The sequence below is a fragment of the Canis lupus genome, chromosome 7, assembly GCF_003254725.2.
Source record: "Canis lupus dingo isolate Sandy chromosome 7, ASM325472v2, whole genome shotgun sequence".
NCBI lineage: Eukaryota > Metazoa > Chordata > Mammalia > Carnivora > Canidae > Canis > Canis lupus.
In genome coordinates, this window is record NC_064249.1 from 21,881,116 (window position 1) to 23,012,579 (window position 1,131,464).

The 1,131,464-nt window shown below is 41.7% G+C and overlaps 4 protein-coding genes, 5 long non-coding RNA genes, 1 other non-coding gene and 5 pseudogenes across 22 annotated transcripts; 9 read left to right on the forward strand and 6 right to left on the reverse strand.

Annotated features, from left to right (window-relative positions):
• Nucleotides 1-33,386: 33,386 nt before the first annotated feature.
• On the forward strand, nt 33,387-87,201 carry LOC112648251 (uncharacterized). 2 transcript variants are annotated; one of them, XR_004817310.2, is made up of 6 exons: nt 33,387-33,773; nt 38,491-38,623; nt 39,111-39,241; nt 54,699-55,140; nt 55,238-55,333; nt 86,876-87,201. It is a non-coding gene; the product is annotated as an uncharacterized LOC112648251 (long non-coding RNA). The 2 variants fall into 2 exon arrangements; XR_003128859.3 differs by lacking the exon at nt 86,876-87,201 and adding an exon at nt 69,166-69,253.
• A 16,937-nt stretch (nt 87,202-104,138) lies between these two features.
• On the forward strand, nt 104,139-152,685 carry LOC112648555 (uncharacterized). The gene is made up of 3 exons (XR_004817524.2): nt 104,139-104,276; nt 151,111-151,232; nt 152,085-152,685. It is a non-coding gene; the product is annotated as an uncharacterized LOC112648555 (long non-coding RNA).
• A 10,699-nt stretch (nt 152,686-163,384) lies between these two features.
• BRINP2 (BMP/retinoic acid inducible neural specific 2) lies at nt 163,385-286,713 on the reverse strand. Of its 2 annotated transcripts, none has more exons than XM_049112213.1 (8): nt 286,139-286,713; nt 221,609-221,949; nt 192,568-192,758; nt 191,092-191,300; nt 180,559-180,664; nt 177,675-177,911; nt 174,625-174,847; nt 163,385-172,974 (listed from the first exon to the last, which is right to left on the reverse strand). In XM_049112213.1, exons 2-8 carry the CDS (start codon nt 221,875-221,877, stop codon nt 171,858-171,860), a joined length of 2,352 nt encoding a protein of 783 aa, XP_048968170.1. In that variant the 5' UTR covers nt 221,878-221,949; nt 286,139-286,713; the 3' UTR covers nt 163,385-171,857. The 2 variants fall into 2 exon arrangements, with proteins under 2 accessions (XP_048968170.1, XP_025285995.1); XM_025430210.3 differs by lacking the exon at nt 286,139-286,713 and adding an exon at nt 278,880-279,681.
• Nucleotides 285,648-584,797, forward strand: ASTN1 (astrotactin 1). 5 transcript variants are annotated; one of them, XM_035719430.2, is made up of 23 exons: nt 285,648-285,993; nt 396,427-396,614; nt 425,033-425,426; nt 427,170-427,316; nt 428,343-428,450; nt 432,749-432,898; nt 433,881-434,072; nt 441,893-441,977; nt 483,997-484,071; nt 490,651-490,788; nt 491,230-491,380; nt 500,236-500,402; nt 503,078-503,272; nt 504,774-504,901; nt 510,780-510,884; nt 513,114-513,302; nt 549,913-550,181; nt 555,195-555,328; nt 558,991-559,142; nt 560,194-560,329; nt 566,952-567,052; nt 569,354-569,404; nt 576,949-577,088. In XM_035719430.2, exons 1-22 carry the CDS (start codon nt 285,711-285,713, stop codon nt 569,389-569,391), a joined length of 3,525 nt encoding a protein of 1,174 aa, XP_035575323.2. In that variant the 5' UTR covers nt 285,648-285,710; the 3' UTR covers nt 569,392-569,404; nt 576,949-577,088. The 5 variants fall into 5 exon arrangements, with proteins under 5 accessions (XP_035575323.2, XP_035575322.2, XP_025285996.3 ...); XM_035719429.2 differs by lacking the exon at nt 569,354-569,404 and adding an exon at nt 579,627-580,991 and having other exon boundaries at nt 285,652-285,993; nt 576,949-577,132; XM_025430211.3 differs by lacking the exon at nt 569,354-569,404 and adding an exon at nt 581,023-584,797 and having other exon boundaries at nt 285,659-285,993; nt 576,949-577,132.
• LOC112648559 (uncharacterized) lies at nt 451,571-454,630 on the reverse strand. Of its 2 annotated transcripts, XR_003129130.3 has the most exons (3): nt 454,232-454,626; nt 453,753-453,825; nt 451,571-451,908 (listed from the first exon to the last, which is right to left on the reverse strand). It is a non-coding gene; the product is annotated as an uncharacterized LOC112648559 (long non-coding RNA). The 2 variants fall into 2 exon arrangements; XR_007411901.1 differs by lacking the exon at nt 453,753-453,825 and having other exon boundaries at nt 454,232-454,630.
• LOC112648558 (uncharacterized) lies at nt 561,145-563,087 on the reverse strand. Of its 2 annotated transcripts, XR_007411900.1 has the most exons (3): nt 562,774-563,087; nt 561,960-562,295; nt 561,145-561,291 (listed from the first exon to the last, which is right to left on the reverse strand). It is a non-coding gene; the product is annotated as an uncharacterized LOC112648558 (long non-coding RNA). The 2 variants fall into 2 exon arrangements; XR_003129129.3 differs by lacking the exon at nt 562,774-563,087 and having other exon boundaries at nt 561,960-562,767.
• A 15,647-nt stretch (nt 584,798-600,444) lies between the features above and the next one.
• Nucleotides 600,445-869,284, reverse strand: PAPPA2 (pappalysin 2). Of its 3 annotated transcripts, XM_025430216.3 has the most exons (23): nt 869,063-869,284; nt 865,574-867,368; nt 833,375-834,446; nt 769,093-769,238; nt 748,103-748,396; nt 745,674-745,866; nt 742,187-742,308; nt 738,614-739,103; nt 735,539-735,667; nt 731,995-732,086; nt 728,158-728,348; nt 726,112-726,258; nt 701,569-701,704; nt 701,163-701,370; nt 681,791-681,962; nt 678,233-678,410; nt 676,855-677,068; nt 655,057-655,225; nt 653,522-653,657; nt 651,286-651,395; nt 638,971-639,042; nt 606,324-606,422; nt 600,445-603,744 (listed from the first exon to the last, which is right to left on the reverse strand). In XM_025430216.3, the coding sequence occupies exons 2-23, from the start codon at nt 866,463-866,465 to the stop codon at nt 603,670-603,672; spliced, it is 5,337 nt and encodes a 1,778-aa protein (XP_025286001.1). In that variant the 5' UTR covers nt 866,466-867,368; nt 869,063-869,284; the 3' UTR covers nt 600,445-603,669. The 3 variants fall into 3 exon arrangements, 2 of the variants coding, with proteins under 2 accessions (XP_025286001.1, XP_035575326.1); XM_035719433.2 differs by lacking the exons at nt 600,445-603,744; nt 606,324-606,422; nt 869,063-869,284 and adding an exon at nt 634,870-636,299 and having other exon boundaries at nt 865,574-867,496; XR_004817712.2 differs by lacking the exons at nt 600,445-603,744; nt 606,324-606,422; nt 638,971-639,042; ... (2 more) ...; nt 678,233-678,410; nt 869,063-869,284 and having other exon boundaries at nt 865,574-867,524.
• On the reverse strand, nt 763,919-764,017 carry LOC112649026 (U6 spliceosomal RNA; annotated as a pseudogene).
• On the forward strand, nt 784,214-797,246 carry LOC112648562 (uncharacterized). Of its 3 annotated transcripts, none has more exons than XR_003129134.3 (7): nt 784,214-784,374; nt 785,288-785,446; nt 789,258-789,332; nt 789,422-789,493; nt 792,618-792,690; nt 793,185-793,244; nt 795,971-797,246. It is a non-coding gene; the product is annotated as an uncharacterized LOC112648562 (long non-coding RNA). The 3 variants fall into 3 exon arrangements; XR_003129133.3 differs by having other exon boundaries at nt 789,258-789,305; XR_003129135.3 differs by lacking the exon at nt 789,258-789,332.
• A 45,013-nt stretch (nt 869,285-914,297) lies between the features above and the next one.
• On the forward strand, nt 914,298-916,118 carry LOC112648564 (T-complex protein 1 subunit zeta-like; annotated as a pseudogene).
• Nucleotides 916,119-921,226: 5,108 nt separating this feature from the next.
• Nucleotides 921,227-921,560, forward strand: LOC112648700 (small nuclear ribonucleoprotein Sm D2-like; annotated as a pseudogene).
• A 133,286-nt stretch (nt 921,561-1,054,846) lies between these two features.
• Nucleotides 1,054,847-1,055,811, forward strand: LOC112648494 (40S ribosomal protein S4-like; annotated as a pseudogene).
• A 40,496-nt stretch (nt 1,055,812-1,096,307) lies between these two features.
• Nucleotides 1,096,308-1,099,297, forward strand: LOC112648272 (60S ribosomal protein L10a-like; annotated as a pseudogene).
• Nucleotides 1,099,298-1,107,922: 8,625 nt separating this feature from the next.
• On the forward strand, nt 1,107,923-1,108,322 carry LOC112648213 (prothymosin alpha-like). Its single transcript, XM_025429684.3, has one exon. It carries the CDS (start codon nt 1,107,931-1,107,933, stop codon nt 1,108,282-1,108,284), a length of 354 nt encoding a protein of 117 aa, XP_025285469.3. The 5' UTR covers nt 1,107,923-1,107,930; the 3' UTR covers nt 1,108,285-1,108,322.
• Nucleotides 1,108,323-1,121,023: 12,701 nt separating this feature from the next.
• LOC112648980 (U1 spliceosomal RNA) lies at nt 1,121,024-1,121,187 on the reverse strand. Its single transcript, XR_003129415.1, has one exon. It is a non-coding gene; the product is annotated as a U1 spliceosomal RNA (small nuclear RNA).
• Nucleotides 1,121,188-1,131,464: the final 10,277 nt, after the last annotated feature.

Here is a 1,131,464-nt window from a genome sequence, read left to right on the forward strand (position 1 = left end):
TTTGTTCTCAGAATGTCACAGTGACCAGCTTGCAGGTGGCATCCTGCTATAGATGCTGGCACAGATTTTCAACCATTATGCTGCCTGTACTGATTTTTTCCTAGTATTTGTTGCCAATGAGAGTCATTTTGATCTACCTCTCCCTCCTCCTTTTCCCTTTCCCCAAGCATTGGGCTCCTTTGGAGTCACTCAGGCTCAGTAACTAGAGAAAGAAACACTTCCTTTAATGCTAATCCTAAAATTTTTAGATTTCTCTGGACTCAAATTCTACAATGAGCAGCCTGGGCCCCACTGCATCTTGCTGACCCCTTCCTCCCTCTATCCCCAAGCCCATGCCCTGTTCCCCATCCCCAGTCTTCCTTGCATCATGCTCAGTACAGACATGATTTTTAGTGCTTCTCTGCTGCTGAATCTTCTAGATGTGAAAATCACATGGATCCCACTGATATCAGATCTTGAGCTGTAATACTCCAGAGCCACAAACCCCTGAACAGTCCCATGGTCCTTACTTCTCTTGCTGCATTTCATCAGGAACAAGTTGATTTCATGTTGAATAAATGGGTTTTGCAGGTATTGCAAATAACACTTGTCTGTCAGTGGGAATATGAGTGTGGAATGGAGTTGAAAAGGACTTGTTTAGATTTGGGGGCACATTCAAGGCTCTATAAGGAATGAATATGTTTTCCTATGAGAAATAGTGCAACAAAATGAGTCCTTCAGAAGTCCCAAGAAAATCCTCTGGAGCCATGTGGGAAGGATGTAACTTAGGTTCTAAGAGTGAACATCAATGAAGTAGTGAGGAAGTGATGGACAAGCAGGATAAGAGATATATTCATCCAATAGTTGAGAGTTACTTTGTGCAATACTCATTCTAGCAACAATAGAACATGAATACAGCCAACATTTACTGGGTACTTACTGTAAGGCAGTGTTCTAAATATTAATGCATGCTTTGTTTCATTTAATCCTATAGCCATGCTACAGTGGAATACTGTAATATCTCTATTTAAAGAAAAAGAGCCCCTTATCTAAAATGACATAGCTAGTGAGTGTTGAAACCAAACTTTGAACCCAGATGGTCCATTTCCAGACTTTCATTTTTAACCTATGTTAATTCCATTTAATGACAACACTTCTATCTCAGTGCCTTTTCTAATGCTAGCATATAGTATGTTCAATGCATATTTGCTGGAAGAAAATATTTTCTTGAGAAAGAAAATAAAGCCAGTTCAATCTTATCAGAGGAGGGAGTGAAGGATACAGAATGCTGTCAGCAGTGACTTTGTCTCCCTGGGATTATAGTGTCAGCTGGGCAGGGTGCTAGGGGTCAGGATTACACAGCACTGTGGAAGGGATCAAGATGTCCCCTCCATGTTTCAAAGGGTCACAATCTCAAAGTTAGGACACAGCTTCTCCACTCTAAACACCTCAAACCTAATACTATTATTTCTTGGCCACACCACGCATAGTCACCCCTCTACATACTGGCCTTTGTCTCCATTCCTTGCATTGCACTCTCCTTTTTTCTCCACAGGACAAACTCTTTATCATTGTCTAAAGATCACCACTTCTCTGTCATTTTCTCTGACTCCTGCTTCACCCTCTTGATTCAGTAGTAGCTAACTTTTGACATTTCAGGTTCTATAATTGTTTGTATCCGGCCTCACCATCTTCCCATATAACTGTTTGTTTACAATCTGTTTTTCCCGCTCAGATGAGTTCTTTACAGGCAGAGTCATATTGCATTCACCAATGTAGTCACAGTACCAAGAATATCTGTGATACCAAGCATAGTGCTGGATACATACTGTGTACTTATTAATACATTTGACACTGAATTGGGTTTCTTCTTTGCTGTGCTTTTCTCTAGTACTCCAAAAGCTTAGCATGCATGCATGGGTACTCAGTACCAGAACAATTACAGGAACCTCTTGTCTTAACTGGTCATCAGCTACTTGCTCCATGGGAAGGTCAACTTGATTTAAAGGTATAGGATTGAGTGGACAACAGGTACATGAAAAGATACTCAACATTGCTGATCATCAAGAAGATGCAAATAAAAATGACAATGATCTATCACCTCACACCTGTTAGAATGGCTATCATCAAGAAGACAGGATTCAATAGGTACTGGCAAAGATGTGAAAAGAAAACCCTTATATACTGTTGATAGTAATGTCAATTAGTCCAACCACTATGGAAAACACTATGGAGATTCCTCAAAAAAAGGAAGAGTCCAAATGTCCATCAAATGGTGAATGGATAAAGAAGAGGTAGGGTGTGTGTGTATGTGTGCTTATGTATATATATGTATACCCATGTATGTATACATACACACAATAGAATGTTAGCCATCAAAAAGAATGAAATCTTGTCATTTGCAATGACATGGATGGAGCCAAAGTGTATTATACTAAGTGAAGTGAGCTAGTCAGGGAAAGACAAATATGATTTCACTCATATATGGAATTTAAGAAACAAACCAGATGAACACAAGGAAAGGGGAAAAGAAAGAGAGGGAAGCAAACCATAATAGTCTTTTAACTATAGAGACCAAATTGAGGGTTGCTAGAGGGAGGTGGATAGGGTATGGGCTAAATGGGTGATGGGGATTAAGGAGGGCACTTGTTGAGATGAACACTAGTGTTATATGTAAGTGATGAATCACTAAATTCTGCTGGAACCAGTATTACCCTATATGTTAACTAACTAGAATTTAAATAAAAACTTGAAACAAACAAACAAACAAAAAACATAGATCTGCCATATACTCCAGCAATTCCACTTCTGGGTATACACCCAAAGGAAATAAAAACAGGATTTCACCAAGATATATCCATAGCCACATTTATTGCAACATTATTTATGATATCCAAGTTTTGGAAACAACCCAAATACCCATCAATGATGAATGGATAAAAGAGATGTGATACATATACATAATGGAATATTATTCAACCATGAGAAAGGAGGGTATCCTGCCATCTATGACTACATGGATGGACCTGAGCACGTGATGCTAAACAAGCTAAGAGAAAGACAAGTACTCTATGTTGTCACTTACAAGTGGACTCTAACCAAGTCAAACCTGTAAAAAAACAAAAAAAAGCCAGAGTAAAATGATGGTTACCAGGGGATGTAGGATTAGGGGGGTGGGTAAGACTGATGGTGCTTACAGGTACAAACTTGTAACAAGTGTAAGTAAGCCATAGAGATCTAATACATAGTTGTAATGAATATAGACAATAATGTAGCATAATGATGTGATAAGTATCGCTTCAATGGCAGTCATATTACAATATCTAAATTGTCAAAGTAATACACTAAACCTTAAATTTACAAAATGTAGCATATCAAATTTATTAAATACAAAAAAATAAAGGTGCAGGATCGAGGGAGAATATGTCATGAATTGGACTGAATGATTTTCTTAACCAGTGTCGGCCCATTGAACTGTCCCTTAAATTTTAACTGTTCCATCAAGCAAACAGCTTACTCAGCTTTTCAGGGGCCTATTACTTGATCTGAAAACACTGGCAACATTTTGACCTCCAGTTTGACTTTAAGCCTGTTATAGATAATGCATTTTCTCAGGATTAGGTGACGTGTGTTGGTTGTATTGGAGAAACATCAGTTATGTCTATGTCTTGGCTAGTATCAGCCAGAATTGGGAGTGTGCCAGCTTCCACTTCATTGCTAACAGACTCCCTAATTAACCTGCTAAATCTAGTGCACGATTCACTGTTGTTTTAGAAGTGACATGCATAATATATACACTTTTTCTTCCTCTACACTTTTTTTTTTTATTTGTTCAGGTTATTAGATAGTCAAAATTCTCTTGGGTTGTGTATTAAATCTTCTCAAAAGAAGTGAAGATTTGAGAAACACCCAACGGGGTTTGGTTTCTTTTGACATATCTTGCTGTTGCTACAACCACCCCTTGATAATAGAGTTCTTCTTTGCCCTAATATTTAAATACATCAACTAACTTAATCTCAGGTATCTCCTTTCCTTGTAATGTCTCCATTCTTATAAACTACTATTTGTAAAATAAAAGGCTGGAGAAGCCCTTTGGGACAGTTTTCCTTTAAAAGACATTTGTATAGTGAGAGTAGAGGCCATGGCTTTTCATGGTTCTTGGGCTTTGCATATGCATGCTTCCCCTTTGTCATGCCTGAAATAAATTTGCTTCCTGTGTTTTTACTTCATGCTTTGCACATAGTGTCCCAAATTGCTACTCCTTGGGAGGCTAAGCCAAGGACGCTGTGTTCCATTTTCATGATGAAATGCAGATTTCCCATTGAACCTAATCAACCTTCATTTCAGAAGGTTGACAAGGCAGATACTTAAAGAATTCAGTTGGTTAAATTTATGGTACTGAAAAAGAGTCCATTCCAAGAATATTCTCTGATTCCTAAGCTATGGAATTTTTATTTGATTGTGAATTAAATTACATTTTTATTCACTTCAAGTCCTTGCTTCACAATTTTGTGTCCCTCAAAGAGAGACAAACTTGTTGACAGTCAACGATGGTCTCTGTAACATTCTGTTCCAGACTGAAAAGATCTATAGTTGGGCAGTCATGCTTCTCACTGGTTGATTTTTATACCAGCTAATGGAACTGAGATTTTCGCATAAGAGAGCATCATATCTTTATAGTCAGGAAGGAGAACGACATACCTTGTGTTATTAACCATGTGCCAGGGACTGTGCTAGATTCTAATATGTGCTAAATCATTTTCTAGCAACTCTGTGTGGAGGTGCTATTATTCCAGTTTCACAAATAAAGGTATCTGGACTCAGAGAGCCTTTTAAGTTCTTTGCCTGAAGCAGATACTTAGTGGAAGAGTCAGCATTCAAACCTAGACTTTTCTTTTTACAAAGCAGTTGCTTTTTCTTCATTCTACCAAACTCTTCCTTGAAAATCCTTGTTAGGTTGGGCAGCCCAGCAGCACAGAATAACAAAGGAGACAAAGCTTTTACCTGATTACCCTTGATGTGACTTCAGAACCTCTTTTAACACGGAATCTAAGTAGCCACTACCAACCAATTAGTGTTAGTATTGCACATTGAGTTATTTGTCATTCATATCTCGAAAGTTATCTCCAAAGTGTGCAGGTATGGACTTTATTTCTAGATTATAGGATCATAACCCTAACCCACTCTACCAGAGAAGCAGCTCTAATGAAAAGGGGATGCTAATGTGGAGACACAAAATATGAAGCCACATTGACCTAGGGAAGCAGAGTGGATGTCAGCAAGAGGCAACAATGACATAAACAAGTGACACACAAGAAAATCATGTTGTCATTCAGCCAATTTTGAGCTCCTTCTAGTAAGAGGTTGATTAACTTTGGAACTCTCAGAAAGGCATATCAATCAGACTTTTCTCCCAGTCTAATTTATTCTTTCAGGTTAAATATGATATATAATCATTTACCCATATCAATCATACATGATTGCATGTTTTTCATATTGTTTGCCCATGCTTCTTGATACCACTGTATATTTGGTTACCCATCCCAGATCCATTTTCTCTTTTTTAGATCATGTCAGCGTCCCTTGCTCACCTCTCCCTCTAGTGACATCAGCATCCTAGTCACAAAACTTGTGCATTGGGTCTTTCACTAGCATGAAAGGCTTATCCAGGAGTTTAGCAACCAGGATATTTTAGACTGTGGGTGGCTTATATGGCTTGATTCCCAAGGCCAAACAACATGGTTTATGGATAACATGAAGAATAAAAATATACATGCCTTTCTCCTTCACACACACACTTCTAGAACTCTTGACAAACTGTATATGCATAACAAGAAGGTTTATTTCTCGCATAACTCAGCCTGCTTCCAAGTAGGGTTAATACTGTCAACAGCAAGGCCTTGGTTTTTCTGAAGTGTAGAATAGGCATGGTTATGTGAAGCTGAGGGTACAGTCCTGGAGCCAAGCAGAATTGCTTTGCATAATGAAAGAGAAAGAAAGTTGAAGTTTCTGGGGCAAAGAAAAATGCAGGAGTACATGACAGGCAAAAGGGCAGTTGTGGAATCATAGGCAGAGAAACCTTCAGGATTAACATGGCTAAGAAGGAAATTTGAGCTACAGACATGTTCCAGTGGGGACATTTAAGAAGTTTACAATAAGATATTACATGTAAAACTCCTTTTTTCATCATTTGTTAATGCCAGCTCCTATTTCAGGGGGATTGGGATTTTTGGTGGAATTTAGAAAGCTGCTGAGTTCTAAATCGAGGATAAGGCAAAAAAACAGAAGGAGTAGGTTTGTGTGAAGGAGCTGTAGGAATTGAGGAAGGGAGGGCTCAAACGATCAAAGAGACGCATTTTAGAGTTTGTATGGGATTGTCTGAATCAGGATATTTATTATCAGGTACAGCCTTTTCCAATCTAACTTTCCCTTGCCTAAAGCATAGAAGGCAGAAACTGATTTTAGGAAGTTTTTTTCTAAGGTTTGTATGAGTAGTATTATTTTAAAACCCTTGCGGATGCTTTGGGCAAGATTTGTCAAAGTAGTACTTTGACAAGGTACCACATTTAGCCTACTTCCTGTTCTTGCAACAGAATCCCTTCCATTTGTTTATATGTTGTCTATGACAGCATTCATGCTACAATAGTTAAGAGTTGCGTGTTTGAACAGAGAATCTATGGCTCATTGTTTTGTGTTCCTTCATGAGATGGTCAGGTACTGCCACAAGAGGAGCCACATGAGAAAGACAGCAGGGTGGGTAGTAAAGAGGTTGGAGACAAGGGAGGGTGGAATGCATAGGTCACTGCCTTATTATGGTTTCTGCTGGAAAGGCAGAACAGAGTGAACAGTTTAGGATTAGCTAGTTTGAATAATTTCAGTGGGCTTCGTGCTATTGGGTTAGTCTCTAATTGTCTGCTTCCTGGACATGAGATGATTAAAGCAGAAACAAATTGCCTCTTGGGGAGTGCTGGCCAGATAGAGGAAATATGGCTCTGGACTGCTTGGTTTACATGGCAAAAGCATGTTCCCAGTTGGGCCCTTTGCTTTCTCGAAGAATTGGCTCTCTCCCTATCAAGAAAGGCTTTTAAAGAAGTGAAAACACTATAATATTGGAGAAAATTAAAAATATATACAATACACCAACAAAATCTAAATTATGTTCTATCTTTCTCTGATGAGAAACTTTGTCATCATGTGCTTTAGGGCAGTAAGTCTTCATTACGTCTTAATTTTTTCCTGAACCCCAATTGAGGAAGGCTGACCTTGTATAACCAGTAGCATCTTAGATGAAATAACCAGCTTAGAATTGAGATGGGAATGTGTCCTCCCCAAGAACGCCAAGATACATACTACCAGGGAGTAATTATTATCTATGCAGAGAATGCTGACCATCTCCAAATGTGATTATTGACACTTAGTCATATCTGAAAGAATCTAGACCAAAAAGAGGGAAAGATCATGGTTGTACCTTTGCCAGGATTTTGCTCAATTTTGCCCTGACTTGTGAATTTAAACTCGGCTGAGAAAAGAACTCCCTTGAAGGAGTCCATCATGGTGGTAGGTTTATCAGAGCTGAGGGAAGCTCAAATATACATGTAACCCCCTTTCTCAGAAAGATAGGGTTCATTTTCCAAGTGTACACAGATGTGATGGTAGCAGTCCCAAGCATCAGTTTTATTTGAGATTCCTTTTTATCCATCTGGCATAAACAAAACCCTTTATTTTGCCTTTTCCCATTGGAGCCTTTGTATCTGGTGCCTATGGACAAAGTTGGGTATGGGCTCTGTTTAGAGATCTAACCTCACTGGGGCTTCATGTGCAGATACTTATCACTCCTGGGCCTCAGCGGCTCCACTGATGCCTTTCTCTGGGGTACTGTTTAATCCTAAGAAATTGTTTTTTTAAGGAAGGTTTTCCCCCTTGCCCTGGTATCCCTTTTAGCTAGAGCATTACCCCTGGAAAACTAAACTGAAAGTTGCAGTTGTCATTTCTGAAGTCCGTGCCCCTAAGCGCATCTGCCATGTGATTCTTATTCTTCCTCTGCATTTGGATGTTACAGGCCTTAAGTAATGTTTCTTTCTCTCATAATTTTTTTCCTGCAATAATGGGATATGCCTGTAGTGCTTCCTTTTCCTTGCTAGTTCCCCTGTGCCTTAGAAAGTCCTCACTAAGGCTTTGACAGTCTAGCCTTCTTCTTTAGTGAGTTTCTTTCCTTCTCTACCACATGCGAGGCTGGTGAGATTTACTGGATGGAGCATGCTCTTTCCTCTCCTTTTTGATTTCTGGCCTACACAGGAACAATACTCAAATATTCAACCTTCAGTATAGCACAGACACCAACCAATCAAAAGAGATGCTGGCTAAGTGAGGCATAAGGGTGTGTTGTTATATACCAGTGCATTGTTGCTAAACAATCAGCCCAGCCCTAGACATAGGCTTTTAAAAAATTTATGCTTATATGTTTTTTTCTTTTGGGAGCCCTTACAGTAAAACATGAAAAGTCTGTGTGTTCTACACAATTAGATCGTCTATTTTCAAGCGAATTATCATTCAGCTTCTTAACCCTGAGTTGATTAAACTCACTTAGGAAGTATTATCACAGCAGACCAATATCTGAAGCAGTCCAGGACTCAGTCTTGTCTTTTCTAGGTCCCTGTTCGTATGTTTTATTTGTTCTTCTCATTTCCTTAGAGGCCAAATGTCACACAGTTTTGAGTTGACTCCAAAAACTGCCGGCCCTCAGTGGTGTGCTGGAGCTGGCTCACACAGGCTCACCAGAAGTTTGATTGTGCACATCTCTTCCCAAATCCATGTTCAGTGATATTGTATTGAGTGCTTGAAATCAGCCATGGAGGGAGCATTCAGAAATTGGCAAACACTACAAATGAGGCCTTGTTACTTTTTTTCTGCAGGGTGTGTTGTTAAACATTAACCATCACAGTACTGCATCCCCATCTGCATTAACTGAGTGACATTAAACTGACTCCCAGTTAATGTTGTACTTATGCTGGTATTAATTAAATTTGTCTTTTTTTTTTTTTCCTGAAATCCTTTGTATAACTGTCTCAAGAGTCTCCAGTTGCTCTTACAAGTAGAGACTGTCTTCGACTGAGCAGTGAAAGTGAGCATTTTCTGTATCTAGATTTCCTTTAGGGAAACCCTACAGGAAGGGCTATGCACTTGTTCTCTTGCTCTATGGAATTTCTTTGGACTAGAACAACCTTTGTGTGATGAGAACATTATTTTGCCTTTTATAATCATCTCTTTTTGAGCCACTTGATCCAGGAACATCTCTTTTTCCCTTTTATATCTGTTTATTGGCCCCCAAGATTTTATTTTCATATTTGGATTGGTGTAGGTAGTCCTCTAAGATCTCCTAAGGAATCTTTTCTTTCTTTCTCCTAGAGCTTCTGATATCATAATAAGATGATGCATATTTTTAAAGCAAACTAAATTTCTTTCCTGAGCAAACTTGATTTCTTGGAACTATTCAGACACAGGCCTTTTTTTGAGATTTTTCCCCCAATTCCTAAATGTAAGAAGATATCCTTTATGAAATAAAAATGTCCATTGATAAAATCTACCAACTGGGGAATCTGATGTATAGCCTGGTGATTATAGTTAATAATACTGTATCACATATTCAAAAGTTGCTAAGAAAATAGATGTTAAATGTTCCTATTACAATTAGGAAATGGTAATTATGTGACCTGACAGAGATGTTAGTTAGCACTATGGTGGTAAACATTTTGCAATATATCTAGTGTACCAAATCAATGCACCATATAACTTAAACTTACACAATGTTATATATCAATTATATTTCAATAGAGCTGGAAAAAATCCATTGTCCCTCTGGGTGAAGGCAAAGTTTGGGTCTTTAAAATCTGAAGCCATGGTCAAAAATTATATATTTAATAAATCTGGAGCCAAACCAATATCATGACACAGAAGTTAACCATTGAAAATATATAAGCCTGCTGTATAATCTAGAAGGTGATCCCTCCTCACTTATCATACTTGGCTCTGAATACCATTCAAAATGATATAAAAGAGCCAGTTTCGAGGGGTAGTGGAAGGGAGATGGGCAGGGGGTTGGGGTGGCTGGGTGATGGGCACTGAGGAAGGCACTTGATGGGATGGGCACTGGGTGTTATGCTATATGTTGGCAAATCGAACTCCAATAAAAAATATACAGAAAAGAAGAGCTAGTTTCTAGAATGCACATTCACCTCTTTTTTTTCTAATCACCTTTCAAGTTTAAGCTCAAATATCACCTCTATAAAGACTTCTCTGACTCCCCTGGCAGAGTCTTCCCTGTGTACTTTGTCCATTCTATCTTATTACACTTGTATCATTTAATAACTCTTTCTTTCATTCTTCTACAATACTAAGAAGTCATCTTAGATCAGATACATTTTATTCTTCTTTATATTCCCAGGACTTAGGACAAGTCCCAGGCTGGAACTTCATAAAGTTTGATTAATGACAGAATGCAACATTTTTTTCTAGTATTTATAAAGTTTACATGAAAAATTAAGTGTCATGGAAAACTAAAGTCATTGGATTTAGTGTTCCATTTGAGAGCTGCTGGTCCTTTTGTCTGATCCAGAGTAGAACAAACTAAAGATAGTTGTGCTAATATTGAGATGAATCTTTTGGTTTTCTTATCCCTCTGTAGTGGGTCAAACACGTATTTTGAGTTTTACAACCCTGGTTGTGGTGGTGGATAGGTACAGAGTAGCATCTTGCTTTGGTGATCCAATGCTTTAGCCTAAGTGCTTAGAATACCCATGCTTTTCTTTTTCTTTTTCTTCTTTTTTTTTCTATGTATTTTATTGGAGTTTGATTTGCCAACATATAGCATAACACCCAGTGCTCATCCCGTCAAGTGCCCCTCTCAGTGCCCGTCACCCAGTCACCCCAACCCCTCACCCACCTCCCCTTTCACTACCCCTTGTTCATTTCCCAGAGTTAGGAGTCTCTCATGTTCTGTCACCCTGATATTTCCCACTCATTTTCTCTCCTTTCCACTTTAATCCCTTTCCCTATTTTTTATGTTCCCAAATGAATGAAAGCATATAATATTTATCCTTCTCCTATTGACGTACTTCACTCAGCATAAAACCCTCCAGTTCTATCCATTCTATCCATGTTGAAGCAAATGGTGGGTATTCATCGTTTCTAATGGCTGAGTAATATTCCATTGTATACATAGACCACATCTTCTTTATCCATTCTTCTTTCTATGGACACCGAGGCTCCTTCCACAGTTTGGCTATTGTGGACATTGCTGCTATAAACATTGGGGTGCAGGTGTACTGCCATTTCACTGCATCAATATCTTTGGGGTAAATCCCCAGCAGTGCAATTGCTGGGTCGTAGGGCAATTCTATTTTTAACTCTTTGAGGAACCTCCACACAGTTTTCCAGAGTGGCTGCACCATTTCACATTCCCACCAACAGTGCAGAGGATTCCCCTTTCTGCACATCCTCTCCAACATTTGTGGTTTCCTGTCTTGTTAATTTTCCCCATTCTCACTGGTGTGAGGTGGTATCTCATTGTGGCTTTGACTTGTATTTCCCTGATGGCAAGTGATGCAGAGCATTTTCTCATGTGCTTGTTGGCCATGTCTGTGTCTTCCTTGGTGAAATCTCTGTTCATGTCTTTTGCCCATTTCATGATTGGATTGTTTGTTTCTTTGCTGTTGAGTTTAATAACTTCTTTATAGATCTTTATAGATAACTAGCCCTTTATCTGATATGTCATTTGCAAATATCTTCTCCCATTCTGTAAGTTATCTTTTAGTTTTGTTGACTGTTTATTTTGCTGTGCAGAAGCTTTTTATCTTGATGAAGTCCCAATAGTTCATTTTTGCTTTTGTTTCCCTTGCCTTCATGGATGTATCTTGCAAGAAGTTGCTGTGGCCAAGTTCAAAAAGGGTATTACCTGTGTTCTCCTCTAGGATTTTGATGGATTTTTGTCTCACATTTAGATCTTTCATCCATTTTGAGTTTATCTTTGTGTATGGTATAAGACAATGGCCTAGTTGACAATTGGCTGTCCAATTTTCCCACCACCATTTATTGAAGAGACTCCTTTTTCCAGTGGATAGTCTTTCCTGCTTTGTCGAATATTAGTTGACCATAGAGTTGAGGGTCCTGTTCTGGCTTCTCTATTCTGTTCCATTGATCTATGTGTCTGTTTCTGTGCCACTACCACACTGTCTTGATGACCACAGCTTTGTAGTACAACCTGAAATCTGGCATTGTGATGCCCCCGGCTCTGCTTTTCTTTTTTAATATTCCCCTGGCTATTCGGGGTCTTTTCTGATTCCACACATATCTTAAGATGATTTTTTCCAACTCTCTGAAGAAAGTCCATGGTATTTTGATAGGGATTGCATTGAATGTGTAAATTGCCCTGGGTAGCATTGACATTTTCACAATATTAATTCATCCAACCCATGAGCATGGAACATTTTTCCATCTCTTTGTGTCTTCCTCAACTTATTTCAGAAGTGTTATGTAGTTTTTAGGGTATAGATCCTTTACCTCTTTGGTTAGGTTTATTCCTAGGTATCTTATGGTTTGCGGTACAATTGTAAATGGAATTGATTCCTTAATTTCTCTTTCTTCACTCTCATTGTTAGTGTATAGAAGTGCCACTGATTTCTGGGCATTGATTTTGTATCCTGCCGCATTGTTGAATTCCTGTATGAGTTCTGGCAATCTTGGGGTGGAGTCTTTGGGTTTTCTATGTAGAGTATCATGTCATCTGTGAAGAGGGAGAGTTTGACTTCTTCTTTGCCAATTTGAATGCCTTTAATGTCTTTTTGTGGTCTGATTGCTGAGGCTAGGGCTTCTAGTACTATGGTGAATAGCAGTGGTGAGAGTGGACATCCCTGAGGTGTTCCTGATCTTAGGGGAAAGGCTCTCAGTGTTTCCCCATTGAGAATGATATTAGCTGTGGGCTTTTCGTAGATGGCTTTTAAGATGCTGAGGGATGTTCCCTCTATCCCTACACTCTGAAGAGTTTTGATCAGGAATGGATGCTGTATTTTGTCAAATGCTTTCTCTACATCTATTGAGAGGATCATATGGTTCTTGTTTTTTCTTTTGTTGATATCATCTATCACCTTGATTGTTTTATGAGTGTTGAACCAACCTTGCATCCCAGGGATAAATCCCACTTGGTCATGGTGAATAAGCTTCTTAATGTACTGTTGGATCCTATTGGCTAGTATCTTGTTGAGAATTTTTGCATCTGTGTTCATCAGGGATATTGGTCTATAATTCTCCTTTTTGATGGGATCTTTGTCTGGTTTTGGAATTAAGGTGATGCTGGCCTCATAGAACGAGTTGGGAAGTATTCCATCCCTTTCCATCTTTCAGAAGAGCTTCAATAGAATAGATATTGTTTCTTCTTTAAAAGTTTGATAGAATTCCCCTGGGAAGCCATCTGGCCCTGGACTTTTATGTCTTGGGAGGTTTTGCTTCAATTTCATCCCTGGTTATTGGCCTGTTCAGGTTGTCTATTTCTTCCTATTCCAATTTTAGTAGTTTGTGGTTTTCCAGAAATACGTCCATTTCTTCTAGATTGCCTAATTTATTGGCATATAGCTGCTCATAGTATGTTTTTAAAATCATTTGTATTTCTTTGGTATTGGTTGTGATCTCTCCTTTTTCATTCATGATTTTATTAATTTGAGCATTTTTTTCTTTTTAATAAGGCTGGCTAATGGTTTATCTATCTTATTAATTCCTATCTTATTAATTCCTTCAAAATCTTATTAATTTGAGCATTTTTTCTTTTTAATAAGGCTGGCTAATGGTTTATCTGGCTAATTAATTAGCTGGCTAATTAATTCCTTCAAAATCCTCAAAGAAGCAACTCCTGGTTTTGTTGATCTGTTCTACAATTCTTCTGGTCTCTATTTCATTGAGTTCTGCTCAAATCTTTATTAACCCCCTTCTTCTGCTTGGTGTAGGTTTTATTTGTTGTTCTTTCTACAGTTCCTTTAGGTGCGAGGTTAGCTTGTGTATTTGAGTTTTTTCCCATTTTTTTTGAGGGATGCTTGTATTATTATGTTATTTCCCTCTCAGGACTGCTTTTGCTGTATCCCAAGGATTTTGAACAGCTATACTTCATTTTCATTAGTTTCCATGAATCTTTTTAATTCTTCTTTAATTTCATGGTTGACCCATTTATCTTTTAGCAGGATGCTCTTTTTAACCTCCACGTTTTGAGTTTATTCCAAATTTCTTCTTGTGATTGAGTTCACGTTTCAAAGCCTTTTGGTCTGAAAATATGCAGGGGACAATCCCAATCTTTTGGTATCGGTTAAGACCTGATTTGTGACCCAGTATGTGGTCTATTCTGGAGAAAGTGCACTTGAGAAGAATGTGTATTCAGTTGCATTCAGATACAAAGTTCTGTATATATCTGTGAAATCCATCTGGTCCAGTGTATCATTCAAAGCTCTTCTTTCTTTGGTGATGTTGTGCTTAGAATATCTGTCATTTGCAGATAGTGCCGTGTTGAAGTCTCCTACTATTAGTGTATTATTATTTAAGTATGTCTTTACTTTGGTTATTAATTGATTGATATACTTGGCAGCTCCCACATTAGGGGCATAAATATTCATGATTGCTAGGCCTTCTTGTTGGATAGACCCTTTAAGTATGATATAGTGTCCCACCTCATCTCTTACTGCAGTCTTTGGGATAAACTTTAATTTATCTGGTATGAGGATTGCTACCCCAGCTTTCTTTTGAGGACCATTTGAATGGTAAATGGTTCTCCAACCTTTCATTTTCAGGCTGGAGGTGTCCTTAGGTCTAAAATGAGTCTCTTGTAGACAGCAAATAGATGCGTTTTGCTTTTTTATCAAGTCTGAAACCCTGTGTCTTTTGATGGGATCATTTAGCCCATTCACATTCAGAGCAACTATTGAAAGATAGGAATTTAGTGTCATTGTAATATCTATTCAGTCCCTGTTTTTGTGGATTATTTCTTTGGGCTTCCTCTTTCTTTTACAGAGTCCCCCTTACTATTTATTGCAGAACTGGTTTGGTGGTCACATATTCTTTCAGTTTCTTCTTATCTTGGAAGCTCTTTATCTCTCCTTCTATTCTGAATGAGACCCTTGCTGGATATAGTATTCTTGTTTGCATGTTCTTCTCATTTGGTATCCTGAATATATCCTGCCATCCCTTTCTGGCCTGCCAGGTCTCTGTGGAGAGGTCTTCTGTTAATCTAATATTTCTCCCCATATAAGTTAGGGATCTCTTGTCTCTTGTTGCTTTAAAGATTTTCTCTTTATCTTTGGAATTTGCAGAGGTGAGGTGTTGAGTGGTTTTTATTGATATTTTTTGGGGGGCGGGGGGAGGATCCTCTCAATCTCCTGGATCTGAATGCCTATTTCCCTCCCCAAATTAGGGAAGTTCTCAGCTATGATTTGTTCATATATGCTTTCTGGCCCTCCAGCCCTCTCGATGCTCTCTGGAACCCCAATTATTCATAGATTTTTCCTTCTGAGGCTTTCATTTAGTTTCCTTAACCTTTCCTCATGGTCTTTTGTTCTTCTCTTTTTTCCTCAGCTTCCTTCCTTGCCATCAACTTGTCTTCTATGTCTCTCATTATTTCTTCTACCTCATTAACCCTCGTTGTTAGGACCTCCAGTTTGGATTGCATCTCATTTAATTGATTTTTAATTTCAGCCTGATTAGATATATATTCTGAAGTCATCAAGTTTCTTGATTCCTTTATGCTTTTTTCTGGAGCCACCAGCAGCTTTATAATTGTGGTTCTGAATTGGCTTTATGACATCAAATTGTAATCCAAATTCTGTAACTCTGTGGCAGAGAGTACTGTTTCTGATTCTTTTGTGGTGAGTTCTTCTTTCTAGTCATTTTGCTCAGTGCAGAGTGGCTGTATGAGCAGGCTGAGTCAAGAATATCAACTACGACCTAAGTAAATTTCACTCTAGATGATTCTGCCAAGGGTCAGAAGCTAGAAACTGAAAACAAATATCAGAATGAAATAAAACAAAAGGACCACTAAAGTGAAAAACAAATTTTAAAACAAAGTAAAAAATAAAAGGCCAAGAATCCCAAAGAAGAAGAGAATAAAAAGAGAAAAGAAAAAAAGAAGAAGAAAAAAAGGGGGGTACTGGGAGGTGGTGGTGGTGATGAAGTTGTAGTGGAGGGAGAATATAGTCTACCTGAGGGGTTCTAGAGGGTGATCCTCTTGGTTCTGAGTATATTAAGTTCTGTATGTTAGAAGATGCTCAGTCCCGAATTTATATAAACCAGAAATACTTATAGAAGGCCCCAACACTGACCACCAAAACATAAATTAGATAAAAGAGGGGGGCAGAATGGGAATGAGGAATCTCACAGAATGAACCAGCACGGTATACCAGTTGGTTCTGGGTGCATGCCGGTCATGTTTTAGAAGGTATTAACCTCTGCTATTGTAGAACAAAATGAGGCAGAGAAAAACAAAACAAAACACAAAACAACAACAACAAAAAAAAACATATCTTGTATATCTCCCAAAATAGTTGAGTATGTTGAAGGGAATCTAGAAGTGGAAAATATATCTAGGACCTATAATTGTAGAAATATGAAAGTCAAAAAGGTAGAATCTTAAAAATGAAGAGGTGGTAAAATATTGTAGTTAAGGTGGAAAAAGAGAAAAAAAATTGGAAATTTCCAGTCTGATATAAAAACGAGTTGTACCGGAAAAAGGAAGAAAAAAAATAGGAGGGGTACCCTCTGGTTCTATATACTGTAAATCCCTCAACTTCCCCTGGAGCTTTCCAGCACTGCTCAGGTCAAGAACTTGCTCTTCCCCTGTCCTTCCAGCGGGTCTTCTGGGGGGAGGGGCCTGCTGTGCTGATTCTCAGGTGTGTGCACCTGCGGAAGCTCCCCCACCCCCTGCTAGGTGCCGGGCTCAGTGGGAGCTGTTTACCCCGTGAGGCCTCTGTTCCCTGGCGGCCCCACCCCTCCCAGGAACAGGGTGACACAAGGAGGAGCAAACACACTGGTGGGCCAGCTCTCCAGCCCTGACGTCAGCTCCCGTAGTAACTACCACAGCTCCCAGTCCACACTGGCCTAGGTGTTCCCAGGCGGCAGGGGCGCTGCTCTGCACAGCTCCGGGGCGCCCGGCGGCAGGAGCTTCTCGCTGTCTTGTGTCCTCTCCCGCCTCCACCTGTCCCGGGGGGAGAGCAGGATCCTGGGCTGTGCCCCCCGGTGCCCTGGGATCCGGGGCCTGCACGGCTGGAATCGTGCTCCCGGGGCAGCGACTCCCAAAGGCAGCAGGGCGCAGCCCCCTCTGCCCGGAGCCCCCGGCTGACCCCCCGGCTTCTCCCGAGGCCCCACCGGGGGCTCTAGCCCTTTACTGAGCTGGGCCCGCAGTGTGGGGTGCTCTCTCCCCCGGGTGCACTTCCTCTCCTAGTGACCCCGGGAGACTGGAGGCTCCACTGCCCTCCTGCGGTTCTGACCAATTTCCCTGCTGAGTGCCTTTCCCTCTGGGAAGAATCCAGTGCGGATTTTTAAAGTTCCTGCTTCTCCAGAGCTGGGCTTTCCTGTCCCAGGGGCTCTCGCCTGGGCTTTAGCCGGGTTCCTCGCAGGGCCCCTCCCCCACTTGATTCTTTTTAATTTTTTTCCATCTTCCTACCTTGTTAGAAGCGAAAATCCTTCTCTCTGTAGTGGTCCGGCTGTTCTCTTTTTAAATCTCAGGTTGAATTCGTAGGTTTTCAGGATGGTTTGAAAGTTATCTAGGTAAGTTGGGGGGACCAGGTGACTTGGGGACCCTACCCCTCCACCATCTTGTCGCGCCCCCTTCCATACCTATGCTTTTCTGGCCTATTGAAAAGAGTGTGCAATTTCAGTAAGTCTGGGTTTTCTCTCTTGGCTGTGCCAATTAACATTTATGTGTTCTTAATGCAAGTTGTCAAATTTTGGTGAGTCTCTGGATCCTTATTCATAAAATAGGCTTAATAATATCCATATCCATGAGTTAATTTGAGGATCATACAGGAGACCTTGTAAACATTTATTCTCTAAAAATCAGTGTTTTTATATGACTGAGTCCTGTTAGGGTCAGCTAGAGTTAACTGTAGATGTGGATTCTGAGCAATACAGAAACTCTATGTAATTATGAGCCGTGTGCCATTTCTCCTCTGACATTTCAGGATATTCATCTTTCTCATCACACAAAAAGAGTTAACCTGGAAATGGCCATGCTTCATGGCTCATCCTGAAGTGAGTTATTTTTTTTTTTTCTTTTTCAAAAGTTTGAACTGATACAATTTCACCAGCTTTTCTGCCTCTAAGACCACACAGGCTTTTTGTTTTTTTCTCCCTCCAAGTCCCCCTTCAAATAAAACACTTCAATCTCTTTCTTGTGATTGTGTAACTCAGAAATGTCTAAAGCTATAAGCTTCAATCTTGGCAGGGTTGTCATCTTCACTATGAAAGAAAAAACAAGGAAAATTTGAAGGAGAAGATTTTCACTGTATTTTTTTTTCTTTTAAGTTAGTTAAATGTAAAAAATAACGTGGAATTGTTATTTACATGTTTTCATTCTCCTTGGTAATAACATCATTGTATTGCCTGAGGAGATTTCAACATCACCATCCTATTGACAAATAGAATAGAGACATAGTCCTATTCTAATCAGGGATAGTATATAAAGCTTATTCTAGTCTTGTAAGCAGTAAGTGTTTCTCATCTTCTGTTAGACTAATTTTTACTCAGGTCTAATATCAAAGTCAATTATGGTAAGTAAAAGAGGTGATTGTCTTCAGGGTACCACCCCACCCCAGAATCCTCCCCTACTTTTAGCAAAAATGAAATTCTAACTTCAGAATTTCCCTTATCTAGACAGCTATATTTTTTGCAAAAAGGCAAATGGCAGTTATTATCTGTGGACTGCTCTGAACTAATAAAGAATCTGAAAATAATTTTGAAGGGAGTTGGATGAAGTTGTGTATATAGACTATGTGTGTGAGGATTAGCAAGAGGGGGCTCAGAAGGTAGAACAAAGAGGATGAAGCTGTTACCATTGAATTGACCTACTTTATAGATGAAGGAAGGGACATACTCAACTGTAATTCACTTATATGGAAGGAGAACTCCAGAGGGCACTCTAAAAAGCATAGGAAAGAATGTAAGAGAGTCTTACATTCTAAGTCTTACACTCTAAGATGGTGACTTAGAGTCTGGCATAGATAAAGCAACATGGAATGTGAGATAAAGAGCAAAGAGATGTCCAGTAGATTTACGTCTTTGTCTTTGTCCAGGAGTGACACACATGTGAGGCATGGCAAGTTTGGCTGGCTGAGGTTTCCTACAGAATTATGCTCAGTGTCTTTAGGAGATTGAATCAGTAGCCAGACCTCCATGTGCTGAAGACAGAGGAGATGGAGGTCCAGGTGACTAGCTAACCTCCAGGTTAGTCTTTTCTTAGATTTCCTCATCAGGAGCAATTCACAATTTGTATTTGCTAGAAAGAAACAAAACAAGAGAGAAATTTAAAAACAGATAAAGTGCAATTGCTGGGTCATAGGGCAGATCTATTTTTAACTCTTTGAGGAACCTCCACACAGTTTTCCAGAGTGGCTGTACCAGTTCATTCATTTGGGGAATATAAAAAATAGTGAAAAGGGAATAAAGGGGAAAGGAGAAAAATGAGTGGGAAATATCAGGGAGGGAGACAGAACATGAGAGACTCCTAACTCTGGGAAACGAACTAGGGGTGGTGAAAGGGGAGGTGGGCGGGGGGGGGGTGACTGGGTGACGGGCGCTGAGGGGGGCACTTGATGGGATGAGCACTGGGTGTTATTCTATATGTTGGCAAATTGAACACCAATAAAAAATAAATTTATTTTTAAAAAAGAAAAAAACAGATAAAGTGTTGTTGCAAAAGACATGACTTACAAATTCTGGAATTCTAGAATTTTATATATGGGGGACTTATAGTTGAAAAAGAGCATTGGGTACCTGGGCTACAGGAAACTTGCTCAAGTTGTCTTAGTAGTGGAAATTTCTTGCAAGAGCACACATGGCAGTAGAGAAGACAGTATGCTCGCAGGAACCTAGGTACATCAATTACCCATGTTCCTAGATAGTGCTGAGCACTAGAGTCATCTCTGTTCCCCTAGGAGCAAGAATCTATAGATCTGTACTCTGATACCATTAACAAGTCTCTGTTACTCTCTGTTTATGCCTCCTCTTGTGTCTTTTTCTCATTGCTCGTCAACTCTTTGGAGATCCACAGTGACAAGACAGACTCTGGAGTTAAAATACCTCATTTCAAACACTGACTCTATTCCTAACTGTGCATGTTACCTAATCTCAGTCTTCTCATCGGTAAAGTGGGGATAATGGTGGTGCTTACCTCACTGATTGTTTTGATAATGAATGAGTTCACATATGTAAAGCCCTATTGCTAATATATTTTTTCAGGTTCCCCTTGTTTCAACTCTCGAGAAAGATACTGGATGTCCTAGAAAATTATATTACCTCTATCATTTAGAGTTTTTCTTGCAAGAGTATTAGATGGATGGTGACCAGTGACTGACCACATTTGGGTCAGATTTCTGTGAGGCTCAATTCATGGCCAACCCTTGTTTGTAAAAGACCATGAGGCTATTTGCCTTAGGAAAAGGCTGTGGGGAGACAGTTTTCCTTAAAAGAGGTGGTGAATGTGGCAAACTCTGACTGGCAAGCCCATTCTGGGAGGGATTAGTGTAAAGAGGATGCTTTATCTAATTAACTAAATTCATCCATCATGCTGCTATTACAATCTCTGACCCTTCTTTCTTTCTCATTTAACTCATGTAATTACTTCAATTATGCACTCCTTCAATTATTATAATTATGTATTTTTTATTGAAGATGTTCTTAGATGATATGATGTTGGCAAGATGATCTCTAAGCTTTCTTTCTGTCTTGATATTCAATTAGGATGCCTTTACAATGATTCCTGTTAGTTTGGAGGACAAGGTCTCTGTCTTCTTGTTTACAGCTATATTCCTAGCATTAGAATAGTGCCTGACATGTGATAAGTGCTCAATAAATATTAGTTGAATGAATGAATAAAAAGATTTGGAAGAGGAAAATGGTCAAGCAGAGTGATTCTGGGCATACATTTTATGGTCTTTCTCTAATGTTTAATGTCTGATGTTTTTCTATTATAAGATAGAAAATTATCCATCACTCATATTTTACTGGTGTAGTTTTCTTACTGGACCAAAATAAACCCTCTGGAGGTCAGTGCAATGAGCCAAGGCAGGCACTGAACAGGCAGGAATAGGGATGGAGATGTTTACACCCAGACGTTGAACTGGCATATTGCTGATAACTAGAAAAAGCATCACCAAAGTCACTCTGCAGTTGCCATGGATACTATCTTGGGTGCTCTGAGGTGTCATTACACAGTGGAAAGAGTCATGCAGAGTTGGGCTCAAATCCCAAGTCGGCTCTTCTTTGGCTTTGTGTCCTTGCAAGGTTATTTAAACTCTAGAGCCTCAGTTTTCTTATTTAGAAAATGCATTGTTGGATTAAAGATGATAATGGCACTTACCTAAACATTTCCATGGTAAAAATAGTAACATTTTCCATTACCCAGCACTAAGCCTTCTCAATTATTCTGTGCAGTAGGTGTTATTATTCCTATTGACAGATGAGACAACCAAGGTGCAGAGAGGCAAACTGATTTGTCAAAGTCATACTACTGATAAGAGGTGGAGCTAAGTTTTAAACCCAGATTTGGCTTGAATCTCATATCTTGAATACAGATAATTTATGTAAAGTGCCTGGCACATGCAGACATTTAATAAGTGGAAATGTTAAGATTATTTCTCAATGTATACTGCCATGAGGACTTTCTCATCCTCATCATTTCTTCCCAAGTCAGAGAGCTTTAAATACCCTCCTTTCCACCCCAACCTATTTCCGTACACAAACTCATGAACTTCCAAAGATCTTGTAAAATGAAGTAAGACAACACTGAACACAACTGGCTACTTTCTAGACAGTGTTAGGAAAGGACAGTCCATTTCCTAGGTTTGAGGATCATTTAGGGATTAATATATACCTTATAGTGACATGCTTAGATCCCTGACAGCTGGGTAAAAATGGGTCAGGTGGGCTTTTCTACCTAAGTAAACACAGAAAAGTGGGTGTTCAAACCTTTCTCCCACTCACCGTCATGCATCAGTATTGCTTTTTTTTTTTTAATGTTCTGAGCTATAGCCATGAGAGATTCTTTATAAAACCAAATTTGATTCTGTTCTCTAGATCAAAGAAATGATTACACCCTGGAGGGCTAAAACTATTATACAAGAAGAAAGAGAAGAAGAGGGTAAACGCTGAGATGGGGAATAATTACTGCCAAAGGTGAAGGAGATTGACTGGGAGCATGATACCTGTATAATTGAGGCAAAGTGAATATAAAAATCTGTGCTTGCTTCCAGCATGCACATTCAGAGGTCCTTCGCGACTGGTGTGTACAGCAGGTGGGGTGCTTAAATGTTTGCTTCTCTTGGATCTTTGCTTTTATAATCTGCTTTTACAAGGCCTATTTAAGGAGTCCACTTTACTGCTAGCAGGGGAGTGGAGCACAATAAAGCTATATTTAAAAACAATCCCAGTTATCTTAAATTTCTTATGACATTCTTTGAGTGTTAAATCTGCAGATGAAGGTAATGGCAACTCTCCTGTCCTTAAAAAAAATTTCTGGTAATTGTTGAGTTTCCCAACATAAGCTCAGATAGTGGGATGAGTGGAGTGGGAAACCAGAGAACCTGATCTGGACCTACATACATAATTTCCTGCCTCTTTGGGTTCTGTTCTTCATTAGAAGCTGGAGGTTTGTTTTTTCTGATTTTCCTAGGAACCTTTTTCAGGGTCTCTTTCTGAACTCTAAGTGAGTTACATCCCAGCCAACAAGCTGTATTAGACAAATAAGAGGCAGGCCAGGGTTGTAGTTAAGGAAATTCTACCTCAGATCTTGGCTTCCTCACCTGTCTCCACTCTCTAGATTGCCAATTTCATTTCCATGGTGAGACTAAGCTCAGTCTGGATGTAATATGGTTTATTAAAGGGAATATGCTGCGCTTCTTGAAGTTCTGAGATCAGCCTGGTTTTCCCTGACCAAATTTCCTCCTCTCTTCCTCTATCTGGCAGCCCTCCTCCTCCTTCTCTTCACTTCCCCCTCTTTCTCTTTTTCCCCTTCTTTCTTTGGCGTCCCTGTCTACACTTTCATTTTTCATCTATTCTACTTTCTCTGCTTTGTATTTTACTTTGTTTCTCTTCCTCCACATTTCAAACCTAACTCGTTTATAGCTTTGTCCTGCATGTATCTTCCTTCCCCCTCTATGATATTTTCCACTTTTTTTCAAAGTAATATTGTTTATCACCTTTTCAAAAGAACGTGCATCGTTAATGGTCATGAAACCCCTGGGGGACAGAAGTGAAAATGAAAAGCTCTGTTCCTCAATACCCAGATGGACTGACAAGAGGGAGGATATACCGCATGAAAGACTAGCTCCAGGGGCCCAGACAAATTAGTCTGGGCTGAATTCTGCCTACTTTTCTCTGGATGGCTCTGCTCTGTTGGTTCCACTCAACAGGAGACCATTTTATCAACTGTCTGACCCTTTATACCAAAACTTTCAATTTATTTATCTGTTGGTTTTTGCTCCCACCCCCAATAAGTCTGCAATTATTTGCTTTTGAAGACAAACATTAATATTGTTAAAAGCCTCCCATATGTGCCTACCCATTCACCATGCTCAGAAACATAACTGGAGTGGCAGCAGAGATAACATTGCAGATCATTGTTAAGGAAAGCTTTGATTCTGAGAAAAGCAGAAAATCAGTAGTGAGAGCTAAACAAAATATCTGAGCACTAGTCAGCAAAGGAAGAAAACAGCATTGGGTGCAGACCTTGTGAAAAGTACCATGGAATGTTCTCCAGCCAGAATGAGTAAAAAGACAGGAGCGAAGTCCGTGCGGCTGTTGAGGGACTGACACAGATGGGCAAAGCAGGAAGGGAAAGACTGGTGGGCAAGAGGGCTGAGTTTATGATATACTTAGGGAGAGCTATGATATACTTAGAAATGTACTCTCCAGACTTTCTTCAAAGAAGAAATTGTTGCCTCAGTGTCAGGGAATGCTCTTTCTGCAGTCTTCAGCTCTAGATTCATTTAGAGATTGAATCAGCTGCAGACAGCTTCTTGTCAAAGGCCGCACCTTTCTGAAATGCCCTATATCTAATGATTGGTAGATTTGCAAGTTAAAGGCTCAGCCACTTCATGCCAATTCAAGACAACTCTGTTGGGACATTTTAGCACTAGCTCCCCATGGGATTGGCCAAGGCTATCTTTGGGTTTATGTTGTAGCTAACCTTCTCCCACTACCCAGTCTTTCTTTTTTCTCCCACAGATGCTTCCCCAATGAGTATCCTCCATGCTAACCTCCATCTTAGTCTGTTTTCCCAGAAAACTCAGCTAGTGACAGTTGATGTCCAGTGGTCCAAGAAAGCAAGGATTAAGATGGAATTTTTGAGCCAGCTGACTTATTTCCCACTTGGTGAGGAGCATTCCATCAATAAAGAGCACAGATAGCTTCTGGCACAAGGAGGAAGTTCAGTTATTAAAGCTTTGAGCAGGATTGGATGGTGTACCAGTGGAAAGAAATGCCAGGTACTAAGGATTGGAAAAATTGTAACTAGAAAAACAAGGGAATTGACTGGCTATTGCTGAGCTCAGTGGATGCACTAAACTATGGGGTAGCAAACCATGACTCATGGGTGAAATTCTGCCCATTGCCTGTTTTTATAAATAAAGTTTGATTGGGATACAGTCACACTCATCATTTATATATTGTTTATAACTGCGCTTTTACTATAAAGGTAAGTTAAGTAGTTTTGATAGCAATTTTATGGCCTCAGAGCCTAAAATGTTTAGTGCTATGTACTGTATAGCCCTATGAAGATAGTTTCCTGACCACTGCATTAAAAAAGAGAGAGATAGAGAGAGATAAAGAGTTGGAGTGATTAATAAGCAATTGCAAAACCAAACATAAAACCCAGAAAGCCTTTTTGACAGACTACAAAGAAGGTTTCATCTCTGGTAGTGGGAGAGCAGAGAATGCTATGGAGCTAAACCAGAACTTAATGTAGTAGCTGAGCTCCAGAGAAGGTTAAACTCCTAGCCAAGGGAGGTATTTTATACTAAGGTCAGGGCTCTGGTTAAGAAAGAAGGAAACACTAACACATTGGATAGGGACATCTGGATATCAATATAATAATAATAATATTGAATTTCCAGATTCTTCTGAACCCTTTGAGCCTATTGAAGTAGGCCAACAATCCTTCATTAAAAACAAACACACTCCTTTTCTTGCTTGAAGAAAATGCAAAGACCTCTCCCTTGAGAAACAACATGTGCTCCCTTCAGGATCTGCCCCATCTCCCCTTTTAGCCACTAAACCTATAACTAGCAGCCAGAAGTATGCAAGGCCTGCAAGGGAAGGAGAGACTATGCTTTAAAGGAGTGCAGAATCAGCCAGCACGTACTGGCAGAAGTAGGGAGAATGTTTGTGGGCCTGGATTCCTGGGGTACTTGAACAAAATATATGGTTAGATATGGTTAGATAATTTATTGAATTAGGAGTATTATTCTGAGACACAGGATTTAATACTGTATCAAAGACTCCAGCGATACGGCAGACTTGTCACAAAGTCTGGAAGCTGAAAAATGAGTAGCCCACACTGAGTGAGGCTGAAATGCAGAATCTGCATGGAAGAAGATGGAGGAAATTATTTAAAGACCCAGGGAAATAGCATGCTAAAGCAGCTGAACTATGTAAAGCCAAAGACATATGCTTTCCATATGCATATCCACCAGATGCTTATGTTCCCTGGAGGACCCAGGGAATATACCACTTACCAAGCCCCCAAGGAAAGGTTGATGAGATGGTCAACAGCATCAAAAAGTCCTCTGAGGCCTCTCCTTTATAGGCCATAGATAATGATAGGAGAAACCATTACAGAACAAAGTTCACTGACAACAATGGTCTGATTGGACTCCTAACCCAATTGAGGCCAGGTAGCGGCACATAACAGTCAGAAGCCAGGTGTATGTAATTTTCATGAAGAACGGCAAGGTTGAAACGGCAGCCAAAAGATGTGATCTACATAGAGTTGTGAATTGTTAAGAGACTGTAATATCCCTAGGAGCAGAATAGATGTATATGGATTATTCAACTTGTTGAATGATGATCCAAGGTTGGATTTTTAAGAGGATGTGAATAGTCACCCCAATAAAAAATCATGGTTCTTGCCCATTTTCTGGGCCTGAACCAGTTTTTAGATCCCAAACTTGTTTAAAGAAGAAACAGAGTCTCTGGGATAAAAGACTACAACACCATGACAACATATGCAGTAATGATTCTTCCTGTTCTTCCCAAAAAAAGATATATAACAATATACTCAGGGCATTGTGAAAAGATGATACCCAAATATTTCAAGGACTGTTAGACACATTGTAAGTTAACACTGACACCTGAAGACTTGAAATATTTGCATAGTTCTTTTATTAAAATAGAGACTTATGAGGCCCAGATAATGTGGACTTTGACAGAAGTCTAGCTGATTGTATGTCTTGGGTTTGTGAATCACCCTGTACTAATTTCCCCAGTCTCCAAAAGTGTAATTGGACTAGAAATACCTGGTAATTGGTGCAGTCTCCTCAATTATGGTTTTGGCCAGTGAGGAAAGAGCTATCTGTAATAATGAGGAAGGTCAAGTACAAGTGCCTAAACTTCCCTACCTCTGACAAGATAGTAAGAATGCAAAAAATTTACATTCCAGGAGTGAGGGGAACAGAAGTTAGTGCTACTCTTAATAATATAAAGGAATCAGGAGTGGTGGTCCCTATCATATCTTCATTTACATTCCTAGTCTGATACCTGTAGGAAAAATAGACTGATCCTACCAAAATTCAACCAAGTTGTAACCTTGTGGTATGCATGCAACATGCCAAATGAGGTATCGCTTGTTAAAAGAGGTTACCATGGCCTCAGGTGCATGGAATATGTCCATCAATCTGATGAATGTTTGCATTCCTATCCTTGTTTAGAAAAGAGAATCAGACATTGTTTGCATTTCAGTGGATTAGATAGCAATATGTATTTGCATTTTAATTCTAGGACCATTTCTATTTTATGTCATAATACAAACCAAAGAGATTTAGGTTATCTGGTTACCTCAAAGAACATCATATTGCTATACTATATCAAAGACAGTAAGCTAATTGGATTGAATAAGCAAGAAGTGGCTAGCACGTTGGAGATCTTGATAAGACACATGCTTTCAAGAAGGTGAAAGATAAACTCTTTGAAGAATCAGGAACCTGCAATATTAGTGAAATTTGTAGGAGTCCAATGATCAGGGGCATTTTAGGGCACTCCTTCCAAAATTAATGCAAATTATTGCATCTTGCTCCTCCTATCTCAAAGAAGGAAATAAAGGGCTTTAAGCCTTTAATGATTCTGGAATAAGCATATTTCACACCTGAGAATACTTTTTCATTCATAGAGCAGGTGATACAAAGGCTGCCTGACAACTTTGAATAGGGCCCAGCATAGAAAGGGGCTCTTCAGCAGGTCCAGGCTATGAGCCGAGCAACATGCCACCTAGGTCATATAATACAGCTGACTTTATGATATTAGAGATATCAGTGGTAAGAAAAGATGCCATGTGGAATTTATGGCGAAATGCAATAGGAGAATCACAATATAATTTGGAGTTCTGGATTTAGGACCATGCTATCTGCAGTAAAGAATTATACTACTTCTAAAAAACAACATCTAATGTGCTTTCACCTTAAAAAGCTAGAAAAATAAGAGCAAACTAAACAGAAAGAAAGAAAGAAAGAAAGAAAGAAAGAAAGAAAGAAAGAAAGAAAGAAAGAAGAAAGAAAGAAAGAAAGAAAGAAAGAAAGAAAGAAAGAAAGAAGGCTAGAGTAGAAATAAAATAGAGAACAGAAAAACAATAGAGAATCAATACAATAGAAATTTGGTTATTTGGAAAGATCAAGAAAACCAATGAAACTGACTTAAGAACAAACAGAAGATATGAATAGACATAAAATAGAATAAATTAGTAAGACAACAACAACAACAACAACAACGAAAACCCACAATTAAAGCCCAGGCCCACATGGTTTCACTGGTGAATTCTAAAAAGTCTTGAAAGAAGAATTAACACTAAACCTTCACAAAATCTTCCAAAAAAATTAGAGGAAGCAGGGGTACTTCTCAACTCATTCTATGAAGCCAGAATAACTTAATATAAAAATTATCTCAAACTGGAGGAAATACCCACATGTAAGGACTAAAACTATAAAACTCTTAGAGGGAAACAGATGTCACTCAGCATGACTTTGGATTAGGCAATGGTATCTAAAACATGACACCAAACAAAAGCTACAAAAAAAAAAAAAAAAGATAAAGCGACTTCATTAAAATTAAACAAAACAAAATGTTGCTTTAAAGGACATCATTGAGAAAGTGAAAAGACAACCCATATAATTGGAGAAAATATCCGCATATCATATATCTGGTAAGGTTCTAGTCTAGAATATATGAAGAACTTTTACAATTCAACAATAAAAAAATACGTTTTAAAAATGGGCAAGAATTTGAGTAGAAATTTCACCAGTGAGGATCTACAGATGATCTATAGGTACATGGAATGCTGCTCAACATCATTACTCATAAGGAAATGCAAAATGATACCACAGTTGGATACCACTACACATAGACTGGGATGGTTATAATAAAAGATGGACCATAACAAGTGTTGGTGAGAATGTGGAAAAATTGAAACCCTTATATTGCTCTTGAAAATGTAAAATGGTGCAACGTCTTTGGAATATAATCTGATAGCTCCTCATAAAGCTAAATTTGGAGTTACAAAATGACCCAAAAATTCCACTCATAGTTTCAATAAAAATTAAAACATGCATCTTCACAAATACTAAAAACACAAAAACTAAACACCACTGAGATGTTCACTTTGAAAGGTTGAATTTTGTGGTGTGTGGATTATAAATTAGTAAAGCTGTCCATAAACAAAAGAATGAGGTACCTAGGGTACAAAATTTAAGGAGGCACTTACTCATGTGCAAGTACCCCCTTAAATTTTGTGCCCTAGTTGTCTTGCTTGCCTCACCTGAATCTGCCATTAAGCTTCAGTTTAAGTTTCCCACAGGAGAGAATTCCCATTGAAATGCTAGAGAAGCTATTCCACAAAGGTATATGCAAAAGCTGACCCAAGTGATAGAAGGGGTGGACTATACTGGAGTTGGATATATGCCTTCCAGTTTTCTCAGAGGAGTGTCCTGTTGTTGCACTAGTAGTGAGTACTATAGAAGCTTCAAGTGTCTGCCTCTTCAGAGATTGCCTGAACTTCAGAAAGCCACTTTTCTCAAGGCAGTGCACTTCCTGAGGTGTTCCACACTCAGTAATTGTAGAAGAAACCATCTAAAGGCTCAGCCATTCCGATTCAAATGTGGGATATGCTAAAGGGTCATTCTAGCTGTACAACACCCCTGCAGAGTAGGCTGAGGTGGTTGTTCAGGCCACTGTCAGAGCTCAATTTCTCCCTCTCCTGATCCAACTTGCTTCCCTCTTTCCACTGTGATTATCCCAAGGGTACTTCCTAATGAACATGCTGCACACTAAATTCTATCTCAAAGTTTTCTTTCCTGAGAACCTAAGCTATAACAGGGTTTAGGGAAATTATAAGCAAACAATTAATGCATGGCGAACACACAGAATTCACTAGAGTTAACCACTGTCTTTTTCTTCAGGGTTGTGATACCATTTATAATGGTACCAGACCCAAAAATTAGAGGATCATAACTCCTCAGTTTTTAACAACTATTCATAGAAATGGCCTAAATTCCTTTTCAGAATTAAATGAGGGAAGAAGGCAATAATAAGTGATAATAAATGAATACAGATACTCAAGTGTAGCCACAGGTATTGGCAGGGTTGGTGGAGCATGTGGTGTAAGTGACCAAGAAAGGGTACACCATCATTCCTATCCTGAAGGAACTCCCAATCTAACTTATATAATCATAAATGTCAGTACGGGGTTAATGATTATAGTCATTATAATCATTTTCTTTTTCTTAGAGTTTTTCAGCTTCCTCTTCCTTTTTCTTCTCTCCTTCCTTCCTCCTCTACTCACTCTCTTACTCTGGAGCCCCTGGTTCCTGCTGCACCTATGTTTGCCCTGGGGGTCAGGGAAGCCTCCCAGCAGATCTGCCAAGCAGACCACTGTGGCATGGACTTGGATGCAGGCTCTGGGAGAAATCTATCTGTGATGAGAAGCTGAGAGTTTTTGATGAGCAGGCCATGGACCTTCGGGCATCAGCCAAGACCCCTAATCAACATATTAATGTGGTTTTATAAAGAGTTTCCAACATCTCTTATTCAATGAACATTGCTTATAGAATAACTCTTAACTACAAATGCAGTCAGAGTCTAGAATCTATTGCCATTCTGCCTCTAACTAGCCCTGGCCAGCCATAGGTATAGAGGGAGAGACAGTAGTCTCAATGGTGCTGTTGGGGGATTTAGAGAGGTCCTCTTGTCTATATTCTAGCTCCATGGTTAGTAATGCTTTTCTTTTAGGTTTAAGGTTTTGCATGCCTAGCCAAACATAATCTTTTGAAAAATAACATGGAAAAAATTTAAATCTAAATTAAAATTCTACTGCTTATTATTTATATGATACTACCACCAGTTACAAAACTTCTGTGACCTGAAGTTCTCAGATAAAAGATTAAATGAGAGGGGCCCCTAGGTGGCTCAACCAGTTAAGCATCTGACTCTTGATTTCAGCTCAGGTCATGATTTCAGGGTCTTTGGGCTCCATTCTGGGCATGGAGTCTTCTTGAGATTTTCTCTCCTTTGCCCTCTGCCCACCACCCCTGCTCACACACACACGTGCTCTCTATTTTTTTTTTTCTAAAGATAAAATGATAGTAACTGTGGTCCACCTCACAGGGATTATTAGAAAGATAAAGGTAACAATGGTGAGAGTTTCATATATTTCAAGTACTATATATAAGGGGTTATTGTTTTTAGCTGTTCCCATTTCATCGCAAATACTATAAATGATATTACTTAGTTTTCTCTCTTTATCTGGAGACATTGAAAATGGGAGTTTTATGGTTTTTTTAAAAGATTTTATTTAATTAATGAAAGGGAATAAAGGGGAAAGGAGAAAAAAAATAAGTGGGAAATATCAGAAAGGGAGACAGAACATGAAAGACTCCTAACTCTGGGAAACGAACTAGGGGGGGTGGAAGGGGAGGTGGGCAGGGGGTGGCGGTGACTGGGTGGCGGGCGCTGAGGTGGGCCCTTGACGGGATGAGCACTGGGTGTTATTCTGTATGTTGACAAATTGAACACCAATAAAAATAAATTTATTAAAAAAATAAATAAATAAAGATTTTATTTATTCATGAGAGACACACAGAGAGAGGCAGTGACACAGGCAGAGGAAGAAGCAGGCTCCCTGTGAGGAGCCCTATGCGAGACTCGATCCCAGGACCCCAGGATCACACCCTGAACTGAAGGCAGACACTCAACCACTGAGCCACCCAGGCATCCTGAAAAATGGAGTTTTAAAGACAAAGGAGGAAGGAGTGATTTGGGAGAAGTTACATGATGTACTTGTCAATGGTAAGTCTGGGCATGTGTCTCATTGAAATGCAAAATGTACTGAATAAACTGAAGAGAGTGAATTGGTGGTGGGGAATTGCTGGCAAAAGTTAATCACCTTGCAGTTTTCCAAGAGTGAGCCCTCGACCACATAATATCTAAAGAAAGCCAAGTACAGATAACTTTATTCATTCATTCATTCATTCACCTATTGAAAAAACAATTAGCCAACTTTCACTTTGTGCTTGACACCAAGCAAGTCAAACAAAATAGCGGCACAGAGTGGTGGCAGAGACAGGCTAATAGATCATCCCTTTCAGCATAATGTGGCAAAGCCATGACAGCAGTAGCAAGGCTAAGAGAGAATCACAGAAGAGGAGCATCTATATCAGATTAGGAAGCTCAAGAAAGGTTTCTTGGAAGAGGTGATGCTCGGTCTGAATTTAGAAGGATGAGTAAGTCTTAGATGACGTGGGGGTGGAGAGAGTGTTTTCCTAGAAGAGGGAACAATATGTGCAAAGATTTGGAAACGGAAAGCAGGCTGTCATATTTTAAGGAACCACAAGTAGTCTCAAATGACTGTTTTGAAGGTGTGTGGGGTGGGTGGGTGGGAGGAAGCGAGGCGCATGTGGAGGTGGGAGAACAGAGAAATAGGGCAGGGCAGAGCCAAAATATCTGAACATGATCCTGAGAGTTATGTGGGACCCAAGCTTGGGGGGACAGTGACACAGTCAGAATTGCATTTTAGAAAGAGTAAAACTGCTAGGAGGGATTAAGCACAGAGGCAGGATGCTCAGGATTCTGCACAGCAGCCATGGGGCCATGTAGTGGGCAGTAACCTGGCCTTGAGGGTGGAGAGAAGGGAGTAGAGCCAACAGAGTCTGCTGAAGTTGATGAAAGCACAGAGTGACAAGTTTGAATGGCTCTTAGAAGCTGAAACGTACAGAGAATTTGGGTTTGGTCACTTGACACTTTCTAAAAACCTTCCCAGCCCATTGGGAGTATAGGTATCTGCTGATGATCCCAGAAGAAAGATTCTGGGAGGAGGAGCAAGCATCCAGCTCTTTTCACTTAAATAGAGGACTGATCTCACCCCCAGTCATGCCCAGTCCATTATTTACTCTAAGAAATCGAGCTCATTTAAAGCAGACTTGCACAGAATGGAGTCTCCAATTTCCCACATGCCCTGCAAGACCCCAGATTCCCTGCCCCGCTTTCCCCACAGAGCAGTGCGTGGTGACCCAGAGCAGTCCCTCCCTAAGGCCCTCTTCTCCAGCTTATGCTCCCTCACCCAACATAGACACCATATTCTGTCGGGAGTGACAGAGGACTATTTTGGTTGTGGGATTTCCTCTTCGGAGTGTGTCTGTCACTTCTCTAGTCTGTGATAAATGCATTCTAAAGAACTTAAAGGCTGTTTGACTGGGGCTGAGGCATCTATTTTAGGTTAAAATTGCTGACATTCCAGAAGCATTTTTTTTTTAAATAGAAAAAAAGAGTATTAGAAAGCAGTGCTCTGCTCTCTTTTACATAGCAAAACTTCTGTGCTACCTAGTGATCTGGAATGGTGTGGTGCGTTTGAGAATCCATACATTGTGACCTGGGGTGGATTATCAAAATGACCAGTGTCCTCCCAGTATCCATGCCATTTCAGGTGACTTGATATTTTCTCCCATTAAGGGGAGAAAAGTCTCTCTCTTTCTCAGGACATTGAAAGAATTGGAGTTTTTTTGGTTGTATGTATATATCTATTTATTTATTATTATTTATTTATTTATTTATTTATTTATTTAACATAGAGCACAAGCTGGGGGAGCAGCAGGCAGAGGGAGAGGGAGAAGCAGGCTCCTTGCTGAGCAGGGAGCCCAATGTGGGGCTTGATCCCATGACCCTGAGATCATGATCTGAGCAGAAGACAGACGCTTAACTGACTGAGCCACTCACATGTCCTGAGAATGGGAGTTTTAAAGGGAAAGAAGAAAGGGAAAATTAGGGAGAAGTTGTGTGATTAACTTGGACTGCACTCAGCAAAGGTATGTCTGGGTGTATGTCTAACTGGGAGGCAGAATGTACTGGCTCACAGTACACTGAGAGACAGGGAGCATTGGGGGGTTGCTGGGGAAGATAAATGAATTGCTTTGCAGTTCTCTAAGAGAGAGCCCTGTGCAAAACAGTGTTCAAAAAGAGCCAAGTGCAGTTTACTTCATTTATTTATCCGTTAATTCATTAACTCAATCCATTCATTTAAAAACTACCTATCAGCTTTCAGTTTGTGTCTCTCAGATACTGTGAGAAGTGAGGCTGAGTGTAATAGGGCAACTCTAGCTGCAATGTAGTGAGCCCATGCCAGTCTTGGCCAAAAGAACTACCTGGGAGTATCATGAGGTAAATAACCTCTAGATGTTGGTGTGGTTGAGTGCAGCAAAAGCTAAAGCATGATCTAGAACTAAAGGGTACATACTTTGGTCTTCATCTCCCTAGAAACTTCCTTAGACCTCACTTAAAAATGGATGATGCCAGATTTTAAAGTCAAAAGGTCCCATGCCATAGAGTAGAACAAGAAAATTTCATGAAAGCAGAAGAAAATGGTTGGACCATCACTGGAATGTAGACTACAACCAGGATTAATTTTTAAGGGTATGCAAAGAAGGCTAGACCTCAATAACCTTTAGAATTTAGAAGCTTATAAATGCAATTAAAGATATTGCTTTAATTTTTTTTATTGCCCCAGGTAATAATTGATTTGGTGATTTTTTTCTATTGCCTTTTTATTAAACATTTTTAGCTCATAAAATCCTTACACTAAGCTTATTTATCACAGAAAAATTACCTCTCCATTTCTTCTGGGTCATCTGCAAATTTTATTCACTTTACCAATATGAAGCATGTGATACCCTAGGACAGTATGAATCTTTCAAAGATTCTCTTTGAGAATAGTAATATGAGAATAAAATATCATCTAATTATTATAAATGTACTATGGACCAGGTACTCTGCTTATGTTTCTGCATTCATTATCTCATTCAATCATTTCATCAGCATATGAGGTAGAAACTACCCTCATTAGTGATTCCACTTATGAGGTTAACTGAGGCTCAGAGCCCTCACTGGGAGCAAGTCAGCAGGAAGCAGCTGTGGCATCTAAGGGTGTTGTGTTGTAGATGCCCTACTCCTAGTCATCACTTTGTACTGCTAGTGTTGGGACTGAACCCACACTCTGCCGTTGTTCTCCATTATTATTCTTGGGCCAGCCCTCCAAATTCTGTGTACTTCAAGTTTCTTCATCTACAACATTCAGGTAACAATATACAGATGCAGAAACTGAGGGCTGAAATATACCATTTTATATTAGGGTAGTAGTAGATAGGGAAGCCCTCTGAGGATGTACAGTAACATCTTGCACACAGTAGGAAACTTATTTTTGTCACTACAGAGAAGGTCATGCAACTAGAGTCTTGATCTTAACAGGTCTCCCCATTTTTCTCTCTTCCTTCTTTCTCCACACATTATTTGAATGAAGGATATTTCATAAAAATGAGTGTTTTTGAGAGGTTCCCGGTTCTGGTCCACTAGAGTGAGCCATTTTTGACATTTAGACAGACCCCTTGTGTAGAAGCTCAGGGACATTGAATGATTTGTCATTGTCCTTTGAGAAGTATAGAAACTGATAGCAACAAGGCTGTCCAATGAGTGACAGCAGAGGCAAAGTGTCTGTGAAGATAAACGATGCTTACTGAGTGGGAAGATTTAGGAAACTCACAAATGTGGCCAGTGTATCCAGCAGGAGTTAGCTATTCCCTTTGTGCCTCCTGAACAATGTTAACCTGTCTACAGGTGCATAGTGGATGAATGCGATGGGAGCTTAAAGGAAATAGAATGTTTTTAATCTGGGACTGGGATTTGCCCCTGTGTGGCTTTAAGTAGTCCCAACCACTTAGACACACAAACATACAAATGCATGCACGTCCACGTGTGCATGCACACACATACACACTCTCTCACATAGATGCATAGCACACAGATCCATGCACGAACACATCACAAAAGATGCACTTAAGCAGAATTCCTCTATTTTTTTTATATTTAGTGTATATGGCCAAAGGAAAAGAAAATCAATAGATAATACAAGATAAAATGAATGCTCAATTCCTTAACAAGGAGGAAGAGAAAATGTATAAAATGTTGACATCAGCCTCAAGGCCAGTGATGAGGGTTGCCCCTCTGGTCTCTTAAATCCTGCCTAACAAGACAGAGATTACCAGTCATAAAGCATCTCATTCTCACATGGTGTCATTTCCATAAATGCAGTATATAAAGAACACAATGATGAGTGCTAACTCAGATCACTGGGGAAAAGACAAATGTTCGTAAAGGAGCTTTTGTTGTCAAAGTGAGGTTTTAGAACTTGTCTCAAAAGGATGTCCCAAAACTGCTATGAAGAAATAAACACACATTCATGTGTATGTGTGTATGAATTATTATTTTTTCTTTAGTATTTCCCCATCGGCAGAAACCTGGACTGCTGAGTAAGGAGGCCAAAGGGACATGACCCTTGCATTCACAGCAGCATTAACTGTCCTTTTGCCCATATGTATGTCCTAAATAATGTCACCAATATGCTCTTTACCAGTCCATACCCCAGGACTGCTGGAATGCAGTTCAGGCTTCTTTGAGGATTCCTGTCCAGGTCACTGAAGCCACCTTCTGGCTAACAGTGGTTTTTCTAATTAAGAGAACTTCCATCAACACTCTGTGCCCCATGAACAAGAGGGAGACTCTCTAAGCGGCAGTGAAGCCACACTTATCTGTTATCTCTTAGTGTTTGACTCCTTGCCACCTGAGACAGCTCCTAATATCCTAGATTTATTTCTGATCCTGTGGGGTATTTCATAACTTTGAGCAGCTCCTGGTTCTCTCAAAACCAGAAATCCTAGGAGTGTGGAAACAGCTCCATTAAACTGCTTCTGCCTCACCTCCAGAAGGCTGACAGCTGACCCCCTCCCCCGCCATAGGCAGCTACAGAATCATGCAGATCATACAAAGAACAAGTGTTTTTTAAGGAGGTTTTTCCTATAGGAAGAAACACCTCTCTTTCACCCCACCTTCCAAAACAAAACAAAAAAATTACTGCCTACTTAACTTTTCTACCTGTCCACCTAATCTGTCTTTTTTCTTATGTCTTATGGCAAGAGCAGACACTTAACTAGGGCACAGGTTAAGTTTCATATTACCTAAGCATTCCTTAAGATAGTTGTGATGGGGTTATAACTAAACTTGGGTACCCAGGGCATTTGGCAGCAGAACTGAATCCTTCTTCACTTAAAACTGTGTCCCCTCCCTTCCCCACAACAACTCTCCCTGCCCACCCCCAGCCCCCATCTGCCATCACACACAAACAATACACACAGAGCACAAGGACAACTAGGTGACCTGAGTTTCAATAAGGGTGTCAGAGAACTGGGACTATACACATTCATTTGTTCATTTACTCATCCAGTGCAAAGTATTCCAGGCACTTTGCTGGATGCTGTGACGTTTCAAACATAAAGATGAAATGTCTCTGCCGTCAATGAGCTTTAAACTCTGATAGTGACTTGGGATTACATTATACCTGAACTTTCCATGATAATGTTTTCAGGGGCTCATTAAAAGGGGAAAAACTCATTAAAAGGGACCACTGATTTAAAGGAGGACAGATAAAATTGAAGGATCAGGAAATAGGGACTATTAGGGAAAGCTAGAGGAAGCACTATTATTTAGCACAGAAGGAAAATCCTGAAGTGATGACTTAATAAGAGTATTTAAGTGTATGGAGGATGGACTCCATTATGGGTCTATCATCCATGAATTTATCTAAAACCCTTTTTGAACCAGATTATCTTTTTTTAAGTCTGTGCTGTCTCTAAGGGTAATGAGTTCCTTATGTGGACTGCCTGCTATGTGAAATAACATATCCTTTTGCTTCTCAAATTTCTTCCTTGAAGCTTATAGGACCTCCCCTAATTCTGGGTTCCCAGGATTTGGTTAGCAGTCCTTATGTGGTGTGCCCTCCCTGAACCTGGCATGATTTTGCAGGCTTCTTATATATCTACCCTGTTTTCCTGAAGAGGCCTTGTTTTCCTTCATAGAGAAGACCCTCAAGATTTGTTATCAAATTAGCTACACAATTTCCTGTGATTTCTCTAACTCTTGTGTGTCTTTTTAGGGGCATGCTAAAAACAACAAACGTATTATTTATCTAAAACACAGTTTCTCCCTACATCTTAACATCTCTAAAATCAAGACATGTTCTACAATCAATGTTAAGAAAGAAAAGTGTCAAAGTTTAATTGGCATCATTTTCTTCCTTTTTTTTAAAAAAAATATTTATTCATGAGAGACACAGAGAGAGGCAGAGACACAGACAGAGGGAGAAGCAGGCTCCATGCAGGGAGCCTGATGCAGAACTCAATCCTGAGACTCCGGGATCACACCCTGAGCCAAAGGCAGACATTCAACCACTGAGCCACCCAGGCATCCCAGCATTATTTTTCCCTAATGGTAAGGGAAAATAATAGTGTACCTTGACACCCCACCTTCAATCATGAAATATGGCATACTGTTAATTTTTGTGGGACCATAAATGATAGGGCACAATGGTAATATTTATAAGATGCCTCTTAGATTGTGCAGGATTCAGTTAATTTGTGTATTTGTTCAGTGTTTATTCGGGTGCTTTTTTTTCCCACCAACATCTTTTTTGTCTCAAAGGCCAAGCCAACTCTCTGTTATTTAAAACATTGGTATAACACCACATACCCATCAGGACCTAAATGATGCTAACCAATAAGACGGGTGAGGAAGCACCAGGAACCTGGCTTCAATTCCTAACATGGCTCTCCAGGTAATCCCTACAGGATATTTCCCCCCCATTGGTTCTGTCTAGAAGTATATAGGGAGAGTCTTTTACCCCTCATCCTCCCAGCTGGGTTTAAATATAAAAGACAAGAGAATGTCAGGATGGAGCTCTGAGTTCCTTGGGAAAAGGAATTGTAGGAAACAGCATGATATCATTATTATTATCGTGTTGACCATGTCCCTTGAAATCTCAGCCATTCTGGAGAATGGATTTTCAACTAAAGTGCAGCTTTATAATCGGAGCTTAATTGGAGGCAGAGTCTGTTCAGCAAGCTTCTCGGCATGATTCTCCTTTCTAAGGCAGATTGTATTTCACTTTGCATAATGAGGCAATCTTTCTATTTACTGATTATTTCCTTATATAACTTGATCACTGAAAAGAAGTCACTGCCAAGACGTCAAACAACTGACTAATAAACATATTCCCAATTCCTGATGTGCAGAGCACTGAAAAATCCCTCTTTTGCTTGCAGATTAAAGTTTGTGCACACTGTATGTCAGAGGACACATTTTGCTAGAAGGCAAAGTTTATATTCCTGGCACTTTATATATAAACCCAGGAGGAAAAGAACAGGGTAATGTCTCCATGGCTGGCATCTTGAAGGTATGAGATAGGATGTGAAATTCTTAAAGTTGACCTAATGATCATACAACTAACATTTGCAAAGCATTTTATAATTTCATATTAATTTATTCCCTACACCACCATGATAGAAATAAGCAAAACATGTATTATCCCACTTTGATTATGAGAAAAGCAATAATTGAAGCAGTTAACTTGTCCAAAAATACAGTTAACAATTGGCAGAACCAAGAATTGAGTCCAGGTGTTTTGATTCAGAACCCTGGGTATCATGCTGTCACCCCATGAAAGCTGACTGTATTCAGGCCTTACCCCAGCCTTCCTGACAGCCACAGTGGCATCTACCAGTACTGTGTCCTTAATGTTGCAGATAAGGGAGCCAGCAGGCTTGTACCAGTTTCCTTAGATAATTTCCTCAATCATCCAATTTGTTTTATAGCATAGGGCAGAAATGCTACCTTTCTCCATTGCTCCTATAGCATCTCTTGTTTGTTTGAATAGAGCTTATCCTAATCTATAAATTTTCTGTGTATTAATATGTCTACTTATTGTCTGTCTCCCCTATAGGATGTTAGGTTCATGTGGGCATATGTTGTTACCTACAGGGCTCAGCACAGTGCCTGACATCCTAAGCATCCAACAGATATTTGTGAATGAATGAATGAATGAATGAATGAAAGAATGAATGAATAAAAGATGCTTGAAATGTCTAAATTTCCCAATCAACAATCAACACTAAGGTTAACAGCTTGGACTTTTGTAAGTGAGCCATTTTACTATAGATTTTATTTCCTTGAACGACAAATCTGTGTTCAAGGTGTCCACTGTATTTTGTAGTGTCCACACAGCATCTTGAATTGTTCTGCCAGGAACACCATATCATCTGCATTTAATTATACATTTACTGTATTATAAACCTTGGTTATCTCATTACAACTGGAGGGAAATTAAAAGGAATGCCAAATAGCACACTAGGGATCACTATAGTGATATAGTCTAGACTTCAGAATAGCAGTGGCTATATTTATGGTCTGCTTTCTGGGTTCAAGTACTTTCATAATTCTTGATATTAACTCAATGAACCCTCCAATTTCCCCAAACTTATGTAAGCAACATTGGTAACGTGGTAAGAAAAGGAAAAAAACCTATATTCAATGTAGCATGTATCTTGTACATTCAGCAAACCTAGCTCTCTCCTATGCCCATAAACCATCTCTTGTAAAGCTCAGCAAAGCTTCAGGAAAAATCTGTATCCTCTCCCAATAGCATCAGGTCCCTCTGTGCAGACATTGTGCTGTGTTGGTCGATGTGCTTGTTAAATTGACCCAGTGCTTATGTTTTAGTTAGAACTGATGACAGTTACATAAGTCAATATTACTTATCACTGTCCTTGATCTGCTGCTTCTCAGGATAGGAACTGCATGTATTTGCTTCCAACAGGTTGGGTGAACATCGGTAGTAAATAATGCATTATAAATATAGGTCACCTGCTGATTGGTGGCAGCCATTGACAACTATAAGCTTGCTTCCTGGACATCTGAACCAATAATATTTCCTTCCTCCATCCTTCCAAACCAACCCCCTTTACAAATTTGTTTTTAAAGAATCTTACTTATCACTGTAAATACATAAAATCTAAATTTAACCCCATCTGCCCTCCAAAATATGATCCCTAATGTGAGACATATTGGAGTATATAGACATATTTTTGCTAAAAAATAAAATGGCTTAGTGTCCTCAAGTTACATGAATAAACAAGAATTTACGAATCAACAAAAATGAAATAATGTGCTTGTCTTTAAAATCATAGTGTATTTGAGGAATAGCAGTCCATGATCATCCATCTGATCTAATAATCCAGTGGCCTCTCATTATGGATGAGGAAAAGGAGACCCAGAGAAGTGAAGTAGCTTGTCCAAGGTCATGTGGTTACTTAAAGACAGTAACAGGGTTTTTTAATGTCCAATTCAAAGTGATTTGTGGATGCTAGAGAATGGGATTTGTAGACTTGTCAGTCTTTGGCTTGTTCTACTAACTAGGATTAGTATTTCTAACATTTGTTTCTGAGTAGCCATTCTCCATTCTTCGTTTTTGTGAGACTGTGGCTCACTTGATAATTCTTGATGTAGCATGTTATCTTGTAGAGACTGCTTGTTCTTCCTCCAGCTGTGTTACTAGAACAGACACGAAGAAGAATCTGTTCAATATAGCTTCTGCATGGCCTGACTCAGGAATATGAATGGCTTAATAGGAAACACCTGCCTGTTATGTGCTCCTTCAATTTCAGGTTAATTGCTGAGGCTTCACCTGCTGGTCAGTGCCCTGATTTCAAAAAGCAGCTGCTCTCTGTGAGGAAAAAAAACTTTTACACACACCCCCTGCATAATTTGGGCAAATTCTGAGATCATTTTCGAGAATTGAATGAAAGACACCATTCCCCATATTTATTACACATTTATAATGAAAAAAAGTTTATAAAGACATTATTTATTATAGTCACATGGTAGGTCACCAGAAAAATTAAATTTCAGTTTCCTGTTAGAGATTACTCTCATTTTTAGCTTTGAGGGCAAGGCAGCAGTAGAGTTTATGAAGGTAGATAGATGAGGAAATTGAAGGGAGATACTTGTGCACTTTGATTGGTTCATCTCCACCTGACTCTGGTCTTACTTCCTCAGAGGAATATGCCTGCAGTACTTGATGCTTCTGGAATTTAAGCTCTTCTATCTGATTCACATCCTGAGCCACTTTACAGTATAATGTGCCAGTGGGCTGAGCTGCATCATTAATTCTCTGAAGTTTTTTTAAAGCTGAGCATCTAGTGACTTTGGAGATAATTATCAGCATGCATTGATAAAACTTGGTGCAATCAATGACTGTGTGAATCTTACTTAAAACAAAAAGAGAGAGAGAAGAAAGAAGAAGAAAGAAAGAAAGAAAGAAAGAAAGAAAGAAAGAAAGAAAGAAAGAAAGAAAGAAAAAAGAAATGACGATCTAAATGTAGTAAAATTCCAAACTGAGGTTATGCTGAGAAGTCACCAATTAGTATGTATATATGAAAGGTCAAGAACTTACCCAATCTAAATAAATCCAGAATTTGACAGGGTTACTTTGTTGGTGACTGAACGTCTAGGATGTGATGAACTGCTTTAGGGATACTTTTCACTGTGTCAGTGGAGACCAACTAGGCTTTGGTAGCCCTGGGATGATCCCAGTAGACATCCAGTATAGGCGGATTTTGGAAAGAAAGTGTAGCAAAATGGCCAAGAGTTTGGGCAGAGACAAGACTGCCTGGATATGAAAAGGGAGCCACTGCTTATTAGATATATAACCTTAGACAAGTTAGTTATGCCTCAAATTTCTCACTTACAAATTTCTCACTTTCGGGATGCTGAAATAATCAAGAGTACTAATACATGTAAAGCACTAGAATAATTCTTGGTACATAGTAGGTGCCCAAAATGTTAGTATTTTTTAAATAAATTTATTTTTATTGGTGTTCAATTTGCCAGCGTACAGAATAACACCCAGTGCTCATCCCGTCAAGTGCCCACCTCAGTGCCCGCCACCCAATCACCCCCACCCCCCACCCTCCTCCCCTTCCACCACCCCTAGTTTGTTTTCCAGGGTTCGGAGTCTTCCATGTTCTGTCTCCCTTTCTGATATTTCCCACTTATTTTTTCTCCTTTCCCCTTTATTCCATTTCACTATCAAAATGTTAGTATTAATGATAATTAGATCAACCTGTTTATCTAATAGCAATGTTAAGGAGGAAGCAAACCATGAACATTCATCAATGTCTTGCCCTTCATGAAAACTCCACAAGTACAGTGGAAACATTGATTTAGAAATTATTCCCGTGCTATCTTGGGTTCATTACCTCTCTGAGATCCAGTTTCTTATCTATAAAATGGAGTAATAATATCTACTTCATAAGATTGTTATGAGGGCTAAATAATATCATGTAGAGGAAACATTGTGCCTGATACAAAGTAATGGTCAATGCCTATCACTTCCCTTCCTTTACCATGACCAACACCACTACCAATCCTCTACAACCAAATTGAGTCCCCAGGAAAAGATTGTGGTTTTTGAGTTACAGTCTTCAAAATGAGAAGAAAATTCATTTAGTTATTAATCTAGTGGATATTTATTGATAACCTGCCATGTAAAAAAAAAAAAGAAAGAAAGAAAGAAGAAAAAAGATAACCTGCCATGTGCCAGGTCCTGTGCTGGGCACTTGAGATACAATGAACAATGAGCCCAGCTTTCCTGGAGTTTGCATTGTTACTGGAAATGGCCAGCCTTAGTGGATGAGAGACCACCACTTTGATATTCAAGGTACAGAAGGAAACATTACTGATCATTATCTCTTATAAAATATCCAAGGAGGGCTGCCTGGGGTGCTCAATTGGTTAAACATCTGCCTTCGGCTCAGGTCATGATCTTGGAGGCCCAGGATCTAGCTCTGTGTCGAGCTCCCTGCTCTGTGGGAAGTCTGCTTCTCCCTCTCCCTCTGCTCCTCCCCTGGCTTATGCTATCTCTCTGCTCCTCACTCTCTCAAATAAATAAATAAATTAATAAATAAAATCTTTTAAAAAACTATCCAAGGAAATTTTTGTTTGAAGAGGAAGTCATCTTTGGATTCTTCTCTTTCTTTGATTTGTACTGCCAAGCTCCATCACACCACAGCCCCTGAGCTGGTGCTTCACTCTCCACGAAGAAAATAGAAGTCGAAGGGAACTGCATGTCATTGATTAGGCTAACTTCAGTGTCCCATCTGTCTTTATGGCTCAAGATCTTCAGTTGCAGTTCCAAAATCCTTCAGAACCCAAGACCAAATATTGGTTCTCACTAAGAGCTTACTGGCTGATATAGCAGAAATTTGAAAAAGTGGCTGCATGCCATAGTGTTTTATAGAGCTCAAAATCACGAAGTTCTTCCCCTAGGAATTTAAAGTTTAACTTTGTCAAAGCTATCTCAAACCAAATGAGGAATTTATACGTAGAAAAACTGATCTGTGGGAAGGAGGAGTGTGGTAATGTGAAAGAAGTGTGACCTTTGAATTGGATGAACCGGGAATCAGGAGAAGAGAGCGTTTAGAGGTTGGAAATATCTTGGTTCCATTATCTTACTAGCTGTGTGACTCTGAGGATGTTACTGAACCATTCTGTGCCTTTGTTTCTTGGTCTACAACATGGAAATAATAACATTAATGACTTCATCAGCTACTGGAAAGACATAGTCTAATGAAGTTCCGCTTGAAAATGTTTAAGGGAAGAGCAGGGAGGTGCTGTTCCAGGATCCTGCTAGGCAGTACAAGTGGGGAAGGTGCTGCAGGCAGGGGGAAGCCATGTGTTTATTGAGTATCTGATATGTGTTATGTTCTTTGCTATGTGCTGGGAAAAGAGGAGGTACAGGGAAAAAAGAAACATGAGCTGATTATCTGAGTACCCAATAACCTCCTACACATTATTTAATTAAATCTTCATAACATCCTTAATAGATGGTAACTTATATAATCTGTAGTTTGCCGATGAGGAAACAGAGATTCCAAAAGTTTATACAGTCAATAAGTGACAGAGCTAAAACTCAAACACAGAGGAACATAGTCCCCAAAATCTATACTTTGCCCACTCTTCAGAACAAGATATGTTTTTTTATAGTTCTCATGGTTTTATTTTTTTAATAATAAATTTATTTTTTCTTGGTGTTCAATTTGCCAACATACTCATCCCGTCAAGTGCCCCCCTCAGTGCCCATCACCAAGTCACCCCCACCACCCGTCCTCCTCCCCTTCCACCACCCCTAGTTCATTTCCCAGAGTTAGGAGTCTTTATGTTCTGTCTCCCTTTCTGATATTTCCTACCCATTTCTTCTCCCTTCCCTTCTATTCCCTTTCACTATTATTTATATCCCCCAAATGAATGAGAACATATAATGTTTGTCATTCTCCAATTGACTTATTTCACTCAGCATAATACCCTCCAGTTCCATCCACGTTGAAGTAAATGGTGGGTATTTGTCATTTCTAATGGCTGAGTAATATTCCATTGTATACATAGACCACAGCTTCTTTATCCATTCATCTTTCGATGGACACCAAGGCTCCTTCCACAGTTTGGCTATTGTGGACATTGCTGCTAGAAACATCAGGTGCAGGTGTCCCGGCGTTTCATTGCATCTGTATCTTTGGGGTAAATCCCCAACAGTGCAATTGCTGGGTTGTAGGCAGGTCTATTTTTAACTCTTTGAGGAACCTTTACACAGTTTTCCAGAGTGGCTGCACCAGTTCACATTCCCACCAACAGTGCAAGAGGGTTCCCTTTTCTCCGCATCCTCTCCAACATTTGTTGTTTCCTGCCTTGTTAATTTTCCCCATTCTCACTGGTGTGAGGTGGTATCTCATTGTGGTTTTGATTTGTATTTCTCTGATGGCAAGTGATGCAGAGCATTTTCTCATGTGCGTGTTGGCCATGTCTATGTCTTCCTCTGTGAGATTTCTGTTCATGTCTTTTGCCCATTTCATGATTGGGTTGTTTGTTTCTTTGGTGTTGAGTTTAGTAAGTTCTTTATAGATCTTGGAAACTAGCCCTTTATCTGATATGTCATTTGCAAATATCTTCTCCCATTCTGTAGGTTGTCTTTGAGTTTTGTTGACTGTATCCTTTGCTGTGCAAAAGCTTCTTATCTTTTTTTTAAATTTTTTTTTTTATGATAGTCACAGAGAGAGAGAGAGAGAGAGAGGCAGAGACAAAGGCAGAGGGAGAAGCAGGCTCCATGCCCTGGGAGCCCGACGTGGGATTCGATCCCGGGTCTCCAGGATCGCGCCCTGGGCCAAAGGCAGGCGCCAAACCGCTGCGCCACCCAGGGATCCCCAAAAGCTTCTTATCTTGATGGAGTCCCAATAGTTCATTTTTGCTTTTGTTTCTTTTGCCTTCGTGGATGTATCTTGCAAGAAGTTACTGTGGCTGAGTTCAAAAAGGGTGTTGCCTGTGTTCTCCTCTAGGATTTTCATGGAATCTTGTCTCACATTTAGATCTTTCATCCATTTTGAGTTTATGTGTTAAACAAGACCAAATCTTTTTTCCAAGGTGCTCATTGTCCAATATATTAAAAAACAATGATAATGTAGATGGCATGGATTTCGTAATCGCCAACTCTAGTGTGAAAATGAAACTTTATTTCCTTGTATCTGAATTTACCTGAAATCTTAAATCTGAAATTCCACCAATGGGAGGAATTTTAATCTTATCTGTTTAAGGTAAAGTCTCTTGTACCATTTTCCCCAAGTTTGTGTTTTTTAAAAAATAAATATTCAATCAATTTAGGATTTTTTTCTTCTTTCCTTTAACCCAACGGTGGTCTAAATTCCAAACAAATAATGTTTTGGTATTTTTGTCTGTGGTCATTCTCTGACATTGTTCACCTTTGCTGAGGAGAATTTTCATTCATCTCTGTAACCACTGCCCCTCTGCTGATGCTCACAGTCCCATCATGGTCTATGCTCCATCCTCCCATCTTGACAACCAGTCTCCCTGACATTTACACAAATGCCCTTTTCTCATTAGACTTTTCAACGTACTGCAGCTCTTTGGGAAAATATGGAATTCCTCACATAGGATAGCTGATGATTGGGTGTATAAATTATCAGTCTCTAAGTTGTGACTTTGGATTTCACTTGAAAAACTGAGAGCTCTTCTTACGTTTATATCAAAGAGTCATTTTACTGTCTTGTCACACTTAGTGAATAGCATGAGATTTATCTCTTATATCTTGGTCTCCCCTACAAAGAGAAAGAGTCTTCAGGTCAAGAATTTTGAGAATGTGGCACCCAGCTCAATGCCTGGTACATAGTGAGTGTTCAATAAATGCCAATTTTAAAACAATATATCAATGAATTCATAAATACTGAAAAATACTTAAAAATTATAGATAGATCTTTCTGGACAGATATTAGTGATATCCAAGAATTCTTTAATGATGTTATTTTTTACTTTGCTCACCTCGAATAAGAGAACACAAGGACCAAATTAAGGAAGAAAGAAATCATAATTGGGCAGATTAATTGGGGAATTAATTAAATTAATTGGGGAATTAAAGAGACCAATATTGAGCACTAACTATGTGTGAGACCTGGTGTTAATGCATCTGCATTAACTGCAAAGAAGGCTTTGCCTGTGCTGATCAAGTTTTGATTAAAAAAAAAATAGCTGAATTTTTTCCTCTTAGCTCAAACAAGATTATTTTGGACTTTTAAAAAACACCTTTAACTAAAACTCAAGGGAAAACTTCATGACAAACAATCTCACCTAAGTAAGAATACAAATTTTCCAGAATGTAGGTATTAAATCTGAATCTGGATGAAATCTAGCTACAAACTAGCTTTGATGTGAATATTTCCAAGCTACTGAACTTTTAATCAAATTCACTAAATTCTGAAGCCCAAAGAATTACTTCTGGTTGGTGTTTCTCTGGTGAATTGTGACTCTGGTAGGAAATCATGTATCATGTTTGAACACTAAGTAAAGAGCAGATAGTATATCCAGGAAAAAGGAGAAAAGAATAATGTGTATCTGGTTCCTATTAAGAACCGGGCATCTTAAATCATTTCATTCTTACCATAACTTTATAAGATGGGCATTATTAAACCCATTTTACAAATGAGGAAAATAAAGTTCAGAGAGTTTAGGAAACTTGCTCATTTAGTAAGTAGCAAAGCCAAGTTTTGCACCTATGGTCTTGTGTCAAGGGTTAGGATATAGTGGGGGTGGGGGCATTGAAAAGGCTGGGAATTTGAGTTGGAAGGGCAGGCTTGATGTTCAAAAGGCCCAGTTGGACAGAAAGCACAGACAGAAATGTGACCAAAGAAGACCTCAATATCCAGGATCAGAATGTGTGTACAGGTGAAACCTGATAAGGCTTCAGGCTAAGCACAAGGTAAAAGCCAAAATCCAAACTACCAGCTTGGAATAGAGTGCTTCAGGGCTTATCACACTCCATAGCAGTATCTTTTTTTTTTTTTTCATAGCTGTATCTATTACACCGAGTATTGATCCTGGGGCATGGACTGTCTGCCTTACACCTAGGTTTGAAGCTGCCTTCTTGGCATGAACAAAGAAGGCAAGTAGGTGGATAAGGCATGGATCTATAGATGCCCTTCCTCTGAGGAGACATCAGACTCTTTTGGATGATAGAAAAATGAGTTTGATGATCTATAATAGCTTAAGCATTAGAAATTAAAAAAAAAAAAGAAATGAAAACAACAACAACAAAAAAGAAATTGAAATTTGGGTAAAAGTTTTTCTCCAAGATAGAAAACAGAAATGTGGAGGTCAGGAGCAGGGCTGGGTCCATGAATCTGCCTAATATTGGGTGATGAGAAAGCGTTAGGCAGTGACAGAACTCTTGACCTGAATTTGGAATTTTTGAAAAGTTCAGTGAGAGTAGAGTATACGATCTAATGCACCTGTCAGGTAACTGATAAAAGGGGACGTCTATGTCCTGGATTTTAAGGTATCCTTCATAGCACCTATAAAAGCCAATAACTTCTATGATTTCTCAAGGGTTGGTGGCTAAATAAAATGAGCTACCAGCTTTAGTTGTGATCTAGCTATAATTTGGTGGAGAGTGTTATGATATGGATCACTCACTATAGAGATAGGGTATGGAAAAGACTAGGTTATGGGTCCAGATGCAGAAAGGAATTTTCTCTTCACTCTGTGACATTGAGAAGCCTTTAATTTGAGAATGACCTAGTTTTTATAGAAGTCTGAATTCCCCAACTTCACCTAGGGCAGTTCCTACGGTTTCTCATTCGAGAAATGAGATGGTGCTACCTTTTTCTATATCCAACAGATGAAAAAGAAGCCCATCCACTAGATCATTTATTAAAGCCACAACACATCAGGCCACACAGGCTTACCTGTTACCTCCTACACTTGTCAATGTTAGCTTGAGTCTTCCATTAATGGCAGCAAAGCCATCCTCTGAAGAACATACCTTGGCCTGGGATTGGAATTTTCAATTTTCTGTGAAATACCCAACTCACAGTCCAGTTTCTTCCTGATATTTGGGCTGTTGATATTGGTTTGACTAGAGAGGTGGCATACTCAGGTGGCGTTTAGAACCACTGTACTGCCTTATTGAATGTCAGCCAGAGCTGCAAGTCCCTGCTCTGATTTTTTTACACATCTACCACCGACATCAGGTTTTATTAACAGGGGAGACAGCTTTCTAATGAAATATGGCCCTTAACTTCCTTTTATATTTGGTAATATCCTGAACTCTTTATCCAAATGAAGCATAAAGCACTTACAACTGTGTTTTGCCATTGCACTGACCGAGGAATATATTCATTTGCAGTAACATGGGATTCAATGGAGTGGAAAATAAGCTCTGAAAATTGCTCTTGCCACGAAATTGTATCAATAAATAGGAAAAGCCCATTTAGATTTCACTGACCAATCTCCCCCCTGTGACAAAAATTAATATGGCCAAGTGGTGTGTATTGAAGGTAAGAGGCAGTAGGCTCCAGAGGCTGAGCAAGCCATGTGTCAAGGTCTGCCTGGTAAAGCTAACATATTTTTCTGTTCACAGAACTAACTGAGGGTGCCTTGTAGATGTGGGGGGAGCAATGAGTGGGAGATAGATATAAGCCTCCAGGGGATGAAGCAGGAAGAAAGATACTGGAAGCAGCCACCTGTAGGTCATTGACCACATTCTTACTATTGTATCTCTGACTGTGCACAGACTGAAACCTTTCCCCAAAGTCATCTTAGCCCAAGTTAAGAAAATGCAAAGCAGGCTCATATTGTACTTTTTTGAGTCAGTGTGGCTTCTGGCTGTTAATTTCAATACACCATATTCTCATAATAAAATTCTAACAGACACATCCGAAAATAAGCACATGCTTGATCTGTGGTTTATCCATGTGGAGATGAATAAAACATCAAGTTCAGGTGTAAAGTAGTCAATTATGGTGTTAAAATTTTGTGGAAAAAATAAAGACTCATGATTGATGATATGGAAGTAAAGTTAAAGTAAGAGTCAGAACTGACAGCTTCTGCAAAATTTGGGACAAACCAAAAAATCTCTTGAACTCAGTTGCTGTATTTGTAAAATGGACTTCATAATGGCTTTGCTGCTTGCTTCTCAGAGTCACAATCAAATGAGGTTGTGTGTGAGTATCTGTAAACATTTAAGATACTCTTTATTCTCTACCATCAGCACTAATGTTGAAGAACAGTAATCATGAAGGTAAACCATACTTTCAGAACTACTCCTTTGTGCCACTAGGGGCTAAATTTTATGGTTAAAGATGATGGACCTGGGAATCTGAGGAGCTAGATTGCAATACTACCTCTTCCACTATAACATAGTGAGCCCTTGGGCAGCTACCTTAACATCTCCCATTTTCCTATCTGTAAATTGAGATGGCTGTATTGGATTACCTCTGAAATTCCTTTCCAACACTAAATTTTGTATGCCTTTGGTTAACGAGGTAGCATACTAGAACCCTAGATCATAAGCTAAGAATTAAAGAGCATATGTTGTAATTTCTAAAACAAAAAGATCACAGTTCACTTTTAATTTGATGTTAAAGGACAAGGTCATGGAAGAAATTCTGGACAGGTTTTAGAGAGCTGTACTCTCTAGAGTAAACTTGTCTTGAACCAAAATCACATTACTTGCACTGTTATCTGAAACCTTCAGATTTCTGTTTTTAATCCCCCGTTTGAATCATCTGTCCAATTTCAGTGAAGCTTGCTAGAGGTAGGAGACTCCTCCCCTTTCCAGATACCCACTGAGATTCTTATGTCTTGGAAAAGATGTAAAAACTATGCTTTCATATGCCCATTGCCACGCTGATGGAAGTGGACTATATTGCTTCTTCACCTTGCTGGTAGAGGTGCTTTGAGGACCTTTTATTATTCTGGATTTGCACAATAACATGCAGGAGAGTATTCCAAGCCTCTTGCATATTGACTAAGCCTCCTCTCAGCCCTCTAAATGTTTGTCAGGAAGCCCTGACAAGTGGTAGCTCCATGTGGCACTCAGCATGGCCGACCAAGGCTCTCTTCTCCCTCTGTATGCTCTTGCCAGACTGCCCATTCCACCAGGGTTGGTTCCTGCAGGGTTTCTGGTGCTCTCATTAGAGTCTAGCAGATGATCACACAGACTTGTAGCAGGTGGAACATGGAGGGGAACAATGACTTCTAGTCTGTGTCCTATTAGCAGCAACGTGGGTGAAGAGTCTGTGCTGTGTTCTGTGGCTCTACTTGCCAGTTATTCTCCTGGAGAAAGTGCAATTCCTCGGTCAAACTTTGACAAGCTTTATCAGTGTAGGATCACTGATCCCCAGCTCAGTGTGATGGTCAGTGTTGAGGTTCCAACTTTGGCTGCCCTGGTTAAACCATCCCTGATATCTCTAGAATCAATATTCTTTTGAATTAATGAATGAAATATATGAAAACATTCTCTCTACAAAAACCCAAACAATATATACAAAACTAAATCCCATTTACCACTGCCCATCATCCCTTGTCCCTACCCAGAGGAGAACACTCTCAATCAGTTAGTTTTTATGAACATATAGCTGTATGTAACAGATTGATGTAACAGGTATGTAACAGGTTGATGAATGGCAGCTGAGAAGTCTTTGGGAATCTCCCTGCAGTATTCTCTAAGAAACAGTAGAACTGACTGTGCTACCATCACCCTATAGGTCTCTCCACCAGATGTGTAAGAAAGGAAGTGAGGATGTGATTTGTTGATTTAGAGAGATAGTACTGTAGGTTTCCCTATCATCTCTGTGGGGCATCAGAAGAGGTGCTTTAGCCTAACCCTCAAGCCAAAGAAGGAAGTCTCCAAGACAATCACTTTTTTATTTGAAGAATGTCAGCAAGAAGAAGAAACTGGCCTCTAATGTCCTAGTTGGACAACTGCTTAAGGAGTGGATTTGCTGTTCTTCACTCAACACCTCTTTGAGCAGGCTGAAAGGAGAAATGGATAGAGAGGGAAAAATGAAGCAGCTACATGTTGCGTTGGTTTGGCAAGGTTAAAGGAGTTTTCTGTGCCTCAAGTGGACATGGAAGAAGGTAACTTGAACATTCTTGTTGTTACCCTGACTTTCATGGCTGACTTCCACGAGAGGAGATGCTGTCAGCTAGGAAATGGGGTTTGAACCTCAAAAGTGGGCCAAGGGGGGTCACATCGGAGCTTTTCATCTGTTTCAGGAAGAATCCTCAAAAAAGATGCCTGCTAACTTAATGGCATCAAAGGCCAGACAGTGTCAACCAAGTGAGGACCTCAAAGACAGAGAGACTCCAGTTCCACCTCTCTACTCCTGATTACTGCAGCGGAGAGACAGACCTAGAAGATGAAGGAGGAAGACAGGCAGCAAAAGAACAAGCAGTCATCCTCCCCATTGCAGGTCCCTCCAGCTCGAGTCAGGCTGAACTAGGTGGGAGGAAGAGTGTGAGATAGATTATGTAAACCAGGATGAATGGAGAAGATTGAACTGGACTGTTTAATATGTGAAAGTAATTGGAAAGCTATGGGATCTGTCCTATACATCATTAAGGGTTAGAAAGGGGGAGATTCAGCACAGTTAAAGGTAGTGACTGAAGAAATAACAAAGCAATTCCATATCTGTATTGCAATTAATCAGATTTTTCAATAAACCAGTTATGTGAAAGATATAGTGTCATTTGTGTTTTTTAACATTAATAATGTATATATCATTCTGTAACATGCTTTTTCTAATGCAGCAATATGTCTCAAAGATCTTTATGTGTCAATACACTTGGATTTTGTTGTTATTTATAACTGCTGCATAGACTTCCACAGTAAAACATTCCTAGAGTTTATTTAGCCATTCTGTGGCTGTGGGTTTTTAGCTGCTATGGAACATACTGTAAGAGAGGCCAGGGTTTGGCATAGATCTCTAAAGTAGAGCCATAGCCATACCTTCTGAACTGATTAAGAACTTGTCTAGGATTTCTGAATCCTTAAGGTGGGGTTCTAAGTTCTCAGAGATTGGTGAAAGTGGCAGAACAGATTACCTAGGGATAGAATGATCTCTTCATCCTCCCACTTACTGTTCTTCAAAGCCCCCATCTTACTGAGGGAAAATCAAAGCCAGAAATTTCAGGTCAACACTTATTTCCTCGCCTAAAAATTGAATTCATTCCTTTGCCTTCCAATTTTGGTTTTTTGGGCAATTAACTGATAATGTCAGAAAAGTACTTTGAAAATCCTGAAATAGAGATTCATTACAAACTCAAGGACTTATTAAAACAAATTCCCTTATCAGTTGGAAATAATATTTCATATACAATTGTCAGATATATATTTTTAATCTCTAATTTATGTTTTTAAAGTAATACATACTCATAACAGTAGAATATTTTTCAGGTAATACTTCGCCTCATTGCCAGTAATTACTGAACAGATGTAAGGGTGTCCAAATAACTATATGCAGTATTAAACCTACAATGCTGAGGACAGAATATGTTAATGATTTCATATTTTGTAGAACACTAATAATCATGGTCAAACATCCATAAATACATCTGAAAATTTGGTGAGCTCCTCCTCCTAATGCTAAGAATTGTTTTTTATTGGCCTTTTACAGCCTCCCTCATGAAGCTTTAAAATGTAAACAGAGCATAATTTATAAACTTGTCAAATCATTATGTTGTACACCTGAAATAATGTGGCATGGTGTGCCAACTATACTCAAATTTAAAATTTAAAAATAAAATAACAAAAATATGCTAAACGAAATAAGCCAGAGAAAGACAAATACCATATGATTTCACTCATATGTGAAACTTAAGAAACAAAACAGATGAATATAGGAGAAGGGAAGGAAAAATAAAATAAGACAAAAACAGAGAGGGAGACAAACCATAAGGGACTCTTAAGTCTAGGAAACAAACTGAGGGTTGCTGGAGGGGAGGTAGGTGGGAGGATGGGGTAATTGGGTGATGGGCATCAAGGAAGGCACTTGCAGTAATGAGCACTGGGTATTGTATGCAACTGATGAATCACTGAACTCTACCTCTGAAACTAGTAATATAGTTTATGTTGCTTAAATTTAATTTAAATTAAAAATTAATTAATTAGTTAATTAATTAATTAAAATGAAATTGTCACACTTCTACCCAATGGAACTCTGTCTCTAAAATATATCTTCTTCTCTGTTTTCTCCTAAGAATAGAAGAATCTAGCGTTGTCCTCCTCCCTCTATGAGTATGGGCTATTTTGATTTTTCCCATTGTCTTTTGCATTTGGTTCTGTTCACCTTACAAAATTTTAGTGTTAAATTTTCAGCAACAAATACTTTATTATTATCATGTACCAACTTAGGGTACCTGATGGCATGAGTGTGTTTCTAGTCAATGTTAGGAGAAACAGCCACTGCAGATATGTTCTTTTGACTTATAATTCTATTCTTGGTTCTCATTTGCAGGTGTACATCAAGTCCACAGAATGGCCACTGGGAATTTATAAAGTGAGGAGAGGCCTTCTTTCTTCTGAAAGCTTGGACCTCAGATGAGCCACCTGTCCGTGACTTTAGCTTTTTTTCTCCTCAGAGGAAAAATAAATACAAATCACTTGGTATAGTTGACAGCCTTCAATTAGAAGGATTTATAGAATCATGCAGTCAAAAGGGAAACTGAGAGCCCATAGAGTTCATTGCCCTGTCAATAATTGACATTCCAAGTAGACTAGCTCTCTTTTTAGAGCTTTTCAGAGAAAAAGATTACATTCTCACTCTGGATGAATAATACTGATATTTAATAATCCTTATTGTAGGATGCTCCTCTTTTAACCTAAATAGTAGAGTTGGAAACTATTGGCTCCTTGTCCATATAGATCTATAGCCTCTGGCTGAGACTTGACATTGATAGGTAAGATAATTTGCCACATTTGAAGATAGTGTCTTTTTTGATGCAAATATGTGGTTCTTTTAAATCATTTTGTGGTTTTCTTTGATACTTTCTCCAGGTGCCCAGGATCAGATCCAGAAAGGCTACCCCTGCCGTGTTCCCATGGGCAGAGCCAGCCAAATGCTAAGATGACTCTCAAGATTCCCTATAATAGGTATGTGTGGAAAATATAGATAGCTTCCTTTGTTTTCAAAAGATTCCCACTGACTGAACATCTGTGAGAGGAGTGGAAGGTATTTACTTTAAGATCCTGTTTGTATCAGTAGGAGATCAAATGTTAACGTTTGAACAGTTTTGAAGGCAGATAGTAAGTCTCTTACTTCATTCGGCTTTCCAGCCACCATTTCCCTCACAGCTTGATATTAAGCAGAGCTTTTTCTCTTGTTACATCCTTTGTGATGAGACCAGCCACCTAAAGCTAGTTAGCCAGAGGACACAGGTCAGGCCAAGAAAACATCCTGGCAGGATTACATGGCCTGTGTCCTGGGGGTGTATGCCACAGTAGAAGGTGTGACCTTTTTGATATTTTAGCCCCTCACTTCCATCTGTTCATCTTGGGGGAAGCAATCCTAGAATTGATATATAATGAGTGATTAAGCATAGAGTTTCATTCTTTTTTTTTTTACTATGAATAATATGTATTATTAGTATTAGGGTTGCTTATGTCCTCCCATTTGGATTTTTTTTAAATTTTATTTATTTATGATAGTCACAGAGAGAGAGAGAGAGAGGCAGAGACACAGGCAGAGGGAGAAGCAGGCTCCATGCACCGGGACCCCGACGTGGGATTCGATCCCGGGTCTCCAGGATTGCGCCCTGGGCCAAAGGCAGGCGCTAAACCGCTGTGCCACCCAGGGATCCCCCTCCCATTTGGATTTATTCCTAATAACAAGGTAACTGGGCACAGGAATATGAAGTTGCTCAGAAAGCTTAGTAAAAAAGGACTTGAAAAGTTTTACAGGATATGTCACATACTCTACAAAAGACCAGATTTTTTTTTAATTGAGCATATTTCTATTGAGCCATTATTATGGGCCACCCATGACATGGTACCTACCTTCTAGTCATAGGGATCCTTTATAATATGTGATACATAATGTTAAATAATGCTATGGGAAGATGTTCCAGATCAAGTATTTCTGACCTGAGTCTGGAAAAATGAGCAGGATCCAGTTTGGTAAAAGAGAAAATATGGGCCAGGACAGATGGTGAAGAGTGAGTGGAAACTGCAAATTGTCCATGATGGTAGAAGGTACAGTGGAAGGAGGAGAATGATAAGATGAGGTTGAGAGGATACATTGTGCAGGACACTAGACAGTTTATAAAGCATTTGGGAGTTAGCCTGAAGGCAGTAGTGAGTCCTTGCAGGACAGGGACATCATCGTATTTGTGGTTTTAAAAGTCATTTAGATGGCAGGGGAAGAGATTTGAAGAAGACTGCCTTAATGGAGGCAAAGTTGGAAGCAAGCAAACCATTTAGAAGACCGTTGAAGTAATTCATGAGATAGACCTGAATCAAGTAGTGACATTTGTGATGGAAAGATCCATATTGGAGATGGAGTTTAAATCCTATTACAGAAGAAGAATTAATAGAATTTGATTGATTGGTTATGGCAGGTAAGGAAGAAGGAACTCCAAGTTTTGGTCATGAAGGAGAAGGCACTGAATTGAGGTTAGATTTATAAATTGTGAGATGTCTATGGAATATCTGGACCTCCCAGCAGGTGTGGTTCTCAATTTGAGAGTCACCAGCATGTTTCTGTAACTGAAGTCATAAGATTGGGTGAAATTGCCCAGGAAATGTGCAGGGAATACATTATGCTTGCTTTTTCCTAGAACACAGCTCTTAAGGTACTGAATATGGGGTTCAACATTGACAGTGTCATTTCATTTTGGACAGTGGTGCACACTCTATTCTGCTTTCCAGACTCTACCAACTGTCGCCTTCTATTATTACAATTTCATCAATATTCCATGATCCTTTCTAGTTTCCAGGCCAATATGGACAATTGTCATCTTCTTGACGGCATAAATAGATGTCTTGATTTGGATATTAGCCATGCTCATACACCACAGTAATATGAGATTAAAGAAAAGCCCTTCCACTGTATATTGATGCCTCTGAGGCAGCTTCTCCAGTGACAATTCTTTGCCTTGTTACTAGAAGTGGAGGTGGTTGTTTTACTTTTAATTCTGTTCCTTGACTACCAGAACAAGATTCTGAAACCTTTGTCACTGTCTTGGTTTCTACCGAATTGTCTATATAGCTATTCATCCCTGACCACTTGTGAATTGTTATGAATGTTTACAGAAATGGGGATGGGGAGCGGAGGGGCTCTCAAATCTTGATTTTCTAAGGCCCAACAAAAGAGTAAATATTTTTAGATTAAAAAACCGTCAACATTTCAGAGTGACAAATAAATGTATCTCAGTGTTCTGATGATTTGAATGTTCTAAATGAGGAAGCACTGGAGCAGCATCTGTGCCTGTCTCTTCGCCACAGCTCTCATTCCCTTTGAGGCACTAGGAAGTAAGATGACTCTGAGCACCAATTGCTTGCAAATTTCTTCTTCTCTTCTGAAATAAATTTGTGCTAGCAGGTCTCCCAATATGCAGATGCTGCCTTGTTGAGTCAAAAGAACATTTTAAGTAGAAGCATTTGCATTCTGGGGACTAGCTTCTGCACTTCTAAAATGAGACCCTATTGAGAAGCCAGATATTTTTCCCAAATCTATTAGGATGGATACCATCTGATTCCATTCCCATTTTTATGCTGTTTTACTTGTGTTTGATTGGAGATCCTGTTGGAGATACATGCCTGGCTATGAGAGAAGAGCTTTGCCCTGATGATCTAAATGATTATACCAGTTCTCTGCCTTTTTTGGCCAGCAAAGAATAGGCACAGTTCTGTCTGCACATGTGGGGGATGTGAAAGCAGAATGGAGTTGTGGATTTGAGCTGGACTCTTGTGACTCACCCCTGGCTAGTTTGACTTTGAGGGCATGGCTTCAGTACTAATAAAAACTGCTGCCAATCACAGTGTTATATTGAAGCGTTCAGTACATTGTGTCCAGAATAGTCTTTATTTAGATGGCAAAAGTGTCAGAAGAAAAAACACAACCTGAGTCTAATGGGCTGATTGAGCTCAAGGGAGAGGTAGCAGGTGGGGAGGTGGAGGGCAAAAGAGCAGTTTCTAAGCAGAAATATAGCAGCAAAGACAAGTTCTGGGGATGGACCAGCCATTTATCATAGCAAAAGAAGGTCATATGAGCTCATTTTGGAGTTCAGAGTGGTCCTGGAAACAGAAATTAAAGAACTGTAAAAATGGCTCAAAGTTTGGTAGCATGTATCTGGTTTGGTACTTATACCCAAAGAGTTTACTGCCTAGGTTAAGAAATGGCTAACTCTCTACAACCAAAGAGGAAGATGATTTATCTAGAAGCTTGGCATTAATGATGGCATCAGTACCAGTGAAGATGTCAGGTGGCTTTCTGGGCATTGGCATTGCCAAAGGCATGATTGGTACATGTCTGCATAGATTTTTGTGTAAGTTATAGTTGCAACAGGTTAAGTGCAGTGACCTGAAAGCTAAGATAGTCCCAATGAATAACTGTCTTTCCTGACATCACTCCCAGGCTCAGCCTGGCATATTATTTTTGACTTTATGTTAACTATACTATGGTTATATGCACTACTATGGCAGAGAATGTTTCACATTCTTTCTCGCTAGCTCTCACTCTCGCTCTCACTCTCTCATACATACACATCACTGCAGGTCACATGGCTTTGTTTGGAGGCTCTCCAACTTCTCTGAATGACCCAGAATTTTGCTGCTGTAGGTTGCCACAAAGTATGATGTAGCCTGTCGTAGACTATGACCATCTAAATGGAAGTTAGGGGTCTGGAACACCTTTGACCCTGGTGAACCAAGAAAGGTGAGCTTAAGTGGGAAGATCACTTCATAAACCAGGACAGGGTGCAAAGTAATTCTGAGAGCCAGAGTCAGAAATGGTAGGAAAACTGCTACAACTCTTTTACTTCTGAACTGTATCTTTTATCACAGCCCTCTGGGCCAGGTATTATTCTCTGTCTTGGATTAGGTTTCCTAAAAGCAGAGCCCAAGTCAGGGATTTGAGTAAATCATTTCCTCATGATTTATAGAGGGAATGCTCTCAGGAGAAAGGGAATGAGGGAAGTAAGATAGGGCAGGGGAAAGAGCTACGCAAGCATTTGACCTCAGCTGGATTTCACAGGAGCTCTGGAATATGTATTGCACAGTGGAGTTATTCTACTTTGAAGGAAAGGTGCTGGGGGGTTTTTTGTTTGTTTGTTTGCTGCTCTCACTTCCATCGCTGTCTGCACCTCCAGAGTAGGGGTGGGTGTGACTTGCCATCTTGGTGGCTTTTGAGGGCTGTTCTCCAGAGAGGCTCGCCAGGTAACACCTAAAGCTGCCAGGAAAGAGTACTATAGCCCAGGGCAGAGGATCTACCCTTTATTTTATAGGTGGGGTAACTGAGACTCAGATATAAGCCTTTGCTTTCAGCAATCCAGCCCATTTATAGCAAAGCATGGACTCAAACAGAGTTAGTAAAGGTAGACTGCAGGATAGTGGTTCACTGATATTGGCCCCACTCTGTTGTGTCTGTGCATGTGATCCTGGGTCTGCAGCTAGTATACACACCAAAAACAGAAATTCAGTCCCTACATGAATCCTGGCTCTGGCCAAGGCCTTAAAACAGAGGGGCCAAAATTATATTTTATGTTATCAGGATACAGTTCTCCATAAATCTCTTGCATTTTCATACATGTTGTGAACTAACTGCCTTTGTTTCTAACTATCTCTTTTTCCTTTTCTTCTTTCTTTCTTTTTTCTTTTCTTTTCTTTCTTCTTTCTTTCTTTCTTTCTTTCTTCTTTCATTCATTCTTTTTTTTTTTTTTAAGAGAAAGGGTGGGGAGGGGAAGAGAGAGAGAGACAGAATCTTAAGCAGGCTGCAGCACACCCAGTGCAAAGCATGGCACGGGACTTGATCTCACAATCCTGAGATCATGACCTGGGAGGAAATCAAGAGTCAGATGCCTAACTGACAGAGCCACCCAGGCGCCCTTATTTCTAATTATTTTTTTCAGTAATGTTGTAGCCAAAGCCTACAAGATGGACATAGTGTCTCTTTCCATAGCCAAGGAAGGCATGCTTCCTAGCTATTATATAATATTTGGATTTTTTAAAATTCAATTTTCCTTTCTAGTAATGCAACACACTGAATACACAGGTGTCACTTTACCTCTAAGCATTGCTTTATGGCAATTGGCCTCAGGGAACTGATGCAAAAATGATGATGCTCTAGTTGCTGCTCTTGCTGTGAGTAATAAAATGTCTTTTGTTTTTGACCTGGCAGTTCCATGTCTTCTGCCAGTATCCATGAAACTATGGCAGGCTAATATGTTAGCATGCAAATAGAGCAAAATCTTAGACCTATCAAGTTATTGACCAATGTATTAGCACCTCTGGCTTTATATAGAGAGATTTAACTTTGTGATCGGTGATTTGACTTTCTAGGAAAGCTTTGGAATTTTTTTGCCCAGAAGTATTTATGTCGGTGCCAAACAATGGTATGTCTGTGATGTGCTTTTAAAATAATTATTTGCTCTCACAGAGATGAAGAGCCTTTTCATTAGATTAGTCAATTGGATTAATGCAATTAGGTAGATTACATTAATGGCCCCAGTTCTTCATCCTTTTGGTCAATGAGATAGCAGATGTAACTCAAGCAGAGCCTCAAAAATGCTTGCATAATTGGGCTTGCGCTTCTACGTTTGCCATCTCCGTGAGGTGAACAGGGCTGGATTATCCTTCTAGTTCTAGGATGATGGTTAAAGACATGTGGAGTAGACATTCTCAGCCTTACCTAGCCTATGTCAGCTGACCTCTACCTGGCCACAAGCATATAAGGGAGCCAAGCTAAGACTAGCTAAACATCTCTACTAAGCCCAATCTAGATCCGTCAACTTATAAACTGGATAGCTAGATAAATGGTTGCTTGGATATTTTAAGCTGTTAATATTGGGAGTAGCAAAAAATTTTACACAGCAAAAGCTAATTGTCAGAGCTGCCCAAGAGAATAGATTGCTTTCATTTCTTCATTTTAACGGACTTGTGAGAAGGGTGCTCAGAGTAAGCCACCACAGCCCAAACTCTACATCTCAACTCTCAGAGTGACAGGAGTTCTGCTGTCTCTTTATATGTATTATATAGGCAGACTAGTAGGTTGTCTGCCTATCCACCTTTGTTCTCTACCTTCTTTCATTTGTTGGTTAATTTATTAATAACCTCTTAATTAATAAGCTCTTCTAGTGGACAGGTGCTATGTATACAAAGATAAAAGTTCATAAACTAATGCAGACATACATGAAGGAAAATATTGCAGTAGATATAAGTGCTAATGGAGATGTGTGCAGTATGTTGAGAACACAAGAGACAAATCAACTGCCTCTGAGGAATGGGCATGGGTAGCTTCACTGAAGAGGCATGGTTTTAAGAGTATTGTGTAGGCACTGCCATAGTTATTCCACAGCTCATGCTGGTGCATTCAACAAGGATTTTCCCACTCAGGAAACCAACTCTATGCTATGTACCTTACTAAGCACAAGGGATAGAAAAACTAATTAAATTTAGTTCCTTCAAGGAGTTTGTATTTTTAGCTTAGCTCCAGTAGCTTGATACTCCCCTCCACCTTATTTATAAGATACAGCTATCTCTAAGAGGAATTGTATTTAATCTAATAGCGATATTTTAACCTTATTGTAAGTATCTGCCTGCCAGCCTGCCTTCCACCTTTTCTTCCTTCCTTCAACCTTTCCTTCCTTCATTCTTTCCTTCCTTCTTTCTTTTCCTTCTCTCCTTCCTTCCTTCCTTCCTTCCTTCCTTCCTTCCTTCCTTCCTTCCAACTGTTGACAGAAAGGGTCAGACTGTATTGTTGCACAATGGTTACCACCCCCCCCCCCAACTATACTGGGGAAAGGCAGGAGCCCAGAGACTAGACTGATTCCCTGGGCCTAAGTAGTAACCAGAAAAGGCCTCCATTGTGAACTGGAAGATCTGTTTCTAACTCCTTTCTCTTCTGAATGTTCAAGATGATATAAATACACTCTATCTTATTAAGTTGGTCCCTATAACCAAGAAAATGACCTTCATTCCCAACCCTAAGGTACTGTGAGATGGTATCTCAGGAACTCATTGTCCTGATAGCCAGTTCTTTGGCAGATATGTGTAACTTCAGCTCACAGACTACTACTTAACATGTTCTGTGCCCATTAGTAAGGCTACCTAAGGCTGTATCCACAGCAGCTATTCTCAGACTTCCTGTTCTGCCTCAGCCAATCACTGACTCCAGTACTCTCTGTACCTTATTTACTAGCTTTTGAAGGAATGATTATATCATGTGTACAGAATTACCAATTTCATTTAGTTATGAGCGATAGAATTATTTAAAACAAACAACAAACAAACAAAAGGCTTATTTTCTCATACAACTAAATCATGACGTGATAGCTCACGCCTTAGGAGAAACTAGAACCAGAGCTGCCAGGTATGTGCACACATGTTGTGCACAATACAGGTCCCAGGGTGCAAGTATGAGCTGGAATCCTGTCCTTTCTCCATTCCCAAAGCTGTGTTCTCTGATATGAGGTTATGTCCAATCAAAGGTACCTTCTGTTCACCTTCAAGGCTGGGTCCTCCCTGAGGCAGTACGTTTATTTAATTGGTCTGCTCAGAGGAGATACCTATATTCTCCCTTTTCTTTCCTCATCCTTTGCTCTTCTATCTAAATAAAAATCTCCCTATGGATTTTTGGATCCACCCTATGGATGGAGGAAAGGAGAAAGAAGATTATGAATATAGAAGATAGATAGCAGCAGCTTTACCAGATAATTAAAAATGCTTCTTTTAGAACCAAACCATTGGAACAAGATCAAATTAGGAAAGATATTATTGGAAATGTTTCTTGAATTTAGAAGAGATCTCACATTGGAATGACTAAAATTGCTCACTTTTTAGGTAAAATTAATAAAATGATTCCAACATCTAGATACAGTCAGGCACAATTTTTGAATTATAAAGAGGAAAGAGAGTCTTATGAGTACCTCTGACAAAAGGAATGAAACAAATGAGGAGCTTAACTACAGAAGCATTATTATTAGACTGGTGACAACTTATTTTCTTCAGTAATAAATGCTAGCAGACAATGGAGCAATACCTGGAATTTTGGTAGGCATGAGAAGAAAGATTATTAGCCCAGATTTTATATCTAACCAAACAGTTATTCAAAACATTTTCATATTCACTAGTAAATATACTACCCACTAATTCTTTTTTAAGAAGTTAGTTGAAAACATTCTCCAAATGACTAGTGAATTTTTTAATACTTACATGAGAAGTCATCATTTAAAAAATCGGAGAGGGAGATAAACCATGAGAGACTCTTAACTATAAGGAAATAAACTGAAGTCCCTGGAGGGGAGGTTGGTGGGGGGATGGGATAACTGGGTGAAGGGCATTAAGGAGGACGCATGATGCGATGAGCACTGGGTGTTATATGCAACTGATGAATTATTGAAAACATCTGAAACTAATGATGTAATATGTTGGCTAATTGAGTTTAAATAAAAATTTTTAAAAAAGAAATCATCATGAAAATACAAATCTAGCTTACATTTTTTAAGGTTCACTTTGTCTGCTATAAGAATGGTGTAGTAGAGGCCAAAAATGGAATTTGTGTTCCAGGTGAAAGATGATGATATCCATGTCACAGGTAGAAGAATGGCATATAAAAGGGTAGTATCAATAGAAAAAGAGATCAAGTGTTCTAGCTTGAGACATGTCAAATCTGAGATGTTTGTGAGGTATTCAGATGGAGATATCCATCTGAGGGTTTGGCGATGCAATTGCTGAGGTTAGAGAAGTTTAAGGTTTGTCAAGTACAGCATATAGTTGAGGAACATCAGCCTATAGATGAAGTTTGAAACCATGAAAATGGATGATGTCATTGGGAGGCAGGAAGAGAGTGTGGAGAGAGAAAAAGACCAGAATTAAATACTGAGTACCACTAAAAAATAGGGCAAGCAGTTAGCCAGCAACCACACTAGGCTTGTCAGAGCGTCAGACCTTGGGGGAGAAGATACTCTTGGATGCAGGCACTGTAGCAGATATTCAAGTTCGTTGTGTGTTACATTCTAGGGCAAGACCAGAAATTTAGCAGGGTAAATACTGGACTCCAGCACTTGGGCTTTGGGACTTTTAAATTATCTGGCTGAGAAAGAATTGACCTGTCGCCTGACACAATCAGTGGCCTTTATTCAGTAATGTGTGAATGGTGGAACTTTGCTCTAGTCTGATTCTGCTAGTTCAGTTTATGGTTGATAAAGCACTAGCCTCATCTGATATGGACACGTTAACTGAGATCTCAACCTTGACTGATTGAAACCTGGTTTACAGCCATTTTCCATGGATCTTTGCTGGAGTCCTACAGAAAATGCTCTCAATCTGCTTTCTAACTCCAAACATGGTGTTTATGTACTACAGCCCACTGTCAGAAACCTGTACCATTTCAGTCCTGAAAGCTGTGAGACTAGTCACCAACATCACTTTAGGAGACACTGGAAGATGATTAGTAATGGTCAGTTGAATAGGTGAGGGACTTCTTCTTCTGGAAGTATCCTTATTGTTTGTCCCATACTTGGGGCCAGTCATCTTGGCAGGGGCCTTGGAATCATCTCCTCACCTCCATGCTTCTCCAACACCATTATGCTGTGATTGTTGAAAGCATACATTTTCAATGGAATATTATGCAGCCATTAGAAATGACATACACCCACCATTTGCTTTAACGTGGATGGAACTAGAGGGTATTTTGCTGAGTGAAGTAAGTCAGTCGGAGAAGACAAACATTATATGGTCTGATTCATTTGGGGAATATAAAAAATAGTGAAAGGGAATAAAGGGGAAAGGAGAGAAAATGAGTGGGAAAAATCAGAGGGTGATAGAACATGAGAGACTCCTAACTCTGGGAAATGAACAAAGAGTGGTGGAAAGGGAGGTGGGCGGGGGGTTGGGGTGACTGTGTGACAGGCACTTGACGGGATGAGCACTGGGTATTATGCTATATGTTGGCAAATCGAACCCCAATAAAAAATATACAAAAAAAGAAAGCATACTTTGCACTCAAGATGAATAAAGCTGCACAGTGTACATGGGAAGCGCATGGTGAGGTCTCTGGGTCCAGATGTACCTTAACACATGGGGGAAGATAAAAGTAATGTGGGTTCTCTTGAGTCACTTGATCAGCTGGACTACGAATAACCAGTCAAGAGAAAGACTCTATTGTGTCTGCCCACTCCTTAGTACAGCAAGTAGTCTGGAGGGAATCTGGGTAGTCAGAGCAGTGCCCCTAATTAGCAGAATCTAATTAGAAACTTTTAAGTAAGTCTGAAAAATGTTATGTTAGGCTTTATATCCTTAAATAGAGCAAAGAACTGAGAATGGCTGCAGAGGTACAAAGTTTAATAAATAACACTTCGTACAGTCCATCCTTTTGGAATCTTAGGGTCCAAATACATCTTTCTTTCCATATTTAGCTTCTAAACAACAATATCAGTCACGCACCCACCTACCAGCATGCATTTATGTATTGCACAAATAAAAAGTTACTCTTCCTCTCCTCCCAAAAAGGGACATATGAAATCTCATGTGTCCATGTATGGAGGATAGTCATTCCTTTCCCAACATAGCCAAAATTCCCTTTGATATTCTGTAATCTAAAGACTAAACAATAATTGCTACCAATATACTGTGTATCAGATAGCAAGGAAAGGAGAGAGTCATGAAGGCAGCATAAGTCATTTGTGCTCACATTCTGTTGGCCAGAACTTAGATGCAAGTAGCTGGGTGGGCTGTACCCAGGAGAAAGATGAAAATTGTTCAGTGAACTATCACATTGCCTCTGCCGTACCAAAAAAGCAAAGTGTTTAGGAAAGAGGGACTTCTTTTTAAAATTTTTTTATTTCAAAGATTTTATTTATTTATTCATGAGAGACACACAAAGAGAGAGAGAGAGAGAGAGGCAGAGGGGACTCGATCCTGGGTCTCCAGGATCAGGCCCTGGGCTGAAGGCTACACTAAACCGCTGAGCCACCCAGGCTGCCCAGAAAGAGGGACTTCTGATTAAGCATACATATTTATCTCTTATTTCCCCTAACCCTGGAATGATCCTCTAAAATGACAATAAAGGAGTAAAACAGGTTAAGAAAGACAAAGAAAATGAGAGAGTGAAAGACACTGAAAGAGAGATGTTAAAATTTTGAACATGAACATTGCATGAATCGATGGAGAAGTGGTAACTTTGGAAAGAAGATGACAGAGAAAATAGGTGATATCCCACCCTCCCCCAGCCTCTGGAAAACCTTATGTGTCAGAGGGACAGGGGCATTGACTAGCTATAGTCATAATAGTAAAGTGTGGCAATCATAAAATCCCAGGGGCATACAGTAACCTTTTGTTTTTCCCACCTTTGAAGATTAACAGGCGCCCTCCTGTGTTTGTGGGTCAGCTGGGGCTTTTCTCAGGCTGAGTTTGGTGAGGGCACCCCAGCAGGGGCAGCTCTGCTCCAGAAGTCCCTCATCCCCTCCCCAAGGCCAGTATACTAGGATGACTGTGCCTTTCTCATAGGACAGAGACATGGGAGCACCAGTGAAAATTTCTAGACCTCTTTAGGACCAGACTCAGAGTTGGCACACTGTGTTGTTCACACGTCATTGTATTGGCCAAAGCAAGTCACATAATCAAGGCTAAATTCCAGGGGTGGGAATAGGCTCTGGGTCTTAAGAGAAAGGAGCTGCAGTCACATGCCAAAGGGCATGGATGAAGGGAGGGATGAAGAATTAGGTCTATTTATACAGGACCATAGCAGGGCAGGGAGGATGGGCTGGAAATGAAACTGCTGCATTCAGGTCCTGTGAAAGGCAACTAGAATCCTGGATTTCTCTCCTATCCATGAACAGCAGAGGTGGGGAGATGATTGCTAAAACCAGCGGAATAAGTACAAGCCTGCATTTTGAAAAGTAGAGCACCAGCCTCCTTTCCTCATTTATCCCCCAGAACTCCAGCAGGTCTGGAGAAGAAACTGGTAGTCCTTTCTGGGGAAGCTGGAGAATGATCCCGGAGAGAAGAGCTACCGATAATGTTCCCTGGGGGCTGAAGCTGTGAGGGATTTGGAAAATGAAGCAAGGTTTCAAAACAAGCAATTATTAATTATATATGTAATTTACCAACACATGTAATTAAGTAATAAATAAGATAGGAATTAATAACAAATAGAAAATTATATATACAAACATCTTAAAATAGTAATGGATTAGAGATGGGAGTGGCATCAGCCAGGAAAGACAATTCTTTCAGGAGGTAAAGATGAGAAATGAGGTGATAGAGCAATGTGTGGCTTTAACTACTATTTTAAAATCCATTTTATGATGCAGAAGAGACAGGGCATAATTGAAGGTTCACAATCTTCAAGAAGCTAGGGATCTGGTATCTACTAGAACACAGGTAGCTCTGGAGACTTCAGAAGGTTCAGGAGCGTGTGTCTCTGTTGAGGAACTTGGAGATTCTTAAGTTTCTTTTTGTTACGCTGCAACATCGTGGACTTATCTCAAGACACAGATAGACAAAGCCTGAAATCAACATATGAAATGCTAATAATTATTATATTTGAGGTGGGATAGGTGATTTTGCTCACTATGCTTTTCTGCACTTTCCAGATTTTACATAATAAACGTGTTAATTTCAAATCTAGGGGAAATGTTATGTATCTATCCATCGTTCTCCTTATTTATTTCTTTCAGTTGTTCCTGGAAGGGCAGGTAGACCACTAAGGAAGTGGTACTTTAACTAAGTTGACACAATTTAAAACACCCTGTCTTTTTAGGAATAATTTTGCCTGAGGGGATGAATGGATGGTGGAGCAGCATCCTGAAAAGAACCATCCCTGTCTCTTCCCTTCTTCAGCTCCTCTCTCACTCCCTGCATCCTGCCCTTTCTTCCGCACATCACAGTTGTCTCAGCCTCCCTCTAGCTGTTTCACATGTTTTGTCTCTCACTCCCTCAGGCTATTTTCAGATCACCCCCTCCCACTGCTGATCTATTTTCATGTAAGGAACATGATTTCTGAGAGTCCTACTTCATTTTTTTCTCGTCCCCCTGTGGACTGGCCTGAATGCACACTGTCAGAGAATTATGTTGCAAGGACTGCAGGGAAGGAATTAAATTACTAATAGACCATTCTCTCTCAGGACAAAGGGGAAAAAATGCAAATAAACACTGTGTCGCCTCAACTCCCTGCTATTGTACTTGGTACGCTCGGACCCCAGAATCTCTGATTCTCAGGCTCCCTGGCCTCCTTCTTAGTCTCAAACCCAATGGACATGGGTTAGAAACCCCGCCCCTGACTAACCAGGTGACTTTGGGGACGTTCTTAATGGCCCTAAGCCTAGGAGCTCTTCTCCTTAAGATGGCAGTGATAACACCCCCACCACTGAATGTAAGGCAGGAAAACAGCTGCCCCAGCCAGAGGAGGGGCCCAGCACACAGCCCTTTCCAGCCTGCACTTCTGACTTGAGCTTCTTCCTACTTCTTCTGTTCCAATTTAACTAGCAAACTACAGGGCTCCTGTCACAACATAAGGGATGTCCCGCCCTCATTTCCACAGTCCTATCTAGGCTAAGCTCAGATGCAAGTGGAGACAGACACTGAGAATCTTAGCTATAAGAGAATGAGAGTTGCAGGATTCTCTGTTGAGGAAACCTTTCTCAATTAAAACAAACAAACAAACAAACATATAATAACCTTCCCAACTCCCACACTTCCCTGGATGATTGTGGGTATTTATTCTAGCCCAGATACTGTGATGGGTTCTTTTTATTTTAATCTTATTTAAGCCTCAAGAAACCCTGTGAGAAATTATCATACTGGTATTATAGAGAAGAAACTGAAGCTCGGAGAGGTTGCTCAAGGTCAATTGCTGGTAAGTACGGAAGACAGGATTTGAACCTACAAGAAATCTGTACTCTTTGTAAGCTCTTAAGTAGATTCCCTGCCATAATTTTACTAATTTCCTGTCCCTTTTGCAAGTAGGGACACAATAGGAAACTGAATGTAAAAGCACTAATCAATCCCAAACACTGACAACTCTAGTTATTACACTATTCTCTTTGAAAAGGCTCTTTCCCCTCCTTGTTTCTTGTTACCTTCTTCTTAACTTGTGACTCAGTGGATTGGCTTTTGGAATTGCCGAGGGATTCATTCATTCATTTGTTCATAGCTTATACATCTAGCAACCTATGATATGCTGGGACCTGTTTAAGACACTAAAGAGATACAGATATCAATGAAGTTACAGTCCGTGGAGAGAGAAATGTGAATGTGCTGTGACAAAGTCCTATGGGAGGGGAGCATCAAGGAATGCAAAATCTCTAGGCAAGTCAGAGTAGATGCATGAAGTAGGAAGTGTAGGCTGCAAGTACCAGCAAACTCAATACAGAATTTATTATATCACAAAACACAATGTCCAAGTCATGGTGGTAAAAGTTACAGTGTGGCCAGGGCACCAGCTCCATTGTTCTGCTCCTCTCAGCTCTGCCTCTTCTGTGGGCTGAATTTGATCTCAGGTTCCCTAATGACTGCAAGATGATGGCCAGCAGCTTCCTAGTTTGTGGCTGAGAGAAGACACAGAAACCTCTGTTCAGACTGTGGAAGAAAATTTCTTCCCTTCAGTCACTTCAGGTCGTGTGCCCACTCCTAGGACAATAACAACCACCTGAGACATTGTAAAGGAAGGAGATTCTTATGATGGGCTTCACCAAAAAAAAAGACCTTTTCCTTGAAATAAACTTCTCTTGAGTAATATGTGTGGTATGGGAAGTGATATAAAGGAAGAAGAGACTGGATGCTGGATGGGTAGCTAACAAGGTCCACAGCTGTAGGATTCAGAGAGGAAATGACATTTAAGCTGGTATTGATGGATGAATAAGAGCTCACCAGAAAAAGGTCAAAATGCATTTCCAGCAAAGGAGTCAGCTTGTATCTTTGTTCTTGCACCAAGGACCTGGAGTGGTAATTTCACAGCAGAAAACTGGAAGAGGCAAAGAGGGTTTTAAAAAAGTCAGGGCAAACTAGGAAGGGTCTTGCATCCCTTGTAGAGCATTTGTTTTTCATCTGCAGACAGATTTTTATTATACAGTAGGGAATGTGGATAAAATTTCTCTTGGGATGATTAGCTCCATAAACTAGAGTGTAGGGAGTGGAGAGGCTAGTAGGATGAAGACAGCTACAAAGTTTTAGGTGAGAGGTGCCGAGTTTCTGGCTAAATCAAACTGGACATGGATGCAGAGCTAGGGAGGTAGAGGGGGTCTTTGGGAAGTCACATTAGCTTCTGAAGCCCCTCGTCAGGGTCACTGCTACATGGGAATAAATCCCTATGGGAGAGTGAGGCTAGTAGAGTGCACTTCCAACCCTCCGCCAGAGGGCCAGGGGCCAGAAATCCAAGTTGCATTCAGCTTCCTTACTCCAGGGTTTATCTGGGTCTGCAGTGTTTTTATCCTTTGCATAGAGGCTTCTAAGTTAATAATCTGAGACTTATGATTTCAGGAAGAGAGCCTCAGCACCCACCCAGTGGAGCATGGCATTCCTCTTTGGTTCATGCTTGGATGTTTCTTCTCTTCACTTTCACTTGACACCTGCAGATTGCTGATGTTACCAGGGGCTGTCTCTGCAGTTGCTGAGGCTCCTCTAAGAGGTAGTCAGGAGGTGTCTGGGGCTTGGAGATGGGGCCAATTAGAATATTTCTCAGGCACAACCACTAACAACAGTTAACAAAGGTGGTCTCTAATCTACTCCTGGCCCATGGTCTAGAAGTATAAACATTGGAGTATGTCTTCCTGGGTGGTCTATTATTTTAGAATTCTAAATCTTCTGGAGCAAAATTTTTCCACCTCAATAAATCACTAATCACTTCCCACAACTCTTCTCTCAGATGGAAATTTAGCTTAGTCACAGAGAATTTATTAATGGGGGTAGAAGTGCTGGGTGGGAACAGCGTCCCATCCATGGCATAGCATCAGGCGGGGGAGTGCTCCTTCATGAATTTCTCTTCCATAATGGCTCCTTCCTGCCAGGATACACTGCCATGCGCAGGGTCTCGTGTAGTAAAAAACAACCACCTCAACTAAGACCCCGTAGACCTCTTGCACTCTGCAAGTGCTGCTCCATTTCTCCTTCTCCTTCTTTAGGAAAACAACTCCAAAAAGCTGTTCAAACTCTCTTTTTCCTTCCTCGCCTCACATTCTCTCTTTAATCTGCCTACCCAGATTTCCATCTTCACCAGAGTGTGGGAACTACTCTTACCAAGACGGCAACCATCAGTGGTCAGTTTTCAATCTTCATTACTTAGCCCCTCAAAACCTTTGACACATTTGGTCATTCCTCCTTTTTGAAACCCTTGTCACTTGCTGGTCAGTATACATTTCTGGTCATCTGCCTATATCACTGGCATTTCTTGATATCCTCGGTGAAATCCTGTTCCTTTAAGTGGTCCCTAGAAGTTGGAGTATTCCAAATCTCAGCCCTTGAAACTCTTTCCTTCTCATATCTACTCACTCCGTGAACAAGCTAATCTAGTTCATGGCTTTAAATGCCAATCATATGCCGAGGACTCAAAAATGCGATCCTTTGGTTCTGGGCATTGTGTTTGTTTATTCAACTACCTGCAAGATACCTCCATGTGGATATCTACTGGGCAACTGGTGATATTGTTTATCATCTGCTTTGTAATATTGTAATAAAGACAGTGTGCTCCAAAAGTGTGTATTAGTTACTTCAAGCTACAGATAGTTGTTCTAATCAGGAATTTGCACCACAGCTGGCTTCATTGCAGAAAGGCCATTCTCCAGAGGCAGCTACTACAAGCACTTCAGCTATCTTTAACTCTGATCAACACCAGACATTTTGCTAATTAGCATGCTGAAGTCAAAAATGAGTTTTCATTTGTGAAATTAGTGGCTTGTTAATCAGCATAGTGGATGTTAGAAATGGGCTTTCATAGGTCAAATTAGAGGTAATCAAGATATGGGAATTGGCTAAAATATTTTAGGGACATTCCCTATCTGCATAAAAACAGGGTATAAGAATCTAGCAAGGCTAATGGGCTATACATTTAAGGATAGTACCTGAAACTTGATTCTTAAACAGTTCTGTTTCTAGCCATTAGAACAATGGATTTCTGGATGTCTGACCCTGCCTTGGAATATGATCTTCTGCTGAATAGACTTCTTATGCAGTGCAGTGTTTGGAGCACTGGAAGGCCAGTGTGTTGGGACTACATCAGGCTTATAGAGCAGGTGTATAAATTGCTTTGTGCCTACTTGTTAATGACATTATGTCTGCATATGTGGTAAAATCTGATCTGAGACTTGTTTTCATTATAACTTGGTAATGAGGTTGTAGGGGCAGTAACTGATTCACCCATTTTCGACTTTTTCTGTGGCTGTAGTTGTATACCACAATGAACCTAAGAGTTGTGCATTATCAAACTGGCTATGTCAGTTTTCATTACAGTTCAAACATAACATGGCTAAAATAGAGGTCTCTTTTCACCATCCTCCAAACTGCTCTGCCCAGGCTTTGCCTTCATAGAAAACAGCACCTACATTCACCCCCAGTCTCAGGCCTGAACTTAGCTCCTTGCCTGAACTTTTCTTCACACCCGCAGCCTATCCACCAACAAATTGTCTTGATTCTATCTCAAAGGCTATCAATTTGTACATTTTTCTCTATGTCCACAGTTCATCTCTCATCTCTGCTACTACAGTGGCCTCCTAATAGGCCTTCCTATATCCACTGTTACCTCTGGTCAGTTCCCATAGAGCTGTCAGAGAGTATGTCTACAATGTCAATGAGATCATATCGCTCTCCTGCTTTAAACCCTACAAAGTTTCCTCTTACACTTAGAATAAAATTTCAATCTGTTACCATGTCCTCTATGATCTCCTGTGATCAAGCCCCTGACCACCTCTCCAATCCCATCTTCTCCTTCTTGTATCACCCCACTCTTACAGTCTTCAGTCCTCTGTTCAAGCTCTCAAACTCCTTCCTGTTTTAGGGTCTTTACACTTACTGCTCCCTCATCAGAAATACTCTCTTTGCACCTTGGGTCACATGTCACATCTTCAAAAAGTTCTTCATTACCAGCTACCTGCTCTAATAGAGACCCCTTCTCCCATTCTCTATCCTGTTGCCTGATCTACTTTTCATCTTAACATAGATCTTGTCATAATATATCTTTATTTGTTAAATATATTGTAATTTATTTCCATCATGAAGACAAAAGCTCCATGAGGATAGAGACTTGAATCTTGTTAGCTACTGTATCCCCAGTGAGGACAACAGTGCTAGGTACGTAGTAAATTAACACTCATTAAATATTTGTGGAATGAATGAATCATTCCAATATTCTTACATATTTCTGTTTCTCCCGTGTTGTGATGTCAAACGCATTGCAATTGGAAAGCCAACTAGAGTGAGCTATCTCTTTGTGAGATGTGCTTATACCTATCCATTCATTCATGTAACTCATCTTTCTTGCTATGCTTTCTGTCCATCAAACCCTGTAGTACGTGAAGATGCAACTGTGAGCAAGCCAGATAGGTTTTCTTTTCTCATGGAATTTACCATCCAGTTGGAGTCATAAACATTAAATAGTAAGCAAATGATTACAAATTATTGTGAGATATATAAGGAAAAAATCCATTAGAGTACTGAGATAGAGGGAACATTATAGAAGCTTCTTAGAGGCAGCATCTCTAAAGAGATGACCTTATGTTGAGGCACGAAGGATGAGAAAGAACAGGACTTGTAAAGAAGATGGCAAGTGCAAAGATCCTGAGGCAGGAAAGAAATCAGCCAGTTCATAGGCCTGAAAGATGTACATGGCTCAGAGCTGGGGCTAAAGGGGGGGGGGACCACATTGGACATTGAAAAGAAAAACAGAAACTGAGCCACCAGGGAAAATGGATTGGATATGTATTTGGAGTCAACATGAAAGCAAGAACACCAGTTAGAAGACAGTCGTGATGGTTGAGCAGACTTGATGGAAGCTTGAGCTAATGTGATGATAGGGAAAAGGGAAAGACATAGCCACATTAGAAATATATTTTGGAGGTAGAATCAGTAGCAACTGGAGAAGGATAGAATGTGGGTAGCCAGGGCTATATACATGACAGATCTCCAATAAATAAGTGATTATGTTGTATCATGGCAGGGAAGGATGAGAAATAAGAATATTTCCTAGATTTTTTGGTATTTGCAATGGAGGGAAGTGCATCATTGTTTTCTAAGAACATGGGGGAAGACTGAGTGAAACAGCTTTGAGAAGGAAATTTACTTCCGATTTGAGCCTATTAAGTGTGAGATGGCTGCAGCACATCAGCTGAATGTGCAAGACCAGAGGAGATGCGACTAGACTGGAGATAGATAGCAATTTTGTATCTGTGGAGATACATATGGTATGTAGAGCAATGGGAATGGAGAATGTCACCCAGGAGAGACTGATAAAGAGGATGTATCCCAGAAGGTCCCAGAAAGTGTGACAATCTCAGTCAATTAGAAGGTGAGGGACTTAGGAGGAAATTTGACAGATGCAAATAAAAGGAAATCCAGGATAGTGTGGTATCCTGGGGACAAAAGAGGAAAGTGTTTCTAGTAGGAACTTTGTCAGGTTGCAGGCTGGTGAAACACTCAGAAAGATGAGGAGAGAACAGAACAGTGTCTATTGCATTTAGCAACATGGAGGTTGTTAACTTTGACAAGAGCACTTTACAGTTGAGTAATGGAGGTGGAAGTCAGACGTTGGGTGAAGAGTAAATTGGAGGCACAGAGAATGGAGACAGCTTGTGTAGAAAACCCTTTTAGGAGGTTTGACTGTGAAGAGGAGCAGAAAAATATTGCAATAACTAGAGAAGTTGGTGGGGTTGAAGGCAACTTACTGGTATTTATTAAAGATGAGAGATTATATGATGTGTTTGTTACTGATAGGACTATTTCAGTCAAGGGAGAGGGAGATTGTGCAGAAAAGAAAGGCAGGCTGCCATTAAGTCAAAAGGGAGTAGAATCCAGAGAAGCAGAGATTGATTGTCTTTTGCTAGGAAGGGAGTTTTTATTTTATGGAGCTCAGGATATAAATAATACTTTTCCTATTTCTTTGTTCAGATGCAAATGTTGAGAATAATAGATGGTGAGTATTCCTGCACTTTCAAATGAGGCACAGCATCATTTATGCAGGACTTAGAAAGAGGTGAATCAAAACCTGTTTTTGCCCCCGTGTTCCATCATCCAACTCCAGGCAACATAGGAGAAGCTGGTAGTAACTCACTCATGGTGTGTTCCCCAAGACATGTGAGGACACGGAGGTGCTTTCCACTCCACTGCAAACCACTATGGGAAAGGCTTCATGTAACCGTTGGGAAGCTTGATTTGTATCCCCCAGAGCTTGGGGCACTCAGGCATCCACACTTGAAAAAGTCTACAGATGAAGGGCTGTGTGAAATGATGGGAGTAACAGAGCAGAGAGAGGTTCAGTGATAATGGCCTACATTTCCAAAGTTACCAGGTTTGCATCAGGGAACTGCAAGTGGGGAGATGTGGGAAGGGCCCAGAAAAGCAACTTATTATGTTGAGGCTTTAGACACACAAAAGGCTCCAGTGCTGTCATGCAATTGCACCAGTGTTGTCTCTGATTGCTCATCTCCTGAGCCCAGCTCAAGAGGATCATAAACAGGACTTAGTGGGAAAGAGGCCAAGAAGGAAAACAAAGGTAGGAGTGGAGAAAGAGGGAAGAAACCATTTCATCCTCCTGTATTCCAGACACTTGGGCATATATGAGTCTCTAGCTGACATGAGTGAGGGGGCAGTGCCTTGATATAGGACTGGACTACATATTACAAGCCATATATTTCATTAATGCCTGAGAGTGATGGGGAAAATGAGGATATGCCCCCCACAATGTCCAACAGTGAAGAAGAACAATTCCACAGAGGGAGAATAAAGAGTCAGTGGTGAGAAAGAATAAAGTTGCTTCCTGCCTGCCTTTTTCTCATTCCAGCTGTTCAATAAACTGCTTATAGTTTACATTTGTTTCTATCTTAAAACATTGTGATGTTTGTACTATTGCAGTCCAAATAAAACCTGTGTATGACAGTTTATAAGTACTGCCATATTTCCTGTTCTATCATATTTGAGACCAGGTTTGTGCATTGAAAAGCATCTAAAAACCTAGCAGGTAACAAAAATGAATGACACAAGTCAGGAGTAATAAAGTAGAGAGGAATAGGGACTAGTGAATGCATGACTTCTTAATATTTTAGAAATCCTCTACTGGTCAAACAGCATAGAAATGGAGACCACTAGTGACAGCTTTTGTGTTAGGCATTAGATACCATTCTTCCCCAACCCTGGACATCACAGGCCTATACTGCAGAGTGTGGCCATAGGATGGGGGCAGGGGACAAGGCCATGTGACATGCCCCTATCTCACATTCATACATCCTAAGCCATTTACTAGACAAATACAGAAATATTCTGAGATTTCCCAAGTCTATAATTTATAATTTCTTGTCAAAATTCTTGGTACAAATAGGAAAGCATCAACCTGTCATCTTAACATTAACAGGAGGATAGATGAAGGAAGAAACAGAAAATGTGCTTCACAAAAATCCTTTCTCCATCCTGTGCCAGATCCTGGTAATGAGCACCAATACAAGCCATTTGCTTTAGCTAGGAAACCACATCTTAAAAGGCTTCCGTTCCATTCATTAAATATTTACTGAGTGCCTACTATGTGCAAGAAAATAATCACAGGTCAGCTTTGACCTGAAGGATCTGAACTCTCTGGTGTATAATCTTGTCATTTGGAATTATGCCTGAGTAGCAATATGCTAGCCTTAAGCAAAATATCCTGTCAGCAAAATAAGAGCTTCCTCAACCCAAAACAAAACATATGAGAGAAATATAAAAACAGAATTTCAGAATGAGAATAGTCATATGCTAGAGAAAAATAAATGTAATTGTACCTCATTAAATGTTTGCTTCAAAGTAATTCCCTAAAAAGGAACCCAGGATTTGTTACTTTACATTATGTTTGAAAATACCACAGAAGCTTAGGTGTTAGGAGGGTCCTCAAAGGCCATTCATACCATGGTTCTATGTGAGGCAGGTATCCTCCTTAGAATAGAGTTGCTTCTATATGGTTCATTCCACCTAAGTGTGGCCACTCATGACAATCATAATCAGGTTCTGGCACTGTGAGTTTTCTTAGACTAGATGCAAGCAAGTACTAGAACTGAGAAACATCTGTGGTTCTGGACAAAGGTAAAGGTTTTGGTTGTACAAGACACATGAATGTGGGTCTGAGTTGGTCCCTAACCAGGAAGTACCACGGTTATAATGACGGGTAAAAAGCACATCAGAGGTGAGGTCAACAGCAGAGGACCAACACATTGCTGGTCATAAAGACTGACAGCAAGAGTTAGAATCTAGGGCAGCCCAGGTGGCTTGGTGGTTTAGCGCCGCCTTCAGCCCAGGGTGTGATCCTGGAGACCCGGGATCAAGTCCCACATCAGGCTCCCTGCATGGAGCCTGCTTCTCCCTCTGCCTGTGTCTCTGCATCTCTCTCTCTCTCTCTTTCTCTCTCTCTGTGTCTCTCATGAATAAACAAATAAAATCTTAAACAAAACAAGTGTCAGAATCTAACTAGAAGAGAGAGTCCTACAGTAAGCAAGAAAAAATTCCTGAGGACATGAGAATAGGACACCCAGTATTAGGGAAAGAGGTCTTCTAAAGCACAGTAATATCTTTAACAAGATTTCCAGAAGTCAAACCTTGAGCAACCAGTAAACATCTCCCTGTCCCTTCTTCAGCATCCTCTTTGCCTGGGTCATCTTTGCCTGCTGGTGGGGTTCAGTTGTCATCCTTAAATTTTTTTAAAATGCAATGACTTATTCTTTAAATATTTTATTCTTTTGATTTTCATTATTCCATCTTTTCCTAGTTTTTACCCTATCTTTTAGCCCTCATTTTTAATGACTCTGCCTCTTTTAATTGATCTCTGAGTATCGATCTCATAAGGCTCAATGTTGAGGTCTCCCTTATTTCTTTCTATCCCTAGTCCTATGGCTCATGTCCCACCTATATGTTGACAACTGTGGATCTTTGTTTCTCCAGCCATGACCTCTTTCCTGAGCTCTAAGCTCATGTAGCTATTCCTATATGATTTATTTACTTATAAGTCAAATAGGGGTTTCAATAATTATATCCAAAACAAAACTCGTAATCCCCTCTATTGTCCACAACCTGCTCCTCCCAGTCTTTCCCCATCTTGATAAATGGCAATATAGGCCAACTGAAGCATTTAGTCAAAAACCCAAGAGTCATCCTTAATTTTCCCCTTTCCTCTCTGCTTCCCCACTCAACATCCACTTCATCAGCAACCCTTGCCATTTCTGTTTACAAAATGTTTCTGGAATCCATCCATTTCTAACTACAGCATTACCACCCAGCTCCAAGCTCCCATTTCTTGGCCCCTGAACTTCTGCTATAGCAATAACTCCCCTATACTCCATTCTATGCCCAATAGCCAGAGGGATCTTTTAAAGAATAATTAACATAACTTTGTTGCCTGAAAAAATCCTATCCAAAACTTACACAAAAGTCACCCATTCCACTAGGAATAAAACCCAAAGAGGCTTTGTGTGAGCTTCCACTGTCAACCCATCTGACTTCATCTGATACCCCATTCACTTTCCTTTAGCCACATTGGCCTGCCTTCTTATCTTTAATAGCCCAGTCTCAGTCCTGAGTTATGGCTTCTTCATTGGATTTTCACCCCCCAGAAGGCTCTTCCTAAGACTGGCTGCTTGTTGTCATTCCGATCTCAAAACATCACCTCCTCCAAAGGGAAGGTCTTCCCCAGGTACCCAATGTAGTGAGCTCTTCCTCCACCCTTGTGCCCTTCCTCTTGACCATGCACTATCTTTTTGTACTGTACTCTTTTCCTTAGCATACTTATCAGTATGTGAAGTCACTTATCTTGTGGATTGTCTATCTCCCCATTACTAGAATATAAACTTCAGGAGAACAGGAACCATATTTTGTCCCTCATTAGATCCCTATATCTGTACCTAGAATGCTGCCTACTAAACATAAGTTCTCAATAATTAGTTACTGAGTAAATGTGAACTCTATCTGCATATAGCTTCTACTCATTGATCTGCTGGAGAAACGTTTAATAAGTGCTGTTATTCTATTATTCTATTTGATGGCCCTTTAAATATTTGGAGGAAGTCTTTATTATCATGCAACTATATCTGTGTGTGTGTGTGTGTGTCTGCATGTGTATGTGTATGTGTCTGGTGTATGTGTTTCTCCTGGATATTTAAATCAATCTTTATATGAAAGGATTTCCACATACTTCACTATCCAGATCACCTTCTCCTGGATGTACTCCAAGAGAAGATTCTTCAAAGTTAATTCCACTGGTGACTAAAAATAAACTGAATGACACCAAAAATAGCAAAAAGAAAAAATGCATTCAGGCTGAGATTAACAGCCAACTCCTATCTTGGTCTAAAGTATTTTTCCGTAATGTAGAATTTAAGGCATAGACAATCTTAAAATATTTTCTTTATTCTTCTTTCCTATAGCAAATAGCTCTCCCCCAGGGCCTCCAAGCACTCAGCCTTAAACATGTATTATTTACTTTCTTGCTTACTGCTTCCCAAGCTCTGATCTAAGAGAAGAGAACCAGAAGACAAAGTCTTTGATTGTATTTCTAGCCCTAGCTTCTCCTCTGACTTGAGACTTGTGCATTCAGTATCCCATATAGTTACTCCCCCAGTTGTCCCATAGGCACCTCAACTTCAACACATATTGGGGACTTCTCTTCCTACTGCTAACCTTTTCTCTATTATTTCCAGTGCCTTTAAGTGAGACCACCATGCCTATTGGTATCCAAGTCTCAAACATCAGAATCATTTTAGATTCTTTCTTTTTAAATATTCACTTCCAATCAATTTCCAGCTCTGCAACTGTACCCTTCCCATCCCCTTTATTTTCACAGCCCTAACCCGGGCCTTCACAACCTCTTGGTTGTGGCCTCCTGAACTTGGCTTCTCATTTTCCCACCTCTGTCTTACTCCATGTAACCCCATCCATCTCCTGCACTGCTAGAAGTCATGGTGACTTTCAGTGCGTCTCTTTTACGATGGCACCTAAACCTCCTAACATTGGGCCCAAGGCGTCCTTAGTCCTGACCTGTCTGCCTGGCCAGCGACATCCACCATTTTCTGAATTGTGCTTAATTCTAAAAATCTAAACTAAGAATTCCCCCTACACACCACACACTTCTATTCCCCATGCCTTTTCTTTTCCCTCTACCTGAACTTCCTTTTACATCTTTCTTTATGTAATACGAACCTTCAAGGCCTAGAGAAGCAGCTGCTTCTTCAGGGAGCCTTTCAAACCCTCTGCTGGGCTATCTATATCCTGGACCATTCTTCTAGCATAGTATACCATGTGATTCCCTGCCTAAGCACTCAACATTAGTTATAGAAATCATCTGTGTTTATACCCTGCATGAGCTGATAGCTCCTTAAAGGCAGGAAATGTCTTAATTATTTTGGTACCTATTCCCTAGGACCCAGGAGAGTCATCATCACACAGTAGGCATTCCACAAATGTTTACTGATCTGAAAGCCCCTTTGAGGTTGAAATATTATAAGAGGTCTCAATGTAGCACTCGTAGACCTAAAATACCATTGGAATACTCTTACATTACAAAATGAAAGTGTTTGTAGTTCTCTATCATTCCTAGCTCCTGATATTTCAAACCTTGTATTCAAAAATACTTCTAATATGATATCCTATGGCACGGCAGCAGGATTCAGGGGGCTTAGAGTGGCTAGTGCTGCACTGATATGTGATCTTTTTTACCTTGTTATCTGTGGCTAAACCATATTAAATAAGATAGATGATAAGATACGTGTCTAAGGCCAATACAATGAAATTTCATGTGATCTAACAGTAGACAGTTATTAAACAATAGAGTCCAAGATGCTATTGTTATTTATGTACATATCTTAGTCCTCACTACAACATTTCCACCTGGAAGACAAGGCTGAGGACTCATTTATCCTTGAAACTCTGAGAGTCTCTATCACAGTGTCCCACACAAAAAATGACCTCCATAAATGTGCGTGGAATGAATTGAGGCTGCTAAATGGAACGAAGCTGCTTTGAGGCACCACTTTTGTTTGCGATAGTCCTAGGAATATATGTAGTGACCACCTCTTCCTCCTTACAATGAATTTCCTTGTCAAATGCCTCTTTAAAAGGCAGGTGAAGATAATTGCAAGTCAGCTGGAAGTGCTGCCAAGATACGACCTCCGGGAAGGCCTGGAGACAAGTGGTATTGTGCAGTGCTGCTAACATGCAATGTCTATCTGATTCAAATAAAGAATCAATTTGAAATTAAGATGAGTAACGACATCAAGCACTTATAGTCATAGCAGAGGGCTTTGTTACCAGGCCCTGGGAGAGGTGGGGATGCCTCTCCTCCCTGCTCAGCCTTCCCTTATCCTGTCAGACTCCAGCTAGTTGGATTCATAAATGCTCAGCTCTTAAAGGCTGTGATCCTCCATAAGTATTTGCTAAGCAAAGCACAGCACCTCTGCTCCCTTTTGAATTCAACAATATCAGTTTTCCCCGACATTCATTCATTCACCTGGTCAAAAATCATCCATCAAACACAAGTCACAAGTGACAATTTAAGGAATTTACAGCTAATATTCTCCATGGTATTTCACATGGATTTTCTGCAGGCACATAAAACACAGAAGTGAAGATGCTAGTCCAAGGGACATGGCATGCAGTTACATGAGGGGAAAAGGGACTCTTAGTTCAGAAAGTTCTCATTTTTCCAAAGTCTGCAGAATCTCCTATAGAGCTCTTGAAAAATAAATTTGTAGAAACTGAATATTAATTTGTTCGTGCCTTCATATAAGGAATTTGTGCCACGAATAAAAGAGAAAGAGTGATGATTCTGGATAACAGAGCAAAACAGGAATTCTCAAACTAGTAAAATCCTTTCTCTATGGAAGCTGACTTATAGGCACTGCTTCTAGAAAACATGAGAATCATATCTTTCTTCTCCTCCTGTCTCTAGTGGTAATAAACACTGTTGTGTTGCTGTAATATAATTGAAACAGAGACAGATATGGAACCCAAAGCCCTGATTTTCATACTTCTTTCGTTACTTAAAAGCTGACATTAAAAATATTATTTAACTTCTCCTAACCTCAGCTTCTTGTCTATAAAGCAGGATTATAGAATGTACCTTACCAGATAGCTATGAGGATCAAATTAATGAAAAAATACTTGCTTGATATTGAATCCTTGTTTGATCTAATTATCAGTAAGACTTGTTAAGATATAATGTTTGGGGGCACCTGGGTGGCTCAGTTAAGAGTCTGCCTTCAGGTAGGGTCATGATCCCAGGGTCCTGGGATGGAGGCCTACATCAGACTCCCTGCTCAGCAGAGAGTCTGCTTCTCCCTCTCCCTCTTCCCTTCCCTCCCTGCTCATGCTTGCTCACTCTCTCTCTCTCAAATAAATAAAATCTTTTTTTAACAGAAAAAAATATGTAATGTTGGAAATTCACAACATCTTTTCTTTTTCTTTTTCCTTTTTTGCCAATTCATGGTATTTGAACCAAAAAAAAAAAAATGGACTGAAAGTATCTGGAATTTCTATAAAACTGTTAGTCCACAAAAAGCTACTTTAAAAAATCTTCACTTCCACACAGATGAATCAGAGTTCAAGCAATCAAGTGAAGGGAAGCCCTGTGCTGCCACAGGTTCTGTGGTTTCTCAAAGCAAACAACATAGTTGCACCGAACATCTAATCAGGACGTGCTCTGTGCTGGGCACTAGGCTGTGCACTTGATATGCATCTTCCCTTCTAATCCTCAGTATAACCTAAGAATATTGAGCTCCTCAGCACAGCACCACGGCCCCCAGTGGAGTCTGCACATATGGCTAAGGCAGACCACAGACAGCCTGCTCTAAGAAGGAAGGCTTGTTATCCCAAGTCTGAACCCTGAAGGATGCTAATTAAGCAAGCAACCTATGTCCCTAGCAACCTTGTTTCCTTTTTCCTTTGTTCTCTCTCTTGCTCTATTGTGACTTCATATGGGGCCTTGTGGTCACCTGCTTCTCTCTCTTGGTTGCCTCTTCCACAGATGCCACAGTGATCTTCAGAACCTGAGCTTTTGGCCTTTCCACCCTCTGAGAATCCAGAGTACTTGGCAAATAACACTGCTTGCTTTCATGAGTTCTCTCTCAGGAGAATGAGAGAGCCTGGAAGATGGGAGCTACTCCTCATCTATACCCCTCATCATATCTGCTGGGTTGCATGGAACAGGGGGTTCCTTTCTCCTCACTTTCTATTGGGTGATTCTTGGCCCCTGCATGCACATTTACAATTATGTGGAGAGTGTTTAAAAATACCCATGCCTGTGCCCAGTCTGAATCCAATGCAATCAGAATTTCTGGGTTCGGGAACTGAGTCTCAGTTTTGCTAAATCTTCCAAATGGCCCTAAAGGCAGGGCTGAGAGCCAGAGTATTTGTGTTTATGTCCTAGTGTTTCTCTGTTGTCCCTTCACTCATCTCACTGAGTATAAGAAGACTGGCCTCCTCTTCTCTGGGTCTTCTGAACTGCAGAGCTTGCCTGCTCTGCTTCTGGCCAGGCCTTGAAATAAATAGTCAGTGCTCTGCCCTTGAGATCAAGGCCTGTAGTCCTCTAGTGCTGCCTGTGTCTCCGCAGGTAGACTTATTTAATTCTGGAGCCCATTGTTTGGAAACCTACTCTTACCCCAACCTAATACTGGATACAAATTCATTTTCAAGTGTAGTGAATTTGACATTTATATCTCCATTTGCCTGACAATATCCCATCAATTGATTTAGAATTTAGGAAGAAAAGATATTTATTATCTCCTTCAAGTCAACAGCATCCTCTTTTTCTTGCCTGGTGCCCAGGCCATATAGATGCTTAATAAATATTTGTTGAATGAGTCAATTCCCTATGCACTTCCAGTAATATCCATTCTCTAAATTTCAGTCTTACTTCTCTCTCTCTCATCCTCCACAAGCTACAGATGGTATAAATGCTGCAGTCCTTGTGAAGACTGAAAAAGCAGTCAGACAGATGTGTTGTTCATAGCTCCCTAGTCAGGCATAACTAAACATTTACATTTATTACCAATTAGAGGGGAAACAGACTGTAGTTTTATGCACTGTATGTGGCTGGATATATTTCTTTCTGGGATCTCACTAAAAACTTCAAATGTATCATTGGATCTCACTCTCTTTCCAGCTCGAACCTCATTGAAAATGCCATTTAAATAGAGGTCTATCAATGACAGCACAAATCTACACATCATTCTTTCACCCACCCATGGAATGCCATAGAAGGGGGAAAAGCAATGTCACAGAAGGGCAGCTGACCCAGTGTAATTGAATTGAACCCACTCTACTGAGAGTCTGTAGCATGTGCAGAATTGATGGAGTTATGGTAGTCTTTGTTGAAGGCGATGCATGTAAAATTGTTGATAGTACACAGTATACAACAATATGTGTGAGCCCATAGAATTCTGCTGTGTTTACAGCCCTTTTTCCATTGAAGATAAAATAGAATGAGTGAAAATAGTACTAGCAGTGACTTTGGAGTCATTTCCACAAAGCATCAGACTCAATGCCGAAGAATTCACTGAGTTCCAGCTAATTTACAGTACATCTCCCATATAAAGTACTGACCCAACCTCATCAGAAAAATCAAAGGAAAGCACTGGTTGAAGTATAGGCAATGCAAATTCTGGTCTCAGCTCCTGTTAACTCAGCGTTTTGACCTGCAAAGTCAGATGAGTGCCCCAGGAACTTTCACTAAGAAAATAATGAGATTTAAATTAAAGATTTAAATAAGGATTTCATCACAAGTTATTTATAATAGAGACAGTTTCAAAACCAAATGCCAACAGGGCAGGGACTGGTAAATATATAATAGAAAACCAAATGTCATTTAAAAATTATGGTTTTACCATAATGAGGTATCACTTCATACTCACTGTAATGCATGACTATCACAGAAAAAAAGTGCTGGTGAAAATGTGGAAGAATTGGAACTCTCATGCATTGATACTTGTAGAGATGTAAAATGATCCCAAAGCTATAGAAAACAATTTAGTACTTCCTTAAAAAGTAAAACATAAAATTAACCATATGACTCTGTAATTCCTCTTTGGTATATTTCCAAAAGAACTGAAAACAGGGGGTCCCGGGAGACTCAGTCAGCTGAGCATCCAACTCTGGATTACAGCTCAAGTCATGGTCTCAGGGTCCTGGGATTGAGCCCTACATCAGGCTCTGTGCTTGGTAGGGAGTCTGCTTGAGATTCTCTCTCTCCCTATGATCCTCCTCCTGCTCTGGCTCTCTCTCTCTCTCTCTCTCTCTCTCTCTCTTTCTCAAATAAATCTTAAAAAGAAAAACTGAAAACAGGTAGTCAAAGAAGTACATGTACACATATGTTCACAGTGGCACTATTCATAATAGCCTGAAGGTGGAAACAGTCCCAATGCCCATTAGTGGATGAATGGTCAAACAAATTGTGGCAAATACATACAGTGGAGCCTTTCTAATCCATAAAGAATGAAGTACTGGCACATACTGCAACATGGATGAACCCTGAAAACATTACGCTAAGTGAAGGAAGCCGGACACAAAAGATCACATATTGTATGATTCCATACATATGAAATATCCAGAAGAGAGAAATTCATAAAGACAGAATGTAGATCATAGTTTCCAAGCATTGGGTTGGGGGGCGAGGGGCACGAGGGAAGAAAGGGTAAATACTATTTAATGAGTTGGAGGCTTTTTCTAGGAGTGACAGAAAGATTTTGGACCTAGATGGAATTGGTGGACACAAAATATGAATGTCCTAAATGCCATTGAATTGTTCATTTTTAGATGAACAAATTTTTTTAAAGATTTTATTTATTTATTCATAGAGATGCAGAGAGAGAGGCAGAGACACAGGCAGAGGGAGAAGCAGGATCCATGCAGAGAGCCTGACGTGGGACTCGATCCAGGGTCTCCAGGATCACGCCCTGGGCTGCGGGCGGCGCTAAACCGCTGCACCACCGGGGCTGCCCTAGATGAACAATTTTATGTTATGTGAATTTTACCTCAATAAGTTATTTTTCTGAATTGTGATTTTTGTTTGTTTGTTTTGTTTTAAAGATTTTATTTATTATTCTTGAGAGACATAGAGAAGAAGAGACATAGGCAGAGGGAGAAGCAGGCTCCATGCAGGGAGCCTGATGTGGGACTCAATCCCCGGATCCCAGGATCACGCCCTGGGCTGAAGGCTATACTAAACCCCTGAGCTACCTGGGCTGCCCCTAATTGTGATTTTTGAAAGATATTTACTGACATGGGAAAATTCACATTATGTACATATTTTTTGTTTTGTTTTTCTTCTTTTTAAAGATGTATTTATCCATGAGAGACAGAGATGGAGGGAGGCAGAGGGAGAAGCAGGCTCCGCAAGGAGCAGTCAGCCTCGTGCAGGATTCTACCCCAGGAACCTGGATCATGACCTGAGCCAAAGGCAGGCAGACGCTTTACCAACTGAGCCACCAGGTACCCTACGTACATATTGTTCAAAACTGGACTTATAATCCCAATTTTGTAAGCTTAAAAATGTATGTGTCTATGTATGCATATGTATATATGTATATATATAAACTCACATATATATTCACCCATATATATATTTATTCATATATATCATCTTCGCCCCACCAAAAAACTGAAAAGAAATTCAGAACTCTGATAATTGAATTATAGACTATTATTTCATTTTCAGAATATTTTGCATACTCCTTAAAATGAGCACATGCCAATTTTATAATGTGAGGGAAAAGAATATTATTGAATAAGAACTGGGTTACAAGTCTATCACTAAGGTTCCTCCAGCTCCACAGTTCTAGCGGTCTAAATGTGTTACATTTACTTGATTGCCTGTTAGATGTTGGGCAGGACCAGATGAGCCTTTTGGGTAGGCATCTAGGAAATGGTGATTTAAGGCAGGCAGGCAAGAGCGGAGCATAGAGACATTCAATATACAAACAGTTGCATAGGCAATCTGCATGCACAATTTCAGTCCTCATCACGTTGTTCATAAGTGGTGCTGCTAGAAGGACATACTTATCTGTTATCCAGCTCCAGAGCCCATTGTCTCTGAAGGCTCCTTTAAGAGTTATGGTAACATTCATGGCTCTCATGTGGACTCTTTCCATAATATGTGCATCTGAAAATAAAATAAATGTTCCCATCCTGCACAGCTACCCTAGCTGAATTCCTACATAACAGAAACTGAGTTGCTTGACTTTTTCTTTTTATTATTATTATTATTATAAATTTATTTTTTATTGGTGTCCCATTTGCCAACATATAGAAAAACACCCAGTGCTCATCCCGTCAAGTGCCCACCTCAGTGCCCGTCACCCAGTCACCCCCACCCCCCCACAGACTGGATAAAAAAGCAGGACCCATCTATTTGCTGTGTACAAGAGACTCATTTTAGACATATGGACACCTACAGCCTGAAAATAAAAGGTTGGAGAACCATTTACCATTCAAGTCGTCCTCAAAAGAAAGCAGGGGTAGCCATCCTTATATCAGATAAACTAAAATTTATCCCGAAGTCTTTTTATTATTTTTTAAAGATAGCCTACATTATTGATGAATCCCAATGGGTGGTATCCTAAAATGATCATCTCTTGTTTGACTTGTCACTCATTGTGGGATCCTGAACTTCTTGCTATTCTCAATTCAACCTAACTCTTTTTCTTCCTATATCTCAGTGTCAGCGTAACTTCGCAAGAACGCTGAGTTAAAAAGGAGAGTTGGAGGTAATGCTCACATAGTCTGAACATTTTACTTCACATTCACAGATTTGTTTGTTTTTTATTTTTACCACTGTGTCATCTTTAGTGATTTTCCCCCAAATCCTAATTATCTTTGTGGATTAAGAATTCTTACTCTTCGTCTGACTAATGTGGGTCAGTAGGTATAAAAAGGGAGCTGGACCATTAAAATATTTGTGCTAAGATGATACTAGAAGATTTATTTCTGCTGGTGGAAAATTCCTTCTATGGGAGGAGCATGTACTTGGGCCTGTGAGAAGTATAAAATCTCCTTTAGTGTTTCCAACAGAGAAAAGATTCATAAAGAAAATGAAGTCAGGTGATCCTTCAGAAAGATTGAGTCAAAATGCATGAAGTAATTCATAACAGAAGATACAGAAGGTTGATAGTATGTTCACCAAATCCTGAAAGCATAGATGCTGAAGAATCATTGACTATTCTCATATCCACAAAAGAAGAGTTTCAGGAGAGTTTTGTCAACATAACTTAGGGATGTAACTAAGCTGAGTTTTGAGAGAATGGAAGGTGAATCATTTCGAGCTCCACTAAGAACTGGTTCTATAAAACTGTGGCAGAATGGAGTTGGATTCTTCTGCTACTAAGAAGGCTGAGACATTGCTCTAGATTCCACCTACAGAAAAACCTGGAAGAAGTGGAGGGGTGATTCAATACCTGCCATGTGTCACCTTCATGTGTGCCAACCCTCAATGGAGACTAAGACTCATTATTTACCATTATAGACCTTTATAGAGTTGTACCTCAAATAAGGTCCACAAAGGACAATGGTGTATGCCTTCTGAATGTCTGTGTGCATGCTGTCTTGAAAGTTGGGAGGGAGTGTTTGTGGATAAAGGAAAAGTCTGGGGAAGTCTACTATCCCTATCTAAGTCCTGCTTTTTGTTGTTGTTGCTGAATTGTAAACTGTGAGCCCTCAGTTGATAACCTGACACACTGATTACTGGTTTTCTAGCTCTTTCTTTGAAAGGACACTAATCCAGCCCCAGGCAAAATGAATAGCACTGGGATTAACCAACAAAAGATCTCCTTTCCTCTACCTTGACCTAGATCTTAAGAGGAGGTCAGTATTTATCAAGAGGCTGCTATGGCATCCTAGCCAGCCAAGCAGAGCATTCACCAGGCTTGCCTGACCCCTCGTGGAGCTGTTGGTTCCATTTAACACACACACACTGGGCTCACTCCATGGATTCCTTGCCCCAAGACAACATTTCACAATTGTCTACATTAAATCATACTGTGTTCTCCACCCTCAAGTCACTCTGAAGAAAACGTTTTAAGGTCCCTCAGGATCCAACACATGGGACCTAATTAGTTGCTCTGTCCGCCAAGTTTAGTTGATCAAGAGGAAGATCTGATACTCCAGAGTTGATATGTTCCTCTAGCATCATCACCGTGTAGAGGTTTTGTGAGCTGCTGTGCTACAAAAATGGCATATCTTGTGCTTTAAGCAATATGAAAATCGGTCCCTGTTGTCACTTGTAGTGCCGCATATGTATGCTTCTCCCATTGCACTACTCAGGGAGCCTTCACTTGATACCTGGAAACTCATTATTAAGGTGAAGAGACAGGAAGCAATGTCAGGTGTGACAGCTTTGAATGGACATCATCTCAATGTTAACAAAAACCTCTCGCTTCCCAGGATTTCTCTGTGTTAGTAACACCAGGATATATTCCTCCCGTGGTGCTATCTTTACATTTCAAAGAATTAGTTGAGGGCAAAGAATAAAGAAATATGAGATTTGCTTTCCCCAAAAGTGTCTTGATTTTAGAAAATGCATTGGGCTGCCCCTCACATAAAAACAGGATGCCACTGACTCTGCATACAGCGTGTGTTTTGCTCTGTTTTTCTAACAGTCAGGTTGGATTTATGTAGAGCCAAATACACACACTCTCCTGATCTCCCTGTGGCCAGTGCTCTAAGATAGCTGGTTGGAATTAGAATCTGAGTTTGCTATCATCAGAAGAAACAGAAGCTGCTGTGTCCAGCATTATGCAGAACTAAGATCCACACTGGGATATCCAGATTCGCCCAGGAGAACCAGAAAGACTTGAATTCATTTAATGATCCTACAAGCAAGGTCAAATGGCGAGAGGGCACTGGGAATGCTGAGACAAACCAACTTGATCTGTGGAGGTAAGATGAGCAAGAACAGGGGAACAAAAAGGGGGCAAAGAGCTGGGACTCTGGGAGACAGGACCTAAGAAGATCCCAATGGTTCTACCCTGCAGCATCTCCTTGGCCTGGCTTAGTTTTTAATGGGCTGAGTACAATTTAGCTACTGATGACTTTTCTACCTCAGACATGTTCCTGAAAGCCAGAGTGGCTGGCGAGTTGATTGCAGCAGTCAGCGTGGGGTCCTGACTTTCAGATTTGTGCTCTCAGCCTGGGCTCTGATACAGGGTTGAGGGGAGAAGGGACCAGAGTCGAGCTGCTTCTCTGGGAGAAGGTAGCATACCAAAGCTCTTGGGATCTGGGGGGATCAGTTCTCTCTATTCCCCAGCTCTGGAGGACCTGCACCTCTGTCCTCTTCCCCATAAGGAGAATGCTCAGGAAGGCTGGTGTTGGGGGCAGCAGTGTCCTTCAGAAGCACCCTGAGGGGCCAAGGGAGACATGGCTAGATGCATTTATCTCCACTGTGCATCAGAAACCAAGCATTCAAGACCCTCTCTCAGACCCTCTCTGAGCCACTTCCCACCAGTACCTGCCTTTCTTCTCTCCCTGGCTGCCCTCTCCATTCCTCCACACCCCCCACCCCACCCCACACACCCTCTTCTTTCTTTCTGTTGATTCCTAGACCCACTTCAGCTCTACACTTATCTTTGGATTTTAGTATTACCATAACCTTGCATCTTTTAACCTCTACATTTTAATCTCTCACCCTGATAGCTCTGAGCTTCTTTTTGTTTTCTCACCATTTTGCTCTGCCTTATGTTTTAACCCTTAATCATGTGAAATGTTTAGCCTAAATTTTAACTCTTTCCTTTGTCTATTGCTTTGCATTGTCTATAACTCAATTTAAAGTTTCTGGTCTTTTATTTTCTAGTCTGTATTTTATCTGTTTTCTAGATACCCTTTGCTCCCTCCCACTGTTTTTTGTTTTAATTTTCATCTTATGTTTTACCATGTACTATAATGACTCAACAATATACTAGTCCAGTGGTATGCACAATATTGAGAGCCCACATTCCTGAAGAGGAAACAAGAAGGCTTTGTTACTCCCATCTCTTGCCAGCTGCCTATATATACATATATATATGTCTTTTCCATTTCTCTCAGTAGATTTCCTAGCTTAGCTGAAGATGACTTAGCAAAGAATCTTGCCTTCGGAGACTTATGGATAGAATCTCCTAAGAGCCAAAATCTTACTGTTCAGATAGCATGTTTTACTTGCTGAGTATTAGTTATTTACAGCTCACACTATCCAGGCATTTTCAGAAAAGTCATGCGTTTTAAAATCTATGTTCTCCAAAGTTTGTATCATTGGCGTGTGAGTAAATCATCCAAATGGTTTGCCCTGGGTGGTTGGGAATGGAGCTGAGTGTTGCCTTTCAGACTATGCTTCTGGTCTGACTTGGTAAAGAGCCAGGTAACGCTGAGTGGGGAGAATAAGGGCAGGACTCTGGTACCTCACTGACTCCTCACTGGGCTATTTCCCTCTGTCCCATCTGGGGTTAGTCACAGAAGAGGTGCTTTATTTGAATGTGCTACCCCCCACCACCTTGTTTCCTGTATCAGGAGAATAAGAAGTCTATAGCAGGGGTGATTCTGAACAGGATTTCTAAGTGGGGGCAGATACACCCCTGCTAGGTGCTTCTTTGAAACCAGCTGGCCCTGTAACCAGAACAGAGACCCACCAGAAAGGCTTCATCCATGGCTCCTCTCACTTTCTGATGTGGCTAGGTTTCCCAGCCCTCACCACTTCGAATCTCAGGAGGTCTACAGCATACAAAAGAATACCGGGGTGTGGGCCAGTCAGAATGGCTAAAATTAACTCAGGAAACAAAAGATACTAGTGAGGACATGGTGAAAGGGAGAATTCTCTTACACTGTTGGTAGGAAGGCAAACTGATGTGGCCACTCTGGAAAACAGTATGGAGTTTCCTCAAAAAGTTAAGAATAGAACTACCCTTTGACCCAGCAATTGTGCTACTATGCATCTACCCAAAGGATACAAACATAGTGTTTGGAAGGTACACATGCACCCCAATGATTATAGCAGTATTATCAACAATAGCCAAAATACAGAAAGAACCCAGATGTCCATCCACAGATGAATGGATAAAGAAGATGTGAGCTATATCTATATATAACTCAGCTATCAAAAAGAATGAAATCTTGCCATTTGGAACAACATGGATAGAACTAGAGGGTATTATGCTAAGCAAAATAAGCCAGTCAGAAAAAGACAAGTACCATATGATTTCATTCTTATGTGGAATTTAAGAAACAAAACAGATGAACATAGAAGAAGGGAAAGAAAAATAAGGTAAGACAAAAACAGAAGGAGACAAACCATAAGAAACTCTTAACTATAAAGAAACAAACTGAGGGTTGCTGAAGGGGAGGTGGGTGAGGGGATGGGGTTACTGGGTGATGGGTAATTAAGGAGGGCTCATGATGTAATGAGCACTGGGTGTTATATGCAACTGATGAATCACTAACTGTATTGAATTTAAATTTAAAAAAAAATCCTGGGCACAGGGGAATCTCCTTTTTTTTTTTTTTTAAAGATTTATTTATTTATTCAGTCAGAGCGAGAGAGAGGCAGAGACACAGGCAGAGGGAGAAGCAGGCTCCACGCAGGAAGCCCAATGCAGGACTCGATCCCAGGTCTCCAGGATCACACCCTGGGCTGCAGGCAGCGCTAAACCGCTGCACCACCAGAGCTACCCGGGAATCTCCTTTTTTTACTAGGCTATCTGAGGGAGAAAGGATGATAGAACTTCCCCTTTTGTCAACTAAACCAAGTGGGCCAGGAGATATCCCACCTGAGGGCTAGTGCTTTTTCTCAGAATTGGATGGCTGCAGTACTTCAAAATAGGATTCTCTAAAAGAGCAACCAGTAGATACTGAGTAACTGCTATAAACAGGTCTTAGTATCAGGTACCAAGGAAGCAACGTGGTGTGTAAGGTTTAGTCCATCTTCAGGGACCTCTTGATGTAGTTGGTGATACAAGAAATAGGCATGAAATCACTACATGGCAAACAAAACACATCTGTAGGTGCTTCTCTCCTTCCACCTGCATCTTAACCAAGACCTATTGGTCCATAGGCCAAACTTCAAGGTTACTTTCTTGAGGAAATCTTCCTTTTCTGAGTTAGGTAATTCTCTTAATGGCTTTCACTAAAGCCTTTTCTGACCTTTACTTTTGCACTTTGCGGTTTCCTTCATTTCCACCTGTTTTTGTCATTAGACAATAAGCTTTTTAAGAGCAGAGGCTAAGTGTCACACTGTTTAATTAGCAGCATGGAGAGATGCTTTTTATTTATTTATTTATTTATTTTTTTATAAAATTTTCTTCAATGGTTTATTTATTTATTAGAGAAACACACACACATACACACACACACACACAAACAGAGAGAGAGAGAGAGAGAGAGAGGCAGAGACACAGGCTCCATGCAGGGAGCCCGACGCGGAACTCGATCCCGGGTCTCCAGGATCACGCTCTGGGCCGAAGGTGGAGCTAAACCTCTGAGCCATCGGGGCTCCCCTCAACAAGTATTTTTAAATGAATGAATGAACAGTAAGAGGCAGCGTGTGTTACATGTGGAAAGCATAGAGGAGACAGCATAATCTGAATTGAAAAGGAAATGGGGAAAGGGATTCCCTGAGTACTGTAGTACGATCATGTTGCCAGTGCAGTATGAGTGATCTCGCAATTTTTGTGACCCTAGGTACCTGGTTGCCGGCACAGTCACTTCTCATCTGGTGTCATCTTAAGTTTTAGAGTTCCTTGATCACAAGAAAGTTGATGTGGGTTGATTAATACCCTGTGGAAGAGGAGGCATTATGATTCTAACTGAGCTCTACTTCCACATCTGTGTGTGACAGTAACAACTGGGCCGGATGACCTCTTTTAGCCAGCCTCTGTCATAACGCTTCCTGAAAGCCACTGCATGTAGCAGTCTGTGGTGTGAGAGAAAGGACCTAATTACCACAACCTTCCAGCTTATGTTCTGGTGGGAGAGCTTGGGCATACATAAAAAATATATATATGTACAGAAATACCTCTGACCATAAGTGACACCCTCACAGAAACATTCACAAACAAGCACAGTGCAAAAAGGACACAGACATGAAAACAACCAGTCGTCAGCTGGCTCAGGCCAAATAAATAAATCACATGGAAGTAGGGGAAAGAAATGCCTGCAGACGTAAGGACCTTGTAAGCCACATAACTATTTTGTGCATATTTCTTGTATCACTAGCTGTATCATAAGGTCCCCAAGGGCAGGGACCAAAACACACACCATGTCTCTTTCTTGGCACTTAATACTACAAGCTGTCTATAACAGACATTCAGTACCCATCCGCTGCTGCTGAAGAGAATCCTATTTTGAAATGGACTACATGGAAGAAGATATGGTGAGAGTGTCTGGTGGGACCCCTCCTCCTGGGTGGCCCTACGGGAGAAAAGGGCCTGGTTTGCTGAAGGAGAGCACAGATGGTGGTTGTGTGGGGGCAATGACAGGTATATTGGGCAAAGCACAAAGGCTAGTGGGAGAATGTGTGGGATTGTTAGATAAGGAAAGTGGGTGATAGTGGGAAGCAAGAGACAGCTGCTGGTAGACAAGAAGGGAGAAGAAGGTTAGTATGACGAATGTGTGAGCACCCTGCTGGAGGTGCTGCATATATCAAATGTCAGGGAATAGATTCCATGGAATCTGTACACATAAGGTTTGGCTGGGGATTTGTAAACTTGTGTGTCAAAGAGAAGGGAAGTTGGAAGAGTGGTTGTTTCATAGGGTTCAATATGATTCTTCTAGTTTAACAAATTCGTATTGAAGATCTAGTGGGGGCTTGGTAGATAATGGTGATGGACATAGTCCCACCCCGGCCAAGGGGCTCAGTAAGGGTAAAAAGGGCTGCATTAAGAGATTCAGACTTCAGACTTCAGGTGGCTCAGTTGGTTAAACATCTGTCTGTAGTTCAGGTCATGATCTTGGGGTCTTGGGATTGAGCTCTACCTCAGGCTCCCTGCTCAGGGGGGAGTCGGCTTCTCCCTCTTCCTCTACCTCTCTCTCTCTCTCTCTCCCTCTCGCTCTCTCTCTGTCTCTTGCTCTCTGGCTCTCTGTCAAGTAATTAAGTAAAATCTTAAAAAAAAAAAAGAGGTTCAAACTTTATGAAGGGAGCTTTTAGGAAAAGAAGCAATCAGAGGCTTTTTAAAGTATCTGAGACAGGCAGTCACCTGCTTACATGATGCTTGAGAAAGATGATTTAGCATGAGAGTCCAGATTGGAGGTGGGGGGTGGACTTGAACAAGGAGACTGGCCAAATGCTGCCAGAGCTTCAGAAAAGAGAAGTAGCATCTGGCTACTAGAGGGTAGAGATGAGAAGTGACTGCAGAAATGTTTCCAGTTCTGCTCTGATGTGGTGACACTGAATGATGAAAATAGAGAAGGGAGAAAGACAACCACATATTTTCCATCTTTACAACACTGATCTGTTCAGGAGGCCTTTTAGGAGCTGCTTCATGGAAGGAGCACAGGCCAGGAGTCTGAAACATGCCTCTAGTCCTGTCTGTTGGACCTTGGGAGAAATTATTTTATGTCAAATTTGGCTTATTTATCTAAGATTAGGCCATTTCAGCCTTAAAAGGCCTATGATTTACAACAGTACTTTGGTGGTAAAAGTGTGTAATGGATGACATAAATTAATAATATGCTAAATTACACTGTGGGTGGCAATAATGACTGAGATTTGTACAAGGATTTATACTTTATGAAGTATTTTTTGCATTTTCAACCTTCCCATGACCACTCAGGTAAATGTAATTATTTCATTCAGATTTTACAAGTGAGGAAACAGAGATCTGGAGCTTTGTCCTAAGGTCATAAGGGTGGTATGTGGTAAAGCCAAGACTTAAACCCCCCAAATCATAGCCGACTGTACTATATGGGAGCCTGGAATTATTGCTTATTCATTCAACATCGGCTATGAATTCTTACTGCATGGAAGCCAACATTAGATATTATTATTGTTGTCATCTTGGAACATTTTTTATTCACTGAACCACCCATCTAGTCATTATCATATGTTTACTGATCACCTACTATGTGACAGGCACAGAACTAGGCACTAACGGTACAACAAAGAATAGAGCACAGTACCTACTCAGGAGGACTGAGTCTAGAGAAGGAGTTGGGCAGCTATGGTAAGTAAATAAATATTTACAATAGAGTGCTCTCAGTCCTTATTGCTGGAGCATGTGTGGAGGGCATGTGATAGTGTATACGCAGGTCTGTTTCATGTGGACCTGGCACCATCTCATTCTTCTCACAGACCAAATCTCTTAACAAATGGCTCAAGAGGCCTTCCCTTGGTCAAGGTTCCTCTGGCTTCAGGTCACCATAGTCTGCTCTTCTCAGAACACTGCCACACCTGCTACCACCATTTAGTCTGTGGTGCCTCAGAGTTCATTTTCCGTTCATTTATGTCTTGTTCACTACATGTTTTCCTTTGTCCTTCTGGAGAAGGCTCTGTGGTATACACAGTGGTTTTTGCAGGTGAGTGCCATAGGTAACATTTGTTACTCAGTCACAGCACTAGGTCTGAACATGGTAGCCAATCAATAAACATTTGTTTGATTGATTAAGATTCCCAGTTTGAGAATCCATATGGCAGAAAGGTGCCAAAATGAATCCCCTAAAAGGGCAGTATGCCATTGAACCAAGAGAATGAAGTTCAGAGCAGCTGCACTGCTGTCCAGGAGCATTTTTATGTGATGACTGTAGTCGGCAAGCCCACCCTTGACCTCCACCAGTCTGTGCATCAGGGGCTTAAACAACTGCATTCAGAGTGTGTAACCTCACTGTGACAGGAAGAGAGACTTTGGCCCTTTAAAGTCAATTTTGTGAAATAGATCTCGATCCAGCAGAGATGATGTTAAGAAGCAATTAAAAAAATTATTGTTGTTATTTTTACCTGCATTCTGTTTCTGGCTGTGCCACTGTCATGTGAAGGGGTCTTGGCACATATGCTGTTTTTGAGTGCCAGTTTTCCCATCTGTAAGATAATCCCTGTCCTTGATCCTCAGCTCACAGGGGTGTTTAGAAGCACAGGGAGGTGATGTTTATGCTGTGCTTGCAGTATCCCAGACAAAAGGAATTGTATAAATAAAGGCGATCACTCCTATTATAGTATATACAGCAGTTCAGGAATATGTTTAATGCCCTGTCCCCTTTCTTCCTCTCTCTTGCCCTGAAGTCTCCCCTCTGTTTGTACCCGGGAGCACAACCGTTCTGATCTAGCTGTAGTCAGATTAATTGAACAGGAGCCTTTGAAAACCCATCTAGTTTACCCAGCTTGCTTATCTTTCAGGCCCTTAACAAGCTCTTCTCTATTTTGCGAAAGGAGAAAGAAAAAGACATCACTTGGAATGTCAACTGCTTGGTTCCTTTATCAGCTCAGCTTTTTTTCCTGAAGGTCCCCCTGCCCCTCAAGTGATCTCATCCAAAATTCCCCCCACACTGTGATGGCTGGATGCAGGACTCTCTGGTTCAGTTGCCTTGGCAACAACTTCTGGTTGTTGCAGGTTCTGTTTAGTGTTGGGTCCTAATCATTGTTTTCCGCTCTGCATCATGGTCCAAGAGGGGCAATAAACTGAATTAGGTGAAACAGAGGAAACAGTCCAATGAGAGACAGGAGGGAAAGGGAAGAACAGGCAGAGAAAACCTCTAGAGGGGCCACTGTTGGGTCTTTGGAACTACCAGGTAGTTACAGATTGAACAAAAACTTAAAGTCAGGAAGCTGATAAAGGCAGGTACATAGAGACTTTGACATGATGAGACTTCTCACATAATTCCAGTGAGAATCATAAGAACGGAGAACTTCATAAGTAGAGCAGAATATCTCTTCCAGGTAGACTAAAGGACCATGCCTGATATATTTTCTCACCCTCAGTGAACTTCGACTTTAGGAATCCACTGACATTAACTGAGGGCCTGCTCAGAACCAGGCTCTGTATTTAACAGTATGATCCAGAAAAAAACCCTCCGTAGTGTCCACCTGGGACACATGTCCTTAAAGCACAAACACAGTAGTCAAGTGGTTTTACTTACTCTTAGCTTGTTATTTATTTCTGTTTTTATGATATCTCTTCATTTGGAAGACTTGGCATAGTTGTTTGAGAAAAAACAAGTCTAAGACTTGTGAGTTTGAGAGAGAGGAACATTCTGACACATCTTAACTGCTGAGCTTCAGACTCTATATATGTAAGGGACTATTTATTTATGTTGGCACCAAGTACAACTCTTATATTTACCTTTAAAAGCAAGGTGTATTGAATAGGGATGGATTAATTTGAATGACAACTATACATTTAAAAAAATTCACAGACTTCATCTTTGTATTCATTCACCAAATATTTATTGGATTCTGATTATTTGCCAGGCACTGTAATAGGCACTAGAAGTATAGTGGTAAAGAAAACAATAGAACATCTCTGTCTTCAGAGATGCCATCCATGTTCTATCTCAGTCCCATAATCAATATTGGTGTTCACATAAGTGCTTCTGCATTAGCAGAGAGATTAAATGGAGGATCTAGTGTTGCCACACCCAAAGTTTACCACAAAATTAATAATCTCAAGGTTGAAGGCCCCTCCAGGGAACTTTATCTCCCTCCAACTCCCCATTTACAGGAATCCCTGTTTCAAGCATCCCTTGGAAGTAGGCCCTACTTTCCAGCCACTCCCTCATATGTCCCTTCTTCTAGCAGCACCTCCACTACCAGAACTTTCCTAGATCTGTCTGCCACATCTCACCTGTCTCAATCAGTAGTGTTCTAGAAGGTAACCATGTTTCCATTCTCCTCCCTAATTCATTCTCCACACAGCTGACAAAGCGGTCTTTCAAAAACGGAATTCAAATCATGTCTTCTCAACTTAAAATCCTCCAGAGGCCCTCTTTGCACTTAGTTTAAAATATCTACTCTCCACTCTGTTCCAGCTAGTGTCTCTGACCTCACTCTCCTGGTTTCTAGACAATAGCAGGTACCTCTACCTGAAACACAGTGGTTTGACTGCTTACATCCTAGTACTGTCCCCAAGTCCCTACACACCACAACACACACTAAAAACTAAGCTCCTTGGCAGCCTTCACTTGGATTTGTTCACCTCTATTTACAAATGTGTCTCACATAGTAGGCATTTATAATTATTTATTGAATTTTTAAAAATCTAGCTTCCTTACACCTTTCTAAGGGTATCTGGGTGGCTCAGTCAGGTAAGTGTCTGCCTTTGGCTCAGGTCATGATCCCAGGGTTTTGGGATCAGACCCTGCATTGGGCTCCCTACTCAGTGGGAAGTCTACTTTTCCCTCTTCTTTTGCCTCTACCCTCTGCTCGTTCTCTGTCTCTGTCTCTGTCTCTCTCTCTCTGCATCTCTCAAATAAATAAAATATTTTTAAAAAATTTTAAAAGGTGCGACACCTTTCTAAGAGTGACAAGGGAATATCTGTAGAAGTGTCTCAAGTGTATATATGATTTTAAAAGTTTATTTTTTCTTATATTGTACAAAATTTCTTAGGATCAAGAAACTTGATCCAATATTATAAAATGTTTATTGATCACTTTCATGAAACTGGTTTAATGTCTGACCAATTAAACTTAATTGAAGCCTCTCCTCTGCCAAGCCAACTACACCTTCCACTGAATTTTGAGCAATGACTTGATGTACATATCAGTGGGAAGAGTTGAAACTAATTCTCTGTTCTTAATCGCTCCTAATACATGCTGGTCTGTAATAAATATGATATCAAAATAATTATAATAAGATTATATGGAATCTAAGACATGGTAATTAATGAAGAAATATTTGAACTGTCAGTGGTGTCTTGAGCCCTAAAGGGAAAAATAATAACCTGACAATATAAGTGAAATATGAGATCAACCAATTAATTAGGGGAATAATTTAATATGGTGCTCTGAAAGTAGGCCAATTAAAATGTACTGATATTATTTAACATTAAGGTGCTAGATCCTGAACACAGTTTGAAAGTAGACCTTATATTCTTACCCTCAGGGAACTTAAAGCTGATTTAATAGTTGTATATAAAAGGACAAAGAAGCAGGAGGGGCGGTGTTGATTTGATTTACTTACTGGAGCTCCTTCCTCTGGCATTAGGCTGGAGCAAGGGAGAGCTGTTACCACCGCTACACTATTCAGAACTTGTCCCTTCTCCTCACTCCTTCTAGCCTTCATTGGAGGGTGAGAGGGATCAGTTTGAGGTCAATAGAGGACAGAAGAAATGGGTTTTAAAAAAAAGGTTTTCCAGAAAATAGTAAGTTTTCTATAATAGAGCTAGTTAGTGGAAAACAAGAACCCAGATATCATTAGTGCCTTTGATAATCCATTAGGAATAATTAATTGGCTACTAATGAAACAATAACAATAATAAATACAAAACTGGAACCATTCTGCCTTCTAACATACTTAAGGGAATCCATGTTATCTACCCTCAAATTTAATGATAATGCAAAAGATAAACTACAAGGTAGCCCACTAACTACTCATTTAACTTTAATGAATGAGGATTTCTGAAATAAATAATAATAAGTGTATTTATAATTTGCTAAAATTTCTTTAAACTTTCTAAAGTCTTCTTGTGAAATACTGAAGTTTCATGGTCTCGCCTTCAATATCTTGTTTATAGCATAGGATGATTAATATTTTGATGTCCTAACACTGTCCCTGAAAAGGGAATCCTCCATTTCTTCTCACTAGAAGGAAACACAGAAGGCCCTCCTCTCTCTCTCTCTCCTGGAATATCTGATTCTCATTGAGGTGCCCTTTGAACTGCTTTTGTAGCAATTCAGGTAGATTGTGTTGAAATATTCATCCTTCTCTCTTCTCCTTGGGCACCATTGACATTCATGTAGAAGATATTGGGGAGAACTGCTTGTGGCTGGATACCATCCATGGCTCTCTGTTTCAAATGAGACTTACCTTAAAGTTTAGGGCTGGCAAACATCATGCTTTCGTTAACGCATTTGGCAACATAATACACCAAAATGGATGACAGTTTGCCAAAATGTGTTGCAGGTTGTCCAAGCACATTAAATTATTGTGCTTAAGCACAGATGAGCTCTGAACTCATTGGCTAAGACTATTACCAATTCGCAAAGCAACATTCACCAACATCCAACATCTATCTATATTCCACCTATGTATCATGACTCTAGGTTAAGAAGTACAGGGATTAAAAAAAAAAAAAGTACAGGGATTTGCTTAAACTAATAGCACTGTCCGCAGCTTGACTTGATTTCTTGGTGCATATTTACATGAGAACAGAATGCTGATACTAATAAAAACTATGAGTAATTGTGCTCTTACTAAAGTTTACTAAAGCTAAGTGCTTTCCATGCATTATTTCATTATATCCTCACCACCTATGAAGTAGACATCATAATTAATTCCCATTTTATAGAAATAAAGAAATTAAAGCCTAAAAATTAAATAACATGGTGATTGGCAGAAGAAAAAACTCAAATCCAAGTCTTTCCAGTATGCATTTATCTTCTTTAAGACTCTGTGCCCTAACACCCCTTTGTAAATAACATGCCAGGGTATGAAGGCTATAATCATTGCTTGGGCATACATGATTATGATAACTTACACATCATTGCTCTCCCTAATGTACGCATCAATATACTTAGTCCTTTTGTCTACTGAGTTAATCTTTCCTTATAATCCTAACATGCACTGTAGGCATACTGATTATAACAATTTTACAATGAATTACTGAAACCCAAAGGTGTCGAGCATCTCCATTGTGTCCATGGTCACATTTGTACTACATTCCCGGTCATCTAATTAACTGAGATTAGTTATTTAATATTTTACATTATTTTCCCCATCAGCTCACTCTGAGGCAGCAATTTGTACCTATACCTCTGCTCAGAAGGAAGAAATAGAAAAGAAAATGGAGTAGTTTTTTTTTTTTCTTTTTTGGCAGTTGCAATGTATCACTTTCTTTGTCCTGAGGGCTAAAATAATGTTTGAAATTGCAGCAAATTGGGATCTCAGGGCCAAATCTATCTTCCTCTGTAGAGTTTTCTACTCTTCCTTGGAATTCCTTGGTTTTCCATTTATTTAGTATTGCAAATTTAAAGTCTGAACCCTCCAAGTAAACTGTTCAAAAGCTCCTTTCTACCTCAGTTCCCCAATCCAGTAACCAAAGACCAGACACCCCCAGGGAAGTTTCGCTTGGTTTTCATCTGATGCTCTTGAATTTAATATTTCTTACCACTCAAACAGGAAAGTGGAAAGTCTAGGGCACAAATGACATAGAACATGGAGGACATTACCTGTTTGTTCCTTGGACTAGTGAGGTAACAATATATTCAGATAATGGATGAATTATCCATTTCCTACTTCTGTTTTCTGACACCATTGGTAGAGACAAATTATAGATAAATTATGAAAGAATAATCAGAAAGCTTTGATGACTTAGGAAATGTGGAGGACAAAGGAGAAAGAGGAATCCAAGGTGATAGAAACAAATTGCACCTTGATAACTTGGAGAATGATGATGCCATTAAGTGAAGTGGAAAGTCAGAAGGAGGAGCCACAAGGGGTGAAGGGAGGAGGGAAAAGAAATGATGAATTCAGCTATAAAGTTGTTGAGGGAAGCGATGTTGGAAAATTAAGTACCGTGTATCTGGCGGGCAGTTTGAACAGTAGAAGCAGAGTTTTGGGAAAAGGTTCAGGTAGGAGATAAAAATGTGAAGGTTGTGTGTATAAAAACGAGTGATGTCTCTGGGGTAGAGAAGAAGAATGAGGTTTCAACCTGAGAAATACCCTTAAACAAGCAGCCAACACAGAAAATCCAGTTAAGGAAGTTCGAAAAAGAATGGACCATGCATGGGAGAATAAATAGGATGGTGCCATGTGTCGGAAACTAAGGAATGATAATGGGTTGTTTGCTGATAAGGCTGTGAGGACTCAATCAGATTAAATATTTTGAAACAGTTCATATGTATCAAATGTTATGCCTGTTTTTACCTGTAAAATGTTCTTTAAAACCAACATTTGAGGAGGAAATAGAATGTTTTAAAAGGAATCAGCATTGGAACCTCTACAACCTCTCTAAGCCCCTATACCCACTGGACCCTTTTACGAGAAAGACACCTACTCCAGCAAAACAGACACCTTATAACTGAATTGAACCATATAAAATGACCATTTATTTTGTCAAAGAAAAATTATCTTTTCATATTTTCCATCCAATTTAAGCATGGTTTCCCAAACCCACCCTGATAAGCTTGGCCACCTTTGAGCTTTAGGGAGTGGTTTTACCATCTGACCCAGATTTCTTTCCCTTGGCCCTCAGCCTAGTTCCTCTGGTCATTCTACCTGGGGTCTTTTGAGGGCTGGAGTGGGACATGGTTGATTAGTGTTCTACACCTAGGTAGCCACAAGGCCTAGATCAAAAACCTATTCTAACCCTATCTTGTTCACTGTTTTGATATCTCTTCTGTACCCTTTTCTCTGAGCTAAGTGAGCATATTCCAGGATTGAAGACTATGGAAAGTGATGACTGACTCTGTCTTTCCCTGATCTGAACACAGGGGAAGAATTCTCAATTGATCTAACATTGGACACACCCTTCCCACCACAGAGCAGGGAACCAGATTACCTGAAAGTGCAACTGGAGCAGAGGAAGGCTTAAAATGTGTTGTCATACTGATTGACATGCGACCCTCCTCCGTGGTCTGGTGAGTTTTATGTTTAGAGTAAAACAAAACACAGAGAATTACTTCAGTTATATAAATCAAAGACTCAATCAAGAATTTCCTTTTATACATAAAGTCCCAGCATTTGCATGCTTGGTCAGTTGTTCAAATGACCAAATTTTACTTGGTCTCATTAACATGTAATCCTTAAAATGCATATTCACTCAGCTAATGTAAAGCTTGGTCTCTGCATAGGGAATTCTTCCCAAATATGCAAGACTCTGAGTACTTTAAAAAGTTCTAAAAGTGGGCAGTCCAGGGGTTTAGCGCCACCTTCAGCCCAGGGAGTTATCCTGGAGACCCGGGATCAGCAGAGTCCCTTGTAGGGCTCCCTGCATGGAGCCTGCTTCTCCCTCTGCCTGTGTCTCTGCCTCTCTCTCTCACTCTCTGAGAGTGCGCGCGCGCGTGTGTGTGTGTGTGTGTGTGTGTGTGTGTGTGTGTGTCTCATGAATAAACAAAATCTTAAAAAAAAATAAGTTCTAAAAGCACAGTTAATATCTTATACAAAAAGCCTGTTGATCATGAATAGAAGTTCTACAAAATGGAAGTCAGCAGAAAGAACCATTAAAGCGCAAATAGAGCAATTAGGGACTGCCAGCCTGACTCTCCCTGTCACTCCACAGGACTCCTGCCCCTTTGCCAACTCTATGGCAGTTAGAGGAAGCTGACGTACGTTCTTGATTCTCTGGTGTAGTTTCAGGGAAGGGAGATATTCCAAACCACATTTCTATATCCAGAACAACACATAAGACATTAAGATAATGCTTGATTATTTAAAAAGTTAAGTCTACCCTGATATTTGCCCTTGAAATGATCATTGGGTTCTGACTTTATTATTGCCTCCTCACTTTGGTTTCTTGTAATATTCCCCCCCTCCCCTCACTTCTCCCCCTTGGTTACTTTACATAAATGCAATTTCATGATGAAAATTTGAAAATAATGTGGCAGTGGTTGATTGCCAGGGAAGGCAGTTGCCTCTGCCTTTCTTTTCTCAGACACATTAATAGAACACCTGTGAGCGGTTTCATTTTAAATAACCAGAGAGAAAGATGCATATGTAGAGAGATTGTTATAATGTCAGACATATAGTATAAAATTATCATACCATAGTTATATTAAAAACTGTATATAGTTTACATTTATATACATTTAATAGAGATGGTGCCTATTTTATTTAAAGATACAGTACTAGGAAAACACAGCAATATATTTTAGAAAATTGAATGTTAATTTTTAAAAAGCCCATAACTTCTGCACCAATGGGATACTTCAGAAAGTTAATTTTCTCCACAGACTGTGGTAATTTTAACAAGAATATCCTAATATGTCTCAGATGCTCAGGAACAACTTCCATGTATTGAAAATTGGGTTTGAAATAGGATTTTAGGCTGTCATTTTCATCAATGAGATTATATTTTGTGCATGTAGTCCCATTTTTAATAATTTCTAAATCTGAAATTAATAAAAAAAACTCCACTGAAAAAAATTTTTTTCAGCAAAAAGGCACTGTTTACCTTCCTCTAATTGCTTCACTCCAGAAAACCCCCTTAGGGTTTCATCTAGGCATTGCATTTTTTCAGTCTTATTGCTATTATTTTGTTAATATATTTTATAAAGGCAACAAAACTAAGTATATAGATTTGCCAAGGGCTAGAAGTTGCTTAGCAAGTTTTTCTGGAAAGTCATAGCTTGTTTCTAAAACCATCGTAATTATTCTTTGTGGGATATTGAGAGTTTGCTTTGCCTGCATCTGTTTATTAACAATTTGAACTTTTTACAATTAGATACCTATTTGGGGGGGTTGGATTGCGATCACTAGATTGCTAGGACAGTAGATGGATGTTCTCTGTTCCTGAATGTCAAGGTAGACATGCCTCCATGTCAGTCACAGCTACAAGTGAAACAAGGAATCATCGAAGGTAACGACCAGGCTCAAGGAAGAGAACATTTTTATAGGATTAGTTTCTCTGTCTTTACCATAACCTCTCACCTTTATTTCAGTGATGTATGTGAAATAAAGTGGCCAGCATAGAAGACCTATAAAATAGGTCTTCCTTCCTCTCTACTTCAAAATTGCTCTGATGATCTTCTCTCAGGACCGTTTAAGGTCTTCCCAGGTTCTGGGCATGCATACTATTAGATGCATCACCTAAAATCAAGTTAAAGTTGCTTATATACTATGTATGTATTTCATGCACCCATATCCCACATTAAGCCACATTTATTCACAATTATAGAAGACTTGATTTGAATTATGGCTGCTATTTGATAGAACAACTTTTGTAGATATTTAAGCATATATTATTTCTGCCTTTCACCTTTGTTTTCAAATTTTGGAGGTGTTCTTTGTTTTGTTTTTATTTTTGGGTCTCCAAAATTTTTGAAGTCATTGAGAAGCCTCTAGATCCTAGATATTGAGCCTAGAGGTCTTCCCTTCTGTCCTGTCTTAGAAGAAAAGTATCATTCCTACTAAGCAAAACTAGCCCCTTCTCTTACGCCTTCAATACTAGTTGTGGCACCCACCACCAGGCATTTAAAGAATGTCTACCATGTGGCCAAATGACTAGAAACACTGAGACTGAGACTGATAATGTAAACTGAGACTTCCTATAAGAAGTGCGAGAACAGGACTATCTTTTTTTTTTTTTAAGATTTTATTTATTCATGAGAGAGACACAGAGAGAGAGAGACAGAGAGACAGAGAGACAGAGAGAGAGGCAGAGACACAGGCAGAGGGAGAAGCAGGCTCCATGCAGGGAGCCTGACGTGGGACTCGATCCTGAGTCTCCAGGATCACACCCCGGGCTGCAGGTAGCGCTAAACAGCTGTGCCACTAGGGTTGCTCCAGGACTATCTTTTCTTAGGAAATGGCTTAGGGTGACTTCACAGAGGAGGCAACATTTACACTGAGCCTCATGGATGAATTGGAATTGGCTAGATGGAGGTGGGTGGGCATTCCAGACAACCCATATTGGCAAAAAACACAGCTTTCTCTAAGATCTTAGTCTATAAAATATCTGCACCGTCTTGATTTTCAAGCACACTAGAGATATGGGGACAATTTTATTTTCTTTCTACCTTTCAGACTATTCTTCTCTGGATACCATTTTACTGCAAACCCCATGAAATTAGATGCTGCCCTCAAGGGACTATTCTTGTCTCTTTTCTTTCTCTTTATGCTCTCCTTTAGTAATCTGAAACTTTCTCCAGACTATGAACCTCAGGTAGGACTCTCTGCTTCCCAATCTCCAGAACCAAAATTTGTTCCAAATAAAGAGATTTTGTTTTTTTGTTTTGTTTTGTTTTGTTTTTCATTTGCATTGTGGCTATCTCCATGCATCCCAAATTAGGTATATCATTTCTTCCAGAAAAGTCTGCCCTTTGTTCTGTGTTCCTTATTCAGATTACTATGAGATTTTCTTAGGCATTTAGATCTAAAATTCTGAGTCATCTTTGACCCCCTTCCTCCTTGGCCCACCACAATCCAACCAGTTAATTGTTCTTTGGCTAACTCCCCTTGGTCTTTTATTCCCTTCCCATCCTACTCCCTCCCCACTAGTTGATTATTGATTCTCCTCTCACCTAGATTATCACCTAGCCTCCTAAATGGTGTCTCTGAATCTATTCCCACTAGCACAGGCTACATACCTAAGTTACAAAGTGCACATTTCTGATCACATCTCTCTTCTACTAAGGATGTTAAGGACATCCACTATATAACAAGATTTGAAATGCTCAGGTCATATTTAAGGTCTCTATTATATACCTTTCCAATGTTAAATAAAATATTCATTTTTATATATTCTTTGCTCCATCAAAACAGACCGTTTGCTGCTTCCCACAGGCACAAAGAAATTTTTGATCTCCATCTTTTGGTCTAGAAACCTTGCATCCCCCAATTCGAACTCTGATTTTTCCTTTAAGACTCCACCAGACAGCTACCTCTTTCATAGAGCTTCTCCTTATACTATGCTGTCCTTCCCGTTATTTATTTCCCCTCTCCTCCAAGCCTACATTATATTAGTAGGGAGTTCTCAGTGTTTTGAATTTATGCTTAATTTTTTAATTAACAAACTTCACTGTATTTTTCTGTTTATAATCCTACAACATTTTACTCATAACTATTAGGGCAATTATTGCACTCTGCATTGATTCTGGAGACAGTCTTCTATAAATATCTGGTGGATGAATGAGTATAGCCTTTATAGATTTTTTTCCTCTCTAACAAGTCTGCCTTCACATCTCTAAGTCAATTGAAAGAATATTATACAGGTAGCGAATTTATGTATACTTGCAACAAGTTATTTTAAAGGATAATTTGAAAGGGTGCTTATTTCTGGTATGGAATTTCAGTTTTTTATATATGATGATAAAAGAGAAATTAAACTGGTGATTGGATATTTTGTGATATCCTCTTACAGAATATTTGAGTTAAAATTTTCTATAATAGGGGCACCTGGGTGGCTCAGTCAATTAAGCGTCTGCCTTCGGCTCAGGTCATGATCTCAGGGTCCTGGGACTGAACCCCACATCAGGCTCTCTGCTCAGTAGGGAGTCTGCTTCTCCCTCTCCCTCTGCCTGCCTCTGCTGTCTTGCTCTCTCTCTCTCTCAAATAAATAAATAAAATTTTTAAAAAATAAAATAAAATTTTGTGTAATGTAAAAGGGAACAAGTCAAGGGAAATTGGCGACAATCATAATGATAATAAATAACTTATTTACCAAAAACCAAATATGGGCTACATACTGGTCCATATATATATATATATATATTATTATATACTTCCATATATATATATATACATGTATATACATAATTTCTATCCCTTACATTTTACATATTTTTAAATTGAAGCTCAGAGAAATAAACTTTAATTGTCTAAGAACTCAAGATTACTATTTAAAATCCACAGTTAGGTCTTATTCTTTGGATCATAATCTACTCCTCATAATATTTCTAGTTACTTAAACATCATACACTTCCAGATACCTCGCCTTTTCTCTAGTAAACCCTATTCCATTTTTGGTCAACCTACAGTTTGCCTCTCCTGTATTAGGGTGAAGTCAGTTTCTCCTGACTTGCATTTGTGTTGTGGTTGTTCCCAAAGGCCTGAAAATATGAAGTTATCAGTGTATGAACAGTCAGAGCTGTTCCTCATGGTGGTTCACCGTATGATACAATTTAGCATTACCTGTGTCTGAAAGTAATGTGTATTTTCCCACAGATCTAGGCACCAGACACAACTGTTTCTTCAATATTGTCATAATATTGTCTAAAATATTAAATCTAAGAAAGTTGGCCATTGTAAAAAAAAAAAAAAAAAAGTTGTACTGATCTGTTGCAACAGTGGAAACTCCCACCATTGGGTCCACTTGGAGTTATGGAAGTTCACTATTATGTTACAAGAGCTTATTGAAACAAGTCCCGCAGTGGTAGTGAGAGTAATGAGCATTGGCTTCAAATCTGGGCTCTACTGCTTTAGAGCTCTGTGTCTGCCTCAGTTTCCCTATTTCTGTTATGAGTGGGAAAGGGGACAGGAGGGGAGATAATGCCATGTTAAAGAGCGGTATGAGGATTGGGAAAATCTGTAAATCTGGTGGAGCTGAAGCATTCAACAGATGGTAGTCATTACTGTTATTGGTCTCGCAGGACATTCCAACTCCCTAGCAGAAGGAAGGGTCCTGTATCAGTTTCCTGTGGCAGCTATAACAAATTACCATAGACTAGGTGGTTTAAAACAACACAACTTATTCTCTCACAGCTCTGGAGGCCAGAGTCCAAAAACAAGGTGTTGACAGGGCCATGCTACCTCCGGATGCCTTAGGGGAAATTCATTCTTCGCTCATCCAGCTTCTGGTAGCTACTGGCATTTTTTTACTTATGGCCACATCACTCCAATCCCTGCCCCTTTGGTCACATTTTCTCCTCCTCTTCTGTCTGTGTAATCTTCTTCTGCCTTCCCCTTGGTAGGATACTTGTCATTAGGTTTAGGGCCTACCTGGATAACCCAGAATGATCTCATCTCAGCTTCTTTAACTTAATTACATCTATAAAGATCCTTTTTCTGAGTAAGATGGCATTTGTAGCATTCACTAGTTCTAGGGATTAGGACACGAACATATCTGTAGGGCCACCATTCCATGCACTACAGGTCCTGAAGGAGTGGATAAGGTACTTGGCTTATTTTCTTTTGGCAGGTGAAATATGCATGGGGCACAGAATGCTTCCTGAGAAGGGTGCTACTGCTGACAGCCAGGCAGCAGCAGAAGAGGCTGAAACAGCTTCTCATAGGGGAGGAGAAGGCACCCATGGAAGCAGCGTAGAACAATGGGAGCTGGAGGAGGCCCAGACATGGGGAAAGCTAGCTCCAGGTGGAGTCTTGTCCCCAACTTACAGTATAGCAGAGGGCAGGACACTTCTCTGTGTGCCTCCCATTGCCTCATATTTAAAATGAAAGAATATCAGACCAGATCAGAGATTTTAAATAGAATACATATAGGTTGAATACAGTCGTGTCTTTTAAAACTCTGAATAGTTAAAAATAATTGACAGACAGCATGTAAAAATTAGTATAGCTTCTTTTAAAAATCAGCCATGGCAGCGATAAGGCATTCAGTCTTCTTTAGCCCCAGTGAGTTGTAGGAAGTGTGGCCCTACCATTAGAATGAGCCATCTGGCTTGCCACCTCTCCCACCACACTCTAGTGGCTTCTGACACTGACACTGAGTGCAAGTGGCCCTTTATCATCTTCTCACACTGCAAATTTCCTGATGGTACAAAAATATTTGTCTTTATTCATGTTTCCATCAATGGTGAGATCCAGATGGTTTCTTCTATACCTGGCTGGATGCACTTACTTATATGGCCTGCCTGGGCCCCCTACAATTTGCTTTTGTGATGGCTGAGTCAGAAGACTGAGATCACTGCTCATTTCTATGACACTAATGATCCAGAGGCCAGAAGGAAAGGCTAGGGGTGCCAGACAATGACCTGACCTCTGACTGCAAGCAAGCCCTCCAGGCTCTTCCAGGCACCAATCCACCTTCTTCTGGGACCTGTTCACAGGGATACTTCACAACTCATAGGATGAGGTTCTTGCCTCCCCCCGCCTCAGTGCTCCTTGTAACCAGATCCCTGCACCTGTGTTCTCAGTCCTCAGATTTCTCTTCCTCGTCTTTCTACACACTTCCATGACTCCTGCTGCAAGACTTTTAGCCTTCAGGTCCTGCCAATGAGCACCCTTGCTGTAGCTTTTTGGGAAACTACTACAGTGGCTTCTCCTTCATCTGGACTTTACTGTGCTCTCCTGCACAATTCATTGTTTAGTTCTGCAAAGCATTTTTAGAGTCTTGTTTGCAATGAGAGAGAACTAGAGAAACAAAGCAGCATATTGTCTTCAATCTGGTCCCTCTCATAAGGGGGCTAGTTAATTTTTAAAATTGTAATCCTCCAGTAATGGACCATCTGAAAAGACAGTCACACTCTCAGTTGGAGCCTCCTGTGACTTCAGAAGGACTCCTGTGCCCTGCTGTCACAGCTGAGCCTGCTTGGCCACCTTTCAGAGAAGCTGCCTCCTCCTCCACTCTCCCCCCACCCCCCATTCCTCCCACCCCCGTCTCAAAGTTTCCCTGTTACCCTCCCTTTCTGGGGGTCCCTGACTGAAGTGGGAGAGTGATGCCATCTCACCTGCCCCCATCCCTAACAAAGTTTTTTAAACTACCAGGAGCTACCAGCTTGCCTGGAAGGCTGGTTCCAATGACAGTGTCAGGTGAATAAACTAAGCATGGAGAGGGGCATAGTCTCCCATAAGCAGAAGAAACCATTGCTTTGATTTTTATTTCTATTTATCTTTGGTATTTCCAAACTTCTTTAACAGGTATCAAGCTAAGAAAGTTTTAGACACTACAAAAACTACAGGTGAGCTTTCTCTCTTTTGGATCTTTAAGTTACATCTTGTTCAAGTCAGCAAACAGCTGGGGTGTCTCCTTCGCGCCTTGGCTGTGCTTGTGTTTAGTTTGGAGGCAACAAAATGTGGCACTAGGGTTGACTTTATAGAAAGGGTACACAAGATGGGCAGGGAGAAAAACGAAGCTTGGAAAGCAGGACACAAGGAAAAATTTGGCAACACAGAGAGAAGGCAGATTGATGTTGAGGCAGGAAATGAAGATTGAGGCATGAAATAATGTTCCTGGTAGTTCGATCTGCAGGCGATAGCAGACCTAAAGCATTTGCAGACTCTGCAGACAGGAACTGTTTCTTGAAGACTCATGTGGTTCCCTCAACAGTGTGTACTCATTTCAAATCATGTCCTCTCAACCTCACTCCAATTTTCTCTCTTCTCTGGGTTAATGGTGCCACTCTTCGCCCAACTGTTCAAGCTGGAAACTCAGCTTCCTTCTGACTCCCACTCTCTTGTCACTCCCTTACCTTCTCCAGTCCCCAACTAAATCATTTCTAAGTGTTGAATCCACCCACTTCTCTCTTCCACTGTCCTGCCAGAACTATCCAGGACCTTCCTAACTCACCTCTGCCTCTAGTCTTTTCCCTTCTCAGCTCCCCTTCATTTTGCCATAACTGCCAGTTTGAGCCCATCTGCCTGAAATCTTAAGAAAAAAAACAAAATGAAAACAATAAGACCTCCAGAATCCTCCAGGACAAAAATCCCCAATCCTGAGCTGGCACACAGTTCTGATATTCTGGCCTTATCTCTTCTATCCTTTGATCTATAGTCACAGTTTGGGGCATGCTAGATTTTGAACCGTCCTGAGCATGCCACACTGTTTATTCATCAGCACCTTTATACTGTGCATGCCCTGTCCTGGAGCGCCCCTTCCTTTGTGCATGCACATTCTAGTAGCATTTATGCCTGGCAAACTCAACTCATTCCTAAAGACCCACTCAAACACCCCTCTCTCTGTGATGCCTCCCATAAGTTGCTTGCTACTTAGCTCAATACAGGGCACCCCTGCACCAGCTTTCTTCTCACATCACTATACAGCAAGCTCCCACATCAGATGCATGAATTTCTGGTCCTTAATTAACTGTGCTCTAAACAGTTTCATACAACTCTGATTCTAACACCCACCTAAAGAAACTAAAGGAACCTAAAGGAACTAAAGAAAGAGTAGAAGTGTCATTTATTTTCTTCTCTCTAGCCTTTAACAGTGGGTCCAGAGCATTATTAGACATTCATCAAATTTACTTGTACACTGAACAGATACTTCCAAATCATCTACTATGCATTAGGCATTATTAACAGTAGTGGAGATGTAGCAGCCAAAGACTGTGGACAAAACTCTGCCCTCATGGAGCGTACATTGTGGCTGGGGAGCCAGAAGGAGAATAAGATAAATGGTAAAAACGTTTCACTAGGAGATTCCAAGGAGAAAACTGAATCCCACCCAAAGGAAGAGTCTAAAAGAAATGTCTGTTGAATGATTGAGCCGTTCTTTCTCCTTAGTTGGGGATTTTATAAAATTCCAGAGTGAGGGAAAGGAGGGATACACTTGAGATGAATAAATATGAGAGAAAGCAAGAAATCTAGATACCACATGTTAACTTTTAAAAAATAGGTTTTGACCATCCACTGGGTTAATCCCCTCTAAGGATTAAGAAGAACCTATGGTCTATGAGCGATAGGGTCTGAACAGATGTTTATCTGTATAAAAGAAATGATTTTACAAACTGACTTCAATGTCACATTCTTGTAGCTTCTATCTGAATATTAACACCCAAGGTCTGTGCATTGCTTTCCATCTCTGGGACGACAGGCATTTTTTTGGCTCTGCTCCTTTCACACAAACCCATGGAACCCTCTTATCACAAGGCTGCTTATCGCCCTCCTTCCCTTCTCACCAATAATTGGTGGTAAAGATATAATGTCACTCCAGCAACCTGTCTGATGTCATGGTCCTTCCCAGCCCCATACTCTCTCACACACACATAACCTCACTCCCCCCCCCACACACACACACATATTCATACACACTGTCACAACCATATACTCTAACACACACATTCACACACTCACACAAAATCTCTTACACTGACCCTCAAATGTGCCCTCACATACTCAAATCCACACACACTTTCACTTACACTCACACATAATCTCTTACCTCCTCACACACTTGCATACTCACACACCCTCACACATACTCTCACAAACCCATACATACACTTACATTCACTTTTACACCCTTACATCCTCACACACTCTAACACATTTCCACACACTCACAATGATCACACACTGTCACACACTCACATCCACCCTCACATTCTTGCACACCTTCATGTACACTCTCACACACTGAAATTCCTGTAATAGAGCTTCAGATGCTTTGCAACTTGAAATTAGCCCTTGAAGAAGGTCCTCTGAAGGAGTCACTTTACATAATCAGCCATTGATAACCTTTTCCTACTCTCAAGTATTCACCTTGTAGTAAGGACTGAACTCAGATCACAAGTCAATTTTCATGAAGCCATCTTCAGGCTCTTTCTGCTAGCTCTGCCCGGTGAGAACTCTAGCCTTCCTCATCCAGATGTCCATGGGAAACATTACCCCTTTCTCATCTATGGCTGTCTGACCTAATCCACTGATCTCTTCTCTCATGGTGGCTCCCCTGTTAGTGCCCTTCTTCTAAGGAGAATAAATTCATATCATATGGAATTTCCACAACCTGTGATTGGAGGGCAGCTCTCCATCATGGCCTCATGAAGACTTCCAAGTGTGCCTTTGGTCTCTGACACAGGAATGGTTCTCTTCTCTTTGAGTGGTATACTTATTTCCAGGATCTCTCTTCATGCCCCTCCAAGAGGGTAAGAACTTAGTTGGTCTGGTAAGAGGGGCCCCACCTCGTATTTTCCAGTGAAGCTTCACTTCATTGGAAACATTATTGTCCAGTCAAGGAAGAAATGAAATTACTCTGAAGCCAGAAATTGAATTAATTAAAAACAATTACTGCTATCATCCCCAAGAATGAGATAGGGTTGTTAGGTAAGACTGTAATTTTTTCTCTGCTGGATGAAAGAAAGAATGTCCTTTTTTTATTCCCATTTTTGAGCTTCAATAAATAGAAAAGTAGCAGCACATTTCAGGAGAGGATTGGAAAATGAAAAAGAATGATAATTCATTATTCAGTAATCAATTCCTCCTGCAAAAGCAGCAGAGTTTGCAGAGAACATAGGGCTGTGAGGAAAGGCAAACCCAGCCCCCACCTAACTTGTACCTCTGGGGCGAATGTTCTCCACAGAGATCTTATTAAGAATAGAAAGACAGGGAACCAGCATGGGGTACCACTGTTCACAGCCTCTGTACCTTTGTACAGCACATTAACATGCAGAGTCATTGTTTTATGGGCCAGCACTCCCTTCTCTTCAAACTCTACTCTCAGATTAAGAAACTACCATATAATTATCTGCCTTAAGATTCCAGAATGGATCCCACTCCTCTGGGGCTTCTGAGTACAGAGAAAGATAAAACCTTTGCAAGAGGATGTACCCGTGAGGTAGCCTCTGTTTTTCAGTTTGCTCCTGCTCTGTGCACTTATGCTAGACAGAATGAAAGATGCTCCCTAAGATCCCCATTCTCAGGTGTGCACACATCTCCTCCTCCGTGTTCAAGCAAACACTAATGTAGGTGCTGCTGTAAAGGGATCTTGCAGATCTAATTAAGATCCCAAATCTGTCGACTCTAAGAGAAGGAGAGTGTCTTGGATAAGTCCGACCTAATCAGTGGAACCCTTAAAAGGGACTGTGCTCCTCCTAAAGAGCTTGGAGTGTGAGAGAGACTTAACACCAGGGAGACTGTTCATTGCTGGCTTTGGAGGTGGAGGGCCCAGAGTGGTGAGGAATGTGGGTGATGCCTAGGAGCTGAGGTCAGCCACTGGGTGATAACCAACAAGAAAACAGAGGCCTTAGTCCTACAACCACAACAAACTGAATTGTACTACAACTGTTACTTGAGCTTGAAAGAAGACCCTGAACTCCAGGTGAGAAAGTAGCCTGGTTGACACCTTGGCTTTAGCTTTGGGTGACTCTGAGCAGAGAAGCCAGCCACAGTGCACCGTGAGCTAATAAAACGGGTTTCTTTTAGGACACTGTGTTTGTGCTATGCAGTATGAGTAAACTAATACAGCTATCAGGGACCCCTACAGCACTCTGCTGGCATAGCTGAACCACTTACATGGTTTACTCTGCACGGCATTTGCAGGCATGCAGCTGTGCTCTGGCTCCCCTAGGCTGGAAGCCCCTCAAAGGCAGGGACTACACATGCCTCTCCTATAACAGGAAGTATTGTGCAGTAGATATGAGCACACTGAAATCAAATAGACCCTATGGGAATAGCTGTCCTACCAGCTATCTGGGGCAAATTCACCTCCCCTGAACCTCAGTTTTGCCATTTCTAAGATGAGGCTAATGACATCTGTCTCTTAGGATTGTGAGAATTAAATGAAACAATCCCTATAAAATACTTAATGCCATGCTCCCATGATATAAATGATCAATAAATTTATGGCACTGTTATTATTTGCTTTTAATCCATAAACATATTTGCAATAGCTACTTAGTTCCCTGCTAGGTGTTATACTAGGTTTGAGGGATACAATGACAACACCACTCTCTGGCCTTCAAGTATCTTACAATCAACTAGTCCCCATAGTGTCTTGGGTAGAATTCTGTCCATACAAGGAACTCATATCTTGGAGGTGACTAGCATTAGGGAGTGGTCTGTGAGTGGATCTAGGGCATGCCTAGAGTCACTCAAGTGGCACCACAGAAGAATCCAGGTACTTTTTTTTATAATTCCAGGTGCATCCTGGAAAATCATGCTATCAGAACAGAGCCAGTATGTCAATTCTCAAAGTTTTTTGGTAATATAAATCTCCTGAAGGGCCTTATGACAATATAGATCCAGGGCCTCACTCAAGACAGAGGAGGTGCCTGGTCTCTATTCCATAGGCACCCCACACACCGATCCTATTTCAGTAATCGATTGCCATGTAACAAACTACTCTGAAACTTACAGGCTCAAAATAACAATCATTTTATTATTTGTTTGTATTTTGTGAATCAGGAATTTAAGCAGGGCTTGACTGAAAAATTCTTTTCTCTGCAGTGCTGAGGTCACTTAGTGATATTCAGTTAGGAGATGAGCCAGTCTGAAGATCCCACAATGGCTTTGCTTCACATGTCTGTCACCTTTCTAGAGATGCAACTCGAGGTTCCCAGAGAGATTGTCCAAAAAAGACCAATTTCTCAAGATCTGGAACCCAACGCTGGCTTAGTATACCACCCCCAGTATTCTACTGGACAAAGCAGTCACAAAGCCTACCCAGAATCGAGGGGTCAGGCCACAGACGCACTTGTCAATGGGGAGAATGTAAAAAAAAAGTGTGGCCACATTTAATCCACCCCATAGCCTAAGCAGAGTTGGGAAACACTGTTTTACAGAATATTAAATGGCAAAGGCCTCCAATACAGACAGTTCTGGGTATTTTAGAACAGAAGTCAGCAAACTATTTCTGTAAAGGGCCAGATAGTAAATATTATGGTTGTGAGCCATGTATGATCTTTCACATATTCTTGTTTTGTTTATAATTACTTGAAAATGTGAAAATCAGTTTTAGCTTATAGGATATACAAAAACAGGCTGTAGGCCCTATATGGCCCATGGGCTACAATTGGCACACTTCTATTCTAGAATAACTTTCCATCGCACTGAGTCTGGCTGAACTTGAGTATAGTGACACCTTCTACCCATTGTGTCCCCTGAGTAGCAGTAATTTAGAAAATCTTAGATTGGGAATCACCTGCTCCAATCCACCCATTCTGAAGATGTGGAAACTTAGGTCCGGAATGGTTCAGAGACAAGGCACAGCCATGGTTTATTAATAGTAGACCCCCAGAGTCTCCTTGGCCTCCTTTCTACTAATCCAGTGCTCTTCGCATTGCATCAGACTGTGTCTCAATTGCTGTTTTTCTAGTCAGCAGAAATAACAGAGATTTAGCGTAAGGATTGGACATAGCAGCAATGAAATATGCTTGCACCCTAGGACCTTGGAGCATGTAGGCCCCTGGCTGTAGTCCAGGTTACAAGTGGAGGCCAATCTTGGCGGCAATGCTGCTTGGCCTGTCTCTGGCTCCTGACTGGAAAACCAGAGTGCAATCTGTCACTCCTGTCAGGATGGATCATTGGTGTGGTAAGGATGCAGAACACATAAGAAAGAGAATATGGAGAGGTTACACATGGATCTGCAAGAGGTTGGCTGGAGTACCCATGCTTCCCACTGGAGAAAAGCAATCAGGGCTTTATGAATAACTTCTCACCTCCTTAGTGCGAGATGCTATTTACGGGAGATTCTCACTTTGCCAAGTTCCTCAAGAACTCTCCGATTTACTAGTAGTTGCCTGCATGCACACCATACTTCCTCCTGTCTCTGTGTTTGCTGTCTCTTCTGTCTGAGAGGCTTGCAGCCCTATATGCTTTTTGGGAAAACTTCAATATTATCTCCTTTGAAAAGGCTCCCCTGTCTCCTAGGAAGATTAAGACACTTGTTCTGGGCTCTCACTCCTTTCTTGTTTCATGTAAATGGTATAAATAATCTGACTCTAAGTCATCCAGTAAGCTTGACACAAATCATTTCTGGTATGCATCTGTTTTTTATAGGTATTATCTAACTGTGTTGTATTTTTTTCATGTCTGTTTCCTTATTCAGTTGGAAGTTCATTGATGGCAGGGATCATGCCTTTTGGCGGGGAGGAGGAGTCTCTCCAGCCCCTACTCTAAAGCCTAGCACAAAGTAGATCTTTAAATGAATGTTTGCTGAATAAAAGAATATGTGAATTTATGAAAGTGAGTCTATCCACAGTTAGTAGTAATATGTTCCTTCTGGGTTAGGGTGCTGGCCAACTCTGCCTGCATGGTAGTTCATGCCAATATTTTCTTCATTACCGGCTCTGAAGAGTTAGAATCAATTGAAATAGTTACCATGAAGAGCTTCTGAAGTGTTCTCCTTTGGGTCTTAAATGTCAGAATCACTTCTATGAAGAGTTGCTTAGGCATAATTTTGTTCAGGTGGCCTTGCAAGACCTCTCTTTCATGTTGTGGTGTGAGTATGTTCATCTTTCCCCCGCAACAGTCTAGACACTGGGCATCCAGGCTGATCATATGTTCTAGCTCTTTCTAAAGGAAAGCACACAAGGTCAACAGTTGACTTTTGCTAGCTTGGTTCATGAAACATTTGAGAACCTTTGCTTAACATATAACTCATACTTTAAAGGAACGTACTTAGAAACAGCTACTGAGGTCCTCTCAGATGTGTCTTATCAGTGCCTGATGCTCTTCTGTGATCATGGTTTTTGATTCAGAGTAACTAGACACTGGCTGATCATTATCCCTTTACACATATCAATTTTATTTTTTATATTGATTCTTGCCTTTTGCCCACATAATACAAGCTTTTATTAAGTCCGTCCTGACCTCTTTGCAATTGCAATGCAGAGTGGCAAGGCATTATTGTTTGCCCAACAGTTCTGGGAAACTCGACCAATTGTTTAATACTGATATGGATTCTAGGCCCCTGGAGGAATGAGTTCTCTGTGCAAAGGAAGAATGCTTTGCTTGTCTGCTTGCAGGGAAAAGGGATGTTGGGTGATTGGTACAGCCCTTCGCAGCTGCCCATCCCTGCAGTGATGCTGCTGTTGTTTTGCTGTGGTTAAAAATAACTAGTTGGAGGGACAATGATGGCTTGCAGTGATAGCAGACTATGTAGAGAGATTTAAAATGCTGTGGACATATTCAGACATTCACTAACTCTCAGGAACCACCCCTCGCTGATTTTTTTTTTTTTTTGTAGGTGTGGCTCACACAGCAGGGAGCATAGGTCACGGGGGAAGAACAATGCCAGAGCAGGGGCTAAGACTTTACATTTTCACTTACAACATGTACTTCTCTGTAGTGCTGTGGTTTTGCTTATTTTAGATCTATCTCTAATTCCCCCCACCCCACCACCGACAACCCTCAGAACCTGGAGGTGGAAGTGGAGATGCTTAGAATATGACATTAATGTAGCAGTGCAGTCGCATTTTGGCAAACCTCAGGGCCATAGAAACCCTTTCGGATGTTCAGCTACAGCTGGATCTCACATTCCAGTTGTGGACATATTACTTCCTGACTTTGAACCTCAGTGTCCCTCTCTGTAAATTGGGGGTAATATGACACTTTGGCCCCTTATATATCATCTAGCTCTGGTGAGTGCTTACAGCCTGCACAAGTCAGGGTTGGCCTGAGGCAAAATCGTACCCCAGATAATGTTCATATGTGGCACCCTTGGAGTCCCACTTCTAGTTCCAATGCTGTGCTCATTGGGTGGAAGACTTACAGAGATGCAGCCAACTTCCCAATGTCTCCCTTTTGCCTACAGCACGAAAATGCAGAGTGAATATCAAAGTGCACTCTGGGTCCCCCAGCAGGAAATCAGTACTGGGGGTGGGGTGGGTAGTAGTATCTATCCTTTGTGACACTCTGGCCAGGGGCTGAAGTGACTGACAATGGCCCCTTCCCCTCCACACATATTCTGGTTGTATTGTAGGGACATGTGGAAATATCACCCATGCTAAGGCACCAGTTACATTCCCTCCCAGCTCCTGAATGGGAACAAGGAGTTCTCGTCATCTGTAGATGAGCAGAAGCAGCTTCTTTGATGAGGGTGTCCACAAAGGCAAGTCCTCAGTGGCATTTTCCGGAGGAAATAAGAGAAATCTTCCCTCTGAAAACCACCACCACCATAAACAAAATACAGATTCCCTGTTACAGGGAGTATCTGGCCTCTGTATGGGAGGTGGGGCAGGCGGGTGGTGGGAGGTGCAGAGAGGAGAGAGAGAGGGGTGGGCCGGGGCAGAGGAGAAGGCAGGGCAGGGAGGGACTCACAGAGTCAGGGAATATCTGCCGTAAAACACTCTAAAGCATGAGCTGTGAACTACTGTCTGGGAGCCAGATCCAGTCTGTTGCCTGTTTTTGTACAGTCCACAAGCTACGAATGGTTTCTGCATATTTAAATGGCTGGGAAAAAAACCCAAAAGCAGAATAATATTTTGTGCCATGTGAAAATTATATGAATTTCAAATGTCAGTGTCCATAAATAAAGTTTTATTGGAACACAGCTATGCCGGTTGGTTATTGCCTGCCACTGCTTTCGCGCTTCAACGGCAGGGTTGAGCAGGTGCGACAGAGACCATATGGCCCCCAAAGCCAAAAAAAAAATTTACTATCTGCTCTTTTACCGGCAGATTTACTATCTGCTGACCCCTGCACTAGAGAGTGTCTTAAGCACTGGCCTGTCAATTCGATTTAGTAGTCTAAATTTCCCCAACAAGAAGCGCTTAGCAATTATTTGTTATTGTGTCTTTTCTGGTCAATCGAGGGCCACCACCGCAGAGGTAGGTGGAGAACAGCATTCCCTGTTCTCTCTCCAGAACGGCTCTGCCCTTCAGCCGCCTGCACAGCACTTTGCACGGCTCATGCTGCTCTTTTTGGAAGCCAGCCTGCCAGTGAAACTCAATGTACACGAGATTTTCATTTGAGCAATCACATGGGGACTACATCCAACTTTTTGAAATATCACAGAAAAAAAAGTTATATATGGAAATATGTGTGGAACGTGTTACAATGATTTCCATTTCTTACAAAGAATCTATAAGCACAGCACGGCCGTGTTTGAATAGTCAACTGTGTATTAATCACAGCGTGACATGTGATGTTATTAAGCTTCATCCCAATAGCGAATGCTCCTTATCATATGGTATAGATTGTCTTTGGCTAATAAATCACACTTGCAGCATATATTTTGCATCGCTGCAGTGAACACTGCTGTATTTGACACAGTTGTTGTACCTCGTGGAGCACATATTAGGTATTCACGGATTCATGTTTTCCCCAATGGCATTTTTTAATCCAGTTAATGTTTGCAGAATGGCTGTTGGACAAGAAACTAACATTACCCAGCCTAGAGTTGCCTTTATTCTCCCTACTTGCCACCAACTAGATCTTTCTTTAATTAGGTTCCTGTGTAAACTGGCCATTTTTGTAAATAGTTTTTTTTTTTTTCCAGTTTGCTTTACTTCTAAGTGACAAGCTGAATCTTCATGTATTCCCTAAGGAACTTGTTACATAATCCAGAGTTAGGTTTTTTAACTCAGGGGAATCTAGTTCAGTTAGAAGGACAAGAATATATTGAAAGAGAGACAGAGCAATAACATATTATAAAACTGCCTCGTGTGGGAGCCCCTGTGAGTGCAGGGCTGGGGCGGGTGGGGGGCGATGTTGATGTGGCCTCTGGGAGGTGGACAGAGATGAGCAGTTGGGAGGGCTGGGTTGGGAGAAGGGGGGGAACAGCAGAAATGTTTTTTTCTGGAACACTGTGAGACAGGAAGATGGGAGCAGGTTTAAGTTCAGAGGGACAAAATGGCAAGTGAATGTGTTTGGAAAGAATGTGGATGGAAAGCAGAAAGAGGCTGTGGCTACAGCTGTGATCTGAGAGTGAGCATGTGGTCCAGCGTGTGAATATACATCTCTCCTGCACGTTGTACTCCAAGGGAGCCATTGCACAAGGGAATGTGTGCAAGACAGTGGGTAGGGGTCAGAGAAAGAGCCTTTGAGAGAGAGCATTTCAGTGAAGGCAAGAGATGGAGTTGGGCTTGTGCGCATGTATTGTGTGGGTGTTGGGAAGGAGAGAAAATAGGACAGGGCAATGGACAAAGCATTAATTGCTTCCCGCCTATTTCTGTAACCTGACCATAAACACAGTTTCCCCATCAGGCTTTTTAATGGACCGCTGAGGTGAACGTGTGGCTCTGTGCCCTGTCAGGAGTGATGGTATTGAGGCGGACAGCCCTGGGGCTCTGCTTCCCCCCTGCAGTTCATCATGTCTGAATTAAAAAAAGAATTGTTTGGACAAGCCTGTTAAGTGAATGTTTTTCTAGCATTAGTGGGAGAGCTTAAGGAGCTCCCATTGGATGGAAACAGCATCTAACCACCTCGGGCAGTGCTGGGAGAGAAATTTATATAACAACGTGCACATAGCATCTTTCCTATGGTTCCTTGGCTTCCTTTATGCAGGTTGGTCTAAGGCATCTGTCCAGATTCCTGCCCTGGTTGAACATACCCAGTATCCGCCTCTTAAATTGTCCAAAAACCATACCAACCAGCAGCTGAGCTGTTTGCATGCTCAGCTTTGGTCTGTTTTAACAGGATTCTGAGCGAGCATGTGTTTACCTGTGTGTGTGTGTGTGTGTGTGTGTGTGTGCATGCACAAGGGTGTAGCACTGAAGAAAAAGGATTCCTGGTTATGGAAAACTTCCAAGCAGCCATTGCTATGGGAAAGAGTTTAAGCAAAATTCTCTGCAGGAGTTTTGTGCTTCTCTCTGTAGGAGCTACACCAAGCCACAGGAATCCCAGCTCCTGGGGTATTCTTAGTTATTCCATACCCCGGCTGTTTCCAGCAGAATGCACCAGGGGAAGCCAAAAAAAGTAAGAATTATCCAAGCTCATGTAATTTAGAAAGAAAAAGGTCTTAAATAGTTTGGGGTCTGTGTATTGGGAAGAGGAAGAAGAAGCTAATAGGGAAGGAGGTGAGCCAGCTGCTTCACTAAGGGGAAAGCGTGCTGGGGTTCTTTGGGCCTTGGAGCAGGTGCCCCTGATGCTGCCTGGCCTGGGACCTCTGCATACTTGAGCAGCAGAGAGGTCTGGAAAGAGAAGCTGCCACAGAGCCGGAGAGAAACCTACTCTGACAGTAGAGAAGGTGGGGCCGAAGAGGAGAGAAATCGTTGCTGTGGCTGAAAGCATTCCTGGGTTCTGCTTGCTCCATTAACTCTGCGGAGGGAGAGTCTCGGTCCCAGCCAGTGCAGGTGTGAACACTCAAGTCATCACTTGGAAAATTGGGCCCCGGAGGCAGGGGCTGCCAGCTGCTCAGTGATGGGCTTCGGTGCCTTCCAAGTCTGGGCTGTGCCCAGCATCCCTACCCCTGCTCCCCTTTCCCGGCAGTGTACTTGGCCCCCCGCCGCTGGCCCCCTCCCTCCAATCCTTTGCAGCTTCCCATGTAATTTGCTTGTAACAAGCCTCATAAAGTTTGATCGTGCTTGCTAGGACTGCAGACGGACGAGTGGAATGAGCTCATGTTTCTGGCAGTGGAGCACGAGGGTTAATGCGAGTCCCAGAGGAACTGCCTGCCCGGGCTTTTTCAGGAATGGGAGGCAATTTAACAACCTTCAGACTTTCAAAGTGTCAGGAAAGTAAAACCTGACATGCTCTTGGTAGGTTATATATCCCTGCTCTCTGAATTCTTATGGTTAGTCAGCAACCTTTTATAAGTCCAACCCCCTCTGTCCTCTGCCGCCATCTCCTGGGACCCTCACATCGTCATAAAACAAAACCTTTCATGTCACCTACTGCCCTTGAACCATTATGCCCATCCAGTGTCTATTTGGTCACTCTCCACCTCTCAACCTCCTCTACATGCCTCCCCACAGTGTTGCCACACTCCTCTGCTATCTTTCCCAGGACTCCTTTCCTCCTTCTCCCTCCTCCTCCTCCTCCTCCTTCTCCTCCTCCTCCTCCTCCTTCCCCCTTCCTCTCTATTCCTTTCTCTCTCTCATCCTCTGTACTTTTCTGAACCTCTGCCATATGGCTTATTGACTTGACATCTCACTGCTACTTGGACAAATGGACAGGTACCAGAGAGATTTCCCAAGGTAAACTAAAAGACTTTGCTCTTGATTTTTCCAATCTACCCAAGGCACCCAGGAACGGAACAGACCCGTTTAGAGCACCAGTATGCACAGCCACCATGTTAAACACCAGGGCTCTCTCCACTGTATACCTTGGAACCTGATACCGCAGCCATTGTTTTACTGATATTATCACCCAACGATCCTTCGCAAATAGGAATATTATTTAAAAAATGCATTTGCAAGCTTCTTAAATAACTCCCCATATAATATTCATTCAAATAAACACATGTCTTTTGAGTACCTTCTGTGTGTCAGTCATTATGTCAGTCATTGGGGATATCTGGTGTCTTTCATGGGACTTACAAAAATGGACAGCTCAGAATTTTTTTGTTTTGTTTTTGTTTTGGTTAGAGCTAATACCTTTTAGCAGAGCTTTTTGAACTTGGTTGTAAGTTGGAATCACTTGGGAAACTAAAATATACTGATGTCTGAGTCCCATTCCCAGAGGTTCTGATTTCATTTAAATAGGGTAGGGCCTGGGCTCAAGATTTTTAAAAGTTCCCCAAGTGATTCTAATACACAGTAAAGAACCACTGTCTAGAGCACTTTGTAAACTGTACTGTGTTCTGTTGTCTTCATGCTTGTTTGTGCACAAATGAACCTTGTTTCCTCCATGAAGCTGTAAACAGTTTGAATGTGCAACTGAGTCTCCTATATTGTCTGTATGGCCATAGGCTTAGCACTATGCTGAATGCACCATAAAGACACCTCAGCTGCTGGTTGGATTACTACAACTATTATAATACATTAGAGGGTAGCGTTTTGGTGGCAGAAAAGACCAGCAAAGAAGTTCCTAATCCTTCACCTACTGGCAGTGGGCTTGAGGCATTTTCTCCTAAAAACACCACATAACGAAATACCTCCCCTTTAAACTTCAAACAAGCTCCTTTACGTGTCCTCTCTCTCAATTCTCCCCACCTTTACCTCTTACAGGATTCTTTTCCCCAGCAGATTTCTCTCTGCATTTAAAATTTTCTATTTTCCAAACTGCAAACGGATGCCAAGTTGGCTTTCCAGAAACCCTCTCCTCTTTCCAGGGCTGAACCCTAGAAGCCAGGCTTTACTACCAGCACCGGGAGGCTCCAGGCCTTCTGCCCTTCTACTTTTGCCCATGCTGCAGACAAAGGGCCTCCATGTCATGGAAGCACAGTTGTGAGCAGACCTCAAAGCCTTCAAAGGCAGGTGGCCAAGCCAGTTGCTCCCACACTGTGTGAGCACTCTCCAGAATGACCTTTCACAGTTCTTTCCTGGCAATATCGGCTCTTTCTAGCAAGCACCTCAAAACTCTTCCAGCCTGTACTCATTACCCAGTTCCAAAGCCACTTCCATATTTTTAAGTATTTGTTATGGCACCCCATAATCAGTACTAATTTCTATTTTAGTCTGCTTGGGCAGCTATAACAGGATACCACAGCCTGAGTGGCTTAAACAATGGACATTTATTTCTTATAATTCTGAGGCTGGAAAGTCTGAGATCAAAGTGCTAGCTGATTCTGTTTGCTGAGGACTCTCTGATGGATGGGCTGCCTTCTCTCTGTATCCTCACATGGTAAAGAAAGATCTTGTGTCTCCTCTTCTTTTGTAAGGGTACAAATCCCATCATGAGGGCTCCATTGCTATGTCCTAATCTAACCCTAATATATCTTACCATCAATACTATCACACTGGGGGCCAGAGTTTCAACATAGAATGTTGGGGGGGCACAAATATTCTGTATGGGGGGGTGGGGGATTAGAGTATTTAGCTCAGATAAACTGAGAAGATCATCTGTTAGCAGTGTTCCTCACCCCAAATATCTCTTAGATCTAGGAAAATGTAAAGTACGAGAGCTCCATCTCCCAAAAATGTGGAATATTGAGAGAGAGAGAGAGAGAGAGAGGACGGTGGGATTTTCACTTATAAGAAGCTGCTGGAAGGATTCATTCATTCATTCATTCAATTAATCAGTCAGTCGGTTAACATTTACTGAGTTCTTTTGAACAAATGCTAGTTCTGGGAACAGAGATGAATATGCATATACTACTTTTTAAAGGAACTCCCACTTTATTTTTAAGATTTTATTTATTTATGAGATTACACAGAGAGGAGAGAGAGAGAGGCAGAGACACAGGCAAAGGGAGAAGCAGGCTCCACTCAGGGAACCTGACATGGGACTCCATTGCGGGTCTCCAGGATCTCGCGCTGGGCCGAAGGCAGGCACTAAACCACTGAGCCACCCGGGCTGCCCGGAACTCCCAGTTTAATGGGGAAAAAACATGCATATGAGCAAACACAGCTGTGAGTGAAGCGTGATGGCAGAGCACCCAGGAGAGGTTCTCATGCACTTCGAGGACTGGGAAGTGGGGTGATCAGGGAGGACTTCCAGGAGAAAGTGAGGTGGAAGTTTAGATGTAAAAGAAAAGGAAGATTGGCCAAGTGGGTGGGTGCAGGGGAGGCCGAAGGTGTCTTACGTGAGCACCCAGAACCACATTGGATGAACCCGTGGCAGAGGGGTGGGGTGGGCAAGACGGAGGGGCCTCAGGTGTTACTCTGGGGAGTGTGAGCCCAGACTCTGAGAAGTGACTGGCCAGCCTGTGCCTCGAGGTGTCTTCTATCACTCACTCAACATTCAGGATACGGTGGTGGTTTCAGAACACCTGCCCAGGTACTCAGTTGATTCTCAAAGCTCCTACCTTCTACAAACACACTGTCAGGTTGAATTTGCAAGGACATCCACCCCCCCTCCCCTTTGTGTAGAGCTTGTTTGCAATGAAAGAAAATAGTAGGCAATTTCTAGTTGTGGGTTATATTCTCTTTGAGAACTGCAACCAACATTTTTTTAAACAAGGTCTTCCCTCCAAAAAAAAGAAAACCTGAAGGCACTTGCTCTCTATTGATATTAGAGATTTTTATGGACAAAATGTTCCATAGCTTTATTTCTTAAAGTCCCACCCAAATCATGGGTCAGTTGTCCTCCCACATGACACTGCAGCTTCCGCAAGCCATGCCTTCCCCAAGTCCCTTCTGAGGAGGATGAGTGCCAAAAATATTCCAGACCCGAGGCCAGAAAAGACCCCATGAATATACCTTTGTTAGCTTTTTTAGCATCATTACAGGAGCCTCTGGAAATTCCATGTGTTCTGTTTGCTGAAGGGTCTTGAGTGCTCAATAAAGCTGAGTTTGCAGAAACCCCAGGGAATTTTGTGTCCCTTGCCACAGACCCAGGTATAGGCACTGCTGTCTCATTTCTGGATATATAGTTTAATGAGAACTCTGATTAGCTTTCAGAGAAAGTAAAAAACTTATTTCTGTTCATCCTGGGTAATCTTTCTACTAACCTGGTTTTTGCCAAATACAATGGACCTGTCAGCGTCTGTCACAAGTCATTTCCCATTGTAGGAGAAGGAGGAAGAGAGGTAGGAAGAACCAGGCTCCTTTAAGGAAGCAGGGACTTACAAGTTTTTTCTTCATGACGGCCAAGGAGGCAGGTTAGAGGATCCTTATTTCACATATGAGGCTATAGAAACTCAGGTTATTTGAATAATTTGCCCAGGATCACAGAGGTGGGAAGAAGCAGAAGTGGCTTCAATAGGTCTGCACACAGGGCAGCCTCCTCATTAATATCTGTGGATTTGAGAGCCCATGTGCAAAATTAGCTGGGAGAAGAGGCGGCCTTCTCTGATTAATTTGGGAGAGTGATTAATGAGGAATGTAAAATTTGATAAAAAGAATATGCCATCAGATTTGTAAAGTGCTTTTCTACCTTACAAAACCTTCTGCAGTATCTCTTCAGGATAGAAGGACCGAGTGAAATATGGAGTTTCAGGCAAGGAAGCTACTGCTCAACAGGGTCACTTGATGACTTAGCAGTGGATTCCAGGGTAGGGGTGGGGGAGTGCGGGCTCGTGGCACCTAAGTCAGAGGCCTTAACACTACATCTGTGCACCTCATTCATATGCTTCCAAATCAAAACAGATTTTCAGATGCCACCCCAAATCCACCGTATGACCATTTCTGGAAAGGGGTCACGGGATCCATATTTTAAACTCTCAGATGATTTTTCCTGACACTAGAAAGTTTGTGAACACTTGTACTAAAATTTTCAGTTACTAGACTTTGTGAGTCAGAAGACCTGGTCCCTCCCTTGCACTGAGGTAAAACTTCTAGTCTATTGATCTCTTTTAATCTAAAAAACTGTTCTAGAAGGGAGACAAGAAAATACCCTACGTTCTCTCTCATTTTTAATAAGCCTCACTGTTAGCTAGTTCTTCCTTGGATCTAACTATAGCTTTTCTTTATTCAGTTTTTCCCCCTTTCTCATCATTAGGAATAGAGAACATTGGACGGCCATCCCTCGTGCAATGATGATCCCTATAATTGAAAGCAACTCATATGTCTTTCTTCAGAATCCTCTACCTCAGACTGAATGCTCTGTCCTTTTAGCATCAGAATTATGAAATATTTTTAGACTGAGGCAGTTCTGAGTTATGGACCCTAAGGAGAGCATCACAGAGAAGCTGCAAAGATAGGCTTTTTCTAATGTGACATATTTTGAATAAATATTATTTAAGAATCCAACTGATATCACTTAAGAATGAAAACATACATTTTCAATTTCCTCTTGTTGCCCTACATTCTATCTATATTAAAAAAACCTAACCTAAAGTTATAAAGCATATAAAAATTGGAACAAAAATTTATTAAATCACTAATCGTAATGACAGACTATTTATGCAAATCAATAAAAGTGATCGAATTTCTCTTATCCGTTGCTAGTTAAGATTTATAACTTTCCATTATTTTGGGAAAGGTTGGTCAGATAAGCTCACATTTTTCCCACCTTTCTGTAGCTTTTTTTTTTTTCCTTATAAGAGGAAGTATCAGTAAAAGGCGCAGGCGGTTGGGTGAGGGGGAACACTGTCTTCCCCTGATGCTTGCCCCTCCCTCCCAACACCAAAAAAATCTGAAATTAGGTTTTTCCAAATCACTGGGGGGTAATTCCAGTTTGGACTTAAAAATATAATTCCTGTGTATATTTTCTCATAACACAAAAGATCATAGAAATGCCCTAGGGGAAGAAAAAACTGTTTGGGAGATATGACAAGGTCAACAGGAAAGAGCAGAGGTCTCCATACACAGTCAAGTCACTTTGACAAGATGCTCCTCTTCTAGCACGTGGCTAATGTTTGTGTCCACTTATTCTGTGACACTTCTGGTATCCTAGGGGGCTTGGGACTTTCTTGGCTAGATTGTATTCTAAAAAGTTTGTAGTAGGGCTAGATTCAATACCCAGTCAAATTCTGAATACTGAATCCAGTTAAAAAAAAAGAATAGGTAGCTACTGCTTATTTTCTTTTTGTTCTACCTTTTTGTTTTGCTTCTTAGAAAAATTTAAACATTTAGAAATAGCCAACTAAAAGATAAAATCGTCTGGAAAGGGGGCTCCTGGGTGACTCAGTGGTTGAGTGTCTGTCTTTGGCTCAGGTTGTGATCCCAGGGTCCTAGGATGGAGTCATGCATCAGACTCCTTGCAGGGAGCCTGCTTCTCCCTCTGCCTGTGTCTCTGCCTCTCTCTGTGGGTGTCTCTCATGAATAAATAAATAAAATCTTTAAAGAAAAATCGTTTGGAAAGGTGTTGTGGTCAGGGCACTCTTCCTGCATACCTCTACCAAACGACCTTCCCCTGGTAGAATTATTCAGCAAAAAGGCCTGGACAGCCCATGGAGGAGGAAGTACTGACATTAACACATGGGATTGGCATGCAGAGGAAGTGCCTGCCGGCAGGAAATATGTACAAACATGGTGCTTTATGACCCGTAGATGCCACTCTTCCCAACGCCAGCCAACTTTATCTGGAAAGACCACTCTGCCTGATGTCCTAAATGTCAGATACAAAAGAGCTTTTTTGTTCCTAAAGGATCATTTCCTTACTCAAGGCTTTTGGCTGCCAATGCATAAAATCTACAAAGAAAAACAACAAACCATGCCTGGGAAAGACATCACTGGCAACACCTTCCTGTGGCTCAGGGGATAGGGGCAGTAAAGGAAGACAAGACAGAGATAGCTAGCCCCTTTCTATCACAGCCAAAAAACAAATGTGGTTTGCAGATGCCTTGGACAGCAATGGCCATTTGGCTCAGAACTGCCTACATCCATTTCCCAGTCAACCCCACGTATACTCTGATGGAAATACTCAAATGCTCTCTTGCCCTATCCTGACCTGAGCACATATGTACTTAGAAAACTCTACACACACACATTCAGCTGAACAGGTTGGACATTCCACCCCCTACCATAGGAAACTTCTTGAAGGGAAGATGTTCAAATGTCCCTTCGACCCAGTAAGCCCTCTTGGAGAACCATGGTTATAATTTGTCTACAGGAAGAGATGGATAATTACAAAATGGTTTCTTCAAAATAAGACGTCACTATTCCACTGGGGTCTAGAATGCCAAATCAGATCAGGACAACACAGAGAGAGTCTTTGACTCCTTTACATTGTGAACTGATGTGGTGTTGGTATTATTTTGTGGTATCTCCTGCCTGCAGAAATGCAACATCTTGAATCTACACATGCACATTTCCTCACAGAAATGTACAGAAGAGGCTTTCCTGGAGGTTGTCCTGATAACAGTGTTTTCCATGGCTTCCTTGCTTCCCTTTTTTTGGTGCCCCTACTTTCCTGTCTTCCCCACCTTCTTTGTTGTTGCTCTCCAGGAGCTGACTCTCCCTCCTCATCCCTGACCTTTGTATGTTCCTAAGGAGATGCCTGTGGGGATCTGACTTTCCTCTTGTTTTTTCACCAGCCTAATTGGAATGGAGTTAGCGATGGCATTTATTCTTTAAAAGCTTTTGTTGATGTTCACAATCTGAAGAAATGTCATTGGTGGTCACACCAAATATGGGGTTAGGCTGATGGGAGCCCCCATGCATATGGTGGTCAGTGGTTCTCATCTCTACAATGACTTCTGGAGACTAAGGATTTTTTTCCAGAAGATGGTCCCTGTGTGCAATTCCTCCTCTCAGTCCAATTCAGCAAATGTTTTGCAAGTGGTGAGACAACCTTGTGCTTGTATATCACTGACCTGGGTACGGAGAAACTAAAGAAATATGCCTCATTTTTCCAGAGGTACCTACCTATTGCTGCAAATGAGACACACCTACACACAAAGTAGTCACAAACAGCAGACTAGTGCTCATTATAGGGCACTGCATTCTGCTGCAGAGCTAACAAATAACACTTGAGTTCAAAGAAGGCTGAACCACGGTGGATGGCTGTTCTGGAGGGCTGCGCAGGCAGAAAGGGAAGGCCACTCAAGGGACGGAAAATGTGCTCCGCGGTGTTAGCAATCAGAGCTAACCTACAGCTGGTGCTCCTAGCCATCTCTACGGACTAGGTGAAAGGCCACCTCTTTTGAATTTTGTTTTGCCCCTTGGGAAGGCTCCCAAGGTGAAGGTGTGGTAGGGTGCCATCTGCCCGTGTGCAGGCAATTCAAGCAGACAGTGCTGGTGATCTTAAAGCCTGCTTCTCTAGGTGTAGCATGAGTAAATATCTGTCAAAAATTGGGGAAGTGAAACATTTGCAAATGATCAAGTGTCAAGGGTCCAGTCCTGGGTAGGCCAGTTAGCTTTGCCTATTTCACTACATGGGTTTATGTTATTAACCCTGGGCCAACTGTTCCATGTTAGTCATAAGAAGCCTGGACAAGAACATAAATGGATTATGATAAATCTGCCACCACCATTAAAAAAAAAATCCCATTTATTACTGGCTGTGCCTACTGATGTTATGTTGGCAATTTCAAAGGTTTTTTTTCTTTGTTTGTTTTTGTTTTTATAGAACATATCATTAAAATATACTCATGGTAGCAGTATAGCACAGTGGCTGAGGGTAGGCACTAGAGTCATATTGTCTGGGTTAAAATCGTAGCTCTACTCTTTTCATTGCATGACTTTGGACAATCTACTTAATATCACTGTGCCTCAGATTTTTTTTTTAATGTGAAAAATGGGGATGATGATAATACTACTATTTCAATAGGATTTTTTTTTTTTGATGACCAAATGAGATAGCACATGTCAAAGGAATAGAAGAATGCCCTGGGCATGCAATAAATATCAAGTCATCATTATGACAATGGGCATTATTGGTCCAGAATGGATCTTCAAGAGCATCTAGTTAAATACTACAGCTTTGCAAATAAGGACACTGAATTCTCAAGAGGTAAATGGACTTGCCGAAGGTCATTAGTAGAATGGATACTAGTACCCTTGGCTCCCAACTCATAATAGAAAAATTTACATTTATGTATTACCTTAACGATTAACAAAGCACATTCACACACATTATCCCTCGAATTCTTTCCTGTTATCCTGTGTTGCCTCTCCAAACCGAATTGCAGAAACATTTTTCAGGCACCCAAGTATAAGAGTTCCACAGGGAACGATTCTCAGTGAGTTCCAGAAAGAGGCGCTTGTGTAATGAGATGAGGGAAGGGCATAGGGAGGGCACGTCCCAAAAGTGCAGCAGACGAATGCGAGGCATTCAGTGCTGTGGCAAAGTTACATTCCATTATTAATTTGATGCTGTGTTAAATTAGCCATTTTTATGAACAGCAGAGAGAATTCCTTCAGGGGGAGCTGCACTATATTCCATGAGCCCAACTGTCCCAACAGGCTGTCAAGACCGTGCCTGTTTCTCCCCAAAGATTAGGAGCAGATGACTATAATGATACTAGGCTTGCTGCATTTCTTCTTTCTTGAAGAATTTAATCTGGCTTTTGGGAAATAATATCTGCTCATCTTTGGTCACGTGACGCCTATCCCTGTGTACATTTGTCCATGCCTGCATCGGCCTAAACTCCATCAATAACTAACAAACAGGTGTGTCACAGTGCTTCACTGGGGGTGCCTTTGGCCTGGGTGTCCCTGTGTTATACAAGCATCAGATTCCTTTAATGATGCTTTCCTTTCCTGAAGCAAGATCGAGAGAAGTATGTTTTACTAGAATTTCTCTGACAGAGACCACTGTATGTTGCTTGATAGATTACATGGTTTGGTAGGTAGAGTCCTCAAATTTCATTTAAGATTATATGAAATAGCGATAGGCTAATTAGGACAGATTAGAAGCAGAATGACTTGAGACAATAGAGGAATAATCAAGACTGACTTTGAGTATAGGAATTCCGTGTGAGAACCATAATAGGAGTACAGCAGAGTTCTATCTGATAAGAAGGCTTGAAGTATTTTGCTCTGGAGTGTACAGTATAAACTCTCCTTTCTGTTTTTCTCAGGATTCTTCAGTAAAATCCATAAACAAACCATGAACTGGATTTAAAAAAATAAAACAGGGGCACCTGAGTGGCTCAGTAGTTGAGCACCTGACTTTGGCTTAGGTCGTGATCCTGGAGTCCAGGATGGAGTCCCACATCAGGCTCCCTGAAAGGAGCCTGTTTCTCCCTCTACCTATGTCTTTGCCTCTTTCTCTGTGTCTTTCATGAATAAATAAGGTCTTAAAAAAACAAAAACAGTGAAGGAGTCAGTAATGAGATATAATCTGGCAGAGGGCAAAAGGTAAGTTGGATTTTTAAAAAATGTGCTGAGGTCCCCAGTGATGACCTGAACAAGAGAGCAAGCCCTCTTTCTACCAATACCTAACTAATACCTAGCTATGAATGGCCAATCTTCAATATCCTTAGTTTTGGAAACACTTTTCTGCTTTTTATTTACTAGATGTGTGCTATGGACTGAATAGTCTCCTTCCAAAATGCATTGGTTGTAGTCCTAGCCCCCAGCGCTCCTGTCTGGGCAAATAGGGACTTGGAGAGGTAAAAAATTAAGCTATAAGCATGGGGCCCTAATTCAATAAGATTGGTGTCTTTATAAGAAAACTTAGAGACACCAAAGAGTTCTCTGTCTCTTGGAGGCCCACAGAAGAAGGACCATGTGAGGCACAGTGAGAAGACAGCTGCATACAAGCCAGAAAGAGAGGCCTCTTCCTGAAAGCAACCCTACTGGAGGCTTCATCTTGCACTTCAGCCTCCAAAACTATGAGAAAATAAGTTTTTCTTATTTAAGCCACGCAGTCTGTGCATTTTGTTTTATGACAGCCCAAGCAGACTAATACGGTATGTTGTTCCACTAAAAGAACCCCGCTTCCTGCCTGTTGGACATGGCTTTTTATTATTTTTTCCTGCTTTTTCCTTTGCCTAGAATGCTGTACCAATCAGTGTTCCCTCCTGTCCTGGAAAGGCAACTCCTTACATAAGCATATTTAGCTGGTGGACAGGGCTGGTGTTCAGATGTGCAATGGTTCTACTGCTCCTGTGTTTGTATCAAAGAGTAACCAGAGAAGCAAAAGCAGTAGGAAAAGGGTGTGTGTGTGTGTGTGTGTGTGTGTGTGTGTGTGTATGGTGTGATTTATTACAAGGAACAGGCTTATGCAGTTGTAGGAGCTGGCTCCATAATCCTACAGTCCACAGGGCAGACAGACAGTCAGGAAGGAAAGAGAGAGCCAGTGCAGCCCCAGCTGCTGCTTCATGCCAGTGAGGTGAGTCAGCAGATCTACAACAATGAGGTGAGTATACAGAGCTCATACGTAGAAATAGTTTACAGTTCACCTTCTCCTCTATTGCTTAGAATCTTTTATATTCCAGGAGGGCTTAGTCTCCCTTTAAAGAGTTTCTACCCGATTTAAGTCAGGCCCATCCAGAATAACCTCTTTTGATTAACTCAAAATCAACTGATTTGGAATTTTAATTGCATCAAAAATACTTCACTGTAGCATCTAGACGAATGTTTAATTAAAAAAACTGCAAGAATGTGTGTGTGTGTATTACAAAATGGCTCCCTTCTCACTTTGAAGCTCTAATTCTCCTGAAAGAACCACCTGGGTAGCCCCCCATAATCAAAACATACTAGAAAGGGAGTTTGGAGGAACATAGGTTAGCTTAGCCAGGCTGACATCCCAGACTCATCACAATGTTCAGGGCTCACGCATGTGCTTCTGTGTCACTCTCATATTCTTATCCTATAACACATCTAGGGCTGGTCTATCCAAAGAATCTTCCCTGAATCCCATGGAAAAGACTACCAGGCTTTAGAAAGACACTCTCAGGCAGGCCAGGTGGCTCAACTGTTTAGCGCTGCCTTCAGCCCAGGGTGTGATCTTGGAGACCCAGTATCGAGTCCCACGTCGGGCTCCCTACATGGAACCTGCTTCTCCCTCTGCCTCTCTCAGTCTCTGTGTCTCTCATGAATAAATAAATAAAATCTTAAAAAAAAAAAAAAAAAGAAAGAAAGATACACTCTTCTCTTCTGTTCTTCCTTTGCTTGTCTTCTTTGGTTTTAAATCCTGTCCAGTCTCACCACGGCAGTCTTTGGCTCTGTTTGCTGGAATGTCCTAGGAAGGAAGGATTTATACTCTCATCCTAGTGGTTTGCGTTTTTGTAGTCCTTCCAATTATAAACTGGGGTTGAATAATGTCTTTACTACTTACAAGCTGTGTGAAGTTGGGCCAATCCCTTACTTCTCCAGGGCTTAAAAAATTATCATCTCTTAGAGTAGTTCTGTAACTTGACCAAATAAAAGTAAAACACTGTATGTTGCCTACACATGGTAGAAGTTTGATAAATGATAACACATCATAAGCATTATCCTCTCAATATTATTTTTTATTTTCTCAAAATCTTTGAAGACAATCATAGATAAGTTCTTTACCCAAACCCAGAGCTGAGAATTTATATCAGCTAGTTTGCTGTTCACACAGCAGCAAATAGGCATCTCAAGTTTCTAGTTACTTTAAGACATTTACTCACAGGGGCTTCTAATTGACATCAGCCCTTCATCATTTTCTCAGAAAAATTGCCAACAGCATTAGCAGCAGCAATGATAAATATAATAATGATAATTCCACAAAACCTCAATGTGTGCTGAAGGATCCAATGACAATCTGAACAGCAGGAGACAAAGTTTCTTCCTTCCAATTAATGGGAAGCCAAGTCTAATTTGCCACCTGCACCACACTTTTGAACCTGTCAGGGAAAAAGGAAACCAGTGAACCTTCATCTTGTCACTAGTCTTCTTAGGGACTGCTCTCTAAAGCAAATGAAAATAGTATTCATTTGAGTAAAAAATAGAAAGTCTATGTCAGCCCCCTATGTTCTCTTCTTGGCTAGAAGTAAAGTCCATCACTGTCAGTGAGGAGGTGGCTCTGAAAAGCCCACTGGACTTATGTGCTCATCTGATGTTGGAGGATGAATATTCCCTTAAATGCTTTAGAAAAGTTGAAAGTGTTAAGTCATTAGTTCTCCTGTGACTTATGAGTCAAGGGACATTAGAATCATAGAAAGAGAGTTTCACTGTTTCAGAGTCCTAAATCTGAGAAAATGTCCCAAAGGTCAAGATAAATTCTAAGTAAAGAAGATAGAACTTCTGAAATGAGTTTTCTTTGGCTCTCCTGAATCACCAAGAGTAACAATACAAACATTTATAAACTCTATGGTTACTGTATTCCCTATTAAAACAAACAAACAAACAAGCACAAAACAAACCCACAAACCCTTTCCCAGTAGTACTTACTAACACCTCAAAACTGTTAAATTTCTTTTCATTTGGCACTTGGCTTACAAATAGGGATGCAGCCTCTAGATGAAAATGTGTAATATAAGACCATGTGGTTAAAAACATGGATTATACCTTATTCATTCAGTATTTCATTAATTTGGCATATGTTTAGTAGACATACTATGTGCCAGGAACGTTGCAAGGCAAAACTATTTACATCCTGGCAATTTTTCCTTAGAAGAAAATAAACATATTTATTGCAACTTTTATATGGAAACTTTATACTATCAACTTGTAATTTATTGATGATGCACCTAATCAGAAAGAACAAGCTCTTATAGAATATTTCTCACAAATTATGGTAATCTAATTCTCGTCTTATCCTCATACCTTGATTAAAATTACCTTCTTCCTTTGTTATGAACTCCAAATCCCCTCGTGGTACTGCTCTTCTAAACTACCACATTACTCCGGATCCTTTTTGCTACACCAGCCCCTCTGAAGGGCTCTCCTCAGCTGCCAGAGACCCAGGAACTTTTTTTTTTCCTTTGCCTGCATTATTATGGATCTATTTGTGCTGTTTGGGGTTTAGAGCTAGGTGCTAGGCTCAGGAGCAATGTGGTGCTCTCTTTACTTCTTCTACCCTGACTCACTGCTGTCTCATAGTGAAGATGGGATGATAAAAAATAAAATAAAATAAAATAAAATAAAATAAAATAAATAAATAAATAATAAAAAAAAGAAGATGGGATGATATAAATGGACCACAGTCAAAGAGATTAACTGAGGCAATATCAGAGACATTCCCTTAACTCTGGAGATGATATTTCTTCTGAGGTCCTCTTTTTCATAGCATGCACTTAGAATCTCGTGAGGCTCTGAGAAGGCCTAGAGCATGGGGTTATACCAGTTCCAGGTTAGACACTAGGGGTACTTAGAATCTCACTCTTTGGAAGTTTCACAGAGCAGAGTGGGTGAGAAAGGGCAGACCGCTGAGTCCTGGTTGCGTCTCTTGCTGTTTATTACCAGCTACACAATTTCTTTTGAATTAAAGGGACAGGTTTTACCTGTCCTTGGCTCTATTGTTTCTGATGCCCCTGTGTCTTCTCTCTTATAGGCTAGGCTGACACAGAACGAGTGAGAAGACCCATGTAACAGAGCCTTAGACTGCTTCCCCCACGATTACAATTCTCTCTCACACACGCACACACATTTTTTTTTCTTGAGAAGTCCTTCAAGTTTCTGTCTTTCTGATCAATACTTTATTCACAATCAGGGACTTAGGTTGCCTCTAGCAACAGCTTTGGCTTAAGCATATCATCAGACATACTTTCTCCTTTCAAGATTTGTTTTCCATAAGCATGTATTTCTCACCACTGAACATTTTCTAACAGCATGTATTTCTCACCACTGAACATTTATAACCAGGAGACAATGAGTCCTAATAAATGGGAACAAAGCATTTTTTTTTCAGGTCAAGCTGTCATGACAGGGATATTTTATTGGACCTAGGCAATTATTATATGAGTCTCTCTTTCTCTGTATCTACCTACATATGTGCACATACCACATACATATATATGTACATATTATATGAATATGTACACATATAACACATAAGACAATATAAATATTGCTTTTACCTGTCTATAATAATTTGACATAATAAAAATATGCTCTGCTCATATGATATTAGGATGGAGAAATTAAAAAATTAAGGTTAAAAAGGGGGAAAAAGATCAATGAATGTATTTATCTTGCTACATATTTTTCCAAGTGTAGAGCATGAATGCAGCCAGAAATTCAGGACTTTCTTGTGCTACCTGGGCATCACTAGATGTACTATGTGGGCCCATTTGTATATTAAATGGAATACTCTTTCTATACAAGCACCTGTTTAAGCCTCTGTGTTTCCCAGGTCCAGGGAAGCCCAGGGTAAGAGGATAAGAATTTCCTGAAATCTGGAAAAGTCTACTGTGAAAGCAGTCTGTCCCCAGACCACTTTTCTTAGGAAGGAAAGATCAAAGAAAACACTCAAATTAAGTATATTCTAATTTGGAACATTGCTTGCAATTGGATATATAATTTTCTATTTTCAAAGACCATTTACAGCTCTGCCTTAAATAGGTTTCATATATATATTCATGAGTATATTCATGTATATGTATATATATATATAGCTCTGATTCATAGGCAGAAGGCTTTTAAGACAATGAGTCATAATGGGTAAAACCTTTATAAACCTTCTATCTCACACTAGGTCTGGAAAAGTCTAAGAATGACTTTGAACTACCTAAGGACCTTACAGGTCAATTATAGTTGGGCCAAACTCAAAGCTCATGAGAACTAAACCTCCCATGATTTGCTGTGTCCCTTGTCCTTGTCCTGGCAAGACAATCTAAGACAGATGGTCACAGAGATTTCAGGCTCCAGAGGGAGCCCTTTGACCTTATTAGTACCTTCCAACTCCAGAGTTTCATTCAGTCCTTCAGGACATAACATAAAATGTTCCCAGAGCTATGGTTAAAAATTCCTGGGAAGCCATCTAGACTGTGGATGAAGACTATTTCTGTTAAAATAGAAGTGTAATATCTTCATGATTTTTTAAAATCTTTGAAGATATACAGATATTAATTTTTAAATGCAAGTGCTATGAATCCATGAAGGAGAAAGCCCAGGGGGGAGAGTATCCTCAGATTGAAGAAAGAGTTGAGAAACAGCAGTATTGATTTCCTTTGGTCAAAGAGACAGAGTAGACACAAGAACAGAGGAGTGAAATGGGGAAAAATAAAAAGACATAGATTTGAATGGAATGGCATGCATGGCAAATAATAAATTGTGGCTGGATTGTGTAGAGGCAAAGTACAGTCTCCATGAGGACTCATGTGGCAGGTAGCTAAGTCAGAGAATGTCCCTGGCAAGAACCAAGGACACATGCTAGGCTGGAAAGCCCCAGTGCTAGCAACATATCATCGACCAGAGGCTGGCTGGTGTACCGATGAAACAGAGGAAATGGGATCCCCGAAGGAGTATTAGTTGTTGAACTATTTACCAATATTAGTGACAGAGCTATTCCATGGTTTAACACATCAACATGTAGAAAACATGAACTTCTTTTGTAGAAACCACTAACTTCACTAATTGATCCAACAAATAGTTAAGGACTGGTTATATGCAAGCCATTATGGTGGGTACTGGAGACACAATTTAGAACAAAATAAAACTCTTGTCCCATCAAGGTTTTCATCAGATAGAGAAAATATAATACAATAAATCCATAAATATGTAATAATATATGTTGTAATTAGTGCCATAAGTGCAAGAAGTAAGGAGCCATGACTGAGAGAAGCCAGCTGAGATAACTCCCACTGTAGTTAAAGGAATCTGGGAAGACCTCATTGAGAGAATTGAAAGGTAAGCAATCATTCAGGAAAAGAATTGTAAAAAGGGAGTTCCAGCCAGTAAAAGCAGAGGAGACAGCAGGCCCAGAGGCTGAAACAGTTTGGTATGTTCTAGGAACCAACAGCGGAAAGTCTGGTGGGAGATGGGCAATACTGCTGCAGTATGAGGAGGTAGTGGGCAGTCAGAGATCAAAATGGCAGCTTTATTGCTGAAAAGAGCTAGATCAGAGGGTGGGTCTTAGATCTATGGTTAGGGATCCCATGAATGCACCTCACAATTAAACCTCCCTGCCCAGGCCTAGCCAGAAGATACCAGCCTAGTTTGCCCCATGGAGAAACTGAGAATAGGAGTCTTCCCAGTGAGCAGGCTACCACCCTGGAAAGAGAGAAAGGAGGGACTCAATTCTTTCTCCCAAACTCGTCAATAAGAAGCTGTTCATTTCTGCAGGAAAGCACAGGCCAGGAGGCTTAATCAAAGGACAGTCCCTCCTTTTGAAAGGTTGAAGCCAGAGAAGGAGGTTCCTCTGCAACAGCCATTTTAGGTTTGCACCTACCTGTGTGTTTCGACTGGGGAAGGCAGAAGGCAAGGAAGATGATATCCACAGTGGACTGGAAAGGACTGTGTCTTTTGATGGGAGAAATGCCCCCACATATATGTATACAATGGAATATCACTCAGCCATTAGAAATGACAAATACCCACCATTTGCTTCCATGTGGATGGAACTGGAGGGTATGATGCTGAGTGAAGTAAGTCAATCGGAGAAGGACAAACATTATATGGTCTCATTCATTTGGGGAATACAAAAAATAGTGAAAAGGAATAAAGGGGAAAGGAGAAAAAATGAGTGGGAAAAATCAGAAAGGGAGACAGAACATGAGAGACTCCTAACTCTGGGAAACGAACTAGGGGTGGTAGAAAGGGAGGTGGGCGGGGGAGTGGGGGTGACTGGGTGATGGGCACTGAGGGGGGCACTTGATGGGATGAGCACTGGGTGTTATTCTATATGTTGGCAAATTGAACAACAATAAAAAATAAATATAAAAAAGAAAAAGAAATGCCCCCACAATCTTTACTATTTTTTTTCCCTTTGGATGGTGCCAACCAACAGCACCCTTCAGAGACTGTGGCAGAGACAGGTAAAGGAGAGTTCTGTTTTGGTTTTGATCACAGTTATGGCTAAGCCAGATCTAACAAGGAAATGCTTAAATTCTACAGGATTTAAGCTAAGTTCAGGTCTTAGCTGATCCTTAGATCTTTTAACTCAGGCTCTCGTGGTCGTACGAATGCAGGTATGTGCCGGGACCATGTGCATCCCCCGTCCCTTCCATTAGTATGTACACCTCATTGGCTGCTTTCATATCTGTCCACAATGCCTGGCTGCCATTACAGAAGCTCAATTTTTGCTGTTTGACTTGCTGATTAGTAAGGAACAGAGCCATTCAACGTTGCTTCAGGCCAATAAGGAAAGTTACCTCTTTCCTATTTCATCCAAAATTTCTATCTCCTTTCCCTAAACATCACTGTCGCTGGAAAACAACCTGCACAGAAGAGGAAAAATCCTAGTTAGAGTGAAAAGAGCCCTTCATCCTTTGGGAAAGCAGACTGGGCCCCGCCTGATTCACACACAGTGAAATCCTGCTTATCCCAGTGTTTCCTGTTGTGTCCCCTAGGATCCATTAGCAGTGGATTTCTTGGCATTTGTGCCTGGTAGAAACGAGATCACCCAGGCCCGACCAGCTCCAGCTCAGGGAGCGTTGAATTTCAGCACTAGCAGGCTGAGTGCCCTTCTCAGTAACTGGTTAGGAACAGCTCTCACATGAAGGAGCTGTAGGAGTGCACGCAGAAATGACCCTCTGGTGTCCGCTGCATATTGCCTTCAGTAAGGCAGTTATATCTCTTTTTTAAATAATTATTTTTGACAAGATGTACATAGTTCAAAAAGCTCAAATGGTTCTAAGTAGTTTACAACAGAACCCTCTGTCCCCACCCCAGATGCTGACTCCAAAGAGGTGGGTACTTTCAATCATTTCATCCTTCTTCGGAAGTTACCTCAATAAGTTTAAATAACAAGCTTATACTGCTAGATTTTCAATTTTAGTCATAATCTATCGATTTCCCTACTATAAAAAATTAAAATTTGGCTCTCTGATGCATGCATATTCATGCGCACATGTACACACACACACACACACACACACACCTTCCCATTCCCTCCTTCTCCTGCTATAGTTATAGCACGATTTTTCACTGGATCAATAGGCATTGTTTACATTTCTGTGAAGTTATCACTAAGATGTTTGCATTGCTGAGTCATATGGAGCACTGTGATTTTTTTTATCTTGTACAATTTTGCCCCTGAAATGAATAACTTGCCTAAATTTTCTTTACACTCAGTTATACATACAACTATCTTTAATTTGCTCCCAAATCAGATCTCCTCTAAAGGGCTTCAGACACATGGAGTCAGACACCTAATCTATAGGTGTCACTCCTTTTCTTGGAAACATCCCTCCTGGAGCCTTCATCCCCTCCTGCCATTTGACAGTTGGGGTCTACTTCCAGCTGCCCTCCTGTCTTCTTTAGCATCCAGGACACTCAAGGGTTATACCCTTCTATGTTGAGGCCCCTGATTCCCTAGATTCCATTCTGCCCTCTTTCTTGATTTACTCTCCACTCTACCAGTAGCTTTCCAAAAGGGTGCATACATTGGAGATATATTTTAGTTAACTTTTGTATCTTAAAAAAATCTTTATTCTCCCTAATAGATTGAGCATAGAAAGGCTTTCCCTCCAAATATTGAAGTTACCTACCCATTGTCTTCTCATTTTCCATATGACTATTGAAGAAGTCTGATTGTTTTTTTTAATTTTTTAAATTTATTTATGATAGGCACACAGTGAGAGAGAGAGAGAGAGGCAGAGACACAGGCATAGGGAGAAGCAGGCCCCATGCACCGGGAGCCCGACGTGGGACTCGATCCCGGGTCCCCAGGATCGCGCCCTGGGCCAAAGGCAGGCGCCAAACCGCTGCGCCACCCAGGGATCCCCAGTCTGATTGTTTTTATCCCAACTTTTTAACGGTTTATCTTTTTTTTTTTTTCCTCTATAAAAACACTTAGGATTTTATAATTCTCCCAGCATCCTAAAATGTCGTAATGTTGTGTCTGTATATCCTTTTTCATTTTAGCAGGTGCTTTCATTCTAGAAACTTGAGGCTTTCAGTTTGGGGAAATTTTCTTGAATTACTTCTCTAGTCATTTCCTCCTCCTCACATTCTCTTTTCTTTTTCTCAATCTTTTATTAAATTATTTTATTATTATTATTATTATTATTTTTTTTTTTGGTGGACCTGCTGGACTGATCCTATAGATTTTTGTGCAGGGAAGTATGGGGGATGGGGTTGTTTGTTTTACATATTCTTTCCTATTCTCTCTCTTTCTCTCTGTGTGTTTTGCTTTCTGGAAAATTTCCTCAACTTTATTTTTCAGTAGTGGACGTTTCATTTCTGCAATTGTAGTTTTAGTTCCAGGCAACTCAGAATGTTCCTTTTAGTGGCCTCTTGCTCGATTTAGAATAGCATAGCTTGCGTGGCAGTTGAGCGTATAAACAGAGGAGATGGATGGTGTACAGATTGCAACTCAGCAGTTCAACCAGCTTTGTGATGTTGGACCATAGACTTCAAACTCTGCAGCTCAGTTTCCTCAACTGGAAACTGAGGATAATAACAACACAGGCTTCTTGTAGAGTTATTTTGTGAGGACTCAGTAAGTTACTAACAAAGCAATTGGAGCAGTGCTTAGCACATAGCAAGTCAACTGTGATATGTCTGTGATATGTTTTCTTATCTTTCTGAAGCTATTAATTCCAGAGGGTTTTCTTGAAAATCTTTTTTTTTTTTTTTTTTGCTTCCTGCTTTGTCTCTGCATTTTTTTTTGTTTGCTTCTGTTTGCTTTGGTCTCTTTCTTTCAGGAGGCTTTCCTCAAACATTTCATGATATCTTAATACTGAGGAATTTAAATGCTAATTAGATACTCTGTGTGTTTGCATCTGGCTTATACACTGGTGGGCTTCACTGTAGGGAATCTGCTGGACATTTCATTGTACAGCCTCCAAGGAGTGTAGGTCTTGGACTGCTGTAGTCCCTTGCCTGGGGGTCTAAATCTGACAGCCCGAGTTCTTGGAACTGAGCCAGATAAGGGGCCCAGTCCTCCAGCACACTATACCAAACTTTCCTTCAGCCCACTGCTTTCTGCACATGCAGCTGCCTCTACTGGGTCTCATGTCCCTGAGCCTGAAACCCTTCTTCAGAATCTCCACATCTGGCCTTCCACTGGGGTTAGGGCCAACAGCCACCTAGTTTTGCAGAATAATACAGGGGATCTGGGAATCTATCTGCTTCTCACGTAGACATTTAACAAATAATTTGTCAGCCATGCCTGCACTCCCACTTCCAGAGGTTATCATTGCTCACAATTCCTGGGCTTGGCTGGGTTTCCAGGATACAGACCTGCTTGCTTTTCTCAATGCAGGCCTTAGGGGCCACCTTCTCTAGCATGCTAAGTTTACTACCACTTGTTCAGCTCATCTCTAGCACTAAAATTTTGTGGCCATGTTCCCCATTGGCTTTTTTCTTAACCCCGATGACTATATGCAGTCTTAAAAATAGCTTTTCATTGTCCCAATTGTGGAATTTCAGGAGGATGCAGATTATATTTATCCGCCACTGTTTACAATTATACCTCTTAATGCATTTCTTGTGATTCTGGGTTATGCTCGATGAACCACAAATAATAAGGGCCACAATCCAGATAATTAATAAATAGCTTTTCTTAGTCTGTGAAGATGCTGCCATAGGTCATCAGTAAGGAATTTGAGCTTTGGATCTTGAGAGGGAGTTTCCCTGATTTGCCAACAGGCTCTCTTCATGATCAACAAATCATATTGGTGGACCAGGCAGCAAGGCTCAGGTGAGCAGTGTGTTTTTCCCATGTCTACCATTCGTCGGCCATACAACTTTGGCCAATTAAATCTCTGATTTCAGTCCCTTCCCTTGTGAAGAAAATGTATCTCTATTTCTAAGTTTTCTGTCAGGCTTAGATATTATACACTGAAAAGTTCTGTACAAATAATGAGAAACATTAAATTTTAGCTGCTCCCACTTCTCAGCTCCCAAACATTTCAGTCTGTGCCCATTTATTTTGCAGGATAAACTACCCTAGGGTTAAACTGATATTTTCTGAGTTTTCTCCCATTTTAGACTGAGTGGCTTGTAGGCAGGTATATTGGCCATGATTTGCTCGGCTTGGTGCCATCAAGTCATTACACCAGGCATGGAACAAAATAGGTGTTCACTAAAATGGTGGCTGGATAAAGAGGAAGAAGAGCTATCTGGCCCTGGAAATGAGCCCATGATCTTGACCTCTTTAGTTGTTACTTCTAATCAACTACATATACCATTAAGAAAACTCACTTCCATAACTGAGAAGGCCCATTCTTCTTAGGCTCTGAGCAGCTATAGGCTGGTTGATACTACTGGCCTTTAATACCTGGGGGCAGACCTGAAAAATGATACCCTTGCTATGCCTGACTCCATGTCCTATTATCCATCCCTTGAGCCATATGTTTAGCAACTTATATTTAATAAATACAGCCGCAGAATCTGATTATAGTGAGCCCAGTGATAGTTAAACTCGATTGCCAGGGAAATAGAGTTAGAATCCTGAATTGTTTTATGTATTGCAATGGGCAATTGGAATGCCTGTTCCATATGGCGCTGACTCTGTCTGTAGATTGCACAGCCCATTCCCTGTCAGATGGTCCCATTTTGGGTCAGTGATGATGGCAGGGAACAATGTGTAGAGACAGGTGATCCCCAAGGGGGTCCATTAGATTTCAATTGTTTCCCGTTGATCGCTATCCCATGGCAGACCAATGGATTTTGGCACAGTTGGGCTTGCATCCTTACATTTTTAATGGGCACATTGGTATTTATGATGCTAGCTCTGTCCAGGGCTTCAGCAAGACAGAGACAATGGTGGGAAGAGAGCAAATGGCTCATATAAAGGTTAGCAGAGATTGTTTTCCTGCTTCCAGAGGTAGGGATGGGTTCTTTTATCTGTACCAATTCACCTGTTCCTAGCTGTCACAGTTCTGAGGAGTATGCACAAAGCTGCTGAGTGCTCAGCCAGAGGGAAGGGTGTTGCCTGCTGCTCAGCCTTCAGAATGACATTTCCCTTCTCTGACCACCCTGCCAACCCCCAGAATGCATTCTCCTTCCTTCTGGAGGCTGCCTGGGGAGGGTTTGCTATTCTTTGCCCTGGCAGGAAGAAGTGGCTCCCTCTTCCACCTATGAAGGGGAATTATACATACCTCCGTAAAGATGTTCCCCTCTGGCCTACCTGTTTAGCTTATTAATAAAGCAATTCTGCAGCTTCCAGAACAGCAGGGGTTGGGGAGCAGGGGGGTAACCTGGTATGAACCTGAGGTCACTTTTTGAAACAAGAATTCCATTCAGATCCCAAGAAGAGACACCCACACCTCTTTCTACACCTCTCGATAGGGCTTTTGTGAACGCTTTTAGTCTATTACAGAAGGCTGGCTTTGGCACATTATGAATATCAATAGAGTTCCCATCACCATTCTCCTTACATAAAGGAGTGTTCATATAGTATTCACCGGCATGGTAGAGACAATAAGTCCGCTTCCCTCCTCGGCACCTTTCCTTTCCTTGTCAAGAGGAAATCAGCTCAGTGAGAAGCATGCAGCCTAAATTTAAGTAATTGCTTTGAAGCCTGGCCTCTTGAGCCAGCAGCCACTTTTTTCTGTCACATGTCCTTTGTGGGTTCTGTCTTCTCTAAACATTCTTTCCATCTTGCAGCTATCTTTCTTGCTTATTCTCTGTGTTTTTTTTTTCCTATGAATTTATAGCAAGGCTAACTCATACAGGGGTTCTTGAAATGTCATGGTGACCCCCTTGCTCAGATACCAGGACACCAAGTCTTTTGCCTTCTACAGAAAGGTTGAATACCTTCCAGCTGGAGTTTATAAATGTCTTGAAGTCATAGAACCTTCTTATTTAAAAATAAAATTAAGCCTCCTTGCTTGAGCGGTAAAGTCTTAATGGCCTACATAAGGCAAATGGCAATAAAGCAAAACAAGTGCTGCTTTATAGCCAACCATTCATGTGAAAGAGGTGTGTAAAATAATGATAATAGTCATAACAACAAGTAGATATTAGGGAAAGAAGGCTGGAAATGGGGGCTGTAATAAAATTTATCTTCCCCATTATTGTGATTCTTTATGTCACTTCTACAAAACAAGAGTCTCAGGCATTTCCTTCCTGGGTCGAGGATACCTGCACTGACCTTGTGCCTCCTTTTCTGACTTGGTCCTTGAATATACAGAGCCACATGGTGAGGATGAGACTGTCATCAGAAGAAGTGAGAGGAAGAAGTGAGTCTCCTTGCCCTCTCTAGTGTGTATGCAATGCCAGGACACCCCACTGTAGTCAGATGCCATGACTCTGCTGAGGCCTGTAGGCCATTGTCCAAGTCTTAGTCATTGCAGAAAGGCCATCTCAGACAGAAACCTTGCTCAGAGGAGCCTTGCTTTCTAGAGAGAAGTCTAGAGGCATTTCAGTATGCTTTAGTGTGTTGGGGTTTATAGATGATTTTGGCCATATGGCAGTGGTTAGGAGGTAGGCAAGACCATATCCCTGTAATGGACCCCAATGGACCCACCCCAAAAAGTCCTTTGACAGCAAGATCATCCAGTTTTACATTCACATCCCATTGGCTTTCCTCTTTTGTTATCCCTAGCCTTAGGAAAGTCTTATTTAAGTATTCCCCTGGTCTTAGCTATACTACAGAGTTGGCAGGACAGGATCCTGGCTCATCTTCGGCCAGAACATTAACTAGGAGCAGCTCTGTCCCCAGATGAGCAGTGGTAGCCCTAGTAATTAACAAAAGATTTCCCTCAGGCAGCATTTTCCAAAGTGGGTTGCATCTAATATGAGTTCTGTTTGGATATTAATAAAACTTATGGGCAAAAAGATGCCATGATCAACCAAGTTTGGGGAATGTTGGGTTAAACATCTTAAAGGAGTTGATTCTTAGCAAAACTCCTCAAGGCCTTCTTACTGATTTCCTGTGGCTGCTAGAACAAATTACTGTAAACTCGGTGGCTTGCCTCCTCGCACAGTTTGGGAGCCCAGAAATCTAAGTCAGTATCACTGGGCTGAACAAGCTCTAGGAGAGAACCGGTTCCTTGCCTCTTTCAGCTTCTGGTGGCTGTCCACATTTCTTCACTTGTGTCCATCACTCCAAACCTCAAAGACAGCATCTTCAAATCTCTCCCTGCTCCAACTTCATATCATCTCCTCCGGTGTGTGTGTGTATGTGTGTGTGTGTGTGTGTGTGTGTGTGTGTGTGAAACCTCCCCCTGCTTCCCTCTTATAAGGACACATGTGATTGCATTTAGAGGCCACCTAGTTAATCCAGGATAAACTCCTCTTGAGATCTTCAAGTTAATCACATCTTTTACCATAATAGGTAATATTCACAGGCTGCAAGGATAAGAGAGTGAATATATAAAAAAAAAAAAGAGAGTGAATATATCTTTTTGTGGGATCACCATTTAACCCACTGTAGCCTTTAATACATTATGATCATTGTGCCTCCCTAGGATAAGTAAGAGTTGTGGAGTGTTTCTCAAACCTCAGTGACAAAGCAACCCTAATTTCAGGAAACTTTTGTAGGATTAGTGTTCTGAGGAACATGCTTTGGGAAATTTCATCAAGGGAAAATGAATCGTAGGAGAAAAAAACAAAGTCAAACAGTGCAGCTGCCCTTCTCCCTGTAGTTTTGGGTTTTATTTTACTAAGGAAGATGGCACTTTCCTCGCCTCAGGAGATAATATTATTACACAGATAAAGAATGAAAAAATATCAGCAATTTCATGGGGACATTTAAGCCACACTCCACAGATGATGTATCTCAAGGGAATAGTTAAAATAGCATTGTATTCAGAATTTCAAAACCTAGTTGTATTCCTGGCTCTCTTACATACAAGCTAAACGATGCTGAGGAAGTAATTAAACTTTTCTAAGCCTTCATTTTCTCATTTATAAAATAAGGATAATAACCACACTTACGTTGTTGTATCATGTGAATGCCATGTGTAAAAGCACTTTAGTAGATAAAAAAACTTAACACAATCTAAGGAATTACTTTTATTCTGTGAAAGTCAAATTTAGAAAAAGAGAAAATGGTGGGAGTAGATTTCTACTGGTCTTCTCCAGAGCTCAAGTTGTTTTTGCTCAGTGAGAGAGCATAGCCACAGGACTGTTCTATTTCCAATAGTTGGCATTCAGTTCATACTCAGTAAATGTGTGATGAATGAATTCTCCTTGTCTAGATCACCTCTCCCTAGCATCTGTTCCCCAGAATCATGAGATTCCAGGGCTGGAAGGGCCCTTAAGATATCGTCTACAATAGTAGTTCCCAAATGCGGATCTAAGGACTAGCAAAGGCTGGCTACATGAGAATCAGATAGGAGCTCATTAAATGCAGTTGCCACACACCACCCTGGAGACTGATTCAGTAGATCTGAAGTGGCACCTGGGAATCTGTATTTTTAGCAAGTTCCAAGGATATGTGATGCAGCTGATATAATTGGGGTCCATTGATCTAGCCTTTCCCACTGTCTTTGTACAAAACCAGCCCTAAAGCATTACATGAAATGAACTATTTCTTTTTAAAGACTTCCATGGAAGTTTTTCAACTTCCTTCACTAGAGATGCTCTTTGTACTAAGTAGTCATGTGACACAACTCAGTACATCTTGGTACATTAATTCTCTCATTCATTCATCGATCTATTCAAACAAATATTTATTGTGCCCCTACTATGTGCTGTGTTAATTCATAATTTATTCCACTGCACTGCACTTCTTCTCAAGAGATCCCTTGTCACTGCAAATCCCATGATGTAAAGCCTCTCATTTCACCTTTTTGGCCTTGAATAAGTAGAGATATAGAAAGATTCACCTTTCTGCTTTACTATTTGCTTTTCTCTTTCCCAGGGATTATCTCTATAGTATGAAGGAAGCTTTTCTGCCCTTAACTGATGAGTCCTTGGATGCCCCAGAATCATGGATCATATAGTTGGGAGGAGCCTTTAGAGACCTAACTAGTCCTCAAAAATGTAAGTTGCATTATCCTTATTTCCCCCATTTACAAATAAACTGCATAAAAAGCAGGAACATTAAGTGTCTAACCCAGCATCAGAATCAGGAAACGTAGGGCTTAGATCTACTATCTCTCCCCTTTTATTTCTTAAAATAATGTTTATTCAGACTCTTTTATTCTAAAATAATGTATGTGAGAGCAATATTCTCCCATTTAAAAAATACTACCTTTCAAATATTCATCTGGCTGGTTTGAGAAATGGGCCTTTTCTTCTTCTGCTGGGCTCATAATTACTTATTGACATCTTCTGATATTCACTAGTGTACGCTTATAAATAAATATCACATGCCCCCAAACTGAGCCAGCCAACATCTATTAAATGGCGAATGAGTGAAATGTTGTTAGCTGCACTTTATTTTCCTAGGCTGCAGTGGGGCCTTGAGGTTTCTTTCCCAGTTTCTCTAGCCCTGGAGAGCAAAAGTGTCCCACCCCATCAAGCCCTGCTTCTCCTGTCTCTACTGTGTCTCTGTTCCAGGGATGCTCTATTCATTCGTCACCAGCAGTCTCTAATGTCAATGTGGGGCAGGTCTTCAGGCAGTCCCCAAAGCTGTCCTAAGATCTACTGGAGTAAGAGTGCAACAGCTGGGAGCCCCTCAATCCCCTTTCTTCCTATACTTGCCTCAAACTTCACAGGGTCCAGGATGCTGCTGCCCTCCTGTGGCAAGTCACATCCTGTGGGGGGTGGGGAAGATATAAGGCCAGGGGGACCCATTTTTCTGACCTGTGTGGCAAAAGATCAGGCTAATCACAGAATTTATATTTCTCATCTTAAAGTCCTACCACATCTTATTGAGTTCTTCTTTTTAAGGTTTTGAGGTAGAGGAGCTGCCTTCCTTTGTTCACATCTATCCAGAAGTCAATGGAAGGGATGTGGAGGCACCAGAGAAGACCTTAGGGACAACAGCTGGGCACTGAAGTCCTGGGATGGATCATGGAAAGAGGATTGTGATGGTCTTCACAGGGTTATGGGAAGCCTGAGATTGGCTGGATTTTCTGAGCCAAACAAAATTAGATGCCTGGTGATCTCAAGAAAAGAGCAAGATGCTCCATCTTTTTTGTTTGATGGTTTGTCTATGTGCCTAGCATGCAGAGGAGACTCTTGATTTGCTGAAGCTGGTGGTCTCTTTTTTCCCTTTTCCTTTCTTTCTTTTAAATACTTTTATATACAATTAAGATTATAAATTTTCACCCCATTTACTGGGAATGTGATCATTCGGAATAGCCCCTTATGCTGTTAGCAGTAAAATATGAAGTTCAGAGGATCTAAAGAAATTAACTGTTTGAAAGTCAACAAACAGTACTAATTCTGAAATTTATGAAATTCCTGCCTTTTTCTCTCCTCCCACTCTCTCACTTTATGTAGTTGGTCCAGATCACTTGAAAAGTAATAAAATTCTTTTGTGTACAAATATGCAATGTCTTCCTTTTCTCCCTCACCCCAACCTACTGCCATGCCCTACCACCTCCTTTATCCCAGGAGAGCCTCAATTGGCTCTATTTGCAGAATTGTGAATTTGGGAACAGCCTGGTAGCAGACTTGACTGTTGGCACTTGTCCCCTGAGTGTTCAAAGGGATATTTGCATGTTTCCTGAGGAGGTGAGTAGGAAGCCCCAGTGTCAGCTGCCATGGCCACCCTTCTGGAATAACTGGAGTGGAAGGACATGCCTCATTGTGTCTCAGCTTCGGATTTATTTTGATGCTGGGAAATGGGGGGAGGGGGAGTGGAAAGGCAAAGTGTAGGGCAAAAGGAAGACAGATGAATGGTTAATGGAGGCTGAAGTGGCAGATTGAGAGAGAACGCAAACACAATGGGCAGACCGATGGATTGATAGATTGGACCCAGAGATGTAAATAGGATAGTTTATCTAAGCTGCTTAGAGTCTCTCCTTCCTATCTATCCATCTATTTATCTATCTGCCATAAGCAGCAACTGATAAGGAGACAGACAGATTCCTGAGTAGGATGGATTAGCAGCAGGCACAGAAGCCTCCTGGCATTCCAGACTTCAGAAGGAAGGGCTTTGGGACCTGGGGACAGATTACAGGTGCTTCCCTGGAGGGCTTCCTGCCCCTTCTGTGCCCTGGATGAAAACATGATCAGCACCCAGGCAGAGAAGGTTGCTCAGGCCTCAGAGTAGCCACTCACCTGCCTTCCCGTTTCAGACCCCTCCTCTGACAATTTGCAGGTGTTTTGTTCTCAGACCCCAGAAAGTGGACAGCTGCCAATCAGAGAAGGAAGCTGAGGGAGCAGGGCTTGGTGCTAGCATACATTTTTATCCCAAAGCCTTGCTTTAAATTCCAGTCAGGCTTCCAGTCTTGCAACAACAGGGGAAAGGAAGAGGAGAAAAAAATGTGAAGGAAAGCTAACCGTGCTCCTGCTGTTCTGGAAAGCTGTCAGCTGTCAGGTCTGCTTAACTGACAGTCTGGTCTCCAGAGCTCTGGGAGCCCAGCCCCAGGAGAGGTGAGGGCTGGCCTGGGGTGGGGTGGTGGGGTTGTTGCAGGCTGCCACACTACCTAACCCCAGCCTGCCTAGGCCTGGCAGGGGCACAGCCCTGGGCTAATCAGCAAGCCTGGGGGAGGGGCACAGGGAGTGGGAATATTATGTTCTCTGTTTTACCAACCTTCCTGGGGAAGAAGGGGGATGGGATAAAAGGGCAGCTGTGTTGTAGAGAAGTCAGGCTATCTCAGGACCCTTGATAAGCGAGATTCCTTGGGGCCTGGGGTGGGGGCCAAGGTGGGGAAATTTAAGAGAATCCCAGAACTCACTTCAGGCCCATGGGTACAGGGGAAGCTACCTTTGCCCCTGTCACATAGGGATCAAGTAGCAGCTGAGGACTAGCTGGCTCTTCTCTCTTCTCTACATGAGCTGGCTTCCAGGGCCCTCTTCCTTTTTCCTCCTTCCTTTCTTTCTGCTGAGCCTATATCCCTAGGTATGAAATTCCTGTGAATCTCAAGATCACCCTTGCAGGGCAAACTCTTGTGCAAGTCGAAAGGGATTGCTGGGCTCCATTCTAATCCCCACTACTTACTCTGCGAACTTGATTCCTATCCCCACTACCTACCTAGCTACATGACCTTGATTCCACTCCCTACTGCTTTCTCACTGTGACCTTGATCCTAGTTTCCACTCCCTACTTAGATGTGATTTGGAGCAAATAAGCCTTATCTCTAAAAAGGAGATCATCTTTAATCCACTGATCAAACAAAAAATGCGCATATGGAGACATTTCACAAACTATAGGAATATTTCTATAAGACATTATTCTTTCCTGATTTATCTTTGTTTCCTTGACAGGCCCTAACACAAAGACTTACAGAGAGTAGGCACTCAATAATTGTCAAACGAAGACTAAACAAATGGGTGAAGGGATGGAGTAGAGGACTGTTTGTCTAAATTTGATCACAGAACATCTGGGCCCCATTACAAATCTACAGAATCAGAAACTCTGGGATGGGCCCCAGGAATCTTTGACTTCCACTGGCTGGCAGGTAGTCAGCATTTCAAAACTGGGATGTTTCTGTTTGAAGTAGGGAAGCAGAGGGCATAAAACAAGTTTTTGCGATGATTTTTAAGGTCATAGACTATGTTGTTGTTGAATTACCCAACACATAGCACAGTGCCTGATAAACAGCAATACTTCAGGACAAAGTTTTATTTCTTGAGTGTCACAAACAACATTTTAGTAGAAAACAGGCTGCTGGAGTTTCGCCAATGAATAAAGCATAATCCTTATCCTCAAAAAAAATCACATGCAAGATAATTTTAAGACATTGCTGAAGTGCAGCCACAGACTATCACAGGGACATGAGATGAAGAGGCACCTGGTACACCAAATTTAAGGAGGTGCTACTCTCAGGTTTGTCGAAGCATCTGCTTAAATTTTGTATTATAGGGACTCTGCTTATCTTACCCTAGTCCTGGCTTTTGGGCGAGGGGGATGGGTAGAGAAGGTTTCTGGAAGTAGTTAACAAATCTGAAAAGATCAACTTTCAAGGAACTTTCCAGGAGACTCTTAGGGAGAAAGGCATTCCAGGTAGAGGGAAGAGCAAAAGCAGAAGTGAGCAAAGCAGAGGTCCTAGAAACATTGTGGTATAAGTGAGGAAATTAAATGTGGAGACTCAGGAGACCTGGGCAGATGAGGGACATAAGATAGAAGAACTTGCCAGCCGTATTAAGGACCTTGAGATTTGTCCTATTGGCTATGGGAAGCAGAAGGTGTCATGGTCAGTTTGTGCTTCTAAACATTCTGGTCAGTCTCTAGACACTGCACTGAGTCATAGATATTGTAAGCTACAAAGGCAAGCCACATGTGTAGCTTTAAATTTCCTAGTAGCCACATTAAGAAAAGAAAAGGAAAAGAAAAACTTATTTGGATAATATGTTTTATTTGACTTATAGCCAAATATAAGCATTATGATCATTTCAACATGTAATCAATATTAAACAATATTAATAAGATATTTTATATTCTTTATTATTGTACTAAGTCTTCAAAATCTGGTGTATAATTTGTACTTCTAGAACACCCCGATTTGGTCTGGCCACATTTTAAGTGCTCAGTAGCCACGTATGGCTGATGGCTATAATATTGAACAACACATGTCTAGAGAAAGGAATCTAGATGCTAAAAAACAGAGGCTGGTTTTCACAAGGTCAGGGGAAGATGATACATTTCTTTTCTTTTTTTAAGATGATACATTTCTAATGCAGGGTGTTGGCAATTAGAACAGAGAAAAAGAAGGTAATAGACTGTGAGGTGACTGAGCTCCTCCTAACATCTTTGTTTGTGAAATGGAGATACAGTATTTACCTTCCTAGATGATGTAAAGATTCTCTGAGATCACGTATGTAAAGCACCAGTTCAGGCTAAGCAGAGAATGTATGTTCAGCAGGCATCCTCCCCACTACCCAAGCTGTCCACCATCTCCAGGAACAAGAATTGACATCCCACTTGCATAAGGTGGTATTCAAAGCCCTGGAATGGTATAGTACCAGGTATACACTGCAGACACCAAAAGAAATCACTGCTCAATCTCCCCAGTGCACCTTCCCAGGTGTCTCTCCATCCCCCAACTGAAGGGAAATTAGTAGCTGACTGTCACAGAAAGGCTGGAAGAAAGGGTATAGTAAAGCCAGTCCAGGAGAGGCAAAAAAGCAGAACTGCTGACATTCTGGGCAGCAGCCACTCTGACTATCAGCAGCCAGCAGTTGGCAGCAGCTCCAGATGATTGAGAACTGAACAGCTTAATTGGAGGAGTGCGAACATTGTGGAGTGCCAGGCTGGCATAGTTAAGTGCAAAAATGCTTCCCCAGAGCCCACATTTCTTGCCTTAGGTCGATGTGCCCATGCTGTCTTGGGGAATGCCCATAGCCAAACCCCTGGCACAGATCAACAGCTTCTTCCTTGGGAGAAAAAGAAAATTCATTTCTGAATAGATGCAGGATACAGCCCTCCAGACAGAGTAGCTCATGCTGTGGAGAGAAGCTGGGGATAAGGTGGAGAAAAAATAGGTCATTCTCTACCTAATGAGAACTCCATGCAGAGTGTCCAAAGAGTAACAGATGCCACATAGCTTAGCTGCAATAAGACCCTTCTGATCATAGGGAATTTCTGACTCTTATTTCCATCAAGGTGACATTCAAATATTTATTTATTTTCAAAATGATTGTTTTGGTTAGCTGAAGTCACTGGGTGGGTGCTGAGAATCTAAGAAAAAAAAAACAAAAAAACAACAACAACAACAACAAAAAACAAGCAATTAGTGCCTGGAGCTGATGAAAAGCACAACTCAGGTTCCCTTGGGTTCCCTCTGACTCACATGAATTTGCTATCCCTGTATTAGAGTAAGCAACTACTGTAACAAACAACCCCAAAATTCCACTGGAATAACAACAAATGGTTATTTGTGTAACAGTCTGATTTGGAGGAACAGCTCCCCTGGACAGCTTTCTTCCAAGCAGACATCCAAAGACCCTCATACTTTACACGTTAAACCAATCTTCACTCCTCAAAGCCTCCTCTGTCCTCTCACAGGAGAGGAAAGAAGGAGGAGAATTGCATGTGGGAGCATCCATAGGTCAGGTCTGGGAGTGGGTACATGATCTCTGTCCACTTCTTCTGTCCAGAGATCAGTCACATGGCTGCACTTAACTTCAAGAGGCCAGCAAATACAGATTATGGGTCAAGGAGAAATAGGGAAAAGGCTTGTTGAACATCTAGTCAGTCCCTGCCACAATCTCTCTCTCTCTCTCTCTCTCAACTAAGATAGACTGGGGCTCTGACTTGACCCTGGAGGCTTGGGAGTCAGGAGACTCATTAATTAGAGGGTGATGCCCTGGAGTTTCAAGGTGATTATTAATCAGGACAATGTCATGGTCAAGAAGTTATAATGCCAAACAAAATTTTTCTCTCTTGTTTTCCAAACTTATTTTGTCAGTTTGCAAACCAAAGGAAGGAAAGATTCTGCAGCCAGAATACCAATAGACCAGAGGGCTAGGCGAGGCTTCCCATTGCTAACTGGCACCAGGTTATCATCCATGGCCCCCACTTGCCAGCCAAACTTAGCGGATCATGTGCCATGGTACTATAGCGTACAGTGTTTTCTTTTTGCTTTAAAAAGCAACTCTGAATCCAGAATAAGCAACATTGTCTGCAAAGGTGTGGAAATTCCAGTCTGGTAAGACACTGTGAAAGACAGGCAGTGGTCCTAGAGGGTGATAATAGAGATGGTTATTGTGAAGGATGTTGTGGTTTGCAACAGCACCCCCTCTTTGGGACTGATACACAAATGCTCTGGCTTCTTGGAATATCGACTGCTGACTGCTCACAGTTCACAATGGCGCCTGTCAGTAGGAACAGCTGTGCCCAAGGTTAGGCCTTCCCCTTTGCACAACTCCCAGGTAGCCCATGGGCAGTGACCACCTGCTTGGAGATTTAAAAGCCTAACCCTCTTGCGTCAATCTGGGACAACTCTGTGAAGGTCTGTTCAGGCTCCAGAACTCCCCATAGAATTTGCTTAGCTCTCAGTTACAATCTCATTACAAGTCAGCTTCTCCTTCTGCCCAAATTTGCCTTCTTCACTGCCTTACAAATGCCAACCTCAAGAACTATCTCCAGGGGATCCCTGGGTGGCGCAGTGGTTTGGCGCCTGCCTTTGGCCCACGGTGTGATCCTGGAGACCCGGGATCGAATCCCACATCAGGCTCCCGGTGCATGGAGCCTGCTTCTCCCTCTGCCTGTGTCTCTGCCTCTCTCTCTCTCTCTGTGACAATCATAAATAAATAAAAATAAAAAAAAAAAACTATCTCCAGTAAACTTTCTGCATGCTGATTCTCACCTACCAATTAGTTAATACAAAAAGGGTTTTAGGAAGCTGACTTTCAAAATGAGGCTTTGGAGAAGTGTCAGTTATTGGCTCTCTGGAAGTGCAGACCTCAACACTGGTCATAGGTGGAATAGAACTAGCCCCTGAGATATTGTAGCAGTGCAGTTGTTGAAAGAAGGGAAACTTCCTTGCAACTGTTAAAACTTTCATCAGCAGTAGACTGATATGGGATATCTATAAAAAGGGATACATGGCCTAGTGCAGTGTTTCTTATGATTGAGAGGGATAAGGGAGATGATAATTATAAGGACCACAGAATTGGGTGACTGTTGCTGAGCACCATTGATTTTTGAAAGATAAATAATGACAGGCTCAGATGATTAATCACCATTTCAATGCAAAATATGAAAGCTAGAGGGCCTTCCTAGCAGCACTTGGGAAATCCTAATCTCCTGCAGCCAGAGTACCAGGAGAATAAAAAACAAGGCTCAGGACTTAAACATTAAAGTAGTAGAGCTTCAGATAAGATTGAATTCTCAGACTCAGTCTCTTATAACAAGTTCAGGTCCCTAATGAGGAAGGCATAGGGTGCTGAGACTTGGGATAGGGCAATTGAAGTAGATGCAGCTAAGTACCTTGACCTGCTGGGCCCTCAGAAGTCCCTTTCGCCCCTCTGCCTTGTTAGATCATCACCCTCCCCTTCCTTGAAGATGATGTAGAGAGCTCAAATAAAAAATTCACTTTACCAAACAATGCTTGCCTGCTTCAGGATGTATCCCCTACCTCTGCCCCAGGTAAGCAATCCAGTAAGGAAGATCAAATTCCAATACAACCAGACTAGAGATGCACTGAACCTTTTATGGAAGGAGAGAGAGTATACACCAAAGTTTCTGCAAAGCATGGCTAACATATCTCTGTAGTAGCTGGTAGCATATGCATGAGGCTGAATCCTGGAAGACTTGATCAAGAGGAGGACAACATAAGATTGGATAATCAAGAGTTTATCAATATGGGAATAGTCTCCTTTTTATACGATTTAGTGCCTTTCCAAGGGTCCTGGAGATAATTGTTCCTAGAAGGGCTGTTAGGATCCAGAAAATGCAAAGGCCCACACTATGTGAAGTAGAAATGCAAGAACTGCCATTGGTGGATAGTGAAGAGATAAAACAGCTCAAAGAAGTGGGCACACTAGAGAACATATACAATATCAGCCCAGAATCCCACCAGTATGTATATGTTTCATGGGAAGACCTAAAGGACATGCCAAGTATAAGGAATACCTGGTGAACATGTGATCAGCCCAGTGATGGCTATTCTCTATAGGCTAACCAAGGCTAACGATAGGACAGGCTAATACAGAACTGGGTTTTCTAATAGCCTTATTGGATCCTCAAACAATAAAGGTCCAGGTGGTGGCACTCAACCCTCAGAAAACAGGGTAATTGCAATTATTGTAATGAAGCAAGTTGGCCATAGGTATCACAATATGTGGCAAAATTCAAGTGGTATTTGGATTTGACTAGAGGGAGAATACAACCTTCAAAGAACTATGGCAATATTAATAGAACTTGTTTCCAGAGGCATGTTAGATGAGCAAAGGGGATATTTCTTAGTTTACACAGGCAAAAGATATCAAGGATGGATGATAAGAAGCCTGAGGGAAACCTCTCAAATTAAAATTCATGTTACCTTGCTAAGTTTCCAAACTTGAGTCAGTCCTTAGACCCCGAACACTGGGAGCAGAAAGAGATGCCGGATTCCTATGAAAAAAATCCTGCAACTCCATAGCAATTGTATTCAGTTGAAAATTTTCTAGTCCTTTTCCCAATGAACTATAGCCATTCACTCAAGTGACAGTCCATTTTGGAAAAGGGAATACCCAAACTCTTCAATGATTGTTGGACACGGAGTCAGAATTGACATTGATATCTGACATGGGTCTCAATATGCTATAGTAATCCTCCTCTAAAGTTGAATATTGAAGATCAGTTTGGGCGAGTATTGCCAGTGGGGCAGTATCAAGTTTGGCAGAAACCCTTAGAGTTGGTATTGGTTCCTTAACCTGTACAGTAGGAAATTTAGTAGAGAAAGCCAAATGAAAACCTCTGCAACAATGGCTCCACCCCAAGCCAAAATAGCAAATAACAAGATAACATTGCAACTTGGTAAGAATAGTAGACATTAGTGTTGCATTCAAAGATATAATGAATACAAAGTGATGGTCTATAACAAATCCCCATTTAATTCTCCAGCATAGTCCCTATAAAAATGGAATGAATCATGACTGATTGATTCACAACTGTAAATTTAATCAAACAGTGTCCCCAGTTGTAGCTGCAGCGCCAGATGTGATTTTACTAAGGTAGATGAATATAGCCTCCAACACATATTAAATGGTCATTGATATAGTGAGCGCATTCTTTTCCATCGCTATAAGAAAAGAGGATCCAAAACAGTTCATATTCATGTGAGATGGACAAGAGTATATAATTATGGTCTTTTCTTAGGTTCTGCTAATGATTTGGCCCTCTGTCATAATATGGCTAGAAAGGAGATGGAGTGTCTGACATCCCACAGAACATCATATTGGTCCCTTATATTGACAAGGCCATCCTAATTAGACCAGATAAATAAGAGGTGGCTAGTATGTTGGAAGCCTTGGCAAAATACATGTGTTTCAAAGGATGGATATTAAAGCTTCAGGACCCTCATACATTAGTGAACTTTTTAGGGATCTCAAGTTCTAGAAAATGCTGGAATATCCCTTCCAAATAAAACAACAAAGAATTGTATTTTACACCTCCTACTACTAAGAAAGTAGCATAAATTTTAATAGCCTCTTTAAATTCCAGAGGCAGCATGTTCTGTACCTGGGAATACTGCTCTCACCCATTTGCTGGGTGACATTAAAAGCTATGAACTTTGAGTAATATCCAGAGCAGGAAAAGAGCTCAGCAGAGGGACCAGGTTAGGTTGTGAGAAAGTGGTCTGACACTTTAGCCATATGACTCAGGAGACCTTGTGGTACCAGAGGCATCTATGATGAGAGAAAATAGTGTGCAGAGTTAATAGAAAGTCTCGATAGACGAATCACAGTGTAGACTTTTAGGGTTCTAGAGAAAGTCCCTGCCATCTAAAACAGAGGACAATAACCATAAAAAAAATGAAATTACCTACGTGCTACTTGCCCCTGGTAAATACAGAGCTTCTGACCATAAGATAAAAGGGACCTCTCCACCATGAACTGGTTAAGTCATAGCTCACAAGTCACAAGGTGGGGCCAGGTCTGTGGCAATGCATTCTTAGGTTGATATGGCACATCCAAGGTTGGGAAGAAGAGCTGGAGAGCACAAGTAAGCTAATTAAGCAGGTACCCAGAGCCCCATGCTATCAATCAGTTTACACTAGGGTATCTCCCATAGCTCACAACTGTGGCTTAATGGAAGGGCCTTTATGATGAGATAGCAGAGAAGCAGAAAGTCGAAGCTTTATTTATAGGTAGCCGGTGGTGCATAGTGATGAGGGGAAATCCTCCCAGCAGAGTTTTGATGTTAAGTGCAATTAGTCATCAAATTTGTGGAGAGGGAGAACTGACCTGAGGTAAAAATATAGATGAAGTTGGGCAATGGTGAATGACACGGTTGGTTGGTTGGTCAGTTATTTGGTTGGTCAAGGGCCTGAAAGGAGAAATATTAGAAGATCAGAGATGAGTAGGTCTGTGAAAAAGGCAAGTGGGTGGATCCATGGAAGTAGACAGGAAGCATGAAGGTTTTTGAACTACAAGTTAATAACCAGCAGAGAACATCTACCATAAAAGAGGGACTAAACAACTAGACAGAATGACTTGATCACCTGCTAAAAACCAATCTCTGTCATTGGCAATCCTAGTGATGGCACAATGGATGCATGGCCTAAGGAGCTATGGGTGTGAGTATGGAGGCTGCTCATGGTTGCCATCCATAAAAGCTGATTCAATTACTGCCACTGTTGAATGGAGGCAGTTAAGAACTTTGGGAATGGGCTAAGAACTTTGAACAAACACCATGGATTATTGATTATTCTTACCTTTTCATCATGTTAGCTTTTGAATGCCTTTGTGTGCCCACAGATAGTGCTGAGAATGATATATTTTTCTGTAGGCCAATCTGTCTCTGCAATAAATTTCTCAGATGTTTCCAGTAAGAGCATAAAGAAGTTCTCCTGCTCCCACAGGAGGCAGCAAGAACAAGAATGCATTGGCTGAAGAAGAGTCATTATGAATAAAGGGTATAGTAAAACTACATTTGGAGATGATATGCTCTTGTATATAGAAAATTCTAAGGACCGCCCCCCACACACATACACAACTATTAGAACTAATAAGCAAGTACAACAAGATGGCAAGATCAATGTATGAAAATCAGTTGCAGCTCTGTACACAATGAACAATCCAAAAATAAAATTGAGAAAACAATTCCATTTACAATGGCATCAAAAGGAATAAAATACTTAGGAATAAATTTAACAAAAGAAGTGTAAGACCCGAACCCATAAAATATCATCAAAAGAAATTAAAGATTTAAATAGAAAAATGTTTCATATTTACAGATCAGAACACTTAATATTGTTAAGATGATGATACTCCCCAAATGGATCCACGTAATTAACACAATTCCTATCAAATCCCAGCTGCCTTTTTTTTAAAATATGAAATGACAAACTGAACCTCAAAACTCATATGGAAATGAAAGAGACTGAGAATAGTCGTAACATCTTGACAAAGAAAAAGTTGGAGGATACACATTTCTTAATTTCAAAATTTACTACAAAACTACAATTATAAATACATTGTGGTACTCACATAAAGTTAGATATATAGATCAATTGAACGACATTAACAGTTCAGATCATACCATACATTTATGGCCAATTTTTGACACACGTGTCAATACAATTCCAATGGGGGGAAAGAAAGTCTTTCAACAAATGATGCCAGGACAACTGGATATTCAAATGCAAAATAATGAAGTTGGATCCCTCTGTCATACCACATACACAAATTAACTCAAAATGGATCAGAGGCCTAAGTGTAAGAGCTAAAACTTGAGATTCTTAGAAGAAAACATAGACATAAATGTATGTCACCTTAGATTAGGAGTTTTAGATAGTACATCTAAAGAATAAGCAACAAAAGAAACAATAGATAAATCGGACTTCATCAAAATTTTATACCTTTGTACTTCAAAGAACACTATCAAGAAAGTGCAAAGAAAATCCACATAATGGGAGAAAATACTGGTATTTGTAAACTATATAATTCTCATGTGTCATACATATTGTATGATTTCATTTGTACAAAAATTTTCAGAAGAGGCAAATCCACAGAGATAGAAAATAGATGAGCAGTTGCCAAGAGCTGGGGGTTGGGGAGGAATGGAGAGTGACGGCTACTAGGTACAGGATTCTTCCTTGGGTGATGTGAATGATCCGGAATTAGATAATAGTGATCAGTGCACAACTTTTTAAATAAAAACTACTGAATTGTGCCCTTTGAGGGGTAAACTTATCATATATGAATTGTGTCTCAATAGAGCTTATTTTTAAAAGAAGAAAAAAATTAAGAGCATTGGACCATGAGGCTGGATGGGGAACATGAACATTAGGCTGACTCATCATTGTGTCTATGAATATGTGCCTAGACACGTGCTGCTCCTGCTTCTTAGAACATTTTCCCCACCTTTATTTCTGCTAATCCACATCTTGTATTTCTAACATAACTGGAACATAAACTCTGCCTTCCCCGTGTCAGTATCTAAAAACCTTATGGCAGTACTACACCCTGGTTCCCCATCAAAGGATTCAGCCAGGAATTAACTGCCGCCCGTACTTGCTAAAAGTGCACTTATGATGTGCTATTTGAAAAAGACAGGCTAATGGGTATGTTAACTAGCCATTCTCTTAGATACTCCCAAGCTTTATCACTGTAATGACTTATATCATTAGAAACAAGGTACCTGGGCCACGTGACCAAGCCAGGCACAGGCATACTGGTGATGAGTGATGTTATAATATTATATTTTCTGCTTTTATAGAGGGTCTATATAAGAAATACCCATTTGAATGGCTTATCTATGTCTGCCACAGAACTGTAATCGAAGACTTTCCGTTATATTACCCAATGACCCTTAGGTAAGGGCCCAGATGATAAATTTCTCTTAGTTTCCAAGAAAGAGTTTGCTTCTGCAGGTGAGTGACCTGGGTGTTTCTTTTTCCTTTCCTTTGCTTTCCTTTGTTTTTCTTTCCCTTCTTTTCCTTTTCCTTAGACACCAAAACTAATGCAATAAAAGCAACCCACACTTGGGGCACCTGGGTGGCTCAGTGTTGAGCATCTGCTTTTGGCTCAAGCCATGATCCCGGAGTCCTGGGATCAAGTCCTCCATCAGCCTCTCCACAGGGAGGCTGCTTCTCCCTCTGCCTTTCTCTCCGTGTCTCTCATGAATAAATAAATAAAATATTTAAGAAAAAAAAAACACACATGTACTACGAGCCTGCTCCTGTCCTTTATATGCTTTCTCTCTCTGGACCATCACAACATCCTGTTATTGCCCTTTACAGATGTGCAAACTGATGCTACAAGAGATTAAATGACATAGCCCGTCCCTCCCCACTGGCAAGGGGCAGAGATGGGATTTGAACGGAGGCAGCCTGACTCCAGGAAGCACGCTAAGTCCAGCTTCTAGCTGTATGGCCTCTCCGCACGGTTTATTTCCTAAGTCATCTGAAAAAAAATGCTTGAATTAAGAGGGTGTACATACTAAATACATGTTTGCTTTATTCCTCACATCTCCTAGCTGAAAATGCTCAATAAATAACATTGATTGATTTATTTTCTCCAAGTGCTGAGATCCTTGGAAGAGTGACCCCACATAAATTCTGGTAGCTGTTTTTATTAATGATGCAAGGGTAGTAATCACACAGGCTGGAGGAGAGGAGGACAGAACGAAAATGGAAATAATTCATTTTCTTTCTTAGGTGAAATGCCTAGAAGTTGCATGGCACCTTAGCAGTATAAAGTCTGGGCCTCTGGGTGCGGGCACGCTGCTGGTAGGGATTTAATCATCTTATCTGATGTATGTTTCCATGGAGTGACAGGTACTCCCTGTCCCACTTCGGAACAGATTTACTCTGATAGGCTTGGGGGAAAGACCTTTACTCAACCAGCATGATTCAGCTGGTCTGTGGCGCTGCTTATCTGTAAACACATTCATAAGCAAGCTAGCTCTCAGCTTGCAGAATTTTGATTTAGTTAAGTTTCCTTTCTTTCCTCTTGCCTCCCTTTTCTTCCCTGCCTCGTATCTGTAGGCTCCTATGTGGTGGAGAAACTACAGAGCACCAAGATGTTTGTAAGTGAGGACCTCACCTCCTAGCCAGACACTACTGACCTTTTGGTTTCTTAGCCCCTCTGATTGCTGGTAGACTCCCATTTTAGAGTCCCAAGTGCTGCAGAGAAATGACAGACATACTCTGTGGCAACTGGCTCCTCCAAGTGTGGTCTCTGGACCAGCTGTCGCAGCATCACCTGGGAACTAGTGAGATGTGCAGAATCTGGGGCCTCTCTTGGGCCTGCTGAATCCAAATCTTCAGGTGAATCATATGCACATTAATGTTGGCAAAGCACTGGTTTCAGAATACTGCCCCCTCAAGGAGTGGAGGCCGCCACTGTACCACATGGACCTCCCACAGCTGTCCCCTGAGTGTGCCTTGGAGGCAAGAATAAGGTGGCTGATGTGGTTGCTCAGGAGTCACAAGTGAAGCACCAACCAGATGTAGTGTGGACCTTCGGGGGCTCTGTTGCTGCTGTCGGTCGTTTCTGCTCTCTGAGAAGGGGCGCGCACATTGTATGTTAGGTCTTTCCCTCCACTGACTGTAAAACATCTGGAGACCTGGGACATTGCTTGCATAGTTATTAGAAGTTTCACAGCAGATTAGTGCCTCCCAGGGAGTCATTGTCTCCCTTTCTGTATACTATCAATGCTTTGCACATCTCTACTAGAGAATGCACCACCCTGACTTGTTTCTGCTTCTCCATCTCCCCACATCCTGTGGTACAATTCTTCATGGCCCAGAAATGATTATTCTGCACATACCCTAGTGCCTAGCACTTACCACTAAGAGGGAGGAAAGGGAAAGAGAAGCAAGTAAAGGAGAGGAAGGAGAGGTGGGAGTAAAGGAGAAGGGAAGAAGGAAAGTGGGAAGGAAGAAAGGAAAGAGCTTGGAAGAAATGGGATTGAGTTTTAGGGAATTGAAGGTATATATGTATTCTGGAAGTTGGGAAAGATTGGGCAAAATTGTGCAGAGAGTGAGTGTTCAGAAAGAGAAGGGAAAGAAAAATCTTAGGGAAATCTTAGGGGATGAAGCATCTAAGTGACAAGTAAGGGGATAAATCAAGAATTAAGATGAGTGTGGAGCCAACATGCAAATTCAGGGCTGCGTGATCAATGGCCCACGCCATCTCCTATGCCACACTGCCTTTAGCAGCATAAGCAGACAGCAGTAGAAGGACTCCTAATATCTGCATAAGAAATCTAATTCCTTTATCCCCAGCTGGGGGTGCAAAATAGGGCCCAGAGAAGTGGATTGACTTGCTCAGTTACAGAGCTGGCTGGTGGCAGGTGGCAGACGCAGAATAAGGAACTAATAAAAGGGAGTGTATCTATAGCTGGCTGGTCATATAACTTGAATTTTTCAACCTATCCTTCCAGGCCAGGAGCCAGTGTGTCTCCATGGCTCCTTTGGTCCGTATTCTCACTCCACTGCTGGGCGGAGCAAGCACTCTTCATGCACAGCAGAGTGCTGGCTCATTACTATTCCTCTGCCGGGGCTCTAGACCTAGGTCATGTGTGTGCCACAGGGACTGCACGGTCCTGCATCTTCTGCGTGTTGCTAGTAACCAGACATCTCTAGCCTTCACAGCAAAGATGGTCTGCAGAAGTTATCAGATTTGTAATGGCATTCAAATTCTAATTGGCGGTAGAGAAAACAGCAAGAAATTGGAGGCACGATGCTGTAATTAAAAATCATTGAGCTGACAGAGTTATCAGGAAACCAGCAAGTTGATCCCTGTATCTCCAGCCTAGATGGAAACATGTCTACTCCGTGCTTAAAGCTTCTCGGGGGAGAGACCTTAGTTTTTTCCTTTCAGTTAACAACAGCTGATTACTTTTGCTAGAACCACTCCCAAGAAAGGATGTGAGGATACTCCTGCCTCTCAGAAGCCCTCTTCTTCCCAGAGACGTGTCATCCCTTCCCTGCCCTCTCACTCCCAAGTCCTGTCATCTCCCAGGACCCAGATGTCATTTTCTGGCAGAGAGAGGTAGGGAAGGAAGACTGCTCTTCCTCCTCTACTGATAGATAGAACCTCAGGCAAGTTCTCTAACCTCTTCTCCCTCATGTCAGAAACAGGTAGACTGGCTGGCCTCTAAAAACCTTCCAACTCCAAAAATCTAATACTCTATTTTGCCAGCGGGTTAACTTCTAAGACTTATTTCTTCCTAAGGGCATTTTAATTTTCATACAAAATATAATGGCAAAAAAAAAAAAGGGATCTCTCTTCTATGCAAGAGAACAGACTTATACAATGAAATCACAGGCTTCGAAGGTGATTTTTTGGGGGCAGGACATTATGGAGACAATATATTCCATCTACTCAAAAGGCAGCTCTGCCCATCCCGATGACTATTTTCATATTTGTGAAAAGAAGCCAAGAATTGGATCTGAACTATTTGTGATACCCTGTACTTGAAGAGATGTTCATTTATTTTTTTGGCTGTGGATGCATGAATATGCTTGCAGAGCATAGCATTATATTATTAGCAGGGGGCATTAAATGTGTTATTTAGTATTAGAAGCATTAGTCTTGAGCATTAGGGCAGATTAGCATTTGATGTATTCGTTCTTCGGGGTTACAATTAAGGCTTGGATTCCTGATTGTTATATCCAATAACTGAATTGTGATTTGGCTCTTAATTCTACATTGAGTTCACCAACATTGACAGCTCAGTCCTAATTAATTAATGACAATTCTTTATTTTCAGCTTTGTATAAGAATAGGTTGTTCACATATTCTGATTATTATAGACTTCCAAGGTGACAATTTTGACTAGGGATAGCCTTTTCATATTGTGACATTTCATAACCTAGTTTTCTGAGAAACTCTATACTGAATTCATGGTTTCAAGCCTTTAGAAACCTCTTAAGGAATCTTGCCCATCCTTTACCCCCACCACATCTCTCACTTGCTTTCTAGAAGCAAAGTGCCCCCATCTCTCACTTGCTTTCTAGAAGTAAAATCTTTGGTCTGTTGCTTTGACCCAAAATCTGGTACACCGGAAACCTGTTCATCACTGTCTCAGAACAGAAGAGTCAAGCATCCATCACAGGTAACAGATTGGTAGGTCAAATATGAACATTCTTTCTGCTGTGTTAATTAATAATGTCTTTTAGGCCTTCTATCATATAGTACTTGCATCTGGGCTCACAAGGGCACTCCTAAATATTTACTAATGTGTGATAGTGTTTTTAAATGGAGTTGATACACCCAGCTTAATGGTTTAAACCTTTGAGCAGGCAAGAAGTAGAAATCCTTATAACTCAGTGCATATATTTCTAAAACCTTAATACATCACACCTTCATCTTCCCAGGGCCTTCCTAAGACATGGAGTCTGAGATAACGAGACAACCCCCTACTTAAGATAAGAAGCGCAACTCTATAGGTACACTTTGCCCCAGCATGGTGTGATTCAGAGATTGACAACTGAGGTCTCCCACCACTCCACGGTGACATCTGCCCAGGGAAGACGGGAGCCCTCGGGCACTGACTCACTCCTCGCCGGGGCAACTACCCTCACGCCACTGAAGGTGCGCTCTGCTGACCTTGCACACAACACATTCTCAGTTGCTTTCCACCTCATTCTGAATATTGCTGCGCATGCTGGGCCTTTAATTCATGGGTGACAGCCTGTGCCCACCCAATCCTACAGCATGTAGACCTGCACAGCCAGTGCTAAAATCAGCCTCTAATATCTGTCTTGCACCTCTCAAACCCCACCGTTGAAAAGTGTCAATCCCTTCCTACCACAATCCCCTTTCCCAACAAGAGCACACTCCTCTGACACATCCATACCCCACTGACCAGGACGACATCTGCTGGCTCCATCTTCCACAGATGGCTTGGTATAAATTCCCCAGAGCAAGCAGTGGCCGAGTAGAAATAGACAGCCAATACCTGTGTCCACCCCTCGATTCTCCCATCGCTCTGGATTTCTACCCTAGAAGGCTCCAGGGAAATTGTGAAGAAAGAAATGCTGGAGGCTGCTGATCTACCAAGGATTTCAGGTCCTTGTGGGTTGAAATATGGTGCTATGCTTAAATATAATGCTGAGTTCTTCTCTATGCAACAATAAACATAGAAGGCTCTTGGGCACATAGACATGACCATCCTTTCGTTCTCCCAGTTCATTTTGTACCAGCTGAGATACAGCCCAGGTAGGGGATGGAGTACTGAGTATGTATGTGGTGACTTTTGCCTGAAGAAAGTGCAGGTCATCATGCCTCCTCATCGTACTTGGACCCTGTGGAGAATAGACAGGGAAGTGACTCTCCAAGAGATATGTTCTGAAATGCTTCTCTGACCACCTGGGGGAGGCACTGTGGTGAGAATGATGCCTTATTCTGTGTGGTGTATGTCCAACCTGCTCTTTAGGCTGGGAAGGTGGTAATCACACAGGATGGAGAAAAGCCAATGCCATGTCTGCATCCTTCCCAGTTTCCTCAAATGGAGATCGTGGACCATAAGATGCAGAGAGCATGGGAGACTCTCCTGATGTCCGCGGCAGTGTTGGCAAAGAGGAGTATCCATTAGCAGACACTTGCCCAGCACGCAGCCTGGGGGCCCCCTTGTGAGCAGGGACTTTGACACTACTCTCCTGATAGTGGGAAATCCTGGCTGAAGGGCCTGCATTAGTTCTCATGCCTGGGAAAAGAGGTGCAGGGGCGGGGGAGGGGGGTGGACTGGTAGCCAGATAACCCCCACATAAACACACACGCTCACACACACAACCAACCAAGCCTGACATGCATTCACTTGTGAAAGCATACACGAATCACCCAGCCTCCCCCACAGCAATAGCCACCATCCATGAATGCCCACGTATCACACACAGAGCAATTAAAAAAAAAAAAAAATCCAGGCAGCCCAAGGAGCTATACTCTTTTTTTTTCTCTCTCTTTTCTCTCTCATTTTTCCCCTAAAAAAGGCCTTTTAAGAAAATATATTAAATCAGGTAAACTTTTACTTGTATGTTCATGTGGCTGGAGCAGATTGACAAAGAAAACAATCACAAAATAAATATTTTTGTTTTGTTTTTGTTTCGTTTTTAAAAAAGAACATTTCCCTATACATTGTCTCTTTCTAACTTGACAGAGCTGCTTTCTTGGGCAGAATGGGTGCTGTTGGAAGAGGAGCTCCGGCTGGACCACGAGGGTACACAGAGCAAAGTGGGGAGGCTGAGGAAGCGGGGGGGCCGGAGGGAGGGAGGAGTGGGGAGCAGAGCAAGCCTGCCTGCCCGCCCTTACGGTCCTCTGTTGGTATCACCTTGAGTTTCTCAGGGGAGCCGGCTTGAGAGGCAGTCAGTGTCTGGGAGGGTGCAGACGAGGCAGCGTACAAAAAGTAAGAACCAACGTGGGGAATCACGAAACAATGCCATTTTAAGAAATCTGGTTAAAAAGAATACAAAAGTGACTCCACGGAGAGGGAGGAGGAGCTGCTCCCACTCCTACCGCTGTGCCCCCTCTTGCCTTCTTGAATGATAAGAATCACTTTTAAGGATTTATTTTTTCATGGGTTGGCTGGTTCTTTTTCTAATCTCTCCCTTGGCTCCTCTCTTTCAACTGCATTCATTTGAAAGCACCGACTTTACAGATTTGAGGCTGCTCAGGGGTAGCCTCCCTGTGTGAGTGAGAGCGTGTGTGTTTGCACGCGTGTGTGTGTGTGTGTGCTCGCACATGCACATGGTGAGCGTGTGCGCATGTGCAGTAGCGCTTCCTTTCTCTCCTGCCTGCTTCAGTCCAAGCCCTGAGGTCCTGTCTGCTGGGTGCTGAAAGTCTCAAGGGAGAACCCTGTTGGCACTAAGGTGAGGGCTTGGATGATCTTTGCACCCTGGATTTCATGGATCACCCTGGATCACCTCCCCGCCCAGCACTGGAGGGGGGCCCCCATTAGCTACAGAGTTTGCCTGTCTCATACTCCACGGGGTTTGGCAGCTTGGAATTGAAAGCCCTCAGGGAGGACTGGATCCTGCCCACCTCATTGTTGGCCAGCTTGAGCCGATGCCGGAGCAGGCAGGAGAAAAGGTCAAGCCGGACCTTGCCGGGTGGAGAAAGCTGGTTTACCCGGTCCCTAAGCTCTATGAGCTGCAAGAGGGCAGAGTCCTGGGAACCTTGAGTGTATGGGTAGTCTAACTGGAGAATTAAGTCCCGGATAGCATCCGGGTCAAAAGGTAGGCTGTAGCCAAAGACCTGCAATGTGTTGATTTTCATGTATCCTAAGTTCTTGGAGGGATCGGTCATCTCCAGGGGCTCGTAGTAGATTGTCTCATTGGAGCTGTCATCCAGGGACTTGATTCGGCTCCGGAGGTAAACGTGGACAGTCTCAAAGAAGGTCTTCCACCTGTTTCCCAAGGTGATCGTCCAGTTTCGGCACTGGGCGGCTGCATCCACGTTAGTCCTCTCCCAGTCGGGGAAGCTGCCCTCATTCACAGGCATGAACCAGCTCTCAGAGTGGCTGCCCCCAAAAGGGTTGACATAGATGGCCATGACAGGCTCCAGGGTGCTGTTCTTGGTGAGGCAGATCTGCAGGGACAGGGCCAGCATCACGTGCACTAGCCCAGGCTTGTATTTGTTGCTCTTCAGGGTGAGCAGCATGCGCTTCCTCCAGGAAGGGTCGAACCAGCTGCCCAGACGCATGTCGTTGCTGATAAAGATGGAGTGCACCTCAATGCGGCTGTCCCGCTTCTGCAGCAGGTACTTCAGCTCCAGGTCCTGCAGGTCTGTCTCTAGCCCCAGAAAGTTCTCCAGGGACTCAGCCACCTCTGGCCGGCACAAGCCCTGGGCTAGCACATAGCCTGGGTTACAGCCCCCACAGCGCGTGCTGTTGTCCGGAGCACAGTGGGCACACGCTGGCCCCTCCCCCAAGGCACACGGGATGGGGCCCTGGCAGGAGGACTGGTCATAGGGGCAGGTGCAGCTGTGGCTCTGCTCCAGGAAGGTGCCAGGGAACGTGCTCTCTCCACAGTAGAGCAGGGACTGGACTCGATTCCACCAGTAGGACAAAGACCTTTGGGAAGGAGGTAAAAATGAATAAGGAGTCCTAGGAACACATCGCCATCACTCCCTACCCCAAAGGTAGGAGGGGGTTGACTAATAGGTGGGAAAGGTAAGGAGAAAGATAAAGCCCCAGGTTCTCTGAATGATGGAAACCCTACCGCACCACTTCTGGAATGACTAAGGCCCAGAGCTCAATGTCTGATGGATCAACACCAGCAATACTTGACATCACGCTTGTACTGGAAGCAGCCAGGCTCATCCCTCCCTGGTACCACCTCCCTCGCTTACTCAACAGCCTACAGAAGATCTCCCACGTGTCTGTATGGAAACCTCCTGTGTGGCTTTCAGCCTTCTAGAGAAGACTATCCAGCAACTGGCTCTCCCAGCTTGCTGGCATCCCATCCGTTTCTGTCCTACTTCACCATCCCTGTCCTTTCTATTCCCTCTGCATCTGTCTCTCTTCCACCCAGAGCAGGAATCTTCTATAGCTGGCTTCCTCTTCAGGCTTCTATTTCAGCTCCTCTGATAGCTCCTCCAAGAGGTCTTCCATGACACCCTTTTCAAAAGAACCGCTCCTCCGCTCTCTAGCACACTGCTCTGTTTTATGTCATCCACAGCAAGGATCAGGATGGGAACTGATTGTTTATTGTCTCCTTGTTCACAGATGGCCTCTCTGCAGATGCCACGAAAGCAAGGACACTGCATAATCCGCCAACATATTCTCAGATACCGGGATTGTTCCTGGTGCCTGGTAAGCACTTAAGAGTGATTAGTTGAAAACACAAAAAGGAACCTCTTCCCGAAGCCTTGGCTGGCCTGAGTTCTCCACTCGGGCTTCCCTGTTACCAGCGCCTCAGTCAGAGCCACAGCTCTGGGTTGCAGGGTAGCTTCCCTACCCCACAAGGCCCCGTCTCAGCGCACCATTCCCATCTCTCCCACACAATCTGGCCCAGACTTCCTTCTCCAAGGTGGCTTTTCTCTCCAGCTCTTGCTTTTACTAAACTGCACCTCTGATTTATGTTCTACCAACATGAATTTAAGTGGCTGCCACATAGTTAAAATTTTATAGTTTTTATGTTTCTGTATATTTATTATATCTTCTCAATGAACAAATACCGCCCCTCGACACACAGCTTAAAATTAGGATATGCTGCGTGCACTTATTAAGTAAATGGGCGCACGAGGGGGTGGATGAGGGAGTGTCTCTGACTGGACAGCCCCGCTCTGCTCCCAGGGCAGCAGGGCCTGGCTTCCTCTCCTTCTGTGGCCGAGAGCAGTCACTCGTTTGAAGAAATCTGATGTGTGTATTCTCACCATATGCAATTGGAGTGTGAGCTCCAACTCCACCCCTTTCTTTCCTAAAAAACGTCTTAAAACCGAGATGAGTGAGAATTGGAGTATGATTAGAATAACATTTGAATCCACTACAATTTATAGAGAAGTAAAATTAGCTTCTCTCTGTTTTCTCTCTCTCGCTTCAGGCACCAGTCAGAATTGAGAATGACACACGGGGAGGTGACAGCAGGGGGATCTCAAAGGCCTCACGTGGGTCACCACCACCAGATCTCCCAGTTGGACAGAGAGCCTTCTACCCCTGCCCCCCGGCCCCTGCAGCCCCTGGGATGGGGCCACCCTGGGCCCTGGCGGCTGGGGCGCTCACCTCTCCTTGGGCAGGCGGAAGCGAGGCTGCCGGTGGCAGCGCTTGCAGAGGTTGAAGAGCCGGCGGACAATGCGATGTGTCTTCTTGACCAGCAGCTTCAGGCTGGCTCCCAGCTGTTGGTAGCGGTGCTGAAGGCTGGTGTCCACGGCCCAGAACTGGGAGATGGCCGTGGAGTTCAGGAACCTGTCGTCAGGCAGCCTCTTCAGCAGGGCCTGGAATTCCTCTGCGGGCAAGAACACGGAGCTGAGCTTGGGGGGTGGGGGGCAGGGGGTGTCATGCAGACCCTGGGGGTCGGGGAGCAGGAGGGCAGCTCCCCCCCAGACCCAGCCAGCCCTTGCAAGCACCCCCCCCCATGTAACAAAGGAGGCTTCATAGCCACTCTCCCAGCCCCTTTTTATATATTTCTTTTTCAACAGCTTTATATGGAAAATAATTAACATACCATAAAATAGAGCTTTAGGATTCTTTTCTCTCTTTCTTGTCCCTAATATACTTCTGAATTTCAAAACAGATTTCCGTCACTGCCCAAGCAAGCCAGAGGGACTGCTTTTGCCAATGACCTTGGGACACACCACTTTCTCCCTTGGTAACCCCTTACACATCATTCATGACACCGTCCATCACAGGCTGTCTTCTTTGTCACACCACAAACACACGGTGGGAGATGTAGGGCAGTCCCAAAGGGGAGAGTGGACAGCTGGCAAATGTGGACACAGGGAGACTGAGTGCCCAGCTCAGAAAACTTCTTAGAAACCTTCCAGTCCCCAAGCCCAGCCTCTCCCATCCACATCCTTCTCTCTGACTCTGGAAGGCTTTCAAGCTTCAGCTCTTGGCAGATAGCCCTTCTTTCTTCTAGCTAATCCAGAAGGAAGATGCTCTCTGGTTCTGGGGGCCTACTGCAAATCTGGGTTCTCGGAGCTTCGTAGGCACAACACGTTTGCTGATCTCATGCTCAGATCTGCTTTTACTTGGGACCTGCAGCCACTGTCTCCTGGTGGGGGTCCAGATAGCCCTCATTTACTCAGTAACAGTAACTAACTCATGGAGGTGGAGCCCAACATCCTGTCCCACAATAAGCATCAGTGAACATGTGCCAGCATCACTATTCCAGCGTAGCTGGGATTGTGAGGACTGGAATATTCTCCTTAGCAGTTAACTGCCATGTCTGGGACTTGAAATCGCAATGCCTGGGGCCTCAGCTCATTCTGGTTTCTCAAGCACCTCGTTATTCATACCCTCTTCCCCAATGGTTGGAGAATCAAACCTAGTGATGACATTAACAACTAGCTTCTACGTTCTTCTTTTCTGATTTTTTTAGAGACAGAAAGAAGCAGAAAGAGAATCTTAAGCAGGCTGCATGCCCAGTGCAGAGCCCAACGCAGGGTTTGATCTCATGACCCTGAGACCATGACCTGAACCCTGAAATCAAGAGTCGGACGCTTAACCAGTGGAGCCACCCAGGCACTCCTCATAGTTCTTTTGCTAAATCGTTTAAGCTCACAAAAGAGCACAGGGAATAAGAGGATAAACCCCCCTGTGCCCACCACCAAGATTTAGCTGTTTTGCTGTATCGACTTCATTCAGTCTTTTGTTCTGTTTTGTTTTTGAGAAATAAGACAATGAAAATATGTAATCGAAGGCTCTGAACTTCCCCTCCAACAACTCCACCTCAATGTATCCACTCTCTTAGATGTTTTATCATTACCATATATTTCTTAATGTTTTCTGCAAATATATTTACCTGTAAAAAATATTAAGTATTGGCTAGTATTTTTTTTTTTTAGATTTTATTTATTTATTCATGGAGACACAGGGAGAGAGAGGCAGAGACATAGACAGAAGGAGAGGCAGGCTCCTCGCTGGAAGTCCGATGAGGGACTTGATCCCGGGACCCCAGGATCACACCCTGAGCCAAAGGCAGATGCTCAACCGCTGAGCCACCCAGGCATCCCATGTTTTTAAGCATTATATAAATAGTACTAAATACATATTATATTTAATACATATTATTATAGTATTATATAGTAGTATATATAATACATAACCTTTTTCATTTTTCCTTGTTTTACCAACATTGTGTTTCTGAAATACATCCACACAACTTAACTATCATTTAGTGTTGAAATGTATGAATGTACCAGGCAGAGTTATTTATACATTAGTTTTATCTACATTACCCATATGAGCCTTCCATCCACCTATCAATATCACTTTCCCTCTTTTACAAAAGAGAAAATGGGGATATGGTGAAGCTGTATGGTTCACATAAGCTCATAAAACTGGTTACTAACAGAGTGCCTTAGTCTTTGGAGGCTGCTTTCAGAAGATGCCACAGACTGGGTGGTTGAGAAACAACAAAAATTTATTTCTCATAGTTCAAGAAAGTGGGAGTCCAAGATCAGGATGCCAGCTCGGTCAGGTCCTGGAGAAGGCCCTCTTCTGGGTCACATATGGCTAACTCTTCACTGTGTCTTCACATGGCAGAAGGGAAGAGGGATCTTTCTGGTGCCTCCTTTGTAAGAACACTAATGTCCCATCACCTCCCAAAGGCCCCACTTCCCTGGACATCGTATTTCCAACATACGAATTTTGGGGGACACAAACATTCAAACCATCACCAAAAGCAAGGCCTCGAAACCAAGTCCTGAATCTAGATCTCAAGGTAACACAGATACTAGTTGTCCCTGTGATGAGCCATACTCAGCATGTGCTGGTGCTTCCCAGAAGCATTCTATGTACATCACGATTCAACAGACATTCCTTCTGCACCGTATATGCAGACACTGTACAGGCAAGGCCTACGCCCTCAAATCTAGTCACCTGAACTTAGGAAGTCCTCAAAATACATCTCCTTGGTAGGAGTTATGTCCATTTGCATAGACAACAAAAGATAATCCCTTGAGACTTGAGGTGGTGATATAACCTCTTAGGCTCCCAGAGACAGCAAGTGGGTGAGCCAGGATCCAAGCTGAGTTCCCCACATGCTGGGCCTGTACCTCACATCCATTTTCCACTGACAGGGAGGAAATGTGGGCCAGCCGACTGCTCACCTGATTCCTCAAACTGCCGGTTGTGGGTCACCCAAGAGTCCTGGATCTGCAGCAGGCTGTCCTCCATGGCCTGGATGTCAGCATCGGGACAGTTGCATTCCGGGAAGGTGGGGCTGCATTTGCACCAACAGTCATTGCCCTTGCAGACGAGCTCGCCTTCAGAACTGCACGTGATGTAGCTGAGGGCCGCGGCCACAAAGCGCTCACGCAGGTACTCGGGCAGCAGCACCTGCAGGCCTAGGGAAAGGACGTGTCCGGGAATTGTGGGGCAGGACCCGAAGGGACTTGGTTTCCCACACTTGAGGCTTCAGGATCCCCAGTTGGAGTTCTGCTGACTTGTGCATCATTCTGGGCCCAAGAATGGTCAGTCACCCCGGGGTCTGACCCTATGGAGCTGGTGGGGTGGAAGGGCTACCACTGCCCCTGTGACAGGTGGGAGAGGATCTGAAAATGCAGATGAGGACGATCAAAGCCCAAGGCTTAGTCGAACCCCTCACATCAGCCAAATTGAGAGCATGCATATCATATGAATGGCCTTATCGGCTATGTATCAGCATTTCTAGGATGGGAATGGGACGATGTTTCGGATAAAAGAAGAGCTTGCAGCCCTCTTGGGGAGGAATCAAGGCTTGATGGGCTTCTTGCTCTGCTTCCGATAGCCATCCTGTTTCTGGCTTCACTGAGGTGAGCAGCAGCCATCCTAAGATGTTATGCTGACCCTCCTGGGCCTCCCACCCCAGGCCTGATGACAAAGGAGGCTGCTCTGGTTAGGAAGTAGGGACAGGTTTTGCTGGTAATGTAGTGGCCAGACACCATACCCAGTACTTTCCATATATGATCACAAGTAACACCCTGGGCAGAGTGAGGCCAGATGTTCCTTCTTATAGGTGAAGAAATCTGAGCTCTGTGGCCACAGTGACCTGCCCAAGTCACAGGGCTGGTAAAGGTGGCTTGGTGTCAGACCCTACCCTTGCACCATCAGGTCATACTGCATAACTGGGACTGGCTGCCCCTGTCTCAATATGCTTTAACTCTTAAGATTTGAAAGTTAGATGATGGTAGGCATCCTAAGTTCAGTCAAGCCTGAGTAGATATGAATGGCTCTCAGCTCTCTTTTCTAATTAGCTGCCTCTGATCTTGGATAGAATCCACTAAATTGCTCCAAGCTTCAGTTTTCCTACCCATCTGTGGTGGATATTAGTTTACCAGTAACAGAATATATTCCTATTCAGCTTCAAGCCACACAGGGTGGCTGTTGGAAGCATATCAAGAGATGAATGAAGGACGGGCTCTTCTTTGGATGCTGCTGGGCCAGGCTCGAGGTCAGACCTGCAAGAGGCCACCCCAGTGGGGGCATTGTGAGAGATTTTGCCCGGAGGATGAGGAACAGGAGAAACTTCTGGATGCGGTGAGCTCCCTTCTTCTCAAATATCTGCCAGCTCTTTATTGTCACACCCTTGACCTCATCCTTGGCAGGAAATCACAGAGCCCAAAGTAGGTATCCTAGTCTCAGCAGACCTCAAAACAGAACTTAGAAATGCAGCAGCAATGGATGTCCGTTGTTCCTGTTTGAGATCCGGCTCCTATTCTGAAATGCTCCTAAATCTTTCCTCCTTGATGTTGCACCCACACTCGCACTTGAGCAGCCTACCCTGCACACCTTGTCCATGCGCTTGCTTCCAACACACACACTCCCAAGTCCTTTCTCTCCACCTCCCAACTACCTCCTTTCTCCTCACCATAACATTTCCCATTGCTATAAAATAAGTGCCCCGAGCAATGTCTGCATGAGTGATGGGCTATAAAATTAAATGGCATAAACTATTCCAAATGAACCACCAGACATTCTGAACTTCACTCATCGCTAATTTCTAGACACAAACCCAGCCCATCTAGGGACACCGGAGAAGAGGGATGCTAATTGCATTACGTGGCTCTTTTTTTTTTTTTGCATTAGGTGGCTCTAAATAAAGGAGTCTTTTACTCCTTTTTATTATATATTCCTTGATTCCGAAAGCACTGATGGGTTGCATCTGGCTCAGGTTGCCTGGAATTTGTAATCGTAGATCCTGGGTGAGGGCTATTGATTTTATAATACCAAGATAATAATATCTTAAACAGAGTCCAGTTCAGTTAGGCCTTAAGAAAAATGAACTTTTCCCATTGCCAAACAGCTCTGTCTGAATCGGTTTGCATAGCCCTGTCCCAGGATGCTCGGGGAACAGGCAGCAGGAGCTGAGCACCTCCCCCTACCTCCCAGGCTCCAGACCTAGTGTCATCCCCAGTCTTTTTGCTGGCCTGTTTGCAAGCCTGTCTTGTCCAGTTCTGTCTCCAGTGGAGGCTACCATGCCTCTCAAACTGTTCTCCTGGCTCCAATCTCCCATGGGAGAGACTATAGATTACTCACAGAAAGTAGAGACCACTCAGGGTAGCCAATGATCCCACAGTTTGGAAAGCTCTTAGTTGAGCTAGAGATGGTGGCCCCATAACCACTCTGCAAAGGCTAGCTGTTCCCTAAGGTGTCCTTAGGACAAAGCAACAGAGGAGATCATCAGACTGGGCCAAGGTATGGATGTGGTCTTGCTGTAGACAACAGTCTTGGGGAGGACTAGAATGTGGGAGGGTGTGGGCATCATGTGGTATGAACAATGGTCTCGGGTGCAGGTAAACCATATCAGAAGTTTTCTCAAAAGAATGGGGGAAAAAACAAAAAACAAAAACAAACAAACAAACAAAAAGAATGAGGGAAAGTGATGCCATACAGGTCCCAGAACTCCTAGTGGTTCTGGTCTCAGGAAGGGTTTGGCCAAATGAAGCACATGGGACTCCTTCCTGCTCCTCGGGGACCCAGACCTAACACCCACCCCATCACAGGATAGCTTACCGAGCAGCTGCACTTTGTTCTCCGGACTCTGCACCAGGACCGAGCTCACGGAGTCCAGATTGTCGTAGTTGCTGCAGCCCAAGGGGCCAGTCCTGGTCTCCGTGACCTAGAGAAGCAGGGTGTCATGTGGATTGAGACACCAAGTGGAGACCATCCCTCCACACATCCCTCCCCAGCCACCCGACCTCAGGCCCCGCAGCCTATCCTTAAGTGGCCCGAGAGTGGCAGGTGTCTTCCTGGCCCAGGAGCATAAAGCCACTCTCCTTCCTTGTTCTAACACAGTGAGTGTCAGGGGCGGAGGGCTGGCGGTGGCAGTTGTACCCAGTGGGGGGGCTTTCCGAGGGAGCCAAAGGGAATTTGCCTCTGGGAAGAGAAAATTCAACATGGGCAGAGGAAGCTGGACCTCTGAGCTCGAGTCCCCTCTTCTCCTGCCCCAGAGGGAGACAGGAGGCCAGATGTGGATGTTGTCAGCCGGCTGGTGCGCCCAGCTGCATCCACTTGACGTGGTGCTCACAGGCTTTAGGGATCCCGAAGATGAAAAGCACTAGAGAAATATGAGTTATGAGTATTATTATTAGTATTAAACATTTAAGTCCCACCTCGGCACTGAGACGTCCTCAGAGAAAATCAGCCATGGGCTTCCTGCATATTTTAATAAGTATATTAAATATACATAAACTCTTACAGCCATGTAATATTCCAAAACACCACAGAATCATTTTGAAATATTATAAAGTTGGCCTATCCGTTTTTCCCTGATGTTTTTAAAGTAGAAGATGAAGAATGGGAGTCCTTAAATGCACTGAAATAATTCCCTAATAAGAATGATGGGGACCCGCGGCCCTTTCTTCTCAGGATCTCCGAAAGCTCTGCCAACAATCAATCAACCAATCAACGAGTATTTATTGAGCAGCCACTGTTCAATTCCGTACAATTCATCAAACATTCACAGAGCGCCTCTCCTGGATTTCTTCAAGGAGTCAACCCTGATACCTCTGGTCTCTCCTGGCTCCAGGCACCTCCACTCTGCAGCAGGCACAGATGCTGCACTTGCTCATCCTTTCCCATGAGTACGTGGTTAGAGTCTGGGTCCTCCACACACTAAAGGCTCCACAGGAGTAAGCTCATCATTGTTTCATTCACCATGTTGTCAACAACAATTAACACAGTGCCTGGCACAGAGTAGATGCTCAATAACTTAGAGCGTGTTCTAAGTTATTAGAATATATTCTAATATGTTCCAGGCTTTGCAGGGTAGAGAGGTGAGCAGAGAGATGCCCAAGTTATGTGCTGTGTCCTCTGGGAAATCACACCCCGTGGGTGAGGCAGGTGTATATTCAACTGACAGACATGCATCCGAGCGGAGCAGAAGCCATGTGTCAATGAGCACAGAAGAAAACAGCTCCAGACAAAGGGAGCACAGAGGAAACAGCAGCAGAGGAGACTCAACTGAGCTGGTCCTTAAAAATAAGTAGAAGTCTGTTGAATCACTGTATTGTACACTGTATGCCAACTCTACTGGAATTAAAATAAAACAAACTGAAATAAGTAATAACAAAGGAAAGTAGAAGGGGAAAGGAAAGTACTCTGAGAACAGGGAGAAGGGGCAGCGTGAGCTACAACACACAGGCTGGGCTGCATGCAGTGAAAATGTCTAGCACCCTTCAAGTGACCAGGGTGAAGTCACCAAGTAAAGAGCCAAGTATAAATGACACTTTTAAAGGGAATCTAAAAATAAAAAATAAATAAATAAAGGGAATCTAGTATTTTTAGTCTTAAAAATTACTCATGGAACAGAGTAATTAAATGAAGGACGGTTTGATACTGACTAGAAATACAGTAGGGAGATGGGAGAGATCCTTGGGACTTAAAGTAGTCTGAGAAGGCTTCATGGAGGAGGTGAACCACGAAGGATATATAAGAATGGAGGGAAAGGAGGAGGGAACTAGGAGAGAGATAATTACAGACAAAGACAGAGGGGCAGCCACAGTGCAAGAAAAGCAGCAGAACCCAGCCCTCATCAAGAACAGGACCAAGACCATTGACAGGGGCAGTGATGACTTCTCTACAGTTGCAAGCTCATCCTCCAATATCATCCCATTTAACTTCACAAAAACTCTGAGACAGTCTCACTGCCATCACTCTCCAAAGAAGGAAACCAAGGTTCACAGAGTTACGAGGCCCAAGGCCACAGAGCTGTGAGTAGCTAAAACAGGATTTTAATGTGGGGGATCCTCAGGCCCATCAGTGTTCCTTCTGTCTCCTGTGAGGATGTGTCAAAGGACCACAGAAAATAGTGAATTAACCCCCTTTGGATGACATCACTTCTCAAAACAGGTATAAAGAGAGCAGTTCATCCCAAATAGTTTAGTGATCTGCCCTCTGTTCAGAATGTGAACACAGGGCAAAGCAAATTGTATAGACTTGAGACCACAGTCTCCTAATACTACAGATGAGGAAACCGTGGCCAGATGAGTTAAATGATTTACTCAAAGTCACACATCTAGTTAACCTGCACGGCTAGGATTCATTCAATGCATTCATACATTCTTTCACTCACTCATTTATTCAATGTAACAAATATGCAAGGAGCATCCAGAACTCAGTGTAAGGCAAGTCACTGCCATAAGGAGTTTACAGACAAGTGGAAACATGTTTCTCTAATCCCAGCATTCGGGCTGTTACACTTGGGCCTGCGTCCCTCCACAGGTGGGCGCTCGGTGCCAGGTAATGGCTCTGTATTGATGGGTGACTGGCTGTCAAACCTCAGGGGGAAGGCAAAACCAGGCTTCTTTCAAGGTGAGTTCATCTCTATGGTGTAAGAATCCCTGTGAAAGGAGCCCTGGCTGAGGACTGGCCCAGCTCTTCTGGAGTGAGATGGACTGAAGGGCAGTGGGGAATGGTGGGGTAGATGGTGGGTGGGTGTGGTATTTAGGACACTTGCGTTTCCCCGCCTCCAGGTAAGCCGGCCACCACACGGTCACTGAGCTCTGCACTGGCTTTTCCATCCACCCACCCCTAAGTTGGTTGCTCACCAGCCTCAAGTCCAGGCAGGGAGGGAGCTACATGTCTTCTGTAGGAGTAGGATGACCAGCCAAGGAGGAGAACAGCGAGCAGCCGCTCCCCTCGCCTCTCTCCCCCCACAATCCCCACCTACATAGATCCATCTGCTTCCCCACCACTGCCACCATCTCATGCAGCATGCCGGTCTGGCTCTGACGCTGATTTCTGACCTTCACTTTGCTATTCCCAAAGGTCAGCTCCACAAGAGGACAATCAGGTAAATCATTGAAAAGATCTGGGTAGCTTCCCTTTGTTCATCTTAGCTCAAGGACAGGAATGAGGAAGAGACAAAGGCTATGATTCCCACGCTCATTTCCTTCGAGGGAAGGAGCCAAGCCAGATCTCCGAGAGGGAAGAAGGCCTACTCAGATCATGCTGGATCCTAAAGTCATTGCTCTTTTCACTGCTGTTCTACCTTGAGCCACCTCTGTCCTTCTTAGAGACCTAAGGAGATGGGAAGGAGAAAGGGAGCTGGGGAGGGTCCTCTTACAGCTATTCCCTGGGCACTGACTTGATAAGCAGGACACCTAAAGACCCCTTTCCCCAAGTGTGCGGAGTTCCAGAGACTCTGGACAGTCAGTCCAGAGAACTGTGCTTTCTCTGTAGCAGAGGCAGCCAGCTGTGTCAGGTTACAAACAAGGCCCATAGAAGTAATGGAAAGTGCAGTTCACTCAGGCACATGCGTTCAAAGAGCATCTCAGATAAGCTTTCAGAAAGGGAAAATAATTGTGTGCTAATTGGTCTGTTGACAGAGACTGTCCTGCCTTCAGAAAGCCCTGATGGATCTCAGGTTCATTAGCACATCCAATTTTCCATAAATACCAGATTGTGCAAACCCTCTTTCCTGCCAGCCCCCTCTCCTCGCCTTGCCCTTTCTTCCCCACTGCTCTTGTCCTACCGAGGGAGACACCTGTAAAGCTAAGAGTGTCTAAAATGGGCTTCTAACTATGAACTATAGGGCTGGGCAGGGCGAGCACAGCTGATGGTGTTTGTGCTTAAAAGAGCTGCAAATTGAATCCCAGGCTGTGGCGCCCAGGAATTCAGACAAACCTTTTTAAGGATGCTTTGCGAGAACGCATCCTTCTTGCTATCCTGGGACCCAGCCGAAGTTCTGTGTGGGCTCTTTTCAGTAAGCTCTGGAACATATCAAACCAATCTTTCCCCAATCTTTGAGTAAGTAGAGGGTAAGCTGCAGCGGAGAAGCAGGCTCCTCTGCTTAACGGCTCTGATCCCTTCCAGGGGTTGTACACAGCACATACAGTGCACGGCATTCAGCCCTTTACAGTGTGCAAAGTGTTTGCATGAACTATGTCATTGGGTGTCACCCCAACCTTATGGCAGAGAAAGGGGTGATATTCACAATATCAGCAGGTAAGACCGGAGTGCGCAGACTAATCAGAAAAAGTACAGCGGCGGTACCAAAGTAGCATTCTGGAGGCCTCCTGGGGTCCATTCACCCATAGGGGAGATCTGGGGGCTTTAGGTGAGAGAAGAAGGTGGTTAGGATGGCACCCAGCGGCTGGGCGAAGACTGTTTACCCAGCTGTCATGGAAGTGGCTTGATATTCTAATAACTGGTACAGCCTTATCAGCTGAGTGTAAGCCCTGGGTACAGGTGAGTCAGATAATTGGTAATGCCATGTCCTGGAGTACGCTGACTTCTCAAGGTCATAGGAATGGTGAGCCCCAAGGCTGAAACTCAATCCCAATTCTCCTCACTTGGACAAGCGTTTCCCACTAAGCCAGGGAGCCTGCTTTCACCTACCAAGCATTTTATTGAGGGTTTCACCACATGCCAGCTGCTGTGAAGGGACCTGGAACTGTGTGCATGCTACAGAGTCCCTGCTGCTCTAAGCCCTCCTGCCACACTTGTGGCTTTGGGGAAGTGACAGTGGGGGTGTCAGCAGTTGCAATATAAGGTGACAAATCCTGTAACAGAGGTGTGCACTAATCAGGGTAAACCTTGCAACAGAGTGGGATGTTCTATCAAGTGAGCAGACTGGTGGGATAGGCTGCCAAGAACCTTCCTTTGCTCCTTTATTCAGCAGTGCGTGCTTAGATCACAGGGTTCTCTAGACCTCACTACGCTATATGAGGAGGAGAACCTAGAGGAATGGAAGGTGGAGAAAACACTAGATGATCCTTGTTTTCTTACTGCTTCTCTGAACTGTCTCCCATGGGGAGAGCACATTGCAGTCCTCAACAGAGAAAACACCAGGCTGATCAACCCAGCAGAGGATAAATTATGATCTCACACTCCATGTGTAATTGGAGGAATTCCAAAAAGAGCCTTCCAAGGATGGTGGCCTCACTTTTGCAGAGATAGACAGTGACTCTAGTTCTGGAAAATGCATCATCCACAGACCCTATACTAGATGTGGCTTTGGGTGCCTTCCGATCTCTCTACCACCTGCAGGCTCTGCCAAAGAGATGAGTCCAGTCAGCCACATTGGAGACTATGTATTAGACTCTTTGTGTTGGACTAATGTGGACCTTGAACCAGATTTTTCCTCAAGGGACTTTAGAACTGTGATACTGAGAGAAAAAAATGTAAGGGGTGGTGGTGGACACCCTTAAAATTCAGAATAAACAATTATCAAGCAATTATTATGTGCCAGGCCCTGAGCAAGACTACAGCAATGAACAAGCATGGTTCCTGCCAGGATGGCATTGCTTGAGAGAGAAAACAGAAGGGGAGTGTTCATTGTGGGCCAGAGGCAGCTCCAGAGCAAGGCAGAGTTAAATGTAAGCTGAAGTCATGGGTATACAGAAAGTCTAGAAAACAACAACAACAACAACAACAACAACAACAACAACAAAGAACTTGGACAAGAGAAGCCAGAAGATGAAACAGATGAAAAAAACACATGGCATACGTTTCACTAAGAAACAGAGATGTAGCCTCGGCATCTCACTGTCCTACAAGACCTGGAATGCATTTCGTGTCTTGTCCTTGGAGATCTGTGATATTCTTCACCACAGTCCTCTAAATAAATCACCTTTATGCTCAAGTGACCTTGAGTGGCTTTGTCTCTTTTCAGCTAAACATGCTTCTGTGCCCTTGTACACACACTGAGAAGAACATAACCTATGTGGAAAACATGGTCAGAGACACAGTCGCTCATTCAATCAGTCAACAAATCTTCACTCATTACCCATAATGTGGCGAGCTCTGTACACTCAGTGGGAACCAAAGATGACTAAGTCCATCCCCCAAGGACCTCGTGGTCTCAGAGGTCATCATGTTAGCTAGCGACTAGAATTCAGACTAGAATTCAAATGATGAGCCCTATAAAAGAGGTTTGTGCTTGAGACACTGCAGAGGAGCATTTTAACCCCCTCGGGAGTCAGGAAGGACTTCACAGAGAAGTAACCCTGTTGACTCACGCAAAGAAGTGTGAGGAAGAGCCACGTAGGTAAACAGGCAAAACACACAGCAGGTGCCCAGGAAGTATGTTTGAATAAAGACAACTGGTCAGACAGGACTGGGTGATGTGATAGAAATGGTGAAGAAAGGGCTGAGGCGGGAAACAGGGCATTGAGAAGAGACAAAAGAACAGTCAGGACAGACCTTTGATGGCCTTGGTTTTGTTAAGAAGAGTTACTCTTTTTCAAGCTCCAATTGTGCTGTGGCTCACGTATTCCATATATTTTCTTATTTGAGCCTCCTAGAAATCCATCGAGGTAAAAAATATTCTTTTTCAATAGTTTTGAGGATGAGAAAAGTAAGGTTCAGAGTAGTTTAGTAACTTGCTCATAGCCTGCCAGGAGCAGTGGCACAGCAAAGACTCAGGTGTGGTCCTATGTCCTTTCCATTGCGTCCCATCACCACCATGGCTGGAGTGCAGTGGTTTAAGCAGGGTGCATGATGATTTGCACATATGCAGGTGGCAGAGAGGGTGAGTCTGGGAGAAGAGCTGAGAATGGAAGCTAGTTCAAAAGACAATGTGAGAAAATCGGGCAAGAGTTGACCTGTTCCTGAATTAAGGGGATGGCATGGGCCTGAGGAGGCAGCAAAGGGCAAATTGAAAATCTATCCATGGGCCATGGAGTCTAAGGCAAACAGGCAAATGAGGCCATGATAGAATGCGAAAAGTTGGCCACATCAAAGGATAGGAAGGAACATTCATGGGACCTTTGAATTATTGATCCAAGTCTACCTTTCATTTCTAGACAAGATCAATTCTTCTCCATCTTGGACTCAGCCCACTCGCTACCCAACTAAAGGGAGAATGGGGCTCCCCAGAGTTCTATCTTCTTGTTAAAACCCACTCTGTGCCACTGACAGTTTCTTTTATCATTTTAAGCTGCCTAAGAGACCAGCCTCCCAAATGTACCCTACATCCCTGTTAACCTCAGCCCTTATCCTCTCAGATTCTCACTCTAGACACTGTACATCCCCTGATCCGACCTCTTCTCTTCAGTTAGCTTCCAAAGTGCTCTCTCAGTCCCATGATCAGTCTTCAGCAAGAACCTCTATAATCTCAATCTCTTCTCGAGAGTCCACTTCATCTTTTTGTATTAACCACAGCCCAGCAGACGCTGAAGACAGGGGATCCTGAGCAACCTTCCCTAGGGGTGATCCACTGCTTTCCCACACCTCTCACCACTGGGCAAAGGAGTGATAAAACTCACAGCTATGCTGACCAGTCCCATGTTATAATTATGACCATGGGTATCAAATGGGCCTGCAGGGCTGCCCAACAATCCACAATATCGATCTTGTAGTTGAAACACCTAACTCCCAGTCTTCTGGAACCATCTCCTACATTCTTTCCTCAACAATTCCTTCCCCTCCTTTTTAGCCAAGGACTCCAATTCTTGGCAAATAAGGAATTGGATCAATCACAAGAGGACAACCACATCCTCCCACCACATCTGCATCCTACTGCATGGTGTCCTGTGCACTTGAATGCCTCCTGCTACAAAGGATGGGATGTTTATGCCTCTATGTAAGACTCACTCCTCCATGGAATATCAGCCTCTCCTGCCTACCTAACTGCCCTTGCAATTGCCTCCTGTTGCTCCTGCATCATTCTCTCCCTCTCTTCTGAATCATTTCAATCAACTTGCCAAGATTCGAGTATCTTCTATCTTGAAAACGAAAACTCCACCACTCTTGACCTTCCACCAGCTATCAGCCATTTTTTTTTTCTGTTTGCTTTTATAGCAAAAACTTTAGAGAACTGTCTCTACTCCTCTGATTCCTCACTTTGATTTCTCTCTTGAACCTTCTATACTCGGTCTTTTGTACCTGTCATGTCACAGAAACCACTCTTATCCAGATTGCTAGTTACCTCCATGTTACCAGATTGAAGGTCCATTCTCTGACTGCTCCACAGCATACAACATAGTTGTCTGCTCCTACTTTGGTGAAACACTTGCTTCATAAGGTCTTGTGATTTGACTTTGGTTCTTTTCATACCTTTCTGCCTGGTCTCAGCCTCCTCTATTGGATCCTCCTCTTCTTCTCCACTTCTGAATATTGATATGCTGCACAGCTCAATCCTACATCTGCTTTACCACTACTCAAGTGATCTCATCTCACTCTTTCCCATGGTATTAAATACCAACTACACATGTGTATCTATTTGTATGCCAAATGATATCTCCAATCATGACCTTTCTCTTGAAATCTTAGTGTTTATATCCAACTGCCTGTTAGATATCTCCTCTTGGATGTCTAATAGGAATGTCAAATTCAATGTGTCTAAAACCAAGCTCTTGATTTGCTTCTTTCAGATTGGCACTTCCCCCAGCATTGTCCCTCTCAGTAAATGGAATCACTCACTGTTCATCTGACTCCTCATGCCAAAAATCTTGCAGTTAATCTTGATTCCTTTCTTCTAATTTATTAGCTAATCCTATAGGTTCTACCATCAAAATATATCCTGCATCTGCCAACTTCTCACTGCTTCTGTACAGCCAGGTTTGTCTGAGCAAGCCACCATTATTTCCTTCCTTGACCGCTGCAATAGTTGCTGCATCGGTCTCCATGACCCCTCTTTCTCCTCTCTTCCCTAATCAATAATGCCCTCATGATCTTAACATCCTTTATTGATCTCTGTCTCAGGCAATATACCACCAGGGGGGAGATAAAGTTTTCTCTGTAGGCTCATCTCCCACTTCACCCCTCTTTTGACTGCATTCCAGCTACATGACACAATGTTTCTGGATCCTAACACGTATTACCCCAAACACACTTCAGGGCAACTGTATCTGCTCTCACTCAATATACTCATATGGCTCCTTCCCTCCCTTCATTCAGATCTCTCCTTAAATGGTATTTCTTCAAAAAGGTCTTCCCCAAAGTTCTATGTCCCCATCATTCTCTTTCCTTTACCCTGGCTCCATTTCTTCATATCATCAATCCCACCTGACATTATATATTTAATTAATTTTGTCTCCATTACAAGAATTTAAACTTCATGAGGGCAGAGACTTTATATGTTTTGTTCATTCTGGGGTTCTCAGTACCCCGAGCAGTGCCTGACACATAACAGGTGTTCGATAAATATCTACTGAATGAGTAAATAAGTGAACAAAACTTCCTTCAAATTTTGGGTGTGATAAAAGCAGCATATAGCACAAGACTGACCACCACTCACCACCCTAACTTTATATTTAGAATAAAATAATCCAGCATTCTCAAGTATTGTCATTGGTATTCCCCTCCCCGAAAACAACTTGAACTTTCCTAGAAATCTCCTAGATGTAAGTAGAGAAGATGGGATGGAGGTTATAATCATTAATGTTATAGTAACTATTGATCATTTTCCAACATGCATGAGAACATATCACTCCTCTGATTAGAACTCTCTGGTTGTTTTTCATTGTGTTTTGACATATTAAAATTCCATATCATGGCCATGTGACCTGGTTCCAGTCTACATCTGAATCCCATCTCATATCAGTGTCTTCCTGTTCACCTTACCACAGTCACAGCAGTCTTCTCTGTGTTCTAAGGCACCAATCTGGTTCCTGCCCCAGAGCCTTAGCACTTACCTGTTCTCACGTCTGAATACTCTTCCTTCAGGTCATTCAGATGTCAGCCTCAAAGTCTAAATCCAAAGTGCCCTTCTTCCTGGACCAATCTGGCTAATATTAGCTGTTCCCTTCTCTCACCCCAGGAAATCTGTACCTTCTGACTCTGTCCTTTCTTTATATCTTTATCTAAAATGACTTTGCTTTTACTTGTTTGATATCCTCACCTCTCACCAGAATGTAACCTCTGCAGAATAAGGACTTTGTCTACCCTTCACAATAGGCTGTTGGCTAGTGACTGCCCCAGAGTAGAAGCTACACGATTATTTGTTATGCAGTGAAGACCTGGGCCCCTACCGTAGAGCTGATTGTGCTTTCCCACGTCCAGTAGTCAGGCCTGGCTGCCTCAGAGCCAGTTCCAACTCCAGCCTCCCTTTGGCTTCCCTCTGCCTGTCTCCCCCCTCTCCCAGTGCTTCTCGGCTGTTACCTTGATGGCGCCTGTGGCTATCTGGATATGGTGCAGCCGCCTCAGTGTGCTCTCTCTGTCGATGAAGTAGGAGGCTGCCAGCTGGTGCAGGGTCTCCAGGGACACAGCAGAGCTGTTTCCACTGCCCCCGACCACAGGTACACTTCCTGCTGTCTCTGTCTTGCGGCTCAGTTTTCGCTTGTCCACAAAAATGGTCAGAGACTCCTCTCCTATCACAAATAACACAGGTTCATTGGTGAGGCCTTTTGCTCCTTAGTCCCCTACCAATTAGAACACGAAACCCTTGGCTAGAATAGTCGGGAGTTCAGAAGGAGTGCGTTGGCCCTGCAGACGACCTCTTACCCATCACTGTCTTTAGAATGGTCTCCTCAGACAGTACACGGGGTAACAGGCATCACCGCTCCAGAGGCCCTCCTCCCTTTGCCTTCATTCTTTAACTATTCCATAGCTCATTCCCTCCCCTCCAGCTTATCCATTTAACATCCTTTATTGATCTCCCTCTCAGGCAATCTACCTCCATGGGGGAGATAAAATTTTCTCTCTCAAGTTGTTTATAAGAAGTCACCATGGATATTTCTGCTCCCTCAGAAAGGGCAAAAGCCTTGAAGTTCAACCTGCCTCCTCCCCATCAAACACTCAACACCTACCACATGCTGACAGCTGGCCTGAACCCTTGGAGAGATCCTTTTGGTCCATCAATGAGCTAAATGTTATAATAAATCCTGCTTTCTGGGATGCCCGGGTTGCTCAGTGCTTGAGCGTCCACCTTCGGCCCAGGGCGTGATCCTGGAGTCCCGGGAGTCCCATGTCGTCGGGCTCCCTGCATGGAGCCTGCTTCTCCCTCTGCCTGTGTCTCTGCCTCTCTCTCTCTCTGTGTCTCTCATGAATAAATAAATAAAATCTTAAAAAAAAAAAAAAAATCCTGCTTTCTTCTTCCCAGGGCAGAGAGAACTCTGCCTCTTCAGAGCTTTTGATTTGGCCACAGGTTGCACTATCCCCACTCCCAAGGCAGCCCAGGACCATTGGAATTTGTTTGGCCAGTTACCAATCTTCAGGGAGGCAAGTAGGGATCAGGGACTCAATGGACATTTACTTCTTTGCCTCTGGGTCTGATAACTAGAGCCACAGCAAACATTAGATGCGGAGAAGCGGCTGGGTTAGAAGGCTCTGTTAAAAGAAAACTGGGAGCGCCCCCTGCTGGCAAGTAGTTAGTAGGAGCCTGTCAGTCCCCCAACCTCCTTACCCCACACCCCCTCCTCAGGAGGATGCTTATAAGCAAATAGCAATGTTCTGGGGGTGAATCTGGTTATCAAGAGATCATACCGTTCTCAAAGGCACCGGAAAGAAAACGTTTCTCAGGCAATAACAGGCCAGGAAGAACCAAAACCCAGGAAGGCTCAAGCTCTACTCAATGGGTCTTAAATCTATTTTCTATTATCTGGCAGCCAGTTAGTGTAGGATCATGATGTTGCTTACCTCCAAGGGTGGCAGAAAGTAAGAAATGAGTGCCGTACTTTTTTATCAGGTTTTCGGTAACCTGTTGTAGGTTGGGTCTCCTTCCGAGGAGGCGAATGTTCCGGATAAATTCTGGGGCAAGAGGCAATGGCAAACTGAAGAAGTCCTTCCTTTCCAGAGCCAAGTTGTTTACTTTCCAACGGGCAAACTCCCTGGAGGAGAGATCAAGGGATAAAGAAAAACTCAATGTATTTAAGAAGAAGAAACATAAATTCTGAAGTAGGTAATGCTCTTTCTCCACTGGCACCACGCTCACTTCCCCTCAACACACACCTCTTCACATAGAGGCCCCCAGTGACAGAAAAAGGTCCTCTGTCCTCCCACCCAGCCTCCCCTTCCCAGGCTGTGAGAAAGACTTCCATCAGAACTTTTTCCATTCAGCTTTCTCACTGGAGAGTAGCTAATCAGCTTATTCATATAAAGTTAATCATGTGGTATAGTGTAGTATGGGGAGAAATATGCAAACAATGAAAATATGAGAACAGTGGTTTGTAGAGATATGATCTAGTTACAGTTGCTACTCAGTGGATGAGTCACATCACATATCGTGACTTCAGTTACCCATTTATAAAGTCAAGAGTTTGATCTACAGCAACATTTCTCAAACCTTTTGGTCTCAGGACCCCTTCAAACTTTAAAAAATGATTGAGTCCCCCATGATGTGGCTTATGGCTATTGAGGATTGCCACTTTAAAAATTAAAACTGAAAAAAAACGAAATTTGTTATTTTATTTAAAGATAACATCAGTAAATTACATATAACATAAATAACATATTTTTATTACAATAACCATATGTCCTAAAACAAAACCAATGTAGCAAGAAGAGTGGTATCACTTTGCATTTTTGCAAGTCTCTTCAATATTTGGCTTAGTAGAAGAGAGCTATACTGTCATACTTGTTTCTGCATTCAATCTGTTGTGATAATTGTGGATATTCTTCTTTGTGGATATTTGTTGTTCACTCAACAAATGTCATTCCTTAAAGGTTAGCTACAGCCTGGAATCTGAAACCAAATCAATGCATCTTTATAACTCTGCTACATTAAATCCAGTGTTCTATACTGTGCTTTGAATGTGTCCTCTTACCCTTCATGATTTTGAAACATCATGCACTGGTCATCTAAAAAATATGAGATCACTAAATTATTCAGATCTTCCACATTGTGACACTTTTTATTATATAATATCAAAACACGGGATCCCTGGGTGGCGCAGCGGTTTAGCGCCTGCCTTTAGCCCAGGGCGCGATCCTGGAGACTCGGGATCGAATCCCACGTCAGGCTCCCAGAGCATGGAGCCTGTTTCTCCCTCTGCCTGTGTCTCTGCCTCTCTCTCTCACTCTCTCTCTGTGACTATCATAAATAAATAAAAATACCTTTAAAAAAAAAACCACCATATTTGTTAATATCACAAATCTCATGAGTAAAGTTGTTAAATATTAGAACTGCTACCAAGCTCATAATGACAAATAAGAGTTTTCCAAAATTCTAATTTTCATTTGAAAGCTTAAATTTTATCATTGGCAACAAATACTGTTAGTCATTTTCCTTGAAGAGGTAGGTTTATTTCATTTCCTTTTTTTTTTTTAAGAAAATGTTTGCCAGATACTAAAGTATAAATAACAATAGTTTGTCTGTTGGTTGTTCTTTCAAGAAAAATTCAGTTCCAATGAAAAAGCAGCTACTTCAGTTCACAGTTCAATCACAAAAGCATTTTTCCCTGAGACAATCATTCTTCAATAGCCTCAGATGTGCTTTAGGTGTATTTTCCAATTCATCATACAAAATATTAAAAAGACATGTACTCAAGGGTCAGGATCCAATAAAATTAATAAACTTGACTACTTCAAGGACATTCTTATAAGAATCTAGCATTTGTGTGTGTGCGTGTGTGTGTTTAGGTGCATGTATGTAATGATAAGGAATACATGACTACTGGTGTCATTCGGCGAGACTGCCTTAATTCAAATTAAGATGATTTATTTTCACACCATTAGTGTAGATGTCAACATGGATATCCCAAAAAGGCCTAAGAGGGTCCACCTTTTGAGAAGCCCTATTCCACAAGATGGCAAGAATTCCTTTCTAGTCCCATCTAGACTTTTAATCTTCATGCTTTGTTCCTCACTGAAATGTCTGCATTTTAAAGGGGATACATTTCCAAGAGGAATTTGTCCTGGGATGAAATTTAAAAGACCATGTCCATTAGTAAGAAAAGATTCTTCATGGTCTTTCACATTATACTCACAAGGGCCAGCTCTGCTGCCTTAGGAAACAACAAAAGGCAAAGTCTTATCAACCTTCTCACCCATCCCAACTGTGCCCTTCACGACAGTACTAAAGCTCACTCTAACTTTCTCCCCAAATCCATGGACTACAAATTATAGGGCAGTAGAAAAAGAAAAGAATTCCAAAATAAGTGAATAAAAGTCCATGCCCAATTTAAGGCTATAGAATTCTCCCATCTAACTCCAGGGACTAAGAGAGGAGGGGCATGTGCCAAATATTACCAGGGAAACAAAAGAAAAGAGATGACTAATAATTCAAGGTTCCAACAAAGTCTTTTAAAATTTCCATTGTGTGGCTTTATTTATCTAAGCAGGCAAGTTCATAATAATACATTATCATTTATTTCCTTTGTACAGGAAATGTTAAACTTTAATTAAAGTAGAAGGTATTTGTCAAAGTGTTTTCTATCCCAAATCCCACTGCAGCATGAAGAACAATTGCTTGATCCCATGTCTAATTGGCCAAATGACCAATCAAAAGACATAATGTGACTTAATAGACTTTTTTTAAAGACTCAACTATATGCTGCCTATAAGAGATTCACTTCGGCATTAAGGACACCTATACTGAAAATGAAGGGATGGAAAAAAGAAACTTGGGGTAGTTATATTTGTATCAGTTAAGGTAGACTTTAAGCCAAACTATAACAAGAGACAAAGAAGGTCATTCTATAAGGACAAAGGGATCAATTCATCAAGAAGATACAACATTTGTAAATATTTATGCACCCAACATAGGAGCACCTAAACATATCAAGCAAATATTAACAGATCTGAAAGGAGAAATAGACCATGCTTCAACAATAGAGGGAGACTTCAATACCTCACTTTCTACAAGGAAGAGACCATCCAAATAGAAAATCAACAAGGGAATATTGGCCTTACACTTCATATTAGACCACATGGACATAACAGATATTTGCAGAACATTTCATTCAACAGCAGCTGAAAACACATTCTTCTCAAGCACACATGGAACACTCTTCAGGGTAGATCACATGTTAGGTCATAAAACAAATTTTAATAATTTAAGATGACTGAAATCATAACATGCATCTTTTTCAACCACAACTGTATGAAACTAGAAATTACAAGAAGTGGAAAATTCACAAATAAGTAGAGATTAAACAACATGCTCCTGTAAAACCAATAGGTCAAAGGAGAAATCAAAAAGAATCTTGAGACAAATGGAAATGGAAACACAAATACCAAAACTTTTGTGATGCAGCATAAGTAGTTCTAAGTGAGATGTTTACAGTGATAAATGCCTACACTAAGAAAAAGTAAAGATCTTAAATAACGACCTAATTCACACCTCAAGAAAAGGAATAACAAATTAAGCCCAAAATTAGTCGAAGGAAGAAAATAACAATGATCAAAGTGGAAATGAATGGCATAGAGACTAAAGAAAGAATAGAAGAGATCAATGAAAATAAAAGCTGGTTTTTGGAAAAGATTTTTAAAAATACACAAATCATTAGGTAGACTAACCAAGAAAAAAAAAAGGAAAGAAAATAAATAAATAAAATTGGTAATGAAAGAAGAGACATTACAACTGATACCACCCACATAGAAAGGATCACAGGAGACTACAATGAATAATTATATACCAATAAATTGGACAAAGTATGAGAAATGGATAAATTCCTAGAAACATATAACCTACCAAGACTGAATCATGAATAAATAGAAAATCTAAACAGACCAACTACTAGAAAGAAGACTGAATCAGTAATTAAAAAAAAAAAAAAAACTCCTAATAAACAGAAATCCAGCATCAGATGGTTTCACTGGTGAATTCTATCAGACATTTAAAGGAGAATTTTTACCAATGATTCCCAAATATTTCCAAAAATCAGGAGAGGAGGAAAACTTCCAAACTTATTTTATGAGGCCAGTGTTACCCGGATACCAAAACCAGACAAGGACACTATAAGAAAAGAAAATTATAGGCCAGTATCCCTGATAAACATATATGCAAAAATCCCCAACAAAATATTGGCAAACTGAATTCAACAGTACATGAAAAGAATTATATACCATAATCAAGTCAGATTTATTCCAGGAATGAAAGGATGGTTCAACATTTGCAAATCAATCAATGTGATACACCACACTAATAAAACTGAATATAAAAATGATACGATCATCTCAATAGGTAGGAAAAGCATTTGACAAAATTCAGCATTGATTTATGATTTAAAAAAAAACCCTCAGTAAAAAGTGTATAGAGGGTATACCTCAACATAATACATACCATATATGACAAGACTGGAGCTAACATTATACTCAATGGTGAAAAGCTGCAAGCTTTTTCTCTAAGGTTGGAACAAGACAAGGTTGCCCATTCCTGCCAATATTCAACATAGTACAAGCAGTCCTAGCCAGAGCAATTACTCAAGAAAAAGAATTAAAAAGCATCCAACTCAGAAAGAAAGAAGTAAAATTGTCAATTTGCAAATGACATGGTTTTATATATAGAAAACCCTAAAGACTCCACAAAAAAAAAAAAAACCAACCATGTTAGAATAAAAAAAAATCTAGCAATGTTGCAAGATACAAAATCAGTACATAAAAATCAGTTGCATTTCTATAAACTAATAACAAAAAACCAGAAAGAGAAATTAAGAAAATAATCCCATTTAAAATACATCAAAAAGAATAAAATATCTAGGAATAAATTTAACCATGAATATAAAAGGTCTCTACACTGAAAACTGATACATTGATGAAGAAATCGAAGAAGACACAAATAAATGGAAAGATAGTCTATGCTCATGGAGTGGAAGAAGCAATATTGTAATATCCATACTATTCAAAGCAATCTACAGATCCATTGTAATCCCTATAAAACTTCCCATGGCATTTTCCATAAAATAGAAAAAACAGGGGCAGCCCCGGTGGCGGTGGCGCAGCGGTTTAGCGCCGCCTGCAGCCTGGGGTGTGATCCTGGAGACCGGGGATCGAGTCCCACATCGGGCTCCCTGCATGGAGCCTGCTTCTCCCTCTGCCTGTGTCTCTGCCTCTCTCTTCTCTCTCTCTGAATGAATGAATAAATATCTCTTTAAAAAAAAAAGAAAAAGAAAAAACAATCACAAAATTTGTATGGACCCACAAAAGACTCCAAATAGCCAGAGCAATCTTGAGAAAAAAGAACGAAGGTGGAGGCATCACACTTCCTAATTTGAAACTATATTACAAAGCTATAGTAATCAAATCAGTATGGCATTGGCATTTAAAACAGACACATTGGCATCTATGCTAAGTGAAATAAATCAGTCAGAGAAAAACAAATACCATATGATTTCACTTATAGGTGGAATTTAAGAAACAAAACAGATGAACATAGGGGAAGGGAAGGAAAATTAAAATAAGATAAAAACAGAGAGGGAGAAAAAACATAAGAGCCTCTTTTTTTTTTTTAAGAGGCTCTTAATCATAGAAACAAACAGGGTTGCTGGAGGAGAAGTGGATGGGGGATGGGGTAACTGGGTGATGGGCATTAAGGAGGGCACGTGACATAATGAGCACTGGGTGTCATATGCAACTGATGAATCACTGAATTCTACCTCTGAAACTAAAACAAAACAAAAACAAAAACAAAATCAGACACATTGCTAGTGGAGCAGAACAAAGAACCCAGAAACAAACTCACACGTATATGGTCAATTAATTTGTGACAAAAGTGCCAAAAATACATAATCAAGAAACAACAGTCTCTTCAGTAAATGGTAATGAGAAAACTGAATAACCACACGCCAAAGAATTAAACTGGACCCCTATCCTCCACCATACACAAAGACCAACTCAAAATGAATTAAGACCTGAAACCATAAGCCTCTTAGAAGAAAGCTTAGACAGGAAGTTTGACTTGGGTGTTGGGGATAGTGTTTTGAATCTGACACCAAACCCAGCTTCACTGCTTTGTGGTAGGCCACACACAGATTTCATCAACTAATAAAGAATTTCTATTCTATGATTTAGATTGCTAGGAGAAATAAAAGGCAGGCATTCGTCCATTTTTCATAATTTCTTACAATGGTCAAAATCCCTCACCAAAAGGAAAGATCATCTTACTATAGAGGTGACTCCCACTTTAATTGAATTTAATAAATAAAAAGTGGTGGTCACATTGTGTGCTCAGTCTCTTTAATCAGGACTGTTAAAAAGTACCTCCCACAAGAAGCTTTCCTTGACCATCCCATCCAAAAGAGCACCCTCTCTCTCTCATTCTCTGTCCCCAAGCTCTGCTTTCTGTATCTTTTTTTTTTAAACACTTATCATTACCCAGTATAATACATTTTTTAACTCTCTTTCTCTCCCAGTAAAAGATAAACTCTATGAAGGCAAGAGTGATTCTTTGGTTTCATTCAACAGCATAGAACAATGCTGGAAGTTCTAACCTGTCATATTGTTAGAAGATACCTTTGTTGAATGTTTGGGATATTCCTTCATTTGTTTTATTTATGTAAAATAAATAATTTGCTTTATATCATAGCTCTCCTAATCCTTTAATTGTTGGAAAATTATTGATGACTAGATAAAAAAGTTACAAGATGAGCATACATAGAAGCAACTGCCTATTAGCAATTGATCTGAAATGAAAACAAAGCACCCTAAAGGGGTATGCATATCAAGGGGAGACTTAGATTTGACTATAAAATGTAACTGACAGGCATGATTTTGTGCATTTTTTTATATGTAAATCAAGGCACAGATGGCATTTTCTCATGCTTTGGTAAACTGAATCTGGGCCCTCTTCCATCGTCTTCAGTTGACACAGACAACTTCCACACCATAGGGCACATTCTGAACCCATGGTCCACACTCTAAAGTCCCACAAGTACAGAACCCCCATCCAGATCTGTGCTTTATGTGCAATGTTAATGATCAGCAGCTCCAACCTCCTACAATGGGTCTAACAACAATTTCTGCTACACTCATGATGTTTAAGGTCACCAAAAGAAGCAACTATTTTGGAGTTATGCACTTTTCCTCAGTTCTCTCTTTTTTAAGATTTTATTTATTTATCATGAGAGACAGAGAGAAAGAGAGAGAGAGACAGAGACACAGGCAGAGGGAGAAGCAGGCTCCATGCAGGGAGCCAGATGTGGGACTTGATCCCAGGACTCCAGGATCATGCCCTGAGCCAAAGGCAGGTGCTAAACCGCTGAGCCACTCAGGTGTCCCAACTCTTCCTCAGTTCTTATCTCTCTTTGTCCAACATCAGACTTGGAAAATCATATATTTTATACAAATCAAAAAGAGTTTTGAGCATATATCAGTGAAATGAATGAGGCTACAGAAGTTTAGAAAGCTAAGTAATATGCCTGATGTCACACAACTCAGGGCTGTTTGAATTAGAAGAAACACTTTAGTACTATTTGCCAATCTTTCTCACATTATCATGTACATTGAAGATTCTCTATGTGATACATTGGGATCAGAACTCAGGAGATAAGCACAGGAAGTCCAGACTTTGCCCAGTTGCCCCAAAGCTAAAGACATCTTTGCTCATTTACCCCAGGCTTTGTCCAGTTGCCCGAAGAGCTAAAAGGGTTAATATGGACATACCTGTCCATACCCATACCTATCCGTATGCATTTGCAGTGCCAGCATGCATACCAGCTGAGAAGGCCTATTCCATTCCTCTTATGTTATGAGAAAACCATGAAACGGAGAGGGAAGGGATTGGCTGAAACCATATAACCAATTGCTACCAGAACCAGAACAAAAAGCTACTGTCCTGACCCTCCCCCAGTGCTATTAACAACTATGATGGTGGTGACAATAGCAACAGTGAGTCTCTGAGAGGTTAAGAAAGTCATTTGCATGAAGTTACATAGTTAGTAAGCGGCAGAGCTGAGATTAAAACCCAAGTCAGTATCATACTGCTGTTTCTATAACACAATTTTCTCCTGTGGAGATTAAGTGTATTTTATGGTACCCTAATTATTTTTAAATGTTTGCCATCTTTTAACAAAATTATTTAGTTACCTGGAGCATTTCGTTCCATTTAGTTATCTACATAAACATGAATTTATCACATATCCAAAACGCAGTGTAGCATATACACCAAAGCAAAACCTTTCTGAACTAAGGTGGTTCCAATACACCCATTTGCAGAAGGAGAAATTGAGACCTAATTAAAAATCAAGTCCATACACAGGTACCATGGGAGAAATCAAAGATAAAGGCTTGATTCCAACTCCTATGGCTGCTCAGGAAATCATAACACAGAATAACAAATGACTTAGAAAAATGAATGATACTGTCTTAGGAAGCATTTTATGAGCAAATAATAAAAAATAATGGTTAACATTTAATGAATTCTGAGTATGTGCCAGGCATCCCAAGCATCTTACAAGTATTAACCAATACAATATCCAAAACAGCCCTATCAGGGGGAAAATACCATTATCTTCATTTTATGGATGAGGACATGAGGCACAAATAAGTTAATTTGCCTAGTGGGTAACACCCTGTAGGTGGCAGAGTCAGGATTTAAACACAGGATGTGTGGTTTCACAGTCCACAGTTTTTACCACCATGCTATTTCACCTACCCTGTGAAACTCAAAAAGAATAATCACGATTTTGTGAGTGGAAGAGAGTGTATGTGAGAGAGAGAGAGAGGAAGAGATAATTTTATTGGAGAAAGAATAGATACATAAGGATGGAAACTATATTTGAACCTCCCTCCTCCCCTCAAAAAAAAAAAACCCACAAAAGCCACTTCTGTGAACTGTACTGGGGTGTCAATCCAGAACCAGGCATAGGCCTCACCTGCCAGCAGGACAGTTCAGGCTCTGGGGGTGCCCAGTGGCTTTCTCTTCTACTTCACTAAGTTTCTTCCCCACCCTTTGGGGCTCTTCATTGAATCAAAATAATGGTGGAAACATCTGTGAAAGGAGTTTGAGCCAGAAAGTGGTAAAAATGTACTTACAGAGCTTATTAACCTGGTTCTTTCCAGCATCTGCAAACCTCAGAAGGCAATACTGGAAGGCAGCCTGAGCTATTCAGAGAATAAACGTTCATTTCCGATTTCTCGTTTAGCAGGTTTTTTTTCCAGTAATAAAATAATCAAGGTTCTTTTTTTTTTTCCCTAGGAAAAGGATGTTTTCTATATATCAATTATATTAACACACACTACTTCAATTAAGCCATCATCTTTGTTTCAATTAAGACATCAAGTAAATCTCCATTTCAATTTAGCCATTTCTCTTAAAATCTTCTCCCACTGTGTTTGTTACACAGTAAACAGTCTGAGAGAGCAAACATCTCAAACAGTAGTGAAGCCCCCGTGGAAAATGCCTTTAGATCAGCAGAGACCACTAAGGGGCTCACAGGTTAAGCCAAAGGGTGACCAGAACTCTCTAGCATGGACTCCACCTGCAAAGGTGTCCATGTGGCACTATAATCAACAGAAGTCTACTCCATTTTCCATCATGCTTTACGTTAGCCCACAGCGAACAACACACACTCCTATCAAAGGGTTAACATACCCATAAAATCATTAATAACAATCAAAACAAAATTTAGGAAACGTATGATCCAGGTTGGAAGGTCAAACCAGTGTGTGATCAATCACTGCTATACACACCAACACAGAGAATGTGGTAGGCATAATCCAAAAATCTCTCTACACATTCTGAAATGATCATAGTCATCTTTGTCCCAAACTGCTTAACATTAATGTTCCAGATTGCCAACAAATGATGCTTCTGGTTGTACATGAATTTAGGGATTTCCCCAGAACCCCAAAGGGCCTGCAATAGGAGAGCCACAGCCTTACCAAGCTCTGGAAACAGGAGCTCTGGCAGGACTCAGGGACAGGACCAGGCTCTGGGTTGGAAGCAAGAAGACCTCTGATGATGTTCCTAATTTGAAAGATGTAAATAAAGACCACCTCCAAGTTGCAGCTACTAACTCTCACGTCACCAGGCACACTGCAGCACTGGGTTCTTCCAAGTTATACGAAGTCAACAAGAGTTGTGCCAGCAAGTGTGCCCCCCTGCAGGGTCCCCCACTCCTGGCCATGAAAGACTCAGAAAGAGCACAGCTGGGGTCTTCCATCCCAGGGGCTGTTTCTAGCAGCTCAGCACTGAAGCACCACTTTTCTGGCTTGTAAACTGAGAACATTGATTCAGCTCCCATGAAGAGATATTACCTATGAAACCTCCCTCCCTGGGAAGCCTTAAGAGAGAGAGTATTTTAGAAAGAATTCCACAGTTTAAAAACAAAAACAAAACTATGCCTCCATGAGGCTGCAATCTGGTGACAATGAATACTGCGATCTGCAATACATGTGCTTGTGCTGAGACCTTGGGCTAATAGATAGATTAATTGTTACCCATTTTCCAATAGACCTATATTTCCATTTCTGTGTGGGACGCATGTTTGGGCACATTTCCAAGGCCACCAGTATGGCTGTCATTTAGAATGTCACATTTTCTATACCCTGAGTATGCAGCCCTACCCAGCCCCTCTCCCATGGCACCCCTGCAGGCTTGGCATCCCCCTATTCCAGTGGCAGTGCATCCGAGAGTGCTAGAAGCCCATGTGTTCCTCCTGAGTTAGACCCCAGGCTGGGGTTCCTGGGGAGACAATTAGTGCTGTTTCCAGCAGAGCCAACCAATCATCACCTGCTCAGTCAGGCAGCAGTTCTCAGAATAGGTTCTGGGACTCCCAGTGAGGTTGGGGGGAAGTCTTTTGGCAGCTGTGGAACCCAGGAAGCCCACCTCCAAGCACCACTTTGCAAACAATGGCAGAAAGAGTAGGCTGTCGTGATAGGAAATACCGCCCTTCTCTCTTCTTCAGCTTCCTGATCCACTTCCAGTAACCTATTTTGGGGCATACCCTCCTCCAACCTTGAGTTTTCAAAGGGTCTGCCATGCTGAAAGGGACTGAGTTATCATTCTCTAAGAGGCTGTTTGGGGTAGGAACCAAGCTTGTAAGAAAAAGAATATGTATGACTGGCTTTTCCATTTTCCTTGAAAAATGATGGAAGACACAGGACAGGTCATTAAATAAAATATTTAAGAAGTTTGGAGCCAAAAAAGATTGGCCTTAGCCAAAGACACAAATAGTTTTCTCATCATTTTTCCTGTGACTTGACTTTGTCTATGTAAACTGTCAACCAATGACCCTGGGAAATGTTCTCACATACAGAGTTCTGGATAAACCCAAAGGTCTTTGAGCTCAACTTTGTCTCGGGGAGTTGACTATCCCCAGCTACCTTGAGAGTTGCCAGTTTCACACAGGAGTCTCAATAACACCACCGATTTTCCTAAACAGTCCCAGACACAAGGAAGTCTTCTCTTTCTTCATCCTTCTGCCAAACATACCTCTTATCAGGGGCTACTGCTCCCACCACAGAACTCAATCCACCAATGAGCGATTTACCTCAGTGAGTCAGCTAATATGGCTTCACACACTTTAGCTGGACATTTTAGGGGCTGAGGGATATATCGTGCTTTGGCTCCTGTACAGAAGGCAGTATTTCTAGACACATCACATCATCAGGAGATTTCTATCTCAACAACAGATTACTGTAATGTACTTAGCTATTAGAGCCTTTACTGCTATAATGAATAAGACATGATTAATCTGAGCTATAAAAAGAAATTATAATAAAAACCATAATCTCCTACATGGGTGTAGAGCTTTCTTTTCATTAAAAAAAAATCGTACACAATTTTCACATAAGTTCAACTATTTTACCTATTCAAGAAAGAATCTTGGGAAAGAGGAAACAGAACCATCATTAGCGACTACTCACCTTTTCTAGGTTAAAGATGAAGAGACAGAGAAACTGCAAAAAGTGACCCAAGTCTCATTCGATCAGGGGTGGAGGCTGACAAGAACCTGGATTCTGCTCTGAAGGACTTTTCTATCTGGGCTCAAGCTCAGGAGCCACCATAGCCCTCTGTCCTATTTCCCAGGAAATTTTTTTTTAAGATTTTATTTATTTATTCATGAGAGACATAGAGAGAGGCAGAGACATAGGCAAAGGGAGAAGCAAGCAGGACTCAATCCCAGGACCCTGGGATCAACTGAGCCAAAGGCAGAAGCTCAACCACTGATCCATCCAGGTGTCCCTCCCAGGAAATTCTCTGGCCTTGTATTCACCAAGGAAGAATTCCAAGGCAGGAAGCCTTCAATTTGGGAACTCTTTGGTTAAATCCTATCTTGGTCCCTATAACTCCAGGAGGCGGAGCAAGAGCAGAGATGAGGCTGGCCTGCCCCCAAAGCCCCTGTGCCCCTGCATCTTCCCCTATTCTGGGAGAATTCAAGCAGCCTGGCATGTAGGTAATTTAGCAGCCTGCTGTGTTCTCAAACAACGGCCCGTAAACAATGATTGGCCAATTTCATTCTAATCTTCCCAATTTTGCTCTAATTAAAATCAAGCTGTAGCTTTCAAACAGTTTAATTAAGGCTGATTGGGAGAAATGGGGAGGGGAGACTCAAGCTTAGAGGAGGACGAGGTCACTGCTGGCCAAATTTCACCCTGTCCAGTTGGGGCTCCAGGGCTTGGAGAGAGCACTGAAGGCAGTGTGTTTGTAGGATCCCCAGGAAATACAACACACTCCTTGGAATGAAGGGCCAGTGAATCTGAGACCAGAATGAACTGAAGGGGGAGCTAAGATCTGTGTTTTCCCAGGCACAGAAAGCTCAGCCCTGCCCTGACCTCCTGACCTGCTCCCCACAGCAAATCTGTTCAGCTGTAGAGAAAAAGGCTCAGGTCACCACTCTTTGCCTCCTGCTATGCTTGTCCTTGCTCAGCAAGCTAACAGCCGGGGCCTTGCTTCTCCACAGCAAATGTCTGTGGGCTTCCCATTATCTGCTTAACTCTTAAGAGAATCCCCCACCCCCGACTGGCAGCTCCTTCCATTATTCTACAAGTTTATTCCTTTGTGATGAGAAAGCCTTTCCGGAATTTGGGTGCATTTGCTTTTTTATATGAGCCACTCTTCTTTGGACTAAATATTTTCTGTTCCTTCAATAGTTTCTAGATTCCCAGGCCTTTATGCTAAACCTTCTCCGCTTGCAATCTAGCTTGTTAATGTGTTTCTTTTTAAAGATGGCAACCAAAATTAAACACAATTCAGTAGCTGTGTTCTGAGCCATGGAGAGTACAGGATACAATTTCTGAACACATCATTATCATCAACATAACTATCCTCATTGTGTCTATCTACTGAGCCCCTGTGCTACCAGTCATGGTATTGGGTGTTTTACATATTTTTAAATCATCACCACAATCTTATAAATGTCAGTGTGGTAGACTGAATCCTCATTCCCACGTGGATTAGAAAGAATGCCTTTTGCTATGTGACTTCACACTATCAGTCACTCCTATGGATGGACCTCATTTCCCTCCCCCAGTGATACTGGGTGTAGCTACGTGACTTCACTCTGGACAAATGAATGTGGACAGAAGTGACAGGGTGCCAGTCCCTGGCCAAGATCTAAAGAGGCATTGCATTTTTTCCCTCTTCTTCCTGCCTACCTGCCCTGGCCATGAGAATTGCTTCCCCCCACCTAGCTGCAGGAGCTTCTCCTTCTGCCTGAGACCTATGATAAACGTGACCAGAGAAAACACCAAATGGCCTCCTCGCAGACCTGTAGCCTGAAGCACACTAAACCCAGCCAACCTACAGATGCATGAATGAGAAAAATTATTATTGTTTTAACTGAGTTTGGGGGTTACTTTTATGTCCATAAGTATGGCAACAGTTAACTAATACCTGATACATACCACGAGTTTAGTCTTATTTTATAGCTGAGCTAGCTGAGGCTCAGATAAGTATCTTCGTCAAGGACACAGAGCTAATCAAAAGCGAAGACAGTTTATGATCTTTCATACATATATATGATCTTTCATATATGTATGAAATCTATTTCCTTTATTAACACTCCTGAATATTGCATTCCTTTTTAATATTTATATAGTAAATTTATTTAAATTCTCCCACTTGTTTTATTAAAGTATTGTTAACACATTTACATTCCTTTTTTTTTTTTCAAGACAAAAATATTCTTGGCTAACAGTAATCTCATAGTCAACCAGAACCCCTCATTTCTTTCCAATCCCAGATTGGTTTTTTGTTTTTGTTTTTATTTTAATGGCTGAGCCAGTCCATGTCTTTCCTGTATTAGTGAAGTTGGCATTCTGAACTTAAATCTAGGGTTTTGCTCTTCACCACCTTCTTGCATTCCATCCTTCTTGGCAGAGACTGGAAAGTGTTCTCAAAACAATTTCTACCTTCCCCTTGGGATCAGAGGTACACAAATTTCCCCCAGCTTCCCCTGTGTTTAAATGCAGTCATGAAAAAAAAAATGTAGTCATGTGGGGCACCTGGGTGGCTCAGTAGTTGAGCGTCTCCCTTCAGCTCAGGTCGTGATCCCAGGGTCCTGGGATTGAGTCCCACATCGGGCTCCCCGGAGGGAGCCTACTTCTCACCCTGCCTGTGTCTCAGTCTCTCTCTGTGTTTCTCATGAATAAATAAATAAAATCTTTAAAATAAACAAATAAATATAGTCATGTGACTGGGTTCTGGCCAGTGGAATGAGAACCCAGACCAAGCCCATAAGACTTCCCATGAAACCCTTCCTGCTCCCTCTCTTTCCTTGTTTACCAGGACGCTGGGGGAGGACAGAGTGTGACTAAATGGACGGAATGTTGGTCTTGAATGATTTCATGAAACAATCTCCTTTTAACCATCTCATAAATTGCACCAGACACGAGCAATAAGTAAATAATTAAATAAACTTGTACTAAGTCACTGAGATTTGGAGACTGTCTGTTCCAGCAGTTAGCCCACTCTAATACCTCGATCGTGTCAATCTCCTGTTCCAGCCTGGCAAAATCATCTTCACTCTTGATTTTATTGCCTATCTTGATAAGGGTCTCTTTCAATTACCTGATTTTATTGTCTATGTAGTCAAGCATCCATGCTCCCATTTCTCCTCAGCTCAGTAACATTCTCATATGGGGTCTCTTTCTCTTGCTTTCCGAGTCTAGATGGAAATGGTGTTAGTTTTGAGCCGCTTGATTTTTATGCTGGAGAATCACAGTGTGTGAGTCCTGCTCTAAGGGAAAAGCACCTGTCACTGTGAAGGATTTACGGTGAACTATCTATAACTATAAAATCAATGAATAGATTAACTGAGGCTACAGTTAGGGAGAACAGAATGTGGATTTTAAGTGATAAATCTGATTAATGTATGGAGATTAAAGTAGAAAGAATTTGATATAGTAGAAAGCTCCTGCTTTCTTTCCTCTTCCTCAATTAAACTCTTTGCATTTTCTCTTCTTCCCTCTTCTCGAGATTTCCCACTCTACTTTGTTCCATGTTTATTCTCAGGAGACCCCCTCATAAAAAGAATAACGCACTTATCTTGAAATAAACCCAATTGTACTTTTAGTTATCACCAAATAGTCCTAATAAAGAAAGTCCTATTATTCTACCCATTTTACTGATGAGGAAAATGAAGCTCAGATGCAAAACAACTTGTATAAGTTCACCCAACTAGAAGTAACAGAACTGCAATTTACACCTACACAGTATGATTCTAGAGCCTGGAGCCTCAACCACTTGTTTTCTCCTTCCATCTAATTCAGTCCCAGAACATCCTACTCACACTAAGGGATTTCATTCTCTTATTATATCCTAAACATGTGGCAGACATGGTACTGGGAACTAGAGATAAAAAGATGAAATAAAACGTGTTTGTTGCCTGAAGGAGGTCAGAGCCGAGAGAAGAACAAATAAAGACAGGTAAGTAAATAAATACACAAAATAAATTCTATAGCAGAAATATGAACATATTGATGGGAAATCATAAGTAGAAATAACCAACCCTCTTGCAGGAGCCAAAGAAGATTTCACAGGATGCTGATCTTTAAGTGGGTTTGAAAGGTGAGCAGGAGTCTGGCTGGCAGAGAAAATGGAAGGATCTATTCAGGAAGTGGGAATGGGACATGGAAAGACACACGGGATCTAAAGGAGCCGTCTGTATCTGGGTGAATCTGGAGATGTTTAGTGAGACTGGAACAAAGGATAGCAGGAATAAATGGTGGGGTACAGTCAGCAGCACAGAGTCAGTGTTCATTGGATATTTATTGAAATAGTGAATGGATGGATTTGGAAGGGACTCTCATGTCAAGAGAATGCATTCAAGTTTTATCCTTTGGGCACAGAGGAACCTGCAGAGGGTATCAGGCAGGTTGGATTGGACAAAGTACCAGTGGTAAACAGTGAAGCCAAGAGAAGAGAGAAGAGACTGTCTTTGACAGACAGCTCCGAGATGGAAGCCACACAACTCAAATGGGGGAAGAGGATGGGGAAGAGGCAGGAGTCAGTAGGCGGTGGCTGTACCGTTCCAGTTCCCAGACCATGAAGCACAGCAAAGGATACAGGAGACCTAAGTGTAGTAGGAAACATAATGAGTGCCATTCTGGTTATGGTTTTACCACAAAAACTAAATCTAGGTGCCCCCAAATCAAATCAAATGGGAAGTGGATCCAATGCCTTGAAGAGCTGAAGAAAAAGTTAGGAAACCCCCTCCCCACCGCACATTTAACTTGAATGAAAAACCTGTATTCTCCTACCATAAGCCCAGCACATATTTCCAACTTTTCCTGAAGCAATGGTGCTTCAGTTCCAGAGCAAAGTCACAACATCTTCTGAGGCATACCTGTGACCTAGAATCACCACCACTAACCTTCCAGAACTGCCTGGAACACAGGAAGTCAAAGAAGTCTGTAGGCAGGAAAATGCCTGATCCGAGAAAAGTCCATAATGTTGAACTACTACTGATCCGTGACAGAAGCCTTGAGTTCTCTGAAAGATGAGCAAGCCAGCAAGCTCTCTAGGAGCCAGAATTGGAAGAAAATGTCACGACAAAGTAAATTTCTGGAATTTTCCTTATGCAGAAAGATGAAAAGGGAGAGTCGGGCAAAAGAAACAAGGACAGTTTGAGAGAGAATGGGAGGAGGGGAAGGAGAGAGAGAAGAACTTCTGGAGGGAAGCCACACAGTGCCAACAAGTCAAAGAATCAGGGAGGATAAAAGTCTCCAAGAATCTAGAGACCTGACATGGAAAAGAGGCATTTAGACTTATTGTCAGGAAATAAAACAAGAAAGCAGAGTCAGGACCAGTAAGTGGAATTATGGGAAGAAAGACTGATTCTATATCAGAAAGATCTTTCTAGTGTTTGGGGCTGTTGCATGGGAATTGGCCTCAGTGAACACCCAGGACTGGAAGCACTCAAGCTAAGGCTGGTTGACCACCTCCGTGGGGATTTGTAGAGTGGTTGTCTACACTGGCAAGGAAACAGGTGATTTTCAAGTTTCCTTCTAATTCACAGATCCAAGCATCACTGGGTACCGTCCTGCCACCCCACGCCATTGGGCCTCTTCCAGTCACTGCCTTGGCAGCTTCAGCCTTATGTCCCAGGCAGATCACCAAATCCATGGTTCCCAGATTTAGTTTACCAACCTCCAAGCACTAACATGGACACCGCCCTACATAGTGGTAACAGAAGGCAAAACATGTATTATCTGCCTCTGGGGCCATGTTTCTTCTTCCTTTTTTTTTTAAGGATTCATTTATTTATTTTAGAGATTGAGGAAGAGTGCAGTGGGGAGGGGCAGCAAGAAAGGGAGAAAGTCCCAAGCAGACTGCACACTCAGTGTGGAACCCAACATGGGGCTCATTCTCATGACCCTGAGATCACAACCTGAGCCAAAATCAAGAGTCAGATGCTCAACAGACTGTGTCACCCAGGCATCCCAACAGCCACATGTCTTCTATCAAGTTCCATTTGAGCATGAATTCCCAGATGACCAAGGCTGACATTCAGGGATGAGCACAGCCTCCCTTCCTCTCCATCTTTACAGACTCACAGCCTAGAACATAGAGAGAAACAGCCAAGCCAAGGCCAGCTTACTGTGCTATGTACAGTTTACCCTGGTCCTTGGGAACCAGCCATGTTGAGGGACCATCTCATGAGGGTGTTTACATGCTTCTGCGGATCCAGAACTCACTCCCTGAAGAGTCTCCCTTCCTGTCCCTGCTCCGTTACTAGCCTATCTCCAGGTAAGGTACAGGCTCTCCTGGCAAACAAGGAAATGAGAATTCTCTCAGGCACTGGGGCTGATAATGAAGGGTTTGGTGTGGTGCTGGTTCTGGCTATCACATTTTTCTCCCAACTGGGGCCATCTACCTGGCCAGTGAGACTTTTTGTCCACCCTGACTCATTGTGACACCAGAGTTTGTTTGGTCTTTGTAGTGGGAGGGAAAAAGAGGCACATTTCTGGGCTTAGGGACAACCAGGGAGCATTAAAAAAGTGCAAGGTGTGGGTATTGGGATAAGCATCCAACTCTTGACTTCAGCACAGGTCATGATCTCAGGGTCGTGAGGTAGAGTCCTGTGTAGGACTCTGCGCTCAGTGCAGAGTCTGCTTGTCCTTCTTCCTCTGCTCTTCCTCCCCCTACTCATGCTCTCTTTCAAATAAATAAATAAAATGCTAAAAAAAAAAAAATCAGATACAGAGGGAAAAACACAGCAGGCAGAGGTAGCTGTGCTAGACTCCTCCATCTTCCCCAAACCACATCCCAGGTCTAACAGCCCTGATCTGCCCCCACCTATACCTGCAAATCCCACAACTAGCTGCGAAGCCCCAGCCTCCATCTGATCCCATGGTGTGTTGTGGACTGCAAAGGGAAGGGAGAGTGACCCAAAGCATATGTCACTTGTGTCAACGTAAGGAACTGGCAATTTAAGAAGTATCCTAATAAGCAGAGGTTATTTGCATCACCAAAGGGGTTTTCTGGCTTTATGAAAATATCCTTTGAAACATAAGACATCTCCAAATGTGTAGCTTATAAATCAGAAGATACCTGATCCTAAAGGCAGGAGCTACAGATTTACTTAACACTGAATTTTTATAAGCCATTGCCAGGCAAAAAAATAAGATACTGCATTTTGGAATGGCATTAAGTGTCCCTCTAGTAGAGGATTCGATTTACAGAAATTCAATTTACACTGCACCCTTACAGAAATATACCAGCAGTGTAAAGCCGACACACACAGAATTTGCTGTGGGTGAATTGTTTCAGGAAGATTCATCTGTAGCTTCCTCCCACTAAGGGTTCCCCAGAGCCCAAGCACAGATGGAGAACTTTGGTGGAAACAGAGGACTACAGGATCTCTGAGTGAGATGAGCCTGCTGAGCCCCCGAGGCCCTTCTTCTGAGTCCCAAAGACCTGCTGGAATGCCATAAGGAAGAGCAGGAGGGACAGAGAGCACAGGTGGCTACAACTAGAGGCACCATCTCTCTGGGAACGTTAAGAATCCCAGGCTCAAATTATGTATCTGATTCAATAAGCACTTAACAGTCAGATCCTCTATTGTATGGATTGAGGCTGGCTCTTCCTCTTACCAGATGTATGACATTCTCTAAAACTCAGTGTCTTCATCTGTCATATGTATACAGAGAGCTCCCTTGTAAGTTTCTCATTATGATAATTGTAGTGTGTGTGTGTATGTGTGTGTGTGTGTGTGATACATATGATATAGATCACTTAGTAAATGTGGGGCATGTAATGAACACTCAATATAGAGTTATTATTATTTATTAATATTACTAATATTTAATATTGGAGGGAATACTTTGCTTTCTTTCCCGGGTTAAAGAGAAATTGTGGCCAATGTATCTGCCCTCTCAGAACAACCTATTTTCTTTGCCCCCTACTCCTTCATCCCATGGGAAAATCAGGGAGGTTGGTAAGAGGCATCTGTCTTGTGGTTCATGCTTAATACTGTGTGATCGATGCATTGAGATCCCTGCTTATGAAACGTTTTTATCTTTCAAACCGCCGTGCCCTCCAGCAGACTGTCCCTCTGAGAGTGTCCCCCTCCTCACAGCCCTTGGGGAGCTCCACCTGAGGCCACCTACCTGGCCCATCCATAGCATCGAGCAATGCCTTCTCTAGAGGCTTCACTTAGGATCGGGCAAATCAGTTAGGGGCACCAGCAGGCTCCGGTTGTCTCTGATTTGAGTCTGGGATGGATTGTGGGGAGAGGAACCCTGTCTGGGACTCGGGTCCAAGCCTTCACCTCTAGCCGAGCTTGGTGGTAATAAATGTGTTCTGCTTGCCCTCAGCACCTTGTGAGTGCACTCACCTGCTCCCATCCCGGAGGAGGAGATGGATGGTAGGCGAGGGGACCAAACTCCCCAGGTGGCACCCTGGACCACTGCACAGACCTCCCCGCCTCCAACCACCTGCTCCAGGGAATCATCCTGGAGGGCAGAGGCCCCTGAGTCCTGGCCATGTCTCCTTCACCACTGTGTCCCCAGCACTTGTGGAGTGGCCGGTGCACTCACGTGCTCCATCAGTACGTGCTGAATGAAGAAATGCCCCGCCACGTGCCACTCACTGTTCTAAGCAACACGGACTGAAATAATTTTCTTGTGGGAGATGTGGGAAGCCCTGAGGTGGGATAAATGTGGCAGAAGCGGAATAAAGAAAAAAAAATGAGAATCCCTGACCCAGAAAAAGCTCTTCTCTTGAGGAGAAAAAAAAAAGGAAAAGGAAAAGACCACATGACTAGCCAGTGTCCCTGTCTGCTGGCATCTGTGTTGTGATGGTTTCTAGACGGAGCCTACCTCACTCGTCTCTCCATGTACACAGCTCTAAGTAGCAATTCATTCATGAATAAAATTAATTATTTCTGGAAGCAAAAATTAATCCTCTTTTTCTCTGCACGACCGACTCAAGATCTTGCTACTAAATCTCATCTGAAAACAAAGCTAATCTTGCTTTCCTCCCCTCGGTCATCCTAGATTTCCCCCCCATTTCTTGCACATTTTTAGTTTTACATTTTTCTCTTCACAGACCATCTTTGTAATCCGATTTTAAGCCAGGGTGGACAACCTGGATATAGCCCCCAAAGACATAAGAAAATTTGGCAGGAGTCATTTTGTCCTGGGGGAACCTGGGACTGGCTTCCTGAGAGCTGATTCTGATGTGGCATCCGGGTCATGGACAAATCCATCCATCGCTCACTGCAAATGTACTAAGTGTCTTCTCCCCGGCCTTTGAGATGCTACATTCCCATGTGTTTTCCAGTATGTGGACTGTCACTCAAACTGGACTGCTGAGCTCCCAGAAACCTGCAGAAGCCTGTTTTCTCTCTTTTGTAGTTTGTTGTAGTGCCCAGAATCATGCTATGCACAAAGGAGACTCCACAAATACCTGTAAGAGGACCAAGTGAGCAAATACACAGTGTGCTAAGTCTACCTTGTATCTGATTTTTTAAGCATAAAAGGTGCTGGATTTTCAGATGAACCAGTGACTTTCTTGGGCCTTACAGCACTGAGTACCATTTTCTCACCAGCCAAAAGTTCACATCCCATTTTTCTCAGGTAGAAACAGAAGGAATTGCCTTTGGCTCTACCTTCACCAGATACACAATTATTTTTGCTTCATTCTACTCACCGTTAACATAGGAAAATGACGTGCCCCTCCAGGTGAGAGTGTTTTGAGACTGTACCTTGGCAGAAAGCAGTGTCTAAGGGGCCCTTTTGGGATTTTGGAGGGTCAAGGTATAGCAGAAATGACACAGTGGGACAGAGCAGCTGAAGGACGGACAGGGTCATGTGTTTCAATTTTAAAAAAATATGCATTTTTATTTATTCATGGAGACACAGAGAAAGAGAGAGAGAGAGAGGCACAGAGACACAGGCAGAGGGAGAAGCAGGCTCCATGCAGGGAGCCTGACGTGGGACTCGATCCTGGGACTCCACGAACATGCCCTGGGCTGAAGGCAGGCGCTAAACCACTGAGCCACCCAGGGATCCCCTGGGTCATGTGTTTCTTGACATTTACATTAAACACATGGGGTAGGCTGCTCAGTGTGCTCCCATCCCTGTGGCTACCACACCATTCCCCAGATCTCCAATTGGACACTTTCTACTCATCCATCAGGGTCTCATCTATTCTTCCCCTTTGATTCCAGCCTTCCTTGACCTTTCTGTACAGAGATCTCCAAATGTATTTATCTGCAAGTTCCATCAGATCAAGAACTGTGACTTCCTTGTTCCTGGCTTTTATCAGACTCATGTAGAAGCATAACCAAAGAGTTGGCCCTCAAAAATGCTGGTTGAATGGGACACCTGGGTGGCTCAGTGGTTGAGTGTCTGCCTTTGGCTCAGGTCATGATCCTGCAGTTCTGGGATTGAGTCCCTCATTGGGCTCCCCGCAGGGAGCCTGCTTCTCCCTTTGCCTATGTTTCTGCCTCTCTGTGCCTCTCAGGAATAAATAAATAAAACCTTTAAAAAAAAAAAGCTAGCTGAATGAATATTGCTCTGTTTATGCTCTTACACTGCAGTTGTTTGTTTATGTGTTATTTCTTCTTGTTCTAAGAGAGCAGAACAGTTTCTCATTCAGTTATTTTTACACAATGGGAAGCTTCATAGGGGTCTGTTGCATTGTGTGTTTCTATGTCAGAGATGGAGATAGGATTCTACATAAGGATGAGACTAGGCAAGGCACCATTCAAGGGCCTTCCAGACATTTCTAAAATGAAATTCTTTGGGTGAAGATCTTATGCTGGGCCCATAGCCTAGATTAGATATTATATGTCAGAGGTGCTGTGCATTTAACTAGCACCAAACTCTTGATTAAATTCTCAACATGTTGTTCTGTCCCTCTCCTACCTTCTCACCTGTGGACAGAGAAATACTGCCTGTGACCAGAACTGCAGCCTCATCATTGCCACCTTGCCTCTAATTTTGCTCTAATTTCTTTTTTTTTTTTACACCATTCATTTTCCCCTTCTAGCCCGACAAACTCCCTTGTTGTCGAAATACAGATCCAGTGAGAAGTTCAGAGATCAACCAATTCACTTGGGTGAGGCCATTTCTCTAGAAGAGCTCATCTTCCTCCTGCCTGTCCCACCCCCCCTGAGAACCACAGCCCCTGCTGTGGTGCCCTGCAGCTGCGTGATAACACACCCTTCCTCGACCTCAGTTGCTGTACTGCACGCCTAGGAAATCACTGGGATTTACCCAGGCAGACTCAGGTTGCCTTTGGTTGTCGTTTATTTATGTGGATTGTGATCTCTTAATTGGAGATGGTGCCTCTCCCAGGGTTCACTGTTTATCCAAATCAGTATTTGTTAGTCCGTGAGACGTGGTCCGGATGCTAAATCAGCTCTGGAGCTCCTCCTGTGTGATTGCTTCCACAGCTGCTCTTCGATTCCTCACCTCCCTATCTCCCCGGAGGCACCCACAGGCTGGTTCTAGGCCCTCCAGCCTTTTCTGCTTTTAAACTTTTCTCCCAGCTGCTGGATCTATCCTTATGAGTTCATGTGCCTTGATGCTAGTAACTCCTGAATTTCACCTCCCTTGACGACTATTCTAATTTCATTTGTAACATCTCCTGTAAATATTCCCATGATCTCAGATGCATCCTGGGGGATGCCTTCCTTCCATCTTTCTCCTCCCTGGCCAATCCTGCTCTCCTCTCTACCTCCCAACACATAGGGTAATCGAGTAGAGTACTTCTCAAGCTTTCGTGTCCCACCGTTCATCTGGGGCTCTTGTTAAAATGCTCTGTAGGTCTGGGGTGAGGCACTGGGTCCGGTAATGATTAAGAGCTCTCAAGGAACACCGATGCCACTGATGCACAACCACACTTGGAGTAGTATGGGTCAAATATTTGGTTGTTCCCATTTCTTGCTTAGCTCAAATGTGAGCTATTACCCAATCTTGATGAACTGCACAAAGACTGTTTTTTCAGAGGGTTATTGCCTGGGGCCTACTGAAAGGTCCTTTTGGCCTAACTGCCCTCATTCACCACATCACCGGACTCTATACCTGGTCGCCCTATTGGATGTTTCCAGATGCACTTGCTCAAACACATTGCTGCCTCAATCTACATACTTTTGGGTATCACTCCAGCCCCTTGTTTTTCAGTTTTGTCCTACTTTGGTTCTCAAAATTTTCCCAAAATATGATCAAAATATAATATCCTTTTTTGTCAAGGAAGATACCTATTTAATTTCTCTTTTGGTTTGTTTTCCTCCCAAAAGGCTTCTAATGTATCCCCAGACCCTTCCTTTCTAAAAAAGAAGCAGATAGAAATGGGGGTAATAATTTGAAATTATACCTAGCTTTGCTTTTCTCCTAACCACCATATTATGCTCATTGTTCTGTATGATTTCTAACTTTTCTCTCTTAATTTTAATTTATTCTTTCCGAGTTTCAAGCGTTTCATCATAGTGGCTTGGATTTTTTCCAATACCATGATTATCTCTCTATTAAAGCTTTAATACAAAAAGAAATAAAAAAAACAGACTGCTCATTACTTTGATTTGTAGCAAGGAGAGAATGGAACATTACCGCTAGAGTGTTTCGAGAAACCATATTTACATTTGCATCAGTTCAATTTAGGTGCCTGATTAGGTTGCGTGGTATGATGAAGATGCACTTACCAGTCAGAGGGAAGTGGCATGGTCTAGAGTAATGAGCAGGAGACCTGAAGTCAGGAGCCCGGAGTGCTATTTCTGGCTGTGAGTGGCTACCTCTCCGACCTTGACCAAGTCAATCTCATTGCCTTGGATCTTAAGAGCCCCCACCTGTCTCACGGCACTGCTGTGAGAGGTGAGCACTTAAGTGTCTGTCCTGGTGTGGGCTATGGAGTCAAACAAGGGAGAGGGCATTGAGGTCACAAATGGAATCAGAGACAAGATCTCTGTTCTTATAGCTCTTACAACTAGGCTGTTAAGAGACAAAGTCTGAGAAGTGGGCTGATTGTTCAGATCTTGGTCACCAGGGCTTGAGGACATGGTGAGAGATGGGTTAATGGGATTTAAAAACTCGCCCGAAGTTGAGTAAGATAGTCAAGCCCATCCTGTTATTTAGGAAGGCTTAACAAGAATGCATGTTGTCTTTCTTCTCACAACAATGCCATCCTGAGATTGTTCATTTCATCCCCAAAGACAGGAAGCAGGCAATGACTGGCTTCTGGAGTATGTCCAAAGAAGGCTTGCTCAGTTAGCAATCCTTAAATTTAGGAGAAAGATTTTTACCTATAGTGACCAGTAAGTGTGTGCCAGAGAGAATTCATTTATCCTTTGGTTAGCTTTATCTCCCAAAGAGAGACAGATTGAGGGGTAAAGGTGCTTTGAAAAGGAAAGCAAAAGAATGATTTTTTTTTTCTCCTTGCCATGTAGTCTGTCGATGTGAAGCCCTCAGCGGACATTATCACAAAGGTAGCACCCATGGTTCTCATCTCAATACCACTCTTTCATTGGCTAATATTTGTTGAGGACAATCCAATAATAGTTATTATTTATTAAACACTGTGCTTAACATCAATTCACTAATTTAATTTTCACATCAATCCATTAGGTATGCGATTATTATTTTCATGATTTTACAAACAAGGGCATTGGAGAACACAGCAATTAAGTAATTTGCCCAACAATATACAGCTAGTAAGCTGCAGCTCCAGGATTAGAATTCAGGTCATTAGGCTCCAGAAGCTTCACTCTAAAGCACACTGAAGTTTTAGCACAAACTTGACATGGACATCAACAGAGCAGCAATCTCCAGGGGCCTGCAGTTGGAGGCCAAAGCTATTCTAGAACAACCAATCATCTTCCCAAAGTAAGAGCACATTCTGATAGGTGGGATTCAGAGCTTAACCTTAGAACCTTGCTATATGCTAGTTATGACCTGTTCACACACAAGAAGAGGAGAGCCCCTCTCCTCCTCTGTGAGAGACCTTCATGTGCTTCTGCACCACATATTCTAGACCCACTGGGATATCTTAATCTTCCCTCACCACAGTTCACCTTTTTTCCTCTATGGAAGGCACATGTGGATACCATCTGATTTCTATGTTCAGAAAGCTCTCTTAAAGGAACAAGTGAAAGACAAATGCTGTCTGAAATCCAGAGTTGATGTTCTCTGTAAGCTTTTCCTCCCTGTGGCCTTCCAGAACAAATGCCCTCTGGTCATTGGGGATGACCTTCAATGTATATTTTACCAGTTGTCTGTGACCACTTTCATCTGAGCAAGCAAGGTCTTGAAGTTGCCAGAGAGAATTGCCACTAGAGACAGAAGAGGATGGGATATAAATGAATTCCCACAGGGGTAATATAGAGCCCTACATCAATATCCATGGGCCCACCATTTTGCTTAATAACTAAAGGCAAAACTCCCAGAATGCTCCTGGAGCAGCCGTGTGTGACCACTCTCTCTTTGCTCCACCAAAGGGTCACACATCAGAACGCTGCATTCCTGTCAGAATGACTGGTTACTGTTTCCCCAAGTACAGGTTCATGTGCAATAACTGACCCCAGAGAAACAGAATGGCACAGTGTAAGAGCTTGTCACATTAAATGATCAGAAAACCATTACCAACTGATAGAACAGTTGATGGTGCAGAAGTGATTACAGACACTCCCCATGGGCCAGCTCTGAGCTGCCGCCCAGGCATTCAGTGGCTGCCAGGCTTAGGGCTGGGTCTCCATAAGGAGAAAAATCTATTGAGGGAGAAGAAAAGTGATGATTTATTCCCTTTAGTTTCTATAGACCTTTGAGTGGATGGCGGCGTTGGGATCCCGGGCCTGACATTTTAGTTCCAATATACTTAAAATATATACGTATATATTTGGTGATGATCATGCTTCTCAAAGATTGGGATGAACTGAAAAGGTCTAAGGTAAATTAAATCTGGTTTTCCTGGACCAGAGGGATTTGCAGCTTAAATATATGCTAGGTTGGATTTTCTCTCTTTTTCTCTCTCTGTCTCTCTCTCTCTCACGATGGGAAAAGAAATTGTTTAATAAAGAGAAGCATCATTTTGAATTTACCTTATAAGAAATTTGTGTGTGGGGGGGGGGGTACAGGTCCAGTTTCTTATATATTTACTGAAAGTCGAGTCAATCTCTTCTGCTCACTTAGCTTCAATTGAGCTAACTCTGCCTCTCCCAGCCTGGGTTGCCTGCATGCTGCCTCAGTGGCCCAAGAGAATTTCTTCTGTAGTCTTTAGAGGATGGCAAAGACTAGAGCCCCTGAAGCAGGGTGCGAACTGCAATCTCTTCCAAGACCAGACTGGATTCAAGCACAGCAGAAGAGAAATGGTTTGAAAGGAGAGCTGGGCAGTTGCTCCTGAGAGCAGGACTTTATCCCTATATATGTCTGCACCCATGAAGTGTGCCAGACTCTCAAATATCTCATCTTGTCCTTTATCTGCATCCGTGTGTGGGAATCATGTACCAGGAGAACAGCCTGTAAATGGCTTCTCTTCCCATTAGGGGGTCTTCTAGTGATGAATACCCTAAGACCTTATTTCTGATACCCTATAATAGCCTAAATAGACTGCATGGTTATTGCAGAAGTTTAAAAAAAAAAAAGCTCTCAGAAACAACAACAAAACGTCTCCAAATATATTTTAAGAACTCAGAACTACTTGGAAGAACTACTTGGAAGCTAATCCTTCCTCCACCCTTTAATAGCTGTGTGGGCTTTGGCAATTTACTTAACTTCTCTGGATGTCATTGAACTCATCTGTAAAAAGAGAATAATAATTGTTCTTCCAACATAGGCTTGTTGTAAGTATTAAATGAGCCAATGTGTATAAGGCATGTAAAGTGCTAGATCCAGCAAGAGGGCCACAAACTAGTATGCTCATATGACTAGAAATGCATGTGCCAGAAGGTAAACAGTATCAACCTCTAGTTGCTAAAGGAACAGGTGATTTTTCTGGTTTTGTTTCTTTTTGTGCCTTTTTTTTTTTGTATTTTCTCTCTTTTTGTTGCATTAGAAACTCATTTGTAATTGGAAAATAAATGTCTTTGATAAAAGGAAAAAATTTCAGCAAAGCTCCCAGGGTTGTCTGAAGACCACGGGCAAGGTGAAGAGGACAAAAGAGCCATGACAACAGGGCGAGTGGGCAGAGGGATGAAGGGGAAGTTTTTATTCAGAGATGCACTCCTGGGAGCCCTGAGGCTCACTGGGTCACTGGAGGTGAGGATTTCGAGAAACCCTCTCCTTTTGAAGTACTGGCCCAGCAGCCTGGAATATGTTCCTGGTTCATCCCTCATCAGATGGCCCTGGCCAGTCTCATGTCTGACTTTCAGCTCTGATGCTCCCAAGGATAGGTCTAAAGGGCCAAGAAGGTATAGCCCTTTGCCATGGGCAAGGTCAGTGGAGGCGGTGGTGGGGATGAGGGACAGTGCAGGCGTGCCCCTGACCGGAAAGGTCTCCCCAGACCACCATTCAGCAGGAGCTGGAGCTGCCCTTCCTTCATTTGCATGTCTAGGTAATTACAACTCATAAAAGTATCTAAACCCATTAGTTAAAACCCGGCCCCAGCGTTTGACTCTGACCTCCTGCAGCAGCGCAGGCCACACGCTGACTCCAAGCCGCCTGATTTGTCCTCAATTTATAAGCAGCACAACCTATAAATAGAAACCCTTTTGCTAAGTTCCCCAGGAGGCATCAGCAGGTTTTCCAGCTTGTATGTATTTTCTCTCTCTCTCTCTCTCTGTCTCTCTTTTTTAAACCAACACGGTAGGCTGGTTATCCCTGCCGGGCCGCTGCCCCACCTGTTCTCTTCTGGTTGGGCCTGGGCGCCCTGGGAGCGGGCTGGGCCCTCCACCCCGGGGAAGCCCCCCGCTGCGCTCACCTGTAGATCCTGTACCTGGTGGTGAAACCCTGCCGGTAGCGCTCCATGAAGTCAGCGTACTCCTGGGCGCGGTGGAAGGGGCCGCGGTCGGTGAGCAGCCAGTCCAGGGGCGGCTGGCCGGCGGGGGGGGCATGCTGCTCGGGGGGCGCCGCGGCGGCCGTGGCCGAGACCGCCAGCACCCAGCCCGGGAGGCCGAGCGCCAGCAGGGTTGCCCATGGGGCCGCCGCCCGCCCGAGCCCTCTAAACCGAGTGCCGCACTGCCACCTCATGCTTCTCCCGGCCGGTTGGTGTCTTCATTCTCTCGCCACGCTCTCCGCCTCTGTGCCTCTCCTCCAGGGCTCCTGGAACGAGAAAAGTCCAACAGGCACGTGTCAGTGGGACGCCCTGGTCTCGACCCCGCGGCCCGTGCGCCTCCGACATGGGTGGCCAGGGCGCGCTCCCGGAGGTGCTGATGCGGACAGCGCCCCGGCGCGAGGCACCCAGCAGGGCGCTTGATGTGCATTCCCTTCCGTTCTTAAAACAATCCTAGAGGAAACACCACTGTCATCATTTTACAGATGTGAAGGTGGGGTTTAGGAAGAGGAAGAAGAGTTGCTGAAGTTCATGCAGCTTTTAGGTGAAGAAACCAGAATTTTGAACTCTGGTCATCTGACCAACCTTTAGGGTAGATTGCTTCTACCTCTCTCCTATGGGGACTCCGTGCCATCTGCTGCTTCTGTCTTCCTCGCCCAAAGTGTTCACTCTGTATCCACCAGTAATAGCCCCACGGAGGTGAGCACTGCCTCTAGAAGCCTGAGGGAAGGGGAATCTGACCCCACTTCTCAAGTGGCAGATTGTGGGGCCTAGAAGTAGTGAGGTCCCATCGCTGCCATGAAGCTGGGCAAACTCGAGCAAATCACATCCCTTCTCCGGGTTTCGTTTTCTCTTATGAAACAAAGAGGCTTGACTACGTCCTATCTAAGAATCCTTCCAGCTTCCAATATCTGATCCCTTCTTTTACAGACGGTCAGGCAGGAATGGAGTTAGAATGGGAAGTCAGGGACGCCCCGTGTGGCTCAGCGGTTGGGCGCCTGCCTTTGGCCCAGGGCGTGATCCTGGAGACATGGGATCGAGTCCCACATTGGGCTCCCTGCATGGAGCCTGCTTCTCTCTCTGCCTATGTCTCTGCCTCTCTCTGTGTGTGTGTCTACCATGAACAAATAAATAAAATCTTAAAAAAAAAAAAAAGAATGGGAAGTCAGATCACCTATGGCCATCATCAGAGAGCAGACCCGTGTATGCACGATCCTGGTAGTTCTGTCTCTGCGTGCCACCTGGAAGCTCCCTGATGGCAGGGCTGTGTGGCCTTCTATCCTAGCTCCTGAGACCCTTCTTGAAGGAGTGAATGAGTATATCCCGTATTCTCAGAGTAGAGGGGAAGGTGCCAAGAAAAAAGATTCTGGCCTGCAAAATTCTTGGCTGCCTTGTGACTCCTCACAGGCCTTTGATTCCCAGTGTGTCTGCACTGTGCCTAAGAAGAACTAGCCATCTATATATAAATCTTTAGGCAGATATAGGGGTCTCATTCAATACTCTGGGGGGAGTGAGTTGCATTCACTCCTTTGATCTTTAACTGCACGTGCTGTCAGCGTCTCACCTATCTGCCCTTACCAGCACCATTGCAGTGCTAAAATGTGCTAGAATGACTTCCAACCCCCAGTGCCTGTCACTTGTGGCTTTGAGGACTTTCTCTGGCTGCCAAAACCAAAGATAGGCTACCTGCAGAGGAATCAAGGGGTATTAATTCTCTGGCACTTCCAGGGTCCTGTACGGGCAGGCCAAGTGGGCTTCAGAGTTTGATTCACACCTCCTTCTAGAGCCCCCTGTGTGCTCTGAAATGGCTCCAGCTCAACAAAACCACCAGACTTCCCTTGGACCAGTATGAGTCCTGAAGAAGCTGCCCGGAGGTGGGGCCAAGTATTAATCCTGGATACTCCCAGCCCAAAGGCTGGCCTGAGCCTGAAGACCCCAGGCTCAGTATTTGTACTTTCAAACAGGTTATGGTCCCTGCTCATAAGGATGAAGGGACAGAAGCATGAGCATCTGCACCTTCAGAATCACTCCTCCACTCCAGCCAGGAGGCACTGACCACCTACCATGTGCTGGGTGATTCTTAGAAGCTGTCCCAGTTAATTCTCACAGTAAATTTGTTACATGGGTGCTATTATTATAGGTTTGCTGCTCACTGGGACAGTGAGCTGGAGTTGAGCTAGGAAGACACAGAGGTTGAATATGAACCTAGATCTGGCTCTATGTCCAGACCTTACCAAATAAGGCTGGGCTACCTAAATTGCTGGAGCAGCTGCAAGACAGACCTTAGATTCATGACCTGGTTGAGAAAGAGGTCCAAAGGGATAATTCAGTGACACTTGCCCTACTGGGTCTTAGAACATATTATAACATTCTAATCATTAAAATAGGTAATACTGGCACACAAATTAAATGGGCAGATCAATGATATAGAACAATTAGCTCAAAAAGAGAGCTTATTATAAACAAGAACTTAGAATGTACACACACATATAAAAACATTACAGCCTAATTGGGTGGGGGATGGAATATTTTAAACATCATGTTGGGAAATTAGTTCCAGATGGATTAAAAAGTTAAATATAAAAAAACAGAATCATAGGAGGAAGAAAAGTCCCCAAGAGTTTTTTTTTTTTTAAGATTTTATTTATTTATTCATGATAGACACACAGAGAGAGAGAGGCAGAGACAGGCAGAGGGAGAAGCAGGCTCCATGCAGGGAGCCTAATGTGGCATTTGATCCCGGGTCTCCGGGATCACGCCCTGAGCTGAAGGTGGCGCTAAACCGCTGAGCCACCGGGCTGCCTTCCCCAAGAGTTTTATAATAAGCATGTATTGCTCCTAAATCAGGGGGAAAGTGATATAAAGGAGTCAGTCCTGCACATGAGGTTTAGGAATTTTTTATAGGATGTAATCTGATGAGGATGCCCAAAATGTTTCTCATTTAATCATTCACACATTCATTTATTGGGAAACATAAATTGGGAACTTAGTCCTAAGTGCCAGATACTATGTTAAGTGTTGATAATACAAAAGCAAGGGCTGCATTATCTGAAACTCTGTTGGTGACTAATTCCTCTTATAGAATACTGTTCTGTTTTTGGTGATGGAGGGGAAGGGGTAGGTTCATTATGAAGACTGGGGCTGGGCAGCCCGGGTGGCTCAGCGGTTTAGCACCGCCTTCAGCCCAGGGCCTGACCCTGGAGACCCGGGATCAAGTCCCACGTCAGGCTCCCTGCATGGAGCCTGCTTCTCCCTCTGCCTGTGTCTCTGCCTCTCTCTCTCTCTCTCTCTCTCTGTGTCTCTCATAAATAAATAAAATCTTAAAAAAAAAAAAAAGAAGAAGAAGAAGACTGGGGCTACTTAATGCCACAGGCCAAGGCAGCAAACAGAGTAAAGTAGAAATGAACCAAGAGAGAACACTGCAGAAGGCAGGATGTTAAAACAGCCCCCAAGACTCCCATGCCCTTCTGTGCATGCGTTGCCTAATTTCCTTTTGAGTGTGGGCAAGACCTGTGAATATGGTGGGATACTAGTCCCAGGATCAGGTTACTGATCAGTTAACTCCAAGTTCTTTAAAAGGAAAAAATATCCTTGGTGGGCCTGACCTAATCAGGAGAATGAGACACCCTACCCCCACCCCCACCCCCGCCGAAAAGAAAGTCAAGTGTAGAGAGACAAGCTTAAAGAAAACAAATTCTGCAAACAGCCAATGAGCCTGGAAGATACCATTGAGCCCCAGGTAAGAACTGCCTCCCTGACTGACACCTTGATTTCAGTCTGGTGAAACCTTGAGCAGAGAACCCAGCTAACCCATACCCGGATTCCTAACCTACAGAAACCACAAGATTGGAAATTTGTATTGTTCGCTGCCACGAAGTTTGTGGTAATTCATTCCACAGCAACAGAAAAATAATACAGACAACATAAAAGATGGTGATATCCCTCTCGCATTCTGCACACAGCCTGATCTGGTGAAGGGTTTCCACACTCCCCGAGGAAGACTAGCTGTTGTTCTCAGCATGTGAAAAAGATGGCATGGCAGTTTGCCAATGAGAAGTGATGTGCTCACCTCCACACCGCCCTGTCTAGATTACAGATCCCTCCAGGTCAGAGGTGAGATGTTTGTATTCCAGCCCTCATACATAGTCAATCCTCAGATATACGGAATGAAGCAATCCCGTTCATTCTATAGAGGGATCACGGTGAGCCAGTGGCCTTGGCCCGGCCCCTGAACTTGTGCCCTATGCTAGCACACCTACCAATCAAGAGTTTTCTAAGGACAGGTGTGAAAAGCTTTGTGCTCTTTGAAAGAAATGAGATATTTTAAGTCAATGTGTGCTTCTTGTCATTCTTTGTTTATAATTATGCTTTTTCAGAGCTCACAATGTGCTGGAACCTGCCTGGTTATAGGAGTATCAGCTTTACAATCAAATGGTTTTGATTGCCGAGCCAAGTCTGCTGAGTGCAGCAAGAATGCCTGAATTCAGTGCTGACTGCTCTCTGATACACTTGGCCTTGGAATCAGATGGTTTCCGCTGCATTGCTTTTCCTCAGGATCTGAAGATGTTTTGACTTAAAAAAAAAAAAAAAAAAAAAAAAAACTCTTTTAAGGAAAAGCAGTTTTAAACTGGTTTCAAAACTTTCTTTAAAAAAACACCTCTAGAATGTGTTCCTTCACCTTAAAAAATAAAAGATACAATAATTGCTGCATTGACAGTTGGGCGAAAATCAGGCTCTAAGGGGAACAGCTTTGGGCCATTTCCTGTTTATGTAATTATTCCTGTAAATAATAGCACTAGAAATTTGGTAACAGCAAATGTCCAGCAAATTTTGTCTATACATTCTCGCGGCTTCTGGTGGTATGGCTAATAATCAGCAGGTTAAAACAATTCGTACCTTCCCTGTGGTGCGTCCAAGGACTGTCTTGCTGAAGCTGACTCTACAAGTAAACCTCTGTGTTACATGTGAGTGTATTAAAGTCATGACTGAGCTAGCTCCTTGAGGAAAAAATTATAAATTTACTTGTGAAAGCCAAATAATTCCATTTACTTACACTATAGTTAAGACAGAGTTTTACACCTACACAAATAATAAATTAGCTTTGGACAAAGGCACAAGTAAAATAGGTTCATTGAGCCGTGAATGAAATGGATTACAGTTTTGTCAATAGAGAAAAACCAAGTACAGACGAAGTCACTTGAGAAGTAGTCATTGCAGCCTTCAAGGTGGGAGAGCTTATGAGAATCATAGCTCCGCCACTCTGAGACTGTCACCTGGCTGAGAACTCATGGGGGCTGTGTTGTGTCCTCCCAGTGGACTCAATCTCCATATCTGCTGAGTGTGTCAATATCCAGAGCAGTTAGGATGTGGGGCATCTGCCACTTACATTGCTAAACCTTGGCGAGTGAGATTGAAGCAGAGTTTCCTCTTTGAAAATCATTTAGGGACACCTGGGTGGCTCAGTGGTTGAGCATCTGCCTTTGGCTCAGGTCGTGATCCCGGGTCCTGGGATCGAGTTCTGCATCAGGCTCCCTGCAGGGAGCCTGCTTCTCCCTCTGCCTATGTCACTGGCTCTCTCTCTGCATCTCTCATGAATAAATAAATTAAATCTTTTAAAAAAATCATTTAGAGGAGAGGTCACCTACTGGAGGAGTTGAGGGTACGGTCAAGCTAAGCTATCGTTAGAAGCCAGAAGAGAAGGAGAAAGAGATGGGAAATTATTATTATAATTAACAAAATCACTAATGTTGTTAACAGGTATTGCTAATAAGTGCCAGCGTGTTATCACTTAATATATGCATGATGGTTACTGCTCATGAAGCACAGATGACAAAATTTAACACTTGAACTTCATCTTCCAGATTTTATGTTCCTGTTTTAACAGATGAAAACACTGAGGCCAGGAATGGATCCGTGAACTGCAAAAGTAAATCATGTGTTTCGGTGGCAGATCCAGGTCCACCTACTCCAGATCCTGTAGTATTTACACCTCACTGCATCACGTGTGTGATTCGCAGCTATAAAACTACATAGGCTTTGCCACTTACAGGTTGGTTGCCCTTGGGAGCAAGTCACTTCCCTCTGGGAGCCTCCTTTTGGTCATCAGTGAAATGATTTTAAGAGGTAAGACGATCCCTAGGGTCCTGCCCAATGCTGAAATCCCATAATTCTCTGCAAACATAAGGGACACACATATAAGGGGAGAAGCGTTAAGACTTTAGTTCTCTTTGGGAGGAAACCTTGCTTCAGAAAGGGAGGATAGCACACATGAGAAGTGAGGTAGAAAGCTGAAATTCTTGCCCGTTGGAGCAGTGACATTTAATAAAATGATTAGGCAGTGACATTAAATAAATTTTCAAGCCATTTGAGTGGTTAATTGGCCAATTCTATTGAGGAGCTGTTTTCTTGAATAAATCTGAGGGTGTCTACGGTAAAAACCTCACAGAAAGTGTTATTTGTTCTTGTCCTCCCCAGCCTCTTGGCATGAAACCTCCCCTTTGACTGGAAAGGGAGGACAGACAAGAAGAATGACAGGACGTTCAGAGGTGGGGATGCCTCCAGGGGAAGGTGGGTGCCCCCCCACCCCCGCACTGTCACTTCCCATCATTGCCTTGCATTCTCCCCTCTTGTTGGGATGATGTGCTGGCCTCCACGGAGACTAACCCTGATCCTGTGCTCCTGGTTGTACTCCTGAGAGCAGTCCTGGCCACCACTCCCCACGTGAGCCCAGGCAGGTGGCACCCCCCAACTGGCATGTCCTCTCCAGACTCCATGCTAGAAGCTTCGGGATCCCCCCCCCAGAACTGGCCCAGCCCCGGGCCAGCTGCCTTTGCTGCATTTCCTAACTGCTGGTCCGGAAAAGACCTAAAATAGGTGAGGCATATGGAGAGCCGCCCGGCGTAAGATCAGGTGAGCAAGATTAATGGTTATTTGTGCAAAGGTAAGCGTTAATTATAATGGCTATTTCCTAAATGCTCTCACATTCATCTGAGACCTCCGAGGGCTGAGGTTAAGAGAGGGGAAGGGCCTAGCTGGAGGTCACTCCACAGGGAAGCAAAAGGGAACTCAGACATTCTGACTCCAAGACCCATAACTCAGCTGGCCTCACCCTCACCTGCTTCTGTCCATCGGTTGGCTATGAAGCAATTCCTATGCACAAGGAATGTACTAGGTACAAGGAATAGCACGAAGTCTGATGAACAGACCCAGCACTTGCTCTCTTGGAGGAGGAACCAACTCTGCAGAACTTGGGGATCCTGAATTGAGTTGAAAATGATACACATACATACACACATGTGCACACGCATACACATGCACCTACACTACTTTAATGGCATTAGACCTTGTGGGATCCATCCCCTCAGAGCTCCAAATTTACAGGTTTCTGCTGTAAAATAGCCAGCCATTCACTTATCAAGGACAGACTCATTTGTCAGTTGCAGAGGCTTCAGACTTGCCTGGCAGATGTCCTTGGCACTTTCCTTGGAGAAGCAAGCTGACCGGCAGACTTGCCCACAGTTTCATGTGATAGAGCCCGGGTCACAGTGTGTAGACCAGGGAGGCTCCTCTGCCCCAGAGCTCCCCTGGAAGTCATGGGGGTTCTCCAGAAAAGGGGAAAAAGGCACTGCTGAGCAATCAGAACCTCTATGTGAAAAGTGGCCCATTCCAAAGCCTGTAAAACCCAATCTCCATGCAGATTAGCCTTCCTCAAGGCCATTATACCCCTTCTTGATGAAAGGACAGCAACTCCTTGTGGCCCTGAGCACAAATCTGCCCTACTCTACTACTCGCTGAGACCCCCGACTGCCGCCCCATCGTGGAGGGGCTACAAGCATAGATTATGGAGTCAGAATGCCTGGCTTCTCATGCTGGCTCCCACTCTCCTACCTCAGCTTCCTCATCTGTTATATAGATAATCTATAATATATATATATAGTTCCTGTTCCTCCTCCCCAGGCCCTTGATAGTTAATGACCATGGGAGGGGGGCAGTCCTTTGGCCTGTCTCTGTGGCCTCTGTCATCTGGCTCTTTATTCTCTGGCTATGAGCCCCACCACTCTCTACATATCTGCCTTCCTTTCCTCTCCATGAGTCTATGTTTCTCCATCACATCTTTTAGAGTCATTTTCTCCACGCAACTTTTCAAATCTAGGCTCTGTGTTGTTAACTTGGTTACTTTTCCTTCCTAGTGTCTTTTATTCCCTGATCAATTTCCACCCCATCATGTCATGGAACTGGGTAGACAAGGATGAGATCCTGGAAATTACCTGGAAATTACCCAGTGGTTCTTGGCAGCCTGGAGTATGTGTGGTATATGTGTCTTGGTGGGAATGAGGGTGTAGAGAGACAAAGAGAGAGGAAAATAATTGATGTCCTAGGTTGGGGTATATTTTGAAATATTTTGCAAATCCCTCAAAGAAATTTTGATACAACTCTCCAGTGCAAGCCAGTGATGGAATCCCTTTCATAATGGACAACAAACGAGAAAATATAGGGCCACAGAGGTGTGGTGAGTTATTCAAAGTCACACTGATGATTTGAAGAAAATCAGAACATGAGTCTGGTCTCCCAACACTAAGCCTAGAGCCTATTCTGTCTATTTCACATATGTCAGTGATAAGTTAAAATTTTTGGAAGTCTATGAACCCACGAGTTCTAGAGCTATCATCATCATCATTATCATAATCATCATCCTCACAATTATCGTGTAGATATTGATCACTCTGTGCCAAACAGTGGTCTAAACACTTTTATAGGCACCTGGGTGGCTCAGTGGTTGAGTGTCTGCCTTTGGCTCAGGTGGTGATCCCGGGGTCCTGGGGTCAAGTCCCACATCGGGCTCACTGCAAAGAACCTGCTTCTCCTTCTGCCTATGTCTCTGCTTCTCTCTCTGTCTCTCATGAGACAGGGTCACAACCTGGGCTGAAGGTGGCGCTAAACTGCTGAGCCACCTGGGCTGTGCAATAAATAAAACCTTAAAAAAAAAAAAAAAAAAACCAACTACTTTCCGTTCATTGACTAATTTAGTTCTCATAAAACCTTGTGAAGCTGATGCTATCATTTTACACAGGGGAGAACTCGAGAATGGAGAAGCCAATGATACTCTTCTGAGAAAGTCCTTAGTATGGTCAAAATGACCTAACACCTAAGATCCATAGACTTCACTCTGATAAAGGAGCTGTAGTTATCCTAGATGCCTCTAGGTCATTCTCATTTAAGAAATTGTGATAGACTGACAAAAAAGTCTAAAATCTTAGAGTTTAAAAGTGAGACTCGCCAGAAATCATTTTCCTGGCTTAAAGACATTCAAGTCTTTTGCTTTGGGGGAAGCTCTGTGGCTCCCATTTAGATGACCTTTCAGCATAGCCTTATGAGAAGGCAGTTATATTTCACTTGTAAAGTCTTAAAAATCATAAGTTCAGACATGTGTCCCAACCTGGGCCCAGACAGACAACCTACAGTTGCTAGTTTCTTGCATGTCCCTGAGTTACCATGCTCTTCCCTCAGACCCCCAAACCAACTGGGCCTGTGCCCACACTCCCCATCCCCTCCTCTCTACCCAATCTTTGTGCATCACAGGTATAAGGGGCCTGTGCCCTTCCTAGCTCCTGCACCACCACCCCCTGGCTCCCCTACTTGCTGTTGTAGGAGACAGACCTCCAGGAATTGCCTAGTGTTTTGCCTAATTCTGAACTGCCCCCGACCCCACGCCCCGCCAAGCTCTTTCTGGGTTCCTCTTTATGTGTGTTGGCCAAAGGCTGGTCCTCCTGCTACCAAAATCACACCAATTGGTGATTTTGGGTACCTCTGGGTATGCCCAGCCACCTTTCCTGGGTCCAGCTACTGAGTCATTCACTACAACCTCTAGAAGAGAACTAGTTCCATCCCCCAGGGAGGAAATCTTCTCTGTCCCTGCCTCCTTCCCACCAGCCTAGCTTCTGCTGCTCAAGCCCCAGCTCACTTCCCAGCAGAGCCAGCCTCTATACACACAGGACAGTTTCAGGATTTCTTTCAGGCTTCAGAAGCCAAAATAAACCAAAGCCAATGACACAGAAATTGCTCACCACTGTGCAGTAGGCTCAACTGAGGTGGGCTGACGAGCAGCTCTCCTCCATTCTGACCCTGGGCCCTCAATGTTACTCTTGCTCTTGGCTTTCTGCCAGGCCTGTCACTGAATCTGAACTTTTGGCCCAAGCTCTGCCCTATTTGGGCCTTGGCACAGACCAGAATGTAAAATGATAATGCCCTGAGCTGTGCCAAACAGCACAGAGCTCCTGAGATGTTACAGATGCAGCTGTGCCCAGCAAACACATTGTTTCCGGGATGGTGTTTGTAAATATATGAGTTGCCCGACAGCTTGTGGAATTAAATATAGATGCTACATCACAAACTCCAGCTAAAATAAACTATATGCTGCTCAATGAATGTCAATAAGTACACTGAGAAAGAATCATTATCCCTTTTTGTAGCACAGTCCAAGAAACCCATCCCTAAGTGGGCTTTTTGGTTTACTTTTTGATGAACGCAACGTTTCCCGCCCGCCATGGGCTTTTGACTGGTACTGGTGGGCAGATGGGGGAGGATGGAATGAGGTGACAAAGTGGGTACAATCAGTAAGGTTGCTGTGTTGGTTGTGGTATGTATGGAGTGGTGGCAAGAGCCAACCCAAGGTTTCCAGATCCACTAGGCAATCACAGTCACCCTTGGGACTGCTGGGCCCTGAAAAATCATTTCTAAAAGCATGGATTAGAAAGACCTGATGGAAAGCAAGCTTATCCATCACCACGAGTCCTCTCCTCAGTTCTTGAGCCAAATGACTTCCCTTCCCTTACATTCATTTCTACTGGTTGCTTGTGTATCAGCAATATCTTAAATGACTAACGACAGATTACCAGAATTGGTGTTCATCCTGAAACAGGTTCCTGAGCACTCTCATACAGTCTCCGGCTGAGAAGCCTCATTGCCATGCAATCCTGGGCATTATGCAGAGCCCACACAACTCTGCCCAGAGTGCCAGGACCCCACTCTAGGAGGTGGTGGCAAAACCAAAGGTATTTTGAATTCAGGGCAACTTCAGTGTTGTCCGGACAAGAGAAGGTTTTGCTTGTGTGGATTATTTTGAATTTATGCAATTGCCAGGTTGTTGCCAACTCAATTTATCTGTTTATTTGTGTTCCTCTCCAATTCCTTAACACCAGGTTCTTTCTCTATTACAAAGTGGAGCTGTAGAGTTAGGTAGCTTGCAGCATTCTAGGCACTGTCTGGGTCCTGTGCAAAAAGGTTTCAAGAGCTTCCAAGGGAAGAGCTACAGTAATTCTCTAAAAATCTCCATTCAGACCTCATTCTGGCTCACACTGCCACTGACTACCCTAAACTATTTTTGACAAATTAAACCCTTTGTAAGATGTGGTAATAAGTTTTCCCACTTCCTTCCTTTTAGGAAAGCTAATAAATAGCTACTCATTCATCCAACTAATGTTTATTGGACAAAGAACATTTAGCTAGAATATAAAATGCATGAAGGGGATGTGGAAAGGCTAGAAGGTAATGCTCGGATTTCTCTGAAAGAAAGGTGAGTGTAAATCCTTCTAATAATTCTTATGGCAAGCCTTATTAGCCAAAGCCACATAGGAAGATTCTGTGCTGACTAGGATTTGCCGGTGTCCACATTTCAGTGATAACTGAGGTTTGATTTCACAGCTTCTGATTCAAAGCTAAGATTATTTTCAGCCTAATTTTGAATTATAGCATTGATTTTTCAGTCCAAAGCTTTGGAAAAATAGTACAGAGGAACTCTTAAAAATTTTTAAAACTTAAATCAAATGTTCCATTCCTCAAACATGGTAACAGAACACAGTTAAGACAGAGTCAACCCAGAACATGAGAGACTCCTAACTTTGGGAAATGAACACGGGGTAGTGGAAAGGGCAGGGGGGTGGGGTGACTGGATGACGGGCACTGAGCGGGCACTTGATGGGATGAGCACTGGGTGTTATGCTGTATGTTGGCAAATCGAACTCCAATAAAATATACAAAAAAAGAAAAAGACAGAGTCAATCATTTATTCAGGTGAGTCTCCAGTGTGTGTGTGTGTGTGTGTGTGTGTGTGTGTGTGTGTGTGATTCTGCCATGAAACCTTTCTTAATTTCTAGAGGAATATTTGGTTGTAACCACTTGGAGAGGGGTGCCTTCTTTACTGCATAAGGTCAGGTGGCTGTTAAGCATCCTATAATGCACAAGACAGCTCCCCATAACAAATAATCCCTGGACCCCAAATGTCACTAGTGCTGAGGTTGAGAAGCTCTGACTTATACCAACAAATTCTAATGTCCCCAGACTTGTAAAGTACCTCTGAATAATGGAACACCAGCTTTTTCAGGGAAGTTTTTCATGCATATCTAGTTTGCCAACATATGCTATGGTGGCGAAGACCAAAATTACTTATCCTCACAATCCCTCTGTCTGGGCCTCCTGTTCATGCTTAATTGGTCCTTGACAAGAACAATAACAACAGTTAAAAATCCTATTACTGATTGCTTATTTCCTCCTGAGCACTGTGCTAAGCACTTTTCTATCAACAAAGTAAGTATTACTAATCCAGGACCAACTAATATAAAGAAAATGAGATTCTAGGAGATTTAGAAACTTGTACAACTTCCTTCCTTCCTTCCTTCCTTCCTTCCTTCCTTCCTTCCTTCCTTCCTTCCTTCCAGTTCAATCAAAAAACTTATAGGCAGGCAGGCCTGTGCAGGTGGGTAAACTAGGAAGCATCTGAATCCACGTAAGGTAGGTGGTTGAGTGGGACAGCAGCCCATTGGAGACAGGAAATTGGTTGCATACAGAGGGATTTAGCCAATAAGTAAATATATTGAGGAGAACAGGAGCTAAATTTCTCATGGTCAAAGAGGGGAATTATAAACATGGAAAGAACAAAAGCTATAATAAACCCTCTGGTGTGGCCTTAAGATTAGAAGTATGAACTCATTTTTCCTAATATACGTAGAGAAATAGAAGGACAGAGAGACACAGAAATGGAGCAGTTGACAGATGAACAGATAGGGAGATACATGTTTGATAGATATAAAAGAATGTGTGTGTACTAAATATAATATGATATTCTAGATTGGATTCTGGAATAGAAAAAAGGATATTAGTAGAAAAACTGATGTAGGGGATCCCTGAGTGGCTCAGTGGTTTGGGACTTGCCTTTGGCCCAGGGCGTGATCCTGGGGTCCCAGGATAAAGTCCCATGTCGGGCTCCCTACCTGGAGCCTGCTTCTCCCTCTGCCTGTGTCTCTGTCTCTCTGTGTCTCTCATGAATAAATAAATAAAATCTTTTTTAAAAAAGAAAGAAAGAAAGAAAAACTGATGTAATCTGAATAAAGTTTGTGGTTTAATTAACAGTGTTGCACCTATGTTAATTTCTTAATTTTGACAAATGTACTATTGTTACAAGATATTAAAATTAGGGGAAACTGGGTGAAGGATACACAGGAAGCCTGTGCTCTAACTTTTCTATAAATCTAAAATTATTCCAAAGTAAAATGTTTTTTTTAAAATTGAAGTGTAGGGCAGCCCTGGTGGCGCAGCGGTTTAGCGCCTCCTGCAGCCCAGGGCGTGGTCTGGAGACCCTGGATGGAGTCCCACGTCAGGCTCTCTGCATGGAGCCTGCTTCTCCCTCTGCCCGTGTCTCTGCCTCTCTCTCTCTCTCTCTCTCTCTCTCTCTCTGCATCTCATGAATAAATAAATAAAATCTTAATAAAATAAAATAAAATAAAATAAAATAAAATAAAATAAAATAAAATAAAATAAAATTGAAGTGTATATATGCATATATACACACACAAACACACACATAAACACACTAATACATTCCCTTGTGTATGACACATATACATACACACAAGCCATCTCTCCCAGTTCTGTCTACTGCAAGTATGTCCAGTACGGCTCATCTCACTTTAAGATCTTGGTTTCTAAGTCCTGTTCTCCACCAAAAGGAATCAGGGATTCTTGGAGAAATGGATGATTACGGCCTATGGCTGTTAAGGTGTAACATGAAGTTGGAACCTCTTTTTATGATAGAAACATTCGTGTCCTGGCAAATTTTTAACAGTCACACTAGCATTTGCCAGTTTCCATGGTGTAAATACTCACAACATGCCTATTCCAGGCTACCAACTTGACCTTAATGACATACAATTCCTGAAAAATTTGCAATGGTTCCTACAAGCAATGTAATCCAGCTCCAGCAAACCACTGGATTAATATAAAAATGTATATATCTCTAAAGAAGGATGGATACATGTTAAAAGAACATAGAGCCAGCTTAAGAAAGGTTCCTCTCATCAATTCTGGGACAATGAACATCAGAATAAATATTTGTAATAATGGATTATATTTCTTTGAGTAAATAGTCTATGAGCCCACACTATTTACACACACACATACACCCATACTGGGGGCGGGGGTGAAGCTTTTTCCTGAATAAAATGCCAACTAATAAATGCAGGGAAAAAATGATGGAATTAGAAAATCATCATTTAGAAATTATCGAGTGATAATACGTTCAACTGAGAAACAAATCAGTGCTAAACTGTGAAATAACCCATTTTTCATCAAAGGAGAATACGTCACAGTCTCACAATATCTTCCTTGAAATAATTATTAATTACACAGGGAGGAAAATAACTTCACAGTGGACAAACCTGACAGCCACCATCTTACCCTAGTGATCCAAGTTCATGTCACCAGAGGTTAGACAAAAATCATGTGAGATCACATCACTTCTCTCATACTTCAGGCAAAAAAAATCCTAACTTGAATTCAACTTGAGGAAACATCACACAACCTAAATTGAGAGATATCTTACAAAATAAGAAGCCTGTAATCTTCAAAAGTGTTAAGGTCACAAAGGTCAGAGAATGACTGAGGACCTAATTGTTCCAGTTTGAAGGGCACTGAAGAAAGACATGGCAACTCTAAGCAATGTAAAATCCAGGGTTGGATCTTTTGTTATAAAAGACATTCTTGGGTCAGTTATGAAACTTCAATGGGGTCTCTGGATAAAGGGCATATGGGAGTTCTTTGTATTCCTGTATAACTTTTTTATGAGATTGTAATTATTTCCTTGTACGAAGGGAAAAGGAAAAAAAGAAAAAGAAATTTATACATGATCACACAGCTCATGCAGCCAACAATGAAACCACGGTTTTTCTAATTCTGACACCTGTGCTATTTACCAATCCATGATTCAAAAATGTTTGTCCATTGAATTAAAGAGAGATATGTAAGGTAGGGACAGATCCCTGTTAAGACAGACCCTGATTCTTCACATCTTAGAAGATACAATCAGAGACTTGCCAACATGTGGCTGTATCCAGCACTCTCCAATAAAAATATAATGCAAACTACACAGATACTCAAAATTTATTATCAGCTACATTAAAAAGGTAAAATGAAGTAGAAAAATTAATTTTAATAATATATTTTATTTAACCTACCAAATCCAAGATATTGTCATTTGAAATAACTTTGTATGGTGACAGATAGTAACTATACTTTTCATTGTGAGCATTTCATAATGTGTATAATTGTCAAATCACTACGTCACACACCTGAGACTAACTTATATTAGTACAGCAACTATACCTCAATTTAAAAAATAAAACAAAAACACAACATTTTGTCATTTGAACATGTAATTTAAGAAAATTATTATCAAGATAGTTTGTTTTCTCACACTGAGTCTGAAATCTAGGGCGTATTTACATTTATAGCACATGTCAAAGTCTAATTTTTCATCAGAAATACTTGACTCGGGGCAGCCCGGGTGGCTCAGTGGTTTAGCACCGCCTTCCCCGCAGGTGTGGTCCTGGAAACCCAGGATCAAGTCCCACGTCAGACTCCCTGCATGGAATGGAGCCTGCTTCTCCTTCTGCCTGTGTCTGTGCCTCTCTCTCTCTCCCTCTCTCTCTGTGTCTTTCATGAATAAATAAATAAAATCTTTAAAAAAAAAGAAAGAAAGAAATAATTGATTCTTTGTTTAGATTTGAAATAATCTACAGTTGGAAAAAGAAATCACATATCCAGCATATTCTATGTATATTTAAATTTTTTTCTGATACTCAAAATAAGTTTTGAAATTTCAATTAATTAAAACTAAATAGGGCAGCCCTGGTGGCTCAGAGGTTTAGTGCCACCTTTGGCCCAGGGCATGATCCTGGAGTCCCGGGATCAAGTCCCACATTGGGCTCCCTGCATGGGGCCTGCTTCTCCCTCTGCCTGTGTCTCTGCCTCTCTCTCTCTCTCTGTGTCTCTCATGAATAAATAAATAAAATCTTTCAAAAAAAATTAAAACTAAATAAAATTTCAAAACTTAGTTTCTCAGTTGCTCAAGCCACATATTAAGTGCCTGACAGTCACATGCAGCTCATTGCTACCATAATGGACAACACAGGGCTGGGCAGGTCCATGATTCATCTATTCCTCTTTATTCCCATGCACGCACCCTGCTCGCCCCACTCCCATGTACAGGGATGCACTGTACTTTTATGCAGAGCTGTATACTCTTTGCATTTTGTTGCCATAAGCATAAAGACTTTGAGTGAAGCAGGGTTCTACACAGGAGAAGGGATCTCCCTCCAACTCTTAAGTTAATCTCCCTTAAATCATGGCTGCCTATGGACTAGCACTTAGGTGAACAAATTGGGAAAGTACATAGCAAAATGGTACCACGAAGGAAAGTTCTTTACAACTGAGAAGCATTAGATGTTAATCGTTCAGTTAATTTGTATTAGAGGCCAAAAACAGTGGACATTGCCATCACAAAGATTTGGAACAAGTCCATATATTTGTGATTTTTGACTTCTCCATAGAAATAATAAAAAGAGGGGAGCCCTGGGTGGCTCAGCAGTTTGGTGCCTGCCTTTGGCCCAGGGTGCGATCCTAGAGTCCTGGGATTGAGTCCCACGTCAGGCTCCTGGCATGGAGCCTGCTTCTCCTTCCTCCTGTGTCTCTGCCTCTCTCTCTCTCTCTCTCTCACTCTCTCTCATAAATAAATAAATAAATAAATAAATAAATAAATAAATAAATAAATCTTAAAAAAAAAAGAAATAATAAAAAGATGCACTAGTCTCTTCACACCAACCTTCACACACCTGCCCTGAAAAATGAATTAGAAAGTATCTGCAAAGCTGTGCTCTCCTGAGAGAAAAGTGTTGCAAGTAAATTTAGATTGGTAATTGTTGCCAAGTGCTGCAATCAGGATCCATTTTCATTTCTTTGTTATGATTTTATGTATTTCTAAATTTTCTACAAAACAATGCATTATTTTGTAATCAGAAAAAAAAAACCCTTTTTCTAATTAGAAAATAATTTAAAATACAAGGAGTCCTGTTCTCTCTTTTTCCCATCATCTATATGACTGGGCAAGACTCAAGTCAGCCATTCTGGCCAGAGAGCTTCAGCCACCAGTTCCAACAGGTGGTCAGATAATCCTTCCATTTCCAACCATCTCAGCTGCTCTCACTTGGTTGCCCCACTTGTGTGAGGAGGAGCTGGGGTGTAGTGGAAACAAACAGAAACAATTCATCACACTCATTCATAAAACGTTGCTCCTTCAGGCTCCTCCAGCTCTCTGCCTGCCCCGCCATGCTTGACATTTTGCCAACGCTCGAGCCTCCTGCCTGTTCGGGCCTTGGCCAGGCTGCCCCAGGCTCGGGGGTGGGGGTGAGGGGGTGCAGGCAGATTCTGGAACTGGCACTGGTGGTTCCACAGGACGGGGTCTCTGGCCCAAGGCTAAAACTGCCGTCCTGACATCGCAACTGCCATGGAACGACCTGGGCAGCAATCACCCAGATGCTCTCTGGGCTTGTTGTCTCCTGAAGTTTCAATTAAAGATGCTCTCAGTTCCTGTGCTTTGTTTTTTCTCATCCCAACTCAGAACCCTCCCCTCCCGTCTAGGGGCGACTGCATGCCATGGTTCAGACTGTCCCTGCAAACACCAAGTCGCACCATGTAGTCCAAGGGCATGGCTTCCTGCGTGGCGGAGCAGAACACAACCTGTGCCATCATATCTGAGGCCCTGCCAGGTCCTCCATTTTCTCTTAACCTCCACGATGACAATGAGGTCACCTTGTTGGTGACGCAGCACCATCAACACACCCTGAGGTGGCCTGACAGGCTTACAACATTTGAGGCCATGATCCAAATAGGGGATTTCAGGGAAGAGGGGCTGCAGAGTAGTGCACACAGTTTATAGTCATAGGACCTGGGAGCTCTTGCTCTGGAGGGCCATTATCAAGAGTTAGCAGGTTGCATCTGCCTCCACAACAGTCATGGAGGGAATGGTAAGCATACTGCTTAAAATACTAATTTTCCTATTGTCCAGTTTTGGTTCATTCATAGACACAAAGTGATTCTTCTGTCCCCCCAGAAAACCTCTCAACATCATTCTGGAACCTACCCACACATAGCCCCACCCCCCATTCCATGAACATCCCTAAGTTTGGCTTCTGCAAAACCCACAGCAACTGTCTACTCTCCAGACAGGAGGGACGTCCCAGTACCGTAGCTAACACTCACGGAGTAGTCACGGGTCCAGCCAACGTTCTCACTGCTTCACATACAGTGTCTCATGGTGAGCATTGTGTTCTACTCTTATTTTACATTTATGGATGAAGAAATGAGGAGTTAAAGAGATTAAGTAGTTTGTCCAGGTCCCAGCATGTTATGGCCGGGGCAGGTTGTCTGGATCCAGAGCCAGGTTGTAGTCACTTGGTTCTACCCTTCTCAACCCAATTTTCCTTCATCACACTCTGGCTTCTTCACACCTTTGGTCACTGCCAGACTCTCCCAGCTCACTTCTCCCTCCCTTTGCTTCTATGTGTCTGCCTTCTCTTGCTTTTTTTTTTTTTTTTTTAAGATTTTATTTACTTATTCATGAGAGAGAAGCAGAGACACAGGCAGAGGGAGAAGCAGGCTCCATGTGGGGAGCCCAATGTGGGACTCGATCCCAGGACCCCTGGATCACAACTTGAGCCGAAGACAGATGCTCAACCAATGAGCCACCCAGGGACCCCTTTCTCTTGCTTTTGCTGTTTCCGCTCCAAAGGCAGCTTCCTGGTCCACCCCCGCCATGCTCATATGGTCCTCCACCCGTTCAGCACAGGCCTGTTCTCTCAGCCCCGTGGGTCAGGGAAAGGAACCAACCAAAAAAACCTGCAATGATGGTGATCAAAAAAACTGGAAGATGGCCAGGAAGATGGCCACCATGTCAGCAGCTGACACCTGGAATTCTAGACTTGTAGAAAGGCCCCTTGTTTCATAGAGGAAGAACTGGAGTCCAGAGTGTGGTTACAAGGTTGAGGCTTATGTGGCCAGTTAATGATGACCTGGGATTAGAATCTAGGCAGGTTTTTGCCACCCAGCCCCGAGACCCTTCACTGAACCCCACTGTCTTGACAAGACTATGGTTCTAACAAAGACCCAAGGGACCCATTATCCACACAGGATTTCTACCTGCCCACCCTGATGTATCCAGCTCCCAGGGCAACATTTATTTTCAGCACCTCCTCTTTCCCCTTGGAAGCCTCTTTGCATCCCACATTTCTACCCTCCCTTTGTCTTAGGCTCTGAGTTTTCTCTGGGCCTGCCTTCCATCTACCTGCCCACCTTTGATCTTGATTTTTCCAAGCTGTTAGCCCTCTGGCTCTCAGTAACATCCTTCTTCTCCTGTAGGGTTGTTTTCAGCAGGATACAAAGGCCATTAGTAAATCAATAACCCTTGATTTAGAAAAGGGGGGGGTGGTGGTGGAGGAAGGGACCTGGAGTTTTTAATTCAGATCTAGCAACTCCTGGGGCATTGTCAGGAGCATTCTAAAATTAGGCCTTTGAAACGCATGATGCTGCAGCTGTTGGAACTTGATAGCTTCCTGCCCATAAACATGAGCAGCTTGCTATGGGTGGGATCATTAACCGAATTCTCCCTCTCCTGCAGTCGGTATGGCTTCCTCTGACTCTGATGCCATATGTATCATCTCTTGCTTTGGAGCTCTCTGTTTTATTCTTGTCTCCTTTGCCTCCTCTCCATTCATCACTTTCGTGGGCTCCACATGTGGCCTTTTTCTTCTTTCTAGGAATCTTTCCATTTCCATGTATCAATGCGTTTCCATCCAATGCAGCAAATACTTCTGCCAGTACATAGTCTCATTTATCAACAGAGCCATGTTGAGCATCCATCCATAAGCACGTGCCTTTCTGATATGTTTACAAAGATGATCCTCCAAAAGTCAGCACACGCCCTAGGACTCATCATGCTACCTACTGACCTTTGAGGACTCCTCTCATTCTGCTGTCCTTACTCCTATTCCAACCTGTATACAGAGTGGGAAACAGACAGAGAGCTCCAGACAAGTGTGTGAAGAGGGCAAGAGAAGTGATGGCATGAACACACACTCTAAGACCAACGTCATGATGTCTAAAATAACACACTTAAGATTTAACCATATAACATTGGAATTCTGCATTTCCTTTGATCTAGCAAGTCTACATCTGGACAATTATTTTGGAGATGTACACAAAGCTTCAGCTACAAGGATGTTTACTGATTGATAACATGGGAGAGAAAAACTGAGAGCTATTTATGTTTCCAAAGTATTTTAGTTACCTATTACTGTGTAACAAATCTTAGTGGCTGAAAATAATAAAAATTACTATCTCACACAATTTCTGTGGGTCAGGAATTTGGATGGTTCTGGCTCTTAGGAGGTGGCAGTCATTATGTTGGCTAGGGCTCCAGGCATCTGAAGATGTGGGGATAGAAGAACCATGTCTAAGTTGGTTCACTCTCAAGACTGGCAGGTGGGTGCTGGCTCTCAGAAGGAGGTCTCCACTCCTCTTCACATGGACCTCTCCAAAGGACAGTGCGAGTATCCTCACAACATGGAACAGTGAGTGCTCCCAAAGACAGCAAAGCAGAAGCAGTAATGACTTTTATGACCGAGCCATGGAAGCCACATACCACGATTTCCACTGTATTTATTGCTTATGTAGACCTGATACTCTGAGGAGGGGACTACCCAAGAATCATTGAAGGCCATCCTTAAGGCTGGCTACCTACCACATACGGGGAAGACTTCACCAAGAGAAGAGGCTGGGTTCTCTCTCCTCACCAAGAACTCTTTGCACTGTGAGTTTGAGAGAAAAACAAAGCTAGTCTGGCCCCGTTAGTTTTAGAGTTCTTTGTTTTTGCCAGCTGTCTGCATGCAGCAGATATGCATTCACCTGCTTTCTGTCATCCAATAAACCCAGCACAGCAGGCTCTGCTTCTGTGGCCCAGCAGTCGGCTTGGAGGGGTAGTGATGGGAGGGCCTGTGTATCTACGCCCAATTTAGTTCCAGATCTAGGTCACATCTTCATCTCTTTCAAAAATGAAGCTCATCTTTACATGTGTCTTATTCCTCAATTGATTCACAAGTTCTGAGTGTTTTTACTGACCCATCACATTCCCAATTGGGTTTTACATGTTAAAATGTGATCCTTATAAGAGTGGAAAGTTCAAAACACCTAAATGATGTAAAATAGATTGTTTGAGCAAATTATGGTATATCCATATAATTCAGGCTAATGCAATCATTTAAAAGTATGCTATATAAGAATATTTAATGATACAGAAAACTGGTTAGGCTATATTACAAATACAGGATATAAAATAGCATACAAGCTATTGTTCTATTAAAAACAATATGTATATCCTTAAAAAGACTTCTACTATAGGGACGCCTGGGTGGCTCAGTGGTTGAGCATCTTCCTTCAGCCCCAGGGCATGATCCTGAAGTCCCGGGATCGAGTCCCACATCAGGCTCCCTGCATAGAGCCTGCCTCTTTCTGTGTGCATCTATCATAAATAAAATATTGAAAAAAAAAAAGACTTCTACTATATATAGATAGATAGATCTCTAGATCTCTATCTATATCTATCTATCTATATATATAGTTGGTACATTTATGGGGTAAAGATTCCTTTCTTTTGGCTAATCTGTTTTTCTTAAATTTCCTATATTTTACATTCATTACCTCTGTAGTGAGAAAAAAAGGAGAAGAAGTTCGTGTGCTAGTTCAGGGGTTCAATTAAAAGTAACTAGAGTTTTCTAGCATCTTTTATTGGAGAGTCGGGCATTTGAGTGACTCCCAGCCCACTTCCATAAGTTCATTTGACACCACTAACTAATGCTTCTTTCATAAACACTCTCTTCTCTTGGCTTCCTAGTGCACACACCCTTTCTGTTTTTCTGGGTTTTTTTTCTGCTTTTCTGTGGCCACTCCTTGCAGATCCATACTCCTATACCAAGTCATTAAATGTGGAATTTCTCAAAGCTCAGTTCCAGGCCTTTACCCCTTTTTGCTATATGCTGTACCCTGGGTGGCCTCACCCACATTCGCGGCTACACAAGGCAGCTGCCCATAGATAAGAAATTCATGCCTCAAGCCCAGGCTTCCCTTGTGAGCTCATATGATTTGTTTTTACAACCTGAGTATTTTAGCTGATGTCTCAAACTTTCTCAAGTTAGTAAGTCCAAAATCAGCCTCATGTTCTTAAGTGGTTGCTTACCAAAGTGAAGGGCAAAATTTTCCATCTCTTCTTGGGGTTCTCAATCTTGGCCGGATATTGGAATCACCTGGAAAGCCTTTTAAAAAATACCAACACCTGAACCCCCCATAGGTTCTGTTTTAAAAACATGGGGTCAGGCCCTGGAGTGAGTATTCTCTTAAAGTCCCTTCAAAGGATTTTAATGAGTAGACAGTATTAAGTGCAACCAATCTACTTATTCAATAGAAAACTCCTAGTAATTTTGATATCTTCTTTTTTCTTGTCCCTAAAGTATAACCTATCACTAAATTCTATCAATTTGACTTCTAAAATATGCTCAAAGTTAATCATAAGTCTTTGTCCTCCCTGCCACCACCTTAATCTAAACTATCATTTCTCATCTGGACTTTCAGTGCATTCTGCATAATGCATCAGATCTGAACATGTCATCTCTTTTCCTTCCTGTGGTGACACACCCCAAATTGGCCCCCAGTGAGTCAGAGCCTTGTGTAATTCCCTCCTCTTGAGTACAGGAAGAACCTGTAGCTTGCTTCTAACCAACAGAATGCAGCAAGTGATGGGATGTCACTGTCACTGTCACGATTATATTATATTATGGAAGACTCCGTTTTAGCCGACTGGAGAGAGTCTTCTGCTGGCCTTGAGGAAACAAATGGCCAGTCTGTGAACTACCTATGCAGAAGGGCCATGTGGCAGTGGCCTGTGGTCAGCCTCCAGGACCTGAGGCCAGCCTCCAGCCAGGACCAAGCTGGGGCCCTCAGACCATTAACTGTAAGGAAATGTATTCTTCCACAAGCTGCAGGTTCTTAAAAGTGGATTCTTTCTTAATTGAGCTTCCAGTGACAATGTAGCCTGGCCAACAGGCTACTGCAGCCATGGGGGGCCCTGAGCAAAGGATCTAGCTAAGCTGTTCATGGATTCCTGAATCATGGGAACTGTGAGATAATTGATGTGAGTTGGTTTAAGTCACTAGATTTGTGCTAATCTGTTATGCAGCTATAAAAAATGAATAGACCTCTGTATTATCAACTCCCAAACACATCAATCATTCAAGGGCTTCCCATCACTCTTTACATGAATGATCTGGTTTCTCCCACCTGCTCTGTGTACCAGCTGTGTAGATGTTGGATGAGTCTAATACCCTTCAACCACAATGCATTTGCTTCTCATGTTGCCTCTGTGGGAGCAAATGTTCTTGAGGGCATCTGTCTCTTACTCAACCTACCTCTTTAAGGAAGCTTTCCTTGAATCTCCGTGTTAGGGTCAAATTCTTGATTTCAACCCCCTGTAACACTGTCTCTGTTTTACCCATACAACTTGCCAACTATAATTTTATATATTTGTTTGGATCATTATTTGATTAAATCATGTCTCCCTTCCTAGTCTGTAAGTTCCATGAAGGTTGAATTATCACTTGTTTTGGCTTCTCATTTTCTCAATAATTCTCATTTTAATCCCAGTACTTAACATATTACCTAATGTTTAAAATGTTCCTTGAATAAATGAATGAAAGAATGAATGAATGAATGAATAAAAAGTGAAATGGATATGGCTCTTATTCCCACTTCACCCCAGTGCATTCCGATTAGAGCCAGTGCTCTAATATAATCTCACTTCACCTCAGTGGATCCAAGTTAAATGAAAGTTTATAAGCTTAGGCTTCAGGAAAAACCATTAGCCAAATATTCAACAACTTTTACTCTTCAAGCAAAGTATTTTTAACGGCAACCAACTATATGTAAGGCTATGTGTTAATTATATATGGGCTGCCAAGAGGTACAATGCAAAATCTCTGGCTTTCTATAACAAGCAAGGATGAGTGGTAGGGTTTCAAGAGAAAACTAAAGAAACCTCTTTTATTCAAGAAATAGTCCTTCATGATACAGTTGAGGAAGCTGAAATTGCCAGAAGACTCTTATTCAAGCCCATCCTAAAAAAATGAAGGACAAGTTAGGAGAATATTAATTTAGGGCATAGATATTCCATCATAAGTTTAAGCTTCTATAACTCTTGAATGCCCAACAATTCAGCACCTGTTTCATAAAGTATGAGTCACAATAAATCTTATTTTTATACCTTACATTTATTCCACAAAATATTGACTAATTTCTACATGCTAAGCACTAGGCAACTATTTCTTTAATTTACATTCTAGTGGGATAGAGCACAGACAGCAAACATATCAATAATTAAATATATAATATATCAGGTGGTAGTAGTTCCATGAAGAAGAATATAGCAAGCAGAGGGAATAGAGAGCAATAGTGTGTGTGGGGGTGCTGTTTTATATCAAGTATTCAAGTAATAGGTACATTTGAGTGAGATGGTTACATTAAGAGGGCATTTGGAGGATACAAGCACACCAGGCTGAGGGAGGAGTGTGTGTAGGCAGGAGCTTGCTTTATCAACTAGAGGAATGGCAAAGAGGCTGGCATGGCAGCGGAGTCATGAGGGAGTGAGGGGGTAGGAAAAAGTGGGGTCAGGTAGGTAGCAGGCAACCAGATTCTGTTAAGATCCTATGGGGTATGAGCTTTACTTGAGTGCAACGTTATGCTGTAGTAGGTTTGCTCAGGCTGCTCTGTTGACACAAGAATCTATCTGGAATGCCAAGGGTGGAGGAGAGACTGGGTCAGGTCAGAAGTCAGACAACAGACCAGGTAAAAGATGAGGGTGCCTTGGACTAGGGAGGTGGCTATGGAGATGGTGAACAATAGTCAAATTCTCTCTGCATATCACAAGTAGAGCATCTGCTGAGGCATTGGCTGGCGGCCAATGGACAAGTTGACCATCTCCTAGAATTCAGCGCATTTTTTTTTAAGATTTTATTTATTTGTTCATGAGAGACAGGGAGAGAGAAGCAGAGGGAGAAACAGGCTCCATGCAGGGAGCTCGACGTGGGACTCAATCCTGAGACTCAGGATCACACCCTGGACTGAAGGCAGCACTAAACCGCTGAGCCACCTGGGCTGCCCATGCTCATTTTATTTTTAAAGAAGACACCCTTCAGTCTCTTTCCTGCCCTGCTTTCATACATCATCATCAACAAAACAATTCTGGGATATGCCTGAATCCCAAATCACTCAACCTAAATACAATTTTAAGAATTAGAATGCTAAGAAGCACTTTTTTACCGTGAATATGCTGTCCTTTTTTTGTATCTTCACTGAGGAAAGATGAGAGAAAGTGCTTCAGCTGGAACATGAGGTCCACTTGGAGACAAAGGGAAATCCAGATCAGATGCTATGAGTAAGTAAAAATGAGTCCTTAAAATAACCATCAATTCCAGTCTGCCTGGGACATTTGGGGGAGGGTTGGTGGCCCTCCAGGCTCCTCTTGTCTCTGTGATTTGGGCCTCAGAAGGAGCTGATGATCAAAATTATCAGATAATCCTCCTCCTTCTCCAGAGCAAGCTGGGCTCATGCTGTGCAAAGTTGCCCTTAAAAAGTCAAACAAAAACTGCTCCAGTACATGTGGCCAATGTTGGAAATCCAAACCACCACCCTGCTGCAAATAGATCACTGATTTTCTGCAAGTTTGGCCTCCAGCTGCTGTCTGTAAGGAAATTATCATGCTGCCCAGTTTAAAAGTTTATAACTTCAACCATTTGGGAACAATAAGGTATAATGGTGGAAGATCTTTACATATGCTTACCTGACCCTCCATACCCATCTTGCCATGAGGAAAATATCTAAGGGTGATGTTTTCAGGGATGAAAATAGAATAAAACATCTATGTCTATGTGAAGCTTGTGTGTATGGTGTGTGATTGTGTTATCTACAAGAATGTGTGTTTTTAGGATTAGGATGGGCAATGTCAGATAAATGACAGAGAGAAGAAAATAAAATTCATCTTTCTCTTGACTCTTATAATCTCCTAACTGCCAAATTTAAAGGGATTCTTGAAGGGCTAACTTGACTTTTCTAGCAGCATGTGCCATGGAGGTCATTCTTCTTGCTAAAACATATCCTTTCGTTCTCCAGCTGTTGGATGGCTGAGCACCTACTACATGTCAGGAAGGACTAGGGTACAATGAGGGATGAAGAATCTGCTTCTTCAGATCAGGGGCTCTCTTCCAGTGTCCTTTGGAGGCTAGTCCCTCATGCTCTTACACTTCCCTTGCCCTCTGAACACAGGACGCTCCAGCCTGCCATTCTTGGAGGACTTTTTTTCCTCATTACCAAGGTTCTCAGACTCCCACACTTTTCCCTGTTACCCATACAGCCATGCCACCCAAATTTACAAATCTGAGCTCCAGACCTGCATATATGCATGTATGTGCATGCAATACATGCATGTATGATCATTATTGGGTTTGTTAAAAGATTAAAGTCATTGCATGCTGTCTGCAACAAGGAAAATAATACAGAGGTCTGAAGAAGACATTCACTCTGCCTTCTCCAGTTCCACTGCTCTGAATAAGAAACGTTAACATCTTAGCGCACATCTTCAACAACCTTCTCCCATCCATACTCATATAAATCTATATGCAAGTCTGTTTATATGTTTTATATATATACACATACATTTGTATATTTCTATATCCATTTTCTTATGTAAATTTTCTACAGACCTCTTAATCTCAGTGTATCTTATATTTAGACTTTAGACCCAAATTTCCATGACCTAAGTTCATGTTTCCTTTGCTTTGAACTGGAAACAAGCAATAGTTTTCTAACTCATCAATCTACCTGCCCCCCATCACCATATCCATATCCATCCTTTTCTCCCCTAATAGTGACCATTCTAACATGCAAATCTGATCTGCTCAATATCTTTCAGTGCCTTCTCACTGCTTGCACGAGGATTTCCTAACACCTTTCCCTTGTCTAAAGGGCCTTTGGGATCCAACTTCAATCCTTGTAGCTTTAGTTTTTGTCACATCTCACACTCCATTGTGTGCCCCTCATCCAACACCATATTCCCCCATCCTATTCATCTATGCTTCAGGCATATTCCATACTTTCTTCTGTCTCTGTTCCCCTGCATATGCTCTGCTCTCTTCCTAGATGAGGGTAGGCATTATTAGTTAGCTAGGTACACTTTAACAAAATGTCACAGAGTGGATGGCTTAAACAACAGAAATTTATTTTCGCCCACTTTGGGAGGCTGGAAGTCTGAGATCAGGGTACCAGCATAGTTGTGTTCTATTGAGAACTCCCTTCCTGACTTACAGATGGCCACGTTCTTGCTGTGTCACCACATGCCTGGGGTGGGGGGGGGTGGGTGGGCAGGGAGAGAGAGAGATAGCTTTATCTCTTTCCTCTTTCTCTTCTTTTAAGGACACAGCTCTACAGTATAGAGGCTCCACTCTTATGATTTCATTTAATCTTAATTAGCTCCTAAGGATCCCATCTCCACATACAGTCACATTGGACTTCACCATACAAATTGGGTGAAGATTCTGCTTTCTTCTCAGCACAAGAGTTAAGAGAGGATGCTTTGAGCTAGACTGCCTAGGTCTGAATCCTCCTCTGCCAATTGGTCTCTGAGTGACTTTGAGCAGGTTACTTAATTAACCTACCTGTGCTTTAGATATATGAGAATCAGAATCATCCAAAGGGCTTACTAAAACACAGGCTCCTTCCAAGTCAGCAGGTCTGGGGAGTGGGGAGCTGAGAACTTGCATTTGTAACAAGGTCCCTAGTGACAATGCCATTGCCTCTGGAGGCACTACATTTGGAGAGCTATCTCCTTACAATAAGATGGGGCTGGTAGTACCCTCCTAAGTTTGTCATTGGAATGATTAGAGGAGTTACAGGGTAAAGTGTTCAGAGCAGTGCCTGTTTATGCTAATTGTCCAATGGATGTCAGCTATCACTGCTGTCCTCTCCCTGGCAAAACTGTACATTTGCCATCATTCATATTACATTTTCCATTTGCCAAAAAGCCTTCTTGAAGTTTCCTGGTATAATCTGTAGTCTTATACCTATATTCTTCCTACCCTATTATAGAACTTAACACACGAAATTGTAACTACTTACACCAGACACAAACAGCTTAAGAATGGGAACTTTGTCTGATTTACCTTTGAATTCCCAGGATATGAAGGCCAGAGAACAGCTGCCCAATGACTATATTTTGATTGAAGAGATTAATGCAGCGTCTCCAGCATCTACAGGTATACATATAGGGTTGACCAGACTCAGGAAGAATAGGTGTCCAGTCATCATTTAGTTGCTCGCCTAAATGCTAACATATGAGTTTTCTCTTCTGGCAGTGGTTCTCAGTTCTGACCACATTAGAATCATCTTTTACACCAAGCCGATACCTGGGCCCCTCCCCAGCATAATCAGTGCAGTATCTCTGGGTCTAGGGCCCGGGCACTAAGTTTTCCAAATGTATCCGGTGATTCTAATGTATAACTAGGGCTGAAAACAAGAGGGCCAGCAGAAAGCAATCTATTAAAATGTGCATTTCCTTCAACATTAGCAGCCTTCTACTTCGGACCATACATTTGTTTCTCTTATCCCAATATAAATTGCCAGCTTTGAACAGTCATGAAAAGGGGTAAATAGAGAAATTAGCATTTGTAGAGCACTTTACAGTGTTCAAAGCACTTTCATACTCAGTGTGTCATCAAAATCTTAAAATAACCCAGTGAGGAAGGTATCATTATTCTTTACAAATGCTTTGAGGCAACAGCCCCGCGAGGGGGGGTACACACCAAACCCTCTTAAAAGAAACAACAAATCAGCAAAATGCCATCTGCCTGGTTTTTTGCTCTTAGCCTATCTGTTAACGACAATGCTACCTATAGGCCATCTTCGCTACTCATCCAAGATTTGGATTCCAAACATTTTTTTTTTTCCATTTGGCTTTTGGCATACCATATTCCATGGCTGGTCAATGAATTTTGCTTTGTCCCTTGGCATCCCTAGGTTGGTTTGGCTCTTGGCCAGCTGCTTTTGAAGAGCTGATTCCCTCTTTCTCACAGGCATTGGTGCTGGTTTGATTTCACTCTGCCCACTGGGAGCATCCTACATTTTTCTCAATCTTATGGTTAAGAAGACTTCAGTCCAGAGGAGTGAGTCACACAGTCAGTGAATGGCAGGACCAGGAATCAAACCCAGATAAAGTAAGAAACAACCCAGGAGGACTAAGTGCTCTGAGGTAGGAGTGGACAGGAAACAGGAAGAAAGACTCAGGGAAGAAAGAGAGGGCGCTGGGCATGTGCTTTGCCCAACACAAGCCTGTGTGTCCCAGGCTGCTTCTGAGCTTAGGGGCATAAGATTCCGACTACAAAAGAGCAACAACATTGTTTAAAAATGGGTGAATGGAGTCAAAGGGTGAAAAACAAGAGAGAAGTAAATTAGTTTGATGCCTAGCATAATAAAAGAATCACAATTAGAACTGATAGAGCTTGTAAGTCCTTAAATGAGAAAATACCATCAGCCCAGAAATAAATATAGTACAGAAACAGGTGAAAAGCAGAAAGAAAAAAGTCCTCAAGGTGCATTGACAACATTGTTTCCACTTCAAAATCAATAACAGTATTAAAACAGAGCAGCAAAAACGTAAAAATAAAAATAAATAAAAACACATGGAATAAAGCTGTTGTTAAAAGTAGTACCTGCAGAGGGGCATCTCAGTTGGTTAAGCTTCCAAATCCTGATCTCCACTCAGATCTTTTTTTTTTTTTTTTAAGATTTTATTTATTCATTTGCAAGAGAGAGAGAGAGGGCCCATGTGCACCAGTGAGGGGAGTGGTAGAAGGAGAATGAGAAGCAGGCTCCCTACTGAGCAGGGACCTGAGCAGGCCCCTACTATGCAGGGGACCTGCATCCTACTATGCAGGATCCTAGGACCCTGAGAACATGACCAGAGCCAAAGTCAAACTTAACAGACTGAGCCACCCAGGTGGTCTCCCAGCTCAGGTCTTAATCTCAGGGTTGTGAGTTCAAGCCCTGTGCTGGGCTCCACACTGGTTGTGGCGCCTAGTTAAAAAACAGCAACAAAAAAGTGGTACCTGCTGGCTAGAATGCTATAATTCTATTACATTGTGTTTAAGAGAGGGTTTAAACACATGTGATTAAAAAATAATAAAATGACAGTGTCAAATAGAGGGCCTTACCTGGACCATGAACTGAGTTATTGGGTTATGGTAGCGTTTTTTTTTAAAAAGGAAACTGTTAGAGACCAGCCCTCTTTGGAAGGTGAATGTTGTTTTGTGATCTGTTGGAGTCAGTCTTGCACACATGTAAGGACACTTAAGCCTGTGAAGTTCATTCCATAGGGTGGGAACACACACATAAAAGCATGAAAACCAATGATGTAAATGGGTATTTAAAGACATGAAATAGGGTTTAAAAAATAGCAACAATAGTTTGCTAAATATACTGGAACTTAAATCTCCTAAAAAAGTATGTTGCTCATCAAAGAAGTCCCTTGGCTACACTGTTTTATTCCAGGGATGTGACAATGACCCAAAAATATTTTCGGAAGTGCCTCCAAAACCTGAAGCACATTTTTGTAAATATAATTAATGGTGGCAAATATTTGTCCTTTGAGGGAATAATGCACGTTTAGATTAAAAGTCAGAACCAAGTATGATGAATAAGAAAGAAGTCCAATGGTGAGCATTTTTTAATTTTGCATATGCAGGCTCTGCCATTCTGCTTGACATAAGTGACCAATAGATGTTGGATGAAACAATGAGCAAATGAACCAATGAGTGGAAAGTATTTTGCTATGAGGCCTAGAAAGTGATATTTTTAAAACATCCCAAAATACTCTAATGAGTTAGGGTATCACTGGAGAGAGGTTTAAGCCTCTCAGAGAAGACTGGAGGCTAATTTTGGGTCAACTCTTATTGGATAATGCAGGTGCTGATACCCTGCATTATCCTGAAGAGATATGCTTCATACCCTCCCACATACGTGTAAGCACACGCACACACACATACTCATCAATTTATAGTCCTACCTTTTCTATCCATATGCAAATATGTACAAGGCATCCCTATATGTATGGAAAGAAAGTTAAATCTTCTTAGTCATGGGTAGCTGTTCAGGAGAGAGGGAAAAATGAAGGCTTATTAAAATCAAAAGAGGATAGAAAGAGATTTGATACACTAAACGGTTAGACACAAGGTTTTGCCTGCAAACCAAGAATGTATCTCATCTCTAGTTCCTGATACCAGGAAAATGAGTATTTCTCATCTTTGTGATCCTGTCCTTTCAAACACTGGATATCCTGGGGAGGTGAAGTCCAGGACCCAGCACAATGTCCTCCATCGAGACCTGGATTCTCAGAAGCATATTATTGGAGGGACAGAACCCCACTATCTATCCTCTTTGAGTTTTGGGTGACAAAACAATGGCAAAGTAAAATATTCTGTTTATGGAAAGAAGTAGGCCTGAGATCATACTATAGACACAGATTTTTAGATTTTTGAGAAGAATAGAAAATTTGCTTTCCTACCAGTTAGTTTAAAAATGTTTTGGGGAAAAAACAAAAAATTCTCCTATGCCTCTCCTACTGAATAATGTTGGGACATAAAGAATGCAGTGTTGCTCTTTTCTGTGTGACACAAACAATAAGGTACGCAGCTAAACATCTCATAAATGTTATTTGCATCCTCTCCACATGCCAGCCTCGGTCTAGTCCTAACACCAGCATTTCTATTGCAACAAGAGCATGTAAAAAGCCAGGTCATAGACTGGGAAGAAATGGGATCCCAACTACAGTTTCAGTCCTTGCCAAGGACGAGCTCTGTGACCTTGGACAAGTTACCTCTAAGTTTTAGTTGCCTTCCACATAAAACGAAGTGATTGGAATGACTGATGTGAGATGATTGGATCTCCTTCCATTGCTTGCAGGCTGATACTTTGAAAATATAGTTTCACCAGGTGATGGGAAAGACAAGCCTAGAACAATACAATTCAATTCTGTAAGTGTCCCCAACAATGTCTGCTGAAAAGACCTCACCTTTGTTGAGGGTACATATTGGACATGGCAGGGTTCTCACAGTTAAACCCTCACTGAGGCATGCTTTGGTGGCATGGCTCAAGTTCAAGAAGGACACACTTTTAACTCCTCCTTCCCCATGAAAAGAGAGACAGATAAATAAAGATTTTGTTAAATTGCCCAACAAGGGGAAAACTAAGAATTTCATGCAATTATATGGTTCCTGAAGGTTCTACTAATTGAATTACCATAGGCGCCTGTTGGGCATTCCTGGCCATGTCCCCTATAATTCCATTAGTATTACCTCTGTGGATCCTATAAATGCCATTAACATAAGGCAGATATTTGCTTTCAATAAGATAACACAGATGATTTTGTCTAATTGTCTCCCTAATCCCTCCCCCTCACAGCCTGGGAAATCACTTGCAATTGCTCAAATCCAGGCATTTGTTATTGCTGATCAAAACTGCTTTGGAAACATGACAGTGCTATAGAGGCGCTTTGGCTCCTTCCCTTCACCCATCACATGCTCTTGTCTTCTGACTGTACTTGGGTCTTCCAGCTGGATGAAATGAACCATGTGTCCTGAGAGCTCTACACTGGAATCTCTTGGGAGGAAGGATAAAAGTGAACAGAGCCCATCCTGGTCCTCACTATGCCACCTGTGAACACAGGACAGGTCCCTTGAGCAGTTTGTGCCTCATCGCTCAAGTGGGTTTCTTCTTCCAAGTTTCTTCTACCCTACACAGGCAGGGGTTTGCTGTTGGTTAGGTAGTTACATCCACTGGAACAGGCTCATCCAGCGGCCCCTGTCTGCTGGCTCTTACCATTCAGTCAAATTTGTTATTCTTGGGCTATTCAATCTTGGATATCCCTAAATCTGGTCTGTTTTTAAGTTATTCAGGGTCTTTGCTTTTTTACCTTATGTTTTCGACTGCCTGATTACTTATTCATTTCTGCATATTGGCTGAGCAGGGTAAAACCTGATTTCTTTTGCCCTTGCTCATTGCTCCAATGAGATATTTATAGGAAAGCTTGGGTGAAATAAGTTTTAAGTGTTCTGTGAATTGCATTTATTCATGTTCCAACCCTCCACTATAAATAATACAAAGTTGAACCTAAGGTCAGCCCGTGGTCAGTGGTAGTATAAAACTTGAAAATCAGTTGTACCAGGGAGATGACTGATGTTCTTAATAAGAATAGAGCTTGGATGGGCTCATTTCCTCTCCACAAATCAACACATATATATAGACCCAGGCAGTGTAGCCAGGGGAAAAAAATAAGTTAGCCTGAGTTTGGGACCAGACGGCTTTCACAGTGGGCCTCCGTAATCTCAGTTATATTTCTGCAAATCACTTCCCTCTCAGACTAATCCTTTGATAATTACCAGGCCCATCCACCGTACAGTCAAAGTGGGCATGCACGGGTACATAGAGAGGCATGATGACATGTACAGTTGGCTGTCAAAGATTCCAGGTCTCTTGTTTCAGCTGCAAAAGGTTTACTCTTTCCATGTTAAAGGAGATTCAAATCAAAGCAGTCTTAACTTTATGAGATTGGTGAGGAATCTCCATCAAAGATGGGGAGTAATGAGAGGAAATGAGACCCCTATTATCTCTGCTCATAGCAGAGCAATTATTAGAATAATTGTTCCACTAGTGATCACAAATCCCACACTTAAACTTGTTCCTCCATTATTTTCATTATTCCAATTGATCGATGCCACTTTTAAACCTATTTTAAAGAAATATGGTCTTTCACTATAATCTCTTATTTTTTAATGTAAGATTAAACCAAGATATGTATCAAAGAAAATATAAGAAATATACATTTTATGTAACATAGAAAATAGATCTGGTCTTTGTAAGGGCTTTCCACTATAAATTTTTAGTTACAAAATATGCAGCTAGACAACTGCAGATTTTTTTGTGTTTCCACTCTGAGTTTCCTCTGTATGCATTATAGGTGAAAGACACATGAATCAAATGAACCGGCTTTGGAAAGGGACTGCCAGGCCATTAAGTCCTATGTCCCCAAGGGCTACTGTAGTTTGTTCCCATCCTCGTACTCTCCAGAGTTTTATCCAGTTTCGTTTGAAATGTCTTAAGCAATGCATTTCCCGGAGGAAAAGGTCTAAGGAACAAAGCTTGCTGTTAGAAAGCCTTCCTGACATAAGCCCTGGCTGCTCTTTGAAATTCAGCCCCAGAAATGCACTATGTGCAAATTACTACTTGTTCAATTAGGACACAAGTTTTGATGGGACTTTTTAGTGATGAGACTCTGGATTAGTAAACTAGTGCTCTGTGGCTAAGAAGCCAATGGAGACATTGTACTTTCGTGGAGAAATAATGCTCTCTGGACACATAATGACACAGCCAGGACTCTGCAATAAGAAATCTTTGGGTCTTCTCTTGACTGTTGAGGGAAACATTGGGCTTTTGCTTGTTGGCTTGGGATGATATCATAATAAGAGCTAACATTTCTGGGCTAAGCAACTGTGCTAAACTCTGGATTACCTCACTTAATCTTCACCATAGCACTGTGAGGGAGATGCAGTGGTCATCAACATTGTCTATATGAAGAAGCTTAGATCTGGTAAGTGACTCACACATGGTCACATAACTACTAGAGCCCAGAACTGAAACCAGGCCATCTGACCCCAGAGTTCTAACTACATCCTGGGTTCAAGCAGATAGACTAGTATCCCAAAGCTCACATCCCATCCCATAAAACCACAGCTCGTTAGTGAAGAAGGAACCATCAGATGGTCCAGTCTGCCTCTAGCTGCTTCAGAGGGGATCCACATGCTTTTCCTGACTGACTCCCACCAGGGGAAGAAAGAGAAGAGAGAACGGGAGCCTGCCAACCTCGACAGATGGCGTGTAGGCTGTTCTGGAGATGGGAAGAGAGAGATTTTTGCTGGCTGACAAAGAACAAGGGAAAAAGATTGGAGAGAAGTGTGACATAAGCAGAAAGAGCTAAACTTGAAATACATGTGGTAGAGAAGATTGAGGGATAGAGACTGATCTAGGAGACAGATGGGTAAATAGACTTAAAAGGACATTATTTTAAATGCCACATAACTCCAGTCTAGTGAGGAAAAGTGAGCGAGGAGACACAATCAGAAATGAGAGAAATAAGCTCCCCTCCATGGGGTTTCTGTGATTTCTCAATGGAAATATTCAAAAGACCTGTGATCCGTCCCCTCCACCCACAAGCAGTTAAAGATCCATATTCACATCCAAAGGACCTGCCCTAGTCATTCCAGTTTGGACTCAGCCTTGCAGAAGAGCAAAAAGACAAGAACTTTCTGAGGAAGCTTAGAATTGTATCAGTTCTATTCATTGTCAACTGAGTTCCAGAGAGGGGACATGAAAATGTAACTGAATTTCTGTTCAGTTGAAACTTACGGGTGAACCACCTGTTACCAAGCTCCAAGGAGCCCTCCTGAATCTTGACTGAGGGAACACTGATGACGTGATCACTGTCCCACATACTCTTTTGTTTTCCCTAAGAAGCCTCGCTTAAGTTATTTATGCACATGACTTAATGTTAAGATGGTTTATTCATGAGATTGCCTTAGGAGACAGGAGATAGACAACCTGCTTTTGTGAGGGTCTTTCTGGAGATTGGCAGTTACACAATGTGTTACTCCATCAGGCTCTATGAGGACAAAACATCTCAATGGAGAGGCCTCTGTTTAAAATAATGATCAGTGTTGTGTAGGTCCCAATTTGAGAAGCATTTATATTGCTAGAGTTGCTTGAAGAAAAAAAAAAAAGTCCAAAGATTCTTCAGCACCAGACAGGGTAGGTCTGCCTTAAGGAGGACAGATCAGTATCTTTGTCTGTTGGATCTGCAACTATCCTGAAGGTAATTTACCATCCTTGGCTGTGGTTCTCAGGCAGACATCAGGGGCAACCAAATTAATCATTCTGCAATCTCTCTATATCATTCACTGGGACAGGTGCTTGACCAGAGGCAGAACGGTCTTGGATCCTATTCTGGAAGGTTTGGTTACTGAAGAACCTGATTACCAAATGGACCTTGGGAGATAACTCCACTGCAGAAAATCTTACAGATTGCATCATAAAGAAAATTACTTTTTCAGGTATCTTTTTTTAGCTTCCTTAGAAGTTCTGGTCATTTGTTTGGATTTGTGGAATCAAATTTAACTGGGAACTACTGCTTTCAATTAAGGTCACATACTATGTAACTGCAATTCTTAATTTGCATTAAGACTTTTAAAATGTTTTGTCACAGGACTACACTGAACATCAGTCCTGTCTATCCCTTGTCCTCCTACACCACAGCCTTTTTCACCTCCTCAGAATTTCCTCTGAGCTACAGATTTCTCCAATTAATTTGTGCTTTGTCCTGAGTTAGCATAATTGAAAACATCAAACTAATAAAACTTAGAAAAAAATGTCTTATAAAGGTACAAGTAAGGACACCTAGGTGACTCAGTCAGTTAGGAGTCTGACTCTTGGTTTTGGCTCAGGCCATGATCTCAGGATCCTGGAATCATCCTCTGTGTCAGGGTCCCTGCTCGGTGGGGAGCTTCCTTCTTCTCCCTCTGCTTCTCCCCCAGCTAGTGTGTGCATGCATGCACACCCTCTCTCTCAAATCAATCAATCAATCTTTTAAAAAAAAGGTACAGGTAAAGGGGGTGAGTTTGTTGTAAACCTAGATGCTGCAGTTTCTTCTTTTATATAAAAAGGGGGGGGACTCTCAGGAAAGACAGGTGTGGCTTTATTTTTTATAAACAATTACTGAATTCTAACCTATGCATAATACTGAGTAGGGAGCTCTGGGATTTAGCACAAATGTAACCAATAGTATGTTCTCTAAGCTCTTGAGGAGTCTACCATGGGATAAAACATGCATACTTTGGAAGTTAAGAAGTGGTAAAAAGGTCTCGGGGATCCCTGGGTAGCTGAGCGGTTTAGCGCCTGCCTTTGGCCCAGGGCGTGATCCTGGAGTCCTGGGATCAAGTCCCATGTCAGGCTCCCAGCATGGAGCCTGCTTCTCCCTCCTCCTGTGTCTCTGCCTCTCTCTCTCTATGTCTATCACAAATAAATAAATCTTTAAAAAAGAAAAAGAGTTAAAAAGGTCTCAAAGAGCAATGTAACAAAATATATTGATTTCCCACTGTGGGGAAAATTGTTCTGATAGTCACGTGACTCACTTATCCACCTTCTTGTGGTCTTTGGTCAAATGTTACCTTGTCACTGAGTCCTGCCCTGACCATCCCATCCATGTAATTGTGCAACCGTCCTCCTCTGTTCCAATCTCCCCTGCTATATTTTTTTCTCATAGCACTTACTACCTTCCAACAAAAAAATACAACTCGCTTATTCATAATGACTCTTGGTTATTTTCTTTCTCCTCCCACAAAAATATAAGCTCCATAAGGGCTGGGATATTATTTTTTGTCTATTTTCTTCACTGCTGTATCTCTGGCTCCTAGAAAATGCCTGGCACCTTGGAGAAGCTCAATAAATATTTGTTACTCTCGTTATATGAACTTGGAATTGAACTAGATAGAATGAATAGGAAGCTCAATAAGGTATAGTACCTGCTGTAAGGAACTCACAAAATGACACTAACAACGAAGATAAACAATAATATAGCAACAAAGATAGTTATTCATTGAGCAATTTTTATGGGCCTGTCACTGTACTAAGTTCATTGTTTCACTATTTCATTTATTTTCTATAATAATCCTTTTAGACAGATATTATTTCCATTATATTGGTAAGAAAACAAAGGCTCAGAAAATTTAAACCACTGGTCCCAGATAACACAGCAAGAGAGAGGTGGTGCTGGAACTTCTGCTCAAGATTCTCTCTCTCCAAATCCATGATTTATTTTATCCCTTTAATTATAGAACTTTCCCAAACATACACAAAAGTGGAAAGAATCATGTTATGAACCTCTCTGTATCCCCCCCAGGTTCAACCAACAATGATGAATCCATGGCCAACCTTCCTAGAATTCATGATCTTCACCGCTTGCTATAGGATCAAATAAGTGGAATAGTAATTTTACTCTTATGAGCAAAAGAGAGAGGCTTTCCATGAGGGAGTGCTTTGGAAAGCCTTCATGAGGTCTGTTTTGGTTGAACTCCTCTCCTTCTCCTTTTCCTCCTCCTCCTCACAGCTGATTATCCAGGCTTCATGTGAAGCACCCCCCCACAGCCCCACCCCAAAGATGGAATGCTCAGTCTCTGCTCTGGTTCTGATCCTGTGCTCAGTATGTCTGAGACCAGATCCAAAGAAAATCCCATGAGAACTCATTTTGGTGAGTGGTACACGCTCAGTTTGGGAGGGAGGACCTTTCCACTGAACTCATTACTGCCAAGGGGTTGCAGAGTCCACAGGAATGCACTTAGAAACAGAGATCTTGTAACACCTGGGTGGCTCAGCAGTTGAGCACTGCCTTTGGCTCAGGATGTGATCCTAGAGTTCCAGGATCAAGTCTCTCACATTGGGCTCCCCGCATGGAGCCTGCTTCTCCCTCTGCCTGTGTCTCTGCCTCTCTCTGTGTGTCTGTCATGAATAAATAAATAAAAATATTTAAAAAAGAAAGAAAAAAGAAAGAGAGACCTTGGAAGTAGCCAACAAGGAAGACCAGCTCTCTCTATGAGCTCCTGGAGCTGGTGCCCAATGGCAGGCTATTAGCCCAGCAACACAAAGCATTTTCTGCTAAGGGATAGATGCGAAATACTGTAGCAGGAAACGGATGATTTAGGAGAGCCACAGAATTTGGGGTGGAAGAGGGATGCTAGGAAGGTTTATTTCCAAGGATCCTGATGTGATGATGGGCAGTTCCTTCCATGTTTCTGTTACTAAGGAGCCAGTCCCCAGTTGTCCCTCCTGCCTTCTCTTCTCTCCACCTCTCCCACCTGGTTGAGAGGAAGAATCAGGGATATAGGAAAGGCAGATCTAACCTGGGTTCAGACTCTACTTCTCCCACCTGTGTGACCTCAGGCTAACAACAGACCTGCCTAAATTTCAGCTTTCCTGATCTTACACAGGGCAACTGTATAATTTACCTTTGTAGGGTGTCTAAAAGTATGCTCAGCACATGTTAGTTCTTTGGAAATCGGGCTGGGAAATGCCTTATTGTCATGTGACACTTCTCCAGCTTTCATTAACGAAGAAGACACCAAGTTCCCCAGTGGCACATGTCTCTGACTAGTATTATTCATATTTTTACAAAGATGGAAATTAAAGTAACCCAAACTCCTGGCTGGATTGTCTCAGTGACCCACATCCCACATACGTTTTGGAAGAGATCCAGGATCTGGGAGCCATAATGTATCTTTCTCAATTCCCTCTCTCTCTCCAGGACCATACCTTTGACCTCCTGTAAGCTCCTCATTACCACCTTTGAAGGAGCTGACAAGAAAGGTCTACTCCTACCATTGTGTCATCTTCAGGCCCTGATGGTACAAAAGGTTGAAGACAACCCTCTCTGTGTCTAGCACTAGGATAAAGCACTATGTATATAAATACATATGCACACATATATACCTATACATATATATGTGTATATATATACATACATACTAATTCATTCCTTACGACAATGCAGATTATCTTTAGCCTGCTTTCTCTTTTCAAATGAAGATTCGGAAACAGACGGCCAAAGAGGTGAAGTAACTGGCCAAAAGCCGAAATTGGAATTGTGTCACCCAGCCCGGCTTGCCCCATCAGGGACTCCTCCAATGCTCAGGAACATGAAGGGGTTGCGACTAGGCTAGAGTGACAAGGGCCAGGCTATGGCATTCCATATCAAGGTGTCAGCAGGATGGCCAGATCATCAGCCCCCTCCGTTCTTTGGTAGGCACAGGATTCTGCACCTAATTGCTCTCCATGAATCATCCTTGTCAGGTTGTTTTGCTAAGCATATTTTGTGTTTAAGTACAGCAAAATCTTTCAGAGGTTCAGACGGTCATTATAATAAATTCTCTGATGAATAAGGGGCAATGATCCCAGGCCCTCATGCAGGAAGAGAATCTTGAAGCATTGAGGTATAGCTGGAGCTGTCATTCCTCCCTGGCAGAAATTTCCAGAACCTTGCTACTGCAGGAGAGGCTGTCTGATAGAGCCGATAACAGGACAGGCTCTTGAGGCAGACTGCCTGGGTTCAGATCACACTCTCTGATACTTGGGCAAATATTAGCCTCTCAGTTTCATCCCCAGTGAAATGGGGATTAAGTGTCTGACTCATGGGGTTTTTTTGAGAAGTAAATGAGCTAATACATATTAACAATGTAGAACAGTACATGGTAGATACTGAATGCTTAACAAATGATGGCTATTATAATGAACACTTCACTTATCCAGACTAACACCACTTCCCACAGCCAGTGGGTCCCACAATGCCACACTCATTTTGTTCATTCTCTCCTCTGGAATGCTGGTTAATAGTAGAGCTGGATGCAGGATCACCGTCATCCAGTACATGCTGCCCACTCCCTCAATGACAAAGCTTTCCATACAGAATTCATCCAAATTGAATAGGTTTTTAGCCATAAAATTAAAGAATTAAAAGTTTTGAGGTCAAGACATATTGGAAATATTTGGCTAAAAAACATGCAAGTGTGTTTCTTTATTTCAGGGCTTTTCAGAACCTCTAACCTGCTAAGTGTATTGTGAACCTCCAACTGTGTATGAGAAGGTGGGTGGGAAGACAAATACCATGTCCCTAACTCTTCCAGGCATAGACCTTATTTTCTTCATGACACCCATTAACTACTTAAGGGACACTAATAATCTACCAAACTGAATTGGGTGACATTTGATTCAGTTTTGCCTCAAATGGTGCTTCCCAAAGTGTGATCTTTATACCATCTACTTATTAAAATGCAGTTTTCTGAATTTTAAACAAGACCTATAGAATCAGACTCTCTGAAGGAGGAGCTGAAAATTCTGCATTTTAACAAGCTCCCCGGGTGTACAGTAAATTTTGTGAGCCACTGCATTAAAGAAAACTTTCCTTGATTTTGGAATTCCATACATTTGAAATCCTGCATACTAAACTTTTTGTACTAGGAAGGATACTTGTTAACTTCCCAGAAAACCATATTTGATTTAATGAAAAGTGGATGCTGGGGGGTGGGTAGATGGTGAGGTCCATTTAACTGCATAACCATTCAAAGTTTTCCTTGTGCTAGAGGGAAGACTCAGATCCTGGCTATTAAGTATTTATAGTTTATAACTAAGAGACAACCAGGGACATGGCTCAGTTTCTTAGATGCAGTCACCTTAGTAGTCAAGTTGACATGGAATATAGGGGCTCCTTCTGGGAATCAAAGCAGGAAGTGGAAGGATTAATTTATCTTCCAAATGCCTCGGCACAAATGAACCACCAAGATATTATTTTGTTTTTGATATCCAGAAAGAAATGGAGGAGACAATAGGACAAAGAAGTCAGATAAAGCAAAGGATGAGAGTCAGAAATAGGGAGGGGAAACCTAACAGCCAGATGAATTATGGGAAGAAAAAAAAAAAAAAAAACGAACCCTGCTGACTCTGTTCAGTTTAAGGTGAGAAATAACAGGATTAGAATGTCAAATTGCTGAGTGTTGCAGACCTGAACCATAAACCTTCTCTAAGCTGTTCAGCTTTTTCCCTCCGCAGTCACTAATTAAATATTGCCTTGAAAGAAATAAAATAAAATAATTTTTTTTTTTTAAAAGCCAAAGCCTTTTTTTTGAGTCAAAGAGAAAGCATGTCATTTGCCTATCATGGGGCTGGGTACCTGGCTGGCCTACACTAGGGGAAAAGTGGGGAATCTATGGGAAGGACATAGAGAGCTTGGGACACCTGGGTTGCTCAGTGGTTGAGCATCTGCCTTTGGCTCAGGTTGTGATCCCGGGTCCCGGTCCTGCATCAGGCTCCCTGCGGGGAGCCTCCTTCTCCCTCTGTCTATGTCTCTGCCTCTCTCTGTGTGTCTCTCATGAATAAATGAATAAATAATCTTTTTTAAAAAGAAAGATAACAGAGAGCTTGCCTCCATCTTAAACTTTTCATGATCACTTTTCATGCGCAACCTCTGTAGTGTCTTATTTTCCCATGTAATCTCTTTGCCCTAACTAGTTGTAATGGAAAATATGTGACAGCTGGAGCTGAAGTGTGACTTATTCAGAGCTATAAGCCAGGGGATGCTAAGGGGTGCCGTAAGTAGTGGCTGAAGTCCAGAAAGCATCCGTGTGTGCAGCAGGAGAAATGACCAGGCAAAGCTCACCAAATCAGGGTGGCCAAGCAACTCTGTGTCCTTTGCACTGTTCTTGTCTTTTGTCCAAATAATACCTTTATAAGCTGTTTGTTTTCTCGCACATAAAGCTTGCTATGTAGGTAAATTCCTAAGTCTGTTCCTGCTCATTTCATGAAAACACAGTGTATGTGTTCTAAGCATGGTGGTTGGTATCTTTTATGATAAAATATCTGACTCTAGCACCTGAGGCCACAGGGAGTCTATTTGTCATTTCACTCTCCTGTGTGGAACAGGGCTGCTACCAAATAAGGATTTAAGCAACTAAAGCCCTAACAGAGATATCACTGGCCCTGTGTTCTGCTGTTTCCCTGAGCAAAATCTATCATTGCTCTATATGCATATGGCATGTGTCAACTGTTTTAAAATTAGCCAATTTTCCTAAGCATAAAAATGGATTTTTGTCATATCACATGAACCATATATCACAGAAACAAACCAGTTTTTGTTGTGGCTTTTTTTTTCTTTTCAAAATGCATTAAGTCTTTTTAAGTCACTGCCAAATCCATTTTGCTCACTGCATTTGTGAGATACATTTAAAGAAACCAAGCAGAGTAAAAAAAAAAAACCAAAAAACAAAAACAAAAAAAACAAAAAAACCCCACCTCAAAAACCCCATGCAGTGCTGTCACCTGGAAAGAAATCTAGTTCGTTACCAAACCAACCACACCTAGGAGGCTGGATTGCTTCACCAGCTTCTAAATAATAAATATGGTGTTTGTATGACTGCCCTGCCCCGAATGTTTGAGATAGGGCAAAAATTAAAAAAATAAAAATAAGATGATTAAGAAAAAGAGCTGTCATTTACTGAGCACTCTGAATACACCAGACATTATAGGAAGTGCTAAGCCTCCATTATTTCATTTCAGACTCAAAACAATCCCGTGACATGAGTTTTACTATATCCATTTTACAGGTGTATAAACTGAGGTTCGTGTGGGTCATTTGGCACAGTTGCACAGCTAGTACAGAGCAGAGCCCGCCAAACGTGCGAACCCAAGTGAATCATCCTCGAGTCTGTTCTCTTGAAAACTAGATCATGTCATGTGAGAGTGAAAGCCCCTTAGACATAATAGTGAGACATCGGTGGGCATGTGTGTCAACTCCTGCATGCCAGACTTCTCCTCGTATTGAAGATTATAGGGGTGTTGTTGTGGACTGGGCTATACAGCTCCCCCCCACCCCCTTGGCTGTGCGAGAGGAGGCAGGAGAGACAGGATCTCCTATGTGTGCCCGCCCACCAGCACAAAGCACTGCTTTTAAGGATTGTGGATGATAGCAGGCCTTCTTTGGGAAATTCTGCTTGAGCGCCTGCACAATGCCCCCAGCATTGCTAAGAGCAGGGGCAACAGAGCATAGGTACCGAATAGGCAGCTGTCTGTAGGATGCCTTTTGAGGGGCCTACGGTTTCCATCCTCCAAAGGGAAAAACACAAGTCTCCTACTTGGGTTAAAATATGTGAATTTGTCTCTCTAAGTGCTCAAGTGTTAATTGAGAGGGCAGGACATTCAATCATTATTAGTCATTAATACTTCAGTACAAATTAGTCGATCGGGTGACTGGGAGGTGTGAAGGGCCGCGAGGGAAAGGTACTACTATTCTGATTGATGGAGGTGGTGGGGAGTTGCGGGGAGGGCTGGCCGGTTGCTGCAGGGGCTGGAAGGAGCCGTCAGCAGGAGGCGCTGGCGTTCAAGGGGAGAAGGGGGGCAGGGGGACGGCGCGGGGGCACGGGGCAGCTGCTACCACCGCCTCCCCACCCACCCGACACACGCACGCGACCCCCCACCCGCCCGCCTTCGCCCCTTTGGAGGCTGCGGGACTGTCCTTCCCGGCGGTGGTGGGAGCGAGGGCCGGAGCCCCTGCCTGCGCCTCCGTGGCCGGGGGCCTGTAATGCAGCCTTTTGCCTCTAGGGGTCCCCAGTGCCCCGAGGCTTCGGGAGGATGCTGACCTTGCTCCGTTATCCCGCAGGGCTCAGATCCCAAAGGACAAAGATTGCGGATGGGGAAAGAGGCGCGTGCCGGGAGCCCCGGGACCCCATCCCCCACGCCCCACCGGAACAGTGCTCACCCACCTCCCCTTGCTGCTGCCTGATGGCTTATTTATAGTTCATTCTAAATGGCTGAACATCAGTGAGGGGGAGGCAGAAATTAACTGCCCCCGCTTTCCTTACTGAGCGCCTAAGCGTTCCCATACCTCAAGGGTATTCCAAGGCCTTCCTTCCACAGCCCCCACCCCACGCTCTTCCAGTAAGCCCCAGCTCCAGGCTCCCAGCCTACAGCTGAGCAGGAATCCCCACACCCCCTCAGCCCAGCAGCCTGGTGCTCCCCAAGCTGCAGGAGGCCTGCCAGGGAGGTAGGGAGCAGAGCCCTCCTAATCATCAAGGTCCCCCCTGCCACTAGGGCCCGACCCGATGGCCAGACACTCCCTGAGGCTGGGGATGAGGAAGGAAAGGGCTTGTGAGGAAGGACCACAGCTTGGGTCCCGGGAGACCTCAGTACACTATGAAAGCAGAGTTATTGAAGGCCAGAGGGTCCAGAGAGAGGTTTTCCATAAAATCTCACAACTGAGGAGTATTGGAAAAAGTAAAAAAAAAAAATTGAGATAGAGAGGCAGTATTACTCTTAATCCATGCTCGAAGAGGCTGCAGGGGTTGCTGGCAATAATCTGGCTTTCTAATCCATTCTATGACTTGGGTTTGAAGCCCAACTCAACTACGCACTACCTGTGAGATCTTGGATAATTGACTGAACCTGTCTGTAGTTAATTTTTCTCATCTTCAAAATGGAAATAATATCTACTTTGTAGGAATTTTTCAAAATTAACTATGCTCTGGTAGTCAGCAATACAGTATCTAGTACTGTGCCTGACACAGAGCAGGCATTTTATTCACACACACTGACTTTCATGCATCTGCAATGCAGAATAAGAATGGCAACAGTCATTTGTCCCAGGCTCACTGGAATTCACAGGTCTGTTGGGACTGGTGAGAGTCTCATATTTTAAAATCAATTTCAATATGTCACCTATTATTTTAAATGAATCAAAAGTCTTGCTTTTTAAAGGAATTCTGTAGTATGGTGGTTTTCAGTGCTTTGAACAGACTTTAGATTCCAAGGAGGTGCCTCAGGGACCACTTGTGGTTGAGAAAGGAAGAGTGACAGTGAGGGAGCTCCAGGTCCCCAGGCCTGCTCCAAGTAGGCAGGTCTGCTTTTATCTGTTTCATATAATGGGGTTCTAGGTAAGGGTTTATTTGATTAGAGTCTTGTTTATTTATTTGAAGAATTTATTTATTTATTTATTTATTTATTTATTTATTTACAAAGAGAGTTGGGGGGGAGGGCAAAGGGAGAGGGAGAGGGAGAAGCAGACTTCCCACTGAGTAGGGAGCCCAATGCCTCCTACTCAGTCCTGGACTCCAGGATCATGACCTGAGCTGAAAGCAGACACTTAACTAACTGAGCCACCCAGGCACCCCTTCTACTCCTTTTTTAAAGGTTAAAAACCACTGCTAATATATCCTTGTGTAAATCAGGGAAGGGGATCCCTGGGTGGCTTAGCGGTTCAGCACCTGCCTTTGGCCCAGGGTGTGATCCTGGAGTCCTGGGATCGAGTCCCACGTCAGGCTCCTGGCATGGAGCCAGCTTCTCCCTCTGCCTGTGTCTCTGCATTTCTCTCTCTCTCTCTCTCTGTTTATTGTGAATAAATAAATAAAATGTTTTTAAATAAATAAATAAATCAGAGAAAACTTCCTCTAAACCTATAGACACTCAACTCATTTTACATGCTTTAAAACCTGCTCTTTGGGGGATCCCTGGGTGGCTCAGCAGTTTTAGCGTCTGCCTTTGGCCCAGGGCGTGATCCTGGGGTCCCAGGATCAAGTCCCACATCAGGCTCCCTGCATGGAGCCTGCTTTTCACTCTGCCTGTGTCTCTGCCTCTGTGTGTGTGTGTGTGTGTTTGTCATGAATAAATAAATAAAATCTTTTTTTTAAATTTTTTTATTTATTTATGATAGTCAGAGAGAGACGAAGAGAGGCAGAGACACAGGCAAAGGGAGAAGCAGGCTCCATGCACCGGGAACCCGACGTGGGATTCGATCCCGGGTCTCCAGGATCGCGCCCTGGGCCAAAGGCAGGCGCTAAACCACTGCGCCACCCAGGGATCCCTAAATAAAATCTTTTAAAAAAAAACCTGCTCTTTTAAAAATGAAGAATACCTCTATCCAGAAACAGAGGTACTCGAAAGATTCAGCCCACACATACAAAATGCCCACTACGTGTAAGGCATTGCTACTTGAAACCTGGCAGCATTTTTGAACACACATGAACTCCCTTGGCCTGCCCCACAAATCCCCTGAAGGCTCAACAGCGCTTCCATCTGACTCCTGACTGACTGAGCCCAGGCCCTGGAGCAGTTACCCTCACCTTGAAACAAAGGTGCCCTTTTCCCGGGACATGACCTAAGACAGTGTCAACTTTGCAAAGCCCAAAGGTGAAGACCCTGAGCTCTGGAATCTGACAGACCTGGGTTCGAATCTGCGCTGGGCCATTTCCAGGATGTATAACCCTGGATTACCTGTTTCATCTCTCTGAACCTCAATTTCCTCCTCTGCAAACAGATGAGAACAAACCTTCTCAGAGGCTTGTTAGATGATTAAATGAGACAGTGCCTGGAAAGCATTTAGCACGGTGCCTGGCATATGGTACTATTGCCAGGAAGCTCCTGACTCACTGGGTATCTATCGGCACGTACTGGAGCTACTAGCCGACTCTCACTGACCGCAGCTAAATGCCATCACTGTTCTCCATGAGAGTGGATGTCTGATGAGCTTTAATAATACTTCGGGATGCAGACACCGTAGCTGTCATTTTTTGAATGCTCACTGTGTGGCAGGCACTTTGTGGACACTTGTCAATCATTATCTTGAATCGTCATGATGTTTGTGTAAGAAAAGGGGTTTATCGTCGCCATTGTACTAGATGGGGATACTGAGGCTCAGAGAGGTTATATAAGGGACCTAAGCTCACACAGCTAGTGAGTGACCAAGATTAGACTGAAGCCCAAGTCTGTCTGACCCAGGAATTGGGGGCCTTTTCTCCCCACCTTGCTGACTCTTAGAGCTCTCCTGCACGGAAGGTACAGGATAGTGTGGGGAGCAAGAACCCTGGGTCTCAATGGCAACCTCTGTGCTTCGTCTTCCTTAATTTCAGTCTGTAAACAGGAATGATACTTACTCATAAAGGCTGAAATAAAAATTAAATGCGACAATATAAGTGAAAACAAGCCTAGTAGAATGTTTATCATAAAGTAGGCTCTGGATGTATATTAAATAGGTATGAACTTGTCCCATCCATTTTTTTAGTCTTATTATGAGAAATATTTTTTTAAAGATTTTATTTATTTATTCATGAGAGACATACAGAGAGAGAGAGGCAGAGACACAAGCAGAGGGAGAAGCAGGCTCCGTGCAGGGAGCCTGACATGGGACTCGATCCCGGGGCTCCAGGACCAGGCCCTGGGCTGAAGGCAGCACCAAACCGCTGAGCCACTGGGGCTGCCCAAAGAGAAATATTCATAAAGAAGATACACATGTATGTGTATGCATATATGTGGTGTGTTGTGTGTGAATATGGAGGTGTGAATGTGTTCATGTATATAAGTGTGTTTACATGTATAGGGATATACATACATATGAAAAATCATAGCACAAACTACCCCCCAGGTGAGAAAACAGAGTACCCCCTACTCCTCAGGCCCCTCCCTGATCAAATTCCCTTTTGTCCCTCCGGTCCAAGTCACTTTTCGTCTTGTTAGAAAATAATTTTCTTTTCCCCTTTTGCTCCTGTCTCTGGGTTGTCTCCAGCCTTTTTCTGTGCCTTTGCCTGTCACTTCACTGAGGCTCTGAGTGACTCGTCATTCACAGGAGAGAAGTGAAATAAAGTGGTTCAGCAGAGCAGGGCTGCGTGTGCGCGGGCACGTGTGTGTATGTCCCTGTACCTTCTACCTTTCTGGAGAGCAGCAAACCAGATGTCTTGTGAGATAGGTCTTAAACCAAAAGAACAGAGGGGACAAGTGGACTGATGACAGAGGATTTGGGGCACATTTGGACAATCTGTTGCTCTCTGAGATCACTCAGGATTGTCTACCACCAGCAGGGGACATCACAGCAGCTGGAGCCTGGGTTACATACAGCATACAATTTCTCTTCTCTCAGATTTGTCCCTATCCTGGGATTTCTACCTTCCTCATTTGACAATCAGGTCTCAATTTAAATGTTCCCTCCTCGAAGAGACCTTACCTGACCACCACCTCACTCGCGCTCACTCTCTTAGAATACTCTTTATTTTGGGACACCTGAGTGGTTCAGCAGTTGAGCTCCTGCCTTCCGCTCAGGGTGTGATCCTATCCTGGGATTGAGTCCCACATCAGGCTCTGTGCAGGGAGCCTGCTTCTCCCTCTGCCTGTGTCTCTGCCTCTCTCTCTCTCTCTCTCTCTCTCTCTGAGACAAAAAAGAGAGAATACTCTTTTTAAAAAAGATTTTATTTATTCACAAGAGACACACACAGAGAGAGGGAGAGACAGAGAGAGAGAGGCAGAGACACAGGCAGAGGGAGAAGCAGGCTCCATGCAGGGAGCCCGACGCGGGACTTGATCCTGGGTCTCCAGGATCAGGCCCTGGGCTAAAGGCGGCGCTAAACCGCTGAGCCACCTGGGCTACCCCAGAATACTCTATTTTAATAATCTTCATTACCAGCACCTAAAACGATCTCATTAATTTGCTTCCATGTTTATTTTTTTCTGGATCCCATAGTAATCAGTAATATCAGTTCAGAACCTAACCTGAGTTAGAATACCAGCTACCCCATTTACTAACTGTGTGGATAGGCTGCATAACCTCACTGGGCCTCCAAGTCATCATCTATAAAATGGGACTGTAGGATTTATTAAAAAGGGAATTATAGGATCATTAGGTGAAGTAAATGAGTTAATGTATGTCAAGCCTTCAGCAAAGCCTGACACATAGGTGCTATTAAACTGTTAGTTATTATCAGCAATCTTAATAATAATCATTATTATGATTATCACCCTATCTTCCCTCTAGAATGTAAGCAACTTGATGGCAGAGTTTTTATCTGTTGTTCACGGCTGAATCCCCAGTGCCTAAGGAGAGTACCTGGCACATACAGCTAATAATACACTGAATATGTATTTCCTGAGAACCATGTCTTTGAAGCCCAATCCCAACCCTACCTTTGAGTGCTGGAGATAGCCATAAACAAATCATTACAGGTTGTTGGTACAGTGCAAAAACAGAGTCTGAGTGAGGTGTGTAGGAGTACAGAGGAGGAGGCAATTAATTCCTTCTTAGAGTCTCAGGGAAGTGTTCACAGAGGGGATCATCTTTACAGAGGCTTAAAGGTCTGTAACCCTGGAGAAGCAGGACAGGGAAGAGGAAACAACACTTCACACCTAACAGCCCAGAGCATGGAGGGAGCTGTCCATTGTTTCAGACAGCTGGAGTGCAAAGGGGGACATGAACAGAGGTCTGGGGAGGCTGCTACAGGGGCTGATGAAGGGTCTCCTGTTTGTCATGCTGAGGTGTCTGGGTTTTATTCTGACAGTAGTGGGGAGTCATTGGAGAATTACAATAAGTGGAGAAGCATTTTTGAGTTTACCATTTTGAAGGATTGCCCTAGCTGCAGGGAGGATCCCAGATGGGCTAGGCTTTAAGAGAGGAAACAAAGAGACAGGAGCGCTGGGACAATCCAGGTGAGAGGGCTGAGCACCTGCCTGATGAAAGAGTAGAAGTGGCAGTGGGGGGCGGGGGGAAGGGGTTGGAAGTGTGTGTTGGAGGGGGTGGGGGGAGGGGTTGGGAGTGTGTGTTGGGTGGGGAAAGGCTGGCTTTGTGAAACCCTGAAGAGGTAGACTTCACCAGGCCTTGTGGGGACTGGGTGAGAGAAAGTGGAGCCCAAGACAGCCTATATTTCTTAATTACACCACTGGGGGTTTGGGTGAGCCTTTAATCAAAGCAGAGAATTTAGGGAGGGGAATCATTTTATGTGTAAAACTGGTAAACAATGAGTTTACCTTTGGACATTTTAATCTTGGCATATCAAAGTGAAGAGCTTTGGTAGGAAAGGATGTTGACCTTTATTGAGCATCTCCCATGTGACTGGAACTGTGTTTGGAACCTTATATAGTTTATCTCGTCTAACATTCAGAACAACACTTTGAGAGATGGAGCATTATTACTTTTTATTTTCTAGATGAGGAAGCTGAGGCTCAGAGAGGTAATATGTCCTACTTTACATAGTTAACAATGGAGAACAGTAAGTAGACCAGTTTGAGTAAGCAGAAAGACAGAAAGAAATGCCTACAAGAAAAGGATTAGAAAATAAAGTCATGGAGGGACACCTGGGTGGCTCAGCGGTTTGGCACCTGCCTTTGGCCCAGGGTGTGATCCTGGAGTACTGGGATCGAATCCCACATCGGGCTCCCTGCATGGAGCCTGCTTCTCCCTCTGCCTGTGTCTCTGCCTCTCTCTCTCTCTCTCTCTGTCTCTTGTGAATAAATAAGTAAAATCATTTAAAAAGAAAAGAAAAGAAAGTCGTGTAGATAATTTGGGGGCAGATCATGGAAAACTTTGAGTGGAAATAATAACCACCCCACAGGGCTCTGATGAGAATCAGGTGAGAGAAAGCTTGTAAAACATTTTGTAAACTCTAATATGCTGAGCAATTATGAGGAGTTCAAGTTGTGGCCAAACCGCATTGCAATGAATAAGATAATAATAGTGAGTGAATGATAATGTTCAAATCTGTAATTATTAAACCAAATTCAATCATGATGCCCTCCCCCCATTCTTCTTACCGATAGGTCCACAAAAGAATCTTTAGCACAGAGCAGTGACTTTTCTTTCTCCCCACCACACTAGCAACATGTCTGGTTTGAAGGAAAACTCTCACAAGGAAAGATGATAACGTGGTAGACATGAGAAGGAAGAAAGGGATTTGAAAATCAAACATACCTAGCTGGTCTCAACTGCTCTGTCCTCACATTTTAGAGTGAAACCCTAAAGATAATCTCATCGTTTAATTCCACTGTCAACCAGAAACTCAAAAATATTAGGAAAAGGGGTGCCTGGGTGGCTCAGCGGTTAAGTGTCTGCCTTCAGCTCAGGGCGTGATCCTGGAGTCCTGGGATCAAGTCGGGCTCCCTGCATGGAGTCTGCTTCTCCCTCTGCCTATGTCTCTCCTTTTCGGTGTCCCTCATGAATAAATAAATAAAATATTTTTTAAAATATTAAGATAAAATGACCAGGGCTCTCATTTGCAGATTGTTTGCATGTGAACCAAGAGTTGGAATGCTCTGTAAATGCTTTGAGCGGGCTGAGTCACAGTGGATGAGGTGCTCCTCAAATGTAAATCAAAGTAATCTATGTGTGCCCTCCTTGACATTAGATTCCAGAAATACATACCCAGAGGCTCTCTGGGCTGCTTCCCATCACTCCCTCCATGTTCTTTCTCTTCAGGTCTCTAGCTTCTCTTATCTCATGTCTCTGCCCTTTGTCTACATTACCTGTCACAACTCTACAGCCCCTGGACCAGCACTGTCCAGAAGAAACACAACATGAGTCACAAATATAATTTCAACTGTTCTGATAGCCACACAAAAACATAAAAAGAATGGAGTGAAACTAATCTTAATATATTTTACTTAACCCAAAATATCCAGAATATTACCATTTTAGCACATAACCAATATTAAAAATTATTGATGAAATGTTTTGCAGTCTTTCTTTTCAACCAAGTTTTCAAAATACAGTGTTCATTTTATACTTAGACCTGCATTTCAAGCACTCAAGAGTCACTTGTGGTGGGTGGCTACTGTGCTGGGAGGACAGTGGAGATTAAAGTGCACTCCCGTGAGGTATCAAATTCCCCACTCCTTTGCTCAACCCTGCATTCCAGACATATTTGCATTCCAGGTGGGTTCCAAGGAAAGGAATAGTAGAACTGAATGTTGAAGATTCCATGCTGTAGTGATGTTATTCAATTTTATCTCCATCTGCATGACAGAGTAAAGATTTGAAAAGAGATCAACCTATATCCTAATTGACCAGATGATGCCCATCCATTGCAGCCCCCAGTGGGAAGCATAACTGAGTGGCCTCTCTTCACCCCCAAAGGGAAAAGGCTTTAACCCACAGCTACTCACCACATACCCGTGGGCCTGGACGTGGCAGTGGATACTTCTAAACAGGAAAAAGGAAGGCATCGGCCCCACTGTCCAGCTGCATTTTTGTTTAACACAGAAAACAAAGGCAACAAGGAGGCCTGAGGGAGTATTCTTGGCAAAAAGGAAATGTCCCTTAGGACCATCATCCCCAGAGTGAACTCTTAGGACTAAGGGATCAAACTGGATTGTGGGGATATTCCTCTTGACCCAGAGCAATTAGGGTGTGACTTTAGGCAAATCATTTTACTTTCAGTGCCAGACAGGAACAGCCGCCATGTTGGAACAGGGCCACCCAAGCAACAAGTGACATGCAGGTGAACAGAGGTCTCAAATCAAGTGAAGACCGATGAATGGTGTGGTTATTCTCTCACAGAACCTATGGTTTACCTGGGCTTTTTCTCTAGGACAGAGGGCTCCCTCCTGGAACAAATTGTGTGGCTGAGCAGTCACAGCCATCTCCTGGGGGTTTGTAGCCCATGGCCCTTCCTTGAAGCTGGCCGGGCTGGCGGCCTGCCTCTCCCATCTCCTGCTCAGCTGAGCAGCCACAGTACCCCCATGGTACAGCTGCAGGCAGTACCGTGCCCCACCCTCCTGCTTTTTGTGGCCTCCTCCTTTGTGACGGCTACAGCATATGTTTTATTAAAAGGGAAAGAGGAGGGAAGGCAAGAGGTTATATACATGGGCATGCTCAAGAATCTTAAGATTGAAAATCTTCTGCTCAATGCTAAATGCCTAAGGGCTTCCGTGTTTTGCTGGTTCCAGCTAAACCCCAATAGGGACATGTGGGCAGGGAAACTGGAAATGGAGAGAAATCAAGACTCTCTTAGGAGATTCTGATTCTAAAATATGAGAAGATTTTCTCACGTCCTCTTGAAATCTGCCTGATTTTCCCCAATAGCTTCCTCCAAAATGTTTGATACAATGTTGATAAGCTCCTTGACCTTGAGCACTATTTCTCTCATAATATATGGATTAGACCTGAGGGTGAGTGGGAGGCTAGGTAAATTTCAATGCCTAATGAGATGTCCATGGCTGAACAGTAGCTTCCTCTAGGCCAATATAGGCCTCAAATGATTAACCCAGGTGTATGGTAATTCCAGGATTCGAGGGGAGAAGTGACCCAGGGTAAACCCCAAGGAAACATGCAAGCCTTGAAATTTCCAGCATCATCAAGGATGCTGCAGTTGGCATCTCTGTCAGCCGGAATCCTTTCTCCAATTCTTCCTCTCCAAACAAATCCCACCCCATTCCCCATGGTGGAACTCAAATTCTCCCTCCTTAGAATACTGATAGCTCTTGTTATCTGAACAAATCAATCGTGGATTAATTAGGTCAGCCTTGTGAATCTCTTGTATTGAACTGCTGTTGAGACTGTATATTGTCATTTCTCTTTTTCTTAGATGTAAACCTCTTTTCCTAACTAGACTGTAAGATCACTGAGGGCAAAGGCAAGGTCTTCTAAGACTTTTATCCCCCATGCCTTCGGGTCCGGGCCAGAGGAAAAGCTCTACGTCACTACAACCTCTCAATCCTGTAAAGCACAGAACAATTCAATGACATCTTGGTTACTAAGATGAAACCATTCCTTTGGAGAAGTTGGTGGAGTCTGGGGTTGGTCCAGGAGTGCTGAGCCCCACACCCCACTCCATGAGACCCCAGCTACAGCAGCTCATCTTCCCAAGGTTCTCTGTCCTCTCTTTTCCAAGAAGGAGCCTAAAACCATTCCAGTGCCACTTCTTAGGGTAATCAAAGACAAATGAGACAATAAGCTGTGAGAGGATTAATTAGATGAGCTCCCTGAAATGTTCTCAGCCCATTGGAAAAGGATGCCATTACAAAATGTATACAAGGTCTTCTTATTTAAGAGAAAGAGTAGAATCGCCAAAAATACACTGAGCGGTGGGGAAAACAAAACACAAACCAGGAAACCTCGACACTAAGCCATCCCAGTCAGCAGAAAGTGCCCACGCAGCTGTCTCAAGTCCCTCCAGATTACCTCTTGTTTGTGAGCTGGGGAGGGATTCTGGAGCACCATCTCAGAAGGGATCTTTCTTATGTGGTGCTCCCCGGTGGCCAGCCTGTGCCTGGGGAAAGGCGGTCAGAAGGAGTTGATGACGCAGGGATGTTCTCTGCCCTCTGGCCTTGCTCAGTAAACAACCTGTTAGTAGGCCAGAAGGGAACACCCAGAGGATGATCTGCCCCCATTCTTGAGCCTGGCCCAGTGCTGGCAGAGCAGGATCTCTCCTCCCTCCCCAGTCCTTCCTTCCTCTCCTCCTTCCTGGTGCCCACACTGCAGTGCACATCACTCCATTCTGGGAGACAAAGCCAGACCCATTTTTGGAGAGGAGGGAAAAGAAAGAGTCAAGGATGCTTCTGTCTTCTCCAGGGCTGCTGCCCAGCTGTCAAACCCTTTAGATCCAGGCGCTCCCCAGCCGAGAAGACTACAGTCTGACATTTGCTTCCTTTCCCTCAAACATTTCACAGTATCTGTGCTCTGCGCCTCCTCAGATCACATCCTTTCTCAAAAAAGCAAAGCATGCATCCTTTCCCAGAGTAAGCAGCAGCTATGATATTGATAAGATTTCAGGATCACTGTGGCAGCCTTGCCTGGTCATGTCCCAAGGGCTTCAAAGCAACTTACTGTGAGTGAGAGGGAACTCCAGAGGGTCCTGCTTTAAACAACACACACACACACACACACAACTGTGAAACCAAGGGGGGGAAACACACAAACTCCAGCAGCACTTTGCCATTGCCTGATGTCATCAGACTGCCCCCCAGGGGATTCTGTAAAATATTTTAGCTGCTTGATGAATACGGGCATTATATGTATTCTAGAGAACACGGTTAGAAAGAGTGTCCCTTCTGCAGACACATGTCTAGCGAAGGACAGTGGCAGAAATACTTATAATAAACCTTTTATCCTCCTGATTGGTTGACGCTGACATATCATTATTCCTGCTGAATAAGGCCCAGATTATCCAGCCATAAGCATCGCTTGTTATAATTGCCATCCTTTTAAGAAAACATTTGTTCCTGCTCAGGGCACCCGGCTCCCAGGGCTAGGAAGAGCACACACACGGTTCTTTACAGAGGGGTCTGTTCAATCATGTTACAGTGCATTAGCTTGATTATTAGTTAATATTTGGCTTAGGTCTATATACCCTGGATAAATATGTACCATGCAGAGGGACGGCTGGGTAAGGAGAAGACTCCTCTGGGCTGGAACAACAGCTCCCAAGTTCATGTTCCTACTAGGAAGGAACACTCCAGGAGCCTAGGCAGGGAGCCGCACCTGCATGGTCCCTTGGTCGGCAGCCTGCTTCCTGCATACAGCTGTGAGCACAGGCACACACACACACACACACACACACCCCATAGGCAGCATCAGACCGTGGACCCAGATGATCACAGAACCAGGGAGAGGGATTGCTGTAGAATCTCAGCATGCCCCTCCTTCCAGCACAGCCCGGTTCTCCCCGGTGTCTCCAGCATGCTGCCAAGCTCAACTCAATCAATGGGGCCAATCACCCTGGGGAGCCTATTTGCAACCTACAGGGTCCACTCTCCAGAAATTTTTTCTTGGCTGCATGTGCCTGGGAGAAAGAGACAGGCCTCTACAGAGATGCCACGGAGCTCCTGGAGCAGGCGAACGCAGCTCTATGGACACGTAAATAGGAATGTATCCTGTATCACACCCTCAGCTCTTTGGGGCCCTTCCCAAACAGAGCAAAGCACCTCCAGTTCCGGCCAGCAGCCGCCCAAGCAGACAGAAGTCCTCGTCATCTTCTGCAATTACCCAGCCCGATTGGATTTTTCTGAAGCTAATGGGAGTTGCACTAACTTTGAGGACTTACACCAGGCAAAAGCAATATATAGGCCAGGCAGAGTGCCCAAGCCGTGTGACAACCATGCAACCCCGGCAGGCAGTAACAGGGGATCTCTCGCCAGCCAAACCCCAAAGTCCCCTGCTCAGCTCCACAAGACAGGAGCTAAGAGGTGGGCTCATTTCCCTCTGCCTGCAACTGCCAGGCACCTGAGCAGGAGGGTTGGGAGGGGCGGGAGGGGGGGGGGAACGAAATGAGCCCCTTCCCAAGGGACACCCCAAAGGACGACGAGAGCGGGAGAGGGAAATCTCACCCCAACCCTGCCCCGTTACCTTGAATCCTTGCAAGAGCCCTCCTTGCCGTATCAGCTGCTCCCCAAACCTCCACCGACTGGGAGGAGACTCCTAAAACATTCCAGGTTTTTGTGCAACATCTCTAGTGGCAGCTTTCCAAAGTTTTTACTTCATGGTTTCTTGTGGCTCTTTCTCATTTGGGGGAACGCGAATGCCTCCCCCTCAGCCGGTGAGAGGGAGCGGATGTCTCTTTTCAAATTCTCTCGCTCCGGGCTTGGCTGCCGCCGCCGCCGCCGCTAGACCACTTGCCTGCTGCCTTCCCGCGGAGCCGCGAGGGTCCCCGTCACCCAAAGCATGCTCCAAGTGGGGCCTCGGCGCCAGGCCGGGGCGCACGCGGGAGAGACGGGAGCAAAGTGCAAACCCCCGGCGGGGGAGTCCCCCGTCCCTCCGCGGAAGAGAAACCCAAGATCCTGCTTTCCTTCCAACTCCAAAGAGACTCACCCGCCCTCTCTCCCTCCCTCCCTCTGTCTCTCTCCCAAATTACTGCCTGGCACTTGGGCGAGGACAGCTCCTCCGGCTTCGCTGCTCCCGCGGCCGCCTGCAGACCTGCCCCCGAGCTCGCAGCGCCCGGCAGGTGCACGTCCCCGGGCAGGTGCCCCCGGGAACCTCGGAGCTCAGCGGAGGCGCGGCCGGAGCAGCCGCCAGCAGCTTCCGAGGCAGGCGGATCCCGTCCCAGCGCTGCAGCCCGGCGCGTCCCCGCTCCGACTCGGCGCTCCGCACCTAAGCAGTGTCACCTGCAGACTCAGACACCAGATGAGTGTCTTAAGATAACAATGCTGCCCTGCCAGCCTCTCTCTTTCTTTCTTATGCACGTAGGTTGGCGGCCAATGGGACGCAGCGCCACACTCCCCGCGGGCGCCCATTGGCTGGGCGGCTGGGCAGGGGCGGGCCCGGGTCCCCCCGGCTGTCTCCCTGGGCTCGCCGGCAGGCTGGGGTACCGGCTCGGTTAACCCTCCCGGCTTTGCAGCAGGGACTTTCTGGTGTGGCTTACGCAGCCGGGGATAAATCCACCGCCGGGGACTTGGAGGGTGTGAGAAGGCTGATGAACAGGAGGAAGCTGGGAGCTAATTACATTTTCTTCTAATCTTCCCGAGTTACAATAATCGTTTGTCCCAGACCATTTTGTTTGCTTGCTTAACTAGAACTCCCCGAGATAGGGACCCATTTGAGCCATTTTCCTTCTAATTTGAGGTTTTATTCGGTTGTTTTGTGCATTTTAGCCTCTTGGTCTCGAATTGCTTAATTAGAAATGAGCCCCCAAGTGAGGAATACTTATCTCACAGTGCGCGCGCGCGTGTACACACACACACACACACACACACACACACACACACACACACGCCACACACCCCAGAGATACAGGAGGGAGAGGAAAAAGATAGCAGGAACTCAGTAAGAAGAGAGAAAGAGAGAGAGAGAGAGAGACTCTGAACAGCTAAATCAAGAAACGTTCTGTCCCCAAAACCAGGATTGGGAAGACAAACGCACAGAGAACTTCGGGTTTCTGGGGAGAGATTAAAGGGAAAAAATGTCCTGCTTCCAAAAAAGGGAATTGTTTTGCCTTTGGTGCTGTCTTTCTGTGTGTCTCTTTTTGCTTTGGTGTGTGTCAGGAAGAGGACTGGTGCTCTCCGTTTGGTTTTTAAGGGAAGACTAGAGAAATCAGAACAGGACCAGCCTTGTTTCTGTGAAGCAGATGCTGTTGCTGAGCCTGTGAATTGGGGGGGGGGGGGGGGGGGTGGAGGGGGGAAGAGTAAGCAAAAAATTATTAACTTTGGATCAAAGAGTGTGAAATATATTCTTGATGTCCTAATGAGGTTGCACAGCTGAATTGCGTCCAGCTAACTAACATACTACACTCAATTTGGGCAAGAGCACCGGAGAGTAATAGTTGAAGAAAAATCCAATTCAACAGAAGAGCTAGGTGCTGGAGTTGGCAAAGGAATTTGGGGAGTTCACACCCAGTTGTGTGGTGGGAGAAAATATAGGGAGAAGAAATACATAGAAAAGGAGAGCAGTGTTTTGATTTAGCTTTCTTGAATGGAGAGCAAAATAAAAAATTATTATTTTGTAAAAAAAAAAAAAAAACCTGGAAAAAATAAAAGAAAGCAGAAGTTTAATGAATACCTAAGTAGTATGCATCAAGATTAGCTAAAAAAGCATGAAGGAGCCAGATGTTCTGAATGAATGAGAAAAAATTAGAACCACTTCTCACACACACACACCCTTAGCCCCACCCATCCATCACTTTCACCTCCTCTGTATCTTATTATGCAGATTTGACCTTCCTTCTCCATACTGTAGGTATGGAGTTCTCAGCCATGTTAAAAAAAAAATTAATGAGGTATAATACACATGAAAAATTCCACAAGTGTATAGTTTGATGAATTTTTGCCTGTATATGCCTCCATGTAATCACTGTCTACATCATTTCCAGCTCCCCAGAAGCTCATCTGCTTTTCTCAGTCCAAATTCCCTACTCTCCAGAGATAGCTGCTATTCTGACTTCCATCATCAAAGATTAATGTTACCTGTTCTTGAATTGCATAAATAGAAGCTGAGCATAAACACACTTTTGTGTCTGTTTTCTTTTGCTTATCATTTTGTCTGTCTGTGAGGTTCATCCATGTGGCTGCGTGTTTTTTTATTGCTATGTAGTATTCCATTGTGTGACTACAAATCATTTATAGATTTTCCTAGTGATGAATTTTTGGATTTTTTTTTTGGTCTATTCAAAGTAAACCTGCTATGGACATTCTTACATATTTCTTTTGGTGAACACATGCAGTATTTATCCTTGGTATACACCAAGGAGTTTAAATTACTTAATTTGCTTTTGGCTACTACAAGGGAGGCAATCTCACGAAGGAGATTCTGAAGCCTACTTCCTATCTGAAATAATTGAATAAAGGGATAATGTCAAAGGCTATCATTACTGAACACAAACCAATGCCTAAAATATGTCCAATCTTTTCCATACATAGTCTCACTTTCTTCTCACAACTGCTCTAAAAAGTATGTATAATCATTTCTATTCTACAAATTAAGAATCTCAAATGCAAGACATAGTGTTAAGAGGTGGCCCTTGGAGTGCAAAGTGGAGTGTGCGTGTATATAAGTGCTCTGTGAGGGGGGCTATAAGACAAGGATGTGATAGAGGGACCCACCATGTAGATGAGGTTGGAGACTGGTCTGTGGCAACCGGACAACCTGGAAAACACAGATCAATGCATCCCACGTGGACAGAAGGGCATGGGAGGACTGGAAATGGGAAATGGGCTTGAATTTGATTGGAATGTGTATCTGTATTGTCAGGAGAGAGGGGATAAATTAGAGATAACAGAACCTGCCATTCGATAGCATCTCAGTGAATATAAGTACTAGCACCTATCTGTGGCCCATGGGGTGGGCAGAGATCACAGACTCCATTTCACTGATATGGATACTGAAGATAAGAATGGCCTAATCTCAGGGTGCCTGGGTAGCTCAGTGAGCTGAGTGTCTGACTCTTGATTTTGGCCCAGGTCATGATCTGAGAGTCCTGAGATTGAGCCCCACGTGGGGCTCCACCCTGTGTGTAGAGCCTGCTTAAGATTCTCTCTCCCTCTTCTCCCATTGCCCCTCCAAGTGTAAGCTCTCTCTCGAAAAAAAAAAAAAATTAAAATAAAAAATTCCCTAATCTCATTTCCAGGGAAGCCTGGGTGGCTTGGTAGTTGAATGCATGCCTTTGGCTCAGGTCGTGATCCTGGAGTCCTGGGATCGAGTTCCGCATTGGATTCCCTGCATGGAGCCTGCTTCTCCCTCTGCCTGTGTCTCTGCCTCTCTCTGTATGTCTCTCATGAATAAATAAATAAAATATTTTTTAAAATCTCATTTCCAAATAAGCCAATTAAAGAGTTGAGACTTGAACCCAAACCTGTTGTTTCACTGCATCAGGTTGCCTATACCAAAGGTAATGGTTGGGATGCATACAAATTTATCCCGGTTCCATTTAAATGCAAAACATCACACAGTACAGATGCTCTAGCTTCTGTGAACTTCAACCTTTCCCTCTTCTTCCTTTTTTTAAAAAATATTTTATTTATTTATTCATGAGAGACACACAGAGAGAGGCAGAGACACAGGCAGAGGGAGAAGCAGGCTCCATGCAGAGAGCCCAACGTGGGACTCGATCCAGGGTCTCCAGGATCATGCCCTGGGCTAAAGGCAGCACTAAACCGCTGAGCCACCCAGGCTGCCCCTTTTTAATTCCCTGAGAGGAGGCCATGAGACATTATATCTATGTTTACAGGACTCCTGTGCCCTGGCAATATGTGACGTCTTTTTATTTGTACAGTTCTTTTGTCTGACGTTCCCATAGAGAAAGAGGTCTATAAAGACTTGAGACATCAACTTTCAACTATTTCCAATTCAATATACATTTTTCAGTGACCATTAAATCTATTCTTTTTTTCCTTGTAAATGTGTATAGGAAAGCATGCAAAGATGACTACAGATAGGTAAAGAATACTAGATATTGATTTATTGGAATATCAGCCCCAAATGGTTCGCTTGGGTTTTCTAAAACTGACTCAACACTTTAGAAGATCAAAGATTTCAAAGTAATTGCAGATTATACACTACTCAAAAGCAGGAGCATTTTTCCTGTCCATGCCTAACCTAATGCCCAGCATATGGTAGGTATCCAAATGTTTACTGGATGAATGAATGTGATCCATAAAGTCTGAGGATAATCCATGGATGCACCTAAAGGTAGTCTGTGTAGTGGAAAGGCCATTAGGACAAAGAAGTCTTATTTGCTGTCTTAGCTCTACCCCTTCTTGGCAGATTGATCTTGGGTAAATCACCTCACTATTTCACTGGACTTAATTTCATCATCTGTTAAATCCATCTGAAAGATTGGACTAATAGATGATCTGGTTAGTCACGTGCCATTTCTTGCATTCTACGATTAAGTGTGTTTTCCTGGCATCTACTCTAACCTTTCAATGGTAAACTCTGCATAACTAAGTTTAATACTGCTTTTTAAGCTAGGGAGAGTAGGAAAAAAAAAGATTTCCTGGGGTCTTTCTCTTCCTCGGTACCTCCTAAGGGAGAAATGAAAATAAGAATGAATTTTAGGAAGGTCATCAGCTAATAAATCTTTTTTGCAGGGGGTGTGTAATCTACCTCTGGATTAGTTCTCAGGCACAGCAGATTCAAAACACAACTTGTAATGAAGTATTTTTGTTCTTCTTTTCATATTTAACAGGTCTTTCAGCCCTTAAATATGGCTCATCTTCTCTATTCTCATCCATGGACTTGAGTAACCTTGTGAAATATATGACAATATATGGACTTTCCCTTTAAAGGACATATATACCAGTAAATTAACACCAGGTACCATGAGAATGAAATGGTTTCTAAAATGGAAAATCCTCCTTGGAAAGTGTGGTGCATTAAATTCCTAGAGAGTAGCAACTACCTATATGAGACTTACAGCACCTAGTATTTAAATCAGCATTGAATAAATGATGTTGGAAGGCAAACTTTTAAAATAAGTTATTGGTTATCACGGGAGAGAAAGTTCAGTAAAACATCAGATTCCAGCACACACAAACCACTTTTCTACCATGGTTTATTGCATATTGTCATCCTTTTGTTGAGGCAACACTGCCCAGCACTAGTGGAAATAAAATTTATATGGGGTTATTTTTGTTATCTATGTGTTCTACTTCTGATGGGGCTGGTACTGACTTGGCCCATATCCAAGGATACTCTTTCATTTATTTCCAATTTGTTAGCGGTGCTTAGACACTTCAGGTTGCCCCCCCCCCCCCACACACACATTTTCTTCCAGCTCTGTTATATTGACGGGATTCTCTATAACTAAAGGCTCCAGATTTCTTTTAGCTGGTTCTACTTTTTTTTTAAATTAATTGTAGCACTCCCCATATCAACTTTATATTGGTTACCATAGATAACATTTGTCACAGAAATGAAACAAAGAACTGAAAAAAGTTGCCAATAAAACTTCTGACCTCCTGCTTCACTGTGCACAGTGCATTGCCTTTGTTTTGTTGTTCACAACTACCTCTTGAGCTAACTATATCTAGAAGCCACATATTTCCTCTAAATATTTCTGCAAAGTTAGTGCTGCGTAAAAATATATATACATCCATTTTTCTCCGCACCCGTTTCTCCAACACACGAATGCAAAATTAGTGGGTAAAAAAAGGGCAAGAATGGGGTCACCCAATCCACAAAATATCCGGGGGAGAGGGGGCTCATTTGCATCTAGAGAGGACCCCCCCCCCCCCCGCACCTGCTCTCAGGAAGCGCCTTTTAAGGTGTGTGTGCCTGTGTGCCCTTCCCAAGCCATCTGGATGGTGATGCGTGGGGGAAGATCTTGCATCGCAAAGACCGATATTTCAAAAAATGCTGTGCAGGTAGTTCCCAGCTAAGAGCGTGCTCTGGCCAGGGGAGGCGAAGGAGGAGAAAGGCGGCAGCGCCGGCAGCCTGCTGGGGGCTGACCTGATTCCCTAGAATCCTCAGCTCCCTTCCTCTCTCCTCCGACGTCCTTCCTTCCCTTCTCTCCTCCTTCCCCCCCTTCCCTTCCCCAGCCGAGCAGCTGCGAGGAACAAAGACCGCGGGCGCTCCGGGAAGCAGCGCGCAAGCCCCGCGCCGTGCGCGCGGCGTCTGGCTCGGCGGAGCGGGGCTCTCCGGGCTCCACGTCCCTCCGCAGCCTCCCCCGCCTCCCGCGCTCGCTCGCTCCCGCCCGCTCGCCGCCTCCCCCACCTTCGCGGCGCCGGAGGAAGGCGGCCGGGGCTCAAGATGGCTTTAGCCGGGCTGTGCGCCCTGATCGCCTGCTGCTGGGCGCCGGCAGCGGTGCTGGCCACGGCCGCCGGCGACGTGGACGCGTCCAAGGAGCTGGAGTGCAAGCTCAAGAGCATCACGGTGTCGGCGCTGCCCTTCCTGCGCGAGAACGACCTGAGCATCATGCACAGCCCCTCGGCCTCCGAGCCCAAGCTCCTCTTCTCGGTGCGCAACGACTTCCCGGGAGAAATGGTCGTGGTGGACGACCTGGAAAACACGGAGCTGCCCTACTTCGTGCTGGGTGAGTCCCGGGGGAGGTCGAGGCGGCCCGGCGGCCCCCCAGCCCCTCCCCGGCGGGCTCCACACACCCACTCGCCGCCGGCCTCCCCTCCCCCACGCCGACCTCCGCGGACCCGCCCCGCGCCCGGCCCGCCCTGCGCACCCACCTGCCGGCCGGCGCCCGCTGCCCCGACTTCTCCCCAGATCCGCCGTGGGCGCTGGGCCTTCCACCTCGCCGCGGCCCTCCCTCACAGGGGCGGGTTGCAGAAGCCTCTCCGAAACCGTTCCGGGGCCTTGACCTCCCCGCTTTCCTTCGGGAGCACCTTGACGGAGCGCTTGTCTGCTACCGGCTCGACTCCCACGAGCTCCTCTCCCCACTCCCTGGCCACATGCCTCACACCCCCTGGACACCCACTCCCACGGCGTCTCCCGGGGGCCTAAACAGGTCTCCACCCCGCCCTCCCCGCGGCCGGGGTGTGCAGGCCACATTTCACCGGCTGGATCTGTAGCGTGCACTCTCCGAGGGGGCTCTTTTATCTGTCACCAGGTTACTGACACTCTCTCGGGCCTTCCTGCACCGCACTCAAGTTTTCTCTACCCCTGCTGTCCATCCTGGCCAGTCCCACCTTCCCGCCTGCATGCAACAATGTCCTCATCCAGACACCTCCACATGCCCAGGTCCCATCACAGTTCCTTAGATAAAGAAATCACCCAACTGTAGTGTGTCGATGTTGGTATCTTTGTCCCCTACGCCACCATAGGCAGGCATAGGCATTCCTGCACACAGTTATCTCCCTGGGGGAAGAGGCTCCCCCTTCCTTCCTTCCTTCCTTTGTTTACACTTCTCTCTCAGTACCCCTGTATTAATTTTCTTAGGCCACAAAACTCCCTCAGGTCCTGGAACCTCTACATCACTTCTAATCTGCCTCTCTGTGTCACTACCAGGCTGCAAACATACTGTGGTCCTGCTCCAGCCTCTTGCAGAGCAGCACAGCTTCCTTTGACTTGGTTCACCAGAATTTCCCTCACTTCCCCCCACCCCCAGATGTCTCTGTCTCCCTGCTGTGCATGCCCACCATGCAGTCTATTTCTTTAGTGATGCTGTAAATCATCCTTATGTTGACCACGAGAGAATTCAAAGGTGACCCAATTCAGAGGTACTCTCTAGATCCCCAAACTGAGAAACCATGAAACTGTTGAGGAGGCTATTGTACCTATTGAATGTCCTGCCAGCTGGAGTTCACTCTGTAGGAACATGGCTTCCTGATGGCTATCCATAGGTTAGAACCACATGTGGAAGGTCCTCTAACATCTCCCTTTATCCACAAGACATTTCTTCACATTGAAAACATTAAGAAGTGGGTGAGTAAACCCCTACTCTCCAATCCCTACGAACAAGCAATTTCAATTCCCTGGTCCTTTGAAAAGTTGGTATTCCGTTCCTGGAGTGCATCTTAGTTGGCCGTGTTAAGTCCAGCCTACACTCTTGATGGCATTACTTATTTTTGCATTAAAAACAGACCAATAACATAATAAAAACTGGGGGCTGGCTGGGAATGGGGACACTGTGGATATGCTGCTCATTAAAATGTGCAATTGCTGGGTTATTCAGTGGATGTAAATTTTGTGTGGAAGTCATGCTGATGTGCAAGTACAATCTGTTCATCATAATTTACAAGAATGAGTATAGGGAATTATGTGTTTCTAAAGAGCCTGTTTTGGGTTTTACATGCAGTGTTTACTGTGCACAAGGAGGGCTGTGTGTGGTGCATGAAGAAAGGGAAATTGGACTAGCAGGTCTTCAAAATCCCACCTCCTTTTTTTCAGACTCCCAAAGCCAGGGCCTAAAGCTGTGATGTGCCTGCTAGGATCCAGTGTGCACAGCAAAAGACCAGATGTTAAAGAATGGGGTTTCTGCACCTCTGTGCAAAGCTGCCCACTGCAGCACCCTGCTGGAGTTGCTATGGTAACCTCCTGCAACTTGGCATTTACATACAGGAACAGACACACTCTCACTTCAGGGCCGGATGCATTTCCTAAATGCATTGATTGTGTCCTTGCCACCACCACCCTCAGTCAATGGGGGCATGTTCAGAAGAAGAGATGTACTGTTGCCTGTCTCTTCTGACCCAGTATTTCCAGGGGGAATAGGAGTCACTATCAGCTTGGGTGAGGGAGCAGAACTAGGCAGAAAGGGATAGTCCAAGTTCATGGAGGGTCAACCCAAGTGTATATAGTTGCTCTCCAAGTTAAGTTCTGTGGTCTTGGTTTCTGTCACTCATGGCCAGTAGTAAAGGCTGTAGTGACTTTGGTTTAGAGCTTTCCTTACTCTTACCTCTGGAGCTTAGTTGGCTGAAGCCATCCCTTGGAGGAATATGAACCTACCACTCCTGGGAAATTATTGATCATTGACTTGCTCAGCACTTGTAGGTACCATTAGGATAGAGAAGTTAAAAAAAACAAAAGGCCCCTGCCCTTGGGTTTTCTCTAGTCCATGGAAACACAGACTGAAATACTTTGAAGAATTGTAAGTAGTAACCCTTGAGTGTGTGGTAGGGATGGTAAGGGGTGTAGGAATACTGAGGAAGGAACTAGTTGCATATGGTGAGAGCAGACTCCATGGATAACATGGGCTTCACATGGACCTTGACCCAAATCAGGTCCTTTGGTTTCCTTTTGTCTCCAGGATCAAGTCCTCTTACTTCAGTGAGGCAAACAGGTACCTTATTCTTCTGACTACAGCCAACTTCTCCAGCCTCATATCCCTGCAAGCCTGCCGTAGCCTTTCAGGATGTTTTTCAAGACTTTGCACATGCTGTTTCCTCCACCTAGAATGCTCCTTTCCCCTTCTCCACTTGGCAGCCTTCTAGTCTTCCTTCTATATCCTGTACACATCACCTGTCTAGTAAGCCTTCCCTATCCTCCCAAGTCATAGAAGTTAATCCCACTCCTGTGTTCTTCGAATGGATTTAAAAAATCAAAACACAAATGAATGAAATTAAAGATGGATTCAATTTGGCTTGGTAAAGGGGAAGTGAAGTCATTTGAAGGCATGCAACAAAGATAAGCAGTCGGTGGTGGTGAGAGTGAGTATGGGATGGTGTGTGTATGATGCAGTACAGAGATTGGCCTGTGGTAGGAGAGTGGTCAGGACAGTGCCTGGCTCTGTAGAGTGGAGCATGGTTCTCCACTTAGAAGCCAGGCAGTGGAGGGCTGACTTGACAAAGAAAGCCATGGAGCCTGATTTCCAGACACTACCTCAGCCATCAGTGCTGTGGATTTTGCTTGGCGGATAACCCTGCAGGGCAGTGAAGGGGGTGGGGATAGCTCCTGTTTTCAGTGAGTTTGCAAATTGTTTGGCAATGGCCACATGTAACTTTCAGTTGTGTTTTGTTTGGCTACATGTAATTTTTAAATGTTTTAAATTTAAATGTTTTTAGAGGGCTGCCATCTCTAGGTTGTCATCTTTCCCTTTTCTTTATGGTATTTATCTGACAACTCTAAGCCAGGTAATCCAAACCTGCTTTCAGAAGTGTTGTAGAACTTTACAATATCCCAAATTAATGGCAATTTCTAGTTTAAGATATTTAAATTCCTAGACCTGTGGACCAAAAAGAAGAGGCTACAAATGCAACCATAGGTGTTTTTTGGGGGGGGTCTTAGTGATTGCAATCCAGGAGACACAGAGTCGATGGAAAAAGAAAGTCTGCTCAAATTGCAAGCAGAGAGTACAGGTTGATAAAAGCAAAACCCACAAGGTAACAGAACTTGTTTGGAAAGAATTATGATTAGAGCTGGTCGAGTTAAACTGGAGACTACAGAATTGGCTATTTAGCTAACAGGTGTTACATTGGATTTCAGTCCAAAGTAGAAAGATTTGTTCTAGGAGCTGGTAAAGCTGCAGTTGACAAGTTACAATTGATGACCTCAAAAGTTCATGGTGGGAATTGAAACGGAAGTTCATGGGCTCTACTTCTTCAGTGTCTTCCCCAACCTATTCTGAACTACTCTCTTAGCAATGTTATTTCTCTTTGGAATTTTCCTTAAAAGGCCTACTACCATCTCAGGAACATAGAAAAGCTTCCTAATTCGCCAATGGAAACATCCTATCTCAACAAAAACTTTGTATCTCAGCTTTCAAAACAGTAGACATTCTTGCTTTGGAGGCATATTTGATGTTGACACAATTGGTTAACCTGAAAGGTAGCTTCTGCACTGAAGTGTGGTTTCCTGTGCTGTGAACAGATTAATCAGACTCACTACTATTTGAAAGGGCTGCTCCTCTGTTTCAAATCCAACTATTGAGCTTGTGCATGTGTAAAACTTAGCGAAGAAAGCGGTTTCTCTTGAGCCTTGGTGTTTAGTTTTAAACATCATGGCTCTTGATTGAAGAGGGTACTCCCGAAGATAAATCAATCAGCTTGCAAAGATGTAGTGAGTTCCTACCTGCAAGGTGCTGTTTTTAAACTGTCTAGAGCGGTCCAGTGTGGTGATTAAAAGAATAGGCTTTGTGGTGATTAAAAGAATAGGCTTTGAAGACAGATCTGGTGTCAATTCCTGGCTTTCCACTTATTCCAACAGTGGAGAAAAGTAAGGATCAGAGAGGTTAAATAACTTGTGCATGGTCACATAGCTAACAATTGATGGATCCATCACTCGAACTCGAGTCAATATAGCAATTAAACCTTTCTGTTAGTTACTATTTCGTGCCTTAACATTTTTAAAAATCTGCTCTTTTTCATGGTTGGCTAAAAGAAGCCCTGACAATGGTTAGAATAGGGAAAGTATAGTAACCTAGCTTGTACAGAAGAATCTTTTATGATTTCTACGTAAATGTCTTTTGAATAGCCTTGCCAATTGAGTGATTTCCCAGGCAAGGCTTAATGCAGAAGAGAGTGAACTTCTTCAAGAAACATTTGCCTGGGGCAGCCCCGGTGGCTCAGTGGTTTAGCGCCACCTTCAGCCTGGGGCATGATCCTGGAGACCCGGGATCCAGTCCCATGTCGGGCTCCTTGCATGGAGCCTGCTTCTCCCTCTGCCTGTGTCTCTGCCGCTCTCTTTCTCTGTATCTCTCATTAATAAATAAATAAAATCTTAAAAAAAAGAAAAAGAAAAAGAAACATTTGCCTGAGTAGGTGTTCTTACCTAAACAGAATTGGGGAATTCTTACAGTGTTCAGATTTCTGTAGCCATGTTCCTTGGTGTGTTATGGCACCCACCATCTTGATGAACAATGTGGGGTACCTGAGGATGAAGATACATGTCCAGTGCTCTTCTTAGAAAGACCTCACTGAAATGCAAACTGGGAATCCCAGAAGAAGGTTCCACTGCTAAGTGAAGCCATCCATAAGATCCAGAAGATGCTGTGGTTTTAGCTCCTTGTCCAAGGCCACCACCTTTTGTATTAAGTAGTCCTGTGCTTACAATCCACTGTCAGAGCCCAGTGGAGTTGCTTGAATAGCAGTTTCTCAACTTTTTAATTGGCTTCCAATGTAAAACTGGGCATAATTTTTCTACCTTTCTGCAAAAGGTGAGCTTTTGCCTAATGGGAAATAGCCCTAATGTTTTTTAACATGTCTCTCCATCTCCCCATTTGAGAAGAAACTTTAAAATTTGTTTCTTTTCCTTCCTACTCTCTGCTACGGTGAGCTGCTTAGATTAACAGTAAACAGATTTGTATGGAGCGGCAACCCATCCAAGACACGGGAGGATGAATGGTTGCAATCTTAAAGTAGGGTCTTCTACACTTATAACTCACAGTAGCAGAATTCACTAATTTATAGTATTGAGAGGTTTATTATTTACTGTTTGTCTACAGAAATGTAGATTTTTACATCAAAGGCAATTTGAATGCAAGAGTGATGAAATTTACAACACTTCAAATGCTCTTCTAGATATACTGATAGGTTTGAATTCAAGTCATTGGAATTTTTGAAGGAAAAATAAAATACAAGCTTAATTTCTTTATTTTTCTTTGTGGAGTAAAGATTGAGATCTTTTTTATAGAAAAAATATATATAACACATTTCATATATTTGTATTTGTGATGGTTTTTTTAGGGATATGATGAAACCCAAAAGGCTAATAGTTTCTCAGATTAAGGCCAGTTTATGGATACAGAACTTGGCGTCTTTTCAGCAGGAACATGCTGGGTCTTTATTTCTCCACTTTTACACCAAGTTCAAATATATGCACACAGATGGTAGAAAAAGCTCTATTTTGAGAAAGTTAATCCCTCAGGACATGTTAAAGCCTATGGTAATTTCTAATGTACCGCAATTTGGCATCTATCATCATTTTTAAATTTTTATTGTAAATATGTAGTAGTTATTATTTTGTATTTTAATCACATACAATTTAAAACTTTGAAGAAACAAATGAAGTGCCTCTATTGATTCCTGGGTTTCCAAGGAACAAAATTTGTACAAATTAAATTGTTGCTGATGGTAATCTAAATTGATATGTGACAACCTTTATAAAATAGTTTGATATTACACAGTAAAGTTGATAACATGCATGCCTCATGACCTAGCGATTCCATGTTTAGGTATTTATCACACAGGAATTTTTATATGTATATGTTGTTAACCTTAAAAATGAAGGTTATTTTATCAGCAAAAAAGTGTTTATTTGGGAGTGGCAGAGAACTGCATTTGAGGATGTGCAAGTGGTGGCGAAACCATAGGCAAGTCTAACAAACAAAAGAGAGAAATGTTATTCTATGGAGAAGGAAGAAGTTGAGGGAGGTTGTTTGAATGAAAGTGCAATGGAAAAAAGCAAGAATTCAGGGTGATAATAATTTGTCATCAGTTGAGTTGCAAGGCTAGTTGGCTTCTTGTAGAAGATTCAATGTACATCTTCCTGCTGGGACTTGATCATTCTTTCCTCTGGATGATTCTTCTGTTGGAGTTTGTAACTGACACTTCTCCCTGTGATTGACAGTGAGTGGTAGGGCTCCCCCTTCCAGCCTCCCTGTTTCACTTTAGGGAGATTTTCCTTCATTAATTTTCACAATACACGTGAATATTTGTAGTAGTGATATTAGCCATGGCAAAACCTGGAAACAACCCAATGTCCATTAACAGGAGGCTAGAAGTATAGTGTTACAGTCATCCAATGGAATGTTATCCAGCCAGAAGAATAGATGATTTAGAGTCACATGTAGGAACACGGACACATGTTAAGTGAAAATAAGTAACTAGCTGAAAAATACATACAACGTGGTTTCACTTATATAAAATTCAAAATAACACGTTTGAAGATATATAAAGATGTAAATTTTTATGAAAAGCAAAGAAACACAAAATAAAGGATGGGTGTTACCTCTGGTGGAAAGGGAAGATAATGCAAAGGAAGAGGGGAAAAAAGGGGCTTCAGACATCCTGGTGGTATTTCATTTTTGTTTTTCTTCCTTTTTTTTTAAAAAAAAAACTTTAATTTCTTATAACAGTTTTAGGTTTACAGAAAAACTAAAGAAAGTACAGAGTTCTCATACCCCACACCCATTTTCTCCTGTTAGTAACATCTTATGTTGGTATGATACATTTATTACAATTTGTTACATATATAATTTATTACAAATAACTAACATTGATCTATTACTATTAACTAAGGTCCATCCTTTATTTAGATTTTTTTAGTTTTCCTTAGTTTTTACACAATATCTTTTTCTCTTTTCCAAGATCCTACCTTACTTATTACCACATTACATTGAGACATCAAGTCTCCTTAGACTCCTCTTGGCTGTGGCAGTTTTCTCAGATTTGTTTTTGATGACCTTAACAATTTGGGGGAGTATTGATCAGGTATTTTGCAGGATATCCCTCAACTGGGTTTTTTGTATTTTCCTCCTGATGAGACTGGGGCTTTGTGTTTGGGGGAGGAAGCCATTTTCATCACTTGTCAAGGGTACATTCTGTCAATATGACTTTTAGCATTGTAACTATTGACCTTGACCACCTGGCTGAAGTAGAAATTGTCAGATTTTTCTACTGTGAGTTACTCTCTTTTTCCCTTTCCCTGCTGTTCTCTTGGAAGGAAGGCACTATGTGTAGTCTATTCTAAAGGGATGGTGAGCTCTGGTCCACCATTTAGAAAGCTGAGTACGTAAATTAGTTTGAATTATTGTACATGAGACAGTTGTCTCTTGTATCTCTCATTAATGCATGTATTTAATCATTTATTTATATCATAGGGACTCACAAATACTTGCTTTATACTTTGAATTATAATCCAATACTACTTTATTGATTTTATTGCTGAAATTGTTCCAGCTTTGGCTAATGGGGAAGCTCTTTGAGTTGGCTTCTGTGTCCCTTTGACATACTCTCATCAGTGTGGGTGTTTGTTTTGGTTTTGGTTTTGAACATTTTGTTACTTTCTGCCACTTTCTGCTCCAGCTTATTTTGTATATTGCCTACCCACCGCGCCCCCAGAGTTCTAGAATCAGCTTTTTCCAGTTAGCCCTGATTCTTTTCACTGAAGAATGATATTAGAAACCAAGATCTAGGCACTGTGTATATTTATTTATACTGGGGTGTTGTTGCTTCTAGCTTCTCTCAGCTGGCAGAGCAAGGAAATACATGTGTGTATACTAACTCACATGTACACACATCTCTATAAATATTTCTATAAGTAACCATCTGTATCTTATTAAGCTAAGCATGAGTTCATGCTAATGTATCTGGCTGTAATCCATTATCTAATTATCATGATCTAATCCAGTATCTAAGCCATGGATCATTCTAGCCTCCTCCCTTTGTTCATCCTATTCCAGCAGTGAGAAATCTGGTTCTCCCTATCTTCCATCCATTTATTTAGTTGTCCAATTCCACTATGCATCTATAACAGTATCAGAATTGTTTATCCATACACCAGTGGGGAAAAACTTGATTAATTAGAGGATAATTCTTACATACGCATCTTTTATCTTTAGTCTTAAAAGACCAACCAAAGTTATTTAGTCCTCTAATCTCCAGTGAAGTTGTTTCGTACATTTTTGATACAATTAGTATTTTGTCTCACTCTATGTTCCATCTTAGGATCACCTAGCTTCAATTGGCTCTTTGCGCTCTAAAGTTCTAGGCCCCCCCCCCATGGGTTTTTAACAAATGAAATGCATAGTGTCAAATACCTACAATTATAGCATCACACAATGGTTTTACTGCCCTAAAAATCTCCAGCCAGGCAGCCCCGGTGGCTTAGGGGTTCAGCCCAGGGTGTGATCCTGGAGCCCCGGGATCGAGTCCCATGTCGGGCTCCCTGCTTGGAGCCTGCTTCTCTCTCTGCCTGTGTCTCTGCCTCTCTCTCTTTGTGTCTTTCATGAATAAATAAATAAAATCTTAAAAAAAAAATATCCAGCCACTTCCCTCATTTCACCCTCCCCTCATTACATCCAAACTCTGGCAGCCACAGATTTTTACTGTTGCTGTAATTCTACATTTTTTAGAATGTTATATTATTAGAATCCTACAGTATGTACCCTTTTCAGACTTGCCTCTTTTCACCCAGTGTTAGGCATTTAAGATTCATCCACCCCTCTGTCTCTGTCTCTGTCTCTGTTTCTTTCCCCCAACCCCCCGGCTTGATAGTTCTTTTTTTTTTTATTGCTGAATAATATTCCATTGTATGAATATACCACAGTTTGTTTATTCATTCACCTGCTGAAGAACATTTGATTACTTTCAGTTTTTGGCAATTAGGCTATAAATATTAGCATATGGGTTTTTATGTGCTCTCTTGTTTTATTTATGTAATTTCAGTGCAGAGATTTGAGTTAATCATACTCTCAATGCACGATACATTTTGTCATAGGCCTATGAAAACCTGCCTCCTTCCAATGGTTCATGTATTTGGCTGTATCTCTGTACTACTACTCCCAGCTCCCACCCACCCTTTTCCATAGACAGACACTCTAATTTTCCTAATATTTATCTTTATTGGGACGGTATGTGTTCCTGCAAAAAATGAAAAGTTTTGTGTTCATGTATTTTTAACCTAACTAAACAGTGATGTTAATATAAAATATAATATAAATATAAAATATAATATAAGTAAATATAATATAAATATGATAAATATAAAATAGAATATAAATAGAATATAAAATGTAACATATTGATTCTTCTTTTCAGTCAGCACTATATTTTTAAGACCTACTCATGTTACTAGGTATGGATAGAGCTCAACACTTCCTGAGTTTTCTGTAATGATGACAATGCTCTGCCTCTGCCTTATGCAGTGTGATAGTCCCTAGGCACATGTGGCTCTTCAGCACTTGAAATGTAGCTAGTGTAACTGAGGAGCTGAATTTTTTACTTTTTAAAAAAATTTAACTAATTCGCATTTAAGTAACCTCATGTGGCTGGTGACTACCATATTGAATAGTACATATGTAGAACATTTCCATCATCATTGCAGAAAGGTTTATTGGATATTACAGGTATAGCCTATTGATTCTGATTGCTGCAGGGTACTCCATGATTAGCATCCACCACATTTACCAATCCTTTCAATGATGGTTACCAGGTCATCTCCAGCTCCTCATCACTATAAACAATGCTGCGATAATCATCTTTGTGTATATTTCCTTGGGGACTATTGTTAAAATTTCTCTGGTATATATAAGGAGTAGAATTGCTACTTCATAAAGGTTACGTATATTTAATTTGACTAATACTGTCAAATTGTGCTCCAAATGGCTCTACCAATGTGCATACTCATCAGTAGTATTTGAGGGTCACTATATCCTCATACCCCATCAACACTTCATCCAGTGTTCTCATATTTGTCCATTAGCTAAGTATAAGGTGGTATCTCATTGTTATTTCATATTTTCAGAAGCACTTTAAATACTAAGGAGATTATCCCTTTCACTGTAATAGGAGTTACAAATAAAAATAATTTTTCCCCCAGATTACTATATGTCTCTTGATTTTACCCAGGTTTTTGTGTAATTGATTGGTTTTCCAAAAGCGTTGGAATTTCCTGAAAGTTAGTACTTATTTTTGGCTTCCATACCTTAAGTCTCAGTTAGAAAATTCTTCCTCACATTAAGATTAAAAAAGGATTCATCATTTTTCTTCTTATAGTCTAATGGTTTCATTCTTTGCATTTAAATATTTGATATATTTTGAAGATTTTGGCATAGTCTATGAGATAAAACTTCATCCAGATGTACTGGAGGAAGTACCAACTTTAGCTCTCCAGATGGTTACTCAAATGTCTCCGTGCCATTTATTAAATAGTTTTTTTATTTCCCTTTTGATTAAAGGTGTTAAGTTTATCACATACTGAATTCCTTAATACATTTAGATCTATCTAAACTTCTGTTCTAGTACTATATATAGTCATGTGTCTATCCACATTGCTTTAATTATTGAAGCTCAACTCTATGTTGTAGTATTAAGTTTTAATATTTGATAGGACTAGTCACTGTCTGCTACTGTTCTTTTTCAAGGTTCTCCTAGCCATTTTTTTCAGATAAACTTTCAAAGAAGCTTGTCCATTTCTTAAAAAGAAAGAAAGAAAAAAGAAAACCAGAACGAAATAACAAAAGCTAGATGTTTTTGTTTAAAATCTTGTTAAAATTTTTAAATAACTTAGGGAGAATTAAATCCTTATGATGTCGAGTTTTTCCACTTAATAACTTAGTATGTTGGGATGCCTGGGTGGCTTCGCAGGTGAGCCTCTGACTTCGGCTCAGGGCGTGATCCTAAAGTCCCAAGATAGAGTCCCACATCGGGCTCCCTGCAGGGAGCCTACTTCTCCCTCTGCCTGTGTCTCTGCCTCTCTCTGTGTCTCTCATGAATAAATAAATAAAATCTTAAAAAAAAAAAAGAACTTGGTGTGTTTGTGTTTATTTAGGCTTCTAGTCTACCCTTTAGTTTTAAAGTTTCTTCTTTCTCATAAAGTTCTTGTGCATTTCTCGCTGGATTTACTTCCAGGTATTTTGTGATTCTGTACTTTTGTAAAAGGTGTATTATATATACACATATGTAGCATATAAAGTATATATTTTATATGTATGTATATATATCCTAAATGATTGCAGTTTGTGTATATCAAAGATATTGATATTGATGTGTTAATTTTCAGCTGCCACTACCTTAATAAATTCTTTAGTTATTGTTATGTTTCAGTTGGTTCTTATGGATATTTTAATTATGCAGACATATCAGGCAAATATTGATCATTTATATTGTCCCCTCAAATTTTTATTTTTATTTTTTTAAAAGATTTTATTATTTATTCACAGACAGAGAGAGAGAGAGAGGCAGAGACACAGGCAGAGGGAGAAGCAGGCTCCATGTAGGGAGCCCGATGTGGGACTCGATCCCGGGTCTCCAGGATCACACCCCAGACTGCAGGTGGCGCCAAACCGCTGCACCACCAGGGCTGCCCTCAAATTTTTATTTCTTTGATTTTATTTTCTTGTCTTATTACACTGGTAGTAACTACAGTATGACGTCAAAAATATAATGTGATTTCTTGTCTTTTCTTGACTCTAATGGAAGCAACACTATTGTCTTGCCATTATAATTGCTTTGTGTTAATATTGATAAACCGTATCATGTTAAGGAAGAATTGTTTCCTTTTTTTTTTTTTTACATTTTTTTAAATTTAAATTCAATTTGCCAACATATAGTACAATACCCAGTGCTCATCCCATCAAGTGCCCTCTTCATTGCCTGTCACCTAGTTACCCCATACCCCCACCTCCCCTTCTGCAACCCTTTATTTGTTTCCCAGAGTTAGGAGTCTCTCATGGTTTGTCACCCTCTTTAATTTTTCCCACTAAGTTCCCTTCCTTTGAGTGTTTCTTTATCAAGAATTATTTTTTTTAAGATTTTGTTTATTTATTCTAGAGAGAGAGTGAGCACATGAACAGGGGAGGAGCAAAGGGAGAGGGATAGGGATGGGGAAAGAATTTCAAGCAGACTCTGTGTGGAGCATGGAGCCCCATATCGAGCTTGATCTCCCGATCCTGAGATCATGACTCGAGCTAACACCAAGAGTCCAACACTTAAGTGACTAAGCCACTCAGGCCACATCATCAAGAATGAATTTTTTTAAAATACTGAAAAATGTTTAGTATCTATAATCATGTGATTTTTCTTCTTAGATTTTTTTAAAGATTTTATTTATTTATTCATGAGAGACAGAGAGAGGGACATAGGCAGAGGGAGAAGCAGGCTCCCCTCAGGGAGCCCAAAGTGGGACTTGGTCCCAAGACCCTGGGATCATGACCCAAGCCAAAGGCAGATGCTCAACCCCTGAACTACCCAGGTGCCCCTCTGCTTAGATTTATTAAAAGGATAAATTATATAAGTGGATTTTCTACTATTAAATTATCCTTGTTTTCCTGAAACAACCCTCACTTGGTAAAGAGTGAGAGTTATTCCTTTAATGTGTTTCTGGATTTTGTTTGCTATTATTTTATTAAGGGTATTTTGCAACACAGTGTTCCTATGTAAAGTTAGCCTCAGATTTTCCTTCTCTGTATGTATAATCTTTGTCAGAATTTGGTATCAGTTTTACATTTATTTTACAGAATAAGTTTTAAGATTTTTTTTGTTTGCTCAAGAGCAATTTATATAGCATTGAAATGATCTATAAACCAAAAGCATTGAAATGATCTATAAACCAAAATGTGTGAGAGGAAATGCAGTATAGAAATATATAAGCACCATCTTTGGGACCTATGTCAAAAGTTGACAGCCTTCATTAAAGGGGGCATGAAGCTAGGGATATAAACATAGAAATGCCCAATGAGACTCTTTCACTGTTGCCAGTTTCTAGGTGGCTTTTATAACTCTAAGTAGTGAGGGAATACTTTCAGTGAATGTGCCACACTACATAGCTCCAGAAGGCAGCATCCCCAATAACACTTGTATACATATAGCATCATCTGGAGGTATGTAGTGCAAGTTTGGGCACATCTAGTGGCCCTGATTGATGGCTTCAGATTGGCTTGTTCTCCTTGTATATCTACTTCCCCCTCAAATTTTGGAAGTTAAAATTCACTCACTTTTCCCCATTATAATCTTATCCTGTGCCTGGACCTCATTCTCTTTCCTATATCCCCTCTCCTGTGTTTCCCAGTGTCCTCTGGATGGTTTTTTTTTTTTCCAGTCTAGTACTAATCAGAATATGACCTGAATGGGTACAATGGCAAAAGGTGGACCAATTTATTGAGAAGTGTTCTCTGAATACTTTCTCAGAATGTTCTCTAAGCATATAGGAGGGGTGGTCATTCTCTCTTTTCTTCACTGATGCTTTCATACCAAGTGTTCTTAACATCAGCATCATGAATGGGCTCCCAAGTCCATTAAGTATAAAATTTGTGTGTAAGTGCAATTTCCTGGAAGGAGAGTGCATAGCTTAATCAGATTTTTAAAGGGGTACTGTAAGTAGGAAAGAGGTTTATCTTCTGGAACAATGAGACCTTTAAAAATAGCTTAAAGAAGAAAAGTTTATTCTCTTTCAGATGACAGTTCCAAGGGGAGGGGTTCAGTTTGGAAGAGCAGCTCCATGCACTTCTTTAGAAACCCAAGGTCCTTCCATCTTGCTGCTCTGCTGCCCCCACCTCCCCCAAGTCATCCTCCTCTCCTGCCTGGACAAGCAGATTGACCAGAATATATTTCTGCTTACAGGAAGGAGAAGGGCAGAAGTACAGGGTGACGATATTCTTTTCATTTAAGCAAGTGACACAAACATTGCCCTTATCTCATCTACTCTCATGCCCATGATGAGAACTTTGTCTTAAGTCCAGGGAAATGATGCTCTTCAGTCTTAGCTGAGTGGCCATGTGCTCAACTTAAATTCTAGTCAGAAAGAAAAAGGGAATATGGAGTGCCTGGGTGGCACAATCAGTTAAGCATCTGACTCTTGGTTTTGGCTCAGGTCATGATCTCAGAGTCCTGGGATAGAGCCTCACGTCAGGCTCTGCTCTCAGTGGGGAGTCTGCTTGAGGATTCTTTGTCTCCCTCTCCCTCTTCTCCTCCCCCTGCTCACATGCTCTTTCTTTCTCTCTCTCAAATAAATAAATCTTAAAAAAAAAAGAGAGAGAAAGAAAGAGAAGTTAGGTTTTTTGGGAAAAGAGTAGTCTCTGTCACAGGGACTTCAAAAAAATTAAGAACCATCCTTCTAGACCCATACAGTTCTACTCTCCTTCCAGAAGACACTTCCTTTTTGGAAGTACACATCATAAGCTCTATCACCTTCTGCACCTCCTTGTCTTTACTCTTGGTACTGCTCTTCTGTTTTTTTCTGTCTCATCTCCTGCCTTTCCCAAGCACATTTCTTTAACTATGCAGACCTTGGTCAAAACACCTATTCTTAAAGGGCAAGATACTGGATACATTAGGCTTTCCGGGATGTATGGTCTCTGTTGTAGCGACCTAACTATATCATTTTCGTGGAAAAGCAGCCATAGACAATATGAAAATAAATGGGTGTGGCTGTTCCATTAACACTTCATTTTCACAAATAGGCAGGTGGCCCACATGTCACCATTTGCCAACCCTTGATGTAGACAATATATCCCATTCCCTACTTTATAAATTCCTTGCTTCCCAGCACTTGATTGACTTTCAAAACCCCGGTTCATTCACCAGTAACTGTGATCACGCCTCATCTCTGAAAGTCTTCTACCTCTGAAACTGGTCTGGTCATACCACAGATTGTTCTTTCCAGCTCTTTCCTGCTCTCCCTTATATTCTGACTGATATTTGACCCTTGCAATTTACTATTTCATTGATCCTTTTATTTATCCCTATGTCTTTTAGAATGCTTCTGGCAACTCTTCCTTTGTACCTTTTTATTAGAATCCTCAATTTCATTGCTTCTTGTTGCCATACAGCATCTACTAGTAAATGTCCAAATTTGGATCAGTTCCCCCATATCACATGCTTTACCTTGTTTGAACTGGTGGTACCATAAATATACCTCAGTTTGGCCCTAAACATAACTTACTATTTTTTTTATTGTTCTTGATCAACCTGTCTTCTCATTGCCCTAAGTGACTATTTCAAAGCTTTAGTAGATAGCTATGCTCCCAGTCTAATTTCTGTTATCTTTTCATGTAGTGTAAGACCTTGCCTCATAACTTATCTAAAAATTGAGGCTGATTATCAGGCACAGTTTCTGTACGCCCCTATCTCTCAAAACTTGTAGACATACTTCCACATTCATCCTCAACTTCTCATTTCCAACTGCCAATATCTTTTTAGCAGCTGCTAGGTATTGGTTAGATTTCTAGGCTCTCGGGATGCAATGAAAAATAAAAAAGATTCCGTATTCACAGAACAAAGAATTCTGTCTTTTTGGGGGCCTCACTGTATCTATGATTCCTCTCTTCTAGATCTTCCCTTTATCTTGCCCGTTCCTTTTCTTAAATCTCTCCCTTCAGCCTATAGTCATGTGTCTCCTGTCTTAAAAATAAAATTGCCCATTTACTAGTATATCCTCTTAGCAAGCTCCTGATCAGTCTCTCCCTGTGCAGAATGGCTTTTAGCTTCCTGACTGTTTCATGGTGCCAAGGTGCCATGGGAAAACCCAGGGAACACTCTTCTGCCCTCATCTTAATGGTCCCAGTGTTGCATTGCCACCGCTGATCTTCCTTGAAATTGCCTCCTCCTTTTCTTGGGTAACACAAAGGTTTGAAGATATTTTGTAAAACTAGAAGAAAGCCAGAATGGCCAGAGCAGGAAAACAAGAGAGTCCTTTCCATATCAGCTGGTGGCACCTTCAAAAGCTTTACGATTTTCCAGCTTATGATACCATATTGACTCCCCCAGGACCTGCTGGAAAATGCTTGGGATTCTTAGCAAGGCGTTAAAGGACTCCAGGATTTGGCTTCTGCCTGTCTCATACTGTATTGGATTGACCTCATATTAGTTTGGAATTTTTCCATGTTGGGTAAGAGAAAACTCAACCTGAACTGAAGTAAATGATAAGCGTGATATGTTGCCTCAGGTCAGTGAAAGTGGTAATCAGGCTCACTGTTGTTATCAGGGCTCCAACTTGCATCTCCTCAGTTCTCACGACATTGGCCTCCTCTGTGAGTGGTCTGCATCCTCAGGTCCTCAAACAGCTCTAGCAGTTGTAGGCAGGATGGAGTGTGTCCAGAGGAAGCGTCAGGATTGCTTCTGAGAGCTTACATGAAAGGAAGAAGGCTGCTCTCTCCCAGCAGCCCTGTAAACCACTCCTTGCAATTCATCAGTGTGAGTTGACTTAGGGCTGCCCATCCCTGGACCAAGCTCTGTGTCAAGAGGAAGCAATAACTGCTCTGCTTCAACCAGTTGGCCCATTTTGGAGCAGAGGTCATACTCCCAGACTGCATGGGGAGAGGGAGGGAGAGTGAGGAGGAAACTTTGGAGTCACTTCAGCCCCTTCTGCTTCATACATCATGAATACTGACCTATTATTCTCTCTCCCCACCCCCCAATTCCTTTTGTCCTTCCATATACATCTTAGGTACAACCTCCTCTTCTGAGGGTTCTTTGTCTTCTCCGTTATCATAGCACTCTATGCATACTTCCCTAGTAATACTCTGTAAATCTAAAATTATCTTCTTTCCCATTTGCCTATCCCTTGAAAGCATAAGTTCCTCCAAGGCAGACAATTTCTTTTCTTTTCTTTCCTTTTTTTTTTTTTAAAGATTTGTTTATTTGAGAGAGAGAGAGAGAGAGATTGTGCATGCACGTGAGCTGGGGGGGGGGGTGCAGAGGGAGAGGGAGAGAGAATGCCAAGCAGACTCCCTGCAGAATGAGGAGCCCAGTGTGGGGCTTGATCTCACAACCCTGAGATCATTACCTGAGCCAAAACCAAGAGTCAGACACTTAACTGACCAAGCTACCCAGGGGCTCCAAAGGCAGATAGTTTCTTAATCATCTCATTATCCTCAGTTTCTAGTACCAGGCTTGCTTGTTTGACATGGAGTATGTATTTCATGAAGACACATTGAGCTTGGTCTCCCTGACCTTCACTAGGCTGATTCCTGAGGAACTTTGGCATTTAGCTCAGTGGTTCCTTTTTTTTTTTTTTTTTTAAGATTTTATTTATTGGGCAGTCCTGGTGGCTTAGCGGTTTAGTGCCACCTTTGGCCCTGGGGTGTGATTCTGGGGACCCGGGATCGAGTCTCGCATCGGGCTCCCTGCATGGAGCTTGCTTCTCCCTCTGCCTGTGTCTCTGCCTCAGTCTCTCTCTCTCTCTCTCTGTGTGTCTCTCATGAATAAATTAAAAAATCTTTTTTAAAAAATAAGATTTTATTTGTTTATTCATGAGAGGAACATAGAGAAAGGCAGAGACATAGACAAAGAGAGAAGCAAGCTCCCTGTGGAAGCCCAATGTGGGACTCAATACCAGGGTCCTGGGATCACGATCTGAGCCAAAGGCAGATGCTCAACCATTGAGCCATCCAGTTGCCCCAGCTCAGTAGTTCTTAAAGTGTCCCACAAACCCCTCCCATAGGCTCTTTGAAGTGAAAACAATTTTCATAATATTAAGATTTTATTTGCCTTTTTCACTGAGTTAATATCTGCACTGATGCAAAAGCAGTGGTGAGAAAAGCTGCAGGTTACTTAGCAGGAGTTCATGCAGTGACACAAACCATATTGGTAGCCATTCGGCTTTTCACCACATCCACAGTTGTTTCACAAACCCAGTTTTACTTGAGGGATATCCTAGCTGCAGCAATACAATTACTACTTATTTAAATGTTGGCCCTTGAACGCACATGTCTTCTTAATATTCTAACTGACAGAATGGAAAGCACACGTATAACTTCTATACAAGCCAAAGTGTGAGTGTTTGAGTTGCAAGCTCAACTATCTGCTTTTGTCGTATACCACAGTTTTTGCTTGATGGAACAAATGAACTGTATTTATTCAGGCTTGGGAATTTGGCCGACATTTTCTTGAAAATGAACAAAGTGAGCTTGGAAAATAACTGACAACATTTGTAGCCAACGATAAAACACAAGCTTTCAAGAGAAAAAAAAAAGGAATATTATAACAACTTGTGAATGCCACAGTGAGCTTGACAGCTTTTCAATACTTATAGACTTGACTCATAAGACCAGTAATGCTATTCATGAATGAGAGTTTTTGCAGTTGTATAATGAACTGTGCCAACATTTGGAAGATCTGTGGAAATCCATGAGCCACTATTTTCGACGACCAGTACATGACGTTTTAAAACTGTGCATGAGGGATCCCTGGGTGGCTCAGCAGTTTAACGCCTGCCTTCGGCCCAGGGCATGATCCTGGAGTCCCGGGATCAAGTCCCACATCAGGCTCCCTTCATGGAGCCTGCTTCTCCCTCTGCCTGTGTCTTTGCTTCTTTCTCTCTCTGTCTCTCTCGTGAATGAATAAATAAAATCTTTAAAAAAATAAAAAATAAAAAAATAAAACTGTGCATGAGTGGGATGTCTGGGTGGCTCAGTGGTTGAGCGTCTGCCTTTGCCCAGGGAGTGATCCTGGAGTCTCTAGATCAAGTCCCACATCAGGCTTCCTGCATGGAACCTGCTTCTCCCTCTGCCTGTGTCTCTGCCTCTCTCTCTGTGTCTCTCATGAATAAATAAATAAAAATCTTAAAAAAAATAAAACTGCATGAGTAAAAATGTACATTGAGATTTCAACATGGATGATAGATTTCAACATGGATACAGAATATTCCATGTATGGTTTCTATTTCCACGTTGCCATTCACCTTTAGGTAGCGAATACTTACTGAGCTTTGGTGTAGTAGCAAGAACAATATCCACAATTTTCTGAACTAGCTATTAAAAGACCGCTCCCTTTTCTATTTCTTTTTTAAGATTTTATTTATTTATTCATGAGAAACACACAGAGAAAGGCAGAGACACAGGCAGAGGGAGAAGCAGGCTCCCTATAGGGAGCCTGATGTGGGACTCGATCCCAGGACCCCGGGATCATGACCCGAGCCAAAGGCAGACGCTCAACCACTGAGCCACCCAGGCACCCTCTTCCTTTCTAAATGCATCACTCTGTGAGGCAAGATGTTCTTCATCTACTTCAGCCAAAGTATTCTGCAGTATATTTAATGCAGAAGCAGGGAGGAGAATCCAACTGTCTTTTATTAGCTGGATATTTATTTTTAAAAAGATGTATATTTAAATTAAGAGTTTTGAAAAATGTTAGATGATATCACTCCTCTCAGTGTTTTTTTTTTAATAATAATAATACTGTTTTTTCCCCATAAAATGCATGGTTTTGTTTTTTTTTTTTTTTTTAAAGATTTTATTTATTTATTCATGATAGTCACACAGAGAGAGACAGAGAGGCAGAGACACAGGCAGAGGGAGAAGCAGGCTCCATGCAGGGAGCCTGACGTGGGATTCGATCCCGGGTCTCCAGGATCACGCCCCGGGCCAAAGGCAGGCGCCAAACCGCTGCGCCACCCAGGGATCCCCAAATGCATGGTTTTGTTAACATGTAATGGGTTCTTTATTACTGTTTTTAGATGAATTAATAATTATTTCTCAGTCTGGGCTTCATATGCGGTAAAATTGATAAAGACATAGCCCATGTAGAACCACAAAAGCTTGTGGTTCCCATAATTTTTAAGAAGGAAAATGGTGCCGATACCAAGAAGTTTGGGAATGGCTGACCTAGCCCACATGACACCTCAGCCAGGAGCTGACCCTGATACCCCAGGGAGAGTTAATTATCCTGGGTGTGAATTGTGTAGGTCTTGGTTTCTATCTCTGTCACAACACTTCCCACAGAGCAACATATTGGTTTGTATGCCTGTTGTTTCTAGCCTGTGGTCCTAGTGCTGCTGCTGCATATCTGATACACAGCACTCAGTGAATGAACAGAAGAATGAATGAGCAAGTGAATAAATGGAGGTTCCAAGGGCTCCTCATTCCACTCTAGCTCTGTTTTTACTTTATCGAATTGTAATGAGTATTCTATGGTTCCTCTGGAGGACAGAGCCTTATATACACACATGATAAAAAGCTCTACCAAGTAGATGGATGGCTGTGTTGAGCCCCCATGCCCTTCAGCCATGTGGGGAATTTCTAACAGTCAGAAAGAAAAAGTGGTTGATTAAGAATCTCATAGTCATGGTGCTTGAAGGTACTGGTGTACAGAGGTGCTTTTCTTTAGTTCATTTTCTTCAGAACTTTGGATATACTATACAGTGAGCCTGGAAGGCACACTGTTATCATTACTTAAAGGTCATGGGAGAGGCCCATTGAGAAACTATGACATTTAAAGCAATTTTGGCTTATTTCCTAGGGGTTTTGAGAGTATAGGCAAGGGGTATGGCTATTGTTCTAGACTCACTTGGAAGAGCTTGAGCTACTTTAAGACAGAAACTCTAAATCCAAGGCATATTCTCCTTCATTGACCACCAGAGGAATAGAGCTGAAAGCTGGCTTCTCCAAAGTTACAGGTTAAAGGAGTCTAAGTGAATAATCAGAGTTTCTCAAATCTTGGTCATGGTCTACGCGATTCTGGGGATTAGACACTGGGGGATTTGAGGATGTAAGACACTTGGAAGCTTCAAGGCCAGTACTTCACAAACATTTTCCTGGCAGGAGATGTCTAAAAGTGATGATCTTTCTGGGTCTCCCTGGAGTACATGACATGTCTTCTCATTGGAGGTGATGGGTTTAGTGACTGTGGCTTGCACCAGTCCCATCCGTTACCCCAGGGGTTTGAGAGTAACATTGTGGCATATCTGCAATTCATTTGCAGCATGCCTATAAGCTATGGTATACCAACTGGGAACGTCTTTTCTAATTTAAGGTGTCATTGTGGGAGGGAGCTGTGGAGTCCTGTGTGCAGTGAGAGATCAGAAATAACCTTCCTAAGCATCTGAAAACTGTGGCACCTTCAATTATACCAGATTGCCTCTACACCATTGGGGTTGTTTTCCAGTGGGTTAAACCAGCTCGGAGATAACACCAAACCATTAGGCTCCTCTCCCTGCCCCTGACCTGCTTTGATCTTAGCTTTAGGTACTATTCACATTTAGTCCAATTATCTCACATTGAAAACACATTCCAGAATTCCTGATGGCATCATCAACAAGTTAAGTCTGTGGAAACAAGTAATAACCATAATTTCCACAGAGACTTGATAAAGTCCTAGCTAAACCTAACGGTGGAGAAACTTGACATTTTGTTTACCTGTGGGACCTGATTCAATGATATTATTGCCCAATAAATGGTAATGTAATTTTTGAAATAACACTAACCTTACAGAAACGTTGCAACAATAGTGCAGACCATCCCTCTGTACCCTTCACCCAACTTTTCCTCATTTTTTTCCCAAATGTGATGAATGACCTAAACTAAGAAATGAGCATTGGTAAAAGAATATTTCTAGGTAGCACATAGACTGTCATTTGAAAAAATATCAGATTTAAACATGTATTAGAAAATAATAGGGATACCAAATTAATTTCATTGATTTTTGTCATTAATATTCAGATTAGGGGGATCCTTGGGTGGCTCAGTGGTTTAGCGCCTGCCTTGGGTCCAGGGCGTGATCCTGGAGTCCCAGGATCGGGTCCCACATCAGGCTCCCTGCATGGAGCCTGCTTCTCCCTCTGCCTGTGTCTCTGTCTCTGTCTCTCTTTCTCTCTCATGAATAAATAAAAACAAAATCTTTAAAAAAATATAAGATTCAGATTAGGTGGGGCACCTGGGTGGCTTAGTATTGAACGTCAGCCTTTGGCTCAGGTCATGATCCCAGGGTCCTAGGATCGAGTCCCCACATCAGGCTCCCTACAGGGAGCCTGCTTCTCCTTCTGCCTTGTGTCTCTGCCTCTCTCTGTGTGTCTCTCATGAATAAATAAATAAAATCTTAAAAAAATAAGATTCAGATTAGGCAAAAATTGATTTAAAGTGAAGTAAAATTTCAGATGGCATGTGGACACGGCAGAATTAAATAATGAAGGTAGGACTTGGATGAGTGACATTTGGGAATCTCTGTCAGAGTAAATGCATAATTTGGAAATGTTAAGAATTTACTTTCTTCTCCTTTCTACTTTGGTCGATGCTCCTCGGATGCTGGTTTCCCAGGACAGGCCTTACTGCTCCAGAGTGCCACCCTTGAATGATTTGCATTCTCCATTCAGTACCTTGATGATGGTCCAGCCTAGAATAACGTCCCTGCTCCTGTCCATGGTAAAGTTGACTTCCCTGTAATCCTCACATTACCACATAGATTGATGATTATGGTGGCAATGATGGAAGTTAATGTTCTCCCTCAGACTGGACATTGACAAAAACTTGGAAATGTGCGTACTAAAGGGAGGTTTGAGAGGGAAATGTAAATTATCCAGTTAATGGGTTTTCCCCAATATAAATGCAAAAAACCACTTTCATCTTCAGGTCACCACGTAAATCACACTGCTGCTTGGCAGTTTTACTTTCTGCCAGGTTCTGTGCGGAGGTGATTACTGAGAACTCTGGAGCTGGGTAGCTATTTGAGGAGTTTAGATAGCCATGAGGGGGGTGCAGAAGGCCAGGAAGACCTGCGTTTCATCCGGAAGGGAATTTGCTGACCACATCTGTCTTGTGAAGTTCAGCTTTTCTTCCTCCCTCAGGAGTCAAATTCACTTTAAATAATTTGTGACTCTTCAAACTCAGCCTTCCTTTTTGTATTTCTTACCTCTTTTCTCCTGGCTCAGAGAATCCCGATTTCCTGTTCCCTCCACACGTTTTCATTGTTAGTGAGTGAAAACTTGGTGATATGTAGGCCTTAAGTTAAAGTCCCCCAGTTTCATTGTCCTCATAGATGTTAGGAATTTGCTAAATTAAGATAATGACCAAGGTCTCCTTGCTTGTGCATGCACATTCACTCTCAAATAAATAAATAAAATATTTAAAAGAAAAAAAAGTCAGGAATTTGCTAGATTAAAATAATGACCATCACATAGAGCAAAAATGCTTTTTGTTACAAGGTATGTTTAAAAAAACTTTTTTTAACCTGACTTAGATTAAAATTATAATTATAAAATTATAATTTCTCAGTCCCACTGACTTTCAGATGCTCTTATTATCCTTGTTTTATTCTTTACATAAAATCGTGGACATGAAGAACGACAATGATGTATCAAGGGCTATTGGATTGGTAGGTGCAACTTGACAGTCTTCTTCTGTATTTTTCCTAATATTTGCCTGGCTTTCCAGACTATTCCATGTTGTCTGGTATTGCAAAGTAATACCAAATCCTGAGGTGCTCTGGAGTAACAGGAGAAGGATTCCGATTTCTAAATGTCAAGCGCATGAACTGTAGTTAACTAAATCCTTTATTTTTTCATCAGCTTTTGTTTTCAATTTGCTTTTTTGTTCTTTTATTTAATTTCCTGTATTTATCATGTAACAACTGTTGGCACTACAAGCATTATTTTATTTTATATTATTTTTCATTTTTAAAAAAGATTTTATTCATGAGAGACACACACAGGGAGAGAGAAAGAGAAAGGAGAGAGAGAGAGAGAGAGAGAGAGAGAGAGAGAGACATAGGCATAGGAAGAAGCAGGCTCCATGCAGGAAGCCTGATGTGGGACTAGATCTTGGGACTCCGGGACCACGCCCTGAGCCTAAGGCAGATGCTCAACTGCTGAGCCACGCAGGTGTCCCTATCTTTCATTTTTTAAAAGAGATTTTATTTGAGAGAGAGAGAGCATGAATGGGAGGGAGGGGCAGAAGAGAGGGAGAAGCAGACACCCCGCTGAGCAGAGATTCCCAACCCTGGGGGTGGGGCTCAATTCTAGGACTCCAGGATTATAACCTGAGCAAAAGGCAGATGCTTAACCAGCTGAGCCACCCGGATGCCCCACAAGCATAATTAAAAAAAATACAACACTAATGTGGCCATGAGCCACATGCCCACCATCTTGTGTGCAATAGGTAAATTTGCTGGCAGTGTGTAATTATCATTTTTATTACTTTAAACAATAATAACTGTAGAATAAATATGACCAAAGAGAGCTGTCACTAGAATATGTGTACATAACCACTAGAGCTGTGGTTCATGGTATCATGTTGCACACAGTCAGTCCTGTGGCCCTTGTTATACTGGTAGACACTAATACTGCCCCCTGGTTACATGAAGAGCATCCAGCAAATTGGCTCCTATGTTCATGCTAACTTGGCAGGCAGGAGCCGCTACACTCATGTGCACTGTAATGTCCTGTGAACCACTGATACTGATACAAACTAACCTGACTTCATATAGTCAAGTGAGACAAGTAGAGCACACAGCGATGCTTTGGTCTTACCCCATACCCTATTTATGAAATACTTACTGTTGAGGTTGAGTGACCCTAATGGATGTCACCCAAGTTCAGGACCAATTGAGAGGCAGAGACAAGAGATAGTTTGAAATGAGACTATCACCTTTGTTACTGATAAAACTATGCTGGGAGACATGGCTTAGCTGTGGTCAAAAGGCTTGCCTACCATTCTTTTTAACTAAATGTCATGCCTCCTAGGAAAGAGATATGGCCCTGTTAAGCCCCCACTGAGTATAGAGAGCAGAGTAGAAGGTACACTTCCTCCAGGCATGCAGACATCAAAAACACAGGGAGAGGAGGGGAGAGTCTGAGCTGGCCAGCTCAGATCTTTCCCTCCACTCACCACTCAGCTCTGTTTCCCCTTTTCCCACAAGGAGTACAAGGGCCGAGAGACCAACACTGCTATCCTAGTAGAGACTTCTTACCTATGGAAGCCTGAACAGGGGAAAGGAGGTTCCTAACCATACCCAACACACCGTGTACCAGGTCCTGTGCTAAGTACTCTACCTCCACGATCTCAAGCACCACAGCTGTTCTGTGAAGTAAGCTCTTTGTATTACTGTAGAAACTAAGGTTTCATAAGGCAGGTGGTTTCCTCAGGATCATACGACTAGAAAGAGAGTGAACAAAATTCATTCTTCAGTCTACCTGACCCCAAAGCCTGTGCTCTTAATCAGAGTTCTGTGAAGTCTCACATATTTTGCATTCATAGTTTTTACCTTGGCCTGCACCTGGACCTGGTGCCACATCTCGATTTCTTGGTTTTGTTACCTTCTCAATGGCGAGAGCTGTCCCGACTCAGAGGAGAGAGCTCTTATAAGGAATGGATCTTAAAGAATTGTTGTAAATTATAGTTAAAGGACACACGCGTAGATTCCTATTGAATTCACGTACAGGTGAGGGCTGCACATTTTCAGTGGGGGATAATAGGGTGTGACCAGGCTCTTTTCAAAATCTTTATTTGTGAGTTGATCGTTCTTGCTGGGTGAAGGAGGTTAGCCTTGTTTCCCAGAAAGTGGTCAGTTGGGTCACATTGTGCTTGAGATATACTTTCATGTCAATAAAACACATGTAAGGTGAGGGACACCAGGGTGGCTCAGTGGTTGAGCATCTGTCTTCGGCTCTGGGAGTAATCCCAGGGTTCTGGGATCGAGTTCCCCATCGGGCTCCCTGCACGGAGCCTGCCTCTCCCTCCGCCTATGTCTTTGCCTCTCTCTCTGGGTCTCTCATGAATAAATAAATAAAATCTTCAAAACAAAATCCACATAAGGTATCCATAGCAGGAGGCTTGGGGCTGAATTAGGAGAATGCTTGGAGGGGCCTAATAATGCTTATGTGATCCAGGAGTAGGAGGTCCTGTACCTGCTCATCAAGGGGAAGGTATATGTCTGCTCAGCCTGGGTAGATTCTTGACAGATGTTTTCTGCTAGTGTCACTTTCATTCTTCTCAAACATAATTCCATTGACTTGACTGCTAAAAGCAAAACACTGTTTATTTTCCTCTGTTCACAATACTGTGGACACTGGATGTGTATAGGGGGAGGAGTTCTTACACCAACCAATCCTCTAACTCTCTGTGCACTAACTGGATGTTTTCCAATTTAACTCCCTGGAGTTAGTGCAGACTCTAGAGGTTAAGGACTTGGTCCTATAAGAGTGACCTTCCCCCTCCCCCACTTCAGATGCCAGTTACAGGTCCCGGGTTGTCACTCATACTTCTGACCTACCAGCTATCAATTGGGCTACCCACAAGCTCCTCCTCAGATTTGAGAATTTGTTATAACAGCTCACAGAACTCACAGAAACACATTCATCTGTTTATTGTAGAGGATATAATAAAGGAAAGACATGAGCAGCCAGATGAAGAGTACACATAGGGTGAGGTGTGGAAGGGTCCCAAGCATAGGAGTCTATTCCTGTGTAGTTGGGGAATACCACCCTCCTAGCACATGTGGATGTGTTCACTAGCCCAGAGGCTCTCCAAATCTTTAGGGATGTTTTATGGAGGCTTCATCGCATAGGCATGATTGATTCCTGACTCAATGTCCAGACTTCCTCCCTGTCCTGAGGATGGGGTTGAGGCTAAAAGTTAATCATGGCGTGGTCTTTCTGGTGACCAGTTCCCATACAGGAGCCTCATTAGAGCAAAAGATGCCCCATCCAGGAAAATCCAAGGGATTTAAGACCTGTGTGTAAGGCACTCCTATTATCCTTATCACTCAGAAATTACAGGACTTTTAGGAGCTCTTTGTTAAAAACCAGGAGCAGAGACCAAATGTATATTTCTTACTATGTCACAACTGCCTATAGCATCACCACAATGATAGAATTTATTCATTCATTCAGTTGTGTGCTTGAAGGGGACTGTGAAGCCATGGGCTTATTTCTCAAGACTCTCCCTGATTGGAGCCAATTGGAAAAAAAAAATTGAGCTCAAAATGGCAGTTTTAAGGATGCTCTCATTTGATGGTTAGGGAGATCTGACTTACTTATGAGGGTAGTGTCTTCTTTCTATGCCAATGCACACATCTCTCAACCATATATGGAAAATTTTCCTCAAGTGATTTATTTTGTAGATGATAAAAATACCTTGATAAAGAAAGAAGTGATAGTGCATGGGCTAGTTAGATGGAACAAAGGTCTGTGACTCATCCTGTTGGGAACATTTTCTCAGAGGGGCCCCTGGAAGGAAACAAGAGGATGAGTGGAAGTTTTCCTGACTGTGTCATACCCTATCTCTGCTCTCTGTGTAGGCAGTCACTGGATTTCTGTTTACTTTGAGTTTTCTTGTAAAATCAGAATAATAATTACTGTCAGATAAATCCTAGAAACTCCCTAGGCTCTTCCCTCATTTATTTTCTTTCTTTTTTTTTAAACATTTTATTTATTCATGAGAGACAGAGAGAGAGAGAGGCAGAGACATAGGCAGAGAGAGAAGCAGGCTCCCCTTTGAGCAGGATGTGGAACTCCATCCCAGGACCCCAGGATCATGACCTGAGCCAAAGGCAGATGCTTAATCACTGAGCCACCCAGGCACACCTCTTCTCTCATTTCTAATAGATTTCCTGACCTTCAAGATTCGTGATCATTTCCATAATATCTCTGTTCCAGCAAGTCTGTCTTCATCATCGCATCCAGAGTGCCCTCTTGATTCAAGCTATAAGCTTCTGTTTAGGGCAGATGCATCGGTCTTGATTTGGTTCATATCATGTCTTTCTTTTCCCCTTTTCTACCTCCTGAAGTACCAGTCATTCTGTAGAGAGCAGCATGAGTCCCTCTCTTTGATAAAGTCCTCCCATAATAGCACTGCCTCATGTAGATATTCCCTATCTCCAAATCCCACAGTTCCTGGTATCTAACTACAATTTTTCTATTACTTAATTGTCCAATCATGTATGGAAAGCACTATTTCTTATGTGTCTTTCGTTGAAGTCCTTGTCCTTGTTAGAGCCCAGAACAATGCCGGAGCTCATCACAGATGCTCAATAAATACATAGTTACAGAATAAATGCACAATCCTCATCTGCTGAGATTTACTACATCCTGAGCTCCCTTGTTCACTCACACCAGGAAGGCCTTTTCAATGGATTGTTGTTTTCTTCCTAGCTCTTCTGTGTGGCAGAGTGGAAAGCTTGAACTTTTGGTGTCAGAGAATCCACCACTTACGCATTAAATGACCACAGCCAAGTTTTGTTCAAAGCCCTGAAACATCGGCTGTCTCATCTGCATGGGAGAGATAATACTTCTCTCCTAAGAGGGCAGGAAATCACTTTCGTGGAGAAGCTGGCACAGTGTTTGGCACTGTGGAGATGCCTCTTCTTGCTACCCTCTTGGACTCCACCCAGGCTGCACCTTCTTCACCGCCTTCAATCAGGTAGCTCCCAAGTGCCTGTTCTGTTCAGAGGCATCCTGATTAATGAAAGCTTCCTAAGGAAGCTCAGCTTGGTGCAAACAAATTCACAAAAACATCCCCTAAATCTTGTGAAGCAGAGCTGTCTGGTTTCATTAGCATGACAAAACCACCTCAGGACATAGCTATTTGTCCCAGTCCAGTTGAAGAGGGAGCTATGTTGGCTCAGCAAAATGTCCAAGTGCTTTAAATATATCTGGATTCACACCTTCTTCTCTCTGTACTCTCCTTCTTCTTCCCCCTCCTCAGCAACCAGATTCTTCAATAGCTTTGCCTCTTCTCTGACACAAAAACTATGAAGGATCTGACATAATTAATACTCTTTGATTAACTGGTTGTAGTTGAATGTGAATGAGCTCCAGTCAGTGTGTTACCCTAACACTCTGGTGGTATAAGAAACTTTGTCCTGTGAGGAGACATCTCCAGCACCAGCAAGCAGAGAGCTTTCCTGGAGCAGAATTCTGCAATCCCAATCTGTTGGCTTTGAGGTATACCAAATTTTGCATCTTTAAGGTGATAGGGTATGTTGACACAGAAGCAGCATCTTTCTTCTTCCCTGATGGCTTGGTCTCCACCTTTTCTGGGGACAGTTGACTGGACTGGGTTCTGGACCTAGTTCTGGAGGCTGGCAGGGACTGAATGGAGAAATGAGTACTGAAGGCCACTTCCGGTCTCTGGAGGAATTCTATTCCTTATTGTTGGGACCCTGGAAGTTAGCTCCCATCTTCCTTGAGTGATGGCATCTTAAGCTCATGCTAAACTCTATCCCCCTTGTTTTCTATTCTGAGACCCAGAGATGCACATTTTAACCTCCACGAATTTATGGTCTTCCCCAATTTTTCTTGTGGTTGACTTCAAGTTTCATAGCATTGGGGTCTGAAAGTATGCCTGGTATGATCTCAGTATTTGTGTACTGATTGAGACCTGATTTGTGCCCTAGTATGTGATCTATTCTGGAGAATGTTCCATGTGCACTCATAAAGAATGTGTTTTCTGCTGCTTTAGGATGAAATGATTTGAATATATCTGTCAAGTCCACCTGATCCAATGTGTCATTCAGAGCCATTGTTTCCTTGTTGATTTTCCACTTAGGTGATCTGTCCATTGTTGTGAGTAGGTATTAAAATCCCCTATTGTATTATTATCAATGAGTTTCTCTAAATTTGTTCTTAATTTATTTATATGTTTGGCTGCTCCCAAGTTGGAGGCATAAATATTTACAATTGTTGTATCTTCTTGTTGGATAGACCCCCTTTATTATGATATAGTGCTCTTCTTCACTCTTATTATAGTCTGGTTTAAAATGTAGTTTGTCTGATATAAGTAGGGCTATTTCAGCTTTCTTTTGATGTCCACTTGCATGATAGATGGTTTTCCACTCCCTCACTTTCTATCTAGAGATGTTTTTGGGTCTAAAATGAATCTCTCATAAGCAGCTATTGATAGGTCTTATTTTTTCATCCATTCTGATATCCAGGGACGCACATTTTATTTTTTAAATTTTGTTTATTTATTTTTTAAGATTTTTATTTATTTATTCATGAGAGACACAGAGAGAGAGGCAGAGATATAGGTGAAAGGAGAAGCAAGCAGACTCCATGCAGGGAGCCCAACGTGGGACTCAATCCCAGGACTCCAAGATCATACCCTGAGCCGAAGGCAGGCACTTAACCACTGAGCCACCCAGGTGTCCCTAATTTTATGTTTCTTAAGGTTTTATTTATTTATTTATTTGAGAGAGAGAGAGCATGAATATGAGGAGGAGAGGAAGAGAGAGAATCTCAAGCAGACTTCACACTGAGCATGGAGCCTGACGTAGGGCTCAATCCCAGAACCCTGAGATCACGACCTGAGCTGAAACCAAGAGTCGAATGCTTAACCGACTGCATCACCCAGACACTTCCATATTTTATATTTTTCATGTACTAGATGCCATTTTCATTGGCTTTTCATTACCAGATTTTCCACACTCTAAATATCTTCATAAGTCACAACAGGCAGAGTGGCATAGTAGAATAAATATTAGGTCAAGAGAAAGGAGACCCAGGTTCAGTTTTATCTTTGGTCCTTAATATCCTCCAGGCCCAGCTCTGGGTGCTGAGAGCCAAAGACCGTGAACACAGAGCCTGAGCCTTTACAACCATTGAAGGTTTGCGTTCCAGCTCTGACTCTAGGTAGCTATAACCTTTGATGAGTGCATTTACTTCTCTGCCTTGTGTATAGAATGATGGCACTGAAGTGTGTGAATCTAACCCTCATCCCAACTGTAGATCTTATGAATCCATATATAGCACACCTGCCTCTGAGAGTTGATGCTTCAAAGTGATATTTCCATCCTGTAAACCCCTCTAGTCTAGCTTTTCTTTGTTTCTCATATGATTTCCATCTCAGTTAGTAATGTCTACAGCTGAGAAGCAGCCTGTGGTCAGGACCTCTGCTCTTCAGTAAGAGATGTTTGCTGGAACTGGAGGTAGCCTGGCCCCATTGGCTTCCCCTCTCTGAACCATGGACCTCTTCCGAGTCTTCCATCTTTACCAGCCCTTCGACTTACATGTGTTATTAATACCTCTTTGTTTATTTCACCCAGTAATATAACTGCTGAGCATTTATGCTGTGGCTCTTTTGAATTGCATTTCTATAGACTTCTTCCTTAGGCTTTCCTGGTTGTCCACACAAAGGTTTTCCAAACCAGTGGTTTTCAACCAGCAGTGATTTGAGCCCCGCTTCCTAAGGAAGGTTTGGCAATGCCTGAAGTCATTCTGCTCACCACCACCGAGTGCTGATTGCTGCAGGCATCTGATGAGTCCTGCCCAACATCTCCCAGTGCCTAGGGAAGCCCCCACAACAACCAGCTGCTAAGTCCAAAACGTTTGTAGGGCTGATGTGAAAAACCCTTGTGTAATCATTTTTAATTCCTTAGGTGAAGAAACCAAATGTGGCTATCTCTATGTGGATAGCATGCAGTACAGTGCTATATAACAAGAAAGAGAGGAGCTATTTATTTTTGTTTGACTAACAAACCCCCCTGGGTTGGTGAACAGAGCCACAATGACTGTATATTTCCTCATGTTACCATCTTACAAGCACATCCAGGAAGGGAGGTCTGCTTAAAAACCACAGTTTGATACTTCATATAATACTTTGAAACATCTACAGACTATTCTATTGGGATGCTTAACCAAGTGCAGGAAGAGTAAAGGCCCTCAGGCAATCCAGTTGAGCGGTGTTCAAAAGCAGACACTTGGCATGAGAACAGCCACAAGGACCGCAGCGATGGCTTCTGAGGCCCGGGGTGCCTGCCGTGAGCTGAAACTGTGAACAAAAACCTCGGTAGAATGAGATTTAATTTGATGACAAATTTGAGCCCTCTCAATGGGCAGCAGCGATGCATTCTTCGAGAGGAGAGGTCATCTAGTCTGGCTTTTGTTTTGCTTTATTTTGTAATTCTCAGGTTAGAATTGATGATTCTCTCTAAGCCTGTGATAAAATATTCTAAAACAATGCTTGTAAAACTTTTATGTGCATCTAGATCACCTGAGGATAGCATTGAAATCTGGACTTTCTGTAAGTACTTCTGGGGTAGAGACCAAGAGGCCACATTTCTAACAAGCTGTAGGTGAGACTGTATACAGATACAGGTGCTGCTGGGCCACGGGCATACTTGGAATGACAAAGTTGGAGAATGTTAAAGCTGGGAGTGTTTTAAAGGTCATTCAGTCCAGGCCTGTACTTCACCAATGATGGAAGCAAGATCTGGGGACCCTAGGGAAGTATGGTGACCAGACGTCTATGCCCAGCTGAGCCCTCACTCCCTTTCTCACTCTGGCCTCACCACACAACCTTTGACAAATTACATACTGTCACTGGGTCTTGGATTTCTCTTTTTAGAAACAAGTGGGCTGTGGTCCCTGTGAATCTTGCTGGAGCTGCCTTTTCTTCCATGCCTCTGTCCTTTGGATGCTGATGGTCACTACTGCTCATATCCTTCTGTTCCTGTTGCCTGCCGCCTCTGGGGAAGGAATCTAGACAAGAGTTGGATAGATAGAAGATTGCTGGGGAATTGGTGGGGAATGGGCAGGGTACACAGGTGGTACCTCCATTTGATGAGTGACCCTCCTTGAGATGGGCTCTGACCTTGGCCACACATGAATCCCAGCACCCATCAAGCTGGCGCAGAGCCACTGCTGATGTGATGAGATGCACAGAGCTTAATGTGAACTGGCAGTCCTTGCTTCTGAGACATGAGCAACAAAGTGAAATCAGCATCCTGTGGCAGTAAGCACATCTACCTGCCCCTCTGCATGTAGCAGACGTTTTCATAGAATCCCAGGAGTGGTACTTCTATTAATAATTGCACTGGAGGGCAACAAAGACCGGGGAAGAGAGAGGACAGAGACCTTCCCCTTGGTTCACTTGAACCCCTTCATTATCCATCTGCTGTAATGTCTTCCCTGGCATCTTGTTGCTTTTCAGGTCGTCGTTATAACTAACCACTGTGGTTAGCTCTGGACATCCCTCTGGGAATTCCTAAGGCATTTCTCACAGTTCATTCAAAAATAATGATCCTTCTTCTCATGGATGGTGATTGTTGCTAAAGTTTCCTCTCCCTCTTGTAGTCATTCTTAACACTTCCTCTTTGCATTCCATAGTAGCAGCAAGGGAAGACATTTTTAAAACTTAAGGGAAAAAAAATCAATATTTTAAGCAATAAAAATCCATTGTTTCTTGCAGGATTTTTATTTGAGGATTTTTGCAGACATCAGACAATAAATCTCCTTTGGATCCTTTTTAAATTATTAAGGAAGGTAGCTCTTTTCATTCGGTTTTGAATAATAGCAAGACTGAAACGTAGCAATTTGGTGTTGGCCTAAATTCACTCCTGCGGGGCTGGTGGGAAGTGGACCCACTTCCAGAATAGAATCAGGTTGTCTGGTTGAAATCCAGACACCTTGTGATTCTCCACTCCAGTGGGGCTGTTCCCAGTAGTATATTAGGCAGGATTCCAGGGGTGGGAGACCAGTGTTCTCTAACAAGATCAGAACTGTAAGAGCTGATTAGACCCGTGAGATGGAGCAGGAGTGGATAATGAGTAGTAGAGAGGTCAGTTAGGTGCTACTGCTTTCCCGGGCCTGTGTTTCGGAAGCAAGAAGGCACTCAGTGAAATGAAAATGTAACCCATTTAGTGTTGATGAAATGACATTCTTATGTTTGCAATCCATTACTAATCTATGGATCTCTGTGCTCCTTGGAAGCACAGAGGCCAGCTACGTACATGGAATGATGAATTTTGTAGATGTTAGTGCAGTAGATTGGGCTTTGTGGATCCAAAGATCAGCGCCCTCCTTTCTGCCACCATTACCTGCAGTCAGTATGTGCTTCCAGCACATGCTATAGGCACAGTGTGGTCTGAGGTACAGATGATTTTGTCTCCCTAGCACCTGATACGTAAAAAGTACTCAGAATAACTGTGTCAAATGGGCCAATGTATGAATGAATGAATATATATGCGAAGGCAAATGAGACGTGTTTCTTGTCCTCATCAGCTACTAGAAGCCTGTAGTCCGTAGCAAATCAATCATGTACCTGTGCCTCATTTTCTCCACTTCAAAAATGAAAATAAACTAGACATTTATAGGGCCAACCTGGGAACTCCTCCATCCTCATCCTTTTGGAGAAGTAGAAATGCTTGCCTACAAATTGCTGGGAAATATTTTAGTCTTTTCATTAGCTGGACTTGGTAGAAACAGGGCCTCTTTTTGTTCTGATAGTATTCAATGGGCAAGTAATGTTAACTACAAAATATAGCCCCATTCCTCTGCCATCGTTATGCTTTGATTGTCTCTATTCTTGCTGTACTCATCACCAATTAGAGGGAAGAGAAAGGCAATGATGAGGAATTTGGGATTATAGGGCATTTATGCTTACATAGCACATGGGATTTTGTGCCATGTGTTTTGTGAGGTACAGGAGAATTGATTCAGTCTCAAAAAAATCCTAATACATTTTTGAGGGAACAGAATGTGGTGGAAAGAAAAGAGATTGGGCTTTGTATCCAGATAGACCCACTTAAAAAAAAAGATTTTATTTATTTATTTGACACAGAGAGAGAGCATAAGCAGGGGGAGCAGCAGAGGGAGAGGGAGAAGCAGAAGCACACTCTCTGCTGGGCAGGGAGCCCAATGCGAGGCTCGGTCCCAGGACCCTGGGATCGTGACCTGAGCTGAAAGCAGATGCTTGATGGACTGAGCACCCCCAGTTCCCCAGACAGACCCTCTTTTGAATTCTATCTCTGGGTGATTGCAATCCAGTTACTTAACTTCTCTGAGCATAGGTTTTCTTTTGACCACAGGGAAATCTAGCCACAGCAGAGTGCCTAGCACATAATCATGGATTAATAATGACTTATCCTATTCTATTATTTAGGTCAGTGCTTAGAGGTATCTTTGCACAAACCTCAGTTGACAACTAAGGTAGTATGTGTGATAAAACAATATCCAACATATGTTCATAACTCTAGGTCATTAGGGCCACTTTAGAAGCTATCTTTAAAGATATATTGTGTGATCATTTGTGCTAACCTAAAGGGATTCTTTTCCTGGAGAATCTGACCCAAGTCAGGTGACACAGAGCAGTAGACCAGCGACACTGAGCATCTCCTTTGTCTTCTTACCCCTTTCTCATTCTGGGTCTGAATATCTACTAACACCATAATCCTACTTGGGATCCGCATCAACAAATGTATGTGATTCCAGGTCTTCAATGAACAGCTTTGCCAGTGTCATAGCACATTATACCTGTTAAAACACCGGCAGTTTGTGAAGCAAGTACTAGAACATGTACCGATGCAGAGGAGTAGGCAGAGAGGAATTACGTTAGCTTTGTTTTTCCATCGGGGTCTTTAGAGTCTAAGGACCCAGCTGTGTCCCGTCTTGAATTCATGCGCTGGCAGGAATCTGGATTCTTGCTTCCAGACTACTGTTTGGGATGTTCTGTTGAAAGTACGATTTTAATGAGGAACTGAGCCCCTGCTGCTGAGGTATCTGTGCTTTCCTCCTGGTGAGTGGCCTTAGGGAGGTGATGGGGTCAGGAGGACATGCTGGGCTTTTGGCCCAGAGTCACAAAGCCATCTGGTTGAAGCTGTAGGATGGGGAAGGCAGACCATCACCTTTCCTCTTCGGAGACTCTTTGCTCTCTCCTCTTCTCCGCTTGGTGATTATTAAGTCCTGATGGAAGGTAGTGACTGGTAGCCTGAAAGGCAGAAGTGCTCTTTGTAGCCAAGGTAAGAATCACTTTTCCTACTCAGGGAGAAAGGAGTGGGATGGACTGTGTTTATCTTCATTCGTTCACATGTTTTCAGAAGTATGATTCCTTCCCCACCTCTTTCAATTATAAGAGTAATACATGTTTACAGTGTTTGTGTCAGAAAAAAATAGGAAAGCATCAAGAAGAAAAAAAATCACTCAACTTCCAACAACGAGAGGTAACCCTGTTGACATGTAGGTATATTTCTTTCTTTTTGAGCATAGTTTTTACCTACTTGAAATACTATTGTGTATATAATTTCAGACCTTGGGCTTTCACTTGAAATTTTAATATAAACAAACACCCATATTCTCAGAATCTAAAAGCAATTTTATAAACTCTGAGAAGGCAGTGGATGGGTGTCGACGATTTACTATTAAATTCTCAGTGCCTAGCAAATAAATATTTGTTGACGAAAACAAACAGTGGTATTCTAACGTATGGATGTTCAATATTCTACTGAATAATATTGACATTTCCAATTTATTTATGTTCATACATAATATGTCAGCAATCATCTATGGTCTAACAAAATTCTTTTATCCTTCGGATTATTTTCTTCTGGTGGATTCCCAGAAGTATAATTACGTACTCAGTCAAAGAAGTACGAGCATTTTTAAAGTTCTTGGAACATAGAGCCAAATTACTTTCCAGAAAGGTTGTGTTAATTTATACTTCCACAAGAGGTGTGTGAGAGGCACATTTCACTGTTCCCCAGGCAGATTAGTGAGGTCACAAAGACATCGAGGGCCACTTGGGCAGCTCCATCCATCTGGAGGATGGACAAGGATAACTTCTGGTGAATTGAGGGGAATGTGTTTTTTAATAGGATCTGAAGAGTGAAAAGTGCCATGTACTTTAATTTAAAATTCCAATAAGTGCAAACTGGGGCTCAGAGTAGAGAAAAGAACCCTTTTAGGGAAACTAAAATATAAAGCTTTCTTCTGCTCAAGGGACCTAATGGCCAGCCCCCAAAAGCCTCAAAGAGGAGCCTCCATGCTAGGAGCCAGCAGTAACCTTGTCTGCCTTCACCACTCAGTGTCAAACACTTTAACGTGGGCCAGACTCATGCCAAACTCTCTGGCTGACACTAATCCCTGATTTAATTACCCTTGACAGTGTGTGATGGGCCTTAATGAGCGAGGGTCCCTAATGAGCTACATCTTGGGGTTGTAGAGCATCACCTGGAGGGCGTGGCCCCTCTCTCGGCTAGCTCTGGTGGAGGCAGAAAACCAGTTTCCAGCCCAGGGACCTCAGTGCTAGTGACAGGGCATTTGGTGACCTGCACATTATGCTTCTCAGTGGCAAAATGACATATGATATTTCCCTGGCCCTAAAGCATTAGAAAGTAAGAACTGCAAGGATGATTTTAAGAGTGTCAGCATGATGGGGGTGCCCTGCAACTTTCTCTGCCACTCAGTCATCTTCCTGGGAACAAGGACTATTTTTGCTTTTATGCTATTCATTTAAAGGCTCTTTCTTCCCACACCATGGGGCTGGGGTAGGAGTGTGTGCTTGTCAAGTACTCTGGAGGGATGTCCTAGCCTTATAACCAGGGTTTCACAGACCACCCTGTCCAACCTTGGGCAAGATGTATCCTTCATCTGCTCTGTTAAATGAGGTGAGATTACTGTTTGGAATAAGGGACTTCAATAAGACTAGACAGTAGAAAAAAAACAGGAGATCCAATGAATCTGAAAAAGTAGGTGAATTTATAAAGTCAGCTTTAGTCGTGAATAAGATCATCTATTCACAAGCTCTGTAACCTTGGAACAAGTTGGTTAACCTCTATGATTCTCTTTCCTCATTTGTGGAATGCAGATAATAGTGCTCACACTGTAGGACTCTTGCTAATATTAAGAGACAGAATGCTCAGAGACTAGAACACAGCCTTCAGCGTCTCCTTAGGGCTCCAGAAATGGCAGGTGCTGTGTTGGTATTGTTAGGTTCTTATTATTTTCCTGTTCTTTTCTATATTCCACTTTTTCCTTGGATGTACACTTTACAGAGACGTTCTGATTCCCAGGCTATAGAATATACGGGTTGACAGTGCTTCCAAATCTGGTAGTAGCATAGATTCTTACCACCTGCTTCCTCCTAGGTGGGTTCCCCAGGTCCTACAACAGCTTTTCTTGAGTCTTATTTCTGCACGTTCTACCTCCCTAAACTAGTCTTCTGTCCTTAAACTGATTTTAGTTTGACCTTGACGCTATAATTATCTTCAGCCATTCATGTCTGGTCCTTAACACCTGGGATAAGGATTTCTTACTTGGAATTCAGATCAGCTTGTTCTGGGCACTTAATGATTCGACAGCCCTGGAATTTATACCTTTATCCCTTGTACATGTTTACTGAGAGTTTTTTACACTGAAGCTTATTCATCACTCTGTTTCCCCCATAAGATTAATCCCACCATTTGATGAAACCTGGCATCTACTGGTCTAGTTGAGCACATTGACCTGGGCTTAAAGCCCAAGTGATCCTCATGATGGCACCATCTTTCCTTGGAGCTCATGTGCACCTTTGACAATCAGAGGTTGATTTTCTAATCTTAAAAGCATACTTCTTTTTTTTTTTTGACTATTTATCATACTCCTATTTCATGCTGATAAGAAATTCCAGCATATACCATTCAGAGCAGAGATAAGTGGTTGCTATGTCCCAAGGCCAGCAGCTGATCCAGACTTTGCTGGGTTGAGTCACTAGTTCTGACCTACTTCTCCAGTTTCTCTTCAATCTGTTGGATAAAATTAAACAACTCCGTCCCTCAGGTGCCCCCACAGGGGATTAGTCTTTTAGATTCTCGTCTAATACCCAAAGAGTGTAAGCACATGATTGAAATCACAGAAGAGAAGTCATTTTATTACAGATGTTTCTTCCATATTTCAGTTTGGGAGTTGCTTATAGAGCTCACATTTGGTGCATGTGCACCCAGATGGCATTTAAAACTTCAGAAATAGTCGTACTGTGAGTTCCCCAAACTGAGGGCAAAGATATTTTTAAAAATTGTGTACTTTTTCAAAAGGAACTTGTTTGGGTTTTGAAGACAAATGTATGGAGAATATGAGGGTAAACATTTGAACTTTCCAATAATCTTAGGCTTTTAGGATTTTGATTAAATCAAGCAAACCTTGATCCTTTGAATCACCATAGAAAGGCTGGTTCTAGGTGTAGAATCCTTCTTACATGTAGTGAGAAGTCTTGGGGTGACTATAGCCTACATGGTAAGAAAGAATCTCCACAGAGGTTGTGAAAAGAGTGAAATGGGTGCCTTCCTATTTTCTTTTTTCATAGAATTCCAAGTTATGACTGCTCTTTAGAAAGGTATTTTTTGCTCAGATTCATCTAATGATAGGAACTATTGTGAATAATCTTAAAGTCCATGTAGGATTATAACTAAGAAATGATAAAGGCCCCTAAACTGTCTCTGCTGTTCAGTGGAAACTTATGTTTACATTATTGTTATTATTGTTATTATTATTACTATTATTTTATCAGAACCTGCTGATGGCTTCACTGGGGCATTACGGGTTACTCTTTGTAAGGAAATTGCATCTTTCTGGAAAAAAAGTCATTTTCTGTTGGTGCATAAGTTGACATGAAAAATTACATCTACAGCAAACATTTATGTTTTGAATCATATGCGTACAGGATGTGGTTGACCTGACAAACTGTTTAAATAAATCATCAAAATGGAATGCCATCCATCCAGCAGTTTTGAAAGAACTTGAGAGTGAAATTGTAAAAATGAGGGCCAGATGTGTCAGATGGCTCCTGAAGGAGGAATAGGATTCAGCAGAAAGGCCTATTAACTGTCAGAGATGCCCAGGGAAATGCAGAAGGGACCTCTAGACCCTCATATCACTCTTCCATTGCCAGAAAGAGCTAGAGAGTTACATGTTAAGAGAGAGTCCTGAAAAGTCTACAAAGCCACAGGCAAAGTTGAAGGATGGTATAGTGGTTAGGAACTTGGGCTTCGAACCCAGACACAGTGGGTCAGACATGCTAAAACTGGATGTGGAGAAGGTACTGGGTGTGGGCAGAATGGCAGAAAATGCAGTGACATGGGTGAAGACCGGGCTTAGATGTCAAGGAAAGCGATAAATGGGTTCTTCTCGGAATAAAAAGCATTAACCTAAGAGTCTTCTAGAAACCACTACTTCAAAAATTTTAATTTAACATTTTAATATTTTTATAGAAGAGAGAGACCATAATGAAATTTCTTTAGTGTGCAATCGACATTAAAGTCTTCCACGTACAGGAATGTCAGGCCAATAGAAATAAATTTCAGAAATATTGCAGAAGATTAGATGAGGGAGTTGAAAGATAACTTTTGTAAAAAAATTAAAGCTTCATTCTTTGCCACCCAGGTGATCACGGCCTACCTGGACAAAGCTTGTCTGATAGTCCAGTGGTTGTTTGCCCCTTTTAATGCCTTTGTTGCTTGTTGTTTGTGTTATTTATTTGGCTGGAACATATTTTAGCTTTAAAATGTTATTTACCTTTTCCATTTATATATCGAATCTTCAGTCATGTTGTCTTTTTTATTCTGGTACCACTAGATCCTTAATAAACCTCTAATGCTATTCTTGATAATTACCTTAGCCCAGGTTCCCTGGAAATCGAGACCTAAGGAATAAGTTTTGATGATTTCTTTGTAAGACATGGATCATAAAAGTAAGGAGAAAGGGCAGTGAGCGTGAAGGATGAGAAGAGTTACGTGATGATGGATTATGATAATGGCCTTGCTTCATGACACCCGCAAGAAGATCCAGCAGGTCACTTGATACCCACATTTGGCTCTGCCATTTGGGAAATCTGTGGACAGAGCTGTACCACACCTTGGAGTAGTCCATGGAAGTGGGGAAGGACAGATCATTTATCTGCCTGGCTCCTTTCGTTCTCCTGTTTCCCCTTGGTCAAAGTCTGCACCAGAGAAGTTTATCCCTCTGTGCTTCTGGATTGTGTTAACTGGCCCCTACAGTGGCCACTCGGTGAGTCAGATTTAAAACCCTAAAGTGCGATGCTACATCAGATCCTAAGGTTGCAGGTGAAGCCAAGACTCCAGGGGTACAGCTAATTGTCCTGGTTGCATGCCCCCAGCCAAGAGGGAGGGTCTATCACTCCCAGGCAGTAATTGGTTAGCCCCATGAAGGCTTAGGGTCATTTCATCAGTCACAGAGACAGCCAAAGTAGAGCCAAGAGTCTTGGAGGCAGAGACCAAGGGAATCAGACAAAGCTCAGAAGATATATCTGATAGGGGGCCGGGGACGGGGAAGGTATTTAAGAAGCACTGCCAGCAAGAAACGGAGCCAGCAAAGCATCTGCAGGAGGTCATCAAGAATCAACAACGAAGAGAGGAAATTTTCATGTAAGGATAGATTTGACACTCTTTAAAGAGGTGAAGGCCAAGAGATTTGTTCACAACATCTTGGAGTTTTAGAAATAAGGAGCATCCTTTGAAGCTTGAAGGAGAGACTTAATTTGGGAGAAAGGAAAGGAGGTATTATTATTACTTTATATAGTGGGTAGTAAACACACAGAATGCATTACCCTCAAAGGTGATACTGTCAGAAAATACAAATTGGTTGAAGAATAATTGAGGTAAGTTTATATTTTATGGAGCCATAACCGGCTACTAGGAGGAAATTAGGGTGTTTGGGGTACCAACCCCAACCCTTTGAGATTGAGATCACAAAAGACCGTAATGCCCTTCCTTTAATATACTCAGCGTCATTTTCAATGACCGAAGCCTGCTCCGTATGGATCATTGGTCTAAGCCGATATAGAGTGTTTTGCATGCCTATTTTTATCATTAATATCTCTGGTAATTTTAGGCACTTTGTTTCTTGAGGGAAGTGGGAAGGTGGGGAGGTTCATCAGAATGGTTTTCTCCAAATTTGTGTGAGCGCCCTGCTTTCCTGTAAAGAGACTGTGTTCACTGTTAGGATTTCTCTGACTTTGGCAGTATGCAGTCTGTTAGCATTAAATTCTGCTCTCCACACCAGCAGGGAATTAAATGGGCAATCAATCCACTTGATCTTTGCATAGTCATTTGAAACACAAATATAATGAGATACATTAGTTTCTTCATCCTCGTTCAGAACTCTCATTCTTTGCCTTAGTTAATCTCTATACTTGGGTTTCCTTCTGTCTCTATTTATCCAGATCCATGCACTGGAAGGCTTAGGCCACTTCCTGTTTCTCTATAAAACCTTCTCTGACCACTTCATTCCTCGTGGCCTTTTTCACTGCTCTAAATCATTTGACATTTATTGTCTCTGCCATAAATACTCAGCTCTATGCCACCTCGAATCGGTTGCTAATCACTTTGTTTGTACATAGATCATGTCGCTCTAACTAGATTTTAAACCCCTTGAAGCCCCAGAGTGCGATCCCCTAGTACTGTCCGGTTCCCCAGCATGTAGCATAATGCCAGGCGCCTGGGTGATGCTGGACCAACGGTGCTGGGTGACAGGTCGGCCAGAGGGAGGAACGCGCACGTATGCTCTGCCATCTACCATCCAGACTCAGGACAACAGGTGGCTCTTCACAGCCCCCAGTGAAAATGCTTCTTCGTTGCTGTTGGATAATGAAAGCAGGCCTTAATTTTCACTGAGAGTAATAAAAGTTACTGCCCCTTTTTAGCGGTGCTGTCTCCCACTCCTCCTCCTCCTCTATCAAAACATGCTGGTGAATCCTAAAGACCTCCTAATTGATAATAAAGAGAACTTAATCTCCTACCTGATTTGTCCTCCCTATCTTTGTCCCCTCGTTCCTCTGGGCAGTGGCTTCTGTGGTAGCTGTTAGTAAAATGCTGCAGGCGATATACATCAGATATGGAAATCTATCATTACTACACCCCAAGCTCAAGTGTGAGATGATGCAGCAGAGTTCAGCTAAAGCAACATCTACCTCCCACTCACACCCTCACCAAACCTGTGGTAGGGTCTCCAGGGTCTTTGTTTTCTCTCTCCTGGAGAGAATTTTCAGAGAAAGGATTCGTTGGCAGTAGGAGGCAGAAAAAAAAAAGACTTGGAACAAGAATGACTTGAACAATTTGGCCTGGAACATGCTCCCAAACTTCTATCAGCCTCCCAGCTGCTTCTTGTGAGGGTGAAGGGAGCTGAAAGCACAGAAACGCATGGGCGAGGGAGGGGGGTTGGGGTCCCATTGCTCCCTGCTCTAAGCGAGTACCTTCATCAGAGCAGGAAAAGGATGCTGAACGCATGCTCTGTGCTTCTTAGAAAGAGGACTGTGGTGTGCGTGGAAGGGAGAGGCCAGCCCCTGGTGGGAAGCGGCTCCCGAAGCCCTGCCATAATCAGATGTGCAGCTGAAAGGCTTCCTCGAAAACATCTCCATCGGAGAGAACAGAATTAAATGCCCTTAAATCAAACCTTTTACACAATGGACCTGTCCTTTCCTAGGCAGGATAGAAATAGACTTGCAACTCTGGGGCTTAATTCTTTTACTTCTCTTCGCTGATCAGCCACTGAACTCGGCTCCCTGCCTGGGGTGAGCTCAACAGTGGATCTCAAGGCCTCCCAAAGGCTCGGCTGTGCCAATTGCTTGCTGCACCACCGGCCAAGATGTAATCAGCTCACAGAGCCGGGGTGGGGAAGATGCAGCTGGAAACGAATAACTCTTGTCTGTCGAGAAAATCTGCTTTGGAGAACCCTGAACCCCTCTCAGAAAGAAAGGAGCCCGTGGGCCACCTGGAGCCCATGGGAATAGGATAAAGGTGGGAAGTAGAGCGAAAAATGAGGGGCTATGTTTTGTGATGGCCATTTTGGGGAGGTTAGCTTATGGTTATATATTTTGGAGTCTCGGTTGTCCACTTCATCTGTCAAAAGGGGAAAAGAGTACCCCCTACTTCTTCCATGGGGGTTCTGAAGAGAAGCAGCTGCCCTGGTGCATTTGCAGGAAACTCAGTAAACCACCAAAGATGTTGGGCAGTTGTTGGTCTTAATTGTCATTAGTAGAAATAAAGGTCCAGTAATGATTATTATCTGGTTAATTTTTCCTTTTTTAAATGAATGCTTTGGAAATGTTTGTGCTTATTTGTGTTGAGCTTCCATGTCTCCCATGATTGTAGGAATGGAGCCAGACCCTATACTGGGAGGGCCCACTACTCATGGATTCTACTCAGCATTTACTGCTTTCCCAGACTTCCTCTCTGAAACCTCGCAGAAGATTGTACTTCTTCACTCCTGACTGGTAGCCAACTCTGTGGTCAAGGCCGGCTGCATGTGGCTTATGTTCCCTGCAGTGTTGAGAGGTGCCCTGGCCTTAAGCTGGTTGCTCCAGGGAGTTGCTTTTTTTTTTAATATTTTATTTTTTATTTATTCATGAGAGACACAGAGCAAGAGAGAGGCAGAGACACAGGCAGAGGGAGAAGCGGGCTCCCTGCAGGGAGCCCGATGTGGGAATCGATCCCGGGTCTCCAGGATCACGCCCCAGGCTGCAGGTGGCGCTAAACCGCTGTGCCACCGGGGCTGCCCCAGGGAGTTGCTTTGGCCATGATCATCCCCAGAGGGAAGAAGGGTCCAGAAGTGACTGTGCAATCTAGTGTTCTGAGTCTAGCTCACTACCTCAGGGGATCTTCTCTCTCAACTTTTCCCGTAATTTACTGCAAGTGGCCCAGAAGACCTCTTAGATCTTGGGCATTTCTGCCTCCAGTTCTTTGAATTAAGGAGGGTAATTCCCGTCACCTCCCTTGCGGGAATGCAGTGAGTTTGATGAGTTAGGTAATGTCTGGACAGGACTCTGGCCACTGTGAAGTAAGCAGAGTAGGGTGGCCAAACGTAAATCCCTAAGCAGTGACATGGGTGGTCACATCAGCAGATGGAGAGTGTAGGCCTAGCTTTGCCAGCAGGAATCTGAGCTGGGTGTGGGGCTCTGGGGTGGTTAAGGAGGGTGGACAGGGAAGAGAGAAATGGGAGCATCCCTAGTTTGCTCCTTAAAAGTCTTCTCACTAGCATCCTTGGCCTTGCAGGTTGAGACCCTGTCCTGCTGCCACATGCCAGCACCAATCACATACTTGTGAGCTGTCATGGCTCAGTGTACATGTCCCCAGATATTATGACTAATCAGGTTGACAGGAAGCAAAGGCAGTTCCACTCTCTGAATTCTGTTTTGGTGGCATCGTGCTCTGCCTCTTGAAGAGCAGGGGAGACGTGGCTCCCGTGACTTCTGGTCCTGTCGCCCTGCTGCCCCAAGCCTCTGGCTGTCCAATGCTACTGCACTGGGCTTTGTCTCTGTTCCTCAGTAGCACAGGGCTTACCCTCACTACCTCCTTGTTGCAACTCATTTTAAAAACCACTTTGGCAGGAGGAGAATGGGATTTGGCAGGTAACAGTAGGGTCCCCATCGATCTCTCTTTTTAACCTGATAACCCCAACGTGTTCCAGGTAGCTGCAGTACTTCCTTCCCTCTGCGTCTATGCCTCTGCTTGAGCCAAGACCCGAAGCTGTCACTCTGTGCTAAGTGCGTCAAGAGGGCCTCTCATTTGCTTGCATCTGGTTTGACCCTTTGACAGTACCCCTGAGTGTTTTCTTCCACCATCAGGCCACCCATCTGGCTCTTTCACCAGTATGCCTCTTGCTTCAACTCTTGACACATTCAGCCTACCCCCAGGGTCAAATCCCGGTCTTCACCATGAAACCCAGGCAAGAGCATGGGGCACACAGAGACCCCCAGAAGCCTGTCTTCTTCCTCATTTTGGGATCTCTTAGATCAGTGAGTCATGTGTAGTGTGAGAGCTCCTAAAAGTCTGAAGGAATTGGTAGAAGGAAAGGAGGTAGAGGTAGAAAAGCTAACTTTTACAGGTCACTTTTTGTACGCAGAGAGTAGTAAAATGCTGTCTCCCTTCATTTTCAGCCCAAACTCCAAAAAGTATAAGAGTGGGTAGATGAAAAACTTGAGGCTGGGCGAAGTCTTGCCCACCATCATACACCGTCAACAGGCAGGGCTGCTAAGGGCACAGCCTGCTCCGTCTGCTCTCAAGGTACCTCCACAAATGCCCTCTTCCTGCCTTAAAGTCCATCTGATCCATCCTTCCCTTTCCCTGCTGAGCAAACAGAATGTGCATCATTTGTTGAGCATCAGTGGCCTGTTTTCTGGGGCTATAGATTTCCCAGTCTTTTACTTGATATCCTTCCTATAAGGCACCCAGCACCCCTTGAGAGTATGATGATGTCTGGTGGCCCAATCTCTGAGTCCCAGTCAACATTTGAAACCTTTTATCCTCCTAAAGCTCATGTGTAGTTTACATAGTGCGTGGGGTCAGCTTGGATGTTCTGGCCCTGCCAAGGGTGCTCCTTACATGAAGAAAGCAGCAGCAGCAATCAGAAATCAAAGGAGAAATGGAGTTTTAAAAATCACAAGTCTTAGGGCAGCTAGGTGGCTCAGTTGTTGAGTATCTGCCTTTGGCTCAGGTCGTGATCCTGGGATTGAGTCCTGCATCGGGCTCCCCACAGGGAGCCTGCTTCTCCCTCTGCCTATGTCTCTGCTTCTCTCTCTGTGTCTCTCATGAATAAATAAATAAAATCTTAAAAAAAAAACTAAATAAATAAAATAAAATAAAATAAAATAAAAATCACAAGTCTTTAGATTCTTCTGGGAAGAAACTGCTCCACTGCAAGCCACCTCCATTCCTGAAGCTCGGTGGACAGCCGTGTGATGCACAGGCAGTGGGATGGCCAGAGGACACCTTGACATTAGATCTCCTGATCTCGATTCAGAAGAGATAGAGGCCCTTGCTCGGAATCCCACAGACACAGGCAGGACCCTGTGCTGGGGAGGCATCCTTCGTCTGACCAACTGAAGCCCTCTTGCTACTGTCTGGACTTGCAGGGAAGCTGAGGCAGATCCCAACTCGGTCAGAAAAACTAAGACACAACACAGCCTGTGTACGTGAGATAGGAAGGGCAAAACTCATTACAGAAGAAAAGCACTGTCTTTTTGCAGTGGAGGACCCTCCTTGTGTCTGGCAGTCATGAATATTGCATCAAAAGCAGCAGCTTATTTAGAAAAAGGAAAAGGAAATTCTCCCAGAAGCTGGGAGAATTAAATAACTCCTGGGAACTAGCCTCAGGAAGGTCTTTTTCAGTTTGATTGTGGAAGTAGGTTTCTGTCGGTTTTACCTTGGATTTGGAGTCTTGTGTGAATCCAGATGAAGAAAAGCCCTTTGGGATGCCTGAGGAGAGGGGGAAGCCCTTGGTGAAAAGACTGTGGCCTGAGAGTCCTGCACCCACAGGTCTCAGGGGCCCACCAGCTCCTCCCTCCTCGCTTTCTGTACTCTTTTTGTGTAAAAGTTCCCCATGTTTAAGTCTCCCCAGTGTAGTGGAGGGTGCTGTCCGTGGAGCCTCCTTGTTGCCTCTCTGCATTTTAATACTTCAGTGAAATAGCACACCATCACACAAACCGATTTCGAGGGGGCTTTCCAGCCCGAGATGGAACAGGAGCTCCTTTGCTGTCTGTTTTCCAGCGCTGAGGCCACTTTGCTGCTCTTTGTGTGTCGAGTACAGCAAATGACCCTCCACAAAACGTTACTGCTTTCTGGTGCCACACAGAACAGCGGGGAAGAAGCTGTTTCCTGGATTATTTATTAGGAGTTTGACCACGACTCTCTGATGGGCCTTGCAAGAAGGCACCTGGCTCTTTTGGGGGGTGGACAGGGGGAGATAGGGCGGGGGATGAGGGGGAGGGACAGGCTCTTCCAGCAGCTTCCCCCGCATCTGCCCTATTTCTTTCCCTGCTATTTTAGGGCCGAGGGAAGTCTTCTGTTCCTTGACAGTCATCAAGAAAAGGCAGGTTGCTCAGGGAGATGCTTGGGGAAGTTCTCTGTGATCCTGAGAATGAGGCAAAGTGAAGGGAGAAGCAATAATAACAACAAAAGTCAAAAAGAAAAGCCAAGAGTGCCCTAAAAAGAGTTCGGAGCTAAATCCACATTGCTCAGCGCAGTGCTGGCAAGGCCATTCCAGGAATATCTGGAATTCTAGGGGAGCTGGCTCCCAGAGCTCAGTGGGTGTCAGCGTGCACGGGTGTCAGTGTTCACGTTGCTCAAAGGAGTGAAAGGTTCGGGAGAAAAGAAGGAGAGGAGGCGGAAGGCAAAACACCCATTGCATTTCTGTAGCTTCTTTTGAGTTGGGAAGGACTCTTTAGCCAGAGCCTCCATCCAGAACCTTGTTTCCATAGCAACCCCTTGGAGCCTGCAAAGCTGTGACGGCCCATTCTGGAGCTACTGTTGCTGAACCAGAAAATGGAATAGGAGAAGTTTTGTTTCCTGGATTATTAGCATTAGCTAGATGCACAGAGAGGTATGTAGGAATCTGTGTTCAGTAGCAAGTGTGGTTTTTCTCCTTTCACCTTAAACACGAATTCTGTGCATTTATTTAGCATGTACTGTGCGCTGGCACCAGTTAGGTTCTGGGGATATAAGAGGTGAATGTGACCTAGTCTTTGACATTGTGAGGCTTCTGGCTTGGGGGGGTGGGTTACTGCACCATGCGATGGATGCCACAGAGCATTTCTGTGCTGGGTGTTTCACTGGGGCAGGAGGAGGGGGTGGCTTTGATAGAAGTTAAGAAGACTTCCCAACAAAGATGACATTAAAGAATTGAAAAAAAGGAATGAGTGGGAGTTTCCCAGGTGGGGAATGTGAGGAGCAGGGAATCCCCATGGGAATAACATCTATTAAGCAGGAAATAAAGCAAATTATAATTCTGTTTCTTGACATGTTCCTGAGACGCCCCGCCCCCAAGTAGATTCTGCTATTTCTGGAGCTTCTGCCCACCAGCTGCTGAACGCTCTGGCTGCAGCATTGCCAACTCCGAGTTGATTTAAAGTCTGGGGACTGACAATACTACCCCAGCCCTCCTGGGACTTTCACCTGTACACTTGCTTTAAGATGCATATGCATTTCTAACATTATGTGGAAATCCAATACTGGCAAATCAAATGCCAGGGTTGGGGGCGTGGAGCTCAGAGGTTGGTCAGGGCTGATTTTTAAAGCTTATAATTAAATATATGAAAAATCTTTTGTTTTGGGGATTAGCATACTTTCTTCCTAAGACATCTCCACCATTAGTTTGAGTCTCTGTAATTTTTTTGAAGAGGGATATACCTGTTCTGAAATACATAAGTGGTCTTTACTTTAGCTAGCTGACTTCTTTATGCTCCTAGGGATATACTAATTTGCATATTGACACCAAGAATATAAAGATAAATTACTTCTTTCAGAGCACTAGAGAGCAAGGCCCACCTCAGTAATGTTCCACAGAGCCCCATAGGATCAGTGCCAGTCAATCCTGTGAACACTCCATGCATATTAATTGGTGATAATTGAAAAATAACACCCATCATCCTGAAAAAAGAAAATTGCCTCAACTGATTGCACTTTTATACAAAAATTATTCTTATTACCTAGATTCACTAAATAATCAGATTGTCATTATCACACTCAATATTACTACTAACATACAGTCTTTTATTCGTTCGATATGCCATGTTCAAAGCAATGTGGTAGGTATATAAATATGAAAAAAACCCAAGCCCTATTCTCAAGAATCTTACAATTTGCTGTCATGGAAGGGAAGGTGGAGAGGTATATCAATAAATACGATACAGAGCAGAATGGAAGAATTGCTGTGTTTGTGTGTGTATGTGTGTTCCTAGCACTGTGCTTCACACATAACACATTTTGTAAGTGTAAAATGATTGATAGGACAAATAAACATGCTGTAAAGATGCATAGAAGAAATGATTCATTTTGATGGGTGTCCAGGGTTTTCAGGACAGAAAAGCTTTATAGAGGAAGTAACATTTATGTAGAAATTTCAGAGTGAGTGATATTTTGTAGATAAAGAGGAGAAAGGCAGTACAGGTTGGGGACACAGTCTAAGCAAGGCTGGGAGGTGTGACCGCATGCAGTGTGCTTGGCAGATGGTGAAAGGCCCAGTGAGGAAGGGTACAGTGTGAGACCCTCAGAAATCAGACGCTTGCTTTTGGATCTCAGACATCATCATGCTTGGAAGTTTGGATTTTACTTTTATGGGGAGGAGGGTGAGAAATGAATAGCCAGTAAAGACTTGAGGGGCACATTGACGTTATTATGTTTGTTGCTCTACACGGGAAGACTTGTCTACTTTGTTCACTCATCCCAAGGGCTTGACCTGGTGTCTGGCACACAGTAGATTCTCAGTAGGTGACTGTTGAACGGGATTCTATGAGGGCTTTAGGAGTCTATTTCTGGGGATGATATGAAATTAAGGAAATAAGGATTTCAGGGAGGGGATTCGAGGTGTGGAAAGTTTTTCCAGAAGCTTGAAAGAATACCCATGACACTGCAGTTGAGAAATTCCAAGAAAGGAAAACAGGATGTGGGAGGGCTGAGGGTCAGATATGTCCCCCATACATTGAAAAACCAGTGACTGGCGGGTGTTGCCACCAACCAAGTCTCAGACCTTTGAGGGTAGAGGCTGCCTCTGGTTGGGGTCAGGGTAGGGGTCAGCTGAGCAGAAGGAGATAATGACATTGCTGTAGAGCGGTTGGGCAGTTAAGTGTCTGCCTTTGACTCACGGCGTGATCCTGGAGTCCTGGGATTAAGTCCCACATCAGGCTTCCTGTATGGAGCCTGCTTCTCCCTCCGCTTGTGTCTCTGCCTCTCTTTCTCTGTGTGTGTCTCTCATGAATAAATAAATAAAATATTTTAAAAAGGGGAGGGGGGGGGCAGCCTGCCTGGCTCAGCGGTTTAGCTCCACCTTCAGCCCAGGGTGTGATCCTGGAGACCCGGGATCGAGTCCCACGTTGGGCTCCCTGTGTGGAGCCTTCTCCCTCTGCCTGTGTCTCTGCCTCTTTCTCTGTGTGTGCCTCATGAATAAATAAATAAAATCTTAAAATAAAAAGGAAAGGTTGAATTTGAGGTGACCTTGGGGAATTCATGTGGATGCTATGGGAGTGGAGATCCTTATGGGATAGGAGGACTGGAGCAAAAGATGTGGGAGGCCTTAGGATATAGGTCCTAAGGGAAGTGCAGGGAGTAGGCACCTGTGCTTCTGAGGAGAGATCAGAGAGCAAGCTTGCATTTAATGTGAAGGAAAGTCAAAAGCTTGAGAATTTGTGGGGAAGTTAGAGCTAAAATTAGGAAAGCAAAGGGTCAAAGAAGATTAATGATGTGAGCAAAGAGCTCAGTTTGGTTGACAACCAAGCAGAGGGGAAGGCCGGGAAGAGGCCACTGTATTGGACAGCCAAGAGTACTAGTAATTAAAAAAAAAAAGAAAAGAAAAAAAGGACTAGTAATTTCAGTGGAATGGTGGAGGCAGAAAACACTACAGGAAGTTAAAAATGTTGGTTGAGAAAATGAAGCACAAATGTAGACAGCTTTTTTAAGAAGTCTGGCAGCAAAGGGAAAGAAGGAACAGGGTTTAGTTTCAGGGGAAATCAGAGTTGCTGAAAGACATTGTATTTTTTATGAAGGGAAGTATGTTTGGGAGCCAGTGGGAAGGAAGCTGTTAGGTAAAGATTTAACAATCAACTCTTGGTTGTTTCCATAATACAGGGAAAGTATTTTGATTCGGAGAAAAGAGAAGACATGTGCTTTCATCTACCCGTAAAATAATACATCTGAGCACAATTTTAATGTGATCATGTCAAACACAATACGTAAAAATGATGTTTAGTCTTTCTAATAATGATCATCTTGGCAGCCTCCGTTTTTTTTCTACAGAAAGAGGGCTGCTTTCTGTAAATGCTGTGAGGTTGAAGAGGTGGTGACATCACCATGTCTGTGCCCATGTCACTGTTGCCTGGTGATGGCTATGTAGTATAAGAGGAATGAAGAGGCCTAGGAAATGTTGGGAATCCTAGTTGTTGAGGTACTTGGAAAGGTTACTGGATCTTTTACTTTGTTCTCTAGAAGATTCCCATGAAATATATTCTAGAATTAAAATGTCCTGCCCAGGGATCCCTGGGTGGCGCAGCGGTTTAGCACCTGCCTTTGGCCCAGGGCGTGATCCTGGAGACCCAGGATCGAATCCCACGTCAGGCTCCCGGTGCATGGAGCCTGCTTCTCCCTCTGCCTATGTCTCTGCCTCTCTCTCTCTCTCTCTCTCTCTCTCTCTCTCTGTGTGACTATCATAAAAAAAAAAAAAATTAAAATGTCCTGCCCATGTTAATGTGCCTGGAACCTACTGTGGTAGTGGTATCAATCCATATGAGAAAGGATCTCCTGGAATTTGATGTGATTGTTCTTTGTTTGGGCTATCTAGGGAGTAAAGTTGGCATAGAAACAAATGGGGAAACATTTATTTTTCTTAACTGAATAATACAGCCAAACACAAGCAAGTAAATTTTTTTTAGCCCCTTCCTGAAAGTTGAAGCACTTTGTCCTGTGTTGTCAGAGTACTGAGATAAAACTACTATTCTAGAAACATGGAGTTGGCTGAAACGTGAGCAGAGGACTGTATACATTTCAGGGCCTTCCTCAGTCCAGAATCTAGAGTCCACTGCGTTACACTGAGAAATAGAATTGGATAAAATCTCTAATGGCAGGGAAGTGGATGAATAAACCATGGTATGTCTCTAAATTCATCCTATGCTGTGATTTAGTATATTCAAAAATATGGTGGAAACCCAGTAACATGTTCAAGGGAAAATCCAGGATACAAATCTCTGTGTAGTGTGATACAAAGTTTTGTAAAATTAAATGTGGCCCAGATTGATACATTTGCATAGGAAAGAAACAGAGGGAATATTATACCCCAGAAATATTACAGGTGATGAGATTATGAGTGATTATTATTTTTCTTTTTATATTTCTACATACTTAAGTCTTATGTAATGACTATACTTTATTTTTATAATTGTAAAAGTTATCTGAGCCTGGACTTAAATATCACAAAAGTGTAATTGCACATTGTTTCCTCTTATGTGTCTTTCTGTTTAAGTTTCAACCTGAATAGGGTCTAGGTTTGGGGGACCTCATTTATTTTTATTTTTATTTTTATTTTTTTAAAGATTTTTATTTATTCATGAGACACACAACACACACACAGAGGCAGAGATATAGGCAGAGGGAGAAACAGGCTCCATGCAGGGACCCCAATGTGGGACTCCATCCCAGGACCCCAGGATCACGCCCTGGGCCCAAGGCAGGCACTCAACCACTGAGCCACCCAAGCGTCCCCGGGACCTAATTTAATAACTTCTGTGGGCTCGTGTTTACAACCAAACCTCAGTATGAATCAGACCAGGTGCTGTTTAGAGTAAATCAGAACTAACCTGTTTACCAGAAATTTCCCTGTGGGTGAAATGGGTGGGCACCAAGATTGGGGAGATGATGGCGCTACTCCTGGTCTGTTGGACATACAAGGCACTTCCACAACTCCACCCCTCCCTCTCCTCTCCTTCCCCCTCCTCCTGCTCCTGTTCCTCACCCTCATCCCCCTACTTCTCTGCCTTTCCCCTTATTCCTTCCTCTCTTCTCCTGCTTCCGCCTCCTTCTCTTCACCCTCTTCCTTCTCCTCCTGCTCACTCTTCTCCTCCTCTGCTCTTCTTTCTTCTTCTTCCTTCCTCTTCTCCCCTGCTGCCTCCTTCTGCCCTCCTTCCTCCTGCTCCCTCTACTCCGCCTCCTCCTCTTTTCATCATCACTGCTTCTCTGATGGTCGGGTGCTCTATTTCTGTGCTTGAACCACATGCACTGGAGGATGAAGAGCTGGCTCAGAAAAAGTTCATGCACATTATTGGTAAGATGCACCAGGAGCCAGAAGAAAGGCAAAATGAGCATTATGACTCTGGCCACCCAAATGAGGCTGTTTAAAAAATCGATTTAAAAAACGAGTATGTTTGTGGCATGTTGTGTAGCTTGACTCTGGGGGTGGATACACGAGGCTACACATGCAATAAAACTGCCTAAGATTGGGACGCCTGGGTCGCCCAGCGGTTGAGCATCTGCCTGCAGCTCAGGGCGTGATCCCGGAGTGCTAGGATCAAGTCCCACATCAGGCTCCCTGCATGGAGCCTGCTTCTCCTCTGCCTATGTTTCTGCCTCTCTCTGTGTGTCTCTCATGAATAAATAAATAAAATCTTTAAAAACAAAACAAAACAAAACAAAAACTGCCTAAGATAAAAACATGCATGCATACACACAAATGAGTATAAGTTAAGAATTCTAAATAAGACTAGTCATTCTAGTGTCAATATCCTGTCTATGATATTGGATATTGTACTATAGTTTTGCAAAATGTTACCATTGGGGACACTGAGTAAAGAGCACATGCTATCTCTCTGTAATACTATGTTTTTTTTTACAACAGCATGTGAATCTACAATTATCTCAAAATAAAACTCTAATCAGAAAATAAAAAGTATAGATGAGCCATGCATGTCATGAAGATCCATTGCTTATGTAGTTCAGGATTCTGCTCTGGTAGTAAAAATAAAGATTTCAAGCAAATATCAATTAAAAAATGACTATGTATCAGGCACTGAGCTAACTAGGCACTTTATATGCATTATTCTCTTTCAGTCAGGTCATCAACCTCAGGATGGGTGTTACTGTCCTCATATGACATATAAGGAAACTGAGGCTCAGAAAAGTTAAAGTGACTTGTCCACACTCTCCCAGCTAGTAATTGCAAAGTAAGGAACCGATCTAGGCAGTCTGACTCCAAAGTGTGCACACCTAAATCACTAAGCTACACTCCCTCTGTGTTCCGTCAGGTAACATGTTTGCCTTGAATGATATTTAACTCAGGGTAGGGGTGTCTTCTCTCCTCCCAGGCATAATTTTTTTGCATTGATCCTTTGGGGCTCATTCCCTGATGGGTTTATCTAAATTCTTATTACACTTATTTACATGACCAATTTTACTATCTCTAGTTTACTACCTCAGTTTTATTATCAATCAAGTTTATGCACTGCTATATAGATAGGTCTTTTAAATTGAACCCTTTCTCTTAGGTTTCTGTGAGAAACGTACTCCCCTCACTTTCTACCTGCAAATTATTTACTGAGACTAGGTGGGGTTTGTATGTCATATACTAGTGCAAGGCATGTGATCAGATACATCTGAATTCGGTAGCTGGAACTGGGAGAATGTGGCAAATTTAGGAGGACTTGAAAACTGATGTTAGGGCAGAGTCCAGCTTCTAGAACCAGGGCACTGGTTGAGCCCATGTCAGTGAGAACAAAGAACTGAAATTAGGGATCCCTGGGTGGCGCAGCGGTTTGGCGCCTGCCTTTGGCCCAGGGCGCGATCCTGGAGACCCGGGATCGAATCCCACGTCGGGCTTCCGATGCATGGAGCCTGCTTCTCTCTCTGCCTGTGTCTCTGCCCCCCTCTCTCTCTCTGTGACTATCATGAATAAATAAATAAAATCTTTAAAAAAAAAAAACAAGTAGGTGCACTAAAAGGGAAAAGATAGAAAAATGAGGACCAAAATAACTCTGGAATTGGCATATCCCAAGGAAACGAGACAGTAGTAGGTGAAAGTAAGGAAGAGAACAAATCTAAAGTCAAAAGGATGAGAGTACTGAGAAGTCTTTTTCCCCAGCTGGAATTGTCACATATGCTTCCCACCAGGAACAGCCAGCTCCAGGACATGGACAGCAACAGGTGCCACCCAGCTGTCTCTGGCTCTGAATTGCTGTAAGACTTTAATAACTGGCCCTTGAATGTCCTAACATGATATGTGATGTTTTTTAGTTCAGAGGGGGAAATGGCCTCTTTTCTGCCATGTAGAAGCTGGAAACAACCTTAGGTGTTTATGGCCTGGTTTGGAGCAAGTGTAGGGGTTATGAGTTATTGTCTCCTATGGTGAATTGACGGCCCCATGCTGCTCTGAGCCTGGACTCCTTGTGATAAAGAGGCAGTTTCCAGGTGATCATGGGAACAAGTGCAGAGAAGGCTGGAGTGTGAGGAGGGCTGCTGGCCTCATGCATGCCGCTTCTGTGCTTGCTTGCCTGTTTTCACAGGATGCTTTGTACAGGATTGAGAAAGAATTGGTTGGCTAGTTAAAGTTAGCTGTACAAAGATTGCCTTACAGGGAAAATGAAAGAGAACCTTCACAACCACTAACAGGGGAGAGAGGTCATTGCAGAGGGAGGAGCAGGAGATGATGTAGGGAAAAAAATTAATGAGAAAAGCACTGGGCATGATAACAGACTGGCTCAAAAAAGGGAAAAGAGAAAAGGATTCCACCCCAGGATTAGCTAAGCTGTGTGAAATGTAGAGATAAAAGGTAACACAGCCATCTTCTTGGAATTGGGAGATGTCTGCACCTCATGCTTTTCTCCTCTATCACTCTTCCCAGGCCAAATCTCAAACCATTAGGGATGGAAAGAGCATTATGGATGAGAGATGAAGAAAATAGAGATGCTTGAGAGGGAGTGAAATCCACTCATTATGTCAATATTGATCAAGCATGTTTTGGGGCCATTTCTCCCCATTGAGCCTCATTACCCACATCTGTCTTTGAGTCAATGTCCCAATCTGGTTCTTGCTGGGGTAGCAGTCACCTCTGTTGGACATGGGCTGAATGTAGAGTGTAGTTTAGGAACTTGTTCTTGGTGAGCAGGACCTCAGCTGGCCTGCAGAAGACGTGTGGTGGATAGGAGTGAGCAGTTCTGGAAACAGCTAGTGTGAGTGCTGTAGGAGAGCAAATTTTGTCAACCCAAGATAGGCCTCTTTGGTAAATTGATTATTTTAAGCTGGCTATTTTTAAGAAACAGCAGACACAAAAGAAGCTCTTAAAACCGAGTAGAAATTTCCCTTCTGTAAGAGACTTTTACATGAATAAGGGAAGTTTCCATGTGTAAGGATGTCTCCCTCCCAATACTGGAAAGAGGGGGATAAGTAGGTAGCTAGAAATTCTTATCAGCAAGGAAGGTAATGAACTTAAATGTATATAACAGAGGTGCGTAGGTGGTTCAGTTGGTTGAACCTCTGCCTTTGGCTCATGTCATGACCCTAGGGTCTTGGAATTGAGCCCCACATTGGGCGCTCCCTGCTCAGTGGAGAGTCTGCTTCTCCATCCATTCCCTTCCCAAACTTGTGCGTGCACAAGCTTATTCTGTCTCTCTCTCAAATAAATAAATAAAATCTAAAAAAAAAAAAAAAACCCTTTAAGAAAACCTGCCCAACAGCCTTATTTGAATTTCCTGTGTTTTTCCTGGTAACTTCCTATTACTGACTCCCAACCCCAATATCCTCTTTCTTTTTAGCTAAAGATGATATTTAAGATTTCAGGATTTTCTCAGTTTTCCTGGCTCTCCCATGTATACAGGAAGCATACATGTTAGTAAACTTTTGTTTGATTTTTCTCCTGTTAATTTGTCTCATGTTAACTTGATTCTTAAAAAAAAAAAAAAAAGATTTTATTTATTTATTTGAGCAAGGAGGAGAGGCAGAGGAAGAGAGAGAAGCAGACTCCCCACTTAGCAGGGAACCCAACATAGGGCTAAATCCCAGAACCTTGAGATCGTGACCTGAGCCAAAGGCAAACACTTAACCAACTGACTCAGACTCCCCTCAATTTGATTCTTACTGCTAGAAGAATCTTGAGGGGTAGAGGAAAAATTTTCCTCCCCAATAGTGCTACAACGTATTTCTTCTTCCTTTGATGTGAAGGATTCCATACACAAAAGCCACTGTCAGCTGCAAGAACATGGTAACAAGTATCTTTTTTTCCTGCTAAAATAAAACAGTTACCACAGACTATGCAAACACCTGAGTGACCCCAGTGGCAACCAGAGCAATTTGCTGTGAAGTTGGTTTCCACTGAAATAGCAAAACATTCCATGGAAGTCAACCTTGACTCCAGGTTGCAGACATGGAGGAGGGTCACTAGCCATTCGGCTTCTATGAGGAGACTCTCTCTTCTATCAGAGAGAGAGAAAGGGAGCTGGGGAGCGGGGAGTTAAATGAAAAGCAGTACAGTGGAATGCGGCAGAGTTGTGAGGCAACTTTGCACCAAACACCTCCAAGTTGCCTGGAGATGTTTGGCTCCTCCCCTGGCTGAGTGCTGCCATCCCTATGGATGTGGAACTGCTGGATGTCATTGTGACCACTTGAGAACTGGTGCAGCCTCCAGAGTTCTCCCTCACAAATGAAGACTACTTACTGCTGCTGTAGAATCCTTCTTCTGACGAGCAGTTGTCCAAATGTTTGCAGAACTGAAGTGAGGGTTTGGGGTGATACACACACAGTGACCTAACAACCATCCCCCATCTCAGTCTCTTACATGCCATGCCCTCAATCTCTAGCCTAGCAGCTGTGGCAGAGAAAATTACCATCCCATGACTTAAAGCAATTATTGAATATTTTAGAAAGTAAGGTTTCCACTGAAGCCATCTAGCAGAAGAGTGCCATGTTTGTTTAGGTATATACTTGTGGGGTTTGCTCTGTAATACTTAGATCATTCTACTCTTAAGAGTGGTCTGCAGGCCAGCAGCTGTCAGCAGCACCTGGGAGCTTATTAGAAATGCAGAATATAAGACTCCACCCTAGACCTAGTGAATCAGACATGTGTTTTAACAAGATCCCAGGTGATTCATGTGCACATTAAAGTCTGAGAGGTACTGCCTTAGATGTCTTCGGTGCTGCTGCTCACAAAGGCATTACTGTGGAGCAACATTGTCTTAGAATTAGCTTTAGATCCAGATCTTGGCTCTGTTACATAGTGATGTTGATCAAGAAATGGAACTTTTCTGAGACTCAATTTCCCCAGTATAATATCTTAAGAGATGGTTGTGACAGTTCAATGAGCTAATGCCTATCAAGTGCCTGGCAATAAGAATGAATGAACTAGCACTCTCCTTACTCCTACATCTTCTTGTTAAAGGGTCTTTAAATAAAATACCTTACCCCTTGTCCCTAAAAGGCTAGCTTTTAAAGAAACTGGTGTTTTCAAGTGTTGTAAGAGGGCATAAAGAATTTCACTTTGCTTGATCGATCTTACCTCTCTTAAACTCAGCCAGGCTTTCATGGCAATCTTTTTCTAAATCATGTCTACTTCATAATTAAAGGCAAGATATCGGCTTATTTCCTGGTCCGTTGAGCCTATATTAGAAGCAACCTGGAATTGAGCACCTTTCACATTTCCTTTCCTCTAAAGTGGACTGTGGTACAACTGCCCAGGCTTTGGGCTTCAGCAATCTTGGGTCCAGATTCTAGCAGTGCCTCTTACCAGTGTATGACCTGGAGGAGCTGGCTAATCCCTGTCAACCTTTGCTTCCTTATGCAGAAGATGGAGCTGATGAGTCTTTATCTCATAGGATCATTGTGAAGACTAAGTGAAAAGTCATAGGCAGCTAAAGGTCAGAACCTTCTATGTCGTAGGTGTTCCCTGTACATCTATTTCCTCCTTTTTTTGTACCTAGAAATAACTCTGAGCGGTTTTTTTGCATAATGAAACTAATATTTGTTTTAAACTTCACTGGAAAAGGAAGTTTGAGTGTCAGGGATCCATGCAATAATTTCTTATTCTCTTTTACTCACTGGCCACTTCAGCATCAGAACTAATGTTGTGTTAGACACTGTAGCCCAAATGGTATAGTGATACATTGGTCTTATGACTTGTTTTAATAAATTAACTTTGGAATGTTACCTATTTTTATAGTTAGAAGCTCATTCTACCTTAGTCTTTGTTTGATCTTTTTTTTTTTTTTAAGATTTTATTTATTTATTCATGAGAGACACACACACACACACAGAGACAGAGACACAGGCAGAGAGAGAAGCAGGCTCCATGCAGGGAGCCCAACATGGGACTCGATCCCAGGTCTCTAGGATCAAGCCCTGGGCTGAAGGCGGCCCTAAACTGCTGAGCCACCCGGGCTGCCCTCTCGTTTGACTTTTTTTTTTTTTTTTTTCATTTGACCTTTATAACTTCTTTTAAAAGTCTCTTTGTAGGCTATCTTTCCTCTGTAAGTCTTGTGATGGCCTTTGGCCAAAAGCTATAAAATTCTGACCTTGTAAAATCTCTATTAATCACTTTTGCACATGTCATGTATGGCTCATATTTACCCACCAATTTTGAGTTCTCAAAATACTATATTTCAGTGACAAAGAATTGGATATTACTGTGTTTTATAGGTAGATAAATAAGGTAGGGAAAAGATAGAGAAGGGAGGGCAGATAAGTGAATGGTAATAAGTAATATAAGAGGAAAATATTCAGAAGTGTAATTAAAGATGAAAGATGCCTTCAGCTGAGCTTTTCAAGGAAGTGGAAAAGTCAGTGAGTCTCAGAAACTTGGTTAGGCAATCTATTCTAGTAGATTGGAAATTGGAAAGATGAAAGCTCTTCTACCCAAAGCAGTGAAACAGTAGAGAGAATCATATAATATTATTATGAAAGGAGGGACCCATGAGGAATCTTCCAGTCTGTTGTCTTAGTCTGGAGGCATGTTCACACTTAGACAGTTTCAGACATTTGAGAACCCATTTTTGCTTTTAAACAATGCTAGGAAGAGATTCTATGGTCTCTCAGTTACAATCAAATCTAACAATTTTGAATGTTTGTAACAATTTCCAGTCATAGAGAGCTTGTCCTGAAATCTAAATTACATCTTATGTTTCTTGCTCAACAATGATTTTTATAGGTAGTGTATTGCTAAGGGCTGGAGTTTAAAAATGCCATTCTAGAGCATTCACACATCCCATGCAGTAAAGTTGTCTGTCTCTTTGGATATTGTCTGGGTGTGTGTGTGTATGAGAGAGAGACAGAGACAGACAGACAGACAGACAGCATTTCTCTTCGCTAAACCACATTGAAAGCTTTATCAGCTGTATCTCCACATCTAAAAGTTTGTCACAAATGTAACATCAGTGATTTAAACACACCTTCCTAGTATATATTTTCCTCTACTATTTCTTGAACAAATGGCTTTCTTAGATTTACTACTCGTTTTCTGCAAGCTTCAAATAGATAGTTTTAAATGTAGCATACTATATTTGAAAAATCAATATTCATAATTTAATGAATTTCAATTTTATCTACTCTCAATCTTAGTTTTTACCAAACTGATGAGGCACGACATTCCCCATCTATTCCAGAAGTTCTTCGGAATCAAATAACCACATGCTCTGTTGAATTTCCTTCTATTTTTCTGCATGTTCTGCCTCGTTTTCTAGCTCATCCTCCTCCCCCTCACCACAAAAATCGAAGTTCTTCAAGACTCAGCTCTTTGCCTTCTGCTTTATGCTCTGCTTTTTCCCCATTGGTGATCTCATTCACTCTCTTGATTTCCATTGCAACCTCAGTGCTTATGACTGGTAAAGCTATACTTCCAGCCCACATGTTTTCCTGAGCTCAAGATCCATTTGTATATTTATGTACTGTATTTATGTATCTCCCAGTTGCTGAAAGTTAACATTCCTCAAACCGGATCCACATTTCTCCCTTTACCTTCCATATCTCTTCTTTCTGCTTTCTCAACCATAGTAAATGACATCACTTATAATTCACAATAGCCAAAAGGTGAAAACAACCCAAGTACCCATCAGTAGATGAATGGATAAACAAAATGTGATATCTTCATCCAATGGAGTATTACTCATTTTTAAAGAGGAAGGAAATTCTGACACATGACACAACAATGGATAAACCTTGAGAGCATTGTGCTAAGTGAAATAAGCCAGACACAAAAGGACAAATACTGTGTGATTCCACTTATGTGTAGTACCTGGAACAGTCAGAATATAAAGGCAGAAAGTAGAGCGGTGGATGCCAGGGGTGAAGAGGATGAGGGGAAGGGTATGGGAAATTACTGTTTAATGGGCATGGTGGGTCAGTTGGGGAAGATGAAAAAGGTTCTAGAAATGGATGGTGGTGATGACTACGCACTATCAGGAAAGTACTTAATGCCATTGAACTGCTTCCCACTTCAAAATAGTTAGGATGGTAAACTTCATGGTATATACCTTACCACAATTTTCAAAGACAAAGAAGGTAAGGGAGCATATGAAAAGACACAACAGAGACCAATCAGCCAATCCAGAATGTGGAACATACTATGGGTTCATGCTACAGACCAAGTTTCTCTAAAAAAATCAAAGGCATGAAATAAATGGAGAGGAGGGAGAGTCCACTGTGGAATAAAGGAGGCCTAAGGGACAGAAATTAACTAATTAATTTAAAAAATGAGTAAATAACACCACTTTCCACCTAGGCTCTTAAGCCAGAAACTGAAAGTCATGCTTGAATCCCCTTGCCCTGAATGTGTTTGCACATGGACTTTGCTTACAGGAAACCCCCTGCTTCTGACTTAGAAGCAAGCAAGCTCCAGAGGGGCTGGGTAAGGGAGAAATTTTTGTTTTAAAGTTGCAGGAAAGACTTTACAAAAAATGTGGGCCTGTAAGGGCTTTGAAGGCTGGGTGATACGGGGTGACAGGTGGTTGAGAAAGAAGATTCTAGATAGAGGGATGAAGTGAGGATGTGGTAGACAGAAGCTTGATGCATGAGTGGCGATGATGAATGGGGCGCTGTAAGGAAGGCTTTTTATGTCCCCAGTCTGGTTGTGCTAACTTTTGGTAGAAGTGGGCCCTCTGGAGTGGCAGGTGCCACATTCCTTGGTTGGAGTCACATTTTTGTTTTGTAGGTAGGCTGATGCATGGACATGCTTCGTGTCCTGTGACATAAGGAGGTCCGAAAGAAATCTGATTGGATGTAGTTCTGGAAGTTTCTGGAAAAGAGAGGTCAGGCTTTGCAAAGGCATAGGGAATCTGACTAGGTTGATTGTGCAAGGATAGATCTGACAGGGAAACCAGTGAGTTATCTAATCAACTTTACACTTTAAGGGAGTGGAAAAGAAGGAGAGGGGACATTTGCAGGAGATGTCTTATCTTCTCGGCTGTTTTGTGGTTGCCAGCCGGAGGAGCACCTACGGGACATTGGTGTCACAAGACACATCTGGTATACACTGGATAAGTGGAGAATCTGGATTAAAATACAGCAGAAATAACATTCTGAGTATTAGGATTTCTTAACAGATGAAGGGTAAACGTCTCCTTAGAACAAGTTCAGAGCAGTTTCCTATGTTTACCATCTAAGTGTGATGAGGCGTGAGTCCCTTGGTTAAATTGGTTGCAGCCTCTTTCTCCTGGCTTATTCTTTGTTTTAAATCTCCTCCCCTATGATAGATTATTGCTTTCCATTCTCCTTTCTTTCTTTGAACCAACAGCTTTTGTCTAGATCCATCAATCAACGTCCCAGCAGAAAACAGGTTATATACTCCAACCGAGTTTTGTAGAATTTAGCGAGGGATTACTAAAATGGTGCAGGAGGGAATCATGCAGTGTGCAGAGGCTGATGTCAGCAAGGTGTGGTCACCAGCCATAGGCCTGAGGGGGAGGAGAAGGGGCGGTTCCTGGAACCCAGAGACCTTGAGAGCTGTTCAGAAAGAGTGTGACCCCCACAGAGGGACACAGCCAGCCTGAAGCCAGCCCACGGGGAGTCTCACTCCTCTTTCTCCTTCTGCTCTCATTCAGGTCAGCCTCCCTGGGCATAGAGCAGGATGAAGGAAAGTGGAGGCGGATCAAAGCCGTGGATAGAATCTCCTTATCAGGTTTCCATGTAGATCTCTTGCTGTCTCTGCTGTGGGGTTACTGCATTTATCCTGAGTACTTTTTTTTTTTTTTTTTAAGATTTTGTTCATTTATTTGAAAGAGACAGAGAGAAAGAATGAGCAGGGGGAGGGGCAGAGGGTGAAGCAGGTTCCCCACTGAGCAGGGAGCCACACACGGGGCTCAATTCCAGGACCCCATGATCATAACCTGACCCCAAGGCAGATGTTTAACCGACTGAGCCATTCAGATGTCCCCTCAGTACGGTTTTTTAAAAAAAATATTTCCCTTTCCTTGTTTTGCTTTTTGTATTGTCATATATACTGACTTATTCATTTGAATTTTTAAAATGGAATTAATTTGGGGTGCCTGGGTGGAGCAGTGGGTTAAGCACCAGACTCTTGGTTTTGGCTCAGGTCATGATCTCAGAGTCATGAGGTAGAGCCCTGTGTTCCACTCTGAGCTCAATGTGGAGTTTGCTTGGGTATCTCTCTCCGCCACCCATCTGTGCACGTGCGTGGGCATGTGTGTGGGCATGCACGTGCACTCTCTCTCTCTCTGTAAAATAAAGAAATAAATCTAAAAAAAGTGGAGTTAGTTTTATAGCCAGATCAGGCCTGCCAATGTTCACCTGAGTGAGGAATCCTCTGCCAGAACCTCTCCATACATAGTGCACTCGGGAGAAGTCAGCTCTGGGGAATGGCCTGAGTCTTCATTTCTAACGCTCCCCAGCGATGCCCATGCAGCTGGTCCATGGGCCACATTTGAAATAGCAAGGCTCTGCACGATTTGAAAATGATCTCCAGAGAAACTGCCAGCTGCCCCAAATTAGCTAGGTGAGGCAATGGGAGGGTCCGCCTTTCTGCTGATGGCCTGCCATCTGCTACTTCATTATTTCCTGGCTTTGCCACTAGTTCCTGGGATTCAGGTGTACCCTGTACTTCCCCGAGCCTCAAAATCTCTGCCTTCTTTATGGGATTTAATGCTACTCTTCTTCCTGGACTTGTCAAGGAGCAATGACAGCAAATTGCTATGATGATCTTCTGGGAATGGTGTCTTGGAAGTCCTGTGATCTGCCTCATGTTGCTGCCATTTATCTGAACACCAGGCTGCGCGGTGCTTACCTGAGCCCAATAAGCTGATGATGTTTTGGCAATTGGATCAGTGAGTTGCCGGAAATGAGGAGCCTGTAATCCTAGAGGCTTCCCTTTAACAGGACCATGTATCAGAGACTAAAATTCGAGGGTATCTTAACATATTCCTGGCCCTATTGGTCAAAGAAATTTCAGCAAAACTTATAAACAGAACTTATAAAACAAGTACCCCATTCATCAGAGGCTGAGGATCTACAAATAGGGGCCAGGGGATGGGCTCATTCCTCTGAACTTGATTTCAGACGGGAAGCTGACGTATCATTAAGCAGAATTTGGAAAGCCAAGTCCTAGGGGAAGGTACAAGCTGGGATACAAGGGAAGTTCACTCTCTGAGATGACTGTGGATGCCACTGGGCATTGTGTCTATGGGCTGAGGCAGCAGCAGGGCCAATGGAGTAAAAATTATGGGAAGTTAAGATAGAGAAGAGAAATATAAAGGATCAATTATGTTATAACTGGGAAAATCAACAACCTTTAAGAAAACAACTCTTTTAACCTAAATCGCATAAAAATACTGTTTGCTTATAATGTGGCTATACGTAATTTTTCAGATTATCATGCCAATGCTGAAGAATAGCATAATTAAGGGCCCAGACTCTAAATTGCCTGGGTTTAAATCTGGTGTGCACCAGTTCCTGGAAATGTGGTATTATGAAGCTTTTACCTCCCTTCGCTGTGTGATCTTTTTCCAGTGAAATGGACATGAAAATAGTAACAGTATCCTAGGGTTGTCTTGAGGAATAAAGGACGCCACAAATGAAAATTACTGAGAACAATGCTGGCACAGACGGGTTTCTCGATCGATGCTAAAAATAATTATTATCATGTAATCAAGTTCGATTTCCTGCTGAACTGTGAGCTCTTCCCATGAAGCCGTGTTGCTTCTTCCAGCTTGGTGCAAATGCAGTGCATGACAGGATGACCAAGTTAGTCATGGCAGAGGGGAAGTCCTAATGGTGTCAAAATACCCCCAAGATATTTTCCCTTTATGTTTATGGCACCAAGAGCATCTATCTAGAAAGGAATATGGGGAAAATGATTTGAAGCTATAAAACGCAGTGGTCATGATTCTTTAGTGATTTGTGGGAGCTGTGATGAAGGAAATCCATGCTCACAGTGGTGTATCAAGGCTCTCAGTATTTGGCTCGTGTTTTTTTTTTTTTTTCCAGGGGGTGGGGGATTGTAAGGAATTAGACTCTTTTAAGGAAGCAGTTAGCCCTTGAATTTGTAAGGTATTTCAGGTGAGTTCTGTGAGACTCAGAAGGTAATTATTACCGAGTATCCAGTGTAACATCAAGTGTTGGCTAAGTCCCATACGAGCATACTATTTAATCCCCTCTCTCTCTTTGGTGGCAGCTGAGTACGGTCACATAATCCCCCATCAGTGAGGAAATGATGGACCTAGAATCCCTAAGTGATTCCCTGTTCAAGGGCAAACGGCAAATCAGAGAGAGAACCATGGCTTGACTCCAGAGCCTGTGGGTCCCCATTCTGCCTGTTAACTGTGAGCCAGGCTAAGCAGTCAAAGAGGAATGCCCATATGGGAAAAAAGGAAACTCATTTCAAAATGATGCTTGACGAAAGGTAGTGGTGATCAAGAAGGGATAAAGATAAGGCCCAGAGGAGTGCTATTTCACAGCTGTAAAGCTGAGGAGACGGGGGCATCATCTCATCTCAATCTTTTCATCTCACAGATGAAGAAGAAAGGGTCTAGACCTCAAGGTCACTTGCCTTCAGTGTCAGCGCAGAGACAAGAACCCCTTCCTGGACTGACATTCGTTCTCCGCTCTGACTTTCTCCACAGAGGGCAGTTGCTTTAGGTGGGAATGAAAGGCGGGGAGTAGAAGTGTCTGTGGTATTCCTTCAGTAGGAACTAGTTAGACTGGGAAAACACTTTTTAATTATTGAAATCATTTATTGATGCTGGGACACTGTTTGTTTGGTGAACATATGTGGAGAATATTAATGGATATTATATATTACCAAAGCTCCCCCTTACTGACTTCTGCGTCACAACATAAACACGCATTGCCCAATAAAACATGACTTTGTCTTAATAGCATTATGAATAAATTATTAAGGGCTTTTTTTTCCTCCTGCGGTAATTTTGCTAGTTTGAATTTTTTTTTTAAACAAACCTTCCATAGGACTGTAATTAAAAGTAAAGGAATGCGCAGAAGTTTTTAGCCATAATCCTCTGGAGATTAATAAGGAACCGTCAAAGCTCAGACCGTAGAATACGTTCTGCTTGCTGGGGGGCTCCTTGAGCATGGTGTGCAGTGGAGGGTGCGACCTCCGTTGCATACATCTCTCACTGCCTGGGGCTGGGGTCTGTGCTGCGGAGAACTGGCTCAGGATGGCTGCTGTGCCAGGCTTGTGGGATGTCCGTGAGCAGTGCCAAGGCCGGGGAGCGCACCCTGCCTGGCTTACACAGGGCTGCCGCAGGGCAGACCCTCTTCAAATGCTTGTTGGATGAGTTCTTGCACTCTGGCCATGCCCTCTAACTCCAGAGCCATAGTGTGGTTTGCATTTCTTCCTACGGTGGCTTAGGGATCTGCTCAGAGCTCGTATACACTGTGAATAACTGTGACCGGAGACAGGAGGTCCCCGTTTAATGAGCAAGGGCTCTCATGTCAGCCAGACCTATATTTTAGTGATGGCTTCACTGTCTTAAGCAAGTTACTTTGTCACTCCGACCCTCATTTCTTTAAAAATGACAATACCCACTCTTTGGGGGCTGGTGTGAGGGCTGTGTGATAAACAAGTAAAATGACCTAACTCGGGATCTGGGAGGCTGTGATTAGTCACTCTGCTTGCCACCAGATGGAAGCCTCAGAGGAGAGTCACCTGATGGTGAGCTAGCTATTAAATTCGATTTATCTATTGTTTGGCTATTTTTGCAAAATAGCAACCGTTAAGGATCTGCTGCCCCATCTCTGGAGTTCGGTGCATCCTCCTTTCTGTTCTCATGGTCATTCAGTTTTAGTTCCTAGTATCTGTGACTGCTCTCTGTTGACCAGCCCTCCAGTGCCCAGGCCTGCTGATGCTGCTAGAGAGAGTGCAGAGAACAAATGTCCAACCTGTGATTTTGCATGCAGAGGGCAGGACTTACTGGAGAACTCTAGTCTGGCAAATTTCACTCTGATTTTTTTTATTTCTAGCTTTTTGATCCATTCAGTAGTCCCTAAACATAATTCCACATCATCTATTTGCCTTAGTGTCATGTCTCATTATGAGTTAGGAAGTTGCTCTCAAACCTCTGTCGGGAGCTGTGAACATGTGCATCTGGGCAAGACCACCACCAGTGTGCATTGCTCAAGGCTCCCTGCACTGGTGGTTACTTGGTTCTTGGCACTTACATGGTGCTCCTTTCTGCAGACATCGGCTGGTTCTTTGAATGCCCTGGAGGGCATTGTTACGAATTGTTATGATTCCTCTGCAGGGTGGAGGATCTAAGGCATGAAGGGTCAGATGCTTTTTCTAGATCATTGCAGCAACCCTGATGGTCAGGAAATAGTTTTCCCAGGAGGCCAGCTTCCAGCCTGAGTTCCGATACCTGAGAACAGGCATATGGTTTCACTGAAGGCTTTTGGGTAAGCACCATTAGGTTTTTCTTCTTTGGATGTTGAGCAGTTCTGTAGCACCGGAAATGGTTCCTTCTGGGGTCTAAGAGAAGTTAGATGCACAGACTGTGGACATTCACTCTTTTGAGGCCTACGTTTTGGAAGATCTCTCACCGACCACCCCTTGGAGACCATCATGTATGAAAGAATATTAGGCTGGATTGAGAAATGGTCAGACCCAGTGATGACAGTTACTATAATCTTGGACACTCACTACCCCAGCCATTTAAGGTTTTTCTTTTTCAGGCAGAAGAGTGATTGTGTTTTTCCTTGCACTTGGAATAATCCTTGATACAAGGATACAATTGAAGCAGAGTTGAAAAGAACCCTTTGGTTCTTTTCTTTAGGGAATGCAGCCATTTTATCAAAGGGCTGTTGACCTCTATGGAAGCTATGTGATATAGAAGGAGCCTGATGAGTCAGTGGTTCCAAATCTGAATCTTTCTTCCTTCCCTTAGTAGCCATACAATTTGCATAAGGTTCGTCTTCTCTGACTTTGTTTCCTCCTCTGTAAAATGAGTCTAGTAGTAGCTGGCTTTGAAAGCTGTTGTGAGGATTACATAAACGTTCAATACCACATTGACTCACGATAGGTCCTTAACCATTTATTCCTATCCTTCCTCTCTTTATTAAGACTGGAAGACAGACCTCTGTGTTCTCTCAATAGACCTTACAGAGGGAGCACAAAGGACAAATGCCCAATTAGTCCATGTCCCCAAATGATGTATATTCCCCAAATGTATTCGACTTCTCTTTGTAATTAGTGGGACACATCTCAGATACCACACAGTGCCAGCAATCGACTTGAAATGACAGATGTGAACTCACTCATTATCCTAATAGGTCCATTTTTAGTATATGAAAACTGAGACCCAGTGTTGCCTAGGGGCAAAAAGAAGTGAGTACCTTGGTTCCTGCATAAGAATGTGACATTTATACATTTGTGTTCCTCATTTGCAGCCTGGTGACCAGTTTCATAAGCAATGATAAGGGAAGAGCTGGGCAAGGGAGGAAAGGCTGCCTGTGGGGACAGTCATTCTTTATCTTATTGACAGGACATCTCTTCTATTAATTTGTCATTCTTGCCTTTATCATGTTTTTATGAGAAAAGTTTTAGGACTTCAGATTTTTTAAATGACATGTAGGCATATAAGTCAATGCTTTTCAACAAAGATAGCAACCTGTATAACTAGGTTCCTGATCAAGAAACAAAATAGCATCATGTTTCTTCTCCTTCATCCCCAAAACAGTCCTCCTTGTGCCCCTTCCAGTCACCGCCACCCCTAGGGGAAGGACAAACTTGATTATTTCGATCACTTGCAAATTTTATATTTAAAAATCATACAGTGCAAACTTTTTATACGTGTAGTTTCTTTTCCTCTACATGCTTTTTTGGTGGAAGTTTGTTCATGTTATTAGAGTAGCTGGAGCTCACTCATTAGCCCTGCAAGATGGTATTCCATTGTGGGAATCTATCACAATGTATTTACCCATTCTACCATTGATGGCCTTTAGGTAGTTTCCATTTAGGAAACTATTTCCTATTTTAAACAGGGCTGCAAAGAAATCCTTGCATCTGTCTTTGTCTCACATATAAATGCACTTTAGGTAGGTGTCTATCTCTGAGTGGAATTTCTGGCGTATAGTAGATGGCAGAGCCTAGCTTTCAGAGCTATTGACAAATAGTCCTCCAAAGCTAGGTCTTTGACTTTTAAAAGACACGCTCATATTTTTGGAAAGATTGGGAAAAGACCCCCAAACCAGGCTTGCTAGGTAATCAACTGATCTTTTGCTCAGTAATGGAATCCACTTCCTCTAGTTGTAGGTTATATGCTACTCACAAATGGAGTTTTAATATCCAGGTTCTATCACAGTAGTTAGTATTACCTGATGGTAATAGTTTCCTCTCATCCTGAACTCCTGAAGGCGAAACATTTTCCATGGAGGTACTAACCTTTCTCTGGATGTGAAAACCTCAGCTTGTTCGTTTTTATGGTACAATAAAAGCCCACTTTTTAAAATTGGCCAGCAGGGGATTAGGGTATCAGTAGAAAAATTCTACGTGTATGCAGTTTCTAAGCTGTCCTTATCCAGCTTGTTCTGTTCTGGAAATGTATTACTAGGAGCTGTCACTTGTTTTAAATGTTTTAATGAATGATATTTAGTTGCCTATGGCTTTTTTTTTTTTTTAGTAAAGTACATAGATTTTTTTTTAAGTGCAGAGAGAGATGGGAAATAATAGATGTTCTTTCTGCCTTAACAAAAGCATTACCAAATGCCAACTAACTGACCTCATTTCCCTATTTCCAGCACAGTGAAATTTCATTATCATCATCATCTGCATTTACTAATTTTTATTATCTGTCCATAAAGTACTAAAGGGTTTATAGTAGGGTGCAGTGAAATGAGACACGTGTTGGAACTGGAATCAGGTGCCTGAGAATAAGTCTGTCTGCCATTTACTAGTTTGGTACCTTTGGAATAATCCCAGTTCTTTCACCTCAGCTTCCACTATTTGTAAAAAGGAGAGTTCAGATTCCATGATGTGTAAGACTCTTTCCAGCTTTATAAATCCTGTGGTTTGAATTTTAAGCAATTTGGATATGTTGCATATAACCAAATTTTCCTCTTAATGAAATATATGCTTTAAAAAAAATATTCAGGGATGCCTAGGTGGCTCAGTGGTTGAGCATCTGCCTTCGGCTCAGGGCATAATCCCGAAGTCCTGGGATGGAGTCTCACATCAGGCTCCCCACAGGGAGCCTGCTTCTCCCTCTGCCTATGTCTCTGCCTCTATCTGTATCTCTCATGAATAAATAAATAAAATCTTTAAAAATATATTCATAGTTGAAGAAGATAAATGACCACTTCTCTGAGATCAAGGACCTTTTTAATGGACTTTTTAAAATAAACAAGAAGAAAATGCTTCTCCTGGGTGTATTAAGGCCAGTAATGAAGACCCTGTTAGTTCCTAGTGGTACTTTCCAGACTTTAGATTGCTCTTTCTTTTTTTAGCTAAGAGAGAAGTGGAGTAGATAAGGGGAAAATCCACTAAGAAAACATATTGGCAAAATACTGAATTATCCTAACCTCAAATATCCTCTTAGTTTTTATTTTTAATATTAATATTTATTAAATGGTAAATATTAATGTTTATCTATTAAACATTAAAATTTATTTCAGAAAATATCCATTAAGGACCAAATATGTTAGGGAATTAGGATTTCAAAATTGACTTGCAGAAACCCACATAGTCAATGAAAGTCTCTTGTGTCTAAAAAACACACCCAATCAGGTACTTTTTAAAAAAGACTTTATTTCTTTATTTTGAGAAAGAGAGAGAATGTGTATGCATGTGGGGTGCGGGGAGACAGATTGATAGAGAGAGAGAGAATCTTAAGCAGACTCCATACCCAACATGGAGCCCGGCTTGGGGCTTGATCTCATGTCCCTGAGATCATGACCTGAGCTGAAATCAAGAGTCGGATGCTTAACCAACAAGCCACCCAGGCGCCCCCCAATCTGCTATTTTATGTGATTTAATGGTCTAAAATAAAAGGAAAATACTCTATGTTCATTGTAGAAAGCTTCTGACTTTTTTTTTTAATAGTCTATTCTGATCGTAAAATATAAGTTAGGACTTTAAAGAAAGATTATATGTTGATTTATTCTTTTATGCCTGCCTGTTTTCCCTGGAATATAATTATATTGAGAAGCTGGTAAGAATGATGTTTTTGGAGGAAAAAAGAGAGTACATAAAAATCAGCTTTGGAGTTTCTTCAACATAATACTTCGTGTTTAATTTTTAATTATAGCAGTACAAGAGATTATATCCAGTGTGTTGAGAATTGATGTTGCTTAATGGGAATGTATATTCTCCCCTAGTAGTATATGTATTATTCATAGAAGAAATGGTCTTTCATGAAAGGGCAGCTGGTCCTTTAAGATACAGGAACCTCCTGAGTTGGAGTAGCCGCTAACAGTGGTTTTGATTTGCTGCCCGAAGTGCACTTACAGGCTCATTTAACATTAATGGAAGGTGATCTGGGTTCCTTCATGACCTCTTGGAACCTAAATTACAGCCTGGGTCATTTAAGAGACTTGGGATGAGAAGACAGTCAGTGAGCAACAGGTCACGGAGTGAGTATTCTCACCTTTATTTCCCTCGTGGATCTATGCAGTGATCCTTACTTCCTCATCCTGGGGCTGAGAGAGAGGATGGAGATTGGTTTATCACAAGAGATTATGAAAAGTGATGTTTAAAAATCACTCTTCTACTTTGTCCTGTTTCTCCATTGCTTTCTCTCCTGTATTTCTTTTTATTTATTTATTTATTTGCAAGAGAGTGTGCATTTGTGCCCAAGTGCAGGGGGGAGGGGCAGAGGGAGAAGCAGACTCCCCCCTGAGCAGGGAGCTCCATGCAGGTTTGGGTCTCAGGACCCCAGGATCATAACCTGAGCCCAAGACAGATGCTGAGCCACCACCTGAGCCACCCAGGCCCCTTCTCTTCTGTATTTCTTGTTTCTTTTTTAAGATTTTATTTATTTATTCATGAGAAACACACAGAGAGAGAGAGAGAGAGAGGCAGAGACACAGGCAGAGGGAGAAGCAGGCTCCATGCAGGGAGCTCGATGTGGGACTCAATCCCCGGTCTCCAGGATCACACCCTGGGCTGAAGGCGGCGCTAAACTGCTGAGCCACCAGGGCTGTCCCTCTTCTGTATTTCTAATGTTTCTCCTTGTTTCCTTCTTTTTTTTTTTAATAATAAATTTATTTTTTAATGGTTTTCAATTTGCCAACATACAGAATAACACCCAGTGCTCATCCCGTCAAGTGCCCCTCTCAGTGCCCGTCACCCATTCACCCCCCCCCCGCCCTCCTCCCCTTCTCCTTGTTTCCTTCTTCTCAAATGTTTGCTTACTCGACATTGAGCAGCACACCACCTAATACCACGTAAGGAAAAGTCATATTATTACTGTACAGAGAGAGATTGAGACAACAAACTTAACTGATCTAGACAGTCCAGAGGATAATAATAAATAACAGCTACTGTGTGGGCTTTGCTAGGTGTCAGGCACTGTATTTTTTTATTTCATCTTTATGACAAACCTTTGATATAAGTATTATTGTAGCTACTTTTGGATGAGGAAATCAAGACTTAGATTGTGAAGAGACATATAGCTGGTAGATGATGGGGTTAGAATTTGAACCAGGTTCTAACCCCAAAGGTGGTGTTTGTGGGTGTTCCAGTTGTGAGGCTGAATCTATATTGAGAAATTTCTGTAGGAAATAAGATGAAGGTATTTGGCAGTTGGGGAAAGGAATAATAATGAGACTTTTCTCTGAAAATACCGCAGCATTTTCCTAGTGGTGCTGATCACTGAAAAAAATGATAGTGATGAGTAAAGTCTTTGTTAAGACTGGGGAAGATCTGAGGAAACCATTTAAAATCTCTGTATGAGCTGTTTGAAACTGGATTTACTCTTGGAAGTTAGCTATCTTGGACTTGAGGTGTTCAAACAGACTTTGGTTATCTGAGATTCATGCTTCTGAGTGACCGCTCAAAGCCTTCTGCCCCCTTTCCTGTCAAAGCTAATGTCCAAAGAGCGAGGGGGTCATAGACCTGCAGAGATTCCTGCTGTGATATAGTTAATGGGCAGATCTGCAAGAAGCAACAAGATTAAGAACCACCATTGAACTGTGTTCTCTTTCTCAGGATTGTTTTGCCAATTCAGAATCCTTATGGTTCCACATAAATTTTAGGATGTTTTTTCTATTTCTGCAGAATACCCTATTGGAATTTTCATGCACTGAACCTGTAGATCAGTTTAGGTGGTGTGAACACTTTAAAAATATTAAGTCTTTTAGTCCATGCACGGGGAATGGGTTTCCATTTTAACTTCAAAACATAGTACAAAATTGTGATAAGCAAAACAGTATGGTATTGGCATTAAAGACAGACACACAGATCAATGGAACCAAATAGAGCTCAGAAATAAACTCAGGCATACACGATCAAATGATCTTTGACAAAGTTGTCAAGACTACACATGGGGAAAGAAGAGTTTCTTCAACAAATAATGTTGGGAAAACTGTTTTTCAATGTGTAAAAGAAAGAAAGAGTTTGGACCCTTGTCTTACACCATACACAAACATCAACTCAAAATGGATTGAAGACTTAAATGTAAGACCTGAAATTATAAAACTGCTAGAAGAAAACATAGAGGAAACGCTTCATAATATTGGTCTTGGCAGTCAATGACATCAAAAACATAGGCACCAAAACAAGAAATAGGTAAGTAGAACTACTACATCAAACTAAAAAGCTTTTGCACAGTAAAGGAAGCAATCAATAGTGAAAAGGCAAGCCACAGAATGAGAAAAGAATATTTGTAAATAATTTGATAAGGGGTCAATATCCATAATATATAAGGAACTCCAATAACTCAATAGTAAAAGCTAAATATCATATCTTAAAAACGAGCTAAGGAATTGAATAGAAACTTCTCCAAATAAGACATATATGTGGTCAACAGGTATAGGAAAGATGTTCAACAGAACTCATCATCAGTAAAGTGCAAATTACAATAAGATATCACCTCATAACTGTTAGGGTGGCCATTATAAAAATAAATAAGTAATGAGTGTTGGCAAGGCTGTGGAGAAATTAGAACATTTGTACACTGTTGGTGGGGATGTAGAATGGTGCAGCTACTATGGGAAAATATGAAGTTTTCTCAGAAATTTGAAAGTAGAACTACTGAAATCCCACTTCTGGATATTTATGCCCCTCCACCCCCCAAACTACAAAACAGGATCTCAAAGAGATATTAGCATTCCCATGTTCATTTTGTGGCCTTATTAGCAATAGCTAAGATATGGGAATGATCCAAATGCCCACTGATAAATGAATGGCTAAAGAAAAATATAAACGTATTATTTAGCCTTAAAAAAAGAAGAAAATTCGGTCAGACACTACAACATGGGTGAACGTTGAGGACATTATCTTAAATGACATAAATCACCACAGAAAGACAAATGGTGCATGATTCTGCTTACATAAGGTATCCAAAGTGGTAAAACTCATAGAAGCAGAAAGTAGAACGGTGGTTGCCAAGGACTGGAGGGAGAAGGAAAGAGGGGAATTGCTGTTCAACAGGTATAGAGTTTCAGTCATACAAGATGAAAAAGTTCTAAAGTTTTGCTGCACAACAACATTTATATAGTTAACAATATTGTACTGTACCCTTAAATATTTGTGAGGAAGGTGTTCTTTTACCACACACACACACACACACACACAAGCACACAAGTACACATTGAGAATAAAAGTATAAATTGAGAATGTGAGAAAGGTAAAATGAAAATGAGGCAATGGGCTTGAGATTATGTGCATGTGAACTGGCCAAGTCCAGGGCAGCAAACTGGGGGAAGAGAAGCAGTTGGATTATACTCAGGAAGCAATCATGCACACAGGCAGTCTCTCTTCATTTAAAACCACCCTATGCATGTTCCTGGAGCATTATATTGTCTTGAGAGGCAGGATACACAATGGCTTAGGACATGCAGGTTGATATCAGACAGACCTGGGTTGGAATCTTGGCTCCTCTGAATATGAATTGAAAATTTTCTTTTTTTAAATTTTTACTTTTACTTGAATTCCAGTAGAGTTAACATACAGAGTTGTTTGATTGAAAAGATTACATTGAAAAAGACTAAATGAGATAATTTGTGTAGCAATCTCAAATGAAAATGCTGATGGCTGTTTGTTAATGTGGAGGTAGCATTGGTACATGAAGCTGGAGTGATTGGATTATAGGAGTTGTGTGAAAGTTCCTGAAATTTCAGGCAAGGATTTTTCTCCAAGGCAGGCTTTCTTGGGAACCAATGTCAGTACCAGTGTTTTTATGTAGATCTGCACCCTAAATGTAAAGCCCAAAATGTAAACGTTAAGACAAATTCAGAGACCTGAATGGCCTGTACAAAACACACAGCTGAAAAGTCAGCTGTCACATACTATTAAGAAAAAAACCCCTGAACTTTGAAAAAACAAAACTCTGGTAGCCATTCATCTATGGGAAGTGATTGAAATCTTTCCTTCTCTGTTGATTTTTCCTTCATCTGTTGATGAAATTTGTCCCTGTGTCGTTTTCCAACCACCCAGCTTCTGTTTAGAGGCAAGAGGAACCCTGTGAAAGAGCCAATCTTGAGGGAGTGTGCAGGGTCATCTTTTGCTTATTTTCTATTGTTGCTTCCTGGGCTTGCTCTTTACCAAAGGTCAAATGTGACCTCTAAGAGTGTTAGCTCACCACGTGGAGGTTCTGTTCTCCTTTTTCTCTTGAGCTGCTGAATGATACGAGTGTGGTTGCCCTAGGATTTTGCAGTTCTTCTAAATTTGTAATATTGGTTTTAGGGGGGTAGGTAATAGAGGATTTCTGTGTTAAATTACCAAGTGGCAACCTGCCTGTGCCAGGAATGGTCAAAGTCATTATTCTTTTGGTGATTCTAAGGTGATGGATATTACATCCAGTATCTTGCAGTGAGGGTTCAAATAAGCGTTCTTTAAAATGTTAGCAAGAGGGGCACCTGGGTGGTTCAGTGGTTGAGTGTCTGCTTTTGGCTCAGGTCATGATTCCGGGGTCCTGGGATGGAGTCCTGCATTGCGTTCCCCACAGGGAGCCTGCTTCTCCCTCTGCCTATGTCTCTGCCTCTCACGAATAAATAAATAAAATTTAAAAATAAAATAAAATATCCGCAAGGGGTACGCCTGTAGTTGGACCCTTCCTTCATACCATATGCAAAAATTAACTAATATGGATCTAATCTCTAAATGTAAGGGCTAAAACTGTAAAACTCTTGAAGAAAACATATATGTATATGTCTTTGTGATCTTGGTTTAGGCAGTGGGTCTTAAACGTGACAGCAAAAGCACAAGCAACAAAGGGGAAAATAGAGAACTGGACTTCTTCAAAATTTGAAACTTCTGTTTATCAAAAAATACCATCAGGGGCAGCCCCGATGGGATGGCCCAGCAGTTTGGCGCCACCTTCAGCCCGGGGTATGATCCTGGAGACCCGGAATCGAGTCTCACGTTGGGCTCCCTGAGTGGAGCCTGCTTCTCTCTCTGCCTGTGTTTCTGCCACTCTCTCTCTGTGTCTGTCATGAATAAATAAATAAAATCTCTAAACAAACAAACAAAAAAACAAAAAATACCACCAGGAAAGTGAAAATGCAATCTATATAATAGTAAATATTTCCAAACCATGTATCTTGATAAAGAGTTCATATCCAGAATATATTTTTAAAAACTCCTATAACTCAACCCATTTAAAAAGACAATCCAACTAAAACTGAGGCAAAGATTTAAGTAGACATTTCTCCTAATAGGCAAATGGCCTATAAGCCCATGAAAAGATGCTCAACATCATTAGTCATTAGGTGGCTACAAATAAAAACCGCAATGGAATACCGTTTCATAGCCACCAGGATGGCTATAATCAGAAAGACAAACAAGAATACATGTTAACAAGGATGTAAGGAAATTGGAACTCTCATACATTACTGGTAGGAATGCAAAATGGTTCAGCTGATGTGGAACACAATTTGGCATTTTTTCAAAAAGTTAAGCATAGAGTTACCATATGACCCAGACATTTCACTTTTATGCATATTTTCAAGAGAATTGAAAACATCTGTCTGCACAAAACCTTACTTATAAATGTTTATAGCAGCCTTATTCATAATATTCAAAAAAATGGAAACATCCAAGTATACATTGATTGATGAATCAAACAAAATGTGCTCTATCCTTACAATATACTATTATTTGGCCATAAAAATGAATGAAGTATTGATGTATGTTACAACATGTATGAATCCTAAAAACATTATGTATGCTAAGTGAAGGAAAGCAAACACAAAAGGCTACATATTGTATGAGTCCATTTATATGGGATGTCCACAATAGACAAATCCATAGAGACAGAAAGTGAATTAGTGATTGCCAGAGGATGGAGGGAAGAGGGGCGAGGACTGCTAATGGGAATAGTTTCTTTTTGGCATGATAAAAATTTTCTGGATTAGATAGTGATGCCTGCACAACTTTGTGAATATATTAAAAATCACTGTGCAATATTTCTAAAGACTTATTTATTTCAGATAGAGAACGAGCCAGTGGGAGGGGGACAGAGGGAGAGAGAGAATCTCAAGCAGACTCCCCGCTGAGCACAGAGCCCAATGCAGAACTCGAACCCAGGACCCTGAGATCATGACGTGAGCTGAAATCAAGAGTCGACACTTAACCAACTGAGCCACCCAGGCACCCCTAAAAATCACTGTATAATTTAGAAGAGTGAGCTTTATGGTATGCAAATCATATGTCAATAAAAAAGACATGCTTATCATAATTATAGGTTATGTGAAACTAGCAAAGGGAATATTTACATTGGACAAAAGCAGAAAAGTCATTACCCAGACAAACCTTGAAGGATTGTATGGCTGAGCTGAATCTGACAGGGTGAAATTTAGTAGGAACAAGCAGATAATCCTAAAACTGCATTCAAGAAACAACTAATAACAGCCCCATAAAAATAATTCCAGGCTTTAGTTCCCAGGGAGCCTGATATGAGTCAACAGAATGTCATATCCTTTTAAAAATGTAACATTTTCAGCATTAAAACAAGTATGGTTACTCCAATGAGGAATGAACATCATTTTTTTTGAAAGCTGGTCAAATGGCACCCAGACTTTTGAGGTCAGTTCCTGTTGCCATGTTTCAGGAAGCATTTAGTTCATGGGTGAATCTAGTCTAAATACACACTCTATTTGGCTTTCACAAAGTCTGTTTTCTCATTTGGAGGAATTTTGGTAAGACACTCCTCTGCCATCACTATCAGCCCCATCACTCCTTCATTGCCTTGAGCAGGGGCCAGGCTCACACACAGGTAGGCTACCTACTTCCTCCTTACTAAAGTTTGCGGGTAAGCTCCCCTCTCTACCCAACCTCAAAAACAAAGAATGTAAAAAGAATGGCAAAGGGGTCCCAAGACATGTTGAAAGGATAAGGAACAATGGAATGAACTAGTTATGTTTGATCAAAAAAGACCACGGGAGCAGACTTCAAATATTTGAAGATCTTTCATGCATATGTGGAGAAGACAAATGAGTACAGCTGGGGATTAATGGGTTGAAGCTTCAGAGGAGATGCTTTGATTTTGTGTAGAGAGCAGTTCAACAAAGCTCCCTGTGGATAGGTGGTTTTTATCCAAAGGTGGAGCGTAGGTTGAGCTTCATTGGCACAAGCTGATGACCATTTAGATGGAATTTATGATCAGATGGATATCCAGTGTAGATGAGTTTGGTAACCTCTTCAGGTTTTAGGACTTCATCACGATGCTATTTGTCTACCCAGCTACTCTGCCAGTCTATCTACTAGACACTGCACCAGGGACCAGAAACATAAGACTCTAATGGATCTTGTCCTTTAGGAAGCTCACAGTATAAAAAGAATAATAATACTAACGCCATGGAGTTATTTTGAGGATTAAGTGACATAATGCTTGTAAAGTAATGTCTGTGTCTCACACTTAGTGTATATTCAATTAATGTTAGTGAACTTTATTAGGGAAATTAGGGAAGACAGAAAAGTTGAATAAATATAGTAAGTGTGACATATACGTATAGCACATGGACAGAGTGCTGTGGTGTGGGTTACTAGTTGTTGGGACTGTGCATTCCCTCCATCTAGAGCATTGTCACGTGGTAATGGCTGGCTTCTATGATGAAAATGAATAGCTGAGATGGTCAATTTAACTATATAGAAGCCCTAACTCTCTATCTTGTCGGGGCCTCTGTATGGTGATTCATGGCACTGGTGACAGTGATGGTGATTGAGGGGTGTGGTATACATGTGTTTTTACAAGTGTGTACATTTCTGCTCAGGTATGCAAGGCTAAACTAATACATGGGCAACTAATGCTTTTGGTATCAGAAGTGAAGAGGGGCCCTATTTGTATTAAACAATGTAAAAGCCTCCCTCAGCCACTGCTGATAGCACCCTAGGAAAGATGACCGTCTTCAATGACTTCTAATTTTTATTTTAGCATCTGATTTCAAACCCTTTGCTAAGGGTCCATTTTGATGAGGTTTGTAGGGTTGTGGAAGAACCCCAGAGGGCCCACTATTTTGACGGTGCTGGGGGGAGGCCATAGGGTGAGTGAGAATCAAGGCAGAACAAGCCTTCCTGCATGCACTCTGTGTGAGTAGTGAGTGTGTATGGGAGATGGTGGTGCAAGTGCACGGGATGTGTCTCCTGAGGGGCATCAGATGTGCTTCCCAGTGTTTTGTGAACTGGACTCTGAGAATCGAGGAGTACTTGTCTTGGTTGGTTTTATTTGTCTCAAACATTTTCAGAGTATGGTGCATCTCTCTCTCTCTCTCTCATTCTCTCTCCTGCTCCTTCCCATCATAGCTCTGGATCAAAGATTAACACATTGACCAAAGTATAACAGATGGCTTTAACTTCGCTCCATAGGTGCATTTGTGATTGGAAGGGTCACATCTGGCTGCATTTAGAAGCAATCTAGAAACTCCCATGGGACCTTCAAGGACCATTGGTGGTACGAATTTTCCACTGAGCAGGAAGACTTTTGACATCAGATAAATCACAGAGCTGGGGAAGCTCCATGCTTCCTCATTGATGAGATGAAGCCATGGGCTGCTGGGTCACCTCTTCTGCTTTTGAGGAGAAGGACTGGCTGGTTACTTAAACCAAGAAAATCAGCAGTGTGCCCCTCTTCCTTGCTCACTGTCCATGTGTCTGCCCAGTGCCCTTCCTGCGAAAGGCAGGTGAGTGTTGAAGGGGAAAGGAAGAAGAAACACATGTAGTGTTTGAATCTAGTGAAGTGGTGCTTGACCAATGAGTGTTACCGTCTTCTAAACCTTAATGGAAGCATTTTGCTATTTTTAGTACCCTTTTCATCGAGGGACGGAGGAAGGAAGAAAAGAAGGCAGGCAAGAAAGGAGAGAGGGGAGAAGAGCTCCACAAGCGCGTGTTATCTATTCATATGAGCTTGGAGAAGGATGTGAAAAGATATATTTTGAACTTTAATATTAAGTTATTTCCGGGAGCAAGGTCTCAAGGCAGGGAGGCAGAAGTTTTGCTTCAAAAACCTCTGGGTTCTTTGATTTTTTAGAATAAGCACGTTACATTTTTAATTTTATATATTTTTAAGGATTTTATTTATTTATTCATGAGAGAGAGAGAGAGAGAGAGAGGCAGAGACACAGACAGAGACAGAAGCAGGCTCCATGCAGGGAGCTCGACGTGGGACTCGATCCCAGGTCTCCAGGATTACGCCCTGGACTGAAGGCGACGCTAAACCGCTGAGCCACCGGGGCTGCCCGCACATTACATTTTTAAAATAAAATGTTTAAAATAATTTTTAAGCTAGTGTGATACCAGTAGAGTGTAGGATTTCTCCCCTCCCCAAACTAAAGCAGCATCTCTTGGTTTGTTGATAACTCCCCCAAAACATGGATTTTCCCCTTGAGACTGTCCTGCCTGCCTTCTTCACTTTTCTGGTGGTGACACTGGCCACATTCAGCCGGGTATCTGAGCAGGTACACGGTGAGAATGTTGCTGCAGTTCTAGCCTCTCTGTGTCTTTGGCTTACTGGCCTGATTCTCAAGCTCAAGGGAACCGCCTCCATTTCCCCCCTTGAGAAATGAGGAGCACGGAGAAAGCGTGCTGGGCGCTTAGGGGTGACTGCTGTTCGTCTCTGGCAGTGGAACTTTGTCTCGTCTTCTCGTGCTGGCGGAAGTGGCAGGCTGATGTCTCCATGTGTAGCAGTAGGGAAGCCTTCCGTTTTCTCTTTAGGTACTTAAGTAGATTTCCAGTCCGGTTCTGTCACAGCTGAGGGGTACAGATATATTTTCAACCTCCAAGCCTTCGGGCTGGTACTAAACTACAACTCTGAGGCATGTGAGCTTGGTTCCTCATCACTATTACCAGACCTGGAGATAGAAAAAGATGGGGTGAAAATAACACCTTACAGGTATACAACTTCTTTAATCCAGGACTCTTTGCAAACAGCTCAGGAAACCCCAGGACCAGGAGCCTGGCTCAGCAGGTGCTGCAGTGCAGCCCTGCCCTGAACGGAGCCACCTCCAGCATCAACCAGCCACCTTCAGAGAGACCTTAACTCCGGCCCTCACTTGGTGAGGTGAAAATGAAGCCCGCATCTAACAGCAGCAGCAGGGATGCTTTTCTGAGGCAAAATGTAATTACTAGAGTAGGAGCTGGCCTGGCAAGTGGGGATTAACACTCCCCAGATCCTACAGGCACCTTGGGCTCTCTGAATGGCTTCAGCAAGATCTGGGGTTTTATGCTTCCGTCCGAAAGTTGGCTCCGTGTGGAGGACTAGCAGACTACAGGGACATTGATTCATCGCAACTAGGGGAAGGGATTTACTAGTATTTCTAGTGAATCTAGGCAGCCTGAAGGTTGGGGGGTGGGGGGGTGGGAGGAGACCCACAAAGTATGAAGATAGTAAAAGAGGCCATAATCACTTGCAAATAATAAATAACGTCCAGGCTCCTGCTGAACCGGCATCAGCCTTGTTGAGCACACTGTTGAGGATGGTTGACTCTTCCTGGTCAACATCGCAGGTCCTGTTCCTGGTCTGGCATCCCAAGAATCACTGAAAGATGCTTTCCTCTGTTAGGCAAGGCTCTAAAGAAACTGGTATAGGAGTCTGGAAATCCGGGTTTTCTGTTTGCCCTGGTCAGGAAGCATGATGACTTTATGCAAGTCACTGCCCTCTTGGAGCCACATGGAGAGGTTGGACCAAATCAGGATCTTTACAGATTCTCAGTGTCACAGAGACTTCATTAACATGCCTCAACTGCCAACAGCAGGGTGGGAAGATGGGGATGATGGGGCTCTGGGCCCATTATCCCTGCTAGGATGAGAAGCACTTTTCTTTTATCTTTGTTGACATAGTAAGCATCTCTTCAAGGTTTCTTTTGAAGAAAGAGTTTTGCTGTAAAAAAAAATTTTTTTTTGATAATAGATGCTATTTTCTGTTTCTCTCTAGCTATAATAGTCTATGCCCTGCAAATAGCTTTGGCAGTTTTACAAACAAAACACCTAGAGTATGCATATTAGTTACCCTTGAAGATACTCAACAAGCCATGGTATCAAAATAAAAACCATTATTTTCTTTTCATTAAAATCTATTTCTTAATCATATAAAATTAGAAGAAGCACACACACACAAAAAAAAAAAAAACATAAAGAAATTTAAAATCATAACCCTACTCCCCAGGGATGAACTGTAAACATGAGTCGCATCTTCTGCCAATTTTCTATTCATGTGAAGTTTCTTTTGCAGAAAACTGAGTTCACATTTTACAGTTTTTAAAAAGTTAAAAAAAATTATTTGACCTTATATTGTGGCTTGTTATGTCATCAGATGTTCTCGGAAACATGATGGTTCATGGCATTTAGTATTAACTAGTATTACTTCGTACTGTCCGTATCATTATTTATCCATCCCTTCTTCAAGTGCTGAGCATCTAGATGGATCCCAGTGTCTGGGAGTTAAATTGCAAGGGGAACATTTCTGGAATGATTTTTTTTTTCTACCACACATATACAGTACACTTGAAGTCTAATTGTTGATGTTGTTTTGTTTATTTCTTTGCTTAGTTTCAGGGTTATGGCTGTTTTTCCCCTTCTTGAAAATTTGCATTTATGCCTAGAAGTAGTTGACATAAGAAGAAAGCTGAATATGGAGAAAAGAATTGCTTGAATGGATTTGTGAGGCTCCAGAGAAGGTACCACTAGATAGGAGAAGGAGGAAGGAAAAACACTAGGGGAAGCTCTGTGCTGGGGGAACAAGAGGGGCTGATTTCTCTGCCATCATAAAAGACCAGGACATCTGACAGCCTCAATAATACAGAGAAGTCCTTGTGTCAGACCATAATTATTGACTTTGAGAAGATAGCCCCTTTTGGAAGAACACAAAATTATCTGTGTAGATTCCCTCAAGAAGCATTGTGAGGAGTTTCAGTAAGAACCACACAAACAGTACAACAACCTGGTTGCTAATGTTGACATTGCTGCTCACAAACCCCCATGAATTTGTGGCAAAACTGTCACTTCATTGAATAATGAGGAGGTTCCACTAGGACAGTCATTTCTCACGAAGGACATCAGCCTACCTGGGAGCTATTGAGTGGCTAAATGGTGTCTATGAGGTACTTACAGTATTTGTTAGGAACCTGATAGAAACTGTGCCCTTGCTATTGAAGAAGGTAGAAGAAGAAAACCAAGGAAACTCACATTTATCCCATGGCTTCCCTGTGCCAACCATTGTGTGAACCAGGCTCTTTATCTCAACCACCTGTCACAAAAATCCTGGGAGGCGGGGATTTTGTAAGTGCACTTTATTGCCTTCGCTGCATTTTACAGGTGAGGAATCTGAGGCTCAGATCAGTTGAGGAGACTGTCCAGGGTCATATGGCTAGTAAGTAGCAAAGTGGGATTTAAATTCATCCTGCCTGGCTTCAAAAACCATGATCTTGTCACTGGGCCATATGGCCCCAGTCCAACGTATCTGTGAATAAATGAACAAGTGTCCAAGTGAGATAAAAGAAAAGAAAAAGATGCTTTATAAATCTGGGACTATTTCATCTCTAATTTCTACTTCAACATACACAACCAAATGCTTTTCCTTTGTGTCTTTTTAGATGCCAAGGAGTATGAGAAATCCTTTAGTCCATTTTGTTTTATACATAAGAAACTAGGGTCCAGAAAGAGGTAACTGACTTATTTGCTATCATTTAGATAGTTTGGAGCAGAAATGAAGTAGGAACCAAAGTGACCTACAATCAAATAAAGGAGTATTAGCAACACTGAACAAAGTGCCTGGCATGGATTAGTATCGGACTGGGGCATAGCTTATGTTTACCCTCTCCAATTCCATCCCTCTCATGTATTTGTTCCTTCATTCATTCAGTATTCACTTGCTGGGCCCACACCATGTTTTCAAGTGACTCTTGGTCCAGTTAGAAGTTCATAATGTCCCATGCCAGTGCTCTTCTGCTCACACCCTGTATCATGAAGAGTGGGTTTAGGAGCAGGTGGGAAAATAAGTAGAAGAAATAAATTCACAGGCTCAATTTTTTGAAGGATTTGGCAATGAATTAGAGTAAAAAAGGTAGTAAGAAAAGGCAAAATCAAGGTCAAAAAAAATTTTTTTTGAGGAGATGGAAATGAAAATGATCTTTAGCCTTATTTTATTTGTTTATTTTTAGTTTTTTTGTTTTGCTTTTAGTCTTCTTTTAGACCAAAGAGGAAGAAATACTGGAAAGACAGATTGAAGGTAAAAAGGGATATTAGGGCTAGATCTTCAGGGCTAGCGTATGTTGGAGAGGTTGAAGAGCCTCGAAGTCCCCAAGTAGAGGGGTTGAACTTTGGGAAGAAATAGAGTAATTTTCAGGACACCTGGGTGGCTCAGTGGGTTAAGCATCTGCCTTTGGCTCAGGTCATGGTCTCAGGGTCCTGGGATCAAGCCCCGCATCAGGCTCCCTGCTCAGCAGGGAGTTTGCTTCTCCCTCTCCCTCTGCCCCTCCCCTGCCACTTGCTCTGACTCTCTCTCTCTCTCTCTGTCTCTCAAATAAATAAATGAAAAATCTTTAAGCCTCCATTACAGAGCTATATTTAATTTATAATCCTGATAACCAGACCCCAGGTGTTTGTGGCTGGAAGTGGTCCATTTAGGAGACTGTGTTGACAATTGAGGATTTGGGGAAGAGTTTCACCAAAAAAGGGGGGGGAGGGGGGAGAAAAAGAACTCTTCCATTGCTTTCCTGATATGTAATGTGTCTTTTCAAGAGGCAAGTATTTTATTCCAGGGACAGAAACCTAATGCCTAGTACAGCTTTGTACAGGAAAGCCTCATGTACTGCGTTTTTATTCATTTCTGACTTTATACTTGGAATTCCTAATTTCCAGTACCTAAAAACAATTTTTCTTGTTAAAGATGAGAGGAAGCTTTTTTTTTTTTTTTCTCCAGGACACATGACCTGATTTGGCACAGAGAAAAGAATGATGCTTTTGGACCTGCAAATTACCTTCAAAAACTATAGAAAATCTGGAGGGCTGCTGCGTCCTGAAACTGGGTGGGGCCAGAAAGAGGGTGATAGATCAGTAGTGTTGAATTTGTATGTGATGAGCAATACATTTTATACTCTGACCAGACAACCAAAAACATATGGCCCTGGACTTGCATAATCGGGAAAATATACTCATCCGTGGCCAGTTGTTGTCATCAGGTCACTAAACCTATTTCCCAGGATATAAAATGAGACTCTCTTGCCTCTCAGTACAAATGTAATAAAATCTAGTAATGCAGCCATGAAAATAAGCACTGGCCCATAACCCAAGGGCTTAAAAAGTCAAGGCTAATGAGAAACGGGCAGTATACAAAAAATAAATTGAATTTCCTCCTCTTTATCTTGGGTTTAACAGGAATTTGGGTGTATTTTCCACAGAGTGTCTACAGGTGCCTCATGTAGACGGGATGCAGAAAAATAGGAAATATTGTGCATTGGTAGGAGGAAGAGGGGGTAAAATTATAATTGGGGGGATGGCCAGTGAAAATGTTATGGTACTAATAATTCTTAAATCTACTAGTAGGTAATGAAATGCCGATACCTTAGGCACAATTTGTGGTGATGGAGCTCCCTCCAGTATAAGGAGAGAGAGTACTGGGGGAAGCCGGGAGTATTTAATGCCGGGTGCCCGTGTTGTTTTTCTGCTGTGGATCAAAAACACCTCCCCTGAACAGAGGAGTGGGAGGGAAATCCATGCTCTTGCAGTGTCTTTGAAGGCATGGGAAGGGCCATGTCCTGGCACGGAGACCTATCCTGATTCTCGCTTGCCTTTGCTTCTTCATCTGTAAAGTCTCCCTGCTGTACTCTTTGTATGCATGCCCTTACGACAGAAGGATCAAGGGGCCACTTCAGAGGAGCTTAAGCTTCAAACAGCCTTTTCCAAAAATAACAAAGGTAGAAGAAAGAAAAGAGAGCCGTTTGTGAGTGAAAGCCTGAGCCAAATAAAAAAGCCTGAAATGAGACTCTGTAGAGGAGAAAGTCACCTGAGAGAGCGCAGAAACCCATCCCTCTCACTTAACAGAAGAGGAAACTGAGTCCCAGTAAGTCTATCCCTCTCAGGAAAGGCTCAGTATTATCTTAGCATCATCCTGGGCCCCAAACCTTGACACAGCCGTAGATGAATTCATCGGTTCCCAGGGCTCCAGCTTACCATAACTCCTGCCTGACCAAGGAGAAGTTTCCTCTTGCTTTTGATGTGTGCATTTACATACCTATAGGATGCACCTGCCCAGAGGTGCAAAGTGTACTTGACTCAGCACGTGAGACACGTGGGAAGCTCTACTCTCTCACCCAGACCTCCTGCCCACCCTGTGTGTCCACTGTGGGGGAGCCTCCCACTAGCATTTTGGGGCTATCCATACACCTTCCCTGCCCATCTGAGCAGTGACTCACCCTTAATTCCTCAACTTCTATTGCTTCTGCCTTTGCTCTCTTTGGCCCCTAGTACAAGCCACTGACCCGTCTTCATTCCACTTTTCCATAGTTGGTCTCCTTGTTAGTGATCCCAGCTCTTCCGGTCTTTCTATTCCACAGCCAGCTTTTTAAAGACACAAATCAGGCCTTGCCTTTCACTCCCTTTTGCCAGAGAATAAAATTCTGACCCTTTAGCATGGCGCCTGGTGTCTTCTGCACCTTGGCCTCCAGTGAGCGCTTCTGCTTGGTACAGGCTGCCAGCCACCATCTCCATGTTCTCAGAGGGTGATCTGCTGTTACCATAGGTGACAGCGTGGCCAGGGTCTTCCCTGTGCCATGTGTGCTCTGCTCAGATAACCACCTTTATCTTTAACTTCATGCAAAGATTGCCTCTTCTTTCAAATCTCCCTGATTCTCTCCCTTGGACGCCTAATACGGAGAACAAACTGGTAGTTGCCAAAGGGGAGGGACGTGGGGGAATGGGCAAATGGGGGAAGGGGATTAAGTGGCACAAAGTTCCAGTTACAAAATAAGGAAGTCATGGGGATGGAAAGTGCAGCATAAGGAATAAAGGCAATGATGCTTTAACATACTTACCGTGGTGAGCACTTTGTAATGTATATAATTCTTGGATCACAATGTGACACACCTGAAACTAATTTATAACTAATTTAATATTTAATAATTTTAATTAATTGGGTAGTATATGTCAGCTGTATTGCAATTAAAAGTGTTGAGGAAATGTCGGATTTTAGGCAGGATGGTCAATGGTGTTGAAATAGTGTTGCATGGTGACAGACGGCTCACTGTGGCGAGCATAGCACAACCTGTGGTCTGTGAATCACTGTGTTGTACACTTGGGTCAACAAGTGTTGTAACAGCATCAACTATGCTTCAATTAAAACAGTTTAGGGAGGAGTAAACCACAATGTTAGATGTTGTTGAATGATCAAAGATGTGAAAGTGGTCAAAAAATTTTTTAAAAACGACAGGCTGCATCCTGCTCTCTCCTATGCATATCTCTCCCGCAGCCCCTTTATGGCATTCCTAGTTGTTGGTTTTTTTCTGCCTGCCCATTCTAGAATGTAAACTTAGGGACAAGCTCATTCATATTTCTAACCTATAGTATTTTGGCATGAAGATAGGACTCAGGAGAATACTTTTAAAGAAAAGAATGAATGGATGGGTGAGTGAAACTTCGTATGGTCTGCTAATGACCCAGTCAGGCAAGAGATTCTTGGTTTTCTGTCTCCCTGTTCATGTGTTCCCTACTCAATGTTGTCCAGTGAGAAGACTTAGGCTTTTCAAATGGTGCCATGAGGGGCACCTGGCTGGCTCAGTCAATAGAGAGTGTAACTCTTGATCTTGGGGTTGTGAGTTTGAGCCTTATATTTGGGGTAGAGATTAAATTAATTAATTAAAAATCAGAAGTGTTAGAGTGGCTTAGTCTGAATATTTGAATATTTGACTCTTGATTTTAGCTCAGATCATGATCTCAGGGTCCCAGTATTGAGCCTCGCATTGGGCTCCCAGCTCAGTAGGAAGTCTGCTTGAGATTCTCTCTCTCTCTCTCTCTCTCTGTCTCCCCCTCCCCTGGTCGGTCTTTCTCTCTCTCTCTCTCTCTCTCTCTCATAATATAAATAAATCTTTTAAAAATAAATTTAAAAAATATAATGATACCCTCAGTGTATTTTCTGTACACAATTTATCTTTTTTTCAAGTTGAAGTATGGAACTCACCAGCTAATTGGAAATAAGTGAGGACAGGTCTCCAGTTTCTGGTTTGTTATCTCTCTTGTGGCTCAATTATATTTTAATTGTCCAAGAAAAAAATACAGACAGGAAGGATACATACATGTATTGAGTGCCTGCTATACACTTGACACATGGTCTCGTTTAATGGCACACACACCCTGTGAAGTGTGCCTTATTACGTACATTTTCCAAATGAAGACACAGAGGCTCTGAGGTTATGTAACTTGCCTGGGATCCTATGACCAGCCAATGGCCAAGTTGGGAGTCTAACCACGTCTGTCTGATTCTAAAGTCCATTCTCTTTCCCCTTCACTACACTTCCTCCCTAGGGAAACAGAACTGAATTAGGGACATAAAAATCTCAAGAAGTTTCACTAAAAGACATTCCTCTGTGACTCCAATAACAAATTAGACTGAAGAGGCAGGCGCTGTGAACCCTAACTCTAATCCTGTTGCATGACATGATTTCAAGAAAGTCAATTAACCTCTTATTTTCCATTGCCTTGTATTCACAAGTAAGGTATCCGAAGACTTTTCCTCAATCAATTAATGAAAAAGAGTTACTTCATAAATTGGTTTGTGTTATTTGCTACAGAAATGCATTCGCTGTGATTACTCACCATAAAAGTGACCTTACTTCTATAAGAAATTAGTATTGGTCTGAAGGAAATGACAGCTGGTCTAGTGAAAAATTAAGCCATTCGATCCAAAATTGATTCCCTTTTTATTTCACTTTATGTAACATCTCTTTTGAGGTGTGTGATGTCTGTATTCTTTTACTCCTGGTGATAGGGCAAAAAAATGGAGGAATGAAGAAATGTTGAGAAGAGAGGAAGGACAGTTAGGAGTGGGGCTGTTGAACATCTTACATGTCAAATTGATTCTTTTCCCCTAGGGTCTAATAACTCCAGGGTGGAAATGGATATTTTTCCTTGATCATTAAACACATAACATTCACAGCACTCATTGGAACTCAACAGTTGCCAGCTGTTTACAGAACTTGAATGTTGACAGTGCAGGATCTAAGATTAAATATACGGGACAGAGCAATAGAGAAAATATTCAAAGTAGAAGCATTTCAGAATGTAAAAATTATAGTTTCAATTTTTTTCTTTCTGGATTCTGAGAGGCAGTATAACAGAAAGAGCCTTAGCCTGGATGTCTTAGGAGCTAATGCTCCGTGTGACCTTGGGCAAAATATTTAACTCTCTGAGCTTTTGTAATAGTTTAAATAGAGGTTATGGAGTTTCCGCTATTGAGGGGTTGGGCATCTGTGAGAGGAGGACAGTATCTTTGAGTTCCTTCATAGCACTTCTGTCCTTTGGTTTTGTGGTGGCTGTGTTACCCTTACCCTGTTTGGTCGCCAGCTACCTTTCGGGCATGCCTGATGAAGTAGCAGCAGGTCAGCAGGAGAAGGGAATGTTAGCAGGTGCAGATAATGGGAAATAATGGGAAAACAGTGACTGAGTTTTCCCTGTGACGTCATAGTAAGTCTTTCAAAATAAAGACCTAAAGAAATGGGTTTTTAAATTGGAAGGAGGAATTAACCCCAGCTTCTAAGGCTGACTAAAGGATGAAACTCCTCGACACATTTTTATAGTAACCGTGTGGTTAAGAGGCAGGAGGCCAGGGGATCCCTGGGTGGCGCAGCGGTTTGGCACCTGCCTTTGGCCCAGGGCGCGATCCTGGAGACCCGGGATCGAATCCCACGTCGGGCTCCAGGTGCATGGAGCCTGCTTCTCCCTCTGCCTGTGTCTCTGCCTCTCTCCCTCTCTCTTGGTGACTATCATAAATAAATAAAAATTAAAAAAAAAAAAGAGGCAGGAGGCCAGGGGAAACTGAGTTTGTCCCCAAAACTGGGCCTCACAGATTGTACTCTTCCCCACACCCCTCCCCTATGCCATCATACTTCTGGGACCTGGGAAAGACACCAGCTCCTTCACCAAGGGTCTGTCATTTTGCCAGTCAGAATATGCTTTCAGACATTCAATCCACTCTTTCTTTGTTTTATAAAAAGTCCAACCTTTATACACCTAATATGATTTAGTCCTGGTTTAATTTCCTGAATCTTTGTGCTGCTTTTTCTTCCTGGCTCTCGTGTTCAGTGTTGCCAGTTTCTCTGCCCCTGCAGGTGCAGACAAATTAGCATAAAGAGTAAGTTGCAGAATTGGAGAACAGCAAATTTGATTTTAAAAGCCATTTCAGATTGAGGTCCATTTGGTGGCATTAGGAGCAAAACTAATAAACAAACCAGATTTTTTTTTCTGTACTCAAATTGTTTTTTTTTTTTTCACTTGACAGTATCCCTTTAGAAGTAGAATATTTTATCAAATTCTGATTTTAGCTGTCACGTACAGTGTATTTTTTTTGGTTTCCTTTCTCATGATTGCTGACTGTTAAGTTATATGGGTTGGCAAAGGAAAATCTTTTCTTTTATAATAAAGAAAAATGCATTGCCTTTCCAGCATTATGATCTACCTGCATGTTTCACGACCTTACAGGCTGTGGTTTGATGTTGTTTGCACTAGCGCGACTCCCATTTTACAGATGGGAAAAAAAATTAGAAAGAGGCGTTCAGGGCCATACCTAGACTTGAAAAGATACAATTCTGAAGAAACTCGGCTCTAGTTTCGGCTCACTGACTCAGCAAACACTGTTTGTGACTTCTCTCATCAAGAGCGGTATGGGTTTATTGACCTGTTGTTCTGGGGATTGGGGGTGCAAGGAGAGTCTGCTGTAAGCTGGACAGATGGATCAGAGGAGGCCTGTGCTGTGCCCTGATCAAGGTCACCCAGTTGAGGGAGCAGAGTACAGAATTCGCTGAGCATTTTGGATCTTCTGAAGGGTGTCCACATCTTGGTGGGTAGGCCTCTGTGATTATACGGTATGCGGCCTCGATTCCTCAGTGAGGAGGAAGCCTCATGAGGAAGCCTCCTCATGTCAGCAGGAGGCAGTGACCTTACAGGACTTACACTCCCACTGGGCCTCATGGACCCAGATCTGGGGTGGCTCTCAGGGCTCTGCAGAGGGCTTTGGGGGTATTTCCTGTGTTATTCTGGGGTGCCTCCGCTTCTGCTCATCCGTCTGCCATCTTGCTAGCGTCTCCCTCTCTGTTCCCTGTCTTTTCTCTACCTCAGAGCTTTGCTTACTCATGTTTTTTTCTATTTCCTCATTTCTCCAGCTTGAAGTAGCCCTTATGGCACAGACTCCCCATCTGTGCATTTACTGTGTGGCTCTCTGAGCTCTGCTTCTGCTGATTTTTGCCTGGTATGTTCCATATTCCCCATTTCAGATTCCAAAGAGTAAGAATCTGATTAGCTCATCTGGTTCTGGGGCATGTCATGGGTCACTGCCCGGTCTGTCGCCAGGCTGCCTTTGGTGAGGTGCCCACCTGAGAGGGTCGTGTGGGAAGAAGTACCCAAGGAAGGGCCTGTGGGAGGAGGGGCAGCGTGTGCTCTGGCCTACTGTTCTCTTCATAAACTTTCCTCATGCTATTCCTCACCCTGAAGTAGTCTGCCAGCCTCTGAGGAATAATTTCCAGGAGCTAAAATATTTTCAAGGTCAGAAAAGGAGAAATCATTAAAGTGACCGTAGCTACAAGACACTGTATTAAGAGCTTTACATTTATTACTTCATTTCCTGCTTACAACAACTTTATAAAGTAGATGTAATCCTTTTTGGGCTTAAATAACCTGTTTAAGACAAACCAGTAGTAAGTAGGGAGGTTGACATGCAAGCACAGCCTGCCAGACTCCAGAATTATGCCTGCAAATGATACTCCTTCCGCATCTAACTAGGTATCTTTAACTACCATTTTCTCTACCTGAGTCAAATTAAGCATCTATGAAATGATTGAATGGGGATGGTAGCCGTGATGGAGGAGCATCGGAAACCAGTGCTGGGATGGAGGGGGGCAGCGTGGGGTGGTGATGGAGGTCTCTCCTCACAAAGCGGGACTCCCTCATGTCAGCGCTGTGGATACCAGTGCCTCTCGAGGTCATCTTACCCCCAGCGAACGTGAATGTGCCATGTGGCAGCCTTCTGTGACTTGTATTAACACAGATCCATCATTAATATGACAAATATGCACACCTGCAGACTTAATTGCCTCAATTTTCTTGAGTCACTGATAGGTTTATGGCCTGCCTCAATTCCAGTAAAACTGAAGCAATCTAGATTGGACAAAAAAGTGTCTTACTCCAATCAATCTCTTGAACGGGCCCAGACTCCAGCCTTGATGACAGACTTTCTTTCTAGACAGGGTAATTAAAGAGGCAGAGCCAGCTCCTTTTTAAAGTCCCTTCATCTTAGTTTTATCATCTATAATACAATCTTAGAAACTCTAGACGGGAAACATCTTTTCTTCTCCCGTCCCTCCCCAAATGATTGGTCCTCCCTCTTGGCAGACTCTTCCCCCTCCATCTATCTTACTGCAGAGGCCAGTCAGCATAGCCTTTCTGGTTTGCTCCTGAGGAGATAGTGGATGTGTTGAGGGGTATCTCTTGTAGTTTGGGGGTCCCTCACTTAAGATTGAAAGGTTTGCCCCCCAAAACAAAAGCCATCTTTATACAAGAAGCTTTTTTCCCACCAAATCCAGATTTGGCTGTGCACACAAAACTAAAGGTAACACAAGTGGGATATCACTTATATATCACTTATTCCTTACACTATTAAGGAAACCTCTAGTAAGGAGACCAAAAAAGCTACCTAGTGTATGCTGTGTACCAGTGGAATCTTTTAAATATTGAAATTTAAAAAGAAGGATTTGGAAAACTTTAATAGATTATCAAATGACTGTGTAGAAAATAATGTGCGTTAAGTAGAAATTAATTGACCAAAAATTATTATTTTTGGTAACTATCCGGGGTGTAAAGAGATCCTCCCACAAGATATAAAGAAATGGTGCCAGTCAGAAAACCCTCAAATTCTTTAATGATTGTGGGAAAGGAGAAATGAGAAAAGTAACTGATGGAATGACTTTTCTCAATTGTTATTTCAGAATTGTGAAGTTTCAACAGACATCTTACCTTCCGAAAATTTTTTTGTTGGAGTTTAATTTGCCAACATATAGCATAACACCTGGTGCTCATCCCACCAAGTGCCCCCCCTCAGTGCCCATCACTCAGTTGCCGCAACCCCCTACCCACCTCCCTTTCCACTACCCTATGTTCGTTTCCCAGAGTTAGGTGTCTCTCATGTTTTGTCACCCTCACTGATATTTTCACTCATTTTCTCTCCTTTCCTCTTTATTCCCTTTCACTAATTTTTATAAATATGTCAATCAGAGAAGGACAAACATTATATGGTCTCATTCATTTAGGGAATATAAAAATTACCTTCTGAAATTTAAGTACTAAAACAAATAATAGGTAGCACCATTGACCCTTGAAAAACATGGGGTTTGGAGCACTGACGCCCTGTACAGTTGAAAAATCTGTGTATAACTTTTGACTTACCCAAAACATAATAGCCTACTGTTGCTTGGAAGCCATACTGCTAACATAAACAGTTGATTAGTGCATATCTTATGTATTATATGTATGAGAGACTATTTTTACAACAAAATAGGCTAGAGAAAAGAAAATGTTATTAAGAAAATCATAAGGAAGAAAAATACATTTACAGTGCTGAACTGTATTTATCAAAAGAATCCATGTGTAAGTGGACCTGTGCAGTTCTAACCCATGTTGTTCAAGGATCGGCTGTACTAAGGATTCCCCAAACTATGTAATGAGAATAGTTAAGTTACTGATGCAGCAAAAGATACAGCCATGCATCCTGAAGAATTTCAGAAATGAAGTTGGGGCAAATGGTGTTGAAGTAACTGATTCAACCTAACCTGGCAGACCATCCCTGTTTGCAAGAATTCAGCCCTTAATGGGGGCAAACCACCAAAGATGAAAATGATGGTTGAAGTCTGTAAATACTTCAAAATGAACTGAACCTACTGTGAATGTAAGTAGTGGGCACAAGTGGTGAGGGTCATGGTAACACTGGGCGTCTATAGAGGGAATCAAGTCTGAGTGTCACCGGTACAGGGATGTGCCATACGTGCTCATCAAGGGAATCTACTTGGAGTTTCAAAAAGATTTTCCAGGTTCTACCTTTAAAATCTACTTTTTTTTTTAGGTAGTAAGTTACAAGCATATTTATTGGTGATGGAGCCTCCATTATGAAAGCAGTATAATTGACAGTCTTCACACATGATTTAGATGATACTAAACTTTATATACTAAAAAGCCAAGTTGATGAGACAGTCTACAAGGAGATCATTAGAATCCATGTCAGAGGACAGAAAAGAGGGAGGTGATTTTCATGCCATCAATGTCAAGGCGATGCCCTCCCAGATACAGGGTCTAGTTATAGTTATAAAATAAAAGGCTGCATGTCACGTCATTAATGATTCAGAAAAATAACCTAGAATTCATTAATATCATTTGCTGAAAACATGGACCCAATATTCTATCTTGGCTTAAATGGGAGAACAAATTGTCTTCATGAGGGTCATGGGAAACCCGACAGAGATATAATATCTTTTTCATTCTTGAAAGATATAGTTGCTAAGAAGCTGAGATTGACCTTGGCTTTTGCTTTTTAAAGATTTTATTTTTAAATAATCACTATACCCAGTGTGGGCCTCGAACTTACAATCCTGAGATCAAGGGTCGCATGCTCTACCAAGTAAGCCAACAAGGCGCCCCAAGATTGATCTTAACTTTAAAACCAATGTCCAAGAGGATGTGAGCCTCTTGACACAAAATTGCCTTCCAGCTCTGTGCCTTTCTGGCCACAGAGTGAGAACTGGATGAAGAAGCTATCAGCAGTCCTTAAGTTCTAGTTTTTGTGTCCTGACTTGTTTCATAACCAGCTCATTTCAACTGCCATCACTTGTGTTCTCAATCTAATGGCTTGATTATGAAACTATGAAATTTATAGCTGTATTTCTTTGGAATGTGCTCGTACATCTGAGAAGGTACACCCAGCACCTTTTTTTTTTTTCATTTTGCAAAACTCAACTAACATTGTTTTAGTTACAGTCCCTAATTAATGGGTCAGTGCTACTAAGTAGGGAATGGAAATATCAGTGTCACTTCGACCTGCTAATTTCCTGATCTTTGGTACTAATATGCCAGGACCAGCTAAGAAGGAAAACTAACCATGGGAGGTCATCTTGCAGTGGAAATATGGGTGGAATGTTACTGAAAACTAAAAGTGAAACTCCGGAAGAAATGTAATGCCAGTTAAAATATAAGAATAGTAACAAGGCTGTGACAGAAAGTCAGGAGGAAAGGGGCAAGGAAGATACAGTGAGTAAATAGATGAGTTATAAATTAGTCTTATAACAGCACGTATATCTATATCTATATATAGTATGTATATATATGTATACATACATATACATATGCATATGCATATATCATGTGTGTATGTGTGTGTGGTTCAGAACTTAGACTCTGGAGCTGGATATCGTGTTTGAATCCAGTCTCCTCCACTTGCTAAGTGTATGATGCTAGGCAAGCTACTTAACCTCTTTGACCCTTAGCCCTCTAACCTGTAGTATTTTCCACCTCATGCAGTGGCTGTGAAGATGAAGGGAGTCAAAACATTCAAAAGCCCTTAGATAGAGCCTGTTGTGTTGTAAATACTGCATAAGCATTAGCCATTGTTCTGAATTGGCCTCTAATACTGTAGGTGCTGGGGCTGATGACACACCCATACAGTGCCTTCCTATTGTTGACTTGATCTAGTCAAAGGAGGAGAATAGATAGCTAGATTAGCAGGTCCAGTTCACGTCTCACCTCTCCCCATTCTCATGGCCATGGCAGCTGATTCCAAGGAATCTGCCTGACTGATCTCACCACAGCCTCTTCCTTGGTCACTGGTGGCAAGAGGTGAAGTCAGCTTGTTGGCCTGGGTGCTGATGATCCCTCACTGGATCTGTCACTTAGAATGGGTGAGTGGACAATGTGAGGCTTCAGGAAGAGAGTGTTCCTTTTCTGGAGTCATGGTATCAAAGTCCTGTGACCTAGGTTACCTAGCCTCTTTGCACCTCACCTCTCAATCCTATAGTAGTAATCCTATAGCAATAATAGTACCTACCTTATGAGCTGTCGAGTAGCTTAAAGAGCACGTATGTGTTTAGCTCAATATTAGTTAGGTGTTGTGAAAAATAGTATTAATTATTGAATGTCCTACTTCATTTTTGGCAGATTCAGCATGATCATCCATATATAATCCAGCACTTTATGAATACTAGGCCCGTGTAGAGCATGGTGCCATGAAGTATATATGAAATCTCTGGGGCGTGTCAGAGATTCGGACATGCCCCACAGAGCAGTCACCAGCAACAATAACAGAGAAGAACAAAGTAGGCATGAGGATTGGTGCCACTGATGAGTGCAAAATGGTGGACAGACTTTGCCTGTTTTCTACAATAAGTCCTTCATGAACAGTGCCTGACTCCTTATTTCTCACCATCGCCCCCTTAGTGTGTGTTTTGTGTAGAGGGCCTCACGAGGAGGGGAGGGCTTCAGCATTAAGACAGAATATAGAGAGGGTTATAATAAAGAGGAGAAGAAAAGTGGAAAGATGTCAGCAACTGGTCCTGTCAATGTCTTTTATTCCTGTTTAAGCAGCAACATATTGGAGCGATCAAGGGACCTCGTATTCCTTTAAACCATGATCACTGGGATTATCACATGGATCCATAGTTCCATGGGGAGGTCTGTCTGTCAGGTCACTTAAAGGTCATCTTGACCCCTATTGTAATGAACACTGACACAAATTAGCCTGTAAAAATGGGCCCAAGGCAGGGTCGAGAGAGTCTGTAGACCCGTAACTGAAAGAGAGGAAGAAGCAGACCCGATCCTCCAAGGGAGTCTGTCACAGGGGAATCACATCAGATTGCCGTGTGATTTGTACACTAGTGAGAATTGGTTAATAACTCAATTTCATTCCCAGGTTTCCGAGCCCAAACTCTTCAAACTCCTGACAGTGTTTACTATTGATGTATATCTTCTGTATATCTAATTCATTAAGCTGAAATACAAGCACAGTGGTTCATGATTTCTCAGTATAAATAAACATCGCTCTGGTAGACAGCCCCGTTTGTAGAAGGAGCACTGAGCTCTGAGTCAGAAGGCTGGATGCGAGCCCTGTTATCTCCATCTCATTAGCTCTAACCCTTGAGATCGTCACTCACCCTCTTTGGCCTTCTGATTCTATTTCTGTAAAACCTACCACACAGGATTGATGAATGAAAAGGGAGGGGGGCTTTATAAGAAAGAGCTTTCGCATTGTAACACAGTGATTATAATAACGAATTTTTCACATGCTTGAGTCTTTATAGAATTCCCTCCCACTCTTCCTTTCTCAGGCTGAAAAACACAGCAGAGATACAGAAGATTATTACCATTTTTCATCTTCGTTCTGTAGAAACCTAAGGTTCAGCTCCCAGTATGGCAATTGTAGATCACAGGAAGATGAAAAATAAAATCAGGGAATCTTAGAGTGAGAAGAGGCTTTAGAAGCCACCTGACTCCCACCTTCTATAGGAGGAAATGGTTTAGAGGGAAGACCCTAGAGAGATGCCTATCTGCCAAGCCATATATATGCAAGAAAGCAATGTTCATGATCAGCAAGATGAGCCCATAAGTCTGTAGGAATGAGCTAGAAAGCTTTGTTCTTCAGGGTTTAGATGAGAATGGAAAGTTCCACTTAAGTTGCAATACTTCTCGGCATTTATGATAACAAGCACCAGTGTAATCACACTGGTGAGTCTACAGAAGAGGATTCAGTTTACCACTGTTAAGTTTTTTTAAAAAAATATTTTATTTATTTTATTTGTGAGAGAAAGAGAGAAGAGGGGCAGAGGTAAAGGGAGAAAATCCCAAGTAGACTCCAAGCATGACCTGAGCTGAAACCAAGGGTCAGATGCTTAACCCATTGAGCCACCGAAGGTGCCCCTACCACTGTTAGTTTAACACTACCTCCATTTGGTCCTTCTGGTTTCCTGGACCACAGTCACCACACCCACACACCTCTGGGGAGACCTGCCTGAATTCAGGAGTATCTTGCCACGTGCCTGTTGCAGCCTCATTGGAGCCAGCTCGCATGCCTGCCTTGAATGGACGTGGGTAGTACAGCCTCCCTCTGTGAGAATCTCCATGGCTGGATCCTAATGCCCAGGTATGTGAGTAGGGGTTCTGTGAGAGATATCTGAAGAGTGTTCCATTTGCCAGTAGGCGTGAGAGAAATGTACACAAATGACCTGAACCAGGTTCCTCACTGGACCTGAGCTGTTTCCCGGACTTGGGGTTCCCAGACTTATAAAAACTCTTAAGCAGCTGGAGTCATTTAAAAGTACCATTTACTTGACTCTGTCAAGCATTATTAGTCAATTCTGGAATTTATGTGAGTGATTCTAATAGTGACAACGACAAACAGTATGAAACAAGTGAAGACATTGATGTTGACTGGTTTCATCAGACGTCAGATACTGCTAAGTACTTTACTTCTATTATTCTGTGGTTAAGATTTGGAGAGTGAAAGAGTGGGAATGGAAATTGTGGAAAGGAACAGTACTCTTGAAGCCAAAGGGCCTAGGAATTTTTCTCCTAATTAGTATTTACGAACTGGGTGAACTTGGTCAAAGAGATTGACTTTTCTGTAACTTTTAATCTGTAAAATGGAAATATAAATACCCACATTAAAAGGTCATTAGGGGGCACCCGGGTGGCTCAGTGGTTGAGCATCTGCCTTTGGCTCAGGTCATGGTCCCGGGGTCCTGGGATCGAGTGCCCCATCGGGCTCCCTGTGGGGAGCCTGCTTCTCCCTCTGCCTGTGTCTCTGCCTCTCTGTGTCTTTTATGAATATATAAATAAAATCTTAAAAAAAAATTTAAAGGGTCATTGAGGATTAACGTAGCTCGTGAATGTTGAAAGGGCTTCTTAGCCAGTGCATAATAGAAACATCATTAGTTGTCGAGTTAAATCACAGATGATAAGAACAGAAATACAAGTGGATGAGTACTAATTAGAAATGGAGATGAATCAAGACAGTTGAGGACAAGCAGTGGGCTTTTCTCCTTTTTTAGCCGTGTACAGGTGATCTTTTGTCGTTCTCATTTTCTCTTCCCATCCCTTTCATAAAGTGAGAACTATACAGGGGGGACCTCATTGAAATAGTTCAGGATCAGAATTAAAGCAAATACTAAACTCTTTGTTCACAAAGGACTAAAAGTACAAGAGAGAGGATTCCGAAGGAGCAGAGCTCTCCACTGGGTCTGAGAAAGCAGTATCCTTGCAATCACTCTGCATCCATCTAGTGCCCTGGCTTTCCAAAACCCAGGCATCCATATTGCTTCCAATGCCACACTGCAGGAAAGTGGGCCCCAAGGACTTGCAAAGCTCAAATCAGAATTCCAATCATGAAACCTCAAGCTTCAAAATGACTTATTCTCATTACAATGTATGAAATGATCCGTAAATACATATTTTAACATTACAGAGTTTAAATATTATTACACATCTTACTTGATGTCAGATTTTGTTAAATGCGTGCCGTTATCTCAATTTACAAAGGTCAGTCAGGTGGCAGTGGAGAATAAAGCTGGATATATTTAAAATTTTTCTTACCAGTACATCTGTGGCTCAGATAACCCTGCCTTTTTCAAAGAGCTTTGGGCTTTTTTTTTTCCCTTTCAAATGAGACTTTAATGAGTATCATGTGGATAAACTCTTTGCAGAGGTTTGAAAAGATCCAGAGAAACACTGTAGTAGGAACAAGCAAACCATTTTGGGTGAAATCATAAGCCATTTGAATGCTTCCTCATCTCTCTGGTTGTGTCAGAACCTTTTGGCTGCATTTTTCCACCACAGGAATGTTTTCATCTCCATGGCTAGGTAAATAGAATGTTCGTGTAGTTGCTCGATTGCTATTCAAGCCAGCACAGAGTAGCAGAGAGTGACCTACTTCCAGCAGTATCCATAGAAAGCTTTGCTGCTTTCCATCACGTCTGATTTTAAAATCCACCTTCTGTTTTTTTGCATCATCTGCCCCCACTCAGCCCCAAAGACAACATACCACAGACTGTCAAGTGTCCTTATTTCTTTCTCTGATCACTCTTGGTTTCTGTGTGGGTTCACTTTAGCCCATCTTAAATCTCTTCTGGAAAAAGAGAGGTGGAGTGCATGGCTAGCCTTAAAGGAAGTGGACATTTCTGATTTTTAGAGTACAGCTCTCTAAAGTCGAGAGGATCAGGTGAAGTTTTCTTACTGAGATTACCGTTGTCCACATAAACATAAAAGGTAGATAACTCATCAGAAACCATTTGGAAGCATCTATATGTGGATGGTTCTTTCATGTTGGGAACCACTAACTGGGGTTCCCAGAAGTCATTGTCATGAATTTCCATACAGCCAATCCTTACTCTGTAAGTTGACAGAATAGACTGAGCTAGAAGCATCCCAGGCTCCAAGAGCAAAGTCTGATTTGAAACATCCACAGAGAGTTATCCAGTTGGCATGCAGAAATATACTTAGTTTGCACCTGATTTGGGGTATAACTAGAACTAAGTGTCATGTGTGGTTTTGGGTCATGGAATACCATGGTCACAGCTGGGAAGTCCTTAGAGACCCTCTGGTCCCATCATTTGAGGTTGAGAAAAGTAAGCTCCAGAGAGATCACAGTAGCTTTCTTCTCCCAGCTCCACCATCCAGTGCTCTGTTCAACCTGCCATGCTGTTTCTCATCACTGAATCATTACTGCTTTGAGGCACTCTTGTTTTTTTGAGAGTAAATGTCAGCAAACAGAGGAAATAGAAATTCAGTTTTCCTTCTAGTCACAGGTGGAACTTTCTCTTCCATATCTGTAAGTCAGGAAGGTTCTAGTTACTTGAAAAAGAGGTTCTTGAAATGTTCAGCCATTTTGCTACAAAGTGTTTGCTTGTGTAGCTCTATGGCCATGGCTCAAGCCACGAGGTGGTAAGAAACCAGCCCCATGGCAGACAGTGAGTTGAACAGAAGAAGCACAATGAGAGTCCCATTCCCCGTTGGACTCTGAATATCTGAACAAAAGAATTTTTTGGCTTCATTGTCTCCCATTTTGTCGTTTGCCAAGCTAGGCCTCCATAGGCTCCTTGGACTTCAGGCAAGCAATTGGTGTTTCTGGCATCTGTGCCGGTTGAATCAGGCCCAGCAGGGCACCTTATCTTATGTGTTTCCCACTCTGGGCTGTGGGATCATATCACTTCAGAACTCCATTCCAGATGGTCCCTGTGGCAAAGGGGTGTAGAGGCCCGGCCAACACAGCCTGAGGGACCTCGCTTCTCTGGCTAGTCTCCTTTTCTTACTTCTCTTGACTTTGTCCTTTCTGCATTCTTCTCCTTTGTCTGCTCTTCATCTGTCCCTTATCTTTCTTCACAGATGGCCAGGACACTAATGTGCTGCTGTCATTATGTTACAGAACAAGTTGGGGTCTTTAGAGGCTGTCGTTCCAGAGACATTAAAGACTTGGGTCACGTTTGATACCAAGGTAAAGATTCGCAGGATAATTAGTGATCCTCTACTGTTATTAACCCCTGACTTAAGCAGGTTATTTTCCTACCAAGGTGTTGAAAGTTAATACCACTGTTAATCGTTTCAGTTGGAAGACCATAATGAAACCATGTGGGAACTATGCCTACCATCAATATCTTTCAGACTCCAAACTTGGGCAGGTGGTGGCGGGTAGGAAGGAAGGTGAAAGAGAATGGAAGAGAGGGGTAATCATATCACTGGCTTACCTATGGTTGCCTTCATGGAAGTCACTGATGGACAAGCCCCATTTGTTATTCTTAGTTTGGGACAGTTGGTTCATCACTGCTGAAGTCCTGAGCTTCATTCAGTTCCATCACACCGGGAAACTGAGGACAGCTGCTGATGTAGCTCATGGTGGAGGGAAGGCTAGATTCCATTTTTAGAGATGATCCCTTTCCCTTGTAATTTTTTCATAAGGAATATGGGGTTATTCACAATATCACACTTAAGAGAATTGAGAAATAACCAAGCAAAACTGATAATGCATAGATTACCTCCCTGACAGTAGGGAGTTTCGTGGTAGTGCATTTTATTTGTCTTCCAGTTGATTGAGTTCTTCCCCAAGCTCTGCTCTGGAAAACCCCCTCAGAAGCTGGGTGAGATTGGGTTTTGGGGAAGAGTTTCTAAGATTAACAAAAAGTTTGAAAATCCTGATCTAAACAGGGTCTTCTGAGAGTCAGTAATGGCCATCAGGGGTGTCACCCTTGAAAGATTGCAGGGTCAGTATATCTGGTTCCCTGACACGAGGCTGAGAATTGACAAGCTAATTCTTCCTTCTGGCTTGACCTCACCACCTGAGCAAACTCATTAAGGCCCAGCTGGGTTCAGTTTGAAACCCGAACTTGCCAGGAGTGAAAAAGGGGCCTAAAAAGCCAGGATTACCCTAAGTCATTCCGAGTTATTCTGTGAATTAAGGGATTTTTGAGAATTTCTCCATTTCAGGTCCACATTTGGCTTAAAATTGCCAAATTTTTTGAAAGAGGGCATCATGGATCTGGTGTTCAATGAAGTTGTCTTTTGAGGAAATTCTGATGCTACCAACCATGCTATGTTGTCTTAACAGCTCAGTTCAGGGATGTGCCACATGGTGGGGAGAACACCTAAAGAAGAGACGGGGTACTTGGATGGGATGAGGAAGTTGTTATGTCTGGTAAAGGAATTTTGGTAGCAAGCATTGGGTATTGGGTATCCTAAGCTAACCCCACAAAAAGCACTACAAGTTCACAGCACACAAGCTAACGTTAGATCAATGACTAAGGGGGCCCCTGGGTGGCTCAGTCAGTTAGGTGTCCAATGCTTGATTTTGGCTCAGGTTGTGATCTCAGGGTCATGGGATTGAGCCCTGTGTTGTACTCAGTGGGGAGTCTGCTCAAGATTCTCTTTTGCTCTCCCTCTGTTCCCTGCACCCATGTGCACTTGTATGCATGCATGTGCTCTCTCTCTCTCTTTAAAATAAGTAAGTGAATAAATAAATCCTAAAAAGAACAATGACAAAGGCTAATTTAAAAGTGATTTTATCTCATTCTCCTCTGTGCTTTTCCCCATCCCAGATTATTCTCTAGTGTGTTTGCTCTGCTCCCACCTTCCTGGTTCCCTATTACATGCAGAAGTTCTAAGATTTCTTCCTTAGAGACCACCTATCTGCAACCAACATGAATGAGAACCTTTCTCACCAGCCTGAGGTTCAGTCTGGAAATGGGCCTGGCTCTTAAAGGCTCTGATGAAATCAGCCCAAACCCGTCCACCCTGTGCTCAGAGGGAAAGGGGAGGTGGAATGCCAGTGAGCCCCGAGAGAAGACTGGACGTTGTTTGGCACATTGAAATTATCATTTGTCTAAGTGGTCATGTGAAACACACTGTTCTGGACTTAGAATCATGGAATGTCAAGTTACAGAAGGGTCTTGAAATTCATCTATCCAGCTCCCTCTCCTACAGATGAGAAAACTCAAAGCTAGGCAGCTCATTCAAGGTTAGCCCAGAGCGAGGCCTTCTTGAATTCCAGTTCAGTATTTTGGTCACTGCAGAACATAGGATCAGAGTTACTGTGAGACTGGGATGAGTCCAGTTGGTCTGCTTCTCTCTTTCTGGGTCTTGATCTTTCTAAATTGTGGCCTCATTTGCTTCTCTGCTTAATAAAACCATGGGTGACTTTCCATTAGCTCAGAACTCCTTAAACTAGCATTCACACCTTTCACAGTTGACATCAATCTACATTTCTAGCCTCAGTGGGTCCTCTGTGATTCCTCTGCACAAACTCCACCATTCTGCCAATAGGCATCATCCTGCTGTTTCTTTGTACACATTGTTCTCCTCCTCTGGAGTCGCCTCCAGCCTCTCTTCCCATTATAGCCCTTCCTATGGGTTTATGTCCAGCTGGGTGCCACCCTCTCAACTCAGCACTGCTAATGCTGCTTAGAGTACTTAGTCATGGCCATGTCTTCAGTTGCTTGCTAAATCAAAGGCTCCTTGAGAACAGGGACCATTTGGCACAGTTTGCTGAATGTGGCAAATAGAGTGTGCTCCAAAAATCTTCGTTGTATACAAGAATAAATGGCATCCTGGTGTTTGTGTATTCCAGGCAGTCCCAGAATTTGGGAGGTGCTGAGAGATGTGAAACCTATTGTATAGGGGAAGAATGGACACGCTAAAAGTAAGGACAGCCTTACCTTTCTGGAGATCTCAGTCCCACAGTGTGATGGTGGCTGTGGCTCCCGTCCCACCCATGGTATCTTGAAATGGTTGTGAAGATTTCTGTTGGCACTTGATTTTTTAGCACATGGTAGCAAAGGCTCTGTGTGCGCCTTATCTGTAGACCTCATGAAGCCTTGTGCTCGAGTAACTGTCACCTCCCGTCTGTGCTTCTTGGAAGTCTCAGGGAAGGCTTGGTAAAGCAATTTCTGAGCATTGCTTCTTGAGATATTCTGTGAACATCTAGACCATCGTGATTATGATGATGTTTCAAGCTCTGATCTCAGCCCCTTTGGCGATGCAATTCACAAAACATTTACTGCGTCCTGTGGTTTTTCATTGGTTGACCTAGGGCAGATACGGCATAAGTAAATAAGTTCCTGGTGGAGCATTTTAGCCCTCCCGTGTCAGATCCTGCCAGGTCAGGGAAAAAAGCCAAGGAAGAAGATATCATTCTGCAATAATCTTTTTAAAATATTTTATTTATTTATTCATGAGAGACACAGAGCGTGAGAGAGAGAGAGGCAGAGACACAGCAGAGGGAAAAGCAGGCTCCATGCAGGGAGCCCGACTTGGGACTTGATCCTGGGTCTCCAGGATCAGGCCCTGGGCTGAAGGCGGTGCTAAACTGCTGAGCTACCTGGGCTGCCCGATTCTGTAATCATCTTGAATTTCAAAAATGACAGGTGCCCTCCTGGACAGGCATGGTGCCCTCCTTCCTTCACCCTTTACCCTCTACAATGAGTCTGGCCTGGGCTGAACCTGGATACTACTGTCCATGGGGATGGGCATGAATAACTCACAAAGAGATTCAGAACACTGGCCTGGAAGCCAAGGTCAGAGAGATTCTGTGCTCTCAGCACACCTCCCCGAGGGAGCATTTTGTCAATACCCCCAACACACCTGTTCTTTCCTTGGTAGAAGAACCAACACTCCTAGAACCCAAGAGTAGAATGCCTTCCTCCTCAGAAATTATCCTGGACTGCCAGTAGGCATGGGTTTCCCTCTGGGCTGATGAAGATATTCTGGAATTAGAGTGGTGACAGCTGCACAACTTTGTGAATATACAAATATATTTTGAAAGGGCGAATGCTATGGTATGTGAGCTCTATCTCAATTTAAAAAGAAGTCATGGAATGCTAAGACTTTGCACAACAAATTAAAATATTGCAGCACAGAAACTCCTAAAAGACCACACGGACTCCATACTCAAGTGCTTTTTCTCTCTGTGCCTGCTTATGGGTCATGCCATCTGGTGTGGGTTGGGGGGGAGGGGATTTGATAAGTTTTATCCCCTGTTTTGTATCATGCTGGCATAACCTTGGTCTGAGTGTTGACTCATCCTTGCTTCCACAGTTAAAACAGAGATAATGAGCCTGGCCTTTTTGATGAGGGTCTCTCGGGAAATTAAAAAAAAATCAGTTTAAGCGCTTTAGAGTTATGAGGTGCTAGATTCCTTCTAGAGAGTTACAGGAAGGGCTGAAGTGGCACCCACCCAACGTGTGTGGAATTAATTCTGGGCTGGCGAAGAGCAGGTGTGGGTAGGAGGCTGAACACGTGTTGCCCTGGGTGATTTAATTAGGGTGTTTGGTGCTCTATTAGGAGCTGTTAGTGCTCGTGATTACTGTCCGTGGTGAGGAGATTGGTTTCCACTGCAGTGGAGGAAAGGACTTGGGGGAGGGGTGTGTTTCCCAGGAGGAACCTTCTTGGTGCTCAGAAGTGAAGGTTTGACTGGGGGTTGGGAAGGGCTTGTGACGGGAACTTGCAGTGACCGTGCCTGGACTGCTGGGAGGCCCACCTGGGAGTTTCTCTTCACCTCCTTAGGGGGAAGGCCTGTGTCACCTACCGCCTCACTCAAAAGATGGGGCTGTGCCTATGGAAGAACTAAGACCCAGATGCAGGGGAGCTTCACTTCTCACACCCTCCACCCATGGCAACTTCCTGGCTGCCTGTACCGGTCACTCTCCCAGCATGTGGGCAGCCTGCCCTCCCACTGGGATGCCTGAGTGTTCCAGGTGATTGAGTGAGGGGCCGAGGATGAAAGGGAGCTCTGACCATCTTGTCCCCTTGTCATCCTACTCATGCTCATTTACTCTTCTCCCTGGGCTGGAGGTTGGAAGAGGTAGGGAATACTATCTGTGTCTTTCAGGGATAGGCTAAGGATCTGTGGCTCATATGAATTCTTGACACTGACTTTACCCTGAGAAGACCAACCAGTATTCTTCTTTTTCCTCCTCCTTCTAGTTCTCATATCAGTGTCTGAATGTCTTCTTGCCACTTCTCTACCTGTTAAAAGGAAATCCACTCACCCTTCCAGGCCCAATGCCAGTATTTTCTTCTGAAAGGCTACTTTCCCTGGGTGGCTCAGTGATTGAGCATCTTCCTTTGGCTCAGGTCATGATCCCAGGGTCCTGGAGTAGAGTCCCACATTAGGCTTCCCTCAGGGAGCCTGCTTCTCCCTCTGCCTATGTCTCTGCCTCTCTCTGTCTCTCATGAATAAATAAATAAATAATCTTGAAAGGCTACTTTCTTCCCTTTCTTCCACCCTCAACATAGGCAAGCCCACTCTTTCCTTCTGCATTTCCACATGGTGTCATTATGCACACGATGTAACACCTCCCACATTCACATTCACTCAGGGTGGGTTGCTTTGGAGAACTTGTTGAGGGACTCATTTAATTAGTATCACAGTGCCTAGAACAGTGCCTGGTGCATAATACATGCCCAATGTGTATCTGTTAAGTAAATTAATGAATAAATACATAAGTAAATAAATAAAGTGGAACATAATTTGTGCCCTCCTACAAATAGTGAAAGATATTTATAAACTCCATAAATATTTAAAATTGCTTCCCTCTTTATGGTGTGGTACTTGATGAGAATACTATTCTAAATGTGTCTTATTAAATCTTTTTTATATCTATGGAATTATTTTTTTGGTCAAAGGTGATAAATTTTGGGATAAGACGACATGCCTTTTAAAAAATGAAGTTTTATAAAGCAATGCATTGCCAAAGTGTGTTCAGCAGAATATTAGTTCCCTAGGGTGGTAACAGTTGTTAAGGAAAAAAAATGATATGGGGGACAAATGAAGTTTAGGAGAGGCTAGGTTAATCAGGTCTCTCTGTGGTGGGATGTCTCAAAGCTCCAATATGATATTGCTTAGGAATGTTAGCAAGAGAGACTCTTAATAGCATGCTTCTGTAACAGCAGCTTAGCACCTTAGCACAGTGTGAAGTATGTAGCAGGGTTTTGGTCTTTGTTATTAATTGTTGATGATAGTCTAGTGCCTGGATCTAGAGCCCTGAGAGCAGGTGAGTGCTTGTGTCTGTGATAAGGACCCACTTCTTCACCACCTCCTCCCCGTGTACCGCCTCTGCTCTGCAAAGATGAGAGAAAAATTAAAGGGAATTAAAACATTACCTGCCACAGCAAGTATCACACATCTCCAGTGGGCTCTGCAGCAAATGATTGTGGTTTTAGAAATATCCTGTCAGCCCCAGTGGCTCGGCAGTAACCTCAGGACTGCTCCGGACGTGCCCAGTTCTCTGCACGGTAATTACCAACTCTCTCCTTGGTAGATTCACTGGTGTCTAGGAGTAATTGCTAGGGAATTCACATTTTCAAATTTATAAGAGGCAAACAACCTTGTACTTACTCGAGGGGTTATCAGGGTATTCCAACTGTGCTGGGTAAAGGATGCTATTGATCCTAGAAATATGGGGAAGAATTTGAATTTTCACCTTGGTGTTTTTCTCAATGGGTGAGAGCCTAGCTCACTAGCTTATGGTGCAAAGACCCATGGGGGATAATTCTCTTTTTCTCAGGGCCTCTTCCCTTCCTTGAGATTTGAAACAGCAGTAAACCTGACCTAACTATAGCTGAAACCCTTTATTGTCTTTAACTGCAGCTGGCAAATTGGTACCATTGTCTAGGAAGAAGAGGAATAAGACTCAGAGTGGTCCAGTCAGAAGTCTGACCTGTGCCTTTGGTGTTTGTCCTCTAGAGATCTCAGGGAACACAGAAGACATCCCTCTGGTGCGCTGGAGACAGCAGTGGCTGGAGAATGGCACTTTGCTTTTTCACATTCATCACCAAGATGGTGCCCCCAGCCTTCCTGGACAAGACCCAACTGAAGAACCCCAGCATGAGTCAGCAGAAGAGGAACTGAGGATCCTGCACATCTCTGTCATGGTAAGAGCAGTGTGGCTCTAGCCTCTCAGGCCGTGTCTTATGTTATCCTGCCATTAAGAGCCTTGGGGCCATAGACACAGCTCTACAAAACCCACTGCACAATGATCATTGATCATGTTAATAAGTAAATTTCCCATTTGTGGAAAATGTCTCCGCCTATGGTGAAGTAAAAGTTGCAATTATTTCTATGCCATTACCCAGCTGTTCTCTTTGGGAACATGCCTAGACATGGAGTGACTTTTACAAACAAGAGACAATATCAGATGGGGGTAGTGGATTGTCTTAGAAAGGGGTTATTCAACTAACATATCAGAATATCTTAGAACAGTTGCTCCATAAATGTCTGCTGAATGATTAAATTGCCCAGCTGCTCTCTGCTACCAAGCCCTCTTCTCTCTTTTCCCGGCTGGGAGAAGGTCAGCATTTGGCTTTCTCACCTCTTACAACAAAGGGCATGTCAATACATACTTGCCCTTCTCTGTAGACTAGCTCGGAATGTCACCATCAGCATCTTTTCCCCTATTCGGAAATTTGAGGCCATGAGAAAATTAGAAGATTCTTCCTAAAATTCTAGGAACTTGTGTTTTAGAATCTCACTCAAAAATAAGTGCTAAAATGACCGGCAAGCATTTTGTTTGGTGGTGCTTTGTTCACTAACATATTCTTAGCACTTAATGTATTCACATAGTTAAGGCTTAATAAATATTTGTGGAAGAAATGAAAGAATTTTCTGATCGAGATAGAAAATGCCTGTTTCGCTTATGGTGTGTATTTTATATATTAGTATTATATTAGTAAAACCAATACATCATTTGCTTCTAGAGTAGGCTGGAGAGGTTGGCCTGATACTTCATGGGACATATTACCAGAAGGCGTGGGTTGCTTCATGTTTATGAAACTCTACAGAACACCAATCTAGGTCTTGGTCTAAACTTTATCTATTACTTTGGTACCAGTGCTACATGCTATTTAGTTTTGTGTGTATCAGATTGAGAGAATCTGAGCACATTTTAGATATATAAAAATTTCCATCACCCAAATATTTGGCATTGGAACTCTCTCCATAAAATCTCTGACAAAATCTCAGAATGTAAGTCTTCCACTGCTTCCTCAACTGGTGTTCCTGTGAATAACTGGCTTGATAGATTACCCACATATACACAAGCTACTTTATTTTTAAACTACATGGTCGAGAAAAGAGTCCTTGAAGAGCAAATGGTAAGCCTGTGTGTAGATGTGTTAGAAGGCCGGCAGGTAAGTGAGATTGTTATGCCTCACATTTACAAATGAATTGAGGTTTATAATAAGGCAGTTACACTACTTGTACATCCTTAATTAAAAACTAGCATTTCCTCTCTCAGGAACATTGTCTTCTTTAATGTAGCTTGTAGTTTCCAGAGAGTGGTAAGACCAGGCAAATCAGCCGAATTAATGCTGGCATTGACTGGAGTGACAGGCTTCGAGGTCACGTTGTCTTCACATTTATGATATGGTCTGATTGAAAAGACAGGCACAGCAGTGGACTTCTCACCAGCCATTCACATCTCCCCGTCATTGCGGAAAACAGTCATTGTCGTGGATGGTTTTTGTTTTGTTTTGTTTCTTTTGGTCTAAGACCATTTCAAAGAATGAGTCATCACACCAAAGAAATGTTTAGGGTTTAGAAAAGTGTATAGAGATTCCCAGGAACTAATATTGGGTGCCATTGTGTCTGAAAGAAAGACCCTGAGTACAGGTGGTTAAGACAGTCAATGTGTCAGAAGGTGTGTTGGTGGGAGCTGGGGGAGTAGTGTGAAGATCCATGGAAAGATAGTCTAAAGCTGGTCCTAGTTGCCACCTCACATCTTACTGTAGCAAGGATCCTACTTTCTGTCCTCAGAATGATGTACTCCAGTAAGTTTTCTGGAGAAGTATATGTGTGTGCATGTTTGTTATATATGTGCATATGTGCATGCATGTGCGTGTGTATTCACACATGCATGCATGTTTGTGGGGGTGGGTGGCCATGAAGATAGAAATGCACCAATCAAGGATGCTGAAGGATTTGAGGACATAGTCTGTGCCCTTAAAATATAACAACCCCTTTGAGAATCCCTATGTTACTAAAGCTTTTTTTTTTTTTTTTTTTTTTTTTTGAGGCCCTCCTGGGCAAGGATTAATGGACCATGGGCACTGAAATGGAAAGAGAACAAAAGTCAGCCTTCAACCTGTCTCTGAAATCTTTCCTTCATATGCTACTGGTCACCCATGGCAGACCAACAATGATGTTCTGTCTTCCAAGTAAAATGGAAGAGATTATTCCTTCAGTTTTACTTCAGTTTATTCTGTTATATTCACTAAGCTAGAGGGGAGAGAGGTTAAAAGTGCATGGGCAAAGGCTAGGTGTAGGCAAGTCTGGTGTTTGTGGTTTGACCTCTTCTATGTGGATAGGCCTACATCTCCATGAAAAATTCAGGAAGGCCTTTGATTTCTGTAAGAAAACAGGAATACCAAGGTAAAGTGAAGATATAAATACTCCCTCCCATCCTTGTCAAAGACAATGTGGTCAGTGGAGTCTCCTCCAGCCCGGCTTGCCACCTTCCCTTGCCCCATTCTCATTCCATGCCAGACACCCTCACACATCACCTCTCCTATCCTTAACATTCTATTGTAGATACATTTCAAAGTCTGAAATTGTGTGTCTGCCCTCAGCTTAGAAATCAAGCCTGAGGGTATCCTGTTTGAAGACGTCACTCCTAGAATCTCTCATGACTTCTTCTTAAGAGACTGAGGGACTGGTAGACTTTATCTGATACCCTTTATACTATATCCTTTGGAGGTAAAGTAGGCAGCCATTTGAGGCATCGGGAAAGAGAGCATTATAAATGTCAGAAGATTTTGCAGTCCTTTGACTAGTAACACTGTTGGGCAGCAGAATGCACTTACATGAAATTTTATTACCCAAACCCTGTTAGTTATGAAATGACAATAGCAGAGCTATTTTTCATTAACTCTAACGATCGATACTGATGCGGTTTTCTGTTTGGATCCAAATAACATAATTTGAAAAAGAGAAAAGTTAAAGTGATTATCAAAACATGAATACACCCAACCTTTTTCTCTCTTGTTGAGAAAATGTATATTTAAAAGCTTAACTGGTAATTCTAAATATTTCCAATATGTGCAGAGGGAATTAATGGTTCTATGAAAACCTTCAGGTTTACATTCCTCTCATTTTGTATTTACACTTTTCTCATCCATATTGCTCAATGCAGGGACCACTGTTTATTTTTATATTTTGCATTTACCAAGTTTAGTTTTAAACACAAAGTATAAGTAATGAGAGACTGAAAGGCAAAGGAAAACCGTTTTTGTATCCATATGACACTCCATGAATGAGAATTGGTGAGTCCTCTCTTACACTGTGCCCACTATAAATATACCATCAGCAAAATTGTGGGCTTGCAGAAAACCAATACCTCAGTTGGGAACTTGGCAATTTGAAACTTTGAAAAACCTTTTGCTTTTCTTATTTTTCAATCACATCCTAAAATTTTTGAATTATTTTTTCCAAAGAGGTACTTTTTCCCTCCTGAAATCTTATATTATTGCTTTGAGGGTCAAACAATGTGTTTTAACCTCCTGCACGATTCAAACTAGGCTGAAGAGATTTATTTTGAATTTTGCAAGATAATTGACATTTAAAACTACTGAGGTACACAGGGATACTCTTTTGCAAACTCTTGAACAAGTGAAAGCAAAGTCATCAAAAGAAAATTGATGTGTGAATTTCAATCCAGAAGTCAAAGAATTTTTCAGCTATAAGCAAACTGTTTACCGCATAGAAGATCAGGTTTTAATACAACTTTACATTAGATATTCAGACTCTGTGGATTTAAATTTCCATATTGTACTTTTGCTAATTTACCATATGATCCACATTTTTCTTCTTAAAGTATGCAAAAGAATTGAATGTGCATAATAGCATTTTAATGTATTATCTATATATTTCATCTTTGTAATTAAAGATGGCAGTGTTAATAGACTTCCTCGATGCATATAGGTTGGTTAAATACATTTTTTCACAGTGAGTAACCTTTCAAAAATGCTTCAGTTTGATGTATATATTTTGCAGTCATAACTCCCACCAGTAGATAATCTTTCATAGTTCAACCCTTCTTAGGCACAATTCACAATTGTGGAAGAAAAAGAATCTCTGAGTGTTTGTCAATCTCCCCGATGACTAGAGCCCTTCACTGAAGGCTGAGTGCTGCTCAAGACCACCCGCCCTGGCTGTGTAGAGCCTATTGGCCAGTGTCTGCAGGTTCCTGTTGCCCTTGACTACTGGCACTTTGGGTGTTTCCAGGTCCCTTGTTTTTGGGAGCCCCAGCTGAGCACTCAACGCAGTTTTCTTTTGGGAGAAACAATGCAGAAAACAGGTTCAAAGGCAGAAGAGGCCACAGGAGTGGCTACATGGGAGGATTCCCAGTGTCCAGGAAGTAGGAGAACTGCAGAGAGGTTCCGTTCTGGGGATGTAACACTTGGGCCGAGTCAGTACAAAACCTGAGGAACATACTTGTGGGAGCCTCTGGGATTGTGTTTCTGGGACCATAGACAATTTTGTGCCAGAGGCCCCATCCTTGTTCTCACCTGTGCATCCTTGCTCAGGTTCTGTTCAGCTGCCTGCACATCACCTGTGACTTTGCTTAAAATGATCTTTGCTGCACTCCTCAAGCTCTATGTCTATGGACATGGAAGGGCAGTGCTAAGCACAGTCATTGCTCTGTGCCACCAAGGCCGTCAGTTAATTGTCTATGGGCACAGGAGAGCTAGGTGCTTTTTCTGTCCATTTCTTTTGCCTTCAGCTGATCTGTTACAAAAGTTCATTAGCAAATTCATTAATGGGGGTCACTTTTACATCTTTATTGTCAATTTTTATTATTTGCTTAGTTCAACTGAGGATGCCTGATTTATCAGGGCCAATCTTTCTGATCTTCAGAAGGAAATGGAACAGTTGAAACATCTCTTGTATTACCACAAAGGCTAGAACTAGAGTAATAATCGATTCAGTCTAAAGAACTTTCCTATGCAATTCAAGCCATCCATCATGGGGCAGGACTGACTTATTGGCCACCCCCACCCCTTTCCAAAGCCATGGCTGTGTACTTGGCTTTCCATTACAAAAATGATGGGCAGTTCCTAAAATAATCAGCAAGATCCCTACAAACGAAACCTCCTTGCTCTTGGATTGTTTCTGGCAGACTGATGCGCAAAAGATGACCTGCCGGGGCCCATTTGGGGGTCTGTCCCAAGTGCTGAGGGAAGGTTGGTTTATAAACCTCCCCACCTGGCACCACGGTTTGGCACATAAGGAACATGTGAGTCCATCAACCATTCCAGTCGTTCAGCTTTTTGCAAGGTCTGGCTGCCCTCCCATATTCCTGTAGAGTGGGAGCTGAGGTGTGCAGGAAAGAAACCGTGGGCTTTGGTTTGGAAGATGAACTCTAGAACCTGGCTTTAACACTTCAGGTAATCTGCTGACCTTTCTGGAAGCTTTCTACTTAATCTGTGAAATGGATACATTCACTGCTTAGGCTTTTTAGTTTCAGAGAATGGAAATCCACTCGGGCCTTCTCTGTAATGGAGTCTGACTAAAAATTCACACAGAGGTAAGATAGACAGGAATCATCTTGATTAAAAAAAGAAAAAATCCCCAGAGCAGAATTTCACAAAGCCTGGAGCTGGAAGGTTGTGTGGGGGATCCAAATCATCTGTCAGCCCCCAGCCTTAGCAGTTTGTGGTTTGGCTCTTTGGAGTCCATTTTCATTGCTCCTGTTGCCGTGAATTAGCTCATTTGTCCAGTCTGTTCTATATATCTCATTCCCATGTTGATGCTCTTAAATGTTTGTACTGTCCATTTACTCATCAAATCACCTCACCCCCCTGATCCTTGCAGCTTTACAGTGTTTCCAGCTTTGTGTGAAGCAGCCAGATTCCCTGCTTTCCTCCACTTAATTCTGACTCCTTAGGGAGACAAGCAGAGGGACCAGCTAGTGACTGTAGTTCCTGTTTGTTCAGAGCTCTTCCTAATCAAGTTATCCCATAGGAGGATATAACCCTAACCTTCTCCTATTGGCTATAGTTATGGGGAGGTTGGCTTAGGTGGCACAGGACATGACTAGCTCTGCTCCAGGCCCAGCTCAGAACCACTTTCTTTAGCAGAGTCTGAGAAGCCATGATTCCATGATTTACTTGTTCAATACAGTAGGCATATACTTGTAGAGATGCATGGAGGAGTGAAATATGCCGTTGTCATCGTCATCATCATCATCATCATCACCATATCACCACCACCATCTTCATCATTGTAGTTTTATTTATTTTGTATGTACCAAGTGCCAGACACTACTCTTAAGTACTTTTAGTATATATCACCTTATTTTTTTGTTTTCATCATAGCACCATGAGGTTAGGCCTTGTTATGATCCCATTTTACACATGATAGGACTGAGGGCCAGACAAGCAAAGTAACTCACCTAAAGTTAAACAGTTATTTTATAGATCCAGGGTCTAAATTGAGGTAGTTGGCGGAGTCTAGACTCTATATGCCAAGAAGCACCCAGCTCATATTTTGGACAATACTGAGTGCCCAGTGTGTATTTATTACAAGTCCTCTTACCAGCTTCTGTTGTCTTGTCCATTTTTGACTGCTGAGACTCCTCTGACACTTTTCCCCATTGCTGCTTCCAGACTAATAACTCTGTGAGCACTAGGACTCACAACCAAGGTAGAATATAGATTGTTCTTCCTGTGGCTACATCAGGTAGCTAAGCCCAGAAGCTCAGAATCGGTTCAACTTGGCTACACCCACCTGCTAACCTTGGCTTCAGCCACACCACCTCACAGCTGGCAGCAGCAGGCTTATTGGCAGGGAAGGGAAGAAAGCAGTTAGGGACTTACCACTCTCAAATTGTGAAAGTCATAGAATAATAAACTTAGGCTTCCTCATATACATACTTTCCCAATTTTGCAGTAAGTTTTTAGAAACAACAACAACAACAACAAAAAAAACATTTTAAAAGCATTATTGACCTATCATTGATTTAAAAGGGTCATTAACTCATTCATTCATTTAGCTATTAATTATTTACCAGCATCTCTCAGGCTTCAGGTACACACACACACACACACACACACACACACACACACATCTCCTTAGATTTATTTATAGATATAGAGACATTCTATCTACTAAAGAGTAGAAAATTAATAAGACAACATTCTGCTTTCAAGGAATATTTAATCATATTATTAACACTTAATATTTGAGGATGGCCTTTGGCAGAACTGGGAGCTAGGTGGAGTGTTCTTTTCCATTTCTGTACATTTTTTACATCCTCTTTACAATTTTGTTCTTCTCTTTCCTGAAGCTCATAGGGGCCTTAAAGTTGCCCCCATTTCTCCAGACAGCAAGAAAAATAGCTAAGAGGCCACATTTTCACAAGGATACTATTTTTTAACAACATGATGTAATACTCTGTTCAGCAATTTAGCTCACTTGATATAGAAGCCAACAAATTACTTTTAAGTACTTACTTCCAAAAGTCCCTGAAGATCCTTTTGAAAGCAAGAGTTATAATCTCTGTGAGGTCTAAATCGATCTGAAGAACTGGTAAAACTCATAGTAATGAAGCTCATACTTCACCTACTATGTCCCAGACTATGAATGGGATCATTGTTGTGCATCATATCAATCAACTCCCATTAATAACCTTGTGAAATAGATACCCACTTTTCAGATGTGAACACTGAGACTTAGAGAAAGTAAATCACCAATCCAAGGTCATACAGATGAAACCAGGATTCAAGACAAGTGTATCTGACTCCGGGATCCCTGGGTGGCTCAGCGGTTTGGCGCCTGCCTTTGGCCCAGGGCACGTTCCTGGTAGACCCGGGATCGAATCCCACATCAGGCTCCCGATGCATGGAGCCTGCTTCTCCCTCTGCCTGTGTCTCTGCCTCTCTCTCTCTCTCTGTGACTATCATAAATAAATAAAAAAAAAAATTAAAAAAAAAAAAAAAAAGACAAGTATATCTGACTCCAGACTACATTCTGCTAGGATTATGTTGCTGGGTGGCATCAGGGTCAACCAGTTTCTCCAATTTTCCAGGCTATGGAATAATTTTGCTTCTTTTAGCTGGCACAGTAGAAACCCCTTCACTTGATGAAAATTAGGAAAGCATAGAGAACTGGGCAAAGTGTCATCATGGTGGAATCTCTGAGCCACTTCAAAAGGTGAAGATTTGTACTGATCAAAGGGATTAAGCATTGCAAAGAAGCCTGGGGTTGACTCTGAACAAAGGTCATTGAGAAGCCAAGAAGCCAGTGAAGACTGTAAATCCTGTGATATTGAACTATAGGACGGGAGTTTATAGCAAGGCTTCGATGTCAGAGAGACCAGCTTAAGTCCTAGCTCTACCACTTACCAGATTTTCTTGTGTCCTTGGGAAAATTGTTTAAATCTCACTAAACTCACTTTGCTTATTTATACAGTAAGAATGATAATAGATTCTGGAAGCTGTTTTGATGACTAAATGAGATGATTCTTACTAAGCACTTCCTATGGTGCTTGACCCATGGGAAGGGCCCAGTAAATATTCACCAGGTAAACTCTTGGGGTGTCATGCAAGCTGCCTGTAACAATTCTGTGTGCAGTGTGTTACCCGGGGGCCCACTGCCTTAGAGAGCCAGAAAAGCAGCTGGGATCATAGCAACCTTTTACAGGAGTCCTAGAGGAGTCGTGCTCGGGGACAGGACTGGGGCAATTAAAGACCTCAGGGCAACAGAGCAGGCCAGTGACGAAGCTGGGACGTGGTCCTGTACATCTAGGGCATTGTAAAGCCACTTTTGTTTCATTGTTTACAGGGTTTCCTAGCAACTCTCCTATGGTTTGGGATGCTAATCCCAGCTCCAAACTTCCCTGGAAGAACTTCACTAATTTATTTATTTTTTTAATTAAACCAAATGATGTCATTATGGGAATTATTTTTCTGCTCAGGTATCTACACATACAAAGATGGTTGTTGCATTCACGACAGAGAGAAGGAGGCTTAGACTGGTAGGTGACCTTCACAGCCACGATCGATGGAGAGACTCAGAGTTCTTATTCCGAAAGCTTAGTGAAGACAGAGTAGCGTTGGGTGTAGTAGATGTTGTCAGCCATGTGCCCACAGAGCCATGTGCCCATGGATAATGGCAGGAAGTTAGGCCGGGGGTCTGTGAAGGGCCAAATGATAAATATTTCAGCTTTGTAAGCCATATGAACTCTGTTGCAACTACCCAACTCTTGCCATTGTAGTGCCCAGGTAGCCATTTACAATAAGTAAATGGATAAATGTGTCTGTGTTCCAATAAAGCTTTATTTACAAAACAAGCAGTGGGCCCCATTTGGCCTATAGGCCATCATTTGCTGATCCTGATCTAGTACATTTCTTTTACCTACGGATCTTAAACAGAGACTTAAATCTTAACAACTTGGCAGAAGTGATAAGGCCCCATTTGCAGACTGAAAGATAATAGTCTGCTAGTTTAAGTCAGACTCCTATAGATTGATTATTATTGTCACTTAAAGCAGGCATTGACAAAGATTGTTGCTACAAATTCAAGGCACAAATTCAGGTGAAATGCAAGCATAGTTGCCTCTCCTGAGAGTATTGATGGGTTTAGCAAAGACAAAGTTGATGAAAACAAAAATATGCTTAGACTTGACAAGAGAATTATAAACAAGATACCGATTAGGAAGTGTGCAATTTTTTTTTCTTCCCTGTGAAGCTGATGGCTCCTGCTTGGTTTTGATTTTGACATACACAGCAGACTTTTGTGAAATGTTTAGCTATGTTAAAACAGCCCCTTAGACTGAAATACCTAATTTAAGTGTACACGCACGCAGAGAAGTAGATTATGCTTCCAGACATGTCACGATACATTTGGTTTGTGATATGTAAGGACTTTAAGAGTTAGTGGTGGCTGCCTGCCTTGCTTATGAGGCTGAAGGTGGACGAGGCATTTTAAGACCTCATGTCATAAAACCACCTTATTGCATACCCTGTCAAGTACATGCTCAAGTTCATTGGAAGTCTTGCCTCCACGAGAGGCGGATGTCAGAAGCTCTCCTGCAGGCTGCACAGGAGTCTCCATGGCACATCTGAGGAGGTCAGGAGGCTTCCTGCTGCTGCCTTACTATTTATGATCCTCCCGATACCTCTGTCACTGCTGCTGACATCCGTGAATAGCAAGAGATGAGTCAAGTAGCCTTCTAACTTGGGAGAATCAGATGCTCAGTTAATTGATATATTGAACTGTGGCTGACAGCAGTGGGTGCTTCATGGAGCGGTATCTGGGACTTCTGGGCATGGCTTCCAATGCTAAGGTTTGCTTAAGGTGAACTTAAGGGGTGTTCTGCTGCTCCCAAAACCACCATAAAGAAGACATAGGATCAGACACCAGGTGTTTGATAAAGGGCTCAACTCTTTGTTTCCTCCCTTCTTATATCTTGTCTGAGCAAGAAGATGAAAGGCTTGGGGCTAATACATATGAGCATTTGGGACGTATAAGAGCGAGGATGTCAGAATCTGACATTTCTGGAACTGAGACACATCCTTACGAAGGGAGGTAAGCTGCCACACAGAGCAAACGCAGGAGGGTTCTGCATCCCAACAGTGAGGTTAAAGCATTCCATTTGATTCTTTTTATTCTCTTTATTCCATTTTAAATGTCATGGAGCCAGGTCACCGTCCCTGGGCTTTGAGCTGGCCGTATCTGGGGTCTGCTGATCAGAGCCAGTGGCCTCAGCACCCGAGAGCTCCAGCCTGTCCTGGGCACGACTGCCTCCCTTGGACTTCACCTGTGGTGGGGATGGGCAGCACCAACATGTCCCAGCCAGGGCTCTGCTCACAATTTCCGGAGCACAGTGATTCAACTGGGCTGCACTCATCCAGGCTGCATTTCCTCTTCTTCCCTTAACAGTGATAAATACTGGGCCAGGGAGACAAGGAGAGCACTGGATTAGGAGTCAGGAGGCTTTTGTGATAGGCCTTTTCCCCACAAAAGTCTGTAAAACTGCAGAGAAACGTCTTCACCTTCCAGAATGTTTCCTCAACTGTAAATGAGCATTCTCAAAACATAAGGCATTCTACTTACGCCATATATTTTTTTTCCAAACTCTACTTGTATTTTCTGAATATTTTTATTTACATTGACGCTTTTCCAGTTTGAACTCATTTTATCCTTAGATGAAAATGCCAATAAAATCATGGGTTTGACATTACCATTAATTATTACAGTACAGGTTAGGAAAAATATTATTTTATACAATAATACAATTTTAAAAACCCCTACCAGCCATTGGTTGGCGTGGCATCAGCCAGGAGCAGGGATGGGCTGTGGGCACTGTGCCTTGGGAACCCCAGGCTGGATGAACTTGCGAGTTGCTTCCACCTCTGACATTCCAGAAATATGAAAGTGAAGGACGTATGGGACACTAGCAACCCCTGGTTAAAACCGACTTCAGAGAAATATGCAGAGAAACTCTATTCTGTCCCCTGCAGCAACTCTGCTTTCCTTTTTTCCCTTCATGAACATGAGACGATGGTCTGTGGGGACAATGGTGGGCTCGTGTGCCTATAGGCAGGGTTGAACGGAGGCCGTTCTGTCCTGGGAGAGAGCTGTCCCTTCCCAACATCCTGACCTGCTGAAAGGAGTTTGGTGGCTGTGAGCCTTTTCCTGTGGCCCAGGGGGGCCTCTTACCAGGTATCCTGGGATTTGCCAAGCTGCTGGCCCAGGCTTGTCCTCAGCCAGCTCTGCTCCTCACAGTCTCCATGGAGCCCCCCGGGACATGCCCCCACCTGAGCCATCGGAAGTGCCCAGGAGCCTCCTGGGGTTGGCCACAGGGTGGAGTGGCCCCTGGACCACATGAGGGAGCATATCCTGTGAAGGGCCCATAACCTTCAGCTTGGGGGATTCGGTGCCTCTGTACCATCACCTCTGGAACACTTTGAGCAGTCTAAGAGGACGTTCCTCCTTCTACCCAAAATGAATGACCGCAGTGGAGCTGGAGGTGGAGTGATTCTGGCAAGTGCAGCCGAATCTGTGGCTTTACATATCCTCCTTACCTGATTGCTTCAGTTGCCCTGTGTCCTGTGTTCTCAGGACAGCTGTTGTGTCTTAGAGAGAAAGGTCTGCTTGGGAAGGAAAATTCTCACCAGGATAGTGGGGTCTACCTTGCTCCAGATAACAGTTCCAGGCCCTTCAGGGTACCTGGCAAACTTGGCTTCCACGTGGGCCCTGCCACTTCTCAGGATGGCGTCTGGACAAGGGTGAGGACAAGTCCAGCACTATTTGTCTCCAGGGAATGAAAGGTCGTTTCTGGTCTCTGAGGTACCACAGACTCGCTGTCTTCCTCTCCTTGCTTCCTCTTCTGCATGCCCTTTGTGGGTTCCGTTGCCTCTTTGACCAGACTTGCATCTGATGTTCATTTTCACCTGATTTCATCTAATGAAAAAAGTTGGAGTGGGAAGTGGACTGTATAACTCTTCCTGTGTGATACTTTGAGTGCCTTTAAAGGGCTGTTTCTGCATCTAGAAATTTTTACTAGTGGCTGTGTCAAATGCTGCTTCACCCAGATGATAGCCTTCCAGATCACTAGGGTTGCAGAGAAAGAACAGCCAAAAGGCAAAAAATAGTTATTTTACTGGAGAATCATCTACACAAATAGTGCATTTTATTATTTGGGCGCAGAAGGATCTCAGTCTTCCTAGTCATGCTTATTGGGCCAGATCCTCTTTTCTGTGCCCACTTACTCACTGTCCCTGTACCTGCCATGACTGTGGCATTGTCCTTTTCTGTCCCCCTCCTCTCCTCCATGTGTATGCATTCAAGTCTTACCTCTCTTTCAGGTCTTATTTCAGATGTGTCCACCTGGCCCTCTCTTTGCATCTTTCCTCTAGAGACCATGCCTTCCCCTTGGTTTCCTGTGGCCTCTTCTCTGAGCCTCTCTTATGGGTAGCATCTGTTTCCATCCAAAAGCAATTCTGATGAGTCTTTTCTTCCCTACTAGACTCCAGATTCCTAAATGGCAGGATCTGGTTTGAGTCTGATTCATCTTTATATTTCTTACAGCTACCAGCACCACACTTCACACATGGAACATCCCCAGTTGGTGTTTGTGAAATGAGTAGAATTTGTTTGTATCATGTTTTTTTCACTTGGTCCTTATAACTGTCTCTGTCCTCAGCCTTGGCATCTCTCCCACCAGCTTCTGACCTACATATCTGTCTGGGTGTTCCACGTGCACTTCAAACAAGATGGTCAAGTGAAATGCATCATCTGTCTTCCCCACTGCCCTGACCACCTCTTACTACCTCCCGTGGTGCAAAGACCACCAACGCCATGTCCCAGGCTAAGTCCCCTCTCCTCCCTCTCTCCTCACAAATTTAGTCCAGCCCCAACTTATGCTAATTTTATTTTCCCAATGTCACTGGAATCCTTCTGTGCTTCCCCCCAACCCCTGACTGCTCCTGGCAGGAGAGGCCCCTATCTCCTCTCACCCATCCACATGGCCTGTTCTTCTCAGAACTTCTCTCCCACCTCCTCCAGGCTGTTCCTGATCAAGTGCAGCTTGGACAGTCTCATCTTGCTGGTGAAATGCCAGCTCTGAAGGGTCTGCTCCCAGTTAAACCTCTCATGACCTGCCCTCATCTCCCACCACAGCTGAGTTTCCACTCTGTCCTAGCCACGCTGACCAGCCAAGCCAGCTTGCCCAGATCCATCTCCCTTGCTGTGTCAGACTTCTATGATTTCATGAATGTTTTACTTCTGGCATAAAATGTCTTTCCTCCCCTCTGAGTGGGGTCACTTCCAATTACTCTGTGACATTTGCCCGTAACATCCCTGGGAGATGTCCTGACCCTCTCCCCTCTAGGCAGGGTTGACTGGTGCTGCACCATCCCGTGCTCATGCTCCCGCCGTGGTCCTCATCATCTGTGGTGAGGACGTCACTCTCTCCAACTGTGAACTTCCTGCTGGAGAGTAGGGGAACAGGCGGGATGTTCCACATCTCTGTATCCAAGCAGAGCGTCTGGCCTTTGCTGGAAGGCCAGAAGGGATTTTGGGAGTGAATGGCCAACTGTGTGAGGAAGACTAAGTGAGAGCTTTTCTGACAAAGAGAAAGCTGAGGCCCAAAGGTTGGTGCAAAGGCTAAATGACTGGTAAGCGGCACTGTTGGGGACAGGGGCCGGTGGGCGGTCAGCACACCTGCACTTGGCTTGCAAGACCTTCAGGGGAATATTTTATTCAAGTCTCTTCTCTGATTGTTATAGCTCCTTCCACCCACTAAACCATCACTTCCCTTATTTCCTTCACATAATGCTGGAGCAGGAAGCTTAGAGAAGACCCTCCTTCCACCCACCAGAGTTGCCCGGGTCAACGGCCATCTCTGTCTATCAGTCATCATCTACTGAATCTTTTAAGATTGGGTTTTAAGGGGCGCTTAGGTGGCTCAGTGGGTTAAGCATCTGCCTTTGACTAGGTTATGATGCCAAGGTCCTGGGATCGAGCCCCACATTGGGCTTCCTGCTTCTCTCTCTCCCTCTGCCTGCTGCCTTGCCTGCATGGGCTTTCTCTCTTTGTGTCAAATAAATTAAAAATCCCCCCCCAAAAAAAAAACACAGAAAAAAGATTGGTTTTTAATTGATACTGAACAGAATCACTGTGGATAATTTTGAGTGAGGACTTCAGTTTTGAGTGTTCTTAGCACTGCTTAAAGACTGGGGTGGTGCCCCCTAGTGTTAGAAATTTAGAGGGCCCCTTCCAGGACCAGACCCTGCCTCTGGGAAAAGCAAAGGGCTCCTTGTCTTTCTTGCCCTGGGTGTCTGGGTTCACACCTCTGCCGTTCTGGGCCACAGAGCCATGTCCCATCAACTGTAAAGTGTGGCAACTGAATTTGATGCTAATAATAGATAAAGTGCCGAGATTTAGAACTGGTTTCATTTTCTCCATCAGAGTGGAGTCTGCATTATAAATGCCCCATAATAAGGTCATTCTCACTCAGCTTGCTGTCTGGTCTTGTTTCTTGACAGAGAGAAAAAACACTAGAGTTACAGCTGGTGCTGGATGTGCCTGTGGGGTCTACACAGTTTGTAGCCTGCATTTTCATGGTGTGGTGGCAGAGAAAACTAACTGTTGGGATGTACTGGTCCTGATAGTGTGTATTTCCCTCTTGCTTAGTTGGATGTAGTTTCTGCACTACAGAATGGAGTTAACGAGAGTTTCTCCATCTTACCTACAGTCACTCTGCAGAAAGAGAAATATAAATGTAAATATATGTGCATACATAAATACAGATAACGCATATATTAACAAAAACAAAAATTAAAGCGTTCTTTTCCAGGAGAAGGGACTTTGCTTTATGCCATTCCCTTTGTAAAGCACGTAGCATGGGTTCTTCCAATGGTCAGGATAGATGTTTTATAACTGGACTTAATGTGGTGATCATTTTCTGGTATATACAAAAATCATTATGTTGTACACCTGAAACTAATATAATGTTGTATGTCAAGTTATCTCAATAATAAAAAAAAACACGTAGTGACAAATTTCTTCAACTTCTCTGGTGATGAGACTCTATTCATGAGGAGTTCTGTGGAGTTCAGCAAGAAAGTCAGATACAAAATACAGGCCAGTTAGTCTTACCAGAAAAAAAATCCCTGTCGATGTAAGTGAGGCCCCTGGCATCTCACAGCATCTTGCTAATGGTGCAAAGAGGTGCGAGCAGGAACGAGTTTGGATAAGTATAAGCCATCGTGCTTTCTGAAAGCACAGCTAATATCCTCTGAGTGATGGATCTGTAGCATGGACCTCCCATCTGAACATCCTTGTGGGTAAGGAAGCTGACATCCTGCTGTAGTTAGCTTCTTCCCAGGAGGCTCTGCAGACGAGAGAACATCTCAGGACTGGCTGCGGAGTCTGCGGACAGGACTGAAGATGGGTTTCCCAATGGAGACCTTAAGTCTGAGCCCACAAACAGCACGGAAGGCGTGCTATTTGGGCTTTATCAACCTGGCCACGCCAGCTGCATGTGTTTTATCAACCTGGCCAAGCCAGCCTCCCTATAATTAATCAAGCAGTGCACTGTCTATGCTGAGGCCAAGTCTGTAAAAGTTTTTAAACCCGAGTCTTTACCTGTAGGTGTAGTCAGAGCTGTGATAGAGGACACAGCAGAATTACAGATTAAAGATTAATTAAGAAATGCCCACATGTGCTTCAGGAGTGGAAGAAAACAACATATCTGAGCATTGGAAACCAGAGTTGATTTCGGGAAGGAGAGGGACTTCTGGTGGGGCTCAGGCAGAGGTAGGGTGAGGGAGGGCGTGTGAGGGGAAGGAGAGGGCAAAGGCCCAGGGAGAGGCGTAGACACCCCCTGTTACCCCAGGCCTGTCTCCCCTTTCTCCCTTCCTCTCCTCCTTCATCCTCTCCACCCTCCCCTTTCTCTCTCTCTCTCCCTCTCTCTCTTACAATAACACTGAATCTTAAGAATAGAAAAAATAAATCACCTCTATTAAAAAGTAGAAAAATGAAATCCCCTGAACGCTGTAATCTGAATTAAATCATAATGATGCTGCTGGTTGGCTGGGAATGGCCCTCATGGGGTCAGCAACACATGCCGGCCCCAGGTACAGAATAATGCATTGTCTGGAAGGATGATGTCTGTCTCATCAGTTGCCTTGGAAGCAAGAACGACTGACTGTCTTTGTATCCTGAGCGTCTCTGGCCAGATCAAGCTGACCTGCAGATTCACACTGTCTGATCCAGCCACTGATCAGTAAATCAAAATTGGAGCAGAGTTGGGCCTTTTGTTACTTTGCCCGGGGAGAAGGGAGGAGGGCGGGGGTGGCTGGAATTCAGGCCCGTCTTTGGCTGGTGAGCCCACAGGTCCTGTGGCTGTGACTAGCATCCGGCCAGGAACAAAGTCTGCCGTGGACAGCTAGTGACGAAATCGAGTTACAGGTGCCAGGTTCTCTAGTCAACCTCATCACCTCCCCCTCAAAACCCAAGTACAGGAGAGAAATTGTGGAAAACCAGAAGAACAAAGCTGACATCGTGTGGACTGGGTGGGTGGGATGCCAGGGAGGAAGGAGGCAGAACAGGGCAACTTTTTTTTTTTTTTTTTTTTAAATTAAGGATGGGAAGCATTTGAAGACTTTACAATGGCTTTGCCTGCAAAAGTGTAATTAGCCAAAGACAATATGCTGCTGATGGTGGAGCTGGTAGTTGAAGGAAGCCTGCCCTAATGAGAACGTCAGTGTCTCACTCAGAGATTGCCCTCACTGACCAGGCCTCTTCTCCAGATTTTGTGCTTGATTACTTCCAGAAAAAAATAATTGAATTATAATAATTTTTTAAGAGGGAGAAATAAGAGCCATGGCACTTAGTACAGGGCCCAAGAGGAGACTCTTGACTTCCAGTCTTCGCTTTCCCTGTCTTCCTTGATACCAGACAAAGCTTGTTGGCAAGAGTGGGGGGCTTGGAAGACATCTTGGCATTGGATACGCTAATTGTGCTTATACATCAGCGTCTCTGTTCTCCTTAATCCCTTCCCCTGTTCCCTTTGCTATAATTCTTCAGCTTTAATATGCTTCTTGCTTGGGTGCCAGGATTGAGTCACAGCTGGAGTGTCACAACAGCTGCCACAACCGTGGGCATCTGTTGTTCCCCTCCACGTGGTGGGTCAAGTAAGTTACAAGCACGAGGTCCTTCATGAGCGGAAATGTGTCTAAGGGTTTTGCTAACTCCTGCATTTGCCTAGCTTTGAATGCCTCGCATGGGAAATGACCATTATCATCCTTTGTGTTCTAACGCAAGACATGACCTGCAGGGCTTCTCACATCTTCTCCAGATCTGTTGGCCAGCCATCTTTTAGGTGACCTGACTATTCCTAGCTTCTCTGAAAGTGTTCAAGTCCAATACTTTCTTCCCAGTCTGTTTTCTCCATGTGCTGTTATGCTGTGGAAAATATCCACTGCTCCTCTTAGGTCTCTGCACCCAGAATATGGGCTTACAGTGGCAAAGATACCAAAGTCTGTGGGCATGGGTAGCAGACTGTTCTCAAGGACGCGCTCTAGCATCTGTACCTGCCAACCCTGAAGACAGTTGATTTCACTTAGGAAACCTCTACCCAAGAACAGATATCTCCATAGATTTTCCCTGCCCATCTCAAATTGCCAACCTGATAAATCGGCCATCGTTGGCACATTAAATTATTGCTCAAAATTATGCATCTGGCTAACCCAGTGATAAAGCTTAACTGAAGAAGATGAGGAGCATCCAGGGCAGACTGTGTAGACAGTACTCAGTGTAGACATTTGGGAATCCTTACTTGTGTAGCCCTGAGAGTTATGTGTAAGAGCAAGGCCATTCAGGGTTTAATTTAGAGAAGATGGAGATTAGGGGATTGGGGCCGGGGTCCAGGCCCAGTGGTGGGTCCCTTTCTACTCAACCAGCTCATAAAGCATCATTAAGATCAGTGGTTGAGTCTTGATTTGGATTCATACTAACTACCACATAACCTGAGCAAGTTACTTAATGCCTCTGATCCTCCTGGGTTTTTTTTCCTCTAAAAATGGAAACAGTCATTTCTACTACTTCTATTTACTGATAGGATTAAATAAAATAATGTAATTCACTGTGTGCTATATTTGGCACATAGTAAATATTTTACACGTGGTAGATATTATTCCTCCTTTGTTGCTTCCAAGATTTTAGGAATAAGGCAACATGTCCATAGAATTACAAAATAAGGCAGGAATTTAGGGGGGAATTAAGCATGGGTAATGGGATTGCTATAAGAAGGTGAGAAATGCTTTCATAGTGGTTTGTAGCCTTTGGGATCCTCACAAAACAAACCCTCAGCTCGGTAGTGGTGTCACCTCTCCCAGTACAGACATCGCACTGGTGGAGGTTCTACTGTAGGAGGAGGCTGAGCCCGGCTCCTGAAGATTTGACTAGACCTCGGCACACCAGACCCCATGGCAATTATGATGATAAAGTCGTGCCTTTCTGTGTAAGACAGGAATATGATCAGGGCTCACCCCCTACGCGAAGGGTCTTCTATTTGTCCCCTAACAGGCATCTCAGAATAGCACAGCCTCTAAAGATCCAGCTCATTTTTTTTTTCCTGGGGAGGAAACAAAGCTTTTGAATCTCCACTGGTTCAGAAGGTGTCATGTACCAAATATGGGGAAATTTTGACAACTTGATTCTCTCACCCTTCTGTCCCCCACTTGTTTCTCATCTGAAGTCACCGGAGTCCCGACAGGTCACCGGAATCCCCACAGGTACCTTGCATAGGGTCTGCCCTCAGGGACTAGTCTTTAATGTTTTTATTTGTTCAGGCCCAGCTGCTGTGCACAGAGCTGAGGTCTTTGAGACCTCTCACCTCCCCTTGGGCTGGGCTGCCTGTCTTTTGGGAGATGGGGGGAAGAGGGGTTGAACAGGGTCATTATCTTCAGAGAGAAGGAGGGTTAAAGTCTAATGATGATTAGCATATCCTGTGCCAGCTGCTTCTTCTGTTACTTGTTCAATAATTCCCTTAATGTTTGGTCCTAATGGAGCAGATTATTGTTATTATTTTATTTCATCAAGATCACCTACTGCATAAAAACAAAGAGGAAAGGAGGAAAGGAACGTGGCCAAGAATAAGCACTGAGCATTATCCAGCTGGAGATATTTATTTATTGGCTTCATGCTTGGCTTGTGAAGCTTTGAAGGGCTGGTGTGCATAGCCCATGGAGGGAGCCTGTCTCACGCGGCTCTGCCCAGGGATTGCTGAGACAGCGACGTGGAGTGCTTTTGCTTCTCCATGGACCCTTTTATCTCCACCTGTCTGTCGTGCACAGTGCATACATTTGTGCACGTGCACGCACACACACGCACAGGCACGAGTTACATGTGGGGCCAGCCTCTTAACCGTAACACTGATTCGGGATCCCATCTGAAATGTCTGCCTAGGCAGCATCACCTCTTAGACCGCTCCACCTACCTCTAGCATGATGGGAGGACCTCAGCTTTGCCTGGTAGACTGATTCCTCCTGGCACTCTCATTCTGCAGAGATCTAGGCAAGTCTTTGGAATTTTGGGATCCATTAGGGTAGCCTTGGACAGGGAAAACCCCGCCCACAGCAAGCTGCTTCTGTCCCCCTCCTGCTTCACCCAGATGCACCAGCCTTGGCATTTTCATTAAGGCAAACAATAGGCGCCTGAAGCCGCTGAGAATCAGAGAGCTCTGAGCTCCTTATGAACAAATGCACTCTCTCTTTTCTTTGGGACAGCAAAGTCAAGGTTCTGAGGCAAGAAAAACTCCTAAGAACCAAAAAGGCAGCTCTATAAAAAGAGCCTGAAAGAGGACAACTTGAAATAGCCCAGGCCGGCTCCAGCATGCCAGCCTCCAGCCACTCTCCCTGGAGGGCTTCAGGCTCTCATTAATGAAACTCCTGAAGGCTCATAAAGAAATTGGAGACAAAGTTCCTGGATGAAAGACGAAAGATGGTGATCAAACTTCACAGAATTAAAACTTTTAGAGCTGGGAAAAACCAAAAAATTTAAAAAGCCGTAAAGTCGAATATCCTCCTGCAGGGAACTTCATACCTAGCATCTTCAGGTGGGAAGGGCCTTCAGATGCGAACCTGCCAAATCTAGAAAGTTCTCAGTCTGAGAGTTTGTCTCTTGTCTATGGAAGGCTGTCTTTGCCCCCTAAAGTGGCATTTTAATGAGAGAAGATCTTGGGCAGCATCTTACTTCTTCCCTGAGCTTTGGGAAACATGGGGAAGGCGTCTCAAAGTATCTCATGGCGGCAGGCTGACATGGTATCATGCCCCAACGAGAGGCTGACAAGGCAGGCCAGGCAGGTCTGTCCCCTGCCAGTGGGATGTGCAATTCACGTCAGAAGCCCCAGAGGACATATTGAGGCCTCTTAATTAACGTGGTGGCCCGTGGCAACTGGAAAGCATTTCCACACGATTAAAGACTTCAGAAAACCCCCAAGGGGAGGTAATGTTCCTAATAATTTATAAATTGAACTCACTACTTAATATGCTTAACATGTTTCTCTTGTCTTCCATTTGGGAAGGAGATGGCCAGGGGATAATGGATTTCTATTTACCATACACCACAGAAAGGAAGATGCATCAGAAGAGCACACCAAGGGGCTTTCTCTTCTAGTTTCGGTGACTCCTTCTGGCAGTAAAGGGATCCTCAAGGTCAAGAACATGTAACCACAATTTTGATGACATTACCTCATTTCAAAGACCTTATTTTGCCTGTGGAACTCCCCACCAGAGACTCCACTGGCTACGTAGCATCGATACCCTGCCTCTGAAGGATCAGCTCCATTACTTCCTCAGGCTGGAGTTACTGGCTTCACTGTGCAGGAAGAGCTCAGACCATTCTCTCCACCAGTAGTTTACCAGTTTAGAGCTGTTTCCACTTTGACAGGGATCGGTGTTAACAATCAGAAAATTTTCAAGTTGGAAGAGTCAGTTCATTTCTTTCAGTCACTTCATTTGCTCGATGAAAGCCTGGGGAAGGTTTGATCAAGTTAACCAACTTGAGAGGTGCCAGGGTGGCTCAGCAGGTGAAAGTGTCAGCCTTTAGCTCAGGTCATGATCTCAGGGTCTTGGGATCGAGCCCTGAGTCAGGCTCCCTGCTCAGTGGAAAGTCTGCTTGTCCCTCTTCTTCTGCCCCTCCCTCCATTCTGCTTGGGTGTGCATGCACACATGCGCTTTCTCTCTCTCTCTCTCTCTCTCTCTGTGTGTCTCTCAAATAAATAAATAAAATTTTTTTTTTTAATGTTATGCAACTTGTACAGAGTCTTTCTGCTTGTTAGCCCTGCTGTTTTACTGGTGACCTCCATGCTATTAGTAACTTAGGTCCCATTTTCCTGGGTTCAGAAACCCAGGGTCAGACAAGATCTCGAAATGTCATCTGTTTATCTCACCTGTTTTCTGCCCCTGGAACATTTGGATCTAGATTAGAGTGTGACCTGCAATGCCATGTGGGCTTGCACAGTTTTTCTCTTCTTGGTCTGTCTCCCTTGAAAGATAGTCAGAAATAAATGTAAGTGATCAGAGATAAATGTAAGTGATCACTCCCCTATATGAAAGAGGGCCTTTGCCCCAGACCCTTGGGCATTGTTATTGGGCGAAAACAGGAGACATGGACCACCAAACGTGTCTTATTTCATTCTTACTTTCTAGCCACTATTTAATTCCTTGAGGAATATGATTTGAATTCAGTGTGTCCAGTTGCCTTGAGGGATAATTAATTATGTCTCAGACTCAGTCTTCTGGTTACTCCTAGGGTGAAATGAAGCTTTGAAATGTGAGCTGATTGATTGGCTGCAGTCCCTTGACAGATGGTAGCTGGAAACATAATCTCAGCTTTTCCATTTCTCTGCCAAGGGTTCACAAAACCCAGGTGACTCCCTAAACTTTGGTGACATTTGATAGAGTGAGATTCATGATTCTGGGATTTACTGATCATATGACACTGATATGGGATGAGAGAAGGCTTCCATGGCCTCTGAGGTATTCCCTAGAGTATCACCTCCAGTCCAAAATCTCTCTAGCTACGACAGTTTCTTCTGTTACAGGGAGGAATGACATTTCCAGCCCTTATGATCTGTTTTCATCTTCTTTTTGTGTGTGCATTTACCTTTAAAACCAAATTGTACAGATTATTTTCTCTAACTTGAATATAAAGTCCATGAGATCAGGGACTATCCCTGTGTTACTCACTGCAGTATCTCCATCACAGGGATCACTAGAAAAATGCCTTACCAAAGTGAGTATATACTTGAATGATTGAGTAATGAATGAAATGAATGAGTAACGTAAGCAACTGTCTTGAATAAGCTTTGCTTGCAAGCATATCAAAGACGTCTATATTGAAATACATCCAAAGTTGACCTCTCCTCCCTCCCTCCCTCCCTTCCTTCTATAATTATTGAACACCTTTATGCCATGCACCATGCTTAGCCCTGGAGCTCAGTGGCCCCCGCTTTTATGAAGGCTGTAACCCAGTAGATGACATGGACAAGTAAATCAAAGGTAAAATAGTTGCAGTAAGAGTTATGTGGAGGGTTCTGTGGGAAGTTCAGTGAACGGTTATGTCACTGAACTGACTTGGAAGGACAAGTAGGAGATGGCTCAGGGAAGAAGGTGTGACCTAGACCCCGGATGAATACATAGGTCAGTCTGTGGTTAGTCTGCATGATTGGGATGAGCATAAAAGGGAGATCTACCTAGAACTTTCTGTCCCTGGGCAATCACCATCAGTGTTATATAAAACATTATTATACAAAGATTTCAAAATCTGCACATGATCTGACAAACTTCATACTCTCCTCTCAGGTAAGTGCTGAAAATGTCAATTTTGTAATAAAATAAAAGCTGATTTCATTTGTTTGATCTCTGTTAGAGCCAGTAGAAATGATTTATTGATTTTTTAAAGAAAAATATATGCTTAAATGCCACTTATTTTTGCATGCAACTTGTTAATGGATGTGGAGTTCTCGTATACCCCAAACGTGCTTCTAGTTGTAAAATGTTAAGTTTTGAGGAAAATCAATAGAATAATCAGAAAACTCAGGAAAAGATGAATATAGAACAAAACAATTGCATACCTTGCAGTAATTGTTTTTTGTTTTTTTTTTGGAATATTCAGAGTTTGCAATTTGTTACTTGTCATTTGGGTCCAGATGTACCTTAATGATTTTGTTTTGTTTTGTTTTGTTTTGTTTTGTTTTGAATGCCATAAAAATTGAAGCTAACACCCATAAATGAAGAACACCCTCTGAGTACCGCTCAGGTAATACAGAATTGCAAAGCCAGGAGTGCAAGTGTGAACTTCTGCGTGCTTTCTGTAAAGCCTTGTGTGCGGACGTTGCCGTTATGCTTGTCCGTGTGCTCATGCACACGCTCCGGCTGGAAGTCTGTCTGGAGTTGTATGCATGGAGGAAGTTAGTTCCTCCCATTAAACTTTATTCTGTCAGACAAGAAGATGTGTGCGACTTGCCTTTCCCTTTATGACTTGGTTATCAGGAAGCTCCTAGCTCCTGGTTCAAGTGCTCTTTCCATTTCATCTGCCACCTCTTTGTTCCATTAGATTATTTGAAAGAAAAATCGTAGAGCCTCTCTGACTAAACTTGAAGCTGTGTAAGATTCTCTGTGGAAGTAGAGTGGTTAAAAATAATGCTTATATCACAACTGTGGTTTATCACAGGAATGCAAAAGCAAATAGAATGTGAGCAGTCGATTTCCATGTCGTCGTTGTAGAAGGAAAGTTGTCAAGGCAAGACATCCATGCCTTCTCCTCGTATAGTGGAGGGTCTCTCCCTAGTCCTTCCTGTCTGGGACCTTCTTGCTGGACAGAGCAGATAAGCAGTTCAGAAGAATTTGTGTGGAGTGATCTTACAAATTATTATTATTATATTATTATTATAATAAAATGTTATTATTAAATTATATTACATGTTAATATCATGTAATATCATTATGTGATTACTTATGTAATAGTCCACAATTAGTAAATCATCGCCAAGCGTTGTGACATCTGCCACCAGTTTGGATTATAGAAGCACATCCCAATTTGAGTACCCGAGAATCATCCTTTTTCCTATGCCTATGCTGAGCTTCACTTAGTGGCTGGCACTCATTCCTAGTAACTGATTAAGAGAAACCTAAGGTCATTGGGAGTCACTGACTCTAAGCAGGGGAAACACTTTGATAAAGTGAGGTTAGATATGCTAAATACACTGGTTTAGCCAATCGAAAACTTGTGTTCTAGCTCCCCATAAGTTGTTATTTTAATATATATATTAAATATATATGGGGACACCTGGGGGGCTTAGCAGTTGAGCTTCTGCCTTTGGCTCAGGGCGTGATCCCAGAGTCCCAGGATCAAGTCCCACATCAGGTTTCCTGCATGGAGCCTGCTTCTGCCTATGTCTCTGCCTCTCTCTCTCTCTCTCTCTCTCTCTCTCTCCCCTCTGTGTCTCTCATGAATAAATAAATAAAATCTTTAAAGAAAAATAAATAAATAAATATATGTACATATTTGTATACATGTACACATATACAATATATACAATATTGTGTGTATATGTGTACATATATACAATGGTTTAACCAATTGAAAACTTGTGTTTTAGCTCTCATAAGTTGTTATTTTAATATATATATTAAATATATATGTACATGTATGTATATAGGTACACATATGCAATATATACAATATTGTGTGTATAGGTACATATATACAATATATGTGTGTGTGTATATATATGTATATATGTATATATATGTGTATATATATATATGCATATATATATATATATATAAAATATTCCTAATGGAGTCTAGGGCCAGACAATAGTAAAGGGAATTTTAGATGAACCTAACAGAGTAGTGCCATGAAGAGGATCATGTCTAGAACCACTTTGGCACTATCTACTTTTGTAGTTTCTCTTGGTCTTAATTTCTTCATCAGGAGATGTGGGGGCCGAACCTAGAGATTTCAATGGGTCTCACAGTTGAAAGAGAAAACAAACTTCTTAGTGGAAATTTAACTAAATTGAGATCTAATGGTATCCTCCAGGCATGTAATGATGTGTGATGCACGTTGTCTTATTTTAGCACAGAGACCTTGAAACATGAGTGTTGTCTTTCCACTACCAATTAATCTTGGCTTCGGACACTTAGTGGGTGCTCAGTGAAAGGTCCTTTGTTTATGATGGTGCCTCTTTTGACTCACCATCAGCTAGATGTGCACTTTAAACAGTTTCTGTTTTTTCTTTGAGAAGTGGGGATAGACCTAAGTGGGCTCATCCACACACACACACACACACACACACACACCCCGCATGGTACCCACTGGAGATTTATGAGATACAGCGCTCTCATGGGTGAGCCAGCACCAGGTGGGGTCACTGTAGCCTGGTGGTTAGGAATGCCCCTGCCATGGGGGCATTTTGTTCCCACTGTGGAACTACTGTTGATATGCTGTGTGTCCTCCAACAAGTTACTTAACCTCTGTACCTTAGCCTTTTCAAATATAACATAAGGAAAGAGTTGACCCTACCTGGCGGAGTTAGAAGTGAGGGGCAGTGAGAACACGTGTCTGATACATAACAGCCCCATACTGGACAGCTGTTCTTGCTTTACTGCTGCTTCATACAGGGAACGAGCCTTCAGCCTGCATCCTGTCATAACCCTGTTGTGATCATCTGAAAGCAGAAATTGAGGGGAAGCCTGGAGGGGCCCCTGAATACCTCTGTGTGAGCTGAAAGTTGGTGTTTCAGCTGTTCCTCAGAGATTGATGTTTATACTGCTCTTATAGCTCTTTAGGGAATAAAATTACCTCTCGCTTTCACTAGCCTAATTCAATGTCTGACAACTTCTCTCACTCGGGAAGTTATTCTTTCTGTGTGGCTTAATTGCCTATTGTTGCAGTTTCAATTTGGGGTGAAGGAAAGGATGGCGAGTCTGACTCTGAGATAAAGGGCCTGCCGAAAAACTACTGGTTTGGACTCCTGCATGGGCTCTGAGCAAACTGGTGCACGGCTGGGCTAGGCTCAGCTGCAACACTGGAGGGTGGGGGGGTGGGGGGGGAGGCGAGGCGCATCTGCAGGGCTGTGTGGAGGGACAATGGGCTGCCTGGAGGGTTGCAGCCAGCCAGGACCTGGAATACTTGCCCCTGCACGCCCATCCATGCTGCAACCGAGGCTTCACATTTACGCTTTCTGTATATTTGCATGAGAGACTTCACCAGGAGAAAGGGTTCCACAAATAAAAGAAAAATCTGAGAAACCTGGAGGCCACTGGAGGCCCCAAAAATGCCACCTGACATGACCTGTCATTTGGCAACTGACTCTGTTGCTTCTTGTCTCAGCTGCTCTGTGCCTGTTGAAAGCAGCAACATTGTGTGTGTGCTCACCCTGCTTTGCTCACAGTGATGGTGGGGAAGGGAAGGTAAATGGGAAGGATTATTGGGAGAGTAACTTTATGTAAATTCAAGATATAATTATCACAAGACTGGAAAAAAGCCCCTGTTCATGTGCTGGAGGGAATAATCTTGACCAAGCCTTGTGTGGGTGGGTCCCCTGGGAATTAAGAGGGGGTTTTCATCTCTAGCCTATATGATGGGGTGGCAGTGACTGAAGCTCAAGTTGAGAGCAGAACCAACCACTTGACAGACCCCCCACCTAATGAAATAGGTTTGGGGGGATATTGACCAAAATAAGGAGAATGAATACAGATCGCGCCCTGGAAGATTTATGCTCGCTGGGCGGCTGTGGAGCTACGGGCGTGCCAGGCCTTCCCTCTAAACCCTGCTGCCATGGTTGTCAAGGTGAGGTGCTCAGTGTCACTGAGCATGACATCCTGCCTCTGCTAGACAACTGAGTGGAGTTCTGACATTTAGGGAATGGCCTGGGAGCATGAGAAGGTTCAGAAGGAATTCCTTTGCCAGTCTGACTCCAGGACATGGGTCTCAATCTCTCCCTCAAGCAAGAATGGGAGATCACTCAGGACTGTAAGCTGTCCCTGAAAGCCACAGTGATCCAGAAAGTCATGTTCAAATGGTTAGGGTCCTCCATACACTTGCCTGTAAATCCCTAATGGACATAAACTTCTCTCTGGATTGATTGAGGGTCTTCTCCTACCATGATGGAGACATTTAAGGTCAGGCCGAGGACATTCCTGATTCCATGTGACACACTCCATTAGCTACTGTGCATGGTTCCCTAACTTAGCCCTTACTACCACTTTCCCGGGCTAAGCGTCATGTTCTGCATTATACAGATTAGGAATCTGAGGTTTCAAATTTGGAGGACTCGCTGATCATTGATGTAGCCAGAGTTAGAAATCTATACGTGGCTGATTTTAAGATGTGAGACAGGAAGAAACTAAATGCCATTCTGCTGCTAAAACTTGGCTGGGAACCAGCTTTATGTGTAACAGATTTGCCTTAACAAACTAACCCTCTCCCCTGTTTCTACAACTGAAATCACACACACACACATACACACAGACTTGCCTTTCAAATTGTTTGCTAAGCCAAAAGCAACTGTGGATCACTTAAATGATGCACTGGTCATCCCAGTTCCATTTTTCTCCATTTTCCTTAAACGCCCATCACCGCAGACTGTCCCTTTGCTGCTGAGTGATGCTTGATCTAAGTGCTTACTGCACCTGAATGAATGAATGAGTGAGTGAGTGAGTGAGTGAGTGAGTGAGTGAGTGAGTGATGGATAGTAGGGGGGAGGGGCGATGCCTCTTTGTGGGATGACCTCACCCATCTTCCTGCATCTGTCTGTTGTCCTCTCTTCCAGGGTGGCATGATTGCTCTCCTGCTGTCCATCTTGTGCCTGGTCATGATCCTGTACACTCGCCGGCGCTGGTGCAAGCGCCGCCGGGTCCCCCAGCCCCAGAAGAGCGCCAGTGCTGAGGCAGCCAATGAGATTCACTACATTCCCTCTGTGCTAATCGGTGGGCATGGACGGGAGAGTTTGCGCAATGCCCGCGTGCAAGGCCATAACTCCAGTGGCACCCTGAGCATCCGGGAGACCCCCATCCTGGATGGCTATGAGTACGACATCACGGACCTGCGCCACCACCTGCAGAGGGAGTGCATGAATGGAGGGGAGGACTTTGCCAGCCAGGTCACTCGCACCCTGGACTCCCTGCAGGGCTGCAACGAGAAGGCGGGGATGGACCTCACTCCAGGTGGGCAAGTCAGTCCTGCTCTTGGGGAACTAGGGAGGGAGTAGAGACTGGCTAATCTTGGGGCTGCTTATCATGCATAATGGCATGAGCCTGTGCCTTTTCCCAGGTGGGCAAGAGGGTAGACTTTTCCCTGAGACAATGGGAGCTGTCTTCTAATAGGGAAAGTCAGAAGAATAAGTATATATTGAATCTCTCTCCACTTCCACTTTGCATTGGAAGCAGAGACACCTTACATCCCACAGAAGAGTGGGACCTAAATTCTACATGTTCATGTAGCTTAATAAATAAAAGCAAGGCACTGAAAATGCCTAGATGAGTCATAAGACCCCATAAACACAATGGGTTCGATAGAGCCTTTTTCATATCTGATAGAGATATGGGGACCCCCAGGGAAATAAGCTGTCAAGAGATCAACATGTATGTATCACATTTTTGCATGTAGCATGTTTGCTTAGGGGATTTAATTATCCATTGAAGTGGAAGAGACAAAGATATCTGTTCTATTCTATGACTCTGGAGACTTCAGTCTGGGGTGGGAGTAGTTAGTTGTGTTGTCTTGCCCTTGCATCTATGGTCTTTATACAGATCGTACTTCTTCAAAAAAGATTAGGAATACAATCATGCTGTCTAACCTGATGCCTTGTATTTCTACAAGATGCTGGGTGGAAAAGACTTGGACCTAATCGGGGTGAACCAATTCAGGGTGAACAAAATGCGGAGAGGAAACGACTGCACTTTCCTTTTACCGTGCCCCCCGCCCCCGTCTGTCTCTGAAACTTCCATGAATCAGCAACTCCTCATAGATAAAACCCCAAGACAGTGATTCCTCAAAAACCTGCTCACTTATCTTTAAAGAAGGCATTTTTCATACTGGATATTGCATATAGACTCCCAGTGGGGCTTGAAAAGAGGGAAATCACATCATGGAAGTCTCTATTCTGGGGCACCTGGGTGGCTTAGTCGCTTGAGCATCTGACTCTTGGTTTTGATCAGATCTTGATTACTGGATCTAGTCCTACATCTGGCCACGCTCAGCAGGGAGTCTGCTTGACAATTCTCTCCTTCTGCCCCTCCCCCTCAAGTAAATAAATACATCTTATAAAAAAGAAGAAGTGTCCATTCTGCTTGGTATCTAGAAGAGATCCTAAATGAATAGCCACTTCTTAATGAGATTTAAAGTCTGGGAACTCCCTGAGGATAGGAGACGTGTCGTGAATGCCTCATGGTCCCCATAGTGCCTGGCATGGTGCAAAGCCCACCAGGGAGCCATACTCAGGGGTTACAAACTCTGTGTGTTCAGGGGATGGTGGGTAGTGCAAATAAGTGCAGTAGCTGGGTGTCAGACAGCAGGGGATGGTGCAGCCTGGGATGGAAGAGAGAGAGGGCACATTCCACCTGGGTGCACTCAAATTCAGATGCGTTTAAAACTCTGTGCCACCCCCAGAGAAGGGAATCTGTTGTCTGTGTCTAGCCTGGGGGGCCACATGTGGTGACCCTAATCAATACAGAATCCGTTGGCTTTGAATTTTCAGTTGTCATCTCTCCTCTTCTCTCCACCCTCCATTCTGTAGACCTGCAGAAATCAAGAGAGGGAGCATTCAATCTCTGCCAGTCTCTCACTTTAAAGATTCTTTCTTTCAATTCTGTGAAACTTCCATTTCCTTGGTTCATGCAGCGTGCCTTGCTCTCACTCTTTTTGGCCTTTTCTCCGAAAGATCTTTGTCTTGACTCTTCCTTCTCCAGGAAGTGACAATGCCAAGCTGTCATTGATGAACAAGTACAAGGATAACATCATTGCCACCAGCCCTGTGGACTCGAACCACCAGCAGGCCACTCTGCTCTCACACACCTCCAGCAGTCAGAGGAAGCGGATCAACAACAAGGCAAGAGGTATCTGTGTCTGAGGCAAGGGCTTGCAGGTGGCAGATTCCTTAATACCGGGAGAGGCAGGACCATTAATATCCTGGATCCCCGGACTCTCAGGCATGGCCAGAGGGTGTGTGTTTTGGCACAGTCTTCCTGGAGGCCTGCTGGGTGTTACTTCACCAAAAAACTGGACTACACAACCCTTCTGACCAACTGATTTCATAAACAAGAATTTATCCTTAGGAAATAATTGGACAAGTGCACAAAGATGTGTATAAAAGGCTGTTCATCACAACATTGTTTAAAAGAGCGAAAAATTGGAAATAGCTTAAGTGTCCATCAATAGGGAATCGGTTAACTACCTGCACATCTGTCTACTGTCCAGCGGCCTACTGCGCAGCCATTTAGGATGATAAGACAGATCCATATTTGTTCATATGGAAAGTTGCCTGCCCATTTATTAAATGGGGAAAAAAATGAGGCTATAAAATTGAAGGTACAGCAAAATGCCATTTTTAAGGGGAGATTAAAAAGCCTTTATCTGTTTTCTGTATCAGAAAAAGACAGCATATACATCAGGTGTTAACAGAGGTTTTCTCTGATCGACAGGATTTAGAGGACCTCAGGGTTGTCCCCTTCATGCGTTTCTATGCATTTTCTTTATTATTTTTTCCCTCTTTTTCACATTGAATGTGTATGAATTCTAGGGCCAGAGGAAGGGAAAAATAAAAGATCCTAACTTCCTTTCCTTCCTTCCTTTGCCACCCACCATCCATGAAGGTCCTCTCTGGCAGTGCTGCCAGGAAGGGTCCAACCCGGGGGGAGCCAGGGCTGGGCGGAGGTGAGGCCCATGACTGCTGGCATGGAAAGGTCCACTTCTCCAATAAATCTTAGTATCAGGAAGCTCCAGTGTCCATGGCTACTCCTCCCAAATTGTCAGTCAACCCGCTCTTGTTTTTATCGATTTTTCTCTCGAACTTGCCCAATGAGTTGGTGTCATGGAGAAAAACATTGAAGATGTTGCCTTTGCTGTGGTTCTTTTCATTACAGCTGGTTCCGCCTTCCTGAACCCTGAAGGCGATTCTGGCACAGAGACAGAGAATGACCCCCAGCTGACCTTCTACACCGACCCCTCGCGGAGCCGGAGGCGCAGCCGAGGTGGGAAGGCCGGAGGGGCAAGGCGGGTAGCAGGGCTCTGGCCGAGAGGCAGGGGGCTACAGAGGTGCGGGGTCGGGCTGGGGTTTGTGTAGATCAGAGCCAGTTTCTGCAGGACCACAGCTGGCGTTTCCTCCTAAGGAAGAAAGAAGAGCCTAGAGTGAATTTCCGAGAATCATCTCTCCCAGATAATGGCACTCTCAAACAAGTTTTCAAGTTGTTTGAAAGGCTATTTCTTGGTCAGAAGACTCTCAATTCCTTCTGGAAGCCTCAGGAGTCCTATTTTGTTGTTTAGACACAGGAACTAAAGTTGATGTAGTGTGTTGTACGTGAAAATGTGGACAGTGTATGGACCCTTGCTTACCCCCAGCCACGCCGGCCTTGGGATTGGGCGAGGCAGTGATTCAGGGGGTGGGGTCGTTGAAGAATGATCTAGGGCCTGAGTTACGTGTGTAATGGTATTTGACCTTTAATCCCTGCCTGGTAGAATGACAGGACCCCAAGCCCCGAGTCCTCTCCTTTCTCCTGGTGGCGTCTCAGTTAGTTCGTCCACTCTCCTCAGCCCAGATCAGGTTGTCCAGCTATGCAGCCACAAAACTGTGCTACTTGGGTTACGGCTGTTGCAGATGTGATGCCACTGCCTGTGACCTTGCTGATAGCATTGTTGTCACTGAGGGGGTCTGCATTCCATAGGCTTCCCTGGACATGCTGTGTGATGAGAACAACAGCATCTCTGAGCCTGTGTCTTCATAAATGGAGCGTGTTAACAATACCTCACACCCAGGGCTACTGTCAGGATTAAATTATATTAAAATGTGCTTTTTTGGTGACTGGCAGAGCACGTGCAGTCCCCATTGCCATTGCCCCGAGACCTCTCCACAGTGCAGACCTCAGCCTTGTACAGCACTCCGCATTGGGCAGGAGCCCTTTGAGATTGAGCAGAGGATGTTTGAGTGGCAGCTCCTTGTGTTATATGCAATGACATTTCCCTCAATCAGTAACCAACCAATGCGGCCCCAAAAAAGACATTTATATTTTGGCTCTCTCTTACCTCCACTTGAGTCCCTTCCACACTGAGGGCTTTCTTCCCAGAGAATGGAAGCAGGGCTTTTAATTCCTCAGTTCCAGTTTCCGTAAGCTTTGCTACTGTCTGGACAAACATCCTTCCCACCATTTTTCCCAGGAGATCAGTGGGGCTCTGGGCCCCTGATGCCTAACGCCTGATGCCCCAGAATCCCTGAGGTGAGAATGTGGATCCCTTGATCCTCTTTACATATTTATATACAGCAGATAGTCGACCTTGGCCCATCCAACCCAGAGCAGGGTGTCTGCTTTAATAAAATCCTGTTTAAGAAAATCCATAGTAATGAATTAGAATGAGTTTCTTTGCAGCATAAAACTGTTCCTTTAAAGTACCAAGCTCTCCTAGTACATCAACTGTTTATTGCTATTAACTAGACTGTAAGCTTCTTAGGGATGGGCATGTCTAATTTATTTTTCCAAAGTGCCTAGTGAAGGATTTTGCCTATAATAGAAGCTTATAAGTGTTTGTTGAATTGAACTGAATACATCAATCAGGCCAGCAAGAAATTTTATAACTCACCTGCCATAGGTCAGGCTTTGTGATTGGAAGTAGAAACATGAAAACATGGCACAATGATAAGGCTTAATTTAATATTGTAAATAAAGTAAAATGAATACTAAGAAGACAGAACAAGTCATTCTACCTGGCAGCAATAGGAGGCAAAGAAGGAGAAAATAATTAGACCCAGGTTTTATACAACGTATAGAATTTCTTGTAAAAGGAGAATCTAGGGTAAGGGCATCCTAGTAAGGAGAATAGCATATATAAAGCCTTGAAGGAACATGGTATTTTTAAGCAAGTAAAAGTAGTTCAGTATGGCAGGTGTAAGAACATAAGCACTTGGGGTAGAAGGGATGCGGCTGGATAACAGGCCAGCCACCAAAAGATTACACCTGTGCCGTGAGTTTGCACTTGGCTCTGTAGGTTATGGGGAACCACTGGAAATTTTGAAACCAGGTAGAGATGTTAGGTGATGGGTTGATGATACAGAAGGACCAGGGAGTCAAGAAGATGAGTAGCAGGTTACTGCAATCACATGAGAGCAGCGGCAAGTGCCTGTAAACAGTGACAATGCTGTGTGATAAAAGCTTTAACAGCAGGGTGCACCCGGGTGAGGGGAACAGCGAGGAATGAGTGAGAATCTGCTCTTAAAGGTTTCAGGGAAGTGTTTACAAGGAGATGTTGTTGGAGCCAAGACTTCAAGAGTAGGTGTATACCAGGCTGACAAGGTGACAAAATGGCATTCTGCGGAGGAGGAAATGATATGTGCAAAGTCACAGAGACATAAAGGATAATGGTCTAGTCGGAGAGTGGTAAAGAGTTTACTAGAATGAAGCGTACAGTCCAGGTTTGAGGTGTGCTTAGGAAATAAGGCTGGATGATCGGGAGACAGCACAAACCTTGACTGGAGGACTCAGACCTAACGCTTCAGTTGGCATCACTGGAGGTTTTTCAAGAGCATCTCCCTGGTCTGCTCGGCTTCATGAAGGGGGCCTCTGGGCTCCTCATGGAGGGTAGGCAACGGTGGGGGAGGTTGAGGCAGGGAGACCGGGCCCATGACTAGTGCTGCAGTCGAGGTGTGCGATGCCAGGTAGCGGGACAGGATAGAGAGAATGGAGGCAAGAGAAACTTTAGACACAAGATGATGGAAATGGGAAGACAAGGGTGAATCCAATTTCTCATTTGAGTGCCTGTGGTAGATCTGCTGCTCAGGCCTGGTTTGAGCCAGGGGTAGAGATTTGTAAGGGTCGGGGAAATAGACCCCATGTTGAAAGGCTACTAACATGAATAGAATATCTCTAGGTAGCAAGGAACAGAGGATCCAGCGGCTGCCTGCCACCCTGTGGTCTCTCATCCCAGCTCCTGCCAGCATGCCCACTCAGGGAACCTGCTCCCATAAAGGGTGGATGCCCCCATGGACCCAGACATTCCCTGCAATCCTGAGAACAGTGGTTCCAAAGGCTCCCTGGGTCCAAAGATTGAGTGGTGGCCTGTCTGGGGCCTGCCACCTCAGCTGGACCTCTGCCTTGATCCTAGCTCCTTGGTAGCTGCTCGATCCTGGATGTGCCCTGTAGCTTCTCTGATTGTCCCTATGTGGGAGCCGCCTCATCAGACTGTGGTCATCTTTGAATGATATGAGCCAGATACTCCTGCACACTGGCTCCTGACACATAATTACACTTCATAAGTATTAACTATCACTGTGGGGTTAATCTCTTTGAGACTTATTTTCCTTACCTGTCAAGTGGGCAGTTACTGTCCAGACTCCTAGATTTATTCTAAGAAAACAAGTAACAGAAATAAAATAATGTACGCAAAGCACTTTGTCCACTGTCTGACATAACAGATGCCTCTTATTTCTATCAGTAATAAATGCCAACAGAGGCCAGACCCTCAGAAAATGACAAAGGGTATATTTTGTTGGCAACCTGCCTTCTTTCTTACTTTCCCACATCTGTTCTGCCTCCATGTGAAAGGTCCCTCTTGTTACTACCATTGTATCTGCTCCACAAAAAACAAAGCCAAACAGAGGCACACCAAGAAAATCTTCCTTCCTACTCCTGTCCGCACTGCCTGGAAGCTTCTTCTCAGCATCATTATTTGCTCACTAAGCTGCCATGTGTAATTTCACCCCAATGACCGGTGCAGGACTCAGGGGGCCCTTCAGGCATGACAACATCCTCTACACATACAGAGGAAACCTTCCTCCTTGCGGGCCCTAGAGGAGAAGAGTCAGCTGTAGTACTCCCACCCATAGAGCTTGAGAAGTTCCTCAAGAGATTCGAGAAGTAGTTTGAGCCCAGGGAGTAAAGGAACTGGCCTGTGAGAGTGCCCTCTGTGAGAAGCAGTGCAAAGTGCAGACAGTTCTACCATGTGGTGGAAGCATCCCTGGAGTTCAGCCAGGCAAGTAGAGGGGCAGAAAGCCCTCCTTCATGATTTCTTTTTGAACCTGTCCCAGGAAGAGTGTAGAGAACTTGCACACAACTGACTGTTGACCCAGAGGGCCACCAGTAGGCTAAGCGCCTCTGACTCTAGCTGCCAACATGGTGTTCCATGAGGATGAAGCTCACTGGGGTCATGAGCTGGAACATTCCTCTCCTGGGCTATGTTTGCCCACTGCCTCCCCTGTTTGCTGGGTTGGGCAGCAGAAGGCCAGACTGGCCTCCCACTGCCACGATTCTTACCGCCATGTGTCTTGCTTGTATCTTGCTTCCAGTGGGCTCTCCCCGAAGTCCTGTGAATAAGACCACTTTGACGCTGATCAGCATCACCAGCTGTGTGATTGGCCTCGTGTGCTCCTCCCACGTCAGCTGCCCCCTCGTTGTCAAAATCACCCTGCACGTCCCTGAGCACCTGATCGCTGATGGTGAGCTCACTTCCTCACTGAAGGGGAAGTTTTTGTGTTGGGCCAGGAAGATAGAGAAGCCAGGGGTCACTGTTACTTTTTACTTATTCCTGTGGGGAAAAAAAATAAACCCAGATAAGTAAGACTTAGGACAAATTTGGATTGTCCATAGATGAAACCAGAAAGGAGGTTAAAAAAAAAAACCCCACAAGATTGAACAGATTACCTCCTCTTCTCTATGCCCACTCCAATTTCTCATTTCTGTTTGCTTTAAAATAAGCCCTTGTCTTTGTAGAAAAATACAGAGCATGCTGGATGCAAGTAGATGGACACTGAGATTTCTGGCTTTTGGGAAAGGGAGAAGCTAAGTGGAGCAGTGGAGGTGATTAAGAATAAGCCATGCTTTGGTTTGGGATGCTCGGGTGAGAAATTCCTAATTGCAGTAACTTGCTAAAAGCCTAGAACTCTGAAGTAATAATTTCCTTTCATCCAGGGGGACCCCAATATAATGAGGGGATAATACAGATTCTGGAGACCCTGAATTTGTTAAGCCCAGAGCACCTAATTGACTTGTTAATGTCTCTTCTCTCTGCTGCTAGAAGGCTGAAAATAGGTGAGGACCGTCTGTGCTATTAGAAGGCCTGCTATTTCATGGCAAATGAGGACCAGGCAGCAGGTCCCTGCTCCTTGGGTGAATGCCAATGCCTGTGTCTGGGTCTGATGGAGCCATGCCGTGGCCATCACAGATCTGCTCTGTCCCAGTATTCCCTAGGTCCACCCTGATAGAGATGGGCTGGAGCAAGGACAGCAGGAGGTCCAAGTGGTGGCCGAGCCTCCATCTGCTGATCCCTTGCTCGGGGGATCATGACAAGTCAGGGCTGGTGAGAGTAATGACCTCGGATTGGGCTAATCTGTGAAGCATCCCTTACTCTGTCTTGAGTTGATGTGTGTGTGTGTGTGTGTGTGTGCACGCACAGGCATGCCTCCTCTCTCTTTCCTGCAGGGAGCCGCTTCATCCTGCTCGAGGGGAGCCAGCTGGATGCCAGTGACTGGCTGAACCCAGCTCAAGTGGTGCTCTTCTCTCAGCAGAACTCCAGTGGGCCCTGGGCCATGGACCTCTGTGCCCGACGGCTCCTGGACCCCTGTGAACACCAATGCGACCCCGAAACTGGTAGGCAGGAGCACCGGGCAGCGGGTAACTGTCAGAGTTCATGCCTCTTGCAATCACCCCCCCTGGAAACCCATACCGTCTCTCCTGATTTTTCCATTGCCTTTGGGAGCCTAGACCATGCTAGCTGTCAGTGTGTGGTTGGGCCCCTGAGCATGTTGGCTTAAAATCTGTCATCTTCGGGCAGAAGCCTTGGACTTTTCCTATCTATAGTCCCTTCTCTGTTCCCCAGGAACACTAGTTCAGGATGACCTCCACAATCCATTTGCCATCACACCAGTGGATGTCAGCTACTGACTTTTATGCATATTTATTATAGAAAATTTAGGAAAGCTTATAGAAGAAAATGATAATCATCTATAATTCTATCTCCTGGAGAAATCATTTTAAAATCATAATGTCCTCCCTTCCGATCTTTTATCTGTGCATGATTTTTAGAGACTTACACACACACCAAGTCCAGCAGTGTTTTCTTGATTTTTTTCACTTCACATCCTATCATGAAATTTTCTCAGAACCATTAAACAATCCTCAATAACATAATTTTAATGGCTATTTGGTATTCCATTGTACCTCCATATCATAGCTCATTTAAATAGTTCCCTATTATTTGACATTTAGGATGCTTTAAATTTTTAATTTTTACAAATACTACCAAAATGAATATCTTTCCACATAAAAGCAGGGCACATCTGAAGTTATTTTCTTCAGATAAATCCCAGGAGAGAGATTACTGGGGCAAAGGAGAGAGATGTTATTAGGCCATCATGTTATCAGACGTGGCTGAGACTTCCCTGAGAGGGTCCACACTGAGACACGGCAGGCATGGGGGGCACTCCAGAGTGTGGTGATCTCCCAAATACCGAAGAGTGTGGGCCCCTCCTTCCAGGTTGCTGTCCACTCCCCTTGTAGAAGGGGTTCATCTGCAATAGTCTTCATCAAGACCTGATTCCAGTAGATTCAGTATCACAGGTAGGTCCTTCCCAGAGAAGGAATGTGATGCCTTAGAATGAAGGAAGGGGTGTAATGATAGCTAAGACCCCCAAGGGAAATGTCGCGAGTTGGGGGCCAACTCTTCCAACTCTCTGTACCTCGTGTGCAGCCCCTTCTCCGTCACCACACACACACATACACACACCCTTGTGTCCCTGCACAAATGTACACACATGCACACACACAATGCACACACATGCATAGGTGCATGCATACATACATATGCACACCTGCACATGTACACACATATGCATATATACATATAGATATACACACATGCACGTGCACACATATACATACTACACAGGTATACACACTCTTACAGAGGCATTTTCGTCAGATGCTGGGGTGGAGGGATATTGGTAGAGACTGATTCCAAGAGATAGAGCCTTACTTCTGTTATAATGCTTTACTCTATGTCTTTGGGAGAGTAACAGGTGGCTGCAACATCAAAAGTTCACCTTCTTAGGTCTAAGAGTTGTTTTCACCTGGGCCCATCGTAGGGATTCCAGGGCCCCATATGGAAGAGAAAGTATAGCATTTTAAGCATCTGATGTCTAAGACTGTGCTTACTTACTGCTCTTCCCACGCTGTCAGGCAAACACCAAATCAAACAGATGGGCTGTGCACCATGCCCAAAAGCCAGTGTGCTCAGGAGAAAGGAAAAAGGGCTCATCTCCAAGGAGGGGCCTCTCCATGTAGCAAAGCTGTTCTCTGGTCCCCCCTCCAGTACCTCCTGCTGACCTGGATTGGGAGATGCTGGGACAAGCTCAGTGCTTAAACTCACTTCTGAAAGAAGCCTGATATCCAGAGGGCCTTGGATGGTTCTACTGAGGTTTTCAAGAACAGGAAGCACTTCCAAGTGCATGTGGGGAGAAGGGATTGGTGTTTTGAGCATGGAGGGGTCTTCGAGAGAAATGACCTCCTTGCTTGAGATCAATGTGTGAATTCCCCAAGAAGGTACATAATGCTCCCAAAGCCCCATGTCTTCCTAAGGCATAGTCTGAGTTCCATCCATCATGAAGTCAGAGAAGATGTGGGATTATCAAGGGTTTCTTGATTTCCTAAGCCACGTCAGGTCCAGCGGATTTGTCATTGGAAACTATGTGAGCAGCCATCAATACTGAGCAAGCTCCCCAAGCCAGGAGACGGGGCGGCTGCTTATCCACAGTGACCCGCTTATCCACATCACCTGCCTCTTCTGTCTTCCTGGACATATCATTTCTAATTCTTGCCGCAAATGACTTTGGGAAGTCCCCCTCTGCCAGTGGCTCCCAGTATCTTTGACAATGAATATCCCACTGGAAAATCAGGAGGGAGACCACAGAGAGGAATCCAAATCCCACACCAGAGAGCGAAGGTGCAACATCTTCATTTGGAGGAGCAGCTGAGACCTGCTGCTGTGGAGACTTTTATTTTCATTAATGCTGGAAATGGAAGCCCTCCCCCTTCCCGCCCTGCTTCTTCCCGCACATGGGATGATGTGGTCAACCCACACACTCATCAGTAAGAAACTTTATCGCCTCCCACACTCCATCCTAGAGCCTTTCTCCAAAGAGCTGAGTGTGGGAATTGGCTGCAAGTCAAGTCGACGTTATTTTTGCAATCCTCCAGCTAACTCACTTGGAAATGTCATAGTGTTGGGACATGTGCTTTCCCAGCCATGCTGAGGGGTCTGCCCATATGGAGATGGGGAACTGTGCAAGTGCACGTGTGTACTCTTTCACACACGCGCGCACAAACACACAAACACACATGCTCAGTCACTGCAAAGGGGCATCCTCTGGGGCCTAGAGCTCTCCTCAGGCAACCTTCCAGAGTGTTCCAAAGTTAAGCCTGTGTTTACTCATCACCTGCAGTCCTCCAGAGTAGCAGCTGTGGTGGACAGAATATTGGGCCTCTGAAGACATTCCCCTCCTCATCCTCTGAACCTGTGAATGAGTTATGTTACATGGCAAAGATGAATTAAGGTTGCTGAACAACTGGCTTTAAAATGAGAAGAGTAGGGTCTCCTGGGTGGCTCAGTTAAGCATCTGCTCTTGATTGTGGCTCAAGTCATGATCTCAGAGTGGTGAGATCAGATCGAGCCCCACATAGCTCCCTCCCTCCTCAGCAGGGAGTCTGTTTGAGATCCTCTTTCTCTCCCTCTGCCCTTCATCCTGCTCACTCTAGCACACACTCTCTCAAATAAATAAATCTTAAAAAATTAAAATAAAATAAAATAAAATAAAATAAAATAAAATAAAATAAGGAAAATATCCTAGATCAACCAGGTGGGGCCCAGTGCAATCATGAGGTCCTTATAAGAGGAAGAGGGAGGCAGAAGAGGAGGCCAGAGTCATACGACATGACATGAGAAGGACTCCACCAGCAACTGGCAGCTTTGAAGCCAGAGGAATGGGGCGTGGGGTAAGGAATTTGGGTGGCTTCCAGAAGGTGGAAAAGGCAAGGAAACCAGATTCTCCCCTTGAGGCTCCGGAAAGGAATGTAGCCCTACAGACACCTTGTGTTTAGGCTAGTGAGGCTTATGTTAGACTCTGACCTACAGAACTGTAAGATAATAAATTAGTGTTGTTTAAATCACAAGTTTGTGATCATTGTCATGGCACCTGTAGACACAGAAGGAAGAAAAGGGCAGAGAAATAACAAGCATCCTTCTGCTACTCTACACCCCTCTCCCCTTGTAGAGAGTTGACTTCATAGACCTTCCAAAGACGTGTCAGGAGGCTACAAAAGAACCAGAGCTGGAGGAAGCTTGCTGATCTGCTTTCCATTACAGCCTTCCTTCTACGTTCTAGCAACACACTATTTGGGAGGGGCGTAATGTGCCCCCAACTGTTAGCCCGGTGCTTGGAAACCCTTGGCCAACTGCACACTGACATTCTTCCCTAGATCCTCCCAACTTTGTGACCAGGGGTGTGTCTCCAGCCTAGGTGGGCTAACAGCACACCCCCAAGGGTGAATGGCTTGCCCTGACCGGATCCAGCCAGAGGTTGACTTTTCCTACACCTTCCAAAGGTTGTTGTTATGGTTGTATGTTTGCTCGCTTGCTTGTTTTTTGATGGAAACACAGGCTAACTGGTTTCAGCAATTTTTCTCACCCCTCCATTCCGGCCTTTGTTCTGCCAGTTGGGCAGCTCTGGGGGCTTCACGCACCTGCTTGATTTCATAGCCACCATCAGTTCTGGCCACAGACCCTCACTGCCCTTTGCAAGATATGTAGCAAGGAGCACAGGGGGTCTGCAAGGAGCACAGGCTTCCAAGCTAAATCAAATTTTAATTGCCACCCAAGATTGCCATCCACAGAAATTTCTTCTACCCTGGATCTTTCTAGAAGCCAGTCCTAACTACAGAGAAATATGTAAAATCTGGTGAGGGGCTTTGGGCCAGTTTTCCAGACTCAATCTAGCCCTCCTCCCCTTTCCTTGCTCTGAGCCACTGCCTCTCTCTCGAGCCCAATTTGGCAGGGTAGCACCATTCCCATTTTGTTTCTGCCACGTGGATTACCCACTCTTTCCAAATTCCCTTTTGTGGCTCAATTAAAGCACCTTCCTGCCGGATGTACTTTGGCATATTTCCCTCTGTCTGCCCTCCCAGAGTCACGCGGGGCTCTTTGACTCTGGACCTGCCTCTTGCCTGATGTCTCCATGGGGAGGAGGCCAGGCAGTTAGATATTATCCAAGTCCAGATGGCTTACAGAGATTTCCCTTTTTAGGTGGAGCATACCACCCAATTCCACTTAATAAAAGCCAACAGCTACCTGAAAGATAGGTGACTCGGGGCTTTGGGCTCTGTCAAGTTCAGCCTGGTCATGTCTGAGGAGCCTGAGCTTCAAGGTCTTTCGTTAATCCTCTGATGAGATGTGCACCTCGGCCCTTCACCTGTAGAATGGGAAATGAGAGGGAGCCTGGGCACCATACGAGCTCCTTCAAGGCATCTGACCTCAGGGTCCCAAGCACAAGTCAAGGGTAGTCATCTCCAGGCCCTCTCCAGATCGCCCCCTGGTGGGCTCTTCCTGTCAGGCAGCATGGTTGCCTTTACATGCCCCCTGCAGGGCACACACCATCCAGGTTGGGCACTTCTCTGTGGCCGTGACACATCTCTCCATTGGATTCCTGTGAACACCGCCGCAGAGTCGGCACGTCATGTGTTCCCCGCCATCTGTCACAGCAGATGCAGAGACTGTAACACTTCTAGCTTAGGAGGGCATCCAACACCCTTGTGGGGTCTTTAAAATTCACAGCTAACAGTCGGAGCTTGTGCTTGCACGAAACCCCTCTTAAAGTCAAGATTTAGCATTTGGTTGCCATAGCAACTTTCCTCCTTGAGTCTGAACTCCTCTCAGTGTAGATGGCCAAACTGGTTTTGAGGAGGCATGCAGAAGGGGGAAGTTTGGTGGGTTCCGGAAATGAGGATCATTTGAGAGGCAAATTTTGGATATCCTCAAACTCTAGCCTGATACATTTGAAAATGTCTCTGTTGCTCTGACTTTGGGCTGCATGTGACATTATTCAGAGGAAAGCTTTCTCTGTTGTCGGCAGTGTCCCCACATAGCTATGAGTGATGAAACCTCATAAGGAGATAATGACTCTGAAGGCAATTTGAGAAAGGTAAATGTGCTCTACAAATGGTACGTATTGCCATCATTAGGAAAATCAGGCTATGCTTGAACTCTGAGCTGTCAGTGCATTTATTTTTACATGTTTTGTGGTAATTAGATACCAAACGTGGAAGGACTCCCTTTTCTGGTCAATCCTTCATTCTAGGGCAAGGCCTCCAGCCAAGATCCTCGTAAGAGTCGGTGTGATGGGTTTGACAACCTCTTGAGGTTACTTCCTGTTTTTTAATGTCATACCCATGCCTGACATCTACAAGGACAGTCAGGAGATGATCTTCTGAAGGGAGAAGCATGTCTGTGCCTTGCACACATTAATTACCTTCAATCTCTGTATCTTGAGAGTGGTGTTAATGGTGTTATCTATAAATTTAGGCCAAAATCTTAAGCAAATTAATTACTTTTCCATTACACACTATGTATAAAATCCCTACTCATGCAGAAAAACTATTATGTTCCTGCCCTTATGTAGCTTATAGTCTAGAGCCCCTACATTCCTTGAAATTGGTAAAATATGAAGCCCAGCTCCCTAGTGATTTTCTTCTTTATGATCCTCTGGTACTTGCCTTCTTTATCTTTCCTTCTCCCAGAGAAACATCCTTTATCTGAAAGTTTTCTTATCATCTACTTAATTTCAAACTTTGTTTTCCTGTGTTCCACCCCTAGCTCCCTGACTATTCCCAGTTACAGCTCAGCACTGAAGCCAGTAAATTTGAGACTTCTGTGAATCTTGCTCATGTGGAAGCCTGAGCGTCATATATAGGAGCCAAAGTACTGACCTCATACTCTGTGTTGAGCCCCCTACAAACTAAGCAGTTGCTCATTTTCACTCCACTCCTCAGCACCTCGTGTTAAACAGGAGTGAGGGAAGAAAATGAGCATTCTTTGGTAGTGGGGCTCTGATGGGGAATAGTTTAAAGGTCCATCTTGAAAGGAATGGTTAAGCTTAGATCTTAACAAAAAACTTGCTTTAGAACCTCCCCAGTCCCTTCCCTCATAACTGTGGGGCCCCTTTGCTTCATTTTTATTGGCTTTTGTCTTTGAAAATAGAAAATACCTCTCAATGCTATGGTTCTATATATATCCTTTTTTAAGTGTCTCTTCCTAGAAAGATGAAAAAACTGTATGCCCCTTGTCTCTTTCGGGCATGCCACTTTTGTTATGTACAGATTATAGGAAGTCACAGCCTGTTCTTTGACTACCTACAAATTAACCAGCCAGTGAACAAGTGAACACTAGTGCTTTAGGGGGACTGGTCTCCTCAGTTTAGGGATTCATAACATTATTTAAGGAATTATTAATATAAGGGAACAAGAGCAATTTTTTTAAAGATCAGTAGTAAGTCAGGCAATGATTCTTAATCTTTGGAGGTCTTAAGGTTGCTTGTAAATCAGATGAATGTTCTGGAATCCTGCCGTGGGAAGATGTATGCACATGCATGGTTTTGTGTGCAATTCCAGAAGGGTTGAGAACCCCTTGGTATATTAGTGGAGTAACTAATGGTAATGAAGCATAGTAATATCCTAAACAAATAGAGAATAGTGGATGGTTCATCTGCTTAACAGCTCCAAAATCATCAGCCATTTCATTTAAAACCAAAAACCCAGAGCTCCTGTAAAACTGTAACAGGTGTAAGTGGCCTCCTCTGACTATATATAGTTGTTCTGTGAGCTAACAGCATGGGATGGTGGGAATAAAGGTCCAGAGTCAGGTAGTCACAGATTCAAATATTAACTCTGCTGCTTATAAGCTGTCTCCAAATCCCTTAATTTTTCTGAGACTCGGTTTCCCCCTATCAGTATAGCAGAGCTAATAATACCTACTTTTCAAGCTACTTAGAAATATATGATGAAATAAGTCACTTATGTGCTCTTTACACATTTCCCAATCACCTAATATCTGCCTTGCAGTAGACTAGGCACTGAGCAAATAAGGTTGAAAAAGTCCTTTTGCTCGAAAGATTCTCAGCCTTTGTTTTTACAGAACACATACAGTGGATTCTTTGTAAACATGAAGTTCTTCCACTAGTGAAATTTAGCACTTAGTAGAAAATGCAGAGATTGAGGGTGTGTTCGTGCACGTGGGCGGTAGAGATGGGGATGTGTGACATAATGGGGTTTATTGTTTCATCCCCACTGCTATTAGAATCAGAATTTAATCTGATCATCTCATATTCATTTTCTCAAACAGACATGTTAATCAATTGCTTCATGTTTCTTCTTCCTACCCTGCTTCTAAGGGGAATGCCTCTGCTACGAAGGGTACATGAAGGATCCAGTACACAAGCACCTTTGCATTCGGAACGAATGGGGCACAAACCAGGGGTAAGTGCCGGGATGGCAAATGAGCCAGTTCCCAGATGTCACCCTTCTTTCTGCAGACAAGATGGAGCAACTGCATGTAGAGGAACGGAGCTAAAGGGTGGTTATATTCTGAATAGCGAATGGGTAAAAATGTCACCGTGCATTTCCATATTTATACCATTCCAGTGACGTTCATGTCATCTTTTTCTCCATTTACGAGTTCAGAGATGATGCCTCTGACTCGCAGCCCTCCAGCCTCCAGCTGGGATCTGAAAATCAAGCTGTCCCTCTCTGCTTTTTCACTCCACCGCCAGCCGCCAGGATTCCACAGGCAGAACTTAGCTGATGATTTTGTTGGAGACACATGAAGCCACACAGACTCCCATAGCTCTCCCATAGCTCTCCCAGAGCCCGAGGAGTTTTGTGAGACTGACAGGAGAAACTTGTTTTCCCCACCACCGTCAGCAAGGGTGAAATGCAGGAGGGCTCTGTATGGAGTAAGGGCATTTTTGCCAGATCCCCAGTCACCCTTTCTCTTTGTGACTTTTGCTTCCCCTCAAGCACACATGACTGGGATCAAAGTTACCTTGTCTTGGCTTTTTATTTTATTTTTTTTTACATTAAAAAAATCATTGTCATAAGATCCACATCACATAAAATTTACCATTTTAATCATTTCAAAGTGTATAATTCAGTGGCATGAAGAACATTCACGTTGGTGTGTAACCATCGGCACTGTGCACAGGTATTGCTTTTTAGAAGCAACTTTCTACTCTGTTTTGGGTGCTGATAGTTTGCTTTCTGCATTGGCTCAATCGTGGGGCAGGGTGGGAAGAGAAAGGGATCAATAAACACTAACTAATAATAGCAGTTGATGGAACGGGGGAAAACTAGAAAGAAATCAGGGCACAAGCCATCTGAGAGTGATTGCTTTTGTGCAGGTTGGAAATGTGTTTGCAGCCTGACAAGGTAGAAAAAAGGCACCACCGTCATTTCACACATTGCTTTGGAGGACTCCCATCCCCGAGGCTGATGATCAGCCCCCTCTGGGGGATTCTGATGAGCCCAAGCCTAGAATAGTGGATGTAGTTCTGGACTCTGAAAGCAATAAATATGGAGACAAATGGGTGAGAGTTTGGAGAAGAGCAATAAAAATGATTGAAGAGCCCAAGGGAGTGATTTATGATGAAGGATAGAAGAACTCAACTTGGAGAACTGGCCAGCTGATGACTAAGTCAAAGCATGATAGATGCCCCTCGACGTTAGAAGAGGGCAAATGTTCTGGAACAGGTTGAGGTTGAGGAATAAGGACAAGAGAGAATGAAGTTAGGGGAAGAAAATCTGAGCCACAGGTCAGAAAACTTGAGGAAGTCAAAATGCCATGAAATTTTCCTGTTGGTGAAAATGAAGGATTACATGGTTTCCACTGAACTTGAGGTCGTATCCGAGAGGCAGTCCCCCAGATTTGGAGGAAAGTGTATGTAGAAGAGTAAATACACATGAGGTGGCGTGTTGTTGAACGATGGGCAGGGAGGGCCGAGAACTTGGTTCATAGATGTTAAGCGGGGTATGACTACAGAGTGCTATTCACTGTGTAAAGTCCCCTTAGTCCCCCCACTCTCTGACCCCTGAAACGTTTGCATCATGGATGGGAAGCTAGGATTTGAGCTTACACGATGGCTGAGCATCTCAGTTGGCTATGATTCTTACTGAGTAAAATGTTTTAAAGAGTGATGGATAACCAGCTCTCTATCTCTTAGCCTGCAAACTTGCTGCAGAAGAAAAAAACGACAAAATATCATTTTGCTTTTTGCCCTGGATGATCCAGGCTGGCCCTCTGCAGTGATTGGATTTGGTGGCTAATCGCTCAAGCCTCCACATCCCTCGCCTTGCAGACAGATCATAGGAGGACGGCCTGGCTTCACTTGGTAATTGCACAAGGGTTCGTCATCCCCTCTGGCTGCGTTGTAGAGGCAGTCTTAGGATGTAGACAAGAGCCTCCAGGGACCTGGTGGAGGCCCCACGTTGGTGTCATTTAAAATAAGACAGGCTAAAGCACCAAGTTGCAGACTGACAGGGACATTAGCCCCAGGAAACAGACAAGGAGACCTAATCTGTCATTTCCATCTCTAATTTCCATTATTCTCTGATCATCACTGTCTGCGAGGTCTCGTTTTGGACACTAATAAAATAATGGAGCAACTGTTAGGAGGGAAAAAAAGTGACTATCTTGGGGATAATGGAACCAGGAGTGATAAGCAGCATGGGTTTATATGTATATAAAAAAATGCCAGACAAAAGACTGCATTTTCCTCGTAAAATGACAAGATAAATGAAAAGTGGAGGATACCATACATCTTGATTTAAATCAGGGTCCTGATGCCACGTTTTCCTAAATGATTCTTACAAAATTAATCGAAATTGATTTGAACGTGAAGTCTGTCACTTGAATTGAAACTGGCCTGACAGATTGCCAACTAATGATACGTATTGGGGTATTATGGAAAAATCGATGGTGGGCCTGATTTCCCTGAATATTTAATGTTCCAGAAGGTGAAGGTAAGCAGCATGTGTGCTTATTTATATTTTTCACCTAGTATCTTGTATTGCATACATTAAAATAGCGGAACATTCTTTTGAAGTAGAACAAGCAAATCCCAGGCTGGTGATATTTAAAATGAATTCCCCTGTGAAAAATCTAGGTTAAGTATGAGGAGAAAAGTAGCAATAAGCATTCATGACTTTCAGACAAGGAAGAAAATTGATTAAGGACATCAATACAAAAATTTACACCTGCAACTTTACCCAGCCTCTGCCTGGTGCTCCGGTTTACCTAGACTCACATGTGTGCACACATGTGCCTTTGTACACATGTGCGTGGTGTACATGTGTACATGATATGTGCATGTATGGTATTTGCATGAGCATATGTGTGAGTGAGCTGGTTTGTTCATACAAATCCTCTCACCACTGCACACCATCATTTATGCTCTCACTCATTCATGTTTTCAACAAATATTCACTCCATTACCTGTTGTACTAGGATAAGCTAGATTGCTAATTATAAGAAGATGGTCTCTGCTCTGTAAGAACTAATACTCTAGGTAGATAATGGGCACATAACAAAAAAATTAAAATGAATTCTAAAACCTATTAAAAGAAAGGTATGAGCAGAGGTCTATGTGATTACAGTTTAATGGGTGACTTATGTGACATCTAAGAACCTAGAATGGGACATCGTGGAGAAGTTAGATTTTGAACTATTCTATTTAATGGGTGACGAAGGTAATTCTAAGCAAACGGAACAGCATATGCCAAGGCCTGGAGACATAAGAAGCATAGCTTCTCCAGGACAAGCAAGTAAATAGCCTAGTGTAGCTTAAAAGTGCCATTTACAGAGACAGGAGAAGAAGCTGATTAAGTGGGTAGAGACTAGCTTTGGGGGACCTCTTGCTTTCTAAGGCTTTGGACACTAAACTTCCATGTATGTGCCCCTAAAATTGTTAGCAGGAAGAAGAAGTTCCAAAGCGTCTGTGTATTTGATGGGATAGTCCCTCATTATCATTCAAAATAAATTAAAACAACCCTAAAAAGAAAACAAACCCACACAAAACCTCTTGAGACTAGCTAAATTTGTATTTATCTGAATTCTGTAAGTATAACATAGTCCTAAAATTATTCTGCAGATAAAAGCTTTTAAGACCAAACAGCAAAGAATGACAGAATCAGGAACCATGCATGTAAGGCATGTGAGTCAAGGGGGTTGCAGCCATTTTTTTTTTTTTTTTTTTTTTTTTGTGACTCTGATTTTGCCAGAAATGCCCAAGGAGAAGTAAGGCATGTTGAGAATTTTGTGAAAGTTTCTGGGAGGTGAAGCCAGGCACTGTGGTATACCCAGGTGAGGGGATTGGGCCACCAGTTGTAAAACCACTGAACTTACACAAGAAGCTCCTATTCACTAAAAGTAAAAATAGCTTCCAAAAGATTTAAACAAAGTCATGGGTGACAGATTTCTAATGAGTTATTAAAAGAACACGGGATATTTGAGATTATATTTTTGGTCTTCGAGGCTGGCCACAAAAATCGATCATTTCCTGCCACAGAATCCCTGGTGACACAGTTGTCCCACAGAGGGCCCAGGACATAAAAGGGGGCTTTACCAGCATGAGGCTGTACCAGGTCTTGTGTCTGACCTGACATGAATTCACTAGAAACTCCTCAGCCTCCTATCCCTGTGGCTTTATAGACACAGCCAGGGACCATTAGAATATGTGTCTAGTATTTGTTCGCCAGGACAACAAGTACAAATTGAAAATTTTTCAATTTTCAAAAGAAATGAAACCACCAAATGAGGGTGGAGGAGGCAAGAAAGATTGATTTACATGAACCTGTTAGAGGAGGAAAAACAAATTTTTTTCACTAGTTTGGAGCTTATTAAGAAAGGCTATCAGAAGTTTTTTGTTGTTGTGGTTAAATTAGAAGTGTGCCCAAGGGCTTCTAGCTACATTTTTCAGAACACTACATTACATAAAATTCATGCATTTCAAGATCCCCTCTAAATAATAGTCTGATTTCTTATTCTGGCATCTCAGGTACAGCAGGCGACACCAAGGAGATTTCCCACTAAAGACCTCTCACATATCCCTAGATGTTGGTGCGGAAGGGTGGTGATCAAGTGATAATTCATGGGATGGGAAGAGCCGGCTGTGGGAAATGAACAGGTGTTTCTCTAAGGCTTCAGAAGCTGTTGTCAGGAATCAGAACCTTCTTTCACTGCCTACTCAGGAGGCAACACATTTACCATGGTAGCCCCAGATAAGTACACATGTGTGCATGTGTGCGCATGCCCACGTTGTCGCTCTCACACACAGCCCACGCCACTTTAATCTGTCCTTTCCATTGTGCCAGGTGCCTACTGTTCTCTCCTTCTATTTCTACCACTTCTCCCTGCTGCACCCTCCCAAGAGTGACTGCCTCGGGATTCTAAATCCATATAAGGAGCAAGTGTCCCACCTCATAGAATCCGGTTTCCTTTTCAAGCCAAGAATGAGGACCGTGTCTGTCATGATTGGCCTCAGCCTCTCTATCGTGCTCAAACTACATCCTTGACGGTGGTGGTTTTATTTGGGCCTGCCTGAATGATGCCATTCGTACCATTTCCCTGGAGACAACACTCAGTACGATGATCAGAGCCCAGTGGAGACGATACATCCGCCTCTGGCTTCTAGGTATTGAGCAGAGACCAGACTTCCCTCGATTACTCAAAATGAATCCCAAGCCCATTCTCACCTCCTGGTTACCTACAACTGAGCAAAGACCTCCTTTCAGTTCCCTGACAATCAGAGGGCAAATGTCCAGCCATCGGAGGGCAGTGACTGTAATGCTTGGGTGCATCTCTAATCCCACGTCCGGGTCTTGGGCAGTGTTTGGCCTTCTTTGACCTGCCCAAAGTCTCTTCAGAAGTGACTCAGCTGGACTCAGACAGTTCTAGGTGACATATGACATTTCCTGACTTTTCCTTTGTCCATTTCTAGCTCATTGTCTGGCTTTTATTTCCCCACCCACGTGTCTCTGATTTCTGTGTCACCGATGCCCCAGTCACCTTCCCCCAACCCCTCAGACAAGATTTGTAGGCCAGCCTGGCACTGTTCTTTTTATCTCTGGGTGCCCTCCCCCCTGCCCTCCAGCCCCGACGGCATTGTCTGTGCCAGCTCCTGTCATTGCCATGCCGTGCACAAATGGGATTATCTTCCCATTAGCTCTCTTTTTGTTCTCCTTTTCTCTGTTTTCCTATCTGTGTGTGTATGTATGTGTGTGTCATTCTTTCTAATTACTCCTCACTTACTCACATATTCCTAACAAGGGTTCCCAGTGTATTTGTTTGGCTCCTTATTTCTCATTTATTTTTTTTCTCCCCTCCTTTTTTCTTTGCTTCCATTTCCTCCTCTTCCCTCAGGAGTCGATGCCAACGTGGCTGTCCTTTCTCCTATCCATTTCAATGTCAGACGGATCTTCATCTTAGCTCTTCGAATTAAGCCTGAAGTTCTAGTTTCCTGTCTCTTTAGAAGCCCCACTCTAACCTGATTCCAGCTGAAATATTGTCCAGTGGAAGGATAACTGACCCCTCTCTGGACGATCAGGCAGGAACTGGGGGGGTCGCACATGGATCTCCACCAGCCTCACACAGGTGTAATGGGATCAGTTCCCCCACTTGGCTTGGGAAACTCTGCAGCTTGTTCTTAGGGATTTTCTCAAGTGAAAACATGTTGACTTGATGCATTTTCACAAAAAAATGTGTGGTCAGCTGAGTACAGTGCTAGACCTCGTATGTTACACATCTGGCTAGGAGAGCAGCTGAGGGCTGAACCCTAGCCTGTGCTTGCCAAGGCAAGCAAACGCTGAGACAAAGGGTTTGTTTATCCAGATGGGCACCTTTTTCTAATTTGCACGGAGGTACTTAATGAGCTGTGCTGACCCTGAGTGTGGTCATTTCGCTCTTTGCTCCCCTTTGCTCCCCTCTTAGAAGCAGCTGTAACCTTCTTGGTTACTCGAGATGATACAAGAGCTAAATATACCATTAGTAATTGACTCGCTGATGCCTGTGCATGGAGCAGATACTTAAGAGTCATCTGGGGAGCTTATTTAAAATATGGATTTCTGATTTCTACTCTAGAAATTATAATTTCGTAGATCTGGGAGAAGGTCCAGAATCTGTACCTACAAAATGTTTCCCCAAATGATTCTGAAGCATAGGCAGACTTAAGAACCCTTCCTGAGCTGGACATGGAGGCTCTAGACCCCTCGGGTGGGCACCCTGTTACCACTGCACCATCCCTGTGGTGAAAATAAGAACAGGTTTATAGACTGTGGCTGAGTGCATCCTAAAGGATCCTTGCATTCTATTGATTTGGAAATAGAGGGCCGAGGGCCAGAGAGGTGAAGAAACTTGCTTAAGGTCACAGAGCTGGTGACCATGCTTGACAGTGATGAGTGGGTTTTGGAGCTAAATCAGTCAGGTAAATACAGATTTTAGAGAGGGTGCAATGTGAAGAGCATACAACACTCTGAAAGTCAGTTACCATCTGTAGATGAGAGGTGGATGTTCTGTGATCCCCACCTGCCTCCTCTCTGCATCTTCCTTCCCCCAGGACTAAGGGGCCTGCCCATCCCACCCTTCCCCACCCCCCCTACTCTACTGCCTCCCCCCTGGAGGAGGGTGAAGCTACCACAGTGTTCTCTGACTAGTCCAGTCACGGCACCAAGAGACTTATTTTAAACAGTGCCGGAGGCGGGAACACTCATATTTCCTCCAACATGACCACCAGGGTGAAAAAAAAAATCAACCTCAATTTACCCTCCCATCTGCTCAAGAATGGAAGATAAATTGTTTCAATTTTATAGAAATGAATGTTTTATGTCTTGCCCATGCTTTCCAGATAGTGTCCTGAATTTATATATTCTACTGAATGCATGGATATTTTCCACTAGGAATGCTCGCTGGACCTTCAGCTTCCTTGGGTTTCGGTCTAAGAATACTAGGTTTGAGAGTACTGTCATTTTCCCTGGCTTTGAAGATCTTGGCTATTTATCGTTTTTTTTTCTTTAAAATAAATAGGAAAAAAAAATCCACTCATTATCCCATGCTCAGAGAAAACTACCATTACCATTTTGGCACATTTCCTCCCAATTTCTTTTGCTATGCATCAAAAAATTTTGCTTCTCCCCCCCCCCCCGCCCCTCTCAATTCTGTGTACATTTTTGTTCTCTTTCATAATTTAACAATAAGCATGTATGACTTTTATAATCACAAAATTTGGAGAAAAAAGATAAGGAAGGAAGCTTTAGAAGTATCTTTGTGCTACATTATTTTTCTCAAAACTTTTTCCACGGGAAAGTTATTCTTCATGTCTCACTAAATCCTCAATTTTAACCTGATTATGGAGGAAAGAAGAAAGTGGTTCAGGGTCTAGCATTCAGGTCAAACTCTAATAAAACATCTCTGTTAAGTCTGGATAGCAAATGGCTGGAGGAATCGTAAGCAGTGACCCTCACATTCAGCACAGTGTTTAATGCTGTACAACTTCAATGTCACTGGAGACTTTGGCCAGTCCCTCATCAAATGCTGATTAATAGCTGTCATTTATTAAGTATGTAGTGCTGGACTCAGTCTTTTGGTTTTTTTTTTTTTTAAATATCACTAATCTTGATAAAAATCTTATGAATTGGTTAAGAGGTGAGTAGTTAGTAGTGTTTCTTCTACCTACAGTTTCTGTGAAAACAATTTTAATAAAAATAATCTTAAGGTTTTCATTTCTAGGTTAAGTATTTTGGGTTCTTGTGCAAACATTCATGCTGTAATTATTTTTTTGAAATTTTAACCTCATATAATTTCGGAAATTGGAGAGCAAACATTTTGTCACTACACATTTGTTTTTTTACTTTATTTTTTTTTCCTTTTTATAAAAGGAATGCATATAACTGGTAAAAATCTAGGGGAAAACACACACACACACATACACACAGAGAGCAGTAAAAAGAAGAAAACCTAAGCCACCTGAAATACCATTCCCTGGAGGGAACTCAGTCTGACCTTTTGTTTTGTTTATTTAGGTATAATCCTTTTTTTTTTTTTAACAAAAATTGCATCATTGTTTGTTGTAGCTCTTGCTCTGTTTTATACAGACACATGCATGCACACACATATGCATATACATATGTATGTATAATAAGGACAATGCTGGGGATCCCTGGGTGGCTCAGCGGTTTGGCGCCTGCCTTTGGCCCAGGGCACGATCCTGGAGTCCCGGGATCGAGAGTCCCGCATTGGGCCCCCGGCGGGGAGCCTGCTTCTCCCTCCTCTGCCTCTTTCTCTCTCTCTCTGTGTCTATCATAAGTATAAATAAATAAATCTTTAAAAAAAATAAGGACAATGCCTATTATTATTTGAGGCTCAGTAGTATGGTGGCCGTAGTCACAGAGTTGTGAATGGAACTTGTTCTTGTTGCCTGATGCCGACATCTAGGTTCTTATTAAACCATGATGTAGCTCAACAATAGGAATAGTCTTTTTCCTCCTATGGTCTCCTTTCCACCAAGCTTATTAACCTTTCTACAAGGTTTTCCACATCAAGAGTAGCCTTGTTTGCTTGAGGAGATACAGCCCAAACTAGGCTTTCTAGTCAAGATTGCCCTTTGGACCTAAGACCCAGATTTCAGTTGTGCAGGACCTTGGACAGCGCCCAAAGCCCCAGGGCCAGGCTAGCCTAATTAGCTCTAGAGGTGGAGGCTCCCATGGGGCTGCCCAGACCACAGTTCTCAGCATGAACTTCCTTCCAGGGACTCCCTTGTTTATAACCTCAGGAGAAGGGTGACTGTAAATGGAGTGAGTGCTCACTATTTTGGGATAGTCAAAAATGGGAACATAGTCTACAGTGAAAGCCTACCTGGAATAGAATTAACAGCAGTGTGATGAGCCATAGTACTTTGCATGCCTAATATTATAGCACTCCCCACACGGTGCCCTTCAAGTGCTGTGGTAATAATACTGATATTAGTGTTAGTAATAATAATAACTGACACTGACATAGCTCTTGTGATGCACCAGCCACTCCTCAATATTTTTCATGTATCAACACATGTAATTCTCATTTCAATGCTACAAAGTAGAAACTATTATTGATGGCCCCATTTTACAGGTGAATCTCTTGAATGCTGCAGCAATATTGAGAGTCTCAGAGGCAAGAAAAGAGACTCTTGAGGTCCATTAAGAGAACTTTCTTGTGTCCAATCCCTCAAGGGCTAAAGAGTCTCTAAATGAAATGGAAACTGGAGAGAAGCCGCAGTTCAGCCTTGTGGCTCTGGGGGCAGGGAATCCATGAGTTGATGCCTGGATTAAAACGATGACACGTTATGTAGTCTGTAGTTAAGCATCTCTTTCAGAATGATGGAGAGTCCTAGGAAAAGCGACAAGTCACTAGAGGGACCTTGCTGGGAACCTAAATGCAGTAAATGCCATTAGCTGCTGCACAATCCAGGTTTGAATAAAAGCACTCCCAACACATCATGGGGGCCCCAAGCTGGTATCTGTCTGACAGGGGCAGACGTCTGCTACTGGCTGCTCTGTGCTGTGGCCAGTGTGGAACCATGGCCACGTACTCAAGTCTAGATGGCCCATTACTGTACCAGGGGGCATGGCACAGACTAGATCATGGACTCTACACATGGATTGCATTTACTCATCTCCAGCACAATCGTGGGAGAATAAAACACCTAGTCAGATCCTTATTGTAGACAAAGATTTCAGAACTTTTACTCAATGTGTTGGGAGTGGCATTTTCATGTTTGAGGGATGGGTCCATCCATCTTCCCCAAGCTACTTGGCCTAGGAAAAAGGTTGTCTGGAATATGTTCAAAGGTTTTTCTTTCCAGGGATAGGCTTGGGTATCATTAATTGGACTTCACTTAATAGTCTTGGTGGAACCATTTCATCCGAGCTGGGAGGATATGGATACCTCACCTCCAGGAGGATTAATGTTCACCTGCTCACATTTTTATCTGTATAGGGCAACAGAGCATAATAGGAAGAGCATATTGTTGGACTCAGACAGAGTTGGGCTTAAATCTCATTTCTTCTATTTAAAAGCACTGTATTTGGGGCTGACTTCCTAACTTTTTTGAGCTTTAACTTCCTCATCAGTAAAAACAGGAATAACAGTACCTACTTCATAGAGTTGTTGTAAGGTTTATGAGGAAAACATAAGTATAATATGTTGTACTCAATAATGTCAAATAAAATATGTAAGCTCTCAATAAGTGGTGGCACTGAGTTTTGCATTGGTCATGGCCTCATGTATGTTCTTTGAACTACCACCAAATGATGTGATCTTAATGTCAATTTGGCAAGTTGGGTTTAGAATAACCTACTGTTAGAATGGAAATTTCACTAGGGCACAAACAGTGGCTTGTATTTCATTATATCATCATATGCTAAGACACTGTATCTGTTACCTTGTTTAAATATAATGTATAATATTCGCTGAGCGCTTTCCATGTGAAGGCATTATTTGTAAATGCTCTGAGTGTTCAGATCATTTCTTTCTCACATGATGCAGACAAGGAAACCATGGCACAAAGGGCCCGATGACATGCTTAAGAGGATATGGCAGGAATGGATGGCAGGAGATGGAATGACCCCAGCAGTCTGATCCTGTGTCCAGGCTCTCAGTGTGATGGATGAGGACAAGTATGGCCACAGTGTGGCCTCTCAGGATAGGCCTTCCCAGCACTCAAGGCCCCCACATTTGTTTCCAACCTGATTGAATTGCTTGCCTCCTGACCATACTTCTATTTTACCTCACACCCTCCCTACTTTTACTCAGGACCCATCCTCCCTTCCAGTTACTCCCACTATCACCCTCCTAGTTAATTCTATCCACTCTACAAGGCCCTGCCCAAATATCTGCTCCTCCATAAAACCTTCCCTCATTCCCCACTTGGAAGCCGTCTCTTACTCCTTTGGGCTGCCTCAAAACTTGTGGCAATTGCCACATTGTGCCCTGTTATTTCTACCCCTAGATAGGTCTTGACCTCTTTTAGACCATAAGACCTTTGAAGCAAGGGCTAAATTTTGAGCCTCAGTCTCAAGTACACAACTTTCTTGCATACTGTAGGTACTCGATAAGAATGGAATAGCTACTGGTGAGATTTCAAGCATTATGAGAAATGGACTAACAGGGAAATTTATGTTGGGGGCAGGCAGGAGAGAAGGTCTTGATACCACTCACAGCACATCACTTACACTGAGGACTTCCTCTGTACCAAACACTCTGTCCAGTCTTCACAACAGTTTATAAGGTGCAGTCCACTAGGAGCTAAAATATGAGAAGAACTGAGTCCATCGAACATTGATTAGGACTGTACAAGCAGATCCTCTAAATCCCTACCCACTTCCCTTGGGCAAATTACTTAAACTGTCTGTGCTGTAGCTTCTCCTCCTGTGAAATGGGGATGATAATAGTAATACCTACCTCATAAGGTACAGAGAAGTAAATGAGAATCCTGGAAAGCGTGAATATCTAATGCATGGGAGTCAGCATCAGGCATCATGATACCTGCCAGGGAGATGGTTTTCAGGAGGGATGTCTTGCTTCCATTATTTAAAATCTCTCCATTTTGCCCACTGACCAGCAGTTCCTGCTCAGCCTGGGTTTTTTGTTTGTTGGTTGGTTGGTTTGATTTGGTTTTAACCCACCTACCCCCCCACCCTCTCAGGCTCACCTTTATCAGCATCAAAGCAGTTATCCTGAAGACACACCTTGCTTTTCAAAAGCATTGTCTCCCTTTCACAAATCGTGTTTTTTAGTGGGCAGAGGAGGGTGCTGTTGGACATACAAGCCTACACTCAAGCCTCTTCCTAATTACACTGCAGTCAGATTTTCCACGCAAGCCCCTAGCGTGGCAGGATGCCCTCTTTGAAGTCATTAGTCTTCACAGCAGGGAGAACACATCATCAAAGACTCCGTTTCCCAGCAACCCCTGCTGTGCCCTTGTGCACCAGAGGATTGCAGAGGGAGAGAGCAGAGCCTACAAGTGCATTAAGTCTGCTCTTCTCTCCTCTGGCCCTGAACTGCGATTCCTTTGAACTGAAGCCCAGGGAGAGGGCTGGTGATGCTATCGCAGAACCTTTCCCCATTCTTTCAGTTTCAACCAGTTTAGCAATTAAACTTATGAGGGCCAGGGATACGGAATGTAGGACATGGTTAAAGTTCCAGTTGGTAATCTAAGGCACCGTGGGATGGGGGTTGGGAAGGGAGACAGTGGCTGTGAGGCTCCAGATATTGAAAATGTACTTGATAATGACTATGAGGAATCTGTGGTGAAGTTAAAATTCTGTGTGTGTATGTGTGTGTGTGCGCACTCACATGCGCAGAAAGAACAGCAAGAGAGTGAAAGAGAGGAGGAACGAGAGACCTCCATCCACTTTGATCAGACAAATCTGGATTTTTATCCTGGCTTTGCCTCTTACCTGCCTGTTTCTGACTTTCAGTTTCTTGATCCCTTCGAAGTTCAGTGCCTATTGCCACTGAAATAATATTTAACAAAAACACTGACTTAGACCTAGATTTTAAGTTTCAGCAGGAACCTGGGCCTTATTTCAGCAGTGATGTCCAAGGACTCTGCCTGGACTCACCTGTCTGTGGAAGATCAGGTGGTGGAGCCCCATCATGGATTCCTTTTTTTTTTTTTTTAAAGATTTATTTATTCATGAGAGAAACAGAGAGAGAGAGAGAGAGAGGCAGAGACACAGGCAGAGGGAGAAGCAGGCTCCATGCAGGGAGCCTTGATGTGGGACTCGATCCCGAATCTCCAGGATCATGCCCTGGGGCTGAAGGCGGCACTAAACCGCTGAGCCACCCAGGCTGCCCCCCCCATCATGGATTCTTAACTGGTGGAGGGGACTATTTGAGTCTGGATCTTCGGGGGCCATACAGAGGATGATGGAGGGATGCCTCAGTGGGCTCCAGCGGTGAGTGTCTCCCCCTCACCACCCTGATGTTTATCACACTGCCAGTGTCTCAAGCCAGCTATTTATCCTTCACCTGTGTCACCATCATAGGCTTCTCACCTGGCTCCCTACTTCCAGACTTGTCCTCAAATTGGTCCTCTTTAGCCACCAAAAGATCTACCCAGAGGAGCTATTCACTTTATACACTGTCCCAAAACTTACCAGTGAAACCTGTGGCCCTACAGAATAAATTTGAGGCTTTCTGAGTTGACCCCCAACCCTTTTTGACCTGGTTCCGGTCAACCCCATCAGTCGTATCATCCCGTATCTCTCTGCTGGCTTGTTATGTTCCAATGACATTGAATCTACTGTCCAGCCTGTGTGTGCATCACGCTTATCACATGCCTGGGCATTTGCTATGGGGTGTGCTGTGCCTGGTGTGGCTTTTCCCACTCCCTTCCCAAACCCACTCCCAAACTTTCCTGGCTATTCCCCCACTTACCCTTTAGGTCTGCATCCGGATAGCCCCCTCTAAGATATCTAACTGGTGCTACCCAGCATTTACAGAGGGTTCTTCTTCTGTGACCCTGGGACTCCCCATGCATATCTCTGCCATTGTTTTCATGCCATAAAATAATGATCTGATCATTCTAATAATCTGCTTTGCTAATCTGCCTTGGCCCCTGCTACGCTACCTTGCAAGTTCCTCAAGTTCAGGCCTATGTCTTATTCATCATTGTAACCCTATGGTGTTTCCTGTCACATTCAGATTAAACACCAAAAACTTGTTTGTTGAATGAATAAGTGAATGGTTGCCTGTAAGGTTATATATGCAAATTCTGTGTAAACCTCTACATGATTTTCTCAGTGCATTTCTTGGCACTTAAGTCTCTTTATCCACAAAAGAGAAATCAGCTTATTTATATTTAATATTTGGCATGGTGTTCTCTTCTGAGTTAATTCATTTTTCTTCCAAGCACCACTAAAAGCGGTGCATGTTCATGATTCATTCATTTGAAAAACATTTCAGTGACTTTCCATGTCTCAAGGATCATGTTAGGTGCCTGAAAATAAAGGAGATGAATAATCATAGCCAACAGTCATGTCGGGTTTATTATGTGGGAGGCACTGTTCAAAATACTTAACATCAACTCATTTAATCTTTACACCAGCTTTATGAAGGAGATACTATTGCTATCTACCCTCATTTTACAGTTAAAGACATTGAAGGACATAGCCTGTCCTAGCCTGAGTACTCCTGAAATGAAGCTTCAATATGAAGGCTTTGTAGGAAAGATCAATCCCAAGCGAGCAGAGTGAGGAGGGGAGAGATAATTGAGACAGGAAGGAGGAGAATCAGTGCCAAGTGTGACATTGGTAAGCTGGCCACAGTTTTACAAGAAGCCAATTTTGGACACACAGGATGTAGTATAGATAGATCTTGTGGAAATTTGTATCTCTAGACAGCCCATGAGGGTGGAGGATAGGCAGGATGGGAAAGAAGTATATCTGCTAGTTCTTTCCAGTTTCTTGGTTCTCACAGGGGTACTAATTTCTGTGAGCATCCACAATGTTAGAATGAATGGAACCCATGCTCTTCACTTTCTTCTCACCTCCCCTCCACCACATACACATAGGTTGCCACCCAGGTGAGTCTCTAATGGAGGTCAACCTCCAGTGAGGAAGTGAGAGATCTCCATTAGAATTATGAAAATTAAAAAAAAAAGAATTATGAAAATTCACATTTGACATAAATCAATGTACAAAGTGTAGGAGGTATAGGATATGAGAGAGTTGCGTTTAAGAAAGTTGAAAGCTGACTGTAAATACAGTCCATTGAATGAATGACTCAATGATGAGCACGTTGAGATGAATCAAAGAATAAGAAGGCAGCATCCCAAAGACTAAGAACAGAGTGGTCCTGATGTGGCTCCACTAATAACCAGGGTGCTGATGCGAGTTGCCTCAGCAAGATGACAAGCTGGAGAGTCCCCACTGACCCGGGTCAGGCCACCCAGTGCACACACATGAGACAGATGCATCCAGACTTTATAGCAGGGGTGTTCTGGAAGGAGAGTGTTTCTGGGAGAGCTCCTAGGTTCTTTTGGCGACAGGGGTGGACAGTGTTCAAGGATAAATACCTTGCTGCTATTTACCCCTAACAACTGTTCCAAAAACCTATCCCAGGACCTTCTTGGTTTTGCTCAGTTCCTAGTTTTTGCCACAGTGGATTTGAAAGACTTTTCCCTTGGGTTTCCTTGCACCTGCACAAAGGCACATGAGAGCTCAATTTGGTGCCATGCTGACATTCTTGTCTGTTTTCCTACTGGACTGGACAGTGGTGGGAAACTCCTTGAGGACACAGACTGTACCTCTTATTGGCTCTGTGTTGATCTTTTTGTGTTTGCAATGCCTCAATCTCTTACTCATACAGTAGGTGTTCAATAAACATCTAATCAGTGCCTGAATTAATGAATAAATAGTACCAGGTGGTTGATAGTTACACCCTGGTCATTTTTCAAGAAGGAAAAGTAATAAATTTTTCTTGCCTTTCTGAGCCTCCTTCTTTTCCCGAACCCGCCACCAAAGTAATAAGGGATGAGAGAGATTGCAACAAAGATCATCTTAAAAGAGATACTAAATCTTATTGGAAAGAGAGGAAGGGAGACAAAGGTTTCTTTTGCTATTTCATTCTAGACAGTTAAGAAGGATCCTTTCTGATCCTCATCTAGTCTGCCTTTTCTTGGCAGAAGCCATAGGGTCCCAAATGAATTTGGATGCAGAATTCTCATTCTCTCAGCTGGTATTTGTGACTCATTCACAATATTCAAGGCATATGTTTTTCCTAAAGACAGGGTTTAACCCAGGAGTCACTTCTCTGGTTATCTTTCAACTCCTGCAAGCCGTATTTAATTGTATAGAGGATAAAATGAATCTGTTTGGGATCTACTTCATTTCACTTGTTTAGGTCCAAGGTTAAATGCTGGGGGAGTGATCTGATTGGTACAAAGAACAGCTGTCATTTCTCTGCCTGCCAAGGACCTTACCTACCCTTTACTTTCTTGGCTCCTAGTGACATACAGGGCGATGTGGGACACCATAGCAACCTTTCAGGGGTTCCACGAGATGTTTTAAATTGTCAGAGGAAACAGGAATGCCTGTTAAATACCCTACTTTCTATTTTCAATATAGGGTTGTTGTTTTTTTTCAAATCACCATTGAGTTGTTATGTCAATAATAATACTTAAGTTGTTTGGACCTAACTACTTAATAAATGAAAATAGTAGCTATTTCTTTGGACCTGGAGGAGCTGTGAAACTACTATGCCACTTTGGGTCTGAGGAGCCCAGCAAATTTGGGAGCCTCTCCTTACTTCCTACAATGTCCTTAGTAAGGCAGGCATTATTTTCTCAAGTTTAGCTCTGAGGATAGATACTAAGGATCAGAGGAATTAAGTAAATCACTACAGGGTCAAATAGCTTGTAAGTGGTCAAGTCAAGATTTGAACCCAAGACTGCCAGATGCTGAAGTCTGCGAGCCTCCACAAAGGCACTGTGGTGCAAAGTTCATGAAGACCAGATTTTAGACTGACCGAGTTCATATGGGCTTTGGCAGTAATTCAGCTCAGCTTACGACCTGCCCAGAGCACATCACTGATTAGTAAGAGGAGTCCGTCTAAGCGGCATCTGGTGTCCTCACTCTGACTTAGTTCTGCATTATTTCCTCTCGCTATACACTTCTCCCTCTTCCCAGCCTTGGCCAGCCACGCGTTCTTGCTCTCCAGTGTTCGTGATTGAGACGATGAAGGTGCTTTATCACCTGAAGCACAGAGAAGTGAGGTGCTTTGGGGAGGAGTGCCCTGACTAATTATGGCCATGAAGGGTTTGGTTTACAGGGAGAGATGAAAAGAACAATCATGCACTGTGTAATTTGGATAAAGCAAACGCAAATGGGATGTGGCGTCATCTGTTAATATCTAAGCGGTATAAATGTCAGAGGAAAGGGCAGGGAAGTTATTTAGGGGATGTAACTAGGAAATGCCATAAGAGGGAGAAAGAAGTTAGGCTGAAAATGGGATGTTGATATTTATTTATTGGCCAGTGCGAGGAGGGGCGGTGGAGGGCTCTGCATTGCAAGCTTTATGTAAAGTTGGATTGGACAGAGCACTCTGGAAATACCTGGTGACACTGTCCCCCCTAGGGATTTCCTAGATAATTTTCTCTATTTGGAATCTTCATGGTTCTTTAACAACCATAGTTCTTCATTTGTCTTCCACTGTGTTCTTTGCCCTTTCTCTGTTTTCCCTTCCTGTTCATTTATATCCATTCCAGGCTCTTCTTCCCATTTTTTTTTTTTCCTTTTTCCCTCTTACTGCCTTCTGTCCCCTCATCCTCACAGTCACTTTTGATTTGCCTTTTCTCCCCCCTCTGGTTATTCGCACCCGCCCATCTTCCTCCGCGTCTTTCTCTGGTACCTGGAGTGTTCCAGGTTTCCGGGCCATTGCTCTTCCTCTCTCTTCTTCCAAAATAGAAGACGAAATTTGCCACTCTGACAAAGAGAACAAAAGCAGCGAGTCCCTGCCCAAGTTACAAGGACAGCATTTTCTCTTTTTAGGGGGTTTTAATTTTAAAAGGAAAAAAAATGCAGCCTCTTCTCCCTCCCCCTGCTGTGCATTCACTGCTTTCTGGGCTGGGAGCGTCAGCTGAGGGACAGCCAGATAAAAAGCCACTCCTCGGTTCTGATCATTTCTGCTCTCGTGTTTCCTTCCAGCCTCAGCTCCTTTTTAGTGCATTTTTTTTGGAAATCCAGGCAGAAACTGGTAGCATTAGCATTTTTAATAAAGGACGCTGGAGAAGAGAGAGGCAGCTCAAGGAAGCTGAAGCAGGGAAGATGAAGCCCAAATCCACTGACAGTCGAAACTGCCTTTTGGAGCTAGGGTGCTCTGGGCGGGGGCCGGGGGAGGCAGACAAGGGAAGTGGTCGTCTTAGGAGAAGCATTCAGGCTGATATAATTGGAGCTTTGAGCACAAGCGGTCACAGTTGGGAGGTGGGAAATTGCTGTGCTAGATTGAGTTTGGCTCAACTTGATACTGAGGCCCGGCATTGTGAAATGTTTTCTAATTTAGCTCATTTTCCCTGTCTTCCTGGAATGAGCCATTATTCGTCCATTACCGGTGAAAATCATGGTCCTGGCTAACCCCTTGTCTTCTTTTCTCTTCTTCTTCCTCCCCCTGTGCTCCATAGGAAGGGAGAAGAAATAAACAGGAGGGAAGGGGCTGCACCTATTCTTGCTTTAGAAAAAGCTTGGAGACCCAGAGTGGCTGACATCATCTTTACCTATTTCATTTTTCCAGGGATACGAATGCAAAAGTTTAATGGAGTTGCTAGGTTTATGTTTTGTCTGGTAGACCATTGTACCTCTGCAGGATGAAGCTTAATTGGCTCTTTTGCTACCATTGAAAAGGAGAAAAAATGTCTCCTTGCAGAGGTTACTGTTCTGTAAAGAAAGTGCCAGTGATTAGATCTAATGCCTTTGACAGCTGGATAAAAAGTTGCTAAATAAGAGTAGATTGGATGCATAAACCTGGAGTCAATCAGAAAGTGATACAAATCCCAAACACCAAAATGAACTGTCTTACCACAGTATTCTTCTCCTGCCACACTTAACAACCCTATGCGAGTATAATAGTGGCAAATCTACTTTACTTTCCCAAATCCAGTGCCATCGAGGGCCAGGACGAAGTCAAAATTGGGGCACTACCCCTTGCTATTCCTGGGTTTCAGCCAATGAAATGCTTAAGACTCTCTGTTGGTCAAGCATCAACTTTGATGATTGTAGACATTGTGTATTCCCGATTGTTCAAAGCCCCACAATTCCAACAGAAGAGTGACTGTCACAGCCAATGTCCCTTAGACATGAGATCAATCGTTTTAGCCTCGTCCGAACAGACAAAAGAACGTGTGTATTTGTATAAACAGTTAGTTGCATCTGGGCTCTGCATCATAATGCTGAATCTTGATTTCCTTCATCAGTGAGTTATTCCTCTTGCCTTTGCAGATAGCCATGGTGCGGTATTGGTGCCAGGCGTATGAATATACATATAATTATTAACTACAACTCTGAAAAATTGCCAACCTCTTTAAACCGGAGTATCTTTGGAGAGCGCAAAGAGGCAAATGGAATTGTATTTCTTAAATTCCTTCAAGGAATAAGTGCTGCCTCCAGTCCTCATATCCAAGGGTAGAATTAACATCCGTCGGAGACGCTCAAAAACATTTCAGTTTGGATGGAATGTAGGCTTATACCCAGAGCCAAGTTTTCTTGAAGGAGTCAGGAATTAATTTGGAAATTGCTTTGTGACTACACCTAGGGAAAAGAGGTTTTGTTTTTGTTTCTTTAATGTCCCTTAATTTGCAAATAACCTCAAATGAGACCTTGGTCTCCAGCTTTGCCCACATTAAAACCATCCTGGACAAAGGTCAGACATTTAAGCATCTGAAAGAGAAGGTTTTTTTCTTTTTCTTTTTTTTTTTCCCCCAGTAGCATCCTCTGCAATTCCTACCCCTTCCTGGAGCTTTTGGCAGGGTCTTTGATTCCCTTCTGTTACTAGACTGACTGTTTTCCCTGGGTGATCTCCCCCTCTCCCAGAGAATCAGACATGATCTGTATGCTTGTGTTTTCTAAATCTGTATCTAGCTCAAATCTCTTTCCTTGGTTTCGGGCTCCATTTCCAACCACCTTCTGGTTATTTGCTCATGGATTTCCTACGAGTATCTCAAATTAACTTGTCCAGCATTGAACCTGAAACCCACACCTGCCCTGCTACCTGCTTTCACTCCCACAATTCTCGTGTGAAGAATTGTATAAATGGCATCAACAATCACTCAGTCTCCCAGATGAGAAACTTGGAGGTTGTTCTCCATGACCCTCCTCCCACAATTACCTTCTGCTCTCTCTCTTTCACACACACCCTGTTAGTCCCCAAATCCTCTGTTCGTCTCAGAAATATCTCTTAAACCCAGCCGTTCCTCTCTATTCCCAAAGCTACAGCCTTCCTCCAGGACGATCCATTACCTTTGACAATTGCTAACATCTTACTAACTGCTCGCATTGCCATTAGGCACCTGTTGAGAGGGAGGGCAGATGAGAAGGAAACAACCTGCAAATTAGAGGATGTGCATGATAGGCAAGCTCCTCTGGGCAGTGGATCTGTTGGGAAGAGGCACAGAGGAAAAGAGTGAAAGGTAGGCAGGGGCCAGAATGCTTTGAATTGCAAATGAGGGGTCTTGATCTTACTTAGTAGAAAATGAGAAGCCCGTGGAATATATTTTGAGCAAGGGAGGGGATGATGCAGATGATATTTCAGGAAGGCACAGAAGGCATTAATGCAGGGAGCTGCAGACTATCATCCTCAAGCCAAAGCTGGCCTGCCACCTATTTTTGTAAATAAAGTTTTATTGGAACATGGTTGTACTCATTTGGTTGTGTATTGCCCATGGCTGCTTTCCTGCTACAAAGGCAGAGTAGAGTACAAATGCAGTAAGAGACCATACGGCTGCAAAGCCAAAAATATTTTTTATCTGGCCCTTCACAAACAAGTTTGATGACTCCTACAAAAGATCAAGGTTTCTTACACTTAGCACTATGACATTTTAGGCTGACAGTTTCTTGTGGGAGCTGAGGGTTGTCCTATGTGTTGTAGGATATTTAATAATGTCCCTGACCTCCACCAACTCCCTAGTTGGGACAATCAAAGGAGTTTCCAGACACTGCCCCATCCGGAGAGGAGGTTGACATGCCGCCCACCCCATTAGATTATGGTGTGACCAGCAGTGTAGGAAGCAGTTTAGGAGGCCAGTCAGCAGGTAAGGGTGATGACAGTGATACTAGCAAACACTTTCAGAGTGCTTAGCATATGGACTTTACGTTTATTAACTCCTTTAATCTTTCAACAATCCTATGAGGTCGGTACTGTTTTATCATTAGTATCCTGTAAGGTGAATACAATTGTTATCATTGTTTTATATCTGAGGGAAGGAGACCCAAAGGTAAAGTGATTTTTCTCGAGGACACCCAGGGAATAAGGGGTAGAGTAGGTTTTGAACTCAGGTCATCTGGCTCCTGAATCCTCATGCTTAGCCATGAGATCTTACTGAGTGATGTGAGCAAAAGACTTGATGTGCCCTGGTAGCTTAATGAATATAGGAATGGTTAAAAGATAAACATTCTGAGCTCCCTCTTCTTCTCCACTTCCAAGCCATTTACTTCCCTCTGACCTCAAACAGCTAGAGAATCTCTTGAGGTTTCTTTGCACCTTGAAGTTGCTACACCCAACTACCATCCTATTCCTCACCCCCCCGTGCACCTCCCCCCCCACACATAGATGTACATGGCAGACACAGGACACCTTCCTTTGGACTGTCCATATCATCATGGTCACGTTCTCTGCGTGTTGCTATTCATCATTCCATCTTCCCTCCTAAGTAGTGATTTTGTATTCATTCTTACGAAGAGATCACAACCCCTTTCCTGCGGTTCGTCACCATCTTCAGCTTTATTTCCCGTTTGGACCTTGGCAGCAGTTCTGTGACCCTCCCGATCATTCTGTCCACAGAGAGCACACATGTTGTGAAGGCAAATGGGCGGGAGGAGAGTCTGGGAAAATTAAATAAGCTGGAAGGTGTTCATAAAGGGAGACGATCCTTCTAGGGACAAAAGAGCAGGCTTGAGTCTCAGCTTCAGAGGCGGCACTAGGAGCCGGGTCTCAGCTGTTGTCCCTGGAAACCTGTCAACTAATCCTCCCTGCTCACAAGCCTGCTGAGTTTATCCGGGCTTGCTTCAAGGTGAAGGTTGGGGTTGGCCATCTCTGCAGTGAGAAGAGGAAATTCCCTGTCTTCCTCAGGCATGGCAGGTCCTCTTTTATTCAGAAGATAGCATGGATGGAGAGAGAAAGAGAGAGTGTGTGTGCGGGGTGTGTGTGTGTGTATTTGAGAGAGGGAAGCAATAAAAAGGCTGGACTCAAGATTAGGATTTGGAAGTAAATTAGCCCAACTAATGAAGAAGGGTCTAGTAGGTATACCCTAAAGGGAGAGGATGGAGTGGTTGGTACTCATCCAAGTAGGGAACCTGGTGACACCCAGAGCTTTGGGCAGAGAACTGAGGTGCTTGGGAGGAACGGGTGTCTGCTAGCTGCTCCCTGGCTTGGGGCAGATCCCAGGGAGCTGCCACGTGCAACGGCAGTAGCAAGGAATGGCCAAAGCAGGAGCTCAGACTTCAGGTCTTCTAGTCCACTCAGCCAAGCCCAGATTCCTTGTTCTTTTGGGACTGCCAAGTGTGTGAGGGTGCAGTGACTGTCAGGAGCAGGGGTCATACAGCAGAAGTAGGAAGCTGCAGTGGTTTTGAGACCTGGGAAGAGGGGGACCAAAGAGGGGGTGAGGGAAGAAAAGCATGACAAAGCAGGGGTAGTGGGGCAGCCCAGGGCACAACAGGGCTGGAGGACGACAGCACACAACAGTGGGGACCAGAGAGAGGACTCTGCAGGGTAATGCAGGGGCTCTGGGTCCTCCTTGCTGAGATCTCCTTGCCCAGGGAAAAGGCTTTTCATGTGATCTACACTTTATTTTCCTCCTAGGAGGGGAGAGGGAGTGAGGGCCTTGGGTGTGCACAGGACAGTTGGTTTCTCCAGGCTGGGCAGGTGTCAGCAGGGCAGAAGTCCCCAGGTGTGAGGCAGAAAGTGAGAGCTTAGGAAGGCAGGGCCACACTGTTCCTTCCTCACCATTGCATGAAAGCTGGACTTAAGGGCTGTGTGAGAGGGAGCCCCACCCCCACCCCAGGACACTGGCCAAGGCTGGATTTCTGTCCGGGGGAGTTACTGGGAAGAGTTCTCCCCAGGAACAACAACTATGAGGGAATGAAAGAAGCAGATTGGGCAGAGGGAGATGCTCACCTGCCAGGTGGTGACAACAGAGGCCTTGCCAGTCCTTCAGGAGCTGGGACAGCCCTTTAGAGATGTCCCTAATTGAGGCAAAGGGATTGGACTTTTGATCCCCACGGGGCCAGTCCCTGGATGGGAACCTACCCAGAAAAGGAGGCCTACCTGAGACCAAGAAGCTCCCTTCAGCTGAGGGTACTGCCCAGAATAGTGTCAGGCATGGTCCATCGGCAGGTACACTCCCAGTGCTTGGGGGGTGAGTACCCAGGTCCTGAAGCAGGTGTCTGGGTGGTGGCCCAGTCGTGCACAGCAGTAGGTAGAGTGGTAAGACACCGGCATTCGCGTTGGCATCTGCCCTAGGTGCCAGACTCGTGAGGAGTCTGTGCGCTGGGTCTAAGGTGGCCTGGCTCTGAACTGGTGGGATCAGCGTGTGCAGGAAAGGCTGAGGCTGTCAGGAGGCTGGGGGAATTCTGCTCCATGGTGTGTTGGTCTGCTCAGCCCCAGCTTGCAGGGTTTAGGATTGGGCTGTTCAGTGACGAACTGGACAGGGTCCAAATGAGAGTGACCAAAGATTGCTCAGTCATTTGGCAGGCCTGAGAAAAGTGCCTGGAGGCGTTCAGTGTAGAGAAGAAGTGAAGGGAGGACATGCTAATAACTGTAGCAAGAGAGTTAGCCTTGCTCGGTTTCGCCCCAGAAAGCCAGACTCAGGACTAATAGGTACGAATTAGAAAGAAGAAGATTTTAATTCACATAAGAAAAGTGTTGAATGCTTAACACCCTCTCAAAATAGAATGCTCTGCCGGAGGAGGCAGCGAGGATCCTGTCTTCTGAAATCTCTTGAAATTTGGTTGCTGAGGCCTGCAGTGATTCAGTGGGTTTGCAGTGAGGGACGTGGTCTCTCAGTACTGGATTTTGTGATCACCTAAAACCCAGTTTTTCCCCGAAGTCTGTGATCATCTCAATATTCCCCAAAGGCTCCAGCCCGTCAGCTTCCAGCACGATGGCAGTCTCAGTACCGGGCAACAATTCTCATTTCTGGATGGTTCTAATGGAGGTAAAGGCCTTCCATTTCCTTTTCCCCAGAGCAATGCTTACCATCCCCCATCACTTAAATTGGAGAGAGAGAAAATCAAAAGCCAAATGCTGCAGAATGGCACTTTCAAACACTCCATTCTCCTTGCTGTCTGTGCTGAACAATGACCGAGCCCAGCCTTTGTTCCTGGCTGCTGCACCAGCAGTGTGGAGGGAGAATAAAGACCCCATCTTGGAGAATGCTGAAAGACCCCAGAAATCGCAGAGCTTTCACGGTATCAATGAGGCACGGAGGACAGCCCCCATCCGCCGTTGTGTCTTTCTCTCTCTTGCCTCTGGCTGGGCTCTTACAATCGCTGGACTTCCTCAAGTCTCCACTGGCAGTCAGCTTGACAGAATGGATTACGCTGCGACTGGAACATTCTACAGGGGCGCAATTCAACGGGGGCAGGCCCTGCAGCTGTCATTTGTATGAGTGGATTTGAGGCTGGTAGGAAATGCAGGAGGGACAGCCACAGGGATCTGAAACCTTTTGTTAGTCCCTAGGCCTGAGGCTGCCCAACCACTGTGCCCAAGTCCAAGGTCAGAGCAAATACTTTCCAGGCTTGAGCGCGCGCGTGAGAAAGGCCTGTGTGTGCCGCACAGGGGCACTCAGATGCAAAATGTAGGAAACGTATCTTGAGTTGAAGGGTGAGTTGCCTTCAGCAAAACCTGGCCCGGGCAAGGAAATATTCCCAAAGCCCAAATCAGAAAAAGTTTTGGGAGAGAACAACAACAAAAATCTGTGAATTTTAACCATGTCTGTGGATGTTTTTCATAGGAAAGATAAAGCCTGTGAGTGCAGAATGAGTTAATGCTGCCAAACAGATTAAGAGGAATAAAAATGGTGTTTACAAATATACCAGGGAAAAGAAGCACTTGGGAAAAATAGGTCCATAAATAAGTAAAAGGGATTGAAATCTACTGCGAGTCTAACAAGACCAAGGCGCCGAATTGCTTTTTCCTATCTGTCTTTTACATGAAAAATAACAAGGAAAAACAGGGGGCTGTGATGATTTTCAGTGGGGAAACTCTAACTGTGAGACAGGGAAGGGAGCCCAGTGGGGATGCCGGGGGCACTGGAGGCAGTTCTCTAGGGGCTCTCCATGACCCCTGGCCTCGCCTGAGTGCCACTTCCTGACCTGCCACCTGCCACCTGCCACCTGCCAGCCTGGCCAGCCTTGCTCCAGGCTTGAGCTTCCACGTTCCTGGTGCATCAGCCACATTGAACTACTTGCATTATCCAGCAGAGTGCCTTCTCAGGCTCTTTCCCATTCCTGGACTGGAGCACACCCCCCACCCCCAGCCCCTGACATCACTACTTCCTCCTCCACCACTTTGCCATCTTGGAAGGGTCCAACCTTTCTTCTCTTCCAGTCTCCTTTCCAAATCCCACCTCCTCCTCCTCAACTCTGTAGCTTTTCCTGCTTGCCCTCAGTTTCACCCTGGCACTTTTCCAAACCTCTGTTGCTCACCTTCCTGTCATAAATATATGCATACGGATAATTCTCCCTCTAGATCGTGAACTCCTTATGACCTAGGCCAAATCTCTGCACTTGGTGTTCTGGGCATCTATCTCCGCGCAGGCACAAAGCAATGCTATTGTTCTCTATCCAGGCTGCAAATTAGAATCTCCTTGGATGTACTGAAACGTATCCATGGCCGCACCCCATATCAGACCTATTAAATCAGACCTCTCTTGGTGTTGAACCTGGCCGTGGTATGGTTGGTTGCAAGCTCCCAAGGTGATTCTGATGCCCAGGGAGGCTTAACACCACTAGCACAGGTTCTCCCAAGTGTGATTCCCAGACCAGCAGTATTAGCCTCTCCTGAAGACTTTTAGAAATGCACATTATCCAGCCTAAACCCAGACCTCCTGAATCAGAAGCTCTGAGGCGGGGCCCAGCAATTCGAATTTTAGCAAGCCCTCTAGGGGATTCTGGTGCACGCCGCAGTTGAGAGCAGCTGCTGTACTGGATGCATGCTGATCAGCAGTCACTGGATGGGATGGTAAAAGAAGTCACCCTGATTTATCTGCCCTCAGTTTACATGGTTGTCATTACTTCCCAGAATACATGCAGCTGATGAAGGCATCGGTTTTGGAATCTTGTTCTCTGTCTTCCACCTATTGCTTCTTCTTAAGAATCAATTAACCCATTGATTTATCTGGTCCCTTCGTTGACTGTAGGTTCTTGAGGAGAGGGGCGATGTCTTACTTGACTTTGCTTCCACAGTGATGAGTGCGGCGTTGGACACATAGTAAATCCTCAGAAGTTCTGTGCTGACTGCATGAATGAAGAAACACACACATTAATTGTCCTTCTAACTGACGTCTCACTTTGCTGGTATCTTCCATTTCTTCTCAGTTTTAGGTGATAAACTGTAAGGCCACTCCTTGATGGCAGTCTATTTTAAAAGCATCTCACCATTAAGCTTTTGAACTCTGGAGTTCTTCACAGCCTCCCTGGTGTGTGCTTCCCCCCTTCCATCCTCCCCAAGAGTCTACCCTTTGACTTCATTATTCAATATCCACCGAATCCCCCATTGTCTCTTTCCTGGCTTATATGCCCTCCCGCACCAGCCAACGTAGACCTCACATGAGGCCATTTATGAAAGTACATTCACAGTCACCCCTAATTCCTTGCCACTTTTTGCCCCTGCCACTCCTGCCTGGCCCATTCCAAGTCCCATGATGGCTTTCTGCTTGCTTCTGTGCTGCTCTGTGACTTCCTCAGGATGGAGAGAATCGAGCAACATCACAACCATCTTACTCATCTCTCCTCGTGGGCCAGAACCTTTTCCCTGTCCTCAGGCACCCAGTTCCATCCTGGCTCTGACTCTCAGGCCATAGCCTCAGATCTAATGGAGCAAAGTCAGAGGCCTTACCTTCATTTTGTCTGCTTGTACCATGTCCTTTTCTTTGCCCTTTCACTCCTGTGTTGGAGTGGGTGTGTCGTCAGTGCCACCGAGCTACACTCCTTGCCCCAATTTGTCCTTCGAACTCATTCAATTTCCATAGAATCTTGCCCCCTGGCCAACTCTCTTTTGCGTCTTCTGTTATGCCTGGCCACCTTCTATCCCTTATTCAAACGTCAGGTGATCGCTTGACCCGATTATCTCTCCCTATCATTTTTCTCATTTACTTTGCTGCCTACATTTCTTGAGAGTATCTACCTATTTTGTCTCTGCTTTCATTATCAGTTAATGATGTTGCTATCATTATTACCTTGAACCTTTAAACTCAGTCTGGCAATTGCTGTCTCTAGTCCTCCCTCATATCTCTCTCTCACATATGCACAAACACCGCTCACGGAGACATTGCTCTTTCTAATGTCACACGCATTTGCTTATTTGTAGTCATCCAATCATTCATTAATTTCCTGCACCCTCTCCCCACACACCGCGAAGGTTTGGCTGTGTCTTAGGCTCTACCACTGGCTGTAGAAACCATGGGGAAGAGGGGAGCTCCTGCCCTCGAGGGATGCATGCTCTGGTGGGGAAGGCCCTGGGAGAAGCAAGAAAACAAACACATCACAGAATACTTGCAGAGAAGTATGAAGAGGGAAATACAGAGCTAATCAATGATGGCTGAAGGGAGGGCAGGGCAGAGTCACTTGAAATCTGGAGCCTTGGAGGCTGTATTGGTGTCAAAACTGAGTTCTGGGAAGGTGCTAGCTAGAGCAGGAAGGAGGGCCAGGCTCTCCAGGGCTAGCGCACCCCGGATCGTCCTGGCCCATTGTGGGGATCTTTGACGCTCTGACAAGTGTAATTAGCAGGGAAGTGGAGGCTGCTGATGAAATTGGCAAGTCAGAGTTGGGGTGGGGGTGGGCAGCAGGCCACGCAAGGGAACCTTGAGGGCCAGGGCTTAACCTTCTCCTTCTCTGACAGGCTGTCCTTGACCACACACCTTCAAGGATCACATTCCTTCCTTCAGAGCTTTCTCCTCAGCCGTGATTTTATATTCATGAGTGTGAACTCCATGAAGCAGAACCTCACCATCTTTGCTTTTGTTCGCATCGGTATCCCCAGAACACAGAGCTTGGCCCCTGCCAGCTGCTGAATACATACTTGGTGAATAAATGGATGGACGAATGAGTGAATGATCTTACCTCCTTTATCTTCTGTATGGTTTTTGGCAATGTAACGTCTCTGGGCCTCAGTGATCTTATCTCTGAAATAGAGATGGATGGGGATAGTAAAGGACTGATCAGCGGCCATGTGGCTGTTCCTGCTCGTCTGCTCCCCTGGTCTCTTATTTCTACTCCCCTCTCTATGAAAGACCAGCCCTTCTTGTCTAGCTACCCAATACCCATCTTGCCATAGCTCGTGGTTAAAACTCAGCCTTTTCGATCCTGCCTTCTTACGTCTGCCTGGAAATATAGATGTGGATTAGCCCTTCCAACCAGGGTTGCTCAGTGCAGGGTGGAGATGATACATCGAGGTCACAGCAGAGGCTGTGGTACCTGAGGGCACCATGCTCACACCCTGGCTTTGCCATGTGTTAGCTGTGAGAGTTTGGCTAATATTATTGAACCTTCCTGAGCCTTGCTTTCCCCATCTGTGAAATGGGATGAATATGATGCCTATGCCTCGGGGTTTTTATGAGAATTACATGAAATAATAAATATAAACCGCTCGGCTCAGTGGCTGCTGGCAAATGCATGATAAATAATGGCTTTTACTTGATCTGTCATCAAAATTGACAAACCAAATGCCATAGATTGTTTACTTGTCATTCTTACCAGATCGTGATTTGGGACAGGGACCCAGCCTTTGATCTGTGTGTCCCAGTACACTCTATTGTGTCTGGCTCATCAGAGGTGCATAATAACTGCTTGAGGATTGACTCGCTACATTAATGAAGCCCTGGATGGCAGAGAATGTGTATTAATCATTTGTGTGTCCCTCGATGGTGTTTAACAAACTGTTTTTTCACATGGCACTTGGTTAATTATTATTTTTTCGAGGAAATAAATAAATGAATATGTGAATGAGGAATTGAATTACTAGCGAAACTTGCTAAATATATGTTGAACTGAGACAAATTAGTAGATAGGAAAGGACTTTGGGGAAGAGGTACAAGCTCTACACTAAATACAGGTCCTTGATGGGTATTGTGATTCTTCCCTGATTCATTTACACTATCAGTTTCCTTTGACATAAAATCATAAGAATGTAGGAAGCTGCCCCTTCTCCTGCACATCCTCTACCTCTTATCTTTTCTTTTGTGTTCAAGCTGTTGGCTCCCCTACCTCCTCACTGGAACTGAATGTGCATGTCTGTGGAGGAGGAAGAAACCCCAGGCCTGTCCCCTCCTTTATACAGGGAGGTCACACTCAACAGTGAATAGATGTTGAACTGTTTTTCTCGCAGAGATAGATTTGCACGATCCATTACCAAGCTCGGATCCAATGCATCTGTGAGCAAAGATGGGTGTCTAGGGACACGTGACCCAGGCTGTGCCCATAGACAGTATTAGTAAGTGAGACTAACAAGCTTTCTGGAGGATTGAACTCGAGACCCTGGCTGCACTAGCCCAGAGTAAAAATCAACTAACCCTTTAGATTGAGAGTCCAGAGAGAAGTGGAAGAAGGAAACTTCCATTTAGAAAGTGACAACTGTATTTCAGTCATTGTAACTGAAATTATAAATTTATTCATTCATTTAATCTGCTTATAGCCTTGTAAGTAACAGACAACTATTATCATCACCATTGAACAAAAAAGAAAGAGAGGTTTGGAAAGGTTAAATGTCTGGTCAGTTTTGCAGGGCTGGCAAGGAACTCAAATCTCTGCCTTGCACTCACGTGGAAATCTGTCTGACTCCAGAGCCCAGCCACAGATTCTGGGCCATGGGGTGATTTGTGTGAATGATAGAAGGCCTGATGGTGATTTACTTTATAAGGGACTCTGCCCTCCAGGATTCTGTTCTGCAGAACAGCTTTCAGTGTCCAGAGCAGCTGCCAGGAGGTAAAGAGAGGAGGAACAGAGCCATTTCGAGTCCTGGCAGACATCTGACTTCCTTACCCCCAAAGGAATTGTTGAAGCTGGCTGGAGCAAAGTGTGTGATTTTGTGAACATGTGTGCATGTGAAGCAGGGACACATGTATGTGGGGGAGGGCATCTGTCCCCTGTATATGCATTTATGAATGCATGAAAATCTCAATGCCGTATAATACTCTTTTAATGGAAACATTGATCCAGTGAAGTCAAAATGACTTGACAGTTAAAAAAAAAAAAAACAAAAACAAATGTACATCTTATATAATTGTAATGAGATTTGGAATATCTTAATTCATCAATAAAAGAGCTCAATATGCCTCATCTCTCATTATTATTCAGAAATTTAAGAATGAGTTCCAGTGAATTCTTAGGCTAGGTTGCAATTTCTGTTTTTATGGCAGTCATATTTTGTAGAATGCCAGACTCATTCATAAAGATTGGCTGGGAGTAGGAGTGGGCACCTATTAGGGCAGTGATTCTCAACCTATTGTGTGCTTTACCATCACCCACCTGACTTTTTTAAAATATTGATGCTTAGCTTCACCCTAAATGTTTGAAAGGAGAGCAACTAAAGTTTGAGAACCATGATGCTTATCTGTGAGGGTGAATTTGAGGTATCCCAAAGCTTGAGAGCCATTTGCTAACTGTTATTTGTAAAAGATGCAAGCATAAAGGAGCTTCAGTGGCTGGGTCAGTGAGAGAACATTTAAAGAGGAAGACAGATAAGAAAGAGGCTTTAAGACCACTTGGTGTATGCCAGAGCTTCCCTACAAAAACACAGGCAAGGGAGCAGGTCATTCCTCTTGTGCACTATAGACAGTGTCTGCCCCTCCCGTCACTGTACCTGGAAGGCAGTGATGGGCAAGCCTGCCCAATAGGCAGGTGGCATCCCTGCCTGTGGACCCAGTGCTCTCTTGGCACATTTTCTCGAGCACTCCTATACCTCCGATGGTGAGAAGGGGGAGCAAGGTGCAGGAGAAGGTATAGGCTATGCCATCCATGAGAACATGCACCTGTGCCCCTGACTGGCTGTGTGACCTTGCACAACTTACTTAACCCTGCTGAACCTGTGTGCACATTTGCAACATGGGGATAATCACTGTATGGCTAGATAGGTCTCTGGGTGGTTGTGAAATGATTGATGGGTGTGTGGCACCTGAACATAGTGCCTGCCTGGCATGTGTCAGCTGTTTAATAAATGGCAGTTACTGTTAGCAGCGTTTTCTGACCCATTCAAGATTTCTTCCTTTTACTTTATATAATCCTCAATCCCAGAATATACAAGGGAACTGCAAGTCTGCACCAATTTTCTCCATCTGAGGGCAGATGGACTGTGCATCTGCCCTCTGTGACGACCCTGAGTCACAGAAGCAGGCATTAATCTTTCTCTCCATAAGGTACCTGGTCAGGGTCAATGTACTGATGTCTCCTGCATGACTTAGAGCCCCTGCTCATGTCTCCTCACTTCCCTCACTCCCTGAAATGCTTTGTGTTGACAAAAAGATTAAGCATGGATTCTATAGTTGTGTATGTATATGTGTTTATATGTGTGCATTCAGCACTCTATGGAGAGACAGAACCAATAGTCTCTAGATGCAAATATAGAAAAAGATTTATTATAAGGAACTGGCTCATGTGATTATGGAGGCTGACAAGTCCCAAGATCTGTAGTCAGCAAGCTGGAAACCCAGGAGAGCCGGTAGTGTAATTCTGGTCTGAATCCAAAGGCCTGAGACCTAGGATAATTGATGGTGTAGCTCCAGTTTGAAGGCCAGCAGGCTTAAAACCCAAGAAAAGGGAATGTTTCAGTTTAATTCGAAAGGCAGGAAAAAAACTGATTTCTCGGTTCAAAGTCCATCAAGCAAGTGGAGCTGTTTCTAACTCAAACGAAGATTAGCTTTTTTGTTCTCTTCAGGCCCTCAACTGATTGGGCGAGGCCCACCCACACAAGGGAGGATGATCTGTTTTACTTAGTCTACTGATTGTGATGTTAATCTCCTCTGAACTACCCTCCTAGAAACACCTAAAATAATGACTGACCTGCTCTGGCTCTCTGGGCACTCTGTGGCCCAATCAAGGGTGGGTCCAATCAAGGCCCAATCAATTTTCTGTTGACACAGAAAATTAACCATCATGGTGTGCATTTGACTTTATTCCCACTTCTTCTGCAATGTCATATCCTTGAATTCCAAAACTGGAGGAAAAGTCTTAACATATTTTTTTCATTATTGTCATTTTCAGAGTCATTTTATATATTTCTAAAATTTCTTCAGGAAAAACCCTTTTCAACATTTAGAACCAGCATTCCTAGTCAAATGTGAATAGTAACAGCTAGCATCTATTCAGAACCTACCTTGTAACAAAGATTCTTGCACATATTTTAGATCATTAATCTTGTGCAGTTGGTGAGGTAGGTACTATTATGATCCCATTTTATAGATCAGGAAACTGAGCCCCACAGAGGCAGGAATTGGGCCAGCTTTCCACTGTTTTATCTTTCATTGAGATTCATTTCTGTAAAGTGGACACATGCATATACACACAACATATAGAATAAAAACTTCAAAAAAACTGATTTAAAATGAATAATCAAAGATTATCATGATCTGAGGTTTATTTATACACACTTTGTTCAACAATGTAAAATTCGTATGGAATATGCTCTACTTTATGATTCTCATTCTACATATCAAGAACTTGAGACTTTAGGGCACATTTATTTGCTTGAGGCTGTACTAGCAGAAGGGAGTTTGGATTTGTAACTTCTACCTGGGGCTCCTTCCCTTATGTTTCCACTGTCTATAAGATCTCAAAGGATTATTTGGAATAGCAGCATGCTAGATGGAACACAAACTGTTCCTGCCTAATTACTGGAAGAAGGGCCAAGTAATAGGCAAGAGGCAGGTAGGTGGTGGGTGGATGTGGTGGTGCAAGCTTTTAATCTGATTGCCTCTGTTTTCTCAATTATGTAGGAAGCAGAGCGTTAGCCAAGGGTAAGGATGGGGGAGGAGGTGTTGGAGGTTTTGAGGAGAAAGAAGAAGGTTTGAAATATGATCTAGAGAGGAGGAGAGTGAACAGACAAGGACAACATAGTGTGATGTAGGCAGTATTCAGAGCCCACTCGAGATCAGTGGTGTGGGATTCAGAACGGGACCAATCAGCATAGTTGCCAACTGCATTCATGTGTGGAAGGACAGAACTAGAGCCACAGGATCATTGAGTTTAACCAGTGATGGAGTGTTTTAGACAAGTATGATGAAACGGTGGAGGGATGAGAGAGTTGAGGTTACATGAAAGGGTGTGAATTTTATGGGCCACAGAATTTAATCTAAGTAAGGAGTGTGGAGAATACATGAGGTTGGTGAGGGTCAATAAAACAGTGGTTAAATGAATGGATTTTAATTCTCAGGAGGCCGTAGAAAATTCTGGCGTTAAGAGGAATGATCTGGGAAGGTGGGACATGAAGGTCAGATATTGGGATTCTTGAAATTAGGACCAAGGAAGGGTTGCAGACATTGGTAGTCTAGGCTTTACCATGGGAGTGGGGGTGGATGACAGGGTCATTTAAGAAGAAAAGTCAAGGTGCTGAGTGGTTTGAGAATTGAAAGGATCATTTTAGTGGCTACTGAAGTCAGCAAAAATTAAGGAGGAGTGTTGGAGAGGACAGTGAGCCAGACTCTGAAATGTGGGAAAGTTGGGGATGAGTTGGTGTTAGCATGACTGGAGCAAGTGGACAGGATGGTCTGATGGTAGGAATTAATGACCTTAGCCAAAGGCACAGGGTTAATCGGTGGTAGAGCCAAGTTTAAACCTACTCAGTCTGGCACCAGAGCCACACTCCTGGCTGCTTTGCTACTTACTGACAAATATGGTGTTCTGCTGCTTAAATACTTCTAAATAATAGACGTTAAGTAATGAATAAAGTCATGTCAATATTTCATTTGTCTTTACATGAGATTTACATGCTTAAAGATAACATGAGTCTATAAAATATACATGATCATCATGGTTTATTTATTTATATTTGAGAGAGAGGAGAAAAGGGGCAGAGGAAGAGGGAGAGAGACCACGCCCAGCACAGAGCCCATGTGGGGCTCAGTCTTACAACCCCGAGATCATGACCTGAGCCAAAATCAAGAGTCAGACGCTTAACTGACTGAGTTACCCAGACGCCCCCATCACAGTTTATTTTTAAAATATAATGTTAGAAATGTGTTTTCTATTCATCACATGGTAATGTTAGTTATAATGACAGTAATATTTGTTGGCTTGTTCCATGTGGCAGGCACAGTGCTAGTATATGCACACTCATTTATATACAATTCTAGGTACTGTTTTTTCCACATTTTATAGATGAATATACCAAGGTTGAGGGAAAATAAGTGCCTTGCCTGAGGTTGTGGACTATGGGGGACTATCTCCTCCAGGACTCAGAGCCGGGTCCAGCCTCATTTGTCACATAGTCTAGTTTTTTCTTGAGCACCCGCTCCATGACGTGCTGTGCTAGACAGTGAAGGGAGAGCAGAGATGATAGCAGAGCTCTTTATATCTGATGAAGGGAAATATCAACTGAATATATAATAAATTGATTTGATGTGTAGGTTTTATAAAGGAAAATGCTTTATATAACAAGAGATATAACCTAGTCTTGGCACACCAGGGAAGGTCTATTTTGGAAAGTAATTTTTAAGCCAGACTTAACAGAATAGTATAAGTTATCCACGTCAATGGGAGGGGAGAAATTCTAGGTAAAGAAACAACATCAGGGCACCTGGGTAGCTCAGTCGGTTAAGCATCCAACTCTTGGTTTTGGCTCAGGTCATGATCTCAGGGTTGTGAGATTGAACCCAGGGCCCAGCTCTGGGCTGGGCATGGATTCTTCTTAAGATTCTCTCTCTCTCTCTCTCCCTTGGGGCAACTGGGTGGCTCAGTCCGTTAAGCATCTGCCTTCAGGGTCTGAGATCAGATGGCTGGAGATTCTCTCCATTTCCTTCTGCCCTTCCCCTCCTTTCTAAAATAAAATAGATACATTTTTAAAGTCTTTATTTTTTAGAAATATTTTATTTATTTGAGAGAGAGACAGACAGAGCACAAGTAGGGGGGAGGGGCAGAGGGAGAGGAGAAGGGGGCTCCCCGCTGAGCAGAGAACCTGACTTGGGGCTCCATCCCAAGACCCCAAGATCATGACTGAGCCAAAGGAAGACACTTAACCCACTGAGCAACCCAGGTGCCCCTTAAAATCTTTTTTAAAAGGAGAGAAAAGAAAGAAAAGAACATCTGCAAAGGTCCCCAGACTTAAAGGATCCTATAGGAACATCGGGCCTCATTATCCTTATTATTTAACTTCTGACAAAGCCACGGGTTTAGCAGATAATCTAGGCATCAGCCGTTCCGGTATGTACTCCTCCCAGAACTGGTACTGATTGTAAAGACAGTGGCACATAATAATCTCTCCTTCTTATCATTAGGATAAATGGAGGCATGGAAAGTCTTAGCCAACAGTGTAGCTGGAAAAGTCATTTTTATCATTTTTCTCTTCATCTTTTTTCCTGAGTATCTTGCAAACTACCTTTCTCCAGAAGTATTTTTTAATGAACCTCTGTTCTTTCTTTGTTTCACTGTTCCCTGCTTGCAAATGCATTTACCTCGCTAAGGAAAGGAACATTTGCTCAAAAGCTGTCACATTACATATGGATATGATATCCTCAACCAGGACCCCATGGTGTAGCCCTAGCTCGGCTGGAACTTCGAAGACTGTGTTTCCACCAGAAACTTAGCCGAATGTGGGCCAGAGGCAAGCTTTAAAGGATTTGCTTTTCTTTAACTATGGAACAAATTATTTTCCTTTGAAAAACACTCTAGTGACAGGTAGAGATATATATAAGTTCAAAAGAGGCTCCTGGTTTCTGTAAGCTCATCATGATGTGCCTTACTCATCAATGCCTGCATCTGAGACATTCTTTTTCTCCACACTGAACTGTATACACACACCCCACATACATATATTCATGTCTTCTCTCTCTCTTTCCCCTCTGCCTATTTTTTTCCTTCCTTCTTCCCCCCCTTCCTCCCTCCCATCCATCCATCCATCCATCCATCCATCCATCCATCCATCTCTTTCCCCTCCCCCTCCCAGGCAATGAGTCTTGAGCCCATCACCAGACATGCTGACCAAAATCTTTCAAGCTCCATATTGAGGTGCCACTGTTAGGTGGAAAGTTGCACTTATTCAAAAAAGCAGCGTTTGAAATGCTCTTGTCCACAGAAGAAGTGGTCTCTTCCTGAACTGTGAGAGCTAGTGTGAAGGGATTATCCAGTCAAGGCTGACCGTGCAGAGTGTTCACTCACTCACTTATGTCTAGGTTACATAGTGGGAGAAATGCCCAAAGACCCAGTCAAGTCAAGGCCACAACCAACTTCTGGCCCAGCCAACACCCAAAACCAAAGGGAAAAACCCCGTGACTGCTGCTATGTCTTGGGAAAAAGGAGGAAGAGTTGAGGAGAGAAGCTCAAAGCTTGGGAGATGCTTGTGGTTAGGAAAGATTCTGCATAAACTGTGGATATTGTGTGGATGGGGAGAGAGGAAAAGGCAAATAAACGATTACTAATAGTTCTCAGCATCCCCAGTTTGCGTGTGTGTCCTTCTGGCTGCTCCGTGTCCATTGCTGTGGGGCTTGTCTGTAGCGGAGATTATGCTCCTGCTTGAGGCAGTGGATCCCATGTGGTTGTCATGCTGACCCTGTGAAGGCCCCTGAGTCTAGGCCATCTGTAGCTGCCCACACGGAAGGACAGTCTTCAGGGTCTTGATTTGTCAGGATGAAGAAATTAACAAACAGATAAACTCTTTCCTGACTTCTGACTCTGCCAATTTTCCTAAACCAGCAAGATGTGACTGGCTTGGCCAATACAGGGCAGAGAATATTGCAGGCCGCCTACTAAGTGGGAGTCAAGACACTGAAGTATCCTTCCGACCTCAGGGTTCAAGCTTCTGCCCCACATCCGGCCTGATGCTATCCTATCCTTGGGCAGCTCTGTGGCCTTGCGCTCCTTCTACAAAACTGACATTGGCACAGTCTGTTCGGTAATGCCACCCACTCCTGATGGAGGCAGTGCTTTTGCCCCACAAGCAGATAGAAGCTAAGGTGGAAATTATTATTCTGTTTAGCATTCACCCTCCTCCCATCTTGAGCCCTGGAATCCAAATGGGAGTTGCCTCTGTTCAGATGCCTCTCCTTCACAGGCTGCAGAGATTGGTCCCGTTTACTCATCTGATTCAGGACACGTCAAGCAGTCCCTCCATGGGTTATTTTTTCCTAGTGCAGAGGGGGAGCATCCCCTCTGCGGTGTGACCCTTGGAAGCAGAGCTGCAGCCGCTGGCAGGCAAAGTCTCTACCATGTGCTTTAGCCACTTGGAAAGCATAAAACCTGAAGACTGAAAACAAAGCAAAGAGAGGAGAGGGACAATTTGAAGGCCAGAGGCCCTGATTCCAAGCATCCCCAAGGCAATCTCCGGTTCAGGCTGGATATAGGACTCACCGATGGGCTTCTTTTGGGTGAAACCAGTTCTTCCTTAGACTCCTATGCAGACAGCCTTGCCACAGAGGCCTTTCCTTGGTCAGGTGGTCACGACTAACTCAGCTCCAAAGTGTTTTTTGGTACTTTTAGGTTCAGTTCTTCATTGCGTTACGTTGCCTTTTCCCATGTGGCCCCCTGTAGCCTCTCCGCTCAGGGGCACCCAGCTCTCCATTGCTATGACTTCACCACCATCCCCCAGACTTCCCAGCTCCCAAGACGTGCTCTACCACTGTGCCACCACTTAGCCTATCTCCTGTTGGGCTCCATTCCCCTTCCCGTCTCCCTATTCTCTTCGTCCTGACATACATATGTTTCTTCAGAAAGACTAGATTCCTTTGAGGGCAAGAATCTCTTTATCCCAACTCCTTTGCCTCGTATAACAATTCAGCTGCAATAGGCCCTCCATAAATATTTGCTAAGTAAATCAAATAGGAATCCCCATTTCTTTGATGGATCATCCTTGACTAGTGGGGAGAAAATGAATAAATTCTCTTTTATTCCTTTGCTGGAGCAGTCTACAACTCTCACCATTTCAGAGGACATTATTCCCCCCTCTCTGTGTATTTAATGTCAACACGTGTAGTCACTGTCCTGTGAAGTGTTAGCCAGGTGGAGCTTTGGTGTTCCTGTATTCATCATTACCTCCTCTCCAGGCAACACACATAGCTGGACAACCTGAGTTAAAGCCTGGTGTTGCTGCTGCATTTGCACCATGGGGCAAGACACCTCCTCCTATATAGAAATTAGGGAATCTCCTTCCTAGAGTATTTATATTTGATTCCGGTAACCAATAAATTTAACTTTTTTTAGCAAATGCTTGCAGGGCACTCATTAAATGCCAGACACAGTTCTGAACGCTTCAGCTATATTAAATCGTGCTTCCTCATAACAACATTGCCAAGTAGATATAATTGGTACCATCAACCTCATTTTACAGGTGAGGAAATGGGGACACAATGATTAAGGAACTTGCTCAAGATCACACAGTGATTGGTGGCTAAGCTGGATTAAAGTGGGCAGGCTGGCTCCAGAACCCATGTACTAATTGCCGTACCCTGCTGCCTCTCATTGTGATCTGGGCAAGGTCTACCCTGTACATCTGCGCCCTTGGAATCTGAGTTGTCTTTCTCAATCTCCGGGCCCCTCGAGAACAGGAAGGCTCTTTGGTCTGACCTACCTAGCAACATGCTGATGTGTGCTTAATCAGTGTGCTCATTGATTTATTACCTGTGGCTTGAATACAGGCTTATTTATGTTATTCTACGGAGTTAATTGTTCACATTGTAATCAATGCCAGTCCTAAAATTTGGCTCCTTGAAATATATTTTCAAACAACCTAGGAACCAAGCCAAGAATTAACTCTAATTACACATTATACCAGTTTTGAGTACTGGAGATGACTCGAAGGCAAAATGTTTGTGATTTAAAATTATTAATCTGATAGTAAATAAAATGTGATTTTGCCCAGCAGAGAGATAAAATTACATGGCACTCTTTTTGCATTGCCCTTTCTAGGTGTCAAGGATCATGTAGGACTTTTTCTCCTAATGATTTCTAGACCTTTTCTTGAATTGATATATGATTTTTAGCTGCCCAAACCCACCACTTGCTGTTCAGCAAAAAAAAGAATCCTATTCAAACCCCTCTCTGTGGGTTCACCTCCAACAAACAGAACAAACAGGAAAAACACATGGAGAGAACTGTTTATTTGATGCAGGAGTTATTCATAATACAGTGTGGGACACATTTTGGAGCCAATTCTAGTTGCTTCAGGGTATTTCTAAATTGAATTCCAGGAATAAAGTGTTTATAAATAGTAAGCATAAAAAAAAGAATGCATTCATCCCAGCCACTTCCTTATGTAGTTCCAATGGCTCCCCTTGCAACTATGAACTCCTTTGGCTAGTTAATTGCTTAACTACTTAAGTTGGTGGTGCTCAACCCCATCAGACACAGCACCCTGTTTTATAATAAATATTTTTAGCCCCTTTAATAATCCTTACATGAAATTCATAAATAATGAAATCTACACATGGAAGATTTGAACAATAAATATAATGTCTTAACAATGATTAAAAGAGGGACACCAGGGTAGCTCAGTGGTTAAGCATCTGCCTTCGGTTAAGGTCTTGATCCTAGGGTCCTGGGATCAAGTCCGGCATCAGGCTCCCTGTGGGGAGCCTGCTTCTCCCTCTGCCTATGTCTCTGCATCTCTCTATGTGTCTCTCATAAATAAATAAATAAATAAATAAATAAATAAATAATCTTTTAAAAAAAGCTTCAATGTTTAAAAGAGAAATAAAAAGAAAATAATTTATGATGATAGTATAACTAATTTAATGTGGAAATGCTGTGGTACTATTGTGATAAGAGAAATAATAAAGTCAACAGACATTTGAACCTGATGTAGATTCACCTTAATATATGAAGTAATATATGATATCTAAAATATGTAAGAGCAATGTAGACTGATCCAGATGTGCTATATAGGTGATTTAAAGATGGTGACAATGATATGATTTAGCAAACTTATGAACAAATCTTGGTAAAATTTCTAATACTGTATAATCTTCCCTCGATTTACATGGTAGTTACACAAGCAGAAAATTTACTATAAATATAAGCAAGATGCTTTATGCTTATATGTAAATGCAGTTAGCATCTTGGCTCAGGTTACAATAGGCAAGTTTTCACCTATGTTAAATGTGTGGTAAGGTATTCAGTGGTTCACAGGACATATGGAAATGCTTTGCTGTGCAGAGCCATCCTGAGAACTGTACTGCTCTAGCCTTTCTAGCCCTGCCCTCTAAATGCCAGTAGTGTCCTCCACATGCTGTGTATCGAAGAGCAACCATGAATGTCCCCAAATGCACTCTATTGGATGATATCACCCACGTTGACAAGCACCAGGTTACTAGCATTAGCCCCTAATCATAATTATGTCAGTTTATTCGGCTGACTTTTTCTAGTTCTTGTAGACATGCAAGTTTTACCACATGTCTACAGTAAAATCCTTAATAATTGGATTATTTGTGAGACTGAGTTCCATGGAAAGAGTTCATCCAGTACACATGATGTCTAGTACCCAACACAGTCCCAGGCTCTGCTAGTCTAGCTCAAATGAGTAAATAGTTTTTGAGTTAGACATTTGGGCTCATCAAAAGATATGTACTATTTAAATCAAATGGTTTTGTTACTTTCAAGTATAAGTGGCAAAACCTGGAAGCTCACAAGGGAGACTTGTAGTTAAGAATTATTTTAAAAACACCATTTCAAGTGTTTCTGCTTGAATGAATGACATTAAAATGTTTGAAAACATCTGGAACCTGTCAAAGATCCAGAATCTCCATGTCATTTTGAGTAAGGAAGGGGAACATGTCGAGGACTCTGTATGAGCTGTGGCTTTGGCCTGAGGAGATTTGCTTAATCTTCATAGTGGTCCGGAGGCAGCCTTTAACTAACCCTGTTTTTACCAGAAAGACTCAGTAAGGAAATAACCTGCCCACAGTAAGTCATTTGGATCGACAGCAAACGGGGTTTGAACCCAGACCTGTCTGATTCCAGAGGCTTTGTCTTTCCCAAGAAATCAACGCTGCTCCTCCTTTGTGAAGTGAGGCAAAGCTAAGTGTGTGTCTGTTAAATCTACCTCGGAAGGACCATGAATAACAGCTTTGTGAGATCCACCTGAATATAACTTTACTCTATATGTGGTTGTGGCTGTCATGTCTATTCCTTTCCACTCTCCTACTGGCTCAGTGATTTTTATGTTGATCCTGTTCTTGATCTGGATCCAGCATTGAGGGGCTCATGCGAGCTGCCATTGGGGGAGTCTGGAGGGCTGGGACAAGGCCCTCTCCATCTCTGGGTCTCCAGGACCCAGCATGGCACCTCACACAAAGTGGATGCTCAGGCAGTATTTGTGGGGTTGACTTTAATCGAATGATGTTTCTCCTTTTAGGCCTTGGCCTTACACGATATTTCAGCGGGGCTTTGACCTGGTTTTGGGAGAACAGCCTTCTGATAAAATATTCAGGTAAGTGGCTGTCTAGGGACTCGCTTGTGTATGTCTACAAGCCCCACGTCCCACTTCCCACTAAACTTTCTTTCCGAGAGATAACGTGTAACCTGGGAAGCACATTTAGCTGTTCCACCCTCCCCGTCACAAAAGCACCGGCCCCACACTCTCTCCTGGGGATGCCGTGGAGCACGTTGAGGGCACACAGCTCTGTGTGGATCCTGGCATCCTTCCCTGCCTGCTCTGTGAACCCCAGGCATTTACTTAGCCTCCTGTAGCCTCTAGTTTCTGTGTCTGTTAAGTGGGGCTTCATCATACGCCCGGTTCTGTTGCTGTGGGGAATGTATGAGATAATGCGGGGAAAGCCCCTGGCACTGAAACTGCACAGAGCAGGCAATTAATGTCGGTTTCTGCCTCTCCACTTTGCATCTAATTTGCACCTTTTTCATAAAATCTTGTTCGAAATGAATCTGTCCCACCCCTGCCTCCTCCTTTTCTCAGTTCTCCTTCGTTATTATTTTCTTCTCGCTACTTCCCTCCTAATCAAGTTGGGTGTCTCTGGCCCCTCTCAAATTTCTACTGCCATACCTGGAATAGCACATGCTGGAAAAGCCAATGAGCCGAGGAAGGATTTGGGTGCTACCATGAACTATTGGATTTTCATAAAGTTTAATTTACACCAGGCTTTAGCTGGAACACGTGTTTATTTCCATACTAAGATCTGATCGTCCATTTATTCTTTCAATCTATCCTTCACTCAGTGTGCGTCTGCTTACTACCAGCTAAGTGTCTGACGTTGTGTGTGGCCTAGCAGCATGGACTTGAATGCATCTCCTTCAACATGCACGCCCCCAAGTAGAGGAAGTAAATGGCCCTGCAGGAGGGTCCGATGTCAAAGGATGCATTAAGCCAGAGCGAGGTACTATGGAAGGAATGGGGAACAGTGGGGAGCAGATGGGAAGCTTGTTTCCTTTTCTCTGCACTCCTCCAATGTGTTGAGTCTCATGTATTCACTGCTCCCCTTCCAGGCCCTTCCCCAGACCCTCCGTGTTAGCCAGTCCTAGGTGTTCCATTTTGCTCCTGTATGTGCTCCCTGGATCTGGCTCCTCTGCCCCAGCTTCTCCTGGCCCTCCTCCCTGCTGGCTCTAGGAGGACTGGGTTTGCCCCTACAGTGTTCTCCTAAGGCATGCTCTTAGCAAGAGTGCAGATTTACAGAATCACTTGCTCGCAGAGCCTCCCCCTGCCTTTTTCCCTCCTGAGTGTCTCTCCCAGGGGAGGCTAGGTCACATTAATGGCATAGGCCACAGGCTGCTTTTGAGGATTTGTGCTGCCCAAGATGTCAGCGATATTCCTTAGACTATGACTTGGGCTTTTAAACTTTCCAACCGTGATTTATCATTTGGCTGACTTTGTTCTCTCTCATTCTGCTGCTGGTCTGCTAGGACCTTCAAAGGGTGATAAAGATAAGGCAGATGGAGAGCCTTGTGGAGTTTGGCTGATTAACGCAGATAAGTTTCCTCTCCCCTAAAAGTCAACAACTAACACTTTGAAAAACTGGGGCCTTAATGAAATTGCTATTAGAGCAGAACCTGCATGAAATCTGTGTTTCCATCCCCACAAGCACCATTTATTCTTTTCAAGTTTGTTAGCTGCCAACTGGAGGTGATAGCCAAGCACTAACAGAGGGATCAGTTGCATGGTTCGACTCTTGCAGTCATCTATTTCAGGAGCCAGTGGGGTGGTCAGTCATCTTGGTGCTTGTGACAATAACTAGTCTCCCTGACACACGCAGTGGGTCATGATTTACCTGTTTCAGGTATTCAGAACTTTAATCAAAACCACTCTAGGACAGGAGTAAACCAACTGCCAGTGACTATTCTGGAAAATTCTATGACCTAGTTGGTTAGTGACTGTAATCTCTTAAAGAAGCTAAAGACTGTTTACTTGCCATTCTGCACACCTATGATTTAGTGTCCTGATGAATTCCAAGCCACTGCACATTTCTGACATTTGAGTCTTTGAGTAGTTGAATTCCCGTTTGTAAGTCTGTATTATAAGCTGCTCTTCTCTATGGAACCTTCCATTCTTAGTCAAAGCTATTCCCTACCTGATCCACTGTCCCCAGCAACTTGAACACTTCCTACTCTGTGCTTTTGCTCATCCTCTTTCCTCTAGCAAGAATATATTCTCCTCCTCATATAAAAACTACCTATTTTCATGCTCTGGACCATTGCAAGAAACTGGTTTAGATGCTGTCCATTGACCAAACAAATATGACTGACACAGTCCCTGACTTCAAGGAATTTACAGTCTCATCTAAGAATTGTCCTCCAGGAGAGTCCCAGGGTGCTTCAGAAATGACCATGATCTTACCTGGCACAAACTAATTAATTGAGAAGTTCTGAGACGTGGGACCAGGCCATGAGTGTTTTTTCAAAGCACCATGGTAATTCTACTCTCTACCCAGGATTGAGAAACACTGCTCTAAAGCTTCTCCAATCCACTTTTCCTGCTCCAAATATCTGTAACACACTGACTGTAGTATTTATTTGTCAATTATTTTATCTCATGTTTATTTTTATTTGCCTATTTATTTCCCCAGTGAAATGGTTCTCTTCTTGAGGGAAAGAGTAGTACCTGACATGGTTTTAAATATTTAACATCTAACACACAATTTTGAACACAGTAGATCTGTAGCTGACCATTTCAAGTATTTCCTAAGGACTTGAAACCAGATTCATAAAAGACCTTGATACCCAACCTAACCTTGTTAATCTGCAATCCCAACAGAGCTGGAAAGGGCCTAAGCTAGACTCTAAGGGTCCCAGGAAGCTGAACCTTCAGCTGAGTCTTCTCAGCAAACCCAGAGTGTGGCCCCAGAGACTTCCTTTCCATTGTGGCTAGGATCATGCAATTCCACTAGACCCTCTGGTGCCAGGATTGGTGCAGACCAGATTCCTTTTTCAGAAACCTCCCTTCCACATGTGTACCTGTGTCACCAGAAACAACACCTCATCCTAGAATGGCCTGCTCTGGGAAAGAGTGGAGATGCCAGCCCCAGAGCTCTTCATCCATTTCCTCCCATTCTCTTTCATCTCAAGCCACGGTGAGAGTACAGGCTTCTGCCCAGTCCTCGCTGGCAAGCGTTTGCCTCTGAGCAGAAGTTTTAAGTACTAGTTCAGCAGTGTCGTGGGCAGGACTCAGCCTACAGCTGAGCCATCAACTGCAGTGGTCACCACCAGCTGTCATGAGAGAAGGCCCAACTTGGGAAAGCAATCCAGATGCTTTCCCAATTTCTCTTTGGTGGCTTTTTGAAGTCATCCCTGCCAAATCTGTATGAATGAGGGACAGATGAGATTTCAGGACACAGCTTTTTTCTCTGACAGTTTGTTCTATATTTGGTTTTTGGAGTTACTCAGTAAATTTTGCAGAGAAAAGAAAACTTTAGAATTTCATAGGCAGGAGCCAGTATGGGCTGGAAAGCTGCTGTGAGCCATACTGAGTATCACACCAACCCCCACCTTTCCCACTTATGGAGAAGGTGACCTTGGAGTGGTTGTTTAACTCCTCCCAATCTTAGTTGACAAATCAGTAAAATGGAGCCAAGAGACCAACCTCACTGGTGAGGATAAATGGAGCAGCTCTACAAAGCCCCTGCCACATTGAGAGTTCTCAAGTGAGGTTAGTCTCAGCCACACCTGGCTGCTTCCTCTGCAGGGTTTCACCTTGTTCCTACCAGGGATTGAAGATTACACTGTTTTTTTCTTGTTAATGTGGTGTACAGTGTTGTGTCTCAGAAACTACTATGCACTTTAGAAGTTCCTCACAACGTGAAACCCAGAATCATCTTGACCATTAGATCCATTCAAACCCAGAGATTAACACATATCCTGCTCTAAATGAAGGATAATTTTCACCATCTCTTCTACTTTTAAAGTTGAAAGTGGAGATTAAATACCCTGTAGCCTATGCAAACCAGAGAACATAACTAAATCTCCTTATTGATCAATCAACAAATATTTATGGAGTGACCCCCCCCCTTTGGGCCAAAATTTTGTGTTAGATTGGGAGAAACAAAGATGGCAAAGATCCTCTGCCATCCAATAGAGCACATTCTCCTGAGTGGTGACAAACACAGGAAAAGACGGGGCAAATTCAGCATCTCTGGGGCAGCCAGGGACCATGTATGTACACAGAGGAGCGTCCCCTGCTCAGCCTGAGTTTGAGTCTCAAGATCCTGGAGGACTTTCTGGAAGGGGTGGGAATTTTAACAGTCTTAAAATGACTGGAATCCAGCAAAGAAGAAAGGGAAGCAAATTTAGAAAAGATTTAAGAGCAAAGGCAAAAAGGTGAGAAAATTAAGGTGACTTTAGGAACTACAATTGGTTGCCCCATAGAAGCCGGAAGTGTGAGGCAGGGTTTGCTGAAAGGAGAAGCTCAAGAAGTGGGTGAGAATGACATCTTTGGAGATATCGACTTCGTTCTGTGGGTCTAAGGCACTGTCGAGTTTTAGTTGCAGAAAAGTGTGGCTTCCTCCTCCCCTCGAACTGTTGCTGCCTGCGGAGGAAGGGAGAACTGAAATGGAGGGACACAGAACCCTCTTCCAAAAGGAAAATTAACCGTCAGAAATATGCTGGAACTGCCAACTGTTTCCTAAAATCTGTTTCATAAATTATAAGCTACAGGTCCCAGATTTGTTGCTCTGCCTCAGTGCAAACTTATAATTTTATAACCAAAATAGAAAACAAAAATTCACCTCTATGTCCAAATAAACAAATACACTGCTTCCTCCCCGGTACCATCCAAACTTGTGTATGTGCTCTCTGAAATAACAGATTATTTATAATACTCGTGGTGCTCTCAGCCCGGCCTGCCTGTTATAACGTTGCCCTCAAGAATGTCCATGCTGACATGCAGCATCAGCATAACTGCTTGCATGCTGTTGCCTTCGACTCACTTCATCCCTCAGTTCCAAATTCCAGGCTCTTTGGGGCAATCCCTTGCCCTGAATTGGCTCCTTAATCTTGCCAGGTGAGGGTGTGTGTGTGTGTGTGTGTGTGTGTGTGTGTGTGTGAAGGGGCTGGCATGCCTTCAATTTTACAGCTGCCTCACAGAAGAATGAAGTGGCAGGTGTCCTCTTCTGTCCCCTACAAACGGGCCTCCCTCACCTGGTGTAGACCCTTCCCTGCACCCTGGCACAGACCCAGCCCCAACGATGGCTTTCTGTCCCCAGGAGTGGGAAGAGTGGAGTGCCTCATTCAGAGCAAGAAGCATCTCTGCTACCTCAGTGCTGCTTAATGCAGAGATTGCCCAGCAGGTCAGAGTGAGGTTGGGAAAGAGAGGACAATCTCCCAAATCCTGGCTGCGTCCCACTTGCTCAGCGGTTTTGCCTCTCGCCCGGGCACTGGCCTTCTCTCCTTCCAGCTGTTCTAGCTCCGAGGGCTGTCATTCTGGGAGTGGGTGAAAAATCGCATGAGCCTCGGTCAGTGGGTATTCTCTGTGGCCAGCATTTCAGAGGGCTACGTTTCTCCTAAAACATTGCGCACCAATCCGTCTGGTTTCCCAGCCTCTCAGACAACCCCAGGGAGTGGAGAAGGGAGTGCGTGGGTTAAGGGAGAGGTAGGAGCAGGATTCTAAAGTGGTGCTCTGTGACCGGCATGCAGATCAAGCCAGGGCTGGGTTCTTTTTAATCGTATGCATTCTTCAATTGTTCCTCCCTCCACATTAAGTTGGAAGGGGCCGCCAGACTGCCACAGCCTTGTGATATCCCACCCACACTGGCTTTTATCCCATAGACTATTTTTGACTGTGAACACAGAGTATTTGAATGCCTTTGAAATAAAATGAATGAATAAATAAACAAATAATCTTTCATGGTTTCCTTAAGCTCTCCCTTGAAATGCTGATTGATTCTTTTATTCCTTTTAGCCCCAGTTATAAGAATAATAATAACAACAACACACAAAAAAAAAAAAACCCACAATCTCCTCTGTCTCCAGAGGGTTACTGCCATTAGCTGAGGGTGTAGGTAGGAGTGCGGAGAATATATCCAGGCTTGTTTCTGTTCATCCTCTTCTCTTCTCCCTGGGGCTCCTGGCTTTGGTCCTTTGTGTGTGCATCGCACAACAACGGAAAAGGGGGAGCTTCTCCCTTCCTTTCCCTTGGTAGCGTTTCCCCGGGCACAGAGAGAAGCCATCGCTACCACTGTGAGCGTGCGATCCGAGGGATGGGGATGGTGGGAGGCCAGCCTGTCTCTTCAATTAAAGTGCTTCCAATTATATCTGACTTTGGATAGAGGAAGCCCAGCTTCACATCTGAAGGAAACTGGAATTCGATTTCTGAGGGCTTGATAAAAACCACTTGCAACAGCTGCTGAGTGGGTGCCATCATCAGTTGTCCCTGCCGGCTGGACGTGTGCGCAGGAGTGGGCCTCTCTGCCTCCCTCGGACTCCTCATCTTGTCCGCAGCGTGGCAGGCAGCTCCCTTTCCTGAAGAGGCGGGAGGGCTGGGGAGCAAGCCCCTGACGGGAGGCCGGGCCCTGCAGCCGGGGTGGCGGTTCCTCCAGCCGTGACCACGTGCTGTTGGGTGTCCCCGCAGATTCACCTACACCCTTGGGGAGGGCATGTGGCTGCCCCTCAGCAAGAGCTTCGTGATCCCACCAGCCGAACTGGCCATTAACCCTTCAGCCAAGTGCAAGACGGACATGACCGTGATGGAGGACGCCGTGGAGGTCAGGTGAGCCCGGGCCCAGGCCGGGAGGCCACGACGGAGGCCCGAGCAGCCGGGAGGCGAGGCTGGCAGGCGGCCGTGCCAGGATCCCGTCTACGTGGGTCAGTGTCCACACCCCAAGGCTCATGCTCTGGGAGCGGCCATAAAATCAGAGTTTGTAAGCACTTCCCACATCCCCTAAGGACTGACAGCAATAAAATGTTCATTTCCTTGCCCAAGTTAGACCTCCTTCTTTGACCAGGCATTGCAGCCTTGGCTCCCTTCCCAGATCTAGAGAGTGTCCATAATTTGTTAGTCCAAGGCTCCAAGTGCGGGCGACCTTTACTTTTGGTGAGCGGGAGCGAGAGGCGCGCCGCGGCTGGCTAGGTAGGCACTGGGGCTGTGATGCTCCCGGCGGCACCCAGAGTCCCCTTGACTCCTCGCCCGTCCCCCCGTGTCTCCCCACAGAGAGGAGTTGATGACCTCGTCCTCCTTTGACAGCCTGGAGGTTCTGCTGGACTCCTTCGGGCCGGTGCGCGACTGCAGCAGGGACAACGGGGGCTGCAGCAAGAACTTCCGCTGCATCTCAGACCGCAAGCTCGACTCCACTGGTTGCGTGGTAGGTCGGTCGGTCCCATCAGGTGGGGTGGGTGATGGTGGGGGCACTGGAGGGGGGCACGGGGTTAGACATAATGCAAATGCACAGATGGAAATACTCCGTGAATAAGAGAGAAGGCGCCTGGCTGGCTCAGTCAGTGGAGCGTGAGACTCTTAATCTCTGGGTTGTGAGTTCGAGCCTCACACACTGGGTGTTGAGATTACTTAGAAATAAAATATTAAAAAAAAAAAAAAAAAAAAACGAGAGAGAAGATCAAAAAATGACCCCTCCCTGGTTGTCACTACTGTCTAATCTAAGTTATGAATTTTCTCAAGGGCGCCTGGTTGGCTCAGTCAGTTAAGCCACCGACTTTTGTTTTCAGCTTAGGTCGTGCATGGTCTCAGTGTTGTGAGATTGAACCCAGGGCCGGGCCCTGTGCTAGGCGTGGAATCTGCTTAAGATTCTCTCTCTCTCCCTTGGGGCACCTGGGTGGCTCAGTCTGTTAAGCATCTGCCTTCAACTCAGGTCATGATCCTGGCATCCTGGGATGGAGCCCTACATGGGATCCCTGTTCAGCTGGGAATCCGCTTCTCCCTCTACCTCTACGCTTCTCACTGCTTGTGTTCTCTCACTCTCTCTCTATCTCTCTCTCAAATAAATAAATAAAATCTTAAAAAAAAACAAAACACAGATTCTCTCTCTTCTGCCCCTCCCCCCACCTCCCTCTCTTAAAAAAATTAAAAATAAAGGGCACCTGTGTGATTCAGTTGGTTAAGTGTCTGCCTTCCGTTCAAGTCATGATCCCAGGGTCCTGGGATGGAGCCCCGAGTCAGGCTTCACACTCAGCAAGGAGTCTGCTTCTCCCCCATCTCTGCCTCTACGCCCTGCTTGTGCTTGCTCACTCACTCTCTCTCCCTCAAATAAATGAATAAATCTTTTAAAATAAAATAAATAAATAATAAAAAATAAATTGTGAATTTTCTCTTGACAGAGATGTGAAGCTAATCACCAGTCAGCTAATCACAAAATATTCATGGAGCACCTACTATGTGTACTATCACTATCCAAGGGAAATGTCATGAATTACATAGCAGGATCCTTTGTTTCCAGTCTTACAATCTAATTGGTGAGGGATACCCCCAAACAGTTTGAGAATTAGCTGCTTGTTAGTATGATATCAACTCTGATAAGAATTCGACTACGTTGACTGTCATAGGAAACTCTACTCTTGTCTTGGGTCAGATGACATTAAGAGGAGATTTTAGGAGAAACCTAAATGATGAAAGAATGATGAAAGAAGCAATTCATGCCAGGAATGGTAGACAAAAGTAAAAATACATCCCCTTTGAGACCATGACAATGAACTCCTACTCCGCCACCACAGGTAGTTTTCTACTTTGTCATCATCTATGGGTACTTTGGCCATGTGTATAATATGTGATGCTAGAACCTAGAGAGGCCATTTGGTTGAGAGTGTGCTAAGATCGCTCCTGCACTGGGATGAGGAGTGGTTCAACCATGCAGGTAAAGGGAGGCAGGAGCAGATGAAGCCCTCAGCTGCCAGTGCCTCTGTATTGGCGTGTTTGTGGCCATCAACACTGTTGTGTACTGCCAGCCCTCCTTTCTTTTAAGGGCAGAATGGTGCAATCCTCACAGAGAGGAGAGGACAAAGAAGGAAGGCAGTGAAGCCAGACATCAAGTGGGCCTAAACGAGAGGGAGAGCTGGTTCATCGAGACACGTAGTTCTGCAGTGTTTCTGGGGCAAGGCCAGGAGCCCCCAGCTTAGGGAGAACACGGTGCCTCATCCTGCTTCCCAGTCTGACAGTGCTCCAGTAAGGGGACCTGGAGCAGGGCAAGCTAGGAGGAGGTCAGTCCGTCTCTCATGCATCCCCTTCCTGGTCTCTGAGCACCTGCTCGGTTCCCCGAGCTGTGCTCCATCAAAGATGGGTGTGTGTCTGGGATCCAGGGTGGGACTCTCTCAGCCCTGAGGCCTCCCCAGAGTTTCATAGATTAGACAGCAGCTGGAGGGAGCCTGATTCATCTGAGGGAAAGAAAGTGAAGAAAAGAATAGAAGAGAGAGGAGGAGCAGGTAGGTGGGGACCTGGCCAGTCCATCAAAGGAAAGGAAGCAGAACAGAGGACCATCAGGAAAGGACAAAGAAAAATGTTCTGTAGGCTCTGTCTTCCAGAAGCAGCCAGTAGGTAAGGTGAGGTCCAGGTTCTGTCTTCCAGAAGCAGCCAGTAGGTAAGGTGAGGTCCCACAGCACTCCCCTCCCTTTGGCTGGTCCACTTTCAGATGTCTTAAGCAAGGAGCTTCCCAACTGGGTCCCTCAAGAGACAATTTCACTGTCTAATGGAGCTCCCGGCTGAGATGCATTTTCCCCTTCTATTCAACCTGCATTTCTTCATTCAGATTTCAACATTTCAGTCCTCACTATACTCTTGGGACATTCTGAATACTGAAACACTATGTGTGCACATGCATGGATCCCTGTCTTCACCCCACCCCTATCCCAGCCAGTCCCGGATGAATTTGAGTGTGCTCACACCTTCATACACATGCACATGATATGGTCTCCACCTCCTCCCACCTCTCTGCCCCTTTCCTGAGCCCCGAAGGGTTGCCTGTCAAGTGCCTTCTGTTGGTGATCCTCACCCCTTTTACTTGGCATGTAGCCTTGCTGGTATATTTTTGTACTTTTAACACTGTAATCCAGTGAGACAGAGCTAGCAGGAATAGTTCCAATGAATATGCATTTGCAATAAGGCCTCTGCATTTTAGAATCAGAGCCACTGCAGAAAGTCACCCAGTTATACCAGGGCTTGGGATTAGCATAACACTTTGAAGTCACTGGTCCACAGTGGCTGCTGGGGGGAGGACAGGCCAGCTGACTGACTGGCAGGCCATTCAATAGACTGTTCTTCCTTGGCCATAGAACACATGATCCCTGAGACAGGAGGACTGTTGGAGTGAGAGCTGAAAACCGTATCATGACTCTTGGGATCATACTGAGAAGTAGATCAGGGACTTTACCCTGAGCTGAGCTGGACATCAGTACAGTCCCAGAACCAACCAGAGTCATCTAGAGGTAGACTGGGCACAGAGAACCTGGCACCAAACTGCAGTTTGGGAGAATTGAGCTATTGTCTATGTAACCCTGACGTTCAGTTCTCTGGGTGAAGCCTTCTCAGGAAAGGCATGTTTAATGAAAAGAGAAAGAGATGAGGAACTCAAAATACACTGGCCCTTAAAGGAACCTGCTAGATGTGGGACAAGAGGAGGCACCCGTGTATTTACCTGATTGGACACCAGCCAGACAGGTGGGGCTGTTGTGCAATGGCCGCTCAATCTTCATTCTTTCTAGGAAGGCAGGACATGTTTCTCAGTTATGCATGGACTCCCACAGGGTTAATTGCTACCCAGCTAATTGCTCTATTGTTTATGTTGTCTCTGAGGACAGGAAACAAATGCCCGTGAAAGACACAGACCTGTAGAAGCCATAATCACTCTGTTCCAAACCAGACCAGTCTCCCAAGGCAGGAATTGCTGAACCTTCGGGAGGGTTCCCAGAGCCGAGGTCAGCCACTCACTTCTGAGAGCTTGGGTCTTACTTCTACCCATTGTCCTTACTGTGCCAAGGTGGGAGCAGTAGTCCCTCCCTGGGAAGCACAATAAGCAGTGAGTCTGTGTCCTGTGAAGTTCCAGAGGTCCTGCAAAGTTCTGTATTCATGTCCTATTGCTGCTGTAACAAATGACCACAAGTTTAGTGGCTTAAAACAATACTCATTTATTATCTTACTGCTCTGTCGGTGAGAATCCAACATGGAGCTCACCAGGCTAAAATCAAGTATTGGCAGGGCTGTATTCCATTCTGGAGGCTCCAGGGGAGAATCCATTGCCTTGTCTTTTCTAGCTTCTAGAGTCTGCCCTTGGATTTTGGCTCACGGGCCCCTTCTTGCATCTTTAAAGCCAGCCACATTGAATTTTTCTGGCCATTCTTCTGTAGCACATGCTCTCTGATCTTCCTCCCTCATCCACTTTTAAGGATTCTTATGATTACGTTGGGTCCACCTGGATAATCCAGGATAATCTCCCCATCTCAACTTGACCTGCAAAACCCCTTCTGTCACGTAAGGTGATCTGTTCACAGGCTTGGGAGGTCATACTGCTGACATCTTGGGGGCCACGAGTGGGAGAAGGCTGTGGGATCAGGGCAGACTCGATAGGCAGAAAGTCGGTTCCTACTCCCAGCTTGAATGAGAGCATCCTCATTCTCATCAAGCCTGTTATTGAGGTTTAAGTTAAAACTTGGAAAGTCTGAAAATTATTTCCAATTCTATAAAATAATGGAAACCCCGTGCTCTACTGCTCCTTCTTCATCTTCACACTCATCCTGAAAGTGGCCAAAAGATGCCTTTGCTTTGTGTGCTATCTGCATGTGCTTAGGTGAGCAGATTGTGGCCTTGGAAGGTAAGGGGTTGGCTTTCCCGCGTTCTCGTGTAATGAACACATGACCTTCCCCACCAGAGCAGTATGCTCTAATGAGCTTTGAATTACCCAGTGACCGTGCCGCCCTTCTGTCCACACGCTGTCCACAATGGTTTCCCACAAAATGTGTCATTTCACCTCTACTGGAGCGCAGACATGTGGAGACCATTACAGATGACCATATCTCTTTCTCTCTGTAGGACAGTAAGCAGAAGCGTATGCTTCAGAGGCTTTCAGAAAAATAGGGACAGGAAGCTGGAACATAAATTTAATTCCATCAAACTTTCCCCTTGGGAGAAGTCCTGTGTGGCTTGAGCTTGCATGTCAGAGCCCATCAAAAAGTCAGGGAAATCATTATTATGAAAGGGAGATCACCATGTAGTAAAAGGGAGCTTGTTTTGAGTAAGCACTCTGGTTGAATATCTTCTGAATCATCCAGGTAAGGCAAAGGTAGGCTCAGCTGCCGGAAAGTGCTCCTTTTCTTCCTGGGACCCGAAACATGCTCAAGTGTCCATCACTCCTATTCATCTGCCAACAGAATGTCCGCCCCATAATCTGGAACTGAAGGGTGTGTGTCTCAGGCTTAGTGAGATTTGACTAGACTCCTATGTAACCAATCAACCAAAAATCATTGGAAGCAAAAGAGAGGAGAGACAGTAAAGAAGAGGAGTTGAATGGGGGGAAATCATTTTAATCTCATTAGCACACAATGCCTTAGACCAGTAATAAGTCAAGAAGCCATGAGCATCTCATGAAAGATGACTAACCTTGTATATTTTAGGGGGCACAAAAATATGAGCTCATTTATTAGACCTTCTCAATGGGGGAGGGTTGTTGCTATAATAAATCGAAGTTTCTTTTTAAGCCCATAGTTTATAAAGTCTCTGGGACTACGAAAAGTAACCTATGCAAAGGGGTTAATGTATGACCTTGGGGCTCAATCCTGAGCAAACAGTTCTCTCTTAAGGAAGAAGCACAGAAATTGTCCACAAGTCAGAAGACAAGAATGGCCAACATTTGCAAAGAGAAAAGACCAGTTCTTCCTGGAGGCAGGATTTTTCTCCTGACAACTGGGCTCTGGCTGCAAATACTTTTAAGAAGAAGGCATGGTTTGGAACCTGTATTTCTTTGTATTTAGATTCAGATTTTGAGGAGTCCAGAATGTGAATACAACCATAAAAGGACCATGTAGGCGAAAACGAAGACAAACTTATACGTGGGAAATTTGATTGATCAGACTCTTTGGAGAAGGAGTGTTCTGGTTCAGTCAGGGTTATGAAGAAAACTCTATTTTCAGTTTCAGCTTTTTTTTTTTTCCTGGAAATCTTTCAAAAATATTTTTCTCTGAACTGCAGACCAAGTAAGTTACAGTGCAGTGAAGATAATTGCCTCTTTTTTCAGTGATTGAGGATCTTGTCTTGCCTTCAGGGTCATCGCTCTGGACATTTTGAGTGTTTTTGCCTTATAAATATATGCACCTCTTGTGTGTGTGTGTGAAAGATAAGGGGGAGTGAGACACAGAAAGAAAGAAAGAGAAACGGAGAATTTTAGACTAAACCTACAGATCCATAATTGATCCCAGGACATACTCTGGGAGTTGCTCAAAACAATCAAACCAGCAAACAAAAGATCTACAGGATTGCTTTACTTGTTGGTGTATCAAATTGACTCTATTTCTGTAGGGATTCTAATGAATCCACATCTTCTCATACCTGAGATGCTGCACAGCAAAGTAAAAGAGACAGACGTGAACTTTGGGATCAAATAAATCTAGGTCCAAAATCTGATTTTGTCATTTTCCACCTCTGTGACCTTAAACCAACGTACTACTTAAGGTAAATTTACTCCTCTGTAAAATGAGGTGAAAAAAGTCTGTGTTGTGGCAATTGAAGATAATACCTATAGATTATCCTGCACATAGAATTGCTTAATTCCCGACAGCTGCTATTATTGTTCTAGCTTTGCTTGTAGGAACAACAACAAAAATGCATCTTGGGCAAGGCAACTAACTATCTTCTCTCCAAATCTCCTGAGAGAGTGTAAATATCAGGTGGTCCAATTTGGCATCGCATTGGGCATCTAGATATCAGGGCCAGGCAAGATGCGGCTATGCCAAGCTTTGGAATTCTGGAACAAAGCCTGCTTGGGTTTCATTTGGTGAAGTCTTTGTCAGAAATCATGCTTGCTGGAGCACTGTGAAAAAAAGCAGGTGGTTGGGAAGTTGGGAGTCCTGGCTGGCGAGCTAACTGATGCAAGGGTTGAAACCACAGGAAGTGGGAGGACCGCCTTGGTCTCTACTTTGATGGCTTTTCTCAAGCTTTAAGGAAGTGAAAAGAAAAAAAAAAAAACTTATGGCAACCAGTGCAGCCCATTTAATTCCAATCAAACTTCTACATCCGTGCCTAGGCAACCTCACAGTAGTGAAGCCAGCTTCCTTCTGGTGGCACATCTGGCCTAACAGCTGGACAGCCAAGGAAGGGGCTAGATGGGGGTGCTAACAAAACATGGGGTGCTTTCCTCAGCTGGCTCATTTGCTTGTTTACCATCCTCTGGAACATCTGGGTTTGCACCGCATGGGGCAGCCCTTGGAAGCGACTTTTAAAGCCCTCACCTTCCAGCACTCCAGCTGCTTCATGAGGAGGACGGGGGTGGACCAGCCTGGGAGGCTGACAGGCCCGCAGAGGGGCCGTTTGTTTGGGAAATTGCAGAATTAGTGTCAGCAAACAATGCATATCCTGCTGTGATCTTGGGATGGGGGTGGGTTTTCTGGAACACACCTGCGGTGGCTCTAGGCTACTAGGCAAAAGTGCTTGGCAGTCAAGAGAAAGAAGCAGCCAAGCAGCAGGGCCAGGAGTGTGTGGGGGGTGGGGGGATCACTGTTCCACCAACTTTTGAAAGTTGTGTTGTTTTGTTTTGGTTTGGGTTTGGGTTTTGGAGGAGTGTGTTAGCTGACAGTATGTTTATAGCACAGTCATTAGAAGCAGGTCAGATCTAGACAGACCCCCAGCTCTGCCCCATACTAGCTGCTTGACCCTGGGCAAGTTATTAGACCTCTTCCAGCCTATGTGAAAGGATCAGCTGTAGTCCAAATGCGCAGGATCTACTGAACAGACAGGAGAACCAGGAAGTCAAAAAATATTCATTGACCCTTTCGGTGGACTCCCATGCAGTGAAATCCTGCATTAATCAGCGATGTTGATGGTTTCCCCATTTATTAAATGAGGCTAATATAGGGTGCTGTGAGATGAAATACTCAGAGTGTCAGCCTAAAGCTCCTAGTAAGTAAGTGTTCAGTTAACAGTGAGTGTTGTGTGTGAGACTGATGGTGGTGTGAGCTAATGATGGGCCAGCTGAGTCATGGGCCTCATAGCCAGCCTGCCAAGTTTCAGGTATATTCCTGTTGTGATCAGCAGTGGGACTTTCAGAAAGTTAAGTTTTCTGTGCCCATGGTTTCTTTACATGCCAAATGGGGCTGATCATACTACATACCTCAAGGGGATGTCTCAAGGGCTGAATGAGTAAGACAATGAGTTAGACCCAGCCTGGTGCACAGTGGGCACTACAGGAGCACTCCCGCTGCTCACCAAGCCCCTTGGACTTCCCCAGATTCTGGCTGACATCTCTTCCTGAACTAATTTGCTGGCACTCCTGGGGAGTTTACCGAAGACATAGCAGCTCAGAGAAGCTAATTGTTTCACAATAAGAGTGTCAAGGACACTGGGATAAGCCCAAACCCAAGTACAGCACCCATGGATGCTCATGTAGCAGATGCCCTTGTCTTGCATCTTCTGCGCAGCGTCCTTGAGGCAGGGAGGTCATGATAATGGCCACTTCTACCAAGAGAACAAGCAACCCCCCCACAAGGTCACAGAGAAAGCCTACTTCCTGCTTCCAGCAGGAAGCCCTGGCTCTGTCCATTCTCTCCAACACTGTTGGCTATCTGGTACCAACATTGGCAACATGTTTGCATGTAAACAAAACAAAACAAAACAAAAAACTTTTCATACTAAACACAAACAGCAGCACCCCCTTCCTCTAGCCCAAAGAAGCCTCTGTTAATGCTGGTCAATTCTGGCCCACAGCTTCTACCCAACTGGGAGGCTGGCACACCTCCCTCTGTCATATGACATTCCCTTCCAGCCTGTTTGGAGGAATTGACTTTAATGCAAATGCCTGTGATCTGTACCCAGAGCGAAGAACCAAGATGTCAAAAAGGCCACTTGCTTTTAAAGGGAGTCCAGCATAGTGAGAAATTCGTGCACTACTTGCCAATGTTAATGGTTTCAAGGCTGAGTGCTAAAAATAGGCATCAGTGGTTACACTCCGGTTCCCTGAGAACCCGGTCTCCTGATTCACCTCCCTGTGTGGATGCTTTTTGATTGTTCCAGTGCCCGTCGGGACTGAGCCCCATGAAGGACAGCTCTGGCTGCTATGACCGCCACATTGGGGTGGACTGCTCAGATGGCTTCAATGGCGGCTGCGAGCAGCTGTGCCTCCAGCAGATGGCACCCTTCCCGGATGACCCAACCTTGTACAACATCCTCATGTTCTGCGGGTGAGTTGAGCTGCCGGAAAGGCCAGCCAGCTTGCTGGCTTGCTGGACACTCAGTGTTAAAACCAGGAAAGTAAATCTAAAAGAACCATCACCCTAGGCTAGCCCTTGGGCTCTGAGGAAAGAGCCTGCAGGACTGGAAGAGCAGCACTTTTATCATCAGAGTTGGGAGGACCTTCAGGGATCCCATCCCCGTGGGGGAGGCCCCTGAGCACAGTCACTGCCTACATACTAGAATTTTCCAGTCTGTGTTCTGTGGAACTGTGTTAATGTGTTTTGTGACAAAAGGATTCCATGGTCCAAAGGTTGGGAACGATTGTGTAAAACTAATTAATTATCCAAGAAGGGGAGGGGGCAATCTTTGGAGGAGTGGAAAACCTAACAATTCTGCCCCTGAAGTCCCACCATTTTGTGTAGCCACCCTCCCCGAGACGTGATCATTCTTCAGTGCAGTTCCTCCGCCGTGAGGTTGAGTGGCTCCCTCACGAGTGGGACTTGGTAAGTGGAAAGATTAAGATTAGAATTCAGGCCCTCTCTGGTGTTTTAAAACTTCTGTGGTTTCCTCAAAATTTAAATGTACACCACTGACTTATATTTAAAGGCCGTTTCATGTTATATTTATAAAGTACAGTTTGACCCATTCTTATACCTTCATAGTTTGCTTGTCTGTCCTTCTTCCTGTCTCTCCCTGTCTCCCCACTCCTTCCCTGGTCGCCCCCCACCACCCCCTATCTTCCTGCCTATCAGGAGGGTGCACACTTCATGCCACACACCATGTTAGTCACTAGGTAGCACAGATGAATGAATGACGTATAGTTCTTGCTCTCAAGGATCTCATGCTCTAAGAGGCTTGCAATTAAAACCAATGTTTATAATAATTATATAGAATATATAAAATAGCTATGCTATTTTAGCTCTGTCACCAGAAGTCTGTGCCTACTGAATAATCATGACAAGACTATTGGATGGAATGGGGATGTTATTTTATTATATTTCATTTCCTTTCAACTGAAAGTTTTTACCTTCAGCTTCTTGTAAATCCCATCCCATAAATGGAAGCTTGATCTAAATTTTAATGTCTCTATAATGTTATTGTTGTGGTTGACCCACTTCAAGTAGTAGAGATAAATCCATAAATTATTTAATATACACTGGAGCATCTGGTTTGTGCAGAGAATCTTGTTAGGTGTTAGATACAGGAGAGGCAGCAGGAGGGGAGACTGGCCTCTGCCCTCAGAGGAGTTCAGAGTGGGACACACGCATGGCGGAGGTAGGTCAGTCTGGAAGGGGAAGCTGTAGACTCTCCAGCCACTTAGCTTGGAGTGACTTTCCAAGCCACTGTAGGGAGCCTGCCAAAAAAGTTCCTTGACTTCACGTTTTTACATAAAGACTAAACAGCATGCACTTATCATTGAAGAGCTATAGTCACACCTGTTAACACAAACATGTAAATGGTAAACGGGGACTACAGTAACAGATGCGGTAATGTGGACCTCAGTGGTCCCTCTGCTGGTAACAGCGATAGGAGGATTTGATGCATATTTGCTGTTTGCTGGGGACGTTGTTAGTTCTTTAAGTTCGTTGTTTCACTTGATCTTCTCAACAACCCTGTAAAGCAGCTTTTCCTCCACCTTTTACAGATGTGGAAGCTGAAACTTAGAGAGTTTAATCAGCTGACCTGAATTTGCCCAGTAAAGGGCAACATCACTGCTTTTCACCACTTAACACTATGATTATTTGTTCCTCCATATGGAAGAGAGGTCTTTATCTCGTTACAACAATTACCATAGATAGTAATAAATGATGTGTTTTAATGTCATGAGCATCTATAAATTCTAAATCTAGTATATTCTAAGGAGAGACCCACATTAAATTAATATGCTTTTTAAATGACAGGTTTATCAAAGTAGTTCTTGAACTAACAAATTATATTCTTTTCAGTATAACTACAAATAAGGTCCAATTAATGACTTATGGGTCATTGAGCCATGTTTACCAACATCAGTATTGCTCTTCCATTAGAGTAACTGTACATGTTTAATGGGGAGGGACACCAAGGAGGTGTTCACACAGCGTGCCCTAGCATCTGTTTAGTTCAGGAGGGCTACTCTGAATGGAGGGGGAGTTAATATGGATGATCCTGTGTTTGGATACATTCAAACAGAACACAGTCAGAAGATGATCAATCTCTCTAATTTCTTAGTTGACTTGTCACAGGACCAGATTATAAGGTTATTAATTTCTTAAGCACAGTGTCATTTTTTTTTGCTGCCTAATTACCCTCCAAACAAATGCAGGGTCTGGCCACTTAGATGGTCCTGGAGAAAGGTTCTAGAATACCTCAGATTTAAATGTGGTAACTCACTTACAAGTTTACCTCCAGTGACTCTAACCCTGACCTATCTAGGAGAGGATCCACTTAAAGGAGGAAGTACTCTAAAGCTCTGTAAGCACTTATCTGGAAAGGAAAGGCGAGAGGTTCTGTATGATCACATAATGGAAGGAGGCTTGTAGGTTTAAGAAACTGAGTTATAAAGGGGACACAATCAAATTGGAATACTCATCATCTTTGCCACCCAACCCTCTCCCAAAGGTGTTTCTTCCCGATCTGTTAGGTTGAATTGACTGCATAGCTCATTGATGGAACAAATTTTATATTGCGTTTCCTACCATGTTAGGTGCATCGAGGATTACAAGCTTGGTGTGGATGGTCGTTCTTGCCAACTCATCACGGAGACCTGCCCAGAGGGAGGAGACTGTGGGGAAAGCAGGGAGGTTCCCATGAACCAGACCCTCTTTGGAGAGATGTTCTTTGGTTACAACAACCATTCCAAGGAAGTGGCTGCAGGACAAGTGTTGAAAGGAACATTCAGGTGAATCTCATGTCTATAGAACTGATTATTCAGGGCTATTGGTGCATCTTCTTCCCTGAAGAGCTTTAAAGTCAGCATAAAGTTTTGTGCTTTGGAGCAAGGTGAGCATGATCCTAAAAGGACAGGTTGTGTTCTCTCCCATGGTCTTCTCCTCTTTCCAGAATCCGGGAACCATGCTTCCTCTGGGTGAACAGTCAAGTATTAAATACAATTCTATGGGGCAGCCCTGGTGGCTCAGCAGGTTTAGTGCCGCCTTCAACCCAGGGCCTGATCCTGGAGACCTGGGATCAAGTCCCATGTCGGGCTCCCTGCATGGAGCCTGCTTCTCCCTCTGCCTGTGTCTCTGCCTCTGTCTCTCTGTGTCTCTCATGAATAAATAAATAAAATCTTAAAAAAACAATACAGTTCTATCTTGCCCAGGCAGGGACTGAAAGATTTTCCATGGAAGCCACCAGAGAATGCTCAGGTTCTGTTTTGCTCTGAGTGGAAGACTCAGTCTAGAATAGAAGTCCTCAAGTATGGCCCATGGATCCCAAGGGGCCCTGAGATCTTTTCAGGGGATATTCAAGGTCCTGCCTTTTCCAGTTACAGAAAGGCTGGATTTTCTTCATTCATATCAACCCAGACAATATATTGCAATAAGTTGCATGCAGATGTGAGAATCCAACTGTATCTATTAAGTCAGACATTTTAAAAATTTGCAAAAAATATTTTTAAAATGCCAACCCCTCATCATTTTTCATGCTATGTTCAGATTTAATGGACTGATTATTGTCATTTTCGATGCATTAATATGTATTTCTAAAATCTCTCTTTCAATTTCTAATATGGTAAATATTGATAGATATAATCCATACAAAGAAAAAGCTACTTGGAGTGTTCATTTATCTTTAAAACTATAAAGGGGTCCTGAGAACAAAATGTTGGAACCATTGATTTAAAATATCTCTTGGAGATTTTCCATTTGACCCCTGTTCCTATTCTCTCTTAGGCTATTAGAGTACATCTTCCTCAGAGCTCATGCTTACCAGGAGATAATGATAATGAGGGCAAGGAGAAAGCGGGGCGGGGGGGGGGGAGGAGGAGGATGTCATAATATGGACTAGCAATTTATAGCAACCTAGGACTGGACTCCTATGAGCAAACTGATAATAAGTATGTGGTGGCTGGAGTTTTCTCTGTAGTCTAGAAATGAGACTGCATCTGCCTAGATCTTGTGGAGGTTGGGATCAGGCACTAGGGTCTGGGATGGAAAGGTGGGAAGAATGTTCTAGATCTTCTGAGTAGACCTTTTCAGCTGATATTTTTCTCATCTCTCCTAGCCCTCGCCCTACCTGTCACACCTTTTCCTACTCCAGACATGTCCATCAAGTGGGGTTCAGTGAGAGGGGAACCTTTTGGTCCAGGAAGAATTTTTTATTATAGGTTGAGATACAGATTGCCCATCAAGGAATGGGGTTCACCTTTACACTCAGAAATGAAAATCTGCTAACATTTCCAGGCAAAACAACTTTGCTCGAGGTTTAGATCAGCAACTGCCAGATGGTCTTGTGGTGGCCACTGTCCCCCTGGAGAATCAGTGCCTGGAGGAAATCTCGGAGCCCACCCCCGACCCTGAGTTCCTGACTGGTGAGTGTACCTCCTGCCCTTACTCAACTGACAAAAACCAGGCAGCTCCCAACAGTTTCACAAGATCAAAACTCTTGACCTCACTTATTTTTGTTTTGAAGCCAGTGATTTTCTTGATACACAATAAAACCTCAATTCTAAAACACTATAGTAAGATTATTTGTCAGTGAAATTGCCAAGATTAGTATATAATCATCTGCAAAATGGTCTAATAATACCTTTCCCTGCTAGTCTTATTGAGATCTTTGAAAATAGATGGCATAATAGATGGGTAAAAGTTCAGAGGTCTCAGTGGATTAGAGGGAGTAGAGTCAGAGAGAAGGTGGATGTCTATCATTACCTAGATGTCTGTCACTGGGGCCACTGTGTTCTCTGGAAAGTACTTATGGACCAGTGTGAGAGAGGAGGAAATGCTTCTCATTTCTGGGCCTCTGAAGACCACTCCACCCATTAACACCTCATGGACCAAAGAAGACACTTCAAAGGGTCCGTTGGATCAAAAAGGGGGAGACAACCAGGAACTCAGCATCATGTGCTAGAAAGTTGGATGTGAGCTCAGTTCCACTGCTGGTTTGCTCATTTCCCATTATTTTTCTCCCTTCCTCATTCTATGTCTCCCTTATCCTATACCTTTCTGTCCTTTTCCTTTCCTTCTCAGAAGAATAGGTTGTGCTGAGGGCAAGCCTTTTCAAGATATCAACTTATGTTTAAACTTTATTTTAGACATGAACCGGATTAGAAATAGGTCTGCCTACGGGAGTATTGTGTAGCGATTAATCGCATAGACTCTGGGGCCTGATAGCTCAGCTCAACTCTTCACTGGCTGTGTGATCTTGGACAAGTTGTCTACCTTCTCTACCCATGAAAATGGATATAAAACTATCCTCCATGTAGGATGAATACAAGGAATAAATAAATTAATATTTGTAAAGTTTTTAGAATTGTTCCTAATGCATAGTGAGATGTACATTTGTTGAATAAATAAGTATATCAAGGAAGAAAAAGAATATGAACATTCAGAGTACCAAATAGTATTTTCCCTATAGAAACAGAAGGAGTAGGGAGAAAACAATTTAAATATAAGCTGGACCAGGAATAAATGCCATCAAAATCTAAAAGATGACACACTCACACAGACACACACACTAAACTGAAAAAATTAAAAATGCATCCTTTGGACATATGTCTAAAGCTGACATCTCTAGTGTTCGAGAATCTAGTTTTCTTGTTTCCACCACTTTTGCTGAGAGACACTTCCTGTGTGTATGCAAAATGCATGTGAAGGGAAGTGTGAGATGATACACACAAATAGAACAGGTTCCACATTAGAGATACATGTCTTCTGTTTAAAGCTCCACCAAGATCTCACATGTAATACTGCATTGTGGAAGTGAGGAGATTATACTTCAGGCGCTAGGCTGGGAAGACATAGAGTAGTCCTAGATGCTACCTGAGGCTTTTTTGGAGGAGTGTGTGGCTAAATCTGAGAAATATCAGAAGAACATACTTGAATCTACATCTTTGGAAATAAGGGACAAATCCAAACTTGGTCCTCATCCACAGCACCCTTGGACCTCTCCTAATTTGGCATATTTGAGGTAAAAGGAGTAAAAGGGTATCCATATGGATCACTTCCATTTTTCATGGCCTTGAAAGAGTAAAGTCTAACATTTGATGTACAAAGTTTCAGTCTTATTTTTTAAAGCCCAGAATGACTAGAAGAATTAAAGAGATGGTTGACCAAATTTCTCCCATATTAACTTTCTAGTTCTGGTAACATTTTAATTGTATCTTTCCTGAGAGTCACATAGAGAATATCGTATCATGCTGCACTAGGTGCTATTATAGGTCATAATCCCCATAAACCTACAAGCTGAGAAGATTTTAGAGCTAAAGTGATCTTCAGAATCTTCAATCTCAGCATTTACAATTTACAAGCATGGTGATGTTTTTTTTCTCCCCCCTCCTCCCCATGGAAAGCCAGTGCTCCACTAATAAATAGGTTCTTTATTTAAATACATTTGGAAAGACTATAGTATCTACTTCTCAGCAATTTGTAACACCTTAGCCTAGAGAGACAAGTCCCAAGAAGCCCTGGAGTGAAGAAATCCCTTCTACTTCACTTAACCCAGCAATTCCCAAACCTATTTAACTAGAGAATCCTTTTACACATAATAACTATTTCCATCTTTCAGAATTATTGGTTTGAAGAAAACATACTGGAAAATATTGATTTATGTGTGTTATCTTGCTGAGTGCTTCCCTCTTCATCAAAATAAGAGTTAAGAACTCTGAGCTTCACCAGCCTTTTTGGGGTTAGAAGTTGTGTGGAAATAAATGAAGAGCCGCCAAATTAAAACATGTGAAGACTATTTATTCAGAGCTTGCTAGAGCATGGGATTCAGCCACCACCACTTGCATTTTGGCCAAGACTGAAGGCAGGCAGAGGAATAGGAAAAGGAGTAGGAAAGCTTTAGAGGAAAGAAGCAAGTGCTTCAGGTGGTCTCTGGTTGGAGGCTATTAGCATGTAGGTGGGCCAACTGGCTAGGAGTGAGGCATTCTAGGTAGATGTTTAGATATTTGTCTGGTTGGACCTAAGTTGAAAGCAAGAACAAAAACTAGGAAAGTTGTCAGTTATCAATCAAGTCCTGGTCATGTTGGGCCAATTTTTACAGAGCATATTGTTTGGCTTCCTGGACTGATTGCTGGAGATAGTGGTCTGACTTCTCTAAGTGATTTGTAGACAGTAAACTAGCTTCTTGGGCTGGTTCCTGTAGATAATAGGTTGGTTTCCTGAGCTTTTTGTGGCAGATTATGGGTCAGAGTTCTATTTTTTATATGCAATCTGGCTGTTGTCTATTTGTATTTTAAGTCTCTCAGCTGAGAGAAAGAAGAATCTGGAGGCAGACCAAGGAGAGAGAGGAAGCTGCTGGCCACATTCATGGGCCGATGGATGCCATCATTACTAAATTTGTGTGAAGATTTAGAGCTCTGATCTCTCTGGAACTTCAGGCTCATCTGAAGAAAACAGACTTTTAAAACTTTTGGGCATAATACATTATGACATTTCAAATAAAATAACAGAAGAGAGCAATCCTCCCTCCCTCTCTCTATCTCTCTCTCCCCCTCCATCCCTCCTTCTTCCTTTCTTTATTGCACAGAACTCTATTCAGTCATTCTATTTTCCAAGCATAGTTAGGGGAAAGTATGTTCCTTCTTGAGAAAACATAGAGATATTTTGTTCAAAAATAAAAAAGAGTCATTGAGAAATGTATTCCCAAATAATAATAAAATAAAATAAAATAAATAAAATAAATAAAATAAAATAAAATAAAATAAAATAAAATACTAGAGCTGACTATATGTCAAGGGCACCCTGAGAAAGAATCCTATGACGCAGTCTATGACAACATATACTTTAAAATACCCCTTTCTAATTAATGGACATATTATCCGTATGGAGACACAGAACAAACACCTCCACTGTTTCCCTGACTATGGCAGAGCCGAGATGCACACAGTAGGATTATTGTTCAGGGGCTAAGTGTTGGAGCTCAGATGCTTGGCTCATCGTGGATGAACATGGGACACTGCTATCCCTTCCTACCCCTGACATCCTGCGTTCTTTCTTTCTTCTTCACACTGTTGTTCTGAACTAAAGCCTAGGAATTTATAATAAAAACATCTATGAAGAAATGGCCGGTTTATACAATTAGCAGTGATGAGGCAGATGATAATGAGAGAAGCCATGCATGTATATGATGCTTTATTTTTTCTCAACATACTTTTATGCTTATAACTTTATTGGGCTCTGGCAGCCTACCTGTGAAGCAGGTAAGATGAATTCCAGTATCGCCACTTTTCAGATAGGAAAATGGGAACATATGAGTTGCCTTGTCCAAAGTCACAGAGCTGGTCAGAATCTCAGGTTTGAAGAGGAAGCAAGAGGTCACCTCAGCTAAGCCTCTCACATGGCAGATGACAGCACTGGCAATAAAAAGTTCCCCCAGCCAGGTAGCCAGAGAGGAACTCAGCCAGCGACTGGCAGCAGAGACCTGACCCCTCCAGCAACACTGCTGGTGTTAGAACCCCAGCTTCTGATTTCCTGCCCGTCTCTTTTCCCACTAGGAAACAACTCTATTAAAGGGAATGTTTTCCAATACACTGAAAAGTCTTCATTGAGTGGATTTGCTACTCTTTTTGTTTTTTTTTTTATTAATAGACTTCTTGAAATCACAGCAAGCTGGTGAGCTGATGTAACTAGAGAATGCATGTTATGTAGAATAGTTCTATGAAGCACGCACATTTTATGCTCTAATGAGGAGTGTTAATCCTGTAAGGTTGGAATTTCATTTATATGCTTTTAAAATTAACTGAAAGGTTAAAAGCCAGAGCATGGGATAGTATGACTGTTGTCACAAAGCCTAATGCCCTGAAAGAACATTTGAAAGAAGAAAAGTACTGAAAACCTTCTTTTAGTTTCAAGCAACTTATCTTTGATTGCCTGAGATAAAGTGTAAGCAATTGATTCATGAAGCACCTCTTCTGACCTTTTTACTTTTTGCCTCACCAACAATTATTCCTGTATGATTCACATGGAAATGGAAATTTGGCAGTTACTCGGCTAATTTGATCAGAGCTGACAAGCAGCTAATTAATCCACCCCCTCTTCATCCAGTTTATGTATTAAATTAGTTGATTTAGCCTGAAGAAATCATGGGTCAAAATGGCAGGATAATTTAGTATGTATGTATTATCACCATTGTATTTATACATATTATACACATTATACATATAATATTTATACATATTTATACACCATTGTATTTATACATATTATACATATAATATTTATACATAAAGTTTCTATACATGGTGCCATTATATTTACATATAAATATATATGCACATACACACATGCATACATATATATTTATTTCTATAACTTACACAGCAAATGTTAGGCATAGAGATGAAGCTAAAATTGGTTTTCCAAACTTAGCAAGGTGATTTTTTTTATTTCTTGTAGTCTAATTATTTTGTTTCTATAGCATTTTATATTTATGGTAATGACTAGAATTCAAATTGGATGCCATTCTTTTTCCACGATGCTCAAGCAAGAACAGCCCATTTTAGCATGTCTAAGCGGCTACAAGGATATGCTTATTGAGAATGACTTTGGGCAAGTACCTTGGCTTCTCAGAGCCTCAGTTCTCTCATTGTTAAAACAAAGACCACAAATAAAGTGTCTGTTATAGTGTCTGGCACTCCATACAGGGCCACCCTGCTCCTTAATGACTGAGTCACGCTGACCCTGTCCCTCCTGGTGAAGAAGAAATAAGCATTATCAGCTTCAGAGTAATTAAAACTTAAATACTGAACACAAATCAGTTAAATGGGACAGAAAACTCAATATCAGGTACGTGAGCTGAGTCAATTACTACAGCTACTAAAGAGAGTAAAACTTGCGTATGTTACAGTAAGCCTAGAGTTTCATATAAATTTGCTAAGGGAATATTATAGTAGAAGGGTTGAGAACCCCGCCCTGTCTCAGATAGATCTGGAACTCCATCCTGGCCCCGCCTCATGGCTGAGGGCCCATAACACCCTCTCTGGGCCTCTGTTTCCCCATTTACGAACTGCAGATGATAACACCTATCTCGCAATGATCCAATGACTTTATATATGCAGAGTGCTTAGCAAAATGTCTGCCACAGAGTAAGGCTCAATACATGAGAGCTGTTGTCACTGTGATTCCAGAAATTCTCTCCATCAAAGAATGCTTTCTCGTTTTCTCACAATGACACCCGCTAACCCAGTAGGCTTGGGACCTGAGAATCAATCGCACACACTGAGCCTGCGTCTCCTCTGTCCCTAGGGATGGTGAACTTCAGTGAGGTGTCTGGATACCCTGTGTTGCAGCACTGGAAGGTCCGGTCTGTGATGTACCACATCAAACTCAACCAAGTGGCCGTCTCTCAGGGTGAGCACAGCAGCAAGCCGTCCCTCCTATTTGCTCCTGGGGAGTGGAGTTCCTTTCCAAGGGCACAAGCCTTTGATCCCATTGTTGCAAATACAGCCTAAAATGGAGCCACTTTGTGAGATACATAACCTATTCACTCAGATTCACCCCTTAAGGGCAAACACCCAGAATCCAATCGTTGTCTAAGGATATATTAAATTGCAAGTTTAATCTTGGACTATAGAAGAGATGGAAAGGGCAAGGCGGGGCTGCTGAGGATAAACACCTACTTTATCATTATTCCTGGGGTCACGCAGTGTACAAAGAGGATATGCAAAAGTAGACTTTTTTTATAAATTGACAGAATAAAAACCTTCCAAATGCAAAGAACATCCTTTAGAGTTTTCATACAGGAAAGAAATAGGAGAAAAAAGAGCAAAAATGAGGAAGGGGTGGGGGAGAGGGAATAGAAAACAATGTTTATGGTCCCTAAACAGCAAGTGAGGAAAGATAGATAGATGATAGATAAGAGAGATAGATACCTAATAAGTTAAGGAGCAGTGAATTCCAAAAACGAGGACAAATTGATCCATAACAGAACAGTGAGGCGCCTTGTAAAGAACAAGTATTCTTCACATTTGAGCGGTAAATGCCTTGAATCAAGTACTGAAGCAATCCTAGCACTGAAGCAATCCTAATGTGCAATCTGCAGATGGGAAAGTTGCTACAACTAAGGCCTTAATATAGGTACACATCTCCATCCCACCTCATCCCCTTGGACTAGGACAGCCTTTCTCAGCTCCTTCCTCCTTCCACCTAAAGAATGTAGCAGACGGGAGGGTTACACCGAGCATCTGGTTTCTCTGTGTTGGAGGAGAAGGTAACCAGAACCAGATGATATTGTTGGCGTGGGATGGCAAGACAAGGAGAAGGATCTTCAGGTCAGCAATCGGGAGGCAGAGCCTTAGAGCCAACAGAAGAGAGAACAAAGGTAGGGGACGAAATTATAGAGAGGAAGTGAGACCTATACTCACAAAAGGTAAAACTTTATGCATCGGGAAAGAAAATGCATTAAGGATGTAGAATATTTCCATAGGACACAGGGGGACTCAGAACTCTGTTTAATTTCACCTGAAAGGGTTCTTGGCAAGAAGGGCCTGGGGTGGGAAATCTTACTGAAGTCAACCCTGCTGGTACAGAAAAACCTTGAAAGAACTAAGCTACTCCTCATTCTAGAAAAACGCAGCAGTAGAGACTGTCCTGTTTACATGCAGCACGGGTGATGGGTACACTGGGGCTTAACAAGTGGATAGCACTGCTGCCATGTGCCTTTCAAAGCCACACGTGGCATCACAGGTGAAATGGACTTCCGCACTTGGGGTCTCGTGCCAGGGCCAAGCGTTGCCTTGTCCTGATAGGGCACAGGTGTGTACAGAGGAAGATTGCCTGAAGCTGGCCTGGTTCAGAGGTATTAGATTTGGAAAACTGGTCATGGGAATTACCAGTGTAATTTTCCTAAATGGGAAAAATGAATCCCTGGAGATTTGTCTGGGGAGGCGGGAGGGGGGCAAACAGATCCCTTCCTCCATCTGCCGTCTCCCTGCCCATATACTTGTGATTTTCTGAAATAAATATAAGCGGTATATTAATGACTTTTCTCACTCCTCTTCTTCCATTATCTTCCCATTACCAGTGTCTATGTCTGGAGGCAATTCTGTCTCCAAAAACTCTTTTGGTCACTACCCACAGTTAGAATCCACTTTTTACACTGTGACCTTGAGATATGCACACTCCCACATACACACAACAGAAATTTCGTGAAGCAGTACTTCATTTTACGATGTGAAATGTTCCTTGCTGGTATTTGTGTTTCTATTTTAGGCTATGCTATTCTTTTTTTTTTTTTTTTTTTTTGAAACGCTATTATTTGAGCTCACTAAATTGATTTAATGTCATGACTTATGATTTGAAAAAAGAAAAAACAACATCGACTTAAGCAGGGAGTTAGATGTGGCAATGTTCTGCCTGCGTGAAGTTAACAACGTAACCAACGGGCCTGAGAGATACTCACTTAGGAACTAAACTGTCTGAGTTAGCTAACTGGAAACGCTCACCTGATGGTTCCAGCCAGCATTCTGACGTCACTTTGGGCCATCCAGGCACTTCTGCTTTTGAGGCTGAATGGCCTGGGAATCCGGATACCCAAGGTGTGAGTCCTCACTCTTACTCTTGGGTGGTGTCTCTCCATAGCCCTCAGCAATGCGCTCCACTCCCTGGACGGGGCTACGTCTCGCGGGGATTTTGTGGCCTTGTTGGACCAGTTTGGCAACCATTACATCCAGGAAGCAATCTATGGCTTTGAGGAGTCCTGTTCCATCTGGTACCCAAACAAGCAGGTCCAGCGGCGACTCTGGCTGGAATATGAAGACATCAGCAAAGGTGAGTGATGTCCCTAGATCATCAGCAGATTCTACTCCCCATACAGGTACGGCGGTCTAGGTGCGAATCATAAGACCAAACCAAAGGAGTCTGTTGGCAAGGGACTAATTCAGATGATGCTCTGTGCCCATCCTTAAAGTTGCCGAGGTTGGAGTGTTTCAGGAAACTTTATGTGCAGGAAGGGGTCAAAAGTGTATGGTCACTGTGTTAGATATCATGGCCAGAGTCCTCTAACTACCTGTCCCCATGCATTCTGCTGTCATAGCAAGGGCTAGGTATTCAACTGTTTTTATGGACTGAGGGAGAAGCAAGAGAGTGCTGCAGTCTCCCCCACTACTTCCTACCACCAGCAGTACTGCCTCCACCCTCCATGGCTGGCAACCCTTTCCAATAACCACAGAGAAAACTCTTCTTACTCCATCTTGCCCTGTGTTTAGGCTCATTTTCCTACTGATGTGTGCAAAGAGGAAATCTCCATAGGCTCAAGTGTTTATACAGCTCTGGATAACAGCCTTACAAATAAATCTTTGTCCACTGTTTGATAGCTAGTTAGTATTCAGTCCAAGTAAGTATAAGAAATTGGAATTATTCAAACCTTGTGAATTCACCTTCTGGTATGGGAGGAGTACTGGCTGGCAAATACGTATTCTGATAAACCAAGACTGATGTAGAATTGCCATTCATGGAATTTCTTCTGAGCTTATCCTCATGGCATTCTGATGAGGGCACGTTATGGATGTGTGAGTTGCAAAAGGGCAAGCGATGAAATTAGTGCAATGGAAACTGAAGAAGTAGGTCATCTTAACATTTAATGATCAAGAGTCCCTCTGCAATGGGGGACCCTGTGTGTCAGCAATGCTGTGGTAGAAAATGTGCCTCCATGCTGAGATGCTCTTGACTTTCTGAGCTCCATACACATTTTTATTTTGTCTTGCTCGATAGGTAGCAGAGGCATGAGGGCCTCTCTTCTGGCTGGGCATTTTCTTACAGAAGAAGCAAAAGGCTTGTGTCTGGGCTCCAATTGTTACAGGCATTTCCCCCCAAGCCCTGATTCCTCTAAACTCAAAGACACAATCACAGGCTTCTAGCATCCTTTCAAACTTCAGTCTCTTAAAATTGTTCCGATTCCAGTTTGCCAAGAAAGGAGTGTCATGTAAGCAAATGTAGATAAGACCAGTTTCAGCTGGCACAGCTTTCTTACATTTCTGTGCCAGAGCTTAGTGATTGAACCAAAAGGCTAATTCCTCCCGTTTCTGTTTGCCAATGGTTCAGGGATGGCAAGGTTCTGGGACTGCTGGGAAATGAGTCTGACCTTCCCCAGAACTCCTGGTTCTATTCCTTGCTTCTGTCCTGAGCATTGCAGTGTCCTTGAAGTTAAACACTGAGCCCAGGGAGGAGATGTATCTATGACCTTGGCACTGTGTCCTACCTATCTTGATCCCAAGCCATTCTTACCATGTAGGAGTTCATTTTGTCACACTCCAACTGGTGACTTTAGTTCTCTTAGGTATTCCGTATACAACCCCTTGCCTGTTATTGATCTTGGAAGATATTCAAACATTTTAGTATGTCTGCTTAGATCTCTTTCAGTTGTCCATGTATATTACCCAACCCCCTGTCTAACTCTGCATCATAGACTTTATATCTCTTCTGTTGTTTGGTCTGCATATTACTCTTAAATGTTTTTCTCCTCCCTAGGCACTAATTTCTTTTTCTTCCAAAAGCATGAAGTATGCTGATGATGAAGACTCATAAATACGTAAAACAAAGGAAGATTTTCTTCCACTCGTCTGCACTCTGAAGGGATTGCTCCAGAATGGGATTTATACGCTAGTGGTGACAAGTATTCTGAGAGGGCTATACCGCCCATGACATAAAAGTGACATCTTGTTGGACTCAAGTCTTTTGATTATATGTTCTTGCCTGCTTCAGCTTTCAAAACCTCCTAGTAAAAAGGGTTCCTCTGTTGTTTACTTTTGCACCTGTGATCAGATACCTAAAATTGCTCACCAAATGAAAAGGAAAGGAGGTTGATTAGGGGTGAAATGAAATGGAAAATGCACAGGACTTACGGGTTGGGCCTCTAGCACCTGTCAGGTGACTTTTGCTTAGTTCACTGTTGGAATCTTGCTATAATGCCATCTTGTGTTTCTTTCCAGCTCTCATATTTTATGGATCCTTATAAGTCCCTCTTTATGTGAGCACTTTTCCCAGGTCAGGCATTAGGGTCAAGGTTGCCCTCTCCTCTCTATAAGTCCCTACAAAATCTCTCAAAGGTAGGGTTCATGCCTTAGTCAACTTTAAATTCCCAGAGTCTAACACAGAGCAGGGCACATGGCGAGCCCCCAATAATTGTTTATTGTGGTTATTGGTGGTGGTGGTAGAAGGGGTGGCGGCAGCTGTGGAAACGGTAGGAAGAGCCCTTCTGGTGTGGCAGATTTCCAAGTGGGTTTTATTATAGACATGCAAAGTGCTCTAGTTCTGCCTGACTGACGAAAACTCACAGATGGATATTTTTGGCCAGATCCTCAGAAGGCAGCCTTCCATTCATCATGCACTTATTTGTCATACTACCACTATATGGTTTGGCCATACCAATATTTAGGAACATCTGTCTTTTGGTAAGTTTGACTAAAACCTACAAAAAATAAACTTCTATTTCTCATTGCTTAAGATTAGCCTCTCCTTTTTTTTTTTTTTTTTACAGAGCAGATAAGATCTATTAGCATTGAAATTTCCCAGCCTCCCCTCTCCACTGCTAAACTGACTTTTACCTTCTCTCATTGTTCTTTGCCCTCCTGCCTCAGAAAGTGTAATGAATTCTTCTTCAGGCTAAACTCTCCACCTGTGCAGCAGTACCCATCCCTCTCTGCTTCCTCTTAGACCCCATTCATTCAATAGTGTCTTCATCTTTTTTTTAAAAGATTTTATTTATTTATGTATTTATGTATTTATTTATTTATTTATTTATGAGACACACACACGCACACACAGAGAGAGAGAGAGAGAGAGGCAGAGACACAGGCAGAGGGAGAAGCAGGCTCCATGCAAGTTGCCTGATATAGGACTCGATCCCAGGACTCCAGGATCACACCCTGGGCCGAAAGCAGGCACTAAACCATTGAGCCACCCAAGGATCCCTAGTGTCTTCATCTTTACAATCCTTCAGGCACTTGAATTATTCCTCCCTCAGCCTTCTGTCTCCCCACAAAAAAATAATAATTTCATAAACATACAACTCTTTTACCACTATTTCCTTTCAACATATTACCACCAAACTTACTGAGTGAGTGGTTTATACACCTTTTCTCTACTTCCTCAACTTCTTTTCACTTTTCAAATTATTATTATTCGCTCTCAACCCCTTTCACTCTACAAAAACAGCTCTGGAGAAGGGAATCAAAGGCTTCTTAATCAGAGGTTCACTTTTCCATCCGATGATTATTTTATCTATGCCTGCTGAAGAATTTGTCCCTCTTGACCAGGTCTGCCTTCTCAAAAATTCTGTCTTCCCTTGGAGTCCCTGATTCTATTCTCTTGCAGATTCTCTTTATAATTCTTGGTCTTTATTTCTCATTCTTTTTTTTTCCCCTTACACCTCTAAAGAAATCATTACATTTTGCTTTGTTTCCAGAATTTCCTCTGTAATATCCAGCTTCACTGTTGCTGAGGGATTCTCTTCAATTCCACCTCAACCTACATCTCCAATTCTTCGCTTCTCCCAGACATTCAAGACCTCATCTGCCCTTGAGTATTGAGCATTTCTACCTGGATATTCTGTGGGGATCTAAGTGGTCACCATCTCTTTTCTCTGTATCCACTAGTACATTTGTCCACTATGCTGTGGGATCGCGACACAAAGTGAGGGGTCACTTTATGACTCCTCCATCCTCCATCCACCATATTCACCCATTTACAAAGTGCTATTCTTTTTTACCACCTAAATATTTCTCCAACAGGTGTCTCTTCCTGTCCATCTCTCGAAGTTGTATGAGTTTACAGTATCAGCTCTCATGAGAACTGAGGCTGCTTCCTCACGTGGCTCCTTTTCTTCAGTTTCCTGCCTCTCTGGTCTAGTCCACATGACAACTATCTTCTTAAAACACCACTTAGCCACATGACTCCTTGGCCTGAAGTCCTTCACTAACTTCTAGCTGCCTTCCTAACATGAGCATGACCTTGCTTCCTGTATTAGTTTCCTAGGGTTGTTGTGACCAATCACCACAAACTGGGTGGCTTAAAACCACATAAATTTATTCCCTGTTCTGGGGCCAGAGGTTCAAACTCAGCTTCAGTGGCTAAACTCAAGGTATAGTAAGGTAGCTCCTTCTAGAGGCTCTAGGGCAGGGTCCCTTCCTTGCCCCTTCCAGCTTCTCAAGGGCATCTGTGTTCCTTGGTTTGTGGCCAGTCTCCATGTTTAAGGTGTGTCACTCTGATCTCTGAGTCACCTGGCTCTCTGCCAGGACTCTTCCTGCCTCTTCTTTCTTATCAGGACCCTTTGGATTGCATGGGGCCTGCCCAGATAATCCAGGATAATCTCCCCATCTCAGGAGTCCTCATTTAAGCTTCTCGGGGAAAGTTCCTTTTGCCATTCACAGGTGACCTTCACAGATTCCAGAGATCAGGCCCTAGGCATCTTTGGGAGCCTTTATTCAGCCTGCCACACCTCTGCCTTCCCCAGCTGCTGCGTCACTGGCCACTCCCTACACCAAGTGTCCTCCCCTTGGATACTAGGCTGCTTGCTCTCAATCCCAACCCTTGCATTTGCTTGCAGACAGTGGAAGACCTCAGAGGCTCCCTCCCTGCCCCAGTCTAAGGCCATAGATATGCTCATTGAGGTCTTCACCACTGAGTTTCTGTCTCAGAAATTTCTTCTTGGATCCCTGTCCCTTCTCCTCTTGGGGTTCGCTGTGTGTCTCCTTTCCCAGATGTCTCTGTTCAGTTGCATAATTTCTGGGAGGATCTTCCCCTTTCCGTAGCCCCTTAAGATTAGCAAATTAGTCTTCCTGGCTACAATTTCTGTTTCTTACTTTCATTTTTTAATTGCCCTCTTCAGCTGTATAAATTGCCATTTGCAATTAAATGATACCTGTCCCAGTGTCAGGCCCTAACTCTGGGTTCAGGATGAAGATTTGGAAGAGGGCTTTGATACTTGCCACACTTCAGAGACTATGTGTATGTGCTGCCTTGTCCTGTGTTCTGCCTCCATTCTACGGAGCCGTCCTTCCTGCTCTTCCAGATGAGGGAAGCTCATATGCCACCACTCCTAACACCTCCCTTGATGCTCTGGGCAGAGTTGTTTGCTGCCTTGTATGTATCCCTTGGTGATGCTCTTCACATTTCCCCTCTTGTCTGTCATTTCATTCCCTTGTATGACTGTCTCCCATGGTAATAGATTTGACAGCACTTACCATAGTTCTCTCCTTTTTTTTAGTTTAAAAAGATTATTTATTTAAAAATTCAAAATGTATAAAACGGAGTAAAGTGAAAAATAAATCTTCCTCCCACTCTTATTTCCCTGTGATCAAGTTCTACTCTCCAGAGGCAGCCAGGCAACCATTGCTACCAGTTTCCTGTGTATCCATCCAGACATATTCTATTCCTAGCCATTGGGAAATGAACAAACCAAATTGCAGAAGAGTTCATTGGGAAATGAACAAGAGCAAATTGCAAATTGCAGAAGAGATATATTAGGGTCTCATCTGTTTTAAAAATTATATATGTAAATATGTGCCAATACACATACATATAAATATATATATAATCTTCTAGTCTCTCACTAAAAATATGCCTATGGATGTGTGTATACAGTATGTATATGTATGTATACATATCTATATAGAGAGAAACATATGTGTATAATCTCAAAATAGCTTTATTTGTGTATATATGAGAACAAATTGTCTGTTTGCTCCAAGATGAGGGCTATGGGGTAGAGACTTTTATTTTTTGTACTAAAAATTGTATTGGTTTTCCCACAATAAACATGTGCCATGTTTACAATCAAACTCTTGTAACACATTGAAAAAATATATTCTGAAAAGTTTGCGTTACCTTGAGTGAAGGCTTACAAAGTTAACTTAAAATAACCAAAACAAAATGTATAATTGCTATCTACAGAGAGCTGAACTTTGGATAGAAACCTGGGAGGAAGTGCAAAACAATATCATGTCTTATTAGTATTTGAGTCTTTATCCCTGACACAGTGCCTGGCATATAATTAGCATCCACTGTTTTGGAAGGAATGAATCCTTTATTTTGTTCTTACTTCAGAAGAAACCAATAAAGAGCTATAGATCTGTAGATTCCAGAGAAGTGACCGAAAAAGAAAAAAAAAATTGAATCTTCTTCAAATAAGAACTTCCAAAGGCTTAATTTTAAACCACCACCTGACAAGCTAAGCATAGTACATTTTCTTTCTTTCTTTCTTTCTTTCTTTCTTTCTTTCTTTCTTTCTTTCTTTCTTTCTTTCAATATTCCATTCACGAGTGGATTTCCTCAGGGCTTTCTTCCTTTCCTTTTCCAATACCACTTTCATTGTTACTTTAGATCTGACCTTTGTCATTATCTCTCCTTGCCATTGCCTTTGGTACACATCAGTGAGGTTATGTGGGTTGACAAGTGGCAATAAGAAAACTCTTCTGCTGCACTTTCTCGTCCCATAATCCACTGGGCTTTTGTTTGTTTGTTTGTTGCTAAGTCTGTTGCCTCGTTTCTGTGGGGAAAGTTAAGAAGTACAGCTTCTTCTTCCATGATACAAAGCTGAGGGTTTTTTCCATTAGGTGACCCTCTAGCTCCAAGAAGTCTTAAGTTAGATTAGAGTCAAAGGAGGAAGTATACCACCTAGGTGGCATTGTATTTCCACCACACAGGATGCCATGTTTTCCATTTTCCATTGACTTGTTTTTTTCCACTTTCCATGGATTTGTTTTTGGGTGGATAGAGCCTCAGACAGACTCATTTGGTCCCTCTCCCCAGAATAATGAATAAATTTCTGCTATGGCTGAAGCAAAAACAATAGCTGGATCGGCAGCCAGCCTTCTGATCCTGGTCTCTGAGTGCTGGTCAGCAGAGACCCACTCTTGTGCATTTGATGCTGGTGCAGTTTGTAGGCTAACTTACATAATTGTGGTAAATGGCATAAAAATCTAATTAAGTTCAGGACACAATATAGAAATCAAAGATGAATGGATAAAGAAGATGTGGTTTATGTATACAATGGAATATTACTCAGCTATTAGAAATGACAAATACCCACCATTTGCTTCAACGTGGATGGAACTGGAGGGTATTATGCTGAGTGAAGTAAGTCAGTTGGAGAAGGACAAACATTATATGTTCTCATTCATTTGGGGAATATAAATAATAGTGAAAGGGAATATAAGGGAAGGGAGAAGAAATGTGTGGGAAATATCAGAAAGGGAGACAGAACGTAAAGACTGCTAACTCTGGGAAACGAACTAGGGGTGGTAGAAGGGGAGGAGGGCGGGGGGTGGGAGTGAATGGGTGACGGGCACTGGGGGTTATTCTGTATGTTAGTAAATTGAACACCAATAAAAAATAAATTAAAAAAAATAAAATAAAAAATAAAAAAAATAAAAAAAAAGAAAGAAATCCAACAAAGAGTGATAACGTAAGTTTCTATAATGCTTTATGTTTTACAAGCCTAGGGTTGCAAGCCAGCTCCAAAGGCTCTTTTTATGCACATTTACAACAATGACGTTAGCACTCTAGTGGCAAAGCAATTATGGCATATAGCTATTTTCTTTAAATGATTAATTAATTTATTCCTCAAACATTTGCTGCAGGCCTGCTATATGCAAAGCCCTGTAGTGAGCAGAGAGGGGATTTGGGTTTAGAGGAGACAGCTGTTCTATGGCTTTCCCAGGCAGACAGGCCTGGTGAAGGTGCTGCTGAAGCTGAGCCTGGTGGTATCATAAACAGAGGCTTTGAAAAGGAGCTAAGCTTTCCTAACATATGGGTGAGGTTTAATTTGAGTCTTCAAGTCCCTAGGCTCTGATGCAGAGTCCAGAGTTAACTGGATCTGTAGGCTGAAGGAAGACATCATCATGAATAATATAACCAAACAGCATGTTATAGACTTTTCTCATTTAATCCTGAAGTCTTACCCTCCCCCATTTTATAGATAAGGAAATCGAGTCTCAGAAAGCGTAAATAACTTGCAAGTGGTCACATAACTAGTCCGTGGGAGAGCCAGGACAAGAAGAATGTCTTGCCTTCCTGAGATAGATTGCAGGTGGCTGCATGCCGTTTTGCCTGCCAATGGCACAAGAAGAGATTACAGTAAGAAGGTTAGTGAACAAAATGGAGGTGGGACTAGGACATAATTGAAGCCAGGCCATTGGTCTAAGACGAATGCAACAACGCCAGATGTCAACCCTGGTTAGACTTCATAGTGGATCCACTGCCTTTTACCTTGAGTTCCCAGGATTTTTTATTGTTGTGGGATTTGGGGGCCATGATTAGTGATGATGGCACAGTAGCTGGAGTAGTTTTCGCTTTCTTCTATGGCAGTGTTCCTCAAAATTAATTGTGCATACATAACACCTGGGATCTTGTTAACTTGGAAATTCTGATCCAGTAAGTCTGGGTGGAGCCTGACATTCTGTATGCCTAACAAGCTCTCACTTGATGCCAATGCTGCCAGTCCAAGGACCTTTGAACAGCTAGGTGATAGACCTGTCTCAAAGATGAACAGAGAATGGGTTCCCTCATCATCTTTGTTCGTCCTGTCCAATGCAGGAACTTTAATGCTGGAGCCATGGCACAGTGGCCTCCGGGGGTATGTCCTGGTGTCATCCCCACAGAGGAGTGTCACAGATAAGAGGACTAGACTGAATGGTTTTCACTTTGGACTAGGACTTTTCTCTGATTAAGCCATTGATCGGTAGGCTTGTGTGCAGAATTGAACAGTCTTAAGCCCTTAGGCACTGAAGGGAATTGGAAACAGGCCAGCAATCAGGACTAAAGGTGATAAGGTGATTTTTCTAAACTTTGTACTGTAGGCAACATTGTCTTCATCTTCCTTTCTCAAGCATTCTCTAGGTTTTTTTTTTTTTTTAATTAGTATATCAAGAGGACACCATTTTTTTTTCTTGTAGAAACCACTAATGGTTATAGAGTTTCATATTAACATAGGGCTAGCATTTTAGTTAATGGGACAAATGTGGTAGTGATGTCAAATTGCCATCATATAATTATGGGCCTGACAATAGTGACATATCATGTATACATACAATTTAGTAGTTAATTATAGTATTCTGGATTATTTTCTACTCCAGACATGTAAGCTTTGCCCTCACAACTTGATTGATTGCTTCTTAGAAGAGAGCTTACCTATTCATTTAGTTAACACCTTCCATATCTAAACATTGGTCTAGGCACTAAGCATTTAATGATGAATGACACAAAAGGTTTCCTGCTTTTATGGAGCTTATATACTAGTGAAGAGAGACAGTGGCAGGTAACAAATAAATGAAAGCAGTAATTCCAGATAGTGAGAGATACTGTGAAGAAACTGAAACCAAGTGATGTGATAGAAGTTGGATTGAGAGCTGATTAAGATGGTGGCCACAGAGAGGCTCAGCGATGGTGATAAGGGGATAGGGTTTAGCTAAGACCTGGAAAAGACAAGAAGGAACTGGGACAGAACCATCCAGATGGAGGAAATAGCAAATGCAAAGGCGTATAATTTTTTAAAATTCTCATCGCTTCTAGCATAATGCTTCTAGTAGAGCCTATAAAGTTACTTGGTAAGTATCAGTCTGATACCCAATATAACTGTGATGAAGAGAGGAACCTGGATCTCTGATGGAAGATGAAGAGAAGAAAGCCTACTTCCAGCCAAATTTGTTGTTTCCTAGATTCAACAAGCTGAGATAGGACCTGTGTGTTTAGCCCATCTTCTTTTTTTAAAACTTTTATTTCCAGTAGAGTCAACATATAGTGTTATATTAGCCCATTGTCTCTTATCCAGCCTATAGATCAGTGCTCAGGTGGGATGGCTGTGGTGATAATAGACCCAAGAGAAATCAGCAGAAGGCACAATACATATATCTACCAGCACTTTTATCTCTGATTGTAAGTTATATGCTCCACTCCACAACTAATAGCTTATTTTTGAAAAAAAAAAAAAGTTGGATATAAATTTGCAAGATAGATGGTGATGCAATGGCATATTCCACATCAAATGTGAAAATCTGAACTTGACATCACTTGGGGTTTTCATTCTTTGGGGATGAGTGGCTTGTTTCTTTCTTTTTCTTTTAAGATTTTATTTATTTATTCATGAGAGACACAGAAAGAGGCAGAGACATAGGCAGAGGAAGAAGCAGGCTCCATGCAGGGAGCCCGATGTGGGATTCGATCCCAAGTCCCCAGGATCACGCCCCTAGCCGAAGGCAGACGCTGAACCGCTAAGCCATCCAGGCATTCCAAGTGGCTTGTTTCTTAAGTAGTAATATGTCTCTTCTGCCCGTCCTACTCTAAGGTGGCATGTGGAAGGAAAAAGCACTGGTGGGGAATCAAGAGATCTGTGTTCTTGATCTCAGTTGAGCCATTAGCCACCTGGCCTGGGGCAAGTTACTTAACCCTCTTCAAAATAATCTCACCTGTATAATAACTAACCTGAATTATATGATACTTAGAATTTCTTCTACTTCTAATGTTCTGTGACTCTATGTACTCTGCCAGTGATTTCTACTTCTAATAACAGAATGCAACATTTAAAAATGCCTGACTCATGGCTGAACAGGTTAACTCAACTGATGTTGCAGTAGAAGAAGTTTAGAGTAGTTGTTTGTAACAAGTGTTTAAAGGCAAGCAATTTTGCATAAAAATTTTTATTAGCTTTGGCTCTTGAGAAGTTTCCTTAATGGCTGTGAGCCTCAATTTCCATGCCCTGTAAAACAGGGCTATTAGTACTTATCTTACAAGTGAGGATTGGATAAGGATTGAATACAGTAATTATATGTGAAGCACAATGTCTAACATTCTGTAAGTGTTCAATGCATTGTGAGTCTTCATATTATTATTACTATATTATTAGAATTATTTGAATAAATTTTCAGTTCAGCTTATTATTTTTTGAACAAAAGAATAACTGATAAAAATTTCAAAGGGATATCAATAAAACTTACCCTAGGTAATATCGCTCTTCACAGAAACACTAGTGTATATTTTACAAGTCACAAAACACCTACTAATTAGGCTAATGGAACAGAAAGCCCAAATCTTCATTCCAAAAATCAAGGTCAACATCTCATCCTTTCACAACCATTTTCAGTTCCAGTTGTGGTCTCTTTGCTGGGAAAAGATCAGGAAATAAGCACAATTTCTCCTGCCCATATGAAAGAGAGTTGTTTGTTTTTTTTTGTTGTTGTTGTTTTTTTTTTTTTTTTGGTTGGGGTAGGGCATGTGCTCTCTTTGGAAAAGGATCCCCAGGGTAGCCTTTTTGATAAGCAGCCTGGGTGTTTCTGCCTTTTAAGTGCAAAGGAGCTGCCAGGTGCCTTCCACAAAGGGGGAAAAAATTCATGAATGTGTCCAGCTGTACCAGCCTCCTTTTTTACCTGTGATTCAAAACCTTTGCTGTCTGGCTCTACTGCCTGCATCTTTATGCAGATTCTTCTGGTGACCCAGAGGTGGAACCCTGGCCCTATTTACAGCTAAAGCTCCAACAGAAGTGGATATTGGGACCAAGAGAGAACTTGTTAGTAGTTTTCTGTTTTTGTTAGACCCCTGTCTAACAAAGTAGAGCCTACTGTAGAGAAACCTCAGCTAATCTCTGGGTTCACTCCCCACACCTACCACATCTCCAGCAATGTGTAACACCATGCACAGCATCTAGCAGTCAGTCGGTCAATGCTGATGGTATGAGTACATGAGTCAATGCCATACTCTATCTCTTCCTCTCCCCTTCCCAAGAGAAGTGACAGTATATGTCTAAGATAACATCTCCTTGAACACCTTGCCCCCAGAGCCTCTGGCACCAGCCTACCCTTTCATCACCCCTCATCCCCATCTCCAGATTTGATTGTTTGTGGGTATGGGGAGGAAAGGTGGGGGTGATACGTCGTGAAGTCTGGCATTAGAAGAATAGGCTAGACCTTAAAGCCCAGTGATTGGCACCAGGTAGGACTAGGGTTAAATACCTGGAATGGAGTAAATCCACATGTGGACCTCCCATTTGTGGTAGTCATTCCAAATTACTGGCTACCCCTTGATGTTCTAGGAGCCAATACCAGCCTTTCTTTTACCACTTTTCCTGAAATTACCTTTCTTTTATAAAGCAAGTTGGAAAGTTTTCTTGGTGGGGTGGGGTGGGATATAGGATAGTAGGATATGTATCAGGTATAACACATGACTTGTGTTTAAACTGAAACACAAAACATAAAACCATTTGACTTAAACCATCAAATCAACAAACCCTGTTCATTTAAGCTGATCTGTTTAGCCACTCACCATTTCTGGTTCATTCCTAATTCCCATTCCTCTGTTGTCAGAGACAGTCTTCCTGAATCTCATGGAACTCTTGGGAAGTTGGTTCAATTATTAGAAGATTATAAATTAAAGAGAAAATTTAAAAATACATAAGAAAAACTAATGTCAAAGAAATCAGCAAGAAATGGATCAGGTAAGTAATTAATTTCGAAAAAATGAGAGTAGTTGACACCATTTTCAAACCTGGCCCCAAGTGCCAGCTATACTATAAAGGGTAGATGATTAATGCCACAAAAGTCAGAGGCTCCAGAATATGTCATTTCTATCTCTGTTACCAATGAGGGGAAGATAGTTCCCTGATCAGATCAACTTTCCACTCTTAAAAAATTGCCAAGTGCACTTTGACTTTACTGCTAAGTTGCTGCCAGCAGATTCAGTGACATAGAGACCTCAGGCAACAGCAGCTTGAGGGAAGGCTGAGTTCCTTCGCAAGGTAATGATGCTATGCATTCATTCCGAAATGTGCGTTGAGTGTTGTACATCAGGCACAGTGCTAGGCATCAGGAGTATGGTGCTTCGTAAAAGAGGGCTCCTAACCCACTGTGGAATTCTGGATGTTGAAGTAGAGCCTGACTGTTTCATCCTCCAGCCTTACTTTACCTCTTTTCTCCTTGCAATTGGCTAGTCAGTATCTATGGGACAGCATGGTTGAGCCCTCAGGGGGACCCACAGAAGAGACAGAGGAAGCCATTGCAAGATCCTGAAGATACTTTCCACCATAAACTCTTGAGAGTTTATCCCATTCCTTGGACAGTTTCTCGGGGGCAGGCTTAGTGCACGTTCTGTCAACTACCAAAGAATCTGTGCTGGTGGCAGCTGCTCGCAGGAGTAGCCTGGGACATGCTCAAGGAGGGAAGCAAAGGGACATGTGTGGAGAGCTTTAAAGGAGAGACTCCTCTGGTAACATAAAGCATTTCTGGGGAGAGATGCTGTTGGGCTAGGCGGGGACACTCGGGATGCCCAGACCTTGCAGCTTTGGGAAGGACATCTGTAGACCGCTCTGTGGCATGCTGACTGCCAACTGAAGCCAAGAGGGGGCAGTACTTACCTAAACAGGCTTCCCCCAAAGCCCAGGGTAACTAGAAAGGAGTAGACGGCTTGGCTAAAGTCATAACCACACAAGACCCATCAACTTGATTCAGTCCAGCCAGGGACAGTATTCACTGCACTTAGAATGTGATGCCACAGGAGCCCTCTGTCTAAGGCAATTGCAAAATCAAGCAGGTTCAAAAAAGACCTTAAAACATTTTGTTTTTGCTGATAAAAAAAAAAAAAACAATAACAATAACAAAGTGAAAAAAAGAGAAGCAGAAAGAAGCATTTCTTTAGCTAAATTTCTCAGTAAATCTGCCAGTTAAAATATGTGCTTGGTAGTTGAAGTGTGAGTGCCAGTGACAGGGAAAAACAACCTAATCTGGTAAACCAACAGCCCAGACTCCCTTGACATTTTTCTGCTTCCTTGGGGTTTTTCTGTAGTCAGGTTGATTCCACAGGGGCAGCTTATAAAGTCACTCTGTGAGTGCGCTTCCACCGGCTGCGCTGACTGCCAGGACCCCTCCTGTCAATTTATTACAAATCCAGTCGATTACTGTGGTAATTGGTTCTATATATATTGATGTGTTGGGGGCATTTATGGCTTTATGTATTTTTATTTGGTTGGCTTTGCCTCCTCCCTCAGAGAGCAGGGACTCGGCCCACTTCTTTGCAACTCCCCACAGATGTTGCTGTAGCTTCTGCTCACAGTGGGTTCACATTCAATATTGATCACAGTAATGTGGATGAGGATATCAGGAGACACCAGCCTCCCAGCTCTACTGGCCCCTGCATTCTTTTACAGGGCTGAATAGAAAGGAGATGCTATTCCTTCAAACCATCCACCATCTCTCTCTTCAAGGGTAATTAACACATTGGGACCTGCATAGGTCACGTATCCTGCATTTGCCGGGTGGGCTCAGGTCATTCATGATCAACAGCTAACCACCAAAGCAGACTGAAACCACAAAAAATCTCCCCTATAATTCCATCAGCTGTTTTTTTTTTTTTTTTTTTTTACACTTTAGTGATTTTTTTTTTCATCATTATTGAATCTCTCCTTTGTGCAGGTATTGGGCAAACAACACTGTAGAAGGGGCAGGGGACCTGCTCTCATGGAGAAGACTATAAACAAGCAAATGAAGAATGAACAAAATATTAGGAACTCTGGCTGCTATGTGGGGGGGGGGGGGGGGTTGAAGAAGGTGCTCTGACAGCAGGTGCCAGAGGCAGTGCCTACTTTAGAGAGAGCCGTCAGGGCAGGTGTGAGTGGCACTTTGGCTGAGACATGGAAGAGGAGCTGATGGAAAGACATCACAAAGTGGGAATGGCCAGTGCAAAGGCCTGAGGTGGGGAAGCACAGTGGGGTCAGAGCCACCTGAGCAAGGAAGCTGTTGCCTGGCTGGAGGCCAGAAAGGCTGAGGTTAGCCAAACAGAATCACAAAAACCCCAGCTAGGCTGCTGGAAAGGAAGCCATTGAGGCAAATGCTGCGGTCATATGTAATATGCTCGAAGTCCTCCTGCATCTCATAAGGCAAATCTGTGAGTCCACAGAATTCAGCCAGTGTCTAAAGCTTTGGGATGCATGAGCTCACCTAGGGAGCATGACAGAGGAGAGGATCAGGCCCAGGACAAAGGCCTGAATGGCTCACAGGTAGAGATGGGGTCAAGGTGGCAGGTGGAGGAGAACTCAGCAGAGGGGGCTTTGAGGAGGCACCAAGAGGTGCAGGGATCAGAGGGAGACTGTGGCAAAGAAGCGTGTGTCTTGTCCTGCTGAGCAGGGAGACCAACAGGGCAAACATCATTGCCTCGTTCCCTTAGAGAATCATAACATATTATAACCACAAAGGCCCCGAGAAATCATTATGACGGTAACTTCCAATGATTAGTATTTCACATGCACCGTATTTCTCAGCACTTTATGAAGGGAAGAGGTAGGTTACATGTTATGACCCTGTTTGGTGAAGGGCCTTTTGTGAGCTGTTCTCAGGCACTCTGAATTGTAAAACCATGAAAGACACCTTGCAAACCAGAGCTGTGTCCTTCGGGGGGCATTTATGCAGGGTGAATGTATCATCCCTGACTCTCGGGGTGCTGAACAGAGGAAGCATTCCCCATTGGGGACATCTGCCTGCAGACCATGTGCCCTTAGAGTAGGACTCTCTCACCATCCTCCTTGCCCACTGGCAGTCCAGCACCGCTAATCCCAGAAGGGGGTGCTTGGGGCCCATGATGTGAAGACACTTGGCTGTGGTCACAGCTGTGGTCACCAAGTGCAGAACCCAGACTCGGCCACTGATTGTCCCACTCTCACAAAGCCATGCGTCTGTTCCTCCATGTGCTGAAACCCATGAGGGCTCTGGGCCCTTATTTCTACTCTCCTGGTGCCTCTCTTTATATTTCTGATCTGTCCATATTGCTGACCCAGGATTAGCACTCGATAAGGATGCCAGATCTGACATGATGTGAGCTCCTCTTAACAGTTCCATTATTGCTAGGCATTATTAGCATAATGGCAAACAAGATAAAATTTTCACTCTGCCCAGTTCTTAGCTGGAAAGAGAGAGTTCCAGTCTACAAGTTAGCAAGCACTTGATATCTACTGCTAAAAATGTATTGACTGCCAGGCCCTATGCTAAGTGTCCAGAATATATTGATGAATAAGAGCCAGGCCCTGACTGTTCATAGTCATTATGAAGTTATTCATAAACTATAGGGAAGAGTGTCCAGTAATCAGAAATTATAATAGTATGATAAGAGTTATGAGACCTGAGAAGAGGAAGGACCAAAGAGGGGCTCCTAGTCCAGACAGGGGCAGGATTGAGAAAACCTTCCCAGAGGAACTGGTGCCTGGCCAGAGAATTGGGTTGGGGAGCGGTATGTGGGAGTGGACGTTAGCGGGTAGCCTCTGGGGCAAGGACTGTCTCAGTAGGAGTGAAGCAGACACAAGAATCCCAGGGGTGCAGGAAATTCAGGGGAGGTAGGGGTAGAGGCGGGCCAGGAACAGGTGTAGAGGGCCTGCTGGCCATGCCCAGTTCCCTTAGTTGTACCTTAAAGTCATTTGAGAAGTGACTAACAGATTTTGACAGAGAAAAGGCATTGTCCTCATTGTGGTTTAGAACTCATCCATTCTGGCGGGCACCTGGTGGCTCAGGCAGTTGAGCATCTGCCTTTGGTTCAGGTCATGATCTGAGGGTCCTGGGACGGAACCCCTTGTTGGGCTCCCTGCTTGACAGGGAGTCTGCTTCTCCCTCTGTCCCTTACCCTGTTTGTACTTTACTTTGTCTCTCTCTCTAGTAAATAAATAAAATCTTAAACACACACACACACAGAAACAAACAAAGAAGCATATATTCAGTAAGTGTGGAGGGTAATTGGGAGACATAAAATCTAGAGACAGGTTGACCATCAGGAAAATGTTGGAGGAGAGCAATGGGAAGTGTTGAAAGTCTGGACTAAGAAGAAGAAATATCAAGCGTAGTGTGGCTTTGACAATAATTTGGGAAATGTCCCCCAAATGGTGACTCTTGGGATGTAGAAGGTGAGGATGGGGTGAGCCATGCAAGATTTGCCCACAGCAATCTCCTAGGTGGACACAAGTAGAGCCTGTGGGTCCTGGGGTGACGTCCTTCATTGTGGAACAGCAAGAATTGAAAGCTCTTCGGCTCACAGGTTGAACCAGTCTGACATGGATTTCTGAGTAGGAGAATTTTTGCTTTCTGTGGTAGTATAATCTGCTTCTTGATGCTGACAAGGCTGGGGATCCAGAGGCCGCAAACCCACCTTTCTGAAATGTCCATCCTCCCTAGCCAGATCTCACTTTTGGCCGGGGGTAAGGGAGCCTCCTGACCTGCAACCACACCTTACTGAGATATAAGGGAGAAGTGGGGAACCTACACGTTCACCTGCATTCTTACCTCGCAAACAACTTGGGCTGTGGCAGAAACCCCAAGGAGAAACATCTTGAACCCAGACCAATCGTCTGGCACTAGTGCAGGGGAAGAAAGTTGGCAGGGATCTTTATGGTCTCAGGTCTTCAGATACACACGAGTCCATCCACCGTATTAAACATCACAGCAGTTTTTCCTGGGAAGGCCATCCGGGTGGAAATGAACTACGGATGTTGGCGAAGACAGATAATTTGCGGGGTGGGTGGTAGGTGGGGAGATTCAGGTTTGTAAAACCTACTAATGCTTCCCTGCAGTTGCTAGAGGTCATAGTTCTGTAAATACTCTGATTCTTGTCATTCGGAGCATATGTCTCCTTGTTATCTTTTAATTGGTTTTTATTCTAAATTTGACACTAAACAGTTTGTGCTGGTAGTGGCTGTGAGCACTGGTGTGGTGCATGTTAATTCATGACGTCAGGACTTATCTGTGCCCTCCTTCTCCTCCCCACGTCACACCAGCCTGTAGTAAGGAGCTGGAGATTGCTCATTTATAGATGTCAGGTTTATAGATGTCAGGTTCATGAAAACAGAAGGAGGAGAGTCATCTAAAATCTGAATGACACCAGAAGCTCCGCGTAACAGCAGGTGAATGCCGATAGATCGGAAGCTGGTATCTACAGGCCCATGATGCATGAAATCTTGCATCCCAGGAAAGGTCTTCAGAGGTTGTAGAAAACAACCCAGCAAAATGCAGTCACTGGGGTGTTCTGGAGCAAGCCAGAGAAATCTGAGTTGGAAGACCTCGTCTAACTATGATGTGGAAGGAAACACAGTGCAAAGTGGGGGAGGAAACGATTGGGCTGCGTAATATTAAAACAAATGGCCTCAAAGCCTCTGAACCTTGGTGTCCTCATCTTCGAATTGGGACGATGCGATGATGAGACTATTGCAGAGTGTTGCAAGGACTGAGTCTTGAGGCCGTTAGAACCTCTGCTCCATAGTAGGTCCTCAATAGTGTTAACTACTAGGTTCTGTTCCAAAATGGGTGGTTGGCACACCAGTCCAGCAAGATACCCTGCAAGAAATGAATTCCGTGTTCAAATTACATTGTGGCAACACTGCACACAACCTATCTTTTTTGGTGATTTGTAATACATATTAGAATTCTAAATAAAGCCTTTTTGAAGATTTACAAGAAAACCCGCTTAACTTTCACTTGGGTTGTTCGCATTAAAGCTTGAGCATCTTTTTTATTTGTCTCTCTATTTGTTATTTTTAATAATGCTATTAGCAGATCCGAAAAACAAAACTTCTGTGAAACCTACTTAGGAAAATCATGAGTTTTTATTACACAGCTTCTAATAAGGTGAAAGCTTCCTCTTTAACCTCCTCTCTCCAGATGAGGCACCAGATCTCTGCATTTCTTCTGCAGATTCCCTTGGTTTGCCCCACATGATGGTCATCCCAATCTGGGCACAGACTGCCAGGCCTGCCTTGTTACTACAGCCTCCTGGCTGGTCCCTTTGGCTTCCGGGTTCCCGTTTATTCAAGCGTTGGTTTATAAGTCAATCTGGCAAAGGCTTGCCCCTGGCTGCTGCATCAAGCCTAAGACTCCAGGTCTGGTTCTTCAGGGGCCCATTCTGTGTGGCCCTATGCGACCGATGTCACTTTATTTAAAAGTCGGTGTCAGAGTGAAACTCTCTCAAGACCCTTTGGCCACCTTCACCTCAGTTTTTTAGCCTTGTTGCCATTGCCCTGAGGATCCACATTGTCCCTGACAAACCTCATCAGCTCCTGCCCGTTCTTAAAATGTGGTCTTCCAGGAAGCCTTCCAGGACTTCTCTGACCCTCCAGACTCCTGTAATGCTGACCATCTCAACCACACCATGTGGGACTGATCATGCACCTAGAGTCAGACAGGCCCAAGTACGCATTCCACCTCTTCCACTTAGAGCTCTGTGGCCTTAGGCAAAGTGATTTCCCTCTCTGTTGCTCTGTTCTGTCATTAAAGAGGTAGGGACAGTTTCAGCACAAGCTACTAAAGTCGATAAGAATCTTAGCTGGACATGAAGAAATCCAGTCATTTTTCACATTCTGGACAACAGCTTTTCACAAAGAACAACCCTTCCCCATAAGATGATGGTAAGACTCATAGTCACCCCCTTTATTTGGGAGAAGGCCAGATACAGACTCCGGAAATCCCCATTCTTTTGCTTTATAAAGGGTTATCTAAACTGCTTGTTCCCACTGGTTGATCAGAACGAAATGGTTGCTTATCAGGCTTTGGTTACACCTCTGACATTTGGCCCACAGACAGCCTGAATGAGCATATGCCTCTCCTGAGAATAGGCTAGTTTCACACCTCTTCCCACAGCTGATTCCTTCTAGCTTTGTTTGCTGCTTGCTGTAAAAGAAAAACTCCTTTTGCCTGAGTTGTGAGATGCTTGCAGACCTCACCAGAGCGTTCTCCCTACTGTAACGATCCCCTCTTCGTATACAGCAGTATCCCTCCTCCCATCTACTTTGCAATAACGCTTTTGAATAATACGCCCTTACTAAGTCTGGATTTGTTTTTTGCTGGACTGGATATAGACAAAGTGTTTAGTAGAGTGCCAAGATGTCTGATGAAGGACAGCTATTATTAATATTACTATTATTATGTTTGTTATCCCTGATAGATTGCAAATTCCTGGAGGTCAGTATTTAAACTCTCCACAGTCCATAACAGTCTGTAGCATGGTGCTGAGCACACAACAGATTTTTTTTTTTAAGACTTTATCTATTTATTCATGAGAGAGAGAGGCAGAGACACAGGCAGAGGGAGAAGCAGGCTCCATGCAGGGAGCCCGACATGGGACTCGATCCCGGGGTCTCCAGGATCAGGCCCTGGGCTGAAGGCAGCGCTAAATCGCTGAGCCACCTGGGCTGCCCCCACAACAGATCTTTAACAGGTGAGTACGTCTCATGAAGCTGTCGGCATCATATCTGGAAGCCAACAACCCAGTACAATCTGCAGATAGTGTAAAAGGCATTTGGCTCTTTTAGAAAAGGAAGGTGATGGAAGAAGGTTTGAGACCACCCCCTGATATCATCCTAACAAGCATTGGGAGAACGTGGCAACTCCTGTTTTCCTTCCATCTTCTCTAGCACATCAAATTGCTTTTAAACAGGAGATGGTAGAGAAGCCATGTGAGAGAGAATCATTGCTCAGAATGGTGAGCAGAGAAGTTAGCAACTTTGAGAGAATCATGTCTGCAAGCATACACATTACACACAGGGACTAGCAAGACCTTCCACACTTGGGCTCTGGGCAGCCATGGGGGAAGGGGGACTGAGAGGTTGGAACAAATGCTAGAAGGCTGTTCTTTTTCCTTCAAATATGGGAGACTATTATATTCTGAAGAGTAGAAGTTATCAAACACTGAATCCACCCCCCGCATGACTTGTAAGAGAGAGAACATGATGATAACAGATATCTAAAATGAGTTCACTGTGAGCAAGCCATGATAGCAAACCCTGTATTTGTTAAAAGAGTTTTTAGATTTTGGAATGCCCCTGGCTGAAGAAAACCTATTAATTCCACCATTCCCCATAAGCTCCTTACCATTACTGGGAGGTCATGTGGCCTAGTGGTTCAAAGCAGTCTTTGAAATCTGTATGACCTAAACCCCCCGAGCTCCACTTCGATATCTGGGAAATGGACTGATAACATCTACCCCTCAAAACAGGTGTAAGAATTCGATGAGATCACATATCATAAAGCATTGTATTTATAGTGAGAACTCAGGAGATGAGGGGTCAGCAAACTATGACCCACATCTAAGAATAGTTTCTGCCTCCATAAATAATTGAAAAAAATAAGGGTAAGAAGGGAAATGACTTTTTATGAGAGGTGAAAATTATATAAAATTTAAATTTCAGTATCTGTCAATAAAATTATATCGGAACAAGACAATGCCCATTTGCTTAGGTAGTGTCTGTGGCTGCTTTTGCACTGCAAAGGCATAGTTGAATTGTTGCTTCAGAGATCGCTTGAGCCACAAGGCCTAAAATATTTACTATCTGGCCCTTTACAGGGAGAGTTGCCAACTCCTACCATAAGTGGTAGCTCTTGTCATTAAGGACACTCTCATCCCTCATAGCCTAGCCCAGTAACTCCCTCCTCAATGAAGCTTTTTTGGTCTAATCATCCAGATATCATCTGGCCCTTATCTGATCCTTTAAAAAAATTCCGTATATGTCTTATCTTTTCTACAAGATAATACAGCCTTTGAATGTAGGGATTACACATAATCCATTTTTGTATATTCAAAAGACCTGCATAGTACCTTGTAAATAGACATTCAATAACTTAGTATTTGCTCTGTCAAATTGAATTGAGTTCCAGTTTGGGTCTTTTGACTTTTGCTTGATGTCAGCCAACTTTTTGATGAAAGGAAAGTCCTGAGAGGCTGAAGACAGAAGCACAAGAAGGATCTAAAAAGACTTGAACTCAAAAAAATAAGCAATGGAAACAACCTTGAGATGAGTACTTACCTCTAGACACACAAAATTTCAGCATTGGTTGCTTGTTGATAATATTCACTTCCTACTGCTTCTGAAAGCACAGTAGATGTGCCTCAGGGACTTGGAAATATTAATGATGAATTTTCTTATCAACCATTTTAAAGGAATCCCTTTTTCCCAGCTTCCTTGACATCACTTAAGTTCCTGGCACTGGGGGAAGAGTGCGTTTTGTTAGAGGTCTGTGCACGTACACACACATGCACACAGGGGCAGACATCCATTTCACTGTGTGGCTTTATTTTGTTTGACATTAGACTAGAATAAAGACAATAGTTGAATTGTCCTCCAGTAGACTTGTTACCATAGGAATGAAAATTAAATCCAAGATCCTATAGCTACAAGCCTCAGAAGAAGATAGGATTCATGACTTAATATATCTGAAGTGGCTTATTTTCTGTATTTCTCAATGGGTTTTTGATGCCAGATTGATGTAAGGGAAAGATACCCTGGGGTCTTGCTGATACCTAGGAGGGATTTGCTTTTTCTCCTTCCTGTGAAAATAAAAAAGAATCTAGAAATCCTAGCACTCAATTAGTACTAACCCTTAAATATTATAAATCATTATTCAAGACGTGGGATGAAGGTCCTTAAATGCTGACATTTATATGCCACCCACTCGTGCAAGTACCATCCAAGTAGCACTGCATTTCAGGGAGAAACATTTTGTAACTGGAAAGGTCAGATTGGGGGATCAAAAGTTAATCTTATTCCACTAGTGTTGCATTTTTATTTGAAATAGTTAAAGCTCAGTGTGGTCAACAGCATCTTTTCTACCAAATTGCCCCCTAGTAATGAAAAGGTTGCCCAACTGCTGGAGACATGGGTTGCCAGCCTTGAGGGTCACTTTGGGACCATGGGGACCATGTAATTCTGAATAAGCATGCTACCAAAAGAATGCTTGAGAGGCCACCATTAGGCAAACCAGCTACATCTTTTGATTGATCATCATGCATCAAAGTTATACATGGAAACAGATTGTCATAAACTAATTATGAATTTAGCATCGTCTTTTCCTTCCCTTTGTCTCATCCCCATGAGACTATCAAGGACTTTGTGTCTCCAGTACTAAAGCCAGTGGGTCAGCCACATTCTGGTGCTCCTTCTTCCTGCCATCTCAGCGCTGGCAGCTTAGTACTGTCAGGCCCAGACTAAGGCATGACTTCCTCAGTGGAGCCCTTCCTCATTCCTGGTTTTGTTTCTCCACAATGAGGGGGACTTCTGATCCCTTAACTGTATGGTAACTGACCTCCTGGCAGCCTTGGTGGGTTAATTCCTGCAGATCCAAAGCCTGAAAGTTTAGTCCTCATTTACTACTGAGTATTTTTGTTCCATCTCTGGCTCCTGAAGATCCTTATTTTGCTTTTGAGCATTGATGTTTGTGTATTTGTTTTTCATTCATTTTTGTATGAACATTTTGTATGTACCTCCCAGGTACCAAGACCATGCTAGATAATGGTAATATAATAGTGAACAATGGCTACCATTGAGAGCTAAGATATTGGAAGCCAACACATAGTTTTATGTGTATTGTCCCATTTAACTCCCAGAATCATCCTGTGAGATAAGTTATTAACCAATTTAATACACAAGGAAACTAGCCCAAGAACTTACGCATCTTACCAAATGTCCCTGAGCTCTGGATTTTGAACCCAGCCCTAACTGCCTTCTCTCATGAGATAAGGAATTCCAGGTGAAGACAGTCTTTGCCAGCTGAAGTGATGGCCTGGGATACAATATGCTTACAGTGTCTATCTCAACTGCTTACCCCTGAGACAGGCCTGCTGCACTCTTCTCTGGCCTTCCCTTAAATTTCAAGACCAGATATCTGCTTTTCTTTCATTGGTCCGATATCAGAGGTCCCAGAGAGAGAGGCCTCCTTATAGACCATGTCCTCACACACTATTGGGTCTGGGAGCTTCTGCTGGCTCAGGGGCAGAACAAGGCCATTTCTGGCTGGCTGGCTGGCTGGCTGTTTGCTGCTGCTCTCCATCAACCATTAGTTTCTCTACTAACAGAAGGAATTGAATGTGTGCACAAGAGAGAAGTAGACTTTAAGGGAGACCATGGTGTCAGGGGCTTTAATGGCCAAAGTGACAGGATGGGGGTGTCTGGGTGGCTCAGTCAGTTAAGCATCTAACTCTTGATTTCAGCTCAGGTCATGACCTCAGGATCATGAGATGAAGCCCTGCTTCAGTTGGGCTCTGTGCTAGGTGTGGAGGCTACTTACGATTCTCTCTCTCCCTCTTCCTCTGCACCTCCCCGCATGTTTGCTTGTCTTTCAAAACAAAAAAGACCAAAGTGACAAGATGGCCATCTTTACAGATGATGACAGTTGAGCCCTGCTACACGAAAGCCTCTTTCTTCCTTGATAAGGACTATTTAGGAACCGCACTGGTCATTTTAACACTTGTCATTGTTTTAATATCTACTTTTGCTACAAGTATGCAAGGAAATAAGGTAAAATCATAGCATCACCTTGGTTGAACAAAATGATAAATTTCTCTTTATGATATTTGAATGAGATGAGTTAATAATGGAAAGCGTTAATACATACACACCTCTATACAACTGCTTGAAGGAGAGCCTTAGATTTGGCTTCTGCATCTACTCCTCATTCTATTGTCCGCCCCCCACCCCCACCCCACCCCCACACACAGAAATGTCTACAGGGGTGTTGCCTTCTTCTCACATTTCCATGAAGTCCTTTCTTTATGAGATGAACTTGTATGATTGAATAGATCCATTCTTGGTCAAGAGGATAAGTTTTCTGGCTTTCATTATTATCACCCAAGTAGGACTGACCACACCGTGCTTTTGGTCTGGCAAAATCCAGGAAGCAGACTCCATAGATGGCGAATGATAGAATCTGCTGCTGGTGGCATTATCCTTCTCAGGTCAGCACGTGGTCCTCTTGGTGGGGGAGCACACTTGGTTACTCCTGGAACAGTTCAGGCCAATGTCATTAGATTCTGAATCAGTAGTTTTCAAATTAGGCTGCTTGTACCCTGAAGCTCTGAGTAAATGCTTGAATGACTCCGTAAACAATAGAGCTGTTTATGTTTACCAAACAGTAGTGATGCCACATGCCTAGCAGTGTATTCCCCACTTTTATTTATTTTTACATGTTTGGTTACTTGAAGAATTTTTAAGAAGTATTCTAACAATATTTGTAAAATAAATTATTCTTGTTTAGGGTGGCACATCCCAACATGGTATCTGAGGACTGGCATGTTATCCAAAGTCAGACTCATTTGTTCAAAGGCACATCCCCACACTGCCACTCCACTGATTTAGGGCAAGACTGAAACGATGAGGTCACAGAGTAATAGAAGTTTAATATTTGGCTATTGAAAGGGACTCAGAGCCCTTCTGAAGCACTCCCCCTACTGTGAAGTCCCTGACAGTGACTGTCTGGCTTCCGCTGGCTTCCACGTGACCATTTCCACTAGCCCAGAACCTACCATCTCCAAGTCTGCCCGTCTCACTTTGTATCAGTTGTAAGTTATTCTAAAACTTGTCCCTGAAGGAATCAAGAGTCTTTCTTCAGTCTTCCCCAGTCCAGCGAAGTGGATTTCAAAACTTCCTCGTAGGTATGCCCAGAGCCCATCTCCACTGCCTCTCTTCTCATTTCTCATCATATCAGTTTCTATTTTTCTAACCACTCCTCTACCTCGCACACTGAAAAATGAGCTTTGAAAAAGATGTATCTGTGTACATTAGCATTGAGTACTGTATCTGACACAGTAGGCGCTCAATGAAAATTTATGATCCAGTAAACTCATTTCCTCTCATTTCCTTCCTTGGTTCTTAATTCTACCCTCTGAAATGTACAGAATTTATGTGATCCCACCTCCGTGTGACATCCCTTCCAATATTTGGAGAGAGACAGACTTCCCAAGCCTGTGTTCAGGTCTTGTCGTATCCATTCCAAACTCCACCAGCTGCTTCAACTATTGTTGATATGACACTGTGTCATACCAACATGAGGTCCTGGAATCCTGACTGCCCTCCCTAGCGTCAGAGTGTCTCTCCACTTGAATTACCCAGAAGTGAACCAACTCGTGTGGCTTGCTATGGTGCTGTTTCTTTCCCTCACCTTGGTTACCACACTCTCTTAAATACAACCTGAGTTTCCATCCGTGTGCCACTCATTGCCAGCCTCTTCATCTTGTAACTCTTGCTTGCCTGAGTATCTGGTTGTTTCTGCCATTGGCAGCCAGGCTGAGTCACTGAGTCTCCCTCGCAGACCAGTGTGGGTCACAGCTCTGGGTGAAAGCACATCTCGTAAGGAGAGTTTGATTAAGGCTGGATGGGCAGCTGCAGAGACCATAGTGTCTGAGAATAGAGCACAGGTTACCGAGAGGTGAAAAGGGCCTGGTCCACTCAGCACATTTTAAACTCAAGAGATGAGGACCAAGAGGTAAGGGACTTAAGAAGAATCCAAATCACCACCAGGAGCCACAATCTATTTGAGTTGGTGGCTCCAACGGGCAGGAAAGCGGCATAAATTTCAGTGAGGCAAAGCTAAGTGGTAACGGACTTTAAGTTCTGTCATATACAGTTAATTTGCAGAATAAATTGGTCAGGGCAGCAAAAGGATTTAACATCCAAAATCATTTGAAAAACAGAAGCTAGATGAGCATCAAGAGGAAAATGGAGACCGTTACAACATTCCCTTGCTGGTTGTAGTAGTATTATTATTGAATAATATTTTTATTAAAAATTTCTAGACCGTTTGGTAGTTAAAGATATTTATAAGCCAGACTTCACAGTATCTCAGCAAGGCATTGAATCTCTTGCTGTGGAGCCACATAAACCCTGAGAGGCTCCCACCTATGTGTAATTCGTGTGTGCATCCTGGCCACACACACACACACACACACACACACTGTGCGCAGCCAGGTTCTTGTCATGTGGAGCCATGGCAGGTACTGATCACATGTGAGTTCTACCCATTTCAGAATTGTCACGGAGTTTCTCTCGGTTGTGCTCGTCTTGTCCAGATTTGAAGCCATAAAGAAAAGAGATGATGAGGCTTGAGCTGGTGCAGAGAGGGCAGGAGACCAAGTAAATGGAGGAAGAAGTATAAGGAGTCACATTGAGAATGTCCCAAGGGGATGGTTCTGGCAAAGCTTACAGGCACCCCATAGTTGGGAAATAATGCTGCCTCGTAAATAGAAGGAAACATCACTAATTCCATCCTGGATCACACTAGAAGCCCAGCGAGATCCCTAGAGGAGCATTTAACGTTAGCAGAGGCCCAGGCTGCTGCTGAGAGCTCTCTGTTTCTCTCTGGTCCAGCTTCCTCCTTCTACTTGTGCCTGGGCTACTCCCTGGAGCTGTCCTGGCTCCTTCTGGGGGAGGACACCAGGCAGGGGTGGGGGGAACCTTCTGCTCTTGAGTGGTCTGAGATGCACGCTTGGCTTCTCAGCTCAGCTTCCCAGACAAGAAACACAAGGCTGGGGGAAAAAAGCCTTAATCTCCAGACGAGTGCATGGGAGGCTCTTTGACAGGAGCCCGCTGAGCGTGCCCACTCACTCACGTGGTCTCTCTGCTAATGGAGATTTGCAAAGAGCCATCCCGCAGGTGTTCCTCATTTTCACCTCTCTCTAAGCCTGGCCCTCCCCGGCCCTCCCCATGCCACTCTGTCTGGTGAATCAGCAGGGATAATCCCATGCAGCTCTGCACATCCGGAAGGCTGTGACTCTGAATCTCTCTGTCAGGTTTATTTTGATGTTGACAAGAAGCTACACACAGCTGCAGCGGGGCCTTGGGATGCTGAGGGAGCAAGAAACTTTTTCCCTCGTCCTGCTGCCTGGTGCCCTGGAAGGAAATCCAGCGGGTGAGTGGCCAGCTCCCAAGGGGCCAGCAAATGAATCGTCCCTGGCCGTGGGTCAGCAGAGGGCTCACCGGGTGATGTCACAGTGTTCAAGGCCCTGGACATTGCAGAGGGTTGAGACGTGTCCCCCTAAAATTCATGCCCACCTGGAACCTCAGAATGTGACCTTATTTGGAAACAGGTTCTCTGCCCATATAGTTAAAATTAGGTTATCTTGGACTTAGGGTGGACCCTAAATCCAATGACTGGTGTTCTTAGAAGGGAGAAGGAGATTTGGACACACAGGAGAAAGCCACGAAACAATGGAGGCCAAGACTAGAACAATGCATCTGCAAGCCGAGAGTCTCCAAGAAATGCCATAAGCCACTAGAAGCTGGAAGAGGCAAGGAAGGATTCTTCCTGAGAGCCTGCAGGGGGTGTGTGGCCCTGCTGACACCTCGATATTGGGCTTTCTGCCGCCAGAGCCAGAGGAATAAATTGATGTTGTTGGAAGCCACTCCGCAGGTGGTGATCTGTCTTGGCAGCCCCAGGAAATGGAAGGGGGAGGGACATGACAAAAACGAAAATGTGGGGAACCTCTCAGAGCCCCATGAAAGGCATTTGGTGAAAAAAGAATGGGACTATAAGAGGCAAATGAACAAAATGTCATCATGTCAACATTAAAAAGGGGGGTGTTCGACAGTGTACACATACAATTATGACACTCCAGCCAAGGCCGAGGTAGCATCCACGGAATATCGGGTGCTGGGCTCTGGGGACACATGAATGAGTGAGGCCCTGTCCTGGAGGTGCGTGGGACAGACAAGACATAACACCAAACCCTGTCTGACACAGTGCTGGGTGTTCCTCTGGACACAGGCTCCGAGTACCAGGGGAATTACTTCTAGTAGGAATGATGGGGGCAGAGAGGCACTTGGTAAACATATAGGGAAAGATGGAGGGAAGGAGGGAAGAGAGAAAGACAGACGCTTTAGGTGGGAGGGGAACAGTGATACCTGCCCAGTCTCCTGTACTCATCCCACGTGTGCACCAAGGAAATGCTTCCAGAACCCCCTGAGCCCTCTCAGGTTTCCTGGCCTGGCCCTTGTGCTGAATCCCAGTGAGGCTTTGCGGTGCAGACTTGAGGAGTTGCAGGCAATAAGAGACCAGAAAGAGCTAAACTTCCTTTGCTTCTTGCCATCTCTAGGGATTTGTCGGATGCTTATCCAATGCCAGGCATTGGGTGAGAACCATGACAGTCCAACAAAAACCATAAGGCAGCTTCTTGCCCACCGGGGACTCGAAGTCTGGCTGATTAGAAGGGTTCATTTCTGAAGTAAAAGCTTTAGGGCTTCCTAGGAATTCTTGGATTTTATTTTTGATCCTCTTTAAACACATGGGCTGTGTAGAAATGGGGTCCCTGTGCATCTTCAAAGTGGTGGCTCACCAAACTATCTTCATTTTTCCCTCTTTACCAGAAGTTTAAGATTAAAAGGGGTGCAGTGGGAGTCCGGGCTAGGCAAGACTAGCTGTGTGTTTTTATCAATCCCTTGGCAGATGCTGCTATGGCATTCTTTGGACCCAACCTCTCCTCCTAAATGGACCATCACTATTACTGACCAAAAAAGAGGCTGACAGAGGCTTTGGTGAGTTCTGGTCAGAAGTTTGGTCAGTTTGTTATTGAGTTAACTGTTCCCATGCCAAAGAGGACCAACAACTTTTGCAAGGACAAGGCACCGCACCGACACGGAAACCTCAGTTTCACACGAACTTAATTATCCCGGAACCTCAACCAGGCAATTATTTGTTTGACAACACGCCCATTAAGGGGGGGGGGGCAATCTTAAGAAAATGTAACCTTGTGTTATCGATCAAGTTTTAAAAGCCTTCGGGGGTATATATACCGTTTTATTTCTGTCTCCTACAGCTTCCAAATCTGCATAGTCATAATTGATGAGCAAAATGATCACCTGGAGGTGCCTTGGGAAAAGGTTTAATTCTGTTTGGTAGGCAATGCTTCACGAGGCAGGCAGAAAATTGGAAAACTGCATTTTTAGAGAAGAAAAATGTCAACAAGAATTGGAGGAAAAGTAAGCATTTTCTGGCTAAGTATCAATTAAACAAAAAATTCAATTTTCCAGAAGACACCTTTTCTTCAACCTCCCAGTTAATGATGCTTTGCTAAGGTACCCAGTGGATATTTGATGACTGCTAATTATTTACACTGGACCTTACCACACCCAGAGCTGTTGCTCATGTTTATAACAAAGACCATTTGTGATTTCCAGAAACTTCCCAAAGAAATACCAGAGAGCTAGATCTGAAGTTTCAGAAACTTTAATTTTAGAATAAAAAGTAAAGACTAGACTCTGACAAAAAGATGTCTAAAAAAATTGTAAATTAATTTGTAAGAAAGGACAGGAATATAAACGCTATGGAGTTGGAACTGTTTCTGAATATGTTGGACAATCGTGAACCAATGGTTTTCCAGTATTGAATCCCAAAAGCACATCCCCAAAGATGTGCTTCCTCTGAGCTAATGAGTAATGATGAATGTGTGGCTGGAAGCTTTGGTGGGCTCCTATGTACAGGCTGAGATGGTGCAAAGTAGGAAAACTGCCGAAGACACGGGTTTTCGTGTTTCATACTGAGGATCATTCTTGTAGTCTGGAATGTCCGCCCACTCTGGCTGTTACAACCACTGTCTTTTTTTTTTTTTTTTTTTCTCGTGAAGTGGAATATGTGATGCTGAATCCTGGTACAAGTGCTGTCACTCAGCTTCCAGAGCTGCCTACCCCCCCACAGCAATATGCTTTCCACCTCAGCTACTATTTGGTGCCCATGGCCCAGGACACCAACCAGATCCTTTGGCCCCTTTGTGACATTAGTGGCTACAACTTTCCCACACTGACCAGTCACAGGAGAACCACTGTCTGCTCCTCAGTGCCACAGTTGGCTGCTCCTTTTCTTAAGCTTAACTCAATGTACATCAGTAACCTTTGGGATGCCTATGTGTGTTTTTATGCAATTTGCAAGATGTACTTTGGCAGTATTTCCTTAAATCTTTGTGACCAGATCATCTCAGGCCAGTTCACGTTTGTACCCAAAAGGAGTGGAACTTGCTCTGGATTGATGTCCTCTCTGTAGGAGGAAACTAGAAAAACCTCAAAAGAACCCAGGACAGCAAGAAGGGAAGTGAATTGAAACCCAGCCAGTCTAGTTAGCACCTAGTCATTTTGTCTACAAGTCCTTATAAATGACTTATTAATTCGACAAACATTTGTAGGCATTCAATAAATATTTGCTTAATGAATTGTCAAATGCATTAGCTACTTGTTAGGCACTGTGGGATATTACAGTTTTGCTGTGCAAGGAGCCCGTTTGATGGTGTGGCTGGTGGGCAGGGCAGACAAGTAGACAGGCATTGTGAGAATAATTAATTTTAGAGAGTACTCACTCCATCCCAGACACTGTGAAACTCTCTTTGTGAATTGTACCAATGATCTTTACCACAGCTTTACTAAATCAGGTCAGTTAGTATCTCCTTTTTATATGAGAAAACCCAGGCACAGAAAGGTCAAGCAACTCACCCCCAGATTGTACAGCTGGCAAGTGATAAGGTCAGAAATCAATCCCAGAGTGTTTGACTCAATCTCACACTTCCAACTGCTGTGCCCCTGAGGCAGCCGTGGGCAAGCAGAGGAGTGGACAGTTAGGAGATGTAAAGAATGTGAAGACTGGGTGGTTGGTTGAGAGGGCAAGGGAAAACAAACAACAGAGCCAGGGCTTCCATGTGGAGCAATGAGGAAGCCAGTGCCATTTGCTGAGCTAGCACCTTGCTGGAGGAGCAGGTTGCTGGGGAGAGTGTGGAGGAATGACCACAACGGTTGGGGACACGTCGAATTTGAGGTGCCCATTGGCCGTTCAGGTGGACTCCCAAGCAAGCTATTAATGAGGCTGTGTTACACTCGTGGAAGAGATCCTGGCTAGAGACAGACAGTTGGCTGTTGCTGAAATACTGCTTTGTTCTTGCCACTTGATTGTTTAAAGTTTAGTAAGGGGCTGTTTACAAATGATTTGTTTTTATTCTTTATGTTTAACTTGTTTTTAAATTTTAAATCTGTGATCATGAGTTATTGTATTCAGCCCCTTTTCTTCCCAAAAAACTTATATCCATGGATATATGTCTATCTAACTGTATTTATCAAGAGAGAAAGGGGGGGGGAGAGAGAGAGAGAGAGAGAAGATGGCTATGGATACACCTGAACTAGGTAAAGGAGTTTCCAAGATAAAGACTGGCCCCAAGCACTCATTGTCTCATACAGAGGAGTAGAGAGAAGTGGCCAGTTTACGCCCTCTCCTCTTTCCCTTGATTATTAATCCATCACATTGTACTTTATTCAGATTTTAGAGACTGTCTTATGGCAAGTCTAGGAGTTCAATTTAAGTCATCCAGGGTGACTTGAACCTCTGTCCAAAGATGTGACCAGACATCCTGAGAGACTAATCTGAGCTAGAGTGCATGGACGGAAGTATGAATTCAGGTAACTCCAGGACACCCGGTGTGAACAGGAACTGGCTGGAGAGGGATGGAATGCAGGGTGCCTGTGAGCTCCAGGGCGCAGTTGACCATGGCTGTGTTTCATTTGCCCCATGTCTTCTTTCCCATAGATCCTAAGCTGTCTCCAAGAGCTAGGATCTAATTAGTTTGCATTTGATTTTTTTGCTGCCTAATGAACTACCTCTGTAGTTCTAGCTGTGATGTCATTAACATCTCATTGCCTTGGGCACCAACTCAGGAGAGAGATTCTTAAGCAGTCCCAGAATCCTAGAGGAATTGTACCAATTTACTTCATAACAACTAATCCACCTCCATGACCTGTCAGTTCCTACCAGCAGAGCAGACCCTGCATGAGGATGGGTCAGTCACTTTTATCATCCTTGCATGGTTCCAGAGTCTAGGTGGGTCAGTATGTACACACCTAAGGCCATGGGCTCATCCACAATGAGATTCTGAACATCAAGGATGCCAATATTCTCGTTCCACAATATTCTATTGGGGAAATTCATCCACTGTGTGCTGTAGGATACAGATTTAGCCTAAAGCAAAAGGCATTTATTTATAGCAAACTGTATTTGCAAAATGCTTTGCAGTTTTGGGGTTGTTAACTACATTCCAGGTTGGCTGTTCTTCTACTTATAAGAAAGCTAAGTGTCATGGCTGGACTCCAAAGCCTCCCTGAGAGCAACGAGATGAATTCTGCAAACAGGGATAAGAGCGGGCCACACCTCGGTGTTCTTGATCACCTTTGCCAATTATAATCTTTTAAGACCTTAACTGTAGCTTCTTTCTTATGTCCAGAGACTCTGTAACTTTTGAAATTGTATATCCATTTTATCAAGAGACAGGGTCTTAAAGTTCTAGAACATTTCCACCCAGGATCTAGAGGGCAGAAGAGGCAAGAAATACTTATGGACTGTAATTAGAGTAAGCAGTGGAGGGGGGAGTCGTTGAACCCTAAGGAAAGAAGGTGGGGTCTCCTCCCTGTGACTCTCTACACAGACCTGTCTATTGCCCACTCTACCTCTGAGGGGGAGTTAAAAGCAAATGTCAAAGATCAGACTCTCCTGAAGCTTTTGGGATTTGAGCTACTCTTTCACTTGCCACAGACATGATGGTTATAGGTGCTCTCTTTGGGCAAAGGGAGATTTATCTGGGCTTTCACCACCGGACTCCATCATTTTAAGGAGTATTTCCCAATTGTGTCTTTAACTGTGCATGGAAAATGCATTTCCTCTTTGAAAAATCTCTTTCTCACACACATCTCTATTCTTTGCTGGAGCCTGAATAGATGGCTTTGGGAGTTCACTGCTCATCACTTCTGTATAAATCCAGCTCTTCTCTAGACAGCTCTGTGCTGCCTGATAATGGGACTTGGAGGGGCCTTCAGAAGGCCCGCTTTCTACGGACCTGAAGATTTTCAGGAGAAGGAAAATAGGATTCAGGCTTAATACGAGAGTTTGGTGGTCTGCCACCATCTATCTGCTTTTGCATCCTCCTCTGCACGCCTCTCTCTTCCGGAACCTTGCACCTACCAGGAGCTGGAGGATATTGAGAGGGATTCGCTGAATCCTGATTTTAATTGGGATAGTCAGAAGACAGCGGCCAAGGAACAGCCCCTCCAATGTTTACAGCAATTACAAGCGGTGCTGATGGAGTGCTGGAGGGCAGGGAGGTGGTCACTGAGCAACCCTGTGTTTGGGGGCGCAGTGCCCTCTAGTGGCCGCATCCGACTCTCAGAACGGTGCATCCTACCCAAGGACGTGTATGGGGTGTGCGGTAGGGGAGGGAGGGGGTGGACTTCCTGGGTATTTGGGGATTAAACGTAAGAGAAAAGGAATTTGATGGAGTCTTATTTCCCCTTGCAAATGTTACTCCATCGAAGGGGATTTTAATTTTCTGTCTCTCTGAGTTCTGTCTCGATTATGTTTCTCCTTAGGATGCATCTTATGGAAGTGTGTTGCTCATTCATTTTTTTACTATTTCATAGAAAAAAAAAATGGTACCACTACAAACTTTTTCAAGTAGCCAGGTGTGAGTTTTCCATACGTTTGTTTTCTGTGGTGCCAAAGTGGCCACGCAGAACTCATCACAGATTTTTCCTCTCTCAGAAGTCATTTTAGACTTGATATCACCACCTAGCGGTCATTTCGTGGGAACTCTTTCCCCGCCTCTGTTGAAGACTTTCTCACCGAGGAGGGCTGTGGGTGGGTTGATGAAATGCATCTGACCTGCAAGAGCCACAGGGCCCTCCAAGAGACCTGTAAGCTCTCTGGCATGGTTTGCACAGCAAAATTTTTTAAACTTTGTCTTGAAAAGGAGCACCATGTCTTTCCTGATCTTGTTTTTAAATTTCATTCACTTTCCCAAAAATGAAGGCCTGTTTTTTCTAGAAATCATATCAAGAATCCATTCACCTCATTTATCTCTGCCTGCCTGGTTCCTGTAACCTGTTGAAGATTGAGGCCTGGGTGAGGAGACTTCTGCTAGATTGTGCTCACTTTACAAATACTCCCAGCCGCAGGGTCGACTGAGTGGCATAAACCTGAATGTCAATCAGGATTGACAAGTGGTTCCGAGTGACTCTGGGGCTGGCTGGTGTGGGCTCCTGGGCCTCCCTGCTTGATAACATCATTCTCAGTTTTGGTGTGTGCAGTTATGTGCTCCTAGGAGCCCAGGAAAGGCTTTGGTTCAACTCTGGGTTTGCTATTAGATCAATTGCAAATGTGAAATAAATTATATCCCACGTTTATAGTCACTGAGTGAGTCCTTTGCTTTCATGTGCAGGAGTCCCATGCCACTGGAGCTTCTGGATGAAGATGCCTCAGCCTCATAATGAGGTTGTTCATCTGGGGAACAAGAGTGTTGATATGTCTCATGACATTTCCAAATGGGTTCACATTACATAGCAAACACGGGGGAGGAAAGCAGAGAGCTCCCCGGACCCCATGAGAGAGAACCCTATTAGAAAGTCAATGAGCTGTAGCTCACAGTGACCTTCTGGAATCCCTTTGCAAACCCTTCCAGCCATGCCCCCCAAATATCTGACCTATCAAGTACCACATTCCTGAGAGGTCCAAGATGCCCAGGATGAATGTTCTCTATCTGCCCCTGGCTTCTAAAAGCCTAGTGGTCTCCATGAAATTGTTTGATGTTCAAACCTGCAACTGTATCATAAAGACTTTGGAATCTCTTACAGAGCCCAGGGCTTTTGGTCAGTGTACTGTACTTCCATCTTCATCTAGCATGAATAAGTTAAATGGGAAATCACAAAGGCTTGGAAGACAAATACCAAGCAGTGCTTTCTTCTATAGGGAACAAAGTAGTATTTATTTTCAGGTAGGCATTTCTCATCTTTGAGAAAAATAAACCAAAATTAAACCAAGAATTTCTCTATCTTTCACTCATCATTCAAGGGCAATATAAATCCATCTCTCTGGATTGCACATCTTTATGAAAAAGCCCAAACTCCCTCCCACATCTTTAATATGTTGATGAATAATGAAGCAGAAAAATCCTCTTCCTCCCAAATGACCTGAGGGCTTTGGAATCTGACCAAACTGCATTCAAATCCTAGTGCTTACAGCAGACTAGCTGTGTGATCCTGAGGCTCTTGGCTTTGCTTCCTTCATCCATATAATGGGTGCAATGGTAGAACTCCTTGCAGAGAGTTCTCTTAAGGGTTAAAGGAGGTCCGGAACAGATCTCGCTTCATAGTTTAGGTAAACCTTACCTCTAGTTATACTTAAAACTGTTAGGATGATGATTGGACATCAATAGCCACTGTGTTATGTGCTTTAAAAACATGTTGCCGTTTATTCATCACACAATGCTAGAGGTAGTTACGATCAATATCTTCATTTTATGATGAAGATACTGAGTCTTAGAATAATCACTGTTGTTACTGTTTGTATTACTGACAATAGTTGTAGGTCCTGCACAGACACTGCAGATGCATCCCCCTGAGGGGATCGATCAGTGGAGCTGAGGATTCTCCAGAGGGAAACCACCTGATCTCACATTTGGAAGGCTCTCCAACTCTAATAGGTTCCTGGGAGGACGGGTTCCCTGCATTGAATAGGCCATCAGAATCACATCCTGTAACATGTCAGTGATTTTTTGTGACCTTCCTAGGATTTGATTCCAGCACTCAAGGGCCATGAGATCACGCAAGACCTTGCTCTTTTGCCTGCTTCATCATTCCTCTTCATTTTGTGTCTGGCAGGCAACTCCCCATCTGACGAGTCAGAGGAGCGGGAAAGAGACCCCAAGGTGCTGACATTCCCAGAATACATCGCCAGCCTGTCGGAGTCTGGCACCAAGCGCATGGCGGCTGGAGTCCGCATGGAATGCCAAAGCAAGGGACGATGCCCCTCATCCTGCCCCCTGTGTCATGTGACATCCAGCCCTGACACTCCTGCTGAGCCAGTTCTGCTGGAGGTGACCAGAGCAGCCCCCATCTATGAACTGGTGACCAATAACCAGACCCAGAGGGTAAGAGGCCTGGGACTCTTGACTCAGGGAAGTATCAGCAACAACAGAGGGTTTTCCAAATGGCCTGGGGACGTGACAGGGTATAGTTGAGCTCTGTGCTAGAATATGGATGGTGAGACTTTTTGTTTAGCTAATCCAGGCACATAATTTGCTTAGATTTGCATGTTTGCATATTAAATCAAATCAGCGCATCACAACACCCATGGTAATGACTCAGGAGTCACAACTCAGCATTTGTGTAGGTTCTTGAGCAACAAGGGCTGGAGAAAGAAGGTAGATCAGGAGACATGGCATTCCTAGTCACCAAAGTCATTTTTCAGGAAGCCTGGGGGACAGTCATGGGAAGAGGCTCTGCTGTCCTAACAGATCCCAGGCCTGAACTGGCTGCAATCGGGCTAGAAGGAGTGCTTCAGGCACAGGTCTCAAAGCGATGAGTCTGGTCTTAGTCTGGGGGTGGGGGGTGGGGATGGTTTCCTGCCCTTGGCTCACCATAAAAAACCACCTCCTTGCAAATCTTCTGCCTTATGTTATGCTGCTAGGTCATGACATTTCCCAGCCACTTCTCCTTTCCCTCTGTGGCTCCCTTTCCAAAGGTGCTATGAGAAAATGAATGGGCCCAAAAGGATAAGTTGGAGAAATGTGGCAGAGACAGTGGCTTAGCTCATTTCCTAGCTCTCTGATCTCCTCAAGGACAGAAAGAACAGAGTGGGTCACAGCACACACAACAGCAACGATGATGACGATGACAAGAATAAAAACACGAAAGCTCAGGGTGTGGGACTTCTAAGACTATAGGCAAAGGCGACCTTGAGGGACAAGACATAGTGAGAGCAGAGAGCTGCTTCCCTGCCCAAGAGCTGTGCCCATCCAGGCAGGGTGATAATTGCTTTCTCTTTCCTCTTTTAAGGGACACCTGGTGTGTCACAGTTGTTTCATAGGTGATGCTCAGACCAGCAAGGAGGGATTTTGCACGTGTGTGCTGCTCTCACCTTTCTGTTTCTGCCACTGATAGTTCACTGAGTGTTTTAAAACAAGGTTTCTCACGGGAACAAAAGGATAAATGGTTCCTTTGGCCTATGAATTCCTCTTCATTCTAGTAGAAGTGACTGGGGAGGAGGAGCTGTGGAAAAGAAACTAGGGGGCTGGCAAGGATGGTGAGAAGGATGGATTGGTGTCACCATGGAGACCCAAAGCTGTGGTGGCTTGAATCCAGTGCCCTTACCTCAGTGCTTGCCCCAGAAGAGCAGAGGTAGGGAGCACCTCATAGCACTGCCCTATGGGACAAGGCATGCAGATCTATGGAGTAGGGGAGAGCTGGGTGGGAGGAGAACAGAGACTCCCAGCTTCCTGCAGGAGCATCATGGGCAAAATGGGGAAGCTGAAGGAAATTTTGTGTTTAGCATCTCCCTGTCTGGAACTCCTACTTGCCAGACATTAGCCCTTCCCTGTCTCCCTGCACTGGTTTTAAGAGAGAACTTGGGAGAGATCATCCACCTGGCCATATTTGAACGTTTAATTTCTGAACATGTAGGCAAGGTGGCCCTGAGCTGCTTCAGTCACCATCCCACATTTCTTCTCTCTTATTCCTTAAACATATTCCATCTCCTCTGTTCATTCTCTCTGCTCCTCTGCTTTTCCTTCTTACTTCCTCTTTCTCACAAAGAGTGGAGATACAGAGTAAAGTAGTAAAGGAAGAGAAGTGTTAAGTCATGACACCAGTAATTCGGTATGTATTCTTACCTCTACTCCTCTGGTATGTCTGGGGCCAATTTTCTTTTTTTTTTTTTTTTAAGATTTTATTTATTTATTCATGAGAGACAGAGACAGAGAGAGAGAGAGAGAGAGAGAGAGGCAGAGACACAGGCAGAGGGAGAAGCAGGCTCCATGCAGGGAGCCCAACGCGGGACTTGATCCCGGGTCTCCAGGATCAGGCCCTGAGCTGAAGGCGGCGCTAAACCGCTGAGCCACCTGGGATGCCCTGGGACCAATTTTCTAACCTCTGTTGGCCTCCTTGGCCTCCTTCTATGGGACTAGATCATTTATGATGCCATATTTCAGTCTAGTGATTAGAAACAGTCTAGAAACCAGTAGGTCAAACCATAGAACCCACCAGGTGTCTCAAACCCAACAAACTTGAACTCACTATTTTCCACCCTAGACAGTTACCATTGTGTTTTAATCCCAGTGAATGAGATTCTTTTCTACCAAGTTGTCCAAGCCTGAGGCCAGATATGCTTCCCTAACTTTTCTTGTCACTCACTAACATCTATCTATCACCAGGAACACAGATACCTTGAATCCATCCTCCCAATACATCAGATCCTATTGCAGCAAGAAAATTCAGTAGCTCTGCAGAATCTGTTAAATGCAATCTAAAATCCTTAGTATATCATTATAAGGGCAGTTCATTGTCCAATTTGGTCCTCGCTTACCTGGTTAGGTTGCACTCTCTATATACTTTATATCCTATTCTCTAAATTTTAACCTCTGGTACCCCCTTAAACACAATATATTTTCTGTTGTACATCTGACCCTTCAGACTGTCACTCTCTCTCCCGGGAACAGCCTCTCCTACATTTCTGCCACTGGCAAACTCCTGCTGTTACAGTACTTCCAGTTTTCAACTCAAGCATCACCAGCTATGACAAACCCTTCCTTATTCTCCCAGGCCCACCCCTGTTCCTGCAGGTATCCCCCACTGTCTATGTCCCTACACCTTCTACAGCCCCTGCTATCATGAGTGCACACGTATCTGTTTACTTTTCTGTAGACTATGAGAAGCTCTCACTCTTCTATAGAATCCCAGTGCCTACCAGTAGTTGACACTCTGCTGAATAAATGAATGAAATAAATCAATGAAGGAATGAATGGGTGGATGAACTTGGCTTAAAGTTCAGCTACTTTCCTTAAAGCCAAATAATAACATAAATGGGAAAATCCTATTTCTTTTCTGGACTTGGGATTAAATCTAGTAACAAATGAGGATGCAATGCTTAACAATTGTAGATACCAAGAAAAATGTAATCTTTTTTCTCTTCCTGTCCAAAAGGGCTCCTTCTTGATTCTCCTCTTCTACCCTGTCCTACATTCTTCAGCTACCAATAGCCCAGGATTCAGGGAGTAGGAACTCATGGAATTGTGTTAATCAGAGGTGGAAAGTTAGAACTTTTGAAGAAATGTTTGTCATCGTAAGTGTTGGTCCTGGGATCCCTGGGTGGCGCAGCGGTTTGGCGCCTGCCTTTGGCCCAGGGCGCGGTCCTGGATATCTGGGATCGAGTCCCACATCAGGCTCCCGGTGCATGGAGCCTGCTCCTCCCTCTGCCTGTGTCTCTGCCTCTCTCTCTCTCACTGTGTGCCTATCATAAATAAATAAAAGTTAAGAAATGAATAAAAAAAAATAATAAGTGTTGGTCCTTACTCCTTTGGGTTGAAGATCGGATCATGTTGCTCCCCTCTTTAAAACACTTTAATGGCAGGGCACCTGGGTGGCTCAGTGGTTGAGCATCTGCCTTCTGTTCAGGGCACGATCTGGGACTAAGTCCCACATTGGGCTCCCCGCAGGGAGCCTGCTTCTCCCTCTACCTATGTCTCTGCCTCTCTCTGTGTGTCTCACATGAATAAGTAAATAAAATTTTTTTAAAAATAAATAAAACACTTTAATGGCTTTCCCCTGCCCTTAGAATGTGACACTGCCCCTTACCAGGCCCATTTGGCATCTGTAACAGGCTCCGCCCCCTCCCACCTGCGGAGCACCTTGCGCTCTTCACTTGGTCTCTTACAGCCTGAGGAGCCTTTTCTCAGTTGATTTTAGAGGTCAAGTTTCATCCAGGCTGAAGTCCTTTTAATACTAGTTTTTCTGCCTGGAACACTTCCCCATCTTCTGTGACCAGAGAACTCTTGATCTGTCCCTCCAAGTTCAGATAAAAACACACCTCCTCCAGGAGGCCTTTCCAAACCCCTCTGTGAGATTGCCCTCCTTTCTTGTCCCTCCTGTCCCATTTCACCCCTTTCCTTTGGAGCCCATACCACCAGTCCTAGTTATTTGTTCACTTATGTAACTTTGGTTTGTTCACTTATTTGTTATTTGGCTGCAAGAGTTATGTGGGCAGGGGCCGTATGTGTCTTACACATCACTGCATTCTTAATGCTTAGCCCAAGAAATAGGCCTGTATAGGTGTTTAGCTAGTGATTGATTGAAGACTACACGGGCAGCCACAGTTCCCTCTTTATTCTGTCTCTCTCAATGAAAAGTCTGTTTTCCTAGTTTAAAAAAAGTAGACTTTTTACTTGAATTTGGTTCAGTCAGGCAAAGCATGAAGTGAGGAAGTGACCTAATCCCTTTGACTCTTAAATCCAGTTTATCAAACCAAGTTTATCTAATTTGCCCCAGGTCACATGGTGGCAATTGGCAGAGCCTAAGTCCTCACCCAGGACACACTGCTCTAGAGCACAGTTCGCAGCCCAAATGAATGCCTCACTCTTTCTACCTTCTACCAGGAAAGGGAGGCCTCACACACAATCACAACCCAAGGCAGATCTGTACAGATATTGTACTTGAGGTACAAGGCATGCTGAAGTAGTGCTGGGCAGGGTGCAGAGGGCAAGAGAGGATACCAGAGAGGCATTTGAGAAAGGCCAAGTGCCACAGGGCAGAGGGAAGAGACGTCGGGGCAGTTGGTGGTAAAGAGGTTATGGTTGTAAGGGCCTCAGATGTGGGTTGACAGAGGGAGAAGGAGGGAGAAGTAAGACTTGCTTCCAAGGTGACAGCCCTCAACCACAGGGGTGAACTGTTACATTGAGAGAGAACGGTGCCCAAGAGGTCCTCCGAGGTCTAGCTTCCCAGAAATGGTCTCCTGGGGTAGGAATCTTAGATCAGAAAATGGTGAAGCAGTGCCACAGCCTATTGGCTGGGCATTATCTAGGACCAAGCAAAGCTTTGATTTTGTCTCTTGCCTGTGGTGATTCAGGCCCTGGCTTCCGGACACTCACTCTTTCCTCTGTCCTCTTTTGCAGCTCTTACAGGAGGCCACCATGAGCTCCCTCTGGTGCTCAGGGACCGGAGATGTCATCGAGGACTGGTGTCGATGTGACTCCACCGCTTTTGGAGCTGATGGACTCCCCACCTGTGCGCCCCTCCCGCAGCCGGTGTATGATTCCCCTTCTCTGCCTCTCATTCGTGTGCACACCTCCACTTGATTCTTCTGCAAAATATATTACTGAGTGTCCAGTCATTGCAAAGCAGTAGGCTCGGTGCTAGGTAATAGGAAGAAAAGCATGAGGCAGTGCCTGGCCTCAGCGAGCTTTCAATCTCAGGGGAGGTAGGCACACAGAGTGTAATAGTAGAAGACATGGTCTGCTAAGAGTTAGAAGAGACATTTCAGTCAAGTGTGAAAGGGAATGGTCAAGTCTGAATTTGGGGAATGGTGAAGGCTTCACAAAAGAAATGGCACATGAATTTCTCCTTGAAGGTGAAGAGGGTAGGACAGCATGGCCAGAAGATCAGAGGGGTAAAGTGACGTTGCAGTGGAGAAAGTGAGAGATCTGCAGTGAGACTCTGCTAGGCCAACAACACATTTCCTGGGTGGCAATACTGTGTGGAGCCATCCAGGACCGTTACCACTTCCATTTAAGAAACAAAGAAATGCGTTCAGACTGAATGACCTTCCCAAGGTCATCAAGCAGGAAGCAGAGCCACCACTGCTAAGAAGCCATGATCTCAGGCATGATAATGTGGAGAAGACACAACAGAGAGATGACTTTAGGTAGAACCAACAGGGAGTTATGGGTAACTGCTGGTGTAGTAGAACCAACAGGGGGTTATGGGTAACTGCTGGTGTGGGTAACTTCTCTACACAAGAAGTAGAGAATGGACCTATGACTTCTGCCCTAGTAGCTGGGAAGATAAATAGGCCACAGCTGAGAAAAGAAGCATCAGAGGATATACAGATTGGAGGGAGAGGCTATGTTCAGTTGGACCTATCTTGGAGACATAGCAGGGCAGTCCTACTGAGACATTCAGTGGTCAGAGGGAAAGATGGTCTGGAAGATAGATACTAGAGATAAGAAGACTTAAATCAACCCCAAAGAAATAAGAAATGGAACCACAGCTATGAGAAAGAATATTCCCAACTAAGTATCAACTCGGAAGAAGAGTGGGTCAGAGGTGCACATTAGGGGCCCTCTGCATTTGAGGGGTGAACAGAGTACAAAGACTGCTAAGATGGTTCAGGATGAACATGTCCAATTCCCTTGCCCTCAAGGGAAGGCTGAAAAGAGCTGGCCAGATTCCTGTAAATCCTGACAGTTAAGGCCTGAGCAGGAACCCCGTTAGCCTCTACTATAGCATCTGCCCTGGGAATGAAGCACAGACATATGGTGTCTAATAAAGAGTGCTGGCAGGAACAGCTGGAATGGCATGGCCCCATGGGTTGGCAAGGCAAAGAAAGCCCAAAGGGAGGATCAGGATCTGTGGGAGTAAGAGGGTTGAGTCAGCAGGAGGACACCAGCAAGTGAGAAACTGGTCCTATGGATGCTGCCCTCGAATTTGTTGCAAGGAAGTATGGGTAGGCATCAAAGAGCCAGAGGTCAGCAGGAAGAGAACGGAGAAAGATGAGAACACAACAGTAGCTATCAGCACAAACAAGCATCTTCTCTTGTCTACATGCTCTCTCTCTATTGGATAGTTTTAGATACACCAGCACTTGGCTTCTTGCTCTTTACAGCCATGACTTGGACCTCTTGAGTGAAAAGAGAATCAAGTTCATTATCAGTAAAAGTCCTTTCTTTTGGTATAAAGGGAGCCAATAAGAGCAGATGGTGCTTCTAGATGGATTCACCAACTAAGAAAACTACCTGCATTTTGTCACACTGAAGCCACTAAATAGTTATCATCGGGTGGACACAAGATCCAACCATTGGTAGCCTAGGGCTGATTTACTTTCTATATGTCATTGCTAAAGATCATTGCTATATGTCATTGCTAAAGATCAAATTGGGCTAAATTTCCATAAGCAGGAACATCTATTAAGGACTTCACTTGTCAATTTTAATCACTCCTTTTAGTAGCAGACCTTCGTTTCTTAAATGTTTATTGGTAATTGGACATAGAAGTGCTCTCTGGTTTTACACGAGGCCCTGTAAATCATGCATGTTTCTCAGTAGAGGCCGGCTTTAGTCCACATTTTCACAGAATCTGACTTCTCAGAAAGGCTTAGTTACTTACTTAAGCTTCCTAATGCTTTTTTCTTCAAAATAGCACTCTGCATATGACTCTAATTAATGAATTTGTCAATATCCGCACTGTTTTGGGTCTAATCCATCTTTAATGTCATATGCAAACTATGCACTCCTTCATAGTAAGCCACTAAAGAGCATGTGTTTTGTATTATTTTCCCACTGGTTGAATTCCTTGCTATTGCTCCCACAGCCTCCCGTGATTTCTTCTTAAAGTCCTTATCACACATTATTATAATTATGTGTATAATTGCATGTTTGTCTGTTGAGCACTCCATAAAAGAAAGGACTGGAGCTGGCTTGTGCACCACTGCGTCTTTAGCACCAAGCACGTTCTTATGAGTAATAGGTGCTTAACAAACATTTGCTGAATTGAAATCGACCATTGCTTTGGTGTGCTCCATCTGTAGTACCTGTCACAGTGAGACCAGCGACAGGCAGCTGTGAACTGAGTAGAGACCAGAGGACAGTGACTTTGAGAGGTGGTGAGATATGGGGACCAAGGATGAGGGTGAATGGCAGGGACATGTGTGATGGAGGGAGACTGGAGTCAGCAGGAAGGAGCTGGGAAAATCCCCAGAAGTCCGTGGTCTAGAAAGAAACTGGCAACTGGAAGCCAGTAAGAAACCTGAGATACACATATGAAGTCACAACAAGGCAGCAAATTGAAACCACTTGAACCATTAGGGGATCCATACCACTGAATGTCAATAATGTTTATTGAATCTCTGCAAGATACAAGGAGGTATGAGATGGCAAGGCAAAAAAGTGGTCAGAAGGGACAATTTGTGTGGAAGGAGACTATGAGTTGGAAAAATCAAAGAAAGACTGGAGTCAGGAATTAGGGTATTCAAAGAAACCCAAAAGCAAAGAAAGAAACCAAAATCAGAGCCTGAGTTTGTAGACACAGGACATCACCCTGAGGAGAACTTGACATGTGGTCAACTTTCTCTTGCCCAGTGCAGCCCCCCATGAGCATAGCCTCAAACCAAGTCTGCTGCAAGGCCCAGCCAGCAGAAAGTGTCAGGAAGGAAATATGTTAGTACCCGTAGCAAGAGGGAAAGCCAGGGTTCCCCCCACAGAGCAGATCCTGGCAATGCTATGGAAACTGAGCTGATCTTGGCCTTGTTGATATAGGGCTTTCCCAGAAACCATCTCAGTAAGCTTTGGCATGAGCTTTATAGGCACATTCTCCTATTCTCGAGAGCAAATCCAGAAGTTTACATTTCCAAGCCCTGTAAAGGGCCACCCTGAATGCTGTATCCATTGACCCTATATGATGTAGGTGTTCATTCATCTTTGATTCACCTACTTTTTTGTTTATTCGCAAACATCTGTTGAGTTCCTGATATGTAACAGGCACTTAGAGTAATAAAGTATAGATTCCAGGGGTCTTCAAGAACTGTTCCTCTCTAGTGAAGGAGACAGGCACTCAGAGAGATCATTGTAGTGACTGGTGAAGAAAGGTTAGAAGGAGGACTCGAATGGAAAGCATTTGAGAAGGCGACCGGTATCAGAAGAGCATCAAAGAACTAACATGGTCTCCATGTCTTGTTTCTCCCTTTCTTGCACTCAGGCTGAGACTCTCCACGGTCCATGAGCCCAGCAGCACTCTGGTAGTCCTGGAGTGGGAACACTCAGAGCCTCCAATTGGGGTGCAGATTGTAGATTACCTCATCCGCCAAGAAAAGGTCACTGACAGGATGGACCACTCCAAAGTGGAGACAGGTGAGCATCTCTGACTTCATGAGCTCATCTTAACCCATTGGTAAAAAGAAAAGAGAAATGCCCTGCCTCCTGGCCTTTACTCCAGGCCTCCAGCATCCCAGGGCAGTGGAGGAGGAGCCAGGGACAATCACGAACAGCCATCTTGTCCATTTAAGAGTTTTTGCATGGTGAGCGTCTGACAAAAGTCTTGTTTTGATTTTGTTTTTCTTTTTGTTTATTAAAGAGGTGTCCATTTCATTGCCTCTAGGCACACTCACAAAGAAACAACAATAGAGTACACTAGTTATCCTAGCCCACAATTAGGAAACAATTCTGTGCTAACCACTGCCATGATTACAGAAAAAAAAAAAAATTCCTTTGCTAATAGCCCCCCTCCGGGCAAAAGCATGTGCAAACAGATGTGCTTACCCCGTGTCTTGTCCTAAAGCAAACTCTGCATTGCCAGGTCCAGCTAGAAGAGGGAAGTCTTCAAGAAGTGGAAACCCCCCATGAAAAATGTTCCATGCCTTAGTATTTTGCTGCCTACATGTAGGGAAAGGTCAACATAAATCATCCCTAAAACCTACGCATGAGTGTGGTCCGCCACAGGATGGTGGCATCCACAGTCTGATGCAGGGTAAATAAGCTCTACTGAAATGATGAGCGAGGCTGGGAGATGTACGCACGGCCTTCAGGCAGGGAGAGCTGTCTCCTGCTTCCTCCGAGGCCCTTTCCCAGATGCACACAGGTACTGCAAAGGGCTGGCAGTGACCACTGCCCGCAGCAGCTGCTCCCTGCCCTTGCCAAGAACATTTCACAAAAGAACTCACAGATGTGGTGTGTACATCTTGCTGTAGTTGTTTCTGAACTCACTCTGGACAAATGGCCCTAAATTGATTAAACATGAAACAGAGAAGACAATTCTTTGTAGGTCTTTTTTCTCTACCAGGAATTTGAGATGACTGGGGATGAAGCGGCACTGATGTTAAGTTCTCATTGAACTGATGCCATCTCCTCATTGTTTGGCCAGCGCTGTTTCTCACGGCCTTTTCCATTCCTTCCCCCTGGGCAGAAACGGTGCTGAGCTTTGTGGACGACATCATCTCTGGAGCAAAGTCGCCTTGTGCCATGCCCTCTCAGGTGCCAGACAAGCAGCTCACCACCATCTCTCTGATCATCCGATGTCTGGAACCGGACACCATCTACATGTGAGTGACACACACCTGCCTGGCTATTCCATATCTTGACCCTCCAAAGGCTCTGAGCTCCTTCCTTTTTTGTTGCCTGAGTTCCCTTCAGAAACTCGGAAACATCTTTTGAGTTTCTCAAGTCCTATCCTGATCAGTGTTATAGAGAACGTTCTAGGGACTGAAAGGGAGGATTGAGAAAGACAATAGAGCCCCAGCCTTCAGAGAGTTTGCAACTCAGATAGGAAATGTACAAACAACTAACTTTAACATCAGGTAAGAAGAAATAGAAGCTAGATGGAAGACAAGGAACATGTTGCAGAAGAGAAAAGAAAGGAGTGGTTAATTCTTTTTCTTTTAAGATTTTATTTATTTATTTATGAGAGACACAGAGAGGGAGGTATAGACACAGGCAGAGGGAGAAGCAGACTCCCTGCGGGGAGCCTGATGCAGGACTCGATCCCAGGACCCCAGGATCACACCCTGAGCCGAAGGCAGATGCTCAACCACTGAGCTACCCAGGTCCCCCAGGAGTGGTTAATTCTAACTAGAGTGGACATCACCTCACTGGGATCTTGTAGAATTTCAGTAGGTAGAGTGATGTTGGAAAAGGCACCGCAGGCGGAGGAGCCAGCAAGGGCAAAAGCAAAGAGGCATGAAGGTGAGTGGCAAGTTGTCCAATGAAGCAGAAGCAGATGGTGAGTAAAAGGGACTGGAAGAAAGTAGTTCTGGGAAAAAAAAAAAAATAGAGTGAATGCTATAAGTCAGGGGGGATAATTTTTTTTTTTTTAAGCAAAAGGAGTAGAATAGCAAGAACACTGCTTTAGAAAGCAAGCTCCAGTGACTTAGAAGTAGTTTATAGAGGTAGAGATGGTCAGCATTTTTCTTCAAAGGAAATACGGTGGACTCCTATCTCCTGGCACTTGGAACAGCCCTCTTCTCTCTGGGAGCGCCTGCCCGCTTCCTCATTTCTCCTTGTGCTCCTGGAACAATAGCAAAATAGTTGTGAAGCAGCGACATAAAAGACACCAAAGGAGGACAGCGATTGATGGGCTCTAAGTCATGATGGGAAAATTGAGGGAGGCCAGAGCAGCGTCCCTGGTGACGTAGTTCCGGGACCTTTTGACCCCATCAGTATGAAAAACATTTTACAGTTTATAGATGAGGTCACAAAATGGAGGCAAAGTAGCCAGAATAAATCCTCAGCATTTCCACAGTTAAAGAATTCAAAGGTGAAAAGCACCAGAAATATGAGTGGCCTTGATTGCAAGAGGAACTTAGACTGAATACCCTCCGTCTAGGAGGAAGAGCTGTAAAGGGGGCCCTACTAGTAAGACACATAAGGACAGGGGTGCCTGGCTGGCTTAGGGGCTGGGTGTCTGCCTTCAGCTGCAGGCATGACCCCGGGGGTCCCGAGATCGAGTCCCACACCGGGCTCCCTGCAAGGAGCCTGCTTCTCCCTCTGCCTGTGTCTCTGCCTCTCTCTCTCTCTCTCTCTCTCTGTCTCTCTCTGTCTCTCATGAATAAATAAACAAAATATTAAAAAAGAAAGATACATAAGGATAAGGAATATTCCAGAGAAGCTGGAAAATGCAGAGGCAGAAAGGACGATCCTAGGACGAGGGAAAGCTGGCCTACAGATGACTCTTACCTGCTCTCTTAATCTTGGGCAGCTGTGGCCCTTTATTAGGGGAACGGGCAAAAGGCGCAAAGGTTAGGGATGGTCCAGTAAAATACCTCAGACTCCGTGAAGCCAGAATTCTCGTTTATGACAAGAGCTCAATAGTTCCCGTCACTGCGTCACAACCGGTAAGTAGGAATTTGGACATTCCTGGGGCCCGCCTTCACCCATCTTGGGACCCTCCTCAGGTTGGCCTGACTTGGCCACGTTTCCTGATCGAAGACCTGAGACTGGTGCCTTCTCGCTCTCCGCAGTCTTGGGCGATCTTCCCGGGCCCGGCGCGCTCTTAGGTCTGGTACCAAGTGCCTGTGGGGAGGGTTGAAGTCAGAGGCTGAGGCGGCCGGGGGCTGAGGGAGAAGCAGGCTCCTTGCAGGGAGCGGCCTCCACTAGGTGGCGCTGCAGGTCACGCGGAGAGGGCCGCGGGGCGCCGGGGAGGCCGGGTCCTCCGCGCAGGTCCAAGCCTGACCCCTGGGGCCTGGGGCCGCCGAGGGCCCGCGGTTCTCGGTCGGAAGCACCGGGCCTCACGCGTGCGTTTGCTTCTGAGGCACGCGCTGGGCAACTGTGAGCAGGACTGCAGGGAAGTTTCTCGTGGCTAACGTGGAGAGCTCAGCCTCCGTGTAGGGGGCTTACTCTGCGCGCCGGCCGCTCGGCGACCCTCGGGGACCCTGCGACGAGGCTGGGCTTTTGCTCCCACTTTAGCGCTGAGCCAACTGAAGGTCGGCCGCCCCCGAGTGCCTCCCACAGAACCGCAGGCTGGTCGTGCGGGTGTGGCGGTGGCTGAGACCTGGTCGGGTTTGCGCTCCGGCTTCTCCTCGCTGCAGCGCCCCGGGCGCGCCGCCTCTTCCCGGTCCGAGGCCCAAGCGCTTCAGCAAAGCGGCCTACCTCGGCAGCCTGTGCCTTTTAACGCGTTTAAAAAGCATTGTTCTGAGAATTCCGGGTCGGCGGGACGAAAACTTTAAGAATCCCCGGTTGAAAGGGATCCTAGAGTGCGTCTGGCTCCACGTCTTCAGGTTACAGAAGAGGAAGCTGAGGCCTGTGGGGAGGTGACTCCCCTTGCAGCCCACCCTCCCGCCACAGCTGCGCCCGCCCGCGGGAGAACAGCTGCCTCTGGGGTAGTTCAGGAAACGGGCGGGATCCGGAGCCGCTGCGCCAGCAGGAACCGCCACGCCCAGCCCAGGACGCCGTCAGCCCCGCACCCCAGGGTGCTCCATGCACACCGAGCTTCAGGAGCCAGAGCCAGGCTGCGTCGCTCAGTTCTCACTCACACTCTCTCACACACACTCACACTCTCTCACATACACACCCACACTCTCTCTCGCCACCCCCCCCACACTCTCTCACCCACCCCTCCACACACACACACTCTCACACACTCACACCCCACATGCTCTCTCACACCCCATGCACATACTCTCACACACACACTCTCACATACCCACACACCCCACACACTTTCACACCCACTCACTCCCTCACACAAACACACACACACACACATCCTACACACTCTCACCACCCCACCCCACCCACATACACACACCATATAGGTGTCATCCTACAGACTCTAACAACAGGCTGAACAACCCAGCCGGGTGTCAGTGGAAAGGGCCCAGAAGCGTCGAGCTAGCATTATATGTCCTTCCACATTAGCCCTCCGGCTTAGGGGTAGGCCTCCTCTCTTCCGTCCAGTCATGGCAGCTAGCCTTCTTACTGTCCTACCAGTGCTTGATGGTGGAAACTATAATCTGACAAGGAACGGAGCAGCCCTTCTGGAAGGGATGGCACGTGCCGCTTTCCCCGTGAAAGTATGTAAAGTGCTCCCTGGGTTTTTATAGTAAAAGTCAGCTGGCTGCCGTCAGCGTCCCTCCAGGACCTACAGCCCACCAAGGAATGGCCCTTAGGATAAGCATCATCTCTACTTAGAAGGTTATGGGAAGCATTTTCTTTCCTGATACCTTGCTTTGCTACTCAAGGTACCAAGGGCTCAGGACCCTACATTTTGTACTAATTGCCCCATCAGAGTACTGCCAGAATTCACTTAAGTACCGGCGTTTTCGTGCCAGCTCCTGATCCGATAGAGTTAGTGGGGAGCTTACAGTGAGGAGGGCACAGAGCGAGGCTGTCCAGAGGGGTGGGAGCAACTGGGGTGTGGGGACAGCTCATCCCGTCCCAGGCCCTGGGGCAGAGGGTCCCTCTGATAGCCAGTTTGGTGCCTGACTCTTAAAACATTTCTCGTCACAGACCAGGGACTCTGCTATGTAGTGGCTGGAACCCGGCCACAGACTGTCTAGGGCAGGGGATGTTAGACATACAGGTAGGCCGCATCACATGAGGTTCCAGTCCTGGCTGTGCTCAGGAGCCTTCTGGAAGGTGGAGAGGAAAAGTGAGGCTTAGCCATCTCACAGGGCATAGGCCACCAGGCAGGCCGACTTTCAGCCCCCGAACCCAGGGCGGGGGCTCAGGGGCGCAGGGGTGCAGGGGCACCGGAGCGGGGCTCAGACATGTGGCAGGGGAGGAGTGAAGGAAGAGAACCAGAGGTGAGATGGGGCACGGGGCTGGCCAGCTAGCAGCTGTGTGCCCAGGCTGGGGCCCAGGAGAGAACAGGGCTTGCTGTCTCCCGACTCTGATGAGAACTGCCTGCCGGAAGCGGAGTCAGGACACGGTCTGCAACAAAGGCCAAGTGGCCCGCCTCTGAGCGGGGAGACAGACTTCCTCCACATCAGGGTCTCCTGTGAGAGAAGGGGGCTCACTCAGACCCTGGGGCAGGCTCAGCAAGGCTTGCGGGACCGTGGCCATCCTTGGACGCTCCCCCAGCACTCCAGCTTCTTGGAGGGGGCACGGGTGTGGGAGGGGGAACTTGGCCCATGCGTGAGAATCCCAGACTGGATGCGCAGGTGTGCGGCCTGCCCTGGGTGCCCCTGGGCCCGTCCCTGAGAACCTAAGCTCCAGACAGCCTGGAGTAGGTGGGCAGAGGAGGGAGTTAGACCTGAGCTGAGACCTGGGTTGTAGGACAGATCTCAGAAGCAAAGCAGGGTCCAGACAGGCGGATCGGATGCCCCAGCTTCAGGTTTGGTGGCCTCCATCACAGTTCTAGAAACAGTACAGGCTGCTCAGGTGTGCGAATGTGCCAGATAATAAGACACTTCGAGGGCTGCCACTGCCAGGGGTCCAGGCAGCGCCTGGGAAGCTGTGTGGGGCTGCTATGCTACAGAGCCCACTCAGACCTAGGAGAGAGGTGGTGGGAGAGGAAAGTAGCAAGGGGCTGGAATTTGGACCAGGGTCACGGGGGGGGGGGGGGGGGGGTGGTTAGTACCAGGCAAGAAGGTCAGTCTGAACCAAGGAGCAGAGGCCAGTGGATTGGACTGAGCCACCTTGTGTAGGTAGGAGGGCAAGCTCAGCACTGGCCCTGCCTTGACTGACAGCCAAGAGGCCAGGCAGTCCTGTGGTGTCCCCAAGTGTGGTCCTAGCCCTGCCCCCAGGCAGGCCATCACATTCTCAGTTCCAGTGGGAGGCCGCCTGCCTGTAGGAGGTGCCTGTGATTGCAGCTTGAGGACTGGGGATGCCAGGGGGTGGGATGGCGGTGCACAGATCTTTGGACCCAGCCTCCTCTGGGCTTCTCCATGGGGAGGGAATTGTAGATGCACTTTTCTCTGCCAACAGAGACTCACAAGGCAATTTCCGAGTCTTTTCTATCTCACTCGAGCCGCCGGTCTGAGGCTTGGCCAACACTGACCCTGGCCACTTCATCTCTGGGCACCTCTCTTGCTGACATCTGTCTTCCTCCCTGTAGCTCTGCCACAAGGAAAAAGAATCCAGACTTGCCAATAAATGCAGCCTCCCATGGCCACACCATAAGAGAGACAGGGACAAGAGAGGCAGCAGTAGCAACTTTCTGTAGAGTCTTAGAGTCCCCGGGGCGCCGGGCTGGAGATTACTGCATGGTTATCGTCAAATTCCTCCGTGAGTAGCAGAACCTGGAATTCTCTCTTTCCCTCCATCCAGCTCCGTCACCCAAGGACACTTGCCATGTGCAAAAGCCAGGTCTTTATCCTCCTCCCGGGAGGGCTCCTCTCAGTGGCAGGGGTGGCATAGCATGCCGTCTCGGGGCTCCTGGTCCTGGAACAAGCTGCATGTGGGAAGCAAAGCCCCCAGCCACAGGCAAGTCAGGACCCCTCAAGGCAGGCTCTTTGGCCTCTGACTTTTTCTTTTTTTTACATTCGTTTTTGTTTAAGTTCGATTTGCCAACATACCCAGGTCTCTGACTTTCAAGGAGAACATGGCCCTCAGTCCTCTGTGTCAATATGTCAGCTGAGCACAAAGCAGGACAGAACAGAATCAGTATGTTTTATTGGGCTCCAGGTACTGAACTAGGTCTTTCTGTACATGAGTATCTCATTTCAGCTTCACAGTGACCTGCAAATGGTTTATGATCATCCCGTGTCACAGATAAGGGAGAAGAGAGCTCAGAGGAGTTAGCTGTAACTCCACATGGCCGGGAGTGGGACGTGAGACCCAACCCAAACTTCTGACCCAAGTTGCTACAGATCTGTACTCCTTCCCTCGGCTCAGGTGCTATCAGGGTGCAAGTGGCATCAGACTCACCTAGAAGGCTTATTAGAACACCTCTAGAGTTTCAGGTTTGGTAGGTCAGGGGTTGGGCCTGAGAATTTTCATTGCTACCAAGTACCCAGGTGATGCTGATACTGCCTGTCTGAGGACCCCACTTTGAGAACCACTGCTCTGTGCTCTGATGCTTGCCACCAGAAACATCAGGTTACAGCCCAGGACCCACCAGAAAGCCGTGAGAGGCTCCAGGCTGCACACGTTATGACCCGAGTGGTGGCAGCAAGCACTCGGAAAGTTGCAAGAGTGGCCAGGGGCAGATCAGCCCCAGCACAGCGTGGCTGCAGCCAGGGCCTCAGCTTCTCTCTGCTAATGACACCCCCCCACCCCCTCTGCAAGGTTCACACTGTGGGGAGTCGACAACACCGGACGGCGCTCCAGGCCCAGTGATGTCATCGTGAAGACCCCTTGCCCCGTGGTGGATGATGTCAAAGCTCAAGGTAAGTGACACTGAGGCCAGCAGAGTCTGCAAAGGGATGTCCCAGGGACTTCCCCTCGCCTTGATGAAAGCAGGAGCAAGGGAATCAAACAGAACAAGCTGGGGTTCAGCGGGAAGTGAGGAGAACTCAAGACCCAGCCCCGGAGTGGCACATGTCCGGGGATACTCCTCTACCTCTGCCTCTGGTGGAGATCCTCACCCTACCCCATCATTTCACACAGTCTGTGAGTCAGGGGGCTGGGAGGACTCACTGACAAAAGCCCCGGCCACACGCGGTAACACACCAGGCGCTGAGCTTCATGGTGGAGCACTTGTGACCTCTGCCCTCAGGATTCTGATCAGGTCACTTACCCTCTTCATATGTGTGTGCGTACGTCAGAAAAGTTATTTTGAATTAAAACGTAGAAAGGGCTACAGATTTGATATTCATTACTATATCCCTCCCTACCGAAGATGTGCCCAAATCCTTTTTTTTTTAAGGTTGTTTTTATTTATTCATGAGAGACACAAAGAGAGGCAGAGACATAGGCAGAGGGAGAAGCAGCACCCCCCCCCCCCCAAGAGAGCCCAATGCGGGACTCGATCCTGGGACTCCAGGATCAGGCCCCAAGCCAAAGGCAGATGGTCAACCACTGAGCCACCCAGGTGCCCCAGGTGCCCAAATGCTTAATTCTGTATTTCCAAGTTACCGAGGACCAGTTTCTTGGTGAAGAATTGTCCCTCTTCGGTCCTTGCCACTTCAGAAGTTTGTCTTCTGTCAACATCTGTTGCATAAACAGCAGCTGGAGCTCCCTTCCTCACAATGCCCCCTGGTATGTCTTAATAGTGTCCTCTGCTCTGAAGCTCGTTACATGCCCTCCACGGCCAGGATGCAGCTGCCCCAGGCACCTCCTCTGCAGGGCTCTCACACCAAGTATGGTGCTCCCACCAACCACTGCTGGGTCTCCAGGGGAATGGGGCTGATTTGCCCGTGAGCGGAAACATCTGGCTGATGCTGGGAACTCAGGCTGTGCAAATTTCAGGAAGGAAAATGGTGTGGCCATGCTGATTGCTGGCCCCTCAGGTTGCTTTTACCTGGCTCCTGACTCCAGGTGTATTGGGCTGACCATGAGGGGTGCAAGCCCATAGTACTCAAGGGGTATGCGTGGCGATGCAAAAGCACAGGGGGAAGAGTCATCAGGACCTACGTTACTTAAAATCACTGATGCTGTAGCACTTTACAGCTTCTGGAAGGATTCCCACATTTAGTGCCTCCTTTAACATGCATGGCACTGTTATTTTCAACTCTGGAATCTGATCATGTTAAGTCCCCTACTTAAAACTCTTTAATGGATTGCCGTTCTTCTTGTGACAAAAACTAAAATACTTAACCTTCACATTATGACCTAAATGAGGTGACCCTCACCCACTTTTCCAGCCTCTTCTTGTTCACTCTCCCCATCGATCTCTTCGTTTCAGCCTCACTGCCTCTCTCAGGCCCTCCACACCATTCCCAGTCCTACTGGCCCTTTGCATATGCCTGTCTCACTACCTCAAATGCCCTCTACCCCCACTCCTGATTAACTGATCAGTTCCTCTCAGCCTACAGAATTGGGGTCAAGTGTCCCTTCCTTGGTACAGTCAAGAGGTCTCGGGCCACTGCTAGATGTCCTCACAGTATCATGTTACTTTCCTTCAGAACATTCATCTGTTATTGTAACCATGTGTCCAATATCTACCTCACTGGACAGCGAGCTCCAGGAGAGCAGAGTCTGGTTCGATTTACTCACTATACTGTCCCTAGCACTTAGAAGGAAGGCAGCGTGGTGACTGACAGGTCACAGATAAACTTAGGCTCTGGAGTCAGACCATCCAGCTTCAGATTCCTGCTCTGCTGTATACTTGAGCAGCTTACATCACCTCATGCCTCAGTTTACCACTCTGTAAAATGGGAGAAGGGATAATAGTGCCCTACCTGATTCTAGTAAGAATTAAATGAGTGAATGTAATTGAAGTATTTTTTTTAAGTGCCCATCCCATAGTAACTGTTCAGTAAATGCTAGGGAATATACATTCTAAGATTGTGGCCTTCATGGTCAACCTGATAGAACTGGGGTTAGGGGCCATAAATGAGGTGATTCAAGGGTGCCAGCAATCTGTTCAGCCACAGTATTTCTCTGATTAAAACCGGCTCAGCGTAGAATTCCAGCATCAGTGTCTCTGTTAATTTGAAAACGCTGCCCTTAACCAGACAGAGTCTACTTTCTAGTAAAGACCCAATAAGGATTTACTGAGTGGATAGAATACTGCCCCCATTTTACAGATGCAGAAATTGAGATTCAGAGCCGAGTGAACAGCTGACCAGGATTATAAAGTGAGTGTTGAACGGAGTCACCATTCAGACTCATTATTTGACATCAATTTGCATTTTGCCTACAATGTTAAATTGATATTTAGAAGGTCATTGTGTAAAAGAGTGAAGCCCTTTCTTTGTCTCTGAATGAAGAAAAGACATACATTTAAAAGAGAGAAAAATAAAAGAGTGTTCAAGTCAGGTAGCAAAATAATAATAATAATAATTCTCCCTTCCAGGATTGTTAGAATCCACTGGGATGTTCCAGTGGAATGGAGACCTTTATTGTAAGACAGATGTGCTTCTCTCCAGAGTGAGTGCTGTCTGGCTTATAGGGTATGGACCAAATGACTTTTGAAGGTCTCGAAATCCCTTGATGATGAAAGCAGAGTGTGGGCTTGAAAACCCTCAGATGAGAGGCTGTCTGGAGAGGCCCGGGGGCACCCTCCTGTCATCATCTGTTGATTCCCTACTCCACGCCAGAGAGGAGCAGGTGATGAGAAGGTGCCCCAGCTATTTCTGTTTTGGACAATCTGCTTATGTCCTTGTCGGTGGCAGTGGGCATCTTGGACTTGCTTGCTACATAAGCAGCAGGCTGATGGGGCATCAGGGAGGTGATTAGCAGGTAGATTTGCGGCACCGTGCTACCTGCAGGAATGGATGGACAGGCAGCGGCTCTGGAGTAATGAGTGACCAACATAGAGTAGCCTGCCTGGGACAGACCACTATTCTATTTCTCTACAGAGAAATTACCCCCTTTGGGTTAATTCCAGCCCCCAACGTGCATCATGATGTGCTTCTGCCCACGTGAGCTCCCCAACAAAGAAGAGTGTCTGAAATCCCAGCAGAGTAGCCGGGAGCAGGAAAGTCAATTTAATGCTGAGAGAATGAGGTAGCATCCGCAGGTGCTTTCACTCCAGCCAGGAGGGAGTCCTGGACGGGCAAACATGCAGATTAATGAGGCGGACTATGTGAGGGGATCCTCACAAATTAATATAGTTCTAGCAGCTCTGCCGAAAAACCAGATGCTTTGCCTCCTTCAAACCCAGATGGTGATCATAAATAAAACTCACTGGGGTCTGAGTTTAAACCTAATAACAAACGGGAATTAGCTCTTAAGTGACCCAGAGCATGACCTCAGCTCCTAATTATCCAGCAGGAAGTCAGACTATTCCTTATATGAACACATTTCCTAAACCAGATACTTCCTGTGAAGAATTTTACTACATCGTGACACCAAAGCCACTGAGCAAGTGAGTTTCTACCAGTGTTCTACTGAAAGCACCCTTCCCCGGGGAGAACAAGCTAGCGTCAGTGCTCAGACCAGCCTCGTCTCCAGGCTGGGGCATGACGTTGTGAGAGTTCCCTGTGAAGCTTCACTAAATGAAGGCTAGCTCTCATCCATCACCCCCGCCACACATCCATCTTTCTTTCCTGATGCCAAACATAAATTCTTGTCCCTTCCTTCCTTTGTCGTTTGTTGAGCCCTGGGATAAGATTCTACAGAAAGAGCCATAATTAGACTCAGAATTTAGTTTCAACAATTGTGTAATGAGATTCCATAAGTGTGTCAAATCATACAACATATATTAAGCCCCAACTAAATACATGGTCTAGGTATTAGGGGAAAAACCCCTACCTTCCAGTTTCGGGTTTCAGTAAAGGTGACAAACTCCAGAATACAGTAAAACAAATATTTCAGGTGGTGATGTGTGTTATGGAGATTGAGCAGCAGGGAAATGGGATACATAAAGCAGAGGGCAGAATTTTAACTGGGAAGAGAGTAAAGGAGGCAGACACTCACATACCTGGGGAGAAGATCATTCCAGATAGAGAAGCAGCAAGACAGAGATGCCTGGTGTGTTTGAAGGCAAGAAAGGAAGTCCATGTGGTGGAGAGGGATGGGGAGGAGAGAAGGTGAAGAGGAGCTCCCAGGGGCCATGGGGCGGATAATGTGGGACCCCAGTACAGGGATGGGGATTCCACCTGGGATGAAGAAGGGAAGCCCTGGAGCACTTCAAGCAGAAGAGGTACAAGATGAGCTTAGCATTTCACAGGATCATTCATCAGCTGTGCTGTGAGCATGGATTCCAAGGAACAGATCTGAGATGGAAGTGGGGAGCCAAGGCTATGGCAGTGGCAGAGGAGAGAGGATGCTCATGAGAGAGGTGGTGAGAAGTGGTCTGGTTCTAAATTATTTTTCTGGTAGAACCAAAAGGATTCGTTGATGCCTTGGAGCAGGAGAGAAAAAAGTCACCCCCAAAGCAGCCCAAGCAGAACCACCCAGTTCAATGGCTTGTGACTATCCCCCGGCAGACCCCAACATCCTATATGAAGACAGAGAAGAGGCAAACGATGGAGGAAGTTGGGTGAGGGCCCAGGCCATGGGCGGTGTGGATTATGTCAGGTAGAGAAGGATGCATATAGAGAGCTGATGCCTAGAGGTGGAGCTAGAAGACCTGGGGGCTGAAGGATAGATCTAATGGCAGGAAGAAGTACAGGAGGCTTGAAAGGAGGCTGTGTTCACGGTATGTAATACGGAGATTTACCATTTCAAAGCTGGAGAAGGTCTCAGACGTGATGATTGACTCTTGGCGGCTGTTGCGGTGGGCAACGGGGTGTCCCCTAGTCTTAAAGGGGTCTTTCATGTGGACAGTGAAGTGACGCAAAATGGTGATAAGAAATAAAGTGGAGAAGATGAACCACATGCCAGAATTTTCCATGGATGAAGAACAATGGTCAGGAAGCGAGCAGAGGAAAATAGGAAGAGGCAGGTGAGTTTTTAAGGCAGCAGGACTTTTCCATTTATATAGAAAGACAGTGAACTGTTTGCAGGAGGTCCTGAGGGGCTGAGAACCTGGGGCATGGGAGGATTCCTCTGTGTGGGCGAACGCTGCAGGCAGGTTTCTGCCAACACAGGGACACAGAGAAAAGGAAGAGTGTTTGCAAAGGTCAAGGGTAAAAAGGGAGAGTTGTTTGCTATGTTGCTGGTCCCAGAGGAAGCAAGGAAGTCTTGAGAGAATGAATTAGCGTAGAGCAGTGGTTCTCAAAGTGTGATCCAGACCAACTTTGGAACATGTTAGACAAATTCTCAGGTTCCACCTGAGATCTACTGGATCAGGAACTCCGGAGCGAGCCAACAACCTGTGCTTTCACAGGCCTTCCACGTGGAGAATCACGTTTCATTCCCAAGGCTGAGAGTCCTGGGTGTAAAGGCAGCACAGAGCAGCCTGGGGAGGGACTGCCCGGGAAAGGGGTGGGCAGAGTCAGGGTGGGGTGGGGAGTGGCCTCACTGTGTGGACAGCGCCAAGAGTGACAAGGAGAGAAGCCAGGTGGGATTCATTGCCCTCAGGTTTTCATAGGGAATTCTGTGGTCAGTTATTTCGGTTTGGGGACAGACTGAGGTTTCAGCCCTGTCCCAGCACTGATGAAAATGCTGACTTAGGACTTTCGTTTGGGGGAAGCTTTTGTCATAGCATCAAAGCCTTTAGAAGGCATAGATACCTTCCAGAATTCTTAATTTCATAATAGAAAGGGCAGCTGCTGCTGGGGCATAGCAAAGCTCACATCTGCCCCAAGAGTCACTCTTCTTATTCAAATCAGACTATCTGCCCGGTCTCTTGGACTCCTGTGTTTCAAGGTCTCTCTCTTGGCATTGGGGAAAGCATGATCTCATGGAGAACCAGTAATAATTCATCATTGTCATAAATACTACTACTACTACTAATAATAATAATAAAAGAATATCTCCTGTTGTCTGGCTCGCCTCTCAACTCATCTTACTCCAAATTCTGTGGCTTATTTGCTGTTTTCAAATGTGCTGCCCATAGGCCGGGAGCTCTCTGCTGGCCTTGCTTCTCTCTGACGTGCTCTTCCCCACATAGCCCTGCAGCTCGTCTCCTCCCCTCTTCCAGCTCTTGGCCCCAGGGTCTTCTTTTCAATGATACCCAACACGGCCACCCTGTTTAAAATCCCAGTGCCCTGCACAACACTCCCATGCTCCCTTCTCCTGCCTGCCTTTCTCTCACCTCCTTACAGACCAGTATTTTACTGAGATGTATATTGCTTGCTGAAATGCCTCCTACCCCTAGACTGTAAGTGCCTCCAGGGTGAGGAATTTTGTCAGTTTCTCTCTGACGTAGCCCAAAGGCCTAGAAAAATGTCAAGCTCATGGTAAGCACTCAGGAAAAATTGTATTGAGTGAATGAATAAATGGATCTTATTGGGTCCAGACATTGTGCTGAAGAAAGGCTTTACTTTAATATCACTTTTAGTCTCACAATAATCTTGGAGGGTGTATATTATTCACCATCATTGATCAGGAAAGGAAACTAAGACCCAGAGAGGTTAAGTAACTTCCCAAAGCCATATAGCTAGTGTGGTGGAGCCCACCTTCATATGACGCCATGGTGCGGGTTCTTGACCATACCTCTGGGTCTGAGGGCTTCAGTGCCCACCCTGTTGGTTTATTCTGCTGCCTGAGAGGTACTGGTTCCTTTCTAATAACTAATAATTCAGCTTCCCTTTTCTGTAATGAAGCTATGCCTGTAGACTCCCTGCCATCCCTCCATTTACATTTTCACTATTCCTGTCATGTATTTTAAAGACAGGGAAGACAGATCCCTATTTTGGGTAGCCCAACACTTCTGTGAAGCTGAAAACTGGGTAAAATGAAAACTAAAAATACCTTGTATTCTTTTCCATTCTTTGAGTTAGTGACTTCTTGAGATGCTGTGAAAGCTAATGAAATAATATCTCTACATTTTTTTCAGTGGAAATAGGAAGAACCAGAAATACTCATGCACTAGGAACCCAGCATATATCCTTCTGAATGTAGCATCCCATTTACTGATACAGGCTTATAAGCACACCCTGGAGTTAGATTATCTTGGTTTTAGGAGATTTACAGTGGTGCCCAGGCCTTTCCCACCTGGTCACAGACACATGTGCTGCTGCCAGTGGGAAGCATCAGCCTTGGCTCTAGCTAGATATTACTAGATATTACAACAGCGTTATGAGAATAGTAAATATACCAGAAAACACCTTCTCAGCGGTCTTCACTCCTCGATGGAGATGGTTATAACCAGGGCCTGGGGTCTGGGATGCTACTTCCCACACTAGAAATAAGAACAGAGAGGTATCAACAAAAAAGACTGGGGCAGGGGGTAGGGAATCCCAGAATTTCCTATCTGGGCTCTGGTCTGATAACCCACGTCTTTACTCCCCTGGTCTTTTATCTCTCAGTACATGTTCCCCTCCTCCCACTGAAAACAACACAGCTCTTAGATTAGTCCTCCAGCTTCTGACTCCAGAAACGAGGCCCCTGCATACTTACCAGGACTCCCTCTTACTTGGCATCTATGGGCCAATTTAGGACAAGTCCTCTGCGAGAAACAGTTACTCCAGATTTGCATCTCCCAAGACTCTGCCTCTTATATCTTAAATTGGCAAAACACTACCATCCCCTGAGCATTGGTACTAAAGAGCGATGGAGGGTAGGCCAGGTGGCTCAGCAGTTTAGCACCGCCTTCAGTCCAGGGCCTGATCCTGGAGACCTGGGAACAAGTCCCACATCCTGCTTCTTCCTCTGCCTATGTCTGCCTCTCTCTCTCTCTCTCTCTGTTTCTCATGAATAAATAAATCAAATATTTAAAAAACAAGCGATGGAAGATAGACATGGTTTTCGATCTTGACTCCAACTCACACTGGCTATACAGGTAGGTGACCTGGTCTCTCTCTGAACGTCCTCATCTATAGGATAGGGACATTCTTTTCCATCTTGCAGTGTTGGTTTGAGGACTGGAGTTCATATATGTAAGGTTCTTGCCAATTGATAAGCCATTGATAAGTAACTGAGTATCTTCATGTTCTACGGCACTGTCCACTTTATCTATTGATCCTATTTTAACAACCTAAGAATTTTAAAATCCTGAAAATCTAAATGAATTTCTAGGCTGAAGTTATTTATAATGTAGTTAAGGTGCTGGCTACAAGAGTTTGGTTGCTAAAGGACTGGTATAGCTTGGGATGGAGAGTTATCCCTGGAAAGATCATCAATTAAAGATTCATTTAACTAACATTTTTTTTTTAAATCTACTATGTTGTTTGGCCCTATGCTAGCCACTGAGAACATAGAAGAAGTATGGTCTGGCTCCTGTCCTCATAGGCAATGGGCAAGATAGAAAAGCACAGAAATCATTGCAAGGTCTAGACAGAGTAGAGGTGGAAATTTTCTTCATTCCAACTCAGAAAACCCCTTCAACAATGACTTTATCATTACCAAGAGCCCTGAACTTGCTTGGAATTGTGACAAGGAATCAGGTTGCCATGCCTTTTGGCTAACAGGGGGTCGAGTGGACAAAGCTCTGGCTTAGAAACCAAGACTTCTAAGGCTTAGACTTAGTTTCTTCATCCCCAGATTTAACACTGGATTGGAAACAACGTTCTGCTCTCCAGATCTCAGTTCCCAGCTGTTGAGGAAGGAAATGTGAACAAATCTCCTTTCTGACAGGTTTAATATGAAAACATTTAATGATAAAGTGCTTCAAGCTCCATAGGAAAAAATGCCAAGGCTATACAAATTCATTGCCACTTTGCCACATCACCAAGTTCAGTCTTAGCAATGTATGCCTTGGAGGAGAAATATAAGAGTTATAAATTAAACTGAAAGATTACTCATTTGGAGTTGCAAGATGTACTGGATTCAGCTTCTGTGCTACCACAAATCTGCAAGCTTGTCTTCACATCTGGTTTGGGCAGCCCTAGTAAAGGCTCTGCACTCCTGCAGTCATGGGGCCAGGTGGCTTTTGGGACTGTGGCCACTCCCGGTTCTTCATGTTGCTCAAACATCACCTGACAGTCCTTCACTTCATCTCTGAGCCAAATTTCTGGCCCCTGCTGCCCAGGGCTTCCCTGTGTTTTTGCAGGACCCACTTGGTACCCAAGCATATATATAACCTGGAAGTGCAGAGGAGCTAATGCCCCATGACGGCAGACATGAAAAGTCCCAACCGAGCAATCAGAGATGGGAGCTGAGGATAAAGTCTGCCATTCTCCCTCTGGATGCACTGGTGGGGGAATCCAGTAGCTTCCTCTCCTGCAAAACATACCACCTGCTCCTAAGCACACTCCCTACATACACTCAGCCTCGTTTCTCACCTCATTTCCTCTGTCCTCCCTCCAGCCTCCCCGGGATTGCACTTGCAATAAAGGATGAATCTGAGATTTTTTTGCCCCAGGCACTGTATTTTCAGGAAACATGGGTAGAGACAAAGAATATTATAACTGAAGTTGACCTCAGAGATATTCTATTTGAAGGTTTTTGTTTTATAGAAAAGAAAACCACAAGCGATGGGGCTGAAATAAAGTGAATTACTCAAACCACAGTCTCCAGGCTGCCAGTTCATGATACTTTAAGGAACATCACACACACACACACACACACACACACACACACGTAAATACATATATATACACACATCAATGTACATATACACACATATACGTTGCGTGTATACATACGTGTATTTAAAATGTTGTTTATTTGCCTTTTCTGCCCCCCTCAGAAATAGCAGACAAGATCTACAATCTCTTCAATGGCTATACCAGTGGGAAGGAGCAACAGACGGCCTATAATACCCTCCTGGATCTGGGTTCCCCCACCCTACATCGAGTCCTCTACCATTATAACCAGCACTATGAGAGTTTTGGAGAGTTCACTTGGCGGTGTGAGGATGAATTAGGTCCCAGGTAACCAAGAAACTCCATTGCTTCTTATAAAGACCTCAGTTCTTTGAAATCCTGTACCTCCTCCACTATAATGCTGCACCATGAATTCACAAAGATTTCCCAGTGAGCTTAGGTGCTTCAAGAAGTAAGTCCTGTGCTTTTACACAGCTCAGCTCATATAGATTAGTTTTGGATAAGCTGTATTTAAGTAGGGAAGTCATGAATACATTTCCTGAACTCTGAAAAAATCTTTGCCCTTGACCTGTTTTACCCACCTCTTTATCATGCTGACACAGCATTCTAAACTCTAAAAAATGGTAGGAGCTGGAAGCCTAGTCTCTTGTGAGAGAAAATTAGGAATTTTATTGAAGAGATTATCCAAAAATATTTATTGCGAAAGAGCTTTGCATATACAATATGCACTATACAGACATATTTTCAGCTGAAGTGCACATCCATGTGAAAGACAACATGGTGGTGGCCAAGACCCACCTTGACATCTACCTTGGCCAAAGTTAGGACAGTATAGTGTTTGCTAGTGTCCCCTGGCCCTGAGGCTACAGCTTTTCAATACTCAGTGCCTACTGCTTTTTGGTTCTACAACACAGCATTCTTGGAAGGAGAGGCACGAAGAATATGTACAGACACCATCGTCATTTTGCTCCATGGCTATATACCTCCTGCTCTGACAAGAACAGATTTCGAGGGAAATATTGGAATTTTCAGATAGACTCAGCGAAAGAAACTTTTCACATGGAATGTTGGTGCCTATATATTCTTGAATTATTTAGAAATTCATAAAGAAAAAAAGGGGGGAATACAAGCACTATTTTTAGAAAGAAGGAAAGAAAATGAAGAGTCAACAAAATGGAATTCTCTGGCACTTAAAGAATTCTTACCCTCCTGCCAACAGGCTGCATGAAAGTATCACCCCAAAGCTGTCCCATCCATCTGAACTCTGATCAAACTGGTGGGAGACCCAGGATCAGTGTGTCTCTGATGACCTCTCCAAGAAGACCATTGTTCAGGACATTCCCTCTTATTCTCTTACTGTTGAAAAAAAGATGAAGTTTAGGATTATCTCCCAAAATACAGTGATTTCAAGTATAAGTTAAGGAAGAATCTTTCTGCATTCTATAAATTATTTCCTGCAGTTTATAAAGGTTGGTAGTCCTCGGGCAAACAGATGCCACAGCTATGGATGAAGACATAGCAGGAAATATATAAGGGACTTAGCATTTGTTTTGTCTCAGTTTCAGGGAAAAGCAAACCCCATCTTAGAAAGTAGGTACCTATTAAGATATGTCCTCTGTGCCCTATATTGTATTACTCCTGTCCTCATTATTACTTAATGCCTAATATTATCCCCTCTCTCTGCCCCCCACCCCGCCACCCCAGCTCCCTTCCCGCCTCCCTCTCCTCCCTCCCTGTTCCCTGCTCCCTGCTGCCCCTCTTCCCTTGCCTCCCTCCTTCTGACATTTATTGAGTATATATATACAGTTCTTGGTTAGGGAACATAAATGTCACAATTTGAATAGCACTAACATTGCATATATCATCTTGATTTCCAAGGGCATTAGGATCGCTTTTAAAATTTCTCTCTTGTAACTCAAGAGTCAGAAGGAAAATTGGTTAATAAAGAAAGTGAGCAGGGGAAGAAGTGTGGATCCCCCTGTAAAGTAAGGCATGCTGCTAACTTGACATTCTCTTCCCAGAGTCTCCTCCCTGGAGGCCCTTTCATGCGTGATGCTGGTTTTTCAAGGCTATATATTAGAAGACAGTGTGTAATTTCATTAGCTTGTGGAAGTCAAGTTTTACTTTCCAGTGTCATGGATCTCAGGGAGAACCACAGGAAAGGGTCAAGAAGCATCAACCCACTTTGGAGCTGGTTCTGAGAGTGAGCAGAAGAGACTCTGTGGGCTATGGATTCCCCTCAGGCAGGCAGAAACGACCCCCCTCAGTTCAGTTATATCCATCCCCCTAATTTCATGGAGGCCTCCTGATGGACTTGAGGGTTGAAATACTTTGAGAACAACATTGGTTGCGTTGCTGCTAAGAAAGAAGCAATCCACAGGCTGGGGGATGATCAAGGGTAACCCCAAATTAATTATTATTAAAACAGGCAAACAAACAAACAAAAGTGAGCTATGAAAGCAGCCACAAAATGTCCATGGGCTAATGGAATCCTTTCTTTTCCGGTGTCCTTATTTGAGGATGATGCACATGCTGCCCTCATCCGCCCTTCACTCCCTCTCCCTTCACCTTCCAAGAATTTGTCAACACTCATGACATGCAGTGGGATAAATTAGGAGGAAGGGCCACCAAAGTCCCTGTTGCTGACGACTTTTGGAAGCCTGCGTGGCCAAACCGCAGAGGCCAACAGGCAGAGGAGGGGCCATCTGCATGAGATACTGGGGGTGGGGGGCGGGAGAAGGGTGAGTGTTTGACTTCCTGTGACATACCATTGGACTGGGAGAAAATGCGACTGCCCTCCCCTGACCTCATCCTCTTTCAGCCCGTGGACGCTGCTGCTGAATTTCCACACCTTTCCTCCAGCATCATCCCTGCGCCTCTCAGCACGTCCTCCCAGGAATGCAGTGAGGTCACCCCTCCGGGTGGTCACGGCCAGACAGAAGAGGAGGAATGAAACGAATGTGCTTATTGTTCTTTAAAAGGTCATTCTCAACCGAGTGCAGCAATTTCCATTTTCTGGAAAGAAATGTTGATTGAATTAGGAAAGAGTTGGTTCTTCACATGAGAAGCTATCCTCACAGCTGATAAATGGCACAAGGATGCTGTTCACTGAGCTTCTCAGAATGGCATTTTACAACCTCCCGGGGGCTCCTTCAAAGAAGAGACACTCTGTGGGTCTCGGGGCGCTTATGGGTTTGAAGAACAACTGGAACACAGCCGAGTAGGGGTACACTGCTCCACCAACTCCTCCTAAGGGCCCAGCACCAGAGCCCACCAGGCTGACAGTAGCTGGCTGACAGTGTCCCTGCCTCTGACACCGGAAGTGGGTACGGGTGACAAGGCTGTGCACCCGGCAAGACGATTGCAGTGACAGCCCGGGGCCATCGAACTCTCGTGCGGGCCCCAGTGTGTGCAAACTTGGAGCGACCTCGCTCTCCACTGCTCCTTTTTCTCCCCCGAGGCCCGCGATGGCCCTCCTCTCCCCCTCCTCTTGATCGGGTCTCAGCAGCCTTGGCCTCCTGGCTTTCCAGAGGCGAAGGCCGAGTGGAGCCGGAGCTCACCTGGAGGCCAGTGAGGTCACGTGTGCCTCCAAGAGTCTGCACGTCCCGCCAGGAGCGGCCCTGCATCAGTGTGCAGGGAGGGCATGCTGTCCTCACCCTTTTCACCGACACTCCATCCACACAGGCAGAATTAGTTACATTTGATACCCTCCAAAGTTCAATATATCAGCTGTTTCTGCTTAGTTGTTCTAAAATAGCTTTGAGAAGGGAAATATTCACTCAAACACGTTATTTGTCATTTAATGATGGTAAATTGCTGGCTGTAAAGAAAATGGATTTGATTTGTCTTTCAAAACTGCCAACTCTTTGATTTTAAAAGGGCATCCATTCCCACTAAAATATGAGTTCTTTTCTTTATTTTTCCTTATGGCATTTTGTTTCTTTCCTTCATTTCCATGCCTGTCCCACTTTGCACAGCCAGCCTATTCTTCTATCCATCCATCTTCCCATCCATCCATCCATCCATCCGTCCATCCAACCATCCATTTGCTTGACAGATATTTATGGAAGACCCTCTGTTCTGAGTGCCCATGATAGAACAGGAAGCAGGACACACCAGACTGCACCCTCAGGGAATTTAGAGTCTCACTCTAACAGTGCCTGTTTGCCCGCCTTCTCTTCTTGCTAATGTCAATGTCCTCCATGCTCAATCCATAGGAAAGCTGGCCTCATCCTTTCCCAGTTGGGGGATCTCAGCAGTTGGTGCAATGGCCTCCTCCAGGAACCCAAGATAAGCTTGCGACGTGGCTCCCTTAAGTACCTGGGCTGCCGCTACAGCGAGATCAAGCCCTACGGACTGGACTGGTCAGAGCTCAGCCGAGACCTCAGGAAGACATGCGAGGAGCAGACCCTGAGCGTCCCTTACAACGACTATGGGGACAGCAAAGATATCTAGCGCCATGATGCCAGACGGTGGCTGCCAAAAGGAAGCAGGAAGAGAGGAGAGGAACATCTGGGTTGGTCTGTGGATTTTTAATATTTTTTAATGGAACATTAAAACCTCTAAACCAGGGAGAGACAATATCTAAACCAGGGAGAAATTGACCCTTGCTCCCTGTAGAACTTCTTTGGTATGACATTCTCCATCTGCATGATCAGTAGACCTGCCAACCAGCAGCCTCATGCAGTGCCATTTCTCTTTAGGGGATTATTTGGGGGCTTGTTTGACAGTTGATTTGTTTCATTTTTTTTCTCCCCAAGAGGTTCATCACAATGCTCAAGAGTTCTCTCATGCTTCCCATGAAAGGTCTATCAGGTTGAGGCATCCTGTGCTCAACTGAGTCCCTTACAACTGGGGACAGAAATGAGGTCAGAAAGCCACCAGACTGGCCTCAGGCCCCAGCCTCAAGCATTCCTCAGGAAGCATCTCACTCTGGGAGCCTAAGCTCTGCTCACAGAGAAAGATGACCACGGGAAGATTGGGAGGGTGACCTCTGTTAGGCCTCATGGCCCCCCCGAGGCCTTCCTGTTGCTCGATTCACACCTCACAGATGAACCGAGCCTCCGATATGGGTCCCAGCTGGCCTTTGGGATTTTTAGGTCCTCACCCATTTTAAGACAGGATTGGGATGAAATCTCCCTCTGGCAGATCTCTGCCTCTCCTCTAAACAGTATGATATCTTTAGGAGGCAACAAAACTCTACCTGTCAAATGCGCCTTCAAAACAGTCTACTGGGAAACTAGGGAGTTAGCAGTCACATTCTAGAAAAGAAGTAGAGTTGATTGTTCTAATAACTCCCGTGCCTCAAGATGATGTTCTCCAGACCACCAATGTACATGGCATTCCTGGATTCTCTTTAGTGCCCGCATCACTCACCCTGGACAGTGAAGGCTGGGCCGATGCCTCCTCTGGTCCAGGAGGAGCTGATATGAGACCTCCATGTCAGTGTTTCAGTGAACTAAAGCTATTACTGATCACAAAACACTAGTGTCCATTTCTCCCTTGCTAAATTTGCTTAATTATGTTGCTAGTTTTGCACATCCTTTCTCTGGGTGGCCATCCACAGGAGAATGCCACTGTTTTCACCTCCCGTCTAGCTGCCAGAAGTAGCAGAGGTTCTGTGTGGGCAAGCCCCCTGACCACAAGTAGGGTCTGGGCCCTTGCTTCCACCCACCATCCCAGTGTCATTGCCATGGCTGTAAGTGGCGGCCCAGCTGATAGGAAGCCCAGCCTTTCCACAAGAGCTCTGAGGGCCATGTGGCCCAGCAACGGCCTTAGCTGTCCTCACACACCTCAGAGGACTGAACACACACTCTCAGCCACCCTGCCTTTGACCAGGGCTCCTCGTTTGGCAGCACGAGAGAAAGGTCAGGAAAGAGAGGCAGGATCTATATTGAACTATATTGATTATGTTCTAAACAGTCATGACAGATCACATGTACCACACGCTACTCTGAGCACTTCACAGGTCACTCATGACAGTCCTCACGACAGCACCCCCACACCCCCAGCACCAAGGAAGTGCTATTCTTGGCTCCATTTCAGTGATGGGGAACCTGAGGCAAGGAGCGGTCACACAGCTTGCCCAAATGCCTCCTCTACCCCCATCGGGCCTCAATACGAATTCAGGCTGTCGGACTCTGGAGTTATCTGCCTCTAGCCTATGTCAGTGTGCCTGTAGCATGCTGCTGTCCCATCTCTGAGCTCCACAGGGACCTGGCTAGGCAGCTGTCCCTGCGCCAGGCCCGCCTGGGACAGAGGTGCCCACAGTATATCCCTACCCCCGCAGCTAGAGCACCCTTTGGGACTGCCAGGTCTGATGGGTGAGCAGCCCCCCCAGGGGCCAGGGAGCAGAGCCTGGGGAAGACTGCAAGTCCAGGTCGCCTGGTTCCCTTCCCTGCTCCTTTCCATAGACAGCCGGGAAGATTCATCTGGCATTCTGGAATGGACCTGCCTCCGAAATGCCTCCACTTCCAGAGCGAAAGCCCACAGAGACCTCGGCCTTCCCACCGCGGTGAGTGCAGGGCCTTGGGTAAAAGGCCTAAAGGGACATCCCTGACCGGCAGCGGAGAGGCCCCGCAACAGGCAGCAGGAGCCCAGGCAGCGGGCCAGGCCGAGGGAAGCACGGTCTATGCTGCTGCTGTCTTGGCCCCGCCGCCCCCGTTTTCAGATCTGCCCAGAACACCTGCTCCACCGTGCACAGTGGGAGGCTGCGCTGCCTTCCTGCCCCCTCCTGCAGAGCGAGAACAGAGAGTGGCGTCAGGGTCACCCTTCTTCATCCCCTCCTTCCCTTTTATTAACGTAAAGGAGGCTCATTCTCTCCCAGTCTCCTCTCTGTCCCCCAAGCCCCTCCAGCTTTTCATCCATTTTATCTTTTTCTTCTCCGGGCCCACCCTTCCTCCTTCATCCCTTCCTTCTCCATGACTCTCTTCCTCCCTCCCTGTCCCCTGTGTCCCCTCATGGCACATGTGCTTGCATGCACACCTCCACACATGCACACACAGTACACACACACAATGAATACTTTGCACACACATTATACACATACATACATATACACAACACACACATTATACACATACATACATATACACACTATACACACGTTGTACACACACAACATACACATACACATACATTGCACACACATATCCACATTCACTATACACACAGCACACCTACACTGTACACCTACATCACACACACATTATATACACACTACACGCTATACACACATGCATTATACACACACTACATACGCATACACTATAACACGGTACATACATACATTACACGTACATGCACTATCCACATATAACACACATATAACACCCAGCCTCTATGGCTGGGTCCCGTGGACTTTCAGGTTAAAAGTAAGGCCAATGTGAGTGAGGCAAGAGTCAGTGTTTTAAGTTCCTCTGAGGATTTAACTGCAGGATTTGGCCCTGGGAAGACACCATCGGTCACATCCTAATGACAGTTTCCAGAGCTTGCCTGGAGGGACCTATCCTGACTAAAAAAGGTAACAGTACTAGACCAGTATTAAACCTCAAACTTCTAAAAAAAAAATAAAAATAAAAATAAAAAAAATAAACCTCAAACTTCCAAGCTGCCAAACAGGTCTTAGGGAGTCACTTATACCCACCACACGCACCCAGCTCTGGGCTCCCCACAAGACCACGGTGTTTCCTCTTGAACATATGTGACCTCCCCGGAATAGCATTAGACCTTTAACTGAGTATGTGACTATTTTCCACAGTTTGGACCATTTGTTATTTTTAGTTAAGCACACTTCTTGATACTCAAATGTTCTATTAAAAAAAAAACTGAGCGTGAAGAAACCCCACTTTCTGACTATAGAAGGAAGAACAGATATAATGTGACCAACTTCAGGTGTAACAGTATTGTTTCAAAGAGAATTATTCTACGAGTATAAAAACAAAAACATGGAATAATCAACTAAATAATAAACAAAGCTGTTAGTAAGTGTCAGGTGTGTGGATGTTACTGTGTGTCTTCTGAGAATTTGAATGATCTGGTTGGACCCATGGGATGGGGACAGTACCAGTCTTAAATGGTCAGGTGCCAGATAGGCTTACAGCCTGTCATCCTAACTAAAAAAAAGAAAACAAAAAAAGCAAATTCTAAACATGTTGTTAGTAGTAATGGTTCTCATCCTATCACCATCCAGACAATTAGCGATGAAATGTATTGAGTGCGTATCTGCTGTATTTCCCACACAATGTGCAGTGCCAAGGGTATGCTGGTGAGTCAGACAAGCTCATTCTTCATCACAGAACCTGGCATTTTACAGGGAAAGGGAGACATCGAGCCCATCATTACCAGGGTGAAGAGAACCAAAGCAGAGAAGCACAGGACAATGGGAGTCACTAAAATTGATCTTTGGGCGTCTCAGGCAAATGTCGCAGAAGGCCCTCCCTGACACCTTCCTGTCTTGTACTCTGTAGAGGCATTTGGGTTAGGCTGGCTCTTGTGAAATGCTTCGTGCTGGGCAGCCCAAACGTTCAACCACTTTTGTCCTCTCTACCATGTGACTTGAAATAGAGGTTCTCTCTGCTGCCACCAAAACATGTGAGTCCCTTTATCCTCAAAACCCAGAGATGAAGTACCTGCACGCTCAGTGGGCCTTCTTGCAAAGTAATGATGAGAGTACTTTTCCCCACGCAAGCAGGGACTACTCAAAGGTGAGCACTGTGACGGTCTTAAAATGTGACCACAAATTCTTTGAAACCCTTCCCCTCTAGAAGTGTGTTCTACTGTCTCTCCCCTTGAATCTGGGCAGGGCAGTGACTATTTTAAACCAATAAATGGTGATGGAAGTGACACTATGTGACTTCCCAGTCTGAGTCCAGAAGGCCTTGGGGCTTCTGCCTCCTTCCCTGGAACTCTTGCTCTCAGATCTCTGAGCCATCACAGAAGAAATCAGAGGCCACCATGCTGGAGAGGTCACATGTCAGCCCTGTGGTCCACAGTTCCAGCTGAGGCAGCCTTCTAGACATTCCTGCTGAGGCACCAGACACGTGACTGAAGCTGTTGGACCCTCAAGAGTAGTCTCTCTGCCAGCTGCATACCACCCAGCAACTTCTATCAATGTCACATGGAAGAGAAGAATCACCCTGCCAAGGCTTGACTGAATTCCTGACCCCGGAATTATGCAACATAATAAAACAGTTATTGTTTTAAGCCGCTAAGGGGGTCTGCTAAATAAAGGGGATCTGATCAGGGCCAAAAAAGTCTACTCCGTCCAGCCAGTGATGGAGCATCAAGGTTGCCCTGCCCTAGGCCTGAACTCACCATGAAGAGGAGAGGAAAATGCATGCAGGGTGGGCTGCACATGCATAACATGCCTCTCGGCAGTAAAGTGAGTCTCTGCTCCAACAGAGGGGAGCAAAAAGAAGGGTGGCCTCTTCATCCCAATACATCTGAGCAGGCAAACCTCAGGAACTTCCCCGAAAACCCCAGTCAAGTTGCAGGGGAGGGACGGGGGGGGGGGGGGGCATGCAGGGAAAGGACGATTGTTCCAGGGCCAGCACGAGAAAGAGAAGGGAGAAGACAATTTGGAATAAAACAGAAACCTTGGAAGGGAAGGGTTTCTTCCAATGACTTTGTTTTTCTGTCCCTTTGCATTTGGAACTTCCTGGATGTGATGTGCACACCCCACACTTGATGTGTGCCAGGCATTTGTGCTAAACGCTTAACTGCATAATACTCTTCAGTCTTCACTGCAATCTGGTGAAATTAATACACTTAAGTAGAAGGAAGCAGAGTCCCAGAGACTTGATATGACCTGCCCAAGGCCACAGCTAAGTGGAAAGACGGGCATTTCCACTGAAGACTGTCTGACTCTAACCATGGCCCCACACTGCCACTGCTCCCCATGAGTTTGTTTCTCACTGAGTTTCCTAGAAACGGAAAAACTCCTCCCGTTGAGACTTTTGCAGATCACCGGCCTGTCACCCTATCTCGGGCAACAGGAGAGAACGTGGCTGGATGCCGGACCGGTACAAACTTTTACCACTACCATTAAGAAAACAACTCTGAGTGTTTTCTTGTTTTCACAAGCCAAGCACATTGTTCCTTTTTGTTTGTTCTTGGCTTGGTTTTATGTCTGTCACGAGTGTAATGCAGAGCTCAAAAATGGTGACTCTTGCTCCTATGTTTAGTGTAGCCCTTTATTGGGCTTTAGTGGGACCTTGGCCTCCTGTCCTCCTCGGTGCTCTGCACACATCCAATACTTGAGGGAGCACTTGGGGAAATAGCCTCCAGCCTTTCAGGGCAGTGTGGATTGACTTGATTCAGACGCAGCCTCCAACCCTGCTCCCATCATCATTTCAGCTGGAGCAGTGAATGAGCAGTTTAGTGTGAGAGGGAACCTCAGCATTCTCTAGCATAGCGGACAGTTTCTCTATAGATACATGGGGGACTCTAGAACTCGGCTCATGTTTGCACTTTTCCAAAGTGAGGGGGGAAGATCCTCCTTGTTCTGGGGCTTTGCAGCGTAAGCTATAATTGGATTGATTCCCAGAAGAAATGGACGGATCTTGACATTACATTTCTTCACCAAAACTGCCCTTTGTTGGAGTTTATGAATAGGCCTGTTCATCCAGGGCTATGAGTCAATGTAAATCCCTTACTACCTTTCCCAGTAGGAGAACCTCAGCCATGTTCTGTGCTCAATAATTAGGAGCAACTTCTTTTGTTTAGAAGGATTCAGATGCCAAGTGACCTTGAGGCTATTGCTGCCTGATGGATCTGACGGTGCTCTGAGACCTACCGACATAGAGATGAAGTCACCTCACACAATGCCCTGGTGATGTCGCAGGACCTAAGTGCCCAAGAGTAAGACGGATTGGACATACTTAATTGCATTTGTCCTGGTGACTATTGAGTATAACATGGAAATACCTACACTCCTCGAAAGCCAACTGCCTGTTTGTCCTCAGATCCATCTCTCAAACTTCTGCGGCTCTGCTCAGTGTCATATGGAGTTGACTCTTATAAACTACATTTCCCAGACTTCCTTGTCAGTAGGCTTCCAATCCAATGGGATAATGGAGGCACTTAGGGAAGAAGACAAACCAAGATGCTTCCCCTCTCTGACTTGGATAGTGTCTCTAGTGTCTCCTTCATGATCCCAGATACCTGTCTGGGCTCAGACTTCCTCCAGCAAACTCCTGCTATGCTTTCAGCTCCTGTCAGGTGGCTATGACTCCTGAACTTCAGCAACACTATCTCCTTAAAGTAGGAGCTGCTTCCTGCTGCTGCTCATCTTGGGTTGCCCCACGATTCTCTATATGCCTTTTCTGTTATTCCAAAGCCTTTCTAATTTGAATTTCCTCTACTGAGTTACCTAAAATGTGTGTTGCTTTCCTGACTGGGTCTTAACTAATACATACTTCAAACTAAAAATTGCATATCCTTTGGTACAGGAATTTTGTAACTTTTTAGAATTTGAATGATGATCTGGAAGATGAAATGTTGATGCTGAAAGTGAAGATATTTCTCTGAACTCTAAAATTGATTACAGGGTCAGAAAATAGGTTTCTACTTGACCAAAGGTTTCTACTTTGGTCAAGTGGTAGTGGCTGCCTGTGATTTGAAAAGGATTCTGACGATGGATCTGTATCTGGCCAAAAAGAGTGGTGACATGGGTATGGAAATGGAGAATAGCAAGATGCACGCCATGCATCTGTTCTCCCTGATTGGTAGGAACAGAATAGGCACAGTTCTGAAATCAGAACCATCTAGGAAAATCTATTATGTATACATCATATATGTATATATGACATAACACATATGTGTATATATGAAAATTATGATATATCTGAAAGTGAATTTGTTCATTGTGCATTGATAATGGAAATAGAGTGAGAATAGAAAACACATTTCTGAGACTTTCTGGCCCCATTACTTTCTGGCTAGGCTTTCTGGCCCCTAGCATTTCATTTACCTTTTCTGAATTGTCATTTTCATTTCTAAATCTGTATGTTAAGATAGTCTTAATGGTATTAATTTTGTATCTCAAGTGGTGTAAAACAAAGGATTCCAAAGTCTTCATCATTTCAAAGTTTCTGCCGCTTGAGCAGTGTATCAGTTAAGATCCAGTTAAGATATCAACAGAGAGAATTTAATATAGGGTTTTTTAAAATAGATATTGGAGTATCAGAAAAGCAAAAATACTTGAAACTCCAAGATAACACAAAGGTATTAATAATAACTATAGGAAGTGGCCTTTCCTCTTGGGCTAGAAGAACAAAGGAGTGAAGTTGATTTAATAGAAATTGGATGCCCTCAAGGAGGAGACGCTATTTGCCCAGTGCTGGAACTTGCATGTGGGATCATAATGAGGCTGGTTCCTTAAGCACGCAAAGATAATGGAAAGTGGAACCAGGGGCTGTTGCCACACGAAGGTGGCATAGACACAAACAGGAAGCAGACGGGAAGGAACCAGTCCCTTCTCCCTCCGCCTTCCTTCCAGTCTCCTTTACTGTCCCCTGGACAAAACCTAACATGGAGTTGAGGGACAGAAAGGAAGCCTTCCAACATCGGCATGACAAAGCTGAATACAAAGGGTGGGTTGAGCTGAGATGGGATAGCTTAATAGCTGCACAAGCAGCCTGAGGCTTGATCGAGATGATGCTTTTGAAAGCCCTTAGCACAACACCTGGAGCTCACCCAGTAAGCAACACCAGTGACGCTCCCGGGCCCTCTTCAGTGCTCTTTAGATGCTGAAATGGAGCCACATTTGCTCCCGATATTATCCTTTCCCAGTAGCTTTCTCTTGATGACATCGGCAAAATAGAGTAGCAAGAAAACATGTTTCATGTTCATATTATGCTTTCTTTTTTAGGTGACAAAGATCCTTCCATATATTTGAAATGGAACTTCCTCTAAGAGGTTTTATCATTTTAAGTGAGATTTCCTTGGTTGCCAAAGGTGCTGTTGTTTTTAACAGCAGGTAACATGTATTTGTTGCTTATTATGTGCCAGGCACCTTGATACGGCTTCTCTTATCTCACACCCCCCTCCCAACAAGCAGCCCCAAGCACAGATACTGCCACGGTCTACACATTGAACTCCGAGGTCTTGAGTGAGTTGCCCAAGACCACACAGCAGGTGAGTACGGGAGCCCCACTGTGTGTTTCCTCCCACTCTCCAGTGCTGCCAGGCGGCCCACTTGAAGTCACCTTCCCTTAGCCCTGGAATATCCTAGGTCACCATGGTGAGTGAACTGAATTAGCAGCAAAACTGGACTGTTTTTCTGTCTGTCTGTTGTTTTGTTTTGCCAATGTGGGGGGAGCGGTGCTCTTGCATCCACCGAAATTGACAGACAAGACACAGCGATATTTGCATGTCCCTCGTGCTGCTTCACTCTGATCATCGGCACAGGGTCAGTCCCTGTCACCCTGTGACAGTGGTGCCGGGTCTGTGCACTTTCAAGGCTCCTTGTGACATGAGTTTATTGGCATTCGTAGAAATGAACTCCTCCCATCTCTGAGCTCACTGGGTTTTGCTCTAACTGGTGTAAGATGTAAGCCTCACCCCCACTCTCTAGCCTGGTGGTGTTCTCAGACAATTCAGCTGTTCAGATGTCTATACAGTCACAAAACAGAAGCATTCTACTACACCCTGAGTCCCTGGCATGTTATCTGTTGTGTCTACACCATGGTCATCCCTGACTGAAAAGATGGTTCTAATGCACTTTAGGCCTCTGGACCTTCCAAGCAGTCTCACTCGTGGGTATCAGGTAAAGGAAGATGTTTTGATCCTCACCCCGTAGCCTCTATGTCCCTTGGCAACAGGGGAGGGATGTGAGGAGGCCACGGTAGAGGTGTTGGTGATGGAGCCCAGTGAAGAAGGAGGAGCATAAAGGAAGGGCATTGGGCTGCCATGGCAACGCCAGCAAACACTCACTAGAGCGGGTGCGGTCCAGGATTTAACGAAGTGCCACTGGGTTTGAGCAGCAACTGGAATGTCTGAGTGTAGCTGCATTCCTCCCCACAGAGCCTGGGGCCCGGCCACCAGCAAGGACTGCCTGTACCTCTCAGGAATGCTCAGGATGAAGACAGGCATGGAAAAGAGCAGCAGGCCTCCCAGGTGTGGGTTTTCCTACCCCAGCCACAGAATGGGGGCCTTCCAGTAGAAATTTGGAAAACTCCACAAAGAGCCAAAAGAGACTTGATCTACAATTTTTTTTTCCCCAAAAAATACTCTGAGGCTGACATTCTTCAGGGTATGAGCAGGCACTTTGAAAGTTTTTCCTCCGCAAAAATTCACTTCTGTCTTTTCTTTTGCTGCCTCTCCTTTCCTTCCAAAGTGGTGTTCCCACTGTGGACAGGGACCTGGGATCTCAAACCTTCACAGTTTGATCAAACAGAAAAGGGATTGTGGGGGCAAGGTGAGCAACGGGAATGTGGGTGATGTTGGGTTGAAGGGGCAAGTCTGGAGAGATGGAGGAGAGACAAGATTGAAAGGATGAGGCGGGTAGGACGTGAAGAGTGGATTTAGAGTTAAGCCTGAGGTCAAGGCAGGGTCTTGTGTCCAAGGCCCAGTGTTGAGATGAGGCTTTCACTAGCCTGGGGATTCTTAGAAAACCTGATAAGAATGTGACAGTGAGTTCAATAGCTGGTCAAGTTGTCTATGAAGAAGAATCCCTGGAGCTCCCATTAAAGCCTGGAAAACAGATATTGCCAGACTCTGACCTTGCTTTCACCTCCGGGTCTTGCTAGACTGAACTCTTCCCTTCTCCAGATTCAATTCTTTTCTGTCCTATTTCTTCTTTTCCTATGTCTTCACCAGCTTAGAGGAAACTCCCATCTAAAGATTGGCACAAATGGAAACTAGAGACAAGTGGTGAGATTTTAAGAGTATCTGAAATGCTAAGAGGGTGATATTGGGCACTTCATTGACAAAGAAAGAAGGAAAGTCATTCATTGTAAATATTTATTATTAGTAATTATTTATTGAACTCTGGGTAAATTGGCTCTTTGTTACATACTTTATATCCATTATAGTAAATCTACAAAAAAATTTCTTTAAGTTGATGATCAGCATTCCATTTTATTTTTTTATTTTTATTTTTTTAAGATTGATTGATTGATTGATTGATTGATTGATTTATTTATGATAGACAGAGAGAGAGAGAGAGAGAGAGAGAGAGAGGCAGAGACACAGGCAGAGGGTGAAGCAGGCTCCATGCCGGGAGCCCGGCACGGGACTCGATCCCGATCCCGGGACTCCAGGATCGTGCCCTGGGCCAAAGGCAGGCGCTAAACTGCTGAGCCACCCAGGGATCCCCCAGCATTCCATTTTACAGATGGGAAGATTAAATTTTAAGTCACAAACTTGCTTAAGATCACTCAGCTTCATCTCAGGTCAAGTTTTTATGGTATAGGAAAGGAATTCACATAGAGCACTTTACATGTCAAGCACTTTCAAGAATTAAAGATTATACCCAATCAAATGCACACAACTCCACAAATATAAAGTTATCCCCTACTTTGCAAATGGGCCTTGAAAGACTCAGTCATCTATCCAAGTTCTCCATGAGCTGGGAGCCCACACTGGGTCATGAGGCTGAAGTTCTATACTCTGAATGAACTAGCATGAATAGCTAAGTGCCTAGAATGTCTACCGGAGTTCACTTTGAGAGAGTCAAGGTTTAAAATCTATGGACGCCTTGGTACCTCCAGGAGCTTCATTTATACCAAGAGGGACACTTTCTACTCTCCTCAAGCCATGACTGTTGCCTGGGGCACTCTTTACTTCATGAAGGTAAATTGTCTAACTCTAAAATTATTATGGGTGGATACAGATTGCTCATTAATGAGCATGATGCCCAGGCAGAGCTCTGGGACATGCTTTGGCCTTAGCACTACCCTGTGAAATTGCAGATAAATTACATTGTCTTGCTGACATCGTTTTTTAAAAAATTTTTCCTTCCCTTAATACTTGGAATCAGGTCACATTCTAACTATTTAATCTGGGCCTCAAACTGGCATACAGCATAACTTTAAATGAAATTATATTTAAAACCTAGCCAAAGGTTCATAGAACACTTAATTGCATGTCAGTATATGTGTGCGTGTGTGAGAGTGGTGGGGGAAGAGAAAGAAAGAGAGAGAGGAGAAGAAAAGAGAGAGAGAGAAAGGGTGAGAGAGAAACACAGAAACACACCAACACTAATCAACCCATTAGAATAACTTACATCTGGGCCAGAAAGTGCATGGAAATTCAAAAGCCAGCCAATCATTATCCTCAGTACTCTGCTTCTTCTGGTCACTTGTGTACCAGGGACACTTCTGTTTACCTTAAGTAACGATACAACAGCCATATATAATATAAAATGCTGGTTCCATGGTATGTACTTTATGTTCATTATTGTAAATCTGCATAATTTTTTTTTTTGCAAAAAATTCTTTAAGTTGGGAACTTATTGAACTCAACAGCAAAGAAACAAACAATCCAATCATGAAGTGGGCAAAAGACATGAAGAGAAATCTCACAGAGGAAGACACAGACATGGCCAACAAGCACATGAGAAAATGCTCTGCATCACTTGCCATCAGGGAAATACAAATCAAAACCACAATGAGATACCACCTCACACCAGTGAGGATGGGGAAAATTAACAAGGCAGGAAACCACAAATGTTGGAGAGGATGCGGAGAAAAGGGAAACCTCCTGCACTGTTGGTGGGAATGTGAACTGGTGCAGCCACTCTGGAAAACTGTGTGGAGGTTCCTCAAAGAGTTAAAAATAGACCTGCCCTACGACCCAGCAATTGCACTGCTGGAGATTTGCCCCAAAGATACAGATGCAGTGAAATGCCGGGACACCTGCACCCCGATGTTTATAGCAGCTATGTCCACAATAGCCAAACTGTGGAAGGAGCCTCGGTGTCCATCGAAAGATGAATGGATAAAGAAGATGTGGTCTATGTATACAATGGAATATCACTCAGCCATTAGAAATGACAAATACCCACCATTTGCTTCGAGGTGGATGGACCTGGAGGGTATTATGCTGAGTGAAATAAGTCAGTCAGAAAAGGACAAACATTATATGGTCTCATTCATTCGGGGAATATAAAAATTCGTGAAAGGGAAAAAAGGGAAAGGAGAGAAAATGAGTGAAAATATCAGTGAGGGTGACAAAACATGAGAGACTCCTAACTCTGGGAAATGAACAAGGGGTAGTGGAGGGAGGTGGGCGGGGGGTTGGGGTGACTGGGTGATGGACACTGAGGGGGGGCACTTGGTGGGATGAGCACTGGGTGTTATGCTATATGTTGGCAAATTGAACTCCAATAAAAATTTTTTTAAAAATTCTTTAAGTTGGAAATTATTATTCCATTTTACAGATAGGAAAATTGAATCTCCAGCCATTTAGTAACTTGCTCAAGATCACTCAACTTCATCTCATGTCAGGTTGCCTCTTAGATTCTTTATCTTACTTGATCAGTAGTTACTGCTTCTTCCCAATCCTCGTGGCCTACACATCTAAAACTGAAATGTGCCTATCTGTTAGCTGAGCTAAAGCATTCCTCAACATAAAACTGATTGACAAACCCTGAATTCAACAGTCAAGTTGAAAGTGAGTCTTTTTGATGCAATGCCCTCACAATCTAGACTTCTATGCTGCCCTTGTATCAACACCATTTTTTGGACTTATTGCTCAAGAACCAATCAAGCCATAAAGTTCAAGTGTCCACAAGCCACTCCGACTCCAAACACAACATCCTCTTTTCTTTTGATCCTCATGTCCATAAAAATCAGGGTTGAGTTCAATTTAGCAAATTTTGAGGTTTTATTCAGGCAGGACACTGTGCAAAGCAGTACCTGAGACCCAAAGCTGAGTCAAGACAGTGCTTCCAGGGCCACCATGTAGAGATGTGAAGTTGTGTGTGGCTCAGAGTTTCTTGATCCCAGCAGTGAATGTGGCCAGAAATCAAGCCTGGCCCACCTTTTCCAGCCATGGTCTCTGATGCTGATTTGCTTTCACTCAGATGAAGTGATGATGTTTTCTACTCACAGAATACATCTAATGACCTAGTAGAGCTAAGTTCACTTGCCTTCAAAGAATTTATAGTTGATTTGGACAGGAACATGGCCAACAGAACACCAGTCATCCAGATTGACTGTCTTAAGAGAGGACAATAAGGGGTCATGGATTCAATACACCTCATCAAAGAGGTGAATGAAGCAGAGCATCAGGAAATTGGAGAATGGGAAAAAGGACTAAGGAAATGAAGTTTGGGGCAGGAGGAGACAGAGGAAAGGGATTCCAGGGCAGGGAACAGCATGAGCAAAAGCAGGAGGCTCTGAGGCTGGAGAGGGATTGTCTTTGACAAAGGAAATTATTCTTGGATCAGAAACAGTAGGAGGTCAGGGCAATGGGTAGGCTGAGCTGAGACCAGTTTGACCATTAAGGACATGCAGAGCCTGTGAAGTCGTTTCCATGAATCATGGGTGACATGACGAGAATTGAGGAATGATGTGGACTCTGTGCCAGTGGACTAGGGGAAGAGGCCTGAGAGAGGACCTTGCCTGGTGACATCACCATAGTCTGTTGAGGAGGTGTCAGCAGCCAGGGGGAAGACAGGGCCAGTGGGAAGGAAGATGAGAGGAGTGAGAGTTACAAAGGAGATGGGATGGATTACATGCAAGCACAGAGAAGCCTGTGTGGGAAACCCTTTGCCTCTGAGGACTAGCCAGGACCAATATTGTGGCCAAGGAGGCTCTCCATGACCCTTTCCAATGCCCCCACCTCTCTCCCTCATTTTGTCCTGGCCATGTTGGCCTCAGTGCTCTTCTGCAAACACACTGAGTTCCATCCCAGCTCACAACCACTGCTCCCTGTGTAGGCTGCGTCTTCCCCAGGTGTTCAGTGGGCTTCCTCTCTTACCTCCACATGCCTCCGAGAAGCAAACTCTGGCCTTCCCCACATGAACAAGCACCTCCTTGCCCCTGGCCACTCCTTGCCACCTGACCACACTTTGGTTTCTTTTGTGACAGTCCTCACCAGGAGGCATGTCTGTTTCTGGCTATCCTGTCTCTCTCCCACTTCTTTCCAAACTCCATAAGGACAGAGACTGTTTTGTTCTCTACTATATTCCTACCTGCCTGACACAGAATAGGTGTTCAATCAATATTTACCAAATAAAGCGATACCATCAGCTATAGGAGGATTCTTTGCTTCACTAAGGTCACAGCAGTCCAGATATAAAATGTATAGCCCTAGGAGATAGTTCTTTAATAATAGACTGATTCATGACCAGGCAAGATAACTCATGGAAGAAAATGCTAGAGTGCATTATCAGTCTTTTGGAGACCCATTCATGTCTGAGCCCCTACAAAACTAAATATTGTGCTTTATGAGTGTGGTTTCCAGAAAAGGGGTGTGCTTTTAGAGCAGAGTGGATTAATGCACACAGCTTAGCTCCAGACTCTCAAGGTCCAAATCCTGACTCTGCCATTTGTTAGTTATGCTGCCTTGGGCCTCTCTGTACCTCTCCGAATACCTCCCATGTCTTAGTTTTGTTGTTTCCCTGCTCCTTAGTCACCGTCTGATTTCCCAAAGTGGAGGTCCCAGTGGCTTTATGGGAACTATCTACCCGTAAGAGACCTTTTTGTTTTTTAAGATTTTATTTATTCTTTCATGAGAGACTCGGGGGGGGGGGGGCAGAGACACAGGCAGAGGGAGCAGCACACTCCATGCAGGGAGCCCGACATGGGACTCCATCCCGGGTCTCCAGGATCACACCCCAGACCGAAGACCATGCCAAACCACTGAACCACGAGGGCTGCCCAGAGACCTTTTTATTTGCTTTTGATTTCTGGTCCAAAGTTTCTGGATATATAAATTTGTAGATGATTTATTAAATTTAAATTTTCCTAAAGTAGAATAATATAATCCAAATACTCAGCTAAGCATGATGTACCTTGACTTCAACCATGGGACATAAGTTTTATGATAAAAAAAAATGTTCAAAGCATATTTTAAAAGTAAATGTGAGTAATCTGTCTGCGTGATATTCTAGAGCTGTGCTGTCCAGTACGGAGTCCACCACATGTAGCTATTTACATTTAAATCATTAGACTTGAGTAAAATCTAAAATTTAATTCTTCAGTCATCCTGGTCACACTTCAGGTGCTCAATAGCAACACATGACTAGTGGCTACTACATTGAACAATGCAGATAGAGAATGTTTCCATCATTCTTGAAAGTTGCATTTAATTGTGTTAACAGTACTCTTCTACAAATTCAATACATTCAGAAATTCAATGATTTTTTGAAGAAATAGCCAGTATTCCACGTAGCTAGTGAAACTTTCCAGAGATATTTCAAATATCTGGAGCTTTCCAGCATTTTTGCCAACTCCAGAAATTTCCCCTTAACCCACTTTGTTTTGCTCAATGCCATGCTCTACCACCATCACCCTACAATCCATTTTGCTTCTTTCTGAATTGGTAGGCTAGAACATCTGACAGCTGAACCACACAGGATTATCTTATCTGCCCTGTCAGAATACAGTAATCATGGCACATATCTCAGAGACCCTCTAATGTCTGAGTATCATAGTGTTTGAAGATTTGGAGGGTCTTTACAAGCCATTCAAAGGCAGTTCCTTCCTCTTCTCCATTGGCAAACTTCTTGTCAGAGGAGTCTATGTGTATACATTGCTTCTATCAATCATCCCTTAACTTCTTCCTGTCTACATTGCCAAGGCATTGTGCTGGGCATTCTGTACAAAGGTAGATATTTAGGAAATTGAGGTTCAGAGAGGTTAAGTAACTAGATGACAGATCTGGTGAGTGGTAAAGTCATAATTTGAATTCATATTTGTCAGGCTCAAAAGCTTGTACCCCTTGCAGGTCACCATGCTACTGCCCATAGATTATGAGTCATTAATGCATCGTATGTATTGCTTTTCATGGTCCAGGCTCAGTCATCCATGCTCTCAGCCTCCCTGTAGCAGATCACCAAAGTGAAGGAAGCATTAGCAGCACTGAGTTAATAAGCCATATTTCCCAGAGTGGAGGCTACTTGGACACTTTAAGAAGCTATGAGATCTCTCTTACAAATCATTCTCAAGGTTATTGATTCACCACCAACAAAACCATTCCTTGGAAGTCACTTGTGTTCTGACACAGCTTGCCTTACTATTTAGAAAGCACTCTGACCTGTGTATATGGAGTTGTGGTATAGGGAGTCAACATTCTCCCTTTATATGCTCATCATATTTTTTTTTTGCATTGAATAAATAACTTTCAAGGGGACTAAGACAAAAAAAAGGAAGCTTGTCTAAATCAATTATCCTTAGAAGGAAATTTGATGCAAAGAATGTGAGCAAATTGTAATTACCCTGTACTAACTTTCAGGGTTTAGAAATGTTTTTATTATACCGATTTGAGATGTTCACCAGACTTGTGGATTCTCTTAAGGATGCACCCTGACATTGTCACACCAGTTCTCATTAGTACGAGTACAGGCAATACGACCTGAACATCTAGTGGTAGGATCAAGAGGAAGAAATCAAAAGGATTATCGGGAAGTTGCTGAATGCAGCCGATCACATACACTTCCCAGTGAGTTGACCACTGGGAAATTACTACCTATTCTCTAAACTGGTCTTACCTTGTTCCAGACCCAAATACCCAAGGAGTAGGTAGGTTTTATGGGTGCGAACTATTAAGAGATATAAGATTCTCTCCACCACATTCTTTTTTCCAAGCTAACCATTGGGAAATCTGAAATGCTACAGATCCAGAATCAGTGGTCTTCCTGGGGGGACATGGAAAGAGACCCAAAGCCAGCTCTGGAGATGTCATGGAGCTATTTATAAATGCAGAACCTTCTCATTACCCTCCTCCCCATGCTAAGCCCCTTGTCGTCTGGTTGGCCTGAATCTAAGAGTAGTGAGTCTTCCCACTGATGGGTGACTCATCATGTCATTTAAGTTTGTCAGTCAATGGAAACCAGAGCTCCAAAGTCTCTCTCCAGGACTATCCCTGGGGAAGCTATTAGGGAGAAGGCAGCCTTGCCAGATGTCTCAGTCCAGCTGGCCTAACTGGCATGTGCAGGGCATCTGCTTATACTCAGGGCCTGGCATGAGGCGAGAGGCCTGGAAGAGTATGCTAGAAGCTTTGCTCTCAGTTTTCCTACCATCAGCTACTAACAAAGCCACAAGGAAACCAATGAGTACCTTGAAACATAAACAGGTAAAAAGACATTTAACTCTCCCATTTCAACTGAGTATGGGTTCACTCTGGGCCTAGCGGGCTGAACATCATGGAGTGGAAAGTACATTACATCTGGGGAACAGAAAACTTGTATTCCCATCCCAAGCTGAACTTAGTTATATGAACTTAAAGTTTTCAATGACCTCTCTCACACTCAGTGTCTTCATCTGTAAAATGGAAACAAAGCTGGTTTTGCTGTGCCTAGCCCACAGGTAGCAAGAAAGCATAAGAAAGCAATTTGTGAACCATAAAGAAAATGTGAGGTTTTTTTTTACCCTCAAATGTTTATTTCTCATCACAAGCCTCTCCCCTAAATTCCAAACATACATTTCCACCTATCTATCCCATAGGCCTTACCAAATGGCTAGCAGGTGTGTTGGAGAACCACCCAGCCCTTCAGGCCACCAGATGATGCCCAGCATGACCAGAGACCTTGCCAAGCTGCCCGCAGCTGTGGAAGTCTCCTCCCAGTGTGCTAAACACTACTTCATAGGAAACTTCCAACTGAAATCTATCTGGCCCTCAAACTGATTTTATCAAATAGCAAATATATGCTCTTTCTTCAAAAGGCTTTCCTTTTCTGTCAGTGATGATGATCTTCATGGGTGTATAGGCTTAATGCAGAGACCTTGTCTTTGACATTTCTCTCCACTTCTCCCCCTTCCCTTTCACATCCCATTAAACACCATTTTTCTTTTCCTTCTAGCATCTTGATGTCTCACAGAATCAGGATTAAGACCAGTCATATGAAACTCAAGGAACTTTCCTCATTGGACTGACACTTGCTATCCTTATCTATGAAATGAGAATATGGAAGTTGCAGTTTTGTTGTGAGCATTAAATAAGATTATCTTTGCCAAATGCATAGCGCATGTTAGCTAAGTTCTACCTTCTAGCTAAACTGGATGCCTCAGTGATGTCCAATATCACCCAGGCTTTCCCCAAACCTATCTCCACATCTTCATTCCTGTTCTTTACTTTGCCTGGACTATCCTCTTCCTCTTTCCCATTTCTGTCTACCAAACTGATATGACTCCTTCTCAGACCATCTTCAAATGCTATGTATCTTTGGCATCCAGGAGTGACACCTACTTCCTCTGAACTATTAATGATTCTTGGGCCTTATGTCTACAACTCACGAGACACCTGACATCACTACTGTGTGCTCTGCTTTGGTACATGTCATCTCTTCTCATAAACTTTCATGTTTATTTTCTCTGCACATGCCATTTACTTAACAAATCACTTATAAATGACTGAGAGAAATGATCAATCAACTAATTGATGATGATGATGTCTGGCACAAGCAAATGGAAAGCAATTTGGAAGTGATGGTTGATTTACACGAAGAATAAGACACCAAAAGCACTTCATATTTTCTGTGCTGATTTTTTAATGAACATCTTATAATCTTACAAAATAACTGGCTGTAGCTGTTTTACATTACAATACAGTAGATCAGCTCCTTTCACTGTGTTCCCAATCAAGCCATCCCCCTTCGGGTGCTAACTGATGCACTCAATAGTGATCTCACAGAGTAGAGGAAGTGCCAAGTCCAATGCTTTGTAATGCAGGGAAGGAAAGGAGAGAATCAAGAATAACTCTTCACTTTCACGTGCAGATTTGCCAGCTGCCCATTCTTCTTACTCTGTCCTCTCATCTCTCTGGTTGGAGACTGTCACGCTAACCATTAGTCAGCTAGTCCTAGGCAACTTGGACACCAGAGCCCTTAATTACTAGAGAAAAAAGAGCAGTGATTTTTGGAACAAAGAAGGGATTGTGGGAGAGGTCCTCCATGACCCCATGGATGGGTAAAAGCAGCCAAAAGTAGACCACCACATGGAGTGAGTTTGAGTTGATATCTCCTGGGGATCTGTGATCATGGTGTCTCGGGCCTTCCACTTTCTTAGTGACATGAGAGCTCAACACACTAGGCCCCAGGGGTAAGGGCTGGAAGAGCCTGCCATCTCTGAATGGCCAGAGCTGATGAGGGCCGGGCAACCTTCAGCCAGAAGGGCTTTCCACACACCACACAAACTGCCCTCCTGCCTTCTCAGGGCAGCCGCAGATTGCAGATGTCGCTAATGGAGAATACAAATTTGTAAACAACAGTACAACAGAGAAATGTTCTCACTGTTCCTTCTATGAAGAGACTGAGCACAGACCCACACTGGCATGAACCACAGGCTCATGACCCCATGGGGGAGCTGTAGACCTCCTGAGCAGGGCAATGCCCACAATCCCTATTCTGCTGCCTCAGTCTCAGACAAGGCAGGATTGCCTGACACAGAGCTTGATGCACTTCCAAGAATTTGGATAATCTCCCCAAGAAAACAATTTTACAACTTTGTAAAAAAAAAAAAAAAAAAAAAAAAAAAGTAGAGGATCTAAAACCTTTTTCACTGTCCTTTCCATACTGAAACCTATTACAATCCTAGAAATATTTATTCTCTTTTGGGGTACCAAATGTGAACCCAGACAATGAACAGTAGGTATCTAGGTTTCTTTATGGCTAGAAACATAGAGGACAAGAACTTTTTGGATGGGAAATCTCTGCTTTTTCCTTTCCCCAGTGATGGTGCTACCCTCATTATATATCCCTAGAGATAAATATGTGTATCCTTCCTTTTATCCCATTCCAGATTATTATTCTTTCTCCATGAAGTCTGGCTCAAGATAACGGTGGGGAATATTTATTCTTCCTATTTGCAAAGCCATTGCTTCAGTGTTGGTGGGAAGAGTAGAAAACTTGTGACCAGACCAAGGAGCAGATGATTCAGAGAGACCAAGGTTGCACTCTAATGTTGGCCTGTTCTTTGCTCCCACTGGAGAGGAAGCTTTGAGGGAAGAAAGCCTCCCAGCCCTTCTTGAGATAACAAACAGAAGTGCTGAGCAAGAAGTTAACTTTTTTCCCCAGGCCTAATCCAGAAATTTTTACCAAAAACAACTGCAATAGACCACGTGCAAAAAGACCATAAGCCTGGGATGTAAGGAAAGGCAAGTTAATGTGGTCATTTTACCCCAGTCCATCTATTGAACAAGAAAGGATAACAACGAAATGCACCCTACATAGTTGAAATTCTTCTCTCTTCCCACAGAGTGTCACCCTTGCTCCACGTGTTTCCATAGCTTGTTCAAATCAAAATCTCTAGGTCATGGATTTGATAGGTTGTACTTGAATCAATTTACTTCAGATTCTGCATTGCCTGAAGGAGTCCCCTCTGCCCTGTTTTGGATGACTTGGCCTTGTTCCAAGTCTCTTTGACTCATTTCATCCTCCTGCCCAGGGCTCTGATTTACCCCTGACCTCTCCCATCTCTATGGCCTCCCTTGGCTCCTCCATCTCCGCCTGTTCTTCCATCTCCGCCCACTTTTCCCCTATGTCATGTCCATAACATTTTTTCCTCAGAAAATCAACAACTGATCATGTGTCTGTGAATGGTAGCCAGGTCTGGGGACCTAGAACGAGAGAGATCAAAGGCCATGAGGCAATGAGGAATGTGTGAGTTCCTGTCATCCTGGCAATCAGAAAACAAGCCCTCATACAAACTTGTTCACTGACTGGCCAGTAAGAGCCACACTTGGAATAGGCACGTGTGGAAGTGTAGAGACTCCTGGGTCTCACCAACTCCAACTAAGAGTTCTGAGAAGTGAAAAGTAGTGAGTATATTCTTTTTGGATATACACAAGAACCACCGTCTGGTTCTTCTGGACCCAGCAACAATGGGTACTCCCACCCAAATTGCCATGCCTCTTCACGTTATCATTCCAACCCTCATCAAGCTGGGCCTAGCTTCCTACTCGTGAAAAGATGATTTGCTGATAGGTTAGGATCAAGAACTCCATCTAATTTTTCTCCCTCTCTCCTTCACCACTTCCCTTTCAACCTGCCAACCCCCATCCATAGAACGATGGCAGAACCACTGGTCTTTCTGTACTCCAACCCTCGGTATTCATTTTGGATGTGAACTTCACAGCAGCATGTGTGGCACAATGTATAATTTTTAGCTTAGTAGACAGCAAAAAATATAATATATATAATATATTTATATAATTATGTTTAAATACTTATAAAGAATTAATGACTAACCTCATTATTACTAAAGGAGACTACACAAAAGAAAGGGAGCCAGTTTAAAGTAGATGAACCCCAAAAGATGGCAATTCATTCAAAATGGGTGTTTTACAGAGTGTCCCTGGCAACTTCTCTTCTAGTATTTTGGTATTGGTGTACAAGTTGGGTGGGGCTGAACGGCTGACAGGGTGCAGAATGGGGAACAGGGCAAGAGTTGAGGATGGGGTTGAATAGAATATAAATGGGGGAGGAGGGTCCTTGTATATCTATCATATTTCTCCTTCCACTTTTAATTAACTGCCTCTTTGAAGAAACTTTTGCCTGTGATTCTTCCCTACATGGGCTACTTGATGCAACAGTTGGCACCTATAAACATCCTCCTGCATGTCTATAAGATCCTCATGCTCTTCTTTCTTCCTTTATTTCACAACCTTTCTTCTTCATTCATCTTTTATTTCCTTTTGTGGAGGCCTCTCTTTCTTACTGCCTCCAGGGCAGTGGAAGCAGAGGCTTGATCCCACAGTTACTGATTTTCTTCAGCCTTGGGGTCTCGGCAGGTGCATTCATCCAGGTCACAGTCAGCAGCAAATGGAATGACCTAAGGGAAATCAAAGAGAAGTTGAAATAACCATTTTCTTGCCAAGCTTCATACTTTTCAACCAGCTTTTGCTTTTCTCACTTGGTCCCAGAGGAAGTGTAGGATTACTGTTAATATCACAGAACTGAAATTAACACCCAGTTCTTTCACTTACACATCATGTCTCTTTGGGCAAGGTAAATCTTCCTTACTTCGCTTTTATATAAAGTGGAAGGACAACAGTAACTACCCCAGAAGATGTCAGTGTGATTTAAATAAAATGATGGATATAAAACACACATTTCCAGGCACCTATAACACATGTTACTACTACTTCTAATATAATCACTGATGTAAAAAACCACTATTAATGTTTTTGTTGCCATTATTCTGTTCACAAAACCTCTGTAAAGTAGGTCAGATGAATGCTAGCATTTTCTTTTTAGAGGGAAGACCAAGAGAGATTGAATGACTTAACTCAAGGTCATGACACCACTATCTGGAAAACCAAGGCTATGCAGCGTAGCTGTATGACTCCTACCTACTTCTTGGTGTTCTTGGAGCCATAAGATCATCTTTGCCATTTTTTTTTTTTAGATTTTATTTATTTATTCATGAGAGACAGAGAGAGAGGCAAAGATACAGGCAGAGGGAGAAGCAGGCTCCATGAAGGGAGCCTGATGTGGGACTTGATCCCAGGTCTCCAGAATCATGCCTTGGGCCAAAGGCAGGCACTAAATTGTTGAGCCACCCAGGGATCCCCTCATTTTGCCACCTTAAAAGCATGAAGTTTTGCCCACCTTGAACCCAGGATGTACTCTGACTTGGTGAAACAATGTATCTCTCTACCCATTGTTTGTGGCTGGATTGCCTTCCTGTTATATAATCAGCCCTACTCTGTGCCAAAAATGATCTGGCAAACGTTGATCTCTACCTGTTTGGACTACAGCACCAGCAGACAACATACTTATTGAGTGTCCATAACCAGCCCCAGAGATAATTGGGCATTTTGGGGGACATGATGTAAAAAGTGGCAAAGATGCTGCTGCCCTTTGGGCATGGACAATCAAGTGAGGTAAGAATGGATAAGCACAGCATTTAATACCTCAAGTATACTGAAGAGATGAGCTTGGTGATTGAACAAGGGGGTTGGAGAATGGGTGGTGTTATTTGGGAGAATTTTCCAGCATATTTTCACATGTGAGGTAAAATGTGATTTAGGGGGATAAAATGCCTTTTCTTTAAAAAAAAAAAAGATTTTATTTATTTATTTGAGAGAGAGAGAGAGAGAGAGAGGCAAGCAGAGGGAAGGGGCAGAGGAAGAGAGAGATATTGTCCACAAGACTCCATGCTGAGTGCGGAGCCAATGTGGGGCTTAATCCCACAACCCTGAGGTCATGACCTGAACTGAAATCAAGAATTGGATGGTCAACTGACTGAGCCACCCAGGTGCCCCATGAAGTGCTTTTTCAATCCTGATTCGAGTATATGCTGGCTATAGGCACTGAAATCTATTAAAGACAAACCCTAAATTTACTGAGTGTGAGATGGAGATGGGGCAAGAATTGCTTGCTTTCTTCTGAAGTAGTCATATCTTCCTGTGTAGAGATGGGATCATTGACCAGTTGTTTTTTGCAAGTAAGAAAAATAACTAGTTGACATAATTTCTGACCTGTTATCCAAACTCTTGATCTGTTTTTCTTGGTTTGGGATTTATTGTTTTCTAGAGCAAAAGAGGGCCAAATTGAACAGTGATCCAATGAGCCCCTGAGCATTCCGCATTAAATAAGTTAATTCATAGAAGTGGTGAGAACAGTGTCTGGCATATATCAGTAATATCGGTCATTAGGTGCCATAGTATTCAGGTCTGTGTAGAGGTGATCACATAGGTGTGACCTCTTGTGGAGACATGTACAAGGAAGGAAATACTTACTCTCACTTGCATATTTCTGATTCATCAAATTGACCAGCTAGCATCAAATATCTTTGAAGCACTTGGCTTTTTATCCATATTATAGCAAAATTTCAGCCTATTCAATTTCACAGTTTTAGCATAAGCGTATCTGCCAATTTAATAGAGCCCAGAAAATTAGAGATAAAAGGAACTGAGAAAAAGACTACTGCTTGGATGTGGTCTAAGGAATGCTCCAGGTAGCTTGTGGTGGCCACTCAGCAGAAACTTGAAGTATGCTTATAATATACCATATAGGATTATTAATTTAATTACAAAGATTAATAACTAGATACCACTTCATTGGTAAATCTGCCTCCCTAGGGATTAGAGACCATAATTCCCTGCCAAAAGAGGTATATCTTGAACATGATAAGCAGACATGAGTCTCTGAGTAGCTAAAGCCATGGCTTTTCTGAAGAGTTCCAGGACCAACCATTAGGGAACTAGTGTTTTCTAACAACCTCACCTAAAATCACTGCCCTTAATCCTGTCACCATTGAAGCTTAAACGTTTGTTCATTATAACTCCCTCCTGACTACTGAATAAAAACCAATTACGACAGGGAATGAAGGAGAACCAGCCAAAGCCCCTGCCTTTATTTCTGGCACCCATGCCCCGCCTGTTACCTGCAGGTGCCCTCACTTACCTTCTTGGAAGAGAGCGTGGAAGAACAGCAGTCTCCCCCATCATAGTGGCAGTAGGCCCGATTGTTGATGGTGTCACACCACCCATCTGCTTGGAAAGGCTGGTGAGGATATGAGAGGTCAGTGTCTAAGAACAGCTTCACTGGGCTTTGTACTACTCTCCCACCCATCCCCACCATAATCCATGGAACTCAAGAGATGTTATGGGACCACTCCCAAGGGGCAGGATACAAACTGACCTAAAATGCTCAAGAAATGGAAAAGTCTCAAGACCAAGGACCCAAGGATTTGTCACATTTCACCTGCAACATCTGCTTCTGACCAACCCTAGGATCCAGAATGGTTCACTTAAACTCCTTGATCAACTTTTTCACCTTTTTGTAATTAGTGATAGGTCTTTATATAAAATAGGTAACAAAATATTTTCATACATTTTAACTCTGTTGATCATCAGGAAAAGCTGTGCTGCAGGCAAGGTTGGCTTTAATGGAGATGCATAGAAATGACAAAAACTTCCCCGGGGTCGCATAGCTATCATCAGGCAGACTTTGGGATTAGAAGTTATGCATCCTGACTTTCTGCTGCTTCTCCCAGAGTAAGAGCCATAATTCCACCCCCCCCACACACCCTCTTCTCCTAATACTTGTATTTAGAAACCCTGGTAGTCCTGGTATGCTATGAAAACTCAAATGATGTCTGTCCAGAATGCAGGGGTCCTAGAGTTTGGGACACCAGTGCTGGAACAGAAATAAACTTACATGTACAGCTACCTACTGCATAGCAGCTAGACATAGGGTGAAAGAGAAAGCTCAACTGTTCCCATTCATTCCTGTTACTGCTACAAGTTAACAGAAACCAAAATGGGAAAAGGGCCCAGGCCAAACCAGAGTTAATGGAGTGTTTCTCCCCAAAAGGGAATATATGATAAGAACAGCAACAAGCGGTTAAAAAAATAGCCCAGGAGCCCCATGCATTGTTACCCTAGAACCACTCCTGGAGAAAAACAGTGTCCCACTGCATCCTGGGGAGCATACCAGCCAGCCCACCTACTCAATCACATTGGCTGCTTCTCATCCTGAGTGGATGCCCAATTGCGAAGCCTCAGGAAACATCTTGTGGTCAAACTCTTTGGACCACAATATAGTAGACTTTCGAGTTTTGAGGTCACCTTCCAGTTGACACATTTAAATCACTTTCTCTCCCCCCACTCTCTTTAAATGTCAAATAGAGGGACTGTTCCCTACTTCATTGTGCTTTGATGAGATAGATCACTTAACTAAAAAAAAAAAAAAAGCCATTAAATAATTTTCAGCAATTGAATTACATCAGAACGAGCTCATCCAAATCATTACTTCAATGTTTTGATTTATTCTATGGGATCCTGAGGTCATTTGAACATCATTCCAGATGTATACCAGTTTTCCAATCCCTGAAAAGTTGCTACTTGTGGGGTGGAACTCCACAGCTGTTGCACAGCTGTACAGCAAACTCATCTGAGAGCAAGAAGTAAAAATGAATTCTGTTTTCAACATGGGCCTCAATGGGATAAAAGACAGAGATTTTGAGATGAGCATTTGTCTTTCACACTGGAGTGAATGGCTCTGCAGAACAATCAGGACTTGAGGCTACAATTGCAGTCAAATAATAGGAGTCGAAATATAGCTAGCTACATCCTTAGCATTCAGAAATGCTCTTGGGTCCTCCCAGGAGGACCAGATACATCTACTGAGATTCCCCCCTAGAGTTTTCTTTTCCTCTTTTCAAGTGTTTGGTGGAGTATATTTTCCTCATCTAACACTGCATCTGTTACTTTTTCTCCAACCCTGACTGACTCATTGGCAAAACTTAATCTGTTCCTTCTTTATTTTTCATGTTATTGTCTATAAAAAATCCAAAGAGCACCCAAAATACTTTTCTTACATATAAAAGTATGGTCTTGGGTATGGAGGACTAAAGGGAGATCTTCCTTTTTGTAAGAACAACTTAAACTTTTGAATGAATTAATAAAGGATGCAGGGGGATCTTTCTTTCCAAAGTCTTCTCCAAGGATGGCTTCTCATCTTAGGAACACTAGGGAAGAGAGGCTGAAAAGTGCAAAAATAGTCTAGGTGACCTTCTTTAGCTCCCAATGGGTGTCTACTGCTATAGCCCAAGCATGATTTCTAGAAACTGCTTCTTTTCTGCTCTTAAAGGGCCATCTGGGAAAAAATAAAGGGAATTTATAAAAAGGGGCAGAAAATCAGAGAAAAGGTTGGAAAGACCCAAGTATTTAATTTACTATATACCTATTAGAATTAATTGTTCCTCCCCCAACCTGCCAAAAACAACTACTCCACCCTAAACAAACAGAGTCTCCTATGGCAACATGTGCCTGGGAAGCTTGACAGCTTGAGTCCAAAGTTACAATGGAAAAAATGGGAAGGGAAAAATGACTCATTGATCCAAAGTTTTTAAAGCATCTGAAGACTGAATGTAGATTAGATCAAAATCTCAATAATGCAAAGGTATCAGACTGGGGACATCACTCCTTGCTGTAGGAAACTTCCCCTAAGGGAGGGTGCTAGGCTTGGTTTCTCTGCACAGCATGTCCATAGATGAATTTTTACTACCTATACATATACCTCATTTATCCTATAACATCAGCAAATGAAGTGCTTCACATAAGTGAATTTTTCAAATACCTGTAGCCTATTTCCTATTTTTCAAATACCAGTAGCCTATACACTTTTTCATTTTCAATTTTAACCATTTTGTCAGAAGAAACAAACAAACAAACATTCCTATTATCCTGACTGTTAATAAGTTTAATAGAATACAAAGTCATTGACATGAACATTTTTCATTTTCATTTACAGGAAGACTCTCTGTGTTGGGCTACTTACCCTTTCACTAAGTGAGCAGCCTCTAAAACTCTCTCTCTTTATGAGTCAAGCTTCTTAGAATTATACCTCAACTAAATACCTAGACCTGAGAGAGACATGAGGTTTCTCTTCTTATGATGAGCTTGATAATATCTACGGCCAGCTAGTTGTGTTCCAGGAAGATGAGGCAGCCATATAAACGTCTATCAGTGAGTGATGAAATTGGAAGGGCTGTCAGCCTGTATGCTTCTAAGACTATGGAAACTGTATGACTTCAGAAACTTCTCAAAAGTAAATTTCTTCTTTATGTTATCTATATTCTTCATGTTATGTTATTTTCTGTTTAAGATTGTTTGGAAAGTTAGGCATGGGGATGGTAGCCCTATTCATTGTCTATGGATATAGTCATTCATTCAGTCATTCAACATCCTTTATCCCATACCTCTATGTGCCACACATTGTTATGGGGATACAAAGATAAATCAAACATGGTTCCAGTCCTTGATAGAATCCATCATAAACAAGTATAGCTTATGATGATAAATGCTCCAAAGGGGTGTGGGCAAGAGAGAAGTACCTAATCCAGATTTTGGTTGGGGATATTTGTAAGAGCTTTCAGGGGCTGACTCTGCTCTAACCAGCTCTGTGGTGGAGAGGTTGGGACTGGATGATTCAGAGGAGAAGCCTGAGAAAACTTGTAAGGGAAAAAAATAGGGTGAGACAGGTGGTCCCAGACTGCCTATCACATACCCATCCTCAGAAAGCACTCCATAAATGCTTACTGACTGGCTGATAACACTTCTATTATTTGAATTATATGAAGAACATTTTTCTCTATAGCTTGCAACAGAATTCCTGACCACACTGATATTTTAGAAAGGTTAATTTTGAACTTGAGATGTTCTGCTCTGCTAACCTATAACTTAGATCTCAGCCAAAAGTGACTACTATACCCCTACAGGTAAGACATGGAGCAAAATCCTGATTTATCATCTTGAGGAATGTTTCAGACCAGGAGAAGATGCTAATCACCATTCATGCCTAATGCTTAACACTATTTTCTTTTTCCCATGTCATTTCCCATCAAAACCCTCTTGGTATGTGGGTCTGACAAATCAGACCCACATCCATTTCTTATTGATGAGGCTACATCACAGCCAAAGAAGCCCTTTTCCAGGGAAGCTGTGGTGCCATGCCCAGTGGAGTCCTTGCAATAGACGGAAACTCTCATAAATATATACAAGAATGTGTGCCAAGTTTCTCTTTTTTTTTCTGGCTTTTCAATGAATGCTTGGCCTGAGTCTCCAGTCTCATTCTCATTCTCCTTTTATCCCATGTCTACAATGCCTAGGCTTCACTGCAAGGTTGCTCTTAGAATTTCACAAGTGAAAATTGTGAGGTCTTTGAGGCCTCTCAAGAACCCTTCGTGACCAGAACACTACTTGCTTTTTGGTTGTTGTTGGTTTTTTGGGGTTTTTTGTTTGTTTGTTTGTTTTTGTTTTTTTAAAGGATCATAGATTACATGAAGTTCTAAGGTTGGAACTTTTGTTTTACAAATGAAACGGAGCCTTAAAAAAGGAGAAATGTCTTGTTGGTAAGACTAGTGGTGGCAATCCTGGGAATAAGATAGGGTCTCTGGATTCTCGATCTGATGTCCTTTCTACTATAGCATGCTACCACTATCTGACGATTTCACTAATTTTTTAATTTATTGGGAATACAGGGTAATTTAAATTCCTTTGGCACCTCTATAAAAAAAGGCTTAGGTACAGTAAAATTAATAATTAAGTGAACCCAATGATCTAATATACAAGCAAAAAAGGGCTGTATATGTATTAATTCCCCTGAACCCCAATAACTTCACTTCTGCTCTTCTCAGTTGCAGATCAATGTTTATCCCAAATAAGCTACCTGGCACTATCACTCCTTTTGGCCTCAGGGCTTGGTCAGCACATATTTTCCTAGAGGCTGATTTCCCCAGGAGGAAGTAGCACTATGCTCCCATCCCATCAGCAGATGCCTGCAACCCAGAAACATTTATTTCTGGGTCCCAGAATGCTAAAGCCAGATATTTTTCTGCTCACTGCAGTCATCTGACGGAAAGAGGAAATGGAGCTGTTCCCCTCCTCCAGTGTTCACCCCTTGGGGTGGGAGGGTGCCAATGATCTCACATTTGTGGGTTTGCAACAATCTTCCTGGAAAATGTAAAATTAAAATAGATACCCTGAGATGGATTCTGCAGGAAGAGTTTCTTCCATACAACCTCCTCTGGAAAATCTCATCTGGCTTCCTGGACCCAGAGAGTCCTCCCTGCCTTTGCATTACCATGGTATATTTTATCCAAATATGATTCTTTGGGACTTAACACTCTGTATTATCAAGGGCTCAGAGTCTAACTAACCATCTTTATAGTACCAGCTGCTAGTTCAATGTCTGATGCCACAGAAGATTCTCAATAAATGAATAAATATGAGGGTAGCTAACTAAATTTCCTTAGCTTATTTTGTGACCAGATCCCTCCTTTTCATTATTCCTCTCCTACTATGTACAGAGCATTGGTATACATTTATCTACAAGTGGGCAGAGACAGCAGAATGTACCATCTGAAAGTTCTCCTTCTATAAACAATCTAAAAGTGTTGGATAAAATTTAATGATATCCTCTTAACTCCAGAGCTGGGATAATAAGAAAAGAAGAAAAATTACCAGAGGCCAAAGCCAAAAAGCATCTGAAAACCAGATCAGAAAGAAGGTAGTGAAAGCATGGCTGTCTTAGGAATGTTTGCAAATATCTGTAATCAAGTGGTTCGGTTTTAACAGCTGATTGGGAATAGGGGCCCAGGTCTTAGGTCTTTGCAAGGAGGGTAATTTGTAAGTGATGCTGTTAGTATTTTAACGAGAAGGCTGTGTTTGTGAGGACTGATATGGAATGACACAGTCATCCAGCAATGCGGCACAGGTAACTTGGCTCCCTTGGCACTGGTAGATCTGTTCCTGCCTACCAGTCCTGAAGACTAGATGATGCAAATCCGCTGATCACTAGGATATTAAGGATCTGCTAAGCTACCAGACAGTAGTTGAAACTGCAAATAGTACCTCTTGGAAGGCCAAGGGTCTACTCTACAAACAATAGACAAGCAAGATGTAATTCAAAGAAAGGCAGTGAAGACACATGTTCTGTTGGATGGGTAGAGAGAAGCCCCCCGTTGGTTGGCCAAGAGAGTGATCAGGAGTTGGGTTGTAGTCCTGTGGTCTACTGTATTTTACTGGTCCATGTAAAGTCATGGAGCTTCTGTGTAGGGCTTCAAATCTCTCTGCCTGTGCAATCTACCAGACCCTCAAAAAAGGAAAAGCAAATGTGGCATTTTATAGGGTCCAAAAGAAAAGCCGGATTATAAACAGTTTATCTCTGTCTGACACCAAAACTAAAGCACAGTCTTGGAATAGAAATAATCAAATAGTGCAAAAATCAATTCTTCTGAAAGAAATAGTTGGGATAAATTGAGATGGAAAAATTAAAGCAAACAAAGTAAGGCCAAATGACTTCTTTCTCCTGTAAGATTTTCATTGGCTTGAAGGTACAAAGGGCTTAATACCTCCTGCTCTGGAAAATGATCAAGGCTGTACAGTCCGGTGATTAAGAGCATGGGATATGGTGTTAGATAAACCTGTGCCCAGATCCCAGCTGTGCTCCTTACCAACTCTTAGATTGGAGCAAATTACTGGACTTTTTAAATCAGCAGTATCCTTGCTGGTGAGTGAGAATAACACCTACCTCATAGATTGCTGTAAGGAGTCAATGAGCAAATGGAGGTGAGATACTTAACACAGTCCCTGGTCCACAGTAAGTACTCAAGGGATCCTAGTTTTATGAAGGTGGCAGGAACACTACCATTGCTTTTACTGCTGTGGGTTTGGTGTCTGAGTTCCCTCCACAGAGACTCTGGTCAGAAAAACTCCAAGATTGTACCAGCAACAATTTACAGTCAAAGCCATGGATGCTCTCATCCCTGCGCCTCCTGCCCCATTCACTTTCACCACAAATGCACCATCTGAGTCACGAAGGAGTCAGGTGACAAGGGAAATGGGTCTGGAAATTATAAAAACAGAGTGGGAGAGGCGACTGGCTTCTGGAAACCAGGGCTCTCCTCAAAACCATAGTGGTGACTGGAGTATCTTAGCCTCTGAAAAACCCCAAACATCACAGACACCTCTTCCCTGACGTGCACCACAGGAAAACAGGAAAGTGAGAAGACTCTCTGTGACTTACTTTTCAGCCAAAAATAACCTCCTAGCAGCCCCTTTCATTTCACTGCAAATAAAGACCCAGCGCTGCAGACTCTTCTACCTCACTTACAAACATACACCAGCCTGCTTTCCCACTAGCCTCCCCTCTGGGCCCGACAGAGCCAGGTGCTTCTCACCCACCCCAAGGCGGGGGCAGGGTAGGAGCCCCAAGTTCTGAAGACAAGGCAGGGGTGCACTCAGGTAGAGTCTGCATTTATCTGTGCCAGAGAAACGGTGGCTCAGAATTAGGGCTCTACTACCCAAGAGATAGAGACAGAAGAGAACATCCCTCCTCAGGTCCTCGTCACACTGTCTTAGAGGCTCAAGGACTGAACGAGGCAGCCCTCCTGACATTTGTGGTCTGCCCCATCTGTTGGGAAATGCCATGGTTGTGAGCCACTGCTACTGACAGGAGTCAGGAGTCAACCTGGAGGCCGCACGCCTGCTAAGAAGCTCTGTGCCTTTGGCCCTTACCCCCATGGCCCTTCTACCAAACTGCACAAGACTGTGACAGTGCCCAGCGCTCTGCTCCAGGCCACCGTCCCTACTCCTTCTTCACATCTCCATAATCACAAGGTCACTGTCAGGCCCCTCTATGCCATAGCTTGTCTCCATGTCCCAAACAAAGAAACCTCCAAATCTTTCTTCTTCTCCTCCAATAGTCTGACTCCTGTCCCCCACGCTTGCCCTTGTCTCTGGAGCAGCTGGTCCAGATTTTGTATCAGTGACTCCTAATCCTGTGCTTGTTGCCCTCCCTCCTTCTCCAACCACACAGTAACGCTTCCCAAGATGCAGTTCTCCCAGAGTCCTGGTATCTGTGATGTAACAGAGGCTGTGCCTGGGCTCCCAGCAAGAACTAAGAAGGACACATCATCGGACCTCATCCGCCTCTCCGCAGCCAGCCCGATGGGCCCATTGATGGATTCTCATGATTTTGTCTTTCTTGTTTGGATGGGGTCTGGGGAAGGTGGTGGTGGCAGAGGTGGCCTGCAGGCCCTCCTGCCAGGGTCCTGCTGTGCTGCCTTTGACTTTCTTCTTAAACAGAGGAATGGATTAGCAACTGTTTGTGCCGGGGGAGTTTCCTGCCTCCTCTCCTGCTAATTGGAGCTGACCTACTGCGTTTCAAGGTTAGGGACAGAAACTCTGAAGAGGTCTGAACTCTGTAGGGCAGGGACACTCCTTCCTTCCCTCCCCCACTCCTGCTTCCTCCCAGGAGCAACAGGTCACACAGAGCAGCAGGTTCACAATCAACGACAGGTGAGTGAGCATCATGGAACACCCCCCTCCCCCGCCAGAATAGACTTTCTAAACTAAGAAGCCAGAGTATTTTCTTCTTGCCTTGCCTTCTTCGAGATAAGGAGCTCGCCCTCCTTCCCTCTCCTTCCCTGGCCTCCCGAGATGATCTGTTCTCCCTATCCTCCCGGCTCTTAAACATCACCTGCCAGTGGCTGCGCCTGACCTTCCAGGTACAGGTTGGTATAGCCTGATCCTTACAGAACCAAACTTGACGATTCAGAAGAACGGAACTGGGAGCGTGAGTTCAGGCCACCGCAGCCACGTGGCCGAGTGGGAGGGATGTGCCTGGCCCCGTCACCGCTGTGGCCGGCCACTCGCTGGGCTGCAGGGCGGCCACCCCTGGGAGTGGAGCATCCTCCCTTCCAGAGCCCACCCAGGGGCTCCGGGAGGCCTAGGACACCTGAAGCCAGGGGTGGAGAACCTGCAGCTGGGAGAAAGCGCTGGAGAAGCACCTGGAAGAAAGCCCAGGGCAGACTGCCGGGGTGTGGCTCTGCCTTTGAGCCTCTCCTTCCCTCTGTCCCTGTCTTCTGGTTCCTTGGCCAGCCTGCAGTTCACGGGAGGTTGAGGCTGGCCCGGGCTGGCCAGGGGATCGTTCCACCGCAGCCCGCCACGCGTGCTGGCCCCCGCGCCCCGCCACCCGCACGCCCGTGCCAGGCAGCCGGCATGTCTTGGCTCCCCACGCCTGCCTGTGGAAGATGACCGGGAATGCAGACTGTGGGAGGAAATGACAATATTCATTGTTTGGATTAAATATTTTTTTTGGCCCTCCTGCTGTTTGCTGAGCGTCTTATTATTTTTTTTCTTTCCCCATTCTCTCATTCCTTCTCTCCTCCCTCCCTCACCCCCCCCCCCCCCTCTAGCTCTCTCCTCAGCAATCAAGCACACTGGGAGAAATTTCGAGGAGAAAGCAGACACTCCTAGGATGCAAAGAGCTGTTTGAAGAAATCAGAGCAGTTGACCAACAAGCCTTTTGCCATCCAGCTCTTCACGAAGAGGATGCACTTTCGGGCAAATCTAAATCACAGGATTTTGAGCGTTCACAAGTGCTCCTGGGATATAACTCACAGCATTTGTTTTCTCTCTGATTCTCTTTCTTTCATATATGTGTATATACACTTGATTACATACATGTAATATACACATACATTCCACAATGTATATACATGCATACACATAAGTACGGTACATATGATATATACAGTATTCATGTATACATGAATGTCACAATAATATATAATATGTATATTATAGATATATAACATTAAAATATGTGTTTTATTATATACACACATGCACACAGACATATATAGTTTCTCTAAAAGCTCTTGGCAAAAAGAATGAGTCTAGGGATCCCTGGGTGGCACAGCGGTTTAGCGCCTGCCTTTGGCCCAGGGCCCGATCCTGGAGACCCGGGATCGAATCCCACGTCGGGCTCCCGGTGCATGGAGCCTGCTTCTCCCTCTGCCTGTGTCTCTCCCTCTCTCTCTCTCTTTCTCTCTGTGTGTGTGTGTGTGTGTGTGTGACTATCATAAATAAATAAAAATTAAAAAAAAAAAGAATGAGTCTAGAGCCTCCTAGAGGTGAAAATATTTTTATAAACTATAAGCCATAATATAGAAACCAGATACTATTTTTATCTTATACATGGCATTTTCTGTGATAAGTCACTGTGCTGCAAGGATTGTACACATGATCTACTGAACACTCACAACTCAGTAAGGTAGGTATTATTATTATTCCCATTTCACCAATTAAAACACCAAGGACTTAAGCCATTAAGGAACCTGTCTGAAGAAAAGATGCGGAGCCACTATATAGCAGGCCCATGCTATAATCATCTTGACACGTTCACACTGCCTCCAGTGTTGTTATCAAATAATAATGATGTACCACACTCCACTTCTCAGTACTGAACATAGTCTAATCTCTCACCACAACAATGAGCATGCAAAGCCACTCTCTGAGGAAAAGTCAATGCCATACAAATCCATGCAAAATGTATCATCTAGGATATTTAGTTCAAAACACAGACCCTGAGCCAGGCATGAGGTTAGCTGCTGAAATCCCGGAATATCTAATCAATACATACTTAGTGTGTCTTCTAGGTACAAGGTCCCACAGTAGGTTCTGTGGATGACAAAGTCTGCATTAAAGAAGCTTTGGTGTCATCAGCACTGAATAAGGGCAGAATCTGAATAGGATCTGAGACAGTAGGGAAGAAATCACAGGCCAGTGGAGGATTAATTCCTAAAGTAATTAATGGCACCAATAAGAGCTATAAGTTTCAGAATAGGACAGGGGCTGGGATATTTCAGGCTTTATGGAGCATATAGGATTAGATTTAATTTTTGAGCACAGATAGGATTTGGGCAGAGATATGGGGAGAGAAATCCCAGCAGGCGGGAAAATATAAGCCAAGATTTCAGATTAAAAAAATAAAAAGATGTATCTGTGGCTTTCTGCCTCAAGTATTAATGGCCCACATTTGGAACTAGGTCAAAATCTCCATTCAGAGGAATCTAGGTAGTCACTATCCTGAAGACAATAGGGAGCCCTGGAAAGTCGGCTTTCTTTTTTGTTTTGTTTGAACTGAAGAACACGATAAAAGTCAGGTTTCAAAGGTTGGTACAGAAGTGGAAGGATTCGGAGCAGATAGAAGTTTACCTCAAACAGATAAGAACTAAGAACAGAACTGGCTGGTTGTAATATAGAACCAAAAAACAAAACAAAACAAAACAAAACAAAAAAAAACCCTGAGGTATCACGAAGAAAATTGCCAAGATTTGGCAAATGGTTGTATTTGAGTAGAAGGCCGATGGAGATGAGAGTTTTCCTATGACATTTTGACTACTCAAATCATGCTAAACTTTTCTCAAAAAAAAAAAAAAAAAATTGCTCCTTGAAAAAGCAGCTAGAAAGAATCCTTACTAAATCTAAGGACTGTGTCTTAAGAAATAGAGCCTGATCAGTCAGCAAACCCTGTCCTAGCTCACAGTGAGAAGCTCTACATGTTTTCTTTTTCCATATAAACACAGGCCTAGAGGGGCCCAGCCCATTTTCTCTCCTGTCTGATTTCTGCCAGGCTGTCTCCACAACTTAGACATGACTATTTTATCACTCCCTGAAACACTCAGGTCCAGCTGAGTTGAGGAATGGCAGGAGGGAGGTGTCATATTTATTCTAGAATATTTTCTTGCCAATAGTCTTGTTTCTTTTAGCCCCGGTCTAATGTTTAGTTCCTGTGTCTGTGAACAGCTCAATTTGTGTGGCTGATTACCGTGATTCTCGAGCTCACCCTGTCACGCCATCCCACGTTGTCAATCTGGCTATTCTATTCTCCTGCTAATTGGTGGATGCATCCAGTCTCCCATTCCTCCATATGGAACCTATTCTCTGCGCAAGGGTCTTGTTTATATTCCCTTTATCTTGGGGATGCTTGTCTGTGTATCTTATTCACTCATCCACTGATCGGCTATTTCACATGTTCTCCACGCTCATTTCCCTGGTCTCTGATCCTCACTCTACAGGGTTCAGTGGCATGCCACCTCTTCCTCCAGCCTAAAGCTTGCAAAGCCTGGGGAGGCATCCCAACAGGTGGCCAGCACCCCGTGTTCATCTCTTAGCTGAGTCTTCTACAAGTCCTATGTTCCTAGTGTATGTGTTGTTTATTTGTTTTTAATTTTCCTACCAGTTAAGAACACAGACTCTAGAATCAGACGGCCTGGGTTCATGCATTTATCCCACATCTGCCACCTCTGGAGCTTTGGAAAGGCAACTGAATTCTCAGCCCCTCACTTTCCTGTGTACTGAACAGGAATGATAATAAGGGTAATGATTCCTTGGTACTCACCCGGTATACAGCAAACGCTAACTAATGTTATTAAATACACCATGCAACCAGGGGCTATTTCTTGTCTGTTTTCTGAGTGCAACGAGCCCAGATGCTTTTCTATGTGGGAAGGTTAAGAATAGCCCTCCCAAAGGTGGCTACTAGATAACCAGGTCATTCTCTCTTTTAACTATGGCCTGTAATCCCGGGGATCTTATATATACCTTGTCCAACTATGGGCACACACACACACATATATATATATATAAAATATGTCCTTAAGGTAAGAAAAATACCTAAGTCAGGTTAACTGATACTAATCCTCTCTCTTACATTCTACTGAAGATAGTGGAGGTACTTCAGCAATGCTGTGTCAAAGTCTTCCTTTAGTCCCTAGTCTCTTTATTCCCCTCATCATCTCCATTTCCATGCTGGACCCTGCTTGCTCTGACAACCCCCATGATCAATGTATCCATCCCTACCATAGTATCTGCATATTCTCCTACCCTTCTGGAAAGCAGCTGACATATTAAGGGGTCAATGACAAAAAAGTATCTGCAACTAGATACAATAGAAAATATCGAGGCAAAAAATGACTTCAATTTTAGAAAGTTTGAGACTTTGTGAGTCATATGTGGGAAACAAATATTTGAGGAAGAAATAGAAGCATATATATCTCCCCTAAAATCACATAATGTAGGTAGCCGCCTATTAAAGAAAATTGGGAAACTTAGTTCTACATGTCAGAACACCTTCTGCTTAGGTGAAGTGCACACATGAACAATGCTATTAGGAACAGCAATGCTGTTTCTCCAAAATGCGTATGTTTCAGCCCCAACTCCCAATATGATGGGATCTGGAAGTGGGGCTTCTGACAGGTAATTAGGTTTAGGTGATATCAAGATAGGATCAATTCTCTTAAAGAAGACAGACCAACACTTCCTTTCTCTCTCCCTCCCTTGTGAAGATGTAGCAAGAAGGCAGCCATCAGCACAAAAGAAAGAGAGCCTTCACCAGGAAAATGAATCAGCCAGTACCTTAATCTAGGACTTCCCAGCCTCCAGAACTCTGAGAAATAAATGTTTGTTGTATAGGCCAGCCATTCTTTGGATTTTGGTACAGCAGCCAAGCAGACCAACACTCATGCCTTATTTAGTGAATTTATTAATTTAGCTATGTTTACTTATTTGTCAACACTAAGAATTTTCAGAGATCTTGTCTGAAAAAGGGGTGAATGAAAAGAAAGTAAGGCAGGTCAGGCAGGAAGCAGCTCCCAGAGGGAGCCCAAAGAAATAAAAAGATCACTGGCTACTATTTAGTCACTAGGCAATTTGGACGGATCTGGCCATCGGGCTGGGCACACAGGGCATGGAAACGGGATAGGTAGTATGGCCAACAAGCCAGGCAGGCTGCAGGCACTCGTGACTCAGCTACCGTGTCATTAGGGTCATAGCCAGTTCCAAGGCCAGAGACTGTTCCCAGAAATCTAACAGCATTGCAGACATGCACCACCAAGTTTAATATTTCTCACATTAGAGAGACTTCAGTTGAATCTAATCTCATTTTTAATTAGTCCTCACATCGCCTGGTGAGACAGATTAATATGATTATCCATATTCCACTGATGGGGAAAATGAGACAAAAGGCCATGCCCCAAGGTCACTTGGGGAATGAGCAATAGAGGTGAAAATTAAACTTAAGCATTTTAAACTTTCAAGCCAGCACACAAGGGAGAGGACATTGGGGAGTAACTTTCAGCTCCATTTGTTTGGGATCTTTCACATCTGGATAATGTATATTCAATTTATACTTGGTTTCTCTAATTAAAAAATAAAATACTAATTCCAGTTCTGAACCCCAATATTCTATATTCAATGCATAAGGAATTTACCAAATAATATGTGCCAGGGAAAGCCAAAGAAGAGAATAAAATGAGTATTATTAACAACATGAGAATATTTATTGACTATTTATGGATGTTTAATAATAAACTACAGTGTGTGTAGGGGGTGGATATAAACACAGAGGAATGAAATATGCCCCTTGCCCTCTAGAAGCTGGTTTAACTGGATATTCAAAATTGATACACCAACAAAAACACAAATAGCATATATCTCCAACTGCATAGGCAGGAACCAAGTTTTTCCTAGTTCCCCGCAGTAGACATTAAGCATTATATGTTGGTAAACTGTTAGCTGAGCTTTTCTGAGAACAAACTGAGATATCAGTATAAGAGGCAAACTCACAGAATAATCATCCACCACCCCTTCCAACCCAATTAACTTCATCTTCAACTCCTCTCTATTCATGTCCAGCATCGAAATGTTTGCCATTCTACTGCAGAAATAGTTTTTGTATCCAGCCCCTTGTCTTTCTTCTCTTTCTACTTCCTCAAGTTCAGTGAGGAGGCTGTTACATTAGCTCAGGTTAGAGATGATAAGGTGCTGACTTCCATGGTCATGGTATGCCACCATGACTTTCTACCTAAGGTATAAGTCCTATCATCTCTTCTCTGTAACAGATTTTTAATGCTCACCTGATATCTATCACCTGTGTTTCTCTGACTTTTTTGAGGTGGGCTTGAGGCCATATAACCATGAACTGATAAATGAGAAGGCAAACAGAAATGATGTATCACTTCTGGTCCAAGGGACTCAAGAGTTACTGGCCGCTCAGTTTCTTTTTCACCTCTTTGGAGACAACCATGGAGACCACATTTTGAGAGAATAGAGGAATAAGATGGTAGAGATGAATAGGTGCTTTAAAGATTTAAGACTTAACCTCAAAGACCAAATCAAGGGGTGGATCTTTACAGCATTTGTTAAGACTTTTAATTGGATTAAAGTGGTACCTAGGGGATTCTTGCAACTGAACAAAATGCTTCATCGAGAACAGACTAAGGACTTTGTCCCAGGGAAGCTTCCTAAACTCAGAATACCTTTAATTCCTCTTTAATTCCTATCCCCCAAAAGTTGCTTTTTTGCAACTTTTCTCAGAGGGATTTCAGAATTGTGGTGGGCCAGTAATTGTTATGTGCCTCTCATTATTCTCCTTGTAAGGTGAGGTTTACTGTAGGTGTCTTGTCTCTCTGCTCCACTGTGTCCTTCAGGTGTGGAAGGCAGAGAATTTGTGATTTTAGTACACCAGGCTCTAGATTAAGAGAAGCATATTGTAACCTGATAATAAATCATGGCAGTCTAGATTTTCAAGCCTGATGCTATGACTGGGTAATACTTTTGCAGTATCTTGGGATCAGGTGGGATGAATGGGAACATAACAAGTGTTTGTGACTACACAACTGGCAGATGACAATATATGTCTACGGTTCTTTTCACTATTTGTTCCTTTGCTATGACTTCACTATCAACAGAGTATAATTCCTCTTCCCACTAATTTTGAATCTAGCTATGTGGGTTGTCTTGACCAACGTAATGTATGTGTAACATATGCTACATTTGACCAGAGGTTTTCAATGTACTGGCCCTTTGGTACCCATGCTATCCACCTAGAGCAGAACATACCCCGTGTAGTAGCTGCTGACCCTGAAACCCAAAGTCCTTGAGTGAGAGACACATGGAGTATATCTGAGCCCAAACCACAACCTAAAAGCAGGACTGCTTTAGTCTATCTGCAGATGCACAAGTGAGAAGTAAATTTTGTTATTAAAAAACATTGATGTTTGGGGATTATTCATTATGCAGCATTATTACAGACAAGTTTGATGACTGCAAGCTACCACTTCCTTTCACATCTTTGCCTTTCCATATACTTCTCTTTATCCTTCAAAAGGTTACCCTCTATAAGATTTCCATGTGATCTGGACAAGCTATTTGCTTTATTCTCTGTGTTTCCATGTGACTTTGTTCATATCTTTGTATTATTACTCATTAAGTAGCAACTGATCTTTTACCTCCATTGCACAGACTATGTTAGGAACTTACTTTTGTAATCTCAGCAAATAACAGGCACTCAGAAATATTATTTTAACGGAAGAAATTAATAAATGGGTGTGAAGTTGTGGTCATAGTTTAGTGACCATGATATAAGTTGAGAGAGGATGCTATGACTTTTCTGCAAATCCTAGCCATTGGGGGGAGCAGCAAGCTTTTAGATTGAGAAATGGTATGAGGCTTATACAAAAAAACTGGATGGCTTTGTTTTTTTTCATGCGTTGGAATTTGGAGCCCTAGATTTTGTAGCTAAGCTTGGAGAGGTGGGAAGATGCTTCCCATGCATGAAGTATTGTACATTCCTGGGTTAGAACATGTTTTCTTTGGGGGTTGTTGTGGTTTCTTTCTTTTTTCTCTTTTCTTTTCTTTTTCTTTTTTTTCCCCAGCTTTGGAAGCATCTAATGTTTGCAATAACAATAACAACAACAAAAATATGAGGTTGGCCCAGTATGAATCAGGAGAGAATTTGTACATGCAGCAGACGTAGGGGGTGGAGAAGGGGGTGGAAGGTGGAGGGAGGGGAGAAGAAAGGAAAAACACAATTGCCAGGAGCCTAAAAGACAAAAATGCCATGCCTGACACGTGGCTGGCACAGTGGGCAGCAACATCTGTTCTCGATGAGGATCCCCGGTGTGTGCTGCTATGTGTGCACGTGTGTGTGCATGTGCGTGTGTAAGGAAACACCCAGGCTCTGTGCTTCAGGAAGCCTGCTTGTGGCTCCAGTCTCACTGAGTCTGAAATGCTGCCCTCAGTGGTGGCCTCTTACCGTGGGTTAGATCTGCAGCCAACTTATTCTTGCAAAGTATGTTGCAGGCTAGAATGGGCTGTGGAAAACAAGCCCGAGAAAAGCCACAAGGGCCTCCTGACCCATTTGAATTTTTCTCCTGCCAAGTTCTCATTACTGATCTTAAATAGGAAGGAAAACAATGTATAAGGCTGAAGAGGCTATGGAGAATTTATGGGGGGAGATGGGCTGACTTAGGACCACTGGGCTAGGGGTGCCGAGACAAGGAAGAGGTAATAAGTCTGTTTTCAAAATAGGTATATGGTTTTGTTTTGCCCTTTTTTTTTTTCATTTTGGTTAAGCATTCAGAGACTCATTTTTCTCTCTTATTCTCATTACTCTGTTCAATGGAACAGAAGAAAAATCAGGTGGAGGTTTTGTATCCTCTATGGACTGTAGGCACACTCTAAACGGGGAGCTTCTGAAGGAAACGCCCCCAGCTGTTGGGCTGGAGGGCGCTGCAAACCTTAGATCTCAGCTGTTGTCAGCCCCTCACACAAGGTTCTGAGACCCACATTGGGTGCCTACACTTGGAAAGGTACATCCAAAGAGACGCAAAATCTAGTTTAAAATTGTAGGCCTTGTTCCTGAAAGGAATCAGACAGAATCAAAAGGAGGGAAGCAGAGGCTCTGTTTCTCCATACCAGTTCTTTGCGGCTGCGTTATGTGCACACATGCTAGCAGACATTCAACTCCCTCGGGCAGGACCTCTGGTGCAGATGATTCAGACCAGCCTTACTTCAGAAAACTTCTCACATGGGGCTGAGAATACTACTGATAACCCTGTGGTGGCATTTTAGTGTCTACCCATGCTCCCACAAACGTCATCTTATTTGAGAGCCAGAAGAACTTTGTAAGTCAACCAAGGAACATAGTATTTTCCCATAGGAGTCAAATGACTTTGGCTGAAGTCACATGACCAAAGAGAAGAAAGGTGATGTGGAACCAAGTTTCTTCTCCCCAGGGTGCACAAACAGCCTTCAGAGAGCTGAAAGGACCCTGGGAATCCAAACTTCATCCATCTCCAAGTCCCAGGACACGGCCATACTAACCGGAGACTTAACACCAAAAAGCATTCAGTAGAGAAGACTTCTAAAGGACTAAACTCAGGGTCTCTTGGCAATCTTCTCATTCTTCACAAGTTGGTAAAATACTCCTTTTCCTCGAAGTAATCAAGTTGCTTAAGGCTGTTATCCCACCACCAGTTCTCTCCCAAACCTGTAGCTGCCCTTAACTCCCTACCTCATTTCACCCACACAAAAGATATTTATTGAGCATTTGCCATGTGCCAGTCACTGTACCACTTTATTAAGGACCTGAGATATCAACAGTGAATAAAATAAATAAAAGTCCTGCCCTGTGAAGCTTGAATCCCAGTGAGGAAAATAGATATAAAATATAGGAAATAATTATTTAGTGAATTAAAAAGTAATAGTCTTATTTTAAAAAATAGGGCGATATCAGGGAAGCAGGAGTACAATGTGTTAGGCAATGGGCAGAGAATGAGGGAGTAAGGATCATTCTAATTTTCAATCAAATGATCAAAGAGAGAATATTTGGTGGGTTGTATAAGCCAGTGTAAGGACTCTGGGTTTTACTTTGAGTGAAAGGAGGATGGTTGGAGGGCTTTAGCAGAGGAGTGCTTAGCTTTAATCTACATTTTACCAATACCCTTTGGCTGCTGAGCTGGGAATAAGCCATGGGGTGGCAGTGTGACCAGCCAGGAGGCTGTTGTACCAACACAGGTATCAGATAACGATAGCTCAAGCCAGGGTAGCAGCAGCTGGGACAGTGAAAAGTGGCTGGATTGTGAATATGTTTTAAAGAGTGAGCTATTAGGATTCCATCATGAATTGGATGTGGAGGGGGAAAGAAAGAGAGGAATTAAGATGACATCAAAGATTTTTGTCATGAGCAACTAGAAGCATGAAGTTGCCATCAACTAACGGGAAAGTCTGCACAGAGAAATGAGAAGCTGTTATATATGAAATCCCTGGATTCTTAAATTCCATCTGTCACCCTACAAACTTTGTCTTTAGTCATTGCTACTTCCTTGTCACCTGACTCAGAGCCAACAGTATTTGTAATCCCTTCTAGCCTCTCTTTACCTTGGATCTCCAGAATCTCAACCAGATTATTACTCACAGGCCAATAAATATAGTCAGGTCTCATTCACATCAAAAGTCTTTCTGTGGACATTGTTTTCCACTTAAATGACTGCTCGTCCCACTTCTACTGGTCAACTTTTGGAAACAATATTTTTTATTTGCCGCATCAACCTTCTTATCTATTTCTCAACCTATCACCCTCTCCCTCACTCCACTGTTACCTCTGTGTAAGTGCTTAAATCATAAATGTAGTTATCTCTTGCCAGTACTCAACTTGTTTGTCTAGTCTATAGCAGTTAGTGCTATTCACATCTCTCTCCCCAGAAGTGTCTTCTTTTGTGGTTTTCCTGAGACCACTCTCTCCTTCATTTCCTTCTACTTTCAACTATTCTCTCTCTATCTCCTTGACTAGCTTTACTTCCTCTGTTATTCTCTTATATCACTTGCCTCCTGCCAGGTCTTTTCCTCTCTTCTCCCCATTCACATGCCTTGGATGACCTCATCTACTAGCTACCTTCAATCATCATCCTTATTTCTCATCATCTGTCCTCATTTCTCAACCTAAGTCACCAAGTGAGATTTTGTTCCTGAACTTCTATTTGCAATTTCACTAAATTCACCCAGTCTAAAGCCTAGCCCATTATCTCCTCCTATAAGCCTACTTCTTTTTCTTTACAGAGGTTAATGGCACCCACTATCCATCGGAGCACCAGTGAGTTAGATTCAGAACCCCATCATCCCCATGGGATATGATTCTAGGATCAATTTGATATCCTAAAAGAAAACTCAATGGTTACTTCTTTCCCTCTTTACTGGCAGGGGTCAAGTCTGGGCTTTCACCTCTTCTCTTAAAATATAAACATAATATCCTAACCATTAAGGCAGACAGGGTGGCTAAGTGGTTTAGCGCCACCTTCAGCCCAGGGCGTGATCCTGGGTCCCCAGGATTGAGTCCTGTGTCTGGCTCCCTGCATGGAGCCTGCTTCTCCCTCTGCCTGTATCTCTGCCTCTCTCTCTGTGTCTCTCATGAATAAATAAATAAAATCTTAAAAAATATATCCTAACCATTATACTGATCACTCTCTCTTCTCCATGGGCTTCATCTCCCACAGTGTATCAACTTGATCTTGTTATTTCCAGTAAAAAAAAAAAAAAAAAAAAAGTGAGGCTCCTCAATGCCTCTAGAATCAAGCTTATATCCCAGGTATGGCAGGATTGAAGGCTCTTTCTAATCTAGTCCAGGCCTCTCTAACCTCTCCTGTAGTCTCCACATGCTCTGTCCTCTGGTGGTTCTCCAGACATCCTATGCATTTTCAAACCCCTGCACCTTATGCTCTTACTATCCTCTCTGCCCATTGGGCTTTCCTTTATCTCTAACTAGTGGAATTATGTTCTTCAAGGCTCCACATGAGTGCCATTTTGCTATAAAACTTTTTCCAAATTTGATGTCCCACACCTACTTCTTGACTGCTCTGTAAACAAACATAATCACTTTCTTTTCACTGTTCCCACAGCACTTTGAGCACTCCTCTCTCCCAAATCAGACTGAGGGGAGAATTTGTGGGAGACAGGAGCCTTGTCATGTTTCCCTTCACATTTCTAGAGTCTCCTACTATCTTTTCCAGGAAAAAGTGCTTCTCTATCTAAAATTTACACTTTCAGGAGCTCGCTACATGAAGAGATTTTTGCTTGGCTTTAGGCTGAAATAAGAAGTTAGAAATGACAATGGAAGGGAAAAAAATACCAAAATAAGGTATGTGGTCTCTGTCCAGTGCCTCTTTTTTCTTCCACACAGGAGTATGCTCTGTTGATGGAAGTGTTAATAACAGTAGACTGCTCACTGAGCAGGTACTATGTCCCAGGCTCAATACTGGTAAAACATAGGAACTGAATTTATTTTTATACCTGTTCCCTCTACGAACCCCACTAAAATGACTATAAAGTAATAAAAAAAAGGTATGCAATCAAAAGAGAAAAGAAAATATGCGAGACAAAGACAGCCAACAAAGAATTCAACATGGATGGTAGAAAGGATGAATGAGTAACAACTGGCAGAAAATTCGAGAAAATGGAAACCTAAGTATCTGAAATGCCACAGCACCCCAGAAAACTCAGGGACTCTGCCAGGTGCTTCTATACACAGCGGTACAGGTGTATGTGTATGTATATGTGAATGAGTGAATCAGTGATGGTATCAGAGAGCTCACACCCCATCTTCTACAGGAAGTCAGTAAATAATTTCTAAATGAAAAAAAAATCAAGATTAGCAGAAGAATAATTAAATAGATCTGTGTGTATAGATGCAGATATTTATAGATGTAATTTCCAGAAGATATAAAAGTAGTGACAGTAGAAGCAAAGAAGATGTGAACATATCTCCTCAGCCCAGAGAGCCTGAGGTTAGATAGCAGAGGGGCAGCTCATCTTCCAAGTAAACCTACAGGTGCCAACTGGTTTTCTAAACTAGGTACATGTATTACTTTTATAGAATTAAAAATCAGTTTAAAAAACATTATACAAAAATATAACCAGTAAGGGTGGGGCTGAGATTTAAATCGATTAGTCTGGGGTTGAAACATGTAGCCTTTCTTCTATACTTCTTGTTTGCTGCAATTTGCAGATAATCACAATCTACTTGGGAGCGTCACCCTCTTCCTTGTCATCACTCACTGCTGGGTTGGTCGGAAGAACAGACACACAAACATACACCCATACACACAATATTTATAATCTGTACCTCAGAGACTAAAAAATAAGGTAAAAGTTTTAATAGTGTACCTTGCTACCACTCACTCATTTTAGTAAAGAAATGATCAACTTAATCATTCCACTTAAAGAAATATCAACTTTAGTAGAATGAACGAGCAATGACTCAAACTATGTGAACTTTCTGAAAGAGCTTGCCACTATGACTATTTAATAAAGGCATTGTGCCAAATATGGTGTAAATAGTATAGTAACCAATGCTCTAGAGATTTGTGAACAGTCTTGGTGAATGTACCTGAGTTGTGCTTAAATGTATTTAAAACACATTTTAGAAGTTAGATGCTGTAGGGAGTAATGTCCCTGTGAAAAGAGAAAAGGGGTTGAGTTAGAACCTGATTGTATTTGCTCGCTGCTAATTCTAACCTCAGTATAATCATAGGGAAGCACCTGGAAGGTCAGGCAGGTTGAAGAAAAGTAGGTAGCAGTTCTGTGATGCTGACTTTGTAGGTGGGTAATATTTAAATTGTCTTCAAGCCAAGGCTAGAAATTATAAAGAAAAAGAACAGAAAAATAAGGAAAGCACAGAGTAATCAGAAAAAGGGTGCGGTGGGAGGAGAAAAAGGGACAAACCATGTCATAAAGAGAATTAGCAGAGTGAGAAAGTGGCCCACCCAGGAAGCTGAGAAGACAAAGAAAGCCAAATGCAGCCAGTTAGAAGGCCCACAAGGATGCACAGCGTGGCTCCACGGGAGTTTAAGAGAGGCATAAATTCTCATGAATGTTGTTAATCTAGATGAGTTTTTACAATTTGCATGGTCGTGCTTTCAGTGTTTCACTTTTTTAAAAAGTTAGGGGGAAAAAACACAATGGTTTTAGCTTTCAAAATGAAAACCTAGTCCTAATTAACATTTGGAGTTTGATTTTCAGAGATTCCAGCTGGAGGATCTAAAGTAGAGCCCTGAACCCAATGGGACTCTGGACAAGCCGAAAGACATGCCCGGATTTTCAGCTTGGTGCAGAGATTGCACAAAACTGGCAGCGAAATTCACAAACAAATCTCGAGGGGATTGGAATTTGGCAGTCAGTGAGCCTGGAAGACAGCTCCAACTTAAACTAATTTTCCATTTTTCTCTGGATTTCTAACACGGCTAACACATATTTAGATTTAGATTTAGATTTAGATTTGTAAGAACCTACACTACCCCTACCAGAAGTAGAGTAGCTGTTCCCGTTATTGGCATCTGGGATGTTATTATTCCTACTGTAATTAGCATTTTTATGGCCCCTTTTCACCCATAGATCCTAAAGAACTTGGCAAGAATGTAAAAGAAAAGTAAGCCCATATGATCTGTCCTCTGAGAATCAGCAGGGAAGGAATGGTTATTATATCTGATCTGTAAACAGCTAAAATATGGCAAAGAGAAGTTTAATTGCTGGCTATTATTTAAATGACAAAATATAAATAGAAAGGGAACAAGAAGTTAAACCACTTCACAATTACACAGCGCACAAGTGATAAAGTTGGAATAGAACATTTGGTTTTCCGAATACAGATATCATAAAAAGGATTCATTTTTCTCTTTTTGCTAAGGAACTTACAAAGACATACTCAGGTGAGAGGTTTTTGTTTTTGTTTTTGTTTTTGTTTTTTTTTTGTGAAGAGCCAGTCGCAATCCCACCCAGTCACATTTTGAAGTTCAAGCCTTGGGCTTTAAAAGTAATCTGTGACTATCTGGGAATGGAAGGGTTTTTCAAGCATAATTGTAGAGATAAATCTTAAGGGTAGAAATAAGAAAAGACTAGAGAAAAGAATGGCTGGACAGGTTTCACTATGAAGCTGAGGGGAGAGAAAGGAGAGATCTGGAGTCAGACATGGGATCTTCATATTGATGCATTCTTCAAGTTCCTGACAACTATCACTATAGAGTTAATCATGTCACCTACAAAGGTCATTACGGAGCTTTTTCCTTCCAGCTCTGGAGACCAGGAGGTCTCAAACCCAGGAATGCATTGGAACCACCCTGGAGGACCTACACCACTAGGTGCGACCCTTGTCCCCTGCATCTGGTGCTTCTGACTCAGAAGCCCAGAGTGGGACCTGAGAATCCACATTTCTAACAGGTGGCCAGGTGCTGCTGCTGTGCGGTCAGGGCCCTCCGCTTTCTGGGGGCTTCTGGAATTCTTCAGGTGCTGGTCCAAGTACCACTACTCTCACTTGAGTCTCAGACAGCCCTGGGGGTGAAATACAACACTGTCTGACTCACTTCGGTCTTCAAATATTTCACTTGGGAGAAAATGTTCCTTACTGCTTTCCCGGAGGGGGACCAGCCAGTTTAGCTGCCGCAGGGAATGTGGGAATTTTGTACTGGAGTCTCCCAGACGCTCACACATTGCATTTCACCTTTAAGAATAAAAGTCCCTCAAATTTATGATTGTGTTGATTGGTTTTGCCGCCCTGGAGTGGAGCTTCACATGGTCAGATATGAAGAACTATAACACTTTTAGTTAAACACACACGTACACACACGCATGCACACCCTGCTAGCCTGCTCCCTTCCCTGACCTTAGATCATCTCATGCAGATCTGTATACAGTCTGTGCTCCAGAAGAAGGCACGTCCCTCAGAAAAGGACTTTTTGGTCTGGTTCTAGCACCTCTCTCTTGGCGCAAACTCTGGGCAAGAAAAAACAGTACAATAAAAATTTGATTTTTGTGCCATCATTTCCACCTCATGAATTATATACCAGCCTCTGTATGCCACAGACTTACAGCAGTAAACCAAGGCAGTGCCCATGAGTGATCAAGAGGCACAGCTAACAGGGCTACCATCTGGAATATAAATAATAAAAAGGAGGCAGAGACAGGTCCAAGACAACACAGAAGAAAGAATCCAAGGAATGGTGCAACAGATGGAACACATTAGTGATGGGAGCATTGTTGGTATCAACTACTAAAAGTGTAAAAAAATACAACTGCCCACCTACATTTAAGTAAATGCAGCCACTCTTCTGAAGCTAAATTTGTCCCCAACTCCTCCTCACCTGGTTTTTCCACCCCCCGATTCCCTCCTATACAACATTCCTATTAAGGGAGTATTCCTATGGCAAGGATTTGTAAAAATATCTCTACCAGTTGCTTTAAGAAAACACAAATATATTTACATTTAAATCCATGGCATGTTAGATCTACAGGGAAAGAGAATATCAAAACAGTTTCTGTGTTTGAGGCAGAAAATGTTTAACCATGGCAGAGAGAGGACAATACTTATCCCCTTAAAATGCTCCAAAGGCTAATATGCCTTTTAAATACACCTCTTTAAAACTTTGTAGACAGTCTAACATTGCCAGGATATTTCACAGATTTAAATAGTTGATTCATTTTTAAGCCCATTATTTTCTGTTCTGTTCTTAGTAGGGGATGGTGACTGCTAACTCTTCCATAGGTAAAATATTTACAGCATGAAATACTTACTATAATAATCTTCATCCTTCTTTGGCTTAAAAATCACAGATGCTTTTGATTTTTGACCCCAAAGGAATTATCATTAAGCTTTGATATTATTTTTATTAATTTCAACATGTTCTGTATTTTCTAATAGCTACAGAAGCTAGATCTAAAGAGAAAATAGGATCAGACAAGTGTTGAGAAGAATGAAACACAATGAAACACTCAGGTTTTCCGTTGGTCCCATATCCATTCATTACCATGTAGTTTGTTGTTTTAAGAAGAGTCATGCTGCTGTTTACCCATGATGAAATGTAATTAAAAAATTTTTTCACTATAATTTTAAAACAATCCACTGTTTTCTGGCTTCTAAAAATTTTATTATTACCACTCTCTGCCAGATATTTCTACCTCTGTCCTTGACCTTTATGAATTGTATTCAATTTCAGGTGATATCTTCATTTTTTCAAGAACTATTATTAGAAGGTGGATTCTTTTCTCCCAACATGCAAGGTGCTGCTGTGCACCACTATCTATGAGTGTATTAATTGATCCTTGCCCGGGATTTCTCAAGCTGCAATTGAGGACCATGTGCGTTGGAAGCACCCTAACACATATTCTTGGACCTCATACCAGACTTGATATGTGAGAATGGGGAAGAACCTACGAACCTGTATTTTAAAAATAAGAACCCCAAGGATGCCTGGTGGCTCAGTTGGTTTAGCGTTTGACTCTTGATTTCAGCTCAGGTCGTGGTCTAGGGGTAGTGAGATCAAGTCCCACATTGGCTCTGTGCTCACTTGGAGTCTGCTTGAGATTCTCTCTCTCCCCCCTGTTCATACTCTCTCTCTCTCAAATTAATAAAATCTTTAAAAATAAAAAGAACCCCAGGCACTTCTTAAGCACACTTTTTATAACAACGATCTGCCAACTCCTTTGCCCTGTGAAAGGAGTAAAGATTGGGATGTGGCCAGAACCAGTCTTGAGTGTTCTCCTGGATGGACCACCCCGTTTTGCACAATATACAGTAACAATCTACACCGCATGGTCAAACCCCTTAGCTGTCATCTTAAATGGGGGTTCTCTCATTTGGACTAGAATGGCACATCTGCTAAGTTTAAGAAGTGACTTCTCCTTTGTCTCTCTGACCAATCATTCTGTCACAGAACATGGCTATGGCAAGAGAGGGCATGTTCCTTATAAGTACAGGACTTGGACTTAAAGAAAACTGTCCTAGAACTGTTTCTAGTAGAAAAACCAAACTAGTAAGAATGTAGACATTATTGTTCCACCCCATGTGCCTCTAATGTGGTATATACTGCACAGCTTCCCTCTGGTCTTCTGAGGGCTCCTCATTCCTTCAAGAACATCAGAATGGATTAGATAAGGCATGAGAGTCATCCTGAGCAATCCTTTATCAAATCTCCCTCCAGATCGGGCCTGGCCTCTTAACCCCTTGGAGGATACACACAGAAATGTGTATTGCTTCTCACTGTCAGATGAGGATAAATAGTGGTGAGAAACACAACTTTTGTTTTGAAACAGAAGCCACTCAGTATTGCCGATAAATGAAATTCAATTAATGTTTATCACATGCTTAACTAATGTGTAATGAGCATTCATACAAGAGGTGCTTGCATGTTCTTTATCGTGTTCTGACTCTCATTATCTATCCTATCGTAGTCTGAGTTTTCTCTTGCCAGCTAGTACCAGGATGGAAGCTGTAAAACCAAAAGCTGGACTGGTTTTGAACAGATGCCAAGAAAGGACAGTGCCAACAGATTTCCAAAATGCAACTCATCCAGTGACTAAGAAATCAAGGCTAACCAAGAAGGCCACACATCTGAACAGTGGCCCTTTCAGGGAAGGACCCATGGGTATAATGAAGATCACAATCTAATCAAAATCTTAATCTTTTGATTAAGATAAAAAATCTCCAGATATAAGGGAGGTTTGCAGCTATTCCTGAAAAATTAGCCTGACCCACACTTTACTGGAGTGTGACTTCTCCGAAGGCTCCAAACCATATCCCCATGGGTGTGTCCATAGTTTTCTGAAACTGGTTATCTGAACGAACACCAACATGTTTAAAAGATAAATCATATCCACCCAATTAAAAGCTGACCGAACTTAACTTCAGAGAAGTTAACTGACTTGCCCAAGGAATCATGTGATAAAGGTTGGAAGTGGGGTTCAAGCCCGTGGCTATGCCCCAGACAGCTTTTCCACATGGCCCTCATTGTATCTGTTGCTAGACCTTCTGATTCTGTGCATGACGGAGGTTTTACTCTTTACTTCTCCTATTCCTTCACTGCATTTATTTCCACTGTACTGCTTCTCAGAAGACTGACCCAATCTTTTTTCAATTTAAGACTCTCAAAGTTTTACCTTCAATTCTCTGTCCCTGCCTTTAGGGGAATAGAAACAGGTGTCACTGAAGAATTAGGCTATGTTTTTCAGAGGGATACAGAAACAAATGAAACACACATCTGACACTTGGAAGCTTGCAGCCTGTTGGAAGGACAGTAGGTGAGGTGATAGGTATTTGTATGGGTATGTATACGAATTTATAGGAGAAATGGCAGCTAATCCCCATAGAAACTTACTTGAAATTCCCACAAAATCTTAAAAGGTTTTCTAGGTTTTACTGGAAACCGGAAGAACATCAATTAACCATGGCTACCTATACTATAAGCACTCATGAAGATATAAACTGGGTGTAAGTTGACTATTTTTTGATTATTAATATATATATATAACTGTTTCAGTAAGGCCCTATCCCCACATGGTGAACAAGTGAGGAGTCAGCATTTGATCCTAATTATTCTAACATCATTCTGCCTCTGTCCTCCTTCACAGCTCCCACTTTTGAAAAAGGAAGGGCACAACTCTACACAGAACAGCAAAGGGGAGAAGAGAGAATTTCAGAAACTATAATCCAAAACGGATGTTGCTGAGAAGGACACAATAAACTTGCAAGAAATATATGTTCACAGAAAAAGTAGAGCCAAACCCTAGGTCAATGGGCACTCCATTTTAATCATCCGGCGGGAAGGAAATTAATCTTTTCTATCCGAAAGGAGGCCATAAGTGTGGTCTTTATTCCCAGCTGCATTCCCCGGAGAACAAGGTGTTCTTTTTTTTTTTTAATTTTTATTTATTTATGATAGTCACACAGAGAGAGAGAGAGGCAGAGACATAGGCAGAGGGCGAAGCAGGCTCCATGCACCGGGAGCCCAACGTGGGATTCGATCCCAGGTCTCCAGGATCGCGCCCTGGGCCAAAGGCAGGCGCTAAACTGCTGCGCCACCCAGGGATCCCCAAGGTGTTCTTAATTTAGGTGAAAACTAGGGCTGTGGACTTTGGCAGAATTAATAAATATGACTTAATGAAAAGAGAAGGAAAGGAGAAAAGGAAGACACAGAGGGAAAAAAGCCAGAGAGCGTAACACATGTGATCTGACAATATCATGGTGTTCATAGATGGAGTGAACACTCACTTCAATTATCGCCCCACAAAACAAAGACGCTCCCTTGCCTCTCTTTCTCTTGCCATGCTGGGAAAAGAGTATACTTTATTGGGCAAGCATTTGGCAGAATAGGTGTTTGTCCTCTGCATTGTTATCCTAGACTAATTGTATACTCGTCTATAATTTTAATGAGCACAGGTCTGGGAGTAGGAAGTATAATTAGGAAACCAATGCAGCAGTCCAGGTGGGAAGTGTTGAGGCCTCAGGAAGGGACTTGAGAGTAGGAATGGGGAGAGCTACTCATGTAATGGTCTGGTGTCTGACTGGCCTCATGACTGACTGGACATGGCAGCTGTGTCCAAGAGATCTGTGAATTATGGATCTCAGGGGACTTCCATGGGAATAGCCTGTTTCACCTTTCTTCTCTTGTTCTCTTCCTTTTCCAATCCTTAGAGTTTGCACCTGCTCACCTTGACACTATAACAGCAGCTCTGCCTCCTGCCTTCTGCTTTCCTCACTCAGCATTTACAAAGTGGCTATGGTACACCATGAACACCACTACTTTATTCCCGTCAACTATGGGCCAGACGTGGCATGGTGCTTAAACACGTCTTGTACATTATCATATTTAATCCTTGATACACTCCTTAAAATAGCTGTGTTGTCCCCACTTCCCAGTACAGATTAAGATACTAGAAGGTTCACACCAGCAGTTGGACTAGGATTTGAATTTACATCTGCAGGACTCTAAAACCTTTCCACCAACCAAGCTATCATTCCCTGCCCATCTGCAACTTACAAAAGAAGTAGAGAATATGAGGAGGGTCAGGTCAAGAAAAACATGAGTGTCAGTTTAAGTTTTGAGAAACAACTAGAAAGATAGAATTTAATGTATGAACAAGTTTGGATTGCAGATATGTGGCATGCATATATTCTTGCAAACGATGGGAACATAGCTGAAGATGAGAAGATGGCATTATCTACACAAGATGCTGTAGAGAAAACCTTAGAGCTGTCTCTTAAAGAATGCAAGAGGCAGAGAATGATGGAGAATTGAAGGTGAAAGCTCTGTGGCAAAGGGGGTATGACACAAAGGAGTGAAAGTGACAGGAAGTGGGACATGGATGGAGGATAGTGAGGTGATGGATTCACTGTCTTGAGCTCACTGAGAGACATGAAGAATGAGGTACTTCACTTTTACAAGGCTGGATGTCTCACGGGGACATCTTAGAGTTATATTCAGTACTGGAAAGCAAAAAAAGAAAACTCCTTTTAGATACTGGGGAACAAATGTCTAAGTTGAGCTCAGATTTCTGTGCAGCACTTTTAAAACTTCCTCTCATCCATGGAGCCCTCTTTGGTTTATCTTGCCTCTAGGTCTGTTTTTCCTCCTTATGCCTTTGACGCTCTTCAGTTGCCCCTAATATATTTAGCCGACTTTTTCCAGTAAAGAATTAGGTGTCTGCCAAGTAGCCAGTTCCAGCCTCTCTTTCCTTTCTTTCTCAGGCTCACCCCTCTCAGCATTTCTTACTACTTATGTCTTCAGAGTTGCTTCTCCCTCCCCTCCCCTGTCTGATTCCTTTCCTTTCTGGTGGGTATGGCTGCTCCTTTTTCCTTGCTTCTTGCTTCCACCCCTTACATGTTCTGTTGTTGTTGTTGTGATTGTTGTTTACCTCCTCCTAGCCTCTGCTGAGAGATCAGAAGCAACATCCTGGCCTTTCAAACCTTGTCCTCCCCAGAGTCTCAGGAAATACTGCAGAATAATTGGAATGGAACTAATATTGGCTAGAATTACTCCTGGGCAAAGAAAGCTTCAAGTTGGGGTTCCACATGGTGGGAACCTTCTTGTCTGCTCCCAGGGTGGCCAGAGCAGTGACTCTCAAATTTCAAATTTCAGTGGTCTTCAGAAACACCTGAAGGCCTTGTTAAAAACACAGATTGCTGGGCCTTGCACCTAGAGTCTCTGATTTAATAGGTCTAGGATGGGGCCTGAGAATGTGTATTTCTAACAAGTTCCCAGGAGATGCCTATTGTGCTGGTCCAGGGGCCACACTTTTGGGAACCACTGGAGTGGGAGTACCAACAGCCATCAGGTGGTCCAGGCTCAGCTGTGCATGGCAGCAGTTGGGCAGGGGAGTCAGAGGAGGCAGTGGAGCTTTGTTCCTTATCACATCAACAAACCTAGGAAGCTCTGGTTAAGGGATCCAGAGGATGTGCTGGGGGTGCGCTGAGGAGGGGAGGACACGTGGTGAAAGCTCTGTGTTGTAAACTTCTGGGAAACACGGAAGCCAGCTCCAAGCCCTGTCACCCAACCCTCCCTCTTACCATCACGCATAGAAGCAGCAGAAGGGAACTCTCAGGATCCCTTTGATCCATTCCCAGTTCTGAGTCTTCTGTCTGTTTATCTCCCTCCTTCCCTGGCCTCCTCTTCCCTCTTTTTACCCCCTGCCCAGTGGATGAGTCACTGCCCCTCCTCCCCACCCCGCTGCCATCTGTTTTTCTAATGATGGCAGAAGATGAGCTGTTTTGTTGGCCCACGCTGTAACAAAGCATACTCCATGCTAGCATTTTTCCTGATGGACTCTCGGAACGCTATTTTATTGGTGTCATTTCCCACACCCAGTTTTCTCTTTGTCTCAAACCCCACCCTTTCCCCCTCTTTGGCCTCATGTAGATCCCAGTTTCCCAGAATCAGATAAAGAGAAACAGGGATACAGAAGAACTGAGGGACTGACAGGCATGTGCTTTGGGTGTGTGTTGGGGGGAGGGTGTTGGAAATCAGTGGCAGAGCAACAACTCTCACTAGCACACAAGGAACAGCCAGAATTACCCAAGTGTCACTGCTAAGTGGCTTAATGACTTGCAGCAAGAGATTTGGATGGCAAAACCTATTGTGACTGAGTGGCTATCCCCAGGGTGAGAGGGCTTAAATTGTGTGCGTGCATGCATGTATGTGCGGGGGCGAGGGGGAGTGTGAGACGCGTCCCCTTCTTCCATGGCAGGATTCCTGGGTCACTCTCCCTCAGTAAGCCTCTGCCTCATTCTTGACTATTCTTCACAGTAACTCCTGTTAATCTAGCTAAGGAATTCACAGCGTGCTAAATCCCCTAGGAGAAGGGAATCCCCTGTGTGAAGAAGTACATAAGATTCCCTGAGGAAGTCAAGGTCTGGTTTGAGTTCATCAACAGTGGATTATAGGTCTATTTCAGAGGTTGAAAACATCGATGTCTGCATGACCTAGGCATTTGATATCAATGAGGGATGCTCATTAGGGTAAGAAGCCACAGGGAGAGGAGAGCATCTTGTTGACCCAGAGAGCAGCTGCCCTTCTGGGCTTGTAGCTGTTACTCAGATCCAGCTCATTGTTGCCATGGTTGCCAGATAGTCTTGTTTTTCAAGAGGCAAATCTGCACAAAGTGTTTTATATTGATTTTTATTTGGAGTTATGTGTGTACATGTGCATGTAATGTTATATATACATAGACGAATTTTATGTGAAAGCCCAATTTTTAAATATTGGCAACCAAACCAAAATTGTTTTCAGACACAGTGCTGGCCAAATAGGCCTGTCTGTAGGCCATTGGTCCACAAAGCCCCGATCTAACTAAGCTCATGTCCAGTGACAAAAATCCCAAAACCATAAAAAATTCTGATTTGCTTTTAACTTATTTTTTATTAGCTCATTTAAAATGAGACCCTGGAGATTTTGCTAAAAAAAAAGAAGGAAGGGGAGGGGGGTGGAGGAGAAGAAAAGAAAAAGAAATCCTAGTATCTGTAATCTGGGGATTGGAAAACTAAATTTAAGAGATTAAACAAAGGGCATAGGGGCAAGATCTTGAGTTAGGAAGACTCAAGTCCCTGTGAGTTAAGCAGACCAGAGTACTCTGGTCTGGTCTGGGGAGGGGAGGCAGCTTACCTCACACGACTGAATGCAGTGGACCAGGAAAGGGTCTGGGTGCCATTGACGTCGCCCAGTGCACACGATGCTCTGAAGGGGAAGATGAAACAACAGAAAACAAAGAGCCCTGGTCAGTAAGAGAAGGGGCAAATCCTGAGCTCATCCTACCAGCCCAACCCCACTGCCTGAGGAGTGAGACCCTGGCTGTGCCCCATAAAGAGGGCCAAGGCCCGCTGGTCTTTCCTGAAGAACTGCTAATCCTGCCAGCTGGCATCAAAGTGGAACTCTCATGCCCTTCATCCTCCTCTGCCCTCCTCAAGGTATCTAAATTTCCACAGGGGTGTAGGTGTAATTTTGGAAACTGTCCTCAATGTTGTAATGAGTTAATTTGGTTCTAGGCATAATATTGTTTCCATTTGTTTTGAAATTTTCAATAACATTACAAAAAGTTGTAAGTCATCCAGGTTGACCAGGAAGCACTGTGGATTTTTAAGGAGTAAGAAATATAGCTTCACAAGAAGAAAAAAATGGATCTCAAGAATCCTAGATGATAAGATGTGAGTGCTAAGCAAGGACTGGAGGATAATTGCATAATCTGTTATCTCTTGTTAGTATATTTATCCCTTTCTCCTGAGAAATAAAAGGTCTATGCATTGGTCAAATAAGGTTAACATGACACCAATGGGGCTCAAAATGGTACCTGCATCAAGCTGGTGAGAGCCAAAACATGCTCATATTAAATATGGTGATGGTCTCTGTCCCAACAGCCATTTCAGATGTGCATTTAAACAGTCATCAGGTGCCTGGGTGGCTCAGTCAGTTAAGGGTTTTGCCTTCAGTTCAGGTCATGATCCTGGAGTCCTGGATGAGTCCCTCATAGGGCTCCCTGCTCAGCAGGGAGTCTACTATCCCTCCCCCCTACTCATGCTCTTTCTTTCTCAAGTAAATAAAATCTTAAAAAAAAAATAGTCATCTACTCTTTGTTGAACAATAATTACAACCCATTTTCACTGAGCTTTTTCCTTTTAATTTTTGTATTTTAAAATTTCAAAAGTTATACTTCAGGAAAAGAGAGTCCCATAGGAAGCTTCATAGAGAAAAGGAGATTCCCTCCGTAGCCTGTTATCAACCCAGCCATTTGTAGACGTTCACTGTCACATTTTAATTCAGTGTGAGAGGAATACAGTGCAATCAGAAGAAAAATAATACATTATGAGATAAGAGCTTTACACGAGATAGCACTTCCATTAATTGGAAATTATACATTCTAGAATGTTAAGACTGCGCAGTCATCAGACTGGATATATTTGCATATATTAATATGTAGGTGTGTGGATATATACATATATTTGCATATATTAATAGCCATCTAATAGATATTTGCATATATTAATATGTCGGTATATGGATATATACCTCATAGGTAGTTATTAGAATGGGAATCTGCAAGATTTTCCTGAAGTTGTAATAGTATAAACTAAAACTCCTCTTTCACAGCTTCCCTAAAGGGAATATAATACCATATATCCTAACAAATTCTGATATTCAAAATTCCACATTGTAATAACATAGCAAGTGACTTGCTTTTAAGTTTTCATTGCACTGGAAAAAAAAAAAAAGATTGTCAAATCTTTTTAGGATTATACAAATTTCTAAGATAAACACAATAGGGGTGTTCAGCATAAGGAAAAACTGAGGTATTCCACACTAACAGCCATTGAAGCAGACTATTTGCATATAAACAATGGCTCTGCTACCTAGAAAGATTTTTGTTTTATTTATTTTTTTTATTTTTTTATTTTTTTATTTTTTTAGATTTTTGTTTTAAAACCAGTATCTGGGATCCTTGGGTGGCTCAGCGGTTTAGTGCCTGCCTTTGGCCTGGGGCATGGTCCTGGGGTCCTGGAATCCAGTCCCATGTCGGGCTCCCTGCATGGAGCCTGCTCCTTCCTCTGCCTGTGTCTCTGCCTCTCTGTGTGTCTCTCATGAATAAATAAAATCTATAAATAAATAAATAAATAAATAAATAAATAAATAAATAAATAAAACCAGTATCACTGGGACTCTACTTAGCTAGCGTTGTTCTCATTGCTCTCACTTCTATTATTTAAAATATCAACGTTTTAGGCTTCCTTGCTGTCACCAGATAATGGTACTAGCATAAAACAGGAAGCTGTACCCTTGAGATGTAAATACATAGCAATCTTATTCCTTCTTACAGCACCACCTTCCCTAAGGATCCTCACCCCCCATCCTTGTCAGTCAGACTTTCAAATGTGTACAGGCTTCACTCACTGTGAGCCAGATTCCCCAGTCAGCAAGAGGGATCTGAAGATCCACAAATCTAGCTGCTGCCCTCAAAGAGGTCACAGTCTGGGGGGGAAGGGATTTGGAAGAATGTCAATTCTTCCGCATAAGGAGACACTTAGCCTTGGCATCCTCACATGATGTCCATGACCAGAACGGTCCAGAACATTCTGAACTGTCCCAGCTTCTTTTATGCTCTCTAAATCTTGTACCTCATTCACCTCTTTTATAAATGCAGGAGCGTGGGTTTGTTAATCCATTAGAAATTCTAAGGATATATTGCCAAGAAAAAGAGTCTGTCTTTACTTTTGACTTGGTTTCTTTGCCCTTCTGTCCTGTTATCTCCAACTGATGTTTTCCATCTTTGTCTTTTATATAACTTATTACCCTGTAATATAGATTCACAAACTATAAAAGGTATAAAGGGTGCACAATCTCCCTCCTACTCTTGACCCCCAACCACCCAAGTTCCTCAATTTAATTTTCTGTATTTTGTATCATTGCAGAGATATTCTATGCATATGCATACATCTACGTACGAAATTATTTCATCACACAAGACACCAAAATTTTACTTTGTACTTTGTTCTGTTGTTTGTTTGTCTTTATTTCACTTCACAGTGTTTCTTGTGGTCCTGTTCATTTTATGGTATCTGGAATGTTGTATTCTATTGATTGCATAGTATCTCATTGTGTGTATGAATGAACCCTCATTTACTTAATCAGACCCATACTAATGGATATTTAGGTTACAGTCTTTTGCTCTAATAAACAATGCTATGTATAAATCATTTCACACATATGCAGCTATCTCTGTAGAATACATTCATGATAGTAGAATTGAGAATACTCATCTCAATGGTTCTTTAATGTTCTGTAATTCAGACATGAGATGAATTCAAACTGGCATCCTTCCTTAATCTCTATAAAATTGCAACAGCTTCTGGTACCTGGGTCATTTGCCTTCCTAGATTGTGAAATCCTTGAGAATAGGGACTGTCTCCCACTCATATCTTATCTTAGTGACTTAGAGACGATGTTTTATAAGCATTTGTCAAACACTAAGTATGATGTTGGAGTTCCAGGATTCTCCACCATCTCCTGGCCTGTGAATGTCATTCACCCCATAAGAAAAGATACGTGTATGTCATTAATTGAGCTACTACTTATTGGTCAAAACTGGAGGAGAATTTCAAATGTACTTCAGGACACATTTGTGGTGGTGAGGTTAAAGAGGGGAGTGAAACAGGAAGAAAAGCAATGAGAAGGGCTAGCTACTGGTGAGAAGAGTTTAAATTAATTCAACAGGGAGGCCATTAGACTGAGGTAAATCTGATCCATGGTAGCCTAGGGAAGCAACCCAACATCTAAGCCTGTAAATGGTTCAAGGTTATGAAACTGAAAACTATGGACAATCAATCACAAAGAATCAAGCAGGCTTTATGCTAGAGCTAGTCAATAATGTCCTTATTTTCTTTCCATTTTTTTTCCTCTACTAGAGTCCCTCCTGACCTCCTCTTGGTGGAGCGCTCCTAACCACTTCTGGTTTGATGCTGCCTGCCTCAAATAGATTTTTGCTCAAATACACTCTTAAAAGTTTTAATCTGCCTCAATTTATCTTGTAAGAATTCACTATAATTTTCTTATTTTCTGGAATATTTTTTGACAAATTATGATAGTATATATATTACATTTGAAAAGTTATAGGAAATCATTGAAAGAACAACCTTATATCCTCTGCCCAGCTTTATCAAATCTTAACAATTTGATGTATCTGCTTCCAGAATTTAAGTCACTAGAGATTCCATTAATGTCCCCTATATGTACCCCTCCCACTTCTCTCTTCTTCCTTCCTCCCTATTGGTAACAACTATTCTGAATTTTTAAATTATTATTTCTATACATTTTTATATGATTACAGCTATTGCTATTATACTATTAGCAAGCCACTTCTCAGGTGAATTGATTGTGAATAAAGATTTGTTTTTGAACTTTCCAAAAGGAAAACATTTATGAGAAAATCAGTTTAAAGATTTCATTTTGATTGGGTCATTTAAAATTTTTTTAAATGTAAAAGGGAAGAAAGGAAGAACAAAGGGAAGGTGGAAGGGGGAGAGGGATTGGGAGAGAGAGGCAAAAGGGAGGGAGGCGATGAAGGGAAGGTCATAAGGCAATTGAAGGCTATTGCTTGGTTGAATGTCTCACTAAAGGTCACAAGACTGATGGTTAGCCAACATTAAGGTCTAACACAGAATTGCTCAATTGTTTTTTTAATCAGGAATAGTTACTTGACAGAATGGGCTGCTAATCACAACAGATCACAAAGTTCTGCTGTTGCCTGGTTTGTGACAATTCCCTTATTACTACATATGTATGCAACCCTAAGTAAAATACAGCATTGTTTTTGCATATTTATTTGGACAGTAGCACAGGACCCTATAGTTTGCTCTTCAGTTCTTCTTCCCCCATCCTCCAAGACTATCTTGGACTTGATGCCTTGAGATTTATTCAAACCAAAAGCAGACTTCCATACTTAAAACTGATTAAAAAGAAGGTTTTTTCATGACTCATGTCTGAAGGATTTGTTCTCCCACTGATGTGTATGTGGCAAGTGTCATTGGAGCTGTTACGCAACTGTGCCCATCAAGAGGACACTCTGAGGGATGAGGGCTAGGATCAGGAGATGAGAAGACAGATGGAAGGGTGAGACCAGCAAGTCGGACACTATGGCTCCTGGAGGGCACGGTCTTCTTTTTCTCTTCCTGCTTTCTCTCTTCCTCTTAAAACATTTTGTTTTTGTTTAAGGAATTATTAATCCTCTGGGGACCAATTTGGGAAAACAAAGTCAGAAATTACAAGATTTGTTTTGACTGAGCAATTCTGGTGAAGAGCTGGGGAGCTGAGGGAGGGATTCCCTGCAGTGTTGAGAATCTTTACAAATCTTACATGTGTAGCCACAGGAAAATCTCATTAGTTTGGACTTCACTAATTCCTAATTGTGATATACTAAAAAAAGAAAAGAAAAGCATTGTTCGGTCTGTGAAAAATGAAGTTATGAAGCAAACTAACAGAGGAAATGGGATGCTATGATGGATGCTTTTGTACTTCAGAACAGAACACTTTCAAGTATAATTTAGAAAACTCATTTACATGCAAACAATTGCCACATTATGTATGAAAAAAATCATCTCCCCATGAAATCACATTCTTGAAGGACCACTTCTTTCCAACATAAGTCAAAATGTTAATTTTCCTATTTTAAATGGTAAATCTCAAGATATAATCAAAAACCCTTTCAACACAGTGGTTAAGGACAGTCATAAAAATTCAAGCTTGCATGGGCTTTTGGAAAAATCAAAAGGTTTGCCTTGAGAAAGAGCTCTGTGGAGGCAAGAGCCACTCTCTTCTATGGGCTCTGGTTTCACAGGGCAACTCCGTTCTGAGCAGGGGATGAACTGAGCCATATGCTGAGGAGATTTGGGGATGAAAATAAGACATTAACCCTACCCTCAAGAATCTTCCAGTTTAAGGGGTAGAATGACAGAAAAGAAGAAAAAGAAAGAAAAATCAAATATGAGGAAAACCAGGGATGAGAAAAGCACAAAGTGCTCCCAGCAAAAATCTGAGCGGAGCTCCTCCCACAGCCTCAGCTCAGGCTAGCCAGACCATCCGGTGACTAGGCACTGCCAGAGAGGTGTGGGAGGCTGAGGAGCAAAAGCTATTGTTTCTGGGTGTGAGCAATGGTACTAATGAGCATTTGGCATCTCCTGCATCCCAAACTTCCAGATTCCACTGTTCAGTTCCCTTGACTGGTAGACCTTTTTTGACTGCCAATAAGCTTTTTCTGGGGACATCCTCTCTTTCTGCCAGATATTGCCCTGCTGATGTCATCACCATAGAAAGTTCTAGAGCCCTGTGTATAGTAGGTAAAGGAGGAAGACACCATTACAAAAACAAAAGGCCCAGAAAGTCCATCTGAGCATTTCAAATCCTTATGTCTTGTTTCCCACAATCAGCATGCCACCGAGCCATTAAAAATAATAATCATTTTCATCCTTATTCTCAGTCTTGCAATCGAAGTTGTCAGAAGTTGCTTCTTTAGTCAGTGTTCAAATAGGAAACACTGAATGGCCATCAATCCTCTTCCCAGCCCCATTTGTAAAAGGGACAGAAAAAAGAAACATATGATCTACATGTTTCTGGCTACACCCACGCGCGCGCGCGCACACACACACGCGTGTACACAAATAAGCAAAGTATAGAACTTAGAGAATGGTACATTCCCTGGTGATATCTGTTCAGAGAGGAAGGAAACTTCCCAAGGTAAGATTTGTACTAAGTGAACTGAAATTTCATTTTTACTCACTTTAGAACTATATGCCAACAACCACGTAAGACATTTCAAAAGTGTTATTTTTGATTTTTACAATAGTTCTGCGAGATAGATAATATCATCCTCCCCCTTGATTATGAATAGACAGAGGTTACCGAGGGGCAAGTATGTGAACCAAGAGGGACCTTATTCTTCTTTATGCCAGCTGCTATTAAGAGATGTTTTTCATTAAAACCCCAGGTTACCTAAGTCCTCAGAAATTCTTCCTTTAATGGAAAGTATATTATTCTAGAAGTCAGGTGTTATTTGCAGGATACAAACCAGTAGAGTCCCCAGAGGAAGGCAAATAAACTTTGTGGGCATCTCAAAAGTATAGCTGATTGTTCTTTAAAAATAATCTCTTTCAAGAAAATTAAAAATAAAATAAAATAAAAATAATCTCTTTAAGGACAAGTAGTATCACAGGGAAATCTCTAAATTATTTTTGTTAGGGAAAGAAAGAAGGAATAAAGAAGAGAAGTGTAGAAAAGAGGGGGTTCTCATGGTTGAGAGTAGTGACTTCTTTTCTATTTGATGAGCAAGATAATCCAAACACACACTTGGGAGGAAGAAATGACTATAGCAAACAGGGTAATTCAGGAGGGATCACATTGGACTTGGAATCAGACAAGTTGATTGCACTTCTTTCTCTACTTCCTGTTAGCTGTGCAAGCTTGGACAGATCATCCAAAATCAACTTTATTGGTAAAAAGAAGGATAATAAAATCCTGCTTTCCTAGTTTATTGGTTTGTGGTAAGATTAAAATGAAATTATAAATATATAAAAATATATATTTTATATATACAACTTTGAAAACAATGAAGTGTTATCCAACTGTAGGATATCATTTTTATTACAAAGAATGAAGTCATTGGAAGCAGACTAGAGGAAATGATGCAACCTAATCCATTTGCTCTGTAGTCATGCCAGATATGAAGGTATTTGAAGTATGGGAGATAGGGATTTGCACGAAAAAAAGGAGATCACCATTTACTAAACAAATGAGCCAGACTTCAAATAGGCGTGCTTGTACATAAAATATTTATGTTGCCAGTATTTTATTTTGTAATAACAGTGTCTCTCAAAGCATTACAGTGGAATTACCTGGTGTGCTTCATGGCACTGCCAGACTAACTGAAGGGTAGAACCCAGGTCTGTCCATCCCTCTTACAAATTGTCCAAGTGATTCTTAAGGACACCAAAATTTGAGATTGAGTACAATATGGAAAGACCCCCCCCCCCAAGATAAATCAATGTAAGTTATAAGGATTTGACTCGATGAGGAGTTTTATTTAACACAACTGCTTTGGTTTATAAAGCATTTCCTCTTATTTATGAGGACAAGGTTATATTTCCCACTGCTCAGGAGCTGCTGGGTACAAAATAGCAGGCATCATGAAATCATCTATGGCTAGTGTATAATCTTATCTCTGAGGACTTGGGAACATAAGAACAACCTCATCACTGTTCCCACTGCATCCACTGACTTCTTCCTTTTGTTTTCTGTTATAATAAAGTTTTGATTTCCTAAAAGCAAAGCATCCCATGTAAGCTTTTTTGGTAAGCGATACACCTTTATTTCATTATATCTATGAAATTGTTGAGAGACGCACAGAAGACAGCTTCTTTGGCCACTCTATGATAATTCATGTTAACTACTGGATTAACATTGAGTTTTCTTCTGGTAAAAAGAATATTGATTTGGGGGTTCAGGAGCAAATGTTATCAATTATGTATTCAACTTTTAAAATTCTGACCTTTGGATGTTTTCTCAGGAACAAATTACTCTTACAAGGCAAGGATGAGGCTCGTTTTGTGAGTTATCTCAATTCTTCCTCCACATTATGAGAAGAAGCTAATTACCTCACTTTGTTTTCATGCAGAAATAGGACACAAGTCTTAAAAGCTCCACTAAGGTGATAGTGCCTCTAACAATATGCAAATTGTGATCAGTATAGCTGTCCTCCCAGATTACAAAGAAGGGCAGTATGATCACAGATGGGAAGAGCTGGCAGAGATGAGGAAAAGCAACCCGTCTGCAGTAAGAATGACAAATAATGGAGAAAGACTGTTCTTCAAGCACAAAGTTAATTTCTATCCGTGTTTCAAATCTGATGCTCATGTCAACCTTACGAAATAGGTACTGTGTCTATTTTACAGATGAGGAAACGGAGGCACAGAACAGTAAAATTGCTTAAAATTATGCACCTGATGAATTACAGAAATAATGAGTGAAAACTCAGTGTTTTGGTTTTTGACACATTTTTGATTCTAAGTTCTACAACCATTCTGTGATGCTATCATCCTCAAAATCATGCCTGGATAACCTGTTTCAAAACCTGGATTTACTGACTAGACCACTGTCATGACACACGCAAGGGTACAGACCATAACATTTGATGTTTGGCTTAAGGAGAAAAAAGTACTCTGAATTTTCTCTCTGGGATGGGCAACTGAAAATGACAAGGATGTGATTACACACAGTCACACAGAGCTGCCAAAATGATCCAGTTTGATGAAAAAGTAGACATTTACTCCCAAAGTAGAAAATGGTGAGGCATCTGGGTGGCTCAGTTAGTTAAGCATCTGCCTTTGGTTCAGGTCATGATCCCAGGGTCCTGGGATCAAGCCCTGTGTCTGGGATCCTTGGTCAGCAGGGAGTCTGCTTCTCCCTCTCTCCCTCTCTGCTCATGCTCTCTCCCTCTCAAATAAATAAATAAAATCTTAAAAAAAAAAAAAGGTAGAAAATGGTGCTGCAATTTTTTGGGTCACTCAACCAATATTTATAAGACACCTGTCCCAGCACTGGAAAAGTCACTAGGTATATAAATGTAAATAAAAAACTATGGAATTAGAGTAAATAAATAATAATGACTTCCCTGGAGGACAGTTAAGAAGAAAGAAGCTTTTGGAAAATAGAGAATATTGTTTTCTAGTTTGGAGACAGTCAAGTCTCTGTAATTGGTACCCCTGCTATCTTCATGGAGACATCCAAACTGCTTTTCTTTGAATGTTCCAGTTGGAAAGCAGAAGTGGGAGACCCCCAATCATTGGAAGGCCTGCACTCTGGCCTATATCCATCGACTGTTCCCACTGGATGGCTTTACGGTGATGTGGTTAGAGAAGCATTCCTTAAGCAATTTATTTCTCAAGAGGAAGAAAGGGTCTGAGACATTCTAAGCCTTTCTCCCTTTAGCTACTAATGGAGAAAGAGAAGTCTTTCCCCAGGGAGAAGTTGAATTCAAGATCTAGACCATCTAGCGCTTCATGAAACAGGAGGCAGGAGCTCTTCCTTCAGGCGCTGTAATTCCAGTTAGACCTTCACAGCAGGCTATGGGGAGTAGAACAGGAAGTCTAGAAGGCCCAGGATGGGAGAACCAGGCAAGGTGTTTCTCTGACTTTTTCCTCCCCACCCCCATCCAGTCTTCACACTGCCCTCAGGCTCCTGGTTTGCTCCACTCTATCCAGTGTTGTCCTTAAGTTCTACATCCTAAAAAGGCATGGCCTGCCCTGAGGGATCTTGCCCATTTGTTTCTCCCCATCTCATTCTTCTAGTACCCATCTTCCCTCTCCCTAGGCACCACACAGACCCTCGTTTCAGCCACAGAGAACTTCTTACCATTCCTATCCTCTAGAATACTGCTCTCGATCATAGTTTATGACCCAGAGGAAAAGCCTTGTGGTCCTTTGATCCTTCTTGAAGCTCCTGAGCAGAATTAGTTGCTTCCTCTTGGGTGTTGCTGCCTCATTTCTACCACGACCAAGCCATTTCCTGTGTTGCATTATTATAAATGTCTGTTTTCCTGGCCAGATTATAAATTTTGTAAATAGAAGGACTATCATTTTTTTCATCTCCATATTCCCAGCAGTTAGACCAGTTCCAGGGCACATAGTAAGTCCAACAAATGTATGTTCAATGAATAACTAACTGACTGAATTAATAGGAGTATGCTACTCCTGTTCCCCTTTCCTGAATCATGCTTAGGGTATTTTTTCCTAATCCTCCTGCTTTGACACAAATTCCTGTGCTGATAATATAGCAAAACTAGCCTGTGAGGGAAAAAAAAGCAATCTGAGGATGGTTTCCAAATTAAATGTGGTACATTTCTAGACTCCATCTCTTGGTGACTCTATGACAAAGGATTTTCTTTGTTAGACAGTCTAATAAAGCAAACAAGCTCCCAAGCTCTTTGTCATCCTCTCCCTCCCCATTCTAAGAAGAAATAACTAACATACCATAAGATCCTCTCCATCCAGATCTTGTATAGCTTTCTCACCCTCTTTTTCATTTATTCACTTCTTAAACATTTATTGAGCACTTTCTACATACTAGGCACTGTTCTAAGATCTGGGGAGATAGTAGTGAATGGAACAGATAATATTCCTTCCTTGAGCTTTTTATTCCAGCAGCAGAAAGGGATACTAAATAAGATAAATAAAATGTATAATATGCCTGGTAATGGTAAGTCCTAAGGAGAAAAAGTTTTAAAAAGGGAAAGGGGGACAAAATTTTAGGGAGTTAAAATTTTAGATAGACAAAGAGGGCACCTGACTTTTGAGTAAAATTCTAAAGAAAGTCAAGGAGCAAGACCTGGGAGAAGAGCATTCTAGGCAGAGGGAACCACAGAGCAAAGGTACTATGGTGGGAGTGTGCCTAGCATGCTCAAGAATCAGTCAACAAGCCACTGTGGGAAGATCAGAATGTGCCAAGAAAGTCATAAAAGGGACGAAGTCAGAAAGGCAAAGGACAGGAGGAAAAGAGGTCGTGGAACTGAGAACCCAGGTTTTTGAAGGATCAAGTATGTGATATTGAAATCAATGGTTCTGCAGAAGTAGCAGCTAAGGCAACCATGACCCAGGAGCTAAAGTGTTAAAGACATAAGGGAAGGGGGTCCGAAGATGACAGAAGATGAGGGCATTGAATGGATTGCTCTGTTAGCATTAGATTCAAATGTGGGGGAACTCCAGGGAGGAGAAGGGGAGAATGGTTTGGAAGTGGCACCAAGGAGATAGGAGGGCAGGTGCCCCTCTCCCAGGCCCAGGGGAGAGAGAAAGCAGGGAGGGGAGTCCGCAGGGTTTCAACTGAGAATGCAAACACATGGAGAGCCCAGAGAAGAGGCCGTGGATTTAGTGGGTCCTGCCCACAACGGATTGGATTCCAGAGCACCCAGGGAGAAGATCTCAGGTTTCAGAAAGGATGGGAATGGAGACAGGAAAGGCAGCTCCCTCTCTTACTCCTTTGGGTATCATTTCTCTGCATTCAGTTTCATCTTCCTCTTTTCTAAACCATCTTTCCCTCTCTATCCTTTCAACTTTCTTCATTCTTTTGGCTCCTTCTAAGATTTTCTGTCCTATTTTTAATTAGTGGTAATCTTCTCTTTCCATTCCCTTCCTGAATTACCATTCTTTATATCTCCAAGTCCTTCTTCTAGATTATCTTTTAAACTATCCTCTGGATAGGGGCCATCTTTTTTCTCACGTTTCCTCTTTTCTCTTCCCAATGTTGAATTCTTCTCTTTAGGAAGGATCCATGTGGTTGTTTGCTTTAAGGATGCCCTGAAAGCCTCAGAAATTACTCCAGGGAATATGCTGTCAGTTGAGAATTCTCCAGTGGTCTTACATTCTTGGCACATAAAAATGCCCCTTTCCTCACCTGGACTTTGACAGGTTCCATCCAGTGCTCCAGAGTGTCAGCAGTGATGTTCTCAGGCAGAATTACAGGATCGCTAGGGGGAATTACACACGATGGGGAACACACTGCACCTGAAGGACAGAAATTTACAGTAGAGACTTAAACTTCTTATATCTCTGTCTTTTTCATCCTGGGATCAATAGCTTTGATTTTTTAAGAGCAATTACTTTCTATGTTATGGATCACCACATTTTTGTGGTTATAGGCAGGGCTGATACTCATCTACAATGCCCCTATAGGGATATGTCTACACTAATCGCTAAAGAGCCACTGCCCCAAGTTAACTCTCCTTGATGCCATGCCCATCCCTTCTTCTGGTCCAGTACAGCCTCTTCTCTGGAATCTCTGAATCTCTGCATGATCCAGCAATTATAAGTTTAACTCCTGGTCCTGTAGACCTCCAAGGCCCCACTCTAGGACTCTGGCCAGCCAAAGACTAAGCTGATTGGCTGACGCCTTTTAAGTACTTTTAGTATCATTCCTGCTTATATGATCTCTGGAAGGCTTATAATTATATCAGTCACTACCTAAGAAATTTGCTAGCTAGAGGAAAAAAAAATGGCCCAGAAAGTATGAAGGCAGATTTATAATGTCTGTTGCTCCATTGAAGATCATTATGCTGGCAGCCAAGAAACCTATGTGATTAAAAGAGGAAGCAACAGGAATTAGAAGCAGAGACTTGGGTCATGTGTTGGCCTCCTGAAGGAAAATCTTGCTCCATTCCCTTGTATGTAGGGCCCAAGTGTCTTCTAAAACTCTATTCAAAGACGGCACACTCCCAGGGTTCTGTTTCCTCATCTATAGATTTGCTCCTCTCCAAGCTTCTTTTTAGCTCTATCTCTATTTCTATGTTTTTTGCAAACTTGTGAAATAACTCAAAATGTTGCATGACTCTTAAGAGCTCTATCTATGTAACTGCATGACATTTTAATGCAGAAATTAGAGATGGGGAGATGAGACTTTGCTCATGAAACACCACTTAAGAGGCCCAGTCTGAGCACCCCACCACACCATACCTGGTCATGAGATTTCTTGGTGCAAAGAGTAACCTAAATATGGTAGAGAGCCATCTCAGAAACTAGTGAACTTTCTTATTTACTCAAATTATACTCATTAGCATTGCACAATTAGAATGACATAAAATTATCCATGCTTGGGGTGTCTCAGTTAAGTGTCTGACTCTTGGTTTTGGCTCACATCATGATCTTGGGGTCAAGAGATCAAGTCTCCCAGTGGCCTGTGTATTCAGTGTGGAGTCTGCTTGAGATTCTCTGCCTCTCCCTCTTCTCATGTGTTCTCTCTCTCTCTCAAATAAATAAATAAAATCTTAAAAAAATAAATTTACTGGGGATCCCTGGGTGGCTCAGCAGTTCAGCGCCTGCCTTTGGCCCAGGGCAGGATCCTGGAGTCCCGGGATCGAGTCCTGCATCAGGCTCCTGTCATGGAGCCTGCTTCTCCCTCTGCCTGTGTCTCTGCCTCTCTCTCTCTCTTTCTCTCTCTCTCTATGTCTATCATGAATAAATAGATAAATAAAATCTTATAAATAAATAAATAAATAAATAAATAAATAAATAAATAAAATTTACTCAGAACTCAGGTTTTCCACAAGTAGCATCTCTTTTCTATGATGCTTAGATCCAGCCAGGGTAAAGTTCAATCAACATCACTATAAATCAGCTCTGACCACAGAGACCTTTAGTTGCAATTACTTGATTAAGAAGTTGCCTATAGGTTCTGGAGCCTGGTCTCCTCTAGAGAAAGAATGGCTGAAGAGCAACACAAGCAAATGCCATCTCAATTCGTCCCTTTCAGGAACTCTCTGCTCCAGGAAAAACTGCAGAAAGAATTGGAGAAGGGGCCCAGCACATGTATGGTGTATGGCTACATATTCCCATCTTCCCTCTTGGACTACAGCTCCACTCCTGCCACAATCTAATCCACTCTCTGTCTGCAGCAAAGTGGGTAACATGACCAGACACTCTGCAAATAGTTCAGCAGCCACACCAATGTTACACGTGCACGTGGAAGGGTAAAAAGAATGAGTTTGCCATAAATTTCATTTTTACTGAACCAGCTAGAAGTCAACTTGCATTTCCATCTATTCCTCAGGGAGAACAATGGATCAGACTCAAAATCCAGCCAGGCCTAATAAAAGGATTACTTGGGAGCCAAATTTAGCATCTCTTTCCAAACTTACCAATCCCGTATCCCTGTTCGCACTTGTACTCCACAGAATTTAGCTCCGAGGGGGGTGGTGGGCACTCCCCCTGCAGGTGCTCACACAAGGTGAACTCCTCAGTCCACAGTCCCTCCTTAGTGCAGAGGATGGGGCGCTACAATATCAAAAGCAAACATTTCCATTCTTATTTTGTTAAGTTCATTTAGAGCAGGGAAAAAGTGGTCTGATGAAACAGTGTGTTCCAACTTTTGGAACCTGGACTAAAAGATACTATTGAAATAATAAACCATTCATTACTGACCAAAAAATAAAAACAAAAAATAAGAAAAGTCAAGACAATGTTTTGCCATTTTGATGTGAAGAAATCATAAACAATTTTGTCATTAATGAAATTTATTAACAATGTATTTTTCTTTGGATATAAGGATTCAGTGAGTTGTTAACTGTAGCCCACATATTTGGAGATATTTTTGGAATTTTTTTCACAGATGGTGTTGTTTTGCATGGATTCATCCATACTATCACACAAATGCTGCTTGTAGCAAATGTCATATTTTTTCAAGAGGAGTGAGATCCAGGGAAACCAATTCATTATTTTTCCAAAGGTATTTTTGCCTTTCTGCTTGAATGGACACATCATAGTTGCCTTTGATCTCATCAAAGTTTTATTCCCTTTCTCTATATGTATGCTGGTTTGTTTAACTTTTGGCTCCACACCCTCAATAATCACAAAGTATACTATATGCAGATCACAGAGAAAATAGCACTAACTCACAAAACCCAAGAAAGAAAGATTTTAGAATTGTAGATAACTCGCCCTTCATCCAGGGCCAACTCCTTGAGGCCTTAGACAATCAGTGTAAACGGATGTATTTGATTTCTCAGGAGTCTCATTTCACAGCATTTTCTTTGCACATCTGTCCAGCAGTGCTTACCTTGGAGTGTTGGACACTGAGATACACATGTGCCAGGAGAGCAGTCAAGGTCATTGATCTCTGCCTAGGAAGTCTGCTTAACTTCCTGTCTCATGTGTGTGTGTGACTTGAAAAGAGTCAAAACTAAAATTGACATAACCATGATAAGACTGTGGTTTTCATCTGAGACCTCTAAAGCCAAAATCCTAGTGAGAATGGCAGTCAAGCAGCACTTTCAGCTTTGCCTCTGCTGAGAAATTTGTGTTCCTGTTCAGGGATCTGTTCTATGGAAAAATATGATACCAGCTTTCATAGCCAGGTTAGGTTAGTGGCCATACATGGGAGGAAATCACATTGCCAAATCAAAATCCCAGAATTTTTTGGAATTTACCCAGGTACCCAACCCATCAGATTTTTCTTTTATCCAAGAGGAAGTTCTAAACTCAGGAAAAACTATTCCAAGAATGTAGTTATCTTCTGAATTTTCTATCAAATCATATTAACACTGCTGGTTAGAATCCCAACTTAGTAAGGCCCAGCCTGTTGGGATTCATTTAGATCATTTCTAGTCAACATTCTTGAATTGGTCATCAAGATTAGAACACAGTCTGATCCAAAACCAAGTTCAAGTCATCTTACCTTTCCACTTTCCTGGTTACAGTTGAGCGCACATTGGCTGTTGAGCTCAAAGCCATTGGTACATTCATACATGCCTTCAAAGACAGGAGAAGGGGGCTCGCACACCACTGGGACACAGCTGCCTTGCTCCCAGATTCCACCCTCCAGGCACTGTATCTTCAGGAAATTGCTGATGAGACATGAAACAAAATAGCCCATTAGACTCCCTCAAGGAGGTCATGGGAGAAGACTGGACTCTAAGTAATATGGGATAAGGAATAGCAAATAGGCAGTCACAATTGGGTCTTGTTAGCTAAAGGTCCTACCTCATCAGTCTAATTTCTAAGTCAGAGAATCAAAAAAGAGTCAAATGAATTTGCATATAAAACTCATGTTTATACTAATATATTGTAGCCTATTAAATGTACAATAGCATTATGTCTGAAAAAACAGTGAAAGCTTAATCATGTCTAGATTTTGATTTAAAGTGAGAGATATGTGACTCTTCCTTTTACTCACTTAGAGAATACTGTAGTGTTACTAATTGGCTTAATTCCAGTTTTGTTGTTTCTCAGGGAATGTAGAGGCCCAAGGAGAGGAAGAGAGATGGGCAAACAGCCCGTCAGTGAAGCAGTCAGAACACATACAAGGTTGCTGTCATATGGGTATGGTTCATGGTATCCTAAAATGATTATAATAGTATCCTAAAATGATTATAATAATAACATCAAAGATCACTGATCACAGATCATCATAACAAATACAATAATAATGAAAATGTCTGAGATAGTGCCAGAATTACCAAAACATGATGCAGAGACTTGAGGTGAGTAAATGCTGTTGGATAAAACAGTACCAAAAAACTTGCTCAGTGCTGGGTTGCCACAAACCTTTGATTTGTAAAAACTGCAATATCTTCAAAGTACTATAAAGTGAAACACAATAAAACAAGGTATGCCTGTAATATTTGCTATGTAACTCTCAAGAGAGCTTGATAAATATCAGCACAAGGTCTAGATTGTTTACAGTTGGGTTTTGTTTAAGCCTTTCATCTTGGAGAAGTCTCACACCTAAGTGCACTGGGAAATGCCAGGTAGGATGAAGGAAAGAAAAAGTTATCCCACACTCAGGGGACCTCCCAGAAGTGATCTTGGGATCATCAGGGTTCATATGGTAATATAATTTATGAAGTTGCCAATATTTCTTAGTTCTCCAGACAGGGAAGAAGATGCAGCATATGGATTTTCTTTCAGAACAGAGACTCTAAGCCTGAATTTCAGAAGGGCAAGAACCTCACTAGAGATATTATGGCCATTTTGTTTGTTTACAAGTCCATCTTTTCTTGGAAAGCACTCATAGCTTCTGTCAGCCTCTCCAAGGCTGACTCCAAGTAGGCATGACTCAACACTGTCTTCAAAGAACTGCTCTTCCTCCTCGTGCACAAACACGGCCTCCAACCAGAGAAATTGCTTCGAGGCAGACAGCAGTCAATAGAATTAGGTCTTGATGCTGTGAATTCCATTCCATGCCCCTTCCGGCTCACTGTCAATTTGAAGGTGCTTCCCATGCTGCTGTTTTAATGCATCCACTTCTGATCCAGAGCAATCCTGGTTACAAGCTTGTGATTCTAAAACACAAATAATTTCTTGGCCATTGACTCAACCATATGGCAGCCTTAAATTATCATTTTCTGGGTTCATGATGCTCTTTTTAAATTTAAATATGATCACAACTTTTAGTGACTGTTGCACTATTATACAATGAGCTTCTCCAGTATTCTCATATCACACTAGTAAAATATTTATCACATTGTTTTATGAATGTGCACGTCTCTTTTCCAGTAAGATGGAAACTTTCTGAAGGCAAGCATTGTATCTTATTCTTGTTTTTAATTCCTCATATTAATTTCTAAATAATATCGGGCTTACATCAGGCATTGTTAAGTATCTTCCAAGTTGAATAATTTAACCAAAATTCACAGTGTGTTAGGCATATTGCAGAGCACATTATACATGGTGACAAACTGAATTATCAGCATACTTATGATGAAATTGTATTATTATTATTATTTCATAAAGAAACACACTCAGAAGTGTGAAATAATTTGCCCTAGATCCTAGCACAGAATTATTTGATTTCAAATAATTTAAATAAATTTTAATAGTTTAACATAATTTGAACAATCTCCACTTAGAAATAAGTGAAAGAGTGTTTGTTAGTTTTTATTGAGGTAAAATTGTTATGTAACATTAGTTTCAGATATGCAACATGATAATTTGATATTTCTATATACCACAAAGTGATCATCGTAAGTCTAGTTACCATCAATCAGCATGCGACGGACCTCCTTCACTCACTTCCTCTGCTCCCAACTCCCTTCCCCTCTGATAACCATCTATCTGTTCTTTGTGTCCATGAGTTTTCTTATATTTGTTCATTCATTTTGGGTTTCTTGATTCAATGGATAAGTAGAATATATGGTAATTATCTTTCCCTATCTGACTTATTTCACTTAGCTTACTACCCTTAAGATATCCATGTTGTCACAAATGGTAAGATTTCCTTCTTTTTAATGGCTGAGTAGTATTTCATCATGTATATACACTACATTTTCTTTTTTTTTTCACTACATTTTCTTTATCCATTCATCCTTTGATAGACACTTGATTGTTTCCATATCTCAGCTATTGTAAACAATGCTGCAATGAACACAGGAGTGCAATATATCCTTTCAAATTAGTGTTTTTATTTTTATTTTTTGGATAAACCCCCAGAAATAGAATTACTGGATCATACTATAGTTCTATTCTTGATTTTTTGAGGATCCTCCATACTGTTTTCCATAGTGGCTGCTCTAATTTACATTCACAACAACAGTATACAAGGGTTTCCTTTTCTCCACATCTTCTTCAACACATGTTATTTCGTATCTTTTTAATAACAGCCATTCTAACAGGTTTGAAAAGATATCTCCCTGTGGTTGTGATCTGCATTTCCCTGATAATTGGTGATTTTGAACATCTTAGCATGTGTCTGTTGGCCATCTGTAGGTCTTCTTTGGAAAAATGTCTATTTAGACCCTTTGCCAATTTTTTAATGGGGTTGTTTGTTTTTTTGCTATTGAGTTGTTCTAAGTTCTTTATATGTTTTGGATATTAACCCCTTATTGGTTATATGATTTGCAAACATTTTCTGCCATTCAGTAGGTTGCCTTTTCATTTTGTTGATGGTTTCCTTCACTGTGAAGAAGTTTTTAGTTTGATGTAGTCCACTTGTTCATTTTTGCTTTTGTTGTCTTTGATTTTGGAATCAAATCCAAAAATTCAATGACCAATGACCAGTGCTGAAGAGTTCACCTCCTATGTTTTCTTCTAGGAGTTTTATGGTTTCAGGTCTTACATTCATGGTCTTACATTCATTACATTTGATCATGTCTACCATTTTGTGTAGAGTGTAAAGCAATGATCTAGTTTCACTGTTTTACATGAGGCCAACCAGTTTTTCCCAACACCATTTATTGAAGAGATTGTCTTTTCCCCATTGAAAATTTTTGGCTCTTTTGTTGTAACTTATTGATCATATATGTATGGGTTTACTGCTGGCTCTGTATTTCATTTCATTGATCAATGTCTCTTTTTATAACAATATCATATTGTTTTGATTATTATAGCTTTGTAGCATAGTTTGAAATCAGGGAGTATGATACCTCTAGCTTTGTTTTTCCTTTTCAAGATTCCTTTGGCTATCAAAGGTCTTTTGTGACCCTATGCAAATATTAGAACTGTTTGTTCTAGTTCTGTGAAAACACCATTGGGATTTTAATAGGGAATGCAGTCAATTTAGAGATTGCTTTGGGTAGTATGGGTAGTTTAACAATATTCATTCTTCTAATCTAGAAGTATGGAGTATCTTTCCATTTATTTTTGTCTTCTTCAATTTCTTTCATCAATGTCTTTGAGTTTTCAGTATGCAGGTATTTTATCTCCTTGGTTAAATTTATTCCCAGGAATTTTATTCCTTTTGATGCAATTGTACATGGGGTTGTTTTCTTAATTTCTGTAGTAGTTTGTTAAGAGTATATAGAAACAATTTTACTGAATTCACTTAGTAATTCTTCACTAAACTAATCCATACAACTTGACTGAATTCATTTATTAGTTCTAATGATTTTTTTGTATGTAGAATCTTTGGCATTTTCTCCATATAGTATCATATAATCTGCAGATTGTGACAGTGTTGCTTTCTTTCCAGTTTGGAGGGTTTTTATTTCTTCTTCTTGACTAATTGCTATGGCTAGGACTTCCAATACTATGTTGAATAAAAAAAGCAGCAAGAGTGAGCATCTTTGTCTTGTTCTTAATATTAGAAGAAAAGCTTTCAACTTCTATTTAGTATAATGTTAAATAGTTATTGATATTTATACCTTTATTATCAAGAATATTGTAGGGTAGAAATCTGATTTTATGACTGATTTTATGACTGGAATACATCATTTCACTGAATCCTCCAAATGGCAGTTAAGTTAAGTATATTATTATCCACATAGAGAAGGGACCTGAGCCTGAGAGAGATTTCAAGCTAGCTCAAAGATCTACAGTAAAAGGTATATTAGGACCTGGACCGAGGTGAGTTGCTGCCAAAGCCTGTGGTCCTTCCACTGTGTCAGGTTTAACTGCTCCTTTTATGCTCTACAGCCCACTTTGAATATTAATAGCATCTCTATCCTATTCAAAATATTGGAGGCCCTTTACCATGATGCCACATTTATAAGGGTGGCAAAATAAGACCATTCATTTTAAACTTCTGTATTGACTAATAAATTACATATGGAATATTACACAAATCTTAGTATACAGCTCAAGGAATTTTTACATGTGAATACACCTGGGTAATCATTCAGATCAAGATACAGAGCATTTCCAGTGCCCAGTATCCCAAATTCCCCTGGTGTTCCTTATAGTTAAACCTTCCCACACCCTGGCAATCCACACTATTCTGACTTTCATCAACATAGATTAGGTTTGCCTGTTCTTGAACTTTACATAAATGAAATCACATACTATGTAATATTGTGTATATGGCTTCTTTCCCTAAAGGAAGATTCCACCCAAAAATGTCTTCCCAAATCTATTTCAATGAAAGATTTGTAGTTCTTTTGATGATAACGAAACTCCTTTTTGTCCTTCTTATAGACTGGATATTCTACTCTTCTTTTACACTACAGAGTTTATATTCTCCCAGGGACTCTCTTCTTTCTACAACCTCCCACAGATGAAATCCTTTCCCTACCTCTGCTGAATTGACATCCTCCAGCTGGAGAGAGCAGGCAATACCACTGACACCAGGGGAGAGTCAAGGCTGTAAAACTTTGCATGTCAGCATGGTTATAAAGGAAAACCCTTTCTTGGCCAAGACGATAATATTTTGACTTCATGTGGTATTTTTCTCTGAATTGGTTGGAACTCTTCAACATGGAAATAGTCCTCCCTTTTCTTGCCCAGTGTGAAGAGCCATTCAAGAATGCAGATTTCATATCTTTCCTTGCCAGTTTAATAATCCCAGTGGTGAAGGTAGATAGATCAAACTTGCATGGGGAAGAGTGAGTAGGTCATTGCAGGTGGTAGCTGAACAACATGACAGGCCCTGTGATGCAAACCACCAGTAATATCAGTAAAATATATAGAGAGGGAATACTTGAAGGTAGAAAGAAAAGCAGCACAGTTCCCACCAGGACCCCCTGAACTCCACCAGAAGCCACTACAGGCAGGAGTGAGAGGAGTTTGGGAGAGAGATCTGATTCCCTAGGAAATGGCATTTCCTTTCTATAGGGGTCCCCATGCCCCCTCAACCTCATGGATTCTCCTTCCCAGGTTCTTCTCCCTTGTATGAGGAGTGCCTCCTCTGGCCTTCTCTCCATACACTTCTCACAAATTCTGCATGGCACTCTATGAGATGACCCAGTTCAGGTTCTGCCTTCAGATTTCTCACACTGCGTTTGATTGGTCAGTTCCTCAAAGCCCAGTAGCAAGCCCTGTCTCAATGGCTCCACGTCAATGCCTGTCAATCCCTGTTTTGGGCACTAACCTTGAGATCCCATGGTATGGAGCCTAGCACTTGAGTGCCACAAGCTGGTTCTGGCTGTAGGAGACTGTGATTGTAGCAAGAATTCAGTGTCCTGGATTCCTCCTAGATCCAGGAAACTTAGTTTCCACAAAGGACCCTTGAAGGAGACTAAAGCCTATAGCAATGGCAAGACTTTGATCTCTAGTGGTGCCATAGCTCCCTTTTCTGAGTTTAGTGTTGAGGAGTGACCTCTGAGCCTTTTAAAATCATAAATGAAAAAAACTGGTTTATTCACAGTGGTTCAACTCCTTCCCATAAAGTGCTATGAATCAAGAGTCACTTGAAATCATGAAGCAAGTAGTTTGCATTTTAAGGAATGATAGCATTGGATGTTAGATCAATGCACACAGGCAGACCCTCACCAGGACAGGGATTCTAAATTTCGATAGTCTAGTCCAAATGTCCTTCACATGAAACATTCTACCCACTGACTATTAGCTGTCTATATTTTCTTCATTCCAGTGGAATAAATGAGGCTAAACTATGACATTAGGAACCATGAAGTGATTTGCCTAATGCCACACTGCAAGCAATTCACCGGCAAAAGAAAAAACAGACTCCAGGGTTTTCAAATCATAATATAACACCCCAATCCTCAGACCAATGGTTTCCAAATGACATCTGTAGACCAATCATTTAGGAGACATTTAAAAACCTAGATTTACAGGCTTACTAAATCAAGTATCCTGGGATTGTCCTAGCATTCTATATTTTTTAACTGGCTAGCAGTTTTTATATGTAGCCAGGTTGGCAAAACACTAAAATTATGTTTATTTTCCTATTGCAAAAATTAACCTTAAGTGTAGAAATCAGAGAGCAAAATCACCTACCTAACAACCCTGGTTAAAAAGACTGGATGCTTAGCAAAGACCAAACAGTTACAGCCAGACAACTTACTCTGTAAATGGTATCATGAGCAGTTGGGGCTAGGGGTAGGTCTGTATTTATTTTCCTTCTAACTACTCCAGACAAATCACCACAATTTCCAAGTTAGAAGATGCTTTTTCCAATTTCCAGAACTTGTGGTATCCACCTAGTGCTGAAAATCCAGCTGTGCTCTTTCTGCTTTTTACACCATTGCCAGAAAGAAAGATCTTGTAATCAAAACTTGGCTGAAAGTTTGACTGATGTTGCTTGAGGCACACATGAGTCTACCCTACCCCATTCTTCTATCACCACTGCAGGGTTTTCAAGAGTAATATTTATTTTTCACTGGAGAAAATAAAAATATGATTGTTGAGTCCAAGAGAATGATCATGTCTTTACTGATCAAGGGCATCTAGCGTCTCCAATGGGTAGTCCCTCGTGAATAATAACAACAGAAAAACAATCAAATATTGAGCACTTACGTGCTAGGGATTGTGTGAAAGAATATATATCTATATCATTTTATCCTTAAACCCCCCTGTGTGATAAGGACTATTAGTTATGTGAGTTCTTGATGGCCTTATCTTTGTACATGTTCCTCCTCAACCACCCCTATACTATCATCCATCCTGTTGCCCAAGTTTGAAACTTAAAAGACATCTTTGATTCTACTTTTTCTCTCAATCTTACTTTTTTCCCAACTCCCCATCTGATCTTATTCAATCCATCAGCAAGTCCTCTCAGTTTTTCCTCCCAAATATCTCTGGAATCTGTCCCCATACCTCTTGCATCTCCACTGTCTTGAGTGCTAGCCCATGTTCTACCTCTTACCTCCTAACCCCGGACACCACACTTCTCTGGATCCCTTCCTATCCAGTTGGCAAACACCAGCCAGAGAGATGTTTTATAAATACATTACATCATGCTTTTTTTTTTTTTTTTTTTTGCTTAGGATATTTCAATTGCCTCCACTTGCATGGAAAAAAATTCCAAATTTTCTCACTTCTTAATCACAATGTCCTGCACAATCTCATCCCATTTTCTCTGACCTCATCCTATGTTCCATTCACCTTCTTTGTTTTTTTATGTTTTAAAAGATTTTATTTATTTATTCATGAGAGATGCAGAGAGAGAGGCAGAGACATAGGCAGAGGGAGAAGCAGGCCCCATGCAAGGATCCCAACGTGGGACTCAATCCCGGCACTCTGGGATCACACCCTGAGCTGAAGACAGATGCTCAACCACTAAGCCACCCAGATGTGCCTCCATTCACCTTCTTTAATATACTTTGTCCACATTTGACTTAGAATCCCAAGTACTACCAAGTTGTTTCCTGCCAAAGGACTTTGGTACTATTCTCTCTGCTTGTGTTTTTCTTTTTGCTCTTCTGATGGGCTCTTCTTCCTATCTAAAAATAATTTTTGTCACCCCAGAGCAACCTTATTTTACACCTTTATTGTTTTTGGCTTATAATCAAAGCAACTGTCTATCTTTCAAGGAATATATACTCTAATTATTTTGTTTTGGGGGCTTTAGTAATTTATTTCCTGTCTCCCCCACTGGAATATAAGCTTGGTGAGAGCAATATTTTATTTACTATATCTTCTGTCTCCAGCACAATGTCTGATACATAATAGGCACCAATAGACATTGGTTCAATGAATGCATAAATGTTTATGTTTTAGATGAGGTAAGTAAGGTTTAGAAAAGTAAGATAACTTACCTGAAATTACCTAACTAGTTAATGGAAGAGAAGGGATCAGTACCATGATCCATATAATGTCAATGCCTAAATCATAATATGGAAGCACCATTATTCCTAGAAACGGAACTGCATATAAAATATCTCCCTTTATCTAGTACATTTGTACTGAATGTCACAAAATCCTACCGCAAAGAACATCCCTAAAAAGAAAGTGTAAAAGCAGGGAGTAACTGCATCATTTCCATAACACAGATTAGGAATCTGAAGCATTAATTGGATAAGTGGTTTTTTTGTGGCACATGGTCAGCTTCTGAATTGAAATTAGAAGCGTTTTTATTCAGAATACAGTTTAGCCCCTTACCACTTACAGTGTGGTCCCAGAACAGCAGCATTAGAATTATCCGGGAGTTTGTTAGCAAGGTAGAATTTGGGGCTCCACCAGAGAATGACTCAATCAGAATCCATATTTTAATAAGATCCCCAAGTGATTCCTGTGCACAGTCAAGTTTGAGAAGTACTACTCTAGACTATGTTAAAAGACACAGTCCCCGCAGGGAGCCTGCTTCTCCCTCTGCCTATGTCTCTACCTCTCTCTCTGCATCTCTCATGAATAAATAAATAAAATATTTAAAGAGAGAGAAAGAGAGAGGGAGAGAGAGAGAGAGAGAGAGAGAGAGGAGAGAGAGAGACAGTCCTCTACCCTATACCAGAGAGCACCATCAGCACTTCCAATCTCCATCCTCTCAGACGACTGCAGACTTGGTTTCTCAAGCCAATATCCTAAATGAAGGGCAGGAAGACTCAGTCCTGGCCAGCCCAAAGGCCATCAGGGATTCCACCCTCTGTACAGCAGGCCCTCTGATACCTAGTACCAGTCCACTCTACTGAACAAGAAAGAGTTTCAGCAGGACCATCCCTCGAGACACACTGGCTTTGGCTTTTCATTCTTCCCTGACTCTAAAAAAAATGCCCCCTACAAAGCTCTTCTTCCATGTGAAATAGAGCCTCTCTGTCAGAATAAGCAGTGTGCTAAGTCCTAAGAGTACGTAGATAGTGCTACTTCTAAGTTCCACCCCTCACTTCTATCTTTGAACTTTCTGCTACTAGTCATAGGTCTCCAAACTGGCAGATGCAATAATGCCCCGCCCCAGGTCTGAACACCTAATTCAAGTCTGGGGCCCCTTCTCCACTGTTCACTGCCCCCACCTTAGTTGTCCAACCCTCAGCCTCTCTCATTTTAAGTTCATACCTCCCGCTTAATCTCTTTTGCATTAGCCTCTTGGCCCTTCACATAATCCTCCATAAAGCTAACAGGGTTATCTTCTTACGAAATCTGCTCAGGTTAAACCCAAACATATATGACACAATTAACATCACTGCAGAATTCTAATATTCATTCCTCTCAGTCTGTATTCGAGGACCTGGTGATTACACTGAAGTGAACTGGTTCCAAAACAAAAAAATATTAAATAGGAATCTCTTGCCTTCACCATCTTTCATTCTTCAGTTATCTGTTCATTCATACAAGCAGTCAACAAATATTCATGAGCTTCTAGTATGGGCACATGCATTACATTAGGTTCCACAGTTGTAGAAACAAATATTAATACCATAATACAACTGACCTCTGGGAGTCCAAAGAGGGAGCCTCGGCACTGCCTGAGGACATGAAGGATATCAGGAAAGAAACACTCTGAGATGGGTTCATTAGGTAGAGAAGGAGGAGAAGGGAATACTTGCCAGGAGATCGATGCATCCAAGAATGCAGAGGCGTAAAAGGTAGAGTCTATTTGAAATCTCAGCCAAAAGTATAAATGGGAAAAGTATGCATATCTGTGCCCATCCTAATTTTTGAAGTATGTTCAGCTTTATCTTGTTCTATCTTGTGGTGAGGAAAAGGCAGGGCAAGAGAAGAGCCTGTGGGAAGGCAGGTGGGACAAAATTCTGGCAGAAAAGGGCCACAAATTGTATGAATTCAATTTCAGAGGGCAAGTTCTCTCATTTAAGAAATCCTTTGTCTATCCTCACAACGCTTTCAGCGTGTGAATTCCTCCAGGTATTATTATATCTCTGTTCCCGGTCAGTACAACTCACAGACAGGTCTGATAGAAAGTGCTCACAGTATAAACACATATCCAAACCCTCACCTTGGAATTAACTATTCAATCACTGCATGTCATTGTCCCTCTTTCAGAAAGCAAAGCTCTTTACATGGCCCCTTGTCCAGAAGTCGGAGCAATGATAAAACCTGAACCCGCTAAGGAGTTATTAGAATTTCTAGAAGGTTGCGACGTACCTAAGGACTTTGGACTTTACAAAGGGGAATCCCATGTTTGCAGTGCTCCTGATAGCTCAGCTTTCTGATGTGGGCTAGAATGAAAAGGCTGGTTAACATTCTCCTTGAAATTTTCCTGGACTAAAGACAGAGTCAGAGGTCTCAGTAGCCTTCAGCAAGCTTTTAGTGGCTGCATCGGGTGATTCTCATCAGGATTACAGCATGACTGAGTAGTGAAGAGCAGATGATTTGGAATCAGGAGACTAACACTTGAACTCCGGATGTGGCTCTAAATAAATCTCGGGCTTTTAAAATTACTTAGCTTTCTTGCCTCAGCTTTCCTATCTGAAAATTGGGGTTTATAATAGCTTCCTTACAGGCTTATTAGAAGATTATAAAATTTAGTGTATATACAACATGTAGTACAATGAATGGCACATACAATTCCCAAAGAGCAGCAGAAATTATTAGCTCTGATACTCGAAAGAGCTACTCAGCCATACTCTCTGTCCCTCCTTCTCTTATCTTTCACCCTGTGTGTGTGATGTTCTGTGGTAACATTCTACTCAGCCTTCCAAACCTTCTCAGTTCTTCAGATATTTGTGCCATCCAGACACCTTCAGGAGGTAGTTTGTAAATCAGTTGGGCCAGACCTGACTCCATCATAGACAGCAAAAGCAAGGTCAAAATCAAAATGTTCACCCACTAGGACCAAAAAAGGGATTAGCAGGAGAGGATGGGGTAGGAGAAAAAAAAGGCAAAGAAAGGGCATCAGAGAGACAAAGTATGGATTGAAGAAAGCCCTGTTGGTGTGTGTGTGTGTGTGTGTGTGTGTGTGTGTGTGTGTGAAATCCAGTGCTTACTCATATAAGATTTTAAAAATTATTCTTCCTAATTAATAGAGAAATCAGCAGTCAATATAATATCAAAAGAGGAAGGATAGCTTTACAATCAGATGCTCCCTTGCTTGAGATTGAAGGTCACAGGGAAATTTACGAGTTCAACAAATGCTGTGTTTGAAGTAAAGGCCTGCATGCCAATCGCTGGAGCCCTGGGAAGCCTACGGCAGGGAGCTGGCCTGCACCCAGGTGTGCATATGAGTGGCCAAGGCTTGGAGAAGAGGTTTAGTCACTTTGATGCCAAAAGAGGCTGTAATCAATTAGCCTAAAGCTCACATTATCCTACAATGGCAAGAGAATTGAGGATTCCAAGAATAAACTTTGAATGTATTTACTATAAACAATAATTATAAAGCCAGACAATGTCTTAATGGAAAGAAAACAAATTTCTATTTTTCACAGATGCATGAGTGTACACAGAGATTATAGTGTGTCCCTTCATTGGCAAATCATAGATAGCACATGTGTCTCTGTCTATATATATAGGTTTAACATCTGTTCATATATGCACAATGTTAGGACAGAATTTAAAAATTATGTAGATTGTTTTACTGACTTTTTAGAAATCACAAATCCAGAATATTTAAGAAGTTTAGCATTTGTCTTAACTACACATTTCCATTTCACTAGCCAAGTCTTTCTTTCCCTTCCTATGGTATGATAAAATCAGTTGAACCTCAGAGTTTCAAGCTATAGTTCAAAAATATCAAGAGTCTAAAAAACCAGGTAACATCTCCAGGACATGCCCTTCCTTTCTGTTCCCGCACCAGTCTGACCTCATTTGTTTGTCCCAATTGTTGAAGTATGTTCAGTTCTATCTTGCTATTTCATTTCCATTTCTTTCTCCTTATATCCCTCTTTTCCCTTTTCATGGTCTACTGGAAGCCACTGTAGTATTTGGATACTGAGTTGAAGCATCTGGAGAGGGTTCTGCTTGGGGTAGGGAACTGCATATATATTTTTTTAATTTAATGAACTTTCTGTTTTGGTGTGTGTGTGTGTGTGTGTGTGTGTGTGTGTGTGTGTGTTATAGGCAAAGGAAGTGCACTCCCCTACTGGACCCGGTAATGAACACCTGTACCTCCTACCTGAAATGCCAGCTTCAGTCATCCTATTCCTATGCAGTTTTTCAGCAGATAGGCACCAACCATGGATGGGAGACAACAGCCATGGATAAAAATGTAGGTGAGTGTATTCCTTGTTAAAGAAGAAGTTTACACACCAAAAGCAACAGCCATTTTGCAAGGGGCATTAACCTGATGATGACGACGATGATGATGATGATGATAAAATACCAGCTACTGCCAACCTAGAGTTTTATATGACTAAGAACTGTGCTCACTTCTTTACATCTATTATCTAATTTACTCCTTTTAAGAAGCTATAAGTATTTCTATTTCCTAATATCCATTTTGTAAATGAAAACAGTGATGTTCAGTATAGATCAGTAACTTGCCCAAGGTCTAAGAGCTAATAAGTGACAGAGATTCAAAGTCAGATCTCACTAATCCCAGGGCCTATGTATTAAGCTAAGAGAAAAATCTTGGATGAAGGAATACTTTCCTAGCATTCTGATTAAATTTTCTTCTCTAGGGAAATTTCAGAGAAGTACTTAATCTTCAGACTCAATTCTAGAGATCTTAAAAATGGACCCATCTACTGGCTTCAAGGAATACCTAGATCTATTCCTCTTGGGTGTGGATGGAGAACAATTCACCAAAACCTATTGAAAAGAAGAGAATAAAAACCTGGACTGTTTACTCAGACCAGAAGTTCCCCAAGTATTACCATAAGTACTGCCGACTAAGATTGTGCCCTGTGCAGTATTATATCACTGTTTCTCTGGCTTTTCCTTGTGGCAATAAATTGTTATGTATCACTTCTCTCAATAGTATTATGCCAAAGTGCTAACTCTTCTCATTGATTCTACTGAGATGGAAAATAAAATATAGACTCTTAGAGCTGGAAGTTTCTCAAGATTTCCCCTTATTTTACAAATGTGGGGGCGGGGGGGGGAAGGCCCAGAGAGATGTAGTGATTTACTCAATATTGAAAGTCTTGTTAGCCAAGAGCATGGGCTTTGGAGTCAGAATGGTTTAACAGCATATATCCCCTGAGTGATTGTGGGAAGGCTACTAATGATACTCTGAGTCTCAGTTTCCTCATCTGTCTAATAATATATTGAAGTATATTATTATTACAGTATATCAAGTTATGCATTACTATATCATAGCATACCATATTATACTATCATCTTATTATATCATGCATTCAATAGAACAGATCCAAGGCCTTATGCTTTTTAACTCTCTGTCATACCAAATGATCTTTCTGCATGTAGAGATGGGTCAAGTCCACATGTATAGTCCACAGCCATCTCAAGCCTTCCTCTCAAGTCAGAAGAGACAAAATCCATTAAAGAGGTTTACCAACCAAACATTTGTTAAACGCTAAATAGTCTTAATGTGAGGTCTATTTTTTACCATCTTTACCTACATTTGTGTTTATAGAAATTAAATAGATATGTATTCTTTGGAAAAATTGATACCACAATGACTCTCAGAAAGTACGGCTGTTTATAATCTAAGAAAGATCTGACTACTACAGCACCCTTCACATGGCATCTTGGCGCATGACTTATAGAGGGAGAGGGTGTCTAAGTAAACTTAGAAGGTTGGAATAATTTATAAGTTAAATTAATTATGGGCCCTAATGAGGTTAGCCTAACCTTCGCACATAAAGATAACACCTAATGAGAAAAAGGTAATCGTGGGAGTGAAAGATAAGGGGAGAACATAATATGGTCTTTTTGATAAATATAAGCCAAACACACTTATTTTAGCTTTGTGGGACATCAAGTTAATAAAACAAGAGAGGAGTGATAAACAATGATGTGTATGTGGAAGTAAATTGTGGGGGAGGAAAAGAAAATAGCTTAAAGGAGCCTGTGTACATGTTGTAAAATATCAATAAGAAAGGACTCATGATACTACGTAAACTTTACAATTTCTTTGGAGTTACAATTGTTTGTAATTTTTTTGATTAACTCCAAATATAAATAAGCCTCAAAGAGACATGTAAAAATCTGGCGTGCAAAAGTGCTGTTATACTAATTTTGAAAAAAGAAAACATTACTCTGGATATTTTTTAGACAAGTCAAAATCCCATGACTGATACTGTTCTTACAGAAACAAAGGTTTCCCTAAACTTGTGCTTCTTGATTTTGGCTGTATATTGGAACAACTTGGGAAGCTTGGCAAAACGCTAATGCCTGGATGCCACTTGCACATTCTCATGTAATTGGTTTAGGGTATGAGCTGAACATTAAGATGTTTTAAATCTCCCCAAATGATACTAATGTGCACCAGGTATGAGAACTTGTTGTTCTGGTGAGCTTGTTGAGAGGTCTAATCCTTTTGTGGTACTATTAACTTGTACAGAGTTGTGCTAATCAAGCTTACATATGTGTTGAATAGATAAAAGTAAACAGTCTTTGGAGAAGATGATTCCTTCCATGTTACCGAGACAATTGCTAGAAGAAAAACATACACATATATTCTTGGAGTTCTTCCATTCTAAAGCCCTTAAAACAGAGATCTCCACTCCCTCATAAGAAACCGCTCCCTTTCCTTCACCATTTATTAGTATCAAATTCAAATCAAATTCCTATTAAGGCCTTTCTAATAAATGTATTTTCATTCATTCATAAAGTATTTATTGAGTACCTACCAATAAATGTAGTAGCCATTGGGCACACAAAGCTAAACAAATATTCATGGTCTGTTAGAGAATATAGACAAATAACCAGACCATTTCTACTCAGTGAGTTAAATGATGTTATCAGGGAAGTTCTGTGTGCAGTGTAATCCTGGGAAGGACAGTTCTTAAAGACTGGAGAGATTTGGTAGTCTTCCTAGATAAAACCGTATCTATGCTAAAAATAGGAGAGTAAGAATCAAGCTAAGGCAAAGGTCACTGCTGGGGAGAGCTCTGACCCAGAGGTATGTTAACCTTGGCTTAGATAAAGAAGTAGAATAAATCCAATGGTATATGAGAGCCTAGAGAAGAAGGGAGAAAATCAGGGAGTGAAAAAGAACAGTTGGAAGGAAGTGGTCTCCCAGGGAAGAAAGTAAGCAATGAACCTGTAGAAGTACGCAAATCCAGCTAGATTGTATAAGACGTTAAAACTATTTTAAGCTTTTTTTGTTTTTACTTTCCTAGTGAAATGGCTGCCACTCAATTTTATGTAGGGGAAAACTATAATTGGAATTCTGTTTTTTGAAGATCATTTTTGCTGAAAGTAGTGAATGTATTAAAGGGAGAAAGACTAGTCAGAAAGACCAGGTCAGAAGTGAAAAAGGATAGTGGCCTGCTATAGAGAAGTGGAGAAATGGACATATCTGAAACTCAGTAAGATGATACTTGACGAAAGTTGATGACTGGTTTGAATGGGGGTGAAGGAGACTGAAGTTTTGTGCAGGTTCTTGGCCTGACCAACCACATGAAACACAGAAGGATGTTAAGATTTGAAAGAGACCGGGGCACCTGGGTGGCTCAGTTGGTTAAGCATCTGCCTTTGGCTCAAGTCATGGTCTCGGGGTCCTGGGATTGAGCCCCACATTGGGCTCTCTGCTCAACAAGGAGTCTACTTCTCCCTCTCCCTCTGTATTCTCTCTCACTCTCTCTCAAATAGATAAATAAAATATTTTTAAAAATACTTGAAAGGGATTATAATAGGCTCTGTTTTATATAGTAAGAGTTTAAAATGCAGATGGGATATCCCAGTGGCTATATCCATAGGCAGTTGTTCTAATGGTCCTTATTAGAAGAGACTAGAGTAGAAGGTACTGATTTAGGAAGCATCAGCATGTGGATGATGGTTGAGGCTACAGGGTAAATAAGCTTTATCCCAGACAAGTGTGCAGAACAAGAGAAAAAAGTGAACTCCAGAGAAACATCTACATTGAAGAAATGGGCAGAGGGGGTAAAGCTAGAAAACAAAATTGAGAAGAGATAGAGAAGGAGGAAAATCAGGGAGTGAAAAAAGAACAGAATAAAGGAAGAAGTTTCAAGCAGACTGCAGCCAATTATGCTGTAATAAAGAGTCTAACTCCATTTTTAATGTTTGTTGACAGCTTTCAAGCCCCAGCATCTCTCACACCTGAGCAAGCCTATCAGAAAGCTGTATGCTTCCTCTTTTGGCCTCAGCAGAAAGTTCAAACCACACAGGTTCTGTTCACCTGCAGAAACCCGAAGCCCCACACCCAAAGCACCATAAAACTCCAGGCCCTCTCCTTTCCCTGATTTCCCTGGCCACTGAAAGATCAACCTGGGATCCTCCCCTTCTCTTTCCAGAAGGCCTCATTATGTGAGTAATACATCTTTTCAAAGTCTGTTGGTCTATGTGTAGTATCATTAGTTTCAACATCACACCAAATTATGGGCAGAAGGATCCATCCTATCTCTCATGGTGACCACAACATAAACCAAATATTCTCAAGTAACCTGAGGACCAAGAAGAGTCACTGTATTTGGCAGCAGAAAGATCCATGGCAATCACAGCTCTAGTGAAGAGACCGAAATAAAAACATGAATGTCAAACTATGAAGGAGGGAAAAGATGGCAAGATAGAGATAGGAAGTACAAACAACTCTTACAAGTTTCATTGTAAAAGGGAGAGACAAAAATAGAGTGGTAGCTGGGGACGGGGGCACGAGATCAAGAAAAGGCTCTGCTTGTTTGAATTGTACCATGGGAGAAACCCGAGCACCATGAAAGAGAAGTAACTGGGCAAGAGGGAAGGAGAAGCCTCAGATGTAGAAAAGAAGTTAAATGGGTTGAGAGAAATCCCCAAGAAGGGAGACAGCATCTACAGCAAAGGTGGTGAACTTCATTTTAGACAGCAGGTAGGGAGGAGTGCATGTTTGGGGTATAGATTAGTTTGCATACCTGTGGGCAGACTCTTCACTCTGGGGATGGAGGTGATAGCTGGAAGTTTGGGAAGAGGTGTTGAGACTGGAGGAAAAAAGGTGTGGAGTGGTCTTCAAGATTTAAGACATGGGGCACCTGGGTGGCTCAGTGGCTGAGCATCTGCCTTCAGCTCAAGTCATGATCCCAGAGTCCTGGGATTGAGTCCCACGTTGGACTCCCTGGCAGGGAGCCTGCTTCTCCCTCTGCCTATGTCTCTGCCTCTCTCTGTGTGTCTCTTATGAATGAATAAATACAATCTTTAAAAAAAAGAATAAAGACATGCTTGTCCTCAAAACATAGAAGGCTTTGGGCACAGGGTTGAAAGCTCATGTACCTTTCTTCTTGCCATCTTGGAGTGCCAGTCTCTTCTGGGTTCCCCATTTTGGAAGATCTGCCTAATTTTCCATTTTTTTTACTCTCTGCCTCCACAAATTGCTATAATCTACTCTTAATAGCTCACTTCATTTTGTTTTTAAACTGTTTATCCATTTATCTCATAAAATCTGGAAAATTTAGCAAATATAAGAAAGCAGAAAAAGAAAAGATATAATCTCTAGGTAGTAGGATTATAGAGAACATCTTTTCTTTTTCTGCTTTTTTTATCATTTTTATAGTAACTAGAAATGTTTATGATATTAGTAATTATAATCTCTAGGTAGGATTATAGAGAATAATTACTAATATCATAAACATTTCTAGTTACTATAAAAATGATAAAAATATTCTTTTAATATGAAAAATAGAAATTGTATCATTTTTAACAATTATTTTCTTGCTTTTATCCACTTGACATTGTATTGTGAATGTCTTCCCTTGTCTTTAATGTTCTTCCAAACACGTTGATAGTACCAGGCTATTTCATGATATGGCTGTACCATTGTATAGCTGTATTATATAATAGAGATTAATTTTTTAATTGATTTTTTGCTTCCCCAACATCCATTTACCCTCCTTATCAATTTCCCTCTGGAGAACCCACTGGACTTGGGTGATGCTGACTCCAGCCATGACTTTAAGGTCACAGTCCCTGACCCAGGCCTAAGCCATTGCATTTTCCATTCTCAGGAACTAGATCCGGTGTGGGCAGTGCTACTTTCTAATCCTGTGAAGAAGGGGCCAGGAATCCAGGAGCCATGTGAAAGTGCCTCTCTTGGAGCTGTCTCCTTCTCTGCTATACTTCATGGAAAAATAAAGCACATGAGAGAGGGAGTGTGGAGGCTGTGTGCTCCCTGAGGTCAGAGTGTAGGTCCTCCTCCTCATGCATGTTTCCTCAGACTGGCATAGAGCATGAAGGTGGTGAACTTGCCAATTGCGGCTATGCCCGCCCTGCAGCCTCTGAGCAGAATGGGACAAAACTTAAATGGGTTAATCCCAAGAGAAAAGCCAGATCCAGTACTTTCTTTTCTCTTGAAACAATGTTCAATAGACTTGAGAAGAGCAGGAAGGGAATGTACTTGGCTGATTTTCTTGTAGTTGTTGCCTTGTTTTAAAAAGAAATGAACAAAAAGGAATACCTGGTGCTTACATTGAACGTCATAGCTGATAAAATGCTTTCAGGACGTTACCTACTTTCAGCCTTCAAACAACACTGTTGGATAGAAATTACTCTACCCCTCACATTATGGATGCAAAAACTGAGACACATGGATATTGAGTCTGTTGTTCAGAGTCATGCAAACAACAAGCTGTGAATCTGACCATCAAGTGGATTTTTTCCACAACTCATAAAATTAGCATGTGCCCACTCTGTCTGGATTGCTCTCCCTGCCTGCTTTTCTCAATCTTTTCTTCTCCTGCTTGCACATCCAAGGAAGAAGTGTAGAGCCCCATTTGTATGGCTCTGGGCTCTTTCCACCAAGCAAGGAACAAGGCTGACATAGTCCGTTGAGTAAACAGAAGTGGTAAGTGACAGTGATTTGCGCCTGATTTACAAACTTCTGATTACCAATCCACCGCCTGCTATGTAAACAGGTGTAAACTAAGATTTAAATCAGTTTACACAGTGTGGTAAATAATTTAATCTTTTCTCAGCATGGTGTTTGTGAATGTAAGTGTTTATGCCAAAACTGATGCCGATGTTGCAAGCTTCCAGTTTCTCAACCAGAAAAGCTGTACCAATAAATGGCTGCTGTGTGCCCCTGCCCTGGTTGGGGAAACAGGCCCAGGGTAAGGGAGAAAGCCCACAGTTCTGGGGGGGATGCCTCATTCGCAACACAGAGTTCAGTCATGGGCCAAGGGAGCTAGAAATAATCCTTCCACCCTTAATTCTTCGGGTTCCTGAGACTTTTCTCTCCCCCCTCAATTATTCTCTGCACCGCTCTGCAGACACCTGAGTCAGCTGCAGGTCTGTGTAAAGGGAGGCAAGAAATGAGAGGGAAAAAGCCAGAAAACAGCCGCCTTCAGAGGAGCTATGCTATGATTCGCACTTAAGATGGCCTGGGTCCTCACTGCCTGTCAATGCATGCCTATGCAAATAGATCTAGACCCTATGAAAATCACATGCAAATGTGTTTTCAGTTGTCAAAAACTGTTGACTATACCTGCTAGAGTCCACTGAACCAGAGTGATGCCTCTTATGAATATTTCATCAGTATTATTCATATTCTCATCAGCCTGGCCCTCGTCCAACTTGCTCCCCCCTCCCACATAGAAGCCTGTGCTTCCTCTGGAGTGGAAGGCTCTGGGCAAAGTCAGACTCCATCTACTCCTAGTAAGATGGTGGGGTGAAGGGCAAATACAAGCCAGAGGGCAAGTGTGCTGATATTCTTCTGTCCCCTTAGAGAATTCTCGCTTATAAGCAAAGCTTGTATGTCTCAGCATAGCTAAGGTCTTGTTAGTTCAAAAAACAAAAACAAAAACCAGCTTTTAAAAAAAACAACCTACAATGGTCAGGCTTTTAATTAAGTCCTGGGTAAGAAATGAACTGGATTTTCTCCTACACTGACATAATTTACTATAGGGAAAGAATAGCTACTATTTACTGAGTACAAGGAATTTCTTTTCCTGAAAGCTTTTTGTTCGTTCAGAAAATTTCTTTTTCTGAAATCATTTATTGAGCAATTGGCACAAGGCAGGCACTGGGTTGGATGTGCATTATCTCATTTCATCTTCAGTTCAACACTCTGATGTGGGCATTATCCTCAACTTACAAAGGAGACTGAGACCCAAAATGTTAAGTAACTTGCCTGAGGTTACTCAGCTGATAAAAAGGGGAGATGGCTGAGATTTGGAGCCCAGCATGACTCTCTTCAAAGCCTTTTCTCTTAAATGATCCTGCAAAGCTTTTATTCTTTCTGATCAGAAGAAAGGCACTCCTGGCTTCTGGGTCCAGGAGTGTGCACACAGAAAGTCCAGGAGGGAGAAAGCAGAGAAACTACCATAATGTTAATGGCTAATATGTTTTATGTGTTAAAAATAAATTGACCAAACCTTATATTGTATTAATTCATTAATGTATTTAGTCCCCACACCAGCCCTATCAGATAGATATTATTATTATCGTTGTTCTACAGATAAGAAGACTGAGGCAGAGAAAGAAACCTTCCCAGCATCACACAGGCAATAAATGGCTGGATTGGGGACCAGCCTAGGCTGTCTCTCCCAGAGCCACAATTGTTAAGTTCCCAACTGTCCTGATGAGGATATTCCGCCCATGACAATACCCTGAGAAGCTTCCAACACAGACGTTCAAGGACAACAATAATTAGAGCAGGGATTCTTTGAAAATCCCCTAGGTTAGGCCTGGAATCTCCCATGGGCAGGAGAATCTTTCCAGAAAGCACACCTGGTCAACCTGCCCTCATGACTAGGGAATATACCCATGCAGGTGAAGAGAGATTATATAGAAAAACAAACCAAGACAACAAGTGGTGGACAACCCAGAAGGTCTTAATATTATTTCCAAAGTAACAGTCTGAGATTTAGAAATGAGAGTATAAGGGTAGAGAGAAGTGCAAAAATCCAAGAACAAGCCTGCTCACCTCCTGACTTTATTCTCTGCACTCGGCACTGCGTAGTAGCCTGGTTTGCATTCATATCTGCACACGGAGCCCACGTCGTGGTTGCCCTGGAGGCAGTGAGGCACAAGCAAGCCAGCATTCGGGATAACAGGGGGAGCGTCACACTCCAACTTGCAGTAGGCTTCCGGGAGAGACCAGAGCCCATCTTCCAGACAGGTCAGCCATGGGTTCCGTCCTGACCCCAGGAAAAAAGCACGGATGCTCAGAGCAGAGTCCAGAAATCAACTTAATAGCCAAAAAGGACAAAAACCTGTCAAGCTGCCAGCATTCTCAGGAAGTCACACGATTCTTTGTTGAGTAGCTTCTCTGACATCTCAGGTCCAGTGCTCATCCTGTCTCTTTCTACCCACTGAGTACCCACTGTGATGTCTTACATAGAACTGGGGTCAGATAAATTAGTCCCTGACCAGAATAAAAGATCGGCTACCAAAAAAGTCATTATTTCACTTCCCAACTACAAATAATAAAAATATAGTTGTGAGAGTGTCATGGAAAGCATAGTAATAATGATAGATAACCCATTTATGGTGCTTTTTATGTGCCAGGCACTGTTCAAAGCATTTTACAATACTGGTGTAAACTTCACATCTCAAGCAAGTCACTGCAAGAGATTCCATCGTTATCTCTTATTTTGCAGGTGGGGAAATTGAGTTCAAGGCACCTGCCTGAGCTATTGAGGGGCAGATGCAGGGTTTGAGCTTGGGCAGTTGTGATGTGGAGTTCTGTACTCAAACACCGCACTATATGCCTCAGTGTTATTCATGGTTCCTCCAAACACAGTCCGTGGACGTCCCCCAGTTGCATCACCAACCCACCTCAGCCCCACTAAATCAGGCTCTGTCAGCATTAGGCTCAGGAAGCTGCATTTGTATCAAGCCTCCGGAGTCACTGACAGTCCCACCAAAGTCTGAGGAGAGGCGAAAGGCAAGGTGTGGGGTCAGAGCAGGCTCTACCCTATTTTCATCTCTTACTAGCAGTATAGCCAGTGACAACTCACATAACTGTTCCCATCTATAAAACAGAACTAAAAGCACCTTTTAAAATGTGCATGATAAAATGCTTCTTGATTATTAATATGATCAGGCAACTGTTAGGTTAGGCTGCTGGATTCCAGAGGACGTACAATCAAAAACAGGGAAGTCTAAGTATCTCCTTGCATGTATGTCATTGGCACAAAGAATGGCGGCACCCTTTTGGACTTTGGTGATGTTATCAGAAGAGGGTGGCACAGCACAGCAAATGGGAAGAGTACTAGGGTAAAGAAAAGATCCCTAAAGTACCCCAAAGAGAGAGGGGCTGAGGAGAGCTTTGCATTCAGTTCCTGGTTGGCTGACAATACCTTGAAGCTTGGCTGGTGGGATACAGGAGATTGAACAGCGTTTCAGAAAGTCTGTTCCCTCTGAGCAGGAGAAGGTCGCATGGTTCACCAAAGATGGGTCAGGAACACCACAATCAAGGGGCATGCAGCTCACAGCCCGGTCCCAGTGCCCAGAGGAACACGTGAGTAGGATTTCCGTCTAGAAACAGAGAATTTTCCTCCATCAAGGTCACATGAAAAGGCTTTGATAAGCAGATTCCAGGCTTTGGAAGAGTCCTGGTGATTATTTGTACAAATCTTCAAAACAGGTTTTGATTTTGTCTTGCTGCCTCCTGATGCCCTATTGGCTTGATATACGGTCTCATAACATCCGGGCAGGCTGCTGCTGACCGCCCCTGTTGGTGTAGGAGAATCAGGAAATGGGAGACACTCCTCCAGGCCACTCTTGGCTGCCTCCCATGTGCTCCTAGATCCATTCTATGCCTTTCCCCACCATGCACTATGCCTCTGTGGGGTTGTGCTTGGATCCAGGACCCAGGGCACACTGGCTGGAGATTGCCAAGCCAGGAGGGAAAGGGCAGTCAGGGTACTTATTCTTCTTACTCCTTCCACAGGAGGCTACTGCTGGTTGGCTTCATCCTTTGGCTGTCCTTTCCACCTTCTCCTGTACTCTCTCCCTGTGGGTTCTGCTAACTGCTCCCTGCAGTCAACTCTTCAGGCCTGTGGGTGATGTCACCCCTTGACCCTGGGATTCTGTGCCATCTCCTTGTAATTTCCCTGTATCCTGCTTCCACCTTCACAAGCAGTCCCTGTATCAAATTTTCTCAAACTGCCCACTTTGGAGCATGTTATCTGTTTCCTGCTGGGACCCTGATGATAAACCAACTGATAACACTATTAAACATAATTACCTCCACTGAGAATGGTGCATGGTACCTAAGAGCAGCTGAGAATTAATGCATACAAGGCACCTTCCAAATTGCATGGTTAAATTGGTGAGATTCTAGACATTTCCCTGAGCCTGGCATTTTTGTGGAGTAGCCCTACTTTCCTCATCACTAAATAAACAAAGAGACATTTATCGAGCACCCAGGAGAGCCAGGTTCTGTCTAGGTTTGGAGAAACAACACACCCTCAAGGAGCTAGCCATCTACCAGCAGAACAAATCACAGGTGGAAATGATGGCTCAGAAAACTGAAGGGAGAAGAATGGAAAGGAGAAAGAGGGAGGAGGAAGAGGGGGAGAGGAAATAAAGAAGGAAAATGCAGAACTGTATTGTTATTTATCACAGCCTACTCCTTTCTGTAATGATTTGCAAGAATACAATACAAAGAATGGAAATGATCAAAGGAAAGAAGTAAGAAATGAGGACCAAGAAGAAAGAAAATATAAAAATGTAGCAAGAGATAGCAATGTCGTATCTCGGCGCTTGCTTTGTGAGACAGCAGGGCAGGGGCTAGCTGAGGAGCTGCCCTTCCACAAGCAGGAGGCAAGAGTCTGCAGGGTGGTTCACAGAAAAAGTGGCACCAGACCCGGCCTGTGAAGGATGAGCAGGACTTCCCAGCAGCAGATGGGAAGGGGGGAAGAAAGTGTCCAGAGGGAGGGAGAAAGAAAGGGAGAGACCTGGAAGCTCACAGGTTCTTAGGGAAAGAGCACAGCCATCAGTCCAGCCAGTGTGTTACCACAGGTCAAAAAGGGTGCAGGGAGATTCTGAGGCTCAGCAGCCATCCCACCATGAGACCACAGTGGCAGTGAAGCCAAAGGTAAAATGACTGGTGAAAGCACCTGTCACCCCTGACACCCACTCCTGGCCAGCCACTCCTCCCTCTTCCCAATGTTTCCCTGTTGTCTGCCAGAAGGACCCAAGTCAAAGCCAGACACATTTTTCTGTTTAGTTTCAGTTCTTGTGTCAACAAAAAGCAAATATCCCCACTGTCTTGTGATCATGAGCCGGGATTGTATAATTTCCTCATTGGGGCCAGCTTGGGGTGACAGAAGCAGTCCACTGGAGAGCTGTGTTTGCTAACTCCACCAGATGGTTGGCAAAGGGTGAGCTCGCACCTTCCTCTTCTCAACCCAGACTGCCCTTACACACTTATCACAGTGTAGAAGTCTGCCTCAAACCACAACGATCGCCTCCACAATCTGTCTCCAGCTCTGCATATATTGCCTGATTTTTCTCCTGGCTTCATTAAGTATTGTCCATTTTGTCTTGACTGTGCTCCTAATTTTAATGCACTGCAAACACTGTCTTTTCTTCCCTTCCTCTCTTTACCTATCACACAAATGTATTCAGTCCCTATTTTTTTTTTTTTTTCATTCTTCCTAACTCTTTTTCTAATGTGAGTTAAGCTGGGTGAAGGATAGGTGACAAGAACTCTGCCTTTCTGATCAAAGTATCACAGACCAAGGAGTTGGTGTCTCCAGGTATATCAAAACAGTTTCTCTCTATGCAGAACCTAAACCACCTGAAACCAACAATTGTGTCTTTAAGTTCAGACCATCTCTAAGCAAGTGAAATGTTTTCATGAATCTATAACTTGCTAAGTAGTCAGTTAGTACAAAACGCAAGATTCCAATCTCTTGCACCACTGATACCTGACCATAAGGCATGCATACATTCTTTCCTCATCATACCACGTCTTTCTGGATCTCTCCTCAAGGACCATTATCTCTTCCCTAATGTATTCTTTCTCTGTCTCATATTACGGTCACATTTTCTAATGGTTGATTTCAAGTTTAAAGGTCCTCTACAGAGTATTGAAAGCTCTCTAAAGGAAAGATGTAAAACAGAAGTTTTAGTTGGGAATACACTATCATGCTTATAGTAATGGCAGCTCAACGGAGTGCTATGTGCCATTTACTAGAAGCTTTTAAGTTATTTCCAATCAGTCAACATTATGATTCAGTGACATAAATACTTCTGTCCTCATTATTTCACAAATATGGGAGAACATTTAAGGAGATTAGTTTCTTTTGCTTGTTTTTACCTAAAATTATACAACTAATAGAGAGTGGAGCCAAAATTTCATTCCATGTTTGTCACCTGAACTATGCTCTTAACTCATATATTCTACTACCTCCAAATGCTGGTACTGGTGCTGCAGTAGCTTGGAGAAATGTGGAAAATTAGGCAAAAGCTAGCATCATGAAAGAAGCACCACCTAAGTAACAGAGGGAAGAAAATCTGACTCTTTCTTCAGCCTTCTTCTGGGGGTCAAACCATGAGCCACAGACAAGGCAATCACAACCCATCTTGCTTACAAATTGTGGACAAGTCTAAACCGTGGCATTCTCATCTTGAAGGCCAAAGGCGGGATCATAATCTCTGACAGGGAAAGGAGGAGGAGAAGAAGCATCCCTACCTACCGTTAATTAACCCTAGTTAATGGGAACTGCATGTGCTTTTATATACCTTGTGTTTCTGTGAAGCTATGCTCTCCTTACCTGTGGGAGTCCTCATCTTTCCTTCCAAGTGATTTAAAAATACCTGCCCTTCCCTGATTCAGCCAGGAGAGGAGCATAAGTACCTTCCCTCCCCAGGAGCTTGGTCTTGATGATCACAGGTTTCCAACTCACCTGCACCGGCCTCAGGTACTGCCCACTGCTGGCCTGAAGGGCAAACCCCCTTTGACAGGTGATAGCACACTTCATGTGACCTGGGCCTTCAGAGGTACAGTTCACCATATCCGCATGATCAAGCAGCAATGGTACACAGCTGCCCTGCTCCCCGCAGGGTTGATGGACAGAGCTGAGGATGACAGAAACAAAAGCATCTTAGACTGACTCCAGATCAGCAGGCAGCAGCAAGGACTTGGCATCTTCCTCTGGAAAGTGCCCCTAAACCAAAGAGAATTATTTTTCTCCAAAACCTACATTGAATCCATCACTTCCTTCTGTATCACCTGGAACCATGTGACATGAAATAAACAGGAAGGATACCAGCTAACAAGTAGTGAATGGTTAACTGACTTTCCACGGCTTTTTCAGAACAAAATGGTGACAGAACAAGGTGGGGAATGTCCCAAGAGCTCTGGATGGCATCAGAAATGGCTGGATCAGAGAGCAATCCTTGAAATGTTTAACAACCAATAGTTTTTGGTCCCAAATAATCAGAGCAGACCCAGGTCAAGAGTTAATCCTGGGGGGCCCTGACTGGGTCAGGCACCAACCTTTTAGTTGTTTGATCCCAGAGGGCCCGGCTGAAGGCTCTGGGTATCTGAGATGGCAGAAAAAGCAACATTTATCTACTGGTTGGTCTGGCAATATTTTTGACAACTGTCACCATAGCACTACAAACCACTGGAAATCAGCACTGGCTAATCAGAAATTGAGCCCATGACAAGAAGAGGAAACTTGCATATAATAAACCCCTGCCATGTGCCTGATGTTTTGGACAGTAAAGCTAGATGCTTTCAGGAGATCATCTGAGCAAAGGAGGGCCACTGCTGGAGCTCTAGGGTTAATTATCAAGGAATGGGAGAGAGAGTTAAACTCCCTAGGCTCAAGGTGACTCAGTGTAGACCATAACAACAACAAAGATACAACAGAGCAAAAAGAGTATTACCCTCTTCCCATGGCAAAACCATAGAAATGAATAATTAGGGCACTAGCCCCATGCTGTCTGACTTTGAATCTTGGATCCACCATTTACTACCTGTGTGATTTGGCTGAGTTACTCACTCTACAGTGTTTCAGCTCCTTCCCCCATAAGAAGAGGATAATAACAGTACATATCCTGCAGCGTTATTATTGTTCCAGGGGTAATTCCCGCTACTGCTTCTCTGCAAATGGCCCAAGTCCCACCCTCGGTGCTTGTTTTCTGTTAGCCATCCATTCTTTCTGGTTTTCCCATTTCTATATCTTTGTTCAATTTGTTGAGATTTCTAAAAGGCCTTTCTTCTCTAAGAAGCCCCTCAAGATATTTCCCTCCTTTGAGCCTCCCAAGGAAATTTTAAAAATATTTTCCTTCTAACATTTCTATTACTCTATCCTAGATGATAGTCATGTGTGCATCTGCTTTTCTTTAGTTTATTCACCCTTTGATCTATAAGGCAATTAGTGTCTGAGTATCTCCTAAGTGCTGAAACGCCCAATTAGATTATGAACTTCTTGAAGACAAATACAGACTCTTACCCACTTTTACATTCACCATTTAGCTTGTTGTAGTAAACACAATACAAGTTTGCTGAATTAAATTTGCTTATACAGCAAAGTATGTCGATGGCTATTAAAATGGGTAATTTAATTCTAAAGTGACAGATGGGAATCTGAAACACAAAAATATTATCAAACCATTGATTCAACCATCTTGCTCTACTCATTCATTCACTAATAAACATCTACTGAGCACTTACTCTTAGCAGGGCATTGGTGTGAGTACTGGGGGTACAATAAGTATCATGCCCTTAAGGAAATCATAATCTGGTGGGGGAGACCAATGAGATATTTTCTTATATTTTCTTGCTCATGATGTTGCCAGTGGTGCTAAATATTAGCCAAAATGGCGACTGTAAATCTCATCATCATTATTTGCCCTAGTTGCACTAGTATTGTGCTAGCAGTCAGTGATTTCATTAAAAAGCTGGACGACAATACAAGAAAGCAAAAAATAAAATGTCATTGAATATGCACATACCACCTTGAAATAATTGAGAATTGATTTTAAAAGCACTAATCTAGAAAGGATGAATTTGACCTGAATATGCTGAAGTTGCTGCCTGTTATCTTGTACCCATAGGATTTAAGTCATATGTCAGTGACATTCTCATTCTTTCATCTATGCTTAGCTACAGGATAGAGGTGTTGGAATTGAGTAGCATGAAAGAAACTCTTTTACTCCTTTGAATTCTGATTATTCCCTTCAATGGTATGGAATGCCTCAGGTTAATTGTATGGAGGCTGGTGGAGGGAAGAATATATGAATTGCGGGGTAGGGGCTGTTAATTGTCAACACAAACTCTCCTAATCCAATGCTAATAATTGGGTATGTAACACAGGGAATGAATCCTCTCTTGAGTCTTTATTGAACCTATCTGGATAAGGGATCTGAAACCTGACTATCCTTCATGAGATGAGATCAGTACACCTCATTAATGATGCCTAAAGAATTCTAAGTTTCATAGGCACTGCATTTCTTGATGTCCACAAAAAGTATTATTTCTTCAGCATGCTATGCAGAGCGTACTAGAAAACATAATCATTAACAGTTCTGGTTCATGTCAGCTTGTCGCCAAGAAATTAATGTGAAATAGCATGTGCTGTTTTTCAGTCACTCCATCCAATTAATTAATCCATGTCATCATTGAGGACAAATACGTGCTAAGATAAGACACAGAACAAATACTCTGAATGAGCCTCCTTCCATCAAGATGGGGTTCCATTAATTGCTGTTGCTATGGCTACCGGTGTAAAGAACTGCTTCCAGCATTGGCAGCAATGGAGGAAGAGTGAGACAGGGGAGCGTGGAAGAGGGGGAAGTGGCATGAAATAAGACCAAGGCAAAAAAAAAAAAAAAAAAAAAAGGCACCAAACCCAGACCTGTTTATGAAGTGAGAAATGGTTTTAGGACAGCTGCTGCAAATTCCTTCACTAGCTTACATTTCCATTTGCTTCCTTTTTAAGGAATTTGTTTTATGAGGACGGTGTTTGTCAGGTTATTAGCTTCTGATGGCATCTGGTACCAATTGTGGAATTCTCTCTCCTGTACCCCAACCCCCCATTTGTGTTTCTCTTCCAACACAAACCTCACTTTTCTGAGTGCCCTATGTCCTCCATTCTCTTCCCCTCCCCAAACATTCTCCTCTTATCCAGTGCTGCAGGAGCTCTCTTATCAGAATGATAATGTTAATAGTAAAAACAGTCTTAAAACTTCTCACAAGCTTTCTTCTTATAGTCTTTAAACAAATGGTAATGAAAGTGGCAGCAGTGAGGTCTTACAATGCCCCAGAGAGGTGGGAAGTTAGGTATTTATCTTGGTTTGACATACAAGGAAACTGAAGCTGCTTGGAGACTGGCTGGAGGCCACACAGTGAGAGTCAGAGGAAAATCCTTGGGCTGGGGCTCAGAGCCCTCACTCTGGGGCCAGCCTAGACCACAAGGCCACCTCCTCAGGGGGATGAGGCTGCTCTCTTGTTTTCTTCTCAGTTCAGGAGCTCCCAGTATAGGCCAGGGAGAGCCCAGAAGCTCCTGACCTCAGAAAGGCAGTCACAGGGAAATATAAAATATGTCATAGTCTGTCTTAGCTTCAAGCAATTTTCTTTTAAATGACAGCGAATCAAATTATCAGTGTTTGTCCAGGTGCCACTGTCTGCAAGATGTGCTGATTAGTATGTTTCCTCCTTTGGCAACAGCTCCTCAGCCTTCCACCCACTTTTTCCAGATCTTTCCCCACACCCCATCACAATGTATTCTCAGGTAAAGATATGATGGATCTAGTCAGATGTGATTCACATCCGAGTTACAGGGACAATGTTTTAAACCAAAGGAATAAGTTTTTCATGATGGAATTTTAAGTCTACAGGCTCTTAAAAATCACACTCTGTAGATGGCCACCTACCCATAATTCTAGCTTTGTTGTCTCTCCAATTCTCTGCCAAGCCTCTACTCTCTCTCTTCTGGTCCTCACTGCCCAAGGTCATTATGTTGGAGGATTTTAAAAAATGCTTTCAACGAGGAATCTCTATACAAAATATTACGTTCACCCCAGGCTTTCTTCCTCTTGTACATAACCTGCTCATGGGCACCCAGGCACAATCCTAATGCCATCCTACCATAATGATGTATGTGTGTCCTTTTTTGGTTGGGTCTGTAAGTGACACCTATATTTGGAAAACCTCTGTTGGCAGAGTTCCACAAAAGAATGACCCTCATGAGGCAGGCTTTCTTAATCATGGTTGTATATTAAACTCACTTAAGCAGCTTTTAAAAAATATAGATACCCAGGCTTTGCCCCCTGGAGATTTTGACTTTGAAGGCTTGTGTTAGAATTTTAGCATCTGTGATTTTATAGGTTTCAAAATGTTTGGTGTTCGCCAGGAACAAAACCCAGACCCGTGAAGGTCTGGTATGTATAATCTGAAATATATGTCAATAAATTCCATAGGCCAAGACTATAAAATAACAAGGTCGATTCCAGAAGGATAACCTGGCCCTACTGCCTCGTTGTTACATGTCAATGTATTAAGTCATATTATCACATAGAAGTCATAAGAGAGATCAAAAGTATACATTTTTCCTGTTCTGAAGGAGCTTTCACTATAGCTGCAAAGAGAATAATGAAATCATGCATTACTGATTATAAATTCATGGCTGTTTCAGAGACAGTTTTAACATTGGGTATGACTTGACCTCAGTGAATGAGCAGAAATTGTAAAGGCAAAAAAGATACTCTGGAAAGTAACCTCTGATACTCCACAGACAGAACACAGGTAAGATGACATTCTTAACACTTTGACAATATTACCATTTCCTCCCCACCACTGAGAACTGAAGAAAATTCATTATGCGTGGGTCTCTTAAATTATGACTAACAAATGTAGAGAACCTATACTGCCAGGAGCCCACAACCATATTTGAAGACAGGCTGACAGGTAAGTTCCCAAAGCCTTCCTCTGCCTTAAAGTGGTTGGTGAAGAACAGGGTAACGCTGACCCCAGAGAGCAGATATCATTCTCTGCAGAGGAAGCAGACAAACCCACTAACAAACTTGTCATGAGCTGTCTCCCAGGGCACACCACATCAGGCATCTCTTTTCCATCTTCCATTTCTTGAGGCCACTAGAAGGAAGTTGGCCTACTTCCCAGCCAAGGTCTAGATTTGGGAAGCTGGGTAGTTTCTGACAAATACGCGAAGTCCTGGGTGTTCTGTCCACAGCTTCCCCACAGCTTTGGTCCAAGGATCCTCTGAGAGTCTGAGTTATCTGAAGGAATTTCAGGAGATGACAACACTATCCCAAATGCAATCAGAATTCATAGTGAAGGGGCATCTGAGTAGCTGAGTCAGTTGAGCATCCAACTCTTGATTCTGGTGCAGGCCATAATCTCAGGGTCATGAGATCAAGCCCCACACTGAGCCCTGCATTGAGCCCGGAGCTGGGCTCCATGCTCAGCATGGAGTCTGCTTGTGATTCTTTCTCTCTCTCCTTCTGCCTCTCCTCACCCCCACTCACATGTGCTAAATAAACAAATAAATAAATAAAACCTTAAAAAGAAAAAGGGAATCCATAGTGAAACCCTGCTTCTCCCATGTGAGGACTGATGGAAGATTATATGCTAAAGATCACATTTCCTTGAACATGAATTCTGGGGAAGGGGTGGGATAGGGGTGACCATTAACAATGATCTTAGCGGAACCATAGCTTGTTAAAAGTAAAATGGACCTTAAAGATAATTCAACTCAAACTTATTTTAGAGATAAGGAAAATGAGCCCAAAAGAAATGATGGGATATACCAGAACACTAAGACTACAATATAATAACAAAGTAACATTTAATTAAGCTTTGGCTCAAACTCAAAATCAGGATGACATCAGCTCATGTACTTTTCTCAAGTCAACATCCCACCCTCCCTTAACAGCCAGAAAAAGCTGACCACAATTTGATATCTGGAATCTAGGTTAGTTTAGAAGAAACTGTCTGGCATCTGTACCACACATTTTGACAAACAGCATGGTGTAATAGAGAAAGTAGCCAATCAAGGCCAATGTGACCTGGGTTCAGGTCTTGGCTTGTCCCTGCTTACATCTATGACCTTAGGTAAGTGTCTTAACTACTCTGGCCCTCTGTCTGCAAATTTGTAAATTGATGGGTTTGAACTAGGTTCTCTTAAAGGTCCCTTCCAGCTCTAACATGATATTTAATTTCCTAGATGAGGTGATGGTGGTATTGAGGTGGGAGTACAGAAAACCCATGAATAGGCAGGATGTGGCAGAGAACCCAAGAAAGAGTTTCTCACAATCTTTCTTGCCCAGTGTAAGTTTTTGCTTAATATCCCAACTTTTCAGTTGCTTGGTTAAACAAAATATTGCAATCCATTTATTCAAGAAGTGCCACCATTGACCAAATAGCAATCCCAGTGGTTTCTGGAGAAACAGCTCTTTTAAGGTTAAATAGTAAGGGGATCAAATTTCTGGCCATTCCCCTACTGCATTTTATTGATTCTTATTGAAATAAGAGGGTGTGGGCTAAGAAGGAATGTATGCTCTGGATTTGGCAGCAGATGGAAGTAGAATGTACAGAATGTAGAGTGGACTGGAAGAAACAGAATTCTCATTAATCTTGCCACCACCAACAGCAAAACCAAATAATAATTAATAGCATCCATCTTTAGAGAGCTTTGCTGTTTCTCTAAACCAATACAAAAAGATACGGTCTCTACTCTGGCTCCTCATTCTACCTCCTCCTCACTCTGGCTCCATCTTTGCATCATAGGACAGGAACCAGACTAAATGTCAAGTATATTTCCATCAGCCTTCTTGGGCAACACAATGCTGGTACTTTGAGGGGTTTTACTGAAGTATCAGGCCAACCAGGAAGGGAAAATTCATTCAAGTTCTTCTCCTCTGAAGATCCTCATCTGAGAGAAACAGAGGAATCTCAGTAGCAATTCTGTTTCTTTCCTCATGACAGACAAATGATGAATTATTGCATGAAGCAGACTTCTTCCATTCCTGTATGCTGGGAAAGCAGAGGTTCCCTCTATCGAAGGTTTTGTCCTGAAGTCAGCCCCTTGGGATAAGGCCATCTCTTCCTAGAATGTGACCTATTTGTAAGTTCAGGACTGGACTCTGGTGGCCCCAGTACTGGGTAATTTGCTTCACTCATTTCTAATTCTGGGCACAGTTTTTACCACGCCTGGCTGTAACACTAGAAGTCCCATCCAAATGCCCCCTGTCCTTCTAAAGAGAAACAGATTTACATCACACAGCCAAAAGTGCTCCCTTTCAAAATCCCTGCCTCACTGAGTCTCAGAACCCATGATTTTAATGTAGATTATAAAATATGTGGAATATCAAAAGAAGAGTCAAAATAATTGATGGCTAATTGGCAGGGGATATGCTTCCTAGCACAGCATCAGGGAAGCAGAATCACCTATCAGAAACAACAGGGGTGCTGGCTGGCTTAGTTGGTAAAGCATGCAACTCTTGGTCTCAGGGTTGTGAGTTTGAGCTCCACATTGGGTGTAGAGATTACTTTAAAAAAAAATCTTAAAAAAAAAAGAATAGACGTGTGTGTATATACATAAATTGTAAAAACATAAATTATATACATATAAAATATTTTTTTTCCAGTTTGCAAAGGCAGTAACCATCTCCATGTGGGGCATTTCCTAATGAGGAGTGATCTCTGGAGACCTCAAATGATTGTACTGTTGACCACTGTCCTACTTACTATTCATCCCAGATACCAATTAAACTATTAATCTGGGAGTGACACTTCCCTAGCCACATTCATTGGCCCAGCCTGAAGAATTGTGAAATGCATGTAGTTAAGTGAAGGAACAGTACAGTCCTGTGAATGAAGTTTAGTGAGTATGAGTTTCTATCTGTGTCATTCCTAGAACAGTTCCTACAGGGCAGGAGGAAGTGGTAGCATGACTTCTCTGTGGCGATTCAGAAGCTGTGTAAACTCAGGTCTTGAGGATTTGCAAGCCAAGACTTCAATGAGTCTTAAACTGACACACAGAAGTTAAATAGGTGTTCTGAATCCAGTTCCAATATATGTGTGTGGGAGGATGTGGTTTCCCACACTTATAACCAAGCAATTCTTGGACACTAGCAGGGTGTCTGAGAATTTAACTCAGTCCTGACACTGTGTGTCCAGAGAATGCACCAGTTTCCACAGGTTAAGAGATCAGTTCTACCAGACTGTGCCTGTCTCCAACTCAGGCACCAGTCACAAAGCCAAGTTGTTACAGATACTTATGACTGGCTATAAATCAAGACCTCTTCCTCAGATTTGATAAATTTGCTAGAGGTGCTCAGAGAACTCAGAGAAACATTTTACTTACTGGTTATCAGTTTATTATAAAATAATAAGTAGAACTCTGGAACAGCTGGATGGAAGAGATGCCCAGGGCGAGGCATGGGGAAAGGACACAGAGCTTCCATGCCCCCTCCAGATGTACCACCGTCCCCAATCTCTATGTGTGAACACAGCCTTTTGGATTTTTATGGAAGCTTCAGTACATAGGCTTGATTGACTGATTCAACCTTCGGCCCCTCCCTGCTCCCTGAAGGTCAAGGGGTAGGACTCAAACTTCTAACCTTCTAATCACGTGTTTGGCTCTACTGACAATCAGTCTCATCCTTAAGTACTTTCCAAAAGTCACCTCATTCACATAACAAAAGATACCTTTATCACTCTCAACACTTAGGAAATTCCAAGGTTTTGGGAGCTGTGAGCCAAGAACAACGGACCAAGACCAAATATCACAATGTTGCAGAAGTAGAACATAAAACACATGCTGGGCCCCTTTGGGAATCTCCCTCTCCCCATCGGCTTCTTTTCCCCCTAAAGTTTTGGGACTCCCCAACAGAAGCTTCCCATTGTTCCCATAATCTCATAATCCGGGGATTTGTCAGTCCTTGGTTGACATCAGATTTGGAATATTCCTCCCTTCTGTTCTTTTGTTCCACCAGCTGTCCCAAGCCTTGCAACGTCCATGGCTCATTTGCTTATGGAGAAATGAAGGTCCAAAGAAGGGAGGGGGGGGACTGTCCTGAAATGTGGTGAGACTGATGATGTAGCCAACAGCAGGAGACAGGGGTCTGGACATCGGGCTTCCTGCCACTTCAATCCCCAGACTTCCTCTGCCTCCACGGTTATGGCTACATAGAACCAGACAGGGCCTGAGAGTCATTCCAACCAGAACTTATGGTCAAATCCGTCAACAGTGTCTGTCTACTAGGCAGGCTGGCAAAATGACAGAATCCTGGAAATATTGGTTTGTTTTTATTTTCTGTGCTAGCTCTACCAGCTGCTATGAATACAGACCATAAGGACAGGGCCAACCCTGAGCAAAATTGAGAAGCAGGTGACATTTTAAACTCATCTCCCTTTTCAGTACCACTTTTTCTGTTTCTGGTACTCCCCTAAACTTCCAGATGCCGCTACTAGGTTGACTTAGTGGGGCCCTGGTCTATTTTTGAATTGTCAAGGTCCATAAGACAACAGTTTTGCTATAAAGTGTTGATAACAACTTATGACATTTCTACTTCTATTAGTTATTTACTATTTTAAAGAGACCCTTTGAGATAGCCAAGACTTGAAGAAAATAATTCCTAATGGTGAATTTCAGACACCATGATAAGACATAGAGGAGTCCTTATTTCAAAGCTCTTGCTTTGAAACTAGCCTATTCCTTAGAGGGAGACTCCAACTCCCAGTCTTCATAAGTTGTTTGTGTTCTATTCCTAGCTTTTGACCAAAATGCACCACCTAAACAGTTCTCAGAATGCATCCCACTAAAAATCATCTCAGACAAGGTAATATTTTAATAAAGGCTATTTCTAGAATAGTCTAGCGATGCACCAATAAACCCCTCAATGAGACCAAGTCTGTGACCTTTTAATTTTTCTTCTATAACCCCTTGAGTTCTTAAGAAATTGTTGAACCAACTCAAACAGCTAATTATGCCTCCCAAAGCAGACCTGTTGTTCACCAGGCCATCCGTCATTGGCCAGAAGAATCAGAATCCTCTCCAGTGATTCTCCTCCTTCCCTCTTATTTTATGGACAAATCATTCTGGGAAACGGAAGTTAGGGAACAATTGAGCAGCTATAATTCTTTCTTTGCTTAAGAAACAAAAACAGATTCAATGTTAATTTGCTAGGCTGCTTTGGGGAAGAAGATAATCAAATGAGTAGAAATGCAATACATATTTCATTTCTAGAGTGCCTTTCCCAGCAAAAGAGAACACTTCCCATCAATATTAAAAGCAAACCCTCTGCTAAAAACAAAAGAAGAGGAGCCAAAACACATGCTTTAACCTGTAGCCCCTAGAGAAAGAAAGGAAGGAACACTTCACTTTGTGAGGCTATCAAAAGGGAGGTGATGTGAATGGCTGTACATAGAAATAAGCAGGGAAAGGAGAGGCCTGGCACAGTCTAGAGGCCCAATCCAGGCAGAGAAGGAAGGGAAAGGGTTGGCGTTTCAAATCTGAGCTCCAAATAATTGAAGCACAATAGGAATTGGTAAAGCAGCAGCAATGAGGGTTCCAGGGAATAATGAAGCATGAAGCAGAATGATGGATAATAGAGATGGAATGATCCTATTACCAAGAGCAGGCTCACAAACTGATTACAGTGGGGATGGAATGCCAAGGCCCTGAGCTGTGCTCTGGCTGCAGGCCCCTGGACTGATCTTTGGAGACCTTATAATCTAGCCCCAGCTCTGCCCCAAATCTACAGTATAACCAAGAAATATTTTGACACCCGAGTCTCAACATCTCCCAAATGGAAAACACAGCCATTTTCTTCCAGAAATTCTCTGGAGATTTTCAAATCATAAAAGCTTTTCAATGGAAACGCTGTTCTCCTTTCTACTACATCCCTCCACACCCAACCAAAATTTCGTGTCTACGGTGAATTCTCTAAAAACTATGGACAGTGGCCCAAAAATCTTCTGTATTTGACTCACTGATGCCAGCTCTATCTTTTTGGTCAAGAGATCCACCTTTCCAAGAAGAACTTTCTAAGGCTAAAGACATCTTTTTATCACAGCACAGGGGTGCCACTGAAAGGAGGGGGTCAAAAGAGATGAGACAGCTAGGGTAATTCAGCCTGAGATATAGCATTAGCCCAGCATGCTACCAAAGTTCATAAATTGCAAACAGGAAACCATGAGTTTTTTCGTGATAGCTATGATTTTTCTCCCTGGATTATTTAGTTCTGTAGTCCCTGCTTCAGGAAACAGAATCTGAAGAATAGAGGCTGCCTGGAGACAACAGTTGACTGAAGTAGTACACATGTCCCTAAATTTGAAGGTGTCACTGCATCCTGAAGCATTCCCAACCAAACCAGATACACAGTATTCTTTGATTACTCCATTTGAAAATGACCTGATTCTGGTCTTTACACAAGCATGATTGACAAAACATGGAAAATATGTTAATTAAGTAAATACATTTCTATGTTAAGTATATGAGAGTCAGAGGCTGAACTTCAGCTGATAACCACAATAACAGCCTAAAAGTAAATGTTTTTAATGCAAAAGGTAAATTCTAAGAGCTGTGTCTTTGAATACAGAGTCATACAGGAGCACAATGTGTGTGTTCGTTATGTTTTCTTGACTCAGACTTTATGTATGCAGGCTTAGTTTGCTTTAAGTAAACAGAAAATGCAAATTAATGCAGAAAAGAGAAGAGGATAGAAAGGAGAAAATCTAGGGATGACACTGCTTTTTACAAAACATTTATTTTCTACTTAAAAAATAAAACCCTTTTGAATGCCACAATTGTTTAAAAAGCTAAATCATTTTAGAATGTAGTTATTTAGGGCACCTGAGTGGCTCAGTAGTTGAACGTCTGCCTTTGGCTCAGGTCATGATCCCAGGGTCCTGGGATGGAGTCCCCCATAAGGCTTTCTGCAGGGAGCCTGCTTCTCCCTCTGCCTTTTTGTCTCTGCCTCTCTCTGTGTGTCTCTCATGAATAAATAAAATCTTTTAAAAAATAAAATAAAATGTAGTTACATAATTCATTACACATTAACCTTTTCCAAGACTGCCTTACATAAAGTGAACACACACACACACAACCACATTACTAGAACAAAATTGCTAAAACAATTAACTCTCAATTATCCAACATTATGAAAAGAATCAGAATAGAAATTCTTTAAATAGTCACGTTTTTATTTTTAGATTTTTATATAATTTTATGATTTTCCAAGAAACAAGCTGATATTACTGATTAAATTTCACTCTAATGAATAATAATTACAGTTGATCCATGGAGAAGGTCACTCTGAGCATGACTCAGGCTTGAAATAAGGGAGAATGGACTTGGGAATAGAACATGGATGGATATGGATCATTGCTAAAATGGATATGGTATAACTGGATAATGGAAATTGGAGGGGATATTCTCTGGTAAGAGAATTGCTTAGATAATCCACCTACCAAGACAAGGGAACTTCTACGAGAAGACCTTCTCTTAGAATCATTGTTCTTCTGTTACGCTTTTTCCCAAATAAAGTTTGAGGGAGGGCAGCAGGGTTTCTTGGATGGTAGTAGACATGAGTATATTTCTGAAACAGTTTCCATTCTTATAATGGAACTTTACTAAAAACAAATTTCTTGGATTCTAGTCTTAGTTTTGCTAATCTCAAATAATGTGAATTTGTACACTCTGAGTCCCAGTTTCCTTAACTAAAGAATGATTCCTGGCATATTGTAGGCACTTACTAAATATTTTTGAATGATGAATAGTCCATCCCTTTCTATACACAGATATACATGCATGCACACTCATGCACGCACGCACACACACACACACACACCCCATATATAATAATTGGTTTTACAAATCAATTTACATTAAACCTTTCAAAACCTTTCTTTTACTTGAAGCAAAATACAGCAAAGCATACACAAGGCGTATATACTCACACTCTCACACACATATCCATTGTATTAGACCTGTTACATGAATCTACTCAATTATCCTCAATGAAAAAAGTATCAAAGCATGACTATATATAGTTAATGAGAAAGAATGGGAGTGAGAACAAGAGAGAGAAGAAAGAACTTAGGTTTCTAATGGATATTCATTTGAAATGATTAATATCCCATTCAATTTTAGATTTGAATACTTGGCATTGATAAACTATAGTTTAAGGTAAACCTCAGAACCCACTATAATTTTATATTTATGAATATCTATTACTTGTTTTCCATCTCAATCAGAATGTGTATTTATACTGAATAAGTTAATGAGGTATTTATACTTCATGTTTGCCTTGGACTTAAAACAAGTTCAAAATATTAAAAAAAGAAAATATGCATTTCTAGTTAGGTCAAAACTATTTAGAAGTTGTACTGAAAAGCGGTCTGAGGATTAAAGCCAGGAACTTAAAGGAAATCTTAACTGGAACATAAAAGGCAAAAAAGCAAAAAGGGATTTCTTCTGGATTCTTTGACAAGATCTTTCCTGTCACTTTGTGATCCTAGAGATACACCATGTAAATATTGTTCTTTTGCCAGTTAGTGTGATGTCATGTTTTCTTAGTAGACATAACTGGAGAGACTTCCAGGAAGAGGAGGCATCTCTTCCTGATTCTCATGTGCTTTCTTTCTTCTCCTGGCTTCTACAGCACTTGACATCTGACAGAGCTTCTGTCCAGTGGTGCTTACCCCATAAGGGGTAAGTGACACCATACACATTTCAGCGAGTTCCACCAGCTGGCTCTCCAGCAAATCCCAAAGGTGCCCCAGTGATTTTCCAGAGAGTTTCACCAGCGCTCAGCAGGTGACCTCCCAAAAAGTGTCAGCAGCACCCCAATGGCAGCTTTCTAGAAGTCCAGCAGTGGCTAAGCACGCAGCTTCCTAATAAGCTTTGGTCAGTACCCCAGGAGGTAGTGCCCTGATTGCTGGCCCCAGCCTGTAAAACCTCCACAAACTTCTGTGCCATCCAGGGTGCCATCGCTGAACCTACTCTAATGAGATCCAAATTACAGCCTTCAGTAGGGAGACTTCCACGTCAGTTCCTTCCTCTGATACTCTTCCCTCACCTCTAAATGGAATGATTGCTCCCTTTATCCAGCATTCTTCTATTCACTAGGGTTCTCTTTACCTCAAAGTAGTTAATCCTTTGTAGTTCCCCTAAGTAGTTTAATAGTTATTTATATTAAACTCTCCCTATTCTAATTACAATGTCCTGACTGGACCTTGACTGGCATAGAGTGGAAATGTAAGTGGTACCAGGAGACAGATTCATAGAGGTAGGATTTGGGGGTCAGTTTGTTTGCACTCTCAAGCTTAAGTACAATGTGGAGGTCCTTGTCAGTGGGAAACTGGATGCTGGCAATCTACCACCTGCAGTGGGAAAAATAAGCGTCACCTTTGGTAGATGGTAATGCACAGCCAACTGGAAAGAGGTACCCTGGGAACCCAAGCGGCTGCCAGACTTAATGGACTCTGTTGTCTACATTGCTACTGACTATGTCACAGCAGCGGAAGAGAAAAAAGCACCCTGAAGCCAAGAAGAGAAGCCTTTATCCCTCCATAACCCTCCACTGACAAAACTGAACATTGTGTCAGCAAGCAAAGGCTGTATATTAATAAAATCCTGTTCTAGTATTACACATTCACATGCTGGGAGTGGATGCAGAGCTGAGAAGCAAGAAACTGATAAGTGACATACCTTGTGAAAGGAGAAATGGAGAAAAACAAAGATGAGGAATGGTATGAAAGCTGCCATGGGCGGGGCTCCTGCAGGGTGCTAGAGTGTGCTACGGACTCCATGTGGATGCTTTTCCGTTAATCTCACAAGAATGCTATGAGGTAATGCTTCCCTGCTTCCCACTTAAATTCCAATGATACAGAAGAAATATGAAAACTCTTATCAATATCAAAAACCAAGACAGAGAGCTGGAATCTGTGAGGATTTCCTCCTGATTTCAAAATGTATTGGAGTTGAATTGAGAAACATCATGGGAAGCCAGAGCATGCATTTTTTTTTTTTCTGGAAAAAAAAGCAAATAAGGAATAAAGCCATACTGAAAGAAGAGAGGGAGAGGGGTCATTTTTTCTTCATTCTCTGGCTTCACTCGGGACCAGCAAACTCAGCGCAGCTTTTCAAGGGTCACAGATCTGTTTTTTATCCTTTAGTCCTCATCAGTACCACCTTTTCTTTACTGCCTGCAAGACTTCAGGTCAGGAAGTATAAAGGTCTTGGTCTGGTGGGGTGAGAGTGAGGGTTGAGGGAAAACCACTGGCAAAGGCCATGGAATCCTAGAAGATAAACGTCCCAAAGGTAAAAATACTACAGTGTCCTAAAGATACCAGAGGCTTGAGGATCATGAAATAAATTTTCAGAATAAACAGTGCCATGTAGCAATATGCCCTGGGCTCATTGGCAACGAAGATAGCGAAATGTTAAAAATAAATGAAAGGCAAGTATTTACCAAATAAATACAAACAAAAGGAAAGCAGAGATGGAAATTTAAATTCCAGACAAAGTAGAATACAAAGCCAAAAGCATTTAATGGAGCAAACGGGCTGGCACAAGGTATGATCCTAATGAAGATAAAAGAGTCACAAGCAGTTACGCACCTAATTCTGTAACATCAAATTATAAAAAGCCAGAACTGTTTGAAATACAAGGAAAAGTTAAGGACGCAGTTGTTTGGGAGATTGCACTGCAACCTTTTATAGAGAAAGTAGATGGAAAAATCAATAAGACACGAAGTGCAAATGTTGTAAAGAAAGGAGTGGTCAGGAGTTTCAACCACTGTAATCAGCCCATGCCCTGGAGAAGGAGACGATGTTCATCTTCAGAAGATTCAGTGCTGGGGGATCTGATGCATCTATCATCCGGTAGAGGCAGGGAAGTCACAATCAATGTTTCCATTAGATTATGATCATGTAACTAGAAGAACAAAATTCTGTTGTAGCAGAAACCACATGCCCATCATTCTTGCCCCTTAGTAAATTCTTCTAGACCTGATTGTATGAAGTTCCAAAGTAGATAATAAGAGTTCTGATTAAATCAGTTCTGATTATCTGGAAGCTAATTCACTAATTTAGGCAAAATACTATTAGTGCTTGGATTATATCTCTGACACACTCAAAATCCCATTGTATTAATCACAAAAGTGGTTCCCACTTCCCCAAGCCATCAACACAATCCTGGTATGGTTGGGTGTCTGCCTGATTCTCCAACTCACGGGATGCTGTGACAGTGATGCAGGACCTTTCTCTAAAATGGCCAAAGCTAGAAACGGCCAGAGAGTAGGAGGGTACTGAGCTTTAATTGAGCACCAGTGGCCTAAACCAGGAACACTAACTCAGTTTTCAAGACTAATGGTTCATTTTTAGTAGACTAAACCCAAGGGGTCATAAACTGGTAACCGTCATAGCAGAACGATAAACAAGATGGAGAGAGGGATCAAAGCTAGAGGGTCCAAGGTAAGGATCATAAACATCACTGGATTGCCAGACAGGTTTATTGTCCTGAGATTCTATGGGCCGGTTGGGCTGGTTTAAAGATGCAGAGTTGTAGGCGGGACAGGGCATTGGTCATTAATGGTTAAATAGAAAAATGGATAATACATCCTCTACTTCCAGGCATCTGTCAGCTTTCCCTTGCCCATTTCAGTATTAATGGAATTCAGGTCACAAGGAGTAAGAATGAGGCAGCCAGGAATCCCTCTCACTATGCCCAGAATGTGAGGGTTTCATATTAAGATCTATCCATATCTACAACTGGGATTGATATAAAGATATTAAAAAAAACTCCTATTTTTGAGAGTACACAAGGATTCAGATTTTAAATATGTTCAGAAAGAAAATATATGAAATCTATTAGGTTCCCTGTGTATCAAAATTTACTATAATGCACTAACTTGCTGGCTGAGAAGGGAAGCCAATTTGCATGGCTCCTGTCAGTCACATGTGGTTTGGAAATGCTTGTGCATTCCAGATACACTCTGTGTAAACTGGAGAATCATATCCTATTTCTACTGGTTTGCATGCATGCATATAAAACTTGTTTTTCCCATAGTGCCAAGTGAAAATAAGTGAACGAGCAGCAGTGATCACAATTAATCAACGTTTTTGTCAGAACTTCACAGCTGTGACGGGGAGGGGAGTTCTTATCCCTCAGGTCCAGAGAAGCTATAACTTTCTCCATTTTCTGACTTTCTTGTTCAGTTCTGTTCCATACAGCATTTAGAGAGAAGGTCTGTTACAATCATTCAACAGGGTTTCTGACACCTACTATGTGTCAGGCCCTCTGCTAGATACTGAAAGATGCTGCATGGAATTTCCACTAGACAGAGCTCAGAGTTTAGTGGAAAAGAGCAACAGGTAAACAAATAGTTACCACCCAGTGTGATAGCTGTTTCTGCAGAGTGTGGGTTATGTACAATGCCCTATGGAAATAGGCAAGGAGTTTGCCAAGATTTCACAGAAGAAGGTGAATCCTGATGGTGCAGTGTGAGTTGAAGTGAAGAAGGGCTGGAAGGCATTCAAGAAAGTAGGAACATAATGTGCAAAGACATGAAGCTCATCAAGAACACATGTCTCAGGGACCTGAAAGATTCTGTATGTCTTGAAGCCAGAGGTAGAGCCAGTAGAGAAAATAATTTGAAAAACCATAGGAGAGAGAGGGGCAATAATTCTAGTAAACAATGTTATTTTAATAATCTGCATTCCTGTGTTAATATTTGAAGATGTTGGCTCAATAAGAATACTTAAGAGTTGCAGATGAACTAATGTTACAATGTCCAACATCCAGATTCCATCCATTATTGCTTTTCTCATTCTAGCAATACCTGGCACACAATGAGTATTCAATTAACATAAACCATTATTACTATATGGTAGATGGCCTCTAACATGGCTCCTGGTGATTCACGCCCTGATGCAAACCCTTCCCCTTGAGTATAGGCTGGACTTATTGACTCATATCTAATGAAAAGAATATGCCAGAAGTAATGGATTATCACTTCCAATATTATGTTATAAAAAGACTGCAGCTTTTGGGTGGTCTCCTATGTATTCACCCTCTCTGTCTCATTTTCTCTCTTGGATCATTAGCTGCTGTATGCTATGATGCTCAGGCAGCCTATGGAGAAGCCCATGTGGTAAGGAACTGAGCCATGCCTATGTGAGCATGCCTATTGCTAGTACCTATGTGAGTGAGCCCGGATGCAGATCTTTTGAGGCCTGCCAATCACCACAGGGGTGAGCTTGGAAGTGAAATTTCCAGCTCCACTTGAGCCTAAGGTTACTGTAGCTTTGGCCAACAGCTCAATGGCAATCTCGGCCAGAAGTACCCAGCTAAGTTGCATCCAAATTCCTCACTCATAGAAACTGTGATAAGCCACTAAATTTTGCTATAGTTTGCTATACAGCAAAGATAACTGATGAACTATATGCCACTGTCTATTCCTAATCCCTAATCAAAGCTGGGTTTCTGGTATACCTAGTTTGGGAATGGTGGTATCAGAGCTCCTATTTGGTAATGAAGCACTTTCTAGAAGTTTTTGTGACTGGGATCCCAATCGCCTGACAGCTCACTCCTTGAGGGAATGAGCTCCATTATCTATAGGCCCACTCAACTGATTACACCACTCATAGAATGAGTCCATTCCAGCTGCAGCACAGACCATCATATGGCATGCTCCCTCTCACTTTTGGGCCATCTTGGGCACACCAACATTGTAAAGTACAGTCCCTCTACTAGCTGAGGCAGAGTGTTCAGGAAACCTCTATCTAGATGATGACAATCACAGATGTCCACAGAAACACCTATGTAGATAATATATTCCTGATTTCCATATGTAATTCTAATTGATTATATGACATGCCTTGAAAACTAATTGTTAAACTTGCTGTACACACTGTCTAGGTGGGAACAAGTGGAAAAATATACATTGCTCAGGGAACAATGAGTTTTTGGCAGAGAATTTCTGGCAGTTTATATAACAATGTTGATTTGAAGGCAGTGGTTTTTTATGTAAAAAAGATTTTAAGACCCTGTAAAGATGTTAAATATTTACATAAAAAAATATGCTCAGCTAAGAAAAGAAGAGCAAAATATAAAACCCAAGTGTGCCTTCTAAATTGTTCTTTACTTGTTTCTTATGTCTTTTTGGTGGTTTTTAGACCCACTTTTTAGTTAGTGATTAAGCACCCACTGAAAACAAAATGCTATATATGAAAATGATGGTAGTACATCACAACCACAAGGAAAAGAAAGAAGACAAGGGAGAAAGTAGACTCTGTACCTCTGTCCCTGATGATTTTGCCCCTCATGCTCTGGGATGAGAGTTGAAGGACTTATGTGGGAGGATGTCCTTAGAGCCACCGCTGAGATGCCCACCAGTGGGGATGAGAAATTGAGCAGCACTGAGGTGGTACGGTGGGAGAGGACGTCCAGGTGATGGGTCACATTGATAACCAGGGGGTTATGCTGGCATGACAGCTCGTGGGTTCCTGAAGAGAAACAAGGAGATGAATAATACTGTAAGCCATTCATACAGTACCAGGTTTCTATATCTAGCATTCCTTCTATCTTAATAGCTGTGTACTGTAGGCAAGGTCCCAAACAATATTGGACACAGGCGCCAGGTTGACTCCAAGGTCTACCGGCTTCTCCTCTGGTGGCCCTGAAGGGATCACTGTCACACTCACCAAGAGAGTGGTTGGTCCCAGTGACATCAGTCAGCTCAACAGTCATGGTCGGCCGCTGACCTTCTCCAAGGACTGGGCCATCAGACGTCAAGAAAATGAAAATTGCCGTAGCCACTCCTGGTCTACTGAAACACACCTAAGTAGAAGCACATATATTTGTGTATGTCATTTGCACTGGGCTATCAAGGCAGAGGTCACACTATTTTTACACTCCCCATTTTTTTTTAAGATTTTATTTATTTGAGAGAGAGAGAGAGAGAGAGAGAGAGAGAGCGCTCATGAGCAGAGGAAGAGGGAGAAGCAGACTCTTCCACCAAGCAGGGAGCCCGATTCAGGGCTCGATCCCAGGACTCCAAGATCATGACCTGAGCTGAACACCCAACCAAATGAGCCACCCAGGTGCCCCTACACTTCCCATTTTTAAAGTAAGAGCTCCCAGGAATCTCTGGATGGCTCAGCGGTTTGGCTCCTGCCTTTGGCCCAGGGCACGATCCTGGAGTCTCGGGATCAAGTCCCACGTCGGGCTCCCATCATGGGGCCTGCCTCTCCCTCTGCCTGTGTCTCTGCCTCTCTCTCTCTCTCTCTCTCTCTCTATGTGTATCATAAATAAATTAAAAAAAAATCTTAAAAAAAAAAAAAGGGAAACAGCTTAGAGATTGGGAGATGACCTGGAGAACAGATTTCCCACACTGAAATTATCTCATGTACTAATTCTGGTTTTGTTTAACATTCTTCAGGTCACTATTAGTCTTCACTTCTGTTGAGAGTAACTCTCTACCTAACCTGGTATTACATGCTTGCTACGTTGCAAGATTCTGGTGCTGGACCTTACAATGTTCTGTGTGCCTTTCTGTAGCTTTTTATCTGGTTCTGAGGGTGATGAGGCTCCAGGAAAACTATCCTCAGGGTGAAAGAAGGGTATATCTAATGGCAGGGGCCTCTTCTAAAAATGGGGCAGAGAAGAGTAAAACATGTTTTCCATTTCACCAAGAATTCTCCCTTGTGTGCAGGCTGATTTTCCCTGTGTCTTGGTGGTGTGTTTATAGAGTGTCCATTTGCACTGCTGGCTGAATTAGGGGGATTTTATGATATGCAGTGGTCAATGCAACACAGCTCGCCCTTCTTCCTCTCCTTTGAGGGAAAGACCAGCCACTCTCTCTTTTTACAGTGTCCTTTCTCCCCCTTTTCATTCCTCTCTTTGAAGGAATAAATATTCCTTTATAACTCAAGAAATACCCAGACCCATAGGTTACAGCTTGCAATACGAGGTCCTTTGTCCCCGACTGGATGAGGGCTAGACATGAAACATGCCATCAAGTAACCAAGAGCCTAACTCAAAGCCCTCAACTGGAGCAGCGAAGGACATCAAAGTCCCCTGGGAACTCCCACAACCTCTTCCTTTTTCTACACCACAAAAAGAGACCTGAGTACTGGAAGAAAGTTATGGGTCATTTCCTGAGCCAGGAACAGACAGAGTCCAAACAAGTACATGGTGGCTTCACCCAAGTAGGCCTCCCACTCGAAGCCAGGGGTGGCTTCAATGAGGAACAGGAAGGCTCAGTCTTCCTACCTCCTGCGGGGCCCCCAAGTAGACACCACCCGCCTGAAACTAATTAGTAGGGGTCAGTCTTATGGTGTGTATTTCTCTGTCCTGAAGGCCCCCACCCAAAACTTCTGGCTCATTTTGCATCTCCTGGCAGCAGGCCTCCTTGCTCTAAGGGTCTTTGAACCAAACCACTTTGAACCCTACAGCCCTCCTCCTGGTGGCAGTGTATCTGTGCCATGATCTATGGGAAAGGCAATGCCAGGACCTCTAGGCCATGGCTTAAGCAGGTAAGACTCCCAGAGGAAACAAAGGTACACAAAGCAAAAAAAGACAAAGGTTTGATCAAGGTACAGGATACCAAGTCTGTGGCATTTCTTCTCACAGTGACATGGGAGAAGTAACTGAACTTTGTTCTCATCTGAACACTGCATATGCCCCACAACAGCAACCAGACGCGAAAGAAGTATGGACTCTCCTCTGAAGCAGAGACCAGTTTGAATTCACACATCTGTGCCTAGCCAATCTGAGCCAGGGTAAAAAGAACCAAGTAAGTTCACCATTCTGGAGAGAAGGTTGGCCAGGCAGAAAACTGTTATCTCTACTAGCTGGTTAAATCTGAGCAATCCATCTCTCCTCTCGGAGTCTAGGGTCCCTCTTTCATACATCCAAAGCACAGACATACTACCTATTTCACGAAGCTATTATGAGGATTAAATGAAATCATGGAAAACACATAGGACAGTACCTGTCATCTAGTAAGAGCTCAATGTTCATAAACCAATTTGCAAAATAATTCTTATTTCAAAGGAGAAATATATTTTTATTTTGTTTACACTTTAGGAAAACAAGGGTAAAGAATAAAATTTTAAAATTAAACACATGACTATATATCTTGGTGCATAGAGAATTATACTGTTCTAAAATCTACAGGTGGGCAGCCCCAGTGGCTCAGCAGTTTAGCGCCGCTTTTGGCCCAGGGTGTGATCCTGGGGGCCTGGAATCAAGTCCTGCGTCGGGCTCCCTGTGTGGGGCCTGCTTCTCCCTCTGCCTGTGTCTCTGTCTCTCTCTCAATTTCTGTGTCTCTAAATAAATAAATAAAATCTTAAAAAAAATAAAACCTATAGGCTAAAAAATTTCATATATGCTATTTTAAATCGGCATTTGTAGAAATGTGAACTGGTATTCTAGGTTCTACTTCTAGAGACACTGGCAGTATCCAAGGCTTTTGGTATAGAATATATCACTAGTTTACAAATGGAATCTATGAAAATTATATTTTATATACATAACTCTTTTAATAGACTTTTCAGAAAACTCAGTTCAGTATGTGTTTATCAAAAACCTACTTTTACTATATAAATATATAGACAAAGAAACTTCCAAAGTTAGTAGAATACTAAGAATGTATTATTTCTTAAAAAGGTGATTATTTTTATTGAAGTATAATTAACAGTGTCACATTAGTTTCAAGTGTACAACTTAATTCAATTCTATACATTACTCAGTGCTCACCACATTTAGTGTAGTCATTATCTGTCACCAAATGTTTTTACTATCCTTTTTTTTTTTTTTTTTTTACTATCCTATTGACTACATCCCCTGTTCTGTACTTTTCATCTCTGACTATGGAAGTGGAAGTCTGTACCTCCTACTGCGCTTTATCTATTTTACCTGCCTCCTCACTCACTGCCCCCTCTGGCAACTCTCTGTTCGCTGTATTTAAGAGTCTGGGTTTTTAGTTTGTCTATTTTTCTTTCTTTGTTCATTTGTTTTGTTTCTTAAATTCCACAAATGGTATTTGTCTTTCTCTTACTGGCTTATTTCACTTAAGCATTAAATCTTCGGGGATCCCTGGGTGGCTCAGCGGTTTAGCGCCTGCCTTTGGCCCAGGGCGCGATCCTGGAGTCCCGGAATCGAGTCCCATGTCAGGCTCCCGGCATGGAGCCTGCTTCTCCCTCCTCCTGTGTCTCTGCCTCTCTCTCTCTCTCTCTCTCTATGTCTATCATAAAATAAATAAATAAAACTTAAAAAAAAAATAAATCTAGCTCCTTCCATGTTGTTGCAAATGGCAAGATTTCATTCTTTTTACGACTGAGTATTCCACTGTCTATCTATCTTTATCTATCTATCTATCTATCTATCTACCTACCTACCTACCTACCTACCACATCTTCTTTGCCCATTAGTCTACTGATGGATGCTTGAGTTGCTTCCATGTCATGGCTCTTATAAACAATGCTGCAATAAACATAGGGGTGCATGTATTTTTTGAACTAGTATTTTCATTTCCTTTGGGTAAATACCCAATAGTGGAATTACTGAGTTGTATGATGTTTCTAGTTTAATTTTTTGAGGAGCTTGCATACTGTTTTCCACAGTGTCTGAATCAATTTGCATTCCTGCCAACAGTGCAAGAGGGTTCCTTTTTCTCCACATCCTTCCCACCATTTGTTATTTCTTGTCTTTTTAATTCTAGTCATTCTGAGAGGCGTAAGGTGATACCTTGTTGTGTTTTTGATTTGCTTTTTCCCTGATGACTAGTGATGTTGACCATCAAAGATGATATTTTATTTTATTTTATTTATTTTTTAAAGATTTTATTTATTTATTCATAGAGACAGAGAGAGAGAGGCAGAGACACAGGCAGAGGAAGAAGCAGGCATCATACAGAGAGCCTGACGTGGGACTTGATCCAGGGTCTCCAGGATCATGCCCTGGGCTGCAGGCGGCGCTAAACCGCTGCGCCACCAGGGCTGCCCAAAGATGATATTTTTTTAAATTTATTTTTTATTTTTTTTTATAAAATAATTTTTTATTGGTGTTCAATTTACCAACATACAGAATAACACCCAGCGCTCATCCCATCAAGTGTCCCCCTCAGTGCCCGTCACCCACTCACCCCCACCCCCCGCCCTCCTCCCCTTCCACCACCCCTAGTTCGTTTCCTAGAGTTAGGAGTCTTTATGTTCTGTCTCCCTTTCTGATATTTCCCACACATTTCTTCTCCCTTCCCTTATATTCCCTTTCACTATTATTTATATTCCCCAAATGAATGAGAACATATAATGTTTGTCCTTCTCCGATTGACTTACTTCACTCAGCATAATACCCTCCAGTTCAAAGATGATATTTTTAAAGGTTACTCTTCCCACGGCTAAATCACAGCTATTTTAATATAATATTCTAGCCCACATTATTTTCACTTTATACAAAATACACAATGAATTTTATGTTCCTAGACATAAAAGACAGTTATTGGCTAGAACAGAGACTTTGGCAACATGAAGTTCTACTTTTTCTACCACCATCCCCCCCATGCCACTTTTGCCACTTCAGTGTGACACTTCTCTAATCACCACACCAGATGCATTATGTGAATAGCTTCCCCTTCAGGACAAAGGGCACCAAATGCATCTCCTGGAGGAATTCCTCAGATCTGAAATGAGCACCAGGCATGCCCGGAGAGAAAAATCCAAGAAGCTGAGAAGTCAAGGAAGGGGATTGTTAGCTTCATCTTATTTGTTTTAACAAAGAGATTGCATTCATGTATTACATTGGCAATATAAAATTAATTTGAACTTGGCTCTTATGAAGAAAAACTATAGCTAGATGTTAGAAAGGAGACAGAATCTTTTAGAAAAGGACTGAGGAATGGTCTCAAGAGAGAGGATTGCCAGTGAAATTAGCTCAGTGAATCCATCGCAACATACTTTGAAACAGAGAAACACAAATTAGAGAAATAGATAGATAGACAGACAGACAGATACTGACATACAGATGTGGAAAACCAGTCGACCACATTCAGTGGCTTTCTCATCCAAAGCCTGCACATTAACTACTGGATGGAACTTCTGACCACTGGTGAGGGGTACGATTGAAAGAATGTTTCCCTAGTGAAGAGCTGTTTGGGCTTAAGAAATCCCTCTTCAATCTGTCTCCTGGGTACAGACACACTCACTCAATATACTCCCAAGCCAAGCATTTCAACTTCCAGGTCATCCTTTGTGGTGGTCACTGGATAGCAGATCCTGAAACTATACCACAAACTTGAAAAGAATCTTCTCTGAGGTTTTTAAATGCTTTTGGTTAGTTGCTAGGTTGTTATTTTTTCTGTGTCTTTCCATTTTCACTCATCTATGGTACATCCTGATTCCAGAGAGAAAGGGGAGGTCCTTGAACGGCAGAAAGTGGGCGAACACTATATTCTCTTTGTATAGCACTTTACAGTGTGCCAAGCATGGAGCCTCCACAAATTTCCTTGGATTTTTATTCCTATCTGAGATTTTTGTGCTCCAGGATTCAAAGGTTATATTGTAGAAGTGGAAAGTAGGTTCTGAAGAGCTTAAGTGACTTTCTTCAGCAAAATGCTAGAGAGGTAGGGAATTGGGGTTTCCAGCTTCAAGTTGTGTGAATTTTCTTCTACCCAACAGTTCTTAATTTGGGGTGAGCAGGAAGTCACAGATTCCTTAGAAAATTTGTTGACACTCATAACCTCTATTTCCCCCAAGATTAAGTCATGTAAATGCTTACACATAAAAGTTTCATTCAATTGCTAGGAACTAAAAGAACTCTGAAAAAGCCATTTGTAGTTCAATTAGAGGTCAGCAGAAATCAAATTAAGAATGCTTGCACTACTGGGGTGTCTGGGTGGCTCAGTTGGTCAAGCATCCCACTCTTGATTTCAACTCAGGTCATGAACTTAGAGTCCTGGGATCCAGCCTCATGTTAGGCTCCACACTCAGCAGGGAGTCTGCTTGAGGATTCTTTCTCTCCCTCTCCCTCTGCCTCTCTCCACCCTCTACTCTCTGTCTCTCTCAAATAAATAAATAAATAAATCTTTTAAAAAAAAGAATGTTTGCACTATTGTTGAACCATATCCCTTTTGTGGGTGAAAAATTATCAAATATTGGTAGTTTCATATGGCTCACCTAATAATATTGTTATCTCTGTAGACTTCAGAAATTTGACAAGGCAGAGATTAATTCTCAGAGTTTCAGGGGATCTTACCTGATGTTCAAATCTAATGAAGGAAGGGAGGCTGTAAGGCAGTTAGCCTCTTGCCACTGAGTTGTCTTGGTAGTTTCCTTCTCACATTTAAGGATGTGAGTCAAAATGGGGAAGGAGTTTTGAACCTGATTTTACTTCCCGTCTCCCTTGGTCCTAGTCAAAATCCAGCTGATATCCTATATTATATTCCTTCATAGTACAAGTAAGACTCTAAACACTATGAGTTTATATAATTCTCTTTTTGGGAGAATTAAGTCAAGTTGTCATTTTGTGAAATGAAGAGGGAACCACCACTACAACCCCCACCATCCAGGGAGAGGCATCTGAAAATGTATGACTTGGCAAGTCAGTGGAAGGATCAGAATCAGCTTGTTGTCTTCATTCCTTCTAACAGCATTTTCTCATCTGTGATTTTAGACACTAGGGCTAAGTCTGTAGAGACTGAGTTAGAAGAGCTTGTAAGACTCAGAAGAGGGCTTAAAAAGAGGCAAGTCGGGGATCCCTGGGTGGCTCAGCAGTTTAGCACCTGCCTTCGGCCCAGGGCATGATCCTGGAGTCCCGGGATTGAGTCCCACATCAGGCTCCCTGCAAGAAGCCTGCTTTTCCCTCTGCCTGTCTCTCTCTTTCTCTCTCTCTCTCTCTCTCTGTCTCTGTCTCTCATGAATAAATAAATAAAATCTTAAAAAAAAAAAAAAAGACCTGGGAGACATTGTGAGACCCCCTCCTTCATGACTGAGCACTCAGCTCACAGCAAGGTCTCTGTCTGGAAACTGCTCTCTGAGGAAGAAAGACTCCAGAAGCTCATGCCACTTCTCCAGAGAAACCCATATCCAGCAGCCTTTTGATAGGAGTGAGTGGGGTATAAGGTAGAACTCGGAGGGCCATTCCAGCTCCCTGTGGGATGTTGATGCCTTCATGTGGCTATCTCATGGCCCTTCTCTCTGAGTACTCCCCTGGTTTTTTCGCTCTCTCACAGGTGTTGATCTTAGGGAAAAATCCTCAATAAACTTTCAGCATGCAAATCTTCATCTCAGAGATGGAATCCTGGGGACACTCCACACAAGACAAACTGAGAACAAGGAAAGGTATTATGGAATATATATGGAGAAGGCTTTCTTGGGAACAAGACTGCATAAAGGAGGGGATGAAGGAGCACACTGCAGAGCCAGGCAAGCTTTCCCCACCTCTGGTTGAAAAACATTGCCATCCCAATTATTCATGAAATTTAGAGTTGGCTAAGATGTTATATCTAGAGCCTGCAAAAGTTTCCATGTAAAATAAAAAAGTTACATTAGTAGCCATAAGATAGGAAAGTGGAAAATGAGTGACATCCTCTCTGGGGATAAAGTGTTGAGCCACTGGGAGATGGAATTCTTCTTCTAATGCACTAGGCTATTTTTTGGTGAAAATGAAAATCATATATACATAGTCACTTTCACTTCTGCAGGATTCCCAGGGAATGCAGGGATCCACATAGGTTAATTTTCTAAACAGAAGATTTTCTTTTGAAAGGTAAGAACTTTTTAGAAATTTCAGTGATGTACAGAAATAATTCCAATACCTATTAAAAATATTCCTGCCCTCCCAACAAGAGAATCCTGTACTTAACTGAATTTTTGCTTGGTAAATTGGAGACATCATTTTGAATACTAGGTATTTTCCTGAATGCTAAGAAAACAATCATCTAAGGCAGTGCTCTTCAAACTTTAATGTACATACAAACTGCCTGAGGGTCTTGTTAAAATGACAATTCTGATTTAGTAGAGCTGAGATTCTGCATTCCTACCTAGCTTTGAGGTGATGCTGATGCTTTTGGATGCCAACCATATTTTGAGTAGCAAGGCTCTAAAGGCATCAGTAGATATAGTTATCTTTGCCCTTAGCATTTGATAGCCTAAGACTGTAGTTCTTTATTACTCATATTTATTATCTCATTCTTTTTTAAATTCACCATCAAGCTGAAATTATAATACATAACTGAAAGGAATCATCTAGTCCAAATACCTCATTTTGAAGGCAAGAAAATTGATATTCAAGGAGGTTATATGATTTATATAAGGGCATTAGACTGATTAATGGTAAAAATAGGGCTTATAATACTGTTCCTCTGAGTATAGGTCTTCTCCCAGTTTCTATATCCCCTACTAATTTGCTGCTCCTTTTCTACAGTAGACTGAAAATTCAGATCATTAATATTTTAGGTAAAATAAATAGACTTTAACAAAGGGTCCTGTCAACTTTCCTATGAACAAAGTCAAAGAATGCAAAGTAATGACTGCACCTTCTGTCTATGAGCTTTTTCTTTTTTGCTAAATTTTGAAATCTATACAGTTTTCTGGATGGTTGAAGTCATCTCTGAATAGAGTATTAGTGTCCAACTGATTAAATAAAAAAAGAATTATATTAATGATCTGAAAAAAAGGGTTTTGTGTTTGTATATAAAGAAAAATAAAGAAAGAAGACATAGTAAAAGTGGTAGATACTTTTGGACCAACTAATGGAAAGTATGTATTTCTAATACAGATTGGACCTTCATTTCTGAATGAATAAGGCTCTTTCTTTAAGTGCTTCCTATTAAAATATAGGGCCAAAAGAAGAAAAAAAACCCTCTAATAATGACAGAGCTGGCTATCCTCTGAAAAATCAGTGGTAGAAATAAACAAAATGCTACTAAAAGAAGTTATGAGTTATTACAAAACAGGGCAGACTTGATGACGAAAGCTCTATATGTGAACATTTATTGGCTACCATCAAAGCAGTACCTAGAGGGAAAAAATATGGAAGAGTGAAAACAAATTATCCAAGTGTTTGACATAAGAAGCTAAAGAGGAACATCAGCATGAATCCAGAGAAATAGGAAGGGATGAAATATTAAAGATAAATATAGAAATCAGAGAATTGGAGAACCATGACTATAATGAAGAGAAAAATGAACAAAAGTAGAAATTGCTCTTTGAAGAAACCTAGATATTAGTAATCAAGAAAAAGAAAAAAAAAGAAAAGAAAAGAAATCAGAAGGCTTAAAAACATACTATATAAAGGGAGTGATAACTATAGTTGAAATAGAGATGAGACAAAGTAAAAATACATTATGAATAACTATCAGCACTAAATTTGAATATGTGGAAGAAATTAGTAAATTTATGGAAATAGCCAAGAGTCCAAAATTGGAAAGGAGAAATTAAACATATTAATAAAAATCAAAGAAAGTTAAATGACAAACATAAGTCTTTCTTCAAGCAAACCCCAAATCCAGTTGGTTTTATAGGTGGGTTCTGCTAAATTTTGAAGGAACCAATAATCTTTATTTTATACAAGTGGTTTCAGAAAATATGAGGAAAAACTGCCCAATCAACTTTATGAGGCTTGTGTAATCTGAATATTCAAAAAAAGGAATATATAAACTAATTCCATGTATGAATACAAACACAAAAATCCAAAGCAAAAAGATTAACCAATAAAATCCAAGAGCGTATTTAAAATGTAATATATAATAAACAAGTAGCTTCATGCCACAAAGGCAAAATGATTTTATATCTAAAAAATCTATCAATATGATTCAACATAATCATGGATCAAAGGAGAAAAATCATAAGATCATATCAGTTGACACAAATCAAGTGTTTGATTAAGTTCAGTTCACATATACCAGTATGTTTTTCAAGAGGCAGAAGAAATGACCTAAAGCTTATCCTAAGATTTATATGGAAAATAAGTGTTCATGAATAATGAATAGCTAACTCAATTTTTTAAATGTGCAAAAAAGTGGAGGATGGTGGGGACATGCCCTACCAGATATGTTTACATAGAAGTTGTAGTACTAAAAACAATGTATTGCTGGTGTAAGGAACATGAAAATAGGTCAGCGAAATAGAGTGTTAAAAAAGCAGACTCAAGTCTATTCCAGAAATTAGTATATAATCAATGTGACATTGGGAATCATCAGAGCAAGGACGGAATGTTTTAACGGTTGAGATTAGAAATTGATTTATCATATTTAAGGGGAAAAAAGTGGAACCCTTCCTTATTCTATATACAAAAATAAATTTCAATTATATTAAACACTAAACCTCAAAAGGCAAAACTATAAAACTAATACAAGGAAGTAAAAAATATTTTTGTAATCTTAAAAAAGCTAATAAATTTGTCTATGTTATGATTAAATAAAAGAGGAATACTAAATGCCTGATAGTTATTTTTGTAAAGGGGATGCTCTACCTCACTAACAATCAAAGAAAAAATGCACAATATAACAATGAGATATCACTTTGTTCCCGTCAGATTTATTAATTTTAGGTAACTGAATAACATTAGGCTCATGCAACAATATGTAGAAATGGGTGCACCATTCTCATTTGTCTTTAAAGTATTAAGTCTAATTTCAAGTCCATATGTCTATATATATGTCTTTATCTTTGGGTATATTTCTGGGCCATCTTGGTCTACTGATTTGTCTTTTCATTGATTTTTTTAACCATTATAATTCTGTGATATATTTTGATATTTGACAGAATCAAGCCTCCTTCATCACTAAATTTTTGCAGAACTTCCATTAAAAACATTGAAATCAACTTTGTAATTCTTTGAAAGTTTTTTTGTTAGAATTTTTATTGGGATTATGTGAAGTTTAAGATTTAGGGGGAATGGACCCTCCTATGATACCGAGTCTTTCTATACAAGACCAGTTTGTGCCTATTTATTCAAGCCTTCATTGTATCTTCATAGAGATGTTTAAGTTTTCTTTTTTTACATTGATTCCTAGATATTTTACTACTTTGACTGCTATTATAAATGAACTATTTTCTCTAATCATATTTTCTCATTGATTGTTGTTTAAAATTAAAGAGCATATTTGCTTTCATCTTAATTTTGTACTAAACCATGATACTAAACAAAATGATCTTCAGGTTGTTTTCTCTTTTCAGAAGTCAATTCAATTTATGATAAAATAATTTGAGTTTTACTTCTCTTACATTTTATGTTTCATTTCTTTTATAATGCATAAAGTATAGAATTCAAAGTCTAGCACTGGCTGCTATTTCCAGAGAAAGTAAAGTAATAGTGATGATATAAGAGTTTCTTCTACTTTACTGATTTCTTCTCTTCTGTTATTTCTTTTATACTTTTATTGTGACTTTAATCTTTTCCTAATTAAGGTAGAAACTGTGATTATTGATTTTATACTGCTTATTTTCCAAATATAGACATTTAAAGCTATAAATTTCCCTGGAAGAACCGTTTTAATCATATCCCATAAATTTTGAAATGTTGTTTCATTATCTTTTAGCTCAAAATGTTTTCTAATTCCTCCCATAAAACCTTCTTTGATCTATGGGTCATTTAGAAATGTACTCCTTGATTACCAAAAAGTTGGAGATTCCCTAGACATACTGTTATTCATTTCTTATTTAGTACTGTTAATGTCAGAGAACGCACTCTATCATTGCAATCATTACAAATTCATTAAAACTCGTTTTATGGTCTAGTATATAATCTATCTTGGTGAATGTACCATATGCATTCTGCATATGTAGTATTTCTACAAGTGTCAAGTAGGTCAAGATACTTGATAATGTTCTTCAAATCTTGCATACTTATCCTAATTTTTTTGTCTACTTGCTATATCAATGACTTAGAGATGATAAAAATCTCCAATTATGATTGTTTGTCTATTAGTTCTATCAATTTTTAATTCATTTGTTTTGAGACTCTATTGTTAGGTGCTTCAATTTCATAACAATTAAGATTGTTCATTATTTTTGATAAACTAACCCACTTATCATTATGAAACATCCCTCTTTATCTCAGGTAATATTCTATTTTGTCAGAATTAACATAGCATGGCAGTTTACTTATGCTTAGACTTTATACAAATGACACATAATTTTTCACTTTGACTTTCATTCTGCATGTCTTTATATTTAAAGGATGTTTTCATAAACAGTAGATAATTGATTCTTTTCATCTCATGTATACTGACAATCTCTGCCTTTTACATGGCATTATTAGATAATGTATATTTAATGTAATCAATAATACAGTTGATTTTAAGTCTACCATCTTGTTATTTGCTTTTTATTTTTTGTTTCTTAGTTCTTTTCCTGCCTTCTTTTGAGTGACTCATTTATTTTATTATTCTATTACTTTTTTCTTTTAACTTTCTACCTATAGCTATTTGTGTATTATGTGTATTTTTAAATGATTGTTCTGGAGATTATAATATGTATGTCTCACTTACTACAATCTACATTCAAATAATATTACTATCTCATAGTATAAGACATTACAGCAGTATTACTCCACTGACCACTTGTCTCTTGTGATAATATGTCTTATTTCTTTACAGGAGAAGTCAGTCAAGCTGTCATTGAAGTTGCTCAACTTCCCATTTCACCCACTCATGCTTCCTTTCCTTCTTTTCCACAGATGTTGGTACCCAGCCCACTCCTTCATAAACATCCTGCATACTAAGTTTCATCTTAATTTTAGTATATGTACTGCCAAAGTGAGCACCAGAGTTCCATTTCAGAATCTACGTCCTAGAGAGTCCAACCTGCCACAACCAAAGAAAATGATGAAATCTCCCCCATCTTTGAAGAACACCTTTAAATGTGGTTTCCAATAAAACTACAGTCCAAAAAAAAAAAACAAAAAACTACAGTCGATCTTGTATAAAGTTTTGCAGAAAGAGGTAGTTTGCCTCTGTTTGTGGCCTCTGTCTACCTCCCTTTTCAATCTAGCCCAGCCCAGTCCTCCTTATCCACCTCTGTGCTGTGTCATTAGTACATTAGTCCTCCCTATGCACAGGGGATACATTGCCGTGGATCCCTAGTGGACGCCTAAAACCACAGATAGTACTAAACCCTACAGTATATATTATGCATTTTCCTATACATACATACCTATGATAATAGTTAATTTATAAATTTGGCACAGTAAGAGATTAACAACTAATAATAAAATAGAGCAATTATAAAAATGTGCTGTAATAAAAATGATGTGTATAACTCTGTTTCAAAATATCACTGTACTTCTTGTGATGATATGAAATGATAAAATACCTTTGTGATGAGATGAAGTGAGGCAAATGACCCAGGCATTGTGACATAGTATTCAGCTACAATTGACCTTGTGACAATTTGTCAGAGGAGGGTCATCTGCTCTTCAACCATAGTTGGCCATAGTAACTAAAACTGCAAAAGTGAAATCACAGATAACTACTATATTATCAATATGCTCCCAACTTGCCACGGCTAAGACCTAACATCCCATCATTGATTCATGCAATCACTAAACATTTTGACATTACAACAGGGAAGTTCTGTGCTCAATGCTTGACATACAACCATAACTACATGTGGTTTCTCCCCACAAGACCCTTAGAGTTCATTGGATGAAGAGGGAGAAACAAAAGCAGCAAAGTATACAAATACTATGATAGAAGAGTCTCTTGAGAAGGCATATATGAAGAAGTTATCAATTATACTAAGAGGGGCTTGGGAAATGAGTTCAGGAAAGGCTGGACTTTATAAAACAAATAATCCTCAGCACTTGTCAGCCTTCTGACTAAGATCAAGCATAGTATCTATTCTTATCAGTATGAAAGAAATAATTCTTGAGCCCAATCTTAGAAGATGAATATGTATATCTTGGAGAGATAAAATGGAGAAAGCATTACAGACAAAGAAAAACATAAGTTCCCTACCTGAAAGTTTAGGGAGATACGAAAACCTTGGAGTATTCCAGCACCAAAAGCAATCTGTTATGACTAAATTGACTAAGCCATAGAATGTGTGAGAGTGTGTGTGTGTGTGTGTGTTTAGAGGAGTAGTGTGGAAGGTGGGATAAATGGTGGAATTCAATGAGATAAGGTTTATCTCTATTTCCCTATGTCCAGTCACCAGGTCCTTTTGAGTCTGTTTTGTACTTTACTGTATATGTAGTGTATGACATGACATTCTGTCTTCTAGAATATTTGTGTAAACATGCCCATTGCACTGTATGTACCTTAAGTGTAAAGATGGTGACTCATGCAGCTTTGAACCCCTCTATAGTATAATATTTTGTTCATTTTAGGCAATCAAAATTGGCACTGTTACGATGTGGAAATAAACTAAAGGTCTATCAATATCTTGAGTATTAAATGGACACATGATACAGAACAGAGGTCCGCATGCTATAGCCCATGGGCCAAATCTGGCCCACTGCCTGGTTTTATATGGTCTGTGAGCTAAGAATGGTTTTTGCATTTTCAAATGGTTGAAAAAAATCAAAGAAAAATAATGTGAATAATATGAAAATTATATGAATTAAAATTTTAGTGTTCATAAATATAATTTTATTAGAACATAGCTATACTTGATCATTTACATACTGTCTATGGCTGCTTTCATTCTACAATAGCAGTGTTAATTAGTTATAACAGAGACTGTATGGCCCATTAACCCTAAAATAATTATTTTTCTCTTTATAGAAAATGTTTCCTAACTCCTGGTATAGAGGAAGGACCATGGGTTTTGGAATAAGCTAAATTTGAATTAGAATCTTATCTGTATTTCTACTAGCTATGTTATCTCAAATGTTTAACATCTCTGAGTTTTTAGATAATAGTTTTTAGAATCAGAAAAATTCTATCTCTGATAGAGAGCTTATATGAGAATTAATAAGATACCTGGAACAGAGCAAATCTCAATAAATGTGTTTCTCCACACCCTACCCCGCAGAGTCTGGTGTTACTGACTCTTATCTTTGAAATACAATCAATTAAATATGCATTGCATTTTCTGTTGAAAATTCATATGTAGTGTTTGGCTAGTTGAACCCAAACAAAGAAAAGAAGGAAATTATCGTTTACAGGCTTTAGGTTTTACGTAGCAAAGGTTTCCAGCAGTGGTCTCTAATTTATAACTTATGTTTTCAATATTGTATTTAAAATACTATAAGCATGTGGAGGTTTTTGTTAGAATTTCTAATCAGTCCAGTCTGAATGAGACCATTCCAAATTGGGGACATTTTACAACAGTCATGAAAATAAACATGAGCATATGACTTTGCATATGTTGATGGGCTCCCTGTGAAACCAAACAACAGATACTTATTGGATGTCTGCTTCTCAAATTGCTTCATTTGTTGTTTATATTGCTGAGATTCAAACACTTTCTGGGAGGAATCATGTCTTCTGTTTCTTTCTCAATCCCCCAGTGGCACCTAGTGTTACAATATGCGCTTTATAAATTCTATGAACTAGATCGATAGATTTTTTGTCTTTGAAGAATTTAGAAGAAACCCAACAAAAGAAGACAAGAATTCTTTCTTTCTAATTCCACATATGTTTTAATTTGCTTTCTTGCTCATGTCATATTCTCATGTTTATCCCCAGTGTTCAATTCTGAATTTGGCCTATCACAGGTGCATAATGAAGGCTGATTGGATTAGGCAACATAGTGTAAAGGAATAAACATGGGATTAGAGTCAAGAAGCATGACTTTGATATTCAGGTTTAGCACTTTATTCTTGAGTTATGTAGAAAAAGCATTTTGAGACTGATTCTTATTTTTCTTAACTACTAAACAAGAAAATACCTCCTTTAGCCAAACCTGAAGACTACTGCAGGGATGAAATTAAAAACTACGTTAGAATATACTTTGTAAACTACAAATGGCTTTTAAAATGTGCTTATTGGGATCCCTGGGTGGCTCAGCAGTTTAGCACCTGTCTTTGGCCCAGGGCATGATCCTGGAGTCCTGGGATTGAGTCCCATATCAGGCAACTTGCATGGAGCCTGCTTCTCCCTCTGCCTGTGTCTCTGCTTCTCTCCCTCTCTCTGTGTCTCTCATGAATAAATAAATAAAATGTTTAAATAAAATAAAATAAAATGTGCTCATTATGGGGCACCTGGGTGGCTCAGTTAGTTAAGCATCCAGCCCTTGGTTTCAGCTCAGGTCATTATCTCAGGGTCCTGGGATCAAGCCCTGTGTCAGGTTCCACACTCAGTGGGAAGTCTGCTTGATGATTTCTCTTCCTCTCTCCCTCCCCACTCTCAAATAAATAGATAAATAGATAAATAGATAGATAAATAAATAAATAAATCCTTTTTAAAAAATAAAATAAAATGTGCTTATTATTGTAAATAATAAAAATCTACATTCTATGCCATGTAAGAGAAAGTTCTCACATTTTGGTCTATTGGATCAAGATCAGATAAAATCAAGAAAAACTAAGAAAGGCAAGTTACCCCAGTAAAGAACTGAGGATAAAGTGAGAATTTGCTGGGCAAGTAGCATTTTAGCAAATGAAGGATTTTGGAAAGATTTTCAAGGCTAATGTTTTTCAGTATAGTTGTTTCCCACTTGTGCAATAAATTTGTCTCTGATCCACTGCATATACATCATCTGTGTGTATCAGATAAAGATTAAACTAAAAAATAATAATAAATCAGAAATACTACAGTCTTCAGAAAACTTGGGGAAACACCAATGAGCTGATTTTTAGAAATCACTCTCTAATTTATCTGGTATTATGTGGATTTGTGAAAACTAAATTTTATTAAAGGTTCAATATATTAACTCACCTTTCAATTACATTAGTGATGTTTTTTTCTTATACAAGCACTATTATCCCTACATCACTTATAGTAAGAATAGGGTATACACCTAAAATATATATGGTAGCTAAATGACATACATTAAAAGAATTCCAGTTGTGATACTTCTGTTTCCAGTTGTGAGGAAGTAGCTTGTAATAGGACAAATACTCCTAATACAAATAATTATAAAATATATATGAAGTAAAAAGAAAAATATTTGAAAACATGTGAGAGCAATCATAGCAGTCAGGACTGAAAACATTTGAAAAGCAAAAAACCACATTAAAGGGAATCTCACATTCTGTTCCACTTTTGCCACTGGGGTGTTTTTCAGATTCTAAGCTCTGCAGGAAAAGAATATAAGAAACCAGGCAGAAATTGGTGGGTGAGAAGCTAAAAAGCTAAGCACTTTTTAGTAGACACATACTGCTGAGGAAATAGAAACTGTACTTCAGAGAATATCAAGATGGAGGGCCTAATAAAAGCTTTTAGTTGAGACCCCTGAAAGGCTAGGGCTTAGTAAAAAAGAGGGAAAATGAACTCTATCAGAGCTCACTAATACAGAAGCATAAGCTTGAGTCATCTTAATCACTGATTGGATTGATGTGTTCTTTCCCAAATCTTATTATATGTTTTTTTTAAGTTAAAAAGTAAATGATTTTGAAAGGAAGATATAATTAGCCATAATATCCATAATCTCTACAATAATATTTAGTTGAAACATTATTCAGGATGAAAGTAGACGAGACTAAATGAATGAAAACAAAGAGAAGAAATAGTCAACATAAACAGACCTCAGGTCACCAAGATACTGATAGTATCAGACAGATTTTACAAGTATAGTGGTTAATATATTTTAAAAATAAACTATAGAATAGAGAATTCCAGACAAAGTGAGAATCTATAGAAAAAGTAAAATAGTAATTCTAGAATTAAAAATACAATAATTGAAATTAATAATTTAATAAACAGTTTAACAACCATTGGAGTAAAAGTTATGATTAATGAAACAGCAGATATGTTAGGATAAAATAACCAGACTTCAGTAAGAAGAAAAAGGAGAAAAGATATACAGTAAAAAGGTCTAATGTATGCATATCTGGTATCAAAGAAAAGGAAGAAAGGTAAATGGGCAAGTAAAGACATTAAGTCATAGATTCAAAAAACTTGATAAAGCCTTAGCCAGATATATACAAAGAAAAAACAGGCCTTGGAACATCATAGTGAAAGTGCTGAAGACAACACACAAGGAGAATATACTAAGAGAATATACTAAGAATATACTAAGAGAATAAAATATTACTTACTACTTACTTCAAAGTAATATATATCAGATGTATAGCTAACTCTCCAAAAAAAGTATGAAAGTGAAAAGACACTTGAATAACATTTTTAGGTTGATGAAAGAAAACAACTGGCCACTTAGTATTCTATACCAAGCAAAGATGCCCTTTGAAAATGAATATCAAATAAAGATATTTTCAACCACACAAAAACAAAGAATTCATTGCCAGCACACTCACACAAAAAGAAATAATAAATGGGATTTCTTCAAGCTAAATAAAAATGAGGGAAATACAGAAATGTAGAAAAGCCTGAGGAGCACTTGATAGGGTAAATGTTAGCTATTTTTAAATCATATTAACTTTAAAAAGCCAGGAAGCAGGAAATGGAGGTAGAGTATTCTAAGGGAGTCATTGCTTACGAAATTATGAGAGCTCTAATTCATAGCAGACTCTAAGCAGCTAAAGATACATGCTGCAGTCTCTAGAATAATCACTTAGAGAATAAAGTAAAAGCATAACTAACAAACTAATAAAATGGAAAAAACAAATAAAAATACTTGTTTAATCTAAAAAATAAGAAATAGAAAAGCACAAAGGACATATAGTTTAAGTGAATAACAAATAGTATGTTGGTGGATTTAAAACTAAACATCATTAATTACATGCATTCAATGTAATTAGACTTAAATACTCCAATGGAAAATTTAGCCTGAAAAATAATGGTATATTGATGTCAAACAAATTATTATAAATATAATTACACAGAAAGATAAAAAGTAATAGGATGATAAAAGATACAATATTCAAACATAAACAAAAGGTATAGCTATACTAATATCATGCAAGGTTTACAATAAAGCAGGAATATTCTTAGAGATAAAAAGAGACTTTTTCAAGATTTTATTTATTTCTTCATGACACAGAGAGAGAGAGAGAGAGAGAGGCAGAGACATAGACAGAGGGAGAAGCAGACTACTCACAGGGAGCCCAATGCAGGACTCAATCCCAGACTCGGGATCACACCCAGAGCCTAAGGCAGACGCTCAACCACTGAGCTACCCAGGTGTCCCAAAAAGAGGTATTTTTAAAATAAAGTTAAAAGGGATAACAAGAAAGTTATAGAAACTCTAAAATTATATACTGACAGTCCTCACTTTATATATGCACAAGTTCCCATATGCACAAATATCAATTATCACAATTTAGTTATAGAACACCAGAGTCCCAATAATATGATCTAAATTTCAGTTAGCACAATATATTAATTGAAAGTGCAAGAAGTACAAACTTCACTAATGGTCTTTCAATCCACAGATCACTATGATCAGTGACCAATCAGTTCTTTCAAAGTCTGTCACTGACTAGTCATGATGTATCTGTTATTCAGTTCATGCAGAGATGAAAAAGTGTGTAGTTGTGTTGCCTCTTTGCTTCTCAGCAATAAACCTACATGGCATTTTACAAAAATGGATCATTGAAAGAGAGAATTGGCTAAAAAGGATGAAAGTGTCAAAAAGAAACAAAAAGTGATAACGCTGGAGAAGAAATGTGAATTAAAGGTAAATAGAATTCTAGAAGAAAAAGCTGATGGTGGGAATTCCAATCCTGCTGCCAATTTGAGGGATATCCTTCAGATATGCAGCCAAAGGAACTTACTGAAAGTGAAATTATCAACATAAATGAGAAAAGTGGTTGTGACAAATAGGATGAAGACGTCCTAGAGGAAGTGATGCCAAAAAAAATTCACATTAAGAGAACTCTCAGAGATATTTCATAACATTGAAAGTGCAAAGGATAAAATGTTGGAAACTGACCCAAACTTAGAAAGAAATATGACAATTCGCAGAGTCAAAGGCATAGAAAAACCGCTTGCTTCATAACGTAAGTCATGTGATAAAAAAAAAAAAGGCAAATGCCGTTCAAACTACTGTTGGTAACATTTTTACAATGAAAGGAAAAACTTTAATTCTCTATGTTTCTAATGTTTTATATTATAATGAACTAAATAAATATCAGTTTACTATTTGCAAATTTCCCTTCATATTCATTCAATATTGTGACAAAAACTTTGAGTTCAGGTAACAAATTATAATTTTTCCTCATTGATTATTAAGTTTACTTTGCATAATTTCAGTGTGCAGGGTCATTTTGTGGTTTCACACTACAATATAAAGTGAGAATTGTGGGTATATTAATAATACAGCCTTAAAATGTATAAATCAAAAACTGATAAAAATAAAGGAGAAACACAAGCCAAGATTACAGTGAGAGTTTCTAAAACATATAACTTATTAGCTGATAGAAACAGTACACAGAATATCAATAAAATATATGTATATATACTATATATGTGATATAGAAACTTTCAACACAATGATGAGTGAGTTTATCTTAAATATATAGAATGCTCTATTGAATAATTTCAGAGTGCACATCCCTTTCAAAGTACATGTAATATTTACCAGTATTGACCATATGCTGGTCCATAATTCAAGCTCAACAAATTACAAAAGACAAAAAAATCAAAAAACAAAAAAAACAAATTACAAAAGACTAAAGCCATACAGGATATACTCTTTAACCACAGAAGACTGTAGCTAAGAATCAAAAACAAAAAGATAACTGGAAAATGTTATCTACATTTGTAGATGACTACAAATGTTTAGAAGTTAAACAGCACACTTATATGTAATGTAGTGGTCCAAAAAAAAAAAAAAAAAGAAAGAAAGAAAAGAAAAGCAATCAAATGAAAATTAGAAAAAAATGTTTGAACTAATTGATAATAGAAACAAGGTGTCCAAAGCTTGTAGGATGTCACCAAAGTCACACTTAGAAGGAAATAGATAGCCTTAATGCATACATTAAAAAAGAAAAGAAAAAAAATTTAAAAATTTAAAAAATAAAAAAATAAAATAAAAAAGAAAAGAAGCCAAAAAATAATTATCTAAGCATCATATCAAGTTACTAGAAAAAGAAGAACAAATTAAATACAAATGTAAAAGGAAGGAAATAATGAAAATAAGAGCACACAAGTATGTTCTTTATTTTCATTATTTCCTTCCTTTTAGGTTTATACATATACATTTCTGTTATCTCTATATACATACAGATATATAGATGTGCATATAGAATGTGTATATTTTCTTTGGCTAGTTCTATAAAAAGGTTAATAAAACCTTTAGCAAGACTGATCAACAAATAAATAAAGAAGAGAAGCCAAAATTTAACAATAGCATGAGTGAAAAAAATTTCTAGAGGTAGAAACATTACAAAGAAAATAAGAGAACATTATAGAAAACTTAATGCCAATAAACTCAAATTTTTAGGAAAAAAATGCACAAGTTACTTGAAAAACCCAATTTAAATAGAACTGACCAAGAAGTAATAGAAAACCCAAATTCTTCTACATTTGTTTTAAATTTTTAATTCGTAATTTAAATTTTTTTCTCAAAGAAAACACAGGATCAGATAGTTTCACTGATGAATAACTCCAAAATTAACAACAACCTTACATAACATATTCCATAGAACTAGGGGAAAAGAAACATTTTAGAAGTTGAACCTAGCCTTCATCATAAAACCTGATAAAACAGTAAAATAAAATTTAAAAAATAGGAGCCAAACTCTAATGAACAAAGGTGAAAAAAATAATTAACAGATTCACAGAATCCAAAACTATTGACAAAGGATTATATATCAACTCCCAGTTGTTATTCTTTTCCAGGTATGTAAGCTTAGTTTAACATTTAGAAGTTTATCAAAGTAAGCCAAGACTTTGACAGAACAGAAGACAACATCATATGATCAACTCAATAGATGTAGAAAAAGGATTTGATAAATTTTAACTCCCTTGTCTCAGAAAACTATAAAATGCCAAGAGAACTTAAGGAAGATCTAAGTCATTGAAGGAATGTTAGAAGACTCAATATTTTAAAGAAAAACTCTTCCCAAATTGACTTAAAGATTCATTAAAATCCTAATCAAAATTACATCAGGGTTTTTTTTTCCATATGTGGAAATGGAAGCTGATTCCAAAGTTTATATAAAAATTCAAAGGGCTAAGAACACCTAATGCAATCTGGAATAAAAGGAACAAAATTTTAGGACTTATATTATCCAATTTTAAGACTCCCTAAAAATGTACCATAAGTAAGAGTATAATACTGAAGCAAGAATATACAGACCAGTAAAACAAAATATAGAATCAATAAGCAGACCACAAAGATATTGCTAGTTGACTTATAACAAAGGTGCACATTGCAATACAGTGGGGAAAAGAAAATTTTAGTTTGAATAAGAGTGGTTCTGGGCAGCCCGGGTGGCTCAGCAGTTTAGCGCCACCTTCAGCCCAGGGTGTGATCCTGGAGACCCAGGATCGAGTCCCACATCGGGATCCCTGCATGAAGCCTGCTTCTCCCTCTGCCTGTCTCTCTCTCTCTCTCTCTGTTTCAAAATAAAAGAGTGGTTCTATATGTATTGCCTATCTATAGGGGAAAAATTCTTGATCTCTACCTCATACAATACATAAAGATTCCAGATGGTTTGTAGACCTACATATGGAAGGTAAAATAATAACATGTCTAAAAGATAATATAGGAAAGTATATCTTTGTGACAGGCAAAGATTTCTTAATAATGTGCATGAAAAGCACTTAACCATAAAGGGAAAGAAAGATAAACTGAATTTTTGTAAAACTTAGAAATTCTATTTATCTAAACATACCATAAAAAGTATGAAAAAGTAAGCCATGGTATTGGAACATACTAAATAACATAGAACAACAACAACAAAAAGATTACATTCAGAAACTTGTAAAGAAATCATATAAATGAAGAAGAGAATGACAGATAACCCAATACAAAATTGGGCAAAAGATTTGAATATGCCCTCCAGAAAAGAAAAGAAGAGAAGAGAAAAAGGATATACAAATGGCCAGTATACATTTAAAAGACCTTCCAACTCATTAGTCAACATGTAAATGCAACTGATACCACAGAGAGTACATTTTTATATGCCCAACAGAATGGCTATAATTAAGACTTGAAATATCAAGTATTGGTGAAAATGTGAAGCATTTGGAATACTCATAAGCCTCTGGTGGGAGTTTTTTTTTTAAAAAAGCTTTTATTTATTTATTCACAAGAGACACGGAGAAAGAGGCAGAGGCATAGGCAGAGGGAGAAACAGGCTCCATGTGGGGAGCCCAATGGGACTCATCCCAGGACTCTGGGATCATGACCTGAGCCAAAAGCAGACACTCAACCACTGAGCCACCCAGGTGTCCTTGGCAGGAGTTTAAATTAGTACAACCACTGTGGAAGCTTATTTGGAATTCTCTAGTAAAGCTTGTCATCTGCCTAACAATGATATAACAGTTCCAAATATACCCAACTGTTTATGTACGTTCACAAAAAAAAAAAATAGTACAGAAACATTTATAGCAGAACTATGTATAATACCACAGAAAAAGACTGGAAATAACCCAAATGTCCATCAATATGGATAAATAAATTGTGGTGATTTCAAACACTGGAATGCTACACAGCCATGGAAATGAACTCTACTGCTAAATGCAGCGGCATTCTCACAAACAAAACATTGATAAGAAAGAATGACACACAGAAGTACACATTAAAGTTTTTCACATAAAGTTCAAAACAGGCAATCTCTGGTGATAGAACTAAAAAGAGTAGATGCTTCTGTGGTATCATAACCAAGAAGAGCAATGAGAATATGACAGTGCTTTATGGGGTAAGTCACTGCTCTGTTTCTTGATCTGTGTGGTGGTTAGAGAGGATGTGAACTCTGTAAAAATGTGTTGATCTGTGCATTTCTGATGTTTATGCTTTTCCGGGTGGGTGTTACACTTTGAGAGATGGATTTGCTTACACAGAAAGAAGTCCAAAATTGAAAAAGAGGTGAAAATAAATTCAAAATGTTAAAGACTGATAAAAAGAAAATTTCCCAACAAGGCATTCCAATGTATCACTTTACACAGACACACACACACACACACACATACACATGCGTGTGCACGCACACACGCAAGCACATGCACGCATACACACGTGCATATGCTCTATCCATGGTCTTCACAAAAAACCTTTTGGGTCACTTACTTTGAGCCAAATCTCATCCTCTCTCTCCAGGCTCCCTTCCGTCTGCTCACTTCTTTTATCCTGCAGTCTATGTCCACTGGTGACACAGGGAAACCAGCCAGTAAGGGGATGGTGCTTTGGTGAACTTGGATGGTATGATGTGCAAATCTGAAATACAATTTCAATCAAAAATTAAAGGTGGAGGGTGAGAGATAGACAATGAAACTCTGTAGCTCAAAACCAAAGTTTTCCTCTGAGTGTTTGATGATTACTGGCAGAAAACTTTTCTCAGTGTCAAAGAATACTGTTAGCCTTAGGATATAACTTATCTGAGTAGAAAAACACACATGATAACTCTCAGCCCACCATCACCCCAAAGATCCTTCCCAAAAAACAGTCCTGGCACATTTCAGGCAACTGCCCCAGAATTAGCCATAGATGTCTGTCCAGGATGATGGTTGCATCCTTACCAGGCAGGATCCACCAGTCTTGAGAGTGAGGCTACTGAGTCAGGGAACCACTAAGCATTCAGCTGGGTTTAGAAGCCAAGGAACAGAAACTTTCTGTTCTGAAAATTTCTCCCATTTTACTTAAGGAAGACAGACAAGCTACAAGCCCCTTCAGGGATCTGTTACTCAGAATCTTCCGATTTCCCTGGCTTCCTGTCCTTGGGCATCAAGCACTCATGAGAAAGATGCCAGATTTCACTGAAGAAGTGTGGCAGAGACGGCTACTTGCCTCCCCCATATCCATTTCCCCTTACTTTCTTATTAACAAACTCCAATTTTGTTCAAGATGGCAGTGAATCCAGTTATAAATGCTCATCTCCTCAGTCCTTTAAACTAAAGGTAATGAAGTGACCTGGATGTTACCAATGAGATGTTGGTGTAAGTCTGTAGTGTTAAACTTCCAGAAAAGCTGTCTTGATTTTCCCAATAAAAAGAGAAAGAAACAGCTAGTATATTCTTATTTCCCTGTGAACTTCCCCCATTTTCCTGCCTGAAGTGCTGACTTCGTGCCTGGAGGAGTCATCTTATGAGAAGGAGGAAGGAAGCTGCAAGCCAAGGATGGAAACTCTAGATGTCTCTAGACATCTCTACAAGATGTCTAGGTCCCTGAGCTTCTTGAACTAGAGCACCAGCCCTGGCTGGTTCTTCAATTTCCTCGGAGTGTCTGCTTAAGTATAAAATCTAGTGATTTCATCCTGGCCTAAGATACCTAGAGAGCTTACTCTCACTTCCACTGAAAGGACAGTATTGCTTATTGTTATGATGAATGAAGAGTTTAGTTGGCAATGGATGCATCTGGAATAATACTCTAAAGCCAAAGCCTTTAATCTTCTTTTCAGTATTCAACTATAATTCACAGAAGTCACTCCTTCAAGTCCTCAGAGGATCTCCTATTTATTTAGGTGGAGATTCATGGAAAACTATATACCTAAGGATTTGTTGTTAGTACTAATTCCAGAATTTCTTCAAGAATAACAATTCTTTAAATTGTTTTATACTTTGATCTATAATACATTTTATATTCCATTTTATCCTTATAATAAACCATTGAGTTAAATGCAGAAGTTATTACTATGACCCATTTTACATATGAGAAAATTGGGGCCCAGAGAGGTTAAGTGACAATTCACTTCATATTAATTATAGTAAAACCAGTGAATTCAGTATTGTAATCCAGGCATTCTGACTCTTTACTACTTCTTTTTATTCTTTTAAAATAAATCCTTCCATACACAATGCCCAAGTGTAATTTTTTATATTTGTACATCTGAGGTTAATTTTGAGATGCTCTGTATCCCTTGGAATCAGCTACTGCATAGCCAAAGTCTCCTAGATGAAAACTAGTTTGAGTAAGTGGCGTAAGGGGGTGAGGGTGGGGGTGAGACCTGATTGCCAGCCTAGAAGTGTTTTATTTAATGTTACCTTATTTTGAGTTCAGTAGGAACTAAATCTGATGTCAAAGACAGGAGAGAAATGTAAGACCCCATAAAGCATCTCAGAGAGAGAGTCACTTGACAATTCTGCTCAGCCTTAACTCAATGCTTCTGGCTTGATTTACCATGGAATGAGGTTCTCCAGTTACTAAGGAAGCAGGACACTTCTTGTCTTCATGAGACGAGTAAGCTTGGGTGGCCCACTGATCCAGGTATCCTTCAGGAGTATGGAGGCCACAGTCCATGATGCTGGTTTCCTTCTCAAAAGGTTCACATATCCCATCTCCCTCATATATGTAACATAGGCTTGGCTCCCCTGCCAAGAAAATTGTGTAATGTTTGAAAAGTGTTGTTATATATGTCATGTAAAAATCATCACATTTTTTCTCTAGTCCGTGAAAAAGACTCCTGCTATTGCCAGCTAATCAGTCTAATGCTGACCCCAAACATGCAGACAACACACACACATACACACACACACCCTTAAGGAAGAAGGATTCTTTTTCGTGGGGAGAGGAGTAGAATCCATCTATATAATAAAAGGTATAGAAAGGGGTGGGATCTGTGAACAAAGAATAGGGAGAAAAAAGTAGGCTGGAGGTAGAAAGAAATTTTAAGGCATCACTGAGCAAGATCCTAACGGAAGGAGATAAAAGAGCAGTGGGTAAAAGAAGAAAGAGAAATTAAAGAAACAGTATGACATGTTAGGCACCTGGATCCCCCTCATGGTCTTTGAAATACTGAAGTACTTTTTTTAAGATTATATTTATTTGTTCATGAAAGACACACAGAGAGAGGCAGAGACATAGGCAGAGGAAGAAGCAGGCTCCCTGCAGGGAGCCTGATGCGGGACTCGATCCCGGGTCCCTGGGATCATGCCCAGAGCCAAAGGCAGATGCTCAACCACTGAGCCACCCAGATATCCCAAAATATACTTGAGGGATTTGCTTCCAATTACTCTTTGTGGCTGAACTGTTTCTTCAATTAACTGTGCCACTGCTCTGAAACAGACAATATGGGCCCTGGGTTTCCAAGGCTCATTCCAAGGTCTTCTTTCCTTTAGTCTTAACAACAACCATGTGGGGGGTGCATTTTTTGCTTGTGTCACACATGGGAAACATTTTGTGAAAGGTCCCTTGATACATAAGCAATAGCACTTGGATTTGAGCCAGGTCCACTGAAGGCAGGTTCGGTAGGGTCTCTATCAAGCTGAGGCAGAGGCACTGTCTTCAAGAGCAATCAAGTGAGGCATGAGTCTACACACAAACCTGCTGGAGTACTGGGAAGTGAGCTGATATTCCCTGGACAAGTCCCACACGTGCTCAGAGGCTAACTCCTCCTAAGTGAACAGTACAAACTATAGATATGTAACTAGCTTTCTTCGAGGCTGGAAAGCTAAGGTGCAGTCAGAAACCCATTATTAAGTCCTACTGTGATGTAGGATAATTAACCTTCATAGTACCTACCCCTACTTAAAATAATAGGACATAAAAATAATAGCAAGATTTGAAAGTCAATCAACATATAGGTACATATTCAGTACTGTCATTACTAAAATGTACTATTACTATACCATTCTTGTTATTTTTCTTTCTTCATAATACCACAGCGATGTTGAAGCAATTTTTCTGTGGCTCATCAACATGTAGCTACTAATTATTTTCCTTCATAATTTCTTCCAGCCTAAGATGCTTCCGTGGTATAAATCTGTCTCTACTTGCCAAGAATAAGCCGAAGATCCTAGGACTTGGTTCTAAGCCCATTTTGGGTTTTAAACTCCTACAGTCCATCAGACCTGTGGCCTTCCCAAATCATTTCCCTAAAGTTAATATATATGTATTTGGAATGACTTTTTTTCTCTCTCTTATACATATGCACATGTATGTATACATACATGTACATAAATATGTGTGTTTTATATGTGTTTGCATGTATATATATACATATATTTTATAATGTGGATATATATTTTTTGTTTCTCTATAAACATGAATATTTCTTCTTGCTTCTTCTATTTGTTTTTGTACCATGGACTTAAAATTTTTGCCTCTGTTTTTTCACATTCATCTAAAAATAACAGACGACTTTTACAACACATTTCCCAAAGTTTCCTTTAAACCTAATCTTTTTTTAAGTTTACTTATTTGTTTTAGAGAGAGAGAGAGCATACATGAGCTAGGGGAGGCACAAGGGGTGAGGGAGAGAGAGAGAAGCAGACTCCCTGCTGAGGGTGGAGCCCAATGAGGGACTTGATCTTACAACCCTGAGGTCATGACCTAAGCCAAAATCAAGAGTCAGATGCTTAACTGACTGAGCCACACAGACACCCTTCTAATCTTTTGAGAAATAATGAAATATATGTTTAGCGTACTAGTAGCTTATTATACAATGAAACAGAGGTCTAACTGTGGAATAGGTCATTTTAGTCTTATCCTGTAAAATTAAAATAATTTAGATATAGTCTTACTGGATTTGGAGGCTAAGGAAATATGAGCCAAATTTAATGGAATCAAATGTGTTAGAAACAAAGCAAGGTGTGCTCTTAAGTTAAATGAGGCTTGAGATATACTGGAGAAAACACAGCATTTGGAGAATATATGTGTACATGTATATGTGTGTGTATTCAACATGAGTCCATTATGTTAGCAAAACAACAACAACTCAGTGCAAACAGAGGTAGCATTAACAAATACTTGTGTACAGAGGAGGGGAGTTAATCAGTTCAGTGCATTCTGTACAGCCAGACCACATCTGGAGTATTGAATTCCTTTCTGGGCATTGACCACACGAAACATGCCAGGTTAGGGTAAATAGGAAAGGGTCTGGAAACCTAATCACACGAGGGGATGTTTGGATTGGAAAGGAGAATAATGGGGAGGCATTTCAAATATCTGAATGGTAGTCAAATAAAACAGGGAAAAGAATTATCCTCTGTAGTTTCATAGCAAGGAAAAAGCGCTTGATTAAGCATTAGGAAGCTGAGCTCCAGGGCCGGCCTTGCAGAGCTTTGTTGTATGCCCGTGGATGAGTCACTACAATGATTTAAGCCTCAATTTCCAAACTAGAAAAGAGGGGAAGAATTGTATAACAGATAAAACCATTTTTAAGTAGAATTGTGCATTTCAACATATGTCCTTCATTGCTAGAAGTATGTAAGCAGAAGCTAGAAGCCCCTCTCTCAAGAACTGGCAGAAGAAATTTCTATATGGGAAGGAAGCTAGACTCCAAATCGCTGGTAGACTGTACATGTGAAGGGATCAGGGTGTCTTTCAGACTCATGGTACATGGCAAGTACTGAATATGTTTTATCAGATGGATGGATAGAAGACTACTAAGATTCTATAATTTTATGATTCTGCTCTAGATAGCAGGGCCTTTGTGTGCTACATGTAGTATTTAACACCTTAATAAATTATATATAATTATAATCCCATCCTATTTTACCTTGAGATTTAGAGGCATTAAAATCTTTTTCAATGCACTGCTCTTTAAAATAACTTTGGCGAATGGTTATGTTCCACAGAAACACTGCAATGTATGCAGATGGTAATTAAAAAAACAATCTACATGTAAGAAGCCTACTGATGATGTCTTTAACCAGAATTGGGAGAAGTGTTCTGGACAGCTTTCCTGTGTGACAAGAATCCAAAGGCAAAGCCACCTAGTGATAATTTATTACTAGTGATTTTCCAGGATTAAGCAGTGTTAGGACCCTCTGTCATCTGTCATGATCTTATCTATTAAACACAGCCACCAAGAGATACCTTGCACTCCCTTTGGCTTTGAATGCTTCCTATGCTGATTTTTTATGTAGAACCTCTACAATTGTGTAGACACATCAAACATCATTGTGTGATTAGCATCCCACTATGTGTTTATAGGATATCAAAAGCTCATGGAAAGAAGACACAGAGACACCTGCAGAAACAGGACCTAAGCCTAGAGGGCGCTCCTCAATGCACCTGCACAGTGGAAGCCTTCCTCTAGCTGGCAAGCCCTTGAGCAGCCATCTCCGCTCAGAAGGTCCCCATCATCACACTCTTCTCCCAGGCTCCTGGAAGGAAAAAATATACATTCTTATATGCATACATATATGAAATAATTTGTCTTGTTTAGTTACTATTATTTTAAATTCTTAAAATTCCCAATTGTATATTAAGAAGTACAAGTTGGAGAAAAGCAAGAGTTAAAAAAAATGCTTTTACAGAAGAAGTAGCTCATGGCTCAGAAACATCTAGGAGATTCATGAGGGTCCTGCCAGTGTTTCTGGTAGATGGCATTAAGGTAGAAAACACATACCAGCCCTACGATGAGTGAGCTGCTTTGGTGAGGATAAAGCTACCTGTCTATGCGGGATTCTGTTTTCTATTCATGTTTACTGTTTTCACTGCTTTATTCTATCTAGATGTGGTTGTTGTTGAAGTTAGGGTTTTGTAGCTCCTGTTTTATATACCAAGGAATCAGCAGCCTGATTGTTGCTTGGTCTCAGTCCTGAGCAAAACTAAGGCTCGTTCCTGGTCCTCACTCCCTACCACTACGTGGTGGCAGCTATCACATATTGCAGGAGAGAAATGAATAGTGGGAGAAGAAATGGTCATTGTTTTGTTTTGAACCTCAAATCCTGACACAGCTGATGACTAATTGGATTAGGGTGAGAGAGTCACTTTAGACCAAGGACTACAGGAAGCATGTTATGGGAACAAAATTGGTAATAGATGTGGCTGATGTAAAATGGATTGAGGGTTAGAGTGGCCCAGTTGGTTGAGCATCTGACTCTTGATTTCACCTCAGGTCTTGATCTCTGGGTCATGGGAACAAGCCCTGGATTGGGTTTCATGCTCAGCAGAGAGTCTGCTGGAGACCCTCTCCCTCTCCTTCTCCCCTTCCACTGCTCACACTCGAGCACTCTCTCTTTCTCTCTCTCAAATAAACAAATCTTTTAAAAAATGGGTTTATGGTTACCATTTTTTTTCTTCTTGACATTGCACCATGTCCAAAATGGACGCATATTTTAACTCAAGTAGATAAAGACCTAGGAAATACTAATAGCTCTAACCACTGTTTAAAGTATACCTCTTCACAGGGATGGAGTAAAGATTAAGTAATTACATATGAAGATGCTTTAAAATGAATTAAAAGCATGCTATAAATGTAATTACATAATAATATTTTAAATGGTAGGATGTAAATGGAGAGAAGATAACAGAGATATGAAAAACATGAGTGAAGAAATTAAGGATACTTCAAATTCATTTTTATTTTGAAGATAATCTTAACGGCAAATATAAGCATGTTTTATATTATCTCATGCACAGCTGCCCAGTAGAAACATGAGAGCAATGCATATCATTTTAAATTTTCTAGTAGTCACATTTAAAAAAAACAGGTGAAGTTAGTTTTAATAATACATTTCATCTAACCCAACGCATCTAAAATACTGTCATTTTAGTATGTAATCAGTATAAAAATTATTAGTGAAGCATGTCACATTCTTTTTTATGCATCCTACATCTTTGAAACCTGCTGTGAAAAAAAAAAAGAAACCTGATGTGTTTTTTCACTTACAACACATGAGTTTAAACACTTGATCTGTATTTAGATTCACCTACCCAAGTTCTTCCAAAAATACTTAAAAGTTTTCTGATAACTGAATCAAGTTTTTAAATTGAATTTAAATTACTTAAAATTAAATAAAATTCAGTTTCTTAGCTGCATTTGCCACATTTCAAAGGCCTGACAGCACATGTGGCTGAGACATCCCACACTGGACAGATTGAGATGATCACTTCCTCGTGAACATAAGTCCCCAGTTCAGGGTCTCCTACCATGTTTGTTTTGATAGTCTTATTATAGTGTTACCCAACATGACAAAAAAATTATTAAAACTAGAGTCTCAGCATGACTTCTTCGGGATTTGAGATTGAATCTATATGTTTCTCAAGTTTAAAACAGTGGATTAAACAATTCATATCTCTCTTTGTATGTATAATGGAGGGCCTCCGGCTGAGCAAAGCTGCAATTCATAGATCCCTTCCCACTGGATGGCAGAACCAAGTATGGCACTTTGCAGAGAGGGAATACAGAAGTATTATGCAGAAGTATAAAGGAGTGCTTGAAGGAGGAATCTTGTGAGGCCCACTAGCCAAGCAGCTGCTGCTTCAGGTGAAGCTGTTTCAAGGCACAGGAGAAAACGTGCTAGAGCAACTTAGGAAGACAGCTCTTCACCCTTTGCTGCCCCAGACCTCCAAGCGAGATGGCATCCTGGGGCCTCAAGGAAGCCACCAACAGAGAAGTGCTGTAAGAGATACTGTAACATGGGGCAGAGTGTTTTGCTCAAGGAGGGCTCTGGCTGGGTAGTAATGGTAACCAAGCCCCACAGACACTGTAAGTGGCAGCTTGCAGACTTAGAATGAGGCAACTGGAGCAAAGACAGCACCAACAGCAGCCAGAGTTATTCTGTGTGCCTGGGAGGCAGCCCCAATTGAATGAGGGGGCTGGAAAGCTGAGCCTGCATTAGGAAGAAGTTGGAAGCCAACTAGCCAGGTCTGGGTGTTAACAAGGTTTGGCTTAAACCACAAGTTAAAAATCTTAGAAGATCAAGAGACTCAGCAGTGTTTATTGATTGTTAAGTGATGGAGGGGAATCCCAAGAAAGGCTACAGAATTCTTTCTATTGGGGCTTCAGGATATTATGTATTTTCACCTAGTCTGGGAAATCAAAAGTATGCCATCTTATTAGGATGCAGAATCGAAGATAATCAGCATGCCTGGCCATCCAGCCTCCTACCCCTACAGCTCTATATAACTAATGTATTAGGAGAGATGAGCATTCAGGATAGATGAGTATAGGGTGACTGGTGGGACATGGGAGTTTTCAGGGCTAGATTTGGGAAAGTCCCAGATAAACCAGAGTGAATTAGTCACCTAGGCTGATAGCACAAAGGGCAACAGAAAAAGGGAACATGGTATGTTCAAAAGCCAAAGTAGTAATTTCATCTTTACCTTGGTGGTTTTACAGAATGGATGTAAATTCCATCACAGTCAGGTCTTCCAGGGGCCACATGAGCCAGTGAAGCTCAGAAAGCTATACTGGCTTTCCTCAGGTCACACAGTGTTAGTAGCATAAGATAGGCCACTGATCCAAAAGATGCTCTCCTATCGTCCTTATCATCATTTGACAAGTAACCTTCTCCCCTATAAACTCCTTCCCTTAATCACTGCCCAGCAGTTGTTGTTCTCTGAAACTTTAAGACCCGCCCCCTACCCTGAATCAGCCCCAATATCTCAATACTCCGTGGTGAGCTCTAAATAAAAGTGAGCTTCTCCTTAACTAAGATGTGTGTGACCTCTCAGGATCACTACCTGGTCCTAGATTTTGTTTAATGCTAGAATCACACAATGCCTCCCAATTTCCTGAACAAGTCAAACTAAAACTCAAGATTAACACTCCTGGTCAGAGCAGGGCAGGGCATTCTTGCTCACACATTCCCATGCACCTGATACTCACCCTGACACCTTCCCATCTCCACAATAAGGAGCTCCATGGATGTGGTTCAGCGGAGGTGAAGCTTCTCCTAGTTCTGTTTCAGCTGCAGCTTGAACCTGGTATCGATACATCTGTCCAGGTGTGACCTCCCTGTGGAAACCAATGAGCCATGACCACCACATCCAGAAAGCGAGATGTTGCCCTGGGTCCTTTGCAGATGGCTTGCAGGAGTTTAAAAGATATTTATGGGGAACATAAATGTTAAACATATGCCACGTATTGTGAAACAAAGATCAGGGCACAGTCTGACACAGCAGCAAAATGTCTGAAAGCCTATTGGTCTCCATGTTCCTAGTACATTCCACGGAGTGATTGTGCCATAAATACTGGCTGAAGTACCACTGAATTAATGAATAGTCCTGAAAAATCTAGGAGGACTGCATGTCAAGTATACCTTTATTGTGTTAAAAAGAACAACAAGTAGTGATTGGAAAACTGGTCTTCTGTATCTTTGAAGTAATCAAAGAAACTGAAGAGGAAAGCTTCAGGGTTTGGGCACAGAAAGCCCTTCCTGGGTCTGCGGATCACAGTTTTCTTGTCTTTCAAGAGAATTCTTACCTTAAAGAACTTAGAAGGAAGGATGAATGCTCTCCCAGAAGGAGGTGAGAACATCTTCCACCATCATTTTGGGGTGGGGTGCCAGAAATCCTATAGCTAGAAATAGGTTAGAGTGTTCCCCACCTCTAAGGCTGCCAAAATGCATCAGTGCCAGGAGTGGAGTTTTACTGGTTGACATTAGAGATGGAAGGAGTTTATCAGACTCCCTCGAGAACCCAAGTGTACTGATCAGGTGGAGAGCAGGAAAGAGTGGACATTTAGGTGGGATCAGGGGCTCAAGAGGGGAGCTGCTGTGGCCAAAAACAGATTCTGTCCCCTTTCCCTCATCTGGTGCCTGCCCTTATTGGAAAACAATTGGCAAAGTCAAGTTAGAATGGAGGTGACTTAGGAGGACAGGATCTCAAAGGGTTTCGGGGACTGCCCTGATGGCCACAAGAAATCTCTTGCTCCCACCCTCTCTTCTTCAACAGATTCTTCAACTCAGCCACAAAGCCTGCACCCCTCTCGCTTGATGCTGCAACCGGCAAATGGGAAATATCATGGGGCTTCAAAAACATCTTCAAAAATCTCTGTACTGGCTTTTGTTATTTTAATAGGAAAGGCACCTAAATATTAATTAAAGACTTTCATATTTCCATATCAGCTTTCTTTTGGAAAGCAATCTTTTCACAAGAGTGCCAGATTATTTCAAAAGTAAAACAAATTTTATATCCCAATCAGTTCTGATGGCTTCCCTCTGCAGGGTGGTTTCTATAGACTTCTCATCCAGCCACACACAAAAGTCTTACACTGCCCTGCGGCTGGGAAAGGATTGGACAGTAGTGTCAAAATGTGTTGACACTTCTTGTGGAGAAAACTCAGCAGCAGGCAGCTCCAACCTTCAATGATCTGGGTTTATAAAAGGAAATTGGATTTTAATCTTGTGTCCTCCACGACTAGCACTGTTCAACCAAATTAAGGTTAACCCTTAGTTTTCTCATCCATAACATGAGATATTATTGACCTTAAATATTCTGTGTGTGTATGTGTCTGAGTGATATGTGGATAGCATGTTAGATGCCAAATATCATTTTAACTGCCTTATTAGAGAAGCTTGAAAACTAATTTTTACTTTTAAATCTGTCCTGTGATCTCTCCTTTCACTTGCATTAGCTTTGCATCCATTTCATTGTCTTCTAGATCTAGTGCAGAGAGCAAGTATGAAAAGAAAAATGTAGTAAAGCTCAAGGTGAACAATGTCCTCTACTTGCGTGTTGCTGCGGTAGACTCCCCGGTTTCACGCCCCTCAGCAATGTGACTTTGCTGCTCCTCCCACCAAGAGATGGAGTCCATTTTGCTACCCATTCAATTGGGAATCGGCTACGTGATTTGCTTTGGCTAGTGGAACATCATCATGAGTAAGGTAATGCCCTCCCTGCTGCTGGAGCCCTGCCACCACTACAGGAACCAGAACAAGCCCACCCTGGAAGATCCAAGAAGGGCGTTGGTGTGAAGGCTACCAGGGAATGAGAAGTCATCTGGAAAGAAGCCTTCATCTTCCCAGTCACTCCAGCCATGTACCCTAGTGTGTACATGAGCTTGCCCTGGCCATATCAGTCCAGATGAGAGCACCTAGCCAGTCCACAGAATCATTAAAAAAAAAAAAAAAAAGTTTGTCAGTTTAACCCACTTCATTTTGTGATTATTTCCAATGCAGCAAAAACTAATATTGTCCTGCCGATAAAACTTCCGTCTTACCCCAAGTTGTGCCCTCAGGGCAGTCTCTGAAACTTTTGAAGTGGGAGTAATTTGCTTTTGGGGATACCAACCTCCTATGTTACACCTGGAACTCTTTTGAGCCAGTGATCTTACCTTAGTCTGTATCCCCACCACCAAGCACACAGAGTCAAGAACACAGCGGAACTCACAACATGGGGAAGGAACAGAAGAAAGAAAGAGAAAGAGGAGGGTTGGAAGAGAGAGAGAGGGAAAGAGGCAGGAGAAAAGGAGGGAAGTGTGAAACACACAAAAGGAATGAGTCTCAAAATGAAGAAGTGTCTGCAGGAGTCTTGGCTTCCTTGCATAGCTACAGAAGACTCGACTACAATCTTCAAATGTTAGAGGAGCTGTGGCAGATTATCCAAAAGTAACAAGGAATCAAAATTTAAACTGTTTCATCAGATAGAAATGGACTATGACCAACTTATTTGTGGCAAATATTTTCAGTCCAGCAAAAGCACTCATGTAAGAACCTCTTTTTTTTTTCTATAATCCTAATGATGGCAACATGAGTCAGAACACCCACTGGCCCCTTTCTGGGGAATATTTTTCTTCATCTCAGATATGCTGCCTTAGAATAAAAAATCTTCTCTGAGATTCTGAACATTTCTCTAACTAAAGGCATGTCAGAATGAAAAAAAGTGAGAAAAGGGAAAGCATAACCCACTCCCAGAACCCCAGGAAGCCCCATGGTTTAAAGAGCTCTACTGCCCAACTTACACATCCATGAACTTCCTGTGAGGATTTGTCACCACCATGGGTAAGCCATTGGCAAATGGGGGCTCACGAAGAACCTGGTACTTCACAGGCCTGCATCCAGAACACAAGGGACTATGGGGCTGGGAAGTCAGCAGAGCTGCATCAATTTCCATCCGCTCATCAAAGGTGTAGACCTTCACCCCCGAGACCTTCCCATCAACATGCAGTTTGATAGTGAGTGGGGTGTCACAGAAAGTATCTAAGGGGCCCAGGTGCACAGAATCCTGGTGTTCCAGCAAGATCTCTGTGTCAAAAAGTGCCTGGGAGGAGTCCATGGAGAGGTAGGTGACCCAGAGGGTAAGGGTGTCAGCTTGGACTGGGTGCTGGAAGAGCAGCTCCAGGCTACAGCCTTCCGCAGGGCAGGGCACCGTCATGTTCATGTGGTACAGGTGGAGCTCTGGACTCCAGGCCTGCAAGCTTGGCTCACAGGGCTGGTCCACATCTGGAGGCCCTGGAGGAGAGCAAAGAAAGAAAGATACATTAGGAGTTCCCATTAAGTCTGAAAATGAGTAGCTCATATGAGCCACCAGAAAGAAGAATGAGGCAGAGAGCTTTGAGCTAATGCCTACAGAAGTTGGTCAACTTAGTGGGCTAGATCCTAAGGACTACTGAGGACAAAGTTATAATGATGTAAAAGTACTATGTATATGCTCCATAGCCCCTCCACATGATGCCTTTAACAAGAGAAGTCCAGCAAGGCATTAAGAATGGAGTGAAAAAAAAAAAAAAAAAAAAGAGAGAGAGAGAATGGAGTGGCCCAGATCCCTTGTGGAAACATGAGGCTGCTGCAAGAGAAGGTAGGCCATGTCCTTCAAGAGTCCTTGAGCAGAGGAGAATTATTTCTATTTAGTTTATCAATAATTTATGATAAACTCATGCTTCTGAAACCCCGTTTTACTTATTCATAAGGCCAATGTTGGTTTCAGTGTGTCACTGCGTTCTATTTAACTAGGCTCTTGGTACAACTCTTTTAATTCCCTAAGTGATCTTAGCAGTCCTTCCAACTGATTGTTATCCAAATTTTAAAACCATATCTTGAAATTTTCCTGTTCAGGTATGTGTGAGCAGTTAGGTCACTGCACAGAGGCAACTGCAGGTAGAAAATAGAGACATGTATTCTTGAGCGGGGGTTGGGGGGAATGGACACTCAGTAGCTAAGTAAAAATGGGATGGTAAAAAATCAAATATTGCAACTATATTAAGGTCAATTCCGTGGAAATATATATAAGTGGTCTTCTTTCATACCACATAAGGGGAATTTGAGAAAGAAGTGCTGAATTAGGAATCAGCAGAGTTACACTCTGATAGGTGTTGTGCCATTATACTGTGTGACCTTGGCAAGTCTTTATAAAGCCTTGATTTCCTCACTTATGAAATAAGCACTATTTAACCCATGGCTTACTAGGTTAGTATAGAAGATCTATACAAATGTTCCCTGGGAACATTTGCAAACTACATTTGCAAAAGTAGAATTATTTAGCCCTTTCGAATTTGGAAAATAAAGAATGTTTCAAAGCCCAGAGGAAACAAGTTCAAATGTGCATGTATGTGTGTATATGTGTATTACATCTGGCCTTATCATCTGCCTATACTGTGAATCTATTCATTTATTTATATTCATCCGTTCAACAAAACTTGACTTTGTAACTCTTTCGCACCTAGCACTGACCTAGGTATTGGATATAGGGTAGCAAACAAGAAAGATAAAGGTCCCACCATTATAATGCTTATGGTAGGGTGATAGATACAAAACTAAATAGATAAAGTGGTAATGGCATCTTTAAAGAAAAATGAAGAAGGATAAAGGACTAGAGAATGATGGGGTGGGGCTAGGGACTCTTTTGGATAATAGAGATAGGGAAGTTATCTCCAGAAAGATGATATTTATGCAGGGAATGTGTCTGGTTCAATTTCCTATTCCTCATAGCATTTTAGAAAGTAGTTGGTGTTAATTAAGTGTCATTAAGCATATGTTGACCATATCTGTAAATCTATGTGTTTGTGCACACTCTGCTGGGGATTCAATCATTTTCATTGTGTATATTTTAAATGACTAGGTTCTCCATCTTTCCAAAGCAAAGGAAGACTAGTATTTCTTAGCAGTATTTTCCAATAGTCATCTCCAAAACTAGAGTAAAAACCCTTGGAAGCCAACTCTACTGTGGTGCTGTCTCAGAAAGTTTTTATCACAATCTCACATTAAGACATGAAGCAGAGGCCTAGGATGTTGACTGGTTTGCCTCAAGATACAAGAATTAGAACCCAGAACTTCTAATTCCTTTCACCTCTACCACATAACTTTAAATTTTGCCAAGAATTAAAAAGAGAAGTGCAGGGCCAGGGAGTTGAATGGGCATTAAAACTAGCACAAGGCAATTTGTTTGCCACAGAAATGGCATTTTATGAAATGTCGACCTCTACATGAGTCCAACATAATACCAATGTGAATTTTATAGTCATTTTCCATTCTTCCTTGAAAACTCTCATTTGAAAAAAGTTCCATCTGGTCAATCAAAATCAAGTACATTGTCTCTCTCCCAATTTCTCCTGTAAGTGGGAGCTCAAGGGGACATTTTATAGACACTGTTGACTCTAAAACCAATGTCCTCCCTTTTTTGGTCAGAGTCAGGACTGCAAACTAACTCAAATAGGACTGTGTCCAACGCATCTAAGTAGTTTTTAGGATCTTAATAAATACAAGAAAAAGATGATAACTAGGTAAACATTAAAGATGGTGGTGATGGAAGAAACTAAGCCATTCAACAGAAGGTACTAAAACTCGCAACAGTATTTTCTGGACTTGAACCGGAATGACATTCAGCTACAATTTGTTCTAGAAGCCTCGATATACATATGAGGGAATATTAAATGAGAAGTAGGGTGAGGAGCAGGGAAAGGGACAGCTAAAAACATTTTCCCCCTCCTAGAGCCTAACTAAGATCACATCCAAAGCACAACCAGTACTCATGATTAAGAGACTCGTAAAATAACGTAAATGAGAACGATGAGTCTGGAACACCTAGTCCACCCCACCCCCATCCAGACCAGTTTGGGCTGTGTGTGCATCAGCGTTCCCTGCAATGTGTTCTCTATTACTCTCCCGATAGAGATCAGCTTACATTGTTATGTGGCAAGGCTGCTCCATGGGCTGGTAGGTGTGTGTAACACTGAAGGTCTGAACTCTCACCCTGAAGCCACCCCCTGAACTCTGCTGTCTTCTCCATCCCTCTGTCCTCTATGCTGACCTCTGCTTCACCACAGCCATTGGGCCCCCATGCTAATCACATGTGGGACATACAAGGGTACCAGGCAGAGTCTTTTCCAGGCCCCTGGAGATATCCAGCAAATCTCTCTCTCTGTCTCTCTCTCTCTCTCTCTCTCTCCCTCTCTCCCTCTCTCCCTCTCCCTCTTTCTGTCATACACACGCACACATACACAAAACTTCTTTCTCACCATGCCACCATTCCGCCCTTTACTCCCACCCCCATTCTCAGCAGCCAATAAGTATAAACAAAAAAAACTCTGGTCCTTTACCCACAGCCTCCTCTGGAGTCCAGTAACCTGAGGAGTCACACACACGCCGGGAGGAAGCTGTGTGTACATACTGACGGAATGTTCCATCTTCAGTGCAGGCACCACACACACTGCCTGGGACCCTGGAAAGATAAAGGAGGAGGGGAAGTAAGGAGAAGCAGTAGGATGAACAGGGTTCATGAAATTCGGAAGGCCTCTAGTGGTGGGGAGTGGTGATAGGTAGAAAGGCCCTAGGGGACCTGGGAACAGCTATTTCTCAACTCATTTCCCTCTTGTATAGACCTCATCTTTTAAAAATTCACAGTGACATGAAAATCTCAAGGTTATGAAGCAGAAGAATTTAACTAAGTCATAAAGGCAGCCTGTGGAGATGAAAGTGGGCAGCTTCTATCCTAGAAACATTCAACACAAAATAATTATAATCTGAATCTTTCAACACAAAACTCCTTACTAGGCTGATTTTCAGTAAGTCATCCAAAGGCCCCTCACGTTCCCCCAACTAAAACAGACAGCAATTTTAAGAGTAGACTTATTAGCTATATGTGGTCTTATGTTTTAAACTCCCTACTTTAAATTATATATATAAAATAAAAGTTGTATGAAATGTGATGCCCCTTAGCTCTTCATCACCTATGGGGAATACATTCAAATTTCTTACTATGATCCAAGGTTCTTCACTAGCTAACTCCAGCCTTACTTATTTGAGCTCGTCTATGAATTTATGTTCCCAGCACAATGAACTAATCACCATTCCTCAGATACATCAAACCCTTCTCACAGCTCGCTGAAACATGCTCTTTTCTCTCCTGACAAATAGCCTTTTCAAGTCTCTCTGCTTAGCAAACTCTTACTCATCCCTCAGAGCCTATTTAAGTATAACCTTTGTAGTGGCACTTAGTTTTACTCCTCTGCATGGCAGGCACACTATCCTCTATGCACCCACTGCAGCCTCTGGCTCCTGTCTTCAGGCATTGCTCTGTGGTTTTGAAAATCCCACTCCCATTCTCTCCTTTGCCTGTGTGCAGGTCCAGACCAAGCTCTATTCTTTCTATGCCCAGCAGTTAGCACAGGGACCAGCCTCAGCAATTCCTCTGTGAGAGCTTGTTTCATGGGCATCCCTGAGACTATTAGCACAGCATACAAAGAGCCCTTTAACCACTAAATAACAAGGGACATCACTTGATGAGGCTCATCTCTGATATGTAGAATGTTTTTAGAAGCCCAATTGTGAATGATGCATCTGAAAATGAAGACATCAAGTCAAGGCCTCTCACAGAGAGAGAAAAAATGAGTCTTATAATACACTAGAAAAATAATATACTTGTTAAATAGAGGTAATAATTATGTTACCAGCTCCCTTTTTTTCCCAGTTGCCATTTCTCAGCACCTTATATGTCTGGCATTGTGTAACTAGGTGCTTTTCATAAATCATTTCTAATCCCTACAAGAACTCTGTGGTTACAAATGAGGACACTCAGGCTCAGAGAGATTAAGTCAATTGGCTAAGGTCACAGCAAGTTCCTTAATTCCTTTGAGCAAGCTCCCCCAAACCATCAAGCGTCCAGTACTTTGGCAATGAAAAGGTGCAGTTAACTCCAACCTCTGACTCTGGTCAGCACCCACTTCTAGTGTGGACACAACTCCAAACCACATTTCCTTGATGTACTTGGCCTCTCCGGGGCCGCTGCTGAGTGCGTGGTTGGGCTCCTCTCTGACATAAGAATTCCAAACACCTACTGGGGAGGAGTAAACATAACTCTAAGCATGACTCAAATCGCTGGGTACGTGACGTGAGTCTCCCTGACACACACGTTGGGAGGCCTCCATACTGTGGCCCACCTAGCTGAGAAAAGGAAGCAAATTACAGCCTTTTCTGCCAACAGAGTTGCAGCATGCCAGTACTGATGTCTGCTTTATCGTAACGTTTGTACCAGAAGGAGAATTGAAAGATTAAATTGTTTACATGTGTTACATAAACTGATATAAAACTCCAGTGTGCACATGCCCACAGAAGACTTACTGTTCAGCCAGTCTGACCAGAGCCACACAGGGTCACACTTGCAGGAAGAAGATTCTTAAACACATCACAACATCACATTTGTTGACTCACAGATGGAGCCTATGAAAGCTTGGGCGCTGATGACAATCAAAACTGCTTTCTAGGATTGTTAAGTTCTAAGCGATGCTGCGCATTAAGTGTACGTCGGGTATTGAGGACAGGTACCAAGATCCAGAAGGCTGGGAGCACCACTTTGAAAAATGATTCACTTGCTTCCTCTCATCCCTGTGTCCCCCTGTCTTCTCTCCCAGGCTTTCAGGAAAGATGTAGGACATGGAAACATGCCCCAGGGACATCCAGCTCCATGGCTGGGGCCTGATACCCAGTGGGGAAGTATGACACTTAGAAGAGGGGTTACCTGCCTGCTGAACACGAAAGCTCGAAATGCAAAGAAATAATTTATTCTAGGTTTCCCATTTCTGAAATTCCAGTGGATGCCCCACATTCGCCTCTACTCAGTTGTGGGGGTCTTGGGCTTGCCACCGTCTGTTTCTGTGCTTTGGATTTCTCACTCACACAGCAGGAGTTGTATGTGCTTACCTCAAGCACTGAATAACACAGCTTCAGGGAACATATCTGGCCCAGCGCTTCCCACAAAGGCGGCCCCATATACAAGAGCTGCTGTTGTTATCTAAAATACAGTGGAGCTTCAAAGTGGAGAGCCTGCACGGGCCACAGGGATGGAGTTCTGGCCCTGCTCGGATAAACCACATTCCCCCATCCTCCCACCAACTGTCAGATGAAATGCTTTTCCTATCTTCTCTCCTTTTTACAAAACTTTCCCCAGTATTCATTTATACCAATACACAAAGAGTAAAGAAAAGCTCATTTTAGATAGAATGATTCCCTTAAAAAAAAAAAAAAGTATCAGGCGTCCGAAAATACACAGATAATGATGGTTCCACAGAGCAGTAGCTATAAGCAGGAGAGTTACCAGGTACAACAGGAAGAAGAGAAGGCATTAGAAACACCACAGAAGCTGGTGAAGGCCCTGTGCATAGCCTGCCACCCCACCCCACCCTGCCCAGAACTGCCTGAAGGAACGCACCTTACCTTCTTCCCCCAACACCACTGTGCAAGTAGCAAGGCTCTGCTCCACTCTCACACCAGGCAGCAATGACTGACCTGGACAGGTAGCAAATGCCACCTCTTCATGGCTCCTAGAAGCCTGCCAGATAGGACATTCTGAAGGAAACACATGACAGGCCCCTCACCAAGGAGTGAGCACATGCGATGAGCCATGGGAGAGCCCTTTGAGCTCTGCTAAGGAGGTGAGGGCTGAGCAGGATGGCAGGGCAGCCCTGAGCAGCGGTGTACCTGTTTATCATTCCAAACTGGGGCTCCCCTCACTTCATGCTCTTCCCCTTGTGCATAAGAAATGCCACAGAGAACACAGAGCAGCTCATCTGTGGCAAGCGCCTCTCTCACCTGTCATACACAACCCCACTAATTGGAGGAAGCCAGTGGATGGTGAGGGATGTGTGGGTCTGCCCGATGACCATGGGTGGGATGGGAATGGGGGTGGGCTTCTGACTTTGAGTCCACTGCTGATACACAAGATCCAAATAGCAATGCATCCGGGCCACTTGGTTAGGGGTGAAGCTGTCGGTGCAGTCATCATCTGTGGAGATAAAATTTTTAAAAAGGAAGAAACAGAAAGATATAGGTCTTAACCTGCAAAGACCACCAAGGCAGGGTTGAAGTCTGCCTTGCTTGCACCCTAAGTTTCTAGCACCCAACACAATGCCTCACACTTACTGGCGTCCATAAAGTCTTGTCAAATGAATAAATGCATTCTGTTCCGGAGAGTATCTAAGTTGCAAGGGCAAAGAGAAGGCAGAGAATAGCGCTTGCTTATCCCTAAAGCAATACCGTTACCTGGCTATTGGGCTGAGCCAGGGTGAGACACACCCCGGGGTAGATTGCTCGGAACTGATGGTTACTTATTCAGGAAACCACAAGATGGCAGTGTTTCAGCATATGGCCTTTTTATTCATGAACTTTTCTGGAGTTGCAGACACCTGCTTTATGCCCAGTGACTCTGCCAAGGTTAGGGAGGATTCAGTGGAGATGCTCAAAAAAAGAGTGAGCCAAAACATTAAGGATGCAGTACAACTGGGAATGGAGGTCCCAACCTTATTTTTGGAGCCTGCCACATCTCCCTGTTAGACACAATTTTCATAAAGCTGGAAAAGGAGTTATCCTAGATTCAGAGCCTTTTTAAATGAAAGCACACCAGTCAAACACTGTCCCCTATTTCTTAGATGTTTTCTCTGCCCACTTCAAAGCTAGTAATTAAAGAGCTCTGTCCTCTACACCCCATTGTCTGGTCTCCCCTGGCAAGGGCCACTGGGATGCTGGTCCTTATGAATTCAATGCACCTGAATTACATACCAAAATGAGACATGGATGGAAATACATTGATAAGTCACAACGGGACCAGCTCATCACTCTTTTCTTCCCTTCAGATTGAGGCATAACCAAGGTCTTGTGTTTTATTGGTTTTGGGGTTTTTGTTTTTTTGGTTTTTGAGGGGGTTTTTTTGTTTGTTTTGTTTTGTTTTGTTTTGGCTAGTCCTAGAATTTATCACCAAACAAGCCCTTGGACCTTACAGAAAAATCATCTCCTTCCTTCTCCCTAGAATAATCATCAAATCAAATCAGTCCTTACTTTTAGAGATAAATTTGAGTCCCTTGTCAAGAGACTATGATTAGTACTACTTTTTGCCAGAAATGAGGAAGGTAAAAGAGGACAAGGAAGAGGCATAATCCAGGATAATGACCAGTGTAATAGGGTTGTTCTCAGAGCCAGGAAAGTAGTACCATTTTTTAAATCAGACAGGATCTTTTTTTTTTTTTTTTTTTTTTTTTTGTAGGTAATCTAACAATCAGCCCTTGGCTAGTGTTTTGGAGTTGTTTTTTTTTTTTTTTAAGATTTTATTTATTTATTCATGAGAGACACAGAGATAGAGCGAGGCAGAGACTCAGGCAGAGGGAGAAGCAGGCTCCATGCAGGGAGCCCAATGTGGGACTCGATCCTGGGTCTCTGGAATCACGCCCTGAGCTGAAGGCAAATGCCCAACCGCTGAGCCACTCAGGTGTTCCAGCCCTTGGCAAAGGTTGGAAGAAACAAATATGATACCTTAAAAAAAATAACAAAATAAAAAGGAATCCTAAGCTTGAGCTTAAAATTAACCAGGTCCACTTTCTTGACCAACTTAAAAACAGCACAGAGCCACCTTAACTCAGAAATTTCTTCCCCATCACTGTTGGAGTCTGCTTCAAAATGAATGCCTAAGAACATGGGCAAGAACAAGAATAGTCAAGTTCTAAAGGTCAAAGGAATCTCAGGAGACCTTTTGGTTTTGTCCCCTTTTTAAACTTTCCAAGATAAGGGATGCCTGGGTGGCTCAGTGTTGAGTATCTGCCTTCGGCTCAAGTCAGGATCCTGGAGTCCTGGGATCAAGTCTTGCATTGGGCTCCCCTAGGAGAGCCTGCTTCTCCCTCTGCCTATGTCTCTGCCTCTCTCTCTCTCTCTCTCTCTCTGTGTGTGTCTCTCATGAATAAATAAAAAATATTTTTTAAAAATAAAATAAACTATCCAAGATAAAACTGTATTTTTCTTTCAACCTCTAGCAGAGATTCCAGTCCACAAGACCCCTTAATATCTTCATAATTCTTTAGGTTCTTCAAAGATACAAGAAAAAAGAACATACCATGATAAATACACTTCAGCGTCCTGGTATGAATGACTGCATAGGCCTCTCTACCTCCCACACCTCCATGCCCCACCCCAGCCACAAAGGGCCCCTCATATAATCTTAATAGAAAATAGTCACATCGAGACTGTTGTGGTACCTGTATAGCTCATGTAGTTACTGAATGGAGCCCCTGGGAAGTGGGTGAAGCCACAGGTATCATTGGTAGGCTCTGGGTCCTGGCACAGCTTACTCTTGGGAGTAGGGGCAGTGTCGGCACAGAGGTCCCCCGTATCCATGGATGGCACTGTCTCCCTACAGGGGTCATCACAGGATTCCCTCTCACTGACCCCTTTGAAGACATGGTAGAGTCCCAGGACATGTCCCACCTCATGGATCATAATGTTGGTATGGCCAGGCATGCCGTAATAGGCTGGGTTGAGGACAACGCCACCTGCAACGGAAGGTTTGGAAAACATCTCTAAGCATGTAATGAATAGCAGCCCTCTGGTCCTTAATTATGTCTTCTGGTAAACATCGTGTTCATTTCAGCCTCTAAGGGAACACTTTATAACTTCTAGTGGCATCCAGTCCCTGCTCTTCCATTTGGTCACAAACACCCTCTAAACTAATCAATAAACATGTCTAGAACCTCTAACATAGATGAGTGCTGTACTAGAAAACAGGGATAGCAATAAAGACAACATGACATGACAGAGGGCCAGGATTCTCAGACCTGGCTACATATTAACTTCACCTAGTGAAGTTAAAAAACACAAATGTCCTAAACACCTAAATGTGAGACCTAAAACTATAAAAATCCTAGAAGAGAGCACAAGCAGTAATATCTCTGACATTGGCAGTAGCAACATTTTTCTAGATAGGTCTCCCGAGGCAAGGGAAATGAAAGCAAAAATAAACTATTGGGACTACATCAAAATAAAAGCTTCTGCATAGTGGAGGAAGCAATCAATAAAATTAAAAGACAACCTACTGAATGGAAGAAGATATTTGCAAATGACATATCTGATAAAAGCATTAATATCCAAAATATATGAAGAACTTATACAAATCAACACCAAAACCAAATAATCCAATTTAAAAATGGGCAGAAGAAATGACCAAACATTTATCCAAAGACATCCAGATGACCAACAGATACATGAAAAGATGCTCAACATCACTCATCACCAGGGAAATGCAAATCAAAACTTAGAAACTTAGGTATCACCTCACACCTGTCAGAATGGCTAAAATCAAAAACACAAGAAACAGTGACTATTGGTAAGGGTGTGGAGAAACTAGAACCCTCTTGCACTGTTGGTGGGAATGCAAACTGGTGCAGACAAACAGTATGGAGTGTCCTTAGAAAGTTAAAAATAGAACTACTCCACTATTCAGGAATCATATCACTGGGTATTTACCCCCAACATACAGAAATACTAATTTAAAGGGACATGTGCACCCTGATGTTTATAGCAGCATGATCTATCTTAGCTAAATTATGGTAGCCTAAGTGTCCATTGATAGATGAATGAATAAAGAAGAGATAGCATATACATATATTTACAATGGAATATTATTCAGCCTTTAAAAAGAATGAAATCTTGCCATTTGCAATGACATGAAGGCAGCTAGGGAGTATAATGCTAAGTGAAATAGGTCAGTCAGAAAAAGGCAAATCTCATATGATTTCACTCATACATGGAACTTAAGAAAAAAATGAGCAAAGGACAAAAAAGAGAGAGGGAGATAAGCCAAGAAACAGACTCTTAACTATAGAGAACAAATTTGGTTCCCAGAGGAGAGGTAGGGATGGATGAAATAAATATGTGATGGAGATTAAGGAAGGCACTTATTGCAATGAGCACTGGATGATGTATGGAATTGTTTAATCACTGTGTTATACAACCGAAACTAATATAACACTGTATATTAACTATACTGGAATTAAAATAAAACAAAAAATTAAAACTCTATTACACTGTTGGTAGAAATGTAAATTGGTACAATTACGGAAAAGAGAATGGATGATCCTCAATCTATGTTTTTAAATTATAATTAATTCATTTCAAAGAAATAAGCTTATATGCAGAAGCAAAAACAAAAAACACAGATGTCCAAATGCTAGCCCAGATGAAATGAATTCAAATATTCAAAGAGGAGGATATACACCTCAGTATCTTTTGAGACTTCTCCAGTTGAGAGCCATTGATCTGGGTGAAAGCACACAGTGTTTAGAGCCAAGAAGTCTAGGTCTGAATCCTGGTTCTCCACTATCAGCTCTGAGTCCTTGAATAGCTATTTGACCTTCTGGAATATTAGTTGTATTTTCTGTAAAGTGGAGATGGCGGCACCTACTTCTTGGTTTTTGTGATTTCTAAAGCCTTTGACACACCATTGGAGTTTAATAAATGACAGTTGTGTGTTCTTCTTCTGATTTCATAACCCCTACCCAAAAGGAGGCAACAACCATTGAGACAAAAGACAAATCCAACTAAACTACCGTGCAATTCAGAATGTCAGAGGCCCTATAGGTATATGCCCTTCCCACCTAGCTCCCCAAAATCTCTCTGACAACACCAAGGGAGGTGTTTCAGAGAAGAGTTCATTGGATCCAATCTGGGTTTTGATGAAAGTCATGGTAACATTTTAATCTCACAAAAGGAAAGGCTAAAGACCTCCAAGTGCCCCAACTTCTATGTGTCTAGTTTCCCAATCCCATCTTTCCAATCCAAGATTCCCAATCCCTGCTTCCCTCCTCTTCCCATGTTTAAAATCACTTGACCTTCCTTCTTCATCTCCAAAAATTGTCAGTATCAGGTCTCATCCTAATCTCTAGGACCTGAAACAGGTCATGTCAATAGCTCTGGACCAACACTCTGGTTGTGTTTCCAGGCTGCCCCTGCCCCTCTGTCTCAGGTCTGATCCCAATTCCCTAGACTTGCTTCATTCATCCTATCTGAGCCCTCCCTCTATCAATAGTCTACTGAGTATAACAGTTCCTCCAAAAGAATAGCCCTGCCTTTCTTTCACAAGATTGTATTCCAAGGATTATGTCTCATTCTTGAATTCTAGGTGATGCCCTATAGATAACTACAGAAATTATTTTATGTGCAGAACAGAATCATAGGATATGTGGTGCCATGCCCACTGGCTTCTGCAATGAGCAACTCAATCTGCCCATTTAGTGACAACCTTACTTCAAATGGAAGTTTCTAAATTCAAGTCCCAGCTTCTACTGTCTACTCAGACATGCTGATATTAACCAAAGCATGCCAAAACCCGTCCTGAAATATGTCCGCTCTCACCTCTAAAACAGAGCTAGATCTTATCTCTCTTGTTTATCATTCCTATCACTTCCAGTAAAAGTTCTTATTCTCCAACATTAACCTTTTTTTCCCTTACATAAAATTATTTCCTGTATATTTCTTTCATTTATGCATCATTATGTCAACATAAAGTAATTTGAAAACAGATTTCAGTAACAGCCAGCATGCCCAGTATTTGAATAAAGACAGCAAAATACAGTATTTCCACATTTCAAGATGCAGACTCCTTCCTGCTTACCTCTGTTGCAGCAGGAATCATCATCATTCATACACCAGGATGCTCTCAGCTCTCCTTCATTCATATCAGCAAAGGTGCTCTAAGAGCACAGGGTTTGTAAATGCCTTCACTGCCTTACAGCTTCCTCCACCACACCCCTACCCCCTACAGCCTTAACCTCTTTCCTCCTTTCCTTCCCTCACCTCTAAGCAAGGTTTGGATTCAAAAAACCAATCTGACAGAAACAGGACTTTGAAAGGCTACAATTCACCTATAAAGTTGAAGTATCCACACTGAGTTCTTCCTAAACCCTGTGGTATCCCATGGTTAAGTACACCCACCTCCTGCAGATTTACACCTCCCTGGAATCTGCCCTCAAAAGCCCTACAGCAGTTCTGTTTAACCCTTTACTTCCCAAACTCATTTGAACACAGATTCTGTTTGAGGTAGAATACCTTTTGATATATGGAATACTAGATTCCTTAGAGCACAATTCATGGAACACTAACAAGGACAAAGAAAGCTCCCAATCAATAGTCATTTTCTACCCATTGGTATGGTCGGTCCATCCCAAGTCCTCTTGGGATCTCTTCCAGTGGTAAAAGAAAGGGGTTACAGTTGAACAGAAATAAGATTAGGGGAGAAGGGATGGCAAAAATAGGAAGATACAGAAGTTTGTACCTCAACCCCAAATGAGATATTTCCAAATCTAGGATATTCTCTTTCAGTAAACCACCTCATGTATAAGGAGATGAAGAAGAATAAAAATGCAAGTCCTCAACACATCCAGCAAATCTCCTCCACACCAATGACAGTTGGCTTTTCTTCCATAGCACTCTTAATGTACATTCCCCAAACAGGAGAATTTAGATTTAACCACATAGCACTTAAGTTTTAATTAAAAACATAAACCTTTAACACACTTACTGTTAAATAGTTTTTTTCCAGGAAGATGGGATTTTTGCCTCCAAATCATTGTATGGAACACAGAATAATGAGCTTAGTTGCTATGTGTGTGTTAGATAGAATATTGTATGTTCTATTTTAGAAGTAAGTAGTCTCTGTACACTAATACATGTTGAGGAAAAAGCCTAAGGTCCTCTTATAGTAATTCTTCTGGCTAGAGCCCAAGTGATTATGGAATCACACTGGAGTGGAACTTAAGGAACTTGGAACATGGTGTTGACCCTAACTAGCTGTACGACTTGACTCTGCTCTTTCACCTTTCCCTAGGTTATCTGCAAAATAAGGTGGTAGCCAGGCTTATCCCTAAGATTCCTTCCTATTCTCATCCTCTGCCTTTAAAAGCTAACATTTCGGACTGTGTGAGACGATCATAAATATCATGTGAAGAAAAACTTGTATTATCGTGGACGGTCATCCCCTGGCCCTGTAACTTGTATTCCATGACCCCCACCTCTCAAGAGCCTGAAGAGAAGGGAAATGCTGGACAAGAGCAGACGCAGGCATTCTACCCTTAGATCTACAAGAATTTCAAGTGATCCAGATTCACTGCCTGCTGGTCCTCACTCCCTCCCCTTCCTCTTCCATGTGCATGGGGTCTCATGAGGTTCTTCTAATCACTCTTTATTCCAACTAAACAAACTTGTGAAATTATTAAGGGAGTGGGTTTTAATCACACACATACTTATATATCCATGTGGGTAGGAGAGGAGAAACATTAATTTATTTCATGGTTTAGTTTATAAAAGTTCTTTAACGTTTTAATAAAAATCACACACACACACACACACACACACACACACACATTCACCTCAAAGCCTGAGTGAAGCATAAAGACTTGCTGCCAAAAATCCAAAAAGAAGAATGTGAGAACTTCTTTTCATTAAGAAGGAATAAGACCTGATAAAAAAAAAATAAGTAAAAACGGAGTCTCCAGAATAACAACCCCCCTCCTGCCCACTCTGTTATTTGGGTCTGACCAAGGAGGTTCTGAGGAACTGTGATGAATTCCCACCTACTGAGGGAAATGTGCAATTCTTTCCAGGAGTAACTTAATAGGAATAATAAAAAAAAATAGTACAAAATGCTACTTTCCAGTTTCTATTCTATTTTAATATCCAAACAAAGCAGCAATACCTTTTGATGCTGATACCTATGCCCCACACTTTCTTCCATTTCCATTACTACTAGCATGAGTAAGACTCTGAGTGGTTACAGTGGGTCCTTACAGAACTTCACAGAAGCCTCTCACACAAGATGACCTTTGAAGTGACATGGGCTCCTTCTTTGGCTGTGGACACTCACTGGAAATTTATTGATCCTTATCCTTGGGAATATTCCTTAAAAGCCCTCAAGGCTATTTACTGATCTGTTTCATGGTAATATGAGAGTTCCTACCTCAAAGGGTTATTATGGAGATTGAAACAGTGATGTAGACAAATAATTATTTAGCTTGTTTTCTGGAATAAAGTAACCCCAAATGTGTACTAGACCATTTGTCAATATTACTATAATTATATAATGTAGCCTGGCCACACAGGCTCATTTGCCCCCATCCCTGGTTGGCTTCCTCCTTACCATCTTCGTTCATCAGGAAAATGGGAAGGCTAGGGTCTGACCACAAACAGGGCAGACTTTCCAGAGTGAAACCAGGCATTGTTAGGCAAAGGAGACAAACACCTCTACATGAGGAGCTCTGATTTGCCCTTAGGCTGCTCACACTTTATTTCCATGTTATTCTGCTCCTGAAACCCATGGGCACCCAGAAGACAGACAAGACTTGGACAGAGTTACATACAGAGAAGTACCCATTCAATCCATAGACAACATACTGATATTCAAAAATTATTTGTGATAGCTTAAAATTAGTGATTATATATGGAAAGGAAATCTTATAAGATTGAACTGTTAGTTCAATTCTTCACAGACCTTGCTGGTAGGTCAGATTTACACAAGACACCTTTTTTTCCTGTAATGCTAATAATATTTTCCTCCTCCTTCTCTAGTTATAGAGAATATAATTATCATTTCTTATACTCAAAACCACTGTTCATTTTTGTTTCTCCTCATCTTAGAGAATAAAACTAAAACACAAATAAGGGATTAAATATAGTGGTAGAATGGGGGGATGAGATTCCCTTCCCTACAATTGAATCCCTTTCTTTATGTTCTCTGCTTTTACTTGCTACATTGAAACAGGAAGTAGAAGAAAGACATGCCAATATATGTTTTCAACATTATCTTCATTCTTCAATCTTCACCCTAAGAAACTACCAGATACTACCTTCATTCACCTCCCCAACACCTGTCCAACAAGGCTGCCTAGGAACTGATGACAAAATCCAGGAGTGCCTACTCAGGGGAAACTTTGAAGCAATAGTGTGAATGGAGGGCAACATTTTGAAAATACTCACATTTTATCCCAGTGGCTCCTGGCCCATTACCCCATTGCCAATTCAGAAGCCAGGTTCTTCTGTATTCACCCATTAGCTCACTAGGAGGTACAAGATGAAGTGAAAAGCAAAAAAATGAAGCCATTTTCTGACTTTGAGATTTCCAAAGTCTATGCCATTTGGGCCCTAAGGAGATGCAGGGTTTAGCTAGCATGTTAGGTGAATGAAAGGCAGTGATCCTTGCTTCACATTACCAATGCCATCATCACATCTTAGCCTGGAACAATTTTTTCTAAGCTGGAGGAAGAGAAAAGAGATAAAAGGGAAATAATGGGAATATACAGATGGTGGTGGGTCCAGATGAAGTGCACTGTATTCTGTATTTCAATACCCCAGTAAAAGGATTTAAAATAGGTACATGTGATCTGATAGCAGGGGGATCTTGCCTTATTCCAGTAATGGATTCCTGAGTAAGAGTCCTTGGTCTAGAGAAGATGGCTATAAGGGAAGAGAGACAGAGCTTCCCAGAGATTCCCTGAAGGTGGGACCCTGTGATAGAAACAGTGGCCATCTCATATGACAGCATCCCTGACAATTAAGGACAAAATTAATCCTTTCCCCTATAACCTTGGCATTCATAAGCCATCTCTGGAGTTAGATACAGCCCTGGGCAAAAGAAGCTAATAATAAATGTCTACTGTCCAGCTAAGTAGGGGCTCAAAACAGAAATTAAATTTAATTACAGAAGGATAAATAAAAGCTATAGTTCTTGCATACCTGAATGTATATGCTGAGACTTAAAGTCAGTACCACTAACTTGCACATAGTACATAATATGAGTGGGGCTCCTGGATGCAGCAACTGGTGGCCACATGTGGCACAGCTGTTGCTCAATGGACTGACAGGGAAAGAACAAATACAGTCTTAGAAGACCTTTTAGCCTTGATTATAAGGGACAAGCTAGGGATCCCTGGGTGGCGCAGCGGTTTGGCTCCTGCCTTTGGCCCAGGGCACGATCCTGGAGACCCAGGATCGAATCCCACATCGGGCTCCCGGTGCATGGAGCCTGCTTCTCCCTCTGCCTATGTCTCTGCCTCTCTCTCTCTGTGACTATCATAAAAAAAAAAAAAAAAACATATAAGGGACAAGCTAAAAAATAGGACAGGGTTGCTGTGTGGTCTAGGAGATGGTACAGGGGAAGAAATAAAGGGGAAGTTGCTGATTAAAAGATGAAATCTCAGTAGCAGAGAACCAAAGTCCCAAGGTGATGCTGCATTCCCATGTTGCAACTGGCTTTTCCCAGCTTTAGTACAAGACCGCCAAAGTGGCACATAGTAAAAAGAATGACTCCCAAAGCTACTTTTATTTTAAAAGAAGAAAAAAGCAACACAGGCAGTTTGAGGAAATGACACTAGTTGAATGACTTTAAAATAGTTCTGTAAAATTTTTAGGGCTGAATTTTATGTGGCCATAAAACAAGGAGGTTGAGGGCTGGTCTGCAGGTGCCTACATAATTACTTCGTTACTGGCTAAAACACTCTTCTAAGCATACTCTCCACAATGAAGGGACAAACCTAACAAAGTATGCGTAGGGACTCAAGGTAAGGGAAGAAAGTGCAGAGGTAGACTGACAGCCAAGGGGAGAGAAAGAAATAGAGAAGATTTTTAAAAAGAAGAGGTCACAGGAGCTAGAAAATGAAGCAGGCTTTTAACAAAACTAGCCCAGAACCCATTCATCAACTCTTGTATCGGTTTCTTAGTTTTACAGCCTGTGCTCTCATAGAAGGAAGTCCTTGTTCTGAACAAGGCTGAACCAAGACAAGAATGCATAGAGGGTGAAGAGTTTACAGTCTGATGTCATTTTCTGTCTTCTTTTATACTCTCTCAGCCACTCCTGTTGTCAAGTATCAAGCACTCAGGGTTCTCTAGCCACCCCCACACATGAGAAAAATAATCCCATTAATAAAACTGGAAGATGTTATTCCTGTTATTATTCTGGGCATCAGAGACAATATGTTAATCCTTTCTTGCTGTGGATGAGGGTAATGCTACACACACACACACACACACACACACACACACACTGGTACCAGACTTTTAGGCAACAAAGAGTTATGAATGGAAAAAATATTTTAAAAATTCATTAATAAATGAATAAATCAGCACTTCCTGAACATCTATTCAATGTCAGTTACTATTCTAGGCTCCAAGGATTCAATAATTACTAGGACATATTTTAAAAGAGGAGATCTTTGGGGACGTCTAGGTGGCTCAGTGGTTAAGCATCTGCCTTTGGCTCAGGTCATGATCCCAGGGATCGAGTCCCACGTCAGGCTCCCCACAGGGAGCCTGCTTCTCCCTCTGCCTATGTCTCTGCCTCTCTCTGTGTGTCTCTCATGAATAAATAAAGTCTTTAAAAAATATAAAGATAAAAGAGGAGTTCTTTGGGGTGCCTGGGTGGCTTAGTTTGTGAAGCATCCGACTCTTCATTTTAGCTCAGGTCATGACCTCAGGGTCATAAGATCAAGCCCCACACTGGGCTTTGCACTGAACATGGAGCCTGCTTGGGATTTTCTCTCTCCCTCTCCCTCTGCCCTTTCTCCCCCACCTCACCCCCTACTCAGATGCTGTCTCTAAAAGAATAAAAATAAATAATAAATAAATAAATAAATATCTTTCGGGCAGCCCGGGTGGCTCAGTGGTTTAGCACCGCCTTCAGTCCAAGGCATGATCCTGGAGACCTGGGGTCGAGCCCTGCGTCAGGCTCCCTTCATGGAGCCTGCTTCTCCCTCTGCCTGCGTCTCTGACTCTCTCTCTGTGTCTCTCATGAATAAATAAATAAATAAATAAATAAATAAATAAATAAATAAATCTTTAAAAAAATAGAGATCTTTCAAGTCATCATATAAAAGGTGACTACTTTCCTTATTTACAAATTCATGAACCTATCTTTGGAGCACTTCAATTTCAGAGTATGAAATTCACATCCTAAGACAAATTTTGTCTAAAGTTTTCAAAATCCAAGAGTGCTCCTTATATGTTCAAAACCGCAAGACACCCAGAATAACTCTATTTGCTAAATATCATCTTCTGACAATGTAATAATCTATAATAGCAGCTAGTGGGTATTCCCAGTCCTCATCTTGCTCATCATGTAGCTTGTCTCATGACAGATTCTATAAATCCTCCTATTTACATGTGCTCTCCAGTTTATACATCTCATTCACTCCTTATTTCCTGGGAGAATCATCCTGCTTTGGCATAGTAAAGAGGAGAGCAGGGGACTGGGGACAAAATCTGTGTCACTTTACTCCAGCCATCTAATGACCACTTGTACCAGAGTGCTCCTTGTCACCTTCCAGTAGATTCTTCCACCTATCCCATTCTGGAGTCTAACCCTGCACTCCACAGAAACAATCTGGCTGAGATTATCAGACTTCCCACATGTCATATCCATTTCTCAGCACTTGCCACCTTAGCCACCTTGCACATGAATATGTCACCCTAATGTCAACATCCACAGTTTGGTTGGGAGGAAGCTGAATTTTTCCCTGGGGGACTCCTACAAAAGTTCTGGTTGGGGGAGAGATATCTTAACTCTGCGTAAATTTTGCTGCTTTTATCTTCCCTTGCCCCCTACAGTGCTACTCCTTTGTGTTCCCCCAGATACCTGCCACAGCTGCATCACCCTGTGCTAGTTTTCTCCTCCCGTCCACTGAGTTCCAAAGGAGCCAATATCTTCCCTGGGTACAAAAAATCTCCAGGTTGAAGGTAAGGTGGTAGGTTGAGGGCACAACCAGGAAGGTTAAACACAGACACATTGTATTTGAAGCTTCTACTACTTTTTCTGCTACTACTAATGGAGCTGATATTTATTGATGTCCTAATATGTGCCAGTTCTCTTCCTTGTGCTTATTATCGCTATTTTATATATGGGAAAGTAAGGCTCAGAGAGGTGATTTGCTCAAGATTCTATTTGTTCATATCCAAGGGAAACCCTAACCCACTCTATGGTTCAAAGACTTATTTTCCTAAAATGGTCACATATCTGGACCTCTTGAAGACCCTATATGTTTAAACCCCCATATGATCCAGGTTCAAGTCCCTTCACACACAGTTCTTGGGACCTTGAACACTGGGACATGTTGTTAGTGATCTAATCAAGATCTCTGAGTGTTCTTTGGTTGTACACACCTATTCCCTAGAACAACTGGGAAGCTGATTGGCCCAGAAAACTCTTAAGTGCCTAACTTCTGTGCCCAGGAGTGACAGACTCTCTTCTCTAACCTAGCCAACATGACTTGTACTGACTTCATCTCTCTGCAGCAGCTGCATATGTGGGCCACAGGTGAGTTTCTCAAAATTCTCTCTCCTTCAGTGTATTTCTAAAAATTCTCTCTTCCCTCAATCCTGCTCCTCCTCCTGCTTTTGTGAAAGTCCCTACATAGATTGTAGAGATCCCAAACTCAACATATCCAAACCAAACCAGGTCCCCATTTGCTCCTCCTTTTCCTGTATTTTCTACCTTGGCACCACTATCCAGGCAAATAGAATTCCGTTTTTTCCCATCTACTTATTTATGTGAACAAATTTGTCAGCACTCAGAGCTATGGAAGGGGGAAAAAAAAGCAACATAATTGATGCTAAATCCCATTTCAATGTAGCAATAATTACATTCATCCACAAAGATAAGAACTAATTTGGGGAAGAAAAGCCACACTTATCTCATTAAAATATGCATTTCTCATTTTGTTTACTATTTATTAATCAACATTTTAAAACAGTGTTTTGATCAATTTTGGACAAGCAGCCATTTGAAAAGATAACTCATAGAGAAGAAATCTTCTAACACTTTAAAACTTATGATCAGTATCAATATCCTGGTCTTGATATTGTACTACAGTTTTGCTGATGTTACCATTGGAGGACAGGAGGTAAAGGGTATGTAGAATTTTTTGTATTATCTCTTAGAATTATATGTGGATATGCAATTATCTCAAGATTAAAAGTTTAATTAAAAATTATCACAAAAGAAAAAAATTATCACAAAAGAGTTATTTAAAATATGTTTTTGGCAGAAAAATAAATAACTAAAGACTTTAAAAATATGCATATGTTACATTAATATAAAGTTCTACAGGAGAAATAGAATGGAAACACAAATTTAAACAGAAAAAGATGCATTGAATAATTTCCCAATGTTAAAAAAGTGCGTGGTCATTAATTTGTGAATTATGGTGGTTATATGACACTGTTACTGAAGATTCTATTTAGGAGAGTAGATCAAAAATCTATTTTAAAATGTCAATCATTTAAAATAATACATAATTATATTCTTTGCCACTATTTTAGATGTTGCTCTTAGAATGTATGAAGGGGTTCAGAGTTTTTCAAAAGGTTTGGGAATACAAGAGTAAAAATATGTTTGCAAAGCATGACACTAGCTATTCCAAGTACCTCCCACTTCTAAGCATGCCCAGGTTTTTAACAGCCTGAATCTTGGCATCTATCAGTCCTTCTACTCTGGAATGCTGTTTCATTGTCTGCCAAGCCAACTTCTACTTATCTTTCAACTCTCCTCTCCCGCCTCTGCCCCTCTGGGAATCCTTCTCTGATGCTTTGAGCACAATTAGGCACTTTCTCTTCATGTTCCTACCTGACTTCATGGGCAGTATCATCACACAGTAGTGAAAGCGTATATTTGCATATCTGCCTCGCAGTTATATTGTGGAAACATTTAGGGTAATCTCATTTTACTACTGTATCTCCAGTATTACCACAAACAGATTCAACTACTTTTCTTTGAATGAATGATTAGGAGCATGGTATCAATAGCTTATGAAAAGGCTGGTTTACTGCAAATTTAAGTCTTCTGCCTTTGAAGATACATTTTCAGTTTAAGTGCAGTGTCCTAAGGCTAAAGATGTTCAAACAATTAACAGTAGAGCTCAAGGGAAACTCATTCATTCATTTACTTATAAAAAAAAAATTCTACCCTGCATTACCATAGTATTAAAAGTACAAAAGCAAAAAAAAAAAAAAAAAAAAGATAAAAATAAATAAATAAATAAATAAATAAATAAATAAATAAATAAAAGTACAAAAGCATGTTGAAAGTCAGAAATGATGTGGTTGGAAAAGCACAACTGTGAATTACACCAGTCTTTCCGTGTACTGATTTAAGCCATTGGTAGTCAGAAATTGGATTCAATCTTCAATCTCTCAGGTTAGTGTACTTATCTGCTGGGTCCCTCAGCTGACCCTCAAAATGATGGGATTCTTCAATGTTGACACAAATAGATAATCTTAATCTTGAGTCTTAAAAATACTCTATTTAGAAAATCCTCAATGTCTTCCTCTGTCATGTTCTGCCAGCTGTCTGTACTACTCTACATGTGATGTAGGTCAATATGGTTCCTTTGTTCAGTCACAATCATGACTGAACAAGAAGAAATAAATAAGAACACAAGCAATTTCACACTGAGCCAGATCTTTCAGCTGCTCAGGCTAGTCTGCTACTTTTGAAAAGTATATTAAGGAACATGTTATAGGAAAACGGTTATTCCTAAGAGGCTTAAGGATAAAATATAAATATACCTAGTCTCTTTTGCAATTCATTATGAGTCAGTGACTCATGAGATAATTTAAACATTTCTTGAAACCATTTAAATTTAATACTCCATTCATTTATTCATTCATCCCTTCATTCAGTGATATTCATGGAATATCTACTAGATGTGGCATACTCTGCTTATGCATAAAGGTCACAGTCCTTATTCAGATTTCACTAGTTTTTACATATACTCCTGTGTGTGTGTGTGTGTGTGTGTGTTTTACAGTTCTATGCAATTTTATCACATGTATACCTCTGTATAACTACTGCCACAATCAAGATACTGAGCTGTTCCATCGCCATTAAGATCTCTCTCCTGCTATCCTTCATGTCACATTCATACTATATCCCTCCCCCATACCCCAATTCTGACTTCAGGCAACCACTAGCTTGTTCTTTGTCTATCATTACCTCATTTTGAGACTACTACATAGAATTTTGAAAATACTACATAAACTCAGACAGCATGTAACTTGTGAGTTTTTTTTTCATTCAACATAACACACTTGAGATCCATCTAAGTTGTTTAATGCTTTCATACTTTGTTCCTTTTTACTTTTGGGTAGCATTCCATTGTGTGGATGTAGCACACTTTGTTTAAACAGCTAGCATGGAAGGATGCTTCTGTCATTTCCAGTTTTTAGACTCTTACAAATGAAGCTGCTATGAAAACTGATGTATAGGTTTTTGAGTAGACATATGTTTTAATTTCTTGGGGATAAACATCTAAGAGTTCAGTTGCTGGATCTAGGTTTAGTTTTAGAAGAAACTATCAAAGTATTCTCCAAAGTGGTTGCTATTTTACTTTCCCACCAGCAATGTATAAGAGATCTGGTTTCTCTGCATCCCTGCTGGCATTTAGTATTGTCACGGTTCTTTATTTTAGCTCTTCTAAAAAGTGTGTTATAATATCTCATGGTGGTTTTAATTTGTATTTCCCCAATGGCTAATGATACTGAACATCTTTTCATGTGCTTATTTTCTTTGTTAAAATGTCTATTCATGTCTTTGCCCATTTTTTAACTGAAACATTTGTCTGTTGAATTTTGAAATTCTTTATATATTCCAGATACATATCTTTTATGAGATGTATGGTCCACAAGTATTTCTTCCAGGTCTGCCATTTCTTTGTTCATGTTAAAAAGTGTTTCTCAGAGGAAATGCTTTAAATTTTTTATCAAGTCCAATTTGTCATTTTTATTTTTATGGACCACGCTTTGGGGGTCATATATAAGCACTCTTCATCTAGCCCTGCTCTGCCCTGAAGATTTTCTCTTATATTTTCTTTTAAAAGTTCTATAGGTTTACTTTAGGAGGGGGAGTTGTTTCTTTTATTATTATTTAAATTCAATTAATTAACATATATTATTAGTTTCAGAAGTAGAGATCAGTAATTCATCAGTCTTATATAATACCCAGTGCTCATTACATCCCATGCCCTTCTTAGTGCCCATCACCCAGTTACCCCATCCCCCCACCCACCTCCCCTCCAGCAACCCTCAGTTTGTTTCCTATGATTAAGAGTTTCTTATGGTCTGTATCCCTCTCTGATTTTGTCTTGTTTTATTTTTCCCAGGTTTGTTTCTTTTAGTAACCAGAATCATGCTGTATGTATTATTCTTTGATGTGCTTATTGGGGATGTTCTCAGTTTAGCACATTCCTTTTATCCTTTATATATTTCACAGAATTAGTGTCACTATGTGGGTTGCTTCATTCTTCTGTTACAATTATGCCCACTTTTGTGCACAAACTAGAGCACAGGGGTTGGAATTTGATAGGGAAGAGTGTCAGTTTGAGTCCTTGTCAATCCAAGGTAAAGGCGTGTTGACTTGGCAATGAGCAGATGGCAGGTAGTGCATGCTGACTCAGGGAGGAGGGCAACTGGACTGTGGATTTGGGACTCACAGGCTGATGGCATTGTGTGTGACATGGGCATGACTGGTTTTGCTCCTGGTCATGAATTCCTTTAACTTTTGTTTTTCTGGGAAATTCTTTCTTTCTATGCTGAATGAAAGCCTTCCTGGATAGAGTATTCTTGGCTGCAGGTTTTTTGGGGTTTTTTGTTGTTGTTGTTGTTGTTGTTGTTGTTGTTTTTTCTTTTAGCACTTTGAATATATCATGATGTTCCTTCAGGCCTGAAAAGTTTCTGCTGAAAAATCCACTGATAGCCTTACGCAGTTTCCCTTATATGTAACTGCTTTCCTTTCTCTCCTGCTTTTAAAATTCTCTCTCTTGGGCATCCTGGGTGGCTCAGCGCTGCCTTTGGCCCAGGGCATGATCCTGAGGACCCTGGATCAAGTCCCACGTCAGGCTCCCTGCATGGAGCCTGCTTCTCCCTCTGCCTCTGTCTGTGCCTCTTTCTCTCTCTGTGTTTCTCATGAATAAATAAATAAAAATCTTTAAAAAAATAAAATAAAATTCTATCACTTACTTTTGGCCATCTTATTTACTTTGTATAAAAATATGGAACACTTCACCTGTCATCCTGATGCAGGGGCCATGCTAATCTTCTCTGTATTATTACAATTTTAGTATATGTGCTGCCGAAGCAAGCACTAGGTATACTTTTTATATTTAAATCTCTGATCTATGTTAATTTTTTTTACAAGGTATGAAATTCATATCGAAATTCATTTTCTTTTATCTATGGATGTGTAATTACTATAACATCATTTGCTGAAAATACTTATGGCTATTAATGTCTGTAGTATATATAAAAAATACTACTCCTTTCATTTCTCATAGTGGTTATGTATTCTTTCTCATTTCCATTTCTTTTTTTTAATAAATTTATTTTTTATTGGTGTTCAATTTACCAACATACAGAATAACACTCAGTGCTCATCCCGTCAAGTGCCCCCCTCAGTGCCCGTCACCCATTCACCCCCACCTCCCGCCCTCCCCCCCCTTCAATTTTTCTGGGGATTTATCAATTCTTTGCCCCTCCCCCCCAAAACTGAACTCTGTTAATTTTTTTCTAATTAATGTTTAATTTCTATTTTATTTCTTTTCTTATTTTTATTATTTCCTTCTGTCATCATTTTTTAAATTTAATATATTATTCTTTGCTACTCTCTTGAGATGGATACCTAGCTCAGACATTTTCTTTTTTAACATATAAAGCTATAGATTTCACTCTACTTAGAACTTCTTGTATATACCATAAATTTTGATAGGCCCTATTGTCATAGTCATTTCATTTAAAATATGTTCTATTTCCATTGCAATTTATTCCTTGAGCCATGAGGTAATTAGAAGTATATCACAGTTTCCAAATATTTGGGGATTTCCCAGTTTTTTGTTGTATTTTATTGTTATTGACTTCTATACCTTATTTCCAATGCTTTGAGAGAGCAAGACTTCCTGAATGCAATCCTTTGTAGTTTACTCTTTGGCCCAGAACTCTCAGAAAATTTTCTATGGTACATAAGAATGATGTATATTCTTTACTGTTTAGGCATATTAATTTTGTTAATTAAGCCATAAATTAAATTCTTTAACTTCATTTACTTTCTTTTCCATCTTTTGTGCAACTGTTGTCATATTTTAATTATACATATATTTTAAACCAAAAACCATTACTGTTATTACTTTTAATATTTTTATCCTTTCTTGTATCATTCATTTCTTTTTGTATGTCTCTTCTCATCTGGGGTCATTTTCTTTGTTAACTTTCTTCAGCATTATTTTACCACTGATGTTAAATTATCTCAGTTTTATAGGTCTGAAAATATTTTTAATTTTTCTTTATTTTAAAAGATATTTTTGCTGAGTATAGTATTCTAAGTTGACAATTATTTTCTTTTTGCATTTAAAAAATTATATCTGTTGTCTTATGACTTCTATAGTTTCTGTTGAAAAGTGAGCATATGAATCTCATTGTTTGTCCTTTTAGTGTAATGTACTACTACTCAGCCATCAAAAAAAAAAAAATGAAACCCTGCCATTTGAAATGATGTGGGTAGAACTAAAGAATATTATGCTAAGTGAAATAAATCAATCAGAGAAAGACAATTATATGATCTCACTATGTGAGAATTTATGAAACAAAAAACGGGATCATAGGAGAAGAGAGGAAAAAATAAAACAAGATAGAATCAGAGAAGGAGACAAACCATAAGAGATTCTTCATCATAGGAAACAAACTGAAGTTTGCTGGGGGGGATGGGGGAAGGGGATGGGGTAAGTGGGTGATGGACATTAAGGAGGGCACGAGATGTAATGAGCACTGGGTATTATATAAGACTGATGAATCACTGACTTCTACCTCTGAAACCAATAATATATTATATGCTAATTAATTGAATTTAAATATAATTAAAAATTAAAAAATTAAAAACAAAATTATGTACCTTTTTCCCTCTAGCTACTTATAAGTATTTTTTTCTTTGTCTATAGTTGTTAAGTACTTTTGCTATAATGGACCTAGTTGTGGTTGTCTTTCTATTTTATCTTTCCTGGGGTTTGTAAAACATTTGAATCTGTTGTTTGCTATCTTCTGTCACTTACAAGTCTTAGCCATTATCTCCTTGCTATTTTTTTCTGCCCCAATATCTTTTTCTTCTTCTAGAACTCTAATTTACATTAGAAAATTTTCATCAGGTCTTAAATGTCTCAAGTTATTTTCTATATTTTTCTAAAATTTTCCAATATTTTCTATATTTTTCTCTCTGAGTTTCAATACGAATGTCTTCTACAATTTTTTAGTTATTTAATCCTCTCCCCTGATCATAAACTTATCTATTAATTTCCTAATTTCACCTGTACTTTTTGTTCTAAAATTTCCATTTAATTTATTATTATAAATTCTAGTTCTCAGAAGATACTCTGCATTTTAATATATGTTTTATAACATATTAATCATAGTTATCTTGGATCCCTGGGTGGCTCAGCGGTTTAGTGCCTGCCTTTGGCCCAGGGCGCAATCCTGGAGTCCCGGGATCGAGTCCCACGTCAGGCTCCTGGCATGGAGCCTGCTTCTCCCTCTGCCTGTGTCTCTGCCTCTCTCTCTCTCTCTCTCTCTGTCTATCATAAATAAATAAATAAATCTTTAAAAAAAATCATAGTTATCTTAAAGCCAATATTCAATACTCCAATATCTGGGTAATCTGTGAGTCTGTATTTATTAATGACTGCTTATTTCTTTGTTTAGCTAAGTTCATAATCATTTGTCCCTGTTTCTTGGCATAACTGATAATTTTTTATTGATTGCTGGATATCATGCATGACAACTTGTAGAGGCTTTTCATGATGCTATCTTCCTCCAGAGGAAAGAAGAAAATACCAATTTCCTCTTGTTTGCAGTTAAATGTAGCCAAATGACTTTCTTTCACACAGGGAGTGACGAGGCAGGATTTCAGGCTTTGTGTAATCTGGACTATTTCTGTTTGCTATATCACACAAGGTGTCTCAGCCCTACCCCGCCCCCACCCCTTGATAGGGCCTCAACTCCAATTTTTTCTTCCCTCTACTATGAGACTCCTGAAACTATTATTTGACTTTTGAATCTCTCACAAATTATTTTATACTTGTTTTCTTGGCTGATGGCCCTGGGAATGTATGGATTAGTAGTTAGCAAATATCTTAAAAGAAAATCATGAGCAAAATATCACTCTTTATGGGGTATTTCTGTTTCTATGTGAGTCTTGGATGACTTGGACGGCCTGACTTCTAATTTTTGTCTCTCCATTAGTGAGACTTCAGCAGGCTCTAGACTGCTCTCTACTCTGCCTGTATTCCTTTCACTGAGAACTTGGCAATTTTCCTGAATGGAAAAAAACAACTGAGTTATATTTAGAGCTCACTTCAACGGATTTTTCTTATCACTGGGATTGGGCCCTCAAATCCTTGTTGTTTTGTCTGCTGTCTAATGTCTTCAAATAGCTTTTTTTTCCTGGTATTTTATCCATTTTTTATAGTTAAATGAATCTTATCAGTGGCCCAGCTCCAATAAAGTTAGAAAACATTCAGTGGTCTGCTCTCAGCTCAGTAATTCTTATCAGGAGGCCAAAACTTGTTTTCATAATGACCAGGTAGATCATTTCTAAAGGTTTTCAAACACAGATTCAGTTCCTAATGATAGACCTGGGACTCATGAAAACCACTGCTTGATAAATCTTGCTGTCAGGACTCCCTCACATATATACGAAAAATGTTACTGTCACCAAGTCCGGTGCACACTAATTTAGAGATACTTTTTTGCCGTGCTATATGCTCCTCTGCTACCATCGTTTTTAATGAGGATAAGGCAAGACACTGAAATTCACTATTAAATGGATTATTGGAATATGACCATCTAGCCTACCATGAAGGCTGGAATGACACATTTGTTTCATCTAGAAAGCAACACTAACCTCACAAATTTCTGATTTCTCACATACTCCAAGCTGAAAATACAAAATTTAATGATAAAAGGACAGCAGAGCCCTAAAACTGTATCACATACTATAGAGCCAATGAAACCCAGCATACTAGCAAAACATTCTGTTTAGATCACCACATGTTCAATTTTTTATTGTTTCCTTCTTTGCTTAAGATATATACCCCTTCTAAATGTTGACCTGATTCATTCCAGAAATTTTCATATTCTGGTTTCCTCCTCAACAGCAGTAATATATTTTCATCTATCACTAACTACTGCTCATCCTCCTTTTTCTCTAATCCACAATACTAGCTGTCCTTTGGAAATTTGCCTGTATTTTCTTTAATTATCAATGTAACATGTTCTGGACTCCACAATGACCCCATTATACATGGGTTTGACACATATAACATTATGTGATCTTTCTTCAATTTATGTCTTTCTGCTTCATATTTATTACTGAGAAGATTTAACTTTGCATAGCCTCTTTTAAATCATTTATAAAGTGATTTCCAGTCTCTATAATCATTCTCTTTCCAACATGAAAATTCCTCCCAATTATGGTAATTCAGTTTTAAAATAAATTTTGGTAAAATCCCAGTCAAGATTCTTTGAAAGTACATAAAAATTATATTGAATAATTACTCCTTATCCACATTAACTGATTTAATGGCTTTTTAGTTGACCAGTAATATCTCCTTTCCAATAACAATAACAAATTACAAAAGGAATTATCTTTCTTAAGAATGTAGACGTTCTGCTCAGTATTAAGTTGTCACCTTTTTCCTAAGTAAGCAGGGAAACCCCACCTGCCTGAACTTCCCAGGATTTCTTCTCAGAAGCCCAATCCTAGATCCATGGATCCTGAAGAGCCATGCACAAAGCCCACAAGTCTTCTGTCACATTGATTACCATAAACCAGGTTTCATAGCCCAGCTGCCTTCTTTGCTAATTTCCCCCTTGACAAGATACAAAATGAGGCTCTCCAAGACACAAAATGGATCTTATTACACATCAGCAATTCGTTTACATCTAGTTCACATATTTGTCTAGAACATCCTGAGTCTTTGCCACTCTTTGCTCTAATCCCTCTTTCTTGTCTATATTGAAACATTTTGACAGATTCTCCCCAAAGGCCATTCCCAGCCCAAGGCAGTTAATTCATTGAGTAAAATTTTTCTCTTTCTTTCTATTTCCCTCAAACTCACTTCTCATAATCATTTGGGGCCTGCTCAATTTTTCTACCATATTTGGTCTTCATTTCACTTACCCAGGTGACTAATGGCTTCCTTGTCCCAAGGCCAGGTGGCAGCACCAGCAAGGTCTTCCCGCACTGAGCTAGCAAAGTAGACATTGAGGAAGTGCGTACTATTGAGCTGCAGTGCCTCCTTCAGCTCCTTCACACTCATGTATGCCCTGGAGAGCACACAAGAGAAGAAAATGTCACACCAAAGAATCAGGACATAGAAAATAGAACCAGACCTGATCAGACTGACACTCCAGCCAGCATTGCCCTTTAGAGGGGCAGAGAGACAGAGACCAGGCTGTCTTGAAGATAACAAAAAAGGCACTAGTACACATTTAAGATATTTTATTCCAAGATAAAATTTATTCCAAGATAAAAAAAAAAACAGATGAGTTATAGGTAGAAGAAAATATCATAAAATTATTACAAAGATATTTTTCTTTCTAGTCCCTTAATCCATAGAAACTACTCCAACTACCTTATGCTACTTATCAAGTATCTTTACTGGTGGCCTTCAAAGTACGAGGAACTATTATGTTTGTACTTATGCACAGAATTAAAGGTTTATTAAAAACACATGCCATATGGCCCATAAAAGGGGGAAATGAGCATTTTATCTCTTTTTTTAAAAAGATTCTTATTTATTTATTCACGACAGAGAGAGAGAGAGAGAGAGAGAAGCAGAGACACAGGCAGAGGGAGAAGCAGGCTCCGTGCAGGGAGCCTGACATGGGACTTGATCCCGGGACTCCAGGATCACACCCTGGGCTGAAGGCAGCACTAAACCACTGGGCCACTGGGGCTGCCCTGCATTTTATCCCTTTATAAGCTCATATATAGTCAAAGACTTCCTTCTTCCTGGCATCAGTGAAAGTTTAAACTTACCATAAGCAAAGAGACTCACTCAACAGTCTCACTGAAGAGCTATTTTAAGAACAAACAACTAAACAAACAAACAAACAAACAAACAAGGCGGAGCTAGTGGCCCTTGCATTTATTGGATACATCATCCCATAGTGACCATAGTCTGCCACTCAAAAAGAGGAATATTCTACCACAGCTTCAAGTCGGCAGACATCTCCTTCAACATTAGTTGGAAATTTCCTTTATAGATCATGCATCATTATTGCTGTTCTGATAGACAAGCTGAAATCCAGAAGCTCATGTTAGGACAGCATGACGCTTCTTTTCTTGTGTGTTCTGCCTCCCAACCACACTGCTGATGCAATCTATTTAATCCACATGTAGGATATACTGGCAAGGAGTACCCAAGAAATGGATCCCAAAGAAGATTGTTTTTGTATTCTTTGGAACAGAACCAAAAAGAGGAATACAAATTAAGAAACAAAAAATATTCTGCTTTAGAACTAAGATACTTGGGAGAAAAGATATTTAAAAATACTTTTTCATATTGACTTGTAATATCTTGGAAAAATAGTTCTAGGCCCCAAGAAATCATCCAAATTCCATGAGGTGATGTCAGATGTGATCAGAGGGATATTCCTTCTGCTGCTTTCCTGGAGACACAATGTTTTTTGGACTGTTGCCTGCTTTTCTCTGGATATTGGTCACATTCTCTTTCTCTTTCTCCTTAATTAAAAATAATTACAATTTCCTGTATTGACAAATTGATGGTTTGGAGCTGTGATGACATCAAGTCATTCTTCAACATAGAGATGTAGGCCAGAAGAAAAGAGCAGAGAAAAGGTGAATGGGAAAAGAGAGAAAAGGAAAGGAATGGAAAGGACAAATAAGGGCAGAGAGAACTAGAGACTGAGCCTACACACAGCTCAGGATACCAAGGAAGACAAGTCACACCCTTTTTCTGTTCCTATTCCAGAGTTCCCATTAAAACTGGGAGTTGGTAACTTGACAGTTTCTCTCTTTTCTCCTCCCTCATTCTCCCTCAAATCCCCCTATTCCTGGCACAGTTTACTTGGGCTATCTGTGTGTTACTGGCTTCTCCATCTGCCATTTACCAGTCTTGGCTGCTATCCTTGTCCTCCCTCAACCCAGCAGTTCCACTAATTTCCCTTGAGCACACTCCAAGAGGCCTCCTCCTCCACCACCAACCTCATTAGCTGGTTCTACTCATCTCTCTTTTCCTTCTTGGCCCCACCCTCCCTCCAGTCATAAATTACCCTTCCAGATGAAAGTATTTATGTCATGCTGGTGGCAAACTGGGTGTGGTTGCTCCAACTCCTGCACTACACAGAGATATATGTAGACAGAAGTCGGCAAGTATAAGGAGGAGAACACATTTTTAAAAGCTAGAGACAGTTGGAAAGAGTCACTAATCGAATTGATAAAAGAAAACCTTATTTTGTTGGAAACAAAGATTTTTTTCTAGATTATTTCCTTAATCTAAAAAGGGTAAAACTATAGATATCAGTGTTTCTGCTTCGCATGCTGAATGCTCTACCTATTATAACCTATACACCTTTTCACAAGTTAATCAGAGCTGATAAAGATAAACATTTTATTAATGCGACCAGAGTTGGCTTAGACCTTAGGTATAGAAAAATGAATATTACTCTTAAATTCAGAGCTAAAGGCAATTATTTCTAAATAAATGATTTATGAAGAGATAGACTTGACATCCAAAATAACTTAATATTCAAAGAAAGGTCAAATAATATGCATAAATGTCATAAAAAAGCACAAGTGTCTTGAACTGACCAGAACTGTATATGAAAAGGAAGATGAACTACATTAATCTGCTTAATTTCTGCCAGGATCTCCTTTTGCTCATCCTCCCCATTCTCCAGACTGAAGTACTCACTTTTTCCTGAGGACTCAGAGTGACCAAAGCAAAGTTGTGTTTTGATTTTTGTAAAAATTGCCTCAGAATCAAGCTCTGCCTGAGACTGATATGTTAAGTTCTTCTGCCCAGCACTCAAGTCTGTTATTTCTGACATGGTCCCTAGAAGAATGCACATCTCCCTCACCACTTTACGACTGTGGCCCACTGGGATTAACCATTGCCTGATACCCAGTGCCTGTGTTTCTTTGTCTTTCAGACTTAATGCACTCATTTTGATCCATGCCATGCTTCCTGACTGCTGACCCCCAACCACTCTCTAGTGTCTAGATGTACATGCAAGCCCCAACTTTTGCTTAGTTTCTAAGTAAAAGTGAAAAAATACTTCAGAAAGCCTATTTGTGCTCTAGCTTAATAGTCAGCTGTAATTCCTTTATAGACTGATAGAAATAATTGCAAGAAGGAAGCCAGAAAGAAGGAAAAGATCATGAGCTGTCTGAAGGACATTGAACTGTATCAAAAATTGGCATGTTGAAAAACAAGACATAAAGGATACATGTGTGTCTTGAGATCTCCAGAGGAAGACCCTGACTGTATTCTACAGGATAAAGCAGCCTCCATGACAACAAAACCAGATGCCCCCAGAACCCTCAGTCAATTAGCCTCAAGGAAACAACTCTTTAGTCTGCAGAGTACCAACTAGTGCTCTCCCAGTGCCCAGAGCAACTCTAAAAACTTAGTTTTTCTCCTTCTCTCAAATTCCTCCTGCTCTTAGATGCCTGGTACTCTACTACATCACCATATACTTTACTCTTCTTTTTATTTTCCCACCTCCTAGTTAGTCCATACACATCAGGGGTTCAGTGCCTTGCCCACAGCCCTCTCCTTCCCCACCTCCTATCATCCATTACTCAGGAAATTTCAATATCTATGTGAAATATCACTGAGAACAGTCTTCTTTTTGACTTCTTCACCTCCAATTGGCCCCATACCATATATTCATGGTCACCCTTACTCAGAGTGGTTTTTATGCCTGATCTCTCATAGATCTTTAATTCTACTTGTTTAAACTTTCACTTGAACTCAAATAAAAAAGAATATACAAAAAAAAAAAACCTTTCACTTGTTTATGGTTACCTCCTCTCCAGGAATGATTTGAGATCATCATTCTTTTCTTGTGCCTCCTCTTCCACCAATCTCAATCTTTTATTCCTCTCTTAGTAAATGATCATGCTTCCTTCTTCAATGATGGATTTGAAGCCATTCATCATGTACTCTAATAGATACACACACATTTTCTTCCTTACCTATTTTTATTCTCTTATCTCTGGTCCCACAGGATGAGGTTTCTGAGCAAATCATAGCTAACACCCTGTCTTTTTCCTTCTCCCTTTCCAATTCAAACTTCTTGAAAGAATAATTTCCTGATCTCCTATTCATTTATTTCTTCCATATACCCCCTAATCCCACTGTAACCTGGATTTCATAAGCATCACTTTATCAGAACTGTTTTTGTTAAAGTCGTCAGTGACCTCCAAACTGTCCCTCCCCACAAAATGAAAAAAATTCAGTCACCTTATGACTGAATTTTTATATTTTTATATTTAGTTACTTCCTGCTTCTTAAAGGAAGTGCTTCTAAAGCACTTCCTGAACTTTTTTTGCACTGTTCTTTCCTGGTTATATTCTTGCTTTTAAGACCACTCTCTAAAGAGTTCCTCTTTCCCCTTCTGATTCTTAGAAGTTATTCCCCAGAATCCTTTAGTCTTGTTTCTAGTATATTCTTTTGTCATGCTCCTTGTTTACTATTGGAAACTCTTCTACTCCTAAACTTTGAAGCATCAATTAGTCCTTCAATAATTCATATATATATATATATATATATATATATATATACACACACACACACATATACCATATATATACACATATCATATATATGATATATACACATATATTAGTGTATATATACACTATATATATATTATATATATACATATATATATTATATATATAACTATAGATTAGATTCTTGTTTCTCCTTTATAGGAGGACATCTCTACCTAGATCATATACAGACATCTTGAGATCAAAATGTCAATTAAATGTGTGATTCTACCTAAGCAAAAAGAAATTCAGACACAATTTTCCAAGCACCATTTATTGAAGAGACTGTCTTTCTTCCAATGGATAGTCTTTCCTCCTTTGTCGAATATTAGTTGACCATAAAGTCAAGGGTCCACTTCTGGATTCTCTATCCTGTTCCATTGATCTATGTGTCTGTTTTTGTGCCAGTACCACACTGTCTTGATGACCACAGCTTTGTAGTACAACCTGAAATCTGGCATTGTGATGCCCCCAGCTATGGTTTTCTTTTTTAATATTCCCCTAGCTATTCGAGGTCTTTTCTGATTCCACACAAATCTTAAGATGATTTGTTCCAACTCTCTGAAGAAAGTCCATGGTATTTTGATAGGGATTGTATTAAATGTGTAAATTTCCCTGGGTAGCATTGACACTTTCACAATATTAATTCTTCCAATCCATGAGCATGGAATATTTTTCCATCTTTTTGTGTCTTCCTCAATTTTTTCAGAAGTGTTCTGTAGTTTTTAGGGTATAGATCCTTTACCCCTTTGGTTAGGTTTATTCCTAGGTATCTTATGCTTTTGGGTACAATTGTAAATGGGATTGACTCCTTAATTTCTCTTTCTTCAGTCTCATTGTTAGTGTATAGAAATGCCACTGACTTCTGGGCATTGATTTTGTATCTAGCCACACTGCCAAATTGCTGTATGAGTTCTAGCAATCTTGAGGTGAAGTCTTTTGGGTTTTCTATGACCCAGCAATTGCACTGCTGGGGATTTACCCCAAAGATACAGATGCAGTGAAACGCCAGGACACCTGCAGCCTGATATTTATAGCAGCAGTGTCCACAATAGCCAAACTGTGGAAGGAGCCTCAGTGTCCATTGAAAGATGAATGGATAAAGAAGATGTGGTCTATGTATACAATGGAATATTACTCAGCCATTAGAAATGACAAATACCCACCATTTGCTTTGACGTGGATGGAACTGGAGGGTATTATGCTGAGTGAAATAAGTCAATCGGAGAAGGACAAACATTATATGGTCTCATTCATTTGGGGAATATAAAAAATAGTGAAAGGGAATAAAGGGGAAAGGAGAGAAAATGAGTGGGAAATATCAGAGAGGGAGACAGAACATGAGAGATTCCTAATTCTGGGAAACAAGCAAGGGGTGGTGGAAAGGGAGGTGGGCGGGGGGTGGGGGTGACTGGGTGATGGGCACTGAGGGGGGCACTTGATGGGATGAGCACTGGGTGTTATGCTATATGTTGGCAAATTGAACTCCAATAAAAAAATTATAAAATATATAAATAAATAAATAAATAAATAAATAAATAAATAAATAAATAAAATTTAAAAAATGAATGAAAAAAAAAAGAAATTCAGACACAGTGAATTTTGGTGATTCTGAAATAGTGGTCTAACCAAAGAATCTGTGGACATCTTCTCCATAGGTAGATATGCAGGAAGGGTTGAGTTCTGGTTAAATACAAAGGAAGTATGTATCTATGTCCACAGAAAGATAAAAAGGCAAGTACAAGTGAAAGACCACAAAAATATTTTGTCCTCTACTTAATTTTACAGACTGGATTTTGGGTTCCTCAGGGAGAAAAAAAAACAAAAAACACTCTTTTCATAAAAATTAGTGCCACCCAGGATACACAAGTAATGCTTTGAGGCCTAATAACAAAAGAAGCACCAGTTGAGGATAGGGGACACCCTCTCCATCTCTGGAAAGAATTAAGGGATGTCAGCACCATTCTGGCTCTGAGAGTTTTACAACTTTGGGTTGTATTAGAAGCCAGCTCTCTCTGGAGGCCAGCTTGTCCCTAGAGAAACAATGAGGGCAAGAGCATCAGTTGGAAATGCTGAATGTCAGCAGAGAAGGTAAACATCACAGCCAGTGTTCAATGGCAAACAGCAGAAGAACAACAGAAACTGGTGGTCATGAATTTTTAAGGCACATCCTTGTGAAGACTCCCAAAAATACTAGAAATAGAGATACTGTAGGAGGGTAAGATTTTGGTTATATAATGAACTAATGTAATTTGATTGTTAATGGTAATATGAGCTCATTCATACCCATAGGACTATGTGGACTGGATTTGTCTCTGACACTAAACTCAGTCTTTTTCTGCACAGCTACTTTTCCAGTGTCCCTCTCTGAATTGGGGCTACTCCTATTATCCTCTCCATGACACAAGTAGAAAACCCAGGATTCCCCCTCATTCCTCCCTCCCCTCTCCTCCACTCTCCTCAATATAATGAAAATTATATTAACAATGAATCTTTTCTAGGCACAAACTATAGCCAACCTTGTCAGGCAAGGGATAATTTTGATTTCATCCAGAACAGTTTCCAAAATTGACACAAAATAAAAATACAGTGATGATCCAATACTTCAGATGAGACTCTCTGCCAAAAGGCTGACTGTGCTAATAATAATTGCAGCACTTCAGATAAATTCTTTCCCTGACTTCCTGATAATCTCTCTCAAAAAGTTCAGGAAACAACAAAGAGATACAATAGTTTGATTTAAATTCTTACTAATAGAAGAAAAGTATCTGGTGACATGGCAGTGGATGAGTTCCTTCAATGAAAGAAACATTTTACTTTTTGCAACAGTTGAGGCTGATAACAACAAGGACTTGAGCTTTAGGGAAACAGATTTCTAAAAGAGAGGAATGATTCCTTAACCTAAGATTTTCAAGGGGAAAATGGCCTTTTGGAAGTAGAAGTATATAAACCTTGAAAATGCACTGAATTCTAGATTGTCCCAATAAAGGTGAAAGGAGATATGAAACATCAGAAAGAACCAGATTTGATAAAGGAACTATGTGCTAAGCTAAAATTTTTTTAAAAATACATGCAGATTTTGGAAAGAAAAATAACATAAAACTGTGAAGAAGAAGAAGAAGAAGAAGAAGAAGAAGAAGAAGAAGAAGAAGAAGAAGAAGAAGATCAAAGAAGATAAAGTTGAGTACAACCATAAATATGAAAAAATGCAAGGTGATAAATTTTGCAAAGTGAAAACTTCCATTTTTTAGAATAATAAGTAAAATAGTGTAATGACACAGAATGGGTAAAAAAGCTGAACTCTTCAAAGTCTGCCTTGCTACCAAGATAAATAATCGTGAAAGTGCAAATCTATTCAATAATTCATTAACCTGGCAGTTTTTCATGTACTCTAATAATAATGGTGATCAAAATTGAGTCCCAACTGTATGACAGATGCTTCATATATATTTTCTCATGTAAAGTTCACAACAATCTTGTAAAGTTAGTGTATTTATTTTCCTTTACATATAAGAAATTCAAGTTTACAGAATTAAAGTCCCTGGCTCCAAACCACACAGCTTGTAAGTCTTGGAGGCAAGTTTTAAACTCAAGTTTCTCTAACTCCAAAGCACACATCCTTTCTTCTATTCTTAAATTGGTTTCCCTAGCATCGGTGAGTCACTGTGTTAGGCCTTGGCAATAAAAATATACATAATATATGATTCTTATTTTCAAGAAACTCAGTCTTGCATAATGGTAATGCAAGGTGACAGGCACTATAGTAGCAGTACACACAAAATTACGCTTATCATGATGAGCCCGGAGTAATGTACAGAATTATCAAATCACTATACTATACACCTGGAACTAACACAACACTGTATGTTAGCTATACTGGGATTAATTTTTTTTTTTTTTAGTTACATGCAAGAACAGAGGAGGAAGTAAAAAATTGACAATAAGGCACTGTAAACTTTGTGGCGGACATTGTGAATTGGTTTGTGTGGATTATTCTACCCTCCTTCTTGTGCATTCTTGTTCTAGAGAGCAGAGAAGTTAAATTCTGCATCCTTCCAGTTCTCTTATACCTAGGGATCTGGATGTGATTTCGAGTCTGCCAATCAGTTGTGCTCTAGTTGGAAGATGGCAGTGAGATGAAGACCTTACTGCTTTTTCTTCCTTCACCTGCAAGCATGGCAGGGTGAGAGTATACATTCTAGGGTGTGGAGGAGCAGGCTGTGGGGCCAACACTTGTTCCTGGGGCGGATCTAGTAGGCAGAGCATGACTGCAATGGTGGCACGTCAGTGATTTCCTGATCTCCCTCCAGCAGCCACACACTGTGTTCCTGAAACGAACAGGGACCTAAGGATTCCCCACATTCCTGTCGGTGGCAAGAGGGTGGCAGCTCCACTTGCAGGCCTGTTCTTCAGTGCTGCTCTAAGACATATTCCTGGATGCCCAACCTAAATCTACTACTCCAGCCCTTATAAAAGCTTTATAAGCACTAAAATCCTGTGTATTTAATCCTTTTTGGTTAAAATGGCAACAATGCTTTGTGGTTTTGGCAACTAAATACTGATTGATTCAGAGATGCTATTCCAGCTGTGTTTTCCACATTTGATTTTAGTTCTCAAGGTAGAAAAGTCAGGAAAGACGTAGTCAAGCCAAATATATACAGATGACCAAAAGAAACTAGAAGTCTTAATAGATGGAAGAATTGTTTTTGGAATGAATTCATCTTGGGAATGATAAAATTGTACCCTAAAATCCCCCAAAGGACATGTTGGGGTAGCTACATAACAACGAATCTTTGTGAGTAATGATGAGGTGCATGGCAGCCAAAGACTGAAAGATATTTCAAGTTCCTTCAGAAGAAGGAGATGGGGGATGCCTGAGTGGCTCAGTGGTTGAGTGTCTGCCTTTGGCTCGGATCATATCCTGAGGTCCTGGGATCAAGTCCCGCATCAGGCTCCCTGCATGGAGCCTGCCTCTCCCTCTGCCTGTTTCTCTGCCTCTCTCTCTCTCTGTGTGTCTCTCATGAATAAATAAAATCTTAAAGAAGAAGGAGGAGGAATAGGAGGAGGAGAGGTATGCCTGGGTGGCTCAGTGATTGAGTGTGGGCCTTCAGCTCAGGGCATGATCTCAGGGTCCTGGGATCGAGTCTCGCATCCGGCTCCCTGCGGGGAACCTTCTTCTCCCTCTACCTATGTCTCTGCCTCTCTCTGTGTGTCTCTCATTACTAAATAAAATCTTTTTAAAAAAAGGAGAGACTTGGAAACTAAAGATCAGTGAGCTCAGTATCAAGTCCCAGAAATATTTCCAATGTGCTATTAAACAGGCAAATCTGTACTACCCATGTAAGAAAAAGGTAATTGCAGAAACTACCATGGGCTCACTTAAGAAAAAAAAAATCATACAAAAGTAATCACACTTCTTTTGTTGTTGCTTTGGGTGTTTTGCTGGATTTGCTAAAGTAGATGATCCCTTAGAAAAGCATACCTTGGTTTAATAGGTTATGTGATACCTTGCTCACAAGATCTTTATAAGAAGGATGGAGAAACGTGCACAGTTATGCATTCATAACAACCTGCACCAAATGTAGGGGCAGCCTGCAGGGAGGCTCTTAATATCTTAGCCCAGGTGTCTGTAGTTGCCCCTATTTCATTGGCTTATATCATCAATGTCTTGCAACAATTCACTTGCAACGGCACAGTGTAAGTTTATCATGTTTACAAATGACATTAACTGAAGAGAGATCATATTCTGGGTAGCACAATAAAGATTCAAATAAGTCTCGCAAAGCAATTATTATAGGGGGACACTCAAAGGGTAAAATTCAAAAGTTTCAAGTGTAAATCCAAAGTTAAAAACAAATAAAGAACACGATTGCTAAAATATAATATTAAGGACTCTGGGTTTGGCACCAATTAATAGGACAAAAAGAGTCCTATAGATTTTAGTTGCCAACAAATTTCCATCATTCCCTGAGGGAAAATGTATAGCCCCCTGGGACTCAGTGCTGAGCACAAAGTGCACTGCCATGAACAGACGTGTGCTTGATGAGCCTATCCTTCTTTAAGGACATTGGAACCTGAGACATGCCCAGAAGAGGGAGACAAAAAAGGAAGGAGATCTGATAACAATGTCATATGAGGAATGGCAGAAGAAATAGGGCATATTTAATCTAGATGGCAGGGGTGGGAGGGCAGCCTGAAAACTGGTTAAAGATCTGCTATCCAATGATGTATAAGCACCTTGCTCTGTATAAGTCCAGAGGAAAGGACTAGAGCCAAAGAACAAAATTATGAGAAGGTCTCTTTTTGCCTCAATATACTTTAAAAACTTAATAAATTTTAATTGTTAAAAAATAATTCCCTATCACTAGAAATATCCAAACAAAAGCTAAAGAATCACTTTGCAGAGGTGTTGAAGAGATGAGTCATAAAACAGAATATAAAACCAAACTACTCCTTACAACTCCAAATTGTCACAATGTTGAAGATCTAATGCATTCTCGTTGCAATGATGATCTTAATATAACTGATTTCTACATCTATTTCTTCCTCTTTTCAATTTTCTCACTTTTTAAAAAAAGATTTTATTTGTTTTACTTGAGGGTAAGACAGACAGAGAGAGAGAGAGAGAGAGCAAGTAGAGGGAAGGACAGAGAGAGAAGGAGAAGCAGGGCTCGATCCCAGGACTCCGGGATCATGACCTGAGCCTAAGGCAGACACTTAAGCAACTAAGACTCAATTTTCTCACACTTTTTGACCATTTCTACCAGGATAGCCCCTGTTGTGGGCTGAACTGTGTGTCCCCAAAAGACATTGGAGTCCTAACCAGCACCTGTGAGTGTGACTTTATTGTGAAAGATGGTCTATGCAGATGATTGAATTGAGATCATTAGGGTGAGCCCTAATCCAATATGGTGTCCTTGTAAAAAGCAGAATGAACATAGAGGGCAGACAGTGTGAAGAAACAGGGAACACGCAGCTTATAAACCAAGGAATGCTTGAGGCTACCAGGGGCTGGGAGAGAGGCCTGGAACAGATTCTCTTTCACATCCCACAGAAGGAACCCACCCTGCTAATACTTTGATCTCAGACCTCCAGCCTCCAGAACTGTGTAAGACGATACATTTCTGCTGTTTAAGCCACCCAGTGTGGAATACTCTGTAATGGCAGTGCAAGGAAACGAATACAGCCCTCATCACGGCAAAGTTATCCATCTCACTCATTTAATACTGTCACCTGTCCCAGATAACCCAGTACTAATTTAACTTTCTCTTCTATTCATGCTGTAATAATGCCACTGTCGCTATCTGGTTGCAATAGGTCCTTTTTACTTTATTTGCCATGTACTAAGATGTCCTCTTACTTTTCTCCTCTAGTAGCCAGCTCCAGTCCTTCCTGTGCAACATCAATGCTGATTTTCCCTGTTCACTGTTGGTTCCCTGTGGCCTACACAATGGTCCTTTAAAATCCTTTAAATTGCCACTCAAAGCCCGGTAATCTAACCCCAGCCTATCCTCCAGGCTTGCACTAGTACCACTACATCATTGATTGAGCTACATTGACTTACCCCTTGATACCACACATGCTTCTGATTTTTTCTTTTTTGCCTCCCTGCTTTGCTTAGGTAGTTCTCCCATTACATATATAATTATCAAAACTGTAACTGCCATCCAAGTCCCCTTTTCTATCTCATTTCTATAAAGCCCACCCTGGTTACCCCAGCCTGAAATGAGCCCCTAACTCTGAATCTCTACCTCATTCAGTCTAGTCTACAACACATAACAGCAATTATAATATGTAAACCCGCTTTGGCAATATTTGCCAACAGTAGAAATCCTACCTTTAGATATTTAACTTAAAAAGATACTTGTATGAGTTTCAAATATGCACAAATAAGAATAGTATAATAGCAACATAAAAAATATAAGAAGATAATATAACATCATTGTATATTATGCTAATAGAATACTATAATAGCAAATAAAAGTATAATAACAAAGTATAAATAATGTAAATTTCTATTAACATGGATCTGACAAGATAAATTAAAAGTATATAATATTTGTACCATGAATGCATTAAAAATGATCCAGATCTATATAGAAAAGTGCCCCCAAAATAGTATTGATTGAAGAAGTAAGCTGTGCAATGGTAAGTGTAATATAATTCTATTTATTTGAAACCATATACATGTCAATCTAGATATCTAGAAGAGGATGAAATAGGTAGTAAGATTTAAACTAATTTTCTTTGTATTCTTCTGTATTGATATTATACACACACATACATATATATAATACAGCATTCTTTTTAATTTTTTTAAGATTTTATTTATTTATTCATGAGAGAGAGAGAGAGAGAGAGAGAGAATGAGAGGCAGAGACAAAGGCAGAGAGAGAAGCAGGCCCCATGCAGGGAGCCCGATGCAGGACTCAATCCCGGGACTCCAGAATCATGCCCTGGGCCAAAGGCAGGTGCTAAACCGCTGAGCCATCCAGGGATCCCATACAGCATTCTTTTTTTTTTTTTTTTTAAGATTTTATTTTTTATTTATTCAGAGAGACACAGAGAGAGAATGAGAGGCAGAGACACAGGCAGAGGGAGAAGCAGGCTCCATGCAGAGAGCCCGACGCGGGACTCGATCCAGGGTCTCCAGGATCACGCCCTGGGCACGCTAAACCGCTGCGCCACCGGGGCTGCCTATTTAATGAGTAATGTTTTATTAAATAAAATTTTAAAGTAAGTGCACACTTTCTCAGCACATGTTGAGATGGGGTTGTAAAGTTTACAAGGTATTTCCATAAGTTATTGCCTGGGTGCAGTTTACTCTAGCAGCAGGGGAAAAACTGGTGAGACTCTGAACAATATATTATTAATTCAACAGCAAAACACTGATGATATCATATTTATATTGTTATAGTTATGTTAAAAAACTAGCATTTATAAAATAGAGCCTTTTTTATTTCAATATTCAATATTCTTTACTTTGTTACCTAAAGTTCCCAGAAGTCAAGTACCATGTCTTTCTCAATGTGAGAGCAACTTAGTATATCATCCTTCATATTATCAAGTGCTTATTTAATATTAGTTGAGTATATCAATGGTAGAAACAGTCAGAATTAGAATATGAACCAAAGAACATTCTATTCTTCCCCCCTCACAAGTATGCCAATATTGCCATGCTGCAGACTCTTCCACAGAGATATAGTTACCTCTAAAAAAGCCAAACTTAAAGAAGTAACATAGGACTTGTTGCCTCCAATGGAGAGCAAGAGACAAAATTTCACCCAAAGACAAAGCCTAAAGACAAAAATGTGCTCTCTTTGACAACTCTTTGCTGGTGACTAAAGACAGAGCAGGTTCTTGGCAAAAACAGAGTGTAACGATAATACTCTCTGGGTCTGGGTAGGAATGGGCAATGTAATTCCACAGGCATTACACAGGGTTTAAAAATAGGAAGCTGTTCCCGGGAGGAGTGGTCCTTGTGGGTAACAAGGGAGCGGACACAATATGTTTCAACTAGTGGTAAAAATCCATGAAGTCATCCAGTATTTTAGTTACTCTTTTGTGTTTCTTTTCTCTTTTCCTCCATTCCTCCTTCTTCCATTGCTTTAGAACATTTTAAAAGCTTTCCTTCAAATACAATTTTTAAGCAAATCATTCTTTCTGTAATATGTCATACACATTCATGTATGCACACACCCCAGCACTACAGAAGTCAGTTCTTTCTGACGATGTACATGCACCAAACTGAACTCTTCACTTTCTATTCTACTGAATAGTGAGGAAGGTGAGTGACTCCTGTAATAGGATTATGATGATGGAAAATCTTTCATACTTTGACTTTGGAAGGCAGGATGACACACTTGTGAAATTGCACTGAGGTCAGACTCTAGCTGAGGCTACATGTTTGCTCAGCCCCTTCCCCTGCCTTATCCTACTTCCCTCATCTCTTTCTTCTAAAAGAAACTCTCAGTAAACCACAAATACCGAAATTCCTGTCTGAGGCACCACTTCTTGGGAATCTCCTCAAAGACAAAGAGGAACATATGCCCATGCAAGAGAAAAGGAGGAGGGAAGGAAGGTAGAAATGCAAATGATTTTGAGGGTTGATGGTATTACAGTGAGAGACCACTTCTCTAGTTTATCCTGCTTTCCTAATAAAGGAGAAGGTGAGGTGATGAGTCCAGAAATTTCAGAAGATTTAGAAAGTGTGAAATACTCACTATGGAAGGACAGAGAACAGGAAACCACTTACTAGGGAGATACAGGAGGATGGGTTAGACAAGGTCTATGAACAAATACTCCCATGCTCATCTTCTTCCAAATCTAGTTAGTTATAATTTCTACTTAGAAGCAATCAAGGAGAAGGAAAAAGAGGAACTTTTCTATTGCCACTAGTGATTGCAAAGTAATGATTCTTCCCTAGATACGGAATTCATAAATGTTACATAATAAATTCTGTTGATTATAAATTGGACTTAAAGATGTTCTGCTTCCATCCTCAACATTCTTTGTAGAATTGTCACCTGCAAGGTCACTAATAACCTCCCAGTGACTCTATCCAGTGGACACCTTTCTGTCCTTATTTTCTTGACCTCTTTGAAGCATGTGACACCATTGACCACTTTCTTTTTGAGACTTCCTCTTCACTTGCCTTTGGTAAGTCAACACTCATCTAGTTTACCTCCTACTCTATAGACCCTCCTCATATTCTCATGGGTCCTTCTTTCTCTCCCTCTCTCCTAGGTACTGTTTCCCCTGGGCCCATCCTTTGCTTTCTTATTTCTCACTCTATATCTCCAAGAATGAACACATTCACTCCTGCAGCTTTTTCTGCAGTGATTAACTCAAAAATGTATCTCTAGGTTAGATTTGTCTCCTCAGTTACAGGTAAATATATCAAATTGTTTAATGAATATCATCCTCTAAATGTCCCTCAGAGACCTCACATTCAACAAGTCTAAAAGTCAACTCATCCTCCCTTTTAATTTCCACTTCTTGCATTTCCCCATGATGGAGACAAGTCTCACCATTACTCTATATCCAACACAGAACCCTAGAAAGGATTTATCCTAAACTCTTTTCCAATTTCACATCCAAATAATCACCAACTACAGTAGGTTCTAATCTCTCCCACCCACCATCCATGTCATTGCTTGAAGCCACCATAGTTTCTCTTTTGTGAGCAAAATCTTTATTGGCTAGCTAATCTTCATTCTTCCCCCATCTTCTTCCATTTTCCTTATGGAAATCTGAGCAACCCATTCCTCTGCTTAAAACATTCCAATGGTGTCCGATGTGTTTGAGACAAAATCCAAATGCCTTAATATAATTTCAAAGCCTTTCATGATCTGGCCCCTTGCTACCTGCCTGGCTTCATCTCTGGCCATTATTTCTGTTTTCTGAATTCCCAAAGTACTCATAGCTCTGCACTTGTGTTATGGTCTCTCTTGGTTTCATGAAATTGCACAAATATTTCTTCTACCTAGAATGCTCTTTTTTTCTGTGTATTTTTTTTTTTTTGCTAATAACTACCCATTATCAAAATTAGTATAGACATCACCTCTTACAGGCAGGTTTCCCTGGTATCCATCCCAACTGCTGAGTCCAGAGTTGGTTCCTGGCCTAGGTACTACCTCAGTACACTCTGTCCCTCCAGCATAGCACTAATGGCATTATGCTGGTGACTGGTGGAAAGCTGAAACTTCATCAAATATCCTTCTGATTCCAGGTATGGTCCAGTACCGCTTCTAATGATAGCTGGAATATTTCTCAATATTGAGTTCCTGAAAGGAATTAAACTCTAGTGTGGGATATACATATTGTAATGTAGAAAATAGCCATGTTTGTATCATATTTGGCTTCTTTTGATGAAACAATTCAGTGGAAATGGCAGCTAGATAATAAAATAAAATAAATAGCATTTAAAAGACATCCTCTCACTCATAGACTCCAGGACAAGTGTTATTGGTCGTAAGGAGGTACAGAATAGGAAGGTCCAAATACAGCAAAGCTTTCTGAGCCCCTGTAATGGTACTCGCAACTTCTCCAGAAGTTGCATGTATCTACAGCCAAGGATTATTATGCCTCAGGAGACAGAGGGCTCTAAATTCTACCTTCTCACTCAGGAAGTTCTCATAAGCCCCCAGATGCCAATCAGATGTCAGTATACCTGCCTCCTGATGAAAAGTCTCCTGATGGGAGAATTTTTCTTTGCTTTTTTGCATTATCATGTGTAAATTTTGATTTCAGAAAGTGGCCAGATCACTGAAACCACTGCAGTTGTCCATCTGTCCATTTGACTGAGGAAAGAAAACTCTGTGTATGTGTATACACACACACACACACACACACACACACACACACACACACGGATGCAGTCTCCCTTCCCTCCCTCCTCCACTCACCCTTCTGGGCTTGGCCCTCACTTTTCCTCTCCTCTGAGAGCTGAGGCTCAAAAAGACACACCTTTTCCATTGCTCTATTTATTATACTGCCTTTTCTAGATGGACAGGTCCATCTTTTATATAAAGAGCACATTTTCCCTCCTCAATCTCTGTCTCTTACCACAGACATTAATGATTTGAAGCCATCTGAGGATCTTTTGTTGGCTGAGTGATCACATTCAGACTATGGCCTAGCAATGACTCACACTCTTGTGGTCTCCTTGTGTTTACCATGGATATTCTATTCCAGCTGGATTTCCCTTTCCCCAGGAAACCTAGAGCTAAGCGATTTCTCCATTTTTCTTCTTTGACTGCAGCATCTCTATATGACCCTTTCACCACCAATGTGTGTGTGTACTCCAGACTGTGTGTGTACAGTCTTAAAGGGGTGTGTGTGTACTCCAGACTGTGAATCTGCAACTATGGACTGCAGAGCAAATCCAGTATGTGGTCAGTTTTTGTATGGCCTATGAACTAATAATGGTTTTTCCATTTTTAAAGAGTTGTAAAAAAAAGAAAGAAGAGAAGAAAATGCAAGAAAGACCATGCATGGCCTGAAAGCTTAAATATTTACTATCTAGCCGTTTAACAGAAAAAGTGTGTCAACTCCTATTCTATACTAACATATGTTTCTAAAACATGAATCAGAATTCAGATAGACATGGACTTAGAGTCCAGCACTGCCACTTATCAACTCTGTGACCTTGGACACATTATTTACCCTCCATTTTCTCATCTGTAGCATAAAGTAATAATTAATTCTAATCACTATGTGAAAGCAAAATGGCATGTGACACAAAGCACGATAGTAGCCACTCATAAGAAGAGCAAAATAAACAGTAGCTATTTTTTGCTATTGTTACTTTTTTTGATTCAGTGAAGTCTATTACATTTTTTATATTCACATAAGAAAAGCTGACACACAAGAAAGGCAATACATTTTTAGACCAATATGTGAACCAAATCACTTAACTACCCAGTGATTGCATCACTTCACTCTCAAAAAAAAGGAAGTGTCATAGCCATTGTTTTATGAAGATTAGAGGTAAGACAAAACTTTATATATATGACTCAAAATGTCTTAATGGGATCTCAGAACTACATTTTCTATTCTTTTTCACCTAGGCAGAAACCTGAGAGCAAGCCTTTCTCCCTCATATTCATTCTTACCCCTAATATCCACTCAGTCACTGAGACTTAACTAATTTATCTATTAATCATTCCCAACTGCAACTCCTTCACTCTAATGTCACTGCCATGGGCTCTCATTATCTCTTGCTAAACTATAGCAGAGGTCTTCTATCTTTTTGCCTACCATTTTACCTTCCCTAAGCTGTTAGGGACTTACCTACCTAAGCCATGAATCTGTCTAAACTCTCACATTGCTTACAACTACCTCATCTCTTGTCATTATCTGGCTCATGCTTCACGTTCCAACAACATCAAACCACTTACAGTTCCCCACCCATACCCAATGATACTGTTTAGTGCATCTCTTCTTTTGCTTGTGTTATTCCTTCTTTTTTAAATTATAAAAATACTACATGCATGTTATATATAATTTTGAATGCAAAAAAGAATTATAAGAAAATTATATAGCATCAAAATTCTAATTCCTCAGAGATAACTACCATTTGATATATTTGTTTCCATTGTTTTTCTATGCATATAACACAATAACTTACCCTATTGGGGACATGCTTTCTCTTTGAATTTTGAGCTTTTGCTATTACACCATTATTTGTTCTGACCCATACAAATTTATTTTGTTCAACTAAATATGCAGTCAAGTATCCTTGGCAATTGTTGTTATTTAAACTGTAATAAACCATAGAAAATTCACAATTGTGCCTTTCTCAGCCACTTATCCTTCAGGGCAAAACTTTTCCATCTCAATCAGAGGTATTTCTATAAGAGAAAGAACAGCTTGGGCACTGCCCAGAAAAATGGAGCATTATCTTTCACTGAAGCATGGAATAAAAAAGAAATTCTGGGAGCATGAACCTTTCTGCCTTGTCATTTTATCTAAGTTTATTTATAGAGACAAGTAGAAATTGGTTATAGAGTCAAGTGGCCTTTCTGGGAGTACGCAGTTATTTGAGCTAACCTCGATGTAAAATTGCACATACTAACTTAGACCTTCCTGACTTAGGTCACTGCTCCTGCAAACACTTGCATGAGTCTCAGTAACACCTCCGTTACAGAGAAGCCCTTAAGACCAACATGATGATTCTGACTCAGACTAGAGAGATCAAGAGAAACAAAGGCTCCTTAGGTAGCACAAAAACAATACCATAGTGAAAGGGAGCAAGGGAGCAAGGGAGGGAGCGAGGGAGGGGGAAAGGGGAAGAGAGGGGGAGAGGGAGAGAGAAAGAGAGAAAGAGAGAGAGAGAGAGAGAGAGGAATGTACTCCATACTTTATTCTAAATGCAGATTATTAAATATTCTGAGACCTCCTGCACTAAATAAAATAAAATCTGTTTAAATTCCTAGGGGATGTCATGAGTAGTAATACAGATTGTAGCTTTGAATTAAGATGGCCCAGGTTAACTTGGGTTTAGCCATTTTCTTGTTGTATGACTTGGGGCATTATATATCACTAAGCCTGGATTTCATTATTTAAAAACTGATTGCGATTATCTTAAAAATGAACATAAAGTAATCTAAAAACTGAGGATAATAATAGTAGTTGCCTCCTAAAATTGCCACACAGGTTAAGTGAAATCATATACGTAAAGTGCATGGCGAAATACCAAGGATACAGAAAGTAATTGTTATTCCACTCATCATTCCTCAAACACATTTGAAAATGGCACACTTTTTATTGTTTTTCAAATCATATCTATTTAAAAACCAATGGAGCATATTTTCACAAATTGGTCTAAACTCAGAATCAGGCTCCTTTTCAAAAGTTGTGGAAAGGTAGAAGGTAGTAATCAGGGAAAATGGAGCAAAGGCAGAACTTAGAATTCCTGCTTTACTGTTTGAAATTTTATAAGGAGAATGTATTATTTTAGAGGAGAAACTCAATTTCTAAAGGTTAAAAGGGCAAATTAGACCTTAGAATACTCACTCTATACCATGCAATATTTTTAGGTGGTATAAAAGAAGCAGATTTATGATTAAAAGGCCAGCACAGACAAGGTAACGAATCAGACCCGGCACATGACAGTAAGTGGGCAATGCTTGTCCATGTAAGAGAACTCTTCCCTCAGCAGAGTTTGGGCTACTGAGTCTCTATTCTTCTAATTCCACTTCAGTATTTGAAACCAAAAAGAGAGGTCAACTAACAACAATCAACAAAGAAAATAGAGACATAGAGAAAGGACCAAGTGAGTTCATTCTTTTTTCACCTGGTATTTCTCCCAAAGACACATTTGACAAGCTTAAAAGGAGGATGGATGGGTCATCTGTTTAGCCTCATCCTTTATTTAAAAAGCAAAAAGTCAGCATTTCCAACTCCAGGATCTATTAACAAAGTATTTTCAACATTCAGCATTCTCCATTTGTCTTCCTGCCCCCTCCCCACATGCTCACACTCACGCACATACACACACACACATCACACACAAGATTTCTTAAAACCCAAGTTTATTTTTAGGCCAGAGAGATTGGGCGTTCCAGATCAGGGCCCTGTGCTCCTGAGCAGACATTCTAAAAACGTTTCACTGCCAGATATAAAAAGGCCGCTGTATAATTTATTAGAGGAACTTTCACAGGGCTCTGATTACTTTTTAACCAGAAAGTGAACAAAATATCCAAGAATCCTGATCAGATCCAGTATTGCGCTTGGCACATGGGAATCTGTAGGGGCTAGGAATTCTCAGCAATCCCCAGCTCTCCAGCCTGTTCATCCACAACACGCCATGAAGGAGGGTTCGATTAGCTGGCATTCAGTCTTCTCTCTTCCCCAAGACTGTGCAAGTCTGTTTCCCTAAATAATAGAGGAGATTGGGCCAAAGAAAACTCAAAACAATACACTCGTTTAATAGCTCTAATGGCTCTGCTGAGGCCTGCCAATGAAAACGCTGGCTAAATTGTTCCAGAGAGGCTTCTACCGGAGCTAAACAAAACCTGCCAACTTTCTACCCACCATCTCCTCCTCACTGCCACTCAATTTTTGTTTCTTTTCTTTTTTTTTTTTTTTTCATGTTGGCTTTTTTCAAGAAGAGTATGTAAAATGCCCAAAGAATGTTCTTTTTTCAATATGTATTATGTTTGGGGTACAGATTCATGTTTACTTTTCATGGGTATGTGAGCATATTTTGAAACCCAAATCAAGATGTGGTTTTATAGAATAAGGGCACTTTACAAAACAGTAGAAAAGAATATTTGAAATGATGACTGTCCTGAAAAATCCTAGTAGGGTCAACCTCCATTATTAAGCATCTAAACATGTCAGATATTGTGTGTTGTATTTTCTTTCAAAAATAATTTTTTGGGGACACCTGGGTGGCTCAGTAGTTGAGCAACTGACTTTGGCTCAGATTGTGACCCCGGAGTCCCGGGATTGAGTCCCACGTCGGGTTCCCTGTAGGGAGCCTGCTTCTCCCTCTGCCTATGTCTCTGCCTCTCTCTGTGTGTCTCTCATGAATAAATAAAATCTTTAAATAATTATTTTGTGGAAACTTGCCATTTCTTAGCACTGTACAAGGCACTTGGGATGACACAGACATAATTTAACTAAAAAGAAAAGGTCTCCACCCGAGATAATAACCAACAAATAACCTCCACCCCTTCTTTCTCAAGGAAAAGGGTCATGGTGACCCTCTCGGGCAGACCTAAAGAAGAGATTGTCAGTCGGGAGAAAAGAATGAAAAATGACAAAGAAGAAAAATTGGGATCAGAATCTTAAAAAAAAAAAAAAAGGCAAAAGAGTATAGTCTTAGGGAAAAGAAAATAAAGATGTTCCTAATAAGGCAAGGCCACCAACAATGGAATCAAGAGCCATCTTTGCACATCAAGACAATTCTTGTTCACTTTTGTATAAGGAAAGCAATTAAAAGTAGACAGATGGCATTAGATCCCATGCCTCTCACCTTCAAATACCAAAAGGAAGTCATCAAATTCTTTCAAAGTCCTTCAAAAGAGTGTAATGCTATCACTAGGATTTGGAATTTTTCACTAGGATTTAGATTTTCTTGATACAATTCCTACTAAAACCACAAGAGTCCCCTATTTTTACTACAGTTCATGTGGCACAAAAAAACTATGGTGCCACTTTCGACTGATTCCATACTGACTTGACCGCAAGTACTTTGGCTTCAAAGTACTGATTCCATGATTCAGAAAGCAGGGAATGAGCATGTGAAGAATGTTGCTATGAACGTTGTTACAGAGGAGAGACTGGGCAAGCAATGGGGAGGTTTCGTCCTGAAGCAGCGCAGTAAATTGTGTAACACACCGGTACAAACACAGGTTATCTCCCTTCCAGTCCATCCTACACTCCGCTGCAAATTAATTTTTCAAGGAATAATAGATGCTGGTCATGACAGTCTCAAAAACCAACCATGGCTCTTCACTGCCCAATAATTAGTTTCAAAATCCCTAATTTTATGTTGAAGATCTTTTATGTTTTTGCTCTGTAGTCTTTTCTTTCCCTATCCTTCTGCGAGTGACCTGATCCAATTCAATGACTTTGCTCTGCATTCCCTCAATACAGCTAGAAATTTTCTCCAAACTTTGACTAATGCTATCCTCATTGTCTGAAATCCCAAATCTCCACCAATCCATCAATATCCAAATGAACTTTTATCTCCCTTACAAGTAGGACCTAATTCCTACATCCTCACTCTTATACTGTATCTACAATGAAACCCATGCCCTATTTCAACTTGTGTTTTACCTTGTTTTATGTTTATATTTCTATTTGCTCCATGCCACTGGTCGTTCCTTAAATATATATTATTTCTTTTCGTTTCCCATGAAGAGGTGGATTTTTATAGAATGCATTCAACAATTACTTATTTTCTAGGTCTTTATGTGCCAAAAATGTGTCACATATTCACTGAGAATTTCCAAACATTTCTGTGCATCACAACCACTGCTGAGATTCATGAAAATATTTGAGTAAAGTCCAGACATCAGAATTTCTAAAAAGCAAATGATTCTGATGTACAACAAAACTTATGAGGCCACAGTCTATAACATTTTAATAATGGAAACCATTTTGAGACAATGATCCTAAATATTTAAGGTCCACTTAGAAGTTAAGATCAGTCCATCAATTCTACCAATGTTCCCACCTGTAAGCCATGATAAAATCATATTTGCTTGCCCAAAGTTCCCCCTCTGACCTTTTCTCTAATTGGCTACCCTAAGTGACTAACAAGTACAATAGACTCTTGAACAACACGGATTTGAACTGCGCAGGTTCACTTACACGTGGGATCCTTGATAGTACAGAACTATACATTTTCTCTTATAATTTTCTTAACAATGTCTTCTTTTCTCTAGCTTACTTCATTATAATAATACAGTATGTAACACATATAACAGACAGAATATGTGTTGACCATCTATGGTACAGGTAAGGCTAATTTAGAGCTTATGCAAGTTCCAATACTGACAAAGGCTTCTAGTCAACAACCAGCTATTAGCAGTTACATTTTTGGAGAGTCAAAAGTTATACGTGGATTTTTGACTGCATGGGGTTTGGCACCTCTAACCCCCACATTGTAAAAGAAGCAAATGTGTAGCCAACCTTCTGGGAAAGCATTTGTTCAGATAGATTTGCTAGCTATTTAAATTTAGAACTTACCCAATTCTAATGCTGAATTCTAGTCCTGGCTGGCTAGATTAGTAGCTGGGTAATCATAGTTTAAACCATTTAAATCCTCAAGCCTTGTTTTCCCTGATCAAAATATGGAAACAAAGAAATAGGCAACGTCAATACTTTTTTTAAAAAAATCTGTAATTACCCCTGAAAAATAGGGAAGCTCCAATAAAAGTTCTACACTACTGTACATGACTGTTGCTTGATAGTTGTGTTTACTGATAGTGTCCCTTTCATTGTCCCTATAGCAGAGTGCATCAGTAGGAAGCCATTTTATGGAGGTGCCACAGAGAGGAAAGAGCATTGAGGTAAAGCTGTTTCCTGTTATTTACTCTAATTCCCTGGTTTCAGAATTGATGACAAACTTCATTTGGCATTCCTAGATCTGTGGGTTCTGGGTCTCCAGGATTCATCCTAGTAATGTCAGGTTAACTCGGGGCATTTGGCAGCACCATATGAGGTGCTATGAGTAACATCAGTTTTGCAACCTCATTTGTCATATAATTAAATTATTATATAATGAAAACTCTGTACCACACAATAAAATGTTTATTCTCCTACTGTGGTACAGTATACTTAAGCATAAAACAGCCACAAGGGAAGATTGGAAATGACATGGAAAGGTCAGCCTTAAAATTATTTTAATTCACTTATAAAAAAAAAAACAATAAAAAGAACAAACCCAGGAAGAATTAATTTCCAAACCAAAGGGACCAAGGAAAGTTGAGTGGAAAACAGGAAATTAAAGGAGGAGAAAACAAATACTGGGACAGGGGAATAGAAAGAGAGTGGGCCATAGAGATGAGACTATTGTCACAATTTCTCATGATAAATTATAGAAGGTTGCCACTGAGAGTCATTAATATTTGCTATTATTCTAAGATGACTGGCCAAACTTGAGAATTCATAGCATCAGCATGTCATCGTGGTACCCTGAAGCTTTGAGAGTGGCTATAGGGCAATGTTTCCAAACATTGGATTGTGACCCATTATTAAGTTATAAAATAAATTCAGTGGGTTATTAACCAACATATATTTAAAGAAAGAAGAATAGAAGGGAAAATATCAGCATGCATTATATGCTGTTAACAGTAAATACTGTATTTGGAAACTTTGGGGTTGTACAAGACATAAATATGCACACACTCATTCTGGATTGCCATGCAAAATGTTTTTCTAACTAGGAGTCAGGATTTTAAAAAGTGAAAGCTTCTGCTATAAGAGTAGATTGTTCTGCTTTTTAAATCATAATCTATCTTATTAGAGAGGCCCTCTTTTGCTCCCTGTCCTCTGATATGTGAGAACTCCCCAAAATTTAGTCCTCAATCCTTAGCTCCATTGTAGTCCTATGCTACTCCCTTGGAAATTTTAACTACATCTACCAATTCTATTTATATGAAATCTCTTAAATTCATCTCCTTCCAGACTACAAATAACTGGCTTCAGTCGCCTACTGGGTTGTCACTCCCAAAATCAATGTATCTAAAGTCAAATTACCTGGGTCCAAGTCCCGATACCATCATCTACTGACTGTGTCCCTTTGGGAAAATTATCTAATCTCTGAAGCCTTCAATTTCTTCACCTGTCAAATGTGGATAATAGCATTTTCTTATTGTTAAAGACAATAAAGTATATTATGGTTAATAGCTCTAGGGACACTTTAGGTGTTTCATAATACCTAATATTTCTCTAATCCCTAAAACTAAATTCCTCATAAGATTTCCAAATTTTTACAAGACTCAACATTTCTCCAAGACTTGAATTATTGGAATAATTCTTGACTTCTTGCTCTCCTTTCATCCCCATCACTTACTAACTCCTGTTGATCTGTCAGGTCCAACCAGATCCCAAATCTCAGCATCCCTCAATTTCCTCATGAGTTGGCATCACTTGATTCCCAGACTGAACCTCTATAACCCTTGGTTTTGGCTCAAGGCAGGAAGTTTACCAGCAAACCATTCATCTCAGAGATGAGCATTATTAAGTCACTCTCATGAAGTACCCCTGCTGCTGCTCCCCATACTAGCCAGGTGCCCTTCAGCAAATGATCTACCTCTGTGTTCTTTCATGTCTTTGTCTGTAAAAACAGAGACATAGCTTTTCTTAACCTGTTTGCTTATTAGGAGGATTAGATACAAAGCACTTAGACCAGTGCCTGCAATAAAGTAAGTGCCCAGGAAGAATTTCTTCTTCTTCCTCCTTCCTCTAACTTTCCTGTCTGATGTAGATAACTCACTGGTATTGATTAAACATTGATCACAGTAGACTGTAAGCTTTTGAAGGCAGGGCCTACCTGCCTTTAATTTTGTATCCCTCAAGTGTTTAACACATTGTTTGTCATGTTTGACCTCCAATAATGTTTTAAGAATCTTATAGCCTACATTTTCCAAGAAGTTTTTTCTCTTTTTCTCCCCAGTCTTTTTTGGATGATACACCCAAGTGCTTCTAGAATATAACTGACATACTCTGTCATAATACTAGTCACATTGCATAATAAATTTTACATTTGTCTTCATATCCCAGGGTCTTTACCAATGTCTGGCATTTAGATGTTCAGTAAATGCTTAATTAAAGAAATATCAGTGAGAATTAATACATTAATGAAAGTCTTCCTCATAAGACCCAGTCTCTGCCATATGTCCCAGTTCTAATCATTGAACTTGCATCTGTGTCATTGTCTCTAGATTTATTTCCTTAATTACCTGCTGAGTAGCCGAAATCCACACAGAATTGGGCCCCAGCCTGCTTCATACATAGATCCCTTTCATGGTCTGAAATTCTAAAATCCATCTTGATATCAGAGGTTCTGACAGTCTCATCAGATACTAGTTGCCCATCTGCCTATCTGCATGTCTGGACTTCCAGTGACTCACACATACACACTGAAATTTTCTTCATGATCACTCACTTGAATGTCCAATTATTTAATGTTCTGATCTATCATTAAATGACAAAGTTATATTTCTTTTTAACTGGGGATAAATTCTTATTTGGTTGATATTATGAAAATGATGTTCTACTTCTATAATTTCAGGCATTATCAGCTGATGGAACATCTTTCTGATGGACTGGTTTTCACCTAAAGACTCTGAATTCATATCTCTTGTGTGTCTGCCTATTCAAAAGGAGGCTGGCTCTGATACTGTGTGTAACTTTCTGTTAATATCAGAGTGTACTGTGTGTAACTTTCTGTTAATATCAGAGGGAGTTATTGGAGTAAATGTCTCTCTCTGGGAATATACTATAAACCACAACAGATGGGGGTCAGGTTGGTCTGTTTACACCAATTCTTGATTGCTTTTCCACTGCTGAGGAAGACCTTAAGTTTTATGGGTAGCATAAATCGCAACTATAGTCTAGGATTCCATATTCAGCCTCTAACATAAAAGACCTGTCAAATGCAATACATCTTGTGAAGAGCAGAACCAGAAAGGAAAACTGAATTTTATCTGTAAGCAAGCTCTTTAAAAATTGGAGACTGTAAATCCTTATTTAATACTGAGAGTTTTGATTCCAGATGATAAACCAAATGAAAAGGCAAATACAAGATTATTTTTTCAAAAGAAACTTTAAAAGCCAGCCCACACAGGCACATTGTATCTACTTCCATTCTGCTTGTGTTTATCAACCAGAGATCAGTCTCTACTTGTTTACGTTCAAGAGAAAGCATTCATTCAAAGAAAGTATCCAATAGTGGCATTATAAAAACATACAAACACAAAGTCTTTTGCTCCCTATTTTATTATGTTTTTTTTTTTTAACACCATGCTCTATTTATCAATTTGATTGACCTCAAGTGGGCCCTTATTTTGTCCAGATCCTACTATATTTTCCTGGTCTATTTATTCTCTTGTTCACCTAATAACTATTTCATCTCTTTGCTCTGCTCAAATGTTTAACATCTTTTCCACATATTACTCTCAGTTAATGACCTTAACGCCTCTTTCACAAGGAAACAGAACTGAGAACATTCAGACAGATTCTGGCCATCATATCTAATCTACTTATCCCACCCCCACCAGACTTTCTGCTCTGCTTCTCCAGTGAGTGAACTGGGCAAGCTCTAACCCATAACCAGTCCTCCTAATGCTCCCTAGATTCTATCCCATTGACATTCTCTAGGATATCTTTCAGAAGTTCTCCATAAAACAGATTAAATTTTAAAATGACATGCTTCTAAGAGTATCTTCCCCTTTGTTTTCCTTAGTGAAAAGATAATATACACTATGAAAATGGATACTTAAGTATTTTTAAGAATAACGAAAACAACACGTATGTCTAGGCTCTTTTAAAAATAACATCAAAATAAAATTCAGGGGATCCCTGGGTGGCGCAGCGGTTTGGCGCCTGCCTTTGGCCCAGGGCGCGATCCTGGAGACCCGGGATCGAATCCCACATCGGGCTCCCGGTGCATGGAGCCTGCTTCTCCCTCTGACTGTGTCTCTGCCTCTCTCTCTCTCTGTGACTATCATAAATAAATAAAAATTTAAAAAAAAATAAAATAAAATAAAATTCAGTTTACACATGCCAACCAGATTAAATCAAAACCTGATGGTAAGGGAAAATGCTTTGGACTGGGTCTAGAGGCCTGTGTCTAGTCCTTGTTCTTTGGGAAATTCACTGAACATCTCTCAGCCTTAAAGGATTAGACTTAGAGATTTCTATGGTCCCATCCACTTTTCAGATTCTTCTCTAGTACTTGCATTCTTTCAGACATAATTCTTTTGAAAGCAATTTATGGGTAACAAATTTTTTACTTAATCCAACTACTTGTTTTCAGAATATGTAGAGGGTTTTTTTTTTTTTTACTTTTTAAAAAGTTTGTCTTAATCCCAGTAAACAGTGTTATATAAATTTCAGGTGTACAGTATAGTCAGTGATTTCATACATCATCCAGTGCTCATCAAGACAAGTGTACTCCTAATCCTCATCACCTGTTTCACCCACTACCCCCACCTACCTCTCCTCTGGTTTGTTCTCTACAGTTAAGAGTCTGTTTCTTGGTTTGCTTCTCTCTCTCCTTTTTTTTTCCCTTTGCTCATTTGTTTTGTTTCTTCAATGCCACATATGAGTGAAATCACATGTAGAATACCTGGTTATTTGATAGTATTTTGTATTTGATGCCAAACCAGTGGATACTTAGAGACATAGTTGTAGATCAGATATATACAGCTGAAGGGATTAAGTAATTAACAGGTAATACACCCTTCTGGTAGCTGAATCCCTCAGAAAACAGGGCCAACCTTTCCTCTTGGTGCCCAATAGGTCTGCATATACAAGCCTGATCACTAAGGAAATAAGAAGAAATAAAGAAAGCCCCTCAGATACAAGAGGAAAAACAGGTGTGATCTGAAGGCTACCCATGTATCCAATCTTACTGCCAAAAAAATAGAGCATTTCATTTTCTGAGCACCTAGCCCAGAAATGTAGTGAGATTGCTCATCAGCCTCTACTGTCTGGACAGGAAGCTTCCAGCTGTCCTTCTTAAACCTCATTGTACTTACACGCATTCTTCTTTTCCTATCCTTCAAATGCACTCACTTTTGATCTCCATGTGAAATCAATTCGGGTATATCACCAATGATAGGAATTTCTAAAACACCGTCTAGGTTTTAATTTTCTAAATCCAATGATATATCTTATAAAGGGTTAGTATCCAAAATATATAAAGAAATTTTAAAACTTAACACTCAAAAAACAACCCAGTAAAAATGGGCAGAAGACATGAATTGACATTGTTCCAATTTTATTTTAAATGGCCACTATCATAAATCCTTTTGTTAAATGAAAAGCCATCCTCAGTATTTGTCAGTTTTGCTTTTTTGAAACAGGGACACAAGTACACGTTACAAATCATTCAGACATTTGCACCCAAAGAGTAGAAGGCAGGCATGTTCTTTAGTCATCTCAGCAACAGAAATGTTAAAAAGAAAAATCTCAAAATAAATTAGCATAATCTTATGAGTATAATGTTTAGCAGAATAAGCAAGTGTCACACAGATGCATGTAGGATGTTATCATTTAAATAAAGTTCAAAACGAGGCAAACTAAATGTATATTTTAGGAATACATGCATAGATGATAAAACTATAAAGAAAAGTTGAGAAATTATTATCACAAAAATTAAATCACAAAAAAAGGGAAGGGAGAGAGAAAGTGATACCAGGGATGGAAGGGTGAACACAGGCCTTTTTTAAGGTGCTAACAATCTATAGCTCACATGTGTGGCAGATGCCAACTCTGTAATTATTCTTTACATCAAATATGTATGCTTCATATACTCTATGTATAATATTTTTATAATAAAGAATAAATTAACACCAACTTTAGTTTTGAAATAAATCTGACTTCTTATATTTTTCAGTTTGGGAAAACAGTGGGAAAAGAACATGGAAAGGAGACTTATACTTGAACAACTATGGAGTGTATCACTAATGGATTAGTTTAGTATTCTTACACAACTGGTGGTAGACTGTGTATATGAGTATGCATTTTACAAGGGATGGGGACTATTCACTTATCTATCAATTCTTTGCTTCAATCAATATTTATTTAAAACCCATCACATATGAGGCAGTAGAGATACAAAGATGAACAAGACATGAGCTCTAATCTAGAAGAGTGTATAATCTAGTGCTAGAAGACTAGTACCTTTCTAACTTGCCAAAATGATAGCCCTTCCCTTCCTTCCCCACTCTTCCCAGTTGGAACTTCCAATGTCTCTTGTTTTACTCTCTAGTTTCCAAGCCAATCATCTGGACAGGATTTCTATTGGTGGCCTCAGGATCCATCACTTGGTAGAGAGTGATAATGCTATCAGACCCAGTGTTCATCAGGGCAGAGTAAGCCCTGGGCTTCTGACTCCTACGATATTAACTAAGCCTACTAAACAGTTTCTCTTCCTAGCACTAGCCTTCAACTCCTCCTGCCAGTTGGGTTGCCCACTCTCCACAGCCCCACACTGATTTGAGTGATTTCTCAAGCACATCATTCCCTGTATGGTATCCCGAAGGGTCAGTGTCCTCAGCTGCAGTGTCCACTAACTGAGCTACCTATTGCTGATACCCACACACTCAAGTCCACCAAACAGCCTCCTGCCTGACTTCATGGGGCTCATCCTGCAACCTGGTTAAGTCCCCTAGTCCCAGCCGACCAAGTGCTCACTCTCTCTGCCTTTCTCCTGAACAGTCTCCCTAGGCTTTGCTCCAAAACAGACTAAAATGACAACAATGTAATAAATATAATAGAGGTATCTACAGAGTGATTCAGAAGCAGAGAGGAAGAATTGGGGTGGGGATGGGAGTAAAGGAAACAACTAATTTGAATCTTAATAAGAAGTGTACCAAATGAAAGAACAAAGAAACTTTCCAGCAAGGAGGAACAGATTCTTCAAAGGCATAAATATGGGAATGAATCTGACATGCTGGGAAAACAAGTTTTATGCATTCAAGGAATGATGATAGAACAGTAGATAAGGGGAAAAAGAAGAAAGATCTTAAAGTCTTACCAACAAAAATGTACCCTATTTGGCATGCATTTAATTTATTCTTGTCACAGTAACGATGACATAATGAGGTAATGCATTGTGTTATGGGGAGATTAGTGTGGGCTCACTCATTCTCAAAATTTATAAGGCTTAGCATTCAAGGAACTCTGAGCTTCTTTAGTATGACTGCAATCATCCACATGTTTCCTCAGATAGGTGACAGAAGCAGGTACAGCACCTACCCAGATTCAGTGATTTTTAATGGACTTATGTAAGGTCACAGAGTGAAGGAAGGAGCCCAGGAGATGCTCAGCAAAGTAGTGGTGATATATATTTAAGTTGAATCAAACGGAAACTTGATCCTTGGAGAAATCTCCCCAGAATTCTGTACACTCAATGCTATTTCTTTGAGTGCCACGACAGCTGTCTTTCCTGTCCCCTTGTAGAAAAGGCAGCTGTTCAGGGAAGGAGGTCTTCCAACAGGGACAGTCCCAGGTGAAATGAGGACTGGCTGTTTTTCTATCCCAACCATAATGAAAGTTGGCTTTAACTCTTCCTGGCATTGTTGGAGTTTACACTATTCATTTCAATGGCCTTCTGGCTGCCAGAACCTCTTTACTGCCCAGTGATCTACATGGCCAATAGTGAATCATCAGAGACACACATTGACTTGTTCACCTCTCTGAATTAGAGACACGCTAACTCAACCGGCCAAGACGACTTTGTTTTGAGCAGAATGCAAAAGGATAAAACATCAGGCCAGAGAGTTGGAATCAAAATGGAAGTTCTTGGGATCCCTGGGTGGCGCAGCGGTTTGGCCCCTGCCTTTGGCCCAGGGCGCGATCCCAGAGACCCAGGATCGAATCCCACATCGGGCTCCCGGTGCATGGAGCCTGCTTCTCCCTCTGCCTGTGTCTCTGCCCCTCTCTCTCTCTCTCTCTGTGACTATCATAAATAAATAAAAAATTTTAAAAAATGGAAGTTCTTGAAATATATGTAAAATGGTTATAATGATAATAAAGAGCAAAATATCTCAAGCTATTAATTTGGTCAACAACTTCCCTTATCATTTGACCCATTTTTATTGCTCTTGGACATAGGTAGGCAGAGCTGGAGTTGATAAGAGCAGATGATTTTGGAAATTCTATTATATTGGACAGAGTATACTATCATGTCCTTCCAAATCTGTACCTCAGCTGCACTGAACCTCAAAACCCCGACCTCAAAAGGAATCTTGCATTCTTATGGCTTACCATCATCAAGTTTGTTAGTAATGGCACTTGCTTCAAGACCCCTTGGTAGCAAAAAGATAAAAGGAAAAAGGATTGATAAGTGACTTTTAGGGACAATACTTGGCCTAAGGTCATTATTCTAGGGCCCATTAGATCTTTAGAGATCACCCTTGGCCTCCTTAGATCAGTCTGTATATTTATACCTTCAACAAACTTATTTAGCACAAATTTATTAAGTGCCTATGACGTTCTTGATGCAAGATTATACAAGTCAAACTGTGTGAAATTCTGGTTGTTTCATCTATAAAATGAGGATAATGTGCATCTCTCAGAATGAGAATTAAAAATATAATAAATTCAAAATACTTACCTCAGTGCCTGACACAAAATCAGGGCTTAATAGTTACTTCGTTCAATTACAGCAGCACAAAGACAAATTGGTATACTTCCATCAAGGAACTCACAGTGTAGATTGTGCCTAAATTCCCCCAGTGTCCTAGAATTACTATAAACCTGAGATAAGTTATACCTACTTGATCCTTCACAGGCTCTGTGGGCAGAACCAATTCAAGACTAACCTTAATTATCAGTGTTCTGGGATCCCTAGGTGGCGCAGCGGTTTGGCGCCTGCCTTCGGCCTAGGGCGCGATCCTGGAGACCCAGGATCGAATCCCACATCGGGCTCCCGGTGCATGGAGCCTGCTTCTCCCTCTGCCTGTGTCTCTGCCTCTCTCTCTCTCTCCCTCTGTGACTATCATAAATAAATAAAAATTTAAAAAAAAATTATCAGTGTTCTGAGCAGAGGATCCCATGGAGCTTTCTCCTACATGAATTCTAGATCCTAATTCTACCATTCCATTTAGCTGCTACATGAAAAGAAAACCATGGAATATTTTATCATTTAAATATAATTGATTAATGAAGCCATCAGGAAGGTGCTGTCAAGTGACAATGAACATGAATAATATCTCTGGCCTAAGACCCTTCACAATTTGTAGAAAGTATTCTCAATTATAATTTTTTAAAGAGAGAAAGAGTAATGTTTCCTGGCATGAGATGGTGTTGTATTCACTAGAGGCAGTTATTGCAAGAAACATGCCGTAGATCCTTATATTGAGTCCTCAGAGCAACTGAGTCACAGGAATCACCCATGTCAGAGAAAAATCATTGCCATCAACTGGTCTTTCCTGGAATTTTAGTCTTGACTCCTATGAAATTGGCTTTGCCAAAAACAACTACCATTGCTTGTTTGCTCTCTCTCTCTCTCTCTCCTTTTTATTTTTCAGTTTGTACTTTAAGATAAAACCTGGTATGCAGAATTAGTCAGAATTACTTGGAAAAGTGAAGTCTGATTAGGAAGTACAGATGAAAACTTGCATTGGTTATTGCAGACACTGAGTTGGGGAGCAAGGTACCAGAAAAGATGACTGTGAGAAAAGCAATTTGACTTCCAGGTTTCGAAATGACCCCACTCTGTCCATTACTGTACCCAAGGCCTCATTTGGGTTTGTAGGTGAGCCTATTACATTATTGCAAATTTCAGGCTTGTCATCTTCTATTACAAGGTATGCTTACTGACTTTATTTTTTTAAGATTATTTATTTATTTATTCATAGAGACAGAGAGAGAGAGAGAAGCAGAGACACAGGCAGAGGGAGAAGCAGAGGGAGAAGCAGAGGGAGAAGCAGAGGGAGAAGCAGGCATCATACAGAGAGCCTGACGTGGGACTCGATCCAGGGTCTCCAGGATCATGCCCTGGGCTGCAGGTGGTGCTAAACAACTGCACCACCGGGGCTACCCTCTTGCTGACTTTAAAAACAAAGTGACTATTCAATCTGGAGACATCTCAGAAGACCCCAAGTAGCTTTCAGATCAATAACCTACCAGTTGTCTTCAACCTCAGAAGGATAGATTCAGTTATTAGTATATTTATAAAGTGACATTTTCCCCTCATACGAATATATTAATGATGTATTCTAGTCTTTCAACGACTCTTTATACTTTGGGGATTTCTGTTCCTTTGTCAACCCTGAAATAAGAGCTAGTTTGCTGCCCTACCAATTTTCCTCCCTCTTCATCTCCCTCTGTGGCATCTCTTATCTCTTTGCTGGTATCTCTATATCTGAAGGCAGTATGTATCTTTAGTATAGAATGGGTAAAGGTATTATTAGGAATATCTGTATTTTCCTAATGAAGAAAAAATATGGAAAATAGGATGAATTAAGTAATATCTATCTTGGGACAATGTACATTAATCTTCAATGCAAATACAACTTTATTTTACTTTTGTACTCAATCCCTTATAAGAGTATTTGCTTATAGAGTAAATTTCTATAAATTGAGCCTCACTTGAAATGTTTTTCCACTAACTTCTATTATCTAAAGAAATATGATAGTGCCAGACAGTAACCTGACATCTTGAAAATTGAGTAAATATGTTCCCAAGAGCCACTTCTTTACCAAAAGAGGTATTAACAGAAATAGAGCATATGCTATTCCAGGAACATATGCTTAGCATGTGCCTTTGTGATGACTGTCAGGAAGTATTTTCATTGAGTAAACTGGCTCTCAGTATACATTACTGTATGTACATGGCCCTTTATGGGAATGGTAATAAAGTCTCAAAGTGTCTATTAGTTTATTTCTCTCTCTTTTGAGATAAGCAACTTCACACCAGTTTTTTATGCTTTGCAAAACCATCTGCTTAGATTGAATTATTCTATTATGCTGGCTGTAATTGAGTGGATCAGGAATTAGTGCATTAATTGAAAACCAACAAATAAAAATGTTCCATATTGGATTATGGCCCATTGACCCAACTAGATCTTCTCTGTTCAAAGAAGGTAAAGGTAGAAGAGGAGGATCAAACAGAATTTCTAGGGCCACTTTTAGTACCAGTGGAGCAACAGTTACATTCTTACACTAACCCACATTACTTGAGGTCACCAGGACACCTGAAAGAGCTAAGCTCAAATAGCCCTCATTATTAATTCATTTTTTTCATAAAGCTCTAAAAATTGCCTAATGAGAATCACTATGATGGAGTATGATAGACATCATCAATGATGATTTCCAGTGATCCTTGGCACCTGGTATTCATACCCTTGTATTATCCCCTCCTCTGGAGTGTGGATTGGGTTTCATGACTCATTTCTAATAAATAGAATAGAGACGGATATACTTCCAAGATTAGGCTATAAAAAATCTGCAGCTTCCATCTTGGGTTTTCTTTCTACTCATCTACTCTATGGAAAGCCATGTGGTAGAGCAGCCTTATGGAAAGGCCCACATATGAGGAACTGACACCTCTTGCCAACAACCATATGACTGAGCTTAAAAATAGATACAGTCAAGTGACAAATTACTACAGCCCAGTCTAATATCTTAATTGTAGCCTCTTGAGACACCCTGAGCTAGAACCACCCACCAAGCCAGCCATTCCCTGATACCTAACCCTCAAAAATTGGGAGGTAATAAAGGTTTGCCATTATTTAAGTTCCTATGTTTTGGAGTAATTTGTTAGTCAGCAATAGATATTATTTGGAGGGATATATTTATACAGGGGTTGGCAAACAAGAGCCTGTAGGCCACCGACTGTTTTTGTAAATGAAGGTTTATTAGAACAGAGTCATATCCATTAATTTACATATTGTCTGTGACTGCTTTCACACTACAACAATAGTGTTGAGTGGTTGAGACAAAGACTGTATGGTCTGCAAAGCCTTAAGTGTTTATAGTATTTGCCTTTTTTAGAAAAAAAGTTGCCAATCCCAGGACTTAGAATGAATTTGATTTCAAATGACCAAATAATACTTCTCTGGAAGTGGAACCACAAGTACTGATCTAACTTCTTCTTTTTGAAGATTAATATAACTATTGCTGTAACAGGTAAATGATCTGTCTAGCATCATATAACCAATAGCAAAGCTGAACAAAAGATCCAAGCTTCCTAGCTCCCATTCCAGTAGTTCCTTCAATTTACCATAATACACCTCCCTCAGATAAGCCACCACAACAACATGTTGTTTTATCATGAGTTTCCTATGTTACTTAATAAATCACTATAGGTCCCACTACATTATTTCCTAATAGCACAGGAACATTCACTAATGTGTCTCAAAGTCTTAGCAGATGACCTTATCCCCTGATATAACTAAGCTAATTCAAATATATATGAAAAAGGAAAATGACAGATTATTGAAAGACTCATTGAAAATAGTTATTCAATTTAATTTCATTACAGTTGACCCTTGAACAACATGAGTTTGAACTTTCCAGGTCCATTTACATGCAGATTTTTTTCAGTAAATACAGTGCAATTCTGTAAAGGTATTTTCTCTTCCTTTTGATTTTCTTAATAACATTTTCTTTTCTCTAGCTTGATTATTATAATACAGTATATGATACATATAACATACCAAATATGTATTAATTGACTTATTGATAAGACTTCCAGTTAATGGTAGGCTATTAGTAATTAAGTACTTAGGGAGTTAAAAGTTATATACGGATTTTCAATGGGGATGTGGCACAATTCATCCCAATGATATTCAAGGGTCATCTATATTTTTACTCTTGCCAAGGGATTATGCAGCTGAAAGTGGTAAGCTAATGATGTATACTTACTGTCAAAAATTACCTGCTGGATTTAGGTATATAAATCCTTTCATGAGAGAAAGCAAATAAGCACCACCAATTTGACTTTCTTATGACCAGAGCAGACACTGATAATCAAATACAGCATCCTTTCCCACTAAACCTTGCTATAGTCTCAATAACCCTCTTCTACACCATGCTGCAGAAACTTACCAGCATTCAGTCAAAGTTGCCACCTGGGTTAAAACTCACGTACCTTCTCTGACAGACAACAATGCTACAGTCTCTATACTGGAACATACTGATATAAGTTAATTTCAGACATATTTTAAAGCAATTAGTGACCAAGGGAGCTTAATTGCTGTCTATTTAATGCTAAGACAGCTACAAGACACACATGGGAAGAACAGAGCTAATGGTGCAATGTATATGAGGGAGGATCTGTGACTGTGGCCAAATGCACATCAGGGTCCAGCTGCACAGCTACTTTCTCCATAAATCTTTCCCTGATATGCAACAATATGTCCTGGCTTACCTGGGCAGTCCCAGGTTGTTTCTCTTATTCTACCATAATCATCATCATTATACAAAGAAGGTATTTGTTGAATTAATGAATGCCTGAGATCATAAAATATCTAACAGCTAAAAAATCTATCCCTTATTCACCTCAGTAAATCTCACAGATAAACAGTACACATGCTTTACAAATATTGTTTGAATAAATGAATAAACAAATGCATGAATGCTTACAATAGTTTCTTGACCTCATTGGTCAACTTTGCTCAGTATGTTTGTTCTTCAAAACATTATAGATGGGAATACTGATAAAAATTCACTTATTGAAATATCAATTAATATGCACCAAACAAGAGCAGCATATGCGACAGGGCGAATTCTTTACTTCCAGATGTATTTAAGTGGTTTACTGAAATATGGTGAAGTCTCCTTATCTGGTCATGTTGGTATGGTTAGTAATAAACATGGGGTCAGTAGTGGCCCATCTCTGAAGATATGGCATGGATCTGATGACCTCTGAAGGTCTAGGTGACTCATCTTAAAAAGCTATTTTGACAAAATCGGTCTCAGAATATGAACCATGAGCAGAGACCATCAAATAGTCTACAGAAGTTAAGGAATAAAAGGTTTTGCTTAATATTAAATTATCTCAAATTCCAAAATGGAGGAACTGAAAATAAGAGTCTGGAAGAGTACTGATGGAAATCAGTACTTATTAGTATCAGAAATGTCTTCGGATTGTCTGTCATGACATAACTTAGCTACATTTCTCAAATTCTAGCTTGTGATCTAACACTCCAAGCATCATTCTCACAGCTCCAAAACCATTACTTTTAAGTCTTAAAACTATGACAGCACTTTTTAGATCAGTTCCGATCTTCAGACTAGTCATTATAATAAATGAGATGCTCTGATTTGCTAAAGAAGGATTGCCTCTTCAATCTCCCATAGAGTTAACATTGACTTGAAGGCTTTTCCACACTTCTGTGGAGTTTACATAGAAAAGGACCTAATCAGGTAAAGGCAAGGTGGCGGGAGAGTAGGGTCTCCAAATCACCTGTCTCCACCAAATTACCTAGAAAACCTTCCAATCATCCTGAAAATCTATGAATTCGGCCTGAGAATTAAAGAGAGAACAGCTGGAATGCAACAGTGAGAAGAGTTCGCGCTTCTATCAAGGTAGGAAGACGGGGAAAAAGAAGTAAAGAAACAAAAGGCCTCCAAGGGGGAGGGGCCCCGCGAGGAGCCGGGCTGAGGCCGGGGCGAGTGTCCCCAGGACAGGAGAGCCCCGTCCCGGAGACGCAGGAGCTGCACCGACCTTCCCGGGGGAAAGGGGCTCGCAGGGAGGTGGAGCAGGACCCAGGAGGGCGGGGGTGCCCTCGGGCTCCCGGGGACAGTAACAGACACCTGCGCCCCGGGAGAGTGCGCCGAGCTCCCTAAGGGCTGCAGCGCGCACGGCGGGACCCGGAGCAGCTCGGAGGGCTCGGGCGGCGGCTCCGCGGAGGGGGCTGCGCGGCCCCGGGAGCAGCTCGGAGGGGCTCGGGCAGAGGAAGAGGCTCCGTGCGGAGGGGACTGCGCGGTTCCAGGAGCAGCTCGGAGGGGCTCGGGCGGCAGCTCCGCGGAGGGGGTTGCGCGGCCCGGGGGCGCGAATCCACCAGCGCAGGCGCCGGAGCACAGGGCGCCGGGACACAGCCCAGGATCCCGCCTCCCCCGGGACAGGCAGAGGCCGGGAGGGCCCAGGACAGCAAGGACACTCCTGCCCCAGTTGAGCAGATCAGCGGCCCCGCCCCGGAGCCTCCAGGCCCTGCAGACGGAGTTCCTGCCGGAGCTGAATCCAGGTTTCCAGAGCTGCCCCGCCACTGGGGCTGTTCCTCCTGCGGCCTCACGGGGTAAACAACCCCCACTGAGCCCTGCACCAGGCAGGGGCACAGCAGCTCCCCCAAGTGCTAACACCTGAAAATCAGCACAACAGGCCCCTCCCCCAGAAGATCAGCTAGACGGACAACTTCCAGGAGAAGCCAAGGGACTTAAAGTACACAGAATCAGAAGATACTCCCCCGTGGTTCTTTTTGTTTGTTTGTTTGTTTTTTTGTTTTGTTTTGTTTTGTTTTGCTTTTTGATTTGTTTTCTTCCCCCACCCCCCTTTTTTTTCTCCTTTCTTTTTCTTTCTCTTTTTCTTCTCTTTTTTTTTTTTTTTTTTAGTTTTTTTTCTTCCCTTTTTTTTTTCTCTTTCTCTTTTCTTTCCTTCTTTCTCTCCTCTCTTTTTCTCTTTTTCCCAATACAACTTGATTTTGGCCACTCTGCACTGAGCAAAATGACTAGAAGGAAAACCTCACCTCAAAAGAAAGAATCAGAAACAGTCCTCTCTCCCACAGAGTTACAAAATCTGGATTACAATTCAATGTCAGAAAGCCAATTCAGAAGCACTATTATACAGCTACTGGTGGCTCTAGAAAAAAGTATAAAGGAATCAAGAGACTTCATGACTGCAGAATTTAGAGCTAATCAGGCAGAAATTAAAAATCAATTGAATGAGATGCAATCCAAACTAGAAGTCCTAACGACGAGGGTTAACGAGGTGGAAGAACGAGTGAGTGACATAGAAGACAAGTTGATAGCAAAGAGGGAAACTGAGGAAAAAAGAGACAAACAATTAAAAGACCATGAGGATAGATTAAGGGAAATAAACGACAGCCTGAGAAAGAAAAACCTACGTTTAATTGGGGTTCCCGAGGGCGCCGAAAGGGACAGAGGGCCAGAATATGTATTTGAACAAATTCTAGCTGAAAACTTTCCTAATCTGGGAAGGGAAACAGGCATTCAGATCCAGGAAATAGAGAGATCCCCCCCTAAAATCAATAAAAACCATTCAACACCTCGACATTTAATAGTGAAGCTTGCAAATTCCAAAGATAAAGAGAAGATCCTTAAAGCAGCAAGAGACAAGAAATCCCTGACTTTTATGGGGAGGAGTATTAGGGTAACAGCAGACCTCTCCACAGAGACCTGGCAGGCCAGAAAGGGCTGGCAGGATATATTCAGGGTCCTAAATGAAAAGAACATGCAACCAAGAATACTTTATCCAGCAAGGCTCTCATTCAAAATGGAAGGAGAGATAAAGAGCTTCCAAGACAGGCAGCAACTAAAAGAATATGTGACCTCCAAACCAGCTCTGCAAGAAATTTTAAGGGGGACTCTTAAAATTCCCCTTTAAGAAGAAGTTCAGTGGAACAGTCCACAAAAACAAGGACTGAATAGATATCATGATGACACTAAACTCATATCTCTCAATAGTAACTCTGAATGTGAACGGGCTTAATGACCCCATCAAAAGGCGCAGGGTTTCAGACTGGATAAAAAAGCAGGACCCATCTATTTGCTGTCTACAAGAGACTCATTTTAGACAGAAGGACACCTACAGCCTGAAAATAAAAGGTTGGAGAACCATTTACCATTCGAATGGTCCTCAAAAGAAAGCAGGGGTAGCCATCCTTATATCAGATAAACTAAAATTTACCCCAAAGACTGTAGTGAGAGATGAAGAGGGACACTATATCATACTTAAAGGAACTATTCAACAAGAGGACTTAACAATCCTCAATATATATGCCCCGAATGTGGGAGCTGCCAAATATATCAATCAATTATTAACCAAAGTGAAGAAATACTTAGATAATAATACACTTATACTTGGTGACTTCAATCTAGCTCTTTCTATACTCGATAGGTCTTCTAAGCACAACATCTCCAAAGAAACGAGAGCTTTAAAAGATACACTGGACCAGATGGATTTCACAGATATCTACAGAACTTTACATCCAAACTCAACTGAATACACATTCTTCTCAAGCGCACATGGAACTTTCTCCAGAATAGACCACATATTGGGTCACAAATCGGGTCTGAACCGATACCAAAAGATTGGGATTGTCCCCTGAATATTCTCAGACCATAAGGCCTTGAAATTAGAACTAAATCACAACAAGAAGTTTGGAAGGACCTCAAACACGTGGAGGTTAAGGACCATCCTGCTAAAAGATAAAAGAGTCAACCAGGAAATTAAGGAAGAATTAAAAAGATTCATGGAAACTAATGAGAATGAAGATACAACCGTTCAAAATCTTTGGGATGCAGCAAAAGCAGTCCTAAGGGGGAAATACATCGCAATACAAGCATCCATTCAAAAACTGGAAAGAACTCAAATACAAAAGCTAACCTTACACATAAAGGAGCTAGAGAAAAAACAGCAAATAGATCCTAAACCCAAGAGAAGAAGGGAGTTAATAAAGATTCGAGCAGAACTCAACGAAATCGAGACCAGAAGAACTGTGGAACAGATCAACAAAACCAGGAGTTGGTTCTTTGAAAGAATTAACAAGATAGATAAACCATTAGCCAGCCTTATTAAAAAGAAGAGAGAGAAGACTCAAATTAATAAAATCATGAATGAGAAAGGAGAGATCACTACCAACACCAAGGAAATACAAACGATTTTAAAAACATATTATGAACAGCTATACGCCAATAAATTAGGCAATCTAGAAGAAATGGACGCATTCCTGGAAAGCCACAAACTACCAAAACTGGAACAGGAAGAAATAGAAAACCTGAACAGGCCCATAACCAGGGAGGAAATTGAAGCAGTCATCAAAAACCTCCCAAGACACAAGAGTCCAGGGCCAGATGGCTTCCCAGGGGAATTTTATCAAACGTTTAAAGAAGAAACCATACCTATTCTCCTAAAGCTGTTTGGAAAGATAGAAAGAGATGAAGTACTTCCAAATTCGTTCTATGAGGCCAGCATCACCTTAATTCCAAAACCAGACAAAGACCCCACCAAAAAGGAGAATTATAGACCAATATCCCTGATGAACATGGATGCAAAAATTCTCAACAAGATACTGGCCAATAAGATCCAACAGTACATTAAAAAAATTATTCACCATGACCAAGTAGGATTTATCCCTGGGACACAAGGCTGGTTCAACACCCGTAAAACAATCAATGTGATTCATCATATCAGCAAGAGAAAAACCAAGAACCATACGATCCTCTCATTGGATGCAGAGAAAGCATTTGACAAAATACAGCATCCATTCCTGATCAAAACTCTTCAGAGTGTAGGGATAGAGGGAACATTCCTTGACATCTTAAAAGCCATCTATGAAAAGCCCACAGCAAATATCATTCTCAATGGGGAAGCACTGGGAGCCTTTCCCCTAAGATCAGGAACAAGACAGGGATGTCCACTCTCACCACTGCTGTTCAACATAGTACTGGAAGTCCTAGCCTCAGCAATCAGACAACAAAAAGACATTAAAGGCATTCAAATTGGCAAAGAAGAAGTCAAACTCTCCCTCTTCACCGATGACATGATACTCTACATAGAAAACCCAAAAGTCTCCACCCCAAGATTGCTAGAACTCATACAGCAATTCGGTAGCGTGGCAGGATACAAAATCAATGCCCAGAAGTCAGTGGCATTTCTATACACTAACAATGAGACTGAAGAAAGAGAAATTAAGGAGTCAATCCCATTTACAATTGCACCCAAAAGCATAAGATACCTAGGAATAAACCTAACCAAAGATGTAAAGGATCTATACCCTCAAAACTATAGAACACTTCTGAAAGAAATTGAGGAAGACACAAAGAGATGGAAAAATATTCCATGCTCATGGATTGGCAGAATTAATATTGTGAAAATGTCAATGTTACCCAGGGCAATATACACGTTTAATGCAATCCCTATCAAAATACCATGGACTTTCTTCAGAGAGTTAGAACAAATTATTTTAAGATTTGTGTGGAATCAGAAAAGACCCCGAATAGCCAGGGGAATTTTAAAAAAGAAAACCATATCTGGGGGCATCACAATGCCAGATTTCAGGTTGTACTACAAAGCTGTGGTCATCAAGACAGTGTGGTACTGGCACAAAAACAGACACATAGATCAGTGGAACAGAATAGAGAATCCAGAAGTGGACCCTGAACTTTATGGGCAACTAATATTCGATAAAGGAGGAAAGACTATCCATTGGAAGAAAGACAGTCTCTTCAATAAATGGTGCTGGGAAAATTGGACATCCACATGCAGAAGAATGAAACTAGACCACTCTCTTTCACCATACACAAAGATAAACTCAAAATGGATGAAAGATCTAAATGTGAGACAAGATTCCATCAAAATCCTAGAGAAGAACACAGGCAACACCCTTTTTGAACTCGGCCATAGTAACTTCTTGCAAGATACATCCACGAAGGCAAAAGAAACAAAAGCAAAAATGAACTATTGGGACTTCATCAAGATAAGAAGCTTTTGCACAGCAAAGGATACAGTCAACAAAACTCAAAGACAACCTACAGAATGGGAGAAGATATTTGCAAATGACATATCAGATAAAGGGCTAGTTTCCAAGATCTATAAAGAACTTATTAAACTCAACACCCAAGAAACAAACAATCCAATCATGAAATGGGCAAAAGACATGAACAGAAATCTCACAGAGGAAGACATAGACATGGCCAACATGCATATGAGAAAATGCTCTGCATCACTTGCCATCAGGGAAATACAAATCAAAACCAAAATGAGATACCACCTCACACCAGTGAGAATGGGGAAAATTAACAAGGCAGGAAACAACAAATGTTGGAGAGGATGTGGAGAAAAGGGAACCCTCATACACTGTTGGTGGGAATGTGAACTGGTGCAGCCACTCTGGAAAACTGTGTGGAGGTTCCTCAAACAGTTAAAAATATACCTGCCCTACGACCCAGCAATTGCACTGCTGGGGATTTACCCCAAAGATACAGATGCAGTGAAATGCCGGGACACCTGCACCCCGATGTTTATAGCAGCAATGGCCACGATAGCCAAACTGTGGAAGGAGCCTCGGTGTCCAACGAAAGATGAATGGATAAAAAAGATGTGGTTTATGTATACAATGGAATATTACTCAGCTATTAGAAATGACAAATACCCACCATTTGCTTCAACGTGGATGGAACTGGAGGGTATTATGCTGAGTGAAGTAAGCCAGTCGGAGAAGGACAAACATTATATGTTCTCATTCATTTGGGGAATATAAATAATAGTGAAAGGGAATATAAGGGAAGGGGGACAGAAAGGGAGACAGAACATAAAGACTGCTAACTCTGGGAAATGAACTAGGGGTGTTGGAAGGGGAGGAGGGCGGGGGGTGGGAGTGAATGGGTGACAGGCACTGGGGGTTAATCTGTATGTTAGTAAATTGAACACCAATAAAAAATAAATAATAAAAATAAAAAAATAAAGAAAGAAAGAAAAAGAAAAAAAAAAGAAAAGGACCTAATCATTGTCTTAAAACCCCATTTAGACACAATGTGAAGATTCTAGATGCCTGAGGAGGACCTTGCATGAAACTTGACAGAAAAGAAATCAAGAAACTAATATGATCTCAAAGGATTTATTTAGTTTCTGGCCAGCCTTTGAAGTTTTCATATGTAATAACAGAGCTCATTCAACAGGCTTCATGTAGGTCTGACCTAACAGCAGATCCTACTATGGTATAATACATGGCCCAGTTAATAGAGCTTCTGTACCTTTAGGAAAGTGGCTAAGGCAGACTCCATGTGGCAACTGGACATCTGATCTCTATCTGACTCTTACTAAAGCCTGGTAAATTAAGAATTTCAAGCTCATAATGGAAGAAAAGAAGGACAAGATGCCTCTATATTCTTCCCTCCCTCCACTCATCCTTTTCTTTTCCTTCTCCATGAACCTCTTTACCTCCTTTGCCCTCCCTCCTTATCCTCCACCCTGAGTTGGGTTAATGGTTATTCACTCCTCAAAGAAGAATCCTGCCTGATCTGGTAAAATGATATGGCCTTCTTAGCCTATCCATCACTGCAGTGTTCCTTTATTTCCCAACCTCTCCTACAGCAACTGAAATGAGGCATGGGCATGTGGCTATTTTTTCTTTTAAAATTGGAACTTACATGCTGCTCTCAGTGTTGGCTGCTTGGTCACCCAGAAACAGACACTCAGGGTGCCCGGCCATAGACACCACAGAGTCAGCCCAGTATAATTTCCTGGAAGTCACATTACCCATAATGATGGGCAGCCCTGGGATTTATTCCCATTCTGAACTTGGCTTCATATCTTATTTTGATCATCCTTCTCATTTTTCTCCTCTAGTATCATCTACTTTATCAATGATTTTATTAAGTGAAACCAGTAGACCTGATAAGCCCATGGCCACCTAGGCAAGGGAGTCTGCTAAATTAGATCTGTGATATCAAACTCCTTCTGAACTCCAGAGTATAATTTTGAGGCTATGGAGTGAATCAGAGGCAGAGAATGATATGGGGGAAGTTAGAGGCTTAAATGTAGTCCTCTGCCACCTGCCTAGCAGCTTGGATAGTTAGACACAGTTGAAGAAACAACTGGGAGTCAGACAATCTCCCCTTGGGTTAGTCAATCAATTCAATCAATCCATTGGTTTTGTGACTTAAGGCAAGTTTCCTTATCCATACCATAACACAACAGGGTTAAATTAAATGACCTCCAAGATCTAGTTATGATGTTCCATGACTTTGAATATGAGTAGGTTCATATGTCTTTCAGAATTTACCTTGGTTCCTACCCTTAGAGATTCACAGAAGCTATTTTCAGAATCCCTTTCTTTCACAGTTCATGAAAGAAGAAGATGAGGTGAGATTCATAGGTCTCCTTCCCATTTCAGCACATGAAGACTGACTGAATAGAGGCCACTATGATGTTCCTCAAGCCCCTGTCATCAATCCTCTCCTTCTCCTCCTTCATCAAGAAGATCAAAGCTACCAAGCAAAGCCTCTCTCAAACCACTGCCTGCCTGCCTACAACTCATGTATCAGTATCCACTCTCACCGCCTTCCCTCCAGTCTCAGAGAAGGATGTGTGTCCTTTCTTCAGTTCATGGCTGCCACTGTCGCTTGGGCTCTGAACCCCTTCCTCTGCTACCTCCACAGAAGGGTTATTCCCTTGATTATTCATCTTCAAAACTATTCCAAGATAAAATTATTCCAACCATTCTCTAAAAGATGGAAATTGAGGTAATAAAATCACCTTTGTTTGTGTGTAGTATGGAGGACCCAGTAATGATTCTTCAAGAGAATGTTAGTTTTTGCATAAGGCCATTGTAGGGAAGGTTCTCATTGCACTACACAGTTTTCTCCACATGGGTCCCCAGGAGAAATTTCTGTCCAGTCTGATTACCTAACCAGCTATTATCTTGAGTGGCTGTTTGTTTTCATCTTATAAATAGGGTGAGCCGTGTAACTTATCCTTCTTTTACCAATTCTGGGAAGTTCAGAGCTAAATCTGTGTTCTAACTCTAGCATTCTAATATATATGCACTCATTTTGCATACTAAATTCACCACTGACTTTATCTTTTCTTATCTGTCCTCATTTTCCCTTCTTTTCCCCTTTTTTTAATCCATGTGTTTCTTATTTTAAGTTGTTGTATCATATGAAAATATAATTACACATCAAGTTCTGTCTGCAGTAAGGCATGGTATAACTATCCCCTACACAGAAAAATAAACATTTCTTCCAGAGATTTCTTATTTAGAAATATGTATGCAAAATGTATAAGAATTTCTCTTGCCATGGAAATAAAGTCCAAATACACAAGAAAGCAAAACTTAGAAAAGTATTTGAATAAGCATTAGAAAAGGATTCCTTGGATTTGAGTTTTAGTACTGGCCACCATAAATTATTGAAATGAGGTGATCCACTTAAATTAACTACATAAGGATGCTGTGACAGATACCCCACGAGTTCTAAAGATAGGACAGACCACTACTGCACAGGTCGTCTTCACTTTGTGTCCTTTTCAAAACTACCTGTGATGGATGAGGCTTCTAAAAACAGAAAGAAAATGTGATTTTATCTAATTGCTGACCAGGAATCTATGATCATGCAGGAAGGTCATTGAATGGAAAAATTAGAGATGACAATTTTTTCCCATTATACTAAAACCTATGGAAAAGGAGTAAAGCAAACTACTAAACAGAAGTTAGATATAATTACAAAATGTACTAACAGAAAGTATTATGCTCCACATGAAGTCAATCTGAATAATCGTCCTTCTAATATTAGACTGTGAATGCCCCATAATGCTGCCCTGTTTTCACTTAATGGTTAGGCCATTGAATAAAATGGTAATTACTATTATAGTTATTATCCTAAATCTCCTTATACTATATGACAGGTGCCAATTCTCTGTTGACCTTAATCCCTGGCCTAATCTACTCTCCCTTCTGGTCTCTACTACGCATCTTTCAAGGACAACTTCAAATCTCATCTCACCACCCCTCAATGAGTCCTTCCAGTTGGGAAGAACCAAACATATAAATGATTCTTAGAATGATTTTTCTGACAACAGTTTACAGAGTTAATTTTGAGGTTAGGAGGAAGACTAAAGTAGAAGGACAAGTTGGTTAGTTTCTGTAGAAACTCAGACTTGGGGGGCCAAAGATGATTAGAGATAGCACTTGGCTTTATCCTACTCAATATTTGCAATTATATTCATATATGTCTCTCCTCCAACTTGAACTCTTTGAAGATAAGGATTACATCCCTAGTACCCACTACTGTATATAAAAAACGGCAGGCATCCAATAAATGTTTGTTAGAAACTAAATGAATTAATGAATGAGTAGATGAATGAATAGAATGGGTGAGATGCAAAAGAGGGCACTGAGATTTTTAAAAAATTTCTTTATACTGGCTCTTTGATCAAGTAAAGAGAAATTAAAAATCCATACTTGATGATGAACAGGCTATTTTACCATCTTGCTCATCACCACTCTCCTCCCCAAACTTTGGATGGGCTCCAGGCTGTTGACGTTCCTCATAAAACCTGCTGCCCAGAACTGAGCACAGGCTCCAGACAGAGCCTGATCAGAACTATGTCTAGAGGGAGCATCTCTTCCAGCCATCAAGAACTCTATTCCTTTTTAACAGAGCCCAAAACTGTTGGCCTATTTTTAATGGCCACATCATGCTTTTGCTTCATATAAAGCTTATGCTCCTGATTATTTTCACATGGAATGCTGCAAACACAAGTATCCAGCAGCTTGGTTTCTGCATTTTTTATAGTCTAAAATCTAAATTCATCCCTGTACATTTTCATGCTGTGGTATTTACCCCAGCATTTAATACTTTAAATTTTTACATGAAATATTTTTCAATCCCTAATTGACCCAAATGCTATCATCCCCTAACTTTGTAGCATTCATGCAGTAGGTAATTCTGAGTATCTACTGGGCACTGAAAACAGAGGGTAGACATGGGCTTTCCTGAACATAAATTTTACTGAAAGCATAGTAGATAGAAGATGCTTATTATACTCAGCTTTGCATTTTCTGTACTTATATGAGAAAGAAGCCTACAAGAGGAGATAGGGCACAGATTACATCTGGGTCAAGGTAATTCATGTCTCTGCTTCCTGGTTCATGAGGACTTATTATTAATATATAAGGTATGATTTTGCCCCTGTAAATTCCACACTGAGATGAATGCTTCTTTTACATCTCCTTTTCAATCTTCTACCCAATATCTCCTTAAGGATGTCCATCTCTTCAAACTCACTGAACCCAGTGCAAACTCACTCTCTTCAAACCCACTGAACCCAGTGCAATGTCTCACCAGATGTTTATGAAGTATTTTTAATTTACAAAGCACTTTCAGCAAGTAGTATCTCATCTGAACTTCACAATATCCCTTTGTAACAGAACAATTAGGCACTTCTCTCTATCTTCTTCATTAATATCATTCTACTGCTCAAGCTTTCCTGCAGCTTCTCAACTTATCAAAAGTAAAAGTTAAAATCCATACAATGTCTCCACCTACTAATCTCTGTTTAATTGATTCTACTCCAGCTATAGTAGCTCTGTGCTATTTCCTTCTATCTGAAATAATCTTCCAGATTCCATGTGGCTCACCCCCTACTTCCTTCAGATATCTGTTCAAATGTCACCTTGACCTTCCCTGCTTCTATAGCAAACTCTCCATTTCCCTTATTCTGCTGAATCTCTTTCCACTCCAGTCATCACCATTTGACATATCATGTGTTCACTTGTCGTACACTGTGTGTTTTCTCACATGAAACTATAAGCTCTAGAATGCAAGGGCTATTTTTTCTTCACCACAGTATCCACAATGCCCAAGAGGGTGTCTGGGCTAGACTAGGTGTGCAATTAACATTTGTTGAATATTAATAAATATGAATATTAATGAACAAATAATCAAATTATGTGGCTAGGTTGGAGGTTGCTTTGGTGGTCAGTTAAGTGTCTGACTCTTAATTTCTGCTCAGGTCATGATTTCAGGGTAGTGAGATCGAACCCCATCTCTGGCTCTGCCCTGAGCATGGAGCCTGCTTAAGATACTCTCTTCCTTTCCCTCTGCCTCTCCCCCATCCCTCTCTTAAAAATAAAATTATGTGACTAGGCTGGAGCTAGAGCTAAAACCCAGTTCTGCTCATTTCTGGTTTCCTAGTTCTTTCCACTGTACCACAATAATTTCCCTAATCATTTTCAGCCTGTTACCCTTGCATGGCTAGACTACTACAGGAGTTTAGAGAGTCATATTCCTGCCTCCAATCTTCCTGGATCATAACACTGATTCTACATGCTACTTCCATGTAGTTAGTTTTCTGAAGAATTACTTCTGTTTCTGGTTATAAAGAGTTTAGAAGCTCTGCTCATCCCTCCACTGAAAACAACTAAAACTTCTTAATAAAATGCAAAAATAAATTTTAAATGAATTACAAAGCTGAAAGGAAATTAAGCTATCTTCAGAACCCACATATAAAGTAAAACTAAGAATCTAGACAAGTAAACATTCTCTGAGGCCACTGGCTTCTCTGAGGCTTTGCCCATTCCTAGTGCCCTTGAATTTCAGTTTGATAGCCTTGTGAAAATATTGCATAGGAAACAAAATTTAGCCAAGGGTTTAGCCAAGGTGGGCAGTTTTATGGGAGAGCCCCACATAAAGCCAAAGCCAAAGCTTTCAAGGACTGTACCATCAATAAAGCAGAGTACCAAAAAATTTTCACAGCCCGCTTCATCAAGGGAAACAGCAAGGAAACTTACATCCCCTGAACTTGATCCAATATGGAAGGTGAAGATCTCCCCTGGGGAGTAACCACAGTTAACCCTCAGGTTTGCTCCCCAAACTCATAACACTCATTGGTCTAAAAAACCTCATGTCAATCATATAAACTTAAAGTAGTTTCATGTTAGTAGTACTCCCAGGCAATTGGTAAAAAGTAAAAAGAATATCTTCAATCCAAGCCTGAAAGAAATATGGCAAGTTTTAAGGAAAATGGGATAAAAAAAATCATTAATAAACACAAAGGAAATAAGGTGCCATAAGCAAGAGCTAGCAGGAATAACAGAATCAGACTAGCTGATATAAAATGTAAAAGAAGTATGTTCAATATGATTTTAATTAAATATCTTATTTTGAAATAATTGTGTATTTACATGCACTTTTAGAAACATTACAGTATAAAACTAAGTACCTGTCACCCAGTTTCTCTCAATGATGACATCCTGTAAAACTATAGTATAATATCACAACCAGGATATTGACTTTGATATAACCCACCAATCTTGTTCAGATTTTCCCAGTTTTACTCATACTAATTTATATGTATATTTAATTCTATGCAATTTTATCACCTATATAAATTCATGTATCCATCACTTTAATAGGTTTTTAAAAATAAAAGAAAATATCCAAAGTATGAATAAATAACAGAAACTGATTTTTAAGTGACTAAGCAGATATGAAAAAGAACTAAATAGAACTTAGGAAGATGAAAAGTATGCTAATAAAAATTAAAAATTTATTGGTGGATTCTAAAAGCAAGTTAGCCAAACCTTAAGCAAGGGTCAGTGGGTCAATAAATCTAAAAATAGTTGCACAAAATGCAATACAGAAAGGCAAAGATTGAAAAATTGAAAAGATGTTAAGAGATGTGAAGTACAGAGTATAAAGGAATAATAAGTATTTAATAGGAAATACAGAAGGAGATAATAGAGAAATTATTAAAAGCATGTATTTGAAAAAATATGACTAATTTCCCTAATTGATGATGACATGAGTTTAGATTCAGAATCGATAATAAATCTCAAATGCAATAACAAAGAAAAACCTACAACAAACAAATCACAGTGAAACTTATCACAGTGCACAACACTGAAGACAAAATCCTCAAAAACATCCTGAGAAAAGCCAGAATAACTACAAATGAATGGCAATGGATAGTTAACTTTTCAACAGAAGTAATGGAAACCAAGAAACTCTGTTTTAATATCTTGATAAGGAAAAACAGCCAATCTAAAATTACCTACTCAGCAAAGTTATCTTTTAAAAAGTTTGGTAAAATAAAGATATTTTCACAGAAATGAAAATTAAGAAAACATATGACTAGCAAACATTTTTTTTAATTTTTTTTTTAATTTTTATTTATGATAGTCATAGAGAGAGAGAGAGAATGAGACAGAGACACAGGCAGAGGGAGAAGCAGGCTCCATGCACCGGGAGCCCGATGTGGGATTCAATCCCGGGTCTCCAGGATCGCGCCCTGGGCCAAAGGCAGGCGCCAAACCGCTGCGCCACCCAGGGATCCCTGACTAGCAAACATTTAATAAAAGAAATCCCCAAAACCATCTATCAGGGATGAGCCAACTGATCTCAGAAGGAAGATCTAAAATTCAAGAGAGATTGGAGCTATTAAAACATATATATATTTAAATATATTTATCTATCTATTGATCAGTTGATCAATGGATTGATCAATATCTCTATATACAATGCATGGCTCCTATTTCCTTACTGTTCAAATCCGTTAGCCCATCTAAGGGCTTCCCAATATAACTTTAACAATTGTTACAATTTAACAATTTCTTACTCTTCCCTAGGAAGTTTTCCCTCCTTTCAAGATTTTTTTTAATATTTATTATTCAGGGTGGGGGAGGAGCAGAGGAAGAAGGAGAGAGAAAGAATCTCAAGCAGAGCAGACTCCCAGCTGATTTCAGAACCTGGCACAGAGCTACATCTCATGACCCTGAGATCATGACCTGAGCCAAAATCAAGAGTCAGATGCTTAATTGACTGAGCCATCTAGGTGTCCCTCAAGATGTTCTTTTTATAGTGGCCAAAATATATGTGCAAATGATTATCTCTACATTTGGTTCATATGCTTGCCTTTACTGTACTAACTCTTCCACCTGTGCTTCACTATTCATATTTTAAATGATCCATCTTTTATATAACATCTTTCCTAAGAATAAGCCCACAATGGTTTGTTTCCTTTCCCTCATCTTTTAAAGCATACATTTTCTGAGATAATTGTCATACAATTAAAATAACCAAATATTTACTCTACACTCACTATGAAATATGTACTTTGTTAAGCATGTAAGACTTATCCCTGACACAAAATATAGAATGGTGGTTAATAACACAGGCTCTGAAGTTAGAGTTTAATCCCCCTTCTGCCACTACATGATGATAGTTAAGCATCTCAAGTTGTTTCTTTTTTTAATATGAAAAGGAGATAAAAATGTCTAGTTCCTGGAGCTATTGTGAGCTTTTAACAAGATAATTCATACAAACTATTATACATATTAATTCATATAAAGTGCCTTGTTCACCTGTAAGATAGATAGATGATAGAAAGAAAGAAAGAAAGAAAGAAAGAAAGAAAGAAAGAAAGAAAGAAAGAAAGAAATACATTACTATGAACTAGGTAGTTACCTGGATTATCCTGACATATTTGAGTTTTGAATTCTAAACCAAAGAATCATAGAAATAAAATTGGCGTTAAAAGTCCATGGGAATGACCTTACTAGGAATACCAATGTACCAACATCTAAGGAAAAGGACAGTACCAGGAATTATGACTGCAGGCATTTTATTTCCAAGAAGTAAAGAAAAAACCAGCTCATTCTACCCAGATTGTTGGCACCAGCTGGGAGAGGTCTGCTGCTTAGAACACTAAGGAGGCTTCTCTGCTGTCCACAATTGCTTGAACTCAAGGCTGGCCAGAAACCTATGACTTCTGGCCTCACATGCAAAGACTAGTTGGGCCAATTCACACTGGTTGTTTCCAGAATTTGAACCAAAGTACTGCAAAAAAACTGAGACCGTTAGCAATGGGATATGGATCTAAAGAATTAATAAGATGAAGGAGAAGCTACAGCAAGCTGAGTTTAGTTGTAAACTAATGCTATAAGGGCACAGAATTATTATTAAAATTTAGCAGACTTGTAACAAATATGCAAATGCACTAAGATACAGAGATGCTTGCAGCTTTTGCCTGAGTACCTGAACCTGCCTCATCCCTAGCAGCCTCCAAGCTCCACTTCTAGCCTGAATGCCACTGTATAACAAATCTTTTGTTTTGTTTTGTTTTGTTTTGTTTTGTTTTAGTTTAGTTTAGTTTAGTTTAGTTTAGTTTAGTTTAGTTTACTTGAGTGAGCCTCTGTTCTTTACAACCACAAAAGCCCAACTAAAATGTATGGCAAGAATCTTGGCTAATCTGTGACATCATTTCAAGCAGGCTTTATCTGATTAGAGGGCCTGAACAGGGCCCCCCCTCCTTATTAGAAGAGGACACATTCCAAGAACCCCAGTAGATGCCTGAAACCATGGACAGTACCAAACCCTAGACATATTATGCTTTGTCCTATACATACATATCTCCAATAAAGTATAATCTACAAATTAGACACAATAAGAGATTAACAACTAATAATTAAATAGAACATGAGGACAACATATGTAATAAAAGCTATGTGAATGTGATCTCTATCTCTCACATATCTTATTGTATTTTACCCTCCCTTCTTGTGATGATGTGAGATGAAAAAATGCCTACATGATGAGAAGTAAAGTGAACATCATAGCCTTTGTGATAAAACATTTGGTATTACTGACCTTCTGACGATATGTCAGAAGGAGGATTGTCTGCTTCTAGACCACAGTTAACCACAGATAACTGAAACCACAGAAAACAAAGCTATAAATAGAGGGCAACTGCTGTATCTCCTGTGAGGAGTCTGTTCTTTCCCTCAATCACTGTCTCCCAGCTAATAAGGATTCATCCTACTTCTTGACTATTGTAGTTGACTGCTTCTCTGATTGTCAAGATTTACTCCATGTTTCATACTCTCAGAGCCATCTGGGAGCTCTGCTACTCAAGTAATGAGATAATGAATAAAATGGCTTACAGCCTTTTCCTTCCTCAGCTAACATTTTCACACTTTCATGGGTATCTTTAGTTATTTTTACTTACTTCTGTATATGGCAATTCTATCACAGTAATGAGACCAGTAGGAGGGATTACTAAAGTGTGTATTCTGGCTACCCTTTTTTTTAAATATGGAGTAGCATACTGTGCTGTACCCAAACTCTTGCCCAACACTGTCATTTTCCCCGTATCATTGATTTTTCATTTATATACATGCTAATTCATTTTAAAAATATGAACTGAGTACTTTCTATGTTACAAGAACTATGAACAAAGAGCCTAAAATCTTGTGCAAGAGACAGACAACAATGGATAATTAATTACAATACAGCATGGTAAGTATGTACTTGGGCAAAGGTTGACAAACTTTTTTATAAAGGGCAATAGTAAATATTTTTTATTTTGTAGGCCACATAATCTGTTGTAACTACACAACTCTGCCACATGAAAGCAGCCATAAACAATAGTAAATAAGTAGTTGAGCTGCATTCCAACAAAATTTCATTTACAAAAACAGGTGATAGACTAATGGGGCCCACAGGCCATAGTTTGTCAACCACTATCCTAAGGTGACAACATTCTTTTATTCAACAATTATTTTATTGAACACCTCTTAGTCTAGTCCTTTTGCTATTCTATGTGCTAGGGTAAAATAGTAACCCAAACATACAAAAACCCCTTCTCTAATGGAACTTAGAGAAGTGGAGAAGATGGATGTTAATCAAAATTATATACGTGTATAATATATGTATATATATGTATATTATATGTATATTATACATATATATATGTTAGTGATAAATTCTAAAAAGAGAAAACAGGAAAGAAACCATGAAGAGTCAGAGGAGTGTGTGAAATTTTAGATGACATCACCAGGGATGGCTTTGCCTAGAAGGTGACTTTGAAAAAAGACTGGAAGAAAACGGGAAAACCAACCATGTAGAAATATAGAGGAAGTAGATTCTAGCAGAGTGAAATGCCGCAGAACAGCTCATGTGGTAGGAGTCAAGCCCAGAGACAATGAGAAGGCCAGTGTGGCTGGAACAGAGTAAACAAGGGAAGCATGGTAGGAGATGAAGCCACAGAAATAACTGGTGCCAGATCAGATAGGGTACTGCAGGTTACAGTACTACAACTGGCTTGGACTCTGAATGAGCTGGGAAGCTGCTGGAGAATTCTAGGCAGAGGAATGACTTGATCTGAGCTATACTAATAGGATTACTCTGGTTGCTATGTTAAAAACAGACTGGGAATGGGAGGCATGAGCAAAAGGGGTGAGACCAGTTAGAAGGCTACTGTAATAATACAAGTCAGAGACCAGGGGGCCAGAGCAGAGTGGTGGCAGTAGGGGAATGAGAAGTGATACAAAGGAGACAGCTAATTGTTATTTGAGGATGAAGGAATGGTCTCAAGAAGGAGGAAGTAACATCAACTGAGACTTGAAGGATAAGTAGCAATCGCTCAAGCATCAAGCTTTGTGATAGAGTCAGACCCCTGGCTGTAGACAGAAGTCCTGGTGAGAAGTGAGAGATGCATTAGTGTTCAAGGGATTAATGAGTCAGCAGCTTCCTCCAGGGGACAATAATAATGAAACACAGCCTCAGAAGACCCCTCCAGTGCTCATATGCTCCATCCTCTCTCCAACCTACTTCTCTGGACTAGGAGGAAGACCCACCAACAATATTTGACTTTCTTCTAGTCACTAAAATGACATCCAAACAGGATTCCCAGAGAAAAAGGAAAAGAAAACATTTGTAAGTGTACAGCCATCTTTGAAATTCCTAGGCTTAAATTCTAGGAAGGGATCCCTAAGTAAAATCATCTGGGACAGACTGGCTTCCGACCAGGGTACCAGGGCCGGTACCCCAACTCCTAGGAAAATACCCAAGTATCCTAAACAACAGAATGTAGCTGGAGATGAGGGTCTCTCCTAAAAATTCTCTATGACGAAATATTTTTAACCCAGACATACCACATGGCTCTTTCCCAAGTCTGTCTATTTGGCTAGGAAAATAACCACAAAAAGGAGAAAAACAACCTCTTCCCACTTACCTGGAGAGAAAAGTTTACTGAGCCAGGTGAATAGAAAAATTGTAGACTTCATTTACTCTATAAAAGGGTACCTACTGGGACTAGAGAGAAACTGGATTACAAGAAAACAAACAAGATTTTTCTATGTGTACCCAAACTTTTTAAGCTTACCTGAAGTGTTTTATATCTTTCCTCCTATTCTCTTTTGCCGGGTGAAATGAGTAAATGAGTAGAAGGTGAGACTTTTATTGTGAGAATTTACACTGCATGTACATTTTGAAGAGGAGAGATTGAGAGGTTTCCTTGTTTGATTTTAAAGTTTCTCCCCTATTTGTTTTCTCTCTACCCTCTTCTATTCCTCATGCTTATTTTCCTTGTGTCTGTATGGCTTTTTTTCTCTAGGGAACTTTGAATCCCAACTTCAAAAGGAACCTATAACAAAGCCTGGCTGATGTTTAACAGATCCACCACAGCAGGGGCCCAGCCCAGCCATTCTTTTGGCTCAACAGCCAAGAGTGTGGGTGAGCAAAGCACAGCTAATCCTGAGCATCCAAGTCTGTGCAGCACTGATTTCTCCACCTGTTCTCTTTGATGGCACATGCATCCGGCCCCCTGCCCCTGGATACAAACGCTGTAGTGTACCTGCGGACACCACTCTCAGCCATGTCCGTATAGGGCATCTTCCAGTCTACCCTCCTGAAGATCCTTATAGAGTGAAGTGGGCCATGTTCTAGCACTGCCATGTACAGGAGTCCTTCTGCCCTCAAACTCCCCAATACCAAAATCAGGGAATGAGGCAGAGAGGAGACAGTGAGTCACCAACACACAGAGACCTTAGCCTACCACAGGCTTCAGAAAACAAATGTACAGCATCCCATTATCTGCTTCACAGCATGGTCTGAAACTAGGTGCCTGACTGCATCCTTAAAATGTGCTCAGCCATTTGTTTTTATTTGGTGATGTTTCTCCCCATGATAATGATATTATGAGATCTAACACATAGAATCCAAAATGGAGAGGTAAGCACACTGTTCCAAATCTGATTGGATACTAAGCTTAATGATGATGTGAAAAGAAGAGAAATAACAAGGGATAGAAAGTAGTTTCAGTAAGAAGAGCCCTTCATCTCTGAGATATAATCTTAGAGAGAAAAATAACAGAAACAAATCATGACCAAAAGGAAGCTGAAGCCTGCAATGGTCAGGGAAGCTTGAGTTTCCATTAAGGTATAGAGAGTCCCTTGGCGTGGCTTCCTAGGATACACCATAGAGAGGGGTCAACATTATGATTTTATTAGGTGGACTCAACCCCCTTCCTTCTCTCAGCTCTTGTAGATGCTGTTCCAGGGTGGCTGCTACGTACAAAGAGACATCTGGCCACGTATCCTTCCCTACCCATGAGCCAAGTTCCTCTATCTTCATAATTCTGTTCAACTGGCTGGATAATGTATCTATAATTCATATCTCCTTCTGACCAGCCCAAGTCTGATAAATACTCTCCATTTGATAGGCCCATCTGTGTTACAGATGTTTGATGCTGGATTCCTCAGGGTCTCTGCTCCTCTCAGAGCCTTTGGGAGAGGAACTTCTTTGGGCTAGATTTCTTGCTGAAAGTGGGAAAAGGGAGAATGTTGAGTGGGATTGGAAAAATGAGATGGATTACTTACATGCCAATCATTGTACTTGCATGTTTGTAATCTATGTGTAGATGTGTCCTCACTTCCTACCCATCCTTCACTGACCTGTAAGCTCCTGAGTGGACTCTGTCCCTGGCACACTCTGTTTGCTAAAAAATGTCTGGCATAGCATTCACTAAAGTTGAATTCCTTCAGAGTCACAGTATGATGGAATTGTAAGTTTGATTCTGTGATTTAATTGGAATATTGGGACACCACATACAAATAATTTAGTTCCAAGACAACCATTAACTCAACCAAGTCAGATTCTTACAGAAATCCAGAGATCTATGTCTCTATGAATCCAAACCCCTTTCAAACAACCCAAGCCATACCACAGAAAAGCAGTCTGCATTCCATATTCTCCTTTTAGTGCCTTGGCTTGTATTTAATTTTGATAAAATAAATCCAGGAAATTCTGAATTACTAAAAACCTCCACAAAGTTGTTAGCACCTACTCTTTATATATTCTTTATATTTGTCCCTCTGCTTTGCTCACTGTTTCTGGCACATCAGGACCTTGATAAATACCTGTTTTTCAAAATATGATTCTTGCCAGTAAGAGTTACAAAAAACATTCAATATTTTTAATTATAAATATTCAGCATAAGGAATATAGGCAGAGGACAGAGAGGGGGGAAAGTCTATAATTGAAATAAATATAAAGGAGTTGGGAAACAGAAAAGTTCTCCTCTCCACCATGCAGATTTCTTCCTCCAAAAGAAGATATTCAGTTAATTATCCTTTTTTAGATCATGATAAGTAGAGATCCACAAGTTTATTTCCTATTGTGAACAAGTGCTAGATATTTGAGGAAATCTACCAGCATGAAAGACAGATAAAAACTAAGGAGGGGAAAGGGAAGAAATAAAAGTTGACTACAGATGGGTCAGGTATAGTGCGCAGTGGGAAAAATCAGAATATATTTTATTTTTAGCCTAAAAATTTTTTTCATCCTTAAAATAAAAATAGATTAATATAGAAAGTCAAAAAATAAGTAGGTCTTAAAAATATGATTGCTAAAATTAAAAATTCAGTAGAAGATAAACTCAAAGAAATCTAGGAAGGAAGGAAGGAAGGAAGGAAGGAAGGAAGGAAGAAAGAAAGGAAGGAAGGAAGGAAAAGAGAGAGAGAGAGAAAGAAAGAGAGAAAGAAAGAAGAGATACAACATATGAGAGAGAAAAGAATAAGTTCAGGAGATCTATCCTCAGGAGCTTCAAGAGGAAAAAAATAGGACAGAGAAAACTGAACAAAGAAGTATCAAAGTAATAATTTAAGACAATTTGCCAGAGGTAAGGGCATGAGTATCCAAATAAAAAAGACCACTGAGTGCTCAACAAAAGAAAAATAAAATGCCAACCTTAAAAAAATTATCATAAAATCTCTAAAGTAACAAGGTTAAGATTCTAACCAACTTTTAATTTTTTTAAGATTTTTATTTATTTATTCATAAGAGACAGAGAGAGAGATAGAGAGGCAGAGACACAGGCAGAGGGAGAAGCAGGCTCCATGCAGGAAGCCCGACGTGGGATTCCATCCTAGCACCCCGGGATCACAACCTGAGCCAAAGGCAGATGCTCATCAGCTGAGCCACCCAGGCATCCCTCTAAACAACTTTTAAATGGAGACAAAACTTCCACCTCCAAAAAGACACACAACTGGGGGCTCCTGGATGGCTCAGTGGTTGAGCATCTGCCTTTGGCTCAGGTCATGATCCCAGGGTTCTGGGATAGAGTCCCACACTGGCCTCCCTGTAGGAAGCCTACTTCTCCCTCTGCCTATGTCTCTGCCTCTCTCTGTGTATCTCCCATTCATAAATAAATAAACAAACAAACTTCAAAAAAAATCAGATACACAATTATCAAAAGAGAAGCTAGGGGATCCCTGGGTGGCTCAGCGGTTCAGGGTCTGCCTTTGGCCCAGGGCAGGATCCTGGCTGGAGTCCCAGGATCGAGTCCCACATCAGGCTCCCTGCATGGAGCCTGATTCTCCCTCTGACTGTGTCTCTGCCTCTCTCTCTCTCTCTGTGTCTCTCATGAATAAATAAATAAAATCTTAAAAGAGAGAGAGAGAGAGAGAACCTAGAGGCAACTAATAAAAATCTGAGAGAAAATGTTTTCCCACCCAAAATTTTACACCACAACAAATTATCAACTTTGTGTAAAGGCAAAACAAAAACATTTCAAGAAATGTTTTTCAGAAAAAGTTACCTACCACATTCTTAGAAAGTTACTTAAGGATATCTTCCAGTAAAATAAGATTGTAAATAAATGTCCAGTAAGGTAAGGCAAGAAAAACAAAACAAAACAAAAAGAAAAACAAACAAACAAACAAACAAAACAGAGAATCATGCAATTTGGGACACAGTAGCTCCAATCCAAAAAGCAGTAAGAATTTCTGGGAGGACAACTGTGCAGCAGACCTAGGTAACTGGTCAAAATTGGAAGAGGAGGGGTGCCTGGGTGGCTTAGTCAGTTAAGTGTTGACTCTTGATTTCAGCTGAGGTCATGATCTCAGGGTTGTGAGATCAAGCCCCACATCAGGCTCCTGCTAAGCATGGAGCTTGCTTAAGATTCTCTCCCTCTCCCCCTGCCTCTGCCAACCCCCCCCCCCACACACACACATGCATGAACATGGTCATTCTCTCTGGGGGCAAAAACAAAAGGTTGGAAGAGGAGAGAAAAATAGAATGGAGTAGAAGGAAGCTCTCCAGAGAATGAAAAAAAAGAGAGAGAGAGACATTCCACAAATTAGCTCATAAGATAAAAACAATTGAGGATATTAAAAATAATGGAAGGATAAGGAAAGGAGGGAGGGGAAACTCAAAGAGTAAGGTAGGGGATGGAAGGAAGCTACATCAGAAAGGAAATATAATAATAGAATCATAATTTGTTCTGCAGGGAAAAAGAAACATAGCCATGATGTAAATATATATAGCTGATTTAACTAAAATAAATTAACTAAAATAGTCAAATAACTATATTGGAAAGATGGAGCTTGAGAAGAGGGAGACAACATAAAAGTTAAATTCTCTTTATCACAAGAGCAAGACAACACATAGTGTTTAAAATCAATTAATTAAGTAATATAAATATAATGTTTGAAGATATGGCAATAATTGCCAAAAGAGACAGGTAAAATAATCAAATATGGGAGGCAAGGCAAGAGGGTAGACAAAATAGGAAAAGTTAGACTGGGGACTACCATTCTTCCTGATTTCTTTTGGCCCAGTTTGATATTTGTAACCATGAGCATTTATGACTTTGATGTAAACATTTTTAATTATTTAAAAAAAGCATAAATAGTTCACTTTTATTCTACAAAGTGAATGCTGCATGTTGGGGTAATGAAGTTTGAAACACATCTGAATCCAGTGGTAGAAAGGAGTGAGTTGCCATGGCAATTCTGCAGCAGTAAAAGGAATAAATTATAAACACCTAGTTAAGGGTAGAAGCTGTAGGTATTTAGAGACATAAAGGGCCACTCTAAGAGGAATGACACCTAGGTACCTGGAGTGATCGCTCTCTCCATCATGGCAGTGAGTTGCTATAATCACTGAGGAGAAAAATAAGAACCACTGGGATCTCCCTGTCTCCCCAGAGAGTTGGCAACCACTGCTGTTAGTGAGGTTTAGCTTCTGCTTAAGGTTATCAAAATCTAAAAACCAAACCCAAACAGAATCTTCCTTGTGTGAATATTTCTGGGAATGTGATCAATTCCCCTTATTACTATTATATAAACAAAGGCTTCCCATCTGTCAGATCTAATAATGACAATGATAACTAATGTTAGTTTAGGACAATTTTTTTACATTGAGAACTTCAGTCCCCAAGCACTTTTCTATCCCTTATTTCATCTGATTCACACACACACACACACACACACACACACACACACACACCCCAGATATGAGTAACGCAAAGTATTACTGCAATGACTCTCTTCTGACAGAAAGGACATCTGAATTTTAGAAAGTGACTTGCCCAGTTTATCTAGCTAGTTAAGTAGCCAGGACTCCAAAATTCAACTGTGTCCTGAATCCAAATTTTACACTTAGTCTTTGACATCATATGCCTGAACTACAAGCCGACCTATTAATTAGTGTTAAATGACTGCCCGCACACAGGGTTACCATGAATTACTATACAAATTGTGGCCAACAAACACAAAGGCACCCATCCAGGCATTGGGTGGGAGCTGAGATCCAGGCTTCCCACCTCCAGCCAACACTACACCCTAGCTCAGATGTGATCCTTTTTATAATTCATACAAAGGTACCAGTTATGTGATGAAGAAGCTTTGCCCACACACACAAAATAACAAGTTTACCACCCACCTCTCTCCTTTCTTACCTCCCTCTAACACTCCCAACCCCTGCATGGACCATAATGAAAATTCTCTTACTGGCTTCTCTCTCATGACAGAAGACACATCAGATCCATTAATTTATTAAAATAAACATGAGATAAATAACTATATTTCGGGGCTGTTCAAGCCACTAGGTATGTAAGGGTTAACAAGGGCCCTGATCTTGTGGAATGACATTTCAGGCAGGAGAAAGACAAATTAATGTACAAGAAAAACATTAGAAAGGATGAGTGTTAAACAGAAATTTTAAATTAGTTGACAAAATAGTGATTGAGTAGCTTACTTAAATTAGGGGAAATCAGGAAAGGCCTCTTCAGGAGGTGACATTTCAGTCAATATGGAAATGACAAGAGAAAACCCATCAAGAGAAGATCAAGGCAAAGAGGTTTCCAAGAAAATGAAACAGTTATTACAGAGCCCTAGGGCAAGAACAAGCCTGATCTGCTTCATTGGAACAGGAGAAAGGTAGCATGGCTATGCAGTGAGGGTGTGAGAGTGGTTGCGGGAAGAAACTGAGGCAGTAGGCAGGGGTCAGCTTGCAGCACAGTGGGTGAGCCTGTTGGGGGACGTGGCTTCTATTCTAAGTGGGGAGAGAGAAAGTGAGAAAGGGAGGAACAGGTTCCGATTTACCTTTAACAAAGGATCTTTCTGGATGCTGTGCACAGAATGGAATCTAACAGGGTGAAAAGGAAGACTGTGGTTGCCTTAAGGAGACATTGAATTAGTTGTAGAAGCTCTTGTGTTCCTGAAGCCACTGAACTGCCCAAACTGCACCAGAGGCTACACACACATGAGGCCTCTTCATGGATTTGCATTACTTTGTGGGGAACCTGTGACTATGGGAAGAACACTCATGTATAATTGGTGCTGATTGGTTTCTGCTCATGTTTAGCTCATCTGCTCTCTGAAACCCCTGGCTTCCTCTGACAGACTAAGCTGTTTGGCTTTCCTGTGCCTCAAACACCTGGCATACACATCTTCAGGTGAACTTCACACCACATACACGTTGTCTGCTCCACAGAAAACACATTGTGTGAGGGCTGTCCCTTGTCTTCGCCATCCCTGTGTCCCTAATTACCTAACACCTAGTACTTCACAAAAGCTCAATAATGTCTGGTGGGATGCATGAACATTTTATTTGTGGGCTGTGTGAACCCTCTTTTCTCTCCAGAAACCAAAAACATAAAATGATGCAAGAAATGCATCCTACAAGCAGGACACCCCAAGCCCCAGCCCCTTACCTCTTGGGTGAGTCAGGGTCGAAGCAGGTCTTGCGCACATCGGCCACCTCAGGGTCGCAACAGTCCCCATCGTCAAAGTCGTTCAGCATGTTGTTGCACTCCACGTGGCAGAGCCCGTCCCTGCGGTTCCAGGAGTAGCACCGGCCATGCAGGCGGCAGTCGCCCCCATCATAGCCCGTGAGTGGGTGCTCACACTCAGGGTCACAGTGGTCATTACCAATCTTGCTGGGCTCACAGTTCACAAGCACAACCCGGTGGCGCAGGGTGGAGTTGTGGACATGGTGGACGCTCAGCTGCCAACTGATATTGTAGCGGCTAAAAGCATGGTTCAGTGCCTTGTGCTGCCGGCCAATCTGCTCCTCGCTCACGGTGGGGTTCAGGCCCTCATCGTCACAGATGTTCACCACTTGGTAGCGGATCACCTTCTCTCCCTGGAGGGGCTGATGTCCATTGTAGTGGGAGATCAGTTCCACATTGTCACAAGCTGTCCGCCCACAGAGTGGGGGCTGCAAAGGTGACAGAATTTCAGGCTGGGGCTCAAAGCCCTGCAGAACCTCTCGCCGTGGGTACTCCCCATCTCTAAAGGGGGCCCACTGTGCTTCCAAGGGCTCAAAGTTTGCTGTCAGGATCAGGGTGCTCAATTCTCCCACTCCAGTTGGATGCTGAGGACTGTGTTGGAGGTGGCTTTGTGGAAGGGCAGTTGACCAGAAGACCAGTGTGCCCAGGTGCCCACGAAAATAGTGGCCATTCTCAGAGCTATCCCCCCCCAGAAGCAAAGAGCGGCAAGACGCCATGAAGGGGCTGTTCAGGGGACCAGACTGCTCTAGACTACTGGCCACCCGAGTGCCATCCACATACAGAGCCATACGCTGTCCATCATAAGTGGCTGCCACGTGTGTCCATGTGCCTGGTTGGTATCGGCTGTGGCCACTCACAATGGTGGCTTTCTTCACACGGTCGGTTCGAAGGGAGAAGAAGAAGCGAGCGTCTCGCCTTCCCATGTCCTTCCCTGAGCGGATCCCTAGGGCCCAGCCCTTGTCACTGACAGTGTGGGAGCAGTTATCAAACACACCTGGGAAAGAAGGAAGAATCGAGGGAAGAAATACCAGATACAAAGGGGATGGAGAAAGGGAGAAGAAAACCCATATAAATTGCAGGAATATAGGTTTTTAATGGGAAAAAATAAGTGGTACAGATTCCCCACCTGAACTGCCTGTCCAGTACCCCATATGGGGCCATTCTGGCAACATCTATCCCCAAAAGGAATCTGATTTGAGATTCCATCCAATTTAACTCACTCTGGTATTTTTCAATAATCAAAATGGAAGCTAAAAAGGGGATGTCTAGTTCAAGTGACAACCATCCTCTAGAGTTTGTCACAAAAGTTCCACGTCTTCTCCCCGCCTTCATCAGAAGCAATGGCGGAAATCAGTTTTTAGAAAAGACAGTCATCTCCTAGTCCCTCAAATAGTCCCTTTTCCTCATTTGAATATTGAAATGATTCTTATGGGGGAAAACCAGGAGTTGGTGAAACAGGAAGTCCCTCAGAGCAGACAGTAATGGACATCTTTCCCAGCCCACTATTCCCTCCACTGCAAGGATACCCATCCACAGCCAGAGTAAGCAAAATGGCAGCACCTCATGGTCCTAGATGAAAAAAATAGTCAAGTCAGTTGGAAAAATAGTTGTTCTATAGTCAATGATGCCCACCACAGTACAAAAGTGAAACTCTACCAGAGAAGCGAAGCTGAAGCTCCTCACCACATGCTATCTTACCCCTTTACTCAGTGGGCACAGTGGGCACTATTAAGTCCAACTGAATAAGCAAACGGGGTCTACTTATAGATAACTAGATCATTAATATGTTTCCAGCAGGAAAAAGGAGTCAGATATAACACAACCACAGTTTAAACAGGAATCATAAAGGAGATCTGGAGGCCTCGAATGTTCCCAGAAACCCATCTACAGTTACAAACCCACCAACTCTCTGGCACCTCTTCTGATAGTATATAAATAGAGTCTCGGGAGCAGATTTTACCTGTAAATTACATAGAGGCATTACATTCACAGAGGAAATGTGTAATAAGCACTGCTTTAAATAATGAATGAATGAGGGAGACGTCTGCTAGCCTTTGAATGACATATCTGAGGCTAACATCAAAGTTGTTCTCTCCCCAGCCTGTTATATAAGAATCGTATTTATGCCCCTGAGTTCCTAGACAATCCACCCAAACAGTAGTTTTCTATGGAGAGTCAGGACTCAAAAGTCATGAGGCCTCCTGTTGTGATTGCAGGCAAGTGTTTTAAAAGTCATTATTTTTTCATAAATGACAGAATATTTTTTCTTCAGTCTCTAGCATAAATTAGTAACTTATGATTTAAAATTTTTTTTTAAAAAGCAACTCTAACAATTAGACTTTGAAGTACTGGTGAGGACTAGGTATAATGCAATGGTGATGTTTCCATTTTGCTCGTTTAGGTGGGGGGTACGTTCTTACACTGAGGTCTGTCTCATAAGGGAGCATAAAAACTCCTGCTTTAACAAATTCTTGTATAGGGTAGACTTTCAAAATGGCAGATAAATCTAGTGAGATGAACAGTAAATTCCCTGAGTCAGAGTTTCATTTGGTTAACTTATTGTGATAAGTACATCTAGCCTTAATTCTATCCATCTGCTGACCTATGAAGAAATGTACTACAGCATTTAATATCAGGACCATGAAGTTATTAAGCTCTCAGCTAGTAAATATCTGCTAGTTTTTAAGACTCATGATGGCATTACCTCCTGATTAACCTATCATAAGTTGAAAATACATTGAATGAATATACCTACCCTACTGAACATCACAGCTTAGCTTAGCCTACTATATATGCCTCAGAACACTTACGGTAGCCTACAGTTGAGCAAAATCACCTAACACAAAGACTATTTTATCATAATGTGTTGAATGTCTCATGTAACTCATCAAATACTGTCCTGAAAGTAAAACACAGAATGGTTATATGGGTATAGAATGGTTGGAAGGGTATCAATTGTCTACCCTTTGATCATATGGCTCACTGGAGCTGCATCACTGCTGCCCAGCATCATGAGAGCATACTGGACCATATACTGCTAGCCCAAGAAAAGATCCAAATTCAGAATTCAAAGTACAATTTCTACTGAATGTGAATCACTTTCACACCATAATAAAGTCAAGTAATCAGAAATTGAACCAGTATAAGTCAGAGTCTGTCTATATGTGAGTTGAGGTATAAATTATTACACTTCACATCTAAAATACCAGATAATTAACTTGTTACCTACTAGGCATCTAGTTGCAATTTTGAACACTTTTACTTACTGTTCTTAGAACTTCCCATTAATATCAATAAAATAATTGTTTCTACTTATTTATCTCATAGGAAGCTATAAAATTATTGATAGTGTGTCTAAAAAGATATTTCTAACTTCTTGAGACAATGCATAGAGATGTAATTTTATCATACTAGTCTAGTTCTGATTAAACTAAGTTTTAGTAATTACATTAGAAAGAATTTATTAGTCATATAGTCATTTTAGTTGGGAGTTGTAACAAGTATGATAGAAATATTACTTTTTAAATGATTACCAAAGTAATTATTCTTTGCTCTCTAATTTAATAAGATGTCCAAGTAGCATATGAGAAATTTCATGAAGTACTTAGGCAACTGCATTTTATTTGCTGTATTACCATTGTTCATCTATAGAAAGAGAGTAGTTTTTGAAGTACTGTCCTGCGCTCATTCCATGCCAAAAGAATAAATAAATAAAAACATATTTAAAAAAGAATTCTCTAACCCAATTATTGTGGACTGAATATTTGTATCTCCCTAGAATTCATATGTTGAAACATATGAATTTCCTATTGTGATGATATTTGGAGGTGGAGCCTGTATGAGGAAATTGGTCATGAGGATGGAGCCCCATGATGAGATTAGTGTCCTTTTTTTTTTTTTTTATGATAGTCACAGAGAGAGAGAGAGAGAGAGGCAGAGACATAGGCAGAGGGAGAAGTAGGCTCCATGCACTGGGAGCCCGACGTGGGATTCGATCCCGGGTCTCCAGGATCGCGCCCTGGGCCAAAGGCAGGCGCCAAACCGCTGCACCCCCCAGGGATCCCGATTAGTGTCCTTTTAAGAAGAGGAAGAGAGGGGCACCTGTGTGGCTCAGTAGGTGAGCATCTGCCTTTGGCTCAGGTTGTGATCCTGGGGTGCTAGATGGAGTCCCACATCAAGCTCCCTGCAGGGAGCCTGCTTCTCCCTCTGCCTATGTCTCTGCCTCTCTCTGTCTCTCATGAATAAATAAATAAAATCTAAAAAAAAAAAAGAAAAGAAAAGAAAAGAAAAAAAGAAGGAGAAGAAAAGAAAGAGAGCTAATCCTTCTTGCTCTCTGCCAATGTGATGATACAAGAAGAGGGTCATCTCCAAACCAGGAAGAGGATTCTCACCATCTTGGTCTTAGACCTCCCAACCTCCAGAACTGTGAGAAAAAAACTGCTTTTGTTTAAGCCACCTAGTCATGGTATATTTGTTACAGCAGCCCAAACTAAGACATCAATGTTATCATCTAGCTGTGGATCAGAATTGCATGTGAAACTTTCACCAATACAGGTTCTTGTGAAACCATGTTGAGAGCTGCTGATACACCATATTTACAAAAGAAATCACTCTTTTCACTACTGCTCAGTGGGTGGAAATGCAGTTAACAGAATTTGGGAGTCATAGTATTTTCCAATCAGTGAAGAAGAATTAGAAAGACTGTGATCAGTGGTAAGTTAAATCAGACATGAAAGTGGGAAGCTCATCTGAAATTGCTTCACACCATTTGTTTAAAAATCACATCTGATCAGGCATTCTAGTACAACCTATGTAACCATCATATATACTTGTTCATTAATTCACCCAACTAATGAAATGAGATGTAGTTAAAAGATGTATGGGCCTGAATAATACACAGACATGATGCTGTTAGAGAAAGTGGCTGATTGTCTAAGAAATGATAATTAATTGGGGCTTTTTATTATCTGTAATAAAACTAATATTTAAGACGACTAAAATGAAAATAAATATCCTCCATCCCCACTGAAAGATCTATTATTCCGAAAGTGGAAACTGAGGCAATGGTGTGGCTAATGTCTCCTTGATAATCACTGCCATCAGCCCCAACATCTTTCATGAAATCTTGAGTACAACCTTAAGAGGATTTTCAAAATTTCGAAAGACAGAATAAGTAAATATTTCTATACTCCTGCATCTTTTATAGTCTCTACTAGTAATCATCCCTTCCTCCAATCTGGTGGGTGTGGATAGAAAATTATGATTCTCTGGTGCCTGGGTGGCTCAGTCAATTACGCATCTGCCTTTGGCTCAGGTCATGATCCCAGGTTGCTGGGATCGAGCCCCATGTTGGCCTCAAGTGGGGAGCTTGTTTCTCCCTCTCTTGCTCCCCCTGTTTGTGATAATTCTCTCTCTCTCTCTCTCAAATAAATCTTAAAAAAAAAAAAAAAAAGAAAAGAAAACTATGATTCTCTTCTCTCTTGAGACTGAATAAACCAATACAGTGATGCTAAAATTGCAGCCTCTCTGAAACATAGATGTAGTTCCAATATTCAGCCTTCAGCCCAAGCTGGTAGGAAGAGGATCATGCTTGGTCATTTGAAGGGCTCTCACCCTACTAAACCACAAAAGGTTCACATTTCATCTCACTGTCTTGCTCCTTTTGGAAAACGAAATTTCACTTGGAATTAGTCATTTTGATTCATCAAACATTTACTGAACATCCCATTCATGCCAGACACCGAAATTCATTTAAGCTTTGGAAGAAAAAGCAGTCTTTGCCCTTGAGGAGTTATACCCTCAGGAGTGAGTGGAAACATGAAGAGATAATTTCAATACATCAGAATTTAAGATCAAGGAATACATAGGTAAGTGAAAACAGAGCCAAATCTCAACCCATATAATTTGGAGAGAATTTCCTAAGGGGATAAGACTCAAAAACACGCTTAAAAAGTGAGTAAGAGTTGGCCAGGCAAAAGAATTATGGATCACTCCAAATAGTGGGGACAGCAAGATGGCAGGCATCATGGGTGGAAACAGGTCAAAGTAGGTCTTGCATAACACAGTAAGGGGCTTGGACCAAATAAGGAATAGCTGGAGGTTCTCCTACTGTTGCCAAATGCCTCTGATATCCCGAGAGCACACAGAGGAACTGCAGCATGAAACATCCCATGGCTGGCCTTGCCCTGAACACTTGATCTAACTGTAATTAAGGAACTTTCCAAAGCTTGGAGACAACTGTGGCACGAGAAATACACAGCCACTACAAGAGTTCCGTGTAGTTAGTCCACCCACGTACTTACTCAGTAGATATTTATGAAGCAGTACTAGCTGCCAATCTTAGTATTTGTGCTGGGTATTTCTAGTGATCAAATGGTTATTTGACATCATGGAGAGTTCAGTACAGTGCAGAAAATAAGCCTTAAATAAGTAGCTACAATCAGATATGCTGACAGCGAGAAGTATAAATAGCTATGTGAGCAGCAAAAGAACCTCTTTATTAAACATGGAGATAATATAGCAGAAATTCTCCCTAAAGTTACTAACTTACAGGTTTCTAGCACTGATCTATCTTGTTAATATTTTGACTCTATCCAAATCTGCCCATGAAATAAGGGCTACCTTGATCACCAAATTGTCTGAAAAGGTTGGGGAGACCCAAAGCCAAGGAACTCCAAGATGTAAGTTCAAACATTTCCAGATCAAAGGTCCTGACAGTTCACCCAGAAACATTTACTGTAAAATTCCTTATATCAAAAACCCAATTCAGCTGAATCTTTTAGATGGGGATGTGGTGTTCATTTTGTGAATATTTTCCCCTTAATTCTTATCATGGAAAGATATCTCCCATTTATATGAATCTTGGGATTCCCAAAGCAATCTTGTATAACTATCATTTAAAGGATAAAACCATCCTGTAGAACTAGGCAGGATGACTATCACCAGTCTCACTGTATAGATGAAGACACTGAGACTCTGAAAGGTTGGGTGTCAGGCTGGTTGCAGACAGTACACTTGAGTTGAAGTGTCATGAGTCAGAGCCCAGGATAAATTTCTATGCTGGGGAAACCACAGAGCATGGGGGTTCCAAGTATGAGCCAGTGGAAGTTTCAGTCTCCAGCCTGCTACTTAATATGACATGTGACCTCAGAAAAATTACATCACGTTACTGAGCCTCAGTTTACTTATTTGCAAATTGTACCTGTAAAACAAAATCTGTCCCTCACTGGTCCTCTCCTCAGCATCCGTCAACCACAACCTGAGATCACAGACCTACCTCCTGAGGTTGTTGAGAGAATTAAATACAAGAAAAACTCAGTGCAGTGCCTAACTCATACAAAGTGATAAACAAACATTAGCTATATTGAGGAGGAGCTTGATGATGAGACATCAAAAAGAAGAATAAATCAGATACAAAACCAATGTTATACTGGTAAATATTTAACAACTGGTCCTCTGAAGAAAAGAAAAGAAAAGAAAAGAAAAGAAAAGAAAAGAAAAGAAAAGAAAAGAAAAAATACAAGCCCTGATTTGTAGCATGTGCCAATTTTTGTAGTATAAATATTCCCACAATGGCCAATTTTAAGTTACCAATATAATGACACTGAGCATGGAGTTGGGAAGAGATGTATACAGTTGGTTCTGATGAGCCTGTCTGAGCCAATTCCATCATGATAAAGACTGAAAAAGAAAACAGACGCAAGCTGCCAAGTGTCTCCTTCTCCCTCTATTAGTGGATGTGTGTGCTTTGCTGGTGAGCTGATTTTTTATCAATTAAAAGAAGTAAATGTCACGTTAGGCTTATCATAAAGCTACAATAATCAAGACAGTGGGGTATTGATGAAAGTGTAGACAATGAAACAGGACAGAGAGCCCAGAAATAGACCCGCATAAATAGAGCCAACTGATCTTTGACCAGGAGCAAAAGCAATACAATAGAGCAAAGACAGTCTCTTCAACAGATGGTGCTGGGTCAATGACATCCACACACAAGACAATAAAGCTAGGCATAGGCCTTACACTACTCACCAAAATTAACTCAGAATGGATTACAGACCTAAATGCAAGATGTAAAACTACGAAAATCCTAGATGATAAGACTGGAGAAAATCTAGATGACTTTGGGTTTGGTTATGACTTTTTTTAGCTACAACACCAAGAGATGATCCATGAAAGATGTAATTTATGAGTTAGACTCATTAAAAATAAAAACCAGTGCTCTGTTAAAACAGTATCAAGACAACTAGAAAAAAGCCACAGACTGGGAACGAATATTTGCAAAAGACACATCTGGAAAAGGATTATCATCTGGAATACCCAAAGAACTCTTAAAGCTTAACAGTAAGAAAAGAAACAATCAATTTAAAAATGGGCCAAAGACCATAAGAGATAACTCACCAAAGATATACAAATGGTAAATAGGCATATGAAAAGATACTCCACATCATATGTCATCTGGGAAATGCAAATTAAAATGGAATACCACTACACATGTATTAGAATGGCCAAAATTCCAAACACTAACACTAAATGTTAGTGAAGATATGGAACAAACTCTTAAATATAGCTGGTGAGAATGCAAAATGGGACAGCCACTTTGGAGGAGAGTTTGGTGGTTTCTTGAAAAATTAAACATACTCTTACCATATGACCAAGCAATCACACTCCTGGATATTTACCCAAAGGGGATGAAAACTCTGTTTACACAAGGACCTGCACACAAATGATTTTTTGGGTTTTGGAGGTTTTTTTTTTTTTTAAGATTTTATTTATTCATGAGAGACCCAGAGAGAGAGGCAGAGACATAGGCAGAAGGAGAAGCAGGCTCTGCCACAACCACCCCCTCCCCCTGGGAAGCCTGATGTGGGATTTGATCCCAGGATCCAGGGATCAGGACCTGAGCCAAAGGCAGATGCTCAACCACTGAGCTACCCAGGCATCCTGCACACAGATGTTTGTAGCAACTTTATTCATAATTGTCAAATTTTGAAAGCAACCAAGATGTCCTTGAGTAGGTGAGCATATAAATTAACTGTAGTATATTTAGACAATGGGATGTTATTCAGCACTAAAAAGAAATGAGCTACCTAGCCATGAAAAATCATGGAGGAAACATAAATGTATACTACTAAGTCAAAGAAGCCAATTTAAAAAGTCGACATACAGTATGGTTACAACTATATGGCATTCTAGAAAAGCAAAGCTATGAAGAAAATAAAAAGATCAGAGATTGCCAGGAGTGAGGAGAAAAAGATGAACAGGTGAGCACAGAGCATTTTCAGGGCAGTGAAAATAATCTGTATGATATTATAATGATGGATACATGTCATTTTACTTTGGTCCAAACCCACAGAATGTACAACACCAAGAGTGACCCTTGAGGAAACTATAGGCTTTGGTAATTATCATGTGTCAGTGTAGGTTCACTCTTGGTCAAAAATAAATGTACCATTCTGATGAGTGACACTGATCATGACAAAGGCTATGCATGTGCAGGGGCAGGAGATATATGGGAAATCACTGTACCTTCCTCTAAATTTTATTATAAATCTAAAACTTATCTTTAAAATAATTAAGCCTTTAAAAAAAGAGTAAAGGGTACATGTTGCCTCCACTTTGGATTTGAGCCTTAAAATGGCTACCCATTTTAAGCACCCAATGACCAACTATGCCAATTAAATAAAATTCGTTCATCCTAGACCTGCTGCTCAGCCATCAACCACAAAATGGGATCACAGAGCAACCTGCAAAGCTCATCCACACATTCTCAAGAGGAACACCCATCCTGCTTTCTGTCCTGCTTTCTTTTTTTTTTTTTTAAAGATTATTTATTTATTGATTCATGAGAGACAGAGAGAGAGGCAGAGACACAGGTAGAAGGAGAAGCAGACTCCCTGTGGGGAGCCCAATGCTGGACTCGATCCCAGGACCTGGAGATCAAGACCTGAGCCAAAGGCAGAAGCTTAACCACTGAGCCATCAGGCATCTCCCATCCTGCTTTCTTGACTCCATCAAGTAGGAGCAAGGTGGACTTTGATTTAAAAGAAAATTTACCAAGTCCCCCATTTAAGAGACTTCTCGGTCTAACAAAGTAGAAGCTGACAAAACCAGGGCAATCTAAGCCAACACACTATATGCAGTGAAACCCTGAGCTTGTGCAACATTGGGATTTTTCAACTTTGGATGTATATGTGATAAAAGCAAATGTGTCAAACTATTGTTTACTCATCAAAGTCACATTCTTGAGAGGAACAGAGGAGCCAAATCATCAATATGATTTATGAAATCACTCAACACTAAACTGAACTATGATAGCCTATGGGTTGAAAAAATGAGATTGAATGATGTAACTTGAAAAATGGTGGTGGTACTGAAGCCAAACATTTGGACCATGTCGTCTTAAAATTTTAAGAATCACTCGTCCAGCTCTTGCTTGGAACTGGGCTTCCATTATGTATCAATGCTAACTAAATTTAAAATTGTTCAAACACCTTGCCTTGTATTTAATCTAAGTTTTGAGAAAAAGAGAAGTAAATTGAAGGAGTAGATCCTATTCATTGTGTTCCTGCTCCCAACTCCAAAACTCATTTTACAGACCCTGAGTATCTTAACAGAGCCATATACTCATATGGATCTTCAAGAAAAATCATTTGCTTCCAGTTCTCTATTATTATTCATTGCATTTGGAACTAACAGAGTCAATTACCATCAAGGAGAAAAGCCTTCTTCAAACTGAGATCCAGTCTGCCTGAGAGATTCTAACAGTAGTAAACATCATGGCTAAAGAGCTACAGACAACTATTTAATAAGTACATTTGTAAATGAGGCCTCTGTAGAGGAATAACCCTGTTTTTTTCCACTTCTTGGGTTTTTTTTCTTTGCACTCAGAAAACTGCTCATCACATTTGTAAATGAGGCCTCTGTAGAGGAATAACCCTGCTTTTTTCCACTTCTTGGGTTTTTTTCTTTGCACTCAGAAAACTGCTCATCACAAAAAGAAACAAAGGGATCTAAACTACCTTTTATTAAATGTCTGCTATGCTCCAGACACTGAATATGTGCCACCCCCATCAACCCCATCACAAATGTACGTGCTGATTTTGTTATCCTCATTTACAGACCAAAAACTCATAGAGGCTCATAGAAGTTAAGCAATTCATCCATAGTCTTACGTCTAGTAAGGGCCAGACACAGGGATCAAATCCAGGTCTGTTTCACCAAAAAGCTATTACTTTTTCTACTACATTAAAATATTTCAAATACTAAAAAGGAAGTGTTTAGTTATTGTTTTGAAACAAGAAGAGCAATACAGGATGGTGAGTGTAGCATTAACAAATATGTGGGCCACACCTAGAAGATGACTGGGATCTGACTCTTTGAAACCTGTGGAAGCTAACATCCACCCCCCAGAAATAGTTTGGAGAGCAGAACAGACTGCCTGGCTGGTTAATATGTCCATCTTGTCCAACTGATAGGCTGACTTGCTGAACATTTGGTAAAATTTCTAGGTGGTCAAAAAAAAAATTTCTAGGTGGTCCTGCAGGGTTTTCTGTGACATGTACAACTCAGTAATTAATTCTGCGGGACCCTGAGGCACAGGGAGAGCTTCTCATCCCAAAGCCAGGACCACAACTGAAGGCTGAAGAAGGGAAGCCAATGTCAAGAACACTCAACTGAAAACTCCCTTCCAGGCCAGTGGCTTCCACCTCTACTTTCTTTTCTTGGTTTCCTCCCTAGGTATGTAACTGGTGGAGGGTACCCTGTATTAGAAAAAATGTAATAAAACAGAGGAGTGGGTGGTCCAGGTCAGAGCTGCCCCTACCTCTCAACCAATCCAGTCAAACTGTTCTGCCCACTCTCTGTGGGGGAAGGATTCACCAGAAATCTTCCCTCTCCCCTGCTAGGATCTTCTGTCAGGTTTTTTTGACAGAATGAAGTCCCTGACCACAAGCCCAGACAGAGGGAGTCATGCTTCAACAGTGCTCCTGGCGTCATAATTATGAGGAAAGTGTCATCCACACTGGGAGTAATAAAAGTCAATATAGAGTGAGAAAAAAAAAAAAAAAGAATCTTCTGAGAACTGTCAAGAATCAACCTGTCCTTGGCATTCTTATTTTATGGTAATGACAAAGGAGGAAAGGGGCATCCCAAAACAGAGGAGTGCCTGTGTTTCAGGAACATTGTGTGAATTTATTTCAGAGTGTTGAAATAAATGGGAAAAAAAAAAAGTCCCTGTCTGAGAGGCCATGTAGGCCCAATGCCGGGAATGCACAGAGATTCATTCTCTTACACCTCCCCAATTAAATCCTGCTCTCCAGTCAACACACCACTTTTATCATCAATATCCTAGCCCCATTGATAATGTCCTACTGTTCCCTTTGTCTGAAACGCCTTCCATGTGTGGGCATGTCCTGAAGTCAGCCCAAGGCCCATCTTATCTGTGAAGCCTTCCCTGACTGTGCTCATCAGAGTGGTCCTTGTTGAGCTGCATGGTACTACTGCTACCTTCCTTATTCCATCAAGCAACATGAGAGCGCCATGAGGACAAAAACCTCAGACACCTATGAATTTCCCACAAGGTCAAGAGAGGAAGGGATTTTAGTTCCTGCATGGTATCCACTCTGTTCCAGAAGTCAAACCAAGTCATGAGACTTGACTCAGAGGAGACATATTCCTCACCACTCTGGGGGGGCTGGGGGCGGGGGGACAGATGGTGCTGCTCCAAAGCCCTGCAATTGCATCTGATCTAGAGGAATGATGCAAGGAGGACCAAGCCTTCTGTTCACTGTATAATCATGAGTGCTTAGACTTTCCTGTGATGTTAGACATGCTTTTCCCCAGCCCCCACATAATAAGCTGCTTCCTTCCTACAGAGCTGGATTACAGCACATGTGGTAAAACCTGTTGAGAGTTTTTCTTGGGCAAAGCCCCATTGTGGAGAGAGCCCCTGTCCATGGCAGAGCCCCACCAAAGAGACCGTTTAACTATAATACAAGCCAAGGTGGTATAAGATAAAGGTCCAGACAGAAATACTGTCCTTGGCACTGAGATGGCCATAAAATGTCACTTCCAGGAAAGCCCCATGGCAGAGTCCTTTATGCACTTCTGGGAGAATAAAAGTTGGAAGTGACAGTCCTGCTTCTCCAAGAAGGCCCATCAGCTTCCAGGAAGGTGAGGTTCTATTCAACAAAACAAAGGAGTCATACACGGTGTCATCAGCTCTGGTAACTAAAAAAACATGCTGTATGGTGCAAGCTTGTTTTTATGAGAAAAATGAGCAAAAAAACAGAGCCAGGTTAGGTCATGACCATAAATCAATCTGATACAAGGCAAGGTCTTTTCTCAGGATATTATGGCTGTGGCCCCTGCACACGTCTATCTACTGCCTTCTGCAGAACTACTTACCCAACACCCTGCCCCCAAGAGAGGCCATGAGGGGAACTGAAAGGACCAAGAAGGAGGAGGAGATAGGCCATCCATCAAAGACCACACAAACTGGCAGACAGCTGGGCCATGTCAGCAGGAAGAGGAGAAAGTAAAAAGAGAGGCCCAGGGAGGTATTTTTCAGCTGCTCTAGATAACTTTCCATCCAGACAGGATTAGGCTCAGCTTTTTACCTAGGAGTCCAAGCTTCTATAAATTAGAGCACAGAATGGGAAAGTCCTCCTGGGAACGTTTCACTAGCATCTTCCCAGCAAATTTTTCAAGCTCTCTTCCTAGTCCACTCTTTCTTTTAGTCACACCCTCACTATGCACAAAGATGATCAGAACCAGGATGAGGGGCTTCCCTGGATTTCTGTCAGGCACTTGGGCAGGGGTAAGGGTCCATGTGACAGCTTGGAAGGGAGAGGAGACAGCAGGAAAATACAGAATGAGGTGGGCAGAGACAAGAATCTAAAGGCACTACAACCTCAGAAACCATGGCCCACACAGGACAACCACAGAAAGTAGTTAGCAAGATTCATGATACAGGCCATCAATAAATGTTAGCTACTTTGAGAGTTAGTTTTGTTCCTGATTGAGGGGTGGGAGATGTGGGAGCTAAATCCAAACACCACCAGCTTTTACCTTTAATCAGCCGTGTTGCCTAAGAGTTCAGGCTGCAAGTGCCCACAGATCCCCTACAAGGCCCACAGTAGGGACAGAGCTGTTCAGATTCTACTGTGGGTATAAGCACCCCCAGGGCTCTGAGTAAACGCAGATTCTGATTCAGTAGGATTCGGGCGGCACCTGAAATTCTGGGTTTCCCCCAATCTTCCAGGTGAAGCCAATACTTCAGACCACAGGTCTTCAGACCACACTTTGAATAGCAAGCCTCTAAATGAGAGCAGATCGGGACCTGGGTCTTTGAGAAGGGGCCTCTGTCAACAGTGGGTAAGAAACAGAGTTCCATTAGTGACTTTTTTTTTTAAGATTTTATTTATTTATTCATGAGAGACAGAGAGAGAGGCAGAGATACAGGCAGAAGGAGAAGCAGGCTCCATGCAGGGAGCCAAAGGTAGGCGCTCAACCACTGAGCCACTCGGGCAACCCCACTAGCGACTTAAATACATAAATCTCCACTCCCACCATCATCCATTTTCTGCAGACACACACACACACACACACATGTGCACACACATGCTCACACACAGAGGTACCACAGACACATCTACCTCATGACCTTTTGTGTCACTTCCCTCTGCTTTCATATCACTGGCACAATAGTATTAGGTGACAACAATAGGAAACAGAGGCATGGAGGGTATAAAAATATGAGTGTAAAAACTCAAAAAAGAAGAAATGAGAATTTTCAATGTTCAGTCTCAAAGATGTAAATTAAGACAAAGTAAAAATTTTTGTCTCTCAGGTTGGTAAAGATGAACGATGATAGTCTCTAGAATTGGTGACACAGTGGAAAAGCATGCACACTCATGCACTGCTGGGTTGAGAGAAGATTGATAAACCATCCTGGAGAACAATTTGGCAACCATTGGCCAAAAATATTCTTTTCTTCCAACCTTGTAATTTCATTTCTGGGTATCATAATAAGGAAATAATTAAGAGGTATATTATTATACCTCCTCAAGAGCAGTATTTATGATAGAAAGACAGTCCAGTCCCCCCAAACAAAACACCAAACTACTCTGCCTTTAAAAATAACATTTTGGGGAGGGTGGAGATTTGGATGAAAGGGATCAAAAGGTACAAATTTCCATGTATAAGCTAAACAAGTACTGGGAAAATAATGTACAATATGACTATAGTTTACACTACTGTGTGGTATATTTGAAAGTCGGGGCACCTGAGTGGCTCAGTGTTTGAGTGTCTGCCTTTGGCTCAGGTCGTGATCCCAGGGACCTGGGATTGAATCCTACAGCAGGCTTCCCACAGGGAGCCTGCTTCTCCCTCTGCCTATGTCTCTGTCTCTCTCTCGTTCATGAATAAATAAATAAAATATTTTTTTAAAAAAAATGAATGAATGAAAGAAAGAAAGTCACAAAGAGTAAATCTTAAAAGTTATCATCACAAGGAAAAAAACTATTCTCTTTTTCCCTTTTTTTTTTTTTGTATCTATATGAGGTGATGGAAATTAAACGTATTGTGGTAATCACTTTGAAAATATGTAAGTGAAGTCATTATGCCACATACCTTAAACCTACACCGTGTTATATGTCAATTAACAGTAAAATGGAAAGATAAACAAATGAGTAAATAATAAATAAAATTTTAAAAGATAAAATAGCTGGAGGTAAAACTCAACAAACATCCATGATGGCAACATATGAAGATCCTGAATTCTCTTCCTCCCACAGACACACTAGGTCTACAGCTACTTGTAGAACAATTCCTTCTTTTACAAACCCAAGGTCTGGCTGAGTGATGACTACGCACGGGTAGGAGAGGCCGGGACACAGTCACACCATGAACTCCAGCCTCAGCATAGCGAACCACAACAGGGAACTCAAGCCCCACAGGTTCTTCCTGATGAGTGGGAAGGGTTCCAACCTCTCACTGGGCATCCCAAGTTTTAAGACACACACTTAAGAGACAAGCCCCCAAAACATCTAACTTTGAAAATTAACAGAGTTCGTGTCCCAACAAGACTAGCCATCTGAGAACCCACCCACAAAGAGCTGGTGTGCCCAGCTCTGAGGCTGCCCATGGCACCCAGACTTCACGTGAAGGAGACTTACCTGCTGATATTCAAGTGCTGACCCAAGGGGCAGGTGTCCAAAGTACCACACACATATTAGCTGGCCAGAACGTGTTCTAGGGATGCAGATGGGTGGGTGCTATCTTGGCTGTGTCCCTAAGCACTGGTAGCTCCCAGGAAGGAGTTTTTTATACACATCTGGTGTTGGCGTCCTGATTTGTGCAGGTGCTGCCTAGGGGGATGCCTCTTGATCACCTGGCTCTAGGCCAGGGGAGTTTGTCCCTCATCCCATGGGACTGTAGTAATTGGTGTTACCCAGAAAGAAACACATACCCCAGTCTGGTGTACCGATTTCTGCCACTGTTGCCAGGGAACACCTCCACATCATCTGGCTTTGGTGGCCAGTGGGTTTACGCTCATGAGTCCCACAGATCTGTCCCAGTGAACCAAGGGTTCTTAAACAGGTACCACCCTTAGGACAAAGCAAGAGGCAGCAAACCCAGAGCTCTTTCTGTGGAGGAGGTCTATTAGCTAGCCATCATGACCTGCCGAGGGGCAGGCTTCTAATTTAAACATGCATCTTGGGGCTGACTAAAATCCTTTCCAGAGACCACTAAATGGTGGATACTATCTTCACATTCACCCTCTGCCACACTTGAGAGTGCCAGGGTCTGGAGGGGAGCTTTATATGCAGCTGGTGCCCTGGCTTTTATTCCATGGAGTGGGGCGAGGAGGGCTTACATTCCTGGGATCCACGGGACTGTGGCAATCAGGGAGACAGTCCTTGGCAGGTGGTTTCCACCCCCAGGGCACTACAGAGAGCACACAGTGTCCAGTCTTTCTATGAAGAAGGCCTCTTCATTCGTGTTGGAGTTTTGGCCAGAGGGTCAGGCCTCAGGTTTTGACACACCTTTAGAAGCCTACAGAGCTGCTCTCAACAAACAGAAGCTGTGGACATCATCGTAGAGCACCCTCTGCCTTGCTCCATATCTCCAGGATGACCCAGGAAAGAGCCTGTACGCTCACGTGGAGCCCTGGTTTCCATGACTGCCAGTCAGGCTTGTGAGAGGTTGTGCCAACATCATCTGTGACCTCAGTACATTTCAGCACGTTTAAATTTTTTTCCCCACACAAGAAAATAAATAAATAATCAAAGTGTAAGAAGTGTTAAAATGTTCTTTACATCCACTCATTCCACAAAAAACAAACAAACAAACAAACAAAAAAAAAAACCAGCCTCCTAATTAGTAATTAAGCACATGGATTTCTTCCTGGGGAGCAGGGATGTCATTTCAACCATTTTTAATAACCTTTGAGAATGAACAGTATGAAATTTCCTGAGCATTCACACACTTTGCTGGTCCTGCTGACTTAACGTTCCGTAAACAGCCCATCAAAGCTCAAACGAGAAAAGGCTGGTGTGCATAATGAGCTTGTGGGTTGGGCTCCTTTTCCACAGTAAAAGTGCAGAGCTGCCTGCAGGTTTTTCTTCCTATCAACCTGATCTGCCACCTAAACTAAAATAGAGAAGCAGGTCCTTGGAATTTCAACAATACAACAGAAAGGACAAAACCCCCAAATACAGAAGGTCAGTGGTATGAAGGCTAAGGGAATGATAGTAAGTCCCACCTTAGACAGCCTGGATATTTTGCATCTCTTTATCCTTGAGAAGACACCTTAGTACCCAGTACAGGCTAGTCCTGGGAGAGATACAGACACTGTGGTACCCTCAGCTGGGGGCGTCAGCCCTCCTTTTGCCACCTTATCCCATTTATATCAAGGTCTCTCTGAGAACTCTTAAAATTCCAGCTGAGCAGCTCCCGACACCAATTTCCTGTTTTTCCCATTCCTCCGCCAAATAAATAATTTTGAGATCTCTCTTAAAAATTTGCTTTGGCATTTCAGTTGCCAGGTACAGTTTACAGAATCAATGCTGCCCTAAGAAGTAGTGTTTAAATAGTGTTAAATATACTTGATGATTCAGAGGCATTGCAGGAGTCTTTATTTAAAGGAAGCTTGGAGCAGATCCTCATGCAATGAAAGTAACCTCCCAACTTAGGTTAGATGATTGCATATCAGGCTTTCAGAAAATGAGACATCACAGTACTTTCAGAGCATTCGGATTTGTCCAACACGTCTCATATTCACTCAGTAAACATGTACTGCCTGTGTTTACTTAATAATATCTGAACATTTTTGCCTCTGCCATGTGGTCACAAATAACCCACAGAGACTCTGGCAGCTTTCTAGGAAGCCAGTTCTATTCAGGGACCACACAAACCCAACTACTATGCCAATCAGAATCTAAAGCCCCTTTTCCAATGGTTTAAAAGTCTAAAAAAGCAGAAGATAGGAAGTGTGTGTTCTCAAATTAAACCCAGGTGAGTCTTCAGAGCCCTGTGTGCAAAGAGAACACTTAAAGCCGACCTATGGGTCAACCCCTGCTGTAAAACAGCTTTAGCTGCCTGGCCTCAGTGTGAGAAAGAGAAGGAACAAGGAAAATAGGTGATTAAATGACATTTCAGATTAAATGAGGACTAAAGTCATTTTTTCCTTTTCATACGTATTAGAAGTCTTTCTAAAATGTTTTCTTCTGCCTTCCGGTCAGATACTTAAATTAACCAAAAGCAACCTGGAAGAGTTGAAGTAACACCAAACTGGGAACCAAGAAACTTGGAATAACTTGGAATGTGACCCCAAGCCTGCCGCTGTGTGATGTCTGGAAAGTGCCTTTCCGTCTCTGGCCTCATGCTCCCGTTTGTGAAAGAGAGGCTGGGCTGGGTTGTCACTAGGCCCCTGTTGTTCTGAGTGTCCAAGTCTGGGATGTCTAGGCTCATCCTGAAGGTTCTCATCCTTCTCATCCTTTCCCACTGTCAGACATCCTGTGATGGGGGCCACAGAAGGTGGAAAGGAGGGATCCCTGGGTGGCGCAGCGGTTTGGCGCCTGCCTTTGGCCCAGGGCGCGATCCTGGAGACCCGGGATCGAATCCCACGTCGGGCTCCCGGTGCATGGAGCCTGCTTCTCCCTCTGCTTCTCTCTCTCTCTCTGTGACTATCATAAATAAATAAAAATTAAAAAAAAAAAAATAAAAAAAATAAAAATAAAAAAAGAAGGTGGAAAGGATGGAGCTGACCCCACACCTCATGAATAGCTTTTGTTTCTATTGGATCTGTCTTTTGAACTCATCTTGCAATCATGTCCCTCTGTATCCTAAAAAGTGGAATAACTAAAATATCGTAGTTGAGAATACTAGTGAGTTAGAATCCAGTGCCTCGAAGTTTCACTACAAATAATCCCATGCTAAATTGTGTCACATAGATATACATGCATATCTGTGCACAGGAGCTCAGAAGAAAAGAGAATTTTCAGGGACAAAAATGGGCAGAGGACGCCTTAGGGGATCAGCCCTGGCCTGATCAACAGGCAGTGTCTCGAAGTCAAGGCTCTGTGCCACCACATCACCATGAAACGATGAAAACAGCAACCTGCATCAACACACTATGACCCAGGCATAGCTCTAAGCACATGATGTGTATCAATCTATTTAATTATTCCAACAATTGTATGAAACAGAAATAGCTATCATGCTAATTTTTACAAATGAGGGGACTTTAGTTGCCAAGTTCACACAGAGTAAAGGGCTTAAACTCAGAACACCTGACTCCCCATACTGAATTCCTCACCACTACATTAAGTAAAGAATTTAGATGGAAGAAGAGAGTGAGGTCGGACATTTCAGGTGAGGAGACAGTCTGTGCCAAGGCCAGGAGCTAGTAACAGGTGGGTCATGGGGAGAGGAAAGACTTCCCTGATTCGGGAATGTGGTTGACTCTGGGGAGCGAGGAGGTATCAGGTTCTATGTGTGGAAAGGGGCCAGATCATTCCCCATCAACTCATTCAACTCGGACTGCCCACTCCACTCCAGGCCCCATCTTGGCTGCTGGGGAGACACACACATGATCAAGATCCATCAAAGCCCCCAGAAGCCTGCAGGCAATCAGATGGCTCCCACTGCTGAGCCAAGTAGCTTGAACATGGGGGCCCCATGGTGCTGGACTAGAGAAAAGAAAGCCTGCAGTCTAGTAGGAGGCAGGGCCAGAGGCGAGATGGTGACAGAAGTACCAGAAACCGTAAGGTAAGCAGGAGCCTTTCTCTTTCCTACCTGGCTTTCTGTGGCCCAGCAGCATAAGGCATGTCTCTCCTAGTTCCCAAATCTAGCCCTAGGCAGAAAGCCAGAGGGGTGGGGCCACCTGTGTGCACCCTCCCCCTCCACTGCCATGGCTGTTCCTGGCTAAGGTCAGGCCTGTGACACTCTGCACCACTGTCCAAGGGTGCAGTAAAGCCACCACACCCAAGGAGCGAGGTGTGCCCAAGATTACCTCCATTCACAGGATGCATGCCACAGGCTAGATTATAAGGATTATAAGGACATTCTATTGTGCAATTACTTCATATTGTTAATGTCCCTTGAAATTATGTCTAAAATAGATTTCTGGGGATCCCTGGGTGGCGCAGCGGTTTGGCGCCTGCCTTTGGCCCAGGGCGCGATTCTGGAGACCCGGGATCCATTCCCACGTCGGCTCCCGGTGCATGGAGCCTGCTTCTCTCTGCCTGTGTCTCTGCCTCTCTTTCTCTCTCTGTGACTATCATAAATAAATAAAAATTAAAAATAAATAAATAAATAAAAAAAATAAAAATAAAATAGATTTCTGCTGTTTATTATTATTCTGCATAAAGTCAGAACTTATTTCAAAAATGGGTCTTGAATACCTACTTTGTGTTCAACAAATATCTACTGAATAAATAAATTAGTGAATGAATAGATTAAAAATTATTGAGCGAGGTACTGCCTACGTTTTATGTTAAACAATTCACCCCCTAAAAAAGACCTTTGTGATAACTCCAGATTTTGAGAGGACCAGAGAGGGAGCAAAGGCTAGGACCAAGGAAAGTTTCCAGATCCGTTGCTAGCTTCCCCCCCAGATGAACAAGATTAACCTCTTCTAGGTACACTCTCCCTTCCTTCCCCTAATGTGAACAGAAACACAAAACAAAAGTTCTAAGAAGAGAATAAGAAAGAGATCCTACGTACAAATCAGAAGCAAATAAATAGAATGGATAATTTCTGAAAATTTAGAAATAATCATAGCTAAAAACCAAGTTGTGATCATATCCAATTTTTCTGGAAGACTAGATCCTGATCAATATTTATCAAAGATTAATAGACTTAGGGGGCTGAAGAAGCTGAAGCAGAAGAGAATAATCACTCCTTCTAGTCACTATTGAGTGAATTTAAAACCTTTTAGCCATCTTCCAAACCAAGAGGACTTAAAGATCAGCACGTCTTCCTGTGCATACTTCCAAACAGAGTAATTCACTCCACAGTTTGTCAAAATTAATCCAGCACTTTGCTTACTCACACATTCATTCATCCTCTTGTTGAATATTTGTTGGGTGAGCTTTATTTTTTTTTAAGATTTTATTCATTTGTTTATGAGAGACACAGAGAGAGGCAGAGACATAGGCAGAGGGAGAAGCAGTCTCCCCACGGAGCCTGATGCAGAACTTGATCCCAGGACCCTGGGATTACAATCTGAGCCAAAGGCAGATGCCCAACCACTGAGCCATCCAGGTGCCCCAGCTTTATTTATTGTTAACATATTAGATACTACAGATGAACCAAGCAGCTGACAGCCCAGTGGAGAGGCTAGACTAGAAGAGAAATGGCACAGGAGAGCAGGGCCATGCAAGTTCATTTAACATCAGCCCCCGAGCACAGTGCCTGGTACACAGTAAGAACTCAGCAAGTATCTGCTGAATAAATAAAAAGTGGGATGGGAATCATGATAAGCTGATCTGAGTGTTCATAAGGCTGACTACAGGGTACCAGAAGAACCCAGAAGAGAACAAACCTACATTAGCAAGACCAAGGAATATTTCCCAGAAGAGATCATTCTAACTAAAAAGCTAGGGAGTAACTTAAGAGTAAATCAGATGAATGTGGGTTTGTGGGAGTGGTTTTCTTTTGGGAGAAAAAGTGCAAAGGCCAGAGGCCAGAGGCCTGGGAAAGAGTGGTATATCTGTGTCACTGCTCATGGTTTGGTGCCACTAGAAATTAACTCTGTGATGTAGTGTGTGTGTTTGTGTGACTGTGTGAGGGAGCAGTAACCATGCATGTGTGAGTGTGCATGTACACAGGTGCATATAAGTGTACATATAGGAATGGGTGTGTGAGCATGCAGTGGGGTCATCCAAGGGTTTACTCAGGAAAGTGACTTGAGCTACTTTGTACTTGAGAAAGCTCCCTTTGGTGTAGCTGAATGAATTCATCTCTTAAGTGAGAGACGTTCAGAATCACTGTGGCCAAAAGGAAGGTAGTAGCTGTGGGATGAATAGGACAGGTCCAAAAGATACTGTCAAAGTAGAATAGCCATCAACAGACACATGAAAAAATGCTCAACATCTCTCGGCATCAGGGAAATACAAAACAAAACCACAATAAGATACCACCTCACACCAGTCAGAATGGCTAAAAGTTAAGCCAAGAAAAAACAGGTGTTGGCAAGGATATGGAGAAAGGGGAACCCTCTTGCACTGTTCTCTAGAGAACAGTGTAGAGGATCCTCAGAAAGCTGAAAATGGACCTACCCTATTATCCAGCAATTGCACTACTAGGGATTTACCCCAAAGATACAAATGCAATGATCCGAAGGGGCACCCGCACCCCAATGTTCACAGCAGCAATATCCACAATAACCAAACTATGGAAAGAACTCAGATGTCTATCAATAGGTGAATGGGTAAAAAATACGTGATATATATATAATGGAATATCACTCAGCAATCAAAAAGAATGAAATCTTGCCATCTGCAACAACATGGATGGAATTAGAGGGTATTATGCTAAGTGAAATAAGTCAATCAGAAAAAGACAATTGTCATATGATCTAATTCATATGTGGAATTTAAGAAACAAAACAGAGGGTCATAGGGGAAGGGAAGGAAAGTTAAAACAAGATGAAATCAGAGAGGGAAACAAACCTCTGAGACTCTTAATCATTGGAAACAAACTGAGGGTCACTAGAGGGGAGGGGTTGGGGGTATGAGATAACTGGGTGATATACTATATGTTAATTAATTGAATTTAGATTTTAAAAATAAACATTAAAAAAAAGTTAAGTAGTGTTTTTTGGTGACTGATTCCTATCATATGTAATCTATTTTGAGGGAGGTGGTGGCAAAGGGTCTCCATGTGGGACAGGAACTCTAAGTGCTGACCTATGTGGACAGAGGCCTTTGCTGAGAGGAATTAGAAAAAACAAAAATACAACAAAACAAAACAGGAGGCATGGATTGAGATGGAACGGTCAAGATAGACCAGGATCTATCACTCCTTACAGTTCCTGCCATAAAAGTTAAGAGGCAGCTTCACACAGTAGGTAAGAGCATGTTGTCTAGGAAGAGCACGCACATTTGAGGTCCAGGCTTGTGACCTCAGGCAGCGTCCTATCCTGCTCCAGCTTCTCCACCTATTTCCTCCACTTATTCTGAGGAGCACATGTGTTCATGCTTGTGCAGTGAACACAGTATGGCCTGGAACAAAGTACCACACGAACTATTTGTCAAATACAAATTTCTTCAGTAACGTCTTGAGATGATTGAGCTTGCATTTGCAATGCTTTACATTTCTGTTACTTCATCTTCCATGATCTTCCTGTGTGTTGATGCTGTCTCCTGCTTTGATCATCAGCATATTATCACAAGGCCTTGAGACTCGGATCTCTCTTACCTTGAAATAACCCTGTCTGAATCTGTGTCTGCTTCTGACATCATCTCCTCCCCAAGAGCAGAGTTTCTGTGCAGGGCACACAAGACCCTACTCTCTGTCTTCATTCTCTGACCATTCATTCATATCTCCACTCACTGTAATGGAGCATCTGCCCCTTCAGACTCCCAATTCTGGAGTAAAACTGCTCTCTCTCAAGCCACCAGTGATAACCTAACTGCTGGATCCACTGAGTCCTCCTCAAGCCTGCTGGATGGCTGGACACCACTGCACCATCTGACACGTTCAAAGTCCTATCCGTTTCTCTTTTCCCCAATTCTGTTGTTTCCCAGGCCTCCTTCTGTCTCCATGGTTAACCACTCTCCTTCCCTAACCTCAAGGAGCTCTCAGACTCAGCTAGGCAAGACAAGACCCTCCCAGTGGCTAGGCTGTAATAACTGGTTACAGGTCTGCTCCCACTAGGAAGCAAGGTCTTGCCCATTTTTGATTCTCCAGCACATGGTTAAATGCCTGAAACTTCACCTGCTAGAAGCTCAATATGTTGGATAAGTGAATAAATTAATGGAGGAATGAACAAGTAGAATCCAACTACTTTACTTCTTCCCTATCCTTTCCAAAATGTATAGCAATTATTTGTATGAAAATTAGCAAATGATGAGTAGCTGCTTACAGTAGCTGTATTCACTGTGGCCAAAAAGTGGAAGCCACCACAATGTCCATCAACTGAAGAATGAATAAACAAAATGTGATATATCTATGGGATATTACTCAGCAATAAAAAGAAATGGAGCTCCGGTACATGTTAAACATGATGAACCAACCTCCAGTGAAAGAAGCCAGATCCAAATATGAAATGTCCAGAAGAGGCCAATCTATCGAGGCTGAAAAGAAATTAGTGGTGGTCTCTCACGGTGGTGGATGCAGGAAGGTGAGGAGGGAAATGGAAATGGGGAGTGGCTGCTGATGGCTTCAGCATCTCTTTTGGATCAAATGAAACCTTTTAAAATCAGATTCGTAAAAGTTTCACAATTCTTAAAAAAAAAAAAAAGGACCGCTGGGTGTCTCAGTGGTTGAGCATCTGCTTTCAGCTCAGGTCGAAATCTTGGGGTCCTGCAATCAAGTCCTGAATTAGGATCTCCACAAGGATCCTGCTTCTCCCTCTGCCTATGTCTCTGCCTCTCTCTGGTGGTCTCTCATGAATAAATAAATAAAATCTTAAAAAACAACAACAACATTGATTGTAGAGTGTGAACACATGACTCTATGGTATGTAAGTTATAGCTCATGCTATTTTTTTAAGTAAATAAACAAATATAAACTCCACCTGGAATGCTCAAACCAAAAAAGTAGCAAGACTTGTTTCCTGCAGGAAATCTCTGGAAGTTTCAATTTTTACTTGAACAGACAGCGTTTTCCCACCACGGATACTGCCAAGGCCTCTCTGCAGGTAGTATCATGGGGAGCACAGGGCTAGGAAGTGAGGCAAGAGAGGGCTGTGGGAGAAGAATGGCACATGGGAAGTACCCTTCAGACCACAGGCTAGCAAACTATGGCCATGGGCAAAATCTGGCTTGCTGGGCAGCCCGGATGGCTCAGCGTTTAGCGCCGCCTTCAGCCCAGGGCGTGATCCTGGAGATCCAAGATTGAGTCCCGCGTTGGGCTCCCTGCATGGAGCCTGCTTCTCCCTCTGCCTGTGTCTCTGCCTCTCTCTCTCTCTCTCTCTCTCTGTCTCTCATGAATAAATAAATAAATAAAATCTTTTAAAAAAAAAATCTGGCTTGCTGCCTATGCTTATAAATAAAGTTTTACTGAGACACAGACGCATTCATCCATTTACATGTTGTCCGCGGCTGCTCCACACACTCTAAAGACAGAATAGCTGCAACAGAGACTGTATGGCCTGCAAAGCCTGAGTCATTTACTACTGTCACTTCACGGAAAAAGTTTGCTGACCCCTGCTCTAGACTCACAAGCCTAGGGTCTTGCTACTTCAATATGGTCCACACAATAGCACAACTACCGAGGAGTCTGTTAGAAATGCAGAATCTCCGGCTGCCCCAGACCTGCTGAATCAAAATCTGTACTGTGTCACTTAGTTGTGTTAGTGCAAAAAAGCAGATGCCAAGACTGGATTCATGTACAAAATTTCATTAGGGGAGACAACTCGGAGAAAGAATAGGGTGGGCGGGTGCCTGGAAAGGCTGGGATAGCCCTCGGTCCGTCCTATCAGTCTGACCTTGAAGGAAGGAAAGAGGGAGCAGAGGTACAGCGGAAGCTGTTCAGACACAGGAATGTTCTGCAAGCCCTTTGAGAGTCTTGAAGCCAGAGTTGGCTGTCAGAGATGCCCTGATGCTCAGGAACTGGTTTGCTTTATCCTCACCACACCAAAGTGTATGTGGCCTCAGTGCAAATGTCGTGATGAATTCAGAGCATAGCTCCTGGGGTCTCTGGTCAGTGAAACAGCCAGCAGTTGGAGGCCTGTGAGGCTTATCCTCAGTACAACCACTGCAAGGCATGTGCCCATGGCAGCCATTGCATTTTAAGAATCCCGAGTGATCTCTATCAATATTTAAGGTGAGAAGCAATGCTCTAGAGCGTGAGTTGGCAAACTTTTTCTTTTCCCCACAAAGAGCCTCCAGTGCAGAAAGTTCCTCTCACCATTCTTCTCATCCCTAATGGGCATACAGCAATCTAAATTTCTATTTTATGTCTCCTACAAATGTAACTGAGAGCCTAACACTGTGCTAGGTATTTTAGGATGACAAAAGTGAATCAGATATGCATCTGGCTCCTGGGGAACTTTGAGTAGATAGAAATGAGACATGTACAGAACTGATAAGGCAGGAAGCAACACGTACCCCCAGAAACCACCTGTGAAGGGCTGTGGAAGCTATGTGAGCTCACCCTCACATAGGAATCTGGGAAGGCTGTACAGTCAAGGGGCTCAGCTGTTAGCCAGGAAAGGGGCAGAGTGACAGGTTTCACTTCTAACAGTAGACATTGTTCCCCTTCTGGAGGGGCATACAGGCACAAGATCAAAACCCCTCATGTGCAGATGCTAACTTACAACCATCAGGGCACATGGCTTGTCTACACAAGCATGTGCATGTATCTCATTCTCACCACAGAAGGCAAACCCACCCCCCAGAGACCAACATCAGCCCTCACATCCATAGTTCTTCCATGCAAAGGGTAGGGGTGCTATAGCTTTGTTGCACACCTGGGCCCTAGTCAGGGAGCAGAGCTGTAATGTGGAACGAAATGCATAATTTGCCAGGGTGCCATGAGGGCAAGCACTGTGACTTTGATCATTGCTATGACATAGGAAGAGGCAGCTGAGGAGGATGGTCACAGAATCCTCATCCTGAGGAGCTCTGTAACAGGTATGTACGTGGCTCTTCCGCTCCCATTAAGACTGGATAAAGTGGGAGAGAGCACACATGGTCCTTCTGTTCAATTCTCCTCACATCCATGCTGACACTTCTAAGTGCAGGATCTGTCTTCTGTGAAGCTCCATGTCCACACTAGTGAAACTTCTTACCCTGAGTACACAGCTCCCTTGTTGGGAGAAGGGGATGTCTTGACATCCCATAAAATTGCATTTTTCAGATGTCATTCAAAATATACCCAAAAAAGCCATCAAAGTGCTCTAAACAAGAGGTTTTAAACCCATGGCAGTAGACACTGGCCATCAAGCAAATCCAAAAAGCTCTGAAAGTTATGTAAACTATGTGAATATGTACATTTCTCTGGGGAGTAAGCATAGCTTTCATCAGATTTTCAAAAGAGTTTGTGATGCCAAAAAAGCTTTAGTGCCATTGTCCAATTTATTCAAAATAGTACTGCTCAGGGTAAAAAGAACACATGATTTTTTAAAAATTGAATTCTTTTAGGCATCTGATTCTACAGTGTTCTCAATCATCTTGAAACCATCTCGTGAAAAATCCTATTTACCATCATTCCTATTTCACAGATTACCTAACTAAATTCCTAAGAAATTAAAATGAATATTCTGGCGTAAGGAAAAATGATAGGTTCTGGGTAGAATCAAAGATAAGTAGGGTAACACCCACTGCTCTTAGTGATGACTGTCTCCCGCTGTTAATACCACGTCGTACATAAGTACCAGGAGCCAAGCCCTGTGTTGGGCACTTTGCATATGTGACTTATTTAAACACCATAATGATTCCGTAAAGACCTTATCTCATTCCTCGATCTGAGGAATCCAAGGTTCAGAAAAGTTCAATGGGTGGCCAAAGATCAGAGCCCTAATAAGTGTCTGAGATGAGATCTGATTCCAGGTCTGCCTGACTTCTCAGTTCTGTACTCTGAAACTTGGATCCTCAGAAGAGAACTGGTCTTCAAGTTAGGGACAGTTTCTTAGACATCTTTGTATTCTCCGCGGTGCCTTGCAGGCTTTGTATGGCAAGGCACTCAGTAAATATTTGTTGAATGAAGAAACACGGACTTGGGCTCTAATCCTGCCATGGACTTACTCAGTCTCCTGCAACTTGGAGCTGCAGGTGGTTACTCAGCTGGGCAACTGCAGGGAACATTTGAAATCAATTACGGGTGAGGAGGAACCCATTAAAAGTTTCTCTTCTGTGTATGTTGGGGTTGAAGGAGGGGAAAGGAAGCTGAGAAGGAGGGAACAGGATGGTTTCAGGGTTGGGTGCTGGAGCTTAAGGATTTCCCATCAGGATGGGACAGAATTTGGCTTCTGTCCACTGCTGAGTTCCAACAACCCAACCAAATAGGCTGGTGACCTCAGGTTACTCCTCCATGGCCCCACCTCCCTAAATTGCCAGGTCCCTGCATCCTTACTTTCATGGAGGCCCGTATGCCAGAGCAGTCCTACACAGTCCACTCCCACCTCCTACTGCCCTCATCCAGAGCACAGGCAATAGGCAACTTTGGAAGGCCTAAGCCTGGGGTGGTGGGGGACACCATCACATCCCCTCTAGGGGCCAGAAAGAACTTCAGCACCTAAAGTCTGTGAGGCCTGCATTGTTCCTGGCCCTGAATAAAAGGATTCCAGCAATCCATTCTGGAATCTAACTTCTTATTTTGGAAGAATGTGGGAGTTTAGGGTGGAGGGAGGAAGTAACTAGTTGATTTTGTTTTACTAGTTCCTGCAAGTGCAAGTCAGTTACAACCCCCAATACCACTTTAGCCCTTTCACATAGGCCCTGCAAAAAGACCTGTATGAAGCCAACCCTAAGGGATGCCTACCAACAACACTCTGGGAGGGGATGATAAAATACAGTCCAGAGGCCAGGACAGGGATGGCATTCCAAGAAACCAGACACATTCCCCACTACGTGGCTTCCAAAGAGTCACCTACTCTCTTATGCATGAAGCAACACTGCCACCTAGTGCCCCCTGTGAGAAGTATTCCCTGAGGCCCCACATCACAGGGGGGTTCCCTCACAGTGGCCAGTAGAATTGAATTGCTTAAGGTATCTTCTGAAGGCAAAATGCCCCAAGTTTGGGACATTGAGAACTGAGATGCTGAGCCTAAGGAGATAGAAGCTGAGGTTGGAGGGCCATTGGAAAAGAGTTCAGGGTCCAGTCTTGCAGCATCTCAGATAATTCTCATTGGAGCAACAGAACTTCAAAGGCTGGATTAGGTTTAGCTCCCAGGAACATGATCCAGTTGTTATTTTGCACAGGTGAAGGCCCACCAGCACAGGAACAGGCAGTGACCAGCTACAGGACCAGGGCTGGGTAAGAGAGGGCAGACGGACTGGTCTGTTGATAAGAGTGAGTAAATTCATGTAAATCAGAGACTTTTAAACCTGAGGGGGACTGCCTTTGGCCACCTCACAGCTCTAAGCCATGGGACCCATGGGCGAAGTAAGGACATGAAGCACAGTGAGTAGACGAAGACTTATGCCCTCGGGAGCCCGGCCACTAAAATCCTGAAGAATGAAGGCTTTGTTCTCAGCCCCCATCTTTCCCAGACTTTTACCCTAGATCTTTCCTGAATATGTTCTGATGTGTGCAAGCCTAAGGTAAGCTACAGGAAGTTAGGTGGAGAGGAGCCTGACCTGGGTATTCCCCACCCTCGGCGCTCCTGGTGTGGACCTAAAGGGGAAATACCAGTACACCACAGGGGCCACTTTGATTTGAAGAGAAAGAAGCCTCAGAGGCTAGACTTTCGGCAAAAGACTTCCTGCCTAATTTTACATGCTTCTAGAGGCAAGGGAGTTCAGAGGGACACTGGAGAAGGATCTGAGCGTGTGCACTGTGGCCAGGGTCGGTAGGAGGGGGGCCAGGTGACTGGGGAAGGACAAGTGGGGCAAGGGACAGAGATGTGGGTGGGGGGTGGGGAGGCAGGTGAGGCACAACAAGCAATGCTATAACTAGAATCAGCTCTCAATGCTATTCTGCAGAGCACAAGACGAGACATGGAAGGTATAGGACAGAAGTCAGGTACCCACTGTCCTGAATTTGTTCCCTCAGGTTTGGCTTTTAATAACTGAGAGCCTCTGAGAACTTCGCTCATATATTCCTGTTGGATCCTTCTCTGATTTTTCACAGCCAGGGAACTGATCCCAGGTCCCTCTGTTGCTACTGCAGGAGGAGGGGTGAGTGGAGCCGTGGGTCTTGGTCTAGACTGCAAGCACACAGTCTCCCTGGCAGATGGGTACTAGGAAGCGAGATTAGGCAGCAAGAAGATGTCATCTGGGAAAAGCTGTGAAGCTGCCAACTCTGATCAGATAATCATCTCATTATTTCTTCCATTTGGCCCCAGAATAAGGATTTCCTTCTACTTTTTCTCTGCCCCCACCTATCTTACAGCCCAGCCCCTTCTCTCTCCCCTCCCCTCACGCCCTCTCTCCCACCCAAAAATAAAATAAAGCAAAACCACAAGACTCTAGAGTGCTCAGTGTCTGGGAATCCCAGCTTCCAAAGGAGAAATCACAGCCAAAGAGGGGGAGACAGTGTGTCCAGGAGGGATGTTCCAGCAACACCCCATTGAAAGAGGCTCCCTCCTTCCAGATTTCTTTCTCCAGTCTGAAACTTATTTGCAGGCATCCAGCAACCTGAGAAGTTTTTCATTTGGGGAGTTGTCAAGCACTTCAGGAGCTCTAGGGTTCCATTCCCACTTGGCCTCTGGCACACTTGTCATTGGTTTTGGTTTCCCAACCAATGTAAATGGGACTGGCAAACATCAAAGGGCATTGTAGATAATACAAATTAATGAGATTGAGATAGATCTACAACATGCCTAGCCTTGTGTGAGGTTCTATCATGGGGGGAATCCAAAGGGATAATGAGACAGTAAGCAATGACCTGTCATGTCTAACCCTCGCCCCTTGCTTGAAACCAAACCCCTCCCCCCGCTTCCTGCCCCCATAAGGCAAGGGAGATAATTATTCCTAATGCTATCCTTTTCTTTGTCCTTCTGGGTGACTTTCCTTGAAAGCCAAGATCTGGGTATAGCAGAAAACACTATAGGTAATGTTCTGGGATATTAGCTGTGATCAGAACCATAGTTACACACGGTTCCCTTTTAGGTCTTTCGTGCAGAAGCCAGGGCTAGACACCGGGATCCTGGCTTGTGAGTGCTCATCTTTCCCAGCTGATGATGCTGTTCTTAGGCTAGATACATGATTGTTAGGACCAGTAAAGGGACCCCAGGACCTGGGCCAGAGAGTAGCATTCTGCTAAGTTCCAGGGCTGCTCAAAGAAGAGAGAACCACCAGGGCTTAAGGCTGTGCACCTGGAAGCCCTGTTCTCCTGTGGCCTGGCCCCACCCATGCCTGGTTCACTGTGTAAGTCCTGGTTCCGACATGTAGTGTCAAAGTTGCCCTGGTCTCTCAGACTGAACTACGAGAAATGGAGCATGACACCTCTTCCCCACTGACAACAAACCAAAGATCTTTCCCTTTAAAGAGGGGTAAGGATCGAGCTGAAGGTCTCCTAAGTGCAAGCAAGACGTATAGAACCACATGAGATCAATACTCATTGGGACAAATGCTCTTGTGGTTAGAGAGTCATTATCGTAGTTGATGTCTGGAGTCCGGCTGTGCTGATGAATAAAGGCCCTTCCCCCCTCCCTCCCTGGCCAGCACCTCCTGGCTCTCCTGCCCCTGTCCCCTTCCTCTCCTCGGCCCCCTATGTCTAATCCAGGCAAAAGTAAAGCCAGCTGTACCCCCAAGGACCACAGAAAGCCCAGGAGTGGGCCATTACCTGCAATGATGGCTGGATTGTTCTGTCCTCCCTCTGGTCTCACCCAGGCTTCCACTGTGAACGCCTCCCGGGGAATCGCAGCCAGCACTTCTGGACGCAGCAGCAGCCGCCCCCGCCTCCCCGAGAAGTACAAGACAGGCAATCCTCCGTGGGGGTTAAAGGTCTCTGCTTCCCGGGAGGGGTCCCCTCCATTCTTCTGGATGCTGTCCTCGGCCAGACTGGTCCTGACACCATGTACAAGGGGATGCTTAGGCCAAGACTGGAAATGCCAGGGAGAGACACCGGGGTCTCCCAGCATGCCCCCAGCTTGCCCCTTCACCGCCTGGCGACGATGCCTGGTCTTGGCTCGGCCTTTCCTTCGGCTCTCTGGTTGGGGTTCCTTTGGGCCACGAATGGTGGCATCCATGGCTGAGCGCTCCTGAGTCTCAGCCTCACCTGGAATCTCCTTGGATCTTCTATCGCCAAGATAAGTGTCATTGTCTCCCTGCAGCTCGGACCACCTATTAGAACCATGCCGGGCCCACAGGGTAGCTGGCTGCTCAGCTTCACCCCTCAGCCCTACACTTCCAGCTGGGCTCATAGCCATGCCCCCTGTGGCATCTGGCTTACTGTGTCCTGCCTGGGGGCTTCCCTGCCCCCCCACAGGGTAGGGCCTCAGGTGGTCCCCAGGCCTGCTGGGGTAGACCCCAAAGAGGTGATTCTGGGGAGCAGCTCTGGGTCTTCGCAGCTTGGCCCCCAGCCAACAGCGTTCTCCTTCTGACAGCACCTGGCTCAGGTGTCCCCTCTGAGCCAGGGATCTCTTGCGCGTCCAGCCCGGCTCCAAGCTGGCAGTACTGAGTGCCCATCCAGCCAGAATCACCAGGCTTATTCTCAGGATCTTTAGGCACATCATACCTCCCCCAGCTCTTTATATGGAACCAGAAGTCAACTTCTGGGTACCACACAGGAATGATGGGGAGAAGAGAAAGAGACGGCGAGCAGTGGATTCGCAGTCACCAGGGAAACTGTTTTGTTCACGGACCAAACTTTTAGGAGCAGCCCCAAAAGAGTGCCTCTTCTGGCTACCGATGATGAGTGCTGTGCTTCCCTCTCCCTTCTCCCTTGACCTGGCTCTCCTGGCTCTAGTTTTGTCCTTGCAGAACAAAGTTCATTTCTCTGGGTTCCTTGGAACCTCCTCCCAAAGAGCTCAGGTTTCTTTCTTTCTTTCCTTTTTTCTTTTGGTCCCTTCTTCAATAGCCCCTCCCCCCGCTGGTACTAGAAGAGGGACACACAGACAGCAGCCAAATCCTCCCAAACACACACTCCCTCCCAAACCGGTACCACTCCCTACCTGAAGTCATTAAAGAGACACTTATCTTCTAATTTTCATTTCTTCCTCCCTTTTCCTGCCCTAAGGGTTCAGTTCTTTCTGGAGCCCTCCACCTAAGATACCTCCACCTTCAAACAAATCGCTGAAAGAACTTGCATACAGAAATACCGAATCTGATGCTTAGATCTCAAATTGCAAAGGGAACGTGAGGGACACAGAAATCCAAGCTGGTACTTAGCTTTTGCTCTCCAGAGGTCCTCCTCAGCCAGATCCCCATCCAGCTGCCAGTGTGCCTGTTCAGGTCACAGTGTTTCCCTCAGCCTGGTGCTTGGGCTTTGGAGCGCGGCGGGTTTTTTATTCCCCTTCCAACTTGTTGGTATGTTGCAAGTCTCCGTAAAGTTCTCCTTGGGGATGCCAGTCTGGTGTCCTAATAACCTTATAAGTCTGAGAGCCCTTGACTTCACCTTCGGGGTGTCTTGTGGGTCCCTGGGAAGATGGGAAAGAGAGTGAGAAGAGCATGTACTTCGGGGAACCTGTTCTCTCAGCGCCTCCTGCTTTCCTCTCTCCCTCTCTCTCTGCCTGTAATTATCTTCTTGTTTGTTTCATTTAAAGACAATGATGATGTCAAAGCTAATAAGTTCGGTGCATCACTCCACCTACTCCCTGTCCCCTCCTTCCTCCTGAAAACCTCCCCACCTCACCGAGGCACAGGGGACAGACGCTACTTCTGGTTTCCCCAGTAAAACATCTCGGGCTTTCTCCTTCAGCAGCCGCAGCCTACACAATCAATAGCAATCAATACTGTCTTGGAGCACTCTTTTCGGTGTGTATTCTCTCTTTCTCTCTCTCTCTCTCTCTCTCTCTCTCTCTCTCTCTCTCTCTCTCTCTCTCTCTCAGACACACACACACTTGCACATGTGTTGTGAACAGATCTGCTTACTGTCGAATAAACCCCCACCAGCCATTCAGGGAACACTTGCTTCTCTTTCTTTGTTTTGCCACAAGCCTCCTGTATTTCCCCCCTCTTTCAATCATTTGGGATTCAAAAGAACAATACCTCAAATTCACTTTACACTGGACATTGGGAGAAAGGAAAAATCAATTAGCCCGCCTTAAGAAGCATTATGTGGGAATGCTATGAATTCGCACTACACAGTCTCTTTTATTCACTCTGAAGTTTCTCACTCGGAAGTTACTAAAAGTCACCATATGCTGAGTGAGCAAATAAACAAATGAGATGCTCAAAATAAGTAGTTTACAAAAGTGAACAGCTAGACACAAGCAATGATTTTTTCAATTGATTTGAAATGAATGGAGAAGATGGGGAAGTAAATAACATGACTCCAGCCTCTGCAATGTTTGCCCAGAGGCAGGCTATGTCTGAGTCCCACCCCCTGAACACACGGACGTGTACATACACTCACGAACGTATGCACACACAGAGAGCATGCTTCTGAATTCTCGACACAGGTGAGGATGTTTGACCACAGGTGGGCACATAAAACAGGTAGAGAAATACATTGGGTCCTTCCTTACTAGGAAAAATTACTCACGGTTCTAAAATCCCTGCTTGTGCTGCCCACACCTAAAACATGCAGCCCACATACTCTGGAGTGAGATCGCAGTGCCCCTTGTGCCTCGAGACTTCCCCTCGTCTTCTCAACTCCTCCAGCCCTGACTGGTCTGCTTCTGACATACTGTGCCCTAATCACCCACTCCCTGGCATGCCCAGCTTCCCTCTGCAGCATCCACTGGAGCCTCAAAGCAAGTCCCCAAAGAGGAGATCGATTCAGGCACGTGGACATTACTAAACAGAAAAGCCCTCGATCCTAGACTGTCCTCTTCCCTTGTTTTCTTATCTCCCTTCACTCCTTCTGACTTAGTCCTTTCTTTTTCTTTTTTTTTCTCCCCTCTGAAGCAGCTCAAAAGAGTTTGAGGCTTTGGAAGGGAGTAGAGGGAGAGGTAGAAAAGACAGAGAAGGGGGGGCAGGGAGAAGGGAAGAAAAAGGGAGGGGGGGCAGAGAGAGAGACAGAAAGAGAGAGAGAGAGAAACAGCAGGAAAGACCAGAAGGAAAGAGAGGAACCTTAGTGTAAATGAAGAAAAGATACTCAGGTAAGGAAAGAAGAAAACTTCCCCCTCCTTCATGCCACCCCCATGACCCTCAGAAAAAGGTTCCATACCATTCATTTCAGGAAGGAGGGATTACACAGCAAGGAAGGATTCCGCCTGCTTTTCTGCCCCTGTTAATGTGTGAATGATCTTGTAGTCCCTATAGGGCTGTCCTGGCTCTCAGCTGCTAGTAATCCATTCATAAGGTTTCAAGAAGCTATACAAAACTCAAGCTTCCAGTTTAGTTTCTCTCTCTCCCCTTCATTCCTTTGCTCACCACTCTCCTTCAGCTCTTGGCAGTCCAAAGTTTAAAAAAAAAAAATGTTGAACCATTTCTGTGTTTTCCTCCTGTTGTAACTTTTGCTGTGACATCATAACCCTGCCCACCAACACCCCACCTCTCGCTCTCCTTTCCATCCCCCCTCCATCAGCCCCAGGCCCCCCAAAGCACCCTCCCCACGGAGAAGAAGGGCTCCTGTCAGTTCCAACGTGTGAAAACACAAAGCTACTAGAAGGTGCCCCCCTCCCCTCCGCCCCCCTCCCCTCTCCCCCTCCCTGCCTTACCCACCGCTCAGCCACGGCTCTCTCAAGGCTTGTAACAATGATCCCATCTGTTTGACATGTGCGGAAAGGTGGGCTGGATTCAAGTAATCTGTCAAGTGGATCAGATAAAAACCACAGCAGCCCCCTCCTCAATTCCATCACACACACTTGCACATCACACCCCAGCCAAAGTGTGAGAGAAGTCAGACGTGCACAGCACCCACCCTGGATGCCAGGGAGGGAGACACCACACGTGCCAAAGGCAACGCACATTTATATATACATGAATTTTGTGGCTTGTTTGTTTAGGACAAACACCGGCGCCCCAAGCCCCCAACGCCTCTTCTCCAAGTCCTGCCACTCCGCAAGTGCACAGACTGGAAAGCTGGTAGACTCTGTTTTGAAATCTCCAACGAGAGGGTTTTTCCCCCTTTTTTTCACTCCAAAGCACTATCTGTGGCGATCAGACTCGAGCAGGGTTGCCAGCAAATGCAGGAGGCCCCTTCTAGGGTACAGGCTTTCAAACCAGCGAAGCCAGAGGGAATGGATTTAAGGACACACAGCAGGAGCTGGCTGAATTTATTTTATTTTGACGGGGGTAGCTGGGGGAGGAATATCATTTCTGAAATGCCCAAGCAATGAAGGGAGAGGATATGGATTTCTTAAACAGTTTTTGCAAGAGGAGCGGTGTCTGGTGCTGCAGGTAAATCTATAAGGCGAGAAATTGGAGCTTAAGAGATAAACAGGGACGGGGAGGGAGGGACGGGGAAGGAGGCAGGAGAAGGGAGAGGGGCAGGGGATGGGGACCTGGGGACCGGAGAGAGGGCGAGAAGGGGAGAGGGACAGAGGGGCGAGGGGAAAAGAGCAGGAAGGGAAGGGACAGCAGGCAGGAAAGAGGAGGGAAAGGGGAGGGAGGGGGAGGGGAGGGTTGAAGAGGGAAGGAGTGAAATGGAAGGAGGAGGGGTGGGGGCGAGGGGAAGAGAGAAGAGTCTGGAAGGAGGAAGGACTGAAGAAGAAAAGCGGGGAAGAGAGGAGGGAAGAATGAGACCGAGAGGAAGGAAAAACAAGGAAGAGGTGGTGAGGCACAGAAAATATGGAGACCGGAAGGCAGGCAGATCCATGATGGTTAAATACAGGGAAACCAGAGGGGCAGGTGAGGAGAGCCATTGCAAAACAAGGCAGGGCTTGGGTTTTCTGCACAGAAAACAAAGGAGGGGCTCACTCCAGTGATCAGACACGTTCTAGAAAAGCAGATTGCCAGGGTTCAACATTGTCTCTTTAAGTGAAGCCCCATTTCCTCCTCCTTCCCTGCCTACATCCTTCCTCCAACACCCACCTCCACTTCCCTTCATCCACTTTTTGTTTCCAGTATTATCTTCCCCTGGAGAATTCTCTCCAGGAAAATTCAACACCTATCACCCTTCCTTCACCCTGCCCAAAAAAAAAAACCCACCCTTAATACTTAGTGGCCCCTTTCTTTGCTCCTGTCCACAGAGGGCCCTGACTCCTCTAAAGACTAGGCTGTTTGTGACCATCTGCTCTTTGTCTCAACCCAAATTATACTATGTTTCCCTTAAGCCCAGGACGGCAGGCTGTTCCGCTTGTACTTGCTGCCATAGTGGGGCTGGTCAGTTTCCATTAGCATTGTCATTATTATTATTAAGAGTCTTGGAGCACAGGGAGGAGCCAGTCCATGTTGGCATCCACCTGCAGTATAGAGCACTAGAGGGGGGAGAGAGAGAGAGAGAGAGAGAGAGAGAGAGATAGGGGCTGGGAGAGGGACCCCTTAATATGGTCAATGATCCTCTCTGACTTTCTGATTCCAAAATCTGATCCCTTGAGGGAAAAGCTCAGCTGGGAGCCAGCCAGGGAGTGTAGTAATAAAAGCCTCCCAGAACACAACCAAATGCAGTATCTATATATAGGAGCCGGATCTGTTTTCGCTACTTGCAGTCTAAAATGACACCCGGAAACAAACATTTCAGCAATATGTTTATTGGAATCTTATTCAGCTAGTGCTGGAAAGAGTGAGCTTCTCTGAAGGATTTCACTCGAAGGCTCAGGGCTGTTGCTTTCTGTGCCCCTTGATCCGGTGCTCAGAGCTGGGAGTCAGTGGCTCTATCATTCCTGGGGTCCTTTGAGATGCCTTCAGGGTGACCTACTACAGCCCCCTCTTTTATGGGTAGGAAACAAGAGAGAAGTCACACAAATAACAACAGGGCTAGACACAGTATCCAGTTCTCCTGAATCCCAGTCCGGGTTTTCCCTCCTCTGCAAGCATGCACCTGTGTCTTGCTGTCTTGGTATCCACATGCCAGTTGGATGGGAGGATGATATCAAAGACTGGCCTCTCCTGATCCACATCCAGGCAATATACGTTGATCATATGTGTTCTGTAACTCAGAATCATACAGCACTCAGAAGGAAACACAAATTTGCACTTCCAACTCCTTCCTGGGTGTTCTGAGCCAAGAGAGGCCCTATCTTTTTGTCAAACTGTTTGGTTCTCTGTGTTAGATAATCATTTTTTTTCCCCACAACACTATTCTATTATACATTATCAATGTTGATGGTAGTGTTTTGCAGAGTGCCTTTCACCTATATACATCAAAGCATTTCATCCATAGGTTAGGTTTCCCCACCCCTTGGTAGAAGCGACATGTCAGAGATCTATTTCCCTTGTTGACAGTCCCTATTGGGAAAGTGTTTCTTGTAACATTTCGAGCCTTGGGACCAGCTTGCGGAGCCCTTTGGCTGAGGAGAGTTTCACAGTGATGCTAGATCTTGCTTTGCTCATCAGGGGCAAAGAAGCTCTACAGGGTTTATGCTCCAATCATCATTGCCTTTCCAACTGGAGTCTGTTCAAAAGACAATCTCATAACAAGCATAACAAGAAGACTATATAACTTGCTTCTCCTTTGAGCTAATGCACATCTGTGTGTATTCTTTCTTCCTGTCTATAACATACAAATGCAAGGCAAGTGTTGAGTCCATTTTACAGATTAACACCCTGAGGCTAAAAGCTAAACAACTTACCGAAGGGCCTACAGACACTAAGACTGCAGCCAGAACAAATCTTCAATGTATTATGCTGAAGTGGAAGAAACCAAACTCAAAAGGCCACATCCTGAATGACACCATTTATATGACAGTCTGGAAAAGGCAAAATGACAGAACAGATCAGTGGGGGTCAGAAGCTGGTAATTGGGGGAGAAAAAGTGAATACAGAAAGCACAAAGGGATCCTGGGGTGATGAGGCTGTTCTTTACCTTGATCATGGTGATGATGCATGACTATGCATTTGTCAAAACTCAAAGCAGTGTGGACTGAAAAAGGTAACTGTACATAAATTATACCTCTGTAAACCAGAGGTAGTGGGTAGAGAGAAAATTGGAGCCAGAGGTAAGGCCAGGGTCTTTTGATTCTGAATATAGTGTTCTTCTATCTACATCCTGCAGGTGTCCAAAGACCAAAGGAGTGTGTGACTGCTTGGTCGGGGATTGGGGCCGCTCTGTACCTAAACTCTCCACTGATCGGCTCACCCAGCCCCTCAGGGCACCTGTGGAAGCAGACTGAGCAGAGCAGAGCTGGCTTCTGGTCCCAGCTCCATCAACCCAGATGACCCCCACACACCAAATAACCAACTGCCACATGAGCATTGGCCAATATCCAAGCCCCTGCTCTGCCATTCGATAACTGCCACACCTTGGGCAAGTTAATGAGCTTCTCAGAGCTGTCCATAAAATGGGGAGATCAGAATAGAAGACCTCTGAGCTTTCTTAGAGGTCACACTAGAGATACTCTAATTTCCAGCCCAACACTCTTCTAATTGTTTAGAAAATTGTTTGTAATTGTTAAAGAAAAAAGTGGGGGACACCTGGGTGGTTCAATTGGTTAAATGTCTGACTCTCGGTTTCAGCTCAGGTCATGATCTTGGGATTGTGGGATTAAGCCCCACATCTGATTCTGTGCTCAGCAAGAGAGTCTGCTAGAAGATTCAGTCTGACTGCCCCTCCCCCAACTTGGGCTAGCCCGTACTCTCTCTCAATAAATAAATCTTTTAAAAAATAATTTTTAAAATTTAACAAAATTAAAAATAAAAAAATAACCAGCCAGTGCTGGTTAAATATCTTCCTATAAATATCTCAGACACTTAGGCATACATTAGCAGTGGACACCCACAATATTTATTTTAATCCTTAAAGAAAGTCATATATTCAAATATAACTCTACTATAACACTGATATGCAGCAACAGGGGAGTTTTTGAGCTCTGTTATTATAGTGACAAAAGTGTCCTATACAATGTACCACTGTTATATGTTTAGCAAATCAAATATCAGAATATATAGCATTAATGAAAATATTTAAATCAGAGCAGTTTTTAAATTTGCTACTGTGCTACAATCCTAAAATATGGTAATTCCCTCAAGATGGTACTAATAACATTATCAACAATAACAACTAACATTTATTGCTTACAGTATGGCAGGCACTGTTCTGGTTACTTTATATATATTTGTAAATATATATATTAGATTAAATCCTCACAACAGTTCTGTGAGGTAGGTCCTTTTATTATCCCCATTTTCAAATGAAGGATAATAATAGCAGTTAACATATATTAAGCACATACTATGTGCTAAATGTAGCATCTACCAGTCAATGTAAACTAAGCCATGTACATAAACTATCTCATTTAATCTAGCAAGTAACCTCTGAGATAGCTTCACCACAATCCCCATTTTTAGATGGGAAAACCAAGGCAGAGAGAGTTCAAGAAACTTATCTGAGCTTATTCACCTTGAAAACAACTGCCTATCCCTACAGGCCATGCTCTTAAATCACTATTCTGCACAGCCTTTTAGAACGGATGACAATTTGACTCCCAGCACAATACCAGACTTTTCTAATGAGGACATCCCAGTGGTTTCTCTGGAGTAGAGGACAGATCTTCCTTAGGTCTTTTCCTAAAGTCTCCCCTGGTTGAGAGTCCAGTGCCTCCAAGAAATGTGGCCTCCACTGACAGCAGTAGGCAGGTGCAGGCTCTGCTTCCACCACTGCTAAGGTACCTTCCACAGATCCCCATGGACTCCTGTTCTCACTATCCATGCACCCCAGATCCATCACGTCCCCAATGAAACCTAAGGGACACATCACAAACCAGTTATTAATGGAAAGCTAGTCACTTCTCCAAGTCATTAACTCCATCTGGGAGGAATCATGCAAGATAGATAAATGTTGGGTTGTCTATTTATTATAACTAATACAAACTTTTAACACAATAACAGCTATTAGTTGATGGTCTATTAACCATCACAGATATGTATTTCCTGTGTTAAGGTCAGCTCTGATACAGAACTCCAGGTTTTAGGCCAGATTCTAAATTCTGAATGGTACTCGTGTTATTTAATTGCTGAAATGTGGTCCATGTGTAAATATTTCAAAATGAATATGCTCCCCAGATGTCTTCAAGAAAGGGAGCAGGCCTTTGGAAGAGGATCTATACCCTTCCTAAATGCCCACCCAGCCCAGCCTTTCCAGAGATCACAGCCACAACTGGAGGCAGAAATGCAAACCAAGGCAGTTTGAGAACCTTCACTCACCAGCCCACTCCCACCCCCCAGTCATTCAACAAAGATCCCCCTGTCCCGTAGGTGCCAAGAAAAGTTCAAGTTTCTTTCCTGCAGGTCAAACTCTAACTAATGTGGTATAGTTAAGAGGATAGGCTCTGTAGGTGACAAACATGGATTCCAATCTGGGCTCTGCTCCATGGCCACCAGTGAGGATAACAGCATGCCTACATTCCAGATGAGAGACCATAATAAGGCACATTTCTCAGCAATCTATCCAGCACAGACTAAGTGCTTAAAAAACATTAGCATTACTAAAGAAGTCAACTCCTTCCAATGTCCTCCCCTACAAGTTTCTGATTTAAATTTTTAATCACTCCCAAAGATCTATTTGGATGTCACTTTTTACTATACTCAAAGGATCAGCCTTTCCTGAGTCCTCATCACTCCTCATTTGTCCAGATCTGTCATTCTCAATCCTGCCAGTCCTATAGATCTCATTTTCTTAGTAAATATTTTGTACTGAAAACTCAAACCCAACTTCCCTAATTATAAAAAAGTTAATGCTCTATCTATAATATAAAAACAGAAAATAAGGTATCATTTCAACATATATTTCTGACATAATTACAATAGAAGATAAATGAAATAATCAAATGCTTGAAGCTACTTCTCATGAATAAGTATGGATTTAAGAGAAATAACAAAATACTCAACAGACATTACAGGGATTTTTCTTTATATTGACATTTTGAAATCAGGGCTATCAAAGTATATGAGTACAAGTTCATGGAGTTGGCATGACTGCTACAGCTCCAAATGCAGAGGGATAGCCACATGTATATTAGTAGCTCAAATACTGTGAGCAACATTGCCATCAATGGCATGTTTCCAAAATGGGGAACAGCCCTTGGTAAAATTTGCAAACAAATCAGAAGGCAATCTTTCTTCGATAATATGGAAGTTGCATCCATGGAAAAGTATATTTAAAGCGCACATACACACACAAAAATACTTCTGTGATTAAGCGTTTGGTTTAAAATAAAGTTAACTTCTAGACTTGGATCATTATAAATGGGTTTTTCGTCTATGTGAATGTTCAGCCAGAATTCAAGAGTCAAGCAGGATGAGGATTCATTTTGTGGAGGTATCCATGCACTACAGAGAAGTCTAACATCCTTAGTCCACTGAATGCCAACAGCAACCCCCAATCACTGTGGCAGCAAAGACACCCTCACTATTTCCCCAAAATGTCCCTAGGGGGCAGCACTTCCCCCATGGAGAACCACTCCTAAACCAGGGCCAAAACATGATGCAAACAAATCTGGTTGAATCTTATATATGTATTTGCTGGTAACATAGTGCCAGGATCCACAAAGGAGAATAGCCATGTGGGGGCTTCTAACTGCATTTCATGTGGTATTTGGTGAGAAAGCTGAAGTACATATTCCTCAGTAGTGGTTCGAACTGTGTGTGCCTTATGTACACACAAAGATGTACAAAACACATTCTACCAAATGATCACTTTTCTAAATATCACATAGCAAGCTTCTCCTTGCTCAAGTAGCAGTCTACTCGATTCCCCTCTACTTAAAAATAAATAAAATAGAAAACAATGTCCAGGATTGTGAATCTTGAAACTCAAATCGTGGATTCTGGTCCTTGGTCCCCCAGTGCCACATAATGTGCCTCAAATTATCACTGGAAAATGTTAGTTACAGAGGCCGAGGCCATCGCTGGCTCTGAGCAGTTCTTGGGCTAAAGCAGTAAGATCTCAGAAGCCATGGTGGGGATGCAGGGGATCTCTGGAAAAATGTGTTTCACATAATGCCACCTACACATTCCACCCGTGGAGGGTCTGAGTTGTGACTTTTCTTGGGTTGAACTGAGTAGGTCAGTATATCTGGCCATATGGTTAAGAGCCTCATTTTAACTCAACAGATTGGCCTCATCTTTCCCTGTCAACTATGTCTTCAGGAAAGAAGCAGTTCCGTCATTTTGGCTTTACCTCATCTTCTGGGAAACATTCTACGTGCCAGCCATCACGCTAGACCCTGGGGACACAGTGACCATAAGATCCAAGCCCTGTCCTGTATTGCCTCATAGACTTGTGAGAAATTCCCGAACATGAACAAATTGTATGGTGTGCCTCTAAGCACTATCGTGGAAATCTGAATGAAGTGCTACCAGACAACAAGGATAAAGTAACCAATGGCTCATGCAGTAATCAATAGGATTTCACAGAGGGGGTGATCTTTGAATAGAGTCATATATGAAGACTAGGAATTTTCCTAGTGAAGTGAAGGGCATTTCTAGGGAGAATGCTGTGTACACAATGCCCCACTCACTTTATTCAAGCCTCCAGGATAATATTTATTGCTAAGTCCTACCGTTTACCCATGGTTTTAGAACTTTCTCTTTAATGACCATGCAAGGAAATCTAGGGTGTACCTGCGTCTTATTATCTATGTATTTCCAGAGGTTAAAAAAAAAAAAAAAAACTCCACCAAGCTCAACTGAGAAACCTTGAGAAATGTTGATCACTGGGGAAAAGAAATTCCTAGAGAGAAGCAAATGGTCCCTCCCTCTCCTCCTCTCACTGCTGAAGAGCCTGGAGCCCTTCCCAACATAGTAAGACCAGAAAGGGCATGCAGAGGTTGAAATAGTACCCACACCTCTCAAAGATTCAATTTAAAAAAAATCTATTTGAACTACCTGTTCCTCATGTCTCCTTCCATCATTAGGCTAGCCAAGTCCAGACTTGAAAGAAAACCATAGCCAGATACAAGAAAGGAAACAACAAAATGAAAAGATAACCTACAGAATAGGAGATAATTTTTGCAAACTATATCTGATAAGGGGTTAATATCCAAATATGTAAATAACTCACACGGCTTAGTAGTAAAAACAAACAAGCACAAAACCACAGTGAGATATCTCACACCTCACACCTCTTAGGGTGGCTATTATCAAAAAGACAGGCAATGAGTGCTGGTGAAGATAACGAGAAAAGGGAACCTCGTACATTTTTGGTGGGAGGACAAACTGGTGCAGCCACTCTGGAAAACACTGTGGAGGTTCCTAAAAAATTAAAAATAGAACTATCCTGTGATCCAGCAATCCCCCTTCTGGGTACTTACTCAAAGATAATGAAATCAGTTACCTCAAAGAGGCATCTGCTCTACCATGTTCATTGCAGCATTGTTCATAGTAGCCAAGATACGGAAGCAGCCCAAGTGTCCATAGATAGATGGATGGATAAAGAAGATGTGATTTATATACACAATGGAGTATTATTCAGCCATGAAAGAGAAAGAAATCCTGTCATTTGCAACAACATGAATAAACCTGGAAAACATTATGCTAGGTGAAAAAAGTCAGAGAAAGACAAATACTGTATAATTTTAATTTATATGTGTAATCTAAAAACATCACACTCATAGAACCAGAGAGTGGAGCAGCAGCTGCCAGGAATTGGGGGTAGAAGAAACAAGAAGACATTCATCAAAGGGTACAAACTTCCAGTTATAAGATGAATAAGTTCTGGGGATCTAATATACAACATTCTGACTATAGCTGATAATATTGTATTATGGCTTGAAATTTACTAAAAGAACAGATGGTAAGTAAGTTGACCATTAAAGAAAAAAGAAAGGAGGGATCCCTGGGTGGCTCAGCGGTTTAGCACCTGCCTTTGGCCCAGGGCACAATCCTGGAGTCCCGGGATGGAGTCCCGTGTCGGGCTCCCAGCATGGAGCCTGCTTCTCCCTCTGCCTGTGTCTCTGCCTCTCTCTCTTTTTATGTCTATCATGAATAAATAAATAATATCTTTAAAAAAGAAAAAAGAAAGATATAGGGTGCCTGGATGGCTCAGTCAGTTAAGTGTCTGACTCTTGGTTTCGGCTCAGGTTGTGATCTCAGGGTCATGAGATCCAGTCCTGAGTTTTCCTCCACACTTGGTGCAGAGTCTGCTTAGGATTCTCTCCTCCCTCTCACTATGCCCTTCCAACCTCCACCCCTGCTCTCCCAATCTCTCTCTCTTATACATAAATCTTTTTTAAAAAGGTACTATGTGGGATCCCTGGGTGGCGCAGCGGTTTGGCGCCTGCCTTTGGCCCAGGGCGCGATCCTGGAGTCCCAGGATCGAGTCCCGCATCGGGCTCCCAGCATGGAGCCTGCTTCTTCCTCCTCCTGTGTCTCTGCCTCTCTCTCTCTCTCTCTATCATAAATAAATAAATCTTTTTAAAAAATTAAATAAATAAATAAATAAATAATAAATAAATAAATAAATAAATAAATAAAAATACCATATTGTGAATGGCCACAACTGTGAAGTAAGGATAGCCTATCAAAGCAAGAGATGGCTAGTGCTTCATCCAGCCAAAGAGGCCAAAGTGGTTCTGGAAACTTTGATGGTGGTCATGGAGGTGGTTTTGGTGGGAATGACAACTTTGGTCGTGGAGGGAACTTCAGTGGTTGAGGTGGCTTCAGTGGCAGTCAAGGTGGTGGTGGATACTGTGGCAGTGGGGATGGCTATAACGGATTTGGTAATGATGGTGGTTATGGAGGAGGCAGTCCTGGTTATTCTGGAGGAAGCAGAGGCTATGGAAGTGGTGGACAGGATTATGGAAACCAGGGCAGTGGCTATGGCGGGAGTGGCCCCTATGACAGCTATACCAATGGAGGAGGTGGAGGCGGCTATGGCAGTGGTGGCGGAAGCAACTTTAGAGGTGGCAGAAGCTATAACGATTTTTGGCAATTACAACAACCCTCAAATTTTGGACCCATGAAAGGAGGAAATTTGGGAGGCAGAAGCTCTGGCCCCTATAGTGGTGGGAGCCAATACTTTGTCAAACCATGAAACCAAGGTGGCTATGGCAGTTCCAACAGAAGCAGCAGCTATGGCAGTAGCAGAAGGTTTTAATTACTGCCAGGAAACAAAGCTTAGCAGGAGAGGAGAGCCAGAGAAGTGACAGGGAAGCTACAGGTTACAACAGCTTTGAGAACTCAACGAAGCACAGTGGTGGCAGGGCCTCACTGCTACAAAGAAGATATGTTTTAGACTATACTCATGTGAATGGGCAAAAAACTCAAGGACTGTATTTGTCACTAATTGTATAACAGGTTATTTTAGTTTCTGTTCTGTGGAAAGTGTAAAGCATTCCAACAAAAGGTTTTAATGTAGATTTTCTTTTTTTGCACCCATGCTGTTGATTGCTAAATGTGATAGTCTGATCATGACACTGAATAAATGTGTCTTTAAAAGAAAAAGAAAGGTACTATGTGAGGTAATGAATGTGTTCATTGATTGTTAAGCATATCATGATGTATATCAAATCATCACACGAACCCTAAATATATACCATTTTTGTTAATTATGCCTCAATAAAGCTGAAAAAAAATTTTAAGCATGCCACCACCAAAATGTTCTGTAACTGCCTGTCCAGCATGAGTTCTCCTAAGTCTGGAGCAAAACCTAAGTGAAGTCACAGTGGAATGAAGGTCAGGAGATCAGTATCCAAAGAAACCTCTGCTGGACTACAGGGAAGGCTGCTTCATCAGAACAGCAGCACCCCTTCTGAGTGCACAAAGCTCCTGACCAGGTGTCCGACACATGCCAGAGTCTGCTGGGAATAATCCACATGTACTCAGCTTTTTATATATATATATTTAAATTAAATTTAATTAAAGATAAACATCACATATGTCCACCTTCCCCAAAATGGTCAATTCATCTTAATTAAGGAAATGAAAACTATTCCGATCAAAGTCTTCATTCTATGACATGTGTGTTTGAGCAAGTTTAGGCAAACAGCAAAGGTTTAGAAGTCCTACCACCAAACCTACAGCATTTTGAAAATGCAAAAGCCATCTTGATTCTCCAATCTAGCAGTGCAATGTGCACCCAGAACATTCCTCCCCGCCCCGTATGTCCTCCCTCCACCTCAGACTATGAGCTGCTTAAGTTCCCAGACTTCTTCTTAACCAGCCCTTTGGGCCCACAGCCTAGCACAGCTTGCACAACAGAATACGGGTCTTGGTAAATGTTTGTAAAACTGATGCAAACAGAGGCCGTGTGTGAGGAATCTGCTGTGCTGAGGGTGCAGCATCAGTGGTCCCCACTGAGTCAGGCCACCATGACCCGAGTTTCTGCACCCCCACCACCCGCTCCCTGGCTAGGACCTGTGCCCCCCACTCCTTATCAATGGAGGCAGTCAGATGAGGAGACTGGCACAGCTCTTGGGCACCTAAGCTCTGCTGTCAGCATGGCTCTCGTCGCCAGTCACTGCGGGCATCTGAACTGAAAGTGTGTCAAGGGGCTGACTTATCCAGCATGAAACACCGGGCCTGACTTAGCACCTGGGAAGCTCCCATCCCAATTCCACTCTCCCTCCGTGAGCCTCAGGCCTACATCAAGAGATGTAGGGGAAAGGGAAATGCTTCGGGCATGACTGGAGTCTCTTCAGGAACAAACTTGAGGGGTAATCTGCAAAGGCCACATAAACAGCCCAAACTGGAAAAGCCTGTGAGGCCAAGCAAAACCAGACTGTAAGACTCTCCTAACCAGTCTCAGGGACCTCTTTTACGAGTCTGCCTTCCAGAGCCCTGGGAATGAAGAGCTGGCAGCAGTGTGTGCAGGTGGCAGCAGGGTGTGCAGGTGACTCCACCCTAAGCAGTTGCCCAGTGACAAGGCGAAGACATGGCCTGAGTGGGCATTCTTCGGGGGGGGAGCCTGGGGCACCAGGGATGGACAGAGAAAAGATGGGAGAAAAGCTGATCCAAAAAAGTAGAGAAGCATGACAAGTTTCGTTTCTGCCCTCATCAACAAGAGTGATCATGAGAGCTTGTGCAGAGGGACACCCAGCTCAGTCTGGCTTCCAGGAAGACATCTGGTAGTGACACAGTGGATCAAGCCGTGGGCTCTGGAGTCACTCAGATGTGGCTCTGGAGCCTGGTGTCTTCGTTTCTCACTGGTGTCGCCTTAGACAAGTGTCCTCAGCTCTGGGTCTTGATTTCCACTTCCGTAAAAATGGGAAAAATAACAGGAGCTGCCTCACTAGGTTGTAAGGATTAAAGGAAAAGACCATGATGATAAAGGGCTTGGTGCACTTGACAGCCACCCTGCTCAAGCGAAGGGGAGCCAGTGGGCCCCAGGCCTGGCCCCAGCTCTGCAGGGAGTGAGAGGGAGAGGAGGCTGGGAGACCTGGAGAAGGGAGTTGTGTCACTCAAGAGTGTGTGTCAGTAGGATAAAATGTGTGGCTGGGAGGCTGAGAGACAATGAGATGCAAACAAGGCCTGCAGCACTCTAAGTCCCTATGTGGCTCTGATGAAGTAGCACAGTTGAGGCAGAGCCTTCCTCCGAGCACCAGGGTCCCAGAGGAAAGAGAGAGATCTAGCAGGGCTGGGCTGACTGGTTGGATTCAAGACAGGGAACTCAGGGGGAAGAAGGCATCCGCCACAGAGGAAGCTAAACACGCAGAGGTGGGGGGAGTGGGAGAATTGGCAGGCATGAAGATGGCTGAGGTTAAAGGCGGGAAGAGGAACGTCACACTGCGAGTCTAGGCAGCAGGGCCAGGGGCCCGGGGGCCTCAGCACTAATGGCTGAAGATGTCTGCTCCTGGGGTGAGGCTGCTAATCCTGGGTCGTGTAGGCCAGAGTCTCAGAGCCAGAGAGCCCCTGAGTGGAACATCCCAGGTGCTACTCCCACAGGGAAACTGAAGTACTGTGCCTTCCACACCTGGAAAAATGCCATACTTAAGTGTTTCCCAAATTATTTTTATTCACTGATTTGTCTCTGTCAGAAAAAGACACAGACATTTCTCACACACACATGCACACATACACACATACATCCTCTGCCTTCAAGTAACCATCTTCTCTCTTTTCAAGCAAAAAAAAAAAAAAAGAGAAAAGAAAGAAAGACATGAAGTGAAAGAAAAGAAAAGGTTGACTTCTTAAGCACTGAGCCAAGAATGGTGAGAAGGACGAGGACACAGAATTTGGTGCGTGAACACCAAATTTGGTGCCAGGTGTGTTCCAGTTCTCTACACTAATAACTGCTGCACTGGGGAGGTGTGTAGGTGTTTAAGTCAGAGTATGGAATTAATTGAGCATCTCCTATATTCACATAACCACTCAAGATATATGCTTGAGGAAATAGCACAAGAGTAACTCAAATCCTAAGAGAATAATGACAAAGCACGGACACAGAGGTGCAGGGTGGTACAGCACAGATAACATTTGGATCCCATTGTCTTCTAATTAATATCTGAGACTTGTCCACCACTTTGGAGGGAGGGGGCAGTGGGCCCCTAGTGAGTCAGCAATGGGGGGCAGAGCTGAATCTGCACCAAGTGCATTCAGAGCAAAGGAGCAATCCGAGCACACAGTTATTTTTACCATATGTTGTCTCCTCATTATCAACCAAGATAGAAGATTCTATAAGGAAAGGTCCTTTAGAAAAAAAAAATCTACTAGGAAAACAATCTGCTCTACCTCAACAGGGCAATGAATGGAAGACATTAAATGCATAGGCTCTGGAGTTAGGAAAATGAAGTCCAAGGTTGTATCTCTACTATTAAATATATGCCCTCTCTTCTCAAAGGCTCTATTCCCCATCCACAAACTCAGAATGATCATTGTACCTCTCTTGTGGGGTTGCAGGCAGATTAAAGGAGATGATTATGAACAGAGTTTAGCAAGATAACATACCCAATAGCTGTTAGGATTACCATCACCTGTATATCGATCCATGCCTCCAATTCTTTCCTCTCTCCTCTTGTCTTTGTGGTGCCTTCTCGCAGTGGCTTTAAGCTTGGCCAGTGGGTGTTTGTGAAGGTGACCACGCAGAGGCTGAAAAGCATCTGCACACTTGGATATGCTTCTCTTGGTGCTCGGCTATGGCCTCGAGAACATGCTGAGGTTATCCTGCTAGAGGGGAACCATGAGGCAGGATGAGTGATCCCAGCCACCCTGGCTGAGGCCATTCTAGATCGACCCATGCTAGCCAACCCCCATGCAAGGAAGCAAATCTAACCTGGATCAGCAAAGCACTCAGCTGACCCACAGCCAACCTCTGAAGCATGACCTAGTTTAGCAGAGATCAGCCAAATCAAATGAATTGAACCCCACAAAGCCGGGAGCCAAAGACATCCATATCATCACGTGCCGTTGTGTGCACTTTGTTTGTTAGGATAGTGTTTGTTATGGAGCATTATCATGGCAACAGATAACCGATAACAGTATTATTATCGACATGGTTATTGTCATTATTGTTATAATCATGACTTTTCAGAGGAGCGCACAAAGGCTCACCCATACCTTACTTAGCTGCCACAGGCAAAACATCTTTCTCACAACCTGCTATTCTTTCCAGAGAAAGAAAAGAAAGTATGAGACAAACGAGCAGGTGGCTGCTGCTTCCGAAGTTTCTGCCTTGTTTTCCTGACAGGTTGTGGCTAATGATGCTATTATTTTTCTTGTGAGCAGAGATGCCCGTGACAGTGTAACCTCACAGGCTGCTATGATGAGTTGCTAATTAGTTTAATTAGTGAAGAGCCCTTTCTCCATCAACTTAGATTCTAGCCTTATATGTTCCCACAGGGACTTCGCAGTATGAGGTCCTAAGAAAGCGCCTGTCAGGAGACCTTCAAAATGAAAGGCATTAGATGAAATGTGTCCTCAGGGTGTCCAGCCTTCACTTTCAAGTAATAGCGGGCAGCACTTATTCTGTGCCAGGCGCTATACTAGCACTTTACATGCAATATCTCATTTATTCCTCACAAAAACCCAAAAAGCAAGAACCATTCTTATCTCCAATGTATATAAGAAAACAGTCTTGAGAAAGTCACATCACTGTTTCCAAGGTCACAGGGCTAGTGAGTGACACAGCTGGACTAAAATCCAGGTCTGTCATCTCCTGTTCTCGTGACTGTGCCACATGCTGTTTTTCTGGCCCTAAGGACACCCTCCCCCTCAGGCTGGTTGTCCTCTGCTCTCTCCCTCCCCCTACCACACTCTGCTCTCAGAAGAAATGCCAACACTAGCCCCTGGATCTCTCATGTGCCTTTAGGCCACCATGCTCCTTTCCCCATGTCATCTGCATAGTATGTCTGTTCTTAGTAGTATTTGTTTAACAGTGAGGGAGAGCCAACCCTAAAGAACCGTAGGCTACAGACAGATGTGTTTAATTTAGCTGTTATGAAAATGAAACCTAGAGGTCAACAAAATAGTAATAATAAGTAACTATTATATAGTATTATTAGTAATAATATATTAGTAGTGATTACTATATTAATAATAACTAATAAGTATGGGCTCTCCAGTCATCGGGAATCTGGGTTCTCCATCTCTTGTTGTTCCACAATATCAACATGCACTTCTGTCTAACCCAACATGGTGACTTATGCTCCAGGTATCACATCTACATTCTAGCCAGCAGCGTGGAGGAAAGGGGAAGACGGATGGTCCCTTCTTCTAAGAACAATTCTTCTTGTGTTTTATTCTTTTATCTTTATCTCTTTTTCACATCCTTCTCATTTTTCTCTACCCTGGGGCAAGCTGTCTCATTCCTCTCAACTTTCCGCTTTTTATCACCATCTTCTGCAATTTCTCTCTGATCTTGAGGATGGAAACAAGAGCATAAGGAACATGGTAAAGAGTAGTTTTGATTCCAATAAGTAAAATGTTTAGCAATTTACAGATTTAGTCGTAATTGGAGCAGAATAAGCACAAATAATTTCCACTTCAACTGATTGCTTACCCTCCCTCTTATTCTTCCTTCTTTTTCTTTAATTTTATTATTCTTCCTTCTTTTTCTTTAATTAATATTTATTTGTGTGTGTGTGTGAGAGAGAGAGAGAGAGAAAGAATGCACACATGTGTGAGTGGTGGGAAAACCAGAGGGAGAGAGAGAAAATCTCAAGCAGACTCTCTGCTGAGCGTGGACCGCCCCCCCCCGCCCACTCGTAGGCACAACCAAGATGATGACCTAAACCTAAATCAAGAGTCAGAGGCTACCCCTTATCCTTCTTTCTTGCCAAATCCTCCAAAAACCATTTCTCTATGTGTTTGCAGTTGATCTCATGCAAAGAAGTTTCAGGCATCTCAGCTGACCTGTTTGGGATGGTACCCAGGAGAAGGCAGCTCTGAATCTGGGAGCTCTTGTTGCACCCAGGATAAACTACATGTGTGGGTTGCTTCTCTTGGGCACATCTGCTCAGATTCAGGTATGCCACAGCTCAGGCTGGAATAGGCCTTCCTACAGTTAACAATTCTAAGTAAAATAACCTCCTGATTGTGAGTCTATTCTACCTGTTGAAATCATCAAATATCTTCAAATGTTTTATTTATTTATTGCTTTTTTTTTTTAATCTAAAGGCAACCTGACACTTACATGTTCTTCCCCCATTCTAAGCAGCCAGACTGGTTCTTCCAATCTGGGCAGGTTTGAGCTACCATCTTGCTGAGGCTGTGGGAAGCTATGAATCACGGAGATTGGGAAGGAAGTCAAAAAACTGGAGAAGAAGCTGGGGCACCCAGGTGGCTCAGTCAGTTAAGCATCTGTCTTTGGCTCAGGTTATGATCGGGGGGTCCTGGATAGAGGACCAAGTCAGGTTCCCTGCTCAGTGGGGAGTCTGCTTCTCTCTCTCCCTCTCCAACACTCCCCACCCCCATGCTTTCACTCTCTCTCAAATAAATAAATAAAATCTTATTTTTTAATGGAAGAGAAGTGAGTAGTCTAAGCCCAGAGGACCCTCAGAAGTCAGCAATCAACCTAGACCCTAACGTTAGAAGCCAGGCAAAACAGGCAAGAAGCTAACAATGATCAAACACACTGGGGCAAGAGGACAGAAATGCAAAGAGGTGCCAGAGCTCAAATGGGCAATTCGTCTCTGCTCTGCTGCTTTGCATAGGCACAGTTCTCTAGACCAGCAACACAAAAGATGTGTAATACAAGTCCTATGTGCAATTTAAAATTTAAAATTTTCTAGAAGCCACAGTTCTTAAAAAGAAGGTGCATTAAAATTTAGTAATATATTTTATGTAGTCAAATATATCCAAAATATTATCATTTCAATGTATATCAGTATTTTTTTAAAAACTGATTCATGAGACTTTTTACATACTGTCTTCAAACTCTGGTATGTATTTCCCACTTATGGCAAGTCTCTTTTTGGGCCAGGCACATTTTCAAGAGCTCAGTAGCCACACATGGCCAATGACTGCTGTGTAGCACACATCCGGACTCTCCGCTCAGAGTAGGGTCCCCCAGAACCAGAACCACCAGCATTACCAGGAGCTTGTGAGAACTGCCGAATCTCGGGAAGTTCCATGGAATTAGAACCTTCATTTTAACCAGATAATCAGGTGCTAGGCACATTGAGTTTGAGAAATGCTACCCTAGACAAAGGCAGTAGTCCTTTAGAACTAAATGTCATGTGGTGAGTGTTTCCTAAGGTATTACCACAGAAGTGACAGGCAACATCCTCATTCCTCTGGTTGGCTGCTCAAACAATAATAATAATAATTATTAATAATTAATAATTTAACTAAATAGCATGACAGTTGAATAACAAATAGCTCCAAGTGGAGTTGTCTGAAGAACCAAAGACTTATCTCATTACCTCTTCAGCAAGTGAAGACGTTGGTGTCCAGTAACCCAGGCTCAGCCTAATAAAATGGCTTAAACAACCTAGCCCTTTGTCCAAGGCAGAAATGATGGACAGTGTCACAGGGAATATGTAGAACAGAATCACTGTCCCCCCTAAAATAATCCCCTAATGGCCTGCTGAGGCAGCTAATTATCCTTACCATTTGACCTATACCTTTGGATCAAGGCATTATTTTGGAAGCCCTAGACTACACGCAAAGCTTATCTTTGGAAAGGGGTGCCCCATATAGGTCCACTTACACCATAATGAGAATTAGTTTCTAGCACACATGCAAGAGGAGAGGAGCAGGAAGCCAATCCTTGGGCAGGAATCGGAAAAGTTCTGAGGTACTCAAGTGTGCAAAGATCGGCCCCAAAGGAGGATGGAGGACATGTAAAGGTGCAGCAGTGAAGAATCAGATGCAAATTCCACAAACCTTCATTTGGCTTCAGTATGAACCACCTACATGACTGGCATGAACAAATCCATGTTAATCCCACCCGTGCAGCAGTCACTGGGGCAAGCAGGGAAGCTTCTAGTCTTTCAGGGCAGCAGGGGGTAGGTGGAGGGGCAGGGGTGTTTAATAAATGAGTATGGAATCCAGGGATAATGCTGGTGCTGGGCAGCAGAGGTAGAGACTGACATAGAGGTAGAAGGGAATCTAGGCAGCCAAGCACAGGAAGAGTCAGGCAAGGCCACAGAGAAGACATGATGTGGATGTGTGAGTCTCCAGCATGCGTGGCAGCAGCAGGAATTATGCTCCTGTTATGCCTGGAGGGGGAGGCTGTGTTGACCCACAGTTAGGTAGCCACAGGAAGCCAAGTGGCCCCTTGGGCCCTTGGCCATCATTCAAGGTGAGTACCCAGGAAGGGTAAGAACATAAGACTTCCCCTAGCACACATTTGTTAGCAGTGGCCAGGAGGAGAATCAAACAAACACCACTGAGGGTAAATCAGTCACTGTTTGAGCAGGTGCCCTTTTCCGAATGAAATTGCGTGTGTTATTTTTAATATCTCTTGTCCATCTGCTCTGGTTGTTTCCTCTGGCCTGAATTGGAAGGCTCCATCCCATTACCTGGATGGAGATTTGACCATGCAGTCACCTTCGAAGAGCTGCAGGGACGTGCTTGGCTTCTCTAATACACAAACCCCAGGAAGTATAAATAGAAATGTTGCTTTTATTTGTAGACTTAATGCGTATGGGGAAGCTGGCTCAGAGGCATAAAAGCCTCCCTCTTCCAATTCACTGAACTTTGGGCCCATAATTCTTGCAGTTCAGAAAATTAAATAGAGGTCAGCAATTTATGCCTAAGGTAACGGAGGTGGGGAGCCAAAGCAGGGCTATTAAACCTGGCAAATGTGCTTATGCGCTTTCCATTTTCTTGTGTTATTTCTGCCGGGGTCTTCCACGACCAAATGGCTGCTGGTTTATGGATTGAAAAACCTCAGAGTGAGAGACAGCTTTTCTTCAGCACCTCTGCCAAATGTCAGGGCCAGTGGAGAGCCTGGGAAGCCCTCAGCCAGGAGGTCTCCAGGGAGCCCATGTCTTGAGTTACAGAGTGCTGCTATCAGCATTGACTTTAGTCACTGGCCAAATGCACCAGAGGACCGGCTCAGGTCCAACAGGAGTTCCATAGAATATGAAAGACCACCCACTTGATGATCTTATATTTGTAGGTTGTTTATTACTGACCTGTGTACCATCCCTACACCAGTTGGACATAAAGTCCCGGGAATTAGCATAAAGAGAAACCTTGATGCCTAAGGCCTCTAATCAATGTCAGATATCAGTTGGCTGTCAGTGACCTTAGCAAATCCTTGTAAGGAGCTCCCAAAAGTTCTAGAAAGGAAAGCTTCTCAGTCTCTCCTATGAAGGTAGAACAGCAACTGGTGGCTTGAGAAAATTAATTCGAAATTGAGATTCTGTGGGAAAACTTGGCAAAATTCAAATACTACTTAAAGAAACATCTTCAGTTCTCAGTAAATACTGATGGACTCAAGACTATAATTCCAGGCTTACCACTGTCTTTTACCATGCTTATGAACATCTTAAACATCCTAACACCAAGGCAGAACCTTTTTTGAGATTCCACCCTTATTCAGAAAGTCATACATCTGGCAGCCTTGGCCTTTGACACAATACACTGAAAACCAATGATGGTGAACCCTGAATATCCCACAGGGTCATGTTGGACTAACTCACATCAACAGTATTGCAGAGCTACTGGAAGCCGGCAGGATCCAAGTTGGACCTGGTCTGCTTGCCTGCTATTAGGAGCCATGTTGTTGCAAACACTCTTGTTTACATCAAAAGACTTCCATATTTGCTTGGCAAATAATTCAATACAAATTAGAACATTCAGTTCCAGTTTGGCCTGGTAGCCTCTGGTAGACAGAGCTAAAACTTTAGTTGCCTTTTATAAATACCAATGTGGCCTAAGGTGCTGGGCCTGATGGGACTTTTGTGTGGTCATAGAACTGATTCTCCCAGCTGGAAGCAAGAAGTAGAGATGCAAAAAACTGGAGAGAAGGAAAGTGGGAAAAGAGCTTCCTTTGCCTGAGAAAGTTCTGGATTTTAGTTCTTGAGGCCCCATTTCTCACACTTGTCCAACCTCAGCATCTGAGAGAAGTCCATGAAATATCTACCCTGAATGTAGTCTCGTGTTTTTCCAACACTTAGAATTTACAAAGAAATTAAGATCTGGAGATTTGAAGTGACTTGTCCAAGACCACAAAGCTATTTGGTAGAAATCTTTCTTTCTCAGTCTCAGCCTCTTTCTACCACAGGAAATTTTGAGGGGAAAAGGAGAATCTTCTACAACTCTCTAAAGATGTAGCTGGGTCTTAGGCTTCACAGATCTTATAGCTCCTGACTTGAGTCAGAGTTCAACACATAAGGAAAGAGTAAGGTTTCACTTCCCTCAGTTGAAGTTATGATCCCTCAGTCTGGCCTCCCCAAATCACTGGGGACATCTTGTCTCCCAGAACTTCGGAGGGCCTGCACCCCACTGATCTTTGTTTGAAGATCAAGCAGCTTACCAACCCCTGGGTAGGGCTGAACCATGAGCCTTTTCGTCTTTTGCAGTGCATGTGACATGCCCATTTGCAGAAATGAAAGAGAGAAATTTCCAGAATGTGTATGAAGCAATGTTGAGATTTTTAGCCAGTTTCTGTGCATCAAGCATTGAAATCTCTGTAGGCCATTGGTATTGCTGGCATTAAAGAAGGGATGACAGAAGAAAAACTCTAAAGAAATATGGCACAGAGGGCAAAAATCAAGAAAGAAAAAGAAACCAAAACCTTGCCACAAGAGAAAATAAGTAGCAACATGGATGCGAACATGCTGATGAAAAAGGCAAGTGGCTATCCTGCAGGATTAAAAAAAAAAAAAAAAAAAAAAAGGTCTGGTGATGGATCACCATGCTGGCAAATATTCCACAGTATTGAAAACAGAGCTAGCCACAAAATCATTTTTTCTCCAGGTTTTCTGTTTGGGTTAGAGGATACAACATCAAGGGCACATTTGGAGGAGATGTGTGTGGTGAGGGAAGGCAGAGCAGTAGTTCCTGCAGCAGTTCTCTGGGCTGAGCTGCTCTCCTTCCCCTTTCCCCACACCACTACCTTCCCCTCTCCCTGGGATGGAAGACAATGCCTTACAACCTCAGGTAATTGGCATCCCTGGCACTTTGAAGCACAGAACTGGGTAAATTCAGCAGATCAGATCCAGAGTGTCCTCTGATTGTCTGCCTCTCTTGGTTAACTGCAGGCTGGAAGGAGAGCCTCAGAATGGGCTTTCACCCACAGGAAGCTGTGTTCTGACACTTGGATGAAGCTGACTTCTGATCAGAGAGATCAGTCTCTGGCTCTTTCTGAGACTTGCAGGGGCACTCTTAGAATATAAGGGGCTCCTGGCCCTACTCTCACTTTTCCCACCTGATTTTCCCACTTCAAACACATTCTATCAAATTAGCTTTTGTCCCAGTTCTAAGTCACACACTAGGGAAAACTTTAAGATGTGTTTCTTTCTTTAATCCTCCGCACTGCAACAAATATTTATAGAGTGCCTACTATGTACAGTTTGCTGTGCTAGGTTATCTTGGAGGCTATAAAAGATGCACGGCATGTGTCCTGCCCTCAAGGAACCCTCCTGTAAGCAGAATGAGTTATGAGAGTGGTAACGGAATGCAGGGGGCACTTAACTGCAGGAGATTAGAAAGGATGGATCAAGGATGACTTCATGAGTACTTGAAGGATAAGGGAGGATGGGAGAAGAGCATTCCTGGAAGCAGGCACAACAGCAGACAGACCCAGAGGTGGGAAAGCATGCAGAAGCCCCGCTTGGCTAAAGCACAAGGTACGTGGAAGAAGTTAGGAGCTAGCAGTCAGAAAAGGTGAGTTCCAGCTAAAACCAGGAGTCTTAAATGTCAAACTGAGAAATCTGGACTAGAAGGAAGAGAAATTGGTGCTGCAGGCTGAATTAAATCAATCATATGAAACAAAGAAATAGTTGTGTACAAAACTTCATTTGAATGGACAAATTGTTGTTTTCTTTTTCACTCAGTGTTTGGGGCCACTGTGCCTCCAAAGGCACCACACAATGGAAAGAAAACCACCTTTTGGACCCAGACAGATCTGTATTCAAGTAGCGATTCTACCATTATTTAGCTCTGGACCTTTGGGCACATCTTTGCAGTTGGTATGAATTAGCTCACCTCCTTAGGTATGAGAAGCATCACATTGCATTGTTTTTCTGAGTCAAATTAAATCTGCCTCTGGATCTTCACAGGCAAGATATGAATTCTCTGTAATATTTGGGGGTAGGGGAAGGTCAGGGGATGAGTTGCCCCATTGTCAGAGTGTTCAAGAATCTCAGAAGACGTGTATCCAGAGAACACGGGGAAGAGCCTCTGTTCCTTAGTCTTCTCAGGCATCCTGAGTTCTTAAAGTCTGAGCCCTCATGGTCCATTTGAGGGTGAAAGACTCCATGCCATGATGATTCCCAGACATGGCAGTGGAGGATGCCCAACTATCCTGCTTTACTGGGGACTGAGGGGTTTGCAGGAAACAAGCTTTCAAGTATTAAAACCAGGAAAACTAAGATTAATTGGGCACCCTGCCTGGCACTCAATGTCCAAGCCAATGGCATTCACAGGCCACCCCCCAAGAGCCCTGGTCCACTCAGAGTTCTATCAGGGAACATGATAGGACTTATTACTATCCTACCATCTGTCTCTCGAAGCCAGATCTACTTCTTTAAATCAAAGCATCAACCTGGGTGAGGCATTTCTTCTGAATACCTGGCAACTTCTTTCTTTGGCTTCAAAACAAAAACTAGTCAAACAACTTAGAAGCAAGGGAATTCAGAAACCTAAACATACAGGCCTGACCATTCTAACCCTAGGTAAGTGGAGGAAGGTGTGGGGATAAAAACAAAGGTAGAAATTATTCATTTATTCTTCCAAGAGATTAGTCAATCATTCGGCCCAAAACTATGCATTGAGTATATACTCTGTGTCAGGCATCAGGCTAGGTGCTTAGCATACCATGGGTAAGAGACAGACAATAGCCCTCCCCTCATTGAACTTACATTCTGTCATTATTCTGAAACAAGAAAGAAGCAGGAAGAAATACCTCAAAAAATTATCCAGCTGCACACTTGATCTAGATAAGCCTCGTCTCCAGAGTGGCGATTGTAACACCTGTGCCTGTGCCATAGAGTTGTCATGGCACCAAATGTGATAATGCGTGGAGAGCGCTCACCACAGAGGTGCCCCGCAGGACACTGCTCAGGAGAGCCCCGGTGCTGAGCTTGCTGTCTAGACTTGCTACTTGAAACTACAAACTCTTTCTCTTTGATACTTCCTTCAATTTCTGCTAAGGCCTTGCTGCATTTCTGAAGTCTTTGTGGATTATGAGCTCCATTGTCAGATTCTTTTTCAGGTTATCTCTTATAATTCCCATTTCACAGGGGGAGACATTCTGGCAAGATAAGCAATTTGTTTAGGTCACACAGGGAGAAAGTGAGAACTCGAATCTATATCTTCCAACTCTGAGCCTGTACTTTTGCACCAAGTCACATCACCCTCCTGGCAGTTCCTTTGAAAGACCTCTTCCCTTAGTCCCCTGGTCTGGAGCTCTCTCATTAAAGGTTAGGGTGATAGCTGCAGAGGCTGTGGATCAAAGGCAGGGGGGGCTGTATTAGTCAGGGGAAGGTCACTGCTCTAACAACTCTCCCCAAAACCTCAGTGTCATAACTCAGTAAAAGTTTATTTCTCCCAGAGGACTGTCTGATGAAGATTCATACAATCTTTCAGGGCTTTTTCTGAATCTTCTAGGGCTTTTTTGTCTGCTGCATTCAGCCTGCAAATGGGAAAAGAAAAGGGGTCCAAAGGATTATACCAGGGATTTGTAATAGGCTAAACTCAGAAGTGGATTCATATTCTATTAGCTAGAACTCAATCACATGGTCACACTTAACTGCAAGGGATGCTAGGAAATGTAGTGCAGCTGTGCATCCCTGAGGAAAAGGCAATGGGGTTTAGCAAACACCGAGAAATCGTTGCCAGAGTTGGCAATAGGATTTCAATGGCAGCAATGTCCTAGAGATTATCAGCTCTTGGACTACTCCATCCACAAAATGGAAGCCTCCAGAGACCCATTCTTTTGCAGGATTGTTGTGAGGACTAGTGATGCACACAGAGCTCTGGGGACAGAATCCCTCAGGAGACACTGCAAGGTGTAGTGACAAAAACACAACCTCAAGCTCCCTTCACCAGCTTTAGGTCACTAGCTAGGTCTTATGATCTCTGTGAGCATGGAACTACATCTCGAAAGTAAGGATACTAGTAGCCCATTTCTACTTATGAGAATAATAAGGAAATTTATTTGAAATGGGTGCTGTCTCAAAATCTCAAGATAAATGGATACCAATTTGCATTCAGAGAAAGAAACACACGACAAATATATCATTGGGAGAAGACTAGAGGAGACTAAGTGAACTAAGTGAGACCATACTTTCCTTCCAAAAGTTGCCTAGATGGACTTTCAACGGGCCTCTACTACGTGATCTATTTCTGGAAACCTGTCAACAGCTAGGATTTTTGAAATTTAATCTTATTTTAAAGCTTAAGACAGTGGTTCTCAAACCTGGCGGTGTATCAGGATCATCTGAGGAAAATTTCAAAAGTACCAAAGCAAGGCCCAAAAATCTGAATTGCTTTAAGTTTCCCAGATAATTCTGAGATAGTCAGAATGGCACTATTCCATTAACCTCATTAAGAACCACTATCCAAATGTATTAAAAGAAACCCTGAACATCTTTCTGACATATCTATTTATCTACTTTATAATTTGTTAAATAGAGCGGACCACCACCCTCACATATAATACTTTTCAGAGTGTTGAACTACATAGGCAAATGCACTGTAATGTTATGTATAGACACTTCATATTTGACAGATAAATGCTTGAATGCAGACATGGAGCTGGTCAGAAACCAAAAGAGTTCTAAGATTGAGTGACTGAACATTCAAACAGCCGATGAGCTGACAAATTATTATTGAGCCATTTGCCAGGTACTGTGCTAGGCTCCAGGACTATAAATATGAATAGGAAATAGTTCCTATATTTCAAGAAGACAAAGAAAAAAAAGTGACAGCCAAGCTTGGCTTCTGAAATTATAAGCTCGTAACATTTTACTGGGAGCAAATGGCAAATGTAGCTCCATAAGGAAGGGCCATGCTTCTGCTTTCTTTTTTTCTTTTTTTCTTTTTTACTTCTGCTTTCTTAATCAATTTCACTTCCCTGTTTATTCCATGGTGAATAGTCTCATTATTTGTTGCAAAGAATATAATGCCATATCAAAGTCTACCTCCTCCAGGAAGCCTTTCTTCATCTCCAGAGCCAAAAGTAATAGTTTCCTATGTGTTTTATTTACTTTGGGTCCCACTCTATCCTTGTATATGTATTTTAATGTCCTCTCCCTTCTCTTGTAGTGTTGACTTGTTTTACTGCTGTTTTTTTTTTAATATTTTCAGGAAAAAATGCATTGAAGTATGCTAAACATTTAGTTCTCTTTCCCAGGGCCTGGGTGCCAACCCATGAGAGCTAGCATAGCCTCCTGATGTCTGCTCCCTCGGCCACTGAGTGCTGTTGCACCATATTGCAAATGCTGGCCACCAGAAGGGTGCCCCCATGCTACCTGGAACTGAGCACGTCTTGCACTGAGTGTGGCTTATCCAACATATCCTTCATCTCTGCCATTTGTTTTATGTATATAGGTCAACAGTTTTGACACATATTGACTGAGAAAATGTCTGCAAAATTAAAGTACTGGAAAGAAATACACAAAAAGTAACAATGTATGTTGAAAGGTAAATTTAGGGGTAGGCTGAGAATTCTTCAGGGAAACAGCCAGGGATGAGAAAATGGTAGAAGTCAGCAGGCAATTAAAGATTAGCGGGTGGAAAAAAAAAAAAAGATTAGCAGGAGTTCTCTGACATAATGAGGGACCTAAAACACCACCATCGCCTGCGAGGGCTGTCAAACAACAAACAGCATGAGCGACCTGAAGGAAATCCGCAGGTCACGACTTCAGAAAATTTGGAGGGGAGAGAGAAGCCTCTTGCCAACATATGAAAGAGAGAATGGGATTGCACAGGAGGGTACTGTAAAGAAGCATACAGCTCTGACTCACTTAGAGTTCCCATTTCCAAGAGGGCACCAACCCTGCCAAACTGGAGAGGTATGATTACTTTATTTTTCCTGCTGAATTGTAAACTCTTTTAACAAGAGTCTATGGCTCATTCACACTTGACTTCCTAGGGAATATACTATAGAGTCATGCCATTGAAATGAATGAATGAATGAATTTCTAAATGAAACTGTACACTCACCATCTCTGACATGTCACTTAGGAAAAAGAAAACAACAACTCACAAGTTCTGAGCACAGATCATTTTTTGTCTGCAATTTTTCAAGTGTCAGGGCCTCCCCAAAGGAAACTAGCAAGACAAAGAATGTCGAGCTGGTGATGAATCAGGCTCAGGAGATGGAGAAAGGCTCAAGCTCGTCACAGTCTGACTTGCAGGGATCAGAGATAATCTGACAGCTTCTGGGTTCCCAGTTAAGCCTCATATTCAATTTAATGAATGAGAAGAACTGGGGGAAATGTAGGGCTCTTCTAAGGCAATAGTTTTGTCTCGGCCAGAGAACACACTGTTCTGGAAATTCTGAGGAGAAATTGGGGGTGGGTGAAGTTGGAAGGAGTTGCTGCCAGTTAATACACAGGAGAAGTTACACATCAGATGGGTTTAGAATTCACAAAAAGGGACACCTGGGTGGCTCAACGGTTGAGCATCTGCCTTCTGCTCAGGGTGTGATCCCGGGGTCTTGGGATCAAGTCCCATATTGGGCTCCCTGCACGGAGCCTGCTTCTCTGCCTGTGTCTCAGCCTCTCTCACTCTCTATGCATCTCTCAGGAATAAATAAAATCTAAAAAAAAAATTTCACAAAAAGACGTTGGGTCTCATCAGCCCATTTCACAGCTCCTCAAGCACAAAATCGTTTGTATCTGGTTTGGACAAGGTGCCCTGGAAAACCAGGCTGGAGATTCAGCCCATGTTATCCACAGAGAAGTAAGCACACACAGAGATGATGCATCCTGAAGTCGCACACATCCAGCGTCTTGGGAGAATTCAGCATGGGCAGGGGATTCTTCATGTCAAGCCAGGACTTTGCTGTGTTTGCTCCTAAGAGGCTGCTTCCCCATGTGCAAGTCTGCAAAGCCTGCAAGGCTGTTCTGCTGTCTGTCCCTAGTCTTGGGGGGAAGCTGATGTGGGATGGGGAGACCAGGTACCAAGAAACCCAGAGAAGAGATTCAGAAACTCTTCCCTTCTCACCTAGCCCGTGTAGGGGAGTTACAAAGAAAGCACCACCCTGCAGGATGCCTAATGGGACATTACCCCATCCTCCCAGAGGAAGGAAAAAGATGAAAGGTAGTGAGTCTAATCTGGTTCAAGTTTATTATGTTTGATTTTCCTCTCACTCAACACACACAGATACATACAGTGAGAAGGAGGAGAGGAGAGAGACCAGTGCTGGGCACCTTTGCAGGAAACTATGTGATTTTAGTAGGGTATAAAGTGGAAAAGTGAAATGTTATTACTATAACAACTGACATCATAACTGCTCTCTGGAGAGCAGCCGTCTTTACTCAGTAAATACAGTAAAAAGCAGCTTAGGACAGAGAGTGAGACATTGAGCAGAATAAATAGATAGATAGCTGTTCTACATGAAAAGATGAAAGGAATTCGTGTTTCCAGCTGAAAGATGGAAGGGTAGAAGGAACTATGACACAGAATGAGGTTCAGACAGTACTTGGAATGACAGTGCTTATGAAGCCTCTAGGTGGCCAGGCACTGAAAGACATTTTAAGAATGAAGATGTACCAAAGGTTCAATTTCAAGTTTGTATTGCTACAATTTAAAGTCCCCTTCTTAGACCCCCAAACTCCTTATTAGAATCTACTAATCACAGAAATTGTTTTTTATAAGTAGAAATTGTGGCATCAAAGAGAAGGCTTACGTTTCATGTATAGGTTGACATCTAGTGAACTAAATTTTGTGTTTAGGTTAATATTACATGAAACAGAAACAGCATAAAAAGGGACAATGAGATAACCCATAAATGGAGGAAGCAAGAGTTTGGAGCCAGGGCCCAAGAGGAGAAAGTATTCCCCTAGAAACTCACAGTAATCCTGGGTAACCTTTTGACCTTGCACAACATGTGAAATTGGGAGATTTGATCCAATCTCATCTAGATCTCAAGGAGAAGAGAAGACCCAGCTAACGTCAGGTTATGGACTAAAAACAAAAATCTGCAGAGGCTGGGGTTTGCTCTTGTGTAAACTCTAGGTCTCACCTTCATTTCCATCAAGGTCTCCCTAAATCTTTCTAAAAGTTCCTCAGGTGCATGTTGCCCACATACATCAATAAGGACTGCCTGCCTTCTCTTGATGACCACCACTTTTACCATCACTTTTCCTCCTTCCCTTTGGCAGCGCCTTCCCACTGGCAGCTGGCCTGTCTTACCACTGGTATTGCTTCCAGTTGCTGTCCATCCCTCCCCTGACAAAGCTGCACTCCAGTGAAGTCAAGCAGCTCTCCAAAGTGTGGCGATTCCACATGTTTTGAGTATCGATTTCTGTGTAATAAGCCACCCCAAAACTTAGTGGCTTCAAAAAACAAGTTTGTCATTTCTCATGATTCTGTGAATTGTTTGAGCATTTTTGCTGCTTCACATGGTGTTAAGTTGGGCACTAGGATGGCCAACATGATCTCATTCACAACAGCTGGATATTAGTGCTGGCTGAAGGCTGGGAGCTCAGCTAGGGCTATGGGCTAGACCCTCTGGTATCCTTGCTGTCAGGCTCACCACATGGTTTTTTGGGATTCCTCACAGTATGGTGGCTGAGTTCCAAGAAAGGTGAAAGAAAAAGCTATAGATCTTTTCAGCTCTGGCCTCATAGCACCATCTTTCTGTCACATTCTATTGGTAAAGTCCAAAAGGAGGGAAAATATGCTCCAACTTCATGTTGGGAATAATAGAATAGCAAAGGGAGGAAGGAAGGAAGTTGTAGTCACCTTTAACCTACTGTGCCCCCCCCACACACACACACAAAGTCCTTATATTAAATCCCAGAGCACCCCTCTACTTCCAACCCCATGCAAAGTCTGTATGAGAATTACTTGGTCTATTTCTATTGGCAGCTCCCTAATCCTTAGAAACTAGTCCAGGAGAGTCTGGTAATAGGACCAGTTTACTGAATTAATTCTTCTCTGCCAAGCAGTCTCTTCCTCAAACTCCCTTGACTTTCAGTTATCCCCCTTTTTCCTATGACCAGCCCATTTATCACAGGGCTGATGTGTCCTTTTGAAGCTTTCATTTCATTGGCTTACTCAAAAAACTGATCTACCTTAATCAGAAAGATATGCATGTGCCATCTCTGATAAAAGACTAACTGTGAAATTTCTCTATTACTTATCCAGCATTGGCACAGAGATGACAAGATCTTCAAAGTGTCATGATAGCCATAAATCACTGGAAGTTTCCCAACTCCAACTTAGCACAGCAATTCTGCTCTCTAAAAGTGTGGCTTAACTGCCTGAACCTCAGCTACTTTAGAAAGACTCCTGATTAGTCAAGTTCCTGAACTCAACTGAATTGATGTACTTCCAGAATTTCTGGTAGTTCTGGAAGGAAGGTAAGAAGGTGAAAAATTCCCCCCTCAAAAAAAAAAAAAATCCCTAGCATGGGTACATTCTCTGACCAGCCTTGTATCTAGACCCAAGGCCAGCAAGAGGTGTAGGGAAAGAGAAAAAAAAGAAGAAAAAATAGGAGATGGAATTAGTTGAGGAGGAGGGAAAGGAGTATAACATTTCTAATTCCCTTGTCTAGAGAAAAGCTAATGGTGCTCATGCTGCAAAGGGATGATTTTCTTCCAGTTCCCCCTACAGGCAGTTAAGACTTTGACCTTGGCCAACTGCTAAGAGTGGCCTCAAGGACAGTTACTAATAAGGCAAATTAACCCAGAGATAAGGTTCAGTCTTTCCCCTGCCCAAGCTTCTAGGTTCAAACTGCTCTGCTCTCCCCTCACCTTACAGAAGAACTGCAGTCGAGAATACTTGACAACAACCAAAGGGACAATGACAGAGTTTCTTTCCATGGTAGCCTCCAGCCAACTACTGACTTTAGTGTCATTGACTGGTTATGAATATTAAAAACAGAAAGATACTATCAGCAAGTGAAGGGACCTTGTGATATATCACTGTGTTTGGTTTATATTGATTAACTGCAATTTATTATGCAAGCAGGTGATGGACATTCATGGTGTTTCCATTTTCTGGAGATTATCAGCAGCCAAATCTTCCAGGTAGAAAAAACAGGATCAACTCAGGACAGTGAATGGGGGGTTGCTGATTGCTCCATTTTATTAGTTCTTCCTATCATCATCCCACAGAGAGGCAAATTTCTTTTTTTTTTTTTTTAATTTTTATTTATTCATGATAGGCACACAGTGAGAGAGAGAGAGGCAGAGACACAGGCAGAGGGAGAAGCAGGCTCCATGCACCGGGAGCCTGACGTGGGATTCGATCCCGGATCTCCGGGATCGTGCCCTGGGCCAAAGGCAGGCGCCAAACCGCTGCGCCACCCAGGGATCCCGAGAGGCAAATTTCTAATTTACGTGGACATGGGCCTTCATCTGGAGACAAGAACAGCAAAAGAGATTTTCCTCTAATGAGGAAAATCGTGTATGCAGAAGTATACAGTTTTCTATGCTGTGTATCTTTGCTACTGCTATTAGGTCTGAAGATCAGATCCTTTCCCCTTCCTGTCTCCCTCTATTCTTCTACCCTCTTCTTCACCCATCCAACTCAGATTCTATCTTCCCTAAAAGCCTCTCCCTGCCCCCTGGATGAGACGGGCACTGTTCTTTTGTGTTTCTTTGTTCCCTGTGCACATTCCCACTCTGCACTCATGCCAATGTGTTGAAGTCACTTGTTTATGTCTCTTGAAATCAGGTTGGTAAAGTGTCTTAATCTGCTTTGCATCATTAGATCCTAATCCCTTGTCTGTCACATAGAAAGTATCGAGTCCACATTGAACTGAATGAACATCTAACATATTGCTATGTGACTTTCACCATCTTCTCAACATTACCAATTTCTATTACTATGTCTCATAGTCATGAGGTGAAATTTAATGCATCTCAAAGAAATGTTGAGCCTGCCTAATCTCTTCTCTAGATAAATGTGTGTGAACTTTTACATCATTACAACAGAGCAGCAGTGCTTTCCTATTCATCTCTTGAATTAGTTTTTGAGTTGCTTCTCCCTGTAGGAAGTCACCCAAGTTTATATTGATTAACTGCAATTTATTATGCAAGCAGGTGATGGACATTCATGGTGTTTCCATTTTCTGGAGATTATCAGCAGCCAAATCTTCCAGGTAGAAAAAACAGGAGCAACTCTCCTGAGTTCCTACTGAACTGAAGGCAGATGCTATGAGATAGATCTATGTCCATTCCGGGAATGCTCTCCCTCTTGAGACCAACTTAGGTCTTGCTCTCATCAACTCTTTACATACCCACTTCCATACACATAGGCTCAGAAATAGGAGTGTGCCCTTTTGTGGGTGATTTCTGCCTTTTTCTTTGAGAAGCCCACCTAAAGCTTTTCAAAATCATCAATAACCTTGATTGGATTTCAAACGCAAGGAGTTATTTTTTAATTGCACTCAAAAAAATTATTCTCCGCATAGCTTCCTTTCAGTCGGCTAATGTCAAACCTCAAGGCCCAAGAGTTTTCAGGTATCTTCCAGTGAGTTTCCTTTTTCACCTGCCAAGCTTTCCAAAATCAAGGGTGACTCCACAAAGGCTCTTCAGTCTTTCTGTTGACATTCCAATAGATTGAGATGGACCTTATAAATTCCCTGCATTTGGGTTGAATTATTATGGCCACAGACATTAAAATTCTCAGATTATGTAAGATATGCATATATTTTCTAGGAGGAAGTATTACATGAACACACAAATAGGTAAGGAGGTAAGTGGGTAGATAAACAGGTAGATAGGTGAGTAGATAAAGAATTTCCCTGCTGACTAGCATTCCGAGATGACTCATTCCTCCCCTCTGGATCTATTTCTAGTTCTCTGAAGTTGAGGGGGTTAGATTAGTTGGTTCCTAAACTTGGTTCAAGATCTTTGAGTCTATGAGGTAATCTGCAACCAGCTTTAGTGTAATCTGTGATCAGCCTGCCTTCCCACTCCACTTTCCCATTCTCACCACCATTTTATTTCCTTCTGACCTCCTCCATGGATACTACCATTGGAATTCTAGATCTTCTGAAATCTGCTTTCTCAAATTTCATTTCTTTATTGCCCTGGAATTCTAGCACTTCTTAATATTCCCCCCACAGGGGCTGGTCACCCTTCAATCTTTAAATGTTTTCTTCATGTTCACAAGTACCAAAAGCCCCTGACTTCCTTGTTTCCTGTGGCAAATCCTTCTGAAGTAACCTGACAAGTTAATGTAACTTCCTTATGTGCTCTACTCACCAACCTACAAAGAAGTGGAGCCTCTGGCTCAGCCCAGCTTCCAGTCATCTGTTTCCAATTGTATTGGTCCCCACATACTAGCCTTCAGTTTCACAGCCTAGGATGAGCTATCTAGGGAGACTGCCTTCCCCACCTTCCCCAAACACCTCCAGCCTGAGAGGAGCTGTCATGGATATCCCCTCACAGCGATAGCTTTTCTTTTAATATTTATAAATAGGAAAGTATTTTTTTCTCCCCCACTTGAAATGTATATATTCATTCATTAAAAGGCATTGACATTGCTGAGGTAATGGCCTGCCGGCAGATTTACAACAGAAACTATCTCACTGCCTGCAGGCCTGCGCGTTTTAATATAATTAAAAGGCCTCTGTTTGGAATCTTAGCTAATTAATATTCATGCCTTCCTCCTTCACCTGCCATTCCCAATTTGCTGTCTTTTAGAAGATTGATCATGGCCCAATTAATCCCCCCACCAGTCAAAGCAAGCAGGCAGGGGAAGAAAGGAAAAAATGCCATTGCAGAATTGACTTCTTAATGAGAAAATTCTTAGAATTTTAACTAATGGAAATATTCTTTTGGTTTATGAGTAAAGTTGAGGAAGAGTCTCTCTAAATATGGGAATTTGGTTGGAATGGAAGAGTTGACCAGGGATTGCATTGCAGATAAATTGCTCACACTGAAGTGAGTTCAATTTATTAATCTTCAAGAGTTTTCACAAGCGGATATAAGAAAGAGTGAAAGGGATTATAAGGGAAAGGAAGGAAACTGAGTGGGGAAAAATTAGAGAGGAAGACAAACCATGAAAGACTCCTAACTCTGGGAAACAAACAAAGGGCTGCAGGAGGGGAGTGGGTTGGGGGAGTGGTAACTGGATGACAGGCACTAAGGAGGACACTTGATAGGATGAGCACTGGGTGTTTTACTATATGTTGGCAAATTAAATTTAAAAAATTTTTAAAGAGTTTTCACAAGTTTCATTCATACAAGAAATCACAGAACAGGAACTTGAAGAGGCAGGCAATAGATTTTTTTTTTCTTAAGTAAAATAAAGTGAAAATGGAGATGACAGTTGCCACTATTCAGTACCTGAGAAAACCATCCACATGAATAAAAGTGGTTCACCTTTGAGACCATTGAGAGCCAATCAGATTCCTGGACATAGTCACATGGTCACTTGTTTTTCTTTGCCTCTGCCATCCTTCAACAACCAAAGCTTACAACACCAAAGCTTTTTGCAAAAAATAAAAAATAAAAAATTATATATATATATAATATACATATTATATATATATATATATAATATATATATTATATATATATGGCTCTGCTGGTTAAGCATTGACTCAATCTCAGCTCAGGTCTTGATCTCCGGGTTGTAAGTTCAAGCTCTGCACTGGGCACCAGGCAAGTGTGGAGCCTGCTTAAGTGATGAGGATAAGGGTATTAATGATTAAACTTTCCTCAGATACATAAAAGGAGACAGAGGAAAGAATTAAGCTTTCTCTACTTGACTTCAAAGGATGGAATGGGGAAGCTTGGCAGCATTTGTGATGTAATGTTCAAAAGCCATGGACCTGAGCTTGAGGGCAATGTGAAGACAGACTTGGCTTTAAGGCTCTGCCTTCCCTACATTGTCAGTGGCTCTTTCCAATCCTGAGTTTCTCAAGAATCTGTGATATACTGAGGAGAGTGAGCCCAAGAGAGTCTCTCAAGCAAAGCACCTCATGTTCAGGCTAGTGGATGCTGGCCAGGAGCTTCATCACTGAATCTCAACCATAAAAGGGGAAAACAATGTCCCATCCAGAGGATTGCTGTCAGGACTAAATGGGGAAAAGTCTTGAAAGCGCCCAGTGTAATGCTCAGTAAAGAGTAATTCCAGTTGTGTATCTACTCTGGAACAAAGTACTTCCTGTCATAGTGAAGACCACTTTTCCAGAAGGAATAAAGAAAGACAGGGCGAAGAGGAACTCACTCTCTTGGTCACGAAAATGTATAACAAATTCAAAAGGCCACAGTGGAGTTTGTCACATTTAAGCCTGTCTCACCAGTACACTGGGTATTAATAATGAACAAAGAGGGGTTACAGAAACAAGATAAAAATAAACCAAAAGCACTGGGTTTATGCAACAGGTACATGTAGTTTGTTCTCTTGATGAGTCACTGGTCTGAGAAATCTGTTTAAGTTCAGCAGGAGGTCCATGTACAGGCTGCTAATCTTAATTGTCCTTCCACCACAGTTCCTCCCATTATGAGCTTGGGGCTTTTTATCTTTTAAAAGTCTGAGTGATTACATCCTTTTAGATATGAACATGTAGGGACTGTATTGCTGACCCATCCAACCAGAATGCCTTCTTACAGTTCCTAGCTATCAAACTCCCACTCACCCTTCAGGGCAGCTAAAGTGTCCCTTCCTCTGAAAAGCCATCCGCATTAAGCTGGTCAGAACTAATCACCCCTTACCTGGGATCCCCAAAGAATAGCCCTGATCCATTAACATCTACCACTAAAGTCTCTCCACCTCAATTAATGATGAGGATATTTGCTAACAGTTATAGAAGACTTTCCAAGTACCAAACACTGTGCTCAGTCTTTTATGGGTGCTAGCTCTATTAATTCTCAAAGGTGTATTTTTTTTATTCTCTCCATTTTATTAATGAAGAAGCTAAAGTTTAGTGAATATCATGAATATCTTGCCCATGATCACAGAACTGCAAAAACAAGATTAGGACCAAGGCAGTCAGGCTCCAGAGCCTCCAGGTTCTTATTCATTATTGTCTCTTTAGCAATGTTTAATACACATTAAGAATTCAATAAAGATTAGTACACAGAATAAGGATCATTTTCATGGGATATGGAAGCATATCTGACCAGTGGGGCCAGTCTGAAATGGGCAAAACCTACTACAGACATGCATCAGAGGAAAAGGCTTTCTGGGGTCATCCTTGACACCATATTCCCACAGAGCCTCCTTTTTGGTCCTAGCAACACCTAAGATTTTATGCAAAGTCCAACATTTCCTTGAAACAGATTTAACCCATGAAGAACCCATGTGGAAAAATAAATTTATACATCTTTTTTTCAGTCTTACATTTTGTCAAAATGTTATTTTGGGTGATGAGCCTAAACTGCAGTGAAACAGAGGTTGAGTCCAAATGATTGGAAGCCTGAGGGGGTTTCCCTACTGAGGTTTTGACTTATGCCAAATACATAAGGTGAAGGAAAAGACTCCAGAGGCTGACCTAGGTTAAGGTCTGAAGGATTAAGGCATATCTTAAGGCCTAAGACAGTCATCCATAAAATTGTGGTAATAAACCATTCATGTGGACATCCATGTGCATGAGATCCATTAGTGCAAGTATGCTGTGCTTTCTGGAGAAAGTTGTTATGGCTGTGCCTCCTCCACAGTACTCACTTCAGTTGCCTGTCTTTGAGCCTTGGGAAGATGTTTGAAATGCATCCTCTTCCTCTTCCTGCTCTGCCAGCAAGAAGAGGACAGTTCTATATCAGAAGATGTAGCATGTAAATGAGAAAGGAGTACTTGTATGGTTTCTATAGGTCTTTCAGGGAAGAACTCGGAGAGGCAAAATAGCTCACAGAGTTCACCTTTCTCCTTTTAGAAATGAGGAAGTTGATTGAGGTCAGAGTCAGGGAGTTTGTGGAATGAAGGACTGGCCAACTGCATCAAGATAACATGGCTGATTCACAGAAGAGCTAGGAGTGGAACTCAGATCTTCCAACTTGTAAGGATATTTTGCTGTAATTCTTCTCTCAAAACCTAGGTTGTGTTTTCCCTTTCATTAAATGTTTCATTAAGTAAGAAGTGGACGGAGAGAACCTGTGAGGGTAAAAGAGAAAAGGCAGATCTTCCCTTTAAAACAGCTGAAGAATTGAGGAAACATTTTGTTGCTGGTAATTGAGGGAAAAAAGGGCAGGGGATGGGTAAGAAAAAATAAGAACACAACATTTTATTTAAAAATTTAGAAAAATATAAGCAAACAATAAGAATTTATCCAACAAGCTACAGAATATGAGGGAAAAACTAAGAATATGCACAATTTGTAGAAGGATGGAGTATGCCTAAATTTTGAAGTTGTGACAACTTCACCTTTTAAAGAAAAGATTTTAATTTTTAAATTTTAGACCTAAATCGTAATTTCTTTATGTTTTATGTTTCATATGTCATAAAAACATTTTTATCTCAAGGTTGTGAAGATGTTACTCCTGTTTTTTTCTGGAAGTTTTATAGTTTTCTCTCTTATATTAAGTTCTGTGATCTATTTCAAACACATCAATGTTTATTATATAAAGTAAGAGTAAATGCTGACTTAGCTCCATGTGAATATTAGTTCCAGAACAATTTATTTATTTATTTATTTATTTATTTATTTATTTATTTATTTATTTTTTGTAATAATAAATTTATTTTTTATTGGTGTTCAATTTGCCAACATACAGAATAACACCCAGTGCTCACCCAATGAAGTGTCCCCCTCATTGCCCACCACCCAGTCATCCCCACCCCATGCCCTCCTCACCTTCCAGCACCCCTAGTTCATTTCCCAGAGTTAGGAGTATTCCATGTTCTGTCTCCCTTTCTGATATTTCCTACCCATTTCTTCTCCCTTCCCTTCTATTCCCTTTCAGTATTATTTATATTCCCTGAATGAATGAGACCATATAAATTTGTCCTTCTCCGATTGACTTATTTCACTCAGCATAATACCCTTCAGTTCCATCCAGGTCGAAGCAAATGATGGGTATTTGTCATTTCTAATGGCTGAGTAATATTGCATTGTATACATAAACCACATCTTCTTTATCCATTCATCTTTCGATGGACACCGAGGCTCCTTCCACAATTTGGCTATTGTGGACATTGCCGCTATAAACATCAGGGTGCAGGTGTCCCAGCGTTTCATTGCATCTGTATCTTTGGGGTAAATCCCCAGCTGTGCAACTGCTGGGTCGTAGGGCAGGTCTATTTTTAACTCTTTGAGGAACCTCCACACAGTTTTTCAGAGTGGCTGCACCAGTTCACATTCCCACCAACAGTGCAATTGGGTTCCCTTTTCTCCACATCCTCTCCAACATTTGTGGTTTCCTGCCTTGTTAATTTTCCCCATTCTCACTGGTGTGAGGTGGTATCTCATTGTGGTTTTGATTTGTATTTCCCTGATGGCAAGTGATGCGGAGCATTTCCTCATGTGTTTGTTGGCCATGTCTATGTCTTCCTCTGTGAGATTTCTGTTCATGTCTTTTGCCCATTTCTTGATTGGATTGTTGGTTTCTTGGGTGTTGAGTTTAATAAGTTCTTTTTTTTTAGGATAGAATTTTTTTTAAATAATAAATTTATTTTTTATTGGTGTTCAATTTGCCAACATACAGAATAACACCCAGTGCTCATCCTGTCAAGTGCCCCCCTCAGTGCCCATCACCCATTCATCCCACGCCCCCCGCCCTCCTCCCCTTCCACCACCCCTAGTTCATTTCCCAGAGTTAGGCAAATGACGTATCAGATAAAGGACTAGTTTCCAAGATCTATAAAGAACTTATTAAACTCAACACCAAAGAAACAAACAATCCAATCATGAAATGGGCAAAAGACATGAACAGAAATCTCACAGAGGAAGACAAAGACATGGCCAACAGAACAATTTATTTAAAAGATCATTCTTTCACCCACTGAATTTCCTTGGTTCCTTTGTCAAAATCCATTGACTATCTATGAGATGGATCTTTATCTGGACTCTGTTTCATGAACTATCCTTACATGAATACCACACTGTCTTGAATTCTGTAGTTGTATAGTAACAATTGAAATTAGATCATGTAAATCATTTCCTACTTTGTTTTATTTTTTCAAATAGTTTTTGGCTATTCTAAGCCCTTTACATTTCCATATAAATTGTATAAGGACTGTATCAATGTATACAGAAGAGAAAAACCATGATTGGGATTGCAGTGAATCTACAGAAGAAAGTAGGGGAGATGTGATTTACAAACTCGAAGACTTCTTAAGCATGATATACCTCTCAATTTATTCTTTAATTTCTCTCATCAATGCTTTGTAGTTTTCTTTGTACAAGTATTTTGCTAAATTATTCTTAAGTATCTTATGATTTCATGGTTTTTTGTTGCTATGGTAGTGGTATTGATTTTGATTCTATTTTTCCAATTATTTGTAGCTAGTATGGATAAACACAGCTGATTTTGTTATCAAGTTTATATCCTGCGACCTTGCTGAATTTACTTATTTTTTCTAATAACTTTTTCAGATTACTTAAGCTTTCTATAATACCATTATAATGATTTGCTAAGTCTATTATAACAAATACTGGGTGGCTTAAACAACAGAAATTTGTTTCTCACAGTGTTGGAGATTAAGGTGTCAGCAAATTTGTTTTCTTCCAGGGACTCTCTTCTTGGTTTAGAAATGGCATCTTTCTGCTATGTCTTTGTATGGTGTTTTCTTTGTGTATGCAAGCTCCCAGTATCTCTGTGTCCAAATTTCCTCCTCTTAAAGGACACCGGTCAGATTGGAGTGGGGTCTACTTTAATGGTCTCATTTTAACCTAATCACTTTTTAAGACCCTATCTCCAAATACAGTCACATTCTGAGGTGCTGGGAGTGAGGGCTTCAACACACGAATTTTGAGGGACATAGCCCATAACAACTATCAGGTTATCCACAAACAAAAATATTTTCTTCCTCCAGCCCATAACATCCATCAGGTTATCCACAAATAAAAACATTTTCTTCCTCCTTTCTAAATAAATGTATGCTTTCTATTTCTTTTTCCTGCCTTATTGTACCAGCTAGGACCATCAATAACATGTTAGATAGAAGTGGTGAGAACAAACTTCCTTGCCTTGTTCACAATCTTAGGTGGAAAAGTACTCAGTTGCTCCCCAATTAAGTATAATGTTTGCTGCAGTCTTTTGTAAATGTCCCATTAAGTCAAGTTAAGAAAATGTACTTCTTTGTTAGGGATTGCATTTTTTTTTCAATTGCTTTTTCTGTATCATAACCCTGGTGACATATCTTTTCTGAAATCTACTTTTTCTGATATTAATATAGCATTTGGAGCTTTCATTTGATTAGTGTCTGTATGGTATATCTTTTCCCATCCTTTTACATTTAATCTATTTTTGACTTTATATGTAATGTAGATTTTTTGTAGACAACATAAAAAGAACAAGAACAATTAGCTCTTGCTGTTTTATCCATTTTGACAATGTCAGCCTTTGAACTGAAGTGTTTAATGTTCACATCCAGTATGATTGTTGATATGTTTAGGCTTTAATTGACTATGTTGATAGTGTTTTCTTTTTGCCCCAATGATTCTTTTTTCCCCTATTGTTCTCCCTTCTTTTGGATTAAATATCTTTTCTGATTAGATTTTAACACTATTATTGGCTTATTAGTTCTACTTTTATGCTTTTTAGTTTTTGGTTTGTGCATATGCACATGTGCTTCCTCTTGGGTTTAAAACATACATTTTTTAACTTATCACAGTCTATATCTTAAAATGCTATTACACCCCTTATGCCAGTATGCTTCCATTTCCTCCTTCACATTCTTTGTGCTTTTATATATTTTACTTCTGCACATATTATAAACCTCAAAATGTAATATTGTTTTTCGTTTACTTGATTATCCTTTTTTCCTTTTTTTAAGTTTTTATTTAAATTCCAGTTAGTTAACATACAGTGTAATATTAGTTTCAGGTGTACAATGTAGTGAGTCAACACTTCTTACAATACCCAGTGCTCATCTCAGCAAGTGTACTCCTAATCCTCATCACCTATTTCACCCATCCTCCCACCCACCTCCCCTCTGGTGACCATTAGTTTGTTCTCTATAGTTAAGAGTCTGGTTTGTGGTCTGCCTCTTTCTTTTTTTCTCCATGATTGTTTACACCAGCATTATCAAAAACAGCCAAATTACTGTTTGGCTAATTATCAAAGCCAGCTAAATTAGAAAGAGCCCAAACGTCCATCGACTGATGAATGGACATAGATATGGTATATATGTATAACACACACACACACACTGGAATATTATTCAGCTATGAAAAAGAATGAAATCGGGATCCCTGGGTGGCACAGCGGTTTGGCGCCTGCCTTTGGCCCAGGGTGCGATCCTAGAGACCTGGGATCGAATCCCACATCGGGCTCCTGGTGCATGGAGCCTGCTTCTCCCTCTGCCTCTCTCTCTCTCTCTGTGACTATCATAAAAAATTAAAAAAAAATCTTTAAAAAAAAAGATATAAAAAAAAAAAGAAAAAGAATGAAATCTTGCCATTTGCAATGCCATGGATGGAGCTAGAGTATTATGCTAAGCGAAAGAAGTCAGAGAAAGACAAATACTCAATGATTTTACTCATGTATGGAATTTAAGAAAAAAACAAACAACCATAGTTGATTATCTTTTGAAGAAATTTTAAATTAAAAATATCTGCAAACTTACCCATATATTTGCAATTTGCAGGGATCTTTATTTCTGTATATAGTTCTAAATTTCTGCTTCAAGAATGTCTTTTTAACATTCCTTGCAGTTCAGTTCTTCTGGATACAGTTGTTTTAACTTTTGTTTGTCTAAGGAGTTATTATTTCACCTCCATTTTTGAGTATTTCCATTCTAATTTGACAGGTACTTTTGTTTGCTTGCTTTTCTTGTTCTGTTTTTGGTTTTGGTTTTGATTTCAGCACTTTCAAGATGCTGTTCCATTATCTTCTTGTTTGCACAGTTTCAGATGAGAAAATTGTGGTAATTCTTATCTTCATTCCTCTATCCATAGCATGTTATTTTTCCCCACCACCTGCTTTTTAAGATTTTCTTTTTATCACTGGTTTTTACCAATTTGGTTATGTATGTGTCTTAAGGTGGTTTTCTTTGTGTTCAGCATGCATGAAATTCCTTAAGCTTTACAGATCAGTGGGTTTACAGTTTTCAACAAATTTAGAGTATTTCAAGACATTATTTATTTAAATATGTTTCTGTCCTTTATCCTTCTGGAACACCAGTTACATACATGCTAGACTACTTGAATTTTTTTCCAAAATTACTGAAGCTCTGCTTATTTTTGGTTTTCTTTATCTATATGCTTAATTTTGGACAGTTTTTATTTTTATGTTTTCAACTCACTAATTTTGTCCTTCTGCAATGTCTAATCCGCTCTGAATTCTACCAAGTGATTTTTCATTGCAGATGTTTTGTTTTTTAAAACTAAAGTTTCTTTCTCTATATACTTATTTTTCTCAACATTATGTTCATATTTTTAACTACTATGTATATGGTTAATAGTTATTTGAATATGCTTACTTATTAATTCAATCATCTCTGTCATTTCTGGTATGTTTCTTTCAACTTATTTTTTTACTGAGTATGGATCATACTTTCCTGTTTTCAAATGACTATACTGAACTTTGTTGTTTTTATGTTGTTGAATGCTGGATTTTGTGGTCTTCCTTTAAAGAGTGTACTTTGTTCTGTCAGAGTTACATTACCTAAAGATCCACTGGATCTTTTGATGATTGTTTTTAAGCTTTGCAAAGTGGATCTTGAATAGTCTTTTAGCCCCACTATTAAGGCATGACCCCTTTGAGGTCTCCACCAAATGGCCCAAGTTTTCAACAAGGACTCTCTGATCTGGCTCTTCAGATTATGAGTATCTTCCAGCCTAGCTTTTGGGAGCATTTCTCCCTATATTTGCAGAGTGAAATCTTCAAAAACAGACCCAAGGGAATCCCTATGAAAATTTTGAAACTGCCTGTGCAATCACCCTCCTTTCCAATAATCTGTCCTGATAGCTCCAGTGACCTCAGCCTTCCAGATCTCTAGTATCTGTCTCTGCAATTCAGCAATTCTGCAATTCTCTGTTTGGGATCCCCCTCTTAGAATCAGGGTGAAGAAAAGGCCTCCAGGCATAAAGTTGGGCAATCTTAGGTCCACCTCATTTGTTTCTCTACTTTCAGAAAACACAGTCCTATGATACCTGTTTTCCAATATCCAAAACAGGTGCCTATGTATACTTCCCATTTTTTAAGTTACTTATGGGGGAAAGGGAAGTCTGGACCCAATGACTCCATCATAGCCAAAAGCAGGCATTTGTTCCCAGTATGTTTTTGTTTGTTTTTAAAGCACAAAAATATTGATTACTTACATCTGGGGACAAAATAGCCTAAGAGTGGTTGAAATAGAATGAAAACATAATAAAATGAATAAATAGAATGAAAATGTTATATGTGTCAATGAGTATTGTGTTATATCCTTAATTAGTGGGTTTTTTGGTCATTTGATTTAATGAACTGTGGAGGAAGGAATTAGGAAAGACAGGGTCATTGGAAAGCCATTTTACAATCATAAGGACTATTTTACTACAAATTTTCACATTCTCTGACTGTTCCTTGGGTTGCTCCCTGTATCAGGGAGAATAAGTTAGGTCATTCTGTCGTCCAAGTGACCTACCATTAGCAGTTACTTAAGATAATAGTTTTATTTCTCACTCGTGCTATCCACCCATTCTGGATAGATTATAGGTTACAGCTCTGGCCCCTGTCACCTTCATTCCATAACCTAGCAGAAGGAGTGACATCCATCTAAGATATAAACAACTTTTATGGAAGAAGGAAAAGATACATAGCACCTTACAACTTCTGCCTTGAACTGTCACATTTCTGACACAGCATTGGCCAAAGCAAATCACATGGCCATCCATTACTTCAACAAGCCATGGATAGAAAATCCTTCAACAGGGAAGGCACCATAGGGAAAAATTAAGATATTTTATGAATATTAATACAATCGACCATATTCCTATACACACCATCTTTGTCTTGGATTAGCTCCTAGAAAATAGCCAGACAGCATCAGGAAACATAGTTAAGCATTTAAATGTGGCTTCCATCCTGGAAATGCACAAAGTCTAGGCTTAAATGAGCTATTAAAAGACTAGAGGGATTCTATATCTGCTGATATGTCAAGATCTCCAAACTATATTAAGTGAACAAAAATAAGAAACAAGCCAGTGTTTATTATATAGATTCATTTGTGTAAAGAGGAGCACATATTTATATATCTGCATGTGTACATATGCATGAAAACATCCTAAAAGAATGCACAGGAAACAGATACTTCTAGAGTAATATGCAGGAAAATGTTTCTCTAGAACAGAACATAGGAGTCTAGACTAGGAGAGCTATTCCTATGACCTACCCTTTTGTACCACTTAAAGTTTTTCAGTGTATTTATCATTTCCCTAATGACATCTTAAAAATTCCCTCCTTCGTGTAATCTGAAGATTTCATCAACCAATTTCCCCAGCAATGTTTCAGAGCATCACAAAAGGTAAATGCAGAATGACCATAACAGAAATCAGAGATCAAAAATTAACTCTCACTGGCCGAGCCAGCTGCGGGCCCTCAGCGCGCCGTGCCTCCTCTTCTGCTGGTCAGCTATGGCTGCCGTGAAGACCCTGAACCCCAAGGCCGAGGTGGCCCGCGCCCAGGCGGCGCTGGCGGTCAACATCAGCGCGGCCCGGGGGCTGCAGGCCGTGCTGAGGACCAACTTGGGGCCTAAGGGCACCATGAAGATGCTCGTGTCTGGTGCTGGAGACATCAAGCTTACTAAAGATGGCAATGTGCTGCTTCATGAAATGCAAACTCAACACCCAACAGCCTCCCTAATAGCCAAAGTAGCAACAGCCCAGGATGACATAACTGGTGATGGTACCACATCCAATGTCCTAATCATTGGAGAGCTACTGAAACAGGCGGATCTCTACATTTCTGAAGGTCTTCATCCCAGAATAATAACAGAAGGATTTGAAGCTGCAAAGGAAAAGGCACTTCAGTTTTTGGAACAAGTCAAAGTAAGCAAAGAAATGGACAGGGAAACACTTATAGATGTGGCCAGAACATCTCTACGTACAAAAGTGCATGCTGAACTTGCTGATGTCTTAACAGAGGCTGTAGTGGACTCGATTTTGGCCATTAAAAAAACAGATGAACCTATTGATCTCTTCATGGTTGAAATCATGGAGATGAAATATAAATCTGAAACTGATACAAGCTTAATCAGAGGTCTTGTTTTGGACCATGGGGCACGGCATCCTGATATGAAAAAAAGAGTAGAAGATGCATACATCCTCACATGCAATGTGTCGTTAGAGTATGAAAAAACAGAAGTGAATTCTGGGTTTTTTTTACAAGAGTGCAGAAGAGAGAGAGAAACTCGTAAAAGCTGAAAGAAAATTCATTGAAGATAGAGTTAAAAAAATAATAGAACTGAAAAAGAAAGTCTGTGGTGATTCAGATAAAGGATTTGTTGTTATTAATCAAAAGGGAATCGACCCCTTTTCCTTAGATGCTCTTGCGAAAGAAGGCATAGTAGCTCTACGTAGAGCTAAAAGGAGAAATATGGAAAGGCTGACTCTTGCTTGTGGTGGAGTAGCTCTAAATTCTTTCGATGACCTAAATCCTGATTGTTTGGGACATGCAGGACTTGTCTATGAGTATACATTGGGAGAAGAGAAATTCACTTTCATTGAGAAGTGTAACAATCCTCGCTCTGTCACATTATTGATCAAAGGACCAAATAAGCACACACTCACTCAAATCAAAGATGCAATAAGAGATGGCTTGAGGGCTGTTAAAAATGCTATTGATGATGGCTGTGTAGTTCCGGGTGCGGGTGCAGTGGAAGTGGCAATGGCAGAAGCCTTGATTAAATATAAGCCCAGTGTAAAGGGGAGGGCCCAGCTGGGAGTTCAAGCATTTGCTGATGCATTGCTCATTATTCCCAAGGTTCTTGCTCAGAACTCTGGTTTTGACCTTCAGGAAACACTAGTTAAAGTTCAAGCAGAACATTCAGAATCAGGTCAACTTGTGGGTGTGGACTTGAACACAGGTGAGCCAATGGTAGCCGCCGAAGTAGGCATATGGGATAACTATTGTGTAAAGAAACAGCTTCTTCACTCTTGCACTGTGATTGCCACCAACATCCTCCTGGTTGACGAGATCATGCGAGCTGGAATGTCTTCTCTGAAAGGTTGAATTTGAAGCTTCCTTTGTGTCATCTGAATCATGAAGACTACAGAGAGACCTTAAGGATATAGCTATGGAATTTTTGTCCAAGCTTCAAATAATTTTAAAAAGCATTTTCTTTCCCCATATTAAAAGAGAATATTGATACTTAAATTCTGAAGTTCTGAAATTAAAATTACAGTATTTTTTTTAATTGCACTGCAGTGTACACACATTAAGTAGGCTATTTATACCCAGTGAACCAGATGTTTTGCTTTAGCTTCAGTGATGTAAAAGTACCATGTTAAATAAGTATGTTATCTACCTTGTTATTAAATGTTCCTTGAAAAAAAAAAATTAACTCTCACTGCTTCACAATTTCCAGAAATCGGCCTGATGAAAAGAGGAAAATCTGACATGAAACTTTTGAGTTACCTCCTGAAACTGATACTGTAGGTTTTCAGCCCACGTAGATGAGAGAGATTTAGTTTATGATCCTTAAAAAATCAAATCAAATAAGTTTAATGCTTATTTGTGCAACTTCTTTCTTCCCATGTTTTTCTACCTCAAAAACTGCCACTGTCAAGCTACTCTAGCTCCTACTCTGAAAAGGCTTTCTACAGCATTTGCCTCCTGAGCATGGATATAACATTCCAGAATGCCTGTGCCTAAACCTTACAGTGAACAGACACTACTTCTGCAAGACTTCCTCACTTCATACTATTGGAATAGTGGCCCCTTTACTCAAGAACAAGGTCAACTCCATGCTGGAATAATGAACATATTGACTAAGAAGCTTTTGTTCTTATTGTGAGAGGAAGTTATATTTTAAATTTTTTTACAATACTAACTAAGCATCTCTTGAAATCCTTCTTTCTATATTCACATGGGGAAGAGAAGAATAACCACCAAAGATGCCTATGTCCTAGCCCTTGGATGTGTGAAAATGTCACGTTACATGACAAATTATGGAAACAAATTATACTAAGCTATTTTAAGGCTCTAAGTGGAAGTAAAGTTGCTAATCAGCTGTCCTTAAAATAGGGAGATTGCACTGGATTATCCAGGTGGGCCCAATGTAATGAAAAAGTTCTCAAAGTAGAAGTGGAAAATAGAAGAGGAGTTAGTTTCAGAGTGACTTGATGTGAGAAAGACCCGACTGGCCATTGCTAGCTTTGAAAATGGAAGAGGACTACAAGCCAAGGCATGTGAGCAGCCTCTAGAAACTAGAAAAGATGAGGAAATGGATTCCCCCATAGAGCTTCTGGAAGAAATGTACCCTGCTAACACCTTGATTTTAGACCAGTATAGCTCTATGAGACCTGTATCAGACTTCTAACCTACAGAACTGTAAGGTAATAAATGTGTATTATCTAGTCACTAAGTTTATGGTAATTTGTTGTAGCAACAATAGTAAACTAATAAAATATGTTTATTCCATAGTGTTTAATGATATAGAGCATGAGGGTCTCATACTCAGGACATAAACCAGTTTTATTGACAAGCCTGGAAAAGAAACCTGAGATGCAGACTCCACAGACATGATCAAGTCAAATCACTTTTTCTCAGAGCAAATGAATGTTAAAAATCCTCTTAATAATGAAGCACACAATTAACATCAGAAGATCAAAGAATGGATCATGCTTCAATTGGATGTGAAATAAGTTCCATGTAAGAAAAACAACCTAATCATGCCTGCATGCACAACCCTTCCACAGGACTTTTCTACCTTTTATCTGGTGAGACTGCACTGTTGTCCTAGTACTTTCTTTACCCTCCCTACGTGAAACATAACTAGGGATTTTTTTCCCCTGAAAGGCTGACCAGATGCAATACCTATTTCACCAAGGGTGAAACAGGGCAGAGGAAGAGACTATTAAGAATAACACACACACAACATTATTTAGCATGACTCAACAACAAAAAATTTTTCCAAGAAAAAAATGTATCAATAATTGATCATATTAATTGTATCAAGCATTTCAGGGAAAGAGTATGTGCATAAGAATGGCTGAGAATACAACTTATCCAACTCTATCCTTATAACTGTGTGATAGTTGCTTGTACTATATCAAATACCACTTTCATTAATATCATTTAAATGTAAAGGAATATGGACAAGAACCTTGTCTGAGGTGTCATCACTTTGTCCTAATTCTCTCAAACCATTCTTCTGAAAGAATGGTGCAGACAGCAAGCATGTCTTGAATTAGATGTTGGAAGAAAAGTGGATAATAAAACTTGCACTTTTTTTGTTGTTGCTTAATAGGTCATCCCTACATTTAACAGTAAGTGTTGGTCCTGCTTATTTTTTAAAATAGTACATCCAGACTTAAAAGAGGACTTACACCAGAAGTTATTCGTTATGTTAGTCTATGTTCATCATTTTTTTTCACTCAGTTATTCCACAAAAGATTGTCTTTTATTAGCAACTGTGAAGCTGCACCACATGCATTACATTTATAAATGAGATGTTGGTGTCACTATCACAAAAGGTTCAGAGGGAAGCTGAAGAGTATGGTATTACCATGGTGACCTGCTGTCATGGTGAGCTCCCCAGGGCCAATGGGCCACAGAAAAACCATTAGGAAGCTCTCCTTCAGAGACATGTTGTTGTTTCTTACTTAATCACTTAAAGAATGATCAGAGCCACAAAGTCAAGGAAGCAATCACTCTTCTCTATTACAAAGAATGAAATGAGAGTCTCTGGGCTCCTCTACAACCATTTGTATGTAACCTTGAGAAAGGCTTCCCCATGTCTGGTTGGAAAATTACATTAGCAAGAGAGAAAAGGTTTTATAAATGCCAAGGGGTACAGTAGCTCATTATTAGCTCGTTTGCTCCCTTTTAAGTTCCTGTAGTTTTCTGTTTCATCCATTTGGAAAGACAGGAGGATATGATTGGGCGGTTAGAGAAGAGTGGCCTGAGGGACTGAGATGTCTCTTCCTTAAAAAACAGGGCAGCTTCACACAGAAGAATTCTGTAGCAATAACAGATTTTCTTACAAAGCTCTGTCACTCCTTGTTTGTTTGTAATTGCCATTCAAACTAAAAGAAACAAATAAGGGGATCACTAAAAATATGGGAAGATATTTGTTAGAAGCCACATTAAAACTATCTTTTAAGAGATAATAAAATTGTGAGGAAAGACTTTTCCATTAACTCTGGGAATTTGCTTTGCTGCTACTACTTCTGTGCTTTTAGCTTTTGGATTCAGTTTTATCAGTCAGTATGTATTTATTTCCTTTATATTTTATAATATATGTATGCATGTTGTCTGAGGCATCAAACATTTTATGAATAACATTTGGAAATGAGTACGGTTGACAATAGCCAGTTAATGCTAGCCTAGCAGCCTTCCAAGTACTAATATACTATAATATAAAACCAATTTGTTCAGACTATTAGCAAAGTAAAGCACGTATTCGTCAATTTTTTAAGTGAGCTGCTACAGGATGATTTCTCAAGGGCATTAGCCAACTAATATTGCTGACGTCAACAGTAACCATGGTTTAAATTTATGCTATCATGAACATAGGTTAAGGGAAATTGGTATTGAGTCATTATCAAAAGTTAACCCCAGCAAGAACTGGTTATATTTGATTTATTGCATGGCTACAGAATGTACCTTTAATCTGAGCCAGAAATTTTCCAAATTCATGTTGCTGGTCAAAAGAAGTCTGAGACAAATAGACATAAATTGCGATTACTAATGTAAGAGAGTATAAAGCTCATTAATCAGACATGAACTAAGTCAAGTGGTTATGTCTATATGAACACATATTTAGAGGTATACATTTTCTTTAAAAATCAACTTATGAAAGAAAAAGTCAACTTATGGTGAAAAAAGTTTTGGAAATAAAGTATATAAGGAAACTGAATTTTTTTCTTTTTGTCTCTTTTCTTATCTAAAAGCATTTTTTCTTTTGTTTAGGAATGTAAAACTATAGTATATTTAATTTGGTTGTCCCTAATATCATTTTCTTCTTATTTCTGAAACATTATTACCTAGAAATGAAAAAACACATAGGAAATTTTTCTAATGGGGAAGAGGTTGGGGGGGGAAAAATCTGGTAAATTATCCAATTTTTACTAAGCTAACAAAACCTCACAACTTTCTGCATATATATCATATATATATATATATATATATATATTTCTAAATTTGAAATTTTTCCAAGGTGTCACTTTTCCTTTGACTCAAGTACATTTATCCATGTGTATCTAAACACATACTCGTTTATCTTAGGATTTTTTCCAATTAAATTGCAAAGTGGCAAACATTTCAAACCTAGAGCAGGGTGTTCTCATTTATTATTGAAAGAACATGGTGATCTCCAAATACATCCATACATACACAGAGAGAGACACATCATGGACTCAGACCCAGGGAAAGGTTGCAAGTATTTGCTCAGTTACCATGAGCTAGGAGAGGGTCAGTAACTTACTTAGAGACTCAAAAGGTTATCATCCACAAAATAAATTAAAGCATAGGCTGACTGACTATCCAGGAAGGATAGATTGTGACAAGGCCAATGTTAGGCACGTCTCCTCTTTGCAGTGGGTCTTTGCAGCCTCAGAACTCCTTTTTGTGAAGAGAGAGGGCAGCAGTAGGAAAGAGAACTGATGGAAAGGGCTGCCCACGATTGTCCTCGCTCTCCAGATGGAAGCAAGCTCTGGGCTACAAGCCAAATCTGAGGGATCACAAACACTCCACAAAACTAGAGATCAGAACATTCAAAACCATCCTGTCCTTTCAACACAACTCTACATCTCCTAGCCTAAGGATAAGCTCAAAACCACTAGCCTAAAATGTGTATGTCTTGCAGAGTTTTGTAGTCCTCAGAATAAGTCTGAGGCAGAATGCTGAATATGCAAAGATTAAGTTCTGATCTATTCTGGGATCATGGCATGTCTAACCATATACTCTGATATTGTAATCAATTAAATTGAACCATTACTTATTATTAATTTACGATTCTTTAAATACAAGGATTAATAAGGCAAAATAGAAGTTGATTTAGTACATAATTATTTCCCCAAAATGCGTGGTCCCAAAGTGATTGCTGTGAACTAGAAATTACAAGAAATCCATGGTCAACCCTAGCAAGAAACCAGTTTCTCATTCAGCCAAGCAGTCATTTGTTCATTCATGGAGTCATATTACCTGTGAGTTACCTAATATGCCAGAGAAGATTTTCTAGGTTGGTTGCCAGCCAGAGAAAGGTAATTTAAATTAGTCTAAGACTCTTCAGAGGCAGAAACAACACAGAGGAGACACAAGTGACCTGAAAGCACAGCCACCATCACCATGAGCATACCAACAAGCCCAAGAGTGAGATGACCCTGGAGGAGCTGCAAAAGTGGGAGGAGGAGGAGTTTAACACTAGTCCATTCTCTGTGCTCACACATCAGTCAGGAACTACGCCTAAGGGCTTATCCACTGTGGCAATAACAAGGAGCTCCTGAACTGTGTGAAGGCCATTGACAAGCACTGTGACACAGTGCTGGAAAATGTGAAGGAGATGTAGACCAAGATCCCCAAGAAAGCAAAGGTAAGAAGTCCAAGCCAGTAAACAAGGACAACTACATCTCCGATATGTTCCTTTGAAGAGACCTAGTCATCGCAGTCTTGCAGAACCCACTCATTGATGGCAAGTAGGGGCCTCCACCCCACTGTCAGAAATCACTCCACCATCCTGCAAAGGCCTGTCCTTAATGATGGCAATATTCAGTCCTATGTTTTTCTTTATAAATACACAAATAAAGTTTTGAAGAAAGAAAAGATGGAAGGAAATGGAAAAGGGAGGAAGACAGTGACAGAGAGAGGGAAAGAAGGAAAAAGAATAAAAACCAGAATGTGGAAAGGACAGCCTCAGAGGTGCCTGGTACCAGGGACTTTAGTGATGCTTCCTGGTATTTCTTCTTGTGATTCTCTATGCTTTTCTCTGTGTTCTGGTTTCTTTCTGACCATTTCCAACAAGCATGAAAGCTGCCCACTTGTAGCTTTAGACCTACATCCTTACAATCTGAGAAACCAAAATCTCAAGCTCTGGTTAGAAAATCCCAGGAAAAATCTTGTCCTGGCTTGTAACAGGTGCTCTTCCTGGGAAGAATCTCTGTGGTCAAAGTCTCATATGCAGTTAGCAACTCCCAGAGTAGAACACGGCAAGGAGCAGATCAAAGAGAATAGAAGAATACTATTTTCAGGGGAAAAGAAGGATACTGTGCAAACAAAACAGAAAATGTCCATCCTTCTCACTCAACCTATAATATTTACCAGATTGTGAAGATACCTATAACTTGAGAATTAGAAAGGATAATGGAAGTCCATGGTTCCAGCTTCCCAGCACTGTGTTCAGTTCAACGTTATGTAGGCAAGTATGTATGTATGTATGTATGTATGTATGTATTTATTTGAGAGAGAGAGAGAAAGAGAATGCATGAACAAGTGGGGTAGAGGAGGCAGAGGGAAAGAGAGACAGAGAGAGAGAGAGAATCCCAAGCAGATTCCAACACAGGACTCAATCTCACGATTCTAATATCATGACCTGAGCCAAAAGCAAGAGTCAGATGCTTAACCAATTGAGCCACCCAAGTGCCCCCTGGGTACCATGATTTAAAAGAGCACTGAACAAATTTAAGGAGTGTCAGGGAAGTGATGGCATTTGAAGCCCTACTTTACAAGATTTGGTTAAAGGAACTGAAACTTACTATCTTGCAAAAAAGGAGAACTAAAGAAATGCAGGGGGCAAAAGGCCATCTCTTTAATGCAGAGGAAGGAGCATATTTACTCTATGCTGCCTAATGCTAGGGGTCACAAATATACCTACAGAATTCAGAAAGGTAACATAAGGATATGAAACTAGCCAATATTTGAAAAACAGAATGTGATAATTAATGGCACATGACAGCCACAGGATGTGGAAATCTATAGGGAGTGGAGGGCTGTGGACAACTGCTGAACTTATGCTCCATCTAAAGGAAGCAGCCCCCTACTCAGGACCATATCACTGTTGCCCTGTAAGAATGTACATACAATAATGCAATATCTTTCTTTTTCAATAAGAGCCAGAAGACCTGATTTTTATGTAAAATCTTTTGGTGTCTTCAGTGTTGGCTCATTATTTTTGAAAACACCATGTGGACCAAACAAAATACAATGTTGAAATGGAGTCTCAGTTTGAAAAATATGCTCTAGAAGGTAAAACTAGAACTAGTGGATCAAAGTTCTTAAGAGTCAAGTATTTAGTCTTCTTAACCTACATACAGTTTAATAATAAGAACTCTTCAATCATGATGCAGTAGATGCTTTGTGAGCTCATAAGCACACACTAAATAGAAGCTGATGATCATTATTAAGGAATATTGTAGAAATGAATCCTGCACTAGGTGGTCAGACTAGCTCATAATTAAAAGTCTACAGATTGAAATTTTTTTTAAAGATTTATTTATTTATTCATTCAGAGAGAGTGAAGAGAGAAGCAGAGACACAGGCAGAGGGAGAAGCAGGCTCCATGCAGGAAGCCCATGTGGGACTTGATCCTGGGTCTCCAGGATCACACCCCAGGCTGCAGGCAGCGCTAAACCGCTGGGCCACCGGGGCTGCCCCCAGATTGAAATTTTTGAAATAAGATCAGAAAATATTCTCTGAAAGAGAAGTAAAAGACAACATTTGAAGACTATATAATCTACTTTGTATTTAAACACATTGCTGAAAGAGACAGTGGAGAAAACCAACATAACACAATATTTCTAAGCATAGGCAAGAAAGACCACACTGAAGATACACATCCTGGCAATGGGATAGGATTTTAATGGACATATATCCAAATCTTTTTCTGTCTAGTTCCAAGAAGAGATGGAAGAAAAAAAGGCTTCCTGGACCTGACATGTTTTAGGATGTTTGGACTGAGGGAAATGTGGTTTTGGGGGTTAAGTGTTCTGAATTCTTGTCCTCAGTCTGTTACGAGTGAGTCATATGACCATGGACAAATAACATCCCCCACTCTCTGAACAACTTGAATGATTTGCCATCATTTCAAAATCAATATTGCTAAAATAGTACTCCCACTTTCTTTTTTCAAGCTCCCTTTCTTGATTTCCTCATGTCAAGGGAAGCAGCAAAATCTGACCTCTTCCTAGATTCCACTGCCTATCATTTGCCCACTATCACAAAGGGAGGTCTCTGAAATGATATCATGAGCAATTCAAGTTCCTGGTATAGTGGACAGGTAAGGAATTTCCACTTGAAACCAAAAACAATGAGGTGCCCAGAATAAGGAAGCAGGTCAACTGCTGAACCACAAGACTAATAAAATTATATTCTGGGCATTACAAAAACCAAATGAAATTTATTTGGATTCTGTAGTCCAGATAACTTCTAAGACAGGGCCCACCTTTTCCCATTTTTGCCTGTAGGATTTTGGACAAGGAAGAAGCTTCCATCTTTTGGTGGCAGTTATGTCCCTCACACCTCAATGTAAAGAATTATATGTCAAATCATAGGTATCTATTAAACCAATGACAACTTTAGATACATCTTTTTTTTTAAGATTTATATATTTTGGGATCCCTGGGTGGCGCAGCGGTTTGGCGCCTGCCTTTGGCCCAGGGCGCGATCCTGGAGACCCGGGATCGAATCCCACGTCGGGCTCCCGGTGCATGGAGCCTGCTTCTCCCTCTGCCTGTGTCTCTGCCTCTCTCTCTCTCTCTCTCTCTCTGTGTGACCATCATGAATAAATAAAAAAAAAACAAATTAAAAAAAAAAAGATTTATATATTTTATGAGGGGATTGGGAGAGAGAGAATCCCAAGAAGACTCCCTGCTGAGCCCAACCCTGGGCTCCATCTTGCGACCCTGAGATCATGACCTGAGCTGAAACCAACACCCCAATGCTTAACCAACTGAGCCCCACAGGTGCCCCTTTAGATATATTCTTAAGAGGGAAAAGCTGACCCTTATTAAAAATCAGTTATGAGACTCCTAACACTTCCGATGCATGGCCTAGATACATGTAATTATTTTTTAAAGTGACTACAGAAAAATTAATTGAAGGCGATAATCGTCAATGACACCTTAGCATTTGTTTAAAAGTGGTACACATAAAATTTGTCTTCAAAATTTACTGCAAGGGCAGCCCGGGTAGCTCAGCGGTTTAGCGCTGCCTTCAGCCCACGGTGTGAATCTGGAGACCTGAGATCGAGTCCCATGTAGGGCTCCCTGCATGGAGCCTGCTTCTCCCTCTGCCAGTGTCTCTGCCTCTCTCTGTGTGTCTCTCATGAATAAATAAATAAAATCTTTAAAAAAAATATTGCAAAATTCATTTCCCTTTTAACAAAGATGCCATGAGACTAAATTGCTTAGTCTGAGAGGTTATACTATTGCTCCTAGTATGTAGGAAAGCTAAAAAACAAAAAACAAACAAACAAAAAAACCCACACAACTTTTTCAGACAATTAAGGTCACACAAACAGTTGCTAACAAGCTCTTACTACTAAAACATTCCTGCTTTTCTCAGTAGAATTGCCCAGCTACCATATACATAACTTGACTAATAACTAATTAATAATACACAATGCCTGCACTTTAACTGAGAGGCAGTGTAGCAGAGTTAACAGCCTGACCTCTGGAGCCAGGCTCCCTGGATTGAAATCCCAGCTCCACCACCCACTAGCTGGTAAGCCTCTTAACTTCTGTATAGTAACCCCCTTTATAAAATAGTAAACCTACTAATAGGGCATGGTGAGAATTAAATAACTTAATATATATAAGACAATGTCCTACACATAGTTAGCGCTGGGTAACTGTGAGTTATTATTATCTCTTGCCTCATAGAATCCATGTGTCCTGTAAATATTCACTAGGCTGCTTTCTCTGTCCCAGACACTGCACCAGGCACTGGAATATGTGGAGCATTTTAGCAGCAGGGGTTTCATTAGTGTAGGCAGTGCATTGTCAAGTACAAAAACTAAACAGTAAAGCGAAAGGAAGTGTAAGCCTCCTTCTATCTAATTACATGCACAAATAAGATAACTACACTAAGTATATTTCAGTGGGAAGTCACCCATAATCTGTTTGCAAAATTTGTTAGACAGTGACCACTCAGGTGGCTTTTGTCACATTTATGTTAAATTTGCATCTGGGTTAAATTTCTGTATTAAATGATGCTTCTAATTTGTGTTTTGGGTTAAGGCCCAGCTCCCAATGTGTAGACAGAGAGTTACGAATGAAGAGGTCATGTTATCAGAAGGTAGGGGCAGGGGGCGGGGAGAAGGGGAATGGAGTTTGGATGTGAGTGTGGTGTGCCAGTTCTCATATGTCTATAGCCCAGGCCAAAATCTGCCCTCAGTTATGCATGCACAGCTTTCATTGACGTCAGTAAGAGCTGTGCTCATGTAACAGGAGGCAGAAATTTGGCTCTTTGATTTTAATAGAATTAAATGCCAAAAGTTTTGCTGATGCAGGTTGCAAATTTAAACCCCAAAGGGTCAGGAAAATGCAACAGAACATTGCTCTGTTGGCAATCTCATCTTTTGCACAGGCCATGTAATTAAGCAAGACCCGAATTTCTCAAGCCTAACTTGGAAGTCCCTGATACTATTGTGCCTATGAGTTGTGTGTGGCCTCCCATTGCAGTAAGACCTTTAAGTATGATTCCAAGATTTTGTCTGTGGCTTCAGATAAAAGGCTAATACATAGCCCAAATTCATTGTCAGTTGCAGGATTCCATTCCCGGTCTGGATTTTAACAATGCTGAAATCAGTTGGTAGTGCCGAATAGACTCCACTCTCCACCTTAGATGATTGGAGAATTATGTAATGAAATTTGGGGACTCAGCATTCTTAGAGTATTCAGTTTACGTTTCAGTCTAATTTATGTTCAGACGTATCCATAGCTTTGTCTTAATATTTGTGTGGTTTTTAAAATTTAATTTAATTTTATGCAGTGATGTTAACAATTGGATGTCCCAGACCTGAGCATCTGGTAGTAAGTTTCTGAGTGGTAAAACATAATTCAAGAGAAATATAAAGCCAGGCAAATAACAACAACAACAAAAAAAATCCTTTAACAAGAGTGGAGATGTTTTTGGGTCCTTTGACCAGCTACTCAGAGTTCTGTTTCCTGCTTTGAGTCCAGAGAAGCAGTCTTTCTCTTGGATGGATGTATGCCTAAGTGTGTCTCACATGCTCTGAGTTTAGCTGTGGATGACCTAGCAAAGACTTCTTGATCACTTACCACTTCTCATTCCCCCCTCTTCAGGGGAAGAGATTATATGAATGGTAAATCTGGGAACAACTACAGAATATACCTAAGCTCTCTCTTTGGGATTTTCCTGCCTGTAGAGAGCATGTATTCAGCTCTGCTCCCATGCTACAGATTTTGCCCCTGAGATGGAAGGCAGCATTACCTGTAACTGAGGATGAAGTCTTATATTCAGGAGATTGATATCCATGAACCTACCATACATAAACCACATTCTCAAACACCTTCAGAAGCAAGAGAGCTGCCATATTAACATTTTAATGAAAGGGCATTGGTGAACAAGCACCAAGAAGTTACTAGCTAATGTCTGAAAATGATCAACTAAAAACTAACAGACTAAGAGTATTACTTAGAAAAGGAGAAAATAAGAATTTGAAAGTGCCTGCCTTGAAAATCAGATTGGGAGGAGAAGTGACATGGGATAGGGCAAGAGGTCACTGTCCTCACTCTCCTTCAACATTAAACTTTGTTTTGACATGATTCCACACTTGTTATATTATGGAACAGTAATATATCAGAGTAGGAAATACTTCAATAGATCTTCCCCAGTGTTTTTCAAATTGAAAATCACAATTGGTTAGCATGTCATGAAGTCAATTTGTTGGATTGTAACCAACATTTTGAAATCAATGCAGTGCAATGAAATAAATGGAATCAATCAGAGAGCATTAGGATCTGGACCATAATATAAAACATATTTTTATTGTGGATTATAATTAAAAAATGGTTGAAATCTATTCAGATTTTCCAACTTCCTATGTAACCCTCAATGAGTATTCTTAACTATATATAATACCCATTTTCTAGACCAAGCCAAGCAGCTCTAAATGAGAGTATGCATGTGAAAATGTTTGGAAACCATAAAGTTAAAACCACATTGAAGGTATTGTTTTGTTTTTTGTTTTTTGTTTTTTTTAAGGTATTGTTTTGATTACACCACCACTACCACCACCATCATCATCATCATCATAATTGGTGAAATGTCCAATCTAGCTGACCTTCAATTTGTTACAGCACTTCAACATGAAAGCAGCCATAGCACCAATCCCAGCTTAAACCCACACTCTTCTAAGAGGCTACCAATGCCATGTAGGGTGTGGGCCAGAACCCCAGATCAGTCAGGGGTGCACTGGTAGCACATTCAGACTGCATGTAAGGGTCATGGTTATGACAGATCTTGGGGTTATACAAACTAGGATCTAAATTTAGCTCTGCCACTGATGAACAATACAACTTGAGATAAATTATTTAACTTATACAAACTAGGATCTAAATTTAGGTAGCACATTCAGACTGCATGTAAGGGTCATGGTTATGACAGATCTTGGGGTTATACAAACTAGGATCTAAATTTAGCTCTGCCACTGATGAACAATACAACTTGAGATAAATTATTTAACTTCCCTGAGTTTCAGGATATCATCATGATTCTCGTCATTAAATCAATGACTTCTGTTTTATTTCTGGAAACATGCAGAAATGTTCTTCGCTGTCACTGGAGAAACCGCAGTGCCAATGAAGAGACATACATGTTGCCTGAGCTGAGAGACAGCAGGGAAAGGAGGAGAGCAAGTTTAAGCCAGCTCTGCAGCCACCTAAGCATGACCTGTGCAAGGTGCCAGTAGATCCAGACTCTATCACCCATGCCATGTAAATACCACTGTCTTCTACTAGTTTTATAGGCATTTCTCATTCTCAAGTCTCACATTTTAGTATTTCCAATCCCATGCATTTGACCCACTGGCATTGTAATTCAGGATTCGTGTTTCATGTTCAAGAGCATCCTGTGCACATCCACCCACACACTTGCCCAAAGTCTGGGGTCTGCTACATTTGACAAGTGCTGGATGTAAGGGATGGAATACCCTGGTTCATGTTCTAGTTCTGCCACTTTCTCATAGGACCCTTGCTAAATCATTTCATCTCTCTGATTGTACTTTCCTGCTTCAATGAGATCAGATGAAACCAAGCAGAAAATCAAAACTCGAAGTGTAGGGAGTAAAACTTTGGGAATATTTCCAATTCCCAAAACAGAATGATGTTAATGGAAGCAAAATACATGACCACTGTGACATTTTTATTTTAGAAATGTTTTTAGAGAGGGGCACCTTGGTGGCTAAGTGGTTGAGCATCTGCCTTTGGATCAGGTCATGATCCCGGGGTCCTGGGATTGAGTCCTGCTTCTCCCTTTACCTATGTCTCTGCCTCTCTCTGTGTGTCTCTCATGAATAAATAAATAAAATATTTTAAAAAGAAAAGTTTTAGGGGTGCCTGGGTGACTCAGTCAGTTAAGCATCTGTCTTGGGCTCAGGTCATGATCTCAGGGTCCTGGGAGCCAGCCCCGAGTCAGGCTCCATGCTCAGTGGAGAGTGTTTCTCCCTCTTCTCCTGCCCCTACTCCCCCTTCCCATTTGTGCTCTCTTTCTCTTTATCTCTCTCAAATAAATAAATAAATAAAATCTTTTTTTAAGGAATGTTTTTAACCTAATTTAAAAAATAATATTGTTTTTTGTTATGTTGATCTTCACTATTTAAAAAAAAAAAAAAAAAACTTGATTTTTCCCAAGTATACTTCTTATCAATTCAAATAACTTCTTTTGACATTCTTCACCTGTCACAATCTGGTTCATTTTTTTACTTCATTTTCCATTGTTCCTCCTACTCTGTTCATCCTATGCTGAAGCTACACTCAGACTCGACTTTTCCCAAACATGTCAGACATGTTCATAACTCTGTGTTTCTGTTCATGCAAATGTCTAGCTCTCTCCCCTAACTCCACAATTGCATTCAAGCCCAGCCAAATAATCACCTTATTTGTAAATGTAGCTCCCAACTCCTCCCTCCCCAAGCAAAACTAACCTTTTGTACTTCAAGATTCCCATAGAATAAAAACTTCCAGATTATTTAGTTCCTCTAGGATTTCTCATAATTGGATTGCTAATCATACTTTAGAACTTTTGCTTTAGAAATTCACCAGCTTCCTTTCCAATTGGATTCTGACTCCTTGGCCACAGTAGCCAAGGCCCATGTGGACTCCAGCAGAGGACAGTAGCTGGGCATCACCTCTTCCAGGAGTCTTCACCTTGGCAATGAAGTAGACTTGAGGGCCAGATATGGATATTTTGAAGCTGTTGGCTTTCTGAATGCTGCTGGAGTATGTTTTCAATGACATACTGCCCCTGAGTGGCTCAGTTAGTTAAGCGTCTGCCTTTGGCTCAGGTCATGTTCCCAGCATCCTGGGATCAAGCCCTGCATAGGGCTCCCTGTTCAGTGGGGAGTCTGCTTGTCCCTTTTCCTCTGCCTCTCATGCTGGTGCTCTCTCAATCTCTCTCTCTCTCTCTCTCTCTTTTTTTTTCTCTCTCTCTCTCTCAAATAAATAAATAAAATCTTTTAAAAACAAAACAAAAACAGAGATACATATTAGGTTATGCTTATAGCATGGACTTTGATCAAGATGGCCTTGACCAGAAAACCTAGACACTTAATATTGAGGGCCATGTTTTTAGAATTGCTCATTTGCTTATTCTCAGTGATTCTCTACCTCAATAGTTTCTAAGGCATGTCTTTAAATGGTTGATACCAAATTATCTGGAGTGAGGGGTAGATTTTTTAGATCTCTCCTTAGGATTTGTGAAAGGTCTTTTGGCCATTTCTTCCTGGTCTTTTATCCCATCCCTTTTCATCTTCTCTAGACTTGATTCCACTTCAAGTATTACTTCTTTCTTCAATGTATTCTCCTCATACCTCATATTAGCCCCTTTTCCTTTACCCATAAACATGATCAAGCCATCTAAAGTCTCTTTCTTCAAAAGCCCTCAATGGTTCTCAAAGTACACTTTCCTTATCCTGACATGCATGGCCAACTACAACCTAGTACCAATGTGTCTTTCCACTCTCTTCTCTCACTGCTGCTATCCCTACACATAAAGATACCCAAATGGACTGTTTACTTATTTCAAACCATACTCCATGCTAAGAACTTCCCTTGTAGTATATATCCCATTCTACCTTGTACTGTAGATATGTCTATACCTAAGTATTCCTACTAGATTATACATTCCTTGGGGGCAAGGACTACCTGCTATTAAATCTCAGTGACCTTCACACATATTACCAGGGTATACATGCATTCTTTCATTTAAAAAATATTTCTTGAATCTATATCTACTATAAGCCAGGCATTAAGATTATATCAAAGAGCAATCGATTTTTGCTTTTGTTTCCTTTGTCTCAGGAGACCTATCCAGAAAGAATTTGCTATGGCTGATGTTAAAGACATCACTGCCTAATTCTCCTCTAGGATTTTTATGGCTTCAGGTCTCACATGTAGGTCTTCAGTCCACTTTGAATTTATTTTTGTGTATGGTATAAGAAAGTGGTCCAGTTTTGGGGTGTCTGGGTAGCTCAGTTAGGCATCCAACTCTTGGTTTTGGCTCTGGTCATGATCTCACGGTTGTGGGATCGAGCTCTATGTCAGCCTCCATGCTCAGCATAGAGTCTACTTGAGATTCTCTGCTTCTCCCTCTGCCCCTCCCCTAACTTGCCCTCTCTCTCACATTCTCTCTCTAAAAATAAATAAATACAATTAAAAAAAATAAAGTGGTCCAGTTTCATTCCTTTGTATGTTGCCACCCAGATTTCCCAACATCATTTGTTGAAGAGATTGTCTTTTTCCCATTGGATATTCTTTCCTATTTTGTCAAAGATTAACTAACCATATAGTTATGGGTTCATTTTTAGGTTTTCTATTCTGTTCTATTGATCTGTGTGTCTATTTTCCTGCCAGTAACAAACTGTTTCAATCACTACTGCTTTGTATTGTAACTTGAAGTCCAGAAATGTTTTGCTTTGCCTTCAAGTTTGCTTTGGTTCTTTGGGGTCTTTTGTGGTTCCACACAAATTTTAGAATTGTTTGTTCTAGCTTTGTGAAAAATGCTGTAGGTATTCTGATAGGGATTTATTAAATGTGTAATTGCTTAGGTAGTGTAGACTTTTTAATAGTATTTGTTCTTCCAATCCATGAGCATTGTCTATTTCTCTTAAGATTTTTTATTTGATTTATTTGTTTGAAAGAGAGAGAGAGAGAAGAGAGACAGAGAGAGCAGGGGGAGGGACAGAAGAAGGAAAGAATCTCAAGCAGACTCCACACTGAGCATGGAGATCTCATGATCCTGAGATCACTACCTGAGCCAAAATCAAAAGTCAGATGCTTAACCAACTGAGCCACCCAGGAACCCCTGTCTTTCTATTTCTTTGTGTTATCTTCAATTTCTTTCATTATTTTTTATAGTTTTCAAAGTACAGGTCTTTCACTTCTTTGGTTAGGTTCATTCCTTAGTACCTTATTGACAAAATAAAAAGTTTCTGCACAGCAAAGGAAAAGACACAGATGGCCAACAGATATATGAAAAGACTGGTCAATACCACTGATCATCAGGGAAATACAAATGAAAACGTCAATGAAATATCACCTCCCATCTGTCAAAATGGCTAAAACAAACAACACAGGAAAGAACAGGTGGTTGGTGAGGATGTGAAGAAAGGGGAATTCTCTTGCACTGTTTGTAGGAATGTATATTGGTGCAGCTGAAAAACGATATGGAGTTTTCTCAAAAAGTTAAAAATAGAACTATCCTACAAACCAGCAATCACACTACTAGGTATTTACCCAACAAATACAGAAATACTAATTCAAATACATGCACCCTGATATTTATAGTAGCATTATCTATGTTAACCAAATTATGGAAACAGCCCCAGTGTCCATCAAGTGATAAGTGGATAAATGGATAAAAGGAAGATGTGGTATATATATATATATATATATATATATATATATATATACACAATGTAATATTACTCAGCCATAAAAAATGAAATCTTGCTATTTGCAATGACATGGATGGAGCTAGAAAGTATTATGCTAAGTGAAATAAGTCAGAGAAAGACAAATACCATATGATTTCACTCATATGTAGAGTTTAAGAAACAAAACAAATGTGCAAGGAGGAAAAAAAAGACATAAAAGGCACACCAAGAAACAGATTTTTTTCTTTTTGAAAGAGAGAGAGCACACATTAGCATGAGTGAGGGAAGGGGCAGAGGAGAAGAGAGAGGGAAAGAACCTCAAGCAGACTCTGTGCTGAGCACAGAACCCAATGTGGGGTTCGATATCACAAACCCAAGATTATGAACTGAGCGTCTGCTCAACTAACTGAGCCACATAGGCACCCCGAAATAGATTCTTTTTTTTAAGATTTTTTTTTAATTTTTATTTATTTATGATAGTCACAGAGAGAGAGAGAGAGAGAGAGGCAGAGTCACAGGCAGAGGGAGAAGCAGGCTCCATGCACCGGGAGCCCGACGTGGGACTCGATCCCGGGTCTCCAGGATCGCGCCCTGGGCCAAAGGCACGCGCCAAACCGCTGCGCCACCCAGGGATCCCCCGAAATAGATTCTTAACTATAGAAAACAAACTGATGGTTACCAGAGAAGTGGTGGGTGGGGGGATGGGTGAAACAGAAGATGAGGATTAAGGAGTGCACCTGTCATGATGAGCACTGGCTATTGTGGAGAAATGTTGAATCACAATATTGTATGCCTGAAACAAATATTACACTGTACGTTAACTGGAAATTAAATAAAAACTTAAAGATTATATCAACGACCAAATTAGACAAAAATCTCTGTTCTCATGGAACTTGTATTTATGTATCACAGTGGGCAGAGACAGATAATAAACAATACATATGTTTAGATGTCAGAGGCAGTACATTCTTTGAAGAAAAGTGTGGTAAAAAAAATTATTTTTTTCAAATTTGAATATAGTTGACACACAATGTCACATTAGTTTCAGATGTACAACATAGTGACTCAACAAGCTTATATGTTTTGCTATGTTCACCATAAGGTAACTACCATCTGTCACCATACAATGCTATTATAATTGACTATATTCCTTATACTGTACCTTTCATCCCTGTGACTTACTTATTCCATGGTTGGAAGCCTGTATAATTACAGGAAAACACTTCCCTGGGAAGGTGACACATAACAAGAAACTGAAGGAGCTAGGAGAGTGAACCGTGTGGCTTCTAGACACAGGGAAGAGCAAGTGCAAAGATCTGAAAATAATACACCTGGAGAGTTTCAGAAGTAGCAAGGAGGCCAGCATGGCTGGAATGGAGTGAGACAGAAGAAAAGACATGAGGCCAGAGAGATAAAGAGGAGACATGTCATCTAGAGCCTCATAAGCCATTATAAGGACCTTGGAGTGTAATAGAAGTGAGTGAAGGGTTTTCAGCAGATGACTGTTGTAATCTTTTATTTTAATAAGGTCATTCCAGCCACCCTGCTGAACTGAGATTGTGGTGACAAAGGACCAAAGCGAGGAGTCCAGTTAGAAGGCAATACAACTGTCTACGTGAGAGCAAGCTGTGATGCAGATGAGGGAGGTAGAAGTGGAGGTGGGCCAATTCTGGAGGTAGGTAGAACCAATAGGACATACTGAGAGGTTAAATTCAGTATGTGAAAGAAAGTGAGCCGGCTCCAGTGTTTGAACCTGAGCAACTGCAAGAGTGGAGTTGCCACTTGCTGAGAGGTAGGTTAAGATTTTGTGCCATTTACTGAGAACTAGGTTTAGAGGTCTGGAAGCCCTCACCTTAGCAGTTCTTATGGACCAGCTGCAGCCCACAACATCCATCCAGTTTCTGCTCATGGCCTCTGGCAAGTTTCTTCCCTACTGCCAGACTTTGTGTTCCTGGAACAGCTACAAGCCCTTCAAAGAGCTCTGAATCTCAGCTAGGGAGTAGGTTTCTGCATTTGCTACTTGTTTATCCCTTAGAGTCCTGTTTTACTCCTTCTCTAACCCACTTTTTACTAGTGCATAAAACAATACATTAATACAAACTAATTCTTTGTACGTTTTTTTTTTTTATTATTATATTCAAATCACCAGTGTGGTTTCTGATTGAGTCTTGACTGATACAGTCAGGGAGAGGAAAAGGAACCAGCAAAGGAGCAGTCAATAAAGGACTCAGGGGCAGATGAGCAGGGCCTGGAATCCAAGTGAAGAAAACACTGTAAGAAAGTAGGAATGATTCGGTATGTCAAATGGTACTGATTATCATGTAAGGAGGATGGTGAATTGACTATGGGACTCAACAACATGGAGGACATTTGGTAATGTTGAAAATAGTATATATAAGTTTTACCTGCCCACACTCTGCACCACCACCCCATTCATGGTACCACTGCCCTGATTTTCCTCAGGAAGTTGTCCATTCTCCTCTCTTGTTACATATGGTTTGAGTAGGCTTGACTTCAGAGCTAGGCACTCCATCTAAGCCTGCTCAGAGTACTGAAACCCTTGGTTATGGTGACTGGTTCAGGGATAAATATGTGACCCAAGTTGAGATTTATACTCAAGACACACCAAGACCTTAGCTTCCAGGAATAGGCATCTTTTTCCCACTGGACATGAAGCTGAAAAGACAGACTATAAATCCAGAGATGCTGGTAGTCATCTTGCCACACAAACCATATAGCCTACTGGAAAATGGGGCCAATATAGAGAAAACAGAACCAAAAAAAAAACCAATTCTCATGCCATTCATGTAAACCCTTGAATCTTGTTAGCCTGAAACTACCCCTGGGCTTTTTAGTTCCATGAAGTGATAAACTTTTTTTCTGTTCATGACAACTGGATTTTTCTTCACTTAACAACCAAAAGAGTCATGAGGAAACTAATAACATTTAATCAGTGACTATAGGATAGAAAACAACTGATGAGTGAAGGGACTTACCCAAAGTCTCTGTGGCCAAACTGAATCTATACACCAGGTCTTTTCATTCTAAACAGAAGTTCTTTCCATTATATCAAACTCCCCTGTAATAAATGCAGTGTCACTCATGACTGCCATTATTCAGCTTCAAGAAGAAAAGGATATGGACTAGTAGATTTCCATATGATTGAAAGACTTTTCTAAATTGTGTTGAATGGCAGTTCTTTTTCCCCTATGGCATGAGAATTTGTTATAGTGAAGAAAGGAGAATTTCAAGTTTCAAAGTAGTGAGGCATTTTGACCAAGGGAACTAGTAAAAACTCTTTATGTTGAAATTAATGGGAAATATGCAGAAATCCATCCTTTAAAAAAAAAAAGAAATCTATCATTTTATGAATATTCGTTCTTGTCCAGGGTCAGAGCAATATAAATCACAGCCTCAATTTTTCCTTTACCCCCAGATGCTATAACTGATTAGCTCCCATCATTAACTCAGCTGCAGATAATCCTCTAATTTGACAACTGGTCTCCCTCAGCAATATGTAGCAGAGGAAGTCAACTTCCTCAGCAAGTCACAAATGTGTGTTAAACCATTGTTTGTCTTCTGGAAACCTTGCCTTGACCACAGTAGGAGATATCCCTGGTTAGTTATAAATTTAGATAGATGCCTGTTAGGTGGACAGATGACTGGACAGATGTCCCAAAGCTGTCATGTGACCCTGTCCCTTAGCTGTGTCTGAGCCCCAGGTGTGGGAGGATGACATGATGGCCCTATTGCTGAAAAGGTGCTTTGTCTGTGTCTGTGTCTGTGTGTTTTAAAATCTCAGAGCTTAAATCAACCAATGAAATATTCATGGGGATCTAAAGTAGTGGGCAAGCTAACGGCTTTCTTATGGGAATATCAATATTCTTGGAGCCAGTCTTAATCCAATATTCAGAAAGCTTCTCTTCCCCCTTCGTCACTTGGGCTCAGACTTATTTTCAGAAAGCCTTTACCCTTTCACAATCCTGCTGCACTAACAGGATGAGTGGTGGTGGGTGGGCCAAGGGGCAGAGGGAGATAACATGAAGAAGGCACTGTGGGGTGTAGGTGCAGGTGGAGAACAAGGAAGAGTGCTCTCCCACACGCAATCACAGGTATGTCCAGGAGGGACATTTAGTGTGGCTTCCCTGGGGAGCTGGAGAATGTGTGCATAGTCGGGTGACTGGCTTTAGTGTTTTCGTCTGGCCTATGATTCCAGGTGTGTACGTAGGATTTTCCTTCCTGGCGAGAGCCAGAGGGAGGGGTAGAGAGAGAGAGGAGGAGGAGGTCCTAACCAGTGTCATGGAAGGAAATTACTGCTGGAGAAAGAAAATATTTTCCTTCATCCATTCTCTGTCACATGTGGGTGCCCCTCCTGAATGTAGAAGGAGGTACAGGATGAGCTATGAGGATAGACCTTGCCCAGCAGACAGCTCGTGTGCCACACAATGACTCGTGCCTGTCTCCTTCTCCACCTGGCCCTTCAGGCCTGCCCACCTCCACTCCCCAGCAACCACATGGCTGCCCTTAAGGTGGGGTGGAATTCTACATTCTCCTTTTCCCTTCTTAGCCTCTCAGTTCAGACTGCCAAGAAAGGGGCCAGTTAGGATGGTGGTTTCCTGATGTGGGTACCTGTCCCTCAAGACTGGAATAAAGCCTGCCAACTCATTCCAGGTCTGCCCGCCCAAAAACCATGGAGCAGCCTTCTCCCTGGGCTGGTCTGTGTTACTGAGAGTTATCCAGCACTGCCCTTTCAGGTGCCCCAGTTGCTGGGGAGGCAGAGAGACTTCTTGGAGACTAGTGCCCAGAGCAGTACTGCCAAGCCAAGCTGGGAACTGAGGAGGCCCAGTTACGGGCATGGTAGAGAGAGGTAGTGGGAGTAGGAGGACTGTCAGGGGGGAAGGCTACTCCCTCCACACACACCCTTCCTCCCACCAGCTGGCTTCTCTCCAGCAAGAGTAAGTGAGCAGCAGTGTTCCACATTAGGCCTCAAAGGTTGTCAGTCAGCTGGAAACCCTATCCTGTGGCCAGTGAAAGGTAGAGAAGGGCCCCTAGCTACAAGCACTTCCCTGTGTATTTCTCTTCTGAAGGCTAATTCTTCAAATCCAAGCTTGAGAAAATAAATTTGTTTAGACTTTCTTTGCTTTAAGGGTGATGCACTGTAAACTTGAGGAATAAAGCAATAGGAGTCAATTTTACAAATCAAGTCACTGTATTTTATCTTGTATGCAGAGGTTTCTTGATCACAATGCCTGGAAAAGGGAAACTTCTAGATGCAGTGCAGAAAGCAAGGTACTTGGATTCTTTCTAGAGAAGCCTGAGCCTTATGTGGTACTAAATAACACAGGTTGACCAGCAATAAAAAGAAAAGTATAAGGAATGGAGAAGCCATAAGAGGATACGCCCTTATTCATGACATTTCTATGAGTCATTCCACTCTACAATTACCCAGCAAATACCTACAGGATTCCCCAAGGGTCCTCATAGCCTGCTAACCTTGCACGATACCACCTTCTCTCTAACACTTCTTCCTGCCTGGCAAAAGCTAACTCAGAGGGTGCTGTTTATTAGGTACATCTACTTGTTAGTCTGGTATGCACAGACTAAGCTATGTGATTGTCTCACAAGGGTAAAGGTCAAAGCATCACTACTTCCCTTTTTTTTAAATGATTCTGCTGAGTTCTTATGAGCTGCTTGCTTCCACCAACCATTCACCAGAACATTCACAAGAAAAAGCCAAAAGCCCAAACCAGACCAAAGAGTTGGTTTAAAATGCTGTTCCTCTATGATCTCCCAGAATATGGCTCTATGCTTTCATTTACTTGCTGTGTGACCTTGGAGAAATTACTTTGCCTCTCCATGCCTTAGCTTCCTCATCTTCAAAGTAGATGTGATAAGAGTACCTACCCCATGGGTTGCTATGATAATTTAATGATAATGTAAAGGTTTCTAGAACACATAGTATGTGCTGAAGGTGTGTTAGCAGGGCACCTGACTGGCTCAGTGGTTGAGCATCTGCCTTTAGTTCAAGTCATGATCCTGGGGTCCTAGGATCAAGACTTCTCCCTCTGCCTGTATTTCTGCCTCTTTCTCTGTGTCTCTCATGAATAAATAAATGAAATCTTTTTTTTCAAATGTATGTTAGCTAACATTATTACTATAATAATTACTGATGCCCCCTAAATGTTTGTTGAGTAGAATTCTTGTCAAATTCCTGGGGAGAAAATGTTCTCATTGGTTGATTAATGTGGAGACACTGAAGTAGCCGATCTACTCTCAAACCCTTATGTTACTTATACCCCATTTCCATCCAACTTGATTTAACTGCACCAAATGGATAGCAAAGTTTAACTCCTATGATATAAATAGGTGACTGTGATATTTGGGTACCTGGATGGCTCAGTCAATTAAGCATCCAACTCTTGATCTTAGCTTAGGTCTTGATCTCAGGGTTTTGAATTTGAGCCCTGTACTAGGTACCACACTGGGCAAGAAGCCTACTTTAAAAAAAAAAAAAAAATCTACAAATGGATGGAGAAGCTTCGCTAGGGATGCAACAGGACTGCCCCCTATCTTTGAACACAGGATTGACAGACGAGCATGGGGAAGCCTGGCCAAATCTTGCTGGCTACTCTATCCTACCAAACGAATTGCTGAAGAATATTGTGGCATAATACAGATAGCTTAAATAAGGTCCCTGTACACACATTCTCAAGCTGAGGTCAACACATTCTAATGGAGGTAAAAACAAATCCACTATCCACTATCTGAATCTACATCTGGCATTTGGTGTGATACAAATAACACCATTAGGCTATGATCATTGCTGTGTAATGATTCTGCTGAACATTTTATGTTCTTTCATTTAATGCAATAATATCCCTATTAGTAAATAGATTCTACTTTTCTCCTCATTTTCCTGATGAGGCAACTGAAACTCAGAGAGGTTAAGTAACATGCCCAATAACACAAAGCTAAGTGGCAGAGCCAGGAACCAAATCAAAGTTTGCCTGACTCCTTAACCTGGGATCTTAACTATTGGCCTTTACTTCTACTTACATTCAGGCCATTTTTAAAAGGAATCTATTATTTCAGAATTGTCCATTGGAATAGTCTTTGAAATCAATATGGATCCTTAACAAAGGTTTCTTTGTTAAGATTCTTAACAATCTTCTTCTTGTTAAAAATTAAGTGCCTTTGATGGTGCATGCTCTGCAGTCTGGCATGTCCTTCTTCCTTTATAGTCTTTACAACAGCAGAACCCACAAAGAATATTTGGCCATAGATCCCAGCTAAGGCTAGCACGCCAGCCAGCAGCTAGCATGCTGCATGAGGCACTGCCTATATGCTGTAACAAATACATACTTAATCAGCATAATTGTCCTATGTCTTTAAGAGCAGATAACTGGGCTGGCAATCTGTCAAAAGTTTGAATTTTGTATTGTTCATACTGTCTACACCTTTATTTCAGGCATAGGTCAATCTGGAAATCCTTATAGTAGTTTTGTTTTCTTTTTTTTCTTTAAAAATAACTTTGCAAGTCTAAGCCAGTGTACTTTATTTTAATGAAAGAGAAGAATACACATAATGGAGTATATGCATATAGTAAGAGTTAAATAGCCTTACACATAACTTTTTTTAGGTATGTATGTTTGTAATGAATCATGATATAAAATGAATTTCTTACTATAGACCACAAATTAAAGTGCTTGAAAGCCAGGATTTTAAAATTTTAGAATCACATTTCTAACTCTTTGCACCCCAAAGGGAAGCACTAGCATGCCTCAAGGTTATGAAAAGGAAGTACAACAGAGGACATGGTTGTGGAGGCATAGGTTTTGGTGATAGAAATAAAGGAATCAAAAACTGTCTTTCTCTTGTAGAACTGATTTATCTTCTTGAGAGCAGCTGAGGGACTGAGAAAGCTTCACCCTGGAGCTGCCTATGAAGGGCTAAACAAGATAAGGATAGCATCCAGGGGAAAGAAAACATGGAGATTACTTAAGGATGACCATGACCCATGTAAAAGTTCTTGTCAAAGCATTTGGAGGGTTTTGAGGTTCCTAGTGCCTCAGCAACAAAGCTGAGAGCACCTGACTACAGCTTTCCCCAGGCAAATATCCAAGGACTCAAAGAGGAGCACAGACCATTGGTTCCACACTGGTTTCACATCAGAATTTTTTCAAAAAGATACATTCCAGAACTTCCACCTTCTCATACAGTATAACCTCCAAGGAACGACCCAGAAACCTGTCATTATTAAAATCTTCCCAGGTGATGCAGATACAATCATCTTAGCCAACATTTCCAAAGTGACAACTGGGCCAAGAGACCAACTGGAATAAAAGTCCACTTGAAGTTAGGGTTCAGTGACCTTGCTAGCTTTGTTCCCAGTGTACCCATGGTAAACAATTTCAAACAATCATACTGTTAGGAGTTATTGATAGAATTAAGGGACAGGTCAACCCTCAAATGGGAGACTACCTAGAGTCTCACTTAGGCCCATATGTGTGGGAGCACTAGCTCACTGATTATGAATACATAAGAATAGTACCCTGTCTATAGCTCTGCTTCCAGGTGGTATGAAGATACATAAGGCTCCAGGCACCAGTCACCTGTTCTGACCAGTACAGAGCTCTTGGATCCTACACATTAGTTCTGGCAATCTTTAAGGGTGCTTTTTATTTCTTGGAGTTCTTTGTCCCAGGCATATGTTGTTCAACAGGAATTACCGGAAGTCAGTGCAAGGAATAGGGCTAAGGATTAAGACTTCATTGTAGGGGAACACTTCTTTGTCTTTCTTCTAAACAAAATGTCTAAAAGTCCCTATTATTAAGGTCACAAGGAAGATGAACTCCTTCGAAAGGCTAGTGTTCAGGTAATCCTAAAAGGCATGCATCTCAAGCTTGGATGAGAAATAGAATTTCCTAGTGGAGTTGCAGTCTTCTCAAGGTAGAAGAGTATTTCTTTTCCCATCTGTTAAGTGCTATATGCCTGGGAAGTCTGAAAATGGAGAGGACAGGAGACAGGCCTCCTTCCAGAATAGTAACACAGATGCCCATTCTGGCTAGCCTGGGCACAGAAGCCACATAGTGCCAGTAAAATGTCCCTACATTGGCATCCAGAACACACAGGGCTTTTCCACTAAAAACAATCATTGAAATTCATCAGAACCACCACGTTTCTGATTTCCAGTTGTCATCTTCCATACCTAACTGGCTGTGTTGGTTTCTCACTTAACGTTGCCATTGGAATGGAAATTTCTGATACTTCACTACCATAGGTATAAGTGACAACCATTTCCACCTCGATATCCACCCCAAATGCCACTTTTTAGACTTCCTCAGACAAAGGTGATAGCCTCCTCCATGCTCTCTTCCTACTGACCTAACCCACCCAAACTCCATCTTTATCATGTCCCATCAGAATAAAGCATACTACCTAGAAGCAAGGCCGCCATCTGTTTACCTTATGGGGGGATTTGAGTACTCTTGAATGCTCAGAACCACAAATATGGCAGAAAACAAATGACATTCAGTAAACAAACACTAGGAATTCCCTGTGTGCTGGGCAGTGTTACAGGTATTGGGACACAGGGAACTAGATAGACAAGATCCCTACTCACAATGAATGTATAATCTAAACACTAAATACAATGCTTGTGAATATTTTTTAACCATGTTTTACACCACTAGAGGATCCAGATGTTGGTATGATTGAGACAGAAACCTTAATTAAGAATGTGTTTTCAATATTTTTCCTTTAACTCTTTTAAAAGGATGTTAGCAAAAAAATAATAAATACATAAATACATAAAAGGATGTTAGCCTGGTCATCAGAAAAGACACTAAGTGGGATGAGAAATGATCAAAGCTTTATAAAATAGGCTTTTCTCCAAAACTCACAAAAGCCTTTTAAAGTCATAGCACCAAATAACTACAGTAACTCAGAAAATCCAATACCTTAACAATATTGAAAAATTGCATTCCCTGAGGCCCAGTAATTTCTCTTGATTTCTGTTTCCCATTGCCACTATATGTACCAGTTAAGTCTCACAACAGAGATAATTCAGCTGCTTCTCTTTTAACATTTTACCACCTCAGTTTTTCAGACTTTCAAAATGAAGTGGACAAATGGCCATGACTCTTTTTCTCCTCTTTAAACCATTTCCCTCTTCCATCCTCCAAAAAACAAAGTGAAAGAGCAAACTAAAATTACTAATCTCTCTTAAAAGGAATGTAAGATGCTGGATTATTTTTTTGGCCCAGCCAAGATATTGCCATATGACCTTTTTCAATCATTTAACTTGTCTGGTGAGATTTTCAGAAAGTAAATATGTCTGGCAATTTTTTCCACAGTTCCCATCCTGGAAGATCCATAATGACAGGAACTTCACTAGCCAAGGCTATTCCTGGGTATCAGGAGGATAAAGTAACAGTACACAGGGTTCTTGCTGCTTACTGAAAGCAGTAACCATTTCTCCCCAGTGTAGACCTTCCTCCTGTAAAGATGCACTGAGGCCAGTAACAACTGATGCTGGGCCAAGAGTGGAGAATCTAGGCTTTTTATTTTCAGTAACACTCCATTAAAAACTCCTCACCTATACTAGGCTTTTGGTTATTTGTGAGCCAAGTCATACCCACACATACACACACATGTAATCATTCATTCATTCAACAAATATTTATTGAGCACCTACTCTGTGCCAGCCAGAGTTAATGACAATGTAGCTTTCTCACCATGGGAAGCCTATGCACATGTTTTAGATGAACCACGTGCCCCAGGAACAGTTTTATGGCATAGTATACATGTACTATGTTTAGTATGTAAATTTATTCTGTTTTATTTTTCAATATGGAAAATTCAGAAAAGTAGAAGAAAAAGAAACTTCTCTTTAAACCAAAGATGACTACCACATTTACATTTATTTTCTTCCCCTTTTTTGTGTGTTTAGTTCGCACTGTAGTTGTTTGACCTAGATGTGTTCATACTGCACATATAATTTTCTAACTTGCTTGTTTTTCCCACTTAACAATACAACATATGACTTCCAAATGTAAAATCCTGGGACTTGGAAGAGGATTTTGAGGAGGTGGTGGAGTGGGAAGTACCAGGAATCTGTCTCTTGTCCTAGACAATAATTGCATTAGCAGAATCTGTCTGATATAAATATTTTGGAACTTTGGAGTCTATTGAAGGCTTACAACTTACAGCAGAAGGCTTGGATAGTAAATTATGGTGAATTCTGGTCACCTTTAGCTGGTCACAGTTAGTTGCACTATCCATTCCCTACTCCTAGCTCCACAGCAACAGTCATGCATGTGTTTCTGGAGAAATCTGCATACAGCTTACAGAAGCCAGGATGGGCAATAAGGACTCTGTCCTCCTAATATCAGGAATCTGTGCTCTCACCACTGGTTGCTCCTTCTAATCACTGAGATGTAGATGAAGATATGGGTAGCAAAAAAAAAAAATGATATGGGTAGCTATCCTTATGTAGCAAACCCCTCCCCTCTAGCTGAAATGATTTCTAGGAGATTTAAAAGGTTGATGCTTTATCTCCCTCTTCCTTTTTCTCTTTTTCACCATTCAGGAGACAGACATTAAGGACTAGAATATTCAAAAGCAACTGAATATACAGAGAAAATTACAAAGTGACCATGCACACCCAGGGAAAGGTGCAGGCTCAGGAAAGACCTGAGATGACCCTAAGTTTACACCTCAGAATTATCCTTGGCACAGAAATAGTGTAAGGCTTGAAAGAAAGAAAGAAAGAAAGAAAGAAAGAAAGAAAGAAAGAAAGAAAGAAAAAAGGGCAGGCAGCCTGGGTGGCTCAGCAGTTTAGCACTGCCTTCAGCCCAGGGTGTGATCCTGGAGACCCAGGATCGAGTCCCCACATCGGGCTCCCTGCATGGAGCCTGCTTTTCCCTCTGCCTGTGTCTCTGCTTCTCTCTGTGTGTGTCTCATGAATAAATAAATAAAATCTTTTTAAAAAGGCAATGAACAAAACCAAAAATAAAAAACTGCAAACCTTATGAAAGGAAGAGAATATGATCTCCAGAGTTAACATGATAAGATTCAAATGTCCAGTTTTCAACAACAAAATTACAAGACATACAAAGATATAGAAAAGAATAGCCTATTCACACTTGACAGGATGAGCACCGGGTGTTATGCTATATGTTGGCAAATCGAACTCAAATAAAAAACATACAAGAAAATAATAATAATAAATTAAAAATTAAAAAAAAGAATAGCCCACTCAAAGAAAAAATTAATCAACAGAAAGTATCCCTGAAAAACATTTTGGCAAATTTATTAGATAAAGACTCTAAAACAACTGTCTTAAAGAAGCTCAAAGAACTAAAGGATAATGTGGAGGAAGTAAAAAAAAGATGGTGCGTGGGCAAAATAGAAATATCAATAAAGAGATAGAAAGACTAAAAAGAAGCTAAAAAGTAATTCTGAAGCTAAAAAGCATAACTAAAATTAGAAATTCACCAGAGGAATTTAAAGCAGCTTTGAGCATCCAGAATAAAGAATCAGTGCAGCTGAAGATAGGACAGTGGAAATCATTGAGTCTGAGGAACAAAATGAAAAAGGATTAAAGAAAAATAAACAGAGCTTAAGGAACCTGTAGGACACCATCAAATGAATCAGCATATGCATTGTGGGAACTCCAGAAGAAGAAGAGAGAGAGAAAGAAACAGAGAGAATATATGATGAAATAATGGCTGAAAATTTCCCAAATTTGATGAAAGACATGAATATAAAAATCAAAGTTCAACAAACCCAAGGAGGATGAACTCAGAGACACACAAGAAGACACTTTATAATAAAACTTACAAAATACAATGACAAAGAGAATCTTGAAATCAGCAAAAGAAGTGACATATCACATACAAGGGATCCTTAATAATGATTATCATCTGATGTCTCTCAGGAACCTTGGAGGCCAGAAGGAGCCAAAAAAGAAAAAAAAAAAGTCAACCAAGAATCCTATGTCCAGCAAAACTGTCCTTCAAAAGTGAAGGAGAAATTAAGACATCCTCAAATAAGTAGTACAAAGCTTAAAACACAAAGTAGTAAAATCAATTATATCTATACAAATCAGTCAAGGGATTCACATAATAAAAAGATATAAAGTGTAACATCATATACATAAAATGTGAGGGATATTAAAATTTAAGGCTTTTAGAATGGATTTAAACTTAAGTGACCATCAACTTAATATAGACTTCTATATGCATGATATATAAAAACCTAATAGTAACCATAAACCAAAAACCTGTAATAGATACACAAAAAAATAAATAAATAAAAAGAATCAAGCATATAAATAAATAAATAAAGCCATGAAACCACAAAAGAAGAGAACAAAAGAAGAGGAAAAAAACAGAGAAGAACAACCATAAAACAAGTAACAAAATGGCAATAATACATACCTGTCAATAATTACTTTGAATGTAAATGAAATAAATGCCCCAATCAAAAAACATAAAGTAACCGAATGAATTAAAAAGCAGGACCCAACTATCTGCTGCCCATAGAGATCCACTTCAGACATAAAGACACATATGGATTGAAAGTGAAGAGATGGAAAAACTTGTACCTTGTAAATGGAAGTAAAAAGAAAGCTGTGGTAGCAGTATTTATATCAGACAAAACAGACCTTAAAACAAAGATGGCAACAAGAGAGAAAGAAAGTACAAAATGATAAAGGACACAATCAACAATAGAATATAACAAATTCTAAATATTCATGCACCCAACCTGGGATCTCCTAAATACATAAAGCAACTATTAGCAGACATAAAGGAAGAAATTGACAGTAAAACAATAATAGTAGAGGACTTTAACACCCCACTTACATCAATGGATAGATAATCCAGGCAGAAAATCAACAAAGAAATAGTGCTTCTGAATGACACATTGAACCAGATGGACCTAACAGATATATTCAGAACATTCCATCCCAAAATAGCAAAATACACATTCTTTTCAAGTGCACAGGGAACATTCTCCAGAATAGATCCCATGTTAGGCCAAAAAACAATTCTCAATAAATTCAAAAAAGATTGAAATCGTATCAGCATCTTTTCTGACCACAACAATATGAAACTAGAAATCAACAACAAAAAAAAAAAAAACCAGAAAGAACACAAATACAGGGAGGCTAAATAACATGGTACTAAGCAATGAAGGGGTCAACCAAGAAATCAAAGAGGAAGTAAAAGAAAATATGAAGATAAATGAAAATGAAACAGAATGGTCCAAAATCTTTGAGATAAGCAAAAGCTATTGTAAGGGAGGATTATAACAATATAATAAAAGAAGCAAGAAAAATCTCAAATAAACAACCTAATCTTCACATAAAAGACCTAGAAAAAAAGAACAAAGAAAGGAAGGATATAATAGGAAGGATTCTATCAGTAGAAGTATAATAGAAGTATAATAGAAGGATTCTACCAGTAGAAGGAAGGATATAATAAAGATCAGAGCAGAAATAAATTAAGAGAATAAAAACAACAGAAGATATCAATGAAACCAGGATATGATTCTTTGACAAGATAAAACTGATAAATCTTTAGCCAAATTATCAAGAAGAAAAATGAGAAGATTCAAATAAATAAATCAGAAAGGAAAGAAGAGAAATAACTGACATCACAGAAATGCGAAGGATTATAAAAAATACTATGAAAGCTTATATGCCAACAAAGTGGACAAACTATAAGAAACAGATAAATCCCTAGAATCATATAACCTCCAAATCAAACCAAAAAGAAATAGAAAATTTGAACAGACCAATTACTCACAATTAGTAATAAAAAATTTTACAAAAACTACCAAATCACTAAACAGAAAAATCCCAACAAAACAAAAGTCCAGGACCAGATGGCTTCACAGGTGAATTCTACTAACTATTTATTTTTCAGAGACAGAGAGAGCAGGAAGAGGGGCAAAAGGAGAGAGCATCTTAAGCAGGCTCCACACTCAGCACAAAGCCTGATGTGGGGCTCAGTTTCACAACCCTGATATCATGACCTGAGCTGAAATCAAGAGTCAGACACTTAACAGACTGAGTCACCCAGGTGCCCCTGTACCAAACATTTAAAGAAGAGCTAATATCTATTCTTTTTTAACTATTCAAAAAAAAACAGAAGAGGAAGGAAAGCTTCCAAATTCATTCTACAAGGATAACATTATGCTGATACCACAACCAAAGACACTACAAAAAAAGACTAATATCTCTGATGAAAATGGATGAAGAAATCCTCAACAAAGTATTAGCAAATCAAATCCAACAACATATTTTAAAAAACCATTCATCAATCAAGTGGGATTTATTCCAGGGATGCAAGGGTAGTTCAATATTTCCAAATCAATCAATAGGCTACATCACATCAACAAGAAAAAGAATAAAAACCATAGGATCATGGCAATAAATTCAGAAAAATCATCTGACAAAGTGTAACATTCATGATAAAAACTCTCAACAAAGTAGGTTTAGAGGGAACAAATCTCAACATAATAAAGACCATAGCAGAAAACCCACAGCTAACATCATAGTCAATGGTAAAAAAAACTGAGCATTTTTCCTCTAATATCAGGAACAAGGCAAGGTTGTCTATTCTCACTACTTTTATTCAGAATAGTACTGGATCCTAGCCATAGCAATCAGACAAGAAAAAGAAATAAAGTATCCAAACTGGTAAGGAAGAAGTAAAATTTTCATTATTTGCAGATGACAAGATACTATATACAGAAAACCCTAAAACCTAAAAACTACACCACCAAAGGATTATTAGGACTAATAATTTAATAAAGTTTAAGATACAAAATTAATATACAGAAGTCTGTTGAATTTCTATATACTAGTAATGAAATAGCAGAAAGATAAATTAAGAAAGCAATCTAATTTACAGTTGTATGAAAAAGAACAAAATATCTAGGAATCAAGTGAACCAAGGAACAAAAGATTTGTGCTCTGATTACTATAAAACAATAATGAGAGAAACTGAAGACGACACAAACAAATGGAAAGACATTCTTTGCTCATCAATTGGGAAAACCAACATTGTTAATATGTCCACACTACCCAAAGCAAACTAAAGATTTAACTCAATCCCTATCAAAATACCAACAGCATTTTTCACAGAGCTAGAACAAACAATCCTAAAAATGGAACCACAAAAAAAAAAAAAAAAAAAAAAAAAAGCTAAAGCAACCTTGAGAAAAAAGAACAAAGCTGGAAGTATCACAATCGTAGATTTCAAGTTATACTACAAAACTGGAGTAATCAAAATAGTACAGCATTGGCACAAAAACAGACACATAAATCAATGAAACGAAATAGAGTCCCTGGAAATAAACCCACACTTTTATAGTAAATTAACCTATGACAAAGGAGGGAAGAATATACAAGGGGGGAAAAACAGTCTCTTCAACAAATGGTGTTAAGAAAACTGGACATCAAAAAATAATAATAAAATAAAAAAGAAAAATAAAAAGAAAAAAAGAAAACTGGACATTTACATGCAAAAGAATAAAACTGGACCACTTTCTCACATCATCCCTAAAAATAAAATAAAGATCTAAATATGGCTTGAAACCATAAAAATCCTGGAAGAAAACATAGGTAATAATTGTTGACAATGGTGACAATGGTGATAGAAACATTTTTGTAGCCATGTCTCCTCAGGTAGGGAAAACAAAAGCAAAATTAAACTACTGGGACTACACCAAAATAAAAAGGTTTTGTGGGGATCTCTGGGTGGCTCAGCAGTTTAGCGCCTGCCTTCAGCCCAGGGCGAGCTCCCTGCATGGAGCCTGCTTCTCCCTCTGCCTGTGTCTCTGCTTCTGTCTCTCTCTCTCTCTCTCTCTCTCTCTGTGTGTGTGTATCTCTCATGAATAAATAAATAAAATCTTTAAAAAATTTAAAAATCATTTTAATTGAAGTATAGTTAACAGTGTGATATTACTTTCAGGTATACAATATTATGGTTCAATAATTCTTTACGTTTCTCTGTGCTCATCAAGACAAGTGTACTCTTGATTGCCTTTTTTTATCTCACCCATCCCGCCATAGACCTCTATCCTGGCAACCACCAGTATGTTCTCTGTATTTAATAGTCTGTTTTTTATTTGTCTGTTTCTCCCTTTTTTTCTTTGTTCATTTGTTCTGTTTCTTAAATTCCACATACGAGTGAAATCATATGGTATTTGTCATTCCCTGTCTGACTTACTCACTTAGGATTATACCTTCTAGACCCATCCATATTGTTACAAATGACAAGATCTCATTCTTTTTTATGGCTGAGTAATATTCCATTGTGTGTGTGCATACATGTGTGTGTACACACCCCACATCTTTATTGATTCATTTATGAATGGACACTTGTGTTGTTTCCATGTCTTGGCTATTGTAAATAATGCTGTAATAAACATAGGGGTTTATATATCTTTTTAAATCGGTGTGGAGCCCAATGCGGGGCTTGAACTCACAATTGTGAGTTGAGATCTGCGCTGAGATCAAGAGACAGAGGCTTAACCAACTGAACCACCCAGGTACCGCTCATATTTTATTTTTAATTTTTGAGGACTTCCATTTTGTTTTCCACAGTGGCTGCACCAGTTTTCATTACCACCAACAGTGCATGAGAGTTTTGTTTTCTCCACATCCTTGTCAACACAAATTTCTTATTCTGTTGTTTTTTTAAAGTTTAGCCATTTTGACAGGTATAAGATGAAATCTCGTGGTTTAAATTTCCATTTCCCTGATGATTAGTGATGTTGAGCTTCTTTTCATGTGTCTCTTGGCCATCTGTATGTCTTCTTCAGAAAAATGTCTATTCAGGTCCTCTGTCCATTTTTAAATTAGATTATCTGGGTTTTGGTGTTCAGTTGTATAAGTTCTTTATATATTTTAGATATTAACCCCTTATTGGGGGTGTATCATTTGCAAATGTCTTTTCCATTCAGCAGGTCACCTTTTCATTTTGTTGATGGTTTCCATTGCTGTACAAGAACTTTTTTAAAAAAAGATTTATTTATTTATTCATGAGAAAGAGAAAGAGAGTGGCTCAACCACTGTGCCACCCAGGGATCCCAAAACGATTTTTTAATTAACGAGAAAAAAGAATTGTCACTGCATAAAGTCATAATAAGGCTAGTTTTTCTAGTATTTTAGTTAGAAAATTTGTGCTGTAAATCAATATTCTGGACTTTTAAAAAATCTAAATACAGAGTATATTTATATCAAACTGAGCTTACAGTTCTACTTCTAAATATGATGTGACAAAGTATTGATTTGGGCATTATATTTCAAATTTTCACATATAAACTCATTATTTTGCTCCAAAAGTTATATCAGTCTTAAATGAGTAGGGAGATATCTTTGTTTTTGCATTTCTTATTATCTTCTCTCGACTAAAATTTTTGTGATTCTATCAAGATTAAAAGTTAAGTAAAAATAGGCTTTGAAGTATTAAGAATCTTTTCCAATTATTTTTTATTGTGGTAAAATAAGCATAACATAAAATTTACTATTTTAACTATTTTAAAATGTACAGTTCCACAGCATTAAGTATATTCATATTGTTGTACAACTGTCACAACCTTTCACCTATAGAACTTTTCTCATCTTGCAAAACTGAAACTATCTATTAAACAATAACTTCCCCCATTCTACCTATCCCTCAGCCCCTGACAAACTTAATTCTGTTTTCTCTATGGTTTTGACTACTTACTCTAAGTACTTCATATAAATGGAATCATACCCTTTTTTTAAAAAAAGGCATTTTTTTCTGACCACAATAGGCTGAAGTTAGAAATCAATAACAGAAGCAAACTGGAAAATTCACAAATCTGTGGAAATTAAACAGCACACCCTTAAGTAACCAAGGAATCAAAGAAAAATTGTAAGGGAAATTATAAAATACTAGAGATGAATGAAAATGAAAATACAACATGCCAGAACATGTGACACAGTGCAAGTAGTACTAAAGGAGAAATTTTAAACATTAACTACTTATATTAAAGAAATAAAGGTTTCAAATCAACAACCAAACTACAACCTAAAGAACTAGAAAAAGAAGAACAAACTAAACCTAGAGGGAGCTCACAAAAGGAAGGAAATAATAAAGATTAAAGCAGAGATAATGAAATAGAGAATAGAAAAAAAAAAGAGAGAGAAGCAATGAAACCACAAGTTGGTTCTTTGAAAAGATCAACATAATTGACAGACTCTTATCTACATAGACTAAGAAAAAAGAAGACTGAAATTACTAAAATCAGAAATGAAAGTGGTGACATTACTCCTGATTCCACAGAAATAAAAGGGATTATAAGAGAATACAATGAACATGGGTACTCCAACAAACTGGATTTCCCAGATAACACGGATAAATTCCTAGAAACAGAAAACCTATTTCTGTTTCTGGCTGGCTCTGTCAGAGTAGTGTGCAACTCTTGATTTTGGGGTTTTAAGTTCAAGCCACACCTTGGGTGTGGAGATTACTTAAATAAATAAAACTTTCTTTAAAAGACTAAATCATGAAGACATAGAAAATATAAATAGACTTATACCAAATAAGGACTTTGGACTTTGGATAAGTAATCAAAAATCTCCCAAAGAGGAAAAGCCCTGAAACAAAGAAGCTCTGGTCTTCATTGATGAATTCTACCAAACACTTTTTTTTTTAACATGGGGCTTAAATTCATGACCCTGAGACTGAGAGTCACATGCTCTACCGAGTCAACCAAGCATGCCAAATTCTACTAAACATTTAAAGAAGAACTAACACCAAACCCTCTCAACTTTTTTCAAAATAGAAAGATGAGAGAATAGCTTCTAATTTATACTATGAAGCCAGCATTACCCTGATACCAAAGCCAGACAAAGACACTACAAGAAACCAACAGACCAATATCCTTTATCAACACTGATAACAAAACTCTTCCGTAAAATACTAGCAAACCAAAATCAGCAGCATATTAAAAGGATTAAACAGCATGGCTGTGTGGGATTTATTGCTGAAATGCAAGGATGCTTCAACACACATCAATGTAATATACTACATCAATATGCAGAGGAAAATGCTGAGGAATGAAGAGGGGAAAAAATCACATGATCATCTTAATTTTAAAATGCAGAAAAACACATTTGACAAAATTCAACACCCATTCAATGAAAAAAATCAACAAAACATGAGTTGAAGGAAAAACAACATAATACAAGTGATAAATGAAAAATCCACAGCAAACATCATACTCAGCGGTGAAAGACTGAAAACATTTCTGACATCAAAAATAAGGCAAAGATGTCCATCTTCATCACTTCTAATTCAACATAGTATTGGAAGTTCTAGGCGGAGCTATTAGGCAAGAAAAAGAAATAAAAGGCATCCGAATCAGAAAAAAAGACATAAAATTATTTGTTTGCAGATAATATTATCTTATATGTATAAAACTTTAATAACTCCACCAAAAAAACTATTAAACCTAATAAATTCAGTAAAGTAGCAGAAAGAAGGTCAACACGCAAAATCAGTTGCATTTCTATACATGAAGAATAGACAATCTAGAAAGGAAATTACAAATAATTCCATTTACAATAACATCAAAAAGAATAAAATATTTAGAAACTGCCTTAACTAAAAAGGTATAAGAATTGTACAATGAAAACTACAAAATATTGCTGAAAGAAATTAGAGAAGACATAAATAAATGGAAACAAATCCTCTCCTTATGGAGTAGAAGACTTAACATTGTTCATATGTCAATACTACTCAAAGCAATCTACAGATCCAATGTAATTCCTATCAAAAATCCCGAAGACTTTCTTTGCACAAATAGAAAAACTCATGCTAAAATTCACATGGAATCTCAAGAGACCCTAAATAGTCAAAATAATCTTGAAAAATAAGAACAAAACTAGAGAGCTCACATGCCCTGATTTCAAAATTTACTACAAAGCTACAGTAATCAAAACAGTGGCATAAAAAACAGACATATAGACAAATAGATAGAAAAGAAACCCCAGAAATAACTCTCTGCATGTATGATCTGATGATTTTTGACAAGGATACCAGTACCATTCTTTGGGGAAGGACAGTCTTTTCAACAATGATGTTGGGGGACACCTGGGTAACTTAGCGGTTGAGCATCTGCCTCCGACTTAGGGCATGATCCTGGGGTCCTGGGATCTAGTCCTGCATCAGGCTCCCCGTGGGGAGCCTGCTTCTCCCTCTGCCTGTGTCTCAGCCTCTCTCTCTCTCTCTCTCTCTCTCTCTCTCTCTCTGACTTTCCTGGGTGGATGAATAAAATCTTTAAAAAAACAAAAACAAAAAAACAATGATGTTGAGAAAACTAGATAACCACTGAAAGAATGAAATTGGACAATTACCTAATACCATATATAAAACTAACTCAAAATGGATATAAGAGCTAAAACTATAAAAATCTTAGAAGAAAACATATGACAAAAACATCACGGGGCACCTGAATGGTTCAGTGGCTGAGCATCTGCGTTTGGCTCAGATCATGATCCTGGGGTCCTGGGATCAAGTCCTGCATCCAGCTCCCATGGGGAGCCTGCTTCTTCTTCTGCCTATGTTTCTGCCTCTTTCTCTGTGTCTCTCATGAATAAATAAATTAAATCTTTTATTAAAAAGTCACAACAGATTTGACAATGATTTCTTGGATATAATACAAAAGGCACAAGCAAAAAAGGAAAATAGACATACTAGAATTCATGAAGGTGTAAAAATTTTGTGCATCAGTAGACAATATCAACACAGTAAATCAGTAACCCACAGAATGGGAAAAAATATTTACAAATAACGTATCTTATAAGGGACCAATAACCAGAGTATATAGAAAACTCCAAAAATCAACAACACAAAAACAGTCTGATTTCAAAATGAATAGAAATTTCCCCAGAGGAAATTATTAAATGACCAATTAAGCACATGAAAAGATGCTCAACATCACTTATCTTTAGGAAAATGCAAATCAAAACTACAATGAAATACCACCTCACATCCACTGGGAGAGCTACTATCAAACAAACTAAACAACAAGAATTGACATGGACAAGAAGAAACTGGAATTCTTGTGCGCTGTTGATAGGAATATAAAATGGTATGACCTCTGTGGAAAATGGTATGGATATTCCTCAAAAAATTTAAAATAGAATTACCATATGATCCAGCAACTCCATTTATGCATATATACCCCAGAGTTTTGAAAGCAGAATCTCAGAGATATTTGTATACCCATGTTTGTAGCACTATTATTCACAATTACTGGAACATTACAACAACCCAAGTGTCCACTGATTGATGAATAGATAGGCAAAATACGGTATACACATACAATGGAATATTGTTCAGCCATTAAAAGGAAGAAAATTCCAACATTTGCTACAATTTTGGAAGAGCCTTGAAGACATGACAATAAGTTAAATAAGCCAGGAATGAAAAAAAAAGACAAACACTGTATGATTCCATTTATATGAGCTACTTAGCACAGTAAGAATTATAGAGGCCAGGAAATGGAATGGTGATTGCCAGGGACTAGGGGATGGAGAGGTACTGTTTAATAGGTATGGAGTTTCAAGCTGTTTCAGGATGTTGAAACTTTCAAATATCAAGAGCATTACAAGACGGGATGCCTGGGTGCACCAGTGGTTATGCATCTGCCTTTGGCTCAGGGCGTGATCCTGGAGTCCCAGGATCGAGTCCCACATCGGGCTCCCTGCACGGAGCCTGCATCTACTTCTGCCTATGTCTCTGCCTCTCTCTCTCTCTCTCTCTGTGTGTTTCTCATGAATAAATAAATAACATCTTTTTTTAAAAAGTCTTACAAAATGAAAGAGTTTATAGGGCCTAATTCTGGTTATGGTTGCACAACATTATGAATGTATTTAGTGTCATTTAACATGAACCTAAAAATAGCTAAGATGGTCAGCTTTATGTTGTGTATTTTTTGCCATAGGGAAAAAAAAGGGAGGAGTTGGGGAGAGAAAAAATCCTAGGGGTTTAAAGCACAGGTACTTCTGGAACCATAGTGGATCACCAAGGAGCTCCTATTCCTATGGTTTCTTTCACAGTCCAGGTTTGAAAACAAATTGTCTGGTACCAGCTTCCTCTCATTTTTATACTATGCAAATCAAAAGGGTTGATAATTTTAGTTTTTATGTGAGGCAATATAGCAATTAGAGAGTTCGTAATAAGTGTGTAAGCCTTGGATAGAAACTAAATGTCCTCATTTCCCTCTATTCCCTGGAGTCTCCTGCTGAGCACCCCTTCTAATTCCACTAGATACCACCATATCCTGCTGGACTCTGTAGTCTCCAAGTGAGCACTGCCATGACTACCACTAAGCCCACAATGGCTGATAGAGTATGGCAGAGAGAGAGTGGTACTCACTAAATACCCAGCTTATTTCCCACATTTTCCAGCCCTTTTGCTGTTAGGCAGTCATGTGATAGTTGTAGATAGAAAGGAGGTGTGTCACTTCCGGGCCAGAGCACAGAAAACCTAACATGAAACACTCCAGGAGTCTCTCCTCTAATAAAACAAAAACAAAAACAAAACAAAAGTCATGTGTTCCAAATAATACAATGACAAAAGAGTAGAGCATTTGTTAGTCTGAATTCCCAATGACTAAGGAACCCCCCACCAACCAGCACTGAATACACAGAATGAGCAAGAAATAAACTATGGTGTCCACCAAAAAATTGCTAGAACTAATACACAAATTCAGTAAAATCACAGGATACAAAATCAATGTACAGAAATGCAACACATTTGCATTTGAGCAAATGCAAAAGCAGCAGAAAGAGAAATCAAGGAATCAATCCCATATACAATTGCACCAAAAGCCATAGATATCTAGGAATAAACCTAACCAAAGAGGTAAAAGTGCTGTACTCTGAAAACTACAGAACACTTATGAAATAAAATGAAGATGACAACAAAGAAATGGAAAAACATCCCATGCTCATGGATTAGAATAACAAATATTGTTAAAATATTTAATAATAGACTACTCAAAGCAGTCTACACATTTAACGCAATCCCTATCAAAATATCAACAGCATTTTTCACAGAGCTAGAACAAACTATCTTAAAATCTGTATAGAACACATGAAATCCCAAATAGCCAAAGCAAACTTGAAAAGCAAAACTGAAGGCATCACAGTTCTGGACATCAAGTTAGATTACAAAGCTGTAGTGATCAAGACAGTATGGTACTGGAACAAAAACAAACATAGATCAATGGAACAGAACAGAAAACCCAGTAATGGACCCACGACTATATGATCAACTAATCTTTGACAAAGTAGGAAAGAATATCCAATGGAAAAAAGAAAATCTCTTCAACAAATGGTGTTGGGGAAATTGGACAGCAATATGCAGAAGAATGAAACTGAACCACTTTCGTATACCATACACCAAAACAAATTCAAAACGGATGAAAGACCTATAGATGAGACAGGAAACCATCAAAATCCTAGAGGAGAATAGAGGAAGAGGGAATGTCTCTTTGACATTGCCCATAATAACTTCTTTATAGATACATCTCTAAAAGCAAGGGAAACAAAAGCAAAAATTAGCTATTGGGACTTCATCAAGATAAAAAGCTTCTGCATAGTGAAAGAAACAATCAACAAAACTAAAAAGCAACCTATGGAATGGGAGAAGATATCTGCAAATGACATATCTGATAAAGAGTTAGTATCCAAATCTATCAAACTCAACATAAATGATCCAGTTAAGAAATGGACAGAAGACATAAATACACATTTTTTCCAAAGAAGACATACAGATGGCCAAATGAAAAGATGCTCAACATCCCTTATCATCAGGGAAATGCAAATCAAAACTACAATGAGATATCACCTCACATCTGTCAGAATGGCTAAAACCAGCAACACAGGAAACGAGATGTTGGTAAAGATGCAGAGAAACAAGAACCTTCTTACACTATTGGTGGGAATGAAGTACAGCCACTCTGGAAAACAGCGTGGAGGTTCCTCAAAAAGTTAAAAATAGAACTACCCTATGAACCAGCAATTGCATGACTATGTATTTACCCAAATGATACAAAAATACTGATTTCAAGGGACACATGCACCCTATTTACAGAGCCTTATCATCAATAGCCAAATTATGGGAAAAGTGCAAATGTTCATCAACTGATATTGATGTTCATCAACTGATGAATAGATAAGAAGATGTGATGTACATATGCAATGAAATATTACTCAGGCATAAAAAAAGAATCAAATCTTGTCATTTGCAATAATAAGGATAGAACTACAGTGTATTATGCTAAGTGAAATAAGTCAGTCAGAAAAATGATATCACTCACCAAATGAAATGATATCATAAGTCAAATATGATATCATTCACATGTGGAACTTAAAAAACAAAACAGATGAATGGGGCACCTGGGTGGCAGTCAGTTAAGCATCCGACTCTTGGGTTTCAGCTCAGGTTAGTGATCTCAGAGTCGTGAGATCAAGCCCCATGTCAGGTTCCAGGCTTAGCACAGAGTCTGCTTAAGACTCTCTCTCCCTCTCCCTCTGCCCCTACACCCCACTCTCTATATATTTATAAAATAAATAAAAATAAATATTAAAAAAAAAAAGAAATAAGCAGGGGCACCTGGGTGACTCAGTCAGTTAAGCATCTGCCTTCAGCTCAGATCATGATCCCAGGGTCCTGGGATGGAGCCTTGTGTCGAGCTCCCTGCTCAGCGGGGAGCTGGCTTCTCCCTCTCCCACTCCTTCTGCTTGTGCTCTCTCTCTCTCTGTCAAATAAATAAAGTCTTTTTAAAAATTTTTTTAAATAAACAGGAAATGAAACAGATGAACATGGGGTGGAACATGGGGTGGAAAAATTAATTAAGGCAAGCCAAGAAAGTACTTAACTATAGAGAGCAAACTGAGGGTTACTGGAGGGGTAGTGGTTGAGGGATGGGTTAAATAAATGGGTGATGGGTATTAAAGAGAGTACTTGTGACAAGTATTTGGTATTATATATAAGTGATGAACCACTAAATTCTATTACTGAAACTACCATTACACTATATGTTAACTACCTGGAATTTAAATAAAAACTTGAAAAAAATAAATTTCCAATCAGGGAAATTTTTAAGAAAGAAATAAACTATTATGTTATCAAGCTCCTGGGATTCCACACTTGATTGTTATTGCATCATAACCTGGCCTTTCTTTACCACTGGACATAACTGTTATTGAAATAATCCTTTTAGTTCTTATCTATAGCCTAGTGCCTTTGCAGAAATCAGACATAAGACAAATGGGAGTGATACACATTTTCCTGTTTTCAGAATTGCCCCTAATGGATTCACTACCAGGAAACACTACATGCAAATACCTTCTAGCTATCTGTTCTACCAATTCATCAAATATCAGAAGTCCATAGTGGATAAATCTTAGGCTTATTCTGAATGATTCACCTACTAGTCACCCTAAGCCTAAGCATGGCACACATTCAGAAGTTGGTAAAAATATAATGTGAATTAGAAAATGGGCCAACCACCTGAACAGACTCCTCAACAGAGGGAAATACAACAAATGGCAAACAAGCATATGAAAAGATGTTCAACATTGTACATCATCAGAGAATTGCAAATTAAAACATCAAGGCATCACCACTACACACCTGGCCAAAATCCAAAACACTGGCATTAAATACAGACAAAAATGTAGAGCAATAGGCACATTCATTTATTGCTGGTACGAATGCAAAATGGTACAGACAGTTTGGTAATTCCTTACAAAACTAAACATATTCTTACCATTTGGTTCAGCAATCATGCTGCTTGGTTTTTACCAAAAAGACTGAAAACACAAAAACCTGCACGTGGGTATTTATAGCAGCTTTATTCATAACTGCCAAAATTTGAAATTATGATATCCTTTACTAAGTGAATAAGTAAACTGTGGTACATTCAGACAATGGACTACTATTCACTGCTAAAAAGAAATAAGCAATTAGCCATGAAAAGACCTGGAAGAAACTTAAATGTACATAACTGAGTGAAAGAAGCCAATCTGAAAAGGCTACTGTATGAGTCCAACCATAAAATCCCTGGAAAAGACAAAACTGTGGAGGCAGTAGAAAGATCAAGGGTTAGGTGGAAGGGAGGGATGAACACAGGGGATTTTTAGAGCAATGGAACTTTTCTGTGTATTATAATGGTGGATACATGCCATTGTCCATTTGTCTACACCCATACAATGTATAACACCAAGAGTAAACCCTAATGTAAACTACAGACTTTGAATGATGATGATATGTCAATATAAATTCATCAATTGTAACTAATGTACTAGCTCTGGTAGGGGATGTTGATAATGGGAAATGCTATATAGTAAGTAGGAGCATGGGGGTAAATGAGAAGTCCCTGTGCTCTCTGCTCAATTTTACTATGAACTTAAAATTTCTCTAGAAAATAAAGTCTATTAAAAATTTAAAAATACCTCCCCAAAATGAGACAAATGCAGAGAGCAAATGAAAAAAAATCTTACTTTATCCCCACAAAATAGATTTTTTAGATTTTAATTTAAATCTGGTTAACATATAGTGTTATATTAGTTTCGGGCGTACCATGTAGTGATTTAACAATTCTATACATTACTCAGTGCTCATCATGATAAGTGTACTCTTAATCCTCCTCACTTATTTCACCCATCCCCCGCTCACCCACCTCCCCATCAGTCTGTTCTCTATAGTTAAGAGTCTGTTTTTTGGTTTATCTCTTTTGAAAAAGCCTAATTCTCAGTAATCACATTGGTGAGAGTAATACTGATACTGTTCTGAGCCTGTTGTGTTTGTAAAAAAAAACAAAACTGTAGTACCAAATTTGAATTATGAGTATCAAAATGAACTCATGATGTATTTTATCTTTAAGAATACGTAGATATTTTTTAAAAATACATGGATATTTCCTCACTCTGTCCACTAAAGAAACAATGACCAACACAGTAGTAATGAGCATACTTTGTGTCCAAATTGAGCTTCTAAAATACCATTTCCTACTAAAAGGGATTCTTTTTTTTTAAGATTTTATTTATTTATTCATAGAGACACACAGAGAGAGAGAGAGAGAGGCAGAGACACAGGCAGAGGGAGAAGTAGGCTCCATGCAGGGAGCCCAACGTGGGACTCAATCCAGGGTCTCCAGGGTCTCCAGGGTCTCCAGGGTCTCCAGGATCACGCCCTGGGCTGCAGGCGGCGCTAAACCACTGCACCTCCGGGGCTGCCCCTAAAAGGGATTCTTAAAGAGATGGCAGATTCCAGGGCCAAAAATGCAGAAAAGGTACAAGACAAGCCCAGAATATCTTGCCACTAGGTAGCAAGGAAACCATCAAAGACTACTAGGATCTTGACAGAGACTTCAAGTGCCAGTGGAAGAGATTTCACTGACCAAAAGATGGGATGAACTGAGCTGGGATAATTATCACAATTATCATCAATTGCTTGAAACCCATCAGGTATGTTGAATAAAGCATAAATGCATGGAAACTGGAGTTCACAATAGTTAAAATAAAAAAGCATCTTTGCAGGATGATAGGAAACATTCATTATCTGACAACAGTAAATAAAAGGAAAGAATGAAGCATTTACTTTACACCTTTCCTGTCTGAATTGTACTAATTAAACATATAGATAAGAAAAATTATCTTTTTATAGATAGATTCTAACTAATAAATGGAAAAAAATTCTGCAACTCAAAATAAATTGTTGGATCTAGGCACTGAGTATCAATATATGCTAAAGTAACAAAGAAGGCAACCAGACATCATATACTTGCTGATGTATCACCCATCATCTTGCCAAAAGGATTAAGCCTGAGTTGGAAGCCTCCGGATCCAGCTGCCATTTTGCAGGAAACACGGAGGACAGAGGAACTTGTTGAACTACATCAGGAGTGTACAGTCAACAACAACCACACTGCAGGAAACTGCAGGGCAAATGCCCTGGTATTTCAACAAATCAATTGTATTGGGAAAAAAAAAGTTTAGAGGGGAAAACTGTAGGTTTAAAGAGATTTTAAAGACATATCAAATTTTTTAAAAATGGGCAAAACAAAACTACAATGTTTAGAGATGTCACTTGGGTAGTAATACTCTCACTCAATAATTAAAAAAAAAAGAAGGAAATGATTTCTCTAAAAGTCAGTAAAGTGGTTACTTTCAGGGGTAGAGAGACTACTGTGATCATTACAGGATACCCTCCAGGTGGGCTTCTGACGTGACTGACAAGTTCTCTTTCTGGGTGATGGTTAAATAGAAACTTGCCCTATAACAATCCATTAAATCCTGCATTTGTTTTGTATGATTTTCTGTATCTGTGTTTTGTTTTATAATTTTATTTTTTTAATCTCCATCACATATTTTACCCCTCCCCTCTGGTAACCATCAATTTGTTCTCTATGGTTAAGAGTCTGTTTCTTGGCTTGTCTCTTTTTTTCTTTGCATATTTGATTTGTTTCTTAAATTCCACATATGAGTGATATCATATGGTATTTGTCTTCCTCTGACTTATTTCACTTAGCATAATACTCTCTAGCTCCATCCATTAGTTACAAATGGCAAGATTTCATTCTTTTTTATGATTAATATTCCATATGTGTGTGTGTTTGTGTGTGTGTGTGTGTGTGTGTGTGTGTATCACCTCTTCTTTACCCATTCATCAATCAATGGAAACTTGGGTTGCCTCCATATCTTAGCTTTGTAAGTAATGCTGCTATAAATATAGAAGTGCATTTATTTCTTTGAATTAGTATATTTGTATTCTTTAAATACTCAGTAGTGCAATTATTGGGACATAAAGTAGTTCTGTTTTTAACTTTTTGAGCAACCTCCATACTGTTTTCCAGAGTGGCTGCACCAGTTTGCATTCCCACCAACAGTGTACAAGTGTTCCTGTCTTTCTGCATCCTTATCAATACTTGTTGTTTCTTGTGCTATTGATTTTAGCTATTCTAGCAGGTGTGAGGTGGTATCCCATTTGGTTTTGATTTGCATTTCTCTGATGATGAATGATGATGAGCATCTTTTCATGTTGCTGTTGGCCATCTGTATGTTTTCTTTGGAAAAACTGTTTTATAACTTTTTAAAAACTTGTAATTAAACACACACATACACACTTCAAATAAACTGTTATATCTGGAGAAGGCTTTCCAGGGGGTAGGAAATCTTGAACTGGGTCTTAAAAGGCAGGGCAAATGAAAATTGGGAATAAAAATCTAATTATCTTAGAGGAAAATAAGTCTCCAGAAACCTGCTTGAGCTCCTCATCCATCTGGAGGAATACCTCAAACCCCTTCAGCCCACACCAAGCAAACTCAGAACCACCCATAATCCTCCTTTCCTAAGCTTTGCCCAATTTTCACTGCCACATATGGGTTCTTATTGTGTCAAGTAACAAATATCTCCTTTCCCATGTTCTCCTTGGCTTAGGCATAAACCTGACCCAAAGAGACACATTTACCAGCTATGGCAAACTATCCTTAAAAACTGGAGAAGACAAACCCTGGATCCTAGAATCAATAGCCCCCTCACATTCTGAGGGTGTGCAGTTTGACCTGATAAGCCACTGGGGACTTGGAGCTAAACTATGAAGCCAGCTCTTGTTCTCTTTCAACACCCCTCCCCTAAAAAAATCACTGACCCTGCGCAGTGGTGTCCAGATTAGAAATCAGATCCCGCAGTGATTAGAGGAGACGCCACTTGAGGAACGCTGGCGCAAAGCTGATAAGCACAAAGTATTTTTGGAATTGTGTTATTTTTAAAATGGTTGTGTTTTTATTTCACATTTTTTGTTGCTTCTGGTCCATTTTCACTGGGGGTTGAACATTTCTCTAGATTCTGTGTTTTGTTGCCTGCAGGGATAAGACATCTTCCTTCAGGAAAGCACTCTTTCTCTCAGTTCAGCTCTATTTCTCTTCTCTCAGAGTATTCAGAGGAGCTTAGAGCCAGCCCCAATCCTCTTGACTGGTATCTCCTGGCCTGATCACTTTCTTCTCCTCCTAATCTAGAATGTGGTCCTCTGGTTTGCCTTTCCAGGTTTTGGTCTAGAAAGACCAGGTAAAAAGCATAAATGAATGCTGAGACATCTTCACTGGGAAACTACAGAGATGGTATTATACAGCTGTCCACTGAAAGGGAGAGCAGAAGTGAGAATTCTCACCCCCTATCCACCAGGGCTTCTGGTGAACAGAGGAAGTAGACAGAAACACATGCCCACATGGGACAACAGGAGAAGTCAGCACAAGTTATCACTTCTTGGTGTCAAAGAGAGTTGTGCTTCCTGTTAGAGAAATTCCATGTGGTCTTCTGGAAGGTATTTTGGAGGGCAAAGTCCCTTCCTGGAACCCATAACAAACTCCTGCAAGTCACTGGCAGCTCCTCCTGAAGGAATATGTGCAGAGCATCAGAGCAGAGGGCCAAACTGCAGGGAGCCCAGAGCACATGCATCTGGAGTGGACTCTACACCTAGGGCTCGCCAAGGCCTCTGATACAGCCAGGATTACATGAGCTGGGAGACATCTTCAGATGTCTGAAGTGCATGGGGCCATCCTGCACCTGGGAGGTGAGGGCAGAGTCTCACCATAAAACAGTCCAGGACTTTTGGCCTGATGGATGTTCTCACAAGCAGTCACACTGAGGCCAATTCCCAAGAAATACCATAGTCAGCTCCTCTTTCCTTTTCTAATGGGAGCTGTTCTCCAGTGTGGGGCAGAAAGTATGCAACTGCTAACACTATCCTTGAAGACAGCACTTCCCAAGGTGCCACTCACAGGAAGAGCCCCGCCAAAAAGCTGCTGTACCCACCTATCCCCACAATGCAATTAGTACTGGACCACTCACTGTTTATCATCACAAGTATGTTCATAAGGGAGCCAGGGGGATGCATGAGTTACAGTGCATGTTTGCAGGCCATGCCCAAGGGTTGAACACTTCCACTCACAGAAATAAAAGAAAGGAGGAGAGGGAGGGAGAAGGGGAGGGGGGAACAGTGCTTTCAGTGGGTACCAGACAGAGGTCACAAACAACTTTTTTTTTCTGATAGAAAAGTACTTTTTCAACAGTTAGGATTTTTAAACCCCACTAGGAGCAGAGGAAAGAAAAATGCTTTCTGGTCAAAAAGATCTGGTGCTTATCAAGGAAATTAGAGCAAAAAGAAATACTTTTGAGACCAACACTGTTCCTTCTATGTGGTGCTGACAAGCAAGCTGCTTACCATATAGTCTTTGAAAGTATTTGGAGGTGGGATGCTTAGAAGTAGTTAGACACAGAGTATGAAGTTACAACTCTGGACTTGAATTCTGAGTAATTTCTGCCAACTACCATAAGTTATTAACTCTTCTACACTTCACTTTACTCATCTCTTAATACGGAATAATAATTGTTTCTGCCTTATGGGACCAGTGTGTTTAACGAGATAATGTGTTTAAAGTTGTCAACCCAAGTACCTAACAGAATATGTTCCATAAATACTGTTAATGTTTTTTATTAAGATAAAGTTTTTAAAAGGATATATGTCCCAAAGTACCTATGAGGGGCAAGGGATCAACATTCTTCATAATCCCTCCATCAGGGAACCTCTTCCTTTTGGGAAAGGTCACACCTGGAAGCAGGAGGGGAGAAGGAAGCAGGCAGGGGAGGGGAAGCAGGCAGGGGAGAAGGAAGCAGGCAACTAAGGGACCAATTCAAGCCTTGTGAGCAATGGACTAACAGACTATAATATAAACTATATAAACTTTATAAACTTTATAATATAAACTATATAAACTTTATAATATAAACTATATAAAATCGGTTTGCCTCCTCATGTAAAAGATGGCAGCTGGAAGGGAATAAGAGAATGCAGAAAGTGCCCCATGAAGATGCTGCCTCTAGAACTTCTAATTGTTTCCAAACCCACTTCACCTGCAAAAGGATTAGAGCTGAACTAGGTATGCAAACCTCCCCATGACTATATTCTGTAGTGCTTACCTAGGAGAATGGAAAAGATGGGACCATACACCTGGAGGTATGTCCACAAGGAGTTGGCAACAACAATTTGCTCTGCTGACTGAAGTAGCTCCCTTCCAAACTGACATCCCTCACTAATGATGAGTAGACCTAAAAGCTGCATGGACTAATAAACAGATTTGCTTTGCTTTTCCTGGTGCTGGTTAAACATCCAAATACTCTTCTGTACCAACAAAACCCCTAAGTAAGATGGAAAAACTCACCCTGAAGCCCTCTATAAAGGTCATTTGAGAGAGGAATACGATGGCCAAGAGACATCGAGGATGGGGGAATCCCATTGTCTTGTGTTAAATATACCCTTCCTTTCTGGTGCTTACTCAGATATTCCAAAGGTAAGCTCAGCAAAATTCATTTGGAAGCTACTTGAAATCTACAAACCTTGAGATAAATGGACTATGAGACTTTCAGATTGTTCCCATTTATTACATTTTGTCCACTTTATAATGTTCAACCTTGATCTCATGCCCCTTGCCGCTTATCCTCCCAGCCAGTCCATCTTGGGTCCCCTAATGCTGTCCTTCACATATTTATTCCCGGACAGAGCACACCTTAATTAAATTTGCACTTCCAGCACCTAGCATGTTTCCTGGTACACTGAACTTGAGATGTATAAAAACTCAACAAATACTCATCAAATTGGTTCATGGGTTACCAACTATATGTCTACATCTCAGTTGTTCAGTTGTGAGGTACAAATGAGAAAGTGGTTTGTGCTGAAGCACCTACACCTCTCCCTCCAAACTAGTGACTCTGTAAAGTGAAGGATCAGATTAGGGAGTATAATTTAGGACCATTGTGGACCATTTGTGGAACTAAGATAACTGAGTCAAATGAGAAGTGAATGCAGTACCTTAGCCTCACTAGCACCTTGCTCCATTAACTGATTTGCCAGAAAGGCCAGGAGCCAAGGCTCCTTCCTTGCAACAGAACCCAACTTTGTGACACTCTGTTTCCAAATGTGAAAGCAGCTTCTCAAAGTTCAGATGGAGAAACTGAAGTTCATCTCCTGCAAGGCAACTGCTACTGTCTGCAACTCACCAGACCTGCCAACATGCCATACTCGGCAATGAGAATAAAAGCTCAGGAGCAAACAAGTGAGAAAAGGAAGAGAAAAAATCTCGGCCCATTTGGATTTATTCCAGAATGATGGCCTCCAGGAAGGTCTCAGAGCTACAAAATATAATCTAGGACATCTAAACAAAACAGACTGAGCCTTAACACCAGAATTGCACTGTGGAATCCCCAACTGGAATTTCCCTTAGCTCTGGAAGCATTCTTCCTTACTTGGTGTTCCAAAGAATTTCTGGTTTTCAAGATGATCAAGCCTCTTCTGCCTAGACTTGACTGGTGACAAACACACAGGGCCACCCCTCAACTGGGTTCATAGCCTACAACAAGTCATACTGATGTTTTCTGTACCTGGAAGCCTCCACACCCTCTCCAGCACACAGACTGATTCACTCCAGGTTCACTCCCTCCAGAAGGATTTCCCTGATTTCTTTTTTTTTTTTAATTGGAGTTCAATTTGTCAATATGTAGCATAACACCCAGTGCTCATCCTGTCAAGTGCCCCACTCAGTGCTCCTCACCCAGTCACCCCCACCCCCATCCCCGCCCACCTCCCTTTCCATCACCCCTAGTTCGTTTCCCAGAGTTAAGAGTCTCTCATGTTCTGTCTCCCTCTCTGATATTTCCCACTCATTTTCTCTCCTTTCCCCTTTATTCCTTTCCACTAATTTTTATATTCCCCAAATGAATGAGACCATATAGTGTTTGTCCTTCACTGATTGACTTATTTCACTCAGCATAATACCCTCCAGTTCCATCCACGTCAAAGCAAATGGTGGGTATTTGTCGTTTCTAACGGCTGAGTAATATTCCATTGTATACATAGACCACATCTTCTTTTTTTTTTAATTTTTATTTATTTATGATAGTCACAGAGAGAGAGAGAGAGAGAGAGGCAGAGACATAGGCAGAGGGAGAAGCAGGCTCCATGCACCGGGAGCCCAACGTGGGATTCAATCCCGGGTCTCCAGGATCGCGCCCTGGGCCAAAGGCAGGCGCCAAACCGCTGCGCCACCCAGGGATCCCGACCACGTTTTCTTTATCCATTCATCTTTGGATGGACACCAAGGCTCCTTCCACAGTTTCCCTATTGTGGACATTACTGCTATAAACATCGGGGGGCAGGTGTCCTGGCATTTCACTGCATCTGTATCTTTGGGGTAAATCCCCAGCAGGGCAATTGCTGGGTCGTAGGGCAAATCTATTTTTAACTCTTTGAGGAACCTCCACACAGTTTTCCAGAGTGGCTGCACCAGTTCACATTCCCACCAACAGTGCAAAAGGGTTCCCCTTTCTCCGCATCCTCTCCAACATTTGTTGTTTCCTGCCTTGTTAATTTTCCCCATTCTCACTGGTGTGAGGTGGTATCTCATTGTGCTTTTGATTTGTATTTCCCTGATGGCCAGTGATGTGGAGCATTTTCCCATGTGCTTGTTGGCCATGTCTATGTCTTCCTCTGTCAGATTTCTCTTCATGTCTTTTGCCCATTTCATGATTGGATTGTTTGTTTCTTGGGTGTTGAGTTTAATAAGTTCTTTATAGATCTTGGATACTAGCCCTTTATCTGATATGTCATTTGCAAATATCTTCTCCCATTCTGTAGGTTGTCTTTTAGTTTTGTTGACGGTTTCTTGTGCTGTGCAGAAGCTTTTTATCTTGATTAAGTCCCAATAATTCATTTTTGCTTTTGTTTCTCTTGCCTTCATGGATATATCTTGCAAGAAGTTACTGTGGCCAAGTTCAAAAAGGGTGTTGCCAGTGTTCTCCTCTAGGACTTTGATGGAATCTTGTCTCACATTTAGATCTTTCATCCATTTTGAGTTTATCTTTGTGTATGGTGTAAGAGAATGGTCCAGTTTCATTCTTCTGCATGTGGATGTCCAATTTTCCCAGCACCATTTATTGAAGAGACTGTCTTTTTTCCAGGATAGTCTTTCCTGCTTTGTCGAATATTAGGTGACCATAAAGTTTAGGGTCCACTTCTGGATTCTCTATTCTGTTCCATTGATCTATGTGTCTGTTTTTGTTCCAGTACCACACTGTCTTGATGCCCCCAGCTATGGTTTTCTTTTTCAATATTCCCCTGGCTATCCGGGGTCTTTTCTGATGCCACAAAAATCTTAAGATGATTTGTTCCAACTCTCTGAAGAAAGTCCATGGTATTTTGATAGGGATTGCATTAAATGTGTAAATTTCCTTGGGTAGCATTGACATTTTCACAATATTAATTCTGCCAATCCATGAGCATGGAATATTTTTCCATCTCTTTGTGTCTTCCTCAATTTCTTTCAGAAGTGTTCTGTAGTTTTTAGGGTATAGATCCTTTACCTCTCTGGTTAGGTTTATTCCTAGGTATCTTATGCTTTTGGGTGCAATTGTAAATGGGATTGACTCCTTAATTTCTCTTTCTTCAGTCTCATTGTTAGTGTATAGAAATGCCACTGACTTCTGGGCATTGATTTTGTATCCTGCCACACTGCCGAATTGCTGTATGAGTTCTAGCAATCTTGAGGTGGAGTCTTTTGGGTATTCTATGTACAGAATCATGTCATCTGCAAAGAGGGAGAGTTTGACTTCTTCTTTGCCAATTTGAATGCCTTTTATTTCTTTTTGTTGCCTGGTTGCTGAGGCTAGGACTTCTAGTACTATGTTGAATAGCAGTGGTGAGAGTGGACATCCCTGTCTTGTTCCTGATCTTAGGGGAAAGGCTCCCAGTGTTTCCCCATTGAGAATGATATTTGCTGTGGGCTTTTCGTAGATGGCTTTTAAGATGCTGAGGAATGTTCCCTCTATCTCTACACTCTGAAGAGTTTTGATCAGGAATGGATGCTGTATTTTGTCAAATGCTTTCTCTGCATCTATTGAGAGGATCATATGGTTCTTGTTTTTTCTCTTGCTGATATGATCAATCACATTGATTGCTTTACGAGTTTTGAACCAGCCTTGCATCCTGGGGATAAATCCCACTTGGTCATGGTGAATAATCTTCTTAATGTATTGTTGGATCCTATTGGCTAGTATCTTGCTGAGAATTTTTGCATCCATGTTCATCAGGGATATAATTCTCCTTTTTGGTGGGGTCTTTGTCTGGTTTGGGAATTTCCCTGATTTCTGTAGCCCTCATAGGATCCTTTCTTTTTTACTCCCTAAAATACTTATTGTGATCCTCTTGATCATAGCACTTGGAACTTATTCTCATTTATTATTATTTAACACAATAACTTACTTGACCCAAGGAGGCCTAAATGTACTTGGATGTAACTACTCACGGATCACAACTGGAAGGGCCTTTACCAGATAGAAAATGGTATTTGAAATTCTGCCACTAAACTAAAGAAAGAGTAAAAAATGATGGACACGATTCAGTTAGCCAACTTCTCACTTGGTGCAAGAATCCCCTCAGCATCAGCATCACTCTTGGTGGATGTTCATTTAGCCTTCACAGGAATTCTTACCATTACAGGAATTTCATTTCCTTTGCAGGAACTCATTCCCATATTGAACACCACCAAAGCTTTGTGGGATATTTTTGTTTGTTTTTAGAGAAAGAGAGAGCACAAACAGAGGGGAAGGGTGGAGGGAGAGACACAGAATCTCAAGCGGACTACCTGCTGAGCACAGAGCCCAAAGTTGGGCTCCATCTCAGGACCCTGAGAACAAGACCTGATCCAAAATCAAGAGTTGGATGTCCAATCAACTGAGTCACCCAGGTGCCACACAACAAAGTTTTTACAGAGAAAATAATTCCTCGAGTTTAAAGAATTAGTGAAGGTAATCTTCAGCAGAGATAATATGTTAAATATGCATTTATTATTAGCCACTTTTACCTAATTCTGCATGTTCAATAATGTTAAAAAAACTAAGATAATTAAAAGATAGCTAACTTATAAATACCAAGGAAACAGAAAGCACTCTAATAAAAGTTGTGATTGGACACCCTACAAAAGAGGCATTTATATGGCAAATACATACATGAGAAACCTATTCAATCTAATAAGTAATCAAAGAAATGCTGTCACCAGTAAACTTGGACAACCAATCATTTTAGAAATCAAAAATAGCCAGTATTGGAAGATTTGTGAAGTCCTCTTATTCACATCCTGGTGAGACTAGAAGTTGTCATCATCCTCTGGAAGACACTTTGTATACGTGCTATGACTCTCCATATCCTTTAGCCAGTAATTCTGCCTTTTGAAATTTATCCCAAGAAAATAACCAAGGAAGCAGATAAAAATTTATATACAGGGATATCCATCCAATATCCTTGTATCCCTGTGACATTTACCTCAGCTAAAAATTGGAAACAATCTAGATGTCTTCAAAAAAAAAGAAAATAGATCATAGTACATCCCTGTGATAGAATGCTACCAATATAAAATACTGTTTTTGGAAATTATTTAATGATACAGAAAAAGGCCAAATCAGGGAAATACAAATCAAAAGCACAATGAGATACCACCTCACACCAGTGAGAATGGGGAAAATTAACAAGGCAGGAAACAACAAATGTTGGAGAGGATGTGGAGAAAGGGGAACCCTCCTGCACTGTTGGTGGGAATGTGAACTGGTGCAGCCACTCTGGAAAACTGTGTGGAGGTTCCTCAAAGAGTTAAAAATAGATCTGCCCTATGACCCAGCAATTGCACTGCTGGGGATTTACCCCAAAGATACAGATGCAGTGAAACGCCGGGACACCTGCACCCCGATGTTTATAGCAGTAATGTCCACAATAGGCAAACTGTGGAAGGAGCCTCGGTGTCCATCGAAAGATGAATGGATAAAGAAGATGTGGTCTATGTATACAATGGAATATCACTCAGCCATTAGAAACGACAAATACCCACCATTTGCTTTGACAAGGATGGAACTGGAGGGTATTATGCTGAGTGAAATAAGTCAATCGTTGAAGGACAAACACTATATGGTCTCATTCATTTGGGGAATATAAAAATTAGTGGAAAGGAATAAAGGGGAAAGGAGAGAAAATGAGTGAAAATATCAGTGAGAGTAACAGAATATGAGAGACTCCTAACTCTGGGAAACAAACAAGGGGTGATGGAAAGGGAGATGGGTGGGAGGTTGGGGTGACTGGGTGATGGGCACTGAGGAGGGCACTTGGCAGGATGAGCACTGGGTGTTATGCTCTATGTTGGCAAATTGAACTCCAATAAAAAAAAAAAAAAAGGCCAGAATGCAATTTTAAGTGAAAAGGCAGGATTATATAATTGCAAATACAGTGGGATCCTATGTTTGTTTAAAAATATAAATAAGAATAATTAAAGTTAAAAATAGCCAATACCTCACCACCCTGAGATAACTACTGCATATGGGTAATGGGACCATGGATCGATTTATATTTTCTTCCTTTTTTTTTTTTTTTTTTGCATAGTCCTAATTTTCTATAGTAATTTCAACCACTTTTATTTATTATTATTATTATTTATTTATGATAGGCACACAGTGAGAGAGAGAGAGAGGCAGAGACGTAGGCAGAGGGAGAAGCGGGCTCGGCTCCATGCACCGGGAGCCCGACGTGGGATTCGATCCCGGGTCTCCAGGATCGCACCCTGGGCCAAAGGCAGGCGCTAAACCGCTGTGCCACCCAGGGATCCCCTCAACCACTTTTATAACAAAGAAAATATTTACATAATTTGTAATGTTTTCTAGTGAATTAATTCAGAAGAAACTTTTCATACTCCCAGTTAGCTAAGACCACACTGAGCGGATGACTGCATGAAGCACACTATGTCTAGCACCTGGGGTCTTGCCTGGGCAGCAGACTGGTGACAGCTAGGGAGGAACTTTGGAAACACCTGTCTTTTCACCTTTGTATCTCCAGCACCTAATTATGATATGCCACACAGGAACAGTTTCATAATCAACAGGGCCCAGTCCAAAATCAAGCTTTGGGAGCTCCTGTTGAAGAAATATTACAAATTTGAAGACAACAGCAGTAGCGCATTAAGCTACCTACCTAAGGGTAGGGTTCTGTTGCAACTGCCCCTGGCCCCACATATTGTAGGTGCTCACTAAGTACTTGTTGAAGCAAGCAAAAAGAGGGATAGGTAGAAAGATCCCAAAAAAGACTTCCCAATTGTGCCTACTCAGTAACTTTGAAATCATGGAAGGGTATGGGGTCATAGATAGAAGAGAGAGGTCATAGATAGAAGATAACACTCTTCCAGGATATTCCCAATCTATATTCAGACTCTATTGTCCTGTCGTTGTCATAAATAGATCTGTTTAATCTCATTCCACAGTCTCAGTGTTTGATGTGGACAGCACGATCACTCTATGTATAGAAGAAATAAATATTATTTCTTCTGTCTGTGCCAATAAAATATCTGGCTCTGGCTATTACATCCTCTGTCTCTGCTTTCCCCCTCAACCCACTTTTCCTCCTAGAACCCTGTAAGCTTGGCAACAGAACTCTCGCCACCCATCCTTTCCTTCCTGCACCCCCTCCGCGCCCATGCTCAGCGCTCCCTCCGCCTGTAATGCCAGCCAAGCCGACACTGAACACGAGAAGGTGTCTGCAGAGGATATGAATAACCCTCATCCTGATCTCCGCGGTCTTCCTGTGCAGGCCTGGCCAAAGTCCAGGAGAACTGGAGTTGCCAGCTCATGGAAGCCGTAGCAGCCTGAAAGGAGATGAGGCAGCCAGGGGTCGTCACTTATCAAAGAAAAATGAGACCATTTGTTATAATTTATTAGACTGGGGAAGCTGAGACTTTAAGGGGGAATCCATCCCTTGGATGGGGAGAATGCTAAAGTGGGATGTTTGCCCTCAGCTGCTGGGGCCACATCACACCCCTCTGACACCAAAGGAATATGAGAAGTCTGATACTCCCTTGCACACACCAGAAACCAAACTAAGTTAGCAAATGTCTAGCATCTGTCAGCAGGCATGCTATGGTAATTGTAAATGACATCCCCTAAGTGTACAGAGTTTTTTGCTCCTTCTTAATCTCTGTTACATGTCACAACCATTTTGATCCTCAGAAGGACTCATGTTATAAGGTAGAACAGGCATGAAGATCCCACTGACAGCTTAGGGAAACTGAGACACCAAGAGATTAAGAGGCCCTACACAAGGTCAGATTTTTAGCTAATAGTGGGCCCAGGACACAAGTCCTTGTTTCCTGAGTTTGGTCCCATGGTTCCTTCTACCCTGCTATGGCTGAGGATGAGCAGACGCACTTTTAATTAGGACCAGTCTAACAGAGGCGGGGTAGGTATGTGGGAATGATGGGGGGGTGGGGGATGCAGCAGACTCTTGCAAGAGTTTCTGGACATTTTATATTAATAAGTAAGATATAAATAATTTGCCATTTGTCTTGCAAGTTCGCAGCTACTCAGCTTTTAATTAATCACATAAAAGCAGGGAAGCTGAACAAAAAGTACAGTGACCAATTTCAAAGTCAGTTTGTAAGGAGAAGAGGTTGTTTTTTGTTTTGTTTTGTTTTTTGCTTAATTTGAATATTTCTGATGGCCTGGGGGCTCTTTTTAAACCAGATAGTAAGCCAGACCTCTAAAAGCTGGTTCAATTCAATCCAACAAGTGTCTCTGAGCACATTCTCTGCATGCCACTACCAGGAGGAAGCCTCACACTTGTCTCTGGGTGAACTCTGTTTCCTGTATCCCTGACTTCCTCAGGCAGGTTCAGGGCTTCTTCATCCAGGGCCCCCACTCTACAAGCACAGGCCCCTTTGTAGCGGTTATTAGATTGGAATGTGTGTTTGTGGCTCTTTTCCCATTACACTTCGAGCTGTGGAAAGCAAGGTCCATACCCTAGTCATCCTCACATTTCAAAGCCTAGGAGATGATCTAGAACACAATATGCCCTCAGTGAATCCATCTGACAGATGAGAAAATGTATACACCAGTTCCCTTAAAACCTCTTCAAGGTTTAGATCTCCCATTTATGAAATGGGTATAGGCACACCTGTTCTGAGTCCCAGTGCTGTGAAAAGATTAAATGTGTACTTGTTCACTGTCAGGCCCTCTCTCACACACATCCCAAGCACGCTATCAAATGTAGAAAACCTGAAGGTAAGAGCCCTGTGGCTTTTGTAAATGGCTGTGTCCCGGATACATGCACTCTTGCCTCAGTACTCAACTCACGTTGGTGAAAGGGAAAGGGGTGGCCCAGACAGGCACAGGACACTTGACTGTGGTCTCTGACTGTCAGAAAGCACACTGTACTGCTAAGAGACTGTCTCTGTCCCTTTGTCAACCAGTCTCCTCTGACACCCACGACTCGGGGAGGATCACACTCACCTTCCTCTTTCTTAGAAGAGGACATTTTGTCTTTTTCAAACTTCCGGTAATGCCCTGGGGGTGTGGGGGTGGGTTGGGGCAGACAATCCCTAAGCTGGGCTCGAGAGACGAGAGAGAGAGAGAGAGAGAGAGAGAGAGAGAGAGAGAGAGACGAGAGACCCAGTGGGGCAGACAAAGAGCCTGAGCAGGGGCTGTGAGCCAGCCGGTGGGGCCTCTGCTGCCCCCTGGGAAGCTGGCGTGGGTACAGAGGTGCCTCTGAGGCACTCCTGGAGCCAAATAACCACCTAAGCGCAGGCGCTTCCGGAGGATTAATGAGGCACAGAAAGGAGTAACACCTCAGACCGTTAACCCTAACCAGCCATAAATCCTCAGGAATTGCACGGCAGAGTGGCTGCTCCTGCTATATTAAGGTGAAAATGCATTTTTAAAAAGCCTATGGATTTTCTTAATGGACAATAATATCACTGGTACCCAATAGGTCTTCCCACAAACTAGATACCTGAGCCTGGGGGCCTGGCCCTCTATTCAATTTGCAATGTTCCTTCTCCCCCCTTCCCTCTACCTGGTTTTTCTTGTGCCCTTTGCTCCTTAAATATTAAAAGACGCCATGTAAACAGAACACCCTGGAATGTGAGAAAAAGTCCAATCAGCTTGTGGAAGCCACAACCTGAGAGCAGGTACCAGCTCTGAAGGTGGGCTCTGTGGGCAGCCAGATGCGGAGAGAATCAAGGGCCAGGACCGCCAAAGTGCAGGAATCCTCAAGTGACTTCTTTGGCATTGAAATCCCCATTGAAGGGCGCCTGGGTGGCTCAGTGGCTGAGAGTCTGCCTTTGGCTTGGGTCGGGATCCCGGGGTCCTGGGATTGAGTCCCACATCAGCCTCCCCTCATGGAGCCTGCTTCTCCCTCTGCATATGTCTCTGCCTCTCTCTGTGTGTATCTCATGAATAAATAAATAATTTTTTTAAAAAAAAAAGAAAGAAAAAGAAATCCCCAATGAAAATGTAAATGTTATCTGGTGGAGGAGGCCTTTAAGCCATTTTTAGGACAGTAACAGCTTTGCTACAAATAAATCATCTAAAATAGCCAATCACTTATCAGAGCCATGGGCAATGGAACTCTACACAAGTGTTAATGAGGGAAGTGAGGAAAGTCAGGAATCTCCGGGGCAAGAGGGTGGAAAAAGAGACAAAACTGGGCTTAGGGGGAGACTTCGGGTCCTTGGCCATTGGATACGGAAGGGCAGCAGTTGGAAAGTAAGTATCAATGACTTTACTAGACTGATAATTTGTTTTAGAACAAGCCCAGGTAGAGGATGACCAAAGAGAAACAGAAGCCAGAGAGAAGGCAAAGCAAGTAGAAAAGAAATGAAGACCACGGGGCTCAGTAGGAGGCACAGAAGCATTATTTTTGGCAGCCATGGGATGTTGAAGACCCTGGGGCTCCAGCAAATATCAGGTCACCCTTTGCTAAAATCCATCACTACTCCATACCCCAATTTCTCTATGAAGAACAACTCTTCAAGTAGCTTGCCTCAGAAAGTCACTTTGGGGGATAAAGAGTTAATATCTGAAAATCTCAAGGAGACTTTGGAGAACAAAGTTCTATTCTAAGTGTGAGGGATTCCTATTATAAGACACTCTGTAGATTGACAGATCTAAATGGCCTCTACATCATACAACCATAATCCTCCTCAGTGTACAAAAGTCCAAAAATAAAGACCAGATGTCTTCAAGCTGCTGACGTTCGTTGAGCCGGTTCCACTCGCTCACAGTGATTGCTAAACCAAGCTTTCCCTGGACACAAAGCTGAGGATTTCCATCATTGTATTATTGGCTCTTTTCTTTTCTTTTCTTCTTTTCTTTTCTTTCTTTTTTTTTCTTTTTTTTTTTTTTTTTTTTTTTTTTGCCACAGTCTTCCTGTTCATGTATATGGGCACCCTCCTGGCCTCCTCAGGAGGTCTAAAACCTCCTAATGTACTGGGATGGAGGTCTGGGATGGAGTTTCCCACTCTTTAGAGAACGCATCTGCAGAAGCTCAGTGGAAACCGTTAAGTCCTTGTGCTTGCTCGGCAGCCTCTCCTGGCATCAAAGAGCTGCTTTCTCATTAGCAGTGGGTTAGAACAGTGAGGCCTCCACCAGCGACTTGCTCAAACTCTGGTTCCCCCAGAAAACCTTTGTGAAGATTCTGCCCCAGGCCAGCTCTTCCAATTACTCCCTCTACCCACCAAAGCCCCAGTGCTTTGTGTAGGCCAGCTGGGGGCAGTTCCTCATCTTCCATGCAGCCACTCACTCTCTTTCTCATAAGTTTTCAAACAGTGTGATGTGGTACGGAAAGCTTCCTGGTTCATATTCCCATGCCTTGCTTGTATATATTTGCCCCATTAGATCCTACGTTTCTCAGTCATGAGAATTGTATTTTATAACTCCTTTATTCTCCCATTCCACTCTCACAGATGTCAGTACATTAAGAGGTTTTAGTGAAGAGTTTGTTGACAGGATAATTCTAAAAAGGGAGAAACAAAAGAAAAAGTGAATTGTGAGACCAAAGACAAATAAGTGTATGCTTGCATGTGTGTGTGTGAGAGAGAGAGAGAGGGAGGGAGGGGGAAGAGAATTCATTTATATATTGACTATTTATAGTCGTTGAAAGGCTCCCTCACATGGTGCCGCCTGCCTTGGTGCAGCAGAGGCTGGTTCTGAGCGGGGCATGTTCATGCATCTGCAGGTCCAGGTAAAGAGCTGACCCCAGGGTGGAGCAGGTCCCGGAGGGAAGGCAGGAAAACCTCCACACAGGGCATCTTTGTTCCACACCTACTGAGACGGCGGAGCTCCCCAGGAACCCAGGAATCCCCTACAGCATCTGTCCCTGGCTCTGGAGAGAGGCTTCATGGCACATAAGAGAATATGATGACAAATCTTGTTTAGAACTATTTATGTGAAACAGTATTTGGAAGTAACTTTGTAAGTAAACATGAGCAGCTAAAAAGAAAAAAGGTACAAAAAAAAAATAAAGAAAAAAGGTACTATGATAGGCATGGAGTGCAGCAAAGAACAGCAAATATAAAGTCCTAGTGCTCTTAAAACACAACCTCCTTGGGATTTCCTGTGATACGGTTTGCTAGGTCCATGGGCATCATGTTGCTTGTATGTTTGTAGGGTTTATTTCATAACTAAAAAGGGACAGCGTGTTTGGGTATGTCTCATGTGACGAAAGGTATGTGTGTCCTATAAGAATATTGACTTAGGCTCAGAGCACAAAAACCAGAAAGGAGTGCTTGGATATATTTTAGAACCCAATAGTTTTCTTCATGATGTGTGACTTTTTTATCTCAGACCTGGACAAAAACACAGTACCATTTATGTATGCTAATAAGGGCAGCTAAAACTTCATACTACTATGTGTACCTATATATAATGGTATATTACTCAGCCATAAAAAAAGAATGAAATCTTGCCATTTGCAACAACCTGGATGAATCTAGAGAGTATGATTCTAAGTCAGGCATAGAAAGATAACCACACTATATGATTTTACTCAAATGTGGAATTTAAGAAACAAAACAAATGAACAAAGAAAAAAAGGATAAACCAAAAAATAGACTCACTTAAACGGAACAAACTGATGGTCATCAGAGGGGAAGTGGGTGAGGGGAACAGGTGAAATAAGTGATGGGAATTAAGAGTACACTTGTCATGATGAGCACTGAGTAATGTATAGAATTGTTGGGTCACCATATTGTACCCCTGAAACTAATATAACACTGTATGTTAACTATACTGGAATTAAATTTTTTTAAAACTTGCATACCATTGAATATTTTAGAAAACCCCAAACTGCAGATTAAAAATAAATCAGATGCACTGGCTTCAAGCAAAAGATTTTAGACAATAAACAGACTGATTTTCAACAAATTGTTTGCTTTAAAAAAAAATTGTTTCCTATCTAATCTTAGTAGCAAAACATCAACTGCACATTGCTTTACTTTTCAATGCATGAAAATTATTTATAGATGGGGTCTAAAATCACTCTCCCTATTACATCAGGGTAGTTGGGAAAATACAGTATCTATTCCATGGCACTTAAAGGACAGTTAAGGGCACGCGGTACTTCTGGGTAGGATGAGACTAGGGTCAGATCCCTCTCCTCAATTAAGGCATCTTTTACATTTTAATGTGAATTATAATTTTATTTGGAACCTGAAGTATTTGGAGAGTTGAGTTATTATATGCCTACATTCACAGCATACTCTCATTAGCAGTACATGCAAGGCTTCTCTCTTATTATTCTGCTTTTATACCTGATCATTCACATTTCCCTCACTTTCTCTCTATGCCCCCCCTCACCCTAAAGGCACTCACATTTATGTGTTTGATTCAGATAGGTAGGAAGATACAGAGATACATATACATATATGTGTTTATGTATATAAATGTTATATATGGGTATGTACGTGGAGGGGTTATCTTTGAAAAGTATATAGTGTATGGTGTGTATATGATTTCTTAGATGGTACTTTGCTGGAAGTTTCATTACATTTATTTTATTCTTGGCTTTCAAACCCCCATTCTCTGCCTCTAATGAATGCTCTAATGAATATCCTTGCATATGCCCCCCCCTTTCATTAGTGTACAGGAATTACTCTATGAGATCTACTGAGGCCTGAGGTTCCTGGGTCATAAGGTATACCCACAAACATCACTTTAGCTACATACTGCACAATTGTTCTCCAGAATGATTACACCAACATACATTTCACCAGTACTACATACGAGTTCTAATGTCTCCAGATCCCCACCAATACTGTCCATTTTTGCTACTCTGGGGATATAAAATAATATTTCATTGTTATTTCAGTTTGCATATCCCTTATTTCCTAGTTTGAGCAAATTTTCATATACCTGTTAGCCATTCAGATTCCCTCCTTGTGTGAAATGCCTATTCCTATTTTTTGAATGTATTCCATTGAGTTCCCCAATCTACCTTGTTGAATTATAAGAATTCCTTTTCTTACCTAGATTTCAATCCCTTATTATTGTTTTTAATGCAAATATCTTCTCTATTAGCCTATTAACAATCTATTAACATGAACTATAGTGATTACATTGAAGAGAAATCCTCTAATTTAGTTGTAGTGAAATGCACCAACTGTTTTACCTTATGAATTGTGTTTTTGGTGGTCTGATTAGCAAGGGCCTCTTTCACTCCAAACCCACAAAGATACTCTTTCCCATTAGCTTTATATAGTTCCACTGGCATTTAGGTCTTTAATTCTTCTGGAAGACTAATCTTTAGTATCATATAGAAATCTGTCTTAATTTTTCTCCATACACTAACCTCATTTCCTTAACACCATATGTTAAACAAACCAATGGCATACATATCTGTGGTGCCACATCTACCATATACCACATTTCCAAATAAACATGGGTCTATTTTTAATTCTTTGTTCTATTACATGGATTTCTTTTCCTATTCTTTTTCTCATACTATATTGTTTTTACTACTATGATTTAATGTTTCCATATTTGGTAGAACAAATCCTCCTCTTTACTCTTGTTCTCAAATTTGACTTACCAGTTGATGGGCATTTGTTAATCCAAACAAATTGCAGAATAAGCTCGAAGTCATTTCTGTTACCTTGAAAGGCTATGAAATTCTATTCCACTTCCTCCTCTGGGCCTATGGCATGAAACTAGTCCTTTATGGCATGTCCCTTTATAAAGCAATTAGCAGAACCCCGCCTGAAAGCAATTTAAGTCAATAATAATTATGTAGTAAATGTTCAAACAACATTATAAGGACTTTGTCTTTTCATCCATCTCTTTACTCTCTCTGAGTTGGCTTCCATATCAGACATTTCTCTAGTAGTAGGTCCCCAGCTGAAGCTTACTTTCCCAGCAACCCAAGCGGGGGGGAAAAAAAGTGCTTTCTCTCTTAGAGCTTCATCAGTTCTGGATGAGCTTCCATGCCCTTGTCTGAAACACACCTCATCCTCAAACAACTGATGTGACCAGAGTTTAGGAGGCTCTGCTTGGCCATACCTCTATCTTTTGCCTGCCCACCAGTGGATCCACACCAACCCACATACATGGGCTAAGAGGGAAAGCCCATACATGGGCTTAGTTCCACAAAGAGAAACTGAAGTGCTATCAGAAGAAGGGAGAACAGATGCAAGGCAGACAAACCGTACAAAGGTTAACTATCCACTTGTGAAAATCCACTGCACTCACCTTCTCCTCCTACCAGAAGATAAATCCTTGAGGGTGGGCCTGTGGCCCTTCATCTTTGGGGCTATAGTATCTAGTCAAGTGCCTTTATATAGTGGACACTAAATAAACATTTATTGAATTTGAATGAGCGGGTGAGTGAACAAACGAACAAACATTGAATGAAGGAACAAATGAATGAATGAATGAATGAATACTAGGAGTAACAATCAGGGCTAGGTTGCACGAGATTGCACTTAAAGTGGAGAGAATAGGAAACAACAGTGTCTGCATCAGATTCTGTTAAATTGGGATTTAACAAGCTAGGACATCAGTCTCAGAAATGGGTCATCATTCTTCTGTCATATGGATAGAAAACCTAAGAGTTAATTCTGCCAACCTTCACAATGACTTGACCCCTCTTATAAGAAAAAGTTGGGCAGCCCGGGTGGGTCAGTGGTTTAGCACTGCCTTCAGCCCAGGGCGTGATCCTGGAGACCCGGATCAGGTCCCACATCGGGCTCCCTGCATGAAGCCTGCTTCTCCCTCTCCCTCTGTCTGTGTCTCTGTGCCTCTGTCTCTCATGAATAAATAAATAAAATCTTTAAATTAGAAAAAAAAAGCCTAGAAAAAAAAAAGAAAGAAAGAAAAAGTCTAGGGTTGTGGTTTGGAGTTTTAGAGGCCGACAGACCTGATTCCCATCCTGACTCTGCCACTTACTATGAAAGCTTGGCTCATTTAACCACTTTCAGCCACAGTTTCTTTTTCTGCACGATGGGGACTAATATGTACTTTTTAGAGTTATAATATTTTAAAAGATAATTATGTAAAGAACTCAACCCAGTGTGTGGCACTGGGCTATAAGAAAATTACTGCTTGTTGGTTTGTAACCCCAGGAGTTCCCTGAATAGGATACAAAACTGTCCCCAAACACAGAGGGTGACAGAAGAAAGAGGCAGACCATTCCAGACTAGTAGGTGGCAGTTTTAATAAGCAGGGGAACTTACGAGGTATTCAACCATGAAAAGCATCACCTTTTAAGATTTTTAAATCCTGGAGATCCCCAGACCCCAGCCCTATTGAATCAGACCTACTGATTTAGTCTTTGTTTTTTTTTTTTTTAAGAAGATTTTATTTATTTATTTGAGAAACAGAGAGCATGTGCACACAAGTGGGGTGAGGGGCAGAAGGAGATGGAAAAGCAGAATCCCCACTGCGCAGGGACCCTGACTCCCCAGGACCCTGAGATTATGACATGAGCCAAAGGCAGATGCTTAACTGAGTCACCCAGGTACCCCTAGACCTATTGATTCAGTCTTAAAGGATGAGGTCTGGGTCCACCATAATGACACTACTTCTTTGGCCTCCTTTCCTACGACTCACTTCCTTCCAACCAAATTGACCTTTTTGCTCTTTGCATTAGTTATCTCTTTCTGTGTAACAAATTATCCTAAAATGTAGTGTCTTAGAACAAAAAATATCTACTTTTCCCCATTTTCTGTAGGTCAGATGCCCAGGCACAGCTTAGTTTGTATAGGGACTGACATATGATACTAACTCAATAATCATTTGTTGAATGGAACAATGTGTGGCACTGTTAGAGTATTGTTTTTGTAAACCACTGATCTCATTTGGAAATTGTTTTACAGAAAAATAGGCAGCCACTCTCAACTACCTCTGCATCTAACAGCTGTATCTGTTCTCAAGTCCAGCTACTGCCCAGGGAAACTTTTACTGTAGTTTGTATGTAGCAAAAAGAACCATCTTAGCTCAGGTTCTCAGAAGCAGACTCTGAAATGAGGATTCACATCCAAGAAACTTATTAAGAAAGTGTTCTCAGGAGAAATTGGTAAGGAAGTAGGATAAGTCACTTAAAACAGGTAATCAGTAGTAATCAAGCAAGAGCAAGACCAAGAAAAGTCCAAGCCTCAGTTCTAGTCCCACAGAGAGATCAGGAGCACAAATTACAACAACAGAGACTGCCCTTCTCAAGACCAGAAATCTGGGCTTTCATACTCCAATAAATCCACCACTGGCTAAGTGTAGTTCAGGCTAAGCAGTTCTAGAAAGCCAAGGACAGTCCTCTGGTGGAGATGGAGTCATTAGAAGCAAAGCACATAGGCCACAATGAACCAGCAGAAGGGACCTGAGCTCTGGAAGGAATGCTGTCATGTCTACCAGAAGTGCTATAAGAAATAGCTTCTGGCTCCTCTGAATCCAGCTATGAGTTCAATTTAGGGCAAGACAGAATTGTTGTCTAATAACATCTAATCCTTAACAAACAAACAAAAGCAAAACAAAAAAAAAAACAAAACCAACCAACCAAAAAAAATCCATGAGGTAGCTATAACTGCTATTCCTACTTTAACCAAAGTTTAAAGAAATTAGGGGATTTGCCAAGATCATATCATATAGCAATTAAATATCTGAGCCAGGATTCAAACTCTGGTTTATACATCTCGAAATCCATGCTTCTGATTGCTATTTTATAATTGAAAATATATTTGCTCCTCTAATTTCACTACCATGATAGAGAAGACACAAAGGTTAAATAGTTATCTATGGACAGAAACGGGAATGGTTGCCCAAGTGTTCTGACTCCCTTGGTGTCTCTAGCATTGTAGACAGTCAGTAAATATTGATTTAGAAGTAAGTATAACAGGACAATCTAGGTGGCTCAGTCAGTTAAGTGTTTAATCTGATCTCAGCTCAGATCTTGATCGAAAGTCATAAGTCCAAGCCCTGTGTCAGGCTCCACACTGAGTGGGGAGCCTTTTTTAAAAAGGAAAAAAAAAGGAATTATAACACAGGGACATGTTCCATACAACAATCCTAGGTTGGACACACACAAATCAAAGTCCATCCCAAGACCTTGTAAAAGTGGCAACAATATAGATTTTATGTACATTCTGGAGTGGTCCAAAGAGATGTTTTCCATGCTGGAAGAACTCCTTATTGTTCAGTGTAGGTGTGGAAAAAACTAACACTAAAGTTTTTTAGTCTCATTTCTTCTATTAGGCAAATTCGAGTGAATTTGCAGTGGCAATTCCAGGGAAAGTGTTCTGGATTTCAAGAAAGAATGAGAATTTGGTTTTACCAGTAGTGATAACAGAAATGATATATGGAGATCACCAAATTCAGGCAAAAAGCCTCTTGCTGCAGGGAACAGATGCTGTTACCTGGGTTCACGTGATGCTGTGTTGGGCAAACACTTGCCTTTGACACGTGGTCTTTTCCGTTGGGTCATTGGGTCACTGGAGCATACATGCCTAAAGTGCTCTGATTATACACAGGCAAAAGGTCTATAAACCAGAGATGGTGTGAGGTGATGATACCAATCAACAGGGATTTCAAAAACCTTTGGTTTTAGGACTTAGTTGGTTTGTTTGTTCATTTTGATAGATTTGCAGGGAATTGACCTCCCAATTCCATTCTTTCTTGCAACCAATAATAATACCTTTCCTAGGTGCCTTTTAAGGTTGTACTTTAACAATGTCATCACGTAACAGAATGAAACTAACCCAGCTCCATGATTCCTTTCGTGTTTTACGAAAGGACGTATGCAGAAAAGTGCAAATACCACTCAATAAACTGAACATGTTAAATCACCACCCTAGGAGCCCCCCCTTCACATTCTCCTCAGCTTACCACACACCCCCTAAGAATAGAAACTCTCTTGACTTCTAACACCATTGATTAGTTTAGCTTGGTTTTGTACTTTACAAAACTGAAATCACACAGTGTGTGTTCTTTTGTACTTGGCTTCTTTTACTCAACAGTATTTGTTGAGATTTACCCATGTTTTTGCATTTAGTTGTAGATCATTTATTCCAATTGCTATATATAATTCCATTGTGTAAAAATGTCATAATTTATTCTTTCCATTGTCAATGGACATTTGTGTAGCTTCCAGGATTTGGCTATTATGAATAACACTGCTATGAACATTCTTCTACTGGGTATCTTGTATATCTTTCTGCTGGGTACATACCTGGAAGTACAACTTCTGGGCCATAGTGTGGGCACATGTTCAGCCTCAGTAAACACCACCAAACACTTCTCCAAAAGAGTATCTTCACCTGTGACTTTCTCCTGTGTATTTTTTTACCTGGGATTTCCACCTTCCAACACTGGCCTCATTAACATGGAACTGGACTAGAACTAACCACTTAGAGATGACAAAACTGCAGCCTACCCCCACCGAGGATACATACCCTTAAAGGATATGAATTCCCTGATATTCTCAAAAGTACTTTAAGCCCTATAGATGCTCTGAAAACAGGATCTTCCTCAGGGAGAATTTTTTTAAAAAGGCAATTTGGAGGCAATTCTATGCTGTTGGTGATATAGATTCCCATGACAAAAGAGTTTCTTGCTTTTGTAGGTGGTGGGGGTCAAGAAATAGTTTCATAAAGCCCAAAGAAATTACAAAGAAGCCTTTGCAAAAGAGATGGAGGCTGGATCAGAGTGCTTCCGCTCTCCACACACACCACAGCAAAAGTCCCAGGAGGTCCACTGGAACAGAGATTGGCTGGAACCCTTTACAATCCCAATGAGCAGCCATTCTAATGATCTCCGAAGTGGAGTGTAAATCACAGCTGTGTGGAGCTTTGAAAATCTATCTTTTGTTGCTAATCTGTCTGTTCTGAAAGGGTGGGTGGAGGATGCACTGAAGGCATGCAACACTCTACAAATCGGCAAACAAGTTCCAGACAATGGTTCCTGCCCTTGCCAAAGTTGTGGTTCAGTTTTTTAATAAGCTCATTGGGATTTATTCCTGTTACTGTACTTTACTCATTAGTTCCTTGAAGTTACTGCTGGATACCTCAGGGTGGAGACCCCAGACCTCAGCATTCTTCTGAAGGTCTCACCACCACAGAAGGGAGGGGGGAGGCTAGGGGAGCTCACATATGGCCTCAGCAAGGTGCCGCCTGCATGGTTCTCCTTCCCAGAAAAGAGAGGCAGAGCACTGAGGTGGGAACCAGCATGCACACATAGGACCCAACAAGGAAGGCTTCTAGAGGAGTCTAGACAAGAGCTCCACAGTGTATGGAGTTCCAGGGCTGTAGGAAGTCCTGGCCTTTAGATTAAGCCATTCCCAAACCCCTTTCCTTACAACTTTGATTGGCTTTCCTATGGACAAGGGGTAAAAAGGCATCGAGAAAACACCCTTAGACTGATCAAAGTTGCAAAGTTATAAGGGTATCATTATTTCCTTTCACATTAAGCTGTAAAAAGCCCACCTACTAGAGGACTTTCGATCTAGCTCCATGCTTCTAGTTTTTCTAAATTCCATCATGGTGGTATATTTGTGAGTTTTCTTCTTCAAAGAGGTTTACTCAAAGAGAGAGGGAAGAAGAGAAATAACAAGTTTTTTATTTTTATAAAATAATAATACCAAATTGGAGCTTTATAAGAATATGCTACACTTAACACTTGCTGATCTCCACCCTTTACCATAGGGACATTCTATTATGCTTATTATACTATTATTACATTATGCTAATTGAATTAGCCCCTTCCCTGGCTCCTCACTGCCTTCCGAAAACAATTTAAACTACTTGTCCTCTCTGTCAAGGCCCTTTGTCAACTCAGTTTCTGGCTGCATTTCCCTTCTTGTTCCAACCTCCTCTCCTATAGAATCCCTACATCTGAACTAGGTATATTTTTGTTTTGTCTCTTCTGCTCTATTCATTTTACTCTACTATCTTGGCTTGTAGGAAAACCAAATTATTCCCTAAGTGCCACCTTCCTGTGTCCTTGTACTTCCCATCCTTTCCCATGACTTCCACCTTCCAGAACATCTACCCTATTTCCCTTTCTGGTGGCCACTCATCATGGAAGGAGAATGGAAAGGTTTCCTTAAAACTCTGATGTTGCAGAAACATATGTTGTGTACACCAAACAGAACCTGAAAGAACTAGTCATAATTCTATAGCACAGCCTTCCTCAAAGACTTGTCTAACTTGTGTTCTAATTTTTCCATACATTGTGCCTGAAAGTTATGGGGATCATGCATGATTAGCCATATATGGGAATGGAGAGAGGAACAGTTCAGGTAATTTGACCAACTAGGCAACAGGGACATTGGAGATCATCTTACTGATACTTCTGCACTGAACTCTTTATTTTTGGTAAAGGTAAGCTGATGCATTTTTATGTATACTCACACACAGCTATAAGGTATACATTGTACAATATATATATATATACACACACACACACACACATATATATGGTATACATACATACATTGTAATATACTGTTTACAATGTACTTTCAGAAAAACCTTAGCATGTGATACTCAGAAAAGCCCTGTGATTCAATGGAAAAACAATAATAGGTTTGTTTTACAGAGAAAAAGATTTAGACAGTGAGTTAAGTGGGTTGCCATGGGTTTCTACCTCCTCTTTGGTATTTTTCCATTATATTATATTCTCATAAAATTTGAGGAACATGAAAAGGCCTTCCTACACAAGAACAGTGCTTTGATAAGTTTTCCATAACAACTGACATTATACCATTATAGATGTGCTCATTCCTTTAAAGTATTACATCTCCAGATATAAAACATAAAGCTATAATCTTGAGAATTAGTTCTAGCATCGCTCACTGTTGCCTCTGATAGCTGCAAACAAAGAAATGAAAGATTCAGGTATAAGCTGCCTGAGGTACTAATTAGATGCCTGCTGAAAAACTAGTGGGGAAAAATGTCCAAAAGAATAAGGTGTCTGTGTTGTCTTCATGGCTTGCTAGTTTGAAATCTTAAGCAAATTACCTTTGAACTTAAGTTTTCCCATCAGTACAAAAGAGATAGTAATAATACCGAGATGAAATAAAGCAATGTAAGCTGGTGCACTGTGAGTTTTCAAAAATGTTAGTTCTCATCACCATGATGAGTTAAACTGTCATGGTCCCTTGAAAAACCGAGCCTTTATAATTAAGATGATCTATGGGATTAAAAAGGTCACCCTGGAAACAAAATTTAAAGAAGTTACAAGGGATCCATCTTTTGGATAACAAGTTAAATCTGTGAACCACAGAGCTTTTTATTATTCCACAACTGGAACAAAGTATGTTCCAAGGACTGAGGTCAGGACAGAAACAGACCTGGGAAGTTCAAAGCTGCCCTATGATATCAGTTCTAGAACTAAGCATCAGAGCAGAGCTACTTAAAAAGCTTTCAGAGGTCTCCAAGCAACCCGGAGGAATGGCAAAGCAAATCTGGCAAAGGCACAACCAAGATAATTTTTGACATAATCATTCATCCTCTTACTCATTCATTTTTTTTCATTTGTAAACTTAACAAATATATATTGAAAGCCAACAATGAGCTAAAACTTGGTAAGCTTGGGGGCTTTATAAGGGAGCAAAAAGACTGGGTTCTTCCCTCAGAGAGCCCACTGTCTAGTTTCCATGAATATGCAAAATACCAATCCCAATAAAACAGCCCTTGAGTACTTACTCAAGGCTTCTCACAGCCCTTTCTGACACCTTAAAGCAATGAAAACATTCATTGAAATCTTCCAACTATATGATTCCATTTCCTTTGCATCAATTGCCCTTGTCCTGCCCCCATACTCAATACTCCCTTGACTTGTTTTCAGGTACAAGACTCCTTTCTTGTCACATCTGTGACTGGGGATTATTTCCTAGTCAGTGGAAAATCCTTCCCGACTTCAAATGAATACATGCATCATTCTACCTGTCTAACCTTACCTCACCCACCCCCACCCCATACTCCAGCTAAATTGGATTTTTTAGTTCCTCAAACACACCATTCTCATTCTTGCCTCATGTAATCTGTACCCCCTACACATGCTATCTAAAAAGCCCTCTCCAAGACCATTCTCCTGTACTTACACACACATACACACACACACACACACACACACACACACACATGAACTACCCTCAAACCATGGCCAAGTCCTACTCACCTTTCAGGCCTCAGTGTAAACATCACTTCCACAAAGAGATCATCCTGACCCCCATGGCTGAGGTTAGCTCTTCTGTTATGCATCTCCCATATTCTCCCCATGGGTCCATGGGCCATGTATTTCATGACGCTCTTCACACTCACACTCACTTGTTTACTATTTCTCTTAAGTTCCATTAGGGAATAAAGTATATACCCCAGCACCCAGCACAGTGCTAGGCAGACAGTTAGCTAATAAACATCTGTATATAATTAAATGAATCTCAACTACCCCTGCACCACAGTGAACCTTAAATATGTTCGCTCAGTCATCTGAGTTGGTCTTAAATGTTCTTCCTACCTAAGAGAGTTCATTCCTTCACACTGTAGTATTAGTATTCTTCAAGTGTAGCCTTTTTATTTTCTCCTGGTGTGATTTTCTCTCCCATGTATATCCATGACTCCATATAAATATTAAAAGCATTCTGTAGGTTGTCTTTTAGTTTTGTTGACAGTTTCTCTTGCTGTGCAGAAGCTTTTTAAGTCCCAATAGTTCATTTGTGCTTTTGTTTCCCTTGCCTTCATAGATGTATCTTGCAAGAAGTTGCTGTGGCCAAGTTCAAAAAGGGTGTTGCCTGTGTTCTCCTCCAGGACTTTGATGGATTCTTGTCTCACATTTAGATCTTTCATCCATTTTGAGTTTATCTTTTTGTATGGTGTAAGAGAGTGGTCTAGTTTCATTCTTCTACATGTGGCTCTCCAATTTTCCCAGCACCATTTATTAAAGAAACTGTCCTTTTTCCAATGGATAGTCTTTCTTGCTTTGTCGAATATTAGGTGACCATAGTGTTGAGGGCCCATTTCTGGGTTCTCTATTCTGTTCCATTGATCTATGTGTCTGTTTTTGTGCCAGTACCACACTGTCTTGATGACCACAGCTTTGTAGTACAACTTGAAATCTGGCATTGTGATGCCCCCAGCTCTGGTTTTCTTTTTCAATATTCCCCTGGCTATTCAGGGTCTTTTCTGATTCCACACAAATCTTAAGATGATTTGTTCCAACTCTCTGAAGAAAGTCTATGGTATTTTTTTAAGATTTATTTATTTATTCGTGAGAGACACAGAGAGAGAAAGAGAGGCAGAGGCACAGACAGAAGGATAAGCAGGCTCCATGCAGGGAGCCCAATGTGGGACTCGATCCTGGGACTCCAGGATCATGCCCGGGGCTGAAGGCTGGCATTAAACCGCTGAGCCACCCAGGCTGCCCCCATGGTATTTTGATAGGGATTGCATTGAACGGGTAAATTGCCCTGGGTAGCATAGACATTTTCACAATATTAATTCTTCCAATTCATGAGCATGGAATATTTTTCCATCTCTTTGTGTCTTCCTCAATTTCTTTCAGAAGTGTTCTGTAGTTTTTAGGGTATAGATCCTTTATCTCTTTGATTCGGTTTATTCCTAGGTATCTTATGCTTTTGGGTGCAATTGTAAATGGGATTGACTCCTTAATTTCTCTTTCTTCAGTTTCATTGTTAGCGTATAGAAATGCCACTGATTTCTGGGCATTGATTTTGTATCCTGCCACATTGCTGAATTGCTGTATGAGTTCTGGCAATCTTGGGGTGGTGTCTTTTGGGTTTTCTATGTACAGTATCATGTCATCTGCAAAGAGGGAGAAAAGCATGATCAAATGTTCCATACTTGGAATATGGTGAGTGAATGACTCAGTGAGAAGTGTCCATCTATTGCACGATTAAACAAGACACAGAATATTACATGTTGTCAGAACATCATGAAGTCAACATAATCTAGATTAATGTGGATGTTACTGGCTTGTCTATATCCAGAATAGATGGGAAATCTGGCATTGTCCCTGGCCAATGGAAAAAAATTAGACAAGTTCTGAAGCTAATGTTTTTTGATCTTTCCACACCCCAAACAGCATTTCTTCACTACTGTGGATTGGGAAGAAGGTAAGATTATTCAGAACACATGGAGTACTTGAGAAAAGAGAACACAAGATGCTAAAAACTCAACTCTCATAAACATAAAATTTGTGTCCTGCCAACATCAAATACAGTTTTTCCAAGATACAAATTTCATGGATAAATTCAGGGAACCAAAGGGACATTTGATCAGTTGGCAAATGAACTAATGCTGGTCCTGGATCCAAATTCTTTCCTCAAATCCTCACATCCAACCTCTCCCCCTACCCACAACCATTCGGGTATCCCATGGTGACAAATTCAGCCTTCAGATTCCTTCACACAAACTATCGTAACAAATCTTAATGAGAAGAGAAAAAAAATAGCAGAAACCAAAGTAACATATGAGTTCTTCTTTTACCTGTCTCCTGAATGGATTGAGTGTCTTCCTCTTTATAAAATTCTGCCCCAAAATGGTGCTGCATCATACATATGCAAGCAAAAGGAGAGTTGAGGCTGGGTGGGTCAAGTCATGAAGACAATGAGTTCCTTCAAAAAAAGAGAAATAAATTCTTAAAAAACAAAACAAAACAAAAACAAAAAGCCAGATCTGAGAGTCTGTAAAATGACATTCAACTGGAATCCCTTTCTTTAAACATAAACAGATGTATAATGTCCACCCACCCTCCAGTGGAATAATGCCTAAGTACCTAAAGGCAGAATGTGGCTAAATATCCAGTGAGAAATTATTTGAAAAGCCATATGGTCTAAAGAGCTACAGTTAAGATAATCAAATTCATTCTTTCATTCAGTAACATCATTGAATATCTATCTGCTTTGTGCCCAGAGACGGTGCTAAAAAGTGCCAGGGTATTCACACAGATAAGAGGCACAGGCCCTGGAGAAGCTTATATTTTAGTGGAAGAGACAAGATAACAAAGAGGTACAACAACACTGAAGAAAGAAGGGAAAAAGGAAGAGGTAATGAGATAGTAGTATGGAAGAGAAAGTGCCTAAATCTACCTGGGGAATTCTAGAATGACTTTAGTGGATGACACTAACATGAATAATTAATAGTGGCATTAGCAACAATCATTATTGCAATTTTTATTGTTGTACCCTGGTGAATCTGGGGTGACACATAATGGTATGAATAATATGGGTAAAGAGCATTAAAATAATCCCTCTTTGGGTTAGAAAGTTCCTTGCGTTATGTGAAGCACCTAAAACAGGCAGTGAAAAATTGTGTTTAAATGCTTTTCAGTGTTGCATAGGATATCACTGGATAACAGACCCCAGTCTCTTGACCCCAGGCCAGGTTATTATCCATAATATCATAGCACCCACCTACAATTAATCCCTAATCAACAGACTATGTAAAGAGGATGTTTTGATCACAGGGTTTTTAAAGATCTATAATCCTCTCATAGCTTTCCCCTGCATATCTTCCCCTCCTCCATGTAGATGCTAAAAACAAAACAAAACCAGAGAGCAGAAATTTGGAACCCCATTTTTAAAATGTTGATTACTGAAACCCTAAGTCTTTTGGTATTATCCCCAGATCCCATAGATCCCAAAACCAGTAGGAAGCCCCACAGAGTATGTGAAACAGGCCCAATTTTCCATGTTTTTTTTCCAATGTAGATCCCTAATAGGATTCTATTTTAAGACAGAAATCATACCAAAGTAGATAGTTTTCTACTGAATCAATTCTGCATAGCAAAAAAAAGCACCACTGGTTTATCTGTTCTTTCAAGCAATGGAGGGTCTTTCTCTTAGCCTGATATTTTCCTGTATATTTTTGTACTATGATGTTGATGATGGTGATAGTGATGATTTTATTTTTTATTTGTCTTTTAAAAGTTGCAGGTAAAAAGTCATTAGAGGAATTAAACTTTCCAAGGGTTTTCATTTATAAATAAATAAAGCATAAAGTTAGGTAAGGATAACAGTGCTCTCAAAACATCCTGACATCTAATTCACTGAGGGAGTTTTTATTCTCATTTTACAAGTAAGAAAACTAAGCCTCTGGTAATTACCCACATTCACATAACTAATAAATGATGGAACTGAGACTCCAATTCAAGACTTTGGATTCCAGATCCATCTGGAATTTTCTCTAACATGAGATAGGGTGATGGGTAATCAGCAAAATCCAGCAGGTGAAAATTATTTATGGGGAAATTATCAAGAACTAGAACAAAATGGATTCAGTTTTTGTGTCAAGCTCACAGAATTAAAGCTGTATTCTTAACATCAAACTTATTCTCTATATAGGGCCATCATGTTGACCCTAGAGTTGGACCATTTTTACTGCTTAGCAAGGAGAAAAAAAAAAAAAAAAACTAAAAACAATTAGGAGGACCAACCAGTAGGAGAATGTTTGAATCCAACCATTTTGATAGGTTCAGAAAAAAAATCAGACTGAGCCATCCCTTGTGAGGCTCTCCTATTCATCTGACAGGGTTAAATTTGATATTGACTCATAAGATCATATTATATAAGATTCTGAAAACTTGGTATTTCCGATATGGCTGTACCTTCTAGAGTATCCTTCTGGCTGAAGAGGTGTACAGTCATGAAGGCAGAGGATGTTTTGCCAAAAAAGTATCATAAACTGCTTCACTGTATTGAATTTCTGAATTTTTATAACATTTTTAACACTTGGTTCTTCTTTAGTTATGAGACATTGAGTTATATTTGAATCTTAAGCTATTCCACTGGTGCCAGCCATTGATCCATTTGTGAGCAAATAATCTGATATTTTCACTCAATAGGCAGGCATTCTGAGACGTATCTTGACCCAAGAAAACTTACTTTTTCTTTGACTTGTTAAAGATCTCATGCATCTCTTCAGAGAATTACTTATTTTCCAGGATCACTCTGACCTCAAACACTCAATTACCCAGAAAAAAAAGCAATAATTGGCATTAAAAATGACTGAATCCACAGATGGCTTAAATGAACATTCTGGGAGTCACTTGAACCACTCACTATTCTCCAAGGAGCATTAATAACATAATCCCTAACTGTTGTAATTTAATTCATTATATACTACTGAATACCAGATATATGCAAAGCACAACACTAAGTGAAATAGAGTCTGAGGAATAAGGGGAGTGGGGGGAGATGGTTCCTGCTCTCAAGGAGTTCACTGTGTAACAGGAGACATTAGATATGCTTATAAAGAAACTGAAAATAAGTAAAAGTGCCATAATAAATGTCACAAGGTTCCAATCATCAATTGTTGCTCCTCTCTGCTACCATCAGATTGCCTCTAGCCACACACAAATACCCCATCCTACAGACCTAGATTGAATTAGGCATTACTATCTGCTATAATGAGGAGCATCAAGAATCTTCTGGCTGGGGGCGGCCCGGGGGGCTCAGCAGTTTGGCGCCGCCTTCTGCCCAGGATAGGGTCCCACGTTAGGCTCCCTGCATGGAGCCTGCTTCTCGCTCTGCCTGTGTCTCTGCCTCTCTCTCTCTCTCTCTCTTTCTCTCTCTGTGTCTCTCGTGAATAAACAAAATCTAAAAAATAAAAAAAGAATCTTCTGGCTGGATCAGATTCTAACTCAGAATCAGTGTTCTCTTTTCTGAACCTGTTCTCCCTTCTGCTTTGGCCTGGCTTCTTAGCCCTGACCTTTCCTGAGTTCTTCTCTCTACCTGCCAAACCCTTAGGTTGTCAGTCTTGCTTTGCCTTATCCTGGGGGAATCTGTATCCTCCTGATTTCTGATTCTCTGCCCAGCTTTATTCTACTGCCAGATTGTAACATGGGACACACATATCTATGACACTGTCAGACTAATCATCTGGCTTCTGACTCCAGACCCTTTACCCTAGATCTGCTTCACTCTTTGGAGTAGCTCTGTCTAAGCCTTTTCAAACCACACTTATTCCCTATTCCATATCAGATACATTGACAACACAGGTACATTGATAGGCAGTTAGATATGCAGAATAAAGTCACCGAGTAATAAATCTGATCCAGTTGCTTGAACAGAGATAATGGAACTAAATTATTTCTGTCAGAAAAATAATCGAATTAAGAAGAACCTTTTGAAAATAGGATTCACGCTCTGAACCATGAAAAAGATCAAAATCATCAAATTTAATACCCAAACAAAACAAAAATGTGTTATTATGTAGAAGCAGACTATCTGAGAATTTTATCTCAAGTCCCAATATGTCATAAAATTGTGTATCTAAGAGCTAAGAAGGACTTTAGAGATTGTCTAAACTATATACTCAATTTTTTAAAAATCTGTAGATTACCATCGTTAGGGAGCCCTGCAAGCTCATTTATCCAACCCACATTTATTGATCATTTACTATGGGCCAATTTGGGCACTATAGCAGGAGCTATGAGACTGAAACAGAGAGCTGGTCCTCAAGAAGCTCCCAACTAGGTGGAAGGGGTAATCATGCAGCAGACAGCTATCATACAGTGTGATGAGTACTAGGTTAGAAACAAGAACGGTGTTCTATGGGGATTCAAAGGAACAAAGAATAGAACCTTATCAAGATAATTCAGAGTAGGAAGAAGGATTAGAAATGACTTGCTAGGGGGGCACCTGGGTGGCTCAGTCATTAAGCATCTGCCTTTGGCTCAGGGCATGATCCCGGGGTCCTGGGATCGAATCCCACATCAGGCTCCCTGCAGGGAGCCTGCTTCTCCCTCTGCCTATGTCTCTGCCTCTCTCTGTGTCTCTCATGAAAAAAATATAATCTTAAAAAAAAAAAAAAGAAAGAAAGAAATTACTTTCCAGTAGAGGAAATTCATTCAGGGAATGAGCTAGAATGAGCCAAGTCACATGGGGTGAACAGGTACGTATGGCTGAGGTGACAGCATGTACAAGGGTAAGAAGGCATAATGGAGGAAAATTAGGAAAGGTAAGCAAAGACTGGATAATACAAATATTTATCTATTCCAATGAGAAAATTGGATGGTACCCTGAGAACAGTGAAGAGCCACTAAAGGATGGGGGGGGGAGGAGGTATATGATATTTGCATATTAGAGAAAAAATTCAAGTTAGCAGTAAGGATGGAAGGATGAGCTAAAGCAGCATGAGACTGTAGTAGTAGAAAAAGGAAACTGATACATCTGATATAGAGGAGTACATTGGGACTGTGTGAGCTCTATCCCAGGCCTAAATCAAAATGCTGAGAAATATATAAGAAAAGGAAGCAGCAACACCTGGCTAGTGTAGGAGCAAACAAGATGGGTCACAGTCTCTGATCAGACCCCAATTAACTTCTCACCCTCCTTTCAAGTCTTCAGAAGATCCTAGGAATGCAGGAACTAAGTTATTCATGAGACCAAGATATCTTTCCTCAAGTTTGGTACACTCAAACCCAACATTGTATGAATTTTCCCTCTTCCAGTTTGCCCATCCATGCCTGCCAGACTGTTGCTAGTCAGTTTCCCCAGGTTTGCAAGAGAATGAGAAATTATGCAGTGTGCTGAAGAACCTGGGAATACCAGATCTTACATGGGGTCCTGTTTTTCTACTTGCACCACTGAACTGGAGTTTACTGAGCAAAGAGACAATTACAGCAATCCAGATTAGAAATGACAAGGGACAGGGCACCTGGGTGACTCAGCTGATTAAGCGTCTGCCTTCGGCTCAGGTCATGATCTCAGGGTCCCAGTACTGAGCTCCACATTAGGCTCCCTGCTCAGTGGGGAGTCTTCTCCCTCTGCCCCTCCCCTCCTCTTATGCTCTCTCTCTCTCTCTCAAATCAATAAATAAAATCTAGAAAGAAAGAAAGAAAGAAAGAAAGAAAGAAAGAAAGAAAGAAAGAAAGAAAGGAATGACAAAGAACTAACCAAAGCAAAGGAGGTGTGACGATGACAGCGAACAGATTAGGGTGGCATTTTAAAGAAAGAATTGGTAAGACCCAAGAACAGTAGAGACTAAAGAAGGCTGAATGCTTAGGTGACTGAATTAGTTCTCTGATTAAATACCTCCCCTGAATGGAAGTAGCAGTGACAGAAAGGCTTTCCAGACAGTGAAATATTTTAAAGAAGAAAAGAAAGTTCTTCTTCCTGAGGGTAATAGATTCTCTGTTGGTTTTTAAAATAGGTTGCATTGATCATCTTCCATTTGATATGGCTTAAGGCTAATTTACCTTTTAGAAAAAAGAGATAGATATTTTCACACAGTCCTTTCTAGCCTTGTGATTCTTCTGCTTTTGGGTTTTATGCTCTGTGTTAAAACACCCCTATTATGTACTGACAGCATTTGACCCTGTAAAACCAGTTCCTGGGCATTGAATTTCTTATTACACGAGTATATAATCCACTAATGATTACCCCTTGCTTTTTGTTTCACGCTAAATCCAGGGACTTAGTATTAGGGTAGCAAACACATAAAATAAATAAATAAATAAATAAATATATATATATATATATATATATATATATCTCCAACCAACCGAGTTCCTTCCAGGATTCAATACTATCTGGGCACAAGGTGAGCCTCATGATTTCTACCCAAGAATCTGTTACAAAGAAGCAATCCTGGAAGGCCTCTCCTGAAGCACTTGATTAATCCCAGGCAGACTGTGATGGAAAATTCTGTGCTGGGTTCCAGAGGTCACACAAAGAAATGCATATGTGTCAACCCCAAAAAAGTATCATCTGCATTCCAGCAGTAAACTGTTTTGGAAATGTCGTCCCTCAGAGGAGTTCATGCCAGACCCAATTAAAGTCATGGTAATAAAGAGTGGAAAGATGACACAAATGGCTAGAAATAATCGTAAGTGTTAGAACTGCAAGAGATGGTACACATGATCTAGTCGAATTCCCTCTTTATAATTGAGAGTTAGTGGCTTTAACAAGTCTCTCCAGATCTCCCAACTGCAGGTTCAGTTCTCTTCCTAGCACATATTATCACTTCATGGAATCCCAGAGTTGTGTGTAGTAATGCATTCTGGATGAGATTCAGAAACGCTCGCATGTGGAACTAGGCGCCCTCCTGTCCAGAGGTCATCTATGTACACCAGGCTATTAAGAGTAACTGTCATGGAATGTTTGTGGACACTCAGATAAGGATCTAGCTGCACCCTTTTACTGGTATGGGACCCAGGACCCCCATGGGAAAGAACTTGAACTGTGTCCATAATTGAGGTCTAGACAAATACAGACATTTCTGATAGAATGGGGAGGTCCCGAGGGAAGCTTTGCTCAAAAGAGAGACAACCAGGTCACTGAAGGAAAAGTTATCATAAGTATGGCGGAGTCTTGAGAGGAATAGACTTAGTATCAGGGACTGAGTGTAAGAAAGAGAGCAGTTATTCTGGGTACAATATGAGGATGTCCTTAAAACACTCTCCAGCTAGCCCCAACCAGCCCCCTGGGAGGTCTATATAGCCAAGGCAGAAGGGAACTACATAAAAACAAATACACGAAAGAAATCAATCACTCAAAGGCATCTGCATTTCTGACAAGAAGACAACCTCTACAGAGGGCTGGATGATGAAAGTGAAAGATCTTACCACTGGGGAGCTACAGCACTGAGTCATGGGACCCTTATAATGGAGAGAACAGGTTTTCTCAACCAGCAAAAGACAAACAGAACAAAGAGAACAAAGATGGGCAGAGATGGAGAGAAGCTTCAATTGGACAGCAAAAGAAAGAACAGACACATCAAGGGAAGTGGAGGTTGAGTATATGTCTTCAACTCTGCCAAGGCATCTGGGGTCTAGCATAGTCAGCATGGCAGAGCTGTGCCAATCGCACCAAGGTGACTGGTGGCACAGGCTCAGGCAGTCATGAGACACAGCCAACAACACAGGGGTCATGAGGAGTACAGTGGCAGCACCCCATCAATCCATCAATACCAGTGGCAAGGTGAACCCGGGAAGGCGGCAACCTGTTTTAACCCAATTGCAGCACAGAGTAGGATAGAAGGACAGTAGCTGGGACAGATAAACTATGGAATTGCAGCCTCTTCTCACTATATTACATACACTTAGCACTTGCTTGACACTTATTATATGACAGCAAATACTTATGCTGCTGGTTGAATTCCCTAGGAGGAAGTCTTTTGAGACAGCAATTTATATACAGGTCCTCCTGGGATTGTATCTATGGGAACAGATGAAAGCAATCCTGAACAAAGGGAGAAACTGATCTGTGATAAATCACATTAAAATCTTCAGCCAATTCCACAGGAGCTCTGGAGTTGGGATGGCATCATAGGGTTGTCCCAAGCTGGGGCAAAGGGATGGGCCTTTATACTACTGTATCAATTGTGTGGGAATTGATAACTTGAGTGAGGTGACACTTATCAGAGGACAGCTCCTGGTGAGAGACTTCACTACAAGCCATCCATTGCCAGCTCCCACCAACTTGGGGAATAAGTGCTTTGGTCCTCAAGGAAGGATCTGGACAGCACAGCAAAGCATATACCACAATTTGTTACATAAATGAAGGGTACAGCTTGAATGATATGTGAGGCTCCACCATTTTTTAGAGGATTCCTAAAGCCATAGGAAATAGGATAAGGTTGAAGTCCAGCCATTTGACAGATGGGTATTATTGATCAGCAGATTTAAGAACAAACCATTCAAGTATCATCAGCAAGAGTCTATAAATGAATGGAGTCTTGGAGCATTCAAGCTCCTTTAAGACTCTGAGAGGTTAACAGAGTCATTTTAGTCCAAACTTCCACCTCTAGAGACTAGGTGTCTGGGTGCCAGGAAAGCACGAATGCTAGTTTGCTTACACCACTCAATGAAAAAAAAATGTGTTATGGATTCATGGGCCTATGAATCATCTCTTCTCCACCTCAGAACTCTATCCAATAATGGAACTCCTAACCAAATAGAGATCAAAGTATCAACTTCTTAATGGCTTGGAAAGCATTCAAAGATCCTCAAAGCAGGAGTCCCAGTAATTATGCTGGAGAATACAGCTTATACCCGATGCAAGTTGGGACTCTATTTTCCATCTTCAATATATTCTTTAGAATTTTCACATTCAGATGTGCCATGGGGTCCTACAGAGCAGAACCTGGAGACCCACCCTCATCTGGATAAAAAGCCTACATGTCTGACTCATATAGTAATTACTAGCCCGATAAAAAGTTTTATATGTTGACTTGCCCCTAGGAAAACATGACCTCAAAATGTCCCAGACTCTAACAAAGCAGACTGGTCTCTCCTATATGGAGAAGAAATCAGATCAAGAAAAAGGTGGCAGGGGCTAGGGTCATATTAGAAATTTCCCTCTTTGTACCAAGGTGGGTCATAGGATGGAAAGCATGACATTTTTCCCCAAATCACATGGCAATTGCTTGTCAAGCTCCCTCCTTAATCATCTCCAGGATGAGAGGTACACTGTTCACTAGGAAACCTATTCCAGTTTTAAAATACCCTATTGTTTTATTTTGTTTTGTTTTTAAAGATTTTATTTATTTATTCCTGAGAGACACAGAGAGAGAGGCAGAGACACAGACAGAGAGAGAAGCAGGCTCCTCGCAGGGAGCCCGATGTGGGACTGGATCCCAGGACCCCAGGATTGTGACCTGAGCCAAAGGCAGACGCCCAACCGCTGAGCCACCCAGGTATCACCAAAAACACCCTATTTTTAAAAACTCTTCATTATTCTGAGCCGAAAACTGGTCCCATTTCATGTCTGTTCACTTGTTCTAATTTTAGGACACCCAGGAATATCTGTGTTCCCTTTACTAAATGGAAGATTATTAGACAGATAGACTCTCCATCCCATATGCTACTTAAGCATGTTGAACAAATCTCCACGATAATATTTATCCAATTTTGTTGTTAATAGGTGTGGTCCTAAAAATTCAGTTTTCTAGACCTCCTGCCATAGGCTGACTCAATAGGTCTGAGGGGGAGCCTGGGACTCTATGCTATTTAACAGGCACCCAGGTCACCCAAAGATCCTGCTTTTAGATACATAGCATTAGATTACAAGGTTCTGAAGGGTGGATATCTTATCCTACTTATTTCTGTATATCTGACACTATGTAGAAGGTTTTGAAGAAACCTTTATTGAACAAATTTTAAAAATAAACAAAAACAATGAATAAAGAGTTTTAAAAATAGCTATCATTAACAAATTATCTGTAAGCCTTTTCCTTTTCAGAATAAATGTATCTAGTTTTCTTCACAACAGACCCTTCATACTCTTGTCACTTTTCTCTGAAACACTACAGTTGTCAATATTCCTATTAAAATGTGGTATCTGAAGTCTACCCCATCTTCCACATGCAGCTGATTCAGGGAACAATTACCTCCCTTGATCAGAACACAAGAATGCTTGGAAGAGAGAGTAAGATTGCAATTACTCCTTTTGACAGCTAAATGATACTATTGGCCTACATTGTACTCATATTCAACTAAAACTTCTACAAACTACCCCCTGTCTTGAATTAAAGCAGTTGATTTTTTTAAATTAATTGTAGTACTTTCCTCCTACCCCTATTAAATTTCATCTTATTATTTTCAGCTATTGTTCCAGTCTGTCAAAAGACTTGAATCTTGATTCTGTCATCCATATTAGCTGTTCCTTCCAGCTTTGTGTGAAAATTTAGTAAGACATTTCTGTAAACATTCAGTAAGAGATTTTGTGTCTTCATTTCCAACCTGATAATTGAACTGTAAAACATGACAGGGAGAGGGCCAAGGCCAGAGACCTGAAGTATACCATTACAGATCTCTCTTCAAATGACACAAACCTCTTAAACGTTTGTGGGATGTAGCTATTGCACTAACTATAAACCTACCTAACTGTGCTTCATTTGGTCCTTACTTCCTCTTGGCAACAAAGGTGTCAAGAGAAGGTCCCAATGCTCTAGAAAGAGACTGGACTAGAACACTTGAATTTGTTTCACGCTCTACCTGCCATAAACTTACTGTGTGACATGTACTCAATCTTTTGGTCTTCCATTTCACTTACAAATGAGGAATTTGAACCAGGTGATTGCTAAGATCCCTAACCAGCTCTACTATTCCCCATCCCCGGTTTCTTTCTTTTTTCTTTTTTAAGATTTTATTTATTTATTCATGAAAGACACACAGAGAGAGAGAGAGAGAGGCAGAGACACAGGCAGAGGGAGAAGCAGGTTCCATGCAGGGAGCCCGATGTGGGACTCGATCCCAGGACTCCAGGATCACGCCCTGGGCCAATGGCGGCGCTAAACCACTGAGCCGGGGGACGCCTGGGTGGCTCAGGAGGTTGAGCATCTGCCTTTGGCTCAGGGCATGATCCTGGGGTCCCAGGATCGAGTCCCGCATGGGGCTCCCTGCGAGGAAGCACTCTGCCTGTGTCTGTCTCTAATGAATGAATAAATAAATAAAATCTTAAAAAAATAAATAAATAAATAAACCACTGAGCCACCCAGGCTGCCCCCATCCCTGGTTTCTTAATGAAATACGATACTTCCACCACTAGTAAACCCCTCAGAGAGTAAAAGAAGTTGTTTTGGCATGACTTGTTATTACTAAATTTCTACTGATTCCTGATGATACTCTTCTAAATTCCTAAAGCTATTTGTTTAATAATCCATTCTAATATGTTGCAGTCCTTGCTCCCCTCATAGGCAAATGGAAATCAAGAGCCACACTGAGGTACAGAATTTGCACTGAGGTAGAGAATTCTGGGAGCTGGCATGGGTTTAGAGCACCACTTACCTGCCAAGCCTTGAAAATGGGCATAGACAGATCCAGCCTTGACAGTTGTGGCAATCAACATCAAAGTCTCTCATCTGAAATTTATATTTTCCATTATAAAAGTTGAGATGTTTACCTCCCTCAAGTTTTCAACAATGTTCTGTTGTATCATTATTTCTCAAAGATCACTAATAGCGGTTACATACACACATTTCTGAGTTCATGGATTATTTCCTCCTGGTCTAAAGACTTGAATATATTTAAATCAGTTGGACGTCCTCTTACTTTCACTTACTCATCTCAATCCCTAATTCTTTATCCTGTCTTTTAGTTTTTTAATTTCTGTTTTTAAATAGACAAGAGTGAAGAAAGTAAGAGTTAGGTAGGCCTGTATTATCCTCAACTTTTAACATTACCTCAACTACCTTTAAACAATGGAGCAACCATTTAGCATCTTTCTTGCTCCCAAATTCCATTTTTTCAATCCTCATTTTAATTCCTTTTTTCAGTCTTTCATGATATGATGATTTTTTGTAAGGTGTCTTTAAAATATGCATAAGAAGAAAGGCTGGACTTTTGTAGCAGACAAGGTGAAAAACAGAAAAGACATTAGGTAAAAGGAGGAACTCTGAGTTTGTGAATTAAGATCAAGCAGCTGTTTGAGAAGGCCATTTCCAAGTCCTCAGAGAAGCACTCAGGAGACTAAACAGCACAGAGGCCTTGAGCTTCAGAGGGCAGACCAATAAAGAAATGTGGCTACCAGAAATTAAATTCATTTAGTGCTCACAGAATAATAGGCATTTAAAAAACAATTAAGCCTTTTCTTCTGAAAAATAACCAATTTAATGTTTCATTTTATCTTAGCTCTGAGATTATTTATGAGAACAAAAAAAGTAATTAACCAAATTATGTATTGTTTTCCAATAAAGATACCTTAATATAAAATTAAAACCACAAGATTGTACAATCTAGTGTTATATGCTTGACTCTCTGTTACTCATATCTAAAGAAGGACTACACAGTGAATCTAATCTACTTTCAAAAAACTATTACTGATCTATTGTAACTGGGCCAAAAAGTGGGGGGTGGTTATAATTTCTAAAGTTCATTTTCTCAAGAATTACTGCAGCCCCCTATAAATTATTTTAGTTGTGACATTGTCACAGAGAAAGTTAAATATATATGATATAGAATTCAAATTTGGTAATCAAAATCTTAGTTAACAATAAAACAAATGAACAGAAAACATCAAAACTTAAAAAGCTTTCATTTTTTCTTTCTTCTTCTGGAAGCACCATGTTGCAGTCATCTAAGGGAAATCCTAGGTGATATATTTTCCCATTCCAATCCCATATGCCAGAAATTGGAGAGTTTCTGCATGATAACCACATTTTTTAACTTTTAAAGTGACCTCAAATTATTTTTCTGTAGCATGTAGCTGTAAAGGAAGTAGGGAACTATACTTTATTTTAAAAGTATATTTATAGGGATCCCTGGGTGGCACAGCGGTTTAGTGCCTGCCTTTGGCCCAGGGTGTGATCCTGGAGACCCGGGATCGAGTCCCACATCGGGCTCCTGGTGCATGGAGCCTGCTTCTCCCTCTGCCTGTGTCTCTGCCTCTCTCTCTCTCACTGTGTGCCTATCATAAATAAATAAAAAATTAAAAAAATAAAAGTATATCTTTGATTTCAAATCTTTCCCACCAAATCAAAGGCAACAATATCAAGGATAGTTTGTGAAATATCTTAAGGACTAGCTTATACTGATTTTTATATTGATTTTTCTTACATTGATCTCAAAATAGGATAAATGACTTTGTTAATCTAAAAAATGTGTTATACAAGCAACCTGTAAGTTCATCATCTTTAGAAATAATCATAAAAAGTACTTCAAACTTGTCTAGAGGAGCTGGAATTCAAGTAACTGATGTTCTTATAGAGTTGAAGCATTACTAACCAATGGAAGGGATTTCTTTCTCCCAAGACAACTATTTTAGGCATTTGTATTTTAGGCATTTGTTTAGGATTATGTGGTGGTCCCAAAAAATATATGTCACTGACCTAGGAATAGAGGGGAACTTCCTCAACTTGATAAAGAGTATCTACCAAAAAATCACAGCTAACATCATATTTAATGGTGATAATCTTGAAGCTTTCTCACTAAGATCAGGAACAAAGCAAGGATATCCCTCCTCACGGTGCTTTTCAGCATCATACTGGATGTCCCAGTTAATGCAGTAAGATAAGAAAAAGAAATAAATAGCACAAAAGTAGGAAGGAAGGAAGAAAGAAAACTATACTTGTTCACAGATGACATGATCATCTATGTAAAAATCCAAAAGGATCAACAACAACAACTCCTGGAAGTAATAAATGATTTAGTGCCTCCTCGGCACTAAATGCTGAGGAAGATGCAAAGCAACAGGAACTCTCATTCATGCTGGTGTGGATGCAAAATAATACAGCCACTTTGGAAGACAGTTTGGTGGTTTCTTATAAAACTAAACATACTGTTACCATACAATCTAGAAATTGTGCTCCTTAGTATTGACCCAGAGAAACTGAAAACTTATATCCACACAAAAACCCATCATCCTGATAATAGAAAAACTCAGTTCACCTAAAATGAGGTACAAAGCTCATGATCAAATCCTTTAAGAAGTTATCATTTTTAAAAAGTAAGATTTCATTTTTTTTATGGCTGAGTAAAACATAATGACATGGATGGAGCGAGAGTACAATGCTAAGCGAAATCAGTCAGAGAAAGACAAATACCATGATTTCATTCATATGTGGAATATAAGAAACAAAACAGATGAGCATGGGGAATAAAGAGAGAGAGACAAGTCAAGAAACATATTCGTAACTACAGAAAACGAACTGATGCTTACTAGAGGGGAGGGAGTGGCAGGATGGATTAAATAGGTGATGGGAATTAAAGAGTGCATTTGCTGTAGTGAGCACTGATTGTATGGAGTTGTTGAATTACGGTTGTCTGGATGGCTCAGTTGGTTGAGCATCTGCCATTGGCTCAGCTCATGATCTCAAGGTTCTGGGATCAAGCCCTACATCACACTACCTGCTCAGTGGGAGCCTCCTCCACCCTCTACCTCTGCTGTTCCCCCTGCATGTGCTTGCTCTCTCTCTCTGTCAAATAATATTTTGACAAAATAAATATTTAAAAAAAGGAATTGTTGCATCACTTTATTGTACACCTGAAACTAATATTACATTGTATGTTAACTAACTGGAATTTAAATTTAAAAGAAATTTTAAAAAGTAAATAAAGTGCAGGATAACATTCTTTCAGACAATGAAAGCACTCCAAAAGGTTACAGATGAAAACTGTAACCTAATATTTCAAAATTAGCTAGAAATCAATTAATAAAATGATGGAAGTGTCAGGATGCCTGGGTGGCTCAGTGATTGAGCCTTTGCCTTCAACTAAGGGCATGATCCTGGGGTCCTGGGATCAAGCCCTACATCACACTCCCTGCTCAGTGGGAGCTTCCTCCCCATGTGGGATCAAGTCCCACAGCAGGCTCCCTGCAGGGAGCCTGCTTCTCCCTCTGCCTATGTCTCTGACTCTGTGTCTCTCATGAATAAATAAAATCTTTTTTTAAAAAATGATGGAAATGTCAAAAGAACATATATCATATTTAAAAAGAGAATATGGAACTCAGAATTATAAATTAGAGAACATATAGCTTCAATAATTATAGCTAAATTAGGAGGAAAATGATGGATAATTAAAATAGACTATGCGTTAACATAGAAGGTAAAAAGAATGAAATTCTTAAAAAATAAATAAGTTATAAACTTCAGTACCAGCCCACATGGAATAACAGAGGCCAAATTTGCCATCTAATATGAAAAAATAAAAAAAGACAAAATAAAATATATGAAAAAATAGTTATCAAGATATTAAGTAATAAATGGTACTGATCCCTGAAAAATAGGAAATAAGCCTTACTATCGCCCCAGTGTACTGCCTAATGACCATTTCTAAGTCACACTGAAAGTTAAGGAATTGAGGAAGACCTCTGAGTTCTCAAGGAGTTGGGTAGATAGAGTTGGAAAACAAGGCAGCCAAAGTCCATAGGACAGAGTACTAGACAGAAGAGATGGAAAAGAGAGAATGATTGAGAGAGAGAGACATAGAAAGAGAAAGATTGACATTTGGAGATCTGCAGAGGGTCCTCCTTGAGTTTTCAGCTGATAAACCCATTCATGTAAGAATACTACCCAATCAGGGGAAAAGCCACCTACAGGGATTACAGGAAACAGTTGTTTGAGCTCTTGGGGTCTAGTTCCTATTCCTACCAGAGTGCAGAATTTAACACATGACACTGGATATAGTACTCAAAAGAGTTTGGCTTTTGCCATGGTATCAGGGAAAAACTAATCCTATACTCAATGCTGCTGTCTCATACACACACATACACACAAATTAAAATCAGGACCATAAAAGATGAAACTGCTTTCAAGAAATTAAGTTGATATCACAGAACAAGAGTCAATAATACTTACAACAGTACAAAAATATCCAGGACCCAAGAAGGTAAAATTCACAATGCCTGCCATCCAATCAAAATTACCAGCCATCAAAAGAAAGAAGGTATGACTCATAGTGAGGGGGAAAAACAAATTCACCGTGAAATGACACAAAACTAATAGAAAAAGACATCAAAAGAAGTGTTATCTAGTGATGTTCTGGGGTCATATAAGACTGGCTCAGAGAGCTAATTTTTTCAATTATCCTCAATTATTGGGAATTTTACAAGCTACTTGTTAAACATACCCATCATTTAAAATTAAATTACTTACAATTAAATAATTTATATTTAAAGCAAATATAACAAATGTAAAACTCATAACTTGCTAATTATTTTAATATATTTTAGCATAATCTACATGCAGAGATCAAGGTCATTACATTTGTATGGTGAAGATACTGTAATACAGTGTGTTAATATTGAGTATCTCTTTCCAACTCTACATTCAGTGATGACATGTTGGTAGCTTGAAATAAGCCACAGTGGGATCACTAAAAGCATAGAAATTGGTAAATGTGACAAATCAGGGCTATGTTATTTTATTTTCCCAGAGAACCATTGTTAAACATTTGTCAGCACAGCACAAATTATTAATGTTTTCCCTATGTTTAAGAAGCTAGAAGAAATATAGACCATGTTAAGTAGAGACACTGAGAATATTTAAAACAACATATTTAACTTCTAGGGATGAAAATACATAAAATGAAAAGTATACTGGATAAATATAAAAGTAAATTAGACCTTGAAGAAGAAAAGATTAGTGACCTGGAGAATAAGGCAATAGAAACTATAAAACACATTAAGAATAATTTTTTTAATAAATGCATAAATACATCATCAGTGAGCTCTAGAAAATTTCAAGTGGCCTCATATATGTATAATTCAAGTCCCAAAATGACACAAAGTAGAAAAATAAAAATTGTGGCTGAAAAATTATCCATATTTGACAAAAACTGAAATTCATAGGTCAGAGGACTTCAAAGACCCCCAAGTACATGAAACATTAAGAAAAAAAAAAGCAAGGGAAATCATAATCAATTAAATCCAGTGATAAAGACAAAATCTTAAAAGTGATCAAAGAGGGCCGCCTGGGTGGCTCAGTCAGTTGGGCAGCCAGTTCCTTGTTTTGGCATGGGTCATGATCACAAGGTGGTGGGATCAAGCCCTGTGTTGGGCTCTGCGCTCAGAGTCTGCTTCGGGATTCTCTCTCTCCCTTTGCCCCTCCCCCACCCTCCCTCTCTCTCAAATAAATAAATTGATCCTTTTTAAAAAGGGATCAAAGAAAAATGACACATTATATACAGAGGAACAGTCTCATCAGAAATAATTCAAGTCAGATGACAATAGAGCAGTATCTTTAAAGACCAGAGAGAAGAAAACTTTCAACCTAGAATTTTATATTCTGTACAAATATCTTTCCAAATAAAAGGTGAGAGACTTTGGAAGGGACATCAGTAAAATGGAGCATAGGAATTTCTAGCATTTCCTCCTCCTCTCCAAAAAAATTCCAATTTGAAAAACTATCCATAGGTGATAGTTCACTTTCACAAGACCTAAGGATTCCAGGAGGATTACAGCACCTGAATGAAGCACAGAAATAAGATGCATTGAGGAGAGCAGGAAAGATAGATTCACATTCCTCCCATCACCTTTTCCCTATGCCCAGGCAGCCTAGTGCAGAGAGACACTCTCCCTATGGGGGAAAGAGAGTGAAGTGAGCACCAGATTTCACCACGGATATTGGAGTTACCCTGCCCTACCAACAGACCCATTCCTGTGGCCACATGTGGCTCCCAGTGTATTTTACTGAACACAAGCCCCTGGCCCACATGAGGTCCAGGCCAACCCATGCAGACCTAAACTCCAAAAAGAGTCCATAGACTCTGGATCCCAGTCCACCCCAGAATCAGGCCAGTTCCTACCAACCCAAACTCCCAACCTATCTTGTGCCAAACAAATTTCCATAAACCCAGCCTCCAGGCTGACCCTACCCATAAGCCTCAAGTTATAGGCTTACTCCAAGTGCCCCCATCTCCAGGCCTGCCCCCAGGCCAGCTCCGTTAAAACCAGGCTCCCAGCCTTTCCCATGATGGAATCCTATGAACCAAGATACCGGGCCCAACCTAGGGGTTCCTGGCACCTGGTTGGCCCCTGTGGACCCAAGATCCAGTTGTACTCACACAGACCCATATCCTAGGGCCATCACCACAGACTCAAGCACCAGGCCCATTCCCATGAATCCAGGCTTATCCCTGCAAACTAGGTACCAGGTTGGTCTCTGTGAACCCAAGGACCAGGCTTGCTCACTTTCTGATGCAGGCAACAGACCTGCAAGTCCGGACTCCAAAAGCCTGCAGACAGCACCAGGTGACCCACACAGAATCCCTGGAGGGGCTGACAATGCAAAGCCATAAGATCATGAAAAATTAGGGAAACAAAACAAAAAACAAAAAACAAAATTAGGGAAACACAACACCACCAAAGAACTAATGGAACTCCAAAGACTGACTCTAAAGAAATGGAGATCTGTGAACTGTGGTAAGGTTCTTACAGTATACTTAAAGTGTATAGAATCACTTGGAAGTAAACAGTTATAATTTAAAGATGCATACTACAAACTAAATCAATCTCCTAAACAAAAAGAAAATAAAGAATTATGGATAAGAAACCAATGAAGATTAAATAGAATTTTTAAAAATAATCAATCCAAAAGATAGCAGAAAAAAGAGAACAAAAGCCATAATAGACAAATAGAAAATAAATAGCAAGATGGTATAATTCAAACCCAGTTACCTCAATTATCCCAATAATTATAAATAGTATAAACACCCCAATGTGAAGGCGGGTATTATCGAATTGGGTAAAAAAGCAAGACTCAAATATTTGCTACCAAGAAATCCATATTATTTGTCTATGTGTTTGTTTATTTATTTATAGAGGAAGGGGAGGGGGGAGGGAGTGAGGGAAAGAGAGAATCTTCAGCAGGCTCCACACCCAGCATGGAGCCAATGCAGGGCTTAATATCAGAATCCTGAGATCAGGGGGATCCCTGGGTGGCTCAGTGGTTTAGCGCCTGCCTTTGGCCCAGGGCATGATCCTGGGGTCCTGGGATCGAGTCCCACATCGGGCTCCCTACGTAGAGCCTGCTTCTCACTCTGCCTATGTCTCTGCCTCTGTGTGTGTGTGTGTGTGTGTGTGTCTCATGAATAAATAAAATCTTTAAAAAATATAAAAAATAAAAAATAAATTAAAAAAATAAAGAATCCTGAGATCATGACCTGAACCAAAATCAAGAGTCTGTTGTTTACCTGACTGAGCCACTCAGGCACCTCTTTTTTTTTTTTTTCTTCAAGAGAAAGAAGAAATCCATTTTTTTTTAAGAAATCCATTTTAAATATAGACATCAACAAGTCAGAAGTAAAAGAATGAAAATACAACATACCATGTTAACAGTAATCAAAAGAAAGCTGGAATTGCTATATCAATATCAAACAAAGTTGATATCAGAGCAATGAATATTACTAGTGATAAATAATAAAGAGATAAACTTATCAAAAGAACATAACAGGGGGGCACCTGGGTAGCTCAGTGGTTAAGCGTCTGCCTTCAGCTCAGGTCATGATCCAAAAGGTCCTCAGTTCAAGTCCCCCATTGGGCTCCCCACAAGGAGCCTGCTTATCCCTCTGCCTATGTCTCTGCCTCTCTTTCTGGGTCTCTCAAGAATAAAAAAAAGAAAGAACATAACAATACTAAAAGTTTTTATGCCTAATGATAGAGTTTCAAAATAAAAATAGTAAAACCAAATGAATTATAAGGAAAAAGAGTCAAATAATTAATTATACATGGAAATTTCAAAACCTCTCTATTAATATTTAATTGAACAAGTAGACAGAAAATCAACAAGTACGTAGGAAACTTAAATGACCTTTAATCCAAGCTGACCTAAACTGAAATATTCCAACCAACAACATTTGCACATGGAACATTTACTTGTATAAAACATATCCTGAGCTATTAAACTACTCTCAATAAACCTAAAAGGACTCAAGGTATCTTTTCAAACAACAATGGAACTAAATTAGAAATAAAACACAGACCTTATATATAGTACAAACTATCTAAATAGTAAAAGTATAGTAGTGGTAAAATAGTGAGTAAAAAGAAGAAATCAAAAGAGAAGTTAAGTATTTTAAACTGTACAAAAATTTTTTAAAACTCAGTATTTGTGAATTATAACCAACCAGGGCTTAGAGGGAAATTTATAGTTAATAAACACCTTTATTAGAACGTTAAAAACTTTCCAAATAAATGACAGCTTCCACCTTAGGGAACTGGGAAAAGGAGAGTAAATTAAATCCAAGTGTGTAAAAAAAAAAAAAAAAAAGTAAAAGAGCAAAAACCAATGAAACAGATAGGATAATAACAATAGAGAAAACTGATTAATGAAAAACAGGTTTTTCTGAAAAATAAATAAAAAATAAACTTCTACCCAGACTGGTGAAAAAAATAAGAGAAAAAATTTGTCTGTATCAGGAAAGATGACAAAGGTGCTATCACCCCAACATCTATATATATTATAATAATAGTAAATAAATAGTATAAGCAACTTTATGCCAATAAATTTGACAATTTAGGTGAATTAATTTCTTAAAAGACACAAACTCAAAGCTTACTCAAGAAGTAGATAAACAATCCTATAACTATTTTAAAGATTAGATTTATTCTATGCTTATTGCAGCATTATTTATAATAGCAAAACTATGGAAGCAGCCCAAGTGTCCAGCAATAGATAAATGGATAAAGACATGGTAAATATATATCATGGAATATTATTCAGCCATAGAAAATGAAATCTTGCCATTGCAACAACATAGATGAACCTAGAAAGTGTAAGTGAAATAAGTAAGTCAGAGAAAGACAAATACCATATGATTTCACTCATATTGGGAATTTAAGGAACAAAACAAATGAGCAAAGGCAAAAAAATAAGGAGAGAGAGAGAGACAAACAAAAAAACAGAATTTTTTTTAAACAGATTCTTATCTATAGAGAACTAACAGATGGTTTACCAGAGGGGAAGTGTGTGGGGGATGGGTGAAATAGGTGAAAGGGATTAAGAGTACTCTTATCTTAATAAGCACTGAGTAATATATGGAAGTGTTAAATCTCTACACTTACACCTGCAACCAATATAACACTGTAACTAACTAACTAACTAACATTTTTAAAAACTGAATTTAGTGCTTAAAACCTTTCCATAAGAAAACTCCAGCCCACATGACTACACTGGTGAATTCTACCAAACATTTAAGGAAGAAATATACAAACTCTTCCAGAAAATTGAAGAGAACACTTCCCAACTATTCAATAAGGCCCAGATTACAATGATTCCAAATCTAAACAAAGGCACTACAAAAAAAGTGAACTGTAGACAAACATCTATCATGGACATGGATGCATAAGTTCTAAGCAACGGTTAGCAAGTTGAATTTTACAATATATAAAAGGGATAGGGATCCCTGGGTGGCTCAGAGGTTTAGTGCCTGCCTTCAGCCCAGGGCATGATCCTGGAGATCTGGGATCAAGTCCCGTGTCGGGCTCCCTGCATGGAGCCTGCTTCTCCCTCTGCCTGTCTCTGCCTCTCTCTCTGTGTCTCTCATGAATAAATAAATAAAATCTTTTTAAAAAAATAAAAGGGATATTACATCATGACCCGCAAAGTAAGCTTTATTTAACATTTGAAAATCAATAAATATAACTTACCATATTAACACTCTAAAATAGAAAAATCACACATTTTCTTGATAGAAGCAGAAAAAGTATTTAACAAAAAAGCAAAAGTCAATCCTGAAAAAACTCTCCACAAACTGAGAATAGAAAGAAATTTCCTCGGGATCCCTGGGTGGCGCAGCGGTTGGGCGCCTGCCTTTGGCCCAGGGCGTGATCCTGGAGACCCGGGATCGAATCCCATATCAGGCTCCCGATGCATGGAGCCTGCTTCTCCCTCTGCCTGTGTCTCTGCCTCTCTCTCTCTCTCTCTCTCTGACTATCATAAGTAAATAAATAAAAATTAAAAAAAAAGAAAAAAAAAAAAAAAAAAAAAAAAAAAAAAAAAGAAAGAAATTTCCTCAACCTGATAAAAGGCAGTTATGAAAAACCAAAAGCCTACATAATACTGAATAGTGAAAAGCTAAATGGGTCCTTCTTAAGATTAGGAACAAGACAAGAATATACATTCCTGTTGGGTGTTTTTTTTTTTTTTTTTTTTTTGGTCCCAAGGTACCTCCTTTTTTTTTTTTAAGCGATTAGTTAACATATAGTGTATTAATAGTTTCAGGATAGAAGTTAGTGATTCATAAGTTCTACATTCCCATTTTTTTTAAAGATTTTATTTATTTATTCATGAGAGATACAGAGAGAAAAAGAAGCAGAGACACAGGCCGAGGGAGAAGCAGGCTCCATGCAGGGAGCCCGATGTGGGACTTGATGCTGGGACTCCAGGATCAGGCCCTGGGCAGAAGGCAAACGCTAAACTGCTGAGCCCCCAGGGATCCCCTACAATCGCATTTCTATTCAATATACTGGAAGTTCTGGTCACTACAATTAGACAAGAAAAGGAAATAAAACACACCCATATTAGAAAGAAAAAAGTCAAATGCATTTATTCACAGGCAACTACAATAAAATGCAAACATTTCTAAATACCATATACATATATTATAGAAAAGAGATTTAAAACAAATTTTAAAAAATAGATCATATAGTGAAAATATACATATAAGAGATTTGTATAACAAACAGAAAATGGAAAAATAAGTCATCATTTTTAAAATAATTACCTAATAAAGTATATTGTGGAGTGGACAGAAAAATTCAGAACTTCTCAGAACTTCTCTTGTTTTATATATTTAATTTTGGACTCATGTACCTATTTTACATAGCTGTAGAAAATTAAATTTAAAAATCATTCCAAAAAAAAGTTAAAATAAAATGAAACTAAAGAATCTAAATATGTATCCATCTGGTCACTAACCACATAGAGAAGAAGACCAAAGTAACTTCAAAAATAGACTCCAAATCATATTGTTGGTGGAACGGCTGGTATTATTATCCTGAGATTTTTGTATGTGTATTGTGGGATAAAGCAAATGAGTGACTATGTGATATTCTATCATTCCTGTTGTAAACCAAGCATTCTCAGAATACTTAGAGAATTGGAATTCCTACAGCCACATAACTTAAGGTATCTAATTATTGTCCTTCAATGTCAAAGAAATCCAAAGATTGGAGAGTCTAAGAAAACGGGAACATTTAGTTACTTTTGGCTTCCAGGTAAATATGAGTTTACCATAGGAGTAGAATAATAGTATAAATAAGGTCATGACATAAAATGTTCATTGAAAAGTTAAGCTCCATTTCTCTTGGCTGCATAAAAAATTTTTAACAGCAAGAGCTTTGATCAAGTTAAAAATAGTTAGTATCGTAAGAGGAAAGGTTCAAGCCCTGAATCAGTTAAGGTTGATTCTGAACTGAGGGTAGTGAACTGGATAATATCCAAAGTCTCTTTAAGTTTTCAAATTCTGTCATGGTTCCAGTAATGCCATCAGCAGCCTACCTTTTTGGTTCACTTCCATTAGTAAAGGTTTTCATCAGAAAATGTCCAAACTTGGGACACCTGGGTGGCTCAATGGTTGAGCATCTGCCTTTGGCTCAGGTCGTGGTCCCAGAGTCCTGTGATCCAGTCCCGCATCCGGCTCCCCAAAGAGAGCCTGCTTCTCCCTCTGCCTGTCTTTGCTTCTCTCTGTGTGTCTCTCATGAATAAATAAATAAAATACTTAAAAAAAAAAAGGAAAGCATTCAATCTCACTTAAAATGTGTATAGTGAATATGGTTATGTGTATATATATTCACTTTCATTAGTAAATAGGCTTTCATCAGAAAATGTCCAATCTCACTTAAAAGGTGTGTGGTGCATAAGTATATGTTTATATATATGTATATATACACTATATACCTTTCAAGATTATATATATAATTGATGATATCCCAAGCCTCCACAACCAGACCACAGAAGAACATTGGCACCAATATGTTTATCTGGAAGAAAAAGTAGCAGAGACTATATCATTAGGAGGGTAACTACAATAAAAATCTCAAGATTGGAGAGCCTGAACAATACCAATTTACCACAAGAGTCCACAAATTGAAGGCCACATATGCCAGACATGGAATTCTTAAAAGGATTATCTCTGATGATGAGCCACAGTCGTCCTCAAAGGAATTTCTACATTTTGCCAAAACATGAGACTCTGAACACTTCACAGTCAGTCCACATTACCACAGAGCCAAGCCCTTTGCAAGGGGTTAGTGGTGAAAAGCTGAAAGACTGAAGCTCTGAAACACTTTAGGCTGAGCCTAATGATAAAGGCCCCTGCCTCAGACTATTTGGAGTAAAGAATGCACTGTGGGCAACTTTCAGTTCCCTTCCCCAGTTATTATAGTCTCAGCATCTTCCCTCAGCACTATTGTCTATGCATGGAATGTAGAGCCTACGGCAGTGAGTCTACTCCTCACACAAATATTGTAAAAATAGATACAATAAACAACTCACACCACCAGGCTCTGGTCTAACCCCTTAGTCTGTGTGAAATCGTATCCCTTGGAAGTTATGGTTGACACCAAACACTGAAACAGGAGATATTCTTGCTGGTGATGGTTTAAAATGACACCATAGTCTCACAGGGAACATTCTAGAAAAGATCAATATTTTGCTTAATTAGCGAAGCAAGTACCTTATCAGCACAATCCTTAGTCAAGGCTTTTTTGGTGGCAAGTAACAGGAGTCACTCAAGCTATCTTAAGGGAAAAAAAAAAATAGAATCTATTGCATAGATTATAGGGGCACATCCTGGAAGCCAAGAACAAGTAATGCAGTTGGTTCTCATGAGTGCTGTGATAGGAACTGGAAAGATAGAGTCAAGGCAGAATATGGCCCCCATCTCTATCTTCCTTCTACATCTTGTTTCTTCTCTCTCCCTGCTTGTAGTATATGATGGCTATCTGTGGTAGGTAGTCTCCAAAATGACCCTCAATGATCCTCACTTCTTCGTATGTATATTCCTGTGTAATCCCCTACATCCAAATATGGGCTGGGCCCTGTAACTCATGTCTAATATAGAATACAATAAAAATAATGGTATGTCACTTCTAAGATTAGGTTAAAGAGAAGATAGCTTTCATCCTGCAGACTTTCACTTTTTGTTCATTACAATTGAAGCTGCTGTTATTTTATTAATTGATCTATGAAGAGACCTCCCATGGAAAGAAACTGAGAAGGTCCTCCAAACAGCCAGTGAGAAACTAAGGCCCTCTATCCAATAGTCCATGAGGAACTAAATCTTGTCAACAATCATGTAAGTGACAGTAATCTTAGAAATGGATTCTAGCTCGTGAGCTTTCAGATAAGATTGGGGCCCCAGCCAAAACCCTAGTGGAATAGGAATCCTGTGAGAGATCTCAAGGCAAAGGCATCTAGCTAACCCACATCTGGATTCCTGACCCATAAAAAAATCAGATAATGAATGTGTATTGTTAAAAATCCTTAAATTGGGGGGAAACGATTTACATAGGTAACTAATACAGATTTTAGTACCATAACATACCCAAAAATATGGAATGGCTTTAGAACTGAGCAGTGCTATGAAGACCAAAAAGGTTTTAAGGAATATATTTAAATAAAGCCTAGTTGTCTTGAACATATTTTTAGTAAAAATCTGGACTTTAGAAATGCTGCTAGTGAAGGCTGAAAAAAAGTTAGGAGCTGGAAACTAGAAAGAGGATCTTTGTCACATAGGGGCAGAAAGTTTAGCAACACTGTCATCTGCAGTTATATGGAAAGCAGAAAATGTTCCTAATCAAGCAGATAATCTGGTTAAGGAGATTTCCAAGTGGAATACTGAAAGTGCCAAATGGTGTCTTCTTGCTGCTTAAAGTAAAATGCAAGAGGAGAGAGATAAATGAAGACAACTGTCAAATAAAAAGCAGCCAGTGATTGATGGTTGTGTAAATTCTCAGCCACTTCAGATGGCAAACATTGTAAAATAAGGAATGGTTTCTATGCAAAGAGCAAATCAAGAGCACTGTCAGGAGAATATGGTTAAAAGATAAAGCTGAGGGTTGTAATTGTTCAGACCTCAGACAAAACAACAGTGGTGACTAATCGTAATATTCAGTCACACAAAAGTCCCTTTAAAGAAACTAAGGTGCATCTAACAGAATCTCTTAGAAAACAGGTTTTCTAAGAAGCTTATTACATGCATTGCCCATCTATTATAACAGAATTTCAGTACGAAGACAGGCTTTTCCCAAAGAGATTTATGAGTATGGGCTTTGTCTAATGAAATCAACTCTAATGACATTCACAGGGAGCCCACAATGTTTTTGAGAGAATTATATCAGCAGATACACTACCAGCTTGTACTAAAAGAAACAGAGGCAGTACAAAATGGGGAAAAAAAAAACCCAAAACACAGTTAGATCCCCAAAGTTTAACTAGTAGAAAGCAGGCTGAGAAAACTACTCAGCTAAAATACATGTTACCTTTCAGACAAAAAGAACAAAAATTCACAGGGCACAACCAAGAGGCCTGAGAGCAGAGAACAAGAGCCATAGAGAATTAGACTTGAGACACAGGCAAGGAATTCAACATTTTCTTGTCTAGATTTCATGACTGCTATAAACTAGTGACTCCTTTTTTACTTCAATTTATGCATGTCTTTTTTAACAAGAATATCTATACCAGTAATTCTATGCATGTCTCACAATTGTGTTTATGTGTACTGAGGACAGATAATTTGTTTCTTTAGTTTTACATGTTTATCAACTGAGAGGAACTGTGCTCAAGGAACTGTACTTTAGGAACTATTCCTAATGTGCCTCATCCAAATCTGGATCTGATTTAGACAGTGAGATTCTAGACTTTGAACCGATGCTGTAATGTCATAATCCAGGGTGGGGGGTGAGTGTATGTGTACATAAGGGACATGAACCCTTGGGAGATCAGAGGGTAGACTGTGGTAGGCAGGCTCTAAGATGACCTGCAAGACCTATCTCCTAATACTTACATCCTTGTGTAATCATCTACCCTTGAGTTGAAATGGACCTAATCACTTCCTTTTGATGGATAGACTATGTCAGAAGTGATGCTATATCACTTCCAAGATTAAGTTACAAAATGATTTTGTGCACTCTTTCTCTCTCACTCTCATGTTCTTTCATGGAGACCAGCTTCTTGATGAAGAGGTCTATAAAGCAAGGAACTTAGGGAAGCCTCTGACCAACAACCAGCAAGCAACTGAGAGCCTCTGTCCAAGAGCCCATGAGAAACCGAATCCTACTAACAACTATGTGAGTAAGAATGGAAGCAGATCCTACTCCAGTCATGCCTTCATATGAAACCACAGCCCTGCACACAATCAAAGTGTGCAGGGCACTTTTATTGCAGCCTTGTGAGAGACTAATGAGGTAGAGGTACACATCTAAGCTATTCCCAGATTTCCAACCCACAGAAACTATGAGATAATATTTTTTGTTTAAAGCTGTTAACTTTGGGGGAACCTAGGTTACTCAGTCAGGTGAGTGTCTGTCTCTTGATCTCAGCTCACGTCTTGATTTCAGGGTCATGAGTTTGAGCCCCACACTGGAGCCTACAGGAAGAAAGGAAGGAAGAAGGGAGGAAGGAAGGAAGGAAGGAAGGAAGGAAGGAAGGAAGGAAGGAAGGAAGGAAGGAAGGAAGAGGGAGAGGGAGAGGGAGAGGGAGAGGAGAGAGGGAAGGGAAGGGAAGGGAAGGGAAGGGAAGGGAAGGGAAGGGAAGGGAAGGGAAGGGAAGGGAAGGGAAGGGAAGGGAAGGGGAGGAAATAAAAAATAAATAAAGCTATTAACTTTTAGGCAGTTCGTTATACAATAACTAATACACTGGCCAGCCCTGCATCACCAACTGATAGGTGTTCCAGTGTCTGATTTCCAAATGCCCTAGAGGAATATTCTGATTGGGCCAGATTGGCTTGGCTGTCTCCCATTGGTACAAACAGCCCCAGCCATTGAAGGAACAAAACTGTCTACCACATTACAGCCACAAGGTTCTGGTCCTGTGAGTAGAGATCAATTCTTAGAGAAGAGGAAGTAGGCTGGAAAAAAATGTTTCTCTTAAAAGGAGTGCCTCATGTATTAGGTAGATGAAACTCTGAAATAAACAAAGATTACCCAGGGCAATAATTGATTAGCTATGGGCCCCTGTTGTTATCTCCTCAAAAACAAAGTCAAGGGCTCTGCCGAGTGTGACTCTAAGATAACAAGGATGTTCTGTTTCTAGAATTACTGTTGGCTAGTTGTTGGTTTTTCTTAAATCCATTAAGCTAGTTGTTGGACAAAGTGCTGAGAAAAAAATCAATTGACTGGATTCATTTGTTGATACAATAAGAAAAAGGAAGCAAGCAGGTATAATAGCAAATAGTCCTCTTTGATGGAAAGGAAAATCTCAAAATGTTAGTCCTCTGCAGGGCATGGCTGCTCTAATAAACCATCTTAAAAACAGATGTCTTGCTATGATTGAGAAAAAAAAAAGAATGTTGGAAGAAGGAAGATTATTAAGGGCTAAAGATCTTTCTGAAACCAGGAACATCATGGTTGGATGGTGTCAGGAAAAGGGATTCTCATTCCTCTCCCTTTTAGTAAAGTTTTCTGCCTGTTGAAGAGTGTAATTACCAAAATTGCTGGTCCCAGAGAACAAAAAGATAAGAAGGGAAATAGCAAAGGTAAAGACTGGTGTCCTACAAAAAAGTAGGAGGAGAAAACTAATAGATCAGAAGTGGGCTTTAAGGGACTCCAGGGTGGTTCAGTGGTTGAGCATCTGCCTTTGGCTCAGGGCATGATCCTGGGGTCCCCCAGAATCGAGTCCCACATCAGGTTCCCCGCAGGGAGCCTGTTTCTCCCTCTGCCTGTGGTGTCTCTACCTCTTCTTTCTCTGTATCTCTCATGAATAAATAAATAAAATCTTTAAAAAAGAAAAAAGAAATGGGCTTTAAATCTAGGAACAATAGAGAATATAATCTGATAATTTGTAGCATTAATTTATGCCTAGGATTTTAAAAGTAAAATTTAAAAATTAGATAGAAATTCAAAGAGTAGGACTTCTAATTTGTCACCAAGATAGACTGGAATCTACTGAGACCTCCTTGGCTTTGTGGTATCAGAACTTACCAAAGTTGTATAAAGAACAATTATAACCATTAGCTGCATAATCCCACTCCATCTCCCCCACCACTACCAAAACTTTTTTCCTACAAGTCTTTGCTACAACTCTATTCCATTATATCACTGGGCAATTCAAAGTGATAATAGTATCACTCGGGATGCCTGGGTGGCTCAGCGGTTGAGCATCTGCCTTCAGCTCAGGGCATGGTCCCAGAGTCCCGGGATTGAGTCCCACATTGGGCTCCCGGCATGGACCCTGCTTTTCCCTCTGCCTATGTCTCTGCCTTTCTCTTTCTCTCTCTCTCTCTGTCTCTCATGAATAAATAAATAAAATCTTAAAAAAAAAGTGATAATAGTATCACTACTAGTATGAACAGCAACGGCTACTGTTTCTAGAAAGGAAAGAAAATGCTGACCAAGTCTTGACCAAGTCTTGGGCACTGAAGTAATCATTTCTGGTAAATAACTTAATTCTCATAGAATGTGGATACTATTAAGTTCTCCATTTACTAGATGAAGAAATTCATCTTGAGAAGGATTTACAAGATATACCCAAGGATGCACAGCTAAAAAATGAAAAACTGAAATTTAAACTAACTTCAAAGTCCATGGCCACTATGTTAGATACCCTTCCGTTTCACTTATGGAGCACTTCTATCACTACAGTAAGAACTTTGCTTATATTATCTTATCAGATTATCGCAACAGCCTATAATGTAGGGTTGATTAGCCCATTCTATCAATCTAGGTAAATGTGCTGATCACCAGGCTACTGTCCATTGACCCTCCAGCTAAAATCAACCACTGTTTAAGTCACTAATGTGTGCAAAATAAATACTTGATAAAAACAAGCTCTCTAAATGATGTGTTTTATGAGGACCATGATTGGTAAACAATGTACAAATATCACAAGAGGGAACACCTAGTTTCATAAAATACTGAACTTGGTAAATTATTTCTCTTTTTCTCATTTTAGAGGTTAAAGAGGGCCCTTTCCTGTTCTATATTCACTTACATAGCCCCCAAACAGAAACCTTTGGGTGTTTCAGGCATAACCAAAGCAGACATGGCTGCTGGGCTGGGGTGGAAGATAACCAGCATACAGATTGTTGTGCTTATGTTGTTCTGTGTTGACATCTGATACGGCTATTCTTGTCTATGTTTACATGTCCCATTCATCTGGTTCAACCAGACAGAGTTTTATTAATATTATTGATGGTTGCCATAACAACAAGCATGTGAATATACTTTAGCGATGATACTGTGACAAGTATTTGGTTGATCACAGTCTGTAAATTCATCAGAAGGATGATCTTCAAGGGTGAAGGGAGATGGAACAGGACATCACCAGATGGACACTTGCTTTGATCTCATTGGGGAAATTTACATAGTGATTTCTCCTGAAAAATTCCTTTCCAGAGGCTTCCTCTGGAACTTTGGAGCTGTTTGACCCTTGGAGAAAATCCAGTAACTCAACCAAAGACTCCTCCTAGACCATAAATAGTATTCTGAATTTGCATCCTCCATTTCCATTACTCTCACTCTCCCAATCATTTCAGTCCTTTCAGTATGCAGGACATTAAAAGAACAAAGTCAAATACTAGAAATTGGGTGATCTTCCATTGCTGCGTTTAGGTCTGGCTTCTTAAGTGACATTCTTTTGCACTACAAATGCTTGCTAAAATGTATGGTGGAAGACAGGCAGCAACTAAAAGAATATGTGACCTCCAAACCAGCTCTGCAAGAAATTTTAAGGGGGCCTCTTAAAATTCCCCTTTAAGAAGAAGTTCAGTGGAACAGTCCACAAATACAAAGACTGAATAGATATCATGATGACACTAAACTCATATCTCTCAATAGTAACTCTGAATGTGAACGGGCTTAATGACCCCATCAAAAGGCGCAGGGTTTCAGACTGGATAAAAAAGCAGGACCCATCTATTTGCTGTCTACAAGAGACTCATTTTAGACAGAAGGACACCTACAGCCTGAAAATAAAAGGTTGGAGAACCATTTACCATTCGAATGGTCCTCAAAAGAAAGCAGGGGTAGCCATCCTTATATCAGATAAACTAAAATTTACCCCAAAGACTGTAGTGAGAGATGAAGAGGGACACTATATCATACTTAAAGGATCTATTCAACAAGAGGACTTAACAATCCTCAATATATATGCTCCGAATGTGGGAGCTGCCAAATATATAAATCAATTATTAACCAAAGTGAAGAAATACTTAGATAATAATACACTTATACTTGGTGACTTCAATCTAGCTCTTTCTATACTCGATAGGTCTTCTAAGCAAAACATCTCCAAAGAAACGAAAGCTTTAAATGATACACTGGACCAGATGGATTTCACAGATATCTACAGAACTTTACATCCAAACTCAACTGAATACACATTCTTCTCAAGCGCACATGGAACTTTCTCCAGAATAGACCACATATTGGGTCACAAATCGGGTCTGAACCGATACCAAAAGATTGGGATTGTCCCCTGCATATTCTCGGACCATAATGCCTTGAAATTAGAACTAAATCACAACAAGAAGTTTGGAAGGACCTCAAACACATGGAGGTTAAGGACCATCCTGCTAAAAGATAAAAGGGGGGATCCCTGGGTGGCGCAGCGGTTTGGCGCCTGCCTTTGGCCCAGGGCGCGATCCTGGAGACCCGGGATCGAATCCCACGTCAGGCTCCTGGTGCATGGAGCCTGCTTCTCCCTCTGCCTGTGTCTCTGCTTCTCTCTCTCTCTCTCTGTATGTGACTATCATAAATAAATAAAAATTAAAAAAAAAAAAAAAAGTAAAAGATAAAAGGGTCAACCAAGAAATTAAGGAAGAATTAAAAAGATTCATGGAAACTAATGAGAATGAAGATACAACCGTTCAAAATCTTTGGGATGCAGCAAAAGCAGTCCTAAGGGGGAAATACATCGCAATACAAGCATCCATTCAAAAACTGGAAAGAACTCAAATACAAAAGCTAACCTTACACATAAAGGAGCTAGAGAAAAAACAGCAAATAAATCCTACACCCAAGAGAAGAAGGGAGTTAATAAAGATTCGAGCAGAACTCAACGAAATCGAGACCAGAAGAACTGTGGAACAGATCAACAGAACCAGGAGTTGGTTCTTTGAAAGAATTAATAAGATAGATAAACCATTAGCCAGCCTTATTAAAAAGAAGAGAGAGAAGACTCAAATTAATAAAATCATGAATGAGAAAGGAGAGATCACTACCAACACCAAGGAAATACAAACGATTTTAAAAACATATTATGAACAGCTATACGCCAATAAATTAGGCAATCTAGAAGAAATGGACGCATTCCTGGAAAGCCACAAACTACCAAAACTGGAACAGGAAGAAATAGAAAACCTGAACAGGCCAATAACCAGGGAGGAAATTGAAGCAGTCATCAAAAACCTCCCAAGACACAAGAGTCCAGGGCCAGATGGCTTCCCAGGAGAATTTTATCAAACGTTTAAAGAAGAAATCATACCTATTCTCCTAAAGCTGTTTGGAAAGATAGAAAGAGATGGAGTACTTCCAAATTCGTTCTATGAAGCCAGCATCACCTTAATTCCAAAGCCAGACAAAGACCCCGCCAAAAAGGAGAATTACAGACCAATATCCCTGATGAACATGGATGCAAAAATTCTCAACAAGATACTGGCCAATAGGATCCAACAATACATTAAGAAAATTATTCACCATGACCAAGTAGGATTTATCCCTGGGACACAAGGCTGGTTCAACACCCGTAAAACAATCAATGTGATTCATCATATCAGCAAGAGAAAAACCAAGAACCATATGATCCTCTCATTAGATGCAGAGAAAGCATTTGACAAAATACAGCATCCATTCCTGATCAAAACTCTTCAGAGTGTAGGCCAGTGAGAATGGGGAAAATTAACAAGGCAGGAAACAACAAATGTTGGAGAGGATGCGGAGAAAAGGGAACCCTCTTACACTGTTGGTGGGACTGTGAACTGGTGCAGCCACTCTGGAAAACTGTGTGGAGGTTCCTCAAACAGTTAAAAATAGACCTGCCCTACGACCCAGCAATTGCACTGTTGGGGATTTACCCCAAAGATACAAATGCAATGAAACGCCGGGACACCTGCAACCCCGATGTTTCTAGCAGCAATGGCCACGATAGCCAAACTGTGGAAGGAGCCTCGGTGTCCAACGAAAGATGAATGGATAAAGAAGATGTGGTTTATGTATACAATGGAATATTACTCAGCTATTAGAAATGACAAATACCCACCATTTGCTTCAACGTGGATGGAACTGGAGGGTATTATGCTGAGTGAAGTAAGTCAGTCGGAGAAGGACAAACATTATATGTTCTCATTCATTTGGGGAATATAAATAATAGTGAAAGGGAAAATAAGGGAAGGGGGAAGAAATGTGTGGGAAATATCAGAAAGGGAGACAGAACGTAAAGACTGCTAACTCTGGGAAACGAACTAGGGGTGGTAGAAGGGGAGGAGGGCGGGGGGTGGGAGTGAATGGGTGACGGGCACTGGGTGTTATTCTGTATGTTAGTAAATTGAACACCAATAAAAAATAAAAAATAAAAAAATAATAATAAAATAAAATAAAATAAAATAAAATGTATGGTGGGTGGGCAGCCCAGGTTGTTCAGCGGTTTAGTGCCGCCTTCAGCCCAGGGCGTGATCCTGGAGACCTGGGATCAAGTCCCACGTCAGGCTCCCTGCATGGAGCCTGCTTCTCCCTCTGCCTGTGTCTCTGCCTCTCTTTCTGTCCTTCATGAATAAATAAATAAAATCTTTTTAAAAATAAAGTAAAACGTATGGTGGATACTGTGATAGGGGAGAATGACGGAGCTAGAGGTGGATATGGAAAACATTTAAACTATCTCTGCCATTTAGGAATTTGTAGTCTTGTTTAAAGGATAGACTGAGTGAAGGGGATCCCAAGGTGTGGAACTCTTAGTTTTATAACCAGGAAAGTCCAAGGCAAATTAAGATGAGTCAGCACCTCTATGAAGTGAGTCTGGGAAATACATAGACTTCATCTCCCAAATCTAAAAATGAATTTAGGGGCATCTGGGTGGCTCTGTGGTTGAGCATCTGCCTTTGGCTCAGGTCATGATCCCAGAATCCTGGGATCAAGTCCCACATTGGGCTCCACAGGGAGTCTGCTTCTCCCTCTGCCTGTGTCTCTGCCTCTCTTTCTCTGTCTTCATGAATAAATAAATAAAATCTTTTAAAAAAATAAAAATTAATTTAAAAATTTAACTCTTCTGCCTTATTTACAGTAAACCATATTCAACAGAAGGGAAAAAAGTGCATGAGAAATCTTTTCAAAGGAGCACAGAGATGCCAGCCATGCCTTATTCTAGAGCATTACCTCCAGAAAGACAGAACTGGATCCCTATGGTGAAACATCTCAACATCCATGACATCAAAAGTTTAGCTTCTCCCTATAGGGCATGTGATCTCTTCAAGGCACTGGAATACCATTTAACAAAATGATTCCCTGACAGTGATCTGGTTTGACTATGAACAACAAATCTTAAAACTCCCAACACACAGCTGCATGTTTAGGATGACACATGATCAGTAAAATACTTTGATTACAAAGACTTACAATTTAAACAAGGCACAGAAAGATACTACATTGTGGTGTTCCATTTAAGGTATTAGTTGAGAAGGTGAGAAGTGGTAAGAACAGACAGTAAAGTTATCTTATGGTGATTTCACATCACCACCTCTCTTCCAGTAAGAGAATAGTAGTCATTGGGCTTAGGATCATCCATTATTCATTTTCACTAGAGAAATAAGAGTGCTATGTACAGGCTGGTACAGGGGAAGTGTGTACTCAAAGCCTCCCCCTCTGCCAATGCAGAACATCCTTGGGAGAAGAAAGGAGCAGAGTCTTCTCCAGGATAGTAGCAAGAGCAACACTATCCATCCACCTTGACTCAACTCAATCGGTAAAGCAAAAGATACCATCCAAAATGCCATCAGAGTTTATGGGCTTCGTATGAATGAGGATGAGGAGACAGGTGTATTATGAGGCTACACAGATAATCCATCACTTTCCTTTGTGTACCCACGAAGGCTTTGGGCATGTTACAGGTTGAGTTGTGTCCCCCACAAAAAGGTATGCTGAAGTCCAAACACCTGGTGTTTGTGAATGTGACCTTATTTGGAAGTTAGGTCTTTTCAGATATAATCAAGTTGGGAAGAAGCTACACTGAATTAAGGCGGGCCCTAATGTAATGACTGGTATCTTTAAAAGAAAAGGAAATTTGGACACAAAGACACAGGAGAATAACATGTGATGATAAACTCAGAGATTGGAGTGATGCATCTGCAAGCCAAGGAACACCAAGAATTACTGGCAACTAACAGAAACAAGAGAAAAGCATGAAACAGACTCCCTTAGATGAACCTCTCTGACACCTTCATTCTGGAATTTTGGACTCCAAAACTGTGAGAGAATAATTTCTGTCATATTAAGCCACCCAGTTTGTATCAATTTGGTATACAACCCTAGGACACTAGAGGTCAAGGGTCTGTCCTTGGCAAAACAGTGAAGTAGGTACCTCTGAAACTGAAGTTCTTGCCTGATTGACAGTACTCACTTCATTCCATCTTGTTAATGGAGTTTTCTGACTGGTGAATACACTAATGTGCTGGGAGGATGATACAGTACTCTGACTCTACCAGGCCAGAGCATGGAAAGTCTATGCTCCCTCCCAGAACTCACCCAATGTGCATCCTTTATAACAAAATTGGAATAAAAAGTATAGCCCTTTTGTGAGTTCTCTGAGTTATTCTAGCAAATTGTCAAAACTGAGGTTATAAAAAATCCCTAGTTTATAGTCAGTTGGTTAGAAGAGCAGGTAACCTGGAGACTTCCAAAGTGAAGCTTGCATTGGAAGCAAGGGCAACCTTGTGGAAAAATCGACCCTTTAATTTGTGAAGTCTAACATTAACTCCAAGTGGTTACCATCAGAACTGTACTGTAGTACACCCAGCTGGGTTTTGAAACAGAACAGCCCCCATCACTACTCTTCACCTTTCTCCAGCTGGTGTAAGAGTCTGTATTATTTTTGTATGTCCCTTAGGAATCCTCCTCCACAATCAATCCATATTGTTTGAGTGGGAGAATTTCATTTCTTTAGCTTCATATTAAGCATCTGACCCAGACCTGGCCAACAGGAGGATTCCATTTCCCCTGGTTGCTTAGACTGAGCATATGATCCAAGTCAGCACAGTAAGATCATCTTCACAGAAAAGCACTTTCTTTCCTTCTTTCCTAAGTGAATCATATGCAAGACCACAGCTGCCTGATCCATCCTTACAACAGTTAGGAAGAATAATGTCAACACAAAAGAAAATAAGACTGGAAAGACTATCCTGACAGTTTCTGAGACCCTAAATATAGCTGTGTTTGAAACCATATATGCCTCCTGGACTTCCTAGTTACGTTAATCAAGGACTTCTCTCTTTTATTAAAGTGGTTTAAGCTTTCTGTCACTTGCTACCAAAAGAATTCTTACAATAGTCCATCCTTCCAAAGCACATCTGTGACTCTCATTTTTATTATCACACTCATGACAGGTGTCAGTTTGCCTACATAGCTACTGGATTGGGAGCTTAGGAGAAAAGTTGCAGATATTATCTTTAATATCTGCAATACCTATCTCAATGTCTAGAATACCAGTGTCCAACACATAGTTTTTGAATGAATGTTGGGTAACTAACCACCTCTTTACAGGTGTTCATTTCCCTTCCTTCTTGCCCCCCAGGATCCCTTTGCCCTCTCACCTTCACCCCCCAGCATTGTCTCATTCACAGGTTCATAGAGGGGGGAAGTACCAGTCTAGAAATTGGAAGAATTAAATTAGAGCCCTAGCTCTGCCTTGTAACCTTAGATGATTTTCTCTCTCTCCAGCTTCATTTGTAAAGAGACCAATATCTGAAGATCCTCCAAGAGAAAACCTACTGTGACTCTAATATCTGCTAAATTATTCATTAAAAACTAAGGCAGTGCCTGTTAAGAGCTGAACTATGAGGTTTCCCTGGAATCACTGCATTTTAATAAATGATTCCTAAAGCCTGAGAAACCTGAAAGGGTAAAAGAGGCCAGGCTACAAAGATAGAATGCTAAGCTACAGAGAGAAACATGTGATAGGCATGCCCAGCCCAGTGATCCCATATATCTCATCTTCCTCAGGATTTGCTATGGAAACTGCTATTGGAAAAATCTAGGACAGGACCAACTGCAGAAGAGGGAATCTGACAAAGTCTATTCAATATATGCACCACCCTACTCCCAGCTTAAATGTCAGAACTAGACCATAAATAAGAACTTGCCTAAAACCCACTGGTTGGATAAGTGACTGAGTCCATGGCATTGACATTGTTGTCCCAATCCCAAAGGAAAACCTCTGTTACAAGAAAAAGATGGAGGAATCCAATGAAGAAAACAGACTAAACTATTATGTCTCTAAACTCTTACCAAACAGGAGTAAGACCTAGACTAGTGTCCACTGAGATACTGTCATAGGCCTTTAGCTTCTTATGGACATTGTCTTTTATTCCTGAGGGTATAAACTGGAATTCTTTTTTTTTTTTTTTTTTAGGCCAAATTTCCCTTAAGGGTAAAGCTATAGATGAATATCAAGATAACTATTGAAAAGGACATATGTAATAAATCTGATGTTCCCCACCCCAACCTGCCCACCTGACAGAGTCCTGACAGGGCATTCAGAACGTGAGATCTGACTGGACAGAGTCCACTTTTGTTCCAACAAACCCAGAGGCCATACCCAGAAGAGAATTCAGTGGAGGCAGAGAAAATCAGCTCCATTATTCAGGCCCCAGATGACTCCTGCTACCATCCCAGGGATTGACAGAGGGTAGCCACTGAAAATGGGAAAAGAAAATAGAAGAATAGGGCAGCCCCGGTGGCTCAGCGGTTAGCGCCGCCTTCAGCCCAGGGTGTGATCCTGGAGTCCTGGGATCGAGTCCTGCGTCGGGCTCCCTGCGTGGGGCCTGCTTCTCCCTCTGCCTGTGTCTCTGTCTCTGTCTCTCTCTCTCTCATGAATGAATAAAATCTTAAAAAAAAGAAAATAGGGATCCCTGGGTGGCGCAGCGGTTTGGCGCCTGCCTTTGGCCCAGGGCGCGATCCTGGAGACCCGGGATCGAATCCCACCTCGGGCTCCCAGTGCATGGAGCCTGCTTCTCCCTCTGCCTGTGTCTCTGTGCCTTTCTCTCTCTGTGACTATCATAAATAAATAAAAATAAAAAAAAAAAGAAAATAGAAAATAGAGGAATAGAGATGTTTCTTCAAATTATTCAGACCAGATTACTACACAATTTTCACCTTTCTTTCTGAATGGACCACAAATGACACCACTCAAAGGTTCCAGGGGGTATAGCTATATAGTACAGGTCAAATACAGGACTTCTCATGAGAAAGTAACTTCTTAAAACTTCAGGGAGAAACCATATCACCCCCCAACCCAGGCCCACTGGATGCTGCTCCATGTATCTCTAAAAGCTTCAGTTCCTTGGTTCAAGACCTTAATTTCTATTATCATGTATGGCCTCCCAGGAAGATAACATTTTAAGTCAGTATCAGCTACTTTAACCTTAAGGAGAATGAGTTCCTATAACTTTACTAAAGTAGTTTTGATGAGTAAGGAAGCCAGGAAATAAAGAGAGGAAGGAGGGAAAGAAATCAGAGAAAGAGAGTGGTCATGAGTGAGTCTGTGCACAAAAGGGAAGGCTGAGATGACTGCCTTCATAACTGTGCAAAAAGTTGTCCTGGGAAAGTGGTATCAAAATTCTTAAACATGACCCCTTGAGAGAATGTACAGTAAGCACCCATGAATCAACTAAGATTCACCCCGACAGAGAACCGTATAATTCCTGGAAATAAATCCTGTATTAGAAAGCAGGAAGTAGCCTGTCCATCTTCAAACGTCCCTAGAATATCTCTATTTCTGAACTGTCTGTTCCTCCTTCCACACAGGCATCATCTGGGATTATTTCAGAGAGAATTAAGCATCTCCCTATAAATCTCGCCTCCCCAATACAGGCTATGGAAAGCTACAGGTCATCTCTCCACGTGCTTGGGCTACTATCGAAGCGTTTTTTTCAAACTGCAGTTCCTAGAGAAAGATCCTCAGGAGCAAAGCACAGTGGCAGAGTTCTTAAACTGTGGGGGGACTGCCAACTTTCTCTTGGGTAAGAGCACCCTCTGGTGGTGAAAGTCTGATCTGTGGCCTAATGGCTCCATCTCTGGAGGCATGCTGTCTCCTAACTGGACTCAACCATAAATTCCTCCAGATGGAAGTGTATTCCAGGATCTCTCTTGGTAGCATAACTATTCATCAAAATCAGAATTACAAGACCTTGGCTCAGGGCCTACTCTATTACTCCTAGCATGTAACTTTGGCCTAGTCACTGTCCTCCACCTCACTTCCTTTATTAAAAGGAAAACAATGCCAACATTAGGATCAAATGAAAATGCCTGCTACTGAGAAAAGTACTGTGTACATTAAAATATGAAATACCATTATGGTTTATCAGATATATGTGGATCTCAGATCCAAACAGAAAGTTCTTAATATTACATCCTTAATCCTGATGGATGCTTAGTGTATATGACCTTTACAATCTCTTACATAAAAAAAAAAAAAATCTCTTACATCAAGATTTTCCTTCTGCCTGCTTATTACCTTTATCTAGTTCCTTGTTACTTTGTGACTCTGTGCTACTATAGGTGGGTGCTCCTGCCTCCAGTTTCTCCTCCAAATCACCTTGCCAAATGCTATTCTATTAATCCCAACAGCTGTGTTCAAGTCACTTCCCAGCTTTGGAACCAAGCACAGTTGCCCATGAACCTGAGTATGGATCTGCAAGAGCCAAAGGGGGCATGAACAAGCAGATCTTGCACCACACGGCCAGAGTCAGGCTGGTGTTCCTCCTCATTCTTCCACCCAGTATCCCTAATATGATTGCTTTGCATTCTCTCCTTTTCTGTAGGCTATCAGGTAATCTCTAGTAAGGGACATTAATCTTTTGCCCCTGGCTACTTCTATAACCTCATTCTACTTTGATCCTTCATATATGTACTGCACCCCACCCAAACCAATCTACTTAAATTCTACAAACACAGTGCTTTATCATGTCTCCATGACTTTGCAAGTGGGTTTCCTCTGCCTAAAGCAAATTCACTATACTTCTGTGTAATCCTTACTCATCCTCCAACACTCAATGCAGCATGAACTCCCAGAAGCCTCCATTCATTCCTCACCTCCGAAGTTGGGTTAAGGCATATCTACACTATGGACCCCTATGATTGCCATTATCTGAGCATTAATCACACTGCATTTAATTGTCTTTTGTTAGTCTCTATTCCCCTATTGCCTGGCATTATATCTGACATTCCATAGCATTCAGTATAGTTTAGTGAACAGAGGATGGCTTCTGTGACCAAATTCAAAGGCCACTTTGTTGGACTAATCATACTTGATTAGATTAGAACAGTACTTGTTGACTGACTACTCCACTTTCTTCCTGACTTTCATGACACCAAACAACCCTCCTGGTTTTCTCCCAGAACTTATTCCTCTGCTAGAATTCTATATGCTGGAGTGTCCAGGGATCTGACTGGAGCCCCCATTCTTCCCCAGGCTTATGCTTTCCCTGGGTAAACTCTTCCAGTCTCAAAGATTTAAATGCTGCCCATGTATTGATGACTACTACTAGGCTGTATCTCTATCTTTTATCTTTTTACACCCCTCTAGACTCATATCCAACTACCTATAAGACAGCTTTGGTGAATTCACATCACCTATGGATCTTAAACTCAACATGGTCAAACAGAACTCTTAATTTCTCAATCTCTCATTCCTACCTTACTTGTCTCCTACTTTGCTATTTCAGTACGTGGCCCCAGCATCCACTCAGATGTTCAAGGCAACACTCAACAAATTATAATCATTTAATTGCCCTCACTTCTTTTTTTTTTTTTTTTTTTAATGATAGTTACACAGAGAGAGAGAGAGGCAGAGACATAGGCAGAGGGAGAAGCAGGCTCCATGCACTGGGAGCCTGACGTGGGATTCGATCCTGGGTCTCCAGGATCACGCCCTGAGCCAAAGGCAGGCGCTAAACCACTGCGCCACCCAGGGATCCCTGCCCTCACTTCTTAATCTACATCACTAAACTCTTTATCAATCCTACCTCCAAGAGTGCCAAATCCTGTCACTTTAATTCCACTACAATGGCCATCTTCTAAGCTTTCATCCTGTTATAGACTTCTAATGGGCCTCCTTTGGCCCACTCCCATTGGCTTTCCATATAGCACCCGGAGTGGATGTAAGGAGGCTGTTAGCAAGTTGTAACAGGGGTGTGAATTCTGATCACTTGATTAAAACAGTGGAGGAGATAAACTGAGACTACATAAAATCCCATTTCTCATCCCATTTTTACCCATTAGTTTTGGCACTCAGTAATTTATCTTATTTACATTAATTATTCCTCTGATGGTTGCCAATGGTGATTATCTAACACCATCATTCCTTCTATATTATTAGTTGGCTTTCTACTATAAGGAACAACTTTCTCTTCTTTTCTCCCATTTATTTACTCACTCATGTATATCAATGTAAACTCATGAGTTCCTTTTTCACTCAGTAGGTTATAATCCATAACTAACATAGTTTACTTTGATGCTCAGCTTATTCTAGATTTGGCCTGTGGGAGCCCCTCAAGCTGGTTTCTGTGTCCTTGCCAAGCTTCCATCATTTTTTGAGCACTTTTTTCTTTCTGATACAAGATATTGTAGGCTCATCTTAGGCTTTGCCCCAAACCTAGTATCCACATATTTTCAAGCAGAGAGTGGCATTTGGAATCCAAGATCTGGGCTCTAGATATGCTCAACACTATTGGGTATTGCTGTTCCCAGTGTCTTTCAGTGAACAGAACTAGAAAATATGTATACATGTATACATATATATATACACAAAGATACTTGCATCCACACATGTACGCATATACATACATATATAATACATACACATATACACAAGTATACATTTATACTCTTTTATGTATCCATAATTTCCTATCAATACCTTCAACTCTAACACATACATTTCATTCTAGCTTTGCCCCTTCCCATACTTGTTTCTTTCATCTCTGACAATGAAAAATACATTCCTTCCAACTCCCATCTTATAGCTTACCTCCTGACACTGCCAGGGAGTGACCCACTCTGGCCAGGGCCCCAAGCCCCACTTCTGCCTGCCTGCCAGTCCTTTTTTGTGCTATCCTCACACACATCACCATATTTTAATTCTCTTAAAAGGGCTTATTTTCAGTGTACCCTTACTAGAATAAATATTTGTTGACTGAAAAAATGAACTCACACATGCATGCTTCACAAGCAGGATCCTGAAATAAATATCAAATTGGGGAATCATGGCAGAAGGAGGGAGATAGCAAATCATGGATAAATAGCACTAGGCAGGCCTTGAAGTCTAAATTCCAGGATAAATAAATAAATAAATAAATAAATAAATAAATAAATAAATTTATTTCCAGGACAGTATACTTTTTTTTATTGGAGTTTGATTTGCCAACATATAGCATAACACCCAGTGCTTATCCCGTCAAGTGCCTCCCTCAGTGCCCGTCACCCAGTCACCCCACCCCCCCCACCCACCTCCCTTTCCACTACCCCTTGTTCGTTTCCCAGAGTTAGGTGTCTCTCGTGTTCCAGGACAGTATACTTTCATAGGTCTTTCTTTATGGAAAGGTCATCAAAGACAACAAGTGAGAATCTTTATTTGTTAGAGCAGCTGAAATTAAAAAGGATAAATACATTTCAGAAAGCAGGGTTTTAAAAAACATAGACATCAATCTTCAGAGAGAGAAGTTCTAAAGCCAATCAAGAACAATATACAGGAGGCATCTGGGTGGCTGAGTCAGTTGGGCATCTGACTCTTGATTTCAGCTCAGGCCATGATCTCAGGGTCATGGGATAGAGCCTTGCGTTAGGCTTCACACTCAGCCAGGAATCTCCTTAAAGATACTCTCTCACTGCTCCACTCCCCTCTCTCAAATTGATAAATAAATCTTTAAAAAAAAAAGAAAGAAAGAAAAGAAAGAAGAGAAAAGAAAAGAAAAAAGAAAAAAGAAAAGAAAAGAAAGAAAAGAAAAGAAAAGAAAAGAAAAGAAAAGAAAAGAAAAGAAAAGAAAGAAAAAAGAACCTCATGCAGAAGGGATGATGAGAGGAGCTTCCCCAGGACAGAAGGCATCTGGTCTGAGAAAAGTTAAAGAAAAAAAAAAAGAGTAAAAATAAAAAAGAACAAACAGAAAACTGAAAATGGAGTTGGTGACCAAACCAGTGAGCTCTCTCAGCCACCTCAGAAGACAAGGACATGGGGCACCAGGCTGGCTCAGTCAGTATAGCATGAGATTCTTGATCTCAGGGTTCTAAGTTCAAGCTCACATTGAGTACAGAGATTACTTAAAAATTATTTTTAATCTTAGAAAAAAAAAAAGACAAGTACACAAATGCACCCCATGACTGAAAGCAAAGGAACATTCATGAACAGAGGTGAAGTCAAAATCATGACTAATTGATGATAGAACTTGGTTACCAAACAAAGCTGCTTTTATCTTCTTATCAAAAGGAACATGGGAGTCATCCTTGAGGATTATACAAATTACAAGAAATTTCAAGGACACAGACAATAAGGAGTATATTGTAAAATAACAGCATACAGAAATGCATACTGCATATGATGTAAGGCACTCAGCCTCTCTACAACTGTGAGACCACAGTATTGTGGAATCCTCACAGATCACTCTAACATACCTATCTTCCAGGTTTCTGGCACATCACATTTACTGAGATTATTTGTATGCATCCAAATAATATTGGCTTTTGCACCTCTGGATGTAACTTCTGGTTGAGAACTTTGCTTAATACTAAACTATCTGCAAGATTTCCAAAATAACTGGCAGAAATTTCTCAACTCTGTGTGGAAAGTGTCAACAATTATAAGGTACCATCAGAAAGTTGTGATCTGTCAACACTCATATTTGGATCTCCGTGGCCTGCTAGAAAATGTTTAACAGCTATTTGGGGGGAGGTAGGAGCATTGATTTGTAGCACTGGCCAATTTCTGGGATGTAAATACTCCAAGCATGATCAATTTCAAAATACAATCTCAATGTCTCTGCAAAAGGATTTGGGAGAAGCATATAATTATCTCTTGTAAGATGGTGCAAACTTCAGTCACCTGCAGCCCACCATTGTCTATACACATATTACTGTTCTTGGTCTTTCTTTGTACGTGTACTTTAAAATTGTTAGTAGGGTCACCTGGGTGGCTCAGAAGTTGAGCATCTGCCTTTGGCTCAGGTCATGATCTCAGGGTCCTGGGATCAAGTCCTGCAATGGGCTCCCCACAAGGAACCTACTTCTTCCTCTTCCTATGTCTCTGCCTCTGTGTCTCTCATGAATAAATAAATAATTTTTTAATTGTTAGTGTATAACTGGAGTAGTGGTTGAGTTTGTTTTCTGTTTGGGGAGTTTCTAAAATTTATTTATTTTAAAGAGATTACAAGAGCAGACAAGTTGGGGTGAGGGGCAGGGGGGAAGGAAGGCAGAAGCAAACTCCCCGCTGAGTGTGAAGCCCCAGTGCAGGACTCAATCTCACAACCCTGAATCACAACCTGAGCCAAAATCAAGAGTATATTGCTTAACCTACTGAGCCACCCAGATGCCCCTTTTGTTTGGTTGTTTGTGGGGTTTTTTTAAGATTTTATTTTATTTATTCATTCATGAAAGAAGGGGGAGAGGCAGAGACACAGGCAGAGGGAGAAGCAGGCTCCCTGTGGGGAGCCTGATGCAGGACTGGATCCTGGGACTCCAGGATCACGTCCTGAGCCAAAGGCAGACGCTCAACCGCTAAGCCACCCAGGCGCCCCCCGCCCTTCTGTTTGGTTTTTAACAGAAAATAGAAGAGATACAGCTCCTTTTCTCATTTCATAATTGCTACCCATGTATGACCATGATGGGCAAAGAGGGTTTTATTTTCTATTTGACAAAGCTGCTCTGACAATGCCGATGAGTCTATTCCTTATACACGAAGCATTTTATAATATGTGCTAATGCTACATGACAAAATATTCTAATTCCTAATATCTAATATTCAGATTCAATGTGTGTAACTGAAAACACATCCATTTGAACTCATTTTTTAAATGGTTCTTAAAGTAAATAGCTCTTTCTTTGTAAAAAATGGAGGTTGCTAAAATTATTGAATAATAATGGCTTATTTCATGGATTTTGGTATAATATACTAATATGCTATTAACAGTTTTCTATAAAAGTTGCTTTTTAGGGATCCCTGGGTGGCGCAGTGGTTTGGCGCCTGCCTTTGGCCCAGGGCGCGATCCTGGAGACCCGGGATCGAATCCCACGTCAGGCATGGAGCCACGTCAGTGCATGGAGCCTGCTTCTCCCTCTGCCTGTGTCTCTGCCTCTTTCTCTCTCTCTGTGTGACTATCATAAATAAATAAAAATTTTAAAAATTTTTTTAAAAAGTTGCTTTTTAGCAATTTTTATTCAGACATTGTTTTTCCTTAAATTATACATAGAAAAGGGTGTGTGTGTGTGCACACGGGTGTGCACATTTGCTGGGTTTTCTTTTGCTTGTTTTATGGAATCAGGAAAGAATTTGGATCTGAATGTGTAATAAAATCATTTTTATGTTGGCATGCTGGGATGCAGTTGCCAAATTCCTGAAGAAAATAAGCATTTGAACTAAAGTAAAAAACACCTCTTATGCAGCTGAATCATGAACCTTCTAATTAAAACTGTAGCCCTCATTTTCATAATGCTTTGCAGTTTTCAAAGGGCTTTTAAATGCATTGTGCCTTTTGATGGACTTTTTGATGAAGTGTAGTTAAATGCAATATCATAGGAGTTTCAGGTGTATGACCTAGTGATTCAGCTATTTACATTACAAAGTGATGACCATGATAAACCTAGCTACCAACTATAACAATACAAAGTTGTTATGTATTATTAACTCTATTCCCTATGCACATTGTATCCCCATGTTTCATTTATTTTATAAGTGAAAATTTTTACCTTTTAATCTCCTTCCCCTATTTTCCCCATCTTCTCACCTTTCTTCTCCCCTCTAACAACCACCAGCCTGTTTTCTGTATCTATGAGTCTGTTTCTGTTTTTTGTTGTTGTTCATTTGTTTTGTTTCTTAGATCCCACACCTAAGTGAAATAATATGGTATTTATCTTTCTCTGACTTATTTTACTTAGCATAATACCCTCTAGGTCCATCCATGTTGTTGTAAATGGCAAGATCTCATTATTTTTTGTGGCTGAGTAATATTCCATTAGATAGATAGATGATAGATAGATAGATATAAATTCCACATTTCCTTTATCCATTCATCTATCAATGGCCAGTGCAGAGCTCAGTCTCATAAGCCCAAGATCACAACCTGAGCCAAAATCAAGAGTCTGAGGCTTACCCTACTGAGCCACCCAGGTGCTCAGGAGAATGCTCTTAAATCTAAGGTGCAACATGAGATTTTCTCTGGGTCTGGAAGGGCAACTGGACTTGGACAAAGAAGAGGCAAGGAAGTATCTTTAGGGAAATTAGAGAACTGAAGCCATGCAGCAGGTAGGTGGGCAACATGAAGTTAAACCACAGAGTGGACACTGAGGCTAACTTTTCAACTGATAGTGAAATTTTAAATAACAGATGTCTTCTAAGAAGTGCTTAATCCTCTGCCCAATATAGCATGAAAATCTGTAGGCTGGGTGTATACATTGGCCCCAAAGCTTGAAGCATCCTGGTTCCTTCATGGACTTGTGAGAAGTGACTAGCAAAATATGTACAAACTACAGAACATGTCAAAAAGTTCAGAGTTCTTCCTAATCAACAATACAGAAGGAAGAAAATATGGTAATTGCATCCAATTCTACAGTCCACTGAAGAGGAGAGAGCCCTAAGGAAAAAAAAAAAATGGGCCATGGTAGCAAAGAGGACAATACTGTGATAGCAATGATGGTGACAACAGAAGTGTGCCCGGAGGGTTTACGACACCCCAGGAATTGTGCTTTACCTACATTACTTCATTTTATCCCCACTGAACCTTTATGACATTTATTATTAGACAGGACTTCTGGTAACAAATCATGTAAAATTAGCTTGGAATCACTTAGCATCAAAGGGGATTAATCATCTGGTCTAACTAGAAAGGCCAGAGGTAGATATTCCAGGCTTCAGAAGTGGCTGAATCCAGGGAACCAAATGATATTATCAGGATTCCATCAGTGTTTTCATTTTTCAGCTCATTTTACTCTGACTGTTGGCTTCGTTTGCAGCCACTCTTGGCATACCTGGGGAAATTGACAGCTGGAAGCTGCAAGCCTACAATTTACACTTAGAAGTCAAAAGGAAAAGAAACTTTCTCTCCTGTTCACTCCCTCTCTCTTGCTTTGCCTCCTCTCTTCCTCTTCTTTACTCCATCATGGAAGGCTTTGGATGGCCCTACTACATGTCATGGGCACACACAACATTCACACCAGACACTCCAAGGGCCAGGCTGGAGACCTGTGGCCAACCATTTCCACCACAGATAATGGGACTGACAGACCTGCTGGCACCATAAAAGAATGGGGGTGGGGGGAGTTCCCAGAGGAAAGCAATCTGCTAGGCATATGTCCACTACAGGTAAACACTAACATTATCCCTATTTGGCGATGAGAAAATTGAGGCTCTGGATGGTTAAGTTTGAAACTAGGCTTTGGAATAAGACCGCTCATTGTTAAACCAATAGCTGTTAGGCTGAGAAGCTTTAGAAAAGGACTGGGCTTGAACCCTATCCAGATAATTAATCCAGAATCCAAGTGATAAGAACTGGGGAACATATTTTTTTAATATTCTTAAGTGATTGTAATATGCAGCCAGTTTTGAGAATTCCCATCCTACACACTAGGTCCCTTTAGTAAGATACCCCAGGCTGCACACAATGCTCCCATCAGCCACCTTCATCATTTAGCATCTAAGACTGAACTGATACTTTACCTGCCTCCCTGCCTCATCTTCATATCTACCCACACCGCATCTTCACAGCTACAAACCCTCATACCTCATTTGACACAATAGGCATTCAATAAATCATCTGCTAAACTATAGCTCCCCAGACTTTCATATAAACACCCAGGGCTCAGAGGGGAAAACATCTTCATGATGTAGTAGTGAGGATAATGACAGGAAGGAGAAAAAGGAAAAGGAAGAGTAATACATTGTCCATATTTTCTGAGTTAAAGACAAAAGAGAAAAAAATAAGGATCTCAGTAGGTAAGATTATCATGTAGCATAAATTATTTTTCCAAATTAACATACCCTTCAAGCCAGCTCCTCAGCTTTCATTCTGCCAGGTTCCTTTAATTATGACATCCTACTCCCCAGTTAAAGACTAATTAAGCTTGTCAGCACCTTTCTAGAATATTAACTCTTATTCTTTAAAAAGCTAGGCTTCATTAAATAAAAATATTTTATGGAAAAGCAGTATATTCTAATGACTTCTTGATCTCTCATTTCATTTGACTGCACCATACTAAACAATGGGTTTATTCTGATCAAAAGTTTAAGATTAATTTTATTGCAGTCAAGCAACTGCACATTGGTTAAGAGCTTATATTAGAGCTCTGCTAACATAATAGCTATTGGCTCTGTGTTCCTTTTGGTAATTTGTTTCTTTCTCACAAAATAGCTTGTGCTCTCAGACTTGCATTTTCCCCTGTCAGACTCCTGAGCCTGTGTTTCATCTCTATTTGGGTGTGGAGGTGTATGCAGGGTAACTCTAATTTTCCCTACTTGTCTCTTTCCTAGAACCTCTCCATTTTCAGCTGCCCTGGGATTTCCCTTTACACTGCACCTGCCCTGACTCTGGACTCCACCCCAGCATGGGCCAACCTCGTAAATGTTTATGAGATGGCCTGCAGCAGACCATAGGTGCCAACCACGAGCACCTGCTACTTCCTCACTTTTCTCCTGATCTTCAGTGCCCACCACCTGCTGGACTCGGGCATTCCTTCCATCCAGAGGGTTCCTGGGTTTTGCATATCTGCATAATCATCCAATTATCAGTCTGCCAGGGGGTTTATTTCCAAAAAAATATTGGACACTAAAGTATGTTTCAGGCAACTCAGCTGAGCCCTGAGGCTAAAGAAGTATTTGCCTAAAAGGATCCTTCCAGTGAAATTCCAAGGTTTATTGGCAATCATGGCCCTTTTGGTCATATTTTTTCCAAGGTTCTTGTTTGTTCACTTTTACTGTCAGTAACCACTAAGGGGGAAAAAAAGGCCTGATTTGGGTGCAGAAAAAGATTGTATGTTTCCTCCGAGTAAGAATCTAGGATTTCCTATAGGAACCTGATGGTCATGTACTCACTGCTCCTGTCCCCATGGACTGCCACTGCCACCACTGCAGGACATTAGACTTATTCTCACAGGAAAATGTGTTATGTGTACACACAGTAAGTGTGCAGCAATAGCAATGTCCCTTTACTTCATCTCCCAGTAAGGCCCTACCCCTAACCCTATAAGAGGTACTAGATGTCCAGAAGCAAGAGGAAACAGAAGTTCAGCTGCTCACCATTCTTAACTGCACTTATCTTCTTCATTCAGTTTTTTTGTTTTTGTTTTTGTTTGTTTGTTTTTTTGTTTTTTGAGGGGAAGAGAGATAAAGAAAGAAAGCGCTGATGTAGGGGGAGAAGAGGGAGGAGAGAAAGCATCTTAAGCAGGCTCCAGGCCCAGTGCAGAGCCCAACACAAGGCTCAATTTCACGACCCTGAGACCATGACCTGAGCTGAAATCAAGAGTCAGATGCTTAACCAACTGAGCCACCCAGGCACCCCATATTTGCAAAATGTTTAATATCTGGCTTAACAGAAAACAGATGGATTCTCATATCTGCTTCCACTTTGAAGCTTTTGTGGTACCACGTTTCATGTAATGGTGAAAAATTACACTATTCACTCACAGAATATTGAGAATGGAAAAAAGGAAAATGCTAATATTATTATAAGAATAGTTTTAACCTGGGGATCCCTGGGTGGCTCAGTGGTTTAGTGTCTGCTTTCGGCCCAGGGCGTGATCCTGGAGACCCAGGATCGAGTCCCACATCAGGCTCCCTGCATGGAGTCTGCTTCTCCCTCTGCCTCTCTCTGTGTCTCTCATGAATAAATAAATAAATAAAATCTTAAAAAAAAGAATAGTTTTAACTTTATGGAGATCCTGAAAAGAACCCACAGAAGTTCACAGACCATACTTTAATAAGTACATCTGACCCATGGTAAATACCACCCAGCCCAGCCTAGGCCTGGAGACACCACACTCCAATCTAATCCCAGGAAGATGACCATGAGATAGGAATTTGAACAGTATTTATATACAGCTGACCCCTAAACAACACAGGGGTTAGGAGCACTGGCCCCTTGTGCAGTTGAAAATCCACATACAGCTTTTGATTGCCCACTTAACTACTAATAGCCTACCATTGACTGGAAGCCTTATCAATAACATAAACAGGTGATTAACACATATTTTGAATTTTTTTTTTAAGATTTATTTATTCAGAGAGAGCGCGAGAGAGGCAGAGACACAGGCAGAGGGAGAAGCAGGCATCATACAGAGAGCCTGATGTGGGACTTGATCCAGGGTCTCCAGGATCACACCCCGGGCTGCAGGCAGCGCTAAACCACTGCGCCACCAGGGCTGCCCTATTTTGAATTTTATATGTATTATATACTGTATTCTTACAATAAAATAAGCTAGAGGAAAGAGAATGCTATTAAGAAAATCACGAGAAGAAAATACATTTAGAGGACTGGACTGTATTAATTGATAACAATGTGTATATGTAGACATGGCTTTAAATCCTAGTGTTTTCAGGATCCCTGGGTGGCGCAGCGGTTTGGCACCTGCCTTTGGCCCGGGGCGTGATCCTGGAGACCTGGGATCGAATCCCACGTCAGGCTCCCGGTGCATGGAGCCTGCTTCTCCCCCTCTGCCTGTGTCTCTGCCTCTCTCTCTCTGTGTGATGACTATCATAAATAAATAATAATAAAAAAGTCATTTGTCTTAAAATAAATAAATCCTAGTGTTTTCACTTAATCAGTGAGGATGCATTTAGCAACAAGTAGCTAAAAACCAACCAACACTGGTTTAAGGGATAAGAATATTTATTATATGTCCTAAATCCTAAGAAGGGTGGGGTCAGGATTGGCTGATTCAGCATAGTCTTCCTACCTCCCCATTCTGCCATCTTCATTACATCCCCCATTCTTTGCTTTCTCCTTTCATGTTTGCTCGATGGCATCAAGTGCCGCATGCATCACAGCCTCACACCAGAGCATCCAGAGGCACGGAAAGCGTGAAGTGTCCTTTTAAAAACAAGAATAAGCTTTCCAGAAACCCCACAGTGGATATCTTCTCATCTCATTGGCCAAAACTGTCTTTCCACCCATGCCGGAACCGATTTGTTGGCAAGGGGAAGGACATCACCATGACTGAATTAGACCAACAAAAACTCACCCCTGAAGCTAAAGAGGGAAGCTGCTCTGAATGGTGAGAAATACTGGGGTTCTCTTTGCTAAATAAAGGAGAGACTAGTTATTGGGTGGGTGACAAATAGTGTCTTCTCGCCTTCTTTCTAGCCGTGTTACCTTGGAGAGGTTACTTAACATTTCTCAGCCTCAGATTTCTTATCTACTAAGTGCAAATAATTAGAGTACCTACCATCTAGATATTTATGAGGATTAAATAGGATTGTTCAGAAGCAGCCACTTAGCATAGTGCCTGACACAAAATAAGCACCCAATAAATGTTAGCTATTAATGTGCTACCTAATTCTCAATACACTTTCTAATTAGACATCCTTTCAGATATCTGAGCTGACTTCCCTCCTTCTTCTAATAGCTAATAACATCCTCTATAATAATCTATCACATGATTGAAAGGTTTTCTTATGTTTTAATCACTGAGCTGCTTCTTTTCTACTGTCCCTTTACCATTTATCCAACCTAAAGAGTAGAACAAGAATAGACTCTGCTAAATTAGCAGGCAAACACTGAGTATAATAAGAAAATCACTCTAATTCTGGCTATAACACAGCTTACTCTATTTGCAATGTCCAAGGATAATATTTGCTTTTTCACAATAAATTGTTGTAGACTCATATTTGGCTAATACAAGTGCACTGTGACCCTCAGGTCTTACTACTGTTTCTTTTTTTTTTTTTTTTTTTACCACCATGTATTATTTCCTTCTGGCTGATCTGGGCCAAGTGTTTACATTATGTGCCACACAAAACAAAAGACTTCTTTCTGAGAACTGTCTCAGTTGCCTATGAAAAAGAACATCAGAAAGAGAAAAGTCTCAATTATAAAGTTTCATCAGGTTGGCATGGCAATATTATTTTGCAATTATAGAGAACTCTCCAGAATGATGTAGGGAATGCTGCTGAATTATGTATGCATGTTATAGGTTGGTTAAAAAAAAGGTATTGCTAGAATATGTCTCATATGAGATGAGTGAAATTTACATAAGTCATCTGACCTCTCTAGAGGCTTTGTGTTCTTTAGGTGTTTTGTGATGATTTATCTGAACAATTCCTCAGGATAATTTTAATATAGTCGTCTTTGTAAACAAGGCTGCAAAAAACAAGAGAAAGAGCGCTGGCCTGGGAAGTTGCTGTGCAAGGTTCCAGACCTGCTTACTGCTGGTTATCTGTGAAACATCCAGCAATGGATGTGTCCTTTTTTTTTTTTTTAATTTTTATTTATTTATTTTTAAAGGTTTTATTTATTTATTCATGAGAGACACACAGAGAGAGAGAGAGGCAGAGACAAGCAGGCTCCACACAGGGAGCCTGATGCGGGACTCAATCCTGGGACTTCAGGATAATGCCTTGGGCCAAAGGCAGACGCTCAACCGCTAAGCCACCCAGGCGTCCCAATTTTTATTTATTTATGATAGAGAGAGAGAAAGAGAGAGGCAGAGACACAGGCAGAGGGAGAAGCAGGCTCCATGCACCGGGAGTCCAATGTAGGATTCGATCCCAGGTCTCCAGGATCACGCCCTGGGCCAAAGGCAGGCGCCAAACCGCTACACCACCCAGGGATCCCTAATGGATGTCCTTAAGCCTCAGCTTCCTCATTCTCCACCCTGAACTTTGAAGCTCTGGTAATCTAAGCAGGGCTGATACTGCTAACTCTGGTTGCATTCTGGGATTTGAAAATACCTTCACAACACCATACTCATGCAATAGCTGATCCAGTGAGGTACATGGGTACTCTCCAAACATGCATCCCAGGTGCAGACAGCATGTAAGCTGTGTCTGTGTGACAACTTTTTGATCCTGCCTGCGTGTCTGCTTCTGTGTGTCAAGAGCAGTGTTTGGTGTCTATTGAAGATGTACTTCACCTGCATGGAAGTGCACCAGTAGAAATTTGTTAAAAAAAATACTTGAAGAAGGGGCACCTGGGTGGCTCAGTCAGCTAAGCATCTGACTTGATTTCAGCTCAGGTCATGATCTCAGGGTCATGAGACGGAGCCCTGAGTCATGCTCTGCACTGGGTAGGGAGCCTGCTTAAGATTCTCTCTCTCAAAAAAAAAAAAAAAAAAAAGATTCTCTCTCTCTTGGGTAGGTAGGTCAGTTGGTAAGGGACCAACTCTTGATTTCCTCTAGGGTCATGATTTCAGGTTTGTGAAGTCAAGCCCCGAATCAGGTTTTGTGTTCTACATTGAGTCTGCTTAAGATTCTCTCCCTCTGGGATGCCTGGGTAACTCAATAGTTGAGCATCTGCCTTTGGCTCAGGGTGTAATCCCCAGAGTCCTGGGATTGAGTACCACATCAAGCTTCCTACATGGAACCCACTTCTCCCTCTGCCTATGTCTCTGCCTCTCTCTCTCTTTCTCTCTGTGTTTCGAATGAATGAATGAATGAATGAATGAATAAAATCTTATAAAAAAATTCTCTCCCTCTGCCCCTATCCTCCTCATGCTCACACCCTCTCCCTCTCTCACTGAAATAAACCTTTAAAAAAAAAAAAAAAAAGATTCTCTCTGCCCCCAGTCCCCTCTCCTTATGAAAAAAAAAATACTTGAAGAAAATATCTCAGTGTTTTTGATGATCAAATGGCACAGGGTGCCAGAGATGATCTAGAAACCCTCCCATCATACACATTCTTCATTTTCCATGTTAGAAAACATTGCTGCAGCAGGCTGGAGATGGAGTAGGACTGGAATATCGACTGGGTCTGCCTGTCCCAGAGACAGTGAAATTTTCACTAAAGCATGATACTTCTCCTAAGTATACCACAGTGTCAATGTCAGGAATTAGGCACTCATATAAACATAAAATACAAAAATTATGTTCATAAGGCTTTATTTCTCTTGCTTACAAGCAACTTACACCTCTATTCTCTTTTAATTTATTTTGAATTCCAGTTAACATAGTATTAAATTAGTTTCAGGTGTGCAATACAGTGACTCAACAACACTTTATTTCTTCTTTCATTTGAGCCTCAGCACAAAGAAAGCAGACACTTGGAAGGATTAAGTGACTTGCACAGTGTCGCTTAGCTAGCCTTGGAAGCCAGCTCCTCCAGCCCTGGTCTTGTATGTTTCCTGGACTTAGCCGTGCCTTCCACCAAACAAGCTGATCACCAAAGAATGAAGTAGATCTTTCCTCAGCCTCTGGCTGCTGAGTGATCAACCTGAAAAGGGCTGGTCCAATTGGCAATATACTCCAAACAATTCACATGTTCTAATCTACTAATATTAACACTATAATTAAGTTTACTCTTAGGAAACTCCTGAACAGGAAACCAACCAGAAACCAGATGTTCCAGCTGATTTTTTTTTATTTTTATTTTTTAGTGCTCTGAAATGGCTCATTGCTACACATTTAACCATGTTAACACACAACTGTATGAATGGGTGGTTCACACAGACAAATCACTAAGCTAGTTTTTGATCCAGTTTTTACATCACGTAATATTGATAATTTCTTTGATTTGGAGCAGCAGCACAGTTTTCATGCAGGAGGGCCCTAGTGTTCATATCCCAGTTCAAACCATGCCTCTTTTACTAGCTGGGTAACCTTGGCATTCACAGAATGGAGATAAAATTGTACACATGCATCATAAAGTTAAGAGAATTAAATGTGGTAACACCTACAAAGAATGTAAAATTGTACCAAGCACACAGTAAGGACTTGATCTATGTTAGGTATTATTATTTATATAAAGGAATATCACATTATCCTCATTTTATAAACAGAGAAACAGACATAGAGAAGTTAGTGACTTTTCCTAAAGCTACAATGTCTTAAGTGGCCTTCTAGGAATTTATTTGCTAAAACCTTATTAAAGGTTAATTGATGTCAGGCTGAGAGCAAACACAAGAGTAAGGGAGAAAAGAGGAGGAACAACAGGCTAGCTAGGTGGGAGGGACTCCTTAAGGAGCCACAAGAAACAGCACTGAGTTGAATGTTGCCAATTTCACACTTTCGTTTTATTTAGTCTATTTAGTGATGAGTCTATGCTACCCTGCTTACCTCAAGTCATTTGGCTTTCCCTCAAAGTGTGACAACAGCAGAATAATCAAATCAAACAGAAAGACATATTTTAGGTCAATTATTAAGAGAACCTCTAAACAGAAGGCCTGCTGTGTCTAGGTCTATTCCATGTGACATAATAAATCTGTTTAAATTTGAGAGGTATCAGTTATATGGACACAACCTTCTTTTCTTATGAGGTCTATAATTTAGGGATACTTATTGCTGATAGTAAGTAAAAATAAATAAACAAACAAACAAGCTAAATTAACAACTGAATTATCTATGATGGTGGTGCTGTCGTTCTAATTTCAGATCCACCTTGAATTAGTTGATACCTTGTTCAGTGAGACAAATCTACTGTCACTGGTTTAAGACAATATCAAAGTTCTATAGAGGTATCTAGACACTTACTCTCAATTTCTCAGTATGTGGACTGGCACATACTTCTCACTTTATGCATAGTATTGCATAAATATGAGAATATTTATTGTCAATTTCATGAGAAGGTCAGAAGTGGTCCCAGGGTTAACTTAAGGGCTCTGTGTCATTAAAAAGACCCAGACTCTTTTCTATTATTCCATTTTGCCATCCACACGATATGGGTTTCTATCCTAAAGTTTGTAATCTCACAGCCACAAGCTTCCAGAGCCCCAGATATTGCCTCCTCACTCAACATTCTCTAAAACAGGAAGGGAAGTAAGGGGGTAAGAGGATTTTCTTTCATGTGGCTCTATCTTCACTCAGAAAGGAGTATCTTGTCTAGAAAATCCCCCAAAGATTCCCTGGCTCATCCAACACTATCCCTATACTGAATATGCAAAGGAGAATGGGATGACTATGGCTGAATGAGGCCAATGGAGATCCAGTCTCTTGGGGTTTGACAGTCACCTGAACAAAATCAGAGGCTTCAACAAGAAAACACAAGGAATGGACAGATGTTAGGCAAGAAAGGAAGAATCTGCCACAGAAGTATTAGCTCTTTCCAGACCACACAAGGCTTAAAAAGGCCTACCCCCGGGGAAAATGTGGCATTGTGCAGGAGGATAAAGGATACACACTCAAATTTTTTAATTTTATGTAGACTTCTAATACAGTAGAAACTTCTAGAATTCAGAAAAGACTAGAAGACAATCTCCCACTCATGACCTCCTAAGCAGGGTTCTTAACCTTATAAAGCATCCTTTTCCTTGTTTCTAAAATGGATTTATAATAGGACTTTCCTCAGAGGTGTGTTTTGAGGATTTGAAAAGCTAATAAAGGGCACGCCTGAGTGGCTCAGCAATTGAGCGTCTGCCTTCGGCTCAAGGTGTGATCCTGGAGTCCCAGCATCAAGTCCCACATCGGAAAAAAAAAAAAAAGTCCCACATCGGGTTCCCTGCATGGAGCCTGCTTCTCCCTCTGCCTGGGTCTCTGCCTCTCTCTGTGTGTCTCTCATGAATAAAATAAAATAAAATAAAATAAAATAAAATAAAATAAAGTTAAAAAGTTAAAAAAAAAAGTTAATAGAAATCACCTAGGTCTTGGCATATGGCAAGCCCTAAATAAATCTTCCCTTATTATTACTACTAAGTGGTTATTGGGATTAAGTTTGAGTTTCTACATAATCCAGGGTTAGAAAATCATGAGAGCTTGAGAATTTGAAGATACTTAGGGCAGCTTCTGGGACTCATTTAACCTAAGTGCACAAGGAAAGAATGGGCAGGTGCAGAGAAATACTATGGGCCATACAGGTGACTTCTGAGAGAAGGATATCAAGGAACGCACTCTGAACCAAGAGATATTCAGTGGACTCAGATCTGTCTCAAGGTCCAGCAACACCCAAGAAGCTAGCAGTATCAAGTCATTGGCCCTTACATAGTCTTGCTCCCATAAGTCACATTGGGGGCCAGTTTGATGAAGCTAAGAGCTTCAAGGGTGAGACCTGTGGAGCAGCGGGCTATGCCTTTAGAAGGGTTGCTGAGGTTGTGATGCTATGCTCTCTCTTGACCGGAGCGGCTGGGAGTTACCATGGCCAGCACGAAGTCACTGCATGCAACAATACAGAGAGGAATGGTCACCAGGGGCTGGGGCCTCTGGCATGCCCTGTCATGGAGGGCCATGAGCCACAAAAGCGGGTATTGTCAACAGTGATTTCGAAAAGATGGTGCTGCAACCTGACAAGACGACTGATGTTCATGATTCAAAGCAGCAGACCCTAAATGGGAACTGGAAGATCTTATCACTCATACGTTCTGGCTCTCCTCACCATCAGTGCAGGGGATCAAAGTGCTGGTTGCTGAACAGCAAACTGTAGAGGGAAGAGCATGGACTTGGAGTCAAAAGACCTGGACTTAAAAAAAAAAAAAAAAAAGACCTGGACTTGAGTTCTGGATTTTCCATTCTGTGATCTTGGGTAAGTCCCTTAACCCTCTGAGCTTCAGAGGATTTAATAAGCCAATATATGTATAAATGCTTTATAACAAAAAAAAAATGCTTTATAACATATAAAGTACCAGGAAAATCAAAATCACTGTTCTCATTTTTTTTTCAGTATATTCTTCAATGAATAGTAAAATTAAGAATTTTGCACATGGGAACCTGAAGGGTAATAGCCCCAGAAAATCTGAGTAGGGGCCCAAACAACTGTGGAAGCCCCCACCTCACCTCCAACAGGAACTTTAGTTACAAAAATTAGTTTGGAGAATGAGAGTCTCACTAACGAATAGGGGGATCAGATTCAAATTTGTGATCTCATCTTTAGGCCTCTGCATAGATGTGGTACAAGTTTTCAGCTGTTTTAATGTGCTTGAAATCCCATTTGTTTCAAATGAAAAACCACCTGAAAGTTTCCTGAAGAGTGTTTTTTTAGGGAAAATTTAAGCATAACATATCTGTGGTTGAACTTCTGTCAGTACAGTCCCTTCCAAAGTTCCTTGAGAAAACCAGAAGGCAACAATATTTCAGCAGTTGGGAGAGAAGGACACATTACAAGATGTGATCACAGCTGCTGTGTTGTCAGGACATCCTTTTGATGCGTGCAGACTAGTCTCTCCACCCCAAGCCACCAGTCTCAAGGATTCCCTGCACACATCAGGGTGGGGGCACCACCTCCTTGTCTCCCTTGCCTTGGGCATTGTCTTCTGTTTTGGCAACTAGTGCACTTCTGACAGACTCCATCTGCCTATCCACTTTGAGTTTCCACTGCACTGACATCTGGGATTCAAAACTATTCAATCTACTGTCAACAGAATCTTCTTTTTAAAAAAATAATAATAATAAGGGGGGGGGGAGTCAAGAAGTAAAGGAATCCAAACACCATCTAAAATGAAACAGAGAAACAGCATTCTTTTGGTCTTGTTTTTTAAATAGAGCTTTCCATCCCCCATGTGTTTATTCTATAATTAGAAAGTATGTTGTAGAAAGGGTGTTATGATCACCCTCTAAAAATCTTGTTTTTGTAACACTGAATTTACCATATGATATTAATTTGGGGAAAGAAAAACACAGGAAAGCAGCCACAGCACAAAGAGTTCGCAATGCAGTGCTATGGAGTTTCAGAGTCAAGAGGAATAGCTAAAAAAATAATAATGTCTATTAATGTTTTCAGGCATGAAAGTGATGAAATTGTCTAATTTGAGTCTACATTGACTCTTGCCTAAACTATGGCAATAGACTGAATTGATTATCCTGCTTCCCAATTTTTCCCTCCTCTGATTCAATCTCCAGAAATCACTGTCCTGAATCCCAAGTCTGATCATGCCCTCGCTCTGGTCAGAACCATTTAGTAGACCCTTATCACTTGCAGAACTAAAGACTGCCCCAAATTTGATAACAATACCTCTAAAGTCATTCTCTACAGAAGGGGTACTGCCTTCCGGGGGGGGGGATTCTTTCCAATGGTTGAACTGACATGACTAGCTTTGAGGAAGCTGGGACTAGGGATACACACTCCCTGAGGTGACAAAGAACAATGCACCCCAAAATACTAATGGTGTACCCATTGAAAATCTCAGAGCCTACCTTTTCAAGCTTTCCTTTTTATTTTCTTCTTCTACCTCTGTCATATCCAACACTCCAACCCCCTTGACTAGTCCCACTTCTGACCTCAATGGTTGTACTCAGACAAGTCGCTAGTCTCAAATGTCCTTCCCAGTTCACCAAGCTTTACTCCCCTCAATCCTTAAAAACCCAAAATAAACTATTCCTATCATCCAATCAACATTAACTTCTGCCATTTCTGTGGTTCCATATCACTTTGCTTATACTCCTGCTTTAACACTTACTGTATTTTGCTTTAATTAGTGCTATTTTTTTAAGATTTTATTTATTCATGAGAGATACAGAGAGAAAGACAGAGACATAGGCAGAGGGACAAGTGGGCTCCATACAGGGAGCCAGATGTAGGACTCAATCCCAGGACTCCAGGATCATGCCCTGAGCCAAAGACAGATGCTCAACTGCTGAGCCACCCAGGCATCCCATAATTAGTGCTATTTTTATTACTCTTATCTCTATTACCAAATAATACATTCCTGGAGGACAGGAACTGCCTTATTCATCTTTATATACCTCTAACACTGAGCACTCAGCACCTGGTGCTTTGTAGATTTGTTGAATTTAATTGAATTAAACTCTTTATTTTTGGGGTGCCTGGGTGGCTCAGTCGGTTAAGCACCTGCCTTTAGCTCAGGTCATGATCCCAAGGTCCTGGGCCTGAGCCCCATATTAGGCTCCCTGCTCAGTGGAAAGCCTATTTTTCCCTCTCCCTCTGTTGCTCCTCTTGCTTGTGTCTTCTCTCTATCTCTCTCTCTCTCTCTCTAATAAATAAAATCTTTTTAAAAAAATAAACTTATTATTTTTAGATATTTTTTCTATCATATATACGTGGGGACATTCTAAATTTTTGTTAAACTACTAGTGGATTTAATATGTAAAGTCTTATTTTATTAGTTCTTCACGGACAAAAATCTGTTTGAGTAAATTGCAAAAATGGTTGGTTTCCTGCCCCTGTAACTTAGGGTTAAATCCTTTCAAAAAAAAAAAAAAAAAAAAAAAAAACAGCCAAAAGGAGTTAGTCTTCCAAAAGTCACAAGGAAAAGGAAAATGTAATTTTTTGGTGTTACCCAGTGAGATCTTTGTGTACACATAGCTCCCCAAATGACTAAACTTTACAAATTCACTTGATTTTTAATTCAACTTTCAAAAAAAAAAAAAAAAATTCAGTCACCTTTGGACCGGGATGAAACGTGGAAAATTCCAACTCACAGTAAGGTTTTTTTTTCCCCCTAGGAAGCAGTGAGCAAATGAAAACAAGGTTTGGCGGGAGCATTTTACCACCTCTACCATAGGACGGGTCATTGCCAGCGCCATACTTGTTGATGAGACATTTGGCAAAAAGCCTGTTGCAAAAATATAGTCTGTGACTTTATTTTGCTGGAGATTTCATCCGTGAAGATTTTCTTTTCCAGTTACAAAGTTCTCCCAAGAGGGACATAGCTGCTTTTTTGGAAACCTGTGAAGTGTTGGCAAGTCTTGCCCTGTTTACCATGGAAACTTGTACTTGGATAGAATTACAGTGTATGACCTGGTACAAGCATAGATGGATGTTTGATGCCTGCTATTTTCTCTTCATGTTGATTTGGAAATTATAAATCATGGGACGAGATCCAATAAGTTTGATCCTTCCAGTTCATTTGTTCATCATGGCATACGGTCATACCTGCACAGACTTGAAAATACATTGGCAGATGACAGAACATATGTTACAATTAAAATTTATGGGTTTGGTTCTGAGTAATCTGCACAGGGTTGCCTGAAAAGGGAGTAGACTATTGGTAAGCATGGATGATTTAATGTCTGCTTATCTGTTGTTTTTTCTTTAGGAGTTCGAAAATATCATATGGCTTTGAAATTGCATTGATGGGTTTTTTTTTTTTAATAAGAAAGAAAAAAAGTAATTAGATGGGCCTGCAAGTAGATATTATCTGCTTTCCTCTAAGTAACTGTTTAAAGCATCTGGCCCAGGATTGTGTAAGAGATTTGTTTTTATGTCGTTGGGAAATATTTAACAGTCTAGCATAAGACCTCTTTGCTTCTTGCCTGGATTATGGCAATAGTTTCTAACTTGATCCCAGACCACAATTCTTGCACCCCTCCCTCAACCTATTTGCCACAGTCTTACTGGCACTGTGATTCAAATAGCAGATCTGATCACCTCAATCCAAAGGTTAAAACCCGGGGATCCCTGGGTGGCTCAGCGGTTTGATGCCTGCCTTTGGCCCAGGGCGTGATCCTGGGGTCCTGGGGTCCCGGGATCGGGACCTCCATGCAGGAGCCTGCTTCTCCTCCGTCTGTGTCTCTGCCTCTCTATGTGTCTCTCATGAATAAATAAATAAAATCTTTAAAAATTAAGAAAAAACAAAGGTTAAAACCCTTCAAATAATTTAGGAGGGTTTTAAGGAGTAAGTGCCAAATTAGCATAGCATACAACATTCTATCCTAATCTTTTCTCTCACCTCATATGACTATATATACTCCTCTGTATCCCTTGTCACTCACTCAGATATCACTCAATTGTGCCTCTCTGCCTTTGAACCAGCAACTCCCATGCATAGAACATCATCTCTCCCTGCCTTTCCATGGCTTGCTTCTATTCATCTTTCACCCCATGTGCCATTTTCTCTAGAAACCAACCGAAACTTTCTCATCTAGAAAAGCTGACCTGCACAAGTGTTGAAGTAGCACTTGTGCATATCTCTAGAATAGCAGCTATCACATAGTACTGCACTGTAATAACATGCAAGTTCCAAGAGACCACATTTTATCCAGAGCCTACCAAATATCCTGGTATGTAGAAGGTTCTCAATAAAAACTGATCACATTATGAATGAACTAAAAGGATGAATAAAGGAATAAAAGTTTGCATTTATATTATACTTGTTTTTCTGGTTATACTTTTAGACACTCAGAATTCTTGAATTTTCCATCTTGAAAGAATCTTAATGATCAGGAATTATTTTTTCCCTTTTTACCATTTTGAGAAAACAAAGTAATTTAAGAACCAAGTTGAACTATGGTTCAGAAATGGTAAATATGGTAAAGAAAATGTACACAAGCTAAGAACTGAAGAATTCTCATTTCATGACTTTTTACCATTTTGAGAAAACAAAGTAATTTAAGAACCAAGTTGAACTATGGTTCAGAAATGGTAAATATGGTAAAGAAAATGTACACAAGCTAAGAACTGAAGAATTCTCATTTCATGACTAGCACAGCCATGGCTCATGATCCAAAGAAGAATCTGAAGTGTGTATCAGTTCTAAAGCAGTAGATGCTAATAATCTGACTAGTGGGTTTGCTCCTTATCCATCTATCAGTCCCCAGCTGAGAGAATGTCTTCTCCTCATTGTTTTCTAAGGAATACACTTAAGTATGCTCAGATAAGAGATGAAATAAAGATCTGCATTCAGCAGTCCAGTAAAATTGATGGCAAGGTCCAAACTGATATAACCTTCCCTACTGGTTTAGTAGAGGCTATCGGCATTGACAACACTGAAGAGAATTTCTATCTCATCTATATGACACCAAAGGCCCTTTGCTGTTCGTTATATTATACTCTATTATGCCATGTACAAATTGGCAAAGTGAGAAAGGTCTTTTAAGGGCACAAAATGAATCCCTTTTCACAGGGATTTCATTTCATAGGGATACCCTATGATGCTCACACCAGCTGTCATCCTGATCCCTCATCAAGGTAAATGAAACCATTCAGGTTGATTTGGAGATTGGCAAGATTACTGATTTCATCAAGTTTGACACTGGTCACCTGTATATAGTGACCAGAGGTGCTAACATAGAAAGAGTTGGTATGACCATCAACCAAGAGAGATATCCTGGTTCTTCTTATATTTTTAAAGATTTATTTATTTTAGACAGAGAGAGAGCATGAGCAGAGGGAGGGGCAGAGGGAGAGGGGGTGAGAGAGAGTCTCATGCAGATTATCCACTGGCCCCTTAATGGACTGAGCCACCCAGGTGCCCCCATCCTGGTTCTTTTGATATGGTTCATGTGAAAGATGCCAAAGGCAACAGCTCTGCCCCTCACCTCAACATTTTTATTATTGGCAAAGGCAAAAAACCAAGGATCTCTTCCCTGAGAAAAAGGAATCCATCTCCCATTGCTGAAGGAGAAACAAAAGACTGGCAGCCAAATAGAACAGTAGGTGAAATGATCTCCATGTGATGTGAGCTGAAGGGTCTTTGTACTTAATTAAAGATAACACGGCAGAAATAGATCCATAAATACAAAGAACAAACTGATGGTTGCCAAAGAGGAGGTGGGGGGGCAAAATGGGTGAAAGGCATAGGCTTCCTATTATGGAATAAGTAAGTCATGGGGATGAAAGGCACAGCATAGGCAATATAGTCAATGGTATTAGTTGTATATGTGACAGATGGTAGCTATACTTGAGGTGAACATAGCAAAGCATACAGAGTTGTTAAATCACTATGTTATATACCTGAAACAAATGTAAAGCTGTATGTCAGCTGTATTTCAATTTTTTAAAAAGATGGCAGGATTAGAAAGAAACAAAGAATTGAAGAATGGCACAACTTAAGAACTAAGTATTTATGATTTATGCAGTCATCATTCAAATGATTTTGTGACCCTTCAATGGGGAACATCTAAAATAAAAATCCCAACCTTAGTTTGTGACCAATAAGCTGCCTCCAGTTATCCCATAGATATTGGCAATTTTCAGGATAAAACCATTTTAAATTCACTTGAATACAAAAGGAATTAATATAAAATTCTTTAGCTATTTTGGGAAAAAAGGATGTGATTAATTTGAACCAGTAACAGGGCTTACAAATCCTTCTTATAGTTAAAACAAACTGCTTGCAGGATTGTGATCTAGTGTGACCTTTCTCTTATTCCTACATATGCACTGACAGTTCAAAAAACCCAGTTTAGTGCCATTAAACCCAGCTCCAGTCCAGAACTTAAACTTCATGACATCTTCCACCCAGGCTCCAATGGATAAAACCATCCAGGGTGTGTTACAAAGTATGGCAGACTTTCTAGCCCCCAGACCACAGCCCTCCCCACCCACTGCCCTCACTGGTCAATGTCTGACACTGTTTTAACACAAAGAAACACAAATGAAGAGAGAGAGAATAAGGCTTGAGATGTTGAAGAGAACACCTGCTGACTTAAATTCACACTGTCTAGTATGTTTCCCTTTTACCTTCTTTGCCAGGGAGCTCAGAGTCCAATTTATCATTCGGTTGTAATCAAACAGTTCTACTCTCTCTGTTTCAGTTAGAAGCCTCATTCCTTCTATTATATTTTACGGACTACCTGTTTGTGTCCCCCTCAAAATCATGTGTTGAAGCCCTAACCCTCAGTGTGGTTATATTTGGAGATGGAAGCCTTAGGGAATTAAAGTCAAGTTAGGTCATTATGATGGGGACCTGATTGAACAGGATTAGTGTCTTTACAGCATGAATGCTAGCATGTTCTCTTTTTCTTTCCCTTTTTCCCCCTGCCCTCCCTCCCTGCACACACATTAAAAGAAAGGTCATGTGAGGACACAGTAAGAAGGCAGCCAAAAAGAGAGCTCTCACCAGAAACCAAACAAGCTAAAACCTTGATCTCAGACTCCTAGCCCCCAAAACTCTGAGAAAATAAATTTGTTAAGTCATCCAATCTACAATATTTTGATATGGCAGCCCCAGCTCTTACATATATGATTCTCTCTTTATCTGACTCTTTACTGTTTACCCAGCAACTAGTCCCTAAGCTCTGGTTGCTATAAATTCTGCTGGGCTACATCTCCCATTGTCCATCCATCAATCACAAAAACTTTGAAAAAATAATTCATAAACTTAATGAAATTAAGACAGGTAATAACTTAGCACAATAATTTGGAGGCTACGCTCAAAATATACTTGCAACCTTAAATTCAACCTTCCCTACCACTTTTTAAGGAGTATTGCTATAATTTTATAAAAAGCAGGGCACCTGGGTGGCTCAATTGGTTAAAACTTCAACTGTTGGTTTCGGCTCAGGTCATAATCTTGCAATTGGGAGATAGAGCCTTGAGTCAGGCTCCGTACTCAGTGCAGAGTCTGCTTCAGATTCTCTCTCTCTCTCCCTCGGCGCAAGCTCTCTCTCTCTCTCTCTCAAATAAAATCCTAAAAAAAAAAAAAAAAAAAAAAAGGCAACGACAATCTTTTTCCTTCTTATACTTCAGTATCCAGTTTTATAAGTAATGCTTCTATAAAGCTGGCAAAATTTCCAAGTGTGCTCCTGTGGCTTGATTTCATGGGACAGTGAATCCTTATCAAACACTGATAAAAGGGCAGCCCAGGTGGCTCAGCAGTTTAGCGCCACCTCCAGCCCAAGGTGTGATCCTGGAGACCTGGGATTGAGTCCCATGGCAGGCTTCCTGCCTGGAGCCTGTTTCTCCCTCTGCCTGTGTCTCTGCCTCTCTCTCTCTCTCTCTCTCTCTGTCTCTCATGAATAAATAAAATCTTTAAAAAAAAAAAAAAAAAGAACACTGATAAAAAAAAGCCACCTCTACCCCCATTTGCTTTGTTCTTACATTTTTCTCTTTTTTGTAATCTATATCATCCACAATCCATCCCCATTCCTCTATTCTCAAGCTTCTCCCTCATACCACACTATTAGCAAATGAGTTCATTTCTTGCTGTCATTCAGTTTAATTTATGCAAATTCTTTTCTTCTCATAAGACATAGTCCAGATAGCTATCTTATAAACCTTACAAACTATAAGATCTGGGGCAGCCCCGGTGGTGCAGCGGTTTAGCGCTGCCTGCAGCCCGAGCTGTGATCCTGGAGACCAGGGATCGAGTCCCACATCGGGTTCCCTGCATGGAGCCTGCTTCTCCCTCTGCCTGTGTCTCTGCCTCTCTCTGTGTCTCTATGAATAAATAAAATCTTTTAAAAAAAAAAAAAGTAAGATCTTGTAGGAGAAGTATAGATGTTTAGAGCTACAAAAAAGCTAGTTGTTTAAAGAATAGTTTTTGTGTCAAAAAAAAAAATCAGGGGATCCCCGGGTGGCTCTGTGGTTTGGCGCCTGCCTTCAACCCAGGGTGTGATCCTGGAGACCCAGGATCAAGTCATACATCAGGCTCCCTGCATGAAGCCTGCTTCTCCCTCTGCCTGTGTCTCTGCCTCTCTCTCTCTGTATCTCTCATGAATAAATAAATAAAATCTTTTAAAAAATGAAAGATCACTGATTAAGATAGTACGAGTTTCTAGTGCCTGGGTAGCTTAGTCAGTTAAAAGTCCAACTCTTGATTTTGACTCAGGTCACAATATCAAGGTCATGGGATTGAGCTCCATGTCAGGCTCCACACTCAGCAGGGAGTCTCCTTGGGATTCTCACCCTCTCCCTCTACACCTCTGCTTGCTCTTGCTCTCACTCTCTCTCTCTAAAACAAATAAATAAATCTTCAAAAAACAAAAACAAGTGTTTCTACTACAGCTCACACGTTTAAAACTTTCCTTAAAAATTCTCCTCATGGGGTGGCACCTGGGTTGCTCAGTGGTTGAGCATCTGCCTTTGGCTCAGGTTATGATCCTGGGATCCTGGGATTGAGTCCCACATCAGGCTCCCTGCAGAGAGCCTGCTTCTCCCTCTGCCTATGTCTCTGCCTCTCTCTGTGTGTCTATCATGAATAAATAAATAAAATCTTTTTTTTTTAATTCTCCTCATGAGCCAAAATATTTTGAATTTGCATTGAATTAAAAATCATATAGTTAAGAATATTTGAGATGAATCCATTTTGGCTTTTTTTAGGTATAAAAGTAAAGAAATGATACATTTATTTTTTCAAAACTGTATTTGGTCATTTTGGCAAAAACAACTGAAAAGTGGTTGAATCTTACAGATTCCTATACGGACAGACTTAAATGAGAAACAACATTAGTAAAACAGGAAAAATAACAAACTAAAGTTAAATGTGATTTGAAAATACTTTATAAGCAATTAAAAAAAATTCTTAAAAATCTCCTAGATACGCATGTCAAAATTAGACTCTTGGGCATTTAGAAATTGAATAAAGGGGATCCCTGGGTGGTGCAGTGGTTTAGCACCTGCCTTTGGCCCAGGGCGCGATCCTGGAGACCCGGGATCAAATCCCACGTCGGGCTCCCGATGCATGGAGCCTGCTTCTCCTTCTGCCTGTGTCTCTGCCTCTCTCTCTCTCTCTGTGTGTGACTATCATAAATAAAATTAAATAAATAAATAAATAAATAAATAAATAAATAAATAAATAAATAAATAATAGAAATTGAATAAAGTTAAATAATGACTCAAGATGCCAAAATGTCCAAATACAGAATGACCATTTCCATTTAGCTGTCAGGCATAGATACAAGTGTATCTCTATACATGGTTCTAGAAAAGACCATTGGTCAGGAAAGTAAGCAACAGTTCTCACTTTGAGAATTGAAGTACTTAGTGTTTCCTAGAAATGTCCAAAAAGAGCTTAGCAGGCCTGACATTCAAGGTGTTTCATGGCATCCCCAATGTTACTTTTCCAGTTTTCTATCCCACAGTCCCATCATAGACTCTATTCTCAAGTCAAACTAAACTCCTCCTTGACCATATACTATCTAATGTTTTCTACCCCACTCATGGTTTATATACCCCTGCTTTGTTTTCTTCATAATACATATCTGAAATTACATAATTGATCTTTTTAATGTCTATCCTCTTGTCTCTTAGAATGAAAGCCTCATGCAAGTAAAGATTTTGTCTTGGTTAGTGCTGTATCTCCAGGGTCTAGGATAGTATTTGTCACAAAAGAAGTACTCTATAAATATTAAAGAAATGAGGGGTGCCTGGGTCCAATAAGCATCTGCCTTTAGCTCAGGTCATGATCCCAGGGTCCTAGGATCAACCCCCATGTCGGCTCCCTGCTCAATAAGAAGTCTGCTTTTCCCTCTCCCTCTCCCTCTGTCCCTCCCCATTGCTTATGCTCACTCGCTCTCAAATAAAATCTTTAAAAATATATATTAAAGAAATGAATTAATTAGTAAAATACCTCCCATAAATATCCAAGCTTCATTGAATATTTATGCATTGGCACATATTTTCCTCCACCTCGAAGGCCTTTACTCTCCTTCTATACATCTTCATGGTCCAAATGAAATTTTATAGCATCTAGGCCCATGTTATAGTTGCCAGTGTGCACACTTCAGCCCCCTCCACAGAGTGAAAGATATTTAAAAGATCAGCCTTCAATATTTTCTTTCACTTACACAGATATACTAGCAAAGTATCACTCAGCATTTATTACATTAATGAATGGGACTGAGGTACCATTCAGGTTCTAAATGTGATTTCACCGTAGCTAGAAATTTAACCAGAAAAGTAGACCTATCATTTGGTTAGTGCTGTGGAATGGTAACAGAAACATATCAATTACTAGTTTTCAATCTACACAGAAAGTCAGAATGGCAAAACTTTGAGGCAAATTCTGATTAGTAGTTAATAAAGTTGGATTTAATTTGGTCTTATCAAGCTCAGTTGACCCTTGCCTGGCTCCTGGGACATAGCTAGAATTCCCATTCTGATAGGAGTTTGGAAAAAGAGAAGGAAAAAAGACAAAACACAATCTTCCCAAATCTACATAAATCTGAAAGGGCCTCTTGCTTCTGGGTTTATGTCAGGCTGACCTCTCTGCTGCCCTAGTGGGGGAATCTGGCTTGAGTGGGTTAGCTAAGATTTATGGAAGCAGAAGGAGAAGTACTTTTGCTCATTGCTTGAACTGACAGATCTTACTTAGTACCAGGCCAGTCATTCTAGGCCCAGTCATGTTTTCAACCACCAAGTTCCCTTTTCTTGTCCCTCTCCCTGCAGGCACTCAGCCTTGAGCAGCCTATTCAGTAATAAGTTCTTTCCACTACACTCTAAATAAGAATGCTTGTGACATGTGATGACTGACAGAGTGCTCTGACTATAAAAAGTATCAGTGTTTAATCATATGCTTTTTTTCTCTGCATTACCTCTATGCTCACTCTTGGTCTTGTAACACAGAAGTATATCCTTTTTATTTCAACTTGCTCTTTTGTATTCCTTGCTGGATCTAGAGGTGAATGAAATCTGTAGATGATAATATAGCTGGTGCATTTATTTTGTTTGTTTGTTTTTGTAAAGATTTTATTCATTTATTTAAGGCAGAGAGAGAGAGAGAGTGCACATGAGCGAGGAGAGGGGAGCAGAGGGAGAAGCAGATTCACTGCTGAGAAGGGAGCCAGATTCAGGGCTCAGATTCAGGGCTCCATACCAGGACTCCGGGATCATAACCTGAGCCAAAGGCTGATGCTTAACTGACTGAGCCACCCAGACCCCCCACTATTTTTAAAAGATTTTATTCATTTATATGATATTTTGGTTTTTTGATCAGTATGAATGGTGGGCTACAAATTGACCAGTGATTTCCAAGGCTTATTTTTTCATACCTAGGTTGTGATACCCTCAAGGGTACCATAAAGTTGTTAAAACTAAATTAATCTGGACTTACCTTTAAATTTCTGAAATAGAGCAGCCTGGGTGGCTCAGTGGTTTAGCGCCATCTTCAGCCCAGGGCGTGATCCTGGAAACCCAGGATGGAGTCCCATGTCAGGCTCCCTGCATGGAGCCTGCTTCTCCCTCTGCCTGTGTCTCTGATTCTCTCTCTCTGTGTCTCATGAATAAATAAACAAAATCTTTAAAAATAAATAAATTTCTGAAGTAAATACTGGACAATAGCATTCCTTTACACAAAACATAGCAAAAGTTGCTGTGTCTCCAAACAGATTAGGAACTATTGTTTTCAGAAACAAACCTAGTTGATTTCATGAATACTGTCCAGTTATCACAAAGTTTAGATGTTTTGTGATGATAATAAATTAATTCATATTTGCTGCCTGAAAACTCCTTGAATTTTAAAATATCCACCCTTCTTTAAGCCCTTAGAATTAGAAACTTGACATGTGGGAAGGATACATAGACAACTGTTAGGAACTGCACTAAGCATTACTCCCAGGTTGGCTTGCCAACATTAGAAAACAGTACAAGAATTACCCCATGGGCCAAAATAGACGCATGTTCATTAACACTAATCCATCTCACTGATGCTGGTGATAGTCAGACATGAGTATGGTTTAAAATACCCTATAAAGGACGCCTGGGTGGCTCAGCGGTTTGGCACCTGCCTTCGGCTCGGGGCCTGATCCTGGAGACCCGGGATCGAGTCCCGCATCAGGCTCCCTGCGTGGAGCCTGCTTCTCTCTCTGCCTGTGTCTCTGCCTCTCTCTCTCTCTCTGTCTCTCGTGAGTAAATAAATAAAATCTTAAAAAATAAATAAATAAATAAATAAATAAATACATACATACATACATACATACATACCCTATAAAAATTAGGGCTTAAGTCAGAAACAAGAGGAAGAGATAGGTAAAGGTTAATCACGAATTCTCAATCCCAACTGCAGGTACATAGAACTGGAAAGTATTTTTCTCGGTACCAGCATATCCAATACAAATAACATTAGTACTGATTTACTTAATAATATTTAGAACTTGTTACTTAGTATTTATTTAATACTTGTTATGTGTCAGGAACTTTTTGAAATCCTTTAACACATTAGCCATAGAAACTTCACAGCAGGTGGTTGATGGTAGGCTACTATTACTGTTTTTAATTTACCATCATGCAAATGAAGAAACAGACACACAGAGAAGAGGCAACTTGTCTTAAATCATACATACATTAAGTGGTAGGCAGTGAAGCTGGATTCAAAGCCAGGGATTTATGGCTCCAGAATCCATACTATTTACCACACTATACTACCTGCATAAAGGGTACAAACCATGTTCATAAACTCTAGAGAAAGATATCCCGGAGGTATAAATATTCAAGAAGCACTGCACAGGAACGAGGAAAATGATGCCAATCCAGAAGGTCGTGTTGCGTAAACAACTTCAAAGAGGCAACAGGCTAATCTGATCTATATATGTAGATGTTACCAAAATGGGTACAATACCTGCTTTATCACTAAAGGAAGACATTCAACAATTGCCAAAATAGGAAGGTATTAAAAGCCATCCAGAAAAAAAATTATGCATTTGTTGTGAACAAATAAAATTCCCAAGAAATATGGCCAGTACTATAGTGCAGATTTTCCTCAGTTATAAGAGGGAGCTGGATATACCCTTCTTGGCATGTCAGCTGCAAACAGGTGTGCAAGAAAGGAAACTAGCATTGAGTAATTGAACAAATATCAATTACAGCAATGAAGCACCATTGAACTTATGTCACAACCATCATGAAGGCACTGTAGGTGTTCTGAAGAAACATCATTACTCCTTCAAAGTTACTCATTTCTTAAGATTAAGAGAGTCTAGGGGCACCTGGGTGGCTTAGGCAGTTGACCATTCCATTTTTGATTTTGGTTCAGGTCATGATCTCAGAGGTTGTGGGATCAAGCCCTGAGTCAGATCTGTGCTTAGCAGCAAGTCTGCTGGAGATTCTCTCTCTCCTTCTGCCCCTCCCCTCTTGCTCTCTAAATCAATCAATCAATCAATCAATCAATCTTTAAAAAAGAAAAAAGAATAATGAACTATATCCATAGCCAACACAAAAACTTCAGACAACGTGAGGAGCTGTACATCAGTGAAGATGAGATTAGAACTCCATTACTAGTTATTTATTTTCTTTGTTGTTGTTTTTTTTTTTTTACTAGCATCATCATTTCCTATTTGTTCATTCTTCTTTCTTCTCATGGCATTAACATATGTGGTAATGAAACACAGTTTTTTAATAAGACGTCTAGGCACTCTACCTAAACCAGGTATGCCCAAATGAGGCACCTAGACATGCCTGGATTGGTGAATCCTACCATATATTAGCATCAACTTAGTAGAAACAAACAAAATTTCAGAAATTACTTCAAGGAGCCAGTTCTAGGGGATTATGGCTTAAAAACCAATGCTTTGAGCCTATCTGAAACTCAAAACTATGGGTATTATTAAATAACTAAGTTCAGGGGCACCTGAGTAGCTCAGTCAGTTAAGTGTCTGCCTTTAGTTCAGGTCATGATCTCAGGGTCCTGGGATCAAGCCCCACATCTAGCTCCCTGCTCAGTGGGGAGTCTGCTTCTCCCTCTGCTCATGTTCTTTCTCTCTTTCTCTCTCACATGTGCTCTCTCTCTCTCTCAAATAAATAAATAAAATCTTTTTAAAAATTAAGTTCAACTATTTCAGCAACAGGAAATGTCACAACCATCATTCTAGTTCACACTGAAAATAATACCCAAGTGTCCATGTTAACATACAAGATTATAAATAAAAGGAACTGCTTGCCTTATGAGATGTAGGTTTGATGTTAATAGTCAATGAGATGATCACATGAAATGCAGCATTTCTAATTTATTCAATTCTTAGTAAATCAATTGGACAAAGAGCTTTAACTAAAAAATCTTTTTTTGTATGTAATAACTACAAATATTTCACTAATACAAATTCATTTTTATAAAGGAAAATACAAAATTAAAAATTAAATTAAACCTGCAAATGGAAAGCAAATGTGATAGCATATTTAATCATCTAGAAGCAATATTAAGAAACTTGAAGGAGAACATGTAACCATATCTTCAAATAACACCTTTGTTAATGGTACATGAGTTGCTAGTGAAAATTACATTTAAGTCTTCTTATTTTTAACAAATCCACACAGTTGAAGCTTCAGCAACACAGTGTTCTAGCATTTACTACCTTACTCATGCCAGTGATTATACAAATAAAAATATAAAACAATAAATATTGTATTATTAGAATCCACTAAGACAATACTCCATCATTCTGACATTTATTTCTTTATAAAAGTAATTAAAAAGTAATAATAATACTGAATTATGTAATATTACAATTAAGAAAACTGGAATATTGCATTCAGATTAAACTGCCTAAGCTAAAAATGTTATGTTATAAAACCTGAGGAAATAAAAATATTTCATTTGTTCATTTGTTCATTCATTCAACTAATATTATTAAGTACCCATAAAACAGTGTAACATGTGTTGTACTACCCACTTTTAATAAGTATTAATATATTAACTTATTTATGTCTTATTCACATAGTCTATTATAAGGCCAATAAATACTATTCTTAGATATATTTAATGAACTCAGTGATAAAACTCTTGAGAAAATCTCACAGTATTCTCCAAATGTCCCTAAGACCAATTTTTATTTGAAGAAAATACACATTAAAAAATTGGAGGCCACATCAAGAACTTACTTACTCCGAAATGTTTCAAAGGAAAAAAAATTGTTCTACTGTATTTGAACCTTTTCTGTGTAAGATTTCTTTTTCAAAATAGATTTTTTTAATATTGAAAAAAAGTTATAAAAAGACAGGCTAGAAATTGCATCCTTTGAGACTTTTGAAGGGTTCTACTGCAGAGTTAAGCCTTAAATCTCTAAGGCTTCTTGCTTTGCCTTCCACTTGATAAATCCTTTTCCACTTTAGAGTCTTCGCACTTGCATTCCCTCTGCCAGAAATGCCTTACCCTGAATATGCCCATGGCTTTGTTCCTCACTGCATTCATGTCTCTGCCCAAATAGCATCTCCTCTGATGGCACACTCCTCCATCACTCTGCATCCTTTTCCCCACTGCAATAGACTATTAGGTGAATCTGCTTTGGATCCTCGTGATTGAAATAACAAAAAGAAATTCATTTGTAATAGACTCAGTATTAAGATGGCTCCGTGACATGGATCCTGAAATAAATCATAGCATTACTCATCCTCACACTTCAATAAATGTTCTGTTCCCAGGCATAATGACATTTACTGATTTGGAAACTATTTGCACCTTAATATTAAAGAATATTACTTTCATTAGAAATTTCTTGGAGGTCTGATGACATTTGCTGATTGAATTTGAAAGTTGAGTAAAACAGGATGTTCCATCTCAGACACTATATATATATAGCTTTTAAAGTTTCACAGACCTGGCTTCAGACTCAGGTCTTCAACTAACTACGTGAACATACCTCTGCAACTACTCTAATTAAAAGCATCAAAAGCCTCCAAAAATCCAATAGACATATTCCAGTTCTTATGTTATTAGACTACTGAATCATTTGGTGCCAATAACAACTCCTTTTTCTCAAGAAACTATGTTTTCTTCCTACATTTTTGGCTATTCCTTATCAGTCACCTTTACAGACTTCCCCTTTTTTGTCTACCAAATACTGATGTCTCTCAGAGTTCTGGACTAGGCACTCTTTTCTCCTCACTCCTCACTCTTTCTTGGTGCTACCATCCTCTTCCATGCTATGGCAGTTTGGCAGTCTCTCAAGGTCCAGATCCAGGTACACAATTATCTACTCAATATCACCACATAAGTTTCCCAGAGACACTTCCAATGGATCATGTTCAAGCAGGAACTTGGCACTTACTGAATAGCTAGCCTATATTCTCTTGTTCCTTGTGCTAAGAAGGCACCATGATCCATTCAGGCACACATTTCATAAAATATCACCCTTTATTCCACTCTCACCTTCCTCCATCCCCATTCAGATCAGTTACCAAATCTTGTCATAACTATTTCCCATGTGTCTCTCAAATCTGTCCATGTCCCTTCATCTCCACTGTAATCGCCCTATTTCAGGGGGGAAAAAAATCATCCCTGTAGAGGATTATGTCTAGAGAACAGAGGCTTAAACCTGCAACATAGCTATGACAAATGGTTAATGAACAACTTCGGGTATTTGAAGTAAATTAATATTTTACTATAGTGATTCCTTTTTCTTTTCTTTTTTTTAAGCAAGGGAGAACAAAGAGAGAGGGAGAAATCTTAAGCAGGCTCCATGCACACAGCAGGGAGCCAAACATGGAGCTCAATCTCACAATCCTGAGATCATGACCTGAGCCCAAATCAAGAGTCAGACACTTAACCAACTAAGCCACCCAGGTTCACCTACTCCAGTGATTCTTGACTCTCAGGGAAAGTAAAGGTCATATCCTTTTTCCCTTGGGTGTCAGAGACTATGGGCGTTCACAAGGTATTTCATTAATTAATGCTAAGCCATAAAATACAAGCATTTACTATTTGGGGGCACTGACCATGATACTATGATAGCCAAGTGACCCCATGCAAGTCCAGAAAAAAAAATCTAGCCAATTTTATTCTATGTTGTCCAAAGTTTAAACTGAGAACATTAAGAGTTAAGATTTAATAAGAGATTTAGGAACAAACACATTTATAATAAAATACTAGTACTAATGAAGTATTATAATGTCATATTAATAAATATGTAATGCCTATGCCTCTTATGACAGACCTGAAAGCATAACAATAACAATTTGTAAATATCCTACTTGGTTTAGGGCAGCCCAGGTGGCTCAGCAGTTTAGCGCCGCCTTCAGCTCAGGGCATGATCCTGGAGACCCAGGATCAAGTCCCACATTGGGCTTCCTGCATGGAGTCTGCTTCTCCCTATGCCTGTGTCTCTGCTTCTCTCTCTCGGTGTCTCTCATGAATAAATAAATAAAATCTTTTTTAAAAAATCCTACTTGGTTTATAGTATATTAAGTTTTAGTATATTATGTTTATTAAGTAATTATTTAAATAGCTAGTACTCTTAGAGCTTGGGCAGAGCCTGATGTGAAGCTTGATCTCACAACCCTGAGATAAGACCTGACCCAAAATCAATCAGTTAGATGCTTAACCTACTGAGTTACCAGGTGCCCCACTACTCTTACAATTTAATATAAAAAGACAACCCAATTAAAAAATAAGCAAAGAGGGAAACCTGGGAGGCTCAGTGATTGAGTGTCTGCCTTTGGCTCAGGTCATGATCCCGGGGTCTTGGGATCGAGCCCCCCAATAGGCTCTCCACAGAAAGCCTGCTTCTCCCTCTGCCTATGTCTCTGCCTTTCTCTCTGTGTCTCTCATGAATAAATAAAATCTTTTTCAAAAAAATAAAAATAAAAAATAGGCAAAGGACCTGAATAGACATTTCCCCAATGAAGACACATATAAACAGCCAATAAGTCCATGAAAATATGTTCAACATCAGTAGGTATTAAAGAAAGGCAAATCAGGGATCCCTTGGCGGCTCAGTGGTTTAGCACCTGCCTTTGGCCCAGGGCATGATCCTGGAGTCCCAGGATCAATTCCCACATCGGGCTCCTTGCATGGAGCCTGCTTCTCCCTCTGCCTGTGTCTCTGCCTCTTTCTCTCTCTTTCTCTGTGTGTGTGTGTGTGTGTGTCTAATGAATAAATGAATAAAATCTAAAAAAAAAAAAAAAAAAAAGAAAGAAAGGCAAATCAAAACCACACTGAAGGGACACCTGGGTAGCTCAGCAGTTGAGCATCTGCTTTTTGGCTCAGGACATGATCCCTGGGTCCAGGAATTGAGTCCCAGTTCAGCCTCCCTGCAAGGAGCCTGCTTCTCCCTCTGCCTATGTCTCTGCTTCTCTCTTGGTGTCTCTCACGAATAAATAAATAAAATATTAAAAAAAAACACACACTGAGGATACCACTTCACATCTACTAGGCTATTATCAAAGGAATGGACAATAGCAAGTGTTGGTGAGGATGTGGAGAAACTGGAACCCTCATATATTGCTGGTGGGAATGTTAAATGGTACAGCTGCTTTGGAAAACAGTTTGGTAATTCCTCAAAATATTACCATATGAAATAGTACCATACCAGCAACTTCACTTCTAGGTATCTACACAAGAGTAATGAAAACAGATGTCTATGGGCAGCCCCGCTGGCTCAGCGGTTTAGCGCCGCCTTCAGTCCAGGGCATGGTCCTGGGGACCTAGTCCCACATCGGGCTCCCTGCATGGATCCTGCCCCTCCCTCTGCCTACGTCTCTGTCTCTGTCTCTGTCTCTGTCTCTCTCTCTCTCTCTGTGTCTCTCATGAATAAATAAAATCTTTAAATTAAAAAAAAAAAAAAGAAAACAGATGTCTACACAAAAACCTCATACACTAATGCTTAGCTGGGTAAGTGTCGTCTGCCTTCGGCTCAGGTCAAGATCAGAAGGTCATGTGATTGAGCCCAGCATAGGGCTCCCTGCTCAGCGGTAAGCCTGCCTCTCCATCTGCTTGCTGCTCTGCCTGTTTGTGCTCTTTCTTCCTTTCTCTTGCTCACTTAGTCAAATAAATAAATAAAATCTTTATTAAAAAAACAGAAAAGTCTAGAAATAGAAATAGTTTTAGGCATGATTTGACAAAAGTCCAAAAGATGTAATCCAGCATCTTTCCTGTCTGTCTTTTGATTCTGGCTTCCCTCTACAAATTGATCTTCCCTTCTAACCACAATCTTCTTCCCTGTGATTGGGAAAAATGGGCACTGGCAGCAGCAAACTCACAATATCCTAGTACTATTATAATAAAGGAAAGAGACAGTCTTCCTCAACTTCTCCTAGCACAAAGTCCCAATTTGGTTTATGAGTTTGGCTAACATATCAACCCTTCTAAGAAGTTGGGATCTAAAACATAGTGGCTGAAAGTTCTTATAGGACCCCATAGAATAGGAAAGAATGGTTTTCCCAAAAAAGTTAGATGCTAGGTAAACAAATAAGATTTATGCATACATTTATTTGTGTCTTCCTCAACTTCTTTTATAAATATTCTATAGTCTTCAGAGTACAGATCCTTTACTTCTCTGGTTAGGTTTATTTCTAGGTATCTTTTGGTACAATTATAAATGGGATTGATTCCTTGATTTCTCTTTCTTCTGCCTCATTCTTAGTGTATAGAAATGAAACTGACTTTTGTACGCTGATTTTATATCTTGTGGATTAGAAGAACAAATACTGTTAAAATGTCTATGCTACCCAAAGCAATCTACACATTCAATCCAATCCCTATCAAAATACCATCAATATTTTTCACAGAGCTGGAACAAAACAATCCTAAAATTTGTACAGAACCAGGAAAGACCCTAAATAGCCAAAGGAAGATTGAAAAAGAAAACCAAGGGATCCCTGGGTGGCGCAGCGGTTTAGCGCCTGCCTTTGGCCCAGGGCGCGATCCTGGAGACCCGGGATCGAATCCCACATCGGGCTCCCAGTGCATGGAGCCTGCTTCTCCCTCTGCCTATGTCTCTGCCTCTCTCTCTCTCTGTGTGACTATTATAAATAAATAAAAAAAAAAAATTTAAAAAAAAAGAAAAAGAAAACCAAAACTGGAGGGATCACAATTCCAGACATCAAGTTGTATTATAAATCTGTAATCATCAAGACAGTATGGCATTGGTATAAAAACAGATGCAAAGAACAATGGAATAGAATAGAGAATCCAGAAATGGGGGCACCTAAGTGGCTCAGTAGTTAAGCATCTACCTTTGCTCAGGTCATGATCCCCAAGATCGAGTCCTGCATGAGGTTCCCCATAGGGAGCCTGCTTCTCCCTCTGCCTATATCTCTGCCTCTCTCCCTGTGTCTCTTATGAATAAATGAATAAAATATTTAATATAAATAAATAAATAGATTTTTAAAATTAAAAAAAAAGAACCCAGAAATGAACACTCAACTCTATGGTCAACCAATCTTTGACAGAGCAGGAAAGAATATTCAATAAAAATAAATAAATAATAGACTCAACAAATGGTGCTGGGAAAATTGGACAGCCACATGCAGAATGAATAAAACTGGACTACTTTCTTACAACATACACAACAATAAACTCAAAATGGATGAAAGACCTAAATGTGGGACAGGAATCCATCAAAATCCTAGAGGAGAACACAGGCAGCAACCTCTTTGATGTTGGCTGCAGTAACTTCTTCCTAGACACTTCTCCAAAGGCAAGAGAAACAAAAGCAAAAATGAAGTACTGGGACTTCATCAAGATAAAAAGCTTTTTGCAAAGCAAAGAGCGAACAAAATTAAAGGCAACCTGCAGAATGGGAGAAGAACTTTGCAAATGTCTTATCAGATAAAGGGCTAGTATCCAAAATCTATAAAGAACTTATCAAACTCAACACCCAAAAAACAAAAAATCCAGTCAAGAAATGGGCAGAAGACATGAGCAGATATTTCTCCAAAGACGACATCAAATGGCCAACAAATATATGAAAAGACGCTCAAAATCACTCAACATCAGGGAAATACAAATCAAAACCACAATGAGATACCACTTTCCACTGGTCAGAATGGCTACAACTAACAATCCAGGAAACAACAGATGTTAGCAAGGATGTAGAGAAAGGGGAAACCTCTTACACTGTGGGTGGGAAGGCAAACTGGTGCAGCCACTCTGGAAAACAGTATGAAGGTTCTTTAAAAAAGTTAATATGTCATTTAAAACTGTCTCACAAAAAAAAAAAAAAAAAAAAAAAAACTGTCTCACAAAATAAACATTACAGATTCAGATGACTCCACTGCTGAATTCTACCAAATATTCCAAAAAGAAGGAACACCAATCTTACCTAAACCTTTTTCATAGAGGAAAAAAAAAAACAATATGAAGCTAGCATAACTCTGATTTTAAAAACTAAAAGCACATTTTTTAAAACTACAAACCAATATTTTTCATGAACACGGATTTAAAAATCCTCATTAAGTATTAGCTAATGGAATTCAACAACACAAAACAAGGATAATACACCATAACCAAGTAGAATGTGGCTAAGGAAGGCAAAGTTGGGTCAACATAAAAAATCAATCACTGTAATTCACCACATTTACAGATTAAGAGAGGGAAAAAACATAATTATCTCAATAAAATGCAGAAAAAGCATTTTAAAAAACTCAGTACTTATTCCTGCTAAAAATCACAGAAACTAGGAATTAAAAATAATCTTGATCTGATAAAGGACAACTAAAATCCAATAGGGATACACTGAATGCTTTCATTGGAAGATTATGAATAAGACAACAATATCTGCTCTCATCACTTCTATTCAACACTATATTTGAAGTCCTAGATAGCACAATAAAATGTTTTTGTTACATTAAATGAAAGGAATTGTGATTTGGGATTGATGTGCTGGTTTCCCTGTTACTTTGATACTCTACACTCTTGAATCTGTCAACTCACCCATCTGATCCACAAACTTATGGTTTAGGGAAGCTATTCACTACAACAATTTTCAGAGAGAGGATATGGGATTATTTTGGAAGCACATATGATCCTATGTGATTATCTAGAAGGTGAAGAAAAAATAATGCTTCCAAGAATAGACTGACCTGCAATTGTCTCTTTTTTAAGGCACACTCACAACATTGCCTTTGGTTACTAGGGACCCATAATGACCATTCAAATTCTCTTTCCATTTCTCCTTTTCAGCCTTTTTCAAAGCTTCAAATCTCCACCTTATTTGAAGAGCAACAGTTCATTATCGAAAATAGTCTTGTTTTTTATTGTAAAATATTTTCTGCATTTTATAACAAATTTACTTATGGCTTGTGTTTATTGTTGTTTGTTGTGAATATAAAGTTTATGGTAGCACATAAACTTTATATGTTACTACATTCAAAGCAATTGCTTGTTAACAACCACATTAGCTATTTGGTGATTGGGAAGATGTTGTAAGCATTTTATATCCTAATGTGGTAGTCTGTTATGTGTGTGTAAACAATGGCCCAAAATATGTTACTGAAGATAGATAGATGATAGATAGATAGATAGATAGATAGATAGATAGATAGATAATAGATAGATAATGTGCAGTATGGTCTTAACATTGGACAGATACACAGATACATACATGGAAACAGAGAGGGACACAGAGGTAAAGACAGACGTATAGAAAGACCCAGAGATGGATAAGTAGATGGGCAGATGGAGATGGAGACAGACAGAGAAGAAGAGACAAAGGTAGACACAGGCAGATAGAGACAGAGACATCCTGGGCAGATGGTGGCACTGCTGCTATGCTGGAAAGTCCTTGAACCACGAGCAAGCCAGCAGTGCCTGGCACTGCCAGGCACTCCCACCAGCACTAAAGTGAATTCCAAGAGCCTGTCTGCACCAACTTCTTGTGCACTCAAATAGGAACTTTCCTTCTTGCTGATCTTATATTGCGCCCAGTGATTCTCAACTGCTTCAATACCCTTGCACAATCTCAAGGGCCCTCCTCCCTGTAAGTGGTTGAGATGGTCCTTGCTTTCCTCCTTGTCATCTACATATGTGACCTGCACATCAAGATGCAGTTATCTACTAGCCCTGAAGTGTTTTCTTTCAAATCTGCATAGTCGTCAACCACTACCTGATCATGTCCATTGTTGTTCTGTTAAACAAGGAAACCCCTCCAAAAATGTCACCTACGTACCTAATCATCAAGGATCTCTTTGGCTATAATGTCTACCTCACCTTTCTCTTATAGCAAAAAAACATACAGTAGCCTCCACTAACTCCACAGATGAACAGACTAATACCCCTCACTTCTCTGCAACCTGCAAGTAACTCCTCCTTCCAAATAACTCCTTCCAGTGCCAACAATACTCCGTGCCAAGTGCCAGCCCCTTAGTGAGTTAAAAGTGTCTTGATCAGGATTATTCAGCTTCTGGTCTGCTGACCAACCCTATCCTCCTGGGTTTAACTACCTTCAGGGCCACTTTCTGCAGTACCCAAAAGACGACACCAGTTCTAACTGGTTCATGCCCTACCTAAGCCATAAAGTAAAGGGAGAGGGTACCTCAGATTTTAGACTCCAAAACCCAGGCTGTGACACCACTCCAAATAACCTTCTCTGTGTAGAGAGTAGCTCTAGGGAAGGATAAATAAAAAATAAATAGATGGTTAGGAAACAGGATAATAAATAATTTTTGATGTTAAAAAAAAGAGGCATTCTACCAAAGAAAATTCAACCAGGAAGATATTCATTAAGGTATGTCTGATAAACTTTTGGGATTACACAAAAATAAAAAGCTTTTGCACAGCCAAGGAAACAATCAACAAAACAAAAAGACAACCTACTGAATGGGAGAAGACAGTTGCAAATGATATATCCAATAAGCGTTAATATCCAAAATATATAAAGACCTTATACCAAAAAAACCACAAATAATCCAATTAAAAAATAGGCAGAGAATCTCAGTAGCCATGTTTCCAAAGAAGACCCACAGGTGGCCAACAATACATAGAAAGATGATCATCACTAATCATCAGCAAAATGCAAATTAAAACCGCAATGAGATATCACCCTACACATGTCAGAATGGCTAGAATCAAAAAGACAAGAAATAACAAGTGTTGGTGAGGATGTGGAGAAAAAGAAACCCTTGTGCACTGTTGGTGGGAATGTAAATTGAGGTGGTCATTACAGAAAACAGTATGGAGGTTTCTCAAAAATTAAAAACAGAAATACAATATGATCCAGTAATTCCACTAGTAGGTATTTACTCGAAGAAAATTATGCTGAGTGAAGTAAGTCAGTCGGAGAAGGACAAACATTATATGTTCTCATTCATTTGGGGAATATAAATAATAGTGAAAGGGAATATAAGGGAAGGGAGAAGAAATGTGTGGGAAATATCAGAAAGGGAGACAGAACGTAAAGACTGCTAACTCTGGGAAACGAACTAGGGGTGGTAGAAGGGGAGGAGGGCGGGGGGTGGGAGTGAATGGGTGACGGGCACTGGGTGTTATTCTGTATGTTAGTAAATTGAACACCAATAAAAAATAAATTAAAAAAAAAAAAAAAAAAAAGAAAATAAAAACACTAATTCAAAAAGATATATGCACCCCTATGTTTATTGAAGCAATATTTACAATAGCCAAGATACGGAAGCAACCCAAGGGTCCATCAATAGATGAATGGATAAAGAAGAGGTGGCATATATATACAATGGAGTATTAGTCAGCCATAAAAAATTATATTTTTGCCATTTGCAGCAATGTGGATGGACCTAAAGGGTATGATGCTAAGTGAAATAAGAGAGAGAGAGAGAGAGAGAGAGAGACAAATACCATATGATTTCATGTGTATGTAGAATGTACAAACCAAATGAATAAACAAATCAAAAACAGAAACAGACCCATAAATACAGAGAAAAAACTGATGGCTACTAGCAGGGAGGAGGGCAAGGAGGATGGACAAAATGGATAAAGGTGAGAGCGAGATACAGGCTTCCAGGTATGGAATTAATAAGTCATGGGTATAAAAGACACAGCACAGGAAATATATAAGGAATATACTGTAATAGCATTGCAGGGTGTCAGATGGTAGCTACACTTGTGAGCATAGCATAACATACAGATTTGTGGAATCCTCATGTTACATTCCTAAGACATGTATCCATTATACTTCAGTTAAAAAAAAAAAAAAAAACCTGGGATCCCTGGTGGCGCAGCGGTTTGGCGCCTGCCTTTGGCCCAGGGCGTGATCCTGGAGACCCGGGATCGAATCCCACATCGGGCTCCCGGTGCATGGAGCCTGCTTCTCCCTCTGCCTGTGTCTCTGCCTCTCTCTCTCTCTCTGCAACTATCATAAATAAATAAAAAATTAAAAAAAATGTTAGCTATTATTAAAAAAATAATAATAAAAATAAAAAATAAAAAAAATAAAAAAATAAAAATAAAAATAAAAAAACCTAGTATGCCTGAACTGCAAGCAGCTTGAGGAAGGTGGAGGAAGATTAGGAAGTAGAAAGAAGCAAAAAAATACATAATCTAAAACTGCAAACTATTGTGACTGAAAAACTGCCTTTTTTTGTTTTATATGTCTACTTTAAAAAAAAAAAAAAAAGGTTTCAATGGCAGGATGACTTACCTACAAGAAAAAACTTGTTTAAGATAAATTCCATTTTCAGAAGCTGAATTCAATCAAATGCCAATCCCCCCCCCCTTTTGAGTTCATATTCCTCACACTAAAAGAGATGGCTATGTCATCATATATATATATCCCTAAAGCACACACATCTCCCCCTCTATCATCTCTATTTCAAATTTCAAGTCTCCCTAACAATAGGGCAATGTTTGCAGTCCAATGGCTAATCCCCACTTTGGTCCTGAAATAACCTCCCATAGGCTGCCACCAAAGTCAGATAATGACACTTAACATACAGACTTTCTTCACCTCTCTCTATCATTAGCACTCTCACCCCACCTTCTTATCTGCAGGATTTTCTCCTCTGCAGAACCACACCAAAAGTGAGCTTATTCTACAAGTCAGAGGGGAAACAGGATTAGGGTAAAAAGTCTGGTCTTACACTTCAAAGTCCATTTCTGGCAAACCCAAATGCATATTTGGTCAAGTAGAAAGTGAACCAGAGAAACTATACAATCACAAATGTATAAATGAGTCACTGAGATATTTTATGGTGTGCTTTATTTGGAGAGCAGCCATTCTGTAAAAGGTTAGAAGGATGGCTTCTCCCCACAGGACACCAGACTTCCTTCGATGATCCGTATTGTCAAGAGCAATTTACTGTTCTTCCTTTCTTTTTTTGTAATAAAATAGCATATATGCAGGGGAAAAACTTTAAACAGAACAGGGAGTTCCTTCCTACTACAGCCCTTGGCCAGTTCTTTCTCAAAATTACCTCCAGGGGCTCCTGGGTGGCTCAGTCAGTCAAGTATCTACCTTCAGCTCAGGTAATGGTGCCAGGGTCTTAGGTTGGAGCCTCGCATCAATCTCCCCATTGGGAGCCTGCTTCTCCCTCTCATTCTACCTGCTGCTCATCCTGCTTGTGCTCACTCTCTCTGTCAAAGAGATAAATAAAAATCTTTTTTTAAAAATTACCTCCATTAGGAGTCTCTTACTTTCCAGAATCTCCATGCATTTATATATGTATATGTGCTTTAACAGTAATCTAATTCTGTTGTTTGACACAAATGGAGGAATATGGTTTATTCTGTACTTTTTAACAATATATCAATCTCATTTTTTAAGGGCTGAATGGTATTTCTCTATTGTATATTTAGGTTGTCCCCAAATTTTCTATCATTATAAATTATGCTGCAACAACTTGCATACAATCTTTTCTGACCTGTGGATATATATTCATTTACATAAATTTCTAAAAGTAGAACATCTGCATGAGAAGTTTTCCATATGGTTAATTTTAATAGATATTGCTAATTGTCCTTCACAGGGTTATGTGTACCAATTTGTCCTCACAATAACAGTAGACCAAAGTACCTCCTTCCCATGCAAATCAAAACTATAATGTGATATTACCTCACACCTGTCAGAATGGCTAAAATCAACAACACAAGAAATAACTGGTATTGGCGAGGATGTGGAGAAAGGGGACCCCTCTTGCACTGTTGGTGGGAATGCAAACTGACGCAACCACTCTGGAAAACAGTATGGAGGTTCCTCAAAAGGCTAAAAGTAGAACTACCCTACAATCCAGCCACAGCACTACTAGGTATTTACCAAAAAAATACAAAAATACTAATTCAAAGGGATACATGCACCCCAATGTTTATAGTAATCTACAATAGCCAAATTATGGAAACAGCCAAAGTGACCATCAACTGGTAGTGAATGGATAAAGAAAATGTGATACAGATATACAATGAATATTACTCAGCCATAAAAACAAATGAAATCTTGCCTGCAATGACATGGATGAAGCTAGAGAGTATTTTATGCTAAGTGAAATAAGTCAGTCAGAGAAAGACTAATACCATATGATTGCACTCATATGTGGAACTTTAGAAAATAAAACAAACAAGCAAAGGGAAAAGAGAGAGAGAGAAAAGCAAACCAAGAAACAGACTCTTAAATATGGAGAACTGATGGTTATCAGAGGGAGGGGGATGGAAGGGTGGGTGAAATACGTGATAGGGATTAAGGAGTGTACCTGTTGTGATGAGCACAGGGTGTTGTATGGAAGGGTTGAATCACTGTACTGTACACCTCAAACTAGTATTACACTGCATTAGCTGGAATTTAAATAAAAACTTAAAAAAAGAGAGAAAGTATTTCCTTGCCCATAGCCTCATTGTTACTGTATTACTCAATTTTTAATTCTTTTGAATAATCTGATAAGTAAAATATAACTCCTTTTGTGTTTTGTTTCAATATGCATTTGTTTATAAATGAGGTTGAGCACTTTGATATTTACATCTATTTGTATATATTTTTCTGTAAAGTGCTGATTTATATTATTTGCAAATTATTTTTTCTTTGTGTCACTTGCATTTTTCCTATTAATTTATAAGAGTACTTCTGTATTAAGAAAGTTAGTGTTTTGCCTGAAATGTCACATGCATTTTTACAATTTGCCAACTGTCTTTTGATTGCTTGGAGTAGTTATTACTACACAGAAAGCTTTTTATAAAAAAAAAAAAAAAAAGTAGGCTCCATGCACAGGATAGAGACAACATGGGGCTTAAACTCATGACCCTGAAATCAAGAGCTGAGCTGAGATCAAGAGCTAGTTGCTTATGCAGCACCTGGGTGACTGGGCTGGTTAAGCTTCCAACTCTGCTTTTCTGCTCAGATCATGATCTCAGGGTCCTAAGATAGAGTATGTTGAGCCACTCACTGTGCGTGGAGCCTAATTAGAATTCTCTTCCTCCCTCTGAGCTCCCCATCCTACCCATTTGCTCACTCTCTATCTTAAAAAAAAAAAAAAATGGGATGCCTGGGTGGCTCAGCAGTTGAGGGTCTGCCTTCAATTTTAGGGCTTGGGCTGCCTCAGTCGTGATCTCATGGTCCTGGGATGGAGTCCCACATCGAGCTCTCTGTGAGGAGCCTGCTTCTCCCTCTGCCTATGTCTCTGCCTCTCTCTGTGTGTCTCTCATGAATAAATAAATAAAATCTTAAAAAAAAAAAAAGGTTTAGATGCTTAACCAACCAAGTCACCCAGGCACCCCAGAAAGCTTCTTTCTCTTTGGTATATAGATATTTATGAGTATTTTTTTCTACCTTTGTGCTTTTATATCATAGAAAATTCTTCCTTACACAAAAATTATTAATATTTTAAACATATACATTTTCCTTACTTTCTTTTTTCCACTTATTTCTGACAACTTAGAAGTTGACAGATTCAGCTATGTTTTTCCCCAAACAGAAAGTTCCAATTCCAAATTAATAAATAATCCCTTTTTACCGCATTGATTTGAAATGTCTCCTTTACCACATAGAATTTCCCTAATATTTTTTTTTGCAGTTTTATACCTTTATTTGACAATCAGCAATTAGTTCTCATCCACATTAACAGTCTGTAGATTTTTGAAAGTGGTGACAAGTACGTAGGTAACCAGCGTGTAGAGCTTCTTTGGTGAATCTTCATTTTTGTTTCGGTTTCTGGACAACTGCACACGGATACAGTATGGAACATTCCTTATTCCTTTGGCCCAGACAGCTTTGGTGAGCCTGGTGTCAATGCAGACATCTGGAGTTCCCATCTCCTTCATGGCAAATTTCTGGATCTCTTTGAGTGCCAAAGGGGCACGCTTCTTGAAACCCACTCCATGGATACGTTTGTGAATGTTGATGGTGTATTCTCTGGTCAATACCTCATTGATGGCAGAACGGCCCTTCTTCTCACCACCCTTCTTTGCGGGAGCCATTCTGCCGGGCCCTAGTTGGAAAGAATTCCCCTAATATTTTAAGTCTATATGTATAGTCAATAACCTCTTCAAGTTACAGATGTGCCAAAATATTGACTCTTTAGTCCATGAGGCAGTATAGTCAGAACTGAGGCAGCCCAAGCCCTAAGCTGGTGGTTCTACAAGCAGCCTTGCTTTGATTTCCCAGTGTGCCACAAAAATATTTTCAATTCTTATGTGTACCAAAACATGAAGAAGTCTGGGAAGCACTAGTGTTTGCAGGGGTATAAGATTAAGTGACCTCTGCACAAAGGCCCAAACCCAACTCCATCTTTACTGCTTCTGTGACCTTAGGTGAATTATTAATTTACCTTGTTTAAAATAGAATTAAAATCTTGCTATTATTGTCTTTTTGTTTTTGTTTTCTTATGAATGGATGTTGAATTACCAAATGCCCGGATCCCTGGATGGCTCAGCGGTTTAGTGCCTGCCTTCTGCCCAGGGTGTGTCCTGGAGTCCTGGGATCGAGTCCCACATTGGGCTCCCTGCATGGAGCCTGCTTCTCTCTCTGCCTCTGTCTCTGCCACTCTCTCTCTGTGACTCTCATGAATAAATAAATAAAATCTTTAAAAAAATAAAATAAATAAAATAAAATAAAAAGAATTACCAAATGCCTCTCAGCATCTATAAAGATAGCACTCTGTGGGAGCACCTGAGTTGATCTGCACTCAGGTCTTGATCTCATGGTTTTAAGTTCAAGCCCTGCATTGGACTCCACAATGAGTGTGGAGCCTACTTTAAAAAAGAAAAAAAGATAGCACTATGTTTTTAAACCCTTTAACTTATTAATGTATGAATTAAATCAGAAGATTTCTTAATATTCAACCAATGATAATTCCTGACAGGAACTTTGCTTGTTATATATTATTCTTTTAAATCACTAATGGATGCTACTAGGACTTTTTTAAAGTTTTGATATCCAAAAGTTACATTTGTCAATGACTTTCTTTTTTTACTGTACCACCTTTATCAAGTTTGGAATAATTGCTTTCTGGCACCATAGAGAATACCTGAAAGCTTTTGTTCTCTGTACATTGGAACAAGTGAAATACACTGGGATTATTTATTCTTCAGAGGTTTGAAAAATACCACATGTGAGCATCTCTATTTCTTCCAAGAAAAGCAGTCTGTTTACATTTTATGTCTTCTCTCTCATTAATTTTGGCGATTTACGTTTTCCTTAAAAAAACTCTAATCTGAACAGATTTTCAAATTGATTTGTTCAGATTTGATCAAGGAAGTCTATAATAATTCTTTTAATTTCCTCTAATCATGGTGATTTTTCCACTCTTGTATATAGCGAAGTTGCATACCCGATCATATAATTTATAAGCTAACATTGACTCTAACCCCTCAACAAACTGAGATTACAAAACCTAGCATTGTAATTGAGCAGAGTAAGCCAAGCAAAACTCTGAAATTTTCCATGTATCCCTTTAATCTTTCAGGATCTAATAATCATCTTAGTTAACAAAAATTTGAGCATCCACTCAATATTGTTGTAGGCAAGTAATGTAGTACAGAATGTGGTTTAAATACCCAAATGTAATGAGAACTTTACCCACAGCACTCCAATAATCACATTCATATATATCACTTTACTGAGAGATATTCAAATTCAAACAAATTTAAAATAGGGCAATAAAAGATGTTCAATGACTGGATTTAGCTTGGTGTTAACATCTTCATGTCCCTACATACCACAAAGACACACTACTTGGTGAACCTCAACGTTAGCCATTTGCCCAAAACAAGACCTATAATATCTAAGGATCTACCTACTGCCTCCCTCAAATGACTTTTTCCTTTCCTTGCATGTAAAGTACAACTAAGACCTTTCTTAAATAATATGTTTGATTACATAAAATTACTTTGTGCATGAACAAGTCAATTCAACAGAACACATACATAGTATATACTCCTATAATTTGTTGAATGCCTGTCCTTGAAGGGTTTGCCCTTCTTCTACATTTTCTGTCCCATTTGTTGCCATTTCTTCTTCAGGGATACCAATGGTAAATAAGATGGAACATCCTCTGCCTCTACTCTCCAGATTTATCCTTTACCACCTGTTCTGTAATAATGAAGATGGACCCTATAAACATTTCTCCTTCATTGGCCGGCACCATGTTAGTAGAGGATTGCTACACAACTCCACAGCCTTGGTGAACTTCCCCTTACACTGAACCACAGCACATCCTCTCCACAATATTTGGACCTTGGACTTGGGTGAAAGAGAAGGTTTTCCAGAGTTTGGATAACCTATCTTTCTTGACTAACAACATACCTTATTCCTAGGGATGGTAGCTGCTACCTATATCCATTATTTACATATTTAGCATTCTTTTTACTCCTTACTAGCTGTTACGGGCTGAACTGTGTTCTACCAAAATTCATACTGTTAAGTCTTAACTATCAATATCTCAGAATGTGAACATATTTGAAAATATGGTCTTTAGAGAGGTAATTAATTAAAATAAGGTCATTAGGGTGGGTGCTAATCAAATATGACTGGTGTCCTTATAAGAAGAGGAAATTTGGACACAGACACAGAAGGAAGACCATGTGAAGACAGGGAGAGAAGACAGCCATCTATAATCCAAGGAGAATGGCCTTGAAATGAATCAACTCTGCTGATTTCTCCAGAAATATGTGAGAAAATGAATTTCTGGGGGCGTCTAGGTAGCTCAGTCAGTTAAGCCTCTGCATTTTGGCTCTGGTTATGATCCCAGAGTCCTGGGGTGGAGCTCCACATCAAGCTCTCTGTTCAGTGGGGAGCATGCTTCTCCCTCTGCCCCTCCCTTCTCTCTCTTCCAAATAAATAAATAAATAAAATCTTTAAAAAAAAATTTCTGTTGTGAAGCCAACCAGTCTGTGGTACCTGTTATGTCAGCCCTAGCTGACTATACACTAACCAATTCCCCATTATTATAACCCATTGTTATGGTTAATAACTCATTGTATTATACTTTCCTGGTTGTTGATTACTGTCTATTTTCTGTCTCCATTCATACTGTTTTCTTGAACATTCTTAACTCTTTATTCTTTTTATTTATCTATATCTAATATTGCAAAACTATCTCAAACCTGTCTTCCATATACCTAATTGTTTTCTCTGCTTTTTAATACTAATCTCTGGAATATTTTTTTCCCTTCCATTTCTTTCTTGCAGGCTTCCAGATCACTTTTTATCTATGTTGTCTTAGTAACTATTTCTTTAAAGTTGAGCCACCCAGGGACACCTAAGTGGGGGATCAGCGGTTGAGCATCTATCTGCCTTTGGCTCAGGGCATGATCCGGGATCTGGGATCAAGTCCCACATTGAGCTCCCTGCATGGAGCCTGCTTCTCCCTCTGCCTATGTCTCTGCCTCTGTCTATGTCTCTCATGAATAAATAAATTTTTAAAAATCTTAGTAAGTAAGTAAATAAATAAAGTTGGTATCTCTTCTTGTGCTCTTTTTTTGCAAACACCTTTCTAAAAATTTCTTAAGGAGCATCTGGCTGACTTAGTCAGTAGAGCCTTGATCTCAGGGGTCATAAGTACAAGTCCCATCTTGGGTATATAGATATTACTTAAAAATAATTTTTTTAAAAAATCTCTTTGATATCACTGACAAGTGTTGATAAGAAATATTCAACTACTGCTTAACATATTTTCTTCTGATGTATATTCACCCTCTAACTTTAGTGCATTTGATTCCTTTCCTCCCTTCCTTACTGTACTTCAGCTACAGTCTGGTGTTGGCTCACTTTTAAGCCATTCTTTCTATGTTTGTTATTTGCTGAAGAAAAAAACAGGGAAGAAAGGCACGTGATATAATAAGCACTGGGTGTCATAAGCAACTGATAAATCACTGAACTCTACCTCTGAAACTAGTAATAAGCTGTATGTTAATTAACTGAATTTAAATAAATTAATTTTTTTTAAAAGAGAAAAAGGGGGCACTTGGATGGCTCAGTGGTTGGGTGCCTGCCTTCGGCTCAGGTGGTGATCCTGGGATCCAGGATCAAGTCCTGCATCCGGCTGCCTGAGAAGAGCCTGCTTCTCCCTCTGCCTATGTCTCTGCCTCTCTGTCTCTCTGTGTCTCTCATGAATAAATAAATAAAATCTTAAAAAAAAAAAAAAGAAAGAAAAAGAAAAACAGAGAAGTTGGTAAAACAGAGAAGTTCAATAACTAACTGTTTTTCTCAGATATTTGTCCATGCTACTGGGTACTCTACAGCACATCTCCATGTTCTCACTATGCCTCATTCCACATAAATAGGATGATTTCTCTATGATAACATCATTTACTAATTCAGCTCATTGATGAGCTGATACAAAGCTTTCACTCCTTCACCATGTCATAGTGATATTCTTCTCCATGCAATGATGACTTTGCTTTCAAGTTCCTTAATTCTGCCTCCCCTGCTACTCTGTCAGTATAGAACAAAGTTCAGGGTTCCACCTAAGCCTGTCTACATTTAAGGCTTTGCCATGTCAATTAAAAGATTTGTTTGTACTGTTCAAGCCTGAGCTATCTATGTTGGGAAACCTTGAACACTGTTCAAAATATAGAGATATACACCCCTGTGACATTTTTCCTTTGGTTTGATTTTACTCATTTGTCAGTTATCCTTTATCATTAGGGTATGAGTTACTGCTATTTCCATCAAAATTGTTAGCTACTCTTTATTTAACCTTTGTATTACTTTTAATTATTTCAGAGACAAGAGTGGAGCAGAATTACCTTTACTCTATCATTGCTTAACCATAATTTCCTCATATAAAGCATTTCAAACATCATGGATACTTCAAACCTTTTTTTTTTAAGATTTTATTTATTTATTCATGAGAGACACAGAGAGAGAGAGAGAGAGAGAGAGAGAGAGAGGCAGAGATATAGGCAGAGAAACAAGCAGAGAGAGAAGCAGGCTCCACGCAGGAAGCCCGATGTAGGACTCGATCCCGGGACTCCAGGATCATGCCCTGGGACAAAGGCAGGCACTCAACCACTGAGCCACCCAGGTGTCCCCACTTCAAACATTCTAATCATGGTTGAGCAAATGATGGAATGTAAGTATGCTATCTCCCCAATGCCATGTGCTGCCTCTGATCAGCCATATAGCACTGGGACTGGATTTAGTCTCAAAATCCTTCTCAGTTTAGCTTTCCAGGGACCACTATCAACTAATCAAAGTTGGCATATGACAAGAAAATCATTTGCCACAGGCACCTGGATGATTCAGTTCGTAGAGCGTGTAACTCTTCTTTTCTTTTTAAAGATTTATTTATTTATTTATTTATTTGAGAGAGAGAGAGTGCTCTAGAGAGTACTTGAGTGGGAGGAGGATTTAGAGGGAGAGGAAGAGAATCCTCAAGCAGACTCCCCACTGAGCACAGAGCGTGACTCAGGACTCTTGATTCCAAAACCCTAAGATCATGACCCGAGCCAAAACCAAGATTTGGACACTGAGCCGACTGAGCCACCCAGGGACCCCAAGTATATGACTCTTGATTTCAGGGTTGTGAGTCTGAGCCCCACACTGGAGGTGATTACTTTTAAAAAATGTTTTAAATCCTTAAAAAAAAAATAATTTGCCATTCTGTGTCTACATTTGTGATTCTAGCATAAATAAAAAATTTTCTTGTGAAATCCCTCCTTTGTAACCACTAATAGTACCTTATCCAGTTAATCTTAGGGAAATTTTTCCAATGACATCACTGGTAGATCATCTATGTTTAGACTACCAAAAGTCCAAACTGATTCACAGCCTTTACTTCCAACATGATCCATAATCAGAACACGTTTTAAAACTTGTGACTGAAAGGCACAGACACATATAAGAGAAATCTGAGAGAGGAATATTACCAGATGCTAACCCTAAAACGTCTCTTCATCTGTGAGCCATAGTCTAGTAAATTACACTTGAGCATACTCTTCCTGTGAAGGTTTTAGCTGGAATTTATAATCTGCAAATGGATGGAAGAAATTACTAAAATAAATCAAATTTCCTATTCATTCTGGACTGCCTAAGATTAGTCAAACTTTTAGCTTTGAATTTATAGCCTTTGCTCTCTGAAAAAATACATGTATTTTTGAACATCACAACCGGGTGATAATCTAAAAACTTTGCATTTATTTCCTTTGTAAACACAATTGTAAAATAGTTTATTTTATTTTATTTTATTTTATTTTATTTTATTTTATTTTTTAAAGATTTTTTAAATTTATTTATTTGATATATAGAGAGAGAAAGCATGAGAGAAAACAAGTCAGGAGGAAAGGCAGAAGGAAAGGGAAAAGCAGGCTCCCTGCTCTGCAGGGATGTGGGGCTCCATCTCAGGACCATGGGATCATTACCTAAGCTGAAGGCAGACACTTAACTGACTGAGTCACCAAGTCACTGAGTTACCTTAAAATAGTTTTAATAGGGTATTAAATCTGACATTTCTTGTTTTTTGGTTTCTCCTTTTTTTTTACACACCAGATGTCATATATACATGATAAAACAAGGTGCTTGAGTACTTTTTCATTCATTCATTCATATATTCAAGATACAACTACCAAGTGCTTCCTATGTGTCATGTACTCTTTTAAAACCTAATGATACAAAAAAAAAAAACTAATGATACAACAACATACAAAACAGACAAAAACTTCTGCTTTATTGCTACTTAACACCGCAATGGACATCAAAGACACTGTGAACCCAGTTCTTCAATCACTTATTTCTTGACTGTCTAAGAGATGGCTAAGAATCATTGAGGGGGGTGAAGTTGCTAATGATGATTTTGTTGTTGTCGTTCTTCTTAGAGTGTTACACATTTCCTTTTCCCCATGAAAGAGAAGTTCCCTGGTCACCTCAACCCACTTGAAGTTTCAAAAGGACCACTTGAAAAGCTAAATGCATTTTCTGGAATTTGAGGGGCATAAGGGAAGTTACCTGATACATGAATGAACAAAGAAGCAAAGGTAAGTATAGCTAAGAACTATCTATAGAAGATAAAGTTTGTATCAACAGTAAGTTGTATATCTGTTGAGAGCAAGGCAAAAGGGTCTGATGATCAGCTACAGACCCTGTAGAATGGAGCTGCCTGATAGTCAAGCTGATTAGTTGACCTTGAGTCTCACCAAAATCTCTGGCCAAGAGTAAGGCAGTCTCAACAAGAGGATGAGAGGTATCCCATGGATGCAGAAGTGGAGTGGAGGGATGGAACCGGCCAAAAGGAAGCAGCATCACTCGTGTCAGGAACTATAGATTAAAATCTGTAAAGACACAATTACTAAACTGAAAGAAGCAGCACAGGGGAAAAAAGGGCAAGCCTTGGTTTCTATCATGCTCTGATGGCATCACTGCCACCTTGTAACTTCACCAGACCAGAAGGACTCTTCTGCCCCTTACTTCTCACTCCTCTATTCTAATATTAAAGGGCTCTGAAACAGCAACTATTAAGTGGAGAATGCAGTGAAGCAAGAAAAGATAAAAATCAGGTCAAAACCTCTCCCTACCTCATCCTTTCAATCCCTTTCAATCCTCTAAGTCTGAGGCAGACAACTAGGGGAGAAGAGATTTTAAAAGGAATGAGATTTTGGACTTTTGATACTTGTCTATGATATACTTTTAATTATTTAGTGAGCCAGAAAAACCTTGGGACCCAACTGAGACTTAACCCCAGGGACTAGAAAAAACTAATCCAAAGAACAAGTAAAGAAGAATGAAAGGGCTTTCAGCCTCCCTCAATTGAGTGCAGCTCATTCAGTAAACCAACTAAGTTTAGCTTATCTTAAGTAGGAAGAAATCCACAGTTAAGAAAATTTCTGAATTAGATTTACTGGGAGAACAGAGTGATGCAGTTGTGGATTCTTTGATACCAAAAATAAAGCTAAATGATGCCTCCTTGACCAGTTTCTAATTACCTATGGCAACAGAAAATTAGAGGTTTGTAGAAAAATAATAATTTTTACTACACTATTCAGCATCTTCCCAAAGTTTTCCCAAATACGTCTAATTCCTTCTATTATCTAATCTCAGAGCAGGGAGATTATGACCTGTGAATTACAGAGTTCCTAGGTGAATAATTGTTTTTCTTTTTTTCTAAAGTTGAATCTGAGTATGAAGCCTATAAAAAGTTCAACTGTGATCAAATAAAGTTTCAACCACCAAAGTTTCAACCACCTTACAATAGAAATACAAAGTTCATCCAGAACCAAAGGTAAAATGAGTCAGAGATTAAACATAGTCGCTGTTTTCAGATCACTTTGCCCTGTAGCATGAATCCAGGAATATTTAAGACATGTCCTCAACTTGTCAGAGAAACAATCTTTCTGAACACATGATGGACAACTGTGAAGCTTAAAAACAGAGAAAGGACATGTGTAAGGTCTAACCTTGAAAGAAAATAAACTAATAACTCTAAAAATTATAGCTTGGTCTTCTTTACTTTGATACCTGAAAAGACCAAACCATCAATCATTTCATTTATAAAATACTAAAAGATCACAGGGTGCCAGTGAATCGTAAGTGGGACTCTGGGAAGGACAAATCAATCAGGCCCCTATGGTATCTGTCCATGACAGACAGCTAGGCATTACTGATGGAATGAGAAGAAAAAAGACTTTAATCCTAGTTTTAAAGGACATACTCATAAAGTTGGGAAAATATTTTCAAAGTACATCACTATATGAATTCTCAACTTATTTGAAAGCAGAATAGATGGGAGTGTTATTCACTTCTTTTCTTTCCTGGAGAAAGGACAAGAGGGGTGATTAATCAAATTAAATTAATTAAATATATGGGAACAACAATAACAAAAAGCCCTTTACCCAATTTTTATAAACTGGGAGTGTGTCATTCTGCAAGTGGAGAAAACACGCTTTCTTCATGATGTTTCATATATATATGATATTAAATAATTATTATTATATTAAATAATATATAATTTATAATTATATTATTTAATATATATTTCTATATAAGGAATATATATATATTTCTCTCCCCTAGTCAACAGCATCTCTGCACTTTGAATCTGTAAATTTACAATATTCAAAATCTGTACTATCCATCTGTAAATGGCTTTGCAGATGAATTTCTTTTATACTACATTCATCCAAAAGGAAACAAAAGCTAGGGGATTTTGCTCCCCCTGCAAAATTGACAGAGGGTCAAGGGATGCAGAAAAAGTAAGCTAGCTTGTTACAACCAAGATAGTCTAAACAAAAATGAAGGAATTCATGGGCTCTGACTTTTTCATACCAAGGAAATGGTAAGAAGTTTAATCCATGTAGACAGAATCACAAGAAGACAGGAATTGAGTGCATGATTCCATTGACTTTCAGATGGCTTTGACCTGAAGCCAAGGGGTACACTCCCACAAGAACCAAAGAAGCCTCAAGGGGATTACTCAAATTATGAGAAACTTCTATAAAATCTCAGAACTTTCCACAAATGTTGCCTCAACTGAAACACTGCTTTGCTATGATAACATAACTACCTCAATAATCTTTTCTACCAGTGGAAGCCATTCGTTTTCAATGTCGCTTTCATTAACTGCTCAAGAGGAAATATGGCTCTGAATGTTCCTTGCTCCAAACTGTTCTATTAACAACTCATGACAGCTTTTTACCACTCCTGTTACCATTACTTATAGGTCATACCACCATTCCTGATGACTTACTGACTTAACACCCAGTTAGTTCCCTGGCTACAAAATGCCTCAATTGCAAAGATATCTAAAACATTTCACTTCAGTTACAAGATAACATAGTCAACTTTGGATTTATTTGTAAAATGGCTTCAAATTCATAAAATCTGGGTTTCCTATATACAATATTTTCATTCCCTCACTTGTGTTGAACTTTTTTTTTCTTAGAGAGATTGAGAGCAGTATGTAAGCAAGGCAGAGGGTGGAAGGAGCAGAGGGACAGGGAGAGAGAATCTTAAGCAGGCTCCATGCCCAGCAGAGTCCCATGCGGGGCTCCATCTCACAGCCCTGAGACCATGACCCAAGCCAAAATCAAGAGTCAGACGTCCAACCAACTAAAACACCCAGGCACCCGTGAACTCTCTTAAACTTCATTATGATCCCAGAATTGCAGAAAAAACAAAACTAACTTTAAATATAAACTTTCATATTTATAGGTCACATGATTCTACAAGAGTTATTCCACAAACCTCAAGCTGTTTCCTGGTATAGCAACATACTGGCATTGCCTTATACAACTCAGCTCACATTCAACTCACCATTAAAAATCCATCACAACACACAACATGACAAAAATTGGCTATAACATTGTAAGCTAAAAATAAGAAGACCACATGACATTTCCAAGGGGAATTTCCATTAGCTGCATTGTCAGTCAAAATGGATTAAGAAACATTCTTGAACTATAAATCACATTTTCCACAATCTAAATAAAATATCATAGAAAATGCCAAAAAAGGCATTATGTGCCTCTCACTCTGGATACAGGGCATATAATAATCAGCAAAAAATTACCATCTTTCAACTATATCCACAAAAGCCAGAATAAAAAATAGCTATGTTCTTTGATTCTCTTATTTATTATTTCCTTTCTTTCTATATCTATTCAATATCTATTTCTATATCGATACCATAATTATTTTTTTAAGATTTTATTTATTTATTCATGAGAGACACAGAGAGAGAGAGAAGCACAGACACAGGCAGAGGGAGAAGCAGGCTCCATGCAGGGAGCCTGATGTGGGCCTCGATCCCAAGTCTCCAGGATCACACCCTGGGCTGAAAGCAGCACTAAACCGCTGAGCCACCCAGGCTGCCCAAGAAATAATTATATTAACAGATATTTAAATCATCTGATCATTTCATTAGATACAGAAAAAGCATCAAACAAAATTCAACATCCATTCAAGATTTAAAAAAAAAATCTTAGCAACTTTAAGAACAGAACTTCCTTAATATAATAAAAGGCATCTACAAAATATCTACCACTTGGCTCACCACTCTTACTTGATACCATGTTAAGTGGTGAAAGACTTAAGTGTTTTCTCTGAAGGTAAGGAAAAGGTAAGATGTTATCCCTCACCACTCCTATATCACACCATACTGGGATTCTTCCCAGTGCAATAAGGCAAGAAAAATAATTTTTGAAAAGGCATATAGATTGAAAAAAAAGAAATAAGGGGTGCCTGGATGGCTCAGTCAGTTGAGCATCCAACTCTTGATTTCAGCTCAGGATATAATGTCAAGGTCCTATGATTGGTCCTGCACTGGGCTCTGTGCTCAGCATGGAGTCTGCTTGTTCCTCTCCCTCTGCTCCCCCCCAACAACCTACTGGCTCATTCTCTCTCTCTCTCTCAAAGAAACAGATAAAATCTTAGAAAAAAAAAAGAAAAGGAAAAAAGTAATAAAACTGTCTCTAGGGTGCCTGGGTGGCTCAGTCAGTTAAGCCTCTGCCTTCAGCTTCAGTCATGATCCTGGTGTCCTGGGATGGAGTCCCGCATCAGGCTCCTTGCTCAGCGGGGAGTCTGCTTCTCCCTCTGCCCTTCCCCCCTGCTCATGATCTCTCTCTCTTTCTCTCTCAAATAGATTTTTTTAAAAACAGGGGCAACCCCGGTGGCGCAGCGGTTTGGCGCCGCCTGCAGCCTGGGGTGTGATCCTGGAGACCCGGGATTGAGTCCCACGTCGGGTTCCCTGCATGGAGCCTGCTTCTCCTTCTGCCTGTGTCTCTGCCTCTCTCTCTCTGTGTCTATGAATGGATAAATAAAATCTTTAAAAAAAAATTTTTTTTTAAAAACGGTCTCTACTTGCCACAATTATGTAGAAAATCTCAATCTATGAAACATCTCTTAGAACTAAGAAGTAGGGATCCCTGGGTGGCACAGTGGTTTGGCGCCTGCCTTTGGCTCAGGGCGCAATCCTGGAGACCCGGGATCGAATCCCACGTCGCGCTCCCGGTGCATGGAGCCTGCTTCTCCCTCTGCCTATGTCTCTGCCTCTCTTTCTCTATGTGTGACTATCATAAATAAATAAAAATTTAAAAAAGAAAAAAAAAAAGAACTAAGAAGTAAATGTAGCAAGATCATAGAATTCAAGGTGAATATACAAAAGTCAACTACAGGGCAGCCCAGGTGGCTCAATGGTTTAGCACTGCCTTTAGCCCAGGTGTGTGATCCTGCAAACCTGGGATTGAGTCCCATATAGGGCTCCCTGCATGGAGCCTGCTTCTCCCTCTGCCTCTATCTGCCTCTCTCTCTCTGTATGTCTCTTATGAGTACATAAATAAAACCTTTAAAAAAAAAGTCAACTATATTCCTATATGTCACCAATGAATGGTTGGAATTTCAAATTAATAAAAATACCAATGACCCTATCACACAAGAAATGAAATACTTAGGAATAAATTTAAGAAAATATAAATAGGTTCTGTATATTGAAAACTACAAATCATCAGTAAAAGAAATCAAAGAAGATTAAACAAATGGACAGATAGGCCACATTAGTGAACTAGAAATCTCAATTTTTTAAAAAGGATATACTTATTTGAGAGAGAAAGTGCATGAGCAAAAGGAGTGAAGGGAGAGGGAGAGAAAATCCCAGGCAGACTCTACACCAAACATGGAGCCCAGCTGAGGGCCTGATAACACAATCCTGAGATTATGACTTGAATCAACATCAAGAGTTAGACAATCAACTGACTGTGCCACCCAGGTGCCCCAGAAGACTCAATATTGGGCAGCCTGGGTAGCTCAGTAGTTTAGTGCTGCCTTCACCCCAGAGCCTGATCCTGGAGATCCGGGATCGAATCCCTCGTTAGGCTCCCTGCATGGAGCCTGCTTCTCCCTCTGTGTCTCTGCCTCTCTCTGTCTCTCATGAATAAAAAAAAATGGAATCTTTAAGAAAAAAAAAAGGCTCAGTATTATAAAGACACCAATTCTCTACAATTTGATCTATAGGTACAGTGCAATTCCAGTAGACAGCCCAGCAAGCTTTTTTATAGGTATTAACATACTTCTTCTAAAAGTTTTATGGAAAAGCAAAGGAACTAGGATTGCCAAAACAATTCTGAAAAGATGAACAAAGTTGGAGGAGTCAAAATTACAGTAAATCAAGATAGTTTAATATTGGCAAAAAGAATAGAATTATGATAACTGGACAGATGCTGGAGACATAAGGTCCAGTTTCCCCATCTTCCCAGACATACAAGGAAAGCCATTAGACACTCTTCACTGCCCTAGCCACATAAGTAAGCCCAGGAAAGACCAGCAGAGCCATTCAGGAGAGACCAGGCAAAATTGCCCACCCACAGAATTTTGAACTATAAATGATTGTTGTTTTAATTTTGGAGGACGGTATCTTTACATAGCAATAAATAACTGATACACCAAAGTAATTCCAATGCCAACTGGCAGTAGCACAATTATCCTGGAGGGGAAGCCAACATGAAAAGAAATGGTGGCAATCTTAGCAAACTGTGTTTAAATATTTTACTGTTGCTTGTTGTGATAAGCATTGAGTGTTGTATGTAAGTGACAAATCCCTGAATTCTACTCCAGAAACAAATAGTAAACTGCATGTTAATTAAAATTCAGATTTTAAAAAAATTTTAGTAAGTATTTTACAAAATAAGTAAATATTTTGCAAAAGTCAGTAATCATGTGAACACATTGTCCAGAACCTTGGAAGAGGCATATTTAAGTGAAAATCCCTGAATCTAAAGCATCATTCAAGGTAATCCTTCTCTGGTAAGCATGATGCATAATTCTGAAATACTAACATCCTCTTTAGTGTCATAGAGAATAAAGAAATACCTGCTATAACCGGACTATATAACATTGTTCTAGATGTCTTGCTCATAAAATAACAGTATTTAATGTTTATTACGTATCATGCACTACACTAAGCATTTCACATAGATTATTTAATCATTACAACACCTCATAAGGTAGGGAATACAATAACACTCTCCAGATACAGAAACTGAGCCTCACAGTGGCTGCTAATTGCCCAGAGTTACATGGTTATTAAATATCAAGTTTGAGGGACATCTGGATGGCTCAGTGGTTGAGCGCCTACCTTTAGCCCAGGGCATGATCCTGGAGTCCCAGGACTGAGTCCCACATTGGGCTTCCTGCAGGGAGCCTGCTCCTCTCTCTGCCTATTTCTCTGCCTCTCTCTTTTTGTCTCTCTCATGAATAAATAAATAAATAAATAAATAATCTAAAATTTAAAAATAATAAATAATAAAATAAAAAATAAAAATAAATGTAAAGTTTGTATAAAGTTTGTGCTCTCGGTAACTAAACTCTGTAATACAGGAAAGATTTTAAAAATAACATTAAATAGAAGGAGAGTATTTTATTTTTGGTTTTTATATATTTTTCCTAGATATACACAGATTCTCTAATATATTTTCTAAATATAAAGGAAAACCATCTATGCCTATATTCATTTTAGAGATAACCACCTTACTGATCTCTCCAATAATCTTAAATTGACGTTCTAGGATTATATTGGTATATCTAAATATATCATCTGGAAACAGAGATCAGTGTATATATTTTCTTCCATGCAGACAATCCTATAGAAACAATTGGAAAATATATTAGAAATGTTATAAGTAATAGAGTTCACCAAAGTGAAATACACAATACAGAATTTTTTTAACACAATTTTCCTTAAAGCCAGCAAAAAACAGTAAGACAATGTAATAGGGACATACAGTATTTAGAATAGCAATTAAATATACTGTACCAGGGATCCCTGGGTGGCTCAGTGGTTTAGTACCTGCCTTTGGCCCAGGGAGCGATCCTGGAGTCCTGGGATCGAGACCGGCGTTGGGCTCCCGGCATGGAGCCTGCTTCTCCCTCCTCCTGTGTCTCTGCCTTTCTCTCTCTCTCTCTGTGTCTATCATAAATAAATAAATCTTTTAAATAAATAAGTAAACAAACAAACATACTGTACCTAGGAATAATGAAACATGTAAATCCTGTACAGAAATTTTTCAAATATTTAATCAGCTACATTAGAAAAACCTATGAATAAATAAATTTACATAATAGTTTCCTACATGTGAAGTTTGAATACTACAAAATTGCCAATTCTTTCCAAATGATTGTATTAGTTTAATTCCATCCCAATAAGAGCCTCAAAGGTGTATCTTTATTGAGGTTTTTGGAGGTGATACACTGACAGGGTTCAACAAGTCAAAGATACCAAATGATAAATCAAACAAACTACACAGAAAAGCTAAAACAATAAAACTCTTAGAAGAATCACAGGGAAAAAACCTTCATCATATTGGATTTGGTAATAGTTTCTTGAATATACAGCAAAAGCACAGGCAACAAAAGTAAAAATAAATTGGAATAATTAAAAATTTAAAACTTTCGGGCAGGGCAGCCCCAGTGGCTCAGCGGTTTAGCGCCACCTTCAGCCCAGGGCGTGATCCTGGAGACCCAGAACCAGGTCCCACGACCGGCTCCCTGCATGGAGCCTGTTTCTCCCTCTGCCTGTGTCTCTGTCCCCCTCTCTCTTTCTCTCTGTGTCTCTCATGAATAAATAAATAAAATCTTAAAAAAAAAAAACTAAACAAAACAAAAAAAATTTAAAACTTTGGGCACCAAAACACAATTAAAAAAAACCTATGAAATGGGAGCAATATTTGCAAATCATATATTTGATGAAAGGTTAAGATCTAGAATCTATAAAGAACTCCTACAACTCAATCACAACAAAAAACCTTATTTAAAAATGGGCAAAAGGGATCCCTGGGTGGCGCCGTGGTTTGGCGCCTGCCTTTGGCCCAGGGCGCGATCCTGGAGACCCCGGATCGAATCCCATGTCGGGTTCTCGGTGCATGGAGCCTGCTTCTCCCTCTGCCTGTGTCTCTGCCTCTCTCTCTCTCTCCCTCTGTTACTATCATAAATAAATAAAAATATAAAAATAAATAAATAAATAAATAAATAAATAAATAAATAAATAAATAAATAAATAAAAATGGGCAAAGGATTTGAATAAACATTTCTCCAAAGAAGATATACAAATGGCTAACAAGCACATGACAAGAGGCCCAACATTACTAATCATTGGATAAATGCAAACAAAAACCACAAGGGGATACCATCTCAAACTCATTATGATGCCAATTATCAAAAAGAAGAAGAAGAAGAAGGAGGAGGAGGAGGAGGAGGAGGAGGAGGAGGAGGAGACGATGACGAAGACAACGACAGCAAGTGTCAGCAAGGACATGGAAAAATTACAAACCCTGTGTAGTTAGTATATAAAATGGAATAGTCAGGGCACCTGGATGGCTCAGTCACTTAAGTGTCTGCCTTTACTTCAGGTCATGATCCCAGGGTCCAGGGATCAAGCCCTACATTGGGCTCCCTATTTAGTGGGGGAGTCTGCTTCTCCCTCTTCTGTCCACCCACTTGTGCTTGCTCTCTCTCTCTGTCTCTCATGAATAAATAAAATATTTAAATGATTTTATTTATTTGAGAGACACAGAGAGAGAGGCAGAGACATAGGCAGAGGGAGAAGCAGGCTCCCAATGGGGAGCCTGATGCAGGACTCAATCCAGGACCTTGGATCACACCCTGAGCCCAAGGCAGATGGTCAACCACTGAGACACCCAGGCGTCCCACAAATAAAATCCTTAAAAAAAAATAATTAAAATGAAATAAAATGGTACACCCATTATGGAAAACAGTATGGTGTTTCATCAAAAAATTAAAAGTAGAATTACCATATGATTCAGCAATTTCATTTCTGCATATTTGCCCCAATGCATTGAAAACAAAGTACTAAAAAGATATTCATGCACACACATGTTCAAAGCAGCATTATTCACAATAGTCAAGAGGTGGTCACAATCCAAGTGTCCATTGACAGATGGACAAATAAATGCTGTACATGCATACAATGGACTATTATTCAGCTTCTAAGATGAAGAAAAATATGACATATACTTCAATATGACGACCCTAGAGGACATTATGCTAAATGCAAAAGCCAGTCACGATTCCTCTTACATAAGGTATGTAATCAAATTCACAGAAAGTAGAATAGTGCTTGCCAGGGGCTGGAAAAAGGGGCAAGTGTGGAGTTTATGAATTCACTTATGAAAGCATTTTTGAAATTATGAAACTATAGAAATGGTGAACAGATTGGTAGCTGACAAATGTTGAGTGATAGCATGAAGGAGGGAGATACTGATCACTACAAAAGAATAACGTAAGCCAGTTCTTGGATAGAACTTCTTTGTATCTTCACTGTAGGTGGTAATCACACAAATCTACACATGTAATAAAACTGCACAGAACTAATATACATACACATATGAACACAAATACGAGTATAAAACTGGTGAAAGGTCAATAAATAAGGTCAATAGATTAGAATAAGGCCAATAGATTATAAAGGTTAATAGATTACATTAGTTATCAATTTCTTGATTATGATATTATACTATAGATGTGTAATATGCATGATTCCTGGACCATAGCATTATCTGGAACTTGTTAGAAAAAAACCTTGGGCTGGACTCCAGACCTACTGAATTAAACCACATCTGGACCAGATAGAATTCTTTATCACTCAGAGATGAAGGTTTTCAAGTTGGAAGCGGTAATTGTACATGACTTCAGGATTGTTTTTTTTTTTTTTTTTTTTTTTTAAGCTTTTATTTATTTATGATAGGCACACAGTGAGAGAGAGAGAGGCAGAGACACAGGCAGAGGGAGAAGCAGGCTTCATGCACCGGGAGCCCGACGTGGGATTCGATCCCAGGTCTCCAGGACCGCACCCTGGGCCAAAGGCAGGCGCCAAACCGCTGCGCCACCCAGGGATCCCGACTTCAGGATTGTTAAACTTGGGGAAGAGATGGGAACCCTAGGTGGCTCAGTCAGCTAAGCACTCAAATCTTAATTTCAGCCCAGATCATGCTGGGCATGGAGCCTGTTTAAAATTCTCTTTCCAAGGACACCTGGGTGGCTCAGTGGTTGAGCATCTGCCTTTGGCTCAAGGTGTGATCACAGAGTCCCTGAATTGAGTCCCACATCGGGATCCCCACAGGGAGCCTGCTTCTCCCTCTCCCTCTCCTTATGTCTCTGCCTCTCTCTGTGTGTCTCTCATGAATAAATAAATAAAATCTTTAAAAAAAAAAAAAAAGATCTTGCCTCTCCCTCTCCCTCTGTCCCCCTTTCCCAAAAAAGCCTTGTAGAAGACTGTGCTCCATGAAAAAGAATAAAGAGTGCTATGAGACTGTATAGGAAATACTGCTTGAGAACTAGCAAAAGCACTAGAAGTTAGAGATGGTGGAGCTGCAGATCAGCTTGAAGCAGTATGACCCTCACAAGGACAAACATTTCTTGAGCACAATCAGGCTTAAGTTCACTCCCCTCCCCAAGTTCTCCACGTGAGCCCTAGGAAACCAGAAGCATTGTGAGGACACCAAGGCTTTTTCCACAAGAATATCCCCCACGTGGACACTGAAGTGCTGAAGGAACTCAACAGGAATAAGAAGCTGGGGCAGCCCCGGTGGCGCAGCAGTTTAGCGCCGCCTGCAGCCCAGGGTGTGATCCTGGAGACCCTGGATCGAGTCCCACATCAGGCTCTCTGTATGATGCCTGCTTCTCCCTCCGCCTGTGTCTCTGCCTCTCTCTCTCTGTCTCTGTGAATAAATAAATAAAATCTTTAAAAAAAAAAAAAAAAAAGAATAAGAAGCTGGTTTGATCTGTTTGATCAGAATTTTTTATTGGGATGCCTGGGTGGCTCAGTGGTTGAGTGTCTATCTTCAGCTCAGGTAGTGATCCAGGGGTCTTGGGATCAAGTCCTGCAACAGGCTCCCCTTAGGGAGCCTGCCTCTCTCTCTGCCTATGTCTCTGTCTTTCTCTGTCTCTCATGAATAAATAAATAAAATCTTAAAAAAAAAAGAATTTTTGATCAAACAGATCCCGTGAATCCTAGGCCCAAGCCTGAATAAGGCTAGCAAGTTCCCTTCCTTGCTAACCTACAATGAGAACATGATGGTCAAAGTCAATTAAGTGAATACCATGATCAAGATCCCAATGAAGAAGGTGCTATGTCTGGCAGTGGTCCCTAAGCCAAATGAAGATGACAGATGATGAGCTGGTATACAACATCTACTTAGTTTTCAATTTCTTGATGTCATTGCTCAAGAAAAATTGGCAGAACCTCTAACCTCTGTCCTTTATACATTAAGAGCACCATGGGCAAGCCCAGCACCCAACCTGAGGCACGGCTTAAGAAACCCTAGTGCCACCATTAAAAAAAAAAAAAAAAAAAAAAGAACAAATAATGTGTAGAAAAACTGTATAGCAGTAAGGATGGACTCCATTTGTTGGCTCACTCAACATTTTCTCCCTTTTGATCTTCTATTAAGGAATGTCCATTTTACACTGTTATGGCAGATGAGATATAAGACGAAATCTGTTGTGAGGTTCCTAGGAAAGCCTTTTTTTTTTTAATTTAAAGATTTTATTTCTAAGTAATCTCTACACCCAACATGAGCTGGAACTCACAACCCCAAAATCACAAGATGCATACTCTACCAACTGAGCCAGGCAGGTGTCCTGGAAAACAGTTTCCTTCCCTTTCCTTTTTTTTTTTAAAAAAAAAGAGATCAAGGGCAGCCCTGGTGGAGCAGCGATTTAGTGCCGCCTGCAGCCCGGGGTGTGATCCTGGAGACCCAGGATCCAGTCCCGCGTCGGGCTCCCTGCAGGGAGCCCGCTTCTCCCTCTGCCCTGTGTCTCTGCCTCTCTCTCTCTCTCTGTGTCTCTATGAATAAATAAATAAATAAATAAATAAATAAATAAATAAATAAATAAATAAATAAATATTTAAAAAAGAATGAAAAGAGATCAAGAGTGAGAGAAAGAGCATGAGCGTGGGGAAGGGTAGAGGGGGAGGAAGAGAGACAATCCCAAGCAGGCCCCACCCCCAGCATGGAGCAGAGCGCAACACAGGGCTCCATCCTACAACCATGAGATTATGACCTGAGCCAAAGTACAAACTCGGACACTTAACCAACTGAGTCACCCGAGCACCTCATATGTTTTCCTTTTTCTCACTCTTTTAAGATTTTATTTATTTGAGAGAGACAGAGTGCGCACATGAGACAGTGGGGGAGAAGGACAGGAACTAGCTAACTAACAAGGATAATGACTGATATGGAACATGCCCCTGAAAAAAAAAAAAAAAAAAGGAACATGCCCCTGAGATTGTGACTTGATCCAAAATCAAGAGTCAAATGCTTAATGGACTGTGCAACCCAATCACACCACCCCCACATGTTTTCTTGATCCAGATGTTGCCCCTTCCTCTTTTGGATCTAGTTAATACACATCTAAGGAAATTATCCTAAGGAAATAAGCAGATGTATGCATACAGATTTAGCTCATGATGCTCATTATTGTGTATTTATTGCAAATAATGTTCAATGATAAGAGAGTAAATTTTAAAAAAAGGAATTTTTGGTGTTTTCACAGGGTGGAATTTTTATGGTCATCAAGGGTAATGATTACTAAGAATTTTGATGACATGGAAATACTTATTAAGTGAAAAATCAAAATAAATTTCATTTACATAAAATTGTATACATGTATATTCACATATACACACTCTAAAACTTAATGTAACTTGAAAATAAGTATATATTATTAATCTTTTGAGGAAACAATAATGATTATTCTTTAAATATTGTTTAAATGACTAGCATTTCGGGCAGCCCGGGTGGCTCAGAGGTTTAGTGCCACCTGATTCAGCCCAGGGCCTGGTCCTGGAGACCTGGGATCAGGTCCCACGTTGGGATCCCTGTGTGGAGCCTGTTTTTCCCTCTGCCTATGTCTCTGCTTCTCTCTGTGCGTCTCTCATGAATAAATAAATAAATCTTAAAAAATAAAATAAAATAAAAATAAAAAATAAATGACTAGCGTTTCAATTCTTTTTTCTTACAAAAGCACATTGATGAGTTCTAATGTGCAGCAAGGACTGAGAATCCTCAATACACTTGTGTAGGAGTATGTGTGTGATATTTTTTAATGTAAGAATACTCCAAATGTTAAGAAAGCTGCAATTGAGTATAACTGCCCCATTACAATGCATTTTATTTTTTGTGTACTTTTACAATTTTATACCCCATAACTATTACTTTTAATACAAAAATGTTCTTTACGTTTTTAAAACAAAAAATATTTTTTTATGTTGAAAGGGAAGAAAATAATTCAAGCTCAAGCTAGACCAACACAGAGCTGGAGAAGCCACTCAGATAATGAAACAAACTACCTGAGGTGTCTTGAACACCTACCTTCCAATGGGGATATCGCCTCATCAGGCTCCAGTTTGCAGATGCACAGCTGCATGCCTGTTTGCTTGTTCCTCCCTTGGTCCAGACAGTGATACTAGGTTAATTTCCTGAGCCTTTCCAAAGACTACAATATACGTGTACACACACATTTATAAGTTCCTTTTATTTACACATAACTTTTTCTACAATAAGAGATAAATCTTTTCACTGTCCCATGTGTTTTGTCTTTGGGAGCCTCTATTTTAAGACTCACAGAAAGGAGGGACGCCTGGATGGCTCAGTGGTTGAGCATCTGCCTTCAACTCAGGTCATGATCCTGGAGTCCTGGGATTGAGTTTCTCTCTCTCTCTCATGAATAAGTAAATAAAAATCTAAAAAAAAAAAAAAAAATTCAAAGAAAGCAAAAAACTAAAAAAAATTGGGAAAGAGTATTTAGTTTTTCAAGGAGTGGTATGATCGATGTTCTTTCTATGCACCACCTCTCAGCTCCATTTCCACTTAGAAGATGCGATAGAGGGGGAATCCCTGGGTGGCTCAGTGGTTTAGTGCCTGCCTTTGGCCCAGGATGCGATCTTGCAGTCCCGGGATTGAGTCCTGCGTCGGGCTCCTGGCATGGGGCCTGCTTCTCCCTCCTCCTGTGTCTCTGCCTCTCTCTCTCTTTATGTCTATCATAATAAATAAATAAATTTAAAAAAAAAAAAAAAGAAGAAGAAGAAGAAGATGCGATAGCGCAGGAGAAACCGGCTCTATCTTCACATTTTACCAGATGTTTTTCAGTTTATGATTCTCAAGTTCAAATTAAATGTTTTTATTTTAGAATAAGAATTTAAAACCATTAAAATTCTTCATTAGTTTCCACTCCAGAGCTGGGGATAATGACTAATCATGGACAGAACAGCTGTCACTCCCAAGGCAACACTCCAGCCACATTCAATTCATTTCATGACCACAGGAGCATGCCCTTTGTTACCTTAACCACCATGTATTCCAATACAGTTGAACCCAAAAGGAGTGAAGTTCATGGCCTACTTTTTGCCATTGATAGAATACAGAATATATATTGAAGAGAATATGTAGTTTCTACAATGAGCTCTGTTGATGAATTTATAAAAACACTGAGTTATGAGATGGCTGGTAGGAAATCAAAGTAAGTCACTTTACTGAACACAGAGCACAAACCAGAATTTCAAAGGGAAAAAAAGATAATAAGAAACTATGCAGGGCAGCCCTGGTGGCTCAGTGGTTTAGCACCGCCTTCAGCCCAGGGCCTGATCCTAGAGACCCAGGATCAAGTCCCATGTCAGGCTCCCTTCATGGAGCCTGCTTCTCCCTCTGCCTGTGTCTCTGCCTCTCTCTCTCTCTCTCTCTGTCTGATGAATAAATAAAATCTTAAAAGAGAAAGAAAGAAGGAAGGAAGGAAGGAAGGAAGGAAGGAAGGAAGGAAGGAAGGAAGGAAGGAAGGAAGGAAAGAAAGAAAGAAAGAAAGAAAGAAAGAAAGAAAGAAAGAAAGAAAAGAAAGAAAAAGAAAAAGAAAGAAAGAAAGAAAGAAAGAAAGAAAGAAAGAAAGAAAGAAAGAAAGAAAGAAAGAAAGAAGAAAGAAAGATACTATGCATGTTGAACAGAGTTAGGATTCTATGTTGGTTTATATAGCTCTCTAGAGCCACATAATTCAACTGGCTCTTCTGTTCTTTCTTGGAAAAGATGACTTTCAGTTTCTAAATGGCAATGTGGCCAAAAACTACCTAGCTTTTGAGCAAGAGTAATGCAATTTGTTAACAGACACATTATTTTTAGAAAATAAGTACAATTTTGCAAACTTTCAAGGCAGATATAATCAAAGTCACCTGAAGGCCAAATGGTTGCTGCCATTTCCACAGTCCAAGTCATGGGGCCCAACAAGATAGTTTGAAGGCCATTTTTTCAAGGCCAGAGCTCTCTCAGAAGCCAAATCACCCAATATTTGGCTGAGGCTTTTGACAGGCCTTAACCCTTAACAAGGGATTTATAAGACCAGTTCATGAGAAGATATTTCAGACACTAAATTCAGTATGCCATCCATCCCTGTTATGCTTGCTCTCTGCCTTGGATGCACTGCTGGTAATCTATGCATTCCTCTATTGCTTAGAGCCTCCTCCCTGCTGATTCAATTCCCACTGCCAACCTTTCTTCCAAACTTTACACCTGTGCCCTCAGAAAACTGCATGCCATGGTAATCAGCCTTTTTTACATTACCAACAGTCAACATTCCTCATGGACATTTCTTCTCTTGAATCCTTCATCCTTGTTTTGAATCTTTCTCAAATGGGGGTTTCTCATACTCCAGTAACCCCAAAATTGTGTGTAAAATTAGTGTTCTCAGGCAGCCTGGGTGGCTTAGCGGTTTAGCGCCACCTTCAACCTGGCATGGGATCATGGAGACCAGGGACTGAGTCCCACATCGGGCTCCCTGCAGGAAGCCTGATTCTCCCTCTGCCTGTGACTCTGCCTCTCTCTCTGTCTCTCATGAATAAATAAATAAAACATTTTTTAGGGGATCCCTGGGTGGCGCAGCAGTTTGGCGCCTGCCTTTGGCCCAGGGCGTGATCCTGGAGACCTGGGATCGAATCCCACATCAGGCTCCCTGTGCATGGAGCCTGCTTCTCCCTCTGCCTGTGTCTCTGCCTCTCTCTCTCTCTCTCCGTGACTATCATAAATAAATAAAAATTTAAAAAAAAAACATTTTTTAAAAAGAAAATTAGTGTTCTCCTTACTCCTTAAATGCTTATAGACATTTTTTTCTTCACCCTATTGTAACACACCCTTCCTTTTGTGTAACGGATCAAGGAATACTGGTATGTGTTCATGATAAAAGGCAGTATAAGGAGACCACAAAATTCAGGAAAATGGTATATCCTTCTTTGGAACATATTAACCATTTTTTACCATTCGATGAATTTATAAATTATATATTGTTTCTGTATTTTTTTGAAGATTTTATTTATTTATTCATGAGAGAGAGAGAGAGAGAGGCAGAAACACAGGCAGAAGGAGAAGCAGGCTCCATGCAGGGAGCCCGATGTGGGACTTGATCCCTGGTCTCCAGGATCACGCCCTGGGCTAAAGGCGGCGCTAAACCGCTGAGCCACCCGGACTGTTGTGTTTCTGTATTTTTTAAAGTTACACTAGACATTACAACATGCATCCTTCACTCACCAAAGTCTGATAATAACTTTAACTTCCAGGACAATGCAAAGGCCTGAGAATGTAGGTAAACTACATTTACCCTCATTCCAATTTACATGTTTATTGCAATTATGTGGTTTTGTCTCTCTAGCTAGCTAAATCCTTAACACCATAAAAGTTTTTTTACTGTTTTATAAAGTGTTCCTTTAAATTGACTCCTTTTGTTGTTTCTTCATTTCTTTCTGTACCTCTGACATATATCCATGGTCATTTTCCTTCAATCTGAAGAATATCCATTAGAATTCCCTTTCATATGATTAACTTGGTCTCTGTTTATCTAAACATTTTTATGTATCCTTTATTATATCCAAAGGATACTCTCACTTTGTAGAGCCTTCTAGGTTGGCTGTTTTTCATCACCTTGTAGCTACCATTCATCTGTTTTCTGGTCAATATTGTTCCTATTGAGAAGTTATCTATAAATCTAACTCCTTTAGGTAATCTATTCCTATTTGATTTGTTTTATGCAAATATTTGAAAAGATAATGTCTGAGATTTTCTAGAAGTATAAATAATATATAGAAGTACAATTAATTTCATGCTAAAAAATAAAAATAAATATGCATATAGACATTTCATATAGAAATTGCAAAACGCCACTTCTAAAAAAAATCTTTATTTGCTTGAGAGCAAGCAAGAACAGTGGAAAGGACAGAGGGAGAAGGAGAAAGTCTTAAGCCAACTCCATGCTGAAGGTGAAGCCTGATGCGGGGCTCAATCTCAGGACGATGAGAACACGACCTGAGCCAAAACCAAGAGGACACTAAATTATCTATGCTGCCCAGGTGCCCCACAAAACGTCACTTTTTATAGTTGCTAGTATATTATATTTTTAGATGACACTTTTATATATTTATGTGTATATTGTATAGTTTATTAGTTGTCTCTAGTGGGAGTGTTTGTCCAAATTATCTTGTCTCACATATACCTGACCTTTCTTCTCTAAAATAAAAACTCATCCTGATTTGAGCCTCAAGGCTAGGTAGTGAAATGCAGTAAAAAGAAGTAACTTAAAATTTCTCATTAAAACTATCTTGGTCTCTTTGGCTTTAAAAGAATAAATTAGGGCAGCCCGGGTGACTCAGCGGTTTAGTGCCTGCCTTCAGCCCAGGGCGTGATCCGGGAGACCCGGGATCAAGTCCCACATCGGGCTCTCTGCATGGAACCTGCTTCTCTGTCTGTGTCTCTGCCTCTCTCTTTCTCTCTCTCTCTCTGACTCTCATGAATAAATAAATAAAAATTTTTAAAATTAATTAATCTTTTTTGAAAAAAAATTATCTATGGAGAATTAATATTGAGTATGTTAGAATTTCTCCCCACTTGGGGCACCTGGGTGACTCAGTCAGTTACAGGTTGGACTCTTGGTTTTGACTCAAGTCATGATCTAGGGGTTGTGAGATCAAGTCCCACACTGGGCTCTGCACTCAGCATAGAGTCTGCTTAGGATGCTCACTCTCCCTCGCCCCCTCCCCACATACCCACACGTGCATGCATGCCTGAGCTTGATCACTCTCTCCCTTTCAATAAATAAGTAAATAAAATCTTTTGAAAAAATAGAATTTCTAACCACTGTCTCTACTCAAGATGTAATAAAGTGTGTTTAGAAGCTTATAAATCCTTAAAGAAATGAGGGAGGTACACCATACACAAAGATAAACTCAAAATGGATGAAAGATCTAAATGTGAGACAAGATTCCATCAAAGTACTGGAGGAGAACACAGGCAACACCCTTTTTGAACTTGGCCACAGTAACTTCTTGCAAGATACATCTATGAAGGCAAGAGAAACAAAAGCAAAAATGAATTATTGGGACTTAATCAAGATAAAAAGCTTCTGCACAGCACAAGAAACCGTCAACAAAACTAAAAGACAACCTACAGAATGGGAGAAGATATTTGCAAATGACATATCAGATAAAGGGCTAGTATCCAAGATCTATAAAGAACTTATTAAACTCAACACCCAAGAAACAAACAATCCAATCATGAAATGGGCAAAAGACATGAACAGAAATCTCACAGAGGAAGACATAGACATGGCCAACATGCACATGAGAAAATGCTCTGCATCACTTGCCATCAGGGAAATACAAATCAAAAGCACAAGGAGATACCACCTCACACCAGTGAGAATGGGGAAAATTAACAAGGCAGGAAACAACAAATGTTGGAGAGGATGTGGAGAAAGGGGAACCCTCTTGCACTGTTGGTGGGAATGTGAACTGGTGCAGCCCCTCTGGAAAACTGTGTGGAGGTTCCTCAAAGAGTTAAAAATAAATCTGCCCTAAGACCCAGCAATTGCACTGCTGGGGATTTACCCCAAAGTTACAGATGCAGTGAAACGCCGGGACACCTGCACCACGATGTTTCTAGCAGCAATGTCCACAATAGCCAAACTGGAAGGAGCCTCGGTGTCCATCGAAAGATGAATGGATAAAGAAGATGTGGTCTATGTATACAATGGAATATTACTCAGCCATTAGAAACGACAAATATTTAAAAAATAAAAGGGGGAGCAGCCCCAGTGGCTCAGCGGCTTAGCGTCATCTTCAGCCCAGGGCGTGATCCTGGAGACCCGGGATCGAGTCCCACGTCGGGCTCCCTGCATGGAGCCTGCCTCTCCCTCTGCCTGTGCCTCTGCCTCTCTCTCTCCCTCTCTCTGTGTCTTTCATGATTAAATAAACTAAATCTTAAAAAAAAAAAATAAAGAAACGACAAATACCCACCATTTGCTTCGACGTGGATGGAACTGGAGGGTATTATGCTGAGTGAAGTAAGTCAATCGGAGAAGGACAAACATTATATGGTCTCATTCTTTTGGGGAATATAAAAAATAGTGACAGGGAGTAAAGGGGAAAGGAGAGAAAATGAGCGGGAGATATCAATGAGGGTGACTGAACATGAGAGATTCCTAACTCTGGGAAACACACAAGGGGTAGTGGAAGGGGAGGTGGGCAGGGGTTTGGGGTGACTGGGTGACAGGCATTGAGGGGGCACTTGATGGGATGAGCACTGGGTGATATGCTATATGTTGGCAAATTGAACTCCAATTTAAAAATAAATAAAAAATAAAAATAAATAAAAATAAAAATAAAAATAAAAATAAAAATAAAAATAAAAATAAATAAATAGCCCCACTGGCTGCTCTGAAAAGCCATCTTTGCATCGTTCCTGTGTCTGGCTCCCTGTCGTCGCAACTACCTCCGCTGCGCACCTCCTCCACCACCGCGGACTCCGGCAGCTCCCTCGCCAGAGTCCTCGAACTCTTGCTCTTTTTAATCGCTGCATGGGATCACCGGCGTGCCCCATCATGTCAGAAGCGTCTGTGGACACCAGCTCCGAGATCACCACCAAGGACTTAAAGGAGAAGAAGGAAGTTGTGGAGGAGGCAGAGAATGGAAGAGACGCGCCTGCTAATGGGAACGCTAATGAGGAAAATGGGGAGCAGGAGGCTGACAATGAGGTAGAGGAAGGAGGGGAGGAAGAGGAGGAGGAGGAGGAGGAGGAGGAAGGCGATGGAGAGGAAGAGGATGGAGATGAAGATGAGGAGGCCGAGGCAGGTACGGGCAAACGGGCAGCTGAAGACGATGAGAATGACAACATCAACCCCAAGAAGCAGAAGACTGATGAGGATGACTAGACAGCAAAAAAAAAAGGAAAAGTTAAACTTAACAAAAAAAAAACAAAAAACAAAAAACAAAAGGCCACCGTGACCTATTCACCCTCCACTTCCCATCTCAGAATCTAAACGTGGTCACCTTGGAGTAGAGAGTCCCACCCGCCTGCCCAACACGGGCCGTGCCACCCGCAGATGACTCACGCTCTCCGCCACCCAACCAAAATCAACAAGCACATGAGGAAATGCTCCGCATCACTTGCCATCAGGAAAATACAAATCAAAAGCACAAGGAGATACTACATCACACCAGCAACAACATCATGTCTAAAGGAACAATGTATATACCTTAATTAAAATATACTCTATTGGGCAGCCCCAGTGGCACAGCGGTTTAGCGTCACCTGCAGCCCAGGGTGTGATCCTGGAGACCTGGGATCGAGTCCCATGTCAGGCTCCCTCATGGAGCCTGCTTTTCCCTCTGCCTGTGTCTCTGCCTCTCTCTCTCTCTCGTGAATAAATAAATAAAATCTTAAAATAATAATAATAAATAAAATAAAATAAAATATACTCTATTGATAGAGTGCCGGGGTAGCTCAGTCAGTTGAGCATCTGAATCTTGATTTTGGCTCAGGTCAGTATCTCAGGGTGGTAAGATCAAGACCCACAATAGGCTCTACACTCAATGCAGAGTCTGCTTGTCCCTCTCCCTCTGCCCATTTATTATTTAAATAAAATATTAAGAGAAAGAAATACTCTATTGCTAAAAAAAAAAAAAGCTAGCCATCATCTGAGCTTTTAGCAAGTCAAAAACACTAATCATAGATCACTATAACAAACATATAATGAAAAGCGCAAAATATTGTGAGAATTACCAAAATGTGACACAGTCACAAAGGGAGCAAATGATGTTGGAAAACAGCACCAACAGACTTGTTTGATACAGGGTTGCCACAATCTTCAATTTGCAAAAAGCAAAATATCTCTGAAGCACAATAAAGTGAAATGCAACAAAAGGAGGTATTCCTATAGTAAACTATTATAGCAAGGCTATAGGATACAAGATTAATACATAGAGAAGTCCATCGCTTTCCTATATATCAGCAATGAACTGGAATTTTTATTTTTTAAAAAACTTTTTAAAAACTAATAATAGCACCCCATCCTGCCAAAAAAAAATCCCAAAAAGTTGGGTGTAAACCTATAAAAATATTTGCAAATTCTATATGCAGAAACTATAAAAATATCAAAGGTCAAAATAAACAGATATTCCATGCTCATTTATTTTTTAAAATTTATTTTTTGTACATTTTTTTATTGAAGTTGAATTTACCAACATATAGCATATCACCCAGTGCTCATCCCATCAAGTGCCCCCCTCAATGCCTGTCACCCAGTCACCCCAAACCCCTGCCCACCTCCCCTTCCAATACCCCTTGTTTGTTTCCCAGAGTTAGGAATCTCTCATATTCAGTCACCCTCGTTGTTATCTCCCACTCATTTTCTCTTCTTTCCCCTTTACTCCCTGTCACTATTTCTTATATTCCCCAAAATAATGAGACCATATAATGTTTGTCCTTCTCCTATTGACTTACTTCACTCAGCATAATACCCACCAGTTCCATCCACGTCGAAGCAAATGGTGGGTATTTGTCGTTTCTAATGGCTGAGTAATATTCCATTGTATACATAGACCACATCTTCTTTATCCATTCATCTTTCGATGGACACCGAGGCTCCTTCCAGTTTGGCTATTGTGGACATTGCTGCTAGAAACATCGTGGTGCTGGTGTCCCGGCGTTTCACTGCATCTGTAACTTTGGGGTAAATCCCCAGCAGTGCAATTGCTGGGTCTTAGGGCAGATTTATTTTTAACTCTTTGAGGAACCTCCACACAGTTTTCCAGAGGGGCTGCACCAGTTCACATTCCCACCAACAGTGCAAGAGGGTTCCCCTTTCTCCACATCCTCTCCAACATTTGTTGTTTCCTGCCTTGTTAATTTTCCCCATTCTCACTGGTGTGAGGTGGTATCTCCTTGTGCTTTTGATTTGTATTTCCCTGATGGCAAGTGATGCAGAGCATTTTCTCATGTGCATGTTGGCCATGTCTATGTCTTCCTCTGTGAGATTTCTGTTCATGTCTTTTGCCCATTTCATGATTGGATTGTTTGTTTCTTGGGTGTTGAGTTTAATAAGTTCTTTATAGATCTTGGATACTAGCCCTTTATCTGATATGTCATTTGCAAATATCTTCTCCCATTCTGTAGGTTGTCTTTTAGTTTTGTTGACGGTTTCTTGTGCTGTGCAGAAGCTTTTTATCTTGATTAAGTCCCAATAATTCATTTTTGCTTTTGTTTCTCTTGCCTTCATAGATGTATCTTGCAAGAAGTTACTGCGGCCAAGTTCAAAAAGGGTGTTGCCTGTGTTCTCCTCCAGTACTTTGATGGAATCTTGTCTCACATTTAGATCTTTCATCCATTTTGAGTTTATCTTTGTGTATGGTGTAAGAGAATGTCTAGTTTCATTCTTCTGCATGTGGCTCTCCAATTTTCCCAGCACCATTTATTAAAGATACTGTCCTTTTTCCAGTGGATAGTCTTTCCTGCATTGTCGAATATTAGGTGACCATAGAGTTGAGGGCCCATTTCTGGATTCTCTATTCTGTTCCATTGATCTATAGGTCTGTTTGTGTGCCAGTACCAGTCTTGATGACCACAGCTTTGTAGTACAACCTGAAATCTGGCATTGTGATGTCCCCAGCTATGGTTTTCTTTTTCAATATTCCCCTGGCTATCCGGGGTCTTTTCTGATGCCACAAAAATTCTAAGATGATTTGTTCCAACTCTCTGAAGAAAGTCCATGGTATTTTGATAGGGATTGCATTAAATGTGTAAATTTCCCTGGGTAGCATTGACATTTTCACAATATTAATTCTGCCAATCCATGAGCACGGAATATTTTTCCATCTCTTTGTGCCTTCCTCAATTTCTTTCAGAAGTGTTCTGTAGTTTTTAGGGTATAGATCCTTTACCTCTCTGGTTAGGTTTATTCCTAGGTATCTTATGCTTTTGGGTGCAATTGTAAATGGGATTGACTCCTTAATTTCTCTTTCTTCAGTCTCATTGTTAGTGTATAGAAATGCCACTGACTTCTGGGCATTGATTTTGTATCCTGCCACACTGCCGAATTGCTGTATGAGTTCTAGCAATCTTGAGGTGGAGTCTTTTGGGTATTCTATGTACAGAATCATGTCATCTGCAAAGAGGGAGAGTTTGACTTCTTCTTTGCCAATTTGAATGCCTTTTATTTCTTTTTGTTGCCTGGTTGCTGAGGCTAGGACTTCTAGTACTATGTTGAATAGCAGTGGTGAGAGTGGACATCCCTGTCTTGTTCCTGATCTTAGGGGAAAGGCTCCCAGTGTTTCCCCATTGAGAATGATATTTGCTGTGGGCTTTTCATAGATGGCTTTTAAGACACTGAGGAATGGTATCCCTGGGTGGTGCAGTGGTTTAGCGCCCGCCTTTGGCCCAGGGCGTGATCCTGGAGACCCGGGATCGAATCCCACGTCGGGCTCCCAGTGCATGGAGCCTGCTTCTCCCTCTGCCTGTGTCTCTGCCTCTCTCTCTCCGTGTGTGACTATCATAAAAAAAAAAAAAAAAAAGACACTGAGGAATGCTCCCTCTACCCCTATACTCTGAAGAGTTTTGATCAGGAATGGATGCTGTATTTTGTCAAATGCTTTCTCTGCATCTATGGAGAGGATCATATGGTTCTTGTTTTTTCTCTTGTTGATATAATTTATCACCTTGATTGCTTTATGAGTGTTGAACCAGACTTGCATTCCCAGGGATAAATCCCATTTTGTCATGGTGAATAATCTTCTTAATATACTGTTGGATCCTATTGGCTAGTATCTTGTTAGAATATTTGCATCTGTGTTCATCAGGGATATTGGTCTATAATTCTCCTTTTTGGTGGGGTTTTTGTCTGGTTTTGGAATTAAGGTGTTGCTGGCCTCATAGGAGGAGTTTGGAAGTATTCCATCCCTTTCTATCTTTCAGAACAGCTTTAGTAGAATAGGTATGGTTTTCTTCTTTAAACGTTTGATAGAGTTCCCCTGGGAAGCCATCTGACTCTGGACTTCTGTGTTTTAGGAGGTTTTTGATGACTGCTTCAATTTCCTCTCTGGTTATTGGCCTGTTCAGGTTTTCTATTTCTTCCTATTCCAGTTTTGGTAGTTTGTTGTTTTCCAGAAATGTGTCCATTTCTTCATGATTGCCTAATTTATTGGCATATAGGTGCTCATAATATGTTTTAAAATCATTTGTATTTCCTTGGTATTGGTTGTGATCTCTCCTTTTTCATTTGTGATTAGAGTCTTTTTTTTTCTTTTGTTTTTTAATAAGAATGGCTAATGGTTTATCTATCTTATTCTTTCAAAGAACCAACTCCTGGTTTTGTTGATCTATTTCACAGTTCTTCTGGTCTCTATTTCATTGAGTTCTGCTTGAATCTTTATTAACTCTCGTCTTCTGCTGGGTGTAGGTTTTATTTACTGTTCTTTCTCCAGTTCCTTTAGGTGCAAGGTTAGCTTCTGTATTTGAGTTTTTTCCAATTTTTTGGAGGGATGCTCATATTGCAATGTATTTCCCTCTCAGGACTGCTTTTGCTGTATCCCAAATATTTTGAACGGTTGTATCTTCATTCTCATTAGTTTCCATGAATCTTTTTAATTCTTCCCTAATTTCCTGGTTGACTCTTTCATCTTTTAGCAGGATGGTCTTTAACTTCCATGTGTTTGAATTTCTTCCAAATTTCTTCTTGTGATTTAGTTCAAATTTCAAAGCATTATGGTCTGAAAATATGCAGGGGACAATCCCAATCTTTTGGTATTGGTTAAGACCTGAATTGTGACCCAGTATGTGGTCTATTCTGGAGAAAGTTCTATGTGCACTTGAGAAGAATGTGTATTAAGCTGCGTTTGGATGTAAAGTTCTGTAAATATCTGTGAAATCCATCTGGTCCAGTGTATCATTTAAAGCTCTTGTTTCGGGGATCCCTGGGTGGCGCAGCGGTTTGGCGCCTGCCTTTGGCCCAGGGCGCGATCCTGGAGACCTGGAATCGAATCCCACGTCGGGCTCCCGGTGCATGGAGCCTGCTTCTCCCTCTACCTGTGTCTCTGCCTCTCTCTCTCTCTCTCTGTGACTATCATAAATAAATAAAAATAAAATAAAATAAAATAAAATAAAATAAAATAAAATAAAATAAATAAAATAAAATAAAATAAAATAAAGCTCTTGTTTCTTTGGAGATGTTGTGCTTAAAAGATCTGTCGTTTGCAGAAAGTGCCGTTTAAAGTCTCCCAGTATAAGTGTATTATTATCTAAGTATGTCTTTACTTTGGTTGTTAATTGAATGATATACTTGGCAGCTCCCACATTAGGGGCATAAATATTCATGATTGTTAGGTCCTCTTGTTGGATAGATCCTTTAAGTATGATATAGTGTCCCTCTTCATCTCTTACTACAGTTTTTGGGATAAACTTTAATTTATCTGATATGAGGATGGCTACCCCTGCTTACTTTTGAGGATCATTTGAATGGTAAATGGTTCTCCAGCCTTTCATTTTCAGACTGTAGGTGTCCTTAGGTCTAAAATGAGTCTCTTGTAGACAGCAAATAGATGAGTCTTGCTTTTTTATCCAGTCTGAAACCCTGTGTCTTTTGATGGGATCATTAAGCCCATTCACGTTCAGAGTTACTATTGAAAGATATTAATTTGGGCAGCCCCGGTGGTGCAGTGGTTTAGCGCCGCCTGCAGCCCGGGTTGTGATCCTGGAGACCCGGGATTGAGTCCCACGTCAGGCTCCCTGCATGGAGCCTCCTTCTCCCTCTGCCTATGTGTCTGCCTCTCTCTCTCTCTCTCCCTCTCTGAATAAATAAATAAAAACTTTAAAAAAATAAATGTTTAAAAAAAAGATATTAATTTAGTGTCATCATAGTACCTATTCAGTCCCTGTTTTTATGGCTTATTTTGGGGGGCTTCCTCTTTCTTTTACAGAGTCTCCCTTAATATTTCTTGCAGAGCTGGTTTGGTGGTCACATATTCTTTCAGTTTCTGCCTATCTTGGAAGCTCTTTATTTTCTGAATGAGACCCTTACTGGATATAGTATTCTTGGCTGCGTGTTCTTCTCATTTAGGACCCTGAATATATCCTGCCAGCCCTTTCTGGCTTGCCAGGTCTCTGTGGAAAGGTCTGCTGTTAACCTAATACTTCTCCCCATATAAGTTAGGGATCTCTTGTCTCTTGCTACTTTAAGGATTTTCTCTTATCTTTGGAATTTACAAGTTTCACTGTTAAATGTCAAGTGTTGAATGTTTTTTATTGATTTTAGGGGGGGGAATCTCTCTATCTCCTGGATCTGAATGTCTGTTTCCCTCCCTAAGTTAGGGAAGTTCTCAGCTATGATTTGTTCAAGGGCAACCCAGGCAGCTCAGCGGTTTAGCACTGCCTTCAGCCCAGGGCCTGATCCTGGGGACCTGGGATGGAGACCCATGTCGGGCTCCCTGCATGGAGCCTGCTTCTCCCTCTGCCTCTGCCTCTCTGTCTCTGTCTCTCATGAATAAATAAAATCTTTTTTTTTTTTTTTTTTTTTTTTTTAAATTTTTATTTATGATAGTCACAGAGAGAGAGAGATAGAGAGGCAGAGGGAGAAGCAGGCTCCATGCAGCGGGAGCCCGACGTGGGATTCGATCCCGAGTCTCCAGGATCGCGCCCTGGGCCAAAGGCAGGCGCCAAACCGCTGCGCCACCCAGGGATCCCAAATAAAATCTTTTTAAAAATAAATAAATAAAGTAAATAAATAAATAAATAAATAAATAAATAAATAAATAAAATAAATAAATTAATTTTAAAAAAAATGCTTCCTGGTCCTCTGTCCCTCTCGGCACCCTCTGGAACCCCGATTAAATGTAGATTTTTCCTTCTGAGGCTGTCATTTATTTCCCTTAACCTTTCCTCATGATCTTTTAATTGTTTTTCTCTTTTTGCCTCAGCTTCCTTCCTTGCCATCAACTTGTCTTCTATGTCACTCACTCTTTCTTCCACATCATTAACTCTCATTGTTAGGACCTCCAGTTTGGAATGCATCTCATTCAATTGATTTTTAATTTTGGCCTGATTAGATCTATATTCTGCAGTCATGAAGTCTCTTGAATCCTTTATACTTTTTTCCAGAGCCACCAGTAGTTTTATAATCGTGCTTCTGAATTGGTTTTCTGACATCGAATGGTAATCCAAATTCTGTAACTCTATAGCAGAGAGTACTGTTTCTGATTCTTTCTTTTGTAGTGAGTTCTTCTTCCTAGTCATTTTGCTCAGTGCAGAGTGGCTAAAAACAAGTTGTACTAGAAGAAGGAAGAAATAAAAGAAAGAAACAAAACAAAACAAAACAAAAAACCAAGGAGGGGTACCCTCTGGTTCTATATACTGTAAATCCCTCGACTTCCCCTGGAGCTTTCCAGCGCTGCTCGGTCTAGAACTTGCTCTTCCCCTGTCCTTCCAGCTGGTCTTCTGGGGGAGGGGCTGCTGTGCTGATTCTCAGGTGGGAGCTGCCCTGCCCCCACCAGGTGCCGGGCTCAGTGGGAGCTGTTTATCCTGTGAGGCCCCTGTTGGCTGGTGACCCTGCTCCATCCCAGGCACAGGGTGACACAAGGAGGAACAACAAGACTGGCATCGGCCAGCCTTCCAGCCCTGGAGTCAGCTCCCGCAGTAACTACCGCAACTCCCAGTCCGCGCTGGCCTGGATACTCCCGGGGCAGGGGGCGCTGCTCTGCAGAGCTCGGGGGGCGGGGAGGTGCCGTGGGCAGGAGAATCCTCACTATCCTGTGCCCTCCCCACCTTCACCTGTCCCAGGGGGGAGCGCAGGATCCTGGTCTGTGTCCCCTGGCGCCCTGGGATCTGGGGCCTGCGCCCCTAGAATTGCTCTCCCGGGGCCCCGCAGCCCCCTCCCCTCGGAGCCGCTGCCTGAGCTGATCCCAAAGCTGATCCCAAAGCAGGCGCTCCAGCCCTTTACTAAGCTCAGCCCATGGTGTGTGGCGCGCTCTCCCCCAGGGCGCACTTCCTCTGTTAGTGACCCAGGAACCTGGGGGCTGCAGTGCCCCTCCTGGGATCCTGCCTGAGTTCCCTGCAAGCACCTTTCCCTCCAGGAAGAAACCGGTGAGGATTTTTAAAGTTCCTGCTTCTCCAGGACTGGGCTTTCCTGTCCTGGAGGCTCTCGCCGCCCCCCTTAGCCCAGCTCCTCCTGGGGCCTCTCCCCCACTGGATTCTTTTTTATTTTATTTTTTTTCTGTCTTCCTACCTTGTTAGAAGCGTGAACTCTTCTCTCTGTAGTGTTCTGGCTGTTCTCTCTTTAAATCTCAGGTCGAATTCATAGGTTTTCAGGATGATTTGAAAGTTTTCTAGGTTAAGTTGGTGGGGACAGGTGACTTGGGGACCCTACTCCTCTGCCATCTTCTATGTTCCATGCTCATTTATTAAAAGACTTAGTATTGTTAAGGTATTATTCTTACAACGTGATCTATGGATCTGACGCAATTCCAGTCAAAATCTCTTCAAGCTATTTTATAGATAATGACAAAATGATTCTAATGTTTACAAGGAAAGACAAAAGATCTAGAATAGCCAACATAATACTAAAAAGAAAGTTGGAGGACTCACATTACCTGATTTCAAGGCTGAAAATAAAACTACAGTAATCAGGGCACCTGAGGGCTCACTGGCTGAGCAGCTGCTTTGGCTCAGATCATGATCCTGGGGTCCTGGGATGGAGTCCTGCCCCACAGGAAGCCTGCTATTCCCTCTACCTATTCTCTGCCTCTCTCTCCGTGTCCCTCATGAATAAGTAAATAAAATCTTTAAAAAAAAAAAAAAACTACAGTAATCAAGACGATATGGCATCCATTAAAAAAATAAAAGGAGGGATCCCTGGGTGGCGCAGCGGTTTAGTGCCTGCCTTTGGCCCAGGGCGCGATCTTGGAGACCCGGGATCGAGTCCCACATCGGCTCCCAGTGCATGGAGCCTGCTTCTCCCTCTGCCTGTGTCTCTGCCTCTCTCTCTCTCTCTGTATGTGTGACTATCATAAATAAATAAAAAATAAAATAAAATAAAAGGAAAAAAGACACATAGAGCAATAGAATACAACAGAGAGCCAGAAACCAGGAATACACCCATATGATTGTCAACTGATCTTGACAAAGGAATGTTAAAGAAAAAATTATTCACAACACTTATTAAGACAGTAAGACATTATTTGAGAGAGATTGTTGCAATGAGATTTGCAGAAGGGGAGAGAGATCAGTCTGAATTCTGATTCCAATGACAAATGGAGATTTATAGCCAAGGAGCAAGTGGGCGTCAGCAAATGGAAAATTACCAAAAGGGGAATGCCTGGGTGGCTCAGTGATTGAGTGTGTCTGCCTTTGGCTCAGGGCATGGTCCCGGGATCGAGTTCTGCTTCGGGCTTCCTGCATGGAGCCTGCTTCTGTCTCTGACTCTCTTTCTCTGTATCTCTCATGAATAAATAAAGTCTTAAAAAAAAAAAAAAGGAAAATTTCCAAAAAGAACATCAAGATCAAGGAAAAGGATGATTCCTGCTAGACCTACTGAACAGGGGATTCCCGCTAAAGGCAGAACCATGGGGATAAGATATTGCAGGTGAGAGATGAGGAATTTGACTAGATATTAAGGGTGATTACTTACTAAGAATGGGGATTCTCTCCAAACTGACACAATTCTTGCTAAAACTGAACTAAGCAGGCCAAGGACAGGCCTAGTAGAATAGAGAACTAAGAGAAGCTTGACCAAGGTTTGGTCAAGGAGACAATCTGTCAGGGGTACAGACAATTGAATGAAAAGAGGAAGTCTTTTCCACAAGTGATGCTGCAACAGTTTAAAGTCCATTGGTGGAACACTTGGGTGGCTCAGTGGCTGAGTGTCTGCCTTTGGCTCAGGTATGATCTTGGAGTTCTGAGATCGAGTTTCATATCGGGGCTCCCTGCATAGAGCCTGCTTCTCCCTCTGCCTATGTCTCTGCCTCTATCTGTGTGTCTCTTATGAATAAATAAATAAATAAATCTTATAAAAAAAGAAAGAGAGAAAAAAGTCCATTTGCAAAAAGGAGTGAGGAGGAGAAGGAGGAGGAGGAAGAGAAAAGAAACTAGATTCAGAACTTAACACTTCTGACAAAAATTAATTCAAAATAGATCACAAATCTTAACATAAAATACAAAACCAGAAAACTACAAGATAACATAGGAGAAAATCTCAATGACCTTCAATTTGGCAATCGATTTTTATAACACAAAAGCATTATCCATTTAAAAAATGATAAATTGGATTCTATTAAGAAATACTTTGGGAAGCCCCGGTGGCCCAGTGGTTTAGTGCTGCCTTCGGCCCAGGGTGTGATCCTGGAGACCCGGGATCAAGTCCCATGTTGGGCTCCCTGCATGGAGCCTGCTTCTCCCTCTGCCTGTGTCTCTGCCTCTCTCTCTCTCTCTCTGTCTCTCATGAATAAATAAATAAAATCCTTAAAAAAAGGAATAAAGTATTTTTTAAAGTCTCCTTAAGAACAACTGTAAGTTATGTCAACCAAAATCTACACATGAACAAATAAACTTCTATGATGGTGCTATAAAATTACCAATAAAACAATCAAAAACCTTCAGAAAATCTGATAATGAACACAATAAGCATATAAACAGCATTAAACATGAGAAAGTAGATATAGTGATTTTTATAGTGATTTTTAAATTTTATTTTATTTATTTATTTTTTTGATTTTTAAATTTTAAAAGACCAGGTATAGTGATTTTTAAATTTTAAGAGACCACCAGGGCAGCCCCCGTGGCCCAGCAGTTTAGCACCACCTTCAGCCCAGGGCGTGATCCTGGAGACCCAGGATCGAGTCCCACGTCAGGTTCCCTGCATGGAGCCTGCTTCTCCTTCTGCCTGTGTCTCTGCCTCTCTCTCTGTATCTCTCATGAATAAATAAATAAAATCTTAAACAAAAAATAAATAAGAGACCACCAGTGTAATTTTCTAATATTAAGTTTGAAAATAAAAATGAGGGGCACGTGGGTGGCTCAGCTGGTTAAGTGTCTGCCTTCAGCTCAGATCATGATCCCAGGGTCCTTGGATCACCTTGCCCCTGAGTCAGGCTCCCTGCTCAGAGGGGAGCCTGCTTCTCCCTCTCCTTCTGCCATTCCCCCTGCTTGTGCATTTTCTCTTAAATAAATAAAAATCTTTTTAAGGAAAAAAAAAAAGGAAAAGAAAGAAAAGAAAGATGAAACAGGTAGTGCCCTTCAAGGAAAGACAAACTGGTCAAAATTAAGTGAGGAAGAGAGCTCATTACATAGATTATCATAAATAAATAATCAGAAAACAAACAAAAATTAAACACAAGTCCTACTCCTCCATGACCCAGTCCTAAATTGTTTTTTTGGCAATTTCACTCCAACAAAAAGACAAAATTATTTATGTCATTTAAACTTCCCCAGAGGATACAATAAGGTGAATAAACTGTGCTACATCCATATAACGGAATATTATTTAGAGATCAAAATAAGTGAGACATCAAACAATGAAAAGACATGGAGGAACGTTAAATGTATATCGCTAAATGGAAGAGGCCAATCTGAAAAGGCTACATGCTGTGTGATTCCAACTATATGACAGTCTGGAAAAATCTATGGAGACAGTAAAAAGATCAATAGTTGCCAGAGATGAGGGGAAGGGATAAATGGATGAAGCACAAGAGATTATTTTCATGGCAATGAAGCTATTCTCTATGATACTATAATTATGGGTATATAATACTGTGCATTTGACAAAACTCATAGAACTCCACAGCACAAAGAGTGAATTTTAACATATGAAAATTTAAAGGAAAATCACTTACAAGGGGGAGAGATCCTAGAATAAAATGCAAATTTTTTCTGAGAGAGAATGCACACATGTGCAGGGGGGGGGAGGGGGGTTAGGAGGTGGGTAGAGGGAGAGAGAGAATCCTAAGTAGGCTCCATGCCCAGCGTAGAGCCAGAGACAGGGCTTGATCTCATGATCCTGAGATCATAACTCTGAGATCATGAACTGAGCTGAAATCAAGTGTTGGATGCTCATAAACTGAGCCTACCCAGGTGCCCCCGATTGTGACAAAATAATCTAATAATCTTTTTTTTAAAAGATTTTATTTATTTATTCATGATAGAAAGGCAGAGAGAGGCAGAGACACAGGCAGAAGGAGAAGCAGGCTCCATGCCGAGAGCCCGATGTGGGACTCGATCCCGGGACTCCAGGATCGTGCCCTGGGCCAAAGGCAGGCACTAAACCGCTGAGCCACCCAGGGATCCCCCAATAATCTAATAAGTGAATAAAACCACCTTACTAATGAGGAAAAATGATACTGATTAACTTTGAAAATGAGTAGAGAATGTAAGATTGAAGTCAAAAGAGGGGTGCCTAGGTGGCTCAGTCAGTTAAGCGTCTACCCTAGGCTCAGGTCATGATCCCAGCTTCCTGGAACTGAGTCCTGTGTCCCTCCCTGCTCAGTGGGAAATCTGCTTCTCCCTTTTCCTGCTCTTGCTCTTTCTCTCTCTCTCTCAAATAAAGAAATAAAATCTTAAAAAAAAAAGTCAAAAGAAACCATTCATAGCCCCATACTCTGATAATATTAATTCCCATTGGGAGTTAATTTTTTTCCCAGGGGAGAACACAAACACAATTCCCCACTATCACAAATTATGCAGTTGAGTTTCCCACATCTGGGGAAATCACAGGGGTTAGCACATCCAGAGTACAATGGATAAACCTCACCCTGAGAAAACCATCTTTGTAATCATGGTATCTCCTCTGCCAGGTAAGTATGGTGGCATTAATTTTTGATGTTGCTATACTTATATACTACAATCAATGCATTGGAATTGAAATAAATGGATGATGGGGAGAGGGGGAAGCCGGTTTTCTCACTCTTAAAATGGGAGCTTACAAATAAGAAAGGGGAGGAGGCTAGAAAGATCCATGTGGTAACGGATTAGAGTTGGAGAGAGTATGAACTTAGCTTATGATGTTTAGCTCAATGAATAAAGACAGTTACATATACAAATATTTATAGATATATCTATATACACTGGTTAGCACACACACATACACTTGATCTGTCAGCTAAGTAACAACACCCCAGTATCAAAAAGTACTTCCAGGTTGCCTGTGGCTCAGTTAGTTAAGCATCTGCCTTCAGCTCAAGTCATGGTCCCAAGGTCCTGGGATGGAGCCACATTGGGCTCCCTGCTCAGCAGGAGACTGCTTCTCCCTCTCCCTCTGCCCCTCCCTCTGCTTATGCATGCATTCTCTAGTAAATAAAATCTTTAAAAAAAAAAAAAAAAAAAAGGGACATCTAGCATCCAAATCTTGAATCTTAATACTATTCCCTAATAAAAGGAACCAGGGTGCCTTGGAGAAACAGCTGAATCTAGAACTGGGGCAGGAAATATCCAAGAAGAACCTGGCCTACCTTTCAGTGCCAGAAAATAAGGAGTATTAAAAACAAACAAAAAAATCACAATGAAGTTATGTCAAAGGGACACAGGAGCCAACTGAAAGAGCCCTCAGTGACCAAAGCTGGTACAATTTAAGCAACAACATAAAGTAGTACTGGATTATAACCCAACGTATAAAATAAATATCCATGACCTGTACTGATATTAAAAAAAAAAAAATTAAAAAAAAAACTGACTAAATAAGTAAATGGTGGAGAGGGGACAAATTTCCTGTGTGCAAGAATTCCAAATAATTTATGTAGGTACTCTGCCTTCATGGAAGTGAAGCATAAATCCCAACTCCTTAAGTATGAGCTGTGTATGGTGACTGCTTTCCAAAGGCTACAGTATGGAAAAAGGGATGACGAGAGGAGAAAACTTACAGTGAAGAAATTGCTAGAAAGCTTATTTTTAGGGACACTTGGGAGGCTCAGCAGTTGGGCATCGGCCTTTGGCTCACGTCATGATCCTGGGATCCAGGATCCCGCATCAGGCTCCCTGTGAGGAGCCTGCTTCTCCCTCTGCCTATGTCTTTGCCTCTCTCTCTCAGTCTGTGTCTCTCACGAATAAATAAATCTTTTTTTTTTAAGTGTTTGTTTGTTTGTTAATTTATTTATTTATTTGTTTATTTATTTATTTATGAGAGGGGAGACATGGAAGGGACAGAAGGAGAGAAACTCAAGTAACTCCCCACCAAGTGGGGAGACTAAGGCAGGGGTCAATCCCACAGCCCATGTGATCATGACCTGAGCCAAAACCATAACTCCAATGTTCAACCAAGTGAACCACCCACGTGCACCTAAGAAGTATTTTTGATATAATGAAAAAGGTCATTTCTCTCTGTGGTTTTGCTGCCGAAAATCTACAAGCTCAATCTAATCATGAGAAAAACCTCAGACAAATCCTAATTAAGGAACATGCTACGTAATACCTGGTCAGTACTCCTCAAAACGGTCACAGTCATGAAAAAAAGGGAAAGTCTAAGAAACCACCGCATCCAAGAGTCTAAGGAGACACGATGCTTAAATGTAATGTACCATGGAAAGGGCCCTGAAACAGAGTGTATTAGGTAAAAACTATGAAAATCTGAATAAGCATAGGCTTCAATTAGTAATAATGTATCCAAAAAATGGTACCCCAAAAGCACCCACCCCCAGGGTGTATGATGTGGCCCAGCCCTCACACAGAATTCCATCTTAAATCCTACTTGCCTGATATGTAGGGAATCCCAAGCCTTAAAATTTAAGGTTGTCCTCAACTGAGAACATCCCCAAATGATCCCCCAAATCCTCCACGTGGCAGAGGCAAATGGAAATCCTCTCTGGAGGAATGTGACTCCATCCTAGCCCAAAGTTATTGCTACAAATATTTAAGAATGTTTGGAGGCTGCTTCTAGGCAACAAATGGAATGATCAAGGCAAAAGGGCCCACAGTGACCATATCTGGCTAAATCCAGACAGGCCCTTCAGGTCACCCACCTCAAAGTATCCATAGGCCCTAACTGACAAGTGGGCTACTTACAAACAGGCACAGCTACCAAAAAAGGAAGAATTCCATTCTCCCCATACCTCCTCAACAACAGCCCCCACCATATCAAAGCAGTTTGTCCTGCTGTCCTGCCTGCTGTGCCCTTGCAGTATATCCAAGAAATTTCTAGCTCCTTTGTTCTGTCTCAGGTGCATCCTTCCACCACCTGAGCCACTGGCTTCCACCGATTGGTTGCCCTACATTTGGGGGCTCCTGTCCAATTGGGGGGGGGGGAACACCACATTATGATGACCAGAATAACCATGCACATAGACAAAGGGCCACGGCAAGAACAAGCAGGAAAAGAGACACACAAAATTTCAGTTGACAGATGAGTCTACACAGACCATGAAACAACTATGCTTACAATATTTAATATGATAAGACCAAAAAAAAAGAAAAAAAGGAAATCCCACTTCTGGTCAGTGTAGTATTACAGAGACCAATTACGTGCCCAGCCTGAACAACCAAAAACTAGAAATAAATGTAAACAATGGATGTTGGCAAACTGAATTCCAATAAAATATAAAAATAAATAAAAATTTAAAAATAAATAATTAAAAGAAACAATGGTTATCAAGACACTAGGCATCCAGTTGCAAAGGACAGTAACCCTGAAAGATGGTCAACAGAAAACGTATTCTCCACAAGTGTCCCAGCTTGCTGCCCTGGAAGTTAACCAGGTCTACTCCGCAGAGCTTGGGGGACTGACTCCCCGGGTTGAGGAGATGGGAAGGAGAGTCGGGAAGAATAAAGTGGCTGAAATCGGCTGGACAGAGTACCCGGGAGGGGACTGCACGGAGAGAAAATTTAGATCTGAGGAGATAGTAAACAATTTATTGTTTTAAGCATCAATGTTGGTTCTTTACAACAAAACTACCACGCGATGTAAGATGTTAATAAGGGAAGCGGGGTGTAGAGTGTATAGGAATTCTCCACCTTCTTCATACTTTTTCCACAAATCTAAAACTGTTGTAAATAATAAAGTGTCAAAAGCACCCAGCAGGGCGCCTGGGTGGCTCAGTGGTGGAGCCTCTGCCTTGGGCTCACTCAGGGCGTGGCCTCAGGGTCCTGAGATCAAGTCCCGCACCGGTTCCCCACATGGAGCCTGCTTCTCCCTCTGCCTGTGTCTCTGCCTCTCTCTGTGTGTCTCTCATGAATAAATAAATAAAAATCTTTATTAAAGAAAAAAAAAAAAAGGACCCAGCAGACCCAAGGGCCTGTCGCTGGCTTCCGCCTGACCGGGGCGCCGGCCCAGGGCCGCCCCTTCTCCCCGCCTCCCAGCGGCCTCTAACCTCCAGAAGCACCTTGTCCGCCACCCTCCGCCCCGCCAACAGCCGGCGGGGCGTCGTGAGCTTCGTCGTCGTCGGCGTCGCCGCCACGGCCCGCGAGCTCCCGGCTTCACCCGAAGGACGCCAGCAGCTGTGGGCCTCGCACGCTCCTCCCTCGGGGCGCCCGCTGGGCGGCGACGAGGCGCCCCCGACGGCTCGGTGACTTCCGGGCGGCCACTTCCGGCACGAGGCGTCGGTGACTTCCGGGCGGCCACTTCCGGCACGAGGCCCTCCCGCAGGCTGCGAGCCCCGGAGCCGCCCCGCCGGCCTCGCCCCCCTGCCGCGAGCCGGGGCTTCTCTGCCCGAGCCTCCCCCTGCCCCGCCAGGCACCGTGTCACCCCCTGCACCCTCTCCCGAGCCGTGGGCCAAGTGGGGACAACGCTATTTTGCAGGGGGGGGGGGACAAAAACACGTGTAAAACTTCTTCCTCTCCGGCTGAATTCTCGCACACCGCCACCCCCACCCCACCGTTAGTGCACTATTAGAGAGGGGACATTTAAGAAACTGCTACAAATTCCATACAAAGTTGTTTGGGTTTTGTTTTTTGTTTTTTAAGATTCTATTTATTTATTCATGAGAGACGCAGAGAGGCCGAGACACAGGCAGAGGGAGAAGCAGGCTCCACGCAGGAGCCGGATGTGGGACTCGATCCGGGATCCTGGGATCACGCCCTGAGCCATCCAGGTGCCACCAATACAAACTTTACATTAAGAAAATTTTAAAGAACTGACTAGAGCAAAGAGAGCAAAGGGGAGGTGGTAGAGGAGGCTAGAGAGCAAGGAAACAGGCCCTTTCCGCTGTTGAAAGAGCTCCAGCTTTACCTAAAGTGGGAAGACAAGATTTTTGTTTCTTTTTTTGATTGATTGATTGATTGATTGATTGATTGAAGAGAGAGAGCCAGTGAAAGAGAGCATGAGCAGGGAGAGGACTCCCCCACTGAGCAGGGAGCTGCGTTCAGGGCTCAATTCTAGGACCCTGGGATCATGACCTTGAACCAAAGGCAGATGCTTAACCGAGTCACCCAGGCACCCCAGGATGACATGAGTTTTCTTTCTTTTTTTTTTTTTTTTTTTAATTTTTATTTATTTATGATAGGCACAGAGAGAGAGAGAGGCAGAGACACAGGCAGAGGGAGAAGCAGGCTCCATGCACCAGGAGCCCGACGTGGGATTCGATCCCGGGTCTCCAGGATCGCGCCCTGGGCCAAAGGCAGGCGCCAAACCGCTGCGCCACCCAGGGATCCCGAGTTTTCAAGAAGATGTCCATTTGCACCAGATTTGAAACTCATATGTGATGATGCATTGCAAAAATAAAACTTTATTATTTGTAACTCATCTAGGTTAAAAGTCCTCATTTAGCAGAAATGTAGACACATTTTTAAGGGTAACAATTGCTCTGGGGGGTGGAATTTAATTGATAGGGGAACAGAGGGCTAGCTGAGGACAAAGCACAAGCCCTGGGGCAGCACACTGACAAGTCCTTGAAACAGGCAGAGGGACATTCCTTTACAGATTAAACTGTCCCAATGTTAATACTTTGCTAAGAGCAAAAAACAATCTTAGCCCAACCCCCAGGATCCTGTAGGTCTATCTTAACACATAAAAATTCCTTTAGAAATTTCCTTTGGGGGATCCCTGGGTTGCTCTGCTGTTTAGCACCTGGGTTTAGCATCTGCCGGTCCGCCCAGGGCGTGATCCTGGAGTCCTGGGATCAAGTCCCAAGTCCCAAGTCCCACATCAAGCTCCCTGCTTGGAGCCTGCTTCTCCCTCTGTCTTCATCTCTGCCTCTCTCTCTCTCTCTGTGTCTCTCATGAATAAATAAAATCTTTTTTAAAACTTTTTAAATTTAAACTGAAAATAAATTAATGCCCTTTTTCTATCAAGGATCCAATCCAGGATACCCCATTGTGTTTAATCCACTACATTTCTAAAATATCACGCAGAAACTTCTGCTTCTAGCCATGGCAGAGAAATTAATACCAGACTATCAAATATAACCCAAATATGGACAAAATACTGTGTCCCGACATGGACAACAGTCAATGACTGAACATTGCAAATATAGAAACATTGCAAGGAGGTCCCACAATCACATCAGATGTTTGTCAGGAGACAGTTTTGTGCAGAAGAGGGAAGTGGAGTCCTGGTGGGATACTCGCCTTGTTCAGCTGAGGAAACACAAAAGTGAAGTGGCTAGAATTTGTGCAGCAGGTATCTGAAAAGAGGGAGCCCAGATCTCTATGTGGGACTCACAGTGGGGCCAAGGCCACAAGGCCACGCATGTGCTGGGCTCCATGAGCACAGGACAAGACTGCTCAAGGCTTAGCAGGGGTTATCTGCCACAGAGCTGAGAGCCAAATCACGATCCTGCTTTGAAGACCTGGCCCAGCCTTCTCAGAAGCATCCCTGCAACTTCAGAAAGTTAGTATTTTAAAGTAAGAACCATGATCCAGAGTAAGGGACACATCCTAGAACTAAACCCATAACTGTAGCCTGACAAGGCCAAAAGTATCTACCAGTAGTTCAAAGGATTACAAAATAAAATTCAATATTCCTTATAGAGGAAAAAGTGATAATCCAGGCTCCCAATAGCATAGAGTCACAATCTATATATTATAATAGATACATGTAGGGCCGCTTGGGTGGCTTAGATAGTTAAGTGTCCAACTCTTGATCTCAACTCAGATCTTTTTTTTTTAACTTTTTTTTTTTTTTAATTTTTATTTATGATAGTCACAGAGAGAGAGAGAGAGAGAGGCAGAGACACAGGCAGAGGGAGAAGCAGGCTCCATGCACCGGGAGCCCGATGTGGGATTCGATCCAGGGTCTCCAGGATCGCGCCCTGGGCCAAAGGCAGGCGCCAAACCGCTGCGCCACCCAGGGATCCCTTTTTTTTTTTTTTTTTTTTTAATTCATAAGAGACAGAGACCTAGGCAGAGGGAGAAGCAGGCTCTCCACAGGATGCCTGATGTGGGACTTGATCCCAGGACCCCAAGATCACACCCTGAGCCAAAGGCAGATGCTCAACCACTGAGCCACCCAGGCACCCCTCAACTCAGGTCTTGATTCAGGGTCATGAGTTCAAGCCCCATACTGGGCTCCATCCTAGGCATAGAGCCTACTTTGAAAAAAATATTCATATACTAGATTCTTGTATGTTTATAAATATGTAAGCACAAAGGATAGGAGTTCTAAAAAACAGAAACTACTTTGTTACAAGCTTCATACATTTTATATAAAGCATTACATAATATTCACAGGAAGCTATGATTGGTATGCATATTATAATCCTGACAGCAACCCTAAAAAATAATATAACAATATATAACTGAAAAGCCAACAGAGGATTACACTAGAATACCAAATTAATATTAACTCAAAAGAAGTCAGGAAAGGACAAAGAGAAAAACAAAATAATAACATTGGCAAATTGAAAGCAAATAACAAAAAGAAGAAACCTAAATCCAACCATATCCATGATTTTATTAAATGTAAAACAAAAACACAGCTAGTTTGAAAATGATGAAAAAAGATATATCCTATAAATGGCATGCAAAAGAAAGCTGAAAGAGTCATGTTAATATTAGATTTAAAGGACTCCAGTCAAGAAGAATTAACAGAGGTAAAGAGAGACATTCATAATGATAAATGAAGAAGACATACCAAACCTAAAATGTAGGTGGCTAATAACAGCTTAAAAATAGATAAAGTGAATCTGACCAAACGAAGACGGAGAAATCTACAATCAGAAGTAGAAACATCAATTTGCTCTTTTTTTTTTTTTCAATTTGCTCTTTAATAACTAGATAAAAATCTAGAAGAATATGGGGGATCTAAAAATAGTTATTGAAGGATTGAAGGACGCTTGGGTGGCTCAGTGGTTGAGCATCTGCCTTTGGCTCAGGTCGTGATCCCAGTCTCCTGGGATGGAGTCCCGCATCAGGCTTCTCACAGGGATCCTGCTTCTCCCTCTGCCTATATCTCTGCCTCTCTCTGTGTGTCTCTCATGAATAAATAAATTAAAAAAAAAAAAAAAAGGGGTTTCAACTCTCTTATACCACACTGCTTGATTCCCCTGGCAACAGCCCCCATCCTTAGGTTACCTAGGGGCTTTTCAAACATCACCTCATTAACATAAACTCAGGTGTGATTGAAAGGGTTTATTATGAGTAACAAAAAAACACCCATTTCACCCAACTCTAAAACTGTTTCAGGAACCAAAGACAAAAAACAAATATCATGACAAAAGATGCCCCTATTGCTCTAATCTCTTGGGAAATAACAAGGGTCTTGTGAGCTATGAGCCAGGAAGCACAGATGAAAACCAAAATACCTTTTTATATCACAGTATCACAGACCACCCCCTGGGTTTGTTTGTTTTTTTTAACACAGATTCCTTACTGCAAAATGAGCCATACCTTTCAAAACGGTTATATTTGGTGTAGCTTTTATAGGACAGATCTAGCAATAGAACCAACACAAATATGCCTAACATTTGGAGAAGCCACTGTGGAGCTGGGATAGATTTAAAGAGCTAACTGGGACACCTTGGGTGGCTCAGAGGTTGAGCGTCTGCCTTCAGCTCAGGTTGTGATTCCAGGGGTCCTGGGATGGAGTCCTGCAGCAGGCTCCCCACAGGGACCCTGCTTCTCCCTCTGCCTATGTCTCTACCTCTCTGTGTCTCTCATGAATAAATAAATACAAATCTTAAAAAAAAAAAAATAAGGAGCCAACTAATTTGTCCTATAAAGCTTTTATAAACATTTCATATTCTTATACTGGTTGATTTTCCCCCTTCATACTGTTAGTTGTACCTTATGATAAACTTGTGTAGAAAGATTCAGCTTGGATACCCACTGATGGGTAGCTAAGTCTAGTTCCTTCCTAGGCTGGCCATTTTCCATAGATATTACATCCTAAGGGGGCTTTGACTCAATCTCCCAGTACATTTGACCATCAGTCAGTATTAACATAAAACTTATAGGAATGAGGTTGTTACATCTTCCAAACAATAGCGGCATTATACCATATTGCTACATGATTATAGTGCAATTCAGGTTCATTACCAAATAAATCAGTAAGAGGTATGTGCTTTGTGTTCCCAACAGAATCTACCTTTGCCCATCTAACATATTATTAAGAATGGGTATCACTACAATTGGTCATGAGTTGGTTCTATCTAGGTGTTGACCTTAAAAATAAATGTTATTTTACCAGTAAAATGGATTTAATCCAGAACAGCAGAGGAATTAAAATTAGGGACATGTACACTATAGAAACCAAGGGTAAAGCCACAGATCAAAGGAAAGAAAAGGAGGTAGTTGGGAAGGGCTTCTTTGAATAAAAGTTCATTGAAAGAAATCAAGTGTTTGGGGTCCTAATGGTTTCTCATTGGCTCAGTTGTGGTATTTTCTTATTGATGGAGCTTTTTTTTTTTTTTTTTAAAGATTTTAGTTATTCATGAGACACAGAGAGAGAGAGAGAGAGAGAGAGAGGCAGAAAGGCAGAGGGAGAAGCAGGCTCCATGCAGGGAGCCCGATGTGGGACTCGATCCCGGGACTCTAGGATCACACCCCGGTCAGGCACTAAACTGCTGAGTCACCCAGGGATCCCTTGATGGAGCTTGTAGCTGGGCAAGGAGGCAATGTACCTCTCTTCCTGTTGGGTGTACAACTGATAAGTGGCAGGGTATGGGAGCTCCCTTTCTGGCCTCCTGAATCCATTTTAATTAAGGTTTTCTTTATTCACTTTCAGATGGGTTAATTCAAGTTAATTGAGACTGGTTTTCATAGTGTGTAAATATAGTGGGGACCACCTCCCTCTGAAGGGTAGGACATGAGTGGTCTTTCGAATAGTTCCTACTATAGTGAAAACCAACTTCAGCATCCAGGAGCTCAAATATGTAATGTGAAGATAGTTTGGATATAAAGAAGGAAGAGAGTTTGTTACTTTGCCAGGCAAAGGAGACAGGAGCAGGCTAATGCCTCCAAGACTGCAAGCCAGCCCAGGCTAAAAGGCTGAGGGGTTTCATAGGAAAATACAGGATCTAGGCAGTTTTGATAGGACCTGGCTCCTGCTGCCAGCCATGTTCCTTGGGTCTCCTGACTAGTGCTGCCCCCAGCCGTCTGAGGCTCCTTACTGTCAACATCAATACTGAGTTCCTGGAACAAAGGATTCTACAGAATAACAAGTGAAAGGGGGAGGGCTTCAAGAACGAGCAAGAGAGAAATTCATTCAGTTTAAAGTCGAGCTTTGCTGAAATGTTAGTGTGTCCATCTAAATATCCATTCATTTTTACATTTCTGTAACGGTTTCACTATACCCGATAAGGGAACAGAAGACAAGCTGAGACAAAGCACAAGTTGACACGCAACCTGACCTCTTCCTGGATGTAATATGTGTGACATTCCTAAACTTCCAGTGACTTTCATGCTTTGCTAGAGGGCAAAACAACTTTAGTCTGATAATAGACTCCAATAATCTGAGGATCTTCTTTAGCATATGAAAGTCCTTTGAAAACCTCCTTTGTCCTTTTCTCCTCTACCCCCAAAGCATATAATCAGCCATTCTTTACATCCCCAGTGCAGCAGCACTTTTTGTGCACAGGTCCTGTCCCGTGCTTTAATATATTCACCTCTTAGCACCAAAGATGTCTATGAATTTTTTCTTGGCTGTCAGCACTGGACCTCACCAACATTCCAAAACTACATCATCCCTACTAATGACACTGCAGGATATGTTTTATTTCG

What these genes read in the sequence shown, in the direction of transcription:
- ASTN1 (XM_025430211.3), top strand. Translation starts at nt 285,711, where the DNA reads ATGGCTTTAGCCGGGCTGTGCGCCCTGATCGCCTGCTGCTGGGCGCCG. An exon ending in GGGGATGGACCTCACTCCAG is followed by an intron (nt 425,427 to 427,169) that starts GTGGGCAAGTCA and finishes TTCCTTCTCCAG; the next exon opens with GAAGTGACAATGCCAAGCTG. An exon ending in GAGCCGGAGGCGCAGCCGAG is followed by an intron (nt 428,451 to 432,748) that starts GTGGGAAGGCCG and finishes TCTTGCTTCCAG; the next exon opens with TGGGCTCTCCCCGAAGTCCT.
- PAPPA2 (XM_025430216.3), bottom strand. Translation starts at nt 866,465, where the DNA reads ATGATGTGCCTAAAGATCCTGAGAATAAGCCTGGTGATTCTGGCTGGA. An exon ending in AGTACCTGAGGCCGGTGCAG is followed by an intron (nt 678,411 to 681,790) that starts GTGAGTTGGAAA and finishes CTCTGTTTCTAG; the next exon opens with ACGGAAATCCTACTCACGTG. An exon ending in CGAACAGGGATACGGGATTG is followed by an intron (nt 651,396 to 653,521) that starts GTAAGTTTGGAA and finishes TCTGTCCTTCAG; the next exon opens with GTGCAGTGTGTTCCCCATCG.
- LOC112648213 (XM_025429684.3), top strand. Translation starts at nt 1,107,931, where the DNA reads ATGGGATCACCGGCGTGCCCCATCATGTCAGAAGCGTCTGTGGACACC.
- BRINP2 (XM_049112213.1), bottom strand. Translation starts at nt 221,877, where the DNA reads ATGAGGTGGCAGTGCGGCACTCGGTTTAGAGGGCTCGGGCGGGCGGCG. An exon ending in CCGGCAGTTTGAGGAATCAG is followed by an intron (nt 174,848 to 177,674) that starts GTGAGCAGTCGG and finishes TCTTGCCCGCAG; the next exon opens with AGGAATTCCAGGCCCTGCTG. An exon ending in TTCCGCCTGCCCAAGGAGAG is followed by an intron (nt 172,975 to 174,624) that starts GTGAGCGCCCCA and finishes TCCTTCCCAAAG; the next exon opens with GTCTTTGTCCTACTGGTGGA.